The 868850-nt window shown below is 44.0% G+C and overlaps 4 protein-coding genes across 16 annotated transcripts; 3 read left to right on the top strand and 1 right to left on the bottom strand.

Annotated features, from left to right (window-relative positions):
- Positions 1-58474: 58474 nt before the first annotated feature.
- fam107b (family with sequence similarity 107 member B) lies at positions 58475-132367 on the top strand. Of its 2 annotated transcripts, XM_063072643.1 has the most exons (4): positions 58475-58630; positions 120527-120710; positions 127862-128012; positions 129774-132365. In XM_063072643.1, the coding sequence occupies exons 2-4, from the start codon at positions 120580-120582 to the stop codon at positions 129891-129893; spliced, it is 402 nt and encodes a 133-aa protein (XP_062928713.1). In that variant the 5' UTR covers positions 58475-58630; positions 120527-120579; the 3' UTR covers positions 129894-132365. The 2 variants fall into 2 exon arrangements, with proteins under 2 accessions (XP_062928713.1, XP_062928714.1); XM_063072644.1 differs by lacking the exon at positions 58475-58630 and having other exon boundaries at positions 129774-132367.
- Positions 132368-183208: 50841 nt separating this feature from the next.
- frmd4a (FERM domain containing 4A) lies at positions 183209-706521 on the top strand. Of its 11 annotated transcripts, none has more exons than XM_063072636.1 (24): positions 183209-183442; positions 199304-199387; positions 464398-464463; positions 503788-503882; positions 529328-529420; positions 561675-561759; positions 567869-567925; positions 573514-573536; positions 598143-598226; positions 601946-602011; positions 605690-605747; positions 614619-614705; positions 635121-635197; positions 635681-635819; positions 640166-640307; positions 662988-663121; positions 665697-665819; positions 678453-678681; positions 679989-680045; positions 682392-682629; positions 684174-684350; positions 688739-689598; positions 701254-701350; positions 705925-706521. In XM_063072636.1, the coding sequence occupies exons 2-24, from the start codon at positions 199349-199351 to the stop codon at positions 706025-706027; spliced, it is 3129 nt and encodes a 1042-aa protein (XP_062928706.1). In that variant the 5' UTR covers positions 183209-183442; positions 199304-199348; the 3' UTR covers positions 706028-706521. The 11 variants fall into 11 exon arrangements, with proteins under 11 accessions (XP_062928706.1, XP_062928704.1, XP_062928705.1 ...); XM_063072634.1 differs by having other exon boundaries at positions 199283-199387; XM_063072635.1 differs by lacking the exon at positions 183209-183442 and adding an exon at positions 197697-197817 and having other exon boundaries at positions 199283-199387.
- A 15961-nt stretch (positions 706522-722482) lies between these two features.
- On the bottom strand, positions 722483-765276 carry prpf18 (PRP18 pre-mRNA processing factor 18 homolog (yeast)). 2 transcript variants are annotated; one of them, XM_063072630.1, is made up of 11 exons: positions 765183-765276; positions 763484-763561; positions 762917-762943; positions 757174-757278; positions 754173-754286; positions 751082-751228; positions 745882-745950; positions 738479-738619; positions 736446-736517; positions 730192-730347; positions 722483-729002 (listed from the first exon to the last, which is right to left on the bottom strand). In XM_063072630.1, exons 1-11 carry the CDS (start codon positions 765246-765248, stop codon positions 728922-728924), a joined length of 1056 nt encoding a protein of 351 aa, XP_062928700.1. In that variant the 5' UTR covers positions 765249-765276; the 3' UTR covers positions 722483-728921. The 2 variants fall into 2 exon arrangements, with proteins under 2 accessions (XP_062928700.1, XP_062928701.1); XM_063072631.1 differs by lacking the exon at positions 762917-762943 and having other exon boundaries at positions 722485-729002.
- Positions 765277-785603: 20327 nt separating this feature from the next.
- Positions 785604-847669, top strand: bend7 (BEN domain containing 7). Its single transcript, XM_063072155.1, has 9 exons — positions 785604-785952; positions 795313-795387; positions 805043-805384; positions 808054-808170; positions 813144-813433; positions 830620-830845; positions 835823-835942; positions 843617-843673; positions 844762-847669. Exons 1-9 carry the CDS (start codon positions 785892-785894, stop codon positions 844833-844835), a joined length of 1362 nt encoding a protein of 453 aa, XP_062928225.1. The 5' UTR covers positions 785604-785891; the 3' UTR covers positions 844836-847669.
- Positions 847670-868850: the final 21181 nt, after the last annotated feature.

The raw sequence follows: 868850 nt of genomic DNA, 5'->3' as shown, positions 1-868850 counted from the left end.
GCAGCAGTTCAATACATAATATAGAAGAAAATAATAAATTACAGTGCATGTATATTAAATAGATTAAAAATTGTGCAAAAAAACATGTTCAAAAAAAGTGAGGTAGTGTTCAAGGGTTCAATGTCCATTTGGCAAGCGGATGGCAGAGGGGTAGAAGCTGTACCCAAATCGCTGAGTGTGTGTCTTCAGGCTTCTGTACCTGCCACCTGATGGTAACAGTGAGAAAAGGGCATATCCTGGGGGTGCTGGAGCTCCTGGAAGATGTCCTGGGTACTTTGTAGGCTAGTGCCCAAGATGGAGCTGACTAGATTTACAACCCTCTGCAGCCTCTTTTGGTCCTGTGCAGTAAGTGGAATTTGTTGCCACAGGTGGCTGTGGGGGCCAAATCATTAGGTACATTTGAGGCAGAGGTTGACAGATTCTGATTAGTCAGGGCAAGAAAGGGTATGTGGAGGAGGCAGGAGGTTGGGGCTGAGAGGGAAATGGATCAGTCATGATGAAGTGGTGGAGCGGACTAGATGGGACAAACGGCCTAATTCTGTTCCTATGTCTTATGGTCTCATCAGTTGATTCTGTTTAATTGGGACGCATCACAACCTGTACATTTTGGCTCAATTAAATGGCTGCCCCTATTAGATGAAGTTTCATGGAAATAGTTAAGAAGTCATGATAATTCAGGTCTCAGGTCAAGACAGTAAGTTACCAATGTGGTGATGTTTAGTTATAAACACCCACATGGGGAGACAACCAGAAGCAATCAAAGTTCAAAGTAAATTTCTCATCAAAGTACATATATGTCACTATATGCAACACTGAGGTTCATTTTCTTGCAGGCATGCACTGTAAATCCAAGAAACCATGGAATCAATGAAAGACCACACCCCACAGGATTGGCAAACAACCAGTGTGCAAATGACAAGAAACTGCAAATACAAAAGAAATAAAATAAATAAATATCAAGAACTTCAGATGACAAGTCCCTGAACTGCTCAGAATATTGGTGACTTTATTTGCTTCAGTACTGATCAGAGGTTTTCTTTCATGCACCTTAATGCAACAGAGTAATAGAACACTACAGCACTGAAACAGGTCCTTTGGCCCATCTAGTCTGTGCTGAACTGCTATTCTGTCTAGTCCCATCAGCCCACACCTGGGCCATAACCCTCCATTCCATGGACCTGTCCAAACTTCTCTTAAACGTTGAAATCAAACCCACATCTATCACTTCTACTGGTAACTCATCCCATATTTGCACCACCCTTTGAAGAATTTCCCCTCCAAGTTATCCTTCAGTATTTCATCTTTTGGCCTTAACCCACAACCTCTAGTTCCAATCTCCCCCAACCTCAGTGGAAAAAGCCTGCCTGCAATTACCCTGTCTGTATCCCTCATAATTGCATCAAATAATTGTACCCCTCTATCAAATCTTCCCTTATTTTTCTATGCTCCAGAGAATAACGTCCTAGACTATTCGACCTTTCCTGATAACTCAGGTCCTCAAATCCCAGCAACGTTCTTGTAAATTTTGTCTGTACTCTGTCCTGCATCACAACCAGCTGTGGGATCAGTGGGCAGCAGAATGCAGCCGCAAAATCAACTGTGTCACTCACTCCATGCAGTCTCTAATTTTGGACAGTTTCAAAAATCCTGTGGTTTAATGTTTAATATGCTGTATGTTATTCCCTCTGTTTTTTGCTGTTTGCACATTGGACGTTTGATGCTTTTTTTTAGCGGTGGTGTTTCTTTGTTTCATGGCTGTCTGTGGGAAGATGAATCTCAGGGTTGTAAACTGTACTCATATTTTGATTAAAAAATGTACTTTGAAACTGTGGACTGGAGCTTCAGGGGTCAGATAATCTATTAGACAGCGACCACTTCATTATGCAGCTCTTGTCAAAACCCACACTGGCTTTCACACAGCTTTCTATGTGTCAGCTGCCCTAACATTTTTCTAACCGATATTTTGGATTAGGTCTATATTGGCTCAAGTTTGAGATGCATTGCAACTTCAGTGAACAAAAAAAAAATCTAAATTCTGGGCCTTGGTGTTTTAAACAGTTTTGTCCAAACCTTTGTCTAGCAGTTTTCAGAGCCTTCCTCAAGCAAGTGTACATCACTCGTCCTTGTAAAGTCTCACACCCAATAAGGGGGAAGGGGGATATCTATGAAAAGATGTGCTGGCATTGTCTGGAAATCCAGAAAACACACACAAAATGCTGTAAGAACTCAGCAGGTCGGGCAGCATCTATGGAGGGGAATGAACAGCCTGCATGCCTCTGACTTCTACCCCTTTACTTTCCAGCCCAGATGAAAGGTCTCAACCTGAACGTTGACTGTCTATTTCACTCCACAGGAGAATAAACTATCGATGATTTAGGCTGAGACCCTTCATCAGGACTTAATATTGTCACATGTACCGAGGTATACCGAAGAGCTTGGCTTCATAACTGCACATAAGTACAATTATGAAGAAAGCACCACAGTGCCTCTACTTCCTTAGGAGTTTGTGAAGATTCAGCATGACATCTAAAACCTGGATAAACTTCTATAGACGTGTGGTGGAGAGTATATTGACTGGCTGCATCACAATTTAGTATGGAAAGTGGTGGATCTGGCTCAGTCCATCACGGGTGAAGGCCTCCCCACCATTTAGCACAACTTTGTCACAGGAAAGCAGCATCTATCATCAAGGGAACTCCACCAACCAGGCCATGCTCTCTTCTTGCTGCTGCCGTCACGAAGAAGGTAGAGGAGCCTCAGGGCTCGCACCATCAGGTTCAGAAACAGCTACCACCCCTCAACCGTCAGGCTCTTGAACCACAGAGGATAACTTCACTCCCCCCGTCACTGAACTGTTCCTACAAACTTTCAAGGATTCTTCATTTCATGCTCTCAATATTTATTGCTTATTAATTTATATTATTTATTTCTTTTTGTACTTGCACAGTCTGTTGTCTTTTGCACACTCGTTGAATGCACAAGTTGGCGCCATCTCCTGTGGTTATCATTCTATGAAGGATTTATTAAGTATGCCCACAAGAAAATGAATCTCAGGGTTGTACATAATAAATTTACTTTTAACTTTGAACTTTACATTCTGTTCATACCATAAGACCATAAAACATAGGAGCAGAATTAGGCCATCTGGCCCATCGAGTCTGCTCCGCCATTCAATCATGGTTGATCTTTTTTTTCTCTTCCTCAGTCCTACAACCCGGCCTCCTCCCCATAACCTTTGATGCCGTGTCCAGTCAAGAACCGATCAAGCTCTGCAGTAAATATACCCAATGACCTGGCCTCCACAGCTCCTCGTGGTAATAAATGCCACAAATTCACCACCCTCAGGCTAAAGAAATTTCTCTGCGTCCTTGTTTTAAATGAACACCCCTCTATCTTGAGGATGTGCTCTCTTGTCCTAGACTCCCCATGGGAATCATCCTTTCCACATCTACTCTGTCTAGGTCTTTCAATGTTTGAAAGGTTTCAATGAGATCCCCCCTCCAGACCCAGAGATAACAAATGTTCCTCATGTGATAACCGTGGAATCATCCTTGTGAACCTCCCCTGAACCCTCTCCAATGCCAGCAAATCTTTTCTAAGATGAGAGCCCCAAAACTGTTCACAATCCTCAAGGCAAGGTCTCACCAGTGCCTTAAAAAGCCTCAGCATCACATCCCTGCTCTTGTATTCTAGGCCTCTTGAAATGAATGCTGACATTGCATTTGCCTTCCTCAAAAACCAACTCGACCTGCAAGTTGATCTTCAGGGTGTTCTGCACAAGTCTCCCAAGTCCCTCTGTATCTCAGATTTTTGGATTTTCTCCCTGTTTAGAAAATAGTCTGCACATTTATTTCCATTACCAAAGTGCATGACCACGTACTTTCTAACATTGTATTTCATTTGCCACTCTCTTGCCCATTCTCCTAATCTGTCCAAGTCCTTCTGCAGCCTATCTGTTTCCTGACCACTACCTGCCCCTCCTCCAGTCTTCATATCATCCACAAACTTGGCAACAAAGCCATCTATTCCATCGTCTAAGTCATTGATACACAGCATAAAAAGGAGCATTTCCAACGCTAACCCCTGCAGAACACCGCTAGTCACAGGCAGCCGGCCAGAAAAGGATCTTTTTATTCCCACTCGCTGCCTTCTACCAATAAGCAATGCTCAAACCATGCCAGTAACTTTCCTGTAATACCACGGGCTCTTAACTTGCTCAGCAGCCTCATGTGTGGCACCTTGTAAAAGGCCTTCTGAAAGTCCAAATATACAACATCCCCTGCATCCCCTTTATCTATCCTACTTGTAATCTCCTCAAAGAATTCCAACAGGTTCGTCAGGCAGGATTTTCCCTGAAGGAAGCCATGCTGACTTTGTACTACAGTATCTTGTCCTGTTCAGTTCATTGTACAGTACATTGAGGGAGTACAAGGTAAAACAATAACAGAATGCAGAATGAAGTGTTAGAGCTACAGAGAGAGTGCAGTGCAGGCACAAGGTCATAAAAAGGTAGATTATGAGGGAGCATCTACGGAGGGGGATAAACAGCTGATGCTTTGGGCTGAGACCCCTCATCGGGACTATGAAACAGTTTAACGTTTTGATGTCACAAAACGTAACAAGAAGCAAGCACCTTGTTATCTTAAGGACCCCAGTAGGCAGATTAGAGACCCAAAATCTAAGAAATGTAACTCTAAGAAGAGGTTTGCAGCTAGGAAGAGTGTTTTCAAGAGAATTCAGGAAAAATAGGAGAGGCCCCCACTCTAAGATGTCAATAGGCAGGAGATGACAAGTAGCAACCAAGGTCAAGAGACCAACTCTCTCCCAAAACCCTGCAGGATAATTATGTCTTCACCACCATCACATTATCAAACAGGGAGTCAATGGAAGTCAGAGTGTCCAAAGATAATTGGTGACAGATCCTGAGAAGCCTCTGCCTCTCCACCACTTTATTGCGTCTCACATATAAAACTCAATTTTTCTCTGGTGGAAAGGTTTAAAGGCAAATGGTTCAGTTGGCATGTCAATTTGGCAGAGGGCTCTTTCTCTGCTGAACCCCACTGTGGTAGTCATATGTACTGAGATACACTGATTAACCACTAGAGGGTGCCCTTCACCAACTTTATTATTGGAACATGCTGAAGAAATTGTGACTTCCTTCCTTATGTATTTAACGTCCATTTGGACAAAGTCCGTTCACATATACGTCTGTAGCCCCGATCGGAGACCGTGACATAGCAGACGTAACCACTCTTGTATATCGCACATCTCTTGAGTTCAGTAGCGTTTTTTTTGTTTTTTTTTCAAATCTTTTTATTGTTATATACAGGAAAAATAACATGAGTGCATCAAAGTAACAACACTTACAATGCCTCAAAAAAACATTATCTTAAAGATTGAAAAAAAATTTTGTGATAACAAAAAAAACCTACTAAGCAGAAAAGTGAGAAAAAAAAGAACCCGTTAGGCGTACAACCCCGGAGTCCTGCGTCATACAAATAGCTTCTAAAAATAAACATCAAACCGCCAGCAAGAAAAGAAAATATACTATAAAATTTACAATTAGATCGTGGAAAAATTATATCAATTAACTCAAATGATAATAACGAGCAAATGAGCCCCATCTTTTCTCAAAATCAAATAAAGGTTCGACTTCTAATTTTCTCCAAACTAAGACATAGCATCACTTGAGAGAACCATTGTGACAAAGTGGGAGCTGATGTATCCTTCCACTTCAACAAAATGGCCCTCCTAGCTATCAATGTAACAAATGCAATAACATGTTGGTCAGACACTGAAATACCATGAATATTTTGAGGAACTATTGCGAAAAGCACAGTTAATTTTATTAGGTTGTAAATTAATTTTAAGTGCTTTAGAAATTGTTGAGAAAACCGACTTCCAGAACTGTTCCAATATAGAACAAGACCAAAACATATGTGTCAGCGTAGCTATCTCAGTTTTACATCTATCACAATGACTATCAACATTAGGAAAGATTTTAGAAAGTCTCTCCTTTGTCAAATGATAACGATGTACAATTTTAAACTGAATCAATGAATGGCTAGCACAAATTGAAGAAGAGTTAACCAACTTCAATATCCGCATCCAATCCTCCGTCATCAAAGTCAAATTAAGTTCCTTTTCCCAATCCTGTTTAATCTTAGATAAAGGACGCTTATCCCATTGTAATAATAAATTATAAATTCTTCCAACAGAACCCTTATTCAAAGGATTCATACTCATAATAGTATCTAACAGGTCAGCCTCCAATATGTAAGGAAAATTACTTAAATATTTTTGTAAAAAATATCTAACTTGAAGGTATTGCAGAAAGTGTGAGTATGAAAGAGAATATTTATCAATTAATTGTTCAAAAGACATCAATCTATCTTCTTTAAATAAATCCAAAAAAGAATTAATACCTTTATTTTTCCCAAGTAAAAAAATTGGATAACTCAAAGAAGGCTTAAAAAAGTAATTTTGGTAAATTAAACTACAAAGTTTAAATTTTTTAAGATTAAAAAAATTGTGGAGCTGGAGCCAAATTTGTAAAGAATACTTAATCACAGGATATAGGTTTAAATTAACAACTTTACCTAATTGCATAGGTAAAGGAGCTCCCAATAACGAGGTTAAATAAAACTGTTTTACAACTTTCAGTTCCAGGTCTACCCAAATTGGCCGATCACTCTTATCAACCCAGTATAGCCAAAAAGATATATATCGCACATTAACGGCCCAATAATACATTCTAAAATTAGACAAAGCAAGACCTCCATCCTTTTTCAATTTTTGTAAATGACATTTACTAATTTTTGGTCTTTTATTATTCCAAATAAAAGATAAAATAATGGAATCAATCCGATCAAAAAACTTCCTAGTCAAAAAAACAGGAATATTCTGAAATAAATATAAAAATTTTGGTAAGATCGTCATTTTAACTATATGAATACGACCAACAAGTGAAAATGTAAGTGGACTTCATCTACTAAATAAATACTTCATAGAGTCTACTAAGGGAACAAAATTAGCTTTATAAAGATCCTTATTTTTTTTAGTAATTATAATACCTAAATATCTTAAAGAGTCTGAAACTTTAAAAGGAGTATTATCATATATAGAGACAGAGTCATTTAAAGGAAAGAATTTACTTTTACTAAAATTTATTTTATATCCTGAAAAACCTCCAAATTCGTTAAATAATTTTAGCAAGGCAGGAATGGATTCGTCAGGGTTAGATATATGAATCAATAAATCATCAGCATAAAGAGAGACCTTTTGCATGGTCTCATTCACAAAGATCCCATGGATTTTTTAGCCTCACAAAGAGCAATAGCAAGGGGTTCTTAAAATTAAACAACAGAGGACTTAATGGACAGCCTTGCCTTGTCCCCCGTGAAAACTGAAAAAAAGGAGACCTACGATTGTTAGTGACAACAGTAGCAATGGGGGCATTATATATCATTTTAACCCAATTATTAAAATTAACACCAAAGCCAAATTTCTCTGAAACATTGAATAAATATTTCCATTCGACTCGGTCGAACACTTTTTCAGCATCCAAAGATACAACACATTGTGGAGTTTTAGAAGAGGATGAATATATAATGTTAAATAGTCTCCGAACATTTGAAAAGGAATAACGACCCTTTATAAAGCCTGTTTGATCTTTACAAATAATTTTACCCAAAATATTATCCAACCGATTGGCCATTATCTTTGACAAAATCTTAGCGTCAACATTCAGTAATGAAATAGGTTAAAGATTTAGATAATATTTATGCAATTTCCCCCAATACTGATTTATCTAAACAAAGGGTGGAACTTCAAACACAATATAACCTGTTAACTCATCCCATTGAAGGCTATTTGCTTAAGTTAAAGAGCCAATTTTATATGTCTGGAGATAAAAATAATAAACTGCTTGCATCTCAATTAAAAATGGCTGCAGCCAAAAGGCAAATCATGAAAATTCGTAGGAAAGATGGCTCAGGAATATGAAGAAATTAATAAGATTTTTCAAGATTTTTATGCTGAGCTATATAAATCTCAATGTCCATTAGATTCCTCTAAAATGAGTGCTTTTTTACGAAAGATTGTTTTTCCTAAAATCTCGGCTGAGGATCAAAAAGCTCTTGATGCTCAAATTACTGAAGCCAAAATTCATAAAGCTATTTTTTCAATGCAATCTGGTAAGTCCCCAGGACTTGATGGCTGTCCTGTAGAATTTTATAAAAAATTTGGAAAGTTGCTTTCTCCGTATATGTTGGAAATGTTTAAGGATTCTTTTGTGAAAGGTGACTTACCCTCTACTTTTTATGAGGCTTCTATTTCTTTAATTCTTAAAAAAGATAAAGATCCCACTGACTGTTGCGTTATCTCTCTGTTTAATTTTCTTACAGTATACAGATTTAGTGTAAATTCTTGGCTATTTAGTCAATACAAACACACTACAGTACTCCATATAGGTTTGCTAAGTATATAATATGGTGTTCGCACAACATCCAAATCGCATAACGTCCGATTTCACAGAACGTATCCTGGACGTTAAGCGACGTTGCTGGTCTGTTGTTTTTGGAACATTATGCATAGCCCAAAACTCCATTAAATTATCTAAAAATTTAAAAACTAATAAAAAAAGAACCTGAACTAAAACCTAAAATGCTAAAAATACTGGATGTCAGGCAGTATTTCAGATTCAGATTCATCTATTGATCACGTGTACATCAAAACATACAGTGACATGTGTCATTTACATTAACAACCAACACAGCCTAAAGATGAGCCGGGAACAGGCCACACATTCTGGCACCAACATAGCAGGCAGAACAACACAGTAAAGAAAACAGAACACAACAAAAATCAACTCAAAGTACCTTTCTTATCAAAGTACATATTTGTCTCCATGTACAACCCTGGGATTCATTTTCTTGTGGGCATACTCAATAAATCCAATAATCCATAACAGAATCAATGAAAGTCTGCCCAGCTAGGGTTTCCAACCAGCGTGCAGAAAACAACACATACAGAAAGAAAGAAATAATAAGAAATAAATATTGAGAACATGAGATGAAGATTTCTTGAAAGTGAGTCCATTGGTCTTGGGAACAGTTCAGTGATGGGGTGAGTGCAGTTATCCTCTCTGGTTCAAGAGCCTGATGGTTGAGGGATAATAATTGTTCCTGAACCTGGTGCTGTGAGTCCCGATGCTCTTGTGCCTTCTTTGTGATGGCAGCAGCGAGAAGAGAGCATGGCCTGGGTGGTGGGGGTCCCTGATGATGGATGCTGCTTTCTTGCAACAACGCTCCATGTAGACCTGCTTGTCTTGCGTACTGTTCATACGGATCAGATCATTACACCATGCATTGAGGCAGAACAAGGTAAAACAATAACAATGTAGGATAAACACAAGAAGCTGGGAGGTGATGGGTGGAACAGCTAAAGGACTGACTGAAAAGGAATCTGGTAGGAGAGGAGAGTGGACCATGGGAGAAAAGGGATAGAGTGTAAAAGCTACCAAAGGAGTGCAGTGCAGGTAAATGATCAAGTTCAAGAGCATAACAAGGTAGATTGTGAGGCCAAGAGTCCACCTTATCATACAAGAGGTCTATTCAAGAGTTTAATAACAGCAGGATAGAAGCTGTCCTTGAGCCTGATGGGATGTATCTTCTGTCCGATGGGAGAGGGGAGAAGAGAGAGTGTCCGGGGTAGGTGGGGTCTTTGATGATGTTGGCTGATTTACTCAGGCAGCCGGAAGTGTAGACAGAGTCTGTGGAAGGGAGGCTGGTTTCTGTGATGCGCTGAGCTGTGTCCACAACTCTCTGCACTTTCTTGCGGTCGTGTGCAGAGCTGTTGCCATAGCAAGCCGTGATGCATCTGGATTGATACTTTCTGTAGTGCATTGATAAAAATTGTTAAATAAATTAATAGTACAAAGGAAGGAATAATGAGGAAGTGTTCATTCTATTTCTTGTGTTCCCATAACCGATGGTCTCACTTTAAGGACTCTTTATCTTATTACTTCATGCTCCCATTATTTATTGCTATTTGTTTATATTTGCATTTGCATAGTTGGTTGTTCATTGATCCTGTTTACAGTTCCTATTCTATAGATTTGCTAAGTGTGTCCACAGGAAAAGAATCTCAGAGTTGTATGTGGTGACACGTATGCACTCTGATAATAAATTTTACTTTCAGCTCTGAACTTTTGAACACTGACGGTTCAGAAATCTGGTGGCAGAGGGGGAGAAGCTGCTTCTGAATTGTTGAGTGTGGATGTTTAGGCTCCTGTACCTCTTTCCTGATGCCAGAATGAAAAGGAAACAGAACGCAGAATAGAGTGTTATAGTTATAGAGAAAGTGCAGTGCAGATGTACAAATACGTTTAAGGGTCTCGGAGAGGTAGAGTGAGAAATCCAGAGTTCACCTTCAGCGTACAAGAGGACATTTCAGGAGCCTGATAAATGCTTTGTAGAATCTGTCCTTGAGCCTGGTGGAATGTGCTTTCAGGATTTTGTATCTTCTGCCCGATGGCAGAGGGAAAAAGAGAAAATGTCCAGGGTGGGTGATTATGATTATGCTGGCTGCCTTGCTGAGGCAGTGAGAAGTGTAGACAGAGACAATGGAAAGACAGAGTCCATAAAAACAATTGTGTTATCGGCCCAGGGACTACTGTCCATGCGGGTGGGTTCTGAGAGAGGAAAGGGGCCTGTCTGCATTATTGGCTCAGAGACTACTGCCTGTGTGGGTGGGTTTTGTGGGGAGGCCTGTCTGTGTTATTGGCTCAGAGACTACTGTCCATGTGGATGGGTTCTGAGAGAGGAAAGGGGCCTGTCTGCATTATTGGCTCAGAGACTACTGTCTGTGTGGGTGGGTTTTGTGGGAAGGCCTGTCTGTGTTATTGGCTCAGAGACTACTGTCTGTGTGGGTGGGTTTTGTGGGAAGGCCTGTCTGCGTTATCGGCCCAGGGACTACTGTCCATGTGGATGGCTTCTGAGAGAGGAAAGGGGCCTGTCTGCGTTATTGGCCCAGAGACTACTGTCTGTGTGGGTGGGTTTTGTGGGAAGGCCTGTCTGCGTTATCGGCCCAGGGACTACTGTCCATGTGGGTGGGTTCTGAGAGAGGAAAAGGGGTTGATTTTGTTCTTGTGTTCTGTGTTGTTCTGCCGAGCATTGCGGGAATGGTATGTTGGCGACACTTGCAGGCTTCCCTCAGCACAGCTTCAGATGTGCTGGTTGTTAAAGGAAATAATGCATTTCACTGTATGTTTCGATGTAGATGTGATAAGTAAATCTAAATAGGAATGTGAGAGAGTTAGTGTTTCGGGTTGATGATTGTTTATTAGATCTGAAGATTGGCCCTGTTCTCCCCCCACAGATGGTGCATGACACAGAAGAAATTCCCCCCGATGTTTTAATTCCATATTTTCAGCCTCTGGTATAAACAGGCTTGTACATCGGGAAGATTGGGGACTTTATGTACAGTAGTTTGGCAAAACAAAAGTTCTGCATTGCTCTTTCAGTGGCTTGATTCGTTCATCCTGAAGGAAAGAGCGGTTTTATTTGTAGTCAGCCACTTCTCTAGCAGAAGAAAAATACAATTTAACATCACATTATGTTAAGTTGTACAAATCATTGGTTTCCTGAGCTATAGGGAAAAGTTAAATAATTTAGGACTTTATTCCCGAGAGTGTAGGAGAATGAGGGGAGATTTGAGAGAGGTATAAGAAATTATGAGGGGTATAGATAGAGTAAATGTAAGCAGGCTTTTTCTACTGAGGTTGGGTGTGACAACAACTAGAGGTCATAGGTTAAGGGTGAAAGGTGAAATATTTAAGGGGAAGCTGAGGTGAAACTTCTTCACTCAGAGGAAAGAGAGAGTGTGCAAAGAGCTGTCAGTGTAAGTGTTGGATGAGGGGTTGATTTCAACACTTAAGAGAAGTTTGGACAGGTATATGGATGGGAGGGGTATGGAGAGATATGGTCCAGGTGCAGGTTGATGGGACTAGGGAGAATAACAGTTTGGCACAGACTAGATGGGCCAGAGGGTCTGTTTCTGTGCTGTAGAGTTCTAAGACTCTATGACACACATGCAGCATTTTATTCCAGAACCTTAATGCACATTAAATATCAGAAAAGCCTGTCATCTGAAACATAATTACTTTGGCCTTCCACAGCAATCTACTGACAGACTTCAACTCATTCAGAATAGCGCTGCTAGACTTTTGCCCAAAACCAGGATGAGGGAGCATATCAATTCCCATCTAACTATTCTGCAATGACTTCCACTATCTTTTAGAACCGATTTTAAAGCTCTCTTACTGGTTTTTAAAGCTCTTAATGGTCTGGGACAGAAGTAAGTCACAGAATCATTTAAGAATCATGCTCGAGCTCTCAGGTCTTTTTCCACCGGTCTCTTAAATTTAAACAATTTCCATCAAAAGATAATTGGCAGGTCAGCTTTTTTGAACTAAACTCCTAAACAGTGGTATTCAATGCCTAAAACTATAAGGGATGCACACTCAGTTTATACTCTTAAACACCAGTTCAAAACCTATTTATTTAACCTTGTTTTTCACTAGTATCTCTTTGTCTTTTACTTTCAAGTTTATTTTTACTTTATTTTCATATTTGTGCTTTTACCCCATTGTAAAGCACTTTGATCTACATCAACTGTATGAAAAAGTGCTCAGTAAATAAAATTAATATTGACAATCTTCAGTAATTTACAAGCTATTCTGAGTTCAGTAAAAATAAGGTACAAACACACAGATTAAGAGCAGGGTAGGTCACATGTCCCTTTGAGCATATTCTGCCTTTCACTCAGATCACAACGGATCTGAGTGTAGCTTCTATCAACCATAAATGAGGTCAACTCTGTGTATATAAACTGCATACAGGTTTTGACAGAAAAGTATTAAAAGAAAGACTTACTTATTTTCTTTGGAGGTTTCTGCAGGCTTTGTAAAAGAACAAGGATGCTTTCCCAATTCATAATCGGAAAAAGATGTAGAATTCTTTTGGGTAGAGTTAAGAAACTGCAAGTGTATAAAAGACCCTGATGGGAGTTACTTACAGGCTTCTGAACAGTAGCCAGGATATGGGCTACAAATTACAACGGGGGAGAGAAAAGGCAAGTGAAAAAGGGCAATGTTGTGACAGTCATGGGGTATTACAATATGAGTTTGATGGCCCTTGGCCTGTACTGGCAAGAGTGTAGCAGAACAAGGGGGAGGATCTCTTTGAAACCTATCGAATATTGAAAGGTCTAGATAGAATGGATGTGGAGAGGATGTTTCCTATAGTGGGGGAGTCTAGGAACAGAGGGCACAGCCTCAGAATAGGAGGACATCTCTTTAGAGCAGAGATGAAAAGGAGCTTCTTCAGCCAGGTGATGGTGAATCTGTGGAATTTATGACCACACATGGCTGTGGAGGCCAAGTTATTGGGTATATTTAAAGTGGAGGTTGATAGGTTCTTGATTAATCAGGGCATCAAATGTTACAGGGAGAAGGCAGGAGAATGGGGTTGAGAGGGATAATAAATCAGCCATTTTGGAATGGCAGAGCAGACTCAGTGGGCTGAATGGCCTAACTTTGCTCCTCTGTCTAATGGTCTTATGGTCTCACATAGGAACATATTTCCCTGAAGGAAAGTTAACTCTTATCTGTTGAGGAGCCAGATGATTATTTTATGATGAAAGTCTGTTGGGCTGAATGGTGGCTGTTATAAAGTCCATGGTGAGATGCTGTGGATTCAAAAGCAGGTCAGGGCTTGGTATGTCACCAAGGATAAGATAGATCAGGTGGTGGATGGTCGTATGAGCAGCTGGCGCATATCACAAGTCCTGCTTATGCAGCCACTGACGGCAAGAAAACAGTCTCTGAAGAACGTTGATAAAGGCATGGGCCACCTATCTTGTAAAGACACTGCCCAGAAGAAGGCAATGGCAAACCATTTCTGTGGAGAAATTTACCACGAACAATCATGGTCATGAGACCATTATCGCCCGCGTCATATGAGACAGCACATAACAAATGAACAATCAAATTCTATATCTTTGCTATGAACCAGGAAATATCAATGATAATGAACCTGATTATTATCAGACTCAACGTTTAAGGAACAGCGTCTTCCCCTCTGCCATCAGATTTTTGAATAGACAATGAACCCACATTTTGTACAACTGCAACATAATGTCCCACTCCTGTACTCAATGTCCTCGATTGTCAGTTGTGACACATTTAATCAACACAGGGCTTGCTTAACCTTGAGCAAATGTAGTTGAACTCCTCCTCACCCCTCCCAGGCAGTTGATGCACAAGAACAGTTACACAAGGCGCGGTCAGGTTTACCAACTTCCTGCCATGATTGTTGCAAACAGGCTGTCACCACATCTGGTACACGGTAAAATGAGGCACATACAGTATCTAATGAGAAGTTAAGGATTCTTATCAGTGTGGAGGAACAGGGGGATTTGGGGTTCACGTCCCACGTCCCTCAAAGTTGCCATGCAAGTTAATAGCATGGTTAAGAAGGAGTATAATGCACACAAAGTGCTGGAGGAACTCAGCAGGCCAGACAGCATCGATGGAAAAAAGTACAGTCAATGTTTCGGGTCGAGACTCTTCAGTCCTGTTGAAGGCCTGAAACATCGACTGTTTACTCTTTTCCACAGATGCTGCCTGACCTGCTGTGTTGCTCCAGCATTTTGTGTGCGTTACTTGGATTTCCAGCACCTGCAGATTTTCTCTTGTTTGTGTTAATAAGGTGTGTGGTGTGTTGGCCTTCATTAGTCGGGGAATTGAGTTCAAGCGCCACAAGGTAAAATTGTAGATTTGTAAATCGCTGGTTAGACCACGCTTGGAATATTTTGTTCAGTTCTGATCTCTTCATTCTCGGAAGGATGTGGAAGCTTTAGAGAGGGTGCAAAGGAGATTTACCAGGATGCTGCCTCGATTAGAGCGCATGTCTTAAGAGGAAAGGTTGAGTGAGCTTGAGCTTTTCTCTTTGGATGAGAGATGACATGATAGAAGTGTACAAGGGGACAAGAGGTAGTGACATTCAGAGACTCTTAGACAGGTACATAGATGAAAGAAAAATGGAGGGAAGTGTTAGATTGATCTTGGAGTAGGTTAAAGATTAAAAGGCCTGTACTGTTCTGTAACGTTCTATGTTCAGAGCAGGGTCTAGTTGTGATTGGAGTGTTCTTTCTTTTTGAAATGAATGTAGCCTGATTTTCGAACCCCCGATGTTGATGGTATAAGGAGGTTGGGGGTGCTCTCAGAGGGTGATCCAGGGTCAGCTGGGGAATGGCCCCATCGATGGGAACCCCCAACTCCAGCTGCAAGAGACACACATGAAAATAATAAAGAAACTGGCCAAGTACCAAGTGATGTTTTGGCTGTGCACTACCAAAAGACCAACCGTGGAAGACTACGAGCTAATATCATCTGAAGTTATATGTCAAATACCCAGGATTGTAGACACTGTAACACAACAATACTGACAATGTTCAGACGGAAACTCTAGAACAGGGGTTCCCAGCTGGGCTCCACAGACCCCCCCCTCCCACCAGTCACGATAGGGGTCCGTGACAAAGGAAAGGTTGGGAACCTCTGTTCTAAACTGTTAATAGATTCAGGTGTTTTGTTCTGTGAAGTGCTTTAATGCCCAGGTTCAAAGTAAATTTATTATCAAAGTACATATATGTCACCGTACACAACCCTGCGATTCATTTTCTTGCGGGCATAGTCAATATATCCAATAACCATAATAGAAACAATGAAAGACCACACACAAGAGGGTGGACAACGAGTGTGTAAATACAAAAGAAAACATAAAAAGTAATAGTAATAAATAAGCTGAAAGTACCGTCTAATGGCAAAGTTGACAATGAAGGTACCCCTCCTCGGGGCCACACGACCGGCCACTTTTCAATATACCAAGGACGTGGCCTGGAAGACTAGCGCGCCTTCAGGGTGCTGGATTTTCGTGGCTCTGGAGGCGGGCGGATTTGAGGCCGGTGCTGCCGCCTGATGTGTCGTGGGAGTACACAGAAGATCGAAAGCAGCGAGCTGGCTGCTGGCTGTGTGCCCAGAGACCCAAGTCCTTTGGGCATAGAGCTCCGAAAAAGTGACACAACAGACTTTTAATACCATAAATAGGCGAGTTGTTTTGTTGTGTCTCCCCTCTCGCTGTGAAATGAGGACACCCCTTTTTCGCTTATTAAGAAGAGAGAGAGCTTGTGGTAAGTCGAATTACTGGGTAAATGAGTAGTCTATGGGGTACTGCAAGTCTGTGTCTTTATTGATGCTTTGCTGCACGCTTGAATGCTCGGTGGGGGTGCCGATGTTTTTTTGTTGGTGGGGGAGGGGGGATTGTCGCTTGGCAGCTGCTTATGCGTGGGAGGTGGGAGCTGGGGGGGGCTTTGGGGTTCTAACATTTAACTGTCATTCATCCTTTGGGGCACTCCTCTGTTTTTGTGGATGTCTGTGAAGAAAAATAATTTCAGGATGTATATTGTATATGTTTCTCTGACGTTAAATGTACCTATTGAAACCTATTGATAACAAGGGTTGGCTGAACTATAGAAGAATTCTCAAAGTAGTTGCTTGTGTCTCTTCATTGAGCACCTTCGCTCCATCCACCACAACAGACAGCAGGGTCTCAAGCTGGCCACCCACTTCAATTCCACTTCCCATTCTTGTTCCGACATGACGGTACATGGCCTCCTCTACCTCCATGATGAGACCAGGCACAGGTTTGAGGAGCAACTCCTCATATTCTGTCCAGGTAGCCTCCAACCTGATGGCACGAACATCGATTTCTCAAACTTCTGGTAATTTCACCCCCCCTTCTCTCTTTTCCATTCCCCAACATTTTGTGTGTGTTGCTCAAGTTTTCCTGAATCTGCAGAATCTCCTGTGTTTAATGCTTCTTGAAGGACAATGAAACTTCCATCGGGTCCAGAATGGGTGCCACCAACTGGAAGGGAGTAAATGGTGAGGAAATTGGTAGATTTGTTTATTACTAGCATATTGACTGAAATACGGTGAAAATTGTTGCTTACATTCAGCCCATCTCACCCCTATTCTTCTCCTCACTTGCCTATCATCTCCCCCTGGTGCCCCACCTCCTCCCTTTCTTCCACGGTCCACGCTCCTCTCCTCTCCTATCAGATTCCTTCTTCTTCAGCCCTTTACCTCTTCCACCTACCACCTCCCAGCTTCTTATTTCATCCCCCCCTTCCCCACCCACCTACCTTCCCCCTCACCTGGTCTCACCAATCTCCAACCCGCTCATATTCCTTCCCCAACACACATCAAAGTTGCTGGTGAACGCAGCAGGCCAAGCAGCATCTATAGGAAGAGGCGCAGTCGACGTTTGGGTCTCGGCCTGAAACGCCGACTGCGCCTCTTCCTATAGATGCTGCTTGGCCTGCTGCGTTCACCAGCAACTTTGATGTGTGTTGCTTGAATTTCCAGTATCTGCAGAATTCCTGTTGTTTGCATATTCCTTCCCCTCCCGCCACCTTTTATTCTGGCTTCTTCCCGCTTCCTTTCCAGTCCTGAGGAAGGGTCTTGGCCCTAAACATCTACCGTTTTGTTCCTCTCCATAGATGCTGCCTGACCTCCAGCATTTTGCATGAGTTACCCACCGTGTTGCTCTGTCTGTAATGAGTCTTTGAAACACCTTTTATGATGCAAATCTACAGGCTAGAGCACAGTAATTACTTCCAACTCCTTGGGGGCTTCACAATGTGTTTTTATCGTGCACATGGCGTGAGCGAAGAAGACAGCAGCTGGGAATTTTCCTGGGAAGCTGCTTGATTTCCTCCCCCCCACTCCCCGATCCTTTGTAAAACCTCAACGTCAGAGCCATTAAAGAATAAAAATACAACACTCTTATCTCAGTTTAGAGATATAAGAAGTTTACAGCCATGAGAATTATCCTGGGATATTGGTGGTTGAACTTGCAGATTATTTGTAAGGCATTCCTTCCTGCCTTGTTTAACTGGAGGTGGGGTGGTGTCCCACAGTGACTGGGAGCTTTCCAAAAGTGGTTCAGTAATGCTGTTTATTATCGTTGTATGTACTGAGATGCAGTGAAAAGCTTCTGTTTGCAGGGCAGACAGACAAATCGTTTTATAAGTTCAAAGTAAACTTGTTATCAAAGTATCGCTGAAACAGCTGCAAGTCAGGTTTTGATTACACTTGTGCCTCTAAAAATAAACTTGACTTTGAGTTTGAATTTGATGTCAATCTCACCAATTCCAAGTTTATTTATGTATTGAGATACAGCACAGAATAGGCCCTTCCAGCCCAGCAACCCTGATTTACCCTAGCCTAATCACAGGACAATTTACCATGACCAAATAGAGAGAGTGCAGAGGAGATTTACAAGGATGTTGCCAGGATTGGGAAGCATGCCTTATGAGAATAGGTTGAGTGAACTCGACCTTTTCTCCTTGGAGTGACGCAGGATGAGAGGTGACCTGACAGAGGTGTACAAGATGATGAGAGGCGTGGATCGTGTGGATAGTCAGAGGCGCCACACGACCATGACGCCTTCTGTGCCTTGTCATGCCCTTCGCTCTCCATGGAGCGTTACAGTACCACCTTCCTGGCCGTTGGATCTCACTGTGGATCTTATCCTCCCCGTTCGTCAGAGATGACTTCGCATGCTAGGGCAGGTGTATCCCTATCTCGCAGGGGTATGAGGCCCCGGGCTACCCTCACCTGGTTCAGCCCACCTGTCGAAGCGGCATACCAGGAGTGGCCACTGTTGGATGCAGACAGCCGCTTGGAACCACGGGTGAGAGCTGTGTTTGGTGGGGACCAAGGTATGTCCTACAGGCAGATGAATTCAATACACCGTGCATTGAGGTAGGACAAGGTAAAACAGGAACAGAATGCAGAATGAGGTGTTAGAGTTACTGAGAAAGTGCAGTGCAGGCAGACAACAGGTGTAAGGGCAGTGAGACTGTGAGGACAAGGGTCCATCTTCTCGTCCGTCCAGTCGCTTCATGCCAGCGGGGTAGAAGCAGCCTTGGGCCCGGGGCTTTGGTATCTTCTGCCCAATTGGCGGGGGCGGGGGGGGGGGTTGAAGAGAGGATGTCCGGGGTGGGTGGGGTCTTTGATGATGTTGGCCGCTTTACTGAGGCGGTAGACAGAGTCCACGGAGGAGCGGATGGTTTCTGTGCTGAGCGGTGCTGTGACCATCACGCTCCACAGTTCTTGCGGTCTCGGGCAGAGCAGTTACCATCGCCATTAAATATAAATGCCTTGTCAGAAATTGAAAGAAACTTTGTGAATGACAGATAAACGTTTTCTTTATTTTAGAAATTCAATATTTAATAGCTGTAATCCTAGAATTGTTTTTTTTACAGAATAATACGGCTGAATTGTTATTGTGGACTTCAATGAATTGGCCGATCAGATTACATTTCATGCCTTCAGATCAGGTAATCTGACCCTCACACTGCAGGTTCTCAGAACCAACATCGCTACACCTGAAACCCACAAGCTGGGCAGGGGAAGACCTCTGTGTAATATCATCCGCATTTCTTCAAGTTTGTGCGTTTGCCGTCTGCGGTGTATGGATCTCAGGAGCCGAGCAAGTTGCCGGCTGAGGGCAATCCTCTGGTCTCCGAGTCTCTCCGCGCTCCCTCCCGAACGATGCATTCTTTCCCCTGTTCCAACTTCTTCCACTGTTTCAGGGATGGAGGAGACATTCCTGCCACTGGTCAGGCTGACAGTAACTCCGCGGCCGGGGAGCGAGGGTCAGCTCAGCCAGAAGCCGTCGGTGTGCAGCCTGGCGTGGTGACGGGGGAGTTACCTGTTCCCACTGTGGGTGATACCTCCAACGCACTCGGCACTAATCCCAGGAGCGGCTTGGAGAACGCAGGGAGGGAGCCTGACCAAGTCCAGCCTCAGCCCTGTAGGTTTCTGGAAGCTGACCATCAGAGGGTGAGTGTTCAGCCGAGACTCTGGTGTGATGGGGGCCGGGGACGGGGGCGGGGGCGCACAGTTACCGGCCAAACAACCTCACAGAGGCAGAGAGACCGGTGGAATCAGGAACACTTACTGACTTAAACCCATCGCCCCTACTGGGGCATGGGGCGCCGACAGCAGCTCGCCGGAGTCCTGTGTCACCTGTCCCGGAACCAGGGCCGAGGTCTTTGAAACTTCTGTTCGGTTTCTGTGGCTCTGGGTTCTTACGGGTTGGAGATGTCTGCACCATACCCAACCCTCCTCCTTTTGCAGCCAGGCTTGGCTTTACTATCACTGGCACATGTCACGAAATGTGTTGTTCTGGCAGTACAGTACTAGACATAAAATATACTGTAAATTACAATAAGAAACGTAAACGAAATTAGGTAAGTAGTGTGACAACAAGCAAAGGTGGTGAGGTAGTGTTCATGGGTTCCTTGTCCATTCTGGTATCTGGTGGCCGAGGGGAGGGAGGTGTTCCTGAAAGGTTGAGTCTCTGGTACCTCCTCGCTGATGGCAGTCACCAGGAGAGGGCATGAGAACTCCTTCTTGATGGATGCCACCTTTCTCAGGTAGAGCCTTTTGAGGATGTCCTCGATGTGGGCAGCCTCGTGCCCATGACAGAGTTTTCCAATCCCGTACAGTGCCCCCCCTCCATACCAGACAGTGATGCAACCAGTGATGCCATCTGTAGAAACTTGCCAGGGACGTACCAAGTCTCTACAAACTCCTAATGAAGTATAGCCACTGTCATGTCTTCTTTGTAATTGCATCACTATGTTGGGTCCAGGATAGATCTTCAGAGATATTGACACCCAGCAACTTGAAGCTGCTCACCCTTCCAATGCTGATCCCTCAGTGAGGACTGGAGTGTGTTCCCTCAACTTCCCCTTGATGAAGCCCTCAATCAACTCCTTGGACTTACTGACACTGTGTGCAAACTCGATCAGCTGATATCTCACTCCGTTAGGCCTCCTTGTCACCATCTGAGATTCTGCCGACAACAGTTGTGTCATCAGCGAATTTGAGCTGTGCCTAGCCACACAGTCATGTGTGTAAAGAGAGCAGAGCAGTGGACTGAGCACACAACCTGGAGTGCTGCCAGTGTTGATTGTCAGCGAGGAGGAGATGTTAGTTCTGATCCACACTGACTGTGGTCTCCCAGTGTGGATGTTGAGGATGTTGAGGGTACAGAGGCCCAGGTTTTAGTTTTATTCTCCCTGTGCCTCAGGGGCACTGAGAGAGGCCATTCAGATCATCAAGGAAGTACTAGTGTATGAGGTTTTATTTACTTATTGATTTTATTCTCACAAATCAATGAATATGTTGTAAAAAAAAGATCACTCCCTACTATTACATAGTTTTCTCCTTTTGCTTGTTCTTTCTTTCCTCTTTTTTCTATAGGTGTATACCTCAGATAAATATTATGTGGAGATTTGAGGCAAATATGATTATATGATATATATGTACAATATCTGAAATACATCTTACGGAAATGTTTGTTTGATGATGAGCTTCAATAAAAAATAAATTACAAAAAAAAAAGAAAGTACTAGTCAAGAACAGATTAGGCCAATCCCACTTCCCAGCTTCTGGTCCTCAGTCACGACACCTTCAATGTGTGTTTTTTTCACATTCATTCAGGGGCTTCCCAGGCTGAGCAAGCATTTAATTACCCTTCCTAGTCGCTCTTGATAAGGTGGTGGTGGATGACGGAGTTGATGGCTTTGTGGCCAAGTTTGCGGACAACGCAAAGGCAGGCGGAGGAGCAGGCAGTGTTGAGGAAGCAAGGAATCTGCAGAAGTATTAAAAGAATGTGCAAAGAAATGGCTCATGGAATTCTGTGTAAAGCAGTGAATGGTTCATGCACTTTGGTAGGAAAAATAAAGGTGTAGACTATTCCCTAAACTGGGAGTGATCTCAAAGACCAGAGGTGGAAAGGGACATGGGATTCCTCCTGCAGGATTCCCTAAAGATTAACGCAGGATGAGAGGGCAGTAAGGAAGGCAAATGCAGTGTTAGCATTCATTTCGAGAGGGAAAAAATATAAAAGCAAAGATGTAGTGATGAGCTTTGTAAGGAATTGGTCAGACCACATTTGGAGTATTGTGAACAGTTTTGGTCTCCATATCTAAGAAAGGATGTACAGGCACTGGAGAGAGTTCACAGGAGGTTTACAACAATGATCCCGGATATGAAAGGATTAATGTATGGGATGTGTTTGATGAATCTGGGCCTCTGCTCACTGGAGTTTAGAAGAATGAGGTGGAACCTCATGGTAACCGTCCAAATATTGAAAGGCTTGGATAAAGTGGATGTGGAGAGGATGTTTCCTATAATAGGGGAGTCCAGAAGCAGAGGGCACGGTCTCAGAATAGAGGGATGCCACTTTAGAACAGAGATGAGAAGGAATTTCTTCAGTCAGGTGGTGGATTAATTTATGGAACTTATTGTCACAGATGGCCATGGGGGCCAAGTCATTGGGTATATTTAAAGCAAAGGTTGACAGGTTCTAGATTAGTCAGGGTGTCAAAGGTTATAGGGAGAATGGGGTTGAGAGGGATAATAAATCAGCCATTATGGAATGGCAGAGCAAACTCGATGGGCCAAGTAGCCTAATTCCCCTCCTGTGTCAAATAGCATATAAGACCTTATATGGTCTATAAATGGTCATAAATTCAGTATATTCCCTGAAGACAGATGTGCGGAAACAGGAGGACAGTGCCGATGGCCTTATGGGAGCTGGATAGATTTCTGAGAAGAAAGACTTTGTCGGGTATGGGGGAGTAGGTGGAGGGGGACTCACTGGATTGTCCCACATGGAGTCCAGGCCGACTCAAAGGAAGAATGGACTCCTTCTGCCTCTCTGTGAGACACTTCAGTCCATCTCAGCCAGCTCAGACCTCACCTTCCCTTCTGACAGTGAAGTCCTCCATTTAGACCAACCCAAGCCCCTGCTGGTCTGTTTGGAAACCCCAATCGATAGCCATTAATCGATAGCCATTAATCTAAGTGAGCCGTGGATAGTGGTAGAACAGTATGGGCCCACTCACCATGGAAATAGATGTAGTTGTAGGCAGTCAGGCAGGAATTCAATGTAGAACTCTCTGTACAAATATCGTTGTTCTGCCTCGCACTCAATACTTCCCCTTTCCACAGGATGTGGGCATTGCTGCCAAGTACAGCTGTACTCAAACACCACCCACAAAATGCTGAAGGAACTCAGCAGGTCGGGCAGCATCTATGGACTGGGTCTCAGCCCAAACCATCAGTCCTGATGAGCATATATATTGGCCCGAAACGTCGACTGCTTATTCCCCTCCATAGATGCTGCCTGATTTGCTGAGTTCCTCTGGGTTTCTGTGTGTGATTCTCACTCTTATTCCTCACTTTCTGTCCAGCGAGAACTCAAGCAAACAGGAGCAGGAGCCAACCGCGGCTCCTGAAACTTGTCCACCATTCAATACTATCATTACTGATCTATCTGGCCTCAAGGCCTGTGAAAACTCCCTGTAGCCTTCAATTCCTCAATCTTTCAAATATTTATCAAACTCCACTTTAAATATCTCGAATGATCCAGCTTCTAACATCCCCAGTTGGGGCGGTGGGGGGGTCAGAGAGTTCCGGAGATTCGCCTTTCTCCAAATGAAGACATTTTCACACACCTCAGTTTCAAATAATCGGTCCCTTATTTGGTAACTATGTCCCCTTGATCATGACTGATGGAAGCCTCTCAACATCTCCCTTGTCAAGTCCCCTTAGGACCGTATACATTTGAATAAGGTAATCCCTCAGCAGTTATGGTAATTAAGTCGAAATCAGGATTGAAAGAGTACAGAGAAAATTTACAAGGATGCTGCCAGGACTTGAAGATGTGGGTTTTAGGGAATGGCTGAAAAGGTTAGGACTATATAAGACCATAAGATAAAGGAGCCTAATTAGGCCATTTGGCCCATCGGGTCTGCTCCGCCATTTCATCATTGCTGATCCAATTTTCCACTCACCCCCAATCTCCTGCCTTCTCCCTGTGTCCCTTCACATCCTGACCAATCAAGAAGCTATCAACCTCTGCCTTAAATATACGTGAAGACTTCGCCTCTACGGCTGCCTGGAGTATTTTTACTAAAATCAATTGAAACACCCTGACTGCACATGGTGATCTCCATTTAACTAATTATGTGACTTTTAAAACCATCTGGCTGCACCAGTTATAATTCTGTGTGTCTGAATACTTATGCAATCAATTATTTTGTGTTTTATATTTGTAATTAATGTAGACCACTTTGTAGAGATCTGTTTTCACTTTGACACAAAGGAGTCTTTTTCTGTTGATCAGTGTCAAAAAAAGCCAAATTAAATTTACTTTGATTCAATGTTGTAAAACAATAAAACATGAAAACTTCTGGGGGCGGGGTTGAATACTTCTCATAGGCACTGTATTCCCCCTCTTTTCCTCCTGCTAATCAGCCACTACTTTGTCCATGTTAGAATCTTTCCTGGGCCTGAAGCTTGTTAAGCAGCCTCATGTGTGGCACCTTGTCAAAGGCCTTCTGAAAATCCAAGTACACAACATCAGCTGATTCTTCTCTGTCTATCCTGCTTGTTATTTCTTCAAATAATTCCAACAGATTTGTCAGGCCGGATTTTCATTTGAGGAATCCATGCTGACTACAGCCTTTTTTATCATGTGCCTCCAAGTACCCTGAGACCTCATCATTAATAATTGACTCCAACATCTTCCCTACCACTGAGGACAGTCTATCTGGCCTGTAGTTTCCTTTCTTCTGCCTCTCTCCTTCCTTGAAGAGTGGAGTGAGATTTGCAATTTTCCAGTCTTCTGGAACCATTCCAGAATCTAGTGATTCTTGAAAGATCATTGCTAATGCCTCCATGATCTCTTCAGCCACCTCTTTCAAAACCATGGAGCATACACCATCTGGTCCAGGTGACTTATCTACCTTCAGACTTTTTGGTATCCTCTTTAATATTATTGGCTAGCTTACTTTTGTATTCCATCTTTACCATATTGACTTTTTTAGATTATTTCTGTTGGTTTTTAAAAGCTTCTCAATTCTCTAACTTCCCACTAATGTTTGCTCTATTATATGCCCTCTCTTGGCTTTTCTGTTGGCTTTGATTTCTCTTGTTGGCCACGGTTGTGTCACCTTTTCTTTAGAATACTTTTTCCTCTTTGGGATGTGTATCTCCTGTGCCTTCCAAATTGCTTCCAGAAATTCCGGCTATTGCTGCTCTGCCGTCATCCCTGCCGGTGTTCTTTTCCAATCAATTCTGGCCAACTCCTCTCTCATGCCTCTGTAATTCCCTTTACTCCACTGTAATACTGATACATCTGACTTTAGCTTCTCCTTCTCAAATTTCAGGGTGAATTCAATCATATTATGATCACTTTCCCCTAAGGGTTCTTTCACCTTAAGCTCTCTAATCAATTCTGGTTCATTGTACAACACTCAATCCAGTATAGCTGATCCGCTAGTGGGCTCAATCTTGAGCTGCTCTAAAGAGCCATCTCGTAGGCATTTGAGACAGTTCTCCTCCTGGAATCCACCACCAAGCTGATTTTTCCAATCCACTTGCATATAGAAATCCCCCGTGACTATTGTAACATTGCTCTTTTGGCATGCATTTTCTATATCCTGTTGTATTTGTAGGCCACATCCTTGCTACTGTTTGGGGGTCAGCATACAATTCCCATCTAGGTCTTTTTATCCTTGCAGTTCCTTAGCTCTATCCACAATGATTCAACATTTTCTGACCCGAAGTCACCTCTTTCTAATGATTTGATTTCAATTTTTACCAACCGTGCAACACTGCCCACGCTGCCTTCCAGTGTGTCCTTTTGATACAATGCGTATTCTTGGACATTAAACTCCCAGCTATAATCAGCCATGATTCAGTGATGCCTACAACATCATACCTGCCAATCTGTAACTGTGCTGCAAGTTCATCTACCTTGTTCCGTATACTGCATGCATTCAAGTATAAAACCTTCGGTCCTATGTTCACCCTTTTCAAATTTGTCCACCTTTTATGTTGCAAATCATCCTGTTGCCTCCAATTTTACCCTCTCAACAGCCTCTCCACACTACACATTGCCTCTGTTTGTAAACCAGCTACCTCATCTCCAGCACTATTATCCACCTTTCCTACAATACTTCTTGCATTGAAACATACACAGCTCAGGACTCTAGTCACACCATGCTCAACTTTTTGATTCCTAACTTTGTCTGAGGCCTTACCAACATCTGCCTTCACAACCTCTCCACTAACTATTCTGGCACTCCGGTTCCCACCCCCCTGCAACTCTATTCCCTGGAATGTAGGAGAATGAGGGGGGATTTGATAGAGGTTTACAAAATTATGAGGGGTATAGATAGGGTAAGTGCAAGCAGGCTTTTTCCACTGAGCTTGGGCGCCACTGCAGCTGGAGATCATGGGTTAAGGGTGAAAGGTGAAATGTTTAAGGGGAACATGAGGAGGAGCTCCTTTCACTCAGAGGGTGGTGAGAGTGTGGAACGAGCTGCCAGAGCAACTGGTGGATGTGGGTTCGATTTCAACATTTAAGAGAAGTTTGGATAAGTACATGGGTAATGGAGGGCTATGGTCCAGATGCAGGTCAATGTGACTGGCATGGATGAGATTGGCTGAAGGGCCTCTTTCATGTGCTGTAGTTCTCTATAACTCTATGACTCTATCAAAAGTACTGCAAATGCTGGATACCTAGAATAAAAGCAAAAATGCTGGAAACAGTCAGCGGGTCAAACAGTATCTGTGGAGAGAGAACATCTGATATTTCAGACTTGCGACCCTTTGTCAGAACTCACAGTAAGGGAATTGGTTTGGTCAGGTTTAAACACGGAATAGTACACACAGGAATAGAACTCTCAGCCCACAGTGATGTATCAAACTAATTAAACTAGTCATTAAAGGCTTAACTAAACTAATCCATTCTGCTTACACAATGTCTAAATTCTCTACCTGCCAAAGAGTTTCCTAAACAGGCCTATCACATCTGTCTCTGCCACCATCGCTGGCAGCAGCCACTATCTGTGCTCTGTGTAGAAAACTTGCCCCTCACATCTCCTTTGAAATTACCCCCTCTCACCTCAAATGCATGCCCTCTGGTACTAGACAATTCCACCCGGGGGTGGGGGTGCCACTCTACACTAAGTATGCCACTTGTAATTTTATAAATTTATATCGGATCTTCTCTCAGCCCCTGCTGCTCCAGAGAACACAACCCAAGTTTATCCAGTCTCTCGTGCTATAACGGCAGGATTCTGGTAAACCTCTTCTACACACTCTCCAAAGCCTTGACACCTGCCCTGCAATGGGGTGACCAGAACTGAATGAAATACTCCAGATGTGGCCTAAGCAACATAACTCCCTGACTTTTGAACTCAATGCCTTGACTGCAGTGCCTACAAAAAGTATTCACCCCACCCATAAGTTTTCATGCTTTATAGTTTTGCAACATTGAATCATAGTGGATTTAATTTGGCTTTCTCAGCACTGATCAACAGAAAAAGACTTTTTCGAGTCAAAGTCAAAGCAGATCTCTACAAAGTGATCTAAATTAATTACGAATATAAAACTCAAAATAATTGATTGCATAAGTATTCAATCCCTTTTAAGTCAGTATTTAGTAGATGCACCTTTGGCAGCAATTACAGCCTTGAGTCTGTGTGGATAGGTCTCCATCAGCTTTGCACACCTGGACACTGCAATTTTTCCCCATTCTTCTTTACAAAACTGCTCAAGCTCTGTCAGATTGCATGGGGATCGTGAGTGACCAGCCCTTTTCAGGTTCAGCAACAAATTCTCAATTGGACAGAGGTCTGGACTCTGACTTGGCCACTCCAGGACATTAACTTTGTAGTTTTTAAGCCATTCCTGTGTAGCTTCATTGTCTCAACATTTTAGGAACAGTTTCTTCCCCTCCACCATCAGATTTATGAATGATACGTGAATCCATGAACACCTCTCCACTATTTTACCCTCTTTTTGCATTATTTATTTATCTTACTAAATATTTGTTGTTGTAGTTTATGGTAGATTTTTATATCCTTGCAGTGTATTGTTGCCACAACAAATTTCATGACATACATATAAATCTGAAATTAATTCTGATTCTGAAGAAGTGAGGGAAAAGGGTAGGACAAGTGCTGGGAGGATCCAGCTGAGGGGAGGGGTGATAGGCAGATGGAGGAAGGGGGAGTGAGAATGGTGACAGAGGCTGGAAGGTGATGGGAGGATCCAGCTGAGCGGAGGGGTGATAGGCAGATGGAGGAAGGGGGAGTGGGAATGGTGACAGAGGCTGGGAGGTGATGGGTGGATCCAGGTGAGGGGAGGGGTGATAGGTAGGTGGAGTAAGGGGGAGTGGGAATGGTGACAGAGGCTGGGAGGTGATGGATGGATCCAGGTGAGGGGAAAGGTGATAGGCAGATGGAAGAGAGGGGAGTGGGAATAGTGACAAGAGGCTGGGAGGTGACAAAGGGTTGTAGATGGTGGGATGTGATAGGAGAGGGAGGTGGAGGATGGAACCAGATAAGGGAGATGGGAACAGTCGGAGGGATGTGTGGGTAATGAACAGATGGAGAATGGGGGGGCAAGGACAGACAGGGTGATGGGGACTGAGGTGGGTTCAGAACGAACTGGGGAGATCAGTTGTGGGCATAATCATGGGAATGTGGAGATCTTGGAGAGATGCTGGATTATAGAGACAGAGAGCAGCTTGGTGAAAAGGTTTTGGTTAGAACATAGAACACCACAGCACGGTAAAGACTCTTCAGCCAAGAATGTTCTGCTGATCTTTTAACCTACTCTAAAATCAATCTAACCCTTCCCTCCCAAATAGCCCTCCATTTCTCTATCATCCATGTACCTATTTAAGAGTGTATTTGCCTCTACCTCTACCGTGGCAGGGCATTCCATGCACTCACCACTCTTTGTGTAAAAACCTATCTCTGACATCCCTCCTGTACTTTCCTCCAATACATGGCCTCACATTAGCCATTTCCACTTATGAAAACGTTTCTGACTGTCCACTCGATTTACGCCTGGTACGATCTTGTACATCTCTGTTAAGTCACCTCTCACCCTCTATCAGTCCAAAGACAAAAGCCCTTGGGCTCGCTCAACCTTTCCTTATAAGACATACTCTCTAATCCAGGCAGCGCCTTGGTAAATCTTCTCTGCACCTTCTCTAAAGTTTTCACATCCTTCCTATAACGAGGCGAGCAGAACTGAACTCAGTATTCCAAGTGTGGTCTAACCAGGGATTTATAGAGCTGCAACATTATCTCACAGCTTTTGAACTCAGTATCATGACTAATGTATACCATACGCTTTCTTATCAACCCTATGTTAACAAGTTTTAGGAACTTGCGCCTCGTATTTAGTTTACTTACTAATATATCTCAAACCTAACTGATAAACTTTCTTGCTTGTCTTCTCGGCATCTTTTGTGGTTTCTACTAGCAGCAACATTTCCTGGAAGAGGACTTATCTACATTGACAGATGTGCTAGCAACAGTTAATGGGGCCATATCAGGTACGATGCAAACTTATTGCTATCAACATTCTTTCAAAACAGATTACTGATTCTCTGTCACTTGTTATTCCCCATTTGTATCAAACTGTTCCAGTCTCTGGCCCAGAACGATACATTGATTAGCAATATTTTATCTTAAGGTTGTTATAGATGGGGTGGTAGTGGGGATAAGCTCCCACCACCTGTTAAATGCTCCTAATGGCGTGCGTCTCAAATAGCTTCTTACAACCAGATCCAGCTCCTGGCCTTCACGTGTGGCTTAGCTACTAAACCTGGCGAAAATGTTTCCACTGACGGGAGAAGAGACAAAGGAAGGCTACTGGGTACCATAAACTCAGTCACTCTGTGCATACGGGGCTCCTCAGTCGTGGCTGGCAGCTCAGCTGGAAGAAAAACTCTGATCTCAAACCTTCGATGCCTTGTGGCCATACCCATTCCTGGAGAAGGCTTTGGGAGTTAACCCCGAGGAAAACTCCAGATCTGGAGTCCCTCAGGCAGTCCTATGCTGAGTTCAATACTGACCGGCAACTCCTCCAACACTGCTGGTGCCAAACTGTATCAGTCTCTGCCATTCCTTTGGATTCTGCTAATTAAATTTGCTGACGACACCACACTGATTGGCCTAATCTCAAATAATAATGAGGCAGCCTACAGAGAGGAAGTCATCACCCTGACACGGTGGTGTCAAGAAAACAACCTCTCCCTCAATTTCACAAAAACAAAGGAGCTGGTTGTGGACTACAGGAGGAATGGAGACGGGCTAACCCCCATAGACATCAATGGATCTGGGGTTGAGAGGGTGAACAGTTTTAAGTACCTTGGTATACACATCACCAAGGATCTCACGTGGTCTGTACACGCCAACTGTGTAGTGAAAAAGGCACAACAGCGCTTCTTTCACCTCAGACAGTTGAAGAAGTTTGGTATGGGTCACCAAATGCTAAGAACTTTCTATAGGGGCACAATTGAGAGCATCCTGACTGGCTGCATCACTGCCTGGTATGGGAACTGTACTTCCCTCAATCGCAGGACTCTGCAGAGAGTGGTGCAGACAGCCCAGCGCATCTGTAGATGTGAACTTCCCACTATTCAGGACGTTTATAAAGACAGGTGTGTAAAAAGGGTCCGAAGGATCATTAGAGATCCGAGTCACCCCAACTACAAACTGTTCCAGCTGCTACCATCCAGGAAACAGTACCACAGCATAAAAGCCAGGACCAACAGGCTCCAGGACAGCTTCTTCCACCAGGCCATCAGACTGATTAATTCATGCTGACACAACTGTATTTCTATATAATATTGACTATCCTGTTGTATATAATATTTATTATAAATTACTATAATTGCACATTTGAATGGAGACATAACGTAAAGATTTTTACTCCTCATGTATATGAAGGATGTAAATAATAAAGTCAATTCAATTCAGTTCATCAGCTGCGTGGAGAGAGGGAGCCTGCTGCGTGGGCAACCACTTGCTCTCCATATTGTACTGTCCTGACTCGTGTACTGGCTTGCGTGTGACAGCTAGGACACAATGTCCACAGTCAACACCCCACCAGCAGAAGCAATATCCGATATATAATGAATATATTTCCAAGATTCAAGTTAATCTCCATATTGCCTGGTTAATTCGAGCACCTTCCATCCCTTGAGTAAAGAACTCAGTCACACCTTGTAAGGGTTTGATCAAATTATGAGGGGCATAGACAGTAACAGAGAATAGAGCATACAGTACAAGGGCCACAACAAGGTAGATTCTGAGGTCGAGTCCAGCTTATCGGACTAGGGGACTGTTCAAGAGTCTGATTAAAGTGCGATAGAATTTGTTCTTGACCCTGGTGGTACGGGCTTTCAGGCTTTAATATCTTCTGCCCAATGGGAGGGGGAGAAGACAATAGACAATAGGTGCAGGAGTAGGCCATTTGGCCCTTCGAGCCAGCACCGCCATTCACTATGATAATGGCTGATCATCCACAATCAGTATCCAGTTCCTGCCTTATCCCCATAACCTTTGATTCCGCTATCTTTAAGAGCTCTATCCATCTCTTTCTTGAAAGCAGCCAGAGACTTGGCCTCCACTGCCTTCTGGGGCAGAGCGTTCCACATATCCACCACTCTCTGGGTGAAAAAGTTTTTCCTCAACTCCGTTCTAAATGGCCTACCCCTTATTCTTAAACTGTGGCTTCTGGTTTTGGACTCCCCCAACATCGGGAACATGTTTCCTGCCTCCAGCGTGTCCAATCCCTTAATAACCTTATATGTTTCAATCAGATCCCCTCTCATCCTTCTAAATTCCAGTCGCTCCAATCTTTCAACATATGACAGTCCCGCCATCCTGGGAATTAACCTTGTGAACCCACACTGCACTCCCTCCATAGCAAGAATGTCCTTCCTCAAATTTGGAGACCAAAACTGCACACAGTACTCCAGGTGTGGTCTCACCAGGGCCCTGTACAGCTGCAGAAGGACCTCTTTGCTCCTATACTTAATTCCCCTTGTTATGAAGGCCAGCATGCCATTAGCTTTCTTTACTGCCTGCTGTACCTGCATGCTTGCTTTCAGTGACTGATGTACAAGAACACCTAGATCTCGTTGTACTTCCCCTTTTCCTAACTTGACTCCATTTAGATAATAATCTGCCTTCCCGTTCTTACCACTAAAGAAAGAATGTTCATGGTGGTTAGGGGTCTTTGGCTATGCTGGCTGCTTTGCCAAGGCAGCGAGAAGTGTAGACAGAGTCCCTTGAGAGGAGGCTGGTTTCCGTGATGTGCTGACCTGTGTCTATATCCTTTGTAGCGTATCAGTGGTCAGCTTAGTTTTACCCCTCTGTTATCAGATTTCTGAACAGTCCATGAATCCTCAAACACCACCTCACCACTTTGTTTTCAGTTTGCACTATTTCTTCATTTCTTTAAAATACATTTCTTATTGTAACTTACAGTATTTTATTTTATGTATTGCACTGTGCTGCTGCCGCAGAACAACAAATTTCATGTTAGTGATAATAAAGCTGATTTTAAAGATAACCATAACCCTAATGCATTCGTCACATGTACATTGAAACATACAATGAAGTACACAATTTGTGTCAACCATCAACACAGTCCAAGAATATGCTGGGGGCCAGATGCTGGCATTGTAAAACATTACACTAACCGTTATGGTACTGTGCTGCCAGACGCAGGTTCTAATTCTGAGGTACTAGTTACTGAGAACCTATTTCCTGGAGTTGGGTCAAGGGTCAGGCCTGCTGATCCATCAGCACCCTTCTTCAATCTCAACAAAGACAAAGTCAAATTTATTATCAAGGTAGATCTATGTGACCATAAAAGATCATAGGAGCAGAAACAGGCCATTCGACCCATCAAGCATGTTCCACCATTCCATTATGGCTGTTCCATTTTCCTGCCTTCTCCCCATATCCCTTCATGCGCCAACTAACCGAGAATCCATCAAACTCTGCCTTAAATACACTCAGTGACTTGACCTCCGCAACTGTCTGTAGCAATGAATTCCACAGATTCATCAGCCTCCAGCTAACGCAATTCCTCCTCATCTCCATTCTAAATGGATGTCCCTAAATATGCCCTCTGGTCATAGACACCCCCACTATAGGAAACATCTTCTCCACATCCACTCTATCGAGGCCTTTCAATATTCGATAGGGTTCAGTAAGATCCCCCTCATTCTTCTAAATTCCATCGAGTAAGGTCCAGAGCCTTGAACTGCTGCTCATATGATAAGCCTTTCATTCCCGGACCATACACAACTTCTAGATTCAGTTTTTTTTTGTGAGCATTTACATGAAAATGAAGAAATAAAATAGAATTTGTGAAAATAAGCTATGAATAAACAAAGCCTGACAAGCAACCATTTTGCAAAAGAAGATGAATTGTTCACAAATAAAAATATAATACTGAAAACATGAGTTGTAGAGACCTTGAAAGTGATTCTGGGGCCGGCTGGTGGCGCAACGACATCGGCGCCAGACCGGGGAGCGGAGGTTCCCGGGTTCGAAACCTGTCGGGGCCGCTCCCGAGTACGCTTTCCATCCATGCCGGGTTGAGTGTTGAGATCGCAACTCAACCTCGTAAAATAAAGGGAAAATACTGCGAAAATGTCTGTGTGGGGGGTGGTGCGCCACACAGTCTCTCTCTCTCTCGTTCCACGCCTTGTAAAAGCCATGAAAAAGACCCATCACCACGGACGCATGCACGCATACGCAGACTCACACGCACACAGGAACACGCCGAATAAAAAGTGATTCTGTAGGTTGTGGAATCAGTTCAGTGTTGAGGTGAGTGAAGTTATCCACACCGGTTCAGGAGCCTGATGGTTGAAGGCTATTAGCTGTTCCTGAACCTGGTGGTGTGGGACCTATGGTTCCTGTACCTCTTGCCTGATGGCAGCAGAGAGAAGAGAGCATGACCTTGTAGACTGTATCGCTCCATGTCAATGTTCTCAATGGAGGGGAGGACTTTGCCTGTGATGGCCTGAGCTATGTTCACCACTTTCTAAACATGCTGGAAATCCAGAGGATTACACACAAAATTCTGGAGGACCCCCTGCCCAGTGGTAGTAGCGAAGAGAGCGCGTGATCAGAGGATTAGACACAGCTGTCCATTCCCTGCCTTGGCAGTCATTCACCGAGGGCTCTGTTGTTGCTTCACTAAAGGTAGACAGAGCCGTCTGTCAGTGTGCACTGAGCTACAGTACTTGGTCTGTGGTGCCTCTGTACAATCACACTGGTGTGGGCCAGTCTCCCAGTGAAGAAACAACAGCACTGCCTATCAGGAATGTGCTGGTCTTACACACCCAGTTCACCAAGACACTGTGCTGAACCGCAGCATCCCAAGTGACCAGGATGTGTGGCGCCAACACCTCCAGAGACTGGCCCCGCGCTCCATATCTCGCCCTGTACCGTGTGGTCGTTCCAGCAAGGACTGTGAAAGGTGAACAAAATGTGCAGAGCAAGATCCCACCAATAGCAAGCAGTTCGCAAGATACAATTACTTAATTTGTGGATCATACAATGTGTGTGTGTGTGTGTGTGTGTGTGTGTGTGAGAGAGAGACTGTATCCGTGTGTATATTTGTGTATGTGTGTGTGCAGGAAGGTGGACAGTGCAGAGATCTGTACCCACACTGGACATCACACAACGCTGGCAACAGTAGCTCTGCAGAGATCTGATGCTTTATGGAGCAGCACAGGTGAAGTGAACCAAGAACCTCAGCCCAGGCTCTGATTACATGGTGCTGAGCAGGCCAAGTCACTCACGCACCACAACCTCAGGCTGGCGTGTAGAACGTTGTCACAGAGCGGATAGGAGCAGGCCCTTCAGCCGACTCAGTTCACGCCAACCATCACGGACACATCTACACGAATCCCATTTATGCTCCCCATATCAAGTGTCATGGTTACCGTTGGCAGTTAGCGCAACACCATTACAGCTCAGGACTCGGGGCGTCAGAGGTCAGAGTTCAATTCTGGTACCCTCTATAAGCAAGTTTCTACGTTCCTCCCCGTGGAATGCGTGGGTTTCCTCCGGGTGCCCTGGTTTCCTGCCAATATCCAAAGACGTAACAGTTAGTAGGTTCATTGACGAATCAGCATACAGGAAGGAGATTGAAAATCAGGCTGAGCGGTGCTAAAACAATTTCTTACTCAGTGTCAGCAAGACCAAGGGACTGATTATTGACTTCAGGAGGAGGAAATCAGAGGCCCATCAGCCAGTTCTCATTGGGGCATGAGAAGTGGAGAGGGTCAGTAGCTGTAAATTCCTCAGTGTTATCATTTCAAAGGACCTCTCCCTGTCCTGGGCCCAGCACATAACTGTAATTATGAAGAAAGCACGGCAGTGCCTCGACTTCCTTTGTAAGATTTGGCCTGACATCCAAAACTTTGACAAACTTCTATAGATGTGTAGTGGAGAGTGCATCACAGCCTGGTATGGAAACACCAATGCCCTTGAATGGAAATCGTACAAAAAACAGTGGATACAACTCAGTCCATCACGGATAAAGCCCTCCCCACCATTGAGCACATCTACACAGAGCGTTGTCGCAGGAAAGCAGCATCCAACATCCAGGGACCCCCAGCACCCAGGACATGCTCTCTTCTTGCCGCTGGTCCAGGAGTTTCAGGCACCTCAGGACCCACACCACCAGGTTCAGGAACAGTTACTACCCCTCAACCATTAGCTAAGTGATAACTTCACTTGCCCCATCACTGAACTATTCCCACAACCTACGGACTCACTTTCAGGAACTCTTTATCTCATGCTCTCGATATTTATTGCTTATTTACTTACTTATTATTATTATTCCTTTCTTTTTTATATGCAGTTTGTTGTCTTTTGCACACGTTGAATGCACAAGTTGGGGCGGTCTTTCATTGATCCTACTATGGTTATTATTCTATTTTGGATTTATTCAGTATGTCCGCAAGAAAATGAATCTCAAGATTGTATATGGTGGCATATATTTACTTGGATAATAAATTTACTTTGAACTTTTGAACTTCTGAACTTTGTTCATGGTAAATTCTCCTGTGATTAGGCTAGGATTAAATAACTTCTGTTTGAAGGGCCAAAGGTCCTGTTTCATGCTGTAATAATTAAAATAAAATAAAATAAATAAAATGAAATAAAATTCTGCTCAGCTGCCCCGAGATTCTACCACTCAACTACAGTGACTTACGACGGCCTGTTAACCAACCCTCACACACACACCCTTAGGACTTGGTAGGAAGGGAAACTCACAGGTCCAGATTGCACACAGACAGCGCCCGTTGTTGGGATTGGGCCTGGATCCCTGGCCCTGAGAGTCAGCCATTCCACCGGCTGTGTCACTGTACAGCAACCCCTTCCCCTCACTCCACCCCCCCACCATCACTATGACACCTTGTCTCCATGACTCTGTTACATACTGCCGTTTGTGAGATCACTCGTGTCTACTTTCAGGGTGCCTTTCTCGAACCCTAGGCAGAACAAAAAGATCTTTTTTGTTGCAACGGAAATTAAAAGGCGAATTGCGAACTATAACACAATTATTGCACCTTTGATTAAAATACTTTGTGGAGCTTCGGCCCATCTAGTCTGTGCCCATCTGGTCTTCGGCCTAGTCCCATCTACCTGCTCCCGGACCATAGACCTCCACACCCTTGTCACCCATGTACCTGTCCAAGCTTCTCTTAAATGTTACAAATGATCCTGCAATTTAACCTTACTGAGAGTGACGATAATTTTTTGGTGGAGAGATTTACTTTAATCGAAAATATTATTGTAAATTTTGATTTTAAGGTTTCTTTGTGTTTGAGTTCAGGGGCTTCACGGTAGTGTAGCAGTAAGCACAACGCTATTACAACATCAGTAACCCAGGTTCGATTCCTGCCATCGTCTGTAAGGAGTTTGTATATTCTCCTCTTGACTATCCTGTTGTATGTAATATTTATTATAAATTACTATAATTGCAGATTGCACATTTGAATGGAGATGTAACATAAAGATTTTTACTCCTCGTGTATTTGAAGGATGTAAGTAATAAAGTCAATTCAGTTCAATTCTATAAACCTCCCCATGGAATGTGCATCCTCCGGCTTCTTCCCATGTTGCAAAGGTGTGAGGTTTAGTAGGTTAATTGGTCATCATCATCGTTATGTGCCATGTCCTATGATGTGGGCAATCACAGTCTTTCCATGACCATGATTGTTCTTGGCAAATTTTTCCACAGAAATGGTTTGCCATTGTCTTCTTCTGGGCAGTGACTTTACAAGACGGATGACCACAGCCATTATCAATACTCTTCAGAGATTGTCTGCCTGGTGTCAGTGGTCGTATAACCAGGACTTGTGATCTGCACCAGCTGCTCATACGACCATCCACCACCCGGTCCCACGGCTTCACGTGACCCTGATCGGAGACTAAGCAGGTGCTACACCTTGCCCAAGGGTGACCTGCAGGCTAGTGGAGGGAAGGAGCTCCTTACACCTCCTTTGGTAGAGACGTATCTCCACCCTGCCACCTGATTGGTCACGTGGGTGTAATCGGGCAGTGTGGGTTCATCGGGCCGAAAGGGCCTGTTAACGTGCTGTATCATGAAACAGCAAAATTAATTTATGGCCCCATCCGTACAGGCTATTAATGGTGGCCCCACACCAGGATTTAATCCCAGCCTCCCACACTCACTGTGTCGAGTTTGCACATTCTCCCTTTGACTGAATCGGCTTTCCCCTGGGTGCCCCAGCTCCCCCCCCACCCACGTCCCAGAGACGTGCTGCTCAGAGAGTTAATTGGGCAAGTTAAATTGTCCCCTAGTGTTGGTGAGTTGCAGGAAGAGTTATGGGATTGAGAGAGAAAAAGGATTTTCGAATGGAATTGCACTGTGAGTGAACAGAGACGTAGTGGGCTGAATGGCCTTATTCTATTTTATGAGAAATGTGAAATAGTGTATCGTAGATGTAACTTCAGTATCAACTATTATTAGACAATACGACATAGGAACAGAATTAAGCTATTCAGCCCATTGAGTCTGCTCTGCCATTCCATCGTGACTGATTTATTATCCCTCTCAGCCTCATTCTCCTCCTTTCTCCCTGTGACCTTTGACACCCTGACTAATCAAGAACCTATCGACCTCTGCTTTAAATATACCCAATGACTTGGCCTCCACAGCCCTCTGTGGCAATGAGTTCCACGGATTAACCACCCTCAGGCTAAAGATATATTTTACACAAGAGTCTCTATTAATGATCAGCCGCAGTTTCTACAACGACCATGCTTAGTTGACGAAGCGGTTCGTGGAAATGGAAAACATGGAGTGACGTTGAGTGTTGAAATTAGGCTTTACTTCATACTGTACCGGCAATACTCATACAGATGACCAGCTGATCTGTCTCTCTGATATCGATCAAGCGCTGGACCAGAGCATCAATAACTCAGCAGAGGCTGTCAAACACTCAGCGGCCAGCTGCGGGTCGTGACTAGGGAGGACACAAATACATCTGTTCTTGACTAATATTGAGAGAGAGAAATTGTGAAATTGTGAGAGAGAATATTGTGGGGGAGAGGAGGGATGAAGAGAGTGGGAGAGAGAGAGTGAGAGAGAGAGAGAGGGGAGGAGAGAGGAGAGGGAGAGAGAGTGAGAGTGGAAGAGAATGAGAGAGAGTGGGAGGGAGAGAGGGAAAGGGATGGGGAAGAAAGAGAGGGGGAGAGAAGAGAGAGGGAGTGAGATTGTGGGAGAAGAGACGGAGAGAGGGTGAGAATGGAGATATAGATTGAGAGTGTGAGAGAGAGAGAAAAAGAGGGGAGGAGTAGAGATAAGGAAGAAGAGAGAGTGTGAGAGAAAGGGAGAAGGAAATAAAGAAAGGGAGAGAGCGGGAAGAGAAAGGGAGGGAGAGGGGGGAGAGAGTGAGTGGGAGAGAAAGAGAGAGAAAGAAGGGTTGGAGAAAAGAGAGAGAAAGAAAGAGAGGGGAAGAGAGAGAATCAGAATGAGAGAAAAAAGGGATAGACAAAAGAGAGAGAGGAAGAGGCAGAGAGGGAGAGAGTGAAAATGGAGAGAATGAGAGAGAGAAAGAAGGGATAGAAAAACAAGAGAAAGAGAGAGAGAGAGAAAAGGAAGGGGGAAGAGATTGAGAGGGAGAAGAGAGAGGGGGAAGAGAGAGTGAAGGGGAAGAGAGAGGGGAGAGAGGGGGAAAGAGAGTGAGGGGTAAGAGAGCAAAATGGGGAGAGAGAAAGAGGGGGAAGAGGGGGAGGGGAGGGGATGGGAGGAGGAGAGGGAGGGGAGGGGATGGGAGGAGGAGGAGGAGGGGGGAGGGGAGAGGGAGAGAGAGAGGAAGAGAGGAAGAGAGAAAGAAAAGAGGTCAGGATTGAACTCCGGAGGTGTGAGTGAGGATATAGATCTACCTGTTGTGCCACTGTGCTGCCCAGTGTCTGGAAACACAATGGGTTTGGTTCCCTACTCCCTTTATGTACACCCCGTTGATTATACTGCTCTGTAACATCTAAAAAAGTTTAATTTGGGACATCCCTGCATAACATCCAATAACCTTGCGATCTGTTGGACATTGGTAATGTAGAAAACTGCAAGCCCGGTTCACTGGTTCACTGGTTCACTGGAGAGACTGATGGCAGGGGAGCTGCCTGGCCTCAGCTGTCGCATGGACCAGGCCTCCATGCCGTGGGGTCGCCTGTTGCAGCCACCCAGGGGAGGCGATGCCACAGCTGGTGTGGCATGGTGGGCATCCATACTGAACTGTCCCATTGGTGCTGCCCTCCAGTGTTTACTCAGTGGAAGACAAGCCAGATTGCGTTCATCTGCAGCTGCACTAGTGCATAATAATTGGACTGCTGTGGGCTTGTTCTTGCTGACAACATCCCAAGCACCATCAGTCCACAGGATATGACACTCAGAGATTTAGGCTAGATAATTATGACTTTTTGTGGCTGCATGCTTACTGCTGTTGTAATTATATGTTCTGTATGTGCCGTGTGTGACTGCTGGTACTGGGTTTTGTACCTTGGCCCCAGAGTGATGCTGCTTCATTTGGCTGCATCTATGGGTATTTATGTATGGCTGAATGATAACTAAATTTGAACTTGAACCAATCTGGAAAATCTGCTGGTCCATCACCGTGGAAGTCCCCGAGTGATGGATTATTGGAGTTTCACGTAAACCTCCCCGGTCTTCCTGTCATTCAGAGCCAGTGTTTAAGGGCGCAAAGGACATAAATTTCCATTAGTTCATGGAATGGGACTGAATTAAGTGTCAACAGTCTTAAATCTACAGATTAATTGTATTCTGAATCGACGTGTTGGGGATTTTCCACTGAGAAACTTCAGTGAGGTGTACAGTTAGACAAGGCTTTCCGCTGCTTCTCTCTTTCAGAGTCTGACCTAGGTACCTATTTCTGTACCTGCGAGTTTCCTTTACTTGACACCCTGGTGACTACCTGATCCCCAAGGTCAGAGGGATTTCATTGTAAAAGTGCGTAACAATTGCTGTATAACATATCCAATCTGTTTTCGTTTGAGTTGTTTTGAGCTTAATGTTGAGGTGAACTTCAGTAACCCCTCTTTGCATACTTCATGAAGCCAGGTAATCCTGGTGCTCATAAGTATTGAGTTGTCGGTGTTTGCAGTCAATAAAGTTAAGACAGAGCATGCCTCTGATCTATATATTGATCAAAGGCAGAGGTGTAAATTAGTACTGATAGATTGTTGCATACTGTAGTGGTTCTGTAGTGTAACAGTTACACAGTCACTTTACAGCACCAGAAATCACCATTCGGGTTCAATTCCCACCACAGTCTGAAAGGAGTTTGTACGTTCTCTCCGTGACAGTGTGGGCTTCCTCTGACTGCTTCAGATTCCTCCCACAGTCCAAAAATTCAAAATTCAAGATTGTTTAATGTTATTTTTAATCCACAAGTATAAAGGAGAACAAATTAATTGCTACTCCAAATCTGATGCAGCGCAAAAAAACACACAATAACATAAAGAACACAATAATAAAAAAACTCAATAAATATAAATACATAAGACAGCTAATATACATAGATTGATTGTCTGTCCATAAAGTAATGCCAAGCACAGGAGTGTTTGTGCATAAGGTGACTAACAGGAAATGATAAAGAAGTCCTGATGAAGGGTCTCTGTCCGAAACATCGACTGTTTATTCCCCTTCAAAGATGCTACCTGACCTGCTGAGTTCCTCCAGCACTTTGTGTGTGTTGCAATGATAAAGTAGTGGTGGTGGGTGCAGAGGGGTGGGTTAGCGGGTGAAGGCGTTGATCAGCCTTACTGCTTGGGGAAAGTAACCGATTTTGAGTCACGTGGGCCTGACATGGATGCTAATGGCCTCTTCCCTGACGGGAGTGGGACATGATGAGGGTGGATGGGATCCTTCGTGATGTTATTGGCCCTTTTCTGGTACCTTTGTATATAACTGTTCTTGATGGCAGGACACACAAGTTAGGGCCTGTGAGTTGTAGTCATGCTATGTTGGCGCTGGAAGTGTGGCGAAATTTGTAGGCAGCCCCCAGCACGTCCATGGGCTATTGTGGTTGTTGACGCAAAGTGATGTATTTCACTGTTTTGATGTACATGTGATAAGTAAAGGTGATCCTGGAGGCACCATATTTTCAGTGAGGCATGGAGACCATGATCATTTCATTCCAAACAACCTTGAGGCTTGTCTCCTTACAGGCAGCCACAAAACCAAGAAACCCAATAGAACTATTAGAACAAAGATCGTCAAACACCCTATGTGCAGGAAAAAAAACAAATCATGCCAGCAATAAAAGTAAGCAAATAACATTCAGAACTGAAGTTCACGAAGCCAGTCACAGAACAGAACAGGCCATTCCTCCTACCATGTTTTGCCAAACCAGCTAACCAGTGAGGGAAACAGTCATCACTGCTGCCGATCCAGGAGCTTGTTGGTTGCAGCCCATGGCATTAGCTCAGCTCAGAGACGTGTAAACCTCGCGGAACAGCGACTGAACACTGGCCCATCCTTTGCCTCTGGCCCCGGCATCTTGACCTTTTCAATTTGGCCTGGCACTTAAATCAGCCAAACCTTGGGACAGTTCGCCCTCTCGGACCCGGGCCGAGCTACTTCGATATGTTCTTGGGCCTGGGCCTCTGCCGCCTTGATTCAGCCTGTACCTAATCTTTCCAATTTGGACCGGTGCTTAAATCGGTCAAACGTTGCGTCTTTCCTCATTTTCGGGCCTGGGCCCAGGCCCCACAACCTCGACTGTAAGGATTATTAGGTTAATTGGTGATATGGCTGTAACTGAGTGGAATGGACTCGTTGGCGGGAAGGGCCTGTAACTGCGTTGCGTCTATAAATAATTATGTTATCAAATAATCCAGACACTATAAAATTTTATTCATTAGGGCTTGCAATATCTCAGTAGGCCCCAACCTTACCTCTGTGACAAAGGAGGTACATTCATTTGTGATTCCAGGTAACCGTGGAGACCTAAAGCAAGGAAACAGGCCATTCAGCCCAACTGGAGCTTGCTAACCAAGAGGTCCATCTTCACCAGACCCATTTGCCTGTATCAACCAATAACCTTCCGAGCTTTTTCTATCCACGTACTTGCCAAAGTGCCTTATAAATGTTGTCATGTACTTGACTCAACCATCTCCTCTGGCAGCTCATTCCATATAGAGCAAGACTGAAAGGGCTACAAGGAGACATGAGCTTGTTAGCCAGTGGCTTCTCCTTGTTCTCTGAACTCCGCGCAGTGATGCCAAGTTTACATCTTGCCTTGTTCAACTCGCAGAGTCATACAGCTTGGGAACAGGCCCTTTGGCCCAACTGGTCCATGCTGACCAAGATGCCCACCCAGGCTCATATCATATGCCAGTATTAGACCCATCAGCTTCGGAACCTTTCCTGTCCATTTACTGCCCAAAGGAGAAAGAAATCCCTGGTCTCAGACATCTGCTGCCTTGCGGCTGATGCATCCCACTGACGGAGAAGGCTTCAGGAGAAAGCCCTGAGAGAAAAATTTGGAGCTGGAGTCCCTAAGGCAGTCCTATATTGAGTTCAACACTGATTGGCAACTCCTTGATTCCACTGGTACCAAACTGTATATTCCTGTCCCATTCCTTTCAATTCATCAGCTCCATGGAGAGGGGGAGCCTGCTGCAGGGGGACCAGCTTGCTCTCCATATTGGTCTCTCCTGGCTTATGTATAAACTCTGATGCACCATCCATGGTTGAGTCCGACCAGCGGAGGGCTGCCACTTGTCCAAGTACCTTTTAAGTGTTGTACCTGCCTCAACTACTTCCTCCGGCAGCACTGAACACCTCCTGCTTGAAGGTATTACTCTTAAACCCTTTAAAGTCTTTCACTTTATGTCTTAAACCTGTGCCCTCCAGTTTCTGGGGAAAAAAAGGCAATGTACGTTCACCCTATCTGCGCCCCTCACGGTTTTATACACCTCTATAAAGCCACCCCACAGTCCCGTATGCTCAAGTGAATGAAGTCCTAACCTGCCCAACCTCTTCCAATAAGTCAGGCCTTCGAGTCTGGACAACACCCTGTTAAAGGCAAGTCTCTGATTTGGACTTAAAAGCAAATATCTCAGTTAACAATCCAACATGATTTTAAACTGACGGTCCTTTCTCCCAGGGCAATATTCCAAAGCCAAGCAGAGCTATTCTTCCGAATGGAAAGACTGAATAGGTTAGGACTGTATATTCTTTAGAACGTAGAAGATTGAGAGGAGATTTGATAGAAGTTTACAAAATTATAAGGGGTATAGAAAAGGTAAATGCCAACAGGCTTTCCCCACTGAGGTTGGGTGGGACTGCAACCAGAGGTCACAGGTTAAGGGTGAAAGGTGAGAAGTTTAAGAGGAACGTGAAGGGAAACTCAGTGGGTTGTGGGAGTGTGGAATGAGCTGTCTATGCAAGTGGTCCATGTGAGCTCAATTTCAATGTTTAAGAGAAGCTTGGATAGATACATGGATGATAGAGGTACAGGTCAATGAGAGTGGGCAGTTTAAATGGTTTTGGCATGGACTTGATGGGACAAAGGGTCTGGTTCTGTGCTGTACTTCTCTGTGATTCTACTAATCTGTGAATAATATTTAACTCTCAATTAATATCAATAATAACTTCTTTCCTGGTTGTTTCTGTGTATCAGTTTCATAGCAGTGACTACATTGACAAGGTACTTCATTGACTTTGGAAAAGAGCTGTGGGAATGTAAGCCCTTCATTACATATTTTTAACTCAAACTACTGTAATTGCATGTTGAGAAGATGGTAATGTTTGCAATGGAAACTTCGGCAGCTTTTCCCAGTTCTCAGCTCGCTCTAAGTCCCGAGTGCGTCATTAATCTTCAGCCTGGCAGGACAAGATCCCTGAGCTGCAGAAACATGCTCAGAGTTTCCTGTTGACAGAAAGAACACGTCGGGTGTGACTTACAGAGACCTGGCCCCTTGGCTGAGTTGAGATCAGGAACTGGAACTGCAGTTGGCTCGTTATTGTTCAAAGTTCAAAGTTCAAAATCTGCTGGGTTTCCAGTGTATTTTCTTCTTATTTCAGATCCCCAAGGTGATAATCTCTTCATTTTTCTGTTGCTAATTTCTGACTGCCTGTTACTGTTGGGGAGCCCTGACAGCATAGCTGTTAGCGCAACACCATTGCACTTGGGGCGTCAGAGTTTGGAGTTCAATTTGAGCATCCTCTATAAGAAAGTTTATATTTCCTTCCCATTTGTGCTTGGGTTTCCTCCGCGTACTCCAGTCCTGAAGAAGGGTCTCGGCCTAAAATGTCGACTGTTTACTCTTCTCCATGGATGATGCCTGACCTGCTGAGCTCCCCCAGCATTCTGTGTGTTGTTTGTTTACTGGCTATATGTATGTGGCTAAGACTTTTGCACATTTCTGTACATTGAAACATACGGTGAATTGCTCCGTTCTGCATTAACCACCAGCGTAGTCCAAGGATGTGCTGGCGGCAGCCCACAAGTGTTGCCGTGCTTCTGGCACCAATGTAGCATGTCCACAACTTACTAAACCTAATCATATGTCTTTGGAATTTGGGAGGAAACCAGATCACCCAGAGGAAACCCACACCATCACAGGGAGAACTTAACAAATTCCATACAGACAACGGGGATAACTGAATCCCAATCTAACAGCTGGTGCGTGTAACAGCTGTAGAGAAAGTGTAATGCAGGTACGCAATAATGTGCTAGAATCATAGGTAGTATGATTTGATATGAAACTTCAATTGATAGATTGTGAGGTCAAGATTGCAAGTTATTGTACGAGGCAACCTCTCAATGGTCTGACAAAGCTGTCCTTCGGTCTGGTGGTAGGTGCTGATTCCCTTCACCAGGACTGGAAAGGAAGGGGGAAAAAACCAGAATAAGAAGGTGTTGAAGAGAAGCTGGCAAGTGATAAGTGAAACCAGGTGAGGGGGGTCTGAGGTGCTCTACTTCATATTTTATCTGGGTAACCTCAAGCCTGATGGCATGAACATCAATTTCTCTAACTTCTGCTAAGTTCTCCCCATTCCCTCCTCTTTTTTTCCCCATTCCTCATTCTGATTATCCTCACGCCCGTTCTCTTCTCCTCAGCTGCCCACCACCTCCCTCTGGTTCCCCTCTTCATAATCTTTCTTCCATGGTCTAGTCTCCTGTCCTAACAGATTCCTTCTTCTTCAGACCTTTACCTTTCCCACCTGTCACCTCCCAGCTTCCCACTTCATTCCCCACCCCCCACCTTCCCTCTCAACTGGTCTCACCTACCACCTGCCAACTTGTATCCCTCCACCTCCACCCACCTTCACATTCTGCCTTCTGCCCCCTTCCTTTCCAGTCGTGATGAAGGGTCTCAACCTGAAACATAGACTGTTTATTCATTTCTGTAGATGGTGCCCGACCCGCCGAATTCCTCCAGCATTTTGTGTGTATTGCTCAATATTTCCAGCATTGCAAAATCTCTTGTGTTGATGATCCCCAGTTCTGTGTCCTCTGCACTCTCAGTGTTGACGCAGAGTTTCAATTTAAAACACCAAAGATTCTATTCATCCCACAGATGATGTTTGGCCCCTTGAGTTTCACTTCAGCCATTCTTCAGCCAGAGGCTGGCGAGTCTGCAGAACTCATTTCCGTAGATGTCCGTGGAGGCCAAGTAATTGGGTAGATTTAAAACAGAGGTTGATAGGTTCCTGATTAGTAAGAGCATCAAAGGTTACAGGGAGAAGGCAGGAGAATGGGGTGGAGAAGGATGATCAGCAATGATCAAATGGCATAATTCTGCTCCAACAGCGCTGTGCAAAAGTCTTGGGCAGATATATCTAGCTAAGGTGCCGAAGACTTTTGCACAGTACTATATTTGTCAACAGGGAGTGGAGAGCAAATTTGTAAAACCAGCGGGAGCAAAGAGCGTAGGGAATGGCAAGGGTGGAGTGCCGTGGGTGGGATATAGGACAGATGGCAGAGGAGTGCCAGGGGCACGGCTTGGCATGGGTACAGACATGGTCAATTGATTCCAAATAATTGGTTTATTGATCATTACAGAAAAATGTCTCTCTTCCCTCCCCTTTCCCCTTTTCCCAACCATGATTCCCCTCTCCATGCCTCCTTCCCACTCTCAGTCCACAATAGAGACCCATATCAGAAATAGACTTATCATCACTTATTTATGTCATGAAATTGTTTTTTTTTTGTGGCAGCATTACAGTGTAATACATAAAATTACTACAGTGCAAAAGTCTTAGTCTCCTTAGCTATATAAGTGTGCCCAAGACTTTTGCACAGTACTGTATGTCTCATGGTCTTCCTCCAGCAGGTTGTGCATTGCTCCAGATTCCTGTGTCCATCTCTCAGAATGTGTTGTGATCATTTTAGGGACCTGACACTTCATTGCCACAATGACTCCACTTTGAATATGACTTAATTGGTTGTAAAGCAATTTAGAACCTTCCAAAACTTCCCTTAGCAACGTGAGACTTCCTTATCTCAAAACTTTGCTTTGCAAATTGAATGTACAGTTTGCAAATGTATAATTACAGAGCTCAATTTAGTTCAGGTGGAATATGTCCCTGAAGTTCACATTCAAATTCAGGTTTATTGTCATTCAACCAGATTCATGTATACGGCTAAATGAAACCGTTCCTCTGGGGCCAACGAGCAAAACACAGCACATATAATCACACACCACGTATAGTTACGATCCAGCACACAGAGTCACAAAGTAATATTAGCACAAGTGTCTGAGCGATATGATTGACGGGTTGACATAAAGTGTGAGGTGCATATTTATGTGAGACAGTATAATGTTACGGGCAACACACACAAAATGCTGGAGGAACTCAGCAGGTCAGGCAGCATCTATGGAGAAGAATAAACTGTCGACGTTTTGAGCTGAGAATGAAGGGGGAAGATGCCACAATAAATAGGTGGTGGGAGGGGAAAGAGAGCATCCAATATTACTGGTGTTATAATAATATAGGTGCCACAGTACTGTAGTGATTAGCGTGATGCTATTACAGCTCGCAGTGTTCTGGAGTTTGGATTTCAATTATGGCACTATCTGTAAGGAGTTTGTATTTTCTCCCTGTGACCATGTGGGCTTCATCCATGTGCTCAGTTTCCTCCCACAGTTTAAAGATGTATCGGTAAGTAATTCAGTCGGTCATCGTAAGTTGTCCTGTGATTAAGCCATGGTTAAATAGGTGGGTCACTGGGCAGTGTGGCTCCTTGGGCTAGAAGGGCCTGTTGCACAAGGTATCTCTAAAACAAGCAGCTGTATAAATATGTACAACAGTAGCGATAGACAATAACAAGTTACCAGTGCAGGATGAGAGTGCATCTGTGGGGGGTGGGGCAGCTTGGCACTGCAGAAGAGTACACTGTGTATTTCCCAATGATGTACTGATGAATGAAGCAATGCACAGTAACGTAACAGAAGGATATTGCAGTCATCTTTCGACATCCAACACACAGATAGTTTAGGAAGTGGTGGTTGGATGGACCTCTCAGGTTAAGGATTTCACTAGTAAGGCAAAAGTTTATTGCCTGTTGCTCCTGCCCTCAAAAAGGTGATGGTCGTAGCTACCATCAGCAATATTCCCTCTAATTTTTATTTACAGATGTGTGGACCAACCATTGCTCTGACCAGGAAATCTTTACACAGCCTGAAAACAGTGCGGCACTTTAATTCTTTCATTTGTAATATGCACATTAAATAAACACAAATCACAACACAAGTAAACAATGTTAGGCAGTCAAAACAACTGGCAGGTACATTGGCGAAAGTAAAATGTTTGTACTAGATGGCATCAGCGTTCAGCAGGCCGGTGATTCATTAACAATGAGCTACTGACTTCCATTCTGTGTTTATTGTTACAATTTTGCAATGGAAAAAGCATGAATGCACAAGGGAGTTGTGTAGGGAGTGATCCCTGTGGAAAGTAGAAAGTCCCTCTTCATTGATCTTCCTCCTGGCACTTATCCTTGCAAGCTGAACAAGTGCTACACCTTCCCCTACACCTCCTTCCTCACAACCATTCAGAGCCCCAAACAGTCCTTCCAGGTGAGACAACACTTCACTTGTGACTCTGTTGGGGGTCATCTACTGTGACTGGTGCTCCTGGTGTGGCCTCCTGTATACTGGTGAGACCCAACATAGATTGGAGGACTGCTTCACCAAGCACCTACGCTCCATCCACCAGAAGAATCAGGATCGCTCAGTGGCCAACCATTTTAATACCACATCCCTTTCCTATTTCGTCACGTCAGTCCACGGCCTCCTCTGCTGTCACGATGAGGCTACACTCAGGTTGGAGGAACAACACCTTCTATTCTGTCTGGTTAGCCTCCAACCTGATGGCATGAACATCGATTCTCAAACTTCCCATAATACCCCCTGCCCCGCTTCACCATTCCCCATCTCCTTTTCCCTCTCTCACCTCATCTCCTTGTCTGCCCATCGCCTCGCTCTAGTGCTCCTCCCCCCTTTTCTTTCCTCCATGGCCTTCTGTCCTCTTCTATCAGACTCCCCCTTTTCCAGCCCTGTATGTCTTTCACCAATCAACCTCCCAGCTCTTTACTTCATCCCTCCCCCTCCCAATTTCACCTATCACCTTGTGTTTCTCTCCCCCCCATCCCACTTTTTAAATCTACTCCTCATTTTTTTTCTCCAGTCCTGCTGAAGGGTCTCAGCCCGAAATGTCGACTGTACTTTTTTCCACAGATGCTGGCTGGCCTGCTGAGTTCCTCCAGCATTTTGTGTCTATTCTGATTGTAACTAGCTGGTGGGGGAGGTGGGTGGTTATCAGTATGGCAGTATTCCACGGACCCTTCCCCTCTACCATCAGATTAACCCACGGACACGACCTCATTTACCTTCTTTTTAACACTATTTATCGTTTTGTAATTTACAATATTTTTATGTCTTTGTACTGCTAAACAACACATTTCAGACCATATAAGGCAGTAAAATTAACCCTGATCTGACTCCCACCCCACCCTTAGATTCACACTTGCAACGATAAATCTCTATCTCCTCAAGATCAGAAATACTGATGTTGTCCTTTTCAAGTGCAAAAACAGGGAACTGAGTTGTCAGGAGGACAGCTCATACTGAAAACACCCGCAGTGTAAATCGCAGGATGAGACAGTACACGTGGTTATTTGTACGGGCGATAAATCACCTCTGAAAGCACAAGGCTTTTGCAGGGCTTCCAATTCAGAGTCTGATGGATCACACTCTACTTGTCTGGATGAGTTCATTTGAGACTCAAGATTGCTTAATGTCATCTCCAGTACACAAAGCGTAAAGGACAATAGACTGTTTATCACAAGACCATAAGACATAGGAGCAGAATTAGGCCATTTGGTCCATCCAATTTGCTCCCCCATTCAATTATGGCTGATCTTTTTCTCCCTCCTCCTCAGCCCCACTCCCTTTGATGCCGTGGCCAATCAAGAGCCTATTAATCTCTGCCTTAAATGAATACTAATATTGCATTTGCCTTCCTCACCACCGACTCAACACCCAATGACCTGGCCTTCACAGCTGTGTGTGGCAACAAATTCCACAAATTCACCACCCTTTGGCTAAAGAAATGTCTCTGCATCTCTGTTTTTAAAGTGCACCCCTTTATCCTGAGGCTGTGCCCTCTTGTCCTAAACTCTCTCATCATGGGAAACATCCTTTCCACATTTACTCCATCTAGGCCTTTCAACATCTGAAAGGTTTCAATCAGGTCCCCCTTTATCCTTCTGAATTTCAGACCCAGAGCCATCAAAAGTTCCTTGTATGAAAACCCTTTCATTCCTGGAATCATCCTTGTGAACCTCCTCTGGACCCTCTCCAATGCCAGCACATCTTTTCTAAGATGAGGGCCCCAAAATTGTTCACAATACTCAAGGTGAAGGCTCACCAGTGCCTTATAAAGCCTCAGTATCACATCCTTGCTCTTGTATTTTAAACCACTTGAAATGAATGCTAACATGGCATTTGCCTTCCTCACCACCAACTCAACCTGCAAGTTAACCTTCAGGGTGTTCTGCACAAGTCTCCCAAGTCCCTTTGCATCTCAGATTTTTGGATTTTCTCCCTGTTTAGAAAATAGTCTGCACATTTATTTCTATTACCAAAGTGCCCGACCATGCATTTTCCAACACTGTATTTCATTTGCCACTCTCTTGCCCATTCTCCTAATCTGTCTAAGTCCTTCTGCAGCCTATCTGTTTCCTCTATACTACCTGCCCCTCCACCAGTCTTCATATCATGTGCGAACTCGGCAATGATGCCATCTATTCCATCATCTAAATCATTTATATACAGCATTAAAAGGAGCGGTCCCAACACCGACCCCTGCAGAACACCACTAGTCACTAGCAGCCAACCAGAAAAGGATCCTTTTTATTCCCACTTGCTGTCTCCTACCAATCAGTCAATGCTTTAACCATGCCAGTAACTTTCCTGTATTACCATGGGCTATTAATTTGGTAAGCAGCCTCATGTGTGGCACCTTGTAAAAGGCCTTCTGAAAGTCCAAATATACAACATCCACTGTATCTATCCTACTTGTAATCTCCTCAAAGAACTCCAACAGGTCCATCAGGCAAGAATTTCCCTTAAAGAAACCATGTTGACTTTGTCCAATCTTGTCCTGTGTCACCAAATACTCCATAACCTCATTTCTGAACCATTGAATCCAACATCTTCACAACCACTAAGGGCAGGCTAACTGGTCTATAATTTCCTTTCTGCTGCCTTCCTCCTTTCTTAAAGAGTGGAGTGACATTTGCAATTTTCCAGTCCTCTGGAACGATGCCAGAGTCCAATGATTCTTGAAAAATCTTTTCTAAAGCCTCCACAATCTCTATCACTACCTCTTTCAGAACCCTGGGGTGCAGTTCATCTGGTTCGGGTGACTTATGTACCTTTAGGTCTTTCAGCTTTTTAAGCACCTTCTCCCTTGTAATAGTAACTGCACTCACTTCTCTTCTCTCACACCCTTCAACATCTGGCATACTGCTAGTGTCTTCCACAGTGAAGAACTGATGCAAAATACTCATTTAGTTCATCCTTATCCCCATTAGTATTTCTCCAGCCTCATTTTCTAGCGGTCCTATATCCACTCTCCTCTTTCTTTTATTTTTTACATACTTGAAAAATCTCTATCTATCCACCTTGATATTGTTTGCTAGCTTGCCTTCATATTTCAGCTTTTGGATCCTAATGATTCTTTTAGTTGCTTTCTGAAGTTTTTTAAAAGCTTCCCAATCTTCTATCTTCCTACTGTTTTTTGGTTTATTGTATGCCCTCTCTTTTTTGCTTTTAGATTAGCTTTGACTTCCCTTGTCAGCCACAGATGTACTATTTTGCCATTTGAATATTTCTTTGTTTTTGGAAAATATCTACCCTGCACCTTCCTCATTTCCCCAGAAACTCAAGCCATTGCTGCTCTGCTGTCATCCCTGCCAGCACCTTTCCAATTTACTTTGGCCAACTCCTCTCCCTCATACCACTGTAATTTCCTTTACTCCACTGGAATACTTCTATGTCAGACTTTACCTTCTCCCTATCAAATTTCAAGTTGAACTCAATCACATTGTGATCACTGCCTCCTAAGGGTTCCTTTATCTTAAGCTCCCTAATCAACTCCGGTTCATTACATAACACTCAATCCAGTACAGCTGATCCCTGAGTCGGCTCAATGACAAGCTGCCCTAAAAAGCCATTTCATAGGCATTCAACAAATCCACTCTCTTGAGATCCATTACCAATCTGATTTTCCCTCTCTACCTGCTTGTTAAAATCTCCCATAAATATTGCAACATTGCCCTTTTGAAACACCTTTTCTATTCCCATTGTAATCTGTAGTCTACATCCCAGCTTTTGCCAACAGCATCCTTTTACCCTTGCAGTTTCTTAACTCAACCCACAAGGATTCAACATCTTTTGATCCTGTGTCACACCTTTCTAATGATTTGATGCCATTCTTTACCAGCAGAGCCACACCACCCCCTCTGCCTACCTTCCTATCCCTCTGATACAATGTGTAACCTTGGAAATTCAGCTCCCGATGACAACCATCCTTCAGCCACGATTCAGTGACGGCCACAGCATCACACCTGACAATCTGTAAAAGTGCAACAAGATCATCCACCTTATTTCTTACACTCCATGCATTGAGATATAACATTTTGAGTACTGTCTTTGCTGCCCTTTTCGATTCTGCATCCCTCATGCACTGATACTCACCCTGCTGGCTGCAATTTTGTCCTATCATTTGCCTGCCCTTCCTGACAGTCTGACTGCATGCTATCTTTGCTTTTTTACCATCCGTCCTATCGTGAGTCCCCTCACTCCGGGTCCCATCCCCCTGCCAAATTAGTTTAAGTCCTCCTCAACATCTCTAACAAACCTGCCCACGAGAATATTGGCCCCCCTCGGGTTCAGGTGCAATCAGTCCCTTTTGTACAGGTCATACCTCCCCCAGAAGAGATCCCAATGATCCAAGAACCTGAACCCCTGCCCCCGAACCAGCTTCTCGGCCATGCATTTACCTGCCAAATCATCCTGTTTCTACCCTCACTGGTGCGTGGTACAGGTAGCAATCCAGAAATTACCACCCTCGAGGTCCTGCTTCTCAGCTTTCTGCCTGGCTCTCTGAATTATCTCCTCAGGACCTCTTTGCTTTATCTTCCTATGTCATTGGTACCAATATGTACCAGGACATCTGGCTGCTCCTGCTCTCCCTCCAAAATGCTGTGGACACAATCCGAGCCATCCCTGAACCTGGCACCTGGGAGGCAACATATCATCTGGGTGTCCCATTCACATCCACAGAATTTCCTGTCTGTTCCTCTGACTATTGAGTCCCCTATCACTACCGCTCCCCTCTTCTCCCTCTTTCCCTTCTGCACCATGGACCCATGCTCAGAGCCAGTAACCTGGTCTCTGGTCATCCCCCAAACAGTACAGTATCTAAAATGGTATATTTATTATCGAGGGGAATGGCCACAGGGGTGCTCTGCGCTAACTGCCTATTTACCATCCCGTTTCTTCACCTATCAGTCACCCAGCTACCCGCCTCCTGCAACTTAGGGGTGACTACCTCCCTGTAACTCCTGTCGATGATCTCCTCACCCTCCTATACAAGCCGAAGGTCATTTAGCTGTTGTGCCAGATCCCTAACACGGTCTTCAAGGAGCTGCACTTCATGCAGATGTTGTTCCCTACGAGACTCTGGGTCTCCCAGGACTCCAACATTCGGCATGAAGAACAGACAAATTAAGTTAAGGCATCCATTAGTCTTGCGAGACCATGGACCTGCGCCTGGAAAGTCTTCACTCTCCAGGGTGCAGGCCTGGGCAAGGTTGTATGGAAGACCAACAGTTGCCCATGCTGCAAGTCTCCCCTCTCCACGACACCAATGTTGTCCAAGGGAAGGGCATTAGGACCCATACAGCTTGGCACCAGTGTCGTCGCAGAGCAATGTGTGATTAAGTGCCTTGCTCAAGGACACAACACATTCCCTCGGCTGGGGTTCGAACTCACAACCTTCAGGTAGCTAATCCAATGCCTTAACCACTTGGCCACGTGCCCACACGAAGAACACACAACGGCCATTTAAACTACACTAAACACTCCTGACACAGTAAGTAAAAGGGGGAATTTAATAGAAACTCACCCGGAGCCAAAGCCTGACACTCCCACTCTCTTCCATAGTTGCTGTTTGGCCTGCTGAGTTCCTCCAGCATTATTTTGTGTGTTGCTTTGAAATAATTGTTACTCCAGAACCGATGCAAAACAAAAAAAGTACACAATAAGATAAACAACACCATATATTTTTTAAAAGTACACAAGATAGCTTACATACATAGATTGATGACATGACCATAAAGTGATGCTAGGCCCAGGAGTGTCTGTACTCTGTGACTCTGACAGGAAATGATAAAGTAGTGGTGGTTGGGAGTGTAGAGTGTGGTGGAGATGATGATCAGCCTTACTCCTTAGGGGAACTAACTGTTTTTGAGTCTGGTGGTCCTGGTGTAGCCTCCTCCCAATGGGAGTGGGACAAAGAGTCCATGAGCAGGGTGGGTGGGATCCTTCATGATGTTACTGGCCCTTTTCCAGCACCTTTCTGTGTGTATGTAAACAAATCTCGAGAAGTTGCACACCACCTAGAACAGAGCAGCCCGCTCACTCAGCATCCTATCCCCCACCTCAGAACTGGAATCACTGACGTACTGTATGTCGTGAAATGTGTTGTTTTGTGACAGCAATCCAGTGCTAGACATTTTAAAAATGCTGTAAGTTACAATAGATAAATAATGCAAAAGAGAAATAGTGAGATAGTTCATGGACAAGGGAGTCGCGTAGGGTCACCTCCAACGGGATCCCACCACTAAGCACATCTTTCCCTCCTCCCCTCTCTCTGCTTTCCGCAAGGATTGCTCCGTACGCTACTCCCTTGTCCATTTGTCCCCCCCCATCCCTCCCCACTGATCTCCCTTCTGGCACTTATCCGTGTAAGCGGAACAAGTGCTACATATGCCCTTACACTTCCTCCCTTACCACCATTCAGGGCCCCAAACAGTCCTTCCAGGTGAGGCGACACTTCACTTGTGAGTCGGCTGGGGTGATATACTGCGTCCGGTGCTCCCGATGTGACCTTTTATATATTGGCGAGACCCAACGCAGACTGGGAGACCGCTTTGCTGAACACCTACGCTCTGTCCGCCAGAGAAAGCAGGATCTCCCAGTGGCCACACAGTTTAATTCCACATCCCATTCCCATTCTGACATGTCTATCCACGGCCTCCTCTACTGTAAAGATGAAGCCACACTCAGGTTGGAGGAACAACACCTTATATTCCGTCTGGGTAGCCTCCAACCTGATGGCATGAACATCGACTTCTCTAACTTCCGCTAATGCCCCACCTCCCCCTCATACCCCATCTGTTATTTATATACACACATTCTTTCTCTCACTCTCCTTTTTCTCCCTCTGTCCCTCTGAATATACCCCTTGCCCATCCTCTGGGTTTCCCCCCCGCCGTCTTTCTTCCCGGACCTCCTGTCCCATGATCCTCTCGTATCCCTTTTGCCTATCACCTGTCTAGCTCTCGGCTCTATCCCTCCCCCTCCTGTCTTCTCTTATCATTTTGGATCTCCCCCTCCCCCTCCAACTTTCAAATCTCTTACTCACTCTTCCTTCAGTTAGTCCTGACGAAGGGTCTCGGCCTGAAACGTCGACTGCACTTCTTCCTAGAGATGCTGCCTGGCCTGCTGCGTTCACCAGCAACTTTGATGTGTGGTGCTCATTACACAGTGCATTTCTCATTGTTACCATCAGGTAGGAGGTACAGAAACCTGAAGGCACACATTCAGCGATTTAGGAACAGCTTCTTCCCCTCTGCCATCTGATTCTTCAATGAACATTGAATCCATGAACATTACCCCACCTTTTTATATTAGTTCTGTTTTGCACTACTTTAATATATATACACACACACACATAGACACACATATATATACATTCTTACTGTAATTGATCTACTTTTGTTCTTTCTACATTATCATGTATTGCATTGAACTGCTGCTGCTAAGTTAACAAATTTCACGACACATGTCAGTGATAATTAACCTGATTCTGATTCTGTAACAGGGTCAAACAAGGTAAAACAATAACGGAATGCAGAATAAAGTGTAACAGCTACAGAGAAGATGCAGTGCAGGTAGACAATAAGGTGCAAAGTTAGAATGTGACATCAAGAGTGCAATTTCTCATTGTATTTAATAGTCTTATAACAATGTTGTAGAAGCAAATCCCTATTAAATCTCTCCCCCATCATCTTAAACTTATGCCACCTAGTTCCTTATTCTCCAACCCATGGATAAAGACTAAACACATTCTACAAGATTTTATACCCCTCTAAAAAAACTTTTCTGTATTAGGGAACCATCTAATAGACAGAGCAGTGGGACAACTGTCTCTGAGCCTGGTGGGACGTGCTTTCAGGATTTTGTATCTTCTGCCCGATGGGAGGAGGAGACGAGAGAACGTCCGGGGGTGGGTGGGGTCTCTGGTGATGCTGGCTGCTTCACTGGTGCAGCAAGAGGTGTAGACAGAGTCCATGGAGGGGGAGGTTGGCAGAAGAATTTACAGCAATGCTTCTTTGACCCACTGTGTTTACGGATTACCTTAAATAAAGAAAGCTCAGTTTTTGCAGTTAATAGTTAACGGATTTTAAAAAAATCAGAGACACTCTAAAGATTCTGCAGACAAAATGCATTACATGCTGGAGGTACTCAGCAGGTCTGGGAGTATCTATGGAAATGAAAAAAACAGCCGCCGTTTCGAGCTGAGACCCTTCATCAAGATGGGAAAGGAAAGGAGGGGGCAGAGACCAGAATGAGACAGTGGGGAGGGGAGAGAGTAGAAGTTACTCGGTGATAGGTGAGACCAGGTGAGGGGTAAGGAAGGTGGGTGTGGAATGGGGGGGATGAAGTGGGAAGGTGGGAGGTGATAGGAGGAAAAGGTAAAGGGCTGAAGAAGGAGGAATCTGATAGGAGAGTGGACCATGAGAGAAGGTGCAAGAAGACAGGCACCAGGGGAAGGTGATAGGCAAGTGAGAAGAGAAGGGGTAAGGGGAGGGCAGAATGAGGAATGGAAAGAGAGAAAGGGGAAGGACAAATTACCAAGAAATCGATTTTAGAGTTTCTGCAGATGCTGGACATCTTGCGCAACACACACAAAATGCTGGAGGAACTCAGCAGGTCAGGCAGCACCTATGCAGGGGAATGAACAGTCAACTATCAGATTTCAATCCTAGTGTTACAGCTTCCCTGGCAAAAGAGAAATAAGGAAGTAAGTGCCGGAGAAGAGGGGGTTAACAGGAACGTGTCCTCCAGCTCACAGAGCACACCTCTTCCATGGGAATACTTGAATAGTGGCCCTGGGGCAAGGAAATGACCGTGTATGGCGGCTGGGCTAGAGTTTACATATGCTTCTAATTACAAAGTGCTGCTAACTCAACAACAATGCTCCCCCCCTCCCCCTGGCAGCTCCAACACTGGCACCAGGATCCTCCTCTCTGCTCAGATCAGCCTGTACACCAGCAAACACGATATTGGGGAATCTTCCTGCCTCCGTTCACTGCTGTCCCCTTACCCCCACCCCTCCCCTCCCCACCATTTTTTTCCTTTGTCCCCTCTCCCCATCCTTCCCCTCCCCCAACACCACCCACTGTCCATCCTACCCCTCCCCTCCATCAAGAATCCCCTTCTTCTGCCGCTATACCCCCCCCACCTTAGTGGGTTTAGGTGGGTAGATCAATGTGTGTAGGAGTCGTCTGTGGGGGGGGGGAAGCTGGGTTGTGGGTATGCAGGTGGGTGTTGGGACGTAAGGAGTGGGGATGTGGGGTGGGGGAGTGGGATTGTGGAGGTGTGGGGAGGGGGGAGTGGGAACGTGGAGGTGTGGGGAGGGGCATTGGGATTGTGGAGGGTTGGGGAGGGGGAGTGGGGTTGTGGAGGTGTGGGGTGGGGGAGTGGGATTGTGGAGGAGGGGGAGGGGGATTGTGGAGGTGTGGGGTGGGGGAGTGGGATTGTGGAGGTGTGGGGTGGGGGAGCGGGTGGAAGAGACTAGGGAGCGGTGGTCTGAGGGAGAGCGCATGGGGTGGATGTGGGAAGATTTCCCCAATACTGTGTTATCTTGCCTGCCGGCAGCTCCTAGCTCTCCAGCTTGCGATGGAGTGGGGGGGGGGTGGTTTAGCCTGCCGCCTCTCCGGGGTGAGGTGGGGGAAGTTTACGTGTATGGTGGGGGGGTTGCTAGCCCGCCGGATCTCCCGAGTGGGGATGTTTGCTAGTTCGCCGTCTCTCCGGGGCGGGGTTACCAGAGGGCGGGGGTTTCGCTGTCTCCCTCCCCTCCCGACGCGGGGCCTCATGTGACCGGGCGGTGACAGTCCGCCTGCCCGGCCCCGGTTGCTCGCTCACGCACGCCCCGGGGCTCCAAGTGAGTGAGCCGCCGGCAGCGAGGAGCAGCTCGCCTGTCCTGCTTCCCAAGGTAGGTGAGCTTCAAGCAGACAAAGACCCACAGTTTCCCCCCTTCTCCCGGGGGCTCCCCGCTTCCCCTCCCTCCACTCGCCTGTGCTGATGTTCGATTGTTCAAGTCAGATCAGAATGTAAAATGCCTCGGAGTAGGGCAACTGTGAGCAGGTTGTGTGTGGAGAGAAAGAGGGAGGGAGAGAGACAGAGACACACACACAGAGGAGAGAGAGAGAGGGATTTCTGACAAAAGCGTCTGTCTGTACAGCCTCGTGTGGCGGTGACAGGTTTCAAGCAGCGTGGTTCGCTCATTGTTTACTGAACCTCTCTCCTTCTCCAACTCCCCCCATTTCTCTGTGCGCTTCTTTAAACAATGTGTGCAGCCTTTCTACAAACGTGCGGACTGTGTAACGTGGTTTTCTCGTTCGGCATTTGGAAATGCGATTCGACAGTTTAGTGAGAGAAATGATCACAACAACGTGTATTCCTGCTTTTCATCCCCTCCCGGGGGGAGTCACAAAATATCGGGCGTTTGTGGTGGGTGAGATCTTCCCAATATGGATGTGTCTGACCACACAGATCACTGGGGGGGGGGTCTTTTCTGTAGCGTGTGGGGAGAAACGCAGCCTCCATACATGTAACCCTGCCCCCCCCACAGGGTCCCCTCTCTGTTTTGAAATGTCTGTCTCGGGTTTTTTTCCCTGGGGTATTCCCTAAGATCGGTGGGGGGGGGGGTGAGTTTATTTTTTGCAAGCGATTGAGCAAGCTGGGCTTTAGAGCGAAAGAAGGTGGTAGGCGACTTGATAGAGGTGTACAAGGTAGGAGAACATAGATTGAGTGGGGAAAAAAATCAGACTTTTTCCCCAGGCCGGAAATGACTAATACAAGACAGCATCATTTTTAAGTTGATTGGAGGACAACATTGGATGTCTGTGTTTAATTTTTCATAAATTCTATGAAAGTGACTCTCAGGGTTGTATATGGTGACATATATCCACTTTGATAATAAATTTACTTTGACTTGGGATGATAAGTAACCGGGACTCTTCACTTAGAGGGCGGAACCTGCTGCCCGCACGGGTGGTGTACGGGAGCTCGATTCCAGACGTTTAAGAGACGTGTGGATGGTAGAGTCATGGAGGGCTATGGTCCCAGCGCAGGTCGACGAGACTAGGCAGTTTAAGTGGGTGTGCACGGACTAAATGGGCCAAAGGGCCTGTTTCTGTGTTGCACTTTTCTATGACTTGCAGTGGTGTATTGATCACATTGTATGCAAATAGGCTCTTAAATGTGGAGAATACGGAGCCTGCACAGGGCAAAGGGGTTTCCCCGAACTTTCGGTGACGTGTATTGATTATAGTACAAGCTTTTATTTTCATTTTCAAATTATAAGTTACATTTTTTAAAAAAAAAAGTCCAAAAGAGGTATACAAGATCGTTTCATTGAACTTCGAACAGTACAGCACAGGTTCTTCGAGCCATGGTGTTGTGTCGACCTTTTAATCTACTCTGAACTCAATCTAACACCTCTCTCCTACCTGAACTATTCAGGAATCTGATGGCAGAGGGGAAGAAGCTGCCCCTAAAACGTCATGTGGGTCAGAGGGACTACAGTTGTTCAAGAAGGCAGCTCACCCACACTTCCTCATCTCCATCCATCTCCCCCACCATAACCAGGGGGCATTTAGGGATTTGCGATGGTGTGCTGGGGGTAAGGGAAGACTAGCAGGAGCTTGCTGATGTGACGGGGAATTCAGAACACAGTAGTGTGAGGCTGGGGAAATGTGCCAGGAGGTGTTGGGCTTTGGAGGTGCCCTGTGCGGCTCACCTGCTCTTTGCTGTGTATTTGGGCTTCGTTGGTGTTACAGGCAGGTGGCAAGATCACTCCCAGTCTGGGAAATAGTTCCAGAGTTTAGAACCAGCACCAACAAGGGCCTGGTGGTAATAGTTCCAACTCAGAATGGAGGGGGCAGAGGGAATCTGCAGGCTGCGTTCCCATGGTGGGATCACCATCTGGTACGGAGGGGCCTTCCTGCAGGGTGGGAAAAAGCTGTAAACTTAGCCAGCTCCATCGTGGGCAACTAACCACTTCAAAAGGTGATGCCTCAAAAAAGTGGCCCCCATCATGCAGGACCCCCACTACCCAGGATATGTCATTGCTACCATCCACGAGGAGGGGTAGGAGACTGAAGACACACACTCAATGTTTTAGGAACAGCTTCTTCCCCTCCACCATTAGATTTCAACGATCCACACACCCACGAGTACTACCTCACCGTTCTCACTATTTCTCTTTTATATCATTTACCTTATTTTCTCTTTTTGCACTACATATTTCATTTCTTAAAATATATATTTCTTATTGCAATTTATAGCATATTTACTTATTGCACTGTATTGCTGCTGCGGAATAACACATTTCACAATGTACGTCAGTGATAATAAACCCGATCTGATTCTGATTTCTCTGTCCTTTGGTGCTAGAGGTGTTTGTGAGTTACTGTGCGAGCAGCCTTGAGAAACCTCAGAGCATGGTCATTATTCAAGGAGGGAGAGCATGTTGAGAATCTGATTCAAGATTCAAAATGATTTAATGTCATTTCCTGTACACAAGGGTAAAGGAGAATGATTATTACTGTAGATTTGAGGCAGAACAAAAAAGAATGTAATAAGATAAAGAACACATTAATAAAAAGCATAATAAATACTTAAGATAGCTTATATTTTGTACATCGATGTATGTCCATAAAATGTCAGTAGGCACAGGAGTGTCTGTGCTGATGGGAAATGATAAATGATGAAGTGGTTGTGGAGTGTGAAAGGGTGGGTTAGTGGGTGGATATTGAACCGGAGGACAGGCAGGGGCAGTGTTGGGAGAAAGATCTGAACTTTATGACTGGTCATGTACACAGTCATAATGATCATCTGTCAATACGTTGGCCTTCACCGCCCCATCAAGTGGTGTCCTTATCATCTTCAGCCTCTAGCTCCTGACATTCTGATCATCTTTCTCCCAAGCTAAAGTTCAAAAGTTTAATTAAAAGATACATGAATACCCATGAATACAGCCAAACAAAACATACCTCTGGGGCCAAAGAGCAAAACACAGTGCCAACATTCGTAGACAGCACAAGGCACATATAAGCTAGCTACCTCTTCCCTTCCTCAGGGAACTCTCCTAGCTCCCTTCCACTATCTCTTTGAATCCTTTTGTCTCACCGTCTCCTGATGGTGAGGACCAAGAGGGTATGGTCAACGGAGGCGGAGGAGTGCTTACAGGAACGAACAATGAGCCCATGACCGCTACCTCACATTTTTGTTCTTTTTCTGCACTACTTAATTTAATTTTTATATATACCTGTATTTCTTCCTGTAATTTATACATTTTTAATTATGTATAACAATGTACTGCTCCCTCAAAACAACAAATTTCACAACATATGCCAGTGATTTTAAATCTAATTCTGATTGGGATGTGTATTCGGTGGAAGATAGGTATCTTGCATTGTGTCAACCTGCACTGTGTGACACAAGTTTTTAAGAGTCGTTACAAGGTTGGGGAATGGAACAAAGTGGGCATCGAACTTAGTAACTGTGATGTAGAATCACCCAGTAGAGTTACATCTGGGCAGATGGAGCGCCACCACCCTCGGGTTCCACTCCTCACCTCACATCTTCATTCCTTCATTTCTCTATGTAAACTTTGGACAGAATCAGGTTTATTATCGTTGACACATGTCATGTAATTAGTTCTTTTGCGGCAGCAGAACATTGCAATACATAAAAAAAACATAAATTACAACAAAAAAGTACAGAAGGTGATAGCAGGATTGTGTTCATTGAGGGTAGAACAGGAACTCTCTCAAGTCACCATCCATTTTTCTATCATCCATGTGCCTATCTGAGAGTCTCTTAAATGTCCCTAATGTATCTACCTCTACCAATTTATGTTTTTCTTGTGAGTGCTGCTTATATGATATTGTAGTTTTCGAGTTTATTCTGTTTGGTTGTACTTCTGTGAAGAGCTTTGGACTGTTCAGCTATGACAAAACCGTTACTTAAATACAAGCTTTTGGTATTAAGGTGTGGACTTGTTATAAACACATGTGCAGGAAGTACTGAGGATGGTGTATGTGTGTGAAAGAGATTTACGATGGTGCAGATAAGAGCAAGCCTTTCAGTCCACAATGTTGTATACAACTATTTACACGGCTGGCCCCTTCTGGCGACACAATGTCCACATTCCTCCAATCTCCATGTGACTTTTAAACATCTCTATCGTATTTACCTCCATCACCACCTCTGGCAGTACATTCCACACACCCACCATTCTATGTATTTTTAAAAACTTGCTCTGCAAGTCTTTGAACTTGCCCCTCAACTAAATGTATGCCCATGTATTAGACATTTCAACCCTGGGAAAAAAGATGCAGGCTTTTTTACTCTTTTTAAGGCTCTCATAATTCTCTATCAGATCTCCTGTCAGCCTCTACTGCTCCAGAGAAAACAAGCCAAGTTTGGCCAATCTTTCCTTATAGCACATGCCCTCTCACTGAGATACCAACCTAGTGGACCTCTTCTGCATCCTCTTCAAAACCTCCACAGCCTTCCTATAATGGGGCAACCAGAACTGAATGCAGTACTCCAGATTCAAAGTACATTTATTCTCTAAGTTTGTGCACCAGTATACAACTCTGAGATTCGTCTTCCCACAGACAGCCACAAAACAAAGAAACGCCATGCGTTACAAACAGAAGAGATTCTGCAGATGCTGGAAATCCAGAGCAACACACGCACAATGCTGGAGGAACTCAGCAGGGCAGGCAGCAACAATGGAAAGGAATAAAGAGTAGATGTTTTGAAGGTCTTGGCCCGGGATGTCGACTATTCCTTTCCTTAGATGCTGCCTGGCCTGCTGAGTTCCTCCAGCACTTTGCGTGTGTGCCTTTAAGTGATTGGCCACTTCCAGTCCCACCGTTGAGGAAGCCCACAGTTATTGTTTATGCTGCCAAGGGGGATGCACAAATAAGGGGTTTGAAAGGGGGTCTGTTAACAGGAAGGTTATGGCCCAGGTGCGAATCGATGGAACTTGGCAGTATAACAGTTCAGCATGGACTAGATGGGCTGAAAGGCCTGTTTCTGTGCTGTAACACTCTATGATATAGCAGTGCTCTCTGGAGAACGTGAAGGCATAGTTGTGTAGGAGCACACAGACCGATTCCTACTGCTGTTATCTCTGAGAACTGCCTTGATATTTTAAGAAGTCTGCGCCTCCTCGTCACTTTTTGCTACTGGCTTCTTGTGGGCAGACTGTTCTTACAAAAACAGCAACAGATGAAACTTTGCTCTTTTGAATTCCCAGCTGTTGCAGTTATAAGTTAATTATGTGCTCGGTGTCAACAAGGTGCCCTAATTGTTAGTTAGGTGGTTGGTGTGTGTGAGATCCAAAGGCACACCGCCGACCTAAGCCCAGTGCTACCCTGAACTGAAATGGGATCTGTTTTTCCTCTTCAGACGCTCGTGAAATCCACTGATTCAGCTAAATGTTACTGGGATTTAGAGATTTCAATATAACTTTCTTTTTCATCGGGAAGGGTGGATGCCACTTGACAACAGCTCACATTTATTTAGACTAGAGCTTCTCAGGATGCCTGGCAGCAGCTCACGGCCAAAGGATAGGTGTGCAGTTGAGGTAGCAGCCTGTCTCCGCACAGCGAGATCTCACAAGAGTCTGTTTTGGTGACGTAGATTCGAGAAGTAAATGTCAGTTTGAAGTAAATTTGTTACCAAAGTACATGTATGTCACCCTATACAACCCTGAGATTCATTTCTTGCAGGCGTACTCAGTATATCTGTGATAAAATAATAACCATAACAGAATCATGAAAGACTGTACCAACTTCTGCGTTCAACCAGAACGCAAAAGACAACAAAACTGTGCAAGTGCAAAAAGAAATAAATAAATAAGCAATAAATGTTGAGAACATGAGGTGAAGGGTCCTTGGAAGTGAGTACATAGGTTGTGGGAACATTTCAATCAAGGGTCAAGTGAAATTTAGTGAAGTTATCCCTTTTGGTTCGGGATCCTAATGGTTGAGGGGTAATAACCTGGTGGAGTGGGTGTCCTGAAGCTCCTGTACCACCTTCCTGGTGGTAGCAGCGAGAAGAGAGCCGTGGGCAGTGGGGGTCCCTGATGATGGATGCTGCTTTCCTTCAATGACGTTTCATGTAGGGCTTTACCTGTGATGGACTGGGACGTATGCAATACTTTTTGTAGGATTTTCCATTCAAGGGCATTGGTGTCTCCATAACAGGCTGTGATATAGCCAGTCATTATACTTTCTATTATACATCTATCGGAGTTTGTCAGAGATTTAGATGTTGCACTGAAATCCTGGGATTTTGGACAACACCCTCTCAATCTTCAAAACAATGTCACTTTATTAATCCAAAAATTTGCTGTCCCAAGTTCACAGGATGGATTTGTAGCTAATCTCCTCCTCTGTTTCCCCTCTCTTCTCTAACCACCTAACCATCTCCTCCCTCTGATTCCCATCCTCCTTCCATTTCTCCCATGGTCCACTCTCCTCTCCTATCAGATTCCTAAATAGAAGAGATTCTGCAGATTCAGAGTAAAAAGTACAAAATGCTGGAGGAACTCAACAGGACAGGCAGCATCTATGGAAGGAATGAACAGTCAATGTTATGGGCCGAGACCCTTCGTCCCTTCTTCAGCCCTTTACCTCTCAGCTTTGTACTTCAACCCCACCTCCCCCACCCATCACCTGATCTCCCCTGTGCCCTCCCAGCTTCTTACTTCGTCCCACCTCCTCCATCTACCCACATTCCTCTCACCTGGTCTCACCTATCACCTGCCAGCTTCTTACTTCATCCCACCTACCCACATTCCCCCTCACCTGGTCTCACCTATCACCTGCCAGCTTATACTTCATCCCACCTCCTCCACCTATCCACATTCCCCTCACCTGTCACCTGCCAGCTTGCACTCTTTCTCCTCTCCTCCCCCCACCATCTTGTTTTGGTTTCTGCCCCCTTCCTTTCCAGTCCTGATGAATGTCTTGGCCCAAAATGTTGACTATTAATTCATTTCAATAGATGCTGCCTGACCTGCTGAGTTAGAGTCAGAGCACCACAGCACGAATCAGGCCCTTTGGCCCATCTAATCCATGTCAAACTGTACCTGATCTATAACCCTCCATACCCCTCCCATCCATGTACTTATCCAAACTTCTCTTCAATATTGCAATCAAATACGCATCCCCCCACCTCTGCTGGCAGCTCACTTCACACTCGCACCACCTTCTGAGTGAAGAAGTTTCCTCTTAAATATTTCACCTTTCACCTATGATATCTAGTTCTAGTCTAGTCTGAGGTTGGCCTCAGTGGTAAAAACCTGCTTGCATTTACCCGATTTATTCCCCTCATAATTTAGCATACAAGGCTTGTTTTGCTGTTGTTTTATTGCTTGCTGTGTTCTGTGTTGGACTGCCAAGCATTGTGGGCATGCTACATTGGCACCAGAATGTGTGGCGACATTTGTGGGCTGCCCTCGGAGCACCCTTGGGTTTGTTGGTTGTCACGTTTAACTGTATGTTTTGGTGCACGTGTGGTAGATAACTCTGACTCTGAATCTCTCCTCATTGTCCTCCACTGTAAAGTCCTAACCCTCACAACCTTTCCTTATAACTCAGATCCTCGAGTCCCAGCCGCATCCTTGTAAATTTTCTCTGTTCCTCCACTTTTGTGCCGTCCCAAGTTTGGAGAAACGTTTACTACGGGTTTTCATCTGGAGAACCCACTGGTTGGGTTTACATATGTCTCTGATCATTCTGCAACTTGGTCAGAGCAACTGGTGACGCCTCTGGCGCGGTTCGACGCCGGGGATCGTTTTACAAGACGTGATCATCCCACACAGCAATGCTCACCCCCATCTTGGGACTGGAATCAAGTTGTTGCAGTCACACGTACCACAGTACAGTGAAAAGCGTTTGTCTGCGCGCTACCCAGACAGATCGTTCCTTGCCTAAGTACATTCAGAGTTCAAAGTAAATTTATTGTCAAAGTATGTCTATGCCACCATATACTACCCTGAGATTCATTTTCTTGCAGGAATTCACAATAGAGCAAAGAATTACAATAGAATCAATGAAAACTTATACACAAAGACTGACAAGCAACCAATGTGCAGAAGAAGACAAACTGCAAATGGAAGGAAATCCAGGGATGATAATAAATAACAAACTAATACTGAGAACATGAGTCGTAGAGGTCTTAAAAGAGAGACCATAGGTTATGTTCAGTGATCAGTTCAGTGTTGAGGTGAGTGAGATTATCCATGTTGATTCAGGAACCTGATGATTCTGGATAATAACTGTACCTGAAGCTGGGGGTGTGCAACCTGAGGCTCCTGCACAGACAGCCCACCCTGCAAAAACTCATTTCAGGGAGGTAGCACCATCAATTTGCGGGAGACTCCCGGAACTTCCGGGAGAGGTGGGATGTCTGCAATACAGTAGCTCCTTAGCAGCCAGCCAGCTAGTTTAAATAACGTTAGCTATGCTAATGAACGAATGACACCTGTTAAACTCACCTCAACATGTCTTTTACAGTCTTAACCCACCATGGACAATAGAAAAGTCACTGTTGCAAACAGAGCAGCGAGCAACACTGTCATTATTTTTGACCCCTATTAGGCAGGGGTACACTTTAGTGTAGTCTGGGGTGACATACGTTTTATATTTTTTTTGGAACACTCTGCCATGGCGTGCGCGCTTTGTCTCTCACGCTCGCTCGCTCCCTTGCACTCTCTCTCGTCACTCTCGCACTCACTGTCACGCTCTCTTTCGCTCGCTCACTCTCAAAAAAATTGATTTCTGGGATATTGTATATAATTTGCGGGCATCAGGGAGCCGCTATTAATATGCGGGAGACTCCCGGAACTTCCGGGAGAGGTGGGATGTCTGCCTGCATCTCCTTCCCGATGGCAGCAGCGAGAAGAGAGCCTGGCCCGGGTGGTGGGTGGTCCTGATGATGAATGCTGCTTTCTTGTGACAGCGTTCCTTGTCGATGTTCTCAATGGTGGGGAGGGCTTGACCTGTGATGGACTGAGCTGTGCCCATCGCTTTTTGTAGGCTTTTCCATTCTTGGGAACTGTTTCCATACCAGGCTGTGATGCAACCAGTTAGGATACTGTCCAGGTAGTACAAAGGAATACGTGAATGCAGGATATAGTGTTACAGTTAGAGAGTGCAGTGCAGTTAGAAGACTGAAGTGTATTGGCTAGGAGGAGTTTTATTCAGTGTAAATTCCACATAACATTTAATCTGATCACAAACGTGAGAAAATTTGCAGATGCTGGAAATCCAAGCGACACAAAACGCTGGAGGAACTCAGCAGGCCAGGCAGCATCTATGGAGAGTAAAAGTCCTGCTGAAGGGTCTCAACCCAAAATGTTGACTGTTTAGTCTTTTCCATAGATGCTGCCTGTCTGGCTGAGTTCCTCCAGCATTTAATGTGTTGCTAACATTTATTCTGAGCCAGTTTCCTGCTGACAACAGTACATGGCAGCATAAACATTGGCAATAAATTTACTTCCACTTTGATGTCTGTCCCAACAGAAGTGCTTCATCTGAGCACTACTTTTACTTCTTGGGCCCTTAGCTCCCAGTGGGGAATAGGCCATTGATAACCTCCCATCTCCATTGTCCAAAGTCGATGGTATGGTTGGAGTTCATCAATGTTTCTGTAATCCATTGCATCCACCGTACAGGGGATAGGTCTATACAGCTTCACAAGAGCCCTGTTGGCTGGCCTTACATGTTTCCACTTCTCACGACAGGGGACATAGGGTTGGTGTTTTGAGAGGCCTAAGCACTTACAGAAGTTTATAAAACCACGAGGGGCATAGACAGGGTGAATTCGTTCGGTCTTTTTCTTCAGGGTTGGGGAAAACAAGAAATAGAAGGTAAACGTTTAAGGTTGGAGGGCAGAGATTTAATAGGAATGTGCGGGGGAAGGTTATTTTACACAGAGAGTCTGTTTACAGAATGGGTTACCAGAAGTGGTAGTTGGGGCAGGTCCAATAGTTGGGGATGTTCGGAGTTTGGAGTTCAATTCCGATGTCCTCTTTAAGAAAGTCTGTATGTTCTTCTCGTATGCACGTGGGTTTCCTGTGGGTATCCCATTTCCTCCCACAGTCTAAGGACGTACCAGTTAGTAGGTTAATTGTCCCCCATGATTAGGCTAGAGTTAAATAGGTGGGTTGCTGGGCTGGAAGGGCCTATTCCACTGTGCACCTCGAGGTAATTTAAAAAAAATGATCAGAATGAATGAGACACATAATTGGGGAATTAATCTGAAGTTTTTAAGATGTGCTGGTGTTTCCCCAGCAGTTTGCTTGTGACATTTATTCAGTTGAGTCAGTAATAATGTCTTAAACTACTTCTGCTTTAGTGTCACTGTTGCTCTGGAGATTGGGTTGTCAGCCATCTTGTGCTTGGAGATGCCATTGAGATGCATGTCTTGTTTCATTGTAGTGTGGGATTGGTTCATTGCAGATTGCTCCGATGAGTTTAGAGATGAAGAATCAAAATACATATATGTCACTATATATACTAACTTCAGATTCATTTTTCAGAGCATTTAAAATTCAAACTTAAAAGTAAATTTATTATCAAAGTACATATATGTCACCGTATACAACCCTGAAATTCATTTTCTTTTGGGCGTTCACAGTAAGTGGAAAGAAACACAACAGATTAAAGGAAAAACTGCACACGACAGATATGACAAAAATGCAAAAGACAACAAACATGCAGATACAAAAAAAAATAATAAATATTATGAGCAGGAGTTGTAGGGTCCTTTAAAACTGGTCCATAGGCTGTGGAATCAGTTCCGTGTTGAGGTGAGTGAAGTTATCCAGTCTGGTTCAGAAGCCTGATGGTTGAGGGATAATAACTGTTCCCAAACTTGGTGGTGTGGGCCTGAAGGCCTGCCCGGTGGTAGTGGCGAGAAGAGAAGAGGGCGTTGCCTGGGTGGTGGTGGGGGGGGGCCTTGATGATGGATTCTGCTTTTCTTGTGGCGGCGCTCTGTGTAAATGTGCTTGTAAATGGGAACGATGCAGCACGTTTCCTGTTGTCAGAGTGAATGTCTGGTGTCAGCTTGTAAGTGTCGAGCCTGCTTGAATCTGCCTATCCACAGAGGTACTGTGTGTAAGGAAAAAGCTAAATGTGAATCCCGCTTGGTTTACACTACAATAAAATGGAAGTGAGGGTAATGTCTCAGAGGGTGAATGGTGAGTGAGCAGGGCTGAGTATGAAAGTTGAGAGGTCACGGGGCAGTTATACAGAACGCTAGTGAGGCGCCACTTGGAGGTTTGTGTTCAGTTTTGGTTGCCCACCTTCAGGAAGGAGCGCAGAAAAAAAATTACAGGAATGTTGCCAGATGTTGAGGGCCTGAGATATTGGGCAAGTTCGGACAGGCTGGGACTTTGTTCCTGAGAGACAGTGTATAAAATCATGAGGGAATCAATAGGGTAGATATACACTGCCTTTCTCCCCAGGTGGGGGAATCAGGAACCAGAGAACTCACATTTAAGGTGAGGGGGGAAGAGTTTCAAGAACTTCAGTTCTGAATGCTATTTGCTTACTTTTATTGTTTGCCGAGACTCTTCATCAGGACAGTCCCCCTAAGTATCCTCTCCAGAACAATGACGAGGGTCTTGGCCCGAAATGTTGACTGCTTATTCATTTCCATAGATGCTGCCCAACCTGCTGAGTTCCTCTAGCATTTTGCGTGTGTTGCAGTGAGGTACTGTTCATGAGTTCAATGTCCGTTCAGAACTCTGATGGCTAAGGGGAAGAAGCTGTTCCTGAATCTTTCAGTGTGTGTCTTCAGGCTCCTGCATCTCCTCCCTGATGATAGAGGAGCCTCTGCTAGGTCCCTGCCAGGAACCTGTTTTATTGTATGTACCTGATTTAGTGAAATGGCAGCTGTGGCCTCAGAACATGATTCGCCAGCTCAGGAGAGAGAGAGGACATGGAGCTATTCAAGTTCATTGTCATCTGACTGTACATTAATACAACCAAACAAAACACCATTCCTTCAGACCACGGTGCACCCACAAAGCACAGCACATAAACCAAAATATTACCACAAATATGTTGATAAGATATAATTCAGAATGCATGTAGTGTGCAGCACAGGTAAACAGAAAACACCTCACTGTCCTGGTGCTGAATTCAGTGATGTCAGGGTTTTCATTAGTCAGACAGCCTGAGGGAAGAAGCTGTTACCCAGTCTGACAGTCCTAGTCCTGATGCTTCTATACTTCCTCCTAAGGAAGTTTGCTGTCTCTTGAAGGATTGTGAACCTGTAATATTCTATTCCACAGCCATTACCTGTACTCTGTACTGGAAGAGGTTCAGTGCAGAGAGAATTACTTGGAGGAGGTGGAGGGGGTGCTTGGGCAGGAAATCGGAGTTGAAGTCAAGAATGGGTTGATGTCACAGGTTTGAGGGGCCGAAGGGACACTTGTTTCTTCTCTTCCCTTGAAATGGAATGTGAGATCTGGTCAGATGGCTGCAGTTTGACTGGAATTTATTCAGTAGACCAAATGGCTTCTCCCTGGGTCATGAAGGACCGGTAAAGAGGGGATGGCTCTTTGACTTTACCCAGCAGACCCGATTTTGTATGTGTGTGCGAGAGAGAGAGAGAGAGAATCAGAGTGTCAGGGTGAGGTTTGATTCCCAACCCTGCTAAATGGCCACATAAAATACAGGAGCACTTTGGCCATTCAGCCTCTCAAGACTACTCTGCTATTCTATCATGGCTGTTTTTAAAGTGCAAAGTAAATTTATTATCGAAGTGCATATATTTCACCATATACAACCCTGAGATTCATTTTCTTGTGGGCACTAAATTTAATAAATTTATTGTTCCCCCCAACCCCATTCTCCTCGCTTCTCCGTGTCACCTTTGACACCCCGACTAATGAAGAGCCTATCGACGTCCATTTTGAATATACCCAATGACTTAGCCTTCACAGCTGCCAGTGGTAATGAATTCTACATATTCAGCACCCTCTGGTTAAAGAAATTCCTCCTCATGTCTGTTGTAAAGAATTGTTCTAAGAGCCTTTCCGTGCTGCATTGCTAGACTTTGCTGTGATGCAAGATGAGAGGTATATGATGAAAGCTCTGCCCATGGGTGGTTCTGTTTCCAATATGGACGGCTTGGCAGCATAATACCAGCCATCACCAATCGGGGTTCAACTCCCACCGCTCTCTGTAAGGGGTTTGTACGTGACCATGTGTTTTTTTTTTACCTGGGTGCTCCAGTTTCTTCCCACATTCCAAAGATTTATGGGTTAGGGTTAGTAAATTGTAGGCATGCTATGTTGGTGCCAGAAACATAGCAACACTTGTGGGCTGCCCCCGGCACAATCTCGGACTGTGTTGGTTGTTTTTAAAAAATATTTTATTTATGATTTTCTACAAACTACAGCGTGGAAGAAAAAAAATCAATAGTATAAATAGAAGGATCATTGCAATACAGACAAAAGTAGCAATAATACATGTCTTAACAAATGAGCAAGTCACCCATATTAAAAATGAAAAAATTAGAAAGGAAGGCACCCAACCCACCCACTATCCAACTCCAAGCCAGCCATTATATTAAATATATAAATATGTAAGTATAAATATTTGAAAGGACATTTGAGATAAGCTTTTATCACCCCAGAATTGTAGTAAAAAGAGAAATGAATAATAATTTTTTTTTAAAAAGCAGCCTGCTACCTAATCAAAGAAAGCTGGATGTGTTGGTCATTGACGCATTTCACAGGATAGTTTGTTGTAAATGTGACAAATAAAGCTAATCTCCTTTCAACCTCACTCTTGTCCAAGGGTGAATCTCCCTGTGGTTTTCAGTGCCGCCTAATCTTGAACTTTTAACGGAAGTTGATTGCAACCAAGGACATTATCAGCATCATCCACACTCTCAATCACACCCTAGCAATTCGGAGAATCAGAGGCAGTTTGCAACTCTGAGGCTGTTAGGCCTTCTGCCTCAGTGCTGTTCAGAAAAAGAGCTCTCCAGCCAAATTCCACTTTACAGTGCTGCGTCTATGTCACTGCAGCTCCAAGATAGTTAAATTAAATCAGTTGTAATGAACCAAAAAACAACTGGTTTTTGAAATATTGGTTGTTTGTCAGTCTTTGTATGCAGTTTTTCATTGATTCTGTTGTATTTCTTTGTCCTATTGTGAATGTCTGCAAGAAATTGAATCTCAAGATAGTATATAGTGACCCATACACTCAGTGACCACTTTATTAGAAATGGGAGGTATCTAGAAAAGTGGCCACTGAAGTTTACGTTTATTGTCTTCTGCTGCTGTAGCCCATCCACGTCAAGGTTGTGCATTCAGAGATATCGACGTTGTGGGCCGACTGGCCTTTCCCTGTGCTGTACCATTCTTCATTTAAGTAGCAGTGTGATAATGATCAGATCATCTAATTTAGTGAAATCAGAATTACAGTACCTTTTTTGGGGGGGGGGATTTTTACTTGGGACACTCCCGTAAACCAGACGCCTGGCACCACACAAACCACAGTTTGTCTTTTACCACTTAGCATCTGTAAGTCAGGAGCAGACAAGACTGTTGTTCCTTGCAGGTACTGCGAGCCACAGCGTGAAATTTTTGTCTTTGGCAAGAGGTACTGAAGTCAAATAATCCAACCACAAGCCAGTTTGTAAAGCACCAGGCATTTGAACCATGAAAGAAAAGACATTTTTAAAACAGCTAGACTTCCCTGAGCCACAAAAATGTTTCCCTTGGGAGGGAGGGGAATCCCTTCAGGATGAAGCAAAACATATGACATATGATTCCCTTTTTTTCCCATAACTGCTTAATCAGCCACTACTGTTGGGTTTGGTACAGCATCCTCTCAGAATATACGAGAGCTGCAGTGAGCTGTCTGGACAGTAGAAAACGTCACTGGCTGCAGTCTATCATCACTCCAGGATGTGTATGTCCAGGACAAAGAGCAGCCAGTAACACCATTGCAGACACTCCCCACCCTGCAATCTGTCTTTTCCAAAATCTCCCTTCTGGAAAGTGCTATAGGGCTTTTAAAACAATAAACCACACCATCTTAAAAGTTTCTTCCCCCAGGCAGTTACTGTATCTGATCAACCATTCCAATTAGAACCCCACCCCATTCCTCTCTATTTATTACCCCATCACTGCATTGTAAACACTTTAAACCAATTATTATAATGCGTAAAATCGAGGAAAAGCTTTGCTACAGTGGAGGAACCACCGCACGGAACATCCCCCCAAACAATACAGTGCAAGACCCTAAATCTTACCAGACGGGGCACTGCTTGACAGACGGAAGAGGTGCACTCTCAACAGAGCGAGAGCAGGAGTTTGTAGGACGGGAGACAATATGGTGAAGTGGGGTTTAAAGACCAGCGAATCCTGTGAGTGTGGCAAAAGGATGCAGAACATTAAACACATTCTGCGCAACTGCCCACTCTCACTTGATTTAGTGACCCACTGACCTGCTCAACACCAACCAAACAGCACTAGAGTGGCTGGCTGTCTGGTGTGACAAGATATGATGATTATAATGTTGTTTAGTATATGCTGATATTAATGCACATTTTATTCCAAAACTGTACTTTAACCTCTAGCTTTATTTTTTATATAATTCTTTATTTTTAATTGTTGAATGCTGTTGTTTCTTGTTGCATGTTGTGCCCTGACCAACACACCAGAACAAATTCCTATTCATCAACAACCTTGTGTGCCATGTCGTATGACATGGGTGATCACGGTCTTTTGACCATAATTGTTCTTGGCAAATTTATTAACATGAGATTCTACAGGTGCTGGAAATTCACACACAAAATTCTGGAGGAGTTCAGTTGGTCAGGCAGCTTCTGTGGAAGGGAATAAACAGATGCCATTTCTGGCTAAGATATTCCATCCTTATGATGGAACAGTTATTTGGAATTGAGGCAAAGAAATGTTTTCATATGTAGAAGGCTGCAAATCTCTGGAATTTTCTAATCCAGAGAATAAGAGTGCTGAGCCTTTAATTATATTCAGTACTGGGATCGATGGGACCATTGTGGGATGTTTCAATACTGGGATCCATGGGACTGTTGTCGGGACTTTCAATACTGGGATGGAAGGGAACGTTGTGGGGTGTTTCAGTACTGGGATTGATGGGAACGTTGTGGGGTGTTTCAGTACTGGGATCGAAGGGACCGTTGTGGGATGTTACGGTACTGGGATCGATGGGACCATTGTGGGGTGTTACAGTACTGGGATCGATGGGAATGTTGTGGGGTGTTTCAGTACTGGGATCGATGGGGACGTTGGGTGTTTCAGTACTGGGATCGAAGGGAATGTTGTTGGGTGTTTCAGTACTGGGATCGACGGGAACGTTGGGTGTTTCAGTACTGGGATCGAAGGGAACGTTGTGGGGTGTTTCAGTACTGGGATCAATGGGAACGTTGTGGGGTGTTTCAGTACTGAGATTGATGGGAACGTTGTGGGGTGTTTCAGTACTGGGATCGAAGGGACCGTTGTGGGATGTTACGGTACTGGGATCGACGGGACCATTGTGGGGTGTTACAGTACTGGGATCGATGGGGACGTTGTGGGATGAGGAGGGAGATGGGGAGGAGAGAAAGAGAAACGTCTTGCTGACTGCTAACTATTGCGGCATCCCAACCTGTGACTGGCCAACTCTAAGAGTCATCTATTTGTCAATAGGAGATGTTCCCCTCACCATTGCTCTCGGGGCATCCCGGCCATTGTCATGTCTGTTTGCTCTCCCATCCCTTTGGGACAACCTACAGGTGTTGACTGATGTGTTGAATAGGTTGACCTGTGTATACCAGCAACACTGATGAAAGAGTTTGCAACACTCATTGTGTGGTTAAACCCACACTGAGAGATGATTGGAAAAGAGTAAAATCTCCTCAATGTCATCATCACATTGAGAAAACAGATCCCTGTTGTAATCTATAAACGCAGGAAGCAGGAAATCCTGAGCAATTCACACGGAATACTGGAGGAACTCAGCTGGTCAGGCGGCATCTATGGAGGAGAAGTAACAGTTGACCTTTTGTGCCATGACCCTTCAGATGTGTGGGCACAGTACAGACTCTCAGTGCTCACTTTATTAGCTACCCCCTCTCACTAATAAAGTGGCCACTGAGAGTATGTTCGTGGTTTCTAGCTGCTGTAGCACATCCACTTCAAGGTTCAAGGTGTTGTTCAGTCAATTCTGCACACCAGTGTTGTAACACGTGGTTACTGTCACTCTCCCGTCAGCTTGAACCAGTCTTTTAGGTAATTAGTGGTGGTGTTGTAGGATATCCGGGGGGGGGGGGGTCTTTGATTATGTTGGCTGCTTTACCGAGCCAGTGAGAAGTGTAGACAGAGTCCATAGGGGGGAGGCTGGTTTCTGTGATGTGCTGTGCCCACAGCTCTCTGCAGTTTCTTGTGGTCACGGGCAGAGAAGTTGCAGTATGGTGAAGCATAGGGCCTGTTTCACTCTAGGTTGCCTGAGCAAACATTCCACATTCAGTGTTCTCTTTTTGCTCCTGTGTAGAAACCTGGGGTTTTGTCTGGGCTTGATGCTGGGAGAAGGGACGTGGTCTCCAGCTCTCAGTGTGGGAAAGCCCTCCCCACCATTGAGCAGATCTACACCGAGCACCTGCCACAGGAAAGCAGCATCCGTCATCAAGGGCCCTCACCAACCAGATCACACTCTCTTTTTGCTGGTGCCGTCGGAAGACGGTGGCAGGACACTCACCACTGCGTTCAAGACTGGATATTATACTTCAGCAATCAGGCTCTTGAACCAGAGGGGATAACTTCACTTGCCTCAACTCTGAACTGATTCCACAACTTATAGACTCACTTTCAAGAACTCTGCAACTCATGTTCTCACTGTTATTTTTTTTTACTTATTTTTGTATTTGCACAGTTTGTCTGGTTCAAAGTAAATTTATTATCAAAGGACATATATGTCGCCATATACAACCCTGAGATCATTTTCTGGTGAGCTTTCACAATAAATTCATAATTACCACAACAGAATCAATGAAAGACCTCACCAATTGAGTATTCAACCAGTGAGCAAAAGACAACAAACTGTGCAAATATAAAAAAAATTGAAGTAATAATAAATAAATAAGCAATAAATATGGAGAACATGAGACAAAGAGTCATTGATAGTGAGTCCATGGGTTTTGGAAACAGTTCAGTATTTGGGTGAGTGAAGTTTTCCCCTCTGGTTTAACAGTCTGATGGCTGAGGGATAATAACTGTTCCTGAACCTGGTGGTGTGAGTCCTGAGGCTCCTGCATCTTCTTCCTGATGACAACAGAGAGAAGAGAGCATGACCTGGGCATTGGGGGTACCTAATGACGGCTGCTGCTTTGTTTATTCAGGATTTAGGATTCAAGATTCTTTAATGTTATTTCCAGTACACAAATGTAAGGAGAACTCCGGATCTGATGTAACACAAAAAAACACAAAAGATAAAGAACACAATAATTATAATATTAAAAAACAATAAATATAAATACATATAATAGCCCATATATGTTGTATGTCCATAAAGTGATACTGGATTGTACATAAAGTGACTGACGGGAAATGATAAAAATAGTGGTGGAGTTACTGGCTCTTACTGCTTGGTAGTTTTTCATTGGTTCTATTGTATTTCTTTGTTCTGCTGTGAATGCCTGCATGATAACGAATCTCAGGGTTGTATAAGGTGGCATATATGTATTTTGATAGTAAATTTAGTTTGAACTTTGAAACTTGGTAAGTCAGGAATGGGCTGCCTAGAGGCTGCTGGGCCTGAGAAAACACAAGTGTCTATAGTTGAAGCTACAACTCTGGGTGGTTCACAGGCACATGACAGCTGCATTGTCTTCTGTGAGATGGCAGGAAATGTGTGGGCTTGCTCTTCGTCTGATTCTTCCTCTGTTTCTGCGTTCCTGTTTCCCTTCCTTGCCAGGAAGGTCTTCAGTCTGCCGGCTAACCTTCCCGATACGTCAATGTCAAGGCTTCCCAACCCACGTGAACCGGAGTGATCCCTCGAGGCAGGATGAGAGCCAGCGTAGTTCATGCAACAACACAGCTGCAACTTTCCATCTGTTCAACTTCAGGAACAGTGTAATTAACCTGGTGTTTGAGATAAAAAGTTAGCTTTATTTGTCACACGTACATCGAGACATTGAAACACACAGTGAAATGCGTCATTTGCGTAAATGATCAATACAGCCTAACGATGTGCTGCGGGCAGCTTGCAAATGTTGCCATGCTTCCGGTGCCAACGTAGCACGCCTATAACTCATTAGCCACACATCTTGGGAATGTGGTAAGAAACTCACACAGTCGTGGGGAGAAGGCACAAACTCTTTACAGACTTTGCAGGAATTGAACCCTGATCTTCTGATTGCTAGTGCTGTAAAGCCTTACGCTAGCCACTACACTACCATGCAGTCCTTGACGGTGTTCGGGTATCCCATTGGTGGGATAATCCTGAGATTTGTCTCCATTGAGTTTGAGTCTAACTTTGTGGCTGCAGGGGTTTTGAATGTAGTTCACTGACTGAATCAGAATAAGGTTTATTGTCTCCAAACGCAAACACGAGGAAATCTGCAGGTGCTGGGATTTCAAGCAACACACATAAAAATTGCTGGTGAACGCAGCAGGCCAGGCAGCATCTCTAAGAAGAGGTACAGTCGACGTTTCGACATTTTGGGCCGAGAAACGTCAACTGTACCTCTTCCTGGAGATGCTGCCTGGCCTGCTGCATTCACCAGCAATTTTTATGTGTGTTGCTTGTTATCACCAAAATTTGTTTTACAACAGCACTACAGTGTAATACATAAAAAAGTACTGTAGTTTACAATAAGAACATTTATATACAAAATAAATGTTGCAAAAAGAGAGGAAAATAGTGAAGTTGTGTTCATGGATCATTCAGAAATCTGATGGTGGAGGGAAAGAAGCTGATCATAAAGCAGAAGATCTGCAGACGCTGGAAGTCCAGAGTAACACACACAAAATGCTAGAGGAACTCGGCAGGTCAGGCATCAGAGAGCCTTACCAAAATGCCAACTGTTTATTCCTCTCCAGAGAAAGAAGTTCCCAACCTTTTTGATGCCATGGACCCCCACCATTAACTGAGGGGTCTGTGGACGCCAACTTGAGAACCTCTGCCAAATGCTGCCTGACCCACTGAGTTCCTCCGGCATTTTGTGTCTGTGATGCTTAACGTAGTGGCAGTCAGGCCTTTGCAACTGCAGGCCTCTCCATGATAACAGAGCAGTGACTTGGAGAGTTTAACTGGCAGCCCGACCAGGCTGTTGGCAGCGTTCCTGGACAGAAAGTGTCACGCTTTGATTAATTTCATGCGGCAAAATGTAATCAGGAGCACGTGTCTGAATGAAAGGGGAGCTTTTCCAACGACTGGTGACGTGAAAAGCAAATTTAACACTTCCCAGTATTAAAGGCAGAGACACATTCTTCTTAACTTTTGGTTTCCTTTTGCAATGAATTTTCATAGAAGTTTTTTGTGTTCTCCGAACAGCTGCTGTCTTGTCCTCCGGTTCCATATTTGGTGGTTCTTGTGTGTTTCTGAAACCATTCCCCCCTTCCCCTCCCCAGCCTGTAGAAGCTCCCTGTGACCCTTGTGGGATTAACCCAGCCTCCAAAGACTTAGTTATATCTCTTTCCAATTTGGTGGGGAACCAACTGTGGGTTCCATCAGACTACTCACTGTATTAATTTCTGTTTGTAGTGTACAGTGCTGTTTCTGTTGCGAACGGCTGATTTCCACAGCTTTTATACCCTGTGTATGTTTACACATGACAGTAAACTTCAGCCCACCCGGGAGATCCTTTGGACAACTTTGTACAGTATAATAAAAGGTTTGATGGCCTAAACGGAGCTCCTTTTTGAGGCAACACTTCACCTGCGAATCTTCTGGGGTCATCGATTGCGCCCAGTGCTCCCGACGCTACCTCCTGTCCTTTGGTGAGACCCGTTGTAAATTGAGGGACCGCATTGTCAGACACCCTCCGCTCCACACGCCACAAGTGGAACTTCCTAGTGACCAAACGTTTTAATTTTCATTCCCAATCCTATTCCAACGTGTCGGTCAGTGGGCTCCTATTGTGCCAATTCCTGATGGCATGAACATCGATCTCTCAAACTTACAGTAACGGCTCCCCCCGCCCCAACCTCACCATTCCTCATCCCCTTATCCCTCTGTCACCTTATCTCCTCGCCTGCGCATCGCCTCCCTCTGGTGCTCTCCTCCCCCCTTTACTTTCTTCCACGGCCTTCTGTCCTTTCCTGTCAGACTCCCCCTTCTCCAGCCCTGTGTCTCTTTCACCAATCGACTTCCCAGCTCTTTACTTCACCCTCTCCCCCTCTCTCGGTTTCACTGATCACCTGCCACCTTGTACTTCTTCCTCCCCTCCCCCCCCCACCTTCTTACTCTGATCTTCCTTTCCAGTCCTATGTAGGGTCTCAGCCCAAAGCATCGACTGTTTATTCTCTTCCATAGATGCTGCCTGGCCTGCTGAGTTCCTCCAGCATTTTGTGTGCATTGCAATGACAAATATTTAGGAGGGTGACTCGAAGGAGAGAGACCAGGTGTCCTAGGGTCTGATGACCGCCAGTCCCCCACCTCCTGTCCCATCCTGATATATTTTGGTGATTGCCCTCCGCCTGTCTCTTGTGTTTCTTTGTTGAAGATCCACGGATGTTTGGGGTGGCGCGGTAGTGTAGCAGATAGCGTAACACTATTACGGTACCAGCAACCCTGGTTCAATTCCTGCTGCTGTCTGTAAGGAGTTTATACATTCTCCCTGTGGGTTTCCTCCGGGTGCTCTGGTTTCCTCCCACATTCTAAAGATGCGTGGGTTAGTTCAGACCACTGGAGGCCTGGAGATGGCCTATCCTGGGATGAGAGGACTGTCTATGTGTGTGCATGGGTGAGAGGGAGTTGCTATCGTCTTGACTTTGTTGCTGCTCGTGTTGTGTGTTGAACATTGTGGTCGTGCTACGGTGGCGACACGTCCTTAAGGTTGTGTTGGTTGTCAACACAAGCTACGCATTTCAAGTTCAGGTTTACTGTCATCTGACTGTGCCTATATACAACCAAACGGACCAGCGTTCCTCCAGACCACAGTGCACCCACACAACAAATCACACACAGCACATAAACCAAAAATACTACCACAAATAAGTTACTAAAATATAATTCAAAATTAATGCAGTGCGGAGCGCAGTTAAACAGTAAAAAGTAAACAGCTCGCTGTCCTAGTGACGAGACCTCGGTGGTGGCAGGGTATTCATTACTCTCACAGCCTGGGGGAAGAAGCTGTTACCCAGCCTGACAGTCCTAGTCCTGACGCTCCTGTACCTCCTTCCTGATGGTAGAGGGTCCAAGGGGAGTGGGGGTGGGTGGTAGGGACCCTCAGCAATGCTTGAGGCTCTCTGTTTACAATATTTGAAGTGTGTCACAAAAAGGGAGGAGGAAGACCCTGGTTTCCTCGTGGCAGTTTCTCATATCCTGTCTGGGGTCTTGCAGTCCGATGCCTTGCGGCTTCTGTAGCACACAATGATGCACTTACGCTTCGATGTACTTGTGATAAATAAGTGAATCTGATTCAGAGGAAGTTGGGGGAGGTGGGGGTCGGAGAGACCTCTAAAGCACCAAAAGGTTGATTTAAAACCACAGTCTGTGGGCTTTGTGTGGGAGAATATTGAGTACGTGTTGGCACATCTGTTTATGCCTCAACTCTGAAGTTCACAGCTCTGTGGGGACAGGCACGCTGGCTGCAATTCTTTTCCATTCTTATTCAAACCCCTCCCACTCTCACTGTTAGTAAGGAAATAATGTGAGCCATCTCTGGAGACAACCTGTCGACTGACGTCTTTTATTAACCTACAGATTCCCATGGTTGTCTGGACTATCCTCTTCCCACCCTGTCTCCTGCAAAAATGCTGTTCCCTTTCTTCAGTTCTTTCATATGTTGCCAGGGTGCAGCATTCCGTCCCAGGACATCAGAGATGTCCTCCTCCTTCAAAGAAAGGGGTTTCCCCTCCTCCACCATTGATGCTGCCCTCACCCAAATCTCCTCCATTTCTGGTATATTTGTGCTTACTGCATCTTTCCGCTGGCTTAACAGTGACAGAGTTCCTCTTGACTTACCTACCACCCCATCAACCCCTGCATCCAACACATTATCCTCTGCAACTTCCACCCTCTCCTAAGGGATCCTACCACTAAACATATCTTTACCTCTCCCACTCCGCTTTCCACAGGGATTGCTGCCCCCGTGATTCATTTGTCCATTCGTCCCTGCCCACTAATCTCCCTCCCGGCACTTATCCCTGCAAGCAGCCAAAACTGCCCATTCACCTCCTCCCTCACCCCCATTCACCTCCTCCCTCACCCCCATTCAGGGCCCCAAACAGTCCTGCCAGGTGAAGTAAAAATTCTCCCCTTTCCCCTCCCCCCTTTCCCCTCCCCCCTTTCCCCTCCCCCCTTTCCCCTCCCCCCTTTCCCCTCCCCCCTTTCCCCTCCCCCCTTTCCCCCTCTCCCCTTTCCCCCTCTCCCCTTTCCCCCTCTCCCCTTTCCCCCTCTCCCTCCCCCCACCCAACTTCCCTCTGCCCTTACGATCAGACACCAAACCCTTGGAGCCAGCATGGGCTCCTGTGAGACAAAGCCAATGCTTTCCTCCCGGATTAGTCAGACCATCAGAGGATTGTGGTGAAAATACATTTGCTGGACTCTTGACTTTTATTATGGCCTAGTTTCACTCTAAGCCAAACAGAAACAAGAGCTTTAAAGGAATTGGCATCAGAATCAGGTTTAATATCATCGGCATATGTCATAAAAATTGTCCTTGTGTGTCAGCAGTACATTGCAATACATAATGACAAAAACTATGAATTACAATAGATATATGCAAAAAATAACTTCATTAAATAGTGCAAAAGGGGAATAAAAAGTAGTGAGGTAGTGTTCATGGGTTCAATGTCCATTCAGAAATCTGATGGCTGGTTCCTGAATCATTGAGTGTGTTGTGTGTCTCTCACTCCTGTACCTCCTCCCTGATGGCAGCAATGAGAAGAGCGTATGTCCTAGGTGATAGGGGTCCTTAATGACGAATGCTGCCTTTTTAGAAGAAAGTGAAGGCCAGAAATCTAAACCAAAAACGTGTTTTTTTAAAAATCTGGAAAGTATAATCATCAGCGCGTGAGAAGGAGGAAATATTTCAAGCAGAACTTTGCATTGGTCCTGTGACTCTCTTCACGCCCATTATATGGCGTCAGAGTCACACAGTGTGGAAACTAGTCCTTTGGCCCATCTGGCCCACACCAGCCAAGATGCCCATTCGAATCAGTCCCATTTGCCCATGTTAGGTCTATAACCAAACCTTTCCATGTACCCACCAAAGCTGTTACTGTCCCTGGCAGCTCGTTCCACGTACTGATCACCCTCTGGCTAAAAAAAAGTTGCCCAGTGGCTCCTAGTGGGTTTAGTTTTAAAATGCAAAACATTAAGCAAATTTATCTTTTCTAATATCTGTTTATTGGAAGATGGCTATTTAAAAGCAGTCTTGGCCAGAGTCAAGTTGTCAGTATATTTGTCGTCTGGGTGATGCAACACAAAACGCTGAAGGAACTCAGCAGGTCAGGCAGTGTCTATGGAAAGGATTAAACAGTCGACGTCTCAAGCCAAGACTCTTCCTCAGGACTGGGATCTCTTTTCCATAGATGCTGCCTGACCTGCTGAGTTCCTCCCGCATTTTGCGATGCTTTCGATTTCCACCGTCTGCAGACTTTCTTGTGTTTTTGATGGTTCTTTTGAAGGGTGTTACAGCTTTGACTGCTGGTATGGTTTGATGACCTGACATTTACAGCCTCTTGTTTCTGTTTGCTGGTGTCGCAGTGTAGTTTTGGCAAGGCACCAAGTACCAAGGGAGCTTACAGCTTGTGAATCAGCAGCCGGTCTGCTGTAGTTTAAGGAATTACAGGAGAAAAGCAGTGGAGGTGCTCGGGTAAACCACCCGCACTCTCCCCCCACCCCCCTCACCTTTCACCCACTCCAGGATACCCACCCACCTGTGTTCAGTGACCTGCATCTTGCTTCTCCCCACGGGGAGAGTGCACCTTTGTTCCACAGCAAGGGAGTTCCGTGTGCACATGCCGATGCCTCTCCCTTCCTGTTTCATCCATCCTGCGCTGCCAAGAGATGGAATCAGAAAAGTTGAGATAATAGCTGGAAAGGGTTTGTCCCAAGAGCCTCTTCACTAACTTATAGAATTTTTGTGTTTTCCAGAATTTCTCTGTAGCGGGATGCCTTGACAGAGTGGGCATGGAGAGGATAGTTCCTGGAAGTGTCTAGGACCAGAGGGCACAGCCATTTAGAACAGAGATGAGGAGGAATTTCTTTACCCAGATGATAGTGACTCTGTGGAATTCATTGCCACAGACTGCTATGCAGGCCAAATCACTGGGCATATTTAAAGCAGAGGTTGATAGGTTCTTGATTAGTCAGGGTGTCAAAGGTTAAGAGGAGAAGGCAGGAGAACGAGGGGGATAATAAATCAGTCCTGATGAAATAGTGGAGCGGACTCGATGGGCCACGTGGCCTAATTCTGCTCGTGTGTCTAATGGTCACCAGCGAAGAATCACTCAATGGGCCTGTCGCTTGCAAACAGGAGTGGAGGAACATAGAAATTTTGGCTATGCTGGGAGAATCATTCTGCTCATCAGGTCCATTCCTGCTCTCATTCACGCAAACGAGCTCCCAGAGGAAACCCACGCAGTCACGAGGAGAATGGTACAAACTCTTTGCTGGGAACTGAACCCCGTTCTTCCAGTCGCTGATGCTGCAAAGTGTTAGTTCAGAGGAGGTCGGGGGCAATAATTTTTCCTTGGTGTTGGGTAGCTGGAATGCACTGTCAGGGGGCAGGTACGACAGGCGTGTAAGGGGCTATTAGATTTAGGAATATGCAGAGAATGATATGAATCATGTACAGGCAGAATCAAAATCTAACTGACTACTGCAAAATTTGTTGTTTTGCTGCTGCTGCACAGTGCAAAATATAAACATTGTTAATTACAATAAGAAATATATATATATTAGAAGTTAAATTAAAAAAGTGCAAAAACATAGTGAGGTCATGGATTAAAGGCGAAAGGTGAAATATTTAAGGGAAACCTCAGGGGGAGCTTCTTCACTTAGACGGGGATAAGTCTGTGGGTCGAGCTGCCAGTGTAAGTGGTGAGTATGGGGTTGAGTTTAACATTTAAGAGAAGTTAGAAAAAGTACATGGATTGGACGGTTATAGTTCAGGTGTAGGTCGGTGAGACTAGGCAGAATAATGGTTTGGTACAGACTAGATGGGCTGAAGGGTCTGTTTCTGTGTTGTAGAGTTCTACGACTGCATGACCAGCCTACTCTGCGAGGGATGAGCTAGAATTGAGTTAGAGAAGGTGCACAGTACAACAGAGAGTTTGGCATTGACATGGATTACTTCAGAAGGTGTTATTGGTAACATCTCAAGGGCGTCTTGGTAACATAGTGGTTAGCGTGATGCTATTACAGCCCAGGGCGTCAGAGCTCAGAGTCAAAATAAAAAATAAGTAACATTCCAGAATGATTGGAAAGTAATACAGCACAGAAACAGGCTCTTCGGCCCATCTAGTCCATGCTGACCTGTTTCTCTGCCTAGTCCCAACTACCCACTCCCAGGTCATTATAGCCCTCCATGCCCCTCCCATCCATGGACCTATCCAAACCTCTCTTTAATTAATTAATCTATTTATTTATTTATTGATTTATCGATTGATTGAGATACAAGCCCTTTGAGCCGCACTGACAAAGCAATTCCCCGATTAAACACTAGTCTAATCACAGGACAATTTTACAATGACTAATTAACCTACTAACTTGTATGTTTTTCAACTGTGGGAGGAAACTGGATTACCCGGAGGAAACCCACATAATCACCGTGAGAACATACAATTTGCTCAGAGGCAACATCGGGAATTGAACCTTGGTTCCTGGTAGAGTGAAGTGTTGTGTGAATCACGACACCACCATGCCGCCCAGTTACGACTGAACCCACCTCCACCGGCAGCTCATTCCACACTTGCACCACCCTCAGAGCGAAGAAGTTGTCCATCAGATTTCCCTTGAATACTTTGCCAGCTGCCTGAATTCAGTTCCGCAGTGTCTGTGCAGTGAGCTGTTCACATTGCTGTGGGGCATGTCCCGGCCGGCAAGGTCCCCGACCCCTGAACCTCTGTCACTCCTCCGTAGTGGGGAAGCCCATGATGACTTGCAGCATCCTGATTCTAGCCGGGACATGATAACGTGTTCTGGAGAGATTTGCAGCTCTCGAAAGGTTGGGTTCAAATTCATATACTTATCACGCACATCGAAAAGTACGGTGAAATGCGTTGTTTGCGTTAACATCCAACACAAGCTAAGGATGTGCTGGGACCAGCCTGGAACTGTTGCCGGGCATTCCAATCCCGATGTATCATACCCACAATGTTCGGCAGAACGCACCGAAACAGAATGCAAGCAATAGCAACAGCTGCAGAATGAGCCCCTTTCCTGCCTCCCGCCCACCCACATACACAGACAGGCCTCTAGCCGCTGGTTCTGGCCCCGACTCCCCTTCATCGGGCCTCCGGCTTCCATGCTTGCTGACCCAAGGGCCGCGACTTCCGGCCTGCCGACTTCAGATTTTGACCTTTGATATTGGCCCCCAGGACACTCCCTGATCACAGGACTTTGAACATTGGGCCTCTAACTCTGGACTTGCACGGGGCTCCGACTCGACCTCTGGCCCACACGAACTTCCGACCCTGGGACTCGCCGACCTGGAGGAGGAGTGGGGGGTGCGGGGATTCGTCCCTGGCCCAGACTCTCAAACCTGCAGATGTCTTGCCAACTGTTTGCCACACTCGTCCCATCGCCCCCTTTCCTTTCAGGTAGAGAGGGGTAAAGGAGGTGTTCTTCCAAACACACACACACACACACACACACACACACACACACACACACAGAGAAAGAAGCAGATCATCACCACTCTGTCCGTAGCCGATGTGTCGACTGAGCCACCCGAGCATTCGGAACCGGCCTTCCACTGCCTGCCACACCGCTCAGGCTTCAAAGTTATTTGGATTCTGAGTCACGAACCATAAATTAAAAATGAGGAAATGAAATTCCGTGACTCTATGAAGTAAATTGAAGCAAGAGGGAACGAGGGACAGGATGGTCTCCAGTAAAGAGCTGCTGGATGAAAGTGCAGTTTAGATCCAAATTTAGACTACAGTCACTCTTTCCTCTCCGATTGCACACAAAGGCTGCAGGGCCTGTTTCTGAACTGTTTGCAGTTCTGTACAACATTGTGAGGGCTGGACTTACTTAACACGAGAAAATCTGCAGGTGCTGAAAATCCAAAGCGACACGCACAAAATGCTGGAGGAACTCAGCAGGCCAGGCATCATCCATAGAAAAGAGTGACTAGTCGACATTTCGGGCCGGAGAAAACTTCTCCTTCTTTCCAGCCCTGATGAAGGGTCTCAGTCCGAAACATGGACTGTTTACTCTTTAGTCTAGGTACAGAGGGCACAGCCTCAGAACTGGAGGACCTCACTTTGGAATAGAGATGAGCAGGAATTTCTTCAGCCAGAGGGCGGTGAAACTGTAGAATTCCCTGTTCGGTCTCAATAACCTCAAATCTAGGTTAATCTTAATCACGTTTGGGTTTGATGTCTTATAAGCCTCGCTAAGGCTTTCTGTGGAAGTGGTCAGCCTGCACTTGTTGGTCCCTTATCTAAGAAAATATGTACTGGGTTTGGAGAGGGTCCAGAAGAGGTTAACAAGAATGATCCGTGGAATTAAAGGGTTAATGTATGAGGAATGTTTGATGGCTCTAGGCTTGTACTCTCTGAAGTTTAGAGAAATGAGGGGGAGTCTCGTTGGAACCTATCGAATATTGAAATACCCAGATAGAGTGGATGTGGAGAGGATGTTTCCTACAGCGGGCAGAAAATCAGAGGGGCACTGCCTCAGAATGCAAGGGCATCCATTTAGAACTGAGGTGAGAAAGAATTTCTTTCGCCAGAGAGAGGGTGGTGAACCTGTGGAATTTATTGCCACTGAGGGCTGTGGAGACCAGGTCACTTGCTATATTTAAAGCAGAGGTTGATAGGTTCTTGATTATACGAAGGTTACAGGAAGAAGACAAGAGAATGGGTTTGAGAGGGATAGTAAATCAGCCATGATGGAATGATGGAGCAGATTGGATGGGCTGAATGGCCTAATTCTGCTTCTATGTCTTCTCTGTATATCTCCTTCTGTGAAGAAGTTGCTTCTCTGATCCTTTTTAAGTATTTCTCCTCTCCCTTTAAATCTAGTTCTTAATTCCCTCTTCCTGGAAAAACAACTGCATTCACCCTGTGTACAGCTGGCATGATTGTATATACCTCTGTAAAGTCACCCCTCGATCTCCTACAGTATTGTTCACAAGACTTGGGCACATGTATATAGCTGGGGCGCCCAAGACTTTTGCACAATACTGTATTTGTCAATGTGGAGCGGACAGTAAGTTTATAAATCTGGTGGAAACAAAGGATTTTGGGAACGTCGAGGGTGGAGTAGCGCAGGAGGGGTGTGGGGCGGGTGGCAGAGAAGGAGTGTTGGGTTGGGGTAGATACACACAGCCCTGAGACACCAGGCAAGGTCACTTGATTCCAAACAATTGGTTTATTGATCATTACAGAATGTCTGTCTACAGTCATTTTCCACTCCCACTCATCTTCCTTCCCCTTTCCCCAGCTAAGATTCCCCTCTCCCTACCCCCTTCCCACTCTCAGTCCATAATAGAGACCTATATCAGAATCAGGTTTATCATCACTCACTTATTTTTTTTTGTGGCAGCAGTACAGTGCAATACATAAAATTATTACAGTACTGTGCAAAAGTCTTAGGCACCCTAGCTATATAAATGCCTAAGACTTTTGCACCATGTTATACATTCCAAGGAATAAAGAGTTTATAGAACACTACAGCATGGAAACAGGCTTTTTTGCCCATCTGGTGTGCCGATCTGTTATCTGCCTTGTCCCATTTACCTGCACCCGAGGGACTGAAATATGGAGAGACGTTGATTAGGTTGGAGGCCAGACTGAATTCCAGAGATGGCCGTTCTTGCTTCTTGCCCACTAGAATCTGCTCAGCATGGATATCAAGGGCGGGATAGGAGTCTGCTGGTCTCTGCTGAATGTTAGGAGGCCTATCACTGGGTTCCGGCACAATGCCATTCAACTGTGGCTGGGTCTTCCTGCATGCCTGTGCCTTTAAGAAGGAAAAGACTGAACCCTAGGAAGTGGGGGGGGGCGGGTGGAATTTTTTCCACAGTTGACTTAATTGCGGGCTGTTCTCAATCTCCAACACTAAATATAATACCGCTATTTCCAGGAATTCTGCAGTGAATTGGGATAATGCCGGGAATTTAGGGCAATGCAGAGAGGAACAGCAAGTCTGGGTTTAAAACCAAGATCCCTCAGCCAGTAAGCCTTCCCTGCGGATCACTTCCTTTTCCTTGACTTCTCGTTTTTTTTAAATAAGCCTATTATTCACAGCGTGGAAATCACTATTTTCTGACAGGAGCTGGGCGCAATGTGTCAAAGGTTAGAGTGCAAAGGTTACACTGTTAGACCCTCATTTCCTTTCCCTTTGAACTCAACCATTATGGGCACACACCTCCCCAGCATCGAGGACACCTTCAAAAGGCGATGCCTCAAAAAGTCAGCATTCATCATTAAGGACCCCATCAACCAGGACATGGCCTCAGGGAGGATGTACAGGAGGCTGAAGATACACCCTCAATGATGCAGGAAGAGCTTCTTCCCCTGGCCATCACATTCCTGAGCATTCCATGTACACTACCTCACTAGTTTTGCTCTTTTTCACACTACTCCCTTTTATATATATATATATTTCTCTTGGAGAGGGCTTTGGGAGAAAACTCCTTAGGAATAGTCCGGAGCTGGAGTCCCTAGGGCAGTCCTATGTTGAGTTCAACTCCTGTGATGCCGCTGGTGCCAAACTGTAACAGCCTCTGCCGTTCCTTTGGAGAGAGGGAGAGATGGAGCATGCTACACGGGCAACAGCTTGCTCTCCATATCGTACTGCCCAGCCTTGTGTATCTAGACAGCTGGGGCGTGACATCCATGGTCGACCCTGACCAATAGAGGGTCATGCAGTTTCGTATTGTAATTTATCATATATTTTATGTATTGCAAAGTAAAACAACAAACCTTATGGCGTTACACCAGTGATAATAAAGCTGATTCAGGTAAGGCCCATGAAGATTCACATACTACTGCTTGAAAGAGTCTGTTCCTGAATAAATACGGAACAAATGATTAAATATCAAACACAGAACAGGACAGCACTGGGCAGGCCATTTGGCCCAGAACATTGCACTGATCTTGATGCCAATTTATACTAAATGTACTCTTCCTGTTTACCATCCATATCCCTCCATTCCCTTCATATTCTGCCTAAAATCCTCCTCAACTCAACCAAACTGCCCGCTTCCACTAATACCCCTCGTAACCCATTCCAAGCACCTATCACTCTCTACGTTTTTACGAAAAAAGTTTGTTGCTCACATCATCTTCAAGCACCCCCTCCCACCTCCCCAAAATTAAAAGTGTGTCCTCTGCTGTTTGACATTTCTACCCCGGAGAAAAGATTCTGACTGTCTACCCTATCTGAGGCCCTCCGTTGGTCGCAGTCGACCATGGGTGTCGTGGTCCCAGCTGTCTACGTGTTACACAAGCCGGGACAGTACGATATGGGGAGCGAGCTGTTGCCCATGTAGCAGTCTCTCCCTCTCCATACAGCTGATAAACCCAAAGGAACAGCAGAAACTGAAACAGCGTCGTCGCATGAGTTGCCAGTCAGCGTTGAACTCAACGTAGGACTGCCTTGGAGACCCCAGCTATGGATTATTCCTCGAGATTTACTCCCAAAGCCTTCCCCATGAGTGGGTATGGCCGCAAAGCAGTGGAGGTTTGAGATCAGAGTTTTTCTTCTCCTAGATGAGCTGCCAACCACAGCTGATGAGCCCCATCATCTGGCCTAAGCGACTGGTTTTAAGGCACCAGTAACCCACCTCTGTGGGAAGGTCGGTAGAAACAGTTAGAAAGTAACTCACGTCAGTAGAAACAGTTCTGCTGGGCTTAGTAGCTAAGCCACATGTGAAGGCCAGGAGCTGGACTTGGCTGTCAGAGACTATTTAATGCACGTGCCATTGGGAGCGTGTAATAGGTAGTGGAAACTTAGCCCCAGTACCTCCCTCTGGCTATAACAATCTTAAGGAAGCTACCCTCGTTATTGGTGTTATTTTTAATCCAGTGAACGATGTCATTAAATTGATTCTGGGATCTTTAGGGATAATATCAAACTGTTTAATTTGCAGTATATGTAATGCTGCAAGAATCAATCTGTTGACAACCACTCTCTCCATCTGGAGACGGGATTACGATAGTTGTTGCAGAGGTAGAAGTAGTTTTTATCTCTCCCAGATAAGTGATTTAAATGCCGCTGTCCCTCATGAATGAAATGATCAATAGTTTCCTCTCAACACTGTATCGATCTGTTTATTTATTTATTTAGTGATACAGCGTGGAGTAGGTCCTTCTGGCTTTTCGACCACGCTGCCCTGCGACCCCCAACGACCCCGATTAGCCCTAACCTAATCACATGATCAGTTCCCCGACCTGATGTGCCTTCGGACTGTGGGAGGAAACCGGAACACCCGGAGGAAACCCGCGCCTTCCACGGGCAGGATGTACAGAGTCTCCTTACAAAGGACTCTGGGATTGAACTCAAAGCTCTGACTTGCCCCAGGCTGTAATAGCATCGCGCTAACTGCTATCCTGGCGCCCAGTTTTTTTTTAACCTCTGTCCTTGTTCCTCCTGTGGTGATTGCTAGCAAAATCAGAGCCAGGTATGTTGTCATTGCCTTTGTTTGATGTGAAGTGTGTGGTTTTGTGCCAGCAGTGCAGTGCAAGGACCTAAAATTACAATGGATTACTAAATAATTGCAACACTGGTATAGGCACATGGATGGGAGGGGTCCAGAGGGCTATGGCCCAGGTGCAGGTCAATGGGACGAGGCAGGTTAATAGTTCAGCATGGGTCAGATGGGCAGAAGGGCCTGTTTCTGGGCTGTAGTGTTCTTTCACTCTATGGCTCTAAATGAGTTTGTGTTCAGTGTCCATTTAGAAATCTGATGGCAGAGGGAAAGAAGCTGTTTCCTGATTGTTGAGTGAGGGCCTTCGGGCTGCAGTACCTCCTCCCCGATCAACATACACAAAACGTTGCAGGAACTCAGCAATTCGAGCATCATCTGTGGAGAGGATAATTCAGACCGAGACAGTTCATCAAGACTCAGCCTGAAACGTCAACTGTTTATTCTCCTCCATCGATGCTGCTTGGCACTGCCCAGTACCTCTTTGGGTCTGTTGCTCTGGATTTCCAGCATCTGCAGTATCTGTTGTGCTTATGATTTCCTCCTCCCTGTTGGTAGTGATGAAGAGGGAATGTCCTGAGTGGTGAGGATTCTAAGTGCACCTTCTGAAGATGGTGAGGATGATTGTGCTTGTGATGGAGCTGGTTGAATCTGCAATCTCTGCAGCCTCTTGTGACTCTGTGCTTTGGAGTCTCCATTCCAGACAGTCATGCTGGAAATCCAAAGCAACACAGGCAAAATGCTGGAGGAACTCAGCAGGTCAGGCAGCATCTGTGGAAATGAATAAAGAGTTGACATTCCGGCAGGCTGAGACCCTTCATCAGGACTGTAAGGGAAGGGGGAAGCCACCAGAATAAAAAAAGTGGGGAGAAGGGAAGAAGAACAAGCTAGGTGATAGGTGAAGCCAGTTTGGTGAGGGAGTGGCGGATGAGATAAGAAGCTGGGAGGTGATAGATGGAGAAGACAAAGGGTTGGAGAAGTAGGAATTTGATAGGAGAGGAGGGGTATGCTTCCTCCCTCTCCGTACATCTTCTTGAACTCTGCAGTCTCTCTGGTGCTATTGGGCAGGGAGTTTCAGCATTTAAACCCAGTGGTAATGAAGGAGCTGTGATACATGTCAAATTGTTCGTTTGTTATGTGCCATGTCATATGTAGTTGATCATGGTTGTTCCATGACCGTGACTGTTCATGGCAAGATGTGTGACCCCAGCCATTATCAATACTCTTCAGAGATTGCTTGGCTTCAGTGGTTGTATAACCAGGACTTGTGATCTGCACCAGCTGCTCATACAACCATCCACCACCTGCTCCCATGGTTTTTCGTGACCCTGATTGTGGGGGGAGGTCTAAGCAGGAAGTACAGCTTGCCCAAGGGTGGCCTGCCGGCTAGGGGCCTTACACCTCCTTTGGTAGAGACGTATCATAGTGTTGCCAACTGAGGTTGTGATTAGGGTTTGTGCAGTTGGTTTAGGTGAGTAATGGTTGAGGGAAGTAGCTGATCTGACACTGACTGCCACCCTTAATTCATTAACTGCCAAGTCCTGCACAAAGTGGTTTTGACACCATTTGGTGCTCAGAGATTTTGCCCGGAGGCTGTTAAAGCCGGTGCAGAAACCGCCCGAGCTCTCACTGGGATTTTCAGTGCTGCCATTTGTTTTGGACTCGCTGTGTGGTGCTGAGGAAGTGGAAAGTGAGGGCAAATCAGTTGCTGGGTATAGAGAGATGCAAATCTGCTGATGGTGTTCCTGGTCGGGTAGTGTGCAGACAGGACGGGCATTGTGACCGTTTCCCACTGCTGTTTCAGCCACTGAAGTTCTATAGTGACTAGTTGTTTATATTATTTATTCAGTCACAGGGGGTGGGTGTCATTTCTAACACCAGCATTTCCCATTCATTCCCGTGACTGCACTGGTTTCCTCTGATGCTTCATCTTTCACACACACACCCCTCCCACCACATCCCAAAGATAAACAGGTTAGGTTGGTAAGTTTGGGAATGCTGCATTGGGGTCAGAAACAAGGCAGCACTTACGGGCTGCCCCCAGCACTGCTTCGGACTGAGTTGGTTGTTGACGCAAATGACGCATTTCACTGTATGTTTCGATCTACGTTTGACAAATAAGTAATCTAATCAAAGTTCAAAGTAGTTTCAATATCAAAGTACCTACGTCAGCATATAGAACTCTGAGATTTATTTTCTTGTGGGCATACTTGATAAATTTATAGAATAATAACCATAACAGAATCAACGAAAGACTGCCCAACTGGGACGTTCAACTGCTGTGCAAATACAAAAAGAAAGAAATAATAATAATAGATAAATAAGCAATAAAACTTGAGAACGTGAGATGAAAAGTCCTTGAAAGTGAGTCCATTGGTTGTAGGGATACTTTAATGATTAGGCAAGTGAAGTGATCCCCTTTTGGCTCAAGATCCCTGAACAGCTTTGTGCCCAGCTGGAATTTCAGAGTTTGGGGTGGAGGAGAAGAGAGTGGTGTAGATAGGAACAGTATTTAAGATGCACCTGGACGGGTATCTGAAGGTATAAGTCACAGAGGGTAGGATTGATGTTGATAGGCATGATGGTTGGCAAAGATACGTTGGGCAGTATGGCCTGTGCCTGTGCTGTATAACTATAGGCCAGACTGTGTAAGGAATTGGAGGGGCATTAAGGGGGTACATCACTGAAACAGGCTCTTTGGCCTGTTGAGTCCACCCTGACCATCAGCCACCCACTTCCACTAATCCTACGTCAATCCTAGTTTATCCTTTCCCCACTCTCACACACACTGGGAGGGTAGTGGGAGTCTGGAGCGAGCTGCCAGCGGAAGTGGTGGATGGGGGTTCGATTTCAACGTGGATAAGTGGATGGGAGGGCTGTGGTCTGGGTGTGGGTTGATGGGACTCAGCAGAAAAACTGTTTGGCATGGATTAGATGAGCCAAAAGGTCTGCTTCTGCACTGCAGTATTGGAACACTCTATTCTGATCAACCTACTAGTCTGCACATCTTTGGGATGTGGGAGGAAGCAGGAGTATTTCTGGTCTTCTGCCCGACAATTGGCATTCACCATTTCTGGTGAAAATCTGTGCTGTATGTGCTCTCGGTTTGTACAGGTTGCCTGCTGCTTTTCAAATCTCACATAGGGCCTACCCTCTGAATACATTTCCTTGACTGTGAAGACCTTTAGGTCAACGTGGGAGGAGTAATGTCCCATCAATTGACTCTACTCAGCTAATTCAGGCTCCCCATGAAAACGACCTTGATAGGTCACGATGGTGGCCTGTTAGTGGTGCCGTCTGTTCTTGATGCTCCTGTCTCCGACGCTCATGTGAAATTGCAGTTTATTGCTTTGAGAGCATTCTGTTGGAAAAGTTTAATTGTCCAACCTCCTCGACATTCGATGCAGGTCAGGTGTGAGATCATCTGCTCACTCGATGACTGGGAGGAGTAACAGAAAGGGAGACATCACTTCGAAAGGAAAGTAGCAGTATTTGTGGAGGAAGAATTGGTGGCAGTGTTTTGGATCTGACCTTTAAGAAGCATTCTGTGGACAGAGTCCTGACCTCATAACCTAACACACACAAAATGCCGGAGGTACATTTGCCTTCAGAATCAGGTTTAATGTCACCGGCGTGTGTCGTGAAATTTGTTGTTTTTGTGGGAGTGGTTATTGCAAAACATAATAAGGACTGTAAATTACAGTGAGCATATATAGATTTTAAAAGTTCTATTAAGTAATTAATGCAAAAAGAGAAGAAGAAAGTGGTGAGGTGATATTCACGGGTTCAGTGTCCATTCAGAGATTGGATGGCGGGAGGGGAAGAAGCTGTTCCTGAATCATTGAGTGTGTGCCTTCAGGCTCCTGTACCTCCTCCTTGATGGTGGCAATGAGAACAGGCTTGCCTTGAGTGATGGGGTCCTCAATGATGGACGCTGCCTTTTTGAGGCATCGCTCCTTGAAGGTGTCCTGGATGCTGGGGAGACATGTGCCCATGATGGAGCTGACTGAGTTCACAACTTTTTGCAGTTTATTTTGATCCCGTGCAGCGGCCTCTCCGTACCAGATGGTGTTGCAGCCAGTTAGAATGCTCTCCACGGTCCATCTGTAGAAATTTGTGCGTTTCTTTGGTGACTTGCCAAACCTCCTCAAACTTCTAATGAAATTTAACCGCTGTTATCTCTTCTTTGTAATTGCATCAATATGTTGGGCCTAGGGCAGATCCTCAGAGATGTTGACACCCAGGAACTTGACATAAAGTGTTCTGTGTTGTATACGCATTTTACATCAACTTGCACATCTACAGAAAACGTTCTTTATCTGTTTATATTACGTTCTGTGCTGTTTGTGATGTACGTAATGTGCTTTTCACCTTGGACCCTGAGAAACATTGTTTTGTTAAGCTGTGTACATGTGTATGGTTGAATGACAATAGACGAGCTAAATTTCAACTTTAAAGTAAAAGTTAGTTGTTCAGCTCCAAGAAATAGGGGTTTGGAAGGCATTTGGCACGCAAGCCCTCATCAGTCAGGGCAGTGAGCAAAGCAGCTGGGAAGTTATGAGGCAGTTAATTAAGATTTTGGTGAGGCTGCACTTGGAGTATTATTTAGTCACCCTGTTACAGGAGACATTATGAGACTAGAAAGCATGCAGAAAAGGGCAGAACAGTAGCATAGTGGTTAGCAAAACACTATTACAGGGCCAACAAGCCAGGTTCAATTGCACCGTTGTCTGTAAGGAGTTTGTACATAGTTCCCGTTGTCTGTAAGGAGTTTGTACCTAGTTCCCGTTGTCTGTAAGTACTTTGCACGACCATGTGGGTTTCCTCCAGGTGCTCTGGTTTCCTCCCATGTTCTAAAGACGTACAACTTAGTAGGTTAATTGGTCACATGGGCATAATTGGGCTGCAGAGACTTGTTAGGCCGGAAGAGCCTATTGCCATGCTGTATCTGTAAAGAAATTTAAGAGAAAAGACTTGCCAATGTGTTTCTTGCACTTGGAGGCCTGAGTTACAGGGAGAAGTTGCATAGACCAGGTCTTTATTCCCTGGAATGTAGGAGATCGAGGGGTAACCTGACAGTGTGTACAAGATCCTGAGGGTCACACACGAGGTGGAACCATGTAATCTTTTACCCAGGGTGAGGGAGCTTAAAAACAAAGTTTAAAAAAAAACTGTCAAAATTCATATATGTCACCATATACAACCCCGAGATTCACTTTCTTCTGAGCATACTCAATGAATCCATAAGGCAATAATAACCATAATAGAATCAATGAAAGATCTCACCAACTTGGGCATTCAACCCATGTGCAAAAGGGCACGAGTTTGACCAGACATCAGGGGCAGCTTCTTCACACAGTGAAGTGGAAACCATCTCCCACTGATAAATACTGGAGGGGAGGCAGGGACCAGCTGGAACTGAGGAGAATTGGCACGTTTCCCTCAGCATTGCCAAGTGAGCCAGAACGACAGGAGACAGCTGCTTATGAGAGCGTCTGCCTTACAGTGGAGGCTTGTGTCCAGTGGTTTAGCTAATGGTTATAATAACAGCTTTCAACATCTGAGTTTTATAATGCAGCTCTGAGGAAAACACCTCAAGGAGCATAAAAACTAATTAAAATTGGTAAATTGGTTTATTATTGTCACATGTACTGAGATACAGTGAAAAGCTTGTCTTGCGTACCATCCATACAGGTTAATTTAATTGCCGAGGCCTCCGTTGGTCAGGTTCGGCCACAGATATTGCATCCCAGCAGTCTATGTGATACGCAAGCCAGGGCAGTACAATATGAAGGGCAAGCTGTTGCCCATGCAGCAGACTCCCCCTCTCCACACAGCTGATGAACCCAAAGGAACGACAGAGACCGATACAGTTTGGCACCAGCAGCGTTGCAGGAGATGCCAGTCAATATCGAACTCAACATAGGACAGCTTTAGGGACTCTGGCTCCGGATTTTTCCCTCGCGGTTTACTTCCAAAGCCGGCTGGTGGCATAGAGGCATCAGCGCCGGACTTCGGAGCGAAGGCTCCCAAGTTCGAATCCAGCCAGCTCCCTTGAATGCTTTCCATCCGTGCTGGGTTGAGCGTCGAGCTAGCAACTCGGCCTCGTAAAAATAAGAAAGCCTGCTTAAAAAAAACGCTGTCATGACGGCGTCCTGATTACTCCACTCGGAGTTGAGGGCTTTCTTCTTCCTCTTCTTACTTCCAAAGCCTTCCCCATGAGTGGGTGTAGCTGCAAGGCAGCGGAAATTTGAAATCAGGCTTTTCCCTCTAGATGAGATGCCGACCATGGCTGATGAAACCCATCTGCCCAAAGTGACTGGTCTTAAGCACCAGTAACCCGCCCTTTTCCCCTTCTCCTCTCACTAGAATCGGTTCCACCAGGCTAAGTAGCTGAGCTGCACATTAAGGCTAGGAGCTGGACTTGGATGTCAGAGGCTATTTGAGGCATACGTTATTGTGAACATTCAACAAGTAGTGGGAGCTTGTCCCCATTACCTTCCCCCTGCTAAAACAACCCTAAGGAACCAGATCAATTTAATACAACAGTGCATTGAGGTAGAATGAGGTAAGACGATAACAGAGCACAGAATAAAGTGTAACAGCTACAGAGAAAGTGCAGTGCAGGTAAACAATAAGATGCCAGATCATAACGAGGTAGATTATGAGGTCATAAACACAAAATACTGCAGCTGTTAGATATTCAGTCACACACAAAAGAATTCTGGAGGAACTCGGCGGAAATATAAACTCTTTATTCCTTTCCGTAGATGCTGCCTGATCTGCTGAGTTCCTCCAACATTTTGTGTGTGTCAGGTTATGAGGTCAAGGGCCCTCTTTATTGTAACTTGGAAACAGTTCCATAATCGTATAACCGTGCGGAGGGAGCTGCTCTTGACCCTGGTGGTACACGCCTTCAGACTTTTGTATCTTCAGCCTGGTGGGAGAGAGGAGAAGAGAAAATGTCCAGTTTGTGTGGGAACTTATAACGATGCTGGTTGCTTTACCAAGTCGGTGAGAAATGAAGACGGAGTTGATAGAGGGGAGGCTGATTTTTGTGATGTGCTGAGTTGTGTCCACAACTCCCTGCAGTTTGTTGTGTTATCTAGACATTGCATTCTTATGGGATCTTCCTATGCTGTGTTCCCCATGTTATACGGTGACTGCATTTGAGAAGGTGCCTCCCTAGTGCTTTACAGAAGGACCAGTTCCCTCTTGTATCCCATGCCTGGTTTGGTAAGTTGTAGGTTAAAATCTATAGGACCACACACAAAATGCTGGAGGAACTCAGCACGTCAGACAGCATCTGTGGAGAGGACTGAACAGGCGACATTTTGGGCCAAGACCCTTCATTAGCCTGAAATGTTGATGGTTTGTTCCTGTCCATAAATACTGCCTGACGTGCAGAGTTCCTCCAGCACTTTGTGTGTGTTGCTCTGGATTTCTAGCATCTTCAGAATCCCTCGTGCTTAGTTGAATGTGAACGTCAGCCAGTCTCCTAAGCTCAGACCTACCGAACTGAAGCAGAATGTGACTTTGTCTGTAGTGCTGTAACTAGAGCAAGTGCATACTAAGCTGCCCTTGTTTCTTGTCTTCTCCCCCCACCCCCCAGAAGGTTGTGTGACAAAGTGTAATTAGTTTGTGACAGTTAACAGTTGTTCTGGAACAGGAACTGTGAGCAAGCACAGGCAGCAAAGCTCAAATCAGTGTGAGGGAGGGTGTGTGCGTCAGCAAGTGCAGTCATTGCGAAGAGGAAGGCGCAGCTGATATTTCACTGTTATACCCTGAATCACCCACCGCCCATCATTGCTGTAACTCCAGGGAACCTTGGTAAGTGCTTCCATGTGTTCACGTCCATTAAAGCACTGTTGAAGTTAATAAGATTATCAGAGTCCTAGGTAGAATGGACAGGCGATATCGATTTCCATGGTCAAAATGAGTAAAACCTGTATTTAAGGAGGGTGGGGGGCAGCAGTGGCCCTGCCTCTCATCTACATCAGCAGAGTTGAGCTTAAGAGGCTTGAGAGCTTCAGGTTCCTTGGAGCGTACATCATCAGTAGCCGTCCTAGCCAAAAACTTGCCAACACTCAGCATGTCCCAGGAACCAGCCTCCCCCTCCATGGATTGTGTCTACGCTTCTTGCTGCCTCAGTAGAACAGCCAGCATAATCAAAGGTCATGCCCATGCCAGACGTTCTCTCTTCTCCCCTCTCCCATCGGGCAGAAGGCACAAGAACCCGAAAGCACGTACCAACAGGCTTAAGGAACTGCCACGGTGTCGTAGCGGTTTACAGCGGCGCTATCCCTGACCAGGGTTCAATTCCCACCGCTGCTGGTAAGGAGTTTTGGACGTCCATCCCGTGACTGCGTGGGTTTCCTCTGGGTGCTCTGGTTTCCTCCCACAGTTCGAAGATGTACTCCTTTAGGGTTAATGTTTTGTGGTCGTGCTATGTTGGCGTCGGAAGTGTGCCGCCTCTTGTGGGCTGCCCAGCACAATCCTCACCGATTTGATTTGATGCAAACAGCGCACTTCACTGTATCAACCAACACACATCAAAGTTGCTGGTGAACGCAGCAGGCCAGGCAGCATCTATAGGAAGAGGCGCAGTCGACGTTTCAGGCCGAGACCCTTCGTCAGGACTCACTTCACTATGTTTCGATGTACAGGTGACAAATACAGCTACCTTTCTTCTCTAGGGTAATTCGAGACAGGCAATAAATGTCACTAGCATCTAGATTTTGTCTTCCGTTTGCATATGCAGTTTTGTTTTTTGCTGACTGGTTGCCTCTGCCTCAGCACACTTGTGAGTTGCTGTGAGATTACTGTTGTCGGCTGAACGTGCCAGTGTGCATTTGTGTGACACAGCCAGTCAGTTCATTGCTCCCAATAGTTCTTGAGCCACATTTATAAATCTCTAGCCACTTGTTCTCCGCAAAAATCATTGTATCCAGTGACTTGTTCCACAGGCATGTCACTGCATCTGCGCTCTGGCAAATCCTAAACATTTATTTATTTAGCAATACCGTGCGGAATCGGCCCTTCGAGCTGCACTGCCCAGCAACCCCCGACAGCCTGATATAACCCTAACCTAGTCCCAGGACAATTTACAATGACTAATTAACCTACCCGGTACGTCTCTGGACTGTGGGAGGGGACTGGAGGACCCGGAGAAAACCCAAGCATTCCACAGGGAGGACGTACAGGGACTCCTTCAGGAAGACGCCAGGAATGAACGCTGAACTCTGCCAGGAGTGAACTCTGAGTTCCAATGCCGTGAGCAGCACTACCGTCGCTCTAACCGCTACGCTACCGTGGCACCCACAAGTTGCTGTGGTAGGAATTGAACTCTGGTCTTGTCAAAGTCAAGCTTATTTTCATCTGCAGAAGTCTGTGTGTGTACAGATGTGATGAACACCACTTGATCTCCGGATACATCATACCCAGCGACATGTTACTGAATCTGAGCTCTGTCAAACCCCTTAAAGTTTGTGCCTTGACTGCGAGAAGCTGAAAGTTTATGAAAGATGAGAATAGAGGGACATCGATTTAGAACAGAGTAGAGGGGGAATTTCTTCAGCCAGATGGTAGTGAATCTGTGGAATTCATCTCCACAGAGGACTGTGGAGGCCAAGTCATCGGGTATGTTTAAAGCGGAGGTTGATAGGTTCTTGATTAGTCAGGGTGTCAGAGGTCACAGGGAGAAGAGTTGAGAGGGATAATAAATAAGACATGATGGAATGGCAGAACAGATCCGATGGGTCGAATGGCCTACTTCTGCTCATCTGTCTTGTGGTTTTATGACCCCCTGCCTTCCTAAAGTGCTTTATACCCAAAAGTTCTTCCGTGGCATGGTCATAGTTGTAACGAAAATAGTTTTTTACATTTTTAATATTTGTTGCGCATTACAGTTTGAGGAGAATGATCCCTCAGTCCATGACCTCCTTCAGTAAAAACAGCATTGGAAGCCTCTTTTGTGAGAAGCAAGATAAATGTTCACTGAGTGAAGTGTTAAACTGGCCTTGATTGTGCTCTATAGTATACGCGCCTTGGTTTGAAGAAGTTAAGGGGAGCTCGATCGCAACAGTGCTGGCCCAATATTTCAAAGTTTAAAGTAAATTTATTATCAAAGCACATATATGTCACCATATACAACCCTGAGATTCATTTTCATGCAGGCATTCATAGTAGATACAAGGAACTACAACAGAATTAATGAAAAACTACACACTGACAGAACAGCCAATGTGCAAAAGAAGACAAACTGTGCAAATATTTTAAAAACTAACTATAAATAAAATAATATTGAAAACATGAGTTGTAAGCCTTTGGAAGTGAGTCCATAGGTTGTGGAATCAGTTCAATGTTGACGTGAGTGAAGTTAATCCACACTGGTTCAATCAATATTACATAACTGATCGTTTCCACATCAGAACATTGCCTGATGTGAAAGTTAGCTGGGAAAAAATTGGCTGTCATATGTCTTACAGGAGCCATTCTGTTCCAGGAGTATTAAAGTGGCGGCTGAATCCCCAAGACTGTGGAAAAGTCAATACTGTTCTTTCTGTTGTATTAGAGCCTTCAGTCTCCATCAAACTCTGGCTCCTGAGAGTTGCTATGGTAATTGTGATTGAAAGCAACCTCTGGGGCTTCAATTCCAGGCTTTATTTGAATGCGTCTGTTTGCACACACAATGTCTGGCAGTGAAGAAGGAGGCAAGTTTAAAAAAAACCGTGGCCTCTTAAGGCCTTAATACATGAAGTAATCTCTGAAAGGCCAGGATTCGACACGAGACAGTTAGGAACCAGCAGGGTGATAGATTACAGATGGATGGTGGTTGGAAATGAAAGGATAATCATTTTCCAGGGCTTTCCATTATCAGTCACAGAGCTGTGGCGTGTCCAAAATGTTATTTTCCCTGAAAGGAAATGAGCTGATCGTGATGGCAAACAGAGCACGGGCAGTTGCAACACTGCGAGTGGAAAGGCTTGTAGATATGTGTTCAGCCAAAGGGCAGAGCTAATGCAGTCTTTTAAAAAAAATTGGAATAAATTTAGCTATTTCATAAAGCTAATGGAATAACCTCAGAATGGACATCGTATTCTGCGGCCTCTCCAACATCCTACAACCAACAAATCCATTAATAGTTTAATGTAATCGGCTTAAGGATATTTCCAGTGCAATAATAAATATTCTGCTTTTTAAAGTCAAACCCAAGTTTATTGTCATTGGCATGAGTACCTGTGAGCCCAGGTGAAATGAAAAACTTACTCGAGCATCATCTCTGGCACAAAGTGTCAGGTAAGCAGTGTTCAGGTCAAGTCGAGTCACTTTTTATTGTCATTTCGACCATAACTGCTGGTACAGTACACAGTAAAAACAAGACAACCTTTTTCAGGACCATGGTGCTACGTGAAACAATACAAAAACTACACTGAACTACGTAAAAACAACACAAAAACTACACTAGAATACAGACCTACCCAGGACTGCATAAAGTGCACAAACAGTGCAGGCATTACAATAAATAATAAACAAGACAATAGGCACAGTAGAGGGCAGTAGGTTGGTGTCAATCCAGGCTCTGGGTATTGAGGAGTCTGATGGCTTGGGGGAAGGAACTGTTACATAGTCTGGTTGTGAGAGCCCGAATGCTTTGGTGCCTTTTGCCAGATGGCAGGAGGGAGAAGAGTTTGTATGAGGGGCCCTTCGTAATGCTGTTTGCTATACAGATGCAGCGTGTGATTGTAAATGTCTGTAATGGTGGGAAGAGAGACCCCGATGATCTTCTCAGCTGACCTCACTATCCGCTGCAGGGTCTTACGATCCAAGATGGTGCAATTTCCGAACCAGGCAGTGATGCAGTTGCTCAGGATGCTCTCAATACAACCTCTGTAGAATGTGGTGAGGATGGGGGGTGGGAGATGGACGTTTCTCAGCCTTCGCAGGAAGTAACGACGCTGCTGGGCCTCCTTTGCTGTGGAGCTGGTGTTGAGGGACCAGGTGAGATTCTCTGCCAGGTGAACACCAAGAAATTTGGTGCTCTTAATGATCTCTATGGAGGAGTCGTCTTTTGTTTTGTTGACATTCAGAGACAGGTTGTTGGCTCTGCACCAGTCTGTTAACCGCTGCACTGCACCTCCTCTCTGTATGCTGACTCATCGTTCTTGCTGATGAGACCCACCAAAAGTAAAATGTAAATTAAATATTTTTGCAAGAAAGAACTAGTGCAAACAAAAAGTCTATTTTACAGTAAAGTGATTGAAGTGGTCACAGTGTTGCTAAACTGTAGTGATCAGTGTTGTGCCTGTTGTTTTGAAATCCTTGCAGACCTGTTCCTACCACATGAATCTGAAACTAGTTAGTATGCAGCTTCATTGGAAAGTGGTTAGAGTACAATGCTAAGGTGGACTTTCCCAGTTGTACGTCTTGGTGAGATCACTAGACTGCAGATAGGTTTCCATTCCTTATTGCTGCAAGGACAGACGTTGGTGTTGAGGCAGACTGAATGGGTTTGTTTCTGGCCATGTTTATTGATCATCTATTTATCCAATATATTAGAATCAGATTTATTATCACCGGCATATGCCATGAGACCTGTTAACTTAGCGGCAGCAGTACAATGCAGTGCATGATAACGTAGGGGAAAAAGTTAATTACAGTAAATGTACGTATATATGTATAGTAAGTAGTTACTTAAAAAGTGCAAAAGTAGAAATAATAATAAAAAAAAGAGTGAGGTAGTATTCATAGGTTCAATGTCCATTCAGGAATTGGATGGCAGATGGGAAGAAGCTGATCCTGAATCACTCTGTACCTCCTTCCTGATGGTAACAACAAGAAAAGGGCATGCCCTGAGTGTTGGGGGTCCTTAATAATGGACGCCACCTTTCTGAGGCACCGCTCCTTGAAGATGTCTTAAGTACTACAGAGGCTAGTACCCATGATGGAGCTGGCTAATTTTACAACTTTCTGTAGCTTTTTTCGGCCCTATGCAGTAGCCCCCCCCCCACGGTACATTTATAGAACTTTTCAAGTGTGCAGATGACAAACCGAATCTCTTCAAACTCCTAATGAAATACAGCTGTTGTCTTGCCTACTTTATATCAGTAATCAGGAAATTATCAACCTTCACTTTAAATATACCCAATGATGGCCTCCACAGTCACCTGTGGCAATGAATTTCACAGATTCCCCACCCTCTGGCCAAAGAAATTTCTCCTCATCTCTGTTCTAAAGGGACATCCTTCTATTCTGAGGCTGTGCCCGCTGATCCTAGACTCAGAGACCCCCCCCCCCATTTTTCTAAACTCCAGTGAGTATAGGCCCAGAAACCTTTCATAGAAATCATTCTCACAAACCTTCTCTGGACCCTCTCCAATGCCAGCACATACTCTCTTAGATACGCGGCTGAAAACTGCTCACTAGTGCCGTCTGACCAATGTCTTATAAAACCTCAGCATCACATCCTTGTTTTTATATTTTTATCTTCTCAAAATGAATGTAAACATTTGCCTTCATTTCATGTATCACTGACTTAGCCTGCAAGTTAACCTTTAGGGAATCTTGCACTGGGACTCATCCCTCTCTTTGAGTCCCACTGTGTCTTGTAAAGCTTGCTTCCCTTCTGAAGTATATCCAGATTTTTCTCCAAATTAGGTCAAAATCTTCTGTCACCTCTGTGGGATCCATGTCTTCAACCACCAAAGTCTTCCATATTCCAATTTATTATGGTTTCCTAGTCAAAGGATTTCCCGCTTTTAAGACTCCTGTGCATTCAGCGGAGAGATTCTGGGAACCTTACTCATTTTACAGAATTTGTCTAATTCTGTTTTTTTTTAAAAAAAACCCTACTTTTTCTCAGTTGGAGACCTTCGACTGTGGCTAGCTGCTTGCTTTGTTAGCTGACGTGCGCCTGCCGCTTCCCGTTTGTTTGGCTCCCTCCCCCCACCCTTGTCTGACACCATCTGTAAACGTCCTTGTGCCTGCAAATGATTCCATAATCTTCAGAAATGTGCACCATCTGGTTAGACAGAGGGGTTCCTTCGGAATAAGAATGAGCCTGCGCAAATATTCATTTCGCAGGGCAGGTGTTCGCAACTGCTTGGTTCTACTTCAGTAGTTCGAAGTAAATTTATTATTCAGCTACGTATATGTTATCATAGGCTACCCTGAGACTAATTTTCTTGCAAGCATTTAGAGAGAAAAAAATAAAAGAATACAACAGAATCTTAAAAAAAACATAAAGTCTGCCAAATGAAGGCAAATATCCAGGCGGCAGGGTATGTAATGATTAGCAAATCGCTTCTATGGCATGGGTGACTCAGGTTCAATTTCCATCGCTATCCGTTGGGATGTTTTCCCATATTGGTTTCCTCCGTATGGCTGTATAGCTTTTCCTCTGAGTGCTCCAGCTTCCTCCCACATTCCACGACTCAGGGGGTGGTAGGAATCCTGAAGAAGGGTCTCGGCCCGAAATGTTGACTGCATTCCTCTCCACGGATGCTGCCTGACCTGCTGAGTTCCTCCAGCATTTTGAGTGCGTTGCTCTGGGTTTACAGATTGTGCAGATTTTCTCCTGTTTGTAGGTTAGTTAGTCACATGGGTGTAACTGGGCGGCGTAGGCTCGAGGGGCCTTTTACTGAGCCGTTTAAGGACTGTGCAGATTTTAAGAAAATAATGCTGGCAACATGGGCAGTAGAGTCTGTAGGTGGAGGAATCAGTTCAGTGTTGGGGTGAGTGAAGTCATCCACGCTGGTTCAGGAGCCCGATGGTTGTCGGGTAATAACCTGGTGGTGTGGATCCTGAGTCTCCTGCAGCTCCTTCCCGATGGTGCTAGCGAGAGAGAGCACGGCCCGAATGGTGTGGTCGTTGGTGATGGTTGCTGTTCCCTTGTGGCAGAGCTTCATGTAAATGTGCTCAGTTACGGGGTGGTGGCATGGTTAAGGCATCCGTTAGTCTTGCGAGACCATGGATCTGTGCCTGGAAAGTCCTCACTCTCCAGGGCGCAGTCCTGGACAAGGTTGTATGGAAGACCAGCAGTCGCCCATGCTGCAAGTCTCCCCTCTCCACGACAGCAATGTTGTCCAAGGGAAGGGCATTAGGACCCATACAGCTTGGCACCAGTGTCATTGCAGAACAATGTGTGATTCAGTGCCTTGCTCAAGGACACAACACGTTCCCTCGGCTGGGGCTCGAACTCACGACCTTCAGGTCGCTAGTCCAATGCCTTAACCACTTGGCCACGTGCCCACATAGGTGGCAGCGGTTACCGTCACGCTTTACAGCGCCATCTGTAAGACCCGCTTCGATTCCTGTCGCTGTCTGTAAGGAGTTTGTACATTCTCCCCGGGGCCGTGTGGGTTTCCACCAGGTGCTCTGGTTTCCTCCCACATTCCAAAGTCTTACCGATATGGTTAGTCATTTGTGGGCATGTCAGAAACATGGTGATATTTGCGGGCTTCCCCAGCACAATCCTCTCTGCTTTGATTCGACACAAACAACATGTTTCACTGTATTTGACATGCGTGTGACAAATAAAGCTTATTTAAAATTTTTATCTTTATGGTTCTTTCTGTAGTGTGGGAGGTTGGCAAGGTGGTGGTGCCAAGGACTGGTTTAGTTTCCCCATCCTGATGCAAACCTTTCCAGGAGGGATTTGCTGAGGTTGATGAGATCACTCTCTCTGATCTGAGTTTACTTTGTGATCAGTCCCAGCGACAGCTGCTCTGTCCAAGACCAGAGGAAACTGCTGGTAGCTGTGGATACAGCTGAGTCCATGGTGCAAACCAGCTCCCGTCCACTGCCTGCGTCCGCACCTCTCGCTTCCTCAGGCAAACAGCCAAAATAATCAAAGACCTCTTCCCATCCTGGCCACTCTCCTTTCTCCCCCTCCTGTTGGCCAGAAGATACAAAAGCTGGAGAAAGTTCTTATTATCAACCCTGAGATTCATTTTCTTGCAGGTGTGCTCAATAAAAACCACAACAGAATCAATGAAAGACCATTCAACCAGAGTGCAGAAGACAACAAGCTGTGCAAATACAAAAAGAAAGAAATAATACTAAATAAATAAGCAATAAGCATCGAGAACATGACGAGTCCTTGGAAGTGGGTCCGTAGGTTAAGGGAAGAGTTCAGTGATGAAGAAGAGCTCACAAGCTACTAGGCTTAAAGACAACTTCCGCTCTTGAACTGACCACTCGTAGGCTGAAGATGATCATCCACTACCTTACTACTCCTTTGGCGCTCCTTTTGCACTACTTATTAACTGGCTTATTGTAAGTTTTAGGCAGATATTTATAGCTAGGGGGCCTAAGACTTTTGCACAGCACTGTATTTGTCAACGAGGAGCAGATAGCAGGTTTGTAAATCTGGCGAGAGCAAGGGATGTTGAGAATGGGGAGGGTGGAGTGCCATGGGAGGGGTGTGGGACAGGTGGCAGAGAAGGAGTGCCAGGGGCTGGGTGTGGCGCGGGTGCGGACTCACCCAGCCCTGAGACACCAGACAAGATTGTTTGATTCCAAACAATTGGTTTATTGATCATTACAGCTCCCTCCCCTCTCCCTTCCCCTTTTCCCAAACATGAATCCTCTCTCTCTGACCCCTTCCCATTCTCAGTCCACAATAGAGACCCATATCAGAATCAGGTTTATCATCACTCACATATGTCATGAAATTTTTTTTGTGGCACCTGTACAGTTCAATATGTAAAATTACTACAGTACAGAGCAAAAGTCTTAGGTACCCTAACTATATATATGTGCCCAAGACTTGTGCACAGTACTGTAGATCTGCAATTTCCACCGTGCAAGAGGAAGCAGGTCTGAGAGAGAGCCTTGCAGAGCTGAGGGAGCACCTCACTGCCAGAGGTGCAACCTTTCTTTCGAAGCCGTTACCCATTGTTCGGCCTGCTTCCTGCTGATTCTGTGTTGCTATTTTGCAGATGACTCGTTCATCCTTGGTGTCTAGCTCTTGTATTTCCCCATTCCTCTAATGCGACACATTGCACAGAAACAGGCCATTCAGCCCCTTTGCTTTGTGTTGTTGTTTCTGCTCCAAGGTGGCTTAACTTCACCTCCTCTGTCTCCTTCGTTTGTTTATTCAACTGTAACATTGACAAAACGCTGGCGGAACTCGGAAGGTCAGGCAGCATCTCTGGCAGAGGTTCCCAACTTGGAGTCCACGGACCCCTTGGTTAATGGTAGGAGTCCCTGGCATAAAAAAAGTTGTGAACCCCTGATCTATGGAGGGGGTAAAGAGTCGACATTTGGAAGCTGAAATTCTGATGGTCTCTCCCCAAAAGATCGAATATTTATTTCTTTCCATGGATGTGGCCTGATCTGCTCAGTTCCTCCAGCATTTTCAAAGATCCAAAGTACATTTATTATCTAAGCATATGTTAAAAGTTCGAAGTAAATTTTATTATCGAAGTACGTACATGTCACAATATGCAACCCTGAGATTCATTTTCCCGTGGGTGTATGCCACAAATCTATAAAATAGTAACTACAACGAAAGATCAGCTAGAGTGCGGAAGACAACAGACTGTGCAAATGCAAATATAAATAAATAATGAGAACGTGAGATAAAGAGCCCTTAAAGTGAGACCATTGGTGCTGGGAACATCTCAGTGGATGGGAAGTGATGGTTGAGGGGTAGTAACTGTTCCTGAATCTGGTGGTGCGAGTCCTGAGGCTCTTGTACCTTCTACCTGATGGCAGCAGTGAGCGGAGCGCGTGGCCTGGGTGGTGGGCGTCTCTGATGATGGAAGCCATTTCCTATGAGCGTTTGAATAGAACTCTGAGATTTGTCCTCCCACAGGCAGCCCCAAAACTAACACCATGGAACCCATTCAAGAAAACATCAGACACCCATTCTGTGTGTGTGTTGCTCTGGATTTCCTTGCCTGTTCTTGTTTGACCCTGCAAGTGGCCAAAGTGCTACACCTGCCCGTACACCTCCTCCCTCACCTCCACTCAGGACCCCAAACAGTCCTTCCAGGTGAGGCGACACTTCACCTGAGAATCTGCTGGGGTGCTCCTGATGCAGCCTCCTGTACATTGGTGAGGCCTGTCGCAAATTAGGGTAACTACTTTGTCGAGCACCTCTGCAGCATCTGCCAAACTTCCAGGTAGCCAAGCGTTTTAATTCCCATTCCTATTCCCCTTCCGACGTGTCAGTCCATGGAGCCACGATGAGGCCACCATCAGGGTGATGGAACAACACCTTGTATTCCGTCTGGGTAGCTTCCAACCTGATAGCATCAACATCGATTTCTCCTTCCCGTAAAAAAAAATCCCTCCCTCTCCCCTTTTCTTCTATTCTGCACTCTGGCCTTTTACCTCTTCTCGCCTGCCTATCACCTCCCCTGGATCCCTTACTCCTTCCCTTTCTCCTATGGTCCACCCTCCTTTTCTATCAGATTCCTTTTTATCCAGCCCTTTACCTTTCCCCCTCACCTGGCTTCACCTAACACCTTCCAGCTATCCTCCTTCCCCTTCCCCCCACCTTTTTATTCTGGCATCTTCCCCCTTCCTTCTCAGGTCTGGAGAAGGGTCTCGGGCCAAAACATCAACTGTTTATTCCTCTCCATAGATGCTGCCTGACCTGCTGAGTTCCTCCAGCATCTTGTGTGGGTTGTTATGTGTTTATTCAGTTCCTCCTTACGACTACTTCCCTGGTCACTTCCCAATTTCTAATGCGCGCAATGAAAAGGAGAACATTTTCTGGAGTTCCAGGCTGCATCTGATCCTCGCCACGTTATACTGATAGCTCCTGCATGGAGGAAGTTTGTTTCAAAAAATAAAACCCTCACTGAAGGAGGTGCTGTGATGGGGAACAGCCTCTGGCTGACGAAGCTGGAAGTGGCAGGGAGCAGGCTTTCTTCTTTCACCCTGAGGGCGAGTCTTGCTAGTTCCTGTAGATAACACAGCACAGGTGTCTGTGTCTGGCTTTGACGCAGGCAGGCCATGACCTGGGATTGCTCAGTCAGTTCAGCTCCCTTCCAAATAAGGGCAAAGGTTGAGACGTTGTATAAATGATTAGCCAGGGTTGGTTCCCAGGCACAAAATGCAGTCTGCCGTGCACTGAATAATGTTCTCCACGGCTCAGCAAACGCCATGCACGGGCATTGTTGAAACAGTGTGCTGACCCGCGGGGAGGAGGAGGGTCTTGCGGGGGGACTTTATTGAAAGTGAGTGGAAAACTTGCCCAATGGAGTTGCAGCGGGAGCCATCTTGCAGGCATTGGGAGTGAGTCATGAGTTCATGGTAAGTGGGGGTTGTGGTGGATGAGAGCACGATGAGGTGCGAGGGAGTCAATGGGATGTGAGGCTGACAGGTTACAGTGGGGCATTGCGATTACTCTGTTGCATGGCATAGACTCAGTAGGTTGAATGGCTCCCTTTACACCTCAATGGCCTACATGACGCAATGGGATGAATGTAGGCCAGAATAGACTGACTGGAATGAGTGTACTAAATCATTCTGTACACTGGCATAGACTGATTGATTAGACAGAATCACTGTAGTCATCCCATGGGCTAGAATAGACTCATTAGGTTGAATGGCCTTTCATTCTGTGGGCTAGATTGGACAATGGGCTGAATGGCTCATTTCATTCTGAGGGCTGGCATAGAGTCAAAGGGGTGAATGGCCTATGTCATTATGGGGCTAAAATGGACTGATTGGGCTAAATGGTCTGATTTGTTGTGTGGGCTGACATAAACTGAATTCATTGGGCTGAATAGCCTGAGTTATCCTGTGGATTAGCAAAGGCAGTAGGCTGAAAGACCTGATTTGTTTTGGGGGCTGGCACGGATTCTTGAAATTTGAAACTTGAGAACTTGAACCTGAATATTGTGACACAGAGCTGCGGTTGCTGGCAAATTTGAATTTGCTGAATTTAACAATCTGCAATTAACAAAATGAACAGTGTCAGTAAACAATCCTCAAATCTACTCGATTGTCCTTTAGGAAAGGAAATCAGTAGCACAGCGTGAAAAGCAAACAGACACCTGGCTTCAGTCCTGACCTGTACGTCCTCTCTCTGACTGCACCGGGTGCTCCAGTTTCCTCTTGCATCCAGCAATGTACAGGTTGGATGAATGGGCTGATGCAAATTGTCCCTGGTTTGTGGGTAGGTGGGTAGACTCTGGACGAAGTTGATAGGAATGTGGGGAGAAAAAGTGGCACAGTGGTAAAAGCCCACATGCATTTACCCTATCTATACCCCTCATAATTTTGTATATCTCTATCCGATCTCTCCTCATTCTCCTACGCTCCAGGGAATAAAGTTCTAACCTGTTCAACTTTTATCTGTCCTCATATCCCAGTGTGGGAGATACCTTGCAACATAGGTGTGGAACCTGATGCAGTTACTACATTTAAGAGTCAATTAGAAGAACAGATAAATTGGTAAATTAGATTCCTATTCTTATGTGTACTGAGGTGCAGTAATATCATATACTCAGCAATAACAAGTAAAACAAGGACATGCTGCCAGTCGCTGCCTCCGTGTAGAAATTCTCACCCCAGTTTTCAGCCCCTTCTACAGTCAAAACCTTCCTCATACTCTGACCTATACCCCACATAACTTCTGTGCAAAAGCCAAAGTAAGTTTATTATCAAAGTACCTATACGTCACCATAAACGACCCCAAGACTCATTTTCTTGCGGTGTTTAAAGGAAAATAAAGAAATACAATAGAATTTATGAAAAACTCTACATAAAGAAAGACTGATGTGCAATGCTTTGGATTTCTCCACCTGAGGGCACTGAGACTTGGTCACTGAAGTATATTTGATTTTTTAGATTTTCTTTTGGATATTTGGGGTATGGGGAGGGTGGCATCGGTGTATGTTATCAGACATGATCTCCTGGGCCATCAGAGAAGGATCCTCCTGCCTCTGATTTACATTCAAAAACCTGGGTCAAAACAAAGTAGGCCTGATTAATTAAAACTCAATTAAATTGATTATGCCTGTTTAATTATTCATAATTAATCATTTCCAGTTAATGCTGTGCCCTTTGAAATTTGGTGACCTTTTCATTTCTTGCCTCCTCTTGGGGTTTTTTTGCCACTGTTGTAAAAAAAAATCACCTCAGGGAGGGAGAAATTGTGGGATTGGGAGGTGGTTTACAAATTTACAGGCTCGGCCAGATTAGATTGGAGGTGGGAAGCAGTCCTAGGAAAAGTCAGTTTGCCGGAAAGGTGGGACGTGATGTTCCTCTTCCCGATCAGAGGAACCAGACTGGTTCTCGGTTGCTTCAGAAAACAACTGGGTGTTTAACACAGGAAAGTATGATAAGCCCTGATGTCTGAGCATTGATGGCCCCATGGGAATACAAGACACTTCACAGAGCTACTCTCTTTCCCACTTTATCACTTCCTTTGCAAATAATATTTTTTCTTCTTACTCTACGTTAATCATCTCCCTCCCTGGAGGGTTCAATCGTATACTACAACCCAAAACCAGAAACACCCATTGGCAATTACACTCAGTCACCACTTTATTCGGTACAGGATTGGAACTCTGCTATCATCCATCCATTTCAAGATTCGGTGTGTTGTGTATTCCAAGATGCCCTTCTGTACACCACTGCTCTAACGTATGGTTATGTGAGTTACTCTCACCTTCCCGTCAGCTTGAACCAGTCTGGCCATTCTCCTCTGACCTCTCTCATTAACAAGGTGTTTTCACCCACTGAACGACCACTCACTGTATGCTACACACACAAAATGCTGGAGTAACTCAGCAGGCCAGGCAACATTTTGTGTGTGTTGCTTGGATTTCCAGCATCTGCAGATTTTCTCTTGTTTGTTCACTGTATGCTTTTTTTTTTGTTTTTTCATATCATTCTCTATAATCTCTAGAGCAAGGGTTCCCACCTTGGGGTCCATGGTCCCCTGCTTAATGGTATCGGTTCAAGGCATACAGTAAGGTCGGGCACCCCCTGCTCTAGAGACTGTTGTGTGTGAAAATCCCAGGAGTTCAGCAGTTCCTGAGATAACTCAAACCACCCTGTCTGGCACCAACTACCATTCCACAGTCAAAGTCGCTTAGATCACATTTCTTCACCATGTTTGCGTGCTTTTATGCATTGAGTTGCACCCACAAGATTGCCTGATTAGGTATTTGCATTCACGAGCAGGTGAACAGGTGTATCCAATAAAGTGGCCACTGAGTGTATGCGGAAGGAAGTGATGCTTTGGATAGTTCAAGTACATTTTTAAATGCTTGTGTTCAAATTCTAATCCTGGTTTCCACATCTCTGCTAATTCCACATCCTCTCTCATCCCTGGTTTTAATTGCTTTTCCCTTCTTGAATGCATCTTCAACTGTCTTAGGCTCCAGAAATCCCTACGCAGATCTCTCATCTCTCTCTGATCCTCCTTACAATGGGCTTGGAAGCTTCTTCTCCATTACCTCTTAGAATTGGAATTGATTATTTGCTGTCACTTGTATCAAGATACAGTGAAAAGCTTGTCTTGCATACGGATCAGATCATTACACAGTGCATTGAGCTAGAACAGGGTAAAACAATAACAGAATGCAAAATAAAGTGTAACAGTTACAGAGAAAGATTGTGAGGTTCAGAATCCATCTTCCTGTGCTTGAAGTTAGGAGGGTGGTCTTAAACTATAGGGTGGTATCAGTGTGTTGGTGAAATAGGCTGAGAAATGGCAGATGCAGTTTAATCTGGATTAATGTGAGGTGATGCACGTTGGGAGTATTAATGAGCCTGGGACATATGATTGGAATTGGAATTGATTTTATATTGTAATATGTATTAAGATAAAGTGAAAAGCTTTTCTTGCATACTGTTCATACAGATCAGATCATTACACGGGGTATTGAGGTAGAACTCTTTATCTCTTGTATACAGATATAGGTTATGCAATTCCTGAAGTGACAAATAGGATTTCCTGCTTTATCCTAATTTTATTGTTCTCTGGCAAACTTGCACCTTGATATAAGTTGGTATTGGAATTGGTTTATTTTTGTCACATGTACTGAACTTGCCTTGCATAGTGTTGGTACAGACCAGATCATTACACTGTACATTGAGGTGAACAGGGGAAAATGGTAACAGAATGCAGAATAATGTGTAACAGTTACTGAGAGAGTGCAGTACGTGTAAACAATAAGATGTAAGATCATAACAATATAGATTGTGAGGGCAAGAGTCAATCTTATCCAATATTGTTGATATGCAGAAAATAACGCAACACTCCAGGTGGCATGGTTAGTGCAATACTATCAGTGTAACTCTTAGCCAGGTACAATGAATGTAAGAAGAAATGGGCAGTGTATGAGGGAAGGGTTAGATTGATCATGTAGTCGATAGTCTGGGCTGAAGGGCCTGTATCGTACTGTAATGTGCTGTGTTTGTTTACTTATTAATGTATTGAGATACAGCACGGAATAAGCCCTTTCAGCACTTAGAGCTGCGTTCCCCCCCCCCAACAATCCCCTGATTTAAACCTAGCCTAATCAGGGGACGATTTACAATGACCAATTTGCCTGGTACATCCTCGGACTGGGGGGAGGAAACCAGAGCACCCGGAGGAAACTCGCGCGGTTACCGGAAGAACATACAAACTCCTTACAGGCAGTGGCAGGAATTGAACCCAGGTCCCCTGTACTGTAAACTGTTGTGCTAACCACTACGCCACTGTGCCGTCCCATTATGTTCTAATATGATCTATTATGGTAGTTTCACAAAACAACAAATTCCACCATGTATGTCAAGTGATGACAAATCTGGTTGCCATGGTATCGTAGCGGTTAGCATGACGCTATTACAGCTCAGGGTTTTCTAGAGTTCAGAGTTCAATTCCAGCACCGTTCTGTAAGGAGCCTCTATACGTCTTTCCCGTGGAATGTGTAGATTTTCCCCAGGTGCTCCTGTTTCCTCCCACTGTCCAAAGACATACCGGGTAGGTTAACTGGTCATTGCAAATTGTCCTGTGGTTAGGTTAGGGTCAATTGGGTGTGTTGGGGGTTGTTGGGCGGCTTAGCTCAGAAAGCCCAAAGGGCCTACTTTACGCAATATTGCAGAATAAAATTAAAATAAGATAAATAATTGGGATTCTGGAAAAAAATAGTAGAAAAAGTCTTGAAAAGTTTCAAACTACACTCTTCAAAGTACCAGCAGAATCGGGCCACAAAATCTTAGTCTGTTTTTAATATTAGCTAAATGTGTTCAATATGTACATGTGGCTTTGGTTAGGGAGAATGAGGGGAGGCAGGGAATGCTATGTGGCAACCAGACTTCTGAACTTTACTTTGTGTATTGGCAGTTCCAGCCTGTCTGCATTCATCAACCTTCATAAGCACCCAGCCAGTCAGTAACTGACCTGACTGTGCTCACCTCCTGTGGGTGTTTCCACGCCCAGCAGTCACAGAGTCTGTTTACAATTCCAACTTCCAACAGGGCTATGTGGCAGCATAGCAGTTAGAGCAATGCTGTACGGTGCCAGCATTCTCCAACTGGGGGTTGATTCCCGTCACAGTGTGTAAGGAGTTTGTGTGTTCTTCCCGTGACTGTATGGCTCCCTCCCCCACATTCCAAAGGCATACAGGTTAGATTTAGGGTTTCTGACTTCCTCCCCCTTTCTTGCCAGTCCTGCAGAAGGGTCTTGGTGCGAAACATCAACTCTTTATTCATTTCCATAGGTGCTGCCTGACCTGCTGAGTTCCTCCAGTATTTTAGAGCCATAGAAAAGTACAGCCTAGAAATGGGCCCTTTGGTATATCTGATCCATGCCAAACTATTTAAACTGCCTACTCCCATCAACCTGCTCCATACCCCTCCATACATCTCCCGTCCATGTACCTATCCTTCAATGTTGAAATCGAGCTCACTTGTGCTGGCAGCTCATCCCACGCTCTCATAAACCAATGATTGATGAAGTTTCCCCTCATGTTCCCCTTAAACTTCTCACCTTTTACTCTTAACCAACACACTTTTCATCCCTCTTCCCTCCAGGAGAAGGTTCAGGAGCTTGAAGACTCATACGGCCAGATTTGGGAACAGCTTCTTTCCAACTGTGATAAGACTGCTGAACGGATCCTGACCCGGATCTGGGCCGTACCCTCCAAATATCCAGACCTGCCTCTCAGTTTTTTACACTACCTTACTTTCCCTTTTCTATTTTCTGTTTATGATTTATAATTTAAATTTTTACTATTTACTATTGATTTGTACTCTAGGGAGTGCAAAGCGCAGAATCAAATATCACTGTGACGATTGTACGCTCTAGTATCAATTATTTGGCGACAATAAAGTAAAGTAACCCATGACCTCTGGTTGTAGTCCCACCCAACCTCAGTGCAAAAAGCCTGCTTGCATTTACCCTATCCATACCCCTCATAACTTTGACAACCTCTATCAAATCTCCTCTCAATCTTCTACATTCCAAGGATCCATGTCCTAACCTATTCAATCTTTCCTTATAACTCAAGTCCACCAGACCCAGCAATGGCCTTGTAAATGTTCTCTATACCCTTTCAACCTTATTTTGTGTGTGTTGCTCAGTGTTTCCAGCATCTGCAGAATTTCGTGTGTTAATGACAAACCCTCCCACCCCCACACAGTCCTCCAACTCCAGGACAGATCTCCGGGCTTTGGCCAATGGGCTACGGCATCTGGACCTCTAATTGACCTTTGTATGTTAGGGTTAGGAAGTTGTGCAAGAACCATCTTTTGAGTGGTGAGGTTTTAAGGCGGATGTTTAGCACACCTACCTCTCTCCACAACAGCCACTGGTGGTGGGAAGTGATGGGTTCACGACAGTAGTTCCCTTTTTACTGTTTTACCTGTCACTTTTCCAGTCAAGTTTGCATCTTTCCCCCAATATCCACCATGAAAGTGGGTATGCAGATCTACACTCACGTTATTCTACGGATGTATGGTAGAGAGCACCCTAACAAGCTGTGTCTCTGCTTGGTACGGAAACTGCACTGCGGCAGACAGGAAGGTTCCACAACGGGTCGTCAAAACTGCCCAGCACATCGGTGGCACCAGCCTACCCTCCATCAAGGACACTTATACAGAAAGGGCCAGTCACACCATGAAGGATCCCACCCACTCTGCTCATGGACTGTTTGTCCCATTCCCATCAGGGAGGAGGCTACGTGACATCCACGCCAGGACTGTTAGACTTGGGAACAGTTACTTTCCCCAAGCAGTAAGGCTGATCAACACCTCCACCCACTAACCCATGCCACCAGCCACCATTCCACCACAACTTTTTAATTTCCTGTCAGCCACCTTATGTACAGACTATCCCGTGCCTAACATCACTTTATGGACATACAATCAATCTATGTATGTGGATTTATATTTATTGTGTTTTTAAAAAATTATTATAGTGTTCTTTATCTTATTGTGCTTTTGTGCTGCATCCATACAATGTAACAATTATTTTGTTCTCCTTTACACCTGTGTACTGGGAATGGCATTAAATAATCTTGAATTGAATTGCAAGACAACTCAAATCAGAAAAAACAGACTTCGCTGTGATCGAAGCCCACACCAGTCATCTCCCCATTGGCAACAAGTCCATCTGGAGATCACGGGAGCAGGCCCTTCTGCCCATGATGCCTGTACTCACCACAATGCCAGATTAAACTAATCCTCTCTGCCTATAGATGATCTGTATACCTTCATCTCTGTGTCTGTCTAAGCATCCCCATCACACCTACCTTCACCACCAACCCTGGAAGTGCGTTCCAGGCACCAACCACTCTGTGTGAAAATTTTAAAAAAATAAACTTGCCCCGAGCATCTCCTTTAAATTTGCCCCCTCTCATCTTAAAGCCATGCCATCTGGTATAGCTTTACAAGCCATTCTACTCTGGTAGAAGAACAACTCTCATTAGGAGTGATTCACAAGTTAAAATAGCAAGTGAGAGAGCACCATCATTGCAGGGTGGAAGCCATTCGAAAAGAACAAGTTTCATCGGGAGCAAGTTTTGTTTCAGCCAATAAAAAGAAGGGAGGTGTAAGAGGAGCGGCGGTTGTTGGAGTGGGCCCGCGTTCAAGTCGGAGGCTTTGGCTCAACAGGCTTGGGTTGAAAACAGCTCGGGCTGTCCTCCATGAGAAAGAAGTTCTGGCTGTCCACCCTATCTATGCCTCTCATAAGTCTATAAGCTCCTGTGGAATATTGTCTGTGACGAGAATACACATAAAATTAAGATGTTTGCTGGCCTAGGTTAGCATCAGTGACATCAGCAAGTGGTCTGCCACCTGCCCTCAGGGGAAGGAGAGATAAGGAACAATGGAGCAGCGTCTGGAGATGTGTAATGAAGGGACGTGGGAGAGAGAGCTGTCTGGAGCGGCTCCCCCTTTGAACCCTGAACTGTTTGAAGTGATGGACAGGCGATACCCCAGCAGGGGGATAAAAAGGGACAGGTTCGCTAAGACGACACACGCCACCCGAGGTAACGAGACCCTGGAAGCGGTGCGCCTCTCACGAGTGGGTGAGAAGTATCGGACAACGGCCAGGGTGGAAAGGTACGATCAGCGGGAACCCGGTGTGTGTCCGCCCTTGCCTGGGTGCCGGGTTCACTGCAGAGGATCGACCGCATCTGGAGGAGGGGTCACAGTCGGTGACCTCAGGTGACATCACCAAGGACCCGCCCAAAAGTTGCTTGTGAGCCATCTCGCCGGTCTGTGAGTGAAGTCGTGTATGAATAGTTGTTCCTGTTCTCCCTCTCTCTTCCCCCACGTTGTCCATCCATGGCAACGATTACTGCGAACTGAACTACTAAACTGGACTGAACTTTGAGTCACTTTGAAATTTGGTCATTTACCCCTAGACAACGATAGAGCTTGATTGATGCTGTTATCTTAATTCTGTGCACATGTGTGGTTAACATTGCTGAATGTTGCATTTATTATTCTTTTTGATTACTGTGTTGCTTGTTTCTTTAATAAAACTTTCTTAGTTCTAGTAATCCAGACTCCAACTGAGTGATCCATTTCTGCTGGTTTGGCAACCCAGTTACGGGGTACGTAACATGTCACACAGCCGATCAGAGATCATATGGAATACCTTGGGGATTAGTTTCCTGACATGTTAGATTTGACCAAATTCACTGCTTGACAGCCATGTTAATGCTGATTGACAGAATTTAGTAGAAGTTGGAAAGCCGGAGGAAATAAAGCTCTGTCAAAGTCATGAGCAGCGTAGGATAGAACATTTCTAGTGGAATGAAATAAGTGATAAATTCATTGCATTCGAAGCATTAGAGTGGAGATTCACGAGAACGATCTTGACAGTGAAACGGACAATGTATGAAGAGTGTTTGATTGCTCTGAATCTATACTTGCTGAGTTTTGAAGATCTCTTTGAAACCTACCTTTATACTTTGAACAATGGAAGGCCGAGGTAGAGTGGATGTGGGGATATTTCCAATATTGAGAGAATCTAGGCGCAGAGGGCACAGCCTCAGAATAGAAGGGCATCCCCTTAGAACAGACGTGAGGATTATCTTTAGCCAAAATGTGGTGAGTCTGTGGAATTCGTTGTCACAGGTGGCTGTGGGGGCCAAGTCAGGGGGTATATTTAAAGCAGAGGTTGATAGGTTCTTGATTAGTAAAGGCATCAAAAGGGAGAAGGCAGGAGAATGAGGTTGAGAGGGATAATAAATCAGCCATGATGGAATCGTGTTTCAGACTTGATGGGCTGAATGGCCTAATTTTGCTCCTGTGCCTTATGGTCTTATGGGATCTGCTTTCTGGTTTTGTTCATCAGAGAGTGAAAACCCGGCATTGGGACACCGTGTGTCAGGCGTTGGAAGAGGGACCATGGCCGAGCCGGATTATATAGACGATGAAGAATGTGCGGAACTCATAAAGCCCAGAAAGCTGATCAATCCCGTCAAGTCATCGAAAAATCATCAGGAGCTTCACAGAGAGTTAGTCATCAACCAGAAAAGGTGAGTCAACCGTTTTTTTTTCCTGTCTAAATTATGCTTAAAGCTGTAAGTCCACCTCCATATCTCCTCTTCCTTAGAAGGCTGAAAAAATCTGCCATGGCCCCATCAATCCTCACCAATTTTTACAGATTCACCACTGAAAGCATCCTATCAGGTACTTCACGGCTTGGTACAGCAACTGCTCTACACGTGACCACAAGAAACTGCGGGGTGTTGTGGATACAACTGAGCACATGACAGGAACCTGTGCCCCTCTATGGACTCTGTCTACACTCCTCGCTGCCTCACTAAAGTAGTCGGCATAATCAAAGACCCCACCCACCCCAGACATTCTCTCTCCTCCCATCTTCCATCAGGCAGAATATACAAAAGGCCGAAAGCATGTACCGTCAGGTTCAAGAACAGCTTCTATCCTATAAGTTTATTGAATGGACTAAAAGGTGAACTCGTGATCTTCTAATCGACCTCTTTGTGGTCTTTGCATTGTATTTATTTACCTGTACTCTACTTACCCCTCTGTAGATGCTGAGTTCCTCTGAGATGTATCATTGATACACATGACGTGGAATTTGTTTTGTCGCAGCAATAATGTGCAAAGACAAGTAATTGCTATAAATTACAGAACTAGGTAGTGCAGAAGTGAAAATGAATGGACAGGAGCGAGGCAGCATCCATGGTCTGTTCAGAAATCTGATAATGGAGTGGAAGAAACTGTTCCTAAATCATTGAGAGTAGGTCTTCAGGCTCCTGTACCTCCTTCCCGATGGTAGAAATGAGATAAAAGGACAGGTCCCAGATGGTGAGAGTCTTTAGTGATAGATTGTTGCTCCAGATTCCAGCATCTGCAGCCTCCCAACGTCTAAAGTATGTTTATTATCAAAGTACGTATATGCAGGCATTTACAGGAAAATGAAGAAACCTGATAGAAATAATTTAAAAAGCTACACGTAAACAAGGGCTGACGAACAATCAATGTGCAAAAGAAGACAAATCTTGCAAATAAAATAAATAAATAATACTGAGAACATGAGTTGAGTTCTTGAAAGTGATTCTGTAGGCTGTTGAATCAGTTCAGTGTTGAGGTGAGTGAAGTTATCCACATTGGTTCAGGAGCCTGATGGTTGTAGAGTAATAACTGCTCCTGAACGAGGAGGTGTGGGACCTAAGGCTCCTGTACCTCTTGCCCGATGGTAGCAGCAAGAAGAGAGCATGGCCTGGATGGTTGGGGTCCTTGATGACAGATGCTGCTGTCTTGTGGCAGTACGCAATGGTGAGGAGGGTTATGTTTGTGATGGACTGGAATGTGACCATCACTTTCTGTAGATCCCTCGTGCCTCTTCCAGTGCCCTTGTGGTTTCATTCCCAGATCATCGGGTGGAGAGTCAGGTGACCTGCCCCCCTGCACCATCCCCCGCCAGGAATGGTTCCTGGTTATAAGCAAGCACTGACTTGTTACCAAGGCTCCTCCACGTCTCTCCTTTTTCCACAGGGAAGTGGGGATTGTTAGCAGCTTTGCTGCCTGCCCCTACTGCTGCTGGGATCTGGGATCTCCCAGGGGTCAACACCTCGCGAGACGCCATAGACGTGACATTACCCCTGAGGTGTCTGAGTCCCTCGCTCCTGGTTCCAGGCAACTGGTCTCCGAACACCATCTGTTCGAAGGAGATTGAAACTCAAAAACAGCAAAATGCTGGAAATCAAAAATAAAAACAAAATGCTGAAAGCCGCATTAATGAAACTTAGTAAGTTAAGCCTTGGTTTAAGATTTAAATTAGATTAGCTTTATTTGTCGTGTACATCGAAGCATGCAGTGAGATGCGTCATTTGCATCAACGACCAGCACAGTCTGAGGATGTGCTGTGGGCAGCCCACACTTTCACTGCCAACATAGCATGCTCACAGCTCACTAATCCTAACCCATACATCTTGGACTGTGAGAGGAAACCCATGGGGTCATGGAGAGAGCTTACAGAGAGTGACGGGAATTTAACCCAGGTTGCTGGCGCGCTAAAGCATTACACCAACTGCTGTGCTACTGTGCTTCCCCGTACTTCGATGTTCAAAGTAAATTCTATTATCAGAGTGCATACATGTCACCACATACAACCCTGAGATTCTTTTTCCTGCTGGCGTACTAGGCAAACCTATAGAATAGTAACTGTAAACAGGATCAATGAAAGATCAAGTAAAGCATAGAAGACAACAATCTGTGCAAATGCAAATGTAGATAAATAGCAATAAATAATGAAAGCATGAAATAACAAGAAAAAGAGTCCATAAAGTGAGATCATTTATTGTGGGAACATCTCAATAAATGAGTGTAGTTATCCCCTTTTCTTCAAGAGCCTGATGGTTGATGGGTAGTAACTGTTCTTGAACCTGGTGGTGCGAGTCCTGAGGCACCTGTACCTTCTACCTGGTGGCAACAGTGAGAAAAGAGCATGGCCTGGGTGGTGAGGATCTTTGATGATGGATGCTGCTTTCCTACAGCAGCGTTTCATGTAGATGTGCTCAATGGTTGGAAAGGCTTTACTCATGATGTACTGCGCTGGATCCACTACCTTTTGTAGGATTTTCCATTCAATGGCATTGGTGTTCCCATTCCAAGCCATAATGTAGCCACTCTCCACTACTTGTCTATAGAAGTTTGTAAAAGTTTTTGATGGTGTGCCAAATCTCCAGACTCCTGAGGAAGTAGAGGCATTCTCATGCTTTCTTTGCAATTACACTTATATGATAGATCTAGGACAGGTCTTCTGAGATAGTGAAAAGTTACTTACCTTCTTCCACCTCTGCCCCTCTGATGAGGACCAGCTCATAGTCCTCTGGTTTCCCTCTCCCGAAGTCTATGATCAGTTTCTTGGTCTTGTTGACATTGAGTGAGAGGTTGTTGTTATGACACCATGCAGCCAAATTTTTAATCTGCCTCCTGTATGCTGATTCGTCACCAACATTGATGTGACCCACAACAGTGGTGTCATCAGCAAACTTGAATATGGTGTTAGAGCTGTTCTTAGCCACACAGTCATAGGTATAAAGTGAGTAGAGCAGGGGGCTCCACTAAGCACACAGCCCTGTGATGCACCTGTGCTGATGGAGATTGTGGAGGAGATGTTTTTGCCAATGAGAACTGACTGGTGTCTGCCAGTGAGGAAATCCAGGATCCAATTGCACAAGGAGGTATTGATGTCAGGTCTTGGAGTAAAATGATTAGTTTTGAGGGATGATGGTATTTGATATTTGATTGAACTTTTCAAGATAAGAAGAGACAAGTGGACACAGAGGCATTTCCCACTGTCGTGGGGTCTGGAATGGGGGACATCACTGGAGGTGCATGGGGTTCATGGAATGCCAATCAAGAATTCGGCACTGATGATCAAAGTGGGTGGCGGGGTGGAGATACATCTCTACCAAAGGAGGTGTAAGGCATTCCTTCCCTCCACTAGCCTGTAGGTCACCGTTGGGCAAGGTGTAGCATCTGCTTAGCCTCCTGATCAGGGTGACGTGAAGCCATGGGAGCAGGTGGTGGATGGTCACGTGAGCAGCTGGTGCAGATCACAAGTCCTGGTTATGTGACCACTGACACCAGGCAGACAATCTCTGAAGAGTATTGATAATGGCTGGGGTCACCCACCTTGTAAAGACATTGCTCAGAAGACGGCAATGGCAAACCACTTCTGTGGAAAAATTTGCCAAGAACAGCTGTGGTCGTGGAAAGAGCATTATCACCCACGTCATAGGACGCAGCACATAATGATGAATGACCAAACCTGAAATAAAGCCAGAAAACAAACATCTCTGATTTTAAGAAAAGTCAGTGATGAAGGGCCCTATTGCAGGACTTGGTCATGAAATTCTGACAGTCAACTGGCTTTAGGACACTAGTTGGGCCACATCTAGAGTATTGCATTCAGTTTTAGTCACCCCATTACAGGAGGGATGTGGAGGTTTTGGAGAGAGTATAGAAGAGGTTTGTCAGGATGCTGCCTGGATTAGAGGCCATGTGTACTGTAAGGCAATGCCGGACTAACGTGGGTGTTTTCTCTGGAGAGGTGGAAGCTGATAGATTACAGGTCAGGCAGAATCTGAGGATAGGGAACAGTTAACATTTCAAGTCAAAGACCTGACTTTGAACAAGGATAGAGAGTAAATCTTAGAATTGGTTTATTATTGTCACATGTACCGAGATACAGTGAAAAGCCTGTCTTGTATGCAGTTCATACAGATCAGGTCATTACATAGTGTGTTGAGGTAGAACTAGGCAAAACAATAACAAGGCAGAAATAAAGTGTGAAAACCACCAAAAATGTGCAGTACGGGTAAATGATAAAGTGCAAGATGATAATGAGGTAGACTGTGAGGCCACGGGTCCATCATGTCATACTGAAGTCTGTTAACAGCAGATAGAAGCTCCCCTTGAGCCTGGTGGTACATGTTTTCCAGCTTTTGTATCTTCTGCTTGATGGAAGAAGGGAGAAGAGAGAATGTCTGGGGTGGCTGAGGTCTTTGATTATGCTGACTCCTTTACTGAAGGTCCTTGGAGTGGAGGCTGGTTCCTGTGAAATGCTGAGTTGTGTCCACAACTCTACAGCTTTTTGCAGCCACATGCAGAGCAGTTGCCATACTAAGCCATTCTGCATCCGGACAGAATGCTTTCTTTGGTCATCATCATCATTATCATGTTCCATGTCATACGATGTAGGCGATCATGGTCCCATGGCCATGATTGTTCTTGGCATATTTTTCTACAGAAGTGGTTTGCCATTGGCTTCTGGGCAGTGTCTTTACAAGAGAGATGATCCCAGCTGTTCTTCAGAGATTGTCTGCTTGCCATTAGCGGTTGCATAACCAGGACGTGATATGCATACGACCATCCACCATCTGCTCCCATGACTTCACGCCACCCTGATCAGGGGGATAAGCACATGCTATACCTTGCCAAAGGGTAACCTGCAGACTAACGGAGGGAAGGAGCACCTTACACCTCCTTTGGTAGAGACATACCTCCAGCTCGGCCTCCGTGCTTTCATTGGTACATTGATAAAAATGGTTGACGGAAGCATGGCATTTTTTTTTTGCTTTCTGAGGAAGTAGAGGTGTTGAACTTTCTTGGCCGTGACATCAACATGGTTGGACCAGAGCAGGTTATCTGTGATATTCACACCTGGGATTTTGAAGCTCTCAACTCTCTCATCCTCAACCCCTTTGATGTAAACAGGAGCAGGTGCACCAACCTCTTCCTGAGGTCAATGACCAGCTCTTTTGTTGACATTGAGGGGAAGGTTTTGTCATAACACCATGTCACTATGTTCTCTGTCTCCTTCCTCTACTCCAATTGTTATTTGAGATCCAGCCCATTGCAGTGGCATCATCTACAATCTTACGGATAGAGTTTGGGCAGAATTTCATCCATATGTTTGGGGCGCCACAGTAACGTAGCGGGTAGCGTGACGTTATTACAGCTCCATGCATCAGGGTTTGGAGTTCTTATCTGGCATCCTCTGTAAGCAAGTTTGTGCGTTCCTTCCCATGTCCAGGTGTTCTGGTTTCCACAAGCAGTCATGGGGTAAGTGGTCATTGTAAATTGTCCCGTGATTGGGTTTGGGTTAAATCAGTGAGTTGCTGGGCAGCGTGGCTCGAAAGGCTGGAAGAGCCTGTTGCATGTTGTATCCCTAAATAAATGGAATGGAATCTGGCCACACAGTGATAAGTGTACAGGGAGTGGAGTGGGGGGGCCATGGACACAGTCTTGTGGGGCACCTGTGTTGAGAGATTAATCATGGCAGAGGTGTTGTTCCCTATTCTTATGGATTGCGCTTAACATTTCCATTTGGTTTCTGTTTACTTGATTGAATCTTGGGATTTTTTTTATTGTTGGTGTTACTTTGGTTGGAAAGTTTTGAGTTCTGGTTTTGCCTTGCAACAGGTTAATACATTTTCAGTTTAAATGGCTCGGCTTTTTCAGTGCACGTGACTCAGGAAGTAGAAACTCGAGCATCTAGGGACTGCGGAAAGGGAGAGAGCCTGTGTAGTGGGATGCGTTCCCGATTGTTCCAACCCGTTGCTCATTCCCAGATCATGGAACAAATCAATAGCACTGCATCACAATCACAGTCAGCTTGGCAAGAGTCAGACCATAGAATGGCTCTGTTTATTGCATCAGTCTGTTTGCTGAAGTGTGTACAGTCCCTGTGCTAAGATAGAGCTGGAAGTAATCTAATTCTAGCAGATTACTTCAAGTAGTAATCATAGAACAGTGCAGTACAGGCCCTTCAGCCCACAATGTTTGTGCTGACTTTTTAACCTGCTCCAAGATCAGTCGTAACCCTTCCCTTCCCCATAGCCCTGGATTGTTCTATCATCCACGTGCCAATACTGCCCACCCCTAGCAGCACATTCCACATCCTGGAGAGTTTTTCATTTCTGTAGCACCTTCTGTGACCCGAGTGCATCCTAGTTGGTGGTTCATTTTTTTTTCAGTACGTAGTCACTGTGGTGGTACACGTGCTAGCCCAGTTATACACATCAAGGTCCCACAAGCAGCAGCCTGATAATGACCCTGAAGTTCTGTGTTGGTGCAAATGACCTGATGTTTTAACGTTGGCAACCATGTTGCTTTCCATTTGGTGCCCTACATTTCTTGGCATCTACCTCAAAGACCACGCGGGCACCAAGAGAGTTCCTCGTCCAAAAGTGGAGCACTCCCTGAGTAGAGAGATGGTAGGGATATTTGTATTACGTCTTCCAATTGCGTTGTTTATATGGGTAAGGTGTGTATGAAACGCATCGATGATTGATTCTCCATCTGTCAATTCGCACCACTGTCTGCGAAGAGCTTGTATGATCTCCCCATGACCACGTGGGTTTCCTCCGGGTGCTCTGGTTTCCACGCACAGTCCAAAGGCGTGCGGGTTAGTAGGTTAATTGGTCACTGTAAGTTGTTCAGTGATTGGGTAGGGTTAAATCGGGGGTTGCTGGGTGGCTCGGCTTGAAGGGCCAGGAGGATAAGTATTAAGAGTTTTCTTGCTGGGAGATGTTCTGGGGCATCCGTAGGGGCGGTGGGCGCAGGTGCGCGTGTCTGTCCATCCTTGCAGCTAGTCTCCGTTCTTGGCGAGCCATGCCCTCACCACGTGGACCGTTTGCGCTTTCAGAGGCATCGCTCCTCAGAACAAGCCCGAGCTCCAGAGAGTGATGGAGCAACGCAAGAGGGACCAAGTGGTCAAGCAGAGGAAGGAGGCGGAGGCTCTGAAGAAATCTGATCTGGAGCAGGAGCTAATAAAACGACAGCAGAGGCTGGACCAGGTGGGCACAACTGAGGGAAAGCTGGGCCTTATCACCTGCAATAAAGTCCTTGGAGTCACAGTGAAGAGAAAATGGGGAGGGCTATGTATGGTTGACCCTAGAGTACATTAACGGAGAGTCAAATCACTGTGTGTATTCACGGCAGATGATCTTGTCTACACCTCTATAAGGTTAGCCTACACTCCAGGAGGATAAAGTCTGAACCTGCCCAACCTTTCCCTATAACTCAGTCCTCAAGTCCTGGCAACAAAACACTGAACATGTCACGTGAAACATTCTAGCACAGTACAGGCCCTTCAGGGCTCACAGTGTTGTGACAACACTTTAACCTACTCAAAGATCAATTTAACCTTTCTCTCCTGCATAGCCCTCCATTTTTCTATCATCTAAGAACCTCTTAAATGGCCCTAATGTATCTGCCTCTTCCACCACCCCTGGCAGCGTGTTCCACACACCCACCACTCTCTGTGTAAAAACTCTGAGGAAAAAGTCTGTCTGTCCACTCTGTCTATGCCTCTGAACATCTTATACACCTCTATTGAGTCAACTCTCATCATCTTTCGCTCCAAAGAGAAAAGCCCTACCTTTAAGTACACTAATGACTTGGCCTCCACAGCCATGTGTGGCACTGAATTCCACACATTCACCAACTTCTGACTAAGGAAATTCCTCCTCATCCCTGTTCCAAAGAGACTTCTTTCTATTCTGAGGTTGTGCCTTCTGGGTCTAGTCTCACCCACTATTGGAAACATCCTCTACACATTCACTGTATCTAGGTTTTTCAATGTTCCATAGGTTTCAATAAGATCTCCCCTCATTCTTCTAAACCCTAGCAAGTACAGACCCAGAGCCATCAAACACTCCTCATACATTAACCCTTTCATTCCCAGGATCATTCTTATGAGCCGTCTCTGAACTCTCTCCAACACTAGGACATCTTTATTAGATATGGGGCCCAGAACAGCTCAAAATATTCCAAATGTGGTCAGATCAGTGCCTTATAAAGCCTCAGCATTACATCCTGGCTTTACAGTATATTCTGGTCCTCCCGAAATGAATGCTAACATTGCTTTTACCCTCCCTACTACTGACTCAACCTGCTAGTTAACCTTTAGGGAATCATGCTCAAGGACCCACATCCCCCTTTGCACCTCCGATTTTTGAATTTTCTCCCTGTTTCAAAAATAGTCTACACCTTTGTTCCTTCTACCGAAGTGTATAACCATACACTCCTCTGCACTATATTCCATCTGCTACTTCTTTGCCCATTCTCCCAGTCTGTCCAAGTCCTTCTGCAGACTCCCTGCTTCCTCAACACTGCCTGCCCTTCCACCTAGCTTTGTACCGTCTGCAGACTTTTCTACAAAACCATCAATTCCGCCATCCAAATCATTGACATATAACGTGAAAGGAAATGTACCCAACACTGACCCCTGCAGAACACCACTAGTCCTTACAACCTCAGCATTACATCCCTGCTTTTCTATTCGAGTGCTTGAAACCAATGCTAACATTGCATTGGACTGATTGGCCTTGTATGTGTGTTTGTGTGCACGTACGTATGTGTGCTGATACATTTTATCTCAGGTGCCAACCTTGCCTGCGTCAGTCTGATCCTGTGTGTGTGTGTGTATTAATAAATAGCTTGGGATGTTGTGGAGTTGGTAATTGTTCCCATTATCGGGGATGAGCCAGGGAGTTCTGGAGAGTTGCAACGGTTTGTGAAACTGACGTCCGTTGTCATTGTCTGCCACTTTTCAGATTGAACAGGAGCGACTGGACGCCAAAGAGAGGCGCGAAAATGCGCCGGAATTTGTCAAGATGAAAGACAACCTGCGGCGGACCCGGCAGGAAGAGAGCGCGGACATGCAGGTGTCCTAGAGGAGGGCGCGGCCGCAGGATTCCCGGAGCGGTTCCCCGGGGGACCATCTCCATGGCGGCAGCTTGACAACGGACCCAGGCAGCTCGAGCTTCCCAGCACGTGCTTCCCCCTACCTCACTCCCTTCTTCCCCCCACCCTCCCCCAGCACGCCTCCCACTGTGACTCTGAGCAGCGTCATCAACCTCCCCCCCCCGCCCCCGCCGACCCCCGGCTGCAGCGCGGGAGCGCGTGCGGATGTTTGGGAATATAGGGGTGGAAAGACCAGGAGAACTGGTGGAATTCAACTTTGGAAAAACGCGAGCTAACAACTAAATAAAGGGAACCACCCCAGAAGACAGAGACTGAAAATTTGTCTGCATGCCGTTTAGACCGTCCATGGGCAGGAAATTCGACTTGGCAGATGATGGACTTGTCATAAAATGTTAGTGTATTCACACCCGATCACAGGGAAGAGATCAGATACCAAAGTCGAATTTCAGCCTTTGTCAGACTCTTGTTTACTGTGGGATGTTACGGCAAGAAGCCTTCTTTTGGAATGTGTTTAGAAATGGCCATAGGCAGGCGACAAGTATCCTATTTGGCCACGGCCTCTAAAGCCCACCTAAGGTTCTTGGTGACCAATCCACTTCTGTTAAAAGTCTTATGTTCGGGATACTCTCAGTACAAACCAAGTGGACGTGCTTCTATCACGTCAGCGATAGAAGTTAACCAGGATTTTGTCAAATGATGTTACTAACTCACTCATTATCATCAGCGATAGCCTTTTCTAAGCTTCAGTTATTAGGGGTTCCCAATCTGGGGTTCACAGACCCCCTTGGTTAATGGTAAGGCTCCATGGCATAAAAAAAAGTTTGGGTAGCCCTGAGTTACCGGATTTCAGGGGCAATTCGTCCACGGTTATGTAAACTGTACCAGCATTTTGCTGCCTATTACCTTATCTCTGAGGTTCCCATAGCCAACGCAGAATAATCCAAGTGGATAATTTTTCTGACGCAGTCACGAACCTAACATAATGCAAAAAAAAAGGATCTTTCCTCCTCTGAATATCCTTCCGGATTTGGACATCTGGATTGGTGACTGTGCATTCCTGATTTTGATAAGTATTTTCAGTTTTGTTTTTATATATTGTTTGCAATGTCTCTCAACAAATTCTATAATACTTGTGCTGATTTAATACTGGGAACGGATTTATATTTTGCCGCTCTGATGAGTAGGAAATTTTGTAATGCTGGCTCCCTCTCGTCTATGCACCATAGCTGTGCACGGTGTTGAAGTGAGCAGCGGATCTGATGCTCTTGCCGTGTCGATGAAAAGACAGGCGTGCCATTTTCTGCGGAATGGATCGTGGTGTGATTTCAGCGGGGTGGGGGGGGGATTGCATTTTGCAGTGAAATGGCAGTGATACAAAAACTGTGGAAAGGTTAAAAATAATTGCCTTGAAGTTGGTGTATTGTCGCGTTTTAAATATGATTTGGTCAATAGGGAGATTCACGATTGTAATTGTCGATCTGTTAGTGTTGTGTGATCATATTGGTATTCTCTGAATTTGTTGATATATTGTCTTGCCTAAAGCTTTGCATCGCTCCTTAAAATGGGCAGAAGACAGATGTGTCGTCCTTCTGACATTTCACCTGGCCGCTTGTCCCAGCAGACCAGAGAATTATTTCAAGGCCAGATTATCTACACTGTGGAACTCTTGCTGTGGTAACTGAGGCATCTCACCAGGAATCGATCAGTCCAATTGCCTCCATTTTGTAGCAAACTGGAAGGCTTTTATTGATGGCTCAGTATTGGTGAGAGTAGTCGTTTGATTGTACCGCCCCAGTATATTGAAAAGCCAGGAGTAGTCTGGGGCAACCCGTTCACAAAGGGCTGCCTCTCTAAGCGTGTTGCTTCAATAAAGAAAAAAAAACAACGCTGAGCGGCTGCCTTTTTCTTGATTTTAATTTCCATCGGTGTCTGTGGGGGAGACAGAGTTGGTGTCAGATTGATAACCTTCCACTAGAACTGAAACGTTAAAGACTTGTGTAGCCGTTTAAATTTGACCACTTTGAAAGGGGCAGATGCACCAATTACACATAGGAAGGATGTAATGTGTCCTTTGAAGGTGCTGAACGGTCAGTAGTTGTTCATCGAAATTGGTAATGAGGCAATATACTGAGCTGCAAGAGCTGGCATTTTCCAGCGGCCACCCATTTCAATTCCAGTTCCCATTCCCATTCTCACGTGTTTGTCCACGGCCTCCTCTACTGCCACGATGAGGACAAACTCGGGTTGGAGGAGCAATACCTCATTTTTCATCTGGATAGCCTCCAACCTGATGACATGAACATTTGATTTCCCTAATTTCCAGTCATTTCCTCTGCCTTCTCTTTTTTTCCATTCCCCATTCTGGCTCCCCCCTCACCCTTTTCCTCACCTACCCATCACCTGTCTGGTTCTCCTCCCTTTTTTCCCATGGTCCTTCATCTGTTCTTTCTTATCAGATTCCTCCTTCAGCCCTTCCATCTACCCGCTCCCAGCTTCTTACTTCATCCTGCCCCCCCCCCATCCACTGCCTTCCCCCTCACCTGGCTTCACCTGTCACCTTCTAACTGGTACTTCCTCCCCTTCCCCCATCTTCTTATTCTGGCTTCTGCCCTCTTCCTTTCATTTCGACACACACACACACACCCTCCAAGAGGACCACAAACTTGTTTGGGGGGGGGGGGGTTGTTGCCTGCCTCAGTGACCCGGAGAGCTGTGTTGGCTGGACTCAGGGCTTTGTGCTTTGACTCTTAGTGGGGTCACCCATGCCAAACAGGTGAAAGGTTAGAGGCCAGACTGAGAGTGGTCCACCGGTCCCCCGGGTTCAGGGGTTCAGGGGTTCAGCTCAGGGCGAACAACCCTGACGGGTAAAATAAAACTGTTACGAAACAGCAATGAAGAAAATCTTCATTGCTGCCCTAAACGTCAGTGGCTTAACAGACAGTAACTAATTAACACACACACACAGTAATGGACCCTTGGATGATCAGAGGCATAGATGAATGGGCAGCTAGAGACATTTTCCCAGGGCTAATACAAGGGAGTATTACAAGAGGAAATTACAGGTGGGATTTCAGAGGGTTTTTTTTTACACAGAGTGTGGTGAGAGTGTGGAACATGCTGCCAGGGGTGGTGGTATAGCCGGATACAACCGTACAGGTACAGGCATTACCTATTCCATTGTGGTCCATCAATAGCCCATTACATTTGGCAGAGGTGGGGAGATTTTTTTATTAATATGCAAATCTATTCAGCTGGGTTTTCACTGCTTCCATTCAATCCCTCAAACCGAAGCAGAGACAGAAAGACTTCATTAAAAACAGTTGTCATGGCTACAGTTTTAAAAATACGGTGCATCAGGAATCAGATGGCAGAGGGAAAGAAGCTGTTCCTGAATCACAGAGTGTGTGCCCCCCTCCCTGATGGTTGCAATGAGCCGAGGGCATGTCCTGGGTGATGGGGGTCCATATGATGGATGATGCTTCTTGAAGACGTTCTGGGTGCTGGTGTCCGTGGTGGAGCTGGCTGAGTTACGACTTTCTGCAGCTTTTCCCGATCCTGTGCAGTGCCCCCAGCCCCCATACCAGACAGAGACGCAGCCAGTTAGAATGCTCGCCACTGTACATCTGCAGCAATTTGTGAGAGTCTTTGGTTACATACCAAGTATATCAGCCTCCCTGAAGCTAATTTGAGATGACATCAAACTACTAAAATGTCACTCTCAGTGTTGTACTGAGGGGACGTGGTAAAGCTGATGGCAAGGGTGTCAAAGGTTGCCTACTGGTCAGAGTCAGACCTCACACAGAGGAGGATGGTTGTGGTTGCTGGAAGACAGTCACCTCAGACCCAGGGGACAGCAGTGCAGGACTTCCCTGGGGCTCAGCCGTCTTCAACAATGTCCTTCCTTCCATTCAAAGTGGGGATGTACACTGAGATTACACAATATTCCATTCCAAACACAAACTTCCCAACAAAAATGAAACAGCCCATAGCTGCCTGCATCAGGACCTGGAGAATATTCAGGCAAGGTCGTTAAGTGGTAAGAGACACAGTAATGTAGTAGTTCATTCATCACCATCATGTGCCGTGTCTATGACATCATCATTATGGGCCGTGCCCATTGCATGACCGTGATTGTTATTGGCAAATTTTTCTACAGAAATGGTTTGTCATTGGCTTCTTCTGGGCAGTGTCTTCACAATATGGGTAACCCCAACCATTATCAATACTCTTCAGAGATTCTCTGGTGATGGCATATCCAGGACTTGTGATATGCACCAGCTGCTCATACGGCCGTCCACTACCTGCTCCCCTGGCTTCACGTGACCCTGATCAGGGTGGGGGGAGGCCTAAGCAGGTGCTAAGGGTGACCTGCAGGCTAGTGGAGGGAAGGAGAGCCTTACACCTCCTTTGGTAGAGACACATCCCCACCCCGCCACCGTGTAGTAGTTGGTGTTGCTATTACAGTATCAGCGACCCAGGTTCAGTCCCTGCCGCTGCTGTAAGGAGTTTGTACATTCTTCCTGTGACCACCGGTGTCCTCTGAGTGCCCCAGTTTCCATCCACATTCCAAACACGTGCAGATCAAAATCAGGTTCATTAGTATTGTCTACAAAATATCCATAGATATATGATTATGATTATGAAGACACGTAGTCCTCTTTTATTGTCATTTAGTAATGCATGCATTAAGAAATGATACAATATTCCTCCGGTGTGATATCACAAAACACAGGACAGACCAAGACTGAAAAAACTGACAAAACCACATAATGGTAACATAAAGTTACAAACAGTGTAACAATACAGTAACTTGATGAAGAAGTCCGTGAGCACAGTAAAGTTCAAAGTTTCTCAAATGTCCCACATCTCACGCAGACGGGAGAAGGAAGAAAAACTCAAACCACAATCCGGCTCTGAGTCATCCGAAAACTTTGAGCTCTGATCAGCTCTCCGACACCGAGTACTGAGCGCCATCTCTGTCCGAATGATTTGACCTCCTTCTCAGTCGCCAAAAGCAGGCAAGGCCGGGGATTTTGAGGCCTACCCTCTGAAAGATTCACGACCTTTCACGAAAGATGGTGATAATAAACCCAATTCTGTTCCTAATGTATAGGTTAGTAGATTAAAATCAGAATTCTAACCTGCACAACGTTCAGGACCAACCACAACTTCTCAACAACTGAAGCCGCCCATCGCTGTCTGCATCAAGGCATGGACAATATTCACGCTAAACTGGTAAGTGGTGAGAGACAAAGATCACAATAATAAAAAACACAATAAATATAAATACCTAAGATAGCTAGATAGCTTATGTAAATAGATAGGTACTCCTTACTACCAAAGGAGTATGTTTGAAACATTGTTGTTATTGCAGTAAGCTAACATGACAGCCAATCTGCACACAGTAAGTTCTGCAAACAGAAATGAAATAATACTTTTTTTTATTGATATTGCCTTAGGAATGACTATTAGCTCAAGACCCTGGTGGAGACACCTCTTCGTCTTCAAACTTTTGGCATATTCTTTCATGCCCATCTAAGAAAGTAGAAGGTATCATATTTTATATTTCAGAGCAACAAATTAATTATTTTTGCTTGCAAGGCTTATTAGGAGTATGACATTGACAATAATAACGTTTCACTCAATGTTAGCAAGACCAAGGAATTGACTTTGGACTTCAGGAAGGGGAAATCAGGAGAATACACACCAGTCCTCATTGATGGGTCCGCAGTGGAGAGGGTGAGCAACTTTGCGTTCTTGGGTAATAATATCTCAAAGTATCTGGCCTCTGCCTATCGCACTTTGATGTAATGATGTAACAGGCAAGCCAGTGACTCTACATCATTCAGAGTGTAAGGAGATTTGGTCTGTCATGAAATTCTCCTGTAAATTTCTATAGATGTTAGGCATTCTGACTGGCTGTGTCAAAAGTTCAAAGTTCAAGGCAAAATTTATTATCAGAGTACACTCACGTGACCACATTCAACCCTGAGATTCCTTTACCAGCGGGCATACTTAGCAAATCTATAGAACAATAACTGTAAACAGGATCAATGAACAACAAACTGTGCAAATGCAAGTATAAGTAAATAGCAATAAGTAACAAGATTATGAAATAACAAGATAAAGAGTCCTTAAAGTGAGATCATCGGTTGTGGGAACACCTGAAATAGAATGAGTGTAGTTATCCCCTTTAGTTCAAAAGGCTGATGGTTGAGGGGTAGTAACTGTTCTTGAGCCTGGTGGTGCGAGTCCTGAGGCTCCTGTACCTTCTACCTGATGGCAGCGGTGAGAAGGAAGTATGGCCTGGGTGGTGAGGATCTTCGCTATGGCAACGTTTCACGTGGATGTGCTCAATGGTTGGGAGGCTTTACCCATGATGTACTGAGCCAAGTCCACTACCATTTGTAGGATTTTCCACTGAAAGGCATTGGTGTTCCTATACCAGGCCATAATGCAGCCAGTCAGTACACCTTCCACCACACATCTATAAAAGTTTATCAAGGTTTTTGATGATGTGCAGACTCCTAAGGAAGTAGAGACCCTGTTATGCTTTCTTTGCAATTATATTTAAATAATGGGTTCAGGACAGGTCTTCTGAGATAGTGACACCCAGGAACTTAAAGTTGCTGACTCTCTCCACCTCTGATCCTCCAATAATTACTGGCTCATGGACCTCTGATTTCCCTCCCCTAAAGTCTACTATCAGTTCCCTTGTCTTACTGACATTGAGTGGGAGGTTGTTGTTATGACACTGCTCAGCTAACTTTTCAATCTCCCTCCTGTATGCTGATTCGTCATCACCACAACAGTGGTGTCATCAGCAAACCTATATATGGTGTTGGAGCAGTACTTAGCCATACAGTCATGCTGGCTGGGGCTAAGATCACAACCCTATGGTGATCCTCTGCTGATGGAGATTATGGAGGAGATATTTTTGCCAATCCAAACTGACTGGGGTCTACAACTGAGGAAATCCAGGATCCAATTGCAAAAAGAACTTGGACCTTACTGATTCATTTTGAGGGGATGATGATGTTAAATGCTGAGCTGTGATCGATAAAAAGCATTCTGATGTATGCATCTTTGCTCTCCTGATGCTTCAGGGTGGTGTGAAGGGCCAATGAATGGCACCTGCTGCTGACCTGTTCTTCGCTGGACGAATTGGAGCAGATCCAAGTCACCATTCAGACAGGAGCTGATACCCTTCGACATCAGCCCCTCAAAACACTTCATCACTGTGGATGTAAGTGCCACTTGGTAGTAGTCATTGAGGCATGTTTCCCTGCTCTCCTTGGGCACTGGTATGATTGAAGCCAGTACCACACACTGCCGGAGCGAGATGTTGAAGATATCTGTGAACATACCAGCCAGTTGGTCAGTACTCGGCCAGGAAAAGCTCCATACCACCTGGTATGGAGGTAACGATGCACAGGATTGCAGGAGATTGCTGATGGAGGTAGGCACAGCCAGCTCCATCACAGGAACAACCCTCCCAAGCATTGAAGGTAGCACTGTCTCAAGAAGGAGGCATCCATCACAACGGGCCTCACCATCTTGAACATGCCCTCTTCTTGTTGCTGTCATTAGGGAGGAGGTACAGGTGCCTGAAGACCCACACCAAGTGTAAGGGGTTTCTTCTTTTATGTTACTGCTTAGGCTAATCAAAAATGGCTTCTTTGTTATATTAACTGCTGAGAAAGTTCTCTTGCTAGCAGCTTGTTTGGATTATAGAGGGAGTTGTATTCAGTTGCTAACCAATTGGGATAGATGTTATTCTTTCTTGAGTGTCTGTAAGCTATTGTGATGCGCCAATTTTTGGGCAGAAGGCGCGATGGGGAGAGAGAGAGAGAGTGGATGCGATGCTGTGAGCTGGCCGACAGGACGAACCCCAAGCCAGAGTCCAAGGTCCAGGGTTTTCAGCGAGGAGAGGAGACGAAGACAGACTCATGTGGAACGTCTGGTTGACAACTGTGGTTGGTCCCAGGAGGCGGGTCGAGGTGGTCAGAGGGGATCAAATGGCGAAAAGAGGACTGTTACTAGAGCTCCAACTGTTGTGCACGAAGAGGCTGAACTTTGATAAGTTTGGCGCCTTTTACTTTCCTTTTATATTTTATCTCTATTAATTACATAGTGAGAAGTTAGATATGGCCCTTGTGGCTACAGGGGTCACGGGGTATGGAGGGAAGGCTGGGTTCTGAGTTGGATGATCAGCCATGATCATAATAAATGGCGGTGCAGGCTCGAAGGGCCGAATGGCCTACTCCTGCACCTATTTTCTATGTTTCTATGTTTCTATAATTGTATGTCCATAAAGTGACTCTATACACAGGAGTGTCTGTACCTAAGGCGGGAGGATGAGGAGGGAATGTCAACTCAGACCAAGAGAGGCCTGAGTCGGGCATTTTCATGCCTTACAGGGCGCAGATTGGAACCTAAGGTGACTGACAGGAAATGATAAAGTAGTGGTGGTTGGGAGTGTGTTGCATAGTAGTTGGTGATCAAGTTTAATTATTATTCAATCATTCATGAATACAGCCAAATGAAACAGCGTTACTCCAGGGCCAAGGTGCAAAACACAGTGCCAACAGTTATACGTAGCACAAGATAGTGAGCACAGATATCAGTAAAATACAGTCCAAGACCCTGACTCCACGAATGTTGCAGCAGTCTGCAGTTGAACACAATACAGCTTGTCTTCTGTCAAATGAACACTAGGGGGCAGCACCACACTGTCTCTGGTGGAGCGCACCGAGTCCAACGCCTGTCTCCTGGGTGGCAACACCGCAGCTAGAGTCCGTGCCAGCTGTAACATTATTGTACTCAAACATCTTCTGAACTTTCAAAGTTGCCTCTAGGCTTTTCAATATTGTACTACCTGTATATGGAAAGAGCTGTCTGGATGGCCTGTTGAACAAAATTTTCATTATATTTCGTACGTGTGGGCACCATAGTGGTGTAGCAGTCAGTGCAAAGCCATTACAGCTCAAGGCCTCAGAGTTAAGAGTTCAATTCCAGCGTCCTCTGTAAGAAAGTTTGTGCGTTCTTCCCGTGTGCGTGCTTGGTTCCTTCGGGTGCTTCGGTTTCTTCCCATGGTCCAAAGACATGCTGGTTAGTTGGTTAATTGCGCATTGTAAATTGTCCCGTGATTAGGCTAGGGTTACGTAGGTGGATTGCTGGGCGGCGTGGCTCGAGGTCCGGAAGGGTCTATTCCATGCTGTGTCTCTTAATATAAATATGTGACATTAATATATCAGCTTCCAACAGCACATTGGAAACAGCTGCAAGAATTTGTCTTGATATCAGGGATGGACAGTGATTCCCGCTGACACCCAACTCCCAGGAGGTGAATATCAGAGAGGAAAATGGATAGTTAATAAAGTGAAGCAGGGATTGGTTCACCCACACATCAGGACCAATAACGTTGGAACAAAGCAGAGACTGGTGTAAGTCAAAGCATTTATCCGGGCAAGAACAGCAGGGTAATGCACATACATCAGTACTAAAGCGAGCGCAGTTTAATGGAATTGCCTTTCTGGGATTATCTCGCTGTTGACTTGCATGTTAGATGTGAGATATAAGGTGTGTTTGAGATCGCTCTGAGTCTGCACTCGCTGGAGTTTTGAAGAATGGAGGGTGAGGAGGATCTCATTGAAACCTATCAAATATTGAAAGGTGAGGAAAAAGTGAAATTGAAAATGTGTAAGACATTGCTGAGGCTTAATTTGGAGTATTGTGTCCAGTTTTGATCACCTACCTGATTCAAAAGTTCAAAGGTTCAAAGATTCATTTTCTTGTCAAAGTATGCACGTACAATACAATACTGGGTTTTTCCATGAGTCATCTCGGCCCTATTCAGGACCCCGTCTCTGATCTCCACGAGGCAGCTCTCTGCACACAGCAGAGTGCTAAACCATTCGATCGATTTCCAATCTGCATGTTGCTGGCTCCAACAGTTTCTGTAACACAATCAAGACAAAGAGAACAAGCAGAGCATAGAGAAAGTGAAATAATTGGCTATCTGGAAGATGGCACCTGAGGAATCATTGTTTGCTGGCACCATCTTGACCAAAAGATGTATATAATGTTGAAAGAGTACAAAGAAAATTTACAAGGACGTTGCCAGGACTTGAGAACGTGAGTTATATGGAAAGATGGAATAGGTTAGATCTTTATTCCCTGAAACATAGAAGATTGAGGGGAGATTTGATGGAGGTTATCAAAATTTTGGCATTCAACACCATTGTTCCACAGACCTTGGTGAACAAACTCCTACTTCTCAGTCTAAATACATCTCTGTGCAACTGAATGTTGGACTTCCCAATGAACAGACCTCAGATAGTCAGGCTGCACAACCGTGTCTCCCTGCTCATCATCCACAACACGAGTGCCCCCAGGGTAGTGTGCTGTATACACTGCTCACGTGTGACTGTTCGGCCAAATAACCGCATTGTCAAGTCCGCCGATGTCGTGACAGTGGTGGGGCTCATCACCAATGACGATGAGACGACCTACAGAGAGGAGGTGGAAGAGCTTGCAAATAACCTCTTCCTTAATGTCTACAAGACAAAGGAGATGGTTATCGACTTCAGGAGAACTTCCATCACTCAGACGCTCCTTTACATTGGTGGCACAGCAGTGGGAACTGAGCAGGTTCAAAGTCCAGGGAGCGCACATCACAAACAACCCCCATGGCCCCAGAACACGTCCTACACAGTCGAGGAAGCTCACCAACACCTCCACTTTCTGAGGAGGCTGAAGGGAGCTGGACTTTGCACATCCATACTCACGTCATTCTACCAATGCACAATGGAGAGCACCCCGACAATCTGCATCACTGCACGGTGTGGAAACTGCACTGCAGCAGACAGAAAGTTTCTACAACGGGAAGTCAAAACTGCCCAACACATCACTGGCACCAGCTTACCCACATTCAAGGATGTACCTACAGAAAGTGCCGGAAAAGGACCAATAACATCATGAAGGATCCCACCCACCCTGCTCATGGACTGTTTGTTCCACTCCCATCGGGGAGGAGGCTATGCAGCATAGACTCAAAAACAGTTACTTTCCACAAGCAGTGAGGCTGATTGACACCTCCACCCACTACTTTATCATTTCCTGTCAGTCACCTTACGTACGGCCTAATGTCACTTTATGGACTTACAATCAATCTGTGTATATACTGTAAACTATCTTATGTATTTATATTCATTGTGTTTTTTCACTATTGTGTTCTTTATCTTTTGTGGGTTTTTTTTGTACTACATCAGATTCGGAGTAACAATTATTCTGTTCTCCTTACACTCATGTACTGGAAATGACATTAAACAATCTTGAATCTTGAATCTTAAATCTAGCCTCCCCAGCATCGAGGCAATGCCTCAAAAATGCAGAATCCAACACTAAGGAACCTCACCACCCAGGACATGCCCTCTTCTCATTGCTACCATCAGGGAGGAGCCTGAAGACACACACTCAATGATTCAGGAACCTGCCATCAGTTTTCCGAATGGACATTGAAGCCATGAACAACACCTCGCTATTCCTTTTTGTGCACTATTTATTTTGTAATTTATAATTGTTTTAACTTCTTTGCCATTTATTCCTCCTCCAAAATAATAATCTTCATTGCATTTAAGTCAGTGACTATAAATCTGACTGATTCTGAAGTTACGTTGTCAGAATTTGGAAAATGTCTCCCTCAGGAGGACAGATGGTGAACTACATGTCGCTACAGAAACTCCAAAATTTGCATTTATATTGTTCAAAGTAAATTTATTATCAACGTACATATATATCACCATATACAACCCTGAGATTCATTTTCTTGTGGGCATACACAATAAATCGATAGAATAACTATAACAGAATCGATGAAAGCCTGCACCAACTTGGGCATTCAACCTGAGTACAAAAGACAACAAACTGTTCAAATTCAACAAGAAAGAAGTATTAATAATAAATAAATAAGCAATAAATATCAAGAACATGAGATAAAGATCCCTTGAAAGTGAGTCCATAGGTTGTGGGAACATTTCAGTGATGGGGCAAGTGAAGTTGAGTGAAGTTATCTCCTTTGGTTCAAGAGCCTGATGGTTGAGGGGTCGTAACTACTCCTTAACCTGGTGGTGTGGGTCCTGAGGCTCCTGTGCTACCTTCCTGATGGCAGCAGCGAGAAGAGAGCATGTCCTGGGTGGTGATGATGGATGCTGCTTTCCTGCGACAGTTCTCCATGTAGGTCAGAACCAGAGTCAGGTTTAAAATCACAGGCATGTGTCGTGAAAATTGTTAATGGTGGGGAGGGCTTTACCTGTAATGGACTGGGCTGTATCCGCTACTTTGTGCAGAATTTTCCATTCAAGGGCATTGGTTTTAACAAAACAAAGACTGAGCCATGTGTGAAGATTGTGGAGCAGGTGGCCAAGGGTTTGATCAAATGGGAATCTTTTGGGAATGACAGGCTGGTAGGGAAGTTACTGGAGGGAATCACTTTCATATCAGATGGATGAAGACCCATACTCAAGAATTCAGGAACAGCTTCATCCCCTCTGCCAGATTTCTGAACAATCCATGATTACTGCCTTCTTTTTCCTTTTCTATGGCCGATTTATTTTTGTAATTTATAGTTGTATATTGTGTCCGACAATGATAGGAGACCTGTGCGGGAGAGTTTTTAAAGTGGAAAAGCCATTGCACTGGGGCAGATCCACTCTCTCAACCTTGGAGGTCCGGGTCCAGTGGTACGAACAAGCCTCATAAACTGGGGTCTTCCCTGTTGCACTGGATGAACACAACATCTTCTGTGCCTTGTCATGCCCTTCGCTCTCCACAGAGCGCTGCAGTTCCACCTTCCTGGCTGTTGAATCGCACTGTCGATCTCATCTGCCCAGTCCGCCGGAGCTGACTTCACGTGCTAGGACAGGTATGTCTCTGTCTCACCTGGATATCAGGCCACCTGCTACCCTCACCTGGTTTAGCCCACCTGTCAAAGCAGTGTACCGGACTCAAAGTTCAAAGTAAAATTTATGATCAGAGTACACACACATGTCACCACATACAACCCTGAGATTCTTGTTCCTGTGGGCATACTTCGTAAATCTATAGAATAGGAATTATAACACGATCAAAGAGCAACAAGCTGTGCAATTGAAATATAAATAAGTAGCAGTAAATAACGAGAGCATGAAATAACAAGATAAACAGTCCTTGAAGTGAGATCATTGGTTGTGGGAACACCAGAAAATAGAATGAGTATAGCTATCCCCTTGTGTTCAAGAGCCTGATGATTGAGGGGTAGTAACTGTTCTTGAACCTGGTGGTGTGAGTCCCGAGGATCTTGTACCTTCTACCTGGTGGCAGTGGTGAGAAAAGAGGTTGTTGAGTGGTGAGAATCTTTGATGATGGGTGCTGCTTTTCTATGATAACATTTCACGTAGATGTGCCCAAAGGTTGGGAGAGTTTACCTGTGACGTACTGGGCTGAAACCACTATCTTTTGTAGGATTTTCCACCCAAATGCATTGTTGTTCCCATACCAGGCCATAACGCAGCCAGTCAGCACACTTGCTACCTCGCACCTTTAGAAGATTGTAAATGTTTTTGATGACACTGCCGAATCTCCAGATATTCCTGAGGAAGTAGAGGTGCTGTCGTGTTTTCTTTGCAATTATATTTATATGATGGGTCCAGGACAGGTCCTCTGAGATAGTGACACCCAGGAATTTAAAGTTACTGACCCTCTCCACCTCTGATCCTCTGATGATTCCTGGTTCATGGACCTCTGGTTTCCCTCTCCTGAAGTCTACAATCAGTTCTTTGGTCTTGCTGACATTGAGCGAGAGGTTGTTGTTATGACACCAGCCAGCCAAGTTTTCAGTCTCCCTCCAGTATGCTAATTTATCACCATCTCTGGTACAGCCCACAACAGTGGTGTCACCAGCAAACTTAAATATGATGTTGGAGTTGTACTTAGCCTCACTTAGGGGTGTGGCCGTTGTCACACGCAAACAGCTACTTGGAGCCAGGGGTGAGAGCTGAGTGTCTGGTGAGTGAGCCGTCCAGTAGTGGGCACAACAAGCCCCTTCACCAGAGGTGCCACCCCTCCCTGGACTCCCCACACACCCTGTAAGTTATAGTCATTTTATGTTTTATGCTACAAAACAACAAAATTCACATTCTGTAAGTCATTGGTAATAAAACTAATTCTGAGTATATTCTGCATTCTGTTAGTGCTTTTCCCTTATGTTTTGGAAAATATAAGATCGTAAGACATTGGAGCAGAATTAGGCCACTCAGCCTATCAGGTCTTTTCTACTATTTCATCATGGCTGATGTATTTTCCCTCTTAAACCCATTCTCCTGCCTTCTTCCTGTAACCCTTGACGTCCTTACTAATCAAGAACCTATCAGCCTCTGCTTTAAATATGTCCAATGACAAACTCCACAGCCATCTGAATTCCACAGATTTACCACCCTCTGGCTAAAGAAATTCCTCCTCATCTGTTTTAAAGGGATATCCTTCTGTTCTAAGGCCGTGCTCTCTGGTCCATGACTCTGTCACTATAGGAAACATCCTCTCCACATCCACTCTGTCTAGACCTTCCAATATTCTACACGTTTCAATGAGATACCTCCTTTTTCTTCTAAACTCCAGTGAGTACAGGTCTGAGAATCACCAAGAGCCCCTCCTACATTAACCCTTTTATTCCCTGGATCATTCTTGAAACCCTCTGGACCCTCTCCAATGCCAACACATCCTTTCGTAGACCATTCTTAAAAGGGACCTCAGGGGCAACTCCTTTGCCCAGTCTCCTAATTTGTCTGTCCTTCTGCACTCACCTTGCTTCCTCAACACTACCTGTTCCTCTGTCTATCTTTGTATCATCCACAAACTTGGCCACAAAGCCATCAATCCTGCAATCCAATTCACTGACATGTAACATGAAACGAAGTGTCTCGATACTGACCCGCTAAGGTGGCACCGGTACATGATGACACTTTGCATGAAGCTCCAATGAGAATCATCAAATATTTCTGTTCAGTACATCTACAGCTGAAATCCACAGTCACAGCCATGAGTACTGGTAAGCAGCATCATGTTAAGATGCTTAAAAGATCTATCCATTTTCAAAATTGGTGGATCCTGGACTGCAGACTCAGGTCACGAGTGCATTTCCCCATGAAGAACACCAAAGTGGGCACGGCGCTTTGGTCTACAGGTATGATTGAAATGCCAAGGCTTTGGCTCCCACTCCTGACTATCCTGCTGGTGAATGTACAGTCTCTGGAAAATAAAACTGAAGACCTCAGAGCAAGATTGCTGTACCAGAGGGACCTCAGGAACTGTTGAGTACTTCGCTTCATGGAAACATGGCTCTGTCCCACCATTTCAAACGCAGTACTGCAGCCCGATGGCTTCATCATTCTCCGCAAAGACAGGACAGCTCAGTCTTTTAAAGGCGGGGAGGGAGTACTGCATGCTTTATGATGAACTCATTGTAGTGCATTGACATAGTGGTTGCTCAACCAGCCTGGAACATCCGACAGTCAAATGTCATTCATTTTATCTGCCATCATCGTGATAGCAGTGTACATTCCACCTCAGGCCAACGGTGGGCATGAACTGGAGGAGCTGAGCCCTGTAATCAGCAGGCATAAAACTGTGTACCCTGATGCCTTTCCTGTCATTGTGGGGGATGTCAACCAGGTCAGCTTGAACAAGTCTCTGGACAACTAGCACCAACATGTCACCTGTGGAACCAGAGGAGCCAACATACTTGACCACGGTTATACCACCATCAAGAACGCTTACCGTGGCATCCCACGGCCACACTTTGGAAAGTCCGGTCACCTGGCTGTCCTTCTACTCCCAGCATATAGGCAGAGACTGAACACCACTGGACCAGTGGTGAGGACCGAGAAGGTACGGCCAAGGGAGACAGTGGAGTGCTTACAGGACTGCTTTGAGTCAGTGGGCTGGACAATATTCAGGGATTCATCTTAGAATCTGAATGAATACACACAGTTGTCACCAACTTCATCAAGACCTGTGTGGAGCAGTGTACACCTTCAAGAACAACCCGACATACCCAAACCAAAAGCCAAGGAAGAACCAGGAAATTCATAGTCTGCTGAGGGCTAGATCTGTAGCACTCAAGACCAGTGACCCAGAACTATACAATAAGTCCAGGTACGACCGACAGAAGGCTATTCCAAGAGCAAAAATAAACAATTCTGGTTGAGGTCAGAGACAGAATCGGAGCATTTCAGCTCTGGCAAGGTTTACAGGCCATTACTTCCTACAAAGCAAATCCTAACACCATGAATGGAAGCTTCACTCTCAGATGAGCTCAATGCCTTTTATGCATGGTTTGAAAAGGGGAATGTAACACAGCTGTAGGAATCCCTGCAGTGTCTGGTGACCCCGTGATCTCTGTCTCAGAGGCTGACGTCAGAACACCTTTCAAGAGGGTGAACCCTGGCAAGGCATCAGGAACTGATGGTCTACCTGGTAGGGCTCTGAAAACCTGTGCCAACCAACTGGCAGGAGTGTTCGAGGACGTCTCCAGTCTCTCACCGCCACAGCTGGAGATTCCAAGCTGCTTTAAAAGGGTGACAATCGTACCAGTGCCCAAGGAGAGCGTGGTGAGCTACCTCAATGACTATCACCCAGTGGCACTCACATCTGCTGTGATGAAATGCTCTGAGAGGTCAGTCATGGGTGGAATCAACTCCTGCCTAAGGTAGGACCTGGATCCACTGTCATTTGCCTGTCACCTCAATAGGTCTATCGTGGATACAATCTCACTGGCTCTTCACTCGGCCTTGGATCACCAGGACAATAGCAATACCTACGTCAAGCTGATGTTTACTGACTACATCTCAGTGTTCAACACAATCATACCCTCAGTTCCAGTCGCCAAGCTCCTAAAACTTGGGCCTCTGTACCTCCATCTGCAACTGGATCCTTGACTTCCTCACCGGAAGACCAGTCTCTGCAGATCAGAAATAACATCTCCTCCTTGCTGACAATCAGCACTGGCACTGATCAGGGATGTGTGCTTAGTCCACTGCTCTACACCCACAATTGTGTGGCGAGGCGCAGCTCAAATGGAATCTATAAATTTGCTGATGACACAACTAATGTTGACAGAATTTCAGATGGTGACGAGGAGGCAGACAGGAGCAAGACAGATCAGCTGGTTGGGTGGTGTCACAACAACTTTGCACTCAGCATCAGTAAGACCAAGGACTTGACTGTGGACTTCAGGAAGGGGAAGTCGAGAGAACTCACACCAGTCCTCATCGAGGGATCAGAAGTGGAAAGGGTGAGCAGTTTCAAGTTCCTGAGTGTCAACATCTCTGAGGATCTATCCCGGGTCCGACATATCGCAGCAATTACAAAGAAGGCAAGAGAGCAGCTATATTTCATTCGGAGTTTGAGGAGAATTGGTACGTCACCAAGGACATTTGCAAATTTCTACTGATGTTCTACGGAGAGCGTTGCATCACTGTCTGGTACAGAGGGGCCACTGCACAGGAACAGAAAAAGCTGCAGAAAGTTGTAAACTCAGTCAGCTCCATGAGGACACCTTCAAAGAACGATGCCTCAAAAAGGTGGCATCTATTATTAAGGACCCCCATCACCCAGGACATGCCCTCTTCTCATTCTCATCAGGGAGGAAGTACAGGAACCTGAAGACACACACTCAATGATTCAGGAACAGCTTCTTCCCCTCTGCCATCTGATTTCTGAATGGACACTGAACCCATGAACACTACCTCACTATATTTTTTGCTCCTTTTGTGTATTACTTGCTTAATTTAATTTTCTTTTTTATATACACTGTACTTGTTATTTTAATTTATGGCTTTATTAATATGTATTGTAATGTACTGTTGCTGCAAAACAACAAATTTGACAACATAGCCAGGGATATTAAACCAGATTCTGACTCTGACCCCGGTGGGACACCACAGGTCACTGGCAGCCAACTAGCAAAGGCCCCCTTTATACTCACTCTTTGCCTCCTGTCAATCAGCCAAACTTCTATCCATGCCAGTATCTTTCTTGTAATACCATGGACTCTTGTTTAGCAGCCTCAAATCCAAGTAAACAACATTAAGATGTTTGCTGGCCTGGGCTAGCATCAGTGGCATCAGCAGTTGGTCTGCCACCTGCCCTCAGGGGAAGGAGAGATAAGGAACAATGGGGCAGCGTCTGGAGATGTGTAATGAAGGGATGTGGGAGGAAGAGCTGTCTGGAGCGGCTCCCCCCTTTGAACCCTGAACTGTTTGAAGTGATGGACAGGCGATACCCCAGCAGGGGGATAAAAAGGGACAGGTTCGCTAAGACAGACACACACGCCACCCGAGGTAACGAGACCCTGGAAGCGGTGCGCCTCTCACGAGTGGTGAGAAGTACCGGACAACGCACAGGGTGGAAAGGTACGATCAGCGGGAACCCGGTGTGTGTCCGCCCTTGCCTGGGTGCCGGGTTCACTGCAGAGGATCGACCGCATCTGGAGGAGGGGTCACAGTCGGTGACCTCAGGTGACATCACCAAGGACCTGCCCAAAAGTTGCTTGTGAGCCATCTCGCCAGTCTGTGAGTGAAGCTGTGCTGAATGATGAGTTGTTCCTATTCTATGTCTCTCTTCCCCACCTTGTCCATCGCCATGACAACGATTACTGCGAACTGAACTACAAACTGGACTGAACTTTGAGTCATTTTGAAATTGGTCATTTACCCCTAGACAACGATAGAGCTTGATTGATGCGGTTATCTTAATTCTGTGCACATGTGCGTTTATCATCGCTGAACTGTTGCATTTATTATCCTTTCGATTAATGTGTTGCTTGTTTCTTTAATAAAACTTTCTTAGTTCTAGTACTCCAGACTCCAACTGAGTGATCCATTTCTGCTGGTTTGGCAACCCAGTTACGGGGTACGTAACAGACACCACAGGTCACTGGCAGCCAACTAGCAAAGGCCCCCTTTATACTCACTCTTTGCCTCCTGTCAATCAGCCAAACTTCTATCCATGCCAGTATCTTTCTTGTAATACCATGGACTCTTGTTTAGCAGCCTCAAATTCAAGTAAACAACATCCACTGACTCTCCTTTGTCTATCCTGCCTGTTATTTCCTCAATGAATTCCAACTGATTTGTCGGGCAAGGTTTTCCCTTACGGGAACCATTCAGCCTATTTTATCATGTGCTTCCAAGTACCCTGAAATCTCATCCTCAATAATGGACTCCAACATCTTCCAGTCAGGCTAACTGGCCTATAATTTCCTTTATTTTGCCCCCCTTCCTTCTTAAAAAGTGGGGTGACACTTGCAACTTTCCAGTCCTCAGGAACTACAAGATGCTCTAAAAAGCTATCTTGTAGGATTTCTATAAACCTGATTTTGCCAATCTACCTGAAAATTGAAATTCCACATGACTATCATAACACTGCCCTTTTTAAATGCAGCTTCTATCCTCATTGTAATTTGTAGCTCACATCTGGCTACTGTCCGGGGGCCTGAAAATAACTCCCATCAGGGTCTTTTTACCCTTGCAGTTTCTTAACTCTACCCACAAGGATTCTGAATCTTCTTATCATATGTCAGTTTTTTCTAAGGATTTGATTTAATTTTTTACCAACAGAACCAGCCCACCCCCCTGCCTACCTGCCTGTCCTTTCGATGGGCAGTGGACGGCATGCAAAACAAGACCTTCACTATAGTGTGGTACACGTGGCAATCACAAAACAAATTACCAATTACCAGATTGCTGTTTATCTTGACTTTAACCCCTGCCCATTTTGTGCAGTCCATAGAATTGTTACCACTGCTGAGGGAGAAGGCAGATTCTGACGACTAGTCAGATGTGTACGGTGCACGGGCACAACGGGAATTAAACTGCCCCCTGAAGCAGTCACCTACTGATTGATGTTGAATGACCTACCCACTGATGCTGGGTCACCTACCCACTGATGTTGGGTCACCCACCCACTGCTGTTGGGTCACCTACCGACTGATGTTGAATCACCAACCCACTGATGTTGAATCACCTACCCACTGATGCTGGGTCACCTACCCACTGATGTTGAATCATCTACCCACTGATGTTGAATCACCTACCCACTGATGCTGGGTCACCTACCGACTGATGTTGAATCACCTACCCACTGATGTTGAATCACCTACCGACTGATGCTGGGTCACCTACCGACTGATGTTGGCTCATGTGGGAGTGGAACACTGTTTTTCTCCAAACACAGCAGTAAAATCCCATGGCCAGGAGAGAAGGTTCCAAATGATAAATCAAAAACAATCTAGACAATGGCCAATCTAGACAATGCCGAACTGGTAATCTTGCCCTCACCAGTGCACTGACTCCTTGCATTTGCCCTACCAAGGTGCAACCCCTCACATTTATCTGGGTTAAGCTCCATCTGCTATTTCTCTGCCCATATCTGCAACTGATCTATGTTGTGCAGTATCCTTTGTACGTAAGAGACCTGATGAGTTTTAAAGGCAAAGAGTGGTCACACTAAATAGTGATTTGATTTAGGTTTTTTACTGTTTGCTGCTCTTTATAGTAAATTTTCTGATATTTAGAAACTTTTCAACATTTTTGAAACTACTTTGCTTTAAACATGCGCCCAAGTCTTTTGACCAGTACCGTATTTCTTTTCCGCCGTGTCTGCAGGCTACTGAAGTCTGGTGACAGGACATCACTGGCTCTTTGTCGTTCGAAATAGGCAGCAGATTGCCATGTCACCTGGGTTTCAGTATGACAACTGATAACAGCCCCCAGAAGGCAGCATCAGCCTTCAAAGTTAATGCAGTGTCAACAGCAATCACGTCGGGGCAAACATTAGTATTGCAGAGCGATTTTTAAAAATTATTTGATTGAAGTCGTATTTGATTTGTGAGTTTCCAAGATTGCTAAAGCAACCTGGGATTCACGTTCTGTCAGTTATCCTTCATTAGATTGGAAACACTGGAGACATTACCAATGAAATTCAGCTGTCGTCCTCTATAATCAGGCAATCTTCTCATTCAGGGGGCTCAAGAAACTCAGAGAGTCGTTGTCAACCCTTACCAATTTGTATTGATGCACCATAGGAACATCCTACCCAGATGCATCGTGGCTTGGTTCAGAAACAGCTCTGCACGTGACCACAAGAAACTGCAGAGAGTTGTGGACACAGTTCATCACGTTACAGACACCAGCTCCTCTCCGTGGACTCTGCCTACACTTCTCGTTCCCTCAGTAAAGCAGCCAAGATAATCAAAGACCCCACCCACTCCAGACATTCTCTCTTCTCCCCTCTCCTGTTGGGCAGAAAATACAAAAACCTGAAAACACATACCACCAGGCTCAAGGACAGCTTGTATCGTGCTGTTGAACAGTTCTCTAGTGCCACATAAATTGGACTCTTGACCTCACAATCTACCTCATTATGATCCTGCACCTCACTCTGTACCTGCACTGCACTTTCTCTGTAGCTGTTACACTTTATTCTGCATTCTGTATTGTTTAACCTTTGTCATTTTCGTGAATAATGGGGATGTCATTGTGATCTTCAAAGTTCAAAGTGTGTATACCATATACAACCCTGGGACTCATCTCCTTGCAGGCAGCCACAAAACAAAGAAACACAATTGAATCCACGAAAGACACAACAAAGACCGACAAACATCCAAAGTTTAAAAAATTAACAAATTGCGCAAACAATTAAAATGGTAAGTAACTAAAACTATCTGAAGAAACCATTCCATAATCAATGTTCTCTCTAATTTTTTTTACAGCTATATAGACTAGCCATTGCTTTGTGCAGGAATTTTTTACACTGTCTGAAACCTGCGTGCCAATAAAGGTTATGTGCACAGGAGCATTTCAGTCACTACGCGGCCGTGTACCTGCGCAGCTTAGAGGGAGCAGTGTCCATAATCTATGAACTACTATAGCTTCAGAACCATTGTCCCTACAGAGATCCTATGAATTCCCAGGATATAGTTTGTTAAATCCAAGAAATGTATTGAGTTTTTATGCCATTCATTAATGTCTTTAAACAGTACTTGTAATCTCCAATTTTTACTTAGTTCTCTTTGTAATATTTAAAAAAATAATTAAAAATTATGCTTTTTCCTTCTTGTGTTGTAGACTATGATTGGCTAAGATCATCATAAGACATAGGAACAGAATTCGGCCAACAGGCCCATCAAGTCTGTTCCACCATTCCATTTCAACCCCGTTCTCCTGCCTTTTCTTCATAGCCTTTGCCACCCTGACTAACCAATAACCTATCAAACCCGCTTTTAATACATCCAATGACTTGGCCTCCACAGCTGTCTGTGGCTACAATTTCTTCTCATCTGTTCTAAATGGACATCCTTCTACTCTGAAGCAGTGCCCTCTGGTCCTAGACTCTGTCACGGTTGGCAACATTCTCTCCACATCCACTCTATCTAGACATTTCAATATTCCATATGTTTCAGTGAGACCCCTCACCCCATTCTTCTTTTCAAATCTTTTTATTATTATTATATTATTCGAAAATAATACGAGTACATCGAAGTAAGCAACACTTACAACGTCTCAAGGAAAAACAACATCATTTTAAAGATCGAAAAATTTTGGTGATAATGCAAAAACCCTACTAAGCAGAAAAAGTGGGGAAAAACCCATTAGGTGTTCAACCCCGGAGCCATGCGTCATACAAAAAGCTTCTAAAGATAAGCATCAAACCGCCAGCAAGAAAAGAAATACTAAAAATTTACAATTAGATCGTGGAGGAAATCTATCAATTAACTCAAGTGATAATAACAAGCAAATGAACCCCATCTTTTCTCAAAATCAAATAAAGGTCCAAAGGTTCAACTTCTAATTTTCTCCAAACTAAGACATAGCATCACTTGAGAGAACCATTGTGACAAAGTGGGAGCTGATGTATCCTTCCACTTCAACAGAATGGCCCTCCTAGCTATCAATGTAACAAATGCAATAACATGTTGGTCAGACACAGAGATACCATGGATATTTTGAGGAATTATTCCAAAAAGCACAGTTAATTTGTTAGGTTGTAAATTAATCTTAAGTGCTTTAGAAATTGTCAAAAAAACTGACTTCCAGAACTGTTCCAGTATAGAACAAGACCAAAACATGTGTGTCAGTGTACCCCCCATTCTTCTAAACCCCAGCGAGTACAGAATCAGTTTGCAAAGGGTTAAGTCGGAACTGTGAATAATTAGTACCTTCCAAGGGAGTGTGAGGTGAACTTGACATCAGTGGAGACTTGCCTCTCTGTTGTTGATTCAGAATGTGAGTTTGTGAATCAGACATCAAAAAGCAACCAGTTTTCCTGGTTTCCTGTTGAAAATTAAGATATGATTCACCAGTGAAAACAACAGATATATGAAACCATAACTCACTACACCGGGCATGAGGTTCAGAACTGTTGAATTTTGGTGTTTTTGATCCAAGATTCTTTTGAAAGTCAGGAAAGAGGCATAAACCTTGTTTCTTCACAAAAGTTTTATTAAGTGCTAATGGAACAGAGAGAGTTTGAAACTTTTTATTATTATGTATTGCAATGTACTGCTGCCACAAAAACAACAAATTTCATGACATATGGCAGTGATATTAAACCTGATTCTGAGTAGTTGGGTTAATGGAGAAAGGAAAGGAGAAGCAAAGAAGAAAAAGAAGATGGCGGGCCAATGTTTTCTGCCCTTCTTATACCACAGGTAAGAAATAATTCATTCAAATTTGTAGATAAGAGTTAACCAGTTGGATAGTCCTATTCAAATAATGTAATACCAGAGAAACTTCCACTGTAACCACTAGGGGGCATACTGAACAACTGCATCTACAAAAGTGACTACAGTGGATTCCGGTTAATTGGGGCATTGGTTAATCAGGGCAGCTGCTTATTTGGAACTCTTAAAGAACAAACAATAAATCTAGAAACGAGGTTGGATTCCCCTCATTTGTTTGGGACAGGAGACTGTTGCAGAACAGTTTCTAACTAACATCAGTCGCATATATTTGCATGGCCATTAGAGACTAAAACTGTGATTAGAGTGAACAGTTTATAAATGACCTCAGTTGCGTGTGTTTGCGTTGAAAAAGCAGTGATTTTTGTCCATGATAGTTGGCAAGAAATAAGCAAAAAGACAATGCTGACCTGTTTTTCTCACCACGAATTCTAGCATTCAGGCTTGGAAATGCCAGAAATGGGGTAAAAATGAAATGATTTCACAACTTTAACAAGTTAGCAATTACAAAAGTATTGACCATCAATCAACTTGAATGTTACAATGAAAATGAAGATTTGGAGGATGAAATCGTCGAAAGCATTGTATGAAGGCAGTCTGTTTTCTACACTAGCTGTCTGCACTGATTTTGTTCAATTACAGTCAATCAAAAGAACACAGCAGCACACACTAGATAAATTCCTTGTGGATCTAATACACAGTTTTATAGTACTGTAGTAGTATTGATTGTGATCTAATTTGTTCTGTATTTCATTTAAATACATAAATTGTTGCTGTTAAATGATTGTTTGTCTTTTTAACTAAATCCATGAAACTTTGGCTCATTGGAGCAGCTGATTACTTGAGCCAAAATGTCCCAATGTGTTCGAATTAACTAGAATCCACTGTATATAAAATTCAAGCAGGAATAGGTTGTTAAACTGCGCAGAAAATAACAATTGTGCAGTCTAATCCAGCAGTACTGTACCAGGAGAATTACCTTTGCAAATGCACAATCAATCTTCCTGTTAAAACAGCAGCTCTTGGAATTATTCATGGTATTTAAGTCCATCTCCTTCCCACCGACAGCCACTCGCCAGAGCCCTCTGCCCAGGGCCAGTCTTTCAGGCCGTCCCCGGGTGTAGCCCATCAGATCCTGCCTCTCCTTGGAATCAGAATCGGGTTTAATATCACTGGCATTTCTGATGTTGTGAAATATCTGTGGAAGCAGCACACTGCAATACTTGAGATAAGATATAGGAGCAGAGTTAGATCCATCTGGCCCATCGAGTCTGTTCTGCCGTGGCTGATCCATTTTCCCTCTCAGCCCCAATCTCCTGCCTTCTCCCCCGAAACATAAGAATAAAAGAGCAATAAATCACATTAAGAAATATATTTTTAAAAATTAAAATTAAATTAGTAGTGCATAGCTTCACATGTCGATTCAGAAATCTAATGGCGGGGGGGGGGGAACGAAGCCGTTCCTGAAATGTTGAGTGTGTGCCTTCAGGCTCCTGTAACTCCTCCCTGATGTAAATATTTGGAGATTATTGTTCAGGGAAAAACAACAATGAATTTAAATTCCAATTACTTGTAACATAGAACATGCATTCAGTTGCCAATTTATTAGGTACCTCCTGTTGTGTTCAGTTCTGGTCATCTCATTACAGGAAGGGCGTGGAAACTTTAGAGAGGGTGCAGAGGAGGTTTACCAGGATGCTGCCTGGATTAGAGAGCATGTCTTATGAGGATAGGTTGAGTGAGCTAGGGTTTTTTCCTTTAGAGCAAAGGAGGATATGAGGTGACTTGATAGAGTTGTACAAGATGATAAGAGGCATAGATCAAGTGACTGCCAGCAACTAGAGCAGCAATGGCTAGAACATAGAACGCAGAACATGGAACGTTACAACATAGTACAGGCCCTTCAGCCCATTATGTTGTACTGACCTTATAACCTACTCTAAGAACAATCTTTATTAGGTTCACCTGCTTGTTAATGCAAATATCTAATCAGCCAATCACGTGGCAGCAGCTCAATGCATTAAAGCAGGCAGACAAGGTCGAGAGGTTCAGTTGTTGTTCAGACAAAACATCAGAATGGTGAAGGAGTGACTTTGACTGTGGAATGTTTGTTGGTGCCAGATGGGGTGGTTTGAGTATCTCAGAAATTGCTGATCACCTGGGATTTTCATGGACAACAGTCTCTAGAGTTTAAAGAGAGTGGTATGAAAAACAAATAAAAATATCCAGTGAGCGGCAGTTCTGTGGGTGAGAACACCTTGTTAATGACAGAGGTCAGAGGAGAGTGGCCAGACTGGTTCAAGCTGACAGGAAGGTGACAGTGACTAAAATAACCACATGTTACCACAGTGGTGTGCAGAAGAGCATCTCTGAATGCACAACACGTCGAACCTTGAAGCTGGTGGGCTACAGCAGCAGAAGACCATGTCAGTGAGTGATAATAAACCTGATTTTGATTCAGATTCTGGTTCTGATCGTGCATGTGATTCCACCTCTCACCACAGTGTGTCAGTGTGTCAGCCTTAACTCGCATCCCATGTCGAATTTCACATCACAAAACCAGGACAAAGTTGATTACATCTGTTGCTAACCTACATTTAAATTTATAAACTCACTCATCACTCTCTCCTTGAGCTTAGTGACCTCCACATGCTCCACAGACAATGCTGTACACATTGAGGACAGGTGAAATAGGAGCCACACTATTGGACTGATATTCAGAGCTGCACCAATGACCCCTTCTCCCGTCTTCAGCCCTCCTCCTCTTCCTGGACACCCCGCTCTGGTCTTCTGCCTGCTCTGGACCTTTTCATTGCTAACTGCTGACTAGACGTCAACGGTCTCAACCTCACCACCCCTCTCTCCAATTCCAACCTCGCTCCTTCTGAACACACTGCTCTCCACTCTCTCTGCACCAATCCTAACCTCGCCATCAAACCCGCAGATAAGGGGTCGCTGTAGTAGTCTGGCGGACCATCCTCTACCTTGCTGAGGCCAGGCGACAACCCTCAGACACCTCCTTTTACTTACCCCCTGAACAGGACCCCATTAAGAAACACCAGGCCATTGTCTCCCACACCATCTCCAACCTCATCCACTGCCAGCAACATCAGAGTTCCCTCACCCCACACCTCCCATTTCTACCTCCTGCCCAAGATCCACAAACCTACAGACCTATTGTTTCTGCTTGAACTCATATGTGCATACCTCGACTCAGTTTTATCCCCCACCCCCCAATTCAGTCCCTTCTTATCTACATCTGTGACACCTCACACTCTTCATCTTTTCAATGATTTCAAGTTCCCTGGCCCTGATCATCTTATTTTCACTATGGACGTCCAGACCCTATATACTTCCACCCACTTCAGGAGGGCCTTACAACTCTCCATTTCTTTCTGGACACCAGAACCAACCAGTTGCCCTCCACCACCACTCTCCTCCGTCTGGTGGAAATTGTCCTCACTCTCAATTGTTTCTTCTTTAGCTCTTCCCACTTCCTCCAAACCAAAGGTGTAGCATAGGCACCCGCCTGGGTCCCAGCTATGCCTGGCTTTTTGTCGGCTATGTGGCACCGTCTTTGTTCCAACCCTACACTGGCGTCACTTCCCCCACTTTATCTAAGCTACACTACATCAACGATTGCATTGGTGCTGCTTCCTGCACCCAAGCCAAGATCGTCAGCTTCATCAATTCTGCCTTCAACTTCCACCCTGCCCTCAAATTTAGCTGATCCATTTCCAACACCTCCCTCCCCTCTCTTGATCTCTCTGTCTCTATCTCTGGAGACAGCTTATCTACTGATGTCTATTATAAACCCACTGACCCTCGCAGCTACCTGGACTGTACCTCTTCCCATCCTGTTGTAAAAAATGCTATCTCCTTCTCTCAATTCCCCCATCTCTGCCGCATCTGCTCTCAGGATGAGGCTTTTCATTCCAGAACAAAGGAGATGAACTCCTTCTTCAAAGAAAGGGGCTTCCCTTCCTCCACCATCAACGCTGCCCTAAACCGCATCTCTTCCATTTTGCGCACGTCTGCCCTCACCCCCATTTTCCCACCATCCCACCAGGGATAGGGTTCCTCTTGACCTCACCTACCACCCCACCAGCCTCCGCATCCAGCGCATCACTTCCGCCAACTCCAACAGGATCCCACCACCAAGCACATCCTTTCCTTCCCCTCTCCCCACCATCTTTCTGCCTTCCTATGTAATACCCTTGTCCACTCGTCCCTCCCTTCTGATCTCCCTCCTGGTACTTATCCTTGCAAGTGGAACAAGTGCCACCCCTGCCCCTACACCTCCTCCCTCACTACCATTCAGGGCCCCAAACGATCCTTCCAGGAGAGATCACACTTCACCTGTGAGTCTGTTGGGGTCATCTACTGTGTCTGGTGCTCCCAGTGTGGCCACCTGTATATCAGTGAGACCCGATGTAGATTGGGCGAACGTTTGCCAAGCACCTATGATCCGTCCGTCAGAAAAAGCGGGACTTTTCTTGTTTCGTGATGGGATCATGCAGTATCTCAAGAGTTGATCATGGCTGGCCGCTGGTGGTATGTACACTGCAGTCAGGATCAACAAGGAACACTATCAAAGCTTGCGGTGGGATTTGGACCCGCTAGAAAGGTGGGCCAAAAATGCCAGATGGAAGCTAATGTAGACAAGTGTGAGGTGTTGCACTTTGGGAGGTCAAACCAGGGTTGGACTGGCACAGTAAACGGTAGGGCACTGAGGAGTGCTGTAGAACAGAGGGATCTGGAAATACAGGTCTATAATTCCTTGAAAGTGGTGTCACAGGTAGACAGGGTCACAATGAGGGCTTTTGGCACATTGGCCTTCATTAATCAAAATATTGAGTACTGGAGTTGGGATGATATGCTGAAGTGGGATAAGATGTTGGTGAGGCCTAATTTGGAACATTGCGTGCAGTTCTGATCACCAACCTACAAGACAGATGTCAATAAGATTGAGAGAGTCCAGAGAAATTGTACAAGGATGTTGCCGGGACTTGAGGACCTGAGTTATAGGGTAGGACTTTATTTCCTAGAGTGGAGGAGAATGAGGTAATATAGGGTGCCACAGTGGTTAAACTGGATTCTAATACAGTTCAGGACATCAGAGCTCTGGGTTCAATTCCAGCTCCATCTGTAAGGAAGTTGAACGTCCTCCACGTGGAATGCATAGATTTCCTCTGGGTGCTACGGTTTCCTCCCACAGTCAGAGGACGTACAGGCTCGAGTGGTTAATTGGTCTCTGTAAAGTGCCCAGAGGTTGGTCTCGGTTAAATCAGGGGTCGCTGGGCAGTGCAGCTCAAAGGAGTGAAAGGGTCTGCTCTGCTCCATATCTCTAAACACAATGAAAAAAAATTGATGGAGGTTTAATTTAATCTGACTGGCTACATTACCATCCAATATGGGGGGTGGGACATTGCACAGGATCGAAAGCTGCAGAGAATTGTAAACGTAGTCAATTCCACCATGGGCACTGGCCTCCATAGTATACAGAACACCTTTAAAGAACGATACCTCAAAAAGGCAGCATCCATCATTAAGGACCCCCATCACTCAGGTCATGTCTTGTTCTCATTGCTACCATCAGGAAGGAGGAACAAAAGCCTCAATGATTGAGAAACAGCTTCTTCCTCTCTGCCATCTGATTTCTGAATGGACATTGAACCCATGAACACTACCTCACTACTTTGTTACTTCCTATTTTTGCACTACTTACTGTAATTTAGTTTTCTATTATTACGTATTGCATTGTACTGCTACTGCAAAGTTAACAAATTTCATGACATATGCCAGTGATACTAAACCTGACTCTGATTCTGATCCTGAGGGGTAGGGAAAGGGTTAGGATTAGGTCCCCTGTGGTAAATACTCCCGCCTGGTGGCGTTCTGCCGCTATCACAGGTCCCCTGTGGACAACACTCCCACCTGCTGGTACCCTGCTGTATTGACAGACCCAGGGTCAGCAAGAAAACCAGTTATTCCTTTCACCCATATCACACCATTACAACCCAGCCAATAACCATGGCTTTTACTAAATACAGAGCTGTTGAATGCGACCACTCAGGGAGAGGTCAAACCCGGATATCTCAAGCCCATTGTGACACCAGAAGGCCACATCACAATGAGATGCAGCATCACAACGGGATTTAAACTCTGGTCACCTGGAACCCAGAGGCAGATCAACCACCCTCAGCGTGGCTGGAGGATGGTGTAGACACAAGGTGTTAAAATGCCTCACTAAAGCTACAGATCTGGCTGATCCTCGGATGGTGATGTTGAGATTTGCCCGGCACCCAAGTGACAAATTTGGTCCTTGGATCTTCCTGCTCACTGGTGTTCCCAACAGAGCAGCACTGATCAAGTCAGGACCTGGTGAATTCAGATCTACAACCAAACGAGGTCTGATCATGGATTTGGGAATTGTTCCCCTCCAATGGGATTTATTGGTGGCCTCAAGTTCCTTTCAGGGATTGCATCTTCTGTATCGGAAGTCTTACAGTGAAACAGAGTGTGGAAGAGAACAGATTTTGTCGAGGGGGTGAAACCCCTGAGAGAGGGAGAGCTGGAGGTGGAGAGGAAGAGGACAGAGAAACGCTGGGAAGATCTTTGGAGCATTCATTCTAGCAGCACCACCAATGGATGAAAGGCCTCTTCCTAAGATTCAGGATTCTGGTCCTCAAACTAACTGATACTCTTGAACTAAACTTTCCACATCGAAACTCTGAAGAGAGACAGTTGTGGAGAATAGGTGGAGACATCTAAAGAGGAAGAAAGAAACCTATACAAGGAGAGACTCCCTGAGAGAGAGAACTCTACCAATAGTGAGACAATGTACTGAGCGTGATAAATTAGTTGCTGGCATTTGGGAGCAACTCTGGGTAAATATATGTAATTATTGCTTGGGGCCCTCTGTCTTTATTTATCCTGGGCTGTTGCTAAGGAGCTGCTCCCAGGGTGATGTCAACAAAGGCCCTTCAGTGATGTCAAACTCACCCCCTGAGTCTGTCTGAAGATGGTGCCCGACATCCAACTGCAGACCAGAAAACATTCTGCCTTTAATACTCAGGTAGTGCCTGAATCCACCTGAATCTAGAAGCACAAAATGGTTTTGTTATCGTCTTGTTGTAATCTGTTAATGGTCACATATGTTAATCAAAGCTCAAAGAAAAATTTATTATCAGAGTACATACATGTCACCACATTCAACCCTGAGATTCTTTTTCTGCAGGCTTATTTAGCAAATCTATAGAACAGTAACTAAGGAGCTGCTCCCAGGGTGACGTTAACAAAGGCCCTTCAGGATCAATGGATAACCAACTGTGCAAATGCAGATATAAATAAATAGTAATAAATAACAGGCATGAAATAAAGATGAGTCCTTAAGTGAGAGTAGCTATCCCCTTTTGTTCAAGAGCTTGATGGTTGAGGGGTAGTAACTGCTCTCAAACCTAGAGGTGCAAGTCCTGAGGCTCTTATACCTTCTACCTGATGACAGCAGATAGAAAAGAGCATGGCGCAAACACGAGGAAATCTGCAGATGCTGGAAATTCAAGTAAAACACGCAAAATTCTGGTGAACGCAGCAGGCCAGGCAGCATCTATAGGAAGAGGTACAGTCAACGTTTCGGGCCGAGACCCTTCGTCAGGACTTGGCCTGGGTTGTGAGGATCTTTGGCGAAGGATGCTGCTTTTCTACGGCAATGTTTCATGTAGATGTGCTCAATGGTTGGGAGAGTTTTAACCATGATGTATTGGGCTAAATCCACCACCTTCTGTAGGATTTTCCGCTCAATGCCCCTCTCCCATCACACACTGTCTCGTCGCCCCTCTCCCATCACACTGTCTCGTTGCCCCTCTCCCATCACACTGACTCGCCAACAGAAGTTTGCCAAGATTTTTGATGACATATCGAATCTCTGCATACTCTTAAGGAAGTAGAGGCACTGTCGTGCTTTCTTTGCAATTACATTTTTATACAATGTAATTTCACAGGTCCTGTGAAATAGTGACTCCGAGGAATTTAAAGTTACTGACCCTCTCCATCCCTGATCCTCTGATGAGTACTGGCTCATGGACCTTTGGTTCCTCTCTCCTGAAGTCTACAATTAATTCCATGGTCTTATTGACATTGAGTGAGAGGTTGTTATTACACTACTCAGACAAATTTTCAATCTCCTTCCTGAAAGCTGATTTATCACCTTTGATACAGGCCACAACAGTGGTGTCATCAGCAAACTCGTATATGGTGTTGGAGCTGTACTTAGCCCCACAGTCATAGGTGTAAAGGTGTTAATAATTTGGTGGAGAATGTAGGTTGAACAGTTAGGTTGTAAATGACACCAGAATTGGTGTGTGGTAAAAGTGAGGGTTGTCTAAGGTTACAGTGAGATGGAGACCAGCTGGGGAAGTGGCCAAGGAAATGCAGGTGGAACTTAACTGGACAAGTACAATGTGATAGATGTTGGGAAGTTAAACCAGAGTAGAACATATAGAGTGAATGACAGGGTCCAGGGAGAGTTGTAGAACAAAGAGACCGAGCATTACAAGTACAGAGCTCCCTGAAAGAGCCTACACAGGTAGGCAGGGTAGTGAATAAGGTTTGGACAGGTTCCAAAGCTGTGTAACTCTGTGACTCTAAATGGTCCTGTCTTTCTCTAAATTTACTTTCTCCTCCCTCGCCCAGAGGGCCAAGACTTGCAGAAAGCGTGCCACCTGGGTGAGGGCAGGAAAACACAGACTTTCACCGCACGAGCCAGTGATGATGCTGTGAGTGACAAGTCCACAATACGAGCCCAAGACAGCAGACTGCAATCAAACCGATGGCCCTCCTGTGTCCTATCCACCCCTCAGTGCTAACTCAAACACCATTACGATTCCCTCCACAGGTCGACTAAGTCATGAAGATGGTATGAGTCTCTCGCCTCAGGACTGAGGGTTCACCCTTCCACCTCGAAATACGTTTTTAACATTGATTTTTTTCTCATTTAAAAAGTTGCCATTTCTGAGTGCCAATGGGTGTTTGTCGTCCTAACCAGTTCTGCCTGAAGTTGTTTGGTCTGATTATTTCTTGGTGAAATTTGATAATGGGTTCTCCCCTGGGTTGGACCTTCATGTCCCGTCTCCGTGACCCTGCATCGACAACAGGAACCGATTCGGCTCAGTTTGACATTGCTCAGAGCTACCACACTAGCATTGGAGAGGGTGCAGTCCAGGGGGTCAATTCTGCCCAATGGCGGCTGGGGGCTCCACACTGTCACTGAGGCAAACAGAGTCTCGGAGTATCCCCCCAATTGTTCCACCTAATGGTGAAAAGTGAGTCTGCAACTGAGTGTTCAGAAGTCCCTCCAATGTCCACACCCTCTGGTAGCTCAGGTCTTGCAGGTAACAAGCCAGAGTGAGGGCCAACTTTTGAGAGTTCCCACTGGGGCTGCAGGCCGTGGGAGCCTCAATGAGGATGCAAGATATCCACTAGATGTCACCACTTCACCTACCCTTCCACCTCAAGCCCCTCCAGGCTGCAGCAGAACCTTGAGTAGACCCTCACTGGTACTTAAGAACTGGGGTCATGACTCACATTTGGATGATGGAATTGATGGCTTTATGGCTAAGTTTGCAGCCGACACAACGATAGGTGGAGGGGCAGGTAGTGTTGAGGAAGCAGGGAGCTGCAGATGTCTTGGACTGATCAGGAGAATGGGCAAAGAGGTGGTCAATGGAATAGAGTGTCGGGAAGTGTAGAGTCATGCACTTTGGGAGAAGGAATAACAAGCACAGACTATTTTCTAAACGGAGAAAATTCAAAACTCCGAGGTGCAAAGCCAATCAACGATCTGAAACATGAGAAGATGTAGCTCACTCAGGTTCATCAACTGAGTACGTTAGGCGACAATTCACAGTAGTTTGGTGCTTTGAGGTGCAGCCACTTGGAGATCCGAAGCGCAAGAAGATGCAGCTCACTCGGGTTCGCTAACTGAGTACAAAAGGCTTCGATTCATGGCAGTTGGTGTTTTGAGCAGTGGCCAATCTGACAGTGTCAGAGTGGGGATTTTGAGGCTTTTTCTCTTCGAGGCTTCAGTGAGGAGAGGCTTGAATGAGAGAAGGTGAAAACGCTGCAGGTAGATATTCCCCAGTTTATTTATTGTTTTCCTTTTTTATACTTGCTCAGTTAGAACATTAGGGATGCCAGGTAGGGTAGTGGAATGCTCCTCTTGTGGGATGTGGGGAGGCAGGGAGACCTCCAGTGTCCCTGAGGACTACACCTGCAAGAAGTGCATCCAGCTGCAAACCGTGTTGAAGAGTTGGAGTTTGAACTAGATGAAATCTGGATCATTCGAGAGGCTGAGGGAGTGGGGGGTGGGGGGGGGTGATTGATGGGGCATATTGAGAGGTAGTTACACTCAAGGTGCAGGACACAGAAAATAGGTGACAGTCAGGAAGGGGAAGGGTGTTGCCAGAGCAGAGTACCCCTGTGGCCATCCCCCTCAACAACTCTTTGGATTCTGTTGGGGTGAGGTGAGATGACCTAGCAGAGGAAAATCACAGTGGTCGGATCTCTGGCTCTGTGATTCAGAAGGGAAGTGTGGAGAAGAGGTGAGTTGTGGTGATAGGGGATTCATTAGTTAGGGGAACAGATTCCTAGATGGTATTTTGGAGCCAAAGTTGATTGGAAGGGTACACTAGCAGGGATGATGGCAAAACAGCAATGGTTGGAGTTTCTGGGGGCAATTCAGAAGGCACAGGATAGATACTTCCCAAAGATGAAGTATTCTAAAGAGAGGACAAGACAATCATGGCTGACAAGGGAAGTCAATGACAGCATTAAAGCAAAAGAGAGGGCATATGGTATAGCAAAAATTAGTGGGAAGTTAGAGATTGGGAAGCCTTTAAAAACCATAAGAAGGAAATCAAAAATTGCTAAGGAGAGACAAGATGAAAGTAAGCTGGCCAGTAATCTCAAAGAGGATTCTAAAAGTTTTTTTTTCCAGATGTATAAAGTGTAACAGGGAGGTGAGAGTGGATATTGGGCTGCTGGAAAATGAAGCCAGAGAGGTATTAATGGGGGACAAAGGAATGGTGGATGAACTCAATTTTGTGCCAGTCTTCACTGTGGAACACACTGGCAATACGTCAGAAATGTGAGAGTGTCGGAGGGGAGAGGAGGTGAGTGTAGGTGCCCTTACTACAGGGAAGGTGATTGGGAAGCTGGAAGGTCTGAAGGTAGATAAATAACCTAGACCAGATTGACTACACCCCAGGTTTTGAAAGAGGTAGCTGAAGAGATTGTGGAGGCATTAGAATCATAGAACACTACAGCACAGAAACGGGCTCTTTGGCCTATCTAATCTGTGCTAAACTATTTATTTGCCTCATTCCATTGCCCTGCACTGGACCATAACCCTCCATATCCCTCTCATTCATGTACCTATCCAAATGTCTCTTAAATGTTGAAATCAAATCCCTATCCACCACTTATGCTGGCAGCTCGTTCCACACTCTCACCACTCTCTTTGTGAAGAAGTTCCCCCTCAGGTTCCCCTTAAAGTAATAAATAATGATCTTAAAGTAATTAGTAATTATCTTTCAAGAATCACTGGGTTTTGTTATGATTCCAGAGGACTAGAAAATTGCATATATCACTCCACTCTTTAAGAAGGGTGGGAGGCAGAAGAAAGGAAATTATAGGCCAGTTAACCCAATTTCAGGTGTTGGTAAGATGTTGGAGTCCATTATTAAAGTAAGCTTTCAGGTACTTGGAGGCGCATGATGAAGCAGACCAAAGTCAGCGTGGAGGTTGATAGGTTCTCGATTATCAAGATTACAAAGAGAAGACAGGAGAATGGGGTTGATAGGATTATCAATCAGCACTAAAGAAGTGTTAGAGCAAACCACACGGACCAAGTAGCTTAATTCTGCTCCTGTGGTCTTATGTTCGAACTGAAAAGACATTAGTGAGGCCACAGCTGGAGTATTGTGTTCAGTTTTGGTTGCTCTGCTATAGGACAGATGGCATTAAGCTGGAAAGAGTGCAGAAGAGACTTATGAGGCTTTTGACGGCACCTGAGGGACTGAGCTATAGCGAGAGGTTGGGCAGGTTGGGACCGATCCTTGGAGTGCAGGAGAGTGAGGGGTGACCATGAGGGGCATAGTTAGGGAGAATTCACACAGTCTTTTTCCCCACGATTGGTGAATTAAGACCCAGAGGGCATGAGCTTAAAGTGAAAGGGGAGAGATTTAATAGGAACTTGAGGGGAAAATATTAACCCAGAAGGCGATCCATGTATGGAACAAGCTGCCAGAAGAAGTGGTTGAGGTAAGTGTGTACATTAACAACATTTAAAAGACACCCATGGATAGGAAAGGTTTAGAGGGATACAGGCCGAATGCAAGCAGATAGGACGGGTTCAGGTGGGGATTGCTCCAGTGTTTTCCCCTTCCCCTCTGTTCTCTCATCCTCCATTACTCCGCTACCCCAGGTCATCCAAACTAGTTGATGCAATTGGCTCAAGAATGATGTTCTCTTCAACAGATGGTACAAATCAAGTTCTCTGATTGGTTCCGGGACAGCGATATCATTGACCAACCCTTCCAGAGCAGCCTCTGTGATTGGCTTCAGGACAATGGCATCGCCAATTTAGTTGACCAGACCCTTGGTTGTGATTGGTTCCACGACTGTCACCTCCAACAGATTCCACAGCAATGCCTCCTGCGATTGGCTTTGGGGTTGTGCCCATGGCAATGGTGATTGGCTCCAGAGCTTTGATGTCATCATGCAGCCCAACCAATTTCACCCCTGTGATGGGCTCCACCTGTGCCCCATTGGCTAATGGCCTGTCTCACTGGCGATAGGATCATTCCCTGTGATGCGGCATTGGTCCCCTCTTCAGCCCTTTCCTGCTGCCCGCAGACGGTCCTTCAGCAACAGCAATATCTATTGGCTCCAGTCAACTATACATTGGCTGTCCTCCAACATCATCACTGATTTGCTCCAATCCAATAATCCTGCTGATTGGCCTACATAAGGATCCCTACTTGATTACCTCATTTGCAGGCTCCTCATTGGACTCCTGCCTTTCAGCTTCAGGCAGCAACACCACTATGCTCTTCATGATTCAACAGCTCCAAATGACCCCTTGATTGACACCAGAATGTCAGCTCTGATTGGCTTGTCAACTAATTTCAGTATGGCCATTGCAAATGGACCATCCAATGACTCAACAACAACAACACCGATAGGCCCACTGAACACTTCAACTAAGGTGGCTCTGATTGGCTTCCCCGATGACTCAAGCACTGTGCCACCGAATGCTCAATTGGTGGGCCAGCCCTACAGGAGTCAATTAACTCCCCAATAACTCAAATCTGCCGTGCTGATTGGCTTGTTGAATTATCAGTATCCAACCAATCATGGGGCACTACCAGTGACATGTTCTCTTCGTTCTCTTCACCCTCCCCTACCCTCCATCATGACCCATCCTCTGCCCCTCGTCCTGGGTCCTCCAGTGAGGGAGCACCTCCTTTCTCTTCCCGTCCCCCTCCCAACACCCACCTCCTCCCTTACCCGATCCCCTTTTCACTCATCCTCCCCCCAGGACATCATGATGGAGCCTTCCCTGCATTCTCCTCCTTCCTCCTCCCCAACCTCCTCCCTCTCACCCTCCCCTCCCCACCCCCTCCCCTCTCCTACCCCTCCATCTCCCCTCCCCCTCTGCCTCCTCTCTCCTCTCCCTTCCTCTTCCTTTCCCCTCCACTAACCCTCCCCTCCCCTCTCCCTTCCCCTCCCCTCCCCTCTCCCTTCCCCTCCCCTCCCCCTCTCCCTCCCTCTCGCCTTTCCACTCTCTCTTCCCCTCTTCCCTCCCCTTCCCTTTCCCCTTCCCCTCCTCTCCCCTTCCCCTACCACTACCCCTCCCCTGTTCCCTCCCCAATCCTCCCCCTCTTCCTTTCCTTCCCCTTCTCCCTCCCCTTTCCCTCACCTCCCTTCCCACCTCTACCCTCCTTCCCCCCAAATGTATGTGTGTGAGACCTGTCTTCCCCTCCCCCTCCTCCCTCCTCCACCAATGATCCTGTTCCCCTAATGTGCTCACCCTACTGCACACACTGCAACCCTCATAAGCACAGACATCCCACCTCTCCTGGAAGTTCCGGGAGTCTCCCGCATATTGATAGTGACTCCCTGACGCCCGCAAGTTATATACAATATCAAGGAAATTGATTTTTTGGGAGCGAGCAATTGCGAGGGGGGGGGGGGAGAGAGAGAGGGAGAGAGAGAGAGAGAGAGAGAGAGAGAGAGAGAGACAAATGTGGCGAGGGAGTAACAGAGAGAGCATCCTGATTGGTCTCTCTTTGTGTTAAGTAGACCTATCAGTTTTCTCTGTGGGCGGGCTTTACAGTCGACCTCTCTCTCTCTTTCATTGTCCATCAGTTCAGTTTAGTGTCTTGCAGCGCCATGGCAGAGTGTTCCAAAACAAGAAAATATAAAACGTACTTCACCCCAGACTACACTAAAGTGTACCCCTGCCTAATAGGGGTCAAAAATAATGACAGTGTTGCTCGCTGCACTATTTGCAGCAGTGACATTTCTATTGCCCATGGTGGGTTAAATGACTGTAAAAGACATGTTGAGGTGAGTTCTGGATTATGTCTCAACTAACCTGAAGGACTGGTGCCAAACTACAAAAGTTTGCCAGTTGATGAGTTCTGGGGGAAGCTGTCCAAAGTAAAATCTGTGAGCACAGGGCAGTTGAGATTCAAAGAGCTCTGCCGGTTGATGAAGCTGCTTTTGGTGCTGCCAAGTTCTAATTGTGATGTAGAAAGGGCATTCAGCATCGTGCATCACATTAAGACAGAATTCAGAAGTCAGCTGTCTCACAAAACACTTGTGAATCTGATATCTTGCAAAATTAACAAATTCATTGACACAGACTGCTATGAGGTTGAGACTTCCGGTTGAGACCTCCCTGAAATGAGTTTTTGCAGGGCGGGATGTCTGTAAGTACCACAACCCCCCACCACACACACACCTCCAACCCCGTACATACCGCAACTCTCGCACACACTGCAATACAGCAACCTTCGCGCACATCACAACGCTGTGCACTCCACGCTACACCCCCACTCACATCACAACCTTCGCACACATCACAACGCTGTGCACTCCACGCTACACCCCCACTCACATCACAACCTTCGCGCACATCACAACGCTGTGCACTCCACGCTACACCCCCACTCACATCACAACCTTCGCACACATCACAACGCTGTGCACTCCACGCTACACCCCCACTCACATCACAACGCTGTGCACTCCACGCTACACCCCCACTCACATCACAACGCTGTGCACTCCACGCTACACCCCCACTCACATCACAACGCTGTGCACTCCACGCTACACCCCCACTCACATCACAACGCTGTACACTCCACACTACACCCCCACTCACATCACAACCTTCGCGCACACTGCAGCCACCGCCTGTGCTGCACTCCCCCGTGTGCACCGCAACCCCGCACATAACGCAAAGCTTGCGCAAACTGGACACCCCTTTCCCATTGCCCCTTGACTGCTGCACCTCCCACCCTCCCTCTCTCCCACTCAAACTCCCCTTGTACCCCCTCCTGCCTGCCCTCGCGCTTCCTCATCTCCACTACCTGTCTCCATCCCCAACACACCCCTTCCCCATCCCCACCCTCACCCCTCTCACACAGACACACACAGTCGGGGGGATGGATGGAGGGGTGTGCAGGAGGAGGAAGAGGAGCAGTTGAGGGGAGAGGGAAGATTGGGGAGGTGGGAGGGGGAGGAGAGGGGAAAGGAAGGATAGGGGAGGGGAAGCAGAGTTCAGAGGGGGAGGGAGGGAGGAGGGAATGTGGAGGAGGGTGTGAAGGGTAGGTGGGGATGAGGGAGTGAGGAGTGGGGGAGGAGAGGAAGATGTGAGGAGGAGATGGTGGGGAGGAGGGGGTGAGGAGGAAAGAAGCAGTGAGGAGGAGGAAGTGAGTGGGAGTGAGGAGAGGAGGGAGTGCAGGAGGGATTGAGAGGGAGTAAGGGGGGTGGAGAGGAGGGGGAGGTGAAGAGGGAGTGAGGGGAGAGGGAGGGGAAGAAGGAGTGAGGCGAGGGTGAGCAGGAGGCATGAGAGGAGAGGAGAAGTGGGAAGGGTAGGGAAGGGAGAGGGAGGGATAGGGGAGGGGGAGTGAAGTTGCAAGGTAGAGTGAATGAGGAGGAGGGAGGGAGGGGAGGGGAAGAAGGAGGAAGGTGTGGGGAAGGTGAGGTGGGAGGAGGTTGGAGGGAGGAGGAGAGGTTGAGGGAATTGGGAGGGGAGGTGGGGGAGGATGTGGAGGCGGGTTAGGGGAATGGAAGGAGGAGAGGTGAGAGGGAGGGAAGGGGATGTGGAAGGGTGTGGGTTGGGGATTGGGAGGTGTAGAGGAGGGGGAGGGGAGAGGTTGGGAGAGGGAGGGGGAAGAGGATGTGATGAGGGAGTGGGTGAGTGAGATGGAGTGAGGAGGAGGAGGGTAGGAGGAGGAGGGTGGGAGGAGAATAGAGGGAGGGCTCCTTTATGAGGTCCCAGACACCCCTCTCCCCCTCCCCTCTGGAACTAGCCTCATTCCCTACCCCAGGCTGGGGTGAGCCTTGAGTTGCTGTGCCTGCAAGAAAATGAATGTTAAGATAGTACGTGGTTAACATACTTTGATAATAAATTTACTTTGAGATATATTCTTTGTAAAAAGTGCACTGATGAGAAACTGTCTCAATAAAGATCTAAGCGTGGAAAAGGGGCCGGTGTTGCATTGGTTACAGTTTCTGTGAGTCATTCAGAATGCACAGGGTAGATTCATCCCAAAGACGAAGAACTATTCTAAAGGGAGGATGGGGCACCTGTGACTGACAAAGTAAGTTTATTTACCTACTGCCCATTATGCCACTGGCATTTCATTTAGGGCAGCAATCCGGCTGGTGGTGTAGTGGCATCAGCGTCGGACTTCCGGATAAAAGGTCCTGAGTTCGAATCCAGCCAGCCTGCTCCCCTACACGCTTTCTATCCGTGCTGGGTTACGAGCTGGTGATCTCTTTGGAAACTCACCCAGCAGAAGGCAATGGCAAACCACTGCTGTAACTTGCCTCGTATGCGATTCCTCACTACGTCAGAGAGGCGTGGAGGGAAATCGTCCATCCGGATGCGATGTTCCTTTCCTATTTAGGGCAGCAATGAAGGTCCTCCATCTCTAGCAGTGTTCAGGGCTTCTTTCATCATGTCAGTCGCTTCCTGTCAGTTGTCACTACTGTCAGTCATGCAAGTCCAGGGTGGAGACTGAGGAATTCCATCACAGTCAGCTGAGGAAGGATTTTTCATTGCTGGTATCACAGGAAAGATACTAGCATGGATAGAAGGTTGGCTGACTAACAGCGTGCAAAGAGTATGAATGAAGGACTTTGGTAGAAGGCATGAAGGCGTAGACTATTTTCTAAATGGGGAGAACATTTTAAATATGGAGGTTCAAAGGAACCTGGGAGTCCTGGTGTAGGATTCTCTAAAGGTTTACTTGCAGATTGAGTCAGTAGTAAGGAAAGCAAATGCAATGTTTGCATTCATTTTGAGAGAACTAGAACATGAAAGGATGTTATGCTGAGGCTTTAAAAGACATTAATTAGAACACATTTGAAGTATTGTGAGCAGTTTTTAGGACACTTTTTTAAGAAAGGATGTGCTGACACTGGAGGGTTTGATAGCTCTAGGCCTGTACTTGCTGAGTTTAGAAGAATGAGGGGGGATCTCATTGAACTATCAAACATTGAAAGGCCCTGATAGAGTGGATGTGGAGAGGATGTTTCCTGTAGAGGGGGAGTCTAGGGCCAGAGGGCACAGCCTCAGAATAGATGGAAGTCCATTTCGAACAGAGATGAGGGGGAACATATTTAGCCTGAAGGTGGTGAATCTGTGGAATTCATTGCCACAGATGGCTGAGGGTATAGTTAAAGCAGAGGCTGATAGGTTATTGATTGGTCAGGGTGTCAAAGCTTATGAGTAGAAGGCAGGAGAATGGGGTTGAGAAGGAAAATCAATCAGCCGTGATCGAATGGCGGAGCAGACTCACCAGGCCGAATGGGAATTCCACTCCTATATCTTGGGTATTTTTAGATTAGATTAGATTATGAGGACACTCAGTCCTCGTCTATTGTCATTTAGAAATGCATGCATTAGAAAATGATACAACGTTCCTCCAGAATGATATCACAAGAAACACAGGACAAACCAAGACTAGAACTGACAAAACCACATAATTATAACATATAGTTACAACAGTGCAAAGCAATACCATAATTTGATAAAGAGCGGACCATGGGCACAGTAAAAAAATGTCTCAAAGTACCGGTAGACTCATCATCTCATGCAGGCGGCAGAAGGGAGGAACTCTCCCTGCCATGAACCTCCAAGCGCCACCAACTTGCTGATGCAGCACCATTGGAAGCACCTGACCGCAGCGGACTCTGAGTCCGTCCGAAAGCTTCGAGCCTCTGACCAGCCTCTCCGAGCATCATCTCTGCTGAGCGCTTCGACCCTGCTCCGGCCGCCTAGTAACAAGCAAGACTGAGGACTTGGGGCCTTCTCCTCCGGAGATTCTGGACCACACTGTAGCAGCAGCAGCGAAGCAGGCATTTCAGAAGTTTCACCAGATGTTCCTCCGTGCTCTCACATCCGTCTCCATCAAATCAGGATTGTGCACGGCACCCTCTTTGACAAATAACAGACATCACCACCGGAGTGGCCGCTGCGAGCTGCGTCGCGCCGCCATCTTCTCCTCCCGCTTTTAGTGGTGGGAGAGCAAAGCAGTGGGTGGTAAGTGTGGGTGCAGGTAAGAGCGGGTGTCCCAGGACGAGATGGTGGAGAAGTGGCCAGGTTGATCTCACCATACAGGCCCCTGGGCTGGTTGGTTCTGCGGTGGTTGTTGATGAGGCATAGGACATGTTATGAATGGTAGGGCACCAGGGACCCAGGAGTACAAGTGCATAGGCAATTGAAAGCAGCTTCACAGGTAGACAGGGAGGTGAATAAAGCATTTAGCATGCTGGCATTCATCAGTTTGGGCATTGTGTACAGGAGTAGGAGTGTTAGGCTGCAGGTGTATAAATCATTGGTGAGGCCACACTCGCAGTACTGTAAACACGAGGAATTCTGCAGATGCTGGAAATTCGAGCAACACACATCAAAGTTGCCTGTGAACGCAGCAGGCCAGGCAGCATCTCTAGGAAGAGGTACAGTCGATGTTTCAGGCCGAGACCCTGCAGTTTTGATCATCCTGTTGGAGAAAAGATCTGGTTAAACTGGAAAGAATGCAGCAAAGATTTACAAGGATGCTGCCAGGACGAGTGACAGTGATTGACCAGGCTGGGTCTTTATCCTTGGAATAAACGAGTGTGCCCCCACAAAATCATTCAGAGTCTTCCCCAATCAGAAGCCCTGAATGAACCAAGGAGATCTGCAATCGGCTGAGGGCCAGATCAGAAGCATTCAATTCCAGCAACCAAGAAAGTTACGAGGAGTCCAGGTACAATCTCCGGAAGGCCACTTCATGGGCAGTGGTCATTTCAGACTAAGCAAATCAATGAAAGATGTTTGACAGCTGTGGCAAGGCTTGAATACCTTCACCTCTCATCAAGTGACATAGGCGGCAACATGGCTTCACTTCCAGATGAATTCTAAGGTTTGTTGAAAACACAATGGGTCGTAGAAGGAGGTGGAACCATGAGGGAGGTGATAGGCAGCTGGAGGAGGGGGCAGAGTGAAACTGGGATGGGGGAAGGGAGGGGGAGGGAATTACTGGAAGTTGGAGAATTCAATATTACCGGTGCTCCCGGTGCGGCCTCCTCTACATTGGTGAGACCCGATGCAGATTGGGAGACTGCTTCATCGAGCACCTCCGCTCCGTCCACCACAACAGACAGGATCTCCCGGTTGCCACCCACTTCAACTCTGCTTTACATTCCCATTCGGATATGTCCATACATGGCCTCCTCTACTGCCATGATGAGGCCAAACTCGGGTTGGAGGAGCAACACCTCATATACCGTCTGGGTAGTCTCCAGCCCCTTGGCATGAACATAGAATTCTCCAACTTCCAATAATTCCCTCCCCCCTCCCTTCCCCCATCGCAGTTTCACTCTGCCCCTCCCCCAGCTGCCTATCACCTCCCTCATGGTTCTGCCTCCTTCTACTACCCATTGTGCTTTCCCCTATTCCTTCTTCACCTTTCCTGCCTATCCCCTCCCTGCTTCCCCTCCCCCACCCCTTGATCTTTCCCTTTACTGGTTTTTCACCTGGAACTCACCAGCCTTCTCCTTCCCACCCTCCCCCCACCTTCTTTATAGGGCCTCTGCCCCTTCCCTCTACAGTCCTGACGAAGGGTTCCGGCCCGAAACGTTGACTGTTCGTTTCCACGGATGCTGCCCGACCTGCTGAATTCCTTCAGCGTGTTGTGTGTGTTACAATGTTCTGTGCCGTTAATTCAGTGTTACGGGAATGTTGTAACAATCACTGAGCAGCAAAGAATGTGAAACTCAAATTCAGTGACATCTTAACTGTAAAGTTTTATATTACACTAGTATAAGGCAACCAAAAGTAACTTTCAAAAAATAAAACATGCATTTCTTACAATGTTTACATAAGTAGAAAGCAATCAACATTCTGAATCTAATAAAGTCCACATGTGTAGACATTTAAATCTGGATTAAAAAGTGTATATATCAAGCTATAAACCCCACTTTGTTACTGGGAGAAACATTTATCAATATTTTTACACCTTAGAGTCTCATACTGATGCCATTTATCAGCAGGGAGCAGATATATGGACCAAATGCCTTAATCTTGCTCTCACTTCTTGAGGGATTATGGTATAGAGAAGGTGAGAGGTGAGAAAGGAGATCGAGACGATTGTTACACTATGCTCAGTCAGGTGGTGTGAGAGTAGTGGAGGGGAGCAGAGGTAGAAATGGGAGACAGAGGCGGGTGAATGATAGATGGAGACAGGTAAAGAGGGAGAATACGGAGAGGAAGATGGAATAAAGTGAGCTGAAGGGGGTGGCTTTGCCAAGTACATGTCAAATAATGGAATTCAGATCAAGTCCTTCAAATAAATTGTCCATGCTGGCCAAGATGCCTTCCTGAGTTAGTGTCAATTGCTTTAATTTGACCTACATCCCTTTAACCCCTCCCTATCCACACACATACACAAATGTCTTTGAATATTGGATCTCAGGGTTGTATGTGGTAACATATATGTACTCTGATACTAATTTCTACTTTGAACTTTGATTGTACTTGTCAGTGGAACCCTATCAGAATCCAAGTAACAGAGAATATGGACCAGTGAATAAGCCCACTTCAAAAGGAGCCCAAAATCCACAGGCTTCCGGTCACTCCTTTCTGCTACATCCCATTAGAACATCACAAGAACTAGATCGATATTTCTCAGCACTAACCTTGAATTCATATGAGTACCTGCAGAAGACTAGATTTAGTTGTCCACCTTTCTGTTCCCGAAAGTCAAAGTATTAAATGGTAGGAAGAACACAGATTAGCAGTGATTCCTAAACAAAATTGCACGTGGAAACAAATCTGATCACACATTATGGTTGACAGGATAAAGACTCCCCTTCAGTCCCACACTGTAATCATCATTAGATGAGCAGCCAGTCGATTGCTGTGCTGGACACAGCATAGGTCCAAGGGCAGAGCTCAAACACAATCAAGCCCAGATCGATGCACCCATCACCAGCTTCTCAGAAACACATCGGAACACTCACCAGCAACTACATTGGTAGAGATAAGTGCAAGTGTTTCCTTTTAACTTTACTTAACAATGTTTTTAATTAATCCTCAGTTCCTTCGTTCCCTTGGCACTTTCCTGTATAACTAAAGGACCTAGTCCTCCTTAGCTCCTCTTTCTGGTTTCCATTGCAGCATTTTCTAGTTTAAGCAACAGTTCATTTCCAATTCTTACTGCTTTTTTCTATTTAATGTGGGATTGAGAGACGATTTCAGAATATTCTCTATTTTGGAATGATGCTATGAGACATTATTTAATCCCTGGAGGAAGTGCAGCACCTTCTCAATGCCAGTACGATTTTTGTACTCTAATTGCTGAAGTCCTTAACCTTCTGACTCAGGCAAGTATGTTGACAACCAAGCTACAGCAAGTATTTAGCGGTAATTTTAGGTTATCAAGCTAAGGTACTCCTAGGAATTGATCCATTACACACAGTTACAATCACTCCAATATCTGGTGCGTGGATACTATTAAACCCATTGAATTGAACTGAATTGAATGAACTCTATTACTTACATCCTTCATATACATGAGGAGTAAAAATCTTTACGTTACGTCTCTGTCTAAATGTGCAATGTGCAATTTATAGTAACTTATAATAAATATTATGTACAACAGGAAGTACAGTTGTGTCAGTATGAATTAAGCATTCTGATGGCCTGGTGGAAGAAGCTGTCCTGGAGTCTGTTGGTCCTGGATTTTATGCTGCGGTACTGTTTCCTGGATGTTAGCAGCCGGAACAGTTTGTGGTTGAGGTAACTTGGGTCCCCAGTGATCATTTGGGCTCTTTTTACACACCTGTCTTTGTAAATATCCTGAATAGTGGGAAGTTCACATCTACGGATGCACTGGGCTGTCCGCACCACTCTCTGGAGAGTCCTGAGATTGAGGGAAGTAAAGTTCCCATACCAGGCAGTGATGCAGCCAGTCAGAATGCTCTCAATTGTGCCCCTATAGTAAATTCTTAGGATTTGGGGGCCCATACCAATCCTCTTAAACCGTCTCAGGAGAAAGAGGCGCTGTTGTGCCTTCTTCATCACACAGCCACGTGAGATCCTCGGTGATGTTTATGCCGATGAACTTAAACCTGTTCATCCTCTCAACCCCAGATCCACTGATGTCAATAGGGGTTAGCCTGTCTCCATTCCTCCTGTAGTCCACAACCAGCTCCTTTGTTTTTGCGACACTGAGGGACAGGTTGTTATCTTGACACCGCTGTGTCAGGGTGATGACTTCTTCTCTGTAGGCTGTCTCATTATTATTTGAGGTAAGACCAATCAGTGTAGTGCACATTGCAGCTCTTTAAAAGAGTTAGCCATTTAGTTCCACTATCCTTTTTCTATAGACTTCAAGTACTCATGTATCTATACACTTAAAATGTACTACCGTGCCAGATTCCACTAGCCATTCAGACAATATATTTCAGATTATGATAAAGCTCTTCGTGCCACTTATCTGTTATGTCGGTGTCAGCTGACACTCATGACTGCTGTCAAAACTTTTCCTGATTGAATGCATATCAAATCTCTTAATTTCTGCTTGAGAAATGACCACAGCTCCTTAGTTTTACCTTTAACTGTGTCTGTCAAAAGAAATTAATCCAGTAAAAATCTTACCAAATACTACCATCAAATAATGGGTCATTTCCATCAAAGTTCAAAGTAAATTTATTATCAAAGTACATATAACCTTGAGATTAATTTTCTTGTAGGCATACTCAATAAATCCAATAACCATAATAGAATCAATGAGAGACCGCACCGACAGGCAGACAACCAGTGTGCAACAATAAATTGTGCAAATAGAAAAAAAGAAATAATAATAATCATTGTTATGTTCTGTAACTCCAAACTCCAAGCTAATTAATAGAAAAACACGGAGCTGGGATTACTCGTGTACGTTAGTTTCATTTTACATGCAAGGCACACACGTGACGTAGTGGTGTGATGACGTATGTCACGCACGTACTTTTACAGATAACCCATAATGAATTCTTTAAACAAAAAAATGCTTAAGCAAATAATGTATGTACAACATTACTTAAATTTTACTGAAATGTTAAATACACAATAATAATAAATAATAAAGCAAAAAATATCGAGAACATGACATGAAGAGTCCTTGAAAGTGAGACCATAGGTTGTGGGAACAGATCAGTGGTAGGGCAAGTGAGTGTTGTTTTCCCCTTGGTCCACGAGCCTGTTGGTTGAGGGGTAGTAACTGTTCCTGAATCTGGTGGTGTTTGTCCTGAGGCCCTTGTACCTTCTTCCTGATGGCAGCCACGAGAAGAGAGCATGATCTCTGCATATCTTTCCAATCCATGTGCCCAAGAGACTTACACAGACATTGCCATTATCGTACAAGTTGGGGTCGAGACACCCACATTGAGAAATGTAATGGCAAAGTGGAGGAACTGCAGGGTAAGCACTAGCAAGCTATGTATCAAACAGAAATAACCCATCATCATATAGAGTCTATGTTAGGCCTTTGATTAGAGCTGAGAACAGATCCTATGGAAAGAAAATAAGTTACTAACGTAGGTGCCATCCACTACGAGTCCCACATTCAGTTATAAAGAAATGATGCACCCATGCTGAGCTTGTGAATTTCATCAACCTTGCCTCCCATTTCCACCCTGCCCTTAAATTCACCTGGTCCATTTCTGACACCTCCTTCCTCTTCCTCTGTCCCTCCGTCTCCAGCTCTGGAGACTACGAAGGCGGAAGTGAAATTATGATGACGCGAAATTGTGAGTGGTTTATCTATGAAAACTGCTTAATTTCTACCTTTGACGTCTCTCCTTTTGCCTCTCAGGGTGGATGGGGTTCTGTTGATGACTCTGACCTCAGACTTTGGTTCTTTGCGGTGGTGGGACCCACTCCCAAGGGCTCTCGACCAGCCGCGTTCCGATATCCCAAGGACGCGGCCTAGAAGACGAGCGTGCCTTCGGGGTTCTGAGGTTTCACGGCCCTGTGGACGGACTGATTCTAAGCCGGTGCTGCTAACTGAAGGTCGCGGGAGAGAACACAACATTGGAAACAGCAGATCAGCTGTTGAAGAGTCTGTGCTCTATGAATCATTCTCATTCTCTCTCTCTCTCTGCCCCTCCCCAGGAGAAAAAGCGGCACGACAGACTTTTATCACCGTAAATCAGTGCGTTGTTTCGTTATGTCTTCCCTCACTCTGTGAAAGCGGACCCCTCTTTTTACCTTTATTAAGGAGAGAGAGCCTGTGGGGTATGTCGAATTGTCGGCTGAACGATTGGTTTTTGTTGTACTGCAGATTACGGTCGATTTTGGGGGCTTTGCTGTTGCTTGCTTGGTAGGTGGAGGGTGCTGATGCTTTTTTGCGGAAGTGGATGGGGCTAGAGGAGGGTCATTGCTTTGCTGCTGCTTGTGGGTGGGAGGGATGAGTGGGGGTGGGGGTGGGGAGGCTTTGAGGTGCCAATGTTTTAACTGTCACTCTTTCTTTGGGACACTCTTCTGTTTTCACGGATGTCTGTGAAGAACAAGGATTTCAGGCTGTATATTGTATACATTTCTCTGATATTAAATGGAACTATTGAAACTGTCTACTGACATCTTTTATAAACCTACAGATTCCCAAGGCAATCTTGAATGTAGCTCTTCCCACCATGTCACCAGGATAAACGCTACTCTCGCTTCTTAGTTTCTTCGTCTCCGCCGCATCTGTTCCCAGGATGAGATTTTCCTTTTCAGGAATTCAGAGGTGTCCTCCTTCTTCAAAGAACGGGGTTTCCTTTCCTCTACCATTGATGCTGCCCTCACCCGCATCTCCTCCATTTCCAGGACATCTGCTCTCACCCCACCTATCCACTGCCTTAACAAGGATAGACTTTCTCATGTCCTCACTTACTACCCCATGAGATTCCACATCCAACACATCAATTTGCAGAAAATTCAGCCATCTTCAACAGGATCTCACCACCAAACATATCTTTACCTCCCAAGCCCTTGTCTACTTTCCACAGGGATCACTCCCTCGTCTTTTCATCCCTCCCCACTAATCTCCCTCCTAGCACATACAGTATCTCTGCAAGCAACAGAAATAATACACCTGCTTATTTACCTCCTCCCTTACTTCCATACAGGGCCCCAAACTGTCCCTCTAGGTGAGGGAACACTTTACCTGTGAATCTGTTGGGGTCATCTATTGTGTCTAGTACTCCTCATGCAGCCTCCTCTACATTGGATCTGACTTGATGAAAATTGGGGGACCGTTTTGTTGAGCACCTCCACTCCATCCGTCAAAAGTGGAATTTCCTGGTGGCCAACCACCTTAATTCCTATCACTATATCCATTCCGACATGTTGGTCCATTGTCTCCCCTTGTGACATGATGAGGCCACTCTCAGCGTGGAGGAGCAACACCTTATATTCTGTCTAGGCAGCCTCCAATCTGTTGACATGAACATAGAAACCTAGAAAATAGGTGCAGGAGTAGGCCATTCGGCCCTTCGAGCCTGCACCGCCATTTATTATGATCATGGCTGATCATCCAACTCAGAACCCCGCCCCAGCCTTCCCTCCATACCCCCTGATCCCCGTAGCCACAAGGGCCATATCTAACTCCCTCTTAAATATAGCCAATGAACTGGCCTCAACTGTTTCCTGTGGCAGAGAATTCCACAGATTCACCACTCTCTGTGTGAAGAAGTTTTTCCTAATCTCAGTCCTAAAAGGCTTCCCCTTTATCCTCAAACTGTGACCCCTTGTTCTGGACTTCCCCCACTTTGGCCTCTTACCGCTTCTCACCTCCCCTGGTGACCATCCTCATTCCCTTTGTCCTATAGTCTGCTCTCTTCTCCTATCAGATTCCTTCTTCTACAGCCCTTTACTTTTTCCACCTATCACCTCCCAGCTTCTTACTTCAACCCCCATCCCCATCCACCTGGTCTCATCTATCAATTTCTAGCTTGTCTTCCTTCCTCTCCTCCTTATTCGGGCATCTTCCCCCTTCCCTTCCACTCCTGAAGAAGGGCCTCGGCTTGAAAATTTGACTGCTCATCCCTCTTCATAGGTGCTGCCTGACCTGCTGAGTTCCTTCAGAATTTTGTCTGTATGGCTCTGGATCTCCAGATTCTGTAGAATCTTGTGTTTATTATGAGTTTGAGGAGACTTGGTATATCATAGAGTTATAGAACACTAGAGCACAGAAACAGGCCCTACAGCCCATCTAGTCCAATGCTGAACTGCTAGTCTCATCAACCTGCACCTGGACCATAGCCATCTGTGCACCCCTCCCATCCCCGCATCCATGTACTGATAGGATCAAATATGGTACTTCAGTATAAGAAATGCAAGAAAATACTTCAGAGAAATCAGAAAGACTAAAAGAGGACATGAGGTTGCTCTGGCAGACAAGGTGAAGGAGAATCCCAAGGACTTCTACAGCTATATTAAGAGTAAAAGGAGGGCATTTGATTGTACTTGGGAAGTTGCCTCCCATTTAACACGCTTATAATTTACCTCACAGGGTGGTTGATGAATTGTAAATATGAGTGTATTTTGGATCATCTGACATGTTGCAGATGTGTGTGAGCCGTCATCTTGAAGTAGTGTAGGGGTATGGTTGTGAAATGTCCGTACTTGTATTTGTGAATTGTTGTGTTGTAAATATATTAGCTGCCATGATATGTTCGGGGAGGGTGGGTGGGGGGAGGTTTGTTTTGGGGGTACGATACTAAAGCAAAATGGAGGAAAATGTAATCCATTATATATTCTGCATTGTGTCATTCCTTCAATAAAAATAAATTAAAAATAAAGAAGAGTAAAAGGACAGCAAGGGACAAAGGTTACTTCATCTGACTACCAGGTGAAAGCATTCAACAAACTTGTTCGACTTGCCATTCTGTCCTCGAATGTTTTGACCGTGATACAATCAGGAAGTGCAGTAGCAATTAGTGCCATTTCTTTTCTTGCAGTGCTTAAAAAAAAATTGAATCTATTGGGTGAAGTTGCATTTTGGCTCCCTGCAAGTGAGCAAAATTGGAATGACACATTATTGATGAAACAAGCATGGAGCAACACTCCCTGACATCAAACCCTGGCAAGCCTGGCTCCAAATGTTAAAGTTAAGGCCCACCACAACCACAACACCCCTCCCATCCCACACTGCACACCTCACCATGAAGGAAATAATTTGTCCCACCAGGACACTAAACACTTCTATCAGATCACCAATCTATCCTCTGAACCAGGGATTCCCAACTTTTTTTATGCCTTGAAGCCTTGCCACTAACCCAGGGGTCAGTGAACCCCAGGTTGGGAACCCCAGCTTGAAACTCAGAGGAATTATTAACAAACCAATTGCATTTTAACTTGCTCAATTTTAACCCTTTACGGTCTTATATCATTAATGAAGAATCTGCCCTATTTCTTGTCCATGTTAAAAGATCCCTTTAGTGCTGAGGACAGATCAGCGCAGATGACCAGCCAAGGTCTAGTTCATAAAACTGGGGCTATCTTCAATATTGGAACAAAATGCAGCTACAATTATTGGCTCCAGTGACATCAACCCAAATACTGTCAAAGTTCATAATTTCCTCTTCTATCAATTGGCAGATAGGTTGACTTGGAGCAAGGAAAGCATCCCAGAGTCTGGAAATTTCAAAATTATACTGGTATTGACTCAAGAACAGTGAAGACTTCCCCCTTTGTGTTAGTGAATGTAACTCTAGGCTTGCTGCTCTAGTGGCAAAGCATAGGTGTATCACCTGTCCATTAGACACTGCACGTCAACTGTTTCTTCTTTGCTACAGCTTCCATTTTCTCTTCCTCCACTATGGCTACATTGTCAAGACTCTTCTGAGGCATTTCCTGCAGCTTCTTGATAGCCCCTCGAATCTTCTCCTTAGTTTGCCTTTCTGGTTCTATTGTTGGGGAGGTAGCAGAGCCAGCCAACAACTGCTCCACTGTAATATTCTTTAAACTTTCCAAAATTTTGATGACTTCCTTTATCTTGTGAAAGCCTTCGGGAGATGCACCCTTTGGTTTTGTCAGGATTTGAATGACCTGATGTTGCACCAGCTCCCTGTGCTTGTTCTACCCCACTCTTCCAAAGGTGCTGCTACCTCCATTCCAACTTCAAGTGCCTCACTGTCCTCTGCATTCTCGTTCGCGGTCAAACCATCATCAGTTTCCCAGCTAACATTTTCATCTTCCCATCCATCTGAAGTTGCCCCAGTTGAGGTACTATTCAGGCGTTGCCAACCACTTTTTTATGCCATGGAGCCTTACCATTATCAGAGGGGTCTGCAGACCCCAGTTTGAAAACTCTTATCCAGAGAGTCCAGGTCACATTCTTCAATGTGAGATTCAACATTAATACAAATGCTATAAAATTATCAATGTTATTGAATTAACAACTAATAGGTAGGTTGACTTTTTAAACCAATATTTTATATAACTTCAACATAACATCCCAACTCCTGTACTCAATACTTTGATTTAAGAAGACCAATGTGCCAAAAGCACTCTCTACGACACTATTTACCTGCGATGCCACTTTCAAGGAATTATGGATCTGTATGTAGATGAGGCTACAGTGGATGAAAGGATAAAGATTCGGCGTGGCACGTGATGACATTGCAATGTTAAAGGATTGCATTGAACGGGTTTGCAAACGCAGTGTTTGTATCCAGTGCTGGGGACTGCACAGCGTAGTCGCCGCTTGCATTTCCAGAGACCGGAGGTACAGCGAGCCGGCGAGAACCCGGTAATCCGGCGTGTGCAAGGTGTGATGGACAGATGCGTAGCTGCGGGATCCGCGCAGAGTCCGGTGCGAGAGTGAATGGAGTGGCGTGGGTCACGACAAACCAACCTGACGGAGATGCCGCTTTTTGGGCACGCAATGCCCGTGGAAATCTAAATCACATTCTCAAAAATGCAAGGTAGGCTTTAATCCCAGATGTATGCATTTGTCGACGAATGGAAATTTCCAACAGAGTCCAGTCCGGTGTTGTTTTTTTTTGCTTTAAAAAGGGGCTTACTGGATAAATGAATGTGCGTTATTTTTATTGAAGACCTGTTCGGTTTGCAGTGGGTCTCGGCTGCCTGCCTGCCGTCAGCGGCTGGCGTGCGGACCTGTTGCGGAGCCGCTACCTGCTTGCTGAGGTTCTGCTGCATTGCAGTGTCAGTAGCCGAGGCAGCGCTGGATTGCCGGCGTCCGGCTGCAGCGGGGGGTACGGTGTGGACAGGAACCGACCCCCCCCCCCGGGGGAGCTGCTGGACCCCCTGCTCTGGTTAAATTCCCGATTACCCACCCCGTATCCCCACCCTTCACTCGGGGTCACGGGGCGGGGGGAATCTTCACCTGGTGCCCGAGGTGGCACTGAAGGCGGGAATCTCACCTGAGAAAAGGAGACTGTTAATTGGGTTGTGTTGAGAGGGTCGGTGCTGAGGGAGCGCCTCGCCGAGGGAGGATCGGTACTGTGAGGGAACGTCGCGCCTAGGGAGGGTCGGTACTGAGGGAGGAGTGAAATTGAGCGGCCATGAGGGAGCTCCGTGTTGGGGGAGGGGCGATACTGAGGGAGCGCCATCCTGAGGGAATGGTACTGAGGTAAGAGCCATGAGGGGCAGGGGTTGTATTGAGGGTAGTACATGAGGGAGGGACAGAACTGAGGACTACCTGCGCCTCTGGAGGTTCCATGAGGGAACTCAGCATTGAAGGAGAGGTGGTACTGAGGGGGCCCTGCACCGCAGGAGGGCCTGATGCCAAGTGCCTAACTCATCATCAACCTCAGCCCAGGACCTTGAGGTACCAGGTGCTGAGAGGGATATCAGCCACCCATTTAACAATCAATTGCTCTTTTACCAAAGATGGTGCATCATTTTGTTGTATTTATCAAAATTCGCCCTCTCCAGGGGGTGAAACAGAATTCTCTGTCTCCTTCCCCTATTGGCCTCTCTTGTGTTCATGGTCCACATTGTATAAGGAGCACCTTCATGAGAGATGGTCTTTCCCCTGTGAAATGGCCCAGCAAAATGCTCTGTCCAGGGTCACTGGCGATGGGCAGTTTTAGTAAAGAGTGGGACTACTGACTGACTCTTCCCTGGAACAGAATCCCTCTGCACACTCTTTGTTCAAGACTTTGGATATCTACAGTCATGTATTATTTATAGTCAATTTCTACTTGGAATTACATAATGTTGTCAGCTCCCACACAGTTTGCATGTGTAAAATACTAGAATTAGGGAACTTGTATTCCTTATGCTGTGGTGTTGGCTTTCCCACTCTCACCTGGCTTCTGTAAGTGTGTCAGAAAAGACATTGTTAATAAATTTTAATATAAAGGCACACTGGCCTGTTCAAGGTTCTGTTCGTGATTATAATCCCAGATGTTTTTTCCACCTTCTGGGTTAGAGTCATGGAGCACAGCGAATACTCATCTACACTAATAACCTTTAGCAATACTTGGTCCCTACCTTCTCTGCCCTGTTAATTCAACATTAGTAAATGCTATGAGAGTCTCTGTTTCCACCACCCGCTCAGGCAGTGCGTTTAGATCCCAACCCCTGCCCGAGTGAAAAATATCTTCCTCAGATTTGCTTTAACTCTCACCTTAAACTTCTGCCTTCAGGTTTTAGACCTGTATTTCTTGGAAAAGTTTCTTGCTCTGCCCCCTATTTACATCGTCATTATTATGTCCTGTGTTGTATGAAGTTGGCGATCATGGTCTATGACCATGTTCGTTCTTGGCAAATTTTTCTACAGAAGTGGTTTGACATTGCCATCTTCTGGGCAGTGTCTTTACAAGATGGGTGACCCCAGCCATTATCAATATTCTTCAGAGATTGTCGGCCTGGCAAGTCCTGGTTGCATAACCAGGACTTGTGATATGTACCAGCTGCACATACGACCATCCACCACTTGCTCCCATGGCTTCATGTGACCCTGATCGGCGGGGGAATAAGTAGGTGCTATACCTTGCCCAAGGTTAATAGACGGAAAGAATGCTTTACACCTCCTTTGGTACAGACGTATCTCCAGCCCGCCACCCTTATCTATGCTTGTTGTAATGATCAAAGTATGCACGTGCAATGCAACTCTGATATTCATCTTCTCCAGATAGCCAGGAAATACAGAAGAACCATGGGTGTTGTTGAAAGACAATGACTCCCCCTCCCTCTGGCACGAAAGAGAAAAAGAAACGCAATTCACAAACCCCCAAAACCCCACCCCCCCTTGCACAAAACAAACAGATGGTTCACATGGAAAATGGCAGCTGGAACATCAAAATCTAAAATGTCGCTGTCTACAGGTGAGGTGCCGGAGGATTGGAGAGTGGCTCATGTTGTTCCGTTGTTTAAAAAAGGATCGAAAAGTAATCCGGGAAATTATAGGCCAGTAAGTTTAATGTCGGTAGTAGGTAAGTTATTGGAGGGAGTACTAAGAGACAGAATCTACAAGCATTTGGATAGACAGGGACTTATTAGGGACAGTCAACATGGCTTTGTGCATGGTAGGTCATGTTTGACCAATCTATTGGAGTTTTTCGAGGAGGTTACCAGGAAAGTGGATGAAGGGAAGGCAGTGGATATTGTCTACATGGACTTCAGTAAGGCCTTTGACAAGGTCCCGCATGGGAGGTTAGTTAGGAAAATTCAGTCGCTAAGTATACATGGAGAGGTGGTAAATTGGATTAGACATTGGCTCAATGGAAGAAGCCAAAGAGTGGTAGTAGAGAATTGCTTCTCCGAGTGGAGGCCTGTGCCTAGTGGTGTGCTACAGGGATCGGTGCTGGGTCCATTGTTATTTGTCATCTATATCAATGATCTGGATGATAATGTGGTAAATTGGATCAGCAAATTTGCTGATGGTACAAAGATTGGAGGTGTAGTAGACAGTGAGGAAGGTTTTCAGAGCCTGCAGAGGGACTTGGACCAGCTGGAAAAATGGGCTGAAAAATGGCAGATGGAGCTTAATACAGACAAGTGTGAGGTATTGCACGTTGGAAGGACAAACCAAGGTAGAACATACAGGGTTAATGGTAAGGCACTGGGGAGTGCAGTGGAACAGAGGGATCTGGGAATACAGATACAAAATTCCCTAAAAGTAGTGTCACAGGTAGATAGGGTCGTAAAGAGAGCTTTTAGTACATTGGCCTTTATTAATCAAAGTATTGAGTATAAGAGCTGGAATGTTATGATGAGGTGGTATAAGGCATTGGTGAGGCCGAATCTGGAGTATTGTGTTCAGTTTTGGTCACCAAATTACAGGAAGGATATAAATAAGGTTGAAAGAGTGCAGAGAAGGTTTACAAGGATGTTGCCGGGACTTGAGAAACTCAGTTACAGAAAGGTTGAATAGGTTAGGACTTCATTCCCTGGAGCGTAGAAGAATGAGGGGAGATTTGATAGAGGTATATAAAATTATGATGGGTATAGATAGAGTGAATGCAAGCAGGCTTTTTCCATTGAGGCAAGGGGAGAAAAAAACCAGAGGACATGGGTTAAGGGTGAGGGGGGAAAAGTTTAAAGGGAACATTAATGGGGGCTTCTTCACACAGAGAGTGGTGGGAGTATGGAATGATCTGCCAGTCGAGGTGGTAAATGCAGGTTCTTTTTTAACATTTAAGAATAAATTGGACAGATACATGGATGGGAGGTGTATGGAGGGATATGGTCCATGTGCAGGTCAGTGGAACTAGGCAGAAAATGGTTCGGCACAGCCAAGAAGGGCCAAAAGGCCTGTTTCTGTGCTGTAGTTTCTATGGTTTCTAATCCCCAAACCCTCAACCCCCTCCTTCGTAAATAAAAACAGCGACGATAACATCAAACCCCCCCAACCCCCTCCCTTGCAGGAAAGTACAACGACAATAGCTTCAAAACACCCAACCCCCTCTCCCACTTACCAAAACTAACAGATTGCCCACACAGAAAATTACCAACAAGAACATCAGACTCTAATTCCCCAACTCCTCACCTCTCACAAAAACAAATGTAGTCTCTCCTCATCACTCCGCTCTGGTCATGCTCTTCAGTGCAGTCACCCTCGTTATGTTGTGGGACCTCACTAACAAGGTGGTCATCAGAAGGAAGTAAATCAAGGACCCACAAAGCAGCCAGTTTCTCAGTTGTAACAAGCTTGGGCAAGTTATGAGTAATTGATTTTTATATATAAATATTTATGTCACATGCAGAAACTAATGAAATACCTATTAATAATCTAATTTCTGAAGTTATGATGTCTGTCTTAAACCGGTTGATTTAGGATTTTGTTCTGATGCTGGATTTAATAAGTAAATATCATTTGCAAACCTCAACTCTTGTTCTAACATTAAAAACTCATAAGATGATAATGGCTACTTGAGGGAAAGGATCCCTCACTGACTATTGTACCAGCCACAAAAGGGAATATTCTCTTTGAAAGAAAAGGCTGATTCTGCATTTCACTGAAACCAAATGCAATTTTGACCCTGGTGACAATTACATTTCAGTCCCTATGTAATACAATCCTGTGGAATCTATCTTGTGACGTTAGAGAAAATTTTGATCATTTGATTCAACACGGGGATAAAAAGCATGCATGGGAACTGGGGGATTAACTAGGATACACAGTATCCAAGCAGGGATGTGAGCACTTTTGATTAAAAATTTAAAGATTTGTCACATGTACATCAAAACATCATAACATACAGTGAAAAGAATTATTTGTGTCAACGAGCAACACGGTCCAAGGATGTGCTGGAGACAGCCCGAAGGTGTCGCGATGCTTCCTGCGCCAACAAAGCGTGCCCACAATTACTAACCCTAATTCATATGCCTTTGGAATGTGGAAGGAAACCGGAGCAAACGGAGGAAATCCATGAGGGGAGAACGTACAAACTCCTTACAAGCAGCAATGGCCTGATCACTGGCGCTGTAAAGCATTATGTCAACTATTATGCCAGCCCTTGTTGCTCACTGCTGGTGGTTGAATGTGCTAAACAGTAGAAATTTAACAGTAAAGCAATAACCTTTGAAAATGAGTTGGGTTTGTTGATCCTGTGCTCTGAATGTTGGAGGTTGTAGTTAGAGCAAGAACTTTAACACTGAAATTGTATCCTCAGTGGCCACTTCATTAGGTGCACTTGCTTGTTAATGCAATTATCTCGTCAGTCAATCATTGGCAGAAACTCAATGCATAAAAGCATGCAAACATGGTCAAGAGGTTCAGTTGTTTAGACCAAACATTTGAATGGGGAAGAAATGTGATCTAAGTGATTTTGAATGTGGAATGACTGTTGGTGCCAGATGGGGTGGTTTGAGTATCTCAGAAACTGCTGATCTGGTATTTTTGCACACAACAGTCTCTAGATCTTATAGAAAAACAGAAGACACCCAGAAGCAGCAGTTCTGTGAGCAAAAATCCCTTGTTAATGAGAGGGGTCGGAAGAGAATGGCCAGACTGGTTCAAGCTGACAGGAAGATGACAGCAGCTGAAGTAACCACAAATTACGTTCTTAAAGTGGATGGGCTACAGCAGCAGAAGATCTTGAGCATACACTCCGTGGCCACTTTATTAGGTACAGCAGGTGATTAATAAGGTGGCCACTGTGTAGATGTGTCAGACTATTACTTATATCTTTTTATTAAGAGATACAGCATAGTAACAGGCTCTACTAGTCCAAGGAGGCCATGCCACTCATTACACCCATGTGACCAATTAACTTACCAACCAGTAAGTTTTTGGACTGTGGGAGGAAACCGGAGCACCCAGAGAAGACCCACCTGGTCATGGGGAGAATGTACAAGTCCTTACAGACAGCTTTGGGAAATACTGCTGAGTGTGTCTTCTGCTTGGGTACCATTTGGACCTGGCAGGGCTAATATCGTATCCAGTCAGGGTGGTTTGCTTGGACATACTGTATGGGTGCTGTGATTCCTGATTGATAGCAGTGTGTGTAGAACAGGTTAAGTTGCTCTCTGGCCTTGACTGAATTGGAGTTAAGTTGAATTATTATTATGTGCGGAAGTGCAGGTATAATGACAACCCTGCTTGTAACTGCATCACAGTTTCGTAGGTACAGCCAATGCACCTTTTTTTAGGCCCCTCCATTGGTTGGGGTTGACAATAGATATTGTGTCCTAACTGTCACGTGATACACACAAGCCAGGGCAGAACGATATGGAAAGCAAGCTGTTCCCCCTATATTAGCCTCCTCCTCTCCATGCAGCTGATGAATCCAAAGGAACAGCAGAGGCCAATATAATTAGGAACCAGCAGTGTCACAGAGTTGCCAGTCAGTGTTGAACTCAGTGTTGGACTGCCTTAGGTACTCTGGCTCCAGATTTTTCATCGGGGTTTACTCCCAAAGCCTTCCCCATGAGTGAGTATAGCCGCAAGGCAGCGGGGGTTTGAGATCAGAGATTTCCTTCTCCTAGATGAGCTGCCAACCACAGCTGTCTGAACAGACAATGCACACAGAACATAAATTATATATAAATTATTCATAAATTATACAAGACAGTGAAGGGGGAGGGGGTTAAAAACAGACAATCAGAAATGATTCCGTGGCAATGCAAGAGGTAGTCCATAGTGTTCTGTTGCTGATGAGTGATTAGGGTTGTGCAGATTGGTTCAGAAACCTGATGGTTGAAGGGATGTAGCTGTTCTTGTCATCTGCACAAGTCCACGAAAAACTTACTTGCAGCAGCATCACAGGCACAGAGCATCAGGTAAGCAGCATTCACAAGGAAAACAAGAATTATGCACAATTTTTACAACAAAGAACACAATAGAGAAAAAAAAACATCCATTTTAGTGCAAAGTAATGGATGTTTTTTTTAAAGCTTTTTTTTGTCAGATGTACATTTAGATTTAAGTAAGAAACATAGAAAACCTATAGCACAATGTGTGTTCGTCCTTCGTCGACGTCGATGAGGACCTTGACACCATTAAGATGGTGTCGAGACTAGCGTGTGGTTTGGATTTAAGTGAGGGAGAGTTGTGCAGCGTCAGCCTCACCCTCTCTTCCCACTTCCCATCTGGATCCAGTGGCAAGACAGAATCGAGACGGCTGGAGATGGGACTAGGCGCAGTGGATGACCAGGTGGTCTTCTGTGTCTTGTCCTACTCTACACGTTCCACGACGCTTGCAGAGACTGCCTTCTTGACCGTTGGACCTTCCATTGGTCTCGTCCACCCAATCCGCCGGAGTCTGTCCTCATGCTGGGATAGATAGCTCCCTATCTTGCCGAGGGTTTGAGACCTGTCAGCTACCTGGTTTAGCCGGCTTGTCGAAGCCGTTGCCCGGGATGTGGCCGCTGTCGCATGCAAACAGCTACGGGGAGCCACAGGTGAGAGCTGAGTGCCAGTTGGGGACCAAAGGTGGACTAACCACCTTGAAAAGGACGTGGCATGTTCCCCACCGGAGGTGCTATCCCTCCCTGACACCCCATACACAATACAGGCCCTTTGGCCCACGAAGCTGTGCAGAACATGTCTGTACCTTAGAAATTACCTAGGGTTACCCACAGCCCTCTATTTTCTAAGCTCCATGTACCTATCCAGGAGTCTCTTAAAAGACCCTATCGTATCTGCCTCCACCACCGTTACTGGCAGCCCATTCCACGCACTCACCACTCTCTGTGTAAAAAAAACTTACCCCTGACATCTCCTCTGTACCTACTTCCAAGCACCTTAAAACTGTGCCCTCTCATGTTAGCCATTTTAGCCCTGGGAAAAAGCCTCTGACTATCCACATGATCAATGCCTCTTATCATCTTATACACTTCTATCAGGTCACCTTACATCCTCCGTCACTCCAAGGAGAAAAGACCAAGTTCACTCAACCTATTCTCATAGGGCATGCTCCCCAATCCAGGCAACATCCTTGTAAATCTCCTCTCCACCCTTTCTATGGTTTCCACGTCCTTCCTGTAGTGAGGTGACCAGAACTGAGCACAGTACAGTACTCCAAGTACGGTCTGGCCAGGGTCCTATATAGCTGTAACATTACCTCTTGGCTCCTAAACTCAATCCCATGATCGATGAAGGCCAATGCACCGTATGCCTTCTTAACCACAGAGTCCACCTGCGCAGCAGCTTTGATTGTCCTATGGACTCGGACCCCAAGATCCCTCTGATCCTCCACACTGCCAAGAGTCTTACCATTAATACTATATTCTGCCATCATATTTGACCTACCAAAATGAACCACTTCACACTTATCTGGGTTGAACTCCATTTGCCACTTCTCAACCCAGTTTTGCATCCTAACAATGTCCTGCTGTAACCTCTGACAGCCCTCCACACTATCCACAACATCTCCAACCTTTGTGTCATCAGCAAATTTACTAACCCATCCCTCCACTTCCTCATCCAGTTCATTTATAAAAATCATGAAGAGAAGGGGTCCCAGAACAGATCCCTGAGGCACACCACTGGTCATCGACCTCCATGCAGAATATGACCCATCTACAACCATTCTTTGCCTTCTGTGGGCAAACCAGTTCTGGATCCACAAAGCAATGTCCCCTTGAATCCCACAGGTTGAAGAAGTACAGAGAAATTTACAAGGATGTTACTGGGTCTGGAGACCCTGAGTTGTATGGAAAGATTGAATAGGTTAGGACTTTATTCCTTGGAATGCAGAAGATTGAGAGAAGATTTGATGGAGGTATACAAAATTATGAAGTATTGATGTGTAAATGTAAGCAGGCTTTTCCCATGGAGTTTGGATGGGACTACAGCTAGAGGTCATGGGATAAAGGTGAAAAGTTTAAGAAGGGCATGGGAAACTTCTTCACTCAGAAGGTCATGAGAGTGTGGAATGAGCTGCCAGCACAAGTGGTTCATGTGAGCTTGATTTCAAATTTTAAGAGAAGTTGGATAGGTACCTGGATGGTAGAGGTATGGGAGGGCTATGTTCCCTGTGCAGGTCAATGGGAATAGGCAGTTCAAATGGTTCAGCTCAGACTAGATGGGCCGAAGGTTCTGTTTCTGTGCTGTACTCTATGACTATAACATCCATTTTTGTGCAAAGTAATCAAAGTTTTATTTTAAAGCATTTTTTGTCACAATCATTGAAGCAAACAATGAAATGCTTTGTTTATGTCAACCAACATGTGTCGCCATGCTTCCAGTACCAGTATAAACATGCCTACAGCTTACTTACCCTTACCCGTACGTCTTTGGAATATGGGAGGAGACTGGAGCATCTGGAGGAATCCTACACCATCACAGAGAAAATACAAACTCCGGCTAGACATCTGTGGGAATTGAATCCCAATCGCTGATGCTATAAAGTGTTACACTGCTGTGTCGCCTGGTGTTCATGGTGTTGTCGTCATGAGTGTTGAGGGTTTTGCTGGCTGGTTCAAGAAGTTAATGGTTGAAGAGAAGTACCCGAACATGGTCGTGTGGGACTTCAGGTTTCTGGTAGCTGTGAGAAGATGGCCTGGTCAGGGTGGTGGGGCTCTTTGATAGGTGTTGTGTTCTTGAGACAGGGCCTTCTATGGATACTGTCAGTAGTAGGGAAAGGCATGCCCATGATGGGCCAGGTTGTATCTACTACTCTCTGCCACCTCTGTTGCAGTGTTTTAAGTGTTATACCAGGCCATGATGCAACGAGTCACCATGTCTGCCTGGATTCCTTATATAGCTTGCACAGGTGTTTGTCCATGCAGGTGTCTAATCTTCCCTGATGGTGAGTCCCAGGTTCCTCTCCACCCTCTGAGCGAGGAATATCTCACTCTGTCCTTCAGTCACCGAAGCCTGACACTAATTTCTTGCCTCTCTCTGGTTTGTTGTAGAGGTGGCCTCTCGTGTAAGATCTGTCTGAGAATGCCAGCCAATAGCAAGGACTGTATTTACAAACTCTTGTAATTCTGAGTACCCGGAGTGAGCGATGAATGGCCGACTGTTAAAGGAGGCAGTTAGTCTTCATTAGAAGGATTATAAACAGCAGTAAACATTTAACTAGCTGGATCGCTGAACTCTGTGAGTGTAGAGGTGGTCCTGTGAATGAGGGGCGGTCTCTGTACGCAGCTGGAGGGCACCAGGATTACACAAAATGGATTAACTCTTTGCTTTCAGACTAGCAACAAAAACAGAATTCAGAATTCGAGATTGTTTATTGTCATTCTATGGTACAGAAGTGTAAAGGAGAATGAAATGATTGTTACTCTAGATCTGATGCAGCATTAAAAAAATCACAATGAACATAAAAAAACACAACAAGCATAAAGAACACAGTAAATATAAATCAAAGATTCAAAGTATATTTATTATCAAAGTATGTATGCAGTATACAACCTTGCGATTCATCTTTCCACAGACAGCCAAGAAACCAAGAAACACCATGGAGCCTGTTCAAAGAAAATGTCAAACACCCAATGTGCAAAAAAAAAGAATAAATCCTGCAAACAGCAAAAAAACCGAGTGAAAAACACCGAATATAAAATATCAAACCACAGAGTCATTGAAACAGTCTAGGAATGTTCAGTTTAGTTCAATTTAGCGCTGTGTCCTTCGTTCACTGCTCTGATCCGATCAAAATTACGCAAATTAGCAATAAAGAAGGAGTAACCAGAAAAAACAAGCATATAAAACAATGTACAAGTAACTTGTATACAGAGACTGTATGTACATAAAGCCACACCAGGTGATAGTGGTGATGGGTTGGGTAAAGGGTGGAAGTGTTATGAAACACCTGATTACGTTGTAACACGTACAAAATACTGGAGGAACTCAGTATGGAAAGGAATAAACAGTTGGCATTTTGGGCTGTGACCCTTGATCAGGACATAGATGCTGCCTTGACCTGCTGAGTTCCTCCAATATTTTGTGTGTGTTGCTCTGGTTTTCCAGTAAATGCATAATCTTTTGTGTTTATGAGAAGTGTAGTGTCTATAATAGGGTGGAGATTAAGGATTTCAGCTGATAAAACAGGGCATGGTTCCAATATGTCACTCTGACTTCTGTCACTCATCTGTAATCAAGAGGCTCTGAAGGCATGGTGGAACATGGATATCCCAGTTTCACACTCCATCACTGACAACCCCAGCCCGCTTCTCTGAAACAGAAAACATGCTTAGAGTCATAGAGCACTAGTACACGTAAACAAGCCCTTTGGCCCGTTTCATTCATGCTGATCGTTGATCTCAGCTCAAAAGGTTGACTATTGATGCTGCCTGACCTGCTGAGTTCCTCCAGCACTTTGTGTGTGTTACTCTGGATTTCCAACATCCGCAGAATCTCTTGTGTTGTTTTATTCTGCATATTTGTGTCTCATTAATTTATTTAAATGCAAATGTGTCAGTGTCCAGGTGAAATGTTTTTTTAAAATTTCTGGTAATGTCCCTGAGTGTGCACTGTATGTGGATTATGCATAGGATGCTAGGTTGTCTGCCATCATGGACAGAGAATTTTCCCCACACTGTTAGAAAAGGTTACACCTTTTGAATATTATCCCATTAGGGATGTGTCAGGTGCTGGGGAAATGCAGGTCTTTTTTTTTCAGTTGGAACTCATGGGTAGAGTTGTGTTGTCCAGATTGTCCCCGAAAGGACTAGTGGGGACGAGGTGATTGCTCACCTCTGCAGGCTGTGGGTATGCAAAGAGGTTGTGAAAGACAATGTCCTCCTGGTTCATCCTGAGCAGCTGAGTACAATAGGACACTGATCTTCCCAGGGACGGACGGACGGACACACACACACACACACACACACACACACATTAAGTGCTGCTGACAGATCATCAGTTTGGTGAAAGACACCCTTGGGTCTGCCCTGAACTTGTTGGTCTGCCAGCACATCGAGATATCTGTAGAGAAATGGTGCTGACTGGCACGTTCCAAGCTGCAGGAGGATGTGCTGAGTGACACACTGAAGCTTGATGCAGCGTAGAGTTCTTCCACTTCTGGAGAAGGAGGGACTAGTTGGGTGGGGGGGAAGCCCTTCAATTATTGCAGTAGTATGTTACCTCAGGGGGCCACATGAGTGGTATTGGTGCTAGCATGTTTCAGTAATGTAATTGAACATGACAATGCATGGTCTATGAGACATGGAGTCATAGAAAAGGACAGCACAGAAACAGGCCCTTTGGCCTATCTAGTCTGTGCTAGTCCCATTGACCAACATAAGGATGAAAAAGGGTTTGAGGAGTTTATTCTTGTCAATAATGTCTTATAATGAATAAAGTTTATTTTGATTAAATTAATATTGTCCAGACTGTAGTCAGAGTCAGTCAGCACCGAGACAGGCCCTTCAGCATATCTTGTCTGTAATAAACAAGTTGCCTAACTGAGTTAGTCCCATTTGTTTGAGTTTGGCCCATATCCCTCTTGACCAGTACGGTAATGTGGTGGTTAACGCAATGCTTGACAGCAACGAACTAAGATGGCGGTTTGATTCCCGCTACTGTCTGTTTAAAAAAAAAGTTTGTACGTTCTACCTGTGACCAAGTTGATTTCCTCCCACATTACAAAGATGTATGGGTTAGGGGTGGTGAGCTGTGGGCACTGGAAACGTGGCAACGCTTGCAGGCTGCCCAGCACAATCCTCACTGATTAGATTTGATGCAAACAGTGCATTTCACTGAATGTTTTGATGTACATGTAACAAATAAAACTAGTCTTTTGAACCTTCCCTATTCATGTACCTGTCTGAATGTCATAACTGTAGCTGCCTCCACCAATTCCTCTGGCAACTTGTTCAACCATCCTCTGTATGGGGAAACAGTTGCCACTTGGGTCCCTTATCAACTTTAGACTTTTATCAGTCCTGATAAAGGGTCTTGGCCTGAAACGTTGACTGTTTATTCCTCTCCATAGATGCCGGCTGACCTGCTGAGATCCTCCAGCATTTTACTTCAGATTTCCAGCATCTGAAGAATTTCTTGTGTGAATCAGATTCAGGTTTAATATCACCAGCATTCGTCGTGAAATTTGTTGCTATGTGGCAGCAGTCCAATGCAGTACACAATAATAAGCAAATTGCTCTGAATATAAATTTTAAAAGTTAAATTAAATAAGTAGTCTAAAAAGAGAGAGGAAAAAAGTCGTGAGGTAGTGTTCATGGGTTCAGTCCATTCAGAAATCGGATGGCAGAGGAGAAGAAGCTGTTCCTGAATTGTTGAGTATGTGCCTTCAAGCTCCTGTACCTCCTCCCTGATGTTGGCAATGAGAACAGAGCATGTCCTGGGTGATGGGGGTCCTTAATGATGGATGACACTCCTGGATACTGGGGAAGCTCGTGCCCATGATGGAGCTCACTGAATTCACAGCTTTTTACATTTTATTTCGATCCTGTGCAGTGCCCATCCCCATCAAAAGGGTCCTTTATAGTTCCCCTTTTTAACTCTTTTCCCCCCCCCCAGCTTAAAACTATGCACTCTAGTATTCAACATTCCTTCCCTGGGGGTGGGGGAAGCTTCTGATTGTCTACCCTATTCTATTCTGCTTGTAATCTTATACACTTCTAACTTGCCTTAGCTTTTACTCCAGAGAAAACAACCAAAGTTTACCCAACCTTGTAGCTAATACCTTTTCTTCCAGCCAGCATCTTCGGAACCTTTCCAACACCTCCACAACCTTCCTGTCATGGGGTAACCAGAACTCACAACTGTGACCTGACTACAGTTTTATTCAATAACCCCTGACCACCTGACCCTTGTACTGTTTGCCCTGTGAAAACAAGCATGCTATACACTTTCATTGTAAGGCTCCGAAGATTTGATTGGGTGCTGTATAAATAGAGAAAATCATAAACACACAGGGATTCTGCAGATGCTGGAAATCTAGAGCAACAATGCATAGAATGCTGGAGGAACTCAGCAGGTCAAGCAGCATCGACAGAAATGAATAAAGAGTCTCTGGTTTCGGGCCAAGACCCTTCATTGGGAATGGAAAGGAAGGCAGAAGATTGCAGAATAAGAAGGTGGGGGAGGGAAAGGAGGACAAGCTAGAGGGTGATGGGTAAAACCAAGTGGGTGAGGGAGGGGGATAAAGTATGAAGCTAGGAGGTGATAGGTGGAAAAGGTAAATTGCTGAAGAAGGAGGAATCTGATAGGAGAGGAGAGTGGACCATGGGGGTGGGGGTGGGGGTGAGGGGAGGAGGGGCACCTGATAGGCAGGTGAGGAGAAGAGCTTAGAGGCTTGAGTGGGGAATTGGAAAAGAGAGTAGGGGCAGGGGGAGGGGGAAAATTACTGGAAGTTGGAGAAATCGATATGCAAGCCAACAGGTTGGAGCCTGCCGGATGGAATATGAGGTGTTGCTCCTCCACCCTGAGAGTGGCCTCATCGTGGCAGAAGAGGAGGCCATGGACCGACTATGGTTATAGGTGAGGCTGCTTTACCTTGTCCTGAGGGCAGGAAGGGAGAGGAGGCTGGACACACTTTCCCAGCAAACACATAACATTGGAAGGAAACAAAGAATCTTAACTGTCACACCAGCCAATTGAAATTTTGTTCTGTATCTTGCTAGGACTGTGAATATTTTAAGTGTTCTCAATATTTTATTCTGTCAGCAGCAGCTCTTTGGATGGCCAATGTAAATGTTTACATAATTAGTCTAGACCAGCCTATGTAACCCTGCTTATAGATTGCATTTCTGTCTAGGATTTCTGGCACCCACTTACCTTGTTGTTCTCTCTCGTGGTCCCAGTGCACAACACAAACCCTTTAATTAGCCTGGGCCCCTTTCCCTGTGCCGTAGAGTCTTGGGATCTGTGATCAGAGGGACCTTGTTACAAGTCCGGCCAGGGCTGCCGAGTTTTCAGTCAGCGTGTACAGCTGGCCCCATGAGGGCTTTTGCATGCAGGGTGGTCTTGCAATCTGTTCTGAGAGAAGCGGACACAGAATATTGAAAAGCCTAGACAGAGTTTATGTGGAGAGGATATTTCCTATAGTGGGGAGTCTAGGACTGGGGGGCACAGTCTCAGAATAGAGGGACGTCCTTTTAGAACAGAGTGAGGAATTTCTTTAGGCAGAGAGTGATGAATCTGTGGAATTCATTGCCACAGACGGTTCTTGATGAGTAAGGGTGTTAGAAGTTACAGGGAGAGGGGAGAAGGCAGAGAATGGGGGTTGATAAGGATAATAAATCAGCCATGATGGAATGGCAGAGAACAGACTTGATAGGCCAAATGGCCTAATTCTGCTCCTATGTCTTTTGATCTAATGGAATTTGTTAGGATGGAGACTGATGGATTAGTCCGGTTAGTCTAGAGGAAATTGGATCTTGTAGCTTCTGTGATTTAACCTTCTGTATTTCTAGTATGTAGCTGTCTGTACGTTGAAAGGTTCCTGGCCGCATCACCTTTTGCAGAAGGGAGGGGAGTAACCAGAGCACGCTCAGAGTGGGATTCCCTGTGCCCTTCCCAATCCCGTGTAAGATACAAAGACTGGAAGTGTTCTTCAGTAGGCCGGCAAGCAAAGGGTTAATAGGAGCTTTAAGTAAGTAGAAGTGTCTGCATGAAGCTCCTGTGTTGCCTTCCCTATCAGGTGCTCAAAAACCGCTCTCCACTGAATGGCTGAGCTGATTTGTACTTTGCTTAAAGCTTTGCGGCTGTCTGCAGAATCCCCTCTGAAACTAGTTGCAGGATTGAACCTTGGATCCAAGCGCAATTGTTTTTTTTTCACTCCCCCCCACAACATCTAATTATGCTGTTCTCTCCCCTCTCACCCCTCCCCTGCCTGTGTTGCTCTGTTGTTGTGATTTTTTTTTGTGTGTGTCTGTGGCTGGCTCGAAAGCAGTCAGTATTTAAGCCTTGTTCTCCGGCTTGTTCCTTTCTCTGCTGACTGCAGGTGCCTGAATGTTCTTCACAGGGGAAGCAACTTACTTAATCTGAGAGAGTCTGCTGACTTGGGACTATGGCCGTGCAGCCCGAACCATCTTTCAGCTTGCTTACGGTAAGCAATTCTCTTCATTTCACACAGGCTGCACCCCTCCCAGCCGCTTTGTAAAAGATGGAGGTTTTCATTTACTAGCTGGGTAATGTTTGAGAGTTGGGAGGCATTTACCTTGCTGGAGCTTGGCCCCCATAACAAGGGGAATGAAATTTTTATTAAGATAGCAAGGAGGCCTATGCTACTTTGAGCTTTCATGCAGGGAAGATGTCATCAGTTCTCAGGGGAATGACTGGCAGGTCTGTTAATTGACAGTCCCATTGAGCACTGTGTAATTGCCTTAGAATTTAAGGGGTTTTGTTTTTTTCACCTATAGGAAGCTTTTGCAAATTTTTGAATGATAAAAATAGCTGAATTTCTTCATTTTATTTTCTGCTTGTGTTTGGAACGGAGAGTGTTATCCCGTTGGTGAGTGAGCTCATTGCTGAATTAAAAGTGTTCCAGAAGCACTGTGCCCCATTGTTAATACGGATGACTTCCTAAATTATCTCCTTTGTTTCGATGGAATCTGTTATTCATTGTCCTGACGAGGACAGGGCTTTTTAAACGCAGCGCAAAGCCTGTCGCAATGTTTATTTGAAAGGACAGAGTTGCTTCAGTGGCTGTCCCAAAGTGGGATGTCCATGTGATGTCATGTTTTGGTGACTTGTCAACTGTCGTGTGATTTAAGATCAGAAGTAAGGTGAATCTTGGGTCACACCATGTTTGGCAATCCCTCCAAATATATTAGAGGCTTATAAATGTATTCTGGTGTTATGTAAGGGAACATATTAAATATATCTGCTACTGCATTGGATTACATAGAATAGCTTGAGTGTTCTTGGCAAATTTTTCTACAGACGTGGTTTGCCATTGCCTTCTTCTAGGCAGTGTCTTCACAAGACAGATGATCCCAGCCATTGTCAATATTCTTCAGAGATTGTTTGCCTGGTGTCAGTGGTTGCATAACCAGGACTTGTGATATGCACCAGCTGCTCATACCATCATCCTCCACCTGCTCCCATGGTTTCACGTGACTCTGATCGGGGGGCTAAGCAGGTGCTACACCTTGCCCAAGGGTGACTTGCAGGCTAGCGGAGGAGAGGAGCTCCTTATACCTCCTTGGTAGAGATATATCTCCACCCTGCCACCTCCACATAGAATGGTACGATACAGGGATCAGGGTGTTCAGCCAGCTATATTTGTGCCAACCATGAATGCATTTTAAGCTGCACATTTGCCTGTTGGTTTATTATTGTCATGATACAGTGAAAAAACTTTGTTCTGCATGTCATCAATTCAGATCATTTCATCACATTGGTGCATTGAAGTAGTATGAGGGAAAGCAATGACAGAGTGCAGAATAAAGTGTTACAATACAGAGAAAGTGCAGTTCAGATAGACAATAAGATGCAAGGTCTTAATGAAGTAGAATGTGAGGTCACGAGTCCATCTTATCATTGCCAAGGAACCATTCAGTAGTCTGATAGCAATGGGGTAGAAATTGCCCTTGGGCCTGGTGGAATATGCTTTCAGGCTATTGTATCTTCTACCCAATGGGAGAGGGGAGAAGAGAGAATGTTTGGCGTCGGTGGGATCTTTGATTTTGCTGGCTGCTTTACTGAGGCTGTGAGAAGTGCAGACAGAGTCCATAAAAGGGAGGGTGGTTTCTGCGATGTGTTGAGTTGTGTCCATAGCTCTCTGCAGTTTCTCGTGGTCTAGGGCAGAGCAGTTGCCGTACCAACCCGCGATCCATGTGGATAGGTGATTCCTAATCCTCCATTCCCTGCCTACTCACGTGCCTGACTAAATGTCTCTTAAATACTGCTGTCGTATTTGCTTCCAACACTGCCTCTGGCAGCTCGTTCCAGGCACCCACCACTCTCTGTGTAGGAGAAACTACAGAAGGTGGTAGATACGGCTCCATCCATCACAGGCAAAGCCCCTCTCATCCATTGAGCACATTTATGAGGAGCATTGCCACAAGAAAACAGCATTCATCATCAAGGACCCCCACCATCCAGACCATGATCTCGTCTCACTACTACCATTGGGCAGGAGGTACAGGAGCTTTTGGTCCTACACCACCGGGTTCAGGAACAGTTGTTACCATCAGGCTCCTTAACCAGCATGGATAACTTCACTCACTTCAGCACTGAACTGATTCTACAACCTACAGATGCATTTTTGAGGACCCTTTACGATCCATGTTCTCAATATTATTTACTTAATTATTTTAAATTTATTTTTTGATTCCACTATTTCTCTTGTTTTACACATTGACACTCTTTATTTATGTATAGGTTTTTCGTAAGTTCTGCTGCATCTCTTTATTTTCTGTAAATACCCACAAGAAAATTAATCTCAAGTTAAATCCTGCAAAAAGTAGTGGATATGAGCCAGTCTATCCTGGGTAAATCCCTCCCCACCAGTGAGCACTTCTACATGAGACGTTATTGCAAGAAAGCGGTATCCTTCATCAGGGACCTCTGCTCCACAGGTCGTGCTGTCTTCTCGCTGCTGTCATCAGGAAGAAGGTACAGGAGCCTCGGGACTCACACCACCAGGAACAACCATCAAACTCTTGAACCAAAGGGGATAACTACATTTGCCACATTATTGAAATGCTTCCACAACCTATGGACTCACTTTCAAGGACTATGTATCTCATGTTCTTGATATTTATTGCTTATTATTGTTATTATTATTATTATTATTTCTTTATTTCTGTATTTGCTCGGTTTGTTGTCTTTTTCACACCGGTTGAACATCCCAGTTGGTGTGGTCTTTCATTGATTCAGCTATGGTTGTTATTCTGTGGATTTATTGAGTATGCCTGCAAAAAATGAATCTCAGGGTTGTATACATTTATGTAGTGGGCACGTGGCCAAGTGGACTAGCTATCTGAAGGTCGTGAGTTCGATTCCCCAGCCGAGGCAGCGTGTTGTGTCCTTGAGCAAGGCACTTAACCACACATTGCTCTGCGACGACACTGGTGCCAAGCTGTATGGGTCCTAATGCCCTTCCCTTGGACAACATCGGTGTCGTGGAGAGGGGAGACTTGCAGCATGGGCAACTGCTGGTCTTCCATACAACCTTGCCCAGGTCTGCACCCTGGAGAGTGAAGACTTTCCAGGTGCAGGTCCATAGTCTCACAAGACTAACAGATGCCTTTAATTCAATACATTTATGTAATTTGTTAATAAATTTACTTTGACTTTGAGATTTGACTCATAGATCTCCTTTAAACTTTCCCCCATTCACCTTAAAGCCCTCTAGTATTTGCTGTTTCCACGCTGGAAAAAAGACTCTGTCAAACCTTTCTGTGCTTTCCATCCGTCTCCATACACAACTTGTTTCAGGCCTGACACTGCCAGCTGACATGAGCTAATATGCAGCCAAGTGCGTGTTTTATGAGGTCACAATCAAGGTTAAGAATGGATATAGACTGCTTCTTCCTCAGACTGCCGGGGGTGCCATCCTGTTCAACTGGTGGGATGGGATCAATCACTTTGCGTTGAAGCCTTTGGGCCACAGAGAAAGCATTTGGGGAGAATTGAGCGTTGCAGTAAACGGCATGACAACAACCAGGCACCCATTAAATTGCCATCTGCTTCTGTCCAAAACAGCAGTGGAGCTGATGGACTGTACCAATTTGTCACTTAATTTTAGTAGACGTGTAACAACAGGACTTTGTGACTCTGTCACTGTCTACTAGGTAAGTACCCTTCCGTTCCCTGTGCTGGAGGAATTGTCACACAGCTTCAATGTAGGCTCTTGGGTTCGTTTACCTCCCACTGATGTTAACTCTGCACTAACTTGGCCATTCATTTTAAACCACTTCCCATACCCATTTCAGCACGTCAGTCCGTGGCCTCCTCTATGGTCATGATGAGACCACTCTCAGTCTGGAGGAGTAGTACCTATATTCTGTCTGGGAAGCCTCCAAACTGGAGGTATGAACGTCAATTTCTCCTGCTGCCTTTAAATTCTCTACCCCACCCCTCTGTTTTTCCTTTCCCCATTCTGGTTCCCCTCGCAACCCTTCCCTTCTCCTTGCCTGCCCATCACCTCCCTCTGGTGCCCTTTCTCTCGTGGTCCACTCTCCTCTCCTATCAGATTCCTTCTTCAGCCCTTTACCTGTTCCACCTATCACCTCCCAGGGTCTCACTTTACCCCCTCACCTATTTTCCCTCACCCACCTGGTCTGACCTATCACCCCAGCGTGTACTCCTTCCCACCCCTCTCCCCCTTTTCTTATGCTGGCCTCTTTGTCCCTTCCTTTCTAGTCCTGATGAAGGTCCTGGGCCTGAAACGTCAACTGTTCCTGCCTTGCTGTATAGATGTTGCCTGAATTGCTGGGTTCCTCCAGCATTTTGTGAGTGTTGCTCAAGATCTGCAGTATCTCTTGTGTTTATAACCCTGCACTAACCCCATTTCACCCTCCCCACGTTCTCACTAGTTCTCCCCAGATTCCATCCCTCATCCACGCTTTAATTAATTTACCAGCTTTAGCACCCAGGGGAAATCCATGCAGTTTGTTTTCTTTAATTAGCAATACAGCGCGAAGTAAGCCTTTCCAACTCCTTGAGATTTGCCACTTCAGCAACTCCAAACAAACCCAATTAACCCTAGCCTAATCACAGGACAATTTACAATAACCATTTAAGCTACTAACTGGTGCATTTTTGGATTTTGGGAGGAAACTGGAGAACCTGGAAGAAACCCATGGTGAGGACATACAAACTCCTTACAGAACAGTGCCAGAATTAAACTCTGAACTCTGCAATGCCCAAGCTGTAATAGTGTCATGCTAACAGCTGCACTATTGTGGCACCTGTTATGGGGAGAACGTGCAAACTCCACACAGACAGCACCGGAGATGAGGATTGAACTTGGATCGCTGGAGCTGCAAGGCAGCAGTCTACCTGCTGCATGGCAGTGATGCTCTGGATGGTGTTGCAGGGGAGAGAACAACGTAAATCAATGTAAAACAAAGATAGCAATGTGACAGAATTTGCTTCAGAGATTAGAGATTAGCTTTACTTCCCACATATACTGTACTTTGAAACATAGAGTGAAATGTGTCTAATCAAATCAGCGAGGATTGTGCTTCCGATGCCGACATAGCACGCCCATAACTCACTAACTCTAACCAGTACACCTTTGGAATGTGGGAGGAAACCAGAGCACCTGGGGGAAACCCATGCGATTATGGGGAGAATGTACAAACTGCTTACAGACAACAGTGGGACTCAAATCCCGATCGATGAACGCTGGTGCTGTAAAACGGTTGCACGAATTACTCTGCTACCATACAGTTCATATCAGAAATCTTTAGGGCATATTTGGAAGCTGGACAGCTTTATTTAATCTATTTATTTTCAGCAAAATTCTACCAGCATATTCAAAATATGCCCAACAAAATTCCAGTTTGTAAACTCATCGAAAATGCTCCTCCAACTTCCTAACTCACATCCCGAAAACCTTTCTACAACTTGAGAAACCTCGACTCTTATGACAAACATACTGAGTGGTGCCATTACAGTGCCGCCCCCACCCCCGGCGGAGCTCTGATCGATGACACCACCTCACTCTTCCTGGACTTTACTACGGCTATCAGAAGAAACTGGACAGCCGCAGATAGACTCAGAAGTCGTCATGCCAAAACAGCGCAAACACTACACTGATGGGGTGCCTGACAAACCCCAGCTTGGTGCCCCAGTCCAGGATATCCTCCACCTGGTCCAAACATGCTCTCTCACCAAGATCCGAGATGGCTTTGCCATAGTCCATCGATGCAGCCATGAGCTGGAGGAGTGGCTTGACAAAAAAACCAATTAGAAGTGTGAAGAGAAAAACACCTGCCATACAGGGGGAAAAGAATTAGAGATAACAGCGTGGAACAGTCCTTATCGGCCCAAAAAGCCACGCCGCCCACCACCCAACTACTTAACCCTAGCCTAATCGGGACAATTTACAATGATCAATTAACCTACCAACTGGTACGTCTTTGGACTGTGGGCAGAAACCGGAGCACCCAGTGTAATCCCACACGGTCTTGGGGAGAACAATTAAACTTCTTGCAGACGGCTCTGGAATTGAACTCCTTGCCCCGAGCTGTGATAGCATTAGGCTAACTGCTGTGCTACTGTGGCACTCTCTCCTGTGTTTTGCTCTGTCTTCTGCACCCAGTTCATGATAAGATCAGCCATCAGATTGTTCGACTTGTTTTCTGCTATGAGAATTGCAGTGACAGGAGGTAAATGTCATGAACATGTTCTTTGGGCTGTTGGTAAAGGATCATGTTATGGATTTTAGCTTCAAAACATTAAACTAATTCAAAGGAAGACCTGGAGTCCAGGAACATAGATCTAACTTCAAGCTTATTTTAAGCGCGGAATGCGTATCACATGACAGTGTGATAACATACGCAATTCATACATTTTTACGTACTGTATAACCTGTAATTATTTAAACAAACAAGAATGCTTAATCAATGTGTGTGTGTGTGTGTGTGTGTATTACACACAAGATTACTCAAATATTATTGAAGTATTAAATACAAACAAATGATATAGTTGAGCTTTTACAAAAAAAAAGGAAAGATAGCTGAATAGTGTGGAAACAATGACAGACATTGAGCAGAGAGCACAGAACAGTACAGCACTGTAACAGGCCCTTGGCTCACAATGTTGTGTTGACTTTTTGACCTACTATAAGATCAATCTAGCCCTTCTCTCCATAGCCTTCCATTTTTCTTTCACTCATGTGCCTAACTAAGGGTTTCTTAAATGTCCCTAATGTATCTACCTCTTCCTCCACTCCTGGCAGGACATTCCGTATACCAACCACTCTCTGTGTGAAGAAAAAAATTCCTACCTCTGATATCACCCCTGTACTTTCCTCTTGTCACCTTAAAATTATGCCTTCATATTTAGTTGTTTCCATTCTGGGAAAAATGTGCTGGCTGTCCACTCTATCTATGCCTCTTATCATCTTGTACACCTCTATCAAGTCAACTCTCATCCTCCTTCACTCCAAAGAACAAAGCCCTAGCTCGCTCAACCTATCCTCATAAGACATGCTCTCTAATACAGGCAATATCTTTGTAACTCTCCTCTGCACCCTCTCTAAAGCTTCCACATCCTTTTTTTTTTGTGAGGCTGAACACAATATTCAAAGTGTGCCTAACCAGGATTTTATAGAGCTGTAACTTTACCTCATGGTTCTTGAATTCAATCCACCCGTCTAATGAAGCCTATACACCATACCCCTTCTTAACCATCCTATTAACTTTTGTAGCAACTTGAGAGACCTCTGTTCCTTCACACTGACTCACTTAGGCTTACAACGTAGGAATAAGTGAACTATTTTTGGCTGAGAGGCTGTTATCAGTGGCGTGTCTCCAGATTGATGCCGGGACCATATTGGTTTGCAATCTATATCAGTGATTTGGATGAGGAGACCAAGTGTAATATGTCCAAGTTTGCTGGCAATACAGAGCTGGGTGGCAGGGAATATAGGCAGGCTAAGTGCATGGGTGAGGATGTGACAAATGGAATGTTTGTTCGTTCATTATGTGCCATCTCTTGGATGATCATTTGTCTTTCCAGGCCACGATTGTTCTTGGCAAATTTTGCTATAGCAGTGGTCTTCCATTGCCTTCTGGGCAGTGACTCTACAAGGTAGGTGACCCCAGCCATTATCAGTATCCTTCAGAGATTGTCTGCCTGGCGTAAGTGGTCGCATAACCAGGACCTGTGATATGTACCAACTGCTCATCCGACTATCCACCATGGCTTCATGTGACCCTGATCTTGGGGGGTGGGTGGTGCTCTAACAGGTGCTACACTTGGCCCAAAGGTGACCTGCAGGCAAGCGGAGGAAAGGAGAAATACGTGAAGCTATCCACTTTGGTAGTCACAGCTGAACCTTTACCTCAAAGTTACTCTCTCGAATTCCCGTAATATCTAAAAACCTTGTGATTCAGTCACGGAGTATATTCAAGACAGAACATCCACTGTTTTCCTCTCTCCTTGTATCGTCTGTTACACATGAGAGTGTGTGTGCGTGTGTCTGTGAAGATATTGAGTATGTTGCTGCATATTTCTTATGCTAATTCAGTAAAAATGTTGATAAAACCACCTTTGGATTTTTGACCACTTCTCTGGAGAAAAAGCTATCAATGGACTGAAAGATTTTGAATGAATGCCATTGAAGCTGATTGTGTGAAGTGTTGTTTGGAGGAATGAAAAGTGATTGATAAAATTGATTTTTCTTTAAAAATCAGAAAAAAGTGAGTGATGGAGATGTAAACAGTGCAGATGATCGAATCCCGAGAGAGAGTTTGAACACTGAAAGGAATTGTAATTGCTTCTTCTGTCTTGTGTTTTTCAAATTACATAAAATGAGATTCAACAGCAGTCATAAAGCCAGTCTTGACAGAGTTAATTATATTGCAGTTTTGATTTTTATATACTGGACTAAACATTGGTGTACAGTTTCCTGGAATGAGAAGTGTTCTGGCCTTTCCTGCTCTGTTTTACTTTATTACCGTGCTTTATTGCTGCTTTGCAAATACCCTGCCCTTTGACCTTTGAACTTGTGGACACTTATTTGTCTGCATTGTTTCGCCAATAGAATTGTGTGCTCGTAAAGCTTTTGTTAAGCTAATCCTGGGCCAGAACTTGAAGGTGTCATGTGTCGCATCAGATATTTGTGGAGCATTTTGTGGTGTGCCTGTCATGTCTCCTTACATGGCTAAAGGATTCACGTTGAGGCCCTTGAATTCAGGAACCATCTTTTACTTTCACCCTCTCTACCCAGTGTGTCTCCAGAGATGTTCTGTCTCCAATATAGGGTTATTTTGGGATGAAACGTGGAACAGACTATAAACAATAAGGATACCCCTTGCACTGGAGAAGGTGTAGAGCAGATTCATCAGGATGGTGTCTGGATTGGAGGACTTTAGTTACAGGGAGAGATTGGATAGGCTGGGCATGTTTTCCCTGGAGTGAAGGAGGCTGAGAGATGATGTGGTAAAGGTGTATAAGATTGAGAAACATAATCAAAATCCTTTCTCTTCCCCCCATCCCCACCAAAGGCAGGGGTACCAAAAACAAGAAGCCATAGGTTTAACACAAGCAAGAAGATCTAAAAGGTTCTGATGAAGAGTCTCGGCCCAAAACATCGACTGTTTACTCTTTTCCATAGACGCTGCCTGGCCTGCTGAGTTCCTCCAGCATTTTGTGTGCGTTGCTTGGATTTTCAGCATCTGCAGATTCTCTCTTGTTTGAGATTTAAAGGGAATTTGGGAGGAACTTTTTTTTACAGAAGGGTTGATATATGGAATATGGTGCCAGAGGAGAATGTGGAATCCGATACAATTTTTTTAAATTATTGAGATGCAGCTTGGAATAGGCCCTTCTGGCCCTTCAGGCCATGCTGCCCAGCAATGCCCCCATTGTGATTTCCTCCCACAATCCAAAGATGTACCATCTGGTAGGTTAATTGGTCATTGTAAATTGTCCTGTGATTAGGCTAGGGTTAAATTAAGAGTTCCTGGGCAGCACTGCTCGAAGGGTCAGAAGAGCCTGTTCCATGTTGTATCCAAACAGATAAGATAAGATAAACATAAAATCACCTTACAGATTGAACTGAGAACTCCGGAATTCCCTGAGCTGCAATAGCATTGTGCTAACTGCTACACTGCTGTGGTGCCCTGACAGACAGACCCTAATGTATCTGCCTCCACCACCACACCTGGCAGTGCATTTAGACTGACACTTAAATAGACAAGGCATAGGAGGATACGATTCTAATGCTGGCAAATGGGTGAGTGTAGCATACAGGTCAGCACAGTGATGATGGGCTGAAGGCCTGTTTCTGTGCTGTCTCTTCAGCCCATCATTAACTCTGATTCAATGGCTCCATAACCAAGCCTGTCCTGGAGTCTTGCAGCAATTGGATTTTAACTGCAGTACTGTGCAACATTCTTAGGCATATATATATATATATATATATATATATATATATATATATATAGTGAGGGTGCCTAAGATTTGCACAGTATTGTAGTAATTTTATGTACTGCACTATACTGCTGTTGCGAAAAAAAAGTTTCATGACATATTTGAGTGATGATAAACCTGATTCTGATATGGGTCTCTATTGTGAACTGAGAATGGGAAGGGGACAAGAAAAGGGGAACCATTGTTGAGAAAAAGGGAGGGGAGGGGGAGGGAGTGGGAAGCACAGCAGAGACATTCTGTAATGAATTACCCGATTGTTTAGAATCGGATGATCTTGCCTGGTGTCTCAGGGCTGGGTGATCTGCACTCATGCCAACCCCGCCCCTGGCACTCCTGCTCTGCCACTTGTCCCACACCCCTCCCGCAGTACTCCCCCCTCACCATTCCCAACATCGTTTGTTCCCACCAGTCTTGAGCACCCTACCTATAAATATTTGCCTAAAACTTTTGCACAGTACTGTAACCCTTGTCCTTTTCACCGACCAGTTTCTAATTCTAGCCAACCTCCAACATTTGCACTCTATATCAGGGGTTCCCAACCTGGGGTCAATGGTCCTCTTGGTTAATGGTACGGGGCTGTATGTTGACATATCTAGAAAGTAGTTTGAGAAGTGGAGATTGATAGGTTCTTGATTAGACAGGGTATCAAAGATTACAGGGAGAAGGCAGGAGAATGGGGTTTGCGAGGGATAATAAATCAATCATGATAGAATGGCGGAGCAGACACAATGGGCTGAATGGCCCAATTCTACTCCTATGTATTATGGTCATATCCTTTCTGTCCTTTCCCTGCTCTACAGTGAACCAGCTGGGCTTCAGTGAAAGTTTCTGTGGAGGAAATGAGGGATCTTGAGGCCCATGTCCATAGTTTTCTCAAGGTTGCCACACAAATTGATAGGACGGTTAAGAAGGTGTATGGTGTGTTGGCTGTCTTTAGTGTTCAAGAGCCGTGAGATAATGTTGCCACTGTCTGAGCCTCTGGTTTGACCACACTTGGAATATTGCGTTTAGCTCTGGCCATCTCTTTATCGGAAGGATGTGGATGCTACAGGAAGGGTGCAGTCCTGCCGAAAGGTTTCGGCCTGAAATGTTGCCTATACTTTTTTCCATAGCTGCTGCTACGCCTGCTGAGTTCCTCCAGCATTTTGTATGTGTTGCTCAGATTTCTAGCATGGGCAGATTTTTTCTTGTTAGGGTGGGTGCAGAGGCGTTTTATCAGAATACGGCTTGGATTAGAGTGCACGTTTTATGAAAAGACTGAGTGAGCTAGGGCGTTTCTCTTCGAAGTGAAGGAGGGTAAGAGGTGACTTGATAAGAGTGTACAAGATGAAAAGCGACCTAGATTGAGTGTGGAGAGCCACCTTTTCCCAGGGCAGCAATGGCCAATACAAGGGAGCATAATTTTAGGTGATTGGAGGAAAGTATGAGGGAAGGATGCCAGAAGTGTTTTCTTTTACACAGAGAATGGTGGGTGCGTGGAACATGCTGCTACAGGTGATAGTAGAGGCAAAAACATTTGGGACATCTAAGAAACTCTTGCAAAGGCAAATGGGTTATGGAAAAATGGAGGGTTATGTGGGAGGGAAGGGTTAAAAGAGCAGCACAACATTGTGGGCTGAAGGGCCTGTACTATGCTGGAATGTTCTATTTGTAATGATTTTTTTTCTCATTACACATTACACCTCCCATTGATCAGTCCCAGATGTCTGTGTTCATGGGGGGCTTGAAGTGACCTGCATAAAATTTCATCTTGTGTGTCAATTTTAGAAGTTTATTGGGTAGCTTATCTCAAGGCAGTGCCAGCCTCTGCTTCTCCCAGCATGGAAACCCGAGACTTGCTCTTGGTTACCACTCCCCTTGATCCACAAGGTCTGTTTACTTTCCTCTCACTTAAAATGCTGAAGTTCTTCTATTGTCAAAGTCAAAAAGTAAATTTATGATCAAAGTAGTGCTATCACTCGAGTCAAGTATGGTGTTCTTCTATTGCTAGGTCCTCAGGTGGCTGTAGAGACCGATCTGGGATCCACATATTCTGGTGCAGTGTGGGCAAAGTGGTGGCTGTGGTTAGTGGTTGTGGCTTTTGGTTGTTCAGTCTGTCCTTTACAGCTGCTGCTTGTTCTCTGCAGCACAATGGAGGTCGCTCTCTTATAGCACAGCTGCCCCAAGACCAGATTTCCTCCGGGTGTATCTAGTGAGTGGAATGTCTTTTCCGGTTTTTAGATGGAACGTTAAGCTTCTTCAGGTTTATTTTGATGTTATCATCGAAGCGGTTTCTTTTGCCCACCATGGGCTCGCTGACCTTCCTTCAATTGGGAGTAAAGGATCTGTTTGGGGGGGACATGAGTTAGACATCCAGATGACATGACCTATCCATCGGAGACTGTATGTCACCGTATACTACTTCGCGATTCATTTTCTTGCAGGCATTTACAGAAAAATAATGCAGTAGAAATTATGAAAAACTATACATGAAAGATGGACAATCAATCAATGTACAAAAGAAGACAAATTGTGCCAATAAATAATACTGAGAACATCAGTTGTAGAGTCCTTGAAAATGTAGGTTGTGGAATCAGTTCAGTGACGTGGCGAGTGAAATTATCCACACTGGTTCCGAAGTCTATTGGTTGAAGGATAATAACTGTTCCTGAACCTGGTGGTGTGGGATTTAAGGCTCCTGTACTTCCTGTCTAGTGGAGAGATGTCAATTTAAATGTCTGATCAGGATCTGGTTTTTCATCTGTTTCACATAATGATTTGAAAGGGGACCAAAGAAAGGGATTTAGACTAAGGCTTTTTTGGTAACAGTCTACTCCTTGGCCATTCGAAGAGAGCATAGTCTCTTCGAATGGTGGTGGTCCTTTATGATGGATGCTGATGGGGAGCTTTACCTGTGATGGACTGGACTGTGTCCATCTCTTTCTGATTTGTCAGTTGGTTTTACATCAACCAGAAAAATGTAAAGGATATTTAAAAAGGACTTTTTCCCTCAATGTTCAGTCCCCCAGCCAAAAAAAACAGAGATCCAGTTTGAGAATGTGAGACCCCAGTGATATGTGCACTGCATGTGTGAAGTAGCTCTATCTAAAGCAGCCGATGGTGCCAACCAGCAATATGCTGGAGGACCTCAGCAGTTCGAGCAGTATCTGGTGTCAGCTTATTCACCCTGCTTCAGTGAGTGTCCTTTTGGGGGCAGGAGGAGGTTCAGAGTTCAAAGTAAATTTATTATCAGGTGTTCCCCACTTTATGAAAGTTCGCTTTATGCCACTTTGCTTTTACGGAAGACCTGCATTAGTACCTGTTTCTCCAACTGAAAGAAATCCAAAGAGGATTTTCGCTTTTACGAAAAAAGACGAAAAGCGAAAATAGCGTTCAGCGTTTGTTTTGCAGCGAGCTGTTATAGAAGCAGCGCGCACCCTGAGCAGCGAGAGTGGCGCCACCAAGTGCCTTCCCTGGGAACTACACTCAGCATCAAGCCACCATAGCTTTGAACTGTGTGAGATTTTCGCTACGATTGACAGTGCTGCAATGATTGCAGAAAAGTATGACTTTAATTTTGAAAGGGCAAGTAGGTTTAGGGCAGGTTTACAGGATGTTTTGAGTGCTTACAAAGAACTGTATGATGGAAAAATATGTGAACCTTCCATTGTGCTCGCTGTCTTCCGGATTCTGGTAAGTGAAACTACACGGTACGTACATTATTTCTACTTTATGTAGGCTGGGTATTTATCATATTATTCCTGCTTTTGCTATATGTTAGTGTTAGTTTAGGTTTTATGTGTTATTTGGTATGATTTGGTAGGTTATTTTTTGGGTCTGGGAACGCTCAAAAATTTTTCCTATATAAATTAATGGTAATTGTTTCTTCACTTTACGCCATTTCGGCTTACGAAAGGTTTCATAGGAATGCTGTACTTTCGGATAACGGGGGAAACCTGTACATATATGTCACTGTATACAACCCTGAGATTCATTTTCTTGCGGGCGTTCAGAGTAAATACAAAAAACACAATAGAATCAATGAAAGACTGCATCTCAGCAATGTGCAAAAAACAACAAACTGTGCAAACACAAATAAATAAATAGATAAATAATATCCAGAATATGAGGTGAAGAATTCTTGAAAGTGAGGCTTGAATTCCTGAAAGTTGGTTGTGGGAACATTTCAGTGATGGGGTGAGAAAAGCTGAGTGAAGTTATTCCCTTTGGTTCAAGAGCCTGATGGCTAAGGGGTAATAACTATTCCTGAACCTGGTGGTGTGAGTCCTGAGGCTTCTGTATCTTCTTCCTGATGGCAGCAGCACGAAGAGAGCATGTTGTCAGTGGTGGGGGTCCTTAACGTAGTTTTTCATTGACTCTGTTGCATAGCTTTTTATACTGCGAATGCTTGCAAGAAATTGACTCTCAAGGTATGCATATAGTGACATATGTGTACCTTGGTAATAAATTTACTTTGAACTTTATATCAAAATATCTCCCCAGTACTCTTTGGTTTGTGTCCCTCAAATTGACTTTGGTGTCATTAGGTTTTGTGTATATGGGAACTGTCTCCCACTATTGCCCACTCCCCGAAGCTGATAGTGGATTTATTTATTTTTTTTATTTAGCGATACCATACGGTAACAGGCCTTTCCCACCCAATGAATTTGTGCTGCCTGATTACACCCATGTGACCAATTTACCACCTAGCACATACTGTCTTCTCGCTGCTGCCATAAGGAAGAAGGTAGAGGAGCCTCAGGACTCACACCACCAGGTTCAGAAACAATTATTACCCCCTCAACCATCAGGCTCTTGAAGCAGAGGGGTAACTTCACTTAACTTAACTCACCTCATGACTGAACTATTCCTGAAACCTATGGACTAAATGGTTCAACATGGACCAGATAGGTGGTCCCCAACCATCGGGCTGCGGACCGGTACCGGGCCACAAAGCATGTGCTACCGGGCCGTGAGGAAATTATATGATTTGGTGATATAAAACGATATGAGTCAGCTGCACCTTTCTTCATTCTTTATCACGCACTGTTGAACTTGAACACGGCGCCCCCAGTCGGCCGGTCCGCGAGAATATTAAACCAGTCCGTGGTGCAAAAAAGGTTGGGGACCCCTGGACTAGATGGACCAAAGGGCCTGTTTCTGTGCAGTCCTTTTCCATGACTCTGATTCACTTTAGGTTATGTTGTCGATATTTATTGCTTATTTATGTATTATTATTAGTTTGTTTTTTCTTTTTGTATTTGCAGTTTGTCTTTTACACATTGGTTGTTTGTCCATCTTATGTGCGGTTTTTCATTGGTTCTCTTATGTTTCTTTGCGTTTACTCTGAATGCCCACAAGAAAAATGAATCTCAGGGTTGTTCATGGTGACATATATAATAAATTTACTTTGAACCTACATACAGACCTGCACGTATTTGGGTGTGGAAGGAAATGGGAGAAAACCTGTGCCTTCACAGGGAGAACGTGCAAACTCCATTCAGATAGCGCCTGGGTTGCTGGAGCTCTGAGGTGGATACTCTACTAGCTCCACCACTGCAAAGCCCTGAGTTCTGTAAAGAACTAATATAGTCTCCTTGTAGCTTCTTCTCCAGAGGTGAATGGCTCCTTAACTGTATAAAATGTGGTTGTGTCAGGTTACCCCAGAGTTTCCACCTGTTTTCCATTATTGATTAGAGTAAATGGGCCAGGCAAACATTTAAAATCGACAGATGACTGACAGGATGAGGAATTTCATTTGCACTGTCACCTGATGGATTTTGGAGTACAGTGTAATACAATAAAAATAATATAAATTACAATAGGGATGAAAAAAAGAGTGCACAATAGTGAGGTTCATACATGGCTTCCTCTACTGCCATGATGAGGCTAAACTCAGGTTGGAGGAGCAACACCTCATATACCATTTGGGTAGTCTCCAGCCCCTTGGCATGAACAATTGAATTCTTCAACTTCCGGTAATTCCCTCCCCCTCCCTTCCCCTATCCCAATTTCACTCTGCCCCCTCCCCCAGCTGCCTATCACCTCCCTCATGGTTCCACCTCCTTCTACTACCCATTGTGTTTTCCCCTATTCCTTCTTCACCTTTCCTGCCTATCCCCTCCCTGCTTCTCCTCCTCCACCCCTTCATCTTTCCCCTTACTGGTTTTTCACCTGGAACCTACCAGCCTTCTCTTTCCCACCCTCCCCCCACCTTCATTATAGGGCCTCTGCCCCTTCCCTCTTCAGTCCTGACAAAGGGTTCCGGCCCGAAATGTTGACTGATCGTTTCCACAGATGCTGCCCAACCTGCTGAGTTCCTCCAGTGTGTTGTGAGTGTTGCAAAATAGCGAGGTGGTGTTCATGGATTCATGGATCCTTCAGAAATCTGATGGCAGAGGGAAAGAAGCTATTCCTAAAACGTTAAGTATGTGTCTTCAGGCTCTTGCATCTCCTCCGTGATGGCTGTAATGAGAAGAGGGTATGTCCTGGGTGGTGAGGATCCTTAATGATAGATGCCATCTTTTTGCGGCATCACCTTTTGAAGGTGTCTTCGATGGTGGGGAGGCCAGTGCATGATGGAGCTGGCAGAATCTACAGCCCTCAGCAGCTTTTTCCAATTGGCGACTCCGTACCAGAAACGGTGGTGGAGGTGGTTGTCCGTTGACAGGAAACCTGTGTGGAAGAGTTTTTAAAGTGGAAAAGCCATTGCACTCTACCAGAAATACAGTGACCACAAAAAACAAGAACGGTGACTGCCTGCTCCCACAGCTCCTGTGTTAAGTGACCTTTGCTTGGTTAATGATTCCAGTGTCATTTCAAACTGATTTAAAACATCATATTTTGATAGCTGAGATACTTTTTGTCTGCAGCGTCTCCATTAGACCTTGCAGTTCTAATAATATCATGTGTGATCTCTCTAAGATAAGACAGAGACTGACTGCAGATCCTCTGATTTACCTCTCACTGCTGGTGACGTCATCCACCCTGTCATGTTAGACCTGAGGAAGATGAATCATGAATCCTTGCCTGTGGGATTTGTTCTGGGGAATAGAAAACCTGGTGTAAGCAGTATTAGAGACCCATTATCCATGATGAATCAGACGTGTACACTATCAGAATAGGTAGATCAAGGATCAACTTTATTCACCAGATACATTTACATGTATTAGGAATTTACTGTGGTGTGTGGGTCAGGGTGCGACATGCAACAAAAAACAACAACACTCAATAATTATAAAGAATTATATAAATACCAGCATGTATTCATTGTAAGCGGCATTATAAAAACTGGTTTAAAGTGTTTACAGTACAGTGACAGGGGTCATAGACAGAGGGAGGTGGGGGCTAACTAGAATGGTTGATCTGATTAACTGCCTGGGGGAAGAAATTTTTCAGAATGGCGTGAAATTTTTGTTTTAATTCTCCTATGGTGCTTTCCAGAAGGCAGCTTTCGGAAGAGACAATTTGTAGGGTGTGGATTGTCCGTAATGATTTTTTTTTCCTGCCTACTTCGTTGTCTTGGACACATCCGATCCTGCGGTGATGGTAGACTGCAGCCAATGACCTTTTTTACAGTCCTGACAATTCACTGGTGGTTTTTGTTTATTGTGAGGGGATGCCGAACCAAACCAGACAATAATGGCTGATGTGAAGATGCTGTCGATGATGGCAGTGTAGAATTGTACCAGTATGTTCTGGGAAAGTTGAAATTTTACCAACTGCCACGGGAAATATAGTGCTGGGCAAAAGTCTTAGGCGCATGTATATAGCTGGGGTGCACAGTACTGTATTTGTCAATGTGGAGTGGAGAGCAAGTTTGTAAATCTGACTGGAGCAAAGGCTGTTGGGAAGGGCGAGGGTGGAGTGCCGCAGGAGGGGTGTGGGAAGGTGACAGAGAAGGAGTGTCAGGTGTAGGGAGTGATACAGGTGCCAACACACCCAGCCCTGAGACACCAGGTAAGGTCATTTGATTCCAAACAATTGGTTTATTGATCATTATAGAATGTCTCTGTGCTGCTCCCCACTCCCTTCCCCTTTACCCAATCATGATTCCCCCTCTCCCTGCCCCCTTCCCACTCTCGGTCCACAATGGAGACCCATATCAGAATCAGGTTTATTGTCACTCACAATTGACATGAAATTTGATTTTTTTGTGGCAGCAGCACAGTGCAATACATAAAATTACCACAGCACTGTGCAAAAGTCTTAGGCACCCTAGCTATACATATGTGCCTAAGACTTTTGCACAGTACTTAACATCCTCTGCTAAGCCTTTTTGTTAATGAAGGAGATATGATTCTCCCACACAGGATCCTGATTGTTGAAGTGATGCTAACTGTAGAGATGGTGATGATGAGTGGGTGGAGTGGAGACACATTTCTCCTGAAGTCAACATGCATCTCCATGGTTTTGTGGGCATTCTGCTCCAAGTTGTTGTGATTGCACCAGAACTCTAGCTTGTTTGTGGGAAATGAGGTATAGCTATGTAAATATAAACCTGGCAATGAAAGAATTGTTGTTGCTTGTGTTGTTCTGCCCAGCACGTCCATAGGTTATGTTGGTTGTTAACACAAGCGATGCATTTCACTGTATGTTTCCATGTACAAGTGATAAATAAATGATACTTCCATCCCCCATCAGGAAGGTCTCAAAGCTCTACGCTTCTTTTTGGATTCCAGACCTAATCAGTTCCCCTCTACCACCACTCTGCTCCGTCTAGCGGAATTAGTCCTTACTCTTAATAATTTCTCCTTTTGCTCCTCCCATTTCCTCCAAACTAAAGGTGTAGCTATGGGCACCCGTATGGGTCCTAGCTATGCCTGCCTTTTTGTTGGGTTTGTGGAACAATCTATGTTCCGTACCTATTCTGGTATCTGTTCCCCACTTTTCCTTCGCTACATCGACGACTGCATTGGCGCTGCTTCCTGCACGCATGCAGAACTCGTTGACTTTATTAACTTTGCCTCCAACTTTCACCCTGCCCTCAAGTTTACCTGGTCCATTTCCGACACCTCCCTCCCCTTTCTAGATCTTTCTGTCTCTGTCTCTGGAGACAGCTTATCCACTGATGTCTACTATAAGCCTACTGACTCTCACAGCTATCTGGACTATTCCTCTTCTCACCCTGTCTCTTGCAAAAACGCCATCCCCTTCTCGCAATTCCTCCGTCTCCGCCGCATCTGCTCTCAGGATGAGGCTTTTCATTCTAGGACGAGGGAGATGTCTTCATTTTTTAAAGAAAGGGGCTTCCCTTCCTCCACTATCAACTCTGCTCTTAAATGCATCTCCCCCATTTCACATACATCTGCTCTCACTCCATCCTCCCACCACCCCACTAGGAATAGGGTTCCCCTGGTCCTCACCTACCACCCCACCAGCCTCCGGGTCCAACATATTATTCTCCGTAACTTCCGCCACCTCCAACGGGATCCCACCACTAAGCACATCTTTCCCTCCCCCCCTCTCTCTGCATTCCGCAGGGATCGCTCCCTACACAACTCCCTTGTCCATTCGTCCCCCCCATCCCTCCCCACTGATCTCCCTCCTGGCACTTATCCGTGTAAGCGGAACAAGTGCTACACATGCCCTTACACTTCCTCCCTTACCACCATTCAGGGCCCCAAACAGTCCTTCCAGGTGAGGCATCACTTCACCTGTGAGTCGACTGGGGTGATATACTGCGTCCGGTGCTCCCGATGTGGCCTTTTATATATTGGTGAGACCCGACGCAGACTGGGAGACCGCTTTGCTGAACATCTACGCTCTGTCTGCCAGAGAAAGCAGGATCTCCCAGTGGCCACACATTTTAATTCCACATCCCATTCCCATTCTGACATGTCTATCCACGGCCTCCTCTACTGTAAAGATGAAGCCACACTCAGGTTGGAGGAACAACACCTTATATTCCGTCTGGGTAGCCTCCAACCTGATGGCATGAACATTGACTTCTCTAACTTCCGCTAGGCCCCACCTCCCCCTCGTACCCCAGCTGTTACTCTTTTTAATGCACACATTCTTTCTCTCACTCTCCTTTTTCTCCCTCTGTCCCTCTGAATATACCTCTTGCCCATCCTCTGGGTCACCCCCCCCCTTCCCGGACCTCCTGTCCCATGATCCTCTCGTATCCCTTTTGCCTATCACCTGTCCAGCTCTTGGCTCCATCCCTCCCCCTCCTGTCTTCTCCTATCATTTTGCATCTCCCCCTCCCCCTCCAGCTTTCAAATCCCTTACTCACTCTTCCTTCAGTTAGTCCTGACGAAGGGTCTCGGCCTGAAACGTCGACTGCGCCTCTTCCTATAGATGCTGCTTGGCCTGCTGCGTTCACCAGCAACTTTGATGTATGTTGCTTGAATCTGATTCTGTTGTTTTCAGAGAATCGGAGGAAATTTATCACACAAAAAAAGGCTATTCTGCCCATTGTGACTGTGCTGGTCAGGATTCCCCAGTCTAACTTCTCTTCCAGTACTGGGTCTGTACCCTGCCGTTCACGGCTCTTTAAGTACTTACCAAGGTATTAGATCTTAAGGCTGATTTATTATCCCTCTCAACCCTATTCTTCTGCCTTTTCCCCGTAACCTTTGATGCCCTTACTAATCAAAAACCTATCAACCTCCGCTTTAAATATACCCAATGTCTTGGTCTGTGGCAATGAATTCCACAGATTCACTACTTCTAGTTATTGAAATTCTGCCTCGTCTCTGTACTAAATGGACATCCGTCTATTCTGAGGCTGTGCCCTCCGTTCCTGGACTCACCCACTGTAGGAAACATCCTCTCATTATCTACTGAATTCTCTGTTTATCCTCTGAATGTCCATCACATCCCACTGTGGTGCAGGACCAGAAATGTTATCTTGCCATGTAGGGTCTGAGCCTGGAATCATTGGCCTGTTTTGCTCAGAGACAAAGGATCCCCTCACAGAGGAGCCCAGATGTTCCTTGTGGTACTAATGGGTCTGGCAGTACCATTTGTTGATGTTGACACTGATGTAATTCCTGTGTGATGTGTTTAGAACTCGTAAATTGGTTAGTAATGATCTTTGTAACGGCCTGTGTTCAGTCTCATTATTTTTGCCACAGTTAAATGATTTTCTTTTTAAAAATACTGGAACAGCTGATTAGTGTTCTCAGCAATCTGTAATCTCGCTTTGGGCTATTATTCTTATTGAGTTGGAAAATTGCGAACACCATACAAATGGAGCATGTTCTCTGAAATGAAGCCAGCGACCCAGCTTGATGCATTTTCCTCACCCGCTGCTCGTGCACAGACTATAGACCCCAATCCTCCGCATTGTTGTATTGGGCAGTGGGTGAAGTTCTAGGCACAATCTCTTCAGGTGAGTTGAGGAATGAAACCAGGCTCGCACAGTTAGGAGTCTAAAAATTCCATTCCCTCTATTTAACATTTGTGGAGAAAGTCTCGCATTTCTTTCTCATTTTTACTAACATAGTATATCTAGAAGTCCCCCACAACTGGTGAAGTAGGCATTGAAGTTACTCCAGTGCTCAAGAACAGAAAAGTCTACAGAAAGTAGTGGATACAGCCCAGTCCGTCACAGGCAAAGCCCTCTCCACCATCGAGCACATTTACAAAGAGTGCTACCACAGGAGATCAGTATCCATCATCAAGGACCCCCATCCTTATGCGGGCTATGCTCTCCCTCTCGCTGCTGCCATCGGGAAGGAGTTACAGGAGCCTCAGGTCTCACACCACCAGGTTCAGGGGCCTCAACCATCAGGCTCCTGAACTGGCATGGATAACTTCACTCACCTCCACACTAAACTGATTCCAGAATCTGTGGACTCACTTCCAACTCAACCTATGGACTCTATAACTCATGTTCTCAGTATTATTACTTATTTATTAAATTTTATTTATGAAGTTCGTCTTTGAATATTGGTTGTCTGTCAGTCTTTGTAGTTTTTCATTAATTCTATTGTATTTCTTTGTTGTACTCTGAATGTTCACAAGAAAATGAATCTCAGGGTGCTATACGGTGACATATTTGTACTTTGATAAATTTACTTTGAACTTTAAAGCTTATTGTACTGTATTACAGTGCAGAAAGGCCGGAGACACAGGCAGAGAAAATGCCAGCCAATGACAGTGTGAGAATGGCCGTATAACCTGGGTCTGAGTCTTGACCAGGGGTCTCAGTCCAAAACATGGACTGTTTATTTCCTTCCATAGATGCTGCCTGACCTGCTGAGTTCCTCCAGCATTTTGTGTGTGTTGCTCAAGATTTTCGGCATCTGCCGAATCTCTTGTGTTGGTGTCCTGCTGTCTTTAGTGATCCTTGTCCATGGATAAATACTGGCCAGGCGGCTGTGGAATCATTCTGTAGCTCTCCTTTGAAAGAGTGGCGTAGGAACTACTATTTCGACCCGAGGAAGCAGCCTTGATGTTGTGGCTCCCCTTTGTACTGCCCTACAGTATTGGGTAAGATTTTTCAGCTTGGACCGGAACTTGAACCTCTAATCTCTGAACTTGTAGTTGTGAGTATGACCCACTGACCCTTCATAAGATTAGGCCATTCAGTCCATTGAGTCTGTTCCACCATTCCATCATGGCTGATTTATAATCACACTCAACCCCATTCTCCTGACTTCTCCCTGTAACTTTTGATGCCCTGACCTATCAACCTCCATTTTAAATATACCCAATGACTTGGCCTCCACAACTGCCTGTGGCAATGAGTCCCACAGATTCACCACTCTCTGGCTAAAGAAATTCCTCCTCATCTCTGTTCTGAAAGGACGTCCTTCTATTCTGAGGCTGTGTCCTCTGATGCTAGACTCCCCCACTATAGGAAGTATCCTCTCTACAGCCACTCTTCCTGAGCCTTTCAATTTCCGATAGGTTTCAATGAGATCTCCCCCCCCCACCCCCGCACCCCATTCTTCTAAACTCCAGTGAGTCCAGGCCCAGAGCCATCAAATGCTCCTCATATGTTAACCCTTTCATTTCCAGGATCTTTCTCATGTGCCTTCAACACATCCTTTCTTCGATAGGAGGGTTAAAACTGCTGACTCCAGGTACTCCAAGTAGAGTTGAGGAGCTTGTCTTCTTCCATATGAGGATGCGAATCCTCAGAGGAGTGGATGCTGCACTCTGTAACCTGGGTGCGTAGTGATTGATTTCTGGTGACCATGGTTTAGGCAGCAGTGAGGACTCTCTGCCATTTGCCGTGATTTGTTCAGACATACAATCCCTGATTATCTGACACTAAGTGAATAAAGCATTGCAATTATTTCCGCCCCCGACAGGTTCTTAACAGGAAGCATTTTTAAAATATATTTTCTGAGTACCATTGTTGCTAAGGGAGACGATGGCACTTAGTGTTTAATTTGAAGGGAGGGGCAGGGGTCAGGTTTATTTGGCTTTTGCAGTTGTGTGGCATTGCCCTGGTGATAACTGATACACCGGAGAGGAAGTCAAGGGTCAGTATTGATCGCACAGATTAAATAAAGGTAGGCGTTTTCACGCAAGGCACAACTTGCAGTGATGTATTATGGACAGACCCCGGCCTGATACAGATTATGATCCTAATCACTGTTTATGCTTTTACGCTGCTCTCACTGTGGTTAATGAGAGTTCAGTATAAAATGACTTAAAGCATGGAAACAGTACAGCACAGTACAGGCCATTTGGCCCACAATGTTGTGCCAACCCTTTAACCTATACTCTACGTTCCAGTGAGGTGGGGGGAAGGGATAGAGAAAGAGCTGGGAGGTGATAGATGGATCCAGTTGAAGGGGGTGACAGGCAGATGGAGGGAGGGGGAGTGAGAATGGTGATTGAGGTGAGAGGTGATGGGTGGATCCAGGTGAAGGGAGTGGGAATAGTGACAGAGACTGGGATGTGATAGGTGGATCCAAGTTGGGGAGTGATGATAGGCAGATGGAAGGAGGGGGAGGTGATGGTGGAACTAGGTGAGGGGAGGGGTGATAGGCAGATGGATGTGGGGTAGGAATAGTGATGGAGGCTGGGAGGTGATGGGTGGATGCAGGTAAGGGGAGGGGTGATAGGCAGATGGAGTGGCGGGGAGTGGGAATAGCGACAGAAGCTGGGAGGTGATGGATGTATCCAGCTGAGGCGAGGGGTGATAGGCAGATGGACGAAGAGAGTGGGAATAATGACAGATGGATGGATGCAGATTAGGGAGTAATGATAGGCAGATGGAGGAGGGAGAATAGTGAAAGAGGCTGGGAGGTGACACAGGGCTGTGGAAGAGGGATCTGATAGGAGAGGAAGGTGGAGTATGGAACCAGAAAAGGGAAATGGGGAAGGCAGACGGGAACAGTGGGGAGAGGGGACCCAGTGGGAAGAATGTGTGGGTGATGGGCAATTGAAGATGTGGGGGAGGGGAAACAAACAGGATGATGTAGGCTGGAGTGTGTGTAGGATGAACTGGGGAGAGAGAGGAAAGGAACAGAAGGGGAGCAGGTTACTTGAAGCTGGAAAGTTCAGTGTTCATACCATCAGGTTGTAAATTGACTTAGTTATTGCCTGTTACGCCGCTGGCGTTTAGGGCAGCAATGAAGGTCCTCCATCTGTGGCAGTGTTCAGGGCTTCCTTTATCATGTCAGTAGCTTCTGGGTTGTTGACCACCCAGGGGGAATATGAGGCGCTTTTCCTCTGGTTTGTGTTTAGCATCACCTGGGGAGTTGGGGAGGCTGAGAACAGATGAGGGGGAAATTCCCTCTGGACCTTGACCACAGAGAGCTCTGGAAATGGAGTCATTGGAAAAGCTGGAGATTCTGGGTGAGTAGGAGCGTGTCTGAGGCAGTAACATACGCCTGAGACCAAGAGCATGTTAACTCATGCCTTTGCTGCTGGTGAAGGTCAAGGAAAAAATAGCTTCACCTGATCAACGTGAAGTTTTGGAATGTTCTGTCACAGAGAACCGTGGAGTCATTGTCACTGATGGCGATGATAGATTTTTAGGTGTTAAGGAAATTAAAGGCTTTGGGGTGAGTGCAGCAATTGATGTTTGAGGTAGGAGGCAAGCTGTGAGGGGCTGAATGGCGATTGCTGCTCCTTTAGTTTCTTCACCAGATTTTATGCAGGAGTGTGAATTGGTAACAGTCTCAACTCTTCAGAGTCAAAATCAGGTTTATTATCACTGACTTCTATGCAATGACATAAAATTAAATATTTGCTTTATAAAAATTAGCTTTATTTGTCACATGTACAGTGAAACATAAAGAGAAAGAAATGTGTTGTCAACCAACACAGTCTGGGAATGTGCAGCCTGCAAGTGTCGCCATGCTTCCAACGCCAACGTAGCATGTCCACAATTCACAAACCCGAACACATTTGTCTTTGGAATGTGGAAGGAAACCAGAATACCAAAATAAGGGGTGGCATGGTAGCATAGTGGTTAGCACAATGCTAACAGTACAGACGACCTGGGTTCAATTCCTGCGGTGCCTGTAAGGAGTTTGTACGTTCTCCCTGTGACCACATGGGTTTCCTCCAGGTGCTCTAGTTTCTGCCCACTGACCAAAGACGTACCGGTCGGTAGGTTAATTGGTCATTGTAAATTGTCCCGTGATTAGGCTAGGATTAAATCGGGCGATTGTTGGGCAGTGTGGCTTCGAAGGGCCAGAAAGCCCTATTCCGCATTGTATCTCAATAAATAAATAAATAATGAAGTAGTGTTTATGTATTCATAGACTGTTCAGAAATCTGATGACGACTTTCTGGTTGTTGGTTTGGTGTCTGCGGGTTACACTGAGTTGCTGAGTCTGGAGATTTATCGACAAACCTCATCAGGAATCCTGGCACTCTGTTTAATTGCAGGAGATGTCAGACACAGCCTCCGAGTAACACAGATGAGAGAAACTATTTTCATTGATCGGAGACAAGTCCAGATGTCGTCAGTGATCTGTTTTAATTGGGATTATTGGTGCCTTAAATATGGGAGCATTACCTATTAAATGCTCCCAATGGCATGCATCTCAAAATGGTCTCTGACAACCAAATTCAGCTCCTGGCCTTCACGTGTGGCTTAACTACTAAGCCCAGTGGAAATGTTTCTACTGACAGGACGGGCAAAGGCAGGTTACTGGCGCCTTAAAACCAGTTGCTTCAGGCAGATGCGGCTGATCAGCCGTGATTGGCAGCTCAGCTAGGAGAAGGAAATCTCTGACCTCAAACCTCTCCTGCCTTGCGGCTATACCCAGTCATGGGGAAGGCTTCAGAAGTAAATCCTGAGGAAAAATCCGGAGCTGGAATCCCTGAGGCAGTCCTACGTTGAGTTCAACGCTGACTGGCAACTCCTGCGATGCTGCTGGTCTCCGCTGTTCCTTTGGATTCGTCAACTGTATGGAGAGGGAGAGTCTGTTGCATGGGCAATAGCTTGCTGTCCATATTGTACTGCCCTGGCTTGTGTATACCATAGACAGCTGGGATCCAATATCCATGGTTGACCCTGACCAACGAAGGTCCTTAAATATGGTTGAGAGTTGTGAAACCTCCATTCCCTTGAAATTAGTTTGTTCTTGTCATGTACTGAGATACAGTGGAAATACTTGACATACAGGTTAGATCATTACATAGTGCATTGAGGTAGAACAAGGTAAAACAGTAACGATGCAGAATAAAGAAGGAGGAGGGATCTCATTGGAACCTATCGACTATTGGAAGGCCTAGATAGAGTGGAATTGGAGAGAATGTTTCCTAGAGATGGTACTTAATTCAGCCAGAGCATGGTGAATCTGTGGAATTCATTGCCACAGACAGCTGTGGAGGCCAAGTCATTGGGTATATTTAAATTGGAGGTTGAAAGGTCCTTGATTAGTCAGGGCACCAAAGGTTATGGGGAGAAGGCAGGAGAAAGGGGTTGAGAGAGGTGATAAATCAACCATGATAGAATGATGGAGCAGATTCAGTAGATTGAATGGCCTAATTCTGCTCCTGTGTCTTATGGTCTAAAGTTTTGACAGCTACAGGGAGCGTACGTTTTTAGGCAAACAAGGTGTGAGTATGAGGTCAGTTTATCATTTGAGGGAAACATTCAATCTTCTGATTACAGTGGGGCAGAAGCTGTACTGTAGTCTGGTGGTACATGTTTTCAGGCTTTTGAAACTTCTGCCCGATAGGAGAAGAGAGAATGGGTTCTTTGATTATGTTGGCTGCTTTACTGAGGCAGCCTGAAGTATACTGTAGATAGAGTCCATGGAGAGGAGGCTGGTTTCTGTGATGTGTTGAACTTTGTCCACAGCTCTCTACCATTTTTGGGGGGGGTTTTGGCTTCTTCTCAGCAACCTAGCTTGTACACTGCCTCTTCCAGTTGCTTCCTGGACGATCAGTCGTATTGCCATAGAACACCTCAACACAGAAACAGCCCCTTTGGCCCATCTAATTCATGGCAACCTGATCTACTGTCTAGTCCCATTTGTGTCCAAATCCCTCCCATCCTCTTACCTATCCATCATTCTGTTCAGTGCTACATTGAACCTGAATAGATTGTAGATCATCGAATAGTACAACACAATACAGGCCCTTGAGCCTACTATGTTGTGTCGACCTTTTAATCTACTCTAAGACTAATCTAACACTTCCCTTTGACATAATCCTCCACCTTTTTCATCCATATGCCAAGCTACTACTTCCTCTAGCAGCTCTCTGTCCACACTCCCACCGCCCTCAGAGTGTGGAAATTCTCTCTCAGATTCTCCTTAAGTATTTCTCCTTTCACTTTCAACCTATGACCTCTGGTATTGATCCTCCCAACCTTGGTTTCCAGAGGACCTACCAAGGGCTGTTGCTTCCAATCTGATTCAGTGCTTGTCATCTTCACTTTGCACTCAGTGTCTTTGCAACAGGAGATTTAATAAAGATAAAGTTAAGTTTTGATTGTCAAACATACTTTGAAACACAGAGTGAAATGCCTTGTTTGCATCAACAAACAACACGGTACTAGGATGTGCTGGGGACAGCCCACAAGTCTCACCATGCTTCCAGAACCAATATTGTTCGTCCACAACTTCCTAACTGTAACCCTTGTGTCTTTGGTACGTGAGAGGAAACCAGAGCACCTGGAAGAAACCTACGCCGTCACACAGAGAACAGACAGACTCCTAACAGACAGCAGTAGGGAATTTTGATCTCAGCAACCAGCTGGCTGTGCAGAATGTCCTTGTGCATTTCATTTTGTGCTGAATCTCTCCCACATTAGCCTCAGAGCTTTGGACCGAAGGGTGGCAATTGGGACTAACTTCTGAAGTCAACCATGCAGGCTTGCATAAAAAAGATGGGCTGAGTGGTCCTTGGCTTCTGTTCTGCTGCTCTAGAGTCATAGAGTAATCACTCTGAGTCGATAGCAGCAGAAACAGGCCCTTCTGTCCACTTGTCCACGCCAGCCAAGGTGCCTACCTGAGCAAGACCCATTTGCACACTTTTGGTCCATGTCGCTCTAAATCTTTGTTCTCCATGTATTTATCCAGATGTGTTTTAGTTGAAGAACTTTTTCCTCATGTTCCCCTTAAACATTTCACCTTTCACCCTTAACTTATGACCTCTTCAATCATGTATGGGGTTGAGTGGGATCCAGGATCAGCCATGATGGAATGGCAGAGCATACTTGATGGGCTGAATGACCTAATTCTGCTCCTGTGTCTTATGGGCCTTAACATATCTGCCCTTATCACCACTTCAAGCAGTGCATTCCAGGCATCCACCACTCTTTGTATATATAAAACAAAACTTGCCCCTCACATCTCCTTTGAAATGACCTTCTCTGACCTTAAATGCGTGCCTTCTGGTATCAGTCACTTCAACTCGTGAGGGAGAAAAGATTACCCTTCACTTTAAGCCTGAAGATCCGCACTCAAAGTTCAAAGATCATTTATTGTCAAAGTATGTGTAAATTATACAAAATTTTAGTCATAGAGTCATACTCATAGAAAACTGCAGGATAGAGACAGGTACTTCAACCCATCTAGTCCGTGCCAACTCATTTAAAATGCCTAGTCCCATCAGCCTGCACCAGACCGTAGCTCTCCATATTCCTCCCATCCGTGTGCATATTCAAACTTCCCTTAAGCGCTGAAATCAAAGTTGCATCCACCACTTGCACTGGCAGCTCGTTCCACACTCTCATCACCCTCTGAATGAAGCAATTTCCCCTCATGTTGCTTTAAACATTTCACCTTCCACCCTTAACTTATGACCTTTAGCTGTACTCTCAGCTAACCTCCATGGAAAATGCCTGCTTGCATTTAACCCATTTACACCCCTCATAATTTTGTAAACCTCTATCAAATCTCCCCTCTATCTTCTACGTTCTAGGGATTAAAGTTCGAACCTATTCAGTCTTTCCCTGTAACTCAGGTCCTCCAGTCCTGGCAACATCTTTGTAAATTCTCTCTGTACTCTTTCAGTCTTGGAAGTGGGTGACCAAAACTGCACACCCTACTCCTTAATGTCTTATACAACTTCAACATAATGTCACAACTCCTGTACTCAGTACTTTGATTTATGGAGGCCAGTGTGCCAAGCGCTTTCTTTATGGCCCTATCTACCTGTGACCCCACTTACATTGAATTATGGATCTGAATTCCCAGATCCTTTTGTTCCACTGCACTGCTCCTTAACCTTGGACTTTGGCTTTGTGAATTGTCCATGAGCTCATGAACACTACCTCACTACTTTGCGTTCTGTATACTTACTGTAACTTACAGTAATTTTTTAATGTATTGCACTGTACTACCGCTACAAAACAACAAATTTCACAGTTTAAACCAGTGATATTAAACCTGATTCTGATTTCTTAAATCTATGCTCTTCATTTGTTCCATATACTCACCATCCCCTGCATGAAGATATTGCCTCCTGAGTTCCTTCTAAACCTTTCACCTTTCATCTTAAAACTGTACTCTCTAGTTTTTAGTTCCCTTTTCTTGGGTAAAAGACTGAGTGTATTCACCCCATCAAAGAAAATTTACAAGGACGTGGCCAAGTCTGGAGGACCTGACTTATAAGGAAGGATTAAAAAGGTTAGAACTTTATTCCCTAAAACGTAGAAGATCGAGGGGAGATTTGATAAAGGTTTGCAAAATTATGAGGGGTATAGATAGAGTAAATGCAGGCAGGCTTTTTTCACTTAGGTGAGACTGCAACCAGAGGTCATGGGTTGAGGGTGAAAGGTGAAAAGTTTAAGGGGAACAAGAGGGGAATCTTCTTTACTCAGAGGGTCATGAGAGTGTGGAATGAGCTGCCAGCATAAGTGATGCATGTGAACTTGATTTCAATGTTTAAGAGAAGTTTGGATAGGTACATGGATGGTAGGGCTATGGAAGGCTTGGTTTAGGTGCAGGTTGATGGGAGGAAGCAGTTTTAATGGTTCAGCATAGGCTGAAAGGCCTGTTTCTGTGCTGTACTTTTCTATGACTGGATCTGCGCCCTTTGTGATTTTATACACCCCTGTCAAGGCAATATGTTCATTCCATGACTGTCTGAAAGAATACTGATATCTTATAATAAAATCAGAGGGTTCACAGGTCACAGAGGTCACAGAAATATGAAGACAAGGATGAGAATTTTGAAAGCAAGCTGTGGAATCACCCGGATTCAGGGAGGGGCTGAGTAAGAATGGGTGTGAGGGAGGCTGTGGAGGAGCTGAGTTTTGGGCGAACCACCAGTTACGGGAGGTGTGTGGCACAGAGTGGCACAGAGTGGCCCAGAGAGTTGAGAAGGCAGTGGCCGGTATCTCAGTGAGGGATGAGGCCTGTAGGTCTGTGTGTGGTCACTAGATGGAGCAGCTCACCGCATTTTCTCAGTGAGCAGTGGAACCCTGCCGCTTGGCAACAGCTTCATCAAACAGCGAACATCATAGCATACAGGCCCTTGAGCCCACAATACTGTACCAACCTTTGAGCCTTTTCACTATCTATCTCTCAATCTATTTTCTATCTATCTATCGCTCTTTCTTTATCTGTCTCGTTCTCTCTCTCTACCTTCTGCCCTCCACGTCACCCAGCAGTCCCCTTATTTAATACAAGCCTAATCACGGGACAATTTACAATGACTTCCCAACCTGTACGTCTTTGGACTGTGGGAGGAAACCGGAGCACCCGGAGGAAACCTATCTGGTCACGGAGAGAACGTATAAACTCCTTGCAGTCAGCAGTTTATACGTTCTCCCCGTGACCAGGCAGTGGGAATTGACAATAATAGAAAATACTATGATGCTGGAAATCAAAGTAATACACACAAAATACTGGAGGAACTTAGCAGGTCAGGCAGCATCTGTGGAAAAGAGTAAACAGTCGACATTTCAAGCCAAGTGAACCTGGGTCACTGGTACTGTAAAGTGTTGGACTATCCAGTATGCTACAGTTACAATATTAACCTATCCCAAAGTAAAGTTTTCATTCATTAATAAATCAAAAAGATTTCACCTCCTGGAGCCGTAGAATATCGACAACCATGTTGTGCTACAGAACACAGAATGCAGAACAGTACAGCACAGTACAGGCCCTTTATCCCACAATGTTGTGTTGATCTTTTAACCTACTCTAAGATCAATCTAACCTTTCCCTCCCACATAGCCTCCATTTCTCTATCATCCATCTCAGAGTCTCTTAAATGCCGCTAATGTTTCTACCACTACCCCTGGCAGCATGTTCTACATTACCACCATTCTCTTTTAAAAATACCTACCTCTGACATCCCCCCTATACTTTCCTCCAATCACCTTAAAATTATGCGCTCTCATTAGCCATTTCCACCCTGGGAAAACAGTTGATGTTTGGGAATGAGACCTTCTATCAGGACTGGAAAGGAAAGGGGAAGAGAAGATGCCAGAATAAGAAGGTGGGGGTTGGGGGGAGGGGAAGGAGAACAAGCAGGCACGTGATAGGTGAAGCCATTGAGTGGGTGGAGGGGATGAAGTAAGAAGCTGGGAGGCGATAGGTGGAAAAGGCAAAGGACTGGAGAAGAAGGAATCTGATAAGAGAGGAGAGTAGACCATGGGAGAAAGGGGAGGAGGAAGGGACCCGGGGGAAGTGATAGGTAGGTGAGGAGAAGAGGTAAGAGGCTAGAGAGGGGAAATGAAGAAGTGGGAAGTGGGGAGGGGAAAAATGACCTGAAGTTGCAGAACATGAAACTTAAATGTGGAATGCCCTGCCAGGTGGTAAGGTAGATACAATAGAGACAGTTAAGAAACTCTAAGGTAGGCATGTGGATGATAGGAAAATGGAGGGCTCTGTGTGAGGGAGGGTTAGATTGATCTTAGAGTAGGTTTAAAGGCTGGCACAACATCATGGGCTGAAAGGCCTGTACTGGGCTGCAATATTCTATGTTCAATGACTCTATTACTCTGGACCAGGGGTTTCCAACCTTTTTATGCCATGGACTAATACCATTAAGCAAGGGTCTGTGGACTGCAGGTTGAGAACCTCTGCTCTAGAGGATTGAATCTTTCTGATTTATTAATGACAGATTGTCTTGCCACTTTGTTGAACTTGTCATTTTGAAAGTTTCATCTTCTGATAGGATTTGAAGGGTGTTGACAGTGGACATGTCAGTGCGTTGTAATTTTACGGTAAGTGGAGCGCCATGTTGTGTGAAGTTATCCCTTTGCTGGATCCTGATGTTGGCTGCAATAAACCTTCTGGGTTTTTAGACACATCACGGTATCGGGTAAATCATGTTCCATTCTGCTGCATGGCAGCAGGTTTCCATAAGCCATTCGACCCATCAAGTCTGCTCTGCCATTCTATCATGGCTAATTTATTATCCCTCTCAATCCCATTCTCCTTCCTTCTCCCTGTAACCTTTGACACGCTGACTAATCTAGAACCTATCAACCTCTGCTGTAAATATACCCAAAGATTTGGCCTCCACAGCTATCTATGGCAATGAATTCCACAGATTCACTACCCTCTGACATAAGAAATTCTTTCTCATCTCTGTTCTAAATGGTCGTCTCTCTATTGTGAGGCTGTGCCCTCTGGTCCTGGACTCCCCCACTATAGGAAATATCCGCTCTACATCCACTTTATCTAGGCCTTTCAACATTCGATAGATTTGAGTGAGATTCTCCCTTCATTCTTCTCGGAGTTTTGTTCTGAGTTCAGGCTGCTGAGCAAGCTAGTATAGAGGTTGCATGTTCTCTCTGAGAAGTGACAAGAACATTGCTGAAGTATTACATTAATTGTCTCCCTCCCAATTGTAAGGCTTCAGGGCAATGAACTGGCAACAGAGGATAAGAGGAAACACACCACAGCAGCTGGAGACCTGTAATGGAAATATTCCCATCCGTGTCCCAGAGAGCGCAGTATTTACGGCGTGGAAGCAGGCTACTCGGCCCATCCAGTCCATGCTGGTGTTCATACTCCACTCAGACCTCCTCCAGTGGTTCCTGAACTGATTCTATCAGCATGACTTCCTGTTTCCTTTTCTCTCATAGCCTTCCTTGAAACAGTTCAGACCCAAATCAGTTCTTCGCACCTTCTGCCATCTTCAACGAGATCCTTTGACCAAATACATCTTTACCTACTCCCCCCCCCCAACTCTTTGCTTTTCGCAGGGATTGCTCTGCCTGTCCGTGATTCCCTTGTTCATTTGCCCCTCCCCACTAATCTCCCTCCCGGTACTTATCCCTGCAAGTGGAAGAAGTCCTACACCTGCCCATTCATCTCCTCCCTCACTTCCATTCAGGGCCCCAAATGGTCCTCCCAAGTAGAGCAACACTTCACCTGCACATCTGTTGGGGTTATCTATTGTATGCGGAGCTCATGGTGCGGCCTCCTTTACATTGTTGAGATGTCGATTGGATGACTGCTTTCTCGAGCATCTTTGCTCATCCGCAAAAAGCAGGATTTCCTGGTGGTCAACCATTTTAATTCCATATCCCATTCCTACTCTGACATGTTCATGGCCTCCTCTGCTGCCACAATGAGGCCACTGTCAGGTTGGAGGAGGAACACTTTATATTCCGTCTATGTAGCCTCCAACCTGATGGCATGTACGTTGATTTCTCTAACTTCCAGTAATTTTTCTCCTTCCTCTTCCCTCTTCTTCAGTTCCCCATTCTGGTTCCCCTCTCGCCTCTCCTCTTCTTTTTCTTTCTTTTTAAATCTTTTTATTAATTTTCAAGATTATAAACACAGTAACAAAGTTGATACAAAGAGACTGGAATAATCTTAATAAGCATATACAAAAAGGATTTTAAGTAACATAGATATAATAGACTTCCAAACTCATAATGAAATTAGTCATAAAGAAAAAAAAAGAAATGAAAAGAAAAAAAATATATATAAACAAAGAAAAACCCCCTAAAGAAAAAGAAAAAAACCCAAAAAGAAACAGAACAAAACAGGGCTAGACCAATATCTTGAATCAGGCACGTTCAGTAATGTCGTCACCTCTGCTCCTCTGTTCATATAATTTAAGTTAATAAAAGATTTGGAAAGGTCAAATTACATCGTATGAAAATGTTGCATAAAAGGTTTCCAAGTTTCTTCAAATTTAACCGAAGGATCAAAAATATCACTTCTAATTTTTTCTAAATTTAAACTTAATATAGTTTGAGAAAACCATTGGAATGTAGTAGGAGGATTGGCTTCCTTCCATTTCAACAAAATAGATCTTCTAGCCGTTAAAGTAGCAAATGCTATCATCTGACAGGCTGAAGAAGACAAAGATCTATGTTCTACCATTGGCAATCCAAAAATTGTCGTAATAGGATAGGGTTTTAAATCAAAACATAGAACTGTTGAAATAATATCAAAAATATCTTTCCAATATTTTTCCAAAAGAGAACAGGACCAAAACATATGAGTTAAAGAAGCCACCTCAGAGTGACATCTATCACAAATAGGGTTTATATGGGAATAAAAACAGGCTAATTTATCTTTGGACATATGGGCTCTATGTACTACTTTAATTTGTATTAATGTATGTTTAGCACATATAGAAGAAGTACTAAATAATTGAAAAAATTTATCCCATTTCTCTATAGGTAGACAAAGTTGAAGTTCCCTTTCCCATTCATTTTTAATTTTATCAGATATTCCTGGCTGTAATTTCATAATTATATCATAGATAATTGCTATTAATCCCTTCTGAAAAGGATTTAAACCTAAAATTTTATCCTCTTCTTCTCACCAGCCTATCAACCTTCCTTCGTGCCCCTCCGTCTTCTCTTTCTCCCATGGTCCACTCTCTTCTCCAAGCAGATTCCTTCTTTTCCAGCTACCGTCCCACCTATCATCTCCCTGCTTCTTACTTCTACATCCCTCCCCCACCCACCTGGCTTGACCTATCACCTTCTAGCTTGTGTTCCTTCCCCTTCCCACTTTCTTACTCAGCTCGGCCCAAAATGCTGACTGTTTATTCATCTCCATAAATGCTGCCTGGCCTGCTTGATTCCTGCAGCATTTTGTGTGTGTTGCTTATCAGGACTGGAAAGGAAGTGGGAAGGTGACTTGTACTTCATAACATTGTTGTTTTGCAGTAGCAGTTCAGAGCAAAGACATAAACTTATGCAAAATTGTGAAAAAAACCAACAATTCATGGATTCATGGACCATTCAGAAATCTGAAGCTGTTCCTGAATCATTGAGTGTTCGTCTTGAGTGTACCTCTTTCTTGATGATAGTAATGAGAAGAGGGCATGTCTTGTTTGATGAGAGTCCTTAATGATGGATGCTGCTTTCTCTAGGCACAGCTTCTTGAAGATGTCGTTCATACTGGGAAGGTAATGGAGCTGGCTGAATCTACAACCCTTTTCAGCCTCTTGTGATCCTTTGCATTGGAGCCATACTAAGCAGGCAGAATACTATCTATCTTGCATACAACAGCTTCATGTCCTGGATAGTGAGGGTTCTCTCAGTCAGTGCCTATCGGCCTGAAACGTCAACTGTACCTCTTCCTAGCTTCCTAGAGATGCTGCCTGGCCTGCTGCATTCACCAGCAACTTTGATGTGTGTTGCTTGAATTTCCAGCATCTGCAGAATTCCTGTTGTTTGAGACTCTGTTTGTTCCTTTTTAAAAATCATTCCCACCCACTTTGCTCTGCATGGGCCGCTCCTTCATTTTTTTCTCCCTTGGCCTGATTTTTCAGATTGTTTATGTTATACATATGTCAATGATCTGGATGGGTTTGTGGCCAAGTTTGTAGATGATTTGAAGATAGATGGAGGGGCAGGTAGTTTTGAGGAAGCAGAGAGTCTACAGAAGGACTTAGAGTAGAAGAAGGGGCAAAGAAGTGGCAGGTCTTGCATTTTGATAGAAGAAATAAAAGCGTAGACTATTTTCTAAATGGAGAGAAATTCAAAAATCTGAGGTGCGAAGCGACATGGGAGTCATGCAGGATAAAGGTTAATTTGCAGGTTGAGTTGGTGGTGAGGAAGGCAATTGCAGTGTTAGCATTTATTTTAAGAGGACTAGAAAATAAAAGCAAGGATGCAATGTTGAGGCTTTATAAGGCACTGGTAAAGCCTCACCTAAGAGTATTGTCAGCAGTTTTGGGCCACTTATTTAAGAAAGGGTGTGCTGACATTGGAGAGGGTTCAAAGCAGTTTCGCAAAAATTATTCCGGGATTGAAAGGCTTATCATATAAGGAGTATTTGGTAGCTCTGGGCCTGTATTCACTGGAATTCAGAAGAATGGGGGGGGGGAAATCTCATTGAAACCTATTGAAAGTTTGAATATTAAAAGACCTTGATAGAGTGGATGTGGAGAGGATGTTTCATGTGGTGGTGGCGGGGGGGGCGGGGGGAATGCCTAAGACCGGAGTACCCTGCCTCAGAATAGAGGGATATCCATTTAGAATGGAGATGAGGCGGAATTTCTTCAGCCACAGGGTGGTGAATCTGGACTTCATTGTCACAACTGGCAGTAGAGGTCAAATCATTGGGTATTTTTAAGATGGAGGTTGATAGGTTCTTGATTAGTCAGGGCATGAAGGACTACGGGGGGAAAGCAGGAGATTTGGGCTGAGAGGGAAATAGATCAGCCATGATGAAATGGTGGAGCAGACTTGATGGACCAGAAGGCCCAATTCTGCTCCTCTATCTAATGGTCTTACGGTTATATGGTCTAAAACAGGGATTCCCAACTGTTTTTTTTTGCCATGGAACCTTAACATTAACTGAAGAGCGCATGGACCCCAGATTGGGAGCCTCTGGTCGAAAATAAAATAGGATATTTTCAAGATGGAGTCAAGCTGTGGTCTCTATTGCGGTCACAGGTCAGACTTATTTGTTTTTAGGTTCATAGGGATGGATTTTGGTGTCAGAAAGGAGAGTTGGGGGTCAGGTTAGGGTTTAAGGACACGGGTGCGGGGGATTTCGAGGTCAGGTCAGAGTCTAAGACTCTGCTCCATGTTCGGATGTGTTGGTCGTTCACGCAAGTGATGCATTTTACTATGTGTTTTGATGTACGTATCATAAATAAATCTGAATCTTCAGTCTTGCATGAATAGTGTTTCACCAGCTGATGTCCTTCACCGAGTTTGTTCTAAAGCCGAAAATATTGATGGGTCGTTGAAGTGTTTGAAAAATTTGTTCTGTTTGTCGCTGCAAGAATGCCCTTTTTGACACCACGATTGGTTTGTCAATTCTGCCTGGAGTGAAGTGTCCTTTACTGGAGGAACCTTAGCTGGCAACTGCTTGGAATATCAATGAAGCTTTCATATTGGGAGTCGAGGAGTTTGAGAGGCTTTAAATAGATTCCTGCCGTGGTTCTGTTGCTCAATGCATGGTTGTGACTTGTACAGAGCAACCTCAACACGTAGTCCCAAGGCACACAAAATACTGGAGGAACTCTGCAAGTCAGGCATCATATATGGAACGGAATAAACAGTCGGTGTTTCGGGCCAAGGCACTTAATCTGGGATGAAGGATATACTTTAATTTTTAGTTTTTAATGATTGTTGGGGAATATTTGGAGGTGTTTCAAAGCAACTGGGGTGGGGTCTGAAAGGTAAAAGAAATGTAGGACTATGGGGAGAGGGTGGGGCAATGGACATGAAACGCACATGAAAAGCTGGAGGAACTCAGCAGGTCAGGCAGCATCTATGGAGAGGATTAATCAGTTGATGTTTTGAGCCAAGACCCTTCATCAGGACTGGAAAGGAAGGGGGAAGAATCCAGAATAAGAAGGTAGGAGGGGAAGCAAAGGAGTACAAGCTGGCAGGGGATATGTGAAGTCAGGATAGGGGAAGGTGGGTTGGTGGATGGGGGAGGCAGGGTGAAATAAGTAGCTGGGAGATGATAGGTGGAAGAAGTAAAGGGATGAAGAAGAATGAATCTGATAGGAGAGGAAGAAAGGATAGCTTTATTTTTCACATGTACATTGAAACATCAAAACACACAGAGAAGTTCTTTTTTAAAAAAGGGAAGGATGGGAACCAAAAGGTGGTGATGGGCAGAAGAAATGGGGTGAGAGGGGACCCAGAATGGGGTACGGAAAAAGAGAGAAGGGGGCGGTGAAGAAATTCCCAGAAATTGGAGAAATCAATGTTCATTTCGTCAGGCTGGAGGATAACTAGTTGGTTTTGGTCTGAAACTTAGACTGTTCATTTTCCTCCATAGATGCTGTCTGACCTGCTGAGTACCACAGCATTTTGTATGTGTAATTCAAGGCTTCCAGGATCTGCAGAATCTCCTGCATTTGTCATCAGCATATTGTCATTCTAGTGCATATCTGACATTGTTAATTGAGAAACAGTTTCCTTATCGCCATGAATACCAATGATCTATATTTCCGCAGTGGTGGGGTAGGTTTCAGCTTTGATGATGGATAATGTGCTGTTGGTTCAGAAGCTGCCTCAGATTATTCAGTAGAGGGACCAGAGAACAAACTGAGGCCAGACGATTGGTTTGCCGAGTGCCCTCACTTTGTCCAAAGCGACTGTCTTCAGCTCTTCCTGGCATGACTAAAGCACATAAGATTGAGGGGAGATTTGATAGAGGTATACAAAATTATGAAGGGTACAGATTGTGTACATGCAAGCAGGCTTTTTTCTCTCAGATTGGATGAGATTAGAATTAGACTGTACTTTATGTTGGTCTCCTTCAGTTTTTGGCATATTCTTTCTTGTTGCTGATTGGCAGATGGGTGATACTGTATGTTACTTTTAGTGAAAGGGAGGAATTTGGGGTCTGGTGGTGTTGTTTTTCTTTGTGGGCGATCTGTTAGATTTTCGGATGTGGGAGAGGCAGTTGGGGGTTTGGGGTTTTTGATGTTCCAGCTGCTGTTTTCCATGAGTGCAATCTTTTAGTTTTTTCTACAAAGGAGGGGGTATGAAGGTTTTTGGGTTCACGAGTTTTGTTTCTTTTTCTTTTTTGTGCCAGGGGAGGGTATTTTCCTTCAACCGCACCCATGATTTTTCTGTATTTCATGGCTATCTGGAGAAGATGAATATCAGAGTTGTGTTGTACATGCACACTTTGACAATAAAGTGAACCTTTGAACTAGGGGTCATAAGATTAAGGGTGAAAGGTGAAATATTTAAGGGGAACAGCATTTGAAAAGCATTTCCAGAAGGTGGTAAATCTGTGCAATTCATTGACACAGACACCTGTGGAGGCCAAATCATTTGATGTATTTAAAGCGGAGGTTGATAGATTCTCGATTAGTCAGGGCATCAGAGATCATGGGGAGAAGGCAGGAGAATAGGTTTGAGAGGGATAATAAATCAGCCATGATGGAATGGCAGAGCAGGCTCAGTGGACTAAATGGCCTAATTCTGCTCCTGTGTTTTATGATCTTACATGGACGGGAAAGGTTTAGACTCTAAACCTTCAGGGGGATATGGGCCAAATGTAGGCAAAAGAGATTATCTTGAAAAGACATCTTGGTCAGTATAGATGGTCTGGGTCTATGACTATAGCCCACAGACATGCTGACAGTTTAGATGACTATTGTAAATTACCTCTTAGTCTGGATTAAAGATTCAAGCGGGAGTTTATTTATTCACAGACAGTGTAGAGTCTGCCCTTCAAGCCACACCGCCCAGCAATCCCCAAGTTTAATCCTAGCCTAATCATGGGACAATTTACAATAACCAATTAACCTATGTATTCCATTGTACTGCAGTCGCCAAATCAACAGATTTCAGGACATATGTCAGTGATATTAAACCTGATTTTGGATTCTGATTCTGATTCTGAACCAGTACGTCTTTAGAATGTGGGAGGAAACTGAATCCCTCAGAAGAGCCCCACGCAGTCGCGGGGAGAACATACTAATTCCTTACAGGCAGCAGCGGGAATTGAACCTGTGTTGCTGATGCTATAAAGCGTTGTGTTAGCCACTGCACTACCATGTTGCCCAACTGATGAGAAGGGAGATCCTTAAACAGAGTGGAAATGGGATTGTTGAGATTGATGCTCTGAGCTGGCAAGCTCCCAATGGGCTGAATGTCCCTCTATATTTCTCTTGCTATAAAGTATTGTAACAGAGCATTATTTGTTGGCATATTCAGACATTAATAAAGCTGAATGTTGGTGGTGCACTGATAATACATTTTTATTTGCCTGAAGAAATGGAAGTTGATGTGATTAGGATCAACTATTTTCCATCGGGAGCTGGATTGCTGGCTTTTAGGAGGTCCACGGATTACTGCGCTCTTGCAGAATAAACCTCCCCTGTAACATTACTGAGGAGATTATCCCCGCGCTTGCCTGCTGATAGTGGCTGCCGGACGAGGAGGATTTGCTGGAGGGGTTATAGGAAATTGGAAAGAGGTTTGCTGATGTACCTTTTCTTTTGTAATAGCTAACTAAAATGTTCCAAAAAAAGAAACCTCTTGCTTGCAAAAAATCAGAAAAGGCAAGCATTACAATTTCAGGCAGAATCTGCTTGTGCGTGGGAAGTTAGAATTTATTGGGGTTGCAGAAGTATTAGCGCTTGTCATTTGGAAGAAAGCTTTCCTTCTCCTCCCCCCCCCCACCGGATATTATTCATGTAATAGCCAGCATGATTAAGTGGTATAATCTCCCCTCCCCCAGCCCACCATGAGGGCCATCTGTAAAGACTTTGTATGTTCCTCACCCCCCCATGAACGTGTGGGTTTCCTCCAGATGCTCTAGTTTCCTCCCTCTGTTCAAAGATGTACCATTTGGTAGTTTAATTGGTCATTGTAAATTGTCCTGTGATTAGGCTATAGTTAAATAAGTGGGTTGCTGGACATGGTGGCTCGTTGGACCTGCTGCTTCTCTAAATAAATAAAAAAATCAACTCGAGGTTAGAGAGCAGTTGTGATTCCAGAAGGGAGCTGGGTACATATCTGAGGGGAGAAAGAAGTTGATTTCATCATATCAGTGCGTTGAGGTAGTACAAAGGAAGAGCAATAACAGAATGCAGAATCAAGTGTAACAGAGAAAGTGCAGTGCAGGTAGACAGTAAGGTGCAAGATCATAACTAGGTAGATAGTAAGGTCAAGAGTCCATCTTATCGTACTAGAGGACCATTCAATAGGCTTATAACAGCAGACATAGAAGCTGTCCTTGGGTCTGGTGGTACGTGCTTTCAGGCTTTTGTATCTTTTGCCCAACGGCAGAAGGGAGAAGACAATGTCCTAGGTGGGTGGGGATCTTTGATTATCCTGGCTGCTTTGCTGATGCAGCGAGAAGTGTAAACAGAATCCATGGAGGGGAGGCAGGTTCCTGCGATGTGCTGGGCTGTGTCCATAACTCTCTGAGGTTTCTTACGGTCGTGGGCAGTGAGATCAAGAATCCTTTATCATATAAGAAGTCCGTTCAAGAGACTGATAACAGTAGGATAGAAACTGTTCTTCAGCCTGGTGATATGTATTCTCAAGCTTTTGTATCATCTATTCGATGGGAGGGAGGAGAAGATAGAATGATTTGGGTGGGAGGGGTTCTTGATTACCTTGACTGCTTTTCCGAGGCAGCAGGAAGTGTCCATAGATCAGGGGCTTTTGTGATGGACTGGGCCCTGGCCACAAATCTACCATTTCCATTGGTCTTGGTCAGAGCAGTCGCTGCACCAAGCTGTGATGCTTCCAGAAAGGATGCTTTCTGTGAAGCACCTTTAATTTTATTTATAACAATAGGGTTTATTCATAATAAAAAGAATAAGCCATGCAATGGTTTCTCATTCTTTACATTCATAGTCAATGCTTTCCATGTTGTTCTATGACATTCCTACATATCACTAGTACCATTGTGGCCCATATTGCACTCTGGGGTGGTACACTACTACAGTAATTGAGAAGTTTCCCTGCCCAAACTGACCCCTCCCTCTCCAGTAGTGAAAGAATCCTACACTAAAGAGCCTCCCCCACCAAGCCCTTGCAAAGGGCCATTGTGGAACATGCTGAAATTCCTTAGCCTTCTGAGCAAGTAGAGGTGCTGGTGAGCTTTTTGGCCGTGGCATCTACAGTATGTGGCTGGACCAGGCGGTATAATTATTCTGCTGTGGCTGTTGTCCATGTTGATGGGACAGGTCACAAGCATAGTGAGGAGGAGGGATTCTGTCTTTTTACATATTTCTCTTTCCATAGAGTTTGAGAATATAATTTGGGTCTATTTGAGCAATTATCAGATGTTACAGAGGAGCACATTGACCTTGACTTTCTCATCTACGCTACTTTGGGGTGCCATGGTAGCATACTGGTTAGTGCGACGCTATTACAGCTCGGGGGTGCTGGAGTTCAGAGTTCAATCCCAACGTCCTTTGTAAAGAGTTTGGACGTCCTCCTTGTGGAATGAGTGGGTTTTCCCTGGGTGCTCCGGTTTCCTCCCATGGTTTCCGAAGACGTACGAGTAGGTTAACTGGTTGTTATAAATTGCCCCGTGATTATGTTAGGGTTAGTCGGGGGTTTCTGAGCGGCATAGCTTGAAAGGCTGGAAGGGCCTAGTCAGTGCTGTATCTCTAAAATAGAAATAAAACAGATTTATGTAAAATAGACAGAACACTAGAAATGTTTACAGAATAATTTTGTGCTGTGTCATTGTTTAGAGTGGCATTTGTTTACCTAATAGTATATTGCATGGATTAATTCTCAGTCACTAAGGTGGGCAGTGCAGTAGGAATAAGTCAGATTACACAGCATGGTCAGAAATAATCTCCATTGCTAGTAACTAATGAAGATAGAGCATATGCCAGAATATGCAAAATAATGGGTGCTTGGACTAGAGTGAAGCTTGAGTGAGGTATACTCAATGGCCACTTTAATAGTTACCTCCTGTACCTGATAAAGTGGACACTAAGTGTACGTTGATGGTCTTCTGCTGCTGTAGCCTACTCACTTCAAAGTTTGACATATTGTGCATTCAGAGATGTTCTTCTGCACACCACAGGTGTAGCACATGGTTACTTGAGTAATTGTCACCTTCCTGTCAGCTTGAACCATTCTGGTCATTCTCCTCTGACCTCTCTCATTAACAAGGCATTTTTGCCAACAGAGCTGTCACTCACTGGATGTTTTTGTTTTTCTGTACCATTCTCTGTAAAATCTAGAGACTGTCGTTTGTGCAAATCCCAAGATCAGTAGTTTCTGAGATACTCAAACCACCCCATCTAGCGCCAACAATTATTTCACAATCAGTCATGTAGATCACATTTCTTCCCCATTCTGATGTTTGGTCTGAATAACAACTGAAACAATTGTTTGCACGCTTTTATGCATTGAGTTGCTGCCACATGATTGGCTGACTAGTTAATACGCATTAATGAGCAGGTCTATAGGTGTACCTAAGAAAGTGGCTGTGGGATGCATTTGCCTCAACTGAACCCAGTAAAGTCTTTCAGCGCAACAAATTAATGGGACATGATCTCACAGAAATGTACACAATTCTGATGGGGGTTGACAAGGTGGGTGGGAGGCTGATGCCCCTCAGAATCAGGCTCATTATCACTGGCTTTCATGATGTGAAAGTTGTTGTTTACCTGACAGCATTACATTGCAAAAACTTAACATTATGATAAATTACAAAAATTAATTAGTGCAAAAGAAACAGAATAATAAAGTAGTGTTCATGGTCCATGAACCCATTTAGAAATGTTATGGTAGAGGGGAAGACTCTGTTCCTAATCATTGAGTTGTGGGTCGTCAGGCTCCTCTCTGATAGTAGTAACGTGAATCAGCATCAGAATCAGGTTCAACATCACTAACATATGCCGTGAGATTTATTGTTATGCGGCAGCTGTACAATGCAATACATAGTAAAAACTGTGTACTGTAATACATAATAAAAACTTAAGTAAATAGTGGAAAAAGAGAAAGAGTAGTGAGATAGTGTTCATGGGTTCAATGTCCATTCAGAAATCTGCTGGCAGGGGAGAGAAGCTATTCCTGAACTGTTGAGTGTGTGTCTTCAGCTTCTGTACCTTCTTCATGGTAGCAATGAGAAGAGGGCATGTCTTGGGTGATGGGGGTTCTTAATGATGGATACTGCCTTTTTGAGGCATCACTCCCTGAAGGTGTCCTGGATACTAGAGGCTAGTGCCCATGTTGGAGCTGACTGAGTTTACAAATTTCTGCAGCTTATTAGTGACTCTTCCCACTGCCAGTACCAGACGGTGATGCAGCCACAGCGGAGGGGAAGAAGCTGTTCTTGATCATTCAGTTGTGATACCTCAGGCTCCTATACCTCCTTCCTGATAGTAGTCATGAAAAAAGTGCATGTCCAGGATGGTGAGGGTCCTTAATGATGGATGCCACCATCTTGAGGCACCAGCTCTTTAAGATGTCCTCGATGGTGGAGAGGGTTGTGCCTTTGATAGAGCTGGCTAAGTCTGCATCCCTCTGCATCCTTTTGCAATCCTGTGCATTGGATCCTCCATACCAGGTAGTGATAAAACCAGTCAGAATGCTCACTGCCATACATCTATAGAAATCTGGTGACATGCCAAATCTCAATTTCTTCACAACATAGAATGGATTAGAGAGGAGTGGAGGAGAAGTGTTTTCTCACAGAGGATGGCATAGGTGTGGAACTCTGCCTGAAAGGGCTTGAGTGGAAAGCCTTGTGACATATAGAGGATACCTGGGTGTCCCGAACATGGTTCCTTGTAACGTACAGGGCTACTGATGGAGAGCTCGGAAGTGAAATTGTTATTTCTGGGCTGGCGGGGATAAGAAGTGCTGAACAGTCCCTGTCAGTGCTGTAATGGGCAGAGTTAACAACCCGCTGCAGCCTCTTGTACTCCTGTGTTTTAGAGCCTACAAACCAGGTGACGATGCAACCAGTCAGAATGCTCTCCACGGTACATCTGCAGAAATCAGTAAGGATCTTTTGTAACATACCGTATCTCCAACTCCTAATGAAATCGAGCCACTGGTGTGTGTTCTTCATAATTGCATCAAGCTATCTTCTGGTCTGGGCAGCTGGGGGAGAGGAGATCTCAAACTCAGGATTAATGTTGGCCATTCAGGACAGAGATGAGAAAAGATAGTTTCTTTTTTACTTACAAGATGGCGATACTTGCAAATTTTCCGTCCATGACGGCTGTGGAAGCCTAGTCACTGAACATGTTACCTTGCTGAAGGAAAGATCTCATTAAGCTGGAAAGGGTGCAAGACCAGAGAGCTTGAGTTGTAGAACATAGAACAGTAGTGTACAGTACAGGCCCTTTGGCCCACGAAGTTGTGCCAACCTTTTAACCTACTCCCAGATCAATCTAACTCTTCCCTCCCACATAGCCCTCCATTTTTCTGTCATCCATCTACCTATCTAAGAGTCTCTTAAATGTTCCTAATGTGTCTGCCTCTACCACCACTCCTAGCAGGGTGCCTTTCTATGTGTAAAAACCCTATCTCTGACATCCCCCTTATACTTTCCTCCAATCACCTTAAAAGTAGTCCTCTGGTAATCCATTTCTGCCCTTGGGGGAACAAAGTCTGGCTATCCGCCCTATCAATACCACTTATCATTTTGTACACTCTATCAAGTCACTGGGTGTTTGATGGTCTCTTTTAATGGGTTCTATTGAGTTTCTTTGTTTTGTGGCTGCCTGTAAGAAGATGAATCTTGTTGTATATAGTATACATACTTTGATAATAAATATACTTTGGACTTTGAAATCAACAACTTTTGTTGAATTGCTAGCTGCTTCTCTTTGTAATGAGGTTAAAAAGGATGAGGAGAAACAGATTTTATTTGGTTTATCCAGTTGATGGAATCTTTGTGTGCAAGTTACAGTTGAGGGAGAAGTTTCAGAGCTGGTGGCAGAAGAAATTCTGCAGATGCTGGGAATCTTGAGCAACTCACACAAAGTGCTGTAGGAACTCAGAGAACCTGCTGACAGCTCACTTTCTCTTTTGGGGGGGGGGCAACATCCCTCATCTACACTGGTCTTTCAGCCTAGCATCTGACTAGACATACTGGCCCAGTCAGCGGATGTCTCATGTCTGCTTTACTGGCCTTCAAACACAGAGACTTAGACTCCAGCCTGACTTCTAATTTCCACACGTCTCTGTTCCTAAACACTAATCTGATTCCTAACTCCCCACTCTGACCCCAAAACTATTTCTACAAGCCTAAAAAAAAGCAACTAGAAAACAACAAAATCCGAGCCATGACTGAACAGAAGTTGTGGCTTGGTTCCATCTTGGAAACTTGTTCTCGAGTCAGAGTAGAAATGGCAGGTTAACAACTAACAAATCAGAAGGAGGTAGCTGGCAAACACCTAATTGGAAACTTCTGAAGTTTGGTGACAACCAATCAGGCAAGCCAGTTGATTGGATTAGAACATTATAAAAATGTATCATTTGAATTGCTCAGATTATTTGTATATTTTCATAAGACTAGCTTAATTTGTCACATATACATCAAAATATTGAAGCATACAGTGAAATAGAGGAACTCAGCAGGTCAGGTAGCCTCTATGGAGAGGAATAAACAGTTCACGTTTCAGGCTGTGACTGAACAAATAGTAAGGTGCATTTATGACACAAGTTAAAAAGTAAGCAGTATAACGCTGCTGACGCTTTATAATTGGTGAGATCTGAATGGTGGTAGGGAGTTCAGTAGCCTCATAGCCTGGGGGAAAAAACTGTTTCCCATCCTAACAGTCCTTGTCCTCAAAGGCAGATTGCGTGGGGACTGCCGTGTCGCGTTGTGCAGGACCTTTGCTTTCTTCCAGAGTTGTGGCTGCAGTTCCTGCATAAAGATGCTGTCAGGGCTTTTAAGAACACATCATTGGCTGTGAAGTGCTTTGAGCTGTCCAGTGATGTGTAACAGAATCCCTCCTCACAGACCCACAGTAAATAGAAGAGATGTCGAGAGAGTTGGCGCAGGGTTTAAAGTGAGAGCAGAACGTAACTTGGTGGAAGCAGAAACCCTTTTATTTATTCTTGGACTACACCAGTATGCCTGAGGATGATTTGAATTATATTTTTAAAGCTGCAAGACGATCTGATAATAACATCTTCACGCAGAAGCGGCTGGACATATTTAACAAGTGGATGGAAGGAATTAGAATGTGTGTAGAGTTCTTCTTGAAACTGCTGGTCGATCTGTATCTAGGTTACATCGTCCTGATCTGTAAAGTCTAAACATGATAGGAGCTTTGCAGGAGTTAGCGTTGACGAGTCGTGCAATGTGTAAACAGGTCCATCAGCCCATCTTCTGTATGCAGACCTGAGCTAGGCTCATTTGCCTGCATTAGGTTCATAGCCTCCTAAATCTTTTCTATCGATTTATCTGTCCAAATATATTCTAAATGTTTTAATTGTACCCAACTTGTGTGGCGGGGTAGAGGTACGTCTACCAAAGGAGGTATAAGCTGCTCCTTCCCTCTGTAAGCGTGCAGGTCACCCTTGGGCAAGGTGTAGAACCTGCTTAGCCACGTCCTCCCCCCGCCCCCCAATCAGGGTCACGTGATGTCAAGGGAGCATGTGAGTGGCTGGTGCATATCACAACTCCTGGTTATGCCACCGCAAATGCCAGACAGACAGTCTCTGAAGAGTATTGATAATGGCTGAAGGTCACCCATCTTGTAAAGATACTGCTCAGAAAATGGCAATGGCAACCACTTCTGTAGGAAAATTGGCCAAGAACAATTATGGTCATGAGACCATGAGCACTTGTCATATGACGTGGCACATGATGATGATAATGTTCTCAACCTGACCATTTCCCCTGGCAGTTCCATATACTGACCAACCCAGCTGAAAAAAATTGCCCTTCCCACCTTGAGCTTATGCTTTTACTTCCTCAGGAGGCTGAAGAAATTTAACTTGTCCCTGTTGACTCCTATCAGTTTATATCAATGCACCACATGTCCCCTTTGATCCTAAACAATTTCTGCACCATTGAAAGCATCTTATCTGGATGCATCATGGCTCGGTATGGCAACTGCTGTGCACTTGACCACAAGAAACTGCAGTCAGTTGTGGACACAATGCAGCACATCACAGAAACCAACCTCTCTCATGGACTCGGTCTTTACTTCTCACTGTCTCAGTAAAGCAGCCAGCATAATCAAAGGCCCCTCCTGCCCCCACCCATCCTGGACGTTCTCTCTTCTCCCCTCTGCCATTGAGCAGAAGATACAAAAGCCTGAAAGCACGTACCATTGGGCTGAAGGACAGTTTCTAAACTGCTATCAAAATACTGAATGGACCTCTTGTAGGTGGACTCTTGGCCTCACAGTCTACCTCGTTATGATCTTACACTTTATCGTTTATCTGTGCTGTGCCAATTTGGGTAACTTTTACACTTTATTCTGCGTTGTTATTGTTTTGCCTTAATGCACTGTGTAGTGATTTGATGTGTATGAACAGTGTGCAAGACAAGTTTTTCACTGTATCTCAGTACAGGTGACAATAAAAAAACAATTTAATACCTATGCCCTCTAACTCTGGGGGAAAAAGACTGCATGCTTTCACCCTATCTATGTTCCTGGTGATTTTATACACCTCTATGAGGTCACTCCTCAGTCTCCTGCACTCCGTGGAAAAAAGTCCTAGCCTCTTCAACCTCTTTCTGTAACTCAGTCTCTTGTTCTATATACCCACCAGCCTCCTTGTGAGAAGACATGCCCCTTAGATATATTTTAAATCTTCTTTTCACTTTAAATCTACGTCCTCTAGATTTGGAGACTGTGACCATTCACCTTATCTGTACCACACACAATCTTGTATTTCTCTCTCAGGTCACGTCACACTGAGACTACATTATCTTGATAACAGGAATTGGCCTGAAACGTCAACTGTTTATTCCTTTCCATAGATGCTGCCTGACCTGCTGAGTTCCTGAGTTTGTGTGGGTTATACCAGCTTGGGCTTGGTTCTCTATATGAAACATATCACCATATCCCATTTTCATGATTAATTAGTCCAGCTCGGATAGCAGTAGTGCAACACTATTACAGCTCCGGTGTCAGAGTTCAATTCCGACATCCTCAGTAAGCAAGATTGTATGTTCCTTCCCATGTACGCATGAGTTTCCTCTGGGTGCTCTGATTTCCTCCCACAGTCCACGGCTACGGTTGTTAGGTCAATTGGTCATTGTAAATTTTCCTGTCATTCGGCTAGGGTTAAATCAGTGGATTGCTGGGTGGCGTGGCTCAGAGGGTCTGACGTGCTGTATTTCAGTAAATAAAAATTTTTAAAAAATTGTTTGCGGAGAAAAATCTGGAGAATTCATTCCTGTTGGGATTTCGGAAGTGGTGGAAAGAGTTAATAAGGTCCCATTCCCATTCACCTCATGGCCATGGCTTCAGGAGCTTGCTCATTGGCTCAGTCACGGTCTCTGGAATGTTCCCTAGATTTGCATAAAGCCTGCTTGTCACCCTCGTAATGGAGTTAACCAGTTCCTCCTCGTGCTCTCGCATTATACTGTAGATAAAAGACTAGTGCTTGCTCTCCGAAAATTGTCAGGCTCGGTTTTGTTAAGGAGCTAAGTTTATTAATCATTGCAGTCGGTGGAGCACAAAAGGGTGATGGTGGTGGGGAATGGGTTGTGCTGGCTCTCCACTCCCTTGGGGATTGGCCATTGGCCTCAGGCACCATCTGAAGCAGCTGACTTCACCCCGCAAATTGTATCTGGGGATGGTGGTGTTGCCCGTAACAACCGTTGCTGGGAGACGGCTCCTCGTCTACGGAGAGGTTTGTCTTGCTGAGTCTGTACAGCCCGCTCCTTATGGCGTGTTATCTCATTGTTTTCACTTGCACTGTCACTTATAGAGGTGAAAAAAATCAAAGCATGAATAGTCATCAATGCTACCTTAAAGCTTATAATAACTAGGTTACACTCAAATTGTTCCAAAAATAAACTGCGAAGCCACTGGCATGTAAATTATACAAAGCACGTTTGTGTCTCTCTCATAATCTCTCTCTTTCCTGCCCCCAACCTGACAACCTTCTGTTAACATTCCCCTCCGTTTCGGATCCCTCAACATCCTCAATTTTCACTTCTCCTCAGGTGTCCCCTCTCCAATCCTCGGCACCTCTCCTTTCCATTTTCGCTCTCTTCTGGTGTTGAGTGAAACAAGTGCCAGAATGCCATTTCAAGGTAGACGCCGTTGTTCTATTATAAAGATATAAAAATTTGCTTTATTTTTCAAATGTATATCGAAGCACATGAACAGTGAAATCTATTCTTTGCCTCAAATCAAATTAGTGCGGATTGTGCTGGGCAGCCTGCAAATGTTGTCACACTTCCAGCACCAACATAGAACAGTACAGGCCCTTCAGCCCACGATGTTACACCGAGCTTTTAATCTACTCTATGATCAATCTAACCCTTCCTTCCTGTATAGCCCTATATTTCTCTAACATCTATATGCCTGTTTAGGAGTTTCTTAAATACTCGTAATGTATCTGCCTTTATCACCACTTTAGGCAACGCATTCCACGCACTCCCCACTCTCTGTAAATCTACCTCTGATATCCCCCCTATACTTTCCTCTAATCACCTTAAATTTATGCCTGCTCCTATTAGACATCCCCACCCTGGGAAGTAGTTTCTGGCTAGCCACTCAATTTATGCCTCTTATCAGCTTGTACACCTCTATCAAAGTTCAAAAAGTTCAAAGGTCAAAGTAAATTTATTGGCAAAGTACATATATGTCACCATATACAACCCAGACATTTATTTTCTTGCGGGCATACACAATTAATACAAAGAAACACAATAGAATCAATGAAAGGCATAAACACAAAGACAAGCAGCCACTGTGCAAAAGACAACAAGTTGTGCAAAAAAATGAACAAAATAATAATAAATAAATAAGCAATACACATTGAGAACATGAGATGAAGAGTCTTTGAAAGTGTCTCCATAGATTGCCCTTTAGTGTTTCTATTTGCTCTACTTAAAACTGCACTCCTGTCTTGTAAAGAGAGGTTGAATGAACTAGGGCTTTTCTCTCAGGAGTGAAGGAGGATGAGAGGTCATTTGATAGTGGTGTACAAGATGATAAGAGGCATAGATCAAGTGGACAGGCAGAGACTTGTTCCCAGGGTGGAAATGGCATAATTTTAAGATGATTGGCGGAAAGTATTGGGGGGATGTCAGAGGTAGGTTTTTACACAGAGAGTGCTGAGTGTGTGGAACATGCTGCCAAGACTGGTGGTAGGGGCAGGTACATTAGGGATATTTAAGAGACTCTTTGACAGGCACATGGATGAAAGAAAAATGGAGGGTGATGTAGGAGGAAGAGTAGGATTGCCACAATATTGTGGGCTGAAGGGCCTGTACTGTGTTGTAATGTTCTCTGTTCTGTGTTTGCATGGAAACTCTCATCAAGTGTCCAGGATGGAAACCCATCAAAGGCTTCGATAGAATGGACATGGAGAGGATGTTTCCTATGGTGGGGGAGTCTAAGACCAGAGGACACATCCTCAGAATAGAGGGATGTCCATTTAGAACAGAGATGAGGAAGAATTTCTTTAACCAGAGAGTGGTGAATCTCTGGAATTGGTTGCCACAGGCAGCTGTGGAGCCCTAGTCATTGGGTATATTGAAGGCAAAGGTTGATAGATTCTTGATGAGTCAGGGTGTGAAAGATTATGTGGAGAAGGCAGGAGACTGGGGCTGAGAGGGAAATGGATCAGCCATGATGAAATGGCAGATCAGACTCGATGGGCCAAAGGGCCTAATTCTGCTCCTATATCTTATGAACTTATGTCCTTACTGCTGATATGGAGTTCTTGTGTTAACCTTCACAATGTATAGTACTGTGTTTCTGAGTGATTTAATGTTTAAAAATCTGGTATATAACCCACAGTCAGCAGCAGTGTGAATCTGTATGGGAAGATGCAACCAAAGTGAAAATACAACCTCGTTATCTCACTTTTCAGGCTTTCCCATTAATTAAAATCTGTAGTTATTAACACTGGAAGGAGGCAGCAGATTTCAGTAACAGCAAGTAATTCTAGTGAAGGGAAAAAAAACATCCTGAATACTAGATTATTAAACCTTTTTTTTAATTAGAGTAGATTTCTCAAAGATACAGTCTTGCGCCAGCTAACTTAATATTTTTCTATGCAATTAACTTATGGATACCAGAATCCAATTGTCTGGGAATCGAACCTTGCTTAAAGATGTCCCCACTTAGTTAATGGTAGTTGGAGGAGATTGCTGAGGGATGTATCCAATTTGCTGTGTTCCACAGTCAAGAAGCTTTGCATTCATCACGTTGGTGAAATTGAGTTTGGGTGAAATTGGAGAGTTCATTGGGATTCTTCGTTATTTTAATACAAGCTGCAGTGATGCACTGTAATGAGTCAGAGTACTACAGTGCTGAAACAGGCTCTTCAGCCCATCTAGTCTGTGCACACCTGGTCTCATCTGTCTGCAGCCAGACCATGCCCTTCCCACCCATGTACTTATCCAAACCTCTTAAATGTTGAAATCAAATCCATACCCACCACTTCTGCTGGCAGCTTGATGCATACTCTCACTACCCTCTGAGTGAAGAAATTCCTCCTCATGTTCCCCTAAATCCTCAAACCATGATCTCTACTTCTAGTCTCACTCACCCTCAGTGGAAAACGCCTGCTTGCATTCACCATATTTATACCATCAAAATTTTGTGTACCCATTTTTTGCATTACCTGTTTAATTTTATATGTATTTCTTACTATAATTTATAGTTTTTTAAATGTATTGTACTGTGTTACTGGTGCAAAACAACAAATTTCACAACATGTGTCAGTGATAATAAACCTGATTCTGATGAAGGGTCTCAGCCAGAAACGTTGACTGTTTACTCTTTTCCTTAGATGCTACCTGACCTGCTGAATACCTCCAGCATTTTGTGTGTGGCTTTGGATTTCCAGCGTCTGCAGATTTTCTCATGTTTTTGATTCTGATTCACCTTCTATCCTTCTTTGCCTTGCCAAGTGTCTAAATGCCTCTTGAACATAGTGACCATCTCTGATTCCACCACTTTCTCTTGCAAAAAGTTCCAGGTAACAAAATTCTCTATATAAAAAAAATCTCTCCCTTCAAGGCCCCTTTAAAATGCCTTCCTCTCACTCGAAACCCATGCCCTCTTTTATACATTTACCATGGGGAGAAAAGAAGAACACTTGTAATTCTACAGGCAGGAGAAAGTTTCCAGGGATGAAGGTTGCACAGTTCCATGGAATGCCTTATCTCAAGGAGAGGCTTTTCACGAGTCTCAAGAATGGATTCTATCCGGTAGTTATAAGACCATTGAACAGTCCCCGGTACAATAAGGTGGATTCTTGATCTCATAATCTACCCTGTTAGGAGCCTTGGGTCTCACACCACCAGGTCCAGAAATAGTTATTACCCTCAACTATCAGGCTCCTAAACTAACGTGGATAATTTCACTCACCTCAACCTATGGACTCACTTTCAAGAACTCTACAACTCATGTTCTTAGTATTATTTGCAAAATTTGTCTTCTTTTGCACATTGGTGGTTTGTCTTTGTGTATAGTTTTCATAAATTCTATTGTAGTTCTTTTATTTGCTGTGAATATATGCAAGAAAATGAATCTCAGGGTTGTATCTGGTGACATATATTTACTTTGATAATAAATTTACTTTGAACTTTGACTTTGTTATGGCCTTCCACCTTATTGTCAGAAACAGAATCAAAGTCAGGTTTAATATTACCAGCACGTGTATTTACCAAGGAAAAAGATATGGAAGATCGGGAGATCGGTGCTGAGGGTATAATTACATTAGGGTGTTTAGCAGTCAAGGAGGAGGAAGTTCTGGGCCTCAAAGGAGTATTAAGTGGGGTGTCCCTAGGGCCTGATGGCATTTATCCCGGTATTGAAAGAGGCAGAGATGAGATTGCTGGGCCCTTGAACAATATCTTTGTGTCCTCTCTATCTACAGGCAAGGTCCTGGGGAGTGGGCAAATGGATAAATTGTACCTCTATTTAAGAAGGGAACAAGGGAAAATCCTGGGAACTATATACTGGTGAGTCTCAGGTCAGATGTAGGGAAATTGCTGGTGAAAGTTCTTAGGGATAGGATCTGTGAGCATTTGAAAACCCGTGATCTAATTAAGGCGAGTCAGCATGGCTTTGTGCGTGGCAGGTCATGCCTTACCAACTTGATTGAGTTTTTTGACAAGGTGACAAGACATTGTTGAGGGTAGAGCAATGGATGTTTTCTACGTGGAGTTTAGTAAGACCTTTGACAAAGTCCTTCATGGGATGCTAATCCAGAAGATTAAGATGCTTGGGGTCCACGGCAAATTGGCTGTTTGGATTTAGAATTACACATAGAAGGCAGCAGGTAGTAGTTGAAGGGACTTATTCAAGCTTGATGCCTGCAATTAGTGATGTTCTACAGGGATCTGTGCTGGAATCCCTGCTGTTTGTGATATATAAATGACCTGGATGAAAATGTAGACGGGTGGGTTAGTAAATTTGTGGGTGATACCAAGATTAGTGGAGTTGTGGATAGTGAAGAAGACTGGCAAAGGATACAGCACGACATAGATCATTTATAGATATGGGCTGAGAAATGGCAGATGGAGTTTAACCCAGATAAATGTGAGGTGTTGCACCTCGGTAGGGCAAATGCAAGCAGGCAGTACTCTGCTAAGAGCACAATCCTTAACAGTATTATTGAGCAGGGAGACCTTATGATCCAAGGTCATAGTTCATTGAAAGTGGCTACACAGGTCAATAAATTGGTTAAGAGGGCCTATGGAATGATTGCTTTTATTAGTCAAAGCATCGAGTTCAAAAGTCAGGAGGTTATGTTGCAACTTTATAAGACTCTGGTGAGTTTATTTGGAGTATTGCATGCAGTTCTGGTTGCCCCATTATGGGAAGGAAGTTCAGGCTTTGCAGAGGGTGCAGAAGAGGTTTACTAGGACGCTGCCTGGTTTAGAGGACATGTGCTGCCATGAGAGGCTGGATAAACTTAGGTTGTTTTCTCTGGAGCACTGGAGACTGAGAGGAGATCTGATAGAGGTTTATAAGATTATGAGAGGCAGAGATAGGGTTGACAGATAGTATCTGTTTCCCCAGGGTTGAAATGTCTAATACCAGAGGGTATGCATCGAAGGTGAGAGGGGGTAGGTTCAAGGAGGATGCGAGGTATATGTTTTTTACTCAGAGTTGTGGAATGCATTGCCTAATAAGAGGGTAGAGGCAAATACATTAGAGGCTTTTAAGAGACGTTTGGATAGGAACATGGTTGTAAGGAAGATGGAGGGATATGGACATGGTGTAGGTAGGAAGGATTGGTGCTTGGGTGTTTTTAATTTGCTTTTTAGCTCTTTCGGCACTACATTGTCGGCCAAATGGCCTGTTACTGTGCTGTACTCTTCTATGTTCTATGGAGCTGACTAATTTTACAATTTTCTGCAACTTACTTTGATCTTGTGCAGTAGCAACTCCCCCATACAGACAGTGATGCACCTAGTCAGAATGCTCTTCATGGTACATTTGTAGAAGTTTTTGAGTGTTTTAGGTGACAAATCTCCTCAAGCTCCTAATGAAATATAGACGCTGCCTTGCCTTCTTTATAGCTGCATCAATATTTTGCGTCCAAGTTAGATCTTCAGAGATATTGACACCCAGGAACTTGAAATGGCTCACTTTCTCTGTTTCTGATCCCTCTATGAGGATTGGTATGTGTTCCCTCATCTTACCCTTCCTGAAGTCCACAATCAGCTCTTTGGTCTTGCTGACATTGAGTGAAGGTTGTTGCTGCAACATCACTCAACTAAATGTTATATCTTGTTCTTGTTTGTCCTCTTGTCACCATCTGAAATTCTGTCACCAACCGTTGTATCATCAGAAAATTTATAGATGGCATTTGAACCATCACTGAAATTTGTTGTTTTGCGGTAGCAGTTCACTGCATTACATAAGTGCTACAAGTTGCAATAACAAATATTAACAAATAATAAATAAGTAGTGCAAAAAGAGAGCAAAATAGATGAGGTAGTGGTCATGGGTTCACGATCCATTCAGAAATCAGATGGCAGAGGGGAAGAAGCTGTTCCTGAATCGTTGAGTGTTTGTCTTTAGGCTCCTGTACCTAATGCTTCCTGATGGTAGCAATGAGAAGAGGGCATGTCCTGGATGGTCATGGTTGCTGCCTTCTTCAGGCATTTCCTTTTGAAGATGACCTTGATGGCGGGAAGGGTTGTGCCCATGATGAAGCTGGCTGAGATTACAACCCTCTGCAGCTTTTTTCGATCCTGTGCAGCGGCCCCTCCACACCAGTCAGAAAGCTCTCATACATCTGTAGAAATTCGTAAATTCTACGCATTTCTGTACCTACACTGAATTGGAATTGGTTTATTATTGCCACATGAACCGTGGCACAGTGAAAATCTTGGCTTGCATATCGTTCATACAGATCAGGTCATTACATAGTGCGTTGAGGTAGAACTAGGTAATATAATAACAGTGCAGACTTTCTCTGTAAATAAGATCTGCATTCTGTTATTGGTTTTCCCTTGTACGACCTCGATGCACTGATGTGACAAAATCATCTGTATGGATGGCATGCAAAACTAAGTTTTTCAAGGTACATTGGTACATGTGACAATAATAGACCAAGTTAGCTTGGACACAAAATTCCAGACTGAACCTCCTATGTAGAACTGAAGGAATTCTAAGCTGTCCCAGGTGTCTTCCTTCAGATAAGATACGGTTCTGCTGCTCTGTTAGAGTCACACTGCACAGGAACTGGCTATTTGGCTCATCTAGCCGACCTGGTATTCTGCCTAATCCCATCTACCTGCAGCCAAAAATACCTCTCTTATCCATGTACAGTACCTATCTAAACTCTCTTAAATGTTACTATTGAACCTGTATCCACCACTTCCACTTGCAGCTCGATCCATCCTCATACTGCCCTCTGAGTGAAGAAGTTCTTCCTCAGATTTCCCTCAAATATTTCACCTGTCACCCTTAACCTATGACCTACTTGTACCCTGTGTTTTATAGGATTGCTTTTATATTTATTGTGTTTTTTGTTGTGTTTCTTATGTTGCATCAGATCCAGAGTCACAATCATTTGGTATTACTTTACACCCATGTAATGAACGACAACAGACTTGAACCTTCAGATTCATTTTCTTGCAGGCATTTAGAGAAAAATGAAGAAATACAATAGAATTTATGCAAAATTATACATAAAAAGGACAAAAAAAGCAATGTGCCCAAAAAAGGACAAATTGTGCAAACAAAATAATACTGAAACCGTGAGTTGAAAAGAGTCCTTGAAAGTGAGTCTCTAGGTTAGGGAATCACTTCAGAGTTGTGGTGAGCGAAATTTCCGTGTTGTGCCCTGGCTAGAACCCCCAGGGTAAGCAAAACAGCACCGTGGCAGAGCACTGACCTGGATTGTAAGCTTGTGCTCTCGGTCGGACTTCTATCAGCACACTCAGAGATAAGCGCATTGCCAATTTAAACTGAACCACTAAATAATTGGATTACTAAAAGCCCCAAGGACAGCATTTGATCTTCCCACAGCCTCCTGCATGAATCTATGATGATGTTTCAGTTCAAAAATTCAGCAGAAATGTCCTTCAAAGATAATTTTCTTTAAGTATAAGCATGAATTCTCACCTCACCAACATGCGAAGACCCAATGTACTTTTGAGAGATCGTCACTTGTTGGTGAAACTCTACAGTTAGATGATCTGGCAAAAGAATTGTCATACGGTTTTTTGAGGCAACACATACAGAATGCTGGAGGAACTCAGCAGGCCAGGCAGCACCTATGGAAAAGTATAAGCAGCTGACGTTTCGGGCTGAGACCCTTCCTCAGCACTGGAAAGGAAGGGAGAAGAAGTCAGAGAAAGAATGTGGGGGTAGGGGACGAGGAAGTACAAGGTAGAGGGTGACAGGTCCGTCTGAGGCAGATGGGTGAGATAAAGAGCTGGGAAGTTGGTGAAAGAGATAAAGGGCTGGAGAAGGGGGATCTGATAGGAGAGGATAGAAGACCACGGAGGAAGATAAAGGGGAAGGAGCCCCAGACAAAGGTGATGGGCAGGTAAGGAAGTAAAGTGACAGAGGGAAACAAGAATGGGGAATGGTGAAGGCGGTGGGGTTGGGCAATTACTGGAAGTTCGAGAAATTGATGTTCATGCCATCAGGATGGAAACTATCCAGGTGGAATATACGTCTCGGCCCGAAACGTCGACTGTACCTCTTCCTAGAGATGCTGCCTCGCCTGCTGCGTTCACCAGCAACTTTGAAGTGTGTTGCTTGAATTTCCAACATCTGCAGAATTTCTCGTGTTATTGCTCCTCCATATGGTTTTATGATTCCAGGGATCACAGAGAGTTCTTTCAGTACCTGGGAATCCACTCCAAACAGATTGAGCAGTTTGGTGGCAGAGGAGAATCCTGTGCCTACTTGCAGTTTCCACAATGTGAGATTTCAGTGCTGTTGTCTCAGCCTGTCACGTGTGTAGCATCACCCAGGGATTGCTGTACAATACCAGTACATTCCTGTAGCAGGCAAAACCGCTGCCTCACGGTGCCAGGGTTCAATCCTTACCAAGGTTCAGTCCTGATATCCAGAGCTGTCTGTGTGGTGTGTGCATGTTCCTCCAGTGGTAATAATGAGATCAGCATCATTATGTGCAGTGGCATATGACGTGGGCAATCATGGTCCCGTGACCATAATTATTCCTGGTAAATTTTTTGACAGAAGTGGTTACCCATTGCCTTCTTCTGGGCAGTGTCTTTACAAGATGGGTGACCCCAGCCTTATCAATTCTCTTCAGAGATTGTCTGCCTGGCATCAGTGGTCACATAACCAGGACTTGTGATATGTACCAGCTGCTCATACGACCATCCACCACCTGGCCCCATGGTTTCACATGACTCTGATTCGGTGGGGGCGGGGGCTAAGCAGGTGCTACACCTTGCCCGTGGGTGACCTGCAGGTTAGCAGAGGGGAAGAGTGCCTTACACCTCCTTTGGAAGAGATGTATCTCCACCACCAGTAATGAGAAGAGGGCATAAATAGTTAAATAGAAACTGTAAATAGAAAAATAGTGCTAAAAAAAAGCAAAATAGTGAGGTTGTGTTCATGAGTTCATGAACCATTCAGAAGTGTGATGGTGGAGGGGAAGAAGCTGTTCCTGAATCATTCAGTATGGGTCTTCAGACTCCTGTATCTCCTCCCAGATTGTAGTAACAAGAAGAGAGCATGTCCGGATGCTGAGAGTCATTTAATGATGGATGCCACCTTCTTGAGGAACTGCCTCTTGAAGAAGACCTCTTAAGATCCTGCGCATTGGAGGTAGTGATGTAACCAGTCAGAATTCTCTTCACTGAACTTCTGTAGAAATGTGCTAGAGTCTTTGATGATGTGCCAAGTCTCATCAAACTCCTAACAAGGCAGAGCCTCTGGCCGGCCTTCTCCATGATTGCATCAATATGCTGAGACGTTGATCCCCAGGAACTTGTTGCTGCTCACCCTTTCCACTGCAGATCCGTCAATGGTGTGTGTTCCTTCGACTTCCCCTCCCGAAGTCCACAATCAATTCCTTGGCCAAAAGTGGCCCTCAGGATGTTTGATGATGGGTGATTCAGTGATGGTGATACCATTGACTATTAGTGGTTGGACAATGTTGTTGGAGATAGTTGGTCCATTAGAGTATGATTCATAAATCAATGGCGTTCAATTGAGGTGAGTGTAATGAGTTGTGGTTTCTGTTGTGGGATCGCAGGAATTCTTCACTTGGCACTTCTGCCTTGTCTGTAGTGCTTGTAGGCTAGCCCTCTTCATCAATGAGGTTAGGGATGTTCTTGGAGCCTCCTCCTCCCATTAGCAGTTTAGAGGTCCACCACCACTGCAGTATAACTTGATGAGACAACTCATGTATAGAGGCTACAGGGTTGCAGCACCTCAATCTGACTTAAGGACTGTGAGATCTCAGCTTGCTTTGTCTGTTCTACGTTGCATTTGCTGTTGTTAATTGGACTGGTATTGGTATGGATTTATTATTGTCACATGTACCTAACGCTTTTGTTTGCATGCCATCCTGATAGATCAACACACACAAAATGCTGGAGGAACTCAGCAGGTCGAGCACCATCTATGGAAATGAATAAACAGTTGATGTTTTGGTCCAGGATCCTTTTTTTCAGCACTGTAGCTGAAGGGTGAAGACGCCAAAATAAAAATATGTGGGGGAGAAGAAGGAGGACAAGCCAAAAGGTAATAGGTGAAGCCAAGTGGATAGGAAAGATAAAGGGCTGGAGAGGAATGAATCTGATAGGGGAGGAGAGCGGCCATAAGAGAAATGGAAGGAGAAGGAACCTGCGGGAGGTGATAGGCAGGTGAGGAGAGGTAAGAGACCAGAGTGGGGAAAGGAAGAAGAGGGAGGGGGGGAATAAATTATGGCAAGGAGAAATTGATGCTCATGCCATCAGTTTGGAGGCTATCCAGATGGAATATGAAGTGTAGTCTCCAAGCAACACACACAAGATGCTGGAGGAACACAGCAGGCCAGGCGCCAGCATTTTGTGTGTGTTGCTTGGATTTTTCCAGCATCTGCAGATTTTCTCTTGTTTATGATGAGGTGTAGCCCCTCTACACTGAGAGTGACCCCATCGTGTCAAAAGAGGAGGCAGTGGATTGATATGTCAGAACGGGAATGGGGATGGGACTGACATTGCAGAATGGGAATGGAGATAGTGGAAACATAATTAACAGAATCAGTATGTTGTGTACCATTTACGTGGAAAGTGTGGTGCAAATAGACAAATAAAAGTTGTGCTGAGTTGTCTTGGAAGATGAAAAGTTCAAAGGTTAATTTTTAACCATATGAGAGGTCCGTTCAACACTGGGATTGAAGCTGTCCTTGAGCCTGGTGTTGCATCTTCTCAAACTTTTGTACCTTCTGCCTGATGGTGACTGGAGATGGCAGAGCATCAAGGTGGAGTCCTTGGCTGTTCTACTGATGTAGCAGGGAAGTGTAGATGGAGGCCATGGAGGGGAGGCAGGTTTTCAAGAGGGATTGGACTTTTTCCACAATTACTCTCATATCTTGGTATGGCAACTGCTTTTCCTTAAAACCCAAGAAACTATACTCTCTTCGTTAAAACTCTAGAAACTACTCTCTGTAGTTTTTTGAGTTTTAGGAAGAGCAGTTGCCGTACCAGGTCATGATATATCTAGATAGGTTGTTTTCTATGGTGCATCTGTAAAAGTTGGTGAGGGTTATCTGCTGCATGACAAATTTCTGAGAAAGTAGAGGCACCAGTGTGCTTTCTTGGTCAGACCATCCATGTGGTTGGACTAAGACAAATTGTTGGTGTCGTTTACACCCAGAAACTTGAAGCTCTTAAACATCTTCACCACAATACTGTTGGTACAGACAGAGGTGTGTACACTGCCTCACTTCCTGAAGTCAGTGACCAGCTCCCTCATTTGACTGGCGTTTGTTGTCTTGACAATATGGTACTATTACTGTAATAGTTTTATCATACTATAATTATTTTGCAATTTTAATTGTGACTGGAGATGAACTCTGCGAGACGGAATCACAGATTATTCCAAAGGGAGGTAGCACATTGTAGGATCAGGAAATGGTGAGACTTCACCGAGCAATAAGAGGGGGGAGTCACTGTTGTCTAAAGTGGCTCACTATTTCCAGTGCATGTGTTTCTCTCAATCTATAATACATTTCACAAAACCCCTGTCCAGATGGAAACTGATTAATTCTGTGAAGCCATCTCTTCTGTTCTTAGTTTGGTTGGAATACTGAGCGTCAGGAGAATTTAAAATACATTCAAATTATTGACTGCGGCTCTCTGGCCTGGGCCAGAAGATCGAATGAGTTCAGAAACAGAAATGATGAAATATTCATACCTGATCCACAAGGGGAGGCACAGTATTGTTAATTACAGAGTCATTAACATAAATTCCTTATTTTGCTTCGCTGGGTTCTGAGTGATCTCGTTCTGAGATGTGTTAGAGAAGACAAGTGGAAGCACCCAGGGTTAGAGGAATTGAGAAACTGTTCTCTCTAAATATGACATTGAACCCATGAACGCTACCTCACTACTTCCTATTTTTTGCATGACTTATTTAATTTAACTATCTAATATATATGTACTTATTGTACTTCGCAGTGTTCTTTTTTCTCTCTATTATCATGTATTGCATTGTACTGCTGCTGCAAATTCTACAAATTTCATGACATATGCAGTGATATTAAACCTGATTCTGAATTACGTGTTGCCCTTGTTGGAAAATACTAAACCACAGCTTTGTGATTCCTCTTTTACTGTGATAGAGCGCTACAGCAGAGATACAAGCCCTTCAGCCCATCTAGTCCATGTGGAACTTTTATTCTGCTTAATCCCATCGACCTGCACCTGGGCCATATCCCGCTGTACCCCTCCCATACATATACTTATCCAAACTTCTTTTAAAAGTTGAAATCAAACCTACATTCACCACTTCTGTTGACAGCTCGTTCCACACTCTCATCATCCCCTGATTGAAGAACTTTCCCCTCATGTTCTCCTTAAACATTTTACCTTTCGCTCATAACCTATGGCCTCTAGTTCTAGTCTCACACAACCTCAGTGGAAAAAGCCTGCTTGCACTTACCCCATCTATACCCCTCATAATTTTGTATACCTCTTTCAAATCTCTCATTCGTCTACATTCCAGTGAATAAAATCCTAACCTATTCAACCTTTCCATATAGTTCAAGCCCTGAAGTCCTGACAACATCCTTGTAAATTTTCTCTGTACTCTTTCAATCTGGTTGACATCCTTCTTGTAGGTAGGTGACCAAACCTGTGCACAATACTCCATTTAGGCCATCCAGCCCATGCTAGCTCTTGGCAAGGCAGTTCCATCAGTCCCACTCACTGTAATTGCTAACGGCCCTGCAATTTTATCTCACTATCAACTCCCCTTGGATTTCTTTTGCTACTGCGAGAGAATTCACAGTAGCCAATGTGTCTGCTTTTTTTGTTGTTGTTTAATTATGGTCCTGCGTAATTTGTGTTTTTCTTGTGAATGTTGCTTATCTTCTCCTCTGCTGTCAGATTTCTGAATGGTCCATGAACTTCACCCTAATGCAGAATCCGGTGTTACGTTACAGAAAAAGTGCAGTACAGGTAGAGAAATGAAGTGCAAGGGTCATGACGAGGTAGAGGAGATTGGGAGATCAAGAGCTCATGATGTGCAGTATGTTTGCACTGGGATGTGTGGCGACACTTGCAGGCTGCTCCAGCACATTCTTGGGTTGAGTTGGATGTTGAGGCAAATAACTTACTTCACTGCAACACACACAAAATGCTGCAGGAACTCAGCAGGCCAGGCAGTATCTATGGAAAAGAGTAAAGGCTTGATGTGCCGGGCTGAGACTGGACTGGAAAGGAAGGCGAGAAGTTAGAGTAAGAAGGTGAGGAGGTAAGGGGAGGGGAGGAAGAAGTACAAGGTGGCAGGTGATAGGTGAAACCGGGAGAGGGGGGAGGGGTGAAGTGAAGAGCTGGGAAGTCGATTGGTGAAAGAGATAAAGGGCTGGAGAAGGGTAAGTCTGATAGGAGAGGGTAGAAGACCATGGTAGAAAAGGAAGGGGGAGGAGCATCAGAGGGAGGTGATGGGCTTGTAAGGAGATAAGGTGGGAGAGGGAAATGGGAATGGGGAATGGTGAAGGGGGGGGGGTCAATTACCGGAAGTTTGAGAAATTGATGTTGATGCCATCAGGTTGGAGGCTACCCAGACGGAATATAAGGTGTTGCTCCTTCAACCTGAGTGTGGCCTCTTTACAGAAGTAGAGGAGGCCATGGACTGACTTATTTCACTGTATGTATTAATGTACACATGATAAACAGATACGAATGTTAGTACATGAGAGCTCTATTCAAAAGTTTGAGAGCAGCAGGATAGAAAGTGTTTTCAAGTTTTTGTGTCTTTTGTTTGGTGGGGAAGGGGAGAAAAGAGAAAAGACACGATGGGAGAAGTCCTTGATTATGTTGGCTGCGTTTCTGAGGCAGCGGGAACCATAGATGGAATCATTGGAGGGAAGGTAGGTTTGTGCAATGACTGGGCTGTGTTCATAACTCTCTGTACTTTCCTATGGTATTGACCAAGCTGTGCTGCATTAGAGTAGAATTCTGTGTTGCATCTATAGCAACTGGTGAGAGTCATCAGGGATATAGCCTCCCCAACATTGAGGACATCATCCTCAAGAAGGTGGCATCCATCATTAAGGACCCCATCACCTAGCGCATGCTCTCTTCTCTGTGCTACCATCAGGGAGTAGGTACAGGAGCCTGATGACACCCACTGAACATTTCAGGAATAGCTTCTGCCCCTTCACCATCAGATTTCTGAAATGGACAATGAACCCATGTATACTACCTCACTACTTTTTATTTTGGCTCTCTTTTTGCACTGTTTATTTGAGTTAATTTTCAATATACACCCTATCCTCGTTATATACGTCTTCAGACTATGCGGATTCACAGTTATGCGAGGAACCTATTTGTACCAACATCTTGTTATATGCGTCCAAAACTCACAGTTCTGCAAGGAGCACTGCCTTCCTTCCAATACAAGTCTTGTGTGCACACCTCACAGTCTCACCATTGAGACAAGAAGCACCGCTTTCCTGCCAATACAAGTCAGGTGCGCGCCTCACAGTCTCTCTCCTGCCACTCTCGCATTGGTTTTGGCAAGGTGTGGATGCGCGATCTTAAACTTTTGTTGGTTTTACCTACGGTGCAGTGATTTTGCGCTTGAAATATTTAACTATGCCTCCTAAGAGTCCGATGACATGTCTTGGGCTGTCAGCTGAGTGGCAGAGAACCGCTTTAACACTTGAAGAAAAGTTGGAAATTATAAACAGCGCGGCATCAGCTGAAGGTAACACAGCTCTGGGACGCTACTGCCGGGAGCAGAATCTTGCCTTTAAAGTTCTTTTGTTGCTTGACAATACGCCAGTCCATCCTAGACATTTGGACAGCATTCATCCTAATATAACAGTGCGTTTCCTGCCGCTTAGCACAAGATTGCTGATTCAGCCACTCGACCAAGGTGTGATCCACATTCAAGGTGTGTGTATTTTTTTTTACGGCGAACTATCTCCCAGATGCTGCAAGCAACAGATGATTTTGAAAATCCCTGGAACTTAACAACAGTGAGGGACTGGTGGAAGTCGGAACAATTGGCACAAATGGCGATGGACATGGACCCAAGTTTAGAACAGAGTCAGCATTTCGGTCATTCCCTGCCATCAACCCTTCTTCCCTACAAGCAAATTTAAAACAAAATGCTGCCAATCAAACAACCCTCACCATTTTATGCAAATCGCTGTAATCTTCTGCTGCCGGCAGTTCTAAGAGTTCTGTGAGTCTTCCTTCACTCTGTGCTTGATATTATCCTGATGACCACAACCATCCACCTTATCCGTGTAAAGCTGCCCGACACCACAACAACCACTCATCTCCTGGAGCGAACACACCTGCCACTATTGTACACCAGAGGATGTTAACTTTCTATGATTTAATACATTGAATATTACCTTAAATTGATTAAATATAATATAAACGTTGTCTTGTAGTACTGCTTTTGTGTCGTATTGGTATGAAAATGTGAATAAGTTACAGATAAAACATATTTAGGAAGCCCTCTGGAATGCATCCCTATTTTCTCCATTTAAATAATTATTCACATTATGCGATTTCATATTATGCGTCAACTTCGAGGAACGTATCCCTCGCATATAACAAGGATAGGGTGTATATTTATTGTAATTTATACAGTAGTTACTTTTGTTATGTATTACAGTGTACTGCTGCCACAAAACAACAACTTTCTCGACATAGGCTGGTGATATTAAAAATAAGGCTGAATCCCTTTAGTTTTCTGAGGAAGCAGAGGTGATGATGAGGTTTATTGGCTGTAGTACCTATATGGCTGAACCAGGACAGGTTATTGATGATCACCATCACCTTCTCACATTTCTCCTGCTGTGCGTAAATCGACTGATGTGTTTCCTATGTCTTAGAGAACACCCCTGGATATCCGGAGATGTCAGATTCAGATTCATTTATTTATCACATGTAGAACAAAACACACTGTGAAATGTGTCGTTTGCATTAACAACCAACACAACCTAAGGGTGTGCTGGGGGGCAACTGCTGCCGCACAATCCGACGCCAACCTAGCGTGCCCGCAATGTTCAAGGGAACAACAAAACAAACAAGAGCAGCAAGAACAAGGCCCTTTCCTCCCTCGCACCCAACCGCCTGCCCACACATGCATAGACAGGCCTCCAACTCCAGGACAGGCTGCCTCTGGGCCACCAAGCTCTAGTCCCTGGCCCAGGCTCACAGTCATCAGGGCTTGACCCAGGTGGGCTTGATGTTTTGGGGCTTCCACCTTCAGTACTGACCCCCAGGATTTGCTGATCACGGGGCTTTGACCTCCAACCTGGTACTCACTGAGCTGACTGAGGTGGTGGGGGGGGGGTAGGAATTGGGGGAAGGTGGTCACCGTCTGTCGTACCCTTCTACCCACACATCTGTCTCAGATATCTCCCCATCAGGGAAAGTCTAATATCAAGAGAGGAGTCATTTTCATGAGCACTGCCACTGAGATCCTCAAACTACGCCTGCTCCTGCCACCTCCAGTCTCATCCCGAAGCTCCAGCATCTCCAGTGAAGAGCAGATTAGAAGCCACAGTGTGAAGAGACTTGTAAAGGTTGCTGAGAGTGTTAGCTTGATAAGGCTTGATGAGCTTGGTCGATTAAAAACTTTGATGTCAAATTTTTATGCTTAAGATAAATATTTCCTGTCATCAAAATATGATCGCTTACGAGTTGTTGGTTATAATCTTAGAATGCATTACGCAGGGACAGATGAGAAAGGTTACTGGTAGTTAAATGATCGTTTTTTTTCTCAGATGCAATTAATTCTCGCCACCGTGTGTCATGTTCTTTTTCCACTTCAGCACACAAAGCAATGTAGGAAACATATTCAGTGATTTCAAGCAGCACGCTTTGCATTTCTGTAAAGGATATAATTTCCTGCTGGTTGACTACACTAGTCTGAGGGCTTTAATGGTAGATGCACAGTGCAGAGCTGTTTGGAATGCTGTTCCCTCTCTGTAGCTCCATGTCATGAGTTACTGCGGACGGGTTTTACGGTGTTCATAGACAGTAGCTGGGTTTCAGAGACAACTGTCAGAGCACCTCAGATCCTGAAGGTCCTTGTCACGAGGGATTCTGCAGACGCTGGAAATCTAGAGCAACACAGCATCAATAGAGGGGAATAAATAGTCGATACTTTGGCTGAAAAATCTGATGAATAGTGGATGCAGCCTAGTCCATCACAGGTAAAGTCCTCCCCACCATTGAGCACATCTACAAGGAGTGTTGCCACAAGAGGGTTGCATCCATTATCAAGGACCCTCACCATTCAGGCCATGCTCTCTTCTCGCTGCTGCTATTGGAAAGGAGGTACAGGAGTCTTAGGTACCACAGTGCCAGGTTCAGGAACAGTAACTACCGTAAGCAGTCAGGCTTCTGAACTAACCTGGATAACTCCACTCACCTCAACTCTGAACTGATTCCACAACCTATAAACTCACTTTCAAGGACTCTATGACTCATGGAATCAGTATTATTTATTTATCCATCCATCTATCTATTTAGTATTTTCACAGTTTGTGTGTATTTTTTCATTGATTCTATTGTATTTCTTTATTCTACTGTGAATGCCTGGAAGAAAATGTATTTCAAGGTAGTATTTGGTGACAAATACTGTATGTAGTTTGATAATAAATTTACATTGAACTTTGAACTAGGTGCTACCTAACTTTCTGAGTTCCTCCAGCATTTTCTGTGTTTCATTCCTGAAAGTTCTTGTTTTCAGACCCTCACACTATAGTTGTGCAGTTGGGATGCCTATTCTTGCCTTGTTGACCTCCACCTTCCATTCCTCATTGCCCATGCACTGAAGAAGGTGAGATGGGTTCAGTGTCACAGTTCAGCATGAGGACGACAGCTTTTCTTTCTGATACAAAGGGAAAATCTATTGTTGGGTAGAGGCCAAGGGGGATGAATGGATGGAGTTGGTGGTGGCACAGGGTGAAAGAGGCTATTTCCTGATCCTCCCCTTCCACCCAGTACAAGATTACAAGAAACTGCAGAGGTTTGTAGGGACAGCTCAGCACATCATGGAAACCAGCTTCCCCTCTTTACACTCTGTCTACATTTCTCACTGCCTTGGTAAAGCAGCCAGCATAATCAAAGACACCACCTGCCCCAGATATTCCCTCTCCAGCTCCCCTCCCATCGGGCAGAAGATACAAAAGCCTGAAAGCATGTACAACTTCTCTCCTAGTGTTCTAAGACTGTTTAATGGTTCTCTAGTATGATAAGATTGACTCTTGACCTCACAGTTTACCTCGTCATGAACTTGCGCCTTTTTGATTACCTGCACTGCACTTTCCCTCTAACTGTTACACTTCATTCTGCATTCTGTTATTGTTTTACCTTGTTCTATCTCAGCCTCAGAGTAGAAGGAATACTTAAAATGCAGAACATAGAGAGGTAATAAGGTTCACGAGAATAATCCTGGGAATGAAAGGGTTAACGTGTGGGAAGCACTTGATGGCTCTGGGCCTGTACTCGCTGGGGTTTAGCAGAATGAGGGGGGAATCTCATTGAAACAGACTGAATATTGAAAGGCATAGGTAGAGTGGATGTGGAGAGGATGTCTCCTATAGTGGGGAAGGTATGGGACCGGAGGGTGCAGCCTTAGGTTAGAGGGACCTCCCTTTAGAACAGATGAGAAGGAATTTCTCTAGCCAGGTGGTGGTAAATTTGTGGTATTCATTGCCACAGATGATTTGTCATTGAACACATTTAAAGCAGAGGTTGATGGGTTCTTGATTCGTAGGGGTATCAAAGGTTATGGGGAGAAGGCAAGAGAATGGGATTGAGAGGGATAATAAATCAGCTGTGTGGAATGGCGGAACAAACTTGATGGATCAAATGGCCTAATTCTACTTTTGTGTCTTATGGTTCTAACAGTTCAGAATGTTAATCCTTCCAGCTGATTAAGATTCAGTGCTCGGATGGTGTGCTGCTTAGTTTTATGCACGGAATCATTTCCCCACATGAATCCTGCCACTGAATTGCTTTGGAATTACATGGAAACATCAAACAATATCTGAAGACTGCAATTGGAAAGTGCTTATTATAAATGATCACAGTCCCTACACAAAGGCTGTTTGCATGCTTTATTTCTACATACGCATCACTGCCTGTTCCTCTAAATGTCTCCCATGTACACTGATATTTGTGCCATTAGCTAAACAAATCACTTGCAGTAACTTTGCGCCAATTATGATTAAAATCGTGCTAAGCCAAAAAAAAGGCTTTTAGCAAATTCTTCTCTTGTTTCCGCAGATCTGTGCATTTCCTCCCACACGTTCAAATCTGTCGCTGTGCAGTGAATCTCTTTGTAAATTCTACTCAAAGCAGTTACACAGAGAGGGACAAAATGAGTGTTAAAAACGTCCACAAACTGTAAATAGGAGGATAAGATTCTCTAAACGTATCTGTGTGCATATGTGCTCTCTTGCAATATAGAGAGATGATTTGGCTTATGAGTCTATCTGCAGAGATATATCATGTTCACATCCCTCCTCATGTTTTCTTCTCTCTGCTGCCATCAAGAAGAAGGTACAGGATTCACACCACCAGGTTCAGGAAGTTACTACCCCTCAACCATCAGGCTCTTGAACCAAAGGTGATAACTTCACTCAACTTCACTTGCCGCATCATTGAAATGTTCCCATAACCTATGGGCTCACTTCCAAGGACTCTTCAGCTCAGTTCTCAATATTTACTTATTATTATTGCTATTTTTTTTCTTTTATACTTGCACAGTTTTTTGTATTTTGCACTCTGGTGGTCTGTCCTGTTGGGTGCATTCTTTCATTGATTCTGTTATGGTTATTAGATTTACTGAGTATGCCCACAAGAAAATGAATATCAGGTTTGTATGTGGTGATGTATACGTACATTGGAACTAAATTTTCTGTAAACTTTGTTCACCAGATCCCCAATCTTGCTATCATCCACAAATTTGCTGGTATAATTTACCACATTATCATTCAAATCAGTGATATAGATGACAAACTGGTCATGGCAGCACATCACTAGTCACAGGCCTCCAGTCAGAAAGGCAACCATCTACTACCACCTACTGGCTTCTCCCACAAAGCCAATGTCTAATCCAATTTACTACCTCATTCTGAATACCAGATGACTGAACCTTCATAATCAATCTCCTGTACGGGACTTTATCAAAGCCCTTGCTAAAGTCCATGTAGACAACAGCCACCACCTTGCCTTCGTCAGCTTTCCTGGTAACTTACTCAAAAAGCTCTATAAGATTGATTCGGCATGATCTATCACAGGAAAGCATTATCCATCATCAGGGACCCCACTACCCAGGACATATTCTCTTCTTGATGTTGCCATCAGAAAGAAGGTACAGGAACCTCAGGACTCAGACCACCTAGTTCAAGCTCAACCCCTCAACCATCATCAGACCACCAAGTTCAGGTATAATTATTACCGCTCAACCATCAGGCTTTTGAATCAAAGGGGATAACTTCACTCAACTTCACTTGACCCATCATTGAAATGTTCCTGCAATGAACGGACTCACTTTCAAGGACTCTTCATTTCATGTGCTCTATATTTATTGCTTATTTATTATTATTATTCTTTTTGTATTTGGACAGTTGACTTCTGTACACTGGGTGAACACCCAAGTTGATGCAGTCTTTCATTGATTCTATTAAGGTTGTTATTCCATTATGGATTTATTGCATATGCCCGTAAGAAAATAAATCTTATGGTTATATATAGTGACATATATGTACATTGATAATAAATATATTTTGGACTTAGAAGAACCATTGGTAGGATTTACTGGAGGTGCTGTCTCATGAAGGCAGTATCCGTCATCTGAAACCCTCATCATCTGGTCCATGCCATGCCATCATCCAGCAGTCCCACACCACCAGGTTCAGGAACAGCTACTTCACTTCAACCATCTGGTTCTTTGAATTCTTTGAAGAAACAACAAGCAAGGTAGACAAAGGAGAATCAGTTGATGTTGTGTACGTGTGCTTGGATTTTCAGAAGGCCTTTGACAAAGTGCCACACATGAGGCTGCTTAACAAGCTACGAGCCCATGGTATTACAGGAAAGATTTGAGCATGGATAAAGCAGTGGTTGATTGGCAGGAGGCAAGAAGTGGGAATAAAGGGAGCCTTTTCTGGTTGGCTGCCAGTGACTAGTGGTGTTCATCAGGAGTCTGTATTGGAACCAATTCTTTTTACGTTATATGTCAGTGATTTGGATGATGGAATTGATGGCTTTGCTGCAGAGTTTGCAGACAATATGAGAGTTTTGAGGAAGTAGAGAGGCTACAGAAGACTTAGACAGATTAAGAGAATGGGCAAAGAAATGGCAGATGGAATACAGTGTCAGGGAGTGTATGGTCATGCACTTTGGTAATAGAAATTAAAAGGTTGACTATTTTCTAAATGCAGAAAAAATACAAAAAACTGAGGCACAAAGGGACTTCAGATTCCTTGTGCATGGTTTCCTGAAGGTTAATTTGCAGGTTGAGTCTGGTATGGAAGGTAAATGTGATGTTAGCATTTATTTCAAAAGGACTAGAATAAGCCCAAGACAGGGGAGGTTTGATATCAGAGTTTTCCTTTTCTTAAATAAGCTGCCAACTATGGCTGATGAGCCCCATCTGCCCAGTGTACAGTGAAAACAACTTGCAAACATGGGACCTTGATGCAACTGAAAGAGACAGACGCAGTTGAAGGCAACGCACAAGATGCTGGAGGAACTCAGTAGGGTAGGCAGTGCGGAAATAGGGGCAGAGGAAAGGGTTAAGATGTTGTGCTAACAGAACAGAGCACAGACACTTTGTGTGGATGTTCAGTCAGGCAACAGTCGAGATGATAAGCTGACAGAGTCAGCGTGCAGATATAGAGTAGTCACCCATGGCCGAACACGGCCCTTGAAAGCCCAGCTCTCCTCTGTATAGCTTTTTTGTTCAAGCTTGGGACCCAAGGTCACCAAGCATAGCAAGACAAGTTAACAGTGTAGACTTATTTAGTTACTAACACCTGAAATAAGTCTTATGGTGGCTGTCCATTGTTTCCGACAATGACAAGAAATCTGTGCAGCAGAGTTTTTAAAGTGGAAAAGACATTGCACTGGGGCATTTCCACTCTCTTGACCTCAGAAGTCTGAGTCCAGTGGTACGCATGATCATCACAAACTGGGGTCTTCCTTCGTTGCAGTGGATGACCATGATGTCTTCTGTGCTTTGTCATGCTATTGGATCATCTCAAAGCATTGCTGTACCCTCTACATGGCCGTTGAATGTCACTGTAGATCTCATCCACCCAGTATGCCAGAGCTGACTTCACATGCTTGGGCAGGCATGTCCCTATCTCACTGGAGTATGAGGCTGCCAGCTACCCTCACCTGGTTTAGCCCACCTATCGAAGCAGTGTACCGGGTTGTATCTACTGTCACATGCAAACAGCTACTTGGGTGGCACAGGTGAGAGCTGAGTGTTCGGTGAGGACCAAAGGTGAGTGAGCTGTCCTGGAATGTTTATGACAAGCCCCTGTACCAGAATTGGTACCCTTCCCTGGACACCCATTGGTACTTAAATATGCAAATGATGGGATTCAGAAGTGCACTAATTTCTATTGGTTCAATATCTGTATCCAGCTTGTCAGTTTCTGTATAAAGATGACTTTTGTTTGTTCAGACTTCAGGACAGTTTGGTGACAGGGGCCAGACTTTTCCCCTTGTTCACAAGTAAATAAGGAACAAGTACAAGTTGTCAGAATCCAGTCTATCTATGGAGGGAAATGTATAATCGATGTTTTGGGTCAAGCCTGTACAACTAATCCCAATGAAGAGCCTCAGTCCAAAACATTGACTGTTTATTTCCTGCACAGATGCTGCCTGATCTGCTGAGTACCTCTGGCATCTTGTGCGTTGTTCCACATCACAGTATCTGCAGTTTCTTGTGTCTCCAATCAGAGACAAGTCCATGGCAGTGCGAGGAGTGGTCCATAGTGTGCCGTCACTGAGATAGGGTTAGGGATTTTTGCCGGTCCATCCATGAACCTGCTGTAATAGGAGGCTGTGGGACAATATTTTCAGTCATTATATGGAATGAGCATCCAGAGGAAGTGGTTGAGGCAGGTACATCAGCAACATTAAAAGGCAGTTGGGCAGGGACATGGATAGGAAAGGTTTAGGGCAGGGGTCCTGTCTTTTTTATGCCATGGACCACTAAGCAAGGAGTCTGTCGACCCTAAGTTGGGAAACCCTGCTTTCGGGGGATGTGGGCAATTGGATGGGAATCTGTTGGTATGGACCAGTTGGGCCGAAGGGCTTTTATGCTGTGTGGCTCCACGTTGGTCCCGGTAGTGCAGAAGGTGAAGGGCAGTGAGTAAAGAGAACATCTGTAAGGGAATGATTAAATGGAGAGTTATTATCCATGCATTGTCAACATAAAAGCCGGTTTATTGACATCTGCACAAGTCCATGTCTGCACAGGTGCAGTGAAGAACTTACTTGCTTCAGCAAACTCAGAATCAGAAACAGATTTAATATCACCGGCATATACTGTGAAATTCGTTGTTTTGCGGCAACAGTACATTACAGTACATAGTAAGAAGAAAAAGCTGTAAATTACAATAAGAAATAAACATTAAAAATTAAATTAAAAAGTACAAAAAGAACAAAAAAATTGAGGTAGTGTTCATGGGTTCATGGGATATTCAGAAATCTGATAGCAGGTGGAAAGAAACAAGTGTGGGTCTTCAGGCTCCTGTACCTCCTCCATTATTAATACTTTGTGTGGTGGAGAGTATCTTGACTGGTTGTATCACTGCCTGGTATGGAAACACCAGTGCCCCTGAAGGGAAAATCCTACAAAAATTGTGAATATAGCCCAGTTCATCACGGGTAAAGCCCTCCCCACCATTGAGCACATCTACATAAAATGCTGTGGCAGGAAAGCGACATCCATCATCAGGGATCCCCACCACCCAGGACATGCTCTCTTCTTGATGCTGCCATCAGTAAGAAGGCAGAGGACCCTCAAGTCCCACACCACCATATTTTGGAACAGTTGAACCAGTGGGGATAACTTCACTCACCCCATCACTGAACTGTTCCCACAACCAATCAACTCACTTTCAAGTTATATATGTACTGTGATAATAAATTTACTTTGAACTTTGATGGTAGCAATGAGAAGAGGGCATGTCTTAGGTGATGGGGCGTCCTTAGTGATGGATGCAGCCTTTTTGAGGCATCATCTTTTGACGACATCCTCGATGCTGGGGAGGCTAATGCCCATGAAGGAGCTGGCTGAGTTTGCAATGCTGTAGTTTGGATACTGGCTGTGCACCGCAGGCACATGGCATAAGAGACAGCATTCACAAGAAAAAAATATGAATTAAACCTGTATTATATGCATGTTTTACAACATAGAACACAATTGTTGTAAACTGGTTGAATGCCCAAGTTGGTGCAGTTTCTCATTGATTCTGTTATGGTTATTATTGTATAGACTTATTGAGTATACCCCCAAGAAAATGAATCTCAGAGTTGTATAAGTTGACGTATATGTACTGTCACGTGTCCAGCAACAATAGATATGAAATGAGTCAGGGATTATAAACAAACAACGATATTTATTAACCTCTGCTCAAAACATCAAAAAGTAAATGAACGACCAACTTAACCGGAAGATAACAGTTAGGCGACTATATTGAACAAACAGTCAAACTTATAAACTGTTCTTAATGCGTTCTCATCTAAGCACAGACTTAAAGTGGTAAATTCAAAAGTCCATGTGATTTATACAGTCATTAAGGAGAGACTTCCCCAAAACAACGATTCCTTCGAAGTAATGATGAATCTGCCGATCACAGCCGAGAGATGCCTTGTCCAAAGGAATCTCGAAGAAATACAGGAACTGACCTTTTGACTGGAGGGCGGTCACTGCACAAACCTTCCCAACCTTGCGGGGTTTTACTCAAGTGTGCATGCCACGATTTCCGAATGAAGGTTAAAAAGGTCGATCATTCCCACGAAGCTGAATGACATTAACTTTAGTCAATCCTTTGCTTGGATAACTCTGGTAATGTCTTCACTCTCCAATACTAGACTGTAAAAGTAAAACAAATGTGCAACAAACAAAAATTGGCAGCGATTGGCGAAACATTACGCTCAAAATAAAAATGAGAACTGCATCACTGTGGCGGGCTTTTTCTTCTATACCATGCCATCACGTGACATAACATCACGCCATGGTCATGAGACAATTACATCATGCCCATCACGAGATAATGACATAATGCTCACAAGATAATGACATCATGCTCACCCACAAGACCACTACATCATCCCACTGACCCAAGATCAAACTGTGAGCATGTAACAGTACTTTGATAGTAAGTTTATTTTGGACATGTAGTTAGAACAAAAAGAAACAAGTCCAAAGTGGTAGGGCAAAGTGGTCAAGATGTTGCAAAACAGGTTGTGTTTAGAGTTGTGCCAGTTGTTTGAAGAATCGAATGGTTGAAGGGAAGTAGCTCCTCTTGCTGGTGTGGAACTTCAGGCTTCTGTATCTCTTTCCTGAAAATAGTCAAGTTTATTGTCATTTAACTCTATACATGTATACCATCAATCGAGACAATGTTTCTCTGAACCAGGGTGTAAAGCATAGTAGTATACATAACACACAATAACTTATGAAAGTAAGGATAAAATCTACAGATAAATAAACAGAGTAAAGTACATGAATATTGTAGGGCACAGAACAGATTAACTAGTGACACTTTGAATATGATGTGGCAGGGAGTTCAGAAGCCTAATGGCCTGGGGGAAGAAACTATTTCCCATCCTGACCATTCTTGTTTTTCTGCATCGGAGTCTCCTGCCTGATGGTAGAAAGTCAGAGATGATGCTGGATGGGTGGGTGGGGTCCTAAATAATAAATAGTAGGGGCCCTGTGTACACAGCACTCCTGATAAGTGTCCCCAAAGGTTGGTAGGGAGACCCTTATGATCCTTCCAGCCGTTCTCAGGTGTTTGTAGGGACTTCTGGTCTGATGCTTGTCTGCTCCCATACAGGATGGAGATGTAACTTGTCAGGATGCTTTTAATGATGTTCCTGTAAAGTTCAGTTAAGATGGGGAGGGAGCTTTGCTTGCCGCATTCTCCTCAGGAAGTGGAAGTGCTCCTGTGCTGCCTTGTTCAGGGAGGTGATACAGGATGCCGGAGCACCTGGTGGAAACCCACGCAGTCAAGGGGAAAACCTACATATTCCTTACGGACGGTGATGGAATTGAACCCAGATTGCTGGCATTGTAAAGTGTTGCACTGTCACATTACTGTGCAACATTCCCTATGCTAAAGATGCACTGGGTGAGACTCTGTCAAGGAATATCAATCCAAATTGTCTCCTTGTTGTCCTCAAATCAACAAAAGAGAAAGTTAATGTTCAGAATCCATTTCCCCCAAAAATTACTATTTTATTTATTTTTAAAATTTATTCAGGGTTACAGCACAGAATAGGTCCTTCGAGCTACACTATCCCACAACCCTTGACAACCACGGTTTAACCCTTACCTAATCACAGGACAATTTACAACGACTAGTTAACCCACCCAATAGGTCTTTGTACTGTGAGAGGAAACCGGAGGATCCAGAGGAAACCCACACATTCCATGGGGACGATGTACAGAGACTCCTTACAGAGGACACTGGGATTGAACTCCGAACTCTGACACCCTGAACTGTAATAGTGTTGCACTAACCCCTACGCTACTGTGGCACCCGATAATTTTGATGAGTGTTCCATTAAAAGGGACTGTTACTTCATACCTGGCTGTTCGTGACTCATGGTTTGACAGCAATTCGAAGTCTTGACAGGAAATTCTTTGAGGGGTGTTTCTGCACAAGTCACTTGCTTGTGTTCACTACACAATTTCCCAGGCCGATTTCCTATTAATCAAAGTTCAGAGTTTCTTATGGCTCTTTCTCTAATGTTTCCAGGATCATATATCCTGGTAAGTCCTACTACTCACCAATGTATAGGGGAAGGTTAAATTCTACTTACCAGTATATAGTGAAAGGATTTTATTCACTGGAGTGTAGGAAAATGAGGGGAGATTTGATAGAGGTATACAAAATTAAGAGGGGTATAGATATGGTAAGTGCAAGCAAGCTACTCCCACTGAGGTTGGGTGAGATTAGAACTAGAGATCATGAGTGAAACATTCAAGGGAAACATGAGGGAGAACTTCTTCACTCAGAGGGTGGTGAGCATGTGGAACGAGCTGCCAACGCAAGTGGTGTATAAGGGTTCGAGTTCAGCATTTAAGAAAAATTTGAATAGGTACATAGATGAGAGCAATATGGAGGGTGGTGATCTGGGTGCAGGTCAATGGAACTAGGCAGGTTAATAGATCAGTATGGACTGAAGGGCCTGTATCTGCGCTGTAGTGCTCTTATGCCTTTCTATCTGATAATCACATTTGTGTGTCTAGACACTGTACTCCTTTGTTCCTCTTCATCTGAACGTCTGCATCTTGCCAGAACCCATGTTCTCATATTTCCCAATGAAAATAAAGCCTGGTCCACCTGTCAGAACAAAGCCATCAGTCTCTCTTCCTCATTATTTCCCTGTTCTCTCTCCCATGCTCATCTGTTTCTTCTGATTCTCCCATGTTGGGCAAAGGGCTATCATTTAGAGAAGATGTCACAGAACAATACAGCATGGATACCAGCCTTTCGGCCCAACCAGTCCATGCTGACCATGGTATCCACCCAGCTAGTCCAATTTCTGCGTTCAGCCCATATCCCTCCAAGCTTCAACCCTCCATGTACCTGTCCAAGTGCTTCTTAAGTGGTACTGTTGTACCTACCTCAATCACTTCCTCTGGGTGCTCGTTGCGTATACTTACCAGTCTCTGGAGAAACAATCAGGTCCCTTTTATGAAAGATCTAAGAAAGGATATGCTGGTATTGGAGAAAGTCCAGAGGAGTTTCAGGAGAAAGATCCTGGGAGTGAAAGGGTTAACATGAGGACTGTTTGATGGCTTTGGGCCTGTATTTGCTGAAGTTTAGGTGACTGAGGAGGATTCTCATTGGAAACTACTGTTATACTTCGTAACTTCAGAACATTAAATTAATTCAAAGAAAGACATGGGAGTCCAATCAAATATTGAAAGGCCTAGATAGAGTGGATATGGAGAGGTTGTTTCCTATAATGGGGAGTCTAAGAACAGAGGACACATCCTCAGAATGCAAAAATGTCCTTTTAGGATAGAGATGAGGAAGAATTTCTTTAGCCAGAGGGTGGAAAAGCTGTGGAATTCATTGCCACAGACGGCTGTAGAGCCCAAGTCATTTGATATATTTAAAGTGAAGATTGATAGGTTCTTGATTAGTTAGGGCGTCAAAGGTTATGGAGAGAAGGCAAGAGAGTGGGGTTGAGTGGGAAAATAACTCAGCCATGATGAAATGGCAGAGCAGACTCAATCGGTCAAATGGCCTGATTATGCTCCACTATCTTATGGTCGTACTGTGTTGATGGGAATCCTGTCGGTTGTGAGATTTTGGTGTCAGTGATGCGACCTGCAGAGTGAATGGCACATAACCACGGATGCGATTCAGGCCCGTGAACTGTAAAATCGCTGTGACTACCGTGTCACACTCTTCTTGAGGTCAGCACTTGCTTTGATCTTAAATGGCTGGAAAATCAAAGGGTTACTTGTGCTCAGTAGGTGTCCTTGTTGAACAGAGGCAACACAGAAGATCGACTGTAACAGGTGTGCAGGCCTCCCTGCCCCCATTCTAGCAACTTTCTATAGCACTATCGAGAGTGTCCTGATTGGCTGCATCATTGTATGGTACAAAAGGTGCAAGGCATCGGGCCGCAAGATCCTACAGAGGACTGTAAAAACCTCGGAGAGGATCACTGGGGTCTCATTCCCCACTATTTGTGACTTTACTGGAACCCAAAGCATTGTTGAGGATCCCTGCCACTCATCCTACAATCTCTTTGACCCACTACCATCAGGAAGGAGGTGCAGGAGCATCAGGACTAGGACTGCCAGACTGGGTAATAGCTTCTTCCCTCAGGCTGTGAGACTAGTGAATACCCTGACACCACCGAGGTTTCGTCACTAGGACAGCGAGCTGTTTACTGTTTACCTGTGCTGTGCACTGCATGCATTTTGAAATATATTTTATTAACTTATTTATGGTGATATATTGTGATATATGTTTTGTAGATGCACCATGGTCCAGAGGACCATTGTTTCGTTTGATTATGTAGGATTAGATACATACACACACACACACACACACACACACACACAGAGTCATATAACAATAAACTTGAACTTGAACTCTGCTCGCTGATCTGTGAAACAGCAGTAAAGGTGTGTATACCAAGCTTTATTTCTTGAGGATTCTTGTAAAATCTTGTTGTATTGGGATGTGCATAGACAGTTAACCTATGAGTTGACAGTCAGTCCTGACATAGTACAAACTTATAGAAGAAAGTGTTGGTGTATATTTAACCAGTTCTCATTTGGCCCTGGCAGTAGTTTAATGCCTTAAGATTTCAAAGTTTAAAGTAAATTTATGATCAGAATAGGTGTACGCCACCATATACACTCAGACCCCGCTTAACACCGAAGATGCGTTCCTTAGAGGTGGAGTGCTATGTAAGTCAGTGGTATGTGGGGTTGTTATAACTTTACGTAAATGGACATGTGATTTAAAAAATCAGACCTGAGAAAAATATTATTTTATGTATACACAGTAATTCATGGAGTAACAAACACACAAAAAGGCCTAACCTGAACATCAGTGGAGCAGCAACACATTGCAGCAGCAGTGGAGGGATTACGTCTTAGAGGAGGGGCCAGGCTGTGGGTCTCTTTCTAACTTTAGCTTCTTCTTCAAGTAGGCATCGAGATTTGACTGCCTTATCTTAGTTTCCTCTCATGAAGCAGCTCTCGATAGCAGGAGATCATGTTGAGAACAACTCTCTTTGCCTTATTGCTTTGCAGGGTCATTATCAATGAACTGGTCCATGATTTGTGTGATTGTGGTGATGCTAGTACTGAGGAATTTTGTAGTGAGGTTTCCTGCTGGTGTTTCCTCTTTTCCATTCAGCCAGGATGTTTTGCTGTGCTAATTCTCAAAGCTTTTTGTTATTAAGGCTCTCACTATGTGAATGCAGTAACTCTTCAACATCGCCATCATTAACATCCTCTAAACCCACTTCATTGACCAGTTCAACAATGTTTTGGATAACTGGTTCCGACTGAAATTCTCAGAGTTTCACATCCATGCTAATACTTTTCCTGGACATCTTAGGTGTACCCTCACTGGAAGTTGCAGGCCATTTTCCAGACGTTATGGGTGAAAAAATGGAATAAATTGGTGAGGGAGCAGGAAAATTTACACACACGGGGGAGGCAGAGTGATTGGCTGTGAGTGGCTCAGAGTGTACGGACAGCACTCTCATTGGCTGATTGAATGTTTATTGTAATGATGGCCTCTCTTGAGAAGTTTTAAGCATTGTTTAGAATGAATTTTTGTCACTTAAAAAAAATTCAACAAAGAATTGAATAACAGCCTTGTTATGAATCAGTGCTATGCAGGGTAGTGTTATGGTCATAGTCATACTTTATTGATCCCGTGGAAATTGGTTTTCGTTACAGTTGCACCATAAATAATAAATAGTAATATGTAAGTTATGCCAGTAAATTATTAAATAAGTCCAGGACCAGCCTATTGGCTCAGGGTGTCTGACCCACCAAGGGAGGAGTTGTAAAGTTTGATGGCCACAGGCAGGAATGACTTCCTATGACGCTCTGTGCTGCATCTCGGTGGAATGAGTCTCTGGCTGAATGTACTCCTGTGCCCACCTAATACATTATGTAGTGGATGGGAGACATTGACCAAGATGGCATGCAACTCAGACAGCATCCTCTTTTCAGACAGCACCGTGAGAGAGTCCAGTTCCATCCCCACAACATCACTGGCCTTACGAATGAGTTTCTTGATTCTGTTGGTGTCTGCCACCCTCAGCCTGCTGCCCCAGCACACAACAGCAAACATGATAGCACTGGCCACCACAGACTCGTAGAACATCCTCAGCATCGTCCGGCAAATGTTAAAGGACCTTAGTCTCCTCAGGAAATAGAGACGGCTCTGACCCTTCTTGTAGACAGCCTCAGTGTTCTTTAACCAGTCCAGTTTATTGTCAATTCGTATCCCCAGGTATTTGTAATCCTCCACCATGTCCACACTGACCCCCTGGATGGAAACAGGGGTCACTGGTACCTTAGCTCTCCTCAGGTCTACCACCAGCTCCTTAGTCTTTTTCACATTAAGCTGCAGATAATTCTGCTCACACCATGTGACCAAATTTCCTACCGTAGCCCTGTACTCAGCCTCATCTCTCTTGCTGATGCATCCAACTATGGCAGAGTCATCTGAAAACTTCTGAAGATGACAAGACTCTGTGCAGTAGCTGAAGTCCGAGGTGTAAATGGTGAAGACAAAGGGACACAAGACAGTCCCCTGTGGAGCCCCAGTGCTGCTGATCACTCTGTTGGACACACAGTGTTGCAAGCACATGTACTGTGGTCTGCCAGTCAGGTAATCAAGAATCCATGGTACCAGGGAAGCATCCACCTGCATTGCTGTCAGCTTCTCCCCCAGCAGAGCAGGGCGGATGGTGTTGAAAGCACTGGAGAAGTCAAAAAACATGACCCTCACAGTGCTCGCTGGCCTGTCCAGGTGTGTGTAGACACAGTTCAGCAGGTAGACGATGGCATCCTCAACTCCTAGCTGGGGCTGGTAGGCGAACTGGAGGGGATCTAAGGGGTCTGAGTGTACTACCTTACAACTTGTTTCCTTGCAGACATTCAAAGATTCAAAGTATATGTGTAGCATACAGCCCTGAGATTTGTCTTCCCCACAGATAGCCACGAAATAAAGAAAACCAGGGAATCGTTTAAAGAAAAATCATCAAAACCCTATGTGCAAAAAAAAAAGAACAATTTGCGCGAACAGCAAAAAAAAATGAGTGGAAAAACACAGGATACAAACACCAAGTCACAAAGACATTGAAAGAGTGGAGGCATATTCAGTTCAGCTCAGCTCGGTTCAATCCAACGCCGCTATCTGCAGGCCACAGTGCCGGTGTATGCCAATCAAAATCGCACAAGGCAGCAACAAAAAAAGGAGTGGCCAAAAACTAGAAATACAGCATATGATGAACTACAGAGTCCAATCATTCACAGTAGAACCAAGAAATACAATAGGTTCAGTGAAAAGCTACACACAAAGACTGACAAACAACCAATGTGCGAAAGAAGACAAACTGCAAATACAAAATAAATAAGTAAATAACTAATTTTGAGAACATGAATTGTTGAGTTTTTGGAAGTGAATCCATGGGTTGTGGAATCAGTTCAGCATTGAGGTGAGTGAAGTTATCTATGCTGGTTCAGGAACCTGATGGCTGAGGGGTAGTAATTGTTACTGAACCTGGTGGTGTGAGACTCAAGGCTTCTTGTACCTCATTCCCAATAGCAGCAACGAGAAGGGAGTATGGTCTGGATGGTGAAGTCCTAGATAATTGATGCCGTTCTCTTGTGACAGCACTGCTTGTAGATGTGCTCAGTGTAGGGAAGGGCTTTTTCTGTTTTGGACTGGGCTGTGCTCACCACTTTCTGTGGGTTTTTCTGTTCCTGAACATGGGTGTTTCCATATCAGGCCATGACACAACCAGTCAGGATACTCCCCACTGTTCATCTTTTGAAGTTTGTCAAGTTTAGATGACATGCTGAATCTATGCAAACTTCTTAGAAAATAAAGGCTCTGTCATGCCTTCTTTGTGATGGCTTTTAGCTGCTGCACCCAGGACAGATCCTCAGAAATGATAATACTTACCTGATGCAGTATTATCTCACATTAGATTAGATTATGAGGACCCACAGTCCTCTTTTATTGTCATTTAGTAATGCATGCATTAAGAAATGATACAATGTTCCTCCAGTGTGATATCACAGAAACACAAGACAGACCAAGACTGAAAAAACTGACAAAAACCATATAATTATAACATATAGTTACAACAATGCAAACAATACAGTAATTTGATAGAAGAACAGACCATGGTCATGGTAAAAAAAAGTCTCAAAGTCTCTCGAAAGTCCCAACATCTCACGTAGATGGTAGGAGGAAGAAAACTCTCCCTGCCATGGGCTTCCAGCACCGCAAACTTGCCGATGCCGCATCCGGGAAGCACCCGACCACAGTCCGACTCAATCCGTCCGAAAACTTTGAGCCTCCGACCAGCCCTCTGACACAGAGCACCATCTCTGCTGAGCGCTTCGACCCCAGCCCCGGCCACCAGCAACAGGCAAAGCCGAGGATTTGGGGCCTTCCCCTCCGGAGATTGTCGATCGCACAGTAGCAGCGGCAGCGAACCGGGCATTTCAGAAGTTTCTCCAGATGTTCCTCCGTGCTTCTCACGTTCGTCTCCATCAAATCAGGATTGTGCATGGCCCCTATTTAACAAATGTGATATCATTTCACCGGAGAGGCCACGCGCGCTGTGTCGCGCCACCATCTTCTCCTCCTGAACAGTTCTTACAGAAACGTAAGTGTTCTGTACATTACCAGTTATCATTGATCCTGGCAGTAGTTTAATGCCTTAGGATTTGGATAGTACCTTCTGATAAATTTCAAAAACAATGATTGGATTATTGAATTAACCTTTCTGAAATAATGATCTGGTGAAGTGTGTTCAAAATGCAGCTGCTTAAAACTTCTAGTGGGGAAGAAGAGTGATATAACCGTCACGCTGGTAAGTGTAGAAGGTTGTCGTAGGTTACAGTGGGACATTGATAAGATGCAGAGCTGGGCTGACAAGTGGCCGAAGGAGTTCAAGTGGGCAAAGTGTGAAGTGATTCACTTTGGAAGGTCAAACTTTTAGGCAGAATATAGCATTAATGGCAGGATTCTCAGCAGTGTGGAAGAACAGAGGGTTCTTGGGATCCAGGTCCATAGATCCCTCAAGGTTGCTATGCAAGTTCATAGGGTGGTTAAGAAAGTGTATGGTGTGTCAGCCTTCATTAGTCAAGAGACTGAGTTCAAGCGCTGCGAGATAATGTTGCAGATGTACAAAACTCTGTTAGACCACATTTCATTGTAGAAGGATGTGGAAGCTTTAGAGAGGGTGCAGAGGAGATTTACAGGATGCTGCCCAGATTAGAGAGCATGTCATATAAAGATAGATTGTGTGAGCTAGGGCTTTTCTCTTTGGAATGAAGGAGGATGAGAGGTGACTTGATAGAGGTGTACAAGATGATAAGAGGCAGAAATAGAGTAGGCATCCAGCATCTTTTCCCAGGCTGACAGTGGCTAATAAGAGAGGACATACTGTTAAGGTGATTGGAGGAAAGTATAGGGGTAGATGTTTTACAGAGAGAGTGGTAAGTGCCTGGGATGTGCTGACGGGGGTGGTGGCAGAGGCTGTTACATTACGGCAATTTAAGACACTGTTAGATAGGCACATGGATGAAAGAAAAATGGAGTTTTATGTGGAAGAGACTAATCAGATTGATATCGGAGCAAGTTAAGAGATCGGCACAACACCGTGGGCCGAAGGGCCTGTTCTATGTTCTATATCTGCATCCTGGTGAAATCAGTTCTCTGATTCCATGGTTTAAGGGCTGTAATCAAGGCGGCATCAGCAACAACTTCAGCACCCTTCAACTCTACCAATTAACATCTCAGTTTTGACACAGAGGTTGGAAACACTTAACGAGTCAGTCAGCAATCTTCTGCTAGAGGTAATTTTATTAATGAATAGAATATTCAGCCTGACCAGAAAATTAATATTTTATTCCAAGTCACCTTTACGTGTCACATTTAGTGTCATGTCAGACTGTTCCTGAATTCTAAGTGGGTGTTTCTTTACAGAATGTCTTCTTTCGAACTGAACACGAGCTGAGTAGAATTACTACATTTTCATTGACTGTTAACTGCTTCCATCACTTGGATGGGACGTTGGCTGTTAAGCAGAGGATGAGGAAGATTGCTGGTGTGTGCACGAACAAGCAATAGAATTAGCATATGTGGAGATTGTGACCAGCCTGGTGGACGCCAGAGGACACAGACTGGCAGAGCAAACTAGATATTGGAGGATCTCAGCAGGCTGAGCAGCATCTGAAAGATCTTGACCCAAAACATTGTCCATTTCCCTCCACAGAAAACCATAAAACAGGAGCAGAATTAGCCCATTTGGCCCATCGAGTTTGCTCAGCCATTCAATCACGGCTCATTTATTTTCCCTCTCAACCCCATTCTCCTGCCTTCTCCCCGTAACCTTTGATGTTCTTACAAATCAAGAACCTATCGACCTCTGCTTTAAATATACTTAATAACTCGGCGTCCGCAACCATCTGTGGCGATCTGTTCTAATGGGATGTACTCTTGTTGGGAGGCTGTGACCTCGCTTGAGTTCCTCCAGTATCTTCTTTATTGCTTATGGACTTCAGTTGCTGATACATCTCTACCCTGTGTTGGGCCGCTTGGCCTGGGTCTGAGGACTGTTGGCATTTTATTTTTATAAGGACATTGCTAAAGTTGCAGTGAAGAAATTTCCTACCCACAAGATTTATTGGTGCTCCACACTAGTAAACACAAATTTGATAACACATACAAAGTACTGGAGGAACTTGGCGTGTCAGGCAGCATCTCTGAAGGATAATGGACAGACTATAAAACCATAAGATATAGGAGCAGAATTAGGCCGTTTGGCCCACTTCGTCATGGTTGATCCATTTCCCTCTCAGCCCCAGTCTCCTTCCTTCTTCTTGTAACCCTTCAGGCCCTGATTAATCAAGAACCTTTCTACCGCTGCCTTAAATATACCTAATGACTTGGCCTCCATAGCTGCCTGTGGCAACAAATTCCTCAGATTCACTGATCTCTGGCTAAAGAAATTTCTCCTCATCACCATTCTAAATGGATGTCCCTCTATTCTGAGGCTGTGTCCTCTGGTCCTAGACTCCCCCACTATAGGAAATATCCTCTCCACATCCACTTTATCAAGGTCTTTCAATATTCGATAGGTTTCAATGAGATCCCCCACTTCTGAACCCCAGCAAGTACAGGCCTAGAGCCATCAATCAGTCTTCATATGGTAACCCTTTCATTCCAGGAATCATTCTCCTGAACCTCCTCTGAACCCTCTCCAATGTTGGCACATCCCTTCTTAGGATAATTAACGATTCGGGTCAAGATCCTGACATGTTTTTGTGAGTTGTTTCAGATTTCCAGCATCTGCTGTGGTCTTGTGTCACTCTTAACTATTTAATGTTTTTGCATCTTGGTATTTCTACAGGTGCAAGGTGGAATTGGCTTACATGAGAGGGCATCATTTCAAGGTGGTCGGAAGAAAGAGTAAGGGGAGAATGTGGGCAAACCTAACTCTGACATCCCCCATATACTTTCAATTGTGTATTTAATATATTTAATATTTCAGTAACATCTGAGTAATCTTGTGTGTGTGTGTATATAACTTTATCAAACGATGTATGCAATATATATACACATAGTTTGATTAAATGTTGTTTGTTGTTTACATAATTCATTATAGTTACACGTAAAAATAAATGAATTGCATACGTCATCCACTACCATGTGATGTTTGTGTGCCTGGCTTAAAGTAGACGCGAAGTTAGACCTGCATTTTGGACTCCCATGTCTCCCTTTGAATTAGTTTAATGTTTTGAAGATACAAAGCATACACTTTCCTCCAATCACCTTAAAATTTGACCATCTCATATCAGCCATTTCCGCTTTAGGGGAGAAAGTTGCTGGCTGTCTGTCATATCTATGATGTACTGGTGTACAAAATCATGAAGGGCATAGATAGGGTGAATGTGGAAGTTACATAGAAACCTACAGCACAGTACAGCCCCTTCGTTGTGCTGACCTTATAACGTACTCTTAAAATCAATGTAACCCTTCCTTCCCACCAGTGTTCCCTCTAAGGGGTGGGTGTGGGTGGGTGTGTGTGTGCGCGCGCGTGCGCGCTACAAACGCACAAAGGAATTTAAACAGCGCACAAAAGGTTGTCACCCTCTACCTAGTTGGCATGTTAAGTACATTTCACAATTGTATACAACCACATTTGCTTTTCTGGTTTCCAATGCAGACAGTATTGACAACGTGAAGTTTGTGGCGATTTGTCTACAGATTTTAGAACTGGCTTATTTATACTGTTTTTTATTGAATTAATTATTGATTCAGTATGTCGAATTCCAAAGAAGCAAAGGGCATGAAGCGCAAAACAACTGCTATTTCATTTAAAGTGGAATGGCTTAATGAAGCCGTAGAAACTGCTACACTGAAAGCTCATGAGGTCAGGAATGTGAAACTGCGAGAAATATTTATGTACAATACAGAAACTGGTGTTACCTGCGTGAATTGTTGTGATGCAAAAGTTGCTGGAGAATTTGCATGTGGGAAGAAGTGGAGTGATATTTAGAAATTTGACTTTTTAAAGCATCATTTAGCAAGAAAATTGCATATGGACGGTGTGCAAAAGTTCCAGCGCGAAAATCCTTCATTACCTGCTACAAGTCTGCTACATATGTTTTGTGAGAGTGCAGATGAATTGGACCAAAAACAATCAAATCCAGAGGAGATCAAAGTTCTTATTGACAGATTTTGCTAGCTGTTAAAATGAATACCTCTATATATGAAATTCAGTACGCACATAGAACATAGAACATAGAATAGTACAGCACAGTACAGGCCCTTCGGCCCACAATGTTGTGCCGACCCTCAAACCCTGCCTCCCATATAAGCCCCCACCTTAGATTCTTCCATATACCTGTCTAGTAGCCTCTTAAACTTCACTAGTGTATCTGCCTGCACCACTGACTCAGGCAGTGCATTCCACGCACCAACCACTCTCTGAGTAAAAAACCTTCCTCTAATATCCCCCTTGAACTTCCCACCCCTTATCTTAAAGCCATGTCCTCTTGTGTTGAGCAGTGGTGCCCTGGGGAAGAGGCGCTGGCTATCCACTCTATCTATTCCTCTTATTATCTTGTACACCTCTATAATGTCTCCTCTCATCCTCCTTCTCTCCAAAGAGTAAAGCCCTAGCTCCTTTAATCTCTGATCATAATGCATACTTTCAAAACCAGGCAGCATCCTGGTAAATCTCCTCTGTACCCTTTCCAATGCTTCCACATCCTTCCTATAGTGAGGCGACCAGAACTGGACACAGTACTTCAAGTATGGCCTAACCAGAGTTTTATAGAGCTGCATCATTACATCGCGACTTAAACTCTATCCCTCAACTTATGAAAGCTAACACCCCATAAGCTTTCTTAACTACCCTATCCACCTGTGAGGCAACTTTCAGGGATCTGTGCACATGTACCCCGAGATCCCTCTGCTCCTCCACACTACCAAGTATCCTGTCATTTACTTTGTACTCTGCCTTGGAGTTTGTCCTTCCAAAGTGTACCACCTCACACTTCTCCGGGTTGAACTCCATCTGCCACTTCTCAGCCCACTTCTGCATCCTGTCAATGTCTCTCTGCAATCTTTGACAATCCTCTACACTATCTACAACACCACCAACCTTTGTGTCGTCTGCAAACTTGCCAACCCACCCTTCTACCCCCACATCCAGGTTGTTAATAAAAATCACGAAAAGTAGAGGTCCCAGATCAGATCCTTGTGGGATACCACTAGTCACAATCCTCCAATCTGAATGTACTCCCTCCACCACTACCCTCTTCCTTCAGCAGGCAAGCAAATTCTGAATCCACCTGGCCAAACTTCCCTGGATCCCATGCCTTCTAACTTTCTGAATAAGCCCACCATGTGGAACCTTGTCAAATGCCTTACTAAAATCCATATAGATCACATCCACTGCACTACCCTCATCTATATGCCTGGTCACCTCCTCAAAGAACTCTATCAGGTTTGTTTGACACGATCTGCCCTTCACAAAGCCATGCTGACTGTCCCTGATCAGACCATGATTCTCTAAATGCCTATAGATCCTATCTCTAAGAATCTTTTCCAACAGCTTTCCCACCATAGACATAAGGCTCACTGGTCTATAATTACCCGGACTATCCCTACTACCTTTTTTGAACAAGGGAACAACATTCGCCTCCCTCCAATCCTCCGGTACCATTCCCGTGGACAACGAGGACATAAAGATCCCAGCCAGAGGCTCAGCAATCTCTTCTCTCGCCTCGTGGAGCAGCCTGGGGAATATTCCGTCAGGCCCCGGGGACTTATCTGTCCTAATGTATTTTAACAACTCCAACACCTCCTCTCCCTTAATATCAACATGCTCCAGAACATCAACCTCACTCATATTGTCCTCACCATCATCAAGTTCCCTCTCATTGGTGAATACCGAAGAGAAGTATTCATTGAGGACCTCGCTCACTTCCACAGCCTCCAGGCACATCTTCCCACCTTTATCTCTAATCGGTCCTACCTTCACTCCTGTCATCCTTTTTTTCTTCACATAATTGAATGCCTTGGGGTTTTCCTTTACCCTACTCACCAAGGCCTTCTCATGCCCCCTTCTTACTCTTCTCAGCCCCTTCTTAAGCTCCTTTCTTGCTTCCCTATATTCCTCAATAGACCCATTTAATCCTTGCTTCCTAAACCTCATGTATGCTGCCTTCTTCCACCTGACTAGATTTTCCACCTCAGTTGTCACCCATGGTTCCTTCACCCTACCATTCTTTATCTTCCTCACCAGGACAAATTTATCCCTTACATCTTGCAAGAGATCTCTAAACATTGACCACATGTCCATAGTACATTTCCCTGCAAAAGCATCATCCCAATTCACACCCGCAAGTTCTAGCCTTATTGCCTCATAATTTGCCTTTCCCCAATTAAAAATTTTCCTGTCCTCTTTGATTCTATTCTTTTCCATGATAACTATAAAGGCCAGGGAGTGGTGGTCACTGTCCCCCAGATGCTCACCCACTGAGAGATCTGTGACCTGACCCGGTTCATTACCTAGTACTAGATCTAGTATGACATTCCCCCTGGTCGGCCTGTCCACATACTGTGACAGGAATCCATCCTGGACACCCTTAACAAACTCTGCCCCATCTAAACCCTTGGAACTAATCAGGTGCCAATCAATATTAGGGAAGTTAAAGTCACCCATGATAACAACCCTGTTATTTTTGCACCTTTCCAAAATCTGCCTCCCAATCTGCTCCTCTGTATCTCTGCTGCTACCGGGGGGCCTGTAGAATACCCCCAGTAGAGTAACTGCTCCCTTCCTGTTCCTGACTTCCACCCATATTGACTCAAAAGAGGATCCTGCTACATTACCCTCCCTTTCTGTAGCTGTAATAGTATCCCTGACCAGTAATGCCACCCCTCCTCCCCTTTTTCCGCCCTCTCTATCCCTTTTAAAGCACTGAAATTCAGGAATATTGAGAATCCATTCCTGCCCTGGTGCCAGCCAAGTCTCTGTAATGGCCATCATAATTCCATGTATGTATCCAAGCTCTCAGTTCATCACCTTTGTTCCTGATGCTTCTTGCGTTGAGGTACACACATTTCAGCTCTTCTACCTTACTGTCTTTACACCGTTTATTCTGCTTCTCTTTCCTCAAAGCCTCTCTGTATGTTAGATCTGGCTTTACTCCATGCACTTCTTTCACTGCTCTATCGCTCTGGGTCCCATCCCCCTCGCAAATTAGTTTAAACCCTCTCAAACCATGCTAGCAAACCTACCTGCAAGGATATTGCTCCCCCTCAAGTTCAGGTGCAACCCATCCAATCTGTACAGGTCCCACCTTCCCCAGAAGAGATCCCAATGATCTAAAAATCTAAAACCCTGCTCCCTGCACCAACTCCTCAGCCACGCATTCAACTGCCATCTCCTCCAATTCTTACCATCTCTTGTCACGTAGCACTGGCAGCAATCCTGAGAACGTCAACCTTGAGACCCTGTTCTTCAGCCTTCTACCTAATTCCCGAAACTCACACTTCAGGACCTCATCCCACTTCCTGCCCATGTCGTTGGTCCCAACATGTATCACGACTTCTGGTTGCTTTCCCTCTCATATCAGGATGTCGTGCACCCGGTCAGAGACATCCCGGACCCTGGCACCCGAGAGGCAACAAACCATGCGGGTGTCCTTCTCACGTCCACAAAATCTCCTGTCTGCTCCCCTGACTATAGAGTCCCCAATGACAACAGCTCTCCTCTTCTCCATCCCACCCTTCTGCACCACAGGGTCAGACTCAGTGCCGGAGGCCCTGCCACCGTGGCTCACACCTGGTCGGTCGTCCCCGCCAACAGTATCCAGGATGGTAAACTTATTATTCAGGGGAATGGCTACAGGGGTGCTCTGCACTACCTGTCTGCTCACCTTCGCTTTCCCCCCTCTGACTGTCACCCAACGACCTGCTTCTGGCAGCCTAGGTGTGACTACCTCCCTGTAGCTCTCCTATGACTGCCTCATTCTCCCTTATGAGTCGAAGGTCATCCAGCTGCTGCTCCAGATTCCTTACACGGTCTTCCAGATCGCCCAGCCGTATGCACTTCTGGCAGATGTGACTCTGCGGGAGAGGGGCGTTCCCCTAAGACTGCCACATCTCACATGAGAGGCACATCACCGTCTCAGGAGACATTGTAAAAACTAACTGCGAGCTAGCTTGTCCTCCGCCTCTTCTCGTCGAAGCCTCTCGAGTCAAAGCCTCAAAGCTCCACTCCTTCACTGGCCCACTCACGCTCTGGCCGCTTTACACGTTGTCACTGGGCAAAACATTGCACAGCACAAGATTTTTGCACACACTGATAATTACAATTTAGAGGGAACATTGCCTTCCATTTTACTGTCATCCATGTATCCTTTGCTAAATTGGTTTATTATTGTCACTTGTACCGAGGTACAGAGAAAAGTTGTCTTGCATACCATTCATTGCACAATGCACTGAGGTAGAACAATGTAAAACAATATACTGTACCCTTCTTCTGCCCAATGGGAGAGAGATGAGAGAATGTCTGGGTGGCTGGCTGCTTTACTGAGGCAGTGAGAAGAGTAGAAGGGTAAATGGCCACTACTGTTTCACCTTTTTGCCTAGAGCAGTCAATGGCAGCCTTCTTTGCTTCTTCTCACTCTCCCAGGCTAGTTGTGGAGATCTCCCCAGTCTGGGGAGTAACCCCAACACTTGCTGCTCCTTTGTCCATTTCTCTTTCCTTCATACCTACCGCAACCCTCATCACCAGGTATCTTCCCCCTCCCTCACCCTCTGCATCTGCCCATCACCCACACACGCTTCAATTACCCATACACGCCTCCCATGGGGGTCCCCTCATCCACTGTTCCCATCTGCCCTCCCCACCTCCCTAATCTGGTTCTGTGCTGCTCCTTCCTCTCCTGTCAGATCTCACCAGAGATATTGACTCCCAGGAACTTGAAACTGCTCACTCTTCATACTTCTGCTCCCTAGATGATGACTGCTTTGTGTTCCCTCTACTTCTGCTCACCTGCCATGGGGTTCTTGCTCCCGTGCTCCCTCTCCTCCCCTATCTGGCACTACCTGCCTCATCGTACACCTCTCCCTAGTCCAGCAATCCCCTCAGAGTCCTTTTCTGCCTCTCCCCTTCCCCTCCGCATGCTGGCCATCTCCCCCTCCACTCTCAGTCCTAATGCACAGTTTCAGCCCGAATCATCGAGTTTCTTTTTTCCCATAGATGCTTCTTGACCCGCTAAGATCCCCCAGCAGATTGTATAATGCCTCTCCCACATCAGCAATACAGCACAGAAACAGCTCCTTTGGCCATCTAGTCCATGCTGGCCTGTTCTTCTGCCTAGTCGCATCTACCTGCAGCCAGACCATATCCCTCCAAACCTCTCCCATCCATGAACAGCTTCCTCCACTGTCAGATTTCTGGAAAGTCAGTGAACCCATGAACACCACCTCACTATTTCGTTCTCCTTTGAGAGTCATGGAGCCATAGAACACTACAGCACAGATTTGCACTACTTGCTTACTTTTAAAAATTTCTCTTTTTAACTAATAGTAATTCTTTTATCTATTGCATTATACGGTTGCCACAAAATAACAAATTTCATGACATTTGTGAATGATTCTGATTCTGACCTATCCTGACTTAATCCTTCCCATCCATGTACCTATCCAAATTCTTTTAAATGTTGAAATCAGACCTGCATCCACCATTCGTGCTGGCACCTCATTCCATTTTCACCATCCTCTGAGTGAAGAAGTTCCCTCTCAGATTCCCCCTCATTATTTCACCTTTCACCCTTAACCTGTGACCTCCCTTCTAGTCTCACCCAACCTCAGAGGAACAAAGCTGCTTGCATTCAGCCTATCAGAGGTCAAAATAAATTTATTATCAAAATACGTTTATGTCACCATTTGAATTTCATTTTCTTGCAGACATTCACAGTAGAACAAAGAAATACAATAGTATCAATGAAAAATTACCCACAAAAACTAACAACCACTGTGCAAAATACCAACTGTACCCTCAAAATTTTGTACTCCTCATAATTTTGTAGACCTCCATCAAATGTACCTCATTCTCCTCTGCACCAGGAAATAAAGTCCTAACCCATTCAACCTTTCCCTGTACCTCAGATCCTCAAGTCCTGGCAACATTCATGTAAGCTTTCTCTGTACTCTTTGTTACTTCAGATGTTAGCCTTATTAAGTGTGTGTTGATTGTGCAAAAGCATGGGAAGCACAGGAGAGACTATTGCCCAGGGTGAAACATGAGGGTGACCAGCCCAAAATAAGCTGTTTATATCACCTACGTTCCCACCACACCCAGTACAGCGTAGACAAGGGAAACCACTGGAGATACTTAGGATAAACTGCCTCTCTTAGGACGAAAGTTGTGCCTTTGTTGTCCAATTTTGCCTGGGGCTTTCATCTTGCAGCGTTCCCTGTTCAAAGATTAATGTGAAAGTTTGAGTCAAGACAATGAAGGCAGTCGGGAAGCTGAAATTTGAGAGGATCCACTCCACAATGCCAGGGGTTGACTTTTTATCTGTCAGGAACAACACCTGTGGCATTAAAAGAATTTAAACAAATGACTTGAGAGCCCTGAAAATAATCCCCAGATTAACATGCGTTGTAACTCAAAACTGGTTTTATTAGTTAGAGGACAATGCCATAAAATGTTACTATTTTCAGTAGATAAAAGGAACCTTTAGGTTCCATAACCCTTTGAAAAGAAGCACAATAGTTATGCTCAAAGAATGCAAATATTGGAAGCAATCCCAATGATATCAAAACTGATCGGTTTCGGGGCATTTTATAGAGTTGTAGAATTGTACCAACCACGGTTCCCATCTGAGCACACTGCATTTGCCGCATTTGGCCTGTGACCGTGGACATACGAGCAGAATTAGACCATTGATCTGCTCTGCTATTCTGTCATCATCATCTTCTTCTTGGGCCCTGAGCTCCCAGTGGAGCATAAACCATTGGTGACCTCCCAGCTCCATCGCCCTCTGTTCTGAACCTGTTTCTCAAGAATGGACTAAGAGTGTCTTCATCGCCTAATTTCGGCCTCAACATCTCTCCTCCAGGTGTTCTTTGGATGTCCCGTTTTCCTCTTTCCTTGGGGATTCCTTTTAATGCCTACCTCGTGATGTTGTTGGTTGGTTTCATCAAGGTGTGGCTGATCCACCTCCATTTTCGTTTGCGTGTTTGTATCTCTATGGATTCCTGGTTGGTGTTTTCCCACAGTGTCTACGGCTGATTTATTATCCTCTCATCCCCATTCTCTTGTCTTCTCCCCGTAATCCTTTGTCATCCTGAGTAATCAAGAACCTCTTAGCTTCCTCTTTAAATGTACTCAATGACTTAGCCTCCACAGCTGTCTGTGGCAACGAATTCCACAGATTCACCACCCTCCAGCTAAATGAATTTCTCCTCATCTCTGTTCTTAAGGGACGTTCTTCTGTTCTGAAGCCTGTTGAAGTTGTTATTGTACTTGCCTCAGCCACTTCCTCAGGTAGCTGATTCCAAGTAGATACCACCCTTTGTGTGAAAAAGCAGCCTCTCAAGTTCCTCTTAAATATTTTCTCTTTATACCTTAAATCGATGTCCTCTGGTTTTTGATTCCCCAACCCTGGGGAAAAGAACTGAGTGCATTTACCCTCATCATTTTATACCCCTCAGCAAGATCACCCCTCACTCTTCGACACTCCAAGGAACAAAGACCAAGCCGAACTAACCTCTCCCTGTAACTCAGGCCCTCGAGTCCTGACAATATCTGTGCACAGCCTCAGAACAGAAAGACATCCCTTTATAATAGAGAGGAAGAGGAATTTCTGTAGCCAGAGGGTGGTGAATCTGTGGAATTCATTGCCAAGGTGACTGTGGAGGCCAAGCATTGGGTATATTTAAAATAGAGGATGATAGACTAACCCTCACCGTTGAATCACTGTCATAAATCTCTGCCATACCTTCCCTACGATGCAAAGTCATGGGATTTGGGCTTGAACCCATAACCCGCTGAAGTACACTGCAATTTGACTTTTAGCTGGTTGTGAAATCGTTTTGGAACCAGCCTTCCCTCCATGGACTCTGTCTACACTTCTCGCTGCCTCAGAAAAGCAGCCAGCAAATTAAATAATTCATGCACCCTGGACTTTCTCTCTTCTTCTTTCTCCCATTGGGCAGAGGATACAGAAACCAGGCTCAATAACAGCTTCTATCCCATTCTTGAGGGAACTTCTTGGGATAAGATGGACTCTTGGCTTCACAAACTAGCTCATTATGATCTTGCATTTTATCATTTACCTGCACTGCACTCTTTCAGTAGCTTTTACACTCTATTCTGCATTGTTATTGTTTTATCTTACCTCAATGCACTGTGTAATCAGTGGATCTGATCTGTATGAACAGTGTGCAAGACAGGCTTTTCACTGTATCTTGGTACAGGTGACAATAATAAACTTACACCAAAAATTTTTGCAAATTCAGTTTTCCGCTGTGCCTTGGTAAATTGACGTTCCTCTGCTGCTCATGTGAATGGACCCTCACCTCAGGAACTGCAGCAGTTCAAGAAGGCAGTTCACCACCACCTTCTCAGGGGCAACGAGGGAGGGCGATTAGATGCTGGATCAGCCTGGGAGGCCCATATCTTAAGTTAAATAAATACACAAAGAAAACTATCTCATCTCTGGTACATCAACCCAACTCCCCCAACCAGAACCCTTTATTTCCCTGACTGTCAGCCATTGGAAGAGAGTTCTCCTCACTCTGTCCAAACCTTAATCTCTGTGACATCCCCATCCTGTGAAATCTTTCAGCAAGGATTCTGTCTACTGTCTGCAAAGCTTAGTATTGTGTCAGAGAGAGCACACTGGTGTGGGGGATGGGATTGCCCTGTGGACTAGTATGGACCCGATGGGCCAAACAGCCCCCTTTTTTTTTATTGCCACGAAGTAACACCATATTTACTTGAAGGGGCACCTCTGATCACAGCAGTGGCAGGCTGAGTCCAGCTTGATTCTCGTCCTCATGCTTCAAGAGTGAGGGTGTGCCTTTGTTGGCAGTTTCGGACAGAGTTCAGAGAGATAGTAACTGTCCTCATCGCAATACTGCATCTCAGATGGTTTGATCTGAGAGTGTTCTAATGCCTCAACCATAGGGCACCGTGGTTGACAGGGAGGGTGCATGTAGTGGGACACGATTTGGAGCAGGGGACAGGCACTGTCTGGGTAGGAATTCCCACCCCTGTGCAGTTGTAAACCTGGCAGATGAACAATTTATCTTGGTTAATGTGTTGGCAGCCGGCAGGATGAAGTGCAGTTTGTGAAGCATGTTCTGCCATCTGCTAATTGGTTGTGAAGCTACGCATTGCTTGTTCAGACATCTGTAGCGTAATGAGCAAGGAATTGGGAGCAGGTAACCCAGTGAATGAACGGTGATCGTTTCTTTTTCAGTGGCACAGCTGATGTTCAGGCAGTTTGTAAATTAATCGCAATTAGTTTGTACTGTATATATGCGGCACTGAGGGGAGGTGAGGGTCTGAGGGAGAGTCATATTGTGAGAATGGCAGTACTGAGGGAGGGTCACTCTGTAGGGCGGTAATACTGAGGGAGGGTCACTGAGAGTGGTAGTATTGAGGGAGTTTCACACTGTGGGGGTGGGTAGTACTGAAGGAGAGTCATATTGTGGGACAGCATTACTGAGGGAGGGTCACACTGTAGATGGCAGTACTGAGGGAGGGTCACTGTGGGGGGTAGTACTGAGGGAGGGTCACACTGTAGATGGCAGTACTGAGGGAGAGTCACTGTGGGGGGTAGAACTGAGGGAGGATCACCCTGTAGATGGCAGTGCTGATGGAGGGTCACTGTGGGGGTACTGCTGAGGGAGGGTCACACTGTAGATGGCAGTGCTGATGGAGAGTCACTGTGGGGGGTAGTACTGAGGGAGGGTCACACTATCGGAGTGGCAGTACTGAGGGAGGGTCACACTATCGGAGTGGCAGTACTGAGGGAGGATCATACTATGGGCGAGCAGGACTATGGGAGGGTCGCACTAAGAGGGGCATACTGAGGGATAGCCATGCTGAGGGAGGGTAACACTGTGGGAGGTATAGTACCAAAGACATTGGAGTTTAGGAGAATGAGGTGACCTTGTAGAGTATATAAAATTGAGGGGCAATACTGAGGGAGGGTCACACTGTAGGGGGGCATTACTGATGGAGAATCACACTGTGAAAAGGATGGTGCTGAGGGAGGGTCACACGGTGAGGGGTGATACTGAAGGGATTAACACTGTGGGAGGGACAGTGCTGAGGGAGTATCACACCATGGGAGGGGTGGTGCCGAAGGAGGTTCAAACTGTAAGAGGGGCAGTACTGAGGGAGCGTCACTGTGAGAGAGGCAGTACTGAGGGAGCATCACTGTGAGAGGGGCAGTACTGAGGGAGCGTCACACTGTGAGAGGGACAGTGCTGGGGGAGGGTCACACTGTGAGGGGGACAGTACTGAAGGAGGTTCAAACTGTAAGAGGGGCAGTACTGAGGGAGCGTCACTGTGAGAGGGGCAGTACTGAGGGAGCGTCACACTGTGAGAGGGACAGTGCTGGGGGAGGGTCACACTGTGAGAGGGACAGTACTGAAGGAGGTTCAAACTGTAAGAGGGGCAGTACTGAGGGAGCGTCACTGTGAGAGGGGCAGTACCGAGGGAGCATCACACTATGAGAGGGACAGTGCTGGGGGAGGGTCACACTGTGAGGGGGACAGTACTGAAGGAGGTTCAAACTGTAAGAGGGGCAGTACTGGGGGAGCGTCACTGTGAGAGGGGCAGTACTGAGGGAGCGTCACACTGTGAGAGGGACAGTGCTGGGGGAAGGTCACGCTGTGAGAGGGACAGTGCTGGGGGAGGGTCACACTGTGAGGGGGGTGGTACGGAGTGAAGGTCATACTGTGGGAGGGAGGTACTGAGGGCACTGAGTACAAGAGTATGAGGAGTGACCTTATAGGTATATCCAATTCAGAATTAGGTTTAGTATATCTGGCATATGTTGTGAAATTTGCTAACTTTACAGCAGCAGTACAGTGAAATGCATGATAAATGAATATAAAGAAAAAAAACTGAATTACAGTAAGTATATATACTGCTTGTCTATTACATTGTTAAGTTAAAATAAGAAGTGCAAAAAAATAGAAGTAATGAGGTAGCGTTGATGGGTTCAACGTTCATTCAGAAATCAGATGGCAGAGGGGAAGAAGCTGTTCCTGAATCGCTGAGTGTGTGCCTTCAGGCTTCTGTACCTCCTTCCTGATGGTAACAACAAGAAGAGGGCATGTCCTGGGTGGTGGGGGTCCTTAATGATGGACGCCACCTTCCTAAGGCACCGCTCCTTGAAGATGTCTTGGATACTATGGAGGCTGGTACCCATGATGGAGCTGACTAATTTTACAAGTTTTTGCAACTTACTGTTGGTCATAAAGAATGACAATGTACAAATCAGTGAATTCAAATGAATCAAGGACAGTGGAAACAGACAGACTAATTGTCTTTGTTCTTGCCGCATGCTTGGGGATGGAGGCTGTCATTTTGTGAAGACACGCTATTCTCCATTTTATGAGCTTGACATGCTGGGCTTGCTCAGTGTTCTAAAGAAGACACAATGATTCTTCATGTAATCTGCTGGACTGGAGATTATTTCCAAATAAGAAGTTATTTGTGAGATGGTTGGCTATAACATGCAAGTTTATGAATGTTGGGTTTGATGCCTGCCTGAAGTGATTCGAGCTCATTGCTGAGTCACTTGATGGGAAGAGAGCAATAAATTGATGCTGGCTTGGAGCAGAGCCAATAACAAGGTGTTAAAGGACAGACTCATGACCTGTGGCCAATGACACTGGAATGTGGTATTTGAATGGATATAAAAGTGGATGCTTTGTGTGTGCTAGTAGCGGTAACTTCGAAGAATAACCGTCGCAGATACAGGCGTAAGCAACCCTGTGTGAAACACGTGACGAGTGAATCGGGATAACGAGGAACGCCTGGCCAGCGTAAACTCCCTTGCCCGGGTAATACCTTTGCTCTTCTTTGACTATTCAGGAGAGTCAGGGATACCGAGCGAGTGTGCACACAAGGTATTTAGTGTATGAACTCACATACTTATTAGTTTAAACAATAAAGGTACATGTCAGTAAATACAGATCTCTTTGTGCCTCACTAATCGTAGTAAGTATTTTTTACAACATTACTTTGATCCTGTGCAGTAGCCCCCCCACCCCCCATACCAGATGGAGATGCAGCCAGTCAGAATGCTCTCCATGGTACATTTGTAGAAGTTTTCAAGTGTTTTAGTTGACAAGCCAAATCTTCTCAAACTCCTGATGACATATAGCTGCTGCCTTGCCTTCTTTATAGCTGCATCAATATGTTGCATCTTGCTAGGGTCTTCTTGACACCAAGGAACTTGAAATTGCTCACTCTCTCCACTTCTGATCCCTTTATGAGGATTGGTTTCTGTTCTCTCATCTTACCCTTTCTGAAGTCCACAATCAGCTTTTTGGACTTGCTAACGCTGAATGCAAGGTTGTTGATGTGACACCACGCAACTATCTCGTTCCTTTATGCCCTCTCACCATTATCTGAAATTCTGCCAACAATGGTTAAAATGATATAACATCATGTCGGGCATAGATAGGGTGAAATCTGGGAACTCGAGACCGAGAGAGCACAGGTTTAAGGTGGGGGGGGGGAGATTTAATGGGGACCTGAGGGGCAACTTTTTTTCTCCCAGGGGATGATCAGTGTGTGGAACGAGCTGCCAGAGGAGGTGGTTGAGGCAAGTGAAGTAACAACTTTTAAAAGACAGTTGGTGGGAATATTAAATAAGAATGTTTGAGAAGGTTCTGGACCAAACATGGGCAAATGCGACTAGCTTGGACAGGTAGCTTGGTTGACATGGCGCAGTTGTGATGAAGGGCCTGTCTCCGTGCTGTGTGAATCTATAGAGGCTGAGAGGCCTTGACAGGGTGGATGTGAAGGGCAATTTGCTTCATGTGACAGAACCTGAAAGCAAGGGGTGGCTGCTTTAAAAATCAAGTGTCACCTGTGTACAACAGAGGTGATGCTCAACATTACACTCAGAGGTTTTTGAGTCTTTGGATATTCTCTTCCTGCACAGGCACACTTTCCATCCGTGCCGGGTTGAGCATCGAACTAGCCACTCGGCCTCGAGAAAAAAAAACAAGGGTCGAGTCAGGAGCGTTCATATCGTGACCCGGTTAATCTGAAAGGAGACCAATCCTGTAATTACGTGCCAAACAAAAATGGCTGACTGGTGTGACAGGCTATGAATGAACAAGGGCAATCGTACACTAGGTGCCACTTTATTTAATACGTCTCTAACCTAATAAAGTGGCCAGTGAGTGTATGTTTGTGGTCTTCTGCTGCTGTAGCCCATCCACTTCAGGGTTTGATGTATTGTACATTCAGAGATGGTCTTCTGCACACCACTGTTGTAACTCATGGTTATTTGAGTTACTGTTGCCTTCCAGTCAGCTTGGACAAGTCTGGCCATTTGCCTCTGATCTCTCTCATTAATAAGATGTTTTCACCCACAGAGCTGCCACACACTGAATGTTTTTTTGTTTTTCACGCCATTCCCTGTAAACCCCAGAGACTGTTATGCATGAATATCCCTGGAGATCAGCAGCCTCTGAGATACTCATACCACCCCAACAATCATTCTGTAGTCTAAGTCACTTAGAACACATTTCTTCCCAATTCTGATGTTTGCTGTGAACAACAACTGAACCTCTTGACCATGTCTGCATGCTTTTATGCGTTGAGTTGCTGCCAGATGATTGGCTGATTAGACATTTGCATTAACCATCAGGTGTATAGGTTAACCTAATAAAGTGGCCACTGAGTATATATGTCACCATATACAGCTTGAGATTCATTTTCATGCGGGCATTTACAAGTGAGTTTATAGATAGCGGAATCAGTTCAGAGCTGGAGTGAGTGAAGTGATCTGCGCCAGTTCAGGAGCCTGATGGTTATAGGCTAATAACTGTTCCTCAACTTGGTGGTGTGGGATCCTGTACCTCCTTCCCGAAGGTAGTAGTATGACCTTACTAAATGGAGGAGATTCTAAAATAAAGAAAAGATTAGTTTTATTTATCGTGTACATCGAAACGCATATTTCGCATCAATGACCAACACATTCCCAGGATGTGCTGGGGGCAGCCTACAAGTGTCTCCATGCTTCCTGCACCAACGTAGCATACCCACAACTCGCTAACCCTAACCCGTACTATGTCTTTGGAATGTGAAGGGAAACTGGAGCTGCCAGAGAAAGCCATGAGGTCTGGGGTGAAGGTATAATCTCCTTACAGACAGTGGCGGATTGAACCCTGGTGGGTGGTGCTGTGAAGCATTACACCAACCCCGACGTACTAATTTCTGATATTTGTGTACGTGTGTGTGTACGCGTACTTGTGTGTGTGTGTGTAAGTTTAAATTTGCCAGTGGAAGCTGTTTGATTCCACCCCCCCCCCCCCACCAACTAATAAACTAGTCTTTGCACAATATGTACTTTGCAGATTGTGGGTGGTTTAATATGAAGGAGGACTGATCAGGGTTGGGATCTGTAAGATGAATTGGCACTGTTTCATGAGTTCCTGTTATTTAATCAGTAGCAAAGACATCCAAACAGCTTGAAGAGATTGCTTGTACTTTCGTGTTCTCGTGCCCAGAACAAGGAACTATATTTGGCATGCAAAATTAAACTGTCAAGTCGTACAGAAGGAAGAGAATTAGTTTGTCGATATGGTGTGCTGTACAGAGATGCTGAGGTTTGATCTCCAAATCCAGAATGTGAGGCAGTCAGACTCTACTTCCACACTAAGAGAGTCCTCTTTTGTACGTTGGATGTGTGTCGGTGTTTTTTTTTGTGGATTCTATTGTATTTCTTTGTTTCCCTGTGGATGCCTACAAGAAAATGAATCTCCAGATTGCATATGATATACGTACTTTGAACTTTGAGGGCCTGTGGAATTCAGGCAACCGGAGGACAGTGCAAATGGTCCACATGGCAAGCAACACTCAGATCATTTATGGAGGGAATAAACTATTGAAGGTGGTTAAGGCAGGTGAAGGTGAAAAGATATAACCTCGGACATGGGATTGCTGGTAGAGAATTTTTATTAATGTGGATGTTGCCACACGGACTGGAGACCAGCTGTGCTCCATTAGAACATAGAACAGTGCAGCCCGGGAACAGGACTTTGGCTCACAATTTTGTGCCAAGCTAACTAAACTAGTTCAACTACGGTGACACGGTAGGTAGTGGTTAGGACAGTGCTTTACTGCACCAGGGACAGAAGGTCAATTCCTGCCACTATCTGCATGGAGATTGTACGTTCTCCTTGTGACAACATGGGTTTCGTCTGGGTGCTCTAGTTTCTTCCCACATTCCAAAGACATACTGTTTAAGGTTACTGCATTGTGGCCATTGCCAGAAGCTCAGCAATACTTGCAGATAGCCCAGCATATCCACAGACTCTGTTGGTCATTGATGCAAAATACTGTTTCAATGTACATGTGACAAGTGAAGCTTATTTTTTAAATCTCTCTCACTCCTCTCTCTCGCTCCCCTTCTCACCCTCCCTGCCATCTCTCCCTCTCCCCTTCTCCTTCCCTCTCCCCTCCCTCTCTCCCCCTCTGTCTCCATCTATGTTCTATCTCTCGTGTTCCCTCTCTGTCCCTCTCCTCCTCCCTCTTCCTCTCCCCCAAACTCCTTCCTCCCTCCCTCTCCACCTCTCCCACGGCCAAAACCCCTCACAGTCACAGACACAAAACCGTGTGGCATGGTCGAAACCCCTCACAGTCACAAACTCGAAACCGTGCGTCATGACCGAAACCACTCACAGTCACAGACTCGAAACTGTGCGCCGTGGCCGAAACCCCTCACAGTCACAGACTTGAAACCTTGTGGCATGGCTGAAACTTCTCACAGTCAGAGACCTAAAACAGTGCGGCACAGCCGAAACTCCTCACAGTCACAAACCTGAAACCCTGTGTGGCACGGCCGAAACCTCTCACAGTCACAGTGTCAAACTCAATTAGTTACAACAATGCATCAAAGGCAGTGGGGTTCAACAGCCAGCCCTCAGGAGAGGAAACATCTTTGTCCTGACTGTGTTGGTGCTGATGGCCATTTCTGCTCTCTGACGATGTTGTGCTGTCCTGCTTGTCAGCAGTTGGCCTATGTGGCCTCCCTACTTGTCGATCTCACTTGGGGATCCATGTCCTGTCAGCAGTTCAGGCAGATTGGAGGTCCTGATTTATCGGGGAAGGTTGAATAGGTTAGGACTTGTAGTGTAGACAGGGTAAATGCAAGCAGGCTTCTTCCACTGAGGTTGGAGGAGACTAGAATTAGAGCTTAGAAGTTTAGGACAAAAAGTGAAATATTTAAGGGGAACCTGAGGGGGAACTTCTTGACTCAGAGGGTGGTGCGAGGTGTGGACTGAGCTGCCGGTGGAAGCGGTGGATGTGGATTTGATGGTACCATGTAAGAGAAGTTTCTAAGTTCAAAGTAAATTTATTATCAAAGTACAAATATGTCACCATATACAACCCTGAGATTCATTTTCTTGTAGGCATTCACAATAAGTCCAAGAAACACAGTAGAATCAATGAAAGACCACACCCACCAGGATAAACAATCCATGTGCAAAAGACAAGAAACTGTGCAGATACAAAAGATAAATAAATAAACAAACAAACAAACAAACAAATATCAGTAAATATTTAGAACATATCTGGAGTTGAAGAGTACTTGAAAGTGAGTCCATAGGTTGCGGGTGAGTGAAGTTATCCTCTTTGGTTCTAGGGCCTGGTGGTTGAGGGGTAATAACTGTTCCTGAACCTGGTGGTGTGAGTCCTCATGCTCCTGTACCACCTTCCTGGTGGTAGCAGCGAAAAGAGATCATGTCCTGTGTGGGGGTGGTCTGTGATGATGGATGGTGCTTTCCTATGACAGCGCTTCATGTAAATATGCTGAATGGTGGTTAGGACTTTTCCCGTGATGGGCTGGGACATATCCACTACTTTTTGTAGGATTTTCCATTCAAGGGCGTTGGTGTTTTTAAACCAGGCTGTGACACAGCCACATCTCCACCACACATCTATAGAAGTTTATAAAGTTTTAAAGTATCTTTGCAAACTCCTAAGGAAGTAGAGGTGCTATCATGTTTGCTTTGTACTTGCACTTACGTGTTGTATGTGGATCAGAGGGGTATGGTTGGGGTGCAGGTAGATGAGACTAAGCAGAGGACCAGACTGGCACAGACTAGATGGGTCAAAGGGCCTGTTTCTGTGCTGTTGTGACTCATCATCTGTAACCTACTCAGGTCAGTGCTTTATTTTCACTTGTAACGAGCCTGCCCTTGTATCTGAGCAGTAATTGGCTTGGCTCTTGTGCCGTGGGAGAGGCTGGACATGTCTCACCCCGTCGTGTGTTTTGACAAGCCAAGTTGGCGATGGAAGCAATTGGCAGTAGTGTGGTGTTGTGTAAAGCTCAGGTAAACGAAGAACTTTAAACCTAAAGAGATGTTACATATGGTTCTGGTCGCCGCACTATAGCAAGGATGTTGAGGCTTTGGAAAGGGTTCAGAGGAGGTTTACTAGGATGCTGCCAGGTTTAGAGGGCAGGTGCTATCACGAGAGACTGGATAAACTTGAGGTTGTTTTCTCTGGAGACTGATTGGAGATCTGATAAAGGTTGATGAGATATGAGAGGCATAGATAGAGTTAACAGGGAGTATCTGTTTCCCAGGGTTGAAACATCTAATACCAGAGAACATGCAACATGTGAGAGGGATTAGGTTCAAGGGGGATGTGAGGGGTAAGCTTTTCTACTCAGAGTGTGGTGGATGCCTGGAATGTGTTGCCAGGTATGGTGGTAGAGACAAATACATTAGAGGCTTTTAAGAGACATTTGGATAGGCACATGGATGTAAGGAGGATGGAGGGATTAGAGTTTGGGTGTTTTTGATTTGCTTTTTAACTGGTTCGGTACAACATTGTGGGCTGAATGGCCTGTTACTGTGCTTACTGTGTGGTGTTCTATGTTCTGCAGCATAGTGGTTAGTACAACACTTCACAGCGCCAATCAATAGGGTTCAATTCCTGCTGCTGTCTGTAAGGTCTCCCTGTGACTGCAGGGTCCTCCCACACCTACGTTCCAAAAGAGTAGGGCTAGTAAGTTGTTGGCATGGCGACACTTGTGGGCTGCCCAGCACTTTCTGGCACTGTGTAGATCATTGACACGGACAACGCGTTTCACTGTATGTTTTGATGTACGTGTGAAAACTAAATTTAATCTTTTAAAAAAAGCACGAAAGGTCAACTGCAATTAGAGTTATTGTGTGAGTGGGTTGACATGGTGGTGATGGGCCTGCTTCTACAAATCCATAGCTTTATGACTTGTGTCTGCACTTTGCTTCACTGGCCTTGGCATGCAGTGTGAGCTCCTGGATAGGACACGAAAGGCACTAATGAAACACAAATCTTGGACAGTCTGGGGAAAACTCTTTATCATCCTGAATCTGGGAAGCCTTCAGCTCTCAGTACAGGCAACTTAGAGAAAATCTATTGTTGAGTAAAGGCCAAGCGGGATGAATGGATGGAGTTGGTGGTGGCACAGGGTGAAAGAGGCTCTTTTCTGATCCTCCCCCCCTCCCCCCCAACCAGTACAAGATTACGAGAAGTTGCAGAGATTTGTGGGGACAGCTCAGCACATCATGGAAACCAGCTTCCCCTCTTTACACTCTGTCTACATTTCTCGCTGCCTTGGTAAAGCAGCCAGCATAATCAAAGACACCACCTGCCCCAGATATTCCCTCTCCAGCTCCCCTCCCATCAGGCAGAAGATACAAAAGCCTGAAAGCATGTACAAATTCTCTCCTAGTGTTGTAAGACTGTTTAATGGTTCTCTAGTATGATAAGATTGACTCTTGACCTCACAGTTTACCTCGTCATGACCTTGCACCTTTTTGTTTACCTGCACTGCACTTTCCCTCTAACTGTCACAGTTCATTCTGCATTCTGTTATTGTTTTACCTTGTTCTACCTCAGCCTCAGAGTAGAAGGATTACTTAAAATGCAGAACATAGAGAGGTAATAAGGTTCACGAGAATAATCCTGGGAATGAAAGGGTTAATGTGTGGGAAGCATTTGATGGCTCTGGGCCTGTACTCGCTGGGGTTTAGCAGAATGAGGGGGGAATCTCATTGAAACAGACTGAATATTGAAAGGCATAGGTAGAGTGGATGTGGAGAGGATGTCTCCTATAGTGGGGAAGGTATGGGACCGGAGGGTGCAGCCTTAGGTTAGAGGGACCTCCCTTTAGAACAGATGAGAAGGAATTTCTCTAGCCAGGTGGTGGTAAATTTGTGGTATTCATTGCCACAGATGATTTGTCATTGGACACATTTAAAGCAGAGGTTGATGGGTTCTTGATTCGTAGGGGTATCAAAGGTTATGGGGAGAAGGCAAGAGAATGGGATTGAGAGGGATAATAAATCAGCTGTGTGGAATGGCAGAACAGACTTGATGGATCAAATGGCCTAATTCTGCTTCTGTGTCCTATGGTTCTAACACAACCAGTCATCCCCAGCCTTAGGTCAGTGGCATCCACACATGGGGCAGGTGGGGTTGAGAGAGATAATAAATCAGCCATCATGAAATGGTGGAGCAGACGTGATGGAACAAATGGCTGAATTCTGCTTCTGTTTCTTACGGTCTTGCGGTCTTAAACCAATAAAAATGCAAAAGAAAGTGTAACAGCCACTGGAAAAAGTGTAGTGCAGGTTACCGATGAAGTACAAGATCATAACGAGGTAGTTTGTGAGGTTAAAAGCCCAAATTATTGTACAAGAGGTCTGTTAAAGAGATTGATAACAGTGGGGTAGAATGTGTCCTTGAGCCTGATGGTATGTGCTTTCAGGCTTTTGTATATTCTGCCAGTGGTCATGTGCAGAGCAGTTGCTATGATGCATTCAGACAGAATACTTTCTATGATGAGGGTCAATGGGGACATGCCAAATTTCTTCAGCCTCCTGAGAAAGTAGAGGTGCTGGTCGCTTTCTTGACTGTGGTGTCTATGTGGTTGGACCAGGACAGGCTGTTGCCGATGTTCACTTCCATGACCTCCATTTCACAGTAAATGCACAACAGCACAGCCTCTAGGAGGGAGACAGATGAGTTCTGAGGGCTCTGTTGCAGCCTCAGCTGCACGCTTTCTTCTGCTGTTGTCATGGCAACGGCTTGATGCTTCACCCACAGTATTCCCCACTGAAATAATGCTCAATTCCGGATGTGCGGAGTACCAGCCGATGTCACCCTGTTAATTAGCAGCCTCCCAGAGCCGTTGCAGGTATTTCCAGAGGATTAGCACCAGATGCTCAAACATAGACCTGCCTACTGAGCACAGGTCCCCAGAGAAAAATGCAGAGGTGGGAGCTGTTTTTGGCTCCGACCTGCCAGTGTATTTGAATAACAATTGGCTGTGTGGTTTACTCTCTATCTCATAACAGTGAAGTCCAAGTCCTCACACAAAGCTTAAAATAGATCTGTGTTTGCAGGAAGGTGGGAAGAAATGTATATCATGTTTATTATATGATGTGCAAGACCTAAAAATTACTATAAATTACAAAATGATATTTGTTGTTTTGCATCGGGGTACGACAGAAAGGCATAAAATTACAATAAATTACAAAAATTTTTTAAAATAGTGCAAAGCAAAGGAATAACAAGGTAGTTCATGGGTTCACAGACCATTCAGAAATCTGATGGCAGAGGGGAAGAAGCTGTTCCTGAATCGTTGACTGTGCCTTCAGGCTCCTGTACCTCCTCCCTGATGGTAGTAATAACAAAAAGACATGTCCTGAATGGTGAGGGTTTCTGAAGATGGATGCCATGTTCTTGAAGTACCACCTCTTGAAGGTTTTTATTTATTTATTAGGATACAGTGTGTGATGGGCCCTGCCGCTCCACCCAGCAATCCCCCAGTTTAATCCTAGCCTATTCATGGGACAATTTGTAATGACCAGTTAACCTACCAACCAGTATGTCTTTGGACTGTGGGAGGAAATGGAGATGTCCTCAGTGGTGGGGAGTGTTGTGCTCGTGATGGAGCTGGCTGAGTCTACAACCCTCTGCACCCACTTGCCATCTTGTGAATCGGAACCGCCACACCGGATACAACCAGTCAAAATGCTGTCCACCGAGCATCTGTAGAAACTTAGAACATAGAACATACAGCACAGTACAGGTCCTTTAGCCCTCGACGTTCTGCCAACTTTATGACTGTTCTAAGGTCAGTCAAACCCTTCCCTCCTCAATTTGTAACCTTCTCAAAATACCCTTACATTAACCCTTTTATTCCTAGGATCATTCTTGTGAACCTCTCTCCAAAGCCAGCACATAATTCCTTACATAAGGGGCCCAAAACTGCGCACAAGACTCCTAGTGCGGTCTGACCAATGCCTTGTAAAGCTCCAGCATTACATCTTTGCTTTTATACAGTATTCTCGTCCTTTGGAAGTGAATGCTAACATTGCTTAACCAATTCAGAGAGAGTCTAGGACCAGAGGGCACAGCCTCAGAATAGAGCAAAGATGAGGAGGAGTTTCTTTAGCCAGAGGGTGCTGAATCTGTGGTGAATCATTGCCACGGATGGCTGTGGAAGCCAAGTCATTGTATCTATTTAAAGAGGTGCTTGATAGGTTCTTGTTCAATAAGGGTGTCAAAGGTTACCAGGAGAATGTGGATAAGAGGGATAATAAATCAGCCATGATAGAATGGCGGAGCAAACTCAATGGGCCAAGTGGCCTAATTCTGCTTCTATGTGTTATGTTCTTAATAATGGGCTCCAACCATGAAGTCAGGCTAGTTGGCATATAATTTCCTGTCTTTTTTCATCTCTCTCTTCTTAATGAGTAGAGTGACATTTGTAATTTTCCATCACCAACATAGCTTATGCTCATCACCTCTACTAGGATATAGACAGTAGTCTCTGTCCTGGGCCAGTCTTTCATATTGTCTCCAGATGTAACCACTCTTCTTGGTGTATCCTTCCTCTCCCAGGAATGAGATATTTGGAGCTTCTGTTGGTGTTTCTGTAGCTTTGGGTTTTTATGGGATGGGGTTACTAGCCCCATTCCCAACCATCCTCCTTTCGCAGCCGGACTTGGGATCATCCATAGCGGAGTTAGAGTAGGTTTGGGAGGGATAATAAATCAGCCACGATAGAATAGCAGAGCAAACTTTATGGGCTGAATGGTCTAATTCTGCTCCTATGTCTTATGGTCTTATGAATCACTGGGATTATTTTCATTCAAGGTTTTTCACAGATTTGGCATGTCATCTAGAACTTTGACAAACTTCTATATATGTACAATGGAGAGTATCCTAATCATGGCCTGGTATTGAAACAACAGTGCCCATGAATGGTAAAATCCACAGAAAGTGGTGGATATGGCCCAGTCCATCATAAGCATCCCTACCACTGAGCGCATTTACATGGAGTGTTGTCACAAGAAAGCAGCATCCATCATCAAGGACCCACACCATCCAGGCCATGCTCACTGCTTGCTCCTACCATCAGGAAGGAGGTACAGGAGCCTTAGGTCCCACACCACCAGGTTCAGATATTACCCCTCAGTCCTCAGGCTACTGAACTGGTGTGGATAACTTCACTCACCTCAACACTGAACTGATTCCACAACCTAAAATTCTTTACAAAGAAGTAAAAGAATTTCAGGATGTATATTGCATCCATTTCTTTGATATTATGTAGAACTGTTGAACTATTGAACAACACACATCAAAGTTGCTGGTGAACGCAGCAGGCCAGGCAGCATCTCTAGGAAGAGGTACAGTCGACATTTCAGGCTGAGACCCTTCGTCAGGACTAACTGAAGGAAGAGCTAGTAAGAGATTTGAAAGTGGGAGGGGGAGAGGAAGATCCAAAATGATAGGAGAAGACAGGAGGGGGAGGGATGGAGCCAAGAGCTGGACAGGTGATTGGCAAAAGGGATATGACAGGATCATGGGACAGGAGGCCCAGGGAGAAGGAAAAGGGGGAGGGGGGGAAAACCCCAGAGGATGGGCAAGGGGTATAGTCAGAGGGACAGAGGGAAAAAAAGGAGAGAGAGAGAAAGAATGTGTGTATATAAATAAATAACGGATGGGGTACGAGGGGGAGGTGGGGCATTAGCGGAAGTTTGGGAAGTCAATGTTCATGCCATCAGGTTGGAGGCTACCCAGACGGAATATAAGGTGTTGTTCCTCCAACCTGAGTGTGGCTTCATCTTTACAGTAGAGGAGGCCGTGGATAGACATATCAGAATAGGAATGGGACGTGGAATTAAAATGTGTGGCCACTAGGAGATCCTGCTTTCTCTGGCGGACAGAGCGTAGGTGTTCAGCAAAACGATCTCCCAGTCTGCGTCGGGTCTCGCCAATATATAGAAGGCCACATCAGGAGCACGGGACGCAGTATATCACCCCAACTGACTCACAGGTGAAGTGTCGCCTCACCTGGAAGGACTGTTTGGGGCCCTGAATGGTGGTGAGGGAGGAAGTGTAAGGACATGTGTAGCACTTGTTCCGCTTACAAGGATAAGTGCCAGGAGGGAGATCAGTGGGGAGGGATGGGGGGGCACGAACGGACAAGGGAGTCGCATAGGGAGCGATCCCTGCGGAAAGCAGAGAGAGGGGGGCAGCGAACAAATCATTTTCTCAGTTTTTTTTATTTGCATGATTTATTTTATTTTGCACCTTGGTGTTTTTTTGTCCTGGTTTACATATACCTTTACATAAATTTTATTATATTTATCTTCCTGTAAATGACTGTAAGAAAATGTATCTCAAGGTAGTAAATGGGAACATGTATCGACCTTGATAATACATTTTACTTTGAACTTTGATCTTGTTGTACAGCAGAGGAGGTTTTAGGGGCCGAGTGGTTTACTCTGCTTCTTATGATAAAGTTCAAAGTAAATTTATTTTCTTGTGGGCATACTCAGTAAATCCAAGACCATAATAGAATCAATGAAGGACCTTACCCAACAAGATGGACAAACAATCAATGTGCAAAAGACTATAAGCTGTGCAAAAACAAAAAGAAAATTAAATACTAATAAATCTGTAAGTAGTAACTATCGAAAACATGAGATGAAGATCTGTAGGTTGTGGGAACAGTTCAGTGATGAGGTGACTAAAGTTGAGTGAAGTTATCCCTTCTAGTTCAACAGCCTGATGATTGAGGGGTAATAACTGAGGACAGACAGGAGCGAGCCTGTTTCCTGGGCTTGGGCACCCCGTACCGGACACCTCCAGACAGACAGTGACGCAGGTAAACCAGTGGGAAGTGGTTGCTTCTGTACAATCTCGTCCCTGTACCAGTTGGAACTTGCCCATCCCCCCGAGACACCATCTGCTATTCTCCTGGGAGGAGTGTCCCTTTACCTTTTTGCTACGCAACACATTCATGCAGAGAACCAGAGTTAGAATCGGGTTTATTATCACAGACATACACGCAGTGTACCACCTGTACCTCATAAAGTGGCCACTGAGTGTATGCTTGTAGTCTTCAGCTGCTCTAGCCCAGAGACGTGTTGTGTATTCAGAGATTCTCTTCTGCACGCCACTGTGATAATGCATGGTTACTTGAGTTTCTGTTGCCTTCTTGTCAGCTTGAACCAGTCTGGCCATTCTCCTCTGATCTCTGTTGTTAACAAGGCGATTTTGCTCACAGAACTGCCGTTTACCGGAGGTTTTTCGTTTTTTGCACTGTTCTCTGTAAATTCTAGAGACTGCTGTCCGTGAAAAACCCAGGGACTCAGCAATTTCTGAGATACTCAAACCACCCTGCCTGACACCAACGAACATCCCATAGTCAAAATCACTTTTTCCACATTTGTTCCTCATTCTGATGTTTGGTCTGAAGAACAACTGAACCTCATGTCAGGTGACAAAAAAACAACCCATAATTACAACACCCTATCACCCCATCGAATGTCTCAGTCATTGTCAGGCTCCCCTCCCTCCCCAACTCTTCTGGCTCCCTTGTGATGCCCTCTGCACCTGATATCCAGCAAATGCAATGTTGTCATTTATTTCAAGGGGAATAAAATATAAAAGCATGGAGATAATGCTGAGGCTTTATAAGACACTAGTCAGGCTGCACTTGGAGTATTGTCAATAGTTTTGGGCCCCATATCTCAGAAAGGATGTGTTGTCATTGGAGAGAGTCCGGAGGAGGTTCACAAGGATGATTCAGGGAATGAAAGGGTTAACATATGAGTCTTTGGGCCTGTACTCACAGGAATTTATAAGTATTCGTGGGGATCTCATTGAAACCTACCTAATGTTGAAAGGACTAGATAGGGTGTATGTGGAGAGGATGTTTCCTATGGTAGAGGGTATCCAGAACTAGAGGGTACAGCCACAAAACTGGGGGGGGGGGCGGGCGACCTTTTAGAACAGAGGTAAGGAAGAATTTTCTAAGCCAGAGAGTGGTGAACCTTTGGAATGCTCTGCCACACATTGCAGTGGAGATCAAGTCCGTGGGTATGTTTAAGGCAGAAGTTGATAGTTTCCTGATTGATCAGGGCATCAAAGAATATGGCAAGAAAGCAGGTGTATGGGGTTGAGTGGGATCTGGGATCAGCCATGTTGGAATGGTGGAGCAGACTCGATGGGCTGAATGGCCTAATTCTGCTCCAATGTCTTATGGTCTTATCCTTGTCCCTGTCTTTCCCCAATGTTCATTAACTTTCCTGTACCTTGGTACCCTTTGCCACGTTTATATTGCTGAATAAGTGGGGGAGGCAGGAGTCACACCGAGGAAAGGTGGTGACAGAGATATAGTGTAAATAACTTAGCCAGAAGTGCTGATCGTGAAGAGAACATGAGTGTGCTAATACACTCAGTGGCCACTTTATTAGGTACAGGTATTTGCTATACTGTTTACCTGTCCTACATACATCTTTATATTTTACTAACTTTTTTGATAATATTTTGTTTTATGTGCTGTGTGTGTGTTAACTGTTTTGTGAGGGCACTGGTCTGGAGGAACATTGTTTTGTTTGGTTGTATATATGTACAGATGACAATGAACATGAACTCGGGGAATTCTGTGTGGTTTTCTGCTGCTGTAGCCCATCCACTTATCAATATTCAGTGTGTTGTGCACTCTGAGATGCTCTTCTGTACACCACTGTTGTACCTCATGGTTATTTGAGTTACTGTCACCGTCCTGTCAGCTGGAGCCAGTTTGACCATTCTCCTCCAACCTCTCATTAACAAGGTGTTTTCGTCCACAGAACTGCCACTCACTGGATTTTTTTTTTCTGTTTTTCACATAATTCTCTGTAAACTCTAGAGCCTGTTGTGCATGAAAATCTCAGGAGATTAGCAGTTTCTGAGATACTGCTAATCTCAGTCTGGCACCAGCAATCTTCCATGGTCAAAGTCACTTTGATCACATTTCCTTCTCATTCTAATGTTTGGCCTGAACAACATCTGAACCTCTTGACCATGTCTGCATGCTTTTATTCATTGAGTTGCTTCCACATGATTGGCTGATCAGATATTTGCATTAATAAGCAGGTGTACAGGTGCACCTAATAAAGTGGGTACTGGGTGTAAATTATAATATGAAAAACATATATATATATTATTCTAAGATATACGGTGCCTATAAAAAGTATTCATCCCCTCCCTTTAGAAGTTTTCATGTTTTATTGTTTTACAACATTGAATCACAGTGGGTTTAATTTGGCTTTTTGACACGGGTCAGCAGAAAAAGGCACTTTTATGTCAAATTGAAAAGAGATCTCTACAAAGTGATTTAAATTAATTACAGATATAAAACATAAAATAATTGATTGCTTAAGTAGTCATCCCCTTCATGTCAGTATTTAGTGGATGAACCTTTGGCAGCAATTACAGCCTTGAGTCTGTGAGGATAGGTCTCTATCAGCTTTGCAATTTTTCCGCATTCTTCTTTACAAAACTGCTCAGCCTTGTCAGATTGCATAGGGAACAGCCCTTTTGAAGTCCAGCCACAGATTCTCATTGAAGTCTGGACTCTGACTTGGCCACTCCAGGACATTAACTTTGTAGTTTTTATGCCATTCCTATGTAGCTTTGGCTTTATGCTTTATGCTTGGGGTCATTGTCTTGCTGGGAAACAAATCCTCTCCCAAGTCGTATTTCTCTTGCAGACTGCGTCAGGTTTTTGTCCAGGATTTCCCCTGTATTTTGCTGCATTCATTATACCCTCTACCTTCACAAGCCTTCCAGGGCCTGCTGCAATGAAGCATCCCCACAACATGATGCAGCCACCACCATGCTTTATGGTAGGTATGGTCTGTTTTTGACAATGTGCGGTGTTTGGCTTACGCCAAACATAGCATTTAGTCTAATGGTCAAGAAGCTCAGTTTTGGTTTCATCAGACCATAGAAGCTTATTTCAGCTGACTCAGAGTCTCCTATATGCTTTCAGGCAAACTCTAGCTAAGGTCTCATGTGAGTGTTTTTCAACAGTGGCTTTCTCTTTGCCACTCTCCCATAAAGCTGTGACTGGTGAAGCACCCGGGCAACCTGGGCAACACAGTCTCTCCCATCTCAGCCACAGAAGCTTGCAACTCCTCCAGAGTTGTCATAGGTCTCTTAGTGGTAATTACACCTCCTTCACTGGTCCCCTTCCTGCACGGTCACATTGTTTTTGAGGACGGCCTGCTTTAGGCAGATTTACAGCTGTGCCATATTCTTTTTATTTCTTGTTGATTGACTTAATTATACTTGTATCCGTCTCCTGACTTGTGCTTATCAATAACCTTTTCACAGAGTTGCTTAGAGTTGCTTTTGTTTTCATGGTGTAGTTTTTGCTAGGATACTGACTTACCAGCAGTTGGACATTCCAGATACAAGTATATTTTTACTACAATCAATTGAAACACCTTGACTGCACACAGTGGTCTCCACGTAACTAATTATGTGACTTCTAAAACCAACTGGCTGTATCAGACCCGACGCAGACTGGGAGACCGCTTTGCTGAACACTTATGCTCTGTCCGCCAGAGAAAGCAGGATCTCCCAGTGGCCACACATTTTAATTCCACATCCCATTCCCATTCTGACATGTCTATCCATGGCCTCCTCTACTGTAAAGATGAAGCCACACTCAGGTTGGAGGAACAACACCTTATATTCCGTCTGGGTAGCTTCCAACCTGATGGCATGAGCATCGACTTCTCTAACTTCCGCTAATGCCCCACCTCCCCCTCATACCCCATCCGTTATTTATTTTTATACACACATTCTTTCTCTCACTCTCCTTTTTCTCCCTCTGTCCCTCTGACTATACCCCTTGCCCATCTTCTGGGTTCCCCCCCCCCTTGTCTTTCTCCCCGGACCTCCTGTCCCATGATCCTCTCATATCCCCTTTGCCAATCACCTGTCTAGCTCTTGGCTCCATCCCTCCCCCTCCTGTCTTCTCCTATCATTTTGGATCTCCCCCTCCCCCTCCCACTTTCAAATCTCTTACTAGCTCTTCTTTCAGTTAGTCCTGATGAAGGGTCTCAGCCTGAAACGTCGACTGTACCTCTTCCTAGAGATGCTGCCTGGCCTGCTGCGTTCACAAAAGGGGGGTAAGGTATTGATGTGGATAGAGAATTGGTTAGCAGACAGGAAGCAAAGAGTGGGAATAAACGGATAAACGGGACCTTTTCAGAATGGCAGGCAGTGACTAGTGGGGTACCGCAAGGCTCAGTGCTGGGACCCCAGTTGTTTACAATATATATTAATGACTTGAATGAGGGAATTAAATGCAGCATCTCCAAGTTTGCGGATGACACGAAGCTGGGCGGCAGTGTTAGCTGTGAGGAGGATGCTAAGAGGATGCAGGGTGACTTGGATAGGTTGGGTGAGTGGGCAAATTCGTGGCAGATGCAATTTAATGTGGATAAATGTGAAGTTATCCACTTTGGTGGCAAAAATAGGAAAACAGATTATTATCTGAATGGTGGCCGATTAGGAAAAGGGGAGGTGCAACGAGACCTGGGTGTCATTATACACCAGTCATTGAAAATGGGCATGCAGGTACAGCAGGCGGTGAAAAAGGCGAATGGTATGCTGGCATTCATAGCGAGAGGATTCGAGTACAGGAGCAGGGAGATACTACTGCAGTTGTACAAGGCCTTGGTGAGACCACACCTGGAGTATTGTGTGCAGTTTTGGTCCCCTAATCTGAGGAAAGACATCCTTGCCATAGAGAGAGTACAAAGAAGGTTCACCAGATTGATTCCTGGGATGGCAGGACTTTCATATGAAGAAAGACTGGATGAACTAGGCTTGTACTCGTTGGAATTTAGAAGATTGAGGGGGGATCTGATTGAAATGTATAAAATCCTAAAGGGATTGGACAGGCTAGATGCAGGAAGATTGTTCCTGATGTTGGGGAAGTCCAGAACGAGGGGTCACAGTTTGAGGATAAAGGGGAAGCCTTTTAGGACTGAGATTAGGAAAAACTTCTTCACACAGAGAGTGGTGAATCTGTGGAATTCTCTGCCACAGGAAAGAGTTGAGGCCAGTTCATTGGCTATATTTAAGAGGGAGTTAGATATGGCCCTTGTGGTTACGGGGATCAGAGGGTATGGAGGGAAGGCTGGTGCAGGGTTCTGAGTTGGATGATCAGCCATGATCATAATAAATGGCGGTGCAGGCTCGAAGGGCTGAATGGTCTACTCCTGCACCTATTTTCTATGTTTCTATATTTCTAACTCTGATCTGTGTGGCTGTATCAGTGATGATTTGGTGTGTCAAATAAGGGGGTGAATACTTACGCAATGAATTATTTTGTGTTTTATATTTATAATTCATTTAGACCACTTTGTAGAGATCTTGTTTACACTTTGACATGAAAGAGTCTTTTTCTGTTGATCAGTGTCCAAAAAAAGCCAAATTAAAGCCACTGTGATTCAATGTTGTAGAACAATAAAACATGAAAACTTGCAAAGGGGGGATGAGTACATTTTATAGGCACTGTATATATATTTCTAGTATGGTAGTGTAATGGTTAGTGCAACACTAGTACATCTTGGGGTGTTGGAGTTTTAAGTTCAATTCCAGTGTCCTGTAAGAAAGTTTGTATGTTCTTCCTGTGAGTGCATGTGGGTTTCCTCCAGGTGCTCTGGTTTCCTCTCACAGTTCCAAGATGTTCCAGTTAGTAGGCTAATTGATCTTTGTAAATTGCCCTGTGATTAGGCTACGGTTCAATCAGGGTTTGCTGGTCTGTGTGGCTCGAAGGGCCAGAAGGGTCTAGTCCTCGCTGCATCCCAACAAATAAATAGATAAATAGTGCAAAAAGAGAACAAAGTACTGAGGTGGTGTTCATGGGTTCATTGTTCAGAAATCTGATGGTAGAGGGGAAGAAGCTATTACTGAAACGTCGAGTGTGTATCTTCAGCCTTCTGTACCTCCTCCCTGGTAGTAGTAATGAGAAGAGGAGGGCGCCATACCTTCCCTATGCATATACCATGTATCCAGCTGCAATAACCAAGTTTAAAAGGTCTAAGTGCCTTTTAAATCCTTGTTATTTTATCTACTTCTGGCAGCTCATTTGATATACTGACCACCCTGTCGGTGGAAAAAGTTGCCCCTCGGTTTCCTATTAAATTGACGAGTAGCTGTACCTAATAAAGTGGCCACCGAGTGTATATCCAAGTGCTGCCCAAGTCCACTTGTAAAGCGGCGACCCTGGGAAACGTGAGGAGTAACAGTGCCAGGACGTTGAAAAGGCACAGCATGCAGAAGCCCTTCTGTCGTCAGGCACCTTGCTGTGATCTCTCTGTGACCTAATAGCAGCAGTTTGGGTGATGGCACTTTCCCCCTGTGCAGAACACACTACGTAAGCTAGACCTCATTAGTCAGTGAGTGTGGAGCAAGCACGTTAGAGGGAAGCAGAGGAGCACTCTGTGACACAGGATCTGTGAGGCGCTCTGGCTATTCAAGTTGAACAGGTTGAGATGGAGGAGGCGACCGTGTGGTTACCCTCTGCAGAGGACACCTGAGAGCTCGAGGGGGGCTGCGGGAGGAGTGTTATGAGGCGGACGGCAACATGGAAGGGCTTCTGTCTCCGATGCGAACAAAGGTAGGTAGATCGGGCTTGCTGTAGCCTGTGGAGAGGAGGCGAGGCTGCATCAGTAACCGAAGCTGAGCTGCTTCCCTGCAAGCTTTTGTCCCTGTCAGAATCAGGCAACCTCTGCATGGGGAGGGTGTCCTATTCCATAGGGAGGTCGCACTGAGAGTCTTGTTTCTGCTGGAGGACAAGCGGGACAGTTTGATGAAACGGACACGGACTGCGTGGACAGCCATGTTTACACTTGCTTTCCATTTAAACTGATGGATGGCCCGGTCGTGATCGGCTGTAAATCCCCCCAGAAAGCCGGGCTGTCTCTCCTGTTGAGGGAGCGGGGGCCAGGAAGGGAGGGAGGAGAGGAGAGGAGGGTGAGAGGCTGATGGACAGTAGCCTTAAAGGGATCTTGTTGGCGATGCTGAGAGAATGGGCTTGGTGTGGTTTTAGTTTGAGACGGAGTGTCTTAAGTTCCGAGCGGTGTTTTGTTTTATGGGAAGATGTTTAGTTTGAAGTAAATTTAATGCTGGCAGCTGAGCTGGCAATGAAAAGATCTACTCTCTGAGGCAGTGAGGAGGTGGGACACCTGCTGACTCCAGTGTGCTGACAATTGTTTCTGAAGGCTCCGTGTCGCTGGGTGGCTGGATGGTGCGAATTTTTAAAGGAGCAGCCTTTATTGGTGTGGATTCCTTTGGGAATGGACTGTTATAATTTGTTGTGCTGAGTGGGGGAAGCTCAGTGAGTGAGGATGGGGGTAAGGAAGATTACTTACTCGGTCGACACGCATGCGTACGCCGGCATGTGTAGGCAGCGAGAGAAAGATAAACAGAGATTGACAGAGACACACACCAAAAGAGAGAGAGAAAGAGAGAGCTATACAGAGATATAAATAGAGAGGCAGACAGATATAGATATAGAGAGACACACACATTAAGAGCAAGACAGACACGCGCACACACTTACACATGAACACATGGACAGAGATAGGAACACACAGCTAGATAGCTGTGCATGAAGGCAGAGCAAGAGAGAGGGGTTATGCACATAGATACACAGAGAGCAATGCTCCTGTAGGAAGAGAGGGGAGAGAGAGGGGATAGGCACGTTCACAGAGAGGAACACACTCTTGGAGAGAGAGAGAGAGGGAAATGCACATAAGCAGGGAAGTAATGACACACTCTCACACACACACACACACAACAGACGTATACAGTACATGAACTCAGATGTATAAGCACATATATATACACACACACACACACACACACACACACACACAACACTGCTTTGAATTTTATTGTTCAAGATGCACAGCCATGTTGAAGCAATTGTGAAGCCTGTGTTGCTTTGCCGGGATCCCAGACCGACACAAATGTGGTGCAGGCATTGGCTGTGGTGTGTGTGTGTGTGTGTGTGTGTGTGTGTGGTGTGTGTGTGTGTGTGTGTGTGTGTGTGTGTGTGTGTGTGTGTGTGTGTGGTGTGTGTGTGTGTGTGTGAAAGCTGAGGGATGCTGACAGTGGATCTATGAGTGATTAATGTACAGTAGGAGCCTGCCGGTGACATGGGGTGTCTGCTGAAGGGCTGCTATTCCAGAGCGGAATGTTTAACCGTGGTGAGGGCTGTGGTTATGGTAACAGCCCCGAACTGGGTATTGTGTGAGCATGGTGAAGCAGTGTGGGCACAACGACTTCCTCTTGCCAAACCGGCTCCATCGTAGAAACCATTACAATGCCAGTCTGTTCTTGGACTGCTCAACAGTTACAAGGTTTTCCAAGTATAGCACATGGCTAAGGGAGATTTTTATTAAATACAAGTGAATTTAAAGATGACACTCCCTCCGCTGTGTGCTTGAGACAATGAAATTGAAGTTAACCCTTTACCGTTTTTTTTCTCTGCTGTGGTGTTTGGTAGCACGAAGGATATCTTTCTTTCTCTCAGCCACTCACTGACAGCGTGCGTAGAACAGTGCTAGCAAGGAATTCATTTTGAACGGCTGTTGCCTGAGGGAACAGTTTGGAATTTCCTTTGTGTTGTAGCTGTGCTGAAGCAGTAAATCCAAGCGCTGTTCTGATTTTCCAACACCAGCTCGTTGTGTTGAATTATTTCTTAGCTTCTCAGCGGCGCGTTATGTCACAGACGATAGCACTGGGATATTTATTGACAGTGCAGGTAGTTCTCAGAAGATAAGGGACTGCACTGTAAAAATGTTTGCATTTGGAAGAATGATTACATTGAAACATACAAAATCCCTTCAGGTTCTGATGGGATGGATGTGGAGTTGATGGCATCTAAAAAAACCAGGAGTCACTGTCACAATCAGTGGTTGGTTGTTCAGGAGAACGAGGAAATTCCTTCCCTCAGAAGGTGGTCAGTTTGGAATTCCCTGTCCCAGAGGGTCAGTCGCTGGGTTTAGTTAAGACACACGGACGGATTTTTGGATGTTAAGCGTATCAAGGAATCTGGGATCAGTGCAGGGAAGTGGTACGGAGGTGCAGTCATGTGTGGCACACACTTACACACACATAGACACACTTTCTCAACACACACTTACACACTCACGTATACACATGCACACAGGTACACGCTCACAGACAGTTTGTACACACACACACTCCCTTTCACTCTCACACAAATTCTCACATACACTCACACATTCACTCACAATATTCTTATAGACAAGCAGACCCACGCAAACTCACTCTCATACACCGATGTTTACTCACACACACTTTCTGTCACAGGTGCAGATCCCCCCTCACACACTCATACACATCTATACACACACACACACACACACACACACACACACACACACACACACACACACATGCGCACACACACACACAGTCATCAGTCAAGACCCTATTAACTGTTAGAACAGACACAGAGAGACCGAATGTCCTCCTCCTCGTGTAATCTTCAGGTACGATGTGAGAGAGGATGCTGTTTGTCATTGTCCCTTAGTGTTAGATAAATGCAATTTACAGTCCAGCGTAGTGTGGGAATAAAGAGAGGGTAACCCCCCCCCACCCCCGAGCTCTGTGTTCTATCGATGAGATGATTGCTGAATATTACTGGATGCTACCCCAGATGAAAGGTCTCGACCCGAAACATCAATTGCCAGTTTTCCTCCACAGATGCTTCCTGGCCCATTGAGTTCCCCCAGCATTTTGTGTGTTGCTGCACATTCCAACATACCCAGTCTCTTGTCTCTAAAGACGTATGTTCCTCGGTGCTATCAATGAATGGCAGTCTACCAGTCTCAGCCTGGAAGCTTCCTGTTTACAGAGGAGGAACTGAGGGATCTTGCAGTCCACGTCCATAGATCTCTAAAGTCGATAGGGTGGTTAAGAAGATGTGTAGTGTGTTGGCCTTCATTAGTTGTGGGATTGAGTTCAAGACCCACGAGGTAATTTTGCAGCTCTATAAAACTCTGGTTGGACCACATTTGCAATATTGTGTTCAGTTCTGGTCACTTCATTATAGGAAGGATGTAGAGGCTTTGGAGGGGGTGCAGAGGAGATTTACCAGGATGTTGCCTGGACTAGAGAGCATGTCTTATGAGGATAGGTTCAGTGAACGAGGGCTTTTCTGTTTGGGGCAAAGAAGGATGAGAGGTGACTTGATAGAGATGTTCAAGATGACAAGACGCATAGATCGAGTGGATAGCCAGATATTTTTTTTCCCAGAGCAGAAATGGCTAAAACAAGGAATATAATTTTAATGTGACTAGAGGAAAATGCAGAGGTAGGTTTATACACAGAGAATGGTGGGTGTGTGGAACGTCCTGCCAGAGGTGGTGGTAGAGGCAGATACATTAGCAACAGTTAAGAAACTCTTAAATAAGCATGTGGATGATAGAAAAATGGAGGGCTATGTGGGAGGGAAGGGTTAGATTGATCTTAGAGTAGGTTATAAAGTCAGCACAACATTGTGGCTGAAGGGCCTGTACTGTGCTGTAGTGTTCTATGCTCTGTGTTTTAACACTCCAAGCCCTCTCCTGTTGGGAGAGTTCCGGATTCCCACTGCTCAGTGTGTGAACTGGCATAGCTCAGTCGTTAAGGCTGTAACCCCTGGCCCTGCTGTCCTTTTACCAGAGCAAGTACTTGCTTTCTACCGTATTAATTCCTTTAATCAGGTCAAATGCAGTTCATTTCCTTTCGCCATCACTCAACCCTCAGGCTTAAGTACAGCACGTGAAATAAGCAATAAAGAGCTGCAGTGCATGCACTTAGAAGCAAATAAGCTTCACGTAGAGCACAGAACAGGACAGGCCATTCAGCCCACAATGTGCCAAACTTGATGCTAGTTTATACTAATTGTCCTCCTGTGTATCGAATATCCTTCCATTCCCTTCATATTCACGTGTCTGTCTAAAATCCTCTTACACTTGACCACTACTACCCCTGGTAAGCTATGCCCCTCACATCACTTGTAAACATTCCCCCCCCACTAACCTTAAAATGTAGGAATTTTTATTAAGATAAAAGCGGACAGTGGTGGGGAGAGGGGCGGTGGAGAGACAGACAGAGAGAGTGTTAGAGTTTCAAGTTTTTGACTTGTGTATGGGAATGACCTGTCTGGGTGTCATGCAAACAAATGATTTTCGGTGTATCTCAGTACATGTGAAATTACAATCCTAGAGCACTATAGCACAGAGACAGGCATTTTGCCCCATCCAGTCCATGCAAGGCTGGTCTTCTGCCTAGCCCCACCTGAGCCATAGCCATCCATACCACTCCCATCCATGTACTTATCCAAACTTATCTTAAACGCTGCAGTTGAACCTGCATCCACACTTGCTGGCAGCGGGTTCCACACTCGCACTACCGTCTGAGTGAAGAAAATCCTCCTCATGTTCCCCTTAAGTTTTTCAGCTTTCACCCTTAACCCATGACCTCTTGTTCTAGTCTCACCTAAACTAAGTGGAAAAAGCCTGCTTGCATTTACCCTATCTATACCCCTCATAATTTTGTATACCTCTATCAAATCTCTCCTCATTCTCCTACGCTCCAAGGAATGAAGTTCTAATCTGTTCAACTTTCCCTACAACTCAGGTCCTCAAATCCCAGCAACATCCTTGTGAAATTTCTCTGTACTCTTTGAATCTTATTTCATCTTTCCTGTAAGTAGGTGACCACAACTGCACACAGAACTCCAAATTAGGCCTCACCAACACCTTACACAACTTAAGCATGACATCCCAACTCCTGTGTTCAATCCCCTGATTTATGAAGACAAAAGTGCCAAAAGCTTTCTTTATGACCCTATCTATCAGTGATGCCATTTTCAAGGAACTATGGACCTGTATTCCCAGATCCCTCTGTTCTTCCACACTCCTCAGTGCCCTACCATTCAGAGTGTAAGTCCTTCCTTTGTTCGTCCTCCCAAAGTGCAACACCTCACACTTGTCTGCATTAAATTTCATCTGCCATTTCTCAGCCCATTTTTCCAATTGGTCCAAATCTTACTGCAAGCTTTGGTAGCCTTTCTGACTGTTCACTATGTCCCCAATCCTGGTGTCATCTGCAAATGTGCAAATACAGATTGCCAATCAGTCAACATGTTTGTCTTCAGAGAAATGGGGCTGGCCTGTAGTAGTTGATAGGCTGTGTCAGCTTGGCTTTGGGTCCCGCATCTAAGAAAGGACGAGCTGTCGTTGGAGGGGATCCATAGAATGTTCATAAGAATTATCCTGGGAATGAAAGGGTTAACTATGAGGCATGCTTGATGGCTCTGGGTCTCTTCTCATTGGAATTTAAAATAATGAGGGGGAATCTCACTGAAACCGATGAAATATTGAAAGGCCTAGATAGAGTAGATGTGGAGGGGATATTTTGTATGGTGGGAGAGTCTAGGACCAGAGGGCACAGCCTCAGAATAGAAGGATGTCCCTTTAGAACAGAGATGAGGAGAAATTTCTTTAACCAGAGCATGGTGAATCTGAGGAATTGATTGCTATCGACAGCTGTAGAAGTCAAGTCATTGGGTATATTTAAAGGGGAGGTAGATAGGTTCTAGATTAGTAAGGGCGTTGAAGGTTACTGGAAGAAGGCAGGAGAATGGGGTTGAGAGGGAAAATAAATCAGCTGTGATAGAATGGTGGAGCAGACTCGATGGGCCAAATGGTCTAATTATGCTCCTATGTCTTATCGTTTAATGGCTGTTGACATGAATGTTTTAGACTACAGAGTGGTGTGTCACTCAGGATATCTGCATCTCCCACATGACTCCTGCGTGCCCCTCCCGGAATATATCTAGGCTCAACATTGAATGATGCCCTGTTGTAATTCTGCCGCTCAAAATGTAGGGAAAAGGGGCAGCTAATTTTCACACATCATGTTCCCACAAACAGCAGTGGGGTAGTTATTCCACTCTGTGTGGTTGGCTGGGGTTGTGGGGGAGGATAAACATTGACCCCAGGACTAAAGGCAGATACCCCCTCCTCCTCTTCCAAATGGCACTCTGAGTAAGGATCGTAGTGCACAACGGCACAGAAACAGGCCCTTCAGCCCATCTAGTCTGTGCCAAGTTATTACTCGAGTCCCATTGACCTGCACCCGGACCATAGCCCTCCAAACTCCTCCCATCCACGTACTGTACCTAACCAAACTTCTCTCAAATGTGGAAATCAAACCCGCATCCACCACTTGCGCTGGCAGCTCGTTCCACACTCTTACCACCCTCTGAATGAAGATGTTCCCCTTAAATATTTCACCTTTCACCCTTAACCCATTACCTCCAGTTGTAGTCTCTCCCAACCTCAGTGGAAAAAACCTGCTTGGAATTACCTTATCTATATCCCTCATGATTTTGTATCCCTCTATCTAATCTCCTCTCATTCTCCTATGCTCTAGGCAATAAATTCCTAACGTATTCAACCGTTTCCTATAACTCGATTAGCTTTATACTTACAATGGGACAAAAACAAACTTGGGTTGTTTTCTCTGGAACAGCAGAATCTGAGGGGAGACCTGATGGAGCCCTTTAAGTTTATGAGGGACGTGTATAGGCAGAGTCTTTCTCCCCAGGGTTGAAATGTCTAATACTGTACCACGGGGCATGCATTTTAAGGTGAGAGGGGGTAAGTTCAAAGGAGGTGTGTGGGAGAAGTTAATTTTACTGAGAGCTTGGTGGGTGCCTGAAATCCACTGCCAGGGTGGTGGTAGAGGCAGATCTGATGGAGGTGCTTAAGGGCCTCATAGACAGACACATGAATGTGCAGGAATTTATTTATTTATTATTATTTTATTTATTATTATTTTTATTTAGAGATACAGCGTGGAAAGAGCCCTTCCCAGCAACCCACCTTATTTAACTCTAGCCTAATCACAGGACTGTTTACAGTGACTAGCCTATTGAGCAGTATGTCTTTGGACCGTGGGAGATAAAAGGAGCAACCGGATGAAATACACTCATTCCACAGGGAAGACGTACAGAGGATGCCGGACTGAACTCTGAACTCCGACGCCCAAGCTGTATTTGCATCAAGTTAACCACTATGCTGCTGTGATGCCCTTTGAGAGATATGGACATGGTGTAGCTAGAAGGGATTAGTTTAGTTGGATGTTTAAGGGTCTTTGCCTATTCCATGTTCTCCACTGATAACAGACAGGGTGGCATAGTAGGTAGAGCCTCACACCTACAGTGACCCCAGCTCAGTCCTGATCTCAGGCACTGTCTGTGTGGAGTTTGCATGCATTTTCTGTGACTGAGTGGCTTTCCTCTAGATGCTCTGATTTCCTCCCACATCCCAAAGACACGTTGCCAAAATAGTTACTGTAAAGGTAGACAGTACTGCTGCAGCCCAGGAGAGAGACATTAGAGGCGGTGTAGTGTGGCGTCCGTGCTCAGTTGGGGGCTGGCCTCTCCTGTCGGTGCTGCCCTCCAGTGTTCAAATGGTGGAATGACAGGCTTGATTTCAGTGGCTGCGCACCACCAGTAATCTGTACAATCTATTTGTCTTGGATTATATATGTGTTTTGTTTGCATGACTATCTTTCTTTTCACTCTCTATCTTGAATGTATATTTTTCGCCTTGACCCCAGAGGAACACTGTTTCGTTTGGCTGTATTCATGTATGGTTGAATGATAATTAAAGTTGAATTTGATTTGTAGGAGAACCTGGGGAGCTAAGGGCATCTGTGCCGTAGTGCTCTATGACTTGATGTGAGAAAGAGCAAGTTAAGAACAAATGATGTGTGAAACGAGATTGTTCTAAAGATTGACATAGAAGCAGTGTGCCAAATGGCTGTCAATGCCACAAGGAAAAATAACGATCTTAAAGGTTCACGTTACTTGTCACCTGTACCATCAAAACATTGAAACATACAGTGAAATGTGACATTGGCTTCACAAACCAACATAGTCCAAGGATGTGCTAGGGGTAGCCCACAAGCTTCGCCATGCTGGTGCCAACATAACATGCCCACAACTCACTAACCCTAACCGTATGTTTTTGGAATGAGGGAGAAAACTAGAGCACCCAGGTGAAGCCCATGTGGTCACGGGGAAAATATACAAACTCCTTACGAACAGTGACAGCAACTGAACGTTGCAGAGTGATCACTGGTGTTATGATGTTGTTACGCCAGCCACTTTGGAAATAGAAACCGAACCCTTTGGAACTGGAATAGGAATTGGTTTATTATTGTCACATGTACTGAGATGCAGTGAAAAGCTTGTCTTGTATACTGTTCATACAGATCAGATCCAAAACACAGTGCATTGAGGTAGAACAAGGTGAAACAATAACAGAATGCAGAATAAAGTGTAACAGCTGCAGAGAAAGTGCAGTGCAGATAGACAGTAAGGTGCAAGATCATAATGAGGTAGATTGTGAGGTCTAAAGTCTACTTCACCGTACTAAAGATCCATTCAATAGCCTTATTACAGCAGGATAGATGCTGCCTTTGAGCCTGGTGGTACATGCTTTCTGACTTTTGTATCTTCTGACTGATGGCGTAGTGGTGTGTGGGGTCTTTGATTATGCTGTCTGCTTTACTGAGGCAGCGAGAAGTGAAGACAGAGTTTATAGGACGGAGGCTGGTTTCTGTAATGTGCTGAGCTGTGTCCACAACTCTCTGTAGTTTCTTGCCGTCGCAGTCAGAGCAGTTGCCGTACCAAGCTGTGATGCATCGAGTTAGGATGCTTTCTATGTATGATGCATTGATTAAAATTGGTAAGTCTAGGGAGACCTGTCAAGTTTCTTTAGCCTCCTGAGGAAGTAGAGGTGAGGGTTAGCTTCCTTGGCTATGACATCAGTGTGGTTGGACGAGGACAGACTATTGGTGATGTTCAGACCATGGAGCTTAAGGGTCTTAACCCTCTCGATCTCAGTACTGTTGATATAGACAGGAGAACTGATTCCTAAGCTCCGGAATTTGGGCCTTAGCACTCAGATCTGCAGCTCGATCTTCAACTTCCTCGCAGACAGGACCCAGGCTGTAAAAATAGAGGACAAGCTCTCCTCTACAATCACTCTGAGCACCGGTGCCTCACGAGGCTGTGTACTCAGCCCCCTGCTGTACTCACTGTACACCCATGATTGTGTAGCCAAGTTTCCATCGAACTCAATATATAAGTTTGCTGATGACACAACAATTGTAGGCTGTATCTTGGGTAATGATGAGTTTGAGTACAGAGAGGAAATTAAGAACCTGGTGGCATGGTGTGAAGACAATAACCTATCCCTCAACATCAGCAAGACAAAGGAATTGGTTGTTGGTTTCAGAAGGAGTAGCGGACCGCACAACCCAATTTACATTGGTGGTGCGCAAGAGGAGCAGGTCAAAAGCTTTAAGTTCCTCGGGGTCAATATCACAAATGACCTGACTTGGTCCAACCAAGCAGAGTTCACTGCCAAGAAGGCCCACCAGCGCCTTTACTTCCTGAGAAAACTAAAGAAATTTGGCCTGTCCCCTAAAACCCTCACTAATTTTTATAGATGCACCGTAGAAAGCATTCTTCTAGGGTGCATCACAACCTGGTATGGAAGTTGTCCTGTCCATGACCAGAAGAAGCTGCAGAAGATCGTGAACACGGCGCAGCACACCACACAAGCCAATCTTCCGTCCTTGGACTCACTTTACACCACAAGCTGTCGGAGCAGTGCTGCCAGGATAATCAAGGACACGACCCACCCAGCCAGCACACTTTTCGTCCCTCTTCCCTCCGGGAGAAGGCTCAGGAGCTTGAAGACTCGTACGGCCAGATTTGGGAACAGCTTCTTTCCAACTGTGATAAGACTGCTGAACGGATCCTGACCTGGATCTGGGCCGTACCCTCCAAATATCCGGACCTGCATCTCGGTTTTTTTGTACTACCTTACTTTCCATTTTTCTAATTTTTCTATTTATGATTTATAATTTAAATTTTTAATATTTATTATTGCTTTGTAATCCAGGGAGCGGCAAGCACAGAATCAAGTATTGCTGTGATGATTGTACGTTCTAGTATCAATTGTTTGGCGACAATAAAGTATAAAGTAAAGTACTGGCAGGGATTGAATGTGAAATGGAAGTTTTGGCACAGGAGCATACCCTTCCCCTTTCTGGGTGCAGGGAAAATCTTGAAGTACAGGAATCAGGACCCTGTGGATTGTGCAGGAGATAATTCCCCTGTGGTGGAGATGGGAAACTTGTCCCCAGGCTGCCTGCACCTGTTACCCCAGCAGCAGCCATTAGATGGTGGTCAGGAGCCAGCCAGAACTTCGTTCAGGAGTTCTGAGGCCAAGTCAACATGTTAGAACGGAGCCCACAGCATAGGTCCTAAAGCGGGGGGTCCGTACCCCCCACCCTAGTTCAGTGTGGGGTGGGAGGAAAGGGAGGAAAGGTCGTTACATGGGTGGGTAATGTAGGGAATCTAAAAGGATGTATTCTATTGTGACATGAATGTGAAATCTGACATGGAATAAACGACCGTAGATTGTGTCAGCTCCTTACAGTGTGGAGAACAGTGATTGTTATAGCATTATGGCACATAATAAACTCAGACAGAACTAATTACGAGTATTTAATGCTTCCCTTCCTAAGGATTAACATAATTCTTTTATTAATATGTATGAGATCCAATGCAGGATAGGAAAATGTGTTAAATAACTCAGGCAGTTACATAAAATGAGGGTTTAAAAAAAATAAAACTGGTGATGTGCCTTTGCTGGCCTCCTCACTTCACAGACAGGTGACCCAGAATGAAGTTGTTTGTCATTTGTGGTACAATATGAAAGTTTTAAAAAAACATGACTGGAATACATTTTTTATTATTCTTTGCTGCCTTTTATATCATTGTTCCCAGTCTCACAATACCTCCGCCCCTCGAAAAAAACGGAAAGGGCAAGTTTAGTTGCCTCTGTGGAAAGAGAAGTTGGTTCATAGGATTTGTCAGGGCCGTGGTGGTGTAGATTTTGGGCAGGAGACAGAAGTGAGCTGTATGGGGTTGGGACGAACATAGATTTTGGACAGGAGATTCAAGTGAGCCGTGCGGGGTTGTGACAAACATAGATTTTGGACAGGAGACTCAAGTGAGCTGTGCGGGGTTGGGACAAACTCAGAGCATAGAATATTACAGGCCCTTCGGCCCACAATGTTGTGCCAGTCTCTTAACCTACTCCAAGATCAAACTAACTCTTTCCTCCCGCATAGTCCTCCATTTTTCCTCCATCCTTTTAAAAATTAAAGATTAGCTTTATTTGCCACGTGTACCTGGTCCTGGTCAGACCCCACTTGGGGTACTGTGCTCAGTTCTGGTGGCCTCACTACAGGAAGGATGTAGAAGCCATAGGAAGGGTGCAGAGGAGATTTACAAGGATGTTGCTTGAATTGGGGAGCATGCCCTTTGAAAACAGGTTGAATGAACTCGGCCTTTTCTCCTTGGATCGATGGAGGATGAGAGGTGACCTGATAGAGGTGTATAAGATGATGAGGCATTGATCGTGTGGATAGTCAGAGGCTTTTTCCCAGAGCTGAAATGGTTGTCACAAGAGGACACAGGTTTAAGGTGCTGGGGAGTAGGTGCAGAGGAGATGTCAGGGGTAAGTTTTTTACTCAGAGAGTGGTGAATGCGTGGAATGGGCTGCCGGCAACAGTAGTGGAGGCAGATACGATAGGGTCTTTTAAGAGACTTTTAGATAGGTACATGGAGCTTAGAAAAATAGAGGGCTATGGGGAAGTCTAGTAATTTCTAAGGTAGGGACATGTTCGGCACAACTTTGTGGACCAAAGGGCCTGTATTGTGCTGTAGGTTTTCTATGTTTCCATGTACATCAAGACATGCTGCATATGCATCAATGATTAACACAGCCCAAAGATGGGGCAACAGCCCACAAGTGTTGCCACTCTTCCAGCGTCTACATAACATGCCCATAGCTCATGCAGAGAATGTACAAACTCCTTACAGATAGCAACAGAATTGAACCCACGTTGCTGCCACTGAAAAGTATTAACGCTAACGGCTGTGCTAATCGTGCAGCCCTATCTAAGCATTACTTAAATGTCCCTAATTTATCTGCCTCAACCACCAGCACTGGGAGCGCGTTCCACGCACTCACTACTTTGTGTAAAAACCTGCCTCCGACACCCCCTCCCCCTATACTTTCCTCCAATCATTTTAAAGTTATGCCCTCTCATATTAGCCATTTTTGCCCTGGGGAAAATGTTGCAGGCTCTCCACTTGATCTATGCCTCTTATCATATTGTACACTGTTATCAAGTCACCTCTCATCCGTCATTCCAAAGAGAAAAGTCCAAGCTCACTCAACCTTTCCTCATAAGACATGCTCTCTAATCCAAGCAGCATCCTAATAAATCTTCTCTGCACCTTCTCTAAAGCTTCCACCTACTTCCTATAATGAGGCAACCAGAACCGAACGCTATATTACAAGTGTTTTCTAATCAGAGTTTTATAGGGCTGCAACATTACCTTGCAACTCTTAAACTCAATCCTCTGACTAATGAAGGCCAACACACCATACGACTACTTAACCATTCTAATAACTTGTGTGGCAACTTTGATCTGTGGATATGGGTCCTAAGATCCCTTTGTTCCTGCCAAGAATCCTGCCATTAACCCTGCATTCTGCCTTCAAAGTCTGATCTTCCAAAGTGAATCACTTCACACTGCCACTTCTCTGCCCAGCTCTGCTTCATGTAAGTGTCCTGTTGTAGGCTATAACAATCTTCTACACTATCCACAACATCGCCAACCTCCGTGCCAACTGCAGGATAAGGCAGTTGTGGAGGGAAGATCTAACACTAACCCTTCGACACCTGTCTGGTGAAACTTCTCTGCACTCCCTCTATCACAAGTATATCCTTCCCTAGGTAGGGAGACTAGACCTGTACACAGTATTCCAAATGTGGTGTCACTGGATCAAAACATCAAAGTTCAAAGTAAATTTAGTATCAATGTATGTATATGTCAGCATATACCATCTTAAGATTCACTTTCTTGCAGATATTTACAGGAAAATAAAGAAATACAATAGATTTTTATGAAAAACTATACATAAACAAAGACTGACAGACAACCAATGTGCAAGAGAAGACAAACTGTGCAAATAAAAATAATACTGAGAACGTGAGTTGTGGAGTCCTTGCAAGTGAGTCTGTAAGTTGTGGAACAGTTGAGTGTTGGAATTTATTTATTAAGATACAGCAGAGAATAGGCCCTTCCAGCCCTTTGATCTGCATCGCCCACCAACCTCCAATTTAACCCCAGCCTAATCACGGGACTATTTACACTGATCAATTAACCTACCAGCCAGTATGTCGTTAGACTGTGGGAGGAAACCAGGGCACCTGGAGGAAACCCACATACTCGTAGAACATAGAATAGTACAGCACAGTACAGGCCCTTTGGCCCACAATGTTGTGCCGACCTTTAAACCCTGCCTCCCATATAACCCCCATCCACCTTAAATTCCTCCATATAGCTGTCTAGTAGCCTCTTAAATTTCACTAGTGTATCTCCCTCCACCACTGACTCAGGCAGTGCATTCCACGCCACGCACCAACCACTCTCTGAGTAAAAAACCTTCCTCTAATATCCCCCTTGAACTTCCCACCTCTTACCTTAAAGCCATGTCCTCTTGTATTGAGCAGTGGTGCCCTGGGGAAGAGGCGCTGGCTGTCCGCTCTATCTATTCTTCTTAATATCTTGTATACCTCTATCATGTCTCCTCTCATCCTTCTTCTCTCCAAAGAATAAAGTCCTAGCTCACTTAATCTGTGATCATAGGAGAAGGTACAAACTCTTACAGCGATGGTAATTGAACATGGGTCACTGGTTCTGTAAAGCACTGTGGTAATCGCTGTGCTACTGTGCCGCCCAATGTTATCCACGCTGATTCAGGATCCTGTGAATAACTCAAAAAGTTCAAAATTCAAAGTACATTTATTTTCAAAGCATGTATAATATATACAACCTTGTGATTCACTTCATTACTGGCAGCCACAAAACAAAGAAACCTAATAGAATCTATTAAAAAAAGACTGTCAAACACCCAGTGTGCAGGAAAAAAAAACAAATTGTGCAAACAATAAAAGTAAGCAAACAAATAACATTCAGAACTGAAGAACTGTTCCTGAACCTCGTGGTGTGGGACTTAAGCTCTGTACTTCCTGCCCGATGGAAGTAGTTAGAAGAGAGCATAGCCTGCATGGTGTACTCAAATCCTCTTGGGCTACGTCCACACTAGACCGGATAATTTTGAAAACACCGGTTTCGATTAAAAACGACAGGCGTCCACACTAGGCGTTTTTCAAAATACCTCTGTCCACACCAAAACGGATATTTTGGGGAATCTCCTCCTACTGGGCATGCACCGGCACATCTACAGAAAACAAGTGAAGAGGAAACGGTATAATATTTACGTTTCAGCAGTGGCATTGTGCTATTTCTATTGGTCAAAAACTAGAGTACCTACAACAACAGCGGAGGAAAGTTTTCAAAAATGTCGTTGAGGAATACAAAGAAAACCTCCGCTGGAAAAGATCAGACCGGACTCCTTCGTTTAGACAGACAATGAAGTCGAGCTGTTTCTGCGAGTTACAAACGACTACAAAGTCAGCAAAGCAGTGGGAAACGCGGAGGGAGATGTTTAACTCCAAACAAGCTATTAACGTATAAAGTAAACAACACACGCATGAAGCCGTACTCTACCCAAGATCCACAAGTGAGTGGAATCTTCTGCCGCCAGATCTGCACAGTATTTCTGACATTAATATTTTTAAAGATAGACTCAATCAAATCAATTTAGGGGATCTAGTCAAAAAAGCTCACTTTACAATTTAACTCTCATGCTGTTCACACCGACTGCGCGTTATAACAGCTGTCTGGCAGTGCTTGCGCAGTACCAAGCAGAAGCAGAAAAAGCATTGTTGTTATGGTGTTACCATGACAACGTTTTTAAATCTCTCTGATTACCGCGTCCACACTACAACGCGAAACAATCATTTTCAAATTTACACACTCTGGAGAGTGTTTTCGAAAATCTCCGTTTTCGGGGGATGAAAACACTGCTTCAGTGTGGACGGAGGGTCAAAACGAAGAGAAAAAGCTTCGTTTTCAAAATTATCCGGCGTAGTGTGGACGTAGCCTTGGATAGAGGTCAGGTTGAGTACAGGCCGAATCGAGGTGGCGGGATCCAGGCTCTAAAGTGTATCGAATATGTGGATGGTGATTTAGGCATCAGGCCAGATTGAAAAAGTCAGATTGCCGGGGCCTGAGACAAGGGATGGGCCGGTTCGGCTCAGTGCTCCACGATGTTTACTCGGCTCTGCACTGAACTAAGGGTCTGTGGACTTCCATTCAGAATGCAAATTTCCTGTATTTATTATTTGCACGTATTTTTTCTCAGCACATTGGGTGTTTGATGGTCTTTTTTTTAATGGGTTCTTTTGGGTTTCTTTGTTTTGTGGCTACCAGTAAGGAGACGCATCTCAAGGTTGTATTGATACTTTGAACTTTGAATATTATATCGTTCCTCTTTCCAAATGCCTTCTGTCCCAGCATATTAATCTTCTGTGGTTCCAATAAAAGGACATCAAGGTCAGGTTGAAGTTTATTGTCATGGGGCAAACATACCCAGGGTATAAATGCCGTGAAAATTAGCTGTTTGCTGCAGCAGACTGTATATTACACACATGACAAACAGAAATTAGCATACATTAACATAAATTATACAGCACTTACTTAAACAAAACAGACATGACATTCGTGCAGATAGAGAGGGAGAGAATGGAATATAGACTGGGCTAGGTGTTAGGGCTTTTCAAAATAAACACAACAACACTAGTAGGAACATTTGTAGTCTGAGGTCATGTTAGGGTGTTCCAGGTGAGTTCAGGACTCTGATGAAGTACAGTCGGAGGTGGTGTTAGGATGTTTCAGGAACCCTATGAAATACAGTCGGAGGTAGTGTTCGGGTGTTTCAGGAACCCTATGAAATATAGTCGGAGGTAGCGTTAGGGTGTTTCAGGAACCTGATGAGATAGTCGGAGTCGGTGTTAGGGTCTTTCAGATTGGCTCAAGAACCTGATAGCAGGAGAGGAGAAGCTGTTAGATCTTGAGGTGTGGGTCTTCAGGCTTTTGTACCTCCTGGCTGATGGCAGAATCGAGAAGTACTCTTGGGTCAGGTTGAAATTTATTGTCCTGAGCCAGAGAATAAATGTCTTGGATGGAGAGGGTCCCTGATGATGGATGCTGAAGTCCTGAGTCATGGCCTCTTCTCTGACCTCCATGTTGAGGAGAGCTATACCTGTGATGGAACTGGCTGAGTTTACCACTGCAGTTTCTTGTGTTCCTGTGAACTGGAGTTTCCACACCAGGCAATGACACGGCCAATCAGAATGTTTCCTACTGTATGTCGATGGAAGTCGCACCGAACACTGATGCATGTCAGCCTCTCACCTTTGAAAAACTACTCTGCTTTTACATGTTTGTCTAGCAAGGTGGATGACTTCACATTGAGCCCCAACCAGCGATCCCACGTCCTGGTGAATGTTTCTCTGTATCCTGACACTGAGCCCAACCAGTAAATCCACACCCCGGTGAACGTTTCACTGTATCCTCACACTGAGCCCAACCAGTAAATCCACACCCCGGTGAACGTTTCACTGTATCCTTACACTGAGCCCCAACCAGCAAATCCACGTCCCGGTGAACGTTTCTCTGTATCCTCACACTGAGCCCAACCAGCAAATCCACGTCCCGGTGAACGTTTCTTTGTATCCTCACACTGAGCCCAACCAGCAAATCCATGTCCTGGTGAACGTTTCTCTGTATCCTCACACTGAGCCCAACCAGCGAATCCACGTCCCGGTGAACGTTTCTCTGTATCCTCACACTGAGCCCAACCAGCGAATCCACGTCACGGTGAACGTTTCTCTGTATCCTCACACTGAGCCCAACCAGCGAATCCACGTCCCGGTGAATGTTTCTCTGTATCCTCACACTGAGCCCAACCAGCGAATCCACGTCACGGTGAACGTTTCTCTGTATCCTCACACTGAGCCCAACCAGCGAATCCACGTCACGGTGAACGTTTCTCTGTATCCTCACACTGAGCCCAACCAGCGAATCCACAGCGGTGAAAGTTTCTCTGTATTCTCACACTGAGCCCAACCAGCGAATCCACGTCCCGGTGAACGTTTCTCTGCGTTCTCACATTGAGATCCAATTTGGTATCAGTAACAAAAGCACAATGTACATGTGACGAAAGTTCCCGTAGCTAATGTAGACAAGAGCGTGAACAGCTAATCTTTATCTTTAAAACACCCCATCTTCTGCTGATGTTTACTTAACACAGTTTCAAATTGAGAGAGGATTCCACACTATTCAGTCTTTTGTCATTAGTGGGGGTGGGGGTGGGGGGTGCAATTGTATATCCTCCCCTGGTCATGTCCTCATGTTTCCTAACCATTCTTGGCCTCAGAGAAAATTAAATTTATCACAGATCCAGGTGGGCCTTTTTCTGTGCTGTACTTTTCTATGACTATATTTACAGTGTGGTGCGTGGCCAAGTGGTTAGGGCATTGGACTCACGATCTGAAAGCCGTGGGTTCGAGTCTCGGCCAAGACAGCGTGTTGTGTCTTTGAGCAAGACACTTAACCACACACTGCTCCAGCCCACTCAGCTAAAAGACTACCGGCAAATGCTGGGGGTTAACCTTGCAATAGACTGGCGTCCTATCTGGGGGGGGGGGGTCTCGTACTCTCAGTCGCCTCACGCCACAGAAACAGGCATAAGCACCGGCCTGATGGGCCACAAGGCCCGGGACAGTCTTTAACTTTAATATTTATATTAAACTATCACAGACGCCTTCTGCAAAAGAAATGTAAATGCATGAAATTAAAACCCCACACATCTTTTGTTAAGTTGCTGTGGGTGAAGGGAGGGGTGAGGTTACTTACAGCATCCTTCTTGCTGTGGTCCTGATGGTTTACAGGTGGGTGAAGCTATGAGAAACGGGGCAGACTGTCACTGTGAAGGTGTTTGCTCTGGATCAGGTTTGAGATGGGGATGTTGTTGGTGCACTGAGTCTCTGCAAGGCCGAGGCTTCTCCAAACATTCAGCTGAGGGTCAGGGATCCAGCTGGAACAATATGGATGAAGATTATTTGTCAAAACATTCAGTGAAATGCTTTGTTTTTGTTAATGACCAACACAGTTGGAGGTTATGATGGGGGCACCTCGAAAGTGTCACTGCATTTCCGACGTCAGCATAGCATGCCCACAACTCTCTAACCCAAACCTGGATGTCTTTGGAATGTGGGAGGAAACGGAGCCCCCGGAGGAAACCTGTGGTCACGAGGAGAACGTATAAACTGCCTGCAGACAGTGGCGAGAATTGAACCTGGATCGCTTGCATTGTAAACCATTACACTAACCGCTATGCTACTGTGCCGCGTAGCTGTGGAGCAGAATCTGCAGATACGGTTTTACTGAAGCCCACTCAGAATTCACACAGTGTGCGAAATGGGTCTCAAACCCACGGGGATGCACACAAATGCCCGTGCACGCACTACACATGAATACACAGACTCACACGCACCCACACACATATGTTCACGTGTTGATGCTACATACAGGCGTGTTCAGGCACTCACAGACACTTGGTCAGAGGGAACGTGCAGGTCCTGGGCCAAAATGGCTCTCGGGACTTTCCTCAATGTCCCTCCCTCCCTCCCTCAATCCACACCCTGGAAATGCTAGAGTACGTTCTTCCCTTGACCATCAGAGTGTCCTCTCACATTCCAAAGATGTACGTGTTAGGGTTAGTGAGTTGTGGGCATGTTTTGTTGGCACCGGAAGCATGGTGAGGTGCTCCTCCAACTGTGTTGGTTATTGAATTAAAATAACTCATTTCAATGTATGTTTCAATATTCAGTGTACATGTGACAAATAAAGTTAATCTTTAATCTTTAAATTAATAGGAATTATGAAATATTTTGGCCTTTAGCCAATGTAGGAGCGTGAGAGTGTGTGTGTGTGTGTGTGTCTCTGTGTCTGTGTCTGTGTCTTTGTGTTTCTATGCATGTTTATGTGTGCATCTGTGTGTAGGTGAGTGTGTGTATTTGTGTCTATATGTGTTGTATCTGTGCATCTGTGAGTTTGTGTCTGTGTGAATGTATGTGAGTATGAGGGGGGGGTGTGTGTGTGTGTGTGTGTGTGTGTGTGTGTGTGTCTGTTTACATGTATGTGGAATGGCAGGCAGTATGTTGCTCCCAACCCAGAGAGTCGCTCTGACAGTGTGTGTAAGCACGTGCCTCGTGGATTCACCAATTATTACATAAAATTATTTTGCGGTCGTTGCTGACCGGTTGGCGGGTTAAGTTAATGATGGATGTTATTGTTTGAAATTGCTGAGTCATGAACTCTGTCGACATTAGGAGCAGAAACGCTTCAATGATGGGGTTGATGGAAAGATGGGAACAAAGTCATTTAAGGCTCTCGCTCCTGAATTCAAATTCTTTGTTGGTTTTTAAAGGCAGGAACCTTAAATCTGTTAGTAATTAAGGTGTACGGTTCATCTCATATTAGAAACGCGACAACCATGGAGGGATCGCTGGGGTGATAAAATACGGCTCTGATACTTGTCACTCTTGACCTGAGGGCTCATTAGTTCAGAGTATGAATAATTAACCCGTGGGTCATTGCATCCACAGTCTGGGAGTGTACTTGTGTCATTAGTGTGTTTCCTGAGCTAAATTCACGTGATGCAGTGCTTTAAGTTGTGTTTTCCCCAAAGGTGTGCAGCCTTATATCTCAGTTCTGCTACTATTGCTGAGAGAGTGCAGCGCTGTCAGAGGTGGAGAGGGGACACCTCACTGGGAGGTGTGGAGCTTACTCCCCTTCTACACTCTCAGCTAGATGTCAGGGTCTCACATCTGCTCTCCCGAAGCCAAGAGAAGGAGAAAGAGATGAGAAAAATGGAGGCAAAAGAGAGAAGGGGAAACAAAGAGAGAGCGAGAGAGAGAGAGAGAGAGCAGAAAGAAAGAGTGTGTGTGGGGGAGAGAGAGGGATAGGGAGGAAGAGGAGGAGGTTGGGAGGAAGGAGGGAAATACTGGGAAGAGCAATTAAAGGGTGACATTCCTGATCTCCATTAAGATTCTGACTGGTTGTATCATAGCCTTGTGTGGGAACAGATACTAAGTCGGGTGTCAGTGTGAGGATGCAAAGAAACTTTCACTGGGACATGGATTTGCTGGTTGAGGCTCAGCGTGAGGACACCCACCTTGCTAGACAAACAATGCAAAAGCAGAGTAGGTTTTCAAAGGTTAGAGACTGACATGCATCAGTGTTTAGTGGGACCTCCACAGTTGTACAGCAGGAAACATTCTGACTGGCTGTATCACCGCCTGGTGTGGAAACGCCATCATTGGTACCTCTCTCCTTACCATCGAGGACATCTTCAGGAAGTGATGTCTCCCATCATCAAAGACCTCCTCCATCCAGGCTGGGCCCCTTTCTCAATGTTGCCGTGGGATACAGGAGCCTAGAGACCCACACCTCAAATTCAACTTTAATAATTGTCACTCAGCTGTACATGAACACAGCGTTACTCCAGGGCCAAGGTGGGGAACACAGTACCAGCAGTCATACACAGCCCAAGGCACGCATAGCACATATAAGACAGCAATAAACATACAGTCACACAAAAAATACATTCCAACTCCCCAAGGCCATAAATGTTGCTGTAGTCTACAGTCGAACACAATACAGCTCGTCTTCTACTGAGCGAACACTGGAGGGCAGCATCGACACCAGCCTGGACGCCGTGGCACACCATCGACTCCAACGCCTCTCTCCTGGACAGCTGCAGACAGGCAACATGTGGTTTGAGGTCTGGTCCTCACTATGACCGAGGCCATGCAGCTCTCCTGCCATCAGTCCCGCCCCGCCAATAAACCAGTGAATCAGATTTGCAGCAGCAGTTCACATTACCAATGTATGTTTCTCTCTCTCTCCCCCCTCTCTCTCTCCCTCTCTCTCCCCCTCTCTCCCTCTCTCTCTCCCCCTCTCTCTCCCTCTCCCCCTCTCTCTCCCCCTCCCCCTCTCTCTCCCCCTCTCTCCCCCTCTCCCCCTCTCTCCCCCTCTCTTTCCCTCTCTCTCCTCCCCTTCTCTCTTCCCCTCTTCCCCCCTCTCCCCCTCTCTTGCCCCTCTCCCCTCTCTTCCCCCTCTCCCCTCTCTCCTCCCCTCTCTCCCCTCTCTCCCCTTCCCTCTCTCCCCTTCCCCTTTCCCTCCCTCCCTCTCTCTCTCTACCCCTCTCTTCCTCTCTCTCTCCTCCCCTCTCTCCCCTTCCCTCTCTCCCCTTACCCTTTCCCTCTCTGCCCGTCTCTCATTCCTCCCCCTTTCTCCCTTTCTCTCTCTTCCCCCTCTCTCCTGCTCTCTCCCTACCTACCTCCCTCTCCCTCTCTCTCCCTCTCCTTCTCCCGCTGTGTCCCTCTCTCTCCCTCTCCCTCTCCCGCTGTGTCCCTCTCTCTCCCTCTCTGTCCCTCTTTCCCTCTCGCTCACTCTCACTCCCCCTCTCCCTCCATGTTATGAAATTAGTTATTTTGCTGTAGCAATACATAAAAATACTTGTAAGTTACAACAAGAAACATAAAAATTAAATAAATAATGCAAAAAGAGAGCAAAATAGTCAGGTACTGTTCATGGGTTCATAAACCATTCAGAAATCTGGTGGACGAAGCTGTTCCTGAAATGTTGATGTGGTTCTTCAGGGTCTTGTACCTCATTTCTGATGGTAGTAATGAGAAGAGGGTATGCCCTGGGTGATGGGGTCCTTTTGACGCATCTCCTGTTGAAGATATCGCTGATGACGGGGGAGGCTGGTGCCCATGATGGAGCTGGCTGACAGCTTTTTCCGATCCTGTGCAGTGGCCCCCCTCGTACCAGACAGTGATGCAACCAGTCAGAATGCTCATGAACCCACGAACACTACCTCACTGTTTTTGCAAAGAGAGAGCAAAATTAGCAATAAAAGAATATATATATACAGTATACATAAAATAAAGAACTGTTTGTGGACTTCAGGAAGTCAAGGAAACTCTCACCAGTCCTCATCAAGGGATCAGCAGTGGAAAGATTGAGCAGTTCCTGAGTGTCAACATCTCTGAGGATCTATCCTGGGCCCCTACCATAGTTCCCTCTAAGCTGTGCGCATGCGCACACGTTTTTCAACCAGCGCACAAAGGAAATTAATGTTATCACAACAGGTTAGTTATCTAAAATAATGTAGTAATTAATAATTATACTTATTAAAAATGATCTTTTAGCTAACTGTTTCTGTTAACTAGTTAGTCGGTTTTTCAAATATCACAATGCACGTCACTAATTTACGTCACCTCACCTAATCTGTTCCAGTTTGTACAGCTGCATCACGGTGGCAGCCATGTTTGGCGGACAGTGTTCATATCATAAAGTTTACAAAGATCTGTTTCAAATTCTGTAGATAGCTTAAGTTTTTATTGGAAAAAATATTGATTCACTATGTCGAATTCAAAAGAAGCGAAGGGCTTGAAGCGCAAAAGAACTGCAAATTTGTTTAAAGTTGAATGGCTTAACAGAACAGTAGAAACTGCTACACCGAAAGCTCATGAGGTCATGAACGTTCAGCTACAAGAAATATTTATGTATGATTCAGAAACTGGAGTTATCTGTTTGTATTGTCGTGATGCGAAAGTTGCTGGAGAATTTGCTAGTGGAAAGAAATGGGATATTTGGAAACTTGACTTTTTGAAGTGTCATTTGGCAAGTAAATCACATTTGGACGGTGTACAAAAGCTCAGGCAACAGAACCCGTCATTACCCATTACAGGAGTGCTACGCATGTTATGGTTGAGTGCAGTTGAGCGAGAGCGAAAACGATCAAACCCAGAGGAGATCAAAGTTGAGGTACAAGAATGGTCAGCTTTTGATTTCTCCACAATTGCAGATTGTGACTTCACATTTGGCAATGAACAAGTTAATGCCTTACATCTAAAATATCATGATTTTCTAGCTAAAAATATTGTAATAGTTAAGACAGTTCAAAGATTTCAAATTTTCCGTGCAAGAAAAAATTAAATCCAAACCGATTTCAAACTTTGCTCAAATGGTGGCATTTGTACTTCAAAATGAACAGTTTTGTGACCTTGCACAGTTGAATGGACATTGGGGGAACCTTTCTTGCAACTAGTGTGGACTGTGAGTGAGGTTTTAGCCTAATGAATCAACTCAAAAACAAGCTGAGAAACCGTTTAGGTGAATGTCATTTGGATATGTTAATGAGAATCAAAAACTATCAATTGGATGGAAGTTCCATTAGTCTAGATAGTGTTTACAAAGAATGGGTAAGTGCCAAAGACAGGAGAGAGAAAAAAATAACTGAGTGACTTAAATATGTATGTTATTTTGTTGTTATTCTGTGCAGTTTTATGTCAAATATTTTGTAAACTTACATAAACTGTGCCATGTGTGCGTTCAGTGCGCACATACTTTTGTCACAGGAAAAAATTTGCACAACATAATACTTTTGCGCACAATGACTACTAAAAATTAGAGGGAACGTTGGCCCCAACATATTGATGCAGTTACAAGGAAGACACGATAGCAGCTACATTTCATTTGGGGTTTGAGGAGATTTGATATACAGTATCACCAAAGACACTCACAAATTTCTACAGATGTACCGTAGGGAGCCTTCTAATTGGCTGCATTACTGTCAGGTATGGGGTGGGGGGGGGCACTGCACAGGATTGAAATAAGCTGCAGAAAGTTGTAACTCAATCAGCTCCATCACGGACACCAGCCTCCCCAGCATCAAGGACATCTTTAAGGAGCGATGCCTCAAAAAGGTGGCAACCATCAGTAAGGACCCCCATCACCCAGGTTATGCCTTTTTCGCATTGCTACCATCAAGGGGGTGGTACAGGAGCGGAAGGCACACACAATATTTCAGGAACAGCTTCTTTCCCTCCACCATCAGATTTCTGAATGGACATTGAACTCATGAACACTATCTCACTACTTTTTTTTCTCTCTTTTTGCACTACTTATTTAATTTAACTTTTAAAAATATATATACTTACTGTAGTTTACAGTTTTTATGACTATGTATTGCAATGTACTGCTCCACATAACAACAAATTTCACAACATATGCCAGTGATACTAAACGTGATATTACTCTATATATACAGTGTATAAAATTGTAATTTATAGTATATTTTATATATTGCCCTGTATTGCTGTGCCAAAACAATACATTTTATGACGTGTCGGTGATAAGAAACTTAATTCTGACTCAAGGTTCTGGTAACCAGGATATCGGTCGACCCTGGGAATCCCCTGCAGCAACACCTTGAATCACAGGTGCGTGAAGTATTCTGAAGGGTTTTCTGTTATCCATGAACGAGCCTTTGTATGCAATGACAGACAGGGACTTCTTATACTAATTCTTTCACACCGTCTGTTGTTGTGTGTGACTCACGTCCAATTTAGTGAACTTTTATCCTGCAGAGAGAAATGCAAACGTCTTCTACTAAAGGAAGGTGACACCGTTCTGGAAATGAGACCCGGTCAACAATCTGCTTGTAATCTCCGCAAGTCCTGATGTGTATTACAGCATAGAACAGTACAGCACAGAAACGGCAAGCAATCTGCTACAGGAACTCCATGTGTCGAGCAGCATCCATTGCCGATGTTTTGGTGCAAGACCCTGCTTCCAGACTGAGAGTGGAGCAGGAGGTAGACAGTAGAAAGGAAAGGGGAGGGGTCAGACAGGAGCCCTAGGTGATTGGTGGACTGAGGAGGGGTGAAGGATGATGGATGGCTTCACTGCCTGCTCGTCCCACATGGTTTCTAGCTCCACCTGTCCTCAGATGGCAGAGGAGATGAAGCCGTTCCTGAAAAGTTCAGTGTGTGTTTTCAGGTACACAGCACGGAAACAGGCCCTCTGCATTCCCCACTCTTATCTCTTCTCTGCAGCTGCCTGTCACCTCCCCCTGTTGCCCCTCCTTCTTTCCTTTCTGCAATGGTCCACTCTCCTCTCCTATCAGACTCCTTCTCCTCCAGCCCTTCCAAAACGTCAACTGTTTATTCCCTTCCATAGATGCTGCCTGGCCTGCTGAGTTCCTCCAGCATTTTGTGTGTGTTGTTCAAATTTTGTTACTGTAGCCCTTATCATCAAATGATGAAATGTGGTTGTTTTTTGAGGGGAGATGTCACAGCAGCAAAACCAGAAGAGGGTCAAAAGCGTTTGGCATGGTTCCCTGAAAGTGATGTCACAGGTAGACTGGGTGGTGAAGAAGGTGTTTGGCACACTGACCTTCATCAGTCAGGCCACTGAATATAGAAGCTGGGAGGTTATGTTGTAGTTGTACAAGTAGCTGCTGAGGCCACATTTAGAATATTGTGTTCAGTTTTGGTCACCCTGCTGTAGGAAAGATGCCATTAAACTGGAGAGAGTGCAGAGAAGATCTAGAAGGATGTCACCAACAGTCAAGCGACTGAGTTCAGGAGAGGGTGGACAAGACAGGACTTTTTTTCCTTGGAGTGCAGGATGAGGAGTGACTTTACAAAGGTGCCCAAAATCATGAGGAGCTCAGAGAGGGTGAATGCAGTCAGTGTTCATCCCAGAAAAAGAGAGTCAAGTACAAAAGGGCAAAGGAGATCAGAAAGATTGTAAAGGGACCTGAGGGGCAACTCCACCCAAAGAGTGGTGGGCATGAGGAATGAGCTGTCAGAGGAGGTGTTTGACATAGGCACAATAATCTTTGGACTGTGGGAGGAAACCGGAACACCGTGAGGAAACACACACAGTCACAGGTAGAACGTCCAAACTCCTTACAGGCAGAAGTGGGAATTGAACCTGGGTGGTTGGTACTGCAAAGCATTGTACTAACCACCATGCTGCCCCAGCATTGGACTCTGGGCAGATCCTCAGAGATGTTGACACCCAGGACCTTGAAGTTGCTCACCCTTTCCTCTGCTGCCCCCTCGATGAGGACTGATGTGTGTTCCCTCAACTTCCTCTTCCTGAAGCTACAATCAGTTTCTTGATCTTACTGATGTCAAGTGTAAGGTTTTTGTTACAACATCACTCAGCTGATCTTCATACTTCTTGTGCAACGTCGGGATAATGTGATTTGTTTGAACTTGTGTGTTTTGCCAGCGGCTGAGGGCTTATTTTATTCAGAAGAAGTGTTCCGGATTTTCCTGTTCTTGTCCTGAAGCAAATGTTATTAATGTAAAGGAACTTCCCTTGTAGAACAAACATTAAGTCTTAACGCTGTGCAAACATTGCAAGGTTTAGTTTGTTGGGAAGAAGTGTTACAGTCACAAAATCAAGGTAAAATATGCATTTTGGTGAAATTCATAGACTTTCAATGGTATCAGCATCTTAAGTTTTGAATTGCATTCAGGAGAATCCAACCTCAAACTGGGAAGACATTAGGACTGAGTCTGCCACCTTCAGTGCATAGGAGTAGGAAAGTCCCAAAGTATTTGTGAAAAGTTTGGCATGATGAGAGAGGACATTTCTTCACTCGTACGGTGGTGAATTCTTCGCGTTCTCCACACAACTGGGCAGTGGAGGTTCAGCCTCTGTTCAGGACGGAGGTAGGTAGTGTTTGAATATACAGGGAAAGAAGGTTGTGGATTTAGTGCAGGAATGTGGCACTGGGGTAGAAGGTCAGCCACTGAGTGGTGGAGGGATCAAATGTCGTCTCCTGCTTCTACACCTTGGGGTTGTCACTGTTAACGGAGTGTACATTTGCGTTCATCCAGTCTCATCTCCGTCTGAAGTTAACGACCTGCGGCTGTCCCTGCACACCTACGGGTGTGTTGCTTGAAAACGCAAACAGTGTTTTTCACTGTATGTTTTGATGTACACATGACAAATAATCTTGAATCTGGAGTGGTTAGATCACTGCTGCTTGCCCAGGGGCCCAAACCCACTGTCTGTTCAGAATTCATGCTTTCAAGCAAATTCTCTCTTCTCCCCCTTCCCTCTTCCCCAGAAATAAGGTACAAAAACCTGAAAGAATGTACCACCAGGCTCAAGGACATCTGCCCCACTGTTGTAAGACTTTTGACTGGACGTTTTGTACAATGAAATAGACCTGATACAGCATGGTAACAGGTCCTTCTGGTCCAATGAGCCCATGCTGCGCAATTACGCCGATAAGACCAATTAAACTACCCACCGTAATGTAGGAGGAGACTAGAGCACCTGGGCAAAATGCATGAGGTCACAGGGTGAACGTACAAACTCCTTACGGACAGTGGTAGAATTGAACACGGTTTGCTGGTGCTGTAATAGCGTTATGCTAACTGCAACGGTATGGTGCCACCCCAGTTAACCTGCACTTCACTTTCTCTGTAGCTGTTAAACTTTATTCTGCAATGTGTGATTTACTCTATTCCACTTCAGTGCACTATGTAATGATCTGATCTGTATGAACAGTGTACAAGACAAGCTTTTCACTGTATCTAGATACATATGACAATGAATCAGATTCAGAACTAAATCATGTTTAATATCACTGACGTATGTCTTGACATTTGCTATGTGGCAGCAGTACATTACAATATATAATAATAAAATAACAGTAAGAGATATTCATTCGTTCATTATGAGCCGTGTCGTATGACGTGAGCGATCATGGTCTTTCCATGACCATGATTGTTCTTGGCAAATGTTTCAACAGAAGCAGTTTGCAATTGCTTGGGCAGTGTCTCTTCAACACGGGTGACCCCCAGCAATTATCAATACTCTTCAGAGATTGTCTGCCTGGTGTCAGTGGTCGTATAACCAGGACTTTTGATATGTACCAGCTGCTCATATGACTTCCATGGCTTCACATGACTCAGATCGGGGGGAAGTTGGGGGAGACTACACCTTGGCCAAGGGTGACCTGCAGGCTAGTGGAGTGAAGGAGCACCTTACAGCTCCTTTGTTAGAGACACATCTCTACCCTATCACCCAGAGTAAGAAGTGTATGTGTAGTGCAAAAAGGAAAAAAAAGTAGTTAGTTAGTGTTTATGGGTTCAATGTCCATTTAGAAATTTGATGGCAGAGGTGAACAAGCTATTCCTGAATCATTAAGTGTGTGCCTCCAGGCTCCTGTACCTCCTTCCTGATGGTAGCAATGAGAAAAGGGCATGTCCTGGGTGATTGGGGTCCTTATGATGGATGGTGCCTTTTTGAGGCTAGTGCCGTTGATGGAGCTGACTGAGTTTATAACCTCTGCAGCTTACTTCAAACCTGTGCAGTGTCCCTTTCATACTGAATGATGGTGCAGACAGTTAGAATGCTCTCCATGGTACATATCCAAGTATCCTCAAGCTCCTAATGAAGTACAACCGCTGTTGTGCCTTCTTTGTAACTGCACAATATATTGAGCCCAGGATAGATCCTCAGAGATGATGGCTCCCAGGAGCTTGGAACTTGACACTGCTCACCCTTTTCCACTACTGATACCAGTAGCAATACTAACACCAAATAATTCAAGCAAGTTAAATAATCATGAAGTTACAAAAATACCCATAATGATGTTAACTACAACACTATTATGAAAACGCAGATAGGTTGTGAATATCTTTCAGGGAAGGAAAACTGAATTCTCTGTGGTATATTTTTTCCCTCTTGACTCTGAGATGGATTAGTGGCTTCTTCAGCTGGGTAAGGATATCATATAAACTGCAGCTATAACCACCACCCTCTCCCAGCCAGTTAACCATCGTAGAAAACACTGGCTTTGTGCACATCTGAAACAATGACTGTAGCTAGAACATGATCTGTAGCTAGTTCCCAATTCCTTCTGGAAGGCATTAGAAAAGATTAGCTTTTATTTGTCACGTGTACATCGAAACGTCAAAACACAGTGAAATGCATCACTTGTGTCAACGACCAACCCAGTCTGAATATGTGCTGAGGGCAGCCCATAAGTGACATCACACTTGGATGTCTCAGTTGGATCCAGCCAGTGAAACTCCATTGAATTGTAGTCCCTGAGGTAATGTGGAAAACAAGGCTGCCAGCTTGCACACAGCAGCTCCCATGAATGTCAAGATAAAAAGTTGTGCTGAAACTGAAGAGGGTTCAAAGGAGGTTTACGAAAATGATTCCAGGATTGAATAGCTTGTCATATGAAAAGTGTTTGATGGCTTTGGGCCTGTATTTACCGGAATTCAGAAGAATGAGGGGTGACCTCATTGAAATGTATCAAATGATGAAAGACCCTGATAGAGTGGATATGGAGAGGATGTTCCTATAGTGGGAGAGTCTAAAACCAGAGGACACAGCCTCAGGATAGAGGGGCATCCTTTTAGATTGGAGATGAGGAGGAGTTTCTTTCATCAAAGAGTGGTAAATCTGTGCAGTTCTTTACCACAGGCAGCTATGGAGGCTAAGTCTTTATGTATATTTAAGGTCGAGGTTGATTGATTCTTGATTAGTCAGGGCATGAAGGGATATGGGGAGAAGGCAGGAAATTGGGGCTGAGAGGAAAATTGAATCAGTCATGATGAAATGGCGGAGCAGACTTGATGGGCCAAAATGGCCTAATTCTGCTCCTATACCTTCTGGTATTAAGGTAGTGGGTAGTGGCTTCCTATGTCACTGCTACAGGGCATGACGACCCTGCCTTATACAAGTCCTGGGCTCAGCTGGCTCCAGCTGACAGTACCCTGTATGGGCCCCTATCCAGGGTTACGGATCCCACTGCCTTGTGGGTACCTTCGGGAGAAAAGAAGGCCAAGGAGTTTTTAAACCCTACACAAATCCGGAGTGGAGCCCCTAAGGCGGTTGGATGACGTATCACGTCATCTCCCAGCAGCTCCTGCAGTCAAACTGATGCCAAATGTACTGCTTCGCATTCCTTTGGACCACATCCACGAGGCCGAGAGGGAGTTCTTGATGTCTGGGCAGCCCAGGATCTCCATGTTTATTGCCCAGGTCTGCACCCCGAAACGGGTGCATCCATTGTCTACTTAGACAGACGGAGCCATGATGTTGATCTTCTGGTATGATATTGGGCAAGGGAGAAACTTTTCAACTCCCCATCACCTTAAAATGCTGCATCTATTCTCCAATCCTGCAGTGTCTGATAAAGATTAGCTTTACTTGTCACAGGTACATCGAAACATACAGTGAGTTGTGTCTTTTGCATCAATGAACTAACACAGTCTGAGGATGTGCTGGAACAGCCCTCAAATGTCGTCATGCTTCCAGCACCAACATAGTATGCTACAACTTACTAACACTAACCCATATGTCTTTGGAATATGGGAGGGAACTGGAACACCTGGAGGAAACCTACACGGTCATGGGGAGAACGTACAAGCGTCTTGTGGATAGTAGTGAAAATTGAATCCCAGTTGATAATCACTGGCACTGTAAAGTTAATGTGCCCACTCTACGGACGGAGATGAGGAGGAATGCTTCTCCCAGAGAGTGGTGAACCTGTGGAATTCTCTGTCAAATGAAGCAGTGGAGGCTACCTCGGTAAATATATTTAAGACAATGTTGGATAGATTTTTGCATAGTTGGGGAGTTAAGGGTTATGGAGGAAAAGGCAAGTAGGTGGAGATGAATCCATGGTCAGATCAGCCATGATCTTATTGAATGACGGAGCAGTATTGATAGGCCAGATGGCCTACTCCTGCTCCTATTTCTTATGTCCCTATGCTTTAATGTTCTACTACACTGCTGCACCACCCTACTCTACACTACTGTGCCAACGCTGCAATTTTCCTTATGGTTGTTGTTTTAAAGAAATGTGAATATGTGATTAAATGTTCCACTTGAAATAGGAATTGATTGAATAATCTTTAAAATGGACCTGGTTTGGTTCATTACACAGTGAGAAGCTTTTGTTTGATTGCCACCCAGCAGATCATTCTATACATAAATATATCGAGGTCATACTACAGACAACAGAATGCAGAGTGTAGTGTTACAGCTGCAGGGGCCATGAGAAGGTAGATTTGGGAGCTCAAGAATTTGACTTTAGTGTAGGAGAAGTACATTCAAGAGTTTGATAGCAGTGGGGTAGAAGTTGTCCTTGAGCCTAATGGTACGTGTTTTCAGGCTTTTGTATCTGTTCGATGGGCATGGAGAAGGGAGAATGGCCGTGGTGAGCCTGTGTTAAAGTGGAATCTGAATAAAACTCAGGAGACCAGCTTCTTATAGTTACATCAGTTTATTGTGCACCCTCTTACAGGAGTTTGAGACCCAGTTGTCAGAGGGAAGGCACGTAAGTACTGCCACCATCTGACAAGTGGACCCACTCTCTCCGGTTACAGCCGTATATTTATACATAGTAAGCCCCATACATTACTGTTGCAAGATGTCATTTGAACTGGTACGCCCACCAAGTCTGTTGGTGAGAAACTTAGTTGCAGATAAGAGAGTCCGCTAGATCAAGGCTTAATTACAGATGGATATGTTGTCCAGTCCTTATCAGTTATTCCCTTTGCTAGGCCCTGACTTAATTACAGATGGATGTTCATTCCTGTCCTTATCGGTGTGTCCTCCTCCCCCTACTCAAATGAGGGTATAATGTACAATGTTATCAAACTCACAATGTCTCTCTGCAAACCAAAGGAGAACTAGTATAAGCTGGTTTTAGCTAACTGCTGAAGACAGAGTTTACTTCAGTTCAAGCATTCCTATTCAATCCCAATTATTCTTTGAGCCAGAGGTTACATAGGTTCAAAATTATATATATTTTTATACCCCCTATTCCTCACCTGCTGGTATGTACCCTCAGGCTTTTCTACCTTCACCCGATGAGAAGAGGGAGAAGAGTGAATGGTTCTGTTGCCTGCTTTCCCGAGGCAGTGGGAAATGTCGACAGAGTCAGTGGAGAGGAGGCTGATGGGCTGGGCTCCATTCATAATTCTCTGCAGTATCTTGCAGTCTCAGGCAGAGCAGTTGCCATACCAAGCTGAAATGCATCCGGATAGAATGCTTTCTATCGTGTGTATGTAGAAATTGGTGAGGGTCAATGAGAACATGCTGAATTTCTTTAACTTCCTGAAGAAGTAGACACCTTAGTGTTTTATAAATGAATATTGCTCTTTTTCAATACTACTGACCCAAGAGCAATGTTTGCAAGCTAAGTTTTCAAAACTTACTGGTTGAAACTCTAATCCTACATTCTGTAATATGGGAACTCCCCTGGTCTGATATGTATTGATTAAAGAGATGTTCCCATGTCCTGAAGCTTACAATAGTTAACTCTGTTTGGTTAATTGTTTAAGTGACATCTTTACTCCCAATCTCCACACCAGCTGCAGTAGAAAGTTTTAAAGATTGCCCACAGCACAACAAAACTGCAGAACTGGTAGAACTAGAGTTATTTTACACATGTTACCACACAACAATGAAAAGAAGGAGTGTCTCATTCTCACAAAAAGAACACATCCAAAATATAGGAGGAACTCAGCAAGTCAGGCATCACCTATGGAGGGAATAAATCTCTGGGCACATTGGTAGCGTAGCAGTTAACGCAAAACTTACAACTTGGGGGGGTTCTGCAGTTTGGAATTCAAATCCTGTTCATTCTGTAAGGAGTCTCTGTACATCCTCCCCATGGAATGCATGAGTTTCTTCGGGTGCTCTGACTTCCTGCACCATTCCAAAATCATATCAGGTAGATTAATTGGTTGTTGTAAATTGTTCTATGGTTAGGTTAGAGTTAAATTCGGGATTGTGGGGTTACTGTGCAGAGTGGCTTAAAGGACTGGAAGGTCCTTCTCCATGCTGTATCATTAAATAATAAATAAATAAACAGTCAAAGTTTCAGGCTAAGACCTTTCGTCAAGACTGGAAAGGAAGGGGTAAAAAGCCAAAGTAAGAAGGTGATGGGTGAGGCCAGGTGAGGGAGAAGGATTAAGTGAGAAGCAGGAAGGTGATAGGTGGAAAAGGCAAAAAGGCTGAAGAAGGAGAAGAAATCTGATAGGAGAGGAGAGTTGGCCACAGGAGGAAGGGCCTCAAGGGTGAGGTGTTGGGCAAGTGAGGAGTACAAATAAGAGGGAGCCAGAGTAAGGAATGGAAGAAGAGGGAAGGGGAGGGTGAAAATATTCTCACAGCTCAGGGCTTTAACTGGTGTGCACCTGGGGTTCAGCTGCACTTTCGGGTGAGGACACTGTGCAGAATATATAGCCTTTGTGCTGTCATTATAGAATGCAGGCCTTTCGGCCCATTGAGTCCACACTAACATCCACTACTTGTTTACACCAATTGGATATTAATCCCACTCACCCATCGAGGATATCTTCAAAAGACGGAGCCTCAGGAAGGTGGCATCCATCATTAAGGACCCTCACCACCTGGGACATGCCCTCTTTTCAATATTACCATCAGGGAGGAGGAAATGATAAACACAAGAGATTCTGTAGCTGCTGGAAATCCAGAGCAACACACACAAAATGCCAGAGGAACTCAGCAAGTCAGGCAGCATCTATAGAAATTGAGTAATCAGTTGATACTTTGGGCTCAGTCTTGATGAAGGACCTCGGCTTGAAATGTCAACTGTTTATTCCCCTCCATAGATATTGCCTGACTTGCTGAGTAGCTCCATCTTGAGCACTAGCTTCCCCAGCATTCAGAGCATCTTCAAGGGTAATGCCTCAAAAAGGTGGCATCTATCACTAAGTACCCCCATCACCCAGGACGTTCTCTTCTCATTGCTACCATCAGGGAGGAGGTACAAAAACCTGAAGACCCACACTCTGAGGATATAACCTGGTCCCAGCATATTGATGTAGTCATAAAGAAAGCAAGACAGTGGCCATACTTTATTAGGAGTTTGAAACGATTTGGCATGTCAACAAATACGGTCAAAAACTCTATAGTTGCACCATGGAGAGCATTCTGACAGGCTGCATCACTCTGCTATGGAGGGGCTACTGCACAGGACCGAAAGAAGCTACAGAAGGTTGTAAATCTAGTCAGCTCCATCTTGAGTACTAGCCTACAAAGAATCCAGGATATCTTTAGGAAGTGGTGTCTTGGAAAGGTAGCATCCATTATTAAGGACCTCCAGCACCCAGGGCATGCCCTTTTCTCACTGTTACCATCAGGTAGGAGATACAGAAGCCTGAAGGCACACACTCAGTGATTCAGGAATAGCTTCTTCCCCTCTGCCATCCGATTCCTAAATGGACTTTGAAGCTTTGGACACTATCTCACTTTTTTAAATATGCAGTATTTCTGTTATTGCACATTTTAAGAAATAATCTATTCAATATATGTAATTTATTTACTTGTTTATTTATTATATTTTATTTTATTTATTATTATTATTTTTCTCTCTCTGCTAGATTATGTATTGCATTGAACTGCTGCTGCTAAATTAACAAATTTCACATCACATGCCGGTGATAATAAACCTGATTCTGATTCAATGTTTTAGGAATAACTTCGTTCCCTCTGTCATCTGATTTCTGAATGTACATTGAAAGCATGAACACTACCTCACTACTTTTATTTTTTCTGCACTGCTTACTTAATTTAACTTTTTTAATACATATATACTTACTGTAATCTACAGTTTTTATTATTACGTACTGCTGCAAAACAGCAAATTTCACAACAGATGTCAATGATAATAAACCTAATTTTGATTGTGATTCTCCTGTGTTCCCCACCAATTCTGCTCCCCCTCAGATTCCACCACTCCCCTTCAAGTTCGGGGCAATTTACAGCAACCATTTAACCCCCTGATCTGCATGTGATTGGAATGTGGAAGGAAACCGGAGCATTAAGGTGAAACCCACACGGTTACAGGGAGAACGTACAAACTTTTAGATTGGCATGTGAATGTGAGGAAAATGGAAGCATATGGACTTTGTGTAGGCAGAAGGGATCAGTTTAGTTGGCCGTTTGATTACTAATTTAATTGGTTCGCCACAGCGTTGTGGGCCGAACTGTTTTATGCTCTACATTCTGACACCACATACAGGCAGAGCCGGACGTTGGGATCGAACTCAGTCAGTGACACTGCAAGGCAGCAGCTTGACCAGCTGCCCCACTGAGCCGTCCATCACAAGGTGAGAAACAACCCCAGTCTCACCTTGTAGACTATAAGCTCATAAGACATAGGAGCAGAGTTAGACCATTCAGCCCATCAAGTCTGCTCCTCTGTTCCATCATGGCTGATAATTTTTCCCTCTCAACCTCATTCCCCTGCCTTCTCCCCTTAACCTTTGACAGCCTGACTAATCTTACTAACCTCGGGGCCCCTGTCTCACCATTCCCCCTCTCTGCTTTATACCTGCTGTCTCCCCTTCTCCAATTTCAATCCCAGTGCAGGGTTTCGAACCAAAGCATTGACAGTTCCCTGCACCCCACCACTCCTACAGATGTTGATAAACACTTTGATAGTTTGATGCTCAGGATTCCACCCTGTGCAGAATATCGTAGCTCCATTAGTGTTCATAGAGTACTACAGCCCATCTAACCTGTGCCAAACTGACTTTCTGTCTCGACCCATCAACCTACACCTTGATCGTATCTCTTCAAACCCCTTCCATTCAAGTACTTATTCAAACTTTTCTTAAAGATTGAACCCTTCACCATTTTCACTCATTCCATACTCTCACTACCCTCTGTGTGAAGAAGTTCCCCCTCAGTTTCCCCTTAAATAATTAAACTTTCATCCTATGACCTTTAGTTGTAATCTCACCTAACCTGAGGATTAAATGCCTGTTTGCATTTACCCCAGTAATACCCTTCTTAATTTGTGTACCTCTGTAAGATCTTCTACGCCTGGCGTTCCCAAGCTGGGGTCCATGGACCCTTCGGTTAATGGTAGGGGTCCATGGTACTAGAAAGTTTGGGAACTCCTGCTGTGTGCCATGCCAAATGGTTTTTGAACATAGTGACCCTATCTGATTCCACCATCTCCTGTTGAACTATTTGTTAATAATTTATTCAGCATATTCTGAAATCTGCATCTCTCTCTGTCTCTGCTCAAATTGGCCTCTGTGCCTGTCACGTTGCCCATGATAAGTACCTTTCTGAACTATTGTATTGACTGAAAAGTGCTGTGGGGTCTCTAGTGAATGGAGCAGAAAATCGTACGTCTCATTTACAGAGTTAAAATATAATTAATCTGCCTAATGGATATAAATGCGGAGATGTGTTCTTGCCCTCACGATGCAATAGGAACAGGAGTGTTGAATCCTGATGGTTTTGTGATCCAAAGGATCTTCGGAAGTCAAGAACTACCCTTCAACTATCTATCAGGCTCATGAACTAGTGAGAATGACTTCACTCACCTCAACTCTGAAGTAATTCCACAACCTATAGACTCAACTTTCAAGGACAACTTATGTTCTCAGTAATCATCTATCTATCCATTTATATATTTTTTTTGTGTTTGTCAGTCTTGGTGTGTAGTTTTTCATTGATTCTGTTGTATTTCTTTATCTACTGTGAATGCCTGCAAGAAAATGATTCTCAGGGTGATATATGGTGACATATATGTACTTGATAATAAATTTCCTTTGAACTTTGAATTTTGAAGAATGAGGCTTAAAATTTAATCTCAGGTTCATACTCTTTTATTTGTCACGTTCACATTGAAACACACAGTGAAATGTTTGTGGTAACCACCAACACATCTAAAGATGTGCTGGAGGCAGCCTGCAAGTGTTGCCATACATTCTGGACCCCGGTGCTTTTTCATTCCAAAGGTTCTTCAGAAGTCAGGAAAGAAGTAGAAAACCTGTTGCTTACGGACATTTTATTAAGTGTTACTAAAGCAAAGAAGAAGAGTCAAGCAAAACAAAGAAAAGACCAGATTAAAAGTAGTCACGATCTTCTCAAACCAGACTAGAGATAGCAAAGTTCCATTGGTAATGGGCGCCATGGCAACAAAGCAGTTAGCACGACACTACTACAGCTTGGGATGTCAGAGTTTGGAGTTCAATTCCGAAGTCATCTGTGAGGAGTTTCTGTACATCCTCACTGTGGAATGTTCTCCGGGTGCTCCAGTTTCCTACCTCAGCCCAAAGACAAACCAGGTGGTAGGTTAATTAGTCATTGTAAATTAGATTAGGATTAAATGAGGGTTGTCGGATTGCTAGGCATTGTGGATTGAAGGACCAGCAGGGTCTATTCCACGTTGTATCTCTAATATAAAATAATAAATAAATAAATGAATAACATCATCATCATTATGTGCCATGTCGTATGACATAGGCAATCTTGGTCTTTTCACGACCATGATTGTTCTTGGCAAACTTTCCTACAGAGGTGGTTTGCTATTGCCATCTTCTGGGCAGTGTCTTTACAAGACGGGTGGCTCCAGCCATTATCAATACTCTTCAGTGATTATCTGCCTGACGTCAATGGTCACATAACCAAGATTTGTGATATGCACCAGCTGCTTATATGACCATTCACTGCTCCCATGGCTTCACATGACCCTGATTTAGGGGCTAAGCAAGTGCCACTCCTTGCCCAAGGGTGACCCGCAGGCTAGTGGAGGGAAAAAGTGCCTTACACTTCCTTTGGAAGAGACGTATCTCCACCCTGCCAACCAAACAAAAATAACAATTAACCTATAAAATGGCCAATTCAGGTGGCGTGACACCTGCTATTGAAAACTAGAGGTTTCTAAAAAAATACAGAAGCAACTGTTCCGTAACTACTGGGACGTTCACTAAAAGATTACATGTATATAGACAATTAAAAAAAAGATAAGCAAGTATAGGAAAGTTAACTACAAGAAAAATAAAATTCTACACCGCGTCCAACAGGACGTAGGAAAAAGATACATCTCGAAATCAAAACAGAAAATATGAGCATTGATTACAGGACATGGAATGGAAGTGTATAAAATGTCGGTGAGGCCTAATTTGGAGTATTGTGTGTAACCTGAAGATCTGCTGAGTTTGATCGCGCTGCAGACAAGTGTGAGGTGTTGCATTTTGGGAAGACTTACACAGTGAATAGTAGGGCACTGAGGAATGTGGTAGTACTAAGGGATCTGGGAATACAGATCCATTATTCCTTGAAAGTGGTGTCACAGGTAGACAGGGTCACATTGAGTGCTTTGGCACATTGGCCTTCATTAATCAAAATATTGAGTATGGGAGTTGGAATGATATGCTGAAGTTGTTTAAGACTTTGTTGAGGCCTAATTTGGAATATTGTGTGTAGCTTTAGTCACCTTTCTACAGGAAAGATATCAATAAGATTGAAAAAGTGCAGAGAAAATTTACAAGGATGTTGCTGGGACTTGAATACCTGTGTTATGGGGAAAGTTTGAATAGGTTAGAATAGGAGCACAGGAGAATGAGGGAAGATTTGATAGAGGTATACAAAATTATGAGGCTTATAGAAAGGGTAAATATAAGCACGCTTTTTCCATTGAGGTTGGGAGAGACTAGAACAAGAAGTCCATGAATTAAGGATGAAAGGCAAAATGTTTAAGAAGAACCTGAAGGGGAACTTCTTCACTCAGAGGATGGTGAGTATGTGGAACAAACTGCAGATGGAAGAGGTGGATACAGGTTTGAATACAACTTTTAAGAGTTTTTTCGATAGGTATTTGGATGAGGGGGGTTCATGTGCTGGTTGATGGGACTAGGCACTAAAGCATCATGGACTAAATGGGCCAAAGGGTTTGTTTCTGTGCTGTAGTGCTCTATAACTCTGTAAAGCGCCTGAAGCAGTCATCATGTCAGGGAGCTTGAAGATCTTTCACCAGAGTTGATCGGCTGAGTATTTCCCACAACACATCTATTCCTTTTGATTTGCAGCATCTATGTTATTTCGCTTTTAAATATCTTGAGAAGTGTTTCGGTCAGGTAATAAAATATCCAGATAGGGTTTTAAATTAAAGACTATAAGACATAGGAGCAGAATTAGGCCATTTGGCCCATTGAGTCTTCCACCAATTTGTCAAGGCTGATTTATCATCCCTCTCAATTTCGTTCTGCTTCTCCCTGTAACATTTGTTACCCTTACTAATTAAGAACCTTTCAGTCTCTGCTTTAGATTACTTGGCCTCTACAGTTGTCTGTGGCAATGAATTCACAGATTCATCACCTTCTGGCTAAAGACATTCCTTCTCATGTCTATTTTAAAGGGTGTCCTTGTATTCTGAGGCTGAGTTCTCTGGCCCTAGACTCTCCCACTTTTGGAAACATCTTCCCCACATCCACTCTGTCTGGACTTTTTACTAATCGATAGATTTTAACGAGGTCCCACCTCATTGTCCTAAACTCCAGTGAGTACAGGCCCAGAACCATGAAATGCTCCTCACACATTATCCCCTTTTGTTCCCAGGATCGTTCTCCGATACCTCCACTGGACCCTCTCCAATGCCAGCACCGTCTTTCTTAACTAAGGGGTCCAAAACTGCTCACAACACTCCAAGTGTGGTCTGACCAATGCCTTAGAAAGTCTTGGCATTACATCCTTGGTTTTATATTCCAGTCCTCTGAAAATGAATGTGATCTGTATAACCTTTAATACCTAGTAGTTCACAGCAGCCTCTCAATCATAGATTCAGAATTAATAAATGACCTGCATTTAGCAGAAGAGTCAAAGTCAAATTCAAAGTAAAATTTATAATCAAAGTACATATACGAAGGGTGATTGATAAGTTTGTGGCCTAAGGTAGAAGGAGTCAATTTTAGAAAATCTAGCACATTCATTTTTCCTACATTTACACACTTAGTCCAGCGGTCGTGGAGCATGCGGATCCCTTCTTTGTAGAGGTCAGCGTCTTGAACCTCTAGAAGTGGTCCACAGCAGGGGAGTGATTGATAAGTTAATGGCCTAAGGTAGAAGGAGACATGTTATTAACTTCAAACTTTCTGCATTTTCACTCAAAGAGTTGAACTGCACGTGCATGTAACGAGAGCTGTATAACTCATCTCCTTCTACCTTAGGCCACGAACCTATCAATCACCCCTGCTGTGGACCACCTGGAGGTCCCAGATGCTCTCGTTACATGCACGTGCAGTTCAACTCTTTGAGTGATAATGCAGAAAGTTTGAAGTTCATAACTCATTTCCTTCTACCTTAGGCCACAAACTTATCAATCACCCCTCCTATGTCACCATATGCTACCTTGAGATTCATTTTCATGCAGGCATTTACAGGAAAATAAAGAAATACAACAGAATTTATGAAAAACTATAAATAACAAAGGCTGCCAAATAACCAATGTGGAAAAGACAAATCATCCAAATAAATACCTTCATATTGTACATAATAAATATTTATACTCAGTATAAATAATACTGAGAACATGAATTGTAGAGTCCTTGAAAGTGAGTCCATAGGTTGTGGAATCAGTTCAGTGTTGAAGTGAGTGACGTTACCCATTCTGGTTCAGGAGCCTAAAGGTTGTAGGGTAATAACTGTTCCTGAACCTCATGGTGTGGGACCTAAGGTTCGTGTACTTCCTGCCCGATGACAGCAGTGAGAAGAGAGTATGACCTGGATGGTGAGGATCTTCGATCATGGATGCTGCTTTCTTGTGGCAGGGCTCCATGTAAATGCACTCAATGGTAGGGAGGAATTTGCTTGTGCTGAATTGGACTGTATTAATTACTTTCCGTAGACTCTTCCATTTCTAAACATCGGTGTTTCCATATGTGGCATGCTGTAATCAGTTAGGGTACTTCCCACTATGCATTTATAGAAATTTGTGGAAGTTCTCACTGATATGCTGAAACTAGAGTTGATCTCTCTCCCACCCTCTCTGTAGGAGTCCTTCTGAATCAGAAATCCTGTCACCGTTTTTTACACCTTGCCTCCACTTTCTCCCCAGCCAATTTCACATACAACTCTACCTGGGGCAGAAGTGACGGGCTAAGCAATCCTTGCTTGCCCTTTCTGTCTTGTTTTGTAGGTTGTGGTCTCTATTCACACAAGGTGATACCCAGTGATCTGTACAATTTTCCTCTTTACTCATTGTGAGGTAGCTCTGTTGGAAATCTCAGAACCTCAACTCCGACAAGTTTCTACAGATTCACGGTGGAGAGTAGTCGGACTGGTTGCGTTACTGCCTGGTTTGGGGGCTCAAATGCTCAGTATTGTAAGATGCTGCAGAGGGCTGTAGACTCATCCAGGTCCATCACAAGCACAATCCTCCCCATCATCGAGGACATAGTTAATGGATTTATTGAGTGTAAAATAAATCTCAGGGTTTTATATGGTGACATTTATGTACTTTAATAATAAATTTTCTTTGAACTGTGAACTTGATCTTCAAGAGGCAGTTCCTGAAGAAGGTGGCATCCATCATGAAGAACTCTCACCATCCAGGTCCTGCCCTATTCTCGTTACTACCATCAGGGAGAAAGTACAGCGGCCTGAAGTCTCAGCTGCAGACTGAAAATTCAGCATTTTAGGAACAGCTTCTTCCCGCCCACCATCGGATTCTGAATGGTCCATGAACCTGTGAACACTGCCTCACTGTTTTGCTTTCTACCTGTACTTTAATTTTTAGAGATACAGCACAGTAACAGGCCCTTCTGGCCCAACAAGCCCACGCCGCCCGAATACAAACATGTGACCAACTAATATGCGAACCTGTACGTCTTTGGAATGTGGAGGGAAACCGGATCACATGATGAAATGCACATGGTCACAGGGAGAACATACAAACTCCTTACAGCGGTAGGAATTGAACGCTGGTCGCTGGCGCTGTAATAGAGTCATGCAAGCTGCTACGCTACAATGCTGCCACAGTTTTATGGGGTTGAAGGGGAAATTTCTTCCGCCATGAAGAAATAGCAGAGCAAACTCAATAGGCCAAATGGCCTAATTCTACTCCTATGTATTATGGTCTTTTATATATTATTTATATATTCATTATTGTACCTTCTATTAATTTTTTTGTATTACACTGTAGTACTGTTGCAAAACAACAAATTTTAGGACACATCAGTGATGATAAACCTGATTCAGATTCTGATAGATATGGGCCAAACTCAGGCAAATGGGACTAGTGTAGATAAGCATCCTGGTCAGCATGGACCAGATGGGCGGAAGGGCCTGTTTCCTTGCTGTATAATTATGACTCTCTGAAGCTAACCAAGGATAAAGATGCTGTTTCCAGCATGCAGGAATATCTGGATTACAAGGTCACAGAATGTGCTGCCAGGAGTGGGGATGGGGGCAGATAATAATGGGGATATTGAAGAGGCTGTTAGACTGGCATATGAATGTGCAGAGAATGGAGGGATGTGGGCATTGTTTAGGCAGAAGGGATTAATTTAATTGGGCAGTTAATTAACAGTTGAATTAGTTTGATGCGTCATCATGGGCCATAGGACCTGTTCCAGTGATGTACTAAGTTCTATGTTCTAAGCACTAGAGCTTAGAGAGAGAGAGAAACAGGAGATTCTGCAGATGCTGGAAATCCTGAGCAACACACACAAAATACTGGAGGAACTCAGCAGGTCAGGCAGCATCTATGGAGGGGAATAAATAAACAGTCATCCACCCAAGTACATTCTGAAAGGGTAGACAAACGCTGTTTCCACTGTGCAGTGATAACTGGTTCAAAGATGACAGAATATGCAGTCAGGGTAGATACAGTAGAAGCATTCTTTTTACATTACTTATTTATTTTCCATCTTATTGTAGCTTATAGTTATATTTTATATGTTGTACTGTACTGCTGCCACAAAACAATAAATTTCGGGGCATATGGTAACGATAATACAGTGGCAGTGGTGCCACAATATCTTATCGGTTAGAATAAGGCGGTTACAGTTCGGGACGGCAGAGTTCAGAGTAAGGAGTTTGTACATTCTCCCTGTGACCTTGTGGGTTTCCTCTGGTTTCCTGAGAAAGTCCAAAGGTGTATGGGTTGGTAGGTTAATTGAGTTCATTGGGCCTGTCATCTGTAAGGAGTTTGTACGTTCTCCCCGTAACCATGTGAGTTTCTTCCCACAGCCCAAAGACGTACTGGTTCGTAGGTTAATTGGTCATTGTAAATTTTCCAGTGATTAGGCTAGGTTTAAATCGATGGTTGCTAGTCGGCGTGGCTCACTGGGCCGGGGGGCCCTGTCATCAGTAAGGAATTTGTACATTCTCCCCGTAACTGTGTGGGTCTCCTCCAGCTCTTATTTCCTCCCACATTTCAAAGACGCACCGGGTAGGTTAATTAGCCATTGTAAATTGTGCTGTGATTAGGCTAGGGTTAAATTGATAGGTTGCTGGGCGGCGTGGCACGTCGGGCTGGAAGGGCCTATTCTGCGCTGAATCTCTAAATAAAATAATAAACCTGAATCTGGTCTGAACCATCTGTTTAGTCTGCTGAGAGTTCAGTATTGAGTCGCGATTACTCTCTGCAGATGGTGCCTGACGATGATGTATTGAAGTCAATTGAACTGAAGATCCTTTGGCAGCTTCAGTGTCTTGTTATTAATAACGACACTGCCCTTTGTTGATTTAATTCATTAAACTTTGACTAGGTTATTTATCAGGATTATTCACTGTGGTTTCAGTGTTTCTACCCACTGGATTTGCACTCGGGGAAATACGAATCTGGTTTGTGGTTTAATGTGCAATTACTGTGATGCGTGAGAAGCTCTAATTGGAGTGAAGCTTCTGAATTCATCTTAATTCACTTCCCTACTAATGAGCATAAAATTAAATGCAAAATTGGAATGGTGTAGAACCTGATCTACAAGTGGAAACATTCAAATAGTTCAGAGAACACTGGCCTTTTAGTAGTTTGGTTTTGACTCACTTTTTGCTGGTACAGCACCACTCCCTCCCTTGGCACAGAAATGGTTCCGGATATTTCTGTGCTGAACAATATTTCAAAAGTCTGGGTATTGGTTTTAATTATTTACTTTACTAACTGCCTATTATGCCCGCTTGTGTTTAGGGAAGCATTGAAGATCCTCCATCTCTGTCTGTCCTTGGCCATCCAATTTTAATCTTGGTCTTGGTGGTGTTCAGGGATTCAAATTAGCCAGAAAAAGCGGCTCACCTGAGGACTGAGAGAAATTCGAAGTCCAGCAGAGGAGGACAAAAGGCTTAATTAGGAAAGGGAAGAAAGATTATGAGAAAAAACTGGCAGGGAACATAAAAACTGACTGTAAGAGCTTTTATAGATATGTGAAAAGAAAAAGATTGGTTAAGACAAATGTAGGTCCCCTACAGACAGAAACAGGTGAATTGCTTATGGGGAACAAGGACATGGCAGACCAAATGAATAACTACTTTGGTTCTGTCTTCACTAAGGAAGACATAAATAACCTTCCAGAAATAGTAGGGGACAGAGGGTCCGGTGAGATGGAGGAACTGAGGGAGATACATGTTAGTAGGGAAGTGGTGTTAGGTAAATTGAAGGGATTAAAGGCAGATAAATCCCCAGGGCCAGATGGTCTGCATCCCAGAGTGCTTAAGTAAGTAGCCCAAGAAGTAGTGGATGCATTAGTGATAATTTTTCAAAACTCTTTAGATTCTGGACTAGTTCCTGAGGATTGGAGGGTGGCTAATGTAACCCCGCTTTTTAAAAAAGGAGGGAGAGAGAAACCGGGGAATTGTAGACTGGTTAGCCTAACATCGGTGGTGGGGAAAATGCTAGAGTCAGTTATCAAAGATGTGATAACAGCACACTTGGAAAGTGGTGAAATCATCGGACAAAGTCAGCATGGATTTGTGAAAGGAAAATCATGTCTGACGAATCTCATAGAATTTTTTGAGGATGTAACTAGTAGAGTGGATAGGGGAGAACCAGTGGATGTGGTATATTTGGATTTTCAAAAGGCTTTTGACAAGGTCCCACACAGGAGATTAGTGTGCAAACTTAAAACACACGGTATTGGGGGTGAGGTATTGATGTGGATAGAGAATTGGTTGGCAGACAGGAAGCAAAGAGTGGGAATAAACGGAACCTTTTCAGAATGGCAGGCAGTGACTAGTGGGGTACCGCAAGGCTCAGTGCTGGGACCCCAGTTGTTTACAATATATATTAATGACTTAGATGAGGGAATTAAATGCAGCATCTCCAAGTTTGCGGATGACACAAAGCTGGGCGGCAGTGTTAGCTGTGAGGAGGTTGCTAAGAGGATGCAGGGTGACTTGGATAGGTTAGGTGAGTGGGCAAATTCATGGCAGATGCAATTTAATGTGGATAAGTGTAAGGTTATCCACTTTGGTGGCAAGAACAGGAAAACAGATTATTATCTGAATGGTTGCCAATTAGGAAGAGGGGAGGTGCAACGAGACCTGGGTGTCATTATACACCAGTCTTTGAAAGGGGGCATGCAGGTACAGCAGGCAGTGAAAAAGGCGAATGGTATGCTAGTATTCATAGCAAGAGGATTCGAGTACAGGAGCAGGGAGATACTACTGCAGTTGTACAAGGCCTTGGTGAGACCACACCTGGAGTGTTCTGTGCAGTTTTGGTCCCCTAATCTGAGGAAAGACATTCTTGCCATAGAGGGAGTACAAAGAAGGTTCACCAGATTGATTCCTGGGATGGCAGGACTTTCATATGATGAAAGACTGGATCGACTAGGATTATACTCGTTGGAATTTAGAAGATTGAGGGGGGATCTTATTGAAACGTATAAAATCCTAAAGGGATTGGACAGGCTAGATGCAGGAAGGTTGTTCCTGATGTTGGGGAAGTCCAGAACGAGGGGTCACAGTTTAAGGATAAAGGGGAAGCCTTTTAGGACCGAGATTAGGAAAAACTTCTTCACACAGAGAGTGGTGAATCTGTGGAATTCTCTGCCACAGGAAACAGTTGAGGCCAGTTCATTGGCTATATTTAAGAGGGAGTTAGATATGGCCCTTGTGGCTAAAGGGATCAGGGGTATGGAGGGAAGGCTGGTACAGGGTTCTGAGTTGGATGATCAGCCATGATCATACTAAATGGTGGTGCAGGCTCGAAGGGCCGAATGGCCTACTTCTGCACCTATTTTCTGTGTTTCTATGTTTCTATTCCTACATCATGCCAGTGGCTTCCTCTCGGTCTTCACTACTGTCATCTGTGCAAGTCCCGGGTGAAGATTCAGGAATACCATTGCACTTAGATGTTGGAGGATTCTTCATTGCTGTTTCTGTAACAATTTACCAATCTGGGTTGTTAGCACTGAGTTGAATCTCCGAACCTGAAGGACAGGTGAACCACTCTTAATCTGACCTCTACCCTTTGACCTGTTTGGCATGGGTGACCCTACCAAGAGCCAAAGCATAAAGCCCTGACTCCAGTCAACATAGCTCTCCAGGTCATTGAGGCACGCAAGCCTTCAAACCAGGACAAGATTGTGGTCCTCCAGGGGGATTCTGTGCTATAACTCCATTGAGGCACGCAAGCTTCCAAACCATGACAAGGTTGTGGTCCTCTTGGAGGGTTGGTTTTAATTGACATTGGTTTATTATTTCATGTGTACCAAGGTGCGGTGGAAGGACTTTTCTTTGCCTTCCATCCAGACAGATCATTCCATACATAAGCACCTCAAGGTAGTACGAAAGAGAAACAGAATGCAGAATAAAGTGTTACAGTTACAGAGAAAATGTGGTGCAGGTAAACAATAAAATTCAAAGTAAATTTATTATCAAAAAAAAATATGTATATGTCACCAAATACAATCCTGAAATTAATTTTCTTGTGGGCATATTCAATAAGACCATAATAGAGTAATAACCATAATAGAATCAATGAAAGAACGCATCCAACAAGATAGGCAAATAACCAGTATGCAAAAGACAACAAACTGTGCAAATACAAAAAGAAATAAATAATAATAATAAATAAATAAGCAATAAATATTAAGAACATGAGATGAAGAGTTCTTGTAAGTGAGTCCATAAGTTGTGAGAACATTTCAATGATGGGGTGAGTGAAGTTATCCCCTTTGGTTCAGGAGCTTGATGGTTTGAGGGGTAATAACTGTTCCGGAACCTGATGGTGCGGGTCCTGAGGCTCTTATAAGTTCTTCCTGATGGCAGCAGCGAGAAGAGAGTGTGGCCTGGGTGGTGGGGGTCCCTTATGATGGATGCTGCTTTCCTGCGACAACGCTGCATGTAGATGTGCTCAATGATGCAGAGGTCTTTACCTGTGACGGACTGAGCCGTATCCACTACTTCTTGTAGGATTTTCCATTCAAGGGCATTTCTGTTTCCATACCAGGCTGTGATGCAGCCAGTCAGTATACTCTCCACCACACATCAATAGAGGTTTGTCAGAGTTTTAGATGTCATGCTGAATATTCACAAACTCCTAAGGAAGTGGAGGTGCTGCTGTGCTTTCTTCATAATCTTGGGCCCAGGACAGGTCCTCTGTAACGAGGACTTTAAAGTTGTTGGCCCTCTCCCCCTATGTTCTCCCAATGAGGTCTGGCTCATGGATCTCTGGTTTCCTCCTCCTAAGGTCAACAATCAGCTCCTTGGTCTTCCTGACATTGTGTGAGATTGTTGCTGTGGTGCCATTCAGTCAGATTTTCTGTCTCCCTCCTATAGGCTGATTCATCATCACCATTGATTCAGTGCAAGGACCATGATGAGGTAGGTTGTGAGGTTAAGTGTCACTGAGTAAAACAGCTCAAAAACAGACCTTTTGGCCCACCAATCAATACAGACCACCATGCCGGCCCAATTTCCCAATTTCCTGCATTGAGCCCATACCCCTCTATGTACCTGTCCAAGTGCTTCTTAAACTATACTATTGTACTTACCTCAGCCACTTCCTCTCGAGTTCGTTTCATATACTCACTTCCCTCTGGATGAATAAACTGCCTCTCAGGTCTCTTCTTAACCCTTTCCCTTTCACCCTAAACCTATGCCCCACAACTTTGGACTCCCCTGTTCTGGGGAAAAGACCATCCATCTAATCTCTACCTGTCATAATTTTAAACATTTCTATATTGTTCCTCCCCCCCCCCCCCCGCATTCTCCTATGTTCCAACAGATGAAGACCGATCACTATCTATAAATCAAATCCTCTAGTCTTGGCAACTCCCTTTTAAATCTTTTCTGCACACTTTTTAGTTTAACCACCTCTTTGCTATAACAGGGTGACCATAACTGTACACAGTACTCCGTGCAACACACACTAAATGCTGGAGGGACTCAGCAACTCAAGCAGCATCTATAGAGAGGAACAAACAGTTGACATTTCTGGCCAAGAACTTTCATCAGGACTCATCAGGTCTCGCCACGAAATGTTGACTGTTCATTCCTCTCCATAGATGCATCCTGATCTGCTCAGTTCCTCCAGCGTTTTGTGTGCGTTGCTCAAGATTTCCAGTGTCTGCAGAATCTCTGGTATTTACAGTACTCCGGGAATGGGCCTCACCAATGGTTTCATCTTTAGAGTTTGTCTTTATGGTACCACCGGTCCATTCAAGAGTCTTGTGTCTTTGGGTTTGTTTGCATTCTGAATTAGAATCAGGTTCATTATCACTGATGTATGATGTGAAATGTGTTGTTTTATGATAACACTAGTGTAAAACATAAAATATCCTATAAATTATAATAAGAAATATATTTAAAAGTTAAGTTAAGACTGCAAAAGGAGAGCAAAATAATTGTGAGGTAGTGTTCATAGGTTCATCAAATATGATGGCAGAATATAGTATTAATGGTAAGACGCTTGGCAGTGTGGAGGATCAGAGGGATCTTGGGGTCTGAGTCCATAGGACGCTCAAAGCAGCTGCTCAGGTTGACTCTGTGGTTAAGAAGGCGTATGGTGTCTTGGCCTTCATCAATCGTAGAACTGAATTTAGGAGCCGAGAGGTAATGTTGCAGCTATATAGGACCCTAGTCAGACCCCACTTGGGGTACTGTGCTCAGTTCTGGTCGCCTCACTACAGGAAGGATGTGGAAGCCATAAAAAGGATGCAGAGGAGATTTACAAGGATGTTGCCCGGATTGGGAATCATGCCTTATGAGAATAGGTTGAGTGAACTCGGCCTTTTCTCCTTGGAGCGATGGAGGATGAGAGGTGACCTGACAGAGGTGTATAAGATGATAAGAGGCAATGATTGTGTGGATAGTCAGAGGCTTTTTTTCCCCAGGGCTGAAATGGTTGCCACAAGACGACACAGGTTTAAGGTGCTGGGGAGTAGGTACAGAGGAGATGTCAGGGGTAAGTTTTTTACTCAGAGAATGGTGAGTGCGTGGAATGGGTTGCTGGTAACGGTGGTGGAGGCGGATACGTTAAGGTCTTTTAAGAAGCTTTTATTAGGTACATGGAGCTTAGAAAAATAGAGGGCTATGGGTAAGCCTAGTAATTTCTAAGGTAGGGACATGTTCGGCACAACTTTGTGGGCTGAAGGGCCTGTATTGTGCTGTAGGTTTTCTATGTTTCTGTTGACAATCTTCTCCAAGGGTCAGCACCTTGTTGTGGAGGAGAGGCTTGTGCGTTGCTGAGATCCCAAGAGCAATGCTGTCTGGTGATTAGCTGCTGGTAGGGTCACCCATGGTGGTAAACTCAAGGGGGAGGCTCCAGACAAACGGCGATCCATCCCAGACCTCGATGGTGGAGCTGATGGAAGATGATAACGCATCACCATGGTGGTGAAGACAGAGGAAGGCTGCAGCAGTGAAGGGTCCCCAGTCACCTTGCACTCCATGCCACTGGACCCTGATCCCTGATCTGTCATGGACCGTGTGGTTTCTGCCTGAGCATTAGTCTCCCCACGTTGAACAAAGTCACACACCGGCCATCTCCCTGAGTGGAGCCCGCCCGAACATCCCAGTTATGTGGATTCAGGATCGGCCTCCACAGCCACCTGAGGACCCACCAATAGACAACCCCTTAGGAGAGCACCATACTCAATTCGAGTGATCACAGTTCTGCTACTATATTGACTATTCAGAAATCTGATGGCGGCAGGAAAGAAGCCACAGCGGACTCCGCTTAATTGGGACCAGTATATTTTGGCCCAATTAAGTAGCTGCTCCAATTAACCGAAGTTTCATGGAACTATTTTTAAAAAGGTATAAAAAAAGACAAACTACCATTTAACTGAGTAAAAATTATGTATTTAAATAAAATACAAAACAAATTAGAACACTACCAATACTACTATAGTGCTATAAAACTGTGTATTAATTCCTAATAGTTACTGATAGAGGAATTAGTCATGTGTAGGCGGCCATGTTCTTTTGATTGACTGTAAAATAACAAAATGAGTGCAGCCAACTAGTGCAGATAATGGACTGTCTTCATTGTGTTCCTGCATGAAGTAGTGTTGTAATTGAAAAATAAATTTTCTGGCATCCTGTGCAGTCACTAACTCACATCTATAACACAATTTTCAAAAATCACTGCTTTTTAATCAGCGTCCGTCGGCTCAAATGGATAGCATAACACAAACACACACAATGGATGCTATTTTAAAACTGTTCGCTATATAACCACAGTGTAGTGCCTTAACAGCCACACAAGTGCATGCAACTGGCAGTAGTTAGAAACTGCGGCAACAGTCTCCTGTCCCAATTAAGTGGCAGAGTGTCCCAAATAAATGAAGGGAATCCTGGCTATTTTCTCGATTAGATTTTGTTCTTTAAGAGTTGTCTCAAATAAGCAGTTGTCCTGATTAACAGATGGCCCATTTAGCCAGAATCCACAGTATTCCTACAATGTTGAGTGTGTTCTGATAACATCTCTCCTTAAAGAAGGTCCAAGAATAGTTCTGCCAAATTGCCGTGTCTTGTGCTTCTTGTCATGGTCCACCTGAAACAAGGGTTTGAGCCACCTCATCAGAACTGTTCATTTTAATTATGCTGAGGTGTACTGGGAGCTGTTTAGGTTGTTGACTATTGACAGATGTCTGGGATACGACGATGCTCTGAGGTTGAATACAGGCAGGTCTAATAGGCAGGAATAAGCAGTGTTGAAAGGGTGAATAGTTGCAGGTGCTGAACAGGCCGTCGGATTTTGTTAGGAACTGCAAAGCATATTTAAGATTATTGATCGCAGAGGTGTCGCTGTGATAAAGCACCACAATTGAGAATATTGTCAAGTTTAATTTGTGCTGGAGTTCTTCACACTGTTTATTTATTTTGCAATTTATAGTAATGTTACTGCATTGCACTGTACTGCAGCCACAAAGCAACACATTTTACGTCATATAAGTCAGTAATAATAAATCTATTTCTGATTAACACAGACAAAATGCTGGAGGAACTTAGAGGGTCAGACAATGTCTATAGGGAAATAAATTTCTGGAGAGAATGTTGTTCTGCTGGACAAAGCTATGTTCGAAGTTCAAAGTACATTTATTATCAAAGTATGTATGCAGTAAACAACCCTGAGATTCACCTTTCCATAGACAGCCATGAAACAAAGAAAACCCTGGAGGTCATTCAAAGAAAAACATCAGCCTTGCCCCCACGCACAGAAAAATCACGCAAATGGCAAAAAAGAGAGAGAAGAAAACTAAGGAAAAACACAAAATCGGAAGTGTGCAGTCATATTCAGTTCATTTCAATCTAGTGCTGTGTTGTGCATTATCTGCAGTCTGCCCTGATCAACATTGCCTGAATTAGCAACCAAAAAAACCCGGAGCAACCAGATGACAGAATGAGTAGCAACACTTCAGTACATCTTTTGGTTGTGTTGGTATTAATGTATTTTGCTCTATGTTAACATATAGATGTAATAAATTAATCTGAAACTGAAAATTTGCACAGTTGGTGTTTTGACCTGAAATTTTGACTGTCCATTTCCCTCCTAAGATATTCATCCCAACAGGTTAGAGGCTACCCAGATAGTCTTGGCCCAAAACATTGACTGTTTATTCCCTGCAGGGATGCTGCCTGACCTGCTGAGTTCTCCAGCATTTAGTGTGTGTTGCTCTGGATTTCCAGCATCTGCAGAATATCTTGCATTTCTGATTCTGTTTCCTCTCTATGTACTACTTGAAGTTTTTACCATCGATTTTTATGTTTCTTGCTTGTTTACTCTCTTAATTAATTTTCTCCCTCTTCATTTTCATGCCTATAGTCTTTGGTGCTGTCTAACTGTTCCCATACAATAGTGATAACACATTCCAGTGACAATAAACCCGATTCTGATTATGAAACTGGACATTGAAGAGACGTTTGACAATCACAGTCTTTCCAAGTTCAAAAGCTCAAAGTAAATTTATTATCAAAATACATTTATGTCACCATATAAAACCCTGATTTTCATTTCCTTGCAAACATACTCAGTAAACCCAAGAAACAAAAAAAACTCAATGAAAAACCACCACCAACAGGACGAACAAGCAAACAATGTGCAAAAGACAACAACCTGTAAATAAATACATAAATAAATAAACAAGAAAGCAATAAATATCAATAACATGAGATGAAGAAAGTGAGTCCATAGCTTGTGCAACAGTTCAATGATGGGGTGAGTGAAGTTACCTCTCTGGTTCAAAACCTTGATGGCTGAGGCATAGTAACTGTTCCTGAACCTGGTGATATGGGTTCTGAGGCTTCTGTACCTTCTTCCTGATGGCAGTAGTGAGAAGAGAGCATGTCCTGCTTTCCTCCGCTAGCACTCCATGTAGATGTGCTCAATGGTGGGGAGGGCTTTACCCGTGATGTACTGGGCCATATCCACTATTTTTGTAGGATTTACTGTTCAAGGGCATTGGTGATTCCATACTAGGCTGTGATTCAAGATCTGGTTATTGTGTCATTGCCAATTAATTGGATTCTGACAACCCGCACTCATCACTCAATCGCACTTTATTGTGCCTAAGGAGAATAGCCCAGCTCATCAGCAAACCGTTCTGAAGTTTGAACAAAACGTCAGCATACAGTATGTATAAGTGGATGGATATGGACATTGTGCAGACAGAATGGATTAGTTTAGAGTCGTAGAGCATGCACAATCCTCACTGATCTGATTTGATGCAAACAATGCATTTCAGTTGTTGATGTACATGTGACACATAAAGCTAATCTTTTTTAAAGCTCTGCAGCACAGAAACAAGCCCTTTGGCCCATCTAGTCCGTACCAATCTGTTAATTTGCCTAGGCCCATTGGCCCGCACTTAGACCAGAGCCCTCCGTGCCTCTCCCATCCATGTACTTTTCTAAATTTCTCCTGAATTTTACAATTGAACCTACATCCACCACACTTGCACAACGCCCTGAATGAAGAAGTTTCTCCTCAGAATGCCATTAAATATTTCACCCTTCACCCTAAACCTATGACCTTCAGTTTTAGCCTTGCCCAACCAGAGGGGAAAATTCCTGCTTGTATTTACCCTGTCTACTGTATACCCCTCAAATTGTAGACCTCTATAAGATCTCCTCCCATTTTGCTACACTCCAGTGAATAAAGTCCTAACCTATTCAACCTTTCCCTATAACTCAGGTCCTCAGGTCCTGACAACGTCCTTGTAAATTTTCTTGTGCACTCTGTCAGGCTTATTAGTGTCTTTCTTGTGGGTGAGAGGAAGGAATTTTAAAGGGTATATATCTGGAGAGTGATTGATATTTGGGACATGCTGCCTGAAGAGGTGGTGGAATGAAATGCCAGGAGTTGGTAAATGGACTGAAATAGGCAAGGCTTGGAAAGAAACACAAGAGACTGCTAATGCTGGAATTTGGAGCAAGACATGAAACACTGGAGGAACTCAATTGTCATGAGAGTTTCAGGCCGGGACCATTTGTCTGAACTGGAATAGACAAATACGGTCCTAATGCAGGCAAAGGAATGAGTGGGGGCTGGCAAAAAGGTTGGTAGGACGCGGTGGGTAGATGGGTCTGTTTCTGCACTGTACGACTCCATGACTCAACAAGATAAAGATCCCACCTACCCCAGACATTCTCTCCATCGGGCAGAAGATTCAAAAGCCTGAAAGCACGTACCAGCAGGCTCAGGGATAGCTTCTATCCCACTACTATCAGACTGTTGAGTGGTTCCTTAGTAGGTTTAAATGGACTCTTGACCTCTCAATCTACCTCATTATGACCTTTCACCTTATTTACTTGCACTGCAGTTTCTCTGTAGCTGTTACACTTCGTTCTGCTTCAGACCGTAAAGACCGTAAGATATAGGAGCAGAATTAGGCCCTTTGGCCCATCGAGTCTGCTCCGCCATTTCATCATGGCTGATCCATTTCCCTCTCAGCCCCAATCTCCTGCTTCTCCCCGTATCCCTTTATGCTCTGACTAATCAAGAATTTATCAACCTCTGCCTTAAAAATACCCAGTGATTTGGCCTCTATCGCTGCCTGTGGCAATGAATTCTACAGATTCATCACTCTCTGGCTAAAGAAATTCCTCCTTATTTCCGTTCTAAATGGACGACCCTCTATTCTGAGGCGGTGTCCTCTGGTCTTAGACTCCTCCACCATTGGAAACATCTTCTCCACATCCACTTTATTGACTTTCAACATTAGATGGGTTTCAATGAGATCCACCCTCATTGAATTCCACCCAGGGCCATCAAACTTCCTCATATGATAAGCCTTTCAATCCCAGAACATGTTCGTGAACCATCTTTGAACCCTCTCCAGTGTCTGCACATCCGTTCTTAGATAAGGGGCCCAAAGCTGCTCTCAATACTCCAAGCGAGGCCTCACCAGTGCCTTGTAAATACTCAACATTGCATCCTTGCTGTTATGTTCCAGTCCTCTCGGAACAAATACTAACATTGCATTTGTCTTCCTGATCACCATCTCAACCTGCAACTTTTACCTTGACTTTAATGCACTGTTGTAATGATTTGATCTGTGTGAACTGTACGTAAGACAAGCGCATCTCGGAACGTCCAACAATAATTAACCAGTACTTTAGTGAAGGCTGTTGTGTGAACATCAGCACAAGGCTGAGATGTAACCCTGTGTTTGGTGGCTGACTGAGTACTGCCGAAAGTAGATAACTTGGGAACATTATTGGAAAAGCTGTGCAGAGCCATTTTAGTACAATCAATGACAGTCCAAATGAGAGGAGATGAGTTGGGCAGACAGACCTATTGGGTTTATTGCGTGAAGATCACAGACAGGGCTGACGAGGCAGAGGCTTTTGATGTTTGCCTGTTTAAGAATTCCAAATCACGTTTAATGAAGCGCCTTTGCTCAATACTTTGCCATGGGTTAAGGAACAGAGCAAAGCGGCAATTAAGTTGGTGCTTGGGAATTAACTTTGCTATTTAAAGAAATGGGCCATTCGGCCCATCTGATCCATACTGAGATTTATTCTCCCCTCCTGTTCTTTGCCATCCAAACCTGGAGGAAAATAAGAAAAGGCTTCTGTAGTACACTGTTATCCTCAGTGCTGATTTAGGGGCTTGACCTCACACCTTTAGATTAGTGGATGTGTTACTTGACTACAGCACAGGAACAAGCCCCTGGCCCATCAAGTCCGTGCCAAACTGTTATTCTGCCTAGTTCCATCCACCTGCACCTGGACCATAGCCCTCCATACCACTCCCATGTACCTATCCAAGTTTCTCTTAAAAGTTGCAATCAGCCCACATCCACTGCTTGCACTGGCAGCTCATTCCATGAGTGAAGAAGTTTACCCTCGGGATCTCCTTAAGTATTTCACCTTTCACCCTTAACCCATGACTTCTAGTTCTAGTCACCCAACTTCAGTGGAGAAAACTGGCTTGCATTTACCTTATCTATACTCCTCATAATTTTGTATACCTCTAACAAATTTCCCCTCATTTTCCTATACTCCAGGGAATAAAGTCCTAACCAATTCAGTCTTTCCTATAACTCAGGTCTTCAAGTCCCAGCAATGTTCTTCTAAATTTTCTCTGCACTCTTTGAATCTTATTGATATCTTTCCTGTAGGTAGGTGATCAGAGCTGCACATTATTTTTCCCAACATTCTGTTGTCTCATTCCTGATTGTCAGACTTCCTATAAGTTGTACAATAAGGCACAGAAACAGGCCATTCAGCCCACTGAGTCTGCTCTCCATGGTACAAATACCAAATCCCTTCAAACTCCTAGCCTCTGGGGTATGAACTCAAAGCTGCTGGGGCGCCTTTTTCATGATTGCATCAGTGTGTTGGCCACAGGATCGTTCCTCTGAGATGTTGACACCCAGGAACTTGAAGCTGCTCACCTCTTCCACCACCGAACCCCTCACTGAGGACTGGTGTGTGATCTCTCGACTTTCCCTTCCTGAAGTCCACAATCAGTTCCTTGCACTTACTGACATAGAGTGCAAGGTTGCTGTTACGACACCACTGAACCAGCCAATCTATCCTACTCCTGTACTCCTCCACTCCTCCATGTCACCATTGAAGATATCATCTTTGATGATAGATGTTGCCTTCTTGAGGCAGCCCGTCCTGTGGATGCTTTCTGGATCTGTGGTTCTGGGAGGCAGCGGATCTACCCATTGAGACAGGACAGTTCTCTGTATATTTAAGCAGAAACAAAATTATCATCTTTTCGTAATTTTGCTGCTGTGAGACTGTTATTCTCTTTATAAAAGAAGATAGTTTGTGTGCCCTTGACTTTCACAGTGAGTACCATTGAATGTAGAACGACATTCTGTTCAATGTGCTTGTGACTGCTGGGATAATGGTCCGTGATTATCTCGGTGACCACAGTTGATATTGCTAGAATTTTAATGACTACAGATCACCAGTTTTAATTAGCCTTTAGGTAGGTTATTAGTTACCCTGTTACTGGGAATGATTGCAAATGACTTCTCCGTGGTGGTGACAAACTTGATTACAATAGAGGCACCCAGCATAAGGAGCACAGCACATATCTCTAACCAGAATTTGTCCTTTCCTGCAAAATTATTCCTAACTAATTAGCTGTCCATCTCCAATTTGTGTTTGTTCAGCCCAGCCAGTGAATTTTTATCTATCAAGGTATAATGCAATATCAAACGTCAAAGTACAACCAAAAGGCACCAGGCAATTTGGCCGATGCATAGCACCCTGAAGCAGTTTTATTTATCTATTGTCCATCCTTCACTACCCCTGAGAAGGTGGGAGAGAGCCTCTTCCTTGAATCTCTGCTGACCTTCGTAGAGTCATAGAACATTACAGAAATCCTTGTCTGTTCTGGAAGCAATCAGCAAGTTTGACAGCATCCATGGAGAGAAACAGTGTATTGTGTCAAGTGCTGGAGTTAGCCAGCATGCCAGCAGCATCCACGCCATCCATTCTGCCTTTGGCATTGACATCTCCTCTTGGCCCACTTGTCTTACCATTCCTTTCCGGCTTGCTCCCCCCTGCATTCCACCCATTCATTGATCTTGTCCTGTATCTCTGCCCTCCCTGACTACAAACCTTCAAAGTAAGACCTCAAGACAGGCAACACACATCAAAGTTGCTGGTGAACGCAGCAGGCCAAGCAGCATCTATAGGAAGAGGCGCAGTCGACGTTTCAGGCCGAGACCCTTCGTCAGGACAGGAGCAGAATTAGGCCATTCAGCCCATAGAATTGTTCCACCATTTGATCATGGCTATGTTGGTGACACTTGCACACCCTTGGTCTGTAATGGTCATTGATGCATATGACACACCTCACTGTATGTTTCAATGTACATATGACAAATAATGTGAATCTTTAATCTTTATTTTGTACTGTTTATTCTGTGCCAGTGAGGAATTTCATTTCACCCTGGTGGGTACAACAGTAAATCCAACTGAATCTGATTAACTATTTTTGCCCCCTTTCCCACCCCATCCCCACCAAACATATCCCCCCACCCCATCACTACCAAACCTATCCCCCCCACCCCATCAGTGAGTTTCATGCCCTCCCTATACAGGTACCAGACTCATTAAGCTATACCTCCACATTTCACCCGCTGGCTCTCTCTTCCCTACTGTATTTCAGATTATAACCCAAAACATCCACCATTCCTTCCGCTGCTCAACCTGATGAGTTCCTCCAGCAAGCTGTGTCTTGCTCAGATTCCATAAGGCCATAAGACATAGGAGCAGAATTAGGCCATTTGGCCCATTGTGTCTGCTCCGCCATTCCATCATGGCTGATTTACTACCCCTCTCAGGTCACTCATCTGAGTGCTACTGGTACCATGTACCTGTCCCATGGTCGGGTGGTCGACGACTAAACCAGCTCCCCCACCAGGCTTGCCTGGTGAGGAGGGTGGCTAGACACCCTGCAGGATGAAAAACAAGTCCTATCAAAGGGCAGATGAACCCTCTCGTAGCGTCAACGGCCATCTAGCAAACACGTGCCGTGATGCGCGGAAAGGGCATCCCTTGCATTGAAGCTTGGTCTGGCCATTCACTGCAACAGAACTTCCCCCAGCTGTCTTGGACCCCACCATGCCGCTGGATCTGGGAGGGGATGTCGAGAGGGTGGGTCTGGACCTGTGCAACCCCCTACTCACCTAAAATCCACTCACGCACACACTGTTCTTTTCTGAGGACTGGGGTACCACCCCACTAACTGACTGAAAGGAACCATCATTATCCTATGGGATGGATAGCCAAAGAGGATACCCCTCTCAACCCCATTCTTCCACCTTTTCCCTGTAACCTTTGACATCCATAGTAATCTTGCTATCTGTGGCAATAAATTCCACAAGTTCACCACCCTCTGGCTAAAGAAATTCCTCCTCATCTCTGTTCTAAAGGGACACCCTTGTATTCAGAACCTGTGCCCTCTGGTCCTAGACTCACTCACAATTGGAAAGCATCCTCTCTACAACCACTCTAAGCCTTAATATTCAATAAGTTTCAATGAAATCTTGCCTCATTATACTAAACTCCAGCAAGTTCAGGCCCAGAGTCATGAAACGCTCCTCATACTTTAACCCTTTCATTCCTGGAATCATTTTTGTGAACCTTCTCTGGACTCTCTGCAATGCCAGCACATCTTTTCTTAGATTTCAGCATCTGCAGTACCTTGTGTCTCAGGAACTGCTGTCCATTCTCTCCCCTTTGCCTGATTAATTTCACTCGCTGACCCCATCACCCATCTTGACAGATGAGATTGAGTACCTGGCCGAACCAGAATCTGATGCCACATATGTTAATAAAATATAACTGCAATCTTGATGGATGTAATCTTAAAATATTAACAGTAATCAATAGATGTCAGCTCAACCATCCCATGCAGTGACAGCCTTGGGGACTTCACATATTGTAGAGGAAGCTTACCATGAAAACCTAATTTGCTTTAAAATTTTTAAATGGAGAGGGATATGCTTTAAACCTTTAACTTTTAGATTTATTTCTCAAAGGTACATTGAAACATACAGTGAAATATATTGTTTACATCGAATCAAGTCAGCAAGGATTGTGCTGGGTATACCATAAGTGTCGCCACACTTCTGGCACCAACATCACATCCCCACAACCCACTAACCCTAACCGATACGTCTTTGGACTGTGGGAGGAAACCAGAACACCCGGAGGAAAACTGTGCGGTCACAGGAGAGAACGCATAAACTCCTAACAGGCAGTGGCGGAAAATGAGCCCCTATCAGTGATCATTGGCAATGTAAAATGATGTGATACTTGGCATGAGGGTCACAAGAACATTATATTTGTGATTGCCTAAACAGCCTGAGTAAAGAGGAATCAATTCTTAAGTTGGTTTTTAAAATATTTTCTGGAATTCTGGAATTAGCGGAGCTAATTCTGCACATTTTCCAGTACAGAAATGGCTAATACAGGAGGGCATAATTTTAAAGTGATTGGAGGAAACTATAGGGTGGATGTCAGAGGTAAGTTTTTTTTCCCCACAGAGAGTGGTGAGTGTGTGGAAAGAGAAAGTCATGTCCCTAATGTATCTCAGAATCAGAAATCAGGTTTATTATCACTGACTTATGTTGTGAAATTTGCCACAACACAACAAATTTCACGACATATTCTCGGGTTTCCTCCCACAGTCAAAAGACGAGCTAGGTTAATCGGTCGCTGTAAGTTGTCCTGTGATTCGGCGAGGGTAAAATTGGGGGTTGCTGGGTAGTGTGGCTGCAAGGGCTTGTTCTGCACTGTATCTCAATCTTTTTTTTAAAATTATAATTATCATTATCATATATTGCACTGTACTGCTGCCACTCAACAAAGTTCACAACATATGCCAGTAATATTAAACCTGATTCTGCTTCTGATCTTGGAGTAGGTTAAAAGGTTGGCACAACTTCATTGGCCGAAGGCCTGCACTTTGCTGTAATGTTCTTTGTTTTGTGTTCTGTGTTCTGTGTAATGCTTTATCTGGTTTGAAGATGTTGCTCATCTTTATCTGGTTTGAAGATGTTGCTCATCTTTATCTGGTTTGAAGATGTTGCTCAAATCCACGAAGCTGCAATTGCTTTTAATTCGAGTTATTCCTTTGGGCTATGCAGTTAAATGTAGAGCTGTTTTGCGTGGGTGATTTATGCTTAGCTCGGTAACTTCTCTGGAGATATTGAACTTACAAGATATGCATTACCTTTTTTTCTTATGTCACATATAAAATCTATATTCAAATACCATTCAGAAAGGATTTCTCAGAATGCTGTGTATCTGCTGGTTACCATGTGTGGTCGGAATTGATAATAAGTGAAAGATTTACATTCAGTGGCCACTTTATTAGGTTTACCTGTACACCTGCTCGTTACTGCAAATGTCTAATTAGCGAATCATGTGGCAGCAACTCATTGTGTAAAAGCATGCTGACAAGGCCAAGAGGTTCAGTTGTTGTTCAGACCAAACATCAGAATGGGGAAGAAATGTGACTTTAGTGACTTTGACCATGAAATGATTGTTGGTGCCAGATGGGATGGTTTGAGTATCTCAGAAACCGCTGATCTCCTGGGATTTTCATACATAACAGTCTCTAGAGTTTATAAAGAGTGGTGCAAAAAACAAATACACATCCAGTAAGTGGCAGCTCAGTGGGCAAAAACTCCTTGTTAATGAGTGGAACAAGTGCTATACCTGCCCCTACACCTCCTCTCTCACTATATTTTAGGGCCCCAAACAGGCCTTCCAGGTAAGGCAGTACTTCACCTGTGAGTCTGTGGGGTCATTTACTGTACCCAGTGCTCCCAGTGTGGCCTCCTGTGTATTGTTGAGACCCGACATAGAGTGGGGGACTGCTTCGCTGAGCATCTACAATCCATTGCCAGAAAAAGTGGGAGTGCCCTGTGGGTGGCCAGCCATTTCAATTCTACTTCCCATTCCCACTCCGACATTTCAGTCCATGCCTCCTCTACAACTGCAAGGAGTCCATGCCTTCTCTGCACCTTATACTCCATCTTGATAGCCTCTAACCTGATGGCATGAACACCGATTTCTCAAACTTCTGGTAATTGAAACCCCCCCCCACCATTACCCATACCCTTTTCCCTCTGTCACCTTATCTCCTTACTTGCCCATCACTTCCCTCTGGTGCTCCTCTCCCTTCCCTTTCTTCCATGGTCTTCTCTCCTCTCCTGTCAGATTCCCCCGTCTCCAGTCCTTTATCTCTTTCACCAATCAACTTCCCAGTTTTTTTACTTCACCCCTCCCCCTCTCCTAGTTCTACCTATCACCTTGTACATCTTCCTCCCCTCTCCCCCTCTTTCTTACTCTAGCTTCTCTTCTTCCTTTCCAGACCTGAAGAAGGGTCTCGGCCCAAAACGTCAACAGTTTACTCTTTTCCGTAGATGTTGTCTGGCCCGCTGAGTTCCCCCAGCATTTTGTGTGTGTTGCTTTAGACTTCCATCATATGCAGATTTTCTTGTGTTTGTTCATGAGAGAGGTCAGACTGGTTCAAACTGACAGGAACGGGACAGTAACTCAAATAACCACCCGTTAGAGCAGAAGAGCATCTTTGAATGCACAGCACATTGAACCCTGAAGTGGATGGACTACAACAGCAGAAGACCAGGAACATGCACACAGTGGTCACTTTATTAGATACAGGAGGTACCACCTGTGCAGGTTTGACGGTGAGCCCCCGCTCTCAGCTTTTTATCACAGCGAGCTTATTGCAAACCTCCACCACTCCTGTCTCTGTTAACCTGAGGTCACCCAATGCTCTGTCTCCTGCATCTGAAGTCACACCATCTTGTTCATCCACAACCCCACACGTTCCCCAGGTATCCTAATCCCAGTGGTACATACCCCTGCTTCAGAAGTCTCCCACTTCACTATTACTGTATTCTGCACTCTGTTATTGATTTACCATGTTTTAATGCTGAGGCTTTATCAGGCATTGGTCAGACCACACTTAACGTTTTGTGAGCAGTTTTGAGCCCCTTTCCTAAGAGAGGATGTTCTGGCATTGGAGGGGGCCCAGGGAGGTTCACAAGAATGTGAATCTCCTGCGGGAATGAAATGATTAATGTATGAGGTGCATTTGATGGTTCTGCGCCTGTTTAGAAGAATAAGGGGGGGGAGGTGGAGTCTCATTGAAACCATTGAGTGGATGTGGAGAAGATAGCTCCTTTAGTGGGGGAGTCTAGGACCAGAGACACAGCCTCAGAATAGAAGGATGTCCCTTTAAGACTGTGGAAGTCATTGCCACAGTGCCTATAGAGGTCAAGGCTTTGGGTATATTTAAAGCGGACATTGATAAGTTCTTGATTAATCAAGGTTTCAAAGATTGTGAGAAGTCAGGAGAATGGGGTTGAGAGGGATAATAAATCGGCCATGATGGAATGTCAGGGCAGACTTAATGTTCCAAACTTTTTGTTTCTGTGTCTGATGGTTTAAAAATTGGTTCCATGTTCTGTCTGCCATTGTCTCTGTATGTAGAAACCCAGGTCAGCAGCTGACATTACTGTAGGTAAACGCAGGTATGTCCCCTACCTGTCCATTAGTCCGTACCTCTCCTGATCTTAGATTCCATTCCTCACTCTCTTGTTGTCATTTGTGTCCACACTGGATATAGTTTCATGATTTCTGGTTCCCTGTGGTTTCATCATCAAGGACTCCCACCATCCAGGCCGTGCTGTCACCTCGCTGCTGCCATGGGGCTGGAGGCACAGTAGCTTTAGGTCCCACACCACCCGGTTCACATTACCCCTCAACCATCAAGCTCATGAACCAGTGTGGATAACTTCCCTCACCTCAACAGTGAACTGATTCCACAGTCTGTAGACTCACTCTCAAGGACTCTACAACTTATGTTCTCAGTATTTTTTGCACATTTAGTTTGTTTGTTTGTCGGAAAATTGGCTTATTACTGTCAGCTGTACTGAGATACAGTGAAAAGCTTGTCTCGCATACTGTTCACACAGATCAGATCATTCCATTGAGGTAGAACAAGGTAAAACAATAACTGAGTGCAGAATTAAGTTTGTAAGTCAATCTTGGCAAGCAGTTAAAATACTATGACTTCATCACATCATTGTCACTGAGGCCTGATGTGGTCATTCTGTCAGAAACCTCAAAGCAGGTGGTCATAGTAGAACTGACAGTGCCATGGGAAGACTAGATTGAGCAGGTGGTCATAGTAGAACTGACAGTGCCATGGGAAGACTTGCCATGGGAAGACTAGATTGAGCAGGTGGTCATAGTAGAACTGACAGTGCCATGGGAAGACTAGATTGAGCAGGTGGTCATAGTAGAACTGACAGTGCCATGGGAAGACTAGATTGAGCAGGTGATCATAGTAGAACTGACAGTGCCATGGGAAGACTAGATTGAGCAGGTGGTCATAGTAGAACTGACAGTGCCATGGGAAGACTAGATTGAGCAGGTGATCATAGTAGAACTGACAGTGCCATGGGAAGACTAGATTGAGCAGGTGGTCATAGTAGAACTGACAGTGCCATGGGAAGACTAGATTGAGCAGGTGATCATAGTAGAACTGACAGTGCCATGGGAAGACTAGATTGAGGAGGCATTTGAATGTAAGAAAGCCAAATACCAGGAGCTGCTAGAACAGTATCAGAGACAGGGGTGAAGGACACGAGGCAAGCCTGTAGAAGTGAGGTGTAGAGGTTTTGCGGGCTGCTCGCTCTGCAGCATCTACTCTCTCCTTGGCGATATAGAGGCTGCAAAGAAAAGAGCCACCAGGACTGTCACGGAGGCTGCTGAGAGAGCCTCCAGATGGTGGTGTGTCGAGAGGTGTGACACTGCTGGGACACAAGCTGGGGCTTGTCCAACCCTGACTGGGTTGCCTGGGCGAGAATGTCTGATGTTGAAAGACCCCAAGAGCCCAATGACCCCAGATTATATCACTGATGATGTGTCCTGGCGCATCCTGGGACTTATCTCAGCAGCATCAGAGAAAGTGCAGAGCAGGTAGACAATAAGGCACAAGGCTATAATGAGGTAGTTTGTGAGGCAAGGAACCCATTTTATGATACTAGGGAATCATTTAGTAGTCCTATAACCGTGGGGTTGAACTGTCTGCACCTGGTGGTATGTGCGTTTAGGCTTTTGTATTTTCTGCCTGATGGGAGAAGGGAGAAGAGAGAATGTCTGGGTGGTTGATAATGCTGGCTGCTTTACTGAGGCAGTGAGAAGAGTAGACAAAGTCCATGGAGGGGAAGCTGATTTCTGTGGTGTGCTGAGCCATGTCCACAACTCTACAGTTTCTTGTGGTCACGTGCAGACCAGTTGTCATACCAAGCTGTGATGTATCCAGATAAGGTATTTTCTCAGGTGCAGAAATTGATGAGGGTCAAAGGGTACATGCCATATTTCTTTGGTTTCCTGAGTCAACCCCAGTTGCCCCTGAATTGCCCAAGAATCAGTGGGGGGGGGGAGAGCAGTGAAGATCCCACCACTGTGATGGGTCTGGTGTCACATATCGCCCAGCCCAAGTAAGGACGGCAAATTTTCTCTACCAGAAGAACATCAGGAGACCAGATGGGATTTTAAGACTATTCAGTAGCCCATGGTTCATGTCACAAAGAATCATTTCTTTATAAATACCAGATTTTTATTTATATTCTTGGATTTAAATTCCCCAGTTGCCCTGGTGGGAACTGAACTCATAGCTCGCGATCACTGATGCTGAACTCGTTTGCTGGTCCCGTAACTAACCACCGCACCACCAGTTATATACTCAGTGGGCCCACTCGTGGTAACCATAGAGACTTAATCTTCGCACATTTCTCTCTAAACCAGTCTGGTTGGAGATCCTGGAAATGCAGAGCTCATCGGCCGACTGAGCACATTGTTGGCCAAGAATAGATTTAATTTCCTTTACAACCTCTGTCCTTTGGGCCGGATTGTAAGATGTGTCTCTGTAACCAGTCAGTGAGCTACAACTGCACCTCGTGACAATAACAAACCATCTCTGGTTGTAAGTTGGTAAATTGCTTAGTATTGTCACTTGTTCAGTGAGAAGATTTGTTTTGCATGCCATCCATACAGATCATTTTATTACAACAGTGCATTGAGGTCGAACAAGCTCAAAACAATGACACAGTTCAGAGTAAAGTGCTACAATTTACAATAGGTCCAGAGGAGGCTCATGAGAATGACCCCAGGAATAAAAGAGTTAATGTATGAAAAACGTTTGATGGCTCTGAGTCTGTGCTCGTTGGAGGTTAGAAGAATGAGGGAGAATCTTATTAAAACCTACCAAATATTGAAAGGAACACACACAAAATGCTGGAGGAGCTCATCAGGTCAGGCATAAATGTAGGAGGAACTTAAGTGGATGTGGAGAGAATGTTTTCTATAGTAGGGGACTCTAAGATTAGAGGGCACACTCTCAGAATAGAAGGATGTCCATTTAGAACAGAGATGAGGAGGAATTTCTTTAGCCAGAGGGTGGTGAATCTCTGGAATTCATTGCCACAGACAACTGTATTGGATATATTTAAAGTGGAGATTAATATATTCTAGATTAGTCAGGTTACAGGAAAAAGGAAGTAGAATAGGATTGAGAGAGATAATAAATTAGCCATGATGGAATGGCAGAGCAGACTTAATAGGCTGAATGTGGTGTGCTGAGTATACGTGATGGCTTGGTATGACAACTGGTCTGCACGTAACCACAAAAAACTGTAGAGTTGTGGACACAGCTCAGCACACCACAGAAATCAGCTTCCCCTCCATGGACTCTGTCTACACTTCTCACTGCCTCAGTAAAGCAGCCAGCATAATCAACCACCTAGGCATTCTCCGATGTCTTATGATCTTAAGTGGTTTTCACCTATCAATAGATTCAGCTGCCAACATTGTAAGAGAACGTCGCATCAATGCATCGTGGTAGTAGTTGAGACTTAATCCTAAATGACCTAAAAGGCTTTTGACAGTGTGCAGCAACAAAGGCCTTATAATAGTGGAGAACCAGTTTATTGTCAGATGCACAAGTCCATGTATGTACAGATATCATGCAGAACTTTAGTGTTGTAACAACTTTAGTGTTGTACTCAACATCAAGTAAGACCAAGGAATTGATTGTGGACTTAAGAAAGGAGAGAGAACATACCCCAGTCCTCATCAAAGCATCAGAAGTGGAAAGGGTGAGCAGTTTCAAGTTCCTGGGTGTCAACATTTTTCATGATCTTTCCTGGGCCCAAAATATTGATGCAATTACAAAGAAGGAACAACAGTGGTTATATTAGGAGTTTGAGGAGACTTGGTATGTCACCAGAAATACTGGCAAATTTCTACAGATGTACCGTGGAGAGCATTTTAACTGGTTGCATCACCACCTGGTATGGAGGGACAACTGCACAGGATTAGAAAAAACTGCAGAGGGTTGTGAACTCAGCCAGTTCAATCATGGGCACTAGCCTCCCCAGCATTGAGGATATCTTGAAAAGGTGACACCTCAAGAAGGTGATATCCATTATTAAGGATCCCCATCACACAGGATGTTACCTCTTTTCATTGTTACCATCAGGGAGGAAGTACAGGAGCCTGAAGACACACACTCAATGTTTCAAGAACAGGTTCATTTCAGGAACAGTTTCTTCCCAACCACCATCAGATTTCTCAATGGACAATGAACCCATGAACACTACCTCACTATTTTTCCTCTCTTTTACCACTAATTATTTAATTTAATTTTTATTTAAATATACAGTACTGTGTAATAGTCTTCGGCACTTAGGATACCGAAGACTTTTGCACAGTCCTGTAGTAATTTTATGTTTTTGCACTGTACTGCTGCCTCAAAAAAAAATTCATGACACATGTGAGTGATGATAAACCTGAAACTGATATGGGTCTCTATTGTGGACTGAGAGTGGAAAGGGGGCAGGGAGAGAGGAATCAGGGAAGGGAGAGGGAGTGGGAAGCACCAGAGAGACATTCTGTAATGATCAATAAACCAATTGTTTGGAACCAAGTCACCTTGCCTGTTGTCTTAGGGTGGGGTGTGTCTGCACCCGTGCCACCCCCCCCATTCCTGGCACTCCTTCTCTGCCACCTGTCCCACATCCATGTGGCACTCCTCCCTCACCTTTCCCAACATCCCTTCCTCCCGATGTGTGTGTGTGTGCCTGGAACTTTTGCAGTCTTGTACTTCTTACTGTAATCTATAGTTTCTATTACTCACTGCAGGCGCAAAACAGCAAATTTCACGACATATGCCAGTGATATTAAACCTGATTGTGATTCGGATTCTTAGTTTGAACTGCTTCACAGGCACATAGTATCAGATGCATAACATTCTCAAGAAAAATGAAAATGAAACATAAATTATGCACAAGATTTCCAAGTATGAACACAATTAGAACCTAAAACAAAGTCTATTTTAGTGCACAGTTACAATACGAAGGTAATGATAGGCTGTGCTGGTTGGTTGAAAAACCGACTGGTTGAAGCAAAGTAGCTGTTCCTGAACCTGATGGTGTGGTACTTCAGACCTCTGTACCTCCTGCCAGATGGAAGCTGTGAGAAGGTGGCATGGCTTAGATGAGGGGTTCCCACATTTTTTATGCCATGGACCAATACATTAAGCAAGGGGTCCATAGACCCCTGGTTGGGGATCTTTGATGATGGGTGTTGCCTTCTTAAGGCAGCATCTTCCGTAGATACTACCGATGGTGGGGAGAGATGTGCTCATGATGTGCTGAGCATTGTCCATTACTCTCTGCAGTCTCTTATGTTCCTGTGCAGTCAAATTGCCGTACCAGAACATGATACAACCAATCAGGATAATTTCAGTGGTACAGCTGGTGAAATTTGTTTGACTGTTTATGACATGCCAAGCCTCCTTAACCTAAGAAGAACAAAGATGCTGATGTGCCTTCATCCACAGTCTCATGAAGATCTTACAAATAGCAGGTATCAGCCAATTGACCCAAGGACAAGTGTAAAGGTAAACTAGAGTGCAGAGTGCAGATATATGTGGAATGAGCTGCCAGTGGTTGAGGCAGGTAGAAGGACAACCTGTAAAACACAGCTGCAGAGATGTGCCAAGTCGAATGACATGGATGATCATGGTCTTTCCATGACCGTGATTATTTTCTCTTTCTTTCTCAATCTTTTTTATTAAGTTTCGAATTGATAAACATAAGAATGATAATGATACAAAGAGATCGGGATTACATTAATAACAGTTAACGTATACAGACATAGACTCCGAGTAACATATGTAATTTAAGCTCCCCAATCTCTTAGTAACTGAACATGAAAAAGATTCCAAAAAAATTTTATACAAGAAACAATCCCCCTACACTAAAAAAAACAAAACAAATCAACACAAAGGCTGGCCTGCCATGTTTCATCGATTAAAATCATTATTTGTCATTAACTCCGCTCCTCTATACGCAAACAAAAAGTTATTGAAAAGGATTTGGAAAAGGTCAGCTTACATCATATGAGAATGTTGAATAAATGACCTCCAAGTTTCTTCAAATTTAACCGAAGGATCAATAGTACCACTGCTAATTTTTTCCAAGTTTAACCATGTTATAGTTTGGGAAAACCATTGAAATATAGCAGGGGGATTAGAATCTTTTCACTTAACTAAAATGGATCTTCTGGCTATTAGTGTAACAAATGCAATCGAACGGCAAGCTGAAGGGGATAAATGATTAGAGTCCATCACTGGTAATCCAAAAATTGCAGTAATAGGATGAGGTTGTAAATCAATAGACAATAGACAATAGGTGCAGGAGTAGGCCATTCGGCCCTTCGAGCCAACACCGCCATTCACTGTGATCATGGCTGATCATCCACAATCAGTATCCAGTTCCTGCCTTATCCCCATAACTGATTCCATGATCTTTAAGAGCTCAATCCATCTCTTTCTTGAAAGCATCCGAGACTTGGCCTCTACAGCCTTCTGGGGCAGAGCATTCCATATATCCACCATTCTCTGGGTGAAAAAGTTTTTCCTCGACTCCGTTCTAAATGGCCTACTCCTTATTCTTAAACTGTGGCCTCTGGTTCTGGACTCACCCATCAGCGGGAACATGCTTCCTGCCTCCAGTGTGTCCAATCCCTTAATAATCTTATATGTTTCAATAAGATCCCCTCTCAGCCTTCCAATTTCAGAGTATACAAGCCTAGTCACTCCAACCTTTCGACATATGACAGTCCCGCCATCCCGGGAATTAACCTTGTGAACCTATGCTGCACTCCCTCAATAGCAAGAATGTCCTTCCTCAAATTTGGAGACCAAACCTGCACTCCAGGTGTGGTCTCACTAGGGCCCTGTACAGCTGCAGAAGGACCTCTTTGCTCTTATACTTAATTCCCCTTGTTATGAAGGCCAGCATGCCGTTAGCTTTCTTCACTGCCTGCTGTACTTGCATGCTTGCTTTCAGTGACTGATGTACAAGAATACCTAGATCTCGTTGTACTTTCCCTTTTCCTAACTTGACTTCATTTAGATAATAATCTGCCTTCCTATTCTTACCACCAAAGTGGATAACCTCACATTTATCCACATTAAACTGCATCTGCCATGCATCTGCCCACTCACCCAGCCTGTCCAAGTCGCCCTGCATTCTCATAACGCCCTCCTCACATTTCACACTGCCACCCAGCTTTGTGTCATCGGCAAATTTGCTAATGTTACTTTTAATTCCCTCATCTAAATCATTAATATATATTGTAAACAGCTGCGGTCCCAGCACTGAACCCTGCGGTACCCCACTGGTCACCGCCTGCCGTTCCAAAAGGGACGCATTAATCGCTACTCTTTGTTTTCTGTCTGCCAGCCAATTTTCAAACCATGTCAGTACTCTGCCCCCAATACCATGTGCCCTAATTTTGCCCACTAATCTCCTATGTTGGACTTCATCAAAGGCTTTCTGAAAGTCCAGGTACACTACGTCCACTGGCTCTCCCTTGTCCATTTTCATAGTTACATCCTCAAAAAATTCCAGAAGATTAGTCAAGCATGGTTTCCCCTTCGTAAATCCATGCTGACTCAGACCGATCCTGCTACTGCTATCCAGATGTGTCATAATTTCATCTTTTATAATTGACTCCAGCATCTTTCCCACCACCGACGTCAGGCTAACCAGTCTATAATTCCCTGTTTTCTCTCTTCCTCCCTTCTTGAAGAGAGGGACAACTTTAGCCACCCTCCAATCCACAGGAACTGATCCTGAATCTATAGAACATTGGAAAATGATTACCAATGCGTCCACAATTTCTAAAGCCACCTCCTTAAGTACCCTGGGATGCAGACCATCAGGCCCTGGGGACTTATCAGCCTTCAGACCCAACAGTCTATCCAACACCATTTCCTCCCTAATATAAATTTCCTTCAGTTCATCCATTACCCTAGGTCCTTTGGCCACTATTATATCTGGGAGATTGTTTGTGTCTTCCTTAGTGAAGACAGATCCAAAGTACCTGTTCAACTCGTCTGCCATTTCCTTGCTCCCCATAATAAATTGACCCATTTCTGTCTTCAAGGGCCCAATTTTGCTCTTAACTATTTTTTTCCTATTCACATACCTAAAGAAGCTTTTACTAGCCTCCTTCATATTCTTGGCTAGTTTACCTTCGTACCTCATTTTTTCTCCGCGTATTGTCTTTTTAGTTACCTTCTGTTGCTCTTTAAAAGTTTCCCAATCCTCCGGCTTCCCACTAGTCTTTGCTATGTTATACTTATTCTCTTTTATTTTTATACTGTCCATTACCTCCCTTGTCAGCCACGGCCTCCCCTTACTCCCCTTAGGATCTTTCTTCCTCTTTGGAATGAACTGATCCTGCACCTTCCGCACTACTCCCAGAAACATTTGCCATTGCTGTTCCACTGTCATCCCTGCTAGGGTATTGTTCCATTGAACTTTGGCCAGCTCCTCCCTCATAGCACCATAGTTCCCTTTGTTCAACTGTAATACTGACACTTCCAAGTTTCCCTTTTCCCTCTCAAATTGTAGATTAAAACTTATCATATTATGGTCACTACCTCCTAATGGCTCCTTTACCTCAAGGTCCCTGATCAAATCCGGTTCATTGCACAACACTAAATCTAGAATTGCGTTCTCAGTGGTAGTCTCCAGTACAAGCTGTTCTAAGAATCCATCTCGGAGGGAGTCCACAAACTCCCTTTCTTGGGGTCCAGTACCAACCTGATTCCTCCAGTCTACCTGCATATTGAAATCCCCCATAACAACTGTAGCATTACCTCTGCGACATGCCAATTTTAACTCTTGATTCAACTTACACCCTACATCCAGACTACTATTTGGGGGCCTGTAGATAACTCCCGTTAGGGGCTTTCTACCCTTAGAATTTCTCAGTTCTATCCATACTGACTCTACGTCTCCTGATTCTATGTCCCCCCTCGCAAGGGACTGAATATCATTCCTCACCAACAGAGCCACCCCACCCCCTCTGCCCAACAGTCTGTCCTTTCGATAGGACGTATATCCTTGAATATTCATTTCCCAGGCCCTGTCCACTTGAAGCCATGTCTCTGCTATTCCCACAACATCGTACTTACCAGTTTCCAACTGTGCCTCAAGCTCATCTACTTTATTTCTTACACTCCGTGCATTCATATATAATACTCTTAATTCATTACTCCCCTCACCTCCCATATCAGTTCCTATTTCACTTGGCCATACTATGCAAAACTACTGAAATAATATCAAAAATGTCTTTCCAATATTTTTCCAAAGGAGGGCAAGACCAGAACATATGTGTCAAGGAAGCTGCCTCAGAATTACATCTTTACAGACTGGATTTATGTGGCAATAAAAACGAGCTAACTTATCCTTGGACCTATGGGGCCTATGAACCACCTTAAATTGAATCAAAGCGTGTCTAGCACACATTGAAGAAGTGTTAACTATTTGGAGAATTTTCTCCCATTTCTCTATAGGTAAAGATACCTGAAGTTCTCTTTCCCATTCATTCTTAATTTTATCAGATGTACCTAGACGCATTTTCGTTATTAAATAATAAATGATTGCTATTAAACTCTTCCGATAGGGATTTAAACCTAAAATTTTTTCTGTAATTTCAGTTTGATGTGGTATCGGAAAAGTAGGTAAAATAACATTCAAAAAGTTTCTAATCTGTAAATATCTGAAAAAATGTGATCTAGGCAAATTATATTTATTAGACAACTGTTCAAAAGAGCGTGATTGTTCTTGGCAAATTTTTCTCTGGAAGTGGTTTGTCATTGGCTTCCTTTGGGCAGTGTCTTTACAAGATGGGTGACCGCAGCCATTATCAATACTCTTCAGAGATGTCTGCCTGGCGTCAGTGGTCACATAACCTGGGCTTGTGATCTGCACCAGCTGCTCATACGACCATCCACCACCTGCTCCTATGGCTTCACATGACCCTGATTGGGATGGCTAAGGAGGAGCTATACCTAGCCCAAGGGTCATCTGCAGGCTAGCAGAGGGAAGAAGCGCCTTACACCTCATTTGGTAGAGACAAATCTGCAGCCTGCCACCCAGCTGGGGGAATAGGAAAGGGTTAGAAGGATATGGGCCAAATGCAGGCAAATGGTCAGCAGTAACAGTTGGGCCGAAGGGCCTGCTTCTGGGCTGTATGTCCCTACGATTCTTGTGTGATCTAAATTTGGCCTCAACTCCATGCTTTTGACCCTGGACTCTCTAATCTGGGAATATAGGTCTATAGTTCCTTTAACGTGGGTTCACCGGTAGATAGGGATGTAAAGAAAGCTTTTGACTCATCGGCCTTCATAATTCAAAGTACTGAATACAGGAGATGAGATGTTATGTTGCAGTTGTATGAGATGTTGTCGAGGCCAAATTTGGAAGTTTGTGTGCAGTTTTGGTCACCTACCTGCTGGAAAGATGTAGATAAGATTGAAAGAGTGCAGAGAATATTTACAATGATGTTGCCGGAACTTCAGGACCTGAGTTATAGGGAAAGGTTCAATTGGTTTGGACATTATTCCTTGGAGCATAGGATAATAAGAGGAGATTTGATAGAGGTATATAAAGTTATAAGGGGTATAGGTAGGGTAAATGGAAGCAGGCTTTTTCCACTGAGGTTGGAACTAGAGGCCATGGGTTAAGGGTGAAAGGTGAGAAGTTTAAGGGAATCCTGAGGGGGAACTTCTTCACTCAGAGGGAATCCTGAGGGTGGTGAGAGAGTGGAATGAGATGCCAGCAGAAGTGGTGGATGCAGGTTTGATTTCAATGTTTAAGAGAAGTTTGTCTAAGTACATGGATGGAGGAGCGGTGTTATGGAGGACTGTGGTCTGGGTGTAGATCAATAGCATTAGACAGAATAATAGTTTGCATGGACTAGATGGGCAGAAGGGCCTGTTTTTGTGCTGCAGTATTCTATGCCCTAAAGGCAGGGGCTCCCAACCTTTTTTATGCCGTGGACCTCTACCATTAACCGAGGGGGCCATGGACTGCAGGTTGGGAACCATAGCTCTAAAGAGATGGTCTGGGTTATGAGTAGAACTAGTAATCTAGGGTAATGAGGTCTAAAGTGGAGCAATTAGTCCACTGCTTGCAAACTTTACCCCCAACCATTACTGTGCAAGCAAATGGTTCCATTTCTTCAGTTCCTCCTGAGAACCAAATACTCAATTTGCTAATCATCTGGCAGGGAGTCCCAGGCATTTTGCATATCCATTGAAGACAGAACCAAGCACAAATGAATTAAAAATTCCACTGTTGGCTGCCAGTTCACATTTCGCCACTGGCCTGTTGTGAACAAGGAACCATGTGTCTTCAGACTTCTCCTTATAGACCTGCTTGACTTTAGGATTAATGTGTGGAAACTGGAACCAGAGTTAATTGGTAAATTGGTTTATTATTGTCACACATGCTAAGGTACAGTGAAAAGCCTTGTTTTGTATGCCATCTATACAGATCATTTCATCACATCTATGCATTGAGGTAGTGCAAGGGTAAACTATAACATAAAGGTGTAAGGTGTAAGCCCACCACAAAGTAAATTGTGATCCTGTTCAGTATTACAGTGGGATAGAAACTGCCTTGAGCCTGGTGGTATGTGCTTTCTGGCTTTGGTATCTTCTGCCTGATAGCAGGGAGGAGGAGAGAGAATGTACAGGGTAGGTGGGGGTCCTTGATTTGGCTGGCTGTTTTTCTGAAGCAGTGAGAAGTGTAGACAGAGTCCATGGAGGGAGGCTGGTTTCCGTGATGTGCTGAACTGTGTCCACAACTCCCTGCAGTTTCTTACGGTCTCAGGCGCAGTTGCCGTACCAAGCTGTGATGCATCCAGATAGTATGCTTTCTGTGGTACGTCGATAAAGACTGGTGAGGGCCAACCTGGATGTGCTGATGATGGATTGGGTGCCAATCAAGAGACACCTTCCTAGTTGGATGGTTTGAATGTTGCAGCTGTGCTCATCCAGACAAATGATGAGCATTCCACCACACTCCTGACTGATGCCCAGTAGATGGTGGGACAGAGCTCGGGGAAAGGGGTGGGTCCTCTGATATGCTGTTGTAGCCATGGTATTTATGTGCTTGATTACCTTGAGGTCCATTAACCTAGGTAGGGGTCCATGGACCCCCAGGTTGGGAACTCCTACTATAAGTTATAAAAATAAGCAAACAATGCAAATGACAATTAATGAGGTCGTGTTCGTGGGTTGTGGACCATTCAGAAATCTGATAGTGAAGGGGAAGAAGCTGTTCCTGAATGGGTGAATATGGGTCTTCCGTCTCCTGTACCTCATCCTCAATGGTAGTAATGAGAAGATGGCATGTCCTGGTTGGTGAGGATCCTTATGAAAATGCCCTTGATGACGGGGAGAGTTGTGCCCATGACGGAACTGGCTGAGTCTACAATGCTCTGCAGCCTCTTGTGGTCCTGTGCCAGACAGTGATGCAACAAATCAGAACATTCTCCACCATATATCTGTAGAAATTTGCTAAAGACAGTGGAGACATACTAAATCTCTACAAACTCCTCATGAAGGAGATCCACTGGTGGTGTGCCTTCTTCATGATTGCATTAATATGTTAAGATTATTTTAATGCCGGTTGTTAACTTGCTTTATTGTCTATAATAAGCACATTTCAGAAATGGGTGTAGACACTTTAGGTCACCCTGTGACTGTAGGTGGCGCTTCAGAAAGGCAAATCTTTCCTTCAGAGTCAAAGTGGAGTTTATTGTCATCTGCACAAGTACACATATGCAGAGGGGCAGTGAAAACTGCACTGCGGCAAACAGGAAGGCTCTGCAATGGGTAGTCAGAACTGCCCAACGCATCACAGGCACCAGCCTACCCGCCATCAGGGACATAGATATAGCAAAGGTGCCAGCTCATAGACTGTTTGACGCACTCCCATTGGGGAAGAGGCTATGTAGCATCCACACCAGGTCCCCCAGACTCAAAAACAGTTACTTTCCCCAAGCAGTAAGGCTGATCAACACCTCCACTCTCTAACTCCACCACTACTTTATTATTTACCATCATCTTATGTACAACCTAGTGTCACCTTATGGACATACAATCAATCTATGTATATAATCTATCTTATTATTTATATTTATTGTGTGTTTTATTATTATTATTGTGCTCTTTATCTTTTGTGTTTTTTGTGCTGCATTGGATCTGGAGTAACAATTATTTTGTTTCCTTTACGCTTGTGTACTGGAAATAACATTAAACAATCTTGAATCTTAAAAAACTTGCAGCAGCATCACGGGCAATCAGATAAGCAGCACTCACAAGAAAAAAAACATTATTAATACACAATCTTTTTAAGAAAGAACACAATTAGAATAAAAAGAATCAAATCCATGTTGATGCAAAGTGACCAAAACTTTGCTAAATTGTAGTGATTAGGGTTGTGCCAGTTGGTTCAGGAACCAAATGGTTGAAGGGAAGTAGCTGTTCCTGAACCTTGTGGTGTGGGGCTTCAGGCTTCTGTACCTCATACACGATAGGAGCTGCGAGAAGATGGCATGGCCCGGATGGTGGGAATCTTTCATGATGGGAGATGCCTTCTAGAGGCAGCACTTCTTGTAGACACCAGTGGTGGGAAGGGATGTGCCTGTGATGTATTGGGCTGATTCTACTACTCTCTGAAGCTTCTTGCGTTGCTGTGCCAGAATAGTCAGGATACTTTCAATTGTCCGTCTGTAGAAGTTTACTAGAGTGTTCAGTGACAACTCAAGTCTCCTTAACCTCCTGAGAGAGTAAAGACACTGGCATGTTTGCTTCGTGATTGTACCTATGTGCTGGGCTCTGGACAGCCTGGCTAATATGTTAACACACAGGAATTTACAGTTGCTGACTCTCTCCACTGCCAATCCCTCAATGTAGACTGGTACATGTTCCCCACCTGAAGTCTATACTCATCTCTTTGGTTTTATTGACATAGATTGAGAAATTGTAGTTGCGGTACCACTCAACCATGTATCCTATCTCACTTCTGTCTACTGACTCATCACCACCCTGTGATTCACAGCAATCAGTATTTTATGGGCCAACGCCTTTGCTCAAAATTAAACTCAAGAGACTGTGAACTTTCATTCCTCACAGGGTCTGGGTTAAAAAAGAAACACAAACAGCTTTATTACCCATTCCCAAAGGCCAGATGTGAGCCCATGCCACAGAGATCTCATTCTCCTGCCTCGCCTCCATTTCTCTGTGTGCACCCGGAATGATTGACAGGCTCACTGTGTGCCCTACCTTGCTGGACGGGCAATACTGAGACCAGTTGGTCTGCTCATTCCAGAGTCAGGTGGCACTGGGGAGTGCAATCCACACGAGCCATTAACATTCTGTGTATCCACTTCTTCCTGCGTGACACTAGATTCACTGTGTGCTGGAACCGAGTATCTTCCAACAGAATATAATGCTCTTCTAAAATTCCTCTGCAGTGGTATAGACCCCCCCTTATAATAGACTTGGCCAGTATCCTTTGCTATATTCATGGCATTCTCTTGTGCTGTATGAGTTAGTGCCCTTTCTTAGCCTCATACTAATAGAGGGGATCTTGACAATAAGCCATTGATAGACTGCCTGTGCAAATGCTCAAGGACTTGAGGCAGTTTCGGCAAGCTGGCTGAACCCCGCACAAAGCCCTTCAGTGTGGATAGTCATCTTTAAAAGGTCAGCAGGGAGCTGTAAAGAGCTCAGATTCTGGAAGAAGCTGCCCCTTGTAAGCATCGCCCTTTGCATGCAAGCGTCCTTCCCAGCCTCAGATAAAGTGCCCCGTCCGTGCAGGATGCCACAGGAGCTTCTCTGAGAACATTCTGGTGGAAACAGTTCCCTGCTGAGCTTGGAAAGCTGTGAGACAAATGGAGCTGTAGTTTTGGATGCGCTTCTGGTACTTGGAGCCTGACAGGACAAGGGAAATCCAAAACCTCTTGCAGGTCACAATGACGTTGGCCGCAAAACTAGAAGACTTGGAAGTTAAGATGGAGCATCTCCTGATGGATGTGTTTGTAAGTACTGCATACATTCTTAACTGGCAAATCATTGTAATTTCAAAAAACTAGACCCGGAGCGAGAAATTCTCAGGTACTATGTCCCCAAGGAATGCTTTCTTAACCATTTAAACGTTAAGCCATGATTCAAATACCATGACTCAGATTCTTCCCCTCCTCCTCAGGTTTCTGAACAGACAATGAACCTATGTACACTGACTCAATATTTTTTTCTTTTTTTTTGCCCTTTTTTGCACTATTTATTTAATTTAATTTATGAAAATATATTATGTATTACATTGTACTGCTGCCGCCAAACAGCAAGTTTCACGACATATGCCGGTGATACTAAACCTGATTCTGATTCGGACTCTGAGATCATTGTAAACTCTTGCTATGTTGTAGATGTGACAATCACTTGCAAGCTCGTAAATGATTTTGCAGGGGGATTGGTGAAGGAATCACGAGGCTAAGTGAGGACAGAGTCCTTCAGTACCAGGGGATACTGTTAACTCCTGCTCACTGGGGCTACAACAGTGTCACAGGGTTATACAGCACCAAAACAAGCCCTTCAGCCCAATTCATCCGTGCCGACCACGGTTGCTTCTTGAGCTAGTCCAATTTGCATTTTGGGGGTTTAATGTTTTTCTTTGAACAGTTTCCCCATGGTTTCCTTTGTTTTATGGCTAGCTGTGGGGAAGATGAATCTCAGAGTTTTGTACTGCATTCATACTTCGATAATAAATGTACTTTGACCTTTGAATTTGGCTGTATTTGGCCAATATCCTCCTATCCTGTAAACCTGCCGCCATTCTTGAAGCAGCGAATCAGTGTTTTCCTTCATGATGTCAACTCCAGGAAATTATTTAAAGTTCAAACTAAATTTATTATGTAATTTTACAGGATAAAAAGAAATATAATAGAATTTACAAAAAAAACTATAGATAAACAAGGACACCCTGTGCTAATAAAAAATAATCCTGAGGATAAGGATTGTAAAGGATCCTTGAAATTGAGTCTGTCGATCATAGAAGGAGAAGATGGCGGCGCGACGCAGCGCCCGTAGCCTCTCTGGTGAAATGATATCGTATTGTTAAATAGGGGCCGTGCACAATCCGGATTTGATGGAGACAGCCGTGAGATCACGGAGGAACATCTGGAGTAACTTCTGAAATGCCCGGTTCGCTGCCGCTGCTACTGTGCGATTGAAAATCTCCAGAGGGAAGGCCCCAAAATCCTCGGCTTTGCCTGCTGCTGGCAGCCGGGGTTGGGGTCGAAGCGTTCAGCAGAGATGGTGCTCGGTGTCGGAAGGCTGGACGGAGCTCGAAGTTTTCGGAAGACTCAGAGTCAGACTGTGGTCGGGTATGGCAGGGAGAGTTTTCTTCCTTCTCCCGTCTGCGTGAGATGTGGGACTTCTGGGAGATTTTGAACTCTTTACCATGTTAATGGCCTGTTCTTCATCAAGTTACGGTATTGCCAAATTTATTTTGAATCCCATGGAGCATGTGGAAACCTTCCGACATCCAGGCGGTTCTTTTCTTTTTTTCTTTTTAGGTAGGACTATATATATGGCGGGGGGAGGGTTAAGGGGAGGGGGGAGGGTAGATTTTTATCTTTTCATGTATTCTTTTTGAAAACTCAATAAAAATTATATTTTTTAAAAAAGTTACGGTATTGCTTGCACTGTTGTAACTATATGTTATAATTATGTGGGTTTTGTCAGTTTTTCAGTCTTGGTCTGTCCTGTGTTTCTGTGATATCACACCGGAGGAATATTGTATCATTTTTCAATGCATGCATTACTAAATGACAATAAAAGAGGACTGTGTGTCCTCATAATCTAATTTAAACTGTAGGTCTGTTCAGAGTAGTAGTGAATGAAGTTATCCACACTGGTTCAGGAGGCTAATGGTTTTAGGGTAACAAATGGCCTGAACCTGGTGGTGTGGGAACTAAGGCCTGATGGTATCAGCAAGAAGAGGGCGAGGCCTGGATGGATAGAAGACCCGAGAGAGGAGACCTGATGGAGGTTTATAAGATTTTAAGATGCATAGATAGACAGACTATTTTTTCCCAGGGCTGAAATATCAAATGCCAGGGGACATGCATTTAAGATGAGAGGAGGTAATTTTAAAGGTGACGTGAGGGTCAAGTTTTTACATAGAGTAGCGGGTGCCTGGAATGCACTACTCAGGGTGGTGGTAGAGGCAGATAGGATGAAGGCATTTAAGAGGCCCTTAGATAGGCACATGAATGTGCAGGAAACAGAACGACATGGACCTGGTGCAGGCAGAAGGGATTACTTCAGTTTTGCATTTAATTACGATTTTAATTAGCTTGCCACAATATGATGGGCTGAAGTACCTGTCCCTGCGCTGTGTGCTGTGTTCTACTGTAATTTCCTGTTCAGCGGTCCGTAGTACTGAGGAGAAGGTGGAAGATGTTTGAACTGTGCAGTTTGCATATATTACGTATATTTAAGAAAAATTTTTGTGTGTGTGTGACTATATATTTACTTCTTATTTTATGTGTGCTATATGTGCCTTGTGCTGTGTATGACTGTAGGTAACAACAGTAATTCTGCAGATGCTGGAAATTCAAGCAACACACATAAAAGTTGCTGGTGAATGCAGCAGGCCAGGCAGCATCTCTAGGAAGAGGTACAGTCGACGTTTCAGGCCAAGACCCTTTGTCAGGACTAACTGAAGGAAGAGTTAGTACGAGATTTGAAAGTGGGAGGGGGAGGGGGAGATCCAAAATGATAGGAGAAGACAGGAGGGGGAGGGATGGAGCCAAGAGCCACACATTTTAATTCCACATCCCATTCCCATTCTGATATGTCTATCCACGGCCTCCTCTACTGTAAAGATGAACTCAGGTTGGAGGAACAACCACCTTATATTCCATCTGGGTAGCCTCCAACCTGATGGCATGAACATTAACTTCTCAAACTTCCGCTAATGCTCCACCTCCCCCTCGTACCCCATTCATTATTTATTTATGTACACACATTTTTTCTCTCTCTCTCCTTTTTCTCCCTCTGGCCCTCTGACTATATCCTCTGGGTCCCCCCCCGCCCTTGTCTTTCTTCCCGGACCTCCTGTCCCATGATCCTCTCATATCCCCTTTTGCCAATCACCTGTCCAGCTCTTGGCTCTATCCCTCCCCCTCCTGTCTTCTCCTATCATTTTGGATCTCCCCCTCTCCCTCCAACTTTCAAATCCCTTACTCACTCTTCCTTCAGTTAGTCCTGACGAAGGGTCTCGGCCTGAAACGTCGACTGCACCTGTTCCTAGAGATGCTGCTTGGCCTGCTGTGTTCACCAGCAACTTTTATGTGTGTTGTATGACTGTAGGTACTGTTTTGCAACTTAGCACCAGAGTAACACTGTTTCATTTAGCTGTATTCACGAGTATTAATGTATAGTTGAATGACAATTAAACTTAAACTTGAACTTGCAGGCAACACTGCCGAATAAGAGGGGATTATTTCAACTAAGGTTATTATAGCTGGGGTTGGTAATGGGGATGAGCTCCCACAATCTATTAAGTGCTCCCAAGTAGCCTCTGACAAATAAATCCAGCTCCTGGCCTTCGCATGTGGCTTAGCTTCTAAGCCAGGCGGAAGCATTTCACTTACTGATGTAAAAGATATGTTCCTGCAACTTAAGCATTTCTAAGAGGCTGTCACTGTTTTAACGTAAGAAGCCAATTAGGGCAGAGCAAGATCCCACAAACAAGTGTGTGCTGGTGGTAGGTTGGCTAGCGGGCAGAATGTTGGCCAAGGGTCCGCTGTCTTCAAGGCCTGGGCACCCACCTGAGACAGCAAGGAGTACGCGCTTCCTATCATGCAGTCTACACCGTGGATCGTTGCCCCTTTAGGAATAGCCTCAGTGCTGGGCATACTGATACCTGCCAAAGCATCAAATTAAACTGTGTGTTCGATACCGGTTGTTCACATAAATAGAACCCAAGCCACTGGTGGGTATACCTCTCCGCATACATTATGCAGCTAGACAGCAGATCAGTAGACTCGCTCAGTGAAAATACCCTCACAATTAATTTACTTAGTCAGGAGTTTAACCCTTGCTTTCTGCCAGCCACACATCTGATAATGGAGTTTAGTGGTAGTAAAGAGCCATTCATTAACCAAAATGAAAATAGCAGCTGCCTTTCAATAGTCCAGATGAATAATACATTGTTCCCAGTTTGTGAGTAATAGATTTCCTGTTGTATTTAATGCTCTAAACCATGGGTTTACCCTTTATAATACATCTCGCTCATGTTACACTAAGAGAGAAAGAAGCTGTCTTCATGCCAACCTCTTTACTCAAGTGGTTTTGGAACCTTTTGCACCACTGAAGGGGTGTGTGTGTGTAGTATGTATAAATAAGCTGTGCTACCGACAGCTGTCAGCCAGTGTTTGTAAAAAAAGATGCCTTATTGTAGAATTTAAAGATTCAAGTTTATTTGTCGCGTGTACATCGACATATACAGTGAAATGCATTATTTGCTTTAACAACCAGCACACCCAAGCGTGTGCTTGAGGTAGCCTGCAAGTGTCGCCACACATTCCGGTGCTAGCATAGCATGCCCACTACGCTCGGGCAGAACAACGCAGAACACAACAAGTGACAAAACAGCAACAGCAAAAAACAAGACCCGTGCCTCCCTCCCATCCACGCATATACACAGTCCTTTAACCCCAGGGCAGGCCTCCAGCTCTGGCAGATATGGATTCAGGTCTGCAGACACAAGCTTCGACTTCCCCAGTGGACTAGCGAGGATTCGCCAATGGGCCTCAACTTCCAGACCTACTTTTCAACTCTCAGGCATCGATTCAGGACATGCTGGTCATTGAACACTAGGCCTTGGACTCCAGATTCGTCAATTACGGGACCCCAACACTAGGCCTTGAACTCTGGACTCATTAATGACGGGACCTCAAACACTAGGCTTCAAACTCTAGACTCACCGATAACGGGACCCCAAACACCAGGCCTCGGACTCCAGACTCTTCGATGACCGGACCTCAGACACGAGGTCTTAGACTCCAGACTCGTCAATGACGGGATGCCAAACACTAGGCCTCGAACTCCAGACTCATCAATGATGGGATATCAAACACTAGATCTCAGACTCTGAACTCGTCAATGACAGGACCCCAAACACGAGGCCTTGAACTCCAGTTGATTATAATTTATATTATAAATGATTCCACACCAGTTGTAGGTAAGACATCAGAGTGAAACCAGAACAGAAGTGATGAGGCGGTATTAGTTATTTTCTAAAAAAAGGATGTATTTTGTTGAAATGAACGCAGAATGAAAGGGAGTAAGTTTATAGTCTGACCTCAGGGTTTGTTAATGTATATAAATTCCTTGATGTGTTTGCCAACACCACATAAAACTGTAGATTTATTGGAGGGTAGTCGCCATTCACTGTGTTTACCAGGCTTGTCTCGTTTGATTGAATATTATTTGTCTTTGAACATCTGTTTTATTGAACTTTCCAAACAGTGAGTGTGTTTGATGTTTCTGGGACTGTACAGAAAGATGAAGGTGAGGGTCTCATCTAACCTACTGGATACTAAAAGGCCTGGATAGAGTGGATGTGGAGAGCATGTTTCTGTGAGCAGGAGCGTCTAGGATCTGAGGGCACAGCCTCAGAATCAAAGGATGCCCCTTTAATGCTGAGATGAGGAATTTCCTCAGCCAGAGGTTGGAGAATAGTGGGATTCACTGCCACAGACGCCTGTGGAGGCCAAGTGATTGGGTGTGTTTAAGGCAGAGACTGAGAGATTCTTGATTGGAGGCAATGGACAGGCCGGTTCATTCTGGTGCTCCGTGAGGTTTACTCGTCTCTGCACTGAACTGAGGCTGTGGCTTGTAATTAACAAGCTTCTGTGAACTCACTTTCATAACTTCAATTCTGAATGCTATTTGCTTACTTTTCTTGTTTGCACTATTTGTTTTTTTTCCTCTGCACATTGGGTGTTTGACAGTTTTCTTAATGGGTTCTGTTGGGTTTCTGTGTTTTGTGGCTGCCTGTAAGGAGACAAATCTCAAGGTTGTGTGAAGTATAGATACTTTGATAATAAATGTACTTTGAACTTTGAACTGTAACGGGGGTGGGGGAAAACTAGAGAATGAGGTTAAAAATGAGCTAGAAATGAAAGGGGAGCAGACTCAATGGGCCAACTAACGTAATTCTGCTCCTGTATTTTATAGTCTTGTAATCTAACACTGATAATCCCCCAGAGTGTAGGCACCTTCATGTAGGTCCCTTGATATTTGCTAACACTATGTAAAACCATATAAAGCAACAGATGTGTTTCTCCTGCAAATACAGCAATCCACTTCTGAATGTGTATGTAGTAGAAACTTTCTACGATTAAGCAATAATGTTGACATCAAACCACGTTTGGAAATAGCAAAGTGTTTGATCAAACCAGTGGAGTGGACAGTTCAGACATTTCAGATAACTTTCTCTTAGAATATAGAACCGTACAGCACAGGAACAGGCCCTTTGGCCCACAATGTGGTGCTAACCAGTCTTACATCAGGACTGGTTGATTCTGCTGTGGGCCAATTGTGCTCTTATGTCTTGTGGTCTTGAGATACAGCAAAAAGCTTGTGTTGCACACTGTTTCTGAAATACAGACTTCCCTCTTGCCACAGTCCCTCTTCTGCACCTTGTTGCACTTTTCTTCAGTGCTGTGGAATTTACCAGTTGTGGAATGCACAGCGCATGGTGAAAAATTGCAGGCCTCCTGCAAGCGCCTGCTCAGAAACTGCATCCTGTTTTGCTGTTCAAAGTTCAAAAGAAAATTTATTACCAAAATATATATATGTTCCCATGTACTCTCCAAAGATTCATTTTCTTGCTGGTATTCACAGTAGAACAAATAAATACAACAGAATAAATGAAAAACTACTTACAAAGACTGACAAACAACCACTGTGCAAAAGGCAAACTGTGCAGATAGAAAAAAAATAATAATAATAAATAACTAAATTAGCGGTATTGAGAACTCTCCTTCAAGGTGAGTCCATAGGTTGTGGAATCAGTTCAGTGTTGAGGTGGGTGAAGCTATCCACACTGGTTCATGAGCTTGATGGTTGAGGGGGTAATAACTGTTCCGGAACATGGTGGCATGAGTCCTCAGGTTCTTGCACCTTCTTCCTGATAGCAGCAGCGAGAAGAGATCATGACCTGGGTGATGGGGGTCCCTGATGATGGATGCTTCTTTCCTGTGACAGTGTTTCATGTGAATGTGCTCAATAGTGGGGAGGACTTTACCTGTGATGGACTGGGCCATTTCCACTATTTTCTGTAGATCTCCCAAGAAACCTGACCTTTAACTAAACTCTCACAATGAGGGAAACAAACCCCATCTCTGGCAGTCTGGTTTGGGGAGCTTTGTCCTCGGTGGTGTTGAGGAAATGGGATCCCCTCCGACAGATTAAAAAAAATTATTTGGAGATGCAGCATGATAATAGGCCCTTCCAGCCTAATGAGCCCACATTGTCCAGTTACGTCTGTGTGACCAATTAACCTACTAACAGACAGCTGTGGGAATTCAACCCCAATTGTTGACAGTGGAGGGAATTGAACCCAGGTTGCTGGTGCTGAAATAGTGTTATGCTAACTGCTACACTACCATGCTACCCTAGGTGAGGAGCTGTCACACTGTCGAAGTTGGCTGCTCGAACTGGGAATGTACCTGTGGCATGGCAACCTCAAGTGCAGGCCTGAAATGGAAAGGGAAAGTTCTTAGTGAAATATTTGCCTCCTCAGGACTCTTAAATCTTTTCCCACTCTCCTTAATTCCATGCTGTCCAGCTTTGAACACCCCTGACTTGGGAAAAAGACTGTGACCTTATCTCTGGTTCTCGTGATTTTATATACCTCTATCAGGGCACTCCTCAGCCTTCTTCACTCCAGGGAAAGGGGCCCCAACTTATCCAGTCTCTCCTCATACCTCTAGCCCTCTGGTCCTGGCAAAGACGACCATTTGGCCATAAGACATAGGAGCAAAATTAGGCAGTTGGCCCATCAGGTCCGCTCCACATTTCTATCATGGGTGATTTATTATCCCTCTCAATCCCACTCTCCTGCCTTCTCCACATAACTTTTGATGCCCTGACTAATCAAGAACCTATCAACCTCTGCTTTAAATATACCCAGTGACTTGGTTTCCACAGCTGTCAGTGACAATGTGTTCCACAAATTCATCACCCTCTGGCTAAAGGAATTCTTCCTTAACTCTGTTCTCAATGGACATCCTTCTATTCTGAGGCTGTGCCCTCTGGTCCTAGATACCCCCAGTATAGGAAATACCCTCTCCACGTCCACTCTTTCTAGGTCTTTCAGTATTCAGAAGGTTTCAGTAAGATAACCCCCGCCCTTCTAAATTCCAGCAAGTACAGGCCCAGAGGCACCAAACGCTCCTCATACCTTAACCCTTTCACTCCTGAAATCATTCTCAGGAACCTCCTCTGGACCCTCTCCATTGCCAGCTCATCTTTTCTTAAATAAGGGGCCCAACACAGCTCACAATGCTCCATGTGTGGTCTTACCAATGACTTATAAAGCCTTAGTACAGAACATGTAACAATACAACATAGGAACAGTTCCTTCAGCCCACAATGTTGTGCTGAACCATTTAAACTAATAATTAAGCATCTGACTAAACTAATTCTTGCAGCTTACACAATGTCCATATCCCTCCATTCCCGACACATTCATGTGTCTCTCTGAGAGCCTCTTAAACACTTCCATCATATCTGCCTCCATTACCACCCCAGGCAGTGCATTCCAGGCACCCACCACTCGCCTTGCACATCACTTTTGAACTTTCCCCTTCTCATTTTAAATGCATGCTTTCCGCATATTTAAACCCTGGATAAAAGATGTCAGCTGTCTTCCCTATGTATACCTCTCATAATCTTATACACCTCTATCAGATCTCCCCTCAGCCTCCGCCACTCCAGAGAAAACAACCCAAGTTTGTCCAACCTCTCGTTATAGCACATGCCCTCTAATCCAGACAGCAACCAAGCAAACCTCTTCTGCACCCTCTCCAAAGTCTTGAGATCCTTCCTATAATGGGCGACTAGAACTGAATGCAATTCTCCAGATGCAGAGTTTTAAAAATCCCCGTGAATCTCTCTGTACTCTCTCTCCTCTCTCTCACTAGCTTAATCACATCCTTCCTGTAGTGTGTATGGACTTGCAGAGGTTGCTTTGGTGAGCGAGCATTTGGAAATAATCTTTTTAATGGCTGTCGCCAATAAGATGTCTTCCAGAGTTGGAAAAGCTGATGAGGGTCATTGCAGGGACTGGAATGCTATTTTTGTGAAGCTGGCGTTGGTGAAGGTTTAGGTAATTGCTGTTGCTAAAAGTTCAAATTTCAAAGTAATTTTATTATCAAAGTATGTGTACAGTCATCATCTTTATGTGCTGTTTTGAATGTGGGTGATCATGATCTTTCCATGACCATGATTGTCCTTGGCAAATTTTTCTACAGAAGTGGTTTGCCATTGCTTTCTTCTAGGCAGTGTCTTCACAAGACAGGTGACCCCAGCCATTATCAATACTCTTCAGAGATTGTCTGCCTAGCGCCAATGGTCACATAACCAGGACTTATGATATGCACCATCTGCTCATATGACCATCCACCACCTGCTCCCATGACTTCACATGACCATGATTGGCAGTCTAATCAGGTGCTACACCTTGTCCAAGCAGGCTAGAGGAGGGAAGGAGTGCCTTACACCTTTGGTAGAGACTTATCTCCACCCTGCCACCCAGTGTATACAGCATATCATGATATACTACCTTGAGGTTTAGTTCCTGGCAGGTATTCACAGTAGAGCAAAGAAATACACTAGAATCAATGAAAGCAACATGCATCAAAGTTGCTGGTGAACGCAGCAGGCCAAGCAGCATCTGTAGGAAGAGGTGCAGTCGACGTTTCAGGCCGAGACCCTTCGTCAGGACTAACCAATGAAATCAATGAATCAATGAATCAATGAAACGCTGACATGGTCTGGATGGTGGGGGTCTTTGATGATGAAAGCTGCTTTTTTGTGACAGCACTGCTTGTAGATGTGCTCAGTGATGGGGAGGGCTTTTCCACTGACACCAGGCAGACAATCTCTGAAGAATATTGATAATGGCTGAGAGTCACCCGCCTTATAAAGACACTGCCCAGAAGAAGGCAATGGCAAACCACTATTGTAGAAAAATTTGCCATGAACAATCATGGTCATGGAAAGACCATGATCACCTACATCATACAACATGGTACATAACGTACCAGTGAATGTTTCCTGTTCAGTTATCAATTCTACTGTTGGGATATAGTTATTTCAGACCTGTTCTGTTCATTTAATTTAAATACCCAAGTGCCAGAGTCGGATTTGAACTCAGTTCTCCAGATAATCACACTAGTGTTCTACTTCAATACTCAGGCATGATGATCAGCAGATTGATGGATGCATGAAAAGCTGCTCTTTTTCCCATTACTACCAATTGCACCAATTTTAACATTCTTTAGAACTAAAAATAGACGAAGATTAGAAGATAAAGATTAACTTTATTTGTCACATTTTTGCTCCTTTTTGCACAACATGTTTAATTTAATTTTTATATAGAGTACTGTGCAAAAGTCTCAGGCGCTTAAATATAGCTAGGGTGCCGGAGACTTTTACACATTACTGTATATTGGTTAAAATAGGAAGGAAGATGGGAAACAGAAGTAAGAGTGCTTAGCTTTGTATTAGCTCAGTAGTATTGAGTGTTATTTGGTAACTGGAAAGATAGAATATACAGATCTGTACTTCTTATTATAAATTATTTTTTATATTTATGTATTGCACTGCACTGTCACCATTAAACAACAAACTTCACAACATACAATATGTCAGTGATAATAAACCTGATTCTGACATGTCTTTGAAAACATACTTGAAATACGTCATTTGCATCAGCAGCCAACACAGTTCAAAGATGTGCTAGGGGCAGCCTGCAAGTGACACCATTTTTCCGGCAAGCTCACAATTTACTAACCCTAATTCGTACGTATTTAGAATGTGGGAGGAAACTGAAGCACCCAGAGGCAACCCATGCTGTCATGAGGAAAATGTAAAAGCTCCCTAAAGACAGCAGCAGGAATCAAACCCCTATCGGAGATCGCTGGCGCTGTAAATTGGTTGCACTAACCATTGTGCTACCGTAGGACAGTAAACAAATTAGTGGAATCTCTAATGTTAAAACACTTGAAAAATGAATGTCTTATTTGTGTTCGTAGTCCACAGGCAGTAGCTTCTCAAAGAACTGATATGGCGTGTTGTGTCCTGTCCACGGACAGGAATTGCTGGTGTGTGATCTCTCCCCTCTCTGCCTTCCCAGAGTTATGACCTAATGGACATCATTGTTCGCCGACATAAACTCAGATTCACTCCATCAAAGCCTGTTCATTAATCTGTGGAATTTCCTCTTGTAAATAGGAAGGCACATAACTCCGCTCTGCCATTTGACATTTGGACTCTTTGAGTGGCTGATTGGGACAGGAAGAATACTGAATGGCGTTTCTATGTGCCATGGACACAGCTTGAGGCTGCTGTGCCCTTGCTTGAAGTCTACAATGAATCATAAGCTGCTAAACTCGGATCAAAGGGCTTTCGCTGTTGGCTGCGGCTTTAATCTCATTGAGAAATCTGCCTACAAGTGCTGTGTGATGACTGTTAAAAAATAAGTTCAGAAATGTGGCCCAATTTTGATCTCAGTTTGTTGAAGCTAGGTCTAATTGTTGTTTTCAAAATTTTTAAGGATTGGTATAAATGGAATTGCCTTGTTTAGGGTTGAGAAGGTTTTGTATACTCAGCTAGCTCCAACCCTCCCTACCATCAAGGACATCCTCAAGAGCCAGTGCCTCAAAATGATGGCATCCGTTATTTAAGATCCCCACCATCAGGGACATGCTGTCTTCAGGATCAGAAACTGAATCATGTTTTAATACCACTGGCATATGTCATGAATGGGTGCCAGGGTGGAGACGCATCTCTACCAAAGGAAGTATAAGGCGCTCCTTCCCTCCACTAGCCTGTAGGTCACCCTTGGGCAAGGTGTAGCACCTGCTTACTCCTCCCCCCCCCACCACCACCCAGGTCAGGGTCATGTGAAGCCATGGGGCCAGGTGGTGGATGGTCGTATGAGTAGCTCGTGCATATCACATGTCCTGGTTATGCGACCACTGACGCCAGGTAGACAATCTCTGAAGAATATTGATAATGGCTGGGGTCACCTGTCTTGGAAAGACACTGCCCAGAAGAAGACAATGGCAAACCAATTCAGTAAAAGAAGAATTGCCAAGAACAACCATGGTCATGGAAAGACCACGATTGCCTATGCCATATGACACAGCACACAATGAATGACTGATGTCATGAAATTTGTTGTTTTGTGGCAGCAGCACATCACAATAAATAATAACAAAAAACTATAAATTACAATACAAAAATATAAATTAAATGGAAACAGTGCAAAAAGAGAGCAAAAAAGGAAAATATTGTGAGGTAGTATACATGGGTTCATTGTCCATTCAGAAACCTGATGATGGATTCTCATTACTACCAAGCAACACACACACAGTGCTGGAAGAACTCAGCAGACCCGGCAGCATCTATGGAAAATACTGTAGTCAGGCCAAGTCCGTTTATCAGGACAGGAGAAGAAAGATGACAGAGTAAGAAGGTGGGGGAGCGGAGAAAGAAAAACAAGGTGATATGCGAAACCGGAGGGTAGGAGGGGTGCAGTAAAGAGCTGGGAAGTTGATTGGTGAAAGAGATAAAGGGCTAGAGAAAGGAGAATCTGATAGGAGAGGACAGAAGCCTATGAAAAAAATGAGGGAGGCGCACCAGAGGGAGGCGATAGGGAGGTAAGGAGAGAGTGAGAGAGGGAAATAGGAATGGAGAATGGTGAAGGGTGGCATTACTGGAAGTTTGAGAAATTGATGCTCATGCCAATCAGATTGGAGGCTACCCAACCGGACTATAAGCTGTTACTCTTCCAACCTGAGTGTGGACTGACATGGTGGAATAGGAATGGGGTGTGGATTTAAAATGGGTGGCTACTGGGAAGTCCTGTTTTTTTCTGGTGGGCAGAGCGTAGTTGCTTGGCGAAGCGGTCTCCCAATCTATGTTGGGTATCTCCGATATACAGGAGGTCACACCGGGAGCAATGAATAAAATAGATGACCCCAACAGACTCTCAGCCTCACATGGAAGAACTGTTTGGGGCCTTGAATGGTAGTGAGGAAGGAGGTGTAGGGGCACATGTTCCATTTGCAAAGATAAGTGCCAGGAGGGAGATCAGTGGGGAGGGACGAATGGGCAAGGGAGCGATCCCTGCAGAAAGTGGGGGGGGGGTGATGGGGAAGGAGGGAAAGATGGCTTGGTGGTGGGATCCTGTTGGAGATGGCTGAAGTTATGGAGAAATATGTCCAGAACATGGAGGCTGGTGGGGTGGTACATGAGGACAGGAGGAACCCTACCCCTGGTAGGGTGGCGGGAGGATGGGTGAGGGCATTACTACCATCAGGAGGAGGTACAGGAGCCTGAAGAGCCACACTCAACATTTTAAGAACAGCTTCTTCCCCTCTGCCATCATATTGTTGAACAATCCATGAACCCATGAATACCACCTTCTTGCAGCCAGTCACAGGAAGGGATTATAATCTCCTCTAAAGCAGGGAGAAACACAAAAGCAAATTAACACTGACATTATGAATTTGAAGTTAAACAGAAAATACTGGAAACACTCAGCAGATCAGGCTGCATCTTTGGAGAGAGAAACAGATTTAACATTTCTGATTGATTTTCTCTCCTCAGGTGCACTACTGAGATGTGCAGCATTTTCTGTTTTATTTTAGTGCAGAATGTTGCCATCATGAGCTAACAATCAGGGCAAGCTATTAAGATTAAAACAGAAGCTGAAATATTAAAGATAGATTTTCAAAGGTTAACTTTGTTTGTCATATGTACTGCATATTGAAACATACAGTGAAATGAGTCATTCATGTCAAATCAAATCAGCGAGGATTGTGCTAGGCAGCCCACAATTCACTAACCCTAGCCCGTATAACTTTGGAATATGGGAGAAAACCAGAGCACCCAGAGAAAAACCATATGGTCACAGGGAGGACATACAAACTGCTTACAATCAGCGCCGGGAATTGAAGCCTGATCTTCCAGCTTGCACTATAATAACGACACGCTAACTGCTACGCTCCCAAGCCACCTCTTGTAACATCTTGGAAATGAACTTCTGAATTGCTAAGTTTTAACTCGACAGATGTGCACCAGAAGTTCCTGTCAGCTATCCAAATGCTGTTGCCCAGAATTATATCAGGCATTTTAAATCCTTCTCAACTATAGTGGGTATTAATTGGAGATAATTATCAATTAAATTTCAATGGCAGTGCAGGTGCTTCTCTTACTGGTGTCAACAACAATAATGTGTTCAAGGTTTCATGGATTTTGCAAGTATTTGAACAACACACACAAATTGCTGGAGGAACTCAGCAGGTCAGTCAGCATCTATGTAATAAACAGTCACCACTTTGGGCAAGACCTTTCAACAGGACTGGAAAGGAAGCGGGAGGAAGCCAAAATAAGAAGCGGGGGGGGGGTGGCAAAGGAGTACAAACTGGCCGGTGATTGGTGAGATCAGGTGGGTGGGGGAGGGGGAATGAAGTAAGAAACTGGGAGGTGATAGGTGGAAGACGTAAAGGGCTGAAGAAGAAGGAATCTGATAGGAGAGGGCAGTGGACCATAGGAAAAAGGGAAAAAGGAGGGGACCTGGAGGCAGGTGAAGAGAAGAAGGAGTGAGTAAGAAATGAGAATGTGGAATAGAAAAAGATAGAATGGGGAGGGGGAGAATTTATCTGGGAGTTAGAGAAATTGATGCTCGTACCATCAAGTTGGAGGGTTCTGCCCAATGGGAATGGAGGGGAAGAGAGAATGTCTAGGGTGGTGCTGGATAGTAATCAGTACTGAAATAGATGTCTGGCTTCACAGGGCCATGTGGTACAAACTGCAGGCCAGGGGATTATCCTGTCAATTTATCTCCTCGATGGGGACTTCATCTTGCACGTAATTAAAGGCAGAGATCTTTGCATGTACTGGTTCCTGAGCAATAGAGTCATTGAGTACTACAGTAGAGAAATAGGCCCTTTGGTCCATCAAATCAGTGTTGAATTGTTACTCCGTTGTTTTTTGGACCAAACATCAGAATAAGGAAGAAACGTGATCTAAGTGACTTTGACCATGGAATGATTGTTGGTGGTAGATGGGATGGTTTGAGTATCTCAGATACTGCTGATCTCCTGGGATTTTCACACACAACAGTCTCTAGAGTTTCCAGAGACTGGTGCAAAAAGCAAAAACAATCCAGTGAGCATCAGTTCTGTGGGCGAAACCGTCTTGTTAATGAGAGGGGTCAGAGGAGAGTGGTCAGACTAGGTTCAAGCTGAGAGGAAGTTGATGGTAACTCAAATAACCACACGTTACAATGGTGTAATGTAGAATGCAAGAGGATGGGCTGCAGCAGCAGGAGATTACAAACATACAGAAATATACTCAGTGGCTACTTTATTAGGTACCCCCTGTAGCTAATAACGTGGCCACTGAGTGTTTATCCCTTATGATGCACACAAGTTGCCTTCTCCAGCTGAAATAAAGCAGCAACTGGAAGCTTTGAGGGTGAATTGTTCTTCGCTCTTTGGCAACTTTACTCCCATCTTGTCATCTCTCCTGCATTACTGGTCTTTGTTTTTACTGGTGTTCCATTTTAATGATTATGATTCTGTTTGTAAATGATGTCTGAGAATTGACTCACAGAAATAAGTGGGAAGTATCTGTGCTCTGGCATCGGTAAGTGGGAAGAACATCTGGTAATCACTTTTGAGATGACAGCTTGGGAAAATTTTAAAAAATCCTTTAAAAATGGCAGTGGCCTCAGCGGTTGGAAGAACTTTTATTTCCGAGGGTCAGGTTGGTTGTTTATATTGCGAGACCCCTGAAAAATCAAAAAAAGGAAGGGAGATTGTAAAAATAGCAGAGTCCAGTCATGCTGGCTGGTGACCCAGGGTCATGTTTCTCTGTAGTTTCTCATGGATCTCAGTGACAGCAGAATATAAATCTAAGCTGCAGAGATCCTGACAAAGTTTTAGCAAAGTTCACGTGATTGGTGGTGGATCTGTGGAAGTCATTGCCATAGACGGCTATGAAGGCCAAGCCCATTGGGTATATTTAAAGCAGAGGTTAAAAGGTTCTTGATTAGTCAAGGCGTCAAAGGTTGTGGGGTGATGGTAATAGATAGCTATTGAGAGGTAAAATATATCAGCCGTAATGGAATGGCAGAGACTCGATGGGCCGAATGGCCTGGCACTACTCTTATGTCTTGTAGTCTTATAATTGCTGCCAAACTCAATTCCTGCAGATGCAAGAAACCTGAAATAAATTCTAATACACTCAGCAGATAAGGGAGTGAAACTGTATTTAATGTCCCTAACTCGTCATCAGAAAAATAGTGATCCATAATTGTTGAATGACTGTTTGGTACATTGGTTAATGATTGTTGCATGTACAGTGTGAAAAGTTGTTTTGTATTCGTTATGCAGATCATTTAATCACATCAATGCATTGAGGTAGTACAATGCAGAATAAAGTAACAGCTACATACTTTACTACATAGGCCAGTGCTATTAAACCTGATTCTGATTCAGATTCAAATTCTGGGGTAGAAGCTGTCCTTGAGCCTGATGCTTTACAAGCTTTTGTACCTTCTGCCTGGCTGGAAGATGGGAGAGGAGAGAATGTCTGGGGTGGGTGGGATCTTTGATTATGCTGGCTACTTTACTGAGGCAGCAGGAAGTGTAGACAGAGTCCATGTTGGAGACTTAGGTGATGTGCTGAGCTGTGTCCACGACTCTACAGTTTCTTGCAGTCTTGGGCAGAGTAGAATCAGATTGAGGTTTATGTATACCACAGTAACAGGCCCTTCCTGACCAATGAGCCCGCACTGCCGAGTTAGACCCATGTGACCAAGTAATCTACTAACTCGTATGTCTTTGGAATGTGGGAGGAAACCAGAGCACCTGGAGGAAACCTTCAACAGAACTGACGTAATCTGTGAAATACGTTGCATTTTGGACATACCAAGCCACGATGCATCCAGATAACATCCTTTCTTCGGTGTAACGATGCAAATTGGTACGGGATGACAGCGACACACCTAGTGTTTTTTAACTTCCTGAGGAAGTAGTCAAGTTTTTATTCAAGATCAAATTTGTTATCATCTGTCTGTTCATATGTACAACCAAATGAAACAATGTTCCTTTGGATTATGGTGCACCCACAATACATAGATCACACACAGCACATAAAACAAAATATTGCCATAAGTAAGTTAATAAACTGTAATTTAACATGCATATAATGCACAGCACAGGTAAACAGTAAACAGCTTGCTGTCCCAGTGACGAACCCTTGGTGGTGGCAGGGTAGTGATTAGTCTCACAGCCTGTGGGAAGAAGCTGTTACCCAGTCTGGCAGTCCTAGTCCTGATGCTGCTGTACCTCCTTCCTGACGGTAGTGGGTCAAAGAGATTGTGGGATGGGTGATAGGCATTCTCACCAATGCTTCGGGCTCTTTGTCTGCAGTGCTTTCGGTAAATATCACAAATTGGGTGGGGGGAGGGAGGGGAAATTCCAGTGTTCCCCTCAGCAGTGTCTGTAGGGTCTTGTGGTCTGATGCATTGCCTCTGCCCTACCACGCAGTGATGCAGCCTGACAGGATGCTTCTGTACTCTTGTAGGAAGTTTTTAGAATTGGAGGGGGGGCAGTGGGTGGTGGCGGGAAGCTTTGAATGCCCCAATCTCCTCCGAAAGTAGGCACTGCTGTGTCTTCTTGACTAGTGAGAAGGCGTTGTGCTCCCAGGTTAGATCGTCCGTTGTGTACGCACCAAGGAACTTTGTGCTCTAGTAGACGCGATGTGTGAAGGCAGATCGAACAGCAGAGGCCAACGGTGATGTTAAGGGATGGAATCTGTGCATAGTCCAATGTTCAACATAGTTTGGGTAATATCAGAACTTGAGGTGATTGGCCGGTAGTCCACCGCAACAGGAAGAGAGTGATTACAGAAAGCAATTAAGGAGGAATGAGCTGCCACCACAGAACTGTAACAACTGTGGGAATAAATACCATTGACTGATTACGTTGTAAAATATTGTTTGCAGCTGGAAATGGACAGCTACTATAAAGTCTGTGATCACTGCTGTTTTATTGGTGTTCTCGATGTACAGCGTTGGCCCATTGGTCCTTAGTGGAGAAATGGAATGTCCTGGGAATGTTGGCAGGGAAGCAGCATCCAGAATTAATTTTTCCCTGGACAGGGTGCTGGCAGCCACACAACCGCAGCTCCTTCATCGCTTTCCCTTGGCCGTTTGAAAGCGGCAGTGAATATTGGGAGCAGCTTTTTGCTTTCAAGCCAGCATTTTGTTAACCTGCAGGGCTGCGGTGAACGGAGGTGTCTGCCTAGCTCACTGTAGTATTCCCTGAGCAATACCTCCAGAGAGAGAGAGAGAAGCAAAACAATTGTTTCAACCCTTTCTCCTCCACTCCAGAAGTCATACACCCTGGGAGGGGTTTATGCAGGGAAGAGACACGAGGCAATTTTAGCCTGTGGTGTTTCCGGAGGACCAACGCTCAGGAGAATCAGCTGGGACTGTACCGGTCTCTGGCTGCAGATGTGATGGCTACAGTCCTCTTTACCTTTGAAGATTTGCTGTACAATTGGGACAGTCTCGTCTGGAACCTCACAGCACGAGCCCTACGAAACTGGCGCTTTGGGAATCTTCGTGCCTTGCAGTTTCTACTGAGACCATGGTGCATCTCTCGTGGTATCTATCAGGTGAGGAGTTTCTTCACCGTGACACTTCCAACTTAATGCTGAGTGTAAAACAACACATACTCAACTCTTGTCCCTTGTAGAATGTACCTTCCAAAGCTTACACACATATTCAGCTCTTGATTTTCGTAGAATGCACCTTCCAAAGTTCTTAAGACCATAAGACATAGGACTAGAATTAGGCTATTCGGCCCATTGAGTCTGCTCTGCCATTCCACCATGGCTAATTTATCATCCTTTCAACCCAATTCTCCTGTGCCTTCTCCTCATAACCTTTGATGCCCTGACTAATTGAGAACCTATCAGCCATCGCTTTAAATACAGCACATGATTTGGCCTCCATGGCTGTCTGTGTCAATGAATTCCACAGATTCACCACCTTCTGAGAATGCCTTTTAAATGCTGTCTCAACCACTTCCTCTGCACATAGATACCTTTGTGTAGGAAATGCCTCCTTCAAGTTTTGCTTAAATCTTTCCCCCTCACCTTAAACCTCTCTAGTTCCTGATTCCTCAAACCTGGGGAAAAGACTGTGTGCATTCACTCTATCTATGCCCCTTGTGATTTTATACACCTCTGCAAGAATACCCCTTCAGTCTCCTAAACTCAAAGGAATATCTTACACACATATTCAACTCTTGACTTTTGTAAAACGTACCTTCCAAAGCTTCCAATCTTACACTCCTTTTACTGAGTTCATAATGACCAATAGTTCAGTATCAGCAACTAATTAATTTCATAAGGGTTCCAGATGATCCAGAGGCAATAGGGCTTTGGTTATTGCAGAACAGAAGGACCTAGGAATATAAATACGTGGTTGTGATATTGAGACATGGTGCATTTTAGATTACAGGGAGGAGAGAAGTTGATGGAGAGAACAGGGGATGTCCATGCACACCAAGATGGTCCATGACTGTATGAAATAGTGCAAAGGGCCAATTCACATAGTTGAGAGAGCAGAGAGAAACATGCTTCAACATCTCTTCTGAAAGCTTGCATTCCCTCAGCACTGTGGTCAGCCTACTGTCTCTGCTCAGCTGGCTGCAGTGGGATCTGAACTCACTCTCTCTAGCTCTGAGCCCCTGAGTGCAGGGTCTTGTATATTCATTATTTGGAGTATGATCTTTCAGATTCAGGATGGACAAAATTCCTGTAGCTTAATAAGACATTTGAAAGATTTATACCACTCAGTGGCCATTTTATTAGATACTTGAGTGGAACACGGTGTGGTCTGCTGCTGTAGCCCATCCACTTCAAGGATCTACATGTGTTCGGAGATGCTGTCCTGCACACCACTGCTGTAACGCATGCTTATTTGAGATCCTGTCACCTTCCTGTCCACTTGAACCAATCTGGCCATTCTCTTCTGACTTCTCTCATTAAAAATCACTAGGTGATTTTTTTGTTTTTCGCACCATTCTCTGTAAACTCTAGAGACTGCTGTCTCAGGAGAAGAGCAGTTTCTGAGACAGTCAAACCACCCCATCTGGCACCAACAATCATTCCACGATCAAAACCATGTAGATCACATTTCTTCTTCATTCTGATGTTTGGTCTGAACAATAACTGAACCTTTTGACCGTGCCTGCATGCTTTTATGGATTGCTGTCACATGATTGACTGATTAGATATTTGCAGTAATGAGCAGGTGTAGCTTATAACGTGCCTACTGAGTGTGTATGTTTAATGCCCTCAGGTTGCCTGGCATGGATAATGTTGATAGCCAGAATCTATTTCCCATGGTGTAACTAGCACTAGGCATCAGGGATTGAGGGTGAAAGATGAAATATTTAAGGGGAACATCTTCACTCTGATTGATGAGTGTGTGGAACAAGCTGCCAGCAGAAGTGGTGGAGGCGGGTTCAGTTGTAACATTTTAGTTTGGATAGGTACATGGATGAGAGGGGTATGGAGTGATAGTGTTTGGGTGCAGTCCAGCATGAATTAGATGGGCCGAAGCTCCTGCTTTTGTGCTGTTGTGTTCTATGATGCTATCATTAATATAGTAAGGGGTTTAAGGTGAGATGAAGTATAAGATATAAGTCAGATTGCACACACATAGTAGTGGCTCCCCTGTGTGCTTAACCACTGTATGGTAGCCAAGAAGTTAGCACAATGCTTTACACAATGGTTTTGGGTCCATGACCCAAATTCAATTCCTGCTGCTATCTGTAAGGAGTTTGTCAATTCTCCCCGTGTCCGTGTGGGTTTCCTCCCACAGTCAAAAGACGTGCAGATTGGTAGGTTAGTTGGTCATTGCAAATTGTTCTGTGATTAGGTTAGGGTTAAATCGGGGATTGCTGGGTGGCGTGGCTTGAACAGCCAGAAGGACCCATTCCGTGCTGTATCTCAATAAGAAGAAGTGCTTTTAAATGACACTATTGTATCTGGCTTAACCACTCCTTCTGACAGCTTGTACCATATACTCACCATCCTCTGCATGGAAAAGTTGCCCCTCAGGTCCTTTATTAAATCTTTCTCCTCTCACTGAGAGCCCATGGCCCTAGTTTTAAACTTCCCTACCCTGGGGGAAAAACTGTTATCATCAACAATGTTTAAACTTATGAAAGACAACTGGAATGTAAGAGCAGGGATGTAATGCTGAGGCCTTATAAAGCATTGGTCAGACCATATTTGGAGTATAAGCAGTGCTGGGCCACTTATCTAAGAAAGGATGTGCTGGCATTGGAGAGGATCCAGAGGAGGTTCACGAGAATGATCCCAGGAATGAAAGGGCAATGTATGTGAAGCACTTGATGGCTCCGGACCTTGTGTCTTCTGGAGTTTAGAAGAATGGGGGGGGAGGGGGTTCTCATTGAAACCTATTGAATATTGAAAGGCCTAAACAGAGTGGATGTGGAGAGGATGTTTCCTTTAGTAGAACATCCTAGGACCAGATAGCACAGCCTCAGAATACAAAGACATTCCTTTAGAACAGACATGAGGAATATCTTTAGCCAAAAAGTGTTAAATGTGTAGAATTCATTGTCACAGATGGTTGTGGGGGCCAAGCCATTGGGTATATTTAAAGTGGAGGTTGATAGATTCCTGATTAGTCAGAGTGTCAAAGGTTACGATGAGAAGGTGGGAGAATGGGGTTGAAAGGGATGATAAATCGGCCATGATGGAATGACTCAATGGGCCAAATGTTATAGTTCTTATCCTACGCTTTATGGTCTCATAAGGTCGCACTTTGTTCTCCTACAGAGTGGCAGTGGGTCTGTTTTTAACACTGTATATCTCTATGACTTTATAATATTTAAACACAAAATGATTGAACTGTATTGTTTTGCACAGTGAATTCCAGACCCTGACGTTGAATGGAAATGGTTAGATAGGATGGAAGTTATTATTGAGTCATGAAGTAACACATACTTCAGACTGTGGGAAGAAACCAGATTGGCTGAGTTCATTGCTGGTGCAAACAGTTTCCCAAGTCATTTCCAAATACAGCAAACTGTGGAGTGGATGGCTTCATTAAATTCTGTCATGAGTGCTCTTTGGATTGGTCCTAATTTGAAAGATGTTGGCGAAGGTTCAAAGAATTTGGAAAATGCACTGGGAAACAACAAGCAATGTCTTTATAGGATAACACATACACAAAATTCCAGAGGAATTCAGGAGAGGTCAGGTAGCATTTACAAAGAGGGATATACCGTTGTCATTTCGGGAGGAAGGGGGCAGAAGCTAGATATAGAGTCGAACACAAGAGAATTTGCAGATGCTGGAAATCCAAAGAAACATACACAAAATTCTGGAAGAACTCAATGGGTTAGGCAGCATCTATGGAGGAGAATGAACAGTCGGCGTATTGGGTCGAGACCCTTCATCAGGACTGGAAAGGAATGGGGCAGAAGCCTAGATATAGAGTTAAACACAAGAGAATTTGCAGATGCTGGAAATCCGGAGCTCATTCCATATAGTTACCAGTCTCAGCTTGAAGAAGTTGCCCCTCATCCCTTTTAAATATTTCCCTCTCATCCTAAACTTATGCCCCCAATTTTTGGTTTATTCTCCCCGGGAAAAAGACTGTGTGCTTTCACCCTAAACTGCCCCCGATCACTTTTTATAGCTCTATGTGATCACCCCTCCAACTCCTGCATTCCAGTGAATAAAGTCCTAGCCTACCCAACTTCTCCCTCTAACTCAGTTCCTCGAGTCCTGTCAGTTTTACCTCTCAGTCAATAGAGTTATTATTGATTGCCAAGTCCAATGTTGAATCTATAATGAGGCTTATTTTTTCTTAATTTAATGATGGAAATAAAGACATGTACATTGAAACATACAGTGAAGTGCGTCATTGTGTCAGTGACCAACACTGTCTGAAGATCTGGGGGCAACCTGCAAATGTCACCATGCTTCCGGTGCCAATATAGCATGTCCCCAATTTAGAAACACTAACCTGTACAGCTTGGGAACGTGGGAGGAAACTGAAGCATCTGGAGCAAACCCGAATGGTCACGGGGAGAACATATGGCGAGAATTGAATCCCAATCGGTCAAAGTTGGTGCTGTAAAGCGATGTACTTATGGCTACATTACCATGCCAACCCATGGAATATTCAAGGAAGAAAGCGATAATGCCCTTTCTCACTGAGCAAGGAGGTCCTGAGTAACATGAACTCACACTGTACTTCATATAAGATTGTAAGAAGTGGCAGCAGGAAGACTGACTGGTCTGTTCTAAATCTTTTCTGTCAATTCTACACTTAGTGTGGGTCTCAAACCCACAGGGCCGATCACAGAGAATTTCTCACAGAAGGCCTGCTATTGATATTCTGTTATTAGATGTCAGGAGCTGTGTTGCTGCTGAGAATAATTTTACAGGCTTTTCTTACCTGATCTTAAAACGTGAAATCAGCAGTTTCAGATTCTTAGCTCTGTACAAACTAACGGAATCTTGGAATGATATTGTGCTGGAACACAGGCTCACTTTCAAGGGCTCTGCAGCTCATGTTCTCAGGATTATTTGTTTACTTTTAAATTTACACAATTTGTTTTCTTTTGGACTTTGGCAGTTCCTCAGTGTTTGTGTGTAGTCTCTCAGAAATTCTGTTGTCTTTCTTTATTTTCCTGTAAATGCCTGCAAGAAAATTAATCTCAGGGTGGTAAGTAGTGACATATATTTACTTTGATACGTAATTGACTTAGACTTTGAGAGAGAAAAGCCCTTGAGCCAAATTGGTTCAAGGTACCACCCAGACCTATCACAAACAAGAGAAAATCTGCAGATGCTGGAAATAAAAGCAACCACACACAAAATGCTGGAGGATCTCAGCAGGCCAGGCAGCATCTATGTAAAAGTGTAAACAGTCAAGTTTCGATCCAGGACCCTTCGTCAGGACTGGTGAAAAAAGAAGAGAGGTCAGTGGGGGGAGGGGAGGAAGAAATATAAGGTAGTAGGTGATAGGTGAAATTGGGAGGGGGGAGGGGGGAGGTAAAGAGCTGGGAAGACGATTGATGAAGAGATAAAGGGCTGAAAAAGGGAGAAACTGATAGGAGAGGACAGAAGACCATGGAAGAAAGGGAAGGGGGAGGAGCGCCAATGGGTAGGTAAGGAGATAAGGTGATAGAGGGAAAGAGAAATGGGAATGGGGAATGGTGAAGGAGTGGGGAGGCCATTACCGCAAGTTCGAGAAATGGACGTTCATACCATTAAGTTGGAGACTACCCAGATGGATTATAAGGTGTTGCTCCTCTAACCTGAGTGTGGCCTCATCACAGCAGTAGAGCGGGCCATGGACTGACATATGGGAATGGGAAGTGGAATTAAAATAGGTGGCTACTGGGATATCCTGCTTTTTCTGGCACTGTCCTGACCTAGTTCCATTTGGCCCATATCCCTTTAAACCAGGGGTTCCCAGCATTTTTAATGCAATGGACCAGTGCTATTAACCTAGAGGTCCATGGACTCCAGGTTGGGAACCCCTGCTCTAAATCTTACTGGTCCAAAAATAAATCTAAGTGTCTTTTAAACTCTGGAAGTGTACCTGCCTCTACCTCTTCCTCTGGCAGCTCGTTCCATAAAACCACCACCTTACTTGTGGAAATCTTGCTTTAAATCTTTCCCCTCTCACCTTAAATCTACGCCCCACCCCCTGATTTAGATTCCCCGAACCCATGACCATCTATATTACATACAGTACTGTGACAATGTCTTAGGCATGTATATATATCTAGGGAGCTTAAAACCTTTGCATGGTACTGTAGTAATTTTATGTATTGTACTGTACCGCTGCCTAAAAAAAATTCATGACATATAGAGAACATAGAACATAGAATAGTACAGCACAGTACAGGCCCTTCGGCCCAGAATGTTGTACCGACCCTCAAACCCTGCCTCCCATATAACCCCTCACCTTAAATTCCTCCATATACCTGTCTAGTAGTCTCTTAAACTTCACTGGTGTATCTGCCTCCACCACTGACTCAGGCAATGCATTCCACGCACCAACCGTTCTCTGAGTAAAAAACCTTCCTCTAATATCCCCCTTGAACTTCCCATCCCTTACCTTAAAGCCATATCCTCTTGTATCGAGCAGTGGTGCCCTGGGGAAGAGGCCCTGGCTATCCACTCTATCTATTCCTCTTATTATCTTGTACACCTCTATCATGTCTCCTCTCATCCTCCTTCTCTCCAAAGAGTAAAGCCCTAGCTCCCTTAATCTCTGATCATAATGCATACTCTCTAAACCAGGCAGCATCCTGGTAAATCTCCTCTGTACCCTTTCCAGTGCTTCCACATCCTTCCTATAGTGAGGCGACCAGAACTGGACACAGTACTCCAAGTGTGGCCTAACCTAGGCCATACTTGGAGTACTGTGTCCAGTTCTGGTCACCTCACTATAGGAAGGATGTGGAAGCACTGGAAAGGGTACAGAGGAGATTTATAGAGCTTTATAGAGCTGCATCATTACATTACGACTCTTAAACTCTATCCCTCGACTTATGAAAGCTAACACCCCATAAGCTTTCTTAACTACCCTATCCACCTGTGAGGCAACTTTCAGGGATCTGTGGACATGTACCCCCAGATCCCTCTGCTCCTCCACACTACCAAGTATCCTGCCATTTACTTTGTACTCTGCCTTGGAGTTTGTCCTTCCAAAGTGTACCACCTTACACTTCTCCGGGTTGAACTCCATCTGCCACTTCTCAGCCCACTTCTGCATCCTATCAATGTCTCTCTGCAATCTTCGACAATCCTCTACACTATCTACAACACCACCAACCTTTGTGTTGTCTGCAAACTTGGCAACCCACCCTTCTACCCCCACATCCAGGTCATTAATAAAAATCACGAAAAGTAGAGGTCCCAGAACAGATCCTTGTGGGACAAAACTAGTCACAATCCTGCAATCTGAATGTACTCCCTTCACCACGACCCTCTGCCTTCTGCAGGCAAGCCAATTCTGAATCCACCTGGCCAAACTTCCTTGGATCCCATGCCTTCTGACTTTCTGAATAAGCCTACCGTGTGGAACCTTGTCAAATGCCTTACTAAAATCCATATAGATCACATCCACTACACTACCCTTATCTATATGCCTGGTCACCTCCTCAAAGAACTCTATCAGGCTTGTTAGACACAATCTGCCCTTCACAAAGCCATGCTGACTATCCCTGATCAGACGATGATTCTCTAAATGCCCATAGATCCTATCTGTAAGAATCTCTTCCAACAGCTTTCCCACCACAGATGTAAGGCTCACTGGTCTATAATTACCCGGACTATCCCTAGCACCTTTTTTGAACAAATTTTTGAACATATGTGAGTGATGATAAAGCTGATTCCGATATGGGTCTCTATTGTGGACTGAGAGTGCGGAGAGAGCAGGGAGAGGAGAATTATTGTTGTGAAAAGGATGTTTAAAGGTGACGTGAGGAGAAAGTTTTTTATGCAGAGACTGGTAGGTGCCTGGAATGGGCTAGTAGTGAAGGAACTACTACTAGTAGTAGTGATGCACTGCCTGTTGAAGGTATTTGGAGTTGGCATCGAGGGCAGCGGATCATTGTTGACTGGTGGCCTGTCCAGTGCAGTGCTGTTTTATGTACTATGAGATCCTTTGTGTTTTTCTAAGCCCAATGAAATCTTTGGGCTCTCTACGTTCTGCCTATTCAGGGCTCTGCTCATTCACGGCCCCACACTGTCCCTGATCTTCACACCTCCACCACTGGTGGACATGTCACATTTCACCCCAACCTCTGGACCTTCCTGCCCATAGATACTTCATACTTTATTGTCGCCAAACAATTGATACTAGAGCGTACAATCATCACAGCGATATTTGATTCTGCTCTTCGTGCTCCCTGGAGTACAAATCGATGGTAAATATTAAAAATTTAAAAAGATCTCCTGAACCCACCACAAACTCCCTTATCGTTAAACCCCCAGCACATTTCCCTGTGATATATTGGAAGTGGCAGCACCCCCCCCCCCCGCCCCCATATTTGGAGGATGAACCATAGTGAGTCTGCTTGGTCCCGGCCTCATCAAGAGCAAATTAAAAACATTTTGGCATGGATTTATTTTTTTGGGCTCTGGTCTGGAGAACTCCCCCATGACAGTTACGGATAATTTCTTTCTTTTTCCTTCTTTGGACTGGGATAAGTGGAAGTTGAAGGAATGCTGGTTGTTTATTCTCTGCAGCCTTTCTGATGTTGGGTCTGAAATACCCATTGTGTTGATGGGCAACAGAAGAATGCAACAGGCTTGTACACTAATAAGGCATAGATTTGTTGCCATCAGTTTGAGGAAGATAGAAGCTTTCTTTCCCGATTTTATCTTCTGAATGCTGGGGCGCCATGGTAGGGTGGTGGTTAGTACAACACAATTATAGCTTGAGGCATCGGAGTTCGGAGATCAATTCCGCATCCTCTATGAAAAAGTTTATACATTCTTCCCGAGACTGCATGGGTTTCCTCCAGGTGCTCTGGCTTTCTCCCACGTTCCAAAGACGTAGCGGGTAATAGGTTAATTGGTCATTGTAAATTGTCCTGTGATTAGGCTAGGGTTAAATCTGTGGGTTGCTGGGTGGCGTGGCTCGTTGGGCTGGAAAGGCCTATTTTGTGCTGTATTTCTAAAATGGAATAAAACATAACTACAAGGGATCCCTTTTGTGTTGCTGCCTCACATCTTCAGTGACCTGGATTGGAATTGGAATTAGTGGATTATCGTCGTTTGTGCCAAGATACAGTGAAAAGCTTGCCTTGTCTTGATCTGTTCCTGCAGATCAGATCATTGTACAGTGTGTTGAGGTATAAGAAGGTAAAACAATAATATTGTACTAGGTAACTGTTCAGTACTCTTATAACAGTGGGATAGAAGCTGTCATTGAGCCTGGTGGGATGTGCTTTCAGGATTTTGTACCTTCTGCCTGATGGGAGAAGGAAGAAGAGAGACTGTCAGGCTAGGTGGGGTCTTTGATTATACTGGCTACTTTGCTGAGGCAGCGAGGTGTAGACAGAGTTGACGGAGGGGAGGCTGGTTTCTGTGATGAGCTGAGATGTGTCCAGAACTCTCTGCAGTTTCTTGTGGTCACGGGTACAGAAATTGCCCAACCAAGCCACGATGCATCCTAGTAGGATACTCAATGGTCCATCAATTAAAAATTGGTGACAGTCAAAGGGCACATGCCAAATTTCTGTATCCTCCTGAGGATGTAGAGCTGCTTTTTAGCTTTCGTGGCCATGGTTAGATCAGGACAAGCTATTGGTGATGTTTACTCCTGGGAATTCAAAGCCTTCAATCTTCTCGACCACAGAACCGTTGGTGTAAACTGGAGTGCTGTGGTTCGGCTTTCTGAGTGCACTTCAAAAATGTAAGTTTTCCTGTTCCAGATTAAGATGGGATCAGCCTATCCACCTGTCAGTCTTTGGTTCACTGACCTTGTTGGAAGCGAGCGCTCGGCTGAGTTGTGTCTGCCCTGTGGATTGTACTGTTATTTCCGGTACAGAGCTGCAGTGGGCAACACTTTGGCTAGAGACCTTCATCAAGGAAACACTTTGATACTTGTCCCCAGGGTTACAGAGCACAGCTAGCTAACTGACTGCATCTGGTCCGGTAAGGAGGGGCCACTGCACAGGATCGGGAAAAGCTGCCGAAAATTGTAACTTAAAGCCATCATGGGCACTAGCCTCTCCTGCATCCGGGACACCTTCAAAAGGTGATGCCTCAAAAAGGTGTCATCCATCATTAAGGACCCCTATCACCCAGGACATGCCCTCTTCTCATTGCTACCATCAATGAGGGGGCCTGATGACACACACTCAACAATTCAGGAACAGCTTCTTCCCCTCTGCCATCAGATTTCTGAATGGGCGTTGAACCCATGAACACTATATTTTTTGCTCTTTTTGCGCTATTTATTTAAGTTAATTTTTAAACATATACTTCTTACTCTAATTTACAGCTTTTTTTATTATTATGTATTGTGACGTACTGCTGCCACAAAACAACAAATCTCATGACATATGCCTGTGATATTAAACCTGATTCTGATTCTGATTCAGATTCTGGCCAGGTTCTGCAGATGAAGACTTAAAAGCTGCAGAAATGAGTCGCATGTCACAAAATTACTCTTGACCACAAAAAATTTAACGCTACATGTTTCCTGTCATGTGCGGGATGTCTGGAACTATTTCCTTCATTGTGGATATTACCAGATTTTGTGAGGCTACAACTGTGTGGGAGTATCATACAGCATCCATTGAGCTGCTGACAGAATTCAGAGGGAGTGCATGTCTCTTAGGTATTTGATTCAAATCCAGATAATTTATTTATCGCATGTACATCAAAACATACAGTGAAATACATTCTTTTTGTGAACAACCAGCACAGCCTAAGGATGCGCTCGGGGCAGCCCACAAATGTTGCCACGCTTTCCATCGTCAACATAGAATGTCCACTGTGCTTAGCAGAGCAATGCACAACACAACAAGTGACACAGCAACTATGGCAAAACAAGCCCATTCCACCCACACACACAGTCCTCTAATGCCAGTACAGCCCGTCTTCACCCTCCAGACTCCAGACTTGGACTCGCTGATATTGAGGCTTTGACTTCCCCAGTGGACTCACGGAGATCCCACCCACCCGTGCACATACACAGCCCTCTAACCCCAGGACAGTCTCTCTTCACCCTTCAGACTCAGACTCGCTGATACTGGGCCTTTGACTTCTCCAGTGGACTTGGACTCACAGGTATTGGGCCTTCAGCTTCCCCAGCAGATCCACAGAGATGCCCAGACTTGGGGCTCCGGCACTGGGCCTCAACGCTAGACCTACAGACTTTGATCTTCAGCACTGACCCCACGGCTTACCAGTAACAATGAAAGAGGACCCTGGATGAGGACCTCGATCTCCAGACGCGCTGATGATGGGATCTCAAACACTAGGCCTTGAACTCTAGTTTCGCTGACTGGCGTATCCTGGGAGGTCACTGACCCTCATGTCTCTTGCTCACATGGAATTTCAATCCGTGTCAGACATACAAACAACATGGATCACCACTGTATGTGCAGTGTTAGTAGGCCTCAGTAACTTCAGAGTCACACAGAATGGAAACAGACCTATCGGCCCATCAGGTTCATGCCAGCGAAGATTCCCATCGAAGTTAGTTGAATTTACCTGTGTTTGGTTCATATCGCTCTAAACTAGGGGTTTCCAATCTGGGGTCTGTGGACCCCTTGCTTAATGGTAAGGGTCCAAGGCATAAAATAGATCGGAAACCCTTGCTCTAAACCTTCCTATCCAAGTATCTGTCTATTTGTCACATATACAATCCTGAGACTCAATTTCCTGCAGGCATTCACAGCAAATGCAGGAAACACAGTAGAGTCAATGAAAGATCACACCCAACAGGATGGACAAACTAACCAATGTGCAAAAAAAACAACAAAAGCCTGATCAAATAACAGGAATTCTGCAGATGCTGGAAATTCACGCAACACACATAAAAGTTGCTGGTGAACGCAGCAGGCCAGGCAGCATCTCTAGGAAGAGGTGCAGTCGACGTTTCAGGCCAAGACCCTTCGTCAGGACTAACTGAAGGAAGAGTGAGTAAGGGATTTGAAAGTTGGAGGGGGAGGGGGAGATCCAAAATGATAGGAGAAGACAGGAGGGGGAGGGATGGAGCCAAGAGCTGGACAGGTGATAGGCAAAAGGGATACGAGAGGATCATGGGACAGGAGGTCCGGGAAGAAAGACAAGGGGCGGGGGGACCCAGAGGATGGGCAAGGGGTATATTCAGAGGGACAGAGGGAGAAAAAGGAGAGAGAGAGAAAGAATGTGTGTATAAAAATAAGTAACAGATGGGGTACGAGGGGGAGGTGGGGCCTAGCGGAAGTTAGAGAAGTCGACGTTCATGCCATCAGGTTGGAGGCTACCCAGACGGAATATAAGGTGTTGTTCCTCCAACCTGAGTGTGGCTTCATCTTTACAGTAGAGGAGGCCGTGGATAGACATGTCAGAATGGGAATGGGATGTGGAATTAAAATGTGTGGCCACTGGGAGATCCTGCTTTCTCTGGCGGACAGAGCGTAGGTGTTCAGCAAAGCGGTCTCCCAGTCTGCGTCGGGTCTTGCCAATATATAAAAGGCCACATCGGGAGCACCGGACGCAGTATATCACCCCAGCCGACTCACAGGTGAAGTGTTGCCTCACCTGGAAGGACTGTTTGGGGCCCTGAATGGTGGTAAGGGAGGAAGTGTGAGGGCATGTGTAGCACTTGTTCCGCTTACACGGATAAGTGCAGGAGGGAGATCAGTGGGGAGGGATGGGGGGGACGAATGGACAAGGGAGTTACGTAGGGAGCGATCCCTGTGGAATGCAGAGAGGTGGGGGGGAGGGAAAGATGTGCTTAGTGGTGGGATCCCGTTGGAGGTGGCGGAAGTTACGGAGAATAATATGTTGGACCCGGAGGCTGGTGGGGTGGTAGGTGAGGACCAGGGGAACGCTATTCCTAGTGGGAATATCATACCAAACTGTGATGTATGCAGATAGAATACTCTGTGTGGTGTATCGGTAAAATTTGGTGACAGTCAACAGGGACATGCCAAGTTTCTTTAGTGCCTTAAGGAAGCAGAGGTGCTGGTAAGCTTTCTTGGCCACAGAGTCTATGTGACTGGATCAGTTCAGGCAGTAGTGATGTTTACACCAAGGAACTTGAAGCTCTCAACTGTCTCCATGTCAACACCGTTGATGGGACGGGAGCGTGTGCACCGCCCCTCTTCTTGATGTTAATGACCAGCTCTTTGGTTTGCTGACATTGAGGGAAAGGGTGTTGTCTTGACACCACGCCAGTCTTGGCTAGCTTTTTGTACTCCATTCTTTTAAATCACTTACTCATACTAAGCGACAGATCGAGACTTGCCTCCCTCCTTAACTTACCCTCCGCTCCTGGTGAGCTTGTAATACACCAGCTGCTGAATCCTTTGTAAGAATTCTCCACCCTGTCCTCCCTCACAGCCACCTCTTTGATCAAGTAGACCCGATTTGACCAGCTTGGCTTCATAGCTTTCCTGCAGCCCAGTACGAACAGGAAAAGCCTTCCCCACCACTGAGCACACCTACAAGTAGCATTGCCACAAGAAAGCAGCATCTGTCATCAGGTACCCCCCGCGACCCAGACTACGATACTGCAATCAGGGAGAAGGTACAGGAGCTTTAGGTCTCACACCACCAGGTTCAGGAACAATTATTACCCTACAACCATCAGGCTCCTGAACCAGCATGGATAACTTCACTCATCTTAACACTGATCTAATTCCACAACCTACAGACTCACTTTCAAGGATTCTACAACTCATGTTCTCAGTATTATTTATTGTTTATTTGTACCATTTGTCTTCTTTTGTACATTGATTATTTGTCAGTCTTTGTTATGTATCATTTTCCATAAATTCAATTGTACTTTATTTTCCTGTAATTGCCTCCAAGAAAGTGAATCTCAGGGTTGTATATGGTGACATATTTGTATTTTGATAATAAACTTACTTTGAACTTCAAGCATTAATTGCAATGGGATTCAGCATAAGCACGTAAGTGATACTGAAGGAACCAACAATGCCCTGGAGTGCAGTTAAGCAGCTTGTAAAGTTGCTGTGCTCATAGGCAGTGATGCAGTCCGAGAGGAAGTGGTTTTGCATCGAAGGATCTTCACGGTAAGTGTAACCAACAATCACTAACTCCCAGGCAGTCTCACACACTGACAGGAAACTCTACACGGTTCACTCCAGTTTCCTTAGTACAGAATATTACAAGTTCAGGAGGGCTTATTTATTTAGTAAAGCGTACCAGGCTACTCTATAGAGTTCAATGCAGGCACTTACAGAAAAATAAATACAATTGAATTTATGAAAAACTATACATAACAAAAGAAGACAAATTGTACAAATAAATAATACTGAAAACATGAGTTGTAGAGTCCTTGTAAGTGAGTCCATAAGTTGTGAAATCCATTCAGAGTTGGGGTGGGTGAAGTTATTCATGCCAGTTCAAAAGTCTGATGGTTGTGGGGCAATAATTGTTCCTGAACTTGGTGTGGGTCTTGAGACTCTTGTACCTTCTTCCCAATGGCAGCAGTGAGAAGAGAGCATGGTCTGGACGATGAGGGTCCTTGATGGTGGATGCTGCTTTCCTTTTGCAGCGCTGGTTGTAATTCTGCTCAATGGTGGGGAGAACTTTTCCTGTGATGGACTGGGTTGTATCTACTACTTTCTGTTTCATTTTCTGTCCTTGAGCATTGGTTTTTCCATACCGGCCTGTGATGCAACCAGACAGTATAATCTCCACTGTGCATCTATAGAAATTTATCAGTGATTTAGATGACGTTTTGGAAGTAAATAAATAATACTGAGAACATGAGTTCTAGAGGCCTTGAAAATGAATCTGCAGGATGTAAAATCACTTCAGCGTTGAGGTGAGTGAAGTTATCCACGGGTTCAGGAGCCTGATGGTTGTTGGGTAACTTCCTGCACTTGGTGGTGTGGACCGAAGGCTGCTGTACCTACTGCCCTACAGTACTAGCAAGACACATTTTTGGGCCACGCAGTTGATGTGAAGGCAGTGAGTAACTGGGGAACACACACAAAATGCTGAGTTCCTCCTGCATTTTATGTGTGTTGCTCGGATTTCCAGCATCTGTAGATTTTCTCTTGTTTGTGGATGACTGGGTAAGACAGGAAAGAAAGAGAAGACGGTTTTCTAAAATAAGACAGAAAACCCCTCAGAGGGGAACAGGCAGGAATTCTGCAGGACTGGAAGGCAAATGGGAGAAGAATGTGAGGAAGGCACCTGGCCAGATTTTACTTCAATTTCTTTTATTTCATGTTGCAGATGACACAAAGGTTGGTTGTGTCGTGGATAGTGTTGAGGGTAGCAGGCTACAACGCGACATTGACAGGATGCAAAGCTGGACTGAGAAGTGGCAGATGGGATTCAGTCAGGAAAAGTATGAAGTGATTCACTTTGAAGGCAGAGAACAGGGTTAATGACAAAATTCTTGGCAGTGTGGAGGAATAGAGGGATCTTGTGTTTTATGTCCATTGATCCCTCAAAGTATCTGCACAAGTTGATGGTATGTTCAAGAAGTTGTATGGTGGATTAGTCATTAGTTGAAGGACTGAGTTCAGGAGCTGCAAGGTAGTGTTGCAGCTGTATAAAGCTCTGGTTTGACCACACTTGGAATATTGTGTACAGTTCTGGTTGCCTCATTATAGGAAGGATGTGGAAGCCATAGAGAGGGTGTAGAGAAGAATCACTAGGATGCTGATTGAATTAGAGAACATGTCTTATGAAGATAGATTGGGCAAGCTAGGGCTATTCTCTTTGGAACAAAGGAGGATGAAAGGTGACTTGATAGAGGTGTACAAGATGATAAGAGGCATAGATAGGGTGGACAGCTATAGTCTTTTTCCCAGGGCAGAAATGGCTAACATGAGTGGGCATAATTTTAAGGTGATTGGAGGAAAGAACAGGGAAGTCAGAGGTAGATTTTTTTTACACACAAAGTGGTGGATATGTATTCTACGTTCTATAATGAATGTATTCAGCAGACCAGGTAGCATCTTTACAGGGAAACACAGTAACTGATTCAGGTCAGTGACCTTACACTGGAACTGCAGCATCCCCAGAGCCCTCAGATTTTATTTTGGCTTTCTGGCATCTGTGATATTTTGCTTCTATAAACTGTGCTGGTGACACTGACCAAGGGATAAGTAGAGCCCTCAGGTGACTTCCTGTGGAATAACCATAAACCCATAATATAGAGGAGCAGTCAGTGTAAGTTCATGGGCTGTAAAGAGCTTTGATAATCCTGAAAGATACCATGTCTGTGGAATGATTGTTGGTGCCAGATGGGGTGGTTTGAGTATCTCAGAAACTGCAAATCTCCTGGGATTTTTATACACATTAGTCTCTGGAATTTACAGAGAATGGTGCAAAAAAAAAAATCCAGTGAACAGCAATTCTGTGGACGAAAATGTCTTGTCAATGAGAGACGTCAGGGTAGAATGGCTAAGATGTTTCAAGCTGACAGGAAGGCAACAATAACTCAACCACGTGTTACAACAGTGGTGTGCAGAGGAGAATCTCTGAATGCACAACATGTCCAATCTTGAATTGGATGGGCTACAGCAGCAGAAGAGCACAAACATACAGAAACACACTCAGTGTCCACATTATTAGGTACCTCTTGTACTTAATAAAGTACTTGTTCAAAGACAAAAATATCTACAGATGCTGGAAATCCAAAGCAACATACTCAGAATGCTGGAGGAACTCAGCAGGCCAGGCAGCATCTGTGGAAAAGAGTAAAAGATGGAAATGTTTAGGTTAGGGTTAAATTGGGGTTGCTGGATGGTGTGGCCCAAAGGACCAGAAGGGCCTATTTCATGTTGTATCTCTAAATAAAACAAATAAATTGCTGGGCAGAAGTCTGCGAGAAACTGCAGGGAGTGTGGATGCAGCACAGCACGGCTGTTCCCTCTTGGCTGCGCAACTGAAATGCTCTCGTGCAGCTGAGAAGCAACATTGGTACTCTGCTGTGACTGCAGATAAAGTTTAAAAGCTAGCCTTATTTGTTAGATGTAATTCGAAACATCAGAATAATGAAATGTGTCGTTTGTGATCAAAACAGTCCAACACAGTCTGAGGATGTGCTGGAGGCAGCCCACAAGTGCTGCCACACTTCGGGCACCAGCGTAGCATTCCCGAACCCGTACACCTTTGGAATATGGGAGGAAACCAGAGCACCCGGAGGAAACACAGGCAGACGTGGGGAGAATGCACAAGCTCCTTACAGACAGTGGTGGGAATTGAACTCTGATCAGTAAACGCCGGTGCTAACGTGCTGCTGTTATGCTGAAAGTTTCTGGTGATTTCTTCATTACTTACTGTATGAATGGCTCAGCTAAGTTAAAATTTCTTTTCTGTGTAAAATGCATTCTCAGAACATGACAACGGTTTAGTGAAACGTCCTCTCCTCCTTTGTTGCTGCGCTGCTGGAATTGGACACGGCTAGAAAAAGCTCAGGGAAACGTGAAAGATTTTCTTTGTTGTACTGTATTTTATTATACCCTTCAATTAATAAATAAAATCAAATGTATGTAATTTTTCAATTTTCATTCTAAATATTCGTAGTGTGCATATTACGGAAAACAAAAACATTTAAAGTGCTGCACAGTTTTCAGGCTGTGTAAAAGTTTCCTACTCAGAGCAATGGTTGGTGTACGCAGCTGTAAAAAAAAATTAGAGAGAGTGTTGCTCAGCATGTCATAGAAATCAGCTTCTCCTCCGTGGACTCATTTCTCACTGCCTCATGAAAACAGACAGAATAAACAAAGGCCCCACTCACCCAGGCTTTGGCGCTTCTCTCCTTCCCACGGGGCAGAAGATACGAAAGCTTCAAGAGTGGCGCGGTGGTGTAGTAGCACAATGCCAATGATCAAAAGATCGAGGTTCAGTGCCCACTGCTGTCTGTCAGGAGTTTGTGCGTTCTCCCCGTGACCCTGCGGGTTTCCTCCAGGTGCTCCTGTTTCCTCACACATTTCAAAGATGCACGGGTTAGGGTTAGTCAGCTGTAGCATACTGTGTTGGCGCTGGAAAATTACAAATGTCACTCCACTCAATAAGAAGAGAGGGAGGCAAAATACAGGAAATTGTAGACCAGTTAGCCTGACCTCAGTGGTTGGAGTCCATTATTGAGACCATAAGACATAGGAGCAGAATTAGGCGATTTGGCCCATTGAGTCTGCTCCACCATTCCATCAAGGCTGATTTATTATCACTCTCAACCCCATTCTTCTGCCTTCTTCCTGCAACCTTTGATGCCCTGACTAATAAAAACCTATCGGGCTCCATTTTAAATATGCCCAATGACTTGGCCTCCACAGCCTCTATGGCAATGAGTTCCACAGATTCACCACCCTCCACTAAAGAAATTCCTGCACATCTCTGTTCTAAGTGGAGGCTGTGCCCTCTGGTCATTAACTCCCTCGCTATAGGAAACATCATCTCCACGTCCACTCTATCTAGACCTTTCAATATACACCCTAACCTTAATGTATGCACAGGTGCTATGAAAAACTTAATTGCAGCAACATCACATGCACAGAGCATCAATAAGCAGCATCTGCAAGAAAAACAAATTAATCATAAATTATGGATAATTTTTCAAGTAAGAACAAGTATAAGTAAAGTCCATTTTAATGCAAAGTGTTCGCAATGTTGCGAAACTGTAGTGATTTGGTAAGTTAGTGTTAACTCATTCAACATTGTATCTCCAAAGGTAACTACCTCCCCCTCCCAACCCTGATTGCAGATAAAGTTTAAAAGTTAGCCTTATTTGTCAGATCTACTTCGAAAATCAAAATAGTGAAATGCATCACTTGTGACGAAAACAGTCCAACGCAGTCCAAGGATGTGCGGGAGGCAGCCCACAAATGTGACCCCACTACAGGTGCCTGCATAGCATTCCCACAACTCACTAACCCTAACCCGTACATCCTTGGAATATGGGAGGAAACCGGAGCATCCGGAGGAAACCCTTGAGGACATGGGGAGAACATATAAGCTCCTTACAGACAGTGGTGGGAATTGAACACCGGCACTATAAAGCAATTGCGTTAACCACTACGCTAACGTGCTGCTGTTATGCCGGCAGTTCTTGGAGATTTCTTCATTACTTACTGTATGAATGGCTCAGCTAAGTTAAAATTTCTTTTCTGGGTAAAATGCATTCTCAGAACATGACAACGGTTCAGTGAAACATCCTCTCCTCACCAGTGCAGCAGGGAACTATACCATTAATTCTTAGAAGTTCACAAGTAATAACAAATATCTCATAAAGGAAGCATGGCTGTAATTACATCTGGAGCATTCCGTCAGCCAGAGCCCGGGCCTGGGGGTGTCTGTTCAGTCTCCCTTTTCTGAGCTAAGTGCAATATTGTAAGGAGGGAAGGGGCTAGTTTAAACCGCCACTGTTTCATCTGAAAGGACCTTAAAGAATCTTCATTTCCAAAAAAAAAGATAATGTGGGAGGGTGGGTAAGTATGTTTGCAGTGACACAAAGATGGCGTGCTGGACTGTTACTCATGTTCTCACTATTATTTTTTAATTTGCATTTTTAAAAATTTTTATTTATTTTACTTATTTATTTAGATATACAGTGCAGAACAGGCCTTCTGGCCCTATGAGCCACACCGCCCTGCAATCCATCTTTTTAACCACTAGCTTGATCAAGGCCAATTTACAATGAGCAATTAAACTACTAACCTTTTGGAATGTGGGAGGAAACTGGAGCACCTGGGGAAAACCCACAACTCAGGGGAAGGAGGTACAAACTTCCTGCAGAGGACACTGGAATTGAACTCCGAACTCCAGCGCCCCAAGCCATAACAGTGTCACGCTAACTGCTGTGCTACCATGGCATCCCCATGTTCTCTGTGTTTTGTTGTATTTGCACAATTTGTAGAACATTTCAGCACCGTACAGGATATTTGGCCCACGATGTTGTGTCGCCCTTTTCATCTACTCTAAGATCCATCTAACCCTTCCCTCCTCCATTATTCTATCATCTATGTGCCTAAGAGTTTCTTAAATGCCTCTAAAAACCATCACCCCTGGGAAGGCATTCCATGCACCCACCACTCTGTGTATAAAAACCGTACAGAGTCAGGTTTAATATCACTAACGTATGTCATGAAGTTTGTTGTTCTAACATTGCAATACATAAAAATACTATCTATTACAATAAAACATGTAGATATACAGAAAAAAATTGAATAAGTAGTGCAAAAAGTGAGCAAAAAATGTGAGGAGGTGTTCATGGGTTCATTGTTTTGAAACCTGATGGTGGAGGGAAAGAAGCTGTTCCTACCTCTGACATCCCCCCTATACTTAATTTCATTCACCTTAAAATTATGCCCCCTTGTATTAGCTAATTCTGCTCAGGGCAAAAGTCTCTGGCTACCTGCACGTTGGTTGTTTGTTGATCTTTGTTTATGCATAGATTTTCATACGTTCTTTTGTATTTCTGTATCCTCCAGTGAATATCTACAAGAAAATGAGTCTCAGGGTTGTACATGGTGACATATCCATACTTTGATGACAAATATGATTAGACTTTCGTTTTTGCACAGCAGGTACGTGGGATATAGATCAGAGTATGAGGAAGATTTTGACTGTAGAAGAAGCTGAAAACTGGGGTGAGAATTTCTACACGGAGGCAGTGATAGGCTGCAAGTCCATGTAGGAAATGGTAAATTCGTTTATGATTGCCACGTAAAACCAATAGACATAGGAGCAGAATTAGGCTATTCCACCCATTGAGTCTTCTCTGCCATCCATTCATGGCTGATTTATTTTCCCTCTCAATCCCACTCTCCTGCTGTCTCCCCATAACCTTTGACATCCTTACTAATCAAGAACCTAGCGACTTCCGCTTTAAATATATCCAATGACTTAGCCTCCACAGCTGTCAGTGGCAATGAATTCTGCAGATTCACCACCCTCTGGCTAAATTCCTCCTCAACTCTGTTCTAAATGGACGTCCCTCTATTCTGAGGCTGTGCCCTCGGGTCCTAGACTCCCCCGCTATAGGAAATATCCGCTCCACATCTACTGTATCCAAGTCTTTCAATATTCAGCAGATTTCAATGAGATTTCCCCTCATTTTCTCATCAGGCTCAGTGTCATCCAATGCACTTTATACATTAACCCTTTAATTCCACACAAACTTGACATTATTTTATGTAAGTACAGAACACACCATTTTACAATTTGGTATTTAATTTTGATAACATTTGTCTGAATTATTCCCTGTAGATGGTTATTTGGATGTTTGTAAAAATATACATCTAAAGTTCTAGATGACCCCACCATCCAGACCATGCTGCCTTCTCACTCATGACATCAGGAAGAAGATACAGGAGCCTCAGGACTCACACCACCAGGTTCAGGAACAGTTATTACCCCTCAACCACCAGGCTCTTGAACCAGAATGGATAACTTCACTCAACATAATTGAAATGTTCCCACAACCTATGGACTCACTTTCAGGGACTCTTCATCTCATTTCTTGATATTTATTGCTTGCTTATCTATCTATCTATCTATCTATCCATTTATTTATTTATTTTTATTCTTTCTTTTGTATTTGCACTGTTTGCTGTCTTTTGCACATTGGCTGTTTGTCCATCCTGTTGTTTCTTGGATTTAAAGAAAAAGTTTGTTTTGCATGCATATAATTTCATTCCGTTGAGGTAGTACGAGGGAAAGCAATAAAAGAATGCAGAATAAAGTGTGCAGTTACAGAAAAAGTGCATTGTAGACAAACAATAAGGTGCAAGGCTGCAGTGAAGCAGATTGTGTGGTGGAGTCCCGTCAAGGTGGCACTGAGAACTGTGGGTGGTCGGGTGGCAACTGGACGGGTGGTGCTGTTTTTCATCTTGTTTGTTTTGCTGTTGTTGTTTTTTGTTTGTTGTGTTCTGTTTTGTTGAGCTCTGAGCTGTTTTGCCAAACGTTGCGGCTGTGCTACGTTGGCACCGGAATATGTGTTGACAGTTGCGGGCTGCCCCCAACACCTCATATAGCATAATAACCATAACAAACTCAATGAAAGGCTGCCCAACTAGAGAGTTCAACCATAGTGCAGAAGACAACAAACTGTACGAATAAAAAAAGAAACGATAATATAAATAAATAAGCAATAGATATTGAGAACATGAGATGAATAGTCTTTGAAAGTGAGTCCATTGGGAAGAGAGCCATACTAGGGAATCATTGAATAGTCTTATAGCAGTGGGGTAGAAGCTGTTCTTCGGCCTGGTGGGTCATGCCTCCAATGGGAGGTGGGAAAGGGTGGAGACAAGTGAATGTGTGGGTCTTAGATTATGCTGACTGCTTTACCATGGTGGTGTGTGCTTTGAGGCTTTTGTTTCTTTAGCTTCATGGGGTGGGGGGAGAGAGAAGTTGGCGACAGGAATAATTGGAGAATTGGTCTCAGTACGACTTTGGACATGGGGCAGCAGAGATTCCGTTGCATGGAGCCTGTGGCAACATGGCCAGTGGATTGAAATACTTCTTTGTGCCATTGTTCTGTTCATTTCCTTTGCTAGGAATTTATCGTGGATAGACAGGCATAATTTTAGCCTAAGGACAGAGGCCTACTGCAAAGACACATATGGTTTCCAGTACATAAGTTATCTCTCCTGGATGGAGACTGAACATAAATCCCACCAGCTTTTCTTGTTCTGTCAATATGGAAAAGATCACTACCCTGTGAAGGGTAAACAATGTTCCTGAGTGCTTCCTGCAGCCAAGGTCTCTGAGAAATGGCCGTTATGCTGAATGAAAATAAACGAAGAGCTTCAAAATTGTTTGGTTTAATGATGGATGACACCGGAGGCCCGTAAAGGAAAAGGTGCCGGAACACAAAGCAGGGAAGGGGGTTGCCGAGATGAGCACTTCGTAGTGAATTTTTTAAAGCCCTGCTTTGTGCGGGAGAGATTCCTGGGAGCAGTTTCACAATCAGAATCAGGTTTGATATCACTGGCAAATGTCATGAAATTCATTGTTTCACAGCAGCAGTACCATGCAATATGAAAAATATAGTATAACTTACAATAAGAAATAGACTTATGTAAAACAAAATTAAAGAGAATAAGTAGTGCAAAAGGTGAGCAATAATAGTCAGGTAGTGTTCATTGGCTGTTCAGAAATCTGATGATGGAGGGGAAGAAGCTTTTCCTAAAACGTTGAGTGCGTGTCTTCAGGCTCCTGTACCTCCTCCCTGATGACCGCAATGAGAAGAGGGCATCTCCTGGGTGATAGAGGTTCTTAATGATGAGTGCCGCCCTTTTGAGGCATCACCTTTTGAAGTTGTCCTCGCTGCTTGGGAGACCAGTGCCCGTGATAGAGCTGGCGGAGCTTGCAAATCTCTGTAGCTTTTTATGATCCTGTGCAGTAGCCCATCCATTCCAGATGATGATGCGGACAGCTAGAATGCTCTCCATGCTACATCTGTGGAAATTTGCCAGTTCCTTTGGTGACAGACCAATTCTCCTCAAACACCTAATGAAATATAGCCATTGCCATGCTTTGTAATTGCATCAATATGTTGGACCTAGGATAGATCTTCAGAGATGTTAACACCCCGGAACTTGAAACTGCTCACCCTTTCCACTTCTGATCCCCCTCAATGAGGACTGGTGTGTGTCACCTCAACTTCCCCTTCCTGAAGTCCACAATTAGTTCCTTGGTCTCACTAACATTGGGTGCCGGGTGGTTGTTGTTGTTGTGACACCACAACAGTTTGCTGATGTTGTTGTCTCCTACTGTAATCTTGCTCCTTCCTGCTCATAGATCTCCCCAGGACTGTTGGTTGCTGCATTGTATGGGGAGGCTGTGTAAGCACATGGCCTTCCTAAATGGGGATTGCCACAGAGTTACAGCAGGGAAAGAGGTCATGATTGGGTATATTTATAAGAGAGAAATGTAGAACAGTACAGCACAGTACAGGCCCTTTAACCCATGATGTTGTGCCTACTCTTAAGATCAATCTAACCCTTCCCTCCCACATACCCTCCATTTTTTTAACATTCATCTGCTTACCTAAGAGTCTCTTAAATTTCCCTAATGTTTCTGCCTCTTACAATCAGTGAAGTTTGAAATATTGCTTATAGCCAATGCACAGTAGATTAAGAGGTTCGGACAATATTGTGGGCCGAATAACCTGTACTGTGCTGTAGTGTTCTCTGGTTCTCTGTTCTAAACCAGTACCAATATCAATGCCACTACAGGTATCAGGTCCATAGAGGGAAATGGACAGTTGATGTTTCAAGTTGAGACCCTTCATCTGGGCTGAAAGGAGAGATAGCCAGCACTAAGAGGTGAGGGGAAGGGATTGAGCAATAGATAGCAGGTGATGGCTGGATTCAGGTGTGGGGTAAGGAAGGTAGGTAGATAGAGGAGGGGGAGTGAGAATAGTGACAGAGGCTGGGAGGTGATGGGTGAATGCAGGTGAGGGGAGGGGTGATAGGCAGGTGGAGGAGGAGAAGAATGGAAATAGTGGCAGAGGCTGGGAGGTAATGGGTGCATCCAGGTGAGTAGGGGGAAGGGTGATAGGAAAATGGAGGAGGGAGGTTGGAATGGTGACAGAGGCTGGGAGATGAGAAATGAAGGTGACAAAGGGCTATGGATGGTGGGATCTCTTAGGAGAGGGAGGTCGAGCATGGAGCCAGATAAGAGAGGTGGGGAGGGCAGATGGTTAAAATTGGGGGGCGGGAGGAAGGGGACCTAATGGGAGGAGTGTGTGTGTGAGGGACAGATGGAGAAGGTGGAGGAGTGATGGATGGGGAGCTGGGAGGGGTTGTAGGAAGAACTGGGTAAGTCAGGAAAAGAGAGAAAATGGGCAGAGAGGAAGTAGGTTACCGGACTGTGGAGAATTCAGCATTAATGTGCTTCGGTTTTTGACCACCCAGGTGAACTGTCTATGGTACAGAATTGGAATGAACAACCAAATGAGGAGATAGGGATGAGTGACCACATGTCCAGCTGCTCTACATTGCTGCTGCGTACTAAACCACATAAAGAAAAACACTTCATAACATGCTTCAGGTGAATCAAAACTCATGTGGATGTCAAAAGTAGAGCTTATTGCCATCAGATCAACTCCATGTGTGCACAGGTGTGATGAAAAACTTTACTTGCAGCAACATTGCAGGCCGCAGAGCATCAGCTAAGCAGCATTCACAAGGAAAACACAAACATAAATTATGCACTATTTTTTCCAAGAAAGAACACAATTAGAACAAAAGGTAACACTCACAACATGCTGGAGGAACTCAGCAGGTCGGGAAGCATCCGTGGAAATGATCAGTTAACGTTTCGGGCCAGAACCCTTCGTCAGGACTGTAGAGGGAAGGGGCAGAGGTCCTATAAAGAAGGTGGGGGGAGGGTGGGAAGGAGAAGGCTGGTGAGTTCCAGGTGAAAAACCAGTAAGGGGAAAGATAAAGGGGTGGGGGAGGGGAAGCAGGGAGGTGATAGGCAGGAAAGGTGAAGAAGGAATAGGAGAAAACACAATGGGTAGTAGAAGGAGGCGGAACCATGAGGGAGGTGATAGGCAGCTGGGGGAGGGGGCAGAGTGAAATAGGGGTAGGGAGAGGGAATTACTGGAAGTTGGAGAATTCTATGTTCATTCTAAGGGGCTGGAGACTACCTGGATGGTATATGAGGTGTTGCTCCTCCAACCTGAGTTTAGCCTCATCATGACAGTAGAGGAGGCCATGTATGGACATATCTGAATGGGAATGGGAAGCAGAGTTGAACTGGGTGGCAACTGGCAGATCCTGTCTGTTGTGGCGGACGGAGCGGAGGTGCTCGACAATCAAAAGGTAAAGTCTGTTTTAGTGCAGAGTGTCGAAGCAGCAGGCTAGTGTCGTGGTTAGTGGAGTCGCTTTGCAGAGCCAGCGATCATCAGTCAGGGTTCAATTCCTACCATGATCTGTGAGGAGTGTGTACGTTCTCCATGTGACTGTGTGGGTTTCCTCCCCGGATGCTCCAGTTTCATCCCACATTCCAAGATTTATGGGTTAAAGTTAGTAGGTTGTAGCCATGTTATGTTGGCATCAGAAGCATGGCAATACTTGCACGCTTCCCCTTACTTGATTTGAGACAAACATGCATTTTGCTCTATGGTTCAATGCTTTGACATGTATTTGACAATTAATGCTGACTTTAGTAAAGTGGTCACTGTGTTGCTGTACTGAGTTAGTGATGAGGGAAAGGTTAGGTACAGGCCACATCGAGGCGATGGGGCCCAGGCCTGAGAGCATATTGAAGTGGCAGGCCCCAGGTCCTAGCGCAAGGAACCATCCGAGTTTTGATCAGTTTAAGCACCAGGCTGAACTGGAAAGGTCAGGTATGGGCTGAACTGAGGAGGCGAGGCTCAGGCCTGAAAGCATATCGAAGCAGCAGCACCCGGATCTGAGAGACTGGAGCTTTGGCCAACTTATGTGCCAGGCCAAATTGAAAAAGTACGGGCATCATGGCCAGAAGCGAGGAATGGGCCGGTGTTCAGATCCATGACGTTTATTCATCTCCGCGTTGAACTGAGGCTACGGCCTGCAACTAATACTCTCCTGAATCGGCTGCAGCGATGACTGACTTCGTGGCTGTGAACTCACTTTTATGAACTTCAGTTGCTTGCTTGCTTTTATTGTTTGCACTATTTGTTTTTTTTTCCCGCTGTACATTGGGTGTTTGAATGTCTCTTTTACATGGGCTCTATTGGGCTTCTGTGTTTTGTGGCTGTCAGTAAGGAGACAAATCTCAAGGTTGTATATAGTATACATACTTTGACAATAAATGTACTTTGCCTTTAACTTACACGATTAGGGTTGTGCTAGTTGGTTCAAGAACCAAATGGTTGAAGAGATGTAGCTGTTCCTGAACCTGGTAGTGAAGAACTGCAAGCTTCTGTACATTACATAATACTTGGATCTGTCTTCCTCTGATCGTTGATGTATGGACATTGACAGAGAGCTCCTTTCCTGTTCACTTGGGTAAAATGATTGTGTATCAGCACAGCCTATCTATCTGGTCAATGGGACGTTGCGGGGTGGATACTGTCTTGTGTAACTCCAAGGTTGTTAGGTTAATATGTGCAGTCATCAGTTTAACTATGGTAAACTGAGAGCCTATCTGCACGTCCGCTTGTGCACAGGTGCTACGAAAAACTTAACTTGCAGCAGCTTCACAGGCACAGAGCATCAGGTAAGCAGCATTCACAAGGAAAACATGAGCATAATGAGGGGTCATATCAACGTGAGAAGATAGAAGCTACTAATATAAGCAACACACATAAAAGTTGCTGGTGAATGCAGCAGGCCAAGCAGCATCTCTAGGAAGAGGTACTGTCAACGTTTCGGGCCGAGACCCTTCGTCAGGACTAACTGAAGGAAGATCTAGTAAGAGATTTGAAAGTGGGAGGGGGAGGGAGAGATCCAAAATGATAGGAGAAGACAGGAGGGGGAGGGATGGAGCCAAGAGCTGGACAGGTGATTGGCAAGAGGGATATGAGAGGATCATGGGACAGGAGGCCTAGGGAGAAGGAAAAGGGGGAGGGGGGGGAAAGCCCAGAGGATGGGCAAGGGGTATAGTCAGAGGGCCAGAGGGAGAAAAAGGAGAGAGAGAGAAAGAATGTGTGTACATAAATAAATTATGAATGGGGTACGAGGGGGAGGTGGGGCATTAGCGGAAGTTTGAGAAGTCAATGTTCATGCCATCAGGTTGGAGGCTACCCAGATGGAATATAAGGTGTTGTTCCTCCAACCTGAGTTCATCTTTACAGTAGAGGAGGCCGTGGATAGACATATCAGAGTGGGAATGGGATGTGGAATTAAAATGTGTGGCTCTTGGCTCCATCCCTCCCCCTCCTGTCTTCTATCATTTTGGATCTCCCACTCCCCCTCCCACTTTCAAATCTCTTACTAGCTCTTCCTTCAATTAGTCCTGATGAAGGGTCTCGGCCCAAAGCGTCGACTGTACCTCTTCCTAGAGATGCTGCCTGGCCTGCTGCGTTCACCAGCAACTTTGATGTGTGTTGCTTGAATTTCCAGCATCTGCAGGATTCCTCGTGTTTGAGCTACTAATATAATCAGCTTTTGAATATTTATTAATAAATAAACTTAATTTCTGAAAAATGGTGTATGCTGGTGAGGGGAGGTTTGATAGAGATATACAAAATTATGAGGGGTGTAGACAGGGTAAATACAAGCAGCCTTTTTCCGCTGAGGTCGGGTGAGACTAGAACTAGAGGTCATGGGTTAACGGTGAGAGATGAAATATTTAAGGGGAATCTGAGAGGAACTTCTTTTCTCAGGGAACAGTCACAGGTAAAGCAGCTTGCCGTGGGTCTGGTCACCTGTAGGCCACATGAAGCAAAGTTCCTGGAATGAGATTGTGTACCTGTCAACAGCTAAAGCCAATAGCTTTATGCTCCATGGAGTTTAAAGGAGTGAGAGGTGGCACTTACTGAAACACTCGGAGCTTAGGAAGCATGACTGAGATGAGCATCCATGTGTTTGCACCAGTTTAAGAATCTCGAGCATGGTGCAAGATTAGAGGGTGGTCACTTAAACATGTGGGGAATAGGAACTAGGAATATCCTGGGGGCCAACTATCAAATATCCTGGGAAGGGAGTTAACTCTAAATTGTCCTGGGAACTGGAGGGGTAACTACAGATTTTTCTGGGAAGGGGAGTGACTACAGATTTTCTTAGGAAGATGGATAACTACAGATTTTCCTAGGAAGGGGGTAACTGCAAATTTTCCTGGGAAGGGGGTAACTACAGATTGACCTGGGGAGGAGGGAAACTACAGATTTTCCTGGGAAGGTGTATAACTACAGATAGACCTGTGGTGTTTTAGAGTTCAAAGTAAATTTACCATTAAAATACACTTACGCAGAAGTGTAATTACGAAGAAAGCACAGCAGCGCCTCTACTTCCTTAGGAGTTTACAAAGACATCTAAAACTTTGACAAACTTCTATAGATGTGTAGTGGAGAGAATGTATTGACTAGTTGCATCGTAGCTTGGTATGGAAACACCAATGCCCTTGAACTGGAAAATCCTACAAAAGTAGTAGATACGGCCTATTCCATCATGGGTCAAACTTTCTCCACCAGTGAGCACATCTGCACAAAACGTTGTCACAGGAAAGCAGCATCCCTCATCAGGCATCCCCACCACCCTCGTCATAGTCTCTTCTTGCTGCTGTCATCGGGAAGAAGGTACAGGAGCCATAGCACTCACACCACCAGATTCAGAAACAGTTATTACCCCTCAACAGTTATTACCCCTGTCAGTCTCCTGAACCAGTATGGATGACTTCATTCACCTCAACACTGAACTGAATCCACAATCTATGGACCCACTTTGAAGTAGTCAACAACTCATGTTCTCAGTATTGCTGATTTAGTTATTTATTATATGTTTTATTTTGTATTTGCAGTGTTTATTTGTCTGTCTTTGTAGTAGTTTTTCATTTATTTTGTTGTATTTATTTGTTCTACTGTGAATACCTAAAAGATATTGAATCACAGGGGAGTATATGGGAGCATATATGTACTTGATAATAAATTTTCTTTAAACTTTGATGATTAGAACAGGGTGCAGTTTCTGAGCTCATGCTTGCAGGGAATAACTTCATTCCACTTCATTTGCCCCATCACTGAACTGTTCCCACAACCAACTGGTTCACTTTCAAGGGCTCTTCATCTCATGTTCTCAGTATTTATTGCTTATTTATTTATTTTTTTCTTTTTGTATTTGCACAGTTTGTTCTCTTTTGCACACTGTTTGAACGTCCACTTGGTGCGGTCCTTCATTGATTTTTTATGGTTATTATTATATTATGGATTTATTCTGAATCCCCTCAAGAAAATGAATCTCGGGGTTGTGTATGGTGATGTATATATACTTTGCTAATAAATTTACTTTGAACTTTTTATATGTCACCATACACAACCCTGAGATTCATTTTCTCATGGGCATTCACAGTAAATCAAAGAAACACAATAGAATGAAAGATCGCACCCAACAGGATGGACAAAAAGCCAGGGTGCAGAAGGCAACGATCTGTGCCCATGCTAAAGAAAGAAATAATAATAATAATACATAAATAAGCAATAAATATTGAGAACATGAGATGAAGAGCACTTGAAAGTGAGTCCATAGGTTGTGGGAACAGTTCAGCGAGGGAGTGAAAGAAGTCCAGTGAAGTTATGCCTTTAGTTCAAGAACCTGATGGTTAAACTGTTCCCAAACCTGGTTGTGTGAGTCCTGAGGCTCCTGTACCTTCTTCCTGATGGCAGCAGCAAGAAGGAGACCATGTCCTGGGCAGTGGAGGTCCTTTATGATGGATGCTGCTTTCATGTGACAGTGCTCCATGTAGATGTGCTCAATGGTGGGTGTTGCAGAGCGAGTGTCTTGTGTGACAGTGGGGACCAACCACCGGGCCGCAAAGCCTGTGCTACTGGGCCATGAGGAAACGATATGATTTGGCGATATGAGTCAGCTGCACCTTTCCTCATTCTCTGTTACGCCCACTGTTGAATTTTAACGCATGTGAGGTCATCAGTGACTCAAGACGTGCAAAGGAATGGGTCCGTGACCCATTTGTGTATGTTTCTGGTGAATCTTCCATGTCAGCGCGGGAAAAAGATCAATTCCTCGAGCTTGCAAATGACGGTGGGCTGAAAACTATGTTTGACATAACATCTCTGCCGGCATTCTGGATCAAAGCCAAGGCTAAGTATTCTGAGATAGCCACCAAAGCACTGAAAACGGTGCTTCCATTTCCAACATATCTCTACGAAACGGAGTTTTCTGCAATGAATGCAATGAAAACTAAATTGTGGAATAGACTGGACATAAGGAACCCCCTTCGAGTATCGCTGTCTCCTATCACCCCTCGATGGGACCGTCTTGTTGTAGGAAAACAAGCCCAGGGCTCCCACTGATTCAGCGACATTGGTGTGTTGCAATGATTTTATATGTTCATATGAGCAAAATATGCGCTGTGTGTTTAATATCCAAGCGTTATTTAAAATGTTATGATGCTATTGACTTATAAGTGACTTATAATTCAGTGGTTCCCAACCTCCGGGCCGCAAAGAATACAGCGGTAGCCGGAACGCACCCAGCACATCTTTAAGAAAAAAGCCGAAATAAACCCCCCCCCCCCCCCCCGGGTTGGCCAGTCCACAATGTCAATATTAAACCGGTCCACGGTGCAAAAAAGGTTGGGGACCCCTGTTGCCCTGTTGTATGACACACCCTTGGTACAATACCCCCTTGGTACGTCATCCCTCAGTACAGACTGCCCGGCCGATCTGCCTCCAGCTGTATTCAGCTGTCAAGTATCAAACTGAACCTCCTATCCCTGAGCTTGGGACACACCTTCCTTAAGGGCTGGGGTGGGTGAGTCACCTCTAGAGCCTGCTTGCAGTGTTCAATGTGAGGGAACCCTTCTCAACTCCCTCCCCTGGGACCGTGCGAACCCCGTGTCCCCTGGCAGAGTTTCTGCACTGATCACTGACCCTTGGCAGAGTTGTTGTGGGGAGCCAGAGTGTGCACGTGGAGTTAGGGGAAGAGGTTAAGGGCCCCAGTTCCTAATCAGCTGGGTTTAAATCCCTCTCTTTGCCTGTGTTCAATCTGTCTTTCTCTGGGCCAGATGTGGGTGGGTTTTGTCTGAGAGCTTTTCTCTCTCGCCCAGTGAAGGCTCCCGCTGTAACCAAGGTTCCTGGGTTTCACATGACCTGATCTTTCAGTTGTTCGGTTGTCTGCAGCTCCTCACTCCCACTCTCTCTGGCTTTGTCTGCCTCTCCTTCTCTCACTCGCTCTCCCTCTCTCCTTCCCCCTCCCTCCCCCCCCCCTCGCTCTCTTTCCCAGCTCCCCTCCCCCACCCTACTTCCCATTCAGTCGGGTTCTCCCTGCATGTGAGCTGTCGGAATACTCCGTCCAGACTGACATTGCCGCCCAGGAGTCAGCTGCTGCCGATGTCCCTACAGTGGTATGTTAGTCAGAATTGTCTTCATAGCGTTGGAGGCTGGACACAGTTCAACAGAGCTTTGGTCTTCAGCCTGTGTGTGTGTGTGTGTGTGTGTGTGTGTGTGTGTGTGGGGGGGTGGGTGGGGGTGGTGGCTGGGGTGATATGCACCTCTGTTTTTGTGCGTGTGTGTGTGTTTCTGGATGTTTGTATATGTGTGCTTGTATGTGTGGGTATGTACAACTGTGTGTGTGTGTGTGTGTGTGTGTGTGTGTGTGTGTGTGTGTGTGTGCGCGTGCGTGTGTGTGGGGCTGGGGTGATATGCACCTCTGTTTGTGTGTGTGTGTGTGTTTCTATATGTGTGGGTATGTACAACTCTGTGTGTGTGTATGTGCGCACACGCCTGTGTATCTGTATGCCCATGTTTGTGTGTGTGTGTCTATGTGCATGTATGTATGTGTCGGCTGTGTGCACCTTTGTGTGTGTGTGTGTGTGTGTGTGTGTGTGTGTGTGTGTGTGTGTGTGCGCGCGCACTCTCCTGTGTTTCTGTGGCAGTGTTAGGCTCTCTTGACACCCAGCTGTTAGTTTGTGCCTGGATTCCTGAGAACGGGATACGGGGAGCAGGATGCAGCCCGAAAGCCTGGGCCGACTGCGGTTCTAATGTTGCTGGGTTCATGAATTGATCTGAATCCATTTGGAGGTGAAGACACTGTGGTGATAAAATTGCATTGAAATGTTTTATTTAAAAAGGAGCCAGCCGAAGCCTCTAACAGGGTCTTGTTAAGGCTGTGGAGAAGTCACATCATGTTAACGGTACTGGAGGTTTGAGAGTGAAGTGAATTTTAAACACTTATCTGTTCTCCTGAGTTAATAATGCAGAGGAGAGAGTTGCTGACAGAAAAATTCTTTGTTAAAATTCAAGGAAATGTAGAGACATTTTATTTTCCTGCCTTATGATTTAATATGGAACATGCACTGATAAGAAACGAGGAGTATTCGAGTTCGCAAACGCTCAGTGTTTTTCCAGTATTACTATTTGAGCCTTTAATCCATTGAATTTAAAATGGATAAAGATTCAGGGAAAGGGTTCAATAAACATTTGGAATGTTGGAATCCCAAGACAGGATGCTGGGGGCCATGGGGAGGGTGTTGTATAACCAATATGTCATTTTTTTTTCTCTCTGGAGTTGAATTGGAGCCAGGCACAGAAGTTTAAATATCACCAGGTTTGGAGAGGTAATGTTGCACACACGTTGTACACATGGCTTCTGACCAAACTGGTAAATTGGTCAGATGTTATGAGATGCAGGAGGGGCTACAGGAGCCTGAGGCACACACACAACATTTTAAGGACAGTATCTTCCCCACCACCATCAGATTTCTGAACGGTCCACAAATCCATGAATACTACCTCACGATTTTGTTCTTTTTTATTTTTTTCATACTCCTTACCATAACTTATAGTTTTTTAAAAAATGTATTACACTGTACTGCTGCAACAAGACAACAAATTTCACAAGGCATATGTTTTGTTGACTTTCAGTAGTTGGAGGATTGAGGTCAAGAACCGTGTGGTAATGCTGTGGCTCTATAAAAACTCTGATCATATCACATTTTGATAGATTCTTAGATAGGCTTAGGTAAATTATTAGATGTGCCGTGTCATATGACGAGGGTGAACAATGATCTTTCCATGACTATGATTGTTCTTGGCAAAGCTTTCTACAGAAGTGGTTTGCCATTGCCTTCTTCTGGGCAGTGACTTTACAAAACAGGTGACCCCAGCCATTATCAATACTCTTCAGAGTGTGTCTGCCTGGCATCAGTGGTCACCTAACCAGGACTTCTGATGTGTACCAGCTGCTCATACGACCATCCACCACCTGCTCCCACGGCTTCACATGACCCTGATCGGGGGGGGGGCTAAGCAGGTGCTACACCTTGCCCAAGGGTGACCTGCAGGCTAGCGGAGGGAAGGAGTGCCTTACACCTCCTTTGGTAGGGATGTTTCTCCATTCTGCCATCCAACTCAGATAGGCATACAGTATGGATGAAAAATGTAGAGGGCTATATGGGAGAGAAAGGTTAAGTTAATCTTAGAATTGGTTAAAGAGTCAGCACAACATTGTGGGCCAAAGGTCCTGTACTGTGCTGCACTGTTCCATGATCAGTGCTCCAGATGTCAGTGACAATGAATCTGATTCTGATTCTGATACATCGAAAAGCTTGTCTTGCATATCGTTCATACAAAACAATTCATGACAATGGTGCATTGAGGTAGTAACAGGGGTTACAAGGTCCTACAAGAAGTTATGTTGCACCTTTATGTTACACCACATCTGGAGTATTGTGTACAGTTCTGGTTGCCCCATTATAGGAGGGATGTTGAAGTTTTGGAGACGATGCAGAAGAGGTTTACCAGGATGCTGCCTGGACTAGAGGGCATGTGCTATAACGAAAGGTTGGGGAAACTTGGGTTGTTTTCTGTGGAGCAGCGGAGGCTGAGGGGAGATCTGACAGAGGTTTATAAGATTATAGTAGACAGACAGTATCCTTTTCCCAGGGTTGAAATGTCTAATACCAGAGGGCATGCATTTAAGCTGAGAGGGACAAGTTTTTTTTGTACAGAGATTGGTGGGTGCCTGGAATGCACTGCCTGGGGTGGTGGTAGAGGTAGATACATTTCGGGACTTTTAAGAGACATTTAGATAAGCACATGGATGTGAGGAAAATGGAAAGGTATGGTCGTTGTTTAGGCTATACGGATTAGTTTAGTTGGTCATTTGATTGTTAATTTATTTGGTTTGGCACAGCAATTGTGGGCTGAAGGACCTGTTCCTGTGGTGTACTGTTGTATGTTCTCAGGGAAAGGAAAACAATTACAATGCAGAATAAAGTGTAACCGCGACAGAGAAAGTGCCGTACAGGTTGACAGTAAAGTGCAAGATCATAATGAGGCTAAGAGTCCATCCTATCATACTAGAGGACCATTCAGTAGTTTTTTAACAGTGGGTTGGAAGCTGTCCTTGAGCCTGGTGGTACGTGCTTTCAGGCTTTTGTATTTTCTACCTGATGGGAGAGGAGAGAAGAAAGTATGTCTGGGGTGAGTGAGTTCCTTGATTATGTTGGCTGCTTTGCCAAGACAAAGGGAAGTTCCTAAAATCAGAATAAAAATCAGGTTTGTTAATTATTTATTTTATTTAGAGCTGCAGTACCAAATAGGCCCTTTCAGCCCTTCGAGCCACATCACCCAGCAACCCCTGACAACCCCAGTTTAACCCAAACCTAATCACAGGGCAATTTACAATGACCAGTTAATCAACCGGATATGTCTTCGGATTATTGGAGGAAACCAGAGCACCCGGGGAAAACCCATGCATTCCACAGAGAGGGTGTTCAGACTCCTTACAGAGAGCGGCAGGATTGAACAACGAACTCCAACATCCCGAGCAGTAATAGCGTTGTGCTAACCGCCTCTGATTGATACATTTTGAAATGTATTGGTATTGAAATGTAGTGCTTTTGGGTTCACAGACTGTACAGAAATCTGATGTGGAGGGGAAGAAGCTGTGTCTGAATTGTTGATGTTAGCAATGAGAAGATGGCGTGTCCTGGACGGTGAGGGTTCTCATTGATGGATGCCTTCTTCTTGAAGCACTAGGCAGTGCCGGTGGCATAGTGGCTTACGCACCTAGACTTTGGAACAAGAGGTCCCAGTTTGAATTCAGGTCCCTGCCTGAGTTCCACCTGTGCTGAGTTGAGTGTTGAGCTAACGACCTGACCTCTCATACGACAGAAGAACGCTAAAGAAACGGCAAGGTTGCCGCCCAATCCACCTAACGGTGTGGGGAGGAACTTTTCTTGAGGCACCACCTCGTGTCCTTGATGGTGGGGAGGGTGCTGCCCATAATGAATATACAACCCTGTGTAGCTTTTTCCCATCCTGTGCATTGGTACTTCCACACCAAGCGCTGAGTCTGAATACTTTCCGCTGTACATTTATAGAAATTTCAAATCTCTTCAAACTAGTAACAAAATCATATTTAGTGATCATTGTGTGGTGGGATAGTTTGTTACTGGAGGGTTCCCATTTCCTTCTCACCCCTCTCCTCCTCCCCATCCCAAATACATTGTGGTCGGGTTCATTTGTAAGGTTAGCTGTCCTTCTGGATTATCCCAATACATTCAAAGATTAAATATTAATTCAATCTCAGCAAGAGGGAGGCCGACCCTGTGTAGTGAGCGACGTTCTGCAGCAATGTTCTTCAATATTATCATTTAACTGCGGTCTGAGATTCGGTTTAGGGTGAGCAGGTACACCATGTGTTTGCAGCAACAACAAATTTAGGGCAAGACCAGCATTTATTGTCACTTCTCAGCTGTATACTTCATTCCTACTCTCCCTCTTCCCTGTCTGCCTATCTCTCCCCCCCCCACCACCTGGATTTACCTGTCATCTACCTGTACTTGCTCCACCCTCAGCACCTACCCTTTTATTCTGGCTTCTTCCTTTCCAGTCCTGGTGAATGGTCTTAGCCTGAAACATCACCGTCTATTCCCACCCACTGCGTTCCTCTAGCATTCTACATGTAGCTTCTGATGTCAAAGTGCAAAGTAAATTTATTATAAAGTACTGTGCAAAAGTCTTGGGTGTGTATATATATATGACTTTTGCAGAGTACTATATTTGTCAACGTGGAGTAGAGAGTGAGTTTGTAAATCTGGCGGGAACAAAGGATGTTGAGAATGGTGAGGGTGGAGTGTTGTGGGAGGGGTGTGTGACAGGTGGCAGAGAAGGAATGCCAGGTGTGGTGGGTGGTGCAGGTGCTGACATACCCAGTCCTGAGACATACCAAGCAAGGTCAATTGATTACAAGCAATTGGTTTAAGTAATTACAGAATATCTCTCTGCTGCTTCCCACTCCCTCCCCTCTTCCTTCCCTTTTCCAAACCATAATTCCCTTCTCCCTGCCCCCTTCCCACTCTCAGTCCACAATAGAGACCCTGATAAGAATCAAGTTTATCATCACTCAAATACGTCATGAAACTTGTTTTTTTATTGCGACAGCAGTACAGTGCAATTACTACAGTACTGTTCATTCTTAGGCACCCTAGCTAGCTATATATATATGCCTAAGACATTTGCACAGTACTGTATATGTCTCCATATACAACCTTGAGATTCGTTGTCCTGTGGGCATTCACAGTAAATGCAAAGAAACAATAGAATCAATGAGAGATTGCTTCCAACAAGATGGACAAAGTCCAATGTTCAATAGACAACAAACTGTACAAATACAAAAAGAGTGAAAGATGATAAATACTGTAAGCAATAAATATCAAGAACATGAGATGAAGAGTCATTGAAAGTGAGTCCATTGTTGTGGGAACAACTCAGTGATGGGGCAAATGAAGTTGAGTTGAAGTTATCCCCTCTGGCTCAAGAGCCTGATGGTTGAGGAGTAATAACTGTTCCTGAACCTAGTGGTGTGGGTTCTGAGACTCCTGTACCTCCTTCCTGATGGCAGCAGCGAATAAGAGAGTGTCCTGGATGGTGGAGGTCCCTAATGATGATGGTGATGATGATGTTTGATGATTTTCAATACCTGCACTTTCTCTTATGCCAGCATTCATGGTTGCATAGCAGTCAGCATATCACTTTACAGCACTAGTGACCCGGGTTCCATTCCCACCACTGTCTGTAAGCTTGTACATTCTGCTGTTAAATGCAGGGGTTTCCCCCAGGCCCTCCAGCTTCCTGCCACATTCCAAAGATATATGTGTCGGGGTTATTACGTTGTGGCACCAGACGCATGGCAACATTTGCAGGCACTGTGTTGGCCATCAATTTAAACTTCACATTTCACTGTATGTTTCGATGTACCTGTGACAAATATAATTTTTAATCTTTTTTGCATCTGATCAGCCAGTCTAGTTCCTCCCCACCCCCCTCTATCTATTACCTCAGTAACTCCACTGTAAACACCTTAAATGACTTTCTATAATGCTGTTTACATTGTAAATACATGTTGGTATTTATACACATTTTATTCCATATCTGTACCTTAACCTCTAACTTTATTTTTATATCATTCGTTATTCTTTATAATTGTTTAAATGTTGTTGTTTTTTGTTGCATTTTGCATCCTGACCAACACACCAGAGCAAATTCCTAATTCATGTAAATGTATATGGGAAATTAAGGTGTTCTTTGATCCTTGATTGCCAATCCCTAATTGCTCTTGATAAGGTAGTGTTGAGTTGCCTTCTTGAAACCCTTGCAGCCTGTGTGGTGAAGGTGCTTGCATGTTGCTGGTGGGCAGGGAAGACCATCATTTAGTCTCAGTGAAGAAGGCGGAGTGGTGATGTGTTTCCAAGTCAAGGTGGCGTGTGACTGTTAGGGGAAGTTGCCAGCGGTGTGCCCCAGTTCCTGGTGTCCCTTTATGACAGAGGTGAGGAATTTGAGGGTGGTGAATCTGTGGAATTCATTGCTACAAACGCCTGTGGAGGCCAAGTCATTGGGTATATTTAAAGCAGTGGTTGATAGGTTCTTGATTAGTAAGTCTATCAAAGGTTATGTGGAGGAAGGCAGAAGAACAGGGTTGAGAGGGATAATAAATCAGCCATGATAGAACAGCAGAGCACATTCTCTGGACCATATGGTCTAATTCCATTCCAATGTCTTAAGGTCTTATGGTGCAGATCTCAGTTATAAGGTGCTTTTGGAGTATTCTGTTGGGGTAAATTCCAGAGCAGTTGGCAGATGTTCCTCACTGTTGTGATAGTAATTGGTTAATTATTATTGTCACATACTGAGATACCGTGAAAATCTTGTCTTGGATATCGTTCATATACATATACATTATACGGTACATGTACATTGTTTCATTACACAGTGCATGGAGGTAGTACAGGCAAAACCAATAACAGAATACACAGTAAGGTGTTACAGTTACAGAGAAAGTGCAGTGTAGGCAGACAGTAAGGTGCAAGGTCACAGTGAGGTAGATCATGAGGTCAAGATTTTGTCTCCAATTATAAGAATCTTATAACAATGGATAGAAGCTGTCCTTGAGTCTAGTGGTGCATGTTTACAAAGTTCAAAGTAAATTTTAATATCAAAGTGCATATATGTCACCATATACACCCTGAGATTCATTTTCTTTTGGGCATAATCAGTAAATCCATGGAATAACAATCATTACAGAATCAATGAAAGACTGCACCAACTAGGGCATTCAGCCAGTGTGCAGAAGACAACAAAATGTGCAATTACAAAAACTAAGAAACAATAATAATAAATAACTAAGCAAAAATTATCGAGAACATGAGATGAAGAGTCCTTGAAAGTGAGTCCATAGGTTGTAGGAACAGTTTAGTGCTTGGGCAGGTGAAGTTGAGTTTGATTCAAGAGCCTGATGGTTGAGGGGTAATAACTGTTCCTGAACCTGGCGCTGTGAGTCCTGAGGCTCCTCGACCTTCTTCCTGATGGCAGCAGCAAGAGGAGAGCATGTTCTGGATGGTGGTGGTCCCTAATGATAGATGCTCCTTTCCCCTGACAGTGCTCCATGTAGGTGTGCTCAATGGTAGGGAGGGCTTTACCTGTGATGGACTGGGCCTTATTCATTAGCTTCTGTTCCACTGTTATAAGACTTCAGGAATTGATTTTTTTTTATTGTCACATGTACCAAGACATAGTGAAAAACTTCATTCACCTCAATTCAGCTCATCTGTACTCTGAACAGATTCCACAACCTATGGACTCACTTTTAAGGACTCTACAATTCATGTTCTCAGTATTATTCATTATTATTATTATTATTTGTATTTGCCCAGTTTGTCTTCTTTTGCACATTGGTTCTTTGTCAGTCTTTGTAATTTTTTCATTGATTCTATTGTAATTCCCTCTATCTACTGTACATGCCTGCAAAAAAAAGAATCTCGGGTTGTATATGGTGACACATACGTACTGAACTTTGATAATAAATTTACCTTGAACTTGAAGGTCTTGTCTTGCATACTGTTCGTACAGATCGATTTATTTCACAGTGCATTGAGGTAGAACAATGTAAAACAATAACAATGCAGAATCAAGTGTTAAAGCTACAGAGAAAGATTGTAAGGTTAAGATTTTGACTTACTGTACTTTAAGTTAGGAGGATGGTCTTAAACTACAGGGTGGTATCAGTGTGTTGGTGAAATGGGCTGAGAAATGGCAGATACAGTTTAATCTGGATTAATGTCAGGTGATACATGTTAGGAGCATTAATGAGCCCGGGACACATGATTGGAGTTGGAATTGGTACAGTGAAAAGCTTGTCTTGCATACTGTTCATACACATCAGATCATTACATAGTGCATTGAAGTAGATCAGGGTAAAACAATAACAATGCAGAATAAAGTGTAACAGCTACAGAGAAAGTGCAGTGCAGATAAAAGTGCAAGATCATAACAAGATACATTAGGAGGCCAAGTGTGTATATGTGTGTGATTTTGTGTGTTTCTGTGCGTGTGTGAGAAAGAGAGACATGTCGTGTGCATGATATGTATGTGAGAGAGAGAGAGGGAGAGCTCAACATCTGTTCATTGCATTGTCTGGATTGAATTAACACCTTGGTGATTTACTGCTTGGCCGTGGGGGTGGAGAATTGCACAGTCACCTGAAGGCTGAGGAAGCAGAGGGTTGTTCCCACCAGAGGGAGGCAAGGCTAAGAGAGGATTTCACAAACGTGTTGAAAATCAGGAAGTTAGGGTTAAAGTCAGCAAGTAGAAATTATCCAATGAGAAATGGTTTAGCAAAAGGAAATTCTTCCTGATGCAACAAGTCATTGGGATTGTGATCATTGGGATCATTCCACAGCCAAAGTCACTTAGATCATATTTCTTCCCCATATTTCTTCTGAACAACAGCTGAACCTCTTGACCACATCTGTATGCTTTTATGCATTGAGTTGCTACCACATGATTGGCTGATTAGATATTTGCATTAATGAGCAGTTGTACAGGTGTACCTAATATAGTAGCCATTGGCTGTTTGTCCCTGTAACGGTACAGCAAGCAATTTTTCATTGTATGGCACACAGGGTGGAGGAACTGAATGGGTCAAACAGCATCCATCATTAAGGACCCCATCACCAGGACGTGCCCTCTTCTCATTGCTACCATCAGGAAGGAGGTGCAGGAGCCTGAAGGCACACACTCGCTGATTCAGGAACAGCTTCTTCCCCTCTGCCACCCGATTTCTGAATAGACATTGAACCCATGAACACCACCTCACTACTTTTTATATTTCCTATTCTTTGCACTACTTATTTATATATATACTTACTGTAATTCACAGTTTTCCCCCTATATTATCATGTATTGCATTGTTCTGCTGCCGCAAAGTTAACAAATTTCACGACATATGCTGGTGATATTAAACCAGGTTCTGATTCTACAGAGGGAGCTGGACATTCACTGTTTCAGGTTGAAACGCTTCATCGGGACTCCTGAAGGTCTTACCCTGAAGCATTGACTGTCCATTTCCCTCCGCAGACGCTACCTGGCCTGCTGAGCTCCTCCAGATCCCAGCATCTGCAGTATCATGTGTCTCCAAGTTTTGCAGTGTAACTGTAACTCATAATGTTTGTGTACACAACAATAAGTTCAACTTCCTTTTTGTGAAGTGTACAAGGTATTTCTCCGTGAGACAACGTACACACTCAGCTCCAGCTGCAGAAGCAGCTGTTGCTGAGGGAAGTGAAGTTGGGGAGTTAATTGGATATTTATTTTCAAGTATATTTAGCTTTTATAGATGTTCAGTTAATGATATGAGTTATGGTTTGATAAGCGCTACTGTTCAACAGTAGAGTGCAGGACATCACAAAGAACTTTCATGCAACGTCATACTATGAAAAATATTCTTTAGCCTTCCTAAGTATGGACGTCCTGAATATTTTTTGTGTGTAAGTTAACTACCCCTTTAATTCACCACATGTGTGTGTGCGTATGTGTATGTGTCTGTCTGTGTGCAAATTGGTATTGGTTTTGGCTTAATATTGTCATATGTACAGTGAAAAGCTGGTCTTGCATACTTTTCATACACAGTGCATTGAGGTAGAACAAGGTAAAACAATAACAATGCAGAAGAAAGTGTAACAGATACAGAGAAAGTGCAGTGTACTTAAATGAAAAAGTCCGAGATCATACCAAGATAGATAGTGAGGCCAGTAGAGTCCAGTGTGTAAGTGTGAGAGAACTCAACATCTGTTCATTGCATTGCCTGGGATGAATTAACACCTTGGTAATTTACTGGTTGTCCATTGAGATAGAGAATTATACAGTCACCTGGAGGCTGAGGAAGCAGGATTGTTCCCACCAGAGGGTGAGGAGGCTGAAAGAGGATTTTGAAGGGATGCTCTATGAGGACACAAAAACCTCCCAACGTATTGGCACCAGCCTATGCACCATCAAAGACATATATGCAGAGAGGTGCTGGGAGAGTGCCAGTAACATCAAGAAGGATCCCACCCACTCCGCTAATGGTCTGCTTGTCCTACTCTCATCTGATAGGAAGCTATGTGCCATCTATGCCAGGATCACCAGACTGAAAATCAGTTACTTTTCCCAAGCAGTAAAGCTGATCAATACCTCCACTCACTAACACACCTCTCCACACCCCCAACTACCACGACTTTATCATTTCCTGTCAGGCACCTTATATACAGACACTTCTATGCTTAGCATTACTCTATGGACATACAGTCAATTTATGTATATAAGCTGTTTTATGTATTAAATTTCTGCTTTCCCCTTTACACGCGTATACTGGAAGTTACATCAAAGAATTCTGAATCTTGAAATCAGGAAGTTAGGGTTAAAGTCAGCAAGAAGAAACTATCCAACAAGAGAAGGTTTATCAAAAGGACTGGAGGGCCCACAAGGAAATTCTATCTGATGCAAAAAATCATTGGGGTTGGGAATGGGATTATTGGTGTGGCTGGTCAGATGATTTGGGAGTGGGCTGTTTTACAAGATGTTGGATATTGATTCTCAATACGGGATTGGTTAAACATTTGAAGAAAAAGGATTGCAGAAACTTGAGGGATGGGAGAATTGGACTGTAAAGATAAAGGTAAGTTTTTATGTCGCATATACATTGAAATTTACAGTGAAATGCATCATTTGCGTCAAATCAAATCAGAAAGCTCATGCTGATCAGGCCGCAAGTGTTGTCAACATAGCATGCCCACAAGCTACTAACACTAAACCATTACACTTTGGAATGTGGGAGGAAACTGGAGCACCTGGAGGAAATCGACATGGTCACAGGAAGAAGGTACAAACGTCTTGCAGACAATGGCAGGAATAGAACCATGATCTTACAATTGGCTCTATAAAGCGATTGTGCTAATCACCACATTAACTTGCTGCCTTTGTAAAGTATTTGATCACCATGATAGGGATTGAACCCAAGACCATTAGACCATAAGGCATAGGAGCAGAATTGGGCCATTTGGCCTATCGAGTTTGCTCTGCCATTTCATCATGGCTGATCCAGTTTTCCTCTCAGTCCCAATCCCCTGCCTTCTCTTCATATTCCATCATGCCCTGACCAATCAGGAATCCATCAACCTCTGCCTCAAATATACATAAAGACTTCACCTCCACAGCTGCCTGTGGCAACGAATTCCACAGATTCACCACCCTCTGGCTAAAAAAAAATTCCTCCTCATTTCCGTTCTCAAAGGATGGGCCTCTGTTCTAAGGCTGTGTCCTCTGGTCTTAGACTCTCCCACCATAGGAAATATCCTCTCTATATCCACTCTATTAAGGCCTTGCACCATTCGATAGGTTTCAATGAGGTCATCCCTCATTCTTTCTGAATTCCAGTGAATACAGGCCCAGAGCTATTCGACACTCTTCATCTGACAAGCCATTCAATCCTGGAATCATTTTCGTGAACTTCCTTTGAACCCTCTCCAGTGTCATCACATCCTTTCTAAGATACGGCACTCAGACCTGCTCACAATACTCCTAGTGAGGCCTCACCAGTGCCTTATAAAGTTTCAACATTACATCCTTGCTTTCATCCATGCTGGCCAACTAAGCTACGTCCCTGACTAACCAATTTTCAAAGTAAACTTGTTATCAAAGTACGTGTGCTACCCTGAGATTCATTTCTTCTGGGCATTCACAGTAGATACAAAAATACAACAGAATCAATGGAAAAAACTCCACACAAAGACTGACAAGCAATCAGTGTGCAAAAGACAAACTCTGCAAGTACAAAAAAAAAGTAAATAAATAATACTGAGAACATGAGTTGTAGAGTTCTTGAAAGTGAGTCTATAGGTGTGGAATCAGTTCAGCATTGAGTGTAGTGAAGTTATCCATGCTGATGGTTGAAGGGTAATAACTGTGAAGGATAATAACATGTTTGCCATATTGGTCCTCAAATAGGCTATCATGTACTCTGTGGGCTGAATGGCCTCCTTGCCTGCTGCTCTGTGATTGTCACCCACAGATTAATCCTGGCTGACCTCTGGTCACTTTGCAGCATTTTGTGAATGTGAGACCCTAGAGACTGTGACATCAAGATCCTTTCTGTGCAAACATACTCTTCCTCCTTAGACAGGACACTTTCTAAAACAGCGCAGTGTAAATATTTATTCAGGGTGTTTGACTGAAGTCTGAGCCCAGTGTTGTATTTGAATGTAGTGCGGATTACCCAAAGTAACATTGGGAAAGTTGCTCTGGTCTAGGGATCAGAACTCAAACTAAAAATTCCTAACAATTGCCTAAGTCATGCACTGGGAAAATTGTGCTGGCCCAGCCATCAGAACTCAAAGTAAAGATCTTTATTTCTTTCCCACAAACAATAACAAAATCCTGCCTTCAGGAATTCTCAGAAGTTTCACCAGGGGTGCAGGTTGGTGGGAGAGAGGAGGGAGAACAAGGTGGGTGGGGTGTGAGATAAAAGACTTCTACAGACAGCCAAGTTTTATAGGAACAGTGTATTTTTGGGAATCTTCCACCCGAGGCTAGTCTGTCTCTTACAATACAATTACTAACTTTGTGTTTAATCCCTTGATTTATTCCTCTGGGATCCCAGAACAATAAAAGGAATTTTCTACTCGCCCAGGTTGTGTTCCATTCAGGAAAAGCAGCACTGGACAAACACATGTTGTAGACAGAAACAAAGTCATGAATTTCTGCAGCAGCTTGGGATTTCTTTGCACTTCAGAAGTAATGACTGCTGTAAGTGGATTCTGTGGTAGGAAACACATATTAAAGTCAGGCTCAAATATATTTATTTTATTCAGGTACAGTGTGGAATAGGCCCTTCAAGCTGTGTTGCCCAGAAGTCCCCCAATTTAGTCTTAGCCTAATCATGGGACAATTTACAATGACAAAATAACCTATCAACCAGTACGTCTTTGGACTGTGGGAGGAAACCGGAGGACCTGGAGGAAACCCATGGAGAATGTACAAACTTGGCAGGAATTGAACCCAGGCTGCTGGTACTGTAAAGGGTTGTGACAGCCACTACACTACTGTGCTTTCACATACTACCATGCAGTATGAGTTGATACTGCTTTCAGAAACAAGAAACCCTGATTGAAAAGTCATCCATAAAAATACTACAGATTGGGAAAATATCAGTCCTGATGAAGGGTCTCAACCCAAAACTTTGACTGTTATGACATATATATTACAGTGAAATGCATCATTTACATTAACAACCAAGACACGCTAGCAGTTGCAGTAGTTGCTGCAGCGCTCTCAGCATTAGCGATTAGGGTCAATCTCCGCCGCTGTCTGTAAAGGCACATTCTCTCCGTGACCACATGGGTTTCCTCTGGGTACTCCCTCTACATTCCAAAGCCATATGAGTTAGGGTTAGTGAGTTGTGGGCATAGTCTGCCATACCAGAAACATGACAACACTTGCTGGCTGCCCCCAGCACATCCTCGGACTGTGTTGGCTGTTGATGCAAACAGCATATTTCACTGTGTGTTTTGATGTACATGTGACAAATATACTCAGTGGCCACTTTGTTAGGTACATCTGTAGTTCTGCCCGTTAATGCAAATATCCAATCAGCCAATCATGTGGCTGCAAGTCTGCATTAACGCATTCAGACATGGTCAAGAGGTTCTGTTGTTGTTCAGACCAAAACATCAAAGTGGGGAAGAAATGTGATCTAGATGACTTTGACTGTGAAATGATCGTTTTGCCAAACAGGATGGTTTGAATATCTCAGAAACTCCTGATCGCCCGGGATTTTCATGCACAGCGGTCTCTGGAGTTTACAGAGAATGGTGCGGTAACCAAAAAATATCCAGTGAGCAGCAGTTCTGGGGTGAAGATGCCTTGTTAATGAGAGAGACACAGCAGCAGAAGACACTCATGGGCCACTTTATTAGGTGTAGAAGGTGTCTAGTAAGGAGCTCACTGAGCGTAAAACTGACCTTTATCTCTTCACTACAGTCTGGAGCAATGCACAAAATGGTGGAGGAACTCAGCAGGTCAGACAGCGAGGAAATGGATGGTTGACATTTCAGGTCGAGATCCTTCATCTGGACTATTGAGTCCACATTGACTCCAGACGTTAACAGTCCATTTCCCTCCACAGATGCTGCCTGATCTGCTGAGTTCCTCCAGCACTCTGTGTGTGTGGGTGTGTGTTGCAGGGATTTACTTTGGCTTCAGCGTAGCTGGACATTTCACAGGAGTGTTGCCGAACCTATTGGACTTTAACAAAAGCACAAAGTGGGTTGGCCTTATGTTACATCTTGAGGAAAGTCTTGGGGGCAGCACAGTAGTGTAGTGGTTAGTACAATGCTTTTCAGTACTGGTGATTCAGTTTCAATTCCCACAGCTGCCTGTAAGGGGTTTGTATGTTCTTCCCGTGACTGTGTGGGTTTCCTCTGGGTGCTCCGGTTTCCTCACACAGTCCAATAACGTACCGGTTGGTAGGTTAATGGGTTGTTGTAAATTGTCCCATGATTAGGCTAAGCTTAAATAGGAGGATTGCTGGGGGGCACAGCTCAAATGGCTAGAGGGACCTATTCCACGCTGTCTCAAATCAATCAGTCAATAAGTACATAGGTCAGAGAAGTAGGGATGCTAAGGGTCTGTAGGAGGGGGAAGTTTATGGAGCGTGGGGGTGAAGGGGGTGTCTCTTGATCCATTCCAGAAGGCAGTGTCCCGGGGTGGTGAGATTACATCTGGGGCCACAACCGGCCAGGGAAGAGATCCTTGGAGGCCGTATGGCTGGGATTCACTGTCTGCGGTTTGTAAAGTGAGCTGGAATTATGACTCGGTATCGAAACAGTGTGAAAAATAAGAAGCAGACAAATTGAGTGAGGCAACTCTAGTTTCTGCTTCAGCTAAAGTATGGATATAGAAAAGAAAACATTCACAGACGCACTTCCAGACTGATGAATTAATTCTCTGCAGGAGATGTTGCCGTTCACATTCTGAGTTCATGCAAACTGAGGGTGTAGAAAAGAAAATCTACCGTTATAGTCCACATTAGAGCAGGCTACTGCAGGCCAATTCATCGTGCGGTGCTAACTGTACGGCATGTATCAGAAGCCGGCTTTTTAGAGGATTTCCTGTGGGGATCGTGCCAGGCTCTCGTGGACTGACACAGTCAGTGGAGACGTAAAACCTTCAGAGAATGGAGCGGCAAAGATCCGCTCCAGCCTGTTCCCTGAGGAGGGATTGTCCAACGTGAATTGAGGCAGAGTGTGTCAGGGGCTGCTGGGGCACACGGTCTCTATGGGCACAAAGGGGGATTTCCAGGAATGGTGGGCCCCTTGGGGGCTGGGTATATCGTAGATAGTGTTGTTTTTAAACGATTTACTTTGGAAGGTTGAATTTGATGGTGGCAGAATACAGGGTTAATAGCAAGATTCTTAACAGAGTAGAGGAACAAAAGGATTTTGGGAACTACATCCATAGATCTCTCAAAGTTGCTGCGCAAGTTGGTAGGGTAGTTAAGAAGGCCTGTGGTGTGCTGACCTTCATTAGTCATCGGATTGAGTTCAAGAGCGATGAAGCAATGCTGCAGCTCCATCAAGCCCTAGTTTAGACCACACTTGGAGAATTGTATTCTGTTCTGGTCACCGTATTATAGCTATGATGTGGATGCTTTCGAGAAGGTGCGGGAGGAGACTTACCAGGATGCCGACTGGATTAGAGAGCACGTCTTATGAAGAGAGGTTGAAAAGGCTGGAGCTTTTCTCTTTGGAGTGAAGCAGGGTGGGAGGTGGCTTGATAGAGGGGGAAGGTAGATTAAATAAAAAGGGGAGGGGATTAAATAAAAAGCTGGGAGATGATAGAAGGAAAGGGTAAAGGAGGGGAGAATGGACCATGAAAGAAAGGGAAGGAGAGGTACCAGAGGGAGGTGATAGGCAGGTGAAGTGGTAAGAAGGAGTCAGGGGGGGAATGGAAAAAGAGAGAAAGGGGAGGGGATAGAAAGCACCAGAAGTTAGAAATCAATGTTCATGCAGTCAGGTTGGAGGCTAACCAGACGGAATATGAGGTGCTTCTCCTCCAACTGGATTGTCTAGAGATTTGTTCTGCTGCTGATGCTAGTCCTGTGCTCTCCAGTCCCCCAGTCTAACGTATCTGCATTCTCTTTCAGATGTCCGAAGGTCGTCGGTGTCAGGTACACCTTCTGGACGACAGGAAGCTGGAACTTCTTGTTCAGGTGAGTGAGATCAACATCTGTCACATTCAGTGAGAGGTGTGGCTATTGACTCTACTAGATCCCTCTGCACTCTCCTTGTTCAAGACTCTGGACTTCTGTAGTTGTATATTTATAGTCACTTGGCATTAGAACACTACAGGCCCTTCGTAGAAAAGTACAGTACAGAAACAAGCCCTTTGGCCCATCCAGTCTCTGTTAAGCATTTAAACTGCCATCGACCTGCACTGAGACCATAGTCCTCTTTACCCTTATTAGGCAGGTACCTATCCAAACTTCTCTCAAACGTTGAAATCAACTCCGCATCTACCACTTGCGCTGGCAGCTCGTTCTATACTCTCACAACCCTTGGAGTGAAGTTCCCCCTCATGTTCCCCTTAAACTTTTCACCTTTCTCCCCTAACCCATGACCTCTAGTTGTAGTCCCACCCAACCTCTGTGAAAAAAGCCTGCTTGTAACCTGCTCTGAGATCAATCTAACCCCTCCCTCCCACACTACCTTCCATTTTTCTATTAGCCATGTGCCTATCAAAAAGTCTCCAAAATGTCGCTAGTATACCTGCTTCTACTACCACCCCTGCCAGGGTATTCCACACCCTCACCCCTCTCTGTGTAGAAAACCTACCTCTGCCATCCACCCTAAACTTCCCTCCATTCACCTTTAAAGTATGTCCCCTCATATTGGCCATTTCTGCCCTGGGGAAAAAGTCTCTGATTGTCGTCTCAATCTATGCCTTTTGTCATTTTCTACACCTCTGAAAACATCATGCTGAGGTCTCCTATAAAATAGACATGTGTAAAACATACTTCTAATCTGATGTAAGCAATCAGCATAATGGCCTGTTGGTTATGTTACTGGGGATAATCATCCAGAGCTCTGGTCTAACGATACAGAGTTGAGTTTGTTGGGTGCCACAGTATCGTAGCGGTTAGTGCGATGCTATTACAGCTCAGGCGATTCTGGAGTTCGGAGTTGGAATTCCAGTGCTGTTCTGTAAGATATCTCTGTACGTCCTCCCTGTAGAATGTGTGGGTTTTCCCTGGGTGCTCCGGTTAATTCCCACAGTCCGTAGACCTGCCGAGTAGGTCAGTTGGTCCGTGTAAGTTGTCCCGTGATTAGGTTAGGGTTAATCAGGGTTGTGGAGTTGCTGGGGCGGTGTGGCTCGAAGGGCTGGAAGGGTATTCTGCACTGTATCGCTAATTAAAATCTCCCCATGCCACTGGGAAATTAAGGAAATGTCAGAATCAGAATGGAGTTTATTATCACTGTCGTGTGTAATATGGGCGACACGGGCTCATTGAGCCGGAAGGGTCTATTACCATTCTGTATCTCTGAATAAATAACATAAAAATAAATAAGAAATTATTTTTTCTTATATGAGACTTGAAGAAGGGTCTTGGCCCAAAACGTCGACTATCTATTCATTTCCATAGACGCTGCCTGACCTGCTGAGTTCCTCCAGCATTTTGTGTGTGTTGCTTTGTGGCAGCAGTACATTGCAAAGGCACAATACTACTATAAATTACAAAATGAATAAATAGTGCAAAAGAAAAGAATAGTGAAGTAGTGTTCATGGGTTCGTGGACTTTTCAGAAATCTGATGGTGTAGGGGAAGAAGTTGTTCCCAAATCATTGAGTGTGTGTTTTTAGGCTCCTGTACGTCCTCCTTGGCAGTAGCAATAAGAAGAGGAGATGTCCTGGGTGATGGGGGTCCTTAGTGATGAATGCTGCCTTTTTGAGGCATCACCTCGTTAAGATGTACTTGATAACACCATTAGACATAGGAGCAGAATTATGCCATTTGGCCCATCAAGCCTGTTCCACCATTCCATCATGGCTGATTTATTATCCCTCTCTCAACCCTATTCTCTTACCTTCTCCCTGTAACCTTTGACACCCTGACTAACCAAGAACCTATCAATCTCCGCTTTAAATGTACCGAATGACTTGGCCTCCACGGCCATCTGTGGCAACGAATTCTGAAGATTCTCCACCATCTGGCTGAAGAAATTCTTCCTCATCTATATTCTAAAGGGACATCCCTCTATTCTGAGGCTGTGCCCTCTGGTCCTAGACTCTCCCACTGTAGGAAACACACTCTCCACATCCACTCTATCATATTCAATATATGACAGGTTGCAATGTGATCCTACCCCCTCCTTCCAAATTCTTCTAAACTTCAGCAAGTACAGGCCCAGAGCCATGAATTGCTTCTCATATGTTAACCCTTTCACTCCCAGCATCATTCTCAGGAACCTGCTCTACCCCCTCTTCAATGCCAGCACATCCTTTCTTAGATCTGGGATCTGGAACTGCTCTCAATGCGCCAACTATGATCTGGCCATCACCTGAGACTGTTGGGGAGGGTTGTGCCCATGATGGAACTGGTGGAGTTTTTAAATTCTCTACCTGAGTTAGTTTACTGATGTCCTTCAACTTCAATCCCACAACACTGCACTCGGAAGCGACCCACAGACCAAATGCCATAAAAGGATACAGGGGCGTCAGTGGAAAATGGCTATGTTCACATGGTGGTGATGGGGGTTGGAGATCAGGCTATCAAAGACCCATTGAAGCCCTCCATTCGTCAGGGTCAGCCATGCACATTGTGTCCCAGCTGTCTATGTGCACACAAACCAGGACTATGCGGTATAGAGAGCAAGTTATTGCCCATGCAGCAGGCTCCCCTGTCCGTGCAGCTGATGAATCCAAGGGAATGGCAGAGACCGATGCAGTTTGGCACCAGTGGTATTGCAGGAGTTGCTAGTCAGCGATGAATTTACATAGGACTGCCTTAATCACTCCAGCTCTGGACTTTTCTTCATGGTTTACTCCCGAAGCCTTCTCCATGAGTGGGTATAGTTGCAAGGGAGCGGAGGTTTGAGATCGGAGTTTTCCTTCTACTAGGTGAGCTGCCAGCCACAGCTGACGAGCCCCATCTGCCCGAAGCCATTGGTTTTAAGGCACCAGAAACCCACCTTTGCCACTTCTCCTGTCAGGAGAAATGGTTCTGCCGATCTTAGTAGCGAAGCCACGAGTGAAGGCCAGGAGCTGGACTTGGTTGCCAGAGGCTATTTGAGAAGCACACCATTGGGGGTACTTAATAGGCAGTGAGAATTTATCCGCAATACCTCCCCCAGTTATGACAACCTTAAGGAAGTCATATCACAGAGAATTCATGTCAACAGTGGTTGGTTGGATATCTTGGCCTTTAGAGTCAGAGTCACGCAGAACACTACAGCACAGAAATAGGTAGTTTATCTCATCTGGGCTGTGCGGAACTCTATAATTCTTCCTAGTCCCATCGATCCTCATCTGGACCATAGCTCTCCATACCCCTCACATCCATGTAGCTATCCAAACTTCTCTTAAATGTTGCAATCAAACCCACATCCACCACTTCCACTGGCAACTCTTTCAACACCTCTGAATGAAGAAGTTCCCCCTCAGGTTCCCTTTAACTATTCCACCTTTCACACTTAACCTATGACCTTTAGATCATGTCTTGCCTAACCTCAGTGGAAAAGACCTGCTTGCATTTGCCCTCATAACTTTGTATACCTCTATCAAATCTCATCTCATTCTCCAGTGGTACAAGGAATAAAGTCCTAACCTATTCAACCCTGTAACTCAGAGCCCTGTATCTAAAAAGGCATTTTAAAAAGTACAGTTCCAAGAGAAATCTGTTATTCATTCCTAAGCAATCCTAGCCTCTGCGCTTTCCCCACATTTCCCCACACTAACCCTCTCCCCAATTCCCTCACAGGCCCTCTCCACCCATTCCCCACATCTCAATCTCAAAACCTCTCCCCACTCTGACCTTCTCCCCACCTCTTTCACAAGCCCTTTCCACACACTCCACACATCTCCATCTCCAAACCTCTCTCCACCTTAATCCTCTCTCTATCTTCTTCACAAGCCCTTTCCACACATCCTCCACATCTCTGTCTCAAAGCCTCTCCCCACCTCCTTCACAAGCCCTCTCCCCACACTATCTACAGCTCTGTCTCAAAGTCTCTCCCCACACTCTTCTTCACTGTGCCTGCCTGTACCCTCTTACTCGGGCTGTTCTCCTCCAGTAACCCCTGTCTGTAACTGCAGGTTACCTGATTTACCTGAGACCAGCAGGCAAGCTGCTGATGTGACTGGATTTAAAAATAATGATTGGCTTTATCTGTCACATGTACATCAAAACAGAGTGAAATGCATCATTTTGCAACAAGGATGTGCTGGGGGCAGCCCACAAGTACCACCATGCTTCTGGTGCCAATGTAACAAGCCCACAACTCACTAACCCTAACCTGCGCATCTTTGGAATGCGTGAAGTAACCAGAGCACCTGGAGGAAACCCACGCGGTCATGGGGAGAACATACAAACTCCTTACAGGCAATGGCAGAATTTAAACCCCAGTTGGCGATTGCTGGAGCTCAAGCGTTACACTAATTGCCACACTACCATACCCCCATATATACTAGGCAAGCTCCCACTGTGTTCCGTCTGTCCGTGAGTTGGAACGCTGTGCTTCGGTCCTGTGTGCTTTCACTGTGTGGAGAGGTGGGCAAAACCCTCCATGGGTCAGCACTGCTCTGCGGTTGACATGAGGAGTCTTGGCAGAACGAGGCCAATTCGCTCCGAACCGCAGTTCCTCCATTCCTTGCAGCTGTCGGAAAATGCACACAGGCACGCGCCCATGTAAACCTGCCCGTACACGCAGCTGGGTACACACACACAAATGCTGATCATAAGCTGAATCAAACACCCTCTCAGGGACATGGTGAGCATGTACGCACACACACACACACACACACACACACACACACACACGCATGCAACACAAAATGCACATATGAGAATCAGAATCAGGTTTAAAATATGCCATGAAATTTGTTGTTTTGTGGCAGCAGTGCAATGTAGGACATAAAAAATTACTGTACATCGCAATAAAAAATAGAACAAATAAATCATGCAAAAGGTGCATATGAAGACACACGTGCATGCACGGATGCACCGACACACGTGGTTTCTTTCATACCTACAGTCGGACCTCAAACACGCCAGTGCAGTTTTTCTCCAGCACCTTGGAATTGCCTTTAAGACCAAATGTTAGTGAAGGGTGGCTTTCTATTTTAAAACTGAAGTGAAATGTCACTGAACGAGTGGATATGACCTGCAGTCAGAAGAATCTCTGCCCAGTACACATCTGACTGGCAATTCTGTCACACATGAATTACAGAGATTAACTTGCCTCACTTAACAACCCCATGACTTAACCGCCTTAACGAACAAGGGCCCTAGTTTTAAAACTCTGCTCCCTGTCTGTAGCAGAGTCCTGGGGGACCGTGGTCTTTAAGTGTAGTGCTTGTTTTGGCAAAATGTCAAGTTGCCTTGGTTTCTGCTCTGCTATTTTCATAGTCCTGTTTAGAAAGAAATTTGTCACGTTGACCTTCGGGAAACTGTTCCCCACTCCGCTCTCTTTTGAATAATCGGAACTGACTGCGCTGTGAGTTCTCGGCGTTATTAATTCTGGTCATTACCCCTGTAACTGACAGAACATCCCAGGTATTTTATTCACTTGTGTTTTTCTAGCCTGTCTGTTGGGAAGATCTACAGTTTCTGAGTTTAATAGCTCTTGCAGTGTAGCGGTCTGACACAAACTGTGTCACTTTTCAAAAGACAGCTACACTCACTTTAATACAATGTAAGTCTTGTGTTTACTTTAATGTGATTTTGTTTTAATTCTCACTCTATAGAGATATTTTTGTTCTTTTTGGCTGTTGTATACAGTCTCAGCAGTGGAATATTGAGAGACCTGGATAGAGTGGACGTGGAGAGGATGTTTCCTATAGTGAGGGAGTCTGGAACCAGAGGGCACAGCCTCAGAATATAAAGACAGAATGGACATGGAGAGGATGTTTCCTATAGTGAGGGAGTCTGGAACCAGAGTCACAGCCTCAGAATCAAAGGGTGGATGCCCCTTTATAACACAGATGAGGAGGAATTTTTTTTAGTGGTGAATCTGTGATCACACTTTCTAGCACCAACATGTCATGCCCAGAATATTCCAATCTACAAACTCCAGCGATGCTGAGTTAATTATAAATGATCTTTCTGAAATTTATAGATTTTTACAGTAAATAAAAATGCCTTTATTCCTCCATTCCTTTGTACCATGGTTAGCAAAAATCTATACCTCGCAGAAATATAATTAATAATTAACGCAGTGTCATTGGAATTTATAGCAAGGAGGTTCCAACTCTCTCCCTTGCTGTACGTGTTGAGATGTTTCCACTTCTTTCAGAGCTCAGGCTCTAGTCCTTAGATCAGGCCCCAGTCTCAGCAGCCCAGGCACTGAAAATAGTTCACCTGCAAGATTTTTTCTTTGTATGTGAGACGGAGAGAGAGAGACAGTTGCGAGTATGTGTGAGAGAGAGTGAGGCAGCTGAGGAGAAGAAGAAACCAGAGTGAGGAAAAGAAGAAGAAGGAAGGGGAAGGAAAAAATACCTGAAAAGAAATTCATGTTCTTGCCATCGGATTGGAGGCTACCTAGACAGAATATGAGGTGATACTCCTCCAACCTAAGTGTGGCCTCATATGTCAGAACAGGAAAGGGAAAGGGAATCAGAATTAAAATATTTGGCCACTGGGAAACTCCACTTTAGGTGAAATGAGAGGAGGTGCTCAATGAAGCGGTCCCCCAGTTTATGATGGGTCTCACCAATATAGAGGAGGCCACACCAGGAGCACCAGACACAGCAGATGACCACAACAGATTCACAGATGAAGTGTTGCCTCACCTGGAAGGGCTGTTTGGGGCCCTGAAGTGACAGAGGAGGTGAATGGGCAGGTGCAGCATTTCTGTGACTTGGGATACGTGCCAGGAGGGAGATTAGTGGGGAGGGACCAATGGACAGGGGAATCACAGAGGGATCTACTTGTGGAACATGGAGTGTGACGGGGAGAGGTAAAGGGGTGTTTGGTGTGTATGTATGTTTGCTTATACATGTGCATGAATACATACCAGGCCTGGCGAAGGGTTTCGGCCCGAAACATCGACTGCACCTTTTTCCCATAGATACTGCCTGGTCTGCTGAGTTCCTCCAGCATTTTGTGTGTTGTTCAGATTTCCAGCATCTGCAGGTTTTCTCTTGTTTGTTACCTGTGTGTGTGTGTGTTTGTGCATGTGTGTGCTTGTGTATGTTAGTGTTAATTCATAAGACTGAGTCTTTCCCAGACACAATAGCAGACTATATTTATAGAGGTCTGTAACATCACAAAGCACCCCAAGGCACTTAAGGAGCAAGCATCACATACCCCTGTGACTTGGGGAGACCGTTTGAAATGATGCACAGCTTTAGACCGAAACAAGATAGATATTTGGAGCAATTCACTTGAGAGAACTGTGTAGAATAGGGCCGGTGTATTAATGTGAATCTCTCTGTCAGATGAGGCTGCTCAGAATCCTCCCACCATTGACTCAGGGTCAGCTTGCATCACGACTCTTTTCTATTTTTGTTGAGCCGTTCCATTAATCCACCAGTGGGCTTGGGCACCACAGAGAGAATAATGTTCTGCGATGTTTTCTCCCATGGCAACGGGAATACAGCAAATCTTAGACCATCGTACCAAATCCTCCAACAACCCTCAGACTGACAGAGCCGACTTTGGTTATGCGATTAGAACACAGAACAGGACCCGGCCGTTTAGCCCACAGTGTTGTGTCCAACCAAATAAAATCAAATAGCCAACTGAACTAATCCCCTCTACCAAGATAATGACCACATCCTTCCATTTTCCTCACATTCATGTGCCTATCTAAATGTCTCTTAAAAGTCTTTAATGTTTCTGCCTCTACTACCACCCCAGGCAGTGCATTCCAGACACCCACCGCTCTGTGTAAAAAAAACTTTCCCCTCACATCTCCTTTGAACTTACCCCCATCATCTTCAATGCATACCCTCTGGTATTAAACATTTCAACCCTGGGGAAAAGATACTGTCTGCCTACTCTATCTCTGCCTCTCATAATCTTATAAACCCCTATCAGATCCCCCGTCAGCCTCCACCGCCCCAGAGAAAACAGCCCAAGTTTGTCCAATCTGTCATTATAGCACATGCTCTCCAAACGAGGCAGCATCCTAGCAAACCTCTTCAGCACCCTCTCCAAAGCCTTGACATCCTTTCTATAATGGGGCGACCAGAACTGTGTGCAATACTCCAGATGCAGCCTAACTAGCGTTTTATAAAGCTGCAACATAATTTCTGTCTTCCCAATGGTTCGATACCCCCTTCTGCTATTAAATCAAAGTCGAGTTTATAAGGTGCACGGGTGCAGTGCAACACTTACTGTCAGCAACATCATAGACACATAGCAACGCGTAGACACACAAAATGCAGGAGGAACTCAGCAGGTCAGGCAGCATCTGTGGAGGGAAATAAACGGTTAACATTTTGGGCCGAGGCCCTTCTTCAGGACTGGAAGAAAAGGGGAAGAAGCCAGAATAAGAATGTGGCAGGGTGGGGGTGAGTACAAGCTGGAAGATGATAGGTGAGACGAGGTGGGGGGGGGGTGGGGAGGCTATTTATTTATTTATTTACTTGCTTGCTTACTTACTGAGATACAGTGTGAACTAGGCCCTTCAAACTGCACCGCCCAGAAATCCCCTGATTTAACTCTAGCCTAATCATGAGACAGTTTACAATGGCCAACTAACCTACCAACCGGTATGTCATTGGACTGTGGGGGGAAACCGGAACACCCGGAGGAAACCTACGTGGTCATGGGGAGAATGTACAAACTCCTTACAGGTAGCAGTGGGAATTGAACCAGGTACTGTAAAGTGTTGTGCTCACCACTACACTACCGTGCCCTCCCCGGAATTTAGATGGATGGGGGAGGGAGAATTAAGTGAGAAGCTGTGAGGTGATAGGTGGAAAAGGTAAATTACTGAAGAAGAAGGAATCTGATAGGAGGGGAGAGTCAGGGAACTAAGTTTAAGAGCAATGAGGTAATGTTGTAGCTCTATAAAACCCTGGTCAGACCACACGGAGTATTGTGTGCAGTTCCGGTCACCTCGTTATAGGAAGGATGTGGAAGTTTTAGAGAGGATACAGAGCAGGTTTACCAGGCTCCTGCCTGGAATACAGAGCATGTCATATGAGGATAGGTTGAGTAAGCTAGTGCTTTTCTCTTTGAAGCGAAGGAGGATGACAGGCGACTTGATAAAGATGTACAAGATGATAAAGCATAGATGGAATTGACAGCCAGAGTCCTTTTCCCAGGCTGGAAATGGTTAATACCAGCAGGCATAATTTTAAGGTGATTGGAGGAAAGTATAGGGAGGGATGGGATGTTAGAGGTAAGTTTTTGTACACAGAGAGTGGTGGGTGCATGAAACACCCTGCCAGGGGAGGTGGTGGAGGCAGATACATTAGGGACATAGACAGGCACATGGATGAGAGAAAAATGGTGGGCTACATGGGAAGGAAGGTTAGATTGATCTTGCAGTAGGTTAAAAGGTCGGCACAACATCGCGGAACATAAGTAGTACAAAAAAGAGACCAGATACAGTGAGGTAATGTTCATGGATTGCTTCATTGTCCATTCAGAAATCTGATGGTGGAGGGGAAGAAGCTGTTCCTGAAATGCTGATTGTGTGGCCTGAGGCTCCTATACCACCTCCTTGATGGTAACAATGAGAAGAGGCAGGTCCTGGGTGATGGGGTCCTTCATGATGGATGCCGCCTTTTTAAGGCATCCCCTTTTGAAGATGTCCCTGATGGTGGGATGGGGGGGGGGGTGTAAGTAGAGGATATTTCCTTGCAATTCACTTTTGAAATCTTCATATGGCGGCAGTGATTGTCTCCAGGTTTGGGCTGTTCAGGGAATTAGATTCATGTTATTTATGAGAGCTAGTTGTGGCATCCAGATTCCAAATTAATGTCTGCCTCCTCCAACTCTGATACATCATGGATGAATCTTTTAATCTGCAGCTCCTTGCAGATGCTAAAATATAATACTGCTCTGTTTCAGCAGTCGGGGGTGGTGGAGTGACTATAAAACTCTGAGATTTCCTGCACTCTGTTACCACTTTAAAAGAAGCCAGATCTACTTTCACAGAGTGGTTTGCGTTCTGCACCACTGCCAATGCAGAATGAATGAAGTAACTGTATGAATCCGGCTCTCGGGTGCTCACATGGTTCCAGGGTGGATTAGTTCCCAAAGTGAGGCGGTTACTGGGACTGCTAGAGAAAGGAAGGTGGGGGGCACAGAGAGGCATACACACTGAAGGGAAGCAAGTGCCCCAGGATCCAGCAGTGGACCAGTCTCACTTTGAAGGAAGCGGCGCCTTACCATGAGGCAGGAGGTTCCACACCACCAGGTTCGGGAACCGTTACTACCCTACAGCCATCGGCCTCCTGAATCAGCGTGGATAACTTCATCCACCTAACGCTGAACTGGTTCCACAACCTACGATTCTACTTTCAAGGACTCTACAACTCATGTTCTCAGCTAGCCATCTTGTACTCCTTCCCCTTCCCCTACCTTCTTATTCTGGCTTCTTTCCCCCTTAGTTTCCAGTCCTGAAGAAGGGTCTCAGCCCAGAAGATCAACTCATTATTCCCCTCCATAGACATGCTGAGGTTCTCCAACATTTTGTGTGTGGTACTCTGGATTTACAACATTTACAGAATCTCTTGTATTCTCATAATTACTTTTGTTTATCTCAGTTGGTCTTTTTTTTTTGAATATTGGTCGTTTGTCAGACTATGTTTATGTATAGTTTTCATTAACTCTGTTGCTTTTCTATATTGTCCTGTAAATGCCTGCAAGAAAATGAATTGCAAGGTAATTTATGGTGACATATACATACTTCGATATTAAACTTACTTAAAAAAATCTCTTCTTGGCAGCATAACAGTTTGAGTAACGTTATTACAATGCCAGCCCTAGGTTTGGGGTTCAATTCCCACCACCCTCCGTAAGGAGTTTTATACATCCCCGTAACCGCACAGGTTTCCTCCCACATTCCAAAGACGTATGGTTAGAGTTAGTGAGTTGTGGACATGCTATATCGGTTCTGTCTATTGCAGCATGATTTATTTTGACACACAAGGAGGCCATTTGGCACATTAGGATCTGTGCTGGCTCCCAGCAGGGATATCCTTAAGGCCTCTTCCCAGTTCCATGTATTCTTGCAACTTGCTCTCAAGTCAAGTTTATTACCATCTGCACAAGTACAGTGAGGCGGAGGTGTAATGAAAATCTTACTTGCAGCAGCATTACAGGCATAGACCTATAGGCAGCATCCGGAATGTACATTAAACAGTACTGTGCATATCTCTTAAGCACCTATATATAGTTAGGGTGCCTAAGACTTTTGCACAGGTCTGTATTTGTCAATGAAGGACAAGTTTGTAAATAAAAGTTCAAAGTAAATTTATTATCAAAGTACATATATGTCAACATATAAACCTTGAGATTCATTTTCTTGTGAGCATACTCAATAAATCTACAATAGAATAATAACCATAATAAAATCAATGAAGTTCCAAACCAAAAGACAGCCAGTGTGCAAATACAAAAAGAAAGAAATGATTGACTTCTGAAAGCTCCTTGCATTAAAATCGTCAGAGTCCAAGATGGCGTTCCTTTGCTGAGGTATGATTCGGAATAATAATAATAAATAAGCAATAAATATTGAGAAAATAAGATGAAGAATCCTTGAAAGTGAGTCCATTAGTTGTGGGAACGTCTCAATGATGGGGCAAGTGAAGATGAGTGAAGTTATCCCTTTTGGTTCAAGAGTCTGAATGGTTGAGGAGTAATAACTGTTCCTGAACTTGGTGGTGTGGGTCCTGAGGTTCCTGTTGTCTTGATGTCAGCAGTGAGAAGAGACCATATCCTGTGTGTTGGGGGTCCTTGATGATGGATGCTGCTTTCCTGCAACAACATTTCATGTAGATGTGCTCAGTGGTGAAGACGACTTTACCTGTGATGGGCTGGACTACTACTTGTTATAGTAAATCTGGTGGAAGCAAAGGATATTGGGAATGGCGAGGATAGAGCACCGCGGTGGGGGGGGGGGGGGGAGGTTGGTGCAGGTGCAGACACACTCAACCCTGAGACAGCAGCCCTGATTCTAAACAATTGATCATTACAGAATGCCTCTCTGGTGCTTTCCACTTTCTGCCCTCTCCCTTCCCCCTTCCCACTCTCAGTCCACAATAGAGACCTATATCAGAATCAGGTTTATCATCACTCACATATGTCATGAAATTTGTGGGTTTTTTTGCAGCAGTAAAGTGCAATGCATAAAATTACTACAGTATTGTGCAAAAGTCTTAGGCTCCTCAGTTGTTTATATGTAGCTAGGACTTTTGTACAGTACTGTAAATTATGTAAGTTAGTGGAGAGAGAAAGAACTGGGCAAATACAAGGCCTTAGTGCATAAAAATGATATAATCAAAGACAAGTCCATGGTAGTGTAAGAAGTAGTTTATAATTGTTGGATTGGACAGTTTAATTGTTATTTTCTTTGCAGTTTAATTACTTACTAGTATTTTTATACCTTCTTATATACATGTAACTGTTTAGTATGTTTCCCAGTGGTCTCAGTATGTATATGCAATTACTCAGCTTGTCACATCAGCTTGTGCTTAGTTAATGGCCACATTATGTATATGCATTTTTTCAGTGTGTCCCCTAATGGTTACATTTGTATGATTCTGGAAAGTTCTGGAAGCTTCTCTGGTGCTGCAGTATTTAAATAGGGGCTATCTGATAGGTTGACTCTTATCTGTAAATTTGAATAGAACGTTCCTTAACTGTGGATTTTAAAAAAGCTGACCATAAAGCAGTGCCATCTTTTTGCTTTACTCTCTGTCCTCTGTCCATTTTTTGATTTTCTTTATTCAATAATGCTTAATAAACCAATTGTGAAGCAGTGAGTTTTGTGTTTCTTTCCAAGCTTGTGAAAGATCCTTGGGTTAAAAACATCAGAATCCAACATAGTGTTCCATTGCTGAGGTAGGGAATCAGTTGTGCTCCGTCATCCCCTATGATTCTTTTGCCTCTTATTTACACTGGGGGTAATTTACAATGGGCAGTTAACCAACCAGCAGTCTTTGGGATGTAAGAAGATAACTGGAGCACCTGGAGAACAGAACTGATGAACAAACTCCAGCGTGGCAGAGGGTGTGATCAAATCTGGGCCCCTGGATATGTGAGGCAGTGGTATGAGCGTGTGGCTTGAGTGTAGGATACAACAGCGCCAGTAAACAGAAGCCGGACAGGACCAGAGTCTTGTTTGTGAGATCTTCACAGACTTTGGTTAGGTATGTGGATAGAGGGGTATGGAGGGTCATGGCCTACGTTCTGGTCAATGGGACTTGGCAAAGTAACAGTTCGGCATGGACTAGATGGGCCAAAGGGCCTGTTTCTGTGCTGTAGTGCCCTATGACTGTATCAGTCTATGAATTTGTTTACCTGACATTGTGGTCAAACCTGGTCAGTACATGATAAACAATATTTGGCATTAGCACAGCAATTTATAGCACAAACATTCCCCAGTCAAGATTTAATTCTCACCATTGTTTCTACATCTTCTGTGACTGCATAGGTTTCCTCCCACATCCTACAGACATATGGGTTAGGGATTGTGAGTGTGGCATGCTATATTGGCACTGGAAGCGTGGCAACACTTGCAGGCTGCACCTCCCCCCCCCCCCCGCCCGCTACCAGTACTGCCTCAGGCTATGTTGATTGTTGACACAAACAGGGCATTTCACTGTATCTTTGATGGTAAATAAAGCAAATCTTTAAACAGAAGGAAGCCACACAAAACCCAACTCTTGTCTGCAAGATCTTCATAGGCTCTGTTGACTTAATATTCCGGTCAAAGAAAATATTTACTAACTGGGTCAGTACACGATAGACCTTTGTAGAATTTGAACTAGTTTGATATTGGAAGACCTGTCTCCCTCCCCAGATCGAAGGCAGATGGTGAGGAACTCAGCCTGTCTGTGTGTAGCCTGCCCTCGAAGCAGCTGAGCTGAAATGGGTCATCGGGGTCCACGAGCATGAGTTTTTAATTAACTTTTGACTTGAAGGTGAAATTCTTCTGCGGGAGAATGTACAGCCCAGGAACAGGCCCGTTGGCCGTCAGTGTCTGGGCTGACCATAATGCAAATTTAAACCAATCTCACTGTCTGCATAACAGAATCAGAATCAGGGTTAATATCACTGACATATGCCATCAACTGTGTTGTTTTGCAGTAGCAGTACAGTGAAATACATTTTAAAAATTGCTATTTTAGTTACAATAAGAAATAAATATACATATAAAATATTTTTGAAAATAAATAGATAGTGCAAGAAGGGTGCAAAATAGTGAGAGAGTGTCATGGGTTCCTGGACTGTTCAGAAATCTGATGGGAGAGGGGAAGAAGCTGCCCTTAAAGTGCTGAGTGTGGGTCTTCAGGCTCCTGGTTGCCTTCTATGGAACACCAGTGAATGGAAAACCCTACTGAAAGTAGTGGATGCATCCCAGCCCATCGTGTTTGTGATGGATGCCGCCTTCTTGAGGCATCACCTTTCGGAGATGTGTCAGGGAATGTAGAGGAGCCTTGACCTATAAGCAGAGCGGTGGAGGCGATGTAGTGGGTGGTGTTAATAATAAACTGCAAAATAGCAAGCCACGAGGGCCACAAAACAAGAGAGAACAGAAACCAAACATAAAAGACAGCTAGGTAGGCAGGGAGAGTGAAAGCTAGAAGCAACTTGTTGAGTCTGTTTGGTTCAATGAGTGAACAAGGACTGTGGATGAGAGCTGGGTTTAAATAGGCTGCAGGTGGTGATTCTGGAACGAGTGGCAGGCGACTCTGATTAGCTGGATGGAGCTCTAAAGGTGGCTGCATGTGCAGGCCTGACAAGGTGTCATTGTTGGTGGGGAGACTAGTGCCCATGGTGGAGATGGCTGAGTTTACAACCCTCTGCAACTTTTTCTGATCCTGTGCTCTCCCTGGTATACCTGTAGAAATTTGCTAGAGCCTTTGCTAACATATCAAACTCCTAATGAAGTATATCCACTGACATGCCTTCTTTCTGATTGCATCAATATGTTGGGACCAGGATGAATCTTCAGAGATGTTGACACCCAGGAATCTGAAGCTGTACAATGGGTGAACAATGTCTCCGTGGGCAGAGCCACGGCCTCACAGTGCCATAGATTGAAGTTCGAACCTGACCTTAGGTGGTGTCTGTGTGGAGTTTGTATGTTCTCCGGATTCCTCTACATCCCAGAGACATGTGCAGTTTGGTAGCGTGTGGGTGAGGGGTAGTGAGTTGACATATGATTGATTAAATTGGTATAGGATTAATGCAGGATTTGTGTAGATAAGTGGTTGATGGTCAGTCTGGCCTTAATGAACTGAAGGGTCTTTTTCCATTCCCTTATGACCTCCTGGCGGGACATTCATAACATCACGATAACCAGCATACTTCTGCTCCCAAGAATGAGGCTGAGGCATTAGTCAGAGGCACAATACTTCATGAGTTTTGTAGGTAGTTTTGACCCACTTATCTAAGAAAGGGTTTAGAAGAGGTTCACAAGAGTGATTCTAGAAATGAAAGAGCTAACCTATGAGGAGCATCTGATTGCTCTGGGCCTGTATTCACTGAATTTTAAAAGGATGAGGGGGAATCTCATTGAATCCTATGGAATATTGAAAGGCCTAGATAGAGTGGATGTGGAGAGGATGTTTCCTATAGTAGAAGATTTTGGGACCAGAGGGCACAGTCATGGATGTCCCTTTAGATGACGAGGAATTTCTGTAGCCTTTGGGTGGTGAATGTGTGGATTTTATTGCTACTGACGGGTATGGAAACCAAGTCATTGGATATATTTAAAGCGGAGGTTGATAGGTTCTTGATTAGCCAGGGCACCAAAGGTTATGGGAAAAAGCAGGAGAATGAGGTTGAGAGGGAAAATAAATCAGCCATAATGACATGGTGGAGCAGTCTCGATGGTCCAAAAGGCCTAATTCTGCCCCTTGGTCTGATGGTCTACCTCTCAGCCTCTCCTTCTTTCTCCTCACCTACGATCAGAAGTGCTTCTGCAGTGAGCAGCTTGCAAAGATTATAATAGAAGTGATGAGCAGAAGGAGGAGATCTCCTTCCCCTAGTGCAGTTTGTCCCTGAAAGTACAGTTTTGGGAAATGAAGGCCATTGACAGATGATCCATAGAAACTTCCGGCCTGTTACATGTACTATCTGAGAACTGCTGGCACAAGAACCCTAAGACATAGGGGCAGAATTAGGCCATTCGGTCCATTGACTCTGCTCTGCCTTTCCATTATGGCTGATCCATCATCCCTCTCAACCCCATTCTCCTGCCTTTTTCGTGTAACCTTTGACACCTTGACTAATCAAGAACCTATCAACCCAGTGGCCTTCACAGCTGTCTGTGGCAATGAATTCCACAGGTTCACTATCTAAGCAAATTCCTCCTTATCAATGCTGTAAAGGTGCGTCCCTTTATTCTGAGGCTATGCCTTCTGGTCCTAGACTCTCCCGCTGTAGGAAACATCCTCTCTATCCAGGCCTTTCAATACTTGGTAGGTTTCAATGAGATCTGGCCTCATTTTCTGAACAGGCTTAGAGCTATCCAATGCACTTCATACGTTAACCCTTTAACTCCACACAAACCTGACATCATTTTGACAATCCAATCTTAATGGACGTACTTCTATTCTGAGACTGTCCTCTCGGATCCTAAACTATCCCACTGCAGAAACCTGGAGCAAAAACTTTGAAATGAAGAAGGGCAAAGTCAAACCAGAAAATAAGCTGTAAAGTTGATAGATTGAAAGGATACAGTAAAATTTTAACAATTCCCAGTGCTCCTGAGGAATTGAGGAAAGAATGTGGAGACGTTTTCTTGGCACCAAGTCCAAATAATAGAGTAGCTGAGACCTGCTTCCTCTTCCCACTGCAATCCCAGTCAGTGTAGCCGTCACTAACAAGATAAAGTTCTCTGCCAATGATCCGAAGTGAAATAAGTTTGGTCATTGCCATCCTGGTTTCCAAAGAAAAGTCTTAGTTTTGGATCCTGACACTTTTGCAGTTCAAAGAGTCTTCATAAGTCAGGAATAAAACTTGTTACTGATGGCCGTTTTATTAAATCTTTGTGCATTCGTTATGTGCTGTGTTGTATGATGGGGGCGATCATGTTCTTTCCATGTTTATCATTATTCTTGATAAATTTTTCTAAAGAAGTGGTTTGCCATTGCCGCCTTCTGGGCAGTGTCTTTACAAGATGGGTAACCCCAGCCATTATAATTTCTCTTCAGAGATTGTCTGCCTGGCATCAGTGGTCACATAACCAGGACTTGTGATATGCACCAGTTGCTCATATGACTATCCACCACCTGCTCCCACGGCTTCAGGTGACCCTGATCGGGGGCTAAGCATGTGCTACATCTTGCCCAAGGGTGACCTGTAGTCTAGCGGAGGGAAGGAGCACCTTATATCTCTTTTGGTAGAGACATATCTCCACCCTGTCACCCTATTAAATAAATTTACTATTAAATATATCAACAGTGGAAAACAAAGAGGAGCCAGGAGAACAAACAAAAGAAAAAGGGAAAAAAGCAGTCTTGGTCAAAGTTCAAATATATTGTCAGTGTACATCCCTGAGATTCATTTTCTTGCAGGCGTTCACAGTAAATCTCAGAAGCATAATAGAATCAACAAAAGGTTGCACCCAAAAGGACAGATGAGCACCAGTGTGCAAAGGTCACCAGACTGTATAAATACAAAATGAAAAAAAGTAATAAGTCACCTCGTACTCAGACTAGAATCAGAATCAGGTTTAATATCACTGACATATGTCATGAAATTTGTTGTTATGCGGCAGCAGTACATTGCAATACACAATTGAATTACAGTAAATATATAAAAATAAGTTGACTTAAATATATAAAGCGAAAAGAGAATAAAAAGTAGTGCAGTAGTATTCGTGGGTTGAATGTCCATTCAGAGATCAGGTGGCAGAGGGTAAGAAGCTGTTCCTGAAACGTTGAGTGTAAGCCTTCAGGCTCCTGTACCTCCTCCTTGACAGTAGCAATGAGAAGAGGGTATGTCCTGGGTGATGTGGACCCTTAATGATGTACTGGATGCTAGGGAGTGGTGGAGCTGACTGAGTTCACAGCTTTCTGCAGTTTCTTTCGCTCCTGTGCAGTGCCCCCTCCAATACGAGATGGTGATGCTGCCAGTTAAAATATCAGAGATAACAAAAGGTTCAAGGTACATTTATTATTAAAGCATGTATGTTCTAGTTCCAGTGATAACAATTAATCTGAGAAGTTTCCAGAAAAAATACAGAAACATAAGTACCATAATTATTGGAGGATTCACTGAACAGGAATCCTTATATAACAGGTGATTATATAAAAATACAAGCAAGTTAGGAAAGTTAAACTACAAGAAAAATAACAATTCTACACTGCAGTCCAATGCCAGTATTTACTGCACAATCCAAAGAACCAGCAGTTTCAGCCGTTGTGGAAAATGAACAATTCATAAAGGATATAGTTCTTGTTCAAAGTGTGTTTATGTTACCATATACTACCTTGAGTTTCATTTTCCTGCAGGCATTCACAGTCTAACAAAGAAATACAATAGAAACAATGAAAAACTCCACACAAAGACAGTCAGACAACCAATGTGCAAAAGAAGACAAACTGTGAGATAGAAAATAAATAAATAAATAAATAGCTGACAAAGACACACAGACAGACGGATAAATAGATAGACAGATAGATTTAGATAGACACAGCTAGATCAATAGATAGAGACTCATACAGAAAGACTGATATAAAGACAGACAGACAGACAAGCACACAGGAGCAGGATTAGGCCATTTGGCCCATAATACTGGGAACATGAGTTGTGAATCATTGAAAGTGAGTCCATAGGTTGTGGAGTCAGTGCAAACTCGGGCTTTGTGAAGCTGAGGTTATTATTGTCTGGATGCACCTTGGGAGGTTGCAACACTGACCACACGTTGTGGCTTTTCCTTCAGCTAAAGTTGAAGCAATTTTTCCGCCTCTATTGAAAGCCCCGGTGAATAAATTTTGCCCCCTTGCCTCCTTTTCCAAGAGTGATTCTTCCAAAGAGTGAGATACGTCTTCACTTCCAAACCGGGTGTGTCTTGAACCACTTGGCAATGATTCAAAGCCATTGGTTTTGTGCCTAAATTAATGGTGCATTGTTGTTTCAAAGGAAATGATGACTGGGAGCAGGAAAAGGAAATTCTACCCTTCAGTCTGATCTGTAGTAGAGTCAGACAGCATGGAAGTAAGCCCTAGGGGACAACGTGTTTACACCAATTGTGTTGCCCAGTGAGCGAGTCTCATCTGCCCACGTTTGGCCCACAGCCCTCTCAACCTCACCGAGCCATGTACTTACCTGGAAGTGGAAGCTTTAGAGAGGGTGCAGAGGAGAGTTACCAGGATGCTGCTTGGATTAGAGAGCATGTCTTTCGAGGAAAGGTTGAGCGAGCTAGGGTATTTTCTCTTTGGGCGACGAAGGATGAGAGGACACTTGATAGAGGTGTATAAGATGATAAGATAATAACGTGGACAGCCAGCGCCTTTTTCTAAAGGTGGAAATGGCTAATACGAGAGGACATATTTTAAGGTGATTGGAGCAAAGTAGAGGGGGGATGTCAGAGATAGGTTTCTTACACAGAGAGGTGGGTGCTGGAACAGGTTGCCGGGGTGGCGCTAGAGGCAGATGCATTAGGAAGATTTAGGTGATGGATGTCGCCTTCTTGAAGCACCACCTCTTGAAGATTTAGCAAAAAAGATTGACACGGGTACTGTGGGCCGAAGGGCCTGTTTCTGTGTTGGAGGACTATCTTCATAACAAGAACTGGTGACAGTCATAGCTCAGGTGAGCCAAAGCACTGTTTCTGTGTTGGAGGACTGCATCCTCATAAGAAGAGCTGGCAACAATCACATCTCAAATAGGTGACAAGACTAATGTATTCAAAGGAAGTAATTATCATCTTGTGAAAGCAACAGAGCTGGGTACACGCCTTATTGGCAACTGTCAGCAGGGGTGCCATTGATGTGAAGCTATCTTCTTCTCTCTGATTGAACTCGAGATTTACAACATCATTTCTCAGGGAACAAAGAAAGCAATTTTTCTCTTCATGATTGACAGTATCCTTCCTGAGAGCTGGTGATCCTCTCTGAGTCCGTAAGGACTGCCAGTCTGTGCTCTGCAGTTTAGCTAGGTTCGTCTGTAGCACAGATGGAGTTTACGATTGATTTAAATTGATTTTGAAGTCTTTGAGTTTAAAAGTAAGTGATTGACGTGCATTCTGCCCCCAGTTCCCTCTGCAGCTCATTTCATCAACATCTCCACACTCACGGTGGAATCAGAGCATTGAGAAATGTTTGAAGATTACAATCAGAAGTCCAAATGAGACTGAACTCTTGTGTTTTAAGGCATTAATGTTCCACTGAGAAGATTATACCAGCAGCATACTTTAAATCCTTATGAGTCAAAAATGCAGCAAAATGAAAATCAGGTTTAATGTCACCGGCATATTCATGAAATTTGTTATCTTTATGTCAACAGTACAATGCAATACACAATAATAGAAAAAACATGAATTACAATAAGTATGTATGTATAATATGTATATAACTTGTAATTAAATTAAACAAGTAGTGCAAACATAGAAATAAAAATGTAGTAAGGTAGTGTTCATGGGTTCACTGTCCATTCAGAAATTGGATGGCAGAGGGGAAGAAGCTGTCCCTGAATCATTGAGTGTGTGTCTTCAGGCTTCTGTACCTCCTCCCTGATGGTAGCAATGAGAGCTAGGCATTACCTGAGTGGTGGGAGTCCTTAATGATAGATGCCAGCTTTTTGAGGAATCGCTGCTTGAAGATGTCCTGGATACTACGGAGGCTAGTGCTCATGATAGATCTGACAAAGTTTACAACTCTCTGCAGCTTATTTCAATCCTGTGCAGTGTCCACCCTCCCTTCCCCCACCACCCCAAAAGAGACAGTGATGCTGCCAGTCAGAATGCTCTCCATGGTACATCTGTAGAGGTTTGAGAGTGTCTTTGGTAACATACCAAATCTCCTCAAACTCCTAATGAAATATAGCTGCTGTCCTGCCTTCTTTGTTATCAGAGTTTTAAATGACATGCCAAATCTTCGCAAACTTCTAAGGGGTTTGGATAGGTACATGGATTGGAGGGGTATGGATGGGGTGCAGGTAGATGTGCTAGGCAGAAGACCAGGCTGGCACAGACTAGATAGGCCAAATGGCCAGTTCTGTGGTGTAGTCATTAGTTAAGGAACATGATGACCACTTTAATGTCTTTATGTTTGGAATTATCTGCTCAGATGGCATGTAAACAAAAGCTTTTCACTGTAACTCAATACAAATCAATACCAACTACCTTTGAAGTCTCGCATTATAGTTGAAAGTTCAAAGTAAATTTATTATTAAAGTACATATATCAATGTATACAACCCTGAGATTCATTTTCTTGTGGGCATACTCAATAAATTCATAATAGAAAAATAACCGTAATAGAATCAATGAAAGACCGTACTAACTTAAGCATTTAACCAGTATGCAAAAGACAATGAACTGTGCAAATACAGAAATAAATAAATAAACAAACAAGGAAGCAATAAATCTCGAGGGCATGAGATATAGAATCCTTGGAAGTGAGTCCTGTGGCTATGGGAATATCTCAATGATGGGGCAAGTGAAGTTGAGTGAAGTTATCCCCGTTGGTTCAAGAGCCTGATGGTTGAAGGGTAATAACTGTTCCTGAACCTGGTGGTGTGAGTCCTGAGGCTCCTGTACCTTCTTCCTGATGGCAGCAGTGAGAAAGAGAGCATGACCTAGGTGGTGCAGGTCCCTGATGATGGATGCTCCTTTCCTGTGACAGTGTTTCATGTAGATGTGCTCGATCGTGGAGAGGGCTTTACCTGTGATCGAAATTTGTATTAAAGCAGAACTGCTGTATGTGCCTTCAAAGCACAGATTTAAAGAGATTTTCTTGATTATACAATGACCAATATGTCCTTCATAAAGCAAGTAGCATTCCCTAATCCATTTATAACCAGTTCACATTACAGAAGCTTGCGTTATAGCAGAACTCCCTTTATATGATTTGTAATAATTGGTTGTAAAGCAAAAAAAACAAAGTCGGTGACCACTGTTTTCGGTACAGGATTGGAATCTGGTGTGGTCTTCCGTTCCACCTACCTGCCTTTCCCCATAACCCTTAATCCCTCTGCAATGCAGAAATCTTCTAACTATGCCTTAAAAATATTTAAAAAGACAGCCTCTACTAATAGATTCCTATATCTAGTTATAAACACAAGAGAATGAAGGGTCTTGGTGCAAAACGTCTGTTTATTCCTCTCCATAGATGCTGCCTGACCTGCTGAGACCCTCCAGCATTTTGTGTGTGTATCCTTACATCTAGCTTTTGTCCCCTTCCTTTCCAGTCCTGTTGAAGGGTCTTGGCCCAAAACGTCGACTGTTTATTCCTCTCCATAGATGCTGTCTGATTTGCTGAGCAGATCGGCATTTTGTGTGTGTTACCCTGTATATAGATAACTAAGTTAAAATCCATTATTATGTGTTGTTTTCTGTGTATAAGTTAACTGCTAAAAAGAACAATGAATTCTGTTGCTATCTGTGAAACCTGGTAGTTTTTGCTGGAACAGAAGTAATGCACTTTAAATATGCGCCTTTCTTACATAATCTTTTGGGAGGCAATTTGCATAGAGAGTCCATAACCTTTCCTTGAGAAAGATAATTCTTTTCCTTCTAAAATATGCTTCTGCAAAATACGTTTTATTTTGAAAATTGTAATCATTTAACATTATTTACATAATTACAAAAACCTTTCACTGAGAGCTAAAAATATCCACAACTCCTGCTTCACAACAAGTATCGAGGTAGCTCTTCATCCCTCTCCCATGCATTTCATGAGCACCTCATTACTTTCTGACAAGTAACTGGAACTTCCTATTGTATTTCATCTTTCACGGGCTCGGTGGGGTTGAGGGGAAGAGAAGAGAACTCAGTTATTGTTCTGAGTGAGATTGAATCTCATACTGTCGCCTTAGAAGGTACAGGAGCCTCAGGACTGTCACCACCAGGCTCAGGAACAGTTACTACACCTCAATTATCAGGCTCTTGAACCAAAGGGGATAACTTCACTCACTTCACTTGGCCCATCATTGAAATGTTCCCACCAACCTACGGACTCACTATCAAGGACTCTTCACGTTCTTGATATTTATCGCTTGCTTGCTTGTTTGTTTGTTTGTTTATTTATTTATTATTAATTTATTTTCGTTTTTGCACTATTTGTTGTCTTTTGCACTCTAATTGAATGCCCTAGTTGGACAGTCTTTCACTGATTCTGTTATAGATATTATTCCATAGATTTGTTGAGTATGCCCACAGAAGATGAATCTCAGGGTTGTATATAGTGACATATATGTACTTTAACGATAAAATTTACTTTGAACTTTGAGCACCAGGTTCAGGGACAGTTATCACCCTTTAACGATAAGGCTCCTGAACCAGAGGTGATAACTTCACTTACCGCAACACTGAACTGACTCCACAATCTATGGTCTCACTTTCAAGGATTCTACAACTCACATTCTCAGAATTGTTTATTTACTTGTGTTTTTGTTTTTTTCTCAGCTCAAGCTGGTAAAACCTGAGGTACAGGCATAGCCAAGCACACTTATTTCTCAATTGCTGGGAACTTATGGACTATTCTAGTGGTGTTCAGTGTTGTGGCTTTCTGGGGATTTACTTGAATATTGCTGTGTAGGCCTAATTGTTTAATGCTATTGTGTAGTGACTTTGGGCTGATACCAGTTGTAGATATTACTATTGGGACCATGTATACCTTGTTCATGTTCCGTAGTCTTTCAGTTTCCTCTTTTAATTCAGCATATTTCTGGAGCTTTTCACTTATTGATCTCTGTATGTTTTGTGTGTTTGGAATGGCTATATCTGTTAAGTAAGTTGTTCTTGCTTGTTTATCCTGTAATATATTGGAACGGTTATTATGGATTGTCCTATCTGTAATAACGGATTGGTCACAATATCATTTGTAGGACTCTGACTCTAAAACTGTATCAGGCTTGTATTTATTGTCAGATATGGTTTTCTTTGTGAGTTTGGCATCATCTTCTGTACCAGGACTGGAATAGCTTGCCAGACTTATTCTGTAGGTCTAGAACTGCTCTTTGGTTGGTGGACATAGATGTTTCAAAAATGAAGTCAAAGTTGAGTTTACTGTCATCTACACAAGTCCATGTGTGCACAGGTGCAGAGAAAAACTTACTTGTGGCAGCATCACAGCCACACAGATTCAGATAAGCAGCATTCACAAGAAAAACATAAATTAATCATAAATTCAACAAGAAAACTCAATTAGATTTTTAGTACATGCAGTCAGATAGAATTAGAATAGTTTTTTATTATTGTCATACTGAATGTACTGAGATACAGTGAAAAGCTTGGCTTGTATACTGTTCACACAGATCAGATCATTACACGGTGCATTGAGGGAGAACAAGGGAAAACGCTAACAGAATGTGGAGCAAAGTGTAACAGTTAACAAGGAAATGCAGTACAGGTAGATAGTGAAGGGCAAGATGAAAATGAGGTAGAATGAGAGGTCCAGAGTCCCATCTTGTCATACTAGGGAACCATTCAATAGTCTGATAACAGTGGGGTAGAAGTCGTCCTTGAGCCTGGTGGGACGTTTTGTATCTTCTGCCCGATGGGAGAGAGGAGAAGAGAGAATGTCCAGGGTAAGTGAGGTGTAATGTTATGCTGCCTGCTTTACTGAGGCGGCGAGAAGTGTAGACGAGGGAAGGCTGGTTTCTGTGATGTTCTGAGCTGTGTCCACAACACCCTACAGTTTCTTGCGGTCACAGGTAGAGCAGTTGCCGTACCAAACCATGATATATCTGGATAGGATGCTTTCTATGGTGCAACGATAAAAAAATATCATTTAGTAAGTTCATATCTGGTCTGATTAGAACTTAAACGCATTTCCAGCTGAGGTGCCCATGAAAAATTGTACGTAATATTTTACAATAAAACAAGAGACCATTTTAATTCCTGTGTCAAGATCGACCCTGCTAATGAGAGCTGTTTATGATAAGTCTGGTATTTTTACAGTCACCATTACTGACATTTACACTGCAGATTTATCTATTTACTTGAATTTATTCACCCCACTGCCACAATGGGATTCGAACTCTTGTCTTCTTTGGATCAGTGGCCCAGAACTCTGGCTGCTTGTCTGCTGACCGCTGTATTTTCCATGTGGCTGTGGTCTGCTCATCCTGTTAAGTCATGCTGTTCGTATTTCCACTCTGTTGATTCCTTGTTTCTGAATTTCAACACTGTGCCTTTCTGTCCTGCTATAGAACATAGAGTCATAGAGTCGCAGGAAAGGCCTTTTGGCCCATCTGCTTTATGCTGACCTAGTGATCTGCCAAGTTCCATCTACCTGCAGCCAGACCATAGCCCTCCATACTCCTCTCATCCGTGTATCCAAAGTTTGCTACAGTTGAACCTGCATCTACCACTTCTACCAGCAGCTCCTCTGAGTGACGAAGTCCCACTCAGAATCCCCTTAAATATTTCACCTTTCACCCTAAACCTATAACCCCTAGTTCTAGCCTCACCCAGCCTGAGGAGAAAATGCCTGCATTCACCCTATCTGTACCACTCATAATTTTGTATACCTCTATCAGATCACTTTCTGTGCCTTGCCAAGTGTTTAAATGCTTCGGTGCCGGAGGTGGTGTGGCATGGCATTGGTGCTGCCCTCTGCTGTTCATCTGGCAGAAAGCAAGCTGCATTGCGTTAGACTGCAGACTGAGCAGTACTCATGGACTCGGGGACTTGAACTGCATTTTTTTGTGTGACTGACTGTTTACTGCTATTTTATATGTGCTGTGTGCTCTGTTTTGGTACTGTTGGTACTGTGTTTTGCATCTTGCCCCCAGAGAAATGCTGTGTTGTTTGGCTGCATTCATGGGTATTCATGTATGGTTGAATAGCAATTAAACTTGAACATAGTGACTGTATCTGATTCCATCACCTCCTCCGGCAACAAGTTCCTGATATCAACCATCCTCTGTAAAAATCTGTCTCTTCGCATTTCCTTTAAAACATTAACCCCCTTTGATCCCAGGGTGGAAATGACACAATTTTAAGGTGTTCAGAGGAAAGTATAGGGGGTTGTCACAGGTAGATTTTACACAGAGAGCAGTGGGTGCGTGGAATGCGGTGCTGGCAGTGGTGGTACAGGCAGATGCATTAGGAATATTTAAGAGTCTCTTGGATAGGCAGATAGATGATAGAAAAATGGAGGGCTATGTAGGAAGGGTTAGATTGATTTTAGATGAAACGGAGACATCTCTTTTTCCCTTATTAGGGAGAGAGAGAGCCTGTGGTATGTCAAATACTGGGTGAACGAGTAGTCTTTGGGGTACTGCAAGTCTCTGTGTCTTTGCTGCACGCTTGAGTGCTCGGTGGTGAGTGCTGAAGCTTATTTTTGCCAGTGGGGAGAAGGGGAATTGTTGCTTGCTGCCACTTACGCGCGGGAGAGAAGGGAGCTGGGGAGGAAGGACTTTGGGGTTCTAACATTTAACTGTCATTCATTCTTTGGGGGCACTTCTCTGTTTTCGTGGTCGGTTGTGAAGAAAAAGCATTTCAGGATGTATATTATATACATTTCTCTGACATTAAATGTACCTTTGAAACCTTTGAGTAGATTTAAAAGTCGGTACAACATTGTGGGCCTAAGAGCCTGCACTGTGCTGCAGTGTTTGGTATTCCATGTCCATTAACTCATCCTCTTGCCTAAACCCTTGCCCTCTTTTAAACCTTTACCATGGGGAATAAAGAATCTGACCATCTAACATTATTGCTCAGAACTGGGCCAGAAGGAAGTCACCCCCAAGTGCCTGCATAACACAAGGATGTCACTAGAGGGTCATACTCTCAGTATGAGGTCAGAAGATTATAGGTTCAAGTCCGAGCTCAGGGTGAAAAGTCCACAGGTAGGTACTGATGGGGATTGGTGGTGTGGCACAATATTAGATCTGCTCCATCAGGTTCCCGTGGATTTAAAGAGATTTAAAGACAGATTGTACATCGAAACATCAAAATAGACAGTAAAGTGCATTATTTGCTTCTATGACCTACAGGGGTGTGGTGGGGACAGCCCACAAGTGCCACCATGCTTCCGGTTCCAATGTAGCATGCCCACAACTCACTAACCCTAACCAGTACGTCTTTGGTCAGTGGGAGGAAACTGGAGCACCCAGAGGAAACCCATGTGGTTATGGGGAGAATGTACAAAATCCTTACAGACAGTGGCGGGAATTGAACCCGGGTCACTGGCACTGTAATTGCATTACACTAATCACTTCGCTACCAAGCCATCCCCTTGATTAACATTTTTTGAGGAGGCAATGAGATGACTGATGAGGGTAGGGAGATGGCTGTTGCCTACATGGACTTTCGAGCTGCTTTAAGTCAGCGTGGAAAATCCCACCGCACCCTATCAAAGGAGACCCAGGAAATTATTCCATGGCCGCCTCGTCCATGTCTATCCACGGACTGTGAGCCTGCATTTGCTATTGGTGGTCTGGTCTGGTCTGAGCGATGAGGGTAGAGCCTTAACTCAGGTAGATGTGAAGAGTCTCAAAGTAGAGCTGGGACCTTCTCCCCAAAGTCCCAACTGATTTCTGATTTTTTTTAAAGTTCTCTTACTTGTTTTTAAAGCTCTTAATGGGCTGGGACTGGAGTATGTCACGGAATCTTTTTTCTTTTATAATCCTGCTTGAGCTCCCAGGTCTTCTTCCGCCGGTCTCTTAAATTTAAACAATCTCCCTCAAAAGATAATTGGCAGGTCAGGCTTTTTAAACTAAACTCCTAAACTGTGGCATTCATACCTAAAACTATAAGGGATGCAGACTCAGTGACACTTCTAAGCGCCAGCTCAAAACCTATTTGTTTAACCTTGCTTTTAACTAACATCATTTTGTCTTTTATTTTCATGCTTATTTTTATTTTTTACTTTATTTTCACATCTGTACTTTTATCCCATTGTAAAGCACTTTGAACTACATCATCTGTATGAAAAGTGCTGGGTAAACATGTTATTATTAAAGTTATGATTATATTTATCCCCTAAATCAATTACCTGCTTATGGTTTCAAGCATCTCAACTCTGAACTAATTCCACGACCTATGTACTCACTTTCAAGGATTCTACAGCTCATGTTCTGGGTGTTATTTATACATTGTTATTTTTTTCTCCTCACAGTTTGTCTTTGGTTGTTTGTCAGTCTTTGTTTTGCTTTGAACTCTTAACTTTGAAGTTTACTGTCACGTATAGAGGTACATTGAAATTCTTGTGGAATTCATTGCCACAGACTGCTCTGGAGGCCAAGTCAAGCTGAGGGTGATAGGTTCTTTATTAGTCAGAACATCAAAGTTTACGGGGAGTGACAGGAGAATGGGGTTGAGAGAGAAATTAAATCAGCCACGATCAAATGATGGAACGGACTCGATAGGCCGACTAGCATAATTCTGCTTCTGTGCCTTATGGTCTTATCACAAACACCTAGGTACAGAATATAAATTGTACCTCAATTATTCAAGACAGTGAAGAAACAGAACGTTCATAACAAGACATTAGTGCAAGCAAAAAAGTTACAGAGACAAGTCCATGGTAGTGCAAGAGGTGGTCTGTGAGGTGGGGCACAGGAAGAGTTGGGTGGCCACCAGGCCTTGACTTTGCTGGTTTGCCACCCTGATTATAGGGATATCAATGGTTACAGGGAGAAGGCAGGAGAATGGGGTTGAAAGGAACCTTATGTCTTAATAGTCTTATGGGCATCTGGCCCCATCCATGTTGCTGTCCTTCAAACACAGAGCCGTCCTAGACTCTGGTCTGTCCTCTAATTTTCCCCCTTTCCCTTCCCTAAATTCTAACCTGATCCCTAACTCCCCTCTTAGTCCCCAAAGCCTTTCCTATGAGCCTTAAAAAAAAAGCTAAATAACTACTAGGTTGGAGCCGTGATCTCAATGTAGACCACACCTCGATGCCATGTTGACATTTCATTTTTACATTTAAGGTTGTGCGTGATCTTTAATTTTCATAGACTTTCATTTCTCAGTGTGGAACATCCTTGGAGAGCATAAGGCCAAATTATTCCAATTCAGAAAACACTTCAATATCAGCAGCTTCGGCATCCAGATTAACCTGTCCTTATCAGTGGATTTTGCAATTTCCTGCATAGTTATTAGAAATGAAAGAATCGGAGAGCACTTTTAATTAAAAGCAAGCCTTTCCTCCCTGAACGAGTCTGCAGTAATCTTACTGTTTGCAGAAAAGACCCAACCCATAGAACCCACCGCAGCCTGTAAGGAGTTTGTATGTTTTCCTGTGACCACGTGATTTTCCTCTGGGTGCTCCGGTTTCCTCCCACAGTCCAAAGATGTACCGGTTAGTAGGTTAATTGTTCATTGTAAATTGTCCTGTAATAAGGGCTAGGGTTAAATCAGGGGATGCTGGGCGGTGTGGCTCAAAGGGCTGGGAGCCATTCCATGCTGTAGCAACCAATCAATCAATCAATAAATAAATAAATAGATAGATAAAAAAAACACCAGTCTTACCCCTACACAAAGGGGCAAAGCCATTGAAATTGTTAACACAACAACTGCTTTGTGTGAATCCACCCCTCCACACCACCAGTCGCCACTATCTCACCATTTCATGTCAGAGTCACCTCATGTACAGACACTCCTGTACCTAGTGTCACTTTATGGACATGTAATCAATCTACGCACATAAGTTATCATATGTATTTATATTTATTGTGTTTTTTTTATTATTGTGTTCTTCATCTTTTGTGTTTTTTTTTTGTGCTCCACCAGATCCAGACTAACAATTATTTTGTTCTCCTTTACGCTAGCCTACTGGAAATGACATTAAGCAGTCTTCGATCTTGAATCTTGAATTAAACACAAGAGATGCTGGAAATCCAGAGCAACACACACAGAGTGCTGGAGGATACTCAGCAGGCCCAGCAGCATCTATGGAGAGGAAAACAACTGACGTATGGGGCCGAGACCCTTCATCAGGACAGGAAAAGAAGGGGGAAGATGCCAGAATAAAGAGGTGGGGGGAGGAGAAGGAGGATCAGTTAACTCTTCCTCCCCCCCCCCCCACCACATTTTATTCTGGTGTCTTCCACTTTCCTTTCCAGTCCTGATGAAGGGTCTCGGCCCATAACGTCGACTGTTTATCCCTCTCCATAAATGCTGCCCGACTTGTTGAGTTCTCTAGCATTTTGTGTGGAATTACATACTGGCTGGGATTTCTTTTTAACAAAGCCAATTGAATAGAGTTCTGATCTCAGCTGAATTTCTGATGAAGTCAATTAATGTTTAGGAAAAAAATAAATCGTGGGGCAAGACTCACCACTGCATGTTAATTAGTAAATATTTTAGTGGTTGGGAGCCCATAAGAAATTAGATTTGAGGAAATTCATGAATGGTTCTTTGAAAAAGTCCTCTGTCTAGGTATTGCCGGTATAGAAATCCCATCCCCTAGTGTCTGAGGCTTTCATCTTAACCCTTAGAGAAATCTTTCTCTTGTTGCTTCCAGCTAACTCTGAGTGACACAGATACAGACCCAGGCAGCATCTGCTAGGAATTACAGGCACTGTGCACACTTTGAGCCTGTGTTTCTCTGATTAGTGGCTGCGCAGTTAATATAATTACGTCCTGCAAGAGAAATTGAGAGCACTCCCTGTGTACAGAACCCACGGCCTCTCCTGTTGTTTCGCTCAGTGGTGTCTGAGCCACTGCTCTCCCCTTGAGACCCAAAGTAGCCTTAATGAATGTGGTTGCCGTCCTGATCTTCATTCAAAGATGTAGGATAATTTTATAAGTAACACATCTTACATACATTATGTCATAGCTTTTAGAGTCATGGAGAAGGAAACCTCTCATCTCAAACCTCCACTGCCTTGCGGTTATACCCACACATTGGGAGCGCATCAGGAGTAAACCCCATGGGAAAATACGGAGCTGGAGTCCCTAAGGCAGTCTTACATTAGATTCAATGCTGATTGGCTACTGGTGGTGCCAAAATGTATCAGTCTCTGGGTCCATCAGCTGTGTGGAGAGGGAATGCCTGCTACGTGTTGTACTGCCCAGACTTGCGTATCGTGTAGGCAGCTAGGACGTAATATCCATGGTCAACTCTAACCAATGAATGGCCACTATTTTAAAGTCAGAAAGTCAGAGTCAATGTCAGCTGTTCATTTCCCCCCACAGATGCTGCGCAACCCACTAAGTTCCTCCAGTGTTTTGAATTTTGAAGATTCTTTATAGTTTGTGATGGAGGATCTTAGACATCTGTTTTTTTCTAACACAGATGCTCCCTGACCTTCTGAGTTTGCTGAACATTTTCTGTTTTTATTTCAGACTTCCAGCATCTGCAGTTTTTTTTATTTCTCATTTTTCACATAGAAAAGTAGTTACTTGTCTCTAAGATGTTTTGCAATATGAAAGGTGCTCCAGAAATTGAGGTTTTTCTTTGATTTGCTTAAAGATTAGCTTTATTAAAATTTAGTTTTCTATGTCACATGTACATCAAGACAGTGAGATGCTTTATTTGTGTCAGCACCCAACACAGTCTGAGAATGTGTTGGGAGCAGCTGACAAGTGTCGCCATGTTTCCAATACAGACATAGCATGCCCACAACTCACTAACCCTAACCCATATGTCTTTGGAATGTGGGAGGAAATCAGAGCACCGGGAGGAAACCCATGCAGTCTCGGGGAGAACATATAAACTCCTTACAGTCAGCGATGGGAGTTAAACCCTGGCACTGTAAAAATTACACTAGCTGCTACACTGCCATGCTGCACACATACGAGGGATATGTGCTGGTGTTAGAAGACAGAATACGCATGCAGGTGGGTGGATGGTTGGGAGGGACGAACGGGGTTTGTTTTGCCGCTTGGAGTGTTCTGTGTTCAGAATTCAAATTTGTTTAATGTCTTCCAGTACACAAGTATAAAGGAGAACAAAATAATTGTTACTCCAGATCCAATGCAGAACAAAAAAGAAAAACACTAAGAGAAAGAACACAATAAATATAAATACATAAAATAGCTTATATGTATAGATTGATTGTATTTCCATGAAGTGACACCAGGCAGAGGAGTTTCTGTACATAGAGTGACTGACAGGAAATGATAAAGTAGTGGGGGTTCAAATTTCAAAGTAAATTTATGATCAAAGTACATATATGTCACCATATACAACCCTGAGATTCATTTCTTTGTGGGCATACTCAACAAGTCTATAGAATATTAACTATAACAGGAGCAATGAAAGACTGTCCATTTACAGTGCAGAAGACAACAAACTGTGCAAATGCAAATATAAATAAGTAGCAATAAATATCGAGAACATGAGATGAAGAGTCCTTGAAAGTGAGATCATAGATTGTGGGAACATTTCAATGATGGGACAAGTGAAGTTAAGTGATGATATCCCCTCTGGTTCAAGAACCTGATGGCTGAGGGGTAGTAACTGTACTGCTGTCCAGTGGTGTGAGTCCTGAGGCTCCTGTACCTTCTACCTAATGGCAGCAACAAGAAGAGAGCACAACCTGGGTGGTGGGGATCTCCAATGATTGATGCTGCAACAGCGTTTCATGTAGATGTGTTCAGTGGTTTGGAGGGCTTTACCCATGAAGTACTGGGCCAAATGCACTACTTTTTGTAGAATTTTAAAGGTATTGGTATTTCCATACCAGGGTGTGATGCAAGCAGTCAATGTACTCTCCACTACTCATCTACAGGAGTTTGTCAAAGATTTAGATGTTATGCCAAATCGCCGCAAACTCCTAAGGAAGTAAAGGCACAGGCCTGCTTTCTTTGAAATTGCACTTACGTGCTGGGTCCAGGACAGCTCCTCAGAAATAGTAACACCTAGGAATTTAAAGTTGGGGGATGTGGAGGCGAGGGTTAGTGGGTGGAGCTGTTGATCACCCTTAATGTTTGGGGAAAGTAACTGTTTTTGAGTCTGGTGGTCCTAGAATGAATGCTACATAGCCTCCTCCTTAATGGGAGAGGGACAAACCATCCTTGAGCAGGGTGGGTGGAATCCTTTAGATTGTTACTGGCTCTTTTCCAGCATCTTTCTGTATGCAGTGGATTGCGGTTAACTGGGACCAGTACATCTTGGCCCAATTTAGTGGCTGCCCCAATTAGCCAAAGTTTCATGGAAATAGTTTTAAAAAGTATAAAAAAAACAAGCTACCATTTAACTGAGTAACAAATTATGTATTTAAATGAAATACAGAACAAATTAGAACACTACCAATATTACTACAGTACCATTAAACTGTGTATTAGTTCCTAAAAGTTATTGATGGAGGAATTCATCCAATGTATGCTACCGTGATTTTTTCATTGACTGCAAATGAACAAAATCAGTCCAGACACCTGGTGTAGATAATGAGCTGCCTTCATACAAGGTTTTTGATGATTGCATCGTCCAAATCTTCATTTTTATTGTAACATTCAAGATGATTGTCAATGCCTTCAAATTCTTCATAGCACCTAAATTATTGAAGTCGTGAAATCGTTTCATTTTCACTCCCAGCTGTTTCTGACATCTCTAAGTCTGAATGCTTGAAACCACAGTGAGCAAAACAGTTCTGAATTGTCTTATTGCTTGTTTCTCGCCAACTATCAATGACAAAAATCAGTGCTTTTTGAACACAAGCACACACAACTGATGCTATTTAAAAACTGTTTGCTCTAAGTACAGTGTAGTGTCTAACACCACACAAGTGCACACTACTGATGCCGGTTAGAAACTGTTCCGCAAGTCTCCTGATCCAATTCAGCAGCGTTGTGTTGCAAATAAACAAAGGAAGACCTGGCTATTTTCTTGTTTGTGTTTTTTCTTTAAGAATTGTCTCAAATAAGTGACTACACTGATTAACCGATGGCCCAATTAACCAAATCCATTGGATAGGTCCTTAATCGCAGGTATGATGTTGCCAGTGATGTGTGAGGCAGTTTTGACTATGAGTTGTAGTACCTTCCTGTCCACCATAGTGTAGTTTCCGTATCATGCAGTGATGCAGCTTATTAGGGTGCTCGCTACTGCACATCTGTAGAATGACATGAGTGTAGAATGTGCAAAGTCCAGCTCCCTTCAGCCTCCTCAGAAAGAGGTGAGCGTTCCTGATTGTGTAGGGTGCGTTATGGGACCATGAGAGGTTGAACGAGATGTGCACTCCCAGGAGTTTGAAACTGCTCGCAGTTTCGACTGCTGTGCCGCCGATGTAAAGAGGGGTGCGAATGGTGCGAGTTCTCCTGAAGTCGATAACCATCTCCTTTGTCTTGTTGACATTGAGGAAGAGATTATTTACCTGGCACCAGGCCTTGAGCTCTTCCACCTCTTCTCTGTAGGCCGTCTCATCCTGGTTGGTGATGAGCCCCACCTCTGTTGCATCATTGGTGAACTTGACAATGTGATTACTCGGATGTTCAACCGTGCAGTTGTGTGAGAGCAGAGTGTACAGCAGTGGGCTCAGCACACTGACCTGGGGCCGGGGGTGGGGGGTGTGCGTGGGGAGGTACCCTTGTTGAGGATAATGGGGAGTAAGGTGCGGTTATGCATCCTGACTATCTGAACACTTTGGGAGTGCTATGATGTCACCCGAATGTGTGGCAACACTTGCGGGCTGCCCCCAGCACGTTCTTGGGTGTGTTGGTTGTTAACACAAACAACACATTTCACTGTATGTTTCCACGTACACATGATAAATAAATCTGAATTTCAATCTAAACCTGGATTAGGTGGTGAAGAGGGAACACTGGTCTTTGCTAGTTAAGATTCAGTGGAAATCAGACTACAATCATGTGAAACACAAGTTCATCAGCGACTTGAGTCCTGTCCGATCACCACATTACAGGAACGATGTGATAACCTTCTAGAAATCTAAGGAGATTTACAAGGATATCCTTCAGTGCCGTGATGAGGAAAGATGGTCCATTCTTTATAACAACCTTTCCTTTACCTCATGTCCAGAGAGCACATCTTGCATATATGTAACAGCTTTCTTAGTCCCAGAACATCCTTTAGAATCCTTTATAAAGTACTTTATAATCCTTTATGACACTTTATCAGTAATTTGTGCCTCTGTTGTGTGTGGTGCAGTACTGTGTAAAAGTCTTAAGCACACGTATATATACAAACGTTTGTGTGTGTGTGTGTGTGTGTATGTATGTATATATATATAGAGAGAGAGAGAGAGAGAGAGAGAGAGAGCTAGGATGCCTAAGGCTTTTGCACAGTTCTGCAGTAATTTTACATTTTGCATTATACTGCTGCAAAAAAAAACAAATTTCATGACATATGTGAGTAATGATAGACCTGCTTCTGACATGGGTTTCTATTGTGGACTAAGAGTGGGAAGAGATCAGGAAGAGGGTAATCATGGTTGGGAAAAGGGGAAGGGAGTGGAGGGGAGGGAGCAGGAAGCACCAGACAGACATTCTATAATGATCAATAACCAATTGTTTGGAATCAAATGGCCTTGCCTAGTGTCTCAGGGCTGGGTGTGTCTTCACCCATGCCACTCCCCACCCTTGGCTCTCCTGCTCTGCCACCTGTCCCCCATCCCTCCCGCAGCACTCCATCCTCACCATTCCCAGCATTCTTTGCTCCCGCCAGAGTTACAAACCTGCTCTCTGCTCCACGTTGACAAATACAGTACTGTACAAAAGTCTTTGGCGCCCTAGTTATATATACAGTGACTGTAAAAGACATTCCCCCCCTTGAAGTTTTCATGTTTTATTGTTTTACAACGTTGAATCACAGTGGACTTAATTTGGCTTTTTTGACACTGATCAACAGGGAAGACTCTTTTGTGTCAAAGTGAAAACAAATTTCTACAAATTGGTCTAAATGTATTACTGTTATTAAACACAAAATAATTGATTGCATAAGTATTCACTCCCTTCAAGTCAGTATTTAGTAGGTGCACCTTTGGCAGCAATTACAGTCTTGAGTCGATGTGGATAGGTCTCCTTGCACATCTGGACACTTCAATTTTTCCCCATTATTCTTTACTAAACTGCTTAAGCTCTGTCAGATTGCATGGGGATTGTGCATGAAGAGCCCTTTTCAAGTCCAGTCACAAATTCTCAATTGGATTGAGGTCTGGACTCTGACTTGGCCACTCTAGGGCATGAACTTTGTTATTTTTTAAGCCATTCCTGTGTAGCTTTGGCTTTATGCTTGGGGTCATTGTCTTGCTGAAAAACAAATCTTTTCCCGAGTTGCAGTTCTCTTGCCAACTGCATCATTTTTTCCTCTAGGATTTTCCTGTATTTTGCTGCATTCATTCGACCATCTACCTTCACAAGCGTTCCAGGGCCTGCTGTTATGAAGCCATCCCCACTGCATGATGCAGCCACCACCATGCTTCACAGTATGGATAGTGTGTTTTTGATGATGTACAGTGTTTGGCTTACACCAAGCGTAGCGTTTAGTCTGATGGCCAAAAAGCTCAATTTTGGTTTCATCAGACCAGAGAACCTTCTTCCAGCTGACTTCAGAGTCTCCCACATGCCTTCTGGTAAACCCTAGCTAAGATTTCTCTTTGCCACTCTCTCATAAAGCTGTGACTGGTGAAGCACATGGGCAATAGTTGTTGTATGTGCAGTCTCTCCCATCTCAGCCACTGAAGCCTGTAACTCCTCCAGAGTTGTCATGGGTCGCCTGGTGGCCTCCATCACTAGTCCTTTTCTTGCACAGTCACTCAGTTTTTGAGGATGGCCTGCTCTAGACAGATTTACAGCTGTGCCATATCCTTTCCATTTCTTGATAATTGATTTAACTGTACTCCAAAGGATATTCAGTGAAATGGACATTTTCTTGTATCCATCTCCTGACTTGTGTTTTTACAGAGTTGCTTGGAGTGTTCTGTTGTGTTCAGGCTGTAGTTTTTGCCAGGATACTGACTCAGCAGCAGTTGGACCTTCCAAATTCAGGTGTATTTTTACTACAATCAATTGAAACACCTTGACTGCACACAGGTCTCCAAAATCAGATCTCCACTTAACTAATTATGTGACTTCTAAAACCAGATGGCTGCACCAGTGATGATTTGGTGTGTCACATTAAAGGGAGTGAATACTTTTGCAATCATTATTTTGTGTTTTATATTTGTAATTAATTTAGATCTCTTTGACACAAACGGTTCTTTTTCTGTTGATCTGCATCAAAAAAAGCCAAATTAAATCCACTGTGATTCAATGTTGTAAAACATGAAAACTTCCATGTGGGGTTAATACTTTTTATGGGCACTGTATGTGCTTCTGTAAAAGTCTTATGTGCCTAAGACTTTTACACAGTATTATGCATAGCATCTTTCTTAGCCCCAGGAGAACCTTTATAACACTTTATAAAGTTGTTTATAATCCTTTATAAAATATAAGTACATTATAATAAATTATATACTTTTTGACCCATATTTGTGGGAACTACAGCAGCCTATTTAGATATAACAAGCTACTTCCAAGGGCAATATGATATAAAGGCAGTTCAAAGTCAAACTTGAGTTTATTGCCATCTGCTCAAGCCCATGTGTGCAAAGATGCAATGAGAAACTTGCAGCAGCATTGCGGGCACGGAGAATCAGATAAACAGCATTCACAAGAAAGCATGAATTAAGCATTTATTATCTGTTTATCAGAATCAGGTTTAATATTACTGGAACATGTTGTGAAATTTTGTTGTTTTGTGGAAGCAATACATTTCAATATGTAATAATAAAAATTACAATAAGTATATTTTAAAAACTAAATTAAATAATTAGTGCAAAAAGAGGGGAGGATAATACTGATGTAGTGTTCATCGAGTCTTTGTCCATTCAGAAATCTGATGACAGAGGAGAAGAAACTGTTCCTGAAACGTTGATTGTGAGCCTTCAGGCTCCTGTACTTCCTCCTTGATGGTAGTCATGAGAAGAGGGCATGTGCTGGATGATGGGGGTCCTTAATGATGGATGACAATTTTTTGAGGTATTACCTTTTTACAAGAAAGAACAGAATAAGAACAAAATAAAAGTCAATTTTAGTGCAAAGTGGTGATCAAAGAGATGGCTACACCTATCATCACCTTCGTGCTTGTATTCTTTCTCATCTCCCACCTTTTTCATCTGGCTTCTTCCTCCCTTCCTGTTCAATCCTAATGAGGTGTCTCAGCCCGAAATGTCCCCTCCATAGATACTACCTGACCCACTGAGTTCCTCCAGCACTTCGTGTGTGTTGCTTTGGACAGACAACACTGTTATCTTTGGGTAAAGTTCCATTCAGAACTGATAACTGGAATTTTTGTATCATGTTCATAATTCTTCTATTAATAGAAGCCCTTTATGTATGTGACTGGATAGGAAGCCTCTTGGTAAACATGATAGATTCTGCAGATGCTGGAAATCCAGAGCAACACACACAGGTTAGGCAGCATCTATGGAAAGGGATAAACAGTCAACAATTCTGGCCAAGACCCTTCATCAAGTTCAAGTTCAGTTTTGATTGTCATTCAGTGATACATGAGTACAGGCAAACGAAACAGCCTTCCTCCAGGGCCAAAGTACAAAACACAGTACCAAAAGCACATAGCATATAAAGTTATGAAAGCAGAAAAACATATAGTCACTAAAAAAATAATATAGCCCAAGACCCTGAGTGGCATGGCCTGTAAATTGTGCATGGGATGTTGCCCTTGTCCAGCTTGTAATCTACCAAGCGAACACCAGAGGGCAGCACTGACAGAAGGGGTCAACCCTCAACCCAGTACTGATTCCAACACACCCACAGTCGTCTCTGCTGTCTCCCACAATGCCTCACCATCTCCTCTTCTGGGCACCTGCAACAAGCGAACCTGGCATGAGGGCTGGGTCCGTGCAACAACTGAGGCCGCACAGCTCCCCTGGCGTAGGTCTTGCCAATGAACCAGTGAACCGGAATTGCAGAATCCTATATTTCCAATGCCCAGTAGGGTCTTGCAATCACAAGAAAAACGCATCCTGATTGGATTGTTTGCTAAGCTGTTCGCTTTAACCCCCTAGCTGATGGACACCCTGCTAATGGTTTGTGTTTTTCTTTCTAGCCCAAGCTCCTGGCAAAGGAGCTGCTCGACTTGGTGGCATCGCACTTCAGCCTGAAGGAGAAGGAATACTTTGGGATAGCATTTACAGATGAAACGTAAGTACTCAAATTCCACCTACCCAGAGTTTCCATGGATCCATCCTTTGTGGTACAGGTTTCCCCCGCCATCCGAAGGTAGAGTGTTCCTTTGAAACGGTTTGTAAGCCAAAATGTCGTAAAGCGAAGAAGCAATTACCATTTATTTATATGGGAAAATTTTGTGAGTGTTCACAGACCCAAAAATAACCTACCGAATCATGCCAAATAACACATAAAACCTAAAATAACAGTAACATATAGTAAAAGCGGGAATGATATGATAAATACACAGCCTATATAAAGTAGAAATACTTCTCCACAATCATTACTGAACTGTTCTCCGTAGCGAAAATCTCACGCAAGTGCTGTTGGCAAAAACACGGCGCAAGCGCTCTCCAGTAACCTTTCAGTTATGAAGCTGCCAAATCATAGCAAATAACGCGTAAAAATACACAGCCTGTATAAAGTTGAAATAATGTATGTACAGTGTAGTATCACTTACCGGAATCTGGAAGACAGCGCCAAGCACACTGAGGATGGTGTGTTAGACTGAGTCGTCGCAGGTTGGGGTGGTGCAGTGGCCCCCACCCTCCAGGCCGCCGAGTGATACATTGCCACAAAGCATGCAGGAATGCAGTGGTAGCCGGGAGGCACACAGCACATCTTTAAGAAAAAAGCCGAAATAAACAAGCTAATTAATTCGGTGCCGCCCGACATGTAATTGTCGGCCCAGATCAGTGCCAATTTCCGATTGCGTCGCCTCTGATCTGGGCCGACAATTACGTGTCGGCGGCACCTAATTAATTAGCATGTTTATTTCGGCTTTTTTCTTAAAAATGTGCTGTGTGCCTCCCAGCTACCGTTGTGTTCTCCACGAATCGGTATCTGTCCGTGGCCTGGGGGTAGGGGTAGTGGGACACTGGGGTGTCATCTCGTCATCGTCTGTTTCCATTAGAGCAGGCAGCACATCTTCTCCTGTGACTGCCCGCCTCGATGTCAAAGGTCGAGGTTTGTTGTCTGCTGCGGCTGATGTGGACAGCTTGCTTGACTGCTGAGCCTCGCGCATTTTTCTATCACACAGTTATTTTTAAGGACTCAAACCATCCTGCAAATATCCCCTAAACCGACGTACCCTTTCAAAATTAAAGTCGTACTTTATCATTATTCATTTGGTTTCGATTGTTATCCTTTTTTCTTCCAATTACATTAGCTCTTCATCTATCAGTTCTTGGTCATGGGATGCCAAAACCTCTTCAACACCATCTTCGTCAGCTTCCACAAGCCAAACTCACGTTGTCTTTACTTTGTTCACCATGATCAAAACACTTAATTATGTCTAGTTTTACGCTAAGTGTAACACCCTTACGAGTTCTTTCAGGCTTTTCCAATACCATAGAACTCATCTTGCAAACAGCTGCTTACAGGGCATGTGTTAAAGCAATTCCGTTCTGAATCCGGGGGAGAGCGGCTGCTCGGGGCGCACGCTGCCTTTTATTGCACGCTCATTTTTTCATGCGCTGCTTTTTTTTGTAACAGTGAAAACACCTTCTGAAAGCGAAATCAGGGTACTAATGTAGATCTTTCGTAACAGTGAGGTTTTGTAAAGCGAACGTTCGAAAAGCAGGGGGCACCTGTACCTGCAATAAACAGGTGATCAGAGAGTGAAGATGTCATCAGTGTGGACTGAGATCATGCTGTAGGAATGTGAGCCTTAACGTTTGGTTATTTTAGGGTCTTGGATGTTATAGCTAATGTCAACTCATATCCAAATAATGTCATCATAATGGCAATCTCTGGTCATTGTAATGGCTATCTTACATCCATTTAATGGCATCTAATATCATCGTGACACACGTCTAATGCCATTGTAATATCCATCTAATGCACATCTAATGTCACTCTAATTGCATTTAATGTCCATTTCTAAGTTGTAACGTCACCCACTGGACCATATGATGGGATCATTTATGTGGTCGTCTCCAACAGGATGAACGTGTGATCAAGGAAAATTCATTGATGTAACTTGCTTATTTTGACTTCTTTAAAAAATGCAAATATTGGAGTGCAGAGGATGAACATATTCCAATGATTCCTTGTGATAATATTCGGACTTATAGATGAACAATACAGAGTGGATGAAGGCTCCTGGGCCCATCCAGTGCATGCTGACCATGGTACTTCACCCAGCTAGTGCCAATTTCCTGTGTTTGATCCACCTACTCCAAGCCCTGCCCCTCCATGTACTTGTCCAAGTGTTTATAAATGATAGTATTGTACCCGCCTCAACTGTTTCCTCTGGCAGGTGATGCCATATGTGTGAAAACGTCTCCCCTCAGGCCCTTTTTAAATCTTTTCCCCTCATCCTAAACCAGTACCCCTAGTTTTGGACTCCCCTATGCTGGGGACAATGTGGATGGTAACAGTCCTTTATGGTCGTTCATAGCTTTAAAAACTTCTATTAGGTTGCCTCTCATTCTTCTACATTCAAAACTTTCAACTCCCATGTGTGTGAGTTCAAAGCTTAAAGGCATGACTGCTGGCTTCTGTACCAGACATGGATAACTCTTGTGTGCCTAAAAATCGGATTGGACTCATTTCTAGGTTGCTAATGTTTTTGTTGGTGTCTCCCACAACAAAGGTTGGTTTACAACAGAAAGGTGCAGTCATATGGGACCTCCAGGATCCCCAGTGAGTGTTGCTTTGACCCCAGCATCTGCAGAGTATTTTATGTTTAGAGATGAGGAGGAATTTCTTTTGCCTCAGGGTGGTGAATGTGTGGAATTCATGGCCAAAGATGGCTGTGAAGGCCAAGTCATTGGGAAAATTTAAAGTGGAGGTTGATAAGTTCTTGATTAGTCAATGTGACAAAGGTTACAAGGAGAAGGCAGGAGAATGGGGTTAAGAGAGAAAATAAATCAGCAATGCTGGAATGGTGGAGCAGATACGATGGGCCAAATGATCTAATTCTGTTCCTATGTCTTATGGTCTTATAAATTTCCTCAGTGGCGGGGAGGCTAGTAGCTATGATGGAGCTTTCTGAGTCTACAACAGGGGTCCCCAACCTTTTTTGCACTGTGGACCAGTTTAATATTGACTATATTCTTGCGGACCAGCCGACCGGGGGTGGGGGTTGGGGTTGGTGTTCAAGTAGGGTTAAACTTACCCACTTTCAGATTGCAAATTGCAGATGCAATTTAATGTGGATAAATGTGAGGTTATCCATTTTGGTGGCAAAAACAGGAAAATAGATTATTTTCTGAATGGTGGCCGATTAGGAGAAGGGGAGGTGCAACGAGACCTGGGTGTCATTATACACCAGTCATTGAAAGTGGGCATGCAGGTACAGCAGGCGGTGAAAAAGGCGAATGGTATGCTGGCATTCATAGCAAGAGGATTCGAGTACAGGAGCAGGGAGGTACTACTGCAGTTGTACAAGGCCTTGGTGAGACCACACCTGGAGTATTGTGTGCAGTTTTGGGCCCCTAATCTGAGGAAAGACATTCTTGCCGTAGAGGGAGTACAAAGAAGGTTCACCAGATTAATTCCTGGGATGGCAGGACTTTCATATGATGAAAGACTGGATCGACTAGGTTTATACTCTCTGTAATTTAGAAGATTGAGGGGGGATCTTATTGAAATGTATCAAATCCTAAAGGGATTGGACAGGCTAGATGCAGGAAGATCGTTCCCGATGTTGGGGAAGTCTGGAACGAGGGGTCACAGTTTAAGGATAAAGGGGAAGCCTTTTAGGACTGAGATGAGGAAAAACTTCTTCACACAGAGAGTGGTGTATCTGTGGAATTCTCTGCCACAGGAAACAGTTGAGGCCAGTTCATTGGCTATATTTAAGAGGGAGTTAGATATGGCCCTTGTGGCTGAAGGGATCAGGGGTTATGGAGAGAAGGCAGGTAGAGGGTTCTGAGTTGGATGATCAGCCATGATCATACTGAATGGTGGTGCAGGCTCGAAGGGCCAAATGGCCTACTCCTGCACCTATTTTCTATGTTTCTAACTCACCTCAACATGTCTTTTACAGTTAGGGTTCCCAACTTTCTCACTCCCAAATAAGGGACAGAAGTAGCCGTCAAATACGGGACACTTGTCCCCAAGAAAGACTACCATGACCATGAAGCCTTGCGCGGGCACCTGTGTGCGCATGTGTGTACGTGCCGATTTTTTTTCCGCAATCCGGTTTCGGCTTAATCTTCCGGACTACACTGTACATAGATTATTTCTACTTTATATAGGCTGTGTATTTATAATATCATTCCTGCTTTTACTATATGTTAGTGTTATTTTAGGTTTTATGTGTTATTTGGTATGATTTGATAGGTTATTTTTTGGGTCTGGGCACGCTCAAAAATTTTTCCTATATAAATTAATGGTAATTGCTTCATCGCTTTACGCCAGTTCGGCACGAAAGGTTTCATAGGAACGCTCTACCTCAGCAGGGGAAATCGGGATAAGGGCGGTCCCGTATGGGACAAACCAATTTAGCCCAATATATGGGATGTCCCGGCTAATATGGGACAGTTGGCAACTCTATGTTCAAGTTCAACAGTGTGTGACAGGGAATGAGGAAAAGGTGCAGCTGACTCATATTGTTTCCTCGCGGCCCGGTAGCATATGCTTTGCGGCCCGGTACTGGTCCGCGGCCCAGTGGTACCGCTGGTCTACAACACTCTTCAGCCTCTTGAGATCCCGAGCATTGGAGCCTCCACACCAGACAGTTACGCAACAGGTCAAAATGCTCTCGTATGTTCATAGAAACCTGTCAGAGACTTTGGTGACATACCAAATCTCCTCAAGCTCACAGCAAAGGAGGGACCTCAAACTGAGTTCTGCAGATTTGGAAGGGAAATATGTCCATAGTAGAGCTAAAATGTAAGGCTGAGATTGATTCTGTTGGCTAGTGCAAATGAATTTCACAATCAATTTAACAAAAATAAAACTATATTGAGTAATCAATAAGTTTCTGATCTTTGGCGGCTTACAGGGTCTAATTCTGTTAACCTCTTTGCTCTTTACGTACTGTATTAAAACCCTCACTCGGAATGGGTGTTTGCACACACTTACTGTTGATGTTATTGGAGATTAATGTTGACATTTATTGCTTTTTTTTACATGGAGCCTCTGCAGTCTATTCCCATCTCTGTAATCAGGTTATCAGAGGCACTGAAGTCATAAAGACAGATAGATGGCCTTCTGTTAAGCAGAGGCGTTATAGGATTTGGGGAAAGAAGTAAAGAACCATTGAACACTACAGCACAGAAAGCGGGCCATTCAGCTCTTCTAGTCTGTGCTGAAACTTTATTCCGCTAGTCCTATTGACCTGCACCCAGTCCATAACCCTCCAGACCTCTCCCATCCATATATCTATCCAATTTATTCTTAAAACTTAAGAGTGAGCCGGCATTTACCACATCAGATGGCAGCTCGTTCCACACTCCCACCACTCTGAGTGAAGTTCCCCCTAATGTTCCCCCTTAACCTTTCCCCTTTCACCCTAAAGCCATGTCCTCTCGTATTTATCTCTCCTAATCTAAGTGGAAAGAGCCTACTCACATATACTCCTCATAATTATACCCCTCATAATTTTGTAAACCTCTATCAAATCCCCCCTCATTCTTCTACGCTCCAAGGAATAAAGTCCTAACCTGTTCAACCTTTCCCTGTAACTCAACTCTTGAAGACCCGGCAACATCCTAGTAAATCTTTTCTGCACTCTTTCAATCTTACTGATATCCTTCCTATAGTTAGGTGACCAGAACTGCACACAATACTCCAAATTTGGCCTCCCAATGTCTTATACAACCTCACCATGACATCCCAACTCCTACACTCAGTACTTTGATTTATGAATGCCAGGATGCCAAAAGCCTTCTTTACAACCCTGTCTACCTGTGATGCCACTTTCAGGGAATTATGTATCTGAACTCCCAGATCCCTTTGTTCCTCCGCACTCCTCAGTGCCCTACCATTTACTATGTATGTCTTACCTTGATTTGTCCTTCCAAAATGCAACACCTCACACTTGTCTGCATTAAATTCCATCTGCCATTTTCTGGCCCATTTTTCCGGTTGCTCCAGATCCCTCTGCAAGCTTTGAAAGCCTTCCTCACTGTCCACAACACCTCCAATCTTGGTGTCATCAGCAAACTTTCTGATCCGATTTACCACATTATCATCTAGATCATTGTTATAGATAACAAACAACAACGATCCCAGCACAGATCCCTGAGGCACACCACTAGTCACAGGCCTCCAGTCTGAGAAGCAATAATCCACTACCACTCTCTGTCTTCTCCCACACAGCCAATTTCGAATCCCGTTTACAACCTCCCCATGGATATCTAGCGTCTGAACCTTCTCAACTAACCTCCCATGTGGGACCTTGTCAAAGGCCTTACTAAAGTCCACGTAGACAACATCCACAGCCTTTCCTTCATCTACTTTCTTGGTAACCACCTCGAAAAACTCTACAAGATTCGTTAAACACGATCTACCACACACAAAACCATGCTGACTATCCTTAATCAGCCCTTGGCTGTCCAAATATTTGTATATCCGATCTCTCAGAACACCTTCCAATAATTTACCTACTACTGATGTCAGGGTCACTGGCCTGTAATTACCTGGTTTACTTTCGGAGCCTTTTTTAAACAACAGAACAACATAAGCTACCCTCCATCCTCCGGCACCGCACCCATGACTAAGGACATTTTAAATATTTCTGCCAGGGCCCCTGCAATTTCTACACTAGTCTCTCTCAAGGTCCAACGAAATATCATGTCAGGCCCGGGGGATTTATCTACCTTTATTCGCTGTAAGGCAGCAAGCATCTCCTCCTCTTTAATCTCTATATGTTCCATGACAGTACTGCTTATTTCCCTTCCTTCCATATACACTATACCAGTTTCCCGAGTAAACACTGATGCAAAAAAGACTGTTTAAGATCTCCCCCATCTCGTGAGGCTCCACACATAGATGACCGCTCTGATCTTCTAGGGGACCAATTTTATCCATTACTATCCTTTTACTCTTAACATACTTGTAGAAACCCTTCGAGTTTACCTTCACATTATCTGCCAAAGCAACCACATGTCTTCTTTTTGCCTTCCTGATTTCCTTCTTCAGTATTTTCTTACATTTTCTATACTCTTCAAGTACCTCATTTGTTCCTTGTTGCCTATACCTGCTATACACCGCTCTCTTTTTCTTAACCAGATCGCCAATATCCCTTGAAAACCGAGGTTCCCTATGCCTATTAACTTTGCTTTTAATCCTGGCAGGAACAAGCAAACTCTGCACTCTCAAAATTTCTCCTTTGAAGGCCTTCCACTCACTGAACACATCCTTGCCAGAAAACAACTTATCCCAATCCACTCTTCCTAGATCCTTTCTCATTTCCACAAAATTGGCCCTTCTCCAATTTAGAAACCTCAACTCGAGGACCAGACCTATCCTTATCCATAATTAACTTGAAACTAATGACATTATGGTCACTGGACCCAAAATGTTTGCCTACACATACTTCTATCACCTGACCTGTCTGGTTCCCTAATAGGAGATCAAGTATTGCATCCTCTCTCGAAGACCTCTATATTTTGATTTAGAAAACTTTACTGAACACATTTGACAAACTCCAAGCCATCTAGCCCTTTCACAGTGTGGGAGTCCCAGTCAATATGTGGAAAGTTAAAATCCCCTACTATTACAACTTTCTGTTTCTTACATTGATCTGCTACCTCTCTACAGATTTGCTCCTCCGATTCTCTCTATTGGGCAGTCTATGATACAACACTATTAGTGTCGTCACACCTTTCCCGTTCCTCAGCTCCACCCATATGGCGTCTGTAGACAAGCCCTCTGGGCTATCCTGTCTACACACAGCTGTGATATTTTCCCTGACTCGTAATGCTACTCCTTCACCTTTCATCCCTCCCCCTCTATCACATCTGAAACAACAGAATCCCGGAACATTAAGATGCCAGTCCTGCCCCTCCTGCAGCCAAGTCTCACTAATAGCAATAGTGTCATAATCTCACATGCTAATCCATGCCCTAATCTCATCTGCTTTACCTACAATACTCCTTGCATTGAAATAGATGCACCTGAGAACATTTCTATCACGTACAAACCTTTGATTTCTGTCTATACATGCAGTCCTGGCATGACCTTTATCCTCCTCCAGCTCACTATCTGCTCTAACTCTCTGGGTCCCCTCCCCCTGCAAGTTTAGTTTAAACCACCCCCCCCCAACGGAGCAGCACTAGCAAATCTACCCGCAAGGATGTTTGTCCCCCTCCAGTCTCCAGTTCAGGTGCAAAACATCCCATCGGAACAGGTCCCACCTTCCCTGGAACAAAGCCCAATTGTCCAGAAACATGAAGCCCTCCCTCCTGCACCATCTCCTTAGCCAAATATTTAGCTGCATTATCTTCCTATTTCTAGTCTCACTAGCATGTGGCACGGGTAGCAATCCTGAGATTGCAACCCTGGAGGTCCTGTCCTTCAACTTTGCACCTAACTCCCTAAGCTCTCTTTGCAGGACCTCCTCTTCCTTCCTATCCATGTCATTGGTCCCTACATGGACCACGACATCTGGCTGCTCACCTCCCTCCTGAGAATACTGAGAACTCGATCCAAGACATCGCAGACCCTGGCACCAGGGAGGATAAAAGTCAGATGCTCACATCAGGCAGAATTTGGCCAAATGTGAAACCAGCTCCAGGGATTACACTCAGAGGCCACTTTATTAGGTACACCTGTACACCTCATTAACCCAAATATCTAATCAGCCAACCATGTGGCAGCAACTCACTGAGGTGAGGGAGTGTGGTTCGAGAGGGCGAAAGAGCAATAATGAGGCCCTTGCAGGCATTTAAGGAAAAGGCAGAGGATTGATCCCAACATTGGTGTTTGATAGTGATCTAAAGAACCTTCTTCAGCAGTATTGTGCATTGATGCTCTTAAACTTCAGACCTTGTGCATACCCAGTGACAGCATTGCTAAGTAACTGAGGAGATTTCAAGCGCATCATTTTTTGTCAATACTCAAAGTCATTACATTGTGCCTTCAAACTTTGCCTGCTCTAATCAGCAGAAGATGCTGTAGTTGCGACATAGTTCTGTTTGCCCTCCATATTTCCTCAAGTAAGTTGACTTTATTTGATTCACAATGGTTTGCCATATGACCCAACCCAAGATGCCTCCAAATCACTGTTTGACAATAGTTATACAGTAGGTTTCAGTGACAAGGGTTCAGCTGTTATCCCATCAGATATAATGCACCTCTCTCTCTCTGTTCCCACAATGACAGCCTTCATCGTCACTATCCAGACGTACTAGCCAAAAAACAAGTGCAATATATGTTTATGTAAAATGCTTTCAAAGCATTCTTGAAAAACCTTAATTGCTTCTGCCAAGCTGTTTGTCAAACAGAATAGTATACAGTTTATGTTAATATACTTAGCTCATTAAATAAATGTTTATAAAGCCTAATTTCGATGTCACACAGTAGAAACTGTTATTTGAAATGGCATCGTGGAAATTATGCTAAAAACTTCCCCATGGGAGTTTAAGTAAAGGAGACGTGATCTATTTTGTGGTACAAGACATTTCTCAGCCAACAATGGTCAGCTGTTACTATAGTACATAGTGAAATATAGTGAGACAAACTGGGACCACGGAGTCACAGCTCACATATAGCACACTTTATTCTGCGTTCTGTTATTGTTTTACCTTAATGCTCTGTGTAATGATCTGATCTGTATGAACAGTATGCAAGGCAAGCTTTTCACTGTACATATTTCGGTGGATGTGACAATAATTGCAATCTGATCATTTGAGTTGAGTATGATGTTCTTCCAAGGGGTTGTGTATTGGTGGGTCTTCAGGTGGCTGTAGAGGCTGATCTAGGCAGAACCCTGCCCCCTTTTGCCTCAGGAATTAATCTGGGATGTTATGGTGGATTCCCTTAATGGAGAATGCCTGTGCCTGACTTTGTTTAACGTGTACAGTCCTTGACAGATTAGAATCAGTCCAGTGGCGTGCATTGCAAGATGACCTCACTGCTGCAGCCTTCCTCCGCCTTCACTGCCATTGTGATGTGTCATCATCTTCCATCAACTCCACTGTTAAGGTTTTGGTTGGATTGCTCTTTATCTAGAACTTCCCCCTTGACCTTACTGCCATGGGCAACCCTACCAGGAGCTAAACACCAGACAATGTTGCTCTCGGTATCTCAAAAACTCACAAGCCCCTCAACCACTACAAGGTGATGATCCTCAGAGAAGATGTCACTATAATAAATTCCAGTAAGTAGCTGGAGTCTTTTTCCCAAGGATGGAACATTCACATACCAGAGAATGTAGCTTGAGGTGAACAAGAAAAGGTTAAAGGAGATGTTCAGGGCAAGTCTTTACTGCAAAGAGTGATGGGTGCCGACAGAATGTGCACTCTGTGTGCCCTTGAAGTATTGCATACAGTTCTGGTTGCCATATTATAGGAAGGAAGTGGAGATTGTGGAGAGAGTACAGAGGAGGTTTACTAGGATACTGACTGGATTAGAGAGTAGTGCTGTGAGGAGAGGTTGGACAAATTTAAATTGTTTTCTCTGCAGCGCCAGAGGCTGAGGGGAGATAATGGTTTTCAAAATGATGAGAGGCATAGATAGGATAAGCATTCAGAATCTTTTCTCCAGGGTTGAAATATCAAACACCAGAGGACGTACCGTTTAAGGTTAGAGAAGGAAAGTTTAAAGACCATGTGAGGGGCAAGTTGTTTTTCACACAAGTGCCTGGAATCGGTTACTGGGGATAGTAGTGTAAGCAGGCTGTCTGGTGGTGTCTAAGAGGCTTTTAATTCATCATCATCATCATTATGTCCCATGTCGTGTGACGATCATTGTGACCATGATTGTTCTTGGCAAATTTTTCTACAGAAGTGGTTTGCCATTGCTTCTTCTGGGCACTGTCTTTATCAATACTCTTCAGAGATTGTCTGCCTGGTGTCAGTGATCACATGCACCAGCTGCTCATATGACTATCCACCACCTGCTTCCATGACTACATGGAGGCAACACTCACGACACGCTGGAGGAACTCAGCAGGTCGGGCAGCATCCATGGAAAAGATCGGTTGACGTTTCGGGCCAGAACCCTTCGTCAGGACAGTAGAGGGAAGGGGCAGAGGACCTATAAGGAAGGTGGGGGGTGGGTGGGAAGGAGAAGGCTGGTAGGTTCCAGGTGAAAAACCAGTAAGGGGAAAGATAAAGGGGTGGGGGAAGGGAGGCAGGGAAATGATAGGCAGGAAAGGTGAAGAAAGAATAGGGGAAAACACAATGGGTAGTAGAAGGAGGCAGAACCATAAGGGATAGGCAGCTGGGGGAGGGGCAGAGTGACATAGGGATAGGGGAAGGGAGGGGGAGAGAATTACTGGAAGTTGGAGAATTCTATGTTCATACCAAGGGGCTGCGTCCGGTTTCACCGATGTAGAGGAGGCTGCACCGGGAGCACCGGATGCAATAGATGACCCCAACAGACTCACAAGTGAAGTGTTGCCTCACTTGGAAGAACTGTTTGGGGCCCTGAATGGTGGCAAGAGAGGAGGTGTAGGGACAGGTGTAGTACTTGCGCTTACAGGGATAAGTGCCAGGTGGGAGATCCGTGGGGAGGGACGTGTGGACCAGGGAGTCGCGGAGGGACCGATCCTTGCGGAAAACGGAGAGGGGTGGAGAGGGAAAGATGTGCTTAGTGGTGGGGTCCTGTTGAAGGTGGCGGAAGTTGCGGAGGATAATGTGCTGGATCCGGAGGCTGGTGGGGTGGTAGGTGAGGACAAGGGGAACTCTGTCCCTGTTGTGGTGGCGGGAGGATGGGGTGAGAGCCAAAGTGTGGGAAATGGAGAAGATGCGGGTGAGGGCATCATTGATGACAGCAGAAGGGAAACCATGATCCCTAAGAAAGAGGACACTTGAGATGTCCTGGAATGGAAAACCTCATCCTCGGAGCAGATGCGGCGGAGTCGGAGGAACTGAGAATAGGGAATGGCAGTTTTGTGACTTTACGTGGCCCTGGTCAAGGGGTTAAGCAGGTGTTACACCTTGCCCAAGGGTGACCTGCAGACTAGCAGAGGGAACGAGTGCCTTCCACCTCCTTTGGTAGAGACAGATCTCCACCCTACCACCTGAAATAAGTAGACATGAATATGAAGGGAATCAGGGAGGTGGATGATACACAGCACTTTAAGTCAGCATCAAGATTAGCACAACATCATGGAACCAACAACTCTTCCAGTGTTGTGGTCTTCTGTATAAGAGGTACTGAGGCAGAAGAATTGTTAATAGCTATGATCTTATCAAATGATGGGGCAATGTTGTGGGGCCGAGTGGCCTACTCCTGACCCTGTTCTCCAGTGATACTCCCAAGACTGAGGAGAGGATCCATTTTGCACTGTCCTTTGGACCCGCCAATGTTTGTGGACGAGCTGACACGTGTTACACAGAACACGAACCATCACAGTACAGGCCCTTCAACCCACAATGATGTGCCGAGCTTTTAACCTACTCGGAGATCAATCTAACCTTTCCTCCTACATAGCCCTCCATTTTGCTATCATCCATGTGCCTATCTAAGAGCTTCTTAAATATCCCTAATGTAAGTGCCTCTACCACCATTCCTAGCAATGTGTGCCACACACCCACCACTCTCTATGTCAGAGACTTATTTCTGACATCCCCCCCATACATTCCTCCAATCACCCACAGACCACCGCTTGCACTACCATGGACTTGTCTGTAACTGTGTTAGAAAACCTGGCAGAGGGATCTGGCTCTCAGGATTGGGAAAGCAGATACCAGGAGATGTGGAAGGAGATACCAGGCCACCATTTATCTCCTGTGTAGTGAGGTTGATAAAGCTGTGAAACTCAGGAACTATCAGAGTGAATTGTAGAAGGAAATGCTCTCATAGGAATCCTCACATAATTACCTCTCAACTTTTTATAGATGAATACTCCACTGCTCAGGAGCGGTTCCTCTAATCAAGCACTTCTCAGAGAAAAAAAACACAATCTATTATTAATTTTACATCTGGAGAGAGTAATTAAAATCACAAAAGATAAAATAGAGAACAAGTGGGACTTGCAATGCCGGCATATCTCACAAAACTGTCAGAGGAATTCCATCCAAAAACTGACTTCAAAATGTGCAACTTTAAATACAGTGCATTGGTGTGAAGTGTGAAAAACGAGGAGTGGCTCCCAAAGTTCAAAAGTTCAAAATAAACTTATTATCGGAGAACATATATGTCACCATCTACTACCCTGAGATTCATTTCCTTACAGGTATTCACAGTAGAACAAAGAAATACAATGGGATCAATGAAAAACTACACAGAAAGATGGACAAACAACCAGTGTACAAAAGAAAACAAACTGTGCAAATACAAAAATAAAAACAAAATAATAATAATAAGTACATAAGTAGTAAATAATATTGGAAACTTGAGTTGTTGAGTGCTTGGAAGTCAGTCCAAAGGTTGTGGAATCAGTTCAGTGTTGAAATAAGTGAAGTTATCCACTCTGGTTCAAGAGCCTGAAGGTTGAGGGGTAAAAACTGTTCCTGATCCTAGTGGTGTGGGTCCTGGGGCTCGTGTACCTCCTTTCTGATGGCAGCAGTGAGAAGAGAGCGTGGTCTGGATAGTGGGGTCCATAATGATGGATGGTGATTTCCTGCGACAGGGCTCTTTGTAGATGTGCTCAGTTCAGGGGAAGACTTTACCTGTGATGTACTCTGTGTACAGGATGTCACAAACAGTTTATCAGTCAACCTGTTTCAGCCAGAGGTGGTTGAGAGAGTACAGTGAAGGAGTGTTACAGTATGGAAACAGGCCCTTAGGCCCAACTCGTCCATGCAAGCTCATCCTATCTGCCCATGTTTAGCATCTACCTCTCTCAAGATTCAAGGTTGTTTATTGCCATTCTTCAGTATATTAGTGTAAAGGAGACAAAATCAGTGTTACTCCGGATCCGATACAGCATAAAAAGCACAGTAAGTATAAAGAACACAAGAAATGTAAATATAAAGGCAATTCTGTAGAGCACAATGTAAAAGAAACTATTGAGTGTGGCCACATATACGAAAGATTAGCTCATGTATATGGACTGATTGCTGACCGGTGGTGTAGCGGCATCCGCACTGGACTTCGAGGCAAGTGGTCCCAGGCTCGAATCCGGCCGGTTCCTTGCATGCTTTCCATCCGTGCTGGGTTGAGAGTCGAGCTAGCAAATCAGCCCCATAAAAAACAGACAGAAATGCTAAAGAAACAGCAAGGTTGCCACCTGATCCACCACGAGGCACGGAGAGGAATAACAACAGCATAGGCTGATTGTATGTACATAAGTTTCACAAAGGTGATTCCAGGAATGAAAGGGTTATCATATGAGGAACATTTGATGGCTCTGGGTCTGAACTCGCTGGAATTCAGAAGTCTGAGGGGGGATCTCATTGAAACCTTTTGAACATTGAAGGCCGAGACAGAGTAAATGTGGAAAGGATGTTGTCCATGGTGGTGGAGTCTAGGACAAGAGGGCACAGCCTCAGGATAGAGGGGCGCCCGTTCAAAACAGAGATGCTGAGAAATTTCTTTAGCTAAAGGGTGCTGAATTTGGGAGATTTGTTGCCACATGCAGCTGTGGAGGCCAGGTCGTTGGGTGTATTTAAGGCAGAGATTGATATGTTCTTGATTAGACATGGCATCAAAAGCATTAATATGGAAGTAGTAAAATGGATTCAGCAATGGCTAGATGGGAGACGCCAGAGAGTAGTGGTGGATAACTGTGTGTCAGATTGGAGGACGGTGTGTAGTGGTGTGCCTCAAGGATCTCTACTGGGTCCAATGTTGTTTGTCATATATATTAATGATCCAGATGACGGGGTGGTAAATTGGATTAGTAAGTATGTAGATGATACTAAGATAGGTGGTGTTGTGGATGATGAGGTAGGTTTTCAAAACTTGCAGAGAGATTTAGGACAGTTAGAAGAGTGGGCTGAAAGATGGCAGATGGAATTTAATGCTGAAAAATGTGAGGTGCTACATTTTGGTAGAACTAATCAAAATAGGACATACATGGTAAATGGTAGGGCATTAAAGAATGCTTTAGAACAGAGGGATCTAGGAATAACGGTGCATAGTTCCCTGAAGATGGAACCTCATGTGGATAGGGTGGTGAAGAAAGCTTTTGGTTTGCTAGCCTTTATTAATCAGCGCATTGAGTATAGGAGTTGGGATGTAATGTGGAATTTGCACAAGGCATTGGTAAGGCCAAATCTGGAGTATTGTGTACAGTTCTGGTCACCGAATTATAGGAAAGATGTCAATAAAATTGAGAGAGTACAGAGGAGGTTTACTAAAATGTTGCTTGGGTTTCATCTCCTAAGTTACAGAGAAAGGTTGAACAAGTTAGGTCTTTATTCTTTGGAGCGTAGAAGGTTGAGGGGAGACTTGATAGAGGTGTTTAAAATTATGAGGGGGATTGATAGGGTTGACATGGTTAGACTTTTTCCATTGAGAGTGGGGAAGATTCAAACAAGAGGGCATGGGTTGGGAATTAGAGGATAAAAGTTTAGGGGTAACATGAGGGGGAACTTCTTTACTCAGAGAGTGGTAGCTGTGTGGAATGAGCTTCCAGCAGAAGTGGTTGAGGCAGGTTCTATGTTGTTGTTTAAAGTTAAATTGGATGGATATATGGACAGGAAAGAAATGGAGGGTTATGGGCTGAGTGCAAGTCGGTGGGAATAGGATAGGGTAAGAGTTCGGCACGGACTAGAAGGGCCCAGATGGCCTGTTTCTGTGCTGTAACTGTTATATGGTTACAGGGAGAAGGCCGGGAACTGGGGTTGAGGAGGAGAAAGAAAAAAGGATCAGCCATGATTGAATGGCGGAGCAGACTCGATGGGCCTGATGGCCTAATTCTGCTCCTATGTCTTATGGTCTGAAGGTGCTGGTATATATGAACATAAGTGACTCTGACAGGAAATGATAAAGTGGCTGATTTGGATGTAGTGGTAGTGGGTGGAAGTGTTGATCAACCTTACTGCTTGGGGAAAGTAACTGTTTTTGAGTTTCATTGTCATAGCATGGATGCTACATAGCCTCCTCCCTGATGGGAATGGGACAGACAGTCCATAAGTAGGGTGGGTGGGATCCTTCATGATGTTATTGGCCCTGTTCCGGAACCTTTCTGTATCTATGTCCATGATGGCGGGTAGGCTAGTGCTGGTGATGTGCTGGGCAGTTTTAATTCCCCGTTGTGGAGTCTCCCTGTCTGCTGCAGTGCAGTTTCCATGCCATGTTGCTTGTTAGGATGCTCTCTATACTGCAGATCTGTAGAATGACGTGAGTATGGATGTACATAGACCAGCTCTCTTCAGCCTCCTCAGAAAGGAGAGGCATTGGTGAGCTCTCTTGATTGTGGAGGATATGTTCTGGGACCATGAGAGGTTATGTGAGATGTGCACTCCCAGGAATTTAAACTGCTCGAATAGGAACTCCCTTCATATCCATGTGCGTATCCAAGTGTCTGTTGAATATTATTTGAGTCTTGTACCTGCCTCAACCACTTGTTCTGGCAGCTCAGCTCACATACCCACCACCCTCTGGGTGTTGCCATCATGTCCTTTTTAAATCTTGCTCCTGTCACCTCAAACCTATGCCCTCAAGTTTTTAGTTCCCTGGGAAAAAGACTGTTTGCATTTATGATCTTATACATTTTGATAAGGTCACCCCTAAATCTCCTGCACTCCAGGGTATAAAACAGCTTCAACTTTGTCAAACGTGTATCAATGTGTAGTGGACAGTCTATGACTGTCTGCATCACAGCCTGGAATGGAAACATCAATGCCCTTGAAGAGAAAATCTGGCAAGAAATAGTGGATATGGTCCAGTATATCAGCCCTCCCCACCATTGAGCACATCTACATGAAACGCTGTCGTAGGAAAGCAGCAACTATCATCAGGCTCCCCTCCACCCAGCTCATGCTCTCTTCTTGCTGCTGCCTTCAGGTAGAAAGTACAGGAGCATCACAGTTTGTTGTCGTCTGCACTCTGGTTGATCTTTCACTGATCCTGTTATAGTTACTATACTATAGATTTGCTGAATATGCCCACAAGAAAATGAAAATGTGGTGACATATATGTACTTTGATAATAAAATTTACTTTGAATAAAGTCCCAATTAACATCCTGGAGGGATGATGATTCACGGCCAAGAATGCTCTCCAATGCCTCTACTTCCTCAGGAGGCTAAAGATATTCAAAATGTCTCCATCAACCCTTATCAATTTTTATCGATGGAAGTATTCTATCTGGGTGCATCATGGCTTGGGACAGAAACTGCTCTGCCCAAGGCCACGAGAAACTGCAGGGGGTTGAGGTCACAACTCAGCACATCACGAAACCAGCCTGCCCTCCATGGACTCTGTCTATACTGCTCGTTACCTCGGTAAAGCAGACAGCATAATCAAAGACCTCACCCACCATGGAGGTTCTCTCATCTCCCCTCTCCCATCAGGCACAAGTTACAAAAGCACATACCACCAGGCTCAAAGACACTGTTATCAGACTCTTGAACAGACCTCTTATATGAAAACGTGGACTTTTGGCCTCACCTCTTAATGATCTTGCACTTTATAGTTTACCACCATTGCACTTTTTTGGTAACTTTTACGCTATATTCTGTTATTGTTTTACCTTGTTCTACCCTAATACACTGTGTAATGATTTGATCTCTTTGAACAATATACAAGACAAACTTTTCACTGTATCTTGGTACATGTGACAATAATAAACCAATTCCATTCCAATCCAGCAGTGCATGCTTTATTAAAATCCTCCTACACCCGTCAAGTCTTTACAACAACATTTGGCATTGAAACTGTGTTTATAACGTGAGTGTTTTCAATGTAAACAGCTGCTAGTCAGCACGAGAGAACAACCAAATGAACCACTGAGATGGCTTTTAGAAAAACAAGCATTCATCATTTTAAATTTTATTGGGTTATAACATTCAGAGTGAGGTTTCAAACAAAATAGATGATGCATGAAAATTATGTAAATTGCAGTAATGACTTCAAAATTTGCCTTGTAATTGCAACATTCGGTATCTCCATTGCAATTTTGTTTTTTTTAAATTATTATTTATTTATCTACTTTAGCGATACAGTGCAGAGTGGACCCCTACAGACCTTTGAGCTGTGCCGCACCAGAAACCCCACAACCCTGGTTAATCCTAACCTAATACAGGACAAATTACAATGAACAATTAACCTACTAACTGGTTGGGACAAGGGATCATTATATGATCGAATTCACCCTGAAATTTGAGAGGGAGAAGCTAAAGTCAGATGTATCAGTATTACAGTGGAGTAAAGGGAATTACAGAGGCATGAGAGAGGAGTTGGCCAGAACTGATTAGAAAAGAACACTGGCAGGGATGACGGCAGAACAGCAATGACTGGAATTTCTGAAAGCAGTTCGGAAGACACAGGATATATTGTCGTCGTCGTCGTGGCTATCCCTTGAGGTCGAGGATGATGGTCTTCGTTCTGAAGAAGTGGCCCACACAGCAAAGATGCCTGTGCGTGTATTTGTTTAACGTGTACTTGATGTTGCACTCCAAGAAGCACACGATACTTCACAAATCAACCAACTAATTCCAATGCAAACAACAGGAATTCTGCAGATGCTGGACATTCAAGCAACACACATCAAAGTTGCTGGTGAACGCAGCAGGCCAGGCAGCATCTCTAGGAAGAGGTACAGTCGACGTTTCAGGCAGGGACCCTTCGTCAGGACTAACTGAAGGAAGAGTTAGTAAGAGATCTGAAAATTGGAGGGGGAGGGGGAGATCCAAAATGATAGGAGAAGACAGGAGGGGGAGGGATGGAGCCAAGAGCTGGACAGGTGATTGGCAAAGGGATACGAGAGGATCATGGGACAGGAGGTCCGGGAAGAAAGACGGGGGGGGGGGAACCAGAGGATGGGCAAGGGGTATAGTCAGAGGGAGAAAAAGGAGAGTGAGAGAAAGAATGTGTGTATAAAAATAAGTAACAGATGAGGTACGAGGGGGAGATGGGGCACTAGCGGAAGTTAGAGAAGTCGATGTTCATGCCATCAGGTTGGAACATTCTTTCTCTCACTCTCCTTTTTCTCCCTCTGTATTCTGAAGTATTCTAAAGGCAAGATGACACAACCGTGGCTAACAGGGGAAGTCAAAAGCAGCATAAATGACAAAGAGCGGGAATACAATACAGCAAAAATTAGTGTGAAGTTAGGAAGCCTTTGAAAGCTTTTAAAAATTATCCGAAGGCAACTAAAAAAATAATTAAGAAAGTAAAGATGGAATACGAAAGTAAGCTAGCCAATAATATTAAAGAGGATACCAGAAGTTTCTTCAGATACACAAAGTGTAAAAGAGAGGTGAGAGTGGATATCAGACCATTGGGAAACAATGCTGGAGAGGTAATAATGGGTGACAAGGAAATAGCAGACAAACTGAATAAATAGTTTGCATCAGTCTTCACTGTGGAAGTTCCAGGTGTCAGGGGTCATGAAGTGTCTGAAGTTACCATTACATTAGAGAGAAGGTTCTTGGGAAACTGAAAGGTCTGAAGGTAGATAAGTCACCTTGACCAGATGGTGTACACCTCAGGGTTCTGAAAGAGGTGGCTGAAGGGGTTGTGGAGGCATTAGTAATGATCTTTCAGGAAAATCAGTAAGTCTTTCTTCAGTGGTGGGCAAGTTGTCGGAGAAGATCCTGAGCGGCAGGATTTATGAGCATTTGGAGAGACATAATCTGATTACAGATCGTCAGCATAGCTTCATCGAGGGCAAGTCAGGCCTTACAAACCTGATTGAATTCTTTGAGAATGTAACAAAACACATTGATGAAGGTAGAGCAGTGGATGTAGTGTATATGGATTTCATTAAAGCATTTGATAAGGTTCCTCATTTGAGGCTCATTCGGAAAGTAATAAGGCATGGGATCCAAGGAGACCTTGCTTTGTGGATCCAGAATTGACTTGCCCACAGAAGGTAAAGGATGGTTGTAGATGGTTCGCATTCTGCATGGAGGTCGGTGACCAGTGGTGTTCCGCAGGGATCTGTTCTGAGACCCCTCCTCTTTGTGATTTTTATAAATGACCTGGATGAAGAAGTAGAAGGGTGGGTTAGTAGGTTTGCTGATAACACAAAAGTTGAGGGTGTTGTGGATAGTCTGGAGTTTATGGTATGTCATTGATAGGATGCAGAACTAGGCTGAGAAGTGGCAGATGGAGTTCAACCCAGATAAGTGTGAACTGGTTCATTTCGGTAGGTCAAATTTGAAGACAGAATATAATATTAATGGTAAGATGCTTGGCAGTGTGGAGGATCAGCAAGACACTAAAGCTGCTGTACAGGTTGACAGTTGTTAAGAAGGCATATGGTGTGTTGGCCTTCATCAACCGTGACATTGAGTTCAAAAGCCTTGAGGTAATGTATAGCTATATAAGACCTTAGTTAGACCCCACTTGGAGTATTGTGTTCAGTTCTAGACACCTCATTACAGGAAGGATGTGGATACTATAGAGAGACAGTGCAGACAAGATTTACAAGGATGTTGCCTGGATTGGACAGAATACCTTATGAGAATAGGTTGAGTGAACTTGGCCTTTTCTCCTTGGAGCGATGGAGGATGAGAGGTGACCTGACAGAGGTGTATAAGATGATGAGAGGCTTTGATCATGTGGATAGCCAGAAGCTTTTTCCCAAGGCAGAAATGGCTAACATGAGGGGGCATAGTTTTAAGGTGCTTGGAAATAGATATCGAGGGGACGTCAGGGGTAAGTTTTTCCACACAGAGTGTGGTGGGTGCGTGGAATGCACTGTCAGTGAAGGTGGTAGAGGCGGATACAATAGAGTCTTTTAAGAGATTCTTGGATAGGTACATTGAACCTAGAAAAATAAAGGGCTATGTGGTAAGGAAATTCTAGTCAGCTTCTAGAGTGGGTTATATGGTCAGCACAACATTGTGGGCTGAAGGGCCTGTAATGTGCTGTAGATTTATATGTTTTTAAAAAATCACTAGATTCTGGAATGGTTGGAAAAGATTGGAAAATCGCAAATGTCACTTCACTCTTCAAGAAGAGAGAGACGAAGAAGAGAGGAAGCTATAGGCCAGTTAGTCTGACCTCAGTGATTGGGAAGATGTTGGAGTCAATAATTAAGGATGAGATCTCAGGATACTTGGAGGCACATGATAAAATGGGTGATAGTCGGCATGATTTCCTCAAGGGAAAATCTTGCCTGACAAATCTGCTGGAATTCTTTGAAGAAATAACAAGCAGGATAGACAAAGGAGAATCGGTTAATGTTGTGATATTTGGATTTTCAGAAGGCCTTTGACAAGGTGCCATACGTGAGGCTGCTTAACAAGCTACAAGCACAGGAAAGTTTCCAGCATGGGTAAAGCAATGGCTGATTGGCAGGAGGCAAAGAGTGGGAATAAAGGGAGTCTTTTCTGGTTGGCTGCCAGTGACTAGTGCTATTCCACAGGGGTCTGTGTTGGGACTGATTCTTTTTATGTTAAATGTCAATGATTGGATGATGGAATTGATGGCTTTGTTGCAAAGTTTGCAGATGATATGAAGATCAGTGGAGGGGCAGGTAGTTTCAAGGAAATAGGCTTCAGAAGGACAGACAGTTTAGGAGAATGGGCAAAGAAATGGCAGATGGAATACAGTGTCATAAGTGTACAGTTATGCACTTTGGTAGAAGAAATGAAAGGGTTGACTATTTTCTAGATGGAGAGAAAATACAAAAAACTGAGGAGCAAAGGGACTTGGGAGTCCTTGTGCAGGATTTCCAAAGGTTAATTTGCACGTTGAGTCTGTGGTAAGAAAGGCAAATGCGATGTTAGCATTCACTTCAAGAGGATTAGAATATAAAAGCAAGGATGTAATGTTAAGACTTTATAAAGCACTGGTGTGGCCTCACTTGGAGTATTATGAGCAGTTTTTGGCCCTTAAAAAGGATGTATTGAAACTGCAGAGGGTTCAAAGGAGTTTCCCAAAAATGATTCCATGGCTGAACGTTTTGTCATATGAAGAGTGTTTGATTGCTCTAGGACTATATTCACTAGAATTCAGAAGAATGAGGGGTGGCTTCTTTGAAACCTATTGAATGGTGAAAGGACTTGATAGAGTTACTGGTGAACCTCTTCTGTGTCCTCTTTAAAGCCTCAACATCCTCCCTATAATAGGGTCAAAATTATGACCCTGGGGAAAAGATATTGTCTGTCTCCTATATCTGCACCTCTCGTAATCTTATAAACTATCAGGTCACTGCTCAGCCTGTGTCACTCCAAAGAAAACAACTCAGGTTTGTCCAATTTTTCCTTCTAGCTCATACCTTCTATTCCAGGCAGCATTCTGTTGAACCTCTTCTGCATCCTCTCCAAAGCCTCAACATCCTCCCTATGATAGGGCACCCAGAACTGTACAGAATACTCCAAGGGCACTCATGACTACACTCTGCATCCACTACTCTGCAGAAAATACTTGCCCTGTGCATCTCCTTTAACCTTTCCCCTTTCACCTCATGGTATGTCCTTGGGAAAAAGACTCCAACTATTTATTGGAATTGGAATTGGTTTATTATTGTCACATGTACAGAGGTACATTGAAAAGAAACATCTTGCTTATTTATACAGATCAAATCATCACACAGTGCAGTGAGGTAGAACAATAACAGAGTGCAGAATAAAGTGGAATAGTTACAGAGAAAGTGCAATGCAGGCAGACAATAAGGTGCAAGATTGTGTACGCGGTAGATTGTGTCGAGAGTCTATCTTACTGAACTAGTGCACTATTTATTAGTCTTATAACAGTGGGGTAGAAACTGTCTTTGAGCCTAGTGGTACATGCTTTCAGGCTTTCCTTAAACGCTACAGATTCTGCCAAAGCAGCACACACAAAATGCTGGAGGAAATCAGCAGGTCAGAGAGCATCTATGGAGGGGAATGAATAGTCGATGTTTTAGGCTGAGACCCCACACCGAGACTCGTGATCTTGGATCAGACCCGATGAAAGGTCTCAACTTGAAATGTTGACTATTCCCCTCCATAAATGCTGCCTGACCTGCTGAGACCCTCCTGTATTTTGTATGTGTTGCTCTCGATTTCCAGCTTCTGCAGAATCTCTTGTGTTTAATTCTATACTTAGCTTCTACTCCCTTTCTTCCGAATCCTGATGAAGATTCTTGGCCCGAAAACTGACTGTTTATTCCTCTCCATAGATGCTGCCTGACCTGCTGAGCTCCTCCAGCATTTTGTCTGTGTTGCTATTTAAAGTTTTTGTCTGTTCTGCCCAATGGAAAAGGGGAGAAGAGAGAAACCAGATCTGGGCCGTACCCTCCAAATATCCGGACCTGCCTCTCGGTTTTTTTGCACTACCTTACTTTCCATTTTTCTATTTTCTATTTATGATTTATAATTTAAATTTTTAATATTTACTAATTTTTACTATTTTAAATATTTTTAATATTTAATATTTGTAATCCAGCGAGTGGGAAGCGCAGAATCAAATATCGCTGTGATGATTGTAAGTTCTAGTACCAATTGTTTGGCAACAATCAAGTATAAAGTGTGTCTGAGGTAGGTAGGGTCTTTGATTATGCTGGCTGCTTTACTGAGGCAGGGAGAAGCATAGACTGAGGCCATGTCTGGTTTCTGTGATGTGCTGAGTTGTGTCCACAGCTCTCTGCAGATGCAGATGCTGGAAATGCTGGAGGAACTCAGTAGGTCAGGCAGCATCTATGCAGAGGAAATAAGTGCTGACGTTTTGAGCCGACTCCATTCATCAGGACTGAATAATTCCTGATAGCTTTCCTGATGAAGAGTCTCAGCCCAAAACAATACCAAAGCAGAATAAAGTGTACTAGTTACAGAGAAAGTACGGTTTGGGTAAACAATAAGGTGCAAGATCATAACTAGGTAGATTGTGAGGAAAAATCCACCATAAATCCACCAGGGGGTGCTGTGGTGGTGTAATGATTAGTGTAAACCTTTACAGTGCTCAGAATTGGGGTTTCAATTCCCACCTCTGCCTATAAGGAGTATTTAATGTGACTGCATGGGTATCCTCTGGGTGCTCTGGTTTATTCCCACATTTCAAACCAGTACGGGTTAGGATTAGTAAATTGTGGGCATGCTATGTTGGTGCCAGAAGCATGGTGACACCTGCTGGCTGCCCCCAGCACAAAGGCCCCCTCGAACTTTGTTGGCTATTGATGCAAACAATGGATTTCACTGTATGTTTCACTGTACATGTGACAAATAAAGCTCTTTTTTTTAACCTTTATTCAATGATTTAGGATTAGCTTCTTCCCTCCACTGTAAGATTTCTGAGCAGTCCATAAACCCCTGAACCTCACTATTCCTTTTTTTGCATGACTTATTTTTTGTAATTATACATTTTTATTTCTTTGCGTTGTACTGCTGCCGCAAAACAACAAACTCCATGATATATAAGTCAGTGACAGTAAACTTGATTCTCCTTCTCATTCTGAGTGTGGCCCTGTTCTTGCGGTACAAGATCGGGTTTGATCTTACTAAATATAGAGCGAGCTTGAGGCGTAGAATTTTGATGATTGGTAGTTGTCACATGTACCGAGATAAAGGGCAAAAACATAAAAAAACTCAGTGACCACTTTATTAGGTACCTCCTGTATCTAATAAAGTGGCCATTGAGTGTATGTTCGTGGTCTTCTGCTACAATAGCCCATCCACCGCGAAGTTCGACATGTTGTGTGCTCAGAGATACTCTCCTGCACACCACTGTTGTAACACATCGTTATGTGAGTTACTATCAGCCAATCATGTGGCAGCAACTCAACACATAAATAAAAACATGGTCCAGTTGTTGTTCAGACCAAACATCAGATTGGGAAAGAAATGTGACCTAAGTGACTTTGACCATGGAATGGTTGTTGTTGCCAGACGGGGTGGTTTGAGTATCTCACAAACTGCTGATCTCCTGGGATTTTCACACACAAGACTCTAGAGTTTATAGAGAATGGTGTGAAAAACAAAAAGACATCCAGTGAGTGGAAGTTCTGTGGGTGAAGACACCCTGTTAATGAGAGAGGTCAGAGGAAAATGGTCAGACTGGTTCAAGCTGACAGGTACCTGAACTGTTGTAAGAACCATACAACAGTGGTGTGCAGAAGAGCACCTCTGAACGTACAGCACATCGAACCTTGAGGTGGTTGGGTTACAGCAGCAGAAGACCATGAATATACACTCAATGACAACTTCAGCAGGTACAGGAGGTAACTAATAAAATGGCCACTACATGTATAAGTACTTTGTTAATAAACTTACTTTTGACTTTGACTTACTGTACTAATCCCGTGCTTCTTTCTTCCAGGGCACACTTCAGCTGGCTGCAGTTAGACCGCAGAGTGTTAGAGCATGATTTCCCTAAAAAATCAGGACCAGTTGTGTTGTATTTCTGCGTGAAGTAAGTTGTATTTGTATTACTTATCTTTTATACCGGTCAGTCTGGTCAGCAAAGAACAACACTGCTCTGTAAACATGCCATTCACTAGATGTTACCATCTGACACCAGGACTCATTTACTCTCATTCTCAATGTCAGTAGGTTGAGTCATTGTATTTAGATTCTCCGATAACAAAGCTATACTCTTTGGAGCAACACACAAAATTGCTAGTGGATCTCAGAAGGTCAGGCAACATCCCTGGAGAGCAGTAAACAGTCGTTTTCTCAGACCGAGACCCTTCATCAGGCCTAATCCTACTCCTATCTTCTCAAGTTTATGTATAGATTAGATGAAATCCTTCACAAATGTTGGAAGCTAATACGTTTAATCAATTCAGCTTTTATTTCAATGTGAAAGTCGAGTTTATTGTCCGTGTACAAGTCAATGTTTGCACAGGTGCAGTGAAAAACTTACTTGCAGCAGCACCACAGGCGTCAGATCCACTATATTCACAAGAAAAACACCAAAAACAAAATATAAATTGTACAGAATTTTTACAAAAAAAAAAATTGGAACCCGGAGTCTATTTTAGGGCAACATGGTCCTAGTGTTGCCAAACTGTAGAGATTAGTATTTATTTATTTATTTGGCGATAAAGCGTGGAGTCGGCCTTAACTGCCCTTCAAGCTGCACCACCTAGGCAACCATGATTTACCCTAACCTAATCAGGGGACAATTTACAATGATCGATTAACCTACTAACCAGTATGTCTTTGGACTGTGGGAGGAAACCAGAGCACCCGGGGAAAATCTACGTTGTTGGTATTTATATGTACCACAATAGGCTGTTCACTTTACCCCAAGAAGATCCTGCAGTCACTTGGAGGTATCCTTGCACCCAACAGCCGGGAAGCAACACATCCTCCGGGATTCTGTTTTGTCATAGTCATAGAGTCATAGAGCACAGTAACAGTCCATTTCAAAGGTACATTTAACGTCAGAGAAATGTGTACAATATACATCCTGAAATTCATTTTCTTCGCAAACATCCACAAAAACAAGAGTACCCCAGAGAATGAATGACAGTTAAATGTTAGAACCCCAAACCCCAGCTCCCCCCTCCCACGTGTAAGCAGCAGCAAAGCATTGGTCCTCTCTCCCCCACCATCAAAACAAAAGCATTTGGCTCATCTAGTCCATGTCAACCATGTCGTCTGCTTAGTCCCATCTACCTGCACCTGAACCATATTCCTCCAAACCCCCTCCCATCTATATACCTATCCAAACTTCTATTAAATGTTGCAGTTGAGCCCACCTCTGTGGCCACAGAAACACTGTCAAATCCATTCAGAATTGAAGTCCGTCTCTGGGTCTTTTAACTCCCCTTCTCCCCTTTTTCTGTGTATACCCGCAAGAAAACAAATCTTGGTTGTGTATGGTGACATACAGTATATGTAATTGATTATAAATTTACTTTGAACTTTAACTATAGTCAGAGGTTTGGCAGCTCTTTGTGGTCAGAGGTTTCATGGGGTCACTATCTCTGGTGAACGGACTTCTCCTCTTCTCAGTACCATATGCTTACTCCCTATCCTGACATTGTGATTCTTCATGGTGGACACTGAAACAAGGGGTAAAATTCTCTCTGGACACAAGCAAGAGGTTAAAAATCCTCCTGATATCCAGTATGTCTGGCTCTGTCAGAATTTAATAAACTTCACTCAAATCTCCTCTCATTGGAACAGAGAACAGTACAAAACCAGACAGGCCATTCGGCCCACAACATTGTGCTGACCTTGAGGCCAATTTATACTGTGTCCTCCTCCTATGTAACCCATATCCCCCCATTCCCTTCACATTCATGTGTCTATCTAAAACCCTCTGAAACTCCACCAAATTGCCTGATTCCAGTACTACTCCAGTAACCCATTCCAAGCACCTATCACTCCCTGTGTAGAAATAACTTTGCCCTTCACAACAACTTTAAATCCAGCCCCCCCCCCCCGGCCAACCTTAAAAGTATGTTCTCCGGTGCTTGACATTTCTACCCTGGAGAACATATTCCATCTACCCCATTTATGTTTCTCATCATTTTAAAATCCTCTATCAGTCACCCCTCAGCCTCCTCGCTCTAAGGGGAACAATCCAAGTCTGTCCAACCTTTCCCTATAACCTTCCTCTCTAATCCAGACAGCATCCTGGTGAACCTCTTCTGCATCCTGTCTCAACCCTCCACATGCTTACTATAATGAGGTGACCAGAGCTGCAGACAATATGCTGTATGGTCAGACTAAAGTTTTATACTGCTGCAGCATGACTTCATCAGCACCCCTACCGATGCCACACGCATTCTTCAACACCTTATCCACTTGTAAAGCCACTTTTAGTGAACTATGGACTTCGACTCCAAGATCCTTCTGTACCTCAGTGCTGTTAATGGGTGTACTGTTAACTATATGTGTTCTTCTTTCATTTGACCTCCCAAAGTGTAACACCTCACACTTGCCCAGATTAAATTCCATCTGTCACTTCTCTGCCCACATCTGTAACTGATCTATATCCCACTGTATTCTTTGATAATCCTTTACACTGTCCACAATTCCACCAATCTGGTATCATCCGTAGACTTGCTAACCTACCCATCTTAAAAGCATGTACCAACTGGCTCAAGGACAGCAGGTGACATTTGCAGGCTGCCCCAGCACATTCTTATGTTGTGTTAGTTGTTAAGACAAGCTACGCATTTCACTGTATGTTTTCAGAGTAAGTTTATTATCAAAGTACATATATGTCACCATGTACAACCCTGAAATTCATTTTCTTGTGAGCATACTCAATAAATCTATAGAATAATAATCAAAACAGAATCAGTGAAAGGCCCCCCAACCAGGGCATTCAACCAGAAGACAACAAATTGTACAAAAAGAAGAAATAATAATAAATAAATAAACAATAAATATTGAGAACATGAGATGAAGAGTCCTTGAAAGTGAATCCATTGGTTGTGGGAACATTTTAGTGAGGGGTCAAGTGAAGTTATCCCCTTTGCCTCAAAAGGCTGATGGTTGAGGGGTAATAATTGTTCCTGAAACTGGTGGTGTGAGTCCTTTTTCTTGATGGCATCAGAGAGAAGAGAGCATGTTCTGGGTGGTGGGGGTCCCTGATGTTTTGATGTACATGTGATAACTAAACTTGAATCAGAATCTGCAACTGTGTGTCTTCTGCAAGATGCTGCTCAATTAGTAGCTCTATTAACCTTAGCCTTTCCTGGAGTGGAATCTGGCCTATTGTTCCACCAGATGTGACATGAAAGAGCTGTAAATTTTTAAACCCTCAGGAGCACAGTACCAGTGAGGCTTGCATTAATTTTCGTACAAGACATGTCATTTTCTCCAAATAGCTGAATTGAAGAGGCAGGTGCAGGAACCAAAGCTGAGATCTTGAACTAAAATCTACAGTGTGAAACGCTCTGTGCTATCAGTGTTGTATTCATCGTCCTCCTCAAACAACAGACTCCGGAAGCTCTCTGACGAGATGGTTGGAAGCTCTCAGAGGGGTGAAGAACAAATTTCCTCCAAAAGTGAACAGATTATTTCTGAAACAACTTCAAAGTCATAATTAATATAATGCCAAACTACGTGTGCGTCACCATATGCTATCTTGAGATTCATTTTCTTGCAGGCGTATACCGGAAAAAATAAAGAAATACAATAGAATTTATTAATTTTTGTGCAAAAGACTAACTGTGCAAATAAAAATAAGTAATACTGAGAACAAGTCCTTGAAAGTGAGGCTGTAGGTTGTGGAATCTGTTCAGAGTTGAGGTGACTGAAATTATCCATGCTTGTGCCCGATGACAGCAGCAAGAAGAGAGCTTGGCCTCAGTGGTGGGGGTCCTTGATGATGGGTATTACTTTCTTGTTTCTGTGTTCCATGCAAATATACTCAATGGTGGGAAGGCTTTGCCTGTGATTAACTTCTCCATTCTTGGGCATTGATGTCTCCATAAAAGGCCGTGATGGGATACTCCCTGCCTAAAGTCCAGCAGCACCAGCTTCAGGAACAGCTACTTACCTTCAACCATTCGGTTATTGAACTAACCAGCACAAACCTCATCACTACCTCACTATAGCAAGACTATGATCAATTTGCACTAAAATTGACTTTTATTTGTTCTAATTGTGGTTTTTTTTTGTAAAAATTGTGTAACATTTGTCTTGTGAATGCTGCTTATCGGATGATGTGTGCCTGTGATGCTGCTGCAAATAAGCTTTTCATTGCATCTGTGCACACGTGGACTTGTGCCGATGACAATAAGCTCCACTTTGATCAGTTATGAACAATGATATGGAAACGCAATTGCCCAAAGGAACAGAGAAGACAACAGAAAGTGGTGGATACAGCTCAGTCCATCACAGGCAAAGTTCTCCCCATATTAAGCACATCTGCAAGGAGCACTGCCACAAGAAAGCAGCATCATCAAAGCCTGCCACCACCCAAGCTATACTCTTTTCACTACTGCCATCCGGAGGAGATACAGAAGCCTTAGGTCCCACACCTCCAGGTTCAGGAACAGTTGTTACCTTACAACCATCAGGCTCTTGAACCTGAGGGGATAACATCACTCACCACTCCTCTGAACTGATTCAATGATCTACAGATTCACTTTCAAGAATTTTTTACAGTTCATATTCTCAGTATTATTTTCTATTTGCAGAGTTTGTCTTCTTTTACACATAGGTTGTTAGTCTTTGCTTCTGTATCTTTTGCAGATTCTATTGTATTTCTTTGTCTTTCATGTAATGCTTGCAACAAAATGAATCTCAAAGTCATATATGGTAAAGTACACTCAATGGCTACTTTATTAGGAATACTTGTACACTTTCATGTTAATGCAATTATCTATGTGGCAGCAACTCAATGCATCAAAGCATGCAGACATGGTCAAGAGGTTCAGTTGTTGTTCAGCCCAAACATCAGAATGGGGAAGAAATGTGATCTAAGTGACTTTGACCGTGGAATGATTGTTGGTGCCTGGCGGAGTGGTTTGAGTATCTCAAAAACTGCTCATCTTCTGGGAGTTTACAGAGAATGGTGTGAAAACAAAAAATACCCTGTGAGTGACAATTCAGTGGGAGAAAACGCCTTGTTAATGGTGAGTGGTTCAAGCTGACAGTTAGGCTAGAGTAACTCAAATAACCATGTGTTACAACAGTGGTTTGCAGAAGAGCATCTCTGAACCTTGAAGTGGATGGGTTACAACTGTAGAAGACCATGAACATACACTCAGTGGCCACCTTACTAGGTACAGGAGGTACCCAATGAAGTGGCCACTGAGGTACATGTCTTTTAATAATAAATTTACTTTGAACTTTCAACCTGGAATCCGCGGATCAGGGCAGACAAAAATGCTGTGTAAGTGTGAGTGTGGGGAGATAGACGAAAACACTATCTCCTCACCAAACCCTCTCCATCTGCCACCTCCTGTCTCATCTTGGAAGAGTCTGCCATTCCTACATTGGGCTCGTTAGTCACCCCAGAACCCACAGAACCAGATTCGAATAAATCAACTTCAGTCCCGAGCAACAGAGTAAGCAATTCACCAAGACACATCTTTATAAATAAAGCTTTAAAAAAAACAGGAAGAACACACACAGGGCAGGTTATCTTCTTTGGCCTCCAGCCTTGCAGATGGGGCTCATTCACTGGCCAGCATGGATGAGTAGAGCCGGACGGCCTGTTTCCTTGCTATATGACTCTATGGTTCCATGACTCTGTGACACCACCACCAGCAGGTTCCCCTCCACAATGCAGCCCATACTGATCTGGAAAAATATTGATGTACTGAATCCAGATCCCGTATCTCCCTCTCCCAGAGCACTGTGGAAGGACAGAAGAATGTGTGGGGGTGGGGGAATCTCATTTGTACCTATTAAGTATTGAAAGGCCTAAATAGAGTAGATGTGGTGAGGATATTTCCAGTAGTGGGAGGGAGTGTAGGACCTGAGGTCACATCCATTTAGAACAAAGGGACCTCCATTTAGAACAGTGATGAAGAGGAATTTCTTTTACCAGAGGGAGGTGAATCTGTGGAATTTGTTGCCACAAATGGCTGTAGAGGCCAAATCGTTGGGTATATTTAAAGCGGAGGTTGATAGGTTCTTGATTAGTCAGGGCATCAAAGGTTACGGGGAGAAGACAGGAGAATGGGATTGAGAGGGACAATAAATCAGGCATGATGGAATGGCAGAGTAGACTCAATGAGTCAAATGGCCTAATTCTGCTCCTATGTCTTATGGTGTTAGGACCATGCCGGTTCCAAAGGGCCAGTTAGGGATATGCAATAAATGCTGGCTTTTCTGGGGACCCACAGATCCTGAAAAGGGAGTCTTTATCATTTTAAAAACAATCATCAGTATTTGAACTCTGCAAGGAATGACAGGGAGCTGATATTTATTCGTAATGTGAGGTTTTCTCCATAAATTGTAATGTGCAATTTGCAGCAAATTTATATTTCAGACTGCTTTAACCTGTGAGCTGTTACTGGTATGATTTACAGTTTGCAATAATAGAATTGCATTGGGCAGTGCTTAGATCTGTTGCATTGTAATGTCTCATCATTATAAAATTCCATAATGCTGTCATTGCTCCGTCACCCTCAAGGCCTGACTATACAGATGCCGTCAAATCTTCTCCCAGTGGAGGTGATAAAGAATTTTATGTTCTGTCTTATTGAAGATACTTAAATAAGATGATCCTTGCTATAAACAATGACCTTTTTAAAGTAGTTTTATTTGGTAGATGTACACTCAATGGCCACTTTATTAGCTACACTTGCCTGTGACTGCAAATATCTAATCAGCCAATCATATGGCAGCAATTCAATACATAAAAGCATGTAGACATGGTCAAGAGGTACAATTGCTGTTCAGACCAAACATCAGAAAGGGGAAGAAACGCTATCTAAGTGACTTTGAATGTGGAATGATTGTTGGTGTCAGTTGGGGTGGTTTGAGTATCTCAGTAACTGTCAATCTCCTGGGATTTTCAGACACAACAGTCTCTGGAGTTTACAAAGAATGGTCTGAGAAACAAAAAAAAACACCCAGTGAGTGGCAGTTCTGTGGGTGAAAATATCTTGTTAATGAGAGAGGTTAGAGGAGAATGGCCAGACTAGTTCAAGCTAACAGGAAGGTGACAGTAACTGAAATAACCATGGACTACAACAGTGGTGCGCAGAAGAGCGGTTTTGAACACACAACACATTGAACCTTGAAGTGGATGATCTACAACAGCAGAAGACCACAAATACACACTCAGTGACCACTTTATTAGGTACAGGAAGAACACTGATTTTACATTGAATTTGTAATTGGTAGTACAAAAGATTAGTGGTAATCACAAACGATTCTGTAGAAGCTGGAAATCTAGAGTAACACAAACACATCCACAGAATGCTGGAGGAACTCAGCAGGTCAGGAATTGAGGGCAATAAACAGTTGTCACTTTGGGCTGAGACCCTTCATTGGTTTCATTGTTCAGGCAAGCCAATTACAGTACACAAGGTCATTGTTGACCAAATCAGACCAAGCTTGGGATAGTCTCAAGGAGCTTAATGGTCCTCTCTTAATATATAAGAGTATATCACCAAAGATACTCATAAATTTCTACAGATGTACCATGGGGAGCATTCTGACTGGTTGGATCACAGTCTGGTATGGAGGGGCCACTGCACAGGATCAGAAAGTTGTAAGCTCATTCAGCTCCAATATGGGCACTATCCTCCTCAGCATCCAGGACATCTTCAAAAAGGCGGCATCCATTATTAAGGACCCCCATCACCCAGGACGTGCCCTATTCACATTGCTACCATCAGGGAGGAGATCAGTGTTTCAGGCCGAGTCCTTTCATCAGGACTCATGATGCATCTCCATAGCTGCTGCCTGATCTTTTGAGGTCCTCCAGCCTAATGTGTGTGTTAACTCTGTTATATTTTGCAACGTTTTTAGTAATGGAATTACACACATTTTTTACAAGAAAGAACACAATTAGCTTTTCAGGTTAAAGTGATCGAAGTGGTCATGATCTTGCTAAACTCTTGTGATTTGGGTTGTGCCGGTTGGTTCAAGAACTGAATGGTTAATGGGAAATAGCTGTGACATGGGACATGGCTTCTGTGCCTCCTGCCCAATGGAAACTGCCAGAAGATGGAGGAGATCTTTGATCTCTCTCTCTCTCTCTCTCACACACACAAACACACACACGTGCGGATACACACGGACGCACACACATACATACCTTTCTTTCACGCTTATTCTCTGCCTCCCCCCCCCCCATACACTCACATGCATGTACACAGACACGCATCTGCACACACAGGTGTCGGTCTCTCTCTCTCTCCCTCCCCCTCTCTCTCTCCCCCTCTCTCTCTCTCCCCCCTCTCTCTCCCCTTTTCCCTCTCCCCCTCCCTCTCCCTCCCTCCCCACACTCTCCCCTCCTCCCTCCCTTTCTCTCCCTCCCTCCCTCTCTGTCCCTCCCTCCTCCCTCTCTTGAATTTCCTCAATCTGCAACTTTACGCACTTCCTGTCAATCGGTAAGTGAGTACAGGCCAGGAGCAGTGTTCAGATTCATGCCAATCCATATTTCAACATAGAGGTGTAGGTGGATTTTCCACAGCATTTCTTATCATTCTCTGACATGTGGTAACTGTTTATTGTCCATTCCTCCTCCATGGACACAGGACTCTGTCACATCACTCTTCTTGCATCTCTGTCAGCTGATGCCTACTCCCTTCACACTCTGATGAATTGTTCATTCTGTGGGCCCTGGAATAATAGATGGGGATGATGAAGTAGATATATATGTCCCTGTCTAATAAGGACTGGAGTTCATTTAACACTATAAAAGGGTCTGAAATTGTCCAAAACATGAGCAAATATTAACCAATGCCTTTATTTATTTGTTTGTTTGTTTAGAGATACGGCACAGAACAGTCCCTTCTGGCCCAACGAGCAATACTGGCCACAACCCACCTGCTTAACCCTAGTGGGCCCTTAGCTCCCAGTGGAGCATAGGCCAGATGACCTCCCGTCTCCATTGTCCAAAGCCGATGGTATGGTTGGAGTTGGTCAATGCTTCTGCAATCCATTGTATCCACTGTACAGGGGATTGGCCTCTACAGCTTCACCAGACCTGTTGGCCAGCCTTAGCCGTTTCCACATCTCACAACGGGGACATTGAGAGGCCGCAGGACAATTTACAATGGCCAATTAACCTTTTCACCGGTACGTCTTTGGACGATGGGAGAAAACCCACGTACACACAGGAAGGAATATCCAAACTCCTTAAAGGCAGTGCTGGAATTGAACTCCCAACACCGGAATGGACCGAGCTGTAATAGTGTGGTGCTAACCACTATGCTCTTGCAGCGCTCATCTTCCAGTTAACCAGCTGAGAGGGTTGATTTTGGTTCGGTTCGGTTCAGATCCTGCAACCCGCTATAGGAGCACTTTCTTTTGCCTTGAGCTGGTGAGGCTTGGCGGCACCCACCTCTCTCCAGGAAAGACCACATCCAATGTCCTCCAACTTGGTGGCTCTCCCTGGTGTCGAATACGTAGCCACTTGTAATTCTTCGAGGAAGTCATCCACCCTGGCCGGTGACTTCGTCGAAGAGATCCTTCACTCAGTGGTGCCGTATTAACAGCACCCCCTCACGTCATTTAGCCCGCCAGCTGAAGCAGTGTACCAGTCTGTGCCCCCTGGGGGCAGATGTGAGAGATTGAGGAGATGGATGAGGGCCTGTCCACCCTCACGGTGGTTTGCTCTGGGTAAAATCATCAACCCCTTTCCAAATTTTAATTGGAGTTTGGCGAAGAAGGGCGGTGAGGAGGGCAAGTCTGCTGCAGATATGTGTTGTCAGGAAGTAGATAGTGATTCATGGAGATACGGAAGAGATAATGGTACCTCTGTAGCTGATAGATCTCACAGTACATGGCTTCATATTCAGCTTTGTACTTGCCAAATGCTTGATTAACCACTAGAAGAACACATCTTCCTAAATTCCTTTCGACTTTACCTTGATAAATCATTGTGGCAGGAATGATTGCATTTCATCTTTTCAACAGGGCTTCAGATGACTACCTGTCTGTAAAGGAGAACTGAGCAGTGTGATGGGGAAGTAATTCAATTAGATTTCAGTGCACACACGGTCTGTATATCATGACATCTGCCTAAGTCACTGAAGCCAACAAAGAGGCTTGAGAGTCCCTTTCAAACACTGACAGAGTTACAAATGTAAAAGTCTCCTGAACTTTTGTCAACAAGTGCAACGGAGGAATTGAAGCAACGTACACTGCTCATATCTGAGGAGGAGGAATATTCTCCTTTAATGTAGTTAGCAAGAAGAAAGAGAAGATTAACTTCATTTGTCATACGTACATCGAAACAAACGGTGAAATACATCATTCGCATTAACGACCAGACATTACAAGGATGTGCTGGGGGCAGCCCACAAGTGGCGCCAGCATACCATGCCCACAACTGACTGACCCTCACCCTTATGTCTTTAGAATGTGGAGAAAACCACAGCACTCGGTGGAAACCCACACGGATACGGGGAGAACATACAATCTCCTAACGGACAGCATCAGGAATTGAACCCAGGTCACTGGTGCTGTAATAGCATTACACTAACCAACACACTCTAGTGCATCCTCTGTGGGAAGAGGTAGAACTGGCCAATTCTTTTGTCCATGTTCTCATTCTCTAACTGCTCCCACTCACTCGCTGACCAGATAACATTGAGCTTATTCCTTTGGTTTGTCTTTGCATTTTTTTTTTGAGGAATAGAGAGCATGTTGGTAGGGTTAGTATTTTGCTCTGGGTGTTGGATGTGGGAATCCTGGGAATCTTCCAGACTCCCAGATGGCCAATCTGCACCAGATGCACCGAAATGCAGCTCCTGAGAGACTGTGTTAGGGATCTGGAGCTGCGGTTCAATGACCTACAGCTTATTAGGGAGAGTGAACAGGAGATAGAGAGGAGCTACAGGGGAGTTAGTTATGCTGGGGCTGCAGGAGCTAGATAAGTGGGTGACGGTCAGGGAAGCGAGGGAAAGAGCTCAGAGAGCAGAGAGAATCCCTGTGGCCATCCCCCTCAGTAATCGTTATCTCATTTTGGATGCAGTTGAGGGGGTGACCTGACAGAGGACGACCATGGCGATCGGGTCTCTGGCACTGGGCCTGGTTCTGTGCTGCAGAAGGGAGAGAAGAAGATGAGGAATATGGTGGTCTTAAGGGATTCCCTCCCTAGTGAGGGGAACAGACAGGAGGTTCTGTCAGCCTGATAGAGATATCCACATGGTGTGTTGCCTCCCAGGTGCCAGGGTATGGGATGTCTTGGATCGGGTGCAGAGTATTCTGAAGGGAGAGGGTGAACAGCCAGAAGTCTTGGTACACGTTGGTACCAATGACATAGGTAGAAAAAGGGAGGAGGTCCTAAAGAGAGAATTCAGGGAGTTAGGTAGGAAACTGAAAAGCAAGACCTCTATGGTAGTAATCTCAGGATTGCTGCCTGTGCCACGTGCTAGCGAGTTCAAGAATAGCATGATCAGGCATATTAATGTGTGGCTGAGAGACTGGTGTAGGGGGCAGGGCTTCATATTCCCGGATCATTGGGGCCTCTTCTGGAGGAGGTACAACCTGTATAAAAAGGATAGGTTACACCTGAACCCAAAGGGGTCCATTATCATAGCGGGCACATTTAATAGAGATGTTAGGGAGGGTTTAAACTAATTTGGCAGGGGGCTGGGAACCGGAGTGATAGGGTTGAGGAAAGGGAACACAAGTAAGTCAAAGATAGCGTGCAAGAGAGATTAAAGAAAGAACAGGCAGGAGATGAGGCTTAATCACAGCCAGTGGCATGAGTTACAGGGCAATAGAGGTGTGGTGCGGTTAAAACAGAAAGCAACAAATACTGCACTGAAAGTGTTATATTTGAATGCACCCAGCATAAGGAATAACATGGATGATCTTGAAATTCAGCTACAGATTGGCAAATATGACTTTGTGGCCTTCTCTGAAACTTGGCTAAAGGATGGCTGCCATTGGGAGCTGAACGTCCAAGGATATATGATGCATTGGAAAGATAGGTTAGTAGGCAGAAGGGGCGGTGTGGCTCTGTGTATTTTTTTTTTGTGTGTGTGCCATACTCTGCCAGAGCCTCAGCAACCACTTTTTCAAGTGTTTGTCTTAGACGAAAGATCCTGTGAGTGGTCCCCCACGTCCTTCTCACAGCACAGTTTATTTTACGAGGCCGAGTTGCGAGCTCGACACCCAACCCGGCATAGATGGAAAGCATGCCCGGGAGCGGCCCGACTGGATTCAAACTCGGGAACCTTTGCTCCAGACTCTGGCGCTGATGTCACTGCGCCACCAGCCGGCCTATAAGAAATAATATTAAATCATTGGAAAGGGATGACATAGGATTGGAAGGTGTAGAGTCTCTATGGGTTGAGTTAAGAAATGGGAAGGATAAAAGGACCCTAATGGCAGTCATATACAGGCCTTCAAACAGCAGCCGGGATGTGGATTACAAATTAAAGCGGGAGATAGAAAAGGTGTGTCAGAAAGGCAATGTCATGATAATCGTTGGGGATTTTAATATGAAAGTGGATTGGGAAAACCAGGTCAGTAATAAACCTCGAGAGAGAGAATTTGTAGAATGTCTGAGGGATGTCTTTTTTGGAACAGCTTGTTGCTGAGCCCATTAAGGGATTGGCTGTGCTGGATTGGGTGTTGTGCAATGATCCGGAGGTGATAAGAGAGCTTAAGGTTAAGGAACCCTTAGGGAACAGTGATCACAATATGATTGAGTTCACATTGAAATTTGAGAGGGACAAAATAAAATCCAATGTGTCGGTATTTCAGTGGAGTAAAGGAAATTGCAATGGCATGAGAGGGGAACTGGCCGAAGTTGATTGGAAAGGAACATTTGCAGGAAGGACAGCAGAGCAGCAATGGCTGAGGTTTCTGCGAAAAGTGAGGGAAGTGCAAGACAGATATATTCCAAATAAGAAATTTTCAAAGGGAAGAAGGACACTACCATGGCTGACAAGTGAAGTCAAAGCAAAAGAGAGGGCATGAAGTATATAAAGGGTAAAAGAGAGTCGAGGGTAGATAGAGGACCAATACAAAATGACGCTGGAGATATTGTAATGAGAGATGCAGAGATGACAGAGGAACTGAATGCGTATTTTGCATCATTCTTCACAATGTAAGACATCTGCAGTACACCAGACATTCAAGAGTGTCAGGGAAGTGAAGTTTGTGTAGTGAAAATTACGACCGAGAAGGTGCTCAGGAAGCTTAATGGTCTGAGGGTGGATAAATCTCCTGGACCTAATGGAATGCACCCTTGCGTTCTGAAGGAAGTAGCTAGAGAGATTGTGGAGGCACTAATGATGATCTTTCAAGAATCGATAGATTCTGGCATTATACCAGAAGACTGGAAAATTGCAAATGTTACTCCGCTATTTAGGAAGGGTGGGAGGCAGCAGAAAGGAAACTATAGACCTGTTAGCCTGACATCAGCGGTTGGGAAGTTGTTGGAATTGATTGTTAGGGATGAGATTATGGAGTACCTGGAAGCACATGACAAGATAGGCCAAAGCCAGCATAGTTTCCTGAAAGGAAAATCCTGCCTGACAAACCTACTGCAATTCTTTGAGGAAATTACAAGCAGGGTAGACAAAGGAGATGTAGTAGACATGATGTACTTGGATTTTCAGAAGGCCTTTGACAAGGCGCCACACATGAGGCTGCTTAGCAAGATAAGAGCCCATGGAATTACAGGGAAGTTACTAGCACAGGTGAAGCACTGGCTGGTCGACAGAAAACAGAGAGTGGGAATAAAGGGATCTTATTCTGGCTGGCTGCCGGTTACCAATGGAGTTCCACAGGGGTCGGTGTTGGGACCGCTGCTTTTTACGATGTATGTCAATGATTTGGACTATGGGATTAATGGATTTGTGGCTAAATTTGCCGATGATACAAAGATAGGTGGAGGAGCGGGTAGTGTTGAGGAAACAGAGAGAATGCAGAGAGACTTAGATAGGTTAGGGGAATGGGCAAAGAAGTGACAAATGAAATACAATGTTGGAAAGTGTATGGTCATGCACTTTGGTGGAAGAAATAAATGGGCAGACTATTATTTAAATGGGAGAGAATTCAAAATGCAGAGATGCAAAGGGATTTGTGAGTCCTTGTGCAAGATACCCTAAAGGTTAACCTCCAGTTTGAGTCGGTTGTGAAGAAGGCGAATTAAATGTTGGCATTCATTTCTAGAGACATAGAGTATAAGAGCAGGGATGTGATGTTGAGGCTCTGTAAGACACTCATGAGACCACGCTTGGAGTATTGTGTGCAGTTTTGGGCTCCTTATTTTAGAAAGGATGTACTGACATTGGAGAGGGTTCGGAAAAGATTTACAAGAATGATTCCAGGAATGAAAGGGTTACCATATGAGGAAAGTATGGCAGCTCTTGGGCTGTATTCCCTGGAGTTCAGGAGAATGAGGGGGGGATCTCATAGAAACATTCTGAATGTTAAAAGGCCTGAATAGATTAGTTATGGCAAAATTATTTCCCATGGTAGGGGAGTCTAGGAGAAGAGGGCACGACTTCAGGATTGAAGGACGTTTTTAGAACAGAGATGCGGAGAAATTACTTTAGTCAGAGGGTGGTAATCTGTGGAATTTGTTGCCATGAGTGGCTGTGGAGTCCACGTCATTGGGTGTATTTAAGGCAGAGATAGATAGGTTTTTGATTAGCCAGGGCATCAGAGTGTATGGGGAGATGGCAGGGGAGTGGGGATGACTGGAAGAACTGGATCAGCCCATGATTGAATGGTGGAGCAGACTCGATGGGCCGAATGGCCCACTTCTGCTCCTATATCTTATGATCTTAAAGATAAAGATTGGGTTAGCTTTCTTTGTCATCTACACCGGAACATTAGAAACACACAGTGAAATGTGTCATTTGCATCAAGAACCAATACATTCTGAATATGTGCTGGGGTCAGCTGGCAAGTATCGCCATGCTTCCAGTGCCAAAATAGGATGTCCACAAATTAGTAACCCTAACCCGTGTGTGTCTGGAATGTGAAGGGAAACCGTGCATCCAGAGGAAACCCACACCCACACGGTCACAGGGAGAACGTACAAACTCCATGCCAGTGATACTAAACCCGATTCTGGTTCTGATACGGACAGTGATGGGAATTGAACCCCAGTTGCTGGCACTGTAACAGCATTATGCCAATTGACACACTATGGTGCTGCCCCTTTGGGAAGGGAAAGAGTTGGCCAATTCCTTTGTCCATTTTCTCGTTCTACAATTTCTCCCACTCACTCACTGACCAGGTAACATAGAAGCTTACTCCCTAAGATTAGCTTTCTTTGTCACATAGATCGAAACATCAAAACGTACAGTGAAATGCACCGTTTGCATCGACAGCCAATACACTCCGAATATGTGCTGGAGGCAGCCCGCAAGTGCCACCACTCTCCTGGCGCCAACATAGTATGTCCACAACTTACTAACCCTAACCCGTACGTTTGGACCGTGGGAGGAAACCAGAGCATCTGGAGGAAACAGTCACAGGGAGAACGTACAATCTTCTCACACACAGCAGCAGGAATCGAATCCTGAACAAAGCGTTACGCTACCATGCTGCCCCATGGTCACTCTGAATTCATCAGAGACATTCCTTCTCCCCCAGCCTGCCTTCAACGTATTGAGTTTCTTTTCTCACCTGCTTGGTTCTGATGAAGGGTCTTTGACTCGAAATGTTGACTCTGTTTCTCTTCCCACAGATGCTGCCTGAGTGAATGTTTCCACCATTTCACTGTTTTTATTTTGGACACAGTAATTCCTTTGTTTTTCTCTCCTGGTACTCTGGGTCTAAAGCTGAGACCACACCACAACCTCAACCAGTGATAATGTCTCTCCTTTTGTCCTGCAAGCTCGAGATGGTGTAAAACTTTTAATCAAGCCATCCGATAAACTTCTAAATTCCAGGACCTTATTGACTGATGAGAGGTTCTTGAACCAACTGGCCAAACCCTAATCGCTACTGTTTAGCAACACTACAACCACTTTGATCTTGATGGCCTCTGTTGATCAGGGTCAACCATAGATGTTGCATCCTAGCTGTCCACGTGATACATAAGCCAGTACACAGCCCAGGGCAGTACGATATGGAGAGCAAGATCTTGCCCATGCAGTAGGCTTCCTCTCTCAACACAGCTGATGAATCCAAAGGAACGGCAAGGCCAGATACAGTTTGGCACCAGCAGTGTCACAAGAGTTGCTAGTCAGTGTTGAACTTAACCTAGGACCGCCTTAGGGATTCCAGCTCCGGATTTTTTCCTTGGAGTTAACTCCTGAAGCCTGCCCTATGAGTGGTTATAGCCACAAGGCAGCAGAGGTTTGAGATCAGAGATTTCCTTCTAGATGAGCTGCCAACCACGGCTGATGAGACCTTTCTGCCTGAAATGACTGGTTTTAAGGCACCAGTAATCCGCCTTTGCCCTTTCTCCTGTCAGTAGAATCGGTTCCACTGGGCTTAGTAGCTAAGCCATACGTGAAGGCCAGGATCTGGACTTGGTTGTCAGAAGCTATTTGAGACTCACGCATTTAATAGGTCGTGGGAGCTTATCCCTACAACTACTCCCCCCCCCAACAAAAACCCCTGGCTTAAAGTCCTTTTGAAACCCTTACTCTGATCACTTTGCACAAAAATGCACAATTTTTGCTCAAATTGTGTTCTTTTTTTGTAAAAATGGTATGTGAATTATGTTTTTCTTGTGAATGTTGCTGCTGTGATGCTCTGTGTCTGTGATGCTGCTGCAAACAGGTTTTTCATCGCACCTGTACATACGTGGACTTGTGCAGATAGCAATAGGTAGCTATTTGCACACTCCCATCCACTCAAGAACCAATTATTATATCATTTCAACCTGAATTTTTGACAGTAATGATCAGACTCAGAAACTTCATCAGTGTCTGCTATGATTGAACCTGAGCCGTCATAGTGATTATTTAGTTTGATGTGGATGTCAGGTCCCTGCATTGTTTTGTCTCATTTCTACAGAATTCCTTTTCTCTCTCTCACTCCGTGGTACTGTTGGTTTCTGGACACCGCATCAATGTATTTTGCTGCCATTATCGTTATTTTAAATGTGATTTATCACAGAATGCCATTCAGATTAATAAGAAGGATTTGTGCTTCCTCAGGCATTAAAGAACCATAACAAATCCATGCTGGTCAAAGCTGCAGTTTGGAAGCTAGCACCCACCTCTCAGCCCTGGGTCTGTCACTTTGCAAGTGCTCTCAACCTCTGTATTGAGCCTTTATTAAACAGCCTTGGAATAGAGAGATGCCCCTTCAGGACAGAGATGAGGAGGAACTTCTTCAGCCAGTGGGTGGTGAATCTGTGGAATTCATTGCCAGAGATGGCTGTGGAGGCCAAGGCACTGGGTACATTTAAAGCAGTGGCTGAGAGGTTCTTGATCAGTAAATGTATCAAAGGTTACAGGGAGAAGGCGGAACAATGGGGTTGAGAGGGATAATAAATCAGCTACGATGAAATGGTGGATCAGACATGATGGGCTGAGTGGACTAATTCTGCACCTATGTCTTATAGTCTTTAATTGTGACGAGGGTTTCGCTCTCCACCACCCTTTAAACGTAGAATATAGATCAGTACAGCATAGTACAGGCCTTTCAGTCTACGGTATTGTGCCAAACTTTATACGTAGCCCTCTATATTTCTATCATCCATGTGCTTTTCTAAGGGTTTCTTAAATATCCTCAATGTATCTGCCTCTACCACCCCCCCCCCAGCAGAACGTTCCATGTACCCACCACTCTCTGTGTAAAAAAAACACCTATCTCTGATACTATACTTTCCTCCAATCATCTTAAAATTATATCCCCTCATATTAGCCACTTCCACCCTGGGAAAATGTTCACGACCAATACCCCTACTTTCTGAGGAGGCTGTAGAGAGCTGATCTTTACAGATCCATACTCAGTTCATTCTACAGATGCACAGTAGAGAGCACCCTGACAAGCTGCGTCACTGCTTGGCACAGTAACTGCACTGTGGCAGACAGGAAAACTCTACAACGGGTAATCAAAACTGCCCAGTGCATCACCAGGACATATATGTAGAAAGGTGCCGGAAAAGGGCCAGTAACATCATGAAGGATTCCACCCACCCTGCTCATGGACTGTTTGTCCCACTCCCATCCAGGAGGAGGCTACGTAGCATCCATGTCAGGCCCACAGGACTCAAAAATGGTTACTTACCCCAAGCAGTAAGACTGATCAACACCTCCACCCACTAACCACCCCTCCACACCCCCAAACACCACTACATTATCATTTCCTGCCAGGCACTTTATATACTGTAAAGGCACTTCTGTGCCTAGTGACATACAATCAATCTATATAAATAAGCTATCTTATGTACTTATATTTATTGTGTTCTTTATCTTGTGTTTTTTTTTGTGCTACATCAGATCTGGAGTAAGAATTATTTTGTTCTCTTTTACACTTGTGTGCTGGAAATGACATTAAATAATCTTGAATCTTGAACCATCTTGTACACTTCTAACAAGTCACCTCTCAACCTCCTTTGCTTCAAATAGAAAAGTCCCAGCTCGCTCGGCCTACCCTCATAAGACGTGCTGTCTAATCTAGGCAGCCTCCTGGTAAATCTCTCTTTAACTAGTGAGTTCTCTGAGCACTCTGAGGCAAAATGTTTCTACCTACCACCAACGTCTTCTCCTGGTTTCTCGACTCTCTGCTGTGGGATGTGAAGATTGTATCCAGTGGATACAAACTTGTCCAAGGAGTTATAGAGCAATGTAGCATGGATAGAGGCCCTTTGGTCCAACCAGTCAATGCTGTCCACCATGCCCACCCAGCTAGTCCCAATTTCCTGAATTCAGCCCATATGCCTCCAAGCCCCACCCCTCCATGTTACTATCCGAGTGCTTCGTAAATGATACTATTGTACCTGCCTCAACCACTTCCTCTGGCAGCTCGTTCCATACACTCACCACCCTCTGCCTGATAAAGTAGCCCCTCAGGTCCCTTTTAAAATGTTTCCCCTCTCACCCTAATCCTGTGCCCCTCTGGCTTTGGACTCCCCCCATCCACATCCTCTAGGGCTCGCATAATTTTAAACACCTCCATGGGGTCACCCCTTCTTCTCCTACGTTCCAAGGCATAAGGGCCTAGCCTGGTCAAACTCTCCCTATAACTCAGAGTTCAAAATTCAAAGTAAATTTATTATCAAAGTACATATATGTCACCATATACTGTACAATCTTGAGATTCATTTTCTTGTGGGCATACTCATTAAATCTAGAGAAAACAGGATCAATGAAAGACCGCCCAACCAGGGCGTTCAACCAGAGTGAAGAAGACGGTCTAGCACGTGCAGTCAAACGACTGACACCAAGCAGACAAACTCTGAAGAGTATTAATAACTGCTGGGGTCACCCATCTTGTAAAGACACTGCCCAGAAGAAGGCAATGGCAAACCACATCTGTTGGAAAATTTGTCAAGAACAATCATAGCCACCTAAGGACCATGATCACCCACATCATACGATGCGACACATAATGATGATGATGATATATACAGTTCCCCACCATATGAGATTCATTTTCTTGCAGACATTTTCAGGAAAAAAAGGAACAAAATAATTTTACAAAAACTATACATTAAAAAAAGACTGACAAACAACCAATGTGCAAAAGAAAACAAACTGCAAGTAAAAATAATGCTGAGAACATGAGTTGTAAAGAGTCCTTGAAAGTGAGTCTGTAGGTGGTAGAAATAGTTCAGAGTTGTGTCGATTGAAGTTATCCACACGGGTCCAAGGAGCCTGATATTTGTAGAGTAACTGTAGTAGCAGTTCTGAACTGTTCCCAAACCTGGCAGTGTGCAACCTAAGGCTTCTATACCTGCAGCGAAGGTAGTAGCAAGTCCTGGCAACATCCTCGTAAAATGTTTTGTACTTGTTCCATGTCTTGCCCGTAACAGACAATCAGAACTGTACACAGTATTTCACATATCAGTGTATTGTGTTTGATTGCAGACTGCTGCAGCAGTCATGGACTCAGGAACTTAGACTATTTTTTTTGTGTGACAGTATTTTCCTGATATCTTACATGTGTTTGTGTCTTGTGCTGTGTGTGACTGTGTTGGCACATGGCCAAGTGGTTTGTCTAACGAGGGAGTTAGGTATGGCCCTTGTGGCTAAAGGGATCAGGGGGTATGGAGGGAAGGCTGGTACAGGGTTCTGAGTTGGATGATCAGCCATGATCATACTGAATGGTGGTGCAGGCTCAAAGGGCCGAATGGCCTACTCCTGCACCTGTTTTCTATGTTAATATGTCTAGTGATTTGCCTTGGCTGAGGCAGCGTGTTGTGTCCTTGAGCAAGGCACTTTACCACACATTGCTCTGCGACGACACCTGTGCCAAGTTGTATGGGTCCCAATGCCCTTCCCTTGGACAACATTGGTGGTGTGGAGAGGGGAGACTTGCAGCATGGGCAACTGCTGGTCTTCCATACAACCTTGCCCAGGCCTGCGCCCTGGAAACGTCCAAGGCACAAGTCCATGGTCTCATGAGACTAACAGATACCTATGTATGTGTGTGACTGTTGGTACTGTGTTTTGCATGTTGGCCCCAAAGTATCGCTGTTTCGTTCGGCTGTATTCATGCATGGTCGAATGGTAATTAAACTTGAACCAACAACTTATATTACTGCAACATGATGTCTCAACTCCTATACCCTGACTGACAATGGCCAGCTTGCTAGATTCCTTTTTCATCACCTGGTCTACCTATGATGTCGCTTTCAACGAGCTATACAATTGTACTCCTAAGTCCCTCTGTTTCATTAGACTCCTTGGTGCCTTACCGTACATTGTATGAGTCCTTCACTGGTTTCACTTTCCGTAATGCACCCCCTCACACTTTTACTGCAGTGAGGAAATGGAAATATTCCGGTTGTCAAGGAGTAGAACGTACTGACGCTGGGAATTTCTTAAGTCCTGATGATGTGGCTCGGCCTGAAATGTTGGCTGTTTATTCCCCCCGACTGGCTGAGATCCCGCAGCATTTTGTGTATGTTACTGGGAGCTTAGATAGGTCAGTGTGGAACAGGCAGCTGGTGAAAGTGTAGATGGACGATAGGGAATGACAGGAACGTGGGTGAGAATAGGCTGAGAAACAGGACTGCTCTGAGAGCAGGTGTAGATTACGTGGGCTGAATGGTCTTTTCACAAAGTAAATAACGCAGGGACAGACCCTTTGGCCGGTCAGGTCTCTACTGAGCCATTGTTGTCCCTATTTACAGTAAAACTCTTAATGTTCCACTACCTCATTGCTCAAGGCTCCTATTGGGTCGGCAATTCATTCACTGGGACCCCAGTTCCCACACTCCCATCATAAGAGCAGGATTATACCATTTGGCCCATCGATTCTGCTCTGCTATTCCATCATAGCTGATTTATCATCCCTCTCAACCCCATTCTCCTGCCTTCTCCCTGTAACCTTCACTAATCAAAACCCTAACTGCCTCCACTTTAGATTTACCCAATGGCCTCCACGGCCATTCCACACGGTCACCACCCTCTGGCTAAAGAAATTCTTCCTCATCTCCGTTCTAAAGGAACATCCTTGAATTCTGAAACTGTGTCCTCTGGTCTTAGATTCCCCCACTATAGGAAGCATAGTCTCCACATTCACTTAATTTAGGCTTTTTAACATTCAATAGGTTTCAATAAGATCCCCAACATGCTTCTAAAACCCCAAGAGTGTAGGCCCACCCATGCAACTCATCTATCAGAAAACTCTAACACGAGGAAATCTGCTGATGCTGGAATTTCAAATAACACACATAGAAGTTGCTGGTGAACGCAGCAGGCCAGGCAGCATCTCTAGAAAGAGGTACAGTCGACGTTTCGGGCTGAGACCCTTCATCAGGACTAACTGAAAGAAGAGCTAGTAAGAGGATCTCCCCCTCTTCCTAGAGATGCTGCCTGGCCTGCTGCGTTCACTATCATAAAACTCTGATAATCTGTTATCAGAGCTTTTGATGTTTCAGCATTTTTGAATACTATGTAATTATCACCAGGAGGGCCATGAAGCATAAACTGAATGAGATATTCTGAAAACAGCCCTTAGATTAATTAGAAAAGATGCAGTTCATGTGATTCCAGTGATTTCCTGGTTTGCATTTTTGCATTGAATGCAGTTCCAGCTCAAACTGAGGACGTGCAGTAAAATGATCATCTTGTGGTGTGGAGCACCCTCTAGTGTAGAGATCCGGAACTTATCCTGGAGTGCAATTGCAAAGAAAGCACACAGCAGCACCTCTACATCCTTAGAAGTATGTGTGGATGACTTTGACAAACTTCTCTAGATGTGTGGTGGACAGTATATTTACTGGCTGCATCACAGCCTGGTATGGAAACACCAATGACCTTACGCAAAAAGTTGCGGAGTCGGCCCAGTAAAGCCCACCCAGCCATTGAGAACATATACGTGAAACGTCGTGGGAAAGCAGCATACATCATCAGAGACCCACACCACCCAGGACATGCTCTCTTCTTGCTGCTGCCATCAGGAAGGTGGTACAGGAGTCTCAGCACTCACACCACCAGGTTCAGAAACAGCTATTACCCTCAACCATCAGGCTCTTGAACCAAAGGGGATAACTTCACTTGCCCTATCACTGAAATGTTCCCAGAACCTATGGACTCACTTTCGAGGACTCTTCATCTCATATTCTTGATATTTATTGCCTATTTATTTATTATTGTTATTTCTTCCTTTTTTTTAACAGCTTGTTGTCTTTTACACACTGGTTGAATGCCCGAGTTGATGCAGTAATTCATTGATTCTATCATGGTTATTATTCAATTGTAGATTTACTGATTATGCCCACTAGAAAAAAAATTTCATGGTTGTATATGGTAACATATAAGTACTTTGATAATAAATTACTTTAAACTTTGAGACATTGGGTTTGAGAACTACACAATCTGTGTTAAGAAAATATCAACAATTCAAGCCTTAGAGAAATGCTTTGATAATTTATTTTTAATTACTGAAATGGCAAACCTTCAGAGAAATCCATCTTCCTTCCACTGCCTCTGTCTACACTCCCTGCTGCCTCAGTAAAGCAGCCAACGTCAAGGACCCCACCCACCCTGGACATGCCCTCTTCTCCTTCCTCCACTGGGCAGGTGATACAATGGCCTGATAGCACGTAACACAAGGCTCAAAGACAGCTTTTCTCCCACCAATATCTAACCCTTGAATAGACTTCTCTCGTATGCTCAAGATGAACTCGTGATCTCCCAAACTCCCTAGTTGTGGACCTCGCATCTTTCTGTCTGCCTGTACTTTATTTATTGATTGAGATACAGCGAGGAATCGGCCCTTCAAGCTGCACCGCCCAGCAATCCCCGGGTTTAATCCTAGTCTAGTCACAGGACAATTTACAATGACCAGTTAACCTACCAACTGGTAGGTCCTTGGACTGTGGGAGGAAACCGGAGCACCCAGAGGAATCCCACGCAGTCACGGGGAGAACGTACAAACTCCTTACAGGCAACAGCGGGAATTGAACCTGGGTCGCTTGTACTGTAAAGCGTTGTGCTAACCACGACGCCAATGTGTCACCTTTCTCTGTAACTAACATTTTGTTCTGCGTTCTGTTTTCCTTTTAATATCTCAGTGTACTTATGAATAGAATGATCTGATTGGAAGGCAGGCAAATAAAAGCTTTTCACTCTATCTCGGTCCATGTGACCATAACAAATGATAATAATAATTAATATTCCTACTTCCTGACAGGTCAGCAGGTACTGATGGAAACACGGCAGATGGAAACTTAAACTGAAGTCATTAAATAACCTGGAATTGATATCAGTAATAAGATAAGATTAGCTTTATTTGTCACGTGTACATCAAAGCATTGAAACATATAATGAATTGAGTCTGAGGATGTGCCGGGGCAGCCTGCAAATGTTGCTATACACAACATGCCCACAATTTACTAAGCCTAACCCATGTATCTTTGGAATATGGGAGGAAACCAGAGCATCGAGAAGAAACCCACAAGTTCACGGAGGGAATGTACAAACTCATTACAGACAGCAGCAGGAATTGAACCCAGATAATGAGTGCTGTAAATCATTGTGCTAACCACTATGCTATTGTGCTGCCCTTAATATTATTATTATTAAAATTATTATTAATAATACTTAATAATTAATATTCCCACTTATTGACTGGTCAGCAAGTGCAGAAATGGTTAAGGTATCAGACTAACAGCCAGAGTCCTGGATTGTTATTCTAAAGAGATGAGTTTTAATTCCCCACTACACATGAAACTTGAACTGAAGGCATTAAATAAGTCTAGAATTGATCTCAGTAATGACAACCCTGAAACTTCTAAGGTGTAGTAAATTTCACTTTATTCCCTGATGTACACACAAAATGCAGGAGGAACTCAACTGGTCAGGCAGTATCTACAGAAAGGGTTAAGGTCTCAACGTTTCAGGCTGAGACCTTTCATCAGGACCTCACATCCTTTCCTGGTCTGGCCTATATGTGACTCTAGACCTGGCTCCTGCTGCCTTCTCAGCTCAGGACTGATCAAGGACAGACAGTAAGTCCTGGCATTGACAGTGTGTTTCACATAATGTAAATAACTAACTCACTGGCCCGTCACTGCAGGGTAAGGTAAATAACTTTCATTATTCAAAATACCCAGTGTGTTGGTCCGTGGCCTCCTCTACTGAATGCCCACTAACCCTAACCCATACATACAGTCATAGAAACATACAATGCAGAGAAATGCCCTTTGGCCCATCTAGGCAATGCCAAAACCATTTAAACTGCCTATTCCCATTGATCTGCGCTGGGACCATAGCCCTCCATATCCCTACTATCCATTTACCTACCCAAACTTCTCTTAAACATTGAAATCGAGCTTGCATGCACCACTTGCGCTGGCAGCTCGTTCCACACTCTCACAAGCCTCTGATTAAAGAAGTTTTCCCTCACGTTCCCCTTAAACTTCTCACTTTTGCCTTTAAGCCATGACCGCTGGTTCTAGTCCCACCCAGCCTCAGTGGAAAAGCCTGCTTGCATTTACTCTATCTATACCCCTGATAATTTTGTAAACTTCTATCAAATCTCTTCTCAAGCATCTACATTCTAAAGAATGTAGCCCTAACCTATTCAATCTTTCCTTATAACTCAGGTCCTCCAGACCCGGCAACATCCTCGTAAATTTTCTCTGCACTCTATCAGCCTTGTTTACATCTTTCCTGTAGGCAGGTGACCAAAGCTGCGCACAATATGCCAAATTAGATCTCACCAACAACTTCAACATAACATCCCATCTTCTATACTCAATATGTTGGTTTATGAAGGCCAGTGTGCCAAAAGCTTTCTTTATAACTCTGTCTACCTGTGACACCACTTCCAATGAATTATGGACCTGTATTCCCAGATCCCTTTGTTCTACTGTACTCCTCGGTGAATTACCATTCACTGTGTAAGACCTACCCTGGTTGGTCCTACTGAAGTGAAACACCTTGCACTTGTCTGCATTAAATTCCATCTGCCATTTTTCAGTTTATTTTTCCAGCGGATGCAGATCTCCCTGCAAGTCATGATAGCCTTCCTCATTGTCCACTGCACCCCCAATCTTGGTGTCATCCGCAAATTTGCTGATCCAATTAACCACATTATCATCCAGATCATTGATATAGATGACAAACAACAAAGGATCCAGTACCCATCCCTGTGGCACACCACTAGTCATGGGCCTCCAGCCAGAGTCTCAGGTTTCTCCCACAAAGTCAATGTCTAATCCAATTTACTACCTCATCCTGAATTAGATTAGATTTGATTAGATTATGAGGACACGCAGTCCTCTTTTATTGTTATTTAGTAATGCATGCATTAAGAAATGATACAATATTCCTCCGTTCTGATATCAAAGAAACACAAGACAGACCAGTACTGAAAACCTGTCAGAAACCACATAATTATAACATATAGTTACAACAGTGCAAGCAATACCGTAATTTGATGAAGAACAAGCCATGGGCATGGTAAAAAAAAGTTCAAAGTCTCTCGAAAGTCCCATCATCTCACACAGACGGGAGAAGGAAGAAAACTCTCTTCCTGCCATGAGCTACCAGTGCCACAAACCTGCTGATGCAGCATTCTGAATGCCGAGCGACTAAACTTTCTTGACCAACCCCCCATGCGGGACTTTGTCAAATGCCTTGCTAAAGTCCATGTAGACAACATCCTCTGCCTTGCTTTCATCCACTTTCTAGTAACTTCCTTAAAAAACTGTAAGATTGGTTCAACATGACCTACCACACATGAAGCCATGCTGACTATTCTTAATCAGTCCATGAAAATCCAACTACTTATAAATCTGGACCCTCAGAATACCTTCCAGTAACTTTCCCACAACTGATGTCAGACTCACCGACCTATAATTTCCTGGTTTCTGCTTAGAGTCTTTTTAAAAAGGAACAACATTAGCTATTCTCTAATCCTCTAGTACCTTTCCTGACACTAAGGATGTTTTAAATATCTTTGTTAGGGCCCCGACAATTTCTGATTGTCTGTCCTGCAGGGTCCAAGGGAACACCCAAACCCCTCCACCCCCACACAAAACGGAACAATATCGACCCCCAAACAACCCCTCCCCTCGCATAACAAACGGAAAGGGAACGGGCGATAAAAAACTACAGAATATAAAACCATAAGTCTGAAAGAGTCCACAGACCATAAACGCGATAGTCCAATCCGACGTCACTGGCATTCATCGAAAGAGAGGACACCACACGAGCCCTGAGGCCTACCCACCTGCCACAGTGAACCACACAGCAATAGACCACTCTCAGACTCCTCCGGCAGCGATCAAAAGGCAGGCAGTCGACACCGAACTCTCACTTTCCATCCACATTGGCCTCGATGTTTCAATCTTCCTTGACAATGGACGCTTTAACCAGCGAAGTGGAGTCAAACATCAGCTCACGCCCCATATTGAAGTTTCTTTGCATCGAGACTGTCACTTCCTCCGATACAGCAAAGTGCAGGGTCACTCAAACAATCTCCAAACTCTAAATCGCAGGCTCTAACAGTCCCAGAAACACATTGATTGTGAAAAACAGATGCAAGAAAAGTAAAAAAAAAAGACATTTTCAAGAGCTATCTGGAAGATGTCAATCAAGGGAGCATTGTACGCTGGCGCCATCTTGACCGAAAGTACAAACTTGACCTTGAACTTGGAGGAGCAACACCTCATAGTGGACCATAACACATGGGAGCAGAATTAGAGCATTTGGCCCAATTAATAAACTGCAATAATAAATCAGCCATGATGGAACAGACTCATTGGGCTGAATGGTCTAACTCTGCTCCATCACAGACAAGAGGAAATCTGCAGATGCTGGAAATCCAAAGCAACACACACAAAGTGCTGGAGGAACTCAGAAGGCCAGGCAGCATCTGTGGAAGAGAGTACAGTCAACGTTTTGGGCCGAGACCCTTCATCAGGACTGGGAAAAGAGTTGAGGAGTCAGAGTAGGAAGGGGAGGAAAAAACACAAGGTGATTGATGAAACTGGGGGGGTGGGGTGGGGGTGAATTAAAGAGCTGGGAAGTTGATTGGTAAAAGACATACGGGGCTGGAGAAGGGAGACTCTGATAGAAGACAGAAGGCTGTGGAAGAAAGAAAAGGGGGAGGAGCACCGGAGGGGTGGGAGAGGTAGGGAGGTGAAAGGCTGGTGAGGAGATAAGGTGAGAGGGAAATGGGAATGGTGAAGGGGGGCATTACTGGAAGTTTTGAGAAATTGATGTTGATGCCATCAGGTTGGAGGGCTACCCAGACGGAATATGAGGTGTTGCTCCTCCATCCTGAGTGTGGGCTCATCATGACAGTAGAGGAGGTCATGGACTGACATGTCGGAATGGGAATGGGAAGTTGAATATTTATGGTGTTATAGTGTAGTAGTTAGCGTGATGCTTTACAGCAACATCTGTAAGATTGGGGTTCAGTTCCCATGTGGATTTCCTTTCACATTCCAAAGACGTATAGGTTAGGATTAGTAAATTATGGATACGCTATGTTGGCACCAGAAGTGTCACGACAGCACATCCTCATTGATGTAAAACAACGCATTTCACTCTATGTTTCGATGTCATCATCATTATGTGCCATGTTGTATGACATGGGCGATCATAGTCTTTGTCCATGATTGTTCTTGGCAAATTTCCCTACAGAAGTAGTTTGCCATTGCCTCCTTCTGGGCAGTGTCTTTACAAGATGGGTGACCCCAGCCATTATCAACACTGCCATCAGTGGTTATTTAACCAGGACTTGTGATGTGTACCAGCTGCTCATACGACCATCCAACAGCTGTGCCCGTGGTTTCATGTGACCCTGCTTGTGGGGGAGGGGGGGACTAAGCAGGTGCTACACCTTGCCCAAGGGTGACCTGCAGGCTGGTGGAGGGGAGGAATGCCTTACACCTCCTTTGGTAGACGTATCTTCACCCCACCACCCGATGTTTTGATGTACATGTGATAAATAAAGCTAATTTTTAAATGTCTTTCTTTTATGGAAGGCATCCGTGAACATGATGGATTTTTACAACAATTCACTGGTTTCATGTTCACCGTTGCAGTCACTAGTGTTTAATTCCAGATTTATTTAATTAAATTTAAATTCCCAAGGGAGCCCCTGTCCCGGGTAACTGCGCCAGAGATAAAACTCATTTGCAACTGTGGCCCTGCCATTCAATACCCATTCTATCAAAGTCTGATCCTTTATTGGGCTGTCCCCACTATTACACAAATCATCACACAGTATTTTTTTTTCAGTGTCACTAGGAGGTCCGCACAGTGGTGGAAACTCTAGTGGTTAGAGATACAGGATTATGCTTTGGGACACATCTGTTACACTTCAGTGAACAGTTAAAGCACTGTGTTGTATCTAACGTGAGCAAGAAGACAGTGATTGCCTGCCAGTGAGGAGAAGGAGTGTGTGCATCAGCACCTCGACTCTGACCCCCTCGACCCTGACCACAACTTGTGCCTGTTTATAGCAGCCAGCCTCTGCCCCAAAGGAACTGACAGCATTCACATAGCTCCCGATTTGTTCCCTGTCCATAAGACATAGCAGCCAAATTAGGCCATTCAGCCTCATCGAGTCTCTCTGCCAATCCATCGTGACTGATTTATTATCCTTCTCAATCCCATTCTCCTGACTTGTCCCCATATCATTTGATGCCCTGACCAATCAAGAACTTAACAACTTCTGCTTTAAATATAGCCAATGACTTGGCCTCCGTAGCCATTTGTGGCAATGAATTCCACAGATTCATCATCCTCTGGCTAAAGAAATTCCTCCTCATCTCTGTTCTAAATGGATGTCCTTATTCTGAGGCTGTGTCCCTCTGGTCCCAGACTCTCCCTCTATAGGAAACATCCTCTCCACATCCACTCTGTCGAGGCCTTTCAACATTTGATAGGTTTCAATGAGATTCCCCCTTATTCTTCTGTCCCTCCACAGATTCACCACCCTCTGGCTAAAGAAATTCCTCCTCATCTGTGTTCTAAAGGGGTGTCCCTGTATTCTGAGGTTGCACCCTCTGGTCCTGGACCCTCCCACTAATTGAAGCATCCTCTTCACGTCCACTCTGTCTTGGTCTTTCAAATGTACTTGTCAAAGTGTCTTTTTAATGTTGTGATTGTTTCCTCCTATACCACCTCCTCTGGCAGCTTGTTCCATGTGACCATCACTCTATCACATCTGCAGAATGGTTTGCTTTGGTTTATAATTGTTACCTATAAGGTGAAAAGCTTGTCTGGCGTACTGTTCATACAGATCAGCTGGTTACACACTACCTTGAGCTAGAACAAGGTAAAATGAGAACAGAATGCAGAATAAAGTGTTACAGTCACAGAGAAAGTGCAAGGTACATTGTGAGATGAAGAGTCTGAGCTGTCCTTGAGCCTGGTGGTACGTGCTTTCAGCTTTTGTATCTTCAGCTCAATGAGAGGGGAAGAAGAGAGAATATTGCAGTGGTTGTGATCTTTGATTATGCTGGCTGCTTTACTGCTTTGATAGGTACAGTATTGTGCAAAACTCTGAAGCACATTTATATAGCTAGGGTGCTCAAAGTTTTTGCACAGTACTATAGTAATTTTATGTATTGAACTGTACTGCTACCAGAAAACAAACTCCATGACGTGTGTGAGTAATGATAAACCCGATTCTGATATGGGTCTCTATTGTGGACTGAGAGAGTGGAACGGGGGCAGGGAGAGGGGAATCATGGTTAGGAAAAGGGGAAGGGAGAGGACAGGGAGAGCGAAGCACCAGAGAGACATTCTGTAACGATCCATAAATTAATTAATAATGACCTTGCCTGGTGTCTCAGAGCTGGGTGTGTCTGCACCCGCACCTCTCCCCAGCCCCGGCAATCCTTCTCTGCCGCTTGTCCCACACCCGTCCTGTGGTGCTCCACCTTCACCATTTCCAACATCCTTTGCTTCCAGCAGGTTTACAAATTCGCTCTCCGCTCCGCACTGATAAATACAGTACTGTGCAAAAGTCTTAGGCGCCCTAGCTATTTATTTGTCCATAAGACATTTGCACAGTACTGTACCTGGAAAAGAAGGGAATATAGAAATATGAGGTAATACGGGAAAAGGGATTATTATGGATTGGCATCTTGGTCAGCATGGATGAACCAGGCCAAATGTCCTGTTTCCATGCTGCACGACTGTAAAGCTCTGTATGGGATTCCACAAACAAGAATTATATCGATGATGCCCTCATTTGGTTGGGTCGACTATGGATATTGCATCCTAGTTGTCTTTGTGATATGCAAGTGAGTACACAAGCCTAGTCTATACGAAATGGAGAGCAAGCTGTTGCCCATGCAGCAGACTCCCCCTCTCCACACAGTTGATGAATCCAAAAGGAACGGCAGAGACCGATACAGTTCGGCACCAGCAGCGTCGCAGGAGTTGCCAGTCAGCATTGAACTCAACATAGGACTGCCCTAGGGACTCCTGCTCCGGATTTTTCCTTGGGGTTTACTCCTGAAGCTTTCCCCATGGGTGGGTATAACTGCAAGGCAGCGGAGGTTTGAGATCAGAATTTTCTTTCTCCTATATGAGCTGCCAGCCATGGCTAACCAGCTCCATCTACCCAAAGCGACTGGTTTTAAGGTGCCAGTAACCTGCCTTTGCCCCTTCTCTTGTGAGTAGAAATGGTTCCGCTGGGCTTGGTAGCTAAGCTACATGTGAGGGCCAGGAGCTGGACGTGGTTGTCAGGAGTTATTTGGTACACGTATTATCAGGCAGTGGGTGTTTATCCCCACATCCCCCTCTACCCCCTGCTATAACAACCTTAAGGAACCATTATACCTATAGTGATTTATTTATCAATTAGTAGTGTCCTAATTGTAGTTACCAGCAGTCTGTTTACTATTGTCACACATAGAGAGGGTCAGTGAAAAGTTTTTATTTGCATGCCTGACACATGATTCCAAACTGAAGTACATCAAGATAGTACAAAAGGAATGTAGTTAGACCATTAGACGTTGGAGTGGAATAAGACATTCAGCCCATTGAGTCGGCTCCACCATTCGATCATGGCTGATATATTTTCTCTCTCAACCCCATTCTGCTGTCTATTCCCGGATGAACTAAGTACTTGTGAAAGTTATTATGAAATTGTGGTGCATGTGGACAAATAAAGTTGAGGGACAGTAAGAGATCAAAGAGTTCATCTTTGGTGTACGAGAGGTCCTTTCAAGAGTCTGATACCTATGGGATAGAAGCTGTCCTTGAGCCTGGTGGTGTGTGTTCTTGAGTATTGTACCTTCTGCCTGACAGGAGGAGGGGGAAGAGAGAACGACTGGGATACCTGCTCGATTTCTTTCCGGTCCTGATTATCCCTGGCTGAGCCAATGCTATCTTTAATCAAAAACCAAAGGTTCAAATCAGTTGGTTAACAACTCCAGCTTCTGGACGCAGTGACAAAGGGACCTTGAAAAGTGGTGGTCCCATTTGGGAAGGTTTGATAAAGGCAGAGAAATTATTTTCTTACTGAGCTCCCTGTTGTTCTTGCAGGTTCTACATTGAGAGCATAGCTTATCTGAAGGACAATGCCACCATTGAACTCTTTTTCCTGAACGCAAAGTCTTGCATCTACAAGGTAGGAAACGTCAGCGTTCTGTGTAACGGTCCAAAAGCAACATGCTGCTAGAAATGTAAAATAAAAACACGTGCAGTAAGGCTCAGCGAGTCTTGTGGAGAGAGAATGGAGATAATGTTACTGGGATTGGAGGAAGGTTTTCCTTCCCCCGGAGATGTGGTGAACTGCAGGATGTGTTTCTATGCTACAGAATCTATGATTTCCTAAAATGTTTTTAAAAAGTAGGAAGGAACACAGAATGTTGAATAGTACAGTACAGGAACAGGCCCTTCGGCCCACAATGCTGTGCTGAACCAATTCAACTTTTAATTAAATGCCTAACTAAACTAATCCCTTCTGCCTACACAATGTCCACATCCCTCCATTTCTTACACATCCATGTTCCTGTCTAAGAGCTACTTAAACGCCACTATCATATCTGCGTCCACTCACCCCCCTTCACACAACCAAGCAGCGTATTCCAGGCATCCACCAATTTCTGTGTCAAAAATTCCTGCCCCACACACAACATTCCCTCTCACTTTTTTTAACAGCTGCACGGACCAACCATTGCTCTGAGTAGGACATTTTCATACAGCCTGAAAAGTTGCATAGCACTTTAAATGTTTTTTTTTTGTCATGTGCATACTATGAATATTTAGAATGAAACTGAAAAATCATATACTTTTGATTTTATTTATTAATTGAAGGGTATAATGAAATACATACAGTACAAAAAAGAAAATCTTTCACGTTTCGTAAGCTTTTTCTAGCTGTGTCCCATTCCAGCAGCGTGGCAACAAAGGCTGTGTGCACGGCAGCATTTCGGTTACTACGTTGCGGTGCACCTGTGTAGCTCAGAGGGATAGTGCCCCACACATCTCCTTTCAACTACTCCTACTTACCTTAAACACATTCCTCTGGTATTACACATTTCAACTCTGGAAAAGAGATGTCAGGTTTCTACCTCCACCTTTCATATTCATGTAAATTTCTACCAGGAATCTCCACAGCCTCCGCCACTCCAGATAAAACAATCCAAGTTTGCCTAACCAATCCACAAAGCACATGCCATTCATCTTGGTGATCTCTTCTGCATCCTCTCCAAAGCCTCCACAACCCTCCAGTAATGGGGTGACCAGAACCGAACGCAATGCTCCAGATGCAGCTTAAGTGGAATTTTGTAAAGCTGCCGCACAACTTCATGACTATCAAACTCATTACATCAACTAGTAAAGGCAAGAGTGCCATACTGTGAACATGAGAAAGTCTGCAGGTGCTGGAAATCCAGAGCAACACACACAAAATGCTGGAGGAAATCAGCAGGTCAGGCAGCATCTGTGGAAATAAATAGACAGCAATGTTTTGGGCCGAGACTCTGTGCTATAAGCCTCCTTTACCATACTATCAGCATCTGCAGCCACTTTCAGGGAACTATGGATTTGAACCTCAAGATCTCTCTGTACATTTAGCACTGTTAAAGATCTTGCCTTTAACTGCCATTAAGGAAAATATTATGAGTTGAGCAATAATCATTAACTGCCTCTGATGTGGGAAACTTGCAAAGGCCATTCCTCTTACAGGAAAACCATGAGACATAAGAGCAGAATCAGGCCATTTGGCCCATTGAGTCTGCTCTGCCATCCCATCATATTATCCCTCTCAGTCCCATTTCCCTGCCTTCTCCACATAACCTTTGATGCCCTGATTAGTCAGGAACCTATCAACTTCCAACTTAAATATACCCAATGACTTGGCCTTCACAGCCTTCTGTAGCAATGAATTCCACAGAGTCACCACCCTCCAGTTAAAGAAATTCCTCCTCATCTCTGTTCCAAATGGATAGCCCTCTATTCTGAGGCTGTGACCCTTGGTCTTAGAATCATAGTCTATGTGAAACATCCTCTCCACATGTACTCTATGTAGGCCTTTCAATATTCAGTAGGTTTCAATGAGATTCCCCCCTGCCCCCATTCTTCTAAACTCCAGCCAGTACAGGCCCAGAGCAATCAAATGCTCCTCAGATATTAACCCTTTCATTCCTGGAATAATTCTTGTGGACCTCCTCATCCCTCCTCCAGGAGTCCACAAGATGGACTCTTGACCACACAGTCTACCTCATTACCGCCCTTGCACCTTATTGTCCACCTGCACTGCACTTTCTCTATAACTGTTACACTTTATTCTGCATTGTTATTGTTTTACCTTGTTCTACCTCAATACACTGTGTAATGATCTGATCTGTACGAACAGTATCAAGACAAGCTTTTCACTGTATCTCAGTATAGACCATAAGACCATAAGACAAAGGAGCAGAAGTCGGCCATTCAGCCCATCGAGTCTGCTCCGCCATTTTATCATGAGCTGATCCATTCTCCCATTTAGTCCCACTCCCCCGCCTTCTCACCATAACCTTTGATGCCCTGGCTACTCAGATACCTATCAATCTCTGCCTTAAATACACCCAATGACTTGGCCTCCACTACTGCCCGTGGCAACAAATTCACCACCCTCTGACTAAAAAAATTTCTTCGCATTTCTGTTCTGAATGGGCGCCCTTCAATCCTTAAGTCATGCCCTCTCGTACTAGACTCCCCCATCATGGGAAACAACTTTGCCACATCCACTCTGTCCATGCCTTTCAACATTCGAAATGTTTCTATAAGGTCTCCCCTCATTCTTCTAAACTCCAAGGAATACAGTCCAAGAGCGGACAAACTTTCCTCATATGTTAACCCTCTCATTCCCGGAATCATTCTAGTGAATCTTCTCTGTACCCTCTCCAACGTCAGCACATCCTTTCTTAAATAAGGAGACCAGAACTGCCCACAGTACTCCAAGTGAGGTCTCACCAGCGCCTTATAGAGCCTCAACATCACATCCCTGCTCCTATACTCTATTCCTCTAGAAATGAATGCCAACATTGCATTCGCCTTCTTCACTACCGACTCATCCTAGAGGTTAACCTTAAGGGTATGTGACAATAATAAACCAATTCCAATTCCAACAAGATTATGGCTGGTCTGGCCGTGGACTCAGCTCCATCTGCCTGCCTTTTCCCCAGAACCCTTATTTCCTCTACTGTGCAAAAAGCTACCTAACTGTCTTTTTAAGTATATTTAATGAGGCAGTCTCTGCTGCCTCCCTGGGCAGAGAATTCCACAGATAACTTTATCACAGGCATCCAACTGCTTCAGCAGTAATCGAGGGAAAGGTTTACGTGCTCCAGTTAATATTCCCTCAAATCATAGACACAAGATTCTGCAGATGATATTTATCCCATTCAATAAATGCTGCCTGACCTGCTGAGTTCCTCCAGAACTTTGTGTGTGTTACTCAATATTTCCTCAAAGCTGTGGGTACTGCTCCCACCCAACTCTGCTCTGACCCTCTGCCTTTTTTTTTAACCAAAATAGACTTTATTCATAATAAAATATTATTTGCAAGAATTAACTGTGCAGGACTTTTTCCTTCATAGACAAAGCGTTAAGCAGTGTTCAATTACATTTCTTAAAACCACGAGCACCACTGCCACTCCTGGATACCACTATAACTGAGGGGCGTCGACACCCAACCTGGCCCCTCTCTCTCCAGTAGCAGAAGAACCTTACACTGTGATCTTCCCTCACTGAGCCCTTGCGAACCCCATTCCATTTATACGCGGTCATCCAGTAAAGAGGAGGGCATCACAGGCAAAGCTCACCCCACCGCTGAACACACCTACATGGAGCACTGCCACAAGAAAATGGCATCCATCATCAAGGACACCTACCATCCAGGCCAGGTTCTCTTCTTGCTGCTGCCATCGGGAAGGAGGTGCAGGAACAGTTATTACCCCTCAACTATCAGGCGTGGATAACTTCACTCACCCGACTGATTCCACAACCGACAAACTCACTTTTAAGCTCTCTATAACTCATGTTCTCAGTATTTATTGAGAACTCATTTATTATTATTATTATTACTTGTGATGCGGGGTTTCTCGTGGACCCTATTGTGTTTGTTTATGGCTGCCTGCAAGGGTAGTACATGGTATATATACTTCGATAAAAATGTACTTTGACATTTTACCGTGGATGCCCACAAGAAAATTCATCTCAGGGTAGTATATGGTGACATATATTACTCTGATAATAAAATTTACTTTGAACTTTGATGGAGGGATGAGGATGTCCTTGTCCATGAGACAGTCCTCATTAGGGAATCAGAGGTGGAGAGGGTCAGCAACTTTAAATTCCTTGGTGTTATCATTTTAGAGGATCTGTCCTGGGCCCAGCACGCAAGTGCAATTATGAAGATGGCATGACAGTGCCTCTCTACTTCCTTAGGAGTTTGCAAAGATTCAGCATGACATCCAAAACTCTGACAAGTTCTATAGATGTGTGGTAGAGAGTATACTTACTGGCTGCATCACAGCCTGCTGTGGAAACTCCAATAACCTTCAATGGAAGATTCTACAAAAAGTAGTGGAGACAGCCCAATCCATAACAGGCAAAGCCCTCCCCAACAATGAGTACATCTCCATGGAGTGTTGTCGTAGGAAAGCAGCATCCATCATCAGGGACTCCCACTCCCCATGATATGCTCTCTTCTCACTGCTGCCATCAGGAAGAAGATACAGGATCCTCGGGTCTCACACCACCAGGTTCAGGAACGGTTATTATCCCTCAACAATCAAGCTCTTGAACCAAGGGGAATTACTTCATTCAACCTCGAACTTCATCATTGTAATGTTCTCACACCTATGGACTCACTTTATCATCTCATGTTTTCAATATTTATTGTTTATTTATTATTAGCTCTTTCTCTGTGTATTTGCAGAGTTTGTTGTCTTATGCATATTGGTTGAACGCCCAAGTCTGTGCAGTCTTTCATCTATTCCATTACAGATTTACTGAGTATGCCCACAAGAAAATGAACCTCTGTGTTGTATATGGTGTCATATAATGTACTTTGATAATAAATTTACTTTGAACTTTAAACTCACTCCTGGGTCTGGTAAAGAGAGCTATCTGTGGGTCCTGGAAGTGGGTAGCGGAAGGTCCGGTGTCCATGGGCGCCATGGAGATGTTCCAGAACTGTTGGACACCTCACGGGATAAATGCATCCTTGACAAAGATGTAGTATTTTAATTTAATTTTGTTCCTATTAGTAATTGTATCCGTCACTGTTAATTGTCTCTGGGCTCGTTGTAGTGGAGAATTATTTGCAATGAAGATATTTTTGTAAAAGAAAACGATCCCGTGAGGTACTGCACCGAGTTTTCTTGCCTCTGTCTGACGGAGCCTGGGGAATTGTTAATGAGATCGGACCCGCGGAAGAACAATCCCCTGCCTTGTCCTTGCGGGGGAGGGGCTGGGAGTGGGGACACACTGGGTCAGGGAGAGGTGAGGAGGTGGGGGAAGATGAAAGGAAGGGGAAGTGCGGGGGAGGGATAGACACTTGCGGTAGGGACGGGAGATGAGGAGTTCGCACGGGCAGGAAAGAGGAGGGGAAGTGGGTGCTCGGGGAGGGTAGGGCGGTCAGTAGAGAGTGGAGGGAGGGGAACGCGGAGAGAGCACGTGGGGCGTTGTCTTGCTAACCCCCGTAACTGTGCATGGTTGTGGTGTGAATGCAGCCGTCTCGTCATTCAGGGATGGGATCAGTACGGTCCGCACGCCCCGAGGAGAGAGCCCCCTCCACCCAGGGGTCTGCGCCTTAGCTGCGCCGTTTCTGCCTGAGAGCCCTCCTGTTGCCCTTTGTAAAGGAGGTGGCGGGTGAGCGAGGCCACGCTCTCTTGGCCGGGAGACTCTCGTCCAACGAGCCCGTGAAAACTTTCCCTTCCCGCGGATCAGAGGCGCAGAAGATATTGACAATGCTGGAAATGTAGAGCAATACCTCCCTTCCCCGAGTGTATTGTTCCTCACCGCGGATCGTCGTTGTTCGCAACTTGCCGCCGGCCGAGGAATCTGCCGCAAGCAAGGTCGGAGTTTCATCGCGCCTCCCGCAGCTCATTCAACATGAGAAGTCTCTTTGAGGCGGCGGAGCCGGGGCTGGGGGAGGGACGGTGGTAGAGCAGTAATCACGGCAACTGGCTCTTTCATGTCCGCCTCCCCCCTGGTTTAACACCACTTGTTAATTTCTCCCTCAGGAGCTGATTGAAGTCGACACTGAAGCCATTTTCGAGTTGGCAGCGTACATCCTCCAGGTAAGAACATTGATCAGAAACCTTTGCCTGTTGTTGCCGTGCACAGGGTCGGTGATGAGTGTTCATTGGCGTTTTTGTACCGGACTGCTGCCTCAAAACAACAGATTCCATGTGTAACTCGGCGGTAATGAACCAGATTCTGGTTCCGATTGAAGGAACTGTGAGCATTTAATTCGTGGAATAGTAAACTCAAAATGTAAGTGCCTGAAATAAACACGTTTCTTGAGGACACTCCCGTGGCAAGTGCTGTGCCGCTTGTCCTCAGTTTGAACCGTTAGTGAAAGTTAATGACTCCATAGTAACTGTTACAGGAAAATTTTACTCTCTCTTACACGCAGTGAAATTCTAGTCTGCTGAAGAAGCCACTTTCGACTTTCTGGACAACTGCACCCTTAGTTATTTCCTCAGCCCATCACAGTCAAAGCCCTCCCCACCATTGAGCACATCTACACGGAGCGCCATGGCAGGAAAGCATCATCCATCATCGGGGACACCCACCACCCAGGCCACGCTCTGTTCTGGCTGCTGCCATCAGGAAGCTTCAGGACCCACACCACCAGGTTTAGGAACAATCATCAGGCTCTTGAAACCAGAGGGGATAACTTCACTCACCTCAATCCTGAACTGATTCCACAACCTATAGACTCACTTTAATGAACTCTACAATTCATCTTCTCAGAATTACTTATTTATTATTTTGTTTTTTCTTTTTGTATTTGCAGTTTGCCTTCATTGTGTGTGGTTTTTCATTGGTTCCATTGTATTTTGGATCTACTGCAAATGCCCTCAAGAAAATGAATCTCAGGGTAGTTTACAGTAACATATGCATACTTTGATAATACATTTACTTTAGACTTTGATAATGTGTGAGGAAAGCATTAGATTGTTATTGGAGTAGGTTAAAAGGTCAGCTTCACATTGTGGGCCAAAGGACCTGTACTTTTCTATCTTTTATTTCTTTTTCCTCTTTGTTGCTCTAACCCATTTACGCTCCAGCAACAAGCCTGCTCACAACCTCATTGCAACGTATTGATTACTGTGGGTTTATAGAAAGTTATTAACTTGCAAGCTGCGGAATTGTTATTCTGCTTAAAAAAATATGGTTTGATGGGTAATTCATTTAAAGCACGGGTTCCCAACCTCTCTTCATGTCATGGACCCCTACCCTTAACCGAGGGGTCTGTGGAACCCAGGTTGGGCACCCCTGGTTTCAACAATGAATGTCCAGAAACTTTGCATCATTATCATTGGTCCAATTAATAAGTTACTTGGTTAAGGAAATTCCCTTCTTTAACAATTCAGGGCAGTGAGTTGTTGAACACAGACCAACTTCATTTTCCCATGGCCGTTTGCTTTCATTAAAGATTAACACTGAACCAAACCCACAGGTGCAGCTTTCAATTTAGGGTTTTGCATTTGTCAACAAGTAGGTGTGTAAAATTACCTGCATATATCTATCCTGAGGCTTTCTAATATATTAGTTAGACCACACTTAGAGTATTGTTCGCAGCTTTGGGCCCCTTATCTAAGAAAGGATGTGCTGGCATTGAAGAGGGTTCGGAGGGCATTCAGCAGAATGAAAGGGTTAATGTATGAGGAGTGTATGATGGCTCTGGGAGTTTAGAAGGATGAGGGGGAGGTCTCTTTGAAACCTATCAAATATTGAAATGCCTGCATAGAGTTGATTGGGAGAGGATAATTTCTGTGGTGGGGGAGTTGAGGACCAGAGGCACAGCCTCAAAATAGGAGAACGTCTCTTTAGAACAGAGATGAGGAGGAATTTCTTTAGCTAGAGGGTGGTAAATCTGTGAAATTTATTGCCACAGAAGGTTGTGGAAGCCAGGTCATTGGGTATATTTAAAGCAGAGGTTAATAGGTTCTTGATTAGTAAGGACGTCAAAGGTTACAGGGAGAAGGCCGGAGAATGGGGTTGAGAGGGATAATGTCAGCCGTGTTGGAATATTGGAGCAGATTTGATGGGCCACATGGCTTAATTCTGCGCCTGTGTCTAATGATCTTAAAACTTCAGTCAGACCGTACTTGGAGCATTGTGTGCTGTTCTGTCTGCCCAGTTATAGGAAGGATGTGGCAAGGGTACAGAAGAGGTTTACCCTAATGCTGCCTGGATTAGAAAATATGAGGTATAAGGAGATGAGGAGGAGCTGCTTTTCACAGAGAGTACTGAATCTGTGGAATTCTCTGTCCAGAGAAGCAGTTGATGCTATCTTATGAAATATATTGAAGACACAGTACTGTATATTGGTTAAAATAGGAAGGTGGTTGGGAAACAGAAATAACAGTACTTAGCTTTGTATTAGCTCAGGAGTATTAAGTGTTATTTGGTAACTGGAAAGACATAATATACAGTACTGTGCCAAAGTCTTAGGCACCCTAGCCTAAGTCTTTTGCACAGTACTGTATATTTTTTGCAAGGTGGAGCTGAGTCAACGATCATATTGAATGGCGGAGCAGGCTTCACAGGCCAGGTGATCTCCTACTGCTCCTAGATCATATATACACTCAGTGGCTACTTTATTAGGTACAGGAAGTAGCTAATGAAGTAGTAACTGAGTGTATGTTTGTGATTTGCTGCTGCTGTAGCCCATTCACTTCAAGGTTCAACGTGTGTGTTCAGAGATGCTCTTCTGTACACCACTGTTGTAATGCGTGGCTCTTTGAGTTACTGTCACCTTCCTGTCATCTTGAACCAGTCTGGCAATTCTCCTTTGACCTCTCTCATTAACAAGGTATTTTCGCCCACAGAACTGCCACACACTGGATGTTTTTTGCACCCCTCTCTATAACCTCAAGAGACTGCTGTTCGTGAAAATCCCAGGAGGTCAGCGGTTTCTGAGAAACTCTTAACACCCCATCTGGCACCATCAATCATTCCACAGTCAAAGTCACTTTGATCACATTTTTCCCCCATTCTGATGTTTGGTCTGATTAACAACTGAACCTCTTGACCATGTCTGTGTGCTTTTATGCATTGAGTTGCTGCCAGGTGATTGGCTGATGAGATATTTGCATTAACAAGCAGGTGTACCTAATAAGGTGGGCACTGAGTGCATGTTCTTAAGTCCTTTGAGGAGGGCTCCAGTAGATCACAGCAGGATTTCAATAAACTCACCGTATTTATAAATTATTGGTGGATTGGAATGCCACCACTTGCAGGATCTCTCCTTCCTAAAACCTGAAACCTATACATATCACTTCAGTGCAGGATTGTCATTCAGGCAGCTAGAATCAGAATCAGGTTTATTATCACTGACATACAGTACTGTGCAAAAGTCTGAGGCACATGTATAGCTAGGGTGCCTAAGACTGTAGTAAAAAAAAATTCATGGTATATGTGAGTGATGATAAACTTGATTCTGATATGGGTCTCTCTTGTGGACTGAGAATGGGGAGGAGACAGGGAGAGAGGAATCATAGTTGGGGAAAAAAGGGGAGGGAGTGGGAGGCACCAGAAAGACATTCTGTAATGATCAATAAACTAATTATTTGGAATCAAAGTACCTTGCTTGGTGTCTTCAGGGCTGAGTGTGTCTGCACCAGTGTCAACCCCCCCAACCTGGCACTCCTTCTCTGCCACCTGTCCCACACCCCTCCCGCAGTGCTCCACCAACACCACTCCCAACACCCTTTGCTCCCACCAAATTTACAACTTGCTTTCCGCTGCATGTTGACAAATACAGCGCTGTGCAAAAGTCTTGGGCTCCCTAGCTTTCTATATGTAATATATTAAGATATATACATCTTAAGACTTTTGCTTAGTACTGTATGTTGTGAAATTTATTGCTTTGTGGCAGCAGTACAATGCAGGATCTAAAAGTTACAATATATTTCATCAATATGTTGGACCAAGAGAGATACTCTGAGTTGTTGAAACCCAGGTACTTGATGCTGCTCTCTCCTTCCACCGCTGACCCCCTTGGTGAAAGCTGGTGAGTGTTCTGCTGACTTCCCCTTACAGAAGTCTGTAATCAGTTCCCAGATATTTTTGTAGAATGGTATCCGGAATGGGGCTAATTTCCCACCTACGTTAGCATAATGTACCTAAACATCAGCACACGTATCTGCATGGGCCTAATGTATATTTCATGTCACCTTTTGCCCTCGGCGAGATCAGTAAGTTTCAGTGGTGCTGAATTCTGCAACTTTCTTTGTGTAGAAAGGGAAGGGACTTGGGCCGGGTTCCAGCCAGTTCTTGGTTGAAACAGGATTGCCTCCTGAGTATGCCAGAACTATCATCTGTACCTGACAAATTGGTCTCTGAGTGTATATTCGTGGTCTTCTGCTGTGATAGCCCACGCACTTCAAGGTCCGATGTGTGTGTTCAAAGATGCTCTTCTGCACACCACTCTTGTGAATGAGTGAGTGAGACCTCCATTGGTCAAGGTTGACCATGCATCCCAGTTATCAGATACACAAGCCTGGGCAGTACAATATGGAGAGCAAGCTGCTGCCCATGTAGAAAAGCTCACTGCTGTCCATGCATCTGATTAACCCAAAGGAATGGCAGAGACTGATAAAGTTTGGCACCAGCAGTATCTCAGAAGTTGTCAGTCAGCTTTGAACTCGGAGTAGGACTGCTTTAGGAACTCCAGCTCTGGAGTTTTCCCTCAGGGTTTACTCCCGAATTCTTCACTGTGAGTGGGTATAGCCAAAGGCAGCGGAGGTTTGAGATCAGAGTTTCCTTCTAGTTGAGCTGACAACCACGGCTGATGAGCCCCATCTACCCGAAGCAATGGTTTTAAGGTGCCATTAACCCGCCTTTTCCCTTTCTCCTGTCAGGAGAAACTGTTTCATTGGGCTTAGTAGCTAAGCCGCACATGAAGGCCAGGACTTGATTGTCAGAGGCTATTTGAGGCGCAAGCCATTGGGAGTATATAATAGGTAGTGAGAGCTTATTCCCATTACCACTCAGGGCTATAACAACCTAAAGGTTATTGTAACGTGTGGTTACTTGAGTACTGTTACTGTCACCTTCCTGTCAGCTTGAATTAGTCTGGCCATTTTACTCTGACCTCTCTCATTATCAAAGTATTTTCGCCTACAGAACTGTCGCTCACTGTATGGTTTTTGTTCTTCACTCTGTAAACTCTAGAGCAGGGGTTCCCAACCTGTGGTCCACAGACCTCTTGGTTACTGATAAGGGTCCATGGCATCAAAAAAAAAATTGGGAACCCCTCCTCTGGAGTCAATTGTGCAGGAAATCAATAGTTTCTGAGATACTCAAACCACCCCATCTGGCACCAACGATCATTCCACAGTCAAAATCACTTAGATCACATTTCTTCCCTATTCTGATGTTGGTCTGAACAAAACTGGACCTCCTTACCATGTCTGCATGCTTTTTGTATTGAGTTGCTGCCACATGATTGGCTGGTTAGTTACTTGCATTAATGAGTGGGTGTGCCTAATAAAATGGCCACTGAATGTAATTTGCCCACACATGCTCAGTAAAGGCAATGTGTAGCCAAACCTGGGAAAGGTCCCATTGCAAGCTCTCAGGAACTGTTTGCATTAAAAATGGTTCCTTTGTTTGTAAGTCATTGATGGTCTGTTTCTTTCATTCTTTGCAGGAAGCTAAAGGCGACTATTCAAGGTAAGCTTGAATGGGACTCTCGGACATGGACCACAACTGTTTCCTACTATCCATTGAATGGAATGTGTTCTTCAGCTAAGTCTCTGGAGATTCTTGTGAGGGAGAAGAGCCTGTTTTTTGCAGTGTTGATGTAATTGATAGATTCAAAATTGTTTAATGCCATTTCCAGTACGCATATGTAAATGAGAATGAAATAATTGTTACTCCAGGTCTGATGCAACACAGAAAAAACACAATTAGATAAAGAACACAATAATAAAAAAACACAATAAATATAAATATGTAGCTTATATGCATAGATTGTATGTCCATGAAGTGACACTAGGCACAGAAGCGTCTGTACATTAGGTGACTCTGACAGGAAATGATAAAATATTGGTGGTTGGGTGTGTGGAGAGGTAGGTTAGTGGGTGGAGGTGTTGATCAGCCTCACTGCTTGGGAAAGTAACTGTTTTTTGAGTCTGGCAGTGCTGGCATGGATGCCACATGATAGCCACTCATGATGGGAGTGGGACAAGTAGGCTTTATTTACGTATGAAATGCAGCGACACCTTCACTGCTGTTTAAAGGAGGATATGCAGACAGTGTCTGTGGCTACCAGGGCTGCACGAGTTAGTGGTAGGACTGCAACTTTTTGTAGCAGTGATTTGGAAGAAATTGTAATAGAGGTAGTGTCAAAGTTATGTAGGGATTCCGTTCCTGAGAATAGAGGCAGTCCCCTGATTATGAAAGGATTCAATTCCTGAGAATCTTCCACAAGTTCTTTTCTCCAGAAATCAGAAAGTCCATGTTCTATAGAGGCTTGGTAGCATAGTAGTTAGTGTAATCCTTTACACAGTCAGCAGTAATATCTTAACATAAGTTGTACATTACTTACTCAACAAGGATCGTTTGCACCCTCTCTTAACAGGGGTTCCCAACCTGGGGTCCATGGACCCCTTTGTTAATAGTATTGGTCCATGGCATAAAAAAGCTTTGCAACCCCTGCTCCCTAAAGAATGGGATGAAACTACTTTCCTGCAGAGGTTTACTGGGCTAAATTCTATATTTTTCCCCATAAACCCACCAATTGGGGAGGCGCATAGTGCAATGGTTAGCACACCACTTTTTAGCAACCAGCTGTAAGATTGAGGTTCGATTCTCACTGCTGTCTGTAAAGAGTTTGTATGTGCTCCCTGTGACCATGTGGGTTTCCTCTGGGTGCTCCGGTTTCCTCCCACATTCCACAGAAATATGAGCTGGGGTTAGTAAATTCTTAGCATGCTATGTTGGCACCGGAAGCTTAGTGACACCTGCGCACTGCCCAGCACAATCCTCACTGATAGCTGGAAATGACGTATTTCACTGAATGCTTCAAAGTTCAAATTACATTTATTATCAAAGTTATATTATACCACCTTGAAATTTGTCTCCTTGCAGACAGCCACAAAACTAAGAAACCCAGTAGAACCCATTTTTTTTTTAAAAAGGAAACAAATTGTGCAAACAATAAAAGTTAGCAAGTAGAATTCAGAACTGAAGTTCATGAAAGTGAGTCCACAGCCGGTTAATTTCAGGCCACAGCCTTCGTTCAGCACAGAGACAAGTAAACCTCGTGGGGCAGCAAGCTGAACTTGCCCATCCATCTCTTCCAGCCCTAACCTTTTCCATCTGGCCTGGCTTAAATTGTCCAAACCTTGGGCTGTTCCTACCTCTCTGACCCGACCCCCATCGCCTCGATTCGGCCCATACCCGACCTTTCTGATTCAGCCCAGCGCTTGTATCAATCGAACCTCGTGTCTTTCTTCACTCACGGCCGCTGCCTCAACTCCGCTCGCCTCCATGTACACATTCTTGGCTTCAATGTACATGGTGACAAATGAAGCTAATCTTTCTTTATCCACTTTGTATTACCCTGTATACACTTCCTCTATATATTTCATTTCATTGAATAATTACCCTAACATACTTACATTTGGAATACGTTTTTTAAGTGAGTCATTGATGAATACCACGAAACATTTTATTACTTCTGCCTTTAAAAATGCTTTAAAAAATGTCCGGAATAATTTGCGTAAGGTCAGTTCTCTGGAAGTCAGGTCATCTGTAACCCGGGGATACCCTTTACTTACAATACTGGCAGTGTGAAGAAGGTTCTAGGGTAGTTTCTTGGGGTGAAGGGTTTAGCTTAAGAGGAATAATTCAGTACTTAAGGGGCCTGTTCAGTGCAGGTGAGAAGATTGAATAGTGACTATATTGAAACATGAAAGGTTCTGAGGGGCTTAACTCGACAAATTGAGCTTTTTGTTACGTATACAAGTGTGGTGACATACACAGGTACAATGAAAAATTTGCAGCAGCATCGCAGATATGTAGGTACCGACAACACACGTGATTAGTCAGGCCGTCAAAGGTTACAGGAAGACGGCAGGAGAATAGGGTTAAGAGGGATCATAAATCAGCCATGATGGAATGGTGGAACGGACTCAATGAGCTGAATGGCTTAATTCTGCTCCTGTGTTTTATAATACAGTAAGTCCCTGGATTAAGAATGTCCGACTAACGGACAACTTGTACTTACGAACGGACTGCCATGAAGCCTATTATATTAAAAATCTGAAAACATTGCGCGGCTGCAGCAGTTCGTCGGCTCAAGAAAGAACGCCCTCCGCCATTTTAAGTCAGATCACGTTGCTGTTAACACTGTTGAGTGTGTAACTTTGTATTTGGTTTAAATTTTTCTCATTTACCCTTGTAATCATGCCTCCAAAGCATAAATCCGATGCAAGTGCTGGTGATGCATCAAAGAAAAGGAAAACGATCACGATTGAAAATAAAGTGGAAGTAATAAAGCGATCGGAAATAGGTGAAACACCATCGGTCATTGGAAAAACGTTAGGCTACAGTCGGTCAGTGATTGGAACAATTTTAAAGGATAAAGTGAGAATAATGGAGCATGTGAAAGGCCCTGCCCTGATGAAATCTACAATTATTAATAAGCAACGCAGTGGTTTAATTATTGAAATGGAAAGGCTATTGATAATTTGGGTAGACGATCAAAATCAGCATAATATGCCTATTAGCCTTACTTTAGTGCAAGAAAAGGCTCGAAGCCTTTTCAATTATTTAAAAGCTGCACGTGCAGCAAGTGAAGGTGATTATGATGAAGAATTTGTTGTGAGTAGGGGTTGGTTCAATCATTTCAAAGTGAGGGCAAATTTACATAATATTAAAGTGCAAGGTGAAACAGCCAGTGCCAATGTAAGTGCTGCAAGTGATTTTCCTGAAATGTTGAAAAAAATTATTGGAGGGAGGTTATTTGCCAAACCAAATATTTAATGTAGATGAGACTGGCTTATTTTGGGGAAAAAAATGCCTGAAAGGACCTACGTTTCGAAAGAGAAAAAAAGTGCACCAGGGCATAAGGCTTCGAAAGATAGGCTAATGTTATTGATTGGGGGTAACGCATCCGAGGATTTAAAGCTCAAGCCTTTGCTTGTGTGTCACTCCCTAAATCCGAGGGCACTTCGCCATATCATTAAGGCATCTCTTCCCATTATCTGGAAGGCAAATGCAAAGGCTTGGGTTACAATTGCCATCTTTGAAGATTGGTTCTTGAACCATTTTGTCCCTGCTGTTGAACGTTATTGCTTGGCCAAGAAAATTCCTTTCAAGATTCTCATTTTCATTTTAAAATCTTTTTTATTAATTATTATTGAAAATCAACAAAAAATACATTAAAGTAATCAAGTCAACATGTCAATATGTACAATAAGAATTAAATTATCAAATAATTGATTAACAAAGCTAAACAATATATCAATAATAATAAGAAAAAACAAAATGTTAAAACCTTTTTTTTTGGAAAAAAGAAAGAAGGAAAAAAGAACCCTATTAACTAAAACAAAAAAAACCCTGCTAACAAAAAAAAATGAAAAAAAACCATTGGGAGCACAACCCCAGAGCTATACTCCATAGAAGCTTCCATAAAAGAAAAACATCAATCCGCCAACCAAATCCATTTAAACAAGAATCAGAAGGGAACCATCTTAATTAACTCAAATCAAATAGTAGTAGCGGGCAAAAGAACTCCACCTTTTCTCAAAGTCAAATCGAGGATCAAAAGTTCGAGTTCTGATTTTCTCCAAACTAAGACATAACATCACCTGAGAGAACCATAGTATCAAAGTGGGAGCAGAGGCATCTTTCCATTTCAATAAAGTAGCCCTTCTGGCCAATAATGTGACAAATGCAATTACATGTTGGTCTGATATAGAAATAGCATGAATATATTGAGGGATTACACTGAACAAAACTGTCAATTTATTAGGCTGTAAATTAATTTTAAAGCTTTAGAAATTGTAGAGAAAATAGTTTTCCAAAACTGTTTCAATACAGAACACGACCAAAACATATGTGTCAATGTAGACTATCAACATTAGGAAATATTTTAGACAGTCTCTCCTTTGTCAAACAGTAACGCTGTACAATTTTAAATTGAATTAGAGAGTGACTGGCACAAATCGAAGAAGAGTTAACCAACTTCAGAATTCGCAACCAATCCTCTGTTATCAAGGTCTTAATAAGCTTTCTTTCCCAATCTTGCTTAATCTTAAGTAAAGGATAATTGTACTGTTGTAATAGTAAATTATAAATTTTCCCAATAAAACCTTTCACTAAAGGATACATTTTAAAAATAATGTCTAACAGGTCAGAATCTTGTATATATGGAAAATAACTTAAATATTCTTGTAAGAAATGTCTGATCTGAAGATATTGCAAGAAATGTGAGTACGAAAGAGAATATTTAGTTACTAAGTTCTCAAAAGACATCAATCGACCTTCTTGGAACAGATCCATGAAGGAATAATCGCCTTTATTCCTCCAAAGAGAAAAGGTAGGATCACTAAGTGAAGGTTTAAATAAATAGTTCTGATAAATTAAACTAAGAAGGTTAAATTTTTTAAGATTAAAAAAATTTACGAAACTGGTACCAAATTCAAGATCCTCCTTGTGCTTGACAACACACCCGGACATCCGAGCACTTTAGGTGACCTTCACCCCGATGTAAAGGTCATATTTTTACCCCCCAGCAACATGTCGCTACTTCAGCCAATGAATCAGTACTCTCTCTCTTCAGTACAGTACTGTATGTAGTTACTTTCATTATTACTGTATTATTATGTTTAAGATATTTTAGTGTATATGGAAGTGTTTCTTAAGTGTTTTATACGCATAGAAAAGTAAAATATATACTATATACTAAGACAAACATTTGACTAACTGACGCTAAATAAGAACCGTATGTACCTGTTCTGACTTACCTACAAATTCAACTTAAAGACAGACTTAGGAACGGATCTTGTTTGTAACTCGGGGACTGCCTGTATAAATTATACCACACTAAACAAAATAATGGAAAACAAGACTTTACTGTAAAACAAAAACACAATCCCCAGAAACAAGTCCACTGTAGTGGAGAGGTGGTCTGTAGTGCTCTGTTGTTGAGGTAGTGACCAGAGTTGTGCCGGGTGTTTTAAACAATTGGTTAAAGAGAAGTAGCTGTTCCTGAACCTGGTGGTGAGGGACATCAAGCTTCCATACCTCCTGCCAAATGGTAGCAGCAAGAAAATGGTATGTCTCAGATGGTGGGGGTCTTTAATAGAATCAAGTTTAGTATCACTGACATACAGTATATCGTGAAATTAGTGTTTTGTGGCAGTAATACAGTGCAGGACATTAAAAATAATTGAGTTCTTTTGATCGCTGCCAAGAAGGAGTCTGTGAGTGGCCTATCGCTGTGTGGTTTGCTGTGGCAGGCGGGTAGACCTCTACATTCGTGTGGTGTCCCTCTCTTTCGATGACGAAAGACGTTACTGTGGTTCTGCGTTATGGATTGGACTGCTGTGTTTATGGACTGGGGACTTCCTTAGACTTGTGGTTTTTATATTCTGTGTTCTTTCGCCCATTTATTTCTGTTTTGTTGTGCTGGGGGGAGGTGTTGTCAGTGTTATTGTTCTGTTTAGTGTGGGGGGAGGGGTATAGGAGTCGATGCTCTTGTTCTGTTTTGCACAGGGGGAATGGGATTGAGGTTTCCCTCTGAATGACTTTCATGCTCTTTCTTTGTTGCGTGGCTATTTGGGGAAGCCATACCTCAGAGTTGTATATGGATGCATACTTTGATAATAAATGAACCTTTGAAGTTACAATAAGAATATAAATAGTGCAAGAGAGGAATAGTCGGGTATAGTGTTCATGGGATCCTGGACCACTCTGACATCTGACGGAGGGGAAGAAGCTGTTGCTAAAGCATTGAGTGTGCATCTTCAGGCTCCTGTACCTCCTCCCTGATGGTAGTAACGAAAAGAGGGCATGTACAAAGTATATTTATTATCAAACTGTATACCATATACAACCTTGAGATTTGTCACCTTACAGGCAGCCACAAATCAAACAAACCCAATAGAACCCTTTTTTTTTAAAAGGATTATCAAATCCCACTGCTACGCCGCAGTTCTGCCGCTTCGAATTGGCTCCAAGTCCACTCCAGCAATTACCATACACTAGCTCATTCCTGCACTCAGGCTCAGGCCCCGCCACTTCAATTAGGCCTATACACAACCGTCCTGCACCACTGTGACTTCGGTTCACGTAGCCAGGTCATATAGACAGTTCAGAAGTTCAGCTCTGAAAGGGAAGTTGCAGGCTATGGATGGCAGTGATTGTTGACCAGAAAAAGTATGATTACCCTTTAGTTAGTAGTTTTTCCTGGATGGTGAGGATACTTCATCGTGGACGCTGCCTCCTTCAAGGTACCACTTCTTGGAGATATCCTTGATGGTGAGGATGGCTGTGACTGTGATGGACCAGGATCAGTCCACTACTCTCTGCAGTCTCTGGTGTTTCTTTGCATTGGAACTGTCATATCAGGCTGTGATGCAACAAGTCAAGACACTTCCAACATCGTACCTATCAAAGTTTTTTGGGAGTATTTGATGATGGGTTGAATTTTCCTAAACTTCTAAGCAAGTGGACATGGTTGCAGAATAAGTAATCACATATTAAAGACAGAGGTGAGGAATTTCTTCTGAGTCAGGAATATTTTGGACTATTTTAATCCAGCAAGTTATATAGGTAGAGTTATTGATTATATTCAAGGCGGAAATAGATAGTGTTTTTTTTTGGCCAATTAAACAGTTGAGGGCTGTGGGAAATGGACAAGAGAGTGGAGCAGTATCGGACTAGCCCAGAGCAACACACACACAATGCTGGAAGAATTTAGCAGGTCAGGTAGCATCTGCGGAGGGAAGTGAACAGTCGCTGTTTCGGGCCAAGACCCTTTATTCCTCTCCACAAATGCTGTCTGACATGTTGAGTTCATCCAACATTTTGTGTGTACGTGTTGCTCAGGCAGCACAGTAGGGTAGCGGTTACAGTAACATCTAATACAACACTGCTGTTAGTAAGATGTATGTTCGTTTTCCCCATGACCGCGCACTTGGGTTTTCTCTGGGTGTTTTAGTTTCCTCCCATATTCCAAAGACATGCAGGTTAGTAGATTAATTGGTCAAGTGGGTATAATTGGGTGGTGCAGGCTTGTTGGGCCAGAAGCACCTATAACTATGCTGTATCTAAATAAAAAAACAAAATTCCAGCATCTGCAGGATCTCTAGTGTTTCAGACCAGATGGCCTTGATGAATGGGGGACCAATCTCAAAGGGCCAAATGGCCAATTCCTGCTTGTATTTCTTGCGCCTTTCTGTGCAGACCACAGTTCCAGTACATGTTAGTACCAGACATAGCTGTCTTGAATCTCCTAACCGTTATGTGTCTTCTGTGCATCTCTTGGAAAGCTTTTCTCGTACGTCCAGTGCCAACAAAGGCAGAAATGTTCCAGAAACACTGAGAGCTCTACGTCAGTAAATACACTGTGGGCTTGACTGCCAATTACAGCCCAGCTTTCAAGTACACTGTGTTTTCTTGTTTGACGTGCTCTAGCAGACCAGAGCTTGGTGTGACTTGGACACAAGGCTGACAAATTATTTATCAAGGTGCCTTTGAACCTTGGCTGCCTATGTGCCTAGTATTCGTGAGTGGGTCGAGTAGGCTTGGCAAACAATCTTAACAGTTGGATGTTATCCAGGCAGAAGGTAAGCTTTGTATTATTAGGAAAGTTTCCTGTTTGGCTTTTTGAATTTTTCTAAACCCTTTGCAGACAATGTCAGATGCAGTCTGTGTTCTTATTTTGGAAGCCTAGCAACAGGCACCGCAAGCTCCCATAGGAAGCAAAAAGCATTGGTCAGATTGCACTTGAGGTATTGAGAGCAAACTTAGGTCCCTTAACTGAGAAAGAATGTTCTGACATTTATAACAGTCCAGAGGAGGTCCATGAGAATGATCCTGGGAATGAAATGGTTAACGAATGAGGAGCATTTGATGGCTCTGGGCCTGTATCTGCCAGAGGGGGGATTGTATTGAAACCTATCAAATATTGAAAAGCCTTGTTAGAGTGAATGTGGAGAGGTTGCTTAATTTAGTGCAGGGGTTCCCAACCGGGGGTCCATAGATCCTTTGGTTAATGGTAGGGGTCCATGGCATTTTTAAAAAAAAGGTTGGCCACCCCTGCTAAAGTGGGGGAGTCCAGGACCAGAGGGCACAGGCTCAGAATAGAGGAATGTCTATGTAGAACAGAGTTGAAGAATTTCTGTAGCCAGCGGGTGATGAATCTGGAATTCATTGCCATATGTGGCTGTGGAGGCCAAGTCATTTAGTATATTTACAGCGGAGATTGATAGGTTCTTGATTAGTCAGGGCGTCAGAGGTTATGGGGAGAAGGCAGAAGAATGGATTTGAGAGATATAATACGTTCAAGTTAAAATTTAATTGTCCTTCACCAAAAAAAACATGAAAACAGCCAAACGAAACAGTGTTCATAGAGCCATAGAGAAGTACAGCACAGAAACAGGCCCTTTGGCCCATCTAGTCCATGCCAAACCATGTAAATTCTTCTGGGGCCAAAGTGCACAACACAGTGCCAACAATCACACACCGCACTTATAGCACATATAATTATTGGAGAAAATCATACAATCATGAAGGAATAATATAGCCCAAGTCCCTGCCTCTCACGAAAACAAACACACAGTAGTCCTCATTACCATAAATCAACCGTGATGGAATGTCAGACCAGACTCAGTCAGTGGAATGGCCTAATTTTGCTCCTGCGTCTTAACAGTTTACTGATCAGATAACTGATTAAAGGGTAATTTCACAGGAGATTAGGCAGAATTTCTGTGTCCTCTGAATGGGACCAGGGCATTTTCCATATTCAGAGACACAGGAGGCCACAGATACTGGAATCTGCAAAAACTCACAAGACATGGGTAACTCAGTGTGTCAGGCAGCGTCTGTGGAGGGAAGTGTTGAGTTGAGACCCGTCATCAGGACTGAAAGGAAGAGGTGTTAGTATAAAGAGGTGGAGGCAGGAAATGGGTGAGAAGAGCAACAGGCAGATGTGTGGAGGGAAGACTGGGAATAGTGTCAGAAGCTGGGAAGTGATAGATGAAGGTGCTGTACTTGCTTTACATTTATGATTGTTTGGCTAAGCACAACTTCATGCCATATTCAAGCTTGCTGATGACACCACTCTCACAGGCCAAATCAAAGGTGGTGACAAATCAGGGAGATTGAAAATCTGGCTGAGTGGTGCCACAACAACAACCTCTCACTCAGTGTCAGCAAGACCACGGAGCTGATTATTGACTTCAGGAGGAGGAAGCCGGAGGTCCATGAGCCTGTCCTCATCAGGGGATGAGAAGTGGGAATGGTCAGCAACTTCAAATTCTTCAATGTTGTCATTTCAGAGGATATGTTCTGTCCAGCATGTAAGTGCAATTACAAAGAAAACACAGCAGCTCCTCTACTTAGAAGTTTGTGAAGATTTTGGCATGACATCTAAGCTTTGACAAGCTTCTATAGATGTGTGGTGGAGAATATATTGACCGGTAGCATCACAGCCTGGTATAGAAACACCAACACCCTTGAATGGAAAGTCCTACAAAAAGGTATGAATACAGGCCAGTCCATCATGGGTAAAGCACTCCCAGCCGCTGAGCACATCTGCATGGAGTGCTGTTGCAGGTAAGTAGTACCCACTATCAGGCACCCCCACCACCCAGGTCATGCTCACTTCTCGCTACTGTCATCAGGAATAAGGTACAGGAGCCTCAGGACCTAAACAACCAGGTTCAGAAACGGTTATTACCCCCTCAACCATCAGACTCTTGAACCAGAAGGGGTAAATTCACTCAACTCATCATTGAACTTCTACAACCTGTGAACACACTTTCAGGGGCTCTTTATCTCATGTTCATGATGTTTACTGCTTATTTATTTTTCTGCACGGCTTGTTGTCTTTTGCACATTGGTTGTTTGTCCGTCCTGTTGGATGCAATCTTTCATTGATTCTATTGTGTTTCTTGGATTTTCTGAGTATGTCTGCAAGAAAATGAATCTCAGAGTTAAATATAGTGACTTGTATGTACTTTTGATAATAAATTTACTTTGAACAAAGAGTGGAAGATAATGCAATCTGATAGGAGAGAAAGATTGTAATGGAATAAAAGGGAAGGTAATGGAGAGTCTCAGCAGGTCAGGCAGCATCTGTGGAGGGACATCTGACCTTTCATCCAGATGAAAGGTCTGGACTTGAAACCTCGACTGTCCATTTCCCCCTTGACTTGCTCAGTTCCTCCAGCATCTCTCAAAATGCTGGATTACCTCAGCAGGCCAGGCAGCATCTCTAGAAAAGACTACAGTCAACATTTCGGGCCAAGACCCTTCAGCAGGACTGGAGAAAAAAAGATGAGGAGATGCTTGGATTTCTAGCATCTGCAGGTTTTCTCTTGGTTCCTCCAGTATCTGGTGTGTTGATCTCTCACATCCACCTGAGAGAACAGACAATGCCCTGCCTTATTGCCTCATCTACAAGATGGCTTGTTTCACAAAGTTTGTAAACTTGGCTAACTCCATGGTGGGCTGTAGCTTCCGGAAAATTGAGGGTGATTCCTTAAAAAGACAGGATCCATCATTAAGGACCCTTATCACCTGAGGCATACCCTCTTATTCGTACCATCAGAAAGGAGGTACAAGAGCCTGAAGTGTTTTAAGAACAGCTTCTCCCCCTCTGCCATTGGATTTCTGAACAGACCGCAATCACTATCTCACTATATTTGCACTTCTTACTTTTTTTTAATGTACGTTTCTTATTGCAACTTATACTATATTTTATGTCTTGCACTGTACTGCTGCTGCAAAACAAATTTCAGGACATACATCAGCAATAATAAACCTGATTCAGATTTTCTCCGTGCTGTACACAAGGTCAGTCTAGATTTTCTAAATTACTTTGGGCTGAAAACTTTCCTTCCCAGCATCTGCAGGCTCTTGTGTCTTCATGTTGGGAAGTATTGAGGTAGTGAAAGGCACCTCATAAATGCAACTCTCTCCCTCTTCACTCTGCACAAAAAAAATTACTCGTGCTTTGCGTGACAAAATGATCTTTAGAAACAAAAGGACTGGCTGGCTTTGTCCTTGGACAAACTGGCATTTAAATCCAAGGTTGAATCTCAGTGAATGAATCAAATGGCAGAACACAATCAGATCAAAGGCCGTTTTAACAAATTGGACAGAAAAAGACTGATTGAAACAAAAGGCTCCACTTCGAAACCACTTTCTACTTTTAATTAAATACTGGAATGTAGCTTGTAAACATTGAAAAATTCACCAAGAAATGAGGGAAACTAAATTAAAGAGAAACAAGGATTCCAGCCAAGAGTGTTAATTGAAAATCGGGCACGATTGCAGTGAAAGGGACAACTACCCCTGCGTGATCTTCTGCTGTTATACCTCTGCCCAGCTCAGACTCAGAATCTAGTTTATTATTGCTGACTTAAATGATGTAAAATTTGTTGCTTTGTAGTAGCAGTGCAATCCAAAGATGCAAAAATTACCATATTGAAATATAATTCTACAAAACAAGGTGCAAACGAAACAGAAAAGCAAGGTATTCATGGGCTCATTGTCCATTTAGAAATCTGATGGCAGAGGGGAAGATGCTGTTTCTGAATTGTTGAGTGGGTTTTCATGGTTCCTGTACTTCCTCCCTGATGTTAATCAGTGGAATTCATTACCACAGATGGCTGTGGAAGCCAAGTCATTGGGTATATTGAAAGTGGGGGTTCTTGGTTAGTAAGGGCATCAAAAATTACGGGGAGAAGGCAGGAGAGTGGAGTTGAGGAGGATAATACATTCAAGTTCAAGTTTAATTTAATTGTCATTCACCAATAAACATGAATTCCTCTGGGGTTAACACAGAACCAACACTCACACATTATACTTACAGCACATATAATTATGATAGCAGAAATAAATACAGACACAAAGACATAATATAGCCCAAATCCCTGAGTCTCATGAGAACAAGCACACAGCAATCCTCATCACCATAAATCAGCCGTGGCAGAGCTGACTCGATGGGCTGAATGGTGTAATTCTGCTCCTGTGTGTTATGGTGAGAGTTGTTAGAGATGGATTTAATGAGGCAGTACTGAAGATATCCTCTAACTTCAGTAAAGTACCAACATTATCTGATGTGAGGACCTGTGTCTTCCAGGAAGTCTGCTATCCTCTGTATGTGAAGCTAAATATGTTAACACACTCAACACTTACATAAGCAAACACACGCATGCATGTCTGGATAGAGAATCCTGCTCATGCATACATGTACATACATACAAACATACATGCAGACATGGACGTACAGATATTTGTACAACCATACAAGCCGAGGTAGTACTATATGATGGAAACAGGCCCGTCAGTCTGCTCTGACTATTATACTGACTCCCCACATTCCCATCAGCTCCCCAACTCTGGATTCCACCACTCCCCTACACTCTGAGGACTATTTACTGCAGCCAGTTAACCCAGTGACCTGCACGATCTTGGAATGTGGGAGGAAACCAGGGCACCTGGAGGATAACCTGGGCTCGCTGCTAAGAGATGTAGTTTGCAGAATGAAGTGACTGTGAGACTGTAAGCCAAACACAGTGGGTATTGGCAGCCAGACCTTGCTGCAGAGAGTGAAGTAAGCTAGTCCTTGAAGAGAAGGTGTATATCATATAACCTCCCTGTAGTGAGTACCTGTAGGTATCCACATCGGATAGGATTTAAAATCTTCACAGATAGCTATACTGCACCCAGAGGAAACCCACATGGAAAACGTGCAAACTTCTTACAGGCAGAGGCAGGACTTGAACCCAGATCGCCTGTACTGTAAAGCGTTGTGTTAACCACTACACTACCATGCTGCCCACATTTTGAGTTTAGAGTTTTGTGAACAGAGAACTCAATACCATCACAAAGTGCGTATGTGCATACATGTAAAGATTAAAGATCTATTAAAGATTAGCTTCATTTGTCACATACATTGAAACATACAGTGAAATGCAGTATTTGAATCAAAGCAAATCATCAAGGATTGTGCTGGGGGCAGCCTGCAAGTGTTGCCATGCTTCCTGTGCCAACGTAGTATGCCCACAACTTACTGACCCTAAGCATACATCTTGGAATGTGGAGGGGACCAGAGTACCTGGAGGAGACCCATGCTGTCACGGAGGGATCATACAAACTACTTACAGGCAGAAGTGGGAATTGAACCCTGATCAGTGATTGGTGAAGCTGTAAAGCTTTGTGCTAACCATTACGCTACCATGCCATGTCTGTGTGTTTTGTTTCACAGTGTATAGAGTTTGTACATTTCACTGTGTGTTTACAGTGAGCCTTATCCAATATACTATCTCAATACTCTCAGTATAGAGAGATTATACTGTATCCACCTACTCATCAAGGAATGCTACCAGAAATTTAGCATTGATTTTGAGAAGACTAGAATATAAAACCAAGGATGCAGTGCTGAGACTTTATAATACATTGCCTAGAACGTACTTGGAGTATTATAAGCAGTTTTGTGCCCCTTATCTGAGAAAAGATTTGCAGGCATTGGAGAGGGTCCAGAGAGATTCATAAGAATGATTCTGGGAATGAAAAGGTTAATGTATGAAGGGTGTTTGATGGCTCTTGGCCTGTTTAGAAGAATTAAGAGGATCTCTGAAACTTATCAAACATTGAAAGGTCCAGATAGAGTGGATATGGAGTGGATGTTTCCTCCAGTGGGAGAGTCTACGACCAGGTTGCACAGCCTCAACATAGACGGATGGCCATTTGGAACCGAGATGAGCAGGCATTTCTTTAGCGTGAGGGTGGTGAATCTGTGGAATTCATTGCCACAGATAGCTGTGGAGGCCAAATTATTGGGTATATTTAAAATGTACGTTGATGGGTTCTTGATTAGTCAGGGTGTCAAAGGTTACAGGGAGAAGGCAGGAGAATCGGGTTGAGAGGGATGATAAATCAGCCATGATGGAATGACAGAGCAACTTTGATGGGCCAAATAGCCTAATTCTGCTCCTATGTTTTTTGGCCTTATGGTGTTACAAATGCTTTGGAACGGTCATACTGCTGTGCTAGAAAACTGAGGTCGGCAGTAAACCTCTCAGGCCCTGGGCAGTGACTATCCATCACAACATACTAACACAAATGCACACATACATGCCACAATGTAGTTGGTTGAAGCCTTTAGTAAGTTTTCTGCTGGTAAAAGTTTGCTGAAGGTTTGCGCCAAGTTCACGTCTTTGCAGAGTGTTTACTTTCAAATGCCAGGCAAAAACATTATTTATTGAGATACTGTGCCAAATAGGCTGTTCTGGCCCTTCGAGCTGCATCGCCCAGCAACCTTCTAGACTAACCACAAGACAATTTACAATAACCAATTAACCTACTAACCAGCATGTCTTTAGACCGTGAGAGGAAACCGGAGCACCCCAAGGAAACCCATTCATTCCACGGGGAGGATGGACAAACTCCTTATAGAGGACACGGGGATTGAACTCCAAACTCCAGTGCCCTGAGCTGTAATTAAGTCGTGCTAACCACTACGCTACCGTGACACCACAACACAAGCTGAAAGATGTAAACTGTGGCGTAGGACTGAAAGCAGAGAACAGTAACATAAATGATGTACGAGTCCAACCCTGTCATTAGTTCCATGCTCAACTTCTTATTACTGTTCTGTTTTTAGTCACAAGATTTCCAATATCCTGTCTCCTGTATTTATAGAAATCCCCAAAACTCAGCAGTTTTCCCATCGATTAGATCCTGAGGAATTCAATCAGATAAATATATTTTGCAGTTATATCACTGTGCGGAACGCCGTGCTACTGGTGAGTGGGGCAGTTGTTACATATCGACTGAGGCAGGATTGTCCCCTGGTATTTGGTAACTGTTAATCGATTTATTATTGTCACACAGTGAAAATCTTAGTTTTGTATCCTATCCATGCACGTCAGTGCATTGAGCTGCTGTAGTACGAGGGAAAGTTACTAGGATGCCACAGTGGCATAGCGGTTAGCGTAGCTCTGTTACAGTTCAGGGTGTCAGGAATTCAGAGTTCAATTCCAGTGTCCTCTGTAAGAAATGTGTACGTTCTTCCCATGAGCGTGTGGGTTTCCTCAGAGTGTTCCAGTTTCCTCCCATGGTCCAAAAGCTGCAGTTAGTAGGGTAATTGGTCATTGTAACTTGCGCCATGATTAGGCTAAGGTTAAAGCGATGGATTGCTGCCAGTGTGGCATTGCTCGGAAGGGCGTGTTCTATTTTTATCATATAAGAACACCATTCGATAGGACGAATGTGTACTTTCTTTTTATGAGGGTTGGGGATTTCAAGATTAAGGTGAGAGGAGTGAGATTCACTAGGAACTTGAGGGCTAATGTTTTCACACAGAGGATGGTCAATATATGTAATGATGTGCCAAAGAGAAAGTGGCTGAGGCAGGTACAGTAACATTTAAAAGGCACTTGCACAGTGTTTTATTTGTCAATGTGGAGGAGAGAGCGAGTCTGGCAGGAACAAAGGACTGTCAAGGGCAGAGCGCCGTGGGAAGGGTGTGGGACAGGTGGCAGAGAAGGAATACCGGGGTGGGGGGGGGTGGGTTCAGACGCACCCAGCCCTGAGACAAAGTTATTTGATTCCAAACAATTGGTTTATTGGTCATTACAGAATACCTCTCTGCTGCTTCCTTACTCCTTCTCCTCTCCATTCCCCTTTTCCCAACCATGATTCCCCTCTCCCTGTCCCTTTGCCACTTTCAGTCCACAATAGAGACCCATTTCAGAATCAGGTTTATCATCACTCACATATATTTTTGTGGCAACAGTACAGTGCAATACATAAAATTACTACAGTACTGTGCAAAAGTCTGGGGCACCCTAGCTATATACTGTGTATGTGCTTAAGAGTTTCGCACAGTACTGTAGATTGTGAGGTCGAGTCCAATTTATCATACTAGGGAACTGTTCAATAGTCTTAGAACAGTGGGGTAGAAACTGTCCTTCCACATTTGTGGTACATCCTTTCTGGCTTTTGTACCTTCTACCTGATGGGGGAAGGTGGGGATGGTTAAGATAAAAGAGAACATCTGGGTTGGGTGGGGTCTTTGGTTTTTAAAATATTTTGTTAAGATATGACACGGAATAAGCACTTCCAGCCCTTTGAGCTGCACCATCCAGCGACCCCCTGATTTAATCCTGGCCTAATCATGGGACCATTTACACTGACCAATTAACCTACAAACAGGTACATCTTTGGACTGTGGGAGGGAACCGGAGCACCCGGAGGCAACACTCACAGTCACGGAGAGAGTGTACAGGCAGCGGTGGGAATTGAACCCGGGTCGCCGGTACTGTAAAGTGTTGTGCTAACCACTACGCTATTATGCTGACTGCTTTACCAAGACAGTGAGAAGTGTAGACAGATGCTTCTTGGCCCACTGAGTCCCACACACAGATTGCTTGTTGCCAGAACATCCATTTACTTCTGCATCTATTGTCCTTTGAGCGGAAACGTTCCAAACAGCACATCTTTCTAAAAGAAAACAGTATTGCAGCAACTGTGTCTTAATATAACAGCTTCTCATCTTTCAAAATGCTGGAGGAACTCAGCAGGTCAGGCAGCATCTGTGAAGAATCTCGGCCAGAAGCATTGACTCTTTATTCCTGTCCATGAAAGCTGCTTGACCTGCTGAGTTCCTCCAGCAAGTTACATGTGTTGCTCTGGATTTCCAGCATCTGCAGAATTTTGTGTTTTCTCCTTTTTCAACGTGCCTCTTCACTATAAATTCTGTCACAAGAGCAAACATGCTCTTTACAACCATTTATCAAAATGCCTCTGGATCGTATACTAGTACTTTATGCCTTATTATTATTACAAAGTATGATTTCTATTTATTATTATTTTTAGATCTGGTATCGATCTAGCCATGATCACAGTGAATGGTGGTGCTGGCTCGAAGGGCCGAATGGGCCTACTCCTGCACCTATTGTCTATTGTCTGTTGTATTCCATTGATTTGATTTGTTGAAAATAATATCTATGTCAAGTAACAATGATAGTTTTGCCAATTCTTCTGCAATTATTTTTGCCCGTAACTCATTCCAGGCCGGTAGTGCAGTTCCTGTTCAGTCATTAATATTTCAGATTGCAGAAGACCAATTGCCATCAATCGGAAATTATGGACATACAACGAGCAGCTAAAGTGCTCGAAACCTGACTTTCACTTCCACCCATTGCTCTGAAATACTCCCAGGGGTGTGCGGTTTTTCCAAAGGCTAAATATATCAGTAATACCTTGCACAAAATCTTTCGGTTAGCGTGTCTAGTGAGGAAGGACATCCACCCCCTCCCCAGTTTGCAGAGTTTCCTGTATCACACTGTTCTTCATCGCCTTTCCACTATCTTTCAACGATACTGATCCACTGTATTCTGTGTGAATGAGGATGTGTTCTAGTGTTGCGGGAGGCTGTCATTATACAAACCCCATTTCCAAAAAAGTTGGGATATTTTCCAAAATGCAATAAAAACAAAAATCTGTGATATGTTAATTCATGTGAACCTTTATTTAACTGACAAAAGTACAAAGAAAAGATTTTCAATAGTTTTACTGACCAACTTAATTGTATTTTGTAAATATACACAAATTTAGAATTTGATGGCTGCAACACACTCAACAAAAGTTGGGACAGAGATAAAATAAGATTGAAAAGTGCACAGAATATTCAAGTAACACCGGTTTGGAAGACTCCACATTAAGCAGGCTAATTGGTAGCAGATGCGGTATCATGACTGGGTATAAAAGTAGCGTCCATCAAAGGCTCGGGAGTACTTTGGAAAACCATTGTCACTCAACACAGTCCACCGCTGCATCCAGAAATGCAACTTGAAACTGTATTACGCAAGGAGGAAGCCATACATCAACTCTATGCAGAAACGCCGGCGAGTTCTCTGGGCCTGAGCTCATCTCAGATGGACCGAAAGACTGTGGAACCGTGTGCTGTGGTCAGATGAGTCCACATTTCAGCTAGTTTTCGGAAAAAACGGGCGTCAAGTTCTCCATGCCAAAGATGAAAACAACCATCCAGATTGTTATCAGCGAAAGGTGCAAAAGCCAGCATCTGTGATGGTATGGGGGTGCATTGGTGCCCACGGCATTGGTGAGTTGCATGTATGTGAAGGTACCATTGACTCTGAGGCATATATTAGGTTTTTAGAGAGACATATGTTGCCATCAAGGCGACATCTCTTCCCGGGACGTCCATGCTTATTTCAGCAGGACAATGCCAGACCACATTCTGCACAGGCTACAACAGCGTGGCTTTGTAGACACAGGGTGCGTGTACTTGACTGGCCTGCTGCCAGTCCAGACCTATCTCCTATTGAAAATGTATGGTGCATCATGAAGAGGAGAATCAGACAACGGAGACCACAGACTGTTCAGCAGCTGAAGTCTTATATCAAGCAAGAATGGACAAAATTTCCAATTGCAAATCTACTACAATTAGTATCCTCAGTTCCAAAACCATTAAAAGGTGTTATTAAAAGGAAAGGTGATGTAACACAATGGTAAACATGCCTCTGTCCCAACTTTTGTTGAGTGTGTTGCAGCCATCAAATTCTAAATTTGTGTATGTTTACAAAATACAATTAAGTTGGTCAGTAAAGCTATTGAAAATCTTTTCTTTGTACTTCTATCAGTTAAGTAAAGGTTCACGTGAATTAACATATCACAGAATTTTGTTTTTATTGCATTTTGGAAAATATCCCAACTGTTCTGGAAATGGAGTTTGTAAGATCAAGTTTTCAAAAAAAAGACAGTAGGAAATCCTCTTTCTCCATAAACTCATAGAACACTTTGGCCTACCTTGTCAATGCCAGCCATCAAGTATCTGTGCACACTAGATCCTGTTGCAGTGTTCTGACTCGAAAAGTTGACGATTCCTGACCTCCCACAGAGTCCTCCCTAGGTCCCACACCACCATATTCAAAAACAGTTCATACCCTTCAACCACCAGGCTCCTGAACCAGTGTGGATAACCTCACTCACCTCAATGCTGAATTGCTTCCACAGCCTGTGCACTCATTTTCAAAGCCTCTACAGCTCATGTTCTTGATTCTGTTTATTTATCGCTTATGTATTTGCAGAGTTTGCCTTCCTTTGTACGTCGGTTGTCTGCCAGTCTGTCTTTGTGTATAATTTTTCATTGATTCTGTCGTATTTCCTTGTTCTAGTGTGAATGCCTACAAGAAAATGAGTTTTCGGGTAATAGATGATGACATACGTGTATTTTGATAATACATTTACTCTGAACATTAGTTGCTGCTTAACCCACTGAGTCCCTCCAGCAGTTTGTCTGTTGATCTATTGACCCTATTTCCAATTACTAGCACTTGGTTAGTAGCCATTTTACACTTTGGATATTCAAGTGCTGGTCCAGACTCTCCTTAAATGTTGTGAGAGTCTCTGCGCATCATCCATCCCAGGCCATGAGGCCATGAGACATAGGTGCAGCATTAGGCCATTCAGCCCATTGAGGTGCTCCGCCATTCTAATATGGCTGATTTATTATCCCTCTCAGCCCCATTCTCCTGCCTTCTCCCCATAAGCTTTGACACTCTGACTAATCAAGAACCTATCAACCTCTGCTTTAAATATACCAAATGACTTGACCTCTACAGCCGTCTGTGGCAATGAATTCCACAGATTCACTACTTCCTAGCTCAAGAAATTCCTTCTCATTGCTGTTCTTTGGAGTCATCCTCTTATTCTGAGTTTCTGCCCTCTTCTCCTAGACCAGGGGTTCACAATCTGGAATCTGCAGACCCCTTACTTAATGGTATTGGTCCATCGCATAAAAAACATTGGGGACCCCCTGTTCTAGATACTCCCATCATCAATAGCAGCATCTCTGGATGTTGTTTGAAGGAAATAGCTACCACACTATATTTACCAGGTGGTTGTAAAAATCCTTCTAATTCACATTAGGGATAATATTTTCCATCTTTACCCAATCTGTCCTACATGTAACTCTAGGCACAGTAGTGGTAGCAGTTAGCACAATGCTTTACCCGGGCTCAATTCCGCCGTTGCCTGTAAGGATTCTCCCTGTGACTGTGTGTATTTCCTCTGGGTGCTCTGGTTTCTTCCCACATTCCAAAAACATTCAGGTTAGAGTTAGTAAGTTGTGGGCATGCTATTAACGCTGGAAGCATAGTGACATTTGTGGGCTGCCCACAGCACATCCTCAAGCTGTGTTAGTCAATGACACAGCCGACATATTTCCCTGTATGTTTCGATGTACATGTGACAAATGAAGCTAATCGTTTAATCTTTAACACTTTATAGCACAGGTCAGGTACTTAGGCCCAAGATGTTGTGTTTACTGTTTACTTGTATTGTGCACTTTGAATTATATTTTATTAATTTATTTATGTGCTGTGTGTGTATGTACCTATATGTGTTTGTATAAAGTGTGTGTGTATATATATATCTATGCACACATACGCAATAAACTTGAACTTGTACTTGATTTTAATCATCCTAAGGAAGGGTTCACAACCTAGGGTCCACAGACCCCTTCATTAATGGTAGGGGTCCATGGCAGAAAAAAGTTGGGAACTCCTGTAAAGCAACTGAGGAAAAAGAAGCTCGAATGTCTTGCAGTGATGGAAAAAATTGATGGAAGGAAAAAGGGATGTTGGAAATGGTGAGGGTAGAGTGCTATGGGAGGGATATGGGACGGGTGGCAGAGAAGTATCAGGGGCTGGGGGAGACGCAGGTGTAGACTCACTTAGCCCTGAGACACCAGGCAAGGTCATTTGACTCCAAACAATTTATTGTTCATTGCAGAATGTTTCTCTGGTGCTTCCCGCCCCTCCCCTCTCACTACCCTTTTCCCAACCATGACTCCCCTCTCCCTTCCCACTCGGTCCACAATAGAGACCCATATCAGACTCAGGTTTATCATCACTCACATATGTGATGGATTTTTTTGTGGCAGCAATACAGTTCAATACATAAAATTGCTACAGTACTGTGCGAAAGTCTTAAGCACAGTAGGCAGAAACATGTGTCTTAAGACTTTTGCACAGTACCGTGTGGTTGAATAACAATTAAACTTGAACTAAGCTCTCTGTCCATGTAACAATAATATGGTGGAATCTGCTAGCAGAGGAAGCTGGAGAGTGGAGCCAGATCAGGGATAATGGACAAATGGGAACAGTGAGAGGGGGAGGGAGAGAAAAATAAAAAAAATAAATTTATTATCTAAGTAGATATGTGTATGTCACCGTTTACTGGAAACTAAAGAAATATGATGGAATTTATAAGAAAATATGCATAAACAAAAACTGACCAAAAAAGCTAACGTGCAAAAGAAAACCAAATGTGTAAATAATACTGAAAACATGAGTTGTTGAAGCGTTGAAAGTGAGGCTGTAAATTGTGGAATCAGTTCAGAGTTGGGGTGAATAAAGTTATCCATACCAGTTCAAGAGACTGATGGTTGAAGGGTAATAATAACTCTTCCTAAACTTCATGGTGTGGGACCTAAAGCTCCTGCACCATCTTCTCCTCCTGGGATAGGGGACCCAGTGGGTGGAGTGTGTGGGTGATGGCAGCTGGAACTGGACATATGTACCCAGGGTAATAATACCATGGAAATAGGCTGTTTGCAGCAGCAACACAGTACTTTACAAACCTGATTAATAAAAGTTAACATAAATTGTTGTGGTTAGTGCATTACACTATTGCAGCGCTAGCAACCTGTGTTCGATTACCACTGCTGCCTATAAGGAGTTTGTACGTTTTGCCTGGGTTTCCTCCGGGTGTTCCGGTTTACTCCCCATTCCAAAGATATACCAGTTGGTAGGTTAATTGTGTGTAATTGGGCAGCACAGGCCTATTGGACCAGAAGGACCTGTTACCTATCTCTAAATTTATCTCTGTATCTGGATGATAGTGGGTCCTTAACTATGGATGCCTCCTTCCCAAGATGTCACCTCTTATAGATGTCCTTGATGGAGGGGAGAGCTGTACTCATGATGGAACTGTCTGAGTCTGCCACTCTCCAGCCTCTGGCTATCCTCTGCATTGGAGTTTCCACACCAGGCTGTGATGCAGCCAGTCAGAACGCTTTCTCTCCATTGTGGCTGATGGGACCTGCCACAGGCTTAATAGGCCGAGTCACCTCCCTTTACACCGTATTATTTCTGTGATTCTATGATCACTTCCCTCAAGCTCTTTGGTGCACTTTGTTACCTCAAAACTAGTAGAAGTAAGTTAAAAGGTCAGCACAACATCATGGGCAGAAGGGACTGTACTGTGCTGTGCTGTTCTGTCCTGTGTTATTTATTTATTTAGAGATATGTTGTGGAACAAGTCCTTCTAGCCCAACGAGCTGCACTGCCCAGCGTCCCACTGATTTAACCCTAGCCTAATCACAGGGCAATTTACAATGACCAATTAACCTACTAACCGATATGTCTTTGGTCTGTGGGAGGAAACGCATGCGGTTCACAGAAAGGACGTACAGGCTTCTTACAGAGGTCACTGGAATTCCAAACTCCGAACTCTGACCTGTAATAGCTTCACACTAACCGCTACACCATCATGGTGTCAAATCTAACTCTACTGTGTAAATGAATGTCTTTGGATCTGGCCACTTTTGCCGATTCTGAGCTGCCGTCCTTTAGAACTTCTGGGGAACTCAGCACGGAGACTGGTGAATCCCGGGGTTTAGTCCTGCATTACTTGTGCACACAAAGACGGCAGCCTGCGGCTTAAACAGCTGTCTGCAGAGCAAAGTATAAACAACTCGCGTGGACGACAGCCCGATTAGATTTCAGTCCTTAAAGCAACAGCCAGAATCCAGGGCGGCTACTTTTCATCGGGGTCACTAATCACAGCCGAGTCCTGCCATGATCAAATTTCACCTTGCATAACTTGTACATTATTCTGGAAGGAGGTTAAAGAGTTCAGCAATATGAATATGTTTGATGAGGAATATTTGTGAATGTGGGGCTTTTTCAGAGTTTAGCAGTGGTTGTGTGTGGAGATGAGACTTCAAACAGGTTGCAACTGCATAGAAGACACAAGCTCAGTTGATAGAGAACAGAGTTTCAAAGTCCTGTTTGAAACAGTGAGGCACATGGGCCTGTTCAGATCCAGAGTAATACACACAACATGTTGGAGGAACTCAGCAGGTCGGGCAGCATCTATGGAAATGAGTTAACTATTGCCGCTTCGGGCCAAGGCCCTTCGTCAGGACTGGAACTGCCAGAATAAGAAGGTGGGGGAAGGGAAGAAGTAAAGGCTCGAAGGTGATGGGTCACGCCAGGTGGTTGGTGGGGGAGGGGGAAATGGAGTAATAAGCTGAGGCAGTGATAGGTGGGAAGGACTGGAGAAAAAAGAATCTGATAGGAAGGGAAAGTGGACCTTGGGAGAAAGGGAGTGTGAAGGGGCACCAAAGGGAGGTGATAGACAGATGAGGAGAAGAGGTAAGGGGGTGGGGGGGCTGAGTACTGTACAAATCCAGTCTCTTTTCACAAAGCCCCGGGATATAAAGAAATCATGGCTTTGTAAATTGTGGCCCAGACAAAGTCATCATTGTGCCTGCAAACACTCGTGGTTTTAAACCGTTGCAGAAACTGTGCCCTGGCTTACTGAGAATCCGATCCCCTTATCCCCCTTTCAAAGCTGCATTCCATTCACTGAACAAGCCCCCCCGCCCACCCCACGGTGGAACATTCTCCCCGGATCTCCAGATCACCCCGAGGGATGTGTTTCGCTGAATCATTCCCAAGCAGGACAAGAAAATGCCTTTGTTGGATCGATCCCAGCCATCTGTATGGAGGAAGTGGGGTGGGGGTGGGGGGGGGGTGAAATCTGTTCTCGACCACACAGTGTGTGAGACACACAGCAATTTTTTTTCTCAATTAAAGAAATATGCTATTGAAGGTTCTTTAAACCGCACTTGAAGTGATGCTTGCTGTAAACTGTTCCTATTTGACTAAAAAGGAACATATGTGGGCTTTCAATATGCTCCATCTGTCCTTGTCCAAGCACCACAGATCATGGTTTCGGTATAAACTTGATATCCTTTCCAATGTTTTGTTTCAGCAATGAAATAACAAGAGCTGATCTAAAGAAACTTCCAGTACTCCCAACCCAGGCACTGAAGGAGCACCCATCTCTTGCCTACTGGTAAGCACCCATCTCTTGCCCACTCGTGTTCACCCGTCTCTCCCCTGTTGGATTTCACCCGTCTCTCCCCTGTTGATAATCACTTGTCTCTTCCCTGTTGGTATTCACCCGTCACTCCCTGTTGTATTCACCTGTCACTCCCCCATTTGTATTCACCCGTCACTCCCCCGCTGGTAATCACCCGTCTCTCCCCTGTTGGTATTCACCTGTCTCTCCCCTGTTGGTAACCACTTGTCTCTTCCCTACTGGTATTCACCCATCTCTCCCCTGTTGGTAGTCGCCCGTCTCTCCCCTATTGGTAATCACTTGTCTCTTCCCTACTGGTAATCACCTGTCTCTCCCTGTTGGTATTCATCCGTCTCTCCCCGTTGGTATTCACCCGTCTCTCCCCCATTGGTATTCACCCATCTTTCCCCTGTTGGTATTCACTTGTCTCTTCCCTACTGGTAATCACCTGTCTCTTGCCCACTGGAATCACCCGTCTCTCCCCTGTTGGTATTCAGCCGTCTCTCCCCTGTTGGTATTCACCTGTCTCTCCCCTGTTGGTATTCACTTGTCTCTTCCCTACTGGTAATCACCCCTCTCTTGCCCACTGGAATCATCTGTCTCTCCGTTGGTAATCACTCGTCTCTCCCGTTGGTATTCACCCATCTCTTCCCCGTTGGTATTCACCTGTCTCTCCCCTGTTGGTATTCACCCATCTCTCCCCTATTGGTAATCACCCGTCTCTTCCCTACTGGTAATCACCCATCTTTCCCCTACTGGTATTCACCCATCTCTCCCCTGCTGGTAATCACCCCTCTCTTGCCCACTGGAATCACCTGTCTCTCCCTGTTGGTATTCAGCCGTCTCTCCCCTGTTGGTATTCACCCGTCTCTCCCCGTTGGTATTCACTTGTCTCTTCCCTACTGGTAATCACCCCTCTCTTGCCCACTGGAATCATCTATTTCTCCCTGTTGGTAATCACTCATCTCTCCCCTGTTGGTAAACACCCATCTTTCCCCCATTGGTATTCACCCGTCTCTCCCCTATTGGTAATCACCGGTCTCTTCCCTACTGGTAATCGCATATCTTTCCCCTGTTGGTATTCACCCATCTCTCCCCTATTGGTATTCACTTGTCTCTTCCCTACTGGTAATCACCCCTCTCTTGCCCACTGGAATCATCTGTCTCTCCCCTGTTGGTAAACACCCATCTTTCGTCTACTGGTAATCATCAGCAACTTCCTTTAGTCTGATGTCTGTCACTTTAACCAAATCTTTTCATGTTGTGGAGTTACACCAACATGACTATGTCAAGCGTGACTTTTTTTCTCTTTTTGCACTATCTATTTAGTTTAACTTTTTTAAGATATACAGTACTGAGCAAAAGCCTGAGACAGATATAGGTTGCCTGTGACTTTTGCACAGTACTGTATTTGTCAATGTGGAGCAGAGAGCAAGTTTTTAAATCTGGCAGGAGCAAATGGCCTAATTCTGCTCCTATGCCTTATGATCTTAACCAGGGTGTCCCAACCTGGAGTCCACAAACCCTTTGCTTAATGGTATTGATCCATGGAATAAAAAGGCTGGGAACCCCTGGTCTAAACCATCCTCTCGCATCCCTCTCCCTCCCCATTTAAGACACTATTAAATAGGCAGGTGGATAACAGAAAAATGAAGGGCTATGTGGGAGGGGAGGGGAAGATTAGATTGATCTTGGAGAAGTTTAAAAGGTCAGCACAACAATATGGCCTATATTGTGCTGTACTCTTGACTATGGTACCTGACCCGCTGAGTTCCTCCAACTCTTTGGTGTGTTGCTCTGGATCAAGTATCTGCAATCTGTGGTGCCTCCTTTTAAAACTTTCCCCTCTTTCTAACTAAAAGACATCGGTGCTGGAAGTGTTGCAACACTTGCAGGCTGTCCCATCACATCCTCGGAATGTGTTGGCCGTTGAGGTAAAAGACATATTTCACTGTGTGTTTCAGTGCTTCAGCATGGATGTAACAAAAGCCAAATTTTAATCTAAACTTAAGCCCATTCCCTCAGTTTTGTCTCCGATACTGTTCCGGATTCAGTCAGACTGATAGCCAGTCACTGTTCACTGGCTGCTGCAGATTATCCCTGGTGTGTATGTTTGGGAAATGGCAAATCCTTACCCTACTGGAGAGAAGCCTGTTCAGTTGAGACATTTCCGTCAGAGCTATCGGAAATAGGAGTAGGAATTTCCCTTGAGGGCAGCAGGAGGCTTCTCCTGTAGTCAGGGTGAGGGTTGTGTCAGGATCATTAGTGTCCATTATATCTGTCCAAATCCTAATCTGTGCAAATAATCCAATTTAGACAGGATCATTATCCATACATCACATTAGCCTGAGTACGTTGATTGGAAACGTAAGTTAAAGGGGCAGATCACCCGCTCTGAGCTATCAGAATCAGATATATATACATATATATTTATAGAGCTAGGGTGCCTAAGACTTTTGCACAGTACTGTAGTGATTTTATGTATTGCACTGTACTGTTGCCATAAATAAAAACAAATTTGATGATACATGTGAGTGATGATAAATCTGATTCTGATTTGGGTCTCTGTTGTGGATGGAGAGTGGGAAGGGGGCAAGGGGAGGGGAATCATGGCTGGGAAGAGGGGAGGGAAGCGGGAAGCACCAGGGAGACACTCTGTAACGATCAATAAACCAATTGTTTGGAATCAAATGGCCTTGCCTCATGTCTCAGGGCTGGGAGGGCTGGGATGTCTGAACCCACACCTTGCCCATGCCCTGGCACTCCTTCTCTGCCAACTGTCCCACACCCCTCCCACTGCACTCCACCCTCGCCATTCCCAACATCCTTTGCTCTCACCAGATTTGTAAACTCACTCTCCACACATTGACAAATTCAGAACTGTGCAAAAGTCTTAGGCACCCTAGCTATGTATCTAAGACTTTTGCACAGTACTGTATTATCACTGGGAGATGTTGTGGCAGTACAGTGCAAAGAGACTAAATTACTACAAGTTACCAAATAAATAGTGTAAACGAAAATGAATGCTGAGGTCCTGTTAAAGATTCAAGATTAGCTTTATTTGTCATATGTACATCAAAGCATGCAGGGAAATGTGCCAGTTTGCATTAACCACAAGTGCAGCCCGAGGATGTGCTGGGGGCTGCCCTCAAGTGTTGCCATGTTTCCGATGCCAACATAACATACCCACAACTTAATAACCCTCACCTGTACATGTTTGGAATGTGGGAGGAAACTGGAGAACAGAAAGGAAACCCATGTGTTCACAGGGAGAATGTAGAAGCTCCTTACAGATAACAGCGGCAATTGAACCCTGATCACTGTCACTGTAAAGCGTTGTACTAGCTGCTACGATACCGTGCCACCCTTTATTTCTTTATTTTCTCTATTTACTTCCTGTCTGCATGTTTCCGCTGTGCCTCCGATCTGCACACTTCTCCTCCATCACCGTCTCTCCCCGGGAACCCAAGGATAAAGAGAAATCGACAACTCCTGATGAAGGGTCTCGGCCCGAAACATCAACTGTTTATTCCCCTTCACACACACTGTCTGACCTGCTGAGTTCCTCCAGTGTTTTTTGTGTGTGTTGTTCTGGCGTGTCCATCTGTTGCTTTCTGTCACATTTGAACGGGTACTCGCTTGTCGACGTAACTACTTCACTGCATCAGAGCTGTGGTTGTAATGCAAACTCTTTGTTGCTTGTTGACTTCCAGTGAGGATCGAGTGATCGAACACTACAAGAAAGTGACTGGACAAACAAGAGGACAAGCTATCGTGAAGTAAGTCTCACATTCACTGGATAATTATTAGTGACGTTTTATAGAACTCAATCTATTGAGAAGGAAAACGCTGGAAATTTCTTTTCACAGTGGTCTGTGCAAAGCAATAGGTTTTTCAAAGTTCTTTACTCTCAGCATAGAACAGTACAGCACAGTTCAGGCCCTTCGGCCCACAATGTTGTGCTGACCTTATAACTTACTTCCTTCTTACGTGGCCGATAACCGTCCATTTTCCCATTACTACCATCAGGGAGAAGGTACAGGAGCCTGAAGACACACACTCAGTATTTTGGGAATATTTTGTTCTACTCTGCCATCGGATTTCTGAATGGCCCATGAACACTACCACATTGTGTTCTCCTTTTGCACTATTTATATATTTATTATATGTTCTTGTAACGTAATAATTTTATATGGTTTGCACTGTACTGCTGCAGCAAAACAAATTTCATGACTTGTGTCAGTGATATTAACACTGTGATTCTGTTTTTTCTTACATTCCAGTTGCCTTTCTAAGAATCTCTTACTTGTCCCGAGTGTATCTGCCTCTACCACCTCCCCGGCACAGCGTTCTATGCACCTACTGCTCTCTGTAAAAAAAAAAAACACTGCCTCTGATGTCCCCCTTATACTTTCATGCACTCAACTTAAAATGATGCTTTTTTCTAAAAGATATATATTTAGGAAAAGAATAAAACTATTCAGATTAAACAGTGGCATCTGTGACATCACCAATGAAGGGTATTCGTTTGTTCGTTATGTGCCGTGTCGTATGACGTGGGCGATTATGCCTTTCCATGACCAGGATTCTTCTTGCCAAATTTTTCTACAGCAGTTGTTTGCCATTGCCACCCTCAGGGCCATGCCTTTACAAGATGGGTGACCCCAGCCATTATCAACACTCTTCAGGGATTGTCTGCCTGCTGTCAGTGGTCGCATAAACAGGACTTGTGATATGCACCAACACACATCAAAGTTGCTGGTGAATGCAGCAGGCCAGGCAGCATCTCTAGGAAGAGGTACAGTCGACGTTTCAGGCTGAGACCCTTCGTCAGGACTAACTGAAGGAAGAGTTAGTAAGAGATTTGAGAGTGGGAGGGGGAGGGGAGATCCAAAATGATAGGAGAAGACAGGAGGGGGAGGGATGGAGCCAAGAGCTGGACAGGTGATTGGCAAAGGGGATATGAGAGGATCATGGGACAGGAGGTCCGGGGAGAAAGACGGGGCGGGGGGAACCAGAGGATGGGCAAGGGGTATAGTCAGAGGGACAGAGGGAGAAAAAGGAGAGTGAGAGAAAGAATGTGTGTATAAAAATAAATAACGGATGGGGTATCACCATGCGTTCACCAGCAACTTTGATGTGTGTTGCTTGAATTTCCAGCATCTGCAGAATTCCTGTTGTTTGTGATATGCACCAGCTGTTCATGTGACCATCCACCACCTGATCCCATGGCTTCACACAACCCTGATCGGGGGTGTGGTGGGGGGGATGTGTGGCTAAGCAGATGTCGCACTTTGCCCTATGGGCTAGCAGAGGGAAGAAGTGCCTTTGGTAGAGGCGTATCTCCACCCCATCATCCGAATGAGGGATATGGATAGTATAAGTGCAAGCAGGCTTTTTCCAATGAGGTTGTGTGAGACTAGAACTAGAGGTGTTGGTTTAAAGGTAAAAGGTGAACTATTTAGGGGGAACTTCTTCACTCAGAGGGTGATGTAAGTGTACAACAAGCTGTCAGTGGATGTGAATTTGATTTCAACATTTAAGAGAAGTTTGGATAATTACATGGATGGGAAAGGTATGGGGGGCATTATGGTCCAGATGCAGGTCGATGGGCCTAGGCAGAATAATAGTTCAGCACAATTAGATGGGCTGAAAAGCCTGGTTCTGTGCTGTGAAGTTCTGTGAGTCTGTCTCTGTTGAACTAGAAAGAAAAGTCTGATTTGATCACATAATCAGTGTGATAACATTACTTTGGTATTTATCTCCTCTATCCTTTAATGTGCAGTGCGAGACCCATTTATATTTCTGTCACTGTTCTTTGATAGCATTCTGAGATACAGGATGTTGCTAATTTGTCACATTTTCAAGTGGTTTTTGGCTGGTTTTAGTCTCTCTCTGCTACTTTTCATTTGGCACATTCTCTAACGAGACTGACGAATCAGCAGGCTAATTGTTTCAATGTTTTTGACAGCATTCGGGATGGCTGGTTCAGAGCCAAACACCAGACTCAAGAACAGCTTCTTCCCCGCTGCTGACCTATTTACCAACTTCACATCAACTTCCTGGTCATGTGCCCACGTTCCCGGGCACTTATCTGTGCATCCCTGTTATTTCTTCTTCCCTATGACTGTCAGCCTCCTGAACTATTCACCAACTTCACATCAACTTCCCTGATATGTGATCATGTTCCTGGACACTTAACTGTTCATCTCTTGGTTATATTGAGCATAGAACTGTACAGGCCTTTCGGCCCACAATGTTGTGCCGACCTTTTAAACTACTTTAAGATCAATCTAACCCTTCCCTCCTACATAACTCTTATTTTTCTTTCTTCCATGTGCCTAAGAATCACTTAAAAGATCCTAATATATCTGCCTCTTTCACCACCCCTGGTAGCACATTCCATGCATCCAACACTCTCTGTGAACAGCACCTACCTCTGACGACCCCCTGATATTTTCTACCAGTCACCCTAAAGTTATGCCCCCTCATATTAGCCATTTCCGCCTTGGCTGACCATTCGATCTCTGCCTCTTATCATCTTGTACACTTCTTTCAAAGTAAATTTATTATCAAAGTACGTATATTTCACCATATACAGCCCTGAGATTCATTTTCTTGTGGGCATGCCCAGTAAATACATTGAAACACAATAGAATTAATAAAAGACATAAACACAAAAAGATGGACAAACAACCAGTGTGCAAAAAACAACAAACTGTGCAAATACAAAGAGAAAAAGAACAAACAAAATAATAATAAGCTATAAATATTGACAACATGAGATGAAGAGTCCTTGAAAGTGTCTCCATAGATTGTGGGAATATTTCAAAAATCTTTAGTGTTTCTATTTGCTCTACTTAAAACTGCACTCCTCTGCCTTATAAAGAGAGGTTGAACGAGCTAGAGGTTTTCTCTCTGGAGTGGAGGAGGATGAGAGATCATTTGATAGAGGTGTACAAGATGATGAGGCATAGATCAAGTGGGCAGCCAGAGACTTTTTCCCATGGTGGAAATGGCTAATACAAGGGGACGTAATTTTAAAATGATTGGAGGAAAGTATAGCTGGGGGTTGGGATGTCAGGGGTAAGTTCTTCACACAGAGAGTGATGGGTGTGTGGAACACCTTGCCAAAGATTGTGAAAGAGGCAGATACATTAGAGACAATTAAGAGACCCTTAGAATAATGGAGGGCTAAGTAGGAGGCAAGGGTTAGTCTGATCTTAAAGTAGGTTATAAGGTTGGCACAGTATTGTGGGCCAACGGGCCTGTACTATGCCATAATGTTCTATATGCTTTGCAACATTCTGATTTTTTGCATTCATTGTTGTATTTATTATTACCATGTACACTGTTTACTCCACAAGTCTGTTCTGAAATAAGAGATTTCCTTGCTCCCTGGTGTATGTAATAGTAAACTGATTTGATTCAAATGTTTCTTTTCTTTCTTATCCTAGCTACATGAGCATCGCAGAATCTCTTCCAACCTATGGGGTCCACTATTACGCAGTAAAGGTACTGTGCTTTTTATGTGCATTCATGCTGCATGTTAATATGATGTTTTCACTGAAGTGACTGGTTCCTTATCTGTAAACCACTTCTCCTTGTCCGTCTCTCACACTACTGGAAACATCTCGACATGTACTTGGTTTTGGTTTATCATAATTATATGTACTGAGATACGTGAAAAGCTTGTCTTGTGTCCTGTTTATACACAGAACACAGAAGAGTACTGCACAGTAATGCCCATCAGCCCACAATGTTGTTCTGACCCTTTAACATACTGTAAGATCAGTCTAACCCTAGCCTCCCATATAGCTCTTCATTTTAATTTCAGAATCATAGAAAAGTACAGCACATTGACCTTCACCCGGATCATTGCCCTCTATACCCGTACCATCCATGTAGCTATCCAAACTTCTCTTAAGAGTTGAAATAGAGCTCATGTGCACCAGTTGTGCTGCCAGCTTGTTCCACACTCTCATGACCCTCTGAGTGAAGTTTCCCCTCATGTTCTCCTTAAACTTCTCACCTTTCGTCCTTAACCCATGACCTCTGGTTGTAGTCCCACCCAACCTCAGTGGAAAAAGCTTGTGGGGTGGAGGAAAGTTGTAGAGGTCGAAAGACCAGTACTCGGCGAATCAGGAGCTGTTTTTCCCCCTCCACTATCAGATTTCTCAGCAGTCCATGGACCCACGAACACTACCTCATCACTCTGATTGTTTTTTTTTTGCAGTATTTATTTGCGATTTGGGGTGGTTTTGTGTCTGTCCGCTGGTTTTCCTCGTGGCTCCAGTGAAGCCAGTTCAATTCTGACCTCAGGCACTGTCTCTGTGGAGTTTGCCCATGCTTTCTGTAACCAGATGGATTTACCCGGATGCTCCGATTTCCTCCCCATCCCAAAGGTGTGCAGGGTTGATAGGTCAAATGGCCACTGTAAATTGCCCCTCAAGTGTGGATGAGGAGTAAAATCTGAGGAGACCTGATGAGAATAAGAATTTATTTTAAATCTGTGCATAAGTGACAGCATATACTTGATGGGCTGAATGACATATTTCTGCATTGTCTCTATTGAACATCGAGAGCATGGAATTCCTCTCAGTGGTGCGCATAAGGATTGGTGTTGGCTTGGGCCTAAAGGCCTGTTTTGCGCTTATATGACTTAACCATATGTGAACCTTCTTTATGAAAAAGATTAGTTTTATTTGTCATATGTACGTCAAAACATATAGTGAAGTGCATTGTTTGTGTCAATCAAATCAGCGAGTATTGTGCTGGGGGCAGCCTGCAAGTGTCACCACGCTCTCGGTGCCAACATAAGCATGCTAACAATTTATTAACCCTAACCCGTGGCAGAGGAGGAGTGCCAGGGCCGGTGGGGGTGGCACAGTTGCAGACACACCCATCTCTGAGACACCAGGCAAGGTCATGTGATTCCAAACAAACTGGTTTATTGATCATTAATGTCTCTTTGGTTCTTCCCCCTCCCTCCCCTCTCTCTTCCCTTTTCCCAACCATGATTCCCCTCTCCCTGCCCCCTTCCGGCTCTCAGTCCATAATGGAGACCCACATCAGAATCAGGTTTATCGTCACTCACATATAGATAGATACTTTAGTGATCCCAAAGTAAATCACAATACAGGTATCCCCTGCTTTTCAAAAGTTCACTTTACGCCACTTCGCCTTTACAAAAGACCTACATTAGTACCTGTTTTCACTAACCAAAAGAAATCTAAAGAGGATTTTCACTTTTATGAAAAAAGGCGGAAAGCGAAAATAGCGTTCAGCGTTTGTTTTGCAGCGAGCCGATATAGAGGTAGCACACACCCCGAGCAGCGAGAGTGGCGCCACCAAGCACCTTCCCCGGGAACTACACTCAGCATCAAGCCGCCATAGCTTTGAACTGTGTCTGTGAGCATCTGTGCTTTACCTCGATTTATTTTGTGCATCCGTTAGCAAGATGTGTCCTAAGGTATCAGAAAAGCCTAAGAGAGCTCGTAAGGGTGTTACGCTTAGTGTAAAACTGGATGTAATTAAGCATTTCGATCGTGGTGAATGAAATAAAGACTGTGTGTGTGTGTGTTGAACTTGCCCGCGTTCACCGTTCATACTATTTATACACAGAGAGAAAGAATCTTGAAAGCTGCCGATGTTACTATTGGTTCTGCGAGTAGCAAAGTGGTCTCTTTTAGTCGGCATCCAGTAATGGATAAAATGGAAAGTCTGTTGCTTGAGTGGACTGATGGGAGTACAAAGCGTGGTGTTCCGTTAAGTTATCTTAGACTTAAGGAGAAATCAGTCAGTCTTTTTAATAAGCTGAAACAGAAAGCTTTTACTGCTTTTACTATATGTTAGTGTTATTTTAGGTTTTATGCGTTATTTGGTATGATTTGGTAGGTTATTTTTTGGGTCTGGGAACGCTCAAAAATTTTTCCCATATAAATTAATGGTAATTGCTTCTTCGTTTTATGCTATTTCGACTTACGAAAGGTTTGATAGGAACACTCTAGGATATCGGGGGAAACCTGTAGCATTGCAAGTGCACAGATATACAAATGTTAGAAGAGAAGTAAGAAAGAATAAAGAAACGAGTTACCTCAAACAATGTAACAGGACAGGGTTATCACTTCCCTGGCTATAGGTTGACGCATCATAGAGCCTCATATCCTAGGGTAAAAATGACCTCATTTAGCACTCAAGAACAGCGCAGTTGTCTTTGCCGTGAAATTAGGTTTATTTTGTGGCAGCAGTACAGTGTAATACGTAAAATTACTGCAGTACTGTGCAAAAGTCTCACGCACCTTAGCTGTCTACCTATACATGCCTCAGACTTTAGCACAGTACTGTACGTCCTTAACAGTAACCTTGAACTCAAGTTTCTTCATGACCTGAGTATGGCAGTCTGGGCTGGCAACACAATGCGGTGCTGAGGGAGTGCATCAGTGTCGGAGCAGCTGTCTCTATGGTTATCATTGCTATGTTTCCCATTCGGTAACAACAACTACATTCAAATATACCTTTTTATTGTTGTGTTCAGTTCTGGTTGCCTCGTATTTATTTATTGAGCTACAGTGCGGAATAAGCCCTTTCAACCTTTCAAGCTGCCCTGCCCAGTAATCCCCCTATTTAATGCTAGCTTAACCACAGGACAATTTACAATGACCTGCCAACCAATATGTCTTTGGTCAGTGGGAGGATATTGGAGCACCTGGAAGAAACCCACCTAGCCAGGGGGAGAATGTACAAACTCCTTCTACAGGTCCAGTGGGAAGGATGTTGAAGATTTAGAGAAGGTGCAGAGGAGATTTATAGGATTCTGACTGGATTAGAGAGCATGTCTTTTGAGGGTAGGCTGAGTGAGATGGCGATTTTTCCTCTCTGGAGCAAAGGAGGATGAGAGGTGTACAAGATTTTGTGAGGCATAGAGTAGACCAGTGGTCCCCAACCACCGGGCCACAAAGCATGTGCTACCGGGCTGCGAGGAAACGATATGATTTGGCGGTATGAAGCGATATGAGTCAGCTGCACCTTTCCTCATTCCCTGTCACTCCCACTGTTGAACTTGAACGCACGCAAGGTCATTACCCACGCGAGGTCATCAGTCAGTATGAGTAAAAAACAAACGTCACTTGAGAGTTTCTTTGGAAGAGGTGGAAGAGGACATAAAAGGCCTAACACAGAGACAGCTGAGGCCGAGACTGCAAAAAAAAAGAAAGCTTCCTTCAACAGAAAATACGACGAGTCGTACATAAAATATGGCTTTATTGCGACCGGTGACTCGCACGCTCTAAGCCCCCTTTGTGTGATATGTGGAGACAAGCTGTCTAATGAGGCAATGAAGCCCTCAAAACTGTTTCGGCACCTTGAGTCCACGCACCCTGCACTTAAAGACAAACCCATTGAGTTTTTTGAGCGGAAGAAACGTGAGCAAGTGGGACAGAAGCAAGTGCTGAGAGCCACCATCTCCACAAATGCTGCTGCTCTGACAGCGTCGTACTTAGTGGCTAGCCGTATTGCTAAGGCTAAGAAGCCTTTCACTGTTGGTGAAGAATTGATTCTGCCTGCTGCCAAGGACATGTGCCGTGAACTGTTGGGAGAAGCTGCAGATAACAAGATGGCACAGGTTTCTCTTTCAGCTACCACAGTTTCAAGGAGAATTGATGACATAGCGGAGGGCATCAAAGTACAGCTGTTGGAACGGCTTAACGAGTCAGCATGGTATGTTATCCAGGTCGACGAGTCTACCGATGTCGACAACAAGGCAATGCTGCTGGTTTATGTGCGATATATATTTCAAGACGATGTGCACGAGGATACGTTGTGTGCACTGCCGCTGCCAACTAACACAACTGGGGCAGAACTATTCAAGTCTTTGAATGACTACGTGTCACACAAACTGGACTGGTCATTCTGTGTTGGAATATGCACAGATGGGGCTGCAGCTATGACTGGACGGCTGTCTGGTTTCACTACCCGAGTCAAAGAGGTTGCTCCTGAATGCCAGTCTACACACTGTGTCACACACAGGGACATGCTGGCTAGCCGAAAAATGTCACCTGATTTTAACGGCATATTGAGTGACATCATTGAAGTTATCAATCACATCAAAGCAAAAGCCCTTAACTCACGTCTGTTTGAGAAGCTTCGCGAGGAAATGGATGCAGAGCACAAGGACCTTCTCTTTCACACTGAAGTCAGGTGGCTATCAAGGGGAAGAGCCCTGGCTAGGGCTTTTGAGTTAAGAGAGCAGCTACAGAGATTTCTTTCAGGAAAAAAGTAACCACTGGTAGCACACTTCAGTGTGAGGAGTGGATAGCAAAACTCACTTATCTGTGTGACATCTTCAACCTGCTCAGTGAACACAATTTGTCAGGGGAGAATGACAACTGTCTTCAAGTTGGCAGATAAAGTATCTGCTTTCAAAGCCAAACTGGAACTGTGGGGACGGCGAGTGGACAGGGGCATATTTGACATGTTCCCAACATTAGCTGGGATTTTGGGAGAGACTGAGGCTGCACCATCTTTCTCACAGCTGGTGCTCGTTCACCTGTCTTCACTGTCAACAGAATTTGAGCGTTACTTCCCAACAGCAAATGACCCAAGACGTGCAAAGGAATGGGTCCATGACCCATTTGTGAATATCCCCGGTGAATCATCCATGTCAGTGCGGGAAGAAGATCAACTCCTCGAGCTTGCAAATGATGGTGGGCTGAAAAGTATGCTTGATATAACATCTCTGCCGACTTTCTGGATCGAAGTCAAGGCTGAATATCCTGTGATAGCCACGAAAGCACTGAAAACGTTACTTCCATTTCCAACATCATATCTCTGTGAAGCAGGATTTTCTGCAGTGAATGCAACGAAAACTAAATTGCGGAATAGACTGGACATAAGGAAACCCTTTGAGTATTGCTGTCTCTCATCACCCCTTGATGGTTCCATCTTGTTGCAGCGAAACAAGCCCAGGGCTCCCACTGGTTCACCGATATTGGTGTGTTGCAATGATTTTATATGTTCATATGAGGAAAATATGCGCTGTGTGTTTAATATCCAGACGTTACTTAAAATGTTATGATGCTGTTGACTTATAAGTGACTTGTAATTGACTTATCACTATATTTATGGGAGGAAAATATGCGCTGTGTGTTTAATATTAAATTCGTTAGATAAACCCTTTTAGAAACGAAATTGAGTGTATTATTAGCCACTTATAAGTAACTTATAGTTTCACCTATATTCCGGTCGTGATTAACATCGCCCCCCACCACCGTCAGCCGGTCCGCAAGAATATTGTCGATATTAAACTGGTCCACGGTGCAAAAAAGGTTGGGGGCCCCTGGAGTAGACAGCTAGCAACTTTTTCCTAGGGTGACATTGGTCAGTACTAGAGAACATACGCTTAAAGAGAAGATTTAGGGGAGATGTCAGAGGTATTTTTTTAAAAACAGAGTGGTAAGGGCCAAGAACGTTTCCAAGGTGGTGGTAGAGGCTAATAAAATTGGAACATTGAAAAGACTGTTAGACAGGCACATGGAGGGTGATGAACTGTGGAGGAGAGAAGGGTTAGATTGATCCTGGAGTGGGTTTATAAGACCGTAAGATATAGGAGCAGAAGTAGGCCATTCGGCCCATCAAGTCTGCTCCGCCATTCAGTCATGGGCTAATCCAATTATTCCAGTCATCCCCACTCCCCTGCTTTCTCCCCATACCCTTTGATGCCCTGGCTAATCAAGAACTTATCAATCTCTGCCTTAAATACACCCAATGACTTGGCCTCCACAGCCGCTCGTGGCAACAAATTCCACAGATTACCACCCTCTGACTAAAGTAATTTGGCCGCATCTCTGTTCTAAATGGACGTCCTTCAATCCTGAAGTTGTGCCATCTTGTCCTGGACTCCCCTACCAAGGGAAATAACTTTGCCATATCTAATCTGTTCAGGCCTTTTAACATTCGGAATGTTTGTATGAGATCCCCCCCTCATTCTCCTGAACTCCAGTGAATGCAGCCCGAAAGCGGCCAGACATTCCCCTTACGGTAACCTATTCATTCCTGGAATCATTCTCATGAGTCTTCTCTGAACCCTCTCCAATGTCAGTATGTCCTTTCTAAAATAAGGAGCCCAAAACTGCACACAATCCTCCAAGTGTGGTCTCATGAGTGCCTTATAGAGCCTCAACATCACATCCCTGCCCTTATATTCTGTACCTCTGGAAATGAATGCCAACATTGCATTTGCTTTCTTCACCACCAACTCAACCTGGAGGTTAACCTTTAGGGTATCCTGCACAAGGACTCCCAAGTCCCTTTGCTTTTCTGCATTTTGAATTCTCTCCCCATCTAAGTAATAGTCTGCCAGTTTATTTCTTCCACCAAAGTGCATGACCATACACTTTCCAACATTGTGTTTCATTTGCCATTTCTTTGTCTATTCCCCTGGACTATCCAACTCTCTCTGCAGGCTTTCCGTTTCCTCAACGCTACCCACTCCTCCACCTATCTTTGTATCATCAGCAAATTTAGCCACAATTCCGTTTATCCCACAGTCCAAATCATTGACATACATCGTAAAAAGCAGCGGTCCCAACACTGACCCCTTTGGAACTCCATGGGATAATCGGCAACCAGGCAGAATAGGATACCTTTATTCCCACTCTCTGTTTTCTGCGGATCAGCCAATGCTCCACTCATGCTAGTAACTCCCCTGTAATTCCAATGGATCTTATCTCGCTAAGCGGCCTCATGTGCGGCAGCTTGTCAAAGGCCTTCAAGTACACAGCATCTACTGCATCTCCTTTGTACCCTGCTGTAATTTCCTCAAAAAATTACAGTAGGTTAATCAGGCAGGATCTTCCTTTCTGGAAACCATGCTGGCTTTGGCCTATCTTGTCATATGCCTCCAGGTACTTTGTAATTTCATCCCTGACAATCGATTCTGACAACTTCCCAACCACTAATGTCAGGCTAACAGGTCCATAGTTTCCTTTCTGCTGCCTCCCACCCTTAAATATATTCTTATATAGATCAGTACAATATTGTGGGCCGAATGGACTGTACTGTGCTGAAATGTCCTATATTCCATATTTCTACCTCTTTTCAGTTCTCTTTCTCACCCTTTCTGTCACGTCATCCTCTGATTTCTTTTCAAAATTCTGTAATCTCCTCAGTTCAACTACTTGGTTTACTGTGGTCCACATTCTAACCTCTCTCCCCTCCCTTGTGGTTGAATAAATTTCTGTCTTTCCCTCTTGGATTTATCCTCTCATGGAGTCCAGTGGTCTTGGGACTGAAATAATTCTGCCACACCCACCGGACTTCCAAAGTCCTTTGCTGCTTTTTATCTGAATCTTCAGACTTGAATTTTGAATAATTCTGTTCCGAATTACAGCCTTTAAAAGACATTTGGGTAGGTAAAGATAAAAGTTAGTTTTTATTTGTCATATGTACATTAAAACATACAATGAAATACTTTGTTTGCATCAGTGACTAACACATTCCGAGGATGTGCTAGATGTCCAAGGACAGGATGTTCACTGTATGTTAGTACATGTGACAATATGTAAACCAGTACAATGTAATACATTGCCCTTTGACTGAAGAAATTCCTCCGCATCTGTGTTCAAAAAGGATATCCCTCTATTCTGAGGCTCTGCCCTCTGGTTCTAGAGCACCCCCCCCCCCCCCCCACTATCCCACTATTGGAAAAATCCTCTCCACATCCACTCATTCTAGGCCTTCCATTTTCAATGAGATTCTCCCCCCCCCCCATTCATCTAAACTTCAGTGAGCACAGACCCAGAGCCATCAAACACCCCTTATGAATTAACCCCTTCATTCCTGGGATCATTCTCATAAACCTCATCCGGACCTTCTCTAGTGCTAGACCTGGAGAGTTTGCTGGTAATACAGAGGAGGGTTGCAGGGAATACCATTCCCTGGCTGAAGAAATTCAGCCTCATCTCATTTCTAAACAGACTCAGATCCTAGACTGTTCTAATACTGGAAAGATTTCCTGATACGGGAAACATTCTCTCCACATCCACTCTATCTAGGGCCTAGAACATTGAAAAGACTCTTAGAGAGGCACTTGGGTAAGTAAAATGAAGGATCATGAGCTGTGGAGGAGAGAAAGGTTACATTGATCTTTGAGTAGGTTTATATAGAGGATGTTTTCAATATTAAATATATGAAGGATCTATATTTCAGTATCCAATAGTTTTCAGTTAAATTCCACCCCCCCCCATCCCTTTGAAGCAGTTTGACTTCATTTAAATCTGTGCAGTTTAATATTTGCATAAGTTCCAGAGGTCCTCGGGTTTACTGGGTTTCTGTTTCTTTGAAGAGTAAGGAAACGTCAGGCGCTGAATTGTTCTGATTTCTCCACAGGACAAGCAAGGAATTCCATGGTGGTTGGGACTAAGTTACAAAGGGATTTTCCAGTACGATTATCACGATAAAGTGAAACCCAGAAAGGTAAGAGGTGCAAGTGCTGTATGTCTAGTATGTGTATGTGTGTCTCGTTACTCATTCCAGCTATCGCATGTGTATGTGTGTCCTATTACTCAGTGTTAACAGAACAGCATGGGACTGCCTGGTAATGTCGACTGGGAAGTGTCCTGGAGCAGCAGGAGATCACTGAGTTCACTTCTGAGCCAAGGATTCACAGATGGGGCAAACTCCTGAAGTGCTATTTAAACATGCATAAGGCTTATTGTGACTCTATAAAAATCAATTATTTGCTGTTTCAAGAGTACTTTACCTGATAGTTGTCTACATTTTTCTGGATCTGGGTCTCCCAGGTGGTAGAGGTCACTAATTTGGAAGGACACTCTGGGTGAAGGCATTTTGTGTAAAGTGAAGTTTCTGTCTGCTGATGGTGAAGGGAAGGGTTGCTTACGGTGACTGATGGGTTGCCAGTGAAGTGGGTGGCTTTGTTTTGAATAGAAAGTTCTCTTTCTGTGCTGTATTGGTATCAGTCTTCTTGAGTATTGGTGGCGCCCCATTCATCCAGGAAGTGAAGATTTCAGAGGAGGATCTGAAGAGGTTCACCAGGATGCTGAGTGGATTAGAGAGTATTCACAGGCAGGCGAGATTGGACAAACTGCATTGGAGGCTGAGGAGATATATAAAATGATGAAAGGTAGAGTAGTAGTAGTACAGTAGTCAGTCTTGTCCCCAGGGCAGAAATGTCATATGCTAGAGAACATAAATTTAAGGTGAGAGAGGGAATGTACAGGTATGTTACTGACCAGAGAATATTGGGTGCCAGGAATGGACTGCCTGGGGTACTGGTTGAAGCTGATATGACAGTGGCATTTTAAGAGGATGTTAGGCATGTAAATATGCAGGGACTGGAAGGAGGATACAGATCATTCACAGGCAGAAAGGATTTGTCTAATTTGATTGTGCACTTTGCACTAACATTGTGGGCTGAAGGGCCTGTTTTTGTACTATGCTGCTTTATGTTCACCATATACAACCCCGAGATTCATTTTCTTGCGGGCATACTCAATAAATCCATAATAGAATAATAACTATAATAGAATCAATGGAAGGCCTCGCCAACTTAGGCATTCAACCAGTGTGCAAACACCAAAAGAAAGAAAGAATAATAAATAAATAAGCAATAAATATTGAGAACATGAGATGAAGAGCCCTTAAAGTGAACCCACAGGTTGTGGGAACATTTCAGTGATCGGGCAAGCAATGCTGAGTGAAGTTATCCCCTTTGGTTCAAGAGCCTGGTGGTTGAGGGGTAATAACTGTTCCTGAACCTGGTGGTGTGAGTCTTGAGACTCCTGTACCTCCTTCCTGGTGGCAGCAGCGAAAAGAGAGCATGACCTGGATGGTGGGGCTTCTTGATGAGATGACTGCTGCTTTCCTGAGACAACATTCCTTGCTGATGTGCTCAGTGATGAGGAGGGTTTTACTTGTAATGGACTGGGCCGTGTCCATAACTTTTTGTAGGATGTTCCAGTCAAGGACATTGGTGTTTCCATACCAGGTGTGATGCAACTAGTCAGTATACTCTGCACTGCACATCTATAGAAGAGCGTCAAAGTTTTAGATGTCAAAGAGGTTCCTCAGATAAACAGAGAATGTTCCATCCTGCTGCTGACTTGTGCCTTGTCGACAGTGGAAAGGCTTTGGGGTGTACGCCACTCACTAAAGGGTGCACTGCTCAAGTAGATCCTGATGCAGATTTATTTATCACGTGTTGATCGAAACATGCAGTGAAAAGTGTCGTTTGTGTTAACAACCAGCGCACTCAAGGATGTGCTGGCGGCAGCCCGTAAATATTGCGCCCATGCCAACATAGCATGCTCGCCATATATGGCAGAACGACATAAAACACAACAAACAACTAAACAACAACAAAACAGCCCCTTCTCTTCCCTTCCACGCACTCACCCACATACGCAGTCCGCCAACCCCAGGACTGGCTGTCTTCGGTCTCCAGCCTCCAGTGGCCTCGTAGTTGCAGATGTTAGGCCCAGCAGACTCGCAGACTCGGGGCTTTGTCCATTGGGCTACAACTTCCAGTCTTCCGATCGTCATTTGGGCTTTGATCTTGTAGTCACAGTACTTACGTGCATGAGAAAGTCTGCAGATGCTGTAAATCCAAAGCAACACACACACAGAGTGCTGGAGGAACTCAGCAGGTCAGGCAGCATCTATGGAAAAGAGTAAACAGTTGGCGTTTTGGGCCGGGATCTTTCCTCCTGCATTCTGTGTTTTATCATATTTACATGATTGGTGCAGTTGTGTGTTTAATCAGCAGTGACTCTGTAGGATGTTGATAGTGGGAATATTGATGATGGCAATGCTATTAATGTCAGGGGAAGGAGATTAGACACCCTTGTGTAAGATGGTCTGGCCTTTTTGTGGTATAAGCATTGCTTACCACTAATTAGCCCACATTGTCTCTGTCTTGCATCATACAGACACCATCTGCTTTATACAGTCACAATCTGCTTCATTAGTTCATAGTCTCGTTCATTTGGGTGGCCTGGTAGCATAGTAGCTAATGTAAAGCTTTACAGTAGCAGCGATCACCGACCAGGGTTCAGTTCCCACCACTGCCTATGAGGAATTTGGACATTCTCCCTGTGATCGCATGGGTATCCTCCAGATTCTCTAATTTCCTCCCACATTCCAAAGACATACTGTGCGTTAGTGTTAGTAAGTTGTGGGCAAGTTGGCAGCACCTCTGGGCTGTCCCCATCTCCCCCCCACCCCCAGCACATCCTCGGACTGTGTTGGTCATTGATGCAAAACATTACATTTCACATGGCATTTCGGTGTACACGTGACGAATTAGTCTTAAATCTCTGTCGAGAAGTTGGAATTGAAGTGTGACATTTGAACCAGTCTTTATTTTGTGCTCAGAGTATTGGTCAGAAATGATTTTGTGCCGGTGTGCGGAAGTTCTTTATTGTAACTGTTGTTTGATGACTTCACCGTTGCTGGAAGCCAGGGATTTCACTGAATGAATGCCTGAAGCGATGATGTGGAGAGCAGTGGAATTTTAACTCAGACAAGTGCAAAGCGATGCATTTCGAAAGTTAAGCCAGGACAAGGCACCCCACTGTGGTGGCTACTAGTTGTTAGTTGTTACTTGACCCCCCCCCCGCCCACTCCCAAATTCCTGATTATTAGCTGAACGGAAATCGCACAGCAGCCAGTGTGGGATTTGAACTGGGGCTCTCCGATTGCTTCTCCGAGTCACTTGCTTACTAGTGTGGTTAAATTAACTCCTGTGTTAGATCTGTAACCCTGCCCTAGCTCCAGCTGCGGTTGACTCACTGGTATTGTATCTGTTGTACTCAGTGCAGCCAGAGAATGCGACAGGCAGGTTGGATTCTTCCCATTCTGTCGCAGATCATCTCCCAAAACGCTTGGCAAAGACCCACGCACAAAGTGCTAAAAATAGACCTGCAGATTTTAATCTGCTTCTTCTGATTTGGACAGGATGTGGTGCCGCTCACCTCTGGCTGATTTATCCGTCCTCACAGGAGGCTCTATTATCTTGAGTGGTGCAGATGTTAATGAACGGCAAGTCGGCCAGGATCTTGTTGCTTAGTCATTATGGTCTCATCTGTTTGATTGTCTTTGAACTATATTTTCGGCAGAACACACTGATGTTAATCTGCTTCAGACTGAGTCACTCAACTAACTGGGACCAGGTTATTGCACGGAGATGGTAATTACTGGAAGCTTGCTGCACTGTTAGGTCATTAGTAGTCTACAGATATAGAGAAGGGAATTGGAAATCCAGAAGACTAGGCAACATAATAGTTTGGCACAGACTAGATGGGCTGAAGGGCCTGTTTTTGTGTTCTGTGACTCTCATGTCTAATTGATTAGTCAGTGAAAGGTGAGTAATAAATATGCACGTGGAGGGCAATACTGGTCACTTCATTATAGTAAAGAATGTGGTCACCTCAAGAAGGCAATGTGGAGGATGCTGTCTAAATTAGTGGGCATTCATCCACAAAATCCGACAGAGGATAGTAAAAACTGCTGAGAGGATTACTATGGATTCCCTCCCTCCCTCCACCCGTTTGTGACCTTTACCAGGAGCGTTGTATTTACTTATTTATAATCATATTTTGGTTTATGTGTTCTGTATGGTACACGTATTGCAGATACACTGTAGAACATTTGGTTGTATATACGTACAGTCAAATGACAGGGTCCCAGGCAGTCTTTCCACTTGAGGTAACACTTCACCTGCAAATCTGCAGGGGACGTCTTTTGTGCTGGTGCTCCCAACGCAGCCTCCTCCACATTGGTGAGACCCTTCGTAAATTGGGGGACCACTTTGTCGAGCACCTCCGCCGCATCTGCCAAAAGTGGAACTTCCCGGTGGCCGAACATTTTAATTCCGATTCCTACTCCCGTTCTGACATGTCGGTCCATGACCTTCCCTTGTGCCAAGATGAGGTCACCCTCGGTGAAAGAGCAACATCTTCTATTCCATCTGGGTAGCCTTCAACCCTGATGGCATGAATATTGATTTCTCCTTCTGGAACCTCCCCCTCCTCCCCCCTGCTTCTTCTGTTCCCCGCTGGCCTCTTACCTCTTCTCACTTGCCTGAGTTCCTTCCTCCTATCGTCCACTCTCCTCTCCTTTCAGATTCCTTCCTCTCCAGCCTTTTACCTTTCCCACCCGCCTGGCTTCCCCTGTCACCTTCTAGCTATCCTCCTTCCCCTCCCTCCACCTTTTTATTCTAGCATCTGTCCCCCTTTCTTTCCAGTCCTGCAGAAGGATCTCGGCCCGAAACATCAACTGTTTATTCATTTCCATGGATGCTGCCTAACTAGCAGAGTTCCTCCAGCATTTTGCGCGTGTTGCTTTTGGACTTTGGAAAGTTTGAAGACTTTCTGGTGTTAATTCTTTTATTGGAATTGTTTTTGAAATTGGTTTATTATTGTTACATGTACCAAGTACAGTGAAAACAGTCCCAGTCTAGCCACAGCAATTAACCAGCAACAAAAGTGAGGCTGTGTTTAGAGCTTTCTGTTCAGTGACAGATGGGGTGGTTTGAGTATCTCAGAAACTGCTGCTCTTCTGAGGTTTTCATGCACAAAAATGTCTTTAGATTTTACAGAGAATGGTGCGAGGAACAAAAAAACATTCAGTGAGTGACAGTTCTGTGGGCGAAAATGTCTTGTTAATGAGAGAGGTCAAAGGAGAATGGCCAGACTGGTTCAAGATAAGAAGAAGGCAACAGTAACTCAAATAACCACACAACAGTGGTGTGCAGAAGAGCGTCTCACCACGCAACACATTGAACCTTGAAGTGGGTGGGCTACAGCAGCAGAAGACCATGAATGTACACTCAGTGGTCACTGTATTAGGTACAGGAGGTAGCTAGGAAAGTGGTCACTGAGTGTATTGGCTTTTAAGTGGGGACACTGAAACATGACAACAAGCTTTGTTGTTGGGGTATGAGTTTAACCAATACACTATAAGCAGCTGGTGTTAGATGCAGGAGCAGTGTGTGGACTTCCTGGCATCGCATTCTACTGACATCAGTGGTCTTGTACAGAAAGGTTAAGTGAGCTAGGACTTTTCTCTTTGGAGTGAAGGTAGATGAGAGGTGACTCAATAGGGGCATACAAGATGATAAAAGTTATAGAGTGGACAGCCAGAAACTTTTTCTGAGGGCAGAACTGGCTAATATGAGGGGGGGCGTAATTTTAAGGTGATTGGAGGAAAGTATAGGGAGGATTTCAGAGATAGCTTTTTCACATGGAAAGTGATGGATGTGTAGAACGCCCTGCCGGGGTGGTGGTGGAGATATATAAGAAACTATTAGATAGGCACATGGATGAAAGAAAAATGGAGGTCTGTGGGGGAAGGGACAAGTTAGATCGATCTTAGAGTAGGTTAAAAGGTCAGCAGAACATCGTGGGCCGGAGGTTCTGTACTGTGTTATACTGGTCTATGTCCTGTGTTCGAACTTAGTATCAGGAAGGAAGTGTGTTACTCTGGTAACTTCCAAAGCATTATTGACCCTGTAATATTTAATACCTTCCTTGGGGACAAGCCCCAAACCCTACTAGATTGTGCAGTGGAGCCCGGTCTGGCTCAGTCCACAACTTTGACAACGTTTGCAGCATCAATCCTTTTGGTGGCGGGGGTGGGGACGGGGACTCAGCGTCCCTGCCAAGGGGAACATCTTGGATCCATTACTGTGTCTGGTTCCTGGAGAAAGCGAATCAGGGCTGTGAGCATTTGACATGCGATCTGCAAACAGGAAGGCAGCGCAGTCCTCCGAGGATGAGGATGTGTGCACTTTGGGGACCAAATTCTTTGATGGGGCGGAGCTACAGATAAACTTGGCGAGTGGTTTGGGTGCAGCAGGAATTAACGAACTCCACAGCACTCTGGAGAGCACTGAGGCAGCGTTCAACCTGATTTTTTCAGCTGTTACTTTGGGCCTCTGTGGCTGCTCTGTAATACCTCCCGAGTGAAGTACTGGTGGGAGCTCAGCACACGGCAAATGACCAACTACTGGAGGGACTCCGCACGTCAGTCAGCGTCTGTGGCCGAAGAGGGATTTTTGATGTTTTAGATCGAGACCCGGCGTCCGGTCCCAAACTAAAATATCGACAATTCCTCTGTCTGCACAGACGCTGCCAGGCCCACTGAGTTTGAAACCAAATTTGAATTGCGTTCATCTGCACAGGTGCAATGGAAAACTTAATCGCAGCAGCATCACTGGCACAGAGCATAAGAGACACGACATGCACATGTAGAACATACTGCTGGACATCAAACATAGAACAGTACAGGTGCTTTGGCCCACAACATTCTGCTGACCTTTGAACCTACTCTAAAATCAATCTAACCCTTCCCTCCTACATAGCCCACCATTTCCTATCATCCATGTGCCTACCTAAAAGTCTCTTAAATGTCCCTAATGTATCTGCCTCTACCACAACCCCTGGCAGGTGTTGTTTCCACCCATCACCCTGTATAAAGAATAAATAAATATACCTCCTAAGTGAAGTACTGGTAATATCCTCCTTATACATTCATCCTTAATCTTAAAATTATAACCTTTTCAATTATCCTATTTATAATAACCTTATGAAATTACTCCATTACCTTAAAATTATGCACACTCATATTAGCCATTTGAGCTTTGGCATAAAGGCACTGGTTATCCACTCTTCCTATATCTCATATAATCTTGTACATTTCTATCAAGTTATCTCTTATTTTCTTTTGATCTGAAGAGAAAAACCCTAGCTCGTTCAACCTATCTTCATAAGACATGCGCTCTAATCCAGGCAGCATCCTGGTAATTCTCCCCTGCACCCTCTCTAAAGCTTCCACATCCTTTCTATAATAAGGCAAGCAGAACCGAACGCAGAACTGCTCTACGTTCTATGATCCACAGTCCAGAAGAGGGGTATAAGTCCAGACCATCAACAGGCCATTTTCCTCCACAGATGCTGCCTGACCCACTGAGTGTTAGGGCACTGAGGTGTATGGTAGAACAGAGGGATCTGGGTCAAAGAGGCTCAGGATCTCTGACTGAACGTCCAGAGGGAATTCCAAAGCCTGGAGAGGGAGGGAGTTCCTCTGCATCTCAGTTGGAAACTGCTGGCCAATTGTTCTGAGTGAAAGTGTCCACACCCCACACCCCCACCATGCTGTACATTGCAGCCTAAGGAACCAGCCTCTCACCAGACTCCATACTTACATGTAGCATCTGAGTAGAAGGATGCCATTCAGCCCTTCCAGTCTCTGCCAGCTGGCAGAGCAATCCAAAGGTACAGGGCAATATGGCAAAGTAGCAGCAGCACACAGTTTACAGCACCTCTTTCTATCCCCCTCCCCTCTCTCCCTCTCTCCCTCTCTTTCTCTCTCTTCCCCCCCCCCCGTTTCAAACACACACCTTCAACCATCAACATAATGATGAAATGTCACCTTTTGCTTTGCTGCATTGCTCCAGACCTGTTGGCTTGTGTTAGAGGTACTAGCGGAATGGCACTGAATAATGTCCTGTGACAAATCTGTTTAAAAATGACATGGCCTTAAAAATCCGGCAGAAACATTGCTCCCGTTGCTATGGATTCAGTGTTTACTGACATCTGTTGGTTGCCATGTATGCTTTTAAAACAGTGAAGGTTGATTACATCATACATGATGTGGAACACATGTTTTGGGAAATTAAGGACAGGATCTTGATTTAACGATTACAGCAGGAAACTACACGGTCAAGTAGTGCAGGTCTGCTTCGATTTAATTCTGCAGCTGGGACCTGTTCTGCGCTATTGTGCGGGGCTGCAAAATCACTGGACGCATCACAGCGGTGGAACATTTGTGTGATAAGGCTGCTGCCTCACACCACCAGAGACCCAGGTTCAACCCCAGCCAAAGAATACTGTCTGTTCAGAGTTCGCACATTCTCCCTGTCACCTCTTTAGTTCATCCACCCCTGGCCTCCAATTTCCTCCCCGTGTCCCAGCGATGTGTCAGATTTAGATTCACTTATTTATCACATGTTCATCGAAACACACAGCAAAATGTCATTTGCATTAGCAACCAATGTAGCCCAAGGATGTGCTGGGGGCTGTCCACAGGTGTCCCCACACATTCTGGGGCCATCAGAGCATGCCTGCTGTGTTCAGCACTGTAGGTCTGTGGGTTAAAAGCTTGAGAACTCCTTCCACCAGGTTCAAAAAGAACTTCTGTCTCACAGTTATCATCTCTCATACACAAAAGTGAACTCTTGATCTCCTGATCATTCTTTTACCTTATTGTAGATCTCTGTATCTGTAACTGTATATCCTCCGTTCTGCTTTCCCTTTTGTATTTGTGTATGGAATGATCTACTTGGGTGGCAGGCAGGTAAAAGCTTTTCATAAGCACAAGCAATTGTACATTCCGTTTTGTACGTACTTATTGCCTGTTGCTCTGCTTATATTTAGGGCAGCAGTGAAGGTCCTCCACCTCTGGCAATGTTCAGGGCTTCCATCATCGTGTCAGTAGCGTCCTTGCGGTTTTCACTACAGTCTGCCATGCAAGTCCCAGATAGAGACTCAGGAATATCATTGGACTCTGATGTAGAAGGATTTTTCATTGCTATTTCCGTAACAGTTTTGTTTTACCAGTCAGGGTTGTTAGCCCTGAGCTGAACCCCTGAACCTGGAGGACCAGTGGACCACTCTCAGTCTGGCCTCTACCCTTTGACCTGTTTGGCATGGATGACTCTACCAAGAGACAAAGCATAAAGCCCTGACTCCAGACAGCGTAGCTCTCTGGATCATTGAGGCACACAAACCACCAAACCACAACAATGTGTAGGTCCCCTTGGAGGATAACATTTATTGATAACAGTGAATTTATATCTGTAACATCCATTTTATTTTATTTCAGAAACATAGAAAACCTACAGCACAATACAGGCCCTTCGGCCCACAAAGCTGTGTCGAACACGTCTTACCTGAGAAATTACCTAGGATTACCCATAGCCTTCTATTTTTCTGAGCTCTATATATTTGTCCAGGAGTCTCTTAAAAGACCTTATTGTATCCGCCTCCACCACAGTCACTGGCAGCCCATTCCACGCACTCACCACTCTCTGTGTAAAAAAAAAACAACAACAACAACTTAACCCTGATATCTCCTCTGTACCTACTTCCAAGGACCTTAAAACTGTGCCCTCTTGTGCTAGCCATTTCAGCCCTGGGAAAAAGCCTCTTGACTATCCACACGATCAATGCCTCTCATTATCTTGTATACCTCTGTCAGGTCACCTCTCATCCTCCATCACTCCAAGGAGAAAAGGCTGAGTTCACTCAACCTTTCTCATAAGGCATGCTCCTCAATCCAGGCAACATCCTTGTAGATCTCCTCTGCATCCTTTCTATGGTTTCCACGTCTTTCCTGTAGTGAGGCGACCAGAACTGAGCACAGTACTCCAAGTGGGGTCTGACCAGGGTCCTATATAACTGCAACATTACCTCCCAGCTGCTAAACTCAATCCCACGATTGATGAAGGCCAATGCACCGTATGCTTCCTTAACCACAGAGTCAACCTGCGCAGCAGCTTGAGTGTCCTATGGACTCGGACCCCAAGATCCCTCTGATCCTCCACACTGCCAAGAGTCTTATGATTAATACTATATCCTGCCATCATATTTGACCTACCAAAATGAACCACCTCACACTTATCTGGGTTGAACTCCATCTGCCACTTCTCAGCCCAGTTTTGCATCCTGTCGTCGTCTCGCTGTAACCTCTGATAGCCCTCCACACTATCCACAGCATCTCCAACCTTTGTGTCATCAGCAGATTTACTAACCCATTCCTCCACTTCCTTATCCAGGTCATTTATAAAAATCACGAAGAGAAGGGGTCCCAGAACAGATCCCTGAGGCACACCACTGGTGACCGACCTCCATGCAGAATATGACCCATCTACAACCACTCTTTGCCTTTCATGGGCAAGCCAGTTTGGATCCACAAAGCAATGTGCCCTTGGATCCCATGCCTCCTTACTTTCTCAATAAGCCTTGCATGGGGTACCTTATCAAATGCCTTGCTGAAATCCATATACACTACATCTACTGCTCTATCATCATCAATGTGTTTAGTCACATCCTCAAAAAATTCAATCAGGCACGATCTGCCTTTCACAAAGCCATGCTGACTATTCCTGATCATATTATGCCTCTCCAAGTGTTCATAAATCCTGTCTGTCAGGATCTTCTCCATCAACTTGCCAACCACTGAAGTAAGACTCTCTGGTCTATAATTTCCTGGGCTATCTCTACTCCCTTTCTTGAATAATAGAACAACGTCCGCAACCCTTCAATCCTCCGGAACCTCTCCCGTCCCCATTGATGATGCAAAGATCATCACCAGAGGCTCAGCAATCTCCTCCCTTGCCTCTCACAGTAGCCTGGGGTACATCTCGTCCAGTCCCGGTGATGCTTTCCAAAAGCTCCTGCACATCCTCTTTCTTAATATCTGCATACTCAAGCTTTTCAGTCTGCTGTAAGTTATGTCTACAATCGCCAAGATCCTTTTCTGTAGTGAATACTGAAGCAAAGTACTCATTAAGTACCTCTGCTATCTCCTCCAGTTCCATACACACTTTTCCACTGTCACACTTGATTGGTCCTATTCTCTCATGTCTTACCCTCTTGCTCTTAACATACTTGTAGAATGCTTTGGGGTTTTTCTTAATCCTGTCCGCCATGGCCTTCTCATGGCCCCTTCTGGCTCTCCTAATTTCTCTCTTAAGCTTCTTCCTGCTAGCCTTATAATTTTCTAGATCTCTATCATTACCTAACTTTTTGAACCTTTCATAATCTCTTCTTCTTGACTAGATTTACAACAGCTTTTGTACTCCACGATTCCTGTACCCTGGCATCCATTCCCTGTCCCATTGGAACGTACCTATGCAGAACTCCACACAAATATCCCCTGAACATTTGCCACATTTCTTCCTTACATTTCCCTGAGAACAGCTGTTCCCAATTTATGCTGCCAAGGTTCCTGCCTGATAGCCTCATATTTCCCCTTACTGCAATTAAACACTTTCTTAACTTGTCTGCTTCTATCCCTCTCCAATACTATGGTAAAGGAGATAGAATTGTGATCACTACCTCTAAAATGCTGTCCCACTGAGAGATCTGACACCTGACCAGGTTAATTTCCCAATATCAGATCAAGTACAGCCTCTCCTCTAGTCGGCTTATCTACACATTGTGTCAAAAAACCTTCTTGAACACACCTAAACCCCTCTCTGTAGGGACATGCCAATCGGTATTTGGTAAATTAAAATCTCGCACCACGACAACCCTGTTATTTACTCTCCAGGTCATTGAGACACATAAGCCTCCAAACCCTATAACATGGTGGTCGTCTTGGAAGGTTCCTCTACAACTCCATGACACGACATTGTCAGCTCCTTCTCTAGATTTGAGGGAGTGCTCTGCTGTCAGCAGTGCCATCTTTTCAATGTGCTTTTTCAGGTGGATGGTGATCACTTCTTCCATTCAGGGGCGGCAGGGGTGGGAACATGTGCTGTCTGGTTACCATCACCCTTTGGTGCACAGATCAGCAGTGTGTTCTCTGCCTTTATAAGTGGCCCCACTTTAGCTATGAAGTGCCTTGTGACTTCCTGGAAGGGATATGAGGATATGAAAGTGGGTGGAGCGTGGGTGGCATTCACTATATACAGGGAAGGGAGCAAAGCAAGTTCAAGGATGTGGAGGGATGAGCGGAAGAGAGGGTTGTGTTGATAGGGCAAGATAGTGTGGGTTTGCTGGGCCATTGGTTTTTCCCTGTGCTCTAAGCTCCACGCAGTGACGCCAAGTTTACATCTTGTTGGACTCGCAGAATCATACAGTTTGGGAACAGGCCCTTTGGCCCAACTTGTCCATGCTGACCAAGATGCCCACCCAAGGTCGTATCACTTGTCAGTATTCTAAACCTTTCCAATCCATGTACCTGTCCAAATGCCTTCCTTTTTCTTTTTTAATCTTTTTATTAGTTTCAGCACCATATACATTACAGAAAAATAGATGCAGAGAAATTGGGATTACATTATTGAAAAGATAGTTTAAACAAATATAACCTCAATTGATACATAATTCATGAGCCTCCCAAAATCTCAAAAAGTACAGCTCTAATATAGGGAAATATAAGATGAAAATGGAAAAAATATCATGAAAAAAAAGAGGAAAAAAAAGAAAAAAAAATTTCCCCCAAAAAGGAAAAAAAATCTAAACCAACTAAAGAAAAACTAAACTAACAAAAAGAAAAAGAATGGGCTATTATGATACCTCAGATAAGACCATTAGTGTCGTTAACTCCGCTCCTCTCCCCGTATATAGAATAACGAAGTAGAATTGGAAAGGGTCAAATTACATTATATGAAAGGATTGAATAAATGGTCTCCAAATCTCTTCAAATTTAACAGAAGGGTCGTAAATGACGCATCTAATTTTTTCTAAATTTAAACAGGACATAGTTTGCAAAAAGCATTGAACTATAGTAGGAGGATTAATCTCTTTCCAATTCAATAGTATGGATCTTCTAGCCATTAGTGTAACAAAAGCAATCATCCGACAAGCTGAGGGAGTCAGATGATGTTGTTCTATCGTTGGTAAACCAAAGATAGCAGTAATAGGATGGGGTTGTTAATCAATATTCAAAACAGTTGAAATAATATGAAAGATATCATCCCAGTATTTCTTCAGGAAAGGGCATAACCAAAACATATGAGTTAATGAGGCTATCTCAGAATGACATCTGTCACATACAGGATTTATATAAGAGTAATAGCGAGCTAATTTATCCTTGGACATATGAGCTGTAAATTGTATCAACGCGTGTTTAGCACATATAGAAGAATTAACTAATTGAAGAATTTTTTGCCATTTCTCAATAGGTAAAGTAAGCTTAAGTTCCCTTTCCCAGTCATTCTTGATTGAATTCGATACATCTGGATTTATTTTCGTAATCATATTATAAATAATTGCTATTGAACCTTTCTGAAAAGGATTTAAATCTAAAATTCTTTCCATTATATCGGATGAGTATGAAATTGGAAAGGTAGTAAGAACAGTATTTAAAAAGTTTCTAATCTGTAAGCATCGAAAGAAATGGGATCTAGGTAAATTATATTTATTAGCTAATTGTTCAAAAGACATGAAACAATTATCTAAAAATAAATCAGAAAAACATATTATACCTTTAGTTTTCCAGACTAGGTAGGCTTGATCCAAAAAAGAGGGTTGAAAAAAAAAATTAAGTAGAATAGGGCTTGACAAATGCCGTCTATGTATCTACTTCAACCACTACCTCTGGCAGCTCCTTCAGCATACTGACTACAGTACTGTGCAAAAGTCTTATGCACATATATATAGCTAAGGTGCCTAAGACTTTTGTACAATACCGTAGACTGGGAAGGGGGCAGGGAGAAAGGAATCATGGTTGGGAAAGGGGGAAAGGAGAGGGGAAGGAGCAGGAAGCACCTGAGAGACATTCTATAATGATCCATAAACCAATTATATAGAATCTCGTCTGGGTGTGTCTGCACCCTCTCCACCCCCAATCTCCTTTTCTGCCACCTGTCCCACACCCCTGCTATCATCATTCCCAAAATCTATTCCTCCCACCAGATTTGCAAACTTGCTGTCCACTCCACATTGACAAATATAGTACTGTGCAAAAGTCTTAGGCACCCTAGCAATATACATGGGTGGCTGAGCCTTTTGCACAATACTGTACACATGATAAATAATCTTGAATCGTGAACCTTGAACCCTCCATGTGAAAAGACCTGCCCCTCCAGTCTTTAAATTTGTCCTGTATCACCTTCAACTTGTGGCCTCTCGTTCTTGATTCCCTAGCCCTAGAGAAAAGATGTGTATGCATTCACCCTATCTATGCTTCTCAACACTTTGTACACCTCTATAAGATATATGGTCATGCACCGTGGTAGAAGAAATAAAAGTAAAGTCTATTTTATAAATGGCGACAATTCAAAAACCTGAGCTTCAAAGGGATTTGGGAGTCCTCGTGCAGGATTCTCAGGTTGATTTTCAGGGTGAGTTGGTAAGGAAAGCAAATGTGATGCTAGCATTCGTTTTGAGAGGGCTAGAATATAAAAGCAGGGATGGAATATTGAGGTTTTATAAAGCACTGGTGAGGCCTCACGTGGAGTATCATGAGCAGTTTTGGGCCCCTTATCTAAGAAAGGATCTGCTGGCATTGGAGAGTGTTCAAAGGAGTTTCACATAAGTGATTTTTGAGCTTAAAAGGCGTATCATTTGAGGAAGGTTTGATGGCTCTGGACCTATATTCACTGGAATTCAGAAGAATGAGGGGTGAGACCTTTGAAACCTGTTGAATGTTGAAAGACCTCAATAGAGTGGGTATACAGAGGATGTTTCCTATGGTGGAAAAGTCTAAGCCAGAGGACACAGTCTCAGAATAGAGGGTTGTCCTTTTAGAATGTAAATAAGGAGGAATTTCTTTAGCCAAGGAGTGGTGAGTCTATAATTTGTTGCAACAGGTGGCTGTGGAACCCAAGTCATTGGGTATATTTAAGGTAGAGGTTGATAGATTCTTGAGTAGTCGGGGCATGAAGGGATACAGGGAGAAGACAGGAGATTGGGACTGAAAGGTAAAATGGATCAGCTGTAATGAAATGGCAGAGCAGACTCAATGGGCCAGATGGCCTAATTCTGCTCCTACATCTTATGGTCTTATAAGATCACCCCTCAGTCTCCTACGCTCCAAGTAGCAATGATAGTGTCCTGTAATATGCTTGCTGTACTCTGTAATCAGCCAGAAATGTCAGAATATTTTTAAAACCTCCACCTCCTCTTGCTTGTTCCTTCCATAATATTATCCTTGGAGCCATTTCTGTCTGTCCCAGATTGTTTTCTGAAGACATTTTTTTTTACTTTCTTCCCTCCCAGTATAATTAGTGAGCATGTTCCTTGGCCATCACCCTCTCTCACTGATTTAGTTGCCTCCTGAGGCCTGTACACCATAAAGTATTAAACATTTTTCAACCCGGTAATCGATTCTGCAGACAGACAAGGTCTGATGAATAAATAAACATCCCTGCATTCAATATGTGAAAAGGTTAAGGGCTGATGGAAACAGGAAAGGGTGTCAATAATGTTGCTTGTTCAGATTTCTTTATTTCTTTTCATTCATTCTTGGGATCTGGACTTTATTTACTTATTGAGATGCAGCCTGGAATAGGCTCTTCTGACCCTTCAGGCCGCACCATCCAGCAATCCCTGATTTAGTCCTAGCACCTGGAGGAAACCCACACAGACATGGGAAGAACATACCAGCTCTCTACAGGCAGTGGCTGGAATTGAACCCCTGTCGCCTGTACTGTAAACCGTCGTGCTAAGCACCACGCTGCCGTGCCACCACAGATGCTGGTGAAGCTGGCATTAGCTCCCCTCCCTCACTGTCCTTGAGAATGTGCTGATGATCACCAGACTGCACAGTGCTGCAGTTGATAGGAGCACTGCCTCATAGTTCGATTCCGACCTCCGCTGCTGTGGGTGTAGAGTTTGCACATTCTCACTGCAACTGTGTGACACTCCAGTTTCCTCCCACAACCCAAAGACGTACTGTTCCCCTACCGACCTCCGTCCCTTTATTTAAGATATTTACTTACTGCCCGTTAGGCCACTGGCGATTAGGGCAGCAATGAAGGTCCTCCATCTCTGGGGGTGTTCAGGGCTTCAATCATCATGTCAGTAGCTCAGTTTTCAGTAATGTCAGTCATGCAAATCCTGGCTAGACACACAGAAACACCATCGCACTCAGATGTAGGATTCTTCATTTTTTCTGTAACAATATTGTTTGACCAGTTAGGGTTGTAGGCCCTGAACTGAAACCTCAAACCTGGAGGACCGGTGAACCACTCTCAGTCTGGCCTCTACCCTTTGACATATTTGGCATGGGTGACCCTACCACGAGCCAAAACAAAGCATCGACTCCAACCAGCATAGCTTTCCAGGTCTCATTTGAGACACGCGAGCCTTCCCAACGACAAGATTGTGGTCCTCTTGGAGGTTATTTAAGATGAGATTAGCGTTATTTGTCACATATACTTGGAAACATACAGTGAACTGCGTTGTTTACGCAGCATCCGACTCAGTCTGAGGATGTGCTGGGGACCACCCTCAAGAGTCAGCATGCTTCCAGCACCAGCATTTATCATGAGGCCCTCCATCCTCATGTCAGATTCTATCACCATCAGCCCTTTGTCACTTCCACTTTTCACCTCCAGCTTTTGACATCATTCCATAAGACTTGGGAGCAGAATTAGGCCATTCAGCCCATTGAGTCTTCTCCACATTCCATCATGGCTGATTTATTTTCCCTCTCACCTCCATTCTCCTGCCTTCTACCTGTAACTTTTGACGCCGCAACTAATCAAGAACTTATCAACCTCCTTTTTAAATATGACCAATGACTTGGCCACCACATCCACCTGTGGCAATGTATTCCACAGATTCAGCACTCTCTGGCTGAAGAAATTCCTCCTCATCTCTGTTATAAATGGAGGCTGTGCCCTCTCTTCCTCTCTTAGGCCTCTCTTCCCCCCACTATTGGAACCATCCTCTCCACATCCATTCTATCTAGGCCTTTCAATATTCAATAGATTTCAACGAGATGCCCCTTCATTCCTTGGTAGTGGATGCTGCTTTCCTGCAACAGCACTCTGTAGGTATGCTCAGTGGTAGGGAGGGCCTTACCCGGGATTGACTGGACCATAATCTCTGCTTTTGTAGAATTTTCTGTTGAAGGGCATTGGTGTTTCCATGCCAGGCCATGATGCAACCAGTCAATATACTCTGCACTACACATCTATAGAAGTTTGACAGAGTATTAAATCATCCACCCATCTGCTAGTAATTGGGATTGGAGTAGCTGGGTGGTTCTTGATGGTCATCATGGAGCCAGTGGGTTAAAGTGCCTGATACTGTGTGGTATCTGTCAAAGTGAATTTATTATTAAGGTATTTAGATGTCACCATATACCACCTTGAAATTTGTTTGTATATCTCTTGGAGACTGGAGACACAAGATTCTACAGACGCTGGAAATCTGGAACAACACACACGAAATGCTGTTGGAGCTCAGAAGTTCTAGATGAGGGGTCTCTGACCGAAACGTTGACTGTTTATTCTCTGCCATAGATGCTGCCTGACCTGCTGAGCCTCTCCAGAATTTTGTGTGTATAATCTCTCAACATTGATTTACACCCCTTTTCTGTTTGTCCATTCCCCATTCTTGCCCCCCTCTTACCCCTTCTCTTCTCACCTGCCCCTCACCTCCCTCTAGTTCCCCTTCTTTTTCTTCAGCCCTTTACCTTTGCACATATCACCTCCCAGCTTCTCACTTCATCCCCGTTGCCCCACCCACCTGTCTTCTCCCTCACCTGGTCTCACCTATCACTGCCAGCTTGTACTCCTCTCCTTCCCCCACTTTCTTATTCTTGTTTCTGCACCTCCCCCCCCCCCAAGTTCTGATGAAGAGTCTAGGCCCAAAATGTCAACTGTTTATGCCTCTCCATAAATGCTACCTGATCTGCTGTTACTGTGGCATTTTGTGTGGGTGTTGCTCAAGTTTTCCAGCGTCTGCAGAATCTCTTGTGCTGGTGTTCATTTTCCTCCATGGATGGTACCTGATTTACTGAGTTCCTCCAGCATGTTGTGTATGCTGCTCTCCACTGAGAGGCCTGGAATCCAGAATTCTCCTGTAGCGTAGTGGTTGGTGCGACGTTGTTACAGCTGGGGATGTCAGAATTCAATCCTGGCAGGAATTCTTTTTTTTTCTGGCTTCTGCCTGATGAAGTCGTTTCAACCTGAAATATTGACTGTCCATTCCTCTCCATAGTTGTTGCCTAACCTGCCAAGTCATTCTAGCATGTCACTTCTACGTTAAATGATACCTTGCTGATTCGAAGTGCACTTTTCGTCACCTGCTCTAAAGGTGGGGTGCGGTTACAGCTGCCCGCTGCTTTACACTTGCAATGAATTGGTGATTTTTTTTTATTAAAACTGGAAAAGCAACTGCTGGGAATCCACAGTGGGTCGGCAGCAGCTGCAAAAACACCAATCGTTGCTGCAGTTCCCACTAACCAAAGCAGCTGGGTACAGCATTAACCCTTTCCTTCCCCTTCCAGCTGCCGGTAGACCTTCTGTGCATTTCTCTACTACATTCTTGTACTAGTGGAATTACTGTACTGCAGGCTGCACGGTAGCATATTGGCTAGTGTAACGCCTTACAGCGCCAGCGATCCAGGTTCAATTCCCGCTGCCGTCAGTAAGAAGTTTGTACGTTCTCTCCGCGATTGTGTAGTTTTCTTCCACTTTCTTCCCACATTCCAACGATGTACAGGTTTGGGTTAGTGAGTTGTGAGCGTGCTAATGTTGGTTCCGGAAGCATGGCGACACTTGCGGGCTCCCACAGCGCATCCTCTGACTCCGGTTGTTGATGCAAACGACACTTTTTGCTGTATCTTGCCATGTAGATGTGAGAAATAAATATCTGGTTAACCAGGAGGAAGCAACAGGTAGGGAGTATCGGAGGGATTTAGGTGAGGAGGAGCTGTATAACTGCTAATCCAAGCCATGAGTTTGAACTCCAAGCCATGGAAGATGTGGTAATTCATCTGCTTCATTAACTAATTTAAGCCTCTGCAGAGTCGGTGGCATGGCAGTTAACATAATGCTTTACAATTCCCACCGCTGTCTGTCGTCGCGCTTCCAGTGCCAACATAGTATGCTCGCAACTCACTGACCCTAACTGTATGTCTTTGGAATGTGGGAGAAACCTGCGCGGTAACTCCTTCAGAATCGAGTCCCGATCTTACCGCAGGCACTGTAAAGCATTACGCGAACCGCTGCGCTATCGTGCAGATTCAAGATCCCAGTGACGAGTGTCTGTCGAAGAACTGAGCTGCAGATGGACACAAGGGCCCGATGAATTCTTGCCTCTGCTTGGAAGACGCAGAGGGTAGTTCTCGCCCAAGCATCTGGCCTTCGCCTGGTGTGTGTGACAGTGTGCAGTTGCCCCGGCCTGACGGGTCAGTCTCTTTAACGCTATCCCGGTGGATGTCAGCTGGAAAATTTCCCAATGCAAACAGCTGACATGTTTGAAATTCCTCACCCCTGCCTGTGCAGTGTGAAACACTCTCTTTACCGTGGATTAACGGTCCGAAACAAAACAGAAGACTTCAGTCATCCAAATGAACCGAAAGTGAGGGGTGGCGTAGGAGTTAAAGGCTGTGATTTTTTTTTCCTAAGGAATGCTGAGAATCATTCAGCTGAAACTCTTAAGTGCAGTTTCCTTTTTATTTCTGGCTAATCATATGGTCTCTGAAGAGACCCACCCTTAAAGCTTTCAGTTCTTTGCAGCCAGTAATAGTTAAGCAGGAAGTCGAGATCCCACGAGGGGGCATATGGTCAAATGTCTTCCCGTGTTGAGAGGAGGAAATTATCTCCAGCATTCATCCAGGACTGAGTCACAGGCGGTTCTACTTAACAGAACAGAGCACTAAACGTGTTCAGCCTAAGAAAAGTCTGCAGTTATAGGAATTGTGTGGAAGCTAGAGAGGGAGAGCAGACTACAGGAAGGCACTTACCAGCCGTTTTTTTTTGAAAGAAAAAAGAAGTCTTTTCAGGAAAACACACCCAAACTGTTTAGAAACCTGTTTACAGCCCCTTAATGCTGAGTCTCACAGAAGTAGGAGAGGAGACAGCCGTGTAACAAACCATGTGCCTGTGTGTGTCCAAGATCTGTTCTTATGTTAAAAGCAGTTGGAATTACAAACGCTTTACATCCCAAATCCTTCTGTCTTGTTAAGATTTTCCAATGGAGGCAATTGGAGAACCTGTACTTCAGAGAGAAGAAATTTTCTGTGGAAGTTCATGATCCCCGCAGGTAAGCTCAAAGTCAATTTATTATCAAAGTGCATATATGTCACCATATGCTAAAGACAAATTGCGCATGTTTTTAAAAAATGAATAATACTGAAAGCTTGATTTGCACAACATTGAACGAGGTCAGGAGAAGAATGAGAAAGATCAAACAGGCTCCTTGCAAAGTCTGGAATATTTGCTGCTTTAATGCAAATAGAAAGCTGCTCTCTTGTATCTTATTTTTGTTCTTCTCATTAAACTTGTTCTTTTCATTAAACTTGTAAATTAAACTTTAAGGAAGCATGCGGAATTTTTCCATCAGGCAAAGTATGAGTTCTCGGAGCGGAATTTTTAGTATGAATCCTCAGAGCAGGATCACTGCTGCATCTGTAGTAAGGCAGGGATTTGTGTCGTGGCGATAAAATGGCATTGCTGGTAATCCTATACCCACCAGGGACTGGAAGAGAAAGCGCGCTGTAACCTGGCTCTCTCTTTACATTCTCAGGGCCTCTGTAACCAGGAGAACCTTTGGTCACAGTGGAATCGCAGTGCACACATGGTACGCCAGCGCAGCTCTGATTAAATCGATCTGGGCAATGGCCATTAGCCAGCACCAGTTCTATCTGGACAGGAAGCAAAGCAAAGTAAGTACAAATGAACCTAGATGTTTCGGGTTAAGCGGTTTAACTGCGCTTCACCTTCACGTCCTGGGTACACAACCTCCTAGGGGAGTGGGGAGTGTGCCAAAGTTTGCAGAGGTCTCAGAGGTTTCGTAATACTGAAGTTGAAAGAGTACAAAGAAAGCTTACAAGGGTGTTGCTGGGACTGGAGGACCTGAATTAGAAGGAAAGATTGAATAGGCTCAAGCTGACAGAAAGTTGCTAGTAACTCAAATAACCACTTGTTACAACAGTGGTGTGCAGAAGAGCATCTCTGAATGCACAAGATGTCAAACCTTGAAATGGATGGAACGTAGAAGTTTGAGAGGAGATTTGATGGGGGTATACAAAATTGAGGGGTATAGATAGGGTAAATCCAAGCAGGCATTTCCATTGAATTTGGGTGGGTCTGCAACTAGAGGTCATGGGTTAATGGTGAAAGATGAAAAAAAGTTAAGGTGAGCGTGTGGAGAAACTTCTTCACTTAGAGGGCGGTGAGAGTGTGGAATGAGCTGCCAGCGCAAGTGGTGCATGTGAGCTTGATTTCAATGTTTAAGAGAAGTTTGAATAGGTATGTGGATGATAGGGGTATGGAGGGCTATGGTCCGGGTGCAGGTCATTGGGAGTAGACTGTTTAAATGTTTTGGCATGGACTAGATGGGCAGAAGGGCCTGTTTCTGTGCTGTACTTCTCTATGACTCTACTGTAATTAGAATCAGAAACAGGTTTATTATCACTGACATAATGTGAAATTTGTGGTGTTTTGTATCAGCTGTACCATGCAAGACATTACAAATTACTGTAAATTGCAAGTATATGCTCAGTGGCCACTTTATTAGGTACCCCCAAGTATGTTTGTGGTCTTCTGCTGCTCTAGCCCATCCACTTCAAGATTCGATGTGTCGTGCATTCAGAGATGTTCTTCTGTTGTAGCACATGGTTATTTGAGTTACTGTCACCTTCCTGTCAGCTTGAACTAGTCTGGCCATTTTCCTCCGACCTCTCATTAACAAGGCATTTTCTCCCACAGAACTGATGCTCACTGGATTTTGTTTTTGTTTTTCGCACCATTGTCTGTAATCTCTAGAGATTTGTGCGTGAAAATCCCAGAAGATGAGCAGTTTCTAAGATATTCTCAAATCAGCCTGTCTGGCACCAACAGTCACTTCACAGTCTGAGTCACTTCGATCGCGTTTCTTCCCCATTCTGATGTTTGGTCTGAACAACAACCAAACCTCTTGACCATATATGCATCCTTTACTGCATTGAGTTGCTGCCACTTGATTGGCTGTTAAGATATCTGCATTAAAGAGCAAGTGTACATATTAATGTGGCCACTGAATTTATTTATTTATTGAGATTCAGCATGGAGTAAACTCTTCCAGCCCTTTGATTCGAGCTGCGTAGAAATCTCCCTATTTAACCCTAGCCCAATCATGGGTAATTTACAATGACCTAGTAACCTACCAGCTGGTACATTTTTAGACCGTGGGAGGTAACCAGAGCACCCAGAGGAAACCCACGCGGTCATGGGGCGAAGGTACAAGCTCCTCACAGACAATGGGGGTTGCTGGTACTGTAAAGTGTTGTGCTAACCACTACACTACTGTGCCGTCCCGTGAATATAAATGAATAGTGCAAGAGAAGCAGAGCAAGGTAGTATTCATGGGTTCTGGGCATTTAAGAATCGGAATCAGGCTTGCTAATAGTGATACAATATATGTTGGAAATTTGTTGTTTTGTGGCAGTAGTACAGGGCAAGAAAATTACAAAAATTTCAGAAATAAATCAATAATGCATAAAAGGAATAGCAAGGCAGTGTCAGTGGTCAGTGATGGAGGGGAAGAAGTTAAAGTCCATCCCGAGCTTTATAGGCTCATTAGGCTGATGCTTATGCCGGTTTCTGTGGCGTGAAGCGACTGAGAATACGAGACTCCCCCCCCCCGCCCCAGATAGGACGCCAGTCTATCGTGAGGTTAACCCCCAGCATTTTTTGCTGGTACCCATTTTCAGCTGGGTGGACTGGAGCAGTGTGTGGTTAAGTGCCTTGCTCAAGGACACAACACGCTGCCTCAGCTAGGGCTCGAACCCACGACCTTCAGATTGCTAATTCAATGCCTTAACCACTTGGCCACGTGCCACACAGGAGGGAAAGAAGCTGTTCCTAAAGTCTTGAGTGTAGGTCTTCAGGCTCATGTACCTCCTCCCTGATGGTAGTAATGAGGAGGGGCAGGTACCGGACGGTGAGGGCCCTTAGTGATGGATGCTGCCTTCTTGAGGCATTGCCTTTTGAAGATGTCCTTGATGATGGGGAGGTTTGTGCCCAGGATGGGGCTGGCAGAGTCTCTTAAGATCTTGTGCCTCCATAGTAGATGTTGATACCACCAGTCACAATGCTTTCCACTGTACATCTGTAGAAATTTGCAAGGCTTTGTGACCAAAAAGACAAAATAAAGTTCAAAGTACATTTATTATCAAAGTACGTATGTTGTATACAGCCATGAGATTCGTCTTCTTACAGGCAACCACAAAGCAAAGAAACCCAATAGAACCCAATAAAACTAAAGAAGGCTGTCAAACACCCAGTGTGTGTGTGTGTGGGGGGAGGGGGGGTGAACAAATTGCAAACAATAAAAGTAAGCAAATAACATTTAGAACTGAAATTCACAAAAGTGAGTCCACAGCCAGTCATCACAGCTAGCCATCACTGCAGATTTAAAACCAAGTAGAAAATTCACAAGAAAAAGTAGAAATTAAAAACAAAGCCCTGAACATGAATCAGGACAGCAGAGTTCAGGCCATTCATCCCACAATGTTGTGCTGACCTTTTAACTTACTCCAGAATCAACCAAACTTTGCCCTCCTACACAGCCAATGATGCTCTATTTTTCTTTCATCCATGGGCCTATGTAAGAGTCTCTTATATGTCTCTAAACATCAGAAGACATAGGAGCACAATTCGTCTATTGAGCCCATCGAGTCTGGTTTGCCATTCAATTGTGGCTGATTTGATTTCCATTTCAAACCAATTCTCTTGCCTTCTCACCATAGCCTTTGCCGTCCTTACAGATTTGCAACCATCTGGCTAAGTAAACCTCCCCTTGGCTGTTTAAAAGGGATGTCTTTCTATTCTGAGGCTGTGCCCTCTGGACCTAGACACCTGCTATTGGAAACCTCCGCTCCATGTCCACCCTATCTAGGCCTTTCAATATTTGATAGGTTTCAATGAGATTCTCCCCCCCCCCCCCGCCAATTCTTCTAAACTCAACTCCAGTGGGTACGGAGCTTTCTGGCTCTTTTTCCTGCGGGTATACAGGATCAATGAACAACACACCATGCAAGTGCAGATATAAATAAATAGCAATAAATAACAGCATGAAATAACAAGATAAAGTGTCCTTAGAGTGAGGCCATTGGTTATGGGTACACCAGAGAATGAGTGTAGTTATCCCCCTTTGTTCAAGTGCTTGATGGTTGCTGGTTGCCATCACTAAGGGCCTCCTGAACCTGGTGGTGTGGGACCTAAGTCTCCTGTACTTCAGCCCGACAGTAGCAGCGAGAACAGAGCATGGCCTGGATGGTGGGGGTCCTTGATGATGGATGCTGCTTTCTTATGGCAGTGCTCCGTGTAAATGTGTTCAGTGGTGGGGAGGGTTTGCCTGCGATGGACTGGTCTGTGTCCATCATTTTCTGATTGCCAGTTGGTTTTACATTAAATCTCTGCTGCATATAAAGGATATTTAAAATTGATTTTTTCCTTCAGTTTTTTTCCAGTTCCCCAGCTAAAGAGACCTGGTTTTGAGAAAGTGAGATCCCAGTGATAAGTTTGTTCAAGTTTATTTGTCACTTAATCATACACAAATACCCATGAATACACCCAAACAAAACAGTGTTACTCTGGGGTCAAGATGTAAAACACAGTACCAACAGTAATACACAGTAAAAGACACATATACTGTAAGACAACAGTAAACATACAGTCACACAAAAATATAATGTAGCACAAGTCCCCAAGTCCATGAATGTTCTTGGCAAGAGCAAGCCCGCAGCAGTCTGCAAACGAATGCAATCCAGTTTGTCTTCCCCTGAGTGAACACTGGAGGGCAGCACTGATGCCAGCATGTTACACTGCATGTGCTCAGTGCTAAGGAGGGCTTTTTCTGAGACGAACAGTACTGTGTCCACCAGGTTCTGTGGACTTTTCTGTCTTGGGAATTGGTGTTTCCATAGCAATCAGTCGAAGCATCAAATTTCAGATCATATAAGTCAGAAATAATAAATCTGATTCTGATTCTGCTTCTTCCCCCCTCCCCCCCACCCCAACCCCCCAGTCAAAAATCCACGCTGCCAGGAGCCTGAGTGAAATCGCCATTGACCTGACTGAAACGGGGACTCTGAAGACATCCAAGTTGGCCAACATGGGAAGCAAAGGGAAGATCATCAGTGGGAGTAGTGGCAGTCTCCTCTCCTCAGGTAGGACACTGTTCAGGGTTGGACTTAAATCAGTGAGATCTCCACTCTTAAGAATTGTTTTATTCAACTGGGACGTTAACTGGTCTTGTCTGCTCTGGAGTGCGAGGCCTGGGGGTGTGAGCGGGTGGGTGGGAAGGATGGGAAAGAGGTTTGTTTTGCAGTTGGTGTCTTGTTTTGTCTTGGCTGTTTGTGTTGTTCTTCTGAATGTGGTTGACATGCTATGGTGGCGCTGGAATGTGTGGTGGCTCCTTGAAGTTGCTCCCACACAAACGATGCCTTTCGCTGTATATTTCAATGTACATGTGATAAATAACTGAATCTGAAGTTGATAGTGTGTTGTCCTTCTTTAATCAGGGGATTGAGTTCAAGAGTCATGAGATAATGTTGCAGCTCTGTAAAACCCTGATCAAACTTTGAACTTTGATGAGACCACACATGAAGTCCTGTGTTCAGTTCTGGTCACCTCATAGGAACGGTGAGGAAGCTTTAGAGAGGGTGCAGAGGAGATTTACCAGGATGCTGCCTGGATTAGACAGCACGTCTTATGAGCTAGGGCTTTTCTCTTTGAAGTAAAGGAGGATGAGAGGTGACTTGATAGAGGCGTGTAAGATAATAAGAGACGTGACAGAATGGATATCCTGTGTCTTTTCCCCAGAGTGGAAATGGTCAGTATAAGAGGGCTGCCCCCACCATATCCTTGGGTGTGCTAGTTATTCATGCAAATGATGCATTTTACTGTATATTTCAAAGTGCTTTGATAAATTTGTGTTTGAATCTGATGGCAATCAAATGATGAAAATCAAAAAAATAGTGCTTAAATGTGTTGAATAAATAACGGACACCCTGGCTATGATACAGTCTATGTCTGGGCTAATGGTAACTGACCTTGGTACAGTGTATGTCTGGGCTAATAACAACTGACCATGGTACAGTGTATGTCTGGGCTAATTACAGCTGACCTTGGTACGGTGTATGTCTGGGCTAATGGTAACTGAACATGGTACAGTGTATGTCTGGGCTAATTACAGCTGACCATGATACAGTGTATGTCTGGGCTAATGGTAACTGAACATGGTACAGTGTATGTCTGGGCTAATAACAACTGACCATGATACAGTGTATGTCTGGGCTAATAACAAACACTGGCAATATATTTATTTATTTATTTTGAACAAACTTTTCTCGGGCTTCCACGGAATACAGGTACCAATTATAACCAACGTTTCGATGGCAAACTCTGCCATCTTCATCAGGGATGATGCTTGGGCTTGTCTAATCCAGTGGTACTTATCATGACTAATCTGTACTCATGCCGAGGCATTGTTCCTGATGAAGATGACAGAGTTTGTCATTGAAACTTCGGTTCTAATTGGTATTTGTACCCGGCTGGAAGCCCAAGAAGATTTTATTTGTCATGTACACCAGGAAAGCACTAGATCCTATTTATTTATTTGGAGATACAGCGTGGAATAGGCCCTTTGAGCCACGCCACCTAGCAATCCCAGATTTAACCCTAGCCTAATCATAGGACAACTTACAGTAACCAGTTAACCTACCAACTGGTAAATCTTTAAAACAGAATTCTGGAAAGATTTTTTGAAAGAATATCTTTATTTGTCACATATACATTGAAACATTAAAGTGTACAATGAAATGTGTGATTTGCATTACCAGCCAACGTTGTCCAGGGTTGTGTTAGAGGCAGCCCGCAAGTGTCACCACACTCCTGGCGCCAACATTGCATGCCCTCAATTCACTAAACCAAACCCAAACGCCTTTGGAACGTGGGAGGAAACCAGAGCACCCCAGTGGAACTTACACTGCTCAAAGGGAGAGCGTACAACCACATTGCAGGCAGTGGTGGGAATTGAACCTGCGTCACTGGTGCTGTAAAGTGTCACACTAACCACTGCGCCACTCTCTGTCCATTTAATTTAAGGCAAAAACTACAGCAATTTCTCTCCATAAAAGCAGGGTGATTTCAGAATCATCACTGACATAGATTGTGAGATTTGTTGTTCTGTGGCAGCGGTACTGTGCAAAACAAAAAAAAAACTTAAGTTACAATCAGCAAATGCTAAATAGTGCAAAGGAAGTAATCCTTTGGTAGTAATCCACACTAGGGTTCAAAGACAGTTCAGAAATCTGACAGCTAAGGGAGGAAGCTGTTTCTAAAAAGCTGAGTGTGGATCTTCAGGCTGAAGTACCACCTCCCTGATGATAGGAATGAGCAGAGGTCATGTCCTGGATAGTGAGGCTCCTTAATGATCATTTATACCTTCTTGAGGCACTACCATTTGAAGATGTCCTCGATGGTGGGGAAGCTGGTGCCCATGATGGAACTGGCTGAGTCTACAACCCTCTGCAGCTTTTTCCGATCCTCTGCAGTGGAACTTTCACACCAGGCGGTGATGCAATCAGTGCTCTCCACCACACCAGGCAGTGATGCAAGTAGTCAGACTGCTCTCTACCGCACGTTTATAAAAATGCAACCTTGTGATCCTCTGCATTGAAACCACCACACCAGAATGTGATGCAACCAGTCAGACTGCTCTCCACCACACTTCTGAGAAGAGAGCATGTAATGGATGGAGAGAGCCCTTAATGATGGATGCCACCTTCTTAAGGTATCACATTTTGCAGATACCAAGAGAAATCACAGTGAGTAGAGGACAGATGCAGAGAAGGAAATTTTTATCAAAGGTTGATGTACAGAGGAATCTTGGGATCCAATTCTACAGCTCCCCGGAAGTAGTAACACAAGTAGATAGGATGGTAAAGAAAGCATACAGAATGCTTGCCTCTGAAATATAGTTTGTATGTATTAATCCAATACTCCTTTTGAAGCTTAAACTTCAGAATTCAAAGTACATTTATCATCGAAGTATGTATACTTTATACAATCTTGAGATTCCTCTCCTAACAGGCAGCCACAAAGCAAAGAAACCCAAAAGAACACAGTTTTAAAAAAGGAGCGACAAATGCCCAATGTACAGAGAGAGAAAAAAATATTGTGCAAACAATAAAAGTAAGCAAATAGCATTTAGAATGAAAGTCAGTCCACAGACACAGAGCCCAGAGCAGCTGGAGCAGGCCCACAGCCTCAGCCTCAGTACAGCACATAGCAGAGTAAACGTCGCAGAGCCCACAGACACGAGACCTCAAGTTAAAACTGTATATTCATTCATTCAACCATACGCATGTATACAGCTAAACAAAGCAATGTTCCTCTGCGACCAAGGTGCAAAACCCAGTACGTAAGTCACATACAGCACATAAAATAATATTAACACATAACATTAACTGATAAAAAATGTATTCTGTAGATTTACTGTACTGTGCAAAAGTCTTAGGTACATATCTATAGCTAGGGTGCCTAAGACTTTTGCATAGTACTATATTTGTCAACGTGGAGTGGAGAGAGAGTTTGCAAATCTGGCAGGAGGAAAGTATGGGGTGTGGGACAGGTAGCAGAGAAGGAGTGTCAAAGCGCAGGTACAGACACACCCAGCCCTAAGACACCAGGCAAGGTCATTTAATTCCAAACAATTGATGTATTGATCATTATAGAATGTCCCTTTGGTGCTTTCTGCTCCTTTCCATCTCCCTTTCCTTTTTCCCAACCACGATTCCCTTCTCCCTCCCCCCTTCCCACTCTCAGTCTACAATAGAGATACATATCAGAATCAGGTTTATCATCACTCACATTTAATGAAATTTGTTTTTATTTTTTGGCGGTATTGTGCATAACATAAAATTACTACGACGCTGTGGAAAAATCCTAGGCATCTTAACTATATATATGTGTGCCTAAGACTTTTGCACAGTCTGTACGAGTTGACATAAAGTGCATATACAGTACAAGATATAGAAATGTTTTAGTTTAATGTACAACTCTTATTACTGCTACTGTTGCTGTCATAAGTAATGTGTACGGGATGATGGCAGGGTGTTCAGAAGTCTCTCAATCTGTGGGAAGAAGCTGTTACCCAGCCCGAGAGTCCTTGTCTTATACTGGGGTACCTTCTGCCAACGGTAGGGAGTCAAAGAGATTGTAGAACGGATGGGAAGTGTCCTTGAAATTGCTGTGGGCTCTGCAAACTAGCTTGCTGGCACATAGTATCAAATAAGCAGTGAGTTCAGGTTCAAGTTTATTGTCATCTGTCCTATACACAAACAAATGAAACAAAGTTCCTCTGGACCATGGTGCATCCACAATACTTACATCACACACAAACACATAAAACAAAATATTACCATAAATGTTAATAAAATATAATTCAAAGTGCATCCAGCACAAGGAAACAGTAAACAGCTTGCTGTCCTAGAATCGAGACCTCGGTGGCGGCAGGGTATTCATTAGTCTCGCAGCCTGAGGGAAGAAGCATTCACGAGAAAAGCATAAACACCATTTTTACTTGTACCTGTGGGTAGTGTGGTCCAGATCCCAGTCTCATTGCAGGATAATAGTTCGTTCCCTCCTCCCCCTGTTGCTTATGAGATTGAATCTGCACAGTCAACGCAGAATGCAGCTTTGTGGTCACTTGTCCCACTATGGGAACGTGGCAGAGGAGGCAAACCGTGCCTGCATTTAGCCATCAGCCCGGGGAGATTCCTATTGATATCCAAACACAGGCACAGCAGAAGACCCTGAGAAATCTTTCTGTCCTTGGGAACAAAGTCAAAGTCAAGTTTATTGTCACTTCCACAAGAACATCAGAATCAGGTCTAATATCGCCAGAATATGTTGTGAAATTTGTTGGTATGCTGCAGCAATACATAATAATAAAAACTGTAAATTATATTTTTAAAAGTTTAATTAAATAAATAGTGCAAAAAAAAAGTAGCAAGGTAGTGTTCATGGGTTCAATGTCCATTCAGAAATCTGATGGCAGATTTCCTGAATCATTGAGTGTGTGCCTTCAGGTTTCCGTACCCCCTCCCTGATGGTAGCAATGAGAAGAGGGCATGTCCTGGGTGGTGGAGGTTCCTAATGATGGATGACGCATTTTTGAGACACCATTCTTTGAAGATGTCCTGGATGCTACAGAGGCTAGCGCCCGGGATGGAGCTTACTGAGTTTACAACTCTCTGCAGCTTATTTCGATCCTATGCAGTAGCTGCCCCCTCCCCCCGTACCAGACGATGATGCAGCCAATCAGAATGCTCGCCAGGGTACATCTGTAGAAATTTGTGAGTGCCTTTGGTGACATACCAAATTTTCTCAAACTTCTAATGAAATATGGCCGCTGTTGTGCCTTCTTTGTAACTGCGTCGATGTATCTGCATATAAAATTTTAAAAAATTATTTACAGAGGCACCATCACAGGTACATAGCATCAGATAAGCAGCATTCACAAGAAAAACATAAACACAGTGTTTACAAAAATGGATATAATTAGAATTTTAAAAAAATACAAAATATCTCAGGAGTCTCTACAAAGACACAAGAGGACGTGGATGCTGGATTCTGCAGCAACCATCAGTGGGTCAGGCAGCATCCATTGAGGGAAATGGACAGTTGACTTCTTGTTTGAGACCCTTCACAATAAGACATAAGACACAGGAACTGAATTAGGCCATTTAGTCCATCAAGTCTGCTCTGCTATTCCATCATGGATGAGTTATTATCCCTCTCAATCCCATTTTCTGCCTTCTCTCTGTAACCTTTGACGCCTTAACTAATCAACCTATCAAGCTCTGCTTTAAATATACCCAATGACTTGGCCTCCACAGCCATCTGTGGCAGTGAATTCCATAGATACAACTTCTTCCAGCTAAAGAAATTTCTCCTCGTCTTTGTTTTAAAGAAAAGTTCTTCAATTCTGAGGCTGTGCCCGCTGGTTTTAGACTCTCCCACTAAAGGAAACATCCTCTCCAAGTCCACTCTATCTAGGCCTTTCAATATTCCATAGGTTTCAATAAGTTCATCAGGACTAATAATATTTTCTGACTGTAAGGCAGTGGACTTGGAGATGTTCTGAGGCCCAACAGTAGCACTGTGACACTGGATTTAAATCCCAAAATAGTTGAACAGCTGGATTCCTTCCTGTCTCCTCCACAGAGCAGTGAAAGGTAACAGCTGTACAGTGATGAACGCAAATTAAATTACGTAAGCCAGCTTCTGTGTGAAAATATGTATTGGGAACTTCGGAATCTGTCCAAGAGGAGCGATACAATTCCATGTACTAATTTCCCAATCAGACTGCCATAAAGCACTACAACACAGATGCAGGCCCTTCTGCCCATCTTGTCCATGCTGATATGTTATTCTGCCCAGTCCCATCAATACATACTTGGACTATAGCTGTCATACGCCGCCCATCCATGTACTCATCCGTACCTCTACTAAATGTTCTTAAGCTTTAGAGGGGTCGCAGAAGACGATATTGGAGGGCATGTCTTATGAGGATAGGCTGAGCGAGCTAGGGTTTTTCTCTTTGGAGAGAAAGAAAATGAGAGATGGCTTGATAGAGGTTTTACCTTGTAAGTTCTATTTTATAATAATTTATCTTTGTAAATTATATCTTGATAGATGCATGATGATAAGGGGCATAGATAGAGTGGGAAGCCAGTGACTTTTTCCCCAGGGTGGAAACAGCTAATACGAAGAGGCATAACCTTAAGGTGTTTGGAGCAAAGTATAGGAGGAACATCGGAGGTGGGATTTTTACATGAGATATACAGTATGTGCAAAAAGACAGGAAAAATGTACTGAGGAAGTTTTCATGGGTTTATTGTCCATTCAGGAATCTGATGTTGGAGGGGAAGAAGATGTTCCTGAAATGTTGAGTCCTGATGGTAGCAATGAGAACCAGACATGTCCTGGTGGTGGGGTCCTTAATGATTGATGCCACCTTTTTGATGTATCACCTTTTGATGGTGTCCTTGATGCTAGGGAGGCTAGTGCCCATGATGGAGCTGGATGAGTTTACAACTTTCTCCAGCTTTTCCTGATCCAGTGTAGTGAGTGACCCTTCCATACCAGGTGATGATACAACCAGGTAGAACGTTCTCCATAGTACATCTGTAGAAACTTCCATGAGTCATACCAGATCTCCTCGAACTCCTAATGAAATATAGCCACTGTCTGCCTTCTTTGTAATTGCATCAGTGTGTTGGGCCCAGGATAGATCCTCAGAGATGCTGACACCCAGGAACTTGAAACTGCTCACCCTTTCTGCAGCAAGTCCCTCAATGAGGACTGGTGTGTGTTCCCTCGACTTCCCCTTCCTGAAGTCCACAATCGATTCCTTGGTCTTGCTGATATTGAGTGCCAGGTTGTTGCTGCAACACCCCTCAACCAGCTGATCTATCTCACTCCTGTACACCTCCTTGAGCCATCTGAAATTCTGCCATAAGCCACTGTCCATATGAAGGCTTTCATTTGTCCATCTACCTCAGATCCCGCATAGCGCTGGTTCGTTATTCAATATTCGTTAAACCAGTTATTCGATTCTTTACTGAAATGTTTTAAAATGGCAAAAATTCATTCTGAACTCTTAAGACTTTTCAAGAGCTGCCACCATTACAGTAAACATTCAATCAGCCAGTGAGACCACTTTACAAATACTCTGTGTCACTCACAGCCAATCATGTATTAGTTCATGCTCTGCCTGCCCCGTGTGTGTAAACGTTTTTGCTCCCTCGCCAGTTTATTCCATTTTTTTTCACCCATCATGTCTGAAAACGGCCTACAACTTCCAGTGAGGGTAGTACATCTAAAATGTCTAGGAAATGCATTAGCATGGATCTGAAACTGCAGTTGATACAGCGTTTAGAAGCTTCTGCAACGATGACCTCAAAGTTATCATCAACGAAGGTGACTCGTTCAAGGAGCCACTTGCGTGAAAAAATGGAAAATATACTAAATATATGGGTAGATGACCAAACACAAAGAAACATGCCCCTAAGCCAGCTGATGATAATGGAAAAGACAAGAAGCATCTTCAAACATATTCAAGAAGAAGATGTCTGTAACACTCACTGCCAGCAGAGGTTGCTTTGTTAGATTTAAGCAGCGCAATAACCTCCATAGCATACGTATCTCTAGTGAAGCGGCTAATGCAGACTGCAAGACAGCCCAGGATTTTCGTACAACACTGAAGACCATAATCAAAAAGGACGATTATCATCCCGAGCTTGTCTTCAATGTGGATGAAATGGGCCTATTTTGAAGAAGAATTCCTTCTCATACTTTCATCTCCCGAGAAAAGAAACGTGCACCTGGGTTCAAGGTTGCGAAGGACAAGTTAACTCTCTTGCTAGGAGGCAATGCTAAAGGTGACTTTATGTTAAGCCTATGATTGTGTATCACTCTGAAACACCACAAGCAATGAAAGGCATTTTAAAGTTAAGTCTACCAGTGATTTGGAAATCAAACAAGAAAGCCTAGATGATGATTGATTTTCCAAAATTGGTTTGTTTCATATTTTTGTCCAGCAGTAAAGCAGCATTATGAGGAGCGTGACCTTGAACCTAAAGCATTTTTTGATGCTTGATAATACCCCAAACCATTCTGAGAATCTTGACACGCTTCAGAGAATTGGCAGAGCAACATATCCTGAGTGAATCTGAGGACACAGATGGAGAGGAGGAGACACCAGCAAGAAACCTCACCACAAAATTCCTCAACACTAGCATCACCACGATCACACAAATCATGGACCAGTTCATCAATAATGACCCTGACTAGGAGCAAAGCAATAAGACAAAGAGAGGTGTTCTCAACATGATTTCCTGCTACCGAGAACTGCTTCATGAGAGGAAAAGGCAGTCAAATCTCGATGCTAACTTGAAGAAGAAGACAAAGAGGAGGACCCACAGCCTGGTCCCTCCTCTAAGGTGTAACCCCACCCAGTTCCCTCTGCTGCTGCGATGCGTTGCTGCTCCACTGGTGTACAGGTTAGGCCTACTTCTGTGTTTGTCGCTCCTCGAATTACTGTGTATACATAAAATAATATATCATATATCTCAGGTTTGATTTTTTTTTTAAATCAGACACACATGTCCATTTACGTAAGGTTATAATGACCCCGCATAGTGTTGATTTACATAGCGCTCCACCTCCGAGGAATGCTTCCTCAGCATTAAGCAGGGCTGAGTGTACTTCGACAGATACTGCCTGACCCACTGAGTTCCTCCAGCAATTTCTTTCCTGAGAAATCCAGCATCCTCATTCTCTTCTTCCTGACAGTCCACTGTGCATATACATTGTTCTGTGGGTGAGGGTGTGTTCCTTTCATCTTATCAACCAATTAGATTTAGAACATAGAACATTACAGCACAGTACAGGCCCCTCAGCCCACAATGTTGTGCCGGCCTTTTAACCTGCTGTAAATTCAATCCAACTCTTCCCACCTACATTGCCCTCTATTTTTCTATCGTCCATGTGCCAAAGACCTGTTTCACAGATAAATTTTGTTTTCAGTCAAACCTACCCATGAAACGGGTATTCTGTAGTGGCGTGTGTCTGTGTGTGTGTGTTTTAGAAATAAATTGCAATTAATTTAGCTTTGTAAAACTTTCTCCCTGTTTTGGGAAAATGAGCTGGATTTAATCTAGCAAAATGATTAGGATCATGAAATTGGCTTGAAACGTAGAGTGGATAAATGCTAGAATTCAATGATTGCTTTGCGTTTAAACTTTCTGTAATTATATAGTTGCACTGCTAAATTTTAGATTGAATAGTCCGTGCCAAATTATTAATTTGCCTAGTCCCATCGACCTACATCCATACCCCTCCTAACCATGTTCCTATCCAAATTTCTCTTAAGTGGTGAAATTGAACCTGCATTCACCACTTCCACTGGCAGCTCATCCCATGCACTCACCACCCTCTGAGTGAAGAAGTTTCTTCTCATGTTCCTCTTAAACATTTCACCTTTCACCCTTAACCCATTAGTTCTAGTCTCTCCCAACATCAGTGGAAAAAAACCTGTTTGCATTTGCCCTGTCTGTACCCCTCATAATTTTGTTATGCCTCTGTCAAATTTCCTTTCATTCTCTTACGCTCTAGAGAATAAAGTCCTAACTTATTCAACCTTTCACTACAACTCAAGTCCTCGAGTCCTGGCAACATCCTTGTAGATTTTCTGTGCACATCTTATTGATTCTTGATTGGTCAGGGCACGAGTGGATACGGGGAAAAGGCAGGAGATTGGAGCTGTGAGGAAAAATGGATTAGCCTTGATGAAATGGTGGAACAGACTCAATGAACCAAATGGCCTAATTCTGCTCCTATATCTTATGGTCTTATTTCCTTATTGACATCTTCCCTGTAGGTAGGTGACCAAAACTGCCTGCAGTACTCCAAATTGGGCCTCACCAATGTTCAAAGATCAAAGTAAATTTATTATCAATGTACATATATGTCACCATTCTCAACCCCGCAGGCATATTCAATAAATCCATAATAGAATAATAATCATAACCTTGTATGTTCAAATTGTGTGCAAAAGACAATGAGCTGTGCAAATATAAAAGTAAGTACATGATAATAATAAATACCTAAGCAATAAATATCGGGAACATGAGATGAAGTGTTCTTGAAAGTGCGCTCATAGGTTGTGGGAACAATTCAATGATGGGGCAAGTGAAATTGAGTGAAGTGTCTTATACAACTTCAACATAACATCCTTAATCCTGTAGTCAATGTGCCAAACACTCTCTTTACTAACACGAGCTACCTGTGACACCACTTTGAAGGAATTATGGATCTCTATTCCCACTTATGTTCAGCAAATGTAGAAATGATAGAGAATGCTCTTGTCTTCCTTACTTTTCCCACACTCCAGTACTCTTTTGATGGGAGTCGCTGTCCCCACCCCCATGCACCCTCTCAGGCAATGAGTTCCAAACCCATTATACTCTCTGGGGGATAAAACAAAAGATGCGACCTGATATTGTACATCGTTTACTCCCTTTGAAATCTGCACATTGGCCTATAATAGGCACCATCATGGGCACTAGCCTCAGTGGTATCCAGGACATCTTCAAGGAGCGATGCCTCAAAAAGGCAGCATCTATCATTAAGGATCACCACCACCTAGGGCATACCCTAATCTCATGGTTACCATCAGGAAGAAGGTACAAAAGCCTGAAGTCACACACTCAGTGATTCAGGAACAGCTTCTTCCCCACTACTTTTTTATTTCTATTTTTACGTTACTTATTTAATTTATTTGTCTCACATATACCTATGTGTATACATATAGATGTGTGTGTGTTGTAATTCACAGTTTTTTTTCTATATTTTTGTATTGCATTGCACTGCTGCTGCAAAGACAACAAATTTCATGATGTGCCTGTGATAATAAACCTGATTCTGATGCTGATATCAAGGAAAATGTAACAATTAAGTAAATTGAAATAGTGACATTAATTTGTAATATCAATTAATTGCTCTGCCTGTGACCACAAGGAACTGCAGTGAGTTGTGGGCACAGCTCAACACATCACGGAAATCAGCTTCCCCTCCATGGAGTCTGTCTGCATTTCTCACTCCCTCAGTAAAGTAGCCAAAATGCCTCCCATCCCGGAAATTCCCTCTTAAAGCAAAAAACAAGGATGTGATGCTGAGGCTTTATAAGGCATTGAAGTTTTGTGAGCCGTTTTGGGCCCCTTATCGAAGGAAGGATGTGCTGGTATTGGAGAAGATTCAGATGAGGTTCATGAGAATGATTCCTAGGTATGAAATGGTTAATGCATGAGGAGTGATTGGTGGCTCCAGGCCCGTACTCACTGGAGTTTAGAAGAATGAGGGGGGATTTCATTGAAATCTTTCGAATATTGAAAGACCTAGATTGAATGGATGTGGATAGTACTTTTCCTATAGTGGGGGAGACTAGGACCAGCCATGATCAAATGATGGGGCAGACTCAATGGGCCGAATGGCCTAATTTTGCTCTTACTGTGTATATCTTATGTTCTTATGCTATTGAACTAAAAAAAAACAACAGAAATATGGTCAGAGGCAAGTTCACGGTCGTGCAAGAGGTGGTCCATAGTGGTCTGTTGCTGAGGTAGGGTTAGTATTGTGCAGGTTAGTTCAAGAACCTGATGGCCGTAGGAAAGTAGCTGTTCCTGAACCTGTACCTCCTGCCCGACGAGAGCTCTGAGAAAATGGCGTGGCCCAAATGGAGGGGGATTCCCTCATGACGGATGCCACCTCCTTGAGGCAGCACCTCCTGTAGATGCTGTCAGTGATAGGAAGGGCTGTGCCTGTGATGGACAAGGCTGTGTCCACTACTCTCTGTATCCTGTTGCGTTTATGTGCGTTGGAATTGCTGTACCAGGCCATGAGGCAACCAGACTGACTATCGGTCTTTGTGTGTAGTTTGGAACAGAATCTATTTAATTCGAAATAGTTTAATGTCATTTTCTGTACACAAGTGTAAAGGAGAGTGAAATAATTTTTACTCCAGGTCCAATGCAGCACCAAAAATGCACAATAAGGTAAAGAACACAATAATAAAAAAACACAAGAAATATTAATACATAAGACACTTAGATACATTGACTGTATGTCTATAGAATCACACAAAGCACAAGAGTATACATAAGGTGACTGACAGGAAATGATAAAGAAGAAGTGGTTGGGGGTATAGAGGGGTGGGTTAGTGGGTGGAAGTGTTGATCCGCCTTGCGGCTTTGGGAAAGTATCTGTTTTTGAGTCTGGTGGTCCTGGCATGGATACTACATAGCCTCCTCCCTCATGGGAGTGGGACAAACAGTGTATGAGCAGGGTGGGTGGAGTCCTTCATGATGTTTTCCGGCACCTTTCTGTATACTTGTCCTCGATGGTGGGTAGTCTGGTGCTGGTGATGCATTGGCAGTTTTTGACTACCCTGTTGTGGAGCCTTCCTGTCCACCATAATGTAGTTTCCACAGCAAGCAGTAATGCAGCTTACTGCACATCTGTAGGATGACATGAGTATAGATGTGCAAAGTCCAGCTCTCTTCATCCTCCACAGCTTTCCTGATTGTGTGGGTTGTGTACTGTGAATGCCCGCAAGACAATGAATCTCAGGGTTGTGTATGTCGACAGATACGTAATTGGATAATAAATTTATTTTGAACTTTGATTCAGGATGCAAAACTGGAACGGTGCCCCCTGTGGCCAGAGTAAACCTGCGTGACTTCTCGTGGCAGGGAGAGAGAGTGAGGGAGGAGAACTTGGTGGTGCCAGGTCATTGTTACAACTCTCCTTTACACAACATTCCAGAAATATCCTGTTCATTGAGAGAGGCCGATAACAATCAAAAAAAAGAATAGTTAAAAGGGGAATAGCGAGCTCTGTACAGATTGTTTCTTCATTCAGCTGACTGTCTGTTTCTGCAGATTGGGGTAGAACACAATAGAGATTCAGCTGCACCGGATACAGGTAGCAAGTAAATAGCAGAGGCACAAGTCAATACCCGGCGTGGTTGAGGCTTTAAACCCTAGCTCTTTAGGGAGTCTTTTTTTTGTTGTTTTTCAAAGGATTCGGTGATTACAGCATCAGAATGTTACAATATTATTTTGTTCCACAAGTCACTCTTTGCAGTTTCAGATTATCTCACCGCCAGAATGCATTTGAACCCCTGTGATGCCCACCAGACACAGAAGTCCCCCACTCCCCCAACTGTACCTGTGGACACCACATGCTGCTTCTCCAAGGACACCTAGCCACGAATGTAACCCCCAGAAGAGGGTTAGGTCATTAGTTCTCAATTATCCACCCCCAAGAGCCCTGAATGGCCAGCTTGACCTGGCTCCAGGGGCAAACTGACCAGCATATTTTCTCCTCCCCCCAAGCGGCCCCACCCGTCTGTATAGAGAGGCTGTAGATCAGGAGTGTGTGGATGACGTGCAGCCGGATCTTGAGAAGCAGACTCTTCAGATACTCAAATAAAGACTGCAACTTCTCGCACATATATACATGGTACACTGTCAGATTCAGAGTTAATATCACTGGCATATGTCATGAAATTTGCTGTGTTGCGGCAGCAGTACATAATAATAATAAAACTATAAATTACAATAAGAAGTCTATATAAAAAATTTAAATAACTGAGGTAGCACTCATGAGTTCAATGTCCATTCAAAAATCTGATGGAGCAGAAGAAACTGTTCCTAAAACACGGAGTACGTGTCTTCAGGCTGCCTTACCTCCTCCCTGATGATAGCAATGAGAAGAAGTCATGACCTGGTGCTGGGGTTCCCTAATGAGTGGCTGCCGCCTTTTTGAGGCGTCACCTTTTGAAGGTGTCCTAGATGCTGGTCAGGTTAGTACCCATGATGGAGCAGTCTGAGTTTGCAGCTTTTTCTGATTACATGCAGTTGCCCGTCAATACCAGGTGGTGATGCAACCAGATAGGATGCTCTTCACATACATCTGTAGAAACTTGCGAGAGTCTTTGGTGGCATACCAAGTCTCTTCAAACTCCTAATGAAATATAGCCGCAATGGTGCCTTCTTTGTAATTGCTGCGATATGTTGGGCCAGGATAGATCCTCAGAGATGTTGACACCCAGGAATTAGAAACTGCTCACCTTTTCCACTGGTGATCCTTCGATGAAGACAAGTGTGTATTCCCTTGACTTCCCCTTCCTGAAGGTTTCCTCCCAGCCACAGAAATGACATACCTGGGTAATCTGTAACTGGACTTAAAGATCTGTTACACAATACTGATGTGTATAACACTCTCCACCCCAGGTCCCCATTTCCTTAGGTCCTAATGAAGGGTCTTGGCCCAAACTGCTAACTGTTTATTCCTCTCCATAGATGCTGTATGGCTGGCTGAGTTCCTCTAGCCTGTTTCTATGTTGCATCTTGAAATGAGACCAAAATAGTGTTCATGGACCATTCAGATATCTGATGGTGGAGGTGGGGACACTGCCCCTGAATCATTGAGTATGGGTTTTGAGGCTCCTGTACAGGACAAATCCTGGAGGGTGAGGGTCCTTAATGATGGATGCTGCCTTCTCGAGACCCTCCCTGCCTTTTGAAGATGTCCTCTATGATGGGGAGGGTTGTGCCTGTGATGAAACTGAGACTACAACCCTCTGCAGCCTCTTACAATCCTGTATGTTAGAGCCTCCAAACCAGGCAGTGAGGCAACCTGTCAGAATGCTCTCCGCCGTAGAAAATTGTAACTACCTTAGGTTATGTACCAAATCTCAAACTCCTCATTTGAGCCTTTGAAACAAGCTGAAGGAGTGTTCAGTGCTCTGCAAAACAAACAGGATGTAAAATTAATGTCTCTCTAAATCAAGTGTAAAGTATCCCGCAGGGACCTCATCCTTCCCCTGAGCTAAGGATGAGATCTAGGAATCAATATCCAGCCACTCACCAACATGTCCTGGAGCTCCACAGTGTGGTTATTACAGGAAATGGGATGGGTGGTTTTGTTTAAACTGCATTTCGGTACCAAGACCCCTTTATAGACATCAGTAACTGTTTTTTTACTGTCACATGTGCCATGACAGTGAAACGCTTTGATTCCCCTCCACCATCTGATTTCTGAATGGACATTGAAGCCGTGAACGCTACCTCACTATTTTCATGACATATGTGAGTGATGATAGACCTGATTCTGATATAGGTCTCTGTTGTGGACTGAGAGTGGGAAGGGAGCAGAGAGAGTAGAATCATGGTTGGGAAAAGAGGGAGGGAGCGGGAAGCACCAGAGGGACATTCTGTAATGATTAATAAACCAACTGTTTGGAATCAGATTACCTTGCCTAGTGTCTCAGGGCAGGGTGTGTCTGCACTCATGTCGCATCCCGCCCCTGGTATTCCTCCTCCGCCACCGGTTCCACACCCCTCCCGCGGTGATCCACTCTGCTCCACGTTGACTAATACAGTACTGTGCAAAAGTCTGAGGCACCCCATAAGATATCAGAGCAGAATTAGGCCATTTGGTGCATCAAGTCTGCTCCACCATTTCATCCTGGCAAATAAAACACCTTCAGTCCTGTATTCACCCTTTTTGTATTTGTCCCTTCTGAGTCACAGAGGCAGAATCAGTAACTTTCCTCGTTAGGGCACCCCCCGACAGTTGAGTGGGAGGGCTGCAGGGGAATTTTCCACTGGCTCCTTAACCCCCTTTCCCCTTCCTGACCATCTTTCTTTCTTTTTAAATCTTTTTATTGAGTAAGTATACAAAAAAGGTAAGCCATATAAACATTAATACAATGTTAAAGTATAATAAAATTCCAAAAGATAACAATACCAAAAAGAAAATACTACAAACAATGTAATTTAAGCATAAGAAACCAAGATAACATAATAGTATACTAAATTTTATATATATCAATGGAAAAAAAAGAAAAAAAAACCCCAAAAAAAAAACCCACCGTGCAGCTAACTAAAAGCAAGGCAAAGCAATGGGCTAACTTGAAACCAAACAGAGTTAAACTTAAAATCACGTCCTCAATCCCGACCTCCATTAAAACAGTGAAAAAAAAACAAGAAGGGTAAATATTACATTAAATGAAAATATCGAATAAAAGGTCCCCAAATCTGTTCAAATTTAAATGAAGAATCATAAAGGTTACTTCTAATTTTCTCCAAATTCAAACATAAAATCGTCTGAGAAAACCAAAAAAAGGTAGTTGGAGCATTAACTTCCTGACCATCACCCAGTCTCCTGTGTCCTGCGCTTTGATTGTAACTACCTGTCTATATGTCCTATCTGTCACCCCCTCATCCTCCTGAATCATCCAGTTCCAGCTCCACCTCCTTAATGCGGATTGTTAGAAGCCTGAAGCTGGAACCACTTCCTACAGTTGTAGTCATCAGGGACACTGGACGTCTCCCTGCCTTCACACTTCCCACAAGAGGAGCATTCAACAATCCCACTATGGAAATCAGCTTTTTGCAGCAGCAGCATAGTCCTCTACAACATGACAAACAGAAATTACACATAACCACATTAGTACAAGTAGTGTGAAATATAGTCCGAGGAAGAATTATTTTTTCTCACGTCAGTCCAAGAACCTGATGGGAGTGGGGAAGAATCTATTGTTGAACCTTGAGGTTTGGACCTTTTATTTATTGAGATACAGCGCAAAACAGGCCTTTTCGACCCCTTGATCCACATTGCCCAGCAACCCCCAATTTAACCCTAGCCTAACTGTGGGTCAAATTACAATGCCTAATTACCCTACTAACCTGCATGTCTTTGGACTGTGGGAGGAAACCGGAGCACCCGGAGGAACCCCGTGGTTTCGGGGAGGACGTACAGACTCCTTACAGACAGCGGTGGGAATTGAGCCTGGGTAGCTGGTACCGTAATACAGTTTGTTAACCACAATGTTACCGTGCTGCCCAAGGAGGAAGGTCACGGTTCTGTGCCTCCTGCCTGATGGCAGCATCAAGAAGAGGGGATGGCCTGATGTTGCCTTCCAGAAAAATCACCTCTTGTAGAGGTCCTCGATGGTGGGGAGAGCTGTAACCATGATGGTACCATCTGAGCCCACCATTCTCTGCAGCATCTGGTGGTCCTGTGTGTTGGACTTCTCGTACCAGACCATGATGTAACCAGTTGGAATTACATCTGTACAAATTTGCCGGTCGTCAATGATTGGGTCATGGTTGCATCAATGTGCTGAGCCCAAGATGGGTCCTCCGAAATATTGTCATCAAGAAATTTGAAATGCTCTGTGTAAAGCTGTCTAAAAGATCCGTCTGTGTCCAAATCAGAACTGAATTGAAACAGACAGGATAGTGACACCACTGCCTTTTATCAGCTCAATTTAACATTGCCCATCTGTGAGTCATATTATAGCCATTGACCCTGATTGGTGACGCACCCTGCCTGGCTTTGTGGAGATTATTGGTTCATTTACTTTCAAACTGAATTGTAACACAACTTGGCAAACGGAACTCTTATGAAGCAATCTCACGATGTGCTGGTGTATTTACCTTAGAATCCCTCAGTTTAATGGTTCACGTTGACTAATATGCCCTTGCTGAACGGTAACTGAGGATGTTAATGAGGTTGTGCAGCAAAATCACATTAATATTTAATGAACCTATGGGTTTTCACCAAAATTAATATTTTTAAATCTGTGGCTCCAGTTATTGACCTCTCTGCCAAGACAGCATTCTCTCTACACACTTTGTACGGGTTGTTCCTAACGATATGCATCTCAGTTGAAAATACCCTGTTTCCATGTTGTATAATGCTGCTGCAGAAGTTAATAGTGTGGTTAGGAAGGTGTTGGCCTTCATTTGTACGAGGACTGAGCTCATGAACCATGAGGTAAAGTTACAGCTCTACAAAAACCCTGGTTAAACCACACTTGGAGGATTGAGTTCAATTTTGGCCTCCTCATTATAGGAAGGATGGGGAAGCTTTAGAGAAGGTGTAGTAGAGACTTAGCAGGACACTGCCTGGATTAGAGAGCATGTCTTACACGGATGGGTTGAGTGAGCTAGGGCTTTTCTCTTTGGAGCAAGGGAGAATGGGAGGTGATTTGATAGAGGTGTACAAGATGATAAGAGGCATAGATCGAGTGGATAACCAGAGACCTTTTCCAAGTGCAGAAATGGCTAATATGAGGGTGGGGGGCCCTTAAGGTGATTGGAGGAAAGTATGGGGGAGGGTGTCAAGTATAGTTCTTTGCACAAGAGGGAGATGTGTGGATGAGTGCATGGAGCACCATGCCAGAGGTGGTGTAGAGACAGATACATTAGGGACATTCAAGCTTAAGATGAAGCTCAAGTTTAGTTGTCATTCAACCATACACAAATACCCATGAATACAGCCAAACAAAATAGCATTACTCCAAGACCAAAGTGCAAAACATTACCAACAATCATACACAGCACAAGGTATATATAGCACATATAAGACAGCAGTAATAATGCAGTGACACTTAAATTATAATATAGCCCAAGTTCTTAAGTGACATGTTCTGTAAATTGATCGTGTATGGGTGTTGTCAACAAGAACAAGCAGCTCTTAGCAGTCCACAGCCAAACATATGTAGGCATGCACTTACACAGTCCAGCTTGTCTTCCACCAAGGGAACACTGGACAGGGTAACCGCCAACCCAGCTTGGTCACCACACCACACCGCCTCCAGTGCCTCCCCTCCTGGACTGCTGCAACAGGCGAGGCTGCGGTGTGAGGCCTAGTCTTCGCCACAACTGAGACTACACAGCTCCCTCCACCGTCGGTCTCACCAATAAACCAGTAAACTAGATTCGCCGTATTTTACATTACCAATGTCCAACATCTAAAAAACTCTTAGATAGGCACATGGATGATTGAAAAATGGAGGGTAATGTAGGAGGGAAGGATTAGATTGAACTTGGAGTTAATTTAAAAGGTTGGCACAACATTGTGGGCTAAGGGCCTAGTTTTTCTTAAATTCTGGCACTTCGAGCCACGCCACCCAGCGAATGTCCGACTTATCCCTAGCCTAAACACAGGACAGTTTACAATGGCCATCTAACCGACCAACCGTTAGCTCTTTGGACTGTGGGAGGAAACCGGAGCACCCAAAGGAAACACACACAGTTACGGGGAGAACGTATAAACTCCTTCCATGCAGTGGCGGGAATTGAACCCGGGTCGCCTGTACTGTAAAGTGTTGTGCTAATCACTATGCTACTGTGCCCTCCTGTTTTGTGTGTGTTGCTTGAGATTTCCAGCATCTGCAGAGTCTCTTGTGTCCCTATATGTACTATGTTCTATAATTCTCTCTAACTATGGTCCCAAATCAAAGTCGTTTTTATTGGCGCCTGTACAAGTGCATGTGGCGATGGCAGAGCTTTCCCTTGTTCCTTTACATACCATCCAGACAGGTCATTACATACGTGGGTACGTCAAAGTACTTAAAAAGAAAACAGAATAAAGAATAAGAGTGTTACAGAGTGCAGATAGAGTACGATGACTAAACTTTTGATTGAGAGTTATATCTGTTAAAGCTAAACAAAGTTTAAAATGATGGGAGAAGGTTTCCATCTCTCCTAAGAATGACTTTTGATGCCTGGGAAAGGCTGAAGTAGAAAGTGAACACAGTTGGACACTTCAGCCCCACCGCAGGGTTTGGAGTCTGCATCATTGGTTCCAGCCTCTTTGTAATCTGTGCCTTCTGTTTCAGTTTTGGCTGCAGATTCTGTTCGGTATTAAACCTCAAGAACACTTATTGCAAGCAAAGTCCAGCAATCAGCTCAAAATGCAGCTTTACAATAACCATTTCACGGCGGCTTAAAATTTGGTAATTAAAGAGGACACTTCCATTCCATGGTTAATTTGGGACTTAAACCCTGTGAGCTGCTTCATTGCTACACTTGAGAAATTCCTTCCTGCGAATCAGCGATGAATTCAGCAGCTTCCCGCGTGGCACGGTAATATAGCAATTACCATAATGCTTTGCAGCGTCAGCTGTAAGATCGCTGTTCAATTCCCACCGCTGTCTGTAAGGAGATTGTACGTTCTCCCTGTGATCAAGTGGGCTTCCTCCCACATTTCAAAGACGTACAGTTAGGGTTAGTGAGTTGTGGGCATACTGTGTTGGCACTGGAAGTGTGACGATGCTTGCAGACTGCCCCCAGAAAATCTTCGCTGATCTGTTTGACACAAAGAACACATTTCACTATATGTTTCAATGTGCAGTACTGTGCAGAAATCTTAGGCACATGTAAAAAAAAATTCTGTAAAGCAAAGATGCTTTCAAAAATAACTAAATGAAAAGTTTCTAATTACCAAAAAATACTATAATGAGCAGTAAACAATAATAAAAAATTAAATCAATATTTGGTGTGACCACCCTTTGTTTTTAAAACTGCATCAATTCTCTTAAGTACACTGTCCTGCAGTTTTATAAGAAAATCAGCTGGTAGGTTGTTCCAAGCATCTTGGAGAACTTGCCACCATTCTTCTGTAGACTTTGGCTGTCTCACTTGCTTCTGCCTCTCCAGGTAATCCCAGACAGCCTCAATGATGTTGAGACCAGGGCTCTGTGGAGGCCACACCATCCGGAACCATATAAGAATGAGCCTATACAGTTCTATGTTGTATCATTTCCATTTGTGGTGTAGTTGCTGAGTGTACTTGGCATTCCTACCATTCGCTTCCCGTAATAGCTTCCGTTGTGCCTCTCAGGTGGTTTTCCAATGCTGCCATACCCAAACAGGTGGATAAGGGGAAAACCAGAGGGATGTGGGCCAGTCCTTATTGTCACTTCAGAACCCTGGGGGTAGAGATTCTGTGTGATTACAGAGGTGCACAGATTCCTCTTGAAGATGGTTCTAATTGGATCATACTACCAGCCCCCACTGAAAGCGATGTGGAGTAGATGGTTGGTGAGGCCGGACTTGGAATACAGCGTACCATTTTGGTGACACCGCCACCCCCCCCCCCCCCATCAGTCATGGGAAAGAGCTCCACCTTGTGCGGTCCCAAGCTGGGCTGCGAAAGGAGGGTTGGCCTTGGGGCCAGCAGCCCCATCCTGTAAAAACCCAGAGGCACAGAAAAGCTTCAAAAACCTCATCCCTTGGAGAAGAAGGATCTTCGCTTAGAAGACTTATGAAGTCATATGGTTGATAAAAGCCAAAAGTCCATGGAGGCCATTGGGCCGATCAGCCTTCTATCATACAGGTCCCCCACCTAACTGGCTCAGGACAGAGGGCAGTGGCCTGTGCTCTAGCAGGGATGATGGGGCTAGTTGTAGGAAAGACATGGTTAAACTGGAAAGAATGCAGAAATTATTTACAAGGAAGGTGTAGAGTCTAAAGAGCAATACAGCATAGATACAGGCCCTTCAGCCCAGCTAGGTCATGCTTACCTAGTTAATCCCAATCTCCTGCAGTCATAGAGAGAGGTTGGCCAGTCTAGATCTTTATTTCCTGGAACTTGCACGTGTTTAGGGCAACCTTATAGAGGAAACTAAAATTTTGAGAGGTATAGATAAGGTGGAAGGTAACAGTCTTTTCCCCAGGGTAGGAGAGTCCAGAACTAAGGAGCATAAGTTTAGGTTGAGAGCGGAAAGATTTAAAAGGGACCCAAGGGGCAACTTTCTCAAGCAGAGGATGGTGAATGTATGGAACTGCCAGAGCAAGTGGTTGAGACAGGTACATCGGTGTCATGTAAGAAGCACTTGGATGGGTACATGGAGAGGCAGGGGTTGGAGGGATGTGGACCCAACACAGAAAATAGAGACCAGAGAAGTATGCACTGTGGTCAGTATGGACCGGTTGGGTCAAAGGTCCTGTATTTGTGCTGTAAAGAGAAAGGATGAGCTTTATTTGTCATATATACATTCTGTGAAGTGTGTCATTTGCATCAATGACCAACATAATCTGGGGTTGTGCTAGGGGCAACCCGCAAGTGTCACTATGCTTTCGGCACCAACGTAGCATGCCCACAATGTACTAACCTAACCCGTACGTCTTTGGAATGTGGGAGGAAACCCACACGATCACAGAGAGAGCATAGAAAACTCTTTACAGATAGCAGGCAGAATTGAACCCGGGTCACTGGCATTGTAAAGCATTCTGCTGACTGTGATACTACCTTGCCGTAGGTAGCATACGACTCGGTGATTTCTAAAATTCTGTTTTAGTGAGTTGCTGTTACATAAAACCATTAATTATAGCATCATTTTGTAAGAGTTTCTCTCTCCTGGTGTGGCTGGTATGTCACTGCGAGTGACAGTACTGACGTCGTCTGTTTGTGTACAGGGTCTCAGGAGTCGGACAGTTCGCAGTCTGCCAAGAAGGACATGCTGGCGGCTTTAAAATCCCGGCAGGATGCTCTCGAGGAGACTCTGAGACTGCGGCTCGAGGAACTGAAGAAGTTGTGTCTGAGAGAGGCGGTAAGATCTGTGTCTGTCCGGTCCTTTCACGCTGACAACGGTGGACACTAACCACAAGGTGTCAGGGGTGGGGGGAAAGAGTGGGAGTAGAGGGCATTGCATTGACTCCACTAAGATTTGAATCAGAATCAGGTTTATTATCACTGACATAAGTAGTGAAATTTGGTGTATTTATTTTTTTCGAGATACAGCACAGTAACCGCCCCTTCCGTGCCAACAAGCCCACGCCGCCCAATTACACCCGTGTGACCAATTACCCTACTAACCCTACGTCTTTGGAATGTAGGCAGAAACCCTAACCTTACTGCATTGCTTATGTCAATGCCCAGCACAGGTCAAGGATGTGAAGGGGACAGCCCACAAGTGTCACCATGCTTCCACTGCATGCTATGACACTCACTAACTCCATCCCATACATTTTTGGAATGTGTGAGGAACCTGGCACACCCAGAGGTCATGGGGAGAACATACAGTACTGTGCAAAAGTCTTAGGCACATTCTAGCTAGGGTGCCTGAGACTTCTGCTCAGTACTGTAGTTGTCAACGTGGAGCAGAGAGTGAGTTTGTAAATCTAGCGGGAGCAAAGGATGTTGGGAATGGTGAGGGTGGACCACCGCGGGAGGGGTGTGGGACAGGTGGCAGAGAAGTGTGCCAGGTGAGGTGTGGTGTGGGTGCAGACACACCTGGCCCTGAGACACCAGACAGGGTCATTTAATTCCAAACAATTGGTTTATGGATCATTACAGAATGTCTCTCTGGTGCTTCCTGCTCCTTCCCCCTCTCCCTTCCCCTTTTCCCAGCTCGGATTCCCCTCTCCCTGCCCCCTTCCTATTCTCAGTCCACAATAGAGAGCCTTATCAGAACCAGGTTAATCGTTGCTTACATATGTCATGAAATTTGCTTTTTTTTTTGCGAGCGACACAAATACAGTGTATTACATAAATTACTACAGTAATGTGCAAAAGTCTTAGGCACCTTAGCTATATATGTGTATAAGACTTTGGCACAGTACTGTGCAAACCCCTCACAGACTGCGGAGGGAATTGAATGCAGGTCGCTGGAGCTGTAATAGTGTTTCACAACTAATGTTGGCAGATGGTGGAGAGGAGGTATACCAGGGTGAGATCGATCAGCTAGTTGAGTTCAAAGTATATATATCGTATACAGCCTTGGGGTTCATCTTCTTGCAGGCAGCAACAACATAAAGAAACCCAATAGAATTCACTAAAAAACACACACACAAGAAGACTACTACATATCCAATTTGCAAAAGAGGACAAAATCACAAAAGAGTAAAATAAAAGTCAACAAGAACACATGGAACATGAACTGCAGGGTCCCTGAAGTAAATCCACAGCTGCAGAGCCCGTTCAGCACTGAGGCATGTGAAGCCTGTCCAGGAGGCCCAGTGGCTGCAGGACAACAACTGCTCCCAAGCTAGGTGACATGGAACCCAAGACACCTGCATGTCCTGCCTGATGGTAATAATAAGAGAGGGAGATCGGTCAAATGCAGGCTGACGGTGCTGAACACCTGTTTGTTGTCCACTCTCATTCTCGATGATTTTAATCTTGCTTGATGCTTTACTCGGCACAGGGTAATGGAGCCGACCATGGGTTTGTCTTCCACTGACAGGCCTCGACGCAGCGTCTACCCTAGCAATGCCTCCCCTCCCCCTGGTCATACCTGCACTCTCGAGAGTCTAGTTCACTCAAAAATGCCAGATCGTTTAGTCAGTTCAAAAGTACACCCTTACAGATTGCAGACTGCAGCAATTGCAGTTGATAAGAAGTATATCAACTAGAATATCTTGTAATTTTGATAGCTGTCTGCAAAACGTCGTCATGGGTTACCAATGCCAACTTACTTGTGTCGTAGCAATAACCTTGCACTCAACGTCAGTAGGAACCGATTGTGTACTTCAGGAAGGGGAAGTCGAGGGAACACACGTCAGTCCTCATTGAGAGATCAGCAATGGAAAGGCTGAGCAGCCTCACAACATCTCTGAGGATAAATCCTGGGCCCAACATATTGATGCAATTACAAAGAAGACACAAGAGTAGCTAGATTTCTTTAGGGGTTTGAGACTTAGTATGTCACCAAAGACTGGCAAATTTCTACAAATGTACCATGGAGAGCATTCTAACTATGACTGCATCACCATCTGGTACAGAGGGGCCATTGCACAGGATCAGAAGAAGCTGCAAGAAGCTGTAAATAGAGCCAGCTACATCGTGGGCACTGGCCTCCCCAACGCTGAGGACATCTTCAAAAGCTAACATAAAGGGAAGTACAGGAGTCTGAAGACACACACTCAATGATTCAGGAACAGCTTCTTTCCCTCCACCATCCAATTTCTGAATGGATAATGAACTCATATACACTACTGTACCTAACTGTTTTTGTTGCTCTCTTGTGCACTGCTTGTTATATATATGTGTGTGTGTTTTATTGTAATTTATAATTTTTTATTTTATATATACAATGTACTGCTGCCACAAAACAACAGATTTTATGACACATGTCAGTGATATTAACTGATTCTATCTGAGGAATCATCTTCTTTCTTTCACAGGAGCTGACGGGGAGGTTGCCCAAGGAGTACCCTTTAGACCCGGGGGAGCAGCCCCCAGTCGTGCGGCGAAGGGTTGGCACCTCCTTTAAGCTGGACGAGCAGAAGATCACGGCCAAGGGAGAGGTAAAGAAAATGGCCCAGAATGTACAGCAAGCTAACAGACCATTCGGCCCCTCTGCTTCATGTCAGCAGCTTTTGCCAGCCTCCTTTCTCTCCTATCCTACCATAATTTTCTCTCTCTTGTGTGTTTCTCCATCCTTCTCTTATATGCATTAATTCCCCTGGAATCCACCCTGTGGAAGCAACTTCCCAAATCTCCTCAGGGGAATGAAAATTCCTCAGAATTTATGATTGCAATTTATTATTGACTGTCCCATGTTATTCCTGGTTTTGGATTCTCACTTGTGGATCCATCTGTCCCTCAAGTGGCTGCCTTCTGTTCTTGGAACCATGTAACACTACAGTGCTGTATTGACCCTTCGGCCTACGATGTTGTGCCGAACTTATAACCTACTCTTAAGATAAATCTACCCTTCCCTCCTACTTTGCTTTCCATTTTTCTATCATCCATGTGCCTATCTAAGAGTTTCTTAAATTCCCTCATATATCTGCCTCTACCACCACCCCTGACAGACTGTTTCACTCATCTGCCACTATCTTCTGTGTTTAAAAAAAGTCTACCTCTGATATATCCCCTATATTTTCCCCCAATCACCTTAAAACTATGTCCTCTCATATTAGCTATTTCCACTGAGGGTCCACTCTATCTATGTCTCTTATCACTTCTATCAAGTCACCTCTCATCCTCCTTCCTCCAAAGAGAAAAACCCAAGCTTGCTGAACCTTTCCTTATATAAGACATGCCCTCTAATCCAGGCAGCATCTTGGTAAATCTCCTCTACGCCCTCTCTAAAGATTCAATATCCTTTAACGAGGTGAACAGAACTGAACACAATATTCCAAGTGTGATCTAACCAGAGTTTTATAGAACTGCAACATTACCTCGTGGCCCTTGAACTGAACCCCCCAATTCATGAAGGCCAACGTGCCATACGCCTTCTTAATCACCCTTGAGGAATCTATGGGCATGGACCCCAAAATCCCTCTGTTCCTCCATGCTGAGAAGAATTCTGTAATTAATTCTGTACTCTGCCTTCAGGTTTGACCTTCTAAAGTGAATCACTTCACACGTTTCCAGATGTAGAGAGAGTGTGTGTTACAGGAGGTAAAGGACTGATGGGATTGTTCTGAGAGTCACCATAGACCCTGTGGGCTGAATGGCTTTCTTTTCTGTCATACGAAAATATGAAAGGGTCCTTTTTTAAAACTCATTTTCAACTTGTTTATCAAGGAGTCAGCTGACCGTCACCTTCTCAGGGGCATTTGGTGACGGCAACAAAAACTGACCTTGTCTGTGATGCCAAGTCCCGTGAAAGATTGTTTTTTCAAAGAAATAGTTGAACAAACATTTTCTCCTTCCAGCCACAGATAGGGAGTTAGCTAGGTTGAAGAAAGCCCTTTTGTGTAGTTTCCAGTGGGACGAGGCAGCTGTTTGGACTAAACTGGAATGTTTTCTCACTGAAAGAATACAAGGAAATGCTTGCAGAGTGAAATGTCTCCTGACGAGTGCACTTCCCTGATGAGGTTAAAGTTTAGAGTTGTCTAGAACTATAGTCTCTTTTCCTTGTTTAATTCATTTGTGCCCCAAGTGAGATCATGTTCCTTCAAACGTAGGGAGGAGGGAGGCCACACGCAGTCTTTAACAGTCCGTTGTATTAATTACGTTTAATTAGTGATACAGCACAGAGGAGGCCCTTCCAGACCTTCGAACAGCACTGCCCCAGCATCTCCCCGACGTTCCTGATTTAACCCTAACCTAATCACAGGACAGTTTACAATGACCAGTTAACCTATCCGGTACGTCTTGGGACTGTGGCAGGAAACCAGGGAATACCCACACATTCCATGGTGGAGGACGTACAGACTCCCTACAGAGAACGCCAGGATTGAACTCCAAACTCCAGCTCCTCAAGCTATAAAAGCATCAAACCCCATCAACCCTGGTATAGAGGGTTGTTTTTCAAAGGGACTGGGTTTTGGCAGTGACAAGATTCCAAAGAAGGAGAGCGATTTGGCCCTTTAAAGTCTTCTCACCGATTAACAAGACTCTGAAAACTCACACTCGTTTCTCAATCACAGTGTATTTAATGTACACAAGGAAAATAGCCTGGTCCTTCTCACCCAACTGTTCTTAACTTTAAAGGGAAAAATGCTGTTTTTATACAAAATTGGCTGAACAGTTACAGATATTGACCAGTTGGTAAATATGTTTGTGTTCAGATTCTTCACTTACAAAATCAATCATCATTCACAATACAGGTGTTAAAAGTCCTTAGAAACTACAAGTTAACAATTGATGGTCCTTTGAGGTTAGTAAAGTAATTGCCCCTAGTTGCTGCAAGAGGCCTGTATCCTTCTGTTACATTGTTACCTTGTCTCCATATGCCAAATGGCTCCAGTCTCTTAATGGGCAAAGGAAAGGGGTGTTCTTCAAAGACCTTTCTTGCTTGGGTTGACTGCACACTATCTGTAAACTGTCCTTATCCGTTATCCATTGTCTTAACCCTGGCCTTGCTGTGAATTCCACAGAACCTATAGTGTCTCAATGGCGCAATCCTGTTTCCCAGCAGTTTTCAAAATATCCTTGATCTCTTGATCTTTTCAACAAATTTCAATTCCCTGGCCCTGATTGCCTCATTTTCACCATGGATATCCAGTCCCACTTCTTTCCCTCATCAGGAAGGCCTTAAAAGGTCTCTGCTTCTTTCTCAACAATAGATTCGACCAGTTCCCTTCCACCACCACCCTCCTTCATCTGGCGGAACTGGTCATCACCCTCAACAATTGCTCCTGCGGCTCCTCCCACTTCCTCCAAACTCAAGGTGTAGCCATGGGCTCCAGCTATGCCTGCCTTCCATTGGCTGCATGAAACAGCCTTCCCTTATACCATACCATACCTGGTAATGCTCTCCAACTCTTACCTGTGCTGCATTGATGATTGTATTGGTGCTGCTTCATGCACCCATGCTGAGCTCGTCAATTTCATCAGTTTTGCCTCCAGCTTCCACCCTGCCTTTAAATTCACTTGGTCCATTTCTGACACTTCTCTCTCTCCTTTCTCAATCCATGTTTTCATATCTGTCAAAACGTCACTCAATATCTGCCAAAGGCTTTCTAGCATGTGCAGAATATCTTGTGTTCCCTCTGTCTTATTCTCCCCATGTTCCCATCAACTCCCCAACTACCCCTCACCCACACACTAGAGGTAACTTGCTTCACCCAATTGACCCACCAGCCCTGTCACCTTTGGGATGTGGTGGGAAACCTGAGCACCTGGGGGAAACCCACATAGTCACAGAGAGAGACTGAGTCTTCCACACAAGCCCAGGAAGAAGGCTCAAGGAAAAACTTACTTGCAGCAGCATCACAGGCACATAGCATCAGATAAGCAGCATTCACAAGAAAGACAAATTATACACTTTTTTTTACAATGAAGAGCACAATTTTAACAGTAATAAGTCCATTTTAGTGCATAGTAGCCATCATGTTGCTAAACTGTGTGATTAGGGTTGTGCCAGTTGGTTGGAAAACTGAATGGTTGAAGGGAAGTAACTGTTCCTGAACCTGGTGGTGTGGGACTTCAGCCTCCTGTACCTCCTGCTGATGGTAGCTGTGAAAAGAGGGCATAACTACAGTGGGAGTATTATAAACCTCAAATTATTTGTAGGTTACATGTTCTGCACAACATTGTGGGCCAAAGGGCCTGTAATGTGCTGTAGATTTCTATGTTCTATAACGAGGCTTCCCATTTGTTCTATCTCAATGCATTGTATAATGATCTGATCTATATGAACAGAATACAAAACAAGCTTTTCACTGTACCTCGGTACATGTGACAATAATAAACAAATTCCAGTTTCTCCCCTTGGCCGTAGATCACAAGGGCAGCCATGTTTGGCCTAGCATTGCACTTCACCACCTGTTTGTGTCGAGAGCTTGTCAATAAATCTGCCTCACATTTTCCTGTCATTCCATTCAAAGCTTTCCCGCAACCACATTCCATTGGGAAAAGAATCAACTGGATAACAGGAAATTGAGCGTGCAGTGTTACAGATTGATGACTCAGTGTCTGTCTATACCACTTCCATTTATATAGCGACCTGTAATGTATCAGTATGTCCTAAGTGGCTTCGGTGGAGCATTCTGAAACGAAGTTTGAAATTAAGCCAGACATGATGTAAGATCAAGCAACAGCGTAATGAGAAGTTTTAAGGAAAGTCTTAAAGGAGGCAAGAGGAAGAGAAAGATGGCGAAGAGGAGAGAGACAATGAGAGAGATGGGAAGGGAGAAAGCAAGGGAAAGAGAGAGATGTGTAGAAGGAGAGAAACAGATGTGGAGGAAGGAAACAGATGGGGAGTGAGGGAGAAATGAGAGAGAAAGAGGGACAGAAAGAGAGAAAGTGGAGGGAGAGGGAGAAAGAGTGAGACAGAGAGAGACGAGAGGAGAGAGATGGGGAGGGAGTTAAAGCAAGAGTGTGGGGGAGAGAAAGTGGAGGGGAGGGAGGGTAGATAGAGAGGAGAAGAGGGGAAGACAGAAAGAGGGGATGATGGGTTTAGGAAGGGCTTTCCTGAGTTTAGGATTAAGGCTTCTGAGGAACTATGCATACACCATGGAAACAGGCCACTCTGCTCACCATTTCTGTACAAACATGACACCCATCCATACTATTCTCCTTCTCCAGCACTCGGACCTGTAGCCTTCCATGCCTAGATGATCCAAGTACCCGTGCAGACGTTTCTTCAATGTTGTTAGTGACTCTGCTTCCACCGTTCTCTGGGAGGGGAAAGTCCATCTCAGATCCTCTGAATCTCTTCCCCTTTACCCTAAAACTATGTCCTATTTCTAAAATGTAAGGATTAGAGTCAGGTTTATTATCACATATTAGAGTTGTGAAATTTGTTGTTTGGTGGCAGCAGTACAGTGCAAGGCATAAAAATTAATACGAATTACAAAAAATGAATGAAGGGAGTAGTAGGGTAGTGTTCACGGACTGTCTCAAAATCTGATGGTGGAGGGGAAGAAACTGTTCCTAAAATGTTGAGATTGTATCTTCAGGCTCGTGAACCCCTAGATCCTTCAAGATGTGGATTCACAAGGAGGAACAGTGTGTGAGTGGACCAAACCTGTCACTGTTGTACAACCGTCACAACAGTTCAGCCCCAAGTGTGACCATTAGGTTTGCTTTAGTAACTGTATTGGCTGTGCCCCAGAGAACATTTCACACTGTTAGTCTTGGACAGCAGTGTGGATGCAGGCTGCTTTTTTAATGCTCCAGAGAGCGATGCAGATGCCAGAACGCTGATATTTTTAGACTCTGCTGTATGTGCAGATTCTCAAATACCAGGACAGATTGTTTTAGTAGAAAAACGAAACAGCAGTTTCGCGCACTGCATTTCCAATCGAGGTTTGTCACTGATCCTGGTGAGCAAGTAGGAGGAGTTCCTGAGCCTCATCTCCAACCAATGGATCCATAAGACATAGTACAATTAGGCCATTTGACCTATCCAATCTTCTCCACCATTTTGTCGTGACTGATCTATTATGTCTCAAATGCATTCTCCTGCTTTTTCCCTGTACCTTTGACACTCTTACTAATCAAGAACTTATCAACTTCTGCTTTAAACTTTGCCTCCGCACTTGTCTGCGGTAATGAATTCCACAGATTCACCACACTCTGGTTAAAGAAATTCCTCCTCACTTCTGTTCAAAAGGGACGTCTTTCTATTCTGAGCCTGTGCCCTCTGGTCCAAAACTCACCCACTTCTCGACACCCACTCTATCTAGGTTTTTTCAATAGTGAATGAATCCTTGAGTAACAGACACACAAAATGCTGGAGGAACTCAGCAGGTCAGGCAGCATCTATGGAGGGGGATAAACAGTCATTGTTTTGAGCCAAGACCCTTCAAGCCTGGAAAGGAAGGGGGCAGAAGCCAGAATAAGAACGTGGGAGAAGGGGAAGGAGGGTAAACAGGCAGGTGATAAGTGAAACCAGATGAGTGGGGGTGGGGGGAGATAAGAAGCTGAAAGGTGATAGGTGGAAGAGGTAAAGGGCTGAAGAATGAGCAACCTGATAGGAGAGGACAGTGGACCATGGGGGAGAAGGAAAGAGGAGGGAAACCAGAAGGAGGTGGTTGTCAAACGAGAAGAGAAGGGGTGAGAGGCGAACCAGAGTGGGGAACTGAAAAAGAAGGAGCAAAGGGGGGAGAAATTACCAGGTTATAAAATTCAATGTTCATGCCATTAAGTTGGAGGCTACCCAGATGGAATATGAGGTGTTGCTCCTCCATCCTGAGAGTAGCTTCGTCATGCCAGTAGAGGAGAGCATGGACAGATATTTTAGAATGGGAATGGGAGGTAGAATTGAGATGAGTGCCTTTTTTATCGTTCTCTCCTATCGAGAAGATACAAAAGCTTGAAATCATGTAGCGCCAAGCTCAAGGACAGCTTCTATCCTGTTGTTTTCAGACTCTTGAATGGACTCCTAATAGGATAAGATGGACTCGACCTCACAAGCGACCTTGTAATGACCTTGTACCTTATTGTCTGCCTGCACTGCATTCTCTGTGTAACTGTTACACATTATTCCTCATTCTGTTATTGTTTTATCTTGTTCTACCTCAATGCACTGTTTAGGTGACATGCAAAACAAAGTTTTTCACTGTATCTCGGTACTTGAGACAATGATAAACCTATTTATCATGCGGCCCCTCGAGCCAGTCCTAACATTCAGCAGCTGATTTATGAGCCAACTTTTAGAGGCCATATCTTTTCCCCTAAACAATTTAGTGCTCATTGTTTAGCAACCAGCTCTCAGTCTCAAATTTAAAATTAACAATTGATGTGGAATCATCATTGCTTGAAAAAGAGAGTATCCAAATGTCCATAAGACATAGGAGCAGAATTAGGTCATTCAGCATAAATTGAGTCTGCTCTGCCATTCAATGAAGGCTGATTTATTTTTCTTCTCAACCCCATTCTCCTGCCTTCTCCCCATAACCTTTGACGCTCCTACTAGTGTAACTCTCGCTTCGGCTAGCAGCTTAATATGGGAGGTGATCGCTCCTGGCCAGGCCAAACTTGAGAAATCTCGTTTGGGTGGATGCTGTGCGATGTGTCCCCTGTTACAAATCAGTACCACGAAATAACAAGCAGTACACAATATGTGATTAAACGATTAAGCTTTATAATTCTTACTTTGACTATATGGTTAGTAAAGAAAACAAAAATAAATCTTGTGAAACATTCTATTGTGCAATGTTGGAGCTCACTGATAAGCCGATCGTCCACCATCGACCTCCTCCGATCGTCGCTGCCCTTCGGACCCTCACTCCAAGTCCACCCCGTCCGGCGGTCTACCAGCTCTCTCCATTCGTGTCTTCTCTCTTCATCTCTCCCCGGCAAAAGACTGCGAAAATCTCTCTTCCAGACTCACAAGAAAGAACAACAGCATTCCAAACCTTGTTATCTCTAGTCATAATCCAAACATTCCTGCTACAGAGAAACCATTAGATTATCAGTGAAACCTTATAGCATGTTACACTAGTCAAGAAGCTATCAATCTCCACTATAAGTATACCCAATGACTTAGCCTCCAGATCTGTTTGTGGCCATGAATTCCACAGATTCACCACTCTGGCTGAAGAAATTGCTCTTCATTTCTGTTCTCTTCTCAATCTGTCTGGATGGCAGGCAAAACCAAGTTCTTCACTATACACAAGAAAATCTGCAGATGCTGGAAATCAAAGCAATACACACACCAAATGCTGGAGGAACTCAGCAGGCCAGGCAGCATTCATGGGAAAGAGTAAACAGTGGACGTTTTGTGCTGATGAAGGGTCTCGGCCCGCAACGTCAACTGTTTACTCTTCGCCATACATGCTACCTGGCTTGCTGAGTTCCTCCAGCATTTTGTGTTGGTTGCTCTTCACTATACCTCAGTACATGTGACACTAATAAAGCAATGTACCAATCTCATCCACATACAGGCAGTTGCTCAGTTAAATCGGCCTCATGATTGGCAAGGGCAGTGTTGGCTTGAGGCCTTTTTCTGTGCTGAACTGTTCTCTAACAAACAGGAGGAAGTCAGCAGTTTGAGCAGCATTTGTGGGCATCAGACCCTCCTTGACCTGCTGAATTCTTCTAGCCAACTGTTTCCGCAGATTAGATCTGGTCTGGAGGGTGCTGAACTAAATAGAGCATAGAACGGTACCGCACAGTACAGGAACTTTGGCCTGCCATGTTGAGCCGACCTTTTAATCTACTCCACAATCAGTCTAACCCTTCCTTCCTACGTAGCCCATAACCCTATTTTCTTTTCCACCCATGTGCCTATCTGAGTGTCTCTTAATGCCCCTAATGTAACAGCCTCTATCATGACCTCCAAAGGTGTATCCAGGAACTTGCCATCCTAAGAACCTACTGTACATCTGACATCATCTGCTCTAAACTTTCTTCCACTTACCTTAAACAGATATCCTTGGGTATTCGTCATCCTGCCCTGGAGAAAGGCACTGGCTACCCACTCTGTCCTATATGCTTCAATTCATTCACCCCCTCATCCTCCGTCACTCTAAAAAGTCCTAGCTCGCTCAGCCTTTCCTCATAAGGTGGAGAGTCTAGGACCAGAGGGCACAGTCTCAGAGTAGAGGGGCATCCATTTAGAACATAGATGAGGAGGAATTTCTGTGGCCAGAGGATAGTGTGTCTGGAAGCCAGGCCATTGGGAATATTTAAAGTGGAGGTTGACAGATTCTTGATTAGTAAGGGCATCAAAGGTAATGGGGAGAAAGCAGAAGAATGGGGTTGAGAGGAATAATAAATCAGGCATGATGGAATGGTGAAGTAGACTTGTTCAGCTGAATGGCCTAATTCTGCTCCTATGTCTTATAATCTATAAAGCATGGTTTCTAATCCAGGCAGCATCCTGGTAAATCTCCTCTGCACCCTTTCTTTAGCTTCCACGTCCATCCTATAATGAGGCAACTAGAACTAAACACAATACTTAACTGTGGTCAGAATTTTATAGAGTTGCAACATCACCTCAACCAATGAAGGCTAACACACCATACACCTTCTTATCCAACTTTGAGGAATCCATGGACATAGACCCCAAGACCCTATTAATTATTCAATCTGCTATTTACAACACCCTCCCTACTCACCAGTCCCTGTCCAGAAGTGGGTGGTGTTAGTGCCCATAAAATGGCTCAGAAATCCAGGTTCAATGGGCTGAACAACCTGTGAGCTAGCAAGTTGTGGGTTCAAGTCCTCACCAGGGCTTTCAATGACCTTGGTACACTGACATGCCAGCTGGTCACTGTTGAAAGCTATGTGGGGAGAGGGGGGAGACTACAGCTATCTTACATCGCAAGATCCCACAGATAATACTGCAATCTTAAGCAGTTAATCTGGTTCAGGGAGAACCAAAGAAAATGTACTGGTCGATCTCAGCGTGTCAGGCAGCAAGTGTTGAGAGAGATGGACAATTGATGTTTCAGATTGAGACGCTTCACCTCCATTCTGTTTCATTAACGTAGATAGAAGGACAAACATTGGCCTCAGGACACTTGAGATTTCCTCCACCCTGATTTGGAATATTGCAAGAGATCTTTGATGTCCACATTTGGGGGCCTTAGTGTAACCAGTGAGAATCAGGTTTATCACTGTCACGTCATAAGAAACCCTCTCTCAATGCTCCCCTTCTGTGACCTCTGTTACCTGCCTTTTCCCCCTTCCCCCTTATTCTGGCATCTTCCCCCTTCCTTTCCAGTCCTGAAGAAAGGGTCTTGGCCCAAAACATTGACTGTTCATTCCCATCCATAGATGATGCCTGACCTACTGAGTTCCTCCAGCATTTTGTGTGGGCGTGAAATTTGTTGTTTTGCTGCAGCAATACAATGCAATACATAAAAAATTTATAATGATATAAATAAATTGTGCAAAATTGAGAGTACTATCTAAAATCTGCAAACGTCCAGGGGCTGCCTGTATAATTGCGTTGTACGTGAGTCATTAATCACAGCTCCGATTAAAAATAAATATGCAGTTTCTCTCTGAATATCAGGTCCTAGTGGAATTGAAGCTATTTGCTACATTGGCTTGCGAGTGAATGAATCCTGAGGGAAAAACTGGTTGTAAATGAGTCTGAGCAGGAGGAATTACATCCAAGTAATTAGATGAATTTGACATTGAAAACTAATATGTGTATCAGTAACCGTGAAACCATGGATTGTTGTTGGAAGAAATACCCTTCAGAGGACAGAGTTTACCATTCCGACTCAGGCTGACCTATATGTGACTCCAGTCCAAAGCAATGTGGCTCTGGTGAAATAACCCCTTAATTCCAGCTATCATGCTGCCACTTTCACGACGCTGTGGACCAGACTCCACGATCTCTCTGTAGATCAGCGCAGTTAAGGATCCTGACATTACCGCCCCCTTAATTTTGACTTTCCAAAGTACGACTCACACTTGCCTGGATTAAACTCTAGCTCTTATTTGTCTGCCCCTGTCTGTAACCGCTCTTTCCTGCCTGCTGTATCTTTTGAAGACCTTCTTTACTGTCCTTCACACTTGACCACCTTTTGTGTCATCGCGCTGACCTCAGTGACCTCGTTGTGACGACACTGACCTCAGTGCTATTTTCCTGCACTAACACCATTTTGTTCAATTCAGAATCAAATTTAATATGATAGGCATATGTCGTGAAATTTGTTAACTTTATGGCAACAGTACAATGAAATACATGAAAATAAATAGAGAAAAAAACTAAGTTACATTAAGTATATATGTCTATTAAATAAAGTTAAAATAAGTATGAAAAATAACATAAATAAGAAAGTAGTAAGGTAGTGTTCATAGGTTCAATGTCCATTTACAAATTAAATGGCAGAGGGGAAAGAACTGTTCCTGAATCACGGAGTGTGTGCCGTCATGCTTCTATACCTCTTTCCCGATGGTAATAGTGAGAAGTGGGCATGACCTGGGTGGTTTGATTTCTTTAATCTCCAAAGAGCTAAGCACCAGCCTCAGCAGTGATGCCCGTCTCCCAGAAGACCGTTCAGACGAGAATTACTTTACTGTTGGTAGATGTACCAAGATACGGTGAAAAGCTTATCAATTTATTACACAGTACATTGAGGTAGAACAAGGTAAAACAATAAAAAATAAAGAATAAGGTGCAGAATAAAGCGTAACAGCTACAAGATATTAGGCCATTCAGCCCTTTGAGTCTGCTGTCATTCAGTCATGGCCGATTGTTTCTTCAACCTCATTCTCCTGTCAATTTATTCATTTATTTTATTTAGAGGTACAGCGCAGGGCAGTCCGCGCCGCCCAACAACCCACATATTTAACCCTAGCCTAATCACAGAACAATTTACAATGACCAATCAACCTACTGACCGGTGGGAAGAAATGGAGCACCCAGAGGAAACTCAGGCAGTCACGAGGAGAACATTCAGACTCTTTATAGACAGCGTTGGAATTTAACTCCTGAGCTGTCAAAGCATGGCACTAATCACTGTGCTGTCATGGCATCCTTCTTCCCGTAACCCTTAACCCTCTTATCAGTGAGGAACCTATCAATCTCTGCTTTAAAAATACCCAGTGGCTTGGCCTCCCTCTGGCTGAAGAAGTTCCTCCTCATTTCCATTCGAAATGGACGTCCCTCTATTCTGAGGCTGTGCTCTCTGGTCCTAGACTCCCCCACTACTGGAAGCATCCTCTCCACAAGCTCAGTTTTAAATGTCTTAAGTTCGCAAATGTTGAGGTATTCTGTAAATTACTGCTAGAATTTTAGACCATAAGACATGAGAGCAGAATTAGGCCATTCAGCCCATTGGGTCTGCTTCACCATTCCATCGTGACTGATCCAATTCCCTCTCAGTTTTGTTTCCTCAACACGATAGACATCTTTCAGAATCTGCAGACAAGACTGATACCTTCATACACGATTTTATTTAGACCTGTATAAACTCCTTATACAGCCCCTTAGCTGAGGATTATTTTGGTTTACATTTTTAAATATTTCATTGTATATACATCAAAGTCAAAAGTAAATTCATCATCAAAGTCTGTATATGTCATCATATGCAACCCTGAGGTTCATTTTCTTGTGGGCATGCACAGTAGAACAAAGCAATGCAGTAGAACTTTTTTTAAACTGCACGAAGACTGACAGACAACCAATGGGTAAAAGACAAACTGGGCAAATTAAAAAAAAGAAACAAATAATAAATAAGCAAATAATACTAAGAACATGAGGCGTAGAGTCTATGAAAGTGAGTCCATGTGTTGTGGAATCAGTTCAGTGCTGAAGTGAGTCAAGATATCTATGCTGGTACAAATTGACCTTTCGAACAAGAAATGTGTTTAAGCAGAATACCACTAGAAACTCATAAAAACCCAGAATCTGAAATCATCTCGGAGAAGAAATTCCTTTTCAGTCTCAGACTGATCTCTCATCCTGAGTCACTTCCCCTCATGCTGTTCTCCACCACCCCTTCTGTACGGAGACATCATCTCTGCTTCCACCCTATCCTTTTCTTTCGGTATCCCTAGAATGTATCCTCCTCCTCCCTCATGTCTGAAGACAGATTGCAATCGGACTGACACTTGCCTCCTCTCTCCTGCAGGAGATGGAACTGGAGCGCCTGGAGCGGGAGTTTGCCATTCAGTCGCAGATCACAGAGGCAGCGAGGCGGCTTGCCAGTGACCCCAATGTCAGCAAGAAAGTGAAGAAGCAGAGGAAGATATCCTACCTGAACGCCCTTAAGAAGCTGCAGGACATTGAGAATGCCATCAATGAGTACAGGATCAAATCAGGGAAGAAGCCGACCCAGAGGGCATCACTAATCATCGAGGGTGAGTGTGCTGGCACTGAGAGATGTAGTTGTAGAGCAGAGTCGTACTGCATGGAAATGGACCATTCAGCCCATTGAGTTCCATACTGTCCATCAACCATCCATTCACCTGTTTTGGGGTCCATATCTAAGGAAGGATGAGCTGGCATTGGAGAGGGTCCAGAGGAAGCTTACAAGAATGTTCCAGGGAATGAAGGGACGACACGACAGCATAGCGGTTAGCATTTGCTATTACAGCACCGGCTACCCAAGTTCAGTTCCCACTGCTGTCTGTAAGGAGTTTATGTGCTTTTCCCGTGACCACGTGGGTTTCCTCCAGGTGCCCAGTTTCCATCCACGTTCCAAAAGAGTATCGGTTAGTAGGCTAATTGGACGCATGGTTGCAACTGAGTGGTGCAGGCGCATTGGGCTGGAAAGGCTTGTTACTCAGTCTAAATTAGCGCATCAGGAGTGTTTGATGACTCTCAGCCAGTACTTGCAGACGTGGCCAAGAGGTTCAGTTGTTGTTCAGACCAAACTTCAGAATGGGGAAGAAATGTGATCTAAGTGACTTTGACCATGAAAAGATTGTCGGTGCCAGATGGAGTGATTTGAGTATCTCAGGAACTACTGACCTCCTAGGATTTTCACACACAACAGTCTCTAGAGTTTACAAAGAATGGTGCGAGAAACAAAAAAACATACAGTGAGCGTCAGCTCTGTGGAGGTAAATTGCCTTGTTAATAAGAAAGGTCAATGGAGAATGGGCAGGCTGGTTCATGTTGACAGGAAGGCAGCTGTAACTCAAGTAACCACATGTTATAACAGTGGTGTGCGGAAGAGCATCTCTGAATGCACAAAATATTGAACCTTGGGGTGGATAGGCTGCATCAGCAGAACACCGCAAACATGCACTCAGTGGCCACTTTATTGGGTACCTGATGACCTACCTCTGAGTATATATGTGATTGCTTTTCATGCTCTTTGCTCATGCTCATTCAATCATGGTTTCCCTCTCCCTGCCCCCTCCCACTCTCAGTCCACAATAGAGACCCTTATCAGAATTGGATTTATTATCACTCACATACGTTGTGATTTTTTTTTCTTTTTGCAGTAGCAGTACAGTGGAATACACAAAATTACTACAGTATTCTGCAAAAGTCTTAGGCACTCTAGTTATATATATGTGCTTAAGACTTTTGCACGATATCATAGATAGATAGTTGGATGTACTATAGACAGACAGATATATATAATAATGTATTCAGCCTGAGTTAATTCTTTGTTCAATTTATCTATAACCATGAACTTTTTGTGGTTTTCCCCCAGAGGCAAACATTGGTTCAGAAGACAGTTCACTATCAGATGCTCTGGTTCTTGAGGATGGTGAGTACACTGTTAAATGTCGGTAAACGGTTTACTTTATATAAGTATATTAGAGTAACTACACAGGCAATGCACAAAGAGCTCGTTATCTACTGCTTTATCACGTGTGGATACACTTACTTGCCAGGTTAGCCTTAGATCCTAGCTAGAACATTCTGACACATCTAACCTATATACAGTATACGTTACGCATTCAATCATCATTAGGACAAATTAAGTGCCCCTTATCCAGAAAACTCTGAAATCCAAAATTTTTTGATCTCTGACATTACATTGGAAAATTCCACAAGGCACTGGGAAGGTTCCCAGGTGATGTGCAGGTCTCTGCACATCTCATATTTTCTGAGAAGTGACCTCAAATATATAATGAACAGAAGTTAATGAAAAATAGAAAAATACTGCATAATGGGGAAAAATGAAGATCTTGAATGTGTATTAAAGAGTGGATTCATTCAGCGTTGGAGTGAAATTATGCCACTTAACAGTATGCTGATCATGAAACAAGCAAAGGCCTTATTACGGCGAACTGAAAATTGAAGATAATTGTGAATATTCAGCAGGCTGGTTGCAGAAATTTAAGAAAAGGCGCAGCATTACGTTTTTAAAGATTTGTGGTGATAAGGCGACTGCTGATCATGAAGCAGCAGAGCAATTCATTGACGAGTTTGCCAATAAATTAAGAGTCGGGATGATGGTGATCCCAAGCCATCTCATTATATATTCTAAAATCCAAAATCAGAAACATTTCCGGCCCCAAGCATTTTGAATAATTGGGTACGCAACCTGTAGAAGTAGTCACAAGGAAATCTGCAGATGCTGGAATTTCAAGCAACACACATAAAAGTTGCTGGTGAATGCAGCAGGCCAGGTAGCATCTCTAGGAAGAGGTACAGTCGACGTTTCGGGCCGAGACCCTTCCCACAAACACAAGGAAATCTGCAGATGCTGGAATTCCAAGCAACACACATAAAAGTTGCTGGTGAACACGGCAGGCCAGGCAGCATCTCTAGGAAGAGGTACAGTCGACGTTTCAGGCTGAGACCCATTTTGTTTACAGAGCTACACCTTGTGATCTCAAAACCAGTCACAAAATCAGAATCAGAATCAGGTTTATTATCACCGGCATGTGACGTGAAATTTGTTAACTTAGCAGCAGCAGTTCAATGCAATACATAATCTAGCAGAGAGAAAAAAATAAATAAATATAATAGTAATAAATAAAATAAAACATAATAAATAAACAAGTAAATCAATTACATATATTGAATAGATTATTTAAAAATGTGCAAAAACAGAAATACTGTATATTTAAAAAAGAGATACATATTTCAGTGGAAGAGGCTTGTTAGTTAATATAATTTCATTCATCATTATCATTATTATGTGCCATGTCGTGGGCGATCATGGTCTTTCCACGACCATGATTGTTTTTGACAATTTTTTCTATGGAAAGGTTTTGCCATTGCCGCCTTCTGAGCAGTGTCTTTACAAGACAGGTGACTCCAGCCATTACCAACAATCTTTGGAGATTGTCTGCCTGGCATCAGTGGTCGCATAACCAGGACTTGTGATGTGCACCAACTGCTCATATGACCATCCACCACCTGCTCCCATGGCTTCACATGGCCCTCCTTCCTGATGGCAGCAGTGAGAAGACAGCATGGCCTGGATGGGCTGGGGTGCGATGGATCTCTGCTGGTGGCTGCTGCCTCCCATGCATACACACGTGTCACTGTTGATAAAGAATTCAGGACATGTGTTGGAACTAAGCAATCCATCCCAACCGAGATAAAGATCTGAGCCGGGCTGGCGCTATGTTCTGCAAACATGACCTGATTCAGACCTACAGCAGGTAAAGTCAGTGACTCACAGCTCCAGTGATCTGGATTCAATCCCACCCTCTGGCACTGTCTGTGTGGAGTTTGCACATTCTTCCTGTGACTGCATGAGTTTCCTCCCAAATCCCAAAGATGTGCAAGTTGGTGGGTTAATTGGCAGCTGAGGCAGACACATTAGGAGCATTTAATAGACTCTTGGATAGGCACATGGATGAAAGAAAAATGGAGGGTTATGTTGGAGGGAAGGATTCATCATTGGCTCATTGTCCATTCAGAAATCTAATGGCGGAGGGGAAGAAGCTGTTCCTGAATTGTTGAGTGTGTATCGTTAGACTCCTGTACCTCCTTCCTGATGGTAGCAGTGAGAAGAGGCTATGTCTTGTGTGATGGAAGTCCTTAATGATGGATGCCATCTTTTTGAGGCATTGCCTTTTGAAGGTGCACCTGCACCAGGACTGAGTGTAGAGGGGAGATGGTCATTACCTTGCAGCCTTTGTTTGTTTTGCAGAGGACTGTCACGGCTCGAGCCTCTCGTCACCCATCCAGTCTCCGCACAAAGCCCTCCCTCCCCGCCCACCCTCGCATCAGAGACCCCACCCGCCGCAGTCCCTGGATGGCTTACGTCAGCTGCACTACCATCACAGTGATTACGACAAGTCGCCCATCAAACCAAAAATGTGGAAGGAGTCATCCTTAGATGAGCCATACGAGAAGGTGAAGAAACGAGCCTCACACAGCCACTCCAGGTCAGTCCCTGCACACCAGGCACTGAATTAATCACAGTGGTGAAGAAGTGCTGAAGTATATTTACAAAGTCCTTACTTTGTTTTATTTACAACCTATGTTAGTCAGCAGATTGAGTTCAAAAGCCACGGGATAATATTGCAGCTCTATAAAGCCCTGGTTAGACCATGTTGGATTATGATATTGTGATCCAAGTTTCTTTCAGAAGTCATGAAAGAGGCACAAAACGTGTTACTTCATGATCATTTTATTGAGCATTGATAGAACAAAGGAAAACTAAAATGAACAGTGATGGAGGTCTAAGTGAAGGGAGGGACAATAAAACTAAGATAATGCTGCCTTGCGGTGCAGCTATTTTGTACTCATAGTTAGGAAATATTTCATTCAAATTTGTTGATAAGGGCTGACCAATGAGATAGGTCTTATTCAAATAATGCAGAACAAAGAAGCTTCCAAGGTTTACCAGAATTATACTGTACCTTGGATAATCACTTGGGGACCACACTGAATTCGTATATATCTATTGTGACAACATTGGGAAGCATTGTAAACAGTTATTTGTATATAAGTAATTATATAAAATAGAAGCATACTGTATAATTAATTGTCAAACTGCAATGAAAATAACAATTATATTAACCCATTGGATCCAGCAACAAGGATTGTGTTCAGTTCTATTTGCTTCATTATAAGAAGGATGTGGAAGCTTTAGAGAGGGTGTAGTGGAGATTTGCCAGGATGCTGCCTGAATTAGGGAGCATGTCTTATGAAGATAGGTTGAGTGATCTATTGCTTTTCTCTTTTGGAGTGAAGGAGGATAATGTATTCAAGATGGTAAGAGGCATATTCTAAGTGAACAGCCAGCTTTTTCTCAGGCTGTAAATGGCTAATATGAGAGGGCATAATTTTGAAGTAATTGGGGGACGTCAAGGTAGGTTTTTACAGAGAGACTGGTAAATGCGAAGAACACAGTGCTGGGGTGGTGGTAGAGACAGATAGGTTAAGGGCATTTTAGAAGCTCTTAGATAAGCACGTGGATGATGGAGAAATGTGGGAGGGAGGTGTTAGATTGATCTTGGAGAAGGTTATAGGGTCAGCACAACATTGTGGGGTGAAGGGCTGTACTGTACTATTCATATTCTGTTCTATAAAGTAGCTAATATGAGGAGGAATAATTTTAAGGTGATTTTAGGGAAGTATGGGGGGGATGTCAGAAATAAGTTTTTTTTACACAGAGAATAAGGAGTGTTTAGAACACACTGCCAGGAGTGGTGGTAGAGACAGCTACATTAGGGACTCTGAGGTAGGCACATGGATGAATGAAAAATGGAGGGAAAAGCGGGAAAATGTCAGAGGGTGAGAATTGGATTTTCTCCTGTTAATATTGCTATCACCTTGCACTTGTGTGGTATGAATGTTCCTGTCACCTGTGGGCCCAGGTCTGGAGATGGTCAAGGTCTTGCTGGCTTGGGTTCTGGTCTGTTTTGTTACCTGAGGAATTACGGATGGTGCTTTGAATAATTCCCGGTGATGTGTTGTTACTTAGCCTGCCGAGTGGACACACGCGATTCCCCAGTGTGGGGAACAGCGCAGAGGCAGGGGCCGGAGGTTCACTACAGAGCAGTCCTGTGAGAGGTGCCCCACACTGGAACTGCACACAGTCCAGCATGCCTTCCACGCCCGACCTACGGATACGGAGCCCCCCCTACGTACATTCCACACGGTGAGTGAGCTGGAAGATAACCCTTGGTGTTTGTCTTGGATGCTAAATGAGAGTACTAGTGGGAAAAAAACACAAGATATAAACAGGAAACTAAGGAAAAACACAAGCTCAAGAGATCTGAAGGACAAATGTCCTTGGACTCTCTGGGTCAGACTGATTAATTTAGTGATACTCACTGTGGACTGATCTGTGCATTTCCTGATAACAGATAAGCAGGCAACTAAGGTTAAAATCTATGCAAATTCTGTCCAAGTCCTTGACCTGTTTTGTTAAGAAAGTTATTCTTCATGGTGTTTGGGAATTTGTTGGTCTTGGATAATGTGCTTACTACGATGGTTTCAGACTATTATTTATTACCTATGTCTGAGGTTTTCGTAAAAATATTCTTGTGAAGAAACTAAGCAATAAATTATCGATAGAAGGACAATCCTGGAAATGGGATTTAAAGTAATTGTGTGTGTGTGTGTGTGTGTGTGTGTATGTGTGTGTGTGTGTGTTGGTTGGTCTGTGTGCGTATACATGCATGTGTGTGTCTCTATACATGTGTATATGATGATAACAGCCCAAGGCAGCAATTGCCAATACCAGAGGACATTAGTTTAAGGTGAGTAAAGGAGAGTATAGGGGGGAATGTTAGAAGTAGATTTTTTACTCAGAGAGTAGTGGATGCCTCGAACGCTCTGCTGAGGGTGGTTGTAGAGGCTGGTACACTAGGGGCATTTAAGAGACTGTTGGAAGGGCACATGAATGAAAGAAAAATGGAGGATTATTGTTATGCTTTGTAACTTCAAAACAGTAAACTAATTCAAAGAAAGACCCAGGAGACCAAAAATGCCAGTCTAACTTCATCTTTGAGCGAGGCCACTATGTGTCAGGGGATGATGTATGCAATTAACATATTTATAAATATAACCAGTAATTAATTATTTAGACAAACAAGAATACTTAATTGAAGAATATATATGTATAGGCATCCATTAGTCTCGTGAGCATGGATTTGCGCCTTCCAGGGCGCAGGCCTGGGCAAGGTTGTATGGAAGACCAGCAGTTGCCCATACTGCAAGTTTCCCCTCTCCACGCCACCGATGTTGCCCAAGGGAAGGGCATTAGGACCTATACAGCTTGGCACCGGTGTCGTCTCAGAGCAATGTGTGGTTAAGCGCCTTGCTCAAGGACACAACACGCTGCCTCAGCCAAGGCTCAAACTAGTGACCTTCAAATCACTAGATGAACGCCTTAACCACTTGGCCATGCGCCAACATATATATAAAAAAAGATTATTCAAATATTACTAAAATAGTAAATACACAGCAGTTATGGGCTATAGGAGAAAGGGTCCGATTGATCTTAGAGTAGGTTAAAAGGTCGACACATCATGGGCTGAAGGGCCTTCCTGTGCTGTACTTTTCTACATTCAGTGACCACTTCGTCAGCTCCCTTTTGTACCTAATAAAGTGGCCACTTAATTTATGTTCGTGTTCTTCTGCTGCTGTAGCTCAAGTTCAAAGTTCAACATGTTGTGCATTCACAGATGCTCCACTGTTGTAACGTGTGGTTATTTCACTTACTGTCACCTTCCTGTCAGCTTGAACCAGTCTGGCCATTCTCCCCTGATCTCTCTCATTAATGAGGCATTTTCACCCACAGGACTGCCATTCACCTGGATTTTTTTTGTTTTTTGCACTGTTCTCTATAAACTCTGGAGACTGTGTGTGTGAAAATCCCAGATCAGCAATTTCTGAGACAATCAAACCACTCTGTCTGGCACCAACAATCATTCCATGATCAAAGTCACTTAGGTCACTTTTCATCCCCATTCTGAAGTTTGGCCTGAACAACAACCAAATCTCTTGACCATGTCTGCATGCTTTTATGCATTGAGTTGCTGCCGTATGATTGGCTGATTAGATACTTGCATTAACGAGCAGGTGTACAGGAATACCTAATAAAATGGCCACTGAGTGCATGTTAGAAGAATTGAGATTGATCTCATTGAAACTTTGAAGGTTCTCGCAAGGAGTTTGAGAGCAAAGATGGTGAGAGGCATTTAGTCCTGCTTCTCACTGGGATATTAAATGAATCTTAATTGCCTTAAGATAAGGAGTTGCTCCTCAGGAATGAGTTGAGGAGAAGGAATTGTGGAACTTTGAAATTCTCTCCCCTGCAGGGTTACGGATGTGCAGTCACTGAGTGTATTTAAGAGTGAGGTCACGAAGCTTATTTATTTATTGAGATACACCACAGAACAGGCCCTTCCAACCCTTCGAGCTGCACCACCCAAGGATTCCCCGATTTAACCCTAGCCTAATCACGGGACAATTTACAATGACCAATTTACCTACCAACTGGTAGGTCTTTGGACTGTGGGAGGAAACCAGAGCTCCTGGAGGAAAACTCACAGTCACAAAGAGAACGTACAAACTCCTTACAGGCGGTAGCTGGAATGGACACGACCAATTGGTACAGAAAAATGAGACAGAACCAGTCATGATCTGACATGATGGGCTGAATGGCCTACTGCTCCTATTTCAGTTGTCCACAAGCAGAAAGATTTGAAAATTTTATACCCAGATTCTGAGGAGACTGTTGTGATGTTTGGTGGTGTAGCAGGGTCTGCTGGGCAGAACATGGTGTGTCCCCATAAAAGTTTGTAAAATAATGAGGGATATGGATAAAGTCTGAAACCCCAAGACCGGGGAGTCCAAAACTAGAAGGCTCAGATACAAGATAACACAGGAGAGATTTAAGAGTCAGAAAAAGTCACTTCTTTACAGAAGGTAGTGAGGACCTATAACGAGCTGCCAGAGAAAGTGGTCAAGGTGGGTACGATTGCAACATTTAACATAGGTACATGGAGGAGAGGGGTTTGAAGAGTTGAGGGCTGAACAATTTTTGAAGTTGGAATGAGACATAAAACTTGTTTCATTAAGAGTTGACAAAGCAGTAAGAATAGGAACAGAACAGGTTCAAGGATCTCTGCTACTTGAAGAAGAGAAAGAGGAACTAAAGATAGCACCTAGCATACCCGAGATCAGAAAAATCCCATTCTAATCTGTAGATAAGAGATAATCAATTAGAAAATACTTGTGCAATACTGCAGTAAAATTAACCAATGAAAAAACACCTATTCACAATGAAGAACAGAGTTTTCAGAATTATCCTTTGTGTAGCCATAATAAACTTTTATACATATAAAAATACTTAAAATATAAGCAGGTAATTGTCATACAGCAAAGAAAATGACAGTCAGTTCCTACAGTATGGACCAGATGGGCCAAGGGGCCTGTTTCTGTGCTGCATTAGTCGATGACTCTAAAGGATATGTTTCCTGCAAAACAACTGATCCTGTCCCTCACAACAGCTGTCTGCCACTTGTGACCATGTAAATAATGTAGACACACACTTCCCACATGCTCCAGCTTCTCAAAAACCACTAAAAACAAACACGCCCCACAAACAACAATATTTAACCCTTCGTTAAAGTAAAAGAATCCAAAAATGTTAAGTAAATTATTAACCAGTTTCCAGTCTTACAGATATATTGATTAACTTTTTGTCACGTGTACATTACTGTGCAAAAGTCTTAGGCACATGTAAAACAAAATAAGTACAGTGAAGATGCTTTCAAAACCAATGAAATAAAAATTTTCTGTATATTTTTTTAAAAATTATCTCTAACTTATTGGAAATTTACCCAGGTTTGATTCATCTGCATTTTGGTAGAAGGTATAAAGGCACAGACTATTTTCTAAATGGGGAGAAAATTCAAGAATCAAAAGCACAAAGAGATTTGGGAGTCCTTGTGCAGGATTCCCTAAAGATTAATTTGCAGGTTGAGTCAGTGGTGAGGGAGGTAAATGTAATGTTAGCTTTCACTTTGAGAGGACCAATATATAAAAGCAAGGATGTCACGTTGAAGCTTTATCAGTACTGTGCAAAAGTCTTAGGCACAAATAAGGAAAAGTTTCTAAATATCAAAAAATTACTATAAAAAGCAGTAAACAATTTTTAAAAACTAAATCAAATCAATATTTGGTGTGACCACACTTGGTCTTTAAAATTGCATCAGTTCTCTTAGGTACAGCCCAAAATCAGCTGGTAGGTTGTTCCAAACGTCTTGGAGAACTTGCCACAGTTCTTCTGCAGACTTTGACTGTCCCACTTGCTTCTGTCTCTCCAGGTAATCCCAGACAGCCTTGCTGATGTTGAGATCAAGGCCCTGTGGAGGCCATACCATCTGAAACCATATAAAAAATCTAGTGTACCTAAGAATTTTTACACAGTACTGTAGTAGCTTGAAGCTGTCAGTCCTCTGGACCTCAGTGCTGTTGATGTAGTGAGCATCTCCCCACATCACGATTTTATCACACTTTGTTTCTTTCTCACAGGTCAGTTGATATCAGCCCCACCCACCTTCACAGTTTGGCACAGCACTTTAGACACAGGAGTTCCAGCTTGGAATCTCAGAGCAAGCTGGTTATGTCTGAGAACGAGACTGGGAGTCCGGACTTCTACACCCCAAGGACTCGTAGCAGTAACGGTTCTGACCCCCTGGACGATTGCTCGTCCTGCGCCAGTCACTCCAGCTCGGAACATTACTACCCGGCGCACATGCACGCCAACTACTCCACGCTGGCCGAGGACTCGCCCTCCAAATCCCGGGAACGCCAGAGGCACCGATCTGCCGGGAACCTGGGTTCCACTAATTCAGGGAGCATGCCCAACCTGGCCGGCAAGAGCAGCGGCGCCAACGGCGGGGTCTACCTTCACAGCCAGAGCCAGCCCTCGTCGCAGTACAGGATCAAGGAGTACCCCTTGTACATCGATGGCAGCCCAACGCCGGTGGTGGTACGGAGCCTGGAGAACGACCAGGAGGGACACTACAGCGTGAAGGCACAATTTAAAACTTCCAACTCTTACACCGCAGGCGGGATCTACAAGGACTCCTGGCGCGGCGAGGACATGGCTGCCGTGAAGCTGATGCCGTCGCGCTCACAAATTGTTCGGACTCCCTCCCTGGTTAAGGATAACGCTGAAAGGAGCACAAACAGGACTGCTCTGTCCGATGAGCTGAGGTCGTGGTACGAGAGGTCCTCGGCCACGCTGAAGGAGCACAATAGACTCATTCACACAAATTCCGACTCATCAGACCGGAGTTCCCCGTACTCCCCAGCACAGAGTGCCTTCATTGGTCACAGCAGGACAACCCGTATGCCTCAACCATCCAAAGGAACGTCAGCTGTTTCAGGTAAAACATCTCCAGTGTATGCCAACCCATCTCATAGACTTTCCTGTTCTCCTCAGCAATCCCCTTGAGATCCGTATGTCTATATTTCCACGTGCCTTGTTACGTTTTTGAGGGGGTGTTTCCAAGGGTGCAAAAGTCTAGGACCAGAGGATGCAGCCTCAAAAGACAAGGTCATCCATAGAGTACAGAGATAAGGACAAATCCTTTAGCTGGAAAGGGTGAATCTGTGGAATTCATTGTCGCAGACAGCTGTGCAAGCCAAGTAATCGAGTGTATTTAAAGCAGAGGTGATAGGTTCTTGATGAGTAAGGGCGCCAGAGATTATAGGGAGAAGGTGGGAGAATGGGATTGAGAGGGATAATAAATCAGCCATGATGGAATGCTGGGCCAAACGGCTCCTATACAGCCTATGGACATCAAATGGGGCAGTTGGCCCATCAAATCTATGTGGGCTCTCCCTTTCCCCTTTCCCCTACTAATTTTTGTCCGTATTTTCCCCATGGTCCCATCAACACCCCACTGACCCTACCACCTTGGTTTATTATTGTCACAGGGAAAAACTTTTATTTTACATGCCATGCTTTAAGTTAAAGTCTGTCCCGAGCCTTGTGGCCCATCAGACTGGTGCTTATGCTGGTTTCTGTGGTGTGAAGCCACTGAGAGTACGAGACTCCCCCGGCAGTCAATCACGAGGTTAACCCCCAGCATTTGCCAGTGGGCTGGAGCAGTGTGTGGTTAAGTGCCTAGCTCAAAGGCACAACACGCTGCTTGGCCGAGACTCGAACCCACGACCTTCAGATCATGAGCCCAATGCCCTAACCACTTGGCCATGCGCCGCGCCATGCAGCAAGATGATTCCATAAATAGAAAACAGTAAGAAGAAAACAGGAGAATGAATTGTTAACAGTAGGAGCAAAAGTGCAGTGCAGGTAGACAAATAGGGCCAAGACCAGCTAGTTTGTAAAACTAGCTTTATTTGTCACATGTACACCAAAACATTGAGTGAAATGCATCGTTTTTGTCAACGACCAACATAGTCCAAACACTGTGCCGGGGTGGGGAGGGCAGCCCACAGGTGTCTCCATGCTTCCAGCCCACAACTTACTAACCCTAACCTGTATGTCCTCGGAATAAGACCATAAGATGCAGGAACAGAATTAGGCCATATGGCCTGTTGTGTCTTCTCTACCATTTCATCACGGCTTATCCATTTTGCTCAGCAGTCCAATCTCTTGCTTTCAACCTGTAACTTCAGGATTGTGGGAGGAAACTGGAGAATGCAGAGGAAACACACACGGTCACAGGGAGAACATACAAACTCCTTACAAGTGGCGAGAATTGAAGTTAGGGTTAAAGTCAGCAAGAAGAAACTATCCAATGAGAAAATGTTTAGCAAGAGGACTGGAGGGCCCACATGGAAATTCTTCCTGATGCAACAAGTAATTGGGAATGGGAATATTGGTACAGCTGGTCAGATGGGTTGGGAATGGGAATATTGATGCAGTTGGTCAAATGGATTGGGAATGGGATTATTGCTGTGGCTGGTCAGATGGATTCGGAATGGACTGCTCTATAAGAGTATGGATATTGATTCTTAATACAGAATTGGCTAAATATTTGAAGAAGGAATAATTGCATAGACTTGAGGGACGAGAGAATTGGGTGAACCATGTTGGTCCTTATATGGGCTATCGTATACTCAGGGCTGAATGGTCTTCCACGCTGTGCTGTGATTGTTGCTCACAGAATGGTTGCCCTCTGGACATTTTGCAGCATGTAGTGAGTTTTAGACCCTGGAGACTCGGAGTACTGCTTGACATCACCGCCCTGGGAATTGAACACGGGTCACCGGCACTGTAAAGTGTTGTGCTAACTGCTACACTACCTTGCCACCCTATTAATAGGTGGATTTGGATTAGAGGGGAGATAAGAAATTTGTTTTCCAGTCTGAGAGAGGAGGGAATCAATCTCACTGAGGCAGATATCCTAACCACATTTAAGGGGACAGTAGCATCGTGGTTAGATTACTGGTCTGAACCTTTGATCCACTGACAAGAGATCAAATCCTACAGTAGTAACAGGGGAATTTAAATTGAAGGAATTAAATAAATTTGGAACTTTAAAGAGAAACTGAGTAACTGCAGATTATTGTGAGATTGTCAGAATGAAAGGCCATGCTTTCTTCTCACTACTACCACTTGGGAAGAAGGTGCAAGAGCCTCAGGTCCCGCGCCACCATCTTCAGAAACAGTTATTACCCCTCAACCAGCAGGCTCCTGAACTGGCATGGATAACTTCACTCAGCCCGACCCTGAACTGATTCCACAAGCTACAGATTCAATTTCAAGGACTCTACAACTCATGTTCTCAGTATTATTTATTTATTTATTTATGTGTTATATTTGCAGTTTGTCTATTTTTGCACATTGGTTGTTTGTTAGTCTTTGTGTGTAGTTTCTCATTGATTCTACTTTGTTCTACTGTGAATGCCTGCAAGGAAACGAATCTCAGGGTAGTGTATGTACTCTGATAATAAGTTTACTTTGAATTTTGAACTTTGAAACCTGCTTGGTGGCACTAAGGGTGTTTGGAGATGGAAATCTGTCTTCCCTTATGCAGTTGAGTGTACATATAACTCTGGACCAGCCTCTGTAGGTGGTTTTAACCACCCCTTCAGTTCAGGAGTATTAGGGCATTGCTGGCATTACCTGGAACTTCCCATCATTTAAAAAAAAGTGCCTGCAGAGTGATCAGTGTAATGCTTACAACAGCTGTAAGATCGGGGTCAATTCCCACTGCTATCCATAAGGAGTTTGCATGTTCTCCCTGAGACCATGTAGATTTCCTCCAGGTGCTCTGGTCCCCTCCCACATTCCAGAAACGTACAGGTTAGAGTTACTGAGTTGTGGACATGCTATGTTGGCACCCGAAGCATGGTAACACTTGCAGGCTGTCCTCAGCACAATGCTCACTGATTTGTTTTAACGTAAATTGCACATTTCACAGTATTTGATGTACATGACAAATAAAGCTAGTGTCAGAATGAGCACTGCCTGAAGAGGGATTAGATTAGATCAGATCAGATTATTTTTATTTTTAACATGTACATTGAAATATTGAAACATACAACGAAATCATCATTTACATCAACGACCAACACAGTCCAAGTATGTGCTGAGGGCAGCCCACAAATACCACTATGTTCTCTCACGAACATAACAGTTACTAAACCTAACCTGTGCATCTTTGACATGTGGGAGAAAACCAGAGCACCCAGAGGAAATCCATGTAGTCATGGGGAGAACGTACGAACTCCATAAGACCATAGCAGCAGTATTAGGCCATTTGGCCCATTGAGTTACTCAGTCGTAGCTGATTTATCACCCTCCCCAACTCCATCCTCCTTTGACCTTTGACACCATTACTAATCCAGCACCCCTGCTATAAAAATACCCAATGACTTGGCTTCCACAGCTGTCTCTACAATGAATTCCATGGATTCCCCACCTTCTAGCTGAAGAAATTCCTTCTCATCTCTGTTCTAAGTGGGTAGACGTATCCTGAGGCTACGCCCTCTGGTCCTAGACTGTCCCACTATGGGAAGCATCCTCTGCACGTCCTGTATCCTTTCAATATTCGGAGGTTTCGATGAGATCCCCCTCATTCTTCTAAAACTCATGAGTTAGAGGTAGAATGCACTGAGATTTATGAGATATCTCCTTAAATGCTGGACAATACTGACCAAGCACGTTGTCCTTTCGTCTGGTTTTTCCAGACTGCTTCTACGCACTTGAAAGAAGAAATAGCGGATAGCACAGGCAACTGGAATATCCCCAGATCTGATGCAATAAAACTGAGACAGGTCAAAGGTCAGCCAAAATGTAATTGGAATTTCTCTTGGCTTCATTTTGAAGAAAATGCCAGATAATCCTTTAACTTACTTCCCCCTCTTCCTGCACTTCCAAGTACATTATCCTTCAAATTTACAACATTTCCTGCACTAAGTGATTTACTGTCAACAGAAGATAAAAATCTCCGACATTTCTTCTGAAGCCCCCACCTTCCTCAGAATGTGGTGTAAAAATGCTCGAAATAGTCTGGAATAACACAAACTGTTCCATTTTTGATTCTATGCTCTACGGTGGGGTGACATGGCTGCGCAATGGTTCGCATAACAGAGTTAACAGCACCAGCAACAAGGGTTCAATTCCCGCTGCTGTCTGTAAGGAGTTTGTACCTTCTTCCCTGGGTTTCCTCCGGGTGCTCCAGTATCCCCCCACAGTCCAAAGACGTACCAGTTCGTAGAGTAATTGGCGATGTAAATTGTACGGAGTGTGTGGATGAGGGGATGAATCTGGGGGTTATTGATGGGATATGGGTCAGAATAAAATGTGAATGTGGGTACTGGCATTGACTTCATGGGCCGAAGGTCCTTCTTCTGTTCTATATCAAAATCAAAGTAAAATTTCTTATTAAAGTATGTAAATGTATAAAATAAAATTCATTTTCTTGCAGGCATTTGTTTAATTTATTATTTACTTAGCGATACAACGCAGAGTAGGCTGTTCCAGCTGCACTGCCCAGCGACTCCCAACAACCCCAATTTAACCCTAACTTAGTCATGGGACAACTTACAATGCCAATTAACTTACCCAGTAGGTCTGTGGACTGTGGGAGGAAACCTGGTGCAAACCCACATGTTCCACAGAAGAACATGCAGAATCCTTACAGATGACACTGGGATTGAACTCCGAACTTCGACATCCTGAGCTGACTGCTATACTACTGTGGGACAGCAAAATGAAAAAATACAGTAGAATTTGTGAAAAATTTATACATCATCTACAACGTTCCCTCTGTCTTTTTATTATAGCTGCGCAGACCAACCACTGCTCTAAGCAGGAAATTTTTACATGTCCTTAAAACTGCGCGCCAACAAAGGCTATGTGCATGGGAGCATTTGTGTTACTATGCAGCCACACACTCGCACACCTTAGAGGGAACAGTAATGAAGAAAGACTGACAAATAACTAGTAGACAAAAGAAGACAAATTGTGCAATTAAAAAAAACATACATGACTGATTAGGAATTAAATATCTGAAGTGCTCCCTCCATCAGCTATAGACATCAGTACATCTTTACTATTGCACAGTGGGATCAGGTGGGTCACGGCTACTGAGTGGATATTCTGTAGACCACATCGTTTACTTTCTGACCAACTGTCCAGAGTTGGAGCTTGCTTCCACACTTCCCTTCTGTGGCCTATGTGGCTCCTATCACCCACGGTTCTTGTGGGTCAAGCTGTAACTGAAGGCCAGACCTCAAGTGTCGCATCCTGAGTCCCAGTCCCAAACCAACCCTAACACCTCTGTCCTCCTCCTCCTGAACTCTTAAAGTCCCTGAAAGTGATTCACATCTTTAAAAGACTTTACCATGCCACAGTAACATAGCGGTTAGTGCAATACTTTTACAATTGGGGACGTTGGAGATTGAAATTCAATTCCGGTGTCCTCTGTAAAGGAGTTTGTATATTCCTCACCATGACCAAGTAGTTTTCCTCTGGGTGCTCCTGTTTCCTCCCACAGATCAAAGATGTATCAGTTGGTATGTTAATTGGTCATTGTAAATTGGCTTGTGATTAGGCTAGGATTAAATAGATGGCTTGCTGGGTGTCAAGATTCATTGGGCCTGTTCTGCACTGATTCTCTAAATAAATAAATATTAATAAAAGTTATTGCAAAATGTCTTAAGAACTATACATTTATTGAAACATTTAAAGAATTAATGTTAGATAATTAAAACATGAATGTACAGTGAACAACTAAAAATTTAACACTGTATTAAATTTAGCAGGTTAATGCAGCCAGGTATCTGGTAGCAAATGGGATAGTGATAGATGGGGTTGACACGTAGGTGAGGGGCCAGATGCGAAGAGTATACACATTGCTCGGGTCAGTATCTTTTCTAATATCTCTAGGTTCAGTGGTTACATAGTAACACAGCACAGAAACAGGCCCTTCAGCCGAGCGTGTCCATATCTGAGCAAGTCCCATTTGCCCACATTTGACTCTCATCATTCTAACCTTTCCCATCTAAGTGTTGTCCAAATATTCCTGTCCAAATATTGCAATTGTATCCACCTCTACCACTTCCTCTGGCAACTCAATCCAGATACCAATCATGCTTTGTGTCGTAGAAGTTGCCCCTCAAGTCCCCTTTAAAACTTCCTCCTCTCATCTTTCTCTGTCCTGTAGGCGACATGGTGGTGTAGCAGTTAGCATTATGCTTTAGAGCGCCAGCGACTGGGGTTCAACTCCCAGCACTGCCTGTAAGGAGTTTGTACGATTCCTCCCTGTGACCGTGCAGGTTTCCTCTGGGTGCTCCGGTTTCCTCCCGCAGTCCAAAGATGTACAGGTTAGGATTAGTAAGTTGTGGGCATGCTACATTGGTGTTGAAGGTATGGTGACACTTGGGGGCTGCCCCTAGCAGATCATTGGACTGTGTTGGATGTTGATACAAATGATGCATTTCACTGTTTCAATGTTTATATGACAAATAAAGCTAATCTTTCATCTCTACTCCTCTACCCTGGGAAAACAACTGTGACCTTATCTGTCCACCTTATCTATTTCCCTCATTTAATTGTAGTTGTTTATTTCTTTATTTAGTGATGCAGTGCGGAACAAGCCCTTCTGACCCAGTGAACTGCGCTGCCCAGGGACCTGCCAGCTTAACCCTAGCCTAATCACTGGACAATTTAAAATGACCGATTAACCTAATAAACAGTACATCTTTGGACTGTGAAACCCACGCGCTCACGTAGAGGAGCATGCAAACTCCTGACAGACAGCCCCGGAATTGAACCCCAAATTCTGGAACATTCCAAGCTGTAATAGTGCCGTGCTAACCGCTATGCTATGGTGGCCCCAAAACCTCTATAGGGTCACCCTCTATAACAGGCGTTCCCAACCTGGGGTCAACGGACCCCTCGCCTAATGGTATTGGTCCATGGCACAAAAATGGCTGGGAAGCCCTGCTCATTGTCAGCCTCTTCCACTCCAGGGAAAACAGTCCCAGCCTATCCTAGCATCTCCTTGTAATCACAGCCCTCGAGACCTGGTAATATGCTTGCGAATCTTTTCTGGTCAGCTTGGGGTGAGTGAGATGTTGCATGCAGCCCGTGTGGAACTCCAGTGCATTCCACGCTTCTTGACAGGAGTGTGAGCAAAAGATATAATCCGGAGCCCGCAGTCAACTGTAGTCACTTGCATTTCCTTTGTCCTGTCAGAGAATTCAATATACTAGCTGCTGTGTTTTTTCTCTACAGAGTTCTCGCCGGTATAAAAGGCTATTAGCTGGTGCTTATAAAATGTTTTTAAAGATAAAGATTATCCTTATTTGTAACATGTAAATCGAAACATGCCGTGAAATGTATGGTTTGCGTCAACGACCAGCCTCAGAATGGAGGGATGTTCCTTTAGAATGGAGACGAGGAGGAATTTCTTTCGTCAGAAGATGGTGAATCTGTGGAATTCATTGCCACAGATGGCTGTGGAGAGCAAGTCATTGGGTGTGTTTAAGGCAGAGATTTATAAGTTTTTGATTGGTAAAGGGGAAAACAGGAGCAGGAGAGTGTGGGGGGAGGGAGTGCTGAAAGATAATCAGCCATGATTAAATGACAGGCAGACACAATGGACCCATGACCTAATTCTGCTCCTTTATCTTACAGTGTTATGATCTCATCCTAAAAACGTGTGGTTGATTAGTTAATTGGGACCCACAGTAGCATAGGGGTTAGCGCGAGGCTATTACAGCTCGAGGCGTCAGAGTTCAGATTTCAATCCAGTGCCCTCTATAAGGAGTTTGTAGAATGTCTGGCTGGCTTTCCTCCAGGTGCTCCAGTTTCCTCCAACAGTCCAAAGATGTACCGGGCCCTCTCATTGGTCATTGTAAGCTGTCCTGTGATTGGGTCAGGGTTAAATCGGAGTTGTCGGGGGTTGCTCAGCAGTACGACATGAAGGACCGGAAAGGCCTATTCTGCGCTGTATCACTAAAATAAACAAAATAAATAATAAATAAATTGCTGCAGTGCATAGGTGTGAGGTAGAATCCAGCAGGGGAGTTGCTGGGAATGTGGGAAAAACAAATTGGGATTAAAGTAAATGGGTGGTTCTTGTTCTGCACAGACTCGATGAACTGAAGGGCCTGTTTCTTTGCTGTATCTTTGCATGATGAAGATATCCAAGCAAATGTAAATGGGGTAGATTTTAAGAGGGTTATAAGTTAGGCCAATCGGCCCATCGGGTTTGTTCTGTCATTCCATCATGGCTGATTTATTATCCCTCTAAAACCCCATTCTCCTGCCTTCTCCCCTTAATCTTTGATGCCCTGATTAATCAAGAACCTATCAAACTCTGCCTCAAATATACCCAATGACTTGACTTCCACAGCCAACTGTGGCAATGAGTTGCACAGATTCACCACCATCAGGCTAAAGAAATTACTCCTCACCTGTGTTCTAAAGAGGCATCTTTCTATTCCGAAGCTGTGTTCTCCGGTCCTAGATTCCCCTGCTATAGTAAATGTCCTCTCCTTGTCCTCTCTTGTCTCGGCTTTTCAGGTTTTAATGAGATCCCCCACCCCCACCCCACCGCCCAACAGTACAGGCCCAGAGCCATCAAACAACACTCCAAATGTGTTAGCCCCTTCATTCTCGGGATCATTTTTGTGAACATCCTCTGCACCTTCTCCAATTTCAGCACATCCTTTCTTAGATAAGAGGCCCAAAACTTACAATACTCCAAGTTGGATCTGACCAATGCCTTATAAAGCCTCAGCATTAAAGTACTGTGTAAAAGTCTTAGGCACCCTAGATTTTTTATATAAATTGTGTTTTAGATGTTTATTTTTGTCTTCTGCATTAGTATGTCAGTAGAAAAGAGCAAATTTTAGATTTCCAAACATTCATTTTCCAAAAAGTTTAATGTTACAGAGAAATGTTTGTATTTTATTAAAGGAAATAACATATTAAGAAATAGACCACTTTACAGACAAAAACTTGATTACTTAGTAAATATATGGTCCAGTGCATGATTAAACAAAGATAACAAACAGGATGCTGATGATCAATGACATAATGAGTTGAATGAGCTAAACAGAAACAGGTGTAGAAGGAATCAAACTGGGCAAAGGACAACCAAACTAGAAGGTGAGGCTGAGGTAGATGTGACAGTTTAGCTTCAAGTCATCAATTTTTACGCCAAGAGTGAGCATACCAACAAGATATAAGGTGGACATCCTGCATCGGCAAGATCTCTCCCGAGCAGAAATTTCACGGCAGGCAGGAGTTTCAAGATGTGCTGTCCAAGCTCTTCTGCAGTAGCACAAAGAAATGGGCAAGGCTGAGGACCAAACAGAGCGGTCGGTCACGGAGACTGTGTGCAGCAGATGAGATAAGTTAAACTGATGCCCCTTCGAAATCAGAAGAAATCCATCACTGCTATCAACACTGAACTCACAGAAACCACTGGAACCTCTACAGTCCAGAGAAGTCTTGTCGGAAATAGACTTCATTTAATTTTCTCCTAGTTTAGAAAATAGTGTATGCCTTTATTCCTTCTACCAATGTGCAGATCCATCTAACCTGAGGCAGTTTGCAGTAGTTTAGAGATAAGAGGTGAGAAGAAAATTGCACTGAAAATAGAATCCTGAAACTGGGATACATTATGATTTGTTCGGTGTGTAAGTCTGGAACAGAATTTCAGAACAAATAACAGAAGGAAAGAGTCAAAGACATTTGGGGTCCATTTGAACAAAAGAATTTGTACAATTCATGAAATCAACAGGGTAGTGAGGAAAGCTTTTGGCATGCTGGCCTTTGTAAGTCAAAGCACTGTGTATACAGTGCGGTTAGAGTCTTAGAGAATTATCGAACCGCATTTGGACCAGAGCCCATTGTGGCCCTCCCATCCAAGTACTTATCCAAACTTTTCTCAAATGTTGCAGTCAAACCTGCATCCACCACTTCTGCTGGCAGCTCGTTCCAGGATGTTTGTAAGGACACTGGCGAGGCCGCTCTTGAAGTTTTGTGCCGGTCACCCTGTTATAGGGAAGATGTTATTAAGCATGAACGAGTCCTGAAAAAAAATTACAATGATGTTGCCAAGACTCGAGGGACTGAGTTAAAGGGAGAGGTTGGATAAGGGTAGGACTTCATCCCCCTGGGGCATAGGGGCCTGAGGTGTGATCTGAAAGAGGTGTATAAAACCATCAGGGGTGAATGCACATAGTCTTCTTCCCAGCTTTGGGGAATCATGAATCAGAGGGCATACTGTAGGTTTAAGGTGAGAGGGGAGAGATTAAATAGGAAGTAGAGGGGCAACTTGTTATATACAGATGGTGGTGTGTATATAGAACAAGCTGCCAGGGACGGCTGGTGGTGCAAAGACATAGGCGCTGGACCTGGGAGTGGAGGTCCCCGGGTTCGAAACCAGTTGGGTCCACTCCCGAGTACGCTTTTCATCCGTGCCAGGTTGAGTGTCGAGATCGCAACTTGACCTCGTAAAATAAAGGGGAAAATATTTGTGTGAGGAGTGGCGTGCCACACAGTCTCTCTCTCTCTCTCTCTCTCTCTCTCTCTCTCTCTCTCTCTCTCCGCGCCTTGTAAAAACCATGAAAAAGACATCATCAGGGACGCACGCAGGGACACGCAAGTCGCACACGCACAAACACGCACGCACTCAGGCACACGCCAAAAAAAAAAAGAACAAGCTGCCAGAGGAAGTGGTTGAGGCAGGTACAATGCTGGCTAAAGGACAGGTGGGCATTTATTTATTTATTATTGATTGATTGATCGATCGATCGATCGAGATGCAGCGCAGTATAGGCCTTTCCGGCCCTTCGAGCCACACCACCCAGCAACCCCCAATTTAACCCTAGCCTAACCACGGGACTATTTACAATGACCAATTAACCTACCAACCAGTACATCTTTGGACTGTGGGAGGAAACCAGAGCACCCTGAGGAAACTCACGCGATCACAGGGAGACAGCAGTGGGAGTGGATAGGAAGAGTTTGGAGGGATATGGGCCAAATGGGATTATATAGGGTATCTCAGTTGGCACAGACCAGTTGGGCTGTAGGGCCTGTGTCCGAGCAGTATATCTGACTCTATCAGTCTTCAGCCCATGTCATTCAGGGGCTTGTGCAAATATTATTTTGTGACTATATATGCTGTATTGTAACTATGTGTGGTGTGTGTGACTACTGTGTTTTGCACCGTGGCCCCAGAGGAACGGTGTTTTGTTTAGCTGTATACGTGAGCGACAATCAACGTGAACTTGCATTATGACACAAAATGGGAGAGAGTGGAAGTTTTCAGTAGCAGAAGTGACGTATGTTCCTGACAGGACAGTTCAGAGGCAGGGACGCTAGTGTGACCAGCGGTGTGCACTCATAGTGAATGCAGCCTTGTTACAAACAATGGTATTGACATTGCTGCAGAATGGTTTATTCCTTCCATTGTGAGCTTAATACTGAGTCGAATGCCTTAATCCTAAATCTAACCCGTGAGTCAGGCTTTGTCAGAGGTTTTGTATTGCCTGCATGGATCTCTGTCTGACCATTATTGTGTTCTCTTTTCCCTCTCGGACAGCTTCACCTCGCAGTCAGAGGAGCACAACGCAGCCTGCTGAACTGGCCGTGACTTCCCCATCGAGCAGTCCTCACCACATCGTGTCCTGGCAGAGTGGGTGAGTCTAGCCGTCCGCCAACAAAGCCCACTGTCTTCGTACAGCTTTTATTCATAACTCTCCTTCACCTGTCATTATCGCTTCAAAGCCCTTTTGCCAAACTTCAGGCTCCATTGTTAATTAATTCGAGGATAGGACCCTACAGGGGACAATATCCGTACAGTAACCATGCTCTCTGGGGAGCCTACCTAAGTTACAATAGTTGCCATCAAGGATCAGGGTTACATATATGTTTTCCTTATATTTATTTAAATAGAAGGTAGAATATTCCAGCACAGTACAGGCTCTTCAGCCCATGATATTGTGCTGACCTTTTATCGTACTCCAAGATCAGTGTAACCCTTCCCTCCCACTTTTCCCTCTATTTTTCTTTCATCCTTGTGCCTACTTAAGAGATTCCTAGATGTCCCTAATCTATCTTCCTCTAACACCAACCCCTGGAAGTACATTCCACGACCTGCCACTCTCTGTATAAAATTCTACCTCTGACATCTCCCCTTGTACTTTTCTCCATTCAGCTTAAATGGATGCCCTCTAGTGTTGGCCGTTGCTGCCCTGGGAAAATGATGCTGGCTGTCCAGGGATAAAGGCTCTGGCTGTCCACTCTGTCTGTGCCTCTTATCACCTTACACACCAATATCAAGTCGCTTCTCATCCTCCTTCGCTCCCCAGAAAAAAGGCCCTAGCTGACTTAACCTTTCCTCATATGACGGTGTCTCTAATCTAGTTAGCGTCCTGGTAAACCTCCTCTGCACCCTCTTGGAAGCTTCTGCATCCAGGACTGAACACAATACATCAAGTGTCGTTTAACCAGCGTTTTATAGAGCTGCAACATTACCTCACGGCTCTTGAATTGAATCCCCTGACTAATGAAGACCAACACACCACACACCTTTAAGCACCCTATCAACTTGTGCGGCAACTTTGAGGGATTTATGGGCATGGATCCCAAGATCCCTCTGTTCCTCCACACTGCCAAGAATCCTGCTATTAACTCTGTACTCTGCCTTCAAGTTCGACCTTCCAAAGTGAATCACTTCACACTTCTCTGGGTTGAACTGCATCTGCCACTTCTCTGCCCAGTTCTGCATGCTGTCAGTGTCCCATTGTACCCACAACAACCCTCTATCCACAACTCCACCAACAATGAGGGTGGGTAACCCTTGTGTGTCCATGTAACACATAAAGCTACAGTAGCATAGCAGTTAGCACTGCGCTATTACAGCTCGGGGCATCGGAGTTCAGAGTTCAGTCCCGGCATCCTCTGTAAGGAGTCTCTATACATCCTCCCCTTGGAATACCTGGGTTCTCCCAGGGTCTGTCGGTTTCCTCCCACTCTCCAGAGGCATACCGGGTAGGTTAATTGTCCCATGTTAGGGTTAGGGATAAATCTGGGTTGTTGGAAGTTGCTGGGCGGTGCAGAGCTACTCCCCGCCTGCATCTCTAAACTTAAAAAAGATAATCTTCATCTTTCTATCCAGGCAGATCATTCTGTACATAAACACATCGAGAGGGTACCAAAGGAAACCAAACAGAGGATGGGGGATTACAGTTACAGGGAAAGGGCAGTGCAGGCAGATAACTAAAGTGACAAGCTAGACTGAGAGATCACAAGTTCATTTTGATTGTATGAGAGGTCTGTTCAATAGTCTGATACCTGTGGGATAGAAGCTGTCCTTGAGCCTGGTGGTTTGTGTTCTCAAACCTTTGCCCCTGGGTTTGAAACATTATCACAGCATCCATCCAGTCCTACCACCTCAGAGTTGTATTTATTTTATTAAAGATCCACCCTTCAGCTGCTGTGCATGTAGATTAAATCAGCTCTCTCTTTGCTTGTAAAAGGCTCTTGATTAGTAAGGCATCAAACGTTTTGGGGAAAGGGCATGAGAATGGGGTTCAGAGGGATATTGTCAGCCATGATGGAATGGTGGAGCAGACTCAATGGGCCAAATGGCCTAATTCTGCTCCTATGTCTTATGGGCTAAAACAACCTTTTGGTCAACGAGAATCTGCTCTGAAGGGAAATATATCCTTCAAGTGCGTAGACCAAATCGGGTGCAGTCTCATCAATGCCATGGTCTACTTCCCTCCTTCTGTACCCCAGAGCTCTTGGAATAAACAGTTGGAGTGAGAGTGAGTGATGGAATTGTTGTATCGTCTTATATTTTGTAATCTTCCTCTTTGTCTTCTGTCTTCTACCGTGCATGCAACTTAAAATCCAAGCAGAATATGAAATGTCTGACTGATGTAACACACAGTTTCATTACCAAACGGGTTCTTGGTCATTTCAACACTAAAAGGCATGTTTCGTACTAACCTTCTGACCTCAAGTTCTGACTAACCTTTTCCTCACTTTCTTCTTTTTCACTAATATTCAATCTTACCTGGTCCTCTTTCGCCTGCTGTCCTATAGAGAAGCAACAGAAAACAGCCCACTTCACGATGAGCAGACTCTCTCGCCAACTCACCAAAGCCCAGTAAAGTAGAGGTACAGTAAAGATGAGCCGTGTGGTACACGTCCCTCACTCTGCACAGTCCGTTTCTGTGTATTCCCTTTGTGGTGTATGTTACTTCAGTAAACTCCTCCACAAAATCAGCTTAGAATTTCGAGTTTGAGTTCAGAGGAATGAGGGGGGATCTCATTGAAACCTATTGAGTATTGAAAGGGCTGGGTAGAGTGGATTTGGAGGGGATGTTTCCTGTAATGGGGGTGTCTGGGGCCAGAGGACACAGCCTCAGAACCGAAGTATGTCCCTTTAGAACAGAGATGAGAAAGAATTTCTTTAGCCAGAGGGTAGTGAATCTGTGGAATTAATTAACTCCCAAGTTAGCTGTGGAGGCCAAGTCACGGTATAATTAAAGCGGAGGTTGATAGGTTCTTGATTAGTCAGAACATCCAAGGTTACAGGGAGAAGGCAGGAAAATGGAGTTGAGCAGACTTAGTGGACTGAATGGCCTAATTCTGCTCCTCTGTACAGTCTTAAAATGAAACCTCTGTGGTGATAAAGTTGTTGCCGTAGTGTGTGGTTTCATGTATACAAAACTACGAGGGGGTAGTTGAGGGAGACAGTAAGGATCGTTTTGCCTTGGTGGAGGTGTCTAAAGCAAGAGAAGAGAGGGAGGAGATTTAGAGAAGATCTGTGGGGATGTTTTTTTCCACTCAGAGGGTTGTGGGAAGCTGCCTCTGCCGAAGGAGATGGTGAGGCTGAGAGACTCACGACATTACAGAATTATCTGGACAAGCCGAGATGAGAAGGTGAATAGGAACAGACTAGACTTGAGACTGGTGGGGACGTTGTGGTCAGTACAGACACAGATGTGTGACCGGTGTAGTACGACCCCGTGACCGGATCGGTCTGACCCTGTGACCGGATCAGTCTGACCCTGTGACCAGTGCGGTGTGGACCCTGGGACTGGTGGGGACGTGGTCAGTACAGACACAGACGTGTGACCGGATCGGTCTGACCCTGTGACCGGATCAGTCTGACCCTGTGACCAGTGCGGTGTGGACCCTGGGACGGATACAGACATCGTGATCGGTACAGATGTTGTCAGGAGGGGACCCAGGGGGAGGTGATAGGTAGGTGAGGAGAGGAGGTAAGAGGCCAGAGTGAGGAATGGAAGGAGGAGGGGGAAAACAATGTTCATGTCATCAGGTTGGAGACTACCCAGACAGAATATGAGGTGTTACCCCTCCACCCTGAGACTGGCCTCATCGTGGCAAAAGAGGAGGCCGCGGACCGACATGTTGGAACAGGAATGGGGATACAAATTAAAATAGTTGGCCACCGGGAAATTTTGCTTTTGGCGAATGGCGCAAAGGTGGTTGGCAAAGCGGTCCCCCAATTTATGTCAGCTTTCAGAGTTATTTTGGGGAAAGGACACGGTCTCTAAAGTTGGGTCATAAATCAGCCACTGAACATTAGGACAGGCTGAAGGGACTGTGTGATATTGTTGCCACAGGTATCAAGGTACAGTGGAAAACTTTGTTTTGCATGTCATACATTCAGATCATTACACAGTGCATGAGGTAGTACAAAATAAAACAATGACAAAATGCAGAATAAAGAGTTACAGTTAGAGAGAGAGTGCAGTGCAGGCAGGCAATGAGGAACAAACCATAATGAGGTAGAGAGTGAGTTCAGGAGTCCATATTATCGTAATAGGGAACAGTTGAAGAATCTGATAACAGTGGGGTAAAAGTGTAGACAGAGTCCATGGGGGGGTAGGCTGGTTTCTGTGATGTGTTGGTTTGTGTCCACAACTCTCTGCAATTTCTTGCAGTCACGAGCAGAGCAGCTACGGTACCAAGCCATGATGCATCTGGATAACAACATTGAAAGGATACTCAGACAGTTACATGGATAGAAAAGGTAGCTGGATATGGGTCGAATGCAGGGAATTAGGACTGGCTTAATGGCATCTTGCTCAGCATGAATGAGTTGAGCCGAAAGGCCTTTTTCCATGCTGTTTCATTCTATGACTAGTGAACTACAAATTAGCAATGTGCTACTGTACGATTTGCTAAATAGCCGATGATGGGTTTGACTGACTGTGACTTTCTCTTCCTTCAGGCCCTATCAGGACACTTGCTACATGGACAGGTCCCTCTATTCAGAATTAGCAGACGTCCAGTGGTATGGGAGCGACAGTGCTAAACCTGGAACTCTCGTCTGACCAATGACCTCAGCTCAAAGTACAAGCGTTGAGTCCATCCAGTGATCATCTCACTGCCCTTTGTCACTGCCTTACTCTATGCACAGCTAGGGACCAGAAATCTCAGCTCCAAGCACACCCACAAAGGAAATTTCTAAGCCAAGCTAAAGTGAATCCTCAGTAAAGTACCACAAACTGTGCTCTATTTTCCTCTCTCTCTCTCTCTCACCCCCACTCCGCTCCACCCCTACCCCTCTCACTCCCTCACCACCCCCCCTCTCCCCTTCCCCCTCTCCCCTTCCCCCTCTCCCCTTCCCCCTCTCCCCCCTCTCTCACCCCACTCTCTATCTCCCCCTTTCTGTATTTCTCTCTGTCTCTCCCCATCTCTCTCTCTCTCTCTCTCTCTCTCTCTCTCTCTCTCTCTCTCTCTCTCTCTCTCTCTCTCTCTCTCTCTCTCTCTCTATCTCTCTCTCTCTCTCTCTCTCTCTCTCTCTCTATCTCTCTCAATCTCTCTCAGGTAACCACCTGGTCAAGAATAACAAAGGTTTTTTACAGTTGAAGTCAGATTGCAAATCCTACCCACCGGACCTCCCTTTGTAAAAGTCTGTGTGATTCCATTCTGATCTCTAGTGGGGAACAAATGCCAATAGTTTAGGAACAAGATACTTCAGAACTTAACCAAGCTTAATGTTTACTTGAATTTTACCGAAGACCAACTTTAAGCTAAAGAGAACAAGCTGGACAGATGTTGTCCATTGGTTACCAGTCAAGTAAACAAGCGGGCAAACAGGGAACAATGGTTATGGTTGTCTGCATATCCCAACTGGAAGAGGCTGAGCAGACACAAATACAGGACCGGAGGTTTGATTCCTAGCACCTGTTTCACACTGGCGTTGGAAGAGGAATTTGACCCCAGTATGTTGCCAATTCGTGCTCCACTGACAGGCCCTGCAAAATATCTGAAAAATGCATTTGTCATGTTAACGAGTGCCGGGGGTGTAGGAAAAAAGTCTTTCCTCTCTTTACACAACACGGTTATGAAATGGAGACTGTATGATACGTCACTGATTCACAGATTCAGTGTGAGATAAAGCACATGATTAATATAATCTGTATATTTTTGAGTTGAGAGAAAAATTGATATAAAATCAGTCCCTGGTTCAAGATGAAAATCATTTTACCAGTCACGCATTCTCTTCAAAGGCTTTAGCTGATTTAGTGGAAGAGACCTTGGAGAGTTATCAACCCTTGGAAGGCCTCACGAAATTTTAAAAAAAATATTTTCCCATGAAGTACTCATCAGAAGTAATTTAGTGACTATAAAGTTTGGCAGGCAGAGTGTGTGTGTGCTCACTCCAGATTTCTCAGCAAGGGGGCTGTTACAGACATAGAGCTCCCTCTCTCTCTCTCTTCTGCATTTCTGAATGGCGGAGGGTTTCCTGTTTGAGAGGAAGGTGAACCGAACATCAGTGCTGAGGCAGCACCACTGTGTGTGGTCCTGGAGCAAGGATAAATTGCTTCAGTAAACCAGACACCACCGTTTGTTTTCGGGAGACAGCTAAGAGGGATTTGCGTTACGTTAAAGAGGCCAACATTCTCAGATGCCACCATGCATTTATCGTGGGGTGAATTTTTCTTTCTAATTCTCTGTTTCAGTTACCATTGTGGAAAATGTTAAAGTTCCAATATGTTTTATAAATCAGTATTAGTTTAGTTTGGCCATAGACAGTTACATTCAGGTGCTCACCCAACAGAACAGTTACCACTAGAATAGATGTAGGTTTTAAAATCTATAAATGTCAATAGTTTTATTACAAGTTTGTGTAAATTAAAGCAATGTAGTTAAAACAAATTCAGTAGATTGCGGCCTGAAATGACTGTAGATTCTAAAAGAGCATGTAAAATGTCTTTTTTTTACCCCTCTTTTTGTTCAATTTTAATCAAAGAGGATTATGTATGGCGTAGAAAATGCAGAATTATGAAATTCTGCTATTAATTTATTCTTTTTGTATTAAGAATTTGTATAGTACCTTTACATTTTACAGAAGTGTTGTCGAGAATTCTGAAATGAAGCATTTTCAAGATAATGAATTTGGTGGTTCTTGAAATTAACAAAATAAATTATTACTGTATGTTACAAAAGCCTGGCACTTGTTTTCGGATTCAGATCCATTTATTGATCACATATACATGGAAATATTAAGTGAAATGCATTGTTTGTGTCAACGTTGACTGTTTGTTCCTCTCCATAGATGCCACCTGACCTGCTGAGTTCCTGCAGCATTTTGTGTGTGTTGCCAAGCATGTTCTGGGAGTCGGCCCACAAGTGTCGCCATACGTTCTAGTGCTGACATAGTGTGCCCACAATGTTCAGCAGAACAACACAAACAACAACAACAAAACAAACCCCTTTGCTCCCTTCCCCCGTTTACATACACGGACAGGCCTCCTCCGGGCCCCTGAACTCCCGAGTTGTCTCACACACCAGGGCATCTCCATTTCTTGCCATGGTCTTGGAGCTGGAGGATTTGGCTCAGGCATGTCAGAAATGTTGTTCCTCTGATGAAACTTAAAGTTCCAGCTCCTTGGGCTTTCCTGGTGACTAATTTTTTAAAATTTTAAACAGCAAAAATGAACTACTTGATTGTATAATGTAACTAAAGGAACAGTTATTGCATTTTGAGAAAATCTGCAGAATAGAAAATACCTACCAGCATAACTGTATTAATAAAATAATGCATGGTCTTAAACCAGGGTATTACAGAACATAGAACCACTGGTCCAGATCCCACTGCAAGCTTTGATTGTCTTTCTCACTGTCCACTACACCTCCAGTCTTGGTGTCATCCACAAATTTGCTGATCCAGTTAACCACTTTATCATCCAGATCGTGGATACAGATGACAAACAATGGACCCAGCACCGATCCCTGCAGGACCCCCCTAGTCACAGACCTCCAGTCAGAGAGACAACTCATTGAAACCTGTTAAATGTTGAAAGGTCTTGATCAAGTGCACGTGAACAGGAAGTTTCCTTTCCTGGGGGAGTCTAAGACCAAGGACATGGCCTCAGAATAGAGGGACTAACATTTAGAATGGAGATGAGAATCTCTTTATCCAGAGGGTGGTGAATCTGTGGAATTCGTTGCCACAGGCAGCTGTGGAGACCAAGTCATTGGGTATTATTTAAGGCAGAGGTTGATAGATTCTTGATTAGTCATGATGTGAAGGGATACAGGGAAAGCAGGAGATTGGGGCTGAGAGGGAAATGGATCAGCCATGATGAAATGGGAGAGCAGGTTTGATGGGCCAAATGGCCTAATTCTACTCCTATATCTTATGGTCATCATCATTATGTGCCAAGTCGCATGACGTGGGCGATCATGGTCCACACCATGATTGTTCTTGGCAAATTTTCTACGAACTGGTTTGCCATTGCCTTCTGGGCAGTGCCTGTACAAGATAGGTGACCTCAGTCATTATCAATACTCTTCAGAGATTGTCTGCCTGGTGTCAGGGGTCACATAACCAGGACTTGTGATAATGCAGCAGCTGCTCATACGACCATCCACCACCTGCTCCCATGACCCTATTCAGGGGTGGGGGGCTAAGCAGGTGCTACACTTTGCCCGAGGGTGACCTGCAGGCTAGTGGAGGGAAGGGGCGTCTCATGCCTCCTTTGGTAGAGATGTATCTCCCTTGTATTAGACAATAATAATACAATACCTATAATAAGCATTTTAAATATATTTGTTAACAGTGGATGATTTAAGCTGAGACCCTTCATCAGGACTGGAAAGGAAAGGCAAAGAAGGCTATAAGGTGGGGGAGGAGTAGAAATACAAGCTGGGAGGTGGTAGGTGAAAGCCAGATGGGTGGGAGAGGAAGTAAGAAGCTGGGAGGTGATAGATGGAAAAGGCGAAGAGCTGGAGATGAAGGAATCTGATAGGAGAGGAGAATGGAGTGGGGGGGGAAGAGGAGGAGGGGCACTAGGAAGAGGTATTAGGCAGGTTAGAAGGGAGCCAGAATGGGAAGGGGGAGGGGGAAATACCAGAAATGAAAGAAATCAATGCTCACCTTTTAAATACTGTTAATTTACCTGTTTTATCTTCTTCCTCTGGCATCTCATTCCAGACACCCACCACTCTGTGTAAAAATAAAGTTGCCCCTCAAGTTCCTTTCAAATCTCTCCCACCTCACTTTAAACCTCTGCCCGTTTGTTCCAGATTCCCTAACCCTGGGAAAAAGTCTGAATCTGAGTGTTTATGCTGAGAGTAACCCCATTTAAAATAACGGAAAATTATTTGAAGAAAAGCTGTCCTGATTTATTTAATTATTTAACTGGTCATAGCAGTTAAAGTCATAACACACCACAGTACAGAAATGGGTCCTTCGGCCCACCTAGTCCATGCCAGCCTGGTTTGATATTGCTGCAGGTAATGTAACAGACGATAGCCATCGATAGACATCCATGTATCCAAACTTCTTGTAGAAGTATTGCAACTGAACCGGCAGCATGTTCCACACCCTGGGTGACGAAGTTCCCTTCAGATACCCCGTAAGTATTTCACCTTTCACCCTAAAGTTATGACTTCCCATTCTAGTCTTGCCCGAAATGAAGTGGCAAAAGCTGCATGCATTCCCTTTGTCTATACATTTCATGCTGCCTGGATTAGAGGGCGTATTTTGTAAGAGAGGCTGGATAAACTTGGCTTGTTTTCTCTGGAGAAGAGGGAAGCTGAAAGTAGTTTATAAGACTATGAGAGGCATAGATAGGAAGATCTAGTAGGATAGGCACAGAAAACTCTGATCTCAAACCTCCGCTGCCTTGCAACTATATCCACTCATGGGGGAGGCTTCGGGATTAAATCCCGAGGAAGAATCCAAAGTCCCTAACATTGAGTTCAACACTGATCGGCAACTCTGCTACTGGTGCCAAATTGTTTCAGTCTCTGCCGTTCCTTTGGGTTCATCAGATGCTTGGAGAGGGAGCCTGCTGCATGGGCAACAGCTTGCTCTCCATATTGTACTGCCCTGGCTTACGTACTGGATTGCATATCACATCGACAGCTAGGTCACAGTATCTATGGTTGACCCCAACCAACGGAGGCCGACAAGATAGAGTAGACAGCTGGTATCTTTTTTCCAGAGTGGAAATATCTAATATTAGAAGGCATGGATTAAAAGCGAGGGTGGTGGTGTGATAAGTTCAAAGGAGATGTCAGGGGCAAGTTTTCTTTTTACACAGAGAGTGATGGGTGCCTGAAATTATATTAAATAGAAACTCAACAGGTTGGGCAGCGTCTGTGGAAGGGAATTGGTGATGGACCAGATGAAAGGTCTTGAGCCATCAACTAGATGCAGGAGCCAGATCTCAAACAAGGATGGGACAACGTACAGAAAGGAGACAGAGAGCCTAGTGGCACGGTGTCTTGAAAACAATCTCTCCCTCACTGAAAGATGATGGAGACAAATGTTGTCTCTTGTGTGTTTGAGTCTTAAAGGTGCAGATGAAGACTTGGAAAGAGAATTTGGTCTCATTTTCCATTCCCCATTCTGATTATCTTCTCACCCCTTCTCTCCTCCTCACCTGTCCATCACCTCCCTCTGGTTCCCTTCCTCCTTCCCTTTCTCCCATGGTCCACTCTCCTCTATCAGATTCCTTCTTCAGCCCTTTATCTCTTCCACCTATCACCTCCCTTCTTACTTCATCCCCCCCTCGCCCACCCACCAACCTTCCCCCTCACCTGGTCTCACCTACCACCTGCCAGCTTGTACTCATCCCAAACCCACCATCTTATTCGGGCTTCTGCCTTCTTCCTTTCAAGTTCTGATGAAGGGTCTCAACCCAAAATGTTTATTCCCCTCTACATCAATGTTGCCTGACCTGCTGAGTTCCTCCAATATTTTGTGTGTGTTGTAGATGAATTCAATTACTTGGCCTTTCTTTAGTTGGTACAGTCATGATGAACTGAATGGTTCTGTGATAATCTTACAATGATGGTTTCTGGTGTCAGCAATGACTTTCTATTTGGTCCTGGAGTATGTCATGCACACACAGTGGTGGTGTGGTATGGTAGCATTGTGGTTAATGTAGCACTCCACAATAGCAGCTGTAAGATCAGTATTCAATTCCTGCCTCTGCCTGTAAGTAGTTTGTACGCTCTGCCCATGACCTCCAGGTGCTCCAGTTTCCTGCCACAGTCTGAATACATACCAGTTAGGGTTGGTGAGTTGTGGGCATGCTATGTTGGCGCCAGAAGCATGGTGACGCTTGCAGGCTGCCCCCCAGCACATCCTCAGACTGTGTTGGTTGTTGATGCTAATTACACTTTTCACTGCATGTTTCATTCTACAGTACTGTGCAAAAGTCATACGCACATATATATAGCTAGGGTGTCTAAGACTCTTGCACAGTTCTGCAGTAATTTTATGTATTGCATTGTACTGCTACTGCAAAAAAAAACAAACTTCATGACATATATGAGTGATGATAAACCTGATTCTGATATGGGTCTCCTTTGTGGACTGAGAGTGGGAAAGGTGACATCCCCACCCCTGGCACTCCCTCTCTGCCACCTGTCCCACACCCCACCCATGACGTTCCATCCTTGCCATTCCAAACATACTTTGCTCCCTCCAGATTACAAACTTGCTTTCCACTCCACAAAGACAAATACAGTACTGTGCAAAAATCCTAGGCACCCTAGCTATATATATGTGCATAAGATTTTTGCACAGTACCGTACATGTGACAAATAAAGCTGCTCTTGAATCTTCAGTGTTCTCCTGGAGTGTAGAAGAATGAGGGGAGATTTGATAGAAGCATACAAAATTATGAGACGTATAGAAAGGATAACTGCAAGCAAGCTTTTTCCATTGGAGGTTGGGTGAGAATCAAACTACAGGTCATGGGTTAAGGATGAAAGGAGAAATGTTCGAGGGGAACAACTTCATTCGAAGGGTTGTGAGAGTGTCAGCACAAATAGTAGATGTGGGCTTGGTTTCAACACTTCAGAGAAATAAGTACATGGATGGGAGAGGTATCAAGGGCTATGATCCAGGTATGGGTTGATGGGACTAGACATTAATAGTTTGGCATAGGCTAGATGGGCTGAAGGGCCTGTTTCGGGGCTGTAGTCCTTCATGGCTCTATGACTCTAGTTTGCCTGAAACAGAACCTGTACAACAACTGGATATTAGAAAACCATAGAACTTGGAGCGGAAAAATAACCTTCACTGCAGTGTGTGGAAAGAGGGAACATGATGGATAGTTCTCACAACATCTGTCTCACGTTCTGCAAGGCGCAGGAAGTGTAAAAGTAAAACCATGTGCAAGAACAGACTGTGGTCCAACAAAGGTCTGTCTGTCAGACACCAGCCTGCGCTGCAGTCGGGGAAGGAACTGGAAATTCTCAGGCCCGACCTCCCCCTGTGAAGGGCAATGAGGACATGTGAACACTTTACAGCATTGGAACAGGGCCATTAAGTGCTCTTAAGTACTCATTAGCTTTACAATCTCAGTATTTATTAGAAAAACTGAAGCCAAGTATTTTGTGACTTCTCAGATCTCATGGATATCACGTTTAATTTTATTTAGAGATACAGCACGGTTACAGCCGTTTGCAGTCCAATGAGTTCGCGCCACCCGATTAAACCCGTGTGACCCATTAACCTACTAACCCGTACGCGTTTGCACTGTGGTTGGAATCTGCCACACCCGGGGGAAACCCATGATATCAAGGGGAGATTTACAGACTGAACCCAGATCTTACGCCTGGTGCTGTGAAGCGCTGTGCCAACCACTACACTACCGTGCCTCCCCGTCTATCCTCAGGTCTTCTGGTACCCTGCATGTGGCAAATGCAGATGCAAAAATCTCCAATGTGAAGACTTACCCGCAGCAATATCAAACCTAACATCATACAGATTACAGTAATGCTTCATCTTTCTACAAACCAATGTGATAATGACAGATAATCCGCTTGAGGGGTGAATGTTGGCCAAGACATAGAGAGATAATGTCCCTCCTCGTTTTCCAAAGAATATCATAGATTTTGTTTTATTTAGAGATACAGCACTGTAACAGACACTTCCGTCCCAATGAGCGCACACCGCCCATTCACACCCAGGTGGCTAATTACCCTAATAACCTATACATCTGCGCAATACAAGAGGAAACCAGAGCACCCAGAGGAAAGCCACACAGTCACAGGGAGAACGCACATACATGCAGCAGTGGAAATTGAATATGGGTCACTAGTGCTGCAATAGCTTTCTCCTTCCAAGAGGACCACCACCTTGCTGTGGTTTGGAGGCTTGTGTACCTCAATGACCTGGAGAGCTATGCTGGCTGGAGTCAGGACTTTATGCTTTGGCTCTTGGTAGGGTTCACCCATTCCAACCAGGTCAAAGGGTAGAGGCCAGGCTAAGAGTGGTTCACTGGTCCTCCAGGTTTGGGGGTTCAGCTCAGAGTTAACAGCCCTGACCAGTGAAAAAGAAAATGAAGAATCCTTCTACATCTGAGCGTGACGGTATTCCTGAGTCTCCATGACTGATGGTAGAGAAAGCCAAGAGGAAGCTACTGACATGATGAAGGAAGCATTGAACATCACCAGAGATGGATGACTTTCATTGCTGCCCTAAATACCAGCGGCATAACAGGCAAGAACACAACCACTGCACTACTGTGACCCCAACATATAGTACCACATCGTGTTCTCTCTCTGTCTCCATTGTGTACACTATCCCACCCTTGTTTAAGATCTCACTCCACCTGGTTGATCAAGTTGAGATCCTTCATTTGGTTCACTGTCCATTTCCTTCTAGATACAGTCCTGTGCAAAAGCCTTAGCTAGGACGCCTGAGACTTTTGCACAGAACTGTATTTGTCAACATGAGTGGAGAGCAAGTTTGTAAATCTGGCGGGAGCAAACGATGTTAGGAATGGTGAGGGTTTAGTGCAATGGGAGGGGTGTGGGACAGGTGGCAGAGCAGAAGAGCCATGGATTGGGGGTGGGGGGGAGGCATGGGTGCAGACACACCCAGCCCTGAGACACCAGGCAAGGTCATTTAATTCCAAACAATTGGTTTATTGATTACAGAATGTCTCTCTGGTGCTTCCCAATCCCTCCCCTCTCCCTTCCCTTTTCCTAACCATGATTCCCCTCTCCCTACCCCCTTCCCACTCTCAGTCCACAACAGAGACCCACATCAGAATCAGGCTTATCATCACTCACAAATGTCATGAACTTTGTTTTTTTTTTGTGGAAGTACAGAGCAATATATAAAATTACTACAGTACTGTGCAGAAGTCTTCGTCACCTAGCTATATACATGCCTAAGGCATTTGCACAGTATTGTTACTTATATATTGTAACATTTACGGGTTGAACTGTCACAAGAAAACAGCAACCATCACCAAGGACGTCCAGCATCCAAGCCATGCTCTCTTCTCAATACTACAATCGCGGAGAAGATACAGGAGCTTTAGGTCCCACACCACCGGGTTCAGGACCAGTTATTACCCTACCACCGTCAGGCTCCTGAACCAGCATGGACAACTTCACTCACCCCAATGCTAACTGACTCCACAACCTGCAGACTCACTTTCAAAGTCTCTACAAATCCATATTCATTTATGTTTAATGTTTTAATTTGCGCTATTTGTCTTCCTTTTCACATTGGTTGTTTGTCAGTTGTTGTTTAGTTATAGTTGTTCATAAATTCTATTGTATTCCTTTATCTTCCTGCAAACACCTGCAAGAAAATGAACCGCAAGGTAGTGTGTGGGGATGCACAGTGTGCGTACTGTCTGGAAGCAGATATGACAGAGGTGTATAAAGGCTGCTTGACAGATAGGTGAATCTACAGGGGTATAGATCATGTGCTGGCAGAAGGGATTTGGTTCATAATTTTATAAACCTCTATCAGGTCTTCTTATCATCCACAGCTGCTTTGATTTCTTGCTTTTAATCCAGTGAGCGTAACTATAATTGACAGCTGAAACCAGAAATAATTTAACAAACAGCTGACTTTTCACCCTGAACACCATTTAGTCCTTATTTTAAGAAACGGTTTGAGAACAATATGGATACCACTTCCCCATGGATACTGACAGCACTCCCTCTTTAGACTCTTAGACCAATGTCTTCCCGAGCAATCTGGAGTACTTGAGGGATCCTAAGAGGGAACTCACTTCACTCGGAAGGGAGTGCAGGTGCAGAATGAATGGAAGTGGTGGATGCAGATTCGACTGCAAAACTTAAGAAAAGTTTGGATAAGTACATGGATGGGAGGGTTGATGAGACTAGGTGGAAGAGCAGTACAGCATGGACTAGATGGGCCAAAGGGCCTGTTTCTGTGCCATTGTGCTCTGTGACTTTTTAACTCAGGCACAACTTTGCTCCAATGCACTGAAGAGGGGTCCAGGCTCTGAGCTGAGAGGAGTGTGAATTCAGTGACAACATTGCAAAGTTTAGATCAGTAATGATTGGTAAGAAAGGGTTAAACCTGCTGGGATTGTTGGTAACTGTGAGATTGATGCTGTAAGAGACTCCCTCTAATTTGTGTCAATTAAACTGCCCACACTTCAATGGATACAGGCATACAAAAACATAATTAGTATTCCTGCTCTATAGGCAACTCTCAACTATTGAGACACAGGCGCCCTCTGGTGTCTGCATGAAATTCTGCAGTGGTCCAGATCAGAGTGATCATGGAGAGGATGTTTCCAACAGCTCGAAGAGTCTAAGACCAGAGGGCACAGCCTCAGAATAGAAGAACAGAGATGAGGAAGAATTTGTTGAGCCAGAGGGTGGTGAATCTGTGGAATCTGTGATTGTGGAAGCCAAGTCATTGGATATATTAAAGTGGAAGTTGGTAGGGCCTTGATTAGTAAGGGCATCAAATGTTACAGGGAGAAGGCAGGGAAATGGGGTTCAGAGGGATAATAAATCAGCTGTGATGGATTGGTGAAGCAGACTAGATGGGCCAAATGGCCTAATTCTCCTCCTGTGTTGTATGGTCTTAAGAAATACTACGGATTGAGAGTAGGGGAGATTCAAACAAGAGGACATGAGTTGAGAGTTAAAGGGCAAAAGTTTAGGGGTAACATGAGGGGGAACTTCTTTACTCAGAGAGTGGTAGCTGTGTGGAACAAGCTTCCAGCAGAAGTGGTTGAGGCAGATTCGATGTTGTCATTTAAAGTTAAATTGGACAGCTATATGAACAGGAAAGGAATGGAGGGTTATGGGCTGAGTGCAGGTCGGTGGGACTAGGATAGGGTAAGAGTTCGGCACAGACTAGAACGGCTGAGATGGCCTGTTTCCATGCTGTAATTGTTATATGGTTATATGGATTCTGAAAATCAGAAATACTCACCTGTTTGCTCAGTGCTTCACATTTTGAAATTTCAGGTTGACTAGCCTTGCACTAGAACCAGAAATCATTACTGAATTAACTATTTGTGATATACAATGGATTTTGGTTAATTGTGCTATCAGTTAATCGCAGCGACCTCTTTTTAGGACAACTTTCAAAGAACAACAAAAAATTGAGAAAATTCTCTTTGTTTATTTGAGACACAATTCCGCTTAATTGGGGCAGGAGACTGTTGCTGACAGTTTCTAACTAGCATCGGGCACACACACTTGGGTGTCTGTTATTGACACTACGTTGCTTTGAGCGAAAAGTTTTTAAATAGCATCAGTTGCATGTGTTTGTGTTCAAAATTCAGTGATTTTTGTCACTGACAGTTGGTGAGAAATAAGCAGTAAGACAATTCAGAACTGTCTTACTCACTGCGGTTTCAAACATTCAGGCTTGGAGATGCCAAAAACGGGCAGGAGTAAAAATGAAATGATTTTACTGCTTCAACAAGTTAGGAACTAGCTAGTTGATTATTGAAGGTATCTATAATCATCTAGAATGTTGAAATGAAAATGAAGATTTGGGGCATGCAATTATCAAAAGCATTTTTTGAAGGCAATCCATTATTTGTAGTGATTTTGTTCATTCCGTACACTGGACGAATTCCTTCGTCGATCACTATTAGGAACTAATACAGTTTTAAAGTACTGTAGTAGAAACATAGAAAACCTACAGCACAGTACAGGCCCTTCGGCCCACAATGCTGTGCCGAACATGTACTTACTTTAGAAATTACCTAAGGTTACCTATAGCCCTCTATTTTTCTAACCTCCATGTACCTATCCAGGAGTCTCTTAAAAGACCCTGTCGTATCCGACTCCACCACTGTCACTGGCAGCCCATTCCACGCACTCACCACTCTCTGCCTAAAAAAACTTACCCCTGACATCTCCTCTGTACCTCCTTCCAAGTACCATAAAACTGTGCCCTCTCGTGTTAGCCATTTCAGCCCTGGGAAAAAGCCTCTGACTATCAACATGATCAATGCCTCTCATTATCTTATACACCTCTGTCAGGTCACCTCTCATCCTCCACGGCTCCAAGGAGAAAAGACCGAGTTCACTCAACCTACTCTCTTAAGACAGGCTCCCCAATCCAGGCAACATCCTTGTAAATCTCCTCTGCACCCTTTCTATAAGTTTCCACATCCTTCCTGTAGTGAGGTGACCAGAACTGAGTACAGTACTCCAAGTGGGGTCTGACCAGGGTCCTATATAGCTGTAACATTACCTCTCGGCTCAAACTCAATCCCATGGTTGATGAAGGTCAATGTACTGTATGCCTTCTTAACCACAGAATCAACCTGCCCAGCAGCTTTGAGTGTCCTATTGACTCAGACCCCAAGATCTCTCTGATCCTCCACAATCCCAAGAGTCTTACCATTAATACTATATTCTGCCATCATATTTGACCTATCAAAATGAACCACCTCACACATCTGGGTTGAACTCCACCTGCCACTATTCAGTCCAGTTTTGCATCCTATCAATGTCCTGCTGTAACCTCTGACAGCCCTCCACACTATCCACAACACCCCCAACCTTTGTGTCATCAGCAAATTTACTAACCCATCCCTCCACTTCCTCATCCAGGTCATTTATAAAAATCATGAAGAGAAAGGGTCCCAGAACAGATTCCTGAAAAACACCACTGGTCACCAAACTCCATGCAGAATATGACCTGTCTACAACCACTCTTTGCCTTCTGTGGGTAAGCCAATTCTGGATCCATAAAGCAAGGTTCCCAATCATCTCATGTCTCCTTACTTTCTCAATAAGCCTTGTATGGGGTACCTTATCAAATTAATCGCTCTAAGTAGACAGTGGATGAGCCCAGTCCAGGGCACAGACCTGGGCGATGAATATGGAGATCTTCGGCTGCCCAGACATCAAGATCCCCCGCTTGGCCTCGTGGATGTGGTCCAAAGGAACGCGAAGCAGTACATTTGGCATCAGCTTGGCTGCAGGAGCTGCCGGGAGGCGACGTGATACATCATCCAGCCGCCTTAGGGGTCCACTCCGGATTTGTGTAGGGTTTACTCCTTAGCCTTCTCTTCTCCTGAAGATACCCACAAGGCAGTGGGATCCGTAACCCTGGATAGGGGCCCATACCGGGTACTGTCAGCTGAACCCAGGACTTGTGTAAGGCAGGGTCGTCACGCCCTGTAGTAGTGACATATGGAGCCACTACCCAGACCTTATCAAATGCGTTGCTGAAATCCATATACACTACATCTACCTTCATCAATGTGTTATAGTCACATCCTCAAAAAAATTCAATTAGTTTCATAAGGCACGACCTGCCTTTAACAAAGCTATGCTGACCATTTCTAATCATATTATGCCTCTCCAAATGTTCATAAATCCTGCCTCTCATGATCTTCTCCAGCAGCTTACCAACCACTGAAGTATGACTCACTGGTCTATAATTTCCTGGGCTATCTCTACTCCCTTACTTGAATAAGGGAACAACATCTGCAACCCTCTAATCCTCTGGAACCTCTCCCATCCCCATTGATGATGCAAAGATCATTGCCAGAGGCTCAGCAATCTCCTCCCTCACCTCCCACAGTGGCCTGGGGTACCTCTTGTCCAATCCTGGAGACTTATCCAACTTGATGCTATTCAAAAGCTCCAGCACATCCTCTTTCCTAATGTCTATATGCTCAAGCTTTTCAATCCGCTGCAAGTCATCGCTACAATCACCAAGATCTTTTTCCATAGTGAATACTGAAGCAAATATTAAGTACCTCCACTATCTCCTCCGGTCCCATACACACTTTTCCACTGTCACACTCTATTGGTCCTATTCTCTTGCTCTTCACATACTTGTAGAATGCCTTGGGATTTTCTTTAATCCTGCTCACCAAGGCCTTCTCATGGCCCCTTCTGGCTCTCTTAATTTCATCCTTAAGCTCCTTCCTGCCAGCCTTATAACCTTCTAGATCTCTAGCATTACCTAGCTTTTTGAACCTTTCATAAGCAAATATTAGTAGTGTTCTAATTTATTCTGTAATTCATTTAACCACATAATTTGTTAGCCTACCTTTTGTTAAATACTTTTTTAACTATTTCCATGAAACTTCTGCTGATTGGGGCAGCCACTTAATTAGGTCAAAATGCACTGGTCCTATTTAACCAGAATTGTGGATGACACCAAGATTGACAAAGTTGTGGACATGTTATTACTACCACACAGGAGATACAGATACAGAACCCTGAAGACATCCACACGTTGCTTTCGGCCCGAAATATCGACTGTACTCTTCTCCTAGATGCTGCCTGGCCTGCTGAGTTCCTCCAGCATTTTGTGTGTGCTGCTCATTGTTTTAGGAACAGCTTCTTCCCCTCTGCCATTGGATTTCTGAATGATGCATGAACCCATGAAGGCTACCTCGCCATTTTGTTCTTGTTTTGCACTACATATTTAATTTAATATATTCCTTAGTTATTTTTATAAACAATTTGGGTGAGGAAGTAGAAAGGTGGGCTAGTAAGTTTGTAGATAACACAACAGTTGGTGGTGTTGTGGATAGTATAGAAGGTTGTCATAGGTTACAATGGGATATTAACAGGATGCAGAACCAGGCTGAGGAGTAGCAGAGAGTGGAAGTTTGGAAAGTCAAACTTGAAGGCAGAGTATAGTGTTAATAGCAGGGTTCTTAACACTGTGGAGGAACAGAGGGATCTTGGAGCTCACAGCCATAAATCCCAGTGCAAATTGATAGGATAGCTATGAAGTTGTGAGGTAATGCTGCAACTCCATAAAACTCTGGTTACACCTCATTTGGAATATTGTGTTCAGTTCTGGTCACCTTATTATAGAAAGGATGTGAAAGCTTCAGAGAGGGTGTAGTGGAGATTTACCAGGATGCTGCCTGGATTAGAGAGCATGTTGTATGGCTTGTCCTGTGTTCAATGCTTGCAGTTCTGGTCAAACAGCAACCCTCACATCTCAGTGTAATTCATAAACTTCTTTCCACACTGGGACTTGCTTTCTTTTCATTTATCTTTCCCTGATCAACACTTCCTATTCCTGTAGTTCACTGCTATTTATACCCTTTGCCTCCACATATCCAAGTATCGATCTTACTTCCAGTTAGTTGGCAGGAGGGTGTTCAAGAGTAAATATCATAAATGACTAAACAAAAAAGGTAATGAATAAAGATCTCCTTAACAAGAGATTCATGAGAACTAGGATCAGGAGTCAGCCATCTGGCCTGATAAGCCTACTCCAACATTCAATAAGATCGGTTGATGTGACTGTACACTCGGTTCCACCCACCTCCCTTTTCCCCACAACACTTAATTCTCCCACTTTGCAAAATCAGTCTAACCACTGTATGTCTCAAATCTATTTAAAGAGGTAGCCTGGGCAGGGAATTGCACAGATTCACCACTCTCTGAGAAATTCAGTAAATCGAGAATATATTTAGAGTCATAATTATCCCCAGATGTTGATTTGCGTAGTTTATGTTGAAGCCCTTACACTCATGGGACTCCAGCCCACGTGAATTTTGGCAGCCAACCTAAGATTAAAGTCAACATTTTCAGGTAGATAAATAATGTGTGCAAGGATAGCTGTTGATGTGATCGTGCTGGTGCTCTGTTTATTAAACCATGATTGTGCTAATCAACCTTAGAAGTTGTGTGGATCTGATAATTACTCCGCCTCAGCAATCAAAATAACTTTTCCAGAGATTCAGCTAACAAGCAACATAAAAATCAGGAACAAAGTTTAAAACAAACATTAGTATTAACATCATTAGAAAAATAAATGGGAAAATGTGCACGATGAAAGATTGTACTATTTTTGGTCTCCATTGGTGTGGAATTTGTCATGAACAGACCAGTCACTGGTTCACCGCATGCAAGTTCTTCTGCTTTTGATCTTAAGAGCAGAACCAAAGTATTTTCACAGAAGAGAGATGTGAGAGTTAAGGTTATTTCATCACAGGATACCTATAAACTCGAGATTCTGCGAATGCTAGAAATGCAGAGTAACACACACAGAATGCTGGAGGAACTCAGCAGGTCAGGCAGCAAAGTTCAAAGTACATTTATTATCATATTGTATAAATTATACAACTTTGAGATTCCTCTTAAAGGCAGCTGCAAAACAAAAAAACCCAAAATAATCCAATTAAAAAAAGACCAATACCCAATGTGCAGAGAAGGAAAAAAAAATCAAGCCAACAATAAAGCGAGCGTCAGCATTCAGAATGAAATTGAGTCCATAAACCTGAAGCACAAAGCCTCAGCCTCAGCTCATCGTTGTAGTGCAGCACGGAGCAGCCAGAGCAGGACACAGCCTCAGAGTTGAGGAGAGCGGGGTAAAACATCAGAGCAGAACCGGCCCCGGCCCCGGCACCCTGCCTTTCCAGTCCATCTGGCCCAACATTTAAATTGTCAAAGCACCGGGTCACCCCTGCATGAGGACCCAGGTCCCACTGCAGTAATACACTCTGGGCTGGCCCGTACTCAACATTTCCAAATCGGCCCAGCATTTAGATGGACCTAACCTCACTCCTGATTTAGGTTGACGGACTCCGAAACAACTCAGATCCATCTCTGACTCAGACTTCATCTCCAGCGTGTCACGACCTCCCTCCAGCCATTTGAACATGCCTCAACCATGCTCCTACTCCATCTCACACCCTCGTGCTTCAGCCCTCAGACCAGCCTCACCTATCCTTGCCTCTTAATTGTTTGCGGTGATCATTTACTACAATTTTCCATGTAATAAATGTTATTAATAGAGTATTTACTCATACTTCCTGCTTTGAAAACCACCAGTAAGCTGTCACCCACCTTCAGCAGCGCCATCTTAAACAGCTGATGCTTTGGCCTGAGACCTTTCATTAGGATACTCATGCAGGGTTCATAGATCATGAAATATTATTGGAAAAATCTCAGTCACTGTTAGACGGGAATGGAATGGAATTAAATGGGAATAATAAAAAGGGGATAAACTGGATTAAAATTGATTTACTTTGTCAGTACTTCCCACTGCCTCAGTAAAGCAACCAGCACAATCAAAGACCCCACATACCTCCGACATTGTCTTATCCCCTCTTTCATTGGGGCAGCAGATTCAAAAGCCTGCAAGCATGTACCACCAGGCTCAAGGACAATTTTGACCCTGCTCTTAAACGACTGAATGGTCCCATAAGACATGGGAGCAGAATTAGGCCAGTTAGCTCTGGAATTTCATCATGGCTGATCCATTTTCCCTCTCAACCCCATTCTCCTGCCTTCTCCCTGTAACCTTTCACACCCTATCAACCTCTGCCTTAAATATGCCCAATGACCTAGCTTTCACAGTCACTTATGGCAAAGAATTCCACAGATCCACCAAACTCTCACTGAAACAGGGGTTCCCAAACATTTTTTATGCCAGGGAGCCCTTACCATTAACCCCAGGTTGGGAACCCCTGTCTAAAAAAAATTTCTCTTCATCTCCGTTCTAAAAATGAATGTCCTTCTATTCTGAGACACTGCTGTCTGGTCCTCAAGACCCCTTCCCAGATGGAAACACCACACATGATAGATGGTGGACTCTTGGCCTCATAATCTACCTCGTTATGATCTTGCACCTTATTGTCTCCCTGCGCTGCACTTTCTCTGAAGCTGTTCTATCGATAAAAGTAGTCAACTATTTATTCCTTTGCAGAGATGGTGCCTGATCTGCTGATTTCCTCCAGCATTTTGTGGCTTATTATTCTTTTATCTTGTTCTACCTCAGTGCATTGTATAATGATTTGATCTGTATAAACAGTATTGGTGTTGGAATTAGTACATGTACCAAGATACAATGAAAAGTTTGTCTTGCACATTGTTCATACTGGGTTAAAATTGATTTATTTTGTCAGATCAGTGCATTGAGGTAGAATACATTAAACCAATAACAATGCAGAATATAAAAGCTACCAAAAATGCATAGTTTAGATAAATGATGAAGTGCAAGATCATAATGAGATAGCATAAGGTAGCGAGAAAAGCTTCTCACTGTATCTTGGTACATGTGACAATAATAAACCATTAATTGAATTTTCTCAATATGAGTTTGTCTATTTAAATTTATTTATGGGATGTGGGTGTTACTGGCAAAATCAGCATACATCGCCCTTCAAAAACTCAAGAGATTCTGCAGGTGCTGGAAATCCAGAGCAACACACACAAAATGCTGGAGGAACTCAGCAGGTCAGGCAGCCTTCATGGAAGAGAATAAACAGTTGACGTTTAAGGCCGAGACCCTTGGTGTGGATCACACTGTTGCCTGTGTCAGAGGCATCGGAGGAGTTGGTACGTGAGGGTGGTGTGCAGTCTAACAGTGAGTGACGCGAGCACGTTGGTAATTGTTAATGTGGAATGCTGCATCCAGTTCACTGATTTGTTGGCAGACGGTGGGAGACTGTGTGGCTTCGGTCATAGCAAGGGCAAGGCCCCGAGTTGCATTGTCACTTGTTTACAGCTGCCCGGGAGAAAGGCATCACAGTTGGTGCACCCCACCTGAGACGGTGTGGCACAGTGTCCTCTCCTGTGTTTGCTCAACACAAGACAAGCTGTATTTGTGTTCAACTGCAGATTGCTGCAACATACATGGACTATATGTTTTTCTGAGAACAAACAGTAGATGCTTCAGGCTGAGGCCCTTCATCAGGACAGGGAAGGATGGGGGAAGAAGCCAGAATAAGAAGGCGGGAAGGGGTGATAGGTGAGACCAGGTGAGGGGGAAGGTGGGTCATTGGGGAACTTGAGATAAAGAAGCGGGGAACTTAAGATAAAGCAGGGAAGTGATAGGTAGAAAAGATAAAGGCCTTATTCAGCATTATTAAAAACTGTTCACATAAGCTCTTTAAACTTAGATTAAAATAATTTCTAACTATTGTTAATCCATATACTATCTTAACAAGTCACTGAACTTCACCAAAGCAAGACCTGAGTGACTTTACTTGTGTACTTGTGGGTTTGCAGGCAGTTTAAGCAATTATCTTGTGCACAGAGATAGGAAGTTGCAATGTTTATGCTGCTGATCTGGAAATTAGATCTTATTCACTGCTTTAACCGAGGTGTCAATTTGACCAACAAATAGATGAAGAAAATGGATTCACGATGGGATGCAGCTGTCATAATACAATTTATCCAGTGACTGCTCCTGGCTTCAAACACAGGCAGCTGGAAATTGTTACAGAAATACTGTGAGAACATTTTCACAGACTGTCCTAGTTCTAAATGGCTTCATTCCATAAATTGCTGCAGCATAGAGTTAATGTCACTTGGGGCAGTTTTCATTAGATATTAACTCATTTATCAAAGGTCAACTCAGAAGTTGCACTTCTTTTTACAATATCTATAAACTCAAGCATGTTGAGTTCTCTTAAACATAAATGCAAAAAGTTCCCACACTAAATATGCCGTAATTGGTGTAGCTGGTTCTATTTACCAGCCTGGCCATTAATTTTCCAATTCCAACTATAATTTGAGAAGAAGTGTGGGAATAGCTTACCTATGTCAAGGATTGATATAAAGTGTGTTGGTTTGAAGAACCATTATGCAAATACATTCACATAACAAATATTAACTGTTCCACAAAGATGTAAAATTAGTTTAACTCTTTCAAATACTCTCTATTGTATTAGGTACACCCGTATACCTGCTTGTTAATGCAAACATCTAATCAGCCAATCATGTAGCAGCAACTCAATGCAGAAATGCGTGCAAACACGATCAACAGATTCAGTTTCCTTTTCTGGAAATTAATAGACAATTCCTAGTCTTGCTGACATTCACCCTGCATGTAGCAACTACACTCGCTTCTGCCCGACACTCTCGAATTTCTGGCATTCTCCAAAGACTGACATATAATACTTAAGGTGCATCCACCATTTCTTTGCCCTCCCATTACTACCTTCCCAATGTTATTTTCCAGCAGTTGGATATCCATTCTCACCTCTTTTGTTCTTGGTATATCCGAAAAAAGGTTTTGGTATTCTCTTTTATAATATTGGCTAGCTTACATTTCATTTTTCCCAATCCTCTAATTTCCCACTAATTTTTGTTCTATTATATGCCCACTCTTTTGCTTTTCTGCTGTCTTTGACTTCCCTTGTTAGCCATCGTAGCCTCATCCTCCCTTTAGAATACTTCTTCATCTTTGGATCATGTTCTACAGCTTCCAACTTGCTCCAAGAAACTCCAGCCATTGCTGTTCTGTCATCATCCCTGCTAGTGTCCCCTTGCAATCAACTTTGGCCAGCTCCTCTCTCAAGCTTCTGTAATTCTCTTTACTCCACTGCAATACAGACACATCTGTCTTTAGCTTCACCCTCTCAAACTGCAAGGTGAGTTCTATCATATTATGATCACTGCCTCCTAAGGGTTGCTTTACCTTAAGCTCCCTAACTAGACACTGGAAATCTAGAGCAACACACACAAAATGATGGAAGAACTCAGATCAGGCAGCATCAAAGGAAATGAATAAACAGTCAACATTTTGAGCTGAGACCCTTCTCCAGGACTGGAAAGGAAGGGGGAAGATGCCAAACTAAAAAGGTGGGGGAAGGGGAAGGAGGACCAGCTAGAAGGTGATAAGTAAAGCCAAGTGGATGGAAAAGTAAAGGGCTGGAGAAGGAGGGATCTGATAGGAGAGGAGAGTGGGCCATGAGTGAAAGGGAAGGAGGGGCACCGGGGGAGGTGATAGGCAGATGAGGAGAGGAGGTAAGAGACCAGAGTGGTGAGTAGAAGAAGAGAGAAGGGGGAGGGAAAACAAGTGGACCGGAAGGAGAAATCAATGTTCATGCCATCAGATTAGAGGTTACCTACACAGAATATGAGGTGTTGTTCCTCCACCGAAAGTAGACTCATCGTCGCAAAAGAGGAGGCCATGGACCAACATGTCTGAAGTGGAATGGGAATTGGAATTCAAATGATTGGCCTCAGGAAAATTACACTTTTGACAGATGGAGTGGAGGTGCCTGACAAAAGTCCCCCAACCTATGTCAGGTCTCATCAATGAGAAGGAGACCACATTGGGAACAACGAACACAATAGATGACCCCAGCAGATGTGCAGGGAACCTGTTGCCTCACCTGGAAGGACTGTTTGGGGACCCGAATGGAGGTGAGAGAGGAGGTGAATGGGCATGTACAGCATTTCTATCGCTTGCAAATGGAGATTAGTGGGGAGTGACAAATGGACAAGGGAACCATGGAGGGAGCAATCCATTTAGAAAGTGGAGACTTGGGGGGAGGAGGGAGGGAGGTAAAGATTTGTTTGGTGGTAGGATCCTATTGAAAATGGAGGTATGCAAAAAATGATGTATTGGATGTGGAGGCTAATGAGTGGTAGATGAGGACAAGAGGAGCTCTATCACTGTTAAGATAGCAGGCAGATGTCTGGGAAATGGAGGAGATCCGGGGGAGGGCATCATCAAAGGTGGAGGAAGGGAAACCCTATTTCCCTTACACCACCTAAAACTAAAAGCAAATCTGCACTAAAACTTCCCTCTAAACTAAATCTGCGGCAGAAATGTCAACAACATCAGCAGGAAATTATTAAGGAAAACAGGAACAGGCCCTTCAGACCCACTGGTCCATGCCAACCAAGATGCCGATTATAAACAAGTCCCAGTTGCCATTTTGGCCGAAACCTTCTAAACCAGGGTTTTTAAAACCATTTTTTAAAAATCCTTATTCGAGGAGTCTGTGGACCACAGGTTGGGAACCCCTGTTCCACATACGATGCCACCTTTTGCGTAAAAAAAGTTGCACTCAAATTCCTCTTAACCCTTTCCCTCTCACCTTAAACCTCTGCCCTTGACTTTTTGATTCCCAACCCAGGGAATCTAGTTGTAAAATTATTGTAAATGGACACACTTCAATCTGAGATGGATATTCAGCATGACTTGCTATAAAGGCAATATCTTTATTTATACTCTATATTTATACTCTATTCTTGGTTGGTGCAACTGTAACGAAACCCAGTTTCCATCGGGATCAATAAAGTATGACTATGACTATCTAAACATCCATTCATGTCATTTGGACTGCGTGCAGCCAAATTATTTTTATTACAACACAACAAAGATTATCAAACAAGGCAGTAAAATAGTATCTGAGTGGCAAAAGTGCAATCATAACAAAAATGAAGACTATTTATTAATGATATACATATATAATACAAAACTACCCCTAAACACCACTTCTCCTTGCTGAGATACTGTGTGAGTTCTGCTCAAGTGATATTTCTTCTCATAAAAAAGGGTTTGAATTACTGGAAGGCTAATTGAAGAGAACTGAATACAGATGTTTACATTATTTGATACTAAACAATTGTAGGGAACAAAGTTTTGATGCTTTTCTCAGAACCTGGGTAATATAAAAAGTACCTGCGCGCCGCACGTAATCTTCTTCATAGTTCATTTTGGTTCTGAATATCAAAGTTTATCTAATTGGTAAATAATAAGATGTCTCATTCAGAAGCAGATTAGAGAGCATTATACTCCACACACTTTGAAGGATCTGTTGGAAAGTGCTTCTGACAGATAGTCATCAATCTCTTCAGCCCCTAGAAAATAAAAAATATTACATTAGGACAAACTTCAATATATTGGCTAAAATGAAAGAACACGAGAAAACAGGAGCTAAGAAAGACAAAAAAGAGATTAGCTTTATTTGTCACATGTACAGTACATGGAAACATACAATGAAATGTGTCATTTGTGTCAACAACCACAGTCTAAGGATGTACTGAGGACAGCCAAGCTTCCAGTGCTAACACAGCAAGTCCACAACTTACTAACCCTAACCCTTACATCTTTGGAATGTGGGAGGAAACCAGAGCACCAAGAGGAAACCCACATGGGCATGGGGAGAACATAGACACCCCTCACAGACAGTGGTGGTAATCAGACTCCCGTCGGTGATTATGGTTTTGTAGCATTATGCTAACCTTATCTTACCGTATCGCTACCATGCTGCAAAGGGAATAGAGCAAGTGGATGTCTGATGGTTGGTGCCGAAGCATCTGTTTTCATTCATTAGGAGTTTAAAGAAATTTAGTATGTCACCAAAGACTCTATCAAATTCCAACAGATGTACCATGGAGAGCATTCCAACTGGTTGCACCACCAACTGGTATAGAGGCTCCAATGCACAGGATCATAAGCTCAGCCAGCTGCATCATGGGCACTAGCCTCCCACCACCGAGGACATCTTCTAAATTTTGTTCCTCAACCAGGCTGCATCCATCATTAAGGATCCTCACCATCCAGGACATGCCCTCTTCTCTTTACTGCTATTAACATGGAGGTACAGTGTACAAAGAAACACATGCAGTGTTTTAGGAACAGCTTCTTCCCCTCAGCCATTAGATTTGATGAATGATATGAACACTACCTCACCATTTTGCACTCTTTCTCCACTAATTCTTTTTAAATACATAGTAAGTTTTGTACGTATTGCACTGCACTGCTGCCACAAAACAACATATTTCACAAATGTGTCAATGATAATAATCTGATTCTGATTCCTTGTTGTACAACTCTATGATTAAGGTCTAGAATATAACAGCAAAATAGACGATTAAAAAATGTCAACTATCTTTCAAACAACACACACAAAGGCTGGAGGAACCCAGGCAGCATCAATGGGAAAACATATACTCAACGTTTCAGGCTGGCACCCTTCATCAGGACTCTGAAAGAGTTTTGAAAAAGTTCAGCATGGATCTCCAAATATAGAGTTTGGAAACCAACCTGAATGTATTTCCGCTGTGTTTCGTCATTTAAAACATGGGCCACGTGCTTGGAAAAGATTTTTTCTCGGCCAGTACGTGCATGGATACCAACCATGGTGACTCCAATAGGCCAGGGCGCATTCCCAATGGCCATCTGAAGGTAAGCATCGTTCGCCTGTGGAAAAAGATTTGTACAAAATTTTTATAAAATTTGTATAAAATGATTTGTATAATCACTGAAATCAACTCCAACTAGCTAATTTTTCATTACTAAATAAGCTTAACAAAGGCACTCATGTACACTCAGTGGCCACTTTATTGGGTACACCTGCTTATTAATGCAAATATCTAATCAGCCAATCATGTGGTAACAACTCAATGCATAAAAGCATGCAGACATGGTCAAGAGGTTCAGCTGTTGTTCAGATCTGATCAAACATTAGAATAGGGAAGAAATATGATCTAAGTGACTTTGACTATGGAATAATTGTTGGTGCCAAATGGGGTAGTTTGAGTATCTCAGAAAGTGACCTCCTGGGATTTTCATGCACAATAGGAACCTCTCTAGAGTTTACAGAGAATGGTGTGAAAAACATCAGCGAGTGACAGTTGCTTCAAGACTGTTTTGTGTCATTTCCAGTAAACAAGTGTAAAGGAGGTCAAAATAATTGTTACCGCGAGCCGATACAGCATATAAAAAACATACCAAGATAAAGGGAAAAAATTTTTTTAAACCAATAAATATAACTCATAAGTTAGCTTTCATACATAGATTCAATGTACATAATGTGATGCAAGGTACACGAGTATACATAGGGTGACCGACAGGTGGTTTGGAGGTGCGTTAGAAGGTTGATCAGCCTTACCGCTTGGGGAAAGTAACTGTTTTTGAGTCTGGTGGTCCTGGTGTGGATGCTACATAGCGTCTTCCCTGATGGCAGTGGGACAAAGTCCATGAGCAGGGTGGGTGGAATCCGTCATGACACTGGCCTTTTCCCAGCACCTTTCTGTATGCATGTCACTGATGATGGGTAGGCTGGTTTTGTGTGCAAAAATGCCTTGTGAATGAGAGGTCAGAGGAGAATGGCCAGTAACTCAAATAATCAGGTGTTACAACAGTGGTGTGCGCAACATCTCTGTTTACACAACACATTGAACTTTGAAGTGGATGGGCTACAGCAGAAGACACAAACATACACTCTGTGGCTACTTTATTAGGTTCAGGAGGTACAGTGGCCACTGAGTGTGTATAGTAGAGTCAAGTAGCTCACAGTATTAACTCAGATCAACAGTAATAATCAGTTCCATGCACCGTGCTTGGGTTTTATTTCAGGAAAAGTGAAACACAGAAGTACAGTTATTGTTTTATTACTAAATGTCACCTGTCCAAGATGCAGTGAAAAACTTATAGAAACATAGAAAACCTGCAGCACAATACAGGCCCTTTGGCCCACAACGATGTGCCGATCATGTACTTGTTTTAGAACTTACCTAGGGTTACCCATAGCCCTCTATTTTTTCTAAGCTCCATGCACCTATCCAGCAGTCTCTTAAAAGATCCTTTCGTATCTGCCTCCACCACCGTCGCCAGCAGCCCATTCCATGCACTCACCACTCTCTCCATTAAAAACTTACCCCAAGCACCTTAAAACTGTGCCCTCTCGTGTTAGCCATTTCAGCCCTGAGAAAAAGCCTCTGACTATCCACATGATCAATGCCTCTCATCACCTTATACACCTCTTATCAGGTCCCCTCTCATCCTCCGCTTCTCCAAGGAGAAAAGGCCGAGTTCACTCAACCTACTCTCTTAAGACATGCTCCCCAATCCAGGCAACATCCTTGTAAATCTCCTCTGCACCCTTTCCATGGTTTCCACATCCTTCCTGTAGTGAGGTGACCAGAACTGAGCACAGTACTCTAAGTGGGGTCTGACCAGGGTCCTACATAGATCCAACATTACCTCAGCTCTTAATCTCAATCCCATGATTGATGAAGGCCAATGCACCGTATGCCTTCTTAACCACAGAGTCAACCTGCGCAGCAGCTTTGAGTGTCCTATTGACTCGGACCCCAAGATCCCTCTGATCCTCCAGACTGCCAAGAGTCTTACCATTAATTCTATATTCTGCCATCATATTTGACCTACCAAAGTGAACCACTTCACACTTATCTGGGTTGAACTCCATCTACCACTTCTCAGCCCAGTTTTGCATCCTATCAATGTTCCGCTGTAACCTCTGACGGCCCTCCACACTATCCATAACACCCCCAACCTTTGTGTTATCAGCAAACTTACTAACCCATCCCTCCACTTCCTTGCCCAGGTCATTTATAAAAATCACAAAGAGCAGGGGTCCCAGAACAGATCCCTGAGGCATACCACTGGTCACCGACCTACAGAAGGTTGACCTTCTGTAGACAGAATATGACCCGTCTACAACCACTCTTTGCCTTCTGTGAGCAAGCCAATCCTGGATCCACAAAGCAAGGTCCCTTTGGAATCCCATGCCTCCTTACTTTCTCAATAAGCCTTGCATGGGGCACCTTATCAAATGCCTTGCTGAAATCCATATACACTACATCTACTGCTCTACCTTCATCAATGTGTTAAGTCACATCCTCAAAAAATTCAATCAGGATCGTAAGGCACAACCTGCCTTTGACAAAACCATGCTGACTATTCCAAATCATATTATGCCTCTCCAAATGTTCATAAATCCTGCCTCTCAGGATCTTCCCCAGCAACTTACCAACCACTGAAGTAAGACTCACTGGTCTATAATTTCCTGGGCTATCTCTACTCCCTTTCTTGAATAAGGGAACAACATCTGCAACCCTCCAATCCTCTGGAACCTCTCTCGTCCCCATTGATGTTGCAAAGATCATCGCCAGAGGCTCAGCAATCTCCTCTCTCACCTCCCACAGTAGCCTGGGGTACATCTCGTCCGGTCTCGGTGACTTATCCAATTTGATGCTTTAAAGAAGCTCCAGCACATCCTCTTTCTTAATGTCTATATGCTCAAGCTTTTCAATCTGCTGCAAGTCAGCCCAACAATCACCAAGATCCTTTTCCATAGTGAATACTGAAGCAAAGTATCCATTAAGTACCTCTGCTATTTCCTCTGGTTCCATACACACTTTTCCACTGTCACACTTGATTGGTCCTATTCTCTCATGTCTTGCATACTGTTCATATAGATCAAATCATTACACAGTGCATTAAGTAAAACAATAACAAAGCAGAATAAAGTGTAAAATCTGCACATAAAGTCCAGTGCAGGGAAACGATAAGGTGCATAATTCATAATGAAGTAGATTATGAGGTCAAGAATCCATCTTATCGTAAAAGAGGTCCATTCTAGAATCTGATAACAGTGGGATAGAAGCTGTTCTTGAGACTGGTAATATGTTTTTAGGCTTTTATTTCTGTTCCTGTGGTACAGGGCTTTTGATAGAAACATTTCTGATGCTTTGTGTGTATACTTGGTCTACTTAGTTCATGAAGATCTTTGCCTCAGAGATTGGGCCATGTAAGTTTCTGTGAAAAAGGGTCAGACTTATGAGGGAAGATTGAGTTGATACTCATTGGTTTAGAATAGGGGTTCCCAACCTTTTTTATTGCATAGACCCCCACCATTAACCGAGGGGGTCCATGGAACCCAGCTTGGGAACCCCTGGTTTAGAAGATGATTGCATTGAGGAGGTAAAACTGGGAAAGTATAAAGAAACACACATAAAAAATTCTGGTGAACGCAGCAGGCTAGGCAGCATCTCTAGGAAGAGGTACAGTCGACGTTTTGGGCCGAGACCCTTTGTCAGGACGAACTGAAAGAAGAGATAGTAAGAGATTTGAAAGTGGGAGGGGGAGGGGGAGATCTGAATTGATAGGAGAAGACAGGAGGGGGAGAGATGGAGCTAAGAGCTAGAAAGTTGATTGACAAAAGGGATGCGAGGCTGGAGAAGGGCGAGGATCACGGGACGTACCCGTGTACATTGAAACATCAACACATATATTGAAATGCATCTCTGACCAACAGAGTCAGAGGATGTGAGGGAGCAGACCACAAGTGTTGCCAATCTTCTGGTGCCAACAAAGCATGCCCACAAGTTATTAACCCTGACGTGTACATCTTCGGAATGTGGGAGGAGCGCCCAGAGGAAAAATACGTAGTCACGGGGAGAATGCACAAACTCCTTACAGACAGTGAGAGGAATTGAACCTGATCGTACATCATTAGAAAGTGTTATTGCTAACTGCTATGCTACTGTGCCGCACATCTGTGTTACCGTACCCCACCCGTACCATGCCATGTCATTCTATGCTATAATGAAAAACCAGTCTCAGGAGAGGGCTGAAGAAGAAAAGGTGAGTGGGGGGGTGGGAGAGGGGGAGAGAACTTAAGGCACAAGCTCCCACTGGAAATGTGATGTTAAATTAAATCCTTATTAAATCTGGGTCACCGTGGATCTTTATTTACCATCCCTGCATATCCAATAAACATTAACCTGACTTTAAATGAGAAACCCATATTTGTTGACTGAAAATGACTGTGACAGTATAAATGTATTGCACAAATGTATTCTTACCAGTGTGGAGGAACAGAGGAGTTTTGGTTGTCTATGTTCATACAGCGCCGTGCAAAAGTCTTAGGCAGATAACATATAGCTAGGGTGGCTAAGACTTTTGCTCAGTATTGTAGTAATGTTACGTATTGTTCTGTACCACTGCCGCAGGAAGAAGAACAAATTTCATGACGTATGTGAGTGATGATAAACCTGATTCTGATATGGGTCTCTATTGTGGACTGAGTGGGAAGGGGGCAAGAAGAGGGGAATCATGGTTGGGAAAAGGGGAAGGGAGAGGGGAGAGAGCGGAAAGCACCAGAAAGACATTCTGTAATGATCAATAAACCAATTGTTTGGAATCAAATGACCTTGCCTGGTGTGCCTGCACCTGTGCCACCCACCCGCCCCGCCCCCCCCCCAGCCTGGCATTCCTTCTCTGCCACATGCCCCCCACCCCTCCCACAGTGCTTCACCCTCATCATTCCCAACATCATTTGCCCCCACCAGATTTACAAACTTGCTATCCACTCCACGTTGACAAATACAGTTCTGTGCAGAAGTCCGAGGCACTCTAGCTATAGGTACACGTGCCTAAAATTTTTGCACAGTACTGTAGATCTCTTAAAGTTGCCACGCAAGTTGATAGGGTTGTTAAGAAGGCATATGGTGTGTTGGCCTTTATTATTTGGGGGTGGGGGGGATTGAGGTCAAGAGCTGCAACATTGCCTTGCGACTCTATAAGTGCCTGGTTAGACAACATATGGAGTATTGTGTTTAATTCTGGTCACCTCAATATAGGAAGGATGTGGAAGCTTTAGAGAGGATGCAGCAGAAAGTTATCACGACACTGTCTGGATTACAGGGCTTGTCTTACGTGAAAAGGTTGAATGAGGATGATGAGAGGCAACTTGTTAAAGGTGTATAAAATTATGAGAGACATAGTTACAGTGGACAGCAAACACCTTTTTCCCCACCAAGGCGGCAGTGGTTAATACTAAAACACATCTGATTGATTATGAGAATGTGACAAGTATGCAACCGCTGATTCACCTATGGGCAGAAGGCTCTTTTTGCACAGGCTTTCGAGTGCACGTTCTTGTCTCGGTGGGCCATACAGTAAGCTGCCCAGCATGTACCATGGCTAACTTGACTCAGTAAGATTGTTTAACCCTGTTGCTTTATTGTTGCCTCTGCTCCGCACAAGCAACATGGGTCTCTTTTGTGGACTGAGAGTGGGAAGGGGGCAGGAAGAGGGAAATCATGGTTGGGAAAAGGGGAAGGGAGAGGACAAATACTGAAGGACAACCTTTTGAGGTGAGTAGTGGAAAGTTTAGGAGAGATGTCAGAGGCATTTTTTTTTTATAACACGGAGTAGCAAGTGCCTGAAATATATTGCTGGGAGTGGTGGTGAAGGCAGATATATTATAGACATTTAAGAGACTCTTAGATAGGCACATGGATGCTAGAAAAATGGATGATTATGGGCTGCTTAGGAGGGAGGAGTTAGACTGTTTATACAAGGCAGCACATCATTGTGGGCTGAAGGGCCAGTACTGTCCTGTTCTATATTCTAAAGTCTAAACTTTTCCTACAAAAATATTGATTTTTAACTGACAAACAACCTTTCAAAAAATCATCTTATTCACTTTAAGTTCTAAACTCCATAAAATAGTGAGTGATCGATGTCTAGTAATTGGGTCAATATACCTTAACATACTCCCGTTGTAACATGAACTTGATAATATCAGTTATAGATTCTTTGATGTCCTGTGGCAAAGTCTGGGGAAGAAAAAGAAACGTGCACTCATTTCAACATTTCAAATGGATCATAATTCATGGAATCTCAGCAATTTAATGTCAGCACTAATATTCAAGTGTAAAGGAGAACAAAATAATTACTACTCCAGATTCGAAGGAGTGCAGAAAAAAAACACTAAAATAAAGAACACAATAATAATTTTTAAAAACACTAAATACATTCTATAGCTTATATACAAAGATTGACTACGTCCATAAAGTGATGCTAGGCACAGGAATGTCTACGTAAAGTGACTCTCACAGGAAATGATGAAGTAGTGGTGTCTGGGTGTGTGGAGGGGTGGGTCAGTGGGTGGAGGTGTTGGCTTGGAGCAAATGACTGTTTTGGAGCTTGGTGGTCCTGGCATGTATGCTACATAGCCTCCTCCCTGATGGGAGCAGGACAAACATTCTGTGAGCTGAGTGCGTGGGATCCTCCATCATGTTACTGGTCCTCTTCCAGCACCCTTCTGTATACATGTCCTGTACAATCATGACTGACTCGATTGTCTCCTCAGTAACTGCCTGTGTATTGCCAAACATATATCAAAGTCAATAATGAGAGGAAAAAATTCATTAATTATGTATGTCAGCTTTCTAATATTCTGCAGCGAAGTATCAGCAGACTGAGAGGGTGAAGGACAAGTTGCCCAAGGATTATGGATTTCTTATACAACCCAAGGATTATTCAGCATTAAAAAGTTAAATTAAACCTTTTAAGTTAAAATTGCTACAGACATTTTAATCTCCATTGCTGGGGAATGTTCATTGCTACATTTTGATTACTGAAAATGCTTCGCTGTTCAAAACTGACAACGGTCACTGATATAATGCATTAAATATTTCTCAATCCACTCAGAGCTAATGAGTATTACCAGCATTTCTGCTTTTATTTTGATTGCTAGCATTTTCAATATTCTGCTTCAGATCCTTCTTCTCATTACTTCCCCCAGGGAGGAGGTACAGGAGCACCCAACACTTTAGAAACAGCTTCGTCGCTCCATCATCACATTTCCCCAAAAGGCCATGAACACTACCTCACTATTTTGCACTCTTATTGCTCTATTTATTTTTTTACATATTTCTTACTGTAACTTGTATTAATTTTTTATGTATTGCACTGGACTGCTGCATTAATGCAAATTTCACAACAGGTGTCAGTGGTAATAAACCTGATTCTGATCTCCTATTACTGGTGGGTAAGCGAAGCATTTAATTCTAGACAAGATTACCAATGTTATGCACTAACCTTCGTCCACAGACCCAACAAACTGCTCCTTATAATAAAAAACTGAAACATAGAACATAGACCAGTATAGCATAGTAACAGGCCCTTTGGCACACAGTCTTGTGCCAAACCAATTCAATTAGTAATCAAATGGCTAACTGAACTAATCACCTCTGTTTACACAACGTCCATATCTTTCCATTTTCCTCACATTCGTGTACCTATCCAAACATCTCTTAAAAGCCCCTAATGTATCTGTCTTGACCACCACCCCAGGCAGCAGATTCCAGGCACTTACCACTCTGTATAAAACAGTTGCCCCTCACATCTCCTTTGAAATTACCCCCTCTCACCTTCAATGCATGCCCTCTAGTATTAGAAATTTCAACCCTTGGAAAAAGAAATTGTCTGTCTACTCTATCTATGCCTCACACAATCTTGTAACCCTCTGTCAGGTCTCCCCTCAGCCTCTGCCGCTCCAGACAAAACAGCCCAAATTTGCCCAACCTCTCATTATAGCACATGCCCTCTAAACTAGGCAGCATCCTGGTAAACCTTTTCCGTATCCGCTCAAAAACATCAACATCCTTCCTACAAATGGGATGATCAGAACTGTGTGCAAGTCTCCAGATACAGCCTAATGGGAGTTTTAAAAAGCTGCAATAAAGCTGTAACATAACCTCTGGAAGCAGCAGTTTCTGAAGAGGCTTCTTACCTTTTTCCGAAGTTTCCTGAAGAGAGGTTTTAAGTAGGATTCCGTCTGCTTGTGAGTTGCCCCAGCCAGTTTACCCTGTACACTACACTTTAAATAATCCTCTCTAGCATTCAGATCTTTTGCCCAAACACCAAGAAGAAACTAAATGAGAAAAAATAAGTTGATTAGAGTGCCTTACAAAATAGATTACAATAATTATTTAGTTTTATTGAAAAAGATAAAGATTTGAAGCAACACACATAAAAGTTGCTGGTGAACGCAGCAGGCCAGGCAGCATCTGTAGGTCCCCTGCAGACAGAAACAGGTGAATTGATTATGGGGAGCAAGGACATGGCAGACCAATTGAATAATTACTTTGGTTCTGTCTTCACTAAAGAGGACATAAATAATCTTCCAGAAATAGTAAGGGACAGAGGGTCCAGTGAGATGGAGGAACTGAGCGAAATACATGTTAGTAGGGAAGTGGTGTTAGGTAAATTGAAGGGATTGAAGGCAGATAAATCCCCAGGGCCAGATGGTCTGCATCCCAGAGTGCTTAAGGAAGTAGCCCAAGAAATAGTGGATGCATTAGTGATAATTTTTCAAAACTCGTTAGATTCTGGACTAGTTCCTGAGGATTGGAGGGTGGCTAATGTAACCCCACTTTTTAAAAAAGGAGGGAGAGAGAAACCGGGGAATTATAGGCCGGTTAGCCTAACGTCGGTGGTGGGGAAACTGCTGGAGTCAGTTATCAAGGATGTGATAACAGCACATTTGGAAAGCGGTGAAATGATCGGACAAAGTCAGCATGGATTTGTGAAAGGAAAATCATGTCTGACGAATCTCATAGAATTTTTTGAGGATGTAACTAGTAGAGTGGATAGGGGAGAACCAGTGGATGTGGTATATTTGGATTTTCAAAAGGCTTTTGACAAGGTCCCACACAGGAGATTAGTGTGCAAACTTAAAGCACACGGTATTGGGGGTAAGGTATTGGTGTGGGTGGAGAATTGGTTAGCAGACAGGAAGCAAAGAGTGGGAATAAACGGGACCTTTTCAGAATGGCAGGCGGTGACTAGTGGGGTACCGCAAGGCTCAGTGCTGGGACCCCAGTTGTTTACAATATATATTAATGACTTGGATGAGGGAATTAAATGCAGCATCTCCAAGTTTGCGGATGACACGAAGCTGGGTGGCAGTGTTAGCAGTGAGGAGGATGCTAAGAGGATGCAGGGTGACTTGGATAGGTTGGGTGAGTGGGCAAACTCATGGCAGATGCAATTTAATGTGGATAAATGTGAAGTTATCCACTTTGGTGGCAAAAATAGGAAAACAGATTATCTGAATGGTGGCCGATTAGGAAAAGGGGAGGTGCAACGAGACCTGGGTGTCATTATACACCAGTCATTGAAAGTGGGCATGCAGGTACAGCAGGCGGTGAAAAAGGCGAACGGTATGCTGGCATTTATAGCGAGAGGATTCGAGTACAGGAGCAGGGAGGTACTACTGCAGTTGTACAAGGCCTTGGTGAGACCACACCTGGAGTATTGTGTGCAGTTTTGGTCCCCTAATCTGAGGAAAGACATCTTTGCCATAGAGGGAGTACAAAGAAGGTTCACCAGATTGATTCCTGGGATGGCAGGTCTTTCATATGAAGAAAGACTGGATGAACTGGGCTTGTACTCGTTGGAATTTAGAAGATTGAGGGGGGATCTGATTGAAACGTATAAGATCCTAAAGGGATTGGACAGGCTAGATGCGGGAAGATTGTTCCCGATGTTGGGGAGGTCCAGAACGAGGGGTCACAGTTTGAGGATAGAGGGGAAGCCTTTTAGGACCGAGATTAGGAAAAACTTCTTCACACAGAGAGTGGTGAATCTGTGGAATTCTCTGCCACAGCAAACTGTTGAGGCCAGTTCATTAGCTATGTTTAAAAGGAAGTTAGATATGGCCCTTGTGGCTACAGGGGTCAGGGGGTATGGAGGGAAGGCTGGGTTCTGAGTTGGATGATCAGCCATGATCATAATAAATGGCGGTGCAGGCTCGAAGGGCCGAATGGCCTACTCCTGCACCTATTTTCTATGTTTCTATGTTTCTATCTATAGGAAGAGGTACAGTTGACGTTTTGGGCCGAGACCCTTCGTCAGGACTAACTGAAAGAAGAGCTAGTAAGAGATTTGAAAGTGGGAGAGGGAGGGGGAGATCCAAAATGATAGGAGAAGACAGGAGGGGGAGGGAGATTTGAAGATTAGCTTTATTTATTACATATACATTGAAACATATAGCAAAATGTGTCATTTGTGACAGTGACCAACACAAACTGACGATGTGTTGGGGGGCAGCCCACAAGTGTCGCAATGCTTCCAGTGCTGACATAGCATGCCCACAACTTACGAACCCTCACCCGTACGTCTTTATGAGAGGAAACTGGGGCACCTGGAGGAAACCCATCCAGGGAGAACATACAAACTCCTTAAATGCAGTGGCAGGAATTGAACTTGAAAAGCATTATGCTAACCGCTGTGAACTTGTACATCAGTAATGGGATTTCACACTCACGTTCTATTCCAAAGACAATGACTCTTTGTTAGCACAGTCACAAGGAGCCAAATGGCACTTTCCTGTGTTGTAATTTTTTAATTATTATTTTACGATATTTATTGTACAATTAGAATACGGGCAGTAAAAACACAGCAAGAAATCAAGATTGCTGTCATTATTTTAAACACAAACAACAGGAATTCTGCAGATGCTGGAAATTCAAGCAACACACATCAAAGTTGCTGGTGAACGCAGCAGGCCAGGCAGCATCTCTAGGAAGAGGTGCAGTCGACATTTCAGGCCGAGACCCTTCTTCAGGACTAACTGAAGGAAGAGTGAGTAAGGGATTTGAAAGTTGGAGGGGGAGGGGGAGATCCAAAATGATAGGAGAAGACAGGAGGGGGAGGGATGGAGCCAAGAGCTGGACAGGTGATAGGCAAAAGGGGATACGAGAGGATCATGGGACAGGAGGTCCGGGAAGAAAGATAAGTGGGGGGGGACCCAGAGGATGGGCAAGAGGTATATTCAGAGGGACAGAGGGAGAAAAAGGAGAGTGAGAGAAAGAATGTGTGCATAAAAATGAGTAACAGATGGGGTACGAGGGGGAGGTGGGGTCTTAGCGGAAGTTAGAGAAGTCGATGTTCATGCCATCAGGTTGGAGGCTACCCAGACGGAATATTAGGTGTTGTTCCTCCAACCTGAGTGTGGCTTCATCTTTACAGTAGAGGAGGCCGTCGATAGACATGTCAGAATGGGAATGGGATGTGGAATTAAAATGTGTGGCCACTGGGAGATCCTGCCTTCTCTGGCGGACAGAGCGTAGATGTTCAGCAAAGCGGTCTCCCAGTCTGCGTTGGGTCTCACCAATATATAAAAGGCCACATCGGGAGCACCGGACGCAGTATATCACCCCAGTCGACTCAGGTGAAGTGTTGCCTCACCTGGAAGGACTGTTTGGGGCCCTGAATGGTGGTAAGGGAGGAAGTGTAAGGGCATGTGTAGCACTTGTTCCGCTTACACGAATAAGTGCCAGGTGGGAGATCAGTGGGGAGGGTTGGGGGGGACGAATGGACAAGGGAGTTGTGTAGGGAGCGATCCCTGCGGAATGCGGGGGGGCGGGGGGGGAGGGAAAGATGTGCTTAGTGGTGGGATCCCATTGGAGGTGGCGGAAGTTACGGAGAATAATATGTTGGACCCGGAGGCTGGTGGGGTGGTAGGTGAGGACCAGGGGAACCCTATTCCTAGTGGGGTGGCGGGAGGATGGAGTGAGAGCAGATGTACGTGAAATGGGGGAGATGCGTTTAAGGGCAGAGTTGATAGTGGAGGAAGGGAAGCCCCTTTCTTTAAAAAAGGAAGACATCTCCCTCGTCCTAGAATGAAAAGCCTCATCCTGAGAGCAGATGCGGCGGAGACGGAGGAATTGCGAGAAGGGGATGGCGTTTTTGCAAGAGACGGGTGAGAAGAGGAATAGTCCAGATAGCTGTGAGAGTCAGTAGGCTTATAGTAGATATCAGTGGATAAGCTGTCTCCAGAGACAGAGACAGAAAGATCTAGAAAGGGGAGGGAGGTGTCAGAAATGGTCCAGGTAAACTTGAGGGCAGGGTGAAAGTTGGAGGCAAAGTTAATAAAGTCAACGAGTTCTGCATGCGTGCAGGAAGCAGCGCCAATGCAGTAATCCTAACCTTATTATTAAACCCGCCGATAAGGGGGCTGCTGTTGTAGTCTGGCGTACTGACCTCTACCTTGCCGAGGCACAGCGACAACTCGCGGATACCTCCTCTTATTTACCCCTCGATCGTGACCCCACTAAGGAGCACCAGGCCATTGTCTCCCACACCATCACCGACTTTATCCGCTCAGGGGATCTCCCATCCACTGCTACCAACCTTATAGTTCCCACACCCCGCACTTCCCGTTTCTACCTCCTACCCAAGATCCACAAACCTGCCTGTCCTGGCCGACCCATTGTCTCAGCTTGCTCCTGCCCCACTGAACTCATTTCTGCATACCTCGACACTGTTTTATCACCCCTTGTTCAATCCCTTCCGACCTATGTTCGTGACACTTCTCACGCTCTTAAACTTTTCGATGATTTTAAGTTCCCTGGCCCCCACCGCTTTATTTTCACCATGGATGTCCAGTCCTTATATACTTCCATCCCCCATCAGGAAGGTCTCAAAGCTCTACGCTTCTTTTTGGATTCCAGACCTAATCAGTTCCCCTCTACCACCACTCTGCTCCGTCTAGCGGAATTAGTCCTTACTCTTAATAATTTCTCCTTTGGCTCCTCCCACTTCCTCCAAACTAAAGGTGTAGCTATGGGCACCCGTATGGGTCCTAGCTATGCCTGCCTTTTTGTTGGGTTTGTGGAACAATCTATGTTCCGTGCCTATTCTGGTATCTGTCCCCCACTTTTCCTTCGCTACATCGACGACTGCATTGGCGCTGCTTCCTGCATGCATGCAGAACTCGTTGACTTTATTAACTTTGCCTCCAACTTTCACCCTGCCCTCAAGTTTACCTGGTCCATTTCCGACACCTCCCTCCCCTTTCTAGATCTTTCTGTCTCTGTCTCTGGAGACAGCTTATCCACTGATGTCTACTATAAGCCTACTGACTCTCACAGCTATCTGGACTATTCCTCTTCTCACCCTGTCTCTTGCAAAAACGCCATCCCCTTCTCGCAATTCCTCCATCTCCGCCACATCTGCTCTCAGGATGAGGCTTTTCATTCTAGGATGAGGGAGATGTCTTCCTTTTTTAAAGAAAGGGGCTTCCCTTCCTCCACTATCAACTCTGCCCTTAAATGCATCTCCCCCATTTCACGTACATCTGCTCTCACTCCATCCTCCCGCCACCCCACTAGGAATAGGGTTCCCCTGGTCCTCACCTACCACCCCACCAGCCTCCGGGTCCAACATATTATTCTCCGTAACTTCCGCCACCTCCAACGGGATCCCACCACTAAGCACATCTTTCCCTCCCCACCTCTCTCTGCATTCCGCAGGGATCGCTCCCTACACAACTCCCTTGTCCATTCGTCCCCCCCATCCCTCCCCACTGATCTCCCTCCTGGCACTTATCCGTGTAAGCGGAACAAGTGCTACACATGCCCTTACACTTCCTCCCTTACCACCATTCAGGGCCCCAAACAGTCCTTCCAGGTGAGGCAACACTTCACCTGAGTCGACTGGGGTGATATACCGCGTCCGGTGCTCCCGATGTGGCCTTTTATATATTGGTGAGACCCGACGCAGACTGGGAGACCGCTTTGCTGAACATCTACGCTCTGTCCGCCAGAGAAAGCAGGATCTCCCAGTGGCCACACATTTTAATTCCACATCCCATTCCCATTCTGACATGTCTATCGACGGCCTCCTCTACTGTAAAGATGAAGCCACACTCAGGTTGGAGGAACAACACCTTATATTCCGTCTGGGTAGCCTCCAACCTGATGGCATGAACATCGACTTCTCTAACTTCTGCTAAGGCCCCACCTCCCCCTCGTACCCCATCTGTTACTCATTTTTATACACACATTCTTTCTCTCACTCTCCTTTTTCTCCCTCTGTCCCTCTGAATATACCTCTTGCCCATCCTCTGGGACCCCCCCCTTGTCTTTCTTCCCGGACCTCCTGTCCCATGATCCTCTCGTATCCCCTTTTGCCTATCACCTGTCCAGCTCTTGGCTCTATCCCTCCCCCTCCTGTCTTCTCCTATCATTTTGCATCTCCCCCTCCAACTTTCAAATCCCTTACTCACTCTTCCTTCAGTTAGTCCTGACGAAGGGTCTCGGCCTGAAACGTCGACTGCACCTCTTCCTACAGATGCTGCTTGGCCTGCTGCGTTCACCAGCAACTTTGATGTGTGTTGCTGTCATGATTACCATTTCTGGAGCCAAAACTTGTAACAGCAACACAATCTCAACTACAATGCCTTAGGACAACATATCTATATTTATACATTGCGTTTGAGATAAAAACATTTAAGACCACATAACGAAATCTGTGAAAAGATAGTCCTAGGAGAATTCATCATTGGTTTAATTAACAAGTTAACGAGTAAATCAGTATCAGGCTCTCACAGCCCACTTTGTCCATGCCAACCATGATGTCTATCCACTCTAAACCCATTTGCCCACATTAAATCCAGATCCCTCTGCTTCTTTCTTATCCAAGTACTTTTGCACATCGGTTCTGTGTCGGTCTTCATTTTGTATAGTTTTTCATATATTCTATAGTATGTCTTTATTTATTTGTAAATACCTGCAAGATGACAAACCTCACTGTAGTACATAGTGACACAGTACGTACTTTGATATTTGACTTTGACTTTGTCCAAAACGTCTTTTAAACACTGCACATGTATCTGCCTCTACCACCTCCTCATGCAGTACATTCTAGGAAATCACCACTTGTGAAAAATATTACCCCTCAAATTTCTTTTAAATTTCATTCCCCTTGCCCAAAACTGTACCCCCTATGTTCCATTGAGAACAAGCCCAACCTACTAAATTCTCTCCTTATAAGTACAGCACTCCAGACAAAAGGATATTTTATCAACATACTATTAACGGCCTGGAAGACAAGCTGGATTGCCTTCATCTGTGGCTGACCCAGCGTGAAATGAGGAACTGCTGTGTGACTGACTGTTCTTACAGAAAGGTGGCTCCAGGACAGCACTGCATCCATCATCAATCTTCAGGCCACGCCACTCCAAAGATTTATGCTAATAGTATTTTTGTGACTGTATGGTGCTATCATAACTGCATGTGTTGTGTGTGACTGTATGTACTGTGTATTGCACTTTAACACCTGGAGGAACGACGCTTCGCTTAACTGTATACATGTGTATGGTTGAATGACAATTAAACTTGAACTTACCCTCAGAACTTTGGTTATAATGTCCATGTCTTTATAGTCATCACCCTGACCCAAGGACTCACCCAATGCCTGCATTGGAAAACAAACACTTATTACTACTGTGTTAAAGCTTTGGAAATTAACCACTTAGCAGCAAAACAACTCTGAATCACATCAGCAATAGCCTGACCTGGTCCATCCGCTTAATATTCAAAAGATTATTGATAGAGCAACATAACACTGATAGAGGCACTTCAATCTAACCAGTCCATGCTGACCTGGGTGCCACCCAGCACGTCCCCATTTCCTGTATTCAGCTCATATCCCTCCAAGCCCCATCTCTCCACGTACAGTACCTATTGAAGTGCTGTTTAAATGGTACCTTCCTCTGACAGTTTGTTCCATACACTCAGCACTCTGCATGAAAAAGTTATCCCTTAGAATCAGATTATCATTGATAAATGTTGTGAAATTTGTTGTTTTGTGGCAGCAGTACAGTGCAAGATTAAAGTTGCTCTAAGTTACAATAAGAAATAAGTTTTAAAATAAAACAGCACTAAAAGATCAAAATAGTGATGTAATGTTCATGGTTCATAGACCATTCAGAAATCTAAAGGTGGAGTGGAAGAAGCTGTTCCATAATGTTGAGTATGCACCCTTAGGATCTAGTACCTCTTCGCTGATGGTAGTAATCAGCAGAAGGCATGTCCTGGATGATGAGGGTCCTTAATAATGGATGTTGCCTTCTTGAAGTACCACCTCTTGAGGATGTTCTCAGTGGTGGGGAAGGTTGTGCTCATGATGGAACTGGCTGAGATTACAAACCTCTGCAGCTTTTTTCCATCCTGTGCATTGCAGCCTCCAAACCAGATGGTGATACAACCTGTAAGAATGCTCTCCACCGTACATCTGCAGAAATTTGCTCAAGTCTTTGATAACAAAATAATATCTTCAAATAATTGAAGCATAGCCACTGGCATACCTCTTAAATCTCAGGTCTTTTTTAAATCTTTCCTCTCCCACCTAAATACATGCCCCCTAGTTTTTGACTACCCAGTCCTGGTGAAGTGGGGTGGAGATACGTCTCTACTAATGGAGGTGTAAGTAGGTGGTGGATGGTTGTATGAGCAGCTGGTGCATATCTCAAGTCCCTGGTTATGCGACAACTGACATCAGGTAGACAGTCTCTGAAGAGTATTGATAATGGCTGGGGTAATCTGTCTTGTAAAGACACTGCCCAGAAGGAGGCAATAGCAAACCACTTCTGCAGAAAAAGTTGCCAAGAACAATCATGGATATGGAAAGACCAGGATCGCACAAGTCATACAGCGCAGCACATAATGATGACGACAACGACCCTGTTAATGACTGATCTCTGTCACATGGCAATAAAATCAGAAAATACTGGGAACATGCAGGCTGGAAGCAGGGAGACTGACATTAATCTACTACAATAATTCTCTGTTCTCAATTCAAATACTCTGACATGCCATGAATTTCCAGCATTTGGTTTCTATTTCAGGCAATGTAACTATTATCTTTTACTGCTCAAGAAAGTATGTCAGTAAAAGTTTGAGCAAAATAATTCAGAATCAGATCACATATCACTGGCATGTGTCGTGAAACTTGTTAACTTAGCAGCAGCAGTTCACTGCAATACAGTATATAATATAGGAGAAAAAATAATAAGCAAATAAATAAATCAATTACAGTATACGTATATTGAATAAATTAAAAATCGCACAAAAAGCAGAAATAATATATATTTAAAAAGTTCAATGTCCATTCAGTAATCGGATGGCAGAGGGGAAGAAGCTGTTCCTGAATTGCTGACTGTGTGCCTTCAGGCTTCTGTACCTCCCACCTGATGGTAACAGTGAGAAAAGAGCATGCCCTGGGTGCTGGAGACCCTTAATAATGGACGCTGCTTTTCTGAGACACTGCTCCTTGAAGATGTCCTGGGTACTTTGTAGGCTAGTACCCAAAATGGGGCCAACTAAATTTAGAACCCTCTGCAGCTTCTTTCGGTCCTGTACAGTAGCACCCCCAACCCCCCATACCAAACAGTGATGCAGCCTGTCAGAATGCTCTCCACGGTACATCTATAGAAGTTTTTGAGAGTATTTGTTGACATACCAAATCTCTTCAAACTCCTAATGAAATATAGATGCTGCCTTGCCTTCTTTATAACTGCATCGATGTGTTGGGACCAGGTTAGGTCCTCAGAGATCTTGACACCCAGGAACTTGAAACTGCTCACTCTCTCCACTTCTGATCCCTCTATGATGATTGGTATATGTTCCTTCGTCTTACCCTTCCTGAAGTCCACAATCAGCCCTTTAGTCTTAATGATGTTGAATGCAAGGTTGTTGCTACGACACCACTCCACCAGCTGGCACATCTCACTCCTGTACGCCCTCTCGTCTCCATCTGAGATTCTACCGACAACGGTTGTATCATCAGCAAATTTATAGATGGTATTTCAGCTATGCCTAGCCACACAGTGAAGGGTATAGAGAGAGTAGAGCACACACCCGAGGTGCTCCAGTGTTGACCGTCAGCGAGGAACAGATATTATCACCAATCTGCACAGACTTATCACGTGTACAGTACATCAAAACATACAGTGAAAAGCATAGTTTTCGTTAACAACCAACACACCCAAGGACGTGCTGGGGCAGAGTACAAGTGCCAATACACATTCCAACGCCAACATAGCATGTCCACAATGTTCAGCAGAGCACACAAGGGTGCTGGATTCTTGCTCTTAGACTGTGAGGAACTCTGGCTGAGGCCACATACTTTCTCCATGGATGAGGGGTGAAGGACGCCCCCCCACCCCAGCAAACCTCCAGTCCCATTTCTGTCACATCTGTGCAGGTTTGAATCATGGGGGAAGTGAGAAAGTGACAAACACCAGCAGCTTTTTTTGCCCAACAAGTATGAAGTGATGTTATAAATACAAGTTACAACAAAGTTGTTAGGACTTAAGGATCTGAGTTATAGGAAAGGTTGAATAGAATAGGATTTTTTTCCTGGGAGCATAGGAGAATGAGGGGCCATACAAAATTATGTAGACAATACAAAATGATGAGCAATATAGATAGGGTAAATGCAAGCAGGCTTTTTCCACTGAGGTTGGGTAAGACTTGAACTAGAGGTCATGGGTTAAAATGGTGAAAGGTTAACTGTTTAAATGGTGAAATGTTTCATTTGCTGCATGGAAGATGATGACCAGTAGTGATCCACAGGGATCTGTTTTGGGACCCCTCCTCTGTAATTTTTATAAATGACCTGGATGAGGAAGTAAAAGGGTGGGTTAGCAAGTTTGCTGAAGACACAAAAGTTGGAGACGCTGTGGATAGTCTGGAGGGTTATCAGTGGTTACAACAGGACATTGTTAGGATGCAGAACTGGGCTGAGAACCGGCACATGGAAGTTCAACCCCGCTCAGTGTGAAGTGGTTGATCTCAGTGGATCAAATTTAAAGACAGAATATAATAAGACTCTTGACAGTTTGGAGGATCAGAGAGTTCTTGGGGTCTGTGTCCATAGGACACTCAAAGCTGCTGCACAGGTTAACAGTGTTGTTAAGAAGGCGTATGGTGTGTTGGCCTTCATCAACCATGGGATTGAGTTTAAGAGCCATGAGGTAATATTACAGCTATACAAGACTTTAGTCAGACCCCACTTAGATTACTGTGTTCAGTTTTGGTCACCTCATTACAGGAAGGATGTGGATACTATAGACAGAGTGCAGAAGAGATTTACAAGGATGTTGCCTGGATTGGAGAGCATGCCTTACAAGAATAGGTTGAGTGAACTTGGCCCTTTCTCCTTGGAGTGAGAGAGGATGAGATGTGACCTGATAGAGGTGTGCAAGATGATGAGGGACATTGATCATGTGGATAGTCAGAGGCTTTCTCCCCAGGGCTGAAATGGCTAACACGAAGGGGCATAGTTTTAAGGTGCTTGGAAGTAGGTACAGGAGGGATGTCAGAGGCAAGTTTTTCTACACAGAGTGTTGGGTGCATTGAATGCACAGGCAGCAAAAGTGATAGAGGCCGATACAATAGGGTCTTTTAAGAGATTCTTTGATAGGTACATGGAGCTTAGAAAAATAGAGGGCTATGTGATAGGGAAATTCTAGACAGCTTCCAGAGTAGGTTGCATGGTCGGCACAATATTGTGGGCTGAAGGGCCTGTAATGTACTGTAGATTTTCCATGTTTCTATGTTTAAGGGGGAACTTCTTCACTCAGAAGTGACGAGAGTGTAGAATGAGCTGTAAGTGGAAGTGGTAGATTTGGGCTTAATTTCAACATTTAAGAGAAATTTGAATACGTAAATGGATGGAAAGGGTATGGAGGACTATGATCTGTGTGCAGGACGATGGGATTAGGCAGATTAATGGTTTTGCACAGATTAGATGGGTCGAAGGGCCTCTTTCTGTGCTGTAGTGTTCTACAGAACAAAACCGGTAGAAATCTGATCATGAACAAGGAGGAACATCAGCAACTTCTCAAAGGCAATAAATGTTGGTCCAAACAATAATGCCTATAATCCCAAAGAATTTTAAACTAACCCTTCCTCACCCAGTAAAGTTTGACCACTTGCTGCTCCAAATTCCCATTCTCTCTGCAAGACAGTGCTAAATAATAAAATCAATGACCAAAACAGATTTAAAAGCAAAACAAGACAAACTGCTGGAGGAACTCAGCAGGTCAGGCAGCGTCTGTGAAGAGAAATGGACAGTTGCCATTTCACCTGATCTCAACCTGAAACTGTCCATTTCCCTCCAGAGATGCTGCATAATACTGAGTGAAGTGGATAACTTCACTCAACTCAACAATGAACTGATTCCACAACCTATGGGCTCACTTTCAGGACTATACAACTCATGTTCTCATTCTTATTTATTTATTATTCGCAGTTCGTCTTCTTTTGCACATTGGTTGTTTATCAGTCTTTATTTGTGTGTAATTTTTCACTGACTCTTTTTTATTTCTTTGTTTTCCTGTGAATGCTTGCAAAAAATGAATCTCAGGATAGTATATGATAATATATACATAGTTTGATAATAAATTTACTTTGACCTCCAGGAGTTTATTTCTTTTACTCCAAATTCAGCAGTTGCAGTCTGTAGAAACATTAAAACTTTTGTTGAAGTTTCCTTTGGACAAATCTGAGGAGCAAGGTGGAAATCAACACACAGTTCTTACCTCCAGTTCCTCTATCGTGGTGTTTTCTTCATGAACTTTTAGGTCATTCTGTTCCTCCTCTTCACTTTGTTCTTGTCCAGCCACAATTTCATTCAAATACTGTTGGTCTATTTTATCCATAGCAGCTTTCAGATCATTTCTCAAACCCTGTGGGAAGTGATAATGAGTTTAACAGCTAGACCTCCTCATCAGAATAACCCTGTTCTGTAGTTGGATTTCTTGCTCCCCACCATTGAGCACTGTCACAGGAAAGCAGCATCCACTATCAAGAACCACCACCATCCAGGCCAGGCTCTACTCTCACTGCTGCCATTGAGAAGGTGGTACAGGAGCCTCAGGACTCACACCAACAGGTTCAGGAACAGTTATCACCCCCCAACCATCAGGCTCTTGAACCAGAGGGGATAGCTTCACTCAACTTCACTCACCCCAACAATGAACTGTTCCCACAACCAACGGACTCACTTTCAAGGACTCTTCATCTCAATCTTGATATTTATTGCTTATTTATTAATATTATTTAGGGGTTTTTTTTGCTTCTTTGTATTTACTGTGAATGCCTGCAAGAAAATGATCCCATGGTTGTACATGGTAACATTTATGTGTTTTATTAATAAATTTACTATGAACCTACAGGCCTTCTTGTGTTTCAAAATACCCCATTGAGGATGACCATGTTGCACCAGTGTCAGAAATGGTCCCTTCAGCCCAGCTCACCCACAATGTCTATCTGCACTAACCCATTTGCCTGCATTACACTCACATCCTTTACTCATTTTCTTTCTAACCACCACCTCAAAGTTCTTTTAAACATTGTAATTGTATCTGCCTCAGCTGCCTCCTCTGGCAGCTTGTTCCAGATACCCACCTCTGTGTGAAAACTTGCCCCTCAGGTCTCTCTTAAATTCCTTTCCTCTCACCTTAAACCTATGTCTGCCAGTTTTGGAACACACCCACGCGAGGGAAAAATCTGCCTACCTTATCTCTGCCCCTGATAATTTTATAAATCTCTATAAGGTCACCTATCAGCATCTGTGTTGCAATTAGAATAAACTCAGCCTACCCAATCTCTCCCTACAAGTAAAGCTTTCTATTCTAGGTAATATCCAGGTGAAGACACAAGAGATTTCAAAGCTGGAATTGGGAGCAACAACCAATCCGCTGAAGGAACTCAGTGGGTGAAGCAGCATCAATGGGGGAAAAGACATTTGCAATGCTTCCGGCCAAAATTCTGCAGCAGGACTGAGAGCAGAGAGGAGAAATGGCAAGCACCGTGGCAGGCCATTTGCTCTGTCATCACGTGTTGTCATTTCATTAATTCCAGAAACCCCCAGACTAAGTCTTTGTTCCAGCAAGACCAATGGTGTGTGAGAATTCATTGCCTGCTAGTGATGGAGTTAGAGCTCTGTCATTTATCAAGGTTGTCTGACCTTTGCACTATTTTTACCTGTGTAAGCTGAACCACTGGAGTGCCACGTGGGTGGCTATAAATACGGATATGTACTGAATATAATGGAAACGTATGTAAAGGATGAAAAGTTATTGAATGGTTTATTGTATATATTTATTTTTGAATAAAGTATATTTTGAAATTAAAAAAACCTGTCCCCAATCCCCCGAGTTTCTTGTTATCCACTTATTTGGAATTTTATTGATTTTCATTGAATTGAAAATTTCAATAAGACTGGAATATTGGTTTATTATGATTGTTACATTCATGAAGGTACAGTGAAAACCGTCTGGAATGTCATCCATGCAGATCATTTCATTCCATCAGTGCATTGAGAAAGTAAAAGTGAAAACAATAACAGAATGCAAAATAAAATGTTACTTACAGAAAGCGAGGTGCTGGTAAGGTCATAATGGTGTAGATCAGGGGTTCTCAGCCTGAGCTCCACAGACCCCTTGCATAATATAGTCCATTGCATTAAAAAAAGGCTGGGAACCCCTGATATAGATCATGAGGACAAAAGTCCATCTTTTCATACAAGGGGAACATTTAATAGCATGTAACAGTGGGGTAGGAGGTGTCCTTGAGCTTGGTGGTACATGGTTTCGTATATTTTGCCCAATTGAGAGGGAAAGAAGAGGGAATGTCCCAGGATGAGCTTATAACAGAATATCCACAGCCCTCCAGTGTTGAGAATTCCAAACATTCACCATCCTCTGAGAAAATTTCTCATCTCAGCACTAATTGTCCCAACCCTTACTGAATTGGATTCCTGGTTCTAAACTCTTCAGTTAAGGGAAACATTTTCCTTACATTTAGCCTGCTGAACCCTGTAAAAATTATGCAAGTTTCAATCAGATATCCTCTCATTTATCTAAAAACTTGACAATACAGGCCTCGACTACACAAGCCCTCCTCGTATGACAAACTTATCATTCCTGGGATGAGCCTTGTGAATGTTTATTCCTTTTCTTCCCCGCCCCCCACCCCCCCCAGTGAGACCATAACTGCACACAATTCTGTAGTTAGTCTCACTAAAACCTTATACAACTGCAGTGAGACTTTTATTCCTGTATTTAAATTGTCTCTTTATAATATTAATCAAATCATTGATACAAAAGCCTGAAAGCATATACCACCCAGGTCTTTCAGACAGTTTCATTCATTACTGAAAGACAATTGAATAGACCCTCTCACAATAAGATGGACTTTTGACCCCCACACTTTTCTGCATTGTGTAATTGTTTTTCCTTTGTACTACCTAGATATATTTAATTTTTGGTATGATCTTTATGGCTGATATACACAACCAAGTTTTTCACTGTACTTTGGTACATATGACAATAACAGACCAATTTACAAAGCTAATACACTAATTGCCTGCTTCACCAACATGTAAACTTTCAGTGACTTATGCATCTTATCTTAAAAAAAATTAAGTTCTAAAGATGTAAATTTTTTGTAGTTCCAAAATTCTACAATAAAATCATTTGCTTTCATCAATTTGTTTCCCTGTTAACTATTTCACATATTACATTTTTCAATTAGCAGCGTGATGTTCTAGCTTCAAGAAGTGGACATGCTTCGATAAAAATGCCATTCTAAGAAAGGCTTTACAACTCAAGCAAAAAGTAACATTACCTTATTAATTTCAGGAGTTAGGATTTCTATTTTCCGAAGACGTTGAAAGGCTTCATAGTCTGTCTCAGCGAACAATCGAATTGGTTCTCCTCTCTCACGAAGCCTTCGAATTACCTTGGAGGAGAACAGGATTTAATTTTAATTTTGCAGGAATGCCAGACTCAGCCGCTTCTTTGGGCATCATCTGCCCTCCCACCTAAGCGCATCTACACGAAACGCTGTCGCAGGAAAGTAGCATCCATCATCAGGACATGCTCCCTTCTCTCTGCTGCCATCAGGAAGAAGGTACAATATCCCCAAGACTCACACTACCAGGTTCAGGAAAAGCCATCACCCCACAACCATCAGACTCTTGAACCAAAGGGGATAACTTCGCTTTCCCCATCATTGAAATGCTCCTACAACCTATGGACTCACTTCCAAGGATTCTTCATCTCATAGACTTGATATTTATTGCTTAGTAATTTTTTGTTTGTCTTTCGCACACTGTTTGAATGCCAAAGTTGGTGCGGTCGTTCATTGATTCTGCTGTGATTATTATTCTATCAAGGATTTGTTGAGCGTGCCCGCAAGAAAATGACTCTGAGGGTTGTATATGGTGACATACGTACTTTGATAGTAAATTTAATTTTAATTTTGAATGGGTGAAAACCTGTGCTGAACAGAAGGAAAAATAATAATGCCGACTCCAACTATTTGCAAGAGCAAATACAAAAGCTTTCAATGTCACCCTCAGGGGACATGGCAACGTTCGATTTGAGACAAGCATCTGTGCTGAGTTTTTCCTTCCCTTCAGGGAGTTGTGCTGAATTAACTGAGGAAGCACCGCTCCTTTTAAACCTCATAATCTGGGGTGGTACAATAGCACCACCTACTGCAAGCCTATCCAAACACTTTAAAGAGAAGAACAATCATTTTCAAAACTGATCCTTCAAATTTCAAAGTTAGTGATTTGTAGAAAAAGACATCCAGATATAGGTTTATCATGGCATTCCGAAGCTCTTGGAATAAAGTACTACTGGAACGACTGCACTGATGCACTGTAGAAAACATAGCAGCTAATTTATACAAAATTACCTTGCACAAATAGAAATATCATAATGTCCAGATTTTGTAGCATCTAATCTCTTGACTTGCCAATACTGCACTAACCACAGCCGCTGGGCTATAAATTGCAGGAGCAACGTGTGGTTAAGTGCCTTGCTCAAGGACACAACACACTGCCTCGGATGAGGCTTGAACTTGCGACTTTCAGATCACTAGTCCAACACCTTAACTGCTTGGCCATGTGTCAAGTAAACAGGGATCTAAAGAAGGAAGTAAACAGGGAACATTTCAGGCTGACCTCAAAGAGGACCACAACCTTGTGCTTCAGGGAGGCTTGTGTGCCTCAATGACCTACAGAGCTACACTGCCTGGAGTCAGGGCCTTGTGCTTTGGCTCTTAGTAGAGTTAATCATACCAAACAGGTCAAAGGGTAGAGGTCAGACTAAGAGTGGTCCACCGGTCCTCCAGGTTCGAGGGTTCAGCTCAGGGCTAACAACCCTGACTGGTAAAACTAAATTGTTATGGAAAGAGCAATGAAGAATGCTTCTACATCTGAGTGCGATGGTATTCCTCAGTATTCCAGCTGGGATGTTTGACTGACTGTAATGAAAACCAAGAGGAAGCTACTGACAAGATGGAGGAAGCCCTGAAGAAATTCCTCCTTAGACCAATTCTAAAGGGATTCACAGCACAGAATAGGCCCTTCTGGTCCTTCGACCCACGCCACTCAGCAATTCCCAACAACCCCGATTTAACCGTAGCCTAACCATGAGACTGTGCCCACTGGTACTAGAATTTACCACTACAAGAAACACCCTCTCCACGCCCACCTTATCCAGGCCTTTCAGTATCCAGCAGGTTCCATAAAATTCCACGCCGCCCTCCCCCCCACACACACCCAGTACAACCATCCTTCTGAACTCTAATTTCAGGCCCGAAGCCATCAAATGCTTCTCACAGATTCATTCCTGGGATCATTCTTATGAACCTTCTTTGGACCCTTTCCAGGGCCTGGGCATCTTTCCTTAATCACAGGGGCAAAAATAGCTCACAATATTCTAAGCACAGTCTGACCAATGCCTCAAAACCTTAACAGTACATCCTTGTTTTTATATTCTAGGCCACTTGAAATGAATGCTATCCTTTGCCTTTTATAACTGCCAATTCAATCTGCAGGTTAACCTTGAGGGAAACCTGAACTAGGACTAATTCCCTTTCCATCTCCGATTTCTGAATTTTATTCTCATTGTAAAAGACTCTACACCTTTATTCTCCCTGTGCTGCTCTACTGAGTATTGCGGTCATGCTGTGTTGGCACCGGTATGTGTGGTGACACTGGTGGGCTGCCTCCAGCACATCTTCGGTGTGTTAGTTGTTAATGCAAATGACAAGTTTCACTGTATGTTTCAATGTACATGATAAATAAATTTGAATCGGATAAATGGACTTGAATCTTGAGTGTTTGCACCAAAGGAGGATCTGAATAGAGGGATGTCCTTTTCAAACGGAGATGAGGAGGAATTTCTTTAGGCAAGGAGTCATGAATCCATGGAATTCGTTGCAAAAGGTGGTCGTGGAGGCCAAGTCATTGAGTATACTTAAGGCAGAGGCTGATACATTCTTGATTAGTCAGGGCATGAAGGGATACAGGGAGAAGGCAGGATATTGGGGTTGAGAAGGAAAATGGATCAGCCATGAAGAAATGGCGGAGCAGACTCGATGGGGCAAATAACCTAATTCTGCTCCTGTATCTTATGGTCTTATATTGCTGTATTTTCCAACAGATTAACTAATGAAACAGAGCTACTAATATTTGACAATTTTGTATCAAAACTCCATAAAAAATACTTAATTCCCCACTCTTACTGAATATTTATATTAGACAAATTCTGATTAAATATTAACGTTTTGAAAACCCACTGCACATAGAAACCATTTATTGCACAAAACGTACCTCTTGCCTGGAAAGGGTCATTGGTAGCTTCTCTTCTGCAAGCTCGAGTTCAAGCACTGGATGTGACAATGATGAATCATCTTGTTCATTTGTTTTCGACTGTACCTGTATATTGACAGCATTCAGCAATAATTCTTTACTGCAGGATCCAGCCTCTAACTTATACCACCACACCAGTAACCACATAAACACAAATTCGCTCTGGAAGGTCGAAGTGAAGGCAGAATGCAGGAGTAATGGCAGGATTCTTAGCAGTGGGGGATCTTGGATTACACCCCTATAGATTTCTCAAAATTGCTACACAAGTTGCTAAGGTGGTTAAGGCGGCAGATGGTGCATTGGCTTTCATTAGTGGGGGGGATTAAGTTCAGGAGCCATGAGGTAATGTTGCAGCTCTATAAAACTCTGTTTGGACGATACTTGAAATACTGTGTTTGTTTTGGTCACCTCATTAGGAAGAATGTGGAAGCTTTAGAGGGTGCAGATGAAATTTATCAGGATGCTGCCTGGGTACAGTTACGTCTCTAGCGAAGGAGGTGTAAAGCATTCCTTCCCTATGCTGGCCTGCAGGTCATCTTTGGGCAAGGTGTAGCACCTGCTTAGCCCCCAGGTCAGGGTCACATGAAGTCAGAGGAGCAGGAAGTGGCATAAATAGAGAGGACAGCCAGGGACTTTCTCCAGGGTGCCGATAGCTAATACGAAGGAACATATTTTAAGGTGAGTGGGGGGGGGGCAAGTCAGAGGTAAGTTTTTTCCACACAGAGTTTGGTGCAGGAACGCCCTTCCACACATGGTGGTAGAGACAGATACATTAGGGATATTTAAGAAATTCTTAGATAGACACATGGATGATAGAAAAATAGAGGGCAAGAGGGCACTGTTGAAGGAAAGGTTTAGATTGATCTTAGAATCGTTTATAAATTTGGCACAACATAGCGGGCAGAAGGGCCTGTATTGTTCTGATCTATGTTCCTAAGTTACATTATGTATTGTTTTCTGAAACAGGAAAAATATATTTCTCAGGAAATAGAGCTACTATATTTAGTTAAATGAAGAAATGAACTTTCAATCTAATATTTCATGAATTTTAGTAAAGACAGTGGTGCGGTACTATACAGTTAGGGTTAACACTTCACAGCACCAGTGATTGAAATCAGGGTTCAACTCCCACAACCGTCTGTGAGGAGTTTGTACATTCTCCCAGTGACAGTGTGGTTTCCTCCGGATGCTCCGGTTTCCTCCCACATTCCAAAGATGTACTGCTCCGGGCTGTGAACATGCTATGTTGGCACCAGAAGCATGGCGACACTTGCTCCCAGCATATGCTCGGACTGTACTGGCCATTGGCACAAACAACGCATTTCAATGTACGTGTGACAAATAAAGCTAAAGCTCAAGAAGTTTATAACACACAAGTAGCATTCTATATAAAGCAAGCAACCAATGGGCCAATAACAGTGAATGCATAAGTCAAGAAGATATTAAAGAAATTAATGGGATTTAAAGCTGGCAGATCTTACGTACATGGTGTTCTCTACACCCTTGGGTTCTAAAGGATAGCTGCAGAGAAAGTGAATGGGATCCACCAAAATGCTGCAGGGTGGTCCCAACAAAGGGGACAGACAAAGAACAGACTGGAGTTTAATGCTCTGAATTGGAGGAAGACCAAGTTCAATGTCAGAGAATCTGAATTTGAGACTGGAAGCAGCTACTTGCAAGCAAGTCTAAATCTGACAAGTAGAGATCATCAAAATGTGAAATAATGGGAGCTCCCTGCCAACTAATAATGTTAGGAAGTACACAATGAATGGTAGAGCCCGAGGGCTTATTGAGGAATCAGAATCAGGTTTAATATCACCGTCATATGTTGTGAAATTTGCTGTCTTGCGGCAGCAGTACGCTGCAATATGTAAAATACACTATAAATTACATTAAGTTGAAATTAATATAACTAATACACAGAGTACTGCAGTAATTTTATGTATTGCACTGTACTGCTGCAAAATTTCATGACATATGTGAGTGATGATAAACCTCTGATCTGGGTCTCTATTGTGCACTGAGAGTGGGAAGGGGGCAGGGAGAAGGGAATCATGGCTGGGAAAGGGGAAGGGAGAGAGGAGGGAGCTGGAAGTACCAGGGAGACATTACAATCAAATGACCTTGCCTGGTGTCTCAGAACTGAGTGTGTCTGCCCCCGCCCCTGACACACCTTCTCTGCCATCTGTCCCTCACTCCTCCCATGGTGGCCCACCCTTGCCATTCCAAAATCCTTTGCTCCTGCCAGATTTACAAACTCACTCTCCACTCCACGTTGACAAATACAATACCATGCAAAAATCTTAGGCACCCTAGCTATATATAGCTAGGACATTTGGAATGTTTGTCTTCTTTAACTGGGCATATCTTCTTTAATTGTCCAGTGATTAGCCAGGGTTAAATCGGTGGGTTGCTGACCAACTAAACTTTTCTCTTCTGCCTATAGTTATATAATTATTCCTTGAAAGTGGCATCACAGGATTGAAAAGCTTTTGGCACACTGGCCTTCATAAATCAGAGTACTGAGTATAGGAGTTGGGATGTTATATTGAAGATATAAGACGTTAGTGAGGCCTAATCTGCAGTATTGATCATGTCCTATAAGAAAGATATAAGATTGAAAGAGTACAGAGAAAAATTACAAGGATTGCCAGGACTTGAGAATCTGAGTTACAGAGAAAGGTTAAATATGTTAGAACTTTCTTTTTAAATCTTGGAGCATAGGAGAATGCAGGGAGAGTGGATAGAGGTATACAAAATTGTGAAGAGCATAGAGAGGGTAAACAAAAGAAGGCCCTTTCCACTGAGGTTGAGTAAAACTAGAACTAGAAGTCATAGGTTAAGGGGGAAAATGAAACATTTAAGGAGAACATGGTGGGGGGGGGGGAACCTTCACTCAGAAGGTGGGGGTGAGAGCCTGGGATGAGCTGCCAGCAGAAGTGGTGAATGTGGGTTCAATCTCAACGTTTCAAGAAAAGTTTGGACTAGAAGGGGTGTGGAGGGCTACTGGGCGGGCTGATGTGACTAAGCAGAATAAGTTTTGGCAAGGACTAGATAGGCTGAGGGGCCTGTTTCTGTGTCATAGTGCTCTATAACTATGATAATTTAGCAACGCAAACAGGCAGAAAGACTCATATAATTAAGACTGCCTGCTTTGATTGGAGTAGTTAGTAGACAATGAACTCTAAATCTGAGGAGTGACGAGTGAAGACGGAAACCAGGGAACATATCCAATGGGCAAAGGAGAAAAGAGAAGGTGGCAGAGTGAAGAGGTCAGGGCCAAAACAGAGAGGACATTTAGTTTAGGAATACAACTTTGCAAGAGACATAGATAAGTTAAGATAAATGGAAAAGACTAGCCTTCATTAACAGACATGTGAGCAACTAGAATCCCTGGGTTTAAGTTAATTGCAAGAAGATACAGAAAGGAGTTAAGAAAATATGATTTCACTCAATAAGTTTATGGAAGTCTGGAATTCACTGTCTGGAAGAGCATTCAAAGCAAAAATCACCACCACATTTTAAAATTACCTGTTCAGCTCCTGAAGAGCTATAACCTGGATGGCTTTGGACAAAACTGCTGTAGTAGTATCAAAATCTGAAATCCATCTTTTGTTCAAAAGTAACATGATGAGCCAATGGACTAATCTGCCAAAATATTCTCTGACAAACCTTCAGTCATAATCAACATGTAAGGGGGGAGGGGCATATTCTGCGTGGGATATTCCAGTATTCCAAAAATCCTTGACTAAAGAATTTAAAAACTATTTCCATTATTTGTTGTGATAAAAAGCAATATTAAATAAATTTCCTTGTACTCCATGCTCAGCATCCATGCCTTCACCAATGTAAAACAGCATTTAACTGTCAATGACAATGCTAGGCAGGCAAGCAGACATCTTTAAAAACCACACAACTTTTAACTACATTTACTAACATTATGCAAATGTGTGTGCATAAACACATACACATATTTGTCTACTTATTTCATGCACAAGGTATTAACACTGTTCTACAAAAACAATAAGCATTTTATTCTTTTGCAGCCAAGTGCAAGAAAAAATGCAAAGCGCTGAACGCTCTTTTAAACTGAGTGGCTCTAGGAGTGGCTACCAGCTGTTTACATAGAAACTTACCTGTGTAAGATTTGGCATTATAGCAGGAAAGAATTAATAAATCCGTAATTGTTAGATTTTTTTAAAATATATTAGTGTCTGACTGAGGTTACAGTTAGTGAGGACATCAGTTCCCTTTTAGGGACCTCGATCCAGCACTGGCCATTTGTGTTGGATCAGCAGACTCCTGGAGTTTGAGATCCTTTTATTACGCCTCAACCATCAGGTTCTTGAACCAGCGGAGATAACTTCACTCACCCCAACAATAAACTGTTTCCACAACTTATGGCCACATTTTCAAGGACTCTACAACTCAAGTTCTTCATTTTTGTTATTTATTTATTATGATTTCCTTTTCCTTTTGTATTTGTACGTCTTTTGTACATTGGTTGTTTGTACATCATTGTGTGTGTGTTTTTTTTCATTCTTTCTATTGTATGTTTTGTATTTACTGTGAATGCCCACAAGAACATGAATCCCAGGGTAGTATATGGTGACATACAAGTACTTTGATAACAAATTTACTTTCAACTTTGGGTGGAACAGGAACCTACATTGAAGAATTGGTACAGTACACATCAATTTGATAAGAACTGTACAAGTAAACTTATTATAATTAAAATTATTGCAGCAGAGCGCTACACCACAGAAACAGGCCCTCCAGACAGTCTCATTTGTGCTAAACTATTATTCTGCCTAGTCCCATCGATCTGTATCTGGACCATTACCCTCCCAGCCATGTACTTATCCAGACTCCTCTTAAATGTCGCTTTCAAACCTACATCCACCACTTCTGCAGGGAGCTCGTTCCGCACTCGCACCACCTGAGTGAAGCAGATCCCCTCATGCTCCTCTTAAATAATTCACCTTTCACCCTAGACCTCTAGTTCTAGTCTCACCCAACCTCGGGGAGAAAACTTGTCTCCCCTCAATTTTTTTGAACTATCAACCTTTCTCTATAACTTAGGTCCTCAAGACCAACAACATTCTTGTAAATTTTGTCCTGTACTCTTTGAATCTGAAACTTGCATCCAATCTTCTTCCTTTTAACCCCAGACCAATAAAATCTAGCAATCTCCCACAAGTAAAATAGACTGTAGCCATTAACAAAGATGTATATAACTGCATGGTGACATTTTTTCCAACTTTTGTCTTCTACCCTGTGGAAAGATGCAAATGCATCCTTTGCTAGACCTAAGAAATGTGAATACTGTCCTGGCACACCCACTACTGAGAATCAGAGCATGCTGATCAAAGATGTATTGTGTTGTATGAAAAAGTAATTTAAGTAGCAGCATAATGTACTATGTTTGCTTGGTAATCTCAAGTAAAGCTACATCTCTACCTGCAATGCAAGTGGTGAGCATGCAAAGTATTTCAATGAATTACCACAATTACTTGGCTGATAACTGAAAGATATTTTATTCCAATAACTAAAAATTAAAAAAAGGGGGCCAGCCAAATGTAATCAATCAACACAAAAACCCAAAGCCAAGCTACGGAATCTCAGCTCACTCACCAATTGCTTTCATGCACTCAGATACCTGACTCACATGCAGTTCAAAACAAGAGTGTTTCTGAACCCATACCTTTATCGGCGGCTCCTCATTTACAACCTATTGACACAAGTTTCATAGGGAATATTTGCTGTAAGTGGTCTCACTGGCAACATGTAACGGTCTTAACATTTACAGAAAAAACAATAAATTCATTCACAATGTTGGAAGAACCCAGCAGGTTAGGCAGCAGCTACAGAAAGGAATGAAGAGTCGAGGTTTGGGGCCGAGACCCTTCATTAGGACTGGAAAGGGAGTGGGCATAAACCAGAATAAGATGATGAGGGAGGGGAAGGAGTACAAACTGACAGGTGATAGTGAAGCCAGGTGAGGGAGAAGATGGGTAGAGGAAGGGGGATGAAGTGAGAAGCTGGGAGGTGATAGGCGGAAAAGGTAAAGGGCTGGAGAATTAGGAATCTGATAGGAGAGACGACCATGGGAGAAAGGGAAGGAGGACAGGCATCAGAGGGAAGTAATAGACAAGTGAGGAGAGGGGAGACAGATTGGAGAATGGAAGAGAGAAGGATTCCGGCATCTGCAGAATCTCTTGTGTTAACAAATTCATTCACTACTGCTATCCATTAAATGCAAAAGTAGTACCTTATAACCACATCTCTCCAAATAATTCTCCTCTTCCTTCCGAGTCAGGTCACTGCGCTTGAAGTACTTCTTTGATTCCTGTAATTTCAGAAAAAAACAATTACCACTTCATTTTCTTCATCTCAGAATCAGGTTTAGTATCACTGACATATTTGCAGCAGCAGTACAGTGCAATACATATTAATAACAAACTATAAATTACTAAGAAATATACAGTATATCTAAATTTTAATTTTAAAAGTAGTGCAAAAAGAAAGCAAAAATAGTGAGGTAATGTACATAGGTTCATAATTCGGAAATTTGGAAAGCAATGTAAAAATATTGTGAGGAGGTGCTACAGTACTTATTATAACAGGCTCGCAGCATTGCATGCATTCAAGAAGAGAAAGAAATAACTGTTTTAAATCACTGTACTAATATTACTCAACCACTGAAACCAGTATCAGAATCAGGTTTATTTTCCCTGATCTACGTTGTGAAATTGTTGCTTTGTGGCAGCGGTACATTGCGATACTGTATATAAAAATAATAAAAATTACAATAAGAAATATATATTTAAAAAGTAAGTAATGTAAAAAGAGAGCATAGTGAGGTAGTGCTCATGGATTGGTTCATCGTCCATTCAGATATCTGATGGCTGAGGGGGTAGAATCTGTTTCAAAAACATTGTATGAGTGTCTTCAAGCTCCTGTACTGCCTGCCTTATGATATCAATGAGAAGAGAGTACGTGCTGAGTGATGGGAGTCCTTAAGGATGGTGGTCATCTTTCTGAGGCATCGTCTTTTGAAGATGTCCTCAATGCTAGGGAGGCTAATGCCCATGATTGATTCGGTTGAGTTTGCAACCCTCTGCAGCTTTTTCCATTCCTACACTTTGGCCCAACTATACCAGATAGTGGTGAAGTCAGTAAGAATGCTCTCCACAATACTTCTGTGGAAACTTGCAAGAGTCTTTGGTGACATACTAAATCTCCTCAAACTCCTAATTAAATATAGCCACAGGCATGCCTTCTTCATATCATTAATATTCTTCTTCATCAATATGTTAGGTCTGGGATAGATCTTCAAAGTTGTACATATAGGCCACATTCCTAGATGTGCCCATTCAACAATGGCCTCACAAATTTGTCCAGATGAACAAATCTCCATTTAGGATCAATTTCAAACTTTCAGTTAGACACTCTTATTGTGTCAATTCACCAGCTGGCATATATCACTAGACGCTGTAGTTAACTTAGAAAAGTGAACATCAATATAGGAGCGGGGACGCGGAGGACGAGAACGTTGAAGGGGGCTACTGAAGTAGCCATATCCCATCCCTCAATTCCACACTGCTCTCCCACCGCCTGCCCTTTCTCTTGCCCACCATACCCAAGCACCCTTCTCTCTCACGCTCAACCATACAACAGCCCGCCACTCTCTCTCCCTCATTCACACTTTACTCACCCATATCATTCCCCACAACCCCTCAACCTTCTTTCTCACACATACAAGCTGCTCCCTGACTCTCTCTCGCCCCGAATTCCCTTTATCACCCACATCCACACCTCCTTCTGCCACTTCCCCACCCGCTCACCCTTCTCCACCCTCATCACATACACAAAAACACCTCCATCCCTCATCTACACCCCCACACACACGGCACGCATTCACCCCTCCCCTCCTTCCCTCACCCAACCCACCCCTACCCCTGTCTCACCCCGAGCAGCTCCCGTTCCTCCACCTGCCGCCGTTTCCGAGCGATCTCTGCCCGCAGCGTCTCCATGACGGCGCCGCACTGGCCACCGGGAAACGCAAAAGGTCAAAGGGCACAGCCCCGCCGCGGTGAACGCGCATGCGTAGTACCCGGGAGACGGCTGTCATGTCGGTCGGATGTGAGAGCGCTAATTTGGGGAAGTTTATCGTGTCCCCTTCGAGGCAAAACTTTAAAGCAAACTCTACTTGTCTGCCCCCGCAGATGGACGTAAAAGATACCATGGGCCTAGTACTTAGGATTTTAAGCTTGCCGGTGCTCGCAAAATGATTAGGTAGTATTTAACATTTTAAAAATAACGGACTTTTCATTATGGTATTAGTTCCTTATCGTCAGGACTTTGAGAACAAATTGGTAAAGGTGCAAGTTTTCCCTGTAAAACTTGTGATGAAAATAGTTTGCTCTCATAGATTCAAAGTCAGAGCGAACTACAGCACAGAAATAGGCCCTTTGGCCCATCTAGTCCATGCCAAACAGTTACTCTGCCTAATCTCATTGACCCACACTATATAGCCCTCCATACCTCTCTCATCTGTGTAGTTACTTACTTATAGCCGTTATGCCGCTGGCGTTTAGGGCAGCAATGAAAGTCTTCCATCTCCAGCAGTGTTCAGGGCTTCCTTCATCATGTCAGTAGCTTCCTCAGGGTTTTCACTACTGTCAGTCATGCAAGTCCCGGGTGGAGACTTAGGAATACCCCATCGCATTCAGATATAGAAGGATTCTTCATTGCTATTTCCATAACAATTTTGTTTTACCAGTCAAGGTTTTCAGCTCTGAGCTGAACCCCCAAACCTGGAGGACCGGTGGACCACTCTTAGTCTGGCCTCTACCCTTTGACCTGTTTGGCATTGGTGACCCTACCAATAGCCAAAGCATAAAGTCCTGACTCCAGCCAACACAGCTCTCTGTACCAATGAGGCACACAGGCCTCCAAACCAAAAGAGTGTGGTGCTCTTCGAGGCTCCATCCATGTACTTACCCAAATTTCTCTTAAATATTGCACTCAAACCTGCATTCACTGTTTCCACTGGCAGCTCATTCCACATTCATACCATCCTCTCAGTGAAGAAGTTCCCCATCAGGCTCTATAACTTCAATACCCAATGTCCTACAGGTAGATTTGCTTTTTCTTTTCAAGGATAAACTGTTTCCGTGAAATTAACAATAAATTGACCTTTCAATCAAACAATACTGTTCTCATCTGTATACTAACCACCGTGTCAACCTACTTTTGCCCCCAAAGTCATCTAATCCTAATTCTAACCTTTGAATTATTTTTTGCACAAGGCATTGGTCAAATGACTCCTTAAGGTTGGTATAGCCAGGGGTGGTAATGGGGATAAGCTCCCACTACCTATTAAATGCTCCCAGTGGTGTCCACCTCAAATAGCCTCTGACAACCAAGTCCAGTTCCTGGCCTTCACGTGTAGCTTAGCTAATAACCCAGCGGAACAGTTTCAACTGACAGGAAGAGGAACAAAGGTGAGTTACTGGCACCTTAAAACAGGATACTTCAGGCAGATGGGGCTCGTCAGCCATGGTTGGCAGCTCATCTAGGAGAAAGGAGACTAATCTCAAACCCCTGCTGTCTTACGGTTATACCCACCCATGGGGAGCTTCAGGAGTAAACCCAGGGGGAAAATTCCAGAGTTGGAATCTCTAAGGCAGTCCAAAGTTGAGTTCAATGCTGACTGGCAACTCCTGCGACACTCTCTGCTGGTGCCAAACTTTGTTGATCTCTGCCGTTGCTTTGGATTCTTCAGCTGCTTAGAGAGGGGGAGCCTGCTGCTTGTGGAACAACTTGCTCTCCATACCGTGCTGCCCTGGCGTGCATATCACGTAGACAGCTAAGATGCGATATCCATGGTTGAGCCCGATCAACTGGGGGCCTCATAGTTGGTCAGCATGGTAACATGGCATTAGCATAGCACTTTACAGCACCGGGTGTAGATAGGGATTAAATTCCTGCCACTATCTGTAAGGAGTAGCGAGAATTCCCTGTAACTGCATGGGTTTCCTACGGGTGATCTAGTTTCCTCCCACATTCCAAAGACCTATGGTTAGGGATAGCAGGCAGTGGGCGTGCTATGTTGTGCTGGAAGCATGCCAACACTTGGGACTGCCCCCAGCACATATTCAGCATATGTTGTTTGTTGACGCAGGCAATATATTTCACTGTGTGTTTTGGTGTTTCAATTTACATATGACAAATGAAGCTCTTATATAATAAACCAGTAGTCTTGACATGTATGGGTTTCACATTGGTAGCAGCATAACATGTTGCCTTTAGTACATAGATCATTGATGGAAGTTCATTATTACATATAGGAAGAAAATTAATTTCTTGGCATTTATGTCAAAACGATTTTAATGTTACACTTTATTTGAGTTGCAGAATACTTGAGTTACAGGCTCAATTCTCAGTATCAATTCTCTGGAGATTGAAAGGCTGAGACCAGGGGTGGCCAACCTTTTATATCCCATGCATCAATTTTTTCACGCACGAGTTCAGATGTGATTTTTTCACGCATGAGTTCTGTATTAACATATTTTTACAAGAATTGAATGGGGGTACAAATGTTGTATGGTGTATCTGAACTCGTGAGTGAAAAAATTGACGCATGGAATATAAAAGGTTGGCCACCCCTGGCCTAGACAAAGTGGATGTGCAGAGGATGTTTCCAATAGTGGGAGAGACTAGGAGCAGAAGGCACGTCCTCAAAATAGAAGGACATCTTTTTAAAACAGAGATGAGGAGGAATTTCTTTAGCCAAAGGGTTGTGAATCTGTGGAATTTATTGCCATAGATGGCTGTAGAGGCAAAATCGTTGGGCATATTAAAGAGAAGGATGATAGGTCCTTAATTGTCAGAGTGTCAAAAGTTATAGGGAGAAGGCAGGAGAATGGGATTGGGTGGGAAAATACAGTCAGTAGCCACTTTATTAGGTACATCAATCATATGGCAGCAACTCAATGCATAAAAGCATACAGACATGGTCAAGAGGTTCAGTTGTTATTCAGACTAAACATCAGAATGGGGAAGAAATGGGATCTAAGTGACTTTCACCTTGCAATGATTGTTGGTGCCAGATGGGGTGGTTTGAATATCTCAGAAATTGCCGATCTCCTGGGATTTTCATGCACAACAATTTCTAGAGTTTACAGAGAATGGTGCAAGAAACAAAAAGCACCTAGTGAGCTGCAGTTCTGTGGGCAAAAGCATTTTGTTAATGAGAGAATGGCCGGACTGGTTCAAGGTGCCAGGAAGGCAACCATAACTCAAAAAAACCTGCATTACAACAGTGATGTGCAGAAGACCATCTCTGAATGTACAACACATCAAGCATTGAAGATGTTTAGGCCACAGCAGCAGAAGACCACACTGGGTTCCACACCTGTATCTAATAAAGTGGCCACTGAGTGTACATCAGCCATGATTGAACAGCAGAGAGACATGATGGGCCGAATGGCCTACTATGTCTTATGTTGTTGAGGGTGGAACCCACTGATGATTGTGCAGTTGTATGTCAGGGCTGCAGCAGCTCCTCCTCCTTACTGATTATTTTTTTCACAAACATGCATCACGGGCAAGGCCTGCTTTTGTATCTCACGCCTAATTGCCCCTGAGAAGGCGGTGACGCACCATCTCCTTGTTGACTCAAATCAAAAAAAGTAGGTGAGGGTAGGGCAGTAGATGTTACTACCCTACAGAGATAAGTAAAAAACAGCCAAGAGGATCACCGGGGTCTCACTCTCCCCCCTGATTTGTGTCATTGTTGTTGAAGATCCCTACCACCCATCCCACAATCTCTTTGATCCACTACCCTCATGACAGAGGTTCAGAAGCATCAGGACCGGGACTGCCAGACTGGGTCGCAGCTTGTTCCCTCAGGCTGCGAGACCAATAAATAACCTGCCACCGCCAAGTTCTTGTCACTAGCAAGTCGTTTACTGTTTACCCTGTGCTGCACACTACATGCATTTTTGAATGATACTTCAATAATTTATTTGTGGTAATATTTTGTTTTATGTAACACACACAAATGCTGGAGAAATTCAGCAGGTCAGGGAGCATCTGTGGAAATGAATAAACAGTCGATGATTTGGGCTGAGACCCTTCATGGGACTGGAAAGGAAGGGAGAAGATGCCAGACTAAAAAGGTGAGTGGAGGGGAAGGAGGTAGGTGAAGCCTAAAAGGTGATAGGTGAAGCCAGGTGGCTGGGAAAGGTAAATGGCTGGAGTGGAAACCATAGAACCATAGAACCACAGAAACTACAGCACAGAAACAGGCCTTTTGGCCCTTGTTGGCTGTGCCGAACCATTTTCTGCCTAGTCCCACTGACCTGCACACGGACCATATCCCTCCATACACCTCCCATCCATGTATCTGTCCAATTTATTCTTAAATGTTAAAAAAGAACCCACATTTACCACCTCGTCTGGCAGATCATTCCATACTCCCACCACTCTCTGTGTGAAGAAGCCCCCCCTAATGTTCCCTTTAAACTTTTCACCCCTCACCCTTAACCCATGTCCTCTGGTTTTTTTCTCCCCTTGCCTCAGTGGAAAAAGCCTGCTTGCATTCACTCTATCTATACCCATCATAATTTTATATACCTCTATCAAATCTCCCCTCATTCTTCTACGCTCCAGGGAATAAAGTCCCAACCTATTCAACCTTTCTCTGTAACTGAGTTTCTCAAGTCCCGGCAACATCCTTGTAAACCTTCTCTGCACTCTTTCGACCTTATTTATATCCTTCCTGTAATTTGGTGACCAAAACTGAACACAATACTCCAGATTCGGCCTCACCAATGCCTTATACAACCTCGTCATAACATTCCAGCTCTTATACTCAATACTTTGATTAATAAAGGCCAATGTACCAAAAGCTCTCTTTACGACCCTATCTACCTGTGATGCCACTTTTAGGGAATTTTGTATCTGTATTCCCAGATCCCTCTGTTCCACTGCACTCCTCGGTGCCTTACCATTAACCCTGTATGTTCTATGTTGGTTTGTCCTTCCAACGTGCAATACCTCACACTTGTCAGTATTAAACTCCATCTGCCATTTTTTAACCCATTTTTCCAGCTGGTCCAAGTCCCTCTGCAGGCTCTGAAAACCTTCCTCACTGTCTACTACACCTCCAATCTTTGTATCATCAGCAAACTTGCTGATCCAATTTACCACATTATCATCCAGATCATTGATATAGATGACAAATAACAATGGACCCAGCACTGATCCCTGTGGCACACCACTAGTCACAGGCCTCCACTCAGAGAAGCAATTCTCTACCACCACTCTCTGGCTTCTTCCATCGAGCCAATGTCTAATCCAATTTACCACCTCTCCATGTATACCTAGCGACTGAATTTTCCTAACTAACCTCCCATGCCTAACCTCTACAGCCTTGTCAAAGGCCTTACTGAAGTCCATGTAGACAATATCCACTGCCTTCCCTTCATCCACTTTCCTGGTAACCTCCTCGAAAAACTCCAATAGATTGGTCAAACATGACCTACCACGCACAAAGCCATGTTGACTCTCCCTAATAAGTCCCAGTCTATCCAAATGCTTGTAGATTCTGTCTCTTAGTACTCCCTCCAATAACTTACCTACTACCAGCGTTAAACTTACTGGCCTATAATTTAAACGCAAACAACAGAAATTCTGCAGATGCTGGAAATTCAAGCAACACACATCAAAGTTGCTGGTGAACGCAGCAGGCCAAGCAGCATCTATAGGAAGAGGCGCAGTCGACGTTTCAGGCCGAGACCCTTCGTCAGGACTCGTCAGGACGAAGGGTCTCGGCCTGAAACGTCGACTGCGCCTCTTCCTATAGATGCTGCTTGGCCTGCTGCGTTCACCAGCAACTTTGATGTGTGTGGCCTATAATTTCCCGGATTACTTTTCGATCCTTTTTTAAACAACGGAACAACATGAGCCACTCTCCAATCCTCCGGCACCTCACCTGTAGACAGCGACATTTTAAATATTTCAGCCAGGGCCCCTGCAATTTCAACACTGGTCTCCTTCAAGGTCTGAGGGAACATCCTGTCAGGTCCCGGGGATTTATCCACTTTAATTTTCCTCAAGACAGCAAGGACCTCCTCCTTTTCGATCTGTACAGTTTCCATGATCTCACTACTTGTTTCCCTTAATTCCATAGACTTCATGCCAGTTTCCTTAGTAAACACAGACGCAAAAAACCTATTTAAGATCTCCCCCATTTCCTTTGGTTCCGCGCATAGCCGACCACTCTGATCTTCAAGAGGACCAATTTTATCCCTTACAATCCTTTTGCTCTTAATATACCTGTAAAAGCTCTTTGGATTATCCCTCACTTTGACTGCCAAGGCAACCTCATATCTTAGCCCTCCTGATTTCTTTCTTAAGTATTTTCTTGCACTTCTTATACTCCTCAAGCACCTTATTTACTCCCTGCTTCCTATACACGTCATACAACTCCCTCTTCTTCTTTATCAGAGTTGCAATATCCCTTGAGAACCAAGGTTCCTTATTCCTATTCACTTTGCCTTTAATCCTGACAGGAACATACAAACTCTGCACTCTCAAAATTTCTGCTTTGAAGGCTTCCCACCTACCGATCACATCCATGCCAGAGAACAACCTGTCGCAATCCACGCTTTTTAGATCCTTTCTCATTTCTTCAAATTTGGCCTTCTTCCAGTTAAGAACCTCAACCCTAGGACCAGATCTATCCTTGTCCATGATCAAGTTGAAAGAATCTGATAGGAGTGGAGAGTGGACCATAGGAGAAAAGGAAGGAGGAAGGACCCGGGGGAGATGAGAGGAGGTAGCGTGTGTGATATATGGGTCGCCATGGTAGCATAGCAGTTAGTGCGATGCTACTACAGCTCAGGGCATCAGAGTTCAGAGTTCAATTCTGTTGTGGTCTGTAAGGAGCCTGTTCGTCCTCCCTGTGGAATGTCTAGGTTTTCTCCGGGTGCTCCGGTTTTCTCCCACAATCTGAAGACATACCGCTGGAAGATTAGTCAGTCATTGTAAATTGTCCTGTGATTAGGTGAGGGTTAAATCGGGGGATTACTGGGCAGTGTGGCTCAGAGGGCCGTAAGGTCCTATTCTGTGCTGTATCTCAATAAATAAATAAATCTGTTGTGTGGGTGCGTCATGGTCCAGGGGAGTGTTGTTTGGTTTAGTTGTATACGGTACTGGTTGTATAAAAGCCATAGGCACATATTGCTGGGGTGCCTAAGACTTTACACAGTACTGTATATAATGTCTTTCCAATTACCAAATAACACTTAATACTACTGAGCTAATATAAAGCTAAGTACTGAAATGACAAATAATAGAAAACACTATATACACTCAAATGCATTTAGATTAACTTTGTGTAGGAGAGGAGGAGGAAGAAGAGGATAACAGACATTAAAATTTACACAATGGTCAGATAAAACTTTTAAGGGTATATTATCAGCAATGAAAACAGGATTCAGCACACCATGTGAGCATATGCAATTCTAATAAGAAGTATATACTACTAAGCTTAAAAGAAAGCACAACCCAGAAAAACCAAAGAAATTATCTCTATTAAAGAAAAAGTTAACCGATGGAAGAGCATGACCCTCCATGGAAGACGTTCCCACGATCTGAGCAGACTAGATGTCGACAAGGCAGTGACAAACCCCTGGCTCAGAGTTGGAGACCTTTCCCAGAAACAGAGGGGTTCCTTGTGGCAATATAGGACTAGGTATTTAACACACAAAAAGCTCAAAAATGTATAGTAAAAGACCAACAAATTGAATTGACTTTATTTCTTACATCCTTCACATATGTGAGGAGTAAAAATCTTTATGTTACACTGCCATCTGAATATGTGATGTGCAAATTATAGTAATGTGTAATAAATAGTATCTACAGTAAGATATACAACAGAACAGTCAAGATAGCTTAGAAATACAATTGTGTCAGCATGAATTAATCAGTCTGATGGCCTGCTGGAAGAAGCTGTCCCGGAGCCTGTTGTCCTGGCTTTAACACTGTAGTACCATTTCCCAGTTGGTAGCAGCTGAGACAGTTTGTGGTTGGGGTGGCTCGGGTCCCCAATGATCCTTCGGGCCCTTTTTATGCACTTGTCACTGTAAATGTCCTCAATAGTGGGAAGTTCACATCCACAGATGCGCTGGGCTGTCCGCACCATTCTCTGCAGAGCCCTGCAATTGAGGGAAGTACAGTTCCCATACCAGGCAGTGATACCCTCAGTTATGACCCTGTAGAAAGTCCTTAGTATTTGGAGACTCATGCCAAACTTCTTCACCTGTCTGAGGTGAAAGAGGCACTGTTGTGCTTTTTTTCATCACACAGCCCATATGTACAGACCAAGTGAGATCCTCGGTGATGTGTATACCGAGGAACTTAAAGCTGTCCGCCCTCTCAACTCCAGATCCATTGATGTCAATAGGGGTTAGCCTGTCTCCATTCCTCCTGTAGTCCACAACCAGCTCCCTTGTTTTTGTGACGTTGAGGGAGAGGTTGTTTTCTTGACACCACTATGTCAGAATGATCACTTCTTCTCCGTAGGCTGCCTCATTATTATTTGAGATTAGGCCAATCAGTGTAGTATCATCTGCAAATTTATTTAGCAGACTGGAGCTGTGGGTGGTGACACAGTCATGGGTATACAGAGAGTAAAGGAGGGGGTTTGGGACACAGCCCTGAGGGGCTCCTGTGTTGAGGGTCAGAGGGGCAGAGGTGAGGGAGCCCACTCTTACCACCTGCTGGTGATCTGACAGGAAGTCCAGAATCCAGCTACACAAGGCAGGGTGAAGGCTGAGGTCTCTGAGATTCTTGGCAAGCCTGGATGGAGTTATGGTGCTGAATGCTGAACTGTAGTCCAAGAGCAGCATACTCACATAAGCATTCCTTCTCTTCAGCTGTGTAAGGATACTGTGTAGAGCTGTGGCTATTGCTTCATCTGTCGATTGGTTGTGTCAGTAGGCGAACTGTAGTGGGTCTAGTGTGGGTGGTAGCAAGCTGCAGATGTAGTCCATGACCAGCCTCTCAAAGCATTTGCTTATTATTGAGGTGAGTGTGACAGGACGCCAGTCATTCAGACATGTTACCTTGGTCTTTTTAGGTACAGGGACATTGGTGGATGTTTTGAAGCAGGAGGGCACTGGGAGAGGGAGAGATTAAAAATGTCTGCAAAGACACCAGCCAGTTGTGCCGCGCACACTCTTGAGTATCAGCCCCGGGACACCGTCCGGTCCCGCAGCCTTGCGGCCGTTCACTCATTAGAAATTCAAGATGATAATCGCAGAAAATGCCAAGACCATCCAGAAAACAATCCACCACATTACAGGATCCTGCAGCAGTTTAACTCAATCTGATTGCTTACGCAGGCACAACCAAGTGGCAAACATCATTCACCAAAATTTTGGCTTAAAATACAAACTCATAAAAGACACAGTATCTTACTATAAATACAAGCCTGATCCAGTTTTAGAGCCAGAGTCCTACAAATTATATTGTGACCAATCCATTATTACTGATAGGGAAATCCATAATAAACGTCCAGATTATGATATTACAGGATAAACAAGAACAACTTACTTAATAGATATAGCCATTCCAAATACACATAACATACAGAGATCAATAAGTGAAAAACACCAGAAATGTGCTGAATTAACAGAGGAAACCAAAAGACCATGGAACATGAACAGGATATACATTGTCCCAATAGTAGTATCTCCAACTGGTGCCATCCCAAGTCACAACGTAATCACATTAAACAATTTGGATTACACAGCAATATTTATTGTAAATCTTCTGAAAGCCATAATACTAAACGGCACTAGAATAGTCCGAAAGTTCCTAGCAATTGAGAAATGAGCGTGCTTGATTATGTCTGTACTTCAGGTTTTACCAGTTTCATCTGAGAAAAAAAAATCAATCAATAAATAGTACTAAGGACATGAGATGAAAAGTTCTTGAAAGTGAGTTCATAGGTGGGGGGGGGGAGCAGTTCAGTGTTGTGGTGAGTGAAGCTATCCCTTCTGGATCAAGAGCATGATGGTTGAGGGGTAATAACTGCTCCTGAACCTGGTGGTGTGAGACCTGAGGCTCCTGTACCTTTTTCCTGGTGGCAGTAGCAAAAACAAACCATACGATATGGGAGCAGAAAAAGGCCATTTGGCCCATTGATTTTGCTCTACCATCTCATCATGGCTGATCCGTTTTTTCTCTCAGCTCCAATCTCCTGCCTTCTCCCCGTGTCCCTTCACGTCCTGACCAATCAAGAATCTATCAACCTTTGCCTTAAATATACTTAAAGACTTGGCGTCCATAGCTGCCTATGGCAATGAATTCCATAGATTTACCACCCTCTGGCTAAAGAAATTTCTCATCTCTGTTCTAAGGATGCCTCTCTATATTGAGGCTGTGTCCACTGGTCTTAGACACACCCACCATGGGAAACATCCTCTCCACATCCACTCTATTGAGGCCTTTCACCATTCAATAGGTTTCAATTAGGTCACCCGTCATTCTTTTAAATTCCAGTGAATACAGGCCCAGATCGTAATTATCAATGGAAATGACTGGTGTCTCCACTAAGTTTTGGGCAAAGACATTAGTTTTCTTTAGGCTGATAGTAAGCCCGAAGTCCTTGCATGCCTTAGACAAGCGGTCCATGAGAGTTTGTCCCATGGTGTGAGTGTCTAAGACCAGTGGACACAGCCTCAAATTAGAGGGGCATCCTTAGAACAAATGTCCTTGCCCAGAACGTAGTGGAGACCCCAGTCATTTCCAGCAACAATTACGATCTAGAAGTGGTCCACGAGTTCACATACTTGGGGTCGACCATTAGCGACACTCTCTCCCTCGATGCTGAAATCAATAGGCGTATCAGCAAAGCAACATCGATCCTTGCTTGACTCTCCTCGTGGGTCTGGGAGAATCTGAAATTCGCTACAAAGACCAAGACTGCCGTGTACAATGCATGCATTATCAGCACCCTCCTGTATGGTAGCGAGACTTGGACCATCTACTCCAAACAGGAGAAGAAACTCAATAGTTTTCACCTGCGCAGCCTTCGCTGCATCCTCGGCATCACCTGGAGAGACAAAGTCCCAAAACCTGAGGTCCCCTCCCATGTTGGACTTCCCACAATGTTCTAAGATTAGGGACCCAAAACTGCTCACAACACTCCAAGTGAGGCCTCACCATTACTTTTATATTCTCATCCTCTGGAAATAAATGCTAACATCACATTTGCCTTCCTCACCACAGGCTCAACCTGCAAATTAACCGTTAAGGATCCTGCACAAGGACTCACAAATCCTTTTGTGCCTCAGATTTGGTAAGGCTCTGAAAATCTGTGCCAACCAACTGTTGGGAGTATTTAAGGACATTTTCAACCTCTCACTGCTATGGGCAGAAGTTCCTACTTGCTTCAAAAAGACAACAATTATACCAGTGCCTACGAAGAATAATGTGGGCTGCCCTAATGACTATCGCCTGGTAGCACTCACATCGACAGTGATGAAATTCTTTGAGAGGTTGGTCAGACTAGACTGAACTCCTGCCTCAACAAGGACCTGGACCCATTGCAATTTGCCTATTGCCACAATAGGTCAAAGGCAGACACAATCTCAATGGCTCTCCACATGGCTTTAGACCACCTGGACAACACAAACACCTACGTCAGGATGCTGTTCATCGACTCTAGCTCAGCATTTAATACCATCATTCCCACAATCCTGATTGAGAAGTTGCAGAACCTGGGCCTCTGTCCCTCCCTCTGCATTGGATCCTTGACTTTCCAACCTGAAGGCCACAATCTGTGCGGATTGGTGATAACACATCCTCCTCACTGACAATCTACATTGGCGCACCTCAGGGGTGTGTGCTTAGCCCAGTGCTCTACTTTCTCTATACCCTTCACTGTGTGGCTTGGCTTAGCTCAAATACCATCTATAAGTTTGCTGACGATATAACCATTGTTGGTAGAATGTCAGGTGGTGATGAGAGGGTGTACAGGAGTGAGATATGCTAACTAGTGGAGTGGTGTCGCAGCAACAACCTGGCACTCAACGTCAGTAAGACAAAAGAGCTCATTGTGGACTTCAGGAAGGATAACACGAAGGAACACATACCAATCCTCAGAGAGGGATCAGAAGTGGAGACAGTGAGCAGCTTCACATTCCTTGGTATCAAGATCTCTGAGGATCTAACCTGGTCCCAACATATCAATGTAGTTTAAAGAAGTCAAGACAGCAGCTATACTTTATTGGGAGTTTGAAGAGATTTGGCATGTCAACAAATACACTCAAAAACTTCTATAGTTGTACCATAGAGAGCATTCTGACAGGCTGCATCATTGTCTAGTATGGAGGGGCTATTGCACAGGACCGAAAGAAGCTGTAGAAGGTTGTAAATCTAGTCAGCTCCATCTTGGGTACTAGCCTACAAAGTACCCAGGACATCTTTAGGGAGTGGTGTTTCAAAAAGGCAGTGTCATTATTAATGATCTCCAGCACTTCTGTTGTTTTTAAAAGCTTCCCAAACCCCTAACTGCCCACTATTTTTTGTTCTACTATATGCCCTCTCTTTGGCTTTTATGTTGGCTTTAACTTTCCTTGTTAGCCATGGTTGTATCATCTTGCCTTTAGAATACTTCGTTCTGTACATATCCTGTACCTTCCGAATTGCTTCCAGAAATGCCCGTCATTGCTGCTCTGCTGTCATCCCTGCCAATTTCCTTTTCCAATCAATTCTGGCCAATTCCTCTGTCATGCCTCTGTAATTCCCTTTACTTCACTGTGATACTGATCCATCTGACTTTAAATTAGATTATGAGGACACACAGTCCTCTTTTATTGTCATTTAGTAATGCATGCATTAAGAAATGATACAATATTCCTCCGGTGTGATATCACAGAAACACAGGACAGACCAAGATGGAAAAACTAACAAAAACCACATAATTATAACATATAGTTACAACAGTGCAACAATACCAGAACTTGATGAAGAACAGGCCATGGCACAGTAAACTTCGAAAACTGAGTTGTCCGAAAACTTCGAGCTCCGATCAGCCTTCCAACACCGAGTACCGAGCACCATCTCTGCCGAACGTTTCAACCTCAGCCTTGGTTGCCAGCAGCAGGCAAAGCCGGGGATTTTGGGGCCTTCCCTCTGGAGATTCTCGACCGCACAATAGCAGCGGCAGCGAAACAGGCATTAACTTCGCCTTCTCATATTTCAGGGTGAATTTGATCATATTATGATCACTTCTCCTAAGGGTTCTTTTACTTTCAGCTCTCTAATCAATTCCAGTTCATTGCACAACACCCAATCCTGAACAGCAGATCCTCTTGTGCGCTCAACAATGAGCTGCTCTAAAAAGCCATCTCATAGGCATTCTCAAAATTCCCCTTCTTGGAATCCCGTACCAACCTGATTTTTCCAATCTACTTGCATATTAAAATCCCCCATGACTATTATAAGATTGTCCTTTTGGTATGCATTTTCTATCTCCTGTTGTAATTTATAGACCATATTCTTACTACTGTTTGGAGGTCTGTTTTTAACTGCCATTAGGGTCTTTTTACCCTTGAGGTTCCTTAGCTTTATCCACAATGATTCAACACCTTCTGACCATTCATCACCACTTTCTAATGATTTAATTTCATTTTTACCAACAGGACCATGCCATCCATATATAACCATATAACCATATAACAATTACAGCACGGAAACAGGCCATCTCGGCCTTTCTACCCCGTGCCGAACTCTTACTCTATCCTAGTCCCACTGACCTGCACTCAGCCCATAACCCTCCATACCTTTCCTGTCCATATATCTATCCAATTTAACTTTAAACAACAACATAGAACCTGCCTCAACCACTTCCGCTGGAAGCTCATTCCACACAGCTACCACTCTCTGAGTAAAGAAGTTCCCCCTCATGTTACCCCTAAACTTTTGTCCTCTAATTCTCAACCCATGCCCTCTTATTTGAATCTTCCCCACTCTCAATGGAAAAAGTCTAACCACGTCAACTCTATCAATCCCCCTCATAATTTTAAACACCTCTATCAAGTCCCCCCTCAAACTTCTACGCTCCAAAGAATGAAGACCTAACTTGTTCAACCTTTCTCTGTAACTTAGGAGATGAAACCCAGGCAACATTTTAGTAAACCTCCTCTTTACTCTCTCAATTTTATTGACATCTTTCCTATAATTCGGTGACCAGAACTGTACACAATACTCCAGATTTGGCCTTACCAATGCCTTATACAAATTCAACATTACATCCCAACTCCTATACTCAATGCTCTGATTAATAAAGACCAGCAAACCAAAAGCTTTCTTTACCACCCAATCCACATGAGATTCCATCTTCAGGGAACTATACACCATTATTCCTAGATCCCTCTGTTCTAAAGCATTCTTTAATGCCCTACCATTTACCATGTATGTCCTATTTTGATTAGTTCTACCAAAATGTAGCACCTCACATTTTTCAGCATTAAACTCCATCTGCCATCTTTCAGCCCACTCTTCTAACTATCCTAAATCTCTCTGCAAGTTTTGAAAACCTACCTCATCATCCACAACACCCTCATCCCCTCTGCCTTCCTTCCTGTCTGTCCTTTTGATACAATGTGTATCCTTGGACATTAAGTTCCCAGCTATAATCTTCTTTCAGCCATCATTCAGTGATGCCTACAACGTCAGACTTGCCAATCTGCAACTGTGCTACAGGATTCATCATCCTCACTCTGTATAATGAGCACATTCAAATATAACATCTTTAGTCCTGTATTCACCTTTTTTGATTTTTTTCCTTTTGCATTGCAACTCAGCCTGTTGACTGCAGTTTTGCCCTACAATCAGCCTCTCCTTGCTAAGAGTCTCACTGCGCATTGCCTCTGTTTGCAAAGCAACCACCTCATCTTCCGTGTGATCAGTTCGGTTCACATATCGCTGCCAAATTAGTTTAACCCCCGGAGCAACTCTAGCCAGCCCGCCTGGAAGGACATTGGACCCCCTTGAGTTCAGATGTGACCCATCCCTTTTGTACAGGTCATACCTTCCCCAGAGGAGATCCCGATGATCTATAAATCTGAACCCCTGCCCCTTGCACCAGTTCCTCAACCATGCATACACTTGCTAAATCATCCTATTCTTATCCTCACTGCTATGTGGCACAGGCAGCAATCCAAAGATTACTACCCTGGAGGTCCTATTTGGCTTCCTAAAATCTCTTTTCAGGACCTCCTCACCTCATTTACCTATGTCATTGGTACCAATGTGTACCAAAGCTTCTGGCTGCTCACCCTCACCCTTGAGAATTTCATGGCCATGATCCTAAACATCCCTGATTCTGGCACCAGGGAGGCATGGATGGCCTGGGCGGTAGGGGTCCCTGATGTTGAATGCTGTTTTCCTGCAACAGTTCTCCATGTAGATGTGCTTAATCATGGGGAGGACTTTACTCATGATGGACTGGGCTGTATTCACAACTTATTTTTGGACTTTCCATTCAAGGGCAAGGCTATGATACAACCAGTCAATATACTCTCCACCACACATCATTAGAAGTTTGTCAAAGTTTTAGATGTGTACTGAAGACTGTGTAAAAGAAGATATTTGTTCCAAACAAAACAGAGACAATTCCATGGTGATCCATAGTGTTCTGTTGCTGAAGTAGGGTGAAGCTTTCTGCAGGTCAGTTCAAGAACCTGATGGTTGCAGGAAATTAGCTGTTCCTGAACCTGGTGGTGTGCAACTACAAGTCTCTGTACTTCCTGCCTGATGTTAGGCAGCAAGATGAGGGCATGACGCAGACCGCAGTGATCCTTGATGGCAGATGCTGCCTTCTTGAGGCAGCACCTCCTGTAGATGCTGTCGGTGGTAGGTAGGGAGTACTGTGCCTGTGACGGACCAGGCCATGCCTACTACTCCCTGCAGCTTCTTGCATTCCTGTCCATTGGAATTGCTATATGAGGTCGTGGTACAATTGGTCAGCATAGAGGAGGTGGTACTGGAGTTTGAAGACACACATTCAACGCTTCAGGAACAGCTTCTTCCCCACTGCCATTAGATTTCTGAATGGACAATAAATCCATGTACGCTACCTCACTTTTTCTTTGCTCTCTTTTTGTGCTACTTATTTTATATAGTGTATATATTTCCTATTGTAATTTATAGTTTTTATTTTGTATTGCACCAACATATTTTATGACATATGCCAGTGCTATTAAACCTGATTTTGATTGTGTAAGTTTATTGGAGTATTTTCATGACATGACCTGTTAACATACATGACAGAATGTAAAGCTCCTAGTTACACTCAGAGCAGTGACTGCACTTCATAGGAAATACTGGAAACAGTAATTTTCAACCTGAAAGCTTAACTATTTCTCCTTGTACAGTAGCTTTCTGATTTCGAGTATTGCCAGTATTTTCTGTTTTCATTTCAGATTTCAAACAAATGCATTTTTATTTATTTTGATTTTAATTCTGACATGTTATGTGGGATCAGAGCTTGAAGTATAACTTACTACATTGTTTTATAGTCTTCATACTATAAGAGTCCACAAGCAGGATTTATGTGATGAAGTTCTCCTTCCTTCCTCTAACTTGCCTGGTGCGAAGCCCAGCTTGTATAGTTGCCATAGTTTCACCCTGACACAGCTCACCCGATCTAGGGGAAGCTAGTTCTCTCCATCACTGAGGACATCTTCAAAAGAGCATCTTCTTCACCCTCAAAATGATGATGGTAATAATAATAATAATAATAATAAGTACTTTACTGATCCCAAGTGGGAAATTCTTCCGTTACAGCAGCAACGTTTAAAAACACACAACAGTGTGCAGACTTAACTAATAAAGTACAGAATAATAATATACACAATAATAATTTACCAATGTGCAATAATAATGTATGAAATAATAAAGCAGAGACTATTGCACTATGATGTGTGTTCTCCTGTTGCACAGAGATGAACTGTTGTATATGCTTATTACATTCGATAGGAAAGAATTTCACTAACGATCCTTGTGACAGCAGAGCTGAATGAATCTGTTTGAAAGGGTGCTCCACTGCTTATTCAGTAGGTCATGGAGGGGATGTGCCAGATTGTCCATAATGGATAACAGTTTGTTTGGTGACCTCCTCTCCACCACAAACTCAAAAGAGTCTGGGTTGTGGCCAAAGACAGATCCAGCATTTTTGATGAGTTTATTTAGTCTTTTTGCATCACCAGCACTAATGCTGCTCCCCCACATTAAGCAGCAAAGAAGACTACACTCATTACCCATTAAAAGAACTCCAACGTCCTGCTGCACTTATTGAAGGATCTCAGCTTCCTTAGAAAGTAGACATGCTCATCCCCTTCTTGTAAACAGCCTTGGTGTTGGTTTTCCAGTCAAGTCTGTTGTCGAAGTGAACATTTGTACTCCTCGACCACTGAAACTTCTTCTCCCAGAATGTACTGTGGCATGCAAAAGTTTGGGCACCCCTGGTCAAAATTTCTGTTACTGTGAATAGTTAAGTGCGCAGGAGATGAACTGATCTCCAAAACTCATAAAGTTAAAGATGAAACATTCTTTTCAACATTTTAAGCAAGAATAGTGTATTATTTTTTGTTTTGTACAATTTTAGAGTGGAAAAAAAGGAAAGGAGCACTATGCAGAAGTTTGGGCACTCCAAGAGATTTGAGCTCTCAGATAACTTTTACCAAGGTCTCAGATCTTCATTAGCTTTAGGGCTATAGCTTGTTCACAGTCATTGTTAGAAAAGGCCAGGTGATGCAAATTTCAAAGCTTTATAAATACCCTGACTCCTCAAACCTGTCCCAACAATCAGCAGCCATGAGCTCCTCTAAGCAGCTGCCTAGCACTCTGAAAATTAAAATAAATGATGCCCACAAAGCAGGAGAAGGCTGTAAGAAGATAGCAGAGTGTTTTCAGGTAGCCGTTTCCTCAGTTCGTAATGTAATTAAGAAATGGCAGTTTACAGGAATGGTGGAGGTCAAGTTGAGGTCTGGAAGACCAAGAAAACTTTCCAAGAGAACTGCTCGTAGGATTGCTAGAAAGGCAAATCAAAAACCCCGTCTGACTGCAAAAGACTTTCAGGAAGACTTAGCAGACTCTGGAGTGGTGGTGCACTGTAGCGACACCTACACAAATATGACCTTCATGGAAGAGTCATCAGAAGAAAACCTTTCCTGCATCCTCACCACAAAATTCAGCGTCAGAAGTTTGCAAAGGATCATCTAAACAAACCTGATGCATTTTGGAAACAAGTCCTGTGGACTGATGAAGTTAAAATAGAACTTTTTGGCCGCAATGAGCAAAGGTATGTTTGGAGAAAAAAGGGTACAGAATTTCATTAAAAGAACACCTCTCCAACTGTTAAGCATGGGGGTGGATCGATCATGCTTTGGACTTGCGTTGCAGCCAGTGGCACGGGGAACATTTCACTGGTAGAGGGAAGAATGAACTCAATTAAATACCAGCAAATTCTGGAAGCAAACATCACACCGTCTGTAAAAAAGCTGAAGATGAAAAGAGGATGGCTTCTACAACAGGATAATGATCCTAAACACACCTCAAAATCCACAATGGACTAACTCAAGAGGCGCAAGCTGAAGGTTTTGCCATGGCCCTCACAGGTCCCTGACCTAAACATCATCGAAAATCTGTGGATAGACCTCAAAAGAGCAGTGTATGCAAGACGGCCCAAGAATCTCACAGAATTAGAATCCTTTTGCAAGGAAGAATGGGTGAAAATTCCCCAAACAAGAATTGAAAGACTCTTAGCTGGCTACAGAAAGCATTTACAAGCTGTGATACTTGCCAAGGGGGGTGTTACTAAGTACTGCCATGCAGGGTGCCCAAACTTTTGCTTTGGACCCTTTTCCTTTTTTGTTATTTTGAAACTGTAAAAGATGGAAATAAAAAAGTAATCTTGCTTAAAATAGTAAAGAAATGTGTCATCTTTAACTTTATGCCTTTTGGAAATCAGGTCATCTTTTACTCGCTTAGCTATACACAGTAACAGAAATTTTGATCAGGGGTGCCCGAACTTTTGCATGCCACTGTATACGAGGACTCGTCACTGTCCTCTTCCTCCTAAAATCAATCACAATCTCCCTGGTTTTTACCACATTCAGGAGCAGGTGATTCCTCCTGCACCACTCCACAAACTCGTCCACCAGTCCTCCGTATTCCGACTCCTGCCCATCTCTGATACACCCAAACACCGCAGTCATCAGAGAACTTCTGCAAATGACAAGACTCAGATTTGTATTGAAAGTCTGAGGTGTACAGTGTGAACAGGAACTGAGACAGGACAGTTCCTTGTGGCGCTACAGTGCCACTCACCACCATCTCAGACAGAGAACTATCCAGCTGTACAAACTGAGGTCTGTCTGTCAGGTAGTCAGCAACCCAGGAGATAGTGGATTTATTTACGCCTATCAAAAAAAAACTGGCTGGATTGTATTGAAAGCACTAGAGAAATCAAAAAAAAGATGGCATTCATTCATGAAAACCCTCATCATCAGGGACATGCCCTCTTGGAGGAGGAACAGGAGCCTGAAGACCTACACTTAACGTTTTAGGAACAGCTTCTGCCCCTCTGCCATCAGATTTCTCAACTTTTAAAATGTTTATATATATTTGTTATTAATTTATAGTAATTTGTATGTATTGCGCTGTACTACTGCTGCAAAACAAACGTTTCACGACATATATCAACGACGATAAAATGGATTTTGAAGCACCTCGGGTGTACTGTCTCCCAGGAGAGTATCACTTGACATACAAGTGTAGTTCAACAGCGAAGCTGCGGTAAAACCCTGGCAGTTCTCTGATACTGCGTGCCGGCATGTAGTGCCTGTTGATGGGGCTTCCCGGGCGCAGAGCTCCTGGGGTGCCTTCCACTCCGAGGAACATGTTGACCTCCTACTACAGGATGCAATTGATCCTGAAAGAAGTCCTGGTCCCCGATGGAATTCCTGGGCTCACGTCTCCCTTTACAAGGGTCCCCTTTTCCTCACACCCAACTCCTGACACAAGCCCAGGCGCAGTCTGCGGGGCAATGTCCACCTGGCAGAGCTCCGAGGAGGTGTTTTCCCCTGTTAAACTCCGCGGGATCTGTGTCCCCCTGGCGGAGCTCTTGGGTGGTGGTTTTTCCGTTAAATTCCATGGGAGCTGTGGCTTGCTAATGCAGCGTCCCCCTGACGGAGCTCCGGGAAGACGTTTCCCTGCTGAAACTCCGTAGTGTCCGAGCCGATGCAGCTCCGCGGTTGAAGTAGCCCCCTGGCGGAGCTCCTGGGTGGTGTTTCCCCGGTGAAACTCCATGGGAACTGTGTACCCACCCCACCCCCTCAGAGCCCCGCGTGTGCAGCGGCTCCCTAACGGAGCTACGTGGGCGCAGCGTCCCCCTGGCGGAGCTCCGCCTGACGAGGGCCGGCCGCCGCTCCTTCCCCGCAGGTGGCGCCGCAGTCCCTCGGCCGTCCCCCGGGCCCCGGGCGCGGTTTGAAGCCGGCGTCTCCCTCCCGCGGCCCGAGTCCCGCACCCGGCCCCCAGCCCGAGACCCCGACCCGGCTACCTGCCCGCCGTCCCGGAGCGGGGTACCCATGGAGGCGACCGAAAGGAGAAGAAGCCGAAAATCCCAGAGCTTCAAGAGAGTGGCCGAAGGTGAGTGAGGGTGAGTGGGAGGGAAAAGAGGAGCAGGGGTGAGGGATAGAAAGGGAAGGAGAGGGCGGGAGAGAGGGTGTGAGACGGAGTGAGTTAGTGTGAGGGGGAGAGAGGAAGGGTGAGTGAGAGGGAAGGATAGAGGGACTCGAGGAGGAGGGAGTGGGTGGCAGAGAGGGGTAGGAGCGAGAGGGGTGATAGAGGAGGGGGAGCGAGAGTAGATGGAGGAGGAGAATAGAGGGGAGGGTGAAGGAGGACTGGAGAAGGGGTAGGATAAGAGAGTGAGGGAAATGGGAGGAGGAGAGAGACCAGGGAGGGTTGGGCTGAAGGAAAGGGACTGGGGGGGGTGGTAACTGAGAGGGCCAGAGTAGGGAGGGCGTCAGAGGGAGGGGATTCGAGATAGGGATACGGACAGAAAACCTGGAGGAGAAGGACATTGAGGAGACTGGGAAAGACTTGGCTAGCAGATGGTTAGAAGGAGAGGGTCTGTGGTTTCTGATGAGAGGCCTGCACTGGATGTCCTTAGGAGAGTGAAGATGTCTGAAGGAGGTGATGTGAGGGTCCAAGAGAGGGAATTGAGGAGACGCTTAGGGCTCGTGCCTGAGGAGGAACTTCTGAAGATGTTCTTTGGTTCATTTAAAAAGATCAGATGTCACTTTTTGGATTTTCTGAATAGAAAATGCAACCAATTTTGAATTAAAAACTTGAATCTGATGTTACTTAGAAGAGTTTTTAAACCAATCAGATGGCGGATCTTCAGAGATGTGTTTTGCCTTGCAGCTTGTACGTTGGTGAGAAAAATAGTTGCTCTTCAGATTTATAATGTCCGATTTAAAGTTTGTTTGCCTCAGTGATTATTTGATCATCCACTGCTTTTATACAGTGTTTGTTGGATAAATTCACTCACCTCAACATTGAACTGATTCCACAACCTGTGGACTCATTTTCAAGGCTTCAACAACTCGTGTTCTCAATATTATTTATTCTTATTTGTTATTATTTGCTTTTTGTATTCACACAGTTTGTCTTCTGCACATTGTTTGTCAGTCTTTGTTTCTGTGTAGTTTTTCATTCATTCTATTATATTTCCCAATAGTTACTGTGAATGCCCACAAGAAAATGAATCTCAGGGTAGTATATATGTACTTTACTTTGAACTTTGTTCAGTTTCCGCTGCACTGAAATAGCAGCAGCAGTAGTGCATAACTGATCTAGTACCATCTGTTCTGCAGAACTTACTACCAAAGTCTCCCCACGGTCAAGCAGCATCTGTGAAAAGAAAGGAACGATTAACGTTTCAGGTCAGCACCTTGCATCAGGACTGAAATGTTTACCACTCCTCTGTCCCCACAGATGCTGCCTGACCTTCTCCAGCACTTTTTGCATCATATTGTAGCATCTGCTGTCTCTTGGATATCCAGATCAGGGTTCACCTGGCTTTGAAAATTATTCATTTATTGAGATACAGCGCAGAATAGGCCTTTCAAGCCGTGTCACCCAGCGACCTCCAGTTTAATCCTAGCCTAATCACTGGACATTTTACAATGACCAATTAACCTACTAGCCAGTATGTCTTTGGGCTGTGGGAGGAAACTGGAGCACTCAGAGAAAACCCACATGCTCACAGGGAGAATGTACAAACTCCTTACAGACAGCAACAGGAACTGAACTCGGGTTGCCTGAACTGTAAAGTGTGTGCTAACCACTACACAACCGTGTCACCCCAGGTGGGTTCCTTATGCACTCATCTGTCATCTCTTCAAAACTTAAAGCCAAGTTGGCACCCACCAACTCTGAGACGTACCCACCCTGCCTCTATTAAAGAGATTAGCTTTATTTGTCACATGTACATCAAAACATACAGTGAAATGCATCATTTGGCATCAAATCAAAAACAGCAAAGATTGTGTTATGGCGCCCGCAAGTGTCACCATGCTCTGGCACCACATTACGTGCCCACATCTCACTAACCCTAACCCCTATGTCTTTGGACTGCGGGAGGAAACCAGAGCATCCAGAGGAAAACCATGTGGTAAGATGAGGTATCGCATGCCAGTCCTCATCGAGGGATCAGAAGTGCAAGGGGCGAGCAGTTTCAAGTTGCTTGGTGTCAATATCCCTGAGGATCTATTCTGGGCTCAACATATTGATGCAGTTACAAAGCAGACATGACAGCGGCTAGAGTTCGTTCGGAGTTTGAAGAGACCTGTATGTCACCAGAGACACTCGCAAATTTCTACAGATGTGCCATGGAGAGCATTCTAACTGGCTGCATCACTGTCTGATAAGTTGCAAAAAGTTGTAAACTCAGTCAGCTCCATCATGGGCACTAGCCTCCCAGCATCCAGGACATACCCTCTTCTCATTGCTACCATCAAGAAGGAGTTACAGGAGCCTGAAGACACACGCTCAACATTCCAGGAGTAGCTTCTTCCCTTCTGCCATCAGATTTCTGAATGGACATTCAACCCATGAACGCTACCTCACTTCTTTTTAATTCTCTTTCTGCACTTCTTGTTTAACTGTTTAAAATACAGTATGTATGTATATTTGATAGTTTTTATTATGTTGTATTGCATTGTACTGCTGCTGCATAGCAACAGATTTCACGATATTAAACCTGATTCTGATTCTGGTTATGTGGAGAACATACAAACTCCTTACAGACAGCAGCTGGAATTGAACTCCAGTCTTACACCTGGCTCTGTAAACCGCTGCGCTAACGTTACGCTATCATGCTCACCAAATCCATGATGTCAGCACCAACACCTTCTCCCCATCAACAACGAGGTTCATAGTTACTCTGAGAGAGAGGCTGGCCAGGCCTGATCTTATTCCGTTGAATGTAGGAGAATGGGAGGCCGAGACAAATGTGTTTAAAATTAAGAGGGTGGTAACGGTCTTTTCCCCAGGGTAGGGGAGTCCAAGAGTAGGGTGTATAGGTTTAGGATGAAAGGGGAAAAATTCAAAGAAAACTTGAGGGGCAATTTTTTTTCATGCATAGGAAGGTGAATATATGGAACAAACTGCCAGAGGATATGGTTGAGGCCATTTAAGAAGCATTTGGACAGGTACACAGAGAGGCAGGAATGGAGGGATATGGGCCGAATGCAAAGAGTTGGGACTGTGGATGGGCAACGTGGTTGTCATGGGCTCACTAGGCCAGGGAGCCTGTATCTGTGCTGTGTTGCTGAGATAGTGCTGAACTGGAGACGCTGGGAGTTGGAGGACTGTGTATCTGCATGGGTGGGCGGGAGGGAGGAATGCAGCTTGTATCGCTATTGCTGTGTTCTTTGTTGTTCTGCTGAGCTTTGTAGGCATGCTATGTTGGTGCCAGAATTTGTGACAACACTTACGGGCAGTCCTCAGCACATCCTTAGGGTCATGTTGGTTGTTAACGCAAATGATGCATTTCATTGTATGTTTCAATGTACATGTGACAAATAAATTTGAATCTTGAATCTGTTACTCTTATGTTTCTACGACTCTTAAAATCGTAAGACATAGGAGCAGAATTAGTCCACTCAGCCCATCAGATCGGCTCCACAATTCTATCATTGCTGATTTATCATTCCTCTCAACCCCATTCTCCTGCCTCCTCCCCCCCCCCCATAATTTTAATCAAGAACCTATCAAGCTCCACTTTAAATATCCCCATTGACTTGGTCTCCACAGTGGTCTGTGGTAATGAATTCCACAGATTCACCACCCTGTGGCTGAAGAAATTCCTCCTCATCTCTGTTCCAAGGGAACATTCTATTCTGAGGCAGTGCCCTTGGGACCTAGATATGCCCACTATAGGAAACATCCTATCCGGGCCTTCAATATTCCATAGGTTTCAATGAGATCTCCTCTCTTTCTTCTAAACTCCAGTGAATACAGGCCCAGAGCTATCATATGTTCCTCGTACATTAACCCTTTCATTCCTGGGATCATTCTTGTGAACCTCCTCTGGAACCTTTCCAATGCCAGCACATCATTTGTTAGATCAGCAGCCCAAATCTGGGAATAACACTTCAAGTGCAGTCTGTGGTCTTAACTCTGGGCCATGTCAATTGCACGTTTGAAATTCCCGATACCATTGCTGTATTCTGAGCTGTGTTGCAGCTAGATGAACCAGGTGATCAGAGAAAAAAACTTCAAAGATGTTCTCAGATTCTCCATGTAACATTCCTATTTACTCTGGCCAATGAATGCACAGACAGGAGATAGAGAGTTCAGTGTAGTATTTCAAACAGACAGTGATCAAAGTGAATGGTGGATGGAATACAGAAGAGTACCGCACATGAACAGGCCCTTTGGCTCACAATGTTGTGCCAAACCAATTAAATTAGTAATCAAATGGCCAACTAAACTAATTTCACCTGCCTACACATATCCCTCCATTTCCCTCACAGTCATATGCCTGAGCATCTCTTAAAAGTCCCTAGTGTTTCTGTGTCTACCACCACTCCAGGTAGTGCATTCCAGCACCCACCACACTGTGTAAAAAAACCTGCCCCTCACATCTCCTTTGAAATACCCCCCCCCCAGCTTAAATGCATGTCCTCTAGTGTTAGATATTTCAACGCTGGGAAAAAGATACTATTTGTCTACTCTGTCTAATATACCTCCATCAGATCTCCCTGCAGCCTCTGCTGCACCAGAGGGAACAGATGGAGATCGGGATCTCCCAAACTATCACCCACTTGCCCCATTAAACACCTCCTGCCCCTCCCTGTGGCAGAGTCCAGAAATCGCACATTGCTGTCATCAACTACCTCGGCACTGGAGTGATCCTCAACTCTGAGTGATAACATTAGATGGAGAAGGTGATTGTATATCAGCTGTGCTGTAGCACCATGTTTGTGCTTTTGGATGAGCTAATCAAAGACCCAATCCAGAGAATCAGAATCAGATTTGATATCACTGACGTATGTCGTGAAATTTGTAGATTTGCAGCTACAGTACACTGCAATGCATAAGATATACATTCAATGACCACTTTGTTAAGTACAGGAGGTATGCTGTTCTTCACATCACTGTTGTAATGCATGATTATTTGAGCTACTGTCGCCTTCCTGTCAGCCTGAACCACCAGTCTGGCCATTCTCCTCTGACCTCTCTCATTGACAAGGTAGTTACACCCACAGAACTGCTGCTCACTGGATAATATTTGTTCTTCGCACCAGCCTCTGTAAACTGTAGAGACTGTTGTGTATAAAAATCCCAGGAGATCAGCAGTTCCTGAGATACTCAAACCATCCTGTCTCACACCAACCATCATTCCATGATCAGAGTCACATTTCTTTCCCATTCTGATGTTTGGTCTGAACAACAACTGAGTCTCATGACCATTTCTGCATGCTTTTATGGACTGAGTTGACTAATTAGATATTTGCATTAATGAGCAGGGTTACAGGTGTACCTAATAAAATGGTCACTATAAATTATAATAAATATATATGTATGTGTATGTATATACATTTACTATGTATAGATATTTAATATAATATATAATAAATATGCAGTGCAAAAAGAGAGAAAATTAATGAGGTCGTGTTCGTGGTTTCATTGCCCATTCAGAAATCTGATGGCAGAAGGGGAGAGCCGTTCCTGAAACGTTAAGTGCTCATCTTTAGACTCCTGTACCTCTTCTCTGATTATGGTAATGAGAAGAGCGCATGCCCTGGAATTTTGAATCCAGTTGAGATACAGAGATATGAATTCAATTTCCACTTTTGGAACTAGGGAAATAGACATAAACTGATATAAATAAATCTCGAATTAGATTAGATTAGATTATGAGGACACTCAGTCCTCGTTTATTGTCATTTAGAAATGCATGCATTAAAAAATGATACAATGTTCCTCCAGAATGATATCACAAAGAACACAGGACAAACCAAGACTAAAACTGACAAAACCACATAATTATAACATATAGTTACAACAGTGCAAAGCAATACCGTAATTTGATAAAGAGCAGACCATGGGCACGGTTAAAAAAAAAGTGTCAAAGTCCTGATAGCCCCATCATTTCATGCAGACGGTAGAAGGGAGAAACTATCCCCGCCATGAACCTCCAAGCGCCGCAAACTTGCCGTGAAAGTTTGTATCCATAATGGTGGCCATAATGATATTTCTAAAAAAATAGGTTAAATGTATATGAATGAAAGTAGATAGTACAGATAGGAGTAATCTGACAGTGTATGAAATGCCTTATTCATGGCCTCATAAGAAGGAAACCTGCCATCTGTTCACAATTTAGCCAAACCTGTGCCCTCCGAAATGGCCCAGCAAGTTGCTCAATTCAGTGGCAGTTTGAGGTGGCTAATTTAGCCCCAGCTTTGCAAATGCCACACTCATCTCAGTGTCATTGAGCAAATCTTATGAAATAATTCAAAAAAGATAAATTCAACCAATCTTCACATATATAATTTCATAATTATTACCTGATTTCTTTGAAGACAAAATAAAAGCTAAGTTGTAAATTTAGTGAAAAGTGCATATAAAATTCGGGATTGAAAGAACACATTTACTCTGATCATGAGCCCGGCTATGGGAGCAGGTTAGACGCTGGGAATCCTGTGGAGAGTGGCTCATCTCCTAACTACCCAAAGTTCGCCCACCATCTGCAGGGTTCAGGTCAGGAATGTGATGGAACACTCTCCACTTGCCTAGATGAGTGCAGACTTGAAGCTGGATACCATACGAGATACAGCAGCATGGTTTATAGACCTCCCTGCACCCCCATCCATAGCCATTCACTCACTCCGTCACCAGCACACTGTAAGCAACAGGAATTCTGCAGATGCTGGAAATTCAAGCAACACACATCAAAGGACTCCTGACGAAGGGTCTCGGCCTGAAACGTCGACTGCACCTCTTCCTACAGATGCTGCCTGGCCTGCTGCGTTCACCAGCAACTTTGATGTGTGTTACCAGCACACTGTGTTGTACTGTGCTATATTTGATATGTAATGTTCTAGTACATAACAGCATACTTGATAGACCCCTCCCATTCACTCACTCCCCACCACTGCACAGTAACAGTACGTTTAGACCGCCCATTCACTCACCCCCCCCATCTCTGCACAATAACAGTACATTTAGACCCCCCCATTTACTCACCCCCTCATCTCTGCACAATAACAGTACATCTAGACCCCCCCATTCACTCACTCCCCCACCATTGCACAGTAACAGACATATAGACCCCCCCATTCACTCACTCCCCCACCACTGCACAGTAACAGTACGTTTAGACCGCCCATTCACTCACCCCCCCATCTCTGCACAATAACAGTACATCTAGACCCCCCCATTCACTCACTCCCCCACCACTGCACAGTAACAGACATATAGACCCCCCCCATTCACTCGCTCCCCCACCACTGCACAGTAACAGTACGTTTAGACCGCCCATTCACTCACCCCCCCATCTCTGCACAATAACAGTACATTTAGACCCCCCCATTTACTCACCCCCTCATCTCTGCACAATAACAGTACATCTAGACCCCCCCATTCACTCACTCCCCCACCACTGCACAGTAACAGACATATAGACCCCCCCATTCACTCACTGCCCCACCACTGCACAGTAACAGTGCATTTAGACCCCTCATTCACTCATTCCCCCACCACTGCACAGTAACAGATATATAGACCCCCCCCATTCACTCACTCCCCCACCATTCACAGTAACAGACATATAGACCCCCCATTCACTCACTCCCCCACCACTGCACAGTGGCAGCAGTATGTACGGTCGACAACCCACACTCAGAAAGCATCTTCCAAACCCACCACCTCTACGAGCTGGTCAGACAAGGGCGGCGGAAAGAGTGTCTTGGTACAATAGCGGTTAGCACGACGCTATTACAGCTCAAGGCATCAGAGTTCAGAGTTTAATCCCGGCATCCTCTGTAAGGAGTCTCCATACAACCTCCTTTGTGGGACGTGTAAGTTTCCTCCAGGTGCTCCGGTTTCCTCCCACAGTCCAAAGTCGTACCGATTAGTAGGTTAATTGCTGATTGTGAATTGTCCTGTGATCAGGCAAGGGTTAAGTCGGTGGGTTGCTGGGCGACAGGCTCTGGGCCAGAAGGCCTACTCCATGTTGAACCTCTAAATAAATTTTTACTGGGGGAGCTGCCCTCCAAACCACACACCATCCTGACTTGGAAATATATCGTTGTTTCTTCACCATCACTGGGTCAAAGTCCTGGAATACCCTCCCCGGCAGCACTGGGAGTGTACCCAGTGCAGCGGATCAGAAGGCAGCTCACCATCACCATCTCAAGAGCAACGAGGGATGGGGAGGGGTCGATTAAGTGTTGGCTCAGTCTGTGAAACACACATCCCTTGAGTGAATAAAAAAAAAACAATAGGACGAGACAAAAAATGGAGGAGATTTGAGTTATTTGGATTATGAGCATGGAGGGAGGAACAATGTTGTGGACTTGCAGGGGTTCCCAATCCTTGGGTCTGTGGACCCCTAGCTTAATGGTATTGGTCCATGGCATAAAAAAGGTTGGGAACCCCTGTGGAAGTATGGTTGATTGTGTTTTTGGATCAGTGTTCTACTCTTTTGTTAATATCCCATTTAAGAAATTGTATTTTGCGGGCCGGCCGGTGGCTCAGTGACATTGGCGCCAGACCCGGGAGCGGAGGTTCCCGGGTTTGAAACCAGTCGGGTCCGCTCCCGAGTACGCTTTCCATCCGTGCCCGGTTGAGTGTCGAGATCGCAACTCGACCTCATAAAATAAAAGGGAAAAATACTGCGAAAATGTCTGTGTGAGGAGTGGCTCACCACACAGTCTCTCTCTCACTCCGCGCCTTGTAAAAAACCATGAAAAAGACATCATCACAGACGCACACGCAGGCAGGCAGGCACAAGCCAAAAAAAAAATTGTATTTTGCAAGTGGAAGATAGACCGAGTGGCTGGCTTGTGACCAAATATGATTCATATTTTCTAAAGATAAGGATAAGCTGTAGCTTTATTTGTCACATGTACATCAAAACATACTGTAAAATGCATCATTTGCATTAAAGACCAGCACAATCCGAGGAGGTGCTGGGGGGCAGCCTGCAAGTGTCGCCATGCTTCTGGCACCAACATAACTTGCCCACAACCCACACAGGTTTGGAATATAGGAGGAAACCCAAGCAGTGGTAGGGAGCACATACAAACTCCTTACAGACAACAGGAATTGAATTACTGATCACTGGTGCTGTAAGGCATTGTGCTACCATATTGCTTGGTAGTTCTCTAACTTGTCAGAGGAGTAATTTCCAATTTCCTTTTAAAGACCACTGATTGAGGAAAGGTACTGATACTGAGACAATAAATATGTACTAATCTGAATATTTTGTTTCAGATTGTCCAGATGATAACTGTTCCGACAGCAGTAGTGAACATGTAGGAAAGCTGCAGGATTCTCTGTACGTCACAGGTATGCATTCCTTGCACAGGTAAAAATGTCTATAAAACATAGAGTATATTGATATAAAATATCTTTAGTGAGATGAAAGACACAAGAAAGCTGGAGGCATGGGGGTTCGAAACTTAAAATATTAATCACAGAAGAAATTGAGTTTTGTTGTAAAACAAAGCTTCAGACAAACTTCTCTGAAGTCGCATGTGATGGTGATCTTTGTTTTAGAAAGTAACTGTTTCCAAAGAAAATATCACATGGACTCACTTCCAATGGACTAACTTTCAAGGACTCCTCATCTCATATTCTCAATGCTTACTGCTTAGTTATTTTATTATTATTATTATTATTACTACGTTTTTCTTTTGGTGTTTGCACAGATTGTTGTCTTCTGCACTCTGGTTGAGTGCCCAGGCTGGGTGGTCTTTCAGTGATTCTGCTTTGGTTATTATTCTATAGATTTATTGAGTATGCCCACAAGAAAATGAGCCTGAGGGTTGTATATGCATACTTTGATAATTTACTTTGAACTTTTGAACGTGGGATAAATGTGGGGGAACTCGATTTATTATAAAATAAAGGCATCCGTTAGTATTGCGAGGCCATGGATCTGCGCCTGGAAAGTCTTTACTCTCCAGGGCGCAGGCCTGGGCAAGGTTGTATGGAAGACCAGCAGTTGTCCATGCTGCAAGTCTCCCCTCTCTTTGACACCAATGTTGTCCAAGGGAAGGGCATTAGGACCCATACAGCTTGGCACCAGTGTCGTCACAGAGCAATGTTTGATTAAGTGCCCTGCTCAAGGACACAACACACGTTGCCTCAGCTGGGGCTTGAACTCACAACCTTCAGGTCACTAGTCCAATGCCTTAACCACCTGGCCACGTGCCCACAAACCCCCTTTTCTTTCTCCCTGGGCCTCCTGTCCCATGATCCTCTCATATCCCTTTTGCCAATCAACCGTCCAGCTCTTGGCTCCATCCCTCCCCCTCCTGTCTTCTCCTATCATTTTGGATCTCCCCCTCCCCCTCCCATTTTCAAATCTCTTACTAGCTCTTCCTTCAGTTAGTCCTGACGAAGGGTCTCGGCCCGAAATGTCGACTGTACCTCTTCCTAGAGATGCTGCCTGGCCTGCTGCGTTCACCAGCAACTTTGATGTGTGTTACTTGAATTTCCAGCATCTGCAGAATTCCTTGTGTTTTTGTGTGTGTGTGTTGCTTTGTAGCAAGTAGCAGGTAACGTGACATTTGTCCATAACTGACCAACCAGGCTACTAGCTGCATGATGTTCCATGTGAAGCTCATGGATTAGTTGATCCTGCTAAACCTCTGGGCCCCTTGCATTGGTGACACCAGAGTAAGTGAACAGGAGGAAGGCTGATTCAAGCACAGTGTTCAGTAAAGAGTTGATCTTTGTCAGGAGAATGACAGAGGAGGGTTAATCAAAATTCCTCAGCTATGCATGTCCAGTGTAAAGATGATAAATAGTTATTTATTTATTATTATTGTTATTTGTATTTGCACAGTTCATTGTCTTTTGCACACTGGTTGTTTGTCAGTCTTTGTACTTTTTTCATTGATTCTATTCTATTTCTTTGTTCTACTATGAATGCCCACACGAAAATGGATCTCATGGTAATATATGATGACGTATATGTACTTTGATAATACATTTACTTTGAACTTTGACCCTGGAATCCATAGATCAGGAGCAGACAGAAGCCCTGTGTAAGGAGCATGCTAACTCCCCACAGAGAGTTAATCTCTGATTGTCTTCCTATTCAACCATTCGTAACAGTAACAATCTTTAGTCATTTGTCAGTCTTCCATTGTATCAGTCTTCTTTTGTAGTTTCTACTGTATTTTTTTATTTTTCTGCAAATGCCTGCAAGAAAATGAAGTTCAAGGTAATATACACTCCATGGTCACTTTAGGTAGAAGAGTGGAACTCGGTGTGGTCTGTAGCCCATCCACTTCAAGGTTTGACGTATTATACTTTCAGAGATGCTCTTCTGCACACCACTGTTGTAATACATAGTTATCTCAGTTACTGTCACCTTCCTGTTAGCTTGAACCAGTCTAGCCATTCTCCTCTGATCCCTCTCATTAAGAAGGCATTTTCACTCACAGAACTAACACTGACTAAATGTTTTTTTTTAAGTTTTTCTTACCATTCTCTGTAAACTCTAGAGACTGTTGTGCGTGAATATGCCAGGAGATCAGCAGTTTCTGATGTACTCAAATCACCCTGTCTGGTACCAACAATCATTCCACGGTCACAGTCACTTAGATCACATTTCTTCCCCAATCTGATGTTTGGTCTGAGCAGCGACTGAACCTCTTGGCCATGCTTGCATGCACTTATGCATCGAGTTGCTTCCACACGATTGGCTTATTAGGTATTTGCATGAACGAGCAGGTGTACCTAATAAAGCAGCCATTGAGTATATGGCGATATATATGTACTTTGATTATATATGATTATGAAGACACGTAGTCCTCTTTTATTGTCGTTTAGTAATGCATGCATTAAGAAATGATATATTATTTCCTCCAGTGTGATATCACAAAACACAGGACAAACCAAGACTGAAAAAAACTGACAAAACCACAGAATTATAACATATAGTTACAAACAGTGTAACAATACCATAACTTGATGAAGAAGTTCATGAGCACAGTAAAGTTCAAAGTTTCTCAAATGTCCCACATCTCACACAGACGGGAGATGATTTCCCTTTTATTTTACCATCAACTCAATTGTTCGAAGATGTATGACTATAAGTACTTCCAGTGTTTGTTCTTCATAGTCAAACTCAAAGTTGAGTTTATTGCCATCTGCAGAAGTCCATGTGTGCACAGATGCGATGAAAAACTTACAGCAGCATCACAGGCCCCAGAGCATCAGATAAGCAGCATTTTCGAGGACTTTGCCGAGATTTGAGGATCTGAGTTTTAAGGAAAGGTTGTTTAGGTTAGGAATTTATTCCCTGGAGTGTAGGAAAATGAGGGGAGATTTGATAGAGTATATAAAATTACAAGGGTTGACGATGGGTAAATGCAACCAGGCTTTTTCCACTGAGCTTGAATGAGACTACAACTGGAGGTCACAGGTTAAGGGCGAAAGGTGAAATATTCAAGAGGAACATGAGGGGAAACTTCTTCACTTGGAGGGTGGTGAGAAAGTGGAACGAACTGGTGGTGGAAGTGGTGGATGTGAGTTTGATTTAAGTATTTAAGAGAAATTTGGAAAGGTGCATGGAGGGAAGTGGTATGGAGGGCTATGGTCCTGGTGCAGGTCAATGGGACTAGGCAGAATAGCAGTTTGGCACAGACTAGATGGGCTGAAGAGCCTGTTTCTGTGTTGTAGTGCTCTGTGATGGTGTGGAGAATTCTGAGGATAAGATAGTCCTGTGGGGAGCTGATTTGGGGATGTTAAAGATGCCAGGATTATGTGGTCTGTGAAGTTTGTGGGGCTGGAGTTCACGGAGTCGTAGAGGGCTGTAGCCTGGAAGACCAGAAGCTGCTGTATGTCAGCAGAAAGGGTGATGGCTGAATGGACCTACAGTAATGCCTTTTTATTGGAAACTGTGAAGTGGTCATACAGTCGCAGAGCAATACGGCAAGGATACAGACCTAAGGTCACCCTTTGGTGTCCTTCGTTCCAAGAATCGCCTGGACAACCACTCCCTGTAACTCTGATTGTCTAGCCCTGACAACATCTTTATTGCACTCTTTCCAGTGTTACCATGTCTATACCATAACAGAGCGACTAAAACTGTACACTGTACTTTTTTTCCAATGTTTATAAAACAAAGCAATGTAAAGTCTTGAATGTACAGTGTACACATCATGTGGCTGTTAGACACCACACCGTGTTTAGAGTGAACAGATTTTAAATAGTGTAATTTGCGTGTGTTTTTGTTCAAAAAGCAGTGAATTTTGTCACTGACAGTTGGGGAGAAATAAGCAGTAAGACAATTCAGAACTGTTTTCTCACTGCGGTTTCAAGCATTCAGGCTTGGAGATGCCAGAAACGAAAGGGAGTGAAAATGAAACAATTTCACTATTTCAATTTAGGAACTACAAAGAATTTGAAGGTATCGACAGTCATCTTGAATGTTTCAACAAAATTGAAGATTTGGAGGATGCAATCGTCAAAAGCATTGTGTAAAGGCACTTGTTATCTGCACTAGGTGCCTGAACTGATTTTGTTAATTTACAGTCAATCAAAAGTATATGGCAGTGTACACTGGGTGAATTCCTCCATCGGTAACTATTAGGAACTAATACGCAGTTTTAGAAAACTGTAGTAGTGTTTGTATGCTTAATCTTTTCTGTATTTCATTTAAATACATTATTTTTACTCAGTTAATTGGTGGCTTATATTTTTAATACCGTTTTCAGTATTTACCTGAAACTTCAGCTAATCGGGGCAGTTGCTTAAAGGGGCCAAAATGCATTGGTTCTAAAGTGTCCCAATTAACTGGAATCTACTGTGTTTGGAAATTACAACTAATGACAGTAGGATGAAGAACTGATTGTGGTGACCCACTTTCTAGCACACACGAACTGGCGCTCGCCGGCAGAGAGGCCGGCCCCAAAAAAGGCGCCAGGCCATCTTCACCAGCAGGGGGAAAATCCCGCGCACGGAAAGGGTCTGCGATTATGCATTCCCCACAGCAGTCCCGCCCAGGGAAGGCGGGAACGGGAAGGCTTTAAAGGAGGCTGCGAAGTTTGAATACATCTCTTTTATCGCAACTCCAACTCACTGACTGCGTGTGGTTATTCTAGCGCTGTGTGTAGCACACCGCTACATGATTACATTTCATGAGTAGGCTTAGTGACAGAGGAATTGGACAGGACAGAAGGAAGGCACATTCAAGAAAATAAAGCATTTAATTCACTGTACTCAAGTAGTAATACTCAGGGTGTTGGCTTGGGTTTCTGGAAGTCATTTAACCCCATCATAAACACAAGAGATTTGGCAGATCTTGAAAATCTTGAGTACGCACACAAAATGCTGGAGGAACCTGGCAAGTCAAGCAGCATCTATGGAGAAGAATAAACAGTTGGGTTGGAGGATCAACACCTTGTATTCCATTTGGGTAGCCTCCAGCCTGATGGCATGATCATCGATTTCTCTAACTTCTGGTCATTTCTCTCCCCTCCCTGTTCTCTATCTTTCCATTCTTCATTCTGTTCCCCTGTCACCACTTCTCTTCTCATCACCTGCCCATTACCTTCCCCTGGTACCCATCTTCCTTCCCTTTCTCCCATGGTCCACTCTCCTTTCCTATCAGATTCCTCTTTCTCCAGTCCTTTACCTCTAACATCCATCACCTCCTAGCTTCTTACTCCCCTCCTCCCACCTATCTTCCCCCTCACCTGGTCTCACCTATCATCTGCTAGTTGTACTCCTCCCCCTTCCCCATCTTATTTTGGCCTCTGCCCACTTCCTGTCCAGATATGATGAAGAGTCTCGGCCCGAAACATTGAGTGTTTACTCCCTTCCATAGATGCTGTCTGACCTGCATTCCTGCAACATTGTGTGTGTGTAACCCAGAATATTCTGACTGAAGCCAATACCGTATTTCAGCGATCACAACAGCATTTTATTGTAAGTAAAAGCAAAGTGTAGTGAAACAGCACAGAAAGTGCCTTTTGGAACATTATAATGTCTCTTTATTCGGACATCTCAAATCTAATTTCACAGGCTGCTGCATCAGCATATCCCATTTTTGCCAGCTGCTCCATATATATATCCATTAATCACCAAAAAAACTGCAATAGCACTGTCCGTAGCGAGATGTTTCATGCCCCAGTAACCTCCATATAAATAAATTTAACCTGCCCCATTACTGCATTCACTGTGACAATATTAAATTAATGATCCATGTTGCAGATCAGGAGAATTGACATTTCCCTACCTAATCTATCAAGATGCTTGGGGTAAAATAAAATTCCCTTGTAGACATTCTCCACTTGGTTACAGTAGGTCACACGTCAAGTATTTACACGACTTTTATTTATCTTCCCTCAGCTCTTCCTCAGTGATGCCCTAATCTGCAGGTCGGATTCTGTACATTTACAATTTTTTACAGCCAACATAGGGATTAACTTTATTCACCAAACACGTTACATTCAGTAGCCACTTTATCAGGTACCTCAGTTTTCAAAGATGGCACCGTGTATGGCAGCTATGTTGCACACTCGATTCCAAACCTATAGTATACTACTAATTTCTACAATTTTGAGCATTTTCTGTTCTAGTAGCTGATAGTCATATTAGTATGATAGACTAACCCTTCTGAACAGTGGAAAGACAGCATTTACCCACTATGTGCCGCCTTTCCTACACTGGGAATCCCTGCTTGCACGATCCATGGGAGGCTCATCTCTTACACCACCACTACCTCGGAAGAAGCGCTGGAGGCGGGGGAGAAGGGCCGGCGTTCTGGTGAGGCTGAGACAGCATACAAATCGGTCACCACTCCACAGCATACTCCTGGCTCAGTACCTGGACAACAAGTTGTGTGAACTGAGAGGCAGAATCTCCTATCAGCGGGAGACAAAGGAATGTAACGCTTTGTGCTTCATGGAGACCTGACGGATGGAGGATACCAGAGCACGCTATCAAACCCTCTGGGTTCTCCCTGTTCCAGGCATACAGGTCGAAAAACCTGTCTGGGAAGAGTAGAGGAGGAGGGATATGCTTCATGGTCAACAATACTTGGTGCAACCCCCAGAATGTGCATGCCCTCAAATCCTTTTGTTTCCCAGACCTGGAGTACCTGGTGCTGCTGTGCAGAGCCTACTGGCTGCCGAGGGAGTTCACAGCAGTTATCACAGTGGTGCAGTGGTGTACATCAACTGTGTGAGACCATCAACAGTCTGGAGACTGCACACCCAGAGGCTGCCTTCATTGTCGCCGGTGACTTTAGTGGAGTGTAGCTGATGAAAATCTCTCCAAGGTTTTGTCAGCACATCCAGGTGAGCACTTGTGGAGGTAACACACTTGACCACTGCTACATTCCCTTCCGCAATGCTTACAAAGCTCTCCTTTGCCCAGCTTTTGGAAAATCAGATCACTCTTCAATCTTGCCTTTGCCGATGTACAGGCAGAAGCTGAAACAAGAGGCGGCCATGTTAAAACCGTCCACTGTTGGTCCGACCTTTCGGTCTCCATGCTGCAGGACTGCTTTGATGATGTTGACTGGAATGTCTTCCATGATGAAGATGTCTCCAAGTTCACGGACGGAGTCTCATGCTTTATCCGAAAGTACATCGACAATGTTGTCAGTCAGGATCTTCCCAAACCAGAAACCCTGGATCAATAGATCTGTGCGAGCAACACTTAGCGTGCGACACAGAGCTTACGCTGCCAGCAATCAGCAGGAGCTCATGAAAAGCAGCTACGATCTATGCAAAGCTATCGAGGCTGTGAAGTAACAATACAGGGACAAGATTGAGTCAAGATTCACAACAAATGGCACATGTGACTTGTGGCGAGGGCTGCATACCATCGCAGACTTCAAAGCCAAACATGGTGCCGCCAACATCGCGACCTCTCTTCCAGATGAGCTCAATTGCTTTTACGCTTGGTTAGATGTCGCTAACTGAGCCTCCGAGGAAAGCCACCGCTACAACCTGCAACCTGGTCATCTCTGAGGCCGAGGTATGCAGATGTTTCCAACAAGTGGACAGTCACAAGGCTGCGGGACCGGGTGGCGTCCCAGGGCGAGTACTCAGGATGTGCGCAGCACAACTGGCAGGTGTGTTTACTGACATTTTTAATCTCCCCCTTTCCCAGTGTAGAGTGCCCTCCTGCTTCAAATTATCCACCATTGTCCCTGTACCAAAAAAAAACCAAGGTAACATGCCTGAACGACTGGCGTCCTGTCGCACTCACCTCAATAATAAGCAAATGGTCAAGGATTACATCTGCAGCTTGCTACCACCCAAACTGGACCCCTTACAATTCACCTACCGACACAACCGATCGACTGAAGATGCAATAGTCACTGCTCTACACACCATCCTTGCACATCTGGAGAAGAAGAATCCTTATGTGAGAATGCTGTTCTTGGACTACAGTTCAACATTCAACACTGTAATTCCATCCAGGCTTGACAGGAAGCTCAGAGACCTTGGCTTTGACGCTGCCTTGTGCAACTGGATCCTGGACTTCCTGTTAGATCGCTGGCAGGTGGTAAGAGTGGGCTCCCTCACCACCATCCTTCTGATTCTCAACAGAGGAGCCCCTCAAGGTTGTGTCCTAAGCCCCACCCTTTACTCCCTGTATACCCATGACTGTGTTGCCACCCACAGATCTAATCTGCTAATTAAATTTGCCAGTGATACTACATTGATTAGCATAATCTCAAACAATAACAAGGTGGCCTGCAGGGAAGAAGTCATCTCTCCGACACAATGGTGCCAAGAAAGCAACCTCTCCCTCAATGTCGCAAAAACAAAGGAGCTGGTTGTGGATTACAGGAGTACTGGAGATGGGCTAGCACCCATTGACATTAATGGATCTGGGTTGAGAGGATAAACAGCTTTAAGTTCCTCGGCATACACATAACCAAGGACCTCACGTGATCTGTAGCTGTGTGGTGAAAAAGGCACAACAGCACCTCTTTCACCTCAGACAGTTGAGGAAGTTTGGTATGGGCCCCAAATCCTAAGACTCTTTCTACAGGGGCACGACTGAGAGCATCCTGACTGGCTGCATCACTGCCTGATATGGGAACTGTACCTTCCTTAATTGCAGGATTCTGCAGAGAGTGGTGCAGACAGCCCAGCGCATCTGTAGTTGTGAACTTCCCATGATTCAGGGCATTTACAAAGATAGGTGTGATGATGGGGTGATTGAAGTTGAGTGGTTATCCACGCTGGTTCAGAAGCCTGATGGTTGTAGAGTAATAACTGCTCCTGAACCAGGTGGTGTGGGACCCAAGGGTCCTATCCATCCTGCCCATTGGTGGCAGCAAGAAGAGAGCATGAACTAATGGTGGGGGGGTCCCTGATGATGGACAATCTGGCAGCACTCCTAGTAAATGTGCTCAGTGGTGGGGAAGGCTTTGCCTGTGATGGACTGGGCTGTATCCACCACCAAATAAAATAATAATAATAAATAAGCAATGATTATTGAGAAGAAGAGTCCTTGAAAGTGAGTCTATAGGTTGTGGGAACATTCCAGTGATCTCTTACTGTCTCTTCTTTCAGTTAGTCCTGACGAAGGGTCTCAGCCCGAAAGGTAGACTACCTCTTCCTAGAGATGCTGCCTGGCCTGCTGCGTTCACCAGCAACTTTTATGTGCGTTGCTTGAAATTCCAGCATCTGCAGATTTCCTCGTGTTTGCAAAGAATAGTGTTATTTACAAAATAACTGCGAATAAAAAAAAGTGCTACAGCACACAAATATAAAAGTACTGAAGAGGCAAGTGAAGTTTGGTTCAAGAGCCTGTTGGCTGAGGGGTAATAACTGTTCCTGAACCTGATGGTGTGAGTCCTGAGGCTTCTGTACTAGATGATGTTGACACCTAGCAACTTGTAGCTCTCAACCCTCTCAACCTCAGCTCTGTTTGTGTGAGTTGCTCCAGATCTGTAGCATTTACAGTCTCTCTTACGTAGCCCTGCTTTAAAGCCATTTTCTTTTTGACTGTCTGCCAGATAACATATGCCAGGGCCTGAAGAAGCAAGTTTCTGGGATGCGGCGCCTACTGGATAACAGGGTGAACTGTGTGAGGGTCCATCAGCCCTTGATGCAGAGCAGAGGAAAGGAGAAGCGGGAACCAGAGGCTCGCGAGTTTATGTGGCTCCAACGCAGCACAGGTCTGCCCAGTGCCCATCGCGACGAACCGCATTCGTCCCAGAGTGTCGTCTGGAAGGATATCCAGGTTCAGACACATGACACTTTTGTTTCGGGGGGATACAGCAGGGAAGGCAGCAGGCCATCCAAACCAATGATCGATGCAAATACTGAAAGAATTCAAGGCATCTTGGAAAGCAATGGTGTGTAATCTTTTTAATCTTGTGTTTGGACTTACCTGTATTTATAGTAATTGTTTCTTGTAGAAGGAATTAAAGTGCTGACGTTAGCTAATTAAAGAAATGGGAATATTGATGATGGGTTTAAGCACAGAAAAACATTAGCTATGTTGCTGTTATATGCTACTACAACAGTTTGCTCTCCGTATTGTACTGCCCTGACTTGTGTATCACGTGGACAGCGTGGGTGCAACATCCATGGTCGACCCCAACCAATGAAGGGCCTCAGAAAGTTAAGAACTGTGACCTTTAAGCTTAGATTCTCATGTGACATCATTTTACCCTCAATATTTTTGTAAAATAACTAGATCATTTCTGTGTTGAAACACTGTAATAACAATCTGTAATGTTATAAAATGCAGTATAGTTGGCAATTTTCCAAATGTATTCATTTTCAGAGTTACAGAACAATACAGAACAGAAACAGGCTATTCAGCCCTACTGGTCCATGCAAACAAGAGTGCCCTTCTAAGCTAGTCCTACTTCCCATATTTGGCCTACGTAAGATCGGAAGACATAGCAACAGAATTACGCCATTTGGCTCATCAAGACTGTTCCACTGTTCGATCATGGTTGATTTATTAGCCCTCTCAAACCCATTCTCCTGCCTTCTTGCTGTAACTTTGGCACCCTTACTAATCAAGACCCTATCAATCTCTGCTTTAAGTATACCCAATGACTTGGCCTCCATGACTGTCTGTGGCAATAAATTTCATAGATTCACCACCCTCTGGCTAAAGAGATTCTCCTCATTTCCATTCTAAAGGGGTGATCTTGTATACTGAGGCTGTGCCCTTAGGTCCTAGACTCCCCCACTACAGGAAACATCCTCTTCACATTCACTCTATCTAGGCCTTTAAATATTTGATAGGTTTCAATGAGATTCCCTCCTTATCTCTTCCAGCCTCCAGTGAGTACAGGGCCAGAGCTATCAGACACTCCTCGTGTTTCATTCCCTGGATTATTTTCATGAACCTCCTCTGGACCCTCTCCAAAGCTAGCACATCCTTCCTTAGATAAAGCGCCCAAAACTATTCGCAATACTCCCAAGTGCGGTCTGCCTTGTCATGCTTCAGCATCACATCCTTGCTTTTATATTTTGGTCTTCTGGAAATGAATGCAAACATTGTACTTCCCTTCCTTACCACCAACTCAGCCTGCAAATTAACTTTTTAAGTAATCTTGCAGAAGGACTCTCAAGTCCCTTCTGCACCTCTGATTTCTGAATTTGCTCCCTGTTTAGAAAATAGTCTACATCTTTATTCCTTCTGCTAAAGTGCATGACCATGTACCTCCCTGTGCTGTGTTCCACCTACCACTTCTTTGCCCATTTTTCTAATCTAGCTAAGTCCTTCTGCAGCCTATCCTGTATACATAACCAAATTTAATTTAATTGTTGCCAACGTACCTGCCTCAACCACTTTCTCTGGCAGCTCGTTCCATGAATGCAACACCCTGTAAGTGAAGAAGTTACCACTCAAATCCCTTTTAAACTTTTCCCCTCTCACCAGTGTCCTCCAGTTTCTGGTTTCCTGTCCTGGGGAAGAAAAGCATTCACCCTACCTATACCCCTCATCATTTTATGCACCCCTGAGCCTTTAACGGTCCAAGGAATCAAGTCCTTGCCTGTCCAACCTCACCCTATAACTATAACTCAGGCCCTCGAGTTCTGGCAACATCCTTGTAGACAATTTTTACTGTTTGATGCAAGAGGTTCTGCGGATGCTGGAAATCCAGAGTAACACTCACAAAATGCTGGAGGAACTCAGCAGGTCAGGCAACATCTATGGAGAGGAATAAATGGTTGCCGTTTTGGGTTGAGACACTTCATCAAAGGGTGGTGGGACAGGAAGGGATGCAACTGGCAGGTGATGGGTAAAGCCAGGTGAGGGGGAAGGCCGATGGTGGGAGAGGAAGGGAGGGTGAAGTGAGAAGCTGGAAGTTGATAGGTGGGAAATGTAAAGGGCTGAAGTAGAAGGATTCTGATAGAGGAGAGTGGACCATGGGAGAAAGGAAAGAAGGAGGGGCACCAGAGAGAGGTGATAGGCAGGTGGAGAGAAGAGAAGGGATAAGTGGGGAGCCAGATGGGGAATGGAAAAAGAGTGGAGGAGAATGGGGGAGAAATTGCCAGAAGCTAGAGAAAATCTTTTTTTCCCAGGGTTGAAATGTCTAATACCAGAGGGCATACATTTAAAGTGAGAGGGGGGTAATTTCAAAAGAGATGTGAGGGACAAGTGTTTTACACAATGGCAGGTGCCTGGAGTGGTGGTAGAGACAGATACATTAGGAGATTTTAAGAGATGTTTAGATAGGTACATGAATGTGAGGAAAATGGAAGAATATGGACATTATATAGGTGGAGGGATTAGTTGAGCTGGCTATTTGATTAGCAATGTAATTGGTTAGGCACAACTTTGTGGGACAAAGGGCCTGTTTCTGTGTTGTACTGTCCTGCGGCCTACGCTCTGTATTCTAAATCAATGTTCATGCTGTCAGGTTGGAGGCTGCCCAGACGGAATATGAGGTGTTGCTCCTCCACCCTGAGAGTGGCTGTTAAATGCTGGTTATTTTGCCAACTGTGCAGTGTTTCACGAAACAGAACTAACAGTAGAATGTCTGCTGGTTTTCTATAGGGGAGATGCCTTATTCTGCATTGGGGTCTAACTGTTGTATGTGCAATTGTCAGCCAACATTGCTAGCAATACTGCAGGAACTTCGGACGCTGCGAGAGCTGATGCAGGCACAAGCAGGTAAGGACTGATGTTGTTGTAAAAAAAAAGTGTGGATGTGTTTTAGATATGAAGTACAACACAACTTGTAATGGCTCTTCAGGAGAACCTCCTGGTGACCAGCCATTTCAATTTTACACTCAGTAGCCACTTTATTAGGTACAGGAGGTACCTAACAAAGTGGCCACTGAATGTATGTTCATGGTCTTCTGCTGCTGTAGCCCATCCACTTCAAGGTTCGACATGTTGTGCATTCAGAGGTGCTCTTCTACACACCACTGTTGTAATGTGTGGTTATTTGAGTTACTGTCACTTTCCTGTCAGCTTGAACCAATCTGGTCTATCTCCTCTGAGCTCTCTAATTAACAAGGTGTTTTCGCCCACAGAACCGCTGCTCATTGGATGTTTTTGTTTATCGTACCATTCTCAGTTAATTCTAGAGACTGTTGTGTATGAAAATCCCAAGATATCAGTGTATCTGTGTCACTTGGATTACATTTCTTCCCCATTCTGATGTTTGATCTGAACAACAACTGAACCTCTCGACCATGTCTGCATGCTTTTATGCATTGAGTTGCTGCCACACGATTGGCTGATAGATACTGTATTTGCATTAATATGTATGTGTACAGGTGTAGTTAACAAAGTGGCCACTGAGTGGATTTCCCACATGACAACATGTCTGTCCATGTTTCCAATGCTGATTAAGGCTGGATGCAGCTTAGAGGAACATCTCTTCATTTTGGTAGTCTCCAACCTGATGGCATGAACATTGAATTCTCTAACTTACAATAACCATTCCTTCTCTGTTCCCGCCCCCCCACCTTTTTTGACCTACTCCTCCCCCTCCTCACCTTTTATCCTCTCTCCCTTTCCCTCTCCCTCTCCCTCTCCCTTTCTCTATCATCTGCCCATCACTCGTACACTCCTCCCATTGGTTCCCTTCCCTTTCCTCTCCTATCAGATTCCATCATCTTCAGCCCTTTGTCTTTGCCAGCTGTCATCTCAGAGTTTCTACCCTCCTCACCTGGATCCACCTATTCACCATCCACTGGCTAAAGAAATTGTTTTTCATCTGTTATAAATGTAAAGCAAGTAGAGCAGGGGGCTTTCCCCATGATGGACTAGGATGTATTTACATAACGTCCCTTTTGCTTACTTCCACACCCCATTGCAAAGAATCCGTTATCTTTTGAAGCCTGCAATGATGGTTCTAGCAGACTTTCATAATTGTTAAGTTCTAAACTTTCATATCTCACGGGTTGGCAGTGAGAGACACAGGAGGAATTTCTGTGAGTTGCTTCCCCCACCACATCAAAGAAATGTGGCGGTTTATATTTTCCCCACTGCTACAAAGTGAAAATTGTCATTACAATTTTAGTGACCACGTAACAGCTTTTTAACAAACTTGTTTCTTGTTTGCTAATGCAGTGACTGTAACCACAACGAATTTTCTTGCTGCAAGGTCTTTTCATTGTTGCTTGGATTTTAGTATTGGTACTGATTTATTATCGTCTCATCTACTGAGATACTGTGAAACGTTTTTGTTTTGCATGCCATCCATATGGATCATGGCGGAATAGAGTGTCACAGTTACAGAGAAAGTGAAGTGCAGGTAGACAAAATACAAGGGCCACATTGAGGTAGATTGGGAAGGTCAATAGTTTAGTGCAGGGGTCCCCAACCTGGGGTCCTTCGCTTAATGGTATTGGTCCTTGGCATAAAAAAGGGTGGGAGCGACAGGTGTACGACTGGTCAGTTCAAGTGCCTGGTAACAGTGGGATGTCCATGAGCCTGGTGGTATGTATTCTCAGCTTTTTGTATCCTCTGCTTAGTGAGGGAGGGGAGAAACGAGAATGTCCAGGGTGGGTGGGGTCTTCGATTATATTAATTCTATTCAGGCGGCAGAAAGTGTAAAGCAGAGTTAATGAACGAGAGGCTAGTTTTTGTGATAGATTGGGCTCTGTTTGCAGCTCTCTGCAATTTCTTGTGGTCGCAGGCAAAGCACCAAGTTTGGATACATCTGGATAGGATACTTTCCGTGGTACATCTGTAAAAAACTGGTGAGGGTCATCTGGGATATGCAGAATTTTCATGGCCTTCTGAGGAAGCAGAGGCGCTGCTGTGTTTTCTTGGCTGTGGCCAGACCAGGGCAAATCATTGGTAGCAGGAACTTGAAATTATGTTAGCTGTAGTGTTGGGCCTCTGAGCCAGATGCTCGTGGATTCAAATTCCTTTCCTTTTGAGATTTAAGAACAAAATTCTAGGTTGGCACTCCAGTGCCATTCTGAGGGAGCCTTTCCACCTTTGAGCTAGCTTCCTTCCCCTCCCCCCAGCTTTTTATTCTGGCATCTTTCCCTTTCCTTTCTAGCCCTGAAGATGGGTCTTGGCCCGAAACATCAAATGTTCGTTCATTTCCATAGATGCTGCCTGACCTGCTGAGTTCCTCCAGCATTTTGTGTGTGTTGCTTAAGATGAGGATTGGCTATTTGTCACATATACATCAAAACATTGAAACTGACAATGAAATATGTTGTTTGTATCAATGACCAACACAGTCCAAGGATGTGCTGGGGGCAGCCCACAAGTGTCGCCATTCTTCTGGCGATCAACAGATCATCTTTGTTATAGGGACAAAATTAAGGGACGTTTATCAGCCAGGACAACAGGAGGAGCTCTCTTGTTCTTCAAAGCAGCACTGTGGAATCTTCTCCATCTACCCAAGGGACCAGACAGAGTCCTGATTATCTAACAGTTGGCTCCTACACCAATGCAACACATCGTGCAGCAGTTAAGGAGTAAGGGGCTTGTACTTTCTCCATGTGACCATGCGGGTTTCTTCTGGGTGTTCCGGTCTCCTCCCGCATTCCAAACGTGTGGGTTAAGGTTGGTGAGTTGTGGGCATGCTGTGTTGGCGCCAGAAGCATGGCAATGTTTGCGGGCTGCCCCCTGTACGTCCTTGGACTGTGTTGGTGTTTGATGCAAATAACGCACTTCATTTGTATACTTTGATGTACATGAGACACATAAAGCTTGAGTAAGCATTTTCGAGATAGATTTAATGAAAGTTTATAATGAGATTTGAATTTTTTAATAGAAACTTGGGGCAACTTTTTTCTTACACAGAGGGTGGTGAGTGTTGTGTATTTACTACATCAGTTAATTTTGAGTAATCTTGTAAGTATATTTGATTAAGCATTCTTGTTCGTTTCAATAATTTATTATGGGTTATATGTATAAATATGTAAATTGCATACGTCATCATGCTACCACGTGATACGTGCGCACCAGCTTAAAATGAACTCAAAGTTAGACCCGCATTCCCGGTTTCCCACGTCTTCCTTTGAATTAGTTTAATGTTTTGAAGTTACAAATCAGAACAGTGAGTGTGTGGAGGAAGCTGCCAGAGGAAATGGTTGAAGCAGATACAAAGACAACACTTAAAAAGCACTTGGAGCATTACAAGGATAGGAAAAGGTTTAGAAGCTGATGGTCCAAACACTGACGAGTGGGGCTTGCGTAGATGGAGTGTCGTGGTTAGCCTGGACCAGTTGGGCTGAACAGCCTGTTTCAATGCTGTTAAGTGGTTCACTTCAAGACACTTTAGGAGTAAACTCTTTTTACCATTTCTTGCGACATCTTTTACAAAATCGGAAGATCCCAAGCTGCTTTACCACTAATTGCATTGTCTCTATTGCGATGCAGAAAATGCAAATTTATGTAAATGACACACATAAGCAGTGACGTAACAACTGTAAGAGTCATGTTGGATGAAGGTAAAATGTTCACCAGGACGGTGGGAAGAAGCCCTTTGCACAAAAGCAAAATTATAGTGTTTTTAAACATTCACCTATGATGCCAAATGTGTTTTGGTTAAATAAATGTCATTAGTTACATAATTTTCTCAACCAGAGAAGTACGGCAACAGTTTTGCTTGTGCAGTGAGCTGTGGATGCAGCTCAGCACATCATGAATCCAGCCTCCCTTCCATGAGCTCTCCCTATATTTCTTGCTGCCATTGTAAAGCAGCCAACATAATCAAAGACTCCCTCCCACCCTGGACATTCTTTGCCCCGACAAAAGCCTGAAAGCATGTACCAAGTTGAGGACAGATTCAATCTCACTGTTATCAGACTCTTGAACAGTTCCCTAGTACGATAAGTTAGACTCCTGACCTCAATTTTCCTCATTATGGCCTTGCACCTTATTTTATTTAGTTATTTATTGAGTTAGAGCACAGAACAGATCCTTCTGGCACTTTGAGCCTTGCTGCCCAGCAACCCCAATTTAACCCTAGCCTAATCACAGGCCAGTTAACCTATCAACCCATACGTCTTTGGACTGTGGGAGGAAACCAGAGCACCTGGAGGAAACCTATGTGGTCACAGGGAGAATGTACAAACTCCTTACAGACTCTACCAGGGGATGAACTTGGGTCGCTTGTACTGTAAAGTGTTGTGCTTATTTTCTGCCTGTGTTACACTTCTTTTGTAAGTATGACAAAAGATATAGGAGCATCGAGTAGGTTCCACCATTTCATCGTGACTGACCATTCCCCTCTCAACCCCAATCTCCTGCCTTCTCCCCGTAACCCTTCATGCCCTGACTAATCAAGAATCTATCAACCTCTGCCTTAAATGTAACACTTTATTCTGCATTCTGTTATTGCTTTACCTTGTTCTACTTCAGTGCACTGTGTAGTTTATTGATCTGTATGAACAGTATACAAGATAAGCTTTTCACTGTATCTGTATGCACGTGCTATGTTGGTGCCAGAGTGTGGTGACACTTGCGGTCTGACCCCTGCACATCCTTGGACTCTATTGGTCATTGATGCCATCGATGTATTTTTTTGTATGTTTCGATGTGTATGTGTTAAATGAAGCTATTTTTAAGGCGTTAAAATAATGTTTGGTACATTTCTAATTCCAGAATTAAATCTTTATAAACACAGCAAATGTCAGAATCTTGCACCTGTGTTATTATTTCCACAGGTCCTCAGAATGCAGTTCATGTGGCATCCACCCACACAAATCCATTCCGGTCAACTTTGCTACGGAATAAAATCATTAAAAAAAGACTGATCCACAGGCTCAGGCCTGTTCCGGCTCAGCCCAGTCGGAAGTTTCACAGTCAGAACGTCAGCGTGCCACAGGCAGAGAGGAACCACGCATTGTCCACGGAGAGGTTGAACACAGACATGAACCCAAGGCAGGCTGCACCAGCCCGAGGAGAGAGCTGTATTCCTGAAATGGAAAGCATGCACAACAGTGATCTTTTAGAGGTAGGTGCAAGTATTTTAAACTCCCGCTCTCTGTACCATGTAGAACAGAGCTTCATTTTCCCCAGGAGAAGCTTTATAAAGCATTGGTTAGACCATACTTGGAATATTGTGAGCTGTTTTGGATGCCTTTACTAAGAAAATATGTGCTGGATTTGGAGAGGGTCCAGAGGATATTCATGAGAATGAACATTGACATGAAAAAGTTAATATATGAGGAGCATTTTGATGGTTCTGGGCTTGTACTCACTGGAGTTTTGAAAAATTGGGAGAATCTCATTGAAACCAATTGAATATTGAAAGGCCTAGATAGAATGGACATGTAGAGGGTGCTGCAGATAGTAGAGGAGTCTAGGATCATTGGGAACATTTAAAGCAGAGCCACAAACACAAGAAAATCTGCAGATGCTGGAAATCCAAGCAAAATGTGCAAAATGCTGGAGGAACTCAGCAGGCCAGGCAGCATGTATGGAAAAGAGTAAACAATCGATATCAGGTTGTGATGAAGGGTTTCGGCCCAAAACGTTGACTGTTTTCTCTTTTCCATAGATGCTGCCTGGCCTGCTGGGTTCCTCCTGCATTTTGTGTGTGTTATTTAAAGCAGAGGGTTATCAGTTCCTGGTTAGTATGTGTGACAAAGGTTGCCGGGAGAAGATAGGAGAGTGGGTTTGAGAGGGAAAATAAATCAGCAATGATGGAATGGCAGAGCAGACTTGATGGGCTGAATGGCCTAATTCTGCTCCTGTGCTCGCTCTATGGAAATACCTTCATTCTATCCACCTTTTTGCAATCTCATCAGATTCTGCATCCCACTATGATTTCTGTGCTCCTCCTATTTAGGCATAGAACATTGTAGCACCGTATTGGCCCTTCAGTTCATGATGTCATGCTGACCTTCTAACCTACTCTAAGATCAATCTGACCCTTCTCTCATACATAGCCCTCCATTTTTCTATCATCCATGTGTCTATCAAAATGTCTCTTAAATGCCCCTTATGTATCTGTGTCAACCATCACCCATTACAGGACATTCCACGCACCCACCATTCTCTGTGTTTTTAAAAAAAAACTAACTCTTTTACCTCCCCTATACTGTCAACTCGTATTAGCCATTTCTGCCTCGGGAATAAGTCTCTGGCTATCCACTCATTCTATGTCTCTTACCATCTTGTACACCTCTCATTCTCCTCTGCTCAACCTATCCTCATAAGACATGCTCTCTAATGCAAGCAGCATCCTAGTAAATCTCCTCTGCACCCTCTCTGAAGCCTCCACATCCTTCCTTTGATGAAGTGACCAGAACTGAACATAATATTGACATCTTGACTATCCCAAAATAACTCAAATGTCAAAGGGTCTGCATTCAATTTCTGAGGTCTAAACTTTGAACTTTGCAGTCCTTTCCCTAAACTTTTCCACTTCTCTCCCTTTCATACCTTCTTTAAGGCACTCCTTATAGTGTGTCCTGTGTCTAAATATTTTCATATATTTCCCTAGTTGTGGGTTTGGCAGGAAACTTGGTGAAATGTTCAGTGTACCTGGTTATTTCAACATTATATTCTAACACAGTACTTTCATACATGATAAAATTATTATTTATTTAAATTCCAAATTGTTAATCTGAGTTTAAATTCCACAGTTGTTAAGGCATTCGTCTAGTGATCTGAAGGTTGCTAGTTCGAGCCTTGGCTGAGGCAGTGTGTGTGTCCTTGAGCAAGGCACTTAACCACACATTGCTCTGCGACGACACCGGTGCCAAGCTGTATGGGTCCTAATGCCCTTCCCTTGGACAATATCGATGGCGTGGAGAGGGGAGACTTGCAGCATGGGCAACTGCTGGTCTTCCATACAACCTTGTCCAGGCCTGCGCCCTGGAAACCTTCCAAGGCGCAAATCCATGGTCTCATGAGACTAACGGATGCCTATTTATTTATTTAGCGATATAGCCCTTTGAGCTGCACTGCCCAGCAAACTCCCAACAACCCTGATTTAACCCTAACCTAATCATGGGCCAATTTACAATGACTAATTGACCTATCCAGTATGTCTTTTGACCGTGGGAAGAAACTGGTGGACCCAGAGAAAACCCATGTATTTTATGCGGAGGACATACAGAGACCCTGCATAGAGGACACCGAGAGTTTGGAGTTCGTGGCGAGCTGTAATAGTGTTGCACTAACTGCTACACTGCCATGGTGCCCACAGTTGCTGTGGTGGGAATTGAACTCTGGTCTTGTCAAAGTCAATGTTAAGTTCATACGTGCACAGGTGCAATGAAAAGCTTGCAGCAGCATCACAGGCCCCAGAGCATCAGATGAGCAGCATTCATAAGAAAAATCATAAATTAAGCACAATTTTTACAAAGAACACAATTCAGACATTAAAACAAGTCAGAATGTCCAAAGTGGTTCTAGTGGTGGTAAACTGTAGTGATGAGGGTAGTGCCAGTTGGTTCAAGAACCGAATGGTTAAAGGGAAGCAGCTGTTCTTGAACCTGGTGGTGTGGGACTTTGGGCTTCTGTCCCTCCTGCCCGATGGGAGCTGTGAGAAGATGGCATAGCCCGGATAGTGAGGATCTTTGATGATAGATATTGCCTCTTGCAGACACTCCTGATGGTGGCGAAGGATGTGCCGGTGGAGTATTGGGCTGAGTCCACTGCACTTTGCAGCTTTTTGAGTTCCTATGCATTCAGATTGCCATACCAGACCTTGATGCAACCAGTCAGGATTTTTTCAAAATAAAATGTTGTTGGTGTTTGATGGCATGCAGACCTTATGGAGCCACCCACTGGCCGGGATCGACCATGGATATTGCGTCCTGTCTGTCTATGTGATACGCAAGCCAGAGCAGAACGATATGGATAGCTCTTGTATTGGACTCCCTCTCTCCACATGGCCGATGAATGCAAAGGAATGGCAGAGACTGATACAGTTTGGCACCAGTGGCATCACAGAGTTGTCAATCAGTATTGAACTCAACGTTCAGGACTGCTTTAGGGACTCCAGCTCCGAATTTTTCCTCTAGGTTAAATCCTGAAATCTTCCCCAAGAGTGGGAATATAGCTGCAAGGCAACGGAGGTATGAGATCAGAGTTTTCCATCTCCTAGATAAGCTACCAACCGCAGCTGACATGTGCCATCTGCCTTAACCTCCTAAGAAAGTAGAGACACTGGCACACTTTTTCTGTGATTATATCTATGTGCTAGGCCCAGGACAATTCACCCGATATGTTGGCGCCCAAAAATCTAAAACTGACCCTTTGACTGAGCTGTGTCTGCACTTTTTCTGGTAGTCAGTACTTACAGATTGCAGGTAAAACTTGTATTCTGTACCTTACCAAAATTAATTTATTAATTATTCTGCATTTCAGTGAAGCCATGGTTCAACTATCTCTCCATTCCCCCCACCAACAGTGCCTCCATGTATCAGAAGATCTCTCTCCGATCTGAAAGCGTTGACTGTCTTTTGAGGGAGAGAATTTGATTTGACAACTCCCTTACAGTGAGGAAATGTTTCAGATCATCTTTCCTGAATGGTCTGAATTAGACACTGACCACATCTGAGAACATTTCTGTATTCAGTATGTAATGGTCTTCCCAAAACTACCCACCAATTTATCCTCGGATAATAGGTCTGTACAAACTCTAGGAAGAGGTGCAGTCGACGTTTCAGGCTGACACCCTTCGTCAGGGCCTGAAACGTCGACTGCACCTCTTCCTAGAGATGCTGCCTGGCCTGCTGCGTTCACCAGCAACTTTTATGTGTGTTGCTTGAATTTCCAGCATCTGCAGAATTCCTGTTGTTTCTGTACAAACTCAATAGGATTTTTAAAGCACGTTTGCACCTTGAGGACTAAATAAATTATGCAAGTAATTCCTGATGAGATTCTCGAGCTGATTAAATACGATAATGCAGCGTTATCAGTATATCCAAATAAGAACAGTGTCTGTGCAATATGTAATTAAATGCGATGCAGTTTGCTTTGAATTTTTCCCACTATAATTAATTGAAACACCTGTTTTGCACTTCAAAAGATGCCTATTTATTATTTTGCATTGTAAATTTGTAATTAATCTCCTGGGAGCAAGAATGAAGAATCTGTGGGTACACAGTGTAGTATAAATACAGACAGAACTGCAATCTTCTCCAGCTCCAAACCAAAAGCAGAGGGTTGTACACTCTGCCAGGTCCATCGTTGGCTCTAGCCTTCCCACTATCCAGGATATCCTTAAAAGGTGATACTTCAAGAAGGCAGCATTCATCATTAAGGATCCCCATCACCCAGGATGTTTTCTCCTTTTCTCGTTGCTACCATCGGGGAGGGGGTACAGGGGCCTGAAAACACACACCCAATATTTTAGAAACAGTTTTTCCCCTATCCCATAGAATTCTGAATGATCCATGAACATCTCCTCACTTTTTGCTTTCTTTTTACACTACTTATTTATGTTTTTTTATTTTTCTCATTGTAACTTCTTTTGATGTGTTGCAGTATACTGCTGCCCCAACACAACAAACTTCACAACATAAGTCAGTGATAATAAACCTGATTCTGATTCTGAGAAGCCCAACTCTCAGGAACAAGTTACCCTTCAACTATCAGGCTTCTGATCTGGCATAGATAACTTTACTCAGCTCGTCTCTGAATGAACTGATTCCACCATCTATGGACTCATTTTTAAGGGTTCTACATCTTCTCAGTATTATTTATTTCTGAGTGGTCGGATGGAGATACATCTCACCAGAGGAGGTATTAGGCGCTCCTTCCCTCCGCTGGTCTGCAGGTCACCCTCGGGCAAGGTTTAGCCCCCTGATCACGGGCGCGAGAAGCCATGGGAGCAGGTGGTGGATGGTTGTATGAGCAGCTGATGCATATCACAAGTCCTGGTTATGCAACCACTGACACCAGGCAGGCAATCTCTGAAGAGTATTGATAATGGCTGGGGTCACCTGTCTTGTAAAGGCACTGCCCAGAAGAAGGCAATGGCAAAACTGCTTCTGCAGAAAAAGTTTGTTAAGAGCAATCATGGTTATGAGACCATGATCACCCACGTCATACAACATGGGACTGAATTATGATGTTATTTATTTATTTACAGTATTTGTTTATTTGCAGTTTGTCTTCTTTTGCACATTGGTTGGTTGTCAGTCTTTGTGTTTGGTTTTTCATTGATTCTATTGTATTTCTTCATTCTACTGTGAATGCCTGCAAGAAAATGAATCTCAGTTTAGTATATGGTGACATATATATACTGTAATAATAAATTTACTTTGAACTTGCATATAAATGAGTCTCAGGGTAGTATATGGTGATACATACGTACTTTGATAATAAATATACTTTCAACTACTCTGCTGGCCGGCTGGTGGCGCAGTGACATCAGCGCCAGACTCCGGAGCGAAGGCTCTCGAGTTCGACTCCAAGTCGGGCCACCCCACCGAGCACGCTTTCCATCCGTACCGGGTTGAGCGTCGAGCTAGCCACTCGGCCTCGTAAAAAAACAAGGGTCGAGTAAGGAACGTTCAAATCATGACCTGGTTAGTCCAAAAGGAGACCAATCCTGACACTATGCGTCAGACAAGGGTGGCTGACTGTCTGGTGTGACATGCTAGGAAGGAAGGAGCTGCTCTGCTGCCCCATTCATTGGTTAAGTTCTGCCCGGCTGCTCAGCGTTTATATCTAACTCTGTTCTCAATGTCAATACTGAATTTGCTTCCATCATCCCTTAACACAGTGTGTTTTTCATCAGGACTTCACAGCTACTTCCCGTCAATCATTCGGTTCTTGAACCAACTGGCACAACCCTATTCACTGCAGTTTAGCAACACTCTGACCATTTTAATCACTTCAAATCAATCATTATGTTCTCTTCTACACTCCGATACTGAAGAATGATGATAAACAATCTTGAATCTTTGCACTTCTGCTCTACGCGTGTTCTTTTTTATATAAAATTTATGCATAATTTATGTTTAATTTGTTTTTTCTTCTTGTCATTGCTATTTATATGAGGCTCTGTGCCTGTGATTCAAGATTCAAGATGGTTTATTGTCATGCATCAGTACACGAGTGTAAAGGAATAAGAAATGATTGTTAGCTCAGATCCAGTGCAGCACAAATAATACACGTTAAGCATAAAGAACACAATAAAAGAAACAAAAATAGCACAATAGATTTAAGTATGAAAGTAGGCCTTTAAAGCACAATGTACCAATAACACACACGTAGGCTGATTGTATGTACATAAAGTGACACCAGGTGATGGGTGTGTAGTGGTGGAGTGGGTTGGTAGTTGGAGATGTTGATCGATCGTACTGCTTGGGGAGAGTAACTGTTTTTGAGTTTGGTGGTCCTTTTCCATATATATGTCTTTGATGGTGGGTAGGCTGGTGGCAGTGATGCGTTGGGCAGTTTTAGCAACCCAATGTAGAGCCTTCTTGTCCACTGCAGTGCAATTTCTGTACCACATGGTGATGCAGCATGCTAGGATGCTCTCAGCTGCGCACCTATAGAAGGTTCTGAGAATAGGTGTGCATAGACCAGCTCCCTTCAGTCTCCTCATAAAGTAGAGGCATTAGTGAGCTTTTATGCCTGTGGAGAATATATCCTGGGACCATGAGAGGTTGTGTATCCACAGGCGTTTGAAACTTGTCATAGTTTCTACTGCTGTGCCGCTGATATGAAGAAGTCTGAGTGGTGCAGGTTTTCTTGAAGTCAGAATCAGGTTTAACATCACTGGAATATGTTGTGAAATTATTATTATGTGGCTGCAGTACATTACAAAACATAACAAAAACTAAATTACAAAAAGAATATATATATCTATTTAAAATGTTATATTAAATAAGTAATGTGAAAAGAGAAAAATATTGAGGTAATGTTTATGGGTTCGACGTCCAGTCAGAGATCGAGTGGCAGAGGTAAAGAAGCTGTTCTTGAGTCATTGAGAGTGTGCCTCCAGGCTCTGTACCTCCTCCCTAATGGCCCCAATGAGAATGGGGCAAGTCCGAGGGGATGGGGTCCTTAATGATGGATGCCACCTTTTTGAGGCATTGCTCCTTGAAGATGTTCTGGATGCTGGGGAGGCAAGAGCTCATGATGGAGCTGACTGAGTTTACAACTCTCTGCAGCTTATTTTGATCCTATGCAGTAGCACTCCTGACCCATACCAGACGGTGCTGCAACTAATTAGAATGCTCTCCATGGTACATCTGTAGAAATTTGTGAGCGTCTTTCGTGACATACCAGGTCTCCTCAGTCTCCAAAGAAAATATAGCTGCTGCCATGCCCTATTTGTAACCGCATCGATATGGTGGGCCCAGGATAGATCTTCAGAGATGTTGACACCCAGGAACTTGAAATTGCTCACCCTTTCCACTTCTGATCCCTCGATGTGTGTTCCTTTGTCTTACCCCTTCTGAAGTCTCCCATCAATTCTTTACTCTTACTGACATTGAGTGCAAGGTTATTACTGCAACACCACTCAACCAGCTGATCTATCTCACTACTGTACGCCTTCTCGTCAATGTCTAAAATTCTGCCAGCAATAGTTGTGTCTACTACAAGTATGCTTTCCATTGCACCTCTGCACATATGGACCTGTGCGTATGACAATAAACCTAACTTTGCGTATAAATCTCTGACTGCTTTACTAATCATCTTGACTTGTTGGGAAATTGTGTTTTACCTTCTGCAGTCCCTCCATCAGAGCCTGGTTAGTTCTAATGTCTAAGGGCTGGAGTTATAAGGAGAGATTGAATGGTCTGAAAAGCATAAACACTAGCAATTCTGCAGATCTTGAGTCACGCATTCAGAATGCTGGAGGAGCACAGCAGCTATAGAGGGATATAAACAGTCACTGTTTCAGGCCAAGGCCCTTCATCAGGATGGAAAAGAAGGGAGCAGAAGCCAGAATTAGGCTTCATTTGTTCTCACTGGAAAGTAGGAGGTTGAGGGGTGACCTTATTGAATATAAATGGTCCAGAGATAGGATGGATAATTGGAATCTCCTTTTCCCAGTACTAGAGGCACGTATTTAAGGCAAGAAAGGGGATAACAGTAGCATAGTGGATGACTCAATTCTTTACAGTGCCAGCAATCAGGATTCAGTTCTCGCCGCTGTCTTTAAGGTGTTTGTAAGTTCTCCCCATGACTGTGTGGGTTTCCTCCCATGTTCCAAGAATGTACGGGTTAGGGTTAGTAATTTGTGGGCATACTATGTTGGCGTCAGAAGCATTGTGACACTTGTGGGCTGCCCTCAGCACGTTATATATTATTAAGTATATGATAATGATGAAGCCTCTGGGTCAACTATGGATGTTGTGTCCTAGCTGTCTAGGTACGCAAGCCAGAGCAGTACGATATGGAGAGTAAGCTGTTACCCATGTAGCAAGCTCCACCTGTCCATGCATATGATCGATCCAAAGGAACGGCAGAGGCCATACAGTTTGGCACCAGCAGTGTCGCTGAGTTACCAGTCAGTGTTGAGCTCAACGCAGGACTGCCTTAAGGACTCCAGCTCCAGACTTTCCCTCTGGGTTTACTCCCAAAGCCCTCCCCATGAGTGGGTATAGCTGCAAGGCAGCGGAGGTTTGTGATCAGAGTTTTCCTTCTTTTTGATGAGCTGTCAACCACGGCAGACAAGCCCCGTCTGCCCAAAGCAACTAGTTTTAAGGCACCAGTAATCCCACTTTTGTCCCTTCTCCTGTCGGTAGAAACAATTCTGACGGGCTTAGTAGCTAAGCCACATATGAAGGCCAGGAGCTGGACTTGGTTGTCAGAGATGAGACACGAAAAAATCTGCAGATGCTGGAAATTCAAGCATCTCGAAGGGTTTCGGCAGAAATGTCAACTGTACTTCTTCGTATAGATGCTGCCTAGCCTGCTGCATTCCACCAGCATTTTGTGTGTGTTGGTTGAGGCTATTTGAGGCACACACCATTGGGAGCTAGCAATAATTATAATGATTATTAGTAGTATTATTATTCTTTTGGTGTAATATCTTGATCCAAAACTGATCTAGGAAATTTACAAAGAATAAAAACTGAAATAATAAATTTTAGAAAACTCTATGTACACTCGAACACACTTAGATTAACACTACCTAGGACAGAAGGAGGAAGAGGAACAACAGACATTAAAAATTTACACAACAGTCAAATAAAACTTCCAAGGATATATTTTTATCAATGAAAACAGGAGCACTCCACATGAGCATATGAGATTCTGATCAGAAGTACACACACTAAATTTAAATGAAAGCGCAATCCAAGAAAATGAAATTATCGCTACTGAAGAAAAGGTTCACCAATGGAAGAGATCCCCATGATCTGCATGATCTGAGCAGACTAGATGTTGACAAGGAAGCATTGAATGCCTGGGTCAGAGTTGGAGACCTCTTCCCAGAAACAGCAGTTCCTTGTGGCAATAGAGGACCAGTTGGTTAACACAAAAATGATCAAAAATGCGTAATAAAAGACCAGCAAATTCAAGATAGTAATGCAGAAAATGCCAAGAGAAGCCAGAAACAATTGTCCACATTACAGGATCCTGCAGCAGTTTAACTCAATCTGATTACTTATACAGGCACAATCAAGTGGCAAACATCATTCACCAAAAACTTGCTCTAAAATACAAACTCATAAGAAACACCACACCTTACTATAAATACAAACCTGATCCAATCTTAAAGTCAGAGTCCCACAAGTTATATTATGACCGATATGTTATTGCAGATAGGACAATGCATAATAACTGTCCAGATATAATAATACAGGATCAACAAAGAAGACAACTTACTTAGTACATATAGCCATTCCAAACACACACAACATACAGAAATCAGTAAGTGAAAACCACCAGAAATATGCTGAATTATAAGAGGAATATGAAGGACTACAGAACATGAACAGGGTCCCAGTAGCAATATCTACAACTGGTATCATCCCAAGGCACTACACAGCAATGTTTATGTAAATCTCCATAAAGCCACAGTACTAAACACCAATAGAATAGTCCAAAAGTTCCTAGCAATTGAAAAATGAGTGTGCTTTACTATGCCCGATCCTCAGGTTTTACTGGTTTGAGCTGAGAAAATATAAAAATACAATAATGATAATAATTTAATTGAGCACTTCGCATACAGATGTAGTTCAAAGTGCTTTACAACGGGATAAAGGTGTAAATATGAAAATAAAATAAAAAATAAACATGAAAATCAAAGACAATAAGATGTTAGTTCAAAGCAAGGTTAAATAAATAGGTTTTAAGCTGGCATTTAGTGAGTGTGATCTGATAACCACTACGGAGATGTAACTGAAAGGAAACAAAAGCTGTGAACTACATGTTCAGGGTACTCAATGAATATTTGTTAAATTGTTTTATTATTGTCACCTGTACCAAGATGCAGTGAAAAGCTTTGTTTTGCATCTCTGAAGATGCAAAAGCCTGAAAGCACCTGCCACTAGGCTCAAGGACAGCTTCTATCCTACTGTTATCAAACTCTTGAATGGACCTCTTATACAATAACATGGACTCTTAACCTCATAATTGACCGTTTTATGATCTTGCACTTTTTCGATTAACTGCACTGCACTCTTTCAGTGGCTTTTGCATGTTTATTTACTTATCGAGATACAGCATAGAACAGGCCCTTTGAGCTGCGCTGCCCAGCAATTCCCCAATTTAATCCTAGCTTAATGATGGGACTATTTATAATGACCAATTAAACTACCAACCGTCACAAATTTGGATTTTGGGAAGAAACAGGGAGAACATACAAACTCCTTACAGAAAGCAGGAATAATTTTCTGCATTCTGATAGCAGACATCCCACCTCTCCCGGAAGTTCCGGGAGTGTCCCGCATATTAATAGTGGCTCCCTGATGCCCGCAAATTATATGCAATATCACAGTAATCCATTTTTTTGAGAGCGAGTGAGAGAAAGCAAGAGAGAGCGTGAGAACGACCGCAAGAGAGAGAGAGAGAGCGCCATGGCAGAGTGTTCCAAAAAAAGAAAATATAAAACGTACGTCACCCCAGACCACCCTAAAGTGTACCCCTGCCTAATAAGGGTCAAAAATAATGACAGTGTTGCTCGCTGCTCTGTTTGCAACAGTGACTTTTCTATTGCCCATGGTGGGTTAAGACTGTAAAAGACATGTTGAGGTGAGTTTAACAGGTGTCATTCGTTTATTAGCATAACTAACGTTATTTAAACGAGCTGGCTGGCTGCTAAGGAGCTACTGTATTGCAGACATCCCACCTCTCCCGGAAGTTCCGGGAGTCTCCCGCAAATTGATGGTGCTACCTCCCTGAAATGAGTTTTTACAGGGTGGGATGTCTGTGATATTGTTTTCCCTTGTACTACCTCAATGCACTCAAAATTTTAGGGACAGTTTCTTCCCCTTCACTATCTGATTTCTGAACAGTTCATGAACCCTACTTCACTGCTTGGCTCTTTTATGCACTAATTTAATTTCTGTTTTTCTTATGGTAACATAGTGATTTTAATGTATTGTACTGTGCTGCTACTACTGCAAAACAGCATATTTCATGACATACAGTACTGTGCAAAAGTCTTAGGCACATGTAAAAATTCTGTAAAGTGAAGATGCTTTCAAAAATAATGATTTAAGTTTCTTAATATCAAAAAAATTGCTATAGAGAGCAATAATCAGTAAAAAAGCTAAATCAAGTCAATACTTGGTGTGACCACCCATTGCTTTAAAAGCTGCATCAATTCTCGTAAGTACACTGCCGTGTAGTTTTATAAAGAAATCTGCTGGTAGGATGTTCCAAGCATCTTGGAGAACTTGCCACAGTTCTTCTGCAGGCTTTGGCTGTCTCACTTGCTTCTGTCTCTCCAGGTAATCCCAGACAGCCTCGATGATGCTGAGATCACGGCTCTGTGGAGGTCATACCATCTGAAACCATATAAAAAATCTAGGGTGCCTAGGACTTTAGACAGTATATCAGAAATTCTAATTCTGAATCTGCTTCATTATGGTCTTGCACTTTATTGTATAACTGTGCTATAATTTTTCAGAACCTTTTACACTTTACTCTGCATTGTAATTTTATTTTACACTACCTCAATGCACTGTGTGATGATCTGATCTGATGGACAGCATGCGAGAAAAGCTCCTCTCTGAATCTTGATACACATGACAATAATAAACCAACGCCAATTCCAATCACGCAAGTCATTTTATCACATTAGCACATTGAGGTAGTACAAGGGAGAAACAATAACCAAATTAATTATTCCAGTTACAGAGAAAGTGCAGTGCAGGTAAACAATAAGATACAAGGCCGCGATGAGGTAGGTTGTGAGGTCGAGTCCATCGTATTGTACTAGGGGACCATTCACTAATCTTATAATGGTGGGACAGAAGCTTAAGCCTGGTGATATATGCTTTCAAACTCTTGTATCTTCTGTCTGATGGGAGGAATGCAAGAGAGAATGTCTGGGGTGGGGTGGGGTGGGTTTCTTAAATTATGCTGGCTGCTTTACTGAGGCAGCAAGAAGTATAGACAGAGTCCATGGTGGGGAGACTGGTGAGAGCTGAGCTGAGATCATGAAAACCAGTCTCCCATCCATGGACTCTGTCTCCCCTTCTTGTTCCCTTATTTTGTCAATTTTTCAACATAAAGGAAAAGGAGGAGGGCGAGGTTTATCAATAAAGACTGAGATGGGTGCTGTAGTGAAAAGTGGGTCAAGGTGCAGAAATCAGCTACGTGAATGGACACTTACCAATAGCCAGGACAAAGTACAAATGAATGAAATAATAGGGATCGTAAGAATGGTACTGCAAAAATCATGGGTGATACAGTCGTCAAATAATTTCGGCAAATGGTTCAGCATTGTCCTCTGTGCAGAGGAGTATATAGAATGTATTCAGGATGGTTTCTTTGAGCATTATTTTGACCACCAAAAGGGAGCAGGCTCAGAATCAGGTTTATCATCACTGACACACAGTATCTTGTGAAATTTGGTGCTTGGAAGCAGCGGTACAGTGCAGTACATAAACTATTACGTAAGTTACAATGAGAAATACATTAACAAAATAGTGAGGTGGTGTTCATGGATTCATACACCATTCAGAAATCTGATGGCAGGGGTGGAGGGGGGGAGAAGATGTTCCTGAAACATTGAGTATGTGTCTTCAGACTCCTGTATCTCCTCCTTGATGGTAATGAGAAGAGGGCATGTCTTGGATGGTGTTGATCCTTCTTGACACATCACCTTTTGAAGATGTCCTCGATGGTGGGGAGGGTTATGCCCCTGACGGAGCCGGCAGAGTCTATAACCTCTTCCAATCCAGTGTATTGGTGCCCCCATACCAGACAGCAATGGAGCCAGTCAGAATGCTCTCCGCCATACGCCTGTAGAAATTTCCTAGAGTCTTTGGTGACATACCAAATCTTCTCAAACTCTGAATGAAATATGGTTACTGCCCCATGCCTTCATCATGATTGGGCCCAAGATAGATCTTCAGAGATATTGACACCCAGGAACTTGAAGCTGCTCACCCTTCCAATGCTGATCCCTCAGTGAGGACTGGAGTGTGTTCCCTTGACTTCCCTTTCCTGGCTACTTTGTGTATGTTGTCTGGTATAAGGACTAATTAATGATTTCATTGAAAAAGACTTCCTCAGAAAAAGTGGTAATAGCGTGGTAGAATTTTAAGTTAAATTTAAAGGTTTGCAGTTGTACGAGAGGTTGGTGAGGCCGTGTTTTGTATCTTTTTATTTAAAGATACAGCACGGAACAGGCCTTTCCAGCCCTTCGAGTCACACTGCACAGCAACCCCCAACAACCCCAATTTAGCCCTAACTGAATCATGGGATAATTTACAATGACTAGCTGATCTACCCGGTACTACTTTGGACTGTGGGATGAAACTGGAGGACCTGGCGAAAACCCATGCATTCCATGGAGAGGACGTACAGAGATTCCTTACAGAGGATGCTGGCATTGAACTCCAACAACTCGAGCTATAATAGTGTTGTGCTAACTGTGACGCCTGAGTATTATGTTCAGTTTTGGTCACTCTGCTGTAGGAAAGATGCCATTAAGCTGGAGAGAATGCAGAGCAGATTTTACAGGACAGGAAGGGCAAAGAAGGATGTGGGCAAAATGCAGGCAAATAGGATTGGTGCAGATGGGGATCTTGGTTGGCAGGGGTGAGTTGTGCTGTATGACTCAATGGGGGTGAGATAGCTTGTGCTAAACCTCAAGGTGATTACAGGTGTGTAAGGCACAGATGGCAGAAGCAGATCGGGAAAACCAGGCAAGAGGGTAACGGGCTCCGTCAGTTGCGTCTGGCATTTAAGGAATTACCTCATAAATCTCAGTGCATTCTACCCTGTACTCACTGGAGTTTAGAAGAATGGCGGGGGAGGGGGAGGAATCTTATTGAAACCTACCAAATATCAAAATGCCTAGGTAGAGTGGATGTGGAAAGGATGTTTCCTGTTGTGGAGGGGGTCCAGGACCAGAGGGTCAGTCAGTCAATGGGTGCCGTCCCGAATCCGGGGTTGGCAGCTATGCACCTCCATCTTCTTCAATCTTGAGACAGCACTGAGTACAGCCTCTCCTCCAGTTTGTTCTCGCTGGCCGCCTTGGCACCGCCCACCACCGCCCCCACCGAACTCGAGCCCGAAGCCGTGTCGGCCTCCAGCCACGGCCGCTTCTTTGAGCTCAGCCTTCCTTAGGCAGAGGCCTTGGGCAGGTCCAGGCACACGATGCAGCGCTCAAATTCATCATGTCTCTTCTGACTAGGTGCATAGCATACAATTCGTGGATACGTGGTGAGGCTTTAATCTCTTCCACGGAAGATGGCCGTTGGCTCACAAGGAGCTCATCCGCCCTTTGTCAGGTCTTGTTTTTTTTTTAGTCCTGCTGGGTGTCCTCACGCCCTCCTCACCAGACTAAGTCTGGTGGGGGAGCCGGCCCAAGTCGCCGATCACTCGGCTGCGGCCCCCGGCCAAGCACCGGGCGGCTGCTCCCCGCCGAGTCTCTCCGAGCGCCCGACGCCGGACCAGGGGGTACAGCCACAGTATAGAAGGACATCCCTTTAGAACTCTGATGAAGAGTAATTTCTTTACCCAGAGAGTGGTGAATTCTTTGTCACAAACTGCTGTGAAGGGTATATTTTTGGGTATATTTAAAGAAGAAGTTTATAGGTTCTTGATTCTGCTTTGTGCCTTATGGTTTATATTTGACCCAAGCCCTACATCAACATGGTGTCCTTAAGCTGCTGTCTACAACAGCCTAACAAGCCCCTCAGTTCAAGACTAATTAGAGATAAGTAGTAAGTGTTTGTAAACACCTATCAAACATTGAAAGGCCTAGATCAGGGGTTCCCAACCTGAGGTCCATGGACCCTTTGCTTAATGATATTGATCCATGGTATAAAAATGGTTGGGAACCTCTGGCCTAGATAGAGTGGACGTGGAGAGGATGTTTCCTATGGTGGGGGAGTCTAGGACCAAAGGGCACAGCCTCAGAATACAAGGATATCCCCTTAGAACAGAGGTTGCTAAGTCCTTGATGGGGTATCAAAGGTTGTGGGGAGAAGGCAGAAGAGTGGGGTTGACAGGATAATAAATCAGCCATGACAGAATGGTGCAACAGACTCAATGGGCAATTAGCTTGATTCTGCTCCTGTGTCGTACGGAAAGAAAGCCACTTTGCAAAGGGCTGTGGCTGAATGAGGAAGCTGGAAATAGTAGCAAGTTGAAAGAAGAGGTAGGCAATATTGTATCAATTATTGGGAGACCTGATAACTGGGAAGTTACTGCAGACCAGTATTTGCCTAGACAAACTTATTAATGTTCAGAGTAATTTAAATTATCTCTCAAATGTAAAAGAGTGAGGTATTAGAAACTTAACTGGAGGTTTTGTGCATATTTACAAATTGCTTTCTTGTGGTTTCAAGACTGTATCAGAGGTTTTGAAAATGATGAAGAGAGTGAATAACTTCATTACTTTTAGGATTAATTGGATCTCGGTATTTATCTCAATATTTATTGCTTATTTTTATTTTTGTTCACCGTATTTTTTAATTCAAAGTACATATATGTCACCATATACAACCCTGAGATTCATTTTCTTGCAGGCATACACAGTGAATCCACGAAATATAATAGAATCAATGAAAGACCACACCCAACAGGACAGACAAACAACTAACGTGCAAAAGACAAATTGTGCAAAATACAAAAGAGAAAAAAATTAAGCAATAAATATGGAGAATATGAGATGAAGCGTCCTTGAAAGTGAGTCCATACGTTGTGGGAACTGTTCACTGATGGGGTGAGTGAAGTTATCCCCTCTGGTTCAAGAGCCTGATGATTGAGAAGTAGCATCTGTTGTTGAACCTGCTGGTGTGAGTCCTGAGAATCCTGTATCTTCTTCCCAATGGCAGCAGCAAAGCAGATGGAAGTAGTTTATTGTCTTTTGCACATTAGTTGTTTGCCCATCTTGTTGTGTGCAGTCTTCCATTGGATCTATTGTGTTTCTTTGTATTTACTGTAAATGCTAGCAAGAAAATGAATCTCAAATTATATATGGTGATGTATACAGCACTGTGCAAAAGTGTTAGGCACATATATTTAACTAGGCTGCCTAAGACTTTTGCACAGTACTGTATTTGCCAATGTGGAGCAGAGAGAGAGAGTTTGTAAATCTGGCATGATCAAAGGGTGTTGGGAATGGTGAGGGTGTGGGACAGGTGGTAGAGAAGGAGTGCTGGGATGGAGATTGACATGGGTGCAGACACACCCAGCCCTGAGACACTGAACTAGTTGATTTGATTCAAAACACTTGGTTTATTGATCATTATAGAATGTCACTCTGGTGCTTCCTACTCCCTCCCTTCTTCCTTCCCTTTCCCCAACCATGATTCCCTTCTCCCTGCCCCCTTTCCATTCTCAGCCCACAGTAGAGACCCACATGAGAATCAGGTTTATCATCATGAAATTTGTTCTTTTTTTGCAGTAGCAGTACAGTGCAATACATAAAATTACTACAGTACTGTGCAAAAGTCTTAGGCACCCTAGCTATATATATGTGCCTAAGACTTTTGCACAGTACTGTATGTACTTTGATGAGAAATTTATTTTTAAGTTTGAAGGGAAAACACAATAATGTTCAATTGAGGTCCTATTCTCTCCTGGCAGCCTGAAGTCCGACTGGCAGATGGTTATGATGTGTTCATTCCCAAGTCACAGCTTGAGTCCATATTGCTCAATTACTCCCGCACTGGAAGTCTGCTTTTTCGGAAACTTGTCTCCGCGTTTTTTGATGATCGAACACTGGCGAATTCTCTTCCAAATGGGAAAAGGAAACGAGGGGCCAATGACAACAGGAAAGGTCTGGATCAAAATATCGTGGGAGCAATAAAAGGTAATATAGTAACCCATGCACTCATTTTCAACAGCTCTTCATCTCATGTTTGAGATATTTCTTTCTTTTCTTTTTGTATTTGCAGTTTGTTGTCTTTTGCACATTGGTTGTTTGTGTGTATTGTTATGTACAGTTTTTCATTGTTTCTATTGTGTTTATTTGTATTTACTGTAAATGCCCATAGGAAAATGAATCTCAGCGTAACATAAGGTGACATATATGTCCTTTGATAGTAAATTTACTTTGAACTTTTTTTTAATATTGGGAAAAAGGGCATTGCTTCTTTTATCTGAAGATGTAAATTGGGTTGCTTTCTCTGGAGTGTCAGGGGCTGAGGGAAGGCCTGATTGAAGCAAGCTCGGGACTTTCTCTTTTGAGTGAAGGAGCGTGAGAGGTGATTTGATAGAGATGTACAAGATGATAATTGGCATTGATAGAGTGGACAATCAGAGACCTCTGCCCAGGGCGGAAATAGCTAATACGACATGGTATAATTTTAATGTATCTACCCCTATCACCACCCCAGCAACGACACGCTGCCAGGGGTGGTTGTACAGGCAGATAGATTGTGGATATTTAAGAAGCTCTTAAATAGGCACATGGATGGTGGAAAAATGTAGGGCTCTATGAGGGAAGGGTTGGTTTGATCTTAGAGTATCAGGTGGCAGATCAACTGATGATCCCACTGGTGATAGCACAGGACAGTTAACATCTTAGTCCACGTGTATTCTGTAACTCTGATCTTAGAGTAGGTTAAAAGGTTGGCACAACATTGTGGGCCGGAGGGCCTGTACAGTTCTATGTTCCCTAACTCAGTGATTTCATCTATTTAATTTATTCTGATAGCATGTCCATGAGGAAATCAAACATGATGCCATCTGCCTCCACGGTGCTGTCTGTATTATCACTGCACGGGTAGAACTCCTCCCTCCTGATTAGTGTGGATCGTAATCTCTGCTTTTAAACTAACAAGATGAGGGATGAATTACAAATGAGACTGATCTAGAAAGAGTCCTACATGGCTGGCTACATCACACAGACTGCAGCCTGGAGAGATTAGTGGCAGAATTCATTACAGAGATGGGCTATTTTGAGTTGGCTGATGGCTGGGATGCGCAGATTGTTACAACGAACATTAACAGAATGAAGTGGCTACACCTCCCAGTAGATACAAGACACCAATGTTCAGGATAAGAATCACAATGTGCATTGTGGGCATACTGTGTTGACAATAGACAATAGGTGCAGGAGTAGGTTATTCAGCCCTTCGAGCCAGCACCGCCATTCACTGTGATCATGGCTGATCATCCACAATCAGTATCCAGTACCTGCCTTATCCCCATAACCTTTGATTCCGCTATCTTAAAGAGCTCTATCCATCTCTTTTTTGAAAGCATCCAAAGACTTGGCTTCCACACCCTTCTGGGGCAGAGCATTCCATATATCCACCACTCTCTGGGTGAAAAAGTTTTTCCTCAACTCCGTTCTAAATGGCCTACCCCTAATTCTTAAACTGTGGCCTCCGGTTCTGGACTCACCCATCAGCGGGAACAAGCTTCCTGCCTCCAGCGTGTCCAATCCCTTAATAATCTTATATGTTTCAGTAAGATCCCCTCTCAGCCTTCTAAATTCCAGAGTATACAAGCCCAGTCACTTCAATCTTTCGACATATGACAGTCCTGCCATCCCGGGAATTAACCTTGTGGACCTACGCTGCACTCCCTCAATAGCAAGAATGTCCTTCCTCAAATTTGGAGACCAAAACTGCACACAGTACCCCAGGTGTGGTCTCACCAGGGTCCTGTACAGCTGCAGAAGGACCTCTTTGCTCTTATACTCAATTCCCCTTGTTATGAAGGCCAGCATGCCATTAGCTTTCTTCACTGCCTGCTGTACTTGCATGCTTGCTTTCAGTGACTGATGTACAAGAACACCTAGATCTCGTTGTACTTCCCCTTTTCCTAACTTGACTCCATTTAGATAATAATCTGCCTTCCCGTTCTTACCACCAAAGTGGATAACCTCACATTTATCCACATTAAACTGCGTCTACCATGCATCTGCCCACTCACCCAGCCTGTCCAAGTCACCCTGCATTCTCATAACATCCTCCTCACATTTCACACTGCCACCCAGCTTTGTGTCATCGGCAAATTTGCTAATGTTACTTTTAATTCCCTCATCTAAATCATTAATATATATTGTAAACAGCTGCAGTCCCAGCACTGAACCCTTCGGTACCCCACTGGTCACCGCCTGCCATTCTGAAAGGGACCGATTAATCGCTACTCTTTGTTTTTTGTCAGCCAGCCAATTTTCAATCTATGTCAGTACTCTGCCCCCAATACCATGTGCCCTAATTTTGCCCACTAATCTCCTATGTGGGACTTTATCAAAGGCTTTCTGAAAGTCCAGGTACACTACATCCACTGGCTCTCCCTTGTCCATTTTCATAGTTACATCCTCAAAAAATTCCAGAAGATTAGTCAAGCACGATTTCCCCTTCGTAAATCCATGCTGACTCGGACCAATCCTGTTACTACTATCCAAATGTGTCGTAATTTCATCTTTTATAATTGACTCCAGCATCTTTCCCACCACCAACGTCAGGCTAACCGGTCTATAATTCCCTGTTTTCTCTCTTCCTCCCTTCTTGAAGAGAGGGACAACATTAGCCACCCTCCAATCCACAGGAACTGATCCTGAATCTATAGAACATTGGAAAATGATTACCAATGCGTCCACGATTTCTAAAGCCACCTCCTTAAATACTCTGAGATGCAGACCATCAGGTCCTGGGGACATATCAGCCTTCAGACCCAACAGCCTATCCAACACCATTTCCTGCCTAATATAAATTTCCTTCAATTCATCCATTACCCTAGGTCCTTTGGCCACTATTACATTTGGGAGATTGTTTGTGTCTTCCCTAGTGAAGACAGATCCAGAGTACCTGTTCTATTCATCTGCCATTTCCTTGTTCCCCATAATGAATTCACCCGCTTCTGTCTTCAAGAGCCCAATTTTGGTCCTAACAATTTTTTTTTTCCTTTTCACATACCTAAAGAAGCTTTTACTATCCTCCTTTATATTCTTGGCTAGCTTACCTTCGTACCTCATTTTCTCTCCGCATATTGCCTTTTTAGTTACCTTCTGTTGCTTTTAAAAGTTTCCCAATCCTCCGGCTTCCCACTCGTCTTTGCTATGTTATACTTCTTCTCTTATATTTTTATACTGTTCATTACTTCCCTTGTCAGCCACGGCCTCCCCTTACTCCTCTTAGGATCTTTCTTCCTCTTTGAAATGAACTGATCCTGCACCTTCCGCATTATTCCCAGAAACACTTGCCATTGCTGTTCCACTGTCATTCCTGCTAGGATATTGTTCCATTGAACTTTGGCCAGCTCCTCCCTCATAGGTGCTGGAATGTGTGGAGACACTTGCAGGCTGCCCCCAGCACATCCTTGGGTGTGTTGGTTGTTAACACAAACAACACATTTCGCTCTACGTGTGATAAATAAGCTTGAATTTGAATCAGAATCAGGATAATTATCACTGACATATGTCATGAAATGTGCTGCTTGGCAACAGCAGCACATTGCAATACACAAAATTTACTGTAAATTACAACAAAATACATTTTAAAAGTAGAGCAAAAAGAGAGCTAAAATAGAAAGACAGTGTTCATGAGTTTATTGTCCATTCAGAACTCTCTTGGCAGAGGGGAAGAAGCTGTTCCTAAATCGCTGAATGTGTGTCTTCAGGCTCCTGTACCTCCTCCCTAATGGTAGCAATGAGAAGAGGACATGTCCTGGGTGATGGGGGTCCTTAATGGTGGATGCTGCCTTTTTTGAGGCATCACCTTTTCAAAGCTGGGGAAGCTAGTGCCCATGATGGAGCTGACTGAGTTTACAACTTTCTGTTGTCTTTTACAAATCTATGCAATGCCCCCCATACCAGACGGTGATGCAACCAGTTAGAATTCTCTTCACAGTGCATCTGTAGAAATTTGCTGCAGATTCGCTCCGTCTGCAACAAGCAGGATTTCCCAGTGGCCAACCATTAAAATTCCACTCCCCGTTTCCATTCCAACGTGTTGGTCAATGGCCTCCTCTCCTGCTATTTTGAGGCCACACTCAAGTTGCAGGAGCAGTACCTCAACATCTGGGTAGCCTCCAAACTGATGGCATGAACATCAATTTCTCGAACTTCCAGTAATTTCTCCCCCTCCCTCTTCTCTCTTTTTCCATTCCCCTCTCACCGCTTCTCTTCTCCTCACCTGCCCATCACCTCCCCGTGGTGCCCCTTCTACTTCCCTATCTACCATGGTCCACTCTGCTCTTCTAGCGGTTTCCTTCAGCCCTTTACCTTTTCCACCAATCACCTCCCAGCTTCTCATTTCATCCCCTCTTCCCCACCACCTACCCATCTACCCCTCATCTGGCTTCTTCCCTCTTCCTTCCCAGTCCTTTTGAAGGGTCTCAGCCCAAAAATCGACTTTTTATTCTTCTTAGATGCTGGCTGACTTGCTGAGTTCCTCCAGCATCTTGTGTGTGTTACTATAGGAATTTGCTGGACTCTTTGGTGACAAACCAACCAAGTCTCCCCTTATGAATACAACATTTGAGTGCTTTAAACAGAGAGGCTACGGGGCTTTCAGGTCAATATGAACAGAATGCTCTCCACAGTTCATCTATAGTAATTAGTTACAGATTCGCTCTGTTCACAATGGACAGGATTTCCCAGTGACTCTTATACTCCCTGTGTCCACTCTTGACATGTCAAAAGAAAGGAACTTTCCGAGAGTCAAGTTTGAGACAACTGAGGAACTTTGGTTTTATTTACACTTCCCATTGTGAAGCTAACTTGTGGGATTTATATCGGTTTATTTTTCTCAGCACGACACATCAAAGGCAATCCTCAAAAACTGCTACACAAATCTTAGATTTGAGTCAATAACAAAATTTTAAATTTCAGTTTTCACAGAGAAATATTGCACATTAAATCAGATTGACCGAGTTCCTGGACCAAAGGATTGGATACAGATTCTCCAGGATCAAATTAAGCTGGCAAGAAAGCGCTTAAAAAGAGGTTCTGGTGAGTAACTGTACTCTGCAACCTCAAGAGTAACTGAAGATGTTATTTTGATGTAATGGCTGGCGCCTGGTACTTTTTAAATGAAGGTGTCTCTGCACACTTTTAAATGTTGTGAAATACAATGGATTCAGTTAATCAGAGCAGCTGCTGATTTGAGACAACTCTTTAAAGAACAAAAACTAATTGAGAAAATAGCTGGGATTCACTTCGTTTATTGGAGACACTATGCCGGTTAATTGGGACAGAAGACTGTTCCCAAACAGTTTCTAACTAGCGTCAGTCGAATGCATTTGTGTGGCTGTTCAACATAACACCATGCTTTAAGCAAGGAGTTTTTAAATAGCATCAGTTACGCGTGTTTGTGTTCAAAAGCAGTTATTTTTGTCACTGATAATTGGTGAGAAGTAAGCGGTAAGACAATTCAGGACCGTTTTGCTCACTGTGGTTTCAAGCATTCAGGCTTGGTGATGCCAGTAATAGTCAGGGGTGAAACTGAAACATTTTCACAACTTCAACAAGTTAGGAACTATGAAGAATTTGAAGGTATCAACAATCATCTTGAATGTTACAATGAAAACGAAGATTTGGAGGATACAATTGTCGACAACATTGTATGAAGGCAATCCATTACCTACACTAGATGTCTGCGCTGATTTTGTTCATTTACAGTCAAAAACAAACAGGGTAGTGATATGTCTCTACCAAAAGAGGTGTAAGGCACTCCCTCTGTCTGCTAGCCTGCAGGTCACCCTTGAGCAAGGTGTCGCACCTGTTTAGCCCCTGGATCAGGGTCACCTGAAGCAATGGGAGCAGGTGGTCATATGAGCAACTAGTGCATATCTAAAGTCCTGGTTATGAATCGAATTGACTTTATTACTTACATCGTCACATACATAAGGAGTAAAATCTTTACGTTACAGCTTCACCTAAGTGTGCAATGTGCAATTTATAGTAATTTGTAATAAATAGTATGTACAACAGAACAGTCAATATAGCTTAGAAATACAATTGTATCAGCATGAGTTAATCAGTCTGATGGCCTGGTGGAAGAAGCTGTCCTGGAACCTGTTGGTCCTGCCTTTTACACTGTGGTACTGTTTCCCGGATGGTAGCAGCTGGAACAGTTTATGGTTGGGATGACTCGGGTCTCCAGTGATCCTTCAGGCCCTTTTTACACACCTGTCTTTGTAAATGTCCTGAATAGTGGGAAGTTCACATCTACAGATGTGCTGGGCTGTCTGCACCACTCTCTGCAGAGTCCTGCGATTAAGGGAGCTACAGTTCCCATACCAGGCAGTGATGCAGCCAGTCAGGATGCTCTCAATTGTGCCCCTGTAGAAAGTTCTTAGGATTTGGGGACCCATACCAAATTTCTTCAAACATCTGAGGTGAAAGAGGTGCTGTTGTGCTTTTTTCACCACGCAGCTGGTACGTACAGACCATGTGAGATCCTCGGTGATGTGTATGCCAAGAAACTTAAAGCTGTTCACCCTCTCAACCCCAGATCCATTGATGTCAATAGAGGTTAGCCCGTTCCCATTCCTCCTATAGTCCACAACCAGCTCCTTTGTTTTTATGACATTGAAGGAGAGGTTGTTTTCTTAACACCACTGTGTCAGGGTGATGACTTCTCCTCTGTAGGCTGCCTCATTATTATTTGAGATAAAGCCAATCAATGTAGTGTCGTCAGCAAATTTAATTAGCAATTTGGAGCTGTGGGTGGCGACACAGTCATGGGTATAGAGAGTAAAGGAGGGGGCTTAGTACTCAGCCCTGAGTGGCACCTGTGTTGAGGGGCAAAGGTGAGGCAACCCACTCTTACCACCTGCCGGTGATCTGACAAGAACTCCAGGATCCAGCTGCACAAGGCAGGGTGAAGGCTGAGGTCTCTGAGCTTCTTGTCAATTCTGGAGGAAATTACGGTGTTGAATGCTGAATTGTAGTCCAAGAACAGCATTCTCACATAAGCATCCTTCTTCTTCAGATGTGTAAGGACGGTGTGAGGAGCTGTGGCTATTGCATCATCTGTCGATTGGTTGTGTCGGTAGGAGAACTGTCATATGAGCAACTAGTGCATATCAAAAGTCCTGGTTATGTGACCACTTGACGCCAAGCAGACAATCTCTGAAAGATATTGATAATGGCTGGGGTCACCCATCTTGTAAAGACACTGCCCAGAAGAAGGCAATGGCAAACCAATTCTGTTGAAAAATTTGCCAAGACCAATCGTGGTCATGAGACCATGTTTGCCCATGTCATACGACATGGCGCATAATAAATGAACAGTCAAAGGATCACAACGTGGAAGATCCTCCATTGATAACTATAAGGAACTAATACACAGTTTAATAGGACTGGAGTGGCATTGGTAGTGTTCTAATTTGTTCTGTGTTTCATTTAAATACATAATTTATCACAGATATGTGGTAGTTTGTGTTTTTTAAAAATAATTTTAACTATTTCCATGAGGCCTCTGGGGGAGGGTATGGAGAGCAAGCTGTTGCCCATGTAGCAAGCTCCCCCTCTTCACGCATCTGACAAACCCAAAGGAACAGCAGAGACCAATACAGTTTGGCACCAGCTGCATCACAGGAGTTGCCAGTCAGCATTGAACTCAATGTAGGACTGCCTTAGGGAACCTAGCTCCAGATTATTCCCTCTGGGTTTACTCCCTAAGCCTTTCCCATGAGTGAGTATAGCTGGCAAGGCAGCGGAGGTTTGAGATCAGGATTTCCCTTCTAGATCTGCCAACTACAGCTGATAAGCCCCACCTGCCGGAAGCGACTGGTCTTAAGGCACCAGTAACCTGCCTTTGTCCCTTTTCCTGTCAGTAGCAACATTTCCGCTGGGCTTAGTAGTAAAGCCTCACGTGAAGGCCAGGAGCTGGATTTAGTTGTCAGGCTATTTCAGGTGCAGGCCAATGGAAGCATTTAATAGATAGTAGAAACTTATCTCCACTACCACCCCGGCTATAAAAATGTACTAGTCCCAATGTATCCCAATTAAATGGAATCCACTCTGTATGGTTCACAACACTGATGTCATCTCTCTTTTCTGATCAATAATGTGTTACCTGGTGATCTACAGAAGAAATAGAATCTAGTTTTAGAGAGCTCTCATCTTTGGATTCCTCCTGTGTTTTTTTGACAATTCTATTGTGACAGCAGTAATAATTTTAACTATCGATAACAGGAAGCATTTATATTGTTCCTTTAAAGTAATTCAACATGCTTCACAGGAGCGTTTAACAGATGAAATCTGATACTAGGCATTGAAGGAGATGTCAGTGGTCAGGCTTTGAAAGGCTTATCATATGAGGAGTATTTGATGACTTTAGGCCCGTACTCGCTGAAGATTTGAAGAATGAGGGGGATCTCGTTGAAACCTATTGAATCCTGAAAGGCTAGATAGAGTGGACATGGAGAGGATGTTTCCAGTGGTGGAGGGAGTCTAGGACCAGAGTGCACAGCCTCAGAATAGAAGGATGTCCCTTTAGAATAGAGATGAGGAGGAATTTCTTTAACCAGAATGTGGTGAATTTGTGAAATTCATTGTCACTGACAGCTGTGGAGGCCAAGTCATTGGGTATTTTTAAAGAAGAGGTTGATAGATTCTTGATTAGTCAGGGCATCAAAGATTACCGGGAGAAAGCAGGAAAATGTTGTTCAGAGGAATAGTAAATCATCCATGATCAAATGGTGGAGAAACTTGATGGGCTGAATGGCCTAATTCTGCTTTTGGTCTAATTTTCCACATTGGTTGAATTCTGAGGAAGTAACACTTGTTATTCCTGCCATTGGAAGACATTGGAACCTCTTTTTAAAGTCTGTTTTATTTATAATTTTCTCTCATTATGGTACAGCACTGACTTTTCCTGAATTAGTGATTATGTGGTTAAGCCTGTGCATAATCTTGAGAAGCGTAGACAGTCAGCCAGTATCCGTATCCCACGGTGGAATTGTCTAATACCAGGGAGCATGAGTTTACAGTGAGAGGGAGAAATTTTAAAGGAGCTGTATGGGGCAGGATTTTTACACAGGGTGGTGGGTGCCCATGGTGATAGTGGAGGCAGACACAAGCGGTTCTAAGATAAATGTGTGAATGTGCAGGGAGTGGGATGATATGGATCACAGGTAGAAGTGATTAGTTTAATTTGTACCTGTAGTTTAACGCAACAGTGTGGGCTGTCCTGTCATATGAGATGTGTGGGACAAGTTTTTGACACAGGTGGTGGTGGGTTTCTGGAACACTTGCCATTGGTGGTAATGGAGACGGATACAAGGGGCTCTTAGATAATGATGTGAAGGTGCAGGGAGTGGGTGGATCATCATCATCGTCATCAGGTGCCATGCCCAGATTGAGCTTTGACTGCCATGGCCCACACTCTCTTGTTTTGGGTCAAGTGGATCAATTCATTGGTATTCATTTCCAGTTCTCTGGCTGCTGTCTCCATCATCATTTATCTTTCTCTTGCCTTCTTCCCTTCAATATTTCCCATAATTACCGTGCATTCTAACTCTTTCCTAATCACATGTCCAATGTACGTTGCCTTTTCATGATCTCAAATATTATTTCTCTTTTTGTGCTTGCTCTGTACATGACATCCTCGTTAGATATTCGTTTCGTCCATGATATTCTGTGCATCCTCCTCAAAAACCACATCTCTGCTGCTTCAATTCGTTTCCTCATGTTACTAGATATTGTCCAACATTCTGAGCCATATAACATAACTGGATAAACGTAACATTTCAGTGGGTTGTCATGCCTAGTTTAGTGTTGGTCAGTATACTCTTCATTCTCGTAAAGGTGTCTTTTGCCATCCCTATTCTTCTTTTGATATCCATGTCATACCTGCCATCTGATGTCACCCAGCTTCCTAAGTAGCAAAAGTTCTGTACTTGTTTTATGTCTTCCCCGTTTATTTCAGCCTGCAGATAGGATTCTCCTTCTTTTTGGATATCACCATACATTGTCTTTTTACAGTTGATATAGACCCAGTTTTGCGCTTTCTTCAACAACTATATCAGTTAAGTTTTGTAGTTCTTCCTCTGTACTTGCAATTAGCACAGTGTCATCTGCATATCTGAAATTATTGATGTTTTTACCACCAACTTTGATTCCCAAGATGTCTCTTATTTTTTGGAATATTGTTTCACTGTACACATTAAACAAATCAGGGGAGAAAACACACCCTTGTCTAACGCCTGTCTTGATTTTCATAAACTGACTCACTTCCCCGTCTATTCTTACAGCGGCAGTTTGTTCCCAGTACAGATTTCTGATTAGGTGGAGGTCTTTCGAATCTAGATCTAGAGCTTCCTGTAATATTTCAAATAACTTATTGTGCTTCACTTTATCAAATGCTTTTGTGTAGTTGATAAAACAAACAAGCAAATCTTTCTGCACTTGAATGGCTTGTTCTGACAGTATCCTTAACATCAATATCGCGTTTCTTGTACCTTTGGCTTTCACAAAACCACATTGTTCTTTGCCTATTTCAGCTTGTGTCTTACTTTTAGCTCTTGTCATCAAAATTATTAGTGGGTGGATATGGATCATATATGGGCAAAGGTGATTAGTTTAATTTGCAACATTAGCTTAATTAGTTCAATACAATATTTTGGGCTGAAGGGCCTGTTCACGTGCTGTACTGTTCTTTATTCTAAAATCACAACATCTGTCTGGGTATTTAACAAGGATTCTCCATAGATTGCAAAAATGAGAATGCGCTGGTCTTCCGGCATCTGAAAACTACCTCACCAACTTGGTGTTGAAAGGAGTGGGTGGGAGTATGTTAACTGCAAGCTCTAGTACAAATGTCATATTTTGTGAATTAATGTTTCCACTTGTGGGTGAGACAATACAAAACAGCCTTTTGTCACACACTGAATAAAAATCTGCATTGGAAGTATTGCAGTGAGTTGTTTTCAGGGATAAGCTCTATTTACAAATGTAAGGCTTCTATCTGTTTGCACTGGTTTAGCTAAATACCACAGAGCTTTCACTGTTTCTGAGCTACATTCTTTCATTATTATCAGAACTATAGATCTACTATGAAGAGTGTAATCCCACTGATGGCTGATAACATTCTCCAACATAAAACTTCGGGCTGTGTTGGGATGAGGGGTAGCTGGAAGCTGATAAGCTGAAACGTTATTAAAGCCAAAGCATCGTCAGCCCCTCTATTGAGAAGCAAGCATTGGTGGAGGGAGTACTTTATGATTCTGATTCTGATTCAGCATTACCTGCTTCTGCAGTCTGTTCATTATACCTTGAGTTATGGGCAGTGGAGGTCACTTCTGCCCAGGTTGGTGAGGTTGAGACTGGGGATGATGAACGCATGGATGAGATCTTCAGCAGTGATGAGCCAGGTACAGACAATCATCAGGGGTATTGATAAGGTGAATGGGCACAATCCTCTTGATGTACAAGCAAGGATATAGTGCTGAGGCATCAGACAGACCTGGAGTGTTATGAGCAGCTGGAAGTGGGGTGGTACAGTAATGTAGTGGTTAGCACAACGCTTTACAGTAGAGGCAACCCAGGTTCAATTCCTGCCACTGCCTGTAAGGAGTTTGTACGTTCTCCCGGTGACTGGATGGTTTCCTCCAAGTGCTCTGGTTTCCTCCCACAGTCCAAAGACGTACCAGTTAGTAGGTTAAAAGGTCATTGTAAATTGTCCCGTGATTAGGATCGGATTAAAGTGGGGCATTGCTGAGTGGTGTGGCTGAAAGAGCCAGAAGGGCCTGTTTGGCTCTGTATGTCAGTAAATAAATTTGCAATGCACAGACTTTAATGTGGACATGATTTCTGCGCTGTTGACATTGAAACAGTTAATTTAGTCGGCTTTACTTTCACCTCATTAGTGCAAAAAAACAGATAGAAATGTAAATGTAATGCAGTGCCAGATGAGTTTTAAAGTTAAAGTGGAGTTCATTGACGGACTGAAGCATCATCACAGACACAGAGCAACATTCACAAGAAAAGTATGAACTAGTCATAAATCATACACAATTTTGCAACAAAAACAATTGGAACAAATGTAAAACGAAGTCTATTTTAGTGCAAAGTGATCATAGTGTTGCTAAGCTGCAGTGGTGATTAGTGTTTCCAGTTGGTTTATGAACTGACTGGTTGAAGGGAAGTGGCTGTTCCTGAACCTGCTGATATGGGACTTCAGGCTTCTGTGCCTCCTGCCCGATGGAACTGCGAGAAGATGGCAATAACGGGGATCTTTGATGATGGATGATGGAATCCTGATGAAGGGCCTCCTCTCTATAGGTGCTGCCTGACTTGCTGAATTTTCCAGCATTTTGTGTGTGTTACTCTGGATTTCCAGCATTTGCAGAATCCATTGTGTTTGATGATGAATGTTCCCTACTTGAGGCCGCCACCCCTGTAGATATTCCTGATGGTGGGGAGGAATTTGCCGGCGATATATTGGGCTGAGTCCACTACTGTGTGCAGGTTCTTACATTCCTGAACATTCGAATTGCCGTCCCAAACGATGCTGTCACCAGTCAGGATACTTCCAACAGTACATTTATAGAAGTTTGTTAGAGTGTTTGGTGGCAAGCAGAACTCCCTTAATCTTCTTAGAAGTTAAAGACGCTGGCATACTTTCCTTATTATGTTAATTTTTTTTATTTTGGTACTAACTGTTTTTATTTCCAGTTCTAGAGCCATTTGAATCCAGTGGGAAGATTGGAACCAGTTTCATCATAAGTACTGGTAAGTTTCTGGTGTGTTCTTTAAAATCAAATATGTCTCAATTTTGCAAAAATGTATATCTTATTAAAGATTTAACAAAAACTGCAAAGGGCTTCTAAAATTTACAATACTGTGCAAAAGTTTTAGGGACCCTAGCTATAAAACTTTTGCACAGTACTGTGTTTGTCAACATGGAGCGAAGAGTGAGTTTGTAAATCTGGCAGGAGCAAAGGATGAAGGATGTTGGGTGTTGGGAATGGCAAGGGTGGAGTGCTGTGGGAGGGTGTAGGACAGGCGGCAGAGGAGTGGCGAGGGAAGGGGTGTGGGCGCAGACACCCCCAGCTCTGAGACACCAGACAACGTCACCTGATACCAGACAATTGGTTTATTGATCATTACAGAATGTCTCTCTTGTGCTTCCCACTCCCTCCTGTCTCCCTTCCCCTTTTCCAAACCATGATTCCCCTCTCCCTGCCCCCTTCTCGCTCTCAGTCCACAATAGAGACCCATATCAGAATCAGGTTTATCATCACTTACATATGACATGATTTTTTTTGAAGGAGCAGTACAATGCAATACATAGAATTACTACAGTACTGTGCAAAAGTGTTAGGCCCCCTAGCTGTATGTGTGTGTGTGTATATGTGTGTGTGTATATGTATGTGTGTGTGTGTGTATGTATATATATATATACATACACACACACACACACACACACACACACACACACACACACACACTCTCCTCCCACAGTGCTCCACCCTCACCATTCCCAACATTTGATTTACAAACTTGGTCTCCACACCACGCTGACAAATATAGTGCCTTGGAAAAGTCTGGAGCTATGAGTATATATGACATCTTCACAAATTACCATATGCAATAATTCATAGTCAGTGAAGTACGTGTATCATAATTGCACTTTGAGTTGCCTTCTCCTTTTACAGACTGCCACTGAAACTTGTCCTAAAAGCATTGGAAATTCATGGCTTTTCTTATTGAGAAATGGTTTTCTGAAATGTTGTGTCAGCTAGCTTATTAAGCCAGAGATGAGCTGAATTTTTCTGTCAAATGGTAGCTAATAATTCTGAACTGTCTGTTTCTTGTAGGAGGAAGCAGTAATGCGGCCAGCTCAAGTAACGTATGGAACGATTCGGAGCCACTCCGAGCAGTTCAGATGTGATGTTTGGACAGCTGCCTTTTCACCAATGGAACGTGGCCAGTGGAGCAGCTAGTTCAAAGTCAACCCTTCACATTCAGATTCATTTTCTCTCTTTCATCTGTCAACTTCTAGATCAGTTGTGATGTTCCTTTATTAATCCTTTATTCACTTAGCATTCAAGTTAACCATAATAATTCTTCTTCTGATGAGGATTCCTGTTGCTCGAAACACCAATTTGTGTTGCTGTTTCATACAGTGCAGACATAGGCCCTTCGGTCCATCTCATCCATGCTGACCGAGTTGCCTACCTAAGCAAATCCCAGTTGCCTGCATTTGTCCCTTATCCCTTTAAGCCAGGGGTTCCCAACCTGGGGTCCATGGACCCCGAGCTTAATGATATTGGTCCATGGCATAAAATAGTCGGGAAATCCTGCTGTAGGAAAGGCTTGTCCTCCTTCCAATCCCCACCACCTTATTCTGGCTCCTTTGCAGTCCTGAAGAAGGAACTTGACCTCGAAATGTTGACCGTTTATTCCCCTCCATAGATGCTGCCTGACCTGCTGAGTTCCTCTGGCATTTTGTGTGTGACACAACGTACATTTTTGAATGTATTTGGAAGTGCATTAACAACCAACACAACCTAAGGATATGCTGGGGGCAGTCTGCAAGTGTGGACACATTCTGGCACCAATACAGCATACCCACAGTGTTTACAACAACAAAACAAACAACAGCAAATCAAGCTCCTTACCCACCCACCCACCCACCCACTGATATACACAGATATCCCTCAAACCAGGGTTGCATCCTCTTCAATGTTCAAGTTGTTACAGGGATCTCTTTGAACATTGAACACTACAGCACAGTACAGACCCTTCAGCCCACAATGTCGTGCCAACCTTATAACCTACACCAAAGTCCATCTAACCCTTCCCTCCCACATAGCCCTCTATTTTTCTATCAGCTGTGTGCCTATCTTAAGGGTCCCTTAAATGCCCCTAATTTATCTACTTCTATCACCACTCCTGGCAGGTTTTCCATGCACCCACCACTCTCTGTGTAAAAAATCTTTCCTCTGACACCCCGTTCTGCTTATGCTTTCCTCCAATCACCTTAAAAGTATGCCCTCTTCTATTAGCCATTTCCACCCTGGGCAAAAGTCTTTGGCTGTCCACTCTCTCTATGCCTCTTACCATCTTGCACACTTCTGTCAAGTCACCTCTTGTCCTCCTTCACTCCAAAGAGGAAAGCTCACCCTATGTTCATAAGACATATTCTCTAATCCAGACAGCATCCTGGTAAAACTCCTCTGCAGCCTCGCTAAAGCTTCTACATCGTTACTATAGTGAAGCGACCAGAACTAAACACAATATTCCAAGTGTGATCTAACCAGAGGTTTATAGAGCTGCAACAATACCTCATAGCTCTTGAACTCAATTCCCTGACTAAAGAAGGCCAATACACCATATACTTTCTTAATTACCCTACCAACTTGCACGGCAACTGTGAGGAATCTATGGACATGGACCCCAAGACCCCTCTGTTCCGCACACTATCAAGAATCTAGCCGTTAACCCTGTACTCTGGACTTTGGTATAATTTGGAATCTTCTGTGAACTGCAGAAGATGAACAGTTATTATTTTTGTTAGATATTTGGTCCCCGATGATATCATGGTGGGGTCAGAGGAGGCAGTTCGGTGCAAGTCATTGACTAACAGAACAAGCTTACAAAGTTAAACAGCTCACTCCATTATTGTGCTCCTGCAACACCCCCATCCTGAGAGGGATGTTACCTTCACCACTTACATAGTTATTTTTATTTAGAGATCCAGTGTGGAACAGTCCCTTCCGGCCCAATGAGCTGCATTGCCCGGCAACCCACCTATTTAACTCTACCCTAATCACAGGAGAATTTACAATGACCAATTAACCTACTAACCGGTACATCTTTGGACTGTGGGAGGATACCAGAGCATTGGAGGAAACCCACACAGTCATGGAGAGAACGTACAAATCCTTATGAAGAGCACCAGAATTCAACTCTGAACTACTACAACTACGCCCAGTTAGATAATTGTTTGCCAACAGTATAATGGAAGATGGGGGTGGTGGGTTGTGAAGGCAGTAAGACTGACAGAACAATCTTACGAAGTTAAACAGCTCACTCTGTTATTGTGCCCCTGCAGTACCCCCATCCTGAGAGGGATGTTATCTCACCTTCACCACTTAGTTATCAGATTAGCATAATCATTTAAAAGAACGCTTCTTTCAGCAGAGATTTACTTTTGCTTGTCACGTCTGTGGATTGTTCAGTGGTCTTTAAATGAAGAAACTGTGATAAATGTGAAGTTTTAATAGCAGAGGCAGTATTATGCAATTACTACTGGCCCAAATTAGTACTTAATCCAGCTCCTTTTAGTTGCCCGCAACACTGAAGGAAAATGGGTGTATATCCCTGTAGGTGATATTGGTGCTCTCAGATTAGACATGAAGATGCTGTTAACAAGAGGGATTGCTTTACAGATTGATTTTACTAGCTAGTTCAAGAACATATTTGTGCAATTAACAACTTAGTTCAGAAATAATTTATAATTGATTTTGTTTTAGAGGCTTCTTTACTAATTGTTAGTTTTTAAAATTGAATAATTTTTAAAAAAATATCCTCATTTTATAAGATCATTGAGGAATGTAAATAATTTGAATTTTTATTAGAAATTGTGCAATTAGTTAAACCTGGAGCAAAAAAGTACTGTAATATATTGTCAGTTACAATTGTTTTAATATGTAACACTTGTATTCATCTTTGTAATAAAAGTTGCTACAATTGTTATTGGCTTCTTGTTGCTACTTTATAGATGAACTGCTGCAGCCTCAGTAACACGGGAGATTACAGATGCTGAGAATCCAGAGCAACACATACAAAATGCGGGAGGAACTCAGCAGGTCAGGCAGCGTCTGTGGAGAGGAATAAACAGTCAGCAGCCTCAGAATAGAGGGATGTCTATTTAAAATGGAGATCAGGAGGAATTTCTTTAGCCAAAGTGATGAATCTTTGGAATTCGCTGCCACAGAAAGCTGTGGAGGCCAAGTGAGGCCAAGTCACTGTATATATTTAAGGCAAGCAGAGGTTGATAGATTCTTAATTGGTCAGGGCATGAAGTGTTATTAGGGAGAATGCAGGGTATTGGCGCTGACAGGGAAATGGATCAGCCATGATAAAATGATAGAGCAGACTTGATGGGCCAAATTGCCTAATTCTTCTCCTATATCTTATGTTCTAAATGCTTCAGACTGAGATGCTTCATCAGGACTAAAATGCTACCATGGCACTCTTGGTCTCTTGGCTTTAATAGGTGACCTCTAATATCTCTCCCTCGACTGTAGCTGGGATTAGTAAGACAGGTTCAACCTAGTTTGTGCAACTGAGCTTGTAGTCAGCTTGAATGTTTGGAGGAGGAAGGCAGTGGATGAGACCATTAGACAGTCCATTCTAAAAGTAACAAAAATAACAGTATTTTGCTACTTCCTCCAGGAAAACAAAATTAAAAAGCAATTAAATCACTTGCCTCAGTGGAAGGCATCAGATCATATTAGAAATTTCCCATTCCAATCCCACCAGGATTCATCTTCTGAAGATTTAAGAAGAATCCAAACTGCAAACATCATCATCATTGTTATGTGATGTGTCATATGACGTGAGCCATCAGGGTCTTTCCACAACCACAATTGTTCTTGGCAAATTTTTCTACAGAAGTGGTTTGGCATTGTCACCTTCTGGGCAGTGTCTTTACAAGACGGGTGACCCCTGCCATTATCAATACTCTTCAGAGATAGTGATCCTGATCAGTGAGGGGAGGTGGCTAAGCAGGTGCTACACCTTGCCCAAGGGTGACCTGCAGGCTAGCAGAGTAAAGGAGTGCCTTCCACCTCCTTTAGTAGAGACATATCTCCACCCTGCCACCCAACTACAATCTGTACTTTAATTTTGGACTGTCTTCACCAGAATTGCACTCCAAATTCCAGCTGTTCAATTCTGGCGCCATTCTGTAAGGGTTCTCCGTTAAGTCCTCCCCGTGGAATGTGTGGGTTTTCCCCGGGTGCTCCAGTTTCCAAAGATGTATCAGATAGGTTAATTGGTCATTGTAAAGTGCCCTATGATTAGACCAGGGTTAGCTGGGTTTGCTGGGATGGAAGGGCCTACACCGAGCTGTATCGTTAAGTAAATATATTTATAAATAAATAAAAATCTGTGCATAAGGAGAACAGCCCCTGTCACTATACTGTTCTGAAGTCAGGACAGAAAACTGCTATTTGTATACAGAATCGACTTATCAGTTACGGATATTGACCATTTGGTAAATTATATATGTTTGAACTCCTTATTTGCAACATCAGTCACCATTCACAATAGAGGTGTTAAAAGTCAATAGAAACTACAAGCTGGCAAACAATGCTATATTGAAGTTAATAAAGCAATTGTCCCTCTATTGTTGGGGGTGTTTCACACCCTTCCATAAATCTTATCTCGTCTGTCTCTGGCACCACATATTGGTTAAGACCTCAGTCGTCTGCCTTAAGTACACACTGCCACAGTCACCCCACCCAACCCGTCTGTGATAAGCAGAGGTGGTCTTACTACAAAGGTCTCCCTCATCTAGGTTTGACTACACACTGTTGCAGTTACCTCCGTCTTTAAGCCTTGCCTTACTGCAAATCCCACAGAACAATGGTTAGAGGATTTGTATAACTTCCGCACACGGAGGCTCAATAGACAGTCCCTCCATGACTTCCTCCTTTTCTGCAGCCGTGACACTATCTCTGATCAGCAGTGCCACGCCCCCACCTCTTTTGTCTCCCTCCCTGTCCCTTCTGAAACAGCTATAGCCTGACACTCTAAGTAGCCATTCCTGCCCCTGAGCCATCCAAGTTTCTGTTAAGGCCATATTATCATAGCTCCAAGAACTGATCCATGCTCTAATCTTATCCGCTTTATTCATGATGCTTCTTGCATTGAAATAGACACATCTCAAACCATCGGACTGAGTGTATCCCTTCTCTATCACCTGCCTACCCTCCATCTCACACTGTCTCCAAGCTTTCTCTATTTGTGAGCCAAAACAGACAGGATCTCCCAGTAGCCACCCTCTTCAACTCTGCTTCTCATTCCCATTCAGATATGTCCATACATGGCCTCCTCTACTGCCATGATGAAGCTAAACTCAGGTTGGAGGAGCAACACCTCATATACCGTCTAGGTAGTCTCCAGCCCCTTGGTATGAACATAGAATTCTCCAGCTTCTGGTAATTCCCTCGCCCTCCCTTCCTCTATCCCTATTTCACTCTGCCCCCTCCCCCAGCTGCCTATCACCTCCCTCATGGTTCTGCCTCCTTCTACTACCCATTGTGTTTTCCCCTATTCCTTCTTCATCTTTCCTGCCTATCACCTCCCTGCTTCCCCTCCCCCACCCCTACCCCTTTATCTTTCCCCTTACTGGTTTTTCACCTGGAACCTACCAACCTTCTCCTTCCCACCCACCCCCCACCTTCTTTATAGGGCCTCTGCCCCTTCCCTCTACAGTCCACGGATGCTGCCTGACCTGCTGAGTTCCTCCAGCGTGTTGTGAGCCCCTTCCTCCGTCCCTTCAGTTCAGTTCTCGCCCCCCAGCAATTCCAGTTAAAACTCTCCCCGGTAGCCTTAGCAAACCTCCCTGCCAGGATATTGGTCCCCCTCAAATTCAAGTGCAACCCATCCTTTTCGTATGGGTCATGCCTGCCCCAAAAGAGGTCCCAGTGATCCAGAAATCTGAATCCCTGCCCCCTGCTCCAATCCCTCAGACACACATTTATCCTCCACCTCATTCTATTCCTGTACTCACTGTCGTGTGGCACAGGCAGTAATCCCGAGATTACTACCTTTGAGATCCTGCTTCTCAACTTCCTTCCTAACTCCCTGTAGACTGTTTTCAGGACCTCCTCCCTTTTCCTACATATGTCATTGGTACCAATTTGTACCATGACCTCTAGCTGTTCACCTTCCCACTTCAGGATATCATGGACACGATCAGAAATATCCCAGACCCTGGCACCTGGGAGGCAAAATACCATCCGCGTTTCTTTCCTGCATCCACAGAATCGCCTGTCTGACCCCCTAACTGTAGAGTCCCCTATTACTGCTGCCTTCTTCCTTTCCCTACCCTTCTAAGCCACAGGGCCAGACTCTGTGTCAAAGCAGTGGCCACTGTTGCTTCCCCCAGGTAGGTCGTTCCCTCCCCCAATAGTACTCAAACAGGGGTACTTATTGTTAAGGGGGACAGCCACAGGGGTACTCTCTAGCATCTGCCTTTTGTCCTTCTCTCTCTTGACTGTTACCCACTTACCTGTCTCCCGAGGCTCCAGTGTGACCGCTTGCCTATAGCTCCTCTCTATCACATCCTCACTTTCCCTGACCAGACGAAGGTCATCGAGCTGCAGCTCCAGTTCCCTGAAGCAGTCCCTAAGGAGCTGCAGCTTGACGCTCCTGGTGCAGATGTGGCCTTCCAGAAGGCTGGGAGTCTCCCAGACTTCCCACATCTGACACCCAGTACAGAACATCGGCCTCACAGACATACTTCCTGTTTCTATTCTTCACAGATAACCTACCTGGCCTTGAACTGTTGAACCAAAGCCTCCTACTCTATCTCCCTCTACTCGTGTGCCCACACTGTAATTTTGTCTCCTTTTAAACTCTTTGCGCTGGTTTAACTTGCTGACATCCACGCGCTTGCGCAGTCGTCCCTCGATTCTTGATGATTACCTTAACTGTACGCCAAGAGAAATTCAGTGATTTGGAAATTTTCTCCATTTAACTAATTATGTAACTTCAAAAACCAATTGGCTGCACCAATGATGATTTGTGGTGTCATATTAAAAGGGTGTAAATACTTATGCAGTCAACTCTTATCGGCACACCTTAGAAAGTATTCTGTCTGCATCACTGCTCTGCAAGAAACTCCAGGGAATTTGCAGATACCGCTCAGTACATCACAGAAATCAGCCACCCCTCCATGAACTCAGTCTACACTTCTCACTGCCTTGATAAGGCAGTCAGCATAATCAACGCCCTCACCCACCTTGGACATTCTCTCTTCTCCTCTCTCCCATCAGGCAGAAGATACAAAAGCCAGAAAGCACCTACCACTAGGCTCAAGACAGCATCCATCAGATGCTTGAACAATAAGATGGACTCTCGGCCTCTCAATCTATCCTCGTTATGATTTTGCACTTCAGTATTTACCCACACAGCACTTTCTTGGTGTTTTAAAACTTTATTCTGCATTGTTATTGTTTTACCTTGTTCTACCCCAATGCACTGTGTAATGATTTGGTCTGTATGCTCCTCAAAGTGTTTCATGATTGTTGAAGTCGGTACCACTAGGCGGTAATCATTTAGGTCAGTTACTGTTACTCCCTTGGGCACCAGAATGATGGTAGCTGCCGTGAAACCTGCAGGGACAGTGGGCGGTTTCAAAGAGATATTAAAGATATCTGTTTAGACCTCTGTTAGTTGGGCTGCACAGTCCCTCAGTATGTTGTTTGGCCCCACACCTTTGTGTGGATTTATCTTGGCTAGGATCCTCCTCAACTCAGCTGCAACTAGATATGGCCCCTGCTACTCGGGGGGAGAGAGAGCCCTCCTTGGTGTCACATCATTCAGTGCATCAGATCATGAATAGAAGGCACTCAGCCAATCAGGAAGGGAGGCGACGCTGTCGTTGACGTGCAGGGTAGACTTTTAATCAGTTATGATTTATATACCTTGCCACATCCACCACTTGTCCCTGGTGTTGCAAAGGTGTCTGTGGATTTTTTCTTTCTTTCTTTTTAAATCTTTTTATTAATTTTCCAAAATTAAAAAACAGAATAACAATATTGATACAGAGAGATTGGAATAATCTTATTGTTGATAAACATGTACAAAAAAGGCTTCAAATAATACAGGTGTAATAGACTTCCAAACTCTTAATATAGTTAATCATAGAGAAAAAAGAAATAAAAAGAAAAAAAATGCAAAGAAAAACACCCCAAAAAACCAAAAAAAAATAAATTCTAAACCCAAAAAGAAAGCAAACGGAACAAAACAAGGCTAGACCAATATTTTAAATCGAATACATTCAACAATGTCGTCAACTCTGCTCCTCTATTGATATATTTTAAGTTAACAAAAAGGATTCAGAAAAGGTCAAATTGCATCATATGAAAATGTTGTGGATTTTTTGTGCATACTCAGTGTTTGCCTTCCTGATAGCACAGGAGAACACGGCTGTCGAGACATCCTCTCCCATATTCTGAAGGCAACGTTCCGACCCCTAACCCGTCACGGTCTCTGGTTTGTCCTGGCAGTATAGTGTTTAACACGGTAAAGCTCTCAATGCTGTTTCCTAAGTTGCCAGTCACCGATCCCACAAGTTCATCAATGTTGACCTGATGATTGTAGGTAGCCACCTCTCTCAATATGCTCCGGTCCATGCTTTCGAAGCAGCCCTGCAGTACTGAGGTGGCACCTTCTGGCCAGGTCCTGATTTCCCTGTGAACTGGTTTGACTCGTCTGTATGCAGGGATTGGCAAATGGATATCCGGTCTGAGTGTCCAAGGTGAGGGCAGGGGGATGTAGCCTCGTAGGCTCCACAAGTGTTGGCATACACCAGGCCTAATAAATTCTCTCCTCTGGTTGCAAAGCTGACATATTGGTAGAACTTTGGCAGAACTGTTTTTAAGTTGGCATGATTGAAGTGACCAGTAACAATGAAGACACCTTCAAAACGCTGGAGGAACTCTGCATTTTGTGTGTGTTGCTCAGATTTCCAGCATCTGCAGATTTCCTCTTGTTTATGAAGACACCATCGGCTGAGTAGCTTCGAGGTCACACATGGCTGCTCGCTCAGAGTGAGAGGCCACTTAAAGGATTTGCTTTGGAAACTGACAATTAAGCTGGTAAATTGGATTATTATTGTCACATGTACCGAAGTACAGTGAAAATACTTCGTTTTGCACACAATCTATACAGATCATTTTATCTCGTCGGTGCATCGAGGTAGTACAAGGGGAAACAACAACAGAGTACAGAATAAAGTGTTTAACAGTTGCAGAGGAAGTGCAGTTCAGGCAGATGGTAAGGTGCAAGGTCATGATGAGGTGGACTGTGAGATCAAGAGTCTATCTTATTGTACTAGGAGAGCATTCAATAGTCTGATAACAATGGGATAGAAACTGTCCTTGAACCTCGTGGTACATGTTTCAAGTTTTTGTGTCTTCTGCCCAATGGGAGGCAGGAGAAGAAAGACTTATCGAGCAATGTGACAACCACTTCTAGTTAATTAAAGCAGCAACCCTTTCTCTTCTGCCTATAGAACAATCAGAATTACCTTGCCTGTAGACCACACAACCCATTGCTGTTGAGGAAACAAACATCCCGTGAGAATGCGTCACCTCGTACACTCAGTGGGAACTTTTTTAGGTACAGGATTGTTCAGAGATGCTGTTCTGCACACCACTGTTGTAACGTGTGGTTATTTAAGTTATTGTTGCCTTCCTGTCAGCTTGAACCAGGTCTGGCTATTCTACCTTGACCTCTCTCATTAATAAGGCATTTTCACCCAGAGATCTCCCACTCACTGGATGTTTTTTTTTGTTTCTCGAACCATTCTCTGTAAACTCTAGAGACTGTTGTGTGTGGAAATCCCAGGAGATCAGCAGTTTCTGAGAAACTCAAACCAACCCATCAGGTACCAACAACCATTCCACAATAAAAGTCACTTAGATTTCATTTCTTCCCCATTCTGATGTTTGGCATGAACAACTACTGGACCTCTTGACCGTGTCTGCATGCTTTTATGCATTGAGTTGCTGACACATGATTGGCACATTAAATATTTGCATGAATGAGCAGATGTACCTAATAAAGAGGCCACTGAGATTATAATGTCATTTTCAAGGAGAAATAAGGTTTGCTTTTGCAAGTAAGTTGTGAAATGTGCCTTTTTAAAACAATCTTTTAACAGAATAAAGACTTGATGGAATGACATTCTAAATTTTTAATAGTTGATTTTCAATCCTAGTATTTCAAGTGACAGTAATTAATAGTTCTTTTGTCATTAAAGAGTTACTTCCACACAAAATGATTAGATTTATCTGAGCTTTATTCTTACCTATTGTACAAATATAGTAATTTCACACCAATCATATCCTTTCAATGTTCAAGCAAAGAACAAGAAGCTATTTTTGAAAATTCAGTGACAAAATAGTGCAATTTGGACAGGGATTTTTGTATATCTGCGTTTAAGTCTGCATCTGAACTTCACGTGAAATTAATGTTTTATTTCTAGATAAATAACATAAGGTACTATTAGTCACATTTACAACAAACTCTGGTCTATTATCTAATCAATTAATAAGAAGTAGGGACTTCTCTTGTCATTATTGACGGTGGATATGCAATGGCAGGCATTTAAAGGTTGCATGGATGAACTACAACAATTGTTCATCCCAGTTTGGCAAAAGAATAAATCAAGGAAGGTAGTGCACCCGTGGCTGACAAGAGAAATTAGGGATAGTATCAATTCCAAAGAAGTAGCATACAAATTAGCCAGAGAAAGTGGCTCACCTGAGGACTGGGAGAAATTCAGAGTTCAGCAGAGGAGGACAAAGGGCTTAATTAGGAAGGGGAAAAAAGATTATGAGAGAAAACTGGCAGAGAACATAAAAACGGACTGTAAAAGCTTTTATAGATATGTAAAAAGGAAAAGACTGATAAAGACAAATGTAGGTCCCCTGCAAACAGAAACAGGTGAATTGATTATGGGGAGCAAGGACATGGCAGACCAATTGAATAATTACTTTGGTTCTGTCTTCACTAAGGAGGACATAAATAATCTTCCAGAAATAGTAAGGGACAGAGGGTCCAGTGAGATGGAGGAACTGAGCGAAATACATGTTAGTAGGGAAGTGGTGTTAGGTAAATTGAAGGGATTGAAGGCAGATAAATCCCCAGGGCCAGATGGTCTGCATCCCAGAGTGCTTAAGGAAGTGGCCCAAGAAATAGTGGATGCATTAGTGATAATTTTTCAAAACTCGTTAGATTCTGGACTAGTTCCTGAGGATTGGAGGGTGGCTAATGTAACCCCACTTTTTAAAAAAGGAGGGAGAGAGAAACCGGGGAATTATAGGCCGGTTAGCCTAACGTCGGTGGTGGGGAAACTGCTGGAGTCAGTTATCAAGGATGTGATAACAGCACATTTGGAAAGCGGTGAAATGATCGGACAAAGTCAGCATGGATTTGTGAAAGGAAAATCATGTCTGACGAATCTCATAGAATTTTTTGAGGATGTAACTAGTAGAGTGGATAGGGGAGAACCAGTGGATGTGGTATATTTGGATTTTCAAAAGGCTTTTGACAAGGTCCCACACAGGAGATTAGTGTGCAAACTTAAAGCACACGGTATTGGGGGTAAGGTATTGGTGTGGGTGGAGAATTGGTTAGCAGACAGGAAGCAAAGAGTGGGAATAAACGGGACCTTTTCAGAATGGCAGGCGGTGACTAGTGGGGTACCGCAAGGCTCAGTGCTGGGACCCCAGTTGTTTACAATATATATTAATGACTTGGATGAGGGAATTAAATGCAGCATCTCCAAGTTTGCGGATGACACAAAGCTGGGTGGCAGTGTTAGCAGTGAGGAGGATGCTAAGAGGATGCAGGGTGACTTGGATAGGTTGGGTGAGTGGGCAAACTCATGGCAGATGCAATTTAATGTGGATAAATGTGAAGTTATCCACTTTGGTGGCAAAAATAGGAAAACAGATTATTATCTGAATGGTGGCCGATTAGGAAAAGGGGAGGTGCAACGAGACCTGGGTGTCATTATACACCAGTCATTGAAAGTGGGCATGCAGGTACAGCAGGCGGTGAAAAAGGCGAACGGTATGCTGGCATTTATAGCGAGAGGATTCGAGTACAGGAGCAGGGAGGTACTACTGCAGTTGTACAAGGCCTTGGTGAGACCACACCTGGAGTATTGTGTGCAGTTTTGGTCCCCTAATCTGAGGAAAGACATCCTTGCCATAGAGGGAGTACAAAGAAGGTTCACCAGATTGATTCCTGGGATGGCAGGTCTTTCATATGAAGAAAGACTGGATGAACTGGGCTTGTACTCGTTGGAATTTAGAAGATTGAGGGGGGATCTGATTGAAACGTATAAGATCCTAAAGGGATTGGACAGGCTAGATGCGGGAAGATTGTTCCCGATGTTGGGGAGGTCTAGAACGAGGGGTCACAGTTTGAGGATAGAGGGGAAGCCTTTTAGGACCGAGGTTAGGAAAAACTTCTTCACACAGAGAGTGGTGAATCTGTGGAATTCTCTGCCACAGCAAACTGTTGAGGCCAGTTCATTAGCTATGTTTAAAAGGAAGTTAGATATGGCCCTTGTGGCTACAGGGGTCAGGGGGTATGGAGGGAAGGCTGGGTTCTGAGTTGGATGATCAGCCATGATCATAATAAATGGCGGTGCAGGCTCGAAGGGCCGAATGGCCTACTCCTGCACCTATTTTCTATGTTTCTATGTTTCTATAATTCAGAAGTCACACGCCGGCCAAGAATTTTGATGGAACCACAGATATTAAGGGTGTATTGATCAGCTCCGTGTATCCATATCAGAAATCTAGTTGCAGGTGCAGTCTTTCATTGATTCTATTATGGTTATTGGACTTATTGAGTATGCCTGCAAGAAAATGAATCTCAGCATTGTATACGGTGGCATATAGGTATTTCGATAATAAACTTACTTTCATTTGACAGAGATGAATTCCCTTATCATCTAAAATTTGAGGTTCTATTTCCAACGTCCTCATTTTTTTTCCTGATGGGGATAATTGTAATATCTTATTCTTTTCTCTTTTCATGTCCTACTTGTTGATTCATTTTGTTAACCCAATTCCATAAAAGAATTACAAAATACACTTGGGGGCGGGGGGTCACTGTGTACCCTGTATCTAATAGAGTGGAAACTGAGTATGCATTTGTGGTCTTCTGCTGCTGTAACCCATCCACTTTTCTGTCAGCTTGAACCAGTCTGTACATTCTCCTCTGACCTCTCTCATTAACAAAGCATTTCTGCCCTCAGAACTGCTGCTCACTGGATGTTTTTTTCTCGTTTTTCACACCATTATCTGTAAACCCTAGAGACTGCTGTGCGTGAAAATCCCAGGAGATCAGTAGTTTATGAAATAGTCAAACCACCCCGTCTGGCACTAACAACCGTTCCATGGTCAGAGTCACTGAGATCACATTTCCTCCCCATTCTGATGTTTGGTCTAAATAACAACTGAACCTTTTGACCATGTCTGCATGTTTTTACGCATTGAGTTGCTGATTAAATATTTCCATCAACAGGTGTAGTGAATAAAGTGGCCACTAGTGTACATTATTGCAATTTCTAGTCCACTTTAGTGACTTCTATTCTGATAATGAATTAAAGAAGATCAAGAGCATTAAATAAAAACAATTATGCTTGTTTAGAATGTCTATTTTGAAACTGCATGAGAAACCTCTAGGGAAGTAATACATTACTAGAAATTTCATTAAAATTTCAGGTCAAATCTATTTGGAATTTAGAACACGTGTAAAATGAAATTTTTCCCTCCCACTGAGACAATTATTGCCTGCTTGTTAAATGGTCTCAAAATCTAATCTTTCCAGTACAAAATAGCAAATTAAAATGCTCTGGAATTTATGGATAGATTTCCATTCTTATCTTAAAACAGCATTTTTTTTTCAAAGCTGGAAATTAGTATTTTCAGAAGAATCGTACAGTGGATTCCGATTAATTGGACCATCAATTAATCAGGGCAGCTGCTTATTTGGGATAAATCTTAAAGAACGAAAACTAATCAAGAAAATAGCTAGATTCATTTTGTTTATTTGGGACACTATCCCCCTTAATTGGGACAGGATACTTGCCGAACAGTTTTTAACTAGTGTGCAGTTAAGTGACCATTAGACACTGCATCAAACTTAGAGCAGTTTTTAAATAGCATCAGTTGAGTGTGTTTGTGTTCAAAAAGCAGTGATTTTTGTCACTGATAGTTGGTAAGAAATAAGCAGTAAGACAATTCAGAACTGTTTTGCTCACTGCGGTTTCAAGCATACAGGCTTGAAGAAGCCATAAATGGTCAGGAGTGAAAATGAAACAATTTCACTGCTTCAACAATTTAGGAACTATGATGAATTTAAAGGTATCAGTGATTTTGAATGTTATTACGAAAATGAAGATTTGGAGGATGCAATTGTCAAAAATTGTACAAAGGCAGTCCATTCTCTACACTAAGTGCCTGCACTGATTTTGTTCATTTACAGTCAATCAAAAGAACATAGCAGTATAATTCCTCCGTCGATAACTATAGGGAACTTACGCACAGTTTTATAGCACTGTAGTAGTTCTAATTTTTTCTGTATTTCATTTAAGTATATAACTTGTTACTCAGTTAAATAGTATATTGACTTTTTTGTACCATTTTAACAGACAGCTTCTTCTGGTCTCTCTCCTCAGTCCTCAACGAGAGAAATTAATTTTTCAAGTGTATATTCATTTCTACCTCGGCTCCCTGTGCAGACTGTGAGATCAAATTATAACCACTTTTCTTTAAAGCAAGACACACAAAATGCTGGAGGAACTCAGCAGAACAGGCAGCATCAATGGAAAAGAGTAAACAGTCGATATTTCAGGCCGCGACTCTTCTCTCAATTCCTCTTTCTCTGTCACGTCTGCTCTCAGGATGAGACTTTTCAACCCAGAACTAATGAGACATCCTCCTTCTTCAAAGAAGGGGGCTTTCCTTCTTCCTCCATCAACGCTGCCCTCACCTGCATCTCTTCCATTTCACGCATGTCTGCCCTCACCCCATCCACCCACCACCCCATCAGGGATAGGATTCCTCTTGTCCTCAATTACCATCCTATCAGCCTCTACATCCAGCACATAACTCTCTGTAACTTTGCCATCTCCAACAGGATTCCACCACCAAGCACATCTTTTACTCCCCCCCTCAACTTTCTGCAGGGATCACTCCTTGTACATTTGTCCCACCTGACTGATCTCCCCCCAGCACTTCTCCTTGCAAGCAGAACAAGTGCCACACCTGTCCTTGCACCTCCTCCCTCACTACCATTCAGGGCCCCAAACAATCCTTCCATGTCACCTGTGAGTCTTTTGGAGTCATCCACTGTATCTGGTGCTCCTGGTGTGGCCTCCTGTATATTTGTGAGACCCGACATAGGTTGGGAGACTGCTTCGTCAAGCAGCTACGCTCTATCAGCCAGAGAAAGTGGGATCCCCCAGTGACCACCCATTACAATACTTTATACTTTATTGTCGCCAAACAATTGGTACTAGAACGTACAATCATCACAGCGATATTTGATTCTGCGCTTCCCACTCTCTGGATTACAAATATTAAATATTAAAAATAGTAAAAATTAGTAAATATTAAAAATTTAAATTATAAATCATAAATAGAAAATAGTAAAATGGAAAGTAAGGTAGTGCAAAAAAACTGAGAGGCAGGCCCGGATCTGGGTCAGGATCCGTTCAGCGGTCTTATAACAGTTGGAAAGAAGCTGTTCCCAAATCTGGCCGTACAGTCTTCAAGCTCCTAAGCCTTCTCGCGGAGGGAAGAGGGACGAAAGGTCTGTTGGTTGGGTGGGTCGTGTCCTTGATTATTCCTTGACAATTCTATTCCCCATTCCCATTCCAATATGTCAGTCTCCTCTACTGCAGCCTCCAACCTGATGGCATGAACATCAATTTCTCAAACTTCTGGTAATTGCATCTCCCCCCACTTCTCCTTCACCATTCTCCATTCCTATTTCCCTCTCTCACCTTATCCCCTTTCCTGCCTATCACCTCCCTCTGCTCCTCCCACTTCCTTTTCTTCCATGGCCTTCTGTCCTCTCCTATCAGATTCCCCCATCTCCAGCCCTTTATCTCTTTCACCAATCGACTTCCCAGCTCTTTACTACACCCCTCCCCCTCTCCCAGTTTCACCCATCTCCCACTTCCCTTATACTTCTTCCTCCCCTCTCCCCCCATCTTCTTATTCTGACTTCTAATCTCTTTTTTTCAGTCCTGAAGAAGGGTCTCGGCCCGAAACGTTAACTGTTCACTCTTTTCAATGGGTGCTGTCTGGCCTGCTGAGTTCCTCCAGCATTTTGTGTGTCTTACTTCGATTTCCAGCATCTGCAGATTTTCTCTTGTTTGAGTTCCTCCAGTGTTTTGTGTATGTGTTATTCTAGATTTCCACCATCTACAGAATCTCTTGTGTTTAAAGACTGTTCTGCACTTTTGCAAGCAGACTTTTCCTTCAGCAGATTCCTTATGCTCCATATTCCAACGTCTGCACAAGCTTGTGTCTTCATTTCCCCCTTTGTTACAAGTCCAGTGCTTTGCAAACATGTTCTTTGGTCCTTGCTGCCTTTGTTTTAGTTAAACGAAGTATAATCCTCTTCCTTGTCCTGACTCATCACCATGCTCTCCAGACCCTATACAGTATTGATTTCAAACTCATCATCTCAAATTCCTTACATTGCTATACATGGAGATATAGAGAGAATTTTAACTGGTTACATCTCTGTGAAGAACCAGTCTGTAGGATTGGAAAAAGCTGCAAAGGGTTGTAATCTCAACCAGCTCCATAACGGGCACTAGCATCCCCAACATCAAGGATATCTTCAATAGGTGATGCCTCAAAAAGGCAGCATCCATCTTTAAGAATCCCGACCACCCAGGACATGTCCTCTTCTCATTGCTACCATCAAAGAGAGAAGCTGCAGAAGGAGTCTGAAGACTTACACTCAACTTTTTAGGAATAGTTTCTTCCCCTCTGCCAATAAATTTCTGAATGGTCTGTGAACCCATGAACACATCCCTCATTAATTTTGCTCTCTTTTTGCACTACTTATTGTTTATATATTTCAAATTGAAATTCACAGCAACTTCTAATGTATTGCACTGTATTGCTCCACAAAAAATATACTTCATGACATATGTAAGCAACAATAAACCTGATTCTGATTCTTGGGCCATGAAGTGCATGGAACTTCCTCAGAATAGGAAAGAATGTTTGTTCCTTCCCCTGGGTTGATTTTATCTTGGTGAACGAAATGCAATTTAAAGTTCAAAGTTCATAGTACATTTATTATCAAAATCACCACTCTCTGAGATTCTGAGATTTGCTTTTTGCTGGCATACACAGAAGATTCAAGAAACACGATAGAATCAATGATTCTGCACCTAACAGGCAGACAGACAATGTTTAAAAGACAACCAACTGTGCGAATACAAAAATATAGAATAATAATAAGAAGAAATAAATGAGCAATAAATATCAAGAACATGAGATGAAGAGTCCTTGAAAGTGAGTTCATTGATGTGGGAACAGTTCAGAGATGGGGGTGTGTGAAGTTCAGTGAAGTTACAGTATCCCCGTTGGTTCAAGAGCCTGATGGTTGAGGGGTAATAACCATTCCTGAACCTGGTGGTGTGAGTCCTGAGTCTCCTGTACCTCCTTCCCAAAACAGCAGTGAGCAGAGAGCATGACCAGGATGGTGGGGGTCCCCGATGATGGATGCTGCTCTCCTGTGACAGCGCTCTGTCTAGAGTGCTCAATGGTGGGGAGGGCTTTACCTGTCATGGACTGGACCATATCCACTACTTCTTGTAGGATTTTCCAATTTCGGAACTATTTTTGCCTTAATATGTGCATGAGTGTGTGCCTACAAAGCCTACGAAAGAAGCTGCAGAAGGTTGTAAATCTAGTCAGGTACCTGCCTACAAAGTACCCAGGACATTGTCAAGGAGCGGTGTCTCAGAAAGGCAGCGTCCATTATTAAGGCCTCCTAGCACCCAGGGCGTGCCCTTTTCTCACTGTTACCATCAGTTAGGAGGTACAGAAGCCTGAAGGCACACACTCAGCAATTCAGGAACAGCTTCTTCCCCTCTGCCATCCGATTCCTAAATGGACTTCGAACCCATGAACACTACCTCACTTTTTAATATATATTATTTCTTTCTTTTACAATTTTTAGTCTATTCAAAATACATATACTGTAATTGATCTATTATTTTTTCTTCTTCTTCTATATTATGCATTGCATTGAACAGCTGTTGCTAAGGTAACAAATTTCACGACACATGCCAATGATAATAAACCTGATTCTGATTCTGATTCTGATGTTGCAAGTGGCTAAAATTAGCCTTACAGAAGTGGCCTAAATTGCAGACCCAGAACAAGGAAGTCATTTTCAAATTTAATGTAAATTTATTATCAAAGTTGTCATATTATACTTTGAGATTCATTCTCTTGCAGCCATTTGCAGGAAAATAAAATAATACAATAGAATTTATGAAAAACTGTACATAAACAAAGACTGACAAACAACCAACGTGCAAAAGAAGACAAATTATGCAAATAAACAGAAAACATATAATACTGAGTACTTGAGTTGTAGAATCCTTGAAAGGGAGTCCATGGGTTGTGGAATCAGTTCAGAGTTGGTGTGAGTGAAGTTATCCACACTGGGTCAGGAGCCTGATGGTTGTAGAGTTATAAAACTCTTTCTGAATGTGGTCGTGTGGGACCAAAGGCTCCTATACATCCTGTGAATAGAGTGCGAGCTGGATGGTGGTGATCCTTGATGATGGATGCTGCTTGTAAATGTACTCAGTGGTGGGGATGGCTTTGCCTGTGATGGACTGGGCTGTATCCACCACTTTCTGTAGACTTTCTGTCCCTGCACACTGGTGTTTCCATACCATACCCAGCAGCAAGCTATATCAAAGTCCAGAGATGTGATCAGAAAATTCTTTTTGTTTTGTGCTGTGGATTTCAAATCTGCAAAGCTGATTATTACGGAATTAGTTATTTCTTATGACTTATAGGAGGCCATTTGTGTTCATGATGCAATTCTGCTCCTTCACTTATCCTTTCCCACATGCCCATTACCCCAAAGAGCTGTCAAAATAGCATTTCTGATAACGTTGAACGCAGAAAGTGAGACTCTTAAACTATAAGAGTCAAGGGGTAAAGGGGAAGGGCCGGTTAGAGTAGTCCTCTTCCTTTGTGTGTTCGTAAATCCAGCAGGCCGAGCCTGTGAGAATGTTGGTAAACTGAATCTTGAGACTGCAATGATTCAAAGCTTGGATAATTGTCACACCACCAAGTTCAGGAACAATTATTATCCTACAGCCATCAGGCTTCTGAACCAGCGTGGAGAATTTCACTCACCCCAACTCTAAACTACATTCCACAAGCTACAGATCCACTTTCAAGGACTCTACAACTCATGTTCTCAGTATTATTTATTATTATGTGCAGAGTCTGTCTTCTTTTGTACATTGGTTAATTGTCAGTGTTTGTTTATACAGTATATAGTTTTTCATAAATTCAATTGTATTTCTTGTTGTTTCTCTCTGCACCTTGTGGCACATCGGGTGGCAACCTTGCTGTTTCTTTAGCACTAGTCTGTTTTTTACGAGGTCGAGTTGCTAACCCAACCCAGCGTGGATGGAAAACATTCAAGAGCCGGCCGGATTTGAACCCGTGACCACCTGCTTCGAGGCCTGGTGTGGATGCCACTACACCACCGTCCAGCTAATTGTATTTCTTTATTTTCCAGTAAATGCCTGCAAAAAAACAATGAATGTCGAGGTTATATAATATGGTGTTGTGCACGTACTTTGATAACAAAATTTACTTTGACTTTGCTTAGGTTTGACGACCAGCCCTGGAGGAATTTGAAATTGGTGTGTACAGCAAGAATTTTCCAACGTGAGAATAAGCAACAAAAATCATCTTTCCAGTATGTTTATGGAGTGATAGAACACTCACTTGGAACACTATGACTCTGTGCTCTTGGAAGCCAAAAAAAACCTACTGAAGAGTTTTTTAATATAAATACTTTGTCATTGAAAGCTACAAAAATGAGGCAGCCAAAATAATCACTATTATCTTGAATGGTATCATCTATCACAGCACATATAAGCCATTATACTGCATTGTGGCTTAATACAGTCTGCAGACTGCCTACTCAATGAATCTGCAAAGTTAAAATGATTGTTATTCTTCCTCCTATTGGGTAAGATGAAGTTTTTGTTTAACAATTTAATGATCTTTTAACTAAAAACAAATTATGGAATTAACAATTAAGTAAATACTTCATTTATTTTTTACAAATAACGGTAGATATTACTGTTGTAGTCATCATCATTATGTGCTTTGTCATATGACATGGGCGATCATGGTCTCTATCTATGACCATGATTGTTCTTGGCAAATATTTCTACAGAAGTGGTTTGCCATTGCCTTCTTCTGGGTAGGGCCTTTACAGGACGGGTGACCCCAGCCATTAACTGTTTTAGTAGATAGAGACTGAAATATACAGGCATTAACAAGCAAGGACATAGATTTCAGAATCAAGGTTATTACCATTGACTTATATGACTGAAATTTATTGTTATGAGGCAACAGTACAGTGCAAAGACATAAATTACTATAAATTTCAAAATGAACAATGCGGGAAAAAAAGAATAACGAGGCAAGGTTCATGGGTTGATGGGCCATTCAGAAATGTGATGGTGGAAGGGAAGAAGGTGTTTCTGAGTTGTTGAGTGTGGGTCTTCAGGCTCCTGTATCTCCTCCCCAGTGGTAGTAAAGAGAAGAGGGCATGTTAAAATGGTGAGGGGCTTCAGTGATGGACGCCACTATCTTGAGGGTGTCTGATGTAGGGAAGGTTAGGCCTCTGATGGAGCTGACTGCATCTACAACCCAGATTTAAAGTAGCCAGTGGAATAATTTGGTTTGGTTTGGTTTACTATTAGTGTCACAGAAACCAAGATACAATGAAAACGTTGTTTTGCATGCCATCCATACAGGTTGCTTTATCACATCAAACATTGAGATAGCATAGAGAAAAGCAATAACAGAATGCACAATAAAGTGTTACCATTACAGAAAAAGAGCAGTCAATAAGATGCAAAGTAGATCGTGAGGTAATAGTCCATCTTATCGTATTAGCAGACTGTTCAGTAGTCTTAGAACAGTGGAGTAGAAGCTGTCCTTGAGCCTAGTGGTAGGTGCTTTCAGGCTTTTGTGTCCCCTGGCCAGTGGCAGGCGGCGGCGGGGGGGACAGGAGAATGTCTGGGGTGGGTCGGGCTTTTGATTATGCTGGCAGCTTTACTGAGGCAGTGAGAAGAGGGAGTGATGAACCAGCTGAAGACTGATGGACCATGAAGAATTCCTACACTGGGATCCAAGAACAACAGCACTGTTCACTGTGGAAAGAAAGACTCTGAGAGATGAGTATTTTCCTCTTAACACTCATAATTATGTTTTGTAACTCCAAAATGTTAAACTTAATTGAAAGCAAAACAAGGAGCCAGGAGATAAACCTGTGTACTTTGCTTTTACTTTTAGCAAGGCACACACATATAACCTGCAATGCATATGTAAACAAGAGAGAATGCTTAATCAAACCATATATTTACAATATTACTGAAATATTAATACACAACACTCCTCCCTGCTTAGCTATAAATTCCAACTCAATATAGAGTGCATTTCAACTAATATACAATACATATGCAGTATATATACATACAGTACTGTACAGAAGTTTTAGGCACCATTATATGGTTTCATATGGTATGGCATCCCCCACTCAGCCCTGATTTCAGCATCATTGAGGCTGTCTGGGATTACCTGGAGAGATAGAAGCAAGTGAGATAGCCAAAGTCTGCAGAAGAACTGTGGCAAATTCTCCAAGAAGTTGATTTGATTTAGTCTTTTACTGTTCTTTATCATAATATTTTAATATTTAGAAACATAACATTTCATTATTTTTGAAAACATCTTTGCTTTCCTGATTTTTTTTTACATTGCCTAAGACCTTTGCACTGTACTAGGAGTGCAGGAAATGGTTCTGACAGCTCTGGCCACCTTTCTTCTCCAACAATTGATTCTGCTCTCCTCAATTGAATGATATTTCATCTCCAGATGACATAAGATGCTATCTCCACTGTGCAGGAGAGTGATCCAGTTCTGTCCTTTTATCTTTCCAAGTACCCACTTTTGATCACCTCTGTGGTCCTTTGCCAGGACTGCTTGTCCAGAAGTGAAACATCGAATCTCCTTGTTTGAGGAGTCTTCAATTTGTCTCAGTTGTTTGTCCTGCATACTCTTTCTGAGATTGGGTTTGAGGATATTGAAGCATGAATGCAAAGGATGACCCAGGAACAATATAGAAGGTGTGTTGTTGGTTGTGCAGTGTGCTGCATTGTGATATGCAAGGAGGAAATTGGTGAGCTTTTGGTTCAGTGTTAGTGTAGTGTGTTCTGCTGAAATTATTCACCATGTGTCCTTTAGACTCTGGACAAACCTTTCCACCAAGCCATTGGTGGGTGGTACGGTACAGAGATACTAAGTCTTATTCAATTCATTTTCAGGAATGACTGAAGCTGTTCCACAACTCCCTGCTGATCTTCCTTCTGGCACTTATCCTTGTAAGTGGAACAAGTGCTACACATGCCCTTACACTTCCTCCCTTACCACCATTCAGGGCCCCAGACAGTCCTTCCAGCTGAGGCGACACTTCACCTGTGAGTCGACTGGGGTGATATTCTGCATCCGGTGCTCCTGATGTGGCCTTCTATATATTGGCAAGACCCGACGCAGAGTGGGAGACCGCTTTGTTGAACACCTACGCTCTGTCCGCCAGAGAAAGCAGGATCTCCCAGTGGCCACACATTTTAATTCCACATCCCATTCCCATTCTGACATGTCTACCCACGGCCTCCTCTACTGTAAAGATGAAGCCACACTCAGGTTGGAGGAACAACACCTTATATTCCGTCTGGGTAGCCTCCAACCTGATGGCATGAACATTGACTTCTCTAACTTCCGCTAAGACCCCACCTCCCCCTCATACCCCATCCGTTATTTATTTTTATACACACATTCTTTCACTCACTCTCCTTTTTCTCCCTCTGTCCCTCTGACTATACCCTTGCCCATCCTCTGGGTCCCCCCCACCTTGTCTTTCTTCCCGGACCTCCTGTCCCATGATCCTCTCATATCCCTTTTGCCAATCACCTGTCCAGCTCTTGGCTCCATTCTTCCCCCTCCTGTCTTCTCCTATCATTTTGGATCTCCCCCTCCCCCTCCCACTTTCAAATCCCTTACTCACTCTTCCTTCAGTTAGTCCTGACGAGGGGTCTCGGCCTGAAATGTTGACTGTACCTCTTCCTAGAGATGCTGCCTGGCCTGCTGCGTTCACCAGCAACTTTGATGTGTGTTGCTTGAATTTCCAGCATCTGCAGAATTCCTGTTGTTTCCACAACAAACTGTGGTCCATGTCACTGATGAAGTGTTCTAGAACACCAGTCCTTGAGAAGAGACTTCTCAACAAATCAACAGTGTGCAAGGCTGTAGTGGAGGTTATTTGGAACACTTCTGGGCACTCTGTAGCTGGTTCCACTTCTACCAAGAAATTTGTGCCCATGAAGAATATGGCAAAATCAACATGAACTGTCTACCCAGTGCAATGCAGGCCATTTTCAGAGATGGAGAGGCACTGCTCTTGGCATCTTCCAGACGTGTTAGCATCCTGCACAGAGCATGGCAAGATGCGCGATTTGCTGATCTAGCCCTGGCCACCATACAAAGCTTCAAACCAGTGCTTTCATTTTAACCATGCCTAGATGACCAGCATGTAGCTCCTCCAGCACTTTAGCTCTCATCTTGGATGGTACAACAACTCTCAGTCCCCACAGAAGGCAGCTTCCATCAAAGGCACGTGCACACTAGTGATGGTAAAAATGGTGGAACATGGGTTCTGCTGCACATTCCAGTCATTTTGGGTTGCCATATAGACTTGAGTTGTGCGGGGTCTTCTTTGGTTTCCCTTTGGGTCATCACTGCTGTAATAGGGAGACTTTAGATTCACGTTACGGAGAATA

Source organism: Mobula hypostoma, chromosome 20, assembly GCF_963921235.1.
Source record: "Mobula hypostoma chromosome 20, sMobHyp1.1, whole genome shotgun sequence".
Lineage (NCBI taxonomy): Eukaryota > Metazoa > Chordata > Chondrichthyes > Myliobatiformes > Myliobatidae > Mobula > Mobula hypostoma.
This window is presented reverse-complemented; position numbering and strand designations above follow the sequence as displayed.

Bases quoted from the DNA above. Each gene is read 5' to 3' on its own strand.
- fam107b (XM_063072644.1), top strand. From the start codon at position 120,580: ATGGCCGAGCCGGATTATATAGACGATGAAGAATGTGCGGAACTCATA. The intron at 120,711-127,861 runs GTGAGTCAACCG...TTGCGCTTTCAG, and splicing joins TTAGTCATCAACCAGAAAAG to AGGCATCGCTCCTCAGAACA. The intron at 128,013-129,773 runs GTGGGCACAACT...GCCACTTTTCAG, and splicing joins GACAGCAGAGGCTGGACCAG to ATTGAACAGGAGCGACTGGA.
- frmd4a (XM_063072632.1), top strand. From the start codon at position 415,550: ATGGCTACAGTCCTCTTTACCTTTGAAGATTTGCTGTACAATTGGGAC. The intron at 573,537-598,142 runs GTAAGCTTGAAT...GTTTTGTTTCAG, and splicing joins GCTAAAGGCGACTATTCAAG to CAATGAAATAACAAGAGCTG. The intron at 665,820-678,452 runs GTAAAGAAAATG...TCTCTCCTGCAG, and splicing joins AGATCACGGCCAAGGGAGAG to GAGATGGAACTGGAGCGCCT.
- prpf18 (XM_063072630.1), bottom strand. From the start codon at position 765,248: ATGGAGACGCTGCGGGCAGAGATCGCTCGGAAACGGCGGCAGGTGGAG. The intron at 762,944-763,483 runs GTACTACTTTTG...TTGTGTCAATAG, and splicing joins TGGAGAGATGTGGTTATAAG to GTTGTAAATGAGGAGCCGCC. The intron at 738,620-745,881 runs GTAAGTTCAAGT...TTTCTCATTTAG, and splicing joins TTATAACCAAAGTTCTGAGG to TTTCTTCTTGGTGTTTGGGC.
- bend7 (XM_063072155.1), top strand. From the start codon at position 785,892: ATGGAGGCGACCGAAAGGAGAAGAAGCCGAAAATCCCAGAGCTTCAAG. The intron at 795,388-805,042 runs GTATGCATTCCT...ACTGTCTGCCAG, and splicing joins GGATTCTCTGTACGTCACAG to ATAACATATGCCAGGGCCTG. The intron at 843,674-844,761 runs GTAAGTTTCTGG...TGTTTCTTGTAG, and splicing joins CAGTTTCATCATAAGTACTG to GAGGAAGCAGTAATGCGGCC.